This window comes from Myiozetetes cayanensis, unplaced genomic scaffold (assembly GCF_022539395.1).
Source record: "Myiozetetes cayanensis isolate MyiCay16 unplaced genomic scaffold, myiCay2020 scf3, whole genome shotgun sequence".
Lineage (NCBI taxonomy): Eukaryota > Metazoa > Chordata > Aves > Passeriformes > Tyrannidae > Myiozetetes > Myiozetetes cayanensis.
In genome coordinates this window covers 4,584,585-5,738,017 of record NW_026087521.1, presented here as the reverse complement: position 1 = coordinate 5,738,017, position 1,153,433 = coordinate 4,584,585, and the positions used below count along the sequence as shown (strand labels likewise).

Here is a 1,153,433-nt window from a genome sequence, read left to right as displayed (position 1 = left end):
ACTCTTTCCTAATGCTTTTAGAGCAGCATGTGGGAACAGAGTCTAAGTGCAGCATCTTACTGCATTGAAAAGGACATGATGAAGGTTATTGGGCTCCAGATTTAACTCTTCTCTCTCTTAATTGCTCATAACAGTTCCTAACTTGTATTAACCGTGTGAGGTTTTTTTATAAACTTACCCGTCTTTACAGGTGGTAACAATAAAAGTTTATATTTTTAAAACAAATAGTCCCAATGTACCCCTTTTTTCTGATTTCTATAGAAACAAACTATGCTGAGTGGGGAATTCAAGCTTAAGTTTCCATTCCTCAAAGCAAAAACTGCAGCAGAACTGAAAATTTCTCTTTTCCACCTGTAGATGGGAAAGGGAATTGCTTTGTGGGGCTGGATGTGTATAAATGGTAAAATATTTGTATCACTGGTTTCAATAAGAGGCCTGTGGGGACAGTCCTGGGACTTTCCTGGGGATCTGATTCACTCCAGTGGGGAACTGAGGAAGGAACTCACATTCAGCCAGCCAGGGAACCAAGGACATGGGAGCAACATACCTTAAAAAAATCCTTCCTGATTCATGATACTTCCACATTTGGAGTTTTGGGAGCCATAGGTTGGATTAATTTGATCTAACTGAAGACATCTAAGTCTGTGCTTAGCACTTTGGGCTACTTGTACTGTCAACAAAGAATAAAAGGCCCATCCGTGCAGTGATTCGCCTGATCTCGCTTAGATGTCTGTTTAAGGATGAGATGGATGAGCCTCCATGATTTGGCTATGTGGAACTTGGGGAAGAAATGCCTTTGCTGGGAGGCCATCCCATGTTGGTCACCATGGATTGGTATCAAGACTTGCATCACTCAGTATCACCATCAGCATGAGATCCTCAGCAGTTTGGGCACAACCAGTATAAAGGGATGTGAACTGGTCCACTGCTGGGCTGCCAAGCTGGTTACCTACACAACCTGACCTACAGAGAGGGTGGAGGAAGCAGGGCTTGTTCAGGCTGGCAGAGAGATCAGTGTGGTGTAAGTGCAGCCTGTGACTGCTTGAAGACAGTTACACAGATAATGGAGCTGGAGTTTTCTCAGCAATGTCAGATAATGTAACCAGGGGCAATGGACAAAAATTCTGCTTCAAGGCTCAGACTGGACATTACCAAGAAATATTTCACCAGGAGGGTTGCAAAGCACTGTAAGAGATTGCCCAGAGGAGTAGCTGAATCCCTGCTGTAGGAGGTTGTCAAGTCTGTAAATCCATGGCTGAGCTGCTCCAGTGCTGGTAAAAACCCGGCTTTGAGTACAAGGATGGACTTGCCAACTATCAGATCCAAGATTCTGTGATAAACTGAAGACAAACAGCCTGAAAATTACAGCTGGGTCAAGTCACTGCCAGGTGGGGATCTCTGCTGAAGCCCACGGGGTGGCTTTCACCCCAAGCCATGCTCATCCTCCCTGGAGTCAACAGCACAGTTCTCTAGAGCTGGGACAAGCTGACAGTAGAAAACCAGGATTTGCTATGGGATCCATCCAGTTCCTAAGCAGACATATCCATAAGGAGCAATGGATCACTGTTACAGGCTTCTGTCTGTAACACCCAAACAGTCCTGGAATCCATTATGATATGTACTACCATCATCTCTGGCATGTGCCCAAGCCCTTTAATTCTCTGTTAATAAATGGAAATTCTCACCCAGAACTATGGGGAGAGGTACTGAACAGGATGATCTGAGCTCCCTCTCAGTCTCTGTGACTCCCTGAGTAACCTGGGACATCTTAAACTGATTTTTGCAGCACAGAGTTCCTCCTAAAACCACAAATTAAATTCACTGCTGAGAAAACCCATTTTCTTTGATTTTTCTTAACATTTATTACATACTCAGAATGAATTTATTGTGTCTGGCATATGCAAGAAGACAAATTTAACTTTCAGTAAGAACAAAAATATAGTTCCCAAAGGCAACTGCGTGAAGAATCATAAAGCACAGCTAAGGTTAGTTAAAAGAGACAGGACTCATTTCTTCTCCTCCTGAGAGTGTGTCCAGACTGGCTTACGCTTCTGGATAAAGGCTTCGATACCCTCCTGCCCATCTCTCAAAGTCAGATTGTCTACCATGACCTGAGTAGTCATTTTGTAAGCAGTGTCCAGGTCCTGGGTTATCTGTCTGTAGAAGGTGGCTTTCCCCAGGGCCAGGACGGACTTGCTGCTCTCACAGATCTTGTGAGAGATTTTCATGGTCTCTTCTTCCAGCCTGTCTTCCGGCACCACCTTGCTGACGAGCCCGTGCATCAGCGCTTCGTGAGCAGAGAGAGGCTCCCCCGTGAACAGCATCTCCAGAGCCACCTGAACGAGGGAAAATATTGAGTTCAGTCAATCCAATGGCTTTACTGCTTTGCTTTGTTTGGGGAGTTTCAGCCTCTGCCTCCTCCAAGTACAAGTCACTCTTTTAACAAATGTTAAGACTTCGATCTTCTGGCCTCTTAAAGTGCCAAGGACACGTTAAGAGGGTTCGGCAAAGAGGAGGACTAAGTCTAAAGCTCGTCTCCTCAAACCTGCCCACTGATTCCAGCTGCCCTAGGCTGACACCTCTGGCTTTCTCTTCAAAAGCCCACAACCTCTACTGATTGCTGTAGGAATTCAGAGAGATGTGGATCACCTACAATGTCAAATGACTGAACCTGGTATTTTAAGCTGGGCATACGCGCAGCTTTTGAAAACACCTGCCTTAGTTTTAAGTTTGGTATGGGTGGTTTTAAATATGCACTTCATATAGCCACAGCTAATTCAGTCTCCTGCTGCTTCCAGCATCTGGTACTTGAGGTTTCACATTAAAAAATCCCCCAAATGCTCAGCGACTGTCCAATGTGATACATCAATGAGGATTTTTTTCCAGGACTCCTCATGCACTCCACCAATGCCTGAATCATAAAAGCTGATTATCCTCATTAGTATCTTTGAAACAATGGCAACATTTCACTTGTTAAGAGGTAAAATCAGCAATCCTGGGAACTGCAGGGAATGTTCTTTGCTACTTTGACAAGGTGGCACAGGGAAAAGTATATCCCACACATTCTAAAAAGGGAATCACACCCCCAAGAAACACTAATTCAGAAATAGTTACAACTGTACACTCCAGCAGACTTGGAAAAAACCCCATGGACTATATTTGAACAGGATGGCCTCACAGATGGGAAATTTCAAGCTGAAGCTCTTATCCAGCAATGGGATTTGTGCTGCATCTCAGCAGAGCCCTGCTGGGCTTGGAGAGTCTGTCTGCATAAATCCAACTGGATCAGAACTTAAAATTCCTGTTCTCAGTTACGGAAGCTTTGCAGGTCGTACCATTTTTGAGGCAGTGAGAGATGTGCAGCCACAATCAGCAGGACATGAGACAGGAAGATAGTACAGGAGGGTTTCAGATGCTATTTAGAGCATCTTGCTCTACAGCCAGGCAGATCATGCTGGCAGTGAAATGTCACTGCCTGGTGAGAATTGGTATGTCAGTGGGATTGTTATCCTGAACTTGCAGGGGTTTCCTCCTCAGGGGAGAACATCATGGGCTAAAGCACAGAGCTGTCTGCTGGGAAGGAAAGGGATCACTGAGCTGCTGTGCTGCTGAGATGAGCTCGTGCTGGCTGGAATGGCATCAGTGGGAAGCTGCTTTCCCTAAGCAGAGTTCATCCCTTTATTATTTGTCCCAGTCCAAAGAGTTATGGAGATGCTTTTTGCAGCAGAGTATTCTGAGTGTTGTACTGCAGGAAAATAAAGTTCAGGCGACGGAACTAAAACTCCTGACGTGGGAACCTACTTTTTGCAAAACTACAAATAATGCCTGGGAAGGCAGCCTACCTTTCTAGGAAGAGATCTGCCCAAGGCCACAGCTGGTGTGGAGCAAAACAGCCCAATGTTTACCCCAGGAGTAGCAAACTTGGATTTCTCACTTGCCACGGCGATGTCACAGCTCGCCACGAGCTGACAGCCTGCTGCTGTAGCCAAGCCGTTTACTTGGGCAATCACTGGCACTGGAAGCTTCTGGATTAAAGTCATAACCTGCATGGACAAAGAAAGAGATCAGCATCGAAATTTAGGAAGACACGATCCTGTTTTGGAAGCCCCCAAAAGTACCTTTCTCTCTCTACTGACCAAAAAAAAATACACCTCAAAACTGTTGGATTTGGGCTCCTTCAGCTGTAGCTTTCACAGCATTCCGTAGGTACGGATTTGGCAACGTGTACAGAGATCATTATTACTGCAGGAACTGGAATAAAAGGTTTCAAAGGACTTTCTGCTGTCACACTGAGCAGGATTAGGGATCAAATTCTAGCACTGTCACAATCAAAGGGGGTTTTGCTATTCCCTCCAAAGGCTCCACGATTCACTTTTAACATCCCACCCTCCAGGAGTGTGTCTTTGTAACAAGAACTTGCATGTTCTGCTGCTGGAACAACCTGTGAGTCAGATCTTATTTCCACATTGTCTGCTTGATGTTTAAGCTGGTCTTGAGCTCCCAACGAGATGCTGGGAAAGAACATTGGATTACAAGTGATGTGAAGGTGCTTATCCCTAGATTTTTAGGAATGACGTTGCCCAAATACTCAGCTGCAAGGAACAGTGGCTAAACTAAGGAACACACTGTGACTGTACCCATTGCTGGAGACGTGCATGTTGTCATTGCAGCCCTTTTATTTACATGCAGAGAAATCCAGGGAAACATAAATTCACCGTTAAAATAGCAGAGCAGCACAAAGCAAGGAATCTGGAGCAAAAGCCTGTGCTTTAGAGCAAGCAAGTGAGCAGTGCTGTCCTTCCTCAAACCAGTGCTTGCTCTCAAATACCAAACACAAGCAGTGTCACTCAAAAAGGACTGCTCACCTCTGCACATAACTCAAACACTTGGGAATGATGCTTCACATCATCTTCCGTTGACAGTTCCTTTAAATCATGGCCGGAACAAAACACAGGTCCTTCAGCTGCGAAGAATTTCAGGAAAAGTCAGTCTGAATTAATCAAGAGACCAGGGGCAATGACACATCAGTACCCCAGCTGAAGAGATGTCAGTGAGATGTCCATGGTCAAAAAGGAGTTTGGGGAGGGAGTTTTGCACAGAGTTGGAAAATGTTGTGTTCTGGGCTTTGTGACAACTTTAAATTGCCACAATGTAACACTTAACCACAGGAACACCCATAAACACTTTTCAAGGCCTAGTTTTACTTCCATTCCAGTTAACTCAGTTATAAATAAGGCTCTGAGCCCATTTTCTTGTAAGGATACTGTTCAAAAGTGCTCCTTGGTGCAACACAAACTGGTCAGCTGGAGCAAGGCTGGAGTGCTCTGCTCTCAGACTGATAAACACAGTCAAGTACCCAGAATTAATTATTAACATTTGCTAAATAAGCATCGATATTTTTTGTGACATGGTGTTCAAGGTCAGAGTGGGAAAAAAAAAAAAGAGATTATTCTGCTAGAGGAGAACCAGAAGGATTGTTGGGGTGTTGTTACTGCTAGAGCTGTCATCTAGAGAATCACCAAAAAGTATGGTCAGGGTTTGGGCAGCAAACCAGCAGGTTTTTGTGGAATTAAGCTTTGGATTTGCTAAGATCAAAACACCCTTTACAGGTGTGCAATCCTTACAACAGTTTTCCTTTGTCATGAGGATATGTGCTATGAGAATAAACCAATGTGGGGCTTTTTAATCCTTCGGGACTTCTCAGATATTTGCCTGGATATGACATTTCCAGCTACAACTATGTAAGACCCAACCTGGATTTTTTTCTTAAGGGTCAGAAAGAAACACACAGTTATTGTCAGTCAGCTCATGGGATCAGCAATATATATCTGAAAATTAATCACATCTGCATTTATGCCTCATTGAAGAAGAATCCACTGCAATGTCTGTGTTAAAGACCCAAAGCATTCCCTGAGAAGTCTCTTATTTTCTTGAAATTTCTTCTGGCAATCAACAGGAACATGCAATTCCTTTTTAAACTAAAACCCCAAGTGCAACTGTGCTCACAAACTGCCACACCACTGTACTCCCAACCTGGAACTGCTGTTGGAAATGTTGAATGTGTGTATTTAAACTCACCCCTGTGGAGTCAGCTCACTTCCACTTGTGTGTGTGCACTAACACACAGTGTTTTCCTCTCAATACAGGAAAAAGCATCATCCTAAATTAACAAACCAATTTCTCTGAGATGTTTGGAAAGGGGGCAGAGGAAGGTTATCTTAAAATAGCAGAAGAAAAAAGATGGCTTAAGAAAGGCTCAAGTTTCATTATCTTCAAGAACTCTCCAGGTTAATACCTAAATGGAAGGAAACTGTAACAGGCTCAGAGAGAGACTGTTTTACATGCGTGGGTTATGGGTGACTGTGGTATTGATATTATAGTCTCTGCTTCCTCTGAGAGTTTTAAAAACAGTTCTGACAAACCAGTGTCAATAATTTGGCTGATCCTGGCTCTGAGGAGAACAGAGCACTTCGTTTGCAGAACCCTTGTTTACTTGCAGAACCCTGTTTACTCCAGTCTGGATCTGTCACCAAAGGCAACAAGTGCCATCCCAGCTCAGCCTGTTCCTGCACAAAGCCCGCATCTGGGAATGTCACTGCTTTACTATGCTAACTATTAGAACTCCCGTTCTGTTTGGCTTTTGTTCTGTTTAAAGTATTCTTCAGACGTAGTTTTAGAGCAAATTATTTCACCCGCTGATTGATTTCGCAAAAGGAGGCAGCTCACCGACTGTAAACACGCTGCACGGCCCGGCTGTGAAGCACGGACGTCTCGGCGCGTGTTTCTGCTTAGACGTGTTGGTTAAAAACAAAACCGTAACAAAACCCAAGCGAGTTGTTAACGCCGCGTCCGAGAACGAGGAATTAAGTACGTGAGAGCGGGAAGTGCGATGAGTACACAGGAATACAGGGGCGAGGCCTGAGGGGTGCAGGAGGCCGCGGGGGTGGCAGGGACACAACACCATAGCAGGTCCCTTCCGTCCCCTTTCCCGCTATTCCGAGGGAGGCTGGGGTTCAATCCCGGTGTGCGCCCCATCCCCGCCCGCGCCCCGCGGTACCCGCGATGACGATGACGCGGAGCTCCCGGCTCTTCACGTCGTGCAGCAGGTCCTGCCTCAGGCACCGCAGCATGGGCAGGGACAGCGCGTTCCGCCGCCGCGGGTTGTTCAGGACGATGGTGCTGCGAAACCCGGCAGAGACAGACACAGCGGGGTTACCCTCACGGAGCGCCACCCCGGGCCCCCGCCGGCTCGGTGCCCCCCGCCGCCCCCGCTCACCGCACGCCCCCCGCCTGCCGCCGCACCGTCAGCGGCTCCGCCGGCGGCTCCTGCCCGGGCCCCGCGGCCGCGGCGCTGCCGAAGGCGGCCGTGAGGGGCCTCCGCAGGCGGCAGAGCCGCGCGGCCGCCATGCCTGAGGAGGGCGCCGGGCCGGGCCGGGCGGGGCGGAGCGGGGCGGGCGGCGCTGCCGAGCTGAGGGAGCGCCGGGACTCAGAGCCGGTCACGGTGCAAGAGACTTCTGAGGTCAGCGAGTCCACCCCGTGACCGACCACCACCGTAAAGCACTAGAGCAGGGCACCGAGACTTTCCTTAAACACCAGGCCATGTCCAGTCTTTCCTTAAACGCCTCCAGGGACGGTGACTCCACCACCTCCCCTGGGCAGCCCGTTCCAATGTCTGACCATCCTTTCCTTGAAGAAATTCCTCCTGATGTCCAACCTAAACCTCCCCGGTCCTCGTGTTGTGTTGCTGGTTGTCTGGGAGAAGGGACCGACCCCTGCCTGGCTACACCCTCCTTTCAGGGAGTTGTAGAGAACGATAAGGTGACAGAATCACAGAATAATTAGGGTTAGAAGGGACCTCTGGAGATCATCCAGTCCAACCCCCTGCCGAGGCAGGGTCACCTGGAGCAGGTGGCACAGCAATTCGTCCAGGTGGGTTTGGATGTCTCCAGAGAGGGAGACTCCACGCCCTCCCTGGGCACCCTGTTCCAGTGCTTTGCCACCCTCCATGGAAAGAAGTTCTTCCTCATGTTGAGGATTTAGTTGTGTTTTAATTTATGGCCTTTAGATCTCCCCAAGCCTCCTCTTATTAAGGGTAAACATCCCCAGCTCCCTCAGCTGCTCCGCAGCAGACTTGTGCTTCACACCCTTCCCCAGCTCCCTTCCCTTCTCTGGAAGGTCCCTCCAGCACCTCAATGTCCTTCTTGTCGTGAGGGGCTGAAAACTGAACACGGGATCGACGTGTGGCCCCACCAGTGCCAAGTCCAGGGGGATGCTCTGCTTCTTGTGAAAGATCACTTCAAGGCCAAGAGTAACCAGTATGGGATGAAATTCAGTTCTGTGGGGCTTGTGTGTCGTATACTTAGGAATTATTATTAAGATTGTAGTTTATTCACTGGGAGCTCATCATCGTGGTCATGGAGTAGACCTTGTGTGTTCTAACTGGTTCCACACAGTCAGTCTGTGGTCCCTATGGTGCATCCAAGAAAAAAAAAAAAAGGCAAATGTGATTTTAAGAGGTGATTTGGTGATTTTAAACTTCAAACGTGATTTTAAATTTCAAAGTATTTTTATATATTCACAGCTTAATTACTGCATATGCTTCTGATCACCCACATTCCAGAAACCAGGCTAAAAGAGGGGCAGGGAGAATAGGAGCAGCATAGAACAGAGAGTCTGTTACGAGGGATGAGGGGAACGTTGTTCCTTGAGTCCACCAAGACAGATACAAAAGGATTTATGGCTGCTGTCTTGAGGACAAGCATTTTGCATCTGAGGAGACAAAGATGAAGAACCATGTGGGCACTGCAGCAAACAGGTATACACTGAGCATTAACATGTCAGATCCAGAAATGAAGGGACAAAGACACTGCCATCGGAGGAGTGAGGCTGTGAAACAGCCCTGCCATAGAAGCCACGTGGATAAAACCTGTTTTGGGTTGTTCTTTTTTTTTACAGAAGGAGCCAGGAGGATTCTAAAAGGGGTTATATGATGTCCCTGCCTGGGTTACCAGAGGAATGGATCTGGGGAAGTGGGTCCCTCTCCACTGGTGTTTCTGCTGAAACCCAAAGCTCTCCTTTGCCAGCTGCTGGTGTGATGCACAGTAAGTCTTTCTAGTTTGAGAAACAACTCTCTGCAGACCCCAATTACTCAAAATAGGTCTTCTGGAAAATGTCACTTTGCAATATAACCGCTCACATTTCTTTCATTCCTCTGTTCTCTGTTCTCTCCCAAGAGCGATGACCCCTCCCTGTCACACCTGGCTCGGGCAGTCTCCTGGGAAGGGAGCAGCTCTGCGGATGAGGCAGCTGGTGAACAACCTCATCTGCCAGGAGAGATGCTGCCAGGCCCAGACACCAAGCAGCCTTGTTCCACGAGATACAGGTGCCTTAAAATGAGATAGATACACGTCCAGCATGTGTTCCTTGTAAATACAGATCTGTGCTCCTGCCTCCTGATCTCCTTATTCTTGTGAGTTCTAGGAAAGTGCCTGTAGGTTCCCAGACGTGTCTCCAGTTGCCATCAGTGTCTGCTGAACCCCTGCAGTGTTTCTGCCTCTAGTGGCAATTGAGGCTTCTCCGTTCTGAGCTTCAGCCTCATAAAAGAACCGCTGGAATTTTGTGTTTAATAATGTATTTACTTATACAAACAGTAGTAGCTTAATGTGGGGATGCACTTTCTGCTTACTGATTTTATACTGTCTAACACAGGATCACTGGGCTTTGTGGCTCTAATGTGAGAGCAACAGTGGGTTTGTGTACATTTCAGGGTTGAAGGACACTGCCAGCCCTGAGAGCTAATTCTGCTCTGGCCTTTCCCCACTTGCCCACCTTTGTTTTCTCATGGTTGTTTGTGCCTCACATTTATTCACTGAAAAGTTTTTCCCAAATTTACTTTTAATATGTGATAGGAATCTGTAGCCAAAAAAAAAAAAATCCATGTAGAAGCAAATTAGATCATCTTAAATAGATCCCAGCAGTGTTCAAAGTCCCTGCTTGGTATGGCAAAGGCCATCACACAGAGAACAAGCAGGGAACAGTTCCCTGCAAGTCCAACCAATGACCTCTCTCAAGCTGGTGAAAACAACCTTTTTTTTTTTTTTTTCAGTGCCTTCTCTTTCTCCATCTGCTTGTCCTTTTTCTGTCCATCTCCAAGGAAAGAAGTTTTCTCTTTTTTTGTCTTCTCTAAAGAGCTTATTTTTATATAGTGTTTCCAGCTCCCTGGAAATTCTGTTCTTTTTCACTTTGACTGACAACCTCATGTTTCCTTTCACACCCACCCCCATTACAGATTGTTTTTTGGCTGCAGCTTCCCCAACGCATTTAGCAGACCTGCTGCTGCCTTCTCTGAGAAAGTACTGAAAAAAACTTTTCCAATTTCAGGCAGATTCCCTTTTTATAGCGTTTGCCAGCAGCATTGTGGTTATGGCTGGGCTCACACTTCCAACTGGAGACAATCAGGAGCCAGGACTGCAAGTACCAGACAGGGCTTTTCTAACCTTTAACTGTATTGATAATTGATATAAAATAAAAAGGGAGATGAGGAGGGATATGATCATTACAGAAACTTTGAGGGTATCACACTGTGCAGAAAAAGGATGTTTTGAGTTTCAGGTGTGCTCAGCTGCTGGGAGCTCCATTCTAATGTTGCTGAACAGCCTGCATGGACAATAAAGATACAGGATCCCTTTCTTTATGAAGCACAGGGATTTATTTGGGTCTTTATTTCCTTGCCTTTCAGTGATCCCAGAAGGGACGTGCATCTTGCAGGAGCACCTGCTGTTATAAACAGCAGCTCATCCCAGGGCAAAGGTAGAGCCTGTCCATGTACACACCTGGGAACGGGAAATTTATCCATAAAGACACTTCTGCCTGGCAGCTGGAGGGCTGTGATGAAAAATTGGGACTGTTCTATGGGACGTGGGCAGACACATCCCCAGCTGAATTTCATGCAAATTATTTCTCGTGAAACACTGGCATTCCCAGAGGATCTTGTGACCTGCTTTTCAGCACTGCTGAAGGCATTTCAAATCCCAGGGGGAGCCAGAGGGGCTCAGCACCTTTAGAACTTTAATGCTGCTTAATTCTGGTCAGGTGTGTGGTAGTTCCAGGATAACAGGGAGACTTACAGATAACAGGGTTCTTACACCCAAGCCAAGGAAAATAATTTATTTTCCTGCTTTGTGAGTTCTGCTAGCAAAGAGATAGACAAGTGCATCATGGTCTCTCTGATGTGGAACCCTCCAGCACTGACTGAAGGAAATATGAAAAAAGATTTTACATTTTTGCTCCCATTTAGCCAGAACTCTGAGCTCAGTCCCAGCACCACATGATGGGTGCTGTCCGTGTGACACTTTTTACTGTGTCCTGAGACAATTTATGTTTTTATATATTTGTGTTGAGATAGAAATAGCACAGAACCTTCAGGAAAATACCCACTTGAGCTGGGATTTTCTAAGAGCATGAAGCTAAGGGCACTTTGCTCTGTCTGCACCTGGAATTCACAAGACTTTGCTACCAAATCTCCTTTGGGTTCTAGCCTTGTGTTTTTTTTTTTTTCCTTTGAAGAGATATTATTATACTTCAGTTAGAAAAAGATTAAGTAATATATCAGCCTTCTCTTTAGAAAGTCTTTAACTACTAGAAGTAGTAATTAAAAGCCAGTTATAGGATGTCTGGGAGACTATCAGAAAAGTTTAGTGTGTACTCTATGAGAAAGTGATTTTTTAAAAAAGAAATTAATGATTATTCTGATAAAGTAAAGGTTTAAAATCCAGTTTTAACTCCATGACTGCCTCTGAGAATTGTCAGTAACCCGTGAACCAGGCTAAGCACCTGCCAGTCAGGCTCAGATCAGGTCCTTCCCCGGCAGTACTGCTGCCTCCTGCCACTACATTTAGCATTCCTTCGGCAAACAACCTATTGTCCTGTTTGCTTTCCACAGTAGAAACAGAGCCCCCGGTGTCAATTGTGCTGCAGATTTTCGCAGGTGCTGCTCGGAGCTGTTCTCTGTCGCTGTGTGGCAGCACTGCTCCGTGGAATGGACGCTGCTTATTTTCCCTTCAGCCTGCGAACCAGGTGAACGACCCTTTTGTCGCTACACCCATCCCCGTTCCTCTTTATTCGCTGTTTTTCTCTTCTCCTCCCCGCGCTCATCTTTTGTCCTTCATTGTCCTCGCTTTTAAAGCGATTTCTGTTTCCCTGGCGTTATCATTAGATGGTTTTTGTTCGTGCCTTCCAATTGTGAGATTCTTAAGATGCGAACAGTGATCAAAATTACAAACCATCTGTGAGGCTATAACAGGCTTGGAAAAAAAGGTGGCATTCATTCCTGCCCTCAGAGCATCTAACCTCGGGTTCCCAATTTAGATAGTTAATCCTGCAAGGCTCCCTACGCGATCAATAGGGACATGCTCTCCCCCGCAGGGCTGGTCAGAGTGTCTCAATTAGCTGCCTGCTCCCGGTGCCTCCCCGGGCCGCTTCCTGCTCTCCTGCTCTCCATTGATTGCACCGGAGCCGGGGTTTAACCCCCGCTGGCAACTCAGCTGCTCCTGCTCCCTTCCTCCAACACGACTTGGGGGACGGGGGGGGATAGTTGGAGAGGTAAAAGTGAGGAAACTCATGGTTTGAGATAAAAATAGTTCATGGGGAGAGCAAAAACCACGCACACAATCAAAATCAAACAAGGAATTCGTTCCTTGGCGGGCAGGTGAGCAGCCACCCTCAGGAAAGCATCTCTTGTAATGGTGGCTTGGGAATACAAACCCCATCACTGAACGTTCCCCCCTTCCTTCTTCTCCCAGATTTACATGCCAACCATGATGTCAGAAGGTCTGGGATGTCCCTTGGGGCAGTTTAGCTCAGCTGTCCCAGCTGTGTCCCCTCCCAATTCCTTGTGCACCCCCGGCCTTGTCACTGGTGGGGCGAGGAGCAGTGAAGGCCTTGACTGTGTGTAAGCCCTGCCCAGCAGTAATGAAAACATCCCTGTGTTATCCACACTGATTCCAGCACAAATCCAAAATACAGCCTCGTACAGGCCACTGGGAAGAGAACTAACTCCTGTCCCAGCCAAAATCAGCACAGGTGGGAACCGTGGCAGACTGGTCAGATGCCTCCTGCAGGTGATGTGAGCATTCCCCTCAGCCACCTTGGACGTTCTGTGCACTGTATTTGTACAGAAAGGTACAAACACTGAGGGCCAGAATCCTCCCAGCCCGACAATCCTCCGAGCGTCTCTCAGGATTCACTTCCAGGTGTCAGTGTCTCTCTGCCGTGGTTACAGACAAAAGCATGGCTGTGAATGAAGAGGTAAATTGTAGCTGCTGTTTGAGGCTAAGAGCAAAAATTTGGCATAAGTTGTCTGTACTTGTGGACAGCCATCGTGGCCTGGCTTTGCTCCCAGCCCCTTCTGCAAATGGCAGTTCTCACCCTCTGCCCACCTTGTCTTTCCCTCTGTTAGTAACTTCTTTTGTGTAGCAAAATGTGTTGAATTTTCTGGACTCCTCCCATTCACCTGTTTCCTGCCCTTTGGTCAATTTTCAGCTCGTTTCATTTTCTTTCAACCCTTTTCATCTCGTAACACCCATCCTATTAAAACCGGGGGAAATATTTATTTCTCAGTGAATTTGGGTTTTTATCCAATAAGAATACCAGAATCTTAAAAATGAGCATGAGAATGACAGAACCTGAATGGTTAATGGTTCTTTGGCACCACCACCATCGGGAGGCCCACAGGGATAACACAGACAATGTCCACCTTGGGTAGAAAGGTTTACAAAGTCCCCCCCAAAAAAATTAGTTCAGTCAGGAGCTGAAGCTGGGCATGCCCACACCAGACTGGGACAAGAGGAGGAGGCTTTCACGTGTCCTCAGGTGAAACATTGCTTGGAAGGGGGTTGACCCGGAATGCTGCTCATTAATGGGGTGGCAGTGACTTAGATATCTCAATGGCCTACGTTTGACCCTATCTCCCCTTCCGTCTTATCTCCCCCGTGCTGTGACAGATGTGGCAGCCGTGAGGCAGCACCAGGACTCACCAGGGAAGCCGCCAAGTGCTCGTGTGTATTTTCTTTATGGCAGGAAATGCCAGGCAGCAGTTTGGGCTCAGGGTGTCCAGCTGGCCCCAACACTCTCCCAGTGCCCTTTTATCTCACCAAGGCCACTCCTGTTAAATTCACAGTGTGCTGGCACTAAGGAAGGGGCGATGGCCTGATCCAACACAGCTGTCCCATATTGTGGAGAAACATCCTGTCACTCTCTGTGTCAAAGTGCTCCTGGTTCCTGTTTGCAGGCAGAGGAAACATTAATGCACAACAAGGAAAGAAAATTGTTCTGTCTTTAGGAAATGCTAACCCACACATTAACAGGGGCATTTTTATAATAAAGAATGATTTTACTTCTGAAGGAAAAAAGAAGCTTCGGCAAATTATGTCTGCCACTCCCCCAGATCTGTCAAGGAGATTGGAAGAGGTGTTAAAGGTTGCAGGAAAAATTATTGCTGAGGAGAAAAAAAGACAGAAACGAATGCTTACCCTGAGGGAAAGGCTGCAGCAGGAGCTCAGGGAACATCTCTCTTGTGTGACCTGCCGACCAATCCATCAGCACGAGCGTGTCCATTGATCCTCATCTCCTGGAGCCAGACCCAGCCCTGCCTCTCACTCAGAGAGGAGTTATGGGGTGTGGAAGGAAGCTGAGACACGGGGTGTTTGTGTATGTGCCAGACAGACCCACTGAGAGAATGGGATTGTGTACAAGGGGAACTTCGGGTTACTGTGACAGTGCATGGCAGAATTCAAATTAGCAGGAAACAGTCTTCAGTAGTTCTGTCATTGGAGGAAGAACCCGTGTTGCTGCACCCCTGACACGACACGAGTCACCAACCCTCTCGCTCCCCACCGTTCCTCCTGACCACTCACCGCACACGGGCTGTGGTGTGAGGAGCTTGGGATCTCTCCACAGGAAACCAGGGTAAAATAACCCTCATGGTCATGTTCAACTCCTACATTTAAAATTACACGGCTGTTTTCATGAACAGCCTCCTGCACAAAAACAACTACAGTAACCTACAGATTCTCATCGTTATTCAGCTGGTTTATTGAGAGCTGAACCAATTAGTACTGCAAAGATTCATAATATGGCAATGGACTTACAAATTCCCAGTGAATATTTTAATGAACTAATCCCGTTAGTGGATTTTTAGACTTCCATTTACTTTAAACAACCAACTGACTAGTTTATATTTGTTTTTATTTTCACTTTTTCACACCACTTGTGATAGAAACTTGTGCTTGGGTTTCATAAGGCAGCAGAAGAGATATGTGCAAGCCAATATCCACCTCCCTTTTCACCAGAGGCAAGGAAATCAAATGCTTCCTCAATTTACATCCTACTTAAATATGGGTACATGATTTGTCCAATTAGATCTGTACAGTATGCAAACACGAGGGTTTGGCTAGGTCTCTTTAAAATAATATCACTTCTTTTTAAACATGGCCACCTGCATTTCTCTTTCATTGGTATTTATGTGCTTAGTTCTAGGGGAGGAGGCAAAAGAAGGCCAGTTCTAGGTAGTAATTTATTTAAATTTGGACTTCAGTGATCATTTCCAAAATGATCATTTCCAAAATGATCACTCCCCTAGAACTAAGCACATAACCCCTCCAACTCAGGATATTCTGTGATTCTATGACTTTTTTTCTATTTCTTCTTTCAGAAGTACCCTTTGTGCTTGGTGTGTTCAGCTCTAGGAACTTGGGCACCTGAGCTGACACTGCTGTTCCCAGCAGGAACCTGCAGGAAGATGAACAGCACATATTTGGACATCTGAGGCAAATGAAATATGATTCTATGAATTCATTATGGCTGTGAAGTTTTTCAAGTTCTTCATGTTTCTCATGAACGTACACATTTGGTTGTTGACAGTGGCACAACGTTTCATTTGAATTGCTGAGGGTAGAAGAGCTTCTGACTGTGCAAGCCAGCTGAGTCCCAGGCCTGTCTGAAGCTGGTGTTTGGATTCTTATGGATTTTACTGGCACCAGGTTTCCTGGACCTGGCACAGCAATTTTCAAGCACTGATGCAGTGGTGTCTCATGACAGTTCATGAAGACTTCCCTCCAGCTTTTGGATGTGCAGAGCTGTCCAAACTGCATTGGAACCAGGTGATCTTTAAGGTCCCTTCCAACCCAAACCACTCTGTGATTCTGTGACAATAACATCTGTGCAATCTTGGAGCCACAGCAGCACAAAATGGAATTCAGACAGCACCTTGGATCCCCAGAACTGCAGAGCAGCCCAAGTACAGAATTGCACAGCTTTTTGATACTGGAACACCAACTGCTGTTCTTCAGTGCACATGAGCACTAATCAGTTGTCTAGGTCTGGACCAACCTGTGGAAGTGAAATTACAGGGATATTAGGATGCTAAATCATGGTTATTACACGAGTGCCTAAGGCTGACAAAGCACAAGGCTCCCCACTAGAAGACACTGTACTCCCTGCTCCAAAAATTGTCAGAGCTGGAGAAAAGCAGCTGAATGTATTCGTAAAGTGAAGGCTGTAATTTGATAGCAAGCACGCAGGTTATGCAGGATCTTGCTGATGTGAGAGCCAGTTTGAGAACACCAACAGAAAGAAGAGAGAAAGGAGAAGAGATTCTGAAAAGAGGATTGTTGAGAGTAACAGTCACAGGAGTGGAATGAAGCTGATGTGAGAGATTTTGAGCACAGGGGCTGGAACAAACACCCAGTGAACGTGGTGAACATTGAGCCAGCACTGCAGAATGGCTCCGGGGGTGGCTGTCACTCCTGCCTCAGCAGCTGCTCTCAGGGCTTGCATCTTCCCCATCTGAGACCTGGCTCCCCCAGAAATGAGGACTGCTCTCACTATAGATGTGAGACAGAACATCTAGAGTTTATTTTTTCCCTCTTTATGAGCTTCCCTTTCAAGCAGAGTTAAGGAGTGAAACACACAGAGCACACAGGGGGATGTTTGCAGCAATATGTTGAAAATATTGGCCCAGATCTTCAAGTTTGGGAACTAAAGCTGGGTATCCACAAGCTAAACTAGAGGGACTCTAATGCTGGTTTTAAATGAAATCTGGCTGCTCACAGCCTCTTTGATCACATGATATAAACCCAAAAATGTTCTGATGTCCCCTCGTTTCTTCACTACATCAGCTCTAGGCCACCTCAGGATTTGTCCTGCACTGGGGGAGTTCTCCTGTGACACATTATTTGTTTCTTCCATCTGCTCTTTTCTGCTCGAGCAGGGATTAGAGTTTGTCTGGAGGAATCCCCATTTTCTTTTTATAGCTTCACACGGATTCACCGTAGGAAGGGTTCGGGTGTAAGGAATGCTGCAGGCTGTGAACTACATCCTGCTCAGCTGCACACCTACGGCTTCCACTCATTTGTAAAAAAAGACTGACACTCATCCAAGAGGATAATTTGGTTCTGTTCCTGTTGTTAGACCTGCATGACTTGAAATTACTCAGAAATAGTTTTCTGGCTCTTGGACACCTGTTACTGTCATTAGGAGACTTTATTACTGTTGGTAGGAAGAGGTAGGATTTAGATGAAGAATAATTCTCCTCTCCATATCCTCAGTCCAATGTTCCCTTTCCAGTTATGGCCAAACATGACAGCTGGAACAAAAAAGCCAGTCTCCTTTCTTTGTATGGACAGGTAATTTGGAGCTGCATTCTGCCCAAGATTCGGAATAAACCAAGAAGTGGGGGGGATTTTTTGACATATTTCTTTCATCCAAACAATTCCCATCCCCCAAAAGGAAATCAAATATTGCCAAATCCTCAACAAACCCCATAAAGAACAAGACATTATTTTAACATATTTTTAAAAACATGTACTTAAAAATTTCAGGTGTAGCTACCTGAAGGTGGGGGCAGGAGAATGCAGTGGATGAGCCCATCTCAATGTCCCTTCCAGTTATGTTTTCTAGGATAATATGATTGGGAAGAGGGTAATTATCAGCAATATCCAGTGTGAACACAGGAGCAGATTTGGAGTGGTGCCTGATTACAAGGTATTTGTCTGACACTCATTGTCATTGTATGAGAATGCTTTAATTAGCATTGAAAACATTTAGTTACATAGACCATCTCTTACAAAAATAGACTGTGTACCTGATGTTTTTTACTCTATATAAATGCTAAGTGTTTAGCACATGGGTACACAGTGCCACCACCTGAAAACACTAAAACCTGTAAATCCTTGATTCTTATCTGCAACAGAAATCTTGAAGAATCTTTAAGATTGTTAATGTAAACATTCTCTTGTCAGTAAGGATGAACAATGACAAAGTGTGCTTTTACTACTCAAAAATAGATAATGAGCTTATAATCATGAAAAGGACAAGTGATCCTGATCTATTTCTACAAAGGCAGATCCTGTTCTGGCATCTGAGCAGCTGAGTAGGAGGTATGTGTGTATTTAAAGACAAGATACCACACAGACAGAGCACATTCCTGTTTGGTTCTTATACAGGTTTATACTCAGGCCTCAGAGCACTGCAGATTATATTTTCCAAACACTTTACTTCTCTCCATTTGCTTCATCAAAGCCATTCAAATCTGGATTTTAAACCTGTGTTTCCACAAAGTTGGCTGGAAGCAGGTTCATTTCCCTAATGTAAAGGTTAGACTCAGCCCGCAGATTAAGACACCTAAATTTAGGTGTCTGCACGTAGGTGCTGACCTGGGATCTGGCTGTCACAGGCACTGGGGGCTTGTCAGCTTGATAGGGCTCAGGATTCACTGGCTGCTGATCACGCCTGGGCAAGGGCTGATGGAGTTATTTTCCAGTACAATCAGTGCAGAGCTGGTCAGTGGAGCTCAGGGTGGAATCAATCCACTCACCCCAAAGTGTTTTATAATGAGCTGCCTCGTGCCCTCCAGCACCCAGAGTGGGAGCCCAGACAGCTGGTTTGCATACAGGCACACACACTGCAGACACCTCAGGTGGAGTGAGATCCATCCCACCTGAAGTGGAGACTGGATGTGGAGCTCCTCTGGGCGACTTCCCGCAGGAAAAGGCTTTAGGACAGAGTTCAGCAGCCCCTGGATAAGCAGTCCCACAAACCCAGGGATTAGACACACTTGTGGCCCCACTTACCTACAGCTGCTCTGGAGCCTCTGCACATGCCAGGCTTTTCCCAGCTCTCCCACAAAGTCTAGACAAGGAGGAAAAAAGATTCTTTTATGCACAATAAGGGTGTGGGAGGGTCACCAACGATTCCATCTTCCCATGGAAAAGACCTGGGTGTGACTGGTGCAGGACACAACATGATTGTGCTTTTCTATCTCAGTGCAGATGTTCCAGAACAGAATTATAAGGAAAGGCTGATGCAGCTTTTGTGACAGATATCCATGCCTGTATGGCAAGTCCAGGATGTATTTTAAGTGACACATTTTGTGTCATTTAATTAACTGATACTGTGGCCACGTTGGCCGTGCCAGAGGATTTCTAAACTCTTCCTACCAACTAATTGTAGTTTAGTTAGTTTTTTTAATTAGACTTAAAAAAATTAATTAGACATTATATATGTAATTAAAATATATAAAAATAGATATAGAATAAAAAAAGTAATTAGGCAGTACAATGAACTTACTCCATTTTCTATATCTTTCAAAGTTCAGATTTCACCCTTTATCTTAAGTGAAGCAGGAGCAGCACCATGAATTTTCCATTACCTCCTCCCCTGCTTCTAATAAAATTTCAACTATGGGTCAAATCCTTGGCTGGAAAGTCTACACAGGGCAGGATCTGCCTTGTATAAAAAAGTTACAAAAACAGGATGTGTTTTATTTGACTGGAGTGAACTTGATGGTCAGGGGTCATTTTCATTTAAGACACATTTTTCTTCTCATGGTTTTCAAATGTATTTTGTTTCTTAAATGACAGCAAAAGTAAAATGCATTTTTCTCAGCGTTCTTTTCTGAAGGATCTCAAGGCACTTTGCTGGGAGTAATTTGCTAAATCTTGCAGCCTCCCTGTATAGTGAATATGTCACTGCTGGCCTTATCTGCTTTCTCAGCGTTCAGGCTTCTTTCCCTCCAGCAGGAGGAAAAACCCTGAGTGCTTTCCAATATAGAATTATTAAGAGGGCAGAAACACCATATATTTTTATGGACAACTTGTTTTTTTCCCCCTGTTACTTGTATTTTTCTTCATTTGTCATCCCAAAGCGAAAGCTTGGTAAAGGATTCTTCCTTTATTTCACCGACATTCTGTTCTTTTCCCTTGTTTTCAACTCCTCCCCAGCAAATCTCCGGTTTGCCCTGTTCCATTCATTCCCTCTGGAAGGGTTTCCAAGTCTTGAAAGTTCACCTCAGGAAGATTTCATAATAAGAACTTAGGGAAAATAATATAATCTTGCTTTAAAACACTTCCTTCCTCTGTTTTGCTGATGAATTATAACAATTCACAATACCATCTGGCCAGCAACTGGGACAGAACTTATTTCATTGTTTTAACTGTATTTGTGTCTTTTGGTTGTAGAGCACATACCACGACATGAGGATTCCCTCGCTGCTGTTCTGTGATCAGACAGACCCAGACTGCAACAGGAGATCAGGACGTGCCCAAATGCCTGGATTTGGGCTAGAAAGAGCCTTGGCAAATGATCTGTAGTCTTACAGGGAATTAGAACGTGAGACCTGGGGTGGAGGGCAAAATGCAGGTCTGAATTTTCCAGCTTGATCCATTTTCTAAAATCAGAGGAAAATATGAAGAGAAACCCAGCCCTCTCCTTCTTAGGGGGATTTTGTAGAAACTTCTTAAGCTTGTAGATTGAATTCCAAATGAAAAGGAACCCGTTTTCTGAATCCAGTTTTGACGTAACTCGGGATAATAAAAATAGAGCTGGACAAGAAGTTTTGAAGAACTTTCTACAGTCCCAGTTTTGAGGAACCCCAGAGTACAGTTTAGGATTTGGGTGGTGCTCTAGCCCAAATCTAGGTAGGACAGCCTTATATCCAAAACCTAAGTGACAAAATCAGCTCTGAATTTGATCACTCATGGATCAGGAGCTCTGGTGGTGATGTGGTGGGGAAGTACCACACCTGAGCCTCCCACCAGATCACCTGAAGCACTTAATGCATGAGGTGAGTGAGACCTCAAGGCTTTCCAGATCCTCCCTCCAAGCACATTGGGAACACATGCGAATATCAGACTGTCAATTCATAATTTGAGGCCTGATTCAATGTGGATCATAAGGTGGTGCAATTTCAGTGAAACTACCACTTCTTGTCCTACAAAGTTAATTTAATTAACTTGTGCGGTTTTAAAAGACTGTGAAAATGAAGAATTACTCAAACCAGTCTCTAGTGACTGCTGATGTTCCTACAGCCCTGTAGGAACTGGAAGGTGAAGGTTATGGTGTAAATGTACAGACCATTCAGCAACAGGGATTCCCTCTGTCCCATGAGCAGACGTCAATTCTCAGGGTCTGTGCTGCTCCAGGCACAACCCTCCTGACCAACATCATGTTTGCTGTTGATTCTTTGATACAAGACCTCTTGACCTCCAGCTTTTTCATAAGCTGTGGCCAGACAATAAGAGGCAAAGGCCGGCATCACATTAATGACAGAGGGTGTAAAGTTCTTAGAATTTATTTTTAGTTCACCAAACCATTCCAGCCCTCGGGTTTAGATGATCTGAAGCGAAGGGTGCTGTGCACCCAACACATGATATTTCCTCACATGTTGCCTCCCTCCCACCCGCTCAGGCCACTTCCACGTGAACTCTGGCATGTTGCGATGCTGCGTCGTATTCTTTTAATTTTTACACCGAAGGATTTCAAATGGAACCAACATAATTAGATTACGTGTAATCTCTTCCCATTTTGATCCCATTCTCAGGAGTGTTTGCAAAGGAGCTTACTCGAGTCTTAAATGCACAACTTTAAATCGCGCTGACGGAGACGAATGAGAGCAGGACGCTCTTAGGAAAACATCCCGATGTGCAGGACAAAGCCTCCTTGGCTTTATCCACTGAAATAGGAGTCCCCACTGGCAGTGTCTGCTTCAAAATCCTCCACACACAATTTTTTAAACTTCTGCACAAAATCTGTAACGAGCTGATTCCGAGTCTTTCCTTATCCATTTCTGCCCCGAATCAACACAAACCCCCATTAACACCTGCTCGTCCTGGGGCTCCCGCAGAGCTGTGTCCTTTCCATTAAGGTGTCAGCCATTGAGATAAACTGCAGTTCAGAAGGGTTTTCAAACAGCCATCACCTTCCTGGGAGTACATTCAAAGAGATTACGTGTTGCCAGACAGCAAGTCTTGTCAGGTCAGGGCAGAACAACATTTTAAGCCGATTGGCTCATATATCTCAAGGTATGTGTGTCCTTGCACAAATTCACTTTCCCCTCAACCCAGCAGTTAAGAAAATCCACCTTTCATGATGTTGATCGATCTGAAGTGCAGTCAGATTGAATCCTGCTTATTATCTTGAGGTTAGGGAAGGAGAAATAACTCCAGATGTGATACTAAATTATTGGATTGTAAGGAAACTTTGAGGAAAAAAGCCTGTCATTTGGTGGTTGGCGCCTCACCTTTCAGAAAGCTTTCCTTTGCATAAAAAGGATAAAGCGTGCCTACACTCCAAAGGTATTTGCCAAAAGTTTGGGAAACTTCATCCTGCTTTACAGACTAAAGCTGGCTTTGTTTGCCATAGGTGAGGGGTGCCTTTATCAGCAATGGTGGCTGTGCAGGGACTGTGGCTCCCTGACAGGATGGAATTGGGTACCTGGTGTGAACACAGCCCCAGCAGGACCTGTGAGCACGGCCAGGAACGTGGGTTACCTCACGTCCCACGTTTGGGCATCCTCAGTGCCAGTTGTGCAATGGCCCTTCCCTGGGAAACAAACTCTGCTCCTCACAGGTGTGGAACAGCTTGGCCACCCTCTCCTTGGCTTGTTTCACTCTCTGCTTCCATATGGGCTCGGTGAGGGAAAAGACAAGCGCCGTGGGACTTCCACTTCCCTGGCAAGCTCTTCCTGCAGTTGAGGCTTCGTAGGAACCTTCCCGCTGCTTAACGGGAGGCTGGACCCAACACAGATGGCTCAAGGCACAGAGGGGAGGAGAAAAGCAAAGCCCAACTTGCACCCCTCATTTCACGTTGAGCTACATAAATTCTGCATGAAGTGGAGCAGGGCAAAGACTGTAAATGTCACATTGCTGGGAAAAAAAATGATTTTGATCTTCCACAAGGAGCTTTACCTGAATGAACTGAATATATTTATTTCTGCTCCATCAGTCATTTACTCATCTCTGCTCCTTTCAGCAGCAAATGGAAAAGGTCATAAAGATTTAACTTTTGCACTACATTAGACAGGTAATTACACCTTTTGCAGGATACACTATCACAGCACAGAGCATTGACACATTTTATTACAGCCTCCCCTTTTCATTTGCTTGTAACTTCATGGAAATGAATCCCTTTGAGGTTTTTAAATTTGTTGGTGTCTAAGAAATGACTCTATTTCTGTTAACTTTGAGTTACTTCTGACATGCTGGTGGTTATGGGTGAGTGATAATAAACTTTGATAGTGACTGTGCTCTGAACACTGACTCTGTAAAACACTGTCATGAAATTCCTGGTTCCTTGTCTTGCTGTAACTCTACATCAGGTCTGCAGTTTACAAAGACGTATCTTTCAGCTACTTTCCTGGAAAACCACACTAAGGCACACAAAAGATGAAGCTGATGCTTTGTTTTGTTGTGCATCATTGCCAATAAGTTCTAATCTTCTGTCTTCTTGTCTCTTCCATTCCTTCCTCTGTTTTATGTTCCACTTTTCCTTGATTTGAAAGCTGTATGATTTGATTACAGCTTTTCCCTCTCTTTCACCAAATCCCTTCTCCTCCTGCTGTGGGAGCAGGATGAAATCCTGTTAACAAGAATTTAAAATTCAGATTCAGGAAAATACCCCAATTCATGTTTTAAACCCATCCTATGCTTTAGTTTAGATATGGCCACACGTGCCTTCATCAGCCAGGCTTTTGTATCTGCTGTCATCTTGCACAGTCATCTTGAATTGTCTGTGTGCTCAGTGTAGAAAGGATCTCTGGGAAGTTCTATGACATGGGATTTACAGGGAAGTGAGACATTTTTGGTGTTGTGGTTTGTTTCAGTTCACTGAAAAGGATTAAGGAGACATTTTTAACATGTTTTTTTGTACTGTGTATTAAATGTTGTTCCGTGTGCACTTTTCATAGATAAAGAATATTGAAACCCTAAATCAACATATAAAAGGAGAGAGAGAGAATGAAATGAGAACATACTGAAGTAACAGAAAGAATAAGACAGAAGGATGTGAATGGGAAAAGGCAAGAAAATGCTAGAAGAGACAGAAAATTTGGGAAAAAAGGAAGGACATCAAGAAGGGACAAAAATATGCCCTTTCATCGGGCAGTAAACACTGCACACATTCAAATCTGATTCCCATGGCAGGAGTCACCACAAGCAGGAAGAGAGGCCTGAATGGGTGAAACCTGAACCTCAGCAAACCGAGAGAGCCTGCAGACAATGGGACTGGGTGAGGGCACGGGAACAACCCCAAGCGAAAGGAAAACAGTCCTTTAGGCAGCCAGAAAAATGACATCAGCACTCAATAGTGAAGCAAAGGGCAAACCCTCCTGCTCTGGGTCCCACTCCCATCCCTGCTTTCAGCACAGCCCTTCCTGTGCAGTTTCCAGCTCAGATGGTGGCTGATGCTGTACAGGCAAACCTCGGCCTAAATCATCAGTTTTGCAGAGCTGGGTGATGCAAAGCTCCTGGAAACGTCCATGGCATGATCAGGCAAGTGACGGGCTGGAAGTAACACCTGACACAGTCACCCACCACTTGCATTTTGGGGGGAAGTAAACAAAAGCAAAGCCAGCAGGTGGTATAGCAGCTGAGTGCATTTAAGCTTATAAAATATTGATGTACTTCATGATACTGTAAAGAATAGCCATCTGCCAGCTATTGTTCGTAGTCCTGTAAGCACTTCATCTCAAATCAGGTATTTGGAGTGATATCCTTTGCAACGACTGCAGCAGGTTTCAGAAGTGACAAGCCTCAGAGGCTGAACAGGCAATTGTGTAAATTTAAGACTAATAGACAGGTTTGTGTTTGCTGGATACCTTCAGCATCTCCTGAGCCGCTCACTCTCCAGGTACGTGTCTGTGCATAAATGGTTTGTATTTTGAGTGGCACAGAAAAACACCCACTGGCTCATGTGCCTTGAAAACGATCTGCAAGCAGAAGTGGAAATGCCATATGCCATGGAAAATATGCTGGAAATCCTACACACCACAGAAGCGAAGCCAAACCTATAGCACAAACACAGTTTAGAAAAGAATAGTCCCTAACCAGTCTTAAAAATTCTTTTAGGACTAAGAAAATGCTACTAACTGCAGTCTTTTCAGTTCACAGAATGCATAATCCTGTAAAGTCAAACTCAAGCTTTTCAGGGCTGTAGCTGTGCCACCAAATCACAGAATGGTTTCAGCTGGAAGAGATCTTAAAGATCATCTTCTTCCAACCCTCCACCGTGGGCAGGGACACCTTCCCCTGGACCACTCCAAGTCCAGTCCAACCTGGCTTTGAACACTTCCAGGGATGGGGCATCCAGAGCTTCTCTGGGCAACCTGTGCCAGGGCCTCACCCCCCTCACAGGAAAGAATTTCTTCCTTACATCTAATCTAAATGTGCACTCTGCTAGTTTGAAGCCATTCCCTCTTGTCCTGTCACTCCGTGCCCTTGTCAAAAGTCCCTCTCCAGCTCTCTTGGAGCCCCTTTAGGTACTGGAAGGAGCTTTAAGGTCTCTCCAGAACCTTCACTTCTCCGGAATGAACCACCCCACCTGTCTCAGCCTGTCTCCATAGGGGATGTGCTCCAGACCTCTAATCATGTGTTCTTATGTGAATTTATATGTTTAGTGAATTTATATGTATATGGGCTGCCTTAGGGAGGCTGCCTTAGGGTGCCTTTGCACCACAGCAAAGCGCTCCAAAAGTTCCGTGGACTTCCAGTCCACAATTGCCAATTCAAAGCCTGGGTCATGAAATTCATGCCCTTGTCCCATTGCTGGGCAGGCCTCACAGGGGAGGGAGCTCATGGACACAGTGAGGGCGAGCTGTAACCACAACCTACAGACAGACAGATTTACTTCCACATGTTGCAGTTGGCTCACGGAACTCTGCACATGTGCTTTGTGTTCTGCTTAATTTTATAAAATGCTGTTTTATTGAAGAGAATGGGTTTTATTAGCCTTGTAGCTAAAAATACCCCAGAGGGCAAAGCACACCGAGGAACGGCTGCTGATGGGAATCTTGTTGCTTTTGCAGCGTGAATTCCTCTGTTCCTTTGGAGGCCAGTGGGGCTGTGAGGGAAAACCTCTGCTGGGACTGGGATGGCACATGAGGAGACTGATCAGGATTGAGTGTCTTTATCCCCAGCAGTTAAATATATTTCTATTGGATATCCATGAGTGATCCTTCAACCTTTGGGTGAGGAGAACCCACCTTCTGAGTCCCCCTGAGCGAGAGTGTTTGAGTGTGGCTTTGGGTCATCACTGTTGTCCGTGCAGTAACAACATCCCTGACTGCTACACTGAACCTGTCAAATGTCACTGGAGCGGTGGTGTGATTACCACCGTGGTTAATTAATTCTGGCTATTGGTTTTGGTGGGGACTGAAAGTTTGCCTGAGTTGTTGCCTGCCCAGAGCTGTCTCCCTTCACCCCCAATGGGCGGTGCATCCCAATGCAGGCTCGGTGCAATGAGGTGTTAGCTTGCATCAGGTTTAGTATCTGCACTTCTGTGGCTCCAGACCCAGCTTAAAGTGGCTGCAACATCTGAACTTCAACACAGACAGACCAAGTCATCTCTTGAGGTAACCACTGAACATTCCCTGACATTAGCAGATACTCCCGTTTCAGAACAGAATTTTACGGAAAGGTTGTAAATGTGATGCCCGACAGAATTCTAAAATGTCTCTTACATCTTTCCAACTGAAATTCACACTCGGTGAGCAAGCTGCAGGTTTTCCAAGGAGAGAGCAGATGGACTGGACCCAGGCAGCTTCCCCGCCATGTATCCCACACTGCTCACCCTACCCAGGTGACAGGGAAGATAAATGGGCACGCTGGGAGTCTCGTGAAGCCCGGCAGTGTGGGGTCGGCTGGCAGGCTGCACACAGGGCCAGCTTCAGGACAGTGCAGATACAGCAGTGGTCAAAGACTAGGGAGAACCATGAGAGGTTTCCCTGCTTCCCAAAGCACACTGCTGGCAAAGAGCACAGGCACAGGCAGTGTCTCTTTATGCTCTTGGGATGCCACACGGACCTTTAAGCATTACAAATAACAGTGACTGGATACACTTTCTCAGACTAAGAACTGTGATAAAAAAACAAAGTGTTGCTGGAAATGATATTGCAGGATTTGTATGTGGGAGTAGCGATAAAACAAGTATGATCCCACTGTCAGCCGCCTGGAAAGCTGTGATTTCAGAACTGTTCCACATCCCAGTTATAGCAGTGCAACAGGAAACAAAGAGCATATGGGGAAACAAAAACGATGAAACAGAAGTGAGATGGTTTGGATGAAGTAGGGAGCTCCCTGTGGAAGACATTCATCCTAACTAATTAGCCATTTTGGGAGGAAACAAATCCCTAGCTGGAAGAAAGCTAAGTAATGTTTTTATATCCCAACACCTTCTAAAATTTTTAAAACCACAGTTAAATCTTGAAACTGGAATGAGCCAGGTCTGACCACAGTATCCCTCTTGGGATCGATGGGCTACTGACAGGTTAGTTAATCACAATTATTTTCTGAAATGTAGTGCAAAGCAACACATTTCTGGTTTTTGTTACAATTTCTCTGCTCGAGGAGAGGAAACATTTGGACTAAAGCAGTCTGGGCTGCTCTGTCTCACTGCCTTTAGCCTTTCTCCTCCATGAAATGGGTGTCACATGCAGCCTTGCTCATGCACAGCATGCAGATTTCCCAGATTCCTGGGGGCAGTGAGATGTGCTGGCATGGGGATTACCTGTACCAGGGGTGATACTTCCAGTCTTTCCAGAAGTAACACTATTCAGGCTCTTTTTCATCTAAAATAAGAGAGAACTATGAGGACAGAAAGCCTATTAAAAATGGAAATATCTGTGGAGATTTACTGATCTTTGGCTAACCAGTCAATAATTATTTAACTCATCTAATGCACCCTGGAGTAATAGACCAGTGTGTTCTACAAATCGCCATGAAATGTCCTAGGATTACAAGATTTAGGAAAAATTAATATTGGTAGCTGAGGACCCCGCAACTCATAGTGCAAATTGCCTGGAACTGCTTATTTTAAAGAGTTTATATTTCGTAGGTTATGCTAAATTCCTTGGTTACTACTTGAATAGAAAGTGTTTAAATATAATTGTGACTCAAACACAGGATTGTTTAAAACACTCAAAACATTTATTTATGGGGCATTGCTCCATTTTTCTATCATTACTGGACAACTTTTGGTACTACATTTTAGGTACTGTTTATTTTAATCCTGCTCTGAATGTAACACCCTATTTTGTTGCCACTCCAAATTCCCTCTTAACCACAACGGTTTTGTTTTCAGACCAACGTTGAAACCCTTCTAGTCACGACACAAATGCTGTGGCATTTGAGATGTCAAAATGTTTGCTGCATTTCTGTGCTTCCTCCCTTCCAGTTTTGTTTGTGACCGGCTGCACTGCCCCATGCAAAGCACAGGGATGTAAATACACCAGGAATTTGCACACAGGGAGTGGGAGCGCTTGCTTAAGGAAGAGGCAGGGCTGGGATCAAAGCTGTTCCTCTTCTGACGGGTGCAGGATGCCAGGAGAGCTGGAATGAGCTGGAATGAGCAATCCGGCCCATCCTATGGAATCACAGAATGGGTCAGGTTGGAAAGGGCCACAGTGGGTCACCTGGTCCAACCTCCCTGCTCAAGCAGGGCCATCCCAGAGCACATGGCACAGGATTGTGTCCCAATGGTTCTTGATTATCTCCAGTCAGGGAGACTCCACAATCTCCCTGGCAATCCTGTGGCAGTCCTTTCACACACAAGCCCGAGTTCAGCCATGGAGCTGCGCTTCAGCCCTCCCATATCCAGTGCTGGTGCTTTGCCAGAGGAAACCAAAACACACAATCATGGAATCACAGAACTGTTGGGGTTGGAAGGGGCCTCTGGAGATCATCCAGTCCAACCCCCTTGCCAAGGCAGGGTCACCTGGAGCAGGAGACACAGGAACACGTCCAGGTGGGTTTGGAATGTCTCCAGAGAGGGAGACTCCACAACCTCCCTGGGCACCCTGTTCCAGTGCTCTGCCAGCCTCCATGGAAAGAAGTTCTTCCTCATGTTGAGGTGGAACTCCTTGTGCTTTAGTTTATGGCCACTGCTGCTCGTCCTGTCTCTGGACACCACTGAAATGAGTCTGGCACCATCCTCCTGGCACCACCTCGGAGATATTTATGTGTATTGATGAGATCCCCTCTCAGTCTTCTCTAAACAGGCCCAGCTCCTGCAGTGTCTCCTCAAAACACAGATGCTCCAGACCCCTCATCATCTCTGTGGCCTCCGCTGGACCCTCTCCAGCAACAAATTGTCTTTCTTGTACGGAGCAGCCCAGACCTGGACACAGGAGAATGGGTTTCCACGATGGGGGTCTTGGTAGCTCACGCAGCACAGCCACAGCATATCTACGGAGCACAAGGCTCGCTTCGTGCTTTTCCCCCCCCTTTTTCCCCCACAGGACTCCCTTTCCCGCTCTGTCCCGGTGCTCCCGGAGGGGCTCCGGGTGGGCGCCTCGTCCCCAGCCCAAGATGGCGGCGGCGGGTCAGCCCTGTGGGAGGGGCGGGGGCGGGGAGGTTTCCATAGCGGCGGTGTCACACCGGGGCACTTCCTGGTCGGAGGCCGCCGGTCCCGGGGCAGCGAGCAGGGACGCGCCGCTGGGGGAGGCGGCGGCGGAGGGAGGGAGGGAGGGAGGCCCCGCGGAGAGGAGGAAGCCGAGCAAAGGTAGGGGCGAGCCGGGACTTTGCTCCGGCCATTGTGCGGCCCCGGGGGTGGCCGGCTGGACCCGTCCATTGCCGGGGCGCGGGGGGGGCGCGTGTGTGTGGAGATGCCGCGCCGGCCCCTCCATTGAAACGGGCGGATTGCTGCGGGCTGAGCGGAGGCGGGCGGTACCATCCACCCCCCCGGGGGGGGAAGGGGGCGCACCTCCCGCGGGGCCGGCGGGGTGGAAGAGGCGGGAGCCGGCTCCCGCAGGGTAGCAGGGTGCTCGGACTGTTCCACTCCCGGCGGAGGGGGGTGTGTGCTGTGGCTGTTGGGGAGGGGGCAGCGTGCGGGCGGCTGTGAGGGGCCGGGACGCGGCTGAGCTGGGAGTGCCGAGGGAGCCCGGGGGAAGCCCTGTGGAGATGTCCCTGGGTCCTAGTGTAAGGCTGGTACGAGTTGTGGCGGCGGTGACGGGGGCGCTTCTCTGAGGAGAGTGAGGGACCACAGCCACAGTGGGGCTGTGGGGCCTGGGGAGGTGTTTGGGGGCTCACGGCTGTGGGTCGGACACTGGGGCCCCCTCGAGGGACCCCCTTCTCTGCCCAGGTGGGAGGCGGCAGTGCCGCCCCGGTCGGGAGCAGGGAGGATTTGGATGGCTGAGCCCTTGTTTTAATCTGACTTTCTGGCACCGCCGCTCTCCCCGTACCTGCTCCCTCCTCTGTTCTTTGTAATACTTCAGGTATGTGGTGGAAAGTGCCAGGCTGGCAGCGTTGGGCTGGGACAGAGGGGTCCAGAGTCCTGTGGGCTTCCCCAGGCTGTGCCGAGCCCGGCGGGTCCGTGTCCCTCTCCCAGCCCGGCGTCCCCGCTGGGACTGCCAGCAAAGGGCCAACTCTCCGATGTTTTGTGTTCTTTCTGTGGCGTGGATGGCTGCCTGTAGGAAACCACCGAAGCCATTGAGCTACCAGCTGAATGAGAGTCAAGTGGTGTCTTAAAAGTCGCTCTCTCCGAACTCCTGCACCAGTTGTTCGCCCTCATATGCTCGAGAATAACTTTCTTTGTGCCATTTGCTGCTTGGAGGAGGCAGCTGCACTGAGAGCTGGCTGTGAGGGGAGCTGGTTTTCAGCCTTCGCTGAATTACAGTGGAGTGAAAAGTCCCACATCTGCCCTGTTCGCAACAAATGTGTCTTGTGGAGGATCAGTTCAATTAGAATAATTCCATTAAATATTTGTTTTCTATGGTTTTCTAGCTTGCTGCCTGCCCTGCAATCTAGAGCTGCTGTGTGACAGTCGAAACTCCAACTCTGCCAGGCGTGTGTGTGTATTAAACGCAGCGGCCAATCAGCAGTGCCTGAAACTAAAGGCGATTTGCCTCGACGCTTTGTAGTGTAAATATTCCTGCCACGAACAAAGGAGGGTGTGTCGTTGGACTTGTTTCATTTGTACTTCCATGTGCTTCCTCATTTGTGGCCAGCCAATGATTCTGAAACAGTAGCAGTCTCACTTTGTTGTGTGTTGTGCGTTTGCGCTGGCTTTGGGCATTTTACTGAGCTGGGATGCTCAGAATCTTGGTGCTGTGTTAGGGATTTTGATTGTGATTTTAACAGCCGTGCTCTGAAGTGACTTAGTCTTGCTCTTTTTAAACTGTAGTTGCTACTGATTAGAACTTTTGAAGTTAACTCAATTTGGATGCAGTGTAAAATGAGTATTTAGCAGAGCTGCCTTTTAACCAGCTGTTCTTTTGCCCTCTGATTATACAGCACAGAAACCAGCAATTTCAGACTTAATGTTCTGCCAGCCAGCTATCTGTACGTCTCTAAAACATGTGCTTCTGAAATCTCTGTTTTCTCTGAGGGGGCACAGCATTTGGTTTAAAGAAGAAAGTAAATGACAGTAAAGTACTGATTTGTGCAAGGCAGGCTCTCTTTGGGCTATTTTGTCTGCGTGTTTAAACAGTGGAGGAGCACAGGAGCTGCTCCTGTGATTTCTGGTTCTTGGGAACTGGGGATGTAAATTCTTAATGTTAACTCCTTAGCATCTAAGTTAAACAGATACTGCAATAACATACACACAGGCTAGACCTGAATCTTTAATTGCCAGCTTAGAGGGAAATCTTTTTTTCTGGGTCGAGTCATAGGGCATAGAATATGCTGTAATTTGCTTGCAATCTGGCTCATGTTAATTGTCCTGAAACAGAGTATTGGGCAAAAAAGGAGACCTGGCACTGGGTGTGTAAACAGGTCACTGAATGTATTGTCAGTGTGGGTGAATTTGAAGTCGCAAAGAGCTTCCCTCAGTTCTGGTGTTCGGTTAAAATACCGATAGTTTCACAGCCACCTCAGGTGAATCCCCCCGAGGGCTGGTAGATGTGTGTCAGTAGAGGAAACACACAAGGCTTTGCTCTTCAGGAAAGGACAAGAATCAAAGTTACATGTGGGTGGTTTTGTTTTTTTTTTTTTTTTTTTTTATAGCTTTGTTCATTGGAAGGGAAAGCACAGAGGGTGTCAGGTACTACTTTGAAAGTTTTCCCAAGATTTTGTCTTTCAGCAAGACACTCAACAAGCCATGGTCTGTCTTTCTCTGCTCTGTAGTGGTTTGTTGTGTTTCTATGCAGGAGAAAACCCTCCATGCACTGGAATAAACCGGGTTGTTGGTTGAAAGAGCCAAGTGAAAACAGTTTCGTTTCTCTCACACTCCTTAGGAAAAGTGTCGATTTTGCAAATAATATAAAGCAGGGACTTTCTGATACTTGGCAGTGTTGACTTTTCCTGCCTTGCTTGCTATTGCTATACTCAAAATTACGGATAAAAGATTAAAGTTCCTTTTTTTTTTTTTTCTTTTTTAGTGACTTAAGCACTTTCCAATAGCCCAAGAAAATACCTGTCAGCAGAACGATCAGGTTGTTCACAAGGGGAAACGGTGTGAAGCACGCAGGGTTTTGTCTTTGAAATGACACTACCTGAATTTACCAGAAGTCAGCACTGGCTGGTAAACAGGTACCAGCAATAGCTAAACAAAATATTTAGACACTGAAGGCGCTGTGGGAATAACTCTTTACAGCTGGACAGCAGATTTCAGGTTGCTGAGGAGCGCAGCAACGCTCACTTTTCACGGCCATGACACGTTTATAGGCAGCACATCACTGCTGTATTCTCTCTCATTTCCTCAGGGTTACGTGACCAGGTTTTTATAAGAGAGGTGCTGCATAATTATGCTATTATTAGCCTTAAGTGGTTTTCAGAGCTGCTGTTTTGTTTTTTTCCTAATGAACAGCCTTTTCCTGTGCACACACACAACAAAGTGCTGTGTAACACGGTGTCTCAGAGCAGAGTGTTGGTATTTCAGATCTGCAGAACTGAGGTGAGACTGCACCTTTGGAAAATCGAGTGGGAGACTCTGGTTTTCCAGCTGGTTCTGCCTCAGACTCAAGCAGAATTGGGGCCCAAAGGTAGTGCAGGGCTCTGATCAGAAGTGCTTGGACCTGGGTTGAGGGCCTTCTGCATCTGGTGTTCTTAACATAACAGCTCTTGTTAGTGTAGTAAATGATTAAATGGCATGGAAGTTTTATTTGATAATTTTGACACCAGTAATCAAGAGGAAGCTGGCAAGGCTGCAGATCTAACGTTGTGTTTTAACAGACACTTCATTTTTTTATTGGGCTGTGTGTGCTTAAATGTTGAATTTAGGAGCCATTCACAGAGCACTGACAGGGCTTGCAGCTCAGAGTGTTCTTCAGGGATTGCAGCTTCTCATGGCTTTGTGTCCCTCTCTGCTTGTTGAGAATGTTTGCAGATGGATTTCTTCAGCCATTTTCTTCCCTCATTGAGCCTCTTCCCTGTGTTACTTTTTCAAAGTAGTTTTCAGAAGGAGTTGGTTGTAATTTTCAGTTTGCACCATTACCAAAGGCTTCCTTTTGGCAGTTTTTTATGGGTTTTGTTTGGTTGGTTGGTTTTTTTGTTTGTTTTTTTTGTTTTGTTTTGGGTTTTTTTGGGTTTTTTTTGGTGGTTTTGGTATTTTTTAATTTATGTTTTTTATAAAACTGGTTTTAGCAATTGATAGAGGAACCTTCTCGTGATGTGAATTCAGTTCTGGGGTAGTTCCTCTGCTACTTTGCCATGTGCAAATAATCTAAATATTATTTGAAGACACAATTTAGGAAAATTAGATCACATATTTTGTCTTGTTGCATTTTACGTTCCTTTTTTTTAAAGCATGAAGAGATCAGGAGAGTTGAGACTTGAAATCTGAGTCAGCACAAGATACCTGGCTGGATTAGCACAGGTGTTCAGGTTCAGCAAGTTCTAAAAAGAGGAAATAAATCACATAATGTTCCTTAATTTACAGATACTCTCTATTTGTGCAGGTATTAGAGAGAATTCTTTACAGGTTAGTAGATATGGTTTTTTTTTCTTTTCATTTGAGCTGTGAGGTGAAGTTACTTCCATTTAGCTGTTCTATCAGACTTGTGTAAACTTGCCTTTAGCAGCAGGATGGAGATTATATAATACATTTTTCAAAGTGCACTTGCTGTGCTGTCGTTGTTGGAGATTAAGCCCTCTATATTTGGCTTCAAGGAGGGCCAGGCAGTGAATCCATATCTGCCCTGTTTGGGTACCTGGCTTCCATTTCCAGCAGGAATTGACTGATCTGGTGGTTTGCAGTCCCTAGAAATGGTAACTCTTCCAGGTTTTGTTTCTGAGGAGGAAGTGTTGGGTGCTAATGCCAACCTGTGCTTATTTAATCAACTGAATTGCAGTTCTTGTGTTTTTAAAGAGTGGTTTTATACATCTTGCTGGCTGAGGTTGCTGAAGGAAAACACTGCTTTGGAATTTTCAGTTACTCTATCTCCACCTTGTAGTCTTGCACTTCTTAACTTCTTAACTGCTCCCGAAAGAGAACAAACAATGTATTTTATAGCACCTTTTTTTAGCACATTCTCACAAGTTTATAATGGGATTGTTAGAAAAAGGTACACGTTTTGAGTTGATAAACTGCAAAATATATCCATGAGCAGCAAAGCTCTTCAGTCATAACAAACACATCTCTGTGTTCCCTTTTTTTTAATATGTAAACTTATATTCTAGTGATTTAAAGTTGAAAAAATGATTTCTCTCTTTATTTTCTTCCCACCATCAGGACATGTATACCTCTGAGAAACCTTCTCCAACAAGATACCTTGCTTCAAGACCTGTCTTGGATTATATACAAAGAAGTTTCCAGTCATGAGTGAGTAGATTTTTTTCTTTTCTTTCAGAAGAAAAAAAAGAAACACTTATTTTGTAGTTTAGAAGAACTGTAACTTCTGTAGGAGGTTTTGGGAAGTGGTTATTCCTCCAAAATATTCATACTGAGTTTTGTCTCTTCAGTCCTTTAAACTAACCAAATAAAACTGAGGTTTGGCAGATGCAATTCTTAATCTGCAAATTTTTGATCACTGTGTGCTCTGTAAGGCTCCTGTGTTGGTAGTCTGGTCTCATTTTCAAGAAGTTGGTTTCTGGAACAAGCTGATGTTTGGGTTTTTTTTTCAGTATAAATAAAACATGTAACTCTGAGGGGAAAATGTCTTGGATTTGCTGAGAACTCCAAAATTTGTGACTGCCTAGTGAATTAAAATAACTGGTAAAAATCCAACATAAAATGAAAGGACTTCTTTTTGTAGGAAGAAATAAATATGTTTCTCAAATTCCAGTACAGAGGTCTGATCCCAGAGGAATTTTGGCATGTATTGGAAAGATGTGAGCCATAGAAAACTGTGACCTAATATATCTGTTTTGGTGAAAAAAAAAACCAGATGAAAGACACCCCAAGTTTTGTTTAGGTCGTATCTGATGGGTAAGGTGATCTCTTTTTAGTGAACTGTTCTGAGTATGTAAAAGTCCCTTGTAAGTTTTGTGGATGTGAGGTTTGATGTAATTGTTGGCAGCAACATTCCCTGGCCTTACCTCCTGTAGGAATGAGGATAAAACTTCGTGTGCCCAGGAACTGTGTTTATAACGTAGCTCAGCCCCAGCACAGCTGTACTGAGTGTGCTGAAGAACCAGCATCTCGCTCACAGGATAATTATATCCTGTGTTAGGAAAATAAGACCATTGGAGTTTCTGGGAGGAAGTGAGTAAAGAAAATTGCTGGGTAAATTTCTTGTCAAACTAAATGAAAAATGAGTGTTGGTGACCTCTGGAAGAGGGGAAAAAAACAATGACCAAGGAAATGCTCACTAAATGTAGCAGAGGGAAAATTACACCAAAAAAAGGACTGAAAGAACTGCTGAACTCTTATAGAGTTCTTGCTAGTGTAGGTAGAACTATTTTAGTATTTATATATAGATTTATCTCTTTTATGTTGCTGTTCACACTCATTTGCTTTCTGACTTTTAAGGCCTTTGCTGTGTTGTGGAGGTGACAATTTTCCGGGCAGTTATTCACGTACTGGAATATCCTGATTTGTCCAACACTGCTCTATTAATCTTCATTTGTTTTATAGAGCCTCTTCTGTGCTGTCATTGCCTTGTGCTCAACCTCAGACATCACAAATAACTGAATCACAGCTGCTGTGCTGTGTGACTGCCCAAGGTGCTGCTGTGATGATGTTGGTTTGGGGACAGCACAAACTGCTGTGGCTTGAGCAAAAACACCGCTGGCTTGGTCACATTTTGGGCTGGTTCCAGACTGGAGGGTTCAGCTGTTTGTTGGGAAGAATGGAGACACTCACTCAAATGCCAGACAGCACTTTGGCAGTACTTTCTGTGGTGGTCAGTGCTAGTGCTGTGCAGTGCAGGACACCACACTCTTGTGGTGGAGTGGAGGCTTCAGCCTGTGCTCAGTGATGGCCTTCGAGGGCACGAGGGGAAGTGCCACGTGCTTGAAAATATGGTTTAAAGAAGATGAAATGTTTTATGTTCAGCTGATGTTGGGTTTTGTAGTTTATGGTTTACTTGACAGTAACTTGAACTATAAGTACAGTCCTTAGTTTTAGGCTCCTCTCTCCTAAATATCTCAGTCACTAAGGTGTGTATCATCTAATGAAGATGCACTTATTTGCATACCTCTGTGCATGTGAGCTTATTCACAAAATCTGTGGGCACCTGTAATAGCTGGATGTGTTAAAAATGTTGGGAGTCTCCAGTATTCCTAACATGTGCATCACCTAGTGTCATGCAAACCAAAAATCTAAAATGAGGGCATGTCAGCCTGGTCAAACTTCAGAATGCAGATACATGATCAAATCCTGCTTGTTATTTTCTTGAGACACACTGGATGTAGGATATATTTCCATTACTCTTTGTGAAGGGCTGTTCTACACTCTTAGCCCTAAAATGACTAAATCCCCTTTTTAATATCTGTGCCAAATTTATTCACAGGTAGTTCATTTCTATTTATTTTGTTTGCTAACTTTATTAATTGGCTATAGGAATTTTTACCTTATCATATTTGTTGTTATAGGAGTTTGTTACATAAAGCTTATATTTTATTGAAATAACTTTTAGAATTAAATTAAATTGGTATTATCTTGCTATTAAGGAGCACACAGATGCTTATTTTTAAGCAAATGATTTTTTTTCAAAGGAAATGGACTACTATTGTTATACAACTTTTAATAGTCACCAGGTGTAGGTAAATGCTTTGGATGCTGCATCTTTCTGAGTGTGAGCGAAGAGCACTGACAGAAGTGCAAAATTCACCATTCACGGTAGTTTTTTGTTGTTGGGCAGTACAAAGAATCAGAGAAAACTGAGGCAGCCCCTGTTCAGGCTTTTATTTCTGTGGACTGCCTTCATAAGGGTCTGTTTTCATAAATCAGGGTAAGACAGATGCATATTTGAAATCCTATTTGCCATTGTGCCCCATAGCACAGTGAGGTCACGTGCTTGAAGGATGGGTACAAGTATAAAGTGTAGCTAAGAGAGATTGATTTTTGATTTGTTTTGTATTTAAATAACTTGTCAAGGAGATCCTGGCTGGGTATAACCTGCCCAGAACGTCTCACCTCAGAGACAGTTGGTTTAGTCTTCCATGTTTTCTCCAGATATTGACACTGAGCAGCTAAAAAAATGTGTGATGTCATGATAAATTCTTACTATTATCAGCTGTGCTCTTTATGTTTGGGAGTTTTCCTGTGCCTTTCTCCTTTGAAGAAAGGTCAATGCAGTGAACTTCATTGAGCTGCTGCAGAGAACTCTGTTTGCCAACAATTGACCTACATGTTGGTACACTCCACTGCAGCAAGCTGGTAACATCTTCCATTTTTTTACCCCCTTGAATGTATGGTGCCAACTTATAAAGAAATATTTCTTTCCTGACTTTTGTCTTTCTGCTTCTAGTTTTGTTTCCCACACCCTGAAAACTTAACTCTGCACGCAGTTGGGAAGTTCACCTGCTGTTCTTTGTGCCTCAGTATCATCTCTTCAGGTTTTCTTTGGGAGTGACTGAGGGTAGGAGCACGTTTTGTGTGTTTGAAGAGATGCTGTGCAACGAAATCTTATGTTTTGAAAATGGTCGGTGTGGCCTGGTAATGACAGGGGGAACTTTTTGCTTCAGCAGTTCAAATCAAGACCGCAATGGTGTGATTAAAGGCTGCCTCTCTTTGATGGTTGGTTATTTCTCTTGACCTCTCATTACTGCTGGCTTTGTAGTTTGTGTTCACAGAGGAACCTTAAGCTTTAAGGATTTCTAAAAAAAAAAAAAAACCAGCCCATTTATGCATTATTATTCTTATGTTTGCAACTGAGAAAAGCGTGGTCTGGGCTCCTGTAAAGCTTTCAGTGCTAAGGAACGTCTGTTTGGTTAAGTCTGGCTCAACTTTCCCCCCTCGCCCCTGATCTCCCCTCCTGGGTAAACCGGAATGAATTTGTAGTGAATTAAGGACCAAGTCAAACTGTTAATAAAATAAATACTGGGAATTAGACTTTTTTTGGGTTTTTTTGTGGTTTACCCGAAGTGTAGGTGGCTGTGTGTTTTGTGTATTGTGGGTAAGGTGTTGAAAATAATTTTAAAGCTGATTGATTTGGTTTAAGAGGCTTTATATCATCAGTTCTTTGCAGTGAGCTGAGATTGAAAGACAGGAAAAAGTCTTAAGTTCTGACTCACACAGAAAACTCCATGATGGGGAAGGAAAGCTTAGAAGTAAACCAAAATGCTTTTACATTGAAATGTAATAATGAATAGCTAAAGGATGTCAGATTATTATGTTACATTTGAAGTTTTTGTTTTATTTTTGGACCACGAACCCTGAAAGCCCATTCATAAAATGCAAGTTTGAAGCTACAGTTTGTGTTTTCACGATTGTTGTTCTGATTTCACAGCACAATTATCTTCTAATCTTTATAAATACTGAGACTTAAGGAATAGGGAAGAAGCTGTGAGGTCTCCTCGGTTATCTTTACTGAAATTTGAAATAGTAATTCCTTATGAAAAACCGAAGCTCTGAATGATCAAGATTTGTAGGACATGGGGGATAAAGAGCCATAATGCAGATTTGAAAACTTGGGATATGTTTAAAGAAATTTTGAAGAGTGAAATACTAATAACCCCCCTGCAACTCAGCTGTGTGAAATGGGAAACCCCCAAGATTCCTGAATAGTAAACTACTGTGTATTAGTGCCCTCCTAAAAACTGCTTCATTGATAACATCACTATTTATGTAGTGGTTCCATTATTTTTTTTCTTGGAGCTGTCAGAGGAGTTTTCCCCTGTGTGTGACTGCAGTGGCCCCTGGACCTGGTGGCAGGAGAACTTGCAGGGCTGGGGCTCAGAGATGATCTGTGGGTGAGACTGTGGGAGATGCTGCTTTTCCCCTTGCTTGGAGTGTGCATGGAACTGGAGCTTAAGTTGTTTAGGAATGTGGTAATCTTGGGCTTCCTCTATCCTAAGCGAGGAGAGGCATCTCCAGAGGGCTAATCAGATCTTCCATGACCCAGTTTCTCACCAGTGCTGTAATTAAACTGCTCCTGTAAATACAGAGGGTGCATGAGGAGCAATACATTTTAACCCCAAATACTTGGCACAGAACTGATGCATCACAGCAAGGAAATGCAGGCATGTCAGGAGAAACTTACCTGCTCTTTTAATAGTCCCATTTTATTATGTTGGATTTCTTATTCATTCAATTGACATCATGATGCACCTTCTCAGACCTTGTGTTTTTGTTTGGTTTGTTTTAGCTTTTTGAAATTTGTCTGTATTTAAACAGATTTTAGATTTAATTTTTTTTTTCATAATCCTTCTTTTATTTTTGGTCACTTTTTAGGATATTTAGGACTGATAAGTTGTGACTTCCCTTGCACTTAGAATTTATTTTTAGATCAAAGAGGAAGATAAACAGTTTCTGAATTTTGTTCTGTCACTTTTTTACCTGAACAAAGTCCTCAATCTCCACAGACTGAAGTGAAGCCACTTCTTTGCAGGAGGTTGCAGCTACCAGAAATGTATTTATCACATCCAGAAGCTGTGCTTGCACGGGGTAGGTACAAGTTCAGTGGTGTCACTTTTTATTAGGCTTTGCTAACAAACAGGTATTGTGTAATATTTAATGTTTCATTTAAATTAATGTATAGTAAAGCTAAATTTTTTAAACCCTTTGCATGTGTTTCACATACATTTATTGGAGATTTTTTTAAAAAGGTGCTATATTTATTTTTTAATTTACTTTTCCATAAAGGGAACTTCAGATCTTCTTTTAGTTGGGCTTTTTCCCCGTGGGTCTAAACTGATGGTCAGGTTGTGATGGGGCTTCTCTAAATAAGTCAAGCAACATGACACCTGCTTTTAAAGCAATGTAATTTCTGTTTGTAAACCAAGATGTTGGCACTGGCAGGAAACTATTGTTAATTCTGAGCTGACAGGAGAGCTGTGGCAGGAAAGTTGCCATCATTAATGTTATTGGAGGACCAGTCTTTTTGTATACACCCTTACTACTACACATTTATTCTGTCATGTTTGCAATGAAAATTAAGGTTGGATTACTTACAAATGATTTACTTTATGGCACTGTGTGTGTCCAAACCAGCAAGGATAATAGAAATATGGTTATGATAGTAATTTTTTATATATATATATGATCATTCATTACCTATTTCATTTGTTATATTTTATGTAATTTTTTCTTTATATTATAAATTATATACTTACATAAAATATATGACAGTCCTTTTATTTATGAGTTTCTATGTAGAGGGGGAGAGCCATCTTTTAAAATGTCTCTGCCTCTCAGTTTTTTGAGTGATGGCCAGTCAGGAGGGATGGATTATTATGACCAATTGGCATACACAAGGGTACATGCCTTTGGCATGATAATATTCTCCCATTCCAGGGTTTTTTAGTTAAATCTTAGTTTTTGGGCCTCTCTCTGTGCTCCTTTATATAAAAGTTTGCACAATGATGCCTTTATGGTGGCTCTTTGGTGCTCCTGCAGCAGCAGAACAGTGTAACCTTGTTCTCTGGAGTGAGGATCAAGTGTCCAGCACTATGGAAGCAATTCATATTTCTGGGATCCTATTCACCCTGGGAGGAGTTGAGGGTGGCACTCAAGTACATTCCAAAGGAGGAAGGATGCAGAAATTCCCAGCTACAACAGAGATAAAAAGCAACAGTTACCCGTGGAGATGTTTGGGTGGGCACCCCCTTCTCTGCACAAGGCGCTCTGGTTACTGCAGGGAGGACTTCCCAGAGGCTGCAGTTCTGAGCTCCCTGGTGGTGGATAATAAATAGCTTTATTTACTGTGGAACCAGAGAATTCACAAGGCAGCTAAATGGGATGAAGGATTAGAACTGGACTGCAGAAGAACTTTCCCAACAGCAGCGTTCAGCGAGGTGTTCAGAGGACTTTCTTTGCCTGCTGTGAGTCAAGTTGCTTCTCCCTTTCCATATGAATAATTGGATAATATGCTCCACTGTGTAGGAAAAGTGAAGCTATTGCTGCTCACTGGTGTAAGTTCATCCCAGATAAGAAAAATAACTGAGCTGCAGCCTCACTGTGTTACGTTATTCATGTTCACATTCAAGAAACAAAACACCTGATTTACAAGATTTGTGGTTATTTTAAGCTACATTGATTGTGCTTCAAGGAAAACTACTCTGACATTCTTTATCCAGCTTCTGATAGGAAACAACTTCTTTGATTTGTAGCACAGGCAGAAAATATTTGGGCTTGTTGCCAGAAGTGGGGTTATGCAAGTAATGTCAGCCAGATTACTGGCTCCACACTTGTTTAAATTTAAGATCTCTATTTAAACTATCCAACCTGTTGTCCTTTAAGTGTTTAAAGGATGGTTGCAAATGTTTGTGTTAACAAAGTAGCTGCACTCAGGTGATATCCTATCAATCAGCTGATTATAAGGTTTGTTTAATCTCTCATTGCAAAAGACCCCCCTTTAATTAAGGTCTTTTAATTCCCAAAATTATGTGGGAGACTGGCAGTGGAATTTTTTCAAGGCTGTTGGTAAACCTGGACCTGTCCTGCTTGAAATTTCTGAAGCAAGCAGAAAGCTGTTCATAGGCTGCTTTGGGAACCTGGAGTGTTGTGTTTCTCTTTTTATTTCTTTTACTCCCTCTTCTTTTTCCCTGTTTTATTCTGTGGAACGTAATGGGCTCGGGAATGGAAAGCTCACCAACACGCTGTGGAATCTCCAGTGCTTTTGGGCAGTGCACTCATTAGTTTAACAGATCTCTAATGTAAAAGGGCACTTTGTTTTAGAAAAGCACTTTGGTTTGCCATAGGAGAGGATTCCTGAATGCAGGCTTTCTGTTTTACCCTTGAAAAGCTCTTTGAAAACCTGCCTCATTCCGTGGTAGATGCTGAAAGGCTCACTCAGAGCTCCTTTGAGCAGGAGACAGACTTGCCAGAAGTTTTAGAGACGTAGGGAAATAAGTCTCTCACCAGAATATTCTGTTGCATGCAATAAAAAAGCTTTTCCCTTCTCTTCTTTTTTTCTCTTTTAATACTTTGTACAGCATTATATGAGAAGTTTTATTCTGTGATGCTGCTGCACCTGAGTCGTACAAAACACTACAATGGCATAACCCAAACTCCAAATTCCCTGCTCTCCCCCAGAGTTGCTGCTGGAGGTGCCACTTGTTGCTGCAGCTCTGGGTTCTGGAGTGGTGCTGATGCAGCCCTGCTTGCGTTCAGGCTGCTCCTCACACCCTGCTTGTCCTGGGAGACTCAGCACAGCAACAATTCTGATTATTTTATATCTGACTGCAAAACTAGACAAGCCTTGAGCTTCCCCTCTCCCCTGGTTGCAGCACATTCTTGAAAGATGATTGAAGGATGTCAGGGTTGGTCTTGGAGAGCAGGAGGGACAAAATTAGGTCTATAGTTGGCTGTGAAAAAGTGAGGTACAAACTGCAAAGTGCCAATTTTGCTTTTTATTTCCTCCCCACTTCCTCCCCCCTCCCCCCACACTCTCTTTTCTATGCCAGAAGCAGTGACAAAAATATTTGTAGATTTTACTTCAAGTATGTGGTAGGAAAGTTTTCTTTTTAAAGCACAGGCTAATGAGTCACTTTTAGTGGTATTACAGTATTTATTTATTCCTCATGCATTAAAACAAACTAAAAGAAATAATACTTACGAGAAACTTCACTGTAAAGTCTTGCAGTGAAGCTGACTAAAGAAGATGCCTGGGTATTCCTACCATTTTCTCATTGATCAGGGAATACAAGAACTCTTTTCAGTAATAGAGGCCTGTATATGATTTTATGGAAAATAGGATTGGCTGTGAAGCAAGAGGGACGTGCTTGTTACTAAATCGTTTTTGTTACTAAATCATTTTTAAGAACAGAGGCAAACCAGGTAACCATAAGGTAGCCACAGCCAGCCACTGAAGCAGGAAACATCTCAGATATAACTCTGGCATTAACCTTAAGTAGTCACAGTTAACATGATTGTCATATCCAAGTGCTGAGCTTGGATTTTTAAAATACATCAGTTAAAATCAGCTTTAACAGACTGAATTTGCTGAGTGAAGGTCCAAGGAGAGCACAAGTCTGCAAGTGGAACAGTGTGTCCCATTAGAAGACAACTGCAGTGAGCAAACCAACCCGGGGACACTTCCTTTTCCAGGAGGGTGGATCTCTGCTGATCTGCCTGGGTGACCTTCAGCTTCACTTCCTTCAGCTGCTTTTGAAACTCTTCCCTCCCACGTGTCTCTTTGTAAGAGCTTTCCATCACTCAGGTGGACTGGCTTTGTGGAACAGCTGCCACTCCAGTGTTAGATTAGCCTGGTACAAAGCACTCAAAGCCTTCTTTTAGGAGTTTGACTCTTCCCTGCAGCCCAGAAAGCCACACCGTGTGCTGTTTGCTGCCCAAACCACGCCTGCAAATACACGGGCTTAATGAAAGTGGCGTGTTTAGCAGTGGACTAATGAGGGTTGATGTTCTTCCTGCTGGCTGTGCACAGCTGCATTTTATTACCGGGATTAAATATCAGCATAGAAATGTGCCACGCAGTGAAGGATTTAATCATGCTAACAGACAGCAGTGCATAGAATTTTCTAGCTTTTTCTTTGCCTCAGGGAGGTACAAGATTATTAGTCTCATTCATATCCTCTTCAAAAAGAAGCCAAGTAAAGGTTTAAATTAAAGGCAAAGTTTTTATTTTTCTTCCTTCTTTGAATTGAACGCACGTTCACTTTTATCCGTCTTTGCTTGATTAATGAATTTACTTTTTCTTCAGAATTAACACATGTAAGATAGTTTTTCTTTCTTTTTGCAATATTAAAAATCAAAACTATTACTATTTTAATGACTAGTGTGGCTTCTTTCTGTGTGCTTGGCTTTGACAGAATATTTAATAATATCCTTTAGCTTGAAGATAAATCTGTTGATTAGCACTAGGGGCATGACCCAAATCCAGGAGATGTAAAATTGCTGCATGTTCTGTTTGAAATGCTGCATGTGCAGGAAATGCTGCATATTGCTTGGAGATAATCTTCTGCTGTAATTATAAATGTATAAATATTTGATTTCTTTTTGGGACTTGTGGTATAAAACTTTTTTTCTCATAATAATTTTCATTTGAAACTAAATCTGTATTATTTGATTTGGACTGTCACATGAGGAAGGCTGAGAAATTTTATGGGGTTTTGCACTCCCTGAGATGAGGCCTTGTACTGACATCCTTTTTTTCCTCCTGTTGAAAAAAACCCCAACAAACCTAATTTTATCAAATGCTTAAAATGGGCTTCTTAGATCCATTTTTAAAATTTTTTTTGAAAATGCCATTTGCTTTGTTGGTGCTTTCTTTACCAGCTCCTGCGCCTTACAAAGTGGCCTTTTGGCCTTTGAGGGGCGTGGGTGTGAGGGAAAGCAGAAAGAAACGGAGTTCATGTGAAGAGCCGTAATAAGAACCCGTGGTTCTGCAGTTACTCTCTGTCATAACATCTTCGTAACTTGCTTAACACAATCCTGACCACACAGACCCAAAAGGCATGAAGTGCCTCAGTGGTGTCTAAATAGCTTTGCAGCCTGAGCTGTTCCTTGTGATGAATCTCTACAGGTGAAATATCTGAGAGCTTTTGGAACCCTTTGATCTGTTGCTAAATTGTGTATTCTAGACACACTTGTGTGTCTAAACCTGCTGGGACAGTTCTGACACAAAATACACGAGCAAAGACAAAGCAGTGCCTTGTTCTGCTCATGGAGGTGATGGGTACAAACCCCACACTTACTGAGAAGATGGAAAATAAATGATAACATCTACACATGCTTTTTTAAATTATTTTTAGAAGAGTGCATCAAGACATGTTTGAACACAAACCTCTGATAGTGACCTCCATTAGTGTCTGGTGTCTGCTATCAGGAGGGTGGTAAAAGTGATCTACAGGGGCAGTTCCCATGGCTTCCTCGTGGCTCTCAGGGAAACTCCCTGTCTGCCTTGTTATAATCTAGATCCACTTGCAGGAATTGCTGTAGAAAGACTTGAGAGGGGGTAAAACCTGCAGAGAATTGAGCAAGAAGGGTAACAGTGAGAGTGTTGTGCAATGTGTAGTTTTCCTTCACTCTGGTCTGCTGAGTGTGGCCGTGTGTTTTTCTGTCTCCCCTTTCCCCCTATTTTAGCATTCGTTTCTCTACTTTGAGTTCATAAGTTTTTGCCCAGAACTTGCAGAATTAATTTCATCGACCATTTATTGAAGTTCTCCATCTGAATTTAATGAACAGCTTTCTTGTACGTGTAAAGTGTGAAGAAAAACAGTTATTACTTTTGCAGCCTCTAGATCAAGCTACTTTCTGCTCCCAGGAAGATGCCTTTTAAATCAGGCTCAAATATCTACATCAGGTTCCTTTAGAAACTGCAGCCAAACTTTCATGCTTTGAAATTGTTAGTAAACGTGCTAGAAATGAAGGCATATTCCTAAGTGGAAGCATGTTCTGTTGGATTAAGCAGTTACAGACTCTGTAGGACCACTGGGAAGACTGTGAGGATATTCATTTATTTTTTTTGGATGCTTTGCAAAATGCAGAGCCCAAAGCAGTCATTTGTGACAAATGAATGCCTTGAACAGTGAAGGGAGTTGTATGAGTAGTGCAAACATTTTTATAGGAGAGGCTACCAGAATTTCACCTATGAATTCTTGACACCATTGAGGTATTTTTGAAGATATGAATTTGAAGTTTCAGAGATTTATGGGGAGGGTTAGTTATTGATCAGGAACTATACAATTCTCCTCTTCCAACTACAAGAGATTGTTTAAAACTTAATGAAATCTAGGCTTCAGTTCATAGATTGAAAAATTAATTTAGATGTTATGGAGAAGGAATAGATAACTTAATTTATATCTGCTTTAGTAATAATTTCTATCATGATGTAGTGCCTGTCTTTAAAACTCAATGCCTAATTCTTTTGAGATAACAATTTGAAGAGCAGTTCTGACAGGAAAAGTCAGAGAGGGGTATTATAAACCAAAATCTTTCTGAGGATAGTTAAGGTATTGCCAGAACTTAGCTGCCAGGTAGATTTTATCTGAATTTATTATTTTTTGCAAGAAATAAGCAGATTTTACTGTGAAGGCACTATGCAGATGTTCTTATAATATGCTCTTCCTCCTATTTGATACTTTAAAAATCTTCTCTCAGCTAATGTGCCTCACTTGTGTTTCCTTAATCCTTTAATCTATTCTTGAAAACTTTTATCCTGCGTATGAAATAGTTGTTCCTGATGAGAAAAATCATTTCCTGAGCCTCTTTGCTAAGATGGGAGGGAGGGTGAAGCAGTTGTGCCATGTGTGGTTGCTCAAACTGCTGCTGTCAGAGCAAACATTCCAAAGGGTCGTTAGGAGCAGCTTCCCTGGCTCTTGGTGGCACTGGAGGTTTTACAGCCCCTGTCAGGGACGGCCCTGCTGACTTTGTAACCTGCCAGAACCCCACCTGGGCTCTGCAGCATCAAGAGGAGGGTCCAAAGAGCAAATCGACCCTGCTCTTGTAAATCCCCTTCTCCTGCCTCTAACTCAGACTTTGCTCTATTGCAGAACTAGAGGGAGCAGAAGGAGTGTTTTGTGGATTTACCTGATTTCTGGAGAATTTAAGGCTTGATCCCCCTTCATTGAAACGGGACAGCAGGACTGGGGCTGGGTTAGCACCTTCCTGCTCATGCTTGTTCTGGGCTCTCCACTGAGTGTCAGGCTTCAAAGCCTGGTATCTTAACCATGTTTGGAGTCCAACAAGTGGGGACAAGGACACAGTTCTGGCTCTGGGGAGCACAAGGGAGGACGATGAAGCCAAAGCTGCACAGGTTCCTGCAGAGGCGTGAGGAGGAATCTGCGTGCAGAGTATCTGAATTCCAGACAGCTGATGTTGATGTGAGATGGAAAAAGAACAGTGGCAGTGACTTTGCATCTCAGCTCAGACGTGTGCAGGGCTGTTGTCCCTGCGAATGGAAGCCCTCAAGCCGTTGCAGTGGGTTGGGGTTTTTTCTATCAGGAGCTTGTACATCTTTCTTTCTGTAAATGAGGGCACACAAGCAGGAGGATTTTGGGAAGCTGCAATGCTGCCTGGGAATACCCTGAGGGTTCTTGATGGCTTTTTAATAGCCTAGACAGAATGCCATGACTGTATAAACATTACAGATTAGAACAAGAGAGGGAAAGAGAAAATAACAAGTCTTTTTCAAACTTAAATTTTGATCTCCCCCACCCCCAAGTGTCATTTGACAAATACTCACTGAGCCACAATTCTGCAGCATCTTGTGTGCTGTAAATATGTTACCTCCTGGCAGTATGTCATGAAAAAGAACTGCTTCCAAAGATCAATTAATTACAATTATGTTAATGGAAGCATTTTTATTCTGAATTGTGATAGCTGAGGAGAGATCAGGGTGATCCATAAAATCCCATCCTGGTTAAGTGCCCCTCCTCATACTAGTGTATTTCCTTGGGTTGAGAACGTGCATGATTTCTGTATTCCCTGCAATTTTGAAGTTAAATAAGAAAAGCAAATTCCAAGACCATCATCAGGCACATATTGCTGAGCAAGCTCGGTGTCGGAGATGAAAAACGCTTCGCAGCAATCTGTTGTGTGCACTGAATATGTAACACTGCTCTTCTCCTCCAGCAGAACCTGCTGAAACTGTTCCACTGCATCCACCACGAGGTTTCTTTGTGGTTCACCTTGTTTGTTTGTGTCAGCACTGCCGAGAACTTCTGGGGGGTGCGTCTGTCCCTGCCCTCGGGGTGTCTTGTCAGGATGTGGTCTGAGAGGTGGCACCTGCAGTGGCAGATTGTGGGGAAGTATCAGTTGGTTCAGTATCGCTCAGATAACAGTGAACTGTAACCATGCTATGACTCATGAGTAACAGATGAAATTACACGATTTAACTAGTCAGTGCATTTTATTTCTCAGAGTCTTTTGGTGTCATTGTCTCAGTGTATAAATTGGTTTGGGGAAAGACAAACGGCAGTCACAAAGCTTGCTGTGGGATTCCTCAAAGTCTGAGTGATTTAAGTTTGTTATTTGTTTATATGCCTGCGTCAGACTTGCACCATTTTCTCTCTGTTTCACACAGAATGTTTAGTAAAGTGCTTTACGTTTTCCTAAGTGAATTTTAAGGCTTAGGGGGGTTATTTTCGGTTTCTTTCTATGTGGCAATTGTCACAACGAAGAAGAGAGTGCATGCCAACTTTGGAGGTGATTCATGTTGAGGAAGGCAGGTGTGGGTGAATATGATTTCTAGTCCTGAAGTTCTTTGTGTGTCTCTCCTTCAAAGCTCAGAGCAGTTTCAGCTGTTTAAAATCCCTGTCCCATTGGTGGAGGGAGAGATCCTGGTGATCAGAGGGATGGAAGCCTTTCCAGTGGCTATTCTGCAAACTTTAGTAGGTGCTGGTTTTGTTCTCACCCCAGTCCACTGGACCTGCAAATCATCTGAGTCCTTTTCCAGTCAGTCATCTTTGTTACCAGCAGGGCAAGGGATAGTTTGGAAGAAAAGGGAACAGGCACTGAAGTGCCTGTTCTCTCCTTGTTCCAACTCTTGAGAACATTGCTGTAGAAATGAGATAATCGAGTTCAGTTAAGGATCAGTTCTAGGACCTTCAAGATACACTCTTGCTTTGGAAGGCCAAGTGGATGTTGTTACTGAAGATTTTATTCAACCTTTTCTTTTTTTTTACTTCTTCCTCCTATCTGTGATGTTTATATAAGGGCCATCCAAAGTTTAGGAGTTCTGTAAAGGTAGTTGTAGTTGTGTTCTGTGATCCATAAACCTAAAAGCCAGTTTTTCAGAGGAAATTTGTAATGTAATACAGCTGCAAGTAATGCTGTTCCTTTGGGTTTATATCTTTGACTTGACAACAGATGACCCCACTAACTAAAGAACAAACACATCATGGCAAGGTAGTTGTGGAACAGTTTTTACAGCAGCAGTTTTGAGCACTGGATTATTAAGTAACAGACCTCCAGGTAAACTTTATTCCACAACCCTGCATTCTGCATCTTATTTAAGTGTTTTCAAATTACACAGATCTAGAAAGTTGTGTTTGTAGTAATCTTCTCCTCCGTGCCTCTCTATGTACAGAGTCATTTGGCTTAAAGCTGGAATTTAAGTTTAGGTCCAGGACTTAGAAATTATTGTTCGTAGAGAGAGTTGAGGGTTCTGTTTCTTTGTTGTGAAGGATCCTTTTTCAGGAAGGAGAAGCTGCAGTTGCACAGAATGTCTACGAGCTTCCTGTTGGGTGGACACTTGAAAGTTTGCAGGGTGGGAGAAGAAACTGGACAGGTTGGCAGAGAGAATGATCTTCCTTGTCTCTGTTCTGCCAAACCAAATACAACAGGACTTTGGGTTGCTCTTACTTCTGGCAGAGATGGATTAATGGGCAGGCTGTAAATGAGACTGACACAACACAAGTGGTTTGTTGTGCCTGTGCTCTGTGTTTCAAGGGACTGACATGGATGTGGATAAATATGCCAGCAAATATAAAATCTGAAATGCTTGTGATGAGCAGCTGGGAATGGAAAGAGGTGACCTCTCCTCCCCCCACCCCCCATCTCACACTTAAGCAATGGGAACAGAAGGTCTAAAGGCCAGAGAATGTGGTCTGTCTGTGGTTTGTTTTAATGTTATGGTTTTCAGAACATGTAACTGGCTTCCTAAATTGATCTCTGTGTGTGAGCAAGGCCTCACAGTGCTGTGTAGGAATTCAGTTTTCCTAAGTGTTCACACAGCCCCTTCAGGGCTGACAGTTATTTAAGGTGATCACATAAAACATGATTCCTCTGCAGAGGTTTTGACAAAAGGCACTTCTGAAGGGCCTTTGTACATTTTCCAGATGGCATTAAAAACGTTGGGGGGGGGCACATACTGCAATCTGTCTGCCTAAAATTACCTGACAGAAGTAATCACAATGGCTCTGCTGAAATAGTTCTCTGGGCCTCTGGTGGTGGGAGAGAGAACGCCTGAAATACTCCCAGGATTTCCAACCTCCCGGTGTGCGAGGATTCCTGTCACGTACAGGGGTGTCAGAGGTTTGTGTTCAAGGGGGGAGAGAAGGAACCCAGTGCCTGTTTCTAGCAGGAGCTTGCTTGTGCCTGATGGAGTTCTTGCAGGCTGGGTTTAATTTTAGTCCTGCTGGTGGGTCTGACGTTGGCTCTGCGCTGCACCGGGGTCTTTCTTGGAGCATTACGTGGAATTTTGTGAATTGAGACAGACTTGAAGGGAGGATGCAGCCACTTCTTACTTACTGAGCCCAGGGGAGCTGCATCTGTCAGCAGTCACTGCAAGGGGTTTTGTTTTTTTTTTTTTTGCTTTAGCTACTTTGTGGCATGATTACTTTATTACTTTAAACTTTATTTAGAGGCATCACTATGCGTTCTCTGTGGTAAATAATTTTAAAATGCTCTGTAGAAACACGCTCAGGACTGCTGGCAGTTTCTTGCCTCCTTGTGCTGAAGTCACTTTAAATCCATCATCCCAGCCTGTGGAGTCGTCAGGCAGAAATCTTCCTGTGAAGGTGGATGAGTTGTTCCTGCATCAGTTTTGCTTGAGCGTTCTGAGGACAGCCATGTAATCAGGTGCAGGAATGAAACCTGTTGGAATTCTCGAGGAGCACCCAGTCCCTTTGATCTTGCTGACGAGCAATGATTCAAGTGCTACAGATTGTAAAGGATCTGGTGTCGCCAGCAAGACGGAGAGCAGATGCTGCTAAGAAAGGTAAGAGCAGCGCTGGGATGTATTCAGTGCTCTGAGCAATCTGCTGCGAATCAGAAATATTCTGGAGTTTGGTTGTAGTTAAATTAACTGCGTGCTTGATACTTAAAAATGCTCTGTGTTGTGGCATGCACAGCTGCCATAATTTGGCTCAGAACTATATTAAGCCTAATGATTATCGTTTCTGCAACTGCAGCTTTCCCAAAGAGAATCCTGGTGACGTTTGTTATGCTGGAGATTGAGTTTGTCAGCATCTGTGACTGCTGCTCTTGTTCTAAAGATCTTTTCCTTATTATTTTCTTTTTTTTTTTTTTTTTTTGGTGGTAAAAACATTTCTGTTGTCTGGAGAGCTCAGGTTGTGAAAATAGCAACTGTATTCCATGTAATCCCATCAGAACAGTTTTTAGAGTCTTAATGCTCTAAATGAGAATAAGAGCAAAAATAGGCTTCTTTAGTGCTTATGGAAATGAGAGACTGGAAGGACACAGCTGCACTGCTGGTCAGGTTTTACAATTAGATTATTGCTAGATTAAAACTAACTTCAAAGTCTGAAATGCCTCCTGCAAGTGTACAAAACATTACTTGAAATACTCAATTATTGCTTGAAACTAATCAATATTAAATGCTGTTCTTGTTTACTTCAGTGTGTTGAACAGTTTTCACTTTGCTGAAGTAGTGCCATCCTTTGTGGTATCTGGCACACCTACCTCATTAGGAACTGATTAAACTCTTCTTTCTTCTGTACTTTTACATCTTAACTCTTTGCAACTGCTGAATATATGGTTCGTAGAGGAACTTAATTTGTAGAGATGTCTTAAAAATTTCATTCCTCTCTTACTAAAATTAATTTTCTAGGGCCACTTTATTTTGTACTGACTAGGTCATGAATAATTTAGGATCTACAGCATCTGGGTCTGCCTGTTACTGTGTCCCTGTTCTGTTCTGCCCTTACATGTAATGTGTGGTTAAAGGCAAGTACCTTTATTTTAAATCACTCCTCTGATTTTAAGGAGCCAGTTAATGAAACACCTCTGTAAGGAGACAAAAGGTAGAACTGGGCTCAGCTGTTATCCTCTTATTCTGGAGAAAAAAAGGGGCAAACTTCCTAATTACTTCCTAAGATTCTGCAGTGATTGGTTGAACATCCCCCCCAACAGTTGTATAATTTCATTCTCCACTTCAGTGCTGTTCACTGTTCGGTTTTTGATTTGTGCTTCCACTCCAGTGGTTCCAGAGAGGGGTGGAGGGGCAGGAGTTCTGCCTGCCCGTTCTGTGTGCAGCTCCCCAGTCAGGAAACATTTCTGTAGGAGTTCTGGAAGAACTGGGTTGAAGAGATGAGCATTTTTTATTTCTTTCGTGTTATTTATAGGAACTGATGCAGTAGAATTGGAAGGGAAAGCCTTGAAAAACACGAGGAAATGCTGGTTTTCTCAGTTCTAAAGCTCTGAGGTTTTTTTCTCTCCATTTGTTTTACTCCCTTGTTAAAAGACATTAATTTTGGGTCATTGTTTGGGTGGTATTCTCAAGCTGCTACTATCTGAGCTAATTAGATACCAGCTCTTACAGGACTGGGTAGTGCATTTTGACAAGGAATATTAAGATCTTAACATTAAAAAAAAAAAAAAAATTCAAACATTCCAAAGAAAACATTTACAAAAGATGCAAAATGCTGACAGACTTGTGTGATGAATACTGTAATTTGAGTAGGCATGATTTTTTTTTTTTTTTGCTTCACAGCATGCAACATCAGGCATCTGGTGTATGGGGAGGGCTGTATTCTGCACAAGTGACTCATTCTCATTGTTTTCAGTAAATGGAAAAATGTGTTTGTAGAGGAAGAGTTGCTGGGAAGCCCACTGTGAATGCAGGTGAATGCACTGAGACACGGGGGGATGGTGTGTGGAGCATTTACCAGTGAAGGTTTAAACTCCCCCTCCTGAGCTGCATCCTCTGTGTCCCCTTTAAAAAAACTGTTTATCAGTTTTTTTGGGAGACAAAACATTGCAAAGGAACCTTATGTATTGATCGCACGTTTTATATGCAGAACCAAGTTTAAAACTTCTTCTTTAAGACTGACTATCCTAAGCATATAACTGTTTTTATAAATAGCATATAAGGTTGTTGGGGAAAGGATCCCTCTGGCCTCCAGTTTTCCCAGGATTTATTTCCAGACTGAGACCTAGAAACAGGGTGAATAGCATCCATCATTCGACACCAGAAGCTTGTTATAAGGTCTGTGGTAAGAAGAGCTGCCATGGAGAAGCAAATTCAATCCCTGCAGAAGAAATTCCTGCGAAATGCAGTTTAAAAGAACCCCATTACTAACATTTCATGGATTGAAATGTGGATTTAATGGGATAATTGAACAGCCTGCCAGACTTGCCGAGTCTAATTTTGCTTTTTACAGGCCAGAGTTTGTTTCTGTTGTGGCCATGACCTCTGCCACCAGTTAAATTAAATTTAATTTTCTGTATCATAAGATGGTGATAAATAGGTGGTTTACAAGACTAAATCCTGCAGAGGGTGAGGCAGTGTGAGCATGAGTATCCACCTCATCTCCCACTGCAAGTCCTGTGGTTTTGTCTTCACTCTTTGGCTGTTGAAGCTGACAACAGAAAATCCTTTGGGAGGCTTGGGGTCTTCCTCAGTGATAAAAGTCCAGGGAGCTAAACAAAGTTTTGAGTTAGAATATCTTACTTTCCCATCCTGTTTTTTAATCTTGTGCTGTTTAAAAATTGAATTGTTTGAACTTTAAGGAGAAAGGGTCCTATAACTGTGTTCCATAGTCTTCCAATTGCAGCGAAGCTGAGAGTGTAGAGTTTTTGGTCTGCTTTTTATGGGTTTTGTGTTTGGGGAAACTCCAGACCCTCACCATATTTAGATAACACCAGGTCAGTTTTAAAAATGCCTCTAGTCCACTTACTGTCAAAGGGGTAACACTTTACATGCTCTGAGTCTGAAGGTGAACATCAAGTTGTAAAGAAATTTTGGTTATTTGAAATTCTTTTAATGAATTAGGGTGAATATGAAATTGAAAGCTTGTCTTCTTTGGATAAAATTCTAACTCATGCCAGTATAAAATTCTCTTGATAAGCACTCTAAGAGCTGAAACCTTTCAGAATTTTAAAAAATAGTTCAAATGTTACTTCTCCTAGAGAAGTCCGTGTAGAATATAAATCTATTATTTATTTTCTTTTTTTCCATCCCTAAAATCCTGGTTGAAATCCAAGTTATTTAAAATGAATAAAGAAATACTCATGTTTACTTCTTTCCTCCCACTTACAGATGGCCACAGCAAAACTTAATTGGCAACATCACCTTGATGTTAGGATATAAAAAGAGATGTTGTATTAAAATACCTCTACCAGATGGGACAACTAAATTGAAAAGAATTAAAAAGGGATGCAGCGTTTCACTGTGAGAGAAAGATGCCTGTGGAGAAAACTTTTGGTTTGGTATTTGTTTTTATGGACTGCAAGAGGAGGCCCATGTTTGGTCACTGCAGTATTTGGGCCTGTGAGGTGTGTGAAGGTTGGGCCAGCCAAGGATAACCAGGTTTTAAGTCTCCAGCAATAGATCATCTCCATTAACAAATCAAGTTGCTGATGCAGTTCCCACTTGGGACGTTACTGCCTGGATTCACTGGGGTGGAATCCTGTGTTTTGGACTCAGACTTGCCAAGAAATGGGCAGCCTTTTTTGGCCTATTTCTTCTGGCATGGACTGAGGGGATTAATTGCAAGATGGAGAAAATAAAATAAAGGCCCCACATCAATACCAGCCTTGGTGTTTTCTCGCTCCCTTTGGTGATAGTAGAGGAAAGGCAGAATCAAATCAAATGCTCTCTCTTGAGGCAGCTATGTCAGAAACTCTCTTCAGTCTCTTAATTTTTCTGTTTGTTACAAGATCTTTGCACAGGAGGCTGAGAATTTGCCTTTTATGGGAGGTTCCCAGGTTACCTGAATTTTCTTTTTCATTTCTTCCTATAATGCTGTTATAATCCAGGTGGAGTATTTTAACTGATAAAAGCTGGATTAGAAGGTTTTTCTAGACCTATCCTCAAATTACTTTTCTTAAAGGTAGGCTGGGCAAAAGAGCCAAGTTAATAAAAATTAGCAAGTTCTTCAGTGAGCTGCAAGCAGAGAGGTGGGTTTTTCTCCCCTTTTAATATGAAATTCTGCCCACAGCAGGCAAGGTAATAATGTATTGTATTCTGCAACTCCTCAGTACATGTACAGCTTCAATTCATTATTTACCATGGCTCAGTTTCTACCAATGGGACAGAATTTAACTGTGTTTCAACAGGTTCTTCTGACACTTGTAATAAAGTTTCAGCTGTGTTTTCACAAATAATTAATGCCAGCAGAAATGACTCCTCCTGCCTTGTTCTGCTGCTCACTTTGTCTCCTCATCCCAGTCCAAATCCCCACAGAGCTTCCCAAGCCTTTGTGTAGCCATGTAGTGATGGGGGTTGGGAAGCTGCACTCCTGGTTCTTGTGAAGTTCCCAGAATCCTGGTGGACTAATCCAGTTGCTGATGCAGATCCACAAAGGTATGTCAGTCCAAGGAGGAGCCAGCAGTAGGATGTGACTGAATCCATGGGGACAATCCTTCAGTGGTGCTGATGCTGGTGGGAAGTGCTGCTGGGACTTCCTTCTGCAGGAGTGTGAGGAATCCACCTCAGGATGGTGCAGCCACGAGCAAGTAATAACACAGGTGGATCATTCTTCAACTGGACACACAGGGTAGTGTTTTTACCTAAAATACTCCTATTTCTGTGACTGGCATTTGCTCTCTCTCCCTTTAGGCAGTAACACCTTTCATGGGGTCTACACACATTGTGCCCTTTCTGTTGAGTTTCTTATCCTGACGTTTTATTGCCTAATTTTTTACTTTATTTGTGATTTTATTTTTCTTACTTGTGTGATGGCAGCTGCAGTGATTAGGAAAGGTCGTGGTGCTGCTTTGCCATATGTAGCTGTTAATGACTTACTTAAGTGCCTGTTTATTTGGTTATTAGGTGGGTGGCATCATTTAACAGAGTACGTGGATGTTGTATCTTGGGAATTGATCTGTGGCATAACAGAATGAATACAGACAGCTTGAATTCATTTACCCACAGAGGAACTACAGGAAAATGAAGTACTGCATGTTCTCTTTTATGCAGCAATGTTAGTCACCTGAAACGAGCCAGTTACCAGCAGGTGAGCACAGCAAAGGCGACTCATCTCCAGCTTCATACCCTGATTTGTTATTCCAATAAGTCTTGGGGTTTTTTTGGAAGGTGTGATCCTAAACCTGTGAATAGTCAACTGTAATGTTCTCAATAATCCTGGAATACAGTTTCAGCTTCCTTACTTGGGAAATGTGGGAGCTTAACATAAAATATTCCTATAAAAGTGGTTTTGAAGGAAGAGTAAGGAACCGTGCAGGGAAAAGCACAACAGGTTCCCAGTGAAGTTTCTGCTGCATGGGACAGACCTTCATTTTGGTATAAATCTGCTCAGCTGTGTCTGCCTCCATGAAGGTGATCTGACTTGCTGTGTGTGGTGTGGGATTTTTTGTGTTGTCTTTTTTTTTTCTTTAAACACCCACTGTAGTTGCTGTTTGTAGTCTGTGCAAGGACAATCAAATGTCAAGTAAAAGGGATCTGCAAACCCTGGCCTGGTTTCAGCACAGCAGGAGGAACCTGGCAGCTGGGTGATTACTGGGTTCCTTGAAAGAAGAGGACAGCTAGGGATTAATTCAGGTTTTTGCTGAACGTTTGAGCAGGTTAGTGGTTTCATGGTTTTGAGCTTGAGCTGCTGGATGAGCTTGTTTGGCGCTCTGGTTTCAGTGACTGCAGCCCAGACACCGATTCTGTTTTGCCCGAGCCATTTGCCCCCTGGGTTTGCAACAGAGCCAGACCCGAACGGGGCAAAAGGATGTGTGTGCTGTGCCTTTCCTTCCGTGGCAGCTCTTGTACTTCTGTCATTGTGTGGATTTTACAGCTGACAGCCCAGACATCGCAGTTTTGGTTTGGAGACTTTTGGGAAAAGGCCAAGAAGCTCTGCCTGAAGGACCCAGAAAAACAAACCTCAGTCTGTGTCTTGCATTTTTGTAGTTCAGGTGCACATTTTTCTGACTTAGATTTTGGTGAGATGGCAATTGTGCATATGTTGTTTGCAAGCATGTACAACTTTCTTCTTCTTCTTGCCCCTCAAAGTGTAATGCTGATGTTATTTGACACAACAAAGTATATTCCTTTCCTTGAAGAAAAACTTGTGCCTTTTAAATATGCACATTTCAGGAATGAGGGATCACCTGATTTTTTCATGCCTTGAATTATTAAGTTTCTGGTATTTTATCCTCATACTTACGAAACTTGGAATTTAATGTTAAATTTGAATGCCAGTCTCTGTGTTTTGGTTGTGAAGTTGTGAAGCTTGTACATAATTTATTTATTACAGCTTGAAAAGGTGATGGTTTTGCTTGCTAAGTTGCACTGGATAGGATTAAGCAACAGCGTGGAGATAAATGCTAATTAGTTTGTCTGTTTGTTTTCTGTAACTTAAAATGTGGTGAATATGTCCAAGTGACAGGGTCCCAGCTGGACATTTTCTAGAACAGATAATTACAGCACTTGGGTGGCTTGGACAGTGCTTTGGTGTAGATTGGCCTTTCACAACTTCCCTGCATATCTTAGCTGGCTTCTCCAGGCATTTTTGTCCTGTTCAGCTTTTAGATCTTTTGGTATAGCTTGTAAGGAAAACATCCAGACTTCTCCAATCAGCTAACACAGCCAAGTTTTTTAGTTAATCCTGTCTAACAGCAAATAAAAATACTGGTTTCTCGCTGGATTAGATTCCCGTTTCATCCTTCTGGTCATAGGTCCAGGCAGTTTCTTCTAAAGGAAATTATCTGTCAGCATTAGTATTAAACTATCCATAAAAATGTTAATTTGAACTGAATTCCAGATCAAACAGAAAACTTAATTCATGTCAGTTAATTAAATTCTTGGTGGAAATGAGAAAATAAGTACACAGATGCCCGAGACTGCTGCTGTCTCTGTGCTAATAAAGCAGCTAACGAAGCATTTTTTTTAGCTGTACCTGGAGGGGGCAGATCCTTGGTGGGAATGATTTCCTCAAGGAACAAATCCTACTACCTTCTGCATCATGTCCCAGGTGACACAGGGTTGTTTTTTTTCCCTACTGCTATTTTCTGTAGCATTATAATATGGCAACACAAACAAATGGTTGATGTTTTCTCCCTCCCTTCCCTCTGTGTGTGTGGTGGTTGGTTTTGTCCTTTGTTTGGGTTGGGTTTTTTGCAAACAGTAATTTTTTGTATGGCACTGTTGTGCTTTCAGCACATTATCACCATCCAGATGCTCCATTCCTATGGCACATTAGCAACCTTTTTGGGACTATTATAGTGTAATGCAGACATTAATGAAGTGTAAGTGGGATCTGGAATGAAGAGAAATCTCTATTTCCTTTTGGTTTAATTCATCATTGGAAAAATAGGTTTCTATTTCAGAGTCTAAAACTCAAATGTCATTTTCTCAGCGTTCCTGTTGGAGTGGTGTCAGTGATGGCTGTGCCTTCCTCTCCTTGCACCAGTTCTATCTGACTGTGGAATGTTCAAATGGAACCTTCCTGCCCTTTGTTTTTCCAGAAGCAAGTGGCAAAGGCCTGTGAGCTGTGGGTCAATCAGGTTGCACAAAACTTTCTGCGTTTATTGACTGGCAAATGTTTTTATTCCCTGGAAACTGAAGGGGAAAATGGTTTGGGTTTTATTTATTTTTGTTTGTTTGTTTGTTTTTAGATGAGACATTTTTCTTTTGAGATTTAGCTAATATACCAGGCAAGATGAATGTGCAGACATTTGGAGGGGAACACAAGTGTGAATAGGCAAGTTTCACCATATCTGCTGGTCTATACTATGTGCTAGTTTTCCCTCCAGAATATTTTGACTAAAGGCACTCTCCAAGCCTTTTTTAATCTCCCATGAGCCAGGAGTATCTTGCAGAGGTTAAGGCTAAGTTTCAGGCTTGTTTTTTAGAAATAGATCCTTCAAACTTTTAATTTTAATGATTTTGGTTCACTGATTCCTGTCACAGTTAGAATGGAAGCATAGCTTTTGTTGCTAAACCTCATTTTTGAGTGGGAAAGAGCAGTAGTCTGAAGGACATGGTTATAGTGCAGTTCACAGGTCTCAAGTGGAATGTGAGAAGTTGCCTTGATCTGAGACTTCCTCTTGTTGACAGAAAAGGAAATACTGTTTGTGCTAATGAAGGGACTTCAGTAACTTGCAAATGCTGTGATCTTTTCTAGAGAAATATTTTCTGTTTCACTTAAAGTCACGTTGTTTGGATTAGTGGAACAATTCTTCATCATTTTCAAGTGCTGGGTGTTTCTGGGATGCTTCCAGGGCTCCCCAGTGTGCTCTGTCCTGCTGATCTCAGGCGTTGCACTTTGCTGTGTGGTGGATAAACGGCTGCACCGTTGCTCTGTGTCCTAATTTTTCTCCTCCTATAAAGAAAAAACCTGACTAATCCTTTCCTTTTTCTGATGGCAGCTGTACATTGAAAGGACTTTACCATGTTTTGCAAAATTTCCCCATCTATGCTGCAGCTGCATCGAGTCTTGAAGCCACTGTGTCACATCAGTGGGTAAAAGAAAGTGGTGTGTTCAGGCTGTGGTGTGGAGCACACGCTGCACAAGTCAGACACACAGATCAACAGAAATGTTTTTGTCAATTTTCAGCTGTGAATTAGTACCCTAGTTAGGTTTTAGAATATGTGGGATGAGTGCTACTCTGGAGCTTGCCAAATCTGTAGATGAAAGAGAAAATAAGCTACACAGACTCCAATTCCCATTACTATTTAGTTTATAGGCGTTGGAATGACCTTCTAATCTGTGCAGTGATAATTGCCTGTTTTACATAATGTGTAAAGCTTCACAGAAGACTATTTGTAGTGATGGAACATGTATTAAAAATCATTGTCTGGTAACTAATAAGAATGTAAAGCCATTCTATAAATAGTGCAGATAAGCTCTGAAGGGAAGAATGAGCAAATACATTTAACACAAATCAGAGGACAACTGCACTGGGGCCCAGGCCGTGCATTTCACACAGCAGGGCCAGGAGTGTGGCACTGGAGGAGAGACAGAGAGAGAGGAGAGCTGTGACTCCAACATCCCTCTGTGTCTCGGCAGTTTTCCCAGGTCTAGCTCAAACCTCAGCCTTATTCCTTGGGCACGACATAACCTGGAGGTAGGAGTGTGTCTCACAGATAGCTGAACCTGGAAGGATTCCAGTTTCGCATCCTTCCAAGTCACTTCCCAGCACAAACTGGAGAACAGTAAATAGAGATGCTCTGGAGCTTGGCTCCAGAGTGCTCTTCCAGTTCAGACTAAAATGCTGTTTAGAGAATTGCATGGAACATCAGCAGTCTTTTACCCCAGGTTTGTGAGCTTGACATTGGATAGAATATCCTAAACAGGTTTTCCTATAAACGGAATTTCTGGTAGGGTTGATATTTTGGGGGCAGAAAGGGGATCAAGAGATTGTGCATGAATGTATTGCAGACTGACATTTATGACCTGGGTTTGTATATGCTCTGCCTCTCGAGATTAAATGCGGAATTAATGGGAAGGTTTCTGTCTGGCCCCTGTTTTGGGCTTCCATGGCAAGGTTTTGGTAGCCAGGGCTGCAGAGGTGGCCTGTGTTTGAAGGGACCAGGGGCTGTCCCCTGTGTTGGACACAGGCAGATCCAGCTTGCTCCAGAACATCCTTGGCCAAAGCTGAGCTCATCAGTGAAGCTGGTGGCACCTCTGGGGAAGATATTGAAGCAAGGATAAAAACCACAGTGCAGCAGTTGTGAGAGAGGAGGACGAGAAGAATGTGTGGGAATCAACTCTGCAGACCCCAAGGTCAGTGGAGGAGGGGAAGGAGGAGCTGCTCCAGGCCCCAGAGCAGAGATTCTTTGGCAACCTTTGGAGAAGACCTGCAGAACAAGGAGGGAGCAGAGATCCAAGGGCAGCCTGTGGAGTCCCCCCCTTCCGAACAGATGGATGTGCCCTGAAGGGACACATCCTGCAGCCTGTGGAGAGCCCGTGCTGGAGCTCCTGGTCCCCGGAGAGGAGCCCACACAGGAGCAGGTTTTCTGGCAGAAACAGCAGCTGGTGGGAAGGGCCCACACTGGAACAGTCTGTGAAGAACTTTGTCCTGTGGGAGGGACCCCATGCTGGAGCAGGGGAAGAGTGTGAGGAGGAAGGAGCAGCAAAGACCAACTGCTACGGACTGACTGCAAGTCCCATTCCCCATCCCCCTGTGCCAGGGTGGGGAGAACATTAAGGAATGAAGTTGAGCCTGGGAAGAATGCTGTGTTTCTCCCCATCCTATACTATTTTAGCTGCCAATAAATTAATTTCCCCAAGCCAAGTCTGTTTTGCTCATGAGGGTGATTGGTAAGTGACCTCCTTGTCTATCTTGATCCACGAGCTTTTCCTTTTTCCTCTGTCCCGTTGAGGAGGAGGAGTGAGAGCAGCTCGGTGGTCACCTGGCACCCAGATAAGGATCAACCCACTCCGGCAACGCTGAGGATGTGGCCAGAGATAAACTGTGCAGGGCTGTGTTCCTCTGGGTTCTCCCCAGTCCAAGTTCCCCTAAACTGCTGGGGATGTTGTGATGGCCGTGGGAGTGAATTGAGCCTTGGCCTTTTCCTGTGGGGAGTTGCAGGGCACTCACACGATCCTGTTTACCAGCCCTGCCCACAGCAGCGACTTCCAGGAGAGCTGGAAACAAAGAGAAGTGAGAAGAGCTGTAAATCCAGGACTGGATGTCTCAGGGATGTCCTCCTACATTTTCCTTTATGCTCTCTTAATACACTACTGGGTAAAATCTGTGCTGAAAACAAATTAAACATTTAATAAGCTTCTTAACATAATGTTTATTGATTGGTTTTGAAACACTGTTTATTTGTACAACAGTGGATTTTTGGGGCAATTTTAGGTGGTGTTAAAACCACTAAAGTCATTTGCTACCATTAGGAAACCTCAACACATCTCTCTTGCATCCTGTCTACAGAAATGGCACGACAGGAGAAGCTTGGAGAAAAGATAATTGAATTAGGGTTAATGGGAATACACTTGAATGTGAGGTGGTTGCAGGGGACACAACATTTGTTTGATCTATCTGTACTTAATGGTGGTTTAGTTTGAGCTTTGTTTATTTAACTAAGCTGCCTTTCTAGGCAATTTCTGATTACTTCTTAATTTAAAACAACTTTTCTGCATCATTTTGTCTTATCTCCAACCTATTTTTACCTGCTTTTTATCTGTCATGCAGCTTTCATCAGTTGAAGTTCATAGATTTCTGGTTAGCAGGAAAACAGTTGTTTCCAATTAAAAACTTAAAAAAAAAAGAATCTTACAGATTCATATTTGGGAATAATTTATTTTAATACAAAGATGTTACAAAACTGCTGTAACATGAAAACTGTTTCAGTTCTTTTACTATTTTGAATGACTTTTTTTTCCCCTCCACAATTAAAAAAACTGCAGGTGAGTTTGTGTCCCAATCTGGGAAACACAAGTGGGAAACAAACTTCTCCATTCTGACACAAATGTGAGCAGTCCTTCAATTAAAACTTGGTCTAAATCCTGCAGTCCCACATGAAAGGGACCTGCTGGGGATTCTATTTATATGAACTTAAAAGCTTGAACTTGAAATTCTGACAGATAAATGATGTATCAGGGTGCTGGGGTAGCAATGACATTCCAGTTTCTCTGAGAAATAGCTACTTTTGAGGTCTAAGAATGAGAACTTCGCCGTGTTTGCCCTGAAGTGGCCACACAGCTGTATCTGGCAGTCAGGCCACTGCAGGAGGTTGTGAATGTGACAGTTCCCTGCCTGTGTGGAATCCTTAGGGATTAACTTGGAGCTACCCAAAAGGTAGCATCATGGTTTTAAAATGAAGCTGATTTAGAGTCACCTAATTTGTGTTCCTTTCGTGCTGATAAGTTCTTTCACAAGCCTCAGTTGTGTGGCTTTGGACAGTAACTGTGCTTTTCTCTCTGTTTATGGTGGTGGTTTTCTTAGTTATGGGGAAAGTTTTAGTTCACTAGACCCCTTCCCACTAACTTGTGGCATAGCCCATTCTTATTCCATTTCTTCTGCTTCTTTTTCGTCTTTCTAAGCATGTGCAGTTGTTTTGCATCCCTGTTTTGCCTTTGTGACTTTTCCCTTAGGCTTTTGACTTTTTAATTATTTTTTTTTCCATTTCAGCATTGTTTGTGTGTCCAGAGGGATAGAAAATAGTGCTGATCTCATGTATGGGGTACAAGGCAGTGAGAAAATAGGTTCTCAAATCCGATGGAATTACTTCTACAACAAGGCAGTAAAAATTTAGAGCAGCTCAATATTTTTTTCATTTATTTAATTTAATATTTGGCTTTCTTACTTGTGGTTTTGTGGAATGATGGAAGATAGTTTTAAAATCCCTGTCCGTTGGCTTAAGTCCCTTACCCCTTACTGGTGATGACCCCTAAATGCTTTAACTTGACAGCTTATTATATTCTGGAAGTTTTTTACATCATCTTCTTAAAATATCATTCCTTAAATAAAACACTACACTTCCCCCTCACCTCCCCCCCCCTCACTTTCTGTATTCTCTTTTCATGTTGTTTGCATTTGTCCTGTCACTATGTCTGACTCGTAAATTCTCACTGTTCTGCTTTTGCAGTGTCAGGAGGTGTCGTTACCAGAGAACAATTATGCAGGTCGCTGCCCTGGCAGGGTGCTGAGGGTCGGGGTAAAGGTTGCAGTGTCTGAGCTGAGCTGAGCTGAGCCTGGGCTGGACCTGCAGTTCTGAGCGAGTGTTCCAGCCCCACCTGCATCCACAGCACCCGAGTAGGTCTGGACCATCCAACAGCAGCATTCGTTACATTCCCTCTAAAGACTTCTGATTTAGTAAAGCCTCATCAGCTGAGTCGCAAATCCATGTATTTGTCTGGTGCTTTCCCTTAAAATCCTGGGTGTTTATCTGAAGGAAGGGGCTTGGTCTGTCTTGGAGGTGATTCAATGAGACGCCCCCTGGGCTCAACAGCACCTGAAGAGTAATGGCTGTTTGTGAGAGTGTTCTGATGGGGCAGAACTTCCCGGGGCGTGCAGCTGACTCAGTGTTCAGAGGAACCTGTCAATGCTGTGTCTGAGGCGGCCTGAATGTTCCCCTGGGATTGAACAGCCTGTTGTGCCTCAGGTACAAAGTACTCTCCGTAGCTTTTCTTTTCCTCCGTGTTTATAGCCCCCGTTATCACAGCAGTGTGAGCTGTTTGTTCCTGTTGTCAGGTTTTAGGTTTCGTGCTCTTCCCAAACAGTGGGTGGTGGCAAATAAAGAGTATGTGTGAGTAATTTTATAGCGTTCAGTGGTTAACACCCCTGGATTTTCATACACCAGGGAAGAAAGTGAGGTAGGGAAGGAGAAAAACAGCGAGCAGGATTTCTAGACTAAGTACAGGGAAGTTTGCACAGTTGACTGGCACACCCCAAGAGCTGTTGTGTTCAGGGTGGATTATGGTAAAATAAACTTAAGTTGAAAATTATCTGTGCTTCTTCTCCCAGCCTTAAAAGGGGGGCTGAGTTGTTTATGAATTCTGCTCAAAAACCTGCTGTCATAACAAGTTGTTTGTTGTTAAATTAACTGGTTTCAGAAAAGTCAAACAGGAGAAATATTTGGTATTTTCCCCTCACATTTAGACTTCTGTGTTGGCAGGTGACAACTGTACTGCTGAAGAGGGAAGAGTTGATGAAAGGCTTTTCATCAAGTTTGAAGCCCCTGGAGTAATAACTCCTAATCCTTCCAAAGTGCTGTAACTGAAGGAAATTCTATGATGTTCATCCTCTTCATTTCCTGTGCTACTGCCAGACCTTCTGGGGATACCTTTGCAGGGATAGGGCCTTGGTTTTCCTGCATCACAGGTCCTTGTTTCAAGGAGATGCTTTGGCTTTGTAGTAACATCAGAAATGCAAAGTTGGGATTTCAATGTGTACTGAAGGAATGTCTTTGGCTGTAAGAGGGAACCACAATTCACAACCAAGACGTTTTTCCCTTGCAAGTCGTTTTGGGTTTATCGTCATTGAGGAAAATTTCAGGCTTACATTTGCTGAACTTTCACGTGAAGTCGATGAATTTCAGAGTGAGTGTTGCACGTGGTGGGAAGGTTTCCTGTCTGACACCGTGGCTACACCTCCAGGTCAAAAGGAGCTTTGAAAAGCAGTTTAGGCACACCAAGAGCTTTGACCTATAAGTTCTGTATCTGCAGCTGCTGCTTGTACTTACAGCTTGGAATAGGTGTTGCCAAAGTCCTACAGTGTTTGCATTAGATGAAGTAGATGTTTTCTGTGTACCGAGTTCAAAACTGCTTTTTAGCCATTTCAGGTGGTTTACTGTTGAGATATGAGTCTGTAACAAGTGGTCAGATTTTTCTGGGTTATGGGTGGTTTGCTTTTGATTGGTTTTGTGTTTGGGTTTTTTTCCTAAACAGGCTGGAGTGGTTACAGAGTGGATCTTCATTAGTAGCTTTAGTGCATTATTGACTTAAGCATTAACAAATAAATGGATTTTTTGCTCGATGCCTGTGCACCAGGCTTCGAGTAAAATTAACCTCATGTTTGTCTTGCAACAGAAAACTCGTTAAGGTGTTTGCTCTGTGTGTTTGTAGCTCTTCATTTTGCATCGGTACTGAAATAAAACTCCTGATTTTGAGAGAAGTAGCACTGAAAACTTGACAGTGGGTTTGTGCTACTGAGGTACCTCAGTGGTTATCTTCCTCTCAACCAGTCAAAAGAAAGTGTTAGTGATATGTCTGTTAATGCACTGATTGCTAAAGTAATTGTTTCCCTGCACCAGCAGAATAAATTAATAATTGTTGTCTTAAGTGACCGCCGGAAATTTGTAAAACATTTTCAGAATGAGCCAAATGGTGCCTCTCGCTGTGATCTCATACTTGAAGGAGACTTAAGACCTCTTTGGAACATTCTGTTCTGATCAACCTGTGTTATCTTTTAAAATCAGCTGTTCAAACAAATGTCTTTTCATTTTTGTTTTGTGGTCCTGCACTGCTCCAGTTTTGTGCCTGACCTCAGTGGTGCTGATATCTCACCTTGCCTGTGCTTAAATGCCAGGCTGTCCTGAGGTGCAGGGATCAATTAAATCTAAAAACTACTTTGATGTTACATTTAGCAAGAACTGATTGAAATAAAGGTGGTGGATATAACTTAGGCAGAAGGTTTGTGTTACTGGTACATTGGTTTGTGTATAAACAGCAACAGAGTTTGAGGGATTGATCTTTTCTTTCTTTTTTTCCCCTTTGGATTGTTTTAACCAAACTCTGAAGTTGTTTTATATTGATAAAGGTTTTAGCTGATGCAAATTAGATGGAGGCAAACAAATTAGTACTGGTATTGCAAATTACCAGAGCGAATGTAACTGGATTGGGGTTGGGTGGGTGTGGCTTTGGGATTTCCTGCAGCCCCTGTGCTGTGTTTTCCCTTGGCTTCAGGCTGGGACCCAGGCCCAGGACAGCCTTAGAGGCCCTGATTCCTTCTTGCACGGGAAGTGCCGTGGCTGTTTGCTTGGTTTTGTTTACCAGCCCTCAGTCAGTGAAACTGAAAACAACAGAACCTTCTTGTCTATCACCGACTTCCTTTTCTCGTAGCAAGGATGAAGAAACTTCCCCGGTTTCTGCTGCTGTTCAACAAACTTGTTTACCCTTCCTCTGGGTATCTTTTACTCCTCCAACCCATCCTATAACCTCTTTATAAACATAAAAAACATGGACCTAGTGCATGGATGACAGTTAAGATGATTTCAAATGTTCACAGGGGATTTCCCCTGTCCCCAAATGCCATTTTAGTTTTTAATTGAGTGACAGATATTAGAGGAGCTGATGACTCAGGTTTTTTCAGAGCAGCCCCGTGCTGTGTAGACATGACTGATGTTACAAGCAGGCAGGTGTCTAAATTTGCCTTCATGTCTTTCTGTGGACTTAGTGAAACTTATCCTAGTCACCAAGAGAAGGTTTAGTGTCGCGGGAGCTTCTTGGTGCCATTCAGACTTTTCATAGGATTCACTCAGAGGATCCTATTTGTACTTAGGGTATTACTGCAGTTAAAATGTTTATCTTCTCAAAGATGAATAGCTCAGAGACAGCCATTGAAGAAAGCTGTTCAGCTCTGGTGAGCAGAGCTGTAGTGTGTAACTCAGCATTTTTATTTTTGTGGAAACACTTTAAATATGTTAAGATTATAGTTAAAGTTGAAGAGAGAGGGGCCTCGCAGTTCCTCTCTGACTTCTGATGGTTCCTTCAGTGTATCCCGATGGTAGATGGAGGGATGCCTGAGATCCACACTCTATGGAATAGATCCCAACAGCCTGCCCAGCAGCCTGTGGTAACTACAGTAACATGCTTTTGCTGGAATAAAGCAAGAAATGCTTCTTCATCCTGCCGGAATTTTAGCAATATTTAAGATTTTATTTTCCTGGTGTGTGTGTGTGTGTGTGTGTTGAGGTGAAACTGAGCTTATGAAAATAAATCCTGAGAGGACACTCAGGTTGAGGTGTGGACTGGGGCTCAGGCTGGTTTTTTTGGGGGGGAAGGAGCAGTTCCCGAGCACTCCATGCTGTGTGTTCCAGGAGAAGGCAGAAATGCTGTAGACTGGCAGTCCTTGTGCAGCTGGTGAGCAAAGGCTGGCTCTGTCAGTGGCTGCTCATCCGCTGCTTGTTTGCAGACGCTTCCTGTTGGGTCTCACGGCAGGGCCGGCAGGTTCGGGTAGGGAGGAGCAGCCCGGGCTCGGCCGGAGCTCAGCGCGGGGGCAGCCGCTGCTCCTTCCCCTTCAGGTTCTGCTCCTGCCGCCTCGAGTGAGCGCTGGTGTCTTTCTGAGCTGGCTCGCAGCTCTTTTAGTCTTATTAAGTGGCGGAATGGCGTCTATTACAAAAACAAACCCTCCCTTTCTTCCTGTTGTAATCAGTTAAATCGGCTGTGTAATTAAATGATGAGCTGGACTGTGGGGATGGCAGTGCAGTCAAAGATTGGCTGTGTAGAGGAGCGAACCTCTTTGTTTTAGCCAGTAAAATGGTACCAGTATAGATGAAATTCTGTTAACTGAGGAACTCTTCTAACTTCTCTGGCCCTACTGAAGAAATAAAACAGCTTCCTCAAAAATGAAGACCCCCTTTTAAAAGTTTCTTCCAGAGTCTGTATGAGCGTTGTTTTAGTGATGCTTTAAGACTTCCCATCATTAATGCTGGATTTTAAAATATAATTATTGTTTGGTTCATTAATTTTGACTAATGCTGAGATAAAAATGAATAATCAGGAGACTTAACGTAATTAGTGCAGTGTGGCAACTGACTACTTAAATATGAGTCTGTTAATGTGGGAAGCATAGCTCTTGCTCTCAAATGTTCTGCTTTGTGTCAGGATCTAAAATATTAGAACTATTTTACTCTTTAAATTGATACTGCAAATCGTAGTGCTGTGAAAACATTCACTAATGAAGATGTTCAAAACAGGAAATCTGAAATTATGTCTGAAAATAATGTCAAAATTTCAGAGAATATTTTTTATGTTCTTTTGATTTATGTTGCTGGGAAAAAAAGTGATTTTTTTTTTTTAATATGTCATCCTGATGTATGGCATTTGGAAAACGAAGGGGAAATTTATTGCAGGGAATGGTTGTGTTCAATCTTGCTGAAAGATGGTTTTGCCTGTATGTTTAGTAGCCTGTCACAGTGAAAAGAAGTATAGGCAGCCTCACTGTGCAGAAGGGATATTTTAGTTTTCAAAAGCCTCTGGGAACTGCAGACATAATATACTTTAAAAGTACAAAGGATCAAAAAGCATGGCATTTTTCAGCTAAATTTGCTTATAAAATCATAACCAGTACCTGAAAAAGCACTGGTATGAAAGAATGACTTGACTGATATTAGGTTGAGGGTAAAATTCCTGTAATCTTCCTGCTTTTTATCTGTCAGTAGTACTTCTGATGAGGTTAAGTGTCTGATCTTACCATATAATGCAGCAGCTGATTTGCAGCATATTTTATGAAGACATTAATTATAAAGGCTTGGACTAGTGCTGGGAAAGGTCATGGATTTCAGGGGAGTGTGGGAGTTATACTCATGGGCTGTAGATGAAGCAGATTATATGTTCCAGCAGGATCAGCTCTAGCCACAGTAGGAGTTCCAGGAAATTTAATCTTTGGTGGAAGACCATGAAATGATTTCCATGTAGCAGAAACCCTCCTGTGTTTCTCCATGAAGGCTGGATCTGTGCTGCTCCGTTGCTGCTGGGTTCTAACATTGGCTGTGTCTCCTGGAAAAGTGGGATGCAGCTCTGCTCCTGTCACCACTGGAACTGTTTGGAGGGCTCCAGTGACTGAGATCAATGGAATATTTGCAAATCCTGACAGATGGAATGTGTAGGTGAGGGACCATTTCTCTGTGGCCGTGACGCTGCTCTTTGGTAGCAGTGAACTAATGACAAGGCCAGATGCCAACTGCACCCCTGGGAAGAGAGACCAAAGGATGACTTAGGCTTAGACATAACACATTAGGTGGTTGTTGCACAAGTCAGACCAGTCTGAACATACTGGCAAGCCCCAAATTACACCCAGCCCAAGCTTTTACATTGAAGTCTGTGAAGAGCTGCCATAAATGTTTTGGGTTGTGTTGACACAGTCCTGGGCAGGAAGGTGGGCTGTGTATTGTTTATGTTTTCATTTTCTTTCAAGAAAGGAGCGTTGTTCAGAATTGCCCTTACTCTTTTCAGTGTAGCTTGTTGCAAATTGGCAATTATGGTTTCTTGTGGCTTTGCAACTGATTATGTTAACCTTCAGCAAATTAATTATCTTCTGGCTCGTGACTGCACACAAAACACTTTGTAAAATGGAATTACAGTAGAACCCTGCCAGATCTTGTCACTCCGCTTTGTAACCCGTGTGGTGACATTCATAAGGCTCAGTAGTGAGGTGATGACAGGAGCATTCCAGTTGCAGCCTCCAGCTGGTGAGTTGCTGGCAGAGCTGATGGAGGTGATTCAGTTTTCAGGTGTACTTATTTATGTGAAACACACAGAAAAACAGGTTGCAGATTAGGACGAAGTACACGGACGAGTTGTATTTGATTAGATTATGTTCTTTCTGGTTTTTTGCTGGTGTATTCTTGAGTTTCATTCTTTCAGTACCCTGTTAATTAATATATATCAGTAATGCTCTGTTACTAAAAATAGTGATAGACATGTTGCAGTAACTGATTAATATTGCTGGAATTCCTCTAAATCCTTTCCTAATTGCTGCTTAAAAACAAGGTAGTTGGGGTAGTTGATTTAAATTCTCTGCAATATATAGACGACTAAATTCTCATTTCTTGTTTGGACACGGGTTTCTTCTGTGGAATATTGCTTAGCAGGGTTGCTTTGCTTTCCCTGCTCTTGCTTTGAGTCCTTTGGGGATCACTTTAAAATTGCTTGGAGGGAGTTTTCAGCAGCAGTTAATTATACTAATCTCCAAAGTGACCATTTTCCACTGGTGGCTGTGCAGCGTCTCAAAGGAGATGTTGCAAAACTGCAGCTATTCTGCCATAGTGAAACTCGATTTTTTCACTAAGATGAGAGTGCAGTCATCTTCAGCAGAGTTAAATCTTTACTTTTATGTCTTTCACCTGTTATTCCTCATGCTGTAAAACTGCAATAGTGTCTACTTTGAAGAAATGCTGATGAATGGGGGGAGGGTGCATGTATTTTGCTGTTGGAATAGGGTTTTTTGGTGCAGACCATAATGCAATATATTAATTTTAAAAATGGCTTTACCTTTTTTTGCCTTTGGAAGAGGGAAAAAAATTCAGTTAAGCCAAAATCTTTCCTCTGTGTTAAGTCTGCTTGAAAACACCCACAAAAATAGACATGCTAAACTTGAGAGATGTCCAAGAAGTGTCAGTATCTATAGCTCTAGCATAGCTACAGTTTGTGTGTGTATATATATATATACATATGTCTGGAAATATCTATATCTGTAATATGGCTTGTTGCTGCCTGGGGGAGTGTGTGGTAGAAGAGCACCAGTGGATGTTAAAAGCAAGTTGTTTTCAAGTGGTGAAGGTGTTATCTGTGAGAGAGTTAATGCTTGTGTTCATTGGGGGAGAGTTCTTTTCATCCTCACCACAAATGCCCTGTCAGGTAGAAAGCCAGAAAATAGCTGGTTTTATAAAACCAGTTGAGTTGTTCTGCCATGAGCAAAGTGGAAGATGATTTTGGTATAGCAGGATTGCTGCTCTGGGCACAGGGATGTCAGCAGTAAAAGGTGGCTTTTGAGAGAAGGTGCCTGGTGTTGGATGTGGCATTGGCTTAATCTAAACTCACACTGAGACCAGAGACTAAACTATTGACACCTGGGTTTGGGTGGGATCCATGAGCAGCAATCAGGGGTAAAGACAAAGGAGCTGCTGCTCATTTCCAGTGCTCAGCCAGGGCGAGATGGGGAGGAAGGTTAAAACAATTGAAGGAACTTAAAATTTTTTTTTTTTCAGTCTGTGGGGGAAGAAGAATAGTCTGACACACTTGATCAGATCTGTCTTGTGTTCCTGGCATTTTAACACTGCTCAGAGCACAAGAAAACCACAGAATGGTTGTGGTTGGAAAGGACCTCTGGACGTCATCTGGTCCAGCCCCCTGCTCACAGAGCTGGTTGCCCAGGATCACGTTCAGGTTGCTTATGAACATCTCCAAGGATGGAGACTCTGTAGCTTCCCAGGGTAACCTGTGCCAGTCCCACTGACCATCTCTCAGTTGGCTTCCCAAACAGCTGGAAGCCCACGCGGGTATCCCACGCTGCGGTCAGGTAGTGTGTGTGCCCTGACTTCCTTATGCTGGGAGATGGAATTGGCTGGCTCCTGGCTGCAGGCAGCAAACACTGGCTGGCTGTTTGTGTGAGGGCTGAAATCTCTGCAGGAGAATGGCTTCGTGTGTGTGTCCTGGAATATTTGGCATGGAGATCTGTTTTCCAGGTTTTGAGGATGCAGATGAACTCTGCCTGTTTTAAATCTTGAATTTTTGTTCTTTTATCAGCAAAAATGTTCTTGTCAACTTCTGCCATACCGGGTGTTTCAGGTCCCCAAGATAGCCAGAACAATGAAGGAGTTTAGAGCAGAAAATACGTAAAATCTCCATTCTGCCCTCAGGGAATGCCAAACAGTGACAGAAATTGTATTTTAGAGTTACTCAGTGTCATGGTTTCTTAAGTAATAAAGCAGCAATAGGGTACTTCGAGCCCCATTTCTAGTAAGTCCTTTCAGTGAGATGCTTTTCCTGCAGCGCTGGGTAAATACCAGTAAGAATTCTTAGCCGAGAGTGTCACAGGAGCCGCGGCCTCTGAGGCTGTTTGTTCAAATCCCTTTGTTTATTGTGAGCTGGAATGCGGGGCTGTGGGCTGGGGTGGGGAACACCAGCGTGGTGCCTGCCTGACACTCGCGGTAACAAATGGCAGCTTTGTTTGAGGAGCTGCAGCTCGTGGAGCTGCAGAGGGGCCGTGTCTGCAAAAAGGAGCACGTGTCAAGTGGCTCGGTTGTGCGGAGCGAGTGCTGAGAGTGGAGGAGGAGAACTTTCCCGGGGTCGTTTGTGATAAACTGATTTAGAATATGGTCTAGAAACAAACAGGTTTACTTCATGAAGACTAAAACAGAGCTCTACAAGGACTGGGAAGGAAATGACAATCTAAAGACTGGTAAAGTGTTTTTATTTTATGTACTGGTCTTTAATTCTGTGTGTTGTGCTTGTTTTACTTCTCTCTTATTGCAAATTAGTAATAACTGAGTTCTAAGTATTTAATATTACTAAGATAGCGATGTGTAATGGTGGAAGAAATGTAGTTCAGTGAACTTCTGGAAATATGTATTTCTGAGGAGGTGTTGCTACATCAGAGGGGTTGCTTTTCTAACTAACTAGTTCCCATTATGTAAAAAATTCTTGTCTGTGTTGAAAGTTCTCACTGCATGAGGAGAAAAAGAAAGTATAATTGATGCTTAATCCCTTTTGTTCAGAGCGGGTTTAATGTTGATGTGCAGGTATTTACCAAGATTTTTCCTTTTGAACGTCGTGTACCCACAACAAAATACTACCCAAGTGTACGTCATGGCTTTTCCTTCGTTGTTTATGGGAATGGACTGGAAGGAAAATAAACAGCCTGAGTATTTAAGGGACTTTCTGATACGAGCAGAGACTTTGTTTATTGCTCTGATGTGTGCTTTGAATGTGTAGATGTGGAGCAGCTGTGGTAGTGCCTGCAGACAGGAGTTTGTGCCACTGCAGCTCTTTGTGCACTGGGATGTGTAATGTGGGAACAAGCGAGAATTGGGCTAAGGTAATGGAAAACAAATTAGCACGTTTCAAGTCTTTTGGGCTTTTCAGAGTGCTCTGCTGTTGAGGAGACAGTAAGATAGGTCAGAGAACAAAAAAGGGAGAAATCTCTTTTCAGAATTTGGGATGCTGTTAATATATTGGGCCTCAGCCACAAGGAAAAAGGCATTATTTTTGTGGGTGCTGGTCCACAGCAGCTGAACACGAGCCAATGTGTGCCCAGGTGGCCAAGAAGGCCTGTGGCATCCTGGCTTGTACCAGCAATAGTGTGGCCAGCAGGACCAGGGCTGTGACCATCTCCCTGTGTGTGGGCCTGGGGATGCCACACCTCAAATCCTGTGTGCAGTTTTGTGCCTCTCACTGCAGCAAAGACATTTTGATGCTGGATTTTGTCCAGAGAAGGGCAGTGGAGCTGGGGGAGGGTCTGGAGCACAAGTCTGATGAGGAGCAGCAGAGGGGGCTGGGGGGGCTCAGCCTGGAGGAGGCTCAGGGGGACCTTCTCACTCTACAACTCCCTGACAGGAGGTTGTAGCCATGGGGGGGTTGGGCTCTGCTCCCAGGTAACAAGTGACAGGATGAGAGGAAAGGACCTCAAGTTGCCTCAGGGAAGGTTTAAATTGGTTATTAGGAAAAATTTCATCACAAAAAGGATGGTCAAGCTCTGGCACAGCTGCCCGGGGCAGTGGTGGAGTGACCATCCCTGGGGGTATTAAAGATGTGTAGATGTGGCACTTGGGGACATGGTTTAGTGGTGGGCAGGCAGTGCTGTGTTAGTGGTTGGATTCAAGGATTTTAGAAGTCTTTTCCAACCTAAACAAATCTGTGATTCTTCATAAATTTTATGGTACATCTGTAAGAGGCAACTTACACTGCTACTGATGCACAAGCACTTGCACCTGCTGCTCCTTCAGTACCTGTGAGGAACTCTGAGGCTCTCGGTGGTGCTCATTTTGTACTGCCTTGCTGAGGGAGTTGGTGCTTGGCTGTCATTACCTTTTCCAGGTGAGGTGCTGTCAGGCCATTTTTTAGGCTGTTTCAGAGACAATATCCCCAGTGAGTTTGAATAACCCCAAAGACCATTCCTGTAAGTTGTATGACTACGTTTGCAGCAGCCAGAGGTGTGTGTGTGTCCTCAGTGCACTGCACATGGAGACCATGGAAATAAAGGTGGCCTTACTGGTTTGCAGTCCTGTAGCTGTGCAGGATTAGAAGCCGTGCAGGATTAGGGAGAGCTCAAGCTACAGGTGCTCAGTAAAGGTCCTTGCAGAGCAGCAGCTTTTCTGCTTGTGGGACAGACCAGCATTTTACTGTCTTGTGGCCTTTCCTCCCTGGATAGCAGCTCAGTCCTGTCAGGCTGTGATGGAGCCCAGGTGTAAATATGGCTCTTTGTGAGTCACCCCTGAGCAGCAGCAGCCGAGCTGCTGCCGAGGCTGTCCCAGGCTGTTCAGCTGCTCCTTGGCTGCTGGGAACACAAGGGATAGTGCTGCCATCTCCCCACTCTTTATTTTGGAAAACTGAGCTGGGACTACAGGAAAAATCCTGTGTTTGTCTTGGTGATTTAAAAGAATACAAAAATACGTTATTGCCAAACTTTTTTTACTTTTTTTTTTCTTTTTTAATTTTAATCTCTTTCCCTACCCCACTTCTAAAAAAAAAATATATATTTTAGGTGCATTATGGGAGGGACCTTGGATCAGGATTCCCTGGTGTTTGTAGATGCCTACACACATAGCTGCCATTCCTCCCTGTGGAACAGAAGGGAGAAGATGGCACGAAGGCAAGAGTAAGACAGGACTGTTTCTTTTTTTTTCCCCAGTTCCATCAGATCTGTCAGACTATAACTCTGTTTCTTGCAAAAATCCCTATCATTGAGAAGGTTACTACTCAGAATTTAATTTCTGCATTTATAGGCCACATTTTTCTGTATTTATAGGCCACAACCTTATTTTTTCTTTACTGATATTAATTTTTACTTGGATCTGTTGGTTTGCTTTTGAATATGTCACGGCAGTTGGTCCATTCCAGTTAGTGTTGCATTTATTATAGAGCATAAAGTTATGTATTTTTGTCTGCATTTTGTCTATTAATATTATTGGCTCCTCCTTAAATTTTTACTGCATTTACCTTTCTTCCCATAGCATTGGAAGAATATGGAATTCTGGAAAAGTAAACTGTTCTCCCAGTGTTCCTCACAAGCTGCAAGATACTTAGAATTGCAGCTTCTTGGTAGGAACTGGGAGTTCCCAGTTGGTTTTTCAGTATGTGTAGGAAGCCTGTTTATTATGGTCAGCTTTAGGAATTTATTTTAATTCAAGGCAGGGAGTTGCAAACTAAACCCACTTCTAGTCCCATCCTTCAGCATCCCTTTGGAAGTTTGTGTCTGGCAGTTCCTCACTCACCTCAGCAGCACTGACAAGGAGAACAGGCTGATTTCCCAGTGTCTGTTATGGCAGTCCTTTCTCACCTCATTGCAGGCTCCAGTTTTCTGTTTGATTTTCTGTTTCTAGTGGTGCTTCAGTTCCTTTGCATGTTGCTGTTCAGAACTTACACATTTCATAATGGTGCATGCATTTTGTGTGTAAATTTTATAAATACAGCAAACAGGTCAGTGTGTCAGAGGCACGAAGGGCAGGCACTCTCTAACTCTGACTGGTTTTTGGGGGGACTTAAATGTGCTGTTTATCTTGCCATCATTGGCAGATTTTATCATCTGCCCATTGATAATATGTTTTCACAATTTTTAGTTCAGATCAGTTCTCTGTACTAGTTAATTTGCTATGTATTAATGCCAGCCTCAGAGATTGCATCGTTCCCTGTGTAGTGTGATGTTCATCATTTGTCATGCCAACTTTTAATTAGAAAATTTAATCATACTTGTGTCACATCTTTAGATGTTTTCACTGAGAAGTTACTGAATAAAAGTGATAAGATTTCAGAATACCAGTTATTTGTCTTCAATTTTGTAGTGATGTATTTTTGTGCCTAGGAAGGTATTTCACCAAGAATTTTCCTTGTTCCCACATTTAACTTTTACGTTATCAAGAATCACTGCTTAATTTCTAACTTGAAGATATTTAAATATTTCCCCTTAAGAGAAAAATCATGTTTAATACTTCTCTCCCAAAATATAACCTCTTGTGCCCATCTCAAGCTGTTTTTTTGGGTTTTCAGTATGAATGGATTAACGAAACGTTGAAGTAGCTCAGTGCAACTGGAAGGTTAAGATGATTCTGGCAGAAAGCAAAGAGGATTACTTTAAAGGCAGTGAATATGATAATTTCCACACTAAATGTAATTGAATTGTCATGAGACACAGGACATGCCAAACTTTGATTCACACCTTCCTTTTGCAGAAGGGAAGGAAGGTAAGGCGAGGCATGGCGGTGTTTTCAGCATAAACTGGGAACTTGGTTTCTGGTGCAAATAGCATTTTGTATTCTTTTCAGCAAAGGTTTAAACTTCATTTCAGATTATGCCACTTATTCCATCTGTGGTGCTGAAGAGTGTACCCTTTGGGTACACTTTAAGATAAAGTTATAACCTGTTTTTAAATTCTGTTAAAAGTATCGACTGCATAATCCTTGAATGTACCAACTCCTGTATATTAAATATTGTCTATTAATTATTCAACCATCTCAAATACAATCTAATCTCTGTTGTACATGGAAATCATGGTAGGATTTCCCCCCATGTCTGTAAGCTCAGCAGCAGGTGTACTTTAAGCAAGGAAGCTTTTCCCCTACATCTCTATTGGAGAAGTGATCAGCACTTGAATTCTCTGAAGGAAGTTTCTAAGCAAGTTTCAAGTTTACTTTTTAAAAACCCATAATTGGTCTACTGTAAAGACTTGCTGTAAGCACACCAAAGTCTGAGCAATATGGAATGGTTCTACTCAAGTTATTTATCAGTTCAGTGGCTCAGAGATGTAAAGCTTCTGGATACAGCAGATGGAATTATTAATTATTATTTTTTTCTCCCTCAGATAATTGTGTAAATACATGTGTGCTGGTGCACACTGGGAAAAAATGACAGAGCATTGACACCCTCACTGATAAATGGGATTGGCAAATGGTGATGATGAGCAGAAGGGGGCCAGAATGGGGGTAATGAAGTGTAACTGCTGGGGATCATAAAGGAAAACTTCAAAGCAGCAGCCAGGCTTTCCCTTAGAGGAGCTTAGGACAGGCACTGCTCTTGCCTGAACGTTGGGGTTTGTGTCTGTGCTGGGTCACACTGAGGTTCTCTCAGCGTTCCCCCAGAGAAACCTCAAGTGAAAACAAGCAGAGACCATGCTAAACCTGCAGCAGATGGCTTAGGAGGCAACCTTGGCACAGCTTCTTGTCTAAACGTTGAGAAATATGTAGGTAAAGTTTATTAAAGAAACACGAGGTTTGAACAAATAGTTGTGTTCATGTCATGTGACAGAAAACTGTAATATCCAGACTGTTTTTCTATTTCATGGCCCAGATGGTTGGTATGTACAATCCCAGAAGTTCATTATGCCATGAACTAGATAGGGGAAGAAAAAAACACATGCTTGGAGATATTTTTGTAACAGGGTGTGCTTGAAAAAATATTTCAAGCCTTTTTAAAACTTTGCTGTATTGAAAGTTCTTTGCTTTTTAATTATCAGAGCTCTTGAATCTTTCACAAACTTACTAATTAAAGCTGATTTGCCTCCTTGGTTTGACATAATCACGTTTGGGGTATCAAAGCATGTCCTGTTGCTGGATATTAAAAGCAGCAACTCTTCTTTCGTTTGGTGCTCTCTCTGTGTTCCTGTCCATGTTCTAGAGGTGCTTTCTGCCAAGGGAACAGGACTTAGCAAAACTTCTACTCCACTGATGTAGTAAATGCTGCATCTGCAGTGTCCTGGTGTCCAGTGCTTCCCCACACATCATTTTGTTCTTGCCTGTCAATCTTCCTGTTGTCATATCCTTATCTTTGTTCCGGCTCTGGGTCACCCAGTTGCAGTTCTGACAAAATGACAGCATCCTTCCCTGATGTCTCAGAGTAAGTCTGAGGCAGTTTCTCAGATGAAGCCATGCAGTGTTTCTTCAGCCTTCCAATACCTCTCTACAGATCCTGTGAATGGCTCCCACTTTTGGTCTAAGCCAGTGGTGCTCATTGTGGCTTTCTTTGACCATGGCAATGTTTGTGGAATTGGCAACTAATAGCTGTTACTATTCAGTCTTTCAGTTAGTGGTTGTGAAGAATCATTATTTTACTGTGTTTATTGGTGGAAAATCAGGATCACTCCAGACTTGGCAATTAAGATGCCACCCAATAACTGTATTTTACTCTGAGCAATATTCAAGACGTGCACCAAGGTCGTATTTTGCTTTGATCCAATGGCTTTGGCATTCCTCCATCCAAGTAGTGTCCCTGAAGTTGATTTTTCCAAGCATTTAGCTGCAGTTCTTTGTTCACAAGGGAGAAAATCTGAACAGTGTTATTTTAATTCTCTACAGGTGCAGATGCTGAGCAGGATGCTGCTATCAAACTTGCCCAAGAACGAGCAGAGATAGTTGCCAAGTATGACAGAGTAAGTGAACTTGTTAATAATTTTAAAGACATTTTATAATTAATCTTAGTTATATGTCTGTTTCAAAAAATGAATCATTGTTCCAACCAGCTGTTATTTAAAATACTCTAGTGCTAATCTGATGGTTTCATGATACAGTGGCCTCTGGGTGAATTAAATTCTCCCTCCACGAGGGATGTTCTGGATAATGACTCAATCAGCTCATTTTTCAGGTGCATGGCAAATTTGCTTTGGGGCTATTTCAGGGAGTGTGTTGTATTAGAATTAATGAAAATGAGGTGTTTGGGGCTGCTTAATATATCCATGAGATCAGAAGGACTCTTTATTTCTTTAATTTTTGGTTCTGATGATAGAAACATTTCAATCGTTACAAAGTAAAAGATGAGTGAGCTGCATTGTTTGTCAGGTTCTTGTGGGGAGTTGAAGAAATGCCCTGGTCATATCCTGTTATTTCTTGAACTACTTGTCAAGTAAAAGCCTGGCACAGAGTGTGCTTAGAGAACGCCTGCACTGTGCTCAGGTGTTTTTGTAACACTTGATGACTTTGCAAGTGCTGTTGGGGTGCTGAGCAATAGAGCAAGCAAAAAACCTGTTTAAAGAGTTCATGAAACGTTTTCCATGCCAGACTCCCTGGTGGATTGCACAGAGTGCAGGTGAGTGGCTGTGGCTGTGGCTGTCTGAATAAGGAAGGATGAGCTCACGTGTGGCAGGTTGACCCTGACTGACACCAGTGCCCACCAGGCTGCTCTGTCACTGCTCCTCACGTGGGCGAGGGAGAGAAAATATAAGGAAAGGTTTCTGCATTGAGATGAGGGCAGGGAGAGATCCCTCACCAGCAGACCTGGCTCGAGGAAATGGGTTTAATTTATTAATCAAATCAGAGCAGGATAATAAGAGAATAAAAATTAAGACTTAAAACATTTTCTCCCCACCCCTCCCTTTTTCCTGGGCTTAACTTCAATCCCAATTTTCTCTGCCTCCTCCACCCCAGGAGTGCGGGAGGACGGGGAATGGGGGCCCTGGTCAATTAATGACATGTTCTTTCTGTGGCTCCTTCCTCCTTGGGCATTGGACTCCTCCCACTCTTCCCTTTCTCTGGTGTGGGGTCTCTCCCACAGGCTGCCCTTCTTCATCAACTTCCCATGGGCTGCCGTTCTCCATGAGCTGCTCCAGTGCAGGTTGCTTCCCCAGGGTGCAGTTTTCCAGGAACAACAGAGGCTGCTCCAGTGTGGGTCCCCTGCAGGGTCACAAGCACTGCCAGCAAACCTGCTCCAGTGTGGGCTCCTCTCTCCGTGGAGGGCACAGTTCGTGCTTGGCAGGTGATTGTTCAGGAAAGATGGACTTTGGAAGTGAAATGAGTTAGAAGGCACTTTGGGGGGACCTTGATGGACTGTTGTAGAGTTTAGCAACAGGTGTGGGATCATTACAGGTCTGTGGTTGAAATCAGTGTTTGAAATGTATTCTGTGATCCATAGAGATTTCCTGTGATGAAAATACTGTTCACAGGGGCTGGGAGAGGTGTGTGCTGCTCTTCTTTCTCTCGGCTGGCCAGTTTAGGACTAGTGTTCTCTTCCCCCTCCTCTGACCTACTGCCAGCATGTCCCAAAGGTTATGCTTTGAGTGGCTGAGTCCTGTCTTATGTGCCTTAGTTTGTGTCATTAAACATCATTTGGCCTTCTGTTTTCTCCTTCAGGGCCGTGAGGGTGCTCAGATTGAACCTTGGGAAGATGCCGACTACCGTCTGTACAAAGTCACAGACAGATTTGGGTTTCTGCAGTAAGTAGCAACTTTGTAAAGTAAATAAAATTAAGACTGGGATACTATTACTATTTATACTTTTTATTGTATTACCTATTTGGTGAAAGTAATATTATACCTTTTGATAGATCTTCTGGAAACTGCTGTGTAAGTGTTGCTGTTGGGTCACCTTTCACTGTGCTTTTCAGTTCAGTTTCTATCTGTTTATTTATTTCTGTAACTTGATCCTGCATAGGGAGGGAAATGTTCTAAATTTTTTTGGGAGGAGGGGAATGAAAGTTGACTGTCTACAAAAGAGATGTTTCAAGCTGAATTGCCGTTGTGAATAACTTAGTTGGATAAAAACAACCTGGAAGTTCTTGGAAGGATTTATAAAAATTTTGTTAAAGTGCTGATTTTTAAAAAGCTCCCAACACATTAAAGGTTACTTAATGGTCATATATGAGCAAATGTGTATCCCAGTCACTGAAAAATAAATATCACTTGACTTCATATATTTAATAACCCTACTGAAATCTCTGCTGATTTGGGACCTGATGTTGAATCTTAAAGTCAAGTCAGAAAATGCCAGAATCCAGATCCAGTTCCCCTACAGGTACCTCCTTTGTAACACAATCTCTGTCTTTTGGCAAATAAAGGATTAGAGTATTAAATTGTATTAGGATTTTTGTGCTTGGCAGATGTAAATATTCAGTTTGTAGAAATTGAACACAAGCAGAGTTGCTACTTTTGATAATATCATGACCCTGCTGTTCTTGTTGTTTGGCATTTATGTTTGAACACGTGAAATTCAATTAAAATCCAGAAAAATCAGTGATAAGAGGAAAGCTTATTAATAACTATGTGATTTATAGTGCTGGGGAGGGGTGTGTGTATGTTTTGGTTTTTGGGGGGACTTTTTTCCCCTGTCTTCCTTCCCTTTTGCCTTGTCACTGTTTTCATAAGCTGTCGGTCAGAAAGTCATCTTCACCTGCAGATTGCTTTCGCCTCACTGGAGCGAGTTAATTCGGGGTATGGCATCCAAACAGTTGTGTTTTGCACAAAGAGGTCCTTGTGGGGATAAACTACAGCTGTGCAGCACCACGTGCCTGCTGCTGGAGCTGCAGTTGGAGGGTTTTTTAATGGAGAATGGATGTCACAGTCATTCCCTGTGCAGAAATCGTGGGAGCTGCTTCCGAGGTCACCACCGCCTTTGGTATCCTTATGAACTCCTGAACTTCTCCTGGTACCTGTATTTTTGGGTGTTAGGCGTGGGAGTTTGTTACTCCAGTCCTCTCCAGGTGCTGCTGCAGGCAGTTTTCAGGACTCTTGCAGTTCCCCAGCTCCGATGCAGGAGGCACGTTTGGGCTGCAGTTATGGAGGTGCTGTTTGGCACATCAGCAGTGCCCCAGGCTCTGAGCTCAGCCCCTGGAACTCAGAGCTGCTGTGGGCACCCTCAGATCCCTCTGCAGTCATTCCTGGAGTGTGCCAGGAGGGATGGACCTCAGTCATTAGCCCTGACCTCCTCCCTGGGAACATCTTTACTCACAATGCAGAATTAATTATCTGTGTAATCAACTTCAAGGGATGAAAACTTAAAGATTTATAATATGTGAAGACTGCACAGGTTAACAGTGCATGCAGATCATCTCTTCACTAACTGTGCCTAATTTGTAGCTCATCCATGTCTTGTTACGAGGCAGATTTCACCTGAGAGTGCTCAGGTTTATGAGAGGCTGCTTTATGACTCTGTAAGACAAATTCACTGCAAATAATGTTTTCCTTTTTCTGGGAAATAAAACCTCTCCTGACAGAAGAAATAGAATCAGGATGACCATATCAACTGTCTTGCCATGAAGAGAGTTTATATTGCACTGTGGATTTGAACTGTGCGTTCGTGTGTGCTGCCTGTACAACCTGCTGTGCCTGAGAGAAGCTCCTGCTCTGAGAGGCTTTGAAATCAAGCAGGAAGTACCCAAAGCCTCAAATGATGATCATCCTTGAGAGCCATAATTCCCTGTGGTCTGCCAGGTGTTTAAAGTAAATTAATTTTACATTGACAGACAGGCCTGATGCACATTGAAACCTGAAAATCTGGGGACAGCACCAAACGTCCTGTGCTCCACTCAGAGTCAGCAGTGATTTGCAGTCTTGTTTGCATTGACATCTTAAAGTGCTCAGTAGCTGAAAACATGCCTTTTGTGTCAGAAGGCTGCTGGGTGTGAGGAACAGGATGGGAAATCAGGGCTTGTTTTCTCAGTCACAATAGGACTTTATTATAGTCAGTAGTTTTCTTTTTCCTTGGCTGTGTCCTGTTTGCAGCTTTCCTGCGCTCTGGGAAGGGCCTTCCAAGGTTCTATTGATTGCTGAGAAGGCAGAAAAGATAATTTGGGGGGGAATGAAGCACTCAGGCTGCCTGTGTAACTTGCCACTTTTTTAAAGATGGGAGAACATAAAGGCTGGAGACATCCAAAGAATAGTTTTGGTCTAGGGCTGCACTTCTTCTGGTGTCCCAGTGCCCTTGTTTGTGTGTTCAAACTGGGAATTTGTAAACCTGGGGAACCTGAGATGCTTCTGTTGTCTTCCTGCCTTACCAGTAGAAGTGGGCTCAGGTTTTCTGAGGAGAACAGGAGCCTTCTTATTTAACTGGAGAAACTGGGTGGTGATTGGAAAGTGATCTGACCTTTCCCTTCAAGAGAAATATCTCACTTAAACATTCTTTTAAGACCCACAACTGATGTACCTGATATCTCTGGTCAGTTCTAAGTGTTGTATATTTATTATTTACAATAGTTGGGACCATCTTTACCCAGCACTGTTTTAAATTTTCAGTAGCTGCTGCCCTAAGAACACAATTTAATTTGTTTGCTGCAGTATTTTATTTTGGAGTTCTGCAAATGAATGTGGATGTTCTGGTTAACTTTGGATATTAAAAGGAAATTGGTGTGGGCAGGTTATTAAGATAACTGTTTAAAACAAAATTATAAAAAATAGCTGAGTTAATACCTAATGAATTTAGGGAATGAGAAAGGAAGTTCAGTGAGAAGTTCTAAAGCATTATAATAGTGAGACTTGTTTGAAATGAATAAAGGGAAGTTTTAGAGGGAAGTGGGATGTGAGAAGGTTTCCAGCAAAGCTAAGCTGTGAAATAACCCATGGGGAGCTGAAGGGTTCTGTCCCTTGAGATGTTTAGGACCAGACTGTGCAAAACAAAATGCACCTTTGGGGAGTTTGGTCTGTGGGACTGACTAAACTGTAACAGCTACTCTAGTAAAAACATAAATTGTACCATGAGAGGTGTGCAGGAACCAGAAAGAGTGAAAATCACATTATTGGCTAAAATGTAGAAAATTTGGCCTTTCCAATTGCTGTTGTTGCCAGGCTGTGGTGGGGCATGGTTTCTTTAAGCCATGTGGTTTGTGGCAAGCCAGTCTCAGCTGGGGATTTTTTAACATAATTTATTGCCAAAGAACACAGCTTGTGATTGCTGGTTGGATACTGGGGGGACACACAGTCCAAAACATGAAACTTTACCAGACACCTGAAGGAAACACCTGCCTCTCCTCTGCCTTGTTCAATACACTTTATCTCCAGTAAAAATCCTGCTGCACTCCTGATGTCCCGTGATGGTGCAGGAATGCTGAACAGAGGGGTGGTGTGAAAAGTTCAATTTTAAAAGGAATATTTTTTTTTTTTCCCCCCCTGGGAAGTCCAGCCCCAGTGTCTGTGTGTGCAGTCTGCAGGGGTTTGGTAAGATTGGATACTCTTTTGTGGAAAGGGCAGGAGATGGAGAGTTTGGGCTCTACCTGTGGTTGCTGGAGGTCCAGCAGGACATCTGAGGGGACTCTGTAGGGCTCAGATAAGCCTGAGTGTGTAACAGATGACTCTTGCAATCAAGTATTTTAGGAATGGGAGGAATGCCCGAGATCTCTTCACAGATAGTCATAACAAAAACTGTTTTAACTGGTTTTGGAAATAAAAAAGGCAGAATGTGTCTGGTACTCATAAAAAATAAGGAGTTTGTTACTTGATTTTTTTCTTTTTTTTTTTCCTCCCCTTTTTTATTTTTTTTTTTTGTGTGTGTTTGTTTTCCCATTCTTGGATATGTTGGGTCTTTTTGATCAACATTGTATCAAGCTACCTTTTTTTAAATTATTTTATTTTTTCTCCAGATTTAATCACAAGTTCTTATTGTATACTCAGTACACACACACACACAAAAACACCAGAACGTTGCAGTTACAAACCCCAACTATCAAAATACTAGAAAACAAAGTACAAAACACTGGGCCCAAAAAACCAAACACCCTGCACCCCCCAAAAAAAGCAGTTCCTTTCTACCCTATCTCAGAACCTGGCTGAATTTTAAAGTAAATGTTCTTAGAATTTTCACTGTGGACTGTTCTTTTCTGCACAGTTTGCCTTGTAGATACTTGTGTTTGCAGTTTTTCCAGCAGCAATCATTGATAAGGGAATAACTTGAGGGAAAGAAAGCTGAAGGAATTTTTAAGTGTCTTGAAGCTCATAGCAGGCATTCCAGTAATGCCTAGGATCTGGGATTTGACCCTTCCCCCTCCTTGAATTCTTTAGTTGATTAATTACTGGTTTGGAATGGTTTAAAAAAGCTACTGAAATAAATGTGCTATTCCTTGGGCGGGGGCAAGTTCCCTACTATGACCAGGAACACTTTAAAAGGTATTCATTTCTTTAGGCTGACAGTTTAAATAATATCTGTAATAATATGTCTATTTAGAAGTGACAATGATATGAACAATTTTTATATTCTAAAAATTATTAAAGGTCTTAAAGCAGCAAAAGCAAGAAATCCAAGTGATTTATTTTGTAAACAAGTAAGAGTTTAAGCTTTAACTGAAGGTCACTGATACACATACTTAAAGATTTATTTTTCATGAATATGTCCTTGTATTTATTTTTTGTGAAACTCCCCAGTTAGCTACGAGGACAAAATAACTTTATTCCTTCCCATTTGCTCCCTGCCCCAGATAATATTAAGGCTGAATGAACATTGGCTGATTGGAGTTTGCAAAACAGCCTGAACTTTGTACGTGGTTCTAAAGTAGGATAGAAGCAGAAAATAGAATTTTGCAACTCTGAAGGTCAAGACCAGTCTGAAGATCCTCTCTGGGGCCTTTCAGGGAAGAGTCAGGGAGCAGGATAAGCCAAACAGCCTCTGTGTCTGCTTGGAATGGCACAGAAAGCTAAAATTCCAGCACATCCAAACAGCTCTGAGGCATCTTCCTGGACAATGAGGATTTATATTGTCTGATGTGTGTCCATTCTCAATGATTCTTTTGTGTTTGTCTCTGTGCATCACCCAGATGTGAGAGAGGCCTTTTCCTTTATTAAAAAAAAAAAAAAAAAAACCACCACAAACTTTTCAAGGCCACAGTTGTGCTTTTCTGAGTGAGGTGAAAATAACATTATTTTTTGGAATTTGGGGCAGGTACAGCTCAAGGCCACATTTTATTACTCCTCATTGGGAAACATGGATTCTGGCTAAAATATGCTGACTAATATATTGTGGAAAGCATTTTAAATGTCCAGATCTCGATAGATATGAAGTAGAAATAACAGAAGAAACTGCAATTTATTGACTGCAACTTTTCAGGAACTCTTTCCTTTCTTTTGTTCACTGATGAATGCCAACAATGGAATTTGTCCTGGTAACTTTTGGTCATGAGCTATGGAAATCAGAAGCAGCCATGACATCATTCAGAAAATTAATAAGTTATTTTATTTCTCCAGCTCTCACCATATGAGTTCTTTTCAGGCCTTGTTGCTATCAAGGTCTGTGTTAATTTGTATTAATAATTATCTTACAGCAATAACCAGTATTGTCAGGTTTTGTGTCTGACTTGGGTGATTCAGTTTAAACATTTTTTTTCTTTTACCACCTGCTCAATAAATGGAAACTGGGGATGTATGTGCAGTGTGGCAGCTGCTCTTATATAAATATCCTGGGATCAGCACAGTGAGGTGGGAACTTTATTTGTTTGTTTTCTAGAGCATCAAAAGTTGTACAATAAGAGCACCAGTGGTAGAAAATACAGGTGTGGGCCCATTCATGAGGCTCCCTTCCAAACTCGGGTTGGACTTTTGTGCTGCTCTCCCAGTAGCTCAGTGCTGATTCTGATGGAACTGTACCAATTCACAGCAGCTGAGAATGTGACTCAGACTCTTTAGTCTTAATCCCCTGAGTCTGTTAAAGCACTGAACATGCTTTGAGAATAGTTTGCTAATGATGGAGATTATCGCGTTGCCAGAGGCGCTTTCCAAATAGCAGAATTCGTTCTTTCTTTCGCTGAGAGAGAGAGAGATCTACCTGCTCCTCTCCATCAGCTCCGCTCCTTAAAAACAGGTACTGCATTTTTATTAGCTCTGATTCATTTCTGCAGCTCCAGAAATGAGCTAGGGGAGCAAAGAAGTGGAGAGCTCAATCAGGGATTGTGAGATCTATTAAATGAAGCTATTGAGTCTTTGGTTGTTTTTTTTTTTCTTTTTCCCCTTAACTCTAAACTTTTTAATAGGGAGCAACATGATGAGCAACCAGTTACCCTCTCTATCTTATTGTGTTTCTTGGACTCTTGCACAGCTCACCCTGCTGATTTGGGTGGGTCCACAAGTGAGTTCTCTCCAGATAAGAGATTGAAGGACTGGGCTCTGAGGGTTTTGGCAACAAAAGAAGTTATGCTGAGATTTTGGGTAATGGAAATTAAAGAAAGAAGCATGTTAGCTGTAATGTGGTGATAATCAAAGTAGCATTGAAAAAAAATGGGATTTCATGTAACTTTCAAATTTTTAGTAGAAAGATGTAAGCAAATTAGAATGTAAGCTTTAACTGAAGGTCATTGGAACACATATTTAAAGATGTATTTTTCAGGAATATATCCTTGTATTTATTTATGATAGAAGCACAGGATCAACAAGGGTGGAAGACACCTTTAAGATCATCCAGTCCAACCCATCAACACCACTGTAAGCCCTAAACCACATCACCCAGTGTCAGATCCAGATACCTCTTAAACACCTCCAGGGATGGTGACTCCACCACTTCCCTGGACAACCTATTCCAGTACCTGACCGAATCTCCCCTGTCTCGTTTAGGGCCATTTCTATTTAATGCCATTAAATCTGCCCCCCAGAGGTTAAGGACAGAGCGAGCACCAAGGCTACTGAGAGAGTTGCAAACTTGTTGTTCCCAGTGACATGCAGCCACCATCCCTAAATATTGCCAAACCCATTATGTGATGTTCTAAAAGAGCAATGAAATGTTTATTCTTAACAGTTCAATTATAAATGTAAATTTTGCTGTATTCTATTTATTGTGGTAATTCAGGAGGGACTTGCTGTCGTTTTCCTCTCCTCTTTTCTTCCCAGCTTGGTGAGACAGGGTCAGACCTACTTGTCAGGAGAGTGGCTTAACTCTTCCCTCCCTTGGGAAGAGGAGTGCCAAGTTCAGCCTCTTTCAGCTGCCAAGGACAAATCTTTATTTAAAAAAAACGTTCAGATCTCAGATATTACAGAAAAGTCATGTTTTTCTTCATTCTCTTTCTTCTAAATACACAAATATGCCTCATTTTGACTATGTAGAATTTTTCCCGTGGCATTATAAAGATTTAGCATGAGATCTCCACTGGAGTCTTACATGATGTGCCATGGAGTTTGCCCTCTAATATGTGATACACTTGTCTGCACTGATTTTGCTCTGAAATATTCATTGCTAATCATCATATTGACGAACTGCTGTTAAAAAAAAAAAAAGAAACCCAACCACAAACTTCAGCTCTATTTAACATTCTTTCCTTTTGCCCTAATGTACACTGAGGATGTTATCTGTATTTAAGGAGAGAAGTGGAAGTTTTCCTGGGTTAGTAATTGAGATTCGAATTGCTTTTTTAAGATCCATCTTCCTGGCATTAGACAAATACTTCTTTTTCTTTTTTTTAACTTTTTTCTTTGCTTCCACAGGGAACTAGTTTTAAAAGCATATTTTAATTTCATTTTTGTATGTTTTTTGAAAACACAGCAAACCCACTATTTATTGCTTATGGAATTCCTGCTAAGCTGAAATGAATCCCTGCTTGCCATGCAGTTGTGAAGTGATGGGGCTGAGTGTGAGACCAAGGTCAACACAGTTTTATTTAACCATCACTGACAGTGGAAGAGCACACTGGACCTGCTGTAAAATTCACTTGGTCCTCTCCAGTCTGACTGAGTTTACAGCTCTGCTTCCTTCATGGACAATGAACTTTGGCCTCAGAATTTGTCTCCAGTTATGGTAGTTGTGTTGAGATCCTTCTCTGTCTGTATCCCTGCATTTGAACTCACATCCAAAAGCACGAGATGTGTGTGGCAATTTGCTTCCTTAAATCAATGTTTTATTTTGCAACAACGTGTGGTCAGACGTGTTGCTTTAGGGTGCGTTTTGGTTGCTGCAGGGAACTCCTCGGTGCTTTTGTTGTTCGCTTTTTCTCACACTTTGCTGCTCCAACAAGTCTTCTTTGCCAGCCTGGTGGTGAAAGTGGCTGTTTGTTCGAAGCTGTTTCATGATAATTATCTACACCAGACCCAGCACAAGGACCTTCTCTCTTGGGTGGTCACTGGGAGCGTCACAGCCTTCCAGTGTCTTACAGGATTTGCACATCACTTGTGTTCCTGGTAGGATTTCACCAGGGGAAGGTGTAGATGCCTCACTCCTGGTTTTGGCCTGGTCACTGTCCCAGCCAACCTTGCTTTAGAACCTCCTGAAGCAAAGCAGGCCGTTTGAACCCAAAATCACCTCATTTTGTGCGAGACTCGAGGTCATCTTGGACCTTTTGAAGAGAAGGCAACGCCTGCAATTCAAAGAAGAGCTGAGAAACCCCCTCCTGGGCTGGTATTTACAGCCACAGGAGGGGAGTAGGAGGAGGACTTCAGGTGTGCCTTGTTCTGCCAGTGTTTGTCCAGTTAATTTTGGATTGCATTGGGGAATAAGCACTTCCATTGGGGAATAAGTGCTCTCAGGATTGCAATCATTTTTTAACATCTACGTCTCTACAAGTTACCAATTAATCCTTCAGTGATTTGGACTGCAAGTTTCAATTTGTGTACAGAAGTATTTAAGATATTCTCCTCTTTAATTCAGTTTTGTGCATCTTAGTCTAGACTGGATTGTTAAAGAATAACTTGAAAGGGGTTTTGGTTGTGTGGTTTTTTTTGTTTGTTTTTTTTGTCCTTTTAAATTTTATTTCTCCCCTTGTGTTATCATGGTGATCCAGTGTATGGCTCTTGTACCACTCTCCTTTCAGGCAGGTTCTTCCTATGGAGGGAAGAAATACTCTGTTATTTTCTATAATTCAGAATGGTGTGGACATTTTTTCCCCTCAAACTGTGTCACAGTGGTACCCATTTCTTTAGCTTATTCTCTGCACTAGAATCAAAATTTGAATTTTAAATCCATTCTTTTAGCTGACTTAGTCTGGGCTGTCACTTCAACAACCCTCTGCAGATACAGAAGGAAAACGAGGTGAATGCAACCCTGCAGATTTGATGGCAAACACAAAAATGAGCTGCAGGAAAATTCTGCCAACTAAGGACAAATAATGTGTTTTTGTTAACAGCTGCTGCTACTTGATTTGAGTAAAAGATCACCCACTGTGTACAAGGAATTCATAAAGTACTTCCTTGTATGGAAAGAGCTATTAGGCAGCAGAACTGAAAAAAAAAAAGATTGAATATGTTAATATGGTTTAATTTATACATTCATAAAGCGACACACGATGGCTTTGAGTTACTGCTTAAGCTCTAAAACGTAAGTATTCAGCAAAATCATTATTAGCACATATATTTCCTACCAAATTTAGCATTTATAGCAGATTAAAGTAGCTGAATGTGGGGAATGGCCAAAGTGTGTTTCACTGGCACAGGTTAAGGGTGCTGGAAGATGTCAGGGACAACAGTTCAGAAGTGCAAAAATGCTTCTACTCTGGACCCAGGGAAGGAGCCACCAAAATGGAGTTGGACCCCACCAAAGCTGGTTTCCTAAAAGAACCAGGTGCAGGTGCACAAAGCTCTGAGCTTCAGCACTCAGCAGATACATCTTGCTGGACACTCCCAGCTGGGTTAGTGTGGGTTGCAATACACTCTACACAGCACAGGAATTTCCATGGAGCTGGAGCTGCCAGCAAGCAAAAACCCTGGATCTCTGTGGATCTGGGTGAGTGACCTGCAGGGGAACTCCCTGCTCAGTCTGTGTGTTTAAGGGAAAAAAAACCCACGTGTTTCAGACACTATCAAATGTAAATTAGAAGCAAGGCAAAGAGGCTCTTTTTCATTTCATTCATTTCTTTTTCATTTGTCTTTCAGACTGCTGAGAGTTCTGAGGTAGCTTAGACTAATTTTTATCTTTTTTTACAAAACACTTGCTATCGATTCTAGGAGGACACTCTTAACCCCGGTGGTCACTGCGGCACCGTGAAAGTGGCGTCAGAAATCACAAGGAATGCTGATGTACCCAATTAAGCAGATTATAGATTTTCTTAAAGGTTTTCTGATTCCAAGCTGGGAAGCCCTTGGAGTTTGCATATAGAACAAATCTCTTCTACTAAAGACTCAGGAAAGCACATATTTTATAGCATTTGGCAGTAGAATTACAGATATATTTTTTGTGCTATGAATTTCCTGAACATTTTTCATATTGGCAATAAAAACTTTACAGTGACAGTCATCTTCTCCTGAGCAGCAAACTCCTTTACTAAAAAGTCACCATTTTGAGATTTAATTGAATTTGGTAAAACTTTTGATTTTATCTTATTTTTATGCATTACTTGAGACTTTCTGGACAGGAGCTACATGTTCATGGCACTGTGCTCTGCATGTTGGCAGCTACATCCACAGAATCCACAAATAATAATTGCAACTAAAACCTAGTCACAAAAATCACATGTGGTCCAGGGTTTTTTTTTTGCTCAGCATTAAATTCTTGTTGCAGCATATTTCCTGCTAATTATATTGTGGAATATCACATTGGCTGATCCCATATGTTAATTAATTGCTTTGGCTTGCTTATGAATTTTAAACAAAACTTGTGAAAGCTGTTTTTTAATCTGCTGTAGTCACCACCCCCCTGCTGTGCAGAGGTTGTTCAGTGAAAATTCAAAGTGGATGATTATAGTAGCAGAGCCCCAATTATTTTGAGAGACAGACACAATCAGAATTGTGAGTTATGTAAGTAAATTGTGAAATGGAAAGAAATGAGTGAGCCATAGAATTTTATCTGTGGAAAAAACCCAGTTTTCTGATTTTCTCCTTGATATTTTCAGAAATCTGTTGGTTTTGAAAATTACACTCTTGCCTCTAATTTCCTTTGAGAAGTTGGAAGATTAAAACAATCATTCATAATCAAGATTCCTCTGAAAATTAACTTGTTTGGACTAAAGGGTCTGAATTAACACTAAGTTGTGCTTTAGATTTTTGCTATGAAGAGTAGAATAACTTAATCCTAAGCCAGAAGATAGACAAGACATTGAAATAATGGTTTATTTCTACTTCGAATGGTTAATGAGGTTTTTTTTAGTTGGCTTTAGAAAAGAGCTTGCTGTGAGCCCAACTCGTGCCATAGTACAGACATAAAACCTGTCCTTACAGGGAACAATTCTGTCCTCTACACAGTTGTCTTATTTATATTCCCTTCTGTCAGGTGATTGTGGAGCATTTTGCAGCTAACTTTGGAGCAAAGATCAGTGTGCATATACTTAGAAAAGGCTGTATATAATATATATATAAATAAAATGTGGTTGTGTTGCAAAGCACTGTGTCCATAATAGCTTGTATTGCCCTGACAGCTTTATGTGCCGTGGATCAGACCCTGAGGGGGAGGCAGACCTGACAGAACACCTTAGTGTGTTTACTGCTGGGGAACTGTGAATATAGTCATTTATTTTTTGGCTACTAAAGCTATAGACTCCTACAACTCACTTCTGACAAGCCACACAGCCCCAAAACTGCTCGTACTTGGGGAGATTTACTCTTTCCCAATACACCTGGAGACTGTAAGGTTGCAATTTGTTACTCAACCGTCTGAGTTTGATGTTGCACAGCAAAACAACCCATTTTTACTAAAGCTTTTTGTGTCCAGATACTTCTCAAGTGAATTCTTCCCTTTTCACACTGTACCTGTGCATGAATTTATTCCATGTCACTTCTGCTTTTCAGTTTTATGCCTCACTAATGGTTCTGTGGATGTTTCACTCACAAATTCCTTAGTCGTGAAAGTTTCAAAATTATTCAAATGACTGGTTTTAAATTTTTTTAAAAAAGAATTCCTTCAAAATAAATCTCCTGAATAGTTGCAGGTATGTTTTCCTCATGGATTTAAACACTTAATAGTGCATCACAGATGACAAACTGAATGCCCAGCATCTCTTTCTTCATGATCAGCTCAGTGAGACCGTGAAGATGTGTGTCCTGCAAAGAACTTTTCCCACATTATATTTATTATGTGAGACAATGTTGCATAGGCACTGAGGATCCAGGTTTTTTAATGTGTTATACTGAGCTCGGTGATACAGGAATATTGAACTCAGCTGACTTCTGAATTAAATAATGACTTTTATGTATTACAGTTACTCCTGCAAATGTTTCAGGGTAAAGAGCCTCAATGTTCTTCACAGTGCACTGGCTGATTCTCCCTGGGGCAAGAATACAGCAAGTAAAGAGGGTTTTTAAGCAAGTGCTGTGTTTTGAAATAGAATTCATCAGACACGAAAGTAGAACATACCAAGAAATTTTGAATGTAACAATTCTTGGGGCAGTTAAGCTTTGCAGTAAAGATTTTTAGTCTTATCGTGGTCAATTTTTGCCACTTTGTTTTTTTTTTTCTTTTTCCCCAATGAAAAATTGATTACCAGGCTTTGTCCAATTTGTAACTGTGAAGAATTGAATTGATCCTCTGGAATTTAAGAGTTCTGTGGTGATCAGTGTATCAAGGCTGCTGATCACTGCACTAAACATCTTCCATCAGCTGAAGCTGCAGAGGATAGAGGAGGCTTTACATTCCTTAAATTTAAGCCAACCTAGAAGCAGGAAAATGCTGTGATTTGAGCCAGCAGGGAACATACTTGGGATTTAAATACAAGTGTAGGAAGAGTAAATCTGATGAGTGGCTAATACAAGAAAGTCTTTCCTCGTGATGGTATTGAACAAATATATCAAAGTGATATTAAAGATTTAAAGAGCAGCAGTGGGTAGGTGACTGTAAGCTTGTTAAGTCTTAGACTTTTCAATTTATTTAAGCTACCACTGTTACTCAAGGAAGCTAATTACAACACAGCTTAATGGTCAGAACCATAGATCTGCATATTTAATGTTCTGAAGTGATGGGTATTTATGCATTTAAGATCATTATTTATTTTAAGTTATCTTGAAACATTCATGAAACCCCGTGTTAGCCATTGTGGGGGATTTAAAGATGTAAAATTCATTCATCCCTTAAAATGCAACTTAAAAAATTTCATTTTCCATCAAGTCCTTGTTTTTCAAAACGAAATCTTGTTTCTTTGGACTCAGAGCCTTTCTCACCAGAAGGTGGAATAGTCCAGATGGAAAGATGGGAAGGCAACTTTGGGCTGGTGCTGCAGATCAGCGCCAGTGAGGACTGTGGGTAGAGGTCCTGAGTTCAGTCAAACCTTGGAAGGAAGGAAGAACTCGATTCCAGTGAGATGTCTTTGAGGAGCCCCTTGCAAGAATTCCCAGCATGGACCTTACTGGAGTTGGGATTTGGACTTGCAGTGTTCTGCAGCTCCCAGACCTGGTGACAAGATCTTCAGCCCTTTGTCTTAGTGCTGGAACTCCAGAGCTGCTTGGCAGTGGCAGAGCCCTGAGCTGCTGGTGGGATCCAGGGGGGGCTGCCCAGCCTGGAGCTGGAGGCTCCTGCCAGAGGCACAGACCGGGAGAGTGACTCTGGATCCCTGGCTGATTCAACAGCTGGCTTTGCCTAGTTTGGGTTTTTCTTTAGTGTGGACAGTGGAGTGTTAAGATTTCATTTCTGCTTAGTGAAACCTTATTTCTGTGAGTTCAGTTCAAAGCATCCCTGCGACTCCTCTTTTGGATACGAGAATTGTGTGGTTCCAAGCTAATTACGTTAATCAGTTCTGTTCTCTCTCTATCCCCTAAATGAATATTACTTGAGCTATTAAAGGAGAACAGTCATCTTAGGGCAGGATATGGCTATATTATGTTAATATTGTTTACTACTTCACATTATTATTTGGTGAAGTGTGCAGATAAAAACCATGGAAAAATGCAAGTTTAAATAGGCTGGGGATGATGGGAGAAGATTCAACATTAAAAGAAATAATGAAGGTATAACAGCATTCGAGTGGCTAGGATAGGGAAGGAAGGGGAAAGTTCATAATTATAAAGAAAAAATAAGGTCCAATAAAATAACATTGATTAATAGACATTAATTGATTTTGTGTCTGATCCTACCTAATCATGTAAAAAAAAAAGGTTCTTCTGCACAGAAGACACATACACTTAAGTGGAAATGTATGTATTTAAAATACCTTTAGGGGCTTGAGAGAGTTTGTGTGCCCACCGTGCCTTTCCTCAGTACTTGTATGATAAATTTGAATATTTGAGTGGGTGAGCACACGGGTGTAGTTGGTGCCATCTCCCTAACTGAGGGGATGATCTGCAGGAACTCGGTGCATTCCAGCCGGGGGTGTTACTGAGCAGCCCGGGGCGATTCCTGCGGCCGCTGCTCCTGCGCTGTTCGTCTTGTGCTCGGCAGCAGCTCGGGGAGTGAAAACACGGGGCTGGCTTCGAGTGCTCCTGTGGAATTCCACTGGAGGTACGTGGAATTAGGGCACAGCTGTGCAGCTCAAGAAATAGCGAGGAATGTGGGCATAACTTTGCTGCTGGATTGATTTAGGGAGGGACTGCGGTGTCCGCTCCCCAGGGCCTGCTCCGGAGCTTTGGCCGTGCCTTGTCTCTGCATATTGCTGGAAAATCAGCTAATAAACCATTGCAAAATGCTAAAATGAGATTTGATTAATCTTTTCCTGTGATTAGCTTCCAAGGAAGAGCTGGGCTGTCAGGTGGTACCAGTTGAGCCCGCAGGGATGAGGAGCTGTCACATCCTTGTCCTGCAGGGAAAGGAGCTCCTTGTGTGCTCAGCTGGTGAAACCCTGAACACCGAGGCTGGTGGGGGTGGGCAGGACCTGCAACTGTCACTGAACAACTGGAAATTTTAAATTACATGGGAAGGCTTAGGAATCTTTGTGCTTCGAACCAAACAGCAACGACCCCAAGCAGATTATATTAAGTTGAATTTTTACGTCCCCTTTGTTCCCCCCCACACACTCCCCCTTCAAATAAGCTGGATTTTTAGGTGATACTTGGCATACTTTCAGGGCCTACTTTCAGTTGTTTGGTTTAGTTAGGTGAGAATGTGGACAATCCTTTAATTTGCAACAGTTACAACCTCGGGTAGCACCTGAATGAATAAGGCTGTTTCTGGTGTCTTAGATGTTAAGAGGTTTTTTTGATTTTGATGTTGCTCCCAAGGAAACTTTCAGATACTTGGGAATTGCTTCTAAATGCGTGGATTGTGCTTTTTGCAGTGCTGCTCAAAAGGAACAGTCTTTAGGTTTTAAAATGAATCCTGGGCTGTGTATTGGAAACTTTGCCTTGTGTGTGTGGTCTCTGAAAAGGTGTTGATTGGAGCTTTTCCATTAGATGAAGTAATTCAAATATATAATCTGAAATGACACCTTTTAAATGAAATAAATAAGATTGAATATAATTCAAGCCTTTTGCATCAGACTGTGCTTGAGTTAACAGCAACTCCTTCTGTGGCCTTCCCCACTGTTTCATCTTGCACAGATTTGATGCAGCTCTAAAATACTGTGGTTTAATGGCTATAATAGTATGGGAGGGAGGGTTTTTCCATAATATCAAGGCTCAGTAGGAATTTTTTAAAGTGTTTCACATGGTTCCTGCTTGTTAGTCCTTTCTAAACTCAGTTTTGATGGGTGTGTTATTTATCTGACCTCTGGAGCAGAAGAAGGGTAGTTTTGGTGCTTGCAGATGAGCTGCTGTGTTTTCAGGAGCTTTAAAGGAAGGCTCATTTGGCATCAAAGTGGTCCAGTTACTTTTGATATGAGAAACACAAATCTGTTTAAGAAAAACAGAAGTTGGAGCCCTCAGAATGAAACCGGAGTTAATAAAAAGTCTGATTAGAAAGTCTGAACATGTATCTGTTCAAAGGTTTCTTTTCAAGCTTTCAGTTCTTAAACTACCTTTTTATACTTAGGCTAAGAAGTGAAAAGAGTTTAAATTTTAGTTCTAATTAGATACCCAGTAACAAATCTGATTTTGTTTTTTTTTTTGGTTCTTCCTTGTTACTGAAAGTGAGTTTTGTAGAGATTTGAGAAAATGGAAGGTAACTCTCCTAAGTCAAGCAAAGTCTCAGTGCCTGTCCTAGAGCACAGTAGTAAAGGAGGAAAACCTTTTTTTTTTAAACTGGTATTTTAATTAACAATTAACAATTAACAAGTTAACAGAATAAAAATCACATGGGTTTCAGTTCAGTACAGCACAGGGTGCTTTTACAGAAAAAAAACCGAGTCCTTGACTTTTACTGAGCTATGCAATGTTTTTCTTAAGCTATGCAACTACTTTGATACAGAATCCTAGTTCTGTACTTAAAATATTATGAGTTTGACTGTGTTTAAAAAATAAATTCCGAGGGTTTCTGTGTGAATCTTAGTTCTTTAGGGTTCAGAATTCTTGTTTGCCAGTTACTATAAGTTGCTGCTGTAAATGATGACTTGTAAGAACTTACACAGAAATGATTTTGTGCCAACATCAACCAAGACTAACATGAACTTTGTCTTTGTTTTCAGTCCAGAGGAGCTTCCTGTCCATGATGCAGTGACAGAAAAGGTAAGTTCACTGTCTTCCAGGATTTTTTACCAGGAAATAAAAGTTTACAGATTTACAGCTTTTTGAAACATAAATCTTTGAGAAATGAGTTGATGAAGCATTTTAGTGATTTGCATTTCCAAGGAAGCATATTCCAATTCCCATAAGAACTGTTGTCCATGAGGCCACATTAATTTGCCCACAGATCCTTTGGGGCCCCCTCATTCTTACATTTACAGCTGGTGCAGGTCCCAGTCCAAAATTCCTGCTGCTGCTGGAAGGGACTGGAAGAGCAGTTTGACAACTGATGTGCTGGGAACATGGAAAGCAATAAAAATAATGGGGAACTGAATTGCTGCTTGTCTGGGTACTGTTGGTATTTCCCCTTGGTCAGTCAGGCCTGTTGTTGTCTCCAAGACTCAGTAAGATCCTTCTTGTTTGGCCATATTAATAATCTGTATAATCAGAAAACTCGAGACAAACTATTTAAAACTGTATTTTTAAGTTACCTCCTCCTTGGCTGCATAAATGAGTAGAGTGCATGGAAAAGGGATGGAATGACTTGTTCCAGGGCAGCTCAGCTCCTTGGGTGTTAAGAGCAGCAAAATAAATGAATTATTTTAAGCTTCAGTTGTATCCTGAAACTAGTAAGAGATGCTTTTATGTAGAAGAGGGGAACTTGTGAGTCCCTTTTGTTTTGTGTTGGTTCCTGTGTGTCCCTGCATGCACAGCCTGGAATGGTTGTGTTTTCCTGCCATGTTTCATTACGTTTAATGACACGGCGAGGGGATGTATAATTTCATTTCCATCAGAAGGGCACAGCAGGGGGGTGAGTCGCTGAGCATAAATATTAGGCAGCTTGCAGGTGCTGTGGTGGATGTGTTTTGAAGCTCTGATTCACCGTGGCTTTGTAGTTGGCCTTAAATTATTGGGGGAAAATGAGTGTCTCGGGTCCCTGTCCCATATTGGCTCAGACAACGTGTCAGCACAGAAACTCTATTTACTGAGCCAGTGTTAAATTGCAAATCTGGTGTCTTTTCATAACCATCCTGTGATGCTTCTGTGTTTAACTCCTGGTTACACTCCTGATGGTATCCTGACCTCTGCTGGTCTGAGGTTTATCTGCCTCCTGTCAGCAGGATTTTCAGGATACCATTCATGGGATAATTAATGTGTCATCTTAATGCAGGCTAAGACTAAAAGCTTACTGTACAATGCCTTTTGAAGTTACTTGGCAGAACTGTTAATGCTTTCTTTTTGCCTTACTTGTGAATTTTAAAAAATATTCCTAAGCCCTGTTTTCATTTCATTTGCAACTTAGCTAAAGGGTTGATATCCTGGTGAATTTTGAATCTTTGTTCTTCATATACACACACAAAAGATCCTCAAGCTACATTTTCTCTGTGTATATTTGTGAATTTTTGATCATAATACCTTTAGTAATTATTGCTGTGCATGTAGAGTAGTTTTGATGCTTCATTACCTTGCTGCACATTTGGTGACTAAAATGCATCAGATCACTGTCCTACATTGTGAACTACTTAACCTTGAGATGAATCATCCAGCACATCTGAAATAAAACCAGGGGAGGAAAGATTTTCTGGAGGAGGAAAGGAGAGAGAACTGACCTCAGGAAATCTGGAGTCTGTGTCTCACTCTGGTTTTGAAGTTCTGTGAAATGTTTTGTAAGTCATTTTCAGTTTGTTAGGCTGTAGTTTATTTGATTATAAATTCTCCGGTGAGCAGTTCAGCAAGTTCTGGTGTTGTCTGAGGCTTCTGCTCTCCAGGAAGGTGCAGTGCTGCACACAAGATGGATTCTTGCCAACTTAACTCCATGGTCTTTTTGCTTTCCTGGTGCATCATTTACTGACATCAGAATAAGAAACCCTCTCTGCTTCAATTAGGGATTCTGTTATTCCCAGTAGCAGAAATGCTTCCAAGTGTAAAATGTACTCAGAACAGATAAATGGAGGGTTTTTTTCCTTTTTTTGATGACAACTACATGGAAGTTGCCTGAAAGAGCAGCAGCAGCTCTGAACACTGAGCTGCCTCAGATCTGTCCATGTTTTCAGTGTTGTACCTGTTAGACATGAAAGGGAACATGATCCAGACTGGGAAAGAAAGAGCTAAAAATTTTCAACAACTGAACACAGAAATAATTGCTATTTTGACTACAATAGGATCACTTGAGAACGGGGATAAATTGACACAGAGACATGAAAGCTTGAACAAACATACAATTGAAGTGAGCTCCTGGCTCAAAAGACCAAAAATCTTGAAAGCAGATCAAACATACAAACAAAAAGACTGTGGGAGCAAATGGGGTTTTTATTTTTCTTACCAATTATCTGAACAACCTGTTGAGGGCAGAGACCTTTCCTGACTTCCTGTTATTCCTGCAGACTCAACTGTGCCTGGAGAACATCTGCTCTAAGAGATGTTAAAAATGCTGATTGCTTAAAGGGGTTGCAGGCGTGAAGGAGAATCAGAAACAGTGTTGGGAAACTCATGAAATCTGGGGAGCAGGAGATTTTCTCCCCTTCCCCTCTAACATAACTCTCGAGAAATGTCTTTTAAATGTTTTTTTGTCTGTTTGTTTGTTTTAAGAGGCAGGTATTTGAGATATTGCCCAGTACAACCAGAACACGGACAGGAATGTGCATTGCAACATGACCAGTCAGAGAAATTATGTTTGAAAGAGTAGAGGCACTTCTTTTCCCCACAGTTTTCTTATACCTGTATCAGGCTTACAGCAGTTGAATTCAAACAAAACCAAGTTGTTTGTGGGTTTTTAAGTTATTTCCAGATCAGTTCTTGGACTGAATCATGGTTGGGGTGGACCCAAATGGTCATCAAACAGTACTCCTGCTCATGCAAGGCTTTGGACTCCTGAATTAAAGAAGTTTCTTTGCCCATTTTGTTGCACTGATATCCCAGAAAGAATGCCCAAGTTCTGATGGATAAAAGCTAGTGGTAAAATTAGGATTCTATTGAGATAATAAGTAATAATTTATATATCCCCCCAAGATTTCAGACTTCATAAATACTTAATGAAAGTATTAATAAATTTTCAGTTTTCTGCAGAGCTTTAAAATTAAACTTTTACAATGTTACCAGATTGAACCACTAACCCTACGAATATCCCTCTTGTCTTTATTAAGCCCTGGATTTGAAGTTGGAGGTAGAAGGGCTGTCCTTTCCAACAGAACTAAATATTTGTTTATATTCAGCTTTGGAGAGAAAGCAATAACCACACACAGACATTTTTCTGATTTAACATTTCCAGTGTGGATCTTCAGCTCCAAAGCACTGTGAAAAGAGTTGGAATGGTGTCGTTAAAAGAAATGTAAAACCACACAGTTAATAGTTAACTTTGTAACATAATCAGAGACACTTTGTGAAATATAAGTTTGGGCTGTAAAAATGATACAAAAAATCTTATTGTTGGAACCAACAAAATGCAGATTTTTGGCTGTGTAGAGCCAAAGTGCCTTGAAATTCCAGGACAAAAGTAGCTAATTCCAAGTGCTTATTTGGTTCCCAAATTCAAGAAGTTGATGGCAACTGTAGCAATATTTTCATAGGCAGAATGGCAATGTCTAAGGTAGTAGGGTTGTCCCATGCTTTTAAAGCTGTAAAAAATAAAACTGAAGTGTGGAATTCACATTTTTATGATTGTTATGCATTATACTACTTAATATAATGATTTATTTTGAGAAGGTGGGGTTTGCTTTGTTTTGAATTCTCGTTCTGTCACCTTGTTACTGAAATATTCTTGCTACAATTTAAGCAAACAGATCTTCAGAAGAAATCCCTGATGTTAAAATACAGGATAATTTAGGTAAAAACGTACCAAGCCAAGGAAGAGAATTAGGGCAAGGCTTTCCAGCTTTTAATGTCCAGAACTAGAGCTTATTCCCACTTCTGTTCCTGCACTGTTATTCTTGTGTGCTCTTGTTTTTGTTCCTGTATTTGGTGCCTTTTAAGAAGGGATGGTTTGTGTGGTCACTGGCAAATAGAAGCTGGTTATGTTTAGGGCAGGTCTGGGTAAAAAAGATCATTTCAGGGGCAACTGATTTTTAAATGGCTTCAGCAGAAATTATTTGCCTGAAAACCTGCTGAGTATAAAAACAAATGGAAGGCTTTTTTGTTTGTCAAAAGTGTGTAGAGAAGAAACTTTATAAATTTGTTCTTAACTTCCTCTTCCAAAATACAGTTCTGCCATAGTGCTGAAAATAAGGGTTTCTGCTTATTTTCAGTTGGTTGTTTGAAGTGAACTGATGTTACTCCTTGCTGTTCTTAGATGACTGGATAAAAAGTTGATGATGCTCTGTTAAACTTCTTCTCAATGTTTTTAGAAAAAACATAGATAACTTTAAATGTATTCATTTTAAAAATACTGAACATTTCTAATTCCTTTCCAGCAAAAGCACCTTGAGATTGAAAGAACGACAAAATGGCTGAAGATGCTGAAAAGCTGGGAAAAATACAAGAATAGTGAAAAGGTAAAGTTCTGCATGGCTTTGTCACTGGCTGTCCCTGCTGAATGGATGTGTAGCCTGAAATTAGATTGCCTGTCTTTGATACCTGAAAAACCCAAAGCCCACAGTGAAAGAAAAAGGCTGTTTATTCTTCCAAAAAGCAAAATACATAATATAACCCAATAGTAATAATAGTGACAAAGGTGGTGGTGAAATGCAAGGAATTGTGTTCCCTGTGTGGTGTCTGCAATGCAGTCTGTGGAGACAGTGGGTTGTGTCAGGTGGGCCATCACACACCAAGTACTTGCCTTAAGAGCTGGGCAGGGACTTTGATGTGCATAGTTGATTTGCTGCAGTTGGAGTCAGGGTCATCTTAAAATTACAGAAAACTTTCAGCTGGGAAAAAACTTTGTGGAGAGGCTGCATTCCCAAGTCTGTGTTCTGGGGAGGTTTCCCTGGCTGGTCTTGTGGCAGGTTGGTGGGTAATGCACAGAATATGGGGTTCCCAAGCTCAGATTTCCTCTGCTCCTCAGTAGGGCTTAAAACTTGCATTTTCTCTTGGGGACTCTGTGTGTGTTTTCTGGTGCTGCTGATCCACCTGTGTTTGCTGAGGACTTGAGGACACCAGTTGCCCATCCCAGGTTTCTGCAGGTGACTGACCTGCAGTGCTGCCTTACTGGCCTTTTGCTTTAGGAAATCATCTGTGCAAAGTTGAAAGCTTTAAAGGGAGAGATTGAGCCCAATCACAGCCAATGGTTGATGTTTTTCAGGGTATAGCTAAGAAGCCATTTTAAAAGTCCATTTTCTTAAAATACGATGTGAATGCACGAAAAATAATTGTTTGTTGCCGAAGTTTTTCTTACAATCCTGCTTTGTCCTGTATTCTCCTCTGGAAGGAGAAGCTACAGGTCGTAAGACTTGTGACTTCGTTTCTTTGCTGTGGCAGTAAGGTGATTTGGAGATCAAATATGTTTCCAAGGCCAAAGGGATGATAAAAAAATAAAATCTGTGTAACAGCTACTTGGTTTGCAAAGAGGATGTTAAATATGACCTTTCAGGGAACACAGTGACAACTCCAGCAGTGGTTGTGCTCTTCAGCCATGTGGGTGATGTGGGGCCATGATACACTGACTTAGGTAAATAATTCTCTCCTCACCAGGCATGCAGAAGGTACAGCAGATCAGCTGAGCAGAAAGAGTTTCAGTTCATGTAACAAATTATAGGCTGAGCTATAAATAGTGGCAGGAATAATTCAATATGTTCATAAAGGGATGAACTTTGCTTGAGGCTAGGAAAAATTCTCACTCATTGCTGAACTCTAGTGGAGCACATGAGACTTTAAAAAACAAGGGTGTTTTCCTTATTCTTTCTCACATCTTGCATGGTAAGTGAACCAGAACATGCAGAACAAAGAATCAAAGCAGTGGAAAAGCCTGACATTATTCATCACTGCTCTTTATGAAAAGCCTGACCACGTTCTCAGGGTTGTGCAAAACTCACAGTTAAAGGCAGTTTTTCTCTGGAAGTGTGTTGAAATGGTGCACCAGTTTTCCACACTCACATTCTTGCAGCACAGAAGCAATAGTTGCAAGAACAGCTCCTGGCTCTTCTGTCTTCACTTGACTGGATAAAGTGGTTAATGTTAGAGCCACAAATTGCCAAAGAAAACGAACAGCCTGTGTGTTAAAAGACTCCCTTCACCTGACCCTGGCGTGGTTTCTGTGCAGTCAGGCTGCTCCTGAAACCAGCACTGAAGGGAGCACTGCAGCAGCAACAGCAGGAGTGATGTTGTAAGGTTATAGAGTGTAACTTGGTTTTGGAAAATGGCATATGTGAGAGATGCTTGTGGCCTTAAAAAAGACCAAGGGAGACCCAAAGAAGGTGATGGTCCCAGGGATACAGCAGGTATGTACAAAATACAGGACTTCAGAGTTTGTAATGAACCTTCATAATGCCCAGCTGAGAGAGTTTTGCCTTGGAGGAGTCTATTCATACTGTAAACATACTGTAAATGAACCCATATATTTGATTACATTATCCCAAACTGTCACAGGCTTAATTGCAAAATACACTTTTCATTTAATGCTCTTGCAGAGCTGCCTATAGGCTGCTGCCTTATTTTTTTCTCCCATAACTTCCCAAGAAGAATTAATGAGAAAACATTAACACACTGATGTGTGTTTATGTGTGCACGTCAGGTGGTTCTATTTACATCTTGCCCTGACCTTTATTGCAGAAGAATATCTCAAGAAAGAGATGAGAGCTCTGGGAACCTCACACTGTTTGATCATGGACATTCCTGTAGGAGCTTGCCTTGCTGACCTTATGTCCTTGTCCAGTCTCTCTGTATTCCTCCCAGGCTGCCTGTCCCTGCTTCCCCCACACCTCATAGTTTTCCCTTTTCTGTCTGAGATGGTCCATGAATTCCTTATTCATTCCCAGAGGCCTCCTGGTGCTTTTGCCTCACTTCCTCTTTGTGTATAGAACTCCTGGATTCCTATGTGATTTTTTAGGCATCTTTCTCAGTGAAGTCATCGTGATTCTTACAGACACCGGTGTCTGAAGTGTGTAACTGCCCTTGTGTCTTTGTGTGATTGATATTTGTCAGAACAAAGCTTTCATCTCCCCATCAGTCACTTCTTATGCAGGAAGTGTCACAGAGCAGCAAAGTTTGTGTTTCGATGTGGTTTTCTCTGGCTTCTGCTTTTATTTCCTATTTGTATTCTACTGCTCAGTAGTCCAGGGTACAATCAACCACCCACAGATAGTAAATCCTTCCTGGCTTAGTATGATCATAACTTTCAGGAAAGATTAAATAAAACTGTTATATGTTGTATTCCCATTTGAGGATTTCCATCAAAGTATTTCTGTCTTTCCCTGTCTGCCTTCATCTATGTGTGATTGAAGTTGCCTAAATTGAGAGGGAAAGGAAGAAGAGAAACAATCAGGGTGGCTGCCATTTCCAGCTGCTCTGGCATTCACACAGAGTGTAATAATCAAGTCTCCACTTAGTTTGGAGTCTGAACACAGAGCCTTAATGAAGAACCCTCTTTGCATTGCTGGGATTTTCTGAATGAGGTGGAGCAACTCTTGTATTTGCAGTCTTTCTTTTTTTTGTGCAACCCATTGAAGCTGAAGAACCTCTAAAGGCAGCAGGCTTTATAAATATTTTTTCTTTTCATTATAAATATGCTTTCTTGTGAGACTTCAGATTTTAATTCCTATGCTTGTCATCACTGATTCTTTTTGAGGTGGCAGAGTCCCTCTGCTGCTTGTGCAGCTCTTCCTGACACAGCTGAGAAAGTCTGAGTTTCAAGAAGACCAGTTTTACATCTTGCAGGAGCAGTGGTGACACTTCCACTCTTCAGGCTGGTGCTGTGTGACAGTGGCCTCGTTCCTGGTCCTGGAGAGATTGGGGCAGGGGAAGGAAGGGGAGGTTTTATGTTTTCCAGGTTTTTTGTATGAAGGCAACACTGAATATTGGAAGTTATGGACTCCATTATTTGAGATGATTGCTAATTTGGAGCATTTAAAATTTGAGAGGGTTTATTTCTTTTTGCATTGTGAGGATTTTAGTTAATGCTGTATATTCTGTAAGGTTACAGGTGTGATTTCTTTTTGCATTAGAAGCTCCTTTTGAATTCCTGGGTGGTAGGGCCTCATCTAGTGCCCATTTGTCATATCCACTTCAGGATCAACAACATTACTAATAATAGCAAGAGTTTATGACAGTTCTACTTAGATGTGATACAGAACTTGTATTTTTTTGTATCCTGTATCCTTTATACAGTTCCATGTATCAAGGATGACTTTCTTTTTCCTATGCCCTGTGGATGGAAACATCCCAGATCCCACATCCCCATGCTTTGAATGATGCATGCTTTCATGGATGTACATGTTTATCTGAGCTCCAAGTTTATATGCTTAGGTTTTGTTTTGAGCTAGTATCTTAAGAAGGCCTAATTTTAAAGAATTTATTGAAGATTGACTCGTTATTTCATCCTCCCAGAAGAAAAAGAAAAAAGAAAAAGTTTCTGAATTTCCTACTTCCTATTTTAATTACTAATTCAGAGAGAGCAGAAGAGTAAATTAGGGTTCTGCAAGTATATAGAGCCAACCAGTACTTCTCAACAGATTTTTCAACCTCGTATTACATAAGGAAATAAAAGCCAGCAGAGGGCACTAGCGTGGTGCTTATGGTACAGAGATTGTCAGCTAAAAATCACTTTGCTCATTTATATTTTGGTTGGAAGGGACCTTAAAGATCATCCCATTCCAACTCCCCTGCCATGCACAGGGACACCTTCCACTAGATCAGGTTGCTGAGGAGAGGGAAAGGATCAACTCCTTGACCTGCTGGGAATTCTTTTATCTGACACAGCCCAGGATACCCTCAGTCATCTTTGCTTCCAGGGCACTGTGCTGGCTCCTGCTCAACGTGGTGTCCTCCGGGTCCCACAGGTCCTTTTCTGCTTCCCAGCTGGGTGACCCCAGCACGTTCTGCTGCCTGGGGCTGTTCCTCCCCAGGTGCAGGACTCTGCACCTCTCCTTGTTGAACTCCACGATGTTCTTGTCGTCCCCTTCCTGCAGCTTGCTGAGGTCACTCTGGGTGGCAGCACCACCCTCTGGTGTATCAGCCACTCCGGTTTTCCTTGTGTATGAAATGTTTCACACTTGTTTCCATGTTGTTGTCTGTGCAGTGGAGCCTGTGCCGTGTTCTCTTCTTGAGGGACTTTTCTCTCTCCTGTATCAGATAGACAGTGAAAGTCTTTGGTCTTGTGTTCTCTGAGTCTCTAGGCAGGATCTGGTAATGACTTGGGATGACTGAGAGCTTTTTCTCTGCCTCAATAAAAGAGCAGTTGGAATAGCAGAATCAGCTGAAGACAGATCTAAAATGGTTTGTAAGAAACTGTGACTGTTATTTGGGTTTATTCTGTCAGATAGTGCAATAATTCAGAACTTACCTCCTCAAAACATTTGCTTTCCTCCTGTTTTTTTTATTTTTTTTTGGCATATCTGTAGTAGGCTGATGAAACTGCTGGACTCTCTGTCCTTTCCACTCTTTTTAAAGTTATATTTGCTAACTCACTTCTCAAACTTTTCTGTAAAAAACACTTCCACAGTTCTCTTAGTTTTTACTCACTGCTGCAAGGGCTCTTCTGCTGTTTGGCTGTTTCAATCCAGGCACCACAGAAGATGGGAAAACTGTAAATGCCATAGACACCTCTGAAACCAGTGATTCTTCTCCTTTAGTTTTATCTCCCCCCCCAAAGAAAAAACCCTGGAAGAGCCCCACACTTTGGATGGTTTGAATTATCTTGATTCTATTTAAATAAGAAACTGTTGTTACAAAGGCTTGTTTCTGGCCTTTGATATCCACCTGACCTTCTCCCAAAACATTAATTTACAACAACAGTCCTGAGAATTTATTCACTCAACCAGTTCTCTTCATTAATAAACTTCTGTTCTTGAAGACATTTGAAGACAAGTTACAAATTCTAGTTAACTGCCAAAAATGTTTGTTGTGAGGGTGCTCTGTTCCTATGCCATGAGGAATAAAACCACCTGTCAGTGGGGACATAAATCACTGTTTTTCGTCCTGTTTGGCTTTCCCAAGACTGAATTCTCTCTCACAGGCAGTTCCCCCTGGTCTGGCTTGAGCTCACTGAATTCTCAGGGTGACCTGAGCTCTGGGTATCCACCTGCACAGGAGCTGCTTTGTAGCTCTGTACGTTGTTCTTTATCCTCACAGGAGAAGCTGGACTGACACAGCTGTGCTCACACTACAGGTGTTGCTGCTTTAGCTTTCTTAACATTAAAGCAGCAAAGTTTTCTGTATAAAGCACAGCATTTTTTAATTTTAAAATTTTCATTTGACAAGGAACAAAGGGAAAAAAAAAAGTCATAACCTTACTTGTGCAAGAGTTCTGGATTTTGAAATCCATGCATAAATCCTTGCTGGCATTACAGACACCTTTAAAGATCCGATACATCCCAAGCAGCAGGAGGTTTGCAAATTTACTGCAACGAGGGCTTCATTAATTTTCCAAAACTGGAGATGTGAAATACGTGAAAAGAAAAACCATCTTGTCTTTGAGGAGGACATTTCTTTTAAAATATTTCTTGTGTTGCAAACATAACTTGTATAAAAATGTTTGAAGGAAGTGATAACTTTTCAGTTGGGATTTTTAAGGTCTAACTTTCATTGTAGGATAAATGCAAAGCAATGAGTTGTTTGGAGAGCAGTTGTGTGTGTTTTATTCTCTTCTAAATCTAATTGTCTCCCTGTGTAACATTACAGTGATGATAAAAACATAACCTCAAAAGGTTCATTTTCTTTGTCAGAGTCCTCATTTTTTTATTTTTCTCTTCTTAGACGTGCCTCCAGAAAGATAACATTTTTTTGGTGGTTTTTATGTTGTTTTTGTGCAAATACTTTAATGTGCATTTAGAAAACTGATTATTGGTTTAGAAATATTATCTGAGATCTGTTAGCTTTAGGAATGGCAAATTCAAGGTCTTTTTTTTTTGATCTCACAGTTTGTTTCGTTGCCTACATACATTTCAACGTGCTGCTGCAGTTCTACAAGCGTTCCAAAATCAGTTCTGCTTTTGTTTTTTTACTGGTAATGTTTAAAACTCTGTGATACTGCTTTTCACCATTTCGCTGTTTATAGATTTTAGTTATAGTGAGTTATTTGTGGCCTATCAGGAAATACTGTGTTGTGAAGAATTTGGGGGTTTTTGGGTCTAAATAGCAAAAAAAAAAACAAACCGCCACCAAAAAGGTGATACAATTTTGATAGACCTTCCTACATGCAAAAAGGTTTGTAAACATCACCTGCACAGGTTTACCTGTGTCCCCACTTTGTCCCTGTGCCTCTGGATTCTGTCAAGAGGTGCCAGATGGAATCAGCAGACACCTTCAGTCCCTAAAAGGCACCAGGACACTTTGTGTCCCCCAGCAGCTCAGCCTTTTGCTGGCACACTTGGTGTAATTGCATTTTCCTCTTTAGCACGTTGGACATCACTGTTCCTTTTGTTCAGAGATTTCTGCTGCATTCATATTTTCTTTTTCTTTTTACAGTTTCATAGGAGGATTTATAAAGGGATCCCACTGCAGTTCAGAGGACAAGTCTGGTCTTTACTACTCGATGTCCCTAAAATGAAAGAAGAAATGAAAGACTTGTACAACGTGAGTTTGTAGAATTTCCACTTAACATTGATTAAAAAAAATATCAGATAGTGAAACTACAGCCTTTATTAAGCTTTGTTGTTATGCAGCATTAAAAAATATATTGGAAATTACACTGCAGTCTGCTGCTTGTTTTAACCTGGGAAAAAGCTGTGTGTTGAAAAGCACTTTTCCAGCCTGTTTTTTGGTTCTGAAATTCATGGAATTAATTTAATCTTCTTTCAGTTTCTTTTCCCATTCTCAAATACTTGCAAAAGCCCTTTTAAAATCAAAACAAAATGAAGTAAGAAAAAGTCCCCCATCCAGGTAAGAAGGCAGAAGCCTTGGAAACTACAGCTCTTTGAAAATGTCCATGAAGGAAGTACCTTGTTAGCTGAAAATCAGTACAAGGAGTTCCAATATTCTGGAAGGGATAACTGTGGTTATGTTCCTCTAAATTTTTCCCTACTACCTCTTAGTTCTCCGTGGGTGTCAATGAGCTACCAACCATCAGAGCTGGACTTCAGACCCAGGAGTGGAGGGCAGGGTCCATGTGCAGGCTCATAAGTTGGGCAGAAGGGGAATCAAATCCTTTAAAAGTCTTGTCTTTTCCTCTCTGCTAAAGGATTAGAGGAGAACTTGCCTAACAGAAAGGCAGCTCGGTGTTCTAGAGTGTTTCCTTTTTTCCCCACAGGAATTTCAATGTTCACTCCCTTTTAAAGGAATAATGTCCAGAGTTTCAAGGAAATGCAGTGCTGGTTTGATTTTTTTTTTTTAGACATTTTGTAATAGCACTGTTTTGGAACTGTGCTTAGGGTCTGAGTAGATAAGAAATCTTCTATGGTCATGAAAGATGGATGTTGACATTGATGTTAATCTAAATTTTGGTGTCTGTGATCTTCCTCTTAAGTTATTTAATGCTCTTTAGTCCGACAGGTTGCTCTTTCTGATTATTATAGGGGTTTTTACCTTCCTAAGTAAGACTAGTGGCAGATCCAAAAGGGATAAAACAGAGTTAATGCTGAATAATCCAGTTGTGGGGAAGAATGCTGAGTAAAACTGGAAGTATTTAAAAATAGGTGAATTCATCTCCAGAAATGAGTAATGCCATCTAATGCTCGATGCAAAACAAAGAAGTGTTTGCAGTTCAGATATAGAAGTAGAAAGAGTTTCTTCCATCATTATCCTGGGTTGTTTATGTGTGATAAGCTCATTTTGCTGCTCTCCATTTTCCCATTGAATTGAGGGTCTTGTAAAACTCAACTTTTAGGGACAGAAGTGAGAATAAATGAATGAATGTCAAGAGAAAATTATCGTAAGTGCAGAAAATAAGGCGTCAATCTAACCTGTGCAGGCTTCCTAAGTATTCAATTACAAAAATGGATTTAATTATAAAACACTAAAGCAAGTGCTAAAGTAGACATATTCTACAGCTAAATTAGATTAGAACAGAAAGACAGGAAATTACTAGAGAAATGTCCATTATCTATACTTAGATAATAACTGGCAGCTCTGTAGCTACGACTTCTGCTTAGAGAAAAAGACACGAAAGGTATGAAAACCACACGAAATCACTTGCTAAAAGTCCAGTCTGGAGCACTTGGATCTCAGCTCTTGTTCCTGAGTAGTGAAATCAATTTTCTGTCTTTCTCCAGTGCTGTGCTTGCCTGAGAGAAATGGCAATAAGAAATTGGAGATGCTGAAACGGCCTTAAAGATGGGTAGTGAATGATGTGTCAAAGAGAAGTGTGTTATGAGAATGGTCTTTTTACGTCTCTGCTGTGTGACTGTGCCTGACTCTCTTGTTTCTGCATATTTCGGAAGTTAAACTTGTGATCCTGTGAGTGGCTCTTCTGCATTGTTTTAAACCACACGTTGGCAAATCCTTCGGTGTAGGTGTACAGTCAGACAGCTTTCTGCTGTTTTAGAGCTCACAATTTTAAGCCTAATCTCTGGTCTTTGCTGTTTTTCCCAGAAATTGAGGTGGCAAGCACGAGGGTCTTCGTCCTTTATCCGACAGATTGACCTGGATGTGAATCGGACGTACAGGGATCACATCATGTTCCGGGACAGATACGGGGTGAAGTGAGTGCATTGAGAGGGTTTCTTGGGCTTGTCTTAAAACCAACTTCTGACCTGCCCTGAGCCTCCTCTACCCAGGGAATGTGAGCTCCAGACTTCCAAAGCAGGATTATTTCTGTGCAATGATGTAAATAATTACAATAATTGCTAATACAAAACTAGTTTCCCCTTACTAGCTGTTCTCATTTTGTATTAAAAAAATGTCTCAGATATTATAAATACAAATGCATGGGAATTCCCAGCTAGTAAGTGAATTAAGATGCATTACACAATTGTTATATTTAACTATTTATTTTCAAAAATAACTTCTTGCATCCCTAATAACACCTATCTTCCTAGAGATTTTAGCCTTCCTTTGGATTTTGTATTCCTCTTCTGTCTAACTCAGAACCATATGAAGCAGTATTTTTATATGTGAGCATTAAATTATTTACAAATGTAGGCCATAATGCTTTTGGATTTCTTCAAAATGTTGTTCCTGTTTGGTGGTGTTTTTATTTTTTTACTGCCATTGGATGAGGAATATTAGGCAGCTGTCATCTTTAAAAATGCTTAATGGTGAAAAATATTGTGGTGATACAAACATCAGCATTGTTGCTGGCTTGCAGCATCAGCACCCTGCTGAGATTAAGAGGGTGTTTTTTCCCTTCTGTCCCTGTATTAGGTTCAGTTTTTAATCTCCTTTTCTTGCCAAGGCAGATTCTATGGTAGTTCTGCTATTTTCCAAAAGCAGCACTCAGAGCTGTGGGCTGTAATGTGATAATAAAAGAAACATTTTTCTTATATTATTATTCAAGGTATTTTTGTGGAAAAATACTAAATCGGGGGGAGTTTGTGTGATGGCTGTGGGGAAGGAGCCCAGAGCAGAGATTCCCAGGCTGGGCTGTTCCGGGCAGCCCCTGTGGGGTCAGAGCTGTGGGGACAGAGATGTTGTCCCACCCTGCCTGTGCTCCTTGGGCCTCGCTGCATTTCCATCCCCACTTTTCCGTGTCAGCAGGAGCTCGTGGCTCCAACAGTGTGGGGTTAACACAAGCAGAGCCAGCTGCAGTCCCTGTAGTTGTGTTGTGAGCGTGCCCTGAGAGTCCACAGCAAAGCCTTTGGCTGCCTGAAGCAATTTCACACTTGGAATAGATCTTGGAATTACTGGACATATATTATACATTTCCAGCGATGCCTCAATGAAAAATTCAGAAATCACTTCACATAGCAGTGAACTGAAGTCCCCATGGCATGTCAATAGCTTGTTTGACTTTTAAGTAGACTGTATATCTTTGAAGGTTCGCTCTTTTACAGGTCTTTAGTGGTCTCATCTAGTGTAAATAGTACTGAAATTGCCATTATTTTATGTGTGTTACTGTGAATGAGATTGAGCTCTTATGTGCAGTTCCATATGGTCAGCTGAGGATACAGGAGGTTCCTGTGCACATTTGGGACCTGTTAATTTGTCCTTGTAAAATAAAACTCGGGCTCAATATCTAGGGCTTCAGGTTAAACTTTTCTTTGGTTACTGAAGAATTGCCCTCTTCAGAATTCAAGTTTAACCAACAAAAATGCCATCATGTAGAGGCTTTGGTAAGTTTTTCCAGGTATGCTTCTTCTTCCCAGTATAAAATAAGCACCTTTATACCTTCTTTTTTTTTTTTTTATAGGGTGTGACTTTAAAAATTCCTTATAAGAGCCCTCCACCATTACTTTGGTGGCCCAGCTGAGAAGAGCAGGGTTGTGTTGGTTGCTTTCTTGGTTTCTGTCTTGTTACCTTCACAAGTTACACAGTTTTACAGAAAGCAAAGGACTTTTACAAAGCATTTTTTCTATTCTAACCCTGAAGTACTCGGAGATCAGCACACTCAGAGGACTGAGCACAGGATGCCAAGTCAGAGTTAATATTGCTTTTCTCCAGTTTGACAGCAGCAGCCACCAGAGCAGACTTTAATTTGGGTGCCAAGATTAAGACACCTTTGTGGCTGCTTTGTGTATTTCACAGCTCCACTTGTACATCTCAGTTTGGAATCAGGAACAGCTGTTACTGTTCTGCAAGCACAGAAACAGGTCTGGAGGGTTTCAGTTTTGGCACCCAGAATAAATCAGTGTTTGAAATGTAGCTCCTCCTGTGTTTCACTTTACCTGTCTGTAAAAATGACGATCTGACACCGTTGCCTTCTCAAAATTCTGTGGGTATTTTTTGAAACCTTTGAACGTGTAAAGCATCATAAAGGTGCTAATTACAAAGCTGGCTTGAAATCAGAAGTGCTTATCATGGTGAAGTGTGGTTTATCGTGTTCCTTAGTGCTGGACAAGTTGAATTGGGGAAACACATTTCCAAAATACAGTTCACTACTTCTAGGTTTTTCTGTTTTTACAAAAGACAGTATTATAGTATTTTCCTTTTCTGCTCTTATTTCTCCAGGCAACAATCTTTGTTCCATGTTTTAGCTGCATATTCCATATATAACACGGTAAGTTGTGGACCTTCACACGTATCTGGTTTCTCTGAATGGTTTCTCCCTTAAAAAAACCAAAGAAACAAAACTAACAAACATTTCAGAGGCCTTTGGAAGGATATAGAAATAGATCATTTGCCTGTTGACGTGTTTTGAGCTGAAGTTAAAATAAACTCGATTATGAGTATCTGATTGGACAGCCTGAACTGTGCACACAGTTTGGCTGAAGCTCAGTGTTGTGTCCAGTAAGAACAGGGAATTTGTGCTGTGCTGGAGGATTATGCACTGATACTTTCCCCTCCCATTGTATTATCTGTCTCCCTTTCATTTGAATGATAGGGAGGAACACACTGGAAAAAGATGCATGTTGGAGTTAACAGGCATATTTCATAACCTGAAAGGCTCTAGAAAATGGAAAATGTCTTTGAAGGTTGCATCTTCTTTACTTAAGCCCTTGGTATTGGCTGCAGTCCTGGATGGGGATTTATTAGAGTGGGGTTTCTAGGCTGTGTCATAAGGGTTAAGAACTTATGTCTTTTGGCTGTATGCTAAAAATAGAACCCAAAATGCTGTTGTGTCCACATTTAACTGTGCTTTCAGTATAATATCCCCTCATTCCTTGGACCTGTTTTGAGCATTTCTCGTACATCTTCCATTCTATATCCATCAGCAACTCCCTAGCATTCAGTGTGAAAATACATAAAGTTCAGAAGAGGAAAGTGAAATTAAGCAGTTACTCAAACTAAATAGCAGTTTGATTTGTTTTTCAAAGTTCCAAGAAATGTAACCTTTCTCTCTGGCCTTTATATACCTCCCATAAAACGTTGGACCAGTATTTTCAAGTTGCATGAAAAATACTGTTTAAAATCAACCATCAGAGCGTAATGATGGGAATACTGCAGTGAAGTCTTTATTTTGCACTTATGTTGTTGCATTTTTCCTCCTAATGTGCAGCAGTTCTTACTCTTTGCTTTTGTCTCTAGAGCAGAAGTTCTGCTAAGGACTTGTAAACCTGAAAAAACTTACCAACAATTAAGTCATTGTCCTTACAAATACTTTATTGGTGGGGTTATCTGAGAAGCTGAATGATGGTGGCAGTTGGTTCCTGCCATAAAAGTCAAAATTAATAGCAGAGGAAATACTTGAGTTCGGTTTTGGAACCATAAAATTTTTCTTAGGGTTTATTACAGTTGCTGGTTATTGGGCTGCTAAACTTCACCAGGTTTATAGTTACAGGTCACTCTTGAGAAATCCTGTTCTTATCAGGTGGTGCTCTGACTGTAATCCTGAACAAAGCCAGATCCTCTCCTCCCCCTCAAAAAAAACCAACTAAGTGGTAACATGTCCATTCTGAGGGGAAGATGATACAGTTACTTGAAGATGAAGATGTTAGTATTGACGAGAATTTTGTGCATCAGTAGTGAGTTCTAATGAACAGTCAGTACTTCCAGGTTACTTTTTAGCTGGGGGGTTGTGCATCATTCCTTCTGTCTGTCAATATTTTGAATGTTTCAATATGAAGTGTGTTTGGTGGTGGTATAATTAGGGACCCTGTGCCATCAGTGCCAGGTGTCTCCACTAACCAAAGGAAGAGATGAGAGCTTGTGGATACAAGACCTTTGTTCCCAGCAGTTTTAATATTTTCCCTGTCTGATTCTCAGGAAGTTGGATACTGTCAGGGGATGAGCCAGATCACAGCTCTACTCCTCATGTACATGAATGAAGAAGATGCCTTCTGGGCCTTGGTGAAGCTCCTGTCTGGCCCAAAGCACGCTATGCACGGTATGGTTCCATCTCATTCAGTGTATTTAGGTTTCAACCCGTCCTTTCAAGCTGTAAATTATTCAGAAATTAAACTGTGCTGTCTGATTGGTAGAAGTAAGGCACGATGGGAGCTTTGTACTTGGGAGGGGGTACTGGATGTTACTGGAGCCCTCACCCACAAGGGTAAGTAATTGTTTTTATATGTGATATCTTTCAGGTAATTCTAATGAAAATCAGATGGTTTCCTCTTCTCTTATTCTCTCAGGGAATGTAACCAATTGAAGGCTGGTTATGCAGACCTCTATGTAGTAATAAAATAGTAGTGGAAATGTAATACAGAATGTGTTAAATAATATTGCAGCTGTGCTATCACTTGGCAGGACAGGAATCGACAGTAAAAAATGGACCTGTGTCTAGGCATGAACTCTGGGTTTCTCAGTTTTATCTCTTCCTCACACAGAAATTCCTGCTCTTGTGGTGCTGTTACTCTTATGTTATCAGTAGCCCTCTCTTTCCTTGCCAGATTTAGTATGACCTATGCATATTCCATGGCTATTGGTATGGGACAAGTCCAGGAATTCCAGCATCTTTGTGATGTTACTGATGTGGTGATTCAGAAAAGCTGGAGTTCTTGGAAGCCTGAAAAAGGAAATGTCATTTAGAACTTGGGTTTTTTAGCAGATTTCCAACAACCTCCAGCTCCTTTTCCCTGCTCAAGACTTCCTCATACTCTGATACCTTCCTCAGCCTCCCAGTGTTCCTGGATATTCTCCACCCCCAAGACAAAGGGCCAGTTTGTTATTTTGCTGCTTATTCTTTCTGCAAAACTATCACTTTATTTTGGGGGAAAAAAAGTGTGATGTGATGTGAGGATCAGTGTCATAAGTGAAATTTTGAAAGTTTTTTCAAAGTGTCAAAGCCTTTCTTGAAGCTTTACACAGTAGTAACACAGACTAAGAGCATCTTACAAAAAATCTAGAGGTTTAACAACAATCAAAACCTGGGCAACTACAGCTGTGTAGGATTTTGAGCTCTTCAAAGCTCATAGGAAATTCTGGGTGTTTTGGGAAGGAAGTCAGAAATATACACATTGGAACTGTCCTGGCAACATCTGCTAGGGAAGGTTGCATTTATAGTTATGCTAACAAAACCTTATTTGTAACTCAGATGTTCCCAATTTATCATTCACTAGATGTTACCAAGCTGCTCTAAGGTTCTGCTTTCAGCAGGTTGGACCAGATAATCTCCAGAAGTCCTGTGCAACCCAGATTTCCTAGGATTCTTTGAATGTTTCTGTTTTAAATGAGTTTGTGTCACTGTGCCTCTGTAAATACAACTATAGATTAAGGAAGGGGGACTTTAAAACTAACTTAACTGATGTCATATAACTTTGCCCTTTTTCTGTGTTCTTAGGGGAAAGTAGCTTAAAGCACCATTTGCCAACTCTTTAAAGCCAAAACAATTTCAATTCTAAATTACCAATATCCATGAAGAACTTTTATAGTGACACTTGATGCTACTGACCATCAGATGCCTCTCTGAAATGGGAAGTTGTTGTGGGGGCTGAGTAATTCAACTGGAATCATATTGACAAGAGTAGGGTGGTCAATAGAATAAGAATAGAATAAGAAAATGGTGGTCAATAGAATAAGAAAAAAGAATACTTTTTGGGTGCAGCCCATTAGCCAGACTTACTTTCTAGCATAGCTTGAAATCAAGAGATGAATTTGGCCTCTCTGATGCTTTGGCTTGTATGGACGATGTGAAGTCTCTAAATGATAAAATACAGGTATCTGACCCTGAAAACTGTCTACTATTTTGGAAGCTCTTTCCATTGATCTTTCTATAGTCTTCAAAATTCAAGATAATGAGTTGGTGTATATAAATTTGGAAGAGCAACCTTCCATGGAAAAGGCACCTCTCAATGTTATTGCAGATGGCGAATTAGCTTTGGAGGAGTCACTTACTGTTTACAGTAAGAAAAAAAACAAATGCCTTGCCTATGTTATTAGAATTTCCTAATATGCAGCCTGACATTTAAGTATGATAGAATTTGCATTTGTATCTATGAAATACTAAACCTGTGTGAACCTGAGATGGTAAATTTTGTGTCTCAGTGGCCGTGCACTGAATTCTGTAATTGGTAACTAGTAAGAGTTTGCTTTTTGGTTTGGGACTTCTTCAATGATTTCTTTCTCCTCTTTTTTCTGAAGTGACATTTGTTCTCTGGGTCTGTACTTGTTCTTCCAGTTTCTGTACTGCTTAAAAGGTCTTAGGGACTTTTTTTTGGTAGACTTTTTAATCCTAGGAATATGGAATTGCTGTACTAGCTCTCTTTAACCCGGTGTTCTGTCTGTGACAGCCACCAGCAACAGATGCTCAGTGAAGTGTCTGAAAACAAAGCAACCCAAGATCAACACCTCCACCTCCTGGAAAATGTTCTGAAGGAACTTCTTGAGATAAAAATTTGTTTTGCCTGTAATTATCTCCAATAGACTTTTCTTCCTTTAATAGTTAATTGCTTTTGACCATGGATTGTTGTTCCGTTTGTGTTTTGGCATTACCTCCATCTGTGCAACCACGCAGAATCCACATTTCGGGTCGTTCATCCGTGAGTTCTCTGAGAGCTCTTTGGGGTTCTGGGTTGGGAACCTCCCCTGTGTCTCCCAGGCAAAAATTTAACTTGGTTTTAGTACTGACTTCATCTTCTCTGAGCACTTCTAAAAATGTTCACAGACCTACAAACTCTGTCAGGCTTTGTTTCCGAGGTGTTTGAAAATAGGTCTATTAGTATTTTTTAATGTCTTTTGTGAGTTGTTTCTTTGGTGGGGCAGGCTTGCTTTTTCACATTTTTATACTGTCAGTGTTTGATCATCTCTGTCTTTCTGATCTGAACACAGCTTCAGCTTTTTGAAGGATCTTTTGTGGATGGTTTCTTTTCCTTCTGTGTAGCTGTGCTAGCTTTCCTTTACATTTCATGTTTTTTTTGCCTAGTGTTGTGTTTTACTCTGAGCCCCTTTTTTAACTCTGCTGATAACTCATTGGAAAGGATAACTCCTTTTCCAGTATATGATCACTAAAACTACTAAAGATTTTTATATGCCCTCTGTTTTAGTTGTGTGAGCTCACAGTCTTTACTTATAGTATATAATCATGATATTTGTCTTGGTAGAATATCCTCTTGTCTTTTTTTTTTATGGTCTTTTCTTCAGTGCAGACAGTTCTAGTAGCTGCCTGTGCTGTTTGCCCTTCTATCATGAATTTTCTGGGCAATAATTCTGATTTGTCTTTTTGCTTTTGAAAGTTTTCAGTTGGTTTGGGTTGTTGTTCTTTTTTGGGGGGTTTTGGTTTGGTTTGGTTTTGGGTTTTTGTTTGTTTGGTTTGGGGTTTTTTTTTTTTTTAGAAAAATTATAAATGTGTTTTCCACATGATCTTACATTGGGTACACTAATGTATGACTGATGGATCTGCTGTCATTTGTCATTTTAATCTAATAATAGTCACTGAGGGAATGTATTGATGTTTTGCTGTAGTTATTTAGGCAGAAGCAGGTGCACATCTGTACAGGGACATCATAATATTGTTATGAATATCTGTTCAGATCCAGTGGTCTCGTAGAAGGATAATATTCTTGGAGCCTCAGTGCTTCTGTTGTGTTATTTGTGTAGCAAATACACCTTTTAAATGGTCAACTTCTTCCCTTAGGTTTTTTTATTGAAGGTTTTCCAAAACTGTTGAGGTTTCAAGAGCATCATGACAAAATACTGAAGAAATTTTTGTCCAAGCTTAAGCAGCACTTGGTGAGTATTTATATCACAATACCAAACAGTGCTCATTTCCAGCTTTCTGCCTGGTTTCAGCTCAGGTGAACCCAGTGGGTTGAAAATACTCAAACCTCAGAAAAGAAATGCAAAGCTCTGAGAGGCACAAGTGCTGTTGTTTTCATTATAGACAAAGTTATGGTGCCCCTCAGCAGAGTTGTGATAAAATTGGGTCATGAGAATAACTAAAGTGGGTGCCTGCGTCACTTTGGACTCTGAGTTCAGGACAATATGTGGTTGTTCTGCTCAGCCTTGTGCAAACTGCTGATGGTAAAACATTTTTATCAGGGGTTTTTCAGATGTGGAGCTTTGTGGTTCATCTCTGGACAGAGGTGACTTTATGACCAGCTGGTTTTAATCCCTGTTTAAAAAATAACCTTTGTAAGAGGGGTTAATGGTCCTTTTAAAACTTGCACATACTCATGAAACTAAAGTTGGAGTTTTATCTCTTCTAATGCTCTTAAAGAGGAAATAATACGCCCTTTTTGGGCTGTATTTATTCTAAGAAATCAATAATTTTTCTAATGGGAGAAAAACACCCTTCCAGTAGTCATCAAGAATTTCCTTGTGCAGTGCATTGGTACTGCCAGAATCCATCTGCAGGTCTTAAAAGATAATGTGAGAGATGCTCTCTTGCAGCAACATCAAGAGTGATGGCTGCTCACAAGCACCACCCTCTCAGGACTATATTATCTTCTGCTTAGTATGTTTACCTGCCTAGAGAAAGAAAAAAAGACACCTTGGAGCAAACTAGCACCTTGGCAATGATAAATTGCATTTAATGTGTGCTTGCTGTATTACAAAATGGAATTTAGTGTCTTTTTTGATTTGTTTTTTCAACAGTGTGCTGTAAGAGCTGCTCATAACAGGGAGTTAGGCAGATCTGCTTAGGGAAAAAAACACTTCTGGTGAAAGGTCAAGTCAGAATTAGTCATGCAAGATTATCTTTTCACATTTAAAAAAATTCAAACCCACTTCTGTAACTAATTTGACTCTGAAACTAAAGTTGTGGATTTAGTTTTTACAGTACATGCAAGATGATGATTCTTGTTTAGAAATACCGTGTTATTCTCATTTTCGAGGTTGTCATGTTTCAGAAAGAAAATACAGAGTAATCCCAAGAAGACAGTAAATGGTAAAAGGTCCTCATAACTTCCTAAAAATTCCAAAATAATAATACATGATTGAGGTGATAGAACCTGAGACTGGCACATTAATTTTTGTATTATTATATACACCTGTTATTACTACAACTAATAGTCCAGAGCTTTTTTTCCCTGTCATCTGTCCCTGTCTCACATCTGCCCCCTCTACCTGGGGTCACTTGAAAAAAGAAAGTTTTGGACAAATGCAGAAACTGCTTTTGGCAATTGAGAGAGCTAATTAAATAAAATACTTCCATAGCCCTCTTCTGAGGGAATTCTTGGCCATTTGTTTAGAGGGATGCAGGAAAATATTCACTCTCTATATTTACTGTATTTTTTTCTCTTAAGTTTCAATTCAGAACTTAGTTCTGTTTTTGTATGAATCAGTTTAGGGGCATTGAATTTAGTAGCAATTTGGGGTTTTTTATCAGAGGAAGGCATGAACCTTTATATCTTTCAGTAGGCTGATGACCATTCTTACAGGTTAGAAAACTGAGGTTGTTTTTGTTCTGTTTGCTTTTTTCAAGACTCTCAACATGAAAATGTCATTATTTCAGTCGTGTGAAGGATTGTTTTTCTCATCTCTTACTGTAAATGTGTCACTAAAATGAGCCCGTGTTAACTTTCTGAAAGACAAAAGTAAAGCCTGCAGATAAACCAGAGGGTTTTGGTCCGTTGCTTATTCAGTGGTTCATGACTGAAATTTTTGGAAAAGCTGAATCTGGCAAGCCTGGGGTATGATGTTATCCCACAGTTAAAATTCAGAATTTCTTAACTTTTCATCTTTTTCTCTAACTATGCAAAGAACTTTCCATGAAACTGCAGAGAAGCTTTAGCCATCTTTGAAGGGGTGGGACACCACCTGGATTATCTGTGCTCTAGGGGAAATTAGGCCCTTTAATTAAGGAATAAAATCCCTTATGAGTCTTAAGTCCTGTTTCGAGGCCCTGTGTTTGAATAATTCCATAGTTTTATGCTGGTTTCTGGTAGTTAATGTTTTTTTTTGTCACAAAACCTTTTCAGCCTTTGGTGTGAATTGGTAGCCTTGCTGTAGAGAAATAAAAGACTGGATGGACCCAGTGCCTGAACTTGGGTTCCTCCAGAATATGGGCTTATTTTCTTGAGAGAGGATTTTATCCCCTGCTGCCTCTGTCCCAGGAACAAGATAAAGGTTGTGTTGATACCTCTGCATCTCTGAGAGTGTGTTCTTCAGGTGGTGAAGCTGATGAAGGAAAACTATGAAAGGCAGAAATTGCATTTGTTGGATTGAAGTAACAGTGTCTCATGGTTAAATTAATTATTTATGGTGAATATTGGGCACATTGGCCTCGAGGGGAAAATATTTCATGGACAGTGCAAGGCATTACTTGCATTTTTGTAAGCATTTCTAAACTTCTGCGTTCTTTGCAGGACTCCCAGGATATGCCCACCAGCCTTTACACAACCAAGTGGTTTTTCCAGTGTTTTCTTGATCGTGTGAGTATGTTTTCCTTCCTGTTGCTGTGTGGAATTGTGACTTGGGGCAGGCTGTTTTCACAGCATCACCTGGTTCTGTCATTGCAGACTCCCTTTACGTTAAGCCTCAGGATATGGGATATCTACATACTTGAAGGAGAGCGGATTCTCACTGCTATGTCTTACACAATTCTGAAGCTACACAGAAGTAAGAGACCTCTCAAACATTTGAAACCTAAACAGAGATTCAGCAGGTTTTGTTCTCATTTGTGTAATTTGACCTTTATGTGTGAAAATCTCAAGTTTCCCACTTGCCCTCTGCTTCTTCTGACAGGTCCTTTTCATTCCTTATGCACAAAGGGTTAAAAATCTTTATTAATGTGTGTGTGTGTGTGGTGGGCTGACCTTGGCTGGATCCAGGTTGCCCACCAAGCTACTCCCCTTCCCAGCAGGATGGGGGAAGGAGAAAATAAGGGCTGCTGGGGGAAAATCATCTCCATCTCAGCCAGGCCCAATACAGTGTGATTGTCAGAGAAAAGTATTTATGACAGTAAGAAAGTTATTTAAACATGGACATGAGGTGAGCTGCATTGCTGACTGAACACTGGGGAATAATGTTGTAGATCTGTGGTTTGAAATGCCTTCCTAGCCCCTACAGGATTTAAATTAGTTGGGAAAGCACTCAAAGAATCCAGAGTGTGCCACTAACTCTTACCAACAAACAACTCAGCAATGAGGAATCACCACTCTATGTCTCCTTATACCATCGTTTATCCAAGAATGTAATTAAATTCCAGACTTTCTGTAGTCTGCCTGTGTGACTTCTCTTTCATCTCCTGCCTTTGGGTAAAGTAAAATTTGAGATTTTCAGTAGAAGAATTGTCTAAAGCACCTATGCTTGATTCCCTAAAGTGAGGTAGCATCTTAAGTTCCAAAAGATTTTGAGGATGCATTTTAGGTTTGAATTAACTTGAACATTTCTCAGGGTGATACCTCTTAGCTCAAGTTCAAGACACTTCTACTGTGGGACTTTGGTTTTCTGAGGGAAGTCGTTTAACTCTGTAAACTCATGGTCTGCATGGAGCTGCAGAGTTCATGTCATCATTTTCTTGCAAGTTTATCCTTTTTGAACTGTGGTGATGCTCCCTCACTGTCTCACTGGGGTGTGCTCACTAGTTTGTTCATACACTGCTTTGAAAAATGGAAAAGGTTCCTTTTTCATTATTGTACTTAAGAAAGCTAAACATTTTGAGGCAAATAATTAGGCTTAGCATTTTGGTTCCTCTTCTTCACTTGCAAATAGACATCTACTTGAATTTTTTGTTTGTTGGTTTGTTTTTATTCACTGCTCTTTTTCTGGGAAGACATGAGGAAGAAGGTCTGAGTGTGGATTTGCTTGCTTAGCAAGTAGCAACTTCCCCCATGATCAAACACCTCGAGTAGCTCAGGGCAACAGAGAGGAGATGAGAGGGCTGACAGAGAAGGTGGCAGAAGACAGATTCTGATTTGTTTTCCAGTTTCTTGTCTACCCTTAAAAACATTGATGGTGTAGCTATCCAGTCCAAGTTGTCACTGTGGAATACATGCCAAGGGCATTTTTATCACGGTGCAAAACCGCTTTTTTTTTTTTTTTTAATGGTTTCTGGATAGAAATTGTACATCCTGAAACTTCTGATGACATACAGGTGATAAAGAAGCTACACAGGTATGCAGTTACAGCCTTGCAAAGCCACATGGCCTGACTGCTGTGTAAAAAAAAAGGGAAAGAAAAATAACCTGATAACTGTAAAATGACTTTCAAAATATGGCCTGAATTTTCAGAGAGCCCTGAAGGAACGGTTCTGAAGTGTGAACTGCCCATCATCATTTCACTGGGAGTTAATTTGGCTGTGAATGAGGATACTGTAAATAGCGACTTTTAAAGTGTTTTACTGCTTTTCAGAGCTCCTGATAAGAGAGATGATGTGTGTTGTACAGATCTACAGAGTGTGTGTAGGTTGAGGATGCAGGGCTGAAAAATAAAGACCTGAAGCTGTTGGTCTTGAGAAGGCTTTGAAGGAGGGTGACCTCTTGATTTTGTGAAGATGCTCCTCTTTGGAAAACATTGTCCTAAGTAGAGAATGGTACATAAAAAGCATTTCCATAGTGATCTGCAAGTGAATTTTGTATGCATTTTATAGATTTCTGGTGTAGAAATCAGTTATCTGCATAATTAACAAGTGTTTTTCGTTCTGCTTTGAAAACAAAAGCACCTCATGACAGAAGTACATTTTCCAGTGTTAGTTATCAAGATACCTTAATGTAAATATAATGTTTCCTCCTTATATAGAGCATCTGATGAAATTACAGATGGAAGAGCTTGTAAAATTTCTGCAGGAGACTTTAGCCAAGGATTTCTTCTATGAAGATGACTTCGTAATAGAGCAGCTCCAAAATTCTATAGCAGAATTGAAACGAGCCAAGCTGGATTTACCAGCAGCAGGTAAGAAACTTGCACGTGTGCACACTTAGATATTTGGAGCTATTTACACATTGTTCATTTTCAGAATGTTAATTCATGCTGTTAAAAGCTGTGCAAATTTACCCCCTCCTCCCACTCCCCCCCGAAATACCTCACAGTTTAAAATCAACATTTTTTCCTTTCGTGAATTTGCTCTTTTTTGGTGTTTTGTTTACTGGTTTTAAGCTAATGGCAGAGCACTTTTAAACATACTGTATTCTGATAATTTTATTAGCTTGAATTTATAAAACCTTTCAGGTAGAAGTTCAAATATCAAGGTTTGAAATTGTTTGAAGTAGCAGCACTGTCTGAGAATCCAGACTGTTTTGTAACTTCAGCTCAGATAGTTTCCTCTGTTGGTCAAATCCAGATTTTTAGTTGTGTGCAGGTGACAGACCTGCTGGATGTTTAATGGAATCATTTTCTTTTTCTTCTCCATCTTTGTGTTTTTGGTTGCAGAGCAGAGGTGGTTGTTTCGTGGGGCATTACTTATGAAATGTATAGGATCTCTTTCTCCTCTGTTAAGATTCTATTCTCTTTTCTATCCCCACCTGCACAATGTTTAATTAGAATTTTTCTTGTGATTACTCAGTGCTTTTTTTTATCCTTTAATTGTAGAATAGTATCTGAGAAATGTATATTTTAAAAAAACTACAAACCTTGCAGAAATTACCTTAAAGTAACTTTATTTAAAAGTTGCTGTGGTTGGCTTTCAGAAGTTAAGAAGTGTCAGAACAAAGGTTGCCTGTGTAGCATTGTTGTGATAATTTGTTCTTTCATTAATGAACTTAATTTTTCTCTTCCTGTAGACATTATTTATTGCATGCAGTATTGGGCTATGTCAACTGCCCACCTCAAATAAATACCTGTTTCATCTGGTTCTTCAGCAGATCTGGAGTAGGAAACTGTTTACTTTGTTTTTCATCATCTTGGCTTCTTTTCAGCTTCCCATTTCTCCCTGTTCCTGTGTTTTGCCCTCTTTCTGAATTTCTGTACCATCTCCCAGCTGACTTTCTTCCCCCCACCACAGACCCAAGTCCAGTTCTTGCTCTTGTCTTTTCACCTGTCCCTTCCCCTTCATAATCGTGGCCTTCCCATCCTACCCTCTCTCCATCCTTTTCCCAGAAACTTGTCTTGAGAAATGTTGTGTTTCTGAAGTTGTTCTTTCCATCCCTGCTCTTCAGCCAGGAGCTTTACCAGACACCTTTACCAGCTGAGGCTTGGCCAGGGTGACTGATGTGAGCACCTTCATCCTTGGGCATCAGTTCCGCTCCATCATGGAATCCTTCCTAGGATCTCCTGAGATGGAAGGAATCCTTAAGGATCATTGGGGTCCAGTGGTTATATTTGAACAGTGAGGGGCTTATCCCAACAACTTCAGTAGTTTGTAGATGTGTAGATTTTTCATGGATGTGGTAAAGTTAAATTTCGTCAGTGAAAAGTTCCTGGTTTCCAAACTGTGGTAGCTGAAGAATTGGGAAAGATTTTGATGGTAATGTATCTTCCAACCCAGAAGATCATATCCATGTCAGTAATGTTGAGAGTTTCCTTGGAAAATACAGAATTTACCGGAAATTTTCTTGATGCAGAAGGCAGAAAGTCTGTTCCTAACTTATTTGTGTTTTAAGGCTTTTGTTTTGGTGGAATATAAAATGCCTTCAAGTGAAATTTTGTTTGAGAATACTCTGGATTTTCACAGAAAGTTCGAGGAGGCTTTAGGGGACGTGAGAGCCACTCACCTTGGCACAGAAAGTGGGAGACTCAAGGAGTCTCCTTGTGGGGGCACCAACAGCAAAGGACAGTGGCAGTTCGGCCATGAAATGCAAGTTGTTTGGTTTCATGCTGGGTACACTTCAGTGTAACCTCTGATGTGACCAGCTGACGGATGCTGATTGTTTCGAGCCATATTGGTTCTTTATTTTGGGTAGCTAAAGCAACATTGCTAACAAAATGTATTTTGTGTGTTGTTTTTTCCCCTCCTACATGAATGTGGGAGATTTAACTTTGAAATAGGAAAAGCAAAGCCACAGTGAATTAGATTTTAGTGCTGGATGAGAAAATGAGCTTTTTCCTTTTTAATTTCAAAGTAGCCTGGGAAGGCCTCTCTGTATGGTGTGTTTTTACCAGGGGTAGAAAGGAGCATTCCTTAACCTTTCACAGAATAAAAATAAATTGCCTTCATCCTAATCCATGGGAACCTGGCTGATTTGTCTGCTGTTACCTGTACTTGGGTGAGGCTGCCTCATTTGTTCTTCATATGAATTTCACGAGCCTTTGGTTTAATTTTTTTAAAATTTTTCTCTCTCTTAATTTTGGTCTTATTAATCACTGTCTTCAAGTAATATTTTTTTACAGGTTCTGAACAATCTCTACACATTTAGCTTTGCTCATAAGTTGTGGCAGGACACCAGGTGTCCACCAAAAGCTCTCTGTCACTGCCCTCCTCAGCTGGGCAGGGAGAGAAAATACAAGGAATGGCTTCTGGACTGAGATAAGGGCAGGGAGAGAACACTCAGGAGTTCCCTGTAGCCTCCCCCTCTACCAAAACTTGGCCACACAAACCCGATACAAATGTCTGTCTGACTCTGTCTTTACTACCTTGAGTCTTACTATTTTTCTTCTAATTCCATCTAAAATGTATGGAACCATTCTGTGTCAGGGAGGCACAAAAATACCTGTTCATTTAAATATTCACCGTAGCCTGAGAAAATAAAATAGTGTTTATTTTTATTTTTGTTTTCTCAGCTGAAATCAAAGCACTGCTTCCTCTCTTGTACTTTTTTTTTTTCCCACTGAGCAACAATTACACCTTTAAGAACTAAAGTAAAAATGCATGTTAGGAAAAAGAAGAAAAAAAAAATCTCCATCTTACAGTTGCATCAGTATCAGTCATCCAGGAATAGCAGTGAGCTAATTAAGCTCAGTGGAATTTTCCATCTGGCATCCTTTGTTAGGCTGTATAGATTTTCCTGCCCTAGTAGGGTAAGCTGCAGTAGGATATTAAAAGAGGTAATAACTTTTGTGTTACTTTAAAGTGGATGTCTGCTTATGTCTGATGTAGCTTTCCCTGGCTTGCTCCCTCCATGGCTTCTCCCACTGAATTAAGGAGCTCTGTGTCCCCTTCAGAGCACAGAAGGAAGGAACTTGCTGAACACTTTCTCACTGATAAAACCCTTAAAAGGCTCAGCCAGAAAACAGGGGTGTTGAGGGGATCTTGCTAATTTTGTATATCTGCTCCTACCAATACTGGGGCTGTTTGGCAGAAAGCAGACCATGGATTTTCCTTCCTCTTTGTGGTAATTTCTAGTCTTAAGTGCTGACCAGTGTAGGGTAGCCTGTCCTTAGCAACTGCAACCTTCAGAGCACGGCTTGCAACTCCAGTGCTGTTCCTACAACCCAAAACAGGCATCCCTCTCTTCCGGTGCCTCTGGATAGTGACTGTATGGATAAGAACACTTCTTACTGGGAAGCCACGTGGTTATTGAGCCCTAGAGGGGCAGGCTGTGACAGCCAGACAGTAAAAACTGTCCTTTAAGGTATCTCTCCTCTGACATGCTCTCAAGCCAATTTAGTGGGAAGGACATTTGGTATTTTCTGGACTGCCTGGGGTGTGGTGCAGGGTGTCCACACCACGACTGGGTCCTGAACAGCACACTCACCTCACTCTGTGTGGCTTCCCATCTTCCCCAGGTGCCAGATCTGGGGTAGGATGGACAATGTCTTCCTTAGTTCAAGGATGATGTTTAGAGCATAATGAGGGGAATTTTCTTGGGGTACACCATTCCTTTCCAAAATTTCTTGATTTCAAGATTCTTTCCTTGTCTGTTATTCAAAACAGCAGCAAAATTCTTTTAAGTGCTCACAGGATAGGGATAGAATTTCCAGCTTTGCTGTAACTCGTTCCTGTAGAACTGCATGAATAATGCAGTGCTTAATAAACAATATTTATATATGAATAGATTTTTATAGTGTCTCACTTTAATAAACAAAAGTGCTTGCCAGTAAAAGTTTCCTATTAAAAATACTTTGCTGCAAATAGTTTATTAATCCAGTCCTTTGTAAATAAGGCAGCCAGGCCCACCTTCAAAGCTTGAAGCCTCTCAGGTCTGTTCTTGAGACAATTTCTCACCTGTGTTTTGATACAAGGAGTCCTGAAAAGGGAGGGCAGAGAGGTCCTGGGTTGGATTTTTTTTTTTTTTAAATGACTAAAAGTTTAATAGACCTAACAGCAGGCCTTAAATCAAACATAAAGGTCTTGTGCTTGATTTTAAAAGAGTATTGGCAAATTTTGAAATCTGCTCCTCCTGTTGTGATCAATTTAACTACATATGTGCATGATAACACCAGCTTTAAACTCTGACTCAGTTCTAGTTTTTCCAACCTTTTCTGTAGTCAGGGAAAACTAGCAAAATTTGAATCTTGGATTTGCCAGGAATTTTAAAATGTTCATCTGATGTTTATTTTTAAGGTCATATTCTATTAAATTTGTTATCAATATCTTTTATTCAGTTATCTATTTCACATATTCATTGGTGACAGTGCAGGAGTGTATACTGCATTAATAGTATTAATAATAATCTATTAAATAATGTCCATTCTCCCCTGTTAATGTGCCTTTTGACAGCCAGAACAATAGAAATACGTAAGTCAGCTTGGCTTTCCTGTTTCTGATGGTGTCTTTCTTTTGGTTGTGTTTTGTTTCAGAGGTATTTTGGATTTTTCACTTGTGCTTGAAGAATACCCGAGTAGCTATTTCAGACAATGCTCTTCGTGTTTTAATCAACTAAACTATTTTTTTCTGCCTTGTTTCTTGTGTGGTACAACTACTTTACAATATTATGAACTAAAATAATATTTGGAATTGTACTAATATAATTAGTGTATATCCTCAGCAGTTTTAGACTTTGGCTTTGCATTTTTTAAAAACATTTACAGTTTAACTTCCATGATCTTTAAATATACGACCCAGATAGTTATGCTGGTTCAAACTGGTTATCATTTCCATTATTTATCTGAATGCAGATGTTTAGAAAGTAAGTTTTCCTTGCTGTCAGCACTACAAAAGCAGCACAGCAGCAGAAAGTCAGAGTGTATTTTGTTCTCCCTTCAGGTTGCCCGGCAGGATTTCATTTAGTAACTCCTTTGGCACTGAAGGCATAAAAAGGAGGAGGAGCGAAGGTTGACTTACAGGGAGCACCCTGAGCTTCTGGTGCAGGCCCTTAAATTTCTTGAAAATTCTCTTGGGCTTGTAAACCAGAGAAGATGGCATGTCACTGATGGAAAATAAACACCAAATTTCAAGATGTCATTTTCAAGAGTTGTTTTTATGACCATTACCATCCTTGAAAATTGTGTTAGAACAGTCAGAGTGCACGTATTCTGGTGCTGAAATTAAGGACTAGACTGTTATTCACCGGAGAGAGCACTTAAAGCACTTTACTCCAATTATATGTCTGCTACTCGATGCATGAGGCTGTTAGTGCCTCCTGAAGCAATTATCTGGGAAAGTCTTGCAGTGCAGATCCACTTCCACTGGGTGGTGGCCAAGGCTTGTTTGAGCAGGAGGAAGTCAGGAGACAAAGTTTCTTTAATGTGCCTTGAATTGTCTTATCTTTTGGGGAACAGTCAGACCTGCTCATATTTGCTTTGCTTCCTTTCGTGTCAGGGAATATGTTTGCCAACAACAAACAGGCAGCTGATTCTTCTTGTTTTGCTTAAATTGTTTCCCTCTCCTTCCTTACCCGTTTTTCACCCTATATTATTTGTTTGCTTATTTTATGCTATACTGCATAAAAGGCAACTAAAATCACTGCCTTTCTTTTAAAGGAAAAATAGAAAATCCTGCAGTTCCCGCTCTGTAATTTCTGATACAAGCTTATACAATGTTTGTCTTTGGGAAAAACCAGTAATTAAACTGTCTAGGAACCCCTTCTGTTGAAAGAAGGGAGGAGAGAAGGGTGAGAGTTAAAAGATTCCCATCCCACATGAATACTGGCAACTTGGGAAAAATCTGATAGCCCAGATCACTTCAGAGGACAAAGGCACGTTCAGTGATTGCAGAGGTCACTGCCAGAACAGTCACAGCTGAACTGAACAGCTTTGCCTTAACTTCTAGTTTAAAAATGCTTTTAAACCTCGTATCTAAACATCATGGATTTATAGAAAAGCACTTCTCCCAAAAATCCTTCTTGTAGAATTCAGTAGTTTTTCCCTTTCTGAGTCGGACAGATAGGTCCAGACAGTGAGAAAACTCAGATTTTGGATCATCAACACAGATATTCAATTGAATGTCCTTGAAAAGACCCACATAAAATTTTTTCCTGCTCAAATCTAAGGAGTTTGAACAGTGAGTTTAGTTGAAGTAGTAAAAAAAATGGTTGAGAGCTGTGTGTGAGGCTTTAGGCAGATTTGGAGTGGAAAATTGGTAGATAAAAGAAATGTGGCTTGAAGGAATTGGTGCTTTTGCATGCTTGTGTGGCGAGCTGTGTTTGTACCTCTTAAGGCAGAGGTGTTTGCTGTGACTTGGTTTCTTTTGTTTGCTTTTCCATTGTGTTTTCATTTCCTCGGCCTTTTGCTTTTATTACCTTTTTTCTTTCTTGCCAGCATGCAGCATCGTGGGTTTCTTGCTGTTCTTGCTGATAGTGGACTGGTTAAAGCATTCACAAACACAGTTTGCATGCTCCTTGTGCATTTGAGGAACGTCCCATGGCAGCGAGGTGCATGGTGGTAATTTGGTTATCCTCTACCTGGTTAATTTTGTGAACATTCAGGAGTCTTTGTTTGTTTTTGAAGTACTTGGTATTTTCGCTGTGAGTGACAGCTCTGTGCACCTTTGTATGGATATTTTATGTATGAGCTGTATATTTCAACTAGAATTAAATATCCATTCTGCATTTTCCAACAGTTTTGGTTTTCCTTTAGCAGGTGACTGGTTTGCAGGGTTTCTGGTTGCTGTAGCACCGTGGGTGCTTACCCAGCTCGGGTTGGTTTTTATGGCAGGAGGTGATCGGTGCTCGAGCGCTTTTGAACCAGAGCAAGGGCTGTGCTTGATTCCTGGGTTGGTACCTCTGCCAGCGTGGCCTTTCCTGGTTCCACATGCAGATGTGGTGACTAAGCAAGGCTGTGTCAGTTGTTTCTGTCCAAGGTCAAGTTAAACCGAGTTCTGTAGAGCCCCGTGGCTGAGATTCAAAGCTGTATTTCTTCTTTTCCCCACTGACCTCCTTCCACATGTACTTGCTGTTCCCTGTTTTTGTTTTCCCTGAAAGCACTAGGGTTTGGCATGGCCAGCCCATAAACGTGGTATCGTGCTGTTACAGTGCCGAGGTTTTCTTCTGAATGAACTTTTGTCTTGCAACACTTTGCTTGTTACTCAGTACATGAATTAATGCTGAGTTTTAGCAATTTCACTTCTCTGATACTCATTTTACAGCTGTAATTCATGTTACCCACACATCATCCAGACCATGCACTCCACGTGTGCCTGGTTGTGCTGTGTTCTTTTACCCTGAAATGAGAAGGAAAGGTGACAGAAAGTAACCTTTAAAGCAGTCTAGGTAGAATTCAATAAAAATGTCTGCAGTATTCTCACTTGGGTTTGTTAGAGCTTAATGGTAATTAAGAAACCTTAAGTGTGTGAAATTAAAAACCAAAAACTCACACCAAACCCACCTTTTTTGTATATTTAAAGGGTCTCCTATTGCTCTGTAGGCATTTCTTAGAGTAGAAGCTGGAAGAAAAGAAATGAGTTCGTGCTTTTAACATCTCTGGTCACATCAAGGAAGCATTGCAGCTGCTAGAGGTCTTCAGGCTTTCTTGTATGTATAACTAGAATATTTTAACTTCAAGCATAGAAGAAAATAAACATTTTTCTAAAACATTTCTTGTGTACAGGAACAGAAATTAAAGAATTTAGAGATGTTGAGGAGCCATTTTCTTATGCTATCCCATAGCTGCCATGGATCCTCCTGGAAGTTACAAATGGATTGGCAGCATATAAAGACTAGTTCTATATGATTTAGATGACAAGTTTTTGGTATTACTTTGTACATAACAAAGTATTGTATTCAGACTTCATGCTGTTTTAACATTCAAGACTGGTAAGATTGAAAGCCCTGTAACATAAAGAGCCAGTATCAGGAATATTTCTTACGGGCAAAATTCACTTTTGTTTAGAAGACAAGATCTTCAGCTTTGCCTGACACTGGGTGTGAAGAGGCAGATGGAATTAAATGGTACAAATGCCTCTTGCCAAACTGAAGCAAGTTCAGAAAGTGAACTCCTGTTCATAAAGACTAAAGGACAATTTTGGAGAGGCTGTTGCAGCAGTTGAGTGTGTTGCAGAGCTGTTAAATCACCCCTTTACAGCATCCACACACCTCGTTCCTCTGTCCTCTCCTCTTTTCCTCCAGTGGTGGGCAAGGCTGCAAAGCCATGCTCCAGATTTTAATCTGATTTGGGAATAGCAGGGCCCCTCATTGGAAGAGACCAAACATGAGACTTGCAGTTCCAAGAGCCATTCCTTGGAGCCCAGTGCTGAGGCTCTGCCCTCCCTGCCGTGCTGTCTGGGGTGTGTTGTCCATCCTGGAGTACAGTGTGCCAGGGGTATAACCCTGGGATTTAACGTGGGGAATCTCCCCTCTGGAGACCAGAAGTTGAGGAGAGAGCTCAGCAGGAGGATCTGCCTTTGTCAGGTTGGTTGCAAGGTAGACAGTGAGTGCCTGGGGTGTAAGAGGTTTGTGAGTTTGCATCATTGTAGGACTGTGATTGAGAGGAGGATGGCTGGGGAAAATCAGAGTGGAGGAGTTCTCTACGGAAAGCCTGGGTAGGCTGTGTGTGTTACATGTGAACTGAGGTTTCTCAAGTTGTTCCTGAAGCAAAGGGTAGGTTTCCATATGACCTTTGGCCTCTTCTGAAGAACAGTCAAGGAAAGGCTGGTTTAATCATTTGGCCAAACCAGCCTGTTTGTGTTAAGTGCTTTTATTTATTTATCTTGTCGTGACACACGGCACCATTGTGTTCTTCCCTGCTGTCCTCCTGCCATGTCCTGCCTGGCACAAACTCCTGGGTTTTCATTTAGTTTATATAGCAACTGATCCGTGGTGGTAGTTTGTTACACTGTTACAATAAATAATAGTGACCTTGGCTGCTGCCTTTCCTCTCTGTGTCTGCATCATGAACCAGTCATCAAAGATGGAACTCGGGCTCCTGCCTGTGTAAATGAACATCACTCACTCGTAACCACAGCACTCGAGTCAGGGAGAGAGACACCATGTGTCTTAACTCCTGTGAACCCATATAGGCAAAGAATTCTAATTACAAATAGCTGGAAAGTGAGGGACTAACTCTATGATCTTCAATGGAAAAAGATCCTACAGTTCTTGTCATAGGAAGAAGGAAGGATTAAACAAGATTGTTTTACCAACAGCCATTTTGCATTGTTTAGTTTGTGTAATGCTAAAGCAAGGGTAGCCATTTCTTTTTTTTTTTTCTCTTTACAACAGAGCTTCTGCTTAATAAATAGATACACAGTGAGTAGCATTTGTTTGGTTGTCCTGACTTAAAAAGTTTTGTGTGTTTTGTTTTTAAATGCTGAAGATCAAATGAATTAAATCTAGATGAATACATTTAATGAGAAGTGTGTGACCTTTTCTGCTTATAATGGATTGCACAGTTAAATAAGTTATATGCAAGTGGATATGATAAAAGACTTTGGCTGAGATTATGAAGGGTGGTGACTGCTAAGGAGAAGGATTGCAGTGGAAAATTTGATGTGAATTTTTCTATGAGCATCATCAAGCCATGAAACACTCCTTTATTCTTTCTGTAGTGTCAGTTTGGGTTGTTCTGGGTCCCCACATAACTAATGTTTCCCACTGGCTATTGCAATGTGTTGAGTTCCAGTCTGGGGGAACTTTCCATTGATGTCTGTGTTCTGGAAGTGATGTCCTTGTGTTTGGCAAAACTTGTCCATGGAATGCTCAGCTGAAACCGCGGCGTAGCCAGTGTTAGTGTCAGCTACTTCAGTTGTTCTGTATTGATAAAAAGCTGAACTGAAAAGAAAATTATTCTGTGTAGAACCTTTTACTGGAGCTTTTTAATGCTGAGGATGAAATTTCTAGGCAGGGGTTTAGGGGGGAGCAAGATCTTACCTGTGCTCCAACCAAAAATAGGGAGCTCCAACCAAAAAACAAAACGAGAGAAGGTTTATAGTGTAGCTTGCCAGGGGTGAACATTAAATGGTGAATGAATGGAAAACAACAGATTGGGAGAGGGACGTTGGGAAGGATTTTTAAGGTGGAGAAAAGCAGTTTGGTTAATGTGAGGAGGGTTATATACAGTATATATACTGTAACCAAAATGTCATCAAGGAAAATCATTTTTTGCAACAACAGTGTCAAGGTAGAGCAGAAGCTTGACAGGATTGTGTCAGCTATAGGAAGGAAGAGTAGAATAACTAGTAAGGATGAGAACCATTAAAAGATCTGTGGTCAGTGTCAGTGTACAGAAGAACCTTTGAGGTGTTCAGCAGAATGGTGACCCAGAGAGCGGCCCTGTTAATTCGTAGTTATTTTTGCTTGCATGACCAACAGATCAAAGAAGACTTTTGCACAAAGGTGCATTTATGTTATTCCTGGTCTCTTTTTTTAGGTAAAGAAGATGAACTTCCAAAGAAGCCATTGGGGCAGATTCCATCAGAACCTCAGCCTTCTGTGCTTAACTCCATTCCAATGCTTAATGGACAGAACAGCACTGGGACACAAGCAGCCACAAGGACAGAGAGGAGACCATCCACAGAAGAAGAACTAGAAAGTTCATCAAATGACCGAAAAAGAATTAATTCAGTGGAAAAGAAACCTTCCTTAAAACAGCAGAAGATTCGACCAACAGAGACACAAAACAGTTTGCCCAAGAATGAGGTGGATACCAGAAAAAAGCCTCAGCCAGCAGAGCCAGCAGACACCTCGAGTCTGTACAATAATGCAGCTGCTAATCAGAATTCTAATGCTACTTCAAATACAAGAAGGGAATTTGTACCTAAGTGGAATAAACCGTCTGATATCAAAATAATTGAAAAGACAATGCAGCTCACTGCAGATGTGAAAGGGAGGCCAGTAAACCATTTGGTTTCAGGCCCACCACCAAGTCCTGGAGAAATGCAGTCTTTGAATGTAAAGCAAAAGATGAGGGTTTTGGATGCTGATGAAGGTAAGCGAGGGTCTAATGCATCTCAGTATGACAATGTTTCAGGAGATGAAACTGAGAATGAGAATGCTGTTGAAGAGATGCTTGAGAGAGCTCTTCCCCAGAGCCCTAGGCATGTAGCGTATTCCAACAGTCCAAGAAGGCAAATGGAAAAAGTACCAGCTCCGTTAAAAATACCCAATAATTACACCTTCGCTTCGCAACCCAGGTCTCCAAAATATGCATCTCAGTCTGATGGCCCAGCTCACGGACTGAATGCAAAACAGCCACTGCCATGTTATAGTAATCCACCTACTTACCATGGGAATTCTCCAAAGCACGTTCCCAGTATAGGCAACGCAGGTTCTGTCCCTCTGCATTACCACGGCAGCCGAACCAGCCCCTCTGGGAGGCCGTACGGGCCCTTTATGTCGGTAGATTATTCCCCCAATAAACTACCAGTGAATTCCTATCCTGCCACTCGACAAAATCCTCTGCCACCAGCCCCTGGTCACATAGAAGTAGCCCCTGTCGATGCTTATACCAGCAACTCGAGGTCCTCCCCGGGTGTCAAATTCATAATCCCTCCGGTGGATTACGTGCCAGAGGATAGGAAGTGGTCGGACGCTGCCTATACCTACAGACACGAGCCCTACAGGCAGCCCTGGAGCCAAGACCTTCACAAAGGCCACCTGGACAATTTCCAGAAATACCAGCATTTTCAGCCAACACCTTTTCAAGACCACAGTCTTCCTGCTGTTTCCGTGGATAGCCCGGTAAGATACAGGACTTCACCAGCCCTTGAGGAGAACGGCTCAGCTCAGTACCAATATTCCAGCCCGCTGGCTCAAGGCCAGCACTGTCGGAACAGAACCGATGGATTGTCCGTGCACAAATCTGTGCTGCTCTGAGGAGCTGGCTGTGCTCAGTAAAGTGGCAAGAACCAAACCCAGTCGAATGTCACTGTGTCAGTGGTGATCCACCCCAGTTCTTCTCTGAAATGCAGATGGTTCACACGAGTTTAAAAACAACCGCACGATTTCAGAGATGTTTCAGACTTTGGTTGAAGGCTGGTGGAGTTCTTGGGCTTGGATGGGAGCTGTTGGAAGTGATCTGATGCACACAGACATAGCAATAAGCTCATACACACCGTGGGGTTCGTGCTGTCATCGCTCCTTACTTTTAAATAACTTGTGTTACAATCCTTCTGCCTAAAACCAGTAACACGCTTACAAGTTTAATTTTGACTGACATTGTTAATGCACTGTACAGATGTGTGTGTGCGTGTGAGGGTGTGCACTTACAATACACAAACTCATATGGAAAAGAGCTAAAGAGTTTAAATGTAAATGCATTTAACTTTGGGCAAAGCTTGTGAAGTACTTTTATTTCATATTAATTTTTCTTTGTAATTTATTTGAGAAGCCATTCCTTTTGAATGGGAATTTCTGTCATTTTTATACAGCTGCCTCAGCATCCCAGTATCTGTTCTGGGCAGGAGAGATGCTTTGGGATTATTAATTTAATCTTATATGAGAGTTAATTTCCTCTCCTTTGACTACTGTTTGTTATTTTCCTCAGCAGGAAGGAGCAGGCAGGCAAAAGCAGAAAGCCAAAAATGTGTCTCTAATCTGGCTAAGTAATGGTGCTTAAAATTCAGGGCAGTGTTTAGAGTTGTTTTTTTTTTAGGAGCATCGAAAGTGGAGAATTTTTACCTTCTCACCCAAGTCTACCTTCAGAATGTCGTCCTATGTGCAAAATACTGGAGCAGAGCGAGAGTAATGCCTGATACAGAAATGGTGCTGCACCCTTCCCTTTTTGCCATGCTGTGCTGTCAGACTAAAACTGGTTGCAGGGCCAAATCTCCCAAGTGTCAGAACGAGCAACTCCCTGACGCTCCTGTGCAGCTTTGCTCGTGGCTTGATGTTCCCTGAGCTGTGTGAGCACGCAGTGTCCCTTCTCTTAAGCTTTGTCGAGTCAGTTCTGTTCTGTTTTGCCCTTTCTTACCCCAAAGAGCCGGCAGGGTTGTGCCTGGTGGTGCTGCTGTGCTGTCGGGCTGCTCTCACTGCGCGGTGTTCTACACTAAAATGATCCCGACTGTTTTAACATGAACCTTAAACTCCTGGTGGGTGACACGAGTAATTTCAATCGGTGTTTGCAGCCTTTCCTACTTCGTGTTTTCCTTTCCTTGACTGTGAATTGGGGGTGATAAGAAGCAGGTGAAGTGGCACGTTTGGGATGCTCCCCCTGGGAGCTGCTGGTGCCGCGTAGCAGGTGCTGGATGCACCGACCCCTTCCTGGGAGCTGAGGCACAGGAGGGTCTCGCCAGAAGAGGTCCTTGGAGTGCTGAACAGAGATCTTTTTTTTTTCTAATACTGAAGTACTAAACATTGGCATCAACACCAGTTTGGTATGGTTTGGAAGGTTGTCCTGTTGTCTTTTGTTCTGTAAGATTTAACTGAAAACATAGAAATGGATTATTTTTTTTTTTTTTCCTTTAAAGAATGAGCTTTAGTGCCTATTATTGCTGCAGGTTGGCTCGGTAAGTTTTAAGGTACAGAAGTAAAACAGTTTTTACAAATGGAAGTAACATTTACTTAGTATGTTTCAAAACATTTTTTTTGTTGTGTATATAACGTGTCTGATGTAATTTTTAATAACTGGGCAATTTTATATTTTAAAGATTGCGAACTGCAGCGAAGTAACAGTTAGCAAAGCACTACACTGAAACTAAAATAAAATTGTGAAGATAAATATGACTTGGGCTTACTTTAGTTCTGATTGCTTGCAGCAGCTTAGAAATGTATGTATATAATTTTGTGGCTAAGTGTAATAATCTCAGTGTTTAATGATGGTTCTGTAATTCATAACGAAGCTGTACAATTTATTTGTGCAAGCAACGCAAGGCTCCGAAATATGTATCAGCATTAGTAAATACTGTAGATTTTTATATATAAAATATATACACACTATTTTCTTATGTCATCTGCAACAGTTTTATAACTGTGTATCCTATTTTGATGTGACTGTATTTTTAACATGTTAAAATAATAATAATTAAGCTTATGTGGTTTTGTCTTTATTCTTAATTATTTTGTTAGTTTGTCATAAATGGATCATGTAGAGATACGATGTATGTCCTATTTAATCTGTACATGTTTATTTTTAGACTAAGCAATATGGATACAGCCTGTATAGTGCTTTTGCATTATTACACAAGCAGCAAGGTTGTTGACTGTAGTTTATTACACTGCTACACCTCACCCTGGCATTTGCAAAAGCTGGGAGCCTAAACTGTGATCGTAATTTTTTTGGTTTTGTTCTAATTATCTCACCCAATACCAGTTTAGAAGAGGAGAATTACTGGCATGAAGGATTTGCAAAGTCACATTGATCAAAGTGCATGGGAACAGCCTGACTGTGGCTGCTGTGCCTCATGTTTGGAGGATGGTATAGAGTTGGGTATTTTTTAAAAAAACAGCCTTGTGCCATCTCTGGTGCAAAATACATTTTTATCTTCATTTAACTGGACAAACCAAACTAAAGGAACAGCCAGATTTGAGTCTGTCACTTGTACCCCTCTTGATGTGCAGTGAGACACAGCTGTGCCAGTGCCTTGCTGGTGGGGGGAATCATCTCAGTGTCATGGATTAGGTATCCTCATAAGAGCTTCTCTGTCACTGTTTTTCTTTGATCTGCAAACACTGAAGCAGTAAGTATCAACATAAAATACTTGAGACTTTTTTTTTTCCCCCTTTCCTACAGTTTCATAATTTTCCAAAATCTGTCTGCTTCGAGCTGTATAAACTGTAGGCTTCTTGTCCAAGTTAGTTGTCACGGCTCTCCCTGTGGTTAGTGAGACACAGTCAGGGTAGGGCTTTGGAGAATTAACACAGAAGACTGAGGAAGGAGAGGTGTCTAAATTATGTGTGGCAAAAATTAAGTGGAATTAAACTAATTAGAATTTAAGAGGAAAAGGAGTTCACTTGAGTACATGCTGTGGTCTTCTGTGGTTGCTTTTCCTTTCACTCTGATGCTGTGCTAGATTGAATCTGAAGACTTCAGTGTTGGGCTGTAGCATTTCAACCTCCTGCAGCACAAATTGTCGTGGCCATGGAAGAAAGACAGGAAGGACTGTGGTGTCACTGGTGCTCCCAGGCATTTTTGGTGAGTGGGATGTGATTACATGATCCAGCTGCTCATCTCTGTAATCAGGCCATGTGTTGAGCACTGCAAGTGGAGACCGAAGCCATCCCTGCTCCTCCTTCCTCAGCCGACCCAGGGGAAGATTCTGGCATCAGGTTTGGTGATGAATTTGAATCTAAACATCCTCTCAGGCAGCTAAGGAAGAGAATCTGACCTCAGGAAAATTCTCTTACCCTTTTCCTCTCCCCAAATCCATCTCTGGCCAGGCTGAACTGCTCCAGGGAAGGCAACACAGAGTAAGGAGAGAGAAAACCTGTTTAGCCAGAAGTCGATTAAGGAGAGTATCCCTCCTAATCCTGCTAGTGACTACCTAAAGCCTTAAAGCATGATATTGTTTGCAGTTGTTTCAAAATGATCAGACCTGTGTGGACAATCCTGTTTTTCCCATGGCCAAGATGTGTGTAAATGCCTGTTACCTCCATAATATCTGACAGCAGGATTAATCCCTTATTGTAAAAGTAACCGTTACATCCTCACTATCAATGAAAGTGTAAAGACAAATAGGGATTTTTAGAAATCTTGGAGGATGCAGGAGAGAAATACCTTACTGCTCCTCAAAGATACACCTTTGTAATAAACCACAGAATAATTCTGAATTTAGATGCAAAGAGTAAACAACATTGAAATGTCAGAAGACAGAACAGCCTTCCAGTGTGGGGAAGCAAATCCAAAGCTTCCCTGAGGTACATACACATTTTCCAGGGAGATTTCTCTCAAGAATCCTATCCTGAATTTTACATCATCCTCGGTATGACTTTGAAATGGACTTGCAAATTGCAGACTTTTTTTTTTAATCTCCCCCTTGGGTGGCATTACACTGCATGCACAAAGAAGAATACTATTTAAAATATGCCATCAAACGCCCACCATTTCGTTTCCAGCAGAGAACATTCCACTTTCAGTACTTCAGCAAGAGGAAAATATAATCTTTTTTGTAGTCCTTTAAATACAGAATTTTTGTAAAGTTCTGTAAATGTAGCACAGCTACTTAACCAAGTATGGTTCAGGCTCCTCTTTCGATGCCGTGAAGCTACCGCATAGTTTGCTACAGTTTGTTTTTTTTTTCTTTTGGGCAATATTAAGATGATCCAAATGCTTTGCAGTGGCAGAGCTGCAATGAGGAGATGACTAGGCCAGCAATTGAAATTGGAAATATAATTGCAGTCATTTCAGAATGGCCTTTAAGTGGTTGCCAGAAGTGGCTGGGGAAAGACACCGTTTTTCTGGGTTCTTTGTGCCAGGAGAACTCTCACTGCAGCAGGGAACGTGCAGGTCCCTCTCCCAGCTGGTTTGATTCTCCTCACACCAACTGCCTTTCTTTGTGCCTATGGAGTTAATATGTTAGTAGAAAATCAATGGTGCTTTTAGAATGAATAATCAGAAAATGAACATATCTTGTTCTGACTTTTCTTTCTTTTTTTTTTTCTTGTAGTTTGTTTGTTTTACTGATTTTATTGTCAGCCTTGTCAAGGTGAGCTGTGCGTGACGTGATTCTTCTGTCTCCTTTCTCTGATAATGTGCCAGCTTGTGCTTTTCAGGGGTTTTGTGATGCCTTTTTGCTGCTGTTGGCTGGGAACGTGATAAAGCAGTTAATATCCTACCTCTACAGCTTTTCTAGACTGTGTGCAAATTAAGGAGGAAAAAAAAAAAATATTCTCAATATTGTGGTTGGTCAGAAATCCTCCAGGAAGGCTTTTTCCTGACAGAAGGCAATTTAATTTGGCAACTGGTGAAGGATGCTTTAAGGTGGGGCTCTTGGACAGTTTCTGCAGTCCAAACTCAGAGGTTGCTCGTGCTCAGGATCAAGCATCAAAAGCTGTTTTACACACAGGCCAACCAAGCAGTTTTTGTAAAATGCTGTCTCCTGCCACAGAAACGTGCCAGCTCAGACTGGCAGGAGGGCAGATGGAGCTCAAACATGCTTGATTTGGTTAGGTAAATAACCCCTTACTTCCTGATAAAACATTGTTTTTGTCAGATTTTCTTCTCAAAATGAGGTGAGGCAGAAAATTGAAGCCTGAGCTGTGAACTGGGATGCCTGAGCTCCTCTCCTTCCTTAGGAGGCCTGAAGTTGGCTTTTGGTTCACACCATCCACTTCAGGCATGATGTTTGTAAGGTCAACAGTATCTTCTAGAATGATTTGTGGTATTGTCCCTTAGGAAAAAACACATCTCACTTGTTTGATTTTGTGTTTGTTTGGGTTTTGTTTGGTTGGTGGTTGGTTTGGTTTTTTTAATAACAAGAGCTCTGTTAGATTATCTCGTCTGATGTCTGCCTTCTTTTTAAGTTCACCTGTTCCCAGACTTTTTCCCCAAAGAAAACTCAGATAACTGGGAGTGACACCAAAGGGTAGTAGGTGACCTCCAGTACTGCCATCAGGTGGGTTGGGTGGTGTTTTGAGGCACGTTGGCACCTGGCTGTGAGAGCAGGTTTTGCTGTACAGGTCAGTGGAAAAGCTCCACTGGCTGAAGGCTCCCTGTGTGTAATGTAATGCGTGCATTAAAATGTAATTAAAGCAGCACTGTGTGCTTTTACACTGAAAATCACAAAACTTGGAAGCAAAAGGGCTGGTTTTCAAACATGGTGATGCTGAACTGCCTTAACCTTTGGGAGTGGAGTTGGAGTTCAGTGCAAAGCCTGTTTCTAGCAACCCCTGGGCTTTCTTCCTCTGAAATTTGAGCAGCACCCTGACTGAAGCACGGCATGGAGATCCCCTGCTCTCAGAAAAGAGCAGTTGGGTTCATTCTGCAAGTCAACAGTTTCAAATTCCTGGACACGTGGTCCATACAGGTAACCTGGGACAAACTGGGTATCACTGTGTTTATTAAAGTGGTTTTAAAACAGTCCTCTTGGCTTCAGTGTCCCTTAGAGGCGTCTCACCAGTCAAGCTTTCAGTCTGTACAGCAAGTGACTGTGTCAGAAGATCTTTCTTTATTATCGGCTGTTGCTCAAGGTGTTGTATGTCCTTCTTTTATTCAGACTTCGTGGCTGGAACTGCTGAAACCCTTCACAGCTCTGTCCCCTTCTGCTCCCCAGGTTTTACTGTGTCAGATTGTTTCCATCACCGTTGCTTCAGTTCCAGCAGAGATGCCCACCTGTTTGTGCTTCTCCAGTGAATGAGTTCCCTTTCAGTTCCTGTGTCAGCTTGTCACAAGCTTCGTGCTCCTTGTCAATTCCTGGCATTCTCCAATCCGTCTCCAAGTCTGTCTGCAAGTTGCAGTGCTGTCACTTTGCTTCGGAGAAAACACTGAAAAGGGATAAAGTGCCTTATTTGGAGATTATAAAGCAGGGGAGATGAGTGTAAAAGCTAATCCCAAGCACTTTAGAAAGGCCTGTCTGGCCGTTGTGCTGTGTGTGGATCACAAGTGGTACAGGTGCTTCTGGATTACCCAGTTAATTGGGAGGACTGGGATGATAAGTGACCTGCTGAGTCCTTTCCCCCAGCAATACCTTGTTTGTGTGGGAGGTTATGTCCAGGATTTGACAACTTGATGCTGGTCAGCACGAAGGAGCAAGCCAGCCTTTACTGGATGGCTGAGCAGGGTGCTCCCTGTTAATATTTCATCACACGCAGTGAGTAAAGAAAGAATATTCTCTGCCAGCCAGAGAATGAGTGTGCTCACAGCTGTGGTTGTACGGAGCAACACCTCAAGCTTTTTGATGCTGTAAATTGTGATTTTCCTGTGTAATGTGTAAAGCTGCAGCATTAACCCCCGGTGTGCCCTTTGCCGTGCAGTTGTGCAGCCAGGTGGGCAGGAGGGCTCAATTTCTTTGAGCACATCTGGTCTGAGAGGGAAAGAGAAGAGCCCCTTGTCTCCTCCAAGTATTCATGGCTCCTCCTGGCTGCTGGCTGTGGGATTTGTTAATTTGTTTCGTGGCAAAGCTGAAGAGAATAATTCAGTTTCCACAGCATCCTCTCCTGGTCCTCGCTGCTCTGTCCGAATTCTGCCAAACGCTAACGGAGAGGGCAAAATCATAAATTCTGCAGTTAAACATCTGCAGACTTGACCTGCTGGAAGCTGTGCAGCTCTGCCCCCTCCCCACAGAGAAAAGTTCTGATGGCAGAACTTTGGCCAAGCAACAAAATAGTTTTGCTCTTTAAATGCCATTATAAAACCCCACGACTGCAGTGACTGGGTGGGGCGTCACGCTGGGCACACATTTATCATTGTAAATGTTATGTCTGAAAGGCTTTGAAATGCTCTCAGAACGTGTGATTTTGGGCACATAAGCAGATCACTTTTATTATAACCCTCTTGCTGTACTCAATAGGGTTGGTCAGGTGATGTTTTTCCCTGTTGATTTAAGTGGTTTCTTACAGAGGCCTTCGAGTTCCAGAATAACGTTCTGTGCAACCCTGATAATTACTTTATTATTAACTCCAAGGCCAGACTCCCCTGTCTACCTCCCCTTTTAGAAGTGAATCATGTTCTGATATTAAAATGACCCTAAGCTGAGATCTCAAATTTCCTTTCCAGCTGGATTAATGGGGCTTGTAGGAGGGAAGCCAAACTTCCATGACTTCTAATTATCCTCAGATTGGATTAATAAAGGAAAATTACTTAACTACCCATCCAAAGATGGAAAGTTAACTTTACCTTTGAAAAGACTTGTCAGCTGCTAACAAGGTAGTTGAACTGGACTTGCCTTTTTTTTTATATACCTTTGGTATATCATCCTCTGAGTACCACACACAGGACAGAGTGGCAACCAATTACCACGGGGTGGAATTTTTCCCAACCATAAAAGCCAACAACCCTCCTGCAGTGCTGGAGGAGCGCTCTCCATGGTGGTGCTCCTGGGAGGGAGTTGCATCTAATTATTTTAAACGATTGAAGCATGTCAAAGAGCTCTTGTCCAACTTCTCAAGTGACTTAGCACCCACTGTTCTTCATAGAATTTGAGGAGCCAATGTCCAGGTTGCTTAGGAAGACCAGGAAGAACTCCTGTCTTTATATCCTTGGTGTTTAACATGCTCAGTTTTACTCTTAGCCCATAACTGAGCTACTTTGTAAAACCTGCATCTTGTCTGATGCTTCCTTGCTAGTGTTGTTTAAAAGAAAAACCTGCAACCCTTTTATTTTTAACTCCTGTGGGGAGTTAATGATGGGGACGCTCAGGGAGAAATTCCCTCTTTGCTTTTTTTGCTTTTGCTGGGAAAAAAATAATAAATGCTTGTCAGTCTAACAAGATTTAAAGTGCCTCCCCTGCTCTGCAGCATTTGATTCCTAAGGTGTCTTTGTAAGCACACTTCGTTGTGCTGAACAGAATTTCTCAAATATTTATTTTTTTATCTGATCATTTTGTGATAGGTTTGGTCTGACCTTTTGGAGTTATTTTTGGCTTGAGGTGTTGTTGTTTTGCTCACTACCTGCTTGCTTTCTCTTCCAGCTGAACTGAGCTAGAGGATGCTGGTGGTGCTCTGAGGTGGGTACACCTGAACATCTCTCCCTGCAACGAGCTAACAAAAGAAAATGAGAATGGCTTTTTGAATTCAAAAAGATCTATTAGAATGTCAGCCAGAATACTTAATTATCTTAATGAGAATTCAAAGCGATGAAGAGCATTCTTAAATATTTAAGTGCTCTCTGCCCTTGTCCATTAAGCCTCTTCCTATGCAGATCTTTTCCTCTGGATTTTAAGTCAACCCAGCCGTGTTTTTGGGGGCTGTTGCAAGCTCTGGGCTGCCCCTTTCATCCATAGAGAGTTGCCCCTGGGGGAGGTCCACTCCCTACCCCTCTCAGCATGTTTTTTGTCTCTCTGCAACCCTGCCTAGTCTTTTATTGCCCCTTGTGCTGCCAGCCCACCCTCTGTTCCTGGAGGTCTGTTCTGTGGAAGGGCACAGGCAGCCCAGGAACCTCCATCCTCTGCCCTGGGCCCTCCCCACCCCCCTCGCTCTCCTTGGCCGTGCCAGCTGAGAAAACACTGTCCCAGAACCACAGCAAAGGCTGGGACAGGTTTGGGTGGTTCCTGCCTGGTATCTGCCCCAGCTTCCCTGCTCCTCAGCCTGGGCTTGCTTGCAGCTGGGGAGTTCTTCTGTCCTGGAGAGGACAAGCCTTCCTCGACATTCAGTCCTCCAAAGATAAATGCAGAGTGCTCGAGCCCACTGGGCTCAGCAGAACTGGAATATTTACATGGGAGAGAACTTTTTACAAGCACAGCAAAAAACCCCATCTAATCTTCTTATGTTTGGTGCCTGAGATTAAAAAATTTGGTCAGGACTTCGTAGCTGTTGGTGATGCATTTCCTGCAGGGGTTGGCACTGTGCAAACAACTCTTCCAGTGTCTGATTTCCGTTTTTCTTTTGAATTACATTTCTTTAATTTCGTTCAGAGGTGTTGTGGTTGTTGGGGTTTTTTTTGCATACACACATGTGGGATGATGCTTTTGTGTCTGCTCAGACAGAGAGGCAAGTTGGTTCTCTCTGAGTTTCTGTGCAGGATACCAAATATTTTCCTCTCTTCAAGTTAGAGGAACCTGTCGCTCTGCGACACGTTTATTAATTCACCTTGAACAAACTTTTATTTTTATGGGAGTTTTTTTTCTGTAAAGATATTGTTTAAAAGCAGGTATTTGAAATGAGGTTTTTATTGTAACTGCTCCAAGAGGCTCAAAACCCTCATAGCCTTGACATCTGAAGTCTTCCAGAAGAAGCTAAGTGGGCTCTGTGTTTGAAGTGGCAGCACAATGCAAAGATATAACAGGAGGGAAATGTATTGTGTTAATTCTAACAAACTTCAAGAAGCTTATTATATCTTCTGGAACTTCTTCACAGCTTTGGCTCAGAGGTCTCAGGTACAAAGGAGCACTGAAATCAAGGACGGAGATGCCAACAAAGGCTTGTGGAAGATGGAGGACCCAGACCCCCTGTGCAGGTGAGGCTTCTTCTCTCAGGCTTCTTTCAGAGAAATAATAATAATAATAATAACAAAAGCACTCAACAACATCTCACTACACAAAGGCTGAACAAGCCTCTGGCCTTTGGGACTGAAAGAATTATTTCATTGTTAATTAAAGGTAGTCACAGTTGTCATATGAGGTTCAATCTGTGTTTGTGACTTTGGTTGCCTGGTAAGGTCATCACTTGGCTGTGAGTGCCCATTATAGAGCCATGCAGAGAAATCATTGACCTGTCTTGCCTGTGAGGGGTGGTTTTGTTTTTTTTTTTAGCAATATGTGATGTGGGGTTTATGGGTAACAAAAACTTTCAAGAATACATCTATTATTTGGCTGTAAAAAATGGGAACAAATCAAGGGAACTTAAACATCTCCCAGTTCTCTGCTTCTAGTTGACTCATCTTGAAACTTGGAGCTGAAGAGCTTAAATATTGTCTGAAAGAATAAATTCCCAGACTGGAGAGTGGATTTACAAATGCAGTAACTTCCAGAGAAGCTGTCCTAAATCTGCAAACTATTCTGGAAATTTAACTGGTGTCTGTTCAGTGAGTGAGTTTGGGCTGCATATCACAGGTCTTTATGGGGGGTTTTATTGTTCTTTTTAATCCCCCACCCAAAGCATTTGGCTCAATAAGTGCGTTAATATGAAGTACAACTCTTGTTCCCAAGCAAAGGGAAGTTGAGAGACCCCTAGGACAGGTGAGAATTCGTAATACTTTGGCTTCTGATTCTTAGTTGATAAAATCATAAAGTCACCCTTCCTAGTTCCCAGGAGGATTTCCTTGTGTTAGGTTGTGTTTTGAATCAATTTGCCTGTATCGTGACCTTCAAAAAACCCCCCAGAAATAACAAAGAAAAAAAAAAAATCCACCTCCAAACCCGGTTTATTTTGTAAAACTAATTTCTGATCATTTGCTACCATCCCATCTGTTTGTCATCTACAAAGATTTGTACATGAGCATCTAGAACATTGATAAAATATTAAATAATATTGAGCCAAGAGTTAGTCCCTGGGGAAATCTGCTGGGAAAAGCCCCACTGATTCATATCTCCCACTAATGCGATTACATGAAGTTGCCTTTTGATATCAGTGTTTACAATTTCAACATTAACATCCAACAATAAAGCTGTACCTGGCACTTGGGATTTCTTTGTTTCAAGTTGCCTTCTTTATTATGCTGAATTCTTGAAGTTTATAAAGTTTTCATTGAATTCCGTGCTCTCCATTATTACTTGTCTATATTTTCAACCCCAGTGAAACTCTCTGCCATTTCCTGCTCTGCTTTTTATCATTTTTCTTTATTGAAGTGTTTGTACTTTTAAGGAGGTGGATTTTTTTTGCAGAGCACAACTTTTTCTACGTGTCTGCTGGGTTTGGTGTTTTTGTGGTGGTTTTTTTCCCCCTTTGCTGTCAGGTGGAAGACCTCGAGCAATTTACTGTTTATGTATCTCCCACTCCAAATGTGCTGTTCCCAGTTAGTTATGCCAACAACTCCCTTATGCTTTGAAAAATGTGCCCTTTAAAATTTCCCAATAAGCCTGTGTCGACAGCACGTCTGGCTGCACTCTCTGAGTTGCACCAAGTCACTATTCCCAGCTCTGAGGCCGATGCTAATTCTGTGTATCATGAAACTTTTTTTTTTTTCTTTTTTTCCCCCCAGAAACTCAGTATTTTGTGAAGTAGCCACAGGCTATGTCCAGCACTGCTTGCTCATGATAGATTAGCTTTCCTTTCTCTATATTATAGACCAATTTTTGTCAAATAATTCGCTCTGTTGCCTCATGATACTTGGTTGTGTGCTCAGATGCCAGTCCTGCACTGAGTGCTCAATTGCCTTGGGGTCTGAGTCAGAATATCCCAGAGGGTGAGCACTTGCCCATGAGGAGCTGAATTAAAACTTGATAATGATTTTGAGAGGAAAGCAACATTAAATGCTTTTTCTGCCTATCTGGATAGGTTCTTTTTGGCTGGTGGAGTTGTGCTAGGAAGCCTTATATGTGAGATATTAGAAAAAAATGATCTGTTTCTTTACCTATTAGAAGTGTAAATATTTTTAAAACAGTAGGCAGGTGTATGGCTCAGCCAGCATTTATCTGGAATATTTTGCATAATAATTGCTGGCCTTATTTACACCCTCCCCCAGAGCTGTGAATCCACTTGCAGAGGGTGTTGGAAGCAGCTGCTCAAGCAAGCAGTGAGTGTCTGTGTGCCGGGGTGGTGGCACATGGGAGGACCCTGAACCCTCATCAGTGTTTTAACACAAATTACAGCCATCAGCTGCATCTCTAGACCCTCTTCATTGTCCATTCTTCCTGGAAGCCCTTACTCCTCCCTTCTCTCTGCTGAGGTTTCCCGTGCAAGTTCCCATCCTTGGGCGCTTGTTCTTCCTTCTTCGTCCGGTTCTGGGAACGATCCCCTCAGCGTTTCCACCGGGTGTTTGACCTTTCCACACTGTCACAGAAACACCCTGAGTTACCTTTTGGGATTTTCCCCTCTCCCTGTAAACCTTTCTGTGAAAGGTTCCCTGGTATTTGCTAACCAGCACTGTCTGCACTTGCCATTTGAATGCACAGACAGTGTTAACAATGCCCGTGCCAGGAAGCCCTTCCCCTCCTCCTCCCATTGCCAAGGGATTTATTATCTTTTACAGTCGATACTTCATGTGTGTTGTTTGGCATTTGTCACCGAGGAAAGGCCAATTCCAGACGTGGCACTGCAGATTTGTGGTGCCGTGCAAAGCCCAAGTTATTTTTCATAATTATTAATATTGCTTTGGTGACAGCCCAAAGGTGAGTTGTATCTGCTCATCTCCAAATGACCCTGTGAAGATGAGCAACATTTGCAATGACTTTGGTCAGTGGCTGCTTAACTGCTCTAAGTCATTTCAGAGCCCAGCCAAGGGATTTACATTTCCATAAACGGATCCCACTGTCAGAAACTCTCTGAGCATGAGGGATCTGGAAGAACTGGCTGTTCCTACCAGCGTGTCCAGAGTTTCCAGCACGGGAATCAGTACAGCCTGGCTGAGAACAGGGAAAACACTCTGGGTGGTGACATATAAAAAGGACACAGAGCATTCGTTCCCTTTCTTTCAGAACATCTATCTCTCCTGCTAGCATCGGGTGATGCGTTATGAAGAGTCTGCTGGTTTTAAAAACAACAACAGTTGTTGGTCAGAAGTTTTTCTGAAATAATTATGCTCAAGATATTTCACTAGATAAATTAAAAAAAACACAAAACAAGCATCAAAAAAACCCAACCCACATATTTGGTTCATGTTGGGTGGTTTGTTTGTTTGTTTGGGTTTTTTAAGTGCTGGGGATGGGGACACAGGACACACCAGTCAGAAGATTTTAATTTTTAACCCTAACCTTAAATATTACCAAGCTCAATAAAACCTTCTCAGTGGGGACTGCAGAACTGAAAGAGGGTCACCTGAGCAGCCTTTACCTTTGCTGATGGGAACAACTGTGGTTTGTTTCTGCTTCTGAATGATCTCTGAAGAGTAAATATTTCCTTGGAGCACTCCAAAAAAAAAAGGCTTTTTTTTTTTTTTTTTGGAGAGGGTGTCTAAATTCTAAAAGAGGAAAAGCAGGTCTTGCTGCAAGTCTTGCAGTGGGAAATGCACCTGGAAGAACCTTTTCCAAGTGTCCCAGGGATGCCAGATGTCCTGTATAAACTAAGGGGAGGTTGAAGAATACCACAGGGTTGAGGAGGAATTGCTTGCTTTGGAGATTGCAAAAAGTTTAAAGCTCCCTATCACCCCAAGCTCCTGGCATTTGCTGCCTTTGCAAGAGAAAGTCCTGTGAAGAATGTGCTTTAGTGCTGCCAAAAGGGAGGAAGACACCTGGGCAGTTTCTTTAGGATTCCTCCCCAGGGACGAGCCCCACAGGGTAATTAGCAATGCGAGTCCTGTCCTGTGCCAGCAGAATGAGGGAGAATCCTCAGGAGGGGAGGCTGTTCTGGCTTTCCAGTGGGGAGGATCAGGAGTATTTGTAGTGTCTGCTTAGGCACACAGCAGAACCAGAGTGGAGCTGTGTTAGGAACCACAGGCTGCTCCTAAGGAAGGCTGCTTGGGGAAAACATCTTCCCAGCAAGAATAACCACCCCACTGCTCCATCAGGAGCTGGATGGAAGGTAAAGCACCTGTCCAGTAAATAAAGGGGGAATCTTGCACTGGATGTGATGGACAGCCCAGGAAAAGGAGAAGCTGTGATACCCCTGACCCACTTGGGGTTTGTTTTTTCAGACCTTTGAGAGGATTTTAATTTGGGGACATTCACCCCAACGTTTATATTTGCTATCATCTCACTTTCTTGCTTATAGTTATCCATGGCAACTCAAGGGTGGCTCCAGCCCCCTGGGTGCGTGGTCAGTCCCCTCTGGAGGTGGCCCCACTGTTCAAAGCAGTTTTGTGGCTCCTGGGGAGCTCAGCATGATCCTTTGTAGCACCCACTGGGGGCCCAGGCACTTTCTGCTCCTGCCGTGTCACCAGGGATTTGAGGAGATGGTTTTTTTCCCTGGTGAAATAGATTGACTGTGTTTGACATTTAAATTGTCATCCAGAATTAACCTGCCACTGAGATAACAGGAGGAGGACAGAGCAGCTTTCTCTCCCCCCAGCTCCTCGGATTTTCCTCCAGAGACCTGTATCTTCCCTGTATCCTCCTCCCTCTCCAACTTTGCATCAAGCCAGACCAAAAGAGCAGCAGTTCCTATATGAACATTCAATTAGTCCCATATTTAAATCTTGTCACTGTGACCTAGTGAATTATGCAAGGGGCTGGATACCAGAAATCAATTGAGCTCTAATTCCCAGCCCTGGCATGGGATCTCTCTGCATATTGCTGCAGGCAAGTTATTTCAGCATGTTCTTTCTCTCTCCATTTCTCCCCCATAAATTGCACATGTTAACAATAGGGGATGCAGCAGCAGCACAGATGTACTGGGATATTTGGGTGGAAGAATTGCAGCAGCACATCCCACTTTTTACGTTGTGTGTGTTTGGATCTTTGAATCAGAGGTTTATTTGAAAATGCATCCGTAGCGAAACATTCGCCGAGCGCGGGATGATCCAGGCTTTGTCTGACTTTTATTAAAGATAGAAGGTCTAGGGGAAATCTTCAGAATTATCATATGAAAGACAGTTTAAGATGAGGAGAAGGTTACAAGAGAGTAAAATAGGCAGTGTTTTCTATCCCAAAATGCTAGTGCTAAGTTATCACTCACGTGCAGTCCAGCACGATGGCAGTTCAGAGCCACGGGGGTCCTTATCTCCCGTGGCTCATGCAGAAATTATTGCAAATGCTGTCGACAAGAACAGACCAAATCCAGTCTGAGGGACTGCAGCAGCGAGGAGGGTGTTGTCACGTGCAGGTCCTGAGGAATTCTGTGAAGTTTTGTCTCCCCTTGATGGAAATGTTTTCAGGAAAGGTTTTGTGAAAAGCTGGCACCAAGTCTACACTGCTCTTCAGTGATGAATTTGTAATGCAAAGGAAATTTGGGTATGACAGAGGAAAAAATAAGTATTATAGCAGTTTACAAGCCTTTCACGTGTGTTTCTCAGAAACCTTAATTGAGTACTTTGTCTCCTATTGCTCTCTTTTGCTACCAACCTGGTGCTTCCCATCACACTGCACTCACAAGTTAATCACTACGCTTTGGAGTTGTTATCCACTAATGGATGAGCACAAGCCATTCATGGCAGAAATTTAAATGTTATTTATATAAAAAACTACTGGAAAAAAAACTTGTAGTTGGAATCAGTGTTTCCTGAATGGTTTAAAATGTCATCCGAGACAAAGTTCTGTTCAGCTTTCAGCTGTTCTCCACTGTGGTATTTTCATGGTGCAACATTTGTAAGGCGTGGGAGAGCCAAAATGTGAGCTCACGAAAGGCAAAGTCTTTAAGCTGCATTAAAACATTTTTTAAAAAGTACAGGGCAAGGAGGGAAGGATAAATGAGATTGTTTAAATGTCCTTAATTTTAGTTAAAGATGGCAGCACTGGAACTGTAAATACATGTAGCTCCCCTCTAGTGAAGCCTCCTTGGTGTGGCTTCTGGTGATCCAAGTTCACCGTTCACGTTGCTGAAACCTCTTTGTGTCACACGAGGCTTGGCTCAAATCAACAGTTTATTATTGGCTCCAGCAACTCGTGGCCTCTTAATGCCATCTTAATGCTACCTTGGCCAAAGTCAAGCTGTTTGCACATCCTTTCCCTCCAGCCCTTAGTGGAAACTTTTATGTGCCATCATTTGCCGTCAGGTGATTCACTGGATTGGATATGTAGAGCTCTCTTTGGTCTCTGAATGTCTCAGCCAACTGATAAATAATCAAGAACCCTGAACGTTCCTTTTTCCATCTGTCTCTCTCCTCAGACCGCTTTGTTTGACCCGCAGGGATTGGTTGGTGAGTGCATTAAGAGCCAGTCCCTGGAATGTCACGGACATGAATTAACGCACTACGGGCTCTCGTTCGGTGGCTTTTGCAGTGCCAGGTAAGAGAGTTTATCCCAGGGCAGGGTGTGTTTGGGCTGTGCTGTTGTTGTCGTTTTGCTTCTCTGCATTTTTAAGTGTCCTAATTAAATACTGAAAAACCTGAAAGTTTTAAACATTCTCCCAAAATCCAGGTGCCATTCACAGTGAGGGTGGTTCTGATTTGTTGTTGGGTGGCAACAGCCCCTTTTTTCATTCCCAGCCTTATAAGCTTAAGTCCAAACTTTTCAACCTTGATACCTTTGTTATCATTGTTCTCTGATTGCCCAGGTGAGGGTGAATGCAACGAGTGTCTGTGGAGCCAGGTCCTTTGAAGGATAGCTCTGCAAATTGGGATTTCTCCTGGAAGGTCAGTCGCAGAGTCCCTGCCTAGGTTGGCCTCCCCTCCTTTTGCCTCCTGGCAGTGATTGCATGTCAAATGATTGCACTCTTGAACCGTGAACTCCAAGGCCTGTGCTCCCACTGCTGCTTGGCAGGAAGAAGTGATTTTCTGTATGGAATTAAAGAGCCTCCTCTCCTCCTCTGATTCAAAAAATCATTTTAAAAAGACTTTTCCACCCCACATCTTCTGAAGTTAGTGCTACACCCTGCGAGGCTGGCAGCCTCTGAAAACAATTAGAAAGAGACTCTTGAAGGCAGGATCTGGACAAATCTTGCAAGAGGCATAATTTTAATCTCACTGAATGTCCTGGCACACTGGGTGAAAACAGGCTTTGTCCCTGGGATGAAAAATGATTAAAGCCAAATTCTGTCTTGCAGCGATTGTGGAACAAGCTAAAGTACCATGGAAGGCATGGCTAAATTGGTTTTCTTAATCCGTGGTCTAATAGACTCTAAAATGTCTCTCTAAATGGGGAGAGGAGAAATCACCCATTTGGGTGTCATCTGCATGCATGTCCTGGCCACCTCGGCCTGGCTTGCATCCCAAGTAGCCTCTCCTTCCTCTGGCTTGGCTTTGGCCCGCTGCCCTTCCTGGCACCTGTGGATGTCCAGCACCTGCTCCTGCCTCCACACACACACACACACACACACTCCCTTCACTGCCCACTTGCTTCTCACTGCAGCTTCTCCCTTCGCAGGCAGATGGCTTTGGGTGGGACATCCCACCCTCCTGTCACCCCACTGTCTACACGCTCTGTTACCTTACAGTCTTTAGGCACACACCTACGTGCTACTGGCTCTGTTGGCAACCTTTTAAAAAGCTCTTCAAGGACAAAAGAAAACCAAAAAAATGCAAGAGACAAACCTAAAACAGGAGAGCTCCCCTTCCGCCTCATTTAATCTCACCCTCATTAGACACCAGAGTGAATACACACCATTGTGCTGTAATTTTAACCTCTGCTTAATTTCTCCCCCAGAGAGGGGCTGCTGGGACCCCACCAGACCTGTGAGAAGCAGGAGGTTTCATGCAAGGATCACACTTTGTTTCTGAGCCAGCAGCAAAGCATACTGCCCTTGGTTTTTATCAGCATGATTAGCCAAAACTGGGGAACTTTGCAAAGGTGACTCAGGAGAGAAACCCCAGGAGATTGTTGGTACAGTATTTATTTACATATTAAGTGTAGAGGGTCAGTTTCTAAGTGCCCAAGCAGAATCAAACACAAGAAATGTCCCTGACTGAAGCTCCAGATCTCTTTTGTCAGCACCCCAACCTCATCTCAGCAGGTTCGCTGTCCCCTCCACACCTGAGAGTTGAGTGCTGGAGGATTTGGGTTCCTTTAGCTGCCAGGCTCAGGTTTTATCCACCCTGTCCTTCAAAAACACTTCCCAGACACCCAGAAAACCCCTGCATCTGCTGGTCTTCAACCCAAGGAGTCTCAAATACGCCTTGATTTCAGGTGAGGATGCGCCTTTGTGTTGGTTGCACGCTTGTCTGGACTTCAGTAATGGGCACATGCAAATCTGGGCAGCCTGGGGTGTTTTATGGTGCTTTATAAAACTATAAGTTACTTAAAAATGGGAGTGAGGGAGCTGTTTTCCTGGTGGATGGCTCGACTTCTCCTTCTAGGTGGTAGTCTCTGCTTGCAGCCTGTTGTTCAGCCCAGAGCCATCTGTGCAGCACAGCTCGCTCTGTAGAGGAAGAGGTGACGTGGGGAGCAGGGGCCAGGCAGAGGAGCTGCCAGGCATTTAGTCTGATACAAGCCAGTGTCCAAATCTTGCCTGTATGGAGTGTTGTTGTTGTTGGAGTTTTTGTTTGGTTTTTGTAGTTTGTTTTTTTTTAAGATAAGCTCGCACAGATCTCAGTCGTTTGGATCCGTAGCAGTAACTACGTGGGGACAAACACAATCCGGAGCTTCGCTGTTGTGGCTGGACCAGTTCAATGTGTCTGGTCCCCTGATTTAAGAGCTGTTGTGTTCAGAAGCTGCTTGGCAATCAGCGGGTTAGTTTTCCTCGTGTTCGTGCCCGACAAGGGTGTGGGTGAGGGAGAGATGTGGCACTGAGATAAGGAGAAGCTTTTAATTCATTTCGTGGGTGACCTAAATTCAGGCCCTGTGGCCATCATGTCAATCCCACGGTCCTGTCTGCTAGATTACTGATGTGAGGAATGGTGACACGTGTATATATCGAATGTCCTTCTCTGTGGCTTCAGGAAGGACATCTCAGGGGGCGGGGAGGGGGAAAAGTTACTTGGAGATTTAATGATGCTTGTCATCCGTTCTGTTTTCTGAAGCCGTGACCTCTGGTTTATCCTAGCACTGAGAGAGCATGTGACAGCGCACGTCACAAAATTATAACGAATTTATCCTATGAGGGCGGCTTGTGTTGTAGGAAATCAGGCATCTGTTCTGCTGCTGAGGCAGCAAAGGTGCAGAATTGGTGCACGACTTACTGAAAATAATGCCAAATTCCTGTAAAGAGACTGGAAATCCCAGGTCTTTCTGCAGGGTCAGAGCTTTTATCCCTGGGCTGCACAGTCGTGCTCTCTCTCTCCCCCTCTAGCTTCAGATTTCCTCCTGTGCTGCAGTAGCTTTGGAAGGGGAGGAGGTGTGTCCTGTCTCCTGCTCCAGAAGAGGTGTCTGAGCTTCTGGGTCATGAGAGAAAATCTGTGCAAAGAATGTTCCCCTGTGCTTCGTCCCTCCCTAAAATCTGAGACTGCTCAGGGAACTTAAGCACAGAAAGACCTAATTTGCAGATCCCAACAGGCACGTACATGACATAGATGCTAACCTGCACAGTCCTGCTGAGATGACAACATTTCTGAGTGCAGCAGCAAAACTCCTGATAGCTGGGTAATTACAGTGGCAAAAATCATGTGTTTATGGCCCTTCAGGAGCCTCAGGTGATAAATGTTCTGTGGATTGCACTCCCACATTCGAGTGCCCGGACTCTGTCCAGGTATCCCGCAGTTCCTGGTGACTTCAGTGGCACCTTGGGCATGGTGTGTGCGGGCTGCTTTAGTTCTGAATTAACTTCTCCAAAGCAATCCCAGTTTTCCTGTACCCTTTCCACAGGTCGGCCCAGGCTCAGCGTGACGGGAGCGCTGTGAGCAGTGACTCAGCAGCACACCTGCCCTTGCATACGTGACCGAACACCTCATGCTGTGTGTTTCATCCCCAGAATTGCTGCTTCCTAAAGTTAGAAGCAAATAAAAGTCATGCTTAGTGAAAAAATAAACCTTTATAATTTAGGTCTCCAGCACCACCTGGTCTTCCATCCTCTCCCCTCACCTCTTGCTGGATAACATTTCCCGTGCTGATTGTATTAGTGTAGCATGGAGTGAAGTACAGTCAAAGGCTAATCTTTTGGTGATTGAATATTAGATTCTTCATTTCAAGAGGCTCTTACAAACAGCTTTCTGTCAGACTGATGGAAGATGGCAGGGATGGAAGAGAACTTGAGGGGAAAGTACATGTCTCTTCCCAAGGGCTTTATTCTCTTTTCCATCATAGCTTTTGCGTTATGGCAAATGGTATAATTTAGGGTTGTAATTTCAAGAAGGGTGTTCATTACTGAGAAGGCAGCTTGACCAAATCTTCCTCAGAAGGCAGTTAATTGACAGTGTTTAGGACTGACAACACACCTGAGATGGGTCACCAGCAATTCACCCTTGAAGCAGAAGGAAAGGAACGGAAGGACAAAAAGGACAGAAAGTGAAAACTTGGAGCTGCAGGATCCAAAAGGAAGTAAACATGCAACTCAATAATACTGATCCTGTGCTTCCTGCACCATCTTTAATAGTGCATAAAATGACATGTAAATAGCCATTTATTGCTATTTTTTTTTGCAGGATGAAGGTACAGGGCAAACACTGCTGCTCCTCAGGCAAAGCCTTTACTCCTTGTGCAGAAGGTGGGATCTTTCCAAGGTCCTATGCTGCTGTGTGAGCTACTGCAGGACCTGAAAACCAGGTCAGGCCCCAGGATTTCCTGTTCCTATCTCATGACAACCCTTTGCTGTTTCTTCCTTTAGTCACTTTTAATAGCTCTATGGATTCCTCTCCTCTCCCTACCCCCAAAATAAAACTGATGGAGCCAGATGCTCACCATGTTTGTGTGCAGGGCAATCAGGGAGGTCCTTGCTTTGATTATGTGTCTCCTTGCATTATGTGAGTCCTTTGTACCCACAGGTTTGCTGCTGTTCAGCCTCACCAGTTGTGCTTTTTTTTGTTAGGTAAAAAGCTCCAATCTGAAGTTCTGGTTATTTTTGTTTATCACGGGATTGGAGATTAAAGGTAAGGTAAATCCTTTGGATTATCCAGCCTGATAGCAGTTCTCAGAGCAAACCCAGTGGGCAGTGATGAGGTAAGGCAGCTCAATGGCAACTCTAGGATGTCCCTTTCTAAACACATGGAAGTGTGTATCAGTGTGGTTGCCATCCCTCATCCTTAAGGGATCAGATCTGCCATCTCCTGGAAGGGAGACTTGGTTTTGCTTGAGCTGCTGTCTGGAAAATAACGTGGGATTTGGGATGTTCGTGGGAATATTGAGCCAAACAGTGATCCCAGCAAAGGGTCTCTGTCACCTCACAGTTAAAGCTCTGGATGGGAATTGGGGAGGTGAAAAAGGGAGTGACCAAAAACCCTTCTTCTGTTGCTTGTGTGCAGGTTGTGTTCAACATAGGTTTTAACAGTGACATTCAGGAGAAAAGGAGGATTCTGTACAAAGACTCTGAGGAGATAAAGCTGCTTCTCTGCAAGCCTGGATGAGGAGCCTCCAGGAGAGGTGAGATCACAGATGTGTCCCTGTGTGCAGCATCTTCTACGAGCTTGCACTGACATGACTTTCTGCTCTGTGTATGTGTTTTTTTTATGGGAGGTGTATTTTCCATTCCCTCTCTGGAGTGCCCTGGTCTCTCCCTGTCAGTTGGAGGCAAGGCAGCTTCTGGATTCACTCCCTGCAGTGCAAAAGTCTCGAAACAAAACACGATGTCACCTAATTGTGTGAGCTGAAATTATTTATGGACCTGGCCTTTGGAGTCAGAGCCTCAAACTTCTTTAATTACCTTTGGGAATCTCTGCACAGGATACCATGGTGATGAGAATAATATTTGGAATTCAAGTCTTGTCTAATGTGCTTTAGCAGCTGGAATGGGCAAGCAGCTGATTATGACCATAACAGAAATCATGCCAAAAACCTACATACACAGAGTTTGGAGCGGTGGCTTTTTAATCAGATGTATAAAACTCTTGTTATCTTCCTTAAGCCCTCCTGGAAACAAAATTTGGAAGGAAAGCTCCTGTTCAATATTCAATGTCCCTGTGCAACGTGAATCTTTACCTATAAAGCTGCCTTTCAGACAAAGTCCTCACCAAAGGAGGAAAGACTAGAATGTAAATTGTTTTCTTGCTACTGTTGTCTGGGGCATTAATATACATCCACTAAGAAACAAAAACTGAACATGCAAATTATTCCCATATATTATTAGGCTGAACCTGCCATGGTTTGACTCAAACTTTGCAAAATCTCTGGCCTCAACCTGAATATTTGAGGTGATCTGTTTCTCAAGGGAAGCCGTCCAGATTCATCAGCAGACCATGGCAATTGTCAGAACCGATGGTGTCTGGAGGCAGTTGCTGCTTCTCAAACTCACCTCCAAGGACCCACCGAGGCACAGCTACACAGGGCTCTCCATAGGGTGATGTAAGACTTGGAACCAGAGGCAGCCCACATTCAGCCAGATCATAGCACAAGTCTGTCAGCCCCAGCCACGTGGGATCCATCTGAGCAAATAAACTGGTTGTCTAGTCTTGCTTTGGCACCGCGGGGAAATTGGCACATTCGAGGCGTGATTCATCCTGCCCTAAAGCTGATATCTAAAATAGGTCAGCTGAGTTGTAAAAGTGCCTGTTTCCCTTCACGGTTACAAAGGATGGGAGGCTCAGTGAGGCACAGATGTCTCCAGCATGGATGTTTTCAATTAGGCAAGACGAATCCTGTCTGTGATGTATTTCTATAAAACGCTTCGTGTGACGGATACCCAGGTCTCAGGTTGGAAGTACAAGTCCAATTAAAAAATACGGTGTCCTCAAGGGCCCTCGAAGAAATGTGTTTGCACTGAGCTCAACCCTGACCCAAAGTATCTTTATCTACAGTCACGAGGTATTTAGTGACTATAACTTGCCAGACACTTCAGCATTTGGTCCTCTCTATCGCTTTTGTTTAGCAACTGAATTCAAAGATTTAATGGATATTTTTAGAGTTTACTCCCATAACTTTAAAATTATTTGGATCAGGGAGCATGGACATTTCACCCTTCTTCCATGAAGAGCTCTAGGACTTGTAGCAATGAAAATAACGACCTTGCCCCAAATTGCTGTCTTCTTCCTTGCATTTTTTCTTTGTCTTGTATCATCTGTAATGCCGTGATTGTCCCACAGTTCAGAGGAGAAGATTCTTTGAGTAGTTTGGAGCATCTTGAACTTTGATTTCTAATCAATTTGCACTAACAGCTCTGGAAACCAATATAACAAGCCAGGCCTTTTCTGTCTCTTTCTCTTTCTTACATCTGGAAAAATAAATCTGAGCAGCGACGTGAGTCCTGTATAATTACTCTTCCATTTGTATTTCTAGACTTGTCAATCTGGCAAGCGTCACGGAGCGGGATTAAAAGCTTTCTCCTTCTCTCTCAATCAGAGACTTCATTTGCTTCCGTGTTTTACAGTAAATATAATCAGTTCAGCAGGAGATGGTTTTGTTCTCTGCAGTGATGTCTTCCTAGTCGAGGGAGCTCTTATTAGCAGCCCGGATGGGAAGTCAGTTGACAGGAGCCCCCGACACCGCGTGTCGTTACAGCTGTAGGCAGAGTGCTCTTGGCTGGAGTCCCCCTGGGGCACCTGGAAATGTGTCTGCCCCGCAGGAAACCCAAAGATCTCTACTCCTTCATTTCTGGTTGGGGTTTAGGGGACTCCCTATCAGTCCCAAACGTGGGGTCTCTGGGAACCTCCTCCAACCAGGCACAGTCCACAGCCACACAGGGAGTTCTGTTCAACTTTTGGTCAGGGATTGGCCCCAGTTTGGTGGGAAGGGGAAGTGCTGGAGCATGGCAAGGCTTGGCTGTGGGATGCAGGGGGCCAAGCTTGGTGGGGCCTTGGACTGAGGGTCACCACTGAGGATTGCAAATGGTTTAGCACTCTGCAGAGGACAGGAATAAAGGAATTTTCTTTTAATGGAGAGTTATAATTTGGGCACTTAGATATCTCTAAATTTAGACAGCAACAGAGCAGGGAGTTTAAATACTGCTTTCTGTGCATTTAAGCACCTGAATTCCACTGGCACCTCATTTAATTTGTCTTTGTCCTTTTTCTCACCCTGACTTGCAGGCTCTGTGCCTTGATTTCCAACACATAAACACAACACAAAATACAATAAAAAGAAATTGGAAACACTTTGGTTAAGCCTTGATGACAGCTGCTATGTAAATGCAAAGACTTCAGACTGTCTCTCAGTACAGAGCAACCCTTAGCACTTCACTGTTTATAACTTTTGCATGGTCAGGGCCACAGATATACCAGTATTTCAGTGCTTTCACTGATTGCTTCATTTCCCAGTTCTGTATCTGGATTCAAGAGTGATGTCAAGTTTCATGCAGTGTAAGTCCTTTGCCAATCGTTCATTAAACAAGAAACAAACCTTCCCCTAAGCCCCAAGGATTTGTTTTCCCCCCACTGTATCTTTCCCAACAATTTTAATCACTTTATGAGGACAAAATGTCTGTTTTTTACCTAATGACTTTGCAAAAGTCAGCCCAAGAGTTGATATTTCTATTCTTTCCTGTTTTCACCACTCATAAATATTCTGTGGTGGGGCCTGAGCTGACAGTTGTGATGAAGAGACGGGGTGGCACAGAAATACTTGGGTCCTCTGTGGCTGTGCTGACAGCTGGTGTGGACTGGCATGGCTCCAGTGGAGATGTGGCCCCTGGTCCTGGATTTGTACAGGGAATCTGTCTACAAAGGCAGGAGCCATTTTACAGGCTGAATTTTCCCTTAGCCCGACAGGTTTTAATAGCTGGTACCAGGGTGCTGTCGCTTCCTAAAAGGCGCTGTAGAAACTCATAATTAAGAGCAAGCTTGCTCTTAATTTAAGCAAAAAAAACCCCAAACCAAAAAAAAAAAAACAAAACAAAAAAACCAAAACCAGAGAATGGACACGAGAGGATGCAATGCTCAGAAAAGCAGCCTGGTTGTCAAAGCAGGTGAGGCTTTCAGCGTATTGGAAGGAGAAATGCCCGCAGTTAAACCGAGGACCTCGGGAGCGCCGATCTCCTTGGAAAGCCGGGAGAGGCTGCGGAGCCAGCCCGGCTGAGCATCCCTCGCAGCGAGGAGGCCGCAAGCTGTTGCACAGCCCCTCGGCAGCCAAGAGCAGGGCGAGCCAAGCGCCAGCCTGGGAGCCAAGCGGGGATCCAGCTGCCGCTTTCGCGGAGGGGAGGGGAGGATGGACCGGGCGACTTCCCCGGGCTTGGCAGCGCATCCCGGCAGCCCGGCCAAGCGTGTGCCCCTGGAGTGCGTGCGGCGGGAGCAGCGCTGCTGAGGCAGGCAGATAAAAGAGGCTGTACCGGGACCGCTTTCCACGCGGCAATTAACGGGAGGAGACGGCACCGAGCGAGTGTTCCAAGCGCGGAGCCAGGAGGTGCCAATATGTTTTGCCGTTCCGCGATTGTGTTCTGGAGGCGGCAGCAGGGGCTGTTGCACTGAAGGGTCTGTTCAGTTGGCATTTCCACTGTAAACCTAATTTTTGAAAGGGGTTATGATTCGGCCATTTTTAATTAACGAGGGGATTAAAGTTGGCACACGGGCGCTCTCCAGAGCTGTTTGTTGCTGGTTTAATTTATTTTCTTTTCTTTTTTTCTTCTTTTTTTTTTTTTTTTTTAATCCAATCTGTTAGGCCCATCTCAAATAATGTTCTTTGTTTCCACTTGCTGGGGTTGACTTTAAAGATCTCTGTGCATAAGTGTGGGCCTGTGTCTATGTTTAAGAGAAAAGAGATTTATCAAGGTAAAGAGCCGTGTCAGAGTAGGTGAGCAGGTTGCTGAAAGATCCCACAATCCCAAGGCCACTGTAACTCATACCAACTATGTTCTGGAACAGGCTATGCAGAAGCACTTGCAAATTTTCTGCTGAATTTTGCAGAATTTTGTCCACTTGGGACATGCAAAAAGTTTGCTGCAGACTTAGGCATCATTCTTATTCACAACACTTCAATAAATAAATATTAGTATCTCACAGCTTCAAAGACTTACCAGGCAGCTTGCTGGCAAGTCACTGTTGGAATACATAAAACCATGTAAATACAATGACACTGTAAAGAGTTACCTATTGTAGGCTATATTATTCAAAATCCCCAAATTTATAGGGCTATAAACCTCTCAATATCAGAAAAATTTATTCCAGTTCTCTGCTATCCCAACCACTAGAAAGTTTTTCCTCATATCTAACCAGAATCTCCCTCTTCTTAATTTAATCCTATTAATTCTTGTCCTGTGTGCCCTGGACATGGAACACAGACAGTCCCTTGCCTTTTTGCAGCATGCTTTTCATGTGTCAGAAGGCCATTGGTGGTTCTTGCTTCTTTGGGCTTTCCAGCTGTCCCAACACAGCCTCTGAAAAATTAACTATATTTTATAAAAAAGTGTCTTACCTCTTTCTAACTGGCCCAGCCTTCCTGGGAGTGATTAAGATTTTGGGTGAAGTTTCAACAGAACCCTTGCCACTTTAAGCTCAGCAATATTTTGCACCTCTCGGTCCCTCTGCTCTTTCACAGGTGTTTTCTTAAGCATCATCCACAGGTGACCACAATACATGGAGCGTGGATGGACCTGGACTCACCAGGAGGAACGACAGCAAGGCTGGGTTTGCACAAGTGCTTCACCACCCTGTTGGCAAACACCCAGTGGGAAGGGTCTGTGGCTGGCTGTGTTTGAACCCTTGAGCTGGTGACTGGCAGGTCCTCCATTGCTCACAGGACAGGACCAGAGCTCTGTGGTGAGTAGAAGGATGAGAGTTGAAGTGTGAATCCCTCAGGCTCTACACTGCACTAGTGAAAAGCCTGCTGGTCATGTGAATCAGTGGCATGGTTGACAAGGCCTGATCTTCACAACACAGGCACCCTTTGATCTCACCAAAAGTCTTATCCTGGCTCAGCAAGCCTGCAGGTTTGTCCCAGCTTTGGCCACAGTCTCTGGGCAGCCCCAGGAGTCGCTGAGCTGGTTTGGTCATCACCATGAACTTACTCCCATCTGTCTGTGATGCCTGTCAGTTTGTTGGCCAGCAGCTACCCCAGCTGATGTCTGTCTTCATCCTATGGCTGCTCTCCCATCTTTGTGCATGGGCCAAATGGAAATCCTCAATACAAAGGGCATGGGTAACAAAGGATGAGTTGTCCTTCTGGTTCTGCAGGGCTTTGGTTCCTCTCTGCAGTTCCTCCCTCCTGGTGGTGGCTGGGTGGGAGAGGAAGGACAAGAGCAGAGTGTTCCCTTTCCTGTGTAGGCTGAGGGATGGTTCTGATCTGGGGATTTGAGGAAGGGTGTTTTTGCAGGAAGCATGGCAGTTTGCACAGGCTGGGGGTTGTTTGTCTGCTGTGAGTTGATTTCCCCGGGGCGGTGAGGCTGCTGCTGTTCGAGGGGGTGCAGCAATCACTGTTCCCTGGTGTGATGGGTTTGTCATCCATGGTAGTGCTGTTCCTGGGGTGTGTATATTTGTCAGCTGAAATTTTTCTGCAGTTTCCTTGACAGGAGCAGTGAGTGACACACATTCCCTCAGGAGGTATGTCCATGTTTTTACTATTCTTCAGGCTCCTGTGACATTTCCCAAGTCCAGTTGTTGGAGCCTCAGGTTCAATCATCTACACTGCCTGGGACCACATCCCAGCAGGGATAAATTGGCCCTTCAGCAGTGAACACATTGACTTCTGCAGCTCATGGTATGCACCTTAAAACCCACACTGAAAAGCTCCACCATTTGGTGCTCAGCGGCACCAGGTCCAGTGTAAATTTTCATTCCTGTGACTCCCAACAATGGCTTGAAAATGAAGGTTAAAAAGAAAACTAAAACTGCTTTTGCCTTCTTTCTAGGTAGAGGTGCATACAAGACTGAAATTTTCAAGCTTTCAGTGATACACAGAATACTTGTGTACAATTCCAGGAATGCTGGCTATGGGGAAAAGCACTGCTGGCTGTGAGTTTCTTGGTAAAATTGTGACAGTTGACTAAGCAGGTAACAGAGGCTACATAAACCAAACTGCTTCTTCTGTGTGCTAACACTCCTTGCACTTCTCTGGCCTGAATGTTTTAAAAATCTGTGGTTGGCTGTGAACGTTTACACAAAACAACTGTTACTGTCCCTGGATTTTGGAGGTCTCAGATGACCCCTGTTGAGATTGAAGGGCTGTTGATGGATAGGTCATGGAGTTCCTCCATCCTCATCACGGTGAAAAGAGAGGATGTCATTGTTTAACCCCAGCTACCAGCTGCTCGTTCACTCCCATCCCCTGCTCCAACGGGGAGGAAAATCAGAAAAAAAGTAAAACTCATGGATTGAGATAAGTATAGTTTAATAATTGGAACAAAATAAAATATAATAATCATGTTAATTACAACAACGATAATAATAGTAATGAAAAGGAGAGAGAGAGAAGAAGAAAACACGAAAAGGAAAAGTGATGCAAAATACCACTGCTCACCCCTCACTGGCCAATATCCAGCCCTTGCCAGGTTTCCCCCAGTTTATATACTGAGTGTGATGTCCTGTGGGATGGAATGTCCCTCTGGCCAGTTTGGGTCAGCTGTCCTGGCCATGCTCCACTTCACTGGCAGAGCCTGGGAGACTGGAAAGTCTTTCACTTGGAGGAAACACTACTTAGCAAAAACTACAGCATCAGTGTGTTATCATCATTATTCTCATCCTAAATCCAAAACATAGAAAGAAAAATTAACTTATCCCAGCCAAAGTCAGGACAGAGGAGAAGCCTCTTTTTTTTTTTTTCAATTATTTTTTTTTCCCCAGCCAGAAGGTGCATCCACACCAATGGTTTGATTTTCAGGTTGCCCCAGGCCATCTGTACTGTGCTAGTGGGTGTAGGTTCATTCCCCACCTTTCAACCAGCTTGCAACCCTGAGGGTAGTTTGCTCCAGGAACCTCTTCTCACCTTTTCTCTTGACTCCACCAAGGTTGGGCATCTCTGCCCTCATATCCCTCTATACCCCATGGTAGACTTCACATATTTTCAGTAAACCAGGCTGGGGCTAAACCAAAATCTTTCTATTTCTGGCCAGAGGAAGAGGGAGCTGTTACCAGGAACCCAAGATCTGTCACCAACCACTGTGGAAAAAGAGAAACCTGTCTTATCTATTATTGCTGCTTTTGTTATTGATACCATTATTATTCTGAGAACCCACTGAGGCCCTCTTATTATGTTGTTAAAGTCAACGTTTTCCCTGTGCACTTCATTCTCCCGCCTGGGAAAAATAAAGAACTTTTGATAAAGTTATGCTGATAATGCTGCTAATTAGTTTCTCATCTTTTAAAAATGTGACTGCAGGCAACTGGAGCAAAGTCTTTGTTGCAGGACATTGTAGGCTGAAATGTCTGTATGCTTGATATCCTCTGCAGGGCTCTCTCAATATGCTAATTTGTCCTTGTAGCAGAGCTCGCTTTTTTAGGTCTTTTCCACTCTATTTTGCAAATCCATTATGTCAAAATATAATCAGTCATATGTGCACAAGATACAGGCCTCCACCAACATGTGGAGATACGTGTGTGTGTGCACGTTCACACATGAATGAGTTGAAAAAATAAATGCACAGGATAAGTGTGTATGAATTTATTTATGTACACGCACTGATATATTTTTATTATTTTATGTTATTTAACAAAATTAAATGTTTAATAAAGTTAAATGTTAATTTTTGGTAATTATCTATGATATGTGCATACACATACACATGAAATTTGACATCTATTTAGGAACTCAGCCTGTGAATGGCTAATTGAACTCATAGGGCTTAGCTTGTCTGGGGAACATTTACTCTCATTTCACTTAAAATATATAGTTTATAGTGTCTATTCAGCACACAGAGTTTGCAAGTAAGTTGTATGCTTGCCTGTGCATTTCCTAGCACTTCCATCTGAACACTGATTATAATTTACTTTCAATAACTATCATCTGTCATTTTTAAAAGTTGCATAATAATGTGGTTGGTTCATATGAAAAGTGATGTTTGCTCTAAATTTGGCTATGATTTTGACATTTCTGTTAATATTTTTTGTAAGCTTGACACCCACAAGCTGAAAAGACAGGTGGTAAGTTTATTTTTTCAAACTTCCCTTTCAACACCTCCCCCCAACAATTAAAACCCAAAAAAGTCACATTTTCAACACATTCTCTGGAATTTCTGTCTCCCTTTCCAGCAAAATTTCACTGAGGCAAAGGAGAAAGACTAAGTTTTGTACCTACTTGGGTTAAAAAATAGTGTAGTTTTCAGGTGCTGAGACTTAAAATTATTCCTTATCCAATTAAAACTACCAGCTGAAACACTGCTCTCTCTTCCCTGGTCCTGGTGTATATCCTGGCTCTTCCTGTTCTGGGTCTGTGCATCATTCCCTAATATTATTTTTTCCCCCCTCTCTCCTTCTCAAGGTGCTGGAGCGAAGTACCAGAAGGGGCTCATGGTGTTGCATCTTCAGGGAGCTGAGAAACGGGAATGTCTTGTTCTGAGCAGCACCTTGTGGCTCACAGAGGCACAGACTAAACGTCCCAAACACAGAGTCTCGTGACAAAAAGTTGTACTCCTCTTGAAACGGCAAGACTGGGTGGTTTCCGTCTTAATGAATTTTGAAAATGGAACGTGGAAAATAAGTAGTTTCTAGGATTGTAAAACTGGGTCTAGAACATTTTCAAGAATGCATTTTGGAAAAGGAACCATGACCACTTTCATTAAAAACAACCCCAACAGTGATTTTGACAATTTTTTTTTTACATTTAGTTTGTTTCCAGTTTTCTTTCCTTGTCCTGCTTTTGCCTCAGTTGCTCTCCTGAAGAGCCAGCTGTAGCAGAAGGAAAAGTTTGCATATCTTTTCCTTCTTGTTTTCCAAAAGACTTATAAAACTGTTGTGAGTCACACTGACAAAGATCCTCAGTTTTCAGTGGTGGGGCCAAGACAAACAACAATCCTAAACTACATTCTCTCTAGGACTGTCCTGAGCAAGAACAAACGAGCTTTGCTAATTAGGCCAGTTCAGTCCCTGCTCAAAAGTGGTTTGAGATCACATGGAAGACTTTTTATCACCCTTGATGGTATTGCTTCTATTTGAAGTCTTAATATTTCATGTGACAGCAGAAAATTAGGGAATCTCAGAGAAGGAAACATTAAACATTTTTTTTTATTTTTTGTTTGTTTGTTTGTTTGTTTTTGGTGTTGTTTGTGTTGTTGTTGTTGTCTTTTTTGTTTGTTTTTGGAGGGGGTTGGGGGGGTTTTGTTTGGTTTTGTTTTTCTTTTCTGATTTGGAACTCTTCACTGCATCCTGCTCAAAACTGTAATGTCTTGTTTTACCGGTTGCTACTCTTTTCAGGGCACAAAGCCTTCCCCTTCTCCAAGCCCATGGTCTTGTGGTGGGAAAGGTGGGAGGGTGTGCAGGCAGGAATTAGGGGCCAGAGGGGGGTGATTCCTGTGGGCTCAGCGTGAGTTCAGCAAAGGTTGGCTGTGACCTGGAGCAGTCGGCTGTGACTTCTGTCACAGACGTACAGAGAGTTGGTTGTGACATTTTTCATCTGTCAGGGAACACGCTATCCCAAATACCACAGGTAATATCTTTTTTATTTTCTATTTTTTTTCCTAGCAGTTCCCTGTTTACTGTTGCAATGGCTGGGGACAAGGAAGCTCAGGTGCTGTGCCCACATCCCCTCAGGCCCAGGATGAGCTGCGAGGGTTACATGTGCCCTGTGCACACATCGCTCGCACCGAGCTGGTTTGGGTTGCTGGTGACCAGGAAGAGCTCAAGGAGCCCAGGGCAACCTTCTGGAGACCATCACAGGCCTGTCTCAGGCTACCTGGGAAAGACCTGCCTTTAGCCTTTTCTTCTCTGCCTTCCCTTGGCAGGGACAGAAGGTCAGGTCTTCCCTTCGTGCTTTGGTTCTTGCCAGTTCTGCATCTGATGAAAATGGTGTGGTTACTTCAAATAAAGGCACATTCAGCTAAAATAACCAGTCTTCACAGGCAATTGCTGTTTCCCAGAGCCTGAGGCTCCCTGAAGGATGTGGGGGCTGCAGGAATACGTGCTTTGTTCAGGGGCACATTTGCATTGACACCTTGTTGGTGATGTTGATGAGTGCTGTCCCAGTGGCACAGCAATGAAACACACGGGAGCATGTTGAGTTGCAGGAGCTCTGGAGTGGCTTTGGATGGAGATGGGACATCTCAGATGACTATTTGAAGGCAGGGTGGACTGGAGAGGCTGAGATTGGCTAGTGATGGGAAGGATGACTTCAGGGAGGGATGGTTTGAGCATAAATGATGAGGCTGCCAGTAGCAAAGGAAAGAGGGGCTTTGGGATGAAAAGGCAATTATTTAATCAAAGGGGAAGCAGAGGGAAATAAATACCAGGGGAATGACATTCTGGTGCTCTGGAGTTGCCTCCTTCTGGCTGCTTGGACCCTGACTGCCTGCCCTACCAGTCAGCTCCTGTCTCATATCGACTTCCCTGCCACCTCTGCAGCTCAATAGCTCCTGCCTTTATTTCACCCAGTGGATCCTTGTCTTTGGATTGGTTGGTTGGTTGTCTGTTCTTCTGATCACCTCCATTAGTTCCCACTCTCCAGCTTCTTGTCATCACATTCATTATTTTCAGTCCCCACCACGTCCCCCGCTTTTCTCCTGAGATGTTTCACTGGCCCTGGTTAGCCCTGAGTTGCCAAATTTCGGCTTGGCTTTCACCAGACAACCACATTTTATGCTTTTACTAACTAATCATGCCCCATGCTTACATCCACATGGCTGAGGATGGGCACTGAAGGCCACACTGTGTCCCCACAGGCATGGGAGGCTGGCTGGGCCAGGTACATGCTGGTTTGTGCTGAAACTCATCCTAACCGTTCATCTTGACTCTTCATTTTGACTCTGACACAGCTGCAAGGAAAAACCAACATCTTCTGGCCTCCATCAGTCGGGATGGCCTCTGCTCTGAGATCCCTAAGGAGCAATCTTTGCACCTGAAGGCCAGTTTGATATAAAAGCCTTAGACAACTAAATCCATAACTAGACTAACTAAGCATCCCTCCTCCCTCCTTTCCCTGTCTTGCTGAACTGGGGGCCGAGCCCACCTCTCTTCCAGGACAGAGGAAATGGGCAACTTCATAAGGAGGTGAAGTCTGCTGCAAATAGTGGAAAACCTCTTCTAACAGTCACTTGCATTTTTTTCTAGCCATGAACCACCATCCTGGGCTCTCAGGGAGCCCAGCACCCTGTGCCTGGGGCAGAAGGCAGCTGTCTTCCTCACCATGGCCCTGGCACCACTGTGGGGCTGATTGCTGTGCCAGGATGGGTGCCCCAGTGTGGCTGCACACCTTCTTGGGCTCAGCTGGAGAGGGAGATGGGAATGTTATTTTTGCTTTGTGCTGAGGAGTCTCTTTCACCTCTGAATCACCTTTTGCAGGAGATTTTGTGCGTGAGACTTCATCAGAGGATAAAAATCTGCGCTTCCTCGCACATCTCCCACACATGCACTCTACAGATGACAACTCCAGCACTGCCTGACGTGGCAGAGAGTGTGGATGGTGCAGAACACCCCTTCTCAGTGATGGGGCCACCCTGGGCAACCCACAGCCACCACCAGCAGCTCAGGGTGTTGTGTTCATCGGGGAGGACATGTCCTGGCAAACAACTACTGCAAAACAACTACTGTTGGTTGTGCAGACCAGGTAATTTTGCAGGTAATCTCTTAGCAGCCAGAGGAATGACAGGAGAAGATGTTTTTATCACTGAAGAGTGTTGTGCTGTTTCTCCAGAGTGTTCCCTTGTGCAGCACACAGAGGCTCAGGGTTGGCTCTCCTCCTCATGAGCCCGGAGCAGGATGCTCAAAGTTCCTAGAAATCCTGGCCAAAGGGCTCCAGCTGTGATGTTTAGTTATTTTCAGAGGGAATTTAGCATATTTAAACTGATCCTGCCATGCACACTTCTCGCAGATAAGAGGTCTCTTCCCTGGGCAGTGAGTCCATGGGGTGGTGGGATATTGCCTGGGTCACTAAGGGTGTTTTTGCCCAACTGCTTTCAGGCAGCAGGAGCTCTGCTGTGCTGGCTGAAAGCTGCCTAGGAGAGGATGTCTTTAATCTGTGCCAGATTAACCATGGCCATGGGTTGGTTGTTTTTCTTTCAGGGCATGAATGGCATGATCTCAGGGCAGCCCACAGAGCCGAGCACTCAGTGGATCTGGCTGTGTCTGCGAGGCTGAGGGAGCTGGAGTTCTCCAGCTCACAGATTTGCATAATGGCTTTTATTTCTCTAAAGAAAATAGGTTGCATTTGCCAGGAAACTCACCTGAGCTACCTTTTGTGTGAAGTAATGAGTGCCAAACACATTAAATACAAATAATTTGCTCAATCCCTGGAAGTGTTCAAAGTCAGGTTGGATGGGGCTTTGAGCAACCTGGTCTAGTGGAAGGTGTCCCTGCCCACAGGACGGGGTTGGAACGAGATGGTCTTTAAGGTCCCTTCCAACCCAAATCATTTTATGATTTTATAATTTATTTTCATTCCAAGCCTGAGCCAATTACAATCACAAAATCAGAAGGTGGGATTCCACAAAAGTGGGATTTGGGAGGCCTGGGTTAGCTGTTGGCCTTTGCCATCTCTTTCCACCCTTTGCCTGACTCTTTTGGCTCCAGGTTCTTTAGGATATGGGATATCTCTTCCCATCCATCTGCAGAGTGTCTTGTGGCTCATCTCTGTGCTGTTGCTGTTATAAGCAGCATTTCCACTGCATGGAAAACACTGCAAGTCCAACAGTATTTTCAGAAATGGGTCGAATCTAAAAAAAATGATGACATTTCCCAGTGAATAACCTTCTTAAATATTTGATTTGGACTTGGTGAAAACATTTTGCTTCAAGCTGTTCTTAACTGATAGGGGAGGTCAATCCTCCTGATTTTTTTTTTTTTTTTTACATTTCACATAAAAATAATTTTCTGGTTAGGGAAATCACTTTTGTTGAATTTCAACTGCCATTTCTGTTGCATTGTGACCCCAAAACAGCTGCCTCTGAGCTGCTTTTTGCCGTGGCTGCAGATGGCTGGGTGGCAGATGTGTTCTCTCATCTGACAAGTGGCTGAATTTTAGTAGCGAAGTGAGAGATCCCCAGTAGCCATTAAAGTCAACGTTCATCACCAGTTACTTTATTCTAGTGGCTTAGAGAGTGCAATTTTCATTTCTTGAAGAAGAAACTGCTGTAATCCTGTGTCTCCTCTGTCATATGAGAGTGTACTGGAGCTTCCATTAATCACTGTAAGTTGCCGAGAGATCATAGGCAGAAAAGCACTTGAAAGAACAAAACATTACAAAGTTAAACAAGAAAACCTCAAAATCACCGTAAAAATCAATTTCAGAATTGAAAGTTATAATTATTTTATACTGCTTGTAACTGGGATCTTATGGATGGGAAAGAAGAGCAGATTCAGCCTCTAATGGCTCACAGTATTTGCTTGATTGCTGTCTTTTAGCTCAAGCCAATGTCATCCAAGATGTGCCATCAAGAAGACATCAAAGATAAGAATTCTGGTCAAAAGTGACCAAATTCAATTCCAAAAATCACATCTGAATTCACGGTTTCAGCTCTAGGCAGTAATACTGCAAAACTCCACGGTGAGGGGAGCTGGAAAATCCCTCCTGATTTGCTCAGTTTGCTGGCTGGAAAAGACTTCTTAGAAGTTTCACTTCCTTAATGAAAAGGAGAGATGGGGGGAGGAAGGTGGGGGTGGTGGTGGGGGGAGAAATCTGACATTGCCTAAATTGCCTAAGAACCCTTTCTTGGGATTACTTTTCCTTCAGGAGGTGCTTTGTAGTTCCAGGACAGCAACAGGTGGTAAGGAGAAAAGATCAGCAGTAGGAGAATAGGAAACAGCAATATAGAAACCATACCCTTTATAACACACAGAAAGTGATCCTTTATGCTGCAATGCCCCTGGGAGAGGGACATGTCATGCCTGTTATTTATCTGCTTGACCAGGACATCATCGTTTTTATTGCAGGAGTAATTTTCAGGTTGTCCCTAAGAAGTCAGGAGGCTGTGGGCAGCGCTGGAACTCCTGACCTGAGGGGTCTTTTTCCAGAAGAAAACTCAGGATAATATCTGGAGGCTCAGTGCCTCCTTTCAAGACCCCAGGGCCAAAATTCATGACCCAGTGGCAGTATTTGCAAAACCCCAATGGGAGAAGTTGGACAGTGTTTGAATTTTTTAGTTGTTGGGGTTGTTTTTTTTTTTAAATTGCATGCCCCTTTCTTATGGGCTGAACCTCGTTTAGACAAGTTTGTTATTCTGAAGAATCTGCTAAATGGGTTTGTGCAAAACCCCCCCTTGGATTCAGCTCCTGTGGAGTTGCTGAGTGCCAGGCACCAAGCACAAAGTGCACCATTTGTGCTGTGTCATCAGCTTCCTCTGTTGCTGGGGATTATTGCTTCTCCATGGCTGGATGCTTCTATCTTTTAAAGCAGAATAATCAGGAATAAAGAATGTCAAATGAGAAATGAACTATGAAGGACAAATATTTCAATTTCTGCACAAATAACCTGTCCTTGCTAGCCTTGGATGATGGTGTGTGGGGGAAAAAAAAAATAAAAAAAAAAATCCAAGTACCTGGATAAGCAAAACATTGATTTCATGTTTATTTATGAAAAATAAAGGCAACTCCTGGCCCGCAATCCTCAGAAGGATCATTGTCTTATCTAATTTGGTCTCCTCTGTAGGAAGCCTATTGTTTCCCCCCTGTTTCCTGTTTGAGGTTTTGTCAGGTTTCAACTTCCCATCAAGGCTGGTTCAACCATGAAAATGAATCCCTACACCTCTGCATGACATGTCAGTTATTAAAGATTACGCTGGCAGGTCAGAAGCACTCAAAAGATCATGTTTTGTGTCAGGGTGTGAGCCTGAGCGCAGGTTTTTTTGTGCCATCAGCTTGGTGGAGGTGGCCTGTCATGTTAAGATTGAAGCCTTTTCAAAGGCTGCAGGTCAGTCAGCCCCTGGTCACCAAAAACATTGAAGTTGTTTGTCTTCATGCTTTGGAGTGACTGATGGCAGGTCGGTACAGGAGGTAAAAAGATCTGTCTGGAACTCTGGCTAATTAAGAATTTACTAAATTTACTGCTGCATCCTGTGTACCAAGTGCCAACGAGGGCGAACACAACGTGTTCATGACGTTGGTTTTCTTTGTCATACGAGTAGCCAGAAACAAGCTTAAAAAAGAGATGGAGCAACGGTGCTGGGAATAGTTAAATCCTACTGAACTAGAGGCTGGTAGCTACGTGACACAGCTTCTGCTGAACTGGGTTTGGTCGTTTATGATTTGTAAATGCAAATACTGCTGACTCTGGGAGCTCTTTGTAAAGAGACCTGTTGCTTTTTTGTCACTGAGAGAATAATAACGGGTAGATTTTGAACAGCTGGACTAAAACACAGTTTCACCTGGCTCCCAGGCACAGGATGATGCTCCTGAAAGCTGCACTGCAGGCTAACATTTGAATGAGGCTCTTGTCTGGGAACAGAACAAACTAATTTCTCATTTTGCCATTTATTAGCCGATTGCGTGGAACCATTTTTCATGTTTTAATTCACTCTGCATTAACAGGGTGTTCATATTTCTGACCCTCAGGCCACATCCTGCCTTACTACTTTCACCTCTTCAAGGAAAGAATTATGAGTAAAATCTACTTCTACTCTGAAAACGGGAGACACAGAAAAATCAAGTTCCCACCTCTGTAAGCCTGGATGCTTTGTGTGTGTGTTGGGGGTTGTGTTTTCTACCATTTTTACTGCCCTCAGCCCTGGTGTACCAGCACAGCACAAGAACTGGAGCCTTTTCCTGTCTTCTGCATCATCTGAAAGAAATAATCATTAATTTCTAATTGTAGGACACACGGTGTAATCCCACCGCTGTCAGACTCTGCTCTTGCTTACCCAAGTGTAACCTCCAGGAGACACTTTATTACTCCTGATGGATGAGCCTTGAAGAGCTCATCTTGACTTTCAGGTCCTAAGCTGCGTTTACAGCCCTGCAAGATGGGAATCTGGAGGAGAAACATTTTGCTAGTAAACAGAGCAAATGAGCATACAATAAACCTCTGAGACACAGTAAATCCCAGAAACCCATGACACTATTAATAATGGGTCCTTTTCAAAGTGAAGCCACACTTCATGCCCCAAAGTCTCCAGAATTTTGTTTGGGTAAGCTGCAGAGATCACAGTCCTTGGAGGGCAATAGCTTGTATCTTCCATTTCTCTGATGCAACCTATTTTTTTCCCTTTATCAGAGATGGATATGGTTCCCTTAAGAATCCTCATTTAAGTAGCTTCAATCTTTTTCCACTTTACACTTATTGATCTTTCCGGGCAGAATGGGTATTCTGGTAAGTGGAAAGTCTTAGGGTTTTGCAGTTAGTTTTTATTCTTAGGAAGGATTGTAGAATCACAGAATGGTTTGAGTTGGAAGGGACCTTAAAGATCATCCAGTTCCAACATCCTGCCATGGGCAGGGACACCTTCCACCAGACCAGGTTGCTCAAGGACTTGATGGAGCAAATGTGTGCTCAGGTTCCTGGCTTTACTGGCCAGTGCAGGGGTTTGATCTGGACTGTGACATCCCTGGTAAGTGCTCTAAACCACACTGGGGACCTGCCCATCTGCAGTGAGTTTTACCACACTCAGTTTGAGTTTAGAGACCAAATCCCAGCTCAACCACCATGGCTCAGGCTCACAAAGCACAAGAGATTTCTCCTCCCCATCCAGGCAGGTCTGCACCCAGGAGCTGCCTGGTCCTTCCTTGGGAGGAGGCACATGAGCATTGCAGAATCCATCCCCACCTTTGGTGCTGCCATGCCCACATCCCATCTGAGGGAGTAGAGTGGGATCTACTGCAGCTGCTGAGTCTCCTGCCTGGAGTTTACATCTGGGACATTGGGCCACTGCTATAATTGTCAGTTTAGCAGTTTGCAGTGTTTTAATAGACTGTACTTCTGAAAATTTGCCTTCCTGCTCCACAAGTGTTATTGATTATAATGTGCATCGGTTTGCAGCTGGAACTGTAATAGACTCACAAGGGATTTTTATATGTTTTTTTGTTTTTTTTTAAACCAGACTCGAGGGTTAAGTGGATACTACATTATACCATTATTATAGCTACAATATTATTATTTTTCTTTAACTGGGATTGTTTATTATGCATGCATTGAAGCACAAATGTGGAACAAATGAATCTGATATCAAATTAATGCTGCGATCAGGTTCCCCCCCCTTCCCTCTTTAGTTGCCATAACAATCCCTGATCTTGAAGCAACAATAAAATTAGAATAGCATTAAAGGTGTTTACATCATGTACACTCTGTATCCCATTATTGGTTTTCCCTGTAATAAAAGCATTGAGTGTTGGCTTTGGAATAGAACACCGTTACATCCCTTGCCTTGCCACGTCTCACATTGCTTTTTGCAGCCAAAAGTTGTTTGTTTTTTCGCTTTGAGAAGAGAGAAGGGTATTCTGTGCTGGAACTTATGGAGGAGGGATGATTATGTTTTTTAAGATAATGCTTGTCTTTTACTTGGAGGATGCAATTTTGAGCACGCTACCTTTGGATTTCAGAACTTCAAAGAATCGCATCTCTGCTCTTAAATGTGTGGCGAATCTCCACCCCTGCTGTTGTGGAAAGTACATCTTCTAGCTCTTCCCCTTGCTGACAGAAAGCAAAGTGAAGGAAGGCTCCATCAGCACGTATCCGTGCGTGCGCGTGGGTGCGCGTGTGTGCGCACAAATGTGTGTACGGGGTGGGATGTAATTAACTTCCCCTCCCCATGACTGCACAGGCTTCTGCCCCTGGGGACGGGATGAAAGGGAAAACATGACAGATGTTAGTCATATTGCCTGGTGCATGACTTGAAAGTGCTCTGGTAGTTCAGCAATGAGCGTTATGGCAAAACATTTATGGAACAAAGAGGCCGTTATCCCAGGATCTCCACCGTGCCGGGCATCACGGAGCCCCTTTGCTGCTGCTCCTATCCAGTCTGGCACATTATTCCTTGCTGTGACATCTTTCTCTGTAGCCTTTGTAGATAATCCTTGTGATAAAGTTCCCTTCAGAAAAAATGGGAGTTTTTAATTTTTAAATACATAATGTGATCACCTTATGCTGAGGCTGGACCTGAATAGAAATACCATGAGAAGATTTTCCTTCTCCACCCGCTAAGCCTGCTGTTCTCAGATGCAAACCATCCTTTGATCTATTTTTTTTTTTGCCAGTTTAGCCCCTGTTAGAAACACAGGATCCATCTATTTATGAACATTGTCTGTGATTATTTCCCTGATTAATCTGAATATAAGATGTACAGCAACCAAGTAATTTAAAGTCTTTCCTGGTGGCACTAACACACCTTTGAATTCTTTATTTCAGATTCTGTACAACACAGAGGAGAATTCTTACACTGGGCACAGGGATTTGGTGGGGGGGGCAGGATAAAAGAAAATAAAATGCCATGTAGGCTGAGAGAAGAATGTAGTTAGCTGTCATAAATCTCTGGAGACAAGATCTCTCCAGAGCTGGATTCATCTAGTGATCCCCTCCCTGACTCCAGTCCTAAAGATCAAAGAATGGTGGATTAAGTAGCATGTATTCTGCAGTGATGTGCTGCTGGGGATTAGCCAGGTAGGAATCACGTAAATAAAAGATCACAGCACCACAGTGCAATTCTGCCTGGAAAGGACCTTGTGAGGTCCTAGTTCAACCCGCTGCTCAAAGCTGGGCCAACTTCCCTGTTAGATCAGGTTGCTTCAGGGCCATGCCCAGTTGAATTTTGAATGTGCCCAAGGATGGGGATCTCACCTCCTCTCATGATCCCCGTTCCAGTGCTTTACTCCTTCCATGGTGAATTTGTCTTTCCTTATATCTCATTGAAATTGCCCTTCCTGCAAGTTCCTATGCCTGTCTTGTCTGTGCAGTTTTTTTGTCCTTTTGTTGCATGTTCCTGAGACATCTCTGCCTCCATCTTCTCTAGGTTGTTGCAGCCAGCCATAAGATCCTCCTCTTCCCCTGAAGCTGTCTCTTCTCCAGGGTGAACAGACTAACTGTCTCAGTATCACAACACACATCATGTGCTCTGGCTCCCTCAGCATCTTGGCCTGCGATCAAACTGGACTCACTCCAACTGGCTGACAACTCTCTTGGTGGCCCAAAACTGGCCCCAGGACCCTACATGTGATCTCACAAGTACCAAATAAGAGTGAATAATCAATTCCCTTGACCTGCCTATGGAGCAAAGGAGATGCTCTGAGATACCATCAATATTGATACTGCAGAGCCTTTTGAAGCTGGTGCCAGCTGTCAGTGCCAGTGACCTCTATAAATGTTGGCCTTAGGCCTGTTCTCACTGGATAAAATTCACATTGATCCAGGAAAAAAAATAAATCACTATTTGTCTCAAAAGAGTCCAAAGACTAAGTGATGCTGGGTGGGGGCTTTTACTCTTTACTGTGGCCTGTCAGGATGAGAGCTAAGGTTTTTCCAGGCAGTTGGGAGTCTCCAGCTGCCAGTGACACTTCCTGGTCTGTTATGGTTACAATTGCTATGGACATACCTAGTTGGCTGCAGGGGCTGCTGCTGGGGTAAGTCTGCAAAGTCACTTGGCTTTTGGGCATAGCTACTATGATAACTCAGTGTAGGTTCTGGAAACAGGACCAGACCAGTTCTCCTACGTGTTCCCACCAGGTTTTCACCCTCAGGCATCTTCTCATCCCTTGGCCTGGGGCTCTGAACTCACCCTCAGCATCGTGCTGTAAAGAGAGCATAGGAACAGCTTGTGGCATAGGAATGGGGGGGGATTCTTCACCCTGCTAATGTTTGAGGGCCATAAGGCATCCCATAGGAAACCTAAATCAAGTTGCTGACCAATGTTCACACTGGCCTACCTGCTGTCCTCAGGCAGTTTGGGTATAGGGCAGTCTGCCTCTCCTGCTCCTGATGAAGGGAAAAGGGAAACGAGGGAGGTTTGCTCTGGCCAGTGGTGCAGTAGAATGACCAAGAGAGCTACTTTTAAGGTTTGCTTGATGCTAATGCAGCTGTGAAAATGCCTTTGCAGATGTCGTCCTTGAGCTTTTCTTGTGGTTGGTACTGGTGAGTGGAAAGAGCCAACTGGGGCTAGAAAAGGAGGGAGAGGAGGATGCCTTGTGACTGGCTCCCTGCTTGTAACCACAGGGGATGTACTCGTGCTGTGTAGCACAGTGGAGACACCTTCATGGTAGCTCCAAGATTACGTGGTGTAGCCATGTCAGTACAGCTCTGTGCCCAAGAATTATCTTATTGGCTCCACTTTGGAGAATGGAAAACCTTTCAGACGGGCCTATATTGTCTTCAGGACATGAAATTCCATCACTGGGTGGTGGATCCAGCTCCTTGGAGGGGATGTGGTGGGTCACCATGCCAGCTCCTAGTGCATGGCAGAGACGGGTCACTGTCACACTTGTGAGCGTCTACATTTTAGAGTAAATCCTTTATACCAAGAGCATTTACTGTTTTGAGAAATCACACAAAACCCACACTGTTTTTTTCACACTGGGTACTTTTCACTCTGTTCTTCTGATGACCCAAATCACAAGATTTTGATGCAACATTTTGACATGCTCGCTGCTGTACTTGTGCCTTCCTTTGGGTGACTTAGAGCTACACAGAGCAGCTCTGAGGGTACTCCAGTGATTTGTAACATGCTTCCTAGTTGAGGGCATGTATTTATCATGTTACAACAAATGAATGATTAATAGTTGCCATAGTGATAATGAGAACTTGAAGTCTTTGAGCACTACAGAGTCAAATGCAACCCTTGGCACATCTTTACTGCAAAGCAATCATGGCTGGGTCTTAAAAATAGAGGCTCAGGAACCAGCATCACTTAACAACACTCACACCCTATGGAGAAAAACATTTTAAAAAATCATATGCTTATTTAGAAATGTGAAAAAAAATGTGTGTGAAAGACTCACTTCGGGTTTTTCACTCTAAGAAGACTTATGAATATTTTCACAGAATCTATCTTTTCTATCTTTTAATACAATTGAAAGATGCTGCTATTTACTGCTAACCTTCCCCTTCTTCTTTCCCCTGGCACAGCTTTGCACACTGAAATGTTACATGGACAAAATCTCTGCTTTCTGAGGTCCTGCCAGTGCTTCTCTTTAATCTGGGAGACATAATAATTTCTCGTGAAATCTACTCACCAGCCATCAACAAGAAACCTTTCCAGGAATGCACAGATTCACCCACTATTATTTCTCGATATTCTGTGAAGGAAAATGTCATTCAGACATCTGTGGGGCACTGGGGCAGATGAGGAGCTGCTGAAGATTATAGTTGTTTGTCAAGCCCAGGTTGGCCACAAGCCCCTCTGTGTTCAACAGCTTGTGCTGCATAGTGCAGCGGCCAAAGAGGAGCTTGTTAGTGATGGCAGACCCAAACCCAACAGCTGGTAAAGTTAACCTGGGTGATGTGTCCTGACAGCCTCAAACTGTTCCTCAAAAAATGCCAGAATGCAGGAACAGCTTTGACTTGGTTATCCTCCACTGGATCCTGTCACTAAGCTGCTGGAAGTGAAGACTCAGCGAAAGTATAAACAAAATGCTGAGGGTCAGAGTGGCAAAGCCCTCTGCTTCTGTGTGGTGCCTCCTGAAATCATTTCCAAATGGGACTTTCATAACCCACAGGGGAAAAACAGAGAGGAGACTCGGTGGCCAATAACTACTATGAGAGCTGATCAAACGAGAGGGAAGATCCTAAAACCACCGGGACACCCAGAAGCTTTATTTGGCTTGCTGGTATGCTGAGAAATTCCTGCTGAGGATCTGGAAGATGATTAAGTGATTTATCCTGATCAGATAACGAGCAAGGCAGGAGGTATTGTGCCAAACTAAGGAACATGCAAAATCTTGTTTGGCATCAACGCGTGGCCGTTGTCCTCTGAGGCGAAGGAAAAGTGGTGAGAATCCTTCCCCTTGTGTTACCTCTGCATCCCCCCACTCTCCTTGGGGCTTTTCCTGTGAACAGCTCTGAAGCATCAGGACCCTCTAGTGTAAAACTGACGTAAAATTGTTTTCCTTTCTTCCTCAGCCTGTGGTTGTGGGAATCTGAAATCCCTGTCAGCTCTTTGGAGCACTGCAGTTTCAAAGACACAACCTGTGCCTGGGGGTACTGGGCAGTCCTCACCTCAACAGCAGTAAATTAGAGAAAAGAGAACACGCAATGTGATAATAGAATAATTTTGGTGTTACCAGGAAGTAACAAAGCATTAATTATTAGTCATTATTGCTCTGCACACCAGTGTAAATTGGAGATTCAGTGCTAGGTATCTCCCATCAACTGACAGAACCAGCAGGCACCCAAAAAGCTTCAAGATCTGCAAGTCTCCATCGCCAAGTGTTGGACTTGATGATTTTGGAAGTCTTTTCCCACCTTAATGATTCTGCAATTCTGTGAAAATAATCCTGAGACTTCACAAAAGCAACAAGTTTGTGTGCTATTCCTGAACTATAAAATTTTCCCAAAAAAGGGCCAAATGACCACTTCAGTGAAGTTTTTGGACAAGTTTTTGTTCAATTAAGGCAACTTGATTTATTGCCAGCTGAACTCTTAAACAGCCTTTAATTACAGACCCACAACTGCAAAGTGGGAAGATTATGAAGGTTAAACATATCAAGTCTTTGCATGAGGAGGAAGTGATCAATGAGGGGAAAAAAAAATAGAGTTAACGAGAGATAAAAGGATTCAGGAACGTGGCAGATCAGTTCGTGCTAGGACACTCTGTAATGAGTGGAGACAGCACAGCAAATGAAAGCAGAAAACCTTGATTTTTCTCGGAGTGTCATTGGAAACTTAGATGTAGTCTTCACAAATAAATCTCATTTTAAGGGCTACTGCTCTTTCTTTTCTGTCCCAAATTTACCTGCTGTGTTAATGCAGTGTCCTCTCACATTCGTTGTTGAGAATTAATTACTTGAGTAATAAGGAGATGTAAAAAAATCTCTTCAAACAGGTTATAAAAGGAATTGTTTGCGCTGAAGGGAAGTTGCCCACTGCATTTTAAGTTTGCAGCATGAATAAATCTCTTTGTGTTCTCGTTTCAGTGCTTTCTCACACACTGTGTCCCACCATTGTGCCTAGGAGGGAGAGACAAATACAGTCTTTTGGGCTGGCTAACCTTGTCCCAGAAGGATTCCTCTTAAAGACCATTTTCTGCTCTTTGCAATCTCAAGTCCCACGGGAATAGAAACTTCCCGTGCTGCCCCAGAGGCAGGCTTGCCCTCTATTACATTTCACTTTAAGGAAATATTTTCCTGATCTTCAGCCTTTATGTCTCACTTGCTTAATTCCTTCCCACTGCACCTAGTTAGATTCCCTTGTACAGTCCTAAATAATTAATCACCTCCTTCATTCATTTCAAACACTTGTTGAATACAGAGCAGAGACCAAGAATTACTCACAGGAAGGAAAGGAGTGGGAACTGGATGAGAGAGGACCAGTTGAGAGGTGAGGAACGAGCAACGCTCCAAGCATAAAATCCAAGCTGCTGGTAAAAGGGATACAGGAGAGTTGCAGTACCCTGTGGCTGATTCATGCTGCTTACTTTTGCATATTAATTTGAGAAGGCAAAACACAGTTCCTCATGGGGTATTGAGGTGCTCTGCTCAGAAGAAGGTACCCTTTGATGCCTGTCAGTCTGAAACAGCAGCGGTGCACAGGCGGCTCCCCAGGCAAGGCCGGGCAACCGAGCGTGAAATGAGAGCAGTGGGGAGTGCACCATGAATATAAGCCCTGCAGCCATTTGGATGCCCAAAAAGCCTTCAGTGGGTGAAAGCTGCTGAGGTGAAGACAGTTCTGCACATATGAAGGAGCAGAACTCAGGAGAGCTTGCAGCATTGATGGTAATGCTCCTCACAACCTTGCTCTCCCAAGGATATGGGTGAAATCCATTTGTGAAGAGTTGTGTTGTGTTTTGGTTTGGTTTCTTGTTCTTCCTGGGTATTTTATTTCCTTATACCTTGAAAGCTGAAGATCACAAATTTCTAGGCAAGCCCAGAAGTGCATTCCTAGAGCACAAGGGCTCCTTATTGCAGAAGGCATGTCCCAGTGCACTGTGTCCAGCTGCCCTGAGCTGAGCACCCAACTGGGAAGCTGAAGCCAGATCTCTGCACCAGGATCCTTTACTCACCCTCCTTCAGCAGAGAATGAATGGTTTCTTCAGATACATAATAGGTCAGGCTGAGGTCTGCCCCACATCTGGTGATACCTCTCCAGCTTTTCCATAGGAGTACAGGGATGCTCAAACAACCAAGAACTTCAGTATGCCCAATCCGAGGGCTGGACACACTAAAGCTCTTATGTCTAAGTAGGCAATTTGGCACCAGTCCCCTGGGTTGAACTCTGCATCCCTAGGACAGTAGGTAAGATTGATTTCTGTAGCTTGTCAAGGAGGAGAAGGGCAGTCAGCAAGCAGGGAAATGGCCAACTGTTCATAGGACACAGTAAGGCTGAATGAGCTGAAGAAAATGAGTCTAAAGGAGAAGAGGGTCACTGTGAACCCTTCTATTAGGACTGTTTTCCCTCCATGAAAAGCCACAATCCAGCTGGTTGGTCTTGCTTCTGTTAATTGTGCACTTTTTATTTATTCACACCTGGGAACGCGACCTCTCATCCAGGAGCTCTGTTCCACCGAGAGTGGAATTTATGGCTGGCATCTGCTCCTGCACCAGGCACAGGGAGGTGATTTATGGCAAAGAAATTGCATTCTGACCCAGTGACAAGCCATTTTGCTGAGATGTTGAAGATATAAACAGTCAGGCTGTGGCATAAGTGTGGGTACAATTTCAGTAGTTGTGATAGTACTTACACTGCCCAGCCCACCCCCCAGCTCCACTGCTGGTGTTCAGAAATTGGTTGCAGCTATAACTCTTTTCCAGGTGGCAGGAACACTAAAAGTGAAGCCCATGGGCTGAGATTGGACAGTGCTAGGCATTTCTTTTTATTGGGAAGGATGTTATGGCATAAATGAGAGCTGTCCAGTAAGCAAGCATCCCAACGATGAAGAAGGTGCTTGGTAGGAGATAGGGAAGTGGAGCATCTCCCATGGGAATTTGTGGTAGTACTTTACTATGTAAGGCCTGTGAAGATCACCATGGGATCCACTGGATTGGTGTTTGAAAAAAAAAGAAATTGACAGCAGCCCTATGGCCTCATCTTCTAGGCTTGTATGCCCATGGTTTGGGATGGGAACCTGGGATGTGAGAAGGGGAGGAGAAAGAGCCCTTATGACCCCTCTGTCTCCCTGCACATAAACTAGTCAAGGTCTTTACCCTTTTTCAGTCACCATGTTCTCAGTCCATGACAGAGCAGTAGTGTTACTATTTCCCTTTACCCCACCCATAAGACAGCTGGAAACCTGAGGTTTGCCGAGGGTGGGAGGTAGAAGGGTGAACTGCAAAAAAGCCTGGGATCAAGACAGTAGAGCAGGAGGCCCCAAACCTTGTGCCAAAAGTTATGCTTGTGCCTGGGGAAGAATATCTTTGGCTGCAGGCAGCAGACTGACACTGTTTGACTAGGAAATGGGTGGGTGGATGGATTCCTGCCACCTGCAAACACAAAGTTATCTTGGCCATCCTGGCACTGCTGCACCCATAGCCTTGACTTTGTCCCTGCTGTGGACATAGAGAAGCACTGGTAGCTGTTCGGACCAGTGAAGCATTGCCCAAGACTGTGCTTCCCAGCGGAGTGGTGAGCAGATATCACAGTCCTGATACACAGGATGTGCTCAGAGGGGGCTGTGTGACTAGTTACATGTATCTGCTAGAGAACAACCTGTTTTCTTTAATAGCACCTTCTGGAGTTTCCTCGCTTTTTATTTTCTTCTCATTTTGGCATGAAAGCAAAAGGAGAGGGGAGTGGGTGAGATACCATAATGTGCTGTCTGTCTCCTCAGCCTCTGCTTGCCTTAGGTTCACCCACATGTAAAAGTGCAACCCAAGGCAAGTGCAACATCCATATTTCACACCACTTCATGTCCCCTCCTGTGAAGTTTGCAGATGGCACAAAATTGGTGGGGGATGACCGAGGGCAGGGCTGTCATTCAGAGCAAGCTCAGCAGGCTGGAGGAGAGAGCCAGCAGGAAATTTGTGAAGTTCAAGAAGGACAAACTCAGAGATTTTCACCCAGTGAGGAAGGTGTGAGAGGCAAGGGGCACGAGTTCCAACAAGACAGGTGGGTATCAGGCTGGATATCAGGAAAAATATCTTCACCTCAAGGACAGTCAGATAGTGTCACAAATTGCCCAAAGAGTCTGTGAAGGTTCCTGCTTTTTATTTTATTACTCTTTTGAGCAGGAGAATCCCTGGTCTTGGGGTATGGGATGCTTAAGTACGTGGCATGATTACAGCAGGACTGGAGACCAAAGTATCACTAACTATGTGACTTTGGCCACATCCACAAGAAATATAAGGATAGGGATCCTCAATGCCAAAAGCTGAATAGGATGAAACTAATGACAGAGGTGCTCTATAGATCACGTCAGAACAAGTCCTTGGGGGTCTGGCTTTTCTGTCAGAGGGCTAGTCTGCATACTGCTATCCCCTAAAAGGCAGTTCCACTGCAGTTGGAGTTTTTATTGGTACAGGTCCCACTCAGGGCCTGTGGGACATCACCTGGGGCTCATTTGTTAACAATAGGATTCACTGAATTTCACCTTCAGCCGTCTACAAATTAGACCCCTAGAGCTCAATTTTTCTTTAATAAATCCAGGAATCAATGCCATTTGAGTTGCCCTGGAGTATCCAACACGGCCCAGGTTCAGGAAAGTTAATATAAGCCTTAAAGTGGGATTCAGCTCACAGACTCATCCTTCTAAGCTTAGGGATCCTTAGCTGGGTGTCTGGATGCACCAGACCCTTATTCTTATATTATTTAGAGTCTTGAAATAGTCTAGGCTATCCCGTGCTGGTGGTCACAGGTGTCCTACTCATTCTGCATCCCATCTGCAAGCCCTTGGAATCATAGAATCTTTTGGGTTGGAAAAGACCTTTAAGATTATCGAGTCCAACTAATAACCCAGCACTGCCAAGTCCACCACTAAACCATGTCCCTAAGTGCCACATCTACACCTTTGTGGAGGTTTTGGAGGTTACAGGACATCTCAAACAGCACTAGATGCCTACACCTGGCAAACAAATTCAGCTGTACTTGGCTACTTCAGGCCAGGCAGGATAATTCTGCTGCCATTTACTGCTGCCCAACATGGGAGCTGAGGCTTTGCTGCACCTGGGTCTCTGAGATGGCTGAGCAAATCATCCAGGGCCTGACTGAATGGGCTGAACAGGGGTGCCTAGTGCCTTCTGAGATACCTGCAGCAGTCTGAAACACCCACGTGGGGCTGGCAGGTGTGACAAAGGACCTAAAGGACACCTGTGCTCTTCCATTGCAGAGATTGCAGCTGGCAGGGTACCCTTGGGCACTGAGGGCAATACTTGGTGCCTCTACTAAGAGAACTAAATTTTGCTCCTGTTGTCCTCTTACAGCCACTGGAAAGGCAGTGATGTCTACAGGGTAAAGCAGCAGCCTGTGCCTGCTTTGAGGAGTGCTGGGCTGAGGTTGAGGTTCCTGAGCAGATGCACTGATATCTCAGCACCTCTAAGGTCTGTGGCCAAGATACCTGTATGGCATCATGTGGGCTGAAACAGCACCTGTGCCTATTGCATAGAACAGCACATCATCTTCCTCTGTTATTGCTGCTGCTTATCCCTTTTTGACTGCATGGTGTCAGGTCTGTTAGACTAACTCAGGTCTCTTCTGATTTCCCAATTCTCTTCTCTAACAGATCCCAGGTATTCCCCACTCCCCAGGTTGGTCCTGACCCTTCTGCACTGTCTGCTTCAAAGCCATAGGGCTATAACTCCCATGTGCACCAATGTAAGCATCTGTATCTGTTCAGAGGAGGATGATGAATGAGAAAATATTTTACCTTCACCCATGCTTCCTATTGACCTTTAAATAATATAATAGATACATATAAATAATTATAAATACATATTATAAAATTATAAATACATATGCATTGCCCTGTTGTTCCCCATTACATTGTCATCTCTACCTGAGTGAGAAGGGCAGGACAACTGCAAAAATATGTATGTTTATTTTATCACTGAACTTAGGCTTTTGGAGATGGGAGATCTTCTAGTCATGCTGCAGAAAAAGAAGGAAATGTCAAAAATTCTCTTCTTTCACATACTTACATGTCAGGAGAAGGATCAAATGGTTTCTGGTCCGACCCTGTAACAGTCTACTTAGCTACCATTTTATTATAGATATGGAAGCCCCAGGTATCTGGGTCTAAGAATAGGGCAGAGAGCTCTGATCCATTGACACAAGCCCTTAGGAATATTTAAGCACACCAGCAGAATCCCAGATGGGGTGGGGAATGTGACATTCTCATGCTTGCACTCAAAAAGACAAGCAGGATGGCCCAGCCCATGGCTGGCTAACTTGACATTGCTTTGGCAAAATAATGGACATATTGATATGGGTATAAAGACATTAAAGGAGAGGTAAACAATTAATGCCAATCAACATGTTTTTTAAGGGAGGAAGGGTTGTCAAACTGGATTTCATTCTTTGATGTGATTGTAGGTTTTGGCTGATAAAAGTAATTGCGAAGATGGAATATATTCTGACTTTTGTACATTTGACAGCACAACAGATTCTGATTAAAAAATTAGCATTCTACTCTATCAATACAAGGCACATAAAATGGTTTAAGAATGGGCTGACATGTCAACAAAGAAGCTGTCAAAGGGGACTCACTGTAGGAGAGTATTTTTATAGAAGGGGTCTGAATGCTATTGAATATTTTCACTAATGAGTTGGAGGTAAATAGTAAAACTGCTGATAACGTTGGAAAATGTTGAAGAGGACTAAGAGCTACACAAAAGGGCTCTTAGTGCAGTCATGAGCAAGCTTTCAAGTCGAAGGACAGGCAAGCAGACCACACACAGAGGAACCTGCAGCACAGCATATCTGAGAGGGATTTCGGCACACTAAAGGAGCAACTCAAAATAACTCTACCAGTATGGATTTTCGTGGCTTTTGCATGTCATTTTTGCAAGGACTGATGCAATCCCTGACTGTGTCATTCAGAGGAGCAGACTAGGGATGAAATTTTTACTTTCTGCATGTTGCATCACTTGATGTTGAAATAATGCATTTGGCTCTTTAGAAAGAACGCTGGGGTGGGAATGGGTGGGAAAGAAGTTGTAGAAACAAAGCACACAAATTATTCAGGGACTAGAAAACCGCTATTGTGTGTAGTTGCTTCCAGAGCATTATATATTTATTTTATGAGCGAGGGATGAAAAGCAACTTGAGACCTGCTTATGAGTGTCTTTGGGGGGAAATGGCAGATGCAGAAAGGCTCTTTAATGTAGCAGAACTGAGCAGAGCCAGAACCTACAGAGAAAACATCTGCAGAAGCACAGGCAATCATTTAGCAGAACGTGCACCTCTGGGAAGGGGTGGACTTTCGCCCCTACTCCCAGTGCCTCCAGAATTAAGATTAAAATCTTTTGGTTGTGTATTTGTTGGTTTGCTCAAACACGGGGTGAGGGAGAAATCATTGACCTGCATGTGAAAAGTGAGACTTGGTGCTTTGCTGGTCCCCTCTAGCTCTCTACTGAAAGGCATGGAGCTGTGAGACCATCAGTTCAAGGAGATAATAAACCCGTTCCTTTCTTTCCTACAGGGCTTCATCTCTGCTCTTCCTTTTGCCTCTGTCCACAATCCTTCCCTCCCTCCCCTCTGTGCTCTCCATCCTCAGGCACTACACAATGCCAAGAGTAAAAATTTTCCGAACCACTGGTTGGAGGGACATGAGATAATGGTGGAAATTTCGCCTGGCATGTTCTCGGGCAGGTTTTCAGAAGGGAAAATCACCAGCAGAACGTTGTACCAGAAGTCAGCCCACTTTCCAGACTGACTCTGTCTCCTTTTGCTGGCAACTCAGGAATTTATGCATGTCCTGTGAGTAGGAGTCCCCAGAGCAGCCGGGGAGGCTGGGACATCACTCCCTGAAGTACCGTCTTGAGGAAACAAGTCTCCAAGATTCAAATGCTCCTTTGTTTATGAAATAAAGTCCACCAGACCTACTGCCAATTGTTTATGCTAAAGAGCACACTCCCATTAATGCTAATGGTGCTTTGGAGCATAAATCCTTGCTAATTGATATAGGAATGTATCCCAGAAGAGTTTACTTTACTGCTGATTTAGCTGATAGATATAAATGTGTGAGAGGGAAATATTAGCATTCATGTAAAACAATTAGGTTATCAACAGGGGCAAATGATTCAGAAAATGACTGCAACTTTCTAGTTCCCTTTAATGGAAAAAAAAGAAAGTCTGCTAATGAGGAAAATCAGAGGGAATACAAATATGAGCTAATCATTGCTATTATTTAATATTTGTGTTACATCAGCAGCCCGTGAAAACCAGGGCTGGGTCCCCACCTGAGCTCTGTGCAGATGAGGGATGGACAGGACCACCCTGCTGCCCACCAAGGCCAGTCCTCCCTGTGGCCTCTCTCTGGTGGAGCAGTATTTTGGGCTTACAAAGCAAACACACCTGGCCACTGGATGTTGGGCTCAGTAACGTTTAGGAAATATGTATGAATAGAGGAGAAGGATACAGGCAGCGGATAGATTTCCACAATTTAATTTTTTTTCCAGATAATATAATGGCATATGAAAAGTGAGGCAGTAATGCAGTTCAAAAGAAAAAAAGGAAAGCAACCCCTTTCCCCCCCCCCCTTCCCTCATTCTCCTGGATCTTTCTGCCAAAGGCTGACATTATTGAAAGTTTGATAAATACAAGAATTACGGGCATTTCCATAAAAATCTGATTGTTTAAAATCTACAATTTTGTGGCAAATGTACAGCCATTGAAGGAATAATTTTTTCAGTGTAGTCAACAGTTTCACCTATTCAATTCCCATTTAATTAATGGGTTTTGATGTGAAAATGTTTTCCTAAGAGAAGGCTCAGATACAGGAAATGTACAGTAAGCCCCACATGTTCCCCCAAAAGATGCTTTTCCTGCAGTGTGGAATCTGTGGAATTTTGAGCATATGGGGTTTAATTTTTTAAGTCTAAACCTATCTAGAATCAGGAGGAAAAAAAGTCACATACCAAAAAGCGTAGTACTGTTTGTGAAAGTAATACAGTATTGTTTCATGATGTTTTCTGATTCACACATTTTAGCTGTTTTTTGGATTTTAGTGCAAACCACGCATATTTGCTTCTGCAAATACAGAAGAAGATCTAATTTTCTGCATTTTAGTCTCTTCTGCTGCAAGCCACTGAATGGTAAGACTTTTTCTCCCCACAGACTTCAGCAAGGCTAATTTTCAAAGTCTCTGTTATTAATGAAATATCAAGCAAATTAGGTAACATTTGCCTGGGCGTGGTTAAAGACCACACACCCGGCGAGATTTCATAGAACAAAAAGCGCCCAACCCTAGAAACATTTTTTTTTCCATTTAATGCTCATAAAATTTTACAGACAACAGAATCCTTTCTTAAGCTTTATTTAAGAAATCGAATACTATTATAGTTCAATATATATAAGACACATCCAGTATTGTGTTCCTGATAGCAAGTGCATAGATTTTGTTAAGATATCATTTTTATATTTAATTTTTTTTTTTTATTTGTTACTCAGTAGCACGTTTCATGATCACACGAAGGGATATTCCCAGTGATTTTGCTAAGAGCATGAGAGAAAAAACAGAACACAGCAAAGTAGTGAAACTACAACAGAGATGAGGAACAAAAACGATCAGGCAAACTATCAGTACAGTCGATTCCTGATAAGTGAATAATCTGATTGCTTGGTCACAATGCTTTATTCACTTATCAGGAATGATTCACACTACATTTTGTTAAACTGTTTTCCTTAGCCTAATACCTAAGAGTCACACTGGGCAAAGGCACACACACTCTGGCAGGCTATTCTTTAATCAGCAAGTCTTGTGACAGTTTGGTAATTTCCCATGGCGATACACATATAGCTAACAAAGAGACATTTTGCTAACACTGCAAGGTGCCTTACATAATTGAAATTAAAAGCATGCGTTTAAGCAGGACAAACTGTTCAGCTGCATTGCTTTAAGGAACTCATTTTTTTTCCCCATTGTTGAAATAAAATAATAAAAAGAATGAAAGAAAGAAAGAAAACCCTGTGTCTTTCAGCCCTGAGTATTAAAAAGAAACCCAACTGCAGTATAAGTATTTTTTTTTTTCAGTTGTATTTTTGGAAGAAAAGACCCTTCACAAAGCTCTAGTTTCTTTCCTAAGACCAAGTTTGGAGGAAAAAAAGAGAAAAAAAATAAAGCATCCACAGCAAGCTAAAAAACCCCAGAGAGCAATTCTGATTCATCATTCATGCAAGTCAAGACTTACTTAACTGAATCCACTGATGTCAAAATTATCCAAATCGGGATCATAAACTCTAGAGGTGTCAAAGACCCAGGATACAGCCTGACCATTGGGTTCTGCTTTCCTGCCTGGGCTGTCTGCTACAGGCTCCTGTGGTTTTAGATTAAACTTAGAGTTGCTTGGACCCCTGACCCCTGACAACAGACCCTGCAAGGTGACACTGGAGCTTCTTTGGGGCTCCAGACTCATTGCTTTGTTTGCTTCTCACGGAAACGGAAAAGTGAAAAAAGAAAAAAAAAAGAATTTTTTTTAAAAAAAGTGCATTGAGCAGTTAACAACCAGGCCAACTCACAAGCCACCAGAAAATTTCAAAAGTCTTCCAAAGGCAGGAACCAACGTTGCTGCTGACACCACACGGATACACCCAGTGCGCCAGGACCAGTAAGACGGTATTGAGGGGGGCTGTGTGTGTGTGTGTGAGCCAAAGCCAGAGTGCCAGAAAGACCAGGGGAGAGGAGACAAGAGGGAGGAGTGTCATTTGGGTCTCATAAGAGCACTTTTAAGTGGTCTTTGATTCCTGAGCATCACAGAAAGTGGGACAAAGGAAAGGGATGGGGGCGTATGGCTTGAATTCCAGAGAGCACTTGCCAGTGCTTCTCTCTCCTCCTTGGGTTTGGTTTGGTTGGTTTTGTTTTGCTTCCCCCCCCACCCCTCCAAATTTTAAGGTTTGTATTTGCAATCAGAGGAGAGAAGAGACTTTTTGTAAACCAGAACAACATAGATTTTTCTTTTGCAGCTTTTATTTCGTCGTGGTAGACACCGGTTGGGGGAGAGCAGAGAGATTCTTGTGAGGAGAAAAAAATTATAGGAAATGAAAAAATAAAAAAAGCTAAAAGCCAGCTGTAAAAAAGAATGAGAAAAAAAGGGCTATGGTATTTCTTCAGTCCCTTTTGAGATTTGTGTAATACTACCAGCCAATGCTGAGAATGATCTGCTTTGTAAGCCCACAGCAAAACTATCACCCATTGGAACAATGGGGGATCTTTTTTCAATCATTTATTTCTCCTTCCTTTTATTTTGGTGATTTTTCTTTTTTCTCCTTTTACTTCCACTGGCTTTAATAGAAAGTCTTCCTGTGCTCACTTTATTTTTCAAAGTATTATATGTATAACTGCACATAACAAGCTCGATCACCTGTAGGCTTCTGCAGGCTCTCACAGCCCTAGTTAAGACGTGATTAGTTTCTAAGGAGAGTTTGACTAACGCCATATGCCATCAGATTACTGTGCAGTTTGGAAGAAATCCCAAGGCTATATCCTCCTTTTCTTGAATGTTTCATGTGCTTCTGCAAAGCAGTGGCAGAGTATTATTATTTTTTTTTTTTTTTAAACAACTAGGAAGAACTGATCTCAATAATCCACATTTTCCAGACTGACTGAAATGTCAAAGCAAAAAAAAAAACACCCAACTTTTCAGGTGACTTCTGTGTGTTTGTGTGCAGAAGGTTTTGCAGTTCAAAGGCTAACAAAAGCTACCTTGAATAGGACTTTGCAAGAAGCTCATTTAAAATGCTTCCTGCTCCGAGAGATTATCCAAGTGATAAGGCATGACTAGGGGGAGGAAGAGAGAGAGAAAAAAATATCAAAGAAACCAGAACATGTCTAAAATGTACAAATCCTCTTTTGCCCCCCAATCAGCTATTCACTTAGGTGGAATCGACTGTATCTTTTGTACACAACCAACAAATAGAGAAAAAAAAAAACAGGCACGTGAAACAGTGAGGTGTGTAGATGTATTACCAACACAGAATGACCACCAACAATACAACACACAAAGTAGAGAGACAAGTATTAGGAAAATGGTTTAATATTGGAGACAGAAGCAAAAAACTGCATCACACAATAACATACGTTACAAAAATAAGTCTGACTGTTTCAACTACACGGTTATGTTCACAATGAGGACAGAAGAATCAGAAAAAACTCTGATCTAAACAGCAAAAAAGCAAACCCCTAACGTTTTAACTAATACATTTATCCACGCAAAGTGACCGAGTACTCCTAATTCTAATTACCTTATTGTGTAACTGCACGATACAGAATAAAAAGTGAAACTTACCGCTTTTGTTAAGACAAAATTCTAAACACTAGATATAAGCAAAGGGAAAAAAAGAAATCAAGCCAAAGTTTTGAATTCTCGAAACAAAACCAACTCTCTTTCTACCGTCCAGAAATCAAACTTGAAAATCAGTCATGATCGAGGGGGCCCACGAGAGTAAGCCACAAAAATTTCCATTTGTTTTTTAATCTCCAGTATAAAAAGTTCCACTGGTACAAAATGCATAAGTACAATCAAGTTGTAGAAATAGGAAAGCCTGCTTTTTTTTTTTCATTTTTTTTTGTTCTTTTTTTTTTTGGCTCAAATTCCATCAAACAACAAAATCCAAATGCATCAATAAAACAGAAACAATACTCAAATGGTCTTACAGTTTCCACTAGATTGCATTAACTTTGGCTTTTCTCAGACAATACTTAAAAACTAGTTCGTAATTCTAAACAAAATGATAGTATTATTAATCTACAAACAACAATTCTCACAGCACAAAAAGAACACAAATACATAGGTTTGTTTTTTTTTTTTCTTTTTGTATGACATTATCCAAAAAGGTAATGAAACTACAGGATATTTTTTCCTTTTGTTAATTAGCACTTAAGATAATAAAAACAGAAACAGTAAAATGATTCCAGAGTAGCACAAGCCAAGGAACTGTAACCCCTATGGTGAAAGAAAGATGAACTTGTTACTCCTTTGAGGACTGCCATTTCATCGCAATTAGCTAATTTGTTTGAAAAAACAACTAGTCTAGTCTTTTGATTAGAATTTTGTAAAGCAATTTCCCTTGTTTTACTTCCTCTCTTATTAGGCCCTTGCACCCTTGCAGCTTTATCCTTTCAATATTTTGAAAGAGAACTGGTACATAATTTGTCTCCCAGGAGGTGTACGTTTGGGTTTTTGGTTTTGTACTTGAATTTTCTGTTATTTTTTAATAATTTTTTTTTCCCCCCCAAGATGGACTCTTTTATAAGCAATGAGCCATCTCAGTTGCCTGGAAGTACAGAAACATTCCTCCTCTCCCACTGCTTAGCCAATGTCCCGTGGAGTGTAATTCAGGGCAGCCCGGTGCCGAGTTACACTGCCTGAGGACCAGAAGCATCACCGCTCTAACTGGACTGGTAAACCCACAGGACACACCAGGGCATCTAAAAAAGCTTCAGAAATTTAGACAGTGGGTACAATGAGAAATATTAGTGAAACAGTCTAAACAATCCAAATGATGATCTCATATTATATATATATATATATGTACATATATATAATATAACGTACGTGAGATGATACTTTGAATACGCACAATTGCTGCAAGTAGTACAAAATAGCCCTCAAAGGGTGTAGGAAGGCCCCAGCAGTAGTAAAAACGTGAGAAAAGTATAGATCATTTATTTATAAGTGCATGTGCTATAAGAAGGAAACTTTTTTGCATCACTAGAGGCTAGTCCTTTCCATCCCAGGGCTCTACGTAAAGAAGCATTTAAGTTGGGGATGAGAGACAAGAGTGCACCAGCTGATGTTGCTCATATAGGGCTTAGTTTTTTGAATTTGAGGCGGCTTCAAATAGAATTGGGTAGAACTAGGAGGTGGAAGAAGGTATGGCACTTTATGATCAGTAGCAGGTACTGCTGCTCACACGCATTGGGTTGGCAATGAATTCACTAGACCGGTGGCAAAGAACCGAATTTGGTTGTTTGGTCACTACTTGTGCGGTAGAAATGCAACCTAATCAGACTTACAAGGCAGTGTAAAAAGGGCTACCAGCAATCTCTTTTCTGGTTCCTTACACAGAGCTTCCTCCAGCAAACACCCACATCAGTCCCACAGATATTCCCATGGACTGCTGGGCCGAGTGAAGTCACTCCCCTCTGTACGAGTGTCTGCAGGAGTAAGCCAATATATTGCCGTGACAAATAATGGCAGATAACACCAAACATTACAGTGTATGTAAACTTTATCCATAAAAAGTAGTTTAACTGCAGTGCACACTGAATTTTCACCCAGGAAGATCTAGTGCATCTGATTTAAGCAAAAGTTCATTTATTTAAATTACAAAAATATTATTTTTTTCTTTTTTTGTTTTTTTTTTTTCTTTTTCCCCCTCAAGGTTTTCAAATGGTGGATTGACCGCTCCTGGTTGGGAGTGGCTCACAGAATAGATAATTAAAGAATTGTTTTCTTTTTCTTTTATTTTATTAATACTGAATAGCATATTCCAGCAGCATATTAAAAGCTCTTTAAGAAAAGACAGAATCCCCAAAATCTAAAAAGGAAAACCACAAGTTAATTACTGTTTTAAATAATTTTAGTTATAGATACAGAAGAAATTTAGACAGCAGTAAAATATTTTTGTCCTTCAGATCTGCCCTGTGCATTGTTCTGATTTCAACCATGTATTAAATAAACCACAAAAAACTAAGTATATATATATTTATAGATATAGATATATATATAAAAATAAACAGCAAAATGGTGAATGTATAAAAGGTATTAACACTCAAGACAGCTCTGGGTGGAAAGGGTTAAAAGTTCAAAACTTTCTCACCTTAGAGGTTTCCATACAATATGAAGAAAATACATAGTGAGGTTTGCTTTCACAGCATTGATGTGTGCAGAGTGGTTAAAAAAGTGAAACATGGGCACTTATACAATGTTTTACAAAAAACATCAAAGAGAAATAACAAACAATAACAATTTCAGGCAACAAGACCACAGGATAGCAAGTTAACAAACTTTTTAACCTCTTTTTTTCTTTAAATATTAGGGATTTATACAAAACACATAATAAAATACCCATGTTATCAAATTACTTCACACAAGAAACACACTGAAGCTCTAGGAAGAAAGTACCTTTGGAATTTGGCACTATAGTTTCACTGATTTTTTTTTTCTTTAAAAGAAAAACCGATCACATTTTGCTGAACACAAACACACCTAAATTGTTCACAATAAAAAAATGACATCAATGCGTCACAAGCCAACACAAACTTATTCTGGAATATTTTTTCATTTTTCACATGAAATTATTATTTTTTTTTTTAAGCAAACAACTTTTTTTTTTTTGTGTTTTTATTTTTTTGAATCTTGTTTTTGTTCTTGTTGTTCAAGTAAACCAATTTTAAACTCGTCTTTTATAAACATAGAACACTTAAGACCATAAGACTCATGATGAAACCACAACTTAATTCACAGAAGCACCAACGTAACACATTTTACAGTAACCTTTCTTCTGTACATTGAAACAGTATAAAATATAGGTAATTTCATGTGCATTAAACCATGGATTGTCTAACTGTGAGTCAGTTCAGCAAAAGGTGACACAAGTAGGTAGCATTTGCCCTAAAACAGGGTAAATATTTTCTTATACTAATCTACAAAAAGTGGTTCTATATATATACTTTAATGAGAAAGTGAGCCACCTAAAATGGCCTTATCAAAAAACTTTACACTGCCTGAAAAATGTAAAAACTATTACAGACCTCTAGAGACTTAAAATCAGACAGTTTTATTTCTCAAACTGTTTTGGAAGTAGTCTGTTAGAAACCAACATTCTGTGCCTCTGGACACATATTGCTATTGTCACCAGTGACCAGGCAGAATGCCAATCCCTGTATAATACTTTCAAGTCTGTTTTTTTTTTTATTTTTTTTTACGAAATGAAAAAACCAAAACCGAGAACCAACCATAAAGAAAAAAAAAAGAAAAAAAAACCAAACCAAACCAAAAAACCAAAACAAAACCAAAAACAAACAAAAACCCAAACAAAAAAACTCTCCAAGGAAAGAAGAAAACCAAAAACTAAGAGAAAAAAAAGAACAGAAAAAAAAAAAAAAGGAAAGAAAGAAAAAACATTTTGCCACAGGTTGTTTTTTAAATCCTATCATTAATTTATCTAATAATAAATTTCAGTCTTGCATGAATGCAGCAATGTTTTTTCACATTGACTTCCCAGAATTCATAGCTAGATGAGGTCACATGCAAATTTCAAAGGTCAAACTAGGTCAGTAGGAGAACCAAATATGATGTGAGGTCAGAAAGACATCAGAAACAATGACGGGACGATGAAACTTTTTTTTTTTTTTTTTTTTTTTGAGACGCCACAGGGACATGCTAGGCAAACGATGGGCTAACGGGCATGGAGATGTCTAGGGAAAAAACAAGGAAGAGGAAAAAAAGTTACACAGAATCTATGCAGCACAAACAAAATCACTTTTATGGGTGCAGGAGAAAACCAATGCAAATCTTTCATCAGGTAGAGCCTATGAGCCGTTCACATAATTTGCATTAACTTACAATACTTGTCAACAAGAGCACAATGGAACCCCAAAAGGATCCATCTGAAAGGAGTCAGAGAGAATGGATTCCTCTTTGGGGAGAAAAGAGAGGAAAGAACCAGTTTCTACAAATGTAACAGAAAGGTACAGGGAGGGGAGGGAAGGGTCAGACAACCAAACTTTAAACCAGGTAATGGAAACTACAAACAAAATAACCAGACAAATACAAACAAGAGGATAAAAGTATGAACTGTAAAGGGTGGAGGGTTCAACAGTGAAAAAGCGCCCATTCTTGGCACAATTACTCTAGAGACTACTTCAAAGGATCTAGCTAGCATAGAGAGCTGCTCTTTAGGTATCCAATAAGTTAACAATAGGCAATAAATAAATTCCATTATTTCTGAGGCAGTAAAAATTTTGTATAAAAATAGAAATGCTTTTTACAAATAAAATTTACAGGCCTGTGGCTTTCTTTTTTTTTTATTATTATTAAATTTATCTCTCAAGAAACATCAAGTATTGTCACTCATTTTATTTTATTTTTTTTTTATTTTAAACCCTGTAGCTTTAGAAACAGATCTCTAAATCTTTTTTACATTAATCCTTTCCAAAAAAAACAAGAACTTAAAAAAAATGAAATATAAAGACGACCAGTGTAAAATCAGACTAATATATAACAATACGTTGATTTGAACAGAAAAAAAAAAATCAAATCTTCTCAAAAAACAAGTTGATGTAGTGGAAAGACTTGTTTCAATTTTTGTTGCAAAGTAAGTGCTTCAACTGGCATGAGGCCATTTTGTTTAACCTATAAACTGCTGGTGCCACCCTGGTAAAATACGATCCATCCATAGAAAACAACTTTTATTGTGTGCTAATGGCACCAGGGTTCACAGAGTTAAATTGCACATTTTTTGTGTCTGTGTGTGTGTGTGTGTGCTGTTTTGAATTTCAAGACGTTTATTTTTTGTTTCAAAAAGGAGATAAATTATGCTGCAAAACAAAATACAGTAACACAACTCAGTAATTACTTGGCAAGGAAATGGGAGCCAAGTGTAATAAGGACAAGTGGGGAAATGGAAGTGGTAACTGTAAAAATAACTGTCTCTTGGTGAAGGTTGGCTCTATGTTCTTTCTTAACCCCCCTGCAGAGGACAGGTTTGCTCATGGGACTTACCCTAAGAAAGCTAAAATAAGAGCAGTAAGCATCTGGGGTTAAGATCAGTAAGGTTTGCTGTCATTTTTGGAGCGTTTCAGCTGCACCTTCAAGCGTTTCATGCCAATCTGAAAGCCGTTCATAGCCTGGATAGCAGCTTGTGCAGAGACTGGATTGTCATAGCTAACAAAACCTAGGAGACACAGAACAGAGGTGGGAGAGAAAGTCAACTACAGGTTAGAACAAATGTCAGAGGGCATTTTGTTAGGTTTTTATTATCACTATTTATTTGATACATTTACCTTGCTTTCAATTCTTTCAGCACATTTCATATCCCATTTCCTCTCCCGTTTCCTTTGCCTCCCTCTTTACCTTCATAATATTTCTTTACTAGTTGGGATGCAGTTGGCCAGCTCTGGTGCAATGCAGTTTTCAGTCTGTTATTTATCTACCTACCTTAGAGACTGAAGATATTTATTACTGTGACACTTTTCAGAGTAATATCTACATACCTCCCAGACTATTAGGAAGCACTATTTAGGCCAACCTGCAGATGGGAAGCTAAAACAGAAAGCCTGGTTACAGAATCAAACCCCAAACTCCCTATACCCATTGGCACACCTGGATGTGAGTTCAGGTGTGATATGGAACACTCATCTCCTTGGACTTAGCCTAGGACAGTTGCAATATTAGTATTTTGTATTTTTACAGATCTTAAGGTCCATTAATGTTTGGTAATTCAGCCTCTTGGTCCCTAGAGGGCTGTGCAAGCATCAGAATTAAGCACCATCGTAAAGACAATGGCAGGGCTTGATGAGAACTCCAGATCTTCTGCTCCTCAGTTGCGAGCACTAACTAGGGGGATAATGCTTGCTAAGGTAATTCAGAATGGCTGGCCTGGCTCAGCTTTCTTCTCCCTGGGAGACTAGAAATGCTCTGTTCATAATATACTCAAATCTCTCTGATTCTGGAAGCTCAACATTCATTTTCATATCTGGGCCTCCCACTTGTAATTGCAAATCTCGCCTAACTGCTGCTCTGCCTCAGCTCGGACTAATTATTACTGTACTCAGCCTGCTGTTATGCATCTGCTTTGAAATGCTCCCTCTCCTTTCCTCTTGAATTTGCCTTAACACATATCCCTTCATTCTCCTACAGCATGGATGCCACACACTTTGTTTTCAGTCCTAACACATAGGCTTTTCAGTGCCTCTCCTCCACAAACGAGCTTTATTCATTTGTGCTTAGAGTCTGTGTACTTTTTGGATTCATAACCCCTGTTTCCCATTACTTTAACTGATTCTTTTATGGTTTTTGTTGACCTTGCACTACTGCCCTCTTCCATTTGCAGAATCAGAATGCTACACTTTCCCCATTACAAAGAAAAAACACTATTATCAAGTCATCTGGTCCTTGTCCAGCTGCTCTCCTTCATAGACCATCTCTGTGGCTTCACCTTAAATCAACTTCACCAAACTATTTAACTTAAGACTCTTCTCTGAACAACTCAGCCTAACTTCCATTCCTTCCACTCAAAAACACCTCCCACTTAAATCTCTGCAGATCTTCTCCTGGCCAAAGCCCATATGCTCTATCCATGTTGTTCTGTGGTTGATTATTTGTTATCTCTTTAAGGAATAATAAATATTCCTCCATACCTTCCTTGGTTTTAGTAACTCTTGTCACTTACTCACTTTCTCCACTATATCATTCCCTCTTAATGTAACGGCCATATCCTAGGAGCTTCATCACTTTTTCTTCCTTCCTTTCCCCTATTTTCTTCTAGGAGATCCTATCTGTTACCATGACTCCAATCATCGTCCTAGCTCTGCAGTCCTGTGTCTCCTTCCACAGCTCACAGATCTCAGCCTTGATCTCTAGGATTGCCTCAGGGATAGAAAAGGGAACTATCATGAGTTGGAAGGCAGCAGTAGCATCTTCCAGGCAGGTGCTCCACAACTGAGATGTAGCTACTCTTACCTACCTTGAGAATTCAGCATTTCCCTCTACAGCTTTCCTGACCTTCACTTTATTCTCTCAAATGCATTCAGAACAGTCTTCTGCAATGAACTTCTCATCACCTTAGTTCCTTTTCTTCTTATCTAGTTTTATCCACCTCGAAGTTAAAAAAGTGATCTAAACCAGACACTTAGATGGTGGATGAAGAGAAGGAATCACACCCAGAGGTGGCTTTTCCACCCACCATTCTTGTCACCAATGTAGACACCTCCACTGATGACAGAAGAACAATTAGCTCAGGCTATGCTTACCTTCTAGGGAGGTGAGACAAGTCGCCTCATTCTAGGTCTTTTTAATAGCTTCAAACACACAACCTCTGTGCTGCATCAGTGGCATCAGCCCATGTAATTCAATTGTTATTCTGATTCATAATTTGTCTCTTTACACAGAATGTTGTACCTGCATTAACCTGTTACACTCTCATCTTCTTCCTTATTGAGAATCTTCCTTTATAAAGCTTACAGAGGAATCTGGCATTTTTTCCCTCTATTTGTATTTTTCTGATTGCACACATTCATCATTTTTGTCTGAATTTTAAACCACAGGTTACATGAGGTTGGGATGATGTTTCTTATCATTTCACAAAGTCCCTGTTATGACAATTCTGATTTTTGTTTTAGATCTCTAAGTATCTTTATAATCAGGATTAATATTTTTAATCATTCAAGTAGGAATTTTGCTAGGAGGCAAACTGCATTTATGCACTGATGTCACTGGGTCTCCCATCTCCTGCCTTACTTTTACATATCTCATTTTTCTTATTCTAAGGTTTATGAAAGACAAGAGATAAGCTTGAAGAGTGAAACTCTTTGTCTGCTGAATCAACTAAAGCCCACGAGAACTCATGGAAGAGCACTCCCAGATGCAAACAGACTGTCCTGTCATCCTTATCACCATTAAATCCTTTGAGCATTCATTTAGAGGTGGACAAGAAAGCAAAAAATCCCAAAGTCCACTTTCTGCAAAGAACAGGAATTTTTCATTTTGAGAAGCAGTGTTACATGAAAGTTCATCACTGTATGTCACTACCCTGCAACTCTCTCAGAATGCACCTTCCCTTCCCAGTTCTGCCAGTGGACAGCCTTGGACAATCTTTACGCCTTTTGGATGTTTAACCTGTTCTCATCTGTAATTTGATTTCCTCCTCCAATCGGCAGGAGATTGGAAACTCTGGAGTAGGAAGCACTAAGCAACTGAAACCCATTATTATTATTATTACTACAAGGAGGAAAAAAGACCAAACCAAGCCAACAAAAAAACCCAAACCCAAACTGTACCAAGAGCAATTACCATCAATGATACAGGAGAGAAATGGGTTCTTCAGCCCTAGTTTTTGGGTGGAAGGACAGAGAAAAAAAAATAAAGCTTTTTAAAACACAACTATGAGACCGAAACAACAAAGACGTGATTCCTGCTAATAAAGCTGAGGAAGTACATACAAGAGTATGCCAGCATGTTAAAACAGCAGGATTAATTCTGGCTTTGCCTGTGATTGGCAGCATCACCAAGTTGTCACCTACTGAATCAAAAAAAACTCAACTTCCCCTGCTACTTCACTACTTTTAGTTTTTAAAGAAGAACTGCTTTATTCTGCCCTGCTGGCAGAATATCTGTGAATAAACAATGAGAAATGGAAATATCAGTGAAAGCTGCCTTAAACCAAAAAGACAGAGGATTGCTACATCCATTGGGTGTTGACATCTTCATTTTCCCTCAAAGAAGATCACCTTGGTGTATCACTCAAAATTAGGTAAATTGTGTCCCATAAATCCAGACAAATATGTAAGTAGATAATCAAAGAATAAAAGGAAAACTACAAAAAGCAAGTATGGGAAGTGAGCTGATGAACTGAGCCACCTGCCCAAACTAATTTACATTCTTTCAGCAGTCACTACAATTGCTGCATTTCGATTAACGTAGCTTGATTTGACATTTCATCAAGATTCCTGGAGACCTCAAAAATGATTTTGTAACCCCAACCTACTAAGAGAACTGGCTCCAGATCAATAGGGAGTCCATTTCAATTCCACTTTTCAAATTTGCAACAGCCTGAGGGACTGTTTTAACCCATTGCAGACAAAGGCTGGACTATACTCATCTAGATATGAATAATTTTTTTGCAAAGCCTAAAGAGGTGAATGCTTCAAAAACAAATGGAAAGACTACAGGAAAATGCACAAAGAACGTCACACCCTTTCTATGAACCAAATCAACTTTGCAAGTGTACTAAGGGCTCGTCTTCAAGTGCAAAACACTCAGACAGTGACAAGGTATTCTGGTGCAGTAGGTATTTTTGAGTAACTTGATGAATTTTCCTCATGTTTGGGTGCTGTCTGTTTAGTTATACTCAAACCCTTTCAAAATGGGCACTTGAATAGCCCTGGGGAAGACAAAGCCTTAGACAGACACATTTTATCAAAACTCAGATTTCAAAAAAAACCAAACCAGTAATGTTATGCAAGCTTATAAACATGTATTATGGTTAATGGGGACACTTCACATGGGGACACTTCAGAACCAAGGGAGGGTGTTGGGCAAAGAGCAGCACTGGCAGTACAAAGGAATTTTGGAAACTAGGGGGTTTTCTGAACTGGTTACTCTTTTGTCATATATACAGCTGCATTCCTTCACTCCGGGAAAGAACTGTCAGTTTTAAGGATGCTCCAATACTTTACGTCAAACCTTATAAAACTTATCTTTAAGAGAGTCTCTCCTACTCCTAGATCCTCCCTGTGTCTTGCATAAGACCACAATTATTAGACCAATGTTCTAACAGATTGCCACTCACTCACATTCCCTACTCCACTCCATCAAACCACCAAACTGAACTGGTCCATCTCTGCTATTCAAAAGACATCAGCCCTCCTAGTCAACCCTAAAACTACTTTTATACGAACATATCGTCTTCTCCTCTGCTGTAATCCAATTTTCTGACAGCTGCAAGTATTCCCTAGAAAACCTGACACTGACCTTGTGAGGCTCCCTTCATCCCTGCCCTAAGGAGAGGGAGATGCCACCTTCCATAATACCCTGGAAGCCACCCACAACAGCTGGAGCTGCACATCTAGACATCAATTGTCTGTAAAATGTTCTGAACTACAAGCACACACCATTCAGTCACTAATTGCAAAATCTTGTACTTAATTCAGAAGAAAGAAATTCCTGTAATGTAGAAGTAATGGGTTAAACATAAATGTTTTTAAGTGGCTCAGCTATACAATAGAGAATAATTAGGTATCCATAATAAGGCAGTTTAATAGTATACTAAATGACATTCCCTCACATAGGGTGTAATTACTTTCATGTACTTGACACATTCATGCGAGATGTCAGACTGGAAGATTATTATTGTTTTTTTCATATCCAATTTTCAGTTAGAAGTAGTTTGTCTGTGCATCTTCCTGCTCATTTGAGGATTAACAGTCCATTATTATTGGAACGAGATTCCAGTATGACATTTCTCACATTGCTGCTAATTTTCTTTCCTAGTCCCTTTTTCAGTATAGTGCATGTGGTTTTCACTGTTTGATTTATTAAATTTGACATACCAAAGCACTTGCTCAGATTGGTCTGTTTGTCAATGAAGACTTTAGCAGAGATAACATTTCCAAAAGGCATGAACATCTGCAGAATGTCCTGGTCTCCAAACTCCTGGGGGAGGTGGTAAATAAAGAGGTTTGCCCCTTCTGGACCTTTAGGAAAATAAAATAAATAATAAAAAAAAAGAAGTATGAAAACAGTCATCACAAGTGCTACATTTAATCTATTTTTCCATAATACTTACTGAAGATGATGGTCAGAAAGCATTTCATTTTCCAAATTCGAAGGAACAAAAGCAAGTGGATCATCAAAGGAGTACAGCTGAAATGCAGCTCTCTAGAGCATCCCATCTTGAGAAGTGTTTACTTTGAAAAGCACTTATTTCATAACTCTGCTACAGAAGTAATAAAATTCATCCCCTTTCTTCAATTTGTATGAGTGTCTTGCAGTATAATTAGGGTTAGAATAACATATTGCTCTCTCAAAATACCCCAAGAACTGCACAAGGAGTCCTCTGCTGCCTCAAATGCCTGCACAGGTTTGGCAGTTTAATTCCAGGTGCAGGAACTTATGGAAAGGGAATGAGCTGAGCTCAGATTTCAGTACCACAGACTTAAACTCAAAGGGCAGGAAAATGGTGGAGATGGGAATAAAAGTAATAAGACAAAGCACACCTTGTGACTTGGAAGTCAGTGAAGTCAGAAAGACACTCAGAATTAAATTTGTACTGACTCATTTCAAAATGAGGTTTTTTTTTTTTGGTTTTTTTTAATACGAATTCCCCATAGAAAGCTCTGCCTCCTGGAAGAAACTTTGTAAAGTAAGTATTTTAAAGAAGTTCGAAATTAAGTAGTTGGCTTGAAATTAAAGCAGCTTTAGCCTGTTCAGTCTGCAAAGAGAGGTGCAAACTCAAAGGTGCTTCGGATATTTGTCTTACAGACAAAATCTGAGATATGCATTATTAAAGTTGTAGGTTAAAACATTCACGCTAGCACTAATAGGTTTTTTTTTTCCCTAGCTCAAGTGTCCCTTTACAGTAACATCCTGGAAATGAGCAGTGGATGCCAGGAAGAACATGACAGATGACGGAGCCAGACACGGGGCCTTCCCATGCAGGCTCCAGGAGCGTAAGTGGTACACGAAGGAACAAACATTTCTGGAAAAAACACTTGTAGAACAAGCTGATTAAGTATTCCCTTGCTTAATGGAACCTAAATGTGCCTCAGATGTGACATCCTTGGTTTTCTGGAGAGGGAGAGGGAAGTGAACATCAGGTTTATGGGTTCCTTCTGCAGCTGAGCCACAAAGCCTCGCCTCTCCCATACAGAAGAACCAGGCTGGCTGCTCTCTCTCAGCCTGCAGGAAAAGGTTGCAGTGTTTGCCCAAAAGGAGGGGATAAATGGGTTAGGGGAAAAAAACCACATTTTTTTGGGGAGTGGGAAAAAAAAGAGATGAAAATAACTTGTCACCTGAAACTTATTTTTTCTTACCCCAAGTAAACGATAATTTCCAATAAATAATATTTCTTAAAATAGTAATAAAAACCCTTATTGAACAACATTTAAGAGCAAATGCATGAGGCAGTTCACTATGTTTCAGCAATTAATACTTATATAGATTTTTCTCTAGTACTTGTTTATCCTCAGCCACTCCAGACTCTTCACCATTCCATTAGAAATCATAGTAAGAGGTAAAACATTGTTGCCAGTATTCAGTGATTGAATTCACTCACTTTAACTGAACTCCTTACTGACAGATATAAACAAAACAACAAAAAAAATAAACAACAAAAAATACTGTATTTTAAAAGGCTTGCTGCCGATTCATAACAATAAAAAATAAGCCTAAAGCTGATTGGAATGTTTCTAAAGAGGAAAAAATTAAAATGGAAAAGAAATCAAACTGCCATCCACTGTGTATCTTGCAATGACACCAAATAAAGAATTTTTTTCTGGTGTCAAATAGTCTATTGTCACTGACCAAAGTGCCCAAGGTGAAAGACAAATGTAGAAAACATCAAAAAAAAAAATTTAAAATCCTTTCATTTAAATAATCCAAGCTGTTAGCAGTAAATGAAGAAGAGACATCAGACAAAATACACATTTTAAGTCCAGTGTCTCTGTCTGGGGGAATGCCAAATTTGTCTTCCTAGGAAACACATCCCATAACAGTACAAAGTAGTATTTCAGAAGAGGATAAAAAAGATTTCTCTTGAGGATATTATACTAGGTTTATTTGCAAAGCTTATCCCTGGCAAGGAACAGCAGTGACAACACAGATACAGTCTTAGAAAGCATGCAGCATTTTCCTGTCTTTCTGGAACTAACTGGAAATTAGGATGAGAAAAAGCCATGAAAAGAGAAACAAGCCCCCAGAATGCCTGGGAGTGTGCAGGGGAAGGGAAGAGGGGATAAAGGTAACCTCATTTTCCTAAACATCTTGTAATTAATATTCATTTATTCTCAGCAACAACTTCCTGAGGTTTATTTGCTGTTGGTGCTGGGAGAGGGGGCAATCATTCACTTATTTGCTTCCCCACAAGACCCACAATTAAGCAAAGAACCACTCAAAGTGAAAACGGATCTTGTCATTAGCTCAAAACCTTAAACTTAATCAGATCAACTCCATTATAATGGAAAATGGAAACCAGAAGAGAAAACTGCACCCATGAAGGGATGATTTTTGTCAGCAGCACCTTTTTATACGGTAGTTAGTAAATGCTTTTATATGAGCTCAGTTGGTCAGAGCATAGTGCTACTATCACCAGGGTTGTGGGTTTGATCCCCATATGGGCCCTTTAGAGTTGGACTCAATGATCCTTGTGGGTTCCCTTCCAACTCAGAATACTCTGTGAAATGAGAGGATGTCCTTATGGAAGAGAAATTTCAAGTTGAAGCTCTTATCCAGCAACAGGATTTGTGCAGTTCAGCCACTGCATCTCAGGAGAGGACTGCTGGGCTTGGAGAGTGCTTGCAAAAATCCAGCCAGACCAGACCTTAAAATTCCTATTCTTATTTAAAGAAGCTTTACAGGTCACATTAATCTGAAGCCTGAGGTTAGTTCAGTTGGTCAGAGCGTAGTGCTACTAACACCAAGGTTGTGGGTTTGAGTGCTAACACCAAAGTTGTGGGTTTGATCCCCGTATGGGCCCTTCACTTAAGAGTTGGGCTCGATGATCCCTGTGGGTCCCTTCCAACTCAGAACATTCTGTGAAACTGCAGTTTATTATTATTACTATCATTATTATTATTATTATTATTACTCAGAAAGGACGGTCGGTAAGGTGTAAGTCGAAGGACAGATGGTTAAAAAGCGGAGGTTAAACAAGGCAACAACACTAAACGGGAGAAAAAACTGGAAGAAAACAAAAAAAAAAAAGCCACAGATTAGACTACCTGAGCTCTTTCACTCAGGTGAAGACACCGCCCTGGCTTGGCTGCGGGTGGCTCGGTGGTGTGGGCACTTACCTTCCTTCTGGCTGCCCGCGGCGCTTTGCTGCTGCAGCAGGCTCTGGCTGTAGAGGGTGGGCAGCGCGGCGGCGGCGTACTGCTGGATTCCTGAGTAGGCCTGGGTGAGCGCGTCCATCGTGCCGGCCGTGCCGTTCGTCAGGCCCGTCGCGCCGAGTCCTCCGTTCAGGGCCGCCATACCTGAGAGCATTTGAGCAACTTTACAAAAAACCCAACAATAGAGAAAAGAAATTGCACTTGTTCATTAGTGCTTTCCGAAAGTCGTTGGTTATTCATTAACGACACTTGACAACGACAGCGGTTGCATGCAGCTCGGCACTCCACCAAAATGGGACTGAAAACAAAGAAACACGAACTTTGGCGTCAGGGTCACTTCAGCACAAGGGTTGCACAGTCAAATGGACTCGCATGCAGCCTGCTACTGGCAAGTACTACAGCTCCGTGCTTCGGAGAGCCTCTCTGCTCACCCTCCTCCACACCCGTGCTTCTGCTGCGGGTGTCTGAAGCTGGGAGAGTGGGACCTATTTGACCTGTATCCTTGTAAGCTGGGCACTGGGAAAAGTGGTCTGCGAGGAAACCCACTCCTTCTTACCAGGGTCTTCAGCAACAGGCCACGACTATACCATATCAGAAGTGCTTTGCTTATACAGGGTGAGCAGAAAACCCTGATTTAACTGCGTTTTGAAACAACTTATTAAAGGTCTTTTCCAATCTAAATGATTCTATGATAACCCTCTGTATAATTATGGGCTTTGTCACTTAGGCTTGTGGTAGGAAGATGGGCTGTGATGCTCTGCGCTTACTTCCACCCCCTTCCTCCAGGTACTCCACAAGAGATGAACAGAAACACATCCAGAGTGACTAAAAATGTTTCATCCAGACTAGGCATCTTTCATGAAGAAACACAAGCATTTGTTTCTAGCAATGTCTTTCTTCTCATGGGAAGCAGAGTCACTTCATTTTATTTTATTTTTAATTAAAGCGATAGCAGAGTAATTTAACTGTGATGGCTGCTAAAGAGGAAATTTCAGGTGGGATTGTTAGCTGTGTGGAAAATGGCACCCCTCACCCCTTCAAACAGTGTGGCCTGCAGAAGGAGTTGTACTACTCTGGTACAAACTCATGAGCTACAGCCTCTCTCCATTCTATTTCTCATCATGGCTCCTAAATGAGTTGTGTTGAAGTTAAAAGTGTTAACAATTATTTTAGAAATTCCAGAAAAATGTGGATTTTTCCATTAGAGCTGCAGTCTCTTGAAGTCAAAAGCGTGGCAGAGTTCAGAGCCCTGCTCATCTTCCACACACCCAACTTGTGTCAACCTGAGCAGTAAGTGCCCACGAGAGCTGAGAGTCAGGCCACACTTTCTGCACAGGTAGCTATCCCATGCTCCCCAGTTTGTAAGTGAGCAGCTCAGAAACAACTTAAAGGGCTTAGTCAGGCCCCTTGAGCTACAGTAGATCAGTCACTAGAAAAATGGGGCACCCAGAATCACCAGAGATCACTTCTTAGACATTGACTGTGTAGTGTTTCGGTTGGCAGAATGATGGGTGAAGAGGTGACTGGTGGTGTCATATTGAGACTCCAAAACCAGGAACATGGACGAGAAAGAAAGGGCTTAATTTCAGAGCAGTAATAAGGGTTGGTATGTAAATTGGGGGAAAGTGGGGAAATTAGGCAGAAGACGCTTTTAGTAAATTGACAATGAAATCTATTAGACCGGGAAAAAAATCTTCAAGGAAGATGGCATAAACCTTATCATATGAGTAATTTAGAGATAGGAAGAATACTGCAGGGAATTATCCAGCATTGACAGAGGAGGATAAAGATGCTGACCCCAGTATCCTTCTATCTCTTATGTAGATTTGAAAAGCATATTCCTATGAGTCTCCAATAATCAGGACAATTGCTCAAGTGGCACCTTTCTGGCTCCACCAGAGTCTGTGCCAATTAGTAGAACTGTACTGCATAAATTATACCTTTTGATATTACTATAATTTGTGTGACTAAACACTTGACAGAGATGTGATATTCTTAGCCTTTCCTTAATAAAATGTCTCACACTTTGAAGATTTCTCTTTCCTTTCCACCCCACTTCAGAGCACCACTATACCCTGATGGGAGGTACTGGCTGCCACTGCTTTGAACAAAAATCTCTGTCAGAGCTCAAGAGACGTGGGTATTTCTTGTATAATGGTTCCATTTATAAAACTGTACTGGGTTTGTGTGGTAGCAGAGGGGTGACAGGGGTGGTTTCTCTGAGAAGCTGTTAGAAGCCTCTCCTGTGTCCCACAGAGCCAATGCCAGGCTGGCGTCAGGATGGACCCACCACTGACCAAGAGCCCATCAGTGATGGTGGTAGCACCTCTGGGGTAACATATTGAAAAGGGGAAAAACCCCTGTGAAATGGGAACTGCAGCCAGAGAAGAGAAAAATGAGACTATGTGAGAGAAACAGCCTTCACTGACCCCAGGTCAGTGAAGAGGGAAGGGAAGGAGGTACTCCAGGCACCAGAGCTGAGATGCCCCTGCAGCCCATGGTGCAGTCCCTGGAGGTCCATGGTGGAGCAGAGGTTCACCTGCAGCCCATGGAGGACCCCACACCAGAGCAGGTGGATGCCTGAAGGAGGCTGTGACCCTGTGGGAAGCCAATGCTCCTGGCAGGACCTGTGGACCAGTGGAGAGAGGACCACTCCTGCTCCACACTGGAGCAGGTTTGCTGTCAGGACTTGAGACCCCACATAAGCTGGAACAGCTTATTCTTGAAGGAATATCCATGGATGGGATACATGCTGGAGCAGTTCAAGAAGAAGTGGGAAGGAACCCACACTGGAGGAGTTGGTGGAGAACTGTAGGCTTGATGCTAGAGCAGAGGAAGAGCGTGAGGAGTTCAACCCCTGAGGAGGAAGGAGCAGCAGAGACAGCGTGTGATGAACTCACCACAGCCCCCTTTCTCCGTCCTCCTGTGCCACTGGGGGAGAGGAGGTGGAGAATTCAGGGATAAAGTTAAGCCTGGGAAGAAGTTAGTGGTGGGGAGAAGGTGTTTTTAAGATTTGGTTTCATTTCTCGTTACCCTACCCTGATTTGATTGGTAATAATTTAAACTAATTTCCCCAAGTTGGGTCTGTTCTGCCCGTGGTGGTAGTTGGTGAGTGATCTCTCCCTGCCCTTATCTCAACCCACGAGCCTTTTGTTGTATTTTCTCTCCCCTGCCCCTTTAGGAGGGGGACGGATAGAGCGGTATTTAAAATATTATAATAACGAGAAAAATATCAACAATAACTTTTATAATAAATTATGTATAATATGCAATATATTAGATATTATGTATTAAATACTACTGCTACTACTAATGTGATCCTCAGGTTGACCTTAATCTGCTCTGATGTTTTTGGACATAGGTTTGTGTCACTGCTTGCATGGGTGTACACACAGGACTGGTTAAAGTAGAGGTTCCTGATAAAGCAGCTTGCATCTCTCTTTTTATTAGTGTTGAAATAACTTGATAACAGACATTACATTAGGATAACATGTTATCTTTCATGAGTCATCAGCCTATTAGATAAACGTGCTTTGTGTTGCAGTGGGCAGCATCCTCCCTCTCCTCTCCCCAAGAATCAATAACCCCTTTCCACCAAGCAATTCCAGATTAGCAAACAGCCAGACAGCCCAGCTCAGGGCACTGCTTCTGGGAAGGGCACAGCCACTGCTGCCACAGTGCACGTGTCTAATACACCTCCCTTCTGAGCAAAACAGAGCTGCACATTCTTTCTGTTCTCCCTTTTTACATTTTTATGAAATCTACAAGGCCCAGCTGCAGTTACACATCTCTGCCATCTCTTTATTATCTCTACCAATGCACCTCAGTCTGACATTGAACTCTGGTCCCTTCCTCCCTGCTGTGAAATAACCTTTTGGAGCCTCTCATCTATGGCCTTCTACTTTTCTGAGTTTCTCTACATAATACAGAAGCAACAATGCTTGGCAAGTCTAAAGGTCTTTCAAAGTGTTTTCCAAGCACCTTCAAATCTGTCACGAATAGTTTTATCTCCGTTTTACAGATGTAAATATGGGGGCAGAAAGGCTAAGTGATTGCCCTGGGGTCTCACACAAACACTGTGCCATAGCTGTTCACTATCCAGAAACTATGGTCTTCTTTCTTAATTGTAAAGAATCACTTCCTCCCTCTTTATTAATTTTTCCTCATTATTCATAATTCTTTTTGTTACTTAAAATTCTTAAATTTACATGCCCAAAGCAGACAGTCTAATGTTTTGCCATTTAAGGTTTTAGTTCTTCAAGAACAACCAAGGGAAGACTGGGTGAATCCCCACATGTAGGTACCAATGCTACCACTTTCTCTAATTTTTAAGACTTCCAGAGAGCTTTCTACAACACTTTGCTTTCACTATCAGTCTCCATAGTCCAGCTTTGTTTTCATGGACCCAGACAGGATCCAGAAAACAGGTAAGAGTCTCCTGGTGAGCTCAGCATGAAAGACATTCTCCATGTGATTGTCCCATACAGAGCAGGACACCTCAGCGCCCGAGCCCAGTGCTGCCCTCTGATTAATTTTTAGGTTAAGCCTCCCATTGACTTGTGCTTCGGATTTTCTAATTCCCCAATTAGAAGCATGCCACTCAGTTCCAAGTTCTCTGCACCATTACTTCAGGAATGTCCACGGTCAATGAATGTTTTTCACTGGAGTGATTATGACCGTGGCATGAGCCACGTCAGGGTGAAACATCAGACTTACTGAACGTGAGGTTTCCCGAAGGCAAACTCCCAGGCAGGTTTGAGTGGGAATGACTGGATCAGACACAGTCACTAGGAAAACTCCTGGATTGTCATTAAAATCGACAGGGGAGGTGGTTGTAATTTGAACAACGCTTCACTGTCATCAGCATCACAAGCACCAGGAAAGCAGGGTCATGCTTTTGAGAGAAACAGTGCCATAACACTGAGTTGTGTCACAGGGAAGCAGTTTCCCCTCCTTAGTTCTCTCTCATATCTGTATATAACTAGACAGACACACCCACATGCACTTTGCAAGTGCTATACACATGTCCATAAAAGCATCCATGAAGAAGATTTGGGACTGGAGTCACTGTTGGCACAAGTCCATGGAAGTAATGGTGGCTTAAAACAAGCTCAAATTTGGTACTAGGCTGCAAATACATCATTAATATTTCAAATGACACATGTGGATAAGTTTGCACACACATCACCTCAGAATGCTTGCTGAGAAAATGTAAACTCGTGGCTTGCAGCCTAGCAAGGAGTGTTAAAAGGAGTGCAGCAGAAGGGTTCCCACACAAAGAGCTCACAGGTGATTCACTCTTGCTTGGTACTGATGAAGGGATACATTATGTTGGAGTGCTCCAGTATGCCTGGGTTCTTATGACTGGTGAGAGGGAAGGAGTGGGATGCTATATTTTGCTCTTGATGTTGTGACTTCTGATAAACCAAGTGAAGCACAATGACTTTATCAGGAAAGGTCATTTAACCATTTCTCACAACAGGATAGCTCTCTTACTACAAGTGCTCATGAGGGGAGAGGATGTAAGTTAGCTTTTCATGCTTGCCATTTCCAGCGGCTTGCTTTGATACTAATGTAATAATAAGAAAGGAAACTAACATCTGCCATTTTGGGAACTAATACTTACTTTTCTTTAGCTTGAGTCTTGAGTCGTGTTTACAAAGAGGTTGTCTGTGTGAAATACGCATGTCCTTGCCAGAAGCAAGTCCTGTTTTACACAAGACCCCATGCAACCACTCAACACTGGACATCCATAAGCCCCCTTCCTTCCCAGCTCCCAACAATGCCAACCAGAGATCACAGAACAAAAAGATTGGGTGAGCAGCCAAGTGACAGTAACAGAAAGGACATCATGCAGAGCATCAGAGTGAGCAAGAGATACTGAGGAGGACATCCATTCCTGAGGGTACATTATGACGGGTCATGGGCTGGCAGTGACCAAATAGATTCCTTGCATTGCAAAAGGAAATGCAAGGAGCAACGGCAGCTAAAGAAAAAAGAGGGAGGGAAAAAAATGCAGCTGGGCAAATCTCTTCCATTGCAGGCAAAGGTGAAGTCATTATAGCAGAAACAATTAAAAAAAAATAAAATCCTTCTTCAGGAAAATCTTGACCATGGCTAAGGACAAGGAAGAATGTCGTAACAGCTACAGGCATCTACTTAACTGGAGATGCCAGAGTTTGTATAAGATGTCATAGGAAAGATGTGCATGCTCTGGCATTACAGGTGACTGACTGTATCATTCTCTTATACTTGCCAATTAAAAGCCAAAGACTTGCCTTCATTTTTAAAGTATGTTGCTCTCAAGTCAATTTGATAATTCCTTCAGACATTTTAAAGGACAGCCTCGGTGGCAAACATCTTTCTTAGCACTACATTTCTGAGTGAGGCTTTGCACATTGGGGTGATACACCTGTTGTCAGACTCCCTCAATGAAAATGGAGCCTCTCCTATAACCTAAATAACCCAAATCTCTGGTGACATTTCTTTTACCTTCCACATGTACTGAAAGGAAAGGAGTCTTTGTGCAGGCATCCATGGAACTTCACTTAGCAGCACAAACTGTGTGAAACTAAAAGACTCCAGAACTGAATATATACCATGAATGGAACCGGATCAACTGGACCCCTTTATTTGGTATACAGATTAAAAATCATCACTTTACAACTGATAGTTTTTGTGGCATGATTATTGGGGAAGGCTGTCCACCACAGCAAATAAATACTCACTGTTTACGGTACCTGCTAGTGCATTAATATTATTCAATCCAACAGTGGCTCCAGCCAGTCCTTGGAGAGTACCCAGAGAAGTCAAAGAATTCATGGCCGCACCAGCTGTGGAATTAGCAGTTGATGCAGCCACTGAAAGGAAAAAAAAACAAAGCAAAATTAAGGTCATATTTTGTTTATTTTAGTAGATCACAGAACAGCTTACAATAACATGGAGAACAACAACAGGGCTTTTTGCAAGGAGAAGAAAAAAAAAAATGAGGCTAACAGACAAACCTTATTCAAGGTATTAATAGTATGATTGTCCAGGGAAAGTGTTGATAAACTTAGAACTGCAAATACTAGATCACCAAAGTTAGCATTGTACTATCATTTGCAAACATGACACTAAAACAGTAAGTATGGGATCAGGCACTTTCTCAAAAGTTTGTCAATCAACCTAGCATCCCAGGCTAACTAGGCTATTGGGATTTTGCCACACTTCAAAGTCCATCACTGAAAAAACAAGTATTACTCATAGTAATTTTTTCATACAACAGCTTACTCTTCTGGGCCCCAAGTGTCCTAAGAGGAAGTTTAATTATTCTCAGTGAGACACTACGCTCCAGGACACTGTATGAATATCATTTAAAGACCTGAAGTTTAGAACAAGAAGAAAGACCAGGCAAATACAAAATACTCTCAATTTTATTCCAGGCTTTTAGCCTGGCCTTTGTACATAGCTAGTCAGGTACATGCACCCCAATGGTACTGTTATGTGTCCCCAAACGCTCTGCCAAAGAGGAAAAGGTGGAGGAAATGTCCTTGCTGCTACAATGCCAAGGGAATGATGAAGGTAGGCGAGATGAATCCATCTAAACTACATGTTTAGGAACAGAAAGAGACTTACTCTCTTGTCATAGCAAAGTAATAAAGCACCTTGGAAAGAGTCACTGTTTGGGATAGGTCGGGTGAACCAGAAATACCTGTCTCTCTCACAGAAGGGCCTTGAATAACCAGTGTAGATTAAACACTTAACTTACAGGCAGGTAAAGTTATACCAGATGAATCACACTCATAAAAGCTGCAGAAGCAATTAGGTTTTTAGCTTGTCTCCTGAGCCCTACTCTACTGCATCAGTCAGAAAGACTTCCTTTCATTTCTGTTATAAAGTTGCATTATCTTATGAAAAGTGAACATTTAAAGTCAGAGCTTTGCTGATGATGTATTGGAGGCACATCGTGTCTACACCACATTTTTTGCTCCTATTCATTACCTAGCTATGAAATGGTTAAGAGCACTTTTATCTTGATGCTCTTTTGGGCTGTCAAACACATCAGATTACTCAGTGAACCCTCAAGTAAGTGAAGTCTCTAGAGCTGACAGCATCCAGCAAGGAAAGCAGAAGGCAACTTTTCCACTTTGTAGGTAAACCCTGAAGATCTAACCTACAAATAACCCACCTTTACAACACTAAGACCCAGCAAAGAAAAGTCTTCAAACTCATGAGGCCTCAAAGTACAAAGAACATTCTTGGTGTGGGTGAAGAGAGGTTTCCAGACTCTGTTATGCATCCCTCATCTCCCAGCATCTGCAATCTTAGCTTGAATAATTTTATATGTTGCAGATAGAAGCCCCTTAGATTATTCAGTCTGTCCCCATAAAGCAATAAGAATCCAATAATGTCTTTGATTAAAAAAGGAAATAAAAACCAAGTAAAAAAATCCCACTTTTGTCAGATAATGTGAACAACAACAGAGAGGAGGACAAAACCAAAGTGAATTCCCTGCGACCAACACTGCTCTGTGTTTCTGTTAACGTTCATTAGCAAATCATTTAAATGAAGTATATAAACTTCAAATATGAAGGACCTGATTGGTTTTGACTGAACTAAATTCCATCCATTCTCTGTTTCAGAGGACTTTTACTATTTTCTCTTGAGGAAACACATACACTTAAGAAATAAGAGAAATGGGGGCTAGGAAACTGCCTGTAAATTACACTAAAGCTGGGGGCAAGTAACTCTTGTGAACAAGAGCCATACACTTATGGACAGGCAACACATCTGTTGGAGTAGGCAAAAAAAATTTTGCTTAAATCCTTCCCTCTTGTGCAGCCCACAGTGTGTTGTGGTGGCTCTTATCATAGTCTGACTGTGAAACACATGTTCCAGGGACGGTCAATATCTGGAGCCAACATCTCTTTTCTTCTTTTACTTGTATCAAGTTTCTCTATTCCATCAGACAAATAAAGAGCAGGTGCCTCAGCGCTTCTCCCACTTGAAGCTGCAATGCAGATTATCTAGTTTGTCTAAATAATGACTTGGCACATAATCAGTGTAAAATACTACTTGGAGCACTAAAGCACCTCAGAAATCAGTATTTTGTTGTTGTGACTATTACTTCTGCTCCAAGGCCATAAAAGGTCCAAGACATTAAGAGAGGTGAAAATTTCCCACAAAATGCTGTATAAAACCAACAGATGAAGCAATGGTATGCCTTTTCTCCCCCAAAATTAAGGGAGATGAAAACTGAAGTTAAGGGTCTTACAAGATGTGTGAGGGCTTAGACAAACTGAAGGTTTTTACTTCATGTGCCCCTAGAATATGTTGAAATCCATTTAGAGACAAGGACTATGCTTCCTCTGTCCTTTACCATTTTCTAGTTCCTTTCAACTAAAAAATTGTAACACATATTGAATCAAAGGGAAAGAAGAAAAATCACATGTCTTGTGTTAAGAGCAGATGGCTGCAGTACTTTGGGGGAACCTGTATAACTCTCTCATCTCAGCAAAACTCTCAGGCTCCACAAAAGCTCAGGGTAACAGCAAGGGAAGAATAATTCATGCTGGAATACTGTTATTCTATATTTATATCTTTTAGTTGTCCAGATGAAAAAAAATAGATTGGATACCCACAGACTTTATAAACTGTTTTTTACCAGGTTCCCTTGCCACCAAATAAATGAAAACGCTTCACAACTCCCTCCATCTTCCACGCCAAAACACTGCTGCTCTGAATTGGATCACTTCATAGTGCTGCTTCATAAAGAGTAGGCATCTGCCTCCAGGAACGTGAAGTATGGAGCTGCAGTGTCACCAGGAATTGCCCCCTGTGCTAATGGTGCACAAGAATTTGGTGCAACAGTGAGAAAAATCTAACACAGAAAACAAATGCAAATGACTCTGACTTTTGGTGTCACTCAGCGTGGCACACCCCGCAGCCACAACATTCGGTGTATTGTTTATCTCTTTATACTGGGAAATTTTATCCTTGCCTCCTGTGGTGGTGATACTGTAGCTAAGGGGAGAGATTGAGCAGACTGGAGATCCAGGTGGTTCAACGCTGGCTGAAGATACAACACTTGGTGAAGAGCAGAGATCCTTTTTACCAGCTGCACCGATCGTTCCCTCACAATCTTAATCTCTGGATAAACACCAGAATATGAAAGGTAAGATTTTTTTCTACTCAAAGGAACTTTTTCCTTTCTAATATGTGACATTGCAATAAGTTGATGACTTTCTCAAAGAGGGTGTTGCTCAATCAGAGACTATGGGCAGCAGTTACAGGGTTGAATCTTTTGGCTGTTGCTGCAAGACTTCAGGCAAGATGTTCATCAATTCCCCCCCCATACACCTTAAAACTCTATTAATATGTGAAAATAATATCACAGCATTGCCTAAAGAGGTCAGTTTAGACTTGTAAAAGTAAAGAGTTTCCCAGTAGCCTATAGAAAAATCTGCTTTTTCTTACAGGTGCACTGCATGTTGCCTTCTCCATCCATACCACATACAGAGACCCTACAGAACACTTTTGCATCTCCAACTATGAAAGGCAAGAAGGTTAAAAGTGTTTATTTTACTATTAGAGACCTTACTGTTTCTTCTTCATTGACTCATCTATTCCTACATTTCTGTGTCAGTCTCACACCCTTCCTCCTCCTTATTCTAAACTCAATTCCATTTGAAAACTTTGAAAAATAGAAATTACATTTTTAAGAAGCTCTGAAATGGAGAAGGGCAGGGCTTGCAGCCTTTCCCCAACACCCTTCCCAAATCAGTTCCAACCCCAGCCATTTGATCTTCCTGTGGTTGCTCCATTTAACTGATGACATTTTTGCTACCAGCTTCTTTATGAATAAAGAGACTTGGCCTTTGGTTAATATATTCCCTAAAACAGTCTTCCTTGATGCAGAGAACACATTTTCATTTGGAGCGGTTGGTCTACACAATACAGATATTTGTGTTTAACCAGTAATGTTGCACTCAGAGATTTTTAAGGCTGGAAGGATCTGGCATTTTCAACTTTCTCCCAAAACATTTACTTCTGCCTGTAAAAGGTTATAACACCTCTTAGGTCCGAGATTTTTATATTTTTTAAACAGAAATCTAAACTAGCAATGAGCTATTTCCCTTTTAATTTAAATAACATTTTAACGAAATTGCTGTAAACTATGCCAACCTAGAAAAACAACCGGTATTAGCATAGAAACTTTTGGCCATTCTTTTGGCTAGCTTATGTCAATAGAGTCATGATGATTTACATCATCTGGATTTACCTCAGCTGGAAAACTAGATTCAGGATAACAGCATCTAGGAAAGGCAATGATGTGTAAATATTTCTTTGGCTTTGCTATGCACACTGTGGATAGAATTAATTTCCCCACCTTTGGCAGCCTTGTTGTTAGTTTAAGCTAGTCTAGTCAAAACTATTCTTTTCCCCTGTCTCTGAGATTTAAAGACCTCCGATTAAGAACCTTTAGATTTCTATCTTAGGTTGAGCTGAATTGCCCTAAAGACCACACAGATGAGATCAACTACCAGATGCTATTGATGCCTTTCCCACTTCTACCTCAAGCTACACAGTGGGCTGTGCATTGTCTCCATTCCACTTCACCTTGTCCTGATCCCTTCTTCCTCCCCCAACACTGGCATAACTGTCTGGAAATGATACACAAGTCAAACTTGGACTAAGATATTGAGAATATCAAAGATGCATTTCAAACATTTTAACTGAAGTTTCTTACTGGAAACATCATTTTGGTTTTAGGGCAGGACCAAAGGAGAGAACGGGCAAAGAAATGCAAGGGCAGCTTCAGCTCTTTGCCTGCGTGGAAGGTTGCTGCAGACCTTGCCAAGCCCTTCCACGTGAGGAGCAGCTAATGTTTCCAGAGCAGCTGATGTTTCCAGAGCAGAACCAGGTGCTGCAGGGCTTCAGGGCAGCTCCAGGCCTGGCTTAACTATGTTGGGACTTTGTGTCAGCCACATGGAGATACACAGGGTAACTGTGTCAGCCCTGCTGACAGCTTTCCTTTAGGCAGCTCTTGGTTGCCTCCACAATTGACTGTCACTACTGCACGCATGGCACAACAGGATGCTCAGTGTCTACTCCGGTATCAGCCACTTGCTTGCCACCACTCACCTGTGAACCACAACTTTGTTCTCGTTGTTTTACTTAACGGAGAGTTTAAATGACTCGGTGTGCAAAGCACTTATTTTGCTCCAGTTAAGATGATGTAGTAGTGCACCAGGGATCGATACTGCCCACAAATTTTAGGCTCAGCATGTCTGTGCCTTCAAGCATGAGAAGTTGCAGAGAAAACTTTCTCTGGGAGGTGCTACTGTCAAACCTGTATTGGTGATTGTCTGAGTCCAGAACCCTCTTTCTTGTACTGAATTTGGGTGTATTTCTTCCCAAGCTCTCTGACTACAAGGGCCATATAAACCAGATCTAACTTAAAACTGCTGCTGACTAAATGGCTGCCATCAGAGGGATGCAGACAGACAGACTTTGCTAACAGGAACCTCATGCCTTTAACAAGAACAGATGTAAGTTCCTGCACCTGGGGATGAATAATCTTTTTCAGTAACACAGCAAGGGATGGATGGGCTGGGGAGAAGCTTTGCTGAAGAGGACTTTGGGGGTTCTTGGTGGGAGCCAGCAGCGTGCACTGGCAGCAAAGAAAGCAGACAATATCCTGGACTGTGAGACAGGAGATGAGCCAGGAGATGCAGATGATGTTTCCTCTTTACTCAGCGCTTGTTACATCACATCTAAATATTATATCCAGGTTTGGGCTCCTCATTGCAAGGAAAACATTGATCAGGTGGAGAGAGTTTGGTGGAAGGCCAGCAAGTTGGTAGGGGCTCCATCCTGTAACAGGCTGGGCTTGTTCAGGCTGGAGGAGACATGGCTAAGTGTAAACCTAAAGCAGCCTCTCAGTACTTACAAGGAGGTCATCCACTACACAGAGCAGTAGTACATGCTGGGCAGATGAGAGGCAAATTTAAAAAAGTGAGGCTGAGTTCAGATATAAGTAAAATCATTTGTACTGTGAGGATTGTCAAACACTGGAACAAATTACCCAGAATGTCCCATCTGTGTCTTTGGAGGTTTTCAAGACTCATTTGGATCAAGCCCTAAACAACCTGATCTCACCACCCATCTGACCCTGGTTTGAGCTGGGGGCTTGGACTACAGACCTCTGGAGGGACCTTCCAACCTCAGTTATTCCATGGAAATTAAAACAGCAGTGGCAGAAAAGTACAAAAAGTCAGGTCACACTAAGGCAGAATGAAAGAAGGCTGAAGAATGAAGATGTTCTGGCAAAAAACTGGAGATCTGGCTTCTGTTCTTGGGTCTGTTTACAGGAACAGAGGTTGACACTGAATATGCCACTGAACTCCAATTCTAGGCTGCCACAGCTACATTGCATGGGCTAGATTTCCAGGGCCAGATCTACATCTAACAAAAGGGGTTTCTGACTCTGGATGATTACTGGGATTTTATTTTCTGTTGCACATTGCTGAATCTGAGAAAAATGTAAAATCTCAAGGAGAGGGTGGTAAATAAAAGATATAAAGAAATTATGCAAAGCGAGTAAAGGCAGTAAAAAAAGAGAAAAACATATTTTAATACTTCTAACAGCTCCCCAGTCACTGACATAGAAAAAAAATTGTAAGAATTTTGTAAGAGAATCATAAGGAAAAAAAGAAAAAGAAATATTAAACCCAAAGTAGAAATCTCTAATTTTAGCAAGCTGAATTTAAAATCTTTGTTTACTACACAAAATCTCTTGGGTAAACATAATATGCCTTTGTCCCTTGCTTAGTCCAAAAGGGATAATAAAGCTAAGAGACAACACTGGATTTAAGGATAATCAGATTAAGGCTGCGTTCTCTGTTTTCTTTCTAATCTTCAGTTGCAAAAAACAGTGATGTTTGGAACGATGTCTTGCAAACTGTATCTAAACACAACGAACACCTGCTGTCCCGAGTGAAAGACTAAAGATACTGGACAAAGTTTAGTTGTGTTGGACAAAGCCTGTGCAAAGGTTCAAACTTTGGCCTGATTTATAACATCTTATTTTAGCTGTTGTACTCAAACAGAGATGAACAGCACCCAGCTGTAGGAGGCTCTTATGTAGCTGGGAATCTGGACCACTGACCCGGAGTTACATGGGATTTTGGCCAGGTCTGATCCTACATATTCAAGGTCAGTTGATTAAGGTCTGTCCTGTTTATGTAGCACTAACACTACCCGGTGTTTTTGAAGAGATGGAGGCCCCAAACCTTTCTCCCAAACACACAAATGAAATGTCTTATGGAAAAGGGGAATTATTCAAATGTAGTAATGCTGGAGCTTACGAAATGAGGATTATAAACATGGGCGTGGGGGAGAAGTGGGTAAGTCAATCACAGGGCCCATGTGACATTGCTCTCAGGAATTTGCAGCGGCGTTTCTGTCTGAAATGAGCACACTACGGGCTCTGACTGCAGAAGGAACATTTTAAAGGGGAAGAATAATTAAGCAATGACAGAGGCATCATCATTATTAGATAATCACAACCCAGGGGCATTAACAAACGTTGAGTGTCTCTAATCCCATGGGGTCTAATTATTCTGTGATAATAACCACACCTCCAAGTTTTAATTTATTCTTGTGGAGAATCTGGAGGGGGAGGTGGGAGAAATGGGGGCATTTTAATATTTTTGCTAAAAGAAGATGTAGTTGGCCTTTCACTAGGGCTCATCAGTATTCTAATCTAACTAGCTTGTGTGATTGGCATTAAATTGTCTGCCCTTTACAGTGATCTCCAGCCAATCTGAGTATTCACCCTTGTGCAAACTCGTGGTCTCCCCATTGCTAACAGTACCAGCATGCACTGGTTCTACTTCTCAGGGTGATTTTTTGGCAAAGGAGAGGTGGATTTTCCTGGACTGGAGTGGTTTATTCTCCATAAAGTCCTTTGATAAACACATTGCCACTGCTGTAGAGAAAGAAGTAACATTTTCTGGTACCTTGGAAGTGCTGTCTGACATGTCAAAGAGAAGATTCTAGTAAGTTTAAGTGCTCTGCCAGTGCTTGGATAGAATAAAATCAAAGTGACAGATGCACTCCAGGGAAAGAGCACCAGAAAAGCAAGAGAGCAAGAAAGAGTCGGGGGAAACAAGAATGACAATATAGAAAGGGATATACCAATAGCACGGCCTTTCTCAAATAAGTCAGTGTCCCTCTACTTCTTCACTGCTCACAGGTGAACTGTTCCTGTGAAAGATTGTTCATATCTTCTCAAGGAACAGGGAAATAGAAGGAGCAGTGAGCAAAGAAGGAAGGGAGAGCACCATCCACTCAGCATCTGGTGGCTTCTGTGTATCTGTGTGCGTGCACGTGCAAATGAGAGTAAGCATGACAGAGAGGGAGCGAGAGAGGAGGAGAGGAAGGAGTCTTTCCCTATGGTGATATTTTGTTCCAACTTTCTGAAAATAGCTTTAGAGTTTACAAAGTCATTTGTGTACAATGACTTATACAAGAATTAAAAAAAACCAAACAACAACAAAAAACAAACATAAAGAGGTAAACCAATTAATTCAAATACTTTACAAATTCAGAAGCCAAGGTCTTCAAGAACTGGAGATTAACTTTAGACTCATATACCTATACTATTCAGTAGTGCATGGGTCTTTGAGAGTTCAGGGAGCTTGGTGAGCTTGGGAGAAGTGAAAATCAGGTTCACTTACTTTAATAATTTATGTTATTTATATTAACACCTAACTCGATATTTATGATTGTCTTGAAATTACAATGGACTATGGACCTTCTACAGCAGTGCAAAGAAGGAGGAAAAGACAGAGCATACAGAGGGACTACAGGTATGGAAGACAAACCTACCAGTTGTTTATTTTTGTAGTTTTCTAGTCTTCTGTTCCTTAAGTTTCCTCCAAACCTATCTATCTAACAGAAGGTATTTTAACAAACAAGGGTTTATTGATTGGGCATGTCTTTGTGAATCTAGACTGGTTTTGTGAATCTTGGTGTTTAAGGGTATATTTTCCAGTGACATTATGAAGACAGAGAGAGAGGGAGTAAAAAGCAGTTAATATTCTGGGCCAATTCCAGACTGAAGCTTCTGTTTTGTTGAAATGCATTGCTCAGTGAAGACCATCCACCTCCAGTGTAAACTACAAGCTGTACTTCAGCACTGTGCCTGCAACATGCTGTGCATTCTGCCCAGCAGTGCACAGTGATAAATCACCTTTGGTTTTGGGTGGAAAGTGCTTTAGAGAGGCTTGGGAAGAGAATAATATGGCACAGTGAACTGACTTGAGTTAAACTTCATAGCTGAGCATTAGATATTTCCAACTGTAACTCTTTACTGAAATCAAACCAAATTGAATCACCACAATATGAAAAAAACAAAGAATTACTGAGCATTTATGACTCTGTTCTACTCAGCGGGGCCAAGGGCTGTGGCTGTGTTCATTGATGCACCACCGAGTTCACATCAAAACCATTTCTACAGGGAACTTCCAGCTGTGTTCTCATGTTTATTACTGCTATCTCACACAATTTGGAGCAAGCTATTGCTGCAGGGACTTAAGCCCCGATGCTGAAATGACCTCCATGTGGAGCCACTTCAGCACAGAACCACTCCTAAATCACTTTCCAAAGAATTTCTGATCTAGAATCAATAAGGCTCTACTTCAGGCCAGGATCTCCTGCCTGGAGTACAGATTCCTCCCCACTGCCTCCTGTGTACCTGCAACATCTTTCACACACTTTCAGCATTAAGCAATGACAAACAACAAGCAGTAGCATCTCTCTCTCCATAAAAAAAACGAGTTTCAGTAGAGTCCAAGGCTACAGTTCAAGGCAAGCAGTGTCTTTGTTGTTTGAGTACTAAGCATGTGTATACACAGCAATTCAAATTCAGGTACATGGGAGAGGATGGCCTGATTCATCTTCTTTTTCACCTCTCTCATACATCTGTCTTAAGATCAGGTAAAAAAATCCTTGGGAGTTGTTTGTCTTCCCACTGCAACAAGATGTTTCTAAAAGACTTGTTTACTGCAGACACTTAGGAGTCCTATCCGTGGTATTTCAGAATTGAGATGAGATAAACTGTATACTGAAAATTTGAGCCTGTGGTTAAAGGAGTTATGAATCCTGAAGGTGTATGAATAATAATTTCCATGGAAGAAGGGATTTTTAGTGGGGTGTGCAAGTACAACCTTATTGTAATAGCACATCCACAAGATACAGTAATTCACCCCTGTAAGCCGCAGAACTCGAGGATTATCTTGCCTAATGTAAAATTACCCAGCCAGGTCCTTTGCAGACCATTTGTAAAGTCATATATAGCTCAATGTGACACTTGTTCTTTTCATCCATACTGCACATTTTTGTCCTGTGCATAGCAAAGGCAGTTGAGGGTTTACTTTACTTGGTTTTAAACAGATACAGATGTTGCAGATATTTTTGTCTGGCCAATGCATAAAATAAATCAGCAGCCCCATATTCAAACAAATAAGTTCTTTTGAGAGAATGCTGAAACAATTAGGTTAAAGACATTTATTATTATTGTTGTTGTTGTTATTTCAAATTATCCTGCCTTAGGAAAAAGGACCAGGAGTTCCCATGGACCATAAATACACAAAGAATTGAGCAGGGTTGAAGGAACAGTGTTGGCAGCAATAAATCTGAAATAGTTGACTGCTCCTTCAAATGCATGAATTTTTCTAAGATTCACATTACTTCTTCAATATTATGAACTGCAGTATTTTCTGGGCTTGGTACTTTGTGTGAGATATATTATATATAAGCTCACATATCTACCTGTGTAGGCAAGCTGATACTATCATGTTTCTTTAGTAGAAAGCAACCCTGAATGAACTTCAAATAGTACTTTCAACAGAAAGAAAAACAGCCTTTTATACAAACCAGGATTCTTGTAGCTTGAAATAGAGATTAAGGTGGGGTAGAGAGACACTTAAAAAATAGAATGTATTATAAGTATTATTTGTATATTACAAGCAAAGTAAATCCTGAAATGTGCTAAGGCAATGGATTTAATACTTTAGGAAGATGATAATGTACTAATGTTTAAAAAACAAACATGCCTCCTGTTGAATTAGATCCTCCTAATCCATGGTTTAGTACTGTATGCTGTTTCCTAAAAAAAAAAAAAAAAAGGCAAAAACAAACCTAAAGAATTAGCCAGCACAATGCTTGACTGCATACAATGACATTTATGCAGCTCTGAGGAAACAGCTGGAGATTTCTGTGCCAAACATTTATTAATTGATAATGTTGGTTCTAAAACAGATAAGGGAACTTTGGCAAAACGACTCCTTTTGCAGTTGTCAGGCAGCCCAAGCTGATGGCCTGTCTGCTGCCATCAGCATCCTTCAGGTTACCACTGGCTCATTTTTCCAAAAGGGAGACCAGGAAGAGACACAGCGCTGTACCAGGGAGGGTCCATGGGAATCCATCACCATTCACCTCTCCCTTTACTGTAATGGGACTCTGGGAGATTTTTAGCCACAACTCCCACTCATTTCTCCTTCAGTAATTTAGGACGTTTTGAAGTATTATTAAAAATACAAATACAGGTCAAAAATATATGCCCAGTTTCCTATTTTTGGCTCCAACTTCTGTTTGCATGCCTGCTTAAGCGTGACCTAATTATCAGATGGGCTTAGTACCAATATATCTCTCCAAGAAGCAGCATAATCTCTGGGCACTAAGAGCAGTCAAAATCAATTCACTTATTTACAAGCCTAACCACAGACTCAGAAACTTAACACCATGTGGGTAAGACCAGCTGACTACTTCTCTCATCACATACCTATGCAGTCCAATAACAGGAGGTGGGCATGCTAAGGCAAGATTTTCTTCCACAGTTTCCTTGAAAACAAATACCTTCAAAAAAATTGGTGCTGAGATCAGGGTTGAGGCATTGCACTTCTCTGTCCTCCAAGCACTAAGGTAAGGGTGCTAATTATACAATTAGATTTAAATACAAAATTTAAAAACATGCACTTGGGGTGTTTGAGCATGTGCACTGTATGTATAATGTATGTATAAACCTTTATTTAAGCTACGTGTTCTATTTCTCAACTGTATCTTTATACTAAAAATAATGAACAATTATACTAGGGAAGTTTTCTATGTTCTGCAAAACTAGCAGAGCTTATTTTGAACGGCTTTACAATAATGGAACTTGCATTAATTCCACATGAAATGCTACAAAAATAATCAATTCGTACTACAGTGTGACGAGTGCCATTCTGCATTTTAAACCGATCCTTTCCAACGTGAAACATCTACTTCAACTCATTCTTTAGCAAACTGCCAGACCTTCCTACACACCCCTGCTGGTAGGATTATTTTTGCATCGTCCTGCAAGCGAATCACAGCTATCTCAGTGGGTGCACTGGCCTCTAACAGAATGTCACGGTGGCAGCCTTGCGCCGCTGACGGGAGAGAAACGTGAAGTGGAAAAAAAAAAGCAGATCTTCTAAGAACGATTATTCGAACGTTCTTCACTCCTCCTCAGCCGAAGCATCTTGTGTATTCTGTAAAATTTCTAACATTTCAACAACTGTGTTCACAACATGAACACCTTCAACTAACAAAGACAATCCTCATCCCAGATTAGGGGGCAGAGAAAATAATGAGACATGGATCACAGCTAGAAGTTATAGCTCTCTGCTTTGAAAAGAGGGAAAGAATTAATTAATTCTTACAGGACAGGCAGTGTAATTTTTTTTTCCTTTTTTTTCAGTTTATTCTATACTTCTCAGTCTTCTGTTTTTTGGGGCTGTTATTCTTCAATGTCAGCATCTGTCTGAACATGAGTATTTTTAGACTTTTGTGCTTAGGAGAACTTTTTTTTCGACATAAGAGCTAATGGCTGAATACTGATACAAGATGACAAAAGCTGAGCTGGATTTTAAGAGGTCATTAAAAGAAAAAAGTCTTACTTTCTACACTATCAGTTTGGAGTTTTTTTTCAGAAATATTTCCTCTTAGGTTTACAGAGCAGATGAACAAACCTAAAGAGTTTTTTACTGAAGCATGAATAGCTAGTTCAGCTGTGGGAATAAATAATAGTTTAGAGAATCAAATAATCATGAAAATGTCATGGAAAATGAAGGCTCCCAAGTCTGAAACTGAATTAACTTCTGGTTTAGCAATTCTATACCCCCACAGCTCAGAAATTACATTGTGTATGTTCATGCAGATAAATTTGGATATATAATTAGATGTTTCGTCTCTTCATTTGCACATAGAAGGGCTTCCCTACTGGCTACTGAAAAAACATTTGTGTGTGAATTTTAAGACACAAAATTGAAATGAGCTCACATAGGCTGTGGAATCTCCATCCTTGGAGATACTCAAACCTTGATGGGACATGGCTTTCACCAGCATGCTCTGAGTGGTCCATGTTTGACAGAGATGTATTAATCTTGTACCACCCAGGACAGTCAAAATACAGGTTATTATCCTTGGGAAAATCAGGGTAGTGGGTCAACTGAGGTGAATTAAATGTCAGACAGCGTTAGAGGCAGATACTTTGATCCTGAGCTTGTATGTCTCTCCTTCATATCCAGCTCCAGGCCTTCCCACCACCCACGGAATGAACCCTAAATCTCCACAGGCTCTGGAACAGCAGCGTCCCTGTGAGCTCTTCACTCAGTGATCCCTCTGTAGGACGTGTCAAGGACAGGCTCTGGAGGAGAGAATAAGGTTCCTGACATTCAGTTGAGATTCATCCTGTATAAACTGGGAAATTTACAGTGTGGATGCCTATAGCTGAGGGAGTCCCTCCAAAATCTCTTCCCAGTTAATAAGAAATGCAAAATTCCAAGGCCCGACCAAAAAGGGAATCGAGACAAACTGGATCAGACAACCTGGAGTCAGGTAAAAGCTACCCCAGCCCAAACTCCTTGTTTTACAAACTACTACAAGTACCTGCCTTTAAAATGGTATGAAATACTACTGGTACCTGCCTTTAAAACAGAAAAAGTATCCTAAGCAAGTGAAGTTAAAATAAAGTGAAGAATTAATTAACTAAATAGAGGTGATTAAAGTAAATAAAGGAAACAATTATCATATCAAAATAAAAGACAAGAAACATGATTAAATGAGTCTTCAAAAGACCCATGAGAAACTCATGAAAGACATAATATGCATTTACCTGGCTTTTAGTCTTTCATGATTTCATTTTAATTTTTATTCACTACCATCTGATAATTGCAAGAAACAGTTACTTTAACCATAGGCAATTTAAACCATTTTAATTTTTTTTTCTAGGGCCAAGAGACAAAAGAACCTATTTATTGCCTGAGGGGATTTTTACTAAAATGAAAGCTTAATCTTTCATGTTTTTTTAAGCAAAGGCTTTTAAAAAATCATTTCTAACAATGCTGTAGGGAGAGACTTCCATGGGTATGCAAAATTGAAATTATAAATTTACAATTATGAAAAAATTAATAGTTTGGGGGATTGTATTGTCTCTGTTCTTTCTGAATGAATAGTCTTTCAAGCATAAGAGAAAGTATTTAGCACATGGAGGAGAATGAGTGTCCTTAGACTCTCTTGCGGTCAAAGTTATTTAGTCAAAACGGAAGAGGGAAAGATCATTGGAGTTTAATTTGTTTGGAAATCCTCAAATATCAGATGTCCTGTTGGTTCCTCACTTCCTGGCCTGTTTTTCTGTGTTGCCAATGCATTAAGGTTGGTCTCACCACTATGCCCTCTGTACTAGTTTCATGCACTGAGGGTTGTTAAATATTATCTATGTAAAATTAAGCTTTAAGATGAATTTTAACTGAAATAACCACCTTTTGGGGCTCTTATGACACATGTTTACAAAGGACAGAACAGGAGCTCTTGGTCAAAGATCGATTCAGGAGAGATCTTCAGAAGAGACACAGTTATATCTGGGTAGAGACATGGATATGATTTATGTGGCTGCTGCGGTTAAAGGCATACTAGAAACACACACTTATGCCCACCCCTGTTCTGTGCAGTATTCTGCCTTCAATAGCATCAAGCAAAGGATTAAATTTAAGCATCTACCTTTGCACTGCCCTAAATTTGGGCTATTTTCTCAACTGAGAAATATTAATTTAATACATTATCTGGAGACACACAAACGTTTCTTTCTGGGCTTAGTGCAGGCTTTGAAATCAGACAAAATAATTTACGCTTATGAAACACAACAAACTGAAGGGTTCTATTAAAAGAAAACTAGACCAAAAAAATATCCTCAAGGCCTCCAAACATCCACACACTGAAAGTCAGATTTACATGCTTTCTGCCAACGTATCTCAAGCTTTAGTGGCAATACCGTGAGCTACTATGAAAAGCTTTATCAAACTAAATTCATTTTCCATAGAGCAGAGGAGGATCACTGAAGACATTATTCAGGTTTACAAAGTATTTAATAGGGTGAGGAATGTGGAACCAGATAAGGAAGGTTAAAATGAAGAACATTTTAATAAGGCTGCATTTTAGGTTGGTTGTGCAGCATAAATAGGTCAGTAGATCTATTAGATACACGTTTTTCTTTGGCACAACAAAATGTCTAATATTAGAAACAACTGTGTACAGGTACTATCTATAAGACTTTCAACAGTAACTGGCATACTGAATACACTACTTCAAAGGCTAAATGTCCAGAATATTTTGAAAATAACAAATTCAATATGTTAGCCAAAATCCTTAATCTCTTTGGAAAAATGGTGCCTGCTCTACAGTACCACCCTGAGCAATGGAATGCTGATGTATCTGCCCAGCCCAGCTGAAGCACCTGTTTGACCACAGCCTCTGCAGACTTGGACATCAGAAAAAAACACCTTCCAGGTATTTAAGGAGCCTCAAGACCATGTTAAGAGAGGGAACAGCAAGTCAGCCAGGCTGGATAAGAAGACTGTGTTGGAGAAGGAAGGAGGCAAATGTGGACCTTAAGGTTGAATCCAAGCTCTGTGCTGACATGGGCAAGACAAAGTGCCTGACAGGAATGTTCTGGGGAAACTTTGCTGCAGAGCAGCAATGATAAAAAAGGAGGTAATTTCCAGCCCCTCTGCACCACAGCCCTGAACACTGAGTCACCCTGAAAAGTCTTGTCAGAATGTGTCAAGATATGTTGAGTGTGTTTTGGGAGGACAGGCTGCTCAGACATTTAACAGCCAAACTACAGAGATACCAGAGAACATCCATGAAATGCAACATTTTTGCTTCTGTACATGGGTGACGTTTAGACAGGAGTAACGTGGAAACATTGACACCGCGACTTGCCTTTTGCAAAGCGTTAAGTCCCAGCTCCAGGATGGAGGGGAGAGATTGCTCAGGTTTAAAAATATATATATATATATATATATATCAGCAAGCCAAAATTATTTTCACACAACCTGCTTCTCAGAGATGTTGCCAATAAATATTATTTTTAGGTCGAGATGAGACTCGTGGCAGAAATGGGAAAATTCTGCACAAACTAAGTATTAACCTCTGTCCCAAACAAACAATCCATCTGCAATATAACGGGAAGCCTTGGCCAGTGCCAACACCCGGCACCACACTCGGTCCCAGTTCTATTGTGCAGTGAAGACTGTTTTCCTTACTGATGAGCTCAAACCGTCTGCCATGAATTACTTTTTCATGGGGAATAAATGCACACTTAAACAAGATTAAACACAAACGTTCTTTAGTGGTGTCTAAAATAATATGAATGTTTTTTAGAACAGCAATAAACACACTTCATGATGCAAATAATTACACCCTGCAGCCTTTATGTAACGATAAGTGGCCGGATTCTCCACTCAGCTACAACACTGTAAATCCAGAGTAACTACACTGAATCAATAGTTCTCTCTCTCTGGATTCTGGAGATGCTGAAGCGTTACTGAAGCCTGAATTTACCTTGATTTCTCTCTACAGTTTTGCAGACATCAAACAGTCATGGCTGAAAGGCCACATGGTGGTCACGGAGACATTCCCACCTCTCATCCTGTCCCTTTTCCCCCCATAAAGCTGTATTTTGACTGGTCTTTTGCCTGTGTATTTCCTGTGCATCTGATATCACTTCTGTGACTGTATACTCAGGATCAGAAGAAAGCTCAATTGAGCCCCAGCAAGAAAAAGAGATGGAAAAAAAAGGAGAGAATGTCTTCACAAAAATTCATGATGGGTAAAGGCAATTCCCAGCATGTGCTGGGAATCAAAGATCAGTCTCTCAGACCCACCTCAGCTGATTTTTCTGTAGGACAGGAAGAATTTGGTCATGTTCCGAATTCTTCCTGAAAAGTTAATTTTAGCTTAAGTTTCCCATGCAATTGCAGTTTTCACGCAGAGTTTTGTAAGATGGGTCTGTTAGGCTTTAATGGTCCCTGAAATGACTTAAGAAAGGTGAACATGTCCACATTGGACCACTTCAAAAAAGTAGTTATTTGCTTAAAAACAGCTGCAACAAAAATGTATTCAATAACTAAAGGGTCTTCAGAATGCATATGAGCACGGAACCTAAACATACCACGGAATCACCATTTTAACTCTCGTGTTCCCATTTACTCCCACGTTGAAATCAAGCACTCAGCTCTTACCGGGACTTGTGAGGGCTCCCAGAGCACCAGTCGTTGTGGAGAGAGGATTTGCATTGGTGGTGGTAGCTGAGGTCTGGGCGGCGGCTGCTGCGGCTGCTAAAGTTGCCAAATTCTGTAATTGTAAAGCGTTCATGCCTATGTGGAGAAGCAATAGGGTTAATTAAAACATGTAACCACAGTCATCACCATCATCATCGTGAAAATAAAGAGTTAAGTTCAATGAACGTGGAGCTTGGGGTGTGCCTTGCCAAGAAACTCAATTCTTCTCACTCCCAAGACATCTCTATTCTGGAACCACTTCCTTCACTTCCTGAATGTCATCTCTCACTTCTGTACCTTGGAGCTGAGAGAATGCAGCAAAGGCACAAGCCTATGCTTCAGGAAAATTAAACCTGGCCTGTGCCTCTTCTATAAGGGAAGTGTAGAATTAAAAGTAATTTAAACTCTGTGTGAAGCCCAGACGCAATATTATTTCCTGACACAACAGGGGGTGTAAAGAAGATAACCAACGTTTAAAACACATTCAGGACAAGGTCATATAATTGTGATGAACACAATTTGTTTCCCATGTCTCCTCTGAATATAACTCCTAAGGTTACACTGTGCAGTAGCCAATAATTGTGCTCAATTTCCTTCTGATAGTTCATTTCTAAAAACTTATATGAACTAAGTACATCAAATTAGTATCAGCCTGACCACAGAGCCATCACTGAGGCTGGGACTCTCAGGCTCTAAGCTCTGGACTGTGATATCAAGTTACTCAGTCATCTGTTTCTTCATTACTTTAGAAGATGTAGGAGAGATATACCTGCATTTTAGTGAGCACCTTCAAAAATGAAGGCATTTAAATAGCAAGGGCTTTAATTCAGATGGCAAGTAAAAATGACAAACATTAAACAGAAATTAAGTGAAATGAAAAAAAAAAAAAGATGATTAAGGAACAGCCAATGGCATACATTTGCTTAAATCAGAGGGACAGGAGTCTGCCTCTCCAGAGGACTTCAAAAGTACTTACCTTTTACCTTAGACTAGACAAAGTACTTAGACACTGACTCTAAGGTTAAAACACTTCAGTAAGAGACTAAAATGCAGATATATGATAACATTAACCAGACTGGATCTTTCTCAGGATCCTCTGAGTAAGACCAACTTTCCACAGGAGCGATGTTCAGACTGGGTGTTTACATATGGATGTGAGAGAGAGGGTTTGGATGGCAGTGAGAGATCATCCTTTTGGTTTGGACACATGAAGGAGATCTGAGCCTGCTGCTTGAGCCCTCAATAGGACTGACAAAGTGCAAAACCCCAAGAGACTGAAAGACGTTTATTGTGTTCTTGTGGCCCTGATAATACACGTACATGCCCAAAAGGTTAGGTGGTAGGAAATGCAACACCTTTTCTAGACTAGTGATAGAGCTGGGAAGACTGCACGAGTTTTGGGGAATGCCCAAAGAAGGGCTTGAATGCCTGGAAACTTGTCTGATCTTTTGTTCTCAACATTAGTCTACAGGAGATATTACTTCTCTCTGCACCCTCTGTTTCTCAACCAGGGGAACATAAGACTGGTTAAATATAACACTTTCTAAGAATGTTTAAGAAGAAAAAAATGCAAAGAAGGAGAAGTATTTTCTAAGACTTGGGAACTCCTGCAATTATGGAGAGTGATATTACTTTCAAACACATGTGTTGCAGACTCAGGTTGGTACAATCAACAAGCCCCATAAAGAAGAATTCTTACTGTCCCAGTGTGAGGGACTATGATGTGAACCATTATATAAGCATCTATTCGTGAATAAAGCCCCAAATGTTAATACAGCATGTTCCAACAGGCCAGCCAGTCAGCCTTCAGGTGAGCAGCTGGTCTGGCTGAGGTTCTAATGTCTGTGCCTCAGTCAATACCCAAAGTCAGCTCAGATCGTGTTTTTGAAAATGTGATACAATGACAATTGTAGGAGTTATGGTTTTAGTGGATCCAAGATACAGCCCTTCGTAGTCTGGAATCTGTACAACGCGCTTGGAGGAATTACGTGATCAAAAGCTCTTGCAGGTTTCTTTTGGAAGCTAACAACCATCTTAAAAAATAAGTTTTCTCTCAAACACTACCAACCCAAACAATTTTGCAAGACAGAGTTCAAATTCCAATGTTGTGCCCAGGTGGATGCAACACAAAGGCCATCATTGCCTCATCCCATAAAATCTTTTTTTTTCTTTTTTTTTTTTTAAATATAGTGGGATGATTCCTTTGGGAACACCAGAGGAACCCATAGATTTGACAAATGAGTTCAATGCCCATGAAAGATGAATGAACAAGAGCTTGGTGGTGACAAAGTTGTCTCCCCATCTAATCTGTTTTACTGTAGAGGTGACTATAAGACACTGGCCACAAAACAGGTCTGCAGATGTTACAGGGTGCCTGTGGGAAAAAAAGACTGCTTGCTGTTGTCACACTTGAGTAACAGCACCCAAATGTGACTGTCAGTAAGGGCTCAGGGCACACGCTCACCCAGCATGCTCTAGAGCCGATTTTGTCAACAGTTTTATCACTCAATATGCAACCTCTTTAGGATCCTCTGTCTGCTCAAACAACTAAAAAATAAGTCCTGTCATCACTGTTTCATGTTCCCCAGGCATTTTACCATCTCTGCTCCCTCTTTCTTGGTTTCTCCCATCAACTTGTCAGGCGCGTCAATGTTCCACTTGATAGGACAACCTTGTAGGAGGGAAGCCAAAGGCTCTCAAGTCCCAGTCCCAAAAAGTACTTTGCTTTGAACTGGGGATTTTTAGTTCGACTGAATTGCATGTAAGGTACCGTTCTGTGGGTTGAATCTGCTTTCTCATTCTCTCTCCTTTCTCACACCCTCTTTGCACACATTTCACATCCTACAGTTTTTTCAAAGCAGTCCCAAATCCCGCAACAGGGCCGGACCGCAAATGAGTAGATGGGTTTTATTTGAAAGTGCTGCTCACTCAGCAAATGCAACTCTCTCTGAAGAAATGCAAATTGCTTAACACTGAGGAACAGCCTCATAGGCAGAGCTGCACATGAAAAATGAAAATCCTGCCGTAGAGGAAAAAAACCTTCTGGGTACGGAATAACTCTTGATCTTCATGATGGAGACAATGTTGGGAATTAAAGGGAAATGATTAAAAAAACCAGAATCACAATACAGTTTGATTCCATTTTTAATAACATGTATTTACCAATGCACTATCAGCTTGGCAAATATTCAAGATCGTAAGGAAATTCAACTTTCATTTTGTCATTTGGCAGATTAAAAAAACAATTAAATTATGTACAAAACAGATGCACAGTATGTCTTGCTTGAAACTTAAGGTTTTTTAAAAAAATTATTTATAAGGATAGGGGCATGAAAATTTAATTTAATGTTCACCTTAGGTAATTTTGTGTCTTATTGTTCACAGCAATTACCATAAATCTACATATCAATAAGCGAGAACAGATGTCAGTTGTTACAAGTGCTTGCCAATCAGGCCTGTTAAAAAGTGACAGATGGATGGTGATAGAACATTCTCATAAGGCCTATTAGCACATTCACAGGAAATTTTTGTAGTGCTGCACAGTCACAGATGCAGTTCTGTGAAAACACGGGGAAATTTGAGAGCACGAGATTTACATTTTACAACTTCTTGTGCTGCCTCTGACACAAACTTTCATACAATGAAGCAATTTGCCTCGTTCAGTCACTGCAGCGTTTCTCCTGTGATAACTGTAAATTCAAAATTATTGGGTATTTGTAGAGGAGGGAACAGAGTCACAAGCCGTTCCTAACGATTTCTTAGGCCTCATCAGCTCTTGGGTTTCCAAAACCATAATAAAATCATATTAGGAAATAGCTGAGATTTGCTTGCTGAACAAATTCCTAAAAAAGGAAGGCACTGGCTACATTTAGTGACTACATATGCAGAGAATTTCAAAGTCAGTGGTGATTATCAGAACCAAATCTGATAGCTCATACGCAGTTCCCACTGACTTGACTTCTTTTGCTTTGAAAATTTTATCCTTCTCAATTACTAGGATTTATACCTTCTGAATTAGATACTCACTGCAGCTTAAAAAATGTGGATTAAGGTAAAATTTATAATCTCCAGGCCAAAAAGCAACTATTTGCTGACACTGACATCAGCCATTTTGGATGCTGATGGTAAAAATGTGTGTAAAGGTGTGGAGTGCGATGTTATTCCAGCTATATTCTAAGAATTAAAATAGGAGACCTGAGCACTACCTCCATCAAACCATATATATTCTGCCTAACTTTAGAAAAGCTGCTTAACTGAACAGAGCTTGAGGTACCCCGACCAGTTACAGTTTGATTTAGCAAAGCCCTTAAAACAACTTTTAAGTTCATATTTGATGCTGCCCTGTTTTTATTAAGAGTACATGCTTAAATCTGACTGGAAGTTCACAGGCTCACAGAATGGCTTGAATTGGAAGGGATCTTAAAGATCATCTAGTTCCAACGCCCCTAGAGCCATTTGTTGACTTATGTGGGATTTCAGCCCATTTTCAGGTTACATACGCTATAAACACATCCTGGCAAGAAGTGTGCTTTTCTCAGTTGAAACTGCTCCAATCCTAGTGGGAAGAATTCATCTGATCTCACTTTATCCAAATAGAAGTTACTTGCTTAGACTCTTGCTATAGTCAAAGAAGAGAGAGGGGGTGGATGAATCATCTGATCCTAAAATAGAATCACAGAAGAATAGAATGGTTTGGGTTGGAAGGGACCACAAAGATCAACTAGTTCCCACCCCTGCCGGGGGCAGGGACACCTTCCACTAGACCAGGTTGCTCAGAGCCCCATCCAGCCTGACCTTGAACACTTCCATGGATGGGGCATTCACAGCTTCTCTGGGCAACCTCACCACCCTCACAGTGAAGAATTTCTTCCTAATATGTATAATATTTTCCTAATATCTATAAAATAGATAGATAACCCCAGCCTTTTTGGGTGAATCGCTGCCTGGGAGTGACTCCCTCTTCATGGACAATGCAGGGAAACAGGATGACTACTTTCAAAACTGCTGAGGTTCAGTGGGATGAATTCCTTCTGCAGAGGTGGAAGCCCCTCACCCTCTTTTTACTGGTTATGGGAAGTTCAGACAGAGGTACAGATCCTGTAGCTCGGCCAGACTTGGCCAGACTTCGACGTCGTGCACTTTCACCACCTGAATAAGCATCTCATCAACTGCTCAGCACTGGTTTTACTCTTAATGTGCCTCTCCTTCTCCTGTGAGAAGGAGCAACATGTGGATTGAGAACAGGCTCACTTGCTTCAAACATTTCCTCCCCCAAAAATGCTAAACAGACTTGTTTAAATTATTAGCTAAAAGAAAAAAAAAAATTCTAATTGTATGTGTTAAATTAACTAGGACTTTCAATGGAATTAGTATTACAAAAGCTCAATGTTTTTATTCCCTGAGGTCAGCATTTTCAAAACTGGTAGTTATCTTTAAGAAACAGCTATCTCCCCTGAGCTGGAAACAGTTTCTCAGTGACCTTTACTTTTAATATGATATCCCTAAAGAGGTCATAGCAGGAGAAACACTCCTTCAGTATGGCTTTGCTGGAATGAAGCCATTCAAGAGTCAGAGGATATAAAGGATCCTTGGGCCAGTGCAAAAGTATAGAGCTTTTGTGCAGATGGTCCTGGCTTCCAACTGGTCCCTCCAGATCTACTGAGCCAATCCAACAATTAGAGGAAAATATTCAGAAAGCAGAACCTTGCAGAGTTTCTCTCACCCATATGGTCCTACAGACTCTGCAACAGGAGGAAATCTGGCTTGGGTAGCAGAAGAAGGGTGGAATGGATTGAATGGGGCTCAGAAAGGGCCAGAAGTTCAACCCGAAATGCAACCAAACTGTGAGAGAATTTGGAAAGGACTGGGAAAAAAACCATAGATTGGAAAAATATGAAAAGTCCCAGCTGTAGAGGGTTTAGGGATCTTAAAGCCAAAGAAGAAAAGCCAAAGCCATAGTTTCTCCTCCTGTATAACTTTAGAAAGCAAAAAATACACTGTCTATTCAATGAAATTAAGAGAAATCTTTTGTGTTTTTTATGAGTACTGCACATGGTTTTATGTCCTGAATGGTCACACATATAGAAATATTGTTGTATGAGCCAATATTTATTCCTGCCAAAACATTTGACATTAATTGACAATAGAAAATCTTCATAGATCATATATTTTTTATATATCAAAAACATTGAAATATTTTCTACAGTCACTCTAATAATAGTAAACCTCCCTGTTTATACTGTCTGTATAGTACTTTACAGGCTCATTGGCTTAAATAACTGCCGCTTTTAGGACCTGATCTAGTGCCAGCCAAATTCAATGCAAACATTCAAGCGACATCAATCTCCTTTGAACCAAGCTTTCTGTGCAATTTGTATATATTTGAAGGAGGAATTTCTGTTTGCTTGAGAGGTTGCTAGTGCTTAATGTAGCTTGCATTGTCTTTTAAAGTAAGACAATCAAATCCCATAATGTAATTCATCTACATTATTAGCCTTCCCCAAAGACAAAGTGCAGGCTAGACGCTGAGGCTGGAGAGGCATGTGAGAGGAAACATTGCCTTTAAATTAGCACGAGCAGATATCAGAGGAGGGGAGGAAAAGTGAGGATTTGTTCACTAGAAAATATACACATGAGGATTGCATGTGCTTGCATGTTTTATACAGGACAATGAAGCAGAGTTTGGCAAGGAAGGACGTGTGCCTGCCGTCAAGACCAGGGGATTACTATAATACCAAAGGCAGCACTGCCAACTCTCCCAACTTTATTACCAGCCTCAACATAATACATTGTTTTCTTTGGCTTGACTCATGAAATAAAATGATTTCATTAAAATCTTATTTTTCTATAAAAAAGTCAGAAAAACCTAATCCGAGGATTTAAGCGTGGAACCTCAAAGCTTGGAAAGCTAAATGGCAACCTACAACCTTTTGTCTCTCCAATTTTAGTATCTCAAATTTTAGTTAGAACAGTTTCATGATTTGCTTGGACTTCAGAAAATGCTAAATATATAGCACGGTCAGTGGGCTGCTACAGCTACTTTAGAGTAGTGGTGCTGTGTGTTTAATGTCTGTATCTTACTGGTAAATCTCAATATTTCATTGGACTGTATTCTCACTTCCAAACAAACAGAAAAACTCTTGAATCACAAATGCCTAAAAATCCCACTCCTTTCACCAAAATCAAAGAACCAATGCTTTTGCAACATAAAAACTACTTTAACCAGATAGAGGCATGATATTAGGGAAAGGAAACTTAAAAACTCCACAGTGAAGACCAGTGTCTTCGCTCTGCTAGCGAAGAAAATTGCTTTGATTCAAGAAATAATATCACTGAGCATAGCAAATAATTCTTCACATGTGCAGTGTGGTGTGTGCTGTATCCTTTCTATTTTGTACCAAAACAACACAAGCTTTAGCAATACAAATAAATACTTGCAAGATCCAAAGGGCCCTCATTTTGGACAAGAAATCCTAATGCAGCAAACCGAGACTTCATCAAGATTTAAGCACAAAAGAGATGCTAGAACCCTGGCATGCAAGTAACAGTGGAATTTCAATGGCTCATATGGCTTTTGATCAAACTTCCAGCATCTGAATTCCATGGTATGCAACACCCATCGACTTCAAGGATAAAAGTTGCACCCCTCAAACACAAAGTTTAAAGAACTTGGAAGTGGCAGTGATGGATCTAATCACCTTACTCAATAGTGTCTAGATTTTATTCCCCACTTTTAAATGTTATAATAATAGGCAAACTACATGCAGTATGAAATTACATGTTAGATTAATTTATGTAAAGTGAACCTATACAGCTTCAGTTAAAAAACTCTGGGCCTTTACAAACGTTCAAAGATGGTTTCAGCAGGAAATGCAAGCTCTTGTTGCAGATTACAGTATTTTCTACTCCTTTCACAAAACATAATATACAATTGTTAATACTGGATGCATTGCATGACATAGTACTGCTGATTTTTGAGAAGAGGACATGAACTCTCAGTTCTAACAAGGAAATAGAGCTTAGTCTTTGGTACTTTCATGTAGAGGTGCAGCTCAGAGAACAATTTAGTATCAGTAATTTTACCCTGAACATCAACATTTAAGTTATATGTTTTGGGGGAAACAAAGGACTGAACTTCAAGCTGTTTTGATAACATGAATATAAGATATAAAATACGTTTTTTTTCCAAGAAAGGCAGTCAGTCATTAAATTATCCCATAGATGAGTGCATTAGCAATCTAATTTGTAGTCAAGAAGGTATATCCCTCGAGTAACAATGATGTGCCAACTATGATTTCTTAAGATGACTTTCTCCTAGTCTCAAGACCATATGATTTTCAGAAAATAAATCACAGCCTGGATTGAGAACCCATCTTGAAATTACTTGACTGAAATCCTTAGTTTCAACAGAGTTCTTGAAGACAGAGGTGAATCTACCAGCAAAAAACAGACAACAAAAACTTCTAAGGTGCACACAATGCGATAGATATCACATTATTTTTCCTTGGTGTCTTAATTTTTTCATTTTGTAGACCTAACCAAATATGAAAACATTAAAACACAATCTCTGAGCTCAAAACCACTTCCAAAACTGCCAAGTATAAAACTGTTACTGACCTGTTCTGTTCTGTTTATCATATTAAGATACATATTTTGATGAAAAAAATGCTAGATTGCAAGTGTAACATAATAGAACCAGCAAGCACTGCCAGCACTGCCTCTTCTCTGAGGAAGAGAGAATAATTCAGAGATATTGTCATCTGTAGGCCAATTTATATTGTCAGACAGCAGGTTCACATTAGTCTCTGATGTCACTGCAATAATGGCATAATATAACGATTGAGCAAAGAATACCTGTGGGGTATAGCTATACAGTGAGGTATATCTATACTTGTTAAAGAATTTCAGGCTTCATTCAAAGCAGAACCAGAAGAAGCAAAAGACCAGGATTAAAAAAAGAATGAGAAAATGGTGTTCGTAAAGACTTCTGAATATTTTAGCCCTTGTTTTATGATGATGAAGCAAGCATAATGTTGTATTCCATTGATTCAGTGGGTTCATGATTAAAATAAACTAATGTAGCAATTTAGGGGTTTTGTGATTCTTTTTTTTTTTCTCCCTGTAACAAGAAAAAAAAGCTTTTTAACAGTTCCTCGCGGCAGGCATAATGTGCATCTGTGCTCTGATTTACTGCACATGCTGCCTTCTCTAGCATCATGTTAAGTTAGGATATCAGCATGGTAGGTCACACAGTGGGAGTGACCTTTTGCTAATCACTACACATCAGTTACTACTGGCACACAGCTCATTACTAAGAAACCCTCCAACTAGCTGGCTTTCAAATCCGCTCACACTTTGATTCTTTTTTTCCCCTTTTCTTTCTTTCTTTTTTTTTTTTTTTTTTTCCTCCAGACTAAAGATTATACTTTCACATAAAATCTCTGTTGTGTAATTTCGCCAGCTAGGGTTCCAAAGTCAAAAAGGCACCCAGTTAATTTTCCGTGATTATAAAAGGAGCCTGAAAATTCATACTGAAGGTAGGCCTGTAATCTTGGGTTTCATTAAAAAGGTCAGAACATTTTTCCTCACCACCTATTATTAAAATGTTTGAGGGATGCCATTAATTTGATTTTTCAGGACACAGAAATCTCACTGGAAATTAGAATGTAATCCTGCTGTTGCTTTCCTGACACTTTTCATAGGGCAGGATACGGCTGCAGGGACTAAGAGCTCTCCTGCAATTTACAATTGGTTACTTTGGCCAAATGGCAGGTGAGTAATGCAAGACAAACTGTTTGCACAACCTGGGAGCACTGGGTTTAATTTCAGTTCTGAAAGAGGGGAGAAAGTGTTTCTATTGACGTTGAACCACGAGCTGTCCCCTGCCAATACATCCGCCACATTTAATAAACAACAAGCCCCCCGCCCCCGACAATGTGATTATTAGAGGTACAGAAATTCAACAGCTTAAGAATACAAAACATAGCTGGAACAAAATGAAATGGTTTTTAACTCACCGGCCATTTGCTGAATGCCGCTGAAGGCACCCAAGTTACTGGAGGAAGTTGCTTGCTGCAGAAGCTGCAAATGAACAACACAACACAGCAATCTATCTGACAGTAAAGCAGCAAATGAAGATAAAGCTAAAATGAGCTATCATTTCACATTTGGAGTATTTCTGCTTTCCTTTACATTTATATAGTCTTTTGCTTCTGTCTGCTGTTGGAATGAACATCCCTAGAGTCAATGCTGTAAATCCATATTAATGTCTAATCTCTATTAAGAAACACAGAGACACAAGGGAAACTCAATAACATGGCTGCTTTAAAACAATTAATCAATTTATTCTTTTTAACAACCAGGTGTTAAATCTATTTAAACCAACATAGTGTGACTAATTACAACCCTCTGTAGTCTGGTAGTTACCATAACTCATCTCTGTCAATCACAGTCCATTCTCCCCCACTCCCGTGAATTCAGTTTTTTCTTTATTATCTTTATGAATCAAGCACACAGATATTCATTAGACTGGTATTTGTACATATTAATTTAGCCTATCTCAGTATTAATTAACATACCTCAGTACTAATATATATTTTTAATTGCTGGGTAAATTGCTGTTTATAACACTATACCAAAGCCTTGTTTGCACACAAATTATGTATTTATGCATACACAGTACATATATATGGACACATCTATTTCACAGAATCACAGAATCCTAGAACAGTTTGGGTTGGAAGGGACCTTAAAGATCATCCTGTTCCAATTCCCCGTCATGGGCAGGAACACTTTGCACTAGACCAAGTTGCTCCAAGCCCCATCCAGCTTGGCCTTGAAAACCTCCAGTGATGGTGCATCCACAACTTCTCTGGGTAACCCATGCCAGTGTCTCACTACCCTCACAGGAAACAATTTCTTCCTAGTTTAAACCTGCCCTCTCTCAGTCTAAAGTAATTACCCCTTGTCCTGTCACTAAATACCCTTGTAAAAGGTCCCTCTCCAGACTTCTTGGAGACACCCATTAGGTACTGAAAACTCTAAGGTGTCTCCAGAACCTTCTCTTCTCCACGCTGAACGACCCCAACTCTCTCAGCCAGTCTCCATAGGAGTGGTGCTCCAGCCCCTCGATCCTCTTTGCGGCCTCTTCTGGACTCACTCCAGCAGCTCCATGTCCTTCCTGTGCTGAGGGCCCTGGAGCTGGACACAGCCCTTCAGGTGGGGTCTCACGAGGGCAGAGCAGAGGGGGAGAATCACCTCCCTCGACCTGCTGGTCACACTTTTTGTGCTGCAGGCCGGGACATAACTGACTTTCTAGGCTGTAGGCTCACATCAACGGGTCGTGTTGAGTTTCTCATCCACCAACACCCCCAAGACCTTCTCATCCACCAACACCCCCAAGACCTTCTCATCCACCAACACCCCCAAGACCTTCTCCTCAGGGCTGCTCTTGGCCTATTCTCCTCCCAGGCTGTACATGTGCTTGGGATTGCCCCGACCCAGGTTTAGGACCTTGCACTTGGCCTTGTACTTCATAAGGTTCTATTTGTCTAACTCAGAAGCATCAGGAACTCTCAAGTTATCCAGAAGCTCCTCAGCCAAACGTCTCAACTCCAGAGCCACGAAAAGCAGAGGTTCCCTCTTAGCTGTGCTGCAGGGCCACCCATGACCTAAGACACGTGGCTGTGGATTTCAGATTTTCCAGCAGGGACAGCAGCTAACACCTCTTTCTCCATCTTGCAAACAGACCAAGGAAAATAACACTTTAAATTTATGAGAAACAAATGGCTTTTCCTGGCCGCCTTCACTTCCTGTATGAGGCCGTATGAACCACACATGTTTAGCACTGACAGGACCATGCATTAAAGCAAAAGCCATTCCAAATTGAAATGTGGAAAATTAGATGATTGATCCACAACATTCTAGTTTAGTGGCTGCACCATATAGATATGGCTTCTACCACAGGCCATACTGAGCTGCCTGTCTGTCCTCCCCTAAGGAAGAACTTAAAATTTTATTCCAGCTATAAAAAACAGACTCTAACATTCAAAACCCCAATAAAACTAATGAAATAAAATTTTATTTATGGTGGAGGGGTTGGACCTAAACGATCTTTAAGGTCCCTTCCAACCCAAGCCTTTCTATGAATCTGTGATTTATTTTGCAGCACAAGGATTCTTTAAATGCTTGCCCTTGACAACACTGACACATCTTCAAATGCTTATTCGGTTTCTATTCCTTGTTATTTATTTCTAGTCCATGTGATAAACATGCCCAGAAGACACACTATGCATCCTGGAGGGCTTAGCAATTTATTGCAGGGAGTTTACTATATGGCTTACCACGGTTTTAAAATAAATACAGTATAATACAGCCACCGCCTCTGAAATGAACTTACAGCTAGATATTGTGGCGTGAGTCCTCCAAGACCTGTGAGGTTTCCCCAAGTGGCAGTATTGAGCTGTTGCATCTGCTGAGCCAACTGCTGCTGCAAACGCCGCTGCTCCTTGTCCTTTTGGGTGTCGGCAAACTTCACCACGATTGGCGAAGAGCAGCCCTGTGGTCAGACAGATCGGGAAAGACAGGAGGGTTAAATCACACCGAGTCACCCTCACACCCTGAGCTCAGCCATGTCCTGTAGGGCCACTGGAAATGGCACGACCAGGTTGCTCACCCTCTCTTTGTGACTGGCATTTGTGGGACCGCAAGGACTAAGATTTTCAGGTTCTTAGGAAAAGAGGCCGTGGAGAAATTATTGATTCCCCGGTTCTTTTTACAAAGCTCCTTTCCTCAGGCTCTCTTTTCCTTCCAGCTATCAAAATCGCTGCCAGAGACAGCAAAGTGTACCAGTCCTCTTTAATTAAGCTTCACAGCTGATGAGATGGACGCAATGCTTTGTCTGCAGTCTGTTTTCAAGGCATTGCCAAAGGGAGAGGTGTCCAACCTCCCCGCTGCCAGGGACCACACAGCCAACACTGCCCTGCCACCATGGTCTGGCTGTGCAGTCACACTCAGTGCAGCTGGGCTTGTGTGCCCTACGCTGGCTTGTGTTCCCTACGTAAGTAGACTGTGAGCAGCAGACTGACTGCATCACCCATCATCAGCAAGCCACTGATCCTTCTCGTGTCAAGGACCCCCAGTCAGTTCACCCACCTGTGGTCCGCTCCCAGGCACGCTTTGTATCAAGCACCCTTGAGATGTGAACAAAGGGCAGGATGCAGACCAAAAGTGACTAGTTCTGGTGATAGCAGCCCATTCCTGATGGCCACCATTTCTTCTATTGCTTCTATCAGCCTCTTGTTACATGATATGGGAGGGCTGCAAGACGCCTTAGGAAATAGGGAAGCTGTAAGAAAGAACTAGAGATCTGGTCTGCAGCCTACGCCTCACCCATGTCTGAGGGACTGTAGGGAAGAAGTAGGAGGTCAAAGACCAGATGGACTTTTGAGGTAAGCTGGAACTTCCCTTGGACTTCAAATTATGCATTCCTGGGCAAAGTCACTGAGAGAACGAGATGTGATTATGAAAGATGTCTTTGTTGATTTCTCTCTGTTTCTTTTCCATGCTAAGAAATGTTTCATGTTTTAACCTTTCAAGTCTTCATTTTTTTCAAATCAAGGAAGCAAACTATATACCGCAATGATTCAGTTCTTCAAATTAATTCAAGCATTTTATGAGTCATAGAAACTGTCAATCCATTTCATACTGCTTTTCAACTTCACAGGATCCAATGAATAACTTCCCTCCACCCGCCATGCTTTGTTACACTAATTTCTTGTCTAACTTCAATCTGAACACAATGGTAGGAGTGATAAGTGACTCAAGTCCAAAAAACACAGCAGTGCTTTAGCCAAAGTGTATAGCGTGGGATGCCGAGCAGGGTTATACTTTTAACCTAATTCTTTCTGTGGCTGCTCTCACAACACTGTGAACATCTTCAGCAAAAATCCTGTCCTTGATTATTTACAAAAAGCAGCCATGTACCTTTTCCTCTGAAAAACCTCACACCAGGACAAGTGATAAAAATATTCACAATCATCAGGTGAAATGATGAAATAAACCACAATAATAACATCTCTTGTATGAAGATACCTCACCAACACCATTCCTTTAGAATTATCCTGGAAAATCATCACTTGTGATTTATTATTCCACCTCCAATTCCTTTCCTGTGTGTTTCATTGTAAAAAGGTCTTTCAGTGTTTCAGTGAAGGAGAAAGGAGATACATAACACTCCAGCAATCAAATAAAGATCATGGAGGAGTTGGCTTGTTACACGATTACCTCTCTCTACTGATTTTTATACTAATATTAAAAATAAGATTATTAAAAAAAAAAAGAAAAAAAAAAGAGCTGGGGCGTGGAGGGTATGAGAGAGATTTTTTGGGTTTTTCTAATAAAAAAAGCAAGCTGTTTCTATTTATTACAAGGTTTGGTAACACTGGGCTAAGAACAACCAGAACTTACTGCCTTCTACTTAAATGTACAGGAGAATCAAGTCTATTTCCAAAGAATTAGAAATGAGTATCAAAGGAAGAAATATTATATGGCTATTTCAGTTTTCAGTTCAGCAGCTCAGCACTCAACACTACAGCTGACATATTTATGAATGCTTAAATGTCAGTAAATTGTATAAAAACAATATCTCTGCAATTTATGAATCTATAATTCGTTTTTTCACTGTCTGCTCTATATTTCATCACTTCATCATTTTCAAGAAAGCAAACATTCTGAAGACTGAAATTATATCTAGCAAGTGGCTCTATATGACAAAAGGGTTGTTATTGTTGTATCAAATTTACTCCATGATAACAAATTAGTGTCTTCTACTGACGCTGCATTCGAATGCCTTAAAACAAACAAAAAACCTCCATAGAAATGAGATAGAAGAGCAAGCACTTTAGAGCAGCAATTATATTTTTTAAATCACTTGATTTATCCAGGTCAGTAAGTCAGGTGGAAAGAGCAGTAAGAGAATGTATTATTATATAAGACGTGTTCATCTGGACTTAACATCCCCATTGTTCTTCCTTAGCCCACTTTGAAAATTCATCTTGGTCAATGATCCGTGCTAAAGAACTGAAAATAATGAAATCTGAAAAAAAAACCCCAACCTGTGGCAATTGGGTTGAAATGCAATTGTGTACTATACGTGGTCCCCTAAGCCCACTTCTGTTTGCAAAAGGACATGAAACAGAAGTGTCCAAGGATGACTGTTTCAGGCTGAGAATTGACATTTAACATTAGTCAACTTAAGTTAACTTTTTACTAGAGGAATCTTGGCAAAAGTCAGTAATTTATTTTTTTTTTTGCCTAAAGGGTGATTTATGTTTTATGCACTTCCATTTTCTATCTTGAGAGGAGGTTTCCAGCACATACACGAGGTGCATTTCCCTTCCTCTTTCAATGGCGTGGTATCTCCATACCATTTAGCGCCATTTTCTTCCCAACAACTTGTGCTGCCTTCATCTTTTCCTGTGTCTTGTCAGGGCAGTAGGTACAGCCTCCAAGGAGTCCCTCCCCCATGGAGAGGGAGGGTGTATGGTTTCTTTCCAAGAAGGGACTCCCAGCCTAAGCTCAACTGACACAAAGACCCAGATGTTCAAAGTGCAAAATATTTGGAATTGCCTTGCCTATACGGAGATCTCAGTGATGACGTCTCTAAAGGTGTTGAGAGGTATTTTGGTCCAATAGTCTATAGAATTGATCCAAGATTCTACAGAACTAATGACTCTAGGATTATCCCATCAAAACCCAGCCTCTTTTGGAGTGCTGCATACAACAGAGGAATGGGAGAATTTGTCTGGGAGGTGTTATGTCTTTAATTTTACCGTCTTCTGAAGTAGAGCTGTGTAAAATTCATTTTGCTAGACAGAAAAATACATTAAAACACATGGAAAATATAGGTAAAACACAGTATTACCAATAAACATTTCCTTTTTACTTGGAATCAAACCCATCAAAACATATATATCTGAATTAAAGGAGCAGTGCATGGCAGACAAATTACTACAGGTATTATTTTGAGACTCAAAGTGGCATTTTGTTCACAATATACTACCAGACTGCATAGACTGTATAACAGCAGCTTTCTAGTAAATATAATGTCAATTATTCTCATCTCATTGGTAGATTCTCATCTAAAACTGTATACCCAGGGTCTAAAAATGCATTGCACTGAAAAGAAAACACATCGATTATAAAAGAAGCTCAACCAAATTCAAACGTGATGTTTGGAAAGACAATAGCTTTGCAATGCTGATATCATTACTTGTACTATACAGGAAACAGTTAGTGACAGTTTCATGCACTAGCTGGAATTTTATCTTCTCCTTCTCGTCCTCTGTCCACCCTCCCACCCCTGGTCTCCCGCCTTGGCTCGTTACACAAAGCAGCTCAACGACATGACGCAATAATGATTGTTTAGCACCCAGCATGCTTTGGGAGACTAGAGCATTGCAAAGGAAAATCACTGAGAGAGAAAGAAAAAAAAAATAAAAATTGAAAGGTCCTGGTGGAAAAAGAAATAAAAAGGAAAAAAAAAAAAAAAGAAACAAGTGCACATAACATCAATGCCACCTCTGAGAAAAATCATCACTACACGAAGATACAGTATACATAATACAGTATAACATGCACTCTCCAATGATAAGCTAGAAGATCCAGAGTAAGTAAAGATTTCATACTTGTGCGGTTTTTTGTGCAAAATTCTGAAAGACCATGACAAAAATCACAGACTGAAAAAAGTTTTGAGATTGCCAGACAAGCCGTGGCATTCGATAACCACTCCAATGACCGGATCGTTAGCCCGCAGCTACAGTCACATTAAGTGAACAAGTTTAAAGTTTTGAGCTGCTCATCATGATAAAATCCGAGGCCATAGAGGCAGTTTGGAAGGGAATAAAGAGTGCTGCTTGCAAGGGGCCAGGCACAACGGTGCTCTGCAGGAAGTGCCACACTTCAACATGCTCTGTCATCATTAGCATTTTTATTGGCTACATGAAGAAGGTGAAATTATATTAAGTTAAAAAGAGATTCTATTTGCAGAAAAACACATGCACTAGTAACTCAGCGTGGCCATGTTAAATCTCTTGAGTTTTTTTCTCAGAGCAGTGCAAATCACAACACTTAGAAATCTATTTAAATGAAACTAAGATTTTTCTTTGGGGGGGTATGTGTGCTAAAAATAGAGATAATTTCCTCATCAGATATACTCGGAGTACAACTGAGGAGTGGTATTCACAGCTTTTTACTTTCTGCTGAATGCCACTGAAAACAGGATTGAGAGCCGTGTCTGGATACCACACAGCCACCTTATTGTGCGCTTTCAGGTGATTAAGAAAAATAAAGCTTCACAAAGACAAGCAGAGTGAGCTGGTAAAAAATTTAAATCTGTGATTGTCATGTGTCTGATCTGATCCAGGAGAGCATGGCTTTACCATTCGCAATCATTTGCACAAAGAAAACAAAGAAAGGGCAAATGATACAGTACTGTACCTCCATGGTCTGAGACTGGTGCATGGCTTTGATTGCATTCTGTGCCATTGCCCTTGTAGAAAATGTGACAAACGCACAGCCTGTGGGAACAAGGGGACAGGGAGCAGGAAAGACAAAAAACAACAAGACAAAAGGGTTGGACGCTTGTTAAACCAACACAGTCTACGAGAACGGCCACAAGACGACACTGTTCTCAGTAGTACATAAAAATAAACAACTTCTCTAGTTTATTTATCGACAGTGCTGACTTGCTAATCTGACCATAGATGAAAGAAAAAAAATTAGGTGGGGACGGGTGATGTGAAAGGTTTTTGTTTGGTTTTTTGTTTGGTTTTTTTGTTTTGTTTTTGTTTCAATGTTGTTTTGTTTTGTTTCTGTTTTTGTTCTTTAGCCACAGGGTTTGAAATAAGTAAGGCTTTTACGTAGCCTTTGGATTGCATAGTTAAGTCTATTCAGACCATGCATTAACAATTGCTTGCTCTGGCTTTCGTGCAGGTAAACTGTGAATAAATGACTGGCATCACCGACAGCTGAATTGGGAATTTAATAAAGGGGTCCATAACATCACACATTACTGTGATGCACCAAGAATGATCATACAAATTAGAATGTGAAAAACTACACTGTTTAGCCTGTGACTATGTGTGAAAAGACTCAGACAAAATTCAGTAATGTAGGTGGAATCTCAACATTTAAGAAAATAACATACTAAAAATAAAAATCTTTACTATTTTTGTTTCTCCGAGTCCTAGGTACAAGTGTAATAATTCTAAAGTTACTGCCAACTTGAACAATTATGAAGCTATGTGCATGAATACCTGAAAAATCACTTCTTTTTTTTCCTCCTCAGCCTTTTAAATAAAATGAAAAGCCAGTAGGCTAATGCTTGGGCTATTTTTCCACCCTTTTACTACTGTCAGCCATACCTACACTGGGCATGCACTTTTTAGTGCATGACTCACTGCCCTTTTGGCTAATAAAAACATTGCCTCCTGAGATTTACATTTTATTCTTCATGCACCCTTGGGCATCTTAAAGAAAAAGACTGTGAAATTAATGCAGATTCAGGCTGATTTTGTAATAATACCATGGCACACTAAAAGCTTAGCTAAAGCAACACAGACTTATTTCACTTGTGATCTCTAATGACTTTAAAAGTGCATTGATTTTCAGCTCCCTTAGCCTTGCACAGTTTGAACTTAGGTTTCAGAGAATAATTTAGTGTTCCACTCAATTTCCTCAAAACATTATTATTATTACTACTTAAAAGATTTCCAAATGAAGCAGATCTAAGCACTGAGAGGCTAAAGCATATTGTCATTTGAGAGCTAATGCATGAAAGCTACATTCTGGCATCAAAAATACAATATTGCTGCCCCTGTGGCCAATGGGCAAAATAAACTATTTTGCAATCCAACAAGCAACAGATTGTTTGGTTTATGCAAATCAATTTGAGGCATAAAATACCTTTTCTTTTTAGCTCTGTGTGTACCTGGTAAGATTATCAAGTCAAGACTGTATTCACATTTTAATCAAACAACAGTAAGAGAAAGCAATGCCTGATCATTACCCAAAAGCACTACATCTAGTCATGAAAATAAAGTCAATGCATTTTTGCATCATGCGGTATTTATTTTTCCTCTTTAAAGTAAAGGCCCTTGATCAAAGAGAACCTAAACTGTCTTATGCACCTCTGGCTGATAGGTGAGCATCATAAAATCAGAAGTCATAATTCTTTTACCCAAACTTCATGTATTTCTTAGGTAACAAAACAGCTGATGATGTCTTACTACTGTTTAGCCACACTACATGTCGCTATACTGACCCCGTTCAGAAACAAATTTCTATCACAGAATACGATGAAACAAACCAGCTTTCTGTACAGCAATCTAGACAAAATGCAGTGCAGTAGAAAGGTAAATAAACTACAGTACCTCTGCTTAGATTCCATATTGCTGCTGTGCACTAAAATTAAAGAGGCCCAAATTTACCATCAGTCTCAAAGTAATCTCTCTTAATACCATTTCTGTTATTACCATTAACAGAGGAAATAACACCAAGGGTTTTCATTTCTCATCTTGCAAATTCAGTGGGGGATGAGCACAAATAGAGATATACTGGAGGGCAGGCAAGGAACCCCATACAGAGCCTTGAATAATATTGTTGATAATGGTCAAGAAAGGGCTTCACACGCTTCTTTGGCTCTCATTATCCAGGAGTGTGTACCATAGTGACAATTACTGAATGGAGGTTTCGAATGCATAAGAAGCATGTAAAAAGTCAACAAAAATCAATAAGACACAGTTTATGCATTTATCACAATTTCTCCCCAGCAGTTCTGCTGTAAGTAACTTACTGAGAGATGTTGCAATTAGCAGGTCTCAAAAGAAATGTGAATCAGCAGAGAAACAAGGCTGCATTCCTCTCAAGATAAAGCAGACTCTCCCTCCCCTCCCTTAAGCTTTTTCTCTTTTTAACCACAGAGCTCAGCTGTTGGGGACTTTCAGTGCCCAACACCACTGCAAAGCCTTCCTCCTCACTCCTCAGCCCAAAATCATTTGCATGGGTCCCGCTGCCTTTGTCATGGAGCAAAAAGACCTTCGCAGCAGATTTCTGTACCAATTTGAAAGAAACTTGTTCTGTGGGCAAGGGGAATGCCTGATGAATGAGGTTATGCAGCTTGAATATGAGCATTTGGAAACAGCATTCCACAGAGAGGATGGGGCTGCATTTTAATTAGGGTTTGCCAGCCAGAGGCTACAAGGTTAGGTCCCCTTGTTATCTCCAGTCAGCAGGCCATTTCCCACCAATGGACAGTGGCCATTTGCACATTAAATACCCAATTTACCTCAATAATCATGGCAAAAATTCAGTAGACAAAGTTATTTCTAAATTATTTGAAAACCCGGACTTTCAGTGGTTGCCATCAAGCCCCTCAAGTAAACTCTAGCTATATTTCCATTTAACCATCTTTCCAGACATTGCTACATGTATTCACATTCAAGGGTTATTTTTCAGCTACCAAACCTGGACACTCACACACAAAATTTGTATATTTATTATGTGTATATATACATTATGTTATGCATGAAGTATGGGATGCTGTACATTTTCTTACGTGCAAAGTATGGAGTCCTTTCCTTTATAACCAGACTGCCACATCCAAGGAGAGGTAAGCCTATATCATAGGATATGTCTACTTAACCCTAGCACCTTACTTGCATTTGTAACTCAAGTGGTCAGAAAAGCTGCTCTGGGATCCTTGTATTCTCTGCCATGGTCAATGGCAGGACCAGATCTTCCTCTATGGGGTACATATGCATTCGAGGAGGATGGTTTTGATGAGCACCTAGAATTTAATCAGAAGTCGAGGTCCAAGGAAACTGGATTTCATTTGTTTATGTTTCTAAAGGGCTGGGAAAAAGCCCTTTCCAGCATACTCTCACTCACTCTATCGCATGGACACAGGTGGTCTTTTGGGAACACACTGCCGGCTCTAGGACCGTAAATCACAATTACAAGAGGACAAGACTAATCAGATTTCATGCCTCGTGGTGCAAGGAAACAAGAAAGATTTTCGTGGTTTCTTACCTCATCCTATGAAACATGGCATTGATTGGCGTGCCATGGGCTGAGGCCTTCCGGACCAAGAGCTACAAGGAAACTATTTCTGTTCTACCACACTGAGTCCCAATACTTCAATTATTCCCTTCTCACTGGAGCTATAGAGCTCTCTGGGAGAAAAAATGTGGAGAGGGGGATATTTCTATAGCTAAAGCCTTGAACTGACTTCATTTTGTACCACCAGCTACCTAGCCACACCAAAAACTATATTCTTATTCAGTCATCCTGCAAGTCATCTTGCACTTACTTTTCAGCTCTGGTTTCAAAATGTCAGGGATCAGTGACAGAAGCAAAAGAGGAGGGAGAAAGGAGGTCTAAGAGTTTTAGCTGCTTCTCCAAAGCTGCCCTCTCACCCCCTACACCAGGAAAACAGTTGACTGGGGAAAGGCTGCTGGAAGTAATTTCCTCCTGCAGGTGGAATTGGAGGCAGGCACCCAGCCCTGTCATGGGAGATGTGTTTTGGAGCACATTATCACATCTGCCATCTCGGTTGAGAGAACAACTAAACTCTCACGATTGCTCCTTACCCCCCTCCCACCACAAACTGAAAAAGAAATTTGAATCATGTGTGAAATCTGATAAGCCTCCTCCTCGATCCGTGCAATCCCAAACCTAAGGCCTGCTGCTTGGGTGATTGTATATTTGAAATATTTAAAAAAGATCAGCTCTGCCCCATTTCAGCCCCTGCTGCATGTGATTCTTCTCATCTCAAGCTTTCCTAGACTGTTGTGAAATGTTCAGTCAGCAGTTCATGCACAGTCTAACACAACACCAATACCTGCAAGCTGCAAGTGAAGTAGAACATTTTTAAGTATGGAAGCCTCAGGTATGGTTCATACCTACACAAGAAACTCATACAACTACTGTGGTCTACTAGAGGCTTTAAAGCCCTCAGTGAAGGCAAAAGGAGAAGCAAAACCCGTAGACATTGTTTGGAACTTTAAAAAGCATGGTTTTAAAGTGCTGGAGATGAAAGAATGGCAGGTGTAAACAATTAAAAAAAAAGGAAGAATATATACATATATATACAGTGACCATTCTGACACAGAAAAAGACTCAAGAGATTTTCAAACACCTGAGCAATCAGAGTGCTGTGTGTGCTGGCTGTGCAGTTGGTGCTGGAATGGTTGCACCACAGCTTCCCAGTTCACCACAAACCAAGTTTTTCTTCAATTTCTGTGAAGAAACAATAGTGAAAAGCTGCCAAATACTCCTCCAAAGAGTATTTGGGATCCTCTGAGATGAAAGCCTCTATTTAAAGAAAAGATAAGGCTTGAATAAAAAGCTATGGAAATTGAAATGTGACAAAAATAAGCTCTAGTTGGGTTAAAATATTTCTAGCTGAGATTGCAAAGTAGACTTTCCTTTTCTACAGTCTGCTAATACAAACCAATCTGAAGCCTGGCAAACAGCTTTCTAATGAAGACATCATACAAAAATTTGTCTTAGTGTTTAAAACACATTTCATCCACAAATTAAGGCATCAAATTGTTTATTGTGGCGATGTTTGGTCACTAGGTATTACTTAAGACACACAATGACAGGTCTGAGACCAAGTGCAACAATTCAGCCCAAAGGAAATAGTTTTGAAAAAGTCACAGGGAAGCTTTTCAGTTTATGCATATCAGGCACACAAAGGTAACAAGAGGCACCTCCTGTAACCATGCCTCAGCTCTTCAGCTCTACTGACTTGACCACTGACCAGATGACAGTTTCCCAGATTTTAAATTTCCTGATGTTCACGGTTCCCTCGAAGCATTTCTAATTGGACATTCAATTACCCACCCTGCAGAGTACAGACTCCAGTAAGTGGAATTTACACAAACCCAGAATCAAACGGGCACCAAAGACCACAGTCTCTAACAGTGCCTCGATGACCCTCTTGTTGGAATAAAAACTAGTAAATTATTTCATTTCAGACTTCCCCTCTGGGGAGGGATTGCTGCAAAGCTGCAGTAATGGAAATCTGAGATGTAGTTACTGGCCAAAGGCCAGCAGAGACGTTGGTCACTTGGATGTGTTTCTTCCTTCCCAGCTGCAAAAGAGTTTCAGCAAGGGAGAACTAAATTAAATGTGCCATAATGATTGGAAAAAATGAAAATGTTACCACATTACAGCAAAAGAAATAAGGCATGGACGTGCTTCTGAAGAGCTATTAAAAATACAGCACTGTCACTGTCCTTGTTTCCCACCACTTACTAATACACAATTCAGAAGGTGACCCCTAATCCAGGGTGTACCCATAGCTGGCACTTCATGGTACTTTAGCTGAGAAAGGAGCAGTAAATATCCATGAGGGAAAAAAACCCAACATAAAATCACCTCACCTACTCTTCCCTGCAATTAACTGTGATGCAAATACTAATTTTCTTTCATTAATTCATCAAGAAAACCCTTGAATCTGAAAGTTATGAATGGATTTTCATGAAATTAAATTGCTTGACCATGGTGTAACTCTCTAGTCCATTTCTAATCTGCTCTTAAAGCAAAGAAGGAGTGAAAAAAAACAATCCCTGTAATCAATGTCTGCAGAAATGCTCACTTGTCCCATGTGCCTGGTGATGTTTTGTTAAAAAATCATATAATTAGGAGCCTAGATGTAGAAAAATGCATTTTGAGCTTTTTCACAATTTTCGTGGTATATCCGACTGTCTCTACATGTTATTAGCAGGTTTTTTCAGTGCATGCTATTAACCCAGTTGACTTCTTTTTTTGTATCTTGATATATAAATCTGCACTTAGCAATACAGCAGAATAAATTTCTGTGTGGTGCTCCTGTGATAAGGATAAGAGGATTTTTTTTATCATCATTATGGATGGTAATACTTCCTAGAGTGATACAGAGATATTGAACCCCTGATCTAAAAAAAAAGCATTTTACAAAGGCAGAGAAGCATTGTTACCCTTATTTTAAGGGACAGGATAACAGAGGTGATGAGAGACCAACTCACCCATGGTCAATACAGCACATCAGTGGCACAGCTACAAAACAAACTTGGGTATTTCTGGCTGTTTTTGCACACTCCAGCTATCACTGCATGGATGTCTGTGTTGGCATCTGTGGTCATGTAGACATTACACAGCACTGAGAGTCAGGAGGTCTGAAAGTTTCCTTAAGCCGTTTACAATAAGTGATTTAAAATCTTAATCATCTGAGGCAGTTCACTTCTGCTTTTTCATGATAATGAAGCTTAGCACATGATATCACAATCATGAATTTTTGTAAAGCATACTTAGCTCTTCAGAGAAAGTGCTGGATTAAACAACCCTGCAGGCTGAATCCTTCTCTTTGAATAATGAATATCGTACAGGCAGTGGCAAGCTTCTTTAGATAGTCCCACAAACCCTGCTAAAGCAAGGGCCAGCCTCCATGGCTGCTGGGTTTCTTTATCTCTACAGCCAACAGGGTATTTCTATTTTTTAATACCTTCCACAGCTAGGAATTACTCTCTGCCAGCCAACTAATTTCACAGAGACTATCCCAAAGCCTTCAGGAAGCAACGCCTTTTGGTTGCTGCCTATTCTTGAAGCTGATCAAAATATAACAAGTTACAGGTAAAAAACAATGGTTATTTCTTAGGCGTAGGAGTGAATAACAATGGGAAACAACATGACTCAGGCAAAGAAAATAATCTCAGTGTCTTTAAAACGCACTGCTCCACCAGTGGAGTTCTGTATCATTACTTTAGTCTCATTTTACAGCTAAGTTTCAAACAGCTGACAATAGGAATTTGGAGTTGAAATGCTGATGGTCCATTATCAGTAGTGACAGCAGTGGGTGCGACTTTATTAAAGTTCTGTCAACTCTTGGCTAGAAAACTACAATAGAAACAACTAGTTCCATCTCTCTCCCTCTCTCCCTTTATCTTAGCACTTATATCACACTCATCACAAAGTGTTACATTTTCTCTTGATGCCACCGGACAGGATTTCTCCTTGCTATTGGCACCACGTGGTAAACTAAACCCCTACAACTCGCCTGTGAGCTGACAGCAGACTGTTACTGTACCAGCAGTGAGGCTGGTGTTGTAGTATAGACATGGTCTAAAAGTCAAATGAAACCTTTATAGGTTTTACTAAGTAAAAAAAAAAAAAAAAGGCAAACAAACAGCCTGGCCCAAGCCAAAACTGCTCTGCTGAGCAGTGTAACCTGGAGCTAGTCCTTTTACCATCAACTATCTGCTGGTAATGCAGATTATTTGCCTGAACCCTTTAACAAAGCTCAAAAGCTGGCACAAATACCAAGGAAGATACTTTTCAAGCTCTCTTCATCCAGAGATCCCATGATGTGCACTTCTTTTGCAATTGAAAAGAGATGCCAAATGGAGTTTACTGGACCACGTTTCTATCTCACTGCTGTGAGCACTGAACTGAGTCCCCAAAGGCTCTGGCATGGCAGGGTCAGTGTTTTCCTAAGACAGTGACTATTTTTCATTCAACCCTCTGTGTCTAGCAGGGAAGCACATCCAGATGGGTGCTGAGAAAACAAACACTGTTTGTGGCAAAGGGAGTTAACATCTTGGAAGTGGAAACATGAATTAAAACTCATTAAGGATTGGAAGCCTTCACAAAGATTTAACTGTATAAATTCTCCCTCTTGCTTTAGTGGAGCAGTTTTTCACCTTGCAGTTTTTCAGTCAAGCTCCCTCCTCTGCAGATCTCCCTCAGCACTTTTCATTTCAACTGCAATACCAACCATTTTCCCAACACTCTGCCTTTGCTCATGGAGTGGTGGTTTTGTGAAGCTGATAAAAATCTGCCTGAAAACCTGGTTGGCGCAGCTGAACTCATTTTCAAGTGTGAACATGGGTGTGTAGAAAGCAATTCGAGTTTAACAAGGCATGATGCATGAGGGCATGATAGAATATCAGTTGTGATCGTGACCAAAATGAACCCAACTGGAAGAGAGGATACAGCTCTGCTACGACTGCTGGTGTGTGACCTACCTGGACTGAGATCTTCAGTCTCCAGCACGAGAGAACAGCACATTAACTCTACAGCTGTGCTGGCCACCAGATGACACTGCCCTGCACAGCTTAGGAATCTCAGCTTCTGACTGTCGTGAGATTGCTATTCATGGAAGAACAAAACTACCCCACCCACCTCACTCTGTTGGATTTCATAATTAGCTTTTTTACGCTCCTGCTATAACCAAAGTCTGTTGAATAAAAGCAAGTGTGCAGTGGGATTTTTGTGGATCCCAGGAAAGATCTATTTCTTTGTTGGGTGATGCTGACAAGTCAATTAAATCTTTTTTGGGGCCCAAAACATCTGAAGAGCAGATCTTGTTATTTCAGCAGTTAATTAGCTCCTTTCCCACTTGTGTCTTCCATCACCCCTTCCCTGTGCTACTTACACAATGAAATCAGTGAAAATCAGAAATACTTATTTTGCCACAGTGTTGGGTTTAGAAAGATAATGGCTTCACTCAACTCCGTCAGTAAACATTCCTTACTGAGCTGCAAGAACCAACCTCAGACCTCTCCCCTGATCTTCCTCAAGGCAAAAGCCAGCATTGCAAGGCTCTCCTTGCCTGAAGGGACTGCTGCAACCCGGCCCCAAAAGTCTGGGGATCACAAAGCATAAATGTAAGTACATAATTTTCTTGAGACTCTCTATTTATTGTCAGAGTGTCTTTGCAACAAGTCCTTATTATTCGGAAGTAGTACAGTAAGTGCTTTCAAAGAGTGTAAAGAAATATATGAATACCTGCACTTCCCTTGCTAAGATTTATAGGTATTTTAAAGAAACTGGGCAAAACAAAACAAAACAAAACAAAACAGAAAACCCCATAAACAAATACTGTGGATCCTATAGCCTACTGGAAACGTGTAAATCAAAAAGCAAAGGAAGAATTCTAAATCTATACCCATGTCTATGTGCAAAATGGGTGCTATTACTTTTTTCTGTGCCATTTGAAAATGTAATAAAATGCATAAACTGTGCTTTCTATTTTTTTTTCCTATGGAAGTGATGTTTTTCACAGCTCCACACTTAAAATTACTGTATGCCCTGTGCCATTAAATGGCTGTGGCAGGTACCACAGCATCCTTCTGCACTGACAGATGGGACTATCCCTATTTTCTTTTCCACTCAGCAACCCCTGGCACTGACATTTTGAGAAGGTTCACGCTCTGAGAATAAATTCAGGTCCATATACCATGGAGTTAATATGTACTCTGGGTCATCAATATAGTTTATTTTTCTTTTCAATATGTTTTCAAAAGGCCTTTCCCCAAAAGGTACTTTTGCACTCAAAAGGGATCGCTGGCTGTTGAAGTCTGTGCTGCATTTCATTTCCAAGTTCAGGTCGCCCACTTGACCACTCTTGATGGTGCTGCTTAACACCTCTCCCCTGGTTTTTGAGCTGTGGTAGAGGCACAAGATTTGAAATCTCTTTTTACAGACTTTTGTCCAGGTAAAGCTCTCAGGTTCAAGCTAACCTCTTCACTACAGCAGACCTATGTTTTGCATATAGTTACAGAAAACACAGGAATGGAGGAGATAGATTGTGCTACAACATGGGCCAGTTCCCGTGACCCTTTATGCCTTTAAGTGGTCATTTACAGTCCTGTCTTTTTTTTTCTTTTTATTTTGGCCTTGTGCTACAAAGCAGAAATGGGGTCAGGGAAGCAACTTTGATTTTGTGAGAGCAGAAAACTGAGGGTGTTTTCTCAGGGTGCAAAGGAACCTTTCCAGCTGACAAACAGGGTGATAACACAAGTTAATACGTTGGCACCGAGACCTTTCTGACACTGGAAATAAAAGGTGATAATTTCAGTCACTGTGAAAAGTTCATGTGGATAACTTCATCACGTGGGATGTATTACAGCATAACCTCTCGCTGCAGACAGCGGCTCTGCCTACCTTGGCTGTGACATATAGCTCCCAATTAGCACTTAAGGAAAGAGACTTTACAGGCTGCACACTCACCTCTGCTCAGCCCATCCGGTCCCCGAAGGATTCGGCATTCTTCTATCTGGCCGAACGGAGAAAACATCACCCTGATATCATTCTCATTACACTTCTTCGAAACCATTCCTATGAACAATTTTCTGTCTTCCACAGCTAGAAGATAAAAATAATGAATGAGCAAAGGCCATTTCATCTTTTTCCTGTGATCAATGCTTCATTACCACATCAAACCAAGCTCCAGTCATGTGAGTCTGGCTCTGTAACTGAAGACAAGTCCTAAGGCAAACACTTTATACTTACAACCTCCCTTCCCCCCTTCCCACCCCAAACATCTCGGTTTTCTTTCTCTCTCTCCTTTTTCTAGTGGTGCTTGCTGTTTATATAACATATTAATTGGCTGTCTTAGTCACTCTGCATACGCCTCCCCATAACGGCTTCTAAAAGAAAAGCACCCTCTGTTAGAGACACTTTTAAAGATATCTTTGCATAGATTCTAATTCAGATAAATTCCCTCACCCCCCTCATGCGTGAAAGAAATCATGACGGGGTGAGGGTGAAGAAGGGATTTTGCGTGTAATGATACCAGCTAATGAAAAATATTCCCGAAAAATGTTTTGAGAGGGCAGCTCCTATCTAAGCTTTCAATTTCTGCCAACTTAATGCACAGCACTGGAAAGGCAGATGTGCAGTGACTACTTTGGAAAAAGAACGCGTTAAATTTTTCCGCTGGTTTTTTTTCCAGACTGCCACAGCCCTCTCCCCTTCAGGAAGACACAAGGCATATATTCCAGGACATCACCTGAAGACCCTCAGACTCATAACGATGCTGAGTTTGCAAAAATACCCATGAAAAAGCTGCTTTACCTGAAGTATTGGCAGATTATTTCCTGCCTGCACTGTCACCAAAACCAGGACAAGCTGGACTGCTGCAGCAGGACACACACAGTCCTGTTAATCAAATTCAAATTTACAGGTCTAAAGCTGGGGACTCTTGTCAAAAATGAAAGAGGCCATCAAAACTTAATTCACTCTGGAAAGACTTAAAAATGTTAACGCACCCACCCATCTATATTAAACCAAAAATCTAAAGTGCTTATTATACAGTGCATACACCAGTGCTTTCTTCTTCTCTGGAAATGGCATGTAAATCCAATTCCCTGTTAATGAGCAGACTGTCAGGGTTTGTGGGGAAGCAAAGAGAGGAGGAAAGCTTTACTCCAGAGAGTCTGCACTGCACTTACTTATTTCTATTATTGTGCAAATTATTTTTGTAACGAAGTATTTTCATTTCTGGGCTTACAAAAAAGAAATAATGAATCCTCCCTTGCTCTCCAACTCTATCTCCTGTATTAGTACGAGTCTGTCAAATGGAATAAATTGCAGTTGGGGAAGAAGGAACTGCGTCCATTTTTTCTAGGATCTTATTTGTGTTATACTTCAACACTTTCAGTGCATTTAATAATTTCAAGAATAACAAGAAGAGGTTCATGTTTATTGATCATGAGAAGTGTTTGAAGTAATTTTCTCCTTAAATCGCTGACTTTAAAAAGTATTTGTAGCTTTTATGCAAGCAAGCACCAAAACCATGCATTTTTCAGAATCCAAAACAGACACCAGCCCCTGCAACCCCAGCTTCTCACTCTAAAAGCTTGCAAGAAAATTGGTGTGAATTTAAGAATTTAACACCCAGGGGAAGACGTTTTCCTCAGCAGAGATTCCTCAAGACTGAACATTTTCATTCACACTTTATATTGAGGTTCCACATGCAGGTGAACCCTCCAGAAAGGGTTAAAAAAAATGATGAATGCACAGGATGAGCCAGTTATATACAGATCAGGAGCTGAATATGCGTGATTGCAAATAAGACCTACAAGTTGGGATATTTTTATATGTATATATTTATGTCTTATTATGAAACTTTACATCTGATTCATAATACATAACTGACCTTGATGCTGCTAATAATTATTTTAAGGATGGGAAAACTGAATTGCCTTGCTCACAGCTACAAGAGGAGTCTAGGCAGCCACTTCTGCTGGTGAAAAGATGCCTGTAACTTGGCTTTTTACAATTCCTATACTGCATTGAGCAATCCTTTCTGAGGAAGTTCCCATGCCAGCCTGTCCCCTCAGCAACAGCCAAAGACTCTGGGCAGGGTGCAGGAGAGGTTTTGAGACACAAGACCCAGCTGGGCTGCCCCGACTGGGTTTCTCCACACCACAGACCCAGGTCAGGCTGGGGGAAGCCTTGGTGCCAAGCACAGGTCCAGCATTGCCTTCTGTTCTGTGCTATGAACCTCTTCATTTCTGTGTGTCAGCTAGCACCAACTAGTTTAAACTTGGGTTGATTTTAGGCTTGAAATACAGTGTGCAGGTCTACCCTAAGGGTGACTAGGTTCCAACCCTCTTTTAAAAACAGCTGCTGGCTAAGCTGAACAAATGCCTACCTCAGCATCCCAAAGGAGGTCCCTTGGGTCCTGCTTTGGTGTCAGGACAAAGACTCAAACCAAAGAGGTTCACATGGAGATTCAAAAGAAATGAGATGCAAACAGAAGGCTTTGTTTTAATTTTCCAAAGAGTAGCAAGCGACAAACTCCCCACCGGCCTCCTTCGGTTTCGCTGGTAAACCTATAAATATGCCATTTAACTAGCATGATTTGCAGGTTTGCTGCTTGAGGGTGATTTTATAGTAAATTAAACATCCAGCTCCTGTGTACTGTACATCTTAAAAATGCAGATTTCATGAGAATGCTCAGAGTACAGAAAACATATTGATATGATGACGTGCTCTGCATTCAGTGCCATTAGTCAGTGCTGATCAGTGTTGAAGCTTAAGAAAATTGCTATTCTTTTTTTGGCTAGGGGCCCAGCATAAAAAACATTTAAAGTGACAATTGTCAAGATCAAAATGACATGTTTTCACTCCATCTGATAGAACATCTGATATTATTAGGCTGAGAGAGTTTTTAACCATATATTCTCACACAGAGAAAGGAACGCTTTTCCACCTCGATAAGACTGACTGCCAAGATCTGTTTCTGCATTTTAGGTCAGCCACTTCTCTCCTTTCTTTCTGAAATGAATTCTTACCTGTCAGGCAGGTAAGGTTTGAGAATCAAACAGGCAATGGGCTGTAAGAAGTGTGGGGTCAAGAGGGGTTAGAGGTTAGCAAACTTTGGATCAGCTAAGCCTGAGCATTTTCCTGTGCATGTTGGATTGCTCCCATGGACTGTAAAATGAGGAGCCCAACATTAAACACATGTAACCCAGGAAAAGTGTTGAGGTCAGGACAGGTGCTACCTGCTGCTGGTTGGGGAAAGGATGGCACTCTAAACCCATCTCACCTAACTTTAGTCACCTACAGCCAAGACATCAGCTCCTCCAAAGAGTGACTGATCTCACCTTTCCCAGCAATATGGGATGGGCTGTGCCATGGGACTCTCTCCCCTGCTACTGGCAGTAGATAGGGCTGTTGCCTTCCAGCCAACTCCCAAATCTTGGTCATCATGATAACACCTAGATGTCCTGAGCTCCAGCTGCAGGGACAGGAGGAACAAATGAGCTTTGAGGGACTGGACAAAGACTGGGAGCTTCGAGGGACTGGACAAAGATTGGGAGCTGTAAGTGCTTTGGGCAATGAGAGCAGGCCAAGAGGAAGGCTGTGGGGGAAGGATAACAGTGCACAAGGGTCAGCACCTGTGTGCACATATCTCTTAAGCATTTCACTGCTGGTTGTTAACTCTCTCTCCCACATTTGGAGTAGGTTTCCATAATTCAAAATCCATAAAAATCAAGTGTTTTTTTGGTGAGTGTTTGACATCATTATTTATGAACCTTGCTCATAGACTTAGTTGAACTTTCTGACTATTTTGCACCACTGTGTGAGAAGGAAGTAGATACAACCATCAGGAAGCAGCTGGTAGGATGGGGGGGCTGAGTAACCCTCCTTGATGGAGCAGAAGTAGCCAGAAGGTCACAATAAACAAGACCTGAAGTTCTAGTTACAGGAGGGAAGGTGTGAAACTACACAGCATCTTGATTAACACATTATGGGGTTCACCTTTAATCCATCCCAACAAATTACAAACACAGGTTAGCTGTGCTGCCAGGGCAGTGGGAGTGACAGATCCAGTGCTAATCCTGCTGGATTTGGGGAGGGTTTTCCCAGAATGCAGGAACCCTCTGTGACGAGGGGCAGATACCTGCTTTAAAATGAGATGAGATGCTCTCGTAATTCCATCAAGACTAGCTCTGCCATCACTAGCACAGGTGCCTGGGCACTGTGTTTGAACCCAGAACACTGCATCAGCCAGCCAAGGTTATATCAGATGAAGTCTCTCTCTGCTGGGGGTGGATTGTTTCAAACCGAGCCTCCTGTCTCCTGACAGCACTGCATCCAACGTGCAGAATAACATCCTGAAGGGTCTAATTTTTTAGCTTTACTCAATTTGCTTTGGTAATGAGCATTTCTTGCAGGCTGTATTAGATCGCTTGTGCTAACCCAGGAGAACAGAGGAATAGAGGTTATTTTCTGAATGCTACAAAAGAATTAAACCCTGTAATAATCATGGGAAATCTCCCTGAAGATTCAACAAACATTTCTCTCTTCTAAACCCCCAAAATTCTGAAAAATCAAAATTATAACCCCTTATTATACATTTCTGAGTAGTCCAGTCAGATAGAGTCCATTTCCTCCCCTCCCAGAAGTTGTTTTCTCTTTTGAGCAAATCAATAATCAGTTAATTATGTATAAATGATGGGTTTTGTGGGGTTTTTGTTTTGTGGTTTTTTTCTTTTTTTTTTTCTTTTTTTTTTTTTTCCCCCAGGCAGAAGGGAAAGGGGAAACCAGACTTTTTATCCCTATCTGTAAGCCTGTGAAAACCCCTTGCATACAATCTGTCAAAATCACACCTGGATCTGGAGCTGCCTGCATTAATTATCAACTTTTCTATGTGTTAGTGCTAACATATGGCATTTAATTACTCCCATCAAAATCGGCGAAGTTGTGCCACTTAGAATTTCAAAATTATTTTTTAACTTTTCACTAATAAAATAAATAAAAATAAATTATAAGATTTCTCAGCTATCCTCCTCCCTCCTTTTTAAATTTTCTTAAATAGAGAATTTTGTCATTTTCCCTGGAGCAGTGATACTCTGATCCACTTCAGAGCATACTGTCTGTGAGATATGTGCCTGAAAGCATGGACTGTGTTCAAATCCAGATCCAAGACACATTTAAGTATTTGCCAAGCTGTAGCATGTTAATGGCCACAGACAACTCAGAGTCAAGCACGTGTTCATGTGTTTTTTGGCATTAGAGTGCAGGAACCCCCTTTGTTTGAAAAAAGGGAAAATGTCCTTAAAAGGATAAATACTGTGAGTGATTAACAGTCAACATTAACCTAGTAATGGTGGAGACTTCAAAGTCAAACCCATGCTTTTCTGGAAGATAACCCTTAAACAAAACTTTGTAGATAGGTTAAAACAACCACCTAGCACAAAGGTGGTTAGACTAGACCTACTGGGTGATCAGACCAGGACACACTACAAAATTCATCATCTGAAAATCTTTCAGAGATGTTACATTTCTCAACAATAAGAAGCCTTTCAGAATACTCCTGGGTAGACAAATTAATTAGATCTAAAGGCAAGTCTTGTCCCATCAGCTCTAAATGCTAAAAGCTTGACAGAAGAAATTAAGCTTTGCTTCATCTGTACGAGCAGAGAAATGACTCAAACACATTGTATGCAGAGGGAAGGAATCACTGGGACAGGTATCCCAGAGAAGATGGGGATGCCCCATCCCTGGAAGTGTTCAAGGCCAGGTTGGATGGGGCTCTGAGCAACCTCGTCTAGGTTAGTAACATGTGGGCAGGAGGTGTCCCTTCCATACCCATCTCCCAGGTTCCATGAGGTGAGCTCTGTCTTTGGTGCTAAGGGACAGTGATGCACACACCTAAGGACAGGAACAGTGATGGAGACGGAGGAGCATTTCATCCTGGTGTTCTCTGGCTTGGATGCTCATTCAAACCTTTTTAGCAAGGGACTCAACAGAGGGAGGGCACATATCACACAGGAAATACTGTTATTTGGAAACCTCTGTAAGTTGAACAGGAGGACCTATTCCTCCTCCCCGTGGTTCCTGAACAGGTCTATCAATCCTTCACAAACATGTGCAAGCTCAGAATAACTGTAGTGAGTGTCTAACTTCTCCTGCATATCTGTTTACAAGATATCTGGAAATTTTGACCAAAAGAATTTTATTAAGCTCTTTGAAAACGGAATAACACCGCTTTACCTACAAAATGTACTAGGATCCTCCCATGACTCAGAAATTAAAGGGTTTCAAGTATTCCTCAAAAGCTCAAACACCACGGATCATGAAAACCAAGATGCCTTGGCATGCCTTCTTTCTTTTCCCCTCTGAACTTACCAATCTGGTTGAAGAGGTACAGTTTACAATTTGCTGTTGGCATGGATAATATACCTCCTCAGATGGATAGCCTGAGGCATAAGGAAAACATGTGCCAAACAAGCCTCTACATCCCCCATGCTGCTGTTCTTTCTCTTCCTGGATCTACAAGCTGCTTGCAAACTGTCACCTACTCCACGGACCCCACGCCTACGCCCTGTCTTTCTGAGGAGCAGAAATACTGCATCACTGCAGTATTAGCTTGCCTTCTGTTTCTCTGGTCAATTAAAAAAATTAGTTCACCACCCCTAGGACATGCCTATCAGAAGTTCCTACACCCTCTAGGAGTCTAAATTTAAAAAGGTTTTCAATGTGACAATTGGAATCTCTGATCTGACAATTTGTTTTCCCCCAAATACAAAAAAGGTAAGAAAAAAGAAGCGAAAAAAGACAATCCCTTATGATTTCCATGCTTGGAGTAGGTGCCAGAAAATAAGAGAGTATTCCCACAGTGCAGACAGAAGTTTCATGCAGATAACCCTGGACTAACAGCAGCAGCCAGGAGCCAATGTATCCTGCTTTTCAAGCAGGTGCTACTTGCAGAGTAAGACAGAATTTGCACAATTCCCCATAGTGTTTTGCCAATATGTTCAATCTCCTTTAGAAAGAAACACTTCAGGCAATGAACAAGCAACTCACTGGGAGTCAATTTTGGACCATTGCCTCTTATTTTTCCAATATACCCAGGAAATTGAGGTGAAATTTGTCTTTGAAAGAAGAACCCATAGAGGCCACACTTAGTTCAGAGGGTTCACGCCAGTGTTCCTGTGCCTAAGGGGGATAATTGTGCCCACTTCTAGCACTAAATACCATGGAGTGGAATTTGGATTCAAACAGACATGTTCTCCTTGACTGCAATGGTGCCTGAACAGTTCAGTCCTTCTGCCCATGCTGGTGCCTTGGCCTCTATTCTAAGCATTCAAAGACAGCAAGAAATCACTGCTAAAATCTATTTGGGAAAGGTTCTTCATCCAAAGGGTGGGGGTGTGCATTGGATCAGGCTCCCCAGGGAAGTGGTCGTGCTACCAAGCCCATCAAAGCTCAGTGAGCATTGGAACAACACTCTCAGGCACATGGTGTAATTTTTGGGATTGTCCTGTGCAGGGCCAGATTTTGATGATCCTTGTGGGTCCTTTCCAACTCAGGATATTCAGTGATTCTCTAATTCCAACCTGAGAGAGAACACCCCTCCCTTACAAATGGGTGACTGCTCGTATTTCCTGTGCTCGTGGCCACTTTTGTTTGGAAAGTTGTTATAATGGGAAACCTAGCATAATGTGAAGTTTTAATTTCCTTCCAAACTTCCTAATCCTTGGAGGAGCCCGAAAAAGGGTTGCACTACAATTAGCAAAAAAAGAAGCCTTTAAAAAAAGCCTTGCGGAGAGATTTAGAGCCCAATCATAATTTACATTTGCAGGTATGCAGATCTCTAAGTGCACGGCTTCTGCCCTGATTACTAATTAATGAGGTGCAAAGATGCCTGTTGGAGGAACCAGCTCTGATTATGTGGGCCTTATGGGAAAATGAAGCTCTTGCAATCTAAGAAGGCAGATGATATCTTTAACATATATTTTAGAAAATTACAGGAACAAATCAAGGGGCAAAATATACACATGTATATATTTTTAAAGACTCACACCCAGCCAGGTTGCGTTACCATTCGATTATCTTATTTCCTTGAATATATAAACCTGGCATGTTTAATAGATTTAGAATGCTGTCTGTTTTGCATGTCATATACATCCACTTAGGCAGTACCCTGGTATTCCAAATGGATATTACTGTCTTTATAGCATTCATTTTTCAATCGTTGAGAGGAATAAGTATACAGAGAGCTGCAAAGTGGGTTTCCCAGTTCATAATGAAGCATATGATTAAAACCTAAATTTGGCTCAGATTCAGAACAGCATCACTCTATAAAAAGGTAGTTTAGGCAAATGCTTAAGGCTGATCATCTGCTTATATAGTTTGTTAACACAGGAATGGTTTTTTGTTTCCTTTATTTTTAAATTTCACCATTAAAATTTCATTTCCACCTTATCAATATCAGGTGCTCCCACATCACCTTGCTGTTAGGAGAAGCCAAAGAAGAGATGTATGCAGTGAGGTGAGTCGTGACATACAGGAGGTACAAGGAGGACCCTTTTTAAGAACATTTCCTTCCTTCCTCAAAGCAGAAGATAAAAAGGAGTTCAGAGCAGCTCAATACCTTCCCCAACATGTCAGGTGTAGGGAAACTACCTCATATAATTTTCACCACACAAGGATTAAAGCAAAACCTCTCACAGTGTTGTGCTTACTTTAGTTTAGAGAGAGTCATAATTAAGTAAAAATAAATTAAACACATACCATTTGACTTTTCACTATCTGCGGGTTTCATCTGAATAGGATGATGCATCTAAAAACAAAAATGAAAGAGAGTAAGGCAGGTTGGATAGTCACAAAAAATCAAGAATCATGTTTTTAATGAAGGGCTAAAAAGATACATGATTTAATATTAAACATATTGAAATTATATAAATTTCAAAATGACACTGTATTATAGGCTTTCAAGAAAAAATAAAATGGTAAAGGAGCATTTTATAACCAGGAAGATTAAAAAAAACAGATCACTGGGCCCACAGGACTCCTATAAATCTCTAATTTGCTGTATCTAGTTTCAGAAGACCTCTAAAGTTACAGCCCTCATTAGTTTATGGCATGCTTGGTTTCTGTTTTACCAACTTTTTTTTTTTCCTTGAGCTCAATCACTGCCAAAATCAAGATGGAATTTTCAAGTAATTTAAGAACTAGCAAGCATTTTGAACATACTCAGAGGAGTTGAGTTTGACAAATGAACTTCGCTTGTAATTAAAAACAACGTGCTGATTCTTCTAGGACTGAAGAGAATCTTGCTTCTTGCAACAGCTTCCTATAAATGTTCAGTATTTTATCCTTTTGTTTTAGGATACATTATACATTCATTTATAAAGCTTCCACCACAACATGGAACAATTCTGGGTTCCATAAAAACTCCTCATCCTTTTTTCTTTTCAACCTCTTCCTCCATTCATGTCCCTCTTACTGCAAAAGAGACCTACCCCCGTGAGCAGCATTCCATGCTGAACATCTCATGGCATCTTAATGGTGTGTCCTCAGCTTTCTCTACTAAGTGATCCTGCTCCCACACTGAATTGTTGATAACTCCAACAAAATTTTTACAAATGGTGCTTTTGTTCTTTCAGGAATAGCAACATTCAAGCTCCCTCTGTTTAGAGCATGTGGCTTTTCCATGGACATTGGTTATAGCCAGACATGAGGCCACTGTGGTGTACTCAGGGAAATTTTGTTACAGGTTCTCAAAAGCCTTCAGAACTGACCTCACATTGAGATTCAATGTGGGAAATTTTTAAGCTTGCAAAAAACCCCACTTTTATTTTCTTTCACAGCCTCTGCATAGTTGCTGGGATTTGACTGCACAAACCTCCCGGCAGCAGCAGGGCCACTGCCTTTTCTCTCCTCAGCAAATCCTTACCAATTCACGTGAGCAGATAAATAAATGTATGCTCTATCTGCTTTTGTATCATTTTTCAGTGCAGCAGAGCTGAGTATTGCCTGAAAATGTCAGAGGCAATTCCATTTTTTTAATAAAAGACCATTATGACAAACTTTGGGAAACAAAAACAGCTGAGCAGGAGAGAACATCCGTGCCCTCGTATCAAATGTGCTTTCAAAACAGCACAGAAACCCAAATCTGTACTGCCTTTGGTGGAGTCACTTAGCCTCCAGGGAAAAAGATGCTGGATTCTTTAGAAAACATAAAATATAGCTGTGAATGTTTCTGTGAGATTTACTCAAAGTCCAGAATGCTCCCTGGCCCTGCAAATCAATGCGTTTCCTGTGCTGCTTGCAAACTCCCCACTGTGCCCTAAGGAAAAGGCAAAGCCACAAGGTAGATGTAGTCGCCAGGATGCATAAATTTGCTTCAATTCTAACAATTCTGCTCTCTTTGAATCATTCATTTCCTAAATGGACCTTAATAGCCCAGCACTTTTCTGCCACTCTTACTCGATCAAATTTATAGGAAAAAGGGAACTTCTATCGTACTCTGTCTTTAGTGCTTAATATTTATCCTGAAATCAACAATACACTGGGCACTGCAGGAGACTTAAAATTCATGGGAATGTCATGCAGCGTGTCCACGCAGCAATCAAAAAGAGAAAGAAGAAAAAAGGTGTAACTTGCTCCATGAGCCCATTGAGGTTATGGATGTCTCTGAGGAGCAATGGAGTGGTAAAAAAATAGAGGAAAGAAAGGTAAGTATTGTAAATTCAGGAATACACAGATTATAAAAGAAAAACCCAACGCAAATTTAGGCCTTTTGTAGATGTTCTTTATAGCTGCATTTATATGCTCCAAAGAGGAGATATTTTGAATAAAGGCAATTCTAACAATGTTAAAAACTTCTCACTTCTGAACCTCTCAAACTACCTGAACTAGAGAAGCCAACTTTAGACTGAATTCATGTGAAGAAGTTATTTTTGCAGCCCATGGTCACAACATAAAGATCAGTGTCACCCAACAAACACACTTATTGCACCCAAAATCATCCTCTTCTGTCACACATAATTACCCCCAAGTTCATTATGTCAGTAGTCTGGTACATTCAGGAAGCAAGAAGCAAGATTTAACAGGATGCTTCAGCTGGGTTTTGACTTGATTTCAAAGGCTCCTGCTGAAAACTCATGGCTCAAACTCCCTTCACACCAACAAGCTGAATTCGGGAGTGACGCTGTTGTGCTTAAAATCATATTGGTGTAAAATCAGCACAAGATCCAGATCAGGCCCGGAGAGTTTAAACTGCAGAACACCCCCGGAAAAAATGGATGCGATACACAAACCTGGCTTCAGTGAAGAGGAAGGTGGAAAAATACCTTCCTGACAGTTTCCTAACATGAGAGGGCTCATGTTGAAGCTTGTTTAACCCTGACCATCACCAATTGATACGTTAACAACCTTTAACACTAGATTCAATAAAACATGCCATTTATAACCTGAAATGGGTTTTACAGAGTCACTGGTTCGCATCTCATTATTAAACTCATTGCTGACCTCTAGAGACAACTGCCGTGACAATACATATTATAAGCTCTCTACCCATAAAATATTTAAAGGTAGGTGTAAAAAAGAAAGGAAAAGAAAAGAATGACTCTCAAAGAAGTGTGCAGTGAATAAGAAAATTAAAGGGGCAGAGACAAAAGCTAAATAGTTACCATCCTTTCACTGTACAATGAGCAAAAGAGAAAATAATCTGTGAGTTTTATATCTTCCTTGTATAACTGCAGGCTATAAAAATAATAAAATAGCTGCACTTTCCCAGGCCCTCCAAAAGATTATAGATGATATAAACCTTTTTCAAATTAGATGCCACTCACTAGAATCATGTCATCTACTGAAATGAAGGATTTCATGTCTTATCAGAAAGCTGTTATTGTAGCTATACATCACTTATGAATCTCAAGGTAAGTGATTTCTCAGTATGTCACGCTGCCACACAGAACAACAGGAAGCATTTTCTTCTTTGCTTGAAAAAATCTTTGTTTAAGGAAACACGGTATTTATGAATGCACAGTTGCAATTAATAAATAGGCAAGAGTAACAAAAGTAATGACAGCAAATAATTGATAGACTTCAACACTACCCTGTGCTCAGACCATACAGTAAAAGAAAGCAACACAGCTCTCAGGTAAGTTCTTTCTGAGTGTGGGCAGCTTCCCCTGGCAAGCACTGTGCATGGGGATATCACACCCAGGCTGGAGTACGGGCTGTAAGGAACAACCTCTCCTTGTCAATATTATGGAGAGCTCACAGCTGTGCAGCAAGTACAGCACAACCCACCTTTCCTACAGGAACTCCCTGTCCATAGGTCTCAAAACACACCATGCCACTGTTTTACAACTGAGAGCAGGCAAATGCCTGTTGCCCAAGGTCGCTGGTGCCTTGTGGCAGTGCTGGCAGCAAGATGGGGGCTTCACTGCTCTAACAGAGCCCACCCGAAGCTGGAGGCCAAGCACACCACCACATCTCCTTGGGCACAACCCAAGCAGGGGTGCTGATGGTCCACAGGAACAAAAAAGGCAAAGAAACAGTTGTCAAACATTAAATCCTGAAAATCCCCCTAAAATCAGTGAGAATCTAGCTGCTGGCAATGTTCAGGGCAGCAGCAGGACCATGCGATGGCCTAGAATTACAATTGAATAGTTACATCTTTTTTTCCCCTCACCTTCTCCTGAGTACTTCCCACTGTATGTAACTACATCAGACAAAAAAACCACAGCAGAACAACCCAAAACTTCTCAAGGCACATACCCTCTCCAGTTTTAGAGCACCAAACTCATCTTTTCAACCACAATAATGCTTCCTATTTACATTCTTGTCAAAGCCATGTGACATCTGCATGGGAGAAAACAAGCCGGCTAAGAGTCTATTTCTGGCAAAAATACTGCAAGGAAATTAGATTAACCTGGGTGGAATTCTATCTGGGAATTTGGAGTCTGTCGTGGTGATTAAGTCATCATTTCTGTCAGATTACTCTAATCGGCTGTCAAATACGATTCCACAACCCCATCTGTAACTTGGCATCCTCGTTATTCAGTCGATGTTACCTTCTGTATACAAAACAAACACCAAACAAGGAGGTGTGTGCAGTCTAGCATTTAGCAGAGTCATTAGCTGTGATTACTATTGTGTGCTTGCACATTGCACGAGGCGATCAGCGTATGGTTTGTTTTATTTAGTCAGGAGATGCTTCAAATCAGGTGTAATCTTTACCCTGAAGTGATAAGGGTGAGTGGGGAAGAACTGTCTCCAGGATGGGACTGGCATGGTCCAAGTTGCCACTGAGACACCTGCAACTGCTTCAATCTCCTTTCAGAGTCATCAGTACGTCTGGTGGAAAGGCCTTTGGGGCACCTGCTTTCCATCCATTTTCTGAAGAGAAATTGGCATTCAGATGTTCTGGGTAGGCTAAAGACTTCCTGAGAGCAGTAATTTCTGTGAGTGAAGCAAGGTTTGTAGGAGGAGGCAGTTGGCACTCTAAATGGTCTGTATTGGCTGGTTTAATAAGAGGTATTTTGTTAAACATGTGAGTATGTTAGTCTTACAGAGGACTTTAGTGATTAAAAGCAGGAGCTGCCTTTCAGTGAAGATGAAGGAGCTGATGGGCTCAATTTGCTGCAGCTGTGTTGAGTCTGTGAAATTTGGGTACCCTCAGCACCTCTGAAACTCTGGCCACATAATAAGACTATGAAAAATCATTACTTTATGGTCCATTGCAAAATCACCTTCATATGTGATTATTACATCCATTAGCAGCTTTTATTCTCCACTCCTGCCACTGCAGATGTACATGCCGCGCTCCTGTGATTCCTCATGCCTTAAGGAAAGAAAACCACTCAGCAAGAAAGGACTTAGAATGTATATAAGCCTGTCCACACCTCGACCCAGCTCAGTATGGTACTAAAAGACAACCTCAAAGTCCTCTGATATTAAGCACAGGGTGACTTTACACCACCAGAGTTGAGGGGATGTGTGTGGACAACGTTATACATGACCCCTCACTCCTTACCATTCCTCTCATCATCTTTCAATAACCTTTTAAAGCCACCAGATGATTTCTAGAGCTCTTAGCCCTTTTCAGACCTGTCCCCTTCCTCTCTTCCCTGTCACCTGCCCTGGCTATAAGTTTCTAGCCATGACCCACTCAGTTTGTGCCCTTACCTGTCACCCTCACAAACCACACTGCAGGGAAGCACAACACAGAATGGAGTTAAACCTTCCCCCAAGCAAAGGGTAAATCTGAAGAACTTGGGTTACTTGGGTAATATCCAAACCAAACAGAAAGTAATAGGATTAAATGATGACAGCTTGCATGTATCTTGTCATTTCTAGCACTTTGGGACTTCTCCTTGCTGGCATTAATCACTGTTGAAGCCAAAGGGGACTTCTTTCATATTTTCTACATCTCAGAATCGTAAAATGTCAGGAGAGAGTGTTGGAGAAGATGTCAGACCTTAATTAAACCCTAATATTCTTCTTGGGGAAAGGATTATAAGTCCAGAGACTTCTTGGAATCAATAGAAAAACCAAAGAGGAAGAAAATATCAAGGAGCAGCAGGGAGAGGCTGAGGGCACAGGAGAAGAAAAGCACCTAAAGAGGTAGCAGCACGAAAACCAGTCGGAAAAAATTATGTTCTTTGTCTGACTCCAGTCTGGAAATGAATTCAAAGCTTTCTTTCTCCAAGTTCCTGATCCAATTAGTGAGTGCATCTTAATTAGACCAGCAGTCCAAAGAAAAACTGCATCTCTACTTGCCAGGCTTCTGAGAACCTTCACTGAGTTTGGAAGTCAGGAAGGCATGTACTGACCTACCAAAGGACTGGGGGAAGAAGAGGAAATGGTCCATAAGCACCAGAGAATTAAATGATTTTCAGTGTCTTCAGAGGTGGTTGTTTTTATGGATTATTATGTGCAGATTCCTCTGCACACACACCCCAGCCCCTCATTTCAGCTTCTAGCTCCCCAGTTCTTCAGTAGAATCCTTTCAGAGAAGCTCTTAAACACATTTCTCACATCACTTCATTGCCAACTGGTTTTGCTTTTTTAAACCCTTGTGACTCACAAGTAATACCAGTTTCCCAGAACTGAAAGAGGTGTATTTTCCTATCGAAAAGAACTGTTTAGAATGACTTCTCTAGGGTCAAACTAACTTGAATTACGCCGTCAATATCTGGCTACAGCTTCAGGGAACGTCTCTGGGAACCAGGGACAGTCTCTAAGGCCAAATAAATACTAGTGAATAAAAGAGGCAAGGGACTGCTCTCTGGCTCTTAAAAGAAGTGGCATGGCACAGCTTGCATTTACGCAGCCATACTTTTCCTTCCTCTCGAAACAGGATGTCCTTGTCCATAGTGCCTAGGGGGAACAGTGTCTAGCCCATGTTATTCCCCCAAATATGCCCACACACCAGGCAGGAAAGTGCTAACCAGCACTGCTTGCTTCACCAGCACAGGCAGAGGTTTGGATTCCCAGTATCGGCTGGAGTAATTTACCTTAGTTTATTCACGGGTAAAAGGAGGACAACTGTGCATTCATCACATAGACTCTCACAAATAAAATGTAAAGCAGTTGCTGCAACTGCCTGACTGATGGCATAGCTAGAAGATTGTTTGCTGTCATCCTTTCATAAATCCCAATTTAAGGCATTTAAGCTGTGCTAGGTATTCATACAATTTTAGTGGTAGAAAAATGCGGTCAGTTACTTGGCCACCCAGATTACTGTCAGACATATATATATATATGCATATTTTGGAGAGAGAGAGAGAGAGACAGAGGGAGGCAGGGAGGGAAGGAGGAAGGGAGAGAAGCAAGAGCAAATGAATATTGCTGGTGTGTGCCAAATATAGTTCATGCGGTAATGCATAACATCATTATTTTCTATTTAGAGCACAGAAACAAGCCTATAGCTTGCTTAAAACAACTCGTTCCTTTTACCGGAGAACACTAAGCCCGCTGAAATTCAATGGCTTTTGGAAGCTTTCCAACTCAGTCATTTGCAATCCACTACACTCTGCAGTTCAAATTCAAGTTAAATTAAACATCAGTTAGAGAGACTAAAAACTAAGCTGTGCTTTAAAATAATATTAAAAATTTTAAAAATAATAGAAATAATAATAATGGAAGTAATAATACTAATACTAATAATTCATCTAGTGATCCCTTCCACAGTCACCCCCACATCCTGCTGTTCTTCCTGTACATTTACTTATTAGGCTATAGCACTCAATCTCCTTTAAAAGTTGTATCCTCATATAGCAATTAAAAAGTTGGATGTCTTAAAAGAAATTCCCTTCCTAATGTACAAATAACTAGTGTTGCTCTGTTAGCAGTTCTCCTCCATTTATTTAATCCCTTCATTTCTTACCTCCCACACTTATGGCAACAACTCCAAGACGAAAGCGAGCCCAACGGAGTGGAGATAAAGAACAGGAGGTATGGCCAAAAATTGTCTCTTCAAAATCACTTGGAAAGCAAAGTGATTAACTATCTTCTCTTCAAACAAATGAGGCTTTACAGAACCTATTCAATCCTAAAAACAGACATTAAGTGGGATTCTATACCTTGTTGGGAATAATGCCTTGGGGATATTTCGCATCATCCATGCTTAAAAAGCAAACCCATTAGACTTCTGAGCAAAACATGAGATATTATTTTAACAGCAAGAGTTATCCATCTCATCTGCAGCGGCAATAACTTCTGTTGACATTTTGCCGATTGAAGTTTGCATGCCAACGGGGTGGGGCGGGAAGACAACAAAAGTCTCTCCGTGACATTAATTGCCCGGGTTTCAACACCCATTCAAGGTAAATGCGAGGAGCAAAAAATTCCTGCCCAGGTTTCCGAGCGGAAAACGAAGCGTGGCGAGGCGGCGCTTTGCCCGGCGCCACGCAGGGAAGCGCGGCATGGGCCGGAATGACGATCCGAAGGGAGGGAGCCAAGCTGTGCCCGCCACATCAGAGCCTGAGCTCCTCACGCTCTAATTGATTCCTCTCCTAACACCACTGCAAGGTACTTACTGCCGCTATCTCTTTTCAGCAGAAAGGAAGGAGATGGGGGACTAAGGCATAGAAGCTACATGTGATTCATCTGGAGTTATTCCACAACTGAAGCAAAGCCTCTCAATCCAAAAATCTTGTCATTTTATCGTCAGATACAGGTAAGACATTAATTAGCGTGTGCACTCCACACAAGCATATTTTTATTTTACAGTATAACTCCCTGGATACCCTGCTCAAGAGGTAACATAAGAACCTGAAGCAGTGATCCAGGGCTGCTGGAGCAACCAAATGCCAGCCAAGCTGTTGTGGGTTTGGGATCTCAGCTAATAACTAATGCAGCCCTGTGCTGCATTGGGTGGATTTGCCCAGCATGACCTAAGATGCCACGACTCAATTCCCAGCATGACACAAGTCTTCCAGTCAATATCCCACCGGACATGACTCAAGTGTTCTGAAGCCGTACTTTCTTCCATCTCCCTAGTTGGGCGTTTGCTTCCTGAAGTCAACAGGAGGTTAAGACTCAAATAGGAGTACTTTTCCTTCAAATCTAAGAATGCTCCCTTGCCTCATATCAGTATTTGGAAAACAGAGCCAGAGCAAAGCCAAAATGGACTACCTATTAACTCACCTTTTATGAGAAGTCCTCCCACCTCCCATGGGAATTAAACAAAGGCCCCTCAACCATCCGAAAAGGAGAAGGCGGCAAAGCAAGAGTTTGTGCTTACTTGGGCGGTCTGCAGAGGCAGATTTCACATTTCTTCTCCCAGAAAAAGTCAGATTCCCTGCTCAGGAATCACCGACTCCTGAGGGCATATTCAGCAACTTTCACCCTTCTCAGAATCTATGAAGGCTCAAAACAGTGTTCCCACTTAAAAAAAAACCCTCTCTACTGCCAAATGGAAATATTCAAGTAGCTCAGTCTGTGGTCACCATTTTAGGGTGCTAAGCTTCGAGCCTGGTCCACAGGAAACCCCTCCCTTTCTACATAAATCCCTCTGATTTCACATTAACATCTAGGATGATTTTTAGAAACTTTTTAGATCCTCTATCCTTCTCCCCCCCAAAAAACATAATCTCAACAAAATATAAAATAAATTCTCTTTCAGGTTACCAATGGCTGTGAAGAAATTTAGTTTAAATGGAAGGTTTTTAAAAACATGCAATAGCTTTTGTAATGCAAAGCACAAACGTGGTTCTCAGTGAGGCCAAGGCTAGCAGGATACTAAATGCTTGTTTTGCACAAGTTTTATTATAGGATTTACGCTGTTCTGTGCTTGCATGTACTGTCTGCTCTGTGAACTATGCTCTGGGAAAACACCATGTGATTATGCTCATCAGTATCCTCTACCTTTGCCAAGCTAAAATTCAGGAAATAACCCTTTAAAAGAAATGACTGGGAACAGCAGCATTTCAGAAAGGCAAGAATGTACAGTCAGGGCCTTCTCTGTTTGTTTCACAGCTTTATCTGATCTACATTCATCTTTTCAATTTTTTGCTTTCACTTAATAAGTGAGAAATCACCCTCAGCCACTCCCCCAGTTTCCCATCACAGATTTTTCTGTTCATTTACTAAGCAGGTCTTCTGCCTTACTCTTTCTGTAGCATGGAAGGTCACCTTGATCCAACAACGCACTTGGGCTCCTCTTCTGACAGAATCTGGAGTCTATTATTTGGTACAAAACTCAAATTCTAGCTATAGGAATTTCTTTTTGCTTTTTCTTTTTTTTTTTTTTATGTAAAGCTTTTTTAAAGTTCTGTTGGAAGGCTCTCCTATTTGCATTACAATGTACTAGCAAGAACATCTTACAGCTAAAAAGTATGATTGAGGTAAGTCTACAATAAGCCCCCAAAGCATCAAAATTATAACTTCTATTGAAATTCTACCTTTTAAATTAGAGCAAAGGGTACAACACATAGAAAAAGTAGGCACTGATGATGTGGGGCTGCTGCTGTTTTCACTTCTAGCAAAGGTGCAGAAAAGTTCTGAGTTCGGAATACATCTCTTGATTCACAATTCCCACCTCTCCAGAAGGCAGAAAGCAGTCAAATTCCTCCCTGTTACCAAAAAACAGACCAATCCACATTTCTTCAAAGGGCAGATATGAGCCCCCAACTACTTGTCAACACGCATGCCTCTAAATATTGCAGGGAATAGACAAAGCATTCAGGGTAGAAAAGAGGTTTTGAATGAAGATGTCAGAAATCCTACTCTCCTGACTGAGATCAGCTGGGATAAGTAGTACAGTTTTATTGTTGAACCAGCAGAGCCATAATATTTTACGCCAAATGAGGATATGGCTCATAAATTCTATTTAAGCTCTCCATGAGCTGAAGTTACAGGAATTTTCCACGACTATCCAGTATCAGCATCCAAATAAAAGCTCTCAGTGTTATGCCAATACTCTGCAGTGGCAAAATAATCTGGCTGTGGAGAGAGAATGAAAAAGATACCTTGATATTTGATCACATCCATCTATGAAAACAGAATGACACTGCAGTCTCCAGCTGCAAGGATACACAAACAGACACTGTCCACACCAAAATATGAACTTCTAGTTGTGTACACACACAATTACAAACAGCAGTAAGAATCATTTCAAGCAACCATGTTATTTTTAACCACCCTTTGTATGAACTCATTCTCTTTAATTTTTTAGCATCTCTGTAGCTAATGTACTCTGCCAGTGCTTTCTTTGGGATAAGGAAAGTGGTTTGCACTCAAACTAAACACACGGTATATATTTATAGTGCTAATCTTTAGGAATTCTAATGTATTTGAATGTTTCTGTCAATAGGTGTTTGGGAAGTTAAACAAACAAAAAGTAAATGGACATTAGCTCAAATATATATTTTTGAAGAATGAGTCAGTTCCAGCTGGCTGTGGTGGTTGGATCAAGATGTGATTAGTAAAAGGGATGGCATCAGGAAGAGTAAGTCAAAAACCAACCTGCCTCCACCCATCTGAACCAGCATCTGACCCCAAACATGAACCTTAATGCCTGTGTCCGGAGACAGGGCCCCTTGATTCCCCTCAGAAAAGCAACAATATGCTTCATTTAGTGACTATAAATGTCAGCATGTGAAAAGTTGTCTTCCCTTACTTATTCTTTATTGCTACTCTGCTCAATTAGAAGTTTGAGTTGTGCCCCGTGAGGAACATCTTTATGCGCGACTTCCCTAAAGGTCAAAGAAATCTCTTTGCGGAGATGGCTTCGGGTGGAACAGCTGGAGGCCACGGAGAGCTAGCAGGAAGGTCCTCTGATAAAACCAGCTGAGCTAAAAGCTCTCACACCACTCATCCTACCTGCTCCAAAGGCAGCATTTAGAGCTATTGGGAAGTCTTGAACTCCTGGTTTCTTGGCATATGCTATTTTTTCTGAGAGAGGCTAATGCAGCCTGAGGGCTGTTGCAGTGCCAGTGAAAGCTAGCAGAGGGCAAGGAAAGCACAGGGGAAGAGGAATGGGTGCAGAGAAGAAATTTCCCCCATGCCACGCCCTCTATTTTTGGCTCTCATGTCAACAGGGAGGAAGACAAGTGGCAGACACGAGGGCTGTCAGCTATCAGGCCACTTTTAAACCGGGATAAATCCATGTAATTCTTTGCAAAATGAATAGGGTCACAAGCGGCAAGGGACACGCCTGCCTGAGCAACCCTCAGAGCCCTCCAGACACAAGCATATAAACACAGCACTTAGACTGGCTGAAGCTCTAACTTAGCAAGATCTGTCTTTTTGGCTAATCATATATTTTTGCACAAATAGGAGGATTCTATGTTCACACGAGCATAGCAATTTCCTGCACTTCTTAGCAAGTGGAGAAATGAGAGATGAAATAATCCAGTAGCTCATCTTGAACGACTTAATGCCAATACAGGATTACTGCCTATGCCATATTTTCTAATACTTTCCTACCCCAACCCCCCATAAGGACTGGGATTTAACTTTGTTTCCTTTAGAAGATTATTCTAATTGAACAGATACTGTTTATTTTTCCCAATACTTGATCCAAGCTTTATTTCACCTCTTATGATGGTAAATCCTCAGTTCTCTGTACAATCAAAAATAATTCCCATTTATCACTGGCATTTGGGCAGTACTTGGCCCTGAAGGAAATAAATGCACCATCTACATGGATGCTGCTCTGGATGCTTGGTGAGGTACTCCCACAACAGCACTTATCCTCTCTGTATTCTTTGCAATATCTGAAATGAACATACTGTATAATAACACAGCACATTTTCCTCCAAGGTATTGTCAGGAATTTGCCACAAAATAATATTAGTTGCTGTCTGGTGGATACTCGCTCAAGTGATGGTCTAGAAAACAAACTCCCTTCAATCATTTGAGCCATTCACAGCTGAATGGAAATATAAAGGTATCACATCCCTCGCATCTCTGCATGAGGCTGTAACCCCTCTGAGATCCTGGCAGTGGTAAGGAACGCTGGAGTGTTGTGTTTATTTTCATGGTGGAATTGCAAGCTTCAGTTATGGAGGTATCTGAATTTCAGTTCACAGAGTCACAGAACGGTTTGGGTTGGAAGGAACCCTAAGGCTCATCTTGTTCCAACCCCCTGCCACAGGCAGGGATACCTTCTGCTAGACCAGGTTGCTCCAAGTTCTTAGTTTAAAACTAATCTTACCCTCTGATTAGTGTCTTATTTTCCCACAATCTTACTTTCTTCAACACAGAATTGAATGTTCTCTATCTTGAAATCAGTGATAAGGCTCTATTCATGCTTTCTTAAAGATCGTTACAGACTTCTAATTATTCCTTTCAGACGCGAGCTTCGTTTTCAGTTTCTTTCTCTGTTTCTTTCTTTCCTGTAATTCTCTTTAAGAAGAGAAAATTTCCACTCACTGCAACTTGTAATGGCTGCAAGTGGGAATGGGTGAGCATTCCTAGGATGAATGACAGAGGCAGTGTATTTATGAGATTCCCTGATACATTGCAAATTCCATTTGCAAAGAAGCAAAGTTGCTTATTCTAACCCCTGCTTGCGTATCCCCCCTTCCACGATGGCCGATAGCCCATCTCTGAGCTACAATGGGGTGAGAGCTGGGATTGACTGCAGACTGCTTTAATGCCACTCTTAATGACAACTTGTGAAGATTAGGAAGTTGTCAGAATCAGATATCAGCAAAAGCTCCAGCTTGCTTTGTGAAGTCAGTCTGAATTAATTAATGGGTAGCTTTCCTTTGATATCGCTTTGATATTTGGCTGCAGCTGGATAAAAATCAACCACAAAGGAGGCTACATTTTGTTTACCACTGCTTAAGACTGTTTAGCTCAATGTGAGATTTTTTTTCTTTTGCAGTTTTTGCTTTTTTAACTTCCCTGGCACAAGGCAATAGAGATAAGCTTTTGCCAATAAATAGCGTTATGGTGGCATCTTTTTCAATGATTGCTTCTCTCTGCTCCTGGAGATACTCAGGCTACAGTCTGGGAGCAAAGCCATTACTGGTTTCAGCAAAAAGACGGACATTCCATCCCTTTTTTTCCCTATCCTTCAGATATTATGGACCATTCCAAAAGTGAGACAAACATTAGCCTTGTCCTCTCTGGTAGTGCTTTTCTTGTTATAAGGTATTTAACACTTTAATCATAGAATCATAGAAAGGTTTGGGTTTGAAGAGACCTTAAACACCATCTAGTTCCAACCCCTTCTATGGGCAGGGACACCTTCCACTAGACCAGATTGCTTTAGGTCTCACCCTTCCTGTTCTTGAACACCTCCAGGGATGGGGCATTCACAGCTTTCTTGGGCAACTTGTTCCAGTGCCTCACCACCTTCATAGGGAGGAATTTCTTTCTAATATCTAATCTAAACCTGGCCTCTTTCAGTTTAACACCGTTATCCCTTGTCCCACTGATACTGATATTTGCTCTCTGCTTTAGCAGGTGCTGATGGCTTGATCCACACACTGACATCTTGAAATATAAGCTCTGCAACTACGTGTCTTCCATAACTTTTCAGGGTGGGAATTCTCTTTCTAGTGTCTCTAAAGGTTTTGGATGTCTACCATGACAATCAGATAGAACATGTCTGTACTCCAGATTGGTGCTTGCACCCAAATGAATCCCTGAGTATTCCTAGCAGCCCCGGGGACCCTGCTGGCAAGAGGAGGAAGGATTTCTCTGCACACCACAGGGAAAGAGCAGACAAAGAAGTGGCTCTTCCAACTAAGCCGATGAAGATGATAATTTCTTACAGAGAATGAGCAAAAAATCAATTATCTCTCTGGGTCTGCAAAGAGTGTTTTTAATTAGCCAGAATATGATTGTCCAAAGTGTGTTATTAGAGCAGAAGGCTTAATCAAGCCACCCAGTTTCACCTGGTTTTCCAGTATTATGCGGTTTCTAATGACCACACAAAGGACAGAACTTACGTTTTTCTCCCTCATCATGCACGTTGGCACATAGAACAGCATGGGGCACCTGCACAGTGTGGTTCATTACCTGACTGAAATGGGAGAAAGCTGGCTGGGAGAAACCTCAGCTTCCCTCACTCTTAAACGAGACACCATTGCAACCCTTCAATAGCGGTGGACCACACAGCACAAGGTGTTTGAAGGAGGCAGCACAGCTCACAGGGTTGGACACAACGGCAGGAGGATGCTGAACAAACAGTCTCTCTGTTATAAACACGCCATGAGGCCCAGGCTCTTTAGTCGTAACATAACTCAGATCCATGGGTGCCAAACATTGCTGTCGAGGCAGGTAAATGGCATCCAAGGGCATCTCTAATGATGTTGCTTCCTGATGCCTGCAACATTGTTTACGATTTGCCTTTCTAATTTCACGATTGTAGGAGTAGTCAGACAGCTAGGAAGGCTCCCTGAACTAGTTTTTCATTACAAAGACAATTTTAATAGCTCGTGTCGTGGTGCTAATGAGGCTGACTGAAGCACCTGTACTTTCTGTTCCAGATAACAGAAAACAGCTAACACCAGCAGGAGGATAAATAGCTGTTTAAGAGAGTGCCTGGGCTATTATCCTTAGGTAAGCATCCCACCTAAATCTTGGTGAGCTTTGCAATACCCTGGGGTATCTAGTGATGGCCTCTTGATTTTCTTCAGAGCTTTCCATTCTGAAGTACACAGCAAAAGGTTCTCTGAATCAGTGATTTTTGGGTACCCAGCCTGAAAGTGATATCCTCTGAACTGATCCTCCACCCTTGCTGAGTAAGATGTTCTACGTTGGACAAAAGAGTCTGGAGGGATTTTGCAAAGTGGTGACCTCAGCTGGTCAGAGTTCTGGAAATCAGAGGTAAATCCCAGTGTCACATGCCAGAACGGTTTGGCCTTCTGGGGATGGGCTTCACATCAGTGAATTTTTCTGAGGTCAAGCCAGTACTATCCATTACTTAATTTCCATCCCAGTATTATTACACTGCAAAGCTGTGCAAAAAAATTCCTGAACTACTATAAAAGAACGCTCTAAAAAAGCTAAATGCATCTAACTGCATTTGCAGATGGGCCAGTGTGCTCCTGCTTCCCACCAGATCTGCTACATCACGGAAAAGCAACAGCCTGATAGGAATGTCTGGGGTCTAAAACAGCTCATTGATGCTCATGCCCTGTGCAGCTCTTCACCTCCTTGATACACTCAGGTTTTAGGCTGGGGCAACACCCCCAAGTAATGCAGATCAAGGTTTAACCACCTTCTCCCAGTGCCTCAAGTCAATGGATCTTCCTGCACTTCCCTATTCTTGGAGAGTGTCTTCCAAACGTTTGAAGCTTTTCCAAAGAATAAAATACTTTCTAGAGCACAGGCTCATATCCAGATATCACATTACTTGAGTCAGTGCCCTCAGCACTAGGCAACCAAGTGCTGTGACTTGCTTTCTTTCACCCCCATGAGAGTTTAATATTTTCATACACAGTGGAACAGCTTCAAGAGCAGAAACAGTGACCTCTAATCTCAACTAAGTCCAGTGGTGAAGGCTCTGTTAGGTCAATGCAAGTTAAATCCTTTCAACAAACAAGTCAGAGAGGATATGAGCTGCATTTTCCTGACATGCCAGAAAGTTACCCTAACGATCAGGCTGTACAGGAAGGTGAATTTGACCCCTCATCCTTCACTGAGAAAAAGGGACAATATAACTATGAATTAAATGTTTTGCTCAATTTAGAGAAGTTATTTTCACTTGGTCAATATTCTCCTCTCCCTACACCTGCACAACACCCATCATTCTGCCATCAAGCTGCAAGTTCAGCTACTTACAGGGATTTCATTGGGCTCCTAAATCACTTTTTCCCATTTTATGAATCCAAGGCTGGTGATCCATTATGTGTTTCACAGCAACTGTAGGTGCAAACCCAGCCTTTCTACTAAGGTACCTGAATTTAGTGCAAACATTGATTTTTTCATTGAAGTGACAAAGTCAGTGCAACATTTTTCGGAGGGGCAGAGGTGGAAGTGGTGTGTTTCCATAATAAAAAACCACTTTTCTTCTGAGCTGGGCAAAATCTATCTTTAAGTGAGTCCATTTGAATTGTATTTTAAGGGAAGGAATGGGCCAGATTCACTTTCTTAACATCATTCAATGTCTTATAGCTCAGTTTCTAGGAATAAATGCTCCCTGGGAATTCTCTGCTTTCCCATCTGGTTATTTTTATAATTTAAACAGTTCTAGACTTTTTGGATCCTTCATTAAACAGCATTTGGCCATGCTATATGGGTATTGAATTAGTTTAATTTGTCATCATAAATCAATCACCGCAATCCCTTAACTAACTTAATTGCTCTTTGAATTCCCTTTCTGTTTGTCAAAATCTCTCAAAATCACTGATATATCATATTCAGGCTATTATTCAAGTCATATTGGATGATTAACTTTTTATTACAGGTAATTTTTACATAATGTTCCTATAATACTGACAAACCATAAGGCCTAAAGCAGAGCAGGGAGCTGGATATTAAAACACTACTCCAGAAAGGAGTATGCCAGGAGAGTTATTAGAAAGGAGCTCATGATGTAAAGTGAAAATCAGAAATATATTTGGGTTTTTTGCTTCTTGTTGGACAGATGGTATTTTATCAGAAGCTGAATGAGGTTTCATAGTAAGTTGTCATAAGTGCCTGCATCTGGCAAACAAGGAAGACATGAATATTTTACAAAACAGATCCTACAAACTCCACCTTGCTGTTAAAATATTAAGAGCTTTCTCAAAACTGTATTTCCCCATTGTTAAACTCTTAATTAAATCAATTCATACACCTAATGTCCTAATTTCAAGCCAGAACTTCAATACAAATGGTTTGCTGCTACTTGGAATATGTATACCCCACCTGAAATAAGAACCATGCAAACCATGAGTCTGTTAAAAGCATCGGGAGTGCAGAGGCCTAAATAAGTGTGGGCTGCTAATTATTTCTGAGATAACCTTAGGTATGAGGATATATCAAAATATGTACATAAGGGCAACAAACAATTGTTGTCATGTCCAGTCAATCTAATTTCAACTACAGAGCAAAGACTCCAAAGAGTTTTAGATGTAGATTTTACAAATGGATGCCCATTGATTCCAGACCTCAAACAGCCTCTGCATGAGATTAAAGGTGCATTTATTCAGTTATTTGGCTCCAAACATCCAACCAACATATACTGCTCATGTTACCTATCTGCACTTAACTCTTGCCAGAAAATCCTATCAGATTCACTACTTAGCAAACCAGAACACATTCTGTTTTTAAAATAGAGTGTGTTAAAACCAAAACAAAGAAGAAATGTCGGTGCCATGAAGGCAGTTAAAGTAGTCCCTACATAAGGCTCTTTGAGGTTTGCCCTCTGTATAGAAGCCAATTTTCACTAAGTAGCAAATTAGAGCATGTGGGAACTGAGATTATTACATCTAATGGAAGGTACAGAATAAATTCAGATGGGTGGAATTTATTGGATTACTCTGTTTAGGGAATAGAAGTTAAACACCTCTAACGAAGCCATGAGATTCTTAATGAAGATGAGACTAGTTAAGGCCTCAGTTCTACATCTCAGCCCGAAGAAGCACATTTCTAAGATCATTATCACATTCAAATTGAGGTTTTGCCTTTTCTCCCTTCTGCCTTTTAAAACAAAATCCAGATGAACACTCCAAGAAAACCCGACTATAAGCTGAATAATACAAACTGCATCCATATGAGCTATGAGGGTATCAGCTGTGTGCTTCCCACGTTTTATTTGAAACAACACATCTGAAAAGTCACGTTGTTCATTTACAAGACATAAAAGCTACTTGTGATTCCAGCACCAAGTAAACAGAAGAGAACTGTCCCTGTTTCGTTGATCTGATTCATATATAACAACATGCCTGTATTTCTCAAAGACTGCATTTCTACTCTGCCTAGTAGCAATCCTACATAACAACTGATATCTTAACGCATTTTTCGGGGAAGATAAAAGCTCCATTATATGACAAGGAATATTATGACTAACAGAGAGATTATACTAATCATGAGTAAGAAAGATGATGTTTGATCCTACTTGTGCAGAAAGTTTTTTAAAATTTAAAAAAAAAATCTTTTAAACGAATTTCTATCCTCAGGAAAATGATTAAAACCAGAAAAGCCTTGAGATGTCAGCTGGTGACATGTTTTTCCTCTTTATCTTTCTTTTTTGTTGTTGTTGCTGTGAAAAAAAAAAATATCTGAGAGAATACAGCAAAGTGCATCATTAACTTCTTATTAATTTTATAATACAAAGGCAATTCAGTTAAAATAGTAGTGCTGCAACTTTAAATTACAGAACTAGCTTGGTATTTAATGAGAGATTTAGCACAGCAGGGTTTCTGTTAAATTAAGTTGTGCCTTCACATCACAGTGGGAAAACAGGTGTATATTGGTTTAGAATTATGGAAATGTTGACTAATTCCAAGGCTTGTAATCAAACAGCAAGGCACCCTGCAATATTTTCTTCCAAGATCCTGCATTAATCATTTATATCTGGTCTTATTTTCTTCATGTCCACTAAAAGGATGCAGCTCAAAGGAGCAGATCAAGCGCTCGTGTCTCTGTTAAAGATGAGGTCCAGGCAAAAAGCAGAGATAGAGACAGAGCACTGCAGGCTTTGCTCAAATACCTACTTAAATTAAACTGAACATGCAGTCTTGGAAGGGGAATGAATTTCACACTAAAAACTCCACTTTTTTGGCTCCACTGGTGCTGATCCAAAACCTCCTTAACTGAGACACACGGAGCAAGTCTGCATTTAAGAAATGAAGGGACTAACCCCCAAAATAATCTAGGCTCATTCATTTAATGAAGACAGAGGTATTCTTCTCCACGCCTCTGCAGCAGCACAGGTTACACCTGAGTGCAGGTAAAACACAGATGAGTTCCAAGCGCCACAGCATCCCTACAGCCCCCTGCTCCTGCCTCTGCCAGCTTTCCTTACCTTACACTAATAAATCACCTGCCTTTGCCTTGGATTTTCTTCCTGGGCTATTTAAGGATGCCTTATCTGATGCATGGTGGTATTACAGCACAAGTGAAAGGCACAGATTCTTCTGTTTCCAGGAGATACCTTATTACTGAACCTCCTGCCGACCATACCTCGTTTACTGGAAGCAAGCTGACACTTGATGCCCAAATGAACCTGATCCAAATTCATCCCTTGTTGCAGCTCTGCCAGAAGATTGCTTCCATTTGCTCTGAGATTATTTCACACATGGACCTATCCACTACCAATTCCTGCTTGTTCAGTAAAAGCTGCTTAGCAGGCAAGAGCAACAATACAGAAACTGCTAAAATTCATATACGGAGAATCCTGCTAACGTGAAGTGTTTTCAGCACGTGTGCCACAACTTTAAAGCATGCTTAAATGAAGTTATTTTGGGCATACACAGATGCAGTATAACAGTATCTCCATATATGCTGAATGCCAGCATACTGCACGTGCAAAATATAGAATCTGTTATATAATATATGCTGAATCATCCTGAAAGACAAGTAGTAGATCTGTATTCAAGTTGCTTCTCTTTTTTAGAGGTGTCCACTTAAAAGTAGGTATAACACCTTATCTCGAAGTCAAATCTAAACATCTCTGGTTCTACAGTCATAGGGATGCAATTTCCACATTTCCTTTAAAGAAAAGTTTGTAACCTCACAGTCAGGACATAAAAACACAGCTTGGAAAGACAAAGAACTAGAGAGAGCTTTAGAAACATTATTTTTGAAATAATAAAAAAAAAAATCAAATGGTACAGTAGTGTCTCTAACTGCTGCCTGCTCATTAGCTGTGCAAAAATGGGGGAGAAAATGATGCCCTGCTCAAGTAACGCAGAGCTGAGCCAGCTTTGTCATCCGAATGTGTAGAAGTCTGAGAAGGAGTCTGCCTCTCCCAGACACCTACTGGGATAACCAAGATCTCTCAAAACACAGCAACCAGCTTGAGGGGCTCAGGGAATAACAGAGGAGCAAAGAAAAGTGGCTGAGGTAGCTGGGGTTATTTAGCCTGGAGAAAAAAGGCTCAGGAGAGATTTTAACGCTCTCTACAACTACCTGAAAAGGAGGTTGTAGCCAGGTAGGGGTCAGGCTCTTCTCCCAGGCAACCAGTGACAGGACAAGAAGAAATGGCCTTGAGCTGTGCTAGGGAAGGCTCAGATTGGACATTATGAAGAACTTCACTGAAAAGGTGGTCAAGCATTGGAACAGGCTGCTCAGGGAAGTAGTGGAGTCACCATGGCTGGAAGAGTTCAAAAAACAACTGGACGTGGCTCTCAGTGCCATGGTCTAGTTGATATGGTGGTGCTGGCCCAAAGACTGGACTCAATGATCTTGGAGGTCTTTTCCAACCCTAATGATTCTACGTTTCTAAAAGGACCCTCTCTGTTTCTAAGAGAAGCGACGTGTAGATCTTGTGGCGGAGCTTCAGGGATGCTGTCTGGGCAGGGTGCTGCTCCAGCAGCTCAGGACCACCTCCACTAGAGTGTCCATCCAGTCTGCACAGCCATTTGACTCTAAGCATGCTGGAGAGCAATTGCTCAGTGAGCTGGTGTAAGTGCAACATTAGCTGAATTGGGTTAGAGCACTCGTCCAAGGGCTCGGCTTTTTCTGGCAGTGGGGATGGGAACCAACAAGGAAATCATCTCTCAGAGCCCTCATTTCTCTCTGAGGATGACAGATCCCTCCTGTACAACCTTAATGCCGAGCCTGCTACTGGGAGGCTTTTAAGGTCTCGACACTGCCCCTTTTGAGAGCCAGTTCCTGGAAAACATCACTTAAATCTCAAGTGCTGCAATTTTTCTCCTGTTTTCCTGTGGCTGGCCAACCTCTGCAGATTTCCTACCACCACTTCTAGCATTTACACTTGTAAATGACAGAGGACTCCAATTTTGCCTTGGTGAATTAGCAGGATTCACAGGTAACTGTCCCACATACTTCTCTACACTGGTCATTTCCATGACAGATGAGGTGGCTTTCCTAATAGGAGTTACATAAAATGAGCTGGCCAGATGTGAATTTTTCAAACATATAGTGTCCAATTTCACATATAGCACATAAGAACTAAAGGAGATATGGGTCACATAATGTTCAGTCCAGTCAGTGCTCTCTTCATTTATATAGTGTATTTATTTATTTTCATGTCTGTAACCAGACACTTCAAACATATACTTCAACATTTCTCCTACATCAAGAAGGAATAAACCTGCACTCTTTATATTTTTTTCTTTTCCATCCTCAAAATATTTGGCTATATTCAGCAGGAAAAATGAAAAGAGTGGAACAAGAAGATTTCAGAGTTGAGACATGCAATTACCAATGATATACTTCTCTCTAGCCCTGTTATTTAAATATAAACTACCACAGGGTAACACAAGGAACACTTTGTACAACACAACCACGACTGTTTTGAGTGCTGGTGTGAGTTATCAGTGGGAGCAGGTGGTGAGGAGAGGTGGTGGCAGGGAACAGGATGACACTGTGCAAGCAGCAACGTGGTACCATGCTCTACAACACCCTGAGATGGGCAGCCACCACACCGATGCATCCAGGCTGGTTAGAAACCATGTGGATAAAGTCTGTGTTTAACAAAGTTGGCTGGTGTTTTTTGTCTTTTGCTCTTCTCTCCCTTTTGAAATTTAAAGCCCTGTTGGTGTACTGGTTTTCTGCCATATTTCAACCCCCCCCCTCCCTCCTCCCTAAGTAAAAAAAAAAATAGAAATGAATCTACATTGCGCTTTGGTCACTGCCTCTAGTCAGCAGGTATCAGCACTATTTCCAGCCAAGGGACTTTCTACAGAAGAGCAGCTGCCTGTGGAAATGATGCCAGGACACACCATCAGGTTTGCCACCCTCCTTGCAGAGATCAAGGGCATTTGGGGTACCAAGCAGCACCGAAGAGAGCAAAAGGGCTATTTTTCTGGCAATAAAATAATTAGGATCAAAAAGTAAATGTACTCACCCCAGGTAAAGTTTTAATATTGTGCAGTGCATTCTGAGCCTCAAGAGCAGCTTTTCTTGTATAAAATGTTACGAAACAACAACCTATAGAGAGAAATGAAAAGCTTTCAGAAATTAGTGAGTACGATTTGTGAGAGTACAATAGGCAGGGAGAAAAAACAGTGGTTGAACAACACAATATGAAAGCTGGAAATGTGAATTATCCTGAGGCTGCCTGAACGACATGAATAAAAGAAAGCTTGTATGGTTTAAAATAAAAAGTCCCCTCCTGTGCATTGCATCTATAGTACACCTACATTGTTAGTGAACTGTAATCACTTAGAAATTGTTAACCAAAATCCAATTGGCTTTGTACAGTGTAAATAAGGTTATATTTTTCTGAAGGCTCCCCATTATACTTTGAATATAAGCAACATGGCAAGCTCAAGCAGTGGGAATTCATTGTTGCATCCCAGGCAGAAAATCAGGTTAAAGCAGGACCTTATTTAAAGGGCCTTACATAAAAGAGCTCAGGTTGGTTCCCCTCCTTTTTGAAACCACGCAGGACTGGAGGTAGGACACTTGTCTCAGTTGCAAGAATGAAAAGTAAGCTACAAGAAATTCACCATGGTGGGATAGTGGAGCCTGCTGATGGTTGACAGCATAAAGGGAGGCTCTGCTCACCCTGCATCTGCCTAATCCTCAGTAAAGAAGGTGGGGTTAGCTGCCTTAATCCTATGGTTTTCCCTTTGACAGCATGGTCCAACTGGGTGGTCTGTGCGATGGGTTGCTGCCACTTTCTCCACTGCAAACATGTAAAGTAGCTTCTGCTGCAGCACACACAACCCAGGCAGCTCAACACCACCCCCAGGGTGAGGTCAGGGCTCACGAGGGAAGAGCTATAATGTGACATGCATGGGACAAACAACAAGGACCAGGGTTGCCTTGCTGTCCCACAGCAAAGAAGTCTGCCCCTGGGCATGCAGGGGATTCATGCAAAGAACCTACTGAGGGAGGTCGTGGTTGTTGCCAGTGGGATGTTTGACACAGCATCCCACCTTGTGACTTCAGCTTTATTTCCAGCGGGAGGGAAACCACTTTGAGAACAACACTTGCACACTTAAGTCCATAACACAAGATTGCAGGTATAGACACAAGGAGAATTCACGCTTGGAAAGCTCCCACCCAGCACAGCAAAATCAGTGATGCAGGAATACCCTTAGGGAATAACTGGTTGCTACTCTGTCCACAGGGGAAATACGGTGGGGCTGAATCCAGCCCTTGTCCCACAGACATGGGCAGTCCCTGCTTTGGAGCCACATCACAGCAAGGAGAGACCCCCAAGCTCCTACAGAGCTTGTGGATGCAGATGTGGTGTTTGGTGACCCAGCTACTAAGGGGAGAGGAAAACATGCTGGAGAATGCAGGTTGGGAGGCAGAAGTGGCTCCTGAAGTAAAAACCTACTTCGCATCAAACAAGACGATGCAGGTTTTACTGATGAATCAGAAAGCAATCCTGTTCTCTTAAGCACAGTCAGAGGTTTGTTACAACTCCAGAAAAACGTCAAAACCAATCAGTAAATTAAAGAAACCAGGGCTCACAAGCCGTGGTATTCCCTTGGAACATGACACAGATAAAATAATCTGTGCTTTAGGCAGTGAGCAAAGATGATGTTTGCATCAGCTCCCTAATGCTGGCCAAGGTGAAGCAACCCAACCCACCTGCCATGCCCACTTGTGCTCAGCCATGCAGCATCCTCGTAATGGCAAAGGAGACAAGGAACAGGCGTGCACAAAGCAGAACACAACAAACATTGTAAGTGACTGTGTAGAGGTGGTCCTTGGAAGGAAGGGCTGAATCCAGAACTGCCCCTCTGCTGCCTCTTGCTTGGCTTAAGCTGTGCATGGCACTGGGAATGCTACCTCCAGCTCTGCAGCCAGACCAGCAACAATCATTACCTCCATAACAAGGAAAGGTGGCCATGTATTCCCAGCTGGAATACAGCGAGTTTATCCCTAACACAGAAAATCACTTGCAGGCACTACAACACATGGGCAGGCAGGTAATGCAGACATAACACAGCTGAGAGAAACATTTTTTCATACTGCCAACAGCTTCTTTCAAATTTCACACTTTACAATGGAGACGGTTTAATAATTATTTCAGTAAGCGCAACATTGTTCTCAGGGACGTGTGTTACAGACAGCCACAGCCTGTTTGTGTTTCTTGTGAGTGTTTGGAAACCTTTCATTTCACTGGAAAATTCTGAAAATTTGGATTATTTTTCTCCAGAATAAAACTAGGAAAAAAATCCGAGTTTGTGACATCTAACAGTGCAACTTTGAGACAACAGTGCAACATTTTTCTATCCTGCCAGCTAGTCCCAAATTCTATCTTCTCTTATTTCTTCATTTGGTTTATTACATTTCTAATATATATAGCTTTTTAACCAGGAGAGAGGATTCAGAGGGGAAAATATCAAGCTGTAATCATAAGTTTGCAATTGCCATGTCCTTTTCCACGGGCCCAAAGAGTTTCATTTTAGATTTCAGCTCTGTGGGTTCATTCTGATAAGGAGAAGTTTGAAATCTATTGGTTTATCATTCTTGGCACTACTTGAAAGAACTGCACTTGAAAGATGAATATGCTGTGAAATACCCTTTAACTGGTCATTTTTGGGAAGAAATAGCTCAGGATAGAAAAATGTCTCTGTGAATGAGGGCTGGAAGAAAACAGTAGCTTAATGGGAAATGTGCAGATGTTTCAGGCAGGTTATCAGACCTTGACAAAAATGAAGACTTCTAAGCTCACAGACTGACACTTCTGAAAATGCACATGGATAAAAAATTTTCTCTGGATACATTTGGCTTGTATCTTCTTAAAAAAACCCAAACCCACAACAAGAGCCCGTTTGCTGTGGTTTGAGGAGTGCATGGACACCTCATTGTGGACATCTGAATCTGCTACAGAGGTCAGGGCTGGACTCAAAAATGAAAATAAGAAAACACAGAAGAACAGAAAAGGCAATAGAGCACGTGGTCCCCAAGGAAATGATATTCCTCAGCCTTTCTAGAGGTTCTTGCTGCCATGTTATGCAAACTGTATTTAAGATACCTTCAGTGTAAAATCTCTTTGGCTCAGTACATAAGAGAAAGTATCAAATTCAGTCTTTTCTGAAGGAATATTGGAAGGGAAGACACCTGTGTAAAAGGACATGGCTAATCTGTGCTTTAGGACTAGTAGCTGTCCCCTGCTGAAAGACCTTCCTCCCTCCATTTTCCCAAAGTAAATGTAATATTGCCAAAGACAAACAAATTGCCCAGCTGGAAAAGAAAAAGTACATTCCTACTGAGAGAAAAACAAAAAAATACAACGCTCCCCTCTCCAGCCCCCTGCACACATAATCTAAGCTTCATCACCAACAAACTTGACAGCATCTTGAACCACAACTAGGCTTTTCTGACACTCAGATAACTCAAAGCCCGGCAGTGATAACCTTCTCCCCTTCTAGTCAGGGCAACTTAAAATGTGAATTGGTTTGTGGACATGAGTCTGCCAATCCTCAGCAGCCTGAAATACAGCCTAGTTTAACTCCACGTGGGTTAGTGTATTCTTGCCCAAAGACACAGGAGCTCGTGCTGCCAGTCAGTGCCTCCAAAGCAGCAAATCTCCTGCGCTCTGCTAAGCTGGTTGTGCTCTACTTGGAACAGTATTTACTACAGCGTAAGACATTTCTTCTTTGTACCTTGAAAAAAATACTGAATGAATCATGCAGATCCCTACAGTCCCTTAAGGACATCGGCAACAACTTCATGGCTATCCTGCCAGATGCTTGAACAGACTGAATAAAACCTGCCACTCCGTGCTGCTCAGCATCTAATGGCAACAAATGGGATGCCTGAGAAACAACAAGCAGAAAACAGCCCTACTTCTCAAGGCATCTGACAAGCAAACACTTCAGTGTGGACACTACAATGCTCAACTTCAACATCTCATGAAAAAAAAAGGGAAAAGATCTCTTATTTCAGCTTGTTTTTCTTCTCTCTCTCTTTCCCCCTTCCCCCCTCCCCCTTTTTTTTTTTTTTTTTTTTTTTTCAAAGGAAATTTAGTGCCAGAAAAAGACCTCAAGGTCCCAGCCATTGGGAGAGAGTTGACACATTCAATTCTCCATGACACATTCAATTCACAGGCCCTTGCTCAGCCTGCCAAAGGCACCAATTAGCACCAGTGGTGGAGATTTTATTTATTTAATTTCCAGGGAAACCTGTTTAGCAAGACAGTGACATGGGCAAAACACCTTGTGCTGGCTAGAAGCAGCTTTAAGTGAGTCACTGTCAAAAATGGCAGCGACAGATTACAGGGGGACCATGAAGCCACGGGTTCACTAAAGCAGTCATTTAGGAGTTAGGGAGGGGAAAAGGAAGAGCAACTGGTGAGGACTCTCACACCACTGCAGCCATGAACTTCTGCTGGCAGCGAACCTGGGTTTTTGGAGGACACACACGCGCATTGTGGAATTATGACAAACTGCAGTTTTCGCCATGAAACTTCAAAAAAAATGCCGTTCCTACTGTAAGCAAGAGGATTTTTTTCAAAGAGCTGTTAGTGACCTCATGCAATGGGACTTCTCCTCCCGTGTGACTTCTGCCCTACGACCCACATTTACCTGCCAGCAGAGCAGTCGTGGCTTTGTTAGGCTGTAAGATACAGCTGTATGACATCGCTAGGAGCTCCGCCATCTCATTATTTTTATCACTTTCTCACAATTCAAACACAGACTAATTACTCCGTGAGAGCTGTTTACATTTCTAATTTTGAACAACTAACAAAGGGAAGCTCTCCTCCACTCGGAGATGTGGCTTACGCGGTCCTCGTTGGCATTTAACGGCACTGCGATCTGTGTAAGAGGCTTAATCCCTCAGCCAGGATTTCATGCTTGAATGAATACAGCAAACCTCCATCTTGCTTTGGGTGAGAAAAAGTCTCTTACAGCTCCCTAAACTGACTGCACAATTCCTATGTTAAAGTTACCAGGAATTACACACACGCATCAGTACAAGAAAATAACCATCGGATGTGGACAGGAATTAAAACAGTTGTTCTACCAGATGCTCTGAGGTTTTAAATTGCTTGAAGAAAAATATTCTGCAGCTTCTTTGTCCTGAAAATTTAACTTCTGGGAATTAAAAGAGAAAAGAGAAAGGAGAACCTCCCCCACTCATATTTGTTGGTCTGATTTATTAGTTTCTATAGTTTTCAACTGTCAAAATTTGTCAGTTTGGATCTCTCTGCATTGTGCATATTATCACCTGCTGCCAGTATCTGAACCCTAACCATGGGGTATAGAAATACAAGAGCTTATCAGGGCGCCTGCAAAGCCTGCAACAACTTAAAAGTATGAAATTTGCTTTACCTTCTACACTAATAAAATAAACACTTCAAAACAGCTATAATGATTATCTGATGATTGAACTCTGTATTCTTTTAGCAAGTAATGGAATCCTGGCAGACAAATTCAATTCAAAATACATTCACATTCAGGACATCAACAAAGTCATCATGTTGTGAATTGAAAATTCCTTTAAAGGCTGCGTTTGAATTCTAAGGGGCTGACAGATCAAGGGACTGAAGGCCCTGGAAGGCTAAATGAGTGAAGTCCCGCTATGTTTCTTTCTTTCTGTGAATGAAGCTCACTTTTGTGTGTGCATTTGCAAGCAGAACAGGTGCTGGCTTCATACAAGCCTGGAATCTCAATGGGGACAGTAGCTTCTTGTCAATCCAGCACAGTTCAAGCTAGTTTAAGTTAAGGAGGATTTCTTTTTCTTGTTATCTTTTTCCCCTCCAAATGTTCCTCTCCCGATTTCCACATTCACTCCTCCACTACCAAAATTTAAACATTTAACACCGCTCTCTATACCACAAACAGCTGCCTGAACAGTGTGATTTGCAACCAAACCATGACCTGTAATGTCATTTTCCAAAAGCCAGTGAAGACATTAAAAATTCTTCTCCACTAAAGCCACTGAGAAGACCTACTGCTACAAGGAGTTCAGGCGCGTGGTTAGGCAATGAGATTTTTCACATTTGTTAACATTTGGTGCATTGCAATGGGAGCCTTGCCTGGCAGTTCTTCTGTGTTGCAGTTAGTGTGCAGTTAGCTAACCTGCACTGAAGACACCACTCCAGTGTTAGGAGAAGTGTTTCAAGTATTAGAGATTTTGGCTGGTGGCTTCCATAAAAATACAGAGAAAAACGTGAACTGCCTGAATAGCAAATGCAGCCATTTCTGACAAAGGATTCCAGAAATAAAAATCCAACTATTTTTTAAATTCTGCTGAACAGAAAAAGAAGGTGGCTAAGACAGGGATGTGTTTTGATTCCTACCTGCACCATCCTCATGCCCTATTGTATATGGAGTCACTGTCGAGCACAATGGCAACGATTCACTCCCGAAGCAATCCCTGATAGAATTGCCGAATACTGCAGAAATCAGCCTTTAATGATGCCACCTCCCAATTAGCTCAGGTTTGCTAATAGTTTGATATAATTGGCACCCTGATGGAAACCGTATTACCAGTCCTGTCACCAGCCAGGAGACCGCATTGCCACTCTAATGACAGCACATATTATAGCGGTGCCACTTCTAATATTAATACATTAGCTGAATGTAGGCAGGGACTCACATGTGAGAGGGATTCACAACTGGGACGTGTCAAATTCCACCCCATGCTCTATTTTCCCTCCTGGCTGTAAAATGCAGGGTGGCAGTGCCCCAGCCCCAGAGTACCCCCATTGCCCCACTGGCATTAAAGCCCAAATGCTCCAGGCCGGTAACAGCCCTGTAAATGGCCAGTGAAAAATGATCCCATGGAGCTCAATTTTTTCTCTCCATGCCTTGCAAGTTATGACGGCCTTTCTGTTAATTGGCCACAAGTCCTAGTTTGCTGTCAGCCTTCAGCTGCACCAGGGAGCTCTTTTGGAGGAGTCGCACTCTGTCATTCTTGTACCCTTGTGAATACAAATGCTCTCTATAAATGTCCTCTGCCTACAAAATGGAAGTGTGGTTTTTTTCTTTTTTTTTTTTCTTTTTTTTTTTTTTTTGACCTAGATTAAATCTGCTGCATTTTCAAGCCTTTTGGGAAAGCGACTAAGAACTAATATGCACCGGTTAGTGTGCCACAACACTTCCCTACCCATTATTATGTAAATTTTGACTAAAGTGCGACACAGATAGAAAAGATATCAAGGGCAAAATTGCCAGAATCTACTTTTCTTGCTCTCTGAAATAAGCCACTTATATTAAACTGTTTTAAATGGCTAATAGCTGTACAAGTATCTGAAGAATTTCAATGTACATTTTTTCATATAGGACAATGGCAGCTTTTGCAAATTCCTGAGTTCTCCTGCTGACTGTGTAATAAATGGAAAGCAAATGGCCAGAATTCTGGTACTCTCTGCTTTCCTTCTGAAGGAAGGGGCCAACTTCCACATCTGCAGCTTGGCAATAATCATATGATACTTGCACTAGATGGTGATAAAGGAGGAAAAAAAAAAAAGCAGATGCAGAATTAGATTCTATACATGGTGGCAGGGTAAATAAATACACATAAATCAGGTTTATAGCATCAAGGCAATTTTATGTCATTACTAACTAATCTGTCCCTAAAGAAACCATCACTGTGTGACGGGATGGAAGCTGAGCTTTATTGGTCTAGGCTGCCTAGTGGATGAGAGACATTTCAAGATAAATTCAGAAAATGCTGTAAAGATAGAGCTGAGCAGTCGGTGGCAGTGGACCTGCACATCAGCACTGCATCAACACCCTGATCTGCAGGTGTATGGAAACACCACTGGCCTGGCCTGGGATGTTCCTCCTTTGCCAGCCGCTCCAGGCACCCACCCCCAGATATAAATCCCTAGGGAGAGGCATTGCTTTCCCAGCCCTACAAGAGGAATGGCTGTCAGACAACCAACACCAGAGGGAAAACTGAAGCAGCTGCTCAGTGCCTCTTGTCGAGTTCAGGTTTGGTCCGTTCCCATTTCGGGATCTCAGGGGTGGAGAATAATTGGGGTCTTATACATCGGTCCATACGGCTTACAAAAAAACCCTGCTTGTCAGAGCTTTTGGTAAAGAAATTCTCAAGTAAGCAGGACAGCAGGGGGAGAGGGTGGGGACATGGCATTCCAGTCTTTAGCTCTGTGGGGGGTCTCCCATAGGAAGTCACTGCACTTCCCACTTGTAAAATATAGAGAAGAATATACACAAAATACAAGAGTTTTTTTTTTTTTTAAATTTGGAAATAGGTTTAAACTTGGCCTGTCACTAGATATACACATCACATCACAACAAAATCTTGAAACTGGGGAGACATCTAAATAAAACTACAAAAAATGAAAATATAGAAAACTACTTATTTCTTCTGCTGCCTACTCTTCCTTTCCTCTTTACCTTTTCTTTTCTTCTTTCCCTTTCCTTCTTATTCTTGCACTAATTCTCCTTAATCTTTAATTCACTTTCTTGTTCCCTCACACAAATTCTTACTCTTTGCTTCCTAGCAGATGGTCATTGTTTCCCTTTTCCTTGGCCAGGTAACAATTACTGATTTGAGTTTCTTGGCTTTAAAGTGAATTAACATGTCCTCTGTGCAAGTTAACCCCTAAATTTGACCATCTGCTAATTATATATTTGGATATAGTAGAAAAAGAGGTTTCAGACAACAGACATTAAAAATAAAAATGGAAACGCAAAATTAAGATGTTCTCCCTTTTATTAATCCATTCTTACAGCAGGAAACTGCTGTGACACTGTATTTCAATTCAAAAAGACTCTACAAAGATCATGTTTACATAAATTAACATAGGCAGGGACACATCTTTCCCTAATGACATTTCAAAAGCCCTATGGTCTCCAACCCTGGCATTCACTAGTAGCAAATCAAACTTCCCAGCACATACATCTTACAGTCCTGGATTTCCTTCTATTTTTTCTTTCACTTGAATGCTTGAGAAAGATCATTGAAGATTGGCTTTTCCTGATAAGACTACCAGATCACTGCTCTGACGAAACCTCTAATTGCCCTCTGACTCCACTCTAGCCCTAGTTCAACTCGGACGCAATTCTGTAGTGAAAAATACTCACAGTAGAATAGCTTTACCACAAAATTATCCCTTAAAAATCCTCACATTTTTGAGAGTTAATTGTGATTTATAAACTTTCACTGTCACTATGAAAAACCTGTGTTCTGTGTTGGAAATTATTTTCACTGGTAGAACGCCAATGGCATCCTGGGCTGCATCAGGCAGAGCATTGCCAGTAGGTCAATGGAGGTAATCCTTGGCCTCTGCTGAGACATATCTGGGGTGCTGGATCTTTTTCTGGGCTCCCCAGCAGAAGGATGTGGACACACTGGAGGATGTCCAGTGAACAACCATGAAGATGAGGAAGAGGCTGGAGCATCTCTCATATGAAGAGAGCCTGAGAGAGCCAAGACTGTTCATCCTGGAGAAGAAAATACTCAGGGGGATCTTATCAGTGTCTAAAAATGCCTGATGGGGAGGAAGTAAAGAAGAGAGAGCTTTCTCAGTGGTGCCCAATGACAGGACAAGAGGCCATGGCTGCAAATTAAAACACAGGAAATTCAATTTAAAAATGAGGAAAACCATTTTTATTTCAATGGTGATCAAATGCCGGCATGGTTTGCCCACACAAGTTTGTGGACTCTCCATCCCTGGAGATATGAAAGTCCTGTCTGGACACAGTCCTGAGAAACCTGGTGCAAGTGATCCTGCTTTGAGCAGGGGTTGGATAGGATGAATCCCAGAGGTTCTTTCCAACCTCAGCCAGCCTGTGATTCTGTGAAATGGCAATGAAGGAATTTAAGTGCCCTCTCCACGACATCCCTGCTAACACAGCTTAACTTTCACAGAAATATATTGCAAGCTTATTTAACTTTAGCAAACAACATCAGTTAAATTACTGTTTTATTGTTGCACTCATCAGTTGGGAACCAGCTCTCATTCACTAGCAAATTTCACACACAAGATGAGTTTTTCGTAGCAAGAACATGGGAATTAATCTTTTTTTCTTTTTTAAAGAAACAGAATCAGAGACCTTACAGCACCTCCTAGTACATAAAGGGGACCTGGAGGTGGCTGGAAAGGGACTTTGACAAGAGCCTGTACTGATAGGAAAAGGGGGAATGGCTTCAAACTGAAAGAGGGCAGGTTTCAGTTCCGTATTTAGAAAAAATTCTTTATTGTGAAGGTGATGAGGCCCTGGCACAGGTTCCCCAGAGAAGCTGTGGATGCCCCATCCCTGGAAGTGTTCAAGGCCAGGTTGGATGGGGCTTGGAGAAACCTGGTCTAGTGGAAGGTGTCCCTGCCTATGGCAGGTGGGTGGAACTAGATGATCTTTAAGGTCCCTTCCAACCCAAACCATTCTATGATTCAATGGTGATTCCAGGAACATTCCAGCATGTTCCTTGTTGCCACAGGCACACAAGACAAAAAAAGTGTCTTGTGTTATGCCTTGTTTTTAGAAAGATATCAATACATTTATGAGTTCATGATAACATGACGTATTTTACAAGTTATCCAGTCCTGTTGTATCTGACATGAAGTTTTGTTTAAACCCCTCTGACATCTCTAAACTTTTGAGCTTGTGTCTTTTAAGGACAGCCTAGGAAAAGCCAGAACCAGCAGTACAAAGAGACAAAAGAGGAAGAGGTCCAGGGAGTAGGAGTTATAAAAGAAGGCACAGAGTGGAACGATTGCTGTTGCTCACACTTAACTCATTTAAAAAACAGTAACAAAACCCCAACCCTAGCCTTTACCCAGACATTTGGTAAGAACATGGTATATGGGGTGGTTTCAACATTTAACTGGATTTGGAAGAGGTGGATATCATTTTTGCAAAAGAATCCAAAATCTGACCTTGGCTCACTCATTTCGAGGAATACAGTGTTGAAGTTCTTCTGAAAATAATGTTTCCATGCCTAAATGCTTTTGAACAATTTGGCCTTTCATCTCCCTATGCCCTAGCTCTTTCCTGTAAAATAGAAAGAATAAAATGTTCTGAGCTCAAAGGAATACTCTGAAGAAATCATGAAAAAAAATTTTTTTTGAGGTAAAAAGATACTGCAATGGTAGTGACGTGAGTAACAGCAGAGCAATCATTGCCAGCACTTCTTCCATCTACCTCGCTACAGTCTGGTATGCTTCATCCAAAAGTTAGCTTATAGGAAATGGAAGAAATCTATACAAGACATTTGAGATGGCTTAAGGGATGCTTAAGTAGCACAGGGAGAAATTCTAGGTTAAATATTGCCTCAAAGTGCCCTGAACTTGAATCAACAAATACCTATTTCCCCCAAACACCCCCAAACCCTGTATTTTGCTGCTTTTGGCCAAGACACCTAATCAGGGGCTCTGTTCTCTGCCAGTGAAAGAACTGGCAAAGCCTCCAGTCATAGTCGTGATTTGCTACAACATACGCACTATTTTCATGGAGCTAATTTTGAACTATTTGACTTTTTTTTCCCTTAGAAATACTTTGCCCATCTTTAAAACTTGCATCTAAATCCATTGTCTGAATCCCTCACTCTCCCTGTTCCCTCTGCCCAAGATGCAGTCAAATACTTTCAACTCTTTCTTAACTTCAACATCATGAACCTTTTCACATCTCGTATTGATTTCTAGGCATTCACAGCTTCACTCTCACAGGGTCACAGCACATGTCAAATCTTTCCTACACTCTGTTCACCTTCAAGCAGTGTTTCATCTAAGGAGCTTCGCTTTCCTTGAACTTGTTAGCAGTGACACATTTGTTCCCCAATTAAGCTTTCCTTATAGTAATAATAAAAAAGAAATACGGGAAATTCCTGGCAACTTTTCTATCTTTCTAGTTGGTTGAAACAATTTTATGCAGATGAAGATGCAACTCCACAGAGCCTTTGAACTTTAAGCATCATCTTTACTTGGCTTTGAACTCTCAACAGGGCCCGTGATCTTTCAAAGCAATGTACTCTGCTGTGGAAACTTCAAACAAGAGGGAAAAAGGCATGGTTAGAAAAAAATGCAAAAGATGGGCTTTTTTAAATGCTTGATGCTCCTGGAAATAAATAAAAAAACCCAACTGAGTGGTATCTGAAGAAGTGTATTCGGCACTCAAGTGTTTCCCTAATTAATTGTTTAGATGAGTGCTAAAATAAATGCAGCAGCAGCAAAGATAAACAAACCACTTTAGTAATAAAGCCATATATTTGTGCAGGCACACAAAAATAAATGGCAGCACTTAATGAGCACAAGCAATGAAAATGAAGAACACACTTTGTGTGTGGGATCCAGGCTCAGAAAGCTCAAGCTCAAAGACATTTGAGAGGTATCTCACAACCACCTCCCGACCTGCCTCATGTTCGCCGCTTGCACGGCAACTTGTTCTGCACAGACTAACAGCGTAAAAACATAAAGTGTCCTGATAAAGAATCACAGCTCATGTTTCACCTTGCCTGGGCAGCCTCACCAGAGAAAGGAAAATACTTGTGGTAAGAGATTGTTATCCTACATCATTATTATTCTTCTTTATTTTTGTCTGTTGATTAACTAATGTAAAATCAACGAAGGAGATACAGAACAGATGTGTAACACACGTACTTCAAAAATGAGAGTGAAAGCTAAGGTGGTTCATACAGTCTTTTCCTTCTGAGTGGAAAATGAGCTAGTAAACTATAAATACTGGGTGAACGTGTTAGCTTGTATATCTAGGGAAGAAGTTTTAATAGAATTATAAAACTGTTAGAGGCAGGAACATCCAACTACACTCCCTTCCCAGAGAGGACAGCATTAAGCTTCTACATGTAATTCTTCCAATGTTTTATCTTGCCTATCTGTAGATTTCCCAGAATCAGACTTCCCATAATTTCTCCAGGAAATTATTTTGCAATCTCACAAAAATTAATTTTAAATACACTTTTCAAAGTAAACAATTTCAGTTTTGATTAATTTCACATTGCTATTTATGTCTTGAAAACCTTCCTAAACAGTGCTCCTACTTATCTTTGTATAAATGATTCAACAACCAGAGCAATGCATAAAACCCCATGTACCATACAAATAAATATTCTCCCCATAAGTCCTTACACAATTGATGGTTTGTTTCTTGCAACTATCACTATGTATGCCCAGGAAAACTGATTTAAAAATCTATTCACCAATATTTAGTATCTATTCAGGGAAGGGAATACTGAGACTGTGTTGGACGACCCACAGGACACATCTTAAGTCCTTTAATTATTACCAGAGAAGTCCAAACAAGAGCACCACAATCTGTAGGTCCTATGGCTCTCCAAAGATCAAGATGTGGCATTTAATCAGACCAAGATTTAAAATAAATCTTCAGCAACCCATTTCCAAGTTATGACAAGAGAAATACTTGGCTAGAGAGGTATAGGCTGTATGACATGATTGGCAACTTATCAAGACAAGAAGAGAAAGAAGCTGGATGACTGGCAACTTAATCAGAGGGAGAAGGAAAAATAGAGAAAAGGAACAAAACGAGAGCCTAAACAGTGATGTGTTGGCTCCTGCGGCTGTCAAAGGTGGCCTTGAGCAGGCAGTGGCAGGAGGGCTTACACTGAAGCTTGTCTGCAAAGTAGATGAAACTATTCAGTGTTCCTTGGCATCAATAGCATGCGGCTCGTGAATGTATCTAATCACGACTGGAGAAGCAGGATTTTGTATGGCCTTCTCCACAGGTCACCATGGCAGCCACAGGAACATGTCAAAATATCACAGATGTGCCGCTTTGCTACCAAAAAACTCTCAGAGCTTTAGAACAAAGTGCCCGGTCTTAACCGCAAGCTCAAAAAAAAAAACCAAAAACCAAACCAAATAAAACCCCGAGCAATCATATCTCGGTAGCAGAGGTATGTGCAGTGTCCTTTAGTTAGCTTAATAGTGTGGCCTCGTATTTTATTCAACATGTTGTTGTATAAAATACCTACGCTGAGCAAAAGGTATGCAAACTTTTCCTGAATAGAATCGATAAATGGTGGGTTACAGGTTAAATCGTCAAATGAGCCTTGCAGCCATTTGACAATTCTTACTGGGAACAAGCATCTCCTTGTCTTCTCAGAAAAACACCTCCTGCTCATAGATGACTTGTATTTATCCACACTACGGTGGGTTAACAGAGGAACTGCAATATGATGCCCTAAAGATGTGAAGTTTCTTTTCCCACATGAGATGGGATATGGGGGAATAAGGATGTGCTTGGAGAGAAGTTGTGTTAAGATTTTGACTCATATCTTGTACAATATTTTGGCTCCTGCTACCCCTTATTAGGGCAAATCTAAGGATATTTCCAAGCAATTTGAAATCCTCTATCAGACTTCAGCATTACTCACTCTTACATTTTGCATGCCAGAAAGATAAACCATAATGTATAGCAAAATTATTTCTGGAACTGCATATTGCACATTTTCACTACAAAGCATATTATAAGCTTCGACACAGAGATAACTAAGAGATTACTTGTCAACCTCCTCTCATTCCATCAGTCTTAAAAATTAGGATAAGAAAAGCTTTTCCTTTGCAACAACAGGCTACATATTAGTCCTGCAGAGTTACAAAAAATGTGGAACTAAATATGAGACAAGCCCAATTTAAAATGATGAAACACTTCTGAATTCTAAAACAATTAGGCTAATTTACAGCACATGGCCTGATACACTGGAAGTTTGAATCCTTTTATTTTGTTTTTTAAAAGAGGGGACATTTTTTCATGCTCATCATAAATTAGTACAATCAGGATTTATTTCTTTTTTTCTCTGAATACTGTTCAAGAGCAATTGTTATACCTCCTAAAGATGTTTGTGGAAGATTCATATTTTTTCAGAGAAGATACACACAGAGGTGTTGCAGAGTGAGGAAAGGCAAATCACAGCTATAACTGAAAACCAGCATCATCTCCTTTTTCTGTGGCTTTTCAGTGGTGCTGTGGTGCAGATTTACCCAGTTTTCATTGCTAGGTCCCTCATTTCTGCTTATAAATCAGGGATGCTGGAGTGCTATGAAGATTAATCAGGTGAGGTTTGCAGTTTTCTCTACACTTTTTTGATTGTTGCTCCAGAAAACACATGCACACCTTGAATATTCCTGGTCCCACTGGGGATGCAATTTAAATTACCACAGGCATTGGCAAAGCAACCCTGCTTGATCATGGTACTAAAAAGCCATTATGTGTGTTTCAATATCCATTCAATTATTACCTGTCTTTTAAGACAAAAACTAGAGAAACTCCTTTTCTTTTACAAGGTAATGCAAATAATGGCAGCAACATAGCTCAAACCTCCTCTGAAGAATATTTTGGCTCCTTTCTTACAGAATACTGACATTTACAGGATAAAACGTGAAAGATACAGGGAATTCACAACACTTTCAAGGCTTTCACTTTTGCAACACACATGGACAATGGATTTTAAATGAAAGTTCTGTTTCTCTATACTTAGGGGTATTACTATTTTAGTATGACTGCATCTGTGAATGAAGACATTCAAAAAGCCATTATGTTTTCAACTTAAGTTAATAATAAGGCAATTTTTCCACCCACTCTCTGGCACAGCTGTAATGTTCTTGGACTCAAGTGTGAGGCAATGTGGAACAAGGATTAGCAAGATGGATGATATACAACATACAGTGCCAGTTCATATAAAATATTACTAGATTGGAAATGACTGTTTACTGTCTCAGTGATTATATGATCACTTTTTTTCCTTCCAAAGAACATTCAGGATGTGGCGCTCCTCTATGCCAATAAAGCTTAGTGCATAGCACCTGGGTAATGACAAATTAATTTTTGAGCTAAGCCTGATGAAGGGGTCAGCCAAAATCCTAGGCAGAGTTTATCCCCAGTACTATTTTACATGACAGAAAATGCATCCCTCCTATTCATCAATATTAGTACAGAAGAGAGATTATACAACAAAAAATAAATAAAGAGAGGGGACCAAAATACCAAAAAAATATGTTAGGACTGTGTGTGTGTTTATAGTACAATAATAAAACATTTAATCTTGTAGGAGGAGGGGGAGAATTGGAAAGAGCACCCCATGGTCCACTTCCAAATAAAATGGGACGAAACATTTAGGAATGCACTAAACAGAACAAGCATGGATTTGGCAGACAACAAGCTGGATGAACTAGCAGGTCTTTTTTTTCATTTAAGTTAGATTTCCAAACCTGAGACCTTTGGATCCTGGAACATGAAATCTCTTGCCTGATCAAGAGACCCACCTCTCTTGGCAAAGGCCACAGCAGCTTCACCATGAGCAGCCAGGGATACTGAGCCCTGGACCCTGGCATGTTGGGGTACCAACATACCTCAAACCCACGTGGGTCAAGTGTTATGTCTGATCCAGTCATAAAATAACTTTTACCACAAAGTCAACACAAGTTGTTTAAGCAATGAGCACTCAGAAGTTCCCATCTCTTGGACTACTGGCCACAGACACTGCCAGAGTATCAGCAATACTTCAGAGTTGAAAAATGTTTTCTTTAATAATTTTAGTGAGAGAGCACTTTCACGTGAAAGAGAAACAGAAGTGTTTCTAAATGGCAAAATCATTTCTCATCCCTAAGCAAAGTTCCTCTGAAAGAGCTGTTTGCACAATCCAAACACCTCCATTTTCACGTAAATAGTTTATTGATTTAGTAAAACATATAAACATTAATCCACCAGCTGCAGATGATCTAGATTCACTGAGCAAACTATTCCCACAAAAATATTTTCACTGAAATTAATCTTAATGTTCACTCCTCCTTCCCCCACAAGCCAACACTGAGGCACTTTGAAATGCACATTAGCTACTTCAATAAATAAGATGAGTAATTCTTGGTTTTCTTAACCACACAGGGCATAAGTGGATGATCTCTTTACATGCCCTGGATGATCAAAAAGATATTAAGTATTAGGATTTTTCCTGTTTGAGTAGCCCAGTGAAGGCAAGCCAAGTTTGCAGTCTTGCCCTCGCTGTCATTTCCAGAGCGTCAGACTTTCCATGAGCAGTGCCTCCCCCAGTCAGGTCACCAAAGCCTCAACCCTGCATGTCCCAGCCTTTTTTGTAGGGCTTTGTTCCAATACTGGGAGCAACTACCCAAAGTTTGAAAGTCTGCTCCTTTGACACGCTCAATTTGGCAAGTGTAGAAGAAATGCTGTTAGATGAGAAGAAGAAAAGAAAAAAGAAAAAAAAAAAAAAGGAGAAGTAGGCACATTCCCTTCTCCTACTCACTCTCTAATCATCTTTGTGCTATTTTCTTTTAATTCTCATTTAAAATTTCAGCCCTTTACAGTCAGATCAGCAAGAACAGACTTTTGCTTCACTAAAGATGCACAAAGCCCTTTTTGTTGAGGACACGGGTCCAAAACTGTGGCGCCTGGGCTGTGCTGCTCTCAGTGCAGGCACGCTGTCAATCCTTCTTGTCCAGCTCTGCCGTCAGTGTTTCAGGACAAAGATCATTTTACCAATCTGTTTGTACAGCATATTGTACAATCTGTTACGTGCATCTGCAATACAAACAGTAAATGATAATAAGAGCATGTGGACAAGGCTGGAGCCCCAGATTTTGGGTCCTTTTGTTATCTGTGGCACACAAACCCTGGTCCACAGCTGCACTTTTGACTTGCTGCATGCACACAACGTACCATGGGCACTCGCCATGAAATCTAAATACTGTCTATTCCCTATTAAAAATACCCAAATGGTGTTTTTCTCCTTTCCTCCTGTTTCAAGGGAGTCATTCAAAAGTTAAAACCATGACCATACCGATGGGAACGAGACATCAAATTACCTTTTGTAATATCCTCCTCAAATACAAAACAAAGCCATGAAACTTTAGGAGAAGGAGGAACAGCTCGTGCCAGATGTTACCTAACGAAGGCTTGATCATAAACTCTCATACACAAATGTATGAGAAAAAAAAATATCTCACACTTCTAAACAGGCTGTTCCCCAAAACCACATCGACTCCAACATGTTTCTCATCCTCACTAAATATTTGTGGGGTTTTCTGAAGACAGCAAACTGCTGACATTTCTGCACAGAACATGGCACTCTGCTCCTTGCAGCACAGATTGCCAGGCTGCTGCTTTACATGCTGATTTCTCTTTTGTGAAATGAGACCTTGAATATTTTCACAGGGGAGAAGCAGATCAATGATTTTTTTAAGAGAGCTAAACAATTCCGTGTAACGAACATCAGTTAACACGGGCAATTACTCTTTCTTTTTCTCCCCAAAAAAACAAGGCCACAAAAACAAAGAGGAGATTGTAACTCCTTTGAATGGCATGTGCCTTACTGACTGTACCAGAATGCCACCCCGCATGCAGAAACACGGGTGGGTGAAGTTAAGGAGTGACATATGGCTGATTAAAATATAAGATGCGTAGGTGAATAAAACCTTTTGTCATTTGATTCAGCCAACAATAAGGAAAGTTGCTGTAGAAACTATTCCACCGTTTCCCAATTTTCATAAAAGAGTTGTTGTTGTTGTTTTTGTTGCTGAATGAATGGAGAATAAAAGATTTTTTGCTAGATTTCATGTATTCCTTTTTTAAAGAATGCCTGTGAAAGGAAAATAATATCAAACATAAAGGAGACGCAGACTTCAATGGTTTTTTTTGACATTCAAAAATATTCTGCGAAAACATCCAGTATATCACATTTTCTCCTTAATGGTTAAAACATAAGAGTAGAGTCGGAAAACTATGGATATCTTTATCAGTGGTTTTGAAGCGTGTCTCTGACTATGTCACGGCGTTTCCACGTTGCCGTTCATATCATGTGAATATGCAAATGCAGCTTATTTGCATTTCTGCTTTTATGTAGGAAGTCACACAAAACACCTTTCTGGATTCTCACTGTGGCATCTCCGCATAATGCGGGAGTGAGAATCCTGCATTAATAACAGCATTAAAAATACCACCAGGATTATTCAATGAATCCCTGCTGCCCTCGCCATCGGTTACTCCTTATTAGTTATTAGTGGAGGGCTCCGAAGCCCCAGCGTGGATCACCCCGACTCCCTCTCGCTGCTTGTCTCTGCCACTGGTGCAGCCCATTATCTACGACAGCTACACTCAAACTAGGAAGGACACTCATGCCAAAATCACACCTTCCTTAGACACTTGGAAAACCATTGGTGAGAGGAGGCTCCATAAAGAGCCCTATTTAAGGGCTCGGTGATTTGACACAGTGCACACACACAGTGCCTGTTCCCAGCTCCCAGCCTGTTCCTATCCAGCAAAGCAGTGAAAAAATGCTTTAATTTTAATCACTTGCTGAAGTCATCAGCACTGTGTGCTTAGTTGAACAGGGGTCTTTATGAGCCAAATATTATTCTTAGTAATAAGGAGACCTGGCAATACACTAGATGGAGCTTTTGATAGTAAGTAACATTAATTCAATTAAATCCTCTTACAGCACACACTCTCCAGCTAATGTAGTTTACAGTGAAATTTTCTCCTGCACTCATTTAAATATAATTGCTGCACTTATCTTGTCATGAGGAAATTTCTGAAGGTTACTGGTACTGTGCATGTGTAAACCTACAAGCTATGCTGACCTTTAGTTGTGAGATTTTTTTGAACTACTTAAACTACAGCATCTAAATAATGTTAATAATAATAATAGTAGTAGTAATAATAATAATAATAGTAGTAATAATAATAATAATAATCTCTACATTCACACTGCACCTTTTAACTCAATAAATACCCAAGAAAGAATGAGCAAGCAACACACCACAGAAAACCATTCCATGCTAACTAGGAAGTCAACACTGTTGGAAATGAAAAGGCTGGGAGATGACACATTTGGAAACCAGAATTTTTCTAGAGTGTTGTGCACAGTTTACATAGTGGAGATAATTTGTTACCTTTTGCACACACGCTAGCATTATGCTATGGGGCATCATCACACAGTGGTATCATCTTCTGTCTTAATCAGAACAGAGGTTCACATCTATTGACCCAATTGACTGGTTTTGGTGACAGTCCCAGCTATTTTCCTGCAAGTAGCCCAGTGATGTACTGGAAAACAGTCCTAGTCAATTGCAAAACTGGAAACAAACCAAAACTCTCCCAAACACAAAGTATAACTTCAGTGTGCACAACTACTCATAAGTCTAATGTCTTGAGAGTTTAACGAAATATGGGAAGAACAGATGTAGAGACAGGAAGAGAAAACTGCTTCTTTGGAAAGGAGCATTTTGGAAAGCTCCACCTATACATAGTGGACATTTTAGGTCCTTTACTTCAGTAAATCTTCCCCTACTACCGTTCTATCATAAGCTCTTTTTCTTCTCTTTCGCACAATGGGAAGCATCCTCAAATTAAAGATCTACTCAATTTCCCCCTTTAAAAAAGGAAGAAACAGTCATTTTGAGCTACTCTGCACCAAGCAGAGTGTAACCAAGCAATCTACACCTAAGTGCTGACAGTCATGGGAGGTAGGAAATACCAAAACTAAAGGGGAAAACCCAGCTTCTCAGGCCACTCAACCTCAACATCGCAAAAGGAAACTCTGCTGCTTAGTTTTTACTTCTCTGTATGCATGGCCAGGTGCTTGGAAGGGTGGGAAAGATTTGACCTAATCCTCTTTATTTGGCCATCAAGGTTCACCAAGATTTCGCTTTGTTTGGTTGGTTTTTTGTTTTGTTTTTGTTTGTTTGTTTCATTTTTGTTTGGTTTTTTGTTTTGTTTTGTTTTATTTTGGTTTTTTTAAGTATTAAATTAAAAGAGGGAACCAAGGACCTTGCTTTCCCCACATCAGTCCTCCTGCTCAAACTCAGTTGCCTGTCACATGAAGAAACATCAAGTGATTTTGTTCAGCTCTTCTGGAACACAATAGCAGACGTTCAAGGCAGAACGTGGGACTGCGAAGCATTTTAAAACTCTTAAATAAAATGTGGGCTACAGGAGGCTCTCATTCAGAAGGAACATTTTCCCTTCCACTGAGAGTTCCCCCACGCTCTGGTGAAGTGAATTAAAATTGACACTGAGAAAAATCTAATTGAGCCAGAGACAACACAACACTTTTCACTACAGAAACTCAAGCCCTGGCGGAATTACTTGGATTAATATAGTCCATTTTAAATCTACAATGATTTTTATATCCCATAATCTTCAAATAATACAGGAAGCTTGTTGTTTAAGACTCATTGTATTAATTAGGATGGGCATAGAAAGAGTGGGAGCCGGTGCCTATGGATCTGCTCCACACTTGTTTTCTAACTGCAGTCCTCATCAGATCTGATTAATATGTGAACAAACTAACACAGATCTCACCTGAGCAGTGTTAACACAACAAAATCTTTGTGTCAACCAGCTCAAGCATTCACACTCTGAAAACGAAGGGAGCAGATTGTATTTAGGCAACACGTAACACCAGCACAGGCAGAATGCTATTCTCTGCCTGCTCAAAGTGACTAAAAAATTTTGGGAGAAGTCCCCCCCAGGCCTCTGTATCTCAGTTTTTTCCAGCTGGTAAAAATGGAGTGCTGCTGTTTGTCTCCCTCCGCAAAACACTTGGAGATCTCCAGCTGAAGCAGCAGAGGCTGCTCCTTACGGAGCCGTGCTCATCCTTGCAGCAAAAAGTTTCATGCAGTACATTATATTAATCTACTCCCTATTGTGGTACAGCTCCCTTAAACTGCAGTTGAAGGCATGACATCTTGAGCTACGAGGATAGTTTAATTATTGTTTGAAACATAAATTTTCCCAATTCAGTTAGGCAAATAAGAGACACGGTTTATTAGAAAACATCTTCCCCCTCCTTACAGCTTGTCTTATTCTTCTAAAAGAATGCATGACTCAGTTGCAGTAGTTATTTTAAATTAAAACCACAAGGTAGTAGACACTGAAGTTTTCTCCTCCACAAATAATAATGAATTTATGCACCACAGAGTTTAATCTGCAGAGTGAAAGTCTAACGTCCCACTTAAAACTGCATACTCATGGGCATAGATTAGACAGTAATTAGGTTCAGTGAAAAACTGAAAAGATCCACTGGAAACATTCAAATTTAATTTATTCACTGGCTTGTCTCAGAGTGTTTTTATAAGCAATTAGAAAGACACAGATTCCTGAAAATGCATTCTTCCTCAAGACAGATGGACCAGGAGATTTATATTGCATATGTAGCCTTCTACCCACAGCTCACTGGCTTGAGTTAAGCTCAAACCAGGCTTAGAAGCCACTACCAGACTTTATCCTTGGGGAGTTATTTGCTATTCTTTTGAAATACGCTGATGGTTACAATGCATTATGGAACTGATGTCGAAAAAAAAGTAACACTACAACTGGCACAGCACAGCCTTTTGTAGCAACTGTACCACTGAAGTCCGACACTGAGCAGGTTGTGGGTCCTGCCAGATGCAAAACATGATCAAACCTGTCCTTCTGCCACCCTGTTCCCACAACAAAAATACAGGGGGACAAGGTCTGGTGCGGGGAAGATGGAAGTAATGAACTAGTAATTAATTTACACTGCTATACGTGTTATACATGTATATACATTGTAATGTATTTCAAAATGATAAAGAATAACAGACATCCTTTCAAGGTCCTCCTGGGGTTTAAATTTCATGTTAAGAACTAGCAAAATTGATGATATTTATGCTAAAATGTTTTATGTGATCTTTAGCTTTTCACTGTGACCCATCATTGTAATATTTATGTCTCTCACATAATCTCAGCAGTGACAGAGAAATTCTTACTGCCTTGGAACCTCTTCCTCTTTCAGTGAAGAAAACTTCTTGCATTGTGGGTTTTAATTTTAGGCTTTTATTTATTTGTGCAAATTTGTGCATGGGCACTTGTGACTGATTTTAATGGGGAAACAGGAGTAGAAGATGAGAGCAGTAAAATGCTGTTCTTGCAGAGAGACCTGGAAGCTGCAGTACAGCTGAAATCCATCCTCATAAGGCTACTCCCCAATAAGACTTCATTTTTGACAGTGCTCAGTCGTCCAATTTTTTCTTCCTTTGAGCTCCATGTCAAAGAGCATGAAGATTTCAGACCAGCTCCCAAATCCTTTGCAAAACCTCCTCACATGTTAGGAGCAAATGATTTGTATATTAGAACTGAACAGAATTAGGTACACTACATAACAAGAGAAGGGTTCTGTGGTTTGTTTTGAAGCCATTGTTCTTTAACAAAAACTCATATCATGCTTTATGTGACAAGCAGATAAACACTGTATGTTTATTCATTTAATAGAAAATTGGAAGAGGAAAGAATTTCAGTGCCACAACAATGTCATAAAAAGACTGAATCTCATTGATGTGAGCTTTAATATGCAACTAAAGAAACTGCCTACCATAAATCTCAAAGTGACAGTATCTTGCACCATTAGAGATGTATATATTTTAAATCTAGGCAGCAGTCTTGAAAATACTTACACATGCATGTGTTTTATGTCTGAGTATTATATCCATTGATTAATTCCTGTGTGCAAGTGCGAGCATGACTTGACTTAGATTTTTCCATGCATTACAATTTTTGCCTTTGAGATTATATTTTTGGGAGACTGAGCTTTGGCTTATTACTCAGATTCACCAATGCAATTTGATTAGATGTTTTTATAATTTTAATGAAAGTTCAGGTTGTTTTAACTGCCTGCCTACGTGTTTTTTTCCGATGTAATGATGTCACTACACAAAACAGATTACCCATTTATATTTTAAGAACATTTGGGACTTTTTTTGTAAAACTGTTCTAAAATATTCTACAGGTAAATGCTGGGTGGTGTGCTGAAGATGTCAAATTATAGCTAAGAATTGCTTCCCTTTTTTAACTATTGTGACAGATATTCTTTCCAACATTGTCTTGACATAAACCCCACTATTATTTAAGTCCTATAATTCTAAATCATGAACCTTCAATTGTTTTTATGTATAATTAGACAAACATATCCCTTCCTTTTTTTTGGTGTTCTTGCTTTTACTGAATTCAGTAAATGGAGTCAGGAAAATGGAATCCATATTTTCACCTGTATTCCTGGAGTTGTTGAAAATACTTGAAAAACAATTATTTCATGCCTGAATTGGAGCTCAAACAGCCCTTTTCAAACATTCCTTTACCAAACTTGCCTTCTCCCCAGGTGTTTATCAGACATGAACATTGGTGAAAACCACAACTGAAATATGAAGTCCTGCTCTTCTAATGGCTGATCTGCACATGAGTTTTCTATCAATTTAACTAAACCAACAAATGTAGCTAAAGTTTATGCATTTCTTCAGCATAGATGTAATTAATAATGCACTTATGCAGTCTTAGTTTAATTTTTAAAATTCATACGCAGTTGTAACTCATAGTTAAGCTGCTACAAAACTGCAGCCAATGAGCCCCAAAGCGATCTACTTTAATCCCTTAGAGATGTGTTATTTTTATTAACTTCTTACAGCAATACCTAGAGTCCTCATTTCTGGACCAAGCTCCGACTGTGATAAATACCATAAAAACATGGAGTAAAAAGATGCCCTTAAAAAAAGAAAAAAAAAAAAAAAAGAAAAAAAAAGGCAAAAAAAGCTTAATTCTGCTTCAGCTCCAGTCATTCATATGCTCTAGAGGGGAACTTCAGAAACAAGGCTAAGGACAGGTTTATGTGCCACCTCTATATTTAAATAATACAACTGAAAAATCCTCTTCCAGCCCCCTCCACTATCCTCTACTCTTCCAGTTCTGCAATCACAACCCCCCATTCCTGTTACAGTGTCTTCACAAATATGTTCCACTACTTCTGAACAGTCTGGGTTGGGTTTGCTGTGACACTTTTTGGTATTTAAGGGGCTGACATTCCTGACATGGTAAATGAAGGGAATATACAGTGAAACTGATTTATGAGGGCAACAGGTTTGCAGTCAAGTACGCAATGGGGCGTTATCCTCATCCGCTCCTTCTCTTCAAAGCAAGGCAAAAATGTCATCAGACATCAATGTCAAACCCTCTTCATGCTGGACATAGATAAGCCACTGTCAGCTGTGTCCATCGCAGCCTTGACACCTCATCCTGTTTATGGGGTGAAACTGTGCTTGGACATGGGCAGCAGTCGTGTCTTGTACTGCTCCAGATGAATTATTTCAAAATACTAAATGGAAGCACGCAAAAGGAAAAGTTTCTTTTGGAACTTTTCTAACTGCTTCTTCCAGAAGCCATTCCCTGCTCTGCAAGTTTGACTTAAGAAGTTGAATTTTTTTTCTGTTGGCCTGCTGTTTCTCAGTCTTAAGTCTACGCTGTGCAGTCCCTGGGTTTAATATTAATTGAAAGAGCTTATCTATTCCTGCTTTTGGTATGCACTTCAACATACTGCAGAAACTTCAATTGTATCCCCTTATAACTTTTTCTTTCCAAACCAAGGTGCAGTCCTGTATTCTTCCTTAGCTTTTCCCCTTTTAGCTTTCTTGTAAGTCAGTGTTTGAAGCCCTTTACAAGTTACCCTTCTTAGACCTTTTACCATGGCTTAGCCCTTCCTGACTTCATACAAAATCATGCTGCTCTTCTCTGGACCTCTGCCCTTTTCTATAGAATGGTACTAAATATTGGTAACTGTAGTTTAAACATGATCAAAAAAAATCCTTCTTTAAGTGGTGCAGTATTTCCTTGAAAGCTTTATTCAATGCTTCCATTTATACAGCTTCGCATTTTCTGTGTCTTTTTGACCACACAGATACAAAACATCATGTCAGTCCCTTTCTGATATGTGCACTCTTCAGATCCTCTCCTGCTTTCAAATCTTTGAAAAATACACTCATTCAACAATTGTGTTCACTCAAATCTCAGATTTACTCTTCTTGCTCACTATTCTTTTTATCCAGATGAATCTCTTTGTATCAGATTGTTTTCTCCTGGTTATCAGGTGGCTTCGCCCCCCCATCCAGTCCCTTCTGCATGACCCAAAAAGTTGGATAACAAGTTGGTGGTTCATTCTGTCAAAGCCATTTACATAGAGAGTGAAAAAGTATTGATCTCCAATAACAGACCCTGTTGCGCTCCAATCATCATCCCCTCTCTTCCCCTGGCCCATAACCTTTACCCATTCTAATCTGCCCTCGATCATCTAACCAGCTCCTTTCTCCATTTGAAAATGGGCCCTTCTCTGCTTCACCAGCAACAGCACGGATTAGTCTCCTGTGTGACACTGTGTGAAATGCCCCTGGGAAATCCAGCTTGATTATATACACAATTTCACACCTGCCCACTTTCACAGAAACTTCTTGAAAAACTCCATCAGATTTGCTGAATAAGAATTACCTTTTATAAAAATCAGCTCACATCTAGAATATATTTTACAAGGCTACTTACAACCCATTTAAAATTATAGATTTAAGGTCCCTTCAGGTGTGAATTTAAACATCCTAAAGTTGGAAACTTTAAACTAAAAACTATGCTTTATTATTCCCTCTTCCTCCCCACTGTATTTGTATATTTGGCTTTTGCCAGTCTTTGTTGTTTGAAATTTCACATAGTGCATAATGCCCCTGCTAAAAAATAATAGGCAAGGCACCTTTTGAGTCAGTGCAGGAAATATTGTAATAAAATATCTCTCAGCCACGGTCACTAAAATTTAGTCTAACACACATATGCATAATGGCTGTGGTCACAAGTCCTGCTGTTCCGACAGCGTTATGTGCTCATGATGCAACTCATCTGATCTCAAAAGCTAAACAATGTTCACAAGGACCTGTGAGAGCATTCAAAACACAAAATAAGACAAAATATGTAGAGAAACCCTGACTCCTGGAGCGCTGCCTGAAAGGGAGCTTTTAAAGAGCATCTAAAATAGTTTTGCCAAACACAGTGTGTTGAAATTGCCTGAAGGAGCAGGAGCCTACAGTCGGCTGGGTGGTGACACAAGGGCAGGCAAGGAACAAGAAGCAGTTTGTCTTTGCTGCTGATTAGGACAGTGTGACAAGCAGATTGCCACAGCTCTGCTCCTGAGGCAGTCCGGCAGGACTGCTTAAGTTCCCTTTTCTCCTCCTGCTGTGCAGTGAATGGAGCACCATGAGAGAGACCTGCTGGATGAGAGGAACCATCCTTCCTGCGTGCATGAGACTATTTCTGATGTTAGAGCTCAACTGAGGCTGAAATGGTACCCAAGCAATCCAGGTAACTTCTCCTACTCTATGCATATCTGCCTCCTTGCCCATCCAGTCTCTCCTGTATGCAGCAGATGAATGCCTCATTATCAGATTCCTCTGCTTGCTTCCCGGTAGACCTAAATTACCATGTTAAATAGGATAATAATAAACACTGGCCTTTAACTACAGCACACCCTTGTTCACTCAGCAGCCTCCCTCTAATCTGATAAAGGGTCTGTAAAAGGCTACAAGGAAACACGGAGTTAGTTGTTACACGGGTGCCTCTCCCTGCTTTCTACAGGGCAATTCCTACAGCAGCAGAAGTAGATTTAGGCTCACAAAGCTGGTTTAGGGGATCTTGATCCCTACAAGAATTATCAGGTATCAAAACAGGGGCAAGGTACCAAAAGCACACGGTGGATCTGGCCTGAGACTCTTCTGCTGCATTTCAAAAGGCAAAAGTAGCCCTGTGCCATCTGCTTGCCTCAGCACTTGGACTCCAAAACCAAAGCAGCCAAGGAAATCTTTCCGGCTTAGGAAAACAGTGGGGAAGAAGAGAGATCTCACTGGTAGTGTATGCTGCCTTTGCACAGAGCTCACTGCATCTGAGGTATTAGAGAAGCTCTTTTTAACAACTACTCTGTAAAAAAGTCATCTATCTACCCAGAATAAATTATATAAAGGGACCGAACTGGATTGGGAACAGAGAGGGCTGATCTGCCCAGACTTTGAATCCCCTTAGCCCCTAGAAGCTGAAAGTGCCATTTATTTCAGCATTACAGGATTTCCTGGTTTTTTTTTTTGTTTTTTGTTTTGTTGTTGTTGGGGTTTTTTTGTATTTAGTTTACCTAATCCCCTGGATTTCTCTTGATGCAGAAAGAGGAAAAAGCCTTACAAAACAACAGGGGGTGAACACAAAGTCAAATTACTTTGCTGACCTCTTTCACACACCCAAAACAAGCAGAGAACTGCAAACTCTGGAAAGCACGAGGAGTTTCCTAGAGGATATTCCAACCATCATCCACTGAAATGCAGCCATTCCTGAAGCTCCTAACTAAATAAAGCCAAGCCTCAACGTTTGCACTAGTAGCAATGTATCTGCAGAATTCAGATGGCTTTTCTCTGGTCTTCCAAAGCCAGGAAAACCTGGCTTTCTACCTGTCTTCCTCCAGCTTCATCTTTGCAGAGCTGGCAAGCAATACAAAAAAGGAGGAAAGACATGAACTAGGCCGTCTGTCGTTGGAGGGTATGAAAGACAGTCTGAATAACAGCAGGAGAGGGAGAAGCAGCCGATGGTTATTTTTGACAGAATTGGGAGAGACTCAGATTGCAGCTTCATAAACAGTTCATCAGAGAAAAATTCTGTCCAAATTGGAGGAGCCCCTTTGGCCAAGCTCACAGAAATACACAACTCGTGTCTGGGAAGAGGGAAATATTTCAAAAATCAAAATGGTTTTCTTTAAAGAACAAAACCAAACCTCCACCCCCACCCCCGCGTGGTGCAGTAACACTAACTTGCATTCCTGTCATTGCAGCTCATGGCTTGCAGAATATTCATAGAAAATTTCTGGGTGACACCAGGCTGTGAATGTTCTGCCCGACACAGAGTCCTGACCATGCAATGAAATGAAAAATGGACTTTTTCCTGTGTCATCCAACCTCAAGGTCCCCTCGATGGACTGTTTTACAAAACTGGAGGTGATCCAGAGGGGCAGCAGGCAGAAAAATGACCGCCATAACCCCAATCCAGCCAGCTCAAATTAAATAAAAATGCCTGTTTCCTGTATATATTTGCACTGAAGAGGAGCATGGAATTCACCTCAGATACATGTGATTTTTGGTGTTGTCCTGTACAGAGCCAGGAGATGGACTTAATGATACTTAGGGGTCCTTTCTAGCTCAGGTTATTCTTTGATTCCGTGACCTCTGAACAAAAAATGAAAACTCAGTTTCATTATTAAATGCCAGTTAGATAGTATAGGTGAAGTATTTCTCATGCATTGTGATAAGAGAAGACTTAAGATGTTTTTCAGGGCAATTTCTTGATTTGTTTGTTTCTAGCATTCTTAACAATCTCTCACACAGAATCCTTTGTGTGACTGGATTAAGAAAATAAAGATCATTCCTACTCAAGAAATACCCACAAGAAACTCCAGAGGTTTCTAGGAACCTTGCTGGCAGATTCAGCCAGGAGGATGAATAGAGCCAGCGTGGATATACACTCCTCCAAAGCTTCCAAGGGAAAAGCTGACCACTAGAGGAGCCTGCTGCTGGTGTCAGGGAAATTCTGAAGGTTATGCTGTCTTTCTTCAGGATTAATTTCATTTGCTCATTAAAACACATAATGCCTGAAGTGACAAGCATCATCTCTGGCTGAAGAGAGTCCAAGCAAAATGCACCCCCAAAACCCAACCACCTCTCAAAAAGAATATTGTTTGGGGGAACTACAAACCTTGATAATTAGTCTACAATGATTTGCATGACCTGTGCTTTGTCCTTATGCCTTCCAGCTGCTTGATGGACAGGTGCAGTACAATGGAAAACACCACAGAAATGGGAATCAATGGGTTTCTTCTGTCTAACCACAATATCATTCTCACTTCATTTACTGCTTTGTGGGAAGGCATTTCTGTGGCCCAGGAATCAGCTCTTTCCAAATGGACGAGTCTCAAAGTTCAGCATTTTAGTGGTCTAAGCTAAGTAGGAGTTTGCTCATCCATAGCAGCCTGGACTGCAGAAAATCCCGTTGTCTGACCTCTTAATGCTGTCTCCTATCCAGCATTACAAGAAAAGGACATTTGGTGAGGGTTCTGTGCTAACACAGTAGGGGGGGACATGCTACAGTACATCAATCCTGGGAAATGGAGGGGGCTGGAAGCAGAACTACACTGAAACACTCCAACCAGAAACAACTTCTGTTTCTGAATCATGGAATCGTGGAGTGGTTTGGGTTGGAACGGACTTCAAAGACCACCTAGTTCCAACCCTTCTGCCACGGGCAGGAACACCTTCCACTAGACCAGGCTGCTCATCCAACAGAGCCATCAACACTTCCAGGGATGGGGAAAGAGCAATCTAGTACAGACACTTGATTAACAGGAAGGTACAGTGAGATGAACCCCCCTCCCTGACACTGGTGTGACACTGATGGAACAGATCTTTTAACCAGAAACGACAGACACAATCAACCCAAATGGACCACTATCCCTTATAACACCAGATGGCTTAAACTGGGCAGCAAAGAGGCCACTGAGAGGATCCTCTGCCCTGTACCAGGGCAAGGAAGATATGCTGAGCCTTGGCAGTGCTTTGCCCAAAAGCGCAGGCGCACCCGAGGTTGTGCTGTGTGCTTCCCACGACTGCAGTCACCTCTCACTAAAGCTGGCAGTCTCCAGTGAGGGCTGTTTTGCACAGTTAGTTAGCTGCTAGCCCACAAAAATCAGTTTATGATATTCTCCATAGCACGTGAGCTCTGAAGGTTTTTAGAATCAGTGGCAGGAGTGTAGTAAGAATGAATAACTGTCTAGTAACCTTACAGCCAGGCACACGCATGCACATTTAGTTATGCCTCCGAGCTACACTAATTATTTGTAGCAATGCTTTCATGTACCAAACCTGAAGTATCAATGAAAATATACAGCTATGTAGAAAAATGCATTCTGTGAAACAAAATGTTCACTTTCAGTCTACAAGTAAGCATATGTTACACTTACACAGCTATAACAAACAAAACTCTCACATGCCTAAATATACACAGATATACAGTGAAAGGAAGGAATATAGTTAGGGAAAAATACTTTACATATGTACAGAAAAAATGCAGGAAGGAAAACCAACTCTTTCACTTAAAACAGTATCAGTGCCAAAAATCAATCCTTTAACATGACTGCAGAAAAGAAATCAGATTTTGGAAAAAGGACAGTTTGTAATTTTTATTGCTTCTGGAGCAGTGACGTAGCAAGAGCCCACTGCTATAATTTCTCCCTTTTGTATCCTTAAAATAATTCCCACCTGGGGTGAAAAGAGAGGAAACGAAAGGAAATAGAAAATTATATTTTTCATGAGCTAATCCTGGGAGGCAAACACTCAGGTTTCCATGTTTCTGGGCAAGAATAATTTAAACAAGAACAGTAATATTTTGTTATTTCTTGCTCAGTTGGAGTGTATGCTTCCAGATAACAGACAATTAAACTGCAATTTAAGAAGAGGAGAAAGACAGTATCTGATAGGATTCAGGAGTCCTCTCTTCTTAGGACTGCTGCATAGCTCAACACAGAATACTACAAAACAGACAGCCCAGATGCAAACCTCTTTGGAAATGCTGAAGGCAAGGAAGATCATCGGAAAAACAAACAAACTGAAAGCAAAGAGAGCACAACTACTGTACCTTTACTTTGGGGAGGGTTCTGACTTCTGTCTCGGAGAACGTTAATCTGGTAGACAGCTCCATAAGGCTCAAAAAGTTCTTTTAACTCTTTTTCTGACCACGAACGGGGAATCTGTCCAACAAACATCTTAATGGCATCTGGGTCTGGTTGGTCTGAATGATCCAAAGCTCCATTCATCTTGTTAGCTGTGCCGTTACTAGAAAGTGGAAAAGGAGATTGAAAAGAAGGCAAGTTAGGAGACTACGCAGTTTTCATGTGCACTAGATGCAGAAGATGATGTCAATTGGCACAAAGAAGGAAAAAAAAAATCAGTATTTAATTAATAGCATAAGTATTACGAAAAAAAACAATGCTATTACATTTTTCATTGAGTCTGGTTTTCTCTGCAGGCTGCTGCTTAATGTCATTATATAAGATGAGAGTGGCACAACACAACCCGGGACGTTTGCATTTTAAAGCAGAGGAGAGTTGCAAATAAGTGCAGATTTTTGTCCATGGCTGTTGTAAACAGAACTGCAGTGAATTCTCACTAAACTGGCTACTGGCAGAAACAAGGCAGCGAGTGTGTGTGTGTGTGTGTGTGTTTTGTAATAAAGTCACATGAAAGGAATATGAAACACTTGGCAATCTGTCAGATGACTAATGCAAGATGCCAGCGATGAATCTGCAGATTGTGTGAAGCATCCATGTGTGCATCAAATTAGTATGATATTGCCTAGAATGGAAAACACTCCAGCTATGTGGCTGGTTGCTGCCGATTAGTTGCCTATGCTCTTTAAAAACGAAAAGCAGTCTGGAGAGCTCCAGTTTAAATCACATTGTTTATTCCTGCCATAAAAAGGGGAAAAAAAAAAAAAGTACAATTCAAAAAGAGAAGACAGTGGCAAAATTGCTTACTTTGTTGTGAAAATTAAAATACTGCTTCGAAAACTTTTTCTCCCTGCCAAAGGAGATCACATTTTTGAATGTTTTCACCCCCTCTAAATTCTTACCCTATCTGATCTCCAGATGTACATCCTACATCCAAGTTCAAAACAACCACACACTTTTGCAGGGGAAAAGAACTTAGTAACAAAAAATAATTTGATCTGGGAGACAAATGACAGGTTATGGTTTAGGAAGGGTCATACTCTTATACGGAAAACAAGTAATTTTAAATACTGAGCAAAAGTAAAATACAACTCTGCCCCCCAACCTCATGTCACTATTGATAATTAAGGACAGTAGTTTCAACTAATTACTTGGCTAGAGATTCCATAAGTGCTGATAATTTTTGGATGTTTCAGTTTCAAGAACGAACACTAATGAGATGTGACTTTTTGAGCATCCTCTTCATCCTTCCACCGGGGATAGGAGGAAAATGGTCTGTGTGCAGCAATGTCAGAAGTTGATCATGGCAGAATTCAGGCATTTCAAAGCCACCTGCCACTTCAAAAAAATTTGGCTTTAATTACAATTTCTCTGTTTGATGATTGTTCAGGAGTGAATGCCCACCGGAGGACTTGGAAGAGCTCAAAATCTGCACAACCAGATGAAAATCATATTTTACATGTGGAAAAAAAAATATCTAAGAATGGCAAGGAGAAAACTACCCTGTGTAATTCCCTTGTCTCACAGCTATAACCGGTGTGAAGACAAATTATTTAGTTTCATGTGTTTCATCTCCTTGAAAGCATAATTCACCCCAACACATTAATATGCCCATATTAACTTTAGCACTTTAGGCAGAAAAGAGAAAGTTATATTAAAGACACATTTTAAACCAACAACAAGAAGTTTGATCATCCCTTGTGAAGTGGTTTCAACATGGATCAGCAGACAACAGCATTTATCATACTCATAAATAACTACAAGTTCTATTTATTCTAGTGGGAGTTTTGCCTGAGTAAGAGACTCAAAGATTTGTTCCAAACTCTTATATCACATTTCATGCACAAATACCCTCTCATCTTAAAAATGCTCTTAATTTTGACTAAGTTTTACAGGTCACAAATACACTTGGAGAAATCATGATTTCTCCAGGTCTTAGAAACTGCATTTACATGCATACACAACACTTAAGCCAAAGCAAACCAACCATCCAAAGAACCATCTCCCCCCTAAACCACCAAGAAACACAAAAACCCTGGCTCTCTCACTTGAATGATACTCCATGGGAACAACTTTCAAGACTTTCATTAAGCACCTACATGACACTTAAACCTCTAGAAAAACCACTCCATTATTTCTTTTTAATTCCTATTCCTTTATGTAAAATCCAATCTGTCAAAAAACCTCCCTAGTAGAGAGGCTGAAAAATCCCTGACCCATAGCTTAAAATAACTAGGGAAAATGCTTTCACATTATTTTGGACCTGCGAAGACAAGAAAAGGTAGAAGCTTGGTAAAGCCCTCACTTCTGCCCTGGCCTTGGTCAGCTATTTTTTTCAGAAATTGGCTTCACTTTTCATTTCATTTATTCTCTGTGTTGTTTACATTAATGAAATGAAGTGAGTTCATTTTAAAATTATGCCCTTCATCTATTCTTTCTCTTGGATCCTTCCTTTAAGAAATTCATACACAATTGCTACTTCAGCCCAAAATTACAGCTGAGGTAATGTTTAATAAAAAATAACACGTTAATTCCTTTGCGTTTTCCTTTACCAAAACCACCTTTACCACCAGGAGGCCCACAATTTCCATTGCTAATCAGCCAATTTTTAAGAAACCACAAACTTACTTGTTTGTGGAAGAAAGAAACCAAACACTTATTTGTACCTGTTTTCTCAGCTTAATGACCTCATCAGCATCAAGTTCTTGCTTTGAGCTACAGATTTAGGTACAGGCTAAGATCTAATTTCACAAAATGCTTCAGTTTTTTCTATTTTGTTGGAACCAAAATTGAATTGATCATATTCCTTAAATGCTTTATTGGATAAAGATGGTTAAAGGCTCTGATCCAGGAGTAGGCTACCATACGCAAAACTCCAGGGGACAGGTTTTTTCACTCACTACTTGCAGTAACTTGGGCAAGTCATTAAAACTTCTCTGGACTAAATTCCACCATCCACTGACAGCTCTGTCAATCCACTAACTCCTGCAGATTTAGGAAAAAACGAAGCACAATTTAGACTTTTCTTTATAATACTTTTCTACCACAAGGTAGGGGCTTGACTGAGCTGCCAACATTTTGGGGGGTTGACAGACAAGTTCAGGCCACAGAGAGGGCACTCATTTCTACAAGCACAGCTGGGCTCCTTCCTAAATTGCATTTCCTTTGATTTCAGTGCAAACTAAGGCTCTCAAGCACCTCAGAGGGATAATGCAAGTCTCACTGTTGGGATTTTGAGGAGCTCATGAACACTGCTGCAGCAAGACGCTTCACTAGCATCGTCACCCAGCTTCAGCAGTAGCTGTAGGATTAGAGCCAGTGCAGTCAAACTAAACAGGTGAATAAAACAACAGAGAGATAACAATGGAAAAAAAAAAAAACCCTCAGTTTTATAGATTCTATGGATCTGATCCCTGCAGTGTACTTGAATGTTCCACTGAGTAACAAAACTATACACCACACCTGCCTGATGGTTCAGTTGTCACAGAACTTGTTTGATCAATAGAAAATCCATCCAAATATCCTTAAATCCTTGCAAATACCCTCTGCTAAAGATGCATTCCCTTATCCTCTCCAAACCTTCATCTTCACCCAATGGACATTAGTGCTCTGAACTAAGATCTCTTGGTTGCCAACAGCTGCAGGGTTTTTACTAACTTCTCTCTGCCAACACAATGACTCTCAGAGGAAGCGGCTTCTTCCTTCCCCCATCTTCCCCTTCTCCTGTACCCAAGAAATAACAAGGCAAAAAGAGAAACTACACATAAAACTTTCCAAAAGAAGCAAAGCAGACCTTGTGAAAGTTTAGGACTATTTCTTGAAAGCATGAGTGTACAGCTGTGTCTAGGGGACACTAATGAGAATGGAATCCCTTGACAATTACTGTCAGTATCCAAATGATGATATATATTTAAAAAAAAAAAAAAAAAAAAGAGGAAAGAAATTAGATTATGTGGCTTGCTGGCTCTACATTGTAGCAATCCTTCCCTCCATGGCCAATTTAGCCCATTGGACTCAGGGGTGACCCAGCACATCATCTTCACTGACAAGGTGTCATCTATATCGTAGAGAGCAGCCTGAGGGCAGAGATTAAGCCACTGAGTCGCTGGCTGCTTGTGGTTGCTGCCAGAGCATCTTCTCTCTCAATTTGTGCCAATTTTCCTTCTAATAACCTAACTACCATTCCATCATTTCAGCAAGTTGACAGGACCACTCCTGAGGAGCTAGAGATTGTTTTAATATCCCTGCTGCTTCAGCGGGAAGCACCAGAAAAACCTGGTAGATTCCTTCTCTGTCTCTTCCATTCATATCTGTAATTACTGCAAGACTGCTAAAAGTGAACTGGCCACTGAGGACAGAGAGGGAGCCTTCAGAAACAATGTCTGGATCAAAAGAGACTCTTTTAAATTCATCACCGTTAAGAGCTTTGGTGTTAATCCACATTCATTTCCATTAATGACCTCAGTGTCAAACCAGGTGCTGAAAAACAGCTGTTAACAGGGACCAAACAGATTTACATGAGACCTGTTTTTCAAATCTATTTTTAACCCTACACAGAACTTTCACATTGTTGTTTTTTGGCTAATTCATGTTGCAACCCTCATCCTATTCTAGTGGTTTTACCATTTTGCTGGGGATTTGCCTTTTTTCATGTTCTATGGTATAAGACGCAAGAGCCAACAGAGCAAGAGCGTGATAACAAATGGGTTCCAAGTGTAAAACCAACTAAATCCACCCCAGCACTGAGGCATTTGCAGGCACCGAGGTTTTACAATAACAAGTATTTACATCTGAGCCATGGCATCACTGCCAGGATACCACACAAGCTGAAAAAAAAGAGCCAACACCCGTTCGAAGGCCTCTGACTGCTATCAGGAGACACAACCAAGCACCACCTTGCCTTACTCCAAAAGATCATAATTGCTGGTTTACGAGCAAATTTTATCTGGAAGGACCCAAAAGGGCTTTATAAACTCATTGTTTAGAGAGGAATGACTTCATCGTAAGGTGACAGACGGCAGCTGTTTAATGACATGGAGCATTATCGCACAACAGTTTCAGCCAGGAAGGGTAGAACAATACCGTACCCAATTGAAAACTGCAGGGGGTTGCGATTTATAGACACAGAAGGTAATTACCTACATTGGATTTTGGCCAGCAAAACAAGGGCCAGAACCTCTGACAAACAGGAAAAAAAAAGAAGCTGTGCAACATTTTTAAGCTGTAAATGACCAGGTCTCTGTGGGGTTTTTTTTTGGGGGGGGAAAAAAAGTCCTCTCCAGATGCTTTCTGGCCCATCAGCATTTTCACAGCACACTTGCTCAAAAGCAGCTCAAAGGAAAGATGATGCTTCAAAGATCATTAACTGCTTCTACTGTAGTGTCTCGTACAGTTTTTGGCAGAACTATTACACTCTAATAACACTAATAATTATTATTAAGTAACACATATCCCGAACTGCGGTTGTTAAATGACCCTGACATCATGCCCAACGAACAAAACTCATATGGCAGGATGTTCATTCCTATGCAGGCAGTAAAGTCTACCAAATAATTTTCCCCATGCTTCCTTGCACCCATCGGCAGGGCTGACAACTGAGTAGCCCCACAAAGCCTTTAACAAAGAGCTGAGCAATTCTTCATCCACCCAGCAGAGAGCAACCGCACTTGCACTGACACACACTCTAACTACATGAAAATCCTGATGGCTTTTAATACCTGACATACAATGCTCAGAGTTTATTCTTCTCAGCAGCTAATAATACTCAAGTGCTTGTGTAAGCACTTAATGGTAAATTCAGAGATGTTTTTTCTTGTGCTGCCTCCACGTTGGTAAAAATTATCTGTAAAAGTGTAATTTTTCTTAAGACAAGGGGCTCCTTTTTACTGCCCTGATAATTTAAAATTCACAGTCATTTTCCTGGTGAAATCTGTGATTACTTGTAGCTCAGCTTTGCTAACTCTATACATATATTAGACCATACAAACCATGGCAAACCATTGTTAGTATAGGGAATACTTGTTTTCTGATTAATTCCAAATTGAGTATGTGTGACCACTTCAATGCCTCAAATGCATATTTTAGGTAAGGTAAGGAGGAGGCATCTTGTCCCAGAGGAAAAAAGATATGAAAATGCTGGGTAGGGGGGGAGAGCGGAATTTCCTACCTTGAAAATGTTTTGACAGGGAATAAATTTGGGCTGGGAGAAGGAGCAGCAGAGGGAAGTTGCCTTTCAAGCAGATAGGTCAGACTGCATGATACTAAGGGCAATATGAACTGGGAAAAGTACTGAACAAAACGCATACTAGAGAAACATCAGAAGAGAGCTGATCCCACCTGAGATAAAACATGTTATTTCTTAGAGGTATACATGCAGATTCCTCACTACTATCACAGGAATAAATCAAGGATACAAAAGGAAATCATAGTAAGAGCTACATTAAAATGCAGTTCCCTTTTCAGCTGGAGGTGCACACTGGAGCACATACCCTCCTCTATGCTGTAAGGCTTCTTGACTTCCTAAAATTAGCCCTCAGCGTTCTGCTCACCAAAGCTCAACGTTCACCTCCAGTGGCTGGTGCCTCTTCAGGTGCTCAGCCTCTGTGTTCCTGCACCTCCTCCATTAAAAGTTTGATTTAGGGCTGGGGTTTCAACCTAAACCCTGGATACCCCTTGTGTGCATGTTCAAACCTACCAAGTGATATTATTTTAATGCTTACTGGAGCCGCAGAGTTAACAACAGTATCTTGCCAAAGCTTTGTACATCTGCTACATCACACCTTCAAAACCCACTTACATTCAAATACATCTTAAAATAAAAAAAGAAGTCCTTTGTGTCTCAGACCTGTCTCAACTCTTACTTCTGCTGTATGGGCCTATTTTTTTATCAAGCAAATTATTTCTTAGGACATGCACTACTGATTAATGATGTGTATGTGCTGTGAGTGGAGCAACTCATACAACTTAAAATATATGTAAACAAGAGTGAACGAGTGCAGAAGTGAAAGCAAACAGGGAGGGGAAGAGGTTTGTTTTTTTAGTCTTCTATTTTGGAAACCAATTAAATATTGTTGCTAGTTCATCTCATAGTGGAAGCAAACAATTAAACACACCATCTGTACAGATCTGAAGTGGGCAGCTTTTTGTTTATGCTGATAAAACTTACAGTGGTCTATATTCAGTATCTTTAAGGATTTGCCCACAGTTACTAAACTGAAACCAGTAGAAGCTCAACAGCTAGTGACAGACACCTGCCTTTTAATGGCTGAAGAAAGCAAAAGCCACCCCACCCTACCCCACCCCTGGCTGTTTTGGATTTGTTTCCCCAATTGTTAAAGTATGGATGAGGATCACAAATTTCTAGGAATATATGATAATATAAAATAAAGTGCTTGAAGACATAAAATAAGAGGCTATGTAGCCTCCAAGTGTTATTCTTCCTATAGGCTTGGGAATGTAACTAGTTCAAGGTTTGATGAGGTCTACCAAGCGATAATGTTCTCCAACATAAAGCTCAGCTTAGGCAACCACCCAGTAATTAATTTTTGCTTTCTGGGCAGAACTCGTTCCATACATTAAACAAAACTGGCTCTGACTTCATCAGGTGAAAGGTAGGTGCATTTCTAAGAAAAGAACCACAAGAGTTAAGACACAGAATCACAGAATAGTTTGGGTTGGAAGGGACCTTAAAGACCATCTCATTCCAAACCCCTACCATGGGCAGGGACACCTTCCACTAGACCAGGTTGCTCAAAGCCCCGTCCACCCTGGCCTTGGACACCTCCAGGGATGGGGCAGCCACAGCTTCCCTGGGCAACCTGTTCCACTATCTCACCAACCTTACAATAAAGAATTTCTTTCTAATATCTAATCTAAACCTGCCCTCTCCCAGTTTTCTGTGTGTAAACTAACCTGTGTTATGGCGAGTACTGCAACTTACTGTTCCACTCTTCCTGTGCTCCTCAGCAGGTTTTTTGTTTTCAATCTCTTTGGGGCAGAGGCTGTCCTTTTACATTAATATCTGTGCTGTGTCTGAAAGAGGCTCTAATTGCAAAGGGGTTTGTTCTCTCTGTATTGCTGTAAGCTGGACAGTAACACGAGAGGGCACTTAGGTGCTTGAACAATTACATTATAGTTTTGGAGCATCAATTGATACAATTTTTCACATGAAGCTGAGACTGAAGTAGCTGACTGCTCAGTATTAATGGTGTGGATTATTAATGTCTTGCTTTACTGATTACACACATTTGCAATGAAGCAAACTTCTTTCTGTGTGGCAGGAAACATTTATCGGTATTATCTTTTAAAAAAGCACAAGAGTATTTGATTACACCCAAATGCTTATATATTTGTGACATGTCAACAACTGAATTAGAATAGCACCAGGCTTTTAAAATTCAGGACACGTAGCACCATCTGTTTTCTTGTCAACAACCTCAGTCTCTCTCTCCCCATTCCAAACACTTATTGCTCCAAATTTACAAAGTTGTTACTCAATTCCCTTCTTCCTTTGCCCTCAAAAAAACTTCAAAGACAGCAGTAAAGACTTCAAAAATTAAATTTTTTTTTTTTTTACTTGATAATTAATGACGTGACTATTTCAGCAAGTTCTATACCCAGGCTGCCAGTTATGTGCAAGTTCTTATGAGGTTTGCAAGGGCTTATCCAGTTTATGGCAAACACTGTCCTGGAGTTGAAGGATGGTGGGCATCAGAAAGGTGTTCTCCAAACATCAGTTTTGAAACACAGCCACTTCTGTGGGTTAAAATTAACTGATTATTGCTAGGAGTAATTTACAGTCCAGTGTTACTTCACGAGCGGCACCCATGTGTGTACACACATGCTCAGACCCAGTTGAGCTCCACAAAATGCAGGAACTGATTTTCATGGGCCCAAAAGCCACGTCCAAAGAGAGGGAGGACAATGGCTTGTGCCTGACACCACTACTTTACCTAAATAGCTTCCTTAAAAAGGGAATGGATGATCATAGCCCTCCTTGTGTTAAGAGCACAGCCAATTCTGTTTAGCCAGTTTTGGTTAGATCTCAAATAGACCAGTAAAGCAAGCTGTGACATTCAATTTTCTTACTTAAAACAAAAAATCCTATCAAGCTCACCCATGTTCCCTCCTTTTACAAATCTGAATGTAAGAAAAGATTATTGTCCAAAGTGTGATGCAATTGTGATTTCAACAAGTTGAGCATCATTATAGCAAAATCCCCCCCAGCTGATTCTTTTTTTTTTTTTTAAGCCATTTCTTTATTTTTTTGACACCACATCTGGCATATAGAATACAGATGATCATTTGTTTATATATCTGTCTAAATGCCTTTTCCAAACACAGCCAGATGGAGCCTTTCAAAATCAAATTAATTTCAGATTAATTCACTCTGGACCCACTCCAGTTTCATGACTCTATGCTTTGAGGCACCATCTAAATTGATTTAGAGTCACGAACTTAAGAGAGCTCAAGTCCTTAGGTATAGAAAAAAAGAGATCCTTCTTGCATACTGAAAGAGTCAGCAAGTCAAAAGAGTCCATAATTGTAAGTTTTGGCTCCTTCAAAAAAACCCCTCAAATCAACACAGGAATGCCTTAGTCTATAGAGTGCCAAAATCATGTATAAAAAGCTTCACATTTCATCCCACAAAAATCACTCTAGAATTTACATCTTCAATGCCTCCCTTGCTGAGTTCAATAAAATTTATTGCTCTAATTAAAAAGGAAAATAAAAAAAGCATTGCTCTAAACCTTGCAATAAGCAGTAGTCATAGAAAGATAGGAGACAGGTAATAAAAATCTCCACTGCAAGGGATTTATCTAAGGAACTATAAACAAATGTAGCCCGCAAACACTGTGGGCTTGCATACTGTCAATCCTCTGTGGATGCCTTTATTATCTCACTTGTTTCAATTGCAATTTGGGTTTCCATGGAGATGTAACAGTCAACTCTGGAAAATTATAAGATAAATGTCAGGCAGTGATAACGGTGTTAATGAAGCTTCATTGACAAGCAGAACTATGCTTCAAGTAATAGGCATATTTCTATTAGCATATGTATAACCTGTCCAGAAAAAGAAAGAAAAAAAACCCCCAACAACGGGGAAAGACAATATTAAAAAATTAAAATGAAATTGTTTATACAGACGATACAAGGCACACAACGGAACGCCGCGTCTATCTGAAAGCGCGAATTCCCAACAAAAACAGAGGAAGATGTGGATTCAAAATTTAATTGCCTGATTCCTCTTCAAAAAAAAATCTTTGCACTCAGCTCTGGGGCTGAAAAGGCGCTCTGCTGACACGCGCAGACACCCTCCTGCATGGCGTGGCCCTTGTTCCCTCACAGCGCGAGGCTGGGAGGATCCGCTTCACCGGGCACTTTGAAGCGTGCGATTTCGTAACGCGCGGATCCAGCTGCAGAGAGCTGCTAGAAAGATGCCGACCTCAGTGGAAACACTTAACAGCCTACAAACACAAACACGGCTACGGGAGCTCTCGGGCGCCGGGCGTGCTCGGATCGGGGCGGCTGGTCCACCACGTCTTGATACGCGATGAGTTTAACGTGATACTGCCGGGGCAACCACCGTGGGCGCTTCAGATGACAGCACGGTGTGGTCTTGACCCGCTTCTGGGCCAACCAAGCCTGTAAAAGCTGGAGGAGCTGCCAGTCATCTGTGAAGGGCTGTAGCTAACTTTTTTTTCTTTCCACAGAGGGAAAGGTTTTGGTGAGCTGGAGGTCAAAGGGGTGACAAAGCTGATTTCTGCAGCACACAGGGAAATGCAGTCAATTCTGCCTTATTTCAACAAACCAAGGTCTTCATTTGGGCAAGGTGAACCTCCACCAGGCCAGGGGAAAGGGAAGGAGTTTGGCTACTCCTGTGCTTGAGGGTTCATTTTGGCAGTGGAGGAGGGCAGGAGTGGGGCAATCCCACCCCACAGGACCAAATGGCAATTATTACAGGTGGATAAAACATGCTGAGATATTCAGTGCTATTCATGAGGTGGTACTGCCTCTGGCTGGACAAGCAAGAGGTACTAGAGGTTGGTCCCATCTCTTCACACCCCACTATTCAGCCTTGGGAATTTTAGTCCCTTGCCTGCCTTTTAACTCTTTCAGGTAGAGTCAATTCTCCTGTCTAGTGCCTTGGAAGACAGGGTTCTGGTATTAACCCCCTCTTAGGGGTGCTACAGGTAAAGTAATGAAGCTGAAAATCAGGATCAGGCTTGGTTGAGTGGCAGAGGAGGGTGAAATCTTAAACATACAAGAAAACAAAGACGAAAATCTTTATCCTTCCCAAGGCTTGAGGGTAAAGTATGTGGGCAGGCAAAACTTTGGGAATTGTGGGAAAGCTCTTGAATGTTACTGGGATGAATAATCTCATGAAACTGTAGCTCAACTGAAGATCTGCATGCAGGGCAGGAGACAAGCTGGCTTTGCCATTTAGATGGAAAATACAGGAGGGGAGTCGGTCTTTAGTAAAGGAAAACAAGAATGTTGCCTGGAAAATACTTTCCACTTCTTCAAGGAAGAGTCATCTTTGTCCAGACAGGTTTCTGAGGGCAGAAAAGCGAGTTGGAAAAGTGCCCAGTCTTTCTCCAGAGCAGACCTCCGCTCTGATCAGACTGCTGGACAACAAAATCAATAGAGGTGCTTTTTTTGAAAGTTGTATTACAGGGAAGCTTACAAAAAAATCCAAAAGCTTCCCTTTTCTGAATCTCTTCTAACTACTCCTCAATACAACATACTAGAAAAATCTAAGTACCTCATTAGATTGCTACTAAAATGTCAATAGTTAGAAAGTGATTTTCCCCAGTGAGTTTCAACATACTTATAACTCACTCTAGTGATTCTTGGGGGAGGGGGAAAACCTCTAAAACCTAATATTAGTGGTAGTTAATTCTATGTAGGAGCTCAAGTACCAGCTTTGTGGAAGACAGAATAATGAGTAGAACTGGAGCCCAACTTCAGCTTCAGATGGGCAAGTTGTACATGCTTCTAACAGCACCAAATGGTGGCAGAACAAGGTCCCACCAGACATACCACTAACCATACATGCAACCACGATACACAGATTAAACAAGAGAAGCTGGATGTGAAGGCACAATACTCAGCAGTTTTTAAATGAAAAAAACACTTCTTGTGCTGGATGGAAAGCATTGTCCTGAACGCGCTGCAACACAGGCCTAATTGTCCTTATTTCTCACTTGTTGCAATCCCCAAATTCCATTGCAATGTGTGTTCTAACATCTTCAAAGGACTCATTTTCCTTTGTAATTTTGGGTTACCAACAGTTATACTCTGACATCCAAAAAGAGAGAGCTGTTATTTAAAAGGCTAACAGCACTGGTATACAAGTAGTCAACAACAAATCTGAGTTTTTAAAATAAACTCTCATTATAGTATAAGATTTTATTTAGTCTCTTTTTTTCCCCCTCTATTACTGCAAAGAAGTTATTTTGCACTGGTGGCTGCATTGTTCTTTTGAAGCTCACAAGAAAAATAAACAACCACACATAATTAGTAAAGGAGCAACTCCCCCTTTAAAGGCATCATTCAAACAAACAAACAAACAAACAAACAAAGATAAAAACTGGTTTAAATTTTCGTAATAAACATACCACGAAAAACACCAACAAAAACATGCCCTAACACACACAATTCCCAAGTCATATGGTAGTCATTTATGGGGACACTTCTGTCTTAAAAGATAGATCTCCATCTTCTGAGTTTGCAGGGCACTTTATGCAAAAGCAGCGTGGGGAAAACAGGAGAGGGCTGCCACTCAGATCTGTTTTGCCAAATAGAAAAGAAAATACAGCTCACAAAGTTGCCAAAACTCATGTTTTTAAGGTCATCTTAAATACTTGTAGCAGGAATTTAAAAGGATAACTTCTTAACTGTACCCTTTGGACAAAAGCTTATCCTAGTGGGTTATTATTTGCTCTGGAGGTTTCATTCACAAGCAAAAATGAACCCAGGTCTTAGGGACTTGCTGGCACTTTTACAAAAGAAATGGGAAAGGAGAAGATGGTAAAAAATAGGAACATGATCCACATAATTTTAACCACCCCATAATTTGCAAAGATTCTTGACTCCAATACCCTTGTGCAAGAGAAAAGATAGTTAAACACTTGTGGGTGTACTTTTAAGCTGCCTGTAGCATACTTGACCTGTGGAAACTCGGCCAGCTCAGGTTTGGCTGGCTGTCAGTAGCACTGTGAAACGCAGTGTGATTTATAGAAATCTCTGTCATCACACCACAGGGTTAATTTCTTTTCTTCTTTTTTTCTCCTTCCCTCCTCCCCCTGAAAGTGGAAAACTCTTATTTGTGATGACAAGTCTTTGGAAAGCTGGAGGATTAGTAACACCATGTGGTTCCCTAAGATCTCTAGCCCTATTCCAACTGTTCTTCCACATAACCCCTCTCTGTACGGTCATCGGCACCTTCGCTCAACAGATGGAAAAAGGGAAGAAACCTGCCCCAGGGCAGGTGGAGGGACCAGGATGCTGCCAATGGGAGAATACAGACCTGAAGCTTACAGGTCTCAATCGCTCGATACAAGAAACCAAGAGGAATCCAGGCTTCAAATATGAGATTTTAATAATACGAACATTTATTTTAATGATTTGAAGGCTGAACCTGATGGGCTTGTCACTGTAAGTAAGAGATATGGAGAAAAAAACCCATGAAGCCTGAATTTTCATTCTGACTGCCACCACTGGAGAGCTGTGGATTTGTGCTCATTTTGGTTTAAAGAAGGGAAGGATCTCTGTACCCTGTGCCCACACAGTCACTCACGACAGACAGCAACCAGCTGGGCAGCAGGTCAGCTCTGAACACCTGACACAGAGCTTCGCTCCAGCCATTTCAAATTCACTGAGAGGGGTATTACTTACACATTATTTTAAGGTAAATCAGCTTTTGCTATAACCATCCTTCAGAGAAGACGAAATCTAATAGAAGAACAAAGCTGGGGAGTGTGTCTAATGGTAAAGAGCAGAGGACTATGCAACAGAGAAAGCTGTTTCTCAGCCACACTCTCTCATAAGTCTCTTCCCTTTGCTGTGCTTATCTCCCTCACCTTTGAATTATGATCCCATCCCAGCGAAGGATTCTAAAACACTCAGAGGAAAGCACTATATAAACGTTGAACTATTATGTTATTAAAGAAGAAGTGTTTGAAAATTATGTAATAAAGCAGAAGTAAAGTACTTTTCAAAGCCACTATTACTATCTGCATTGCAGGAGCATCTCTGAGTCCCCAGATAATGCTGCCTGCTTTCTAAGTAGCAGACCTAATTTTGTTAGTAAGGTCAGATGTATTCCTACTATTTTCATATAATAGGAAACATGACACACTTTCAGACTATAATAATAGACAGTTAGGAAAAAAAAGGGGACAAGTGGACACAGCAGATCTGAGTTCACTTTGCCTACAAAGTCAGGAATTTTTAATTTACCCTAACCCTATCAAGCATCTTCATTAATGAGCCCAGGATCTGGAATGCTTCTTTAGTTCTCTGTGCTTCCATCTTTCCACAATTGGACTGATTGTCAGTACTGTTGGCTGAAATAGTTTACTAAGAAGGGTCAGAGAATCTGGAGGTTAACACCAAGGGCTTCCTAGACAGAATGGGAATACATTCCCTGAAGTTTCAAGGCAGAAGAGAATGCAGCTCTGATGTGCCAGCTCGCATCTTGCATTACTCCATATTTTCCAGGCATTTATCCAGTAGATCCCTTGCTATCCCTTCATATTTAATTCAATGATGCATTCTTCAACAGACTTGCTATCCACTTGCTGAGACATTAATTAAAACTACCTTGAATTATGAGCAGCTACATGGCCTTTGATTGGTAGAAGAAAAATAGTTGGGTATGAAAATTAGTATTAGCTTTTACATAAAATAAATTATTATTCAATAAATTTTAATTGCCTGGGGCATTTTTATGAACAACAGGGATTAGCAAATATAATGTATACAATACATTGTATATGTAACAGAGAGAATAATCAAGCCTGACAGGGTAGCTTTGCTTATTTCAGAGCACATACACAGCTCACATGGAGAAGGAACAGTTTACAAGGAGCTTTTCCTCAGCCACACACAGCTGTAAGAAGCTCGGAGTCAGCAATGGCAGAGCACTTACGGCTGCAGCCTCTGACAGTTAAATCAGAACGATACATCCTTGAGGAGTCATTTCGACTAAATCACTGCTTCTGATTTCTCATCCTGCGTGGTCCATGGGCCTGCATTTCTTAAAAATGGCAGTGTTGGTGAAGGTAGGACTGAGGCTTCAGGAGAGCTGTTTTGCGAGCTCTGTTCCACGAGCGCTGCAGAAATGTACACAAAGCTTTACAAATGACCTCATTTTTACCAGGAAAGGACAGCTCAGCTCTGTTCTATATTTTCCTGAACTGAAAGGAAGGCCCCACAGCCAAACTGTCATGTCTAATCATTGTGTTGCTGGAGAGTGTTTAAAACAAACAACTTTTTTCTTCCTTTTTTTTTTCCTCTCTCTTTTTTTTTTTTTTCTCTAATAAAAAGCCACGGAGCAATTGTTGTGTTCCGAGAGAGCATGAGCTGCATTTTCTACCACATAGCCAAGACACCAGAACAGCAGTTTTGCACAGTTCAATGAATGAGCTTTATAAGGATAAATTTTCACCTCATTAATGATCTGAGCTGATTATTCCCTTCCCCCACTTTTCCTTTTAGGTCATGGATCAAATGTGACCCACTTTCCTTGAATGCTTTCCCACCATCTATTTTTCGCATTAACAGTTGAAAGCCAGTTGCTAAGGACACATTACAAAGCAGCCACCCAACCACTAAATATCTGCCCCCAAACACACACACACACCCCTTCTCCCCTGGCTTTACAATATTTTGCCCCCTCTCATCATCCACTCAACAAGATCCTACTTTACATTCAGGAAAGCCAACAACGGAACCGCTTATAAGGACAGGCTTAGCACGAGAATAGGATTTTCTAATGACTACAGAGACTCCTGGGGCCCTTCATATTTAAAAAAATATAAAGACAGCAGCCTTGGTTTTTAATTACTCCTAATTCTAAATCTCATGGCCTTAAACACAATAGCTCTTTCAACTCAGAAAAAAAATGACACTAATCAGTAACAGAGTCCCCTGCGCAACCTGCTAGTCCTCTGCTGGCATTGCAATGTTTGCACTGCTATGATTTTTCAAGGTTGACCAATGAGTCAGCAAAGCCAACATGACTTAAAAGCATTAAATCATGCAACTAAAACAGTTGCTTTTTTTTCCCATACAGCACTGGATGGATTGCAACTAGCAAGGGGAATCAGTACAAGGCAAATATTGTAAGAACAGAGAGAGAGACAAATAGGGAATCAAAGGAGATGGTGTTCATTTTGCAACAAAATGAGCCCCAGATGTTAAGGTATTTGTGGTTTAATATAGCCCCTCTCACCAGCCAGGTAAGGAATGTAATTAAAAAGCATTAAAGTTCAGTTGCTAAAGCTCAATAGAAATGAAATGAAGATTTAATTCATCTGCTCTACTTCCCTCTGTGTAACCAACTAATGTTTCTACTTGGCACAAAGTCCTGTGAAATGGAAGACTTGTGTTGTTCTGCAATGCTTTCTATGAAAACCCTTCTCCTTGGCATTTTTAGAAGAAAAGATGTCATTCCAAATGTCTCATTGAAAAATTAAACAGAAGTATGTAACACTGCAGCTACTTGGATATGCCTATTTCAGCTTCCACTAGTATTGTGCAACACTTTGGTGTTTCTATAACCAATACCTGACCTTTAGCAATTAAGAGGTACACCACATGATTAAATATTTCATGTATATAGACTCATATCTAAATTAGTTACATAGTGGACAAGATTGAGGATTTGGTCACAACCTGTATTTGTACTTCATACCACTCTCTCTTTTTCCACAGCACCTCCACAACCACCTTTCTCCTAACTCTCCTACAGATGACAGAAATCATAACTGCAATGGGATTTTCCATTTAGCAGGATGATGAACACATACATCAGGCCTGAACTGCACCACTGACACTACGGAAAGATTAAAGCCACCAGCATCCAAGCAAAATGAACCGTAAATACAATTACTGTTGAACTATCAACGAGCAAACTAAGCATGGGTTTCAAGCAGTGGCAGCCTAAGTAACAGCCTCCTGAGAAGAAGAACAAAATCCTTGTTGTTTGCAGGAGTCCCTGAATTCAGACACAAAAATATCCAATTTTGGATTACAGGAATAATGGTCTGAATACCAGACTTTTCCTCTCAATACCAACTGAGCTGCCCACAAGAAAGAGGACCTTGACATATGGCTGAGGCTTCCAGGCACCTCAAAGAGAAAGTCCATCAAGCTCCTTTAGATGTGCACTCAAAGCATGGAAAGCTTTCATTCCCTGGAGGGAATTCAAGGGAAAAGGCATCATTAGTCCATCCGGAGCAGGCAACCAAACCTGTTTTTCTGGACATTCAAATAACTTTCTATAAGTTTGACCACATTTTCTTCTTTACGCTACTCTCTATTCCTCCACTTCTCTTTGTATTCACACTTTTTTTCCCCCTATCATTTATATTTGAATTGTCCTTAACACACCTTTTATTTACATTTAATGTATTTGTTCATCATTAAACTGATGATTCCACTAAAAATACACCATTAAGAAAGGCCCCCACAGCAGCTGGCTCTTATTACTGCATCATTTCTGGACAGTAATGCAAAAGCAGCAACTTCAAAGTGTTTGAACACCAGGCTCCGAGCATCATGTTTTATCATTCTGGTACATTGCTTGGATTCCCAACAGCTCTCTTCCAGTCTGAATAACTATTCCCCAAAAATAAATGTGCTGTAAACTGTTGATGTCTTTTTCTCTTTGCTGTTTTTGTCAAATTGCTTTCAAGCACCTGTGATATTCTCCAGCTGCCACCGCTTGTTGCTCCTTTGTTTAACTTCTTATGAAGAAACACATGAGTCAGATGCAGGAAAAAGTCATCTTATCCTTCAGTCCTTCCAGTAGCCAAGGCAGAGCTGTCCTCTGGAGTGCACTGGTTATCAGTTCACTTGATGAATTCTGAAAGACGCTCCACTTCCCTATCCCCCAGTCCCCACCAGTGGCTGAGCTCCCACCAGAGCTCCTGTGCAAATCAAAGTAAGGACAGCTAGGCATCAATTTTCCCCCTCAGCTCTGTTCTGGAAGAGACGTCAGGCAGCAGCACTCAACTGCTCTATTTTGTCGTTTAGTGCCTCGCATCATCATTCCACTGGTATATACAAGCAGCGAATGTTTTCCAAGGGGAGACATGGGGAGCCAGGTTACAATGCAGAGAAGAATACTCATTACTGTAAATTAAAATCCTTAAGCAAATCACCAGCAGCGAAACAATCTCTGCTTCGATTACGCGGCTAGCTGGCACATCAAGGCTTTTCTTACTTTGGCCAGAAATACTGAAGCAATGATTGATCTAATCTGTAATCATGTTGTTTATTTCAAATTAGAGGTAATATAAAAAGCATAACAGTGAGTATATATATATTCATAGTACCACTGCAGACATCCAAAAGGAACTCTATTTTATCCCTGCTGCTTTGCATTTTAGCCTCATTTCTTCCCTTTTACAATCTATGGTAAATACAATATTTGCTCTTAAGAGTTCTGACTCTCCAGGGATTATAAAGGAAACGTACTTAACACAGAGATTATCTTTCTGGTGTTGCACTGTACAAATGAAAATTGCTACATTAATGGTACTATAGAGTCATGTTCAAACACCATTAAGTACCTCTCCAGAAAACCAAAGGAAAGGGAGTGATGAACTCCAGCATAGTTCTGCCTCAACTTGCAATTATATTTGTGCTTCTCTCTCCCTCACCATGCAAAGGATTCTCTGGAGTAGAATTTCCAGACTTTCTTTTTCTTTCATTAACACTTTATAGCCCACAGTAAGAGTAAAAAGAAATATTAATACTTAGGAAGCACAGACAGCAAATTGTCTTAGAATGCAAAGTCCATACAACTGATACAAAACCTTCCATTGAAATTCTGCCCAAATATGGATTTACATCATCAGCTCCCACTTTCACACTTACAAACTCAGATCCTGTGTGTCTCTGCTTTGGGTTTAAAAGTATGCAACAAGCTACTTTCAAACAGACCAAGTCTCACTACTTCGTTCTGTTATACATTCCTCTTCCTCCATGGGTTTAAGGCTTATTTTTAGCTGCTTTAAATCTGTATAGGTCAGATGTATATCTGCTAATGAGTGTTGGTAATTAAGGTTTCAAACCACTCAGCAGCAATCCAACACTTTCATGTTGCTGATATCTTTCTAAATTTGTGTATGTTTTCAGAGTAAAGTCTGAGAGTCCTATTTGATTTAATTCCTTTAAGTTTTCCAAGACTAATATTATTAATATTATTTGTCTATTTGAGTGTTTAGAAATACTACATTTCTAAACACTCTAACATAGTAAGAACATTTACCTGTGCTGAAGAGGCTTGATTATAAAGCTTGACAAAAATAACTGGAAAAGTTGTAACCATTGCTCAGTTACTTCTGAGAAACATATTGGGAAAATTCAGCATATCTCACTTTTCCTTCTGATAATTTGGAGATATCCGTCTAGCTTTTGTCAAGTGATTTGAAAGAGCATGTAAGAAAACTGTGAGTTTTACAGGTGCAAAACATGTAAAGGAATGTAAAAAGAAACGCTCTCCTCTCCCATAGATGTCTATGTCAGTTGTTTGTAGGAACTGGCCAGGCCTCCGTGAGGTCTGTTCAAACATAATTTCATTTGTATGTGTCTGCTACCCCCTGCACAGTGTAGAAAATAAAGAAGAAAGGAAAGAAAGCCTCAGCATGATCCTGAAATTAATTTTCATGATAGGAGCAATTGAGTCCATCTACTAAGGTACTTATAATTACATTACATTGCTACTTGGAAGAAAAATGGCTGGCTATATTCTAAGAAAATATTAACCCCATCAGCCCAATCACAAATCACTACCTTTAATGTATTCTTCCTTTTATTAACACCCACGAGGTGCCCATTAGAGGCACCTTCACTGCCATCCTAAATCACTTCTAATTATCAGACTAGCAAAAACACGATGGAAATGTTATTTCACATCTTCGAATGAAAGGCTCTTTGCTGTCCAAAAGACATGTCAGCACTGGATGATTTACTCCATGATTTTGTTTACTGCCTTCAACTTTCATTAGTGTTAGAAGTGCTAAGATTGTTTCCCTGACTGTCGAGATTTCCTCGGAGAAGAAAACCACACAGATGCTGAACTCTCCACTGCCTGCAGTGGGCCAGGCAAGATAAAAGGTGAGCTGCAGGGAGAAACCTCCCTTCACTTTGCTATTTGGGGTTATGTTGTCACAGCACTGACTTTCTAGGGAATGGAGAGGGAAAGGGGCAGGAGCCATGCCTGGGTTTCCCATGCAGAGTCAGCTGAGCCTGCCTCATCTCACTCCTGAGCCTGCCTCATCTCCCTCCTGCCTCTCGCCCATCTCCTGCATCAGGTCTGGTTCAGACTCAAGGCCTTCCATTTGTCCCACATTCCTGCCATCCTACAATAAAATAATCAGGAAGTTTAAACACATTAAGTGCCTGAACTGCTTCTTTTATTCCTGGGTAGGTGCCTCATTGAGGTTTTTTTGAAAAGAGTGATTGAAATTAATGTGTGATCAAATTTTTTTGAAACATATATCATTCCCTAATTTTAGCTTAAAGATTTTAACTAAGCTTTCAAAAAAGACCAGGAGCATTTTGCAGGAGTAAAACCTTCTAGCTGAAGAAAACAACTATTTCCTAAATCATCAGTCACTGCAAGGTTTATACATGTTTAATCCCATTTAGACACGCATTAATATCCTCTCAAACTAAAACAAAGAAGCAAAGTATGACAACAACATATTACTAACAAGAGGGAATTAAAAGAATTAATCTGGTGTTTCACTCTTGGAATTTTTGTGTGCAATGGCATGACAAGTCCCTGAGCATCCTGATCTCATTGGATCTGCTTTGTTTGGAGCAGATGCCCCCAGGTCCAAACTTACATTGCTCAATGGTCTAGACATCAGCAACCAGCAGAAAATTTGCTGGAGAGGGAAGAAATAATTTAGGAAAGAAAGTATATGTCCTATATATTTCCTATATTCCTAGGATCTGATTTAAGTTTTTCTTTGTAATATCATTTATTCCCTAGTGGTGCCATTACACATAAGCGAAGCCTGACTCTACAACCCAGACTCTACAAGCCAGGGACTGATCCCTCCAAACCCAAAAATGCTTCAACCTTCGAACATTTTGCATTTCAGCTCTGTGATTGCTGCTTGCTCAGTACACACATACTGCAATTTGCTCAGTGATCAGGAAGGCCATGATACCCATTCAATCATGGGAAGCAAGAGATGGAATTTCTAGGGATGGCAATAATTTTCTCAGGGATTGGATGAATCATAACTCCTCGATATCTAGAAGGGTTATGATTCTATCTATCTATCCATATCACAGATGTAACATACACCTGCTGTTTAGAAGCTCTGTACTTGAATCATTACCTTGACACAGATAGATAAGATAAATTTATTATACAGGAATTGTACTATGGTATGATATTTTACTAGAAGAAATGCAAACATTATTCTGCTAAACCTTCTCTGTGCCATTCTGCAGTGTTGTTATTAACATTCACACACAACAATAAAAACTTATGGGCATTCACAGGCAGTTGTTATATCATTTATAAGACAATGATAAAGCTGAACACTATAATCGTAATTTGTCAAAGTAGAAAAAAAGGGTACAAATTAAACCAAAATCAATTATTTAAATCATGATGTGGTACCAAACCCCACCCCAAAACAAACAAAAACACCAATAAACAACTTTTTAATTAAAATTATGCAACTGCTGCACATGGAAATCCTGACATCAAAAAGCCGAACACTAAAGCCAAGACCATTGATCTGCACCTTCTCAGCCTATGTTGGAATGAATGATTAAGAGCTGACAATGAATGATTTGAGATGATGCATTACAAACCTAAGTAGATGAAAAAATACTGCAGTGCTTCCCACTCTCGCTGCCCTCATATTGGTGGGTCAGAAAAAAAAGGAAGCCAGATTCCCCAAAGCCTCTCATTTTGATTGCAAACTAAAAACTTGACTTCCACAACCTCATTTTAGCTTTTGGTCACTCGTCAATACTTCACAAGAAATGATAGATCATTTTGGGCTGAAATCATTCCTTGAAGACAGCAAGTAACAAGCTATGCAATTTAGTAATTCTCTTTCACCCCTGTTTCTCCAGGGCTGGCCTTCAGCAGAGAAAAAAGCCTACTGCCAGAGAACTGACTCTTCTGAAACCTGTGTACTACATGCAATTCAAGGGCCAGACCACACTTCAGTCCAGAAAGCACCGCAAGGGAACACGTTCCCTGGCCTGATCTTTTATTTGAGCAGCTTGGGAGCCAGGAAAACTGTCATACTGGCTGTATTCCTTCTGCACACAAACAGAATGGACAACTCTTATGTATATATAAACAAAAGAAGGGTCTATAAATCGTGTTTTCTAAATATAATTTTGTAATCTGGTTCCACTTAGAATACACGGTTCAGTCCAAAAGTGAAAAGATATACCTCATTTTTCAAAAATGAAAGGCAGTGATAACTTATTTGTCTTTCGTCTGTTGCTTACATTTTAGAAACCTTGTGAGCATGATATCCAAATAAATATTTATCACTGTAGTAAACCTTCCTCTTGTTGGTGGTTAGACTGTAAACCCAAACCATACCTTAGAAAGATCTGAACTATAAACAAGCATCTCAGCAGTTCACTCCGCATGGAAGCAAGTCAAGCAAAAACGAAATCAAGCATCTCCCATATGAACAAAAATCTGGTGCAATTCACTTCAAACATGCTACTCTCTTGGCTTCTGAAACACCACTTTGCTGCTCTCTTCTCGGTCCCCAGCTGCCTCTTTGCCAAATGTAACACATATTTATGAGAGGTTAAAATAGAAACAAAACACTACCAACAACCAACCAAACAACCCAACACTGCATAAGGGGGAGGACAAACAGTGGAGTCAGACGTAGCAGCTTGCTTTTAGTGCCTCTTTGCTCTTGGGAAAATGCAATAGTGGCTTCTGAATATTAATTGAATAAGGAGCCGTGCAAATTCCAGCTGTTGCCCATGCAATTGGGTCTGGGAGACGGGTGTTTTCTCAGCCCCCGGTCTCATTCCCGGACTCCCAGAAACTCTGCACATATGTAGCCCTGCAACTTGCACAATTTAATTCTCCAGTCCATCTGTGAAACTCCAGCTTCTCTGACTCCAGTGGCCTATCAACATTATGGAAACTGTAACTAGGATAAGCACCATATTTAGGCAAGCTCTCCCCCACATGTTGAGGGTACATATGGCAATAAAGGGACCAGGTTGTTACAGAAGAACATATGATGCAAACCCCGTTTTTGGGGGGGATGTGTTTAACAAAGATGAAAGGCCATCAGGCAAGTTTGCCACACAAGCACTGCTGCCTCTGATTTTTATGGGTTTGCTACTGAGTTACTTAAACACCTCAACACAAGTTATCACTGTAGGTGGCAGTTCTGCGCTGCCAGAACCCTGGAGCAGTGATGTCCAACATAAAGGATCACCTGGAAGGACAGGGAAGGACACCACAACTGGGGACCACTTACACCCAGCCTCAGCTTGCAAGTGTCAAACCTGAGGGAGCGCAAATGTGGAAGAAGTGCTCATCACCTGCTTTATGGAAAGAAGGAAGGGCGAGAAAAATGCAAAAGAGGTCCTTTCAGGTGTCCCATGCCAAGTCCTTGAGTCACTGACCAGTCTGAACCTTCAAGGACATGTGGAAGTACTGATAAGTGCAATTAGGGAGGTCTTTAAAAAGATTTTTTAAATGACTGGGGTCTTTATCATGTCACATTTTCTGGGCACTAGTACAATTTAATTTGATTTTAAACTGTACTGTTTGATGAAATGTCCTGTTCTTTAGTTCAGTGAAGTCAAGACACAATAAATGGATTTTTAATGGATGAAAGTTCAATTTCTCTGGCAGCAGAGGCACATGAGGAAAAGAGACACAATGTACAAATGATGCACTCTGCGCTGACTTCCGACCCCAACCATTTCATGACAGGTATAAAAATGAAATACTAGAAGCAAAAGGAGAGGGAAGAAAAAGGAGAAAGCTTTAAACAGCAGCAATGCTAATAGCAAAACAGCACATAAATTGTTTAGAAACAGAGGCTGGTTTGGTTAGTTTGTTTACTGCCCAAACCAAGCTAAAAATGTTATTTTTCTTAGTCTGATTTTTATAAAAGAGCTACTACTCCTGTTTGGCTTTCTACTGCAGAGTGTGTGGCTTAGTAAAGTCAAGTAAAGTGTTTGGAAGGGGGAGAAATTTAATGTTATTATTAATCTCTGCATTATGTTGTAGAATCCTTATAGAATACATGCAAGTAATTCTCCTCATTGTTTGTATTCAGCAGGAAATTAGTTCACCGTTAGAAACATGGTTCAAAGCTGTGTTTCCTGAGTCCTGTTGGAGAAATAAATCAGGAAACAAAAATAGCTCTAATGGTGCCTCTATTTATCAGGGCATGACTGAGCTGCATTAATTAAATAATGAATCTTTAACTGGAAATATGATGCTCTGTATCTAAAGCTCTGAAAGACCATTACAAATTATTTGAAAGCTCCAAAAATACTTCAAAAATCAATTAAATTATATTAAAACTGAATACAAATTAAAGACCAAAGCACCCATTCCTGTCTATTTACCTCAGCTAGTTCAACGATCTCCAAGTTCAAAATCTCTGCTCGCCTGCCAGATACAGAGTGTGGCTTTTAACATACAGTGTCAACAGATTGCAACTGCTTACTTCTGCTCTGTGGCTCTGGGCTAGAAAATGCTATTTTCAGTGTTTTCCCAGAAAGGAGGAAAGAATCAGCCTTTAAAGGTATGACCACAAAGGTTTATCTTTGAAGCGCTGTTGCTAGATCTGCCGGCAGAGGCCTTCACATGGCCTCACTGACTCATCATGAGGCAATATTTAACTTCCAGCTTCACCTGGGAGGAGACACACTCCAGTTTCTGTCTTTGAAGGCCACTTCTCATGTTAATTAATGAATTTCCTATCACCCAGCGCTCCAGCGTGCCGCTCTGCCAGATGCCCCTGACCTCGCTGCTCCTCTTGATTCCAGTGGTTGTGGGGTTCTGGGGTTGGGTTCTTCCATCTCAGCTGCTCTGTGTGTAGTCAGTGCCATTTCTGCCCCTCAAACACAGCTGATTTATTCTCAGCAGACAAGACACTGGGCATACCCATCCTCCGGAAAGCTGACCTGAGGGGCCTCTCGTTGGCCACATGAGAGACGGTGGTGTCACTTCCCCTCTTCCATGAGCACTGATGGCTTTTAAGGCACCTACCCATCAAAACTTCTGGATGTGGGAGCAAATTTGCTGCATTGGGAGTGGTGAGCATGTCAGATCTGCAACGAACTGGGATTTTCTGCAGCAAACATCAATAGCACAAAGACAACTTGAGGGGCTCTTCTCTTTGCCTTGGAATCCCCTGATTACTCAAGATCTTGTGGTCATCACATGTACCCAACAGTACCCCAATGTTCCTGTGATTCCTATTTGTTTAAAGGCCTGTTTTCATTATTTGATGAAAACATTTTCAGATTTTTCAGTAGAAGTTATATTCAGCATTAAACCTTCATTTCCCTAGCAACTCCTTTGAATACATACTGTGCACGATTACAGTAAACCCACAAACATGAAGTTCCCTTTTCAGATGCATTCATTTGCATCTTGCATTAAACGGTTTATAACAGAGCCATATCATTCAAATGTTAACCGAAAATTATCATTCTTAATTCTCTCACACCTTTATAAATTTTTCAGGTCACCTGTCTTCTATCATGAAATGTAATCAGGGTACTTGATTTTATTTATAACCAACAAAATGCAAAAAAGCTATGCATAAGCTCAGTCAATATTTTTATGAGATTTGGTGCCTCCCCTTAGAGAAATTACTGAAGCTTTTTTAAATGTTCACAACTAACTACTTCACAGAGACAGTAATGTCTTTTCCCCTGCAGTCACAGCCAACAGCAACCTTTAAATTGCTGAGGGAAAGACATTTTGAGGTTTGAGAAACACTTTTCAGAAGGCACAAATTGCTGCCATCCTTAGAATATCTTTGTATATCCTAACCATGGGGAGTTCAATCCTGAATTACTGCAGAAATATTATTCCAGGGGCTCTCTGTGGGCTTCTAGTCCAAAAATAAGTATTGATGTTGTAATGTGCACCTAAGAGTTGACAAAACAGGGTAAGTTTCTGGAGCAATGGCGACTCTTAGAGATGCTCTGGCAATGTTACAATATCTCTGTTTCCAGGTAGAAAGAGAGGGCTGCACAAAAGGAAATAAAACAAATCATTAGGCCTAATTATGAAGCAGGTTCTAAGCCTGCTGTAGTCAGTATTCTGCAGACCAGCACCATTTCACATTTGCTGTCACCCTTGGGGAGAGGATCAGCTGGGAGAAACACTGAGTAGCTCCCCAAAACCTGTACTTTCACATATTTTTGGTTTAGAAAAAGCTTACAGTGGAGTCTTGCTCCATTATTACTTTGTTGTGCCATTTCGGTTTAAAGTGCATCCAGAACACTTAATGTAGAAAGGGAAAAAGTGTAACACAGTGTAGTAAATATTTCATCACCTTTAAAAACAAACAGATGGAAGAAAACCTGCACATCATTAGTTCAGGCTTAAATAAAAAAACAATTCCTGAAGAGCTTTAAACATCCTTTGTACTGGTATTATGTTTTGCTTTATATTTTAAACTTTCCAACTCCGAGAGGAAGGTGGGAACTGCATACCCAGGAAAATGTGAAAGAGGTAATATACACAACATTCCATAAATGGATTCAGTCCTTCCATTTTCGTTCAAGTGGGGAAGTGCTGCTCCTAACATTAGCAAAGCCAGCAATTCCTACAGAAATTCAGCCAATGAGCACATCCAAGAAAAAAGGAAATATTGATTAACTTAAAGTATATTTTTCTCCTAGTTAAAGGTTGATGTGTTCAGATCTTTAACATCTGCATTCCCCAGAAGGACTAATTTTCTCTGGACTGTCAAATTTTGGTTATAAGTTGTGCCATCTAAAGCATTCAAAGCACAGTAGTGTGTATGTTCCACGAGTGGGTTCTCAATGCAATCAGATGTAGTTCAGACTAATATTCTCCCAATTCTAAATGAGTATGCTTAACCAAACAGTCTTGATGTGGCTAACTGCTGGAAACATAAGCTCATATCCCAATCCCACTAGTCTTTAGATCAAATAAGAAACAGGTTAAACTGGCATACTTGCCATGGACCAGACAGTGATAAAAATTAGGATTTCTGTCCAGATTAATTCTAAACCTTGCTAGACATAGCTGTTGAAATATGCATCCAAGAAAGAAAATTAAACAGAGTTATCTGTTTTCAAGCTGAAGCTTATTCTAAATCAAATCTGTACCTGAATTTTGCCCAGTTGCCTTCCTCCTGGCTCTGACACTTAATCCCCAAAAGGTGACTGAGTTAGCCTCCTCCTTGCACAAATATTACCTCTCAGAACACAAGCTGACAGTCTTCCATACATGAAAAATACTACATTTTTTAGCTCAGGAGATGATGTATGGAGCTTCTTAGAGGCAGTCAGAACTGGCAGAGCTGCTACCAGGAAGATGATGGAACCTTGGTAAAGTCATACAAACCAAACCCATTAAATCACGCCATGAATCCCAGACTCTTTCTCTTTCTTCTGCAATGCAAGGTAGGACTGAGCAGTTTAAAGTCAGCACCTGCACCTAACACATGATAATACACCTATATGAAAAACACTTAAAAAGCCAAGTGTCCACAGGCAAGAGCCTTTTGGAATTACAGTAGTGAAAACTGTCATTGAGGGCAGATTCTCCCAGCACAACTTCTGCCAAGAACTTACTGAGATTAGGAAGCTGTTGAAAAGAAATTTATGGAGGAGTTGCTTTTTGAGTCATCTTGAATTAATAAATTACAGGTAGCTTTCTGAGATAGCTGTTTTAGAGCGATATACAGCTGTATGAAAACTAGCACTGTGGTCCAATTTATTTACCATTAGTTCTTCCCTCTCTCTCTCTTTAAATCTAACACACAATTTCAGACTACTGTGAAAGCCTCCTTAATTTGCTTCTGTATTGTGTAAAGCAGATGTCCTGCCTTTGCAAACTGATTAGTAAGTGGTTTATATTATTCCAGTGGTTGTCATTATTGCAGAAATGTTGAGCAAGGCTGCTGTTGGTTGCTTTTAAAAACATCTAGAATGACAGACTGTTTGTTTCAGAAGTGATACAGGTGTTCAAAAAAACACTTTTCCGGAGAAAACAGACTAAATTAAATTGCATGAGACAGCTCATCATGTTTCAGGTAGAGGGGTATCTTCAGGATCATGGTTGATAAGAGTATAAAAACTACACAGGCTCTCTGACTCAGAAGACCTGGGCCCTTGTATGTTATTAGAAATTCAGTCTTTAAGAAACCCTTTTGTTGGCATAAATCTTACATGTACTATCCTAGTAGCACCTAAAACATTTGAGGCAGTCTTCTATAGCATCCACTCTTCTGAAGGACGAACACTTAAGACAGCTACAATTGTCTACAAGATCCAGCTGGGTTGGATCTCGTCAAGTGTTTCACAGGCAGCTTAACATTCAAATTAATTGTTTTTGTTGGAGAGGGTGAAGCAAAGTCTGGGTCTCTTATATTTTTTCTTCACTGAGCAGCTGACCTTGAATAAGCTCTCTGAATACTACTGCAATAGAAATTGGTGTTAATTCTAACTTTAAAATATTAGATATGTTAATCTGCTTCTAGATGTCCTGGCAGTTCTGAAAAGCAGCAAGAAAGGTGGGCATTTAGCTCATTCTGAAGACATGCTTCACCACTGGCTCATTCCATTCCTTATAGGAACCAAGCAGTTCCTTTTCCATATCCAAAATTAGAGTGCAATGGAGGTGGGTACAAATATTTATTTCCTGCAAGAACCATGAGTTACTACTGCAATCATTGCAAAACACAGCCATGCGGTTTCTGCTTCTGCAGAAAGTGACATAAAAAATTCCAACTTGCTCACTTTGGGTCATGAGCTGTGCAAATCTCACAAGGGCATTCTGTTTGGGGTTTGGTCTTTTTTGGTTTAACTTCACACAAATGGTTCTTAAAGCCAGGGAACTGACCTCTTCCCTTTTGTCAGCATTAAAATTTCATGACTATATTGTTAAACAGAGAGAGCCTGTGTCAGCATAGATTCACAGGGTAATTTTGGTTGGAAGGGACATCTTGAGGTCACCTGGTCAAGCCACCCTCAGAGCAGGGCCAACTAGATCAGGTTGCTGAGGGTTGTGCAGATATTTCAGTATCTCCAAGGACAGTCCCTCTGGATGCCTGTTACAGAGCTTGACCAGCACAGTGGTGAAATTCTTCCTCTTTCCATGCTAACACCTTGTGACTGTTGCCTCCTGTCCTATGCACTCTGTGCACTTCTGGGCAAAAAAAAAGTCTTGCTCTGTTGCCTTTGTAACCTGTCTGTAAGCAGTTCAGGACACCTTTAGAACCTTCCCTTCCCCTTCTCTTCCAGGATAAAGAAGAGGCACTCCTTCTACGTCACATATTCCAGATTCCTAGCTATCTTGGTGTCCCTCCACCAAACTCCTCCCAGTATGCCAATGTCTCATACTGGGGTGCTCAAAACTGGACACAGTGTGTAGATGTGGACTCACAGGTATCAAAGGGAGAAATAATCCCCACTCCTGCCCTGTTGTCCACCCTTATCCTAGGACACCCCACTATGCAGTTGTCCTGTGCTGCAAGGGTGCAATGCTGACTCCCATGGGATTTGCTGTCCAGCCAGACCCTCCCCCAGGGCTTTTCCTGCAAGGCAAACGATACTCAAGTCCCATGAAAAGACATACATGCATAAAAGTCAGACTGCTTACAACCAATTTTGATTGTTAGAATCAAAATAAAACTACAAGCACAGTCTGTATGATGAAAGCAAGGGCACAAGATCACAGGACCACAGAATCAATTGGGTTAGAAGGGGCCTTAAGGACCATCCAGTTCCAACCCCTTTGCCGTGGGCAGGAACATCTTCCACTAGACGTGGTGGCAACTTGTACCAAGCTCTAGATAATTACACAAATACTGTAAAATCTGGACAATTTTTTCCACTGAATACCTCCCACACAGAAGATACAATTCAATTATCTTGTCTTCTCCTCTAATTTGACTCAGAAATACATAAAATTTAATATTCCAAATTCACTTGAGGATAAGAGTGCCAGGATAAATTATTCTTCTTAAGACAAAGCAGAAGATGCTCCATCTCTAACACAGAAGTGAACCAAAGGCACAAATTTTGACACACTCTTCATTTCTGCAGATTTCCAAAGTACAAACAGAGAGCCAAACTTGGCTTTTAAAATGAGTCATAACCAGCAAACAGTTTACAGAATTTTTATCTTGAAGTCTTTCAGAAGTATCTTAAAAAAAAAAAAGGAAAAAGCATTTTCTAAAATACTTCAACAGAATTTTTATCTTGGGATTCCAAGAAAGCATTATAAGGTAAAATCTCAATTTTTCTACCACTGCAAATGTCCTCCCCATTTTAAAGACAAACAAGCTTTGCAGTTACAGATAAACCCTAGAATAACTGTAGTTGCTAAATCCAATTTCTGATACATAGCAAAATAATCTTCAAAATGTATCAAAGCAAGCCAAATGAATGCAGTCCTGCCTTCACGGCATTAGAAATACTTAAGACCACTGTTGTTTACCTCAGATGACTAATTCTCTTTAGAAAACTAATTTCTCAGTGAGAGTATGAAACTGTCCATCTACTAAAGAATCAATAAAGGTAAATATATATTTTCAAACATTCACAATCAATTGAAATTTTGGGGTGGGTTATTTTTTTTTTCTTTTTCTGGTACTTTGATGCAGGTTGCAAAATTCCATCCATGAGCCATTTTTGCTCTTCTTTTCTGTTGTTAGCAGTTAATCTGAACTAAGTCTCAGGACTGGCACTAGATATCTGCTCCTAATATTTTCCTAATCTAACTTATTTCAAGATCAGCCTCTCTGCATATGGACATAAGCATGTGCATATATGTCTTATAAAATATAGTCAAACAACCACAAAATGCATACACCTTCTTGGCTGCCAAAATTCTGACCCTTTTTATTTAGGACTAGCAGAAAGCAGCTTTTCTCTAGACATTCTTCTACTTTTAAACAACATACCTTTAATAAAAAAAGCCCTGAAATTTAAAGGCTGCAATAAAAAATTTCAACATTTTCACTACCCTTTTGTTTCGAACAGCACAAGTAGCCAGCCTAGACATTTCAGTGCAGCCATTAAAACCAAATGCCTTTTGAGGCAGAATTCTATGAATGCACTCTGGCTTATAAAAAATGTATTAGATGATAGCTCTGAAAAAGGCTCTGAGGCGTAACATGGTCTATCATGTTGTGCATGCATGAGTTAGCTTTTACAAGATCAGAACCAGAAGCGAAGATGAATGCTATTCATTGTAAGCCCAAAGCTTTGGAAGTTCAGTATCGCAGTGCTCGGGGGCGAGTACTAGAGCTATTCAAAAAACAAGGACATTCTTTAAAGAATTGTCCTGGTTTTAAATGTTTGGCACATGTGCCCACCCTCGGTTCTTGGTGGCGTGGAGCTGGGGCTGCAGCAGAACAGGCAGAAGAGAGACCACAGCCTGCTGACCGCTTCCCCCCGCTCCCCCAGCCCCACTCAGCAGCGCTGACTGAATTTGTTATGAGAAGGTCAGCAGTATTCCTGTTAGTGGGTTTTAAAAAGTCAAATATCACTTGATGGAAGAAAAGCAATGACTTCACACTGGGTGTAAAGAGGAACAATTCTGGCAAGGACTCATCCACTTACTGTCAAAGAAAATTACATACAATTTACTATTTTGACATTGTGGAGTGTGTTCGACACATTATTAGGATTTGGAGGTCTTAAAAAAAAAGCAATTCAAATGAGCATTAAACTAAATGGATTTTCTTTGATGAAATAATGATAAATAATAATACAGATGACTTTGGTTGTTTGCAAAATAGCGTGTACACAGTCAGCTGCCCACATTATTTTGAAAATATCCCAAAGCTCAGGACAAACCTTTTTTCTGCTGCTAGGAGCTTTAAGGAGCTAACAATGAGTTATTATTATTCAAACTATTATAAGTATTATGTGACAGCATGCCTGGACAACGTTGCACAGAATCCTGAGAAAATGTACATTTCAAAAATTATCTTTGCATTTTGCTGCTGACTCCAAGTAACACAGGGAGGCAGCTGACGAAAAGTCCCAACATGGCAATGTCCCCACAAATGTACCCTCCTCAGGCATCTCCTCTGTGCTTTCCCTTCTAAGCCAATCGCTCTTCTTTGCCACCAACCTGAAGTGTCAGCTGTGACTTTCTGAGCAGCTCTGAGTAATGGGATCGGCTAATGTTCGGCACATGGAGAAATTCCGTATCATTCTCCTCTCTAAAAATACCACCGGCTGCCGCTAGAGCCACTCAGCAGTGATGAATAGCTGAAGGGACAAGTAGGTCTCTAAATTTGCTTCATATCTGACAGCCCTTCATCAGATATGGGTAATGGATCCTACTTACTCCAAACTACTCTACACTGGAAGGCACTTTCCCACCGCGTGAATATATACACTCAGTATGGGCTTCCTAATGATCGTGATTTTTTTCTTCCCCATTAAGTCAAGCTGATTACACATTAAAAAGCTGTTAGTAAATTTTGAAACATGTTACTAACTCAAGCAAAAAAAGGGGCCTGTTTGGTCTTCAAATGCACCTCCATGCCTCTATCAGATAAGGTCTCAATTGACTTCCAGGGATTTGCCTCAAGTGTTGAAAGTGTGTGCATCTTATAAATGCACACAGCTAATTATCTTCAATGACTTTAGCTGATTTGCTCACTTAATACACCGGTATGTCTTTCCTGGGTATACAGCATCACAGAATTTTATTTCCTGAAGGTCATTTGATGACTTTATATGATTTTTTTTTTGCTGTTTGTGAGTGTGTTTTTTTAATAAGGTCCCATTTCTGAATTGAGGAAAAGAGCATTCAGTGAGACAAAGCATATTTACTGCATATCTAGGGATCTCCAGATTGGCAATTATATCATAATTGTTTTTAAATTCTAAAAAAGGGGGTGGAGTGGGGAGGTAAGAGATAATTAAGTCACATGTACAGGGCCCAAATTGCATTTGCTCTCAGTTTTGTTGTGCACAATATCAGTTTAATTGAATCATCTGTAATTCTTCTTACTTATTTTTTTTCAGCCTGCAGGAACGCACACGAGACATTATGAGAGGCTGGCTGGCAAATTTCTTGAGAACAAATATCCACAGGATTTGCCAGAAATCAGCAGGCAAGATATATCCATGTGTGTGTGTGAGTGTCCAAATGTGCCAGGGAAGGTGGAGAAGAGGGATGGCCTCTGGCAAATTGATGTCTGTCAGCAAGTGAACCTTGATTTCACTATTAATGTCAAGGTTCACTGCACAAAAAGCTTCAAGCCTGCATCAGCTGAGCTACACACACACACATATATTTTTATATACATACACACTGGCTGCCTTCAGTCAAGCCAGCCTGTCATATTCAATGCATCACCGAAACAATGGAATGGGTAGAGCTTCTCCTAACTCAATTAGCAAAGCATTTTTTGGTAATAATTGATTTGAGTAACATTTGTTTCTGTGTTTTTAACAGAGAGAAAATTTTCATGATTTAACTGGCTTGAGTTAAAGACCCTCCCCGATCTGAAATCAAATGAAGTCTCTTGCAGTTAACACCAGAACTACAGAAAAAAGCTAAGCAAATAATAACAGCACCTAACCCATAATCCTTCTAGTGCACAATGAAGGTTTACAGCATATGTGGGGGCTTCATGAATTGAAACACTATCCCTAAAAAACCCGCAAGTGGTTACAGCATTGGTGGAAAACATTTTGACACTGTCCTGGACAACATTCTCTTCTCTAAACTGGAGAGATATGAATTTGATGGATGGACCACTTGGTGGACAACAAAGTGGCTGGATGGCTGCACTCAGAGAGTTGCAGTCACTGACTCAATGTCCAAGTGGAGACCAGCGATGAGTGGAGTTTCTCAGGGCTCTGTATCGTGACATTTGTTGGTAACATGGACAGTGGGAGTGAGTGCAGCCTCAGCGAGTTTGCTGACAACACCACACTGTGTGAGTGTGGTCAACAACACACTGGAGGGATGTCATTCAGAGGGACCTCGACAGGTAGGCCCATGCAAACCTCATGAAGTTCAACGAGGCCAAGTGCAACATCCTGCAAACAAGCCAGGGCAATACCAGGCTCAGGCACAGGCTCCAGAGAGAATGGATTGAGAGTAGCTCTGAGCAGAAGGACTTTGGGGTGTTGGTTGATAGAAGCTCAACATGATCCAGCCCAGAAAGCCAACCATGTCCTGGACTGCATGGTAAGGACAGGAACCTGCTGGAGCAAGGCAAGAGGAGGCCATGAAGATGCTCAGGAGGTTGGAGCACCTCTGTTAAGGAGAAAGGCTGAGAGAGTTTGCGTTTTTCAGAGGGGAGAAGAGAAAGCTCTGGGGAGACCTTCCTTTACTAAAGGGGGTCCAGAAAGGGACTTTTGACAAGGCCATGCAGTGATAGGACAAGGAGTAATGGCTTTAAACTGAAAGAAGTGCATTTGGATTGGACATAAGGAAGATATGCTTTAGTGTGAGGGCGGTGAGGTGCTGCAATATGTTGCCCCAAGAAGTTGTTTCCCCAACCCTGGGAGTGCTCAAGGCCAGGTTGGATGGGGCTTGGAGCAACCTGGTCTAGTGGATGGTGTCCCTGCCCACATCAGGAGGGTTGGAACTAGACAATCCTTAAAGTCCCTTTTAACCCAAACCATTTTATGATACCCTCAGAGACATCCATGCATAATTCTCCCTTTATAGACTGAATAACCTGACCAAGGTAATAATGCAGGTCTGAGGCAGAGGAGGAAAATTAATCTGGGTCTGCTGAGTCTCTTAATAGCCCTGTAACAACCAAACACTCTGTCCCTGTATCTTTTCATTACAAATCATTTAAAGTGCATGTATTCGACATTGGGCTGTTGGCATTGTTGGTTCCCCAGACAGTAAACAGCAACCCAATGAAATTTTTAGAATAAAAAGTGCATTTCCTTCCTTTCCCTTGAAGAGTACTAAAAATTATGGGAATATTTTTACTTCCCTATCTAAAACACTTTTATGGAAATTTTGCTAGTCATTGGATAGGTTTTGGTTTTTTATTTGGGTATAGATACATGGGGCCAAACTTTGCTCTCCTTTACACTGAGATGAATTTATAATAACCCTCCAGGTTATTATATTGCTACCAGCTCTGCCAGCCTCACTGCCCCAGGTAGATTAACATTGCTTCTGGCAGTCCTAGAAAACTGTGCAAAGCCAAAGTCCACACCATAAATAGCATCTGTGACAAAGGCTTTTTGTAAGTGACACCTTGAATGATCTGCCTATTTATAGGTTTCAAACCAGGACAAATGGTGGATTCCTTGGCAGACACTTATCCTTACCCTCGCATGGTGTATGGGCAGAGAGGAAGAGAAGGTATAAGCATACTTTTTCACCCTTAGCCCCAGCTATCAGCTACTGAGCAAGGACTACCCACTGAGTGGACTCGTGGTGAGCAGGATGATGTGCAAAGCTTAGAACCCTGACAGAATCACTGACATCCACACCATCAACCTGCATGTGGAAAACAAAGAGATCCTGGAGTGGGTTTTCAGTGCTGTTAAGCACACCCAGCCCAAGCCAGAGCCATCATATTCAGCTCCCAGTTAAGCCATCTGAAAGATGCACTCAGGTTATCAGAAGTGTTCACTGTAAACAACTCCAACAAGATCAACTGAGTCTGCTCGATGCCATATGACCTGCAATACTAGGTTGCTTATTTAGGTGTCTAAATGCAAGCCAACAAATGACAGGCTCTTTTGAAGTCGAGCCCTTTGCGTCTCATTCCCTAAACCCTTAAAGGAATGATTTGACATATCTTTAGTTGCAACAAGGGAGCTTGAGATGCAAAGAGTAAACTCATGAATGCTTCTGTGCTCTATAAGCACCTGAGGGCTGATTTGTACAGATACTCCAGGCTATCAACCTCCAAAGTAAAACTGCTACACCCTTCTCTTAAACTGATGTGCTGTAAATATTCCTCAGCTTTCTACAGTAGCAAATATCCAGTTATTTCATTAGACAGGTCACAGTCTAGAAAAACCTCAAAGGACATCACTGTATACACTCCTGAATGAACCCGTAGGATGGACAAAACTGGTCTGTGCAAGGAGAAACTACTGGAGTGAGTAGTAGTCAGGGAACAGCTGCAGAACAGGGCATTAAGTCAGCTCCATTGCAGTCAGAATGAACAAAGGCTTTTTGCTACACTCTAATACACACACATAATATGACTCGCTTTATTAGAGTCTTTTGAAATCACGACCCTTCTAATACGAGGCAACGTTGCTCAGTAAGCAACAGAGACAAGAGCCCAAAAATCAAACAAGCACGCTTCTATATACTTCAACAGCAGCAAATAATTTGCCATTTTACTTAGCTTAATGAATTTTACAGTGCCTAGGAGAATAGGAATGATGGGTTATGAACTCAACGATATATCCACAGATCCCATTTAGAAAGGCAGACATGGAGTATTCTGTGCTTTTCTATGTACTTTTCTATGTGCTTTTATGTACATGCATAAGTGTGCTATATATACAAACACATACATATTACATATTTGTGTATGCATTATATATTCACATCAGAAGCCAAGTTCTAAATTACAAAATAAAAGGTCATTTGACTTGATCTAACTTAGATACTGCAAACAACCCTCAAATCTCTCCAAACTCTGAATAACATTGTTCTTTTTAGTGCAATATGTAATGCAGTTTAAGTGGAGCTGGTGAGACAATGGTGTTCTGGTGAAAGGTCAAAGTGGGTGGGATACACAGAATGTCAAAATAAAGTGAAATCAGAAAAGAAATCAGCCTGTAACAAGCTACGTTAATATTTGCTTTTGCATTTTTTCTGTAGGCTAATGAAGATGCTGATACAGATCATTAATGCTCCTAAGTTATCATCACATTAAGGTCAGTAGTAGTGCATGAGCTTGTTTGATCATATCATCATAAATTGCCCCTGAAGTATGCTGTACATTCTTTCCTTTTGAATGTCTGGTTTCATTCACCCCTGACCACCTTCGTTCTATTCCTAAATCACGGCAAAGATGGACTGAGGAAGAATGAAACAAAGTCCAAAGACACACCTGCTGCCATCAGGTCCTTCAAAAGTGTTGAAGAGAATGTTTGCAAAGGCTCCTTAACTGCTAAAAACAACGAGTACAGCTCGGTAAATTCCCCCTTGTTCCCCTTTTCTGTTTCTGAAAATGGAAAGTGCTTCCTGAAAAAAACTTTTTAGTCTGTGGTTCCAATGATTTATAGGCTTTGCAGTCTGCTGCAAACCCTCCAAGTCTCGCCCAAGAAGAAAGAAGTCAAGTCAAGGTGATCATTGGCTACAGAGAACCTGAGGGTTGCACTGTGGCTGGAGCAGAAGTCCCTGACACATTCAGGGAACTAAGGAAGCCAATTCCCAGCACATGAGAACGCTTAATGTCTGAAACAGGGTACATCTGCACTCTCAGGCTGCTCCTGTAAAGAGGGAGACAGAACTCCCTGGGTAAAAAAGGGCACACTCAGGAGAGATGCTTCTAGCTCTGGTGGCAAGAGCCTGATAGTCACAGCGAGGGACAACAAGGACAGCAGAGGACAACTGGGAAGAGCAGACACGATGGAAGGACACTCTGAGAACCAAAGGGTTTCTGCAAATTTCCCAGGAACCCAGAAAGCCGTTGAATGAAAGAACTGAGCCCACAAGACTCATGGTGAGAAATGAAAACCACATTTTTTGAATATAAAATTCAAAGTTGTGGGAATGCTTGCTTTAAACAGACAACCATCAGATCCCGATTGACTTGGGCTCACAACGGAGCAGCATTAGCTCGCTACTGAACTCACTGTGTGTCACTGGCTGCCATCAGCAGATGTATTTCACAGGTGTTCAGTTTTGCTCACACACATCTCAGCAATTTCATGATTTAAAAATCAGAGCTGATTGACTGAAACAAAAAGTTTGAAAAAGTCTCATTTTTCACGCTCGTTGCAGAAAAATACCTTGTCTTCTAGGAAGTGACTGGTAATATGCATAAATGATTCCTCCATTTCAGGAAAAAGGTTAAATCTCAAAGTGCTAGGAATTGCTTCTGATGGTCCAGAAGGCATCTCTTCTAACCTCATACTCATTTGTAACTATAAAAGCCTTAATGAGTAAAGCATCATAATTTCCCATTTTAACCCTCTTATTCTCTTCCCTGAGGTAAGAATACAAAAATAACATCAGCTGGCTTCATCCGAAGTCTAGAAACACTGCTTCCCTACATAATGCTGTATCACATTCATGATCATATTAATTCACCATCTTTGAGCTAAAAGGTGGTCACAGAACCCTAAGAAAACCCATAGTAAGATGAAGCACCACTACAAGTCAGTCTGAGAAGGATCTGTCCAGTAATACTGCACAGCTGTATCTCACCAGTGGTTCCTCACTGTCCTTAAATAAAATACTCATCACCTATGCTTTTAGAACTTTCAGCATCTCTAGAATTGCTGGGCTCAGTACAACCCTTGAGTTTTAAAGAAGGTGAAGTACTGTCACAGCTCCAAACTTCTCATCAGAGAAACATCCAGTTATAACTGAAAGCCCTGATAGTCTTTGCATCCAGTGCAGTGGACAGACAATCTCAACATAAAATGCAGCACCTGTGATAGCGCTATCTGGTGTTCAGCTCACAATGTTATGGGGTGTAGAAAACAAAATTGGAAGCAAAGACAGGTAAAAATAATATGTCATTTCTATTTTCAAATTATGGGTTCCTTCCACTTTGCTACACACAAACATGTGACATGGTGGGCTGGCAATTCCCAGTGGTTTAACCACAGCTTAATTACTAGAACTGGGATGCAGCAGAGCTAGAGTAAGCTATTTCAGCGTTATTTACTTCTGTTACAGAATTTTGCATGCAAATACTCAACTGTTATGTTCTTAAATTACTGTTGTGATAACCACCCATTCTTCTTAAAACTTGACAGAATTTCCCAGTTTGCTCCTGACATCACTCCCATGTCTCCAGCCTCTAAGTTCATTACTCATTCTTGTGATGTTGCTTCTGCTGACTAGGATTATCCTGGAGAGTTATTTGGCTATAAGAAAGCAAATGAACTTGAATAAGAGGTCAAAGGCTAAGACTGACATAATCTGTCTTGGGTAAATGACATAACTTTATCTAACTAACTGGTTTCTACGGAAATGTGCAGTCACAGCACAGATAGAGCCACCTCATCCACCCTGGTCTAGCTTAGGACAGGCACACCAGACCCTCACAGTAGTCAGGGAATCCATCGCTTGGGCTCTGCCTTCTTTCATTGACTCTTCCCTTGAAGTTCAAGGGTTTGCCAGGCTACCATAAAAACCATCCTGGGTCTGCTAGCTATGATAACCATAGGGGATCCTGAAGCATGACCGAACGTAAGAAACATGAACCAGAATTAGCAAATCTGTGGATGATGCTCTGAGAGAGGGAGAAAAATGGTTTGATCTGGGCTGTGCTTATCTTTGCTAGATAAATCCTGCTGTCTCTTTGAAGAAGCCAGCAGCTAACTCATAACATGCAAAAGCTTCTGACTGCAGTGGAAGAAGAGCTCGACCCTTCGTCCAGCCAGGGCGGCTCAAGCAAAACTAAAAGCCACCACACTTGGAACCAAGCACACAATTCTCTCAACCTTTCTGACTCAAGCTCAAACTGTTAATTTTAAAAGAGCACAACCAAAGATCTTGTTCACAGACGATTTTCAGCTGCAGCCAGCAGAAAAAGGCAAAGGAAAATAAAATGTCAAAACTTTTGATTCATGTATCTCAGTAAACAAGTTTTGCTGTAATATCACTATTATTTTCAAAACCCCTGAATTTAACTCTTTCAGCTTCACCAACTTGACACAAAAAAATAATGGTTTTCCTCCTAAAGATTTATTCTTTAATCAGTTTAAGTTGCTACCTTCTGTACAATCAGGAATGTGTCCCACCACTGACAGTCAAAGATCAGTTGTTTGATATAATTGTTGTTTACAGTATACCATTTCTCAGCAGAGGCATGGCAAATCTCTGGATTTAAAGAATCTGTGTGTGTTACAGCATGTTACCTGTCTTCTGACCAATTGGCAAAAGGTTATAATGGCTTGTAGCACTGTAAAAAACTAAATCAAATCAAAGAGGGCGGGTACTAGAATTAACTCCTTACACATCTCGCTTTTAGAAATCATTCCTAAAACACTGAACACAACATTATCTGAACATAAATACAGCCTCGGTATACTTTGTTGGCAGTGACAGCCGAGATCAATATTGGAGACCAAATGCCAACAGTAAAAGGGTATGTCAGTCAGTATTTCACTGACTAACTGCCCTTATCTGAAGCTCTCATGCTTCACTGGGTGAAAATACAGCCATTGATCTTAGTGTCACAACTCAAATTCTTCATATATCAAGTAGTTTTTCTCCCCCCTTTTCACTTGAATTTCTGGGCCACTACTTATTTTTATGATCAATACTTCTATCACTCTCGCATGAACTACACTTTTATTATATTAACCTTTAAGTACAATTTTTAACATATCTGTTTGGTGTAATGTCACATGTTTTAACTCAACATCTCTTTTACGATTGTCAGAGGTACAGCTGAAGTTCAGGTTTCTTAAAGCATTCGTGGCAAAACTCCTCTGATTAGTAAACAAATCTACCCGATGTAGCGCTATCGAGGAGCTCTCTGTGGCTGTGGAGCTGAGCTTTCAAGGATTCAGTTTCCCTTTCCAGGAATCCACTGCTCAGCCCTAAGAATTCTTCTCCTAAGAGTTTTTCTCAGCAATTGATCTGGCTGCTTTACCTTAAAGCATTCAAGTGTTGGAAATTAGCATGACAAAAATCCATCGTGCAAATAGTCCTAGGTCTTAAAGAGACTGTTCTGCTAAACAATCCCGAGTACTCACAGAGCGTTTAATGTATACAGTGTATATGGATAAGGTCTCTGGCTTGCTTTGTAGTCTCTGAATTTAGCACTTTTCCTGTTTGCAAATTGCAGATATGAAGTGCAACCCATTTTCGTTAATTCCTTTAGATTTACAAATCAATGAAATCATATTCCAGAAGTAGTAAATGTATTTCTCTGATCTACATTAAATGCTCTGTGAGATTACTCATTAATAAAGTAACTGAAGTTAAATGTTCCGAGATCTTTAAATAAAAAAGCATTAGATGGACAATAAAAAAAAAAATATAGACACTGTAAAACATATTACTGTCTTAGGGAATAAGTTTTAAGCTAAAATTTTGAGGGGAAATTACTGAGAAACAGAATAAAATTCTCTTCTCTGGTAGCATAAAATAACACTTCTCACTGAGCTCATTTACTTGGCTTAGTGAAAATTGCAGGAAATGGTCCATCTTGGAACTAATACAAACAGGAGATTTGTATTTATATATATTTATTTGTATATAATTCTTTGATTATTTGATTATCAGAGTGAGCTGTGTGGGTTTTACTGCTCCAGAGCCCTTTTTAAACTCACTTTAAGAAATATCAGAAACTAAAATCAGTGAGACACACTAAGCAATGCAGTCAAAGACTATTTTATTTTAATTTTTCAAATTATTATTATTTAAAGTTTCAGTGTATTACGTTAGGACTACAATTTTAATGCAAGAGTTGATGTCTCCTAAAGGAAATCATTCTACCCCAAAATGTTTCATCAATTATTGCATTGTTCTATCATTATCCAAATTGTCAAAGCAATTTCATTATAAATCCCACATAAAGTAGCACTAAGGGGTAATGGCAAAATGGCTTTGGTCCCTGTAGAACCATCTCAAGAAAAATAATTTCAGGCAAAGAGGAAACAACGCTTTGTTCTTGTGCTGTGGGAGGGAAGTTTTTCTTTCTTGGCTATGCCTCCACAGCACGAAAAATCCACACAAATGGGGACGGCTTCAGCAAAAAAAGCAGGGAAAACAGCATGCTATACACAAGTTAGTTCATTTAGGGATCCCACAACAAGAGTTTAATGATAACGGGACTGACTGGAGCTGGGTATGTAAAGAGGCTTAATTTCTCAGCTGTAGAGAGCTCTTCAAGGGAAGAATGTGGTGGGAGGATGGGTGGGGAAAAGAGTGTGAGCCCACGGGCCTGCGAGCACAGACGAGTAGGATGGAGGCGCCTGTTTGTACATAAATAACCTCTCAGTTACAGCCAAAATTTTCCTCTAGCTGTCAAAAATTGCATATTTAGAATTAATACACAGACTTCAGAAAGTAAGATGTCCGGGTTGCTTTCTCTAAGGGAAGATAAAAAGGTGTAGGGTTAGGGGATTTCCTTCATATGGGGGAGATGTACTGAAAAAAGTACTTTTTTTTTTTTTTAAATTAATTCTGCAAAATTAACATACTAATTGCATAGCATCTTTGTACACAGTTTGAGAGGACAAAACTAAGAGACCTTACTTATGGTTAGAAACATTTTTTGGGGAAAGAGTGGCAGAAAAGGTGCACAGTTGAAAGGAAATATAAATAAATAAAGGGGAAAGAAGAACTCAACAAACCACAAAATTTCAGTAGGAACTTAAAATATATAAACATAAATATATAAAGACAGTGATCCTGTTTCAACTTATGAACACAAAGAGAGGCGATACAGAAGTTGCTGGCTGGGAGAATTTTGGTTTTATTTCTGGCTCTTGCAGAAGGAAAATTACTTCAGTTGCCTGTGCCACAACAGAAGAATGTGAAAAACGACTACAGACCCGCACAAAGTAATTTTTGAGGCTTACTTAACATTTAATGAAGGGTTTGAGATTCTTCTTTGAATACCACCACAGCAACTAATATTAATAAAACTCATTAAAGACCAATTTTTATATGGCTGAATTATGACCTTCATGCAACTATATTTACTATAGTTTATTCCAAAGATATCTACTGCCAAGTTTACAAGTCACTCAAGTTCACTCTTTTAAAATATAAGATTTTATTAAAATGCACTAATTAAATTTGCCAGACTTCAGGTTTTTATTTCTGGCTATATATAAAAATTCATTTCATGTCAAGGTTCCATGCTGCAGAAAGCCTCAAGGTAAAATGAACACTAGATTCTTAAACATTTTCTGCAATTTTCTGTGCCTTACCAATTCATTCTCTATCCTTTTGCTTTACTCATATCCCATGATGGAGACACAGTATTTTAAACCTAAGATCAGGGATAGCACTGTATTCTGGATGTAAAATACAACATCAGCAGCAACATCAATATATCAGGCCATCTCCTCAGCAAGTATTAATTAAATAGTAAAAATTAATGTGTAAATGGAGTAGTGATAAAAATTAGCCTGCTCACTTTTCTTCTCCTTCTAGATAAAAAACACCTACTATGGAGAATAGAAAAAGTCTCATTTGAGAAGAAAACTCTTACATTTTTCTAATCTATCCCGTTGCCCATCTTTGGATGCCAGTAAACATCAATGTCTTGGTCTTACTGTCCCTCAGCCCATCGTCTCTGCCAAAGACAGTGCCACCTCAGCCAAGAGGAATACACAAAAGCTCCTGTGGTTTTAAGCACAGTGTGACTGCACCTTCAAGAGGACTGACAGAAACTTTTCTGCGTTCCACCCAACAAAACAGGCATTTTATTTTGGCACAGGGGTAGATTTAAAAAAAAAAAAAAAAAAAAAAAAAAAAAAAGGAAAAAAAAAAAAAAGACCAAACCCTTTCTTTACCTCAGTTGTGCTGTACAAGTCCTACGTGCCACTGCACACACAGATTAACCTTCACTCAGCCCCCCACCTTTGCTTTCAAGTAACTCTTCCTGTTTACAGACACAGAACAAGTATGAAACCAAACCCCAGATGCCAATCTTTTTATGGACTACAGTGTTACAACTACACTCAATATTTTGCATATCAGCTTCAGTTCAGCTGTGGCTTTTTTGAGTCATTAGGACTTTCTCCCACCGTGCTCAGCACCTTGGGACTTGTTATGGTTGACTCTGCCATAAAGAGAAATAATTTAAAAAATTAAAAATACACATTATAGCTATAGGTTTCATTACTGGGGAGCAGATTCCTTGCTGATGATAGAGGTTTACCATGGGCCTGGTGCTACACCCTCAGTTGGTCCACTCCAAATCACCTCAATTTCTATGAGTCTGTGGATGCATTACCAAATCTCTGCAAAATGTCCACTGCTCTGAACTGCTGAAAGGATCAACCATGCTGGATATTCACCATTTACAGCAACCAAAGAGCACCCTGATGAATACAGTTTAAATATGGGATGCACCGAGGGAGAGAGGGGAAAAAAATCATTCATATCAAACCAGTTGACACTGTTCCTCAAGATGTTTCACATGATCCCCAAAAGCACAATTTTAAATGTAAGACATGCAGCAATTAGATATCAGTAGCATGTGGCAGATCACTAACCAAGAGCAGATTGCAGTGAACCAGGGAGAGAAAGGAAAGACAGATTACAAAATATCAATAAAAGTAATGTGACTGTCATTGATGGGATTAACTCTCTCGGACCAACAGCTGCAGCAAAAGGCAAAGTTGATATTGTATTTACTGTCAACTCCCCATCTGTACTTGTCACATGAAATGGTCGTTTTGCCAATCTTTTTTTGCTGGGAAAAATATTTTGAAGAACTAAGAAACAATGCTTCAAAGGGAAAAAAAAAATCAATTCTGACAGTGGCAAGACAGGCCTCTGTCATGGGTGATAAGAAAAAAGACATTAAAAAAATGTAGATATTTATATCACATGACACAGAGCACTTTTTTACAGACATGTCCAATTTGAGTTACTTTATAGCACAGTTAAGGTGATGGCATATGTTATCATTTTTCCTGAAGAGCAGAAAGAGATAGCATATTTCACAGGCCGAAATGTAAGTATCACCAAGCAGGTTGGAAGGAACCTATTCAATTTCTACAACCACATTTTCGTGAGTCGGCATTTCATGTGCCCTAAGCAAAGGGTGAACACGTTGAATTTGAAGGATTTCACTTCTCTGGTTACAGGTTTTTCAAATTTGTTAAAAAGAAGCACATAATACTAGTGATAACTTTTGGTCAAGTGGGGCACTGAATTTATTAAATTTCCTTTTTAAAATAAATGAGTTTAAAACCCACTCTCATGCTTATATCTAAGAATCCTGTAATGCTGTAATGTGGAGAATATACTCTGTAAATCTATTTCTACATGCAATGCATGGAGAGGAAAACAGAAATCCCTTTAATTAGCTCTTAACTTGCTTTTTGAGTAACACATATGCAGGGGTTTCAATTGTATTTTCTCTTATTGTTAGTACTTCTAACACTTGTGGTTCATTGACTGAGCCTCATTACCCCTGGAGATTGTTTGTTCATCTGTTTGTCAGAATTTAATTACTGGAGCACAACCACTGGTATAAGGATATTCATGCAAGAGCTTAACATTTTTCTCTTCTCCATCTACCATAGGTAGTTCTATTTCCTCTCTAAAAATGTGTTCTTAATCAACTTGTCACTGTGCAGAACAACAAATTTCTAGGAAAAAAAGAAGGATCTATCAGAGATACAGGTGCTGTTCTTCAGCCATCTCTGAAAATCTACTTTCTCAACCAAATGGATAAAGACCTACTCAGCAACTCCTGACTTTCTCAATCAGAAACAGAAAGTCAGTGGTTCTGTTGCACTCTCTGACCACAAACTCTGTTTTCCAGCTGCATCACTGAAGCAGAACCCCTCTGAAAAATGTAAAGCAACACTGCAGGGGACAGGAATCATAGCTGACTACAGCAGTGAGCTGTAGTGCCCACTTGCACTCTTCATCAGTAATCCCTGCCCACACTCCCCCAAAAAAGACTCCTTACCAATTTAGCCCACAAGACACTTCACCTATTTGCACCTAGGGAGAAAACCACAGCTTCACATTTCACATGGCTGTCACTCAGCTTAAGTTATTACCTACAAATATGTACCACAAAAATGAGGGTAAGATATGTAAGAACTTGCATAACATGTTTCAACTAATGGAATGGCTTAAAGGCCTGAATTTCGAGAGCTTAGACAAGGTATAAATTTTTATCAAATACCTTGAAAGTCTATTTTCAAATAGTTTCATAGCCTTTTTTCATAAGCATAAAATAAAAATATATTTTTCCTCTTAGACATCCTTAACTAATGAAAGACACTAAATCTTAAAGAAATCAAACTACAGAAAAAATATATTTCAGTAAGACATAACTATTCTTTAGCCACAATTCTGACTGTCTTCTAGGAAGATCCCTTTTTAACATTTGCTAACCCACGTTCAAGCTTAACACAGGAAAGTCAGAGACAGTACTAACATATACCAAGAGGGTAAAGTGAACCATTTGATATCCTCAGAGAACACACTTTAATTCTTTATTTTCTTTAGCATTTATTGTAGAAGTATACCTCTCTCAAATTGAATCCAAACCAGTGTCTTGCCCCTATTTTACAATGGCCATAAATGAGAATGGTCTCCTAGTATTGCTGTTTTAATGGCACTGCTTAGCAGCATTCAAGAGTGTAGAGTAGGACTCAAGAGGCTGAGAATCCTATTTAAATGCATAATAAAGAAGCATCTGAAGTTTTACTGGGTTTATTAAATTGTTTATGGCTATTTCAACAGTAGCTGTTAAATTAATCATCCTAAAAAAAAATAAAAGAGAGAGAGAAAAGAATAGGTAACACTAGCTATTACCACAATTTTAATATGAGTCTAATAATAATGCTATGCTTTATTTTAAAAGCTCTGATTCCTGAAGTCCTATTGATATGGGTATCTTGGCTTTCATTTTCATATAAAACAGCCGTTGAATAAAGCTTGGAGTGACATGAATTGTTAAGGTTCAGATCAATAGGCAACTAAAAAGGATGCAACTATTTAAAAAAATTCTCAGTTTTTTAAGCCTCTGAAAATCTTGCGACGGCTGATTCATGAATTTCAGAGTGGCTACACTGACATCACCACTTCAAAGCCTTCTTTTTTCACCATATATCTGGACTACAAAAATTAATTTCCTGAATCTTCTGAGTCATTTCATTTAACAATTTAAGAAGACAAACAATGCAGACGGCCCTTCCACTGCCCGCTGTGGCGAGTCAAATTGTGCAGATAAACAAAACAATTATCAGGGCATGCAGGAGGGAGGGAGTCAAAGAGATGCCTTTACTATTGGTTAAAACCACAATCAAATTAATTGCTGAGCAGCTGTCTGCACTGCCTGGTCTCAGGGCCACTTGGAAATATAAGGATGCAGTGTTATCCCTCTGCTGGCTGGACTGACAGACATTCCCTTCACCTGGTGCACAGGACACACAGCACATCTGTTTGGGCATGGGGAGAGAGGAGCAGGAAGGGTTTTTATTTCAGGTGCGTTTGTTTTCTTAATAATTCAGCCCACATATTTGTGTTTCTTCCAAAACAAAATGATATAAACTGGAAACATTTTTAAAAATTCTCCTCCACAGCTAATTACTGATGCTGAGGATTAACATTCTGTGGCACTTCAGCTTTAGTTACTTTCCCTAATTAATGTCATATTTGCAAAGATCTATAAAAACACTGTTTAGGTAAATGATGTGCATTCATTAACTATTTAAAGCTCGTGTCTTTTTTTTTTCCTTTTTTTTTTTTTAATATTTGGAATGCCTCTTGAAACTTCTACAAATAACCTTTAAAGCCTCAAGGGATCTGTAAGGGCTTTAAAGAAATGCCAAAATTTCATTAACTATTAGGAGGACAAAAGGTGCTTGTCTCAGGTATGTTGAGGGCCCTTCAAAAATGCACACATACACGTATTTCTAAATACTCATGATGTGAAAAATTGATCCTTGCATGCAAAATAAACACTTCTGTTGTGCTAAGCAGTGACAACGTCTAGCTTGCACCACATAGTAACAACATCTAAGCTGTTATTAATAGGAGTGTGTGAGTAAGGGTGGTTTCCTTGCTCTGGGTGGACAGACATAGATACTGCTTTCCTCTACCACAGCCCATAACGTGAAGACATCTTTTCTGTGTATCTTTGGGTAAACTATGAAACACAGAGAAGTATATTTAGTGAGAGATGATTTTCTGGAATCTGAGACACGCAGATATTGCTACCACAATGGAGTAAGATATATTTATGAAGACTATCTGCCTATTTACAGCCCTCTGGTGGGCTTGGCTGTTACAGTTTGAGCACATGTCAGTAAGCCAGATGAACCACAGGAAACCCTCAGTACTTGTCCTGGCCTGTTCAGCTTAAAATAAATGTTGACATTTCACTAAATGCTTTTCTTGAGAGGGTTAACAACCAGCATCACTATGGTCCCCTCAAGGCTAAGAAATCCTTGGTATTTTTATAGCACACATATCTTTTCGGCTACGTTTTTTCTTGAAATGCATTTTTGTCGTTGCCACAAAAGACAGTGCTGCAAAGGAAGAAGCTCTATCGGGCACGAGAAAGGAGATGACAAACCCTATCCAGGACAGATGCAGTCAAGCAGGCTGTTTTTGAAGGCTGTGATGACATCAGCTCCCTTTGGGTCACGGAGCCAGACAGCGACCACAGGTACATGATGCACAGATGAGCATTGCAAACCTGAGTGATGGTTGTGTGGGGCACCATGCTCAGCTCTGCACAAATCAAACACAACTGTACAATGAGTTTCTTTCATTTATGAGATTTTTCTGGGGGGAAAGCTGTGTGTGCTCCCCAGCACGGCCTGGGACAGGGGCCATAGACAGAGGAAGGAAAGTCACACTAGACAGGTCCCTCTGTCCCCTCTAACTTCTGCCTTGTTTCAATGGTAAGCAAAACCTGTTACTGTTTGGTAAAGAAGCAGCTGTTTTAGAGACAAAGTTTTAGGACCAAATTCTCAGGCTAGATAGACTGTAACCCCAAGTGTAAATCCACTTAACCTCCAGCACTACCACCAAAGACAAGGAGACCACCACGAGATTAAAGAACACGACCTATGGATTAGAAATACCTATTGTGATAGCTTGTAAAACAAACTTGTAAAACAAGTCTTCTCCTCCAACTTAGAGCAACTCACTCTGTTTCACCCGAGGCCCCCCCACACGGCAGCCTGGTCTCTGTGTGAGAACTCAGCCATTACAGACCAGTTACAAACCAGTCAAAATCAGGGGGCTGCAACCAGTTTCCCCTTCCACTGCTAACACCCAGCTCTGACTGTACACCAGGCTTTGTCCTGCATCAAGTGCACCCTGTTCTATATACTGTGTGTTGCAAATCAGCTCCTTCAGAGATTGCAAAAAGCAAAAGCACCAAAACCAAAACCAGTTCTGATGAGAAAAACTAATCCCGTGTATATTTGTAGGACTAGGACTGAATCCCACACTATATAAGGTGTAGCTAAAAATCAAACAAAATCAGTGAAAATAAGAACATGCACACTCTTAATTTTCAATCTTTGAAATATGTGGAAAATATTCTGTAAAGAATGGGATAATTTAGCAATTAATTTGAAATCTTAAATGCTTTCCTCAATAGAAACAAAGGAACAGTAATCACACTGAAAGGTATTTTAAAAGCAACCAGAGCTTGTGTCTGACCCAAGAAAGCAGGTAGACCTCTACTGCCTGTTAATCAAAGAGAAGTGAATAAGAAAAGAGATAACTGTAGGAATAAGGGATAGATACAATTAATAGCTTGAAAGATTAAAAGCAGATCAAATTCAGTTATTACTTTTGCATAATTATCAAAGCTTAATTATGCTGTTTTCACACATCGTTATTTGACTTTCTGTGGAATTAAAATGAATACAATTAATAAATAAAAGTATTCAGTTAAAACAGAAGCATGGGGAACCTTTCTACAACTGCAGCTAAATTGTTGCAATGCTTTTTCTGCCCTCCTGTATCATTTGTATCTTGAATATATTAGCTTTGAGTTAGGCATAAAGAATTTCATTATTATCAGCCACATTATAAAAGCAGACTGTATAAACATGTTGGATCACTTTGGTAGATACATATAAGATAGGCTGCAAAAATTCAAGTTCAGGATACAAAATAGTACGAAGCACTCTCCATAAAACGTTCTCCTCTTGATTGCCATTTAATTATAGCGTCTGTTTGGTTTCCTTTTCCTTCTTCTTCCATCCTTTTATTAAAACCCTCAGTGCAACACATAGCTGTGATGGTTTTAGAGGCACATTATTTGGCTTGGACCCATTTCTTAGTACTCAGCACTCCAAGGGACAGCCAGTCACACCCAGGACATGATGTTCACCTTCTTCAACAAACTGGTGCCATCATCACCAGGTTACAGCACCATCACAGCCTTACAGATCATGAACTGCACAGAAATGATCACTCTAATCTTCTGCTTCTACCCTCTCTTCCACCACAAAAAGCAAACACCACATCTGACTGCCAAGCAAGACATTTGCAAAAGGAGCCTTTAAAAATATCTAAAAATTCAAATTTACTACAGTCACTTGAAACATATATGATCCATTATCATAACTGCTGTGTTGTTTAAAATCATTTGGAAGTCAGTCTGACAACTGTAAACATACTTTTGTTTCTCAAAATGAGTCACAAAGAGAGGGGAAAAAAAAGTCGAGGAAAAGGAAAAAAGTTAAAACAACTCTACCCAAACTCCTTGAAAACCTCCAAATACATTTTCTTCTGCTTATTGGTTCTACTTTCAAAAATCCCATTCTACTTTCTATGTTACAATAATACTCTCTTCTTGCCATTAATATTGTGTTCAGTGAAATGCTAATATTTTTCAGTTCACTGTCAGAGAGAACTAAATCTACAGCAAGCTAATCTGCCATAAAGTCATGTTTTATACACATGACTACAAATTGAGTTTTACACTCCACGGAAAGCAATCTTCCATCTTTAAGGGTATCATGAGACAGAGAATTAGATCTATACTTCTGGCATTACTAAATCATAAGACGAAATACAATTTGACGTGCAAATGATATTGTAAAGCCAATGCAATGAAGCACTGAGAATGTTTGTAGTACTAAACTTACTTGTTCACTCAGTATTAAGAGACTTTTTGAGAAAATTAGTCTCTACTTATAATGGAAACAGCATTACATAAACTTCTTTTCCATAACACAGGTCCTTGTCTAGAGACTGAAGCCTGTATAAATATATTTCTAAATTGGACATCTGAGTTTAAACACGTGTTTCTCCTCTTTTCAGCTCCAGAGATGTGAGCACTGGGAGTCTGTCACAACTACAACTTCTGTTTCAGATACTCAGGGTAACGTTTTTTGAATCTGGATGTATTTAGAGCTGTTTTCACTTGTCAAGTTTCCAAACAACTTAAAATAACCAGCTAATGTGTTTTTTCTGTTTACACTGGGAACAGGGTTTTGGTCACCTGATCCCACTGAATGAAGCATGGCAGTACTGACAAAGTGATTATGGAGATGATTCTTCAGGTAAAAGGAGATACCACTCGAAGGGCTATAAAATGCTGCCTCCTCACAATACTAGATATTATCTTGGAAGATGGAAATAATCCCTCCTGTATCAACCTTTAGCAAGGCTTGGAGGGAGGAGACCAGTTATTCCTTGTAATTATTTGGGTACTTGAACTCAAAATGCCTTAATACAGCATTGTCCTCTCTCTTTCCATCATCAGTTAAAGAGATGCAAAGATGTCCTGTAATATTCATATCCTGGCCTTGCTGAACTCTATTCTTTGCCAGTTTAAGCCCAGTAATGCTAGTTTAAACCAGAAGAGTCAGTATCCCCTTTTGTATCAGCAAATCAGCATAACAAAAAAAGGCTTTTCAAGATGCAAATAGCCAACAGTATCAGAATCAGACTGTTCAAACAACAAAAATTTGGTCCTTCAGGATCTATGTTTTCCATGGTTACCAGTTACTCTTGGTGTTTATTCCTTTTCAACCCAGGCAAGGGACAAGGTACATCAAGTCCACCTTCTATTCTACTGTACTGACCTTCCTGCATGTCAGTATTCTCTTCCACACTTCCAAAAGAAGCATCCACACTTGCAGCACGTCTACAGGGAAAGGGGCTCAATCCACTTTCACCAGAGAGAAGACTCTTTGCTCAGAGGCAGTCACAGAACCTCATGGACATGTGCAGGTAAGGGAATGTGGTGCCTTGTAAGCTAACCTCCAGCCACTGTACGTTAACTTCTCAGTGCAGAGAAGCTCTTCATGACCCATCTTCCACCTCTTCTTTCAACTGCCTCCTAAAAAAGCACTTCCTTGAAAAGGGGCATTAACCTGCAACCTGCTGCACTGAGTAAACACACAGAAAGCAGACAGGCTGTTGCCATTCTGCAACTTACCAAAGACAGAAGAGCCAGAGAAGCAATCGAGTTCATGGGGTTGAACTGAGACTGGACAGAAGTAGAGAAGTTCAACAAATAGGATAAATACTAAAATGCATGTTAACCCATTTAAGAACATACCACGTTTTCCACTTGTTTCACCTCTTTTTGGTAGTGGTCAACTAGTGTCAATTCTTATTTGAATAAGCGGCCTTTTATATTAACTCCTAAAGAAACAATCCCTATATTTTGATAATCTCCCTCAACAAAAGACCAGGTTGCTCCCACTTGTGGAGGTGATTGCAAGTGGCATTATGTAAAGATGGGTCCAAGCATGAAAATCAGCCAGTAACCCATTAGATTACATTCTGAACTGCAAAGCTCCAGCTGCTCTCTAGCACTGACTCCTGGCTCTTTGGAGAAATCCACCAGGCAGGGCAGTGGAGGGAGAACGATTACAAGTGACTCCATATCACTTTGCATCCATTGCTAAGCTAATTTGTGTACAGAACAGGAAATTATGGCCAATGTCAAATGCTGCAACTTAGCTTACCCCACATACCGACATTGATAGAATTCTATCACATGACATCCAGATCACCAAACACATTCCTCTTCATGGAGAAATGAATGAGAAAATATTTCTAATTGAGGCACAGGAGCAACCTATGGCAGATTAAACACTTGGTACAAACAGTTCTTTGATGTTTATATAAGGTATTTCTTCAAGAATAAGCAAGTTTATTCTTTCATTAAGAGTAACACTTTGAACTTAAAATAATTCCTTTCATCAGAAGACTGTGGAGCGTTTTACAAAGATGGTGAAGCGTTATAAGTTTAGTTTTATACAGGGAGAAACTGAAGCCGAGAGAGATTAAGGGAGTTATTTGAATTTTTCTCAGACAGTTAAGAATACAACCCATTTATCCTGATTTGAAACTGTATTTCAAACAACTAGACTGTGCTGATATAAAAGAAAAAAATCAGGCCAAAATGCACTACTGTTTGACACTGTCATAGAAAATCCTTTGCAGATGTCTGAAGAAATAAAGGTCTAAACAAAGTAGTCCTCCTCTTATTAAAACTTTTTGGAGGCAAGACCCATTCTTCACCTCTTTGCCAGAAGGCATTTTGCCTGTGTATATGATTAACGTGTATGTATTTAGGAACAGAGACACAACACGCGGTGTAGGCTATTCAAAGACTGGTACTTTATAGGTAGGTATTATGCATTCACATGCAAAACAATTAAAGAAACAGAACTGCTCAAATACTGTGCACAGCAGATCTTGAAATAGATCCAGATCTCAGGCTGTTCCTTCTTCAGCTCTCAAAAATGATGCATGTGTTCTCTTTTCTATTAAATTTTAAGGAAATGAATCCTGAGTACTTGATACAAAGGTTGGAGGAGGGACAGCGAACAAGAGGAAACCCGCCCTAAAGCTGTTCAGTTGTTACTCTGTAAAATCCTATCCACTCACACAAAACTGCTATTTTGGTGCCCCGGGTCACAGAACAAAATCCTGGGGTTTTGAGAGCGTTTGGACACATGGAGGGAGGGAGAAGAAAGGTGGCAAAATGGGTGTGTGGGCAGAGATGAGAGGGCAATCAAATCTCATGCTTTATACTGTGTAAGAGGAAGGATCAGCTGTGAATACAGCTTTACACTTCTGGAACTTCAATCAGCAGGACTTACTCTTAAGAATCGGGTTAAGGTCACCACAATCAAAAAATATAAAAGGTACTGGTCCACTTCTGTAGGAAAAAAAAAAATTCTTTTATTTTCCTCCTCACTACACATGCTTATCCTTTTTTAATACTGATGGCATTTAAACCAGACTATCTTGTGTATTTTTTAAAAGTTAATAAAAATCCTATATTTCCTGTTGTTTGAACAATGAGCTTTAAGGTAATCATGGTATTTCTGAGCTGAAGCACGGCCTGCAACTATGGGTATTAGAGCACCTCTGCTATTCTTACTGAAAGCATCACATATAGTCTAAATATGTTTTTCACAGATCTTTTATGCTGGCATATTTCAGTTGTAGCTGAGAAAAGCTGCTGAGCACGTGAACGCCACGTCAAATCAAAGCTATGGTTTTCTTTGGCAACTCTCGCACTTTTCAAAGGATGGCTCTGGGAAGAGCAAAAGAAGCAATCAGTAGTATAAATTATAAATATTAAAATGTTTGGAGTTCAGGGTATTTCTTAGCTGCTCCTATTTTCCCCTGCCTACATTCCTTAAAGAAGCCTGCAGCTGCTGACTGCTTTATCTCCCTGGCCAAAACTCTCAGGAAGAAAACCCCATCTACTTCAGGCTATAAATAAATTAATTCCTTGATTCAAATAGAGACATTATAAATTAAAGGGAAAAACCCTCCACAAACCAACACCAACAACCCCCAAAAAAGATGTCACCTTCTCCTCACAACAGTCTCTGTCCCACTTGTTTCAGTCCAGTTAATTTTTATTCATACCCATTCCTTTTCTATAAATATTTGTCTTGCATTTGTCAGGACTTATATTTAAAAAATGAAATTCTATTTGGGGTTTTACAGTACGGGAGGCTATTACATATACATTATCCTTATGTGCATGATTGGGGAGAATAGATGATTTGTGAAGTTATCTATTATGGGGAATAATCAAGATTAATGAGCCCTATGGCACTTGCTGAATGCCTCCAGAGATTTATTACTCAGGTTGTTCGTTTTTCTTGTTATGTTGGTGCTGTCAAGAGTCCTATAACAAATGCAAACACAGACGTGTATTAATTGCAAATGTGGAACAAGGCTACTGTGATGTTGCTAAATACTTACAGCTCTGCTGTTAGTACAGCATCCTCACTGGGTAGAGGATTTCCTATCTGCCAGGCTTCTGATGAACTTCCTATTATGGTACACAGTGCAATACTTTTAAATGCATAAAAAGATAAAGTGGGATGGGGTTAAAGAGGAAAGAGAATTCTGTTTCCATCTTGCTCTTAATAATGCAAGCTTTGGGTAGAACTGAGTGACAGAGCCCTGGGCTGTTCATGAAAGGCTGTGCAGCCAACTCTGGAAGACCTGATTTTATCATGGGTATCTTTCAAGACAGTACTTTTCAAACTCAAGTATTTGTGGCAAAAAAACCCAAACTTTCTTAAGAAACACATGAGCTCTGTTTTACTTCCTAGCCTGTCTAAAAATGCTGTTATAACTCGCATCTGTCAAGATGCTAATGCTGCTTTTCACCTGCTGACATTCCTGCTTTTCCATGGAGGTGTCAGATGCCAGAAAACTTCATAGTACCAACAGGAGGATCACTCTGACCCCTGAGCCTATTAAGATATTTACTAAAAGCTCAGTGTGTTCTTGGAAATTCAAGCAGATGCACTTCTCTGAACGTAAAAATATTCAGGAATTGCTCCTCCTTTATTTTAACCAGCCTTTCTCCTATGCTCTATCTCCCCATCAATGCCATCGAGCTGCATACCCATCAGAAGTTGCCATGCTTAACATACCCCATTCATCCTGAATAGAAAAAATTAAAATATACTAAAAAAAAAGGCATTGGAAAAAAAATAAAGGGGAAGGATCAATGTCACCTTAAATATTCCCTGCACTGAATTTAAGTTCAAGCAATGCAACACAGACCTAAATTAGTGGCAAAGTAGCTCCTGAATGCTAAGGGAATAACAGCATGTGTATCCCAGTGTCACAACATCCGTAGCTTTACTCTTGGAGGAAGCAGTTGCTCTGTCAATTTTCTTCTTCATTAACACTGATGTGGACAGACACCTTATCCCTTCCAGCCTCCTCGCATGGGATTTGCACAAGGGCCACTTCCCAACTGCAGACATTCACAGGTCTCTCCTGTGCTCTCCTGGTGTGAGTTCAAATCAGAAGGTGTAGAGCTTTCATGTTTACTTAGTCATACATAAAAACACATTTTTACCTCCCAGGCAGATGTTTTTCTGATTCACCCTGCTGGCACCAACACAGAATGTGTGGGATGATGCTAATAACTCAGCACTATTAGTGTACAGGGGATATAATAATGTAGCAGCAAACAGTGATATCATGAAAATATATCTAGGTCTTCTCTCTCAAAATAGCCCAGTGTATAAAGACCTAAAAGGACCCACCAAATTTTTCCCTGGTGGAAAAGAAAGTTAGTAAAAACTATTTAAAACAAATGTGTAAATGCAACTTCAGATTTGGGTCACCATGTAACAGTCTGAAAACATCTGGGAGAGGCTATGGGAAAAAAAAGAATAAAATCCTTGAGCACTTTCACCATTATTTTGTTTATTTTCACTTACACATTTTCTATGGGCTTCTGTGGAATCAGGCTACTAGGCTGGGTCAACATTCATTTTGGTCCTGTAAAGCTGTTCACATGCTTTTACCCAGATAGTGCTGAAATTTAAATAGCTGTAAAAAAAGATTTAATCCTCTTTTTTAAGTCATATCTTAAGTTAAAATGCATCAGTCTAGCTACTACACAGTGCTCCAGGAACAGAAGCCCTCTGTATGCCTCATGGAAAATAATTTGCCATAAAACCTCAAATCCTCCTCTTTCTCTACTCCCCACTCCTTACTTTCACAACCCTCCAGATTCAGAATATGAACTCTTTTGGTGAAGAGTGTTTGTTGTTGTTGTTGTTTGGTTGGTTGGGGTTTTTGGTGAAATCTGCAGGTGTGCTTTGGATGCAGCACAAGTAGCATTAGCTGTAGAAACATCTAAAAATCATAAATGTAGCAAGTCCTTTGAAAGGACTGGAAAGGATATTATTTTCATTAAATATCTACAAGTATTAGTTTTAATTCAGATCAGAAGCAGAAAACAGCAAATGTTTGTTTCATTTAGGTCTGGAGTTGGTACCTAAGTAATTAGCCATGCTGGGGGAACAGGATGTAAGATTTAGAAATACAAATTAGAGAGTCAGCCCTGACCAGTAATGTGCTTTCATTTCTCTTTTAAGATTACAAAAAAAATTTGCAAAAACCTAGAGATACACAACAAGGAAATAACAGCATAGTCCCAAATGATTTTTTTTAAAGTTAGCTCAAATAGATGTGTATTTATTGGCAGATTTAAAAAAACAAACAAAGAAAAAACATGTTATTAAATAGCTCAAGAACACCGATGAAATTCTTTGCCTTTGGGTGCTACTCTGCCTTGCAATAAAACAAGTTTTTGTGTACTTGCTACCCAGACTGATAGGTACCGTCTGAACAACAATTTCCCCATTTCCTTAAGTGTTAACCATTTGTAGCAGTAATTTGTATAACTTCAGGCAATAAGTTAACATGAGACAGCTCTTGCAGAGAAAATTCAGACATATGCAAAAATGGAGACAACAATTCCTGGTTTTGTGCGTGCAGTGTTAGCAACTGAGGGGAAACCTGTTATATCTGTTTAGAAAACCTGGAGCAGAACAAGTCTCACTGCATCTATTAGCAGGCTGCCAATGGATTGTGGATGCCCAAAGGACTAAGGCAGCTTCAGTCAATGAGATGGGCAAGATGTCATGCAATGCAGAATGGACTCCGTAAGTCAGAGGCCAGAAGGGGGGACAGAATCCCTTAAATTCACACACGAGGCCAGTTGGCAGAAACAAGACCACTTCTTCCAAAGACTTCTCAAAATGTGAAAAACTCCAGACCAACCTTCACTGATAAAGTGGTGCAGGAATATCTACCAATATAAGAGCTTGTCCCTGTCTTCTCAATATCCTCCCATAAGTACACGAAGGTTCCTCTGAAGCTCTCTCCTCTCGAGGCTGAACAAAACCAGGTCCCTTGCACAACAGTGGGAAGACAACAAGTAACATATACAAATTAAAAGAAGGGTGTCTCGCTGGATAGAAGGAAAAAATATTTTCCCCATGAGGACAGTCAACCACTGGAATAGGCAGCCCAGAAACACTGTGCAGCCTCCATCTTGGGAGGCTGTCAAGACACAGCTGTATCAAACCCTGAGAATCATGGTCTGATTTCACAGCTGACCCAGCTCTGAGCAGGAGGTTGGACTAGAGATCTCCTGAGGGACCTTCAAACCTCAGCTATCACATGATCCTACTACTACTACGAGCAGCAGGAGCAACACCTTAAGAAAATGACAACAGAAAGCCACCATATCACGAAGGGATGAAAGGGAAATATCACAGAACAAGAAGCAAGTGAATTCCAGGGACAGCATAACCTTATCTCATGGACCTCTGCAGCAGCTCAGTCTTATGTGACAGGATAGAAAGTATCAAAGATTTTTGTTTTGATAAATTACACGTCACCTACTACTGAAGAGCAACTTTCTTGCTGAGGCCAAAGATCACCAGATCATCTGAGATTTAATTCAAAAAACCTGTCCCACTTTGCTACAAATAGTGATTTGCAGCAATTAGGGATTGAGATGTTTGTTCTCAGCATATGACATACCAAACGTAGGAATGAGCGGTGGATATTTCATAGTACCTGATAACCTAGGCATCCTAAGAAAGTAGATACTCGATTTCTCTGTATCTGAAAACAGAGGAGAAAGCTCAGTGTAGCTTACATCAAACTCAGCTGTCTGCTGACTCTTCAATGATGCCTAATAAATCCATATTTAATACATATGTATTTTTCAATTGGAAAGTTAATACAATTATTAAAAGTGACCTGCTAAAGACAACAGCAAGTCAGCAGATGCAGAGGAACTGTGCACAGAGCCCCAACTGTTTGCAGATATTCAAATCATAAACAAAGGTCCCTCCACCTTTGCTGTGTACATTAAAATGGATATTTCCAGGACTTGGCTGGAAGTATTCAACTGCTTTCCTGAGATACCCAACAATACCACCTAAAAGCACTGCTGCAGAAAGAAACATGATTTTTCATTCTGTGTATGTCTGCACCTGTGCTATACTTTCAGGCTGTATATTGCAGTTTTTAGAGCAAACACCACACTGATCAGAATACCACCTTGTCTTTTAACTTTGCCTTCTTTCTCCAGGCATTCTGAACACAGAAGCAGTAAGGATCATGATTCCACTGTGAGACATAACCTATGTTTCACAGATGGGAAAATTAAGGCACTAACGCTCAGATGGATTTCACTGAGCTACAGAAGCCTCGGTAAACATCACATTAGTAACCCAGACACTTTCCCTCCCTTCTACAGTCAATAATAAGAAACAAGGGGACCAGACATCCCCGACAAAGATTTTTAGGTAAATGGACTTCTCTTTCAGGTTCTGTGAGGTGCAGAGAGTATTAACCCCATTTTACATACTTGCTGCACAGAAATGTCTCTAGAGAGAGTGGTAGCATCAACCAGACACTTCTTCAACCTACCTAAAAATCTGACTTAGCCCCTGCAGGACTTTCTCCACTGCTGTACAGTAGGACAAAAAGACTATTAAATCTGTAAACACACCCCATCAGAGATGAAGTGCTAAGTCACCAGCAGATAAAGGAATAAAAGCAGGACTCAACTTCCAGACTTCAGTTTCAAATGCCAGATCATGTATTTTTTAAATCCTCTTTAGCTTCTATATTCATCTTCATGCCAAATGGTAAGGTCTGAGTGACATTGACCTTTCATGTATAGAGAGCTATACAGAGAGAAATGATGGGGACAGTCATTAAATTCCTAGTTTCTAAAATTTTGGCTGGAATTAAGATCCAATATTAATTCAGTTAAATAAGATTGTCAAAAAGAATGAAAAACTGACTAATATATATTGAAGATCAGGCCTTTTCTTCCATTTTTTCCCCCACAAGTTTTCCTACCTATTCTTGTCTATTAGAAAAAGGTGGTAAACATAATTCACTATTTTCTCAGCAAAATCTATGTTCTCTGTCACAAAGTGAACAAAGGACATTTTTTTCTCTCTTTCAGGTGGTTTGATAGACTAAAGAAGAAAAAGTCCTAGGAAATGTCTGCCTAGTACTGAATTAGGGGAAAAAAAATGTGGACAATACAAAGAGGAAGAATATAGTGAAAGTGCTGCAGAGTCATTAAATGGCAGTCCAAGATTTGGAGCAAGAGCTTTGAGCCTGGTGCACACAGGTCAGTCAGCACTTTCAGAACTTAAGAAAGGTATTCTGAGGGAGATGAAATAACTGTACAACGATGCTGTGCCAGGCACTATCTGTTTCATTCGAGAAAGAGTTGAAAAATGTTTTGATCAAAGTTGTTTCGTCTTCCTATGCTTGCTGTAGCCACCAAAACACAGAACAGAAGGGGATATAATCCTGGCTTGCTCAAACTGCAGCATTACAAAGCTGGCTGGAAGCATCAGTAAATTTTGATGATTTGGGGTGCTTTGCTGTTATTTTGTTTTTCTGTCTGTGGGTGCACAGGCTATGTTCAGCTTGAATACAATTCTGCTAAATCTCATGGAGTAATAACATTTGGCTCTAAAATGTACCATAAGTACCACAAACCAGGCAAAAAAACCCTGCAAACATCGACTGAATAATTCTCAGAGGACCCTTGGAGCTTTTACTACTGTCTGTAAGGAAATTGAGGCACAGACACATGAAAAAGCCCTCGCTAAAGCCTTGTGAAGTCTGCAGGTGGAGCCACAGGTGGAACACACTGGGTGCTTCTCTCCTGTTCATTATCCAGCAGGCTTCACTGTACAGGCGGTTTCCCAGAAAGTCACCCTCAAAAGCATACATTTTCATAGCTTTAATTCATTTTTAGGGTTGGATTGTTTATGTACAATAACCAAGGAAAAAGAGAGATTGGCAGCCTACCACACGGAGCGTTCACTGAGGCAAGGATACAAGTGGGACCACTGGGAAATGCAGAACTGGGATGCAGCTTCCACTTCAATGCACAGTGGAATAGACCCAAAGTGCTGGAGATGCTGGGACTGGTTTCAGAGCTGCACAAGGCAGAGTTGTCATATACTAGAATCACAGAATGGTTTGGTTTGGAAGGGACCTTAAAGATCACCTGGTTCCAACCCCCTTGACATGGGCAGGGACCATAATATCCAATAGACCAGGTTGCTTCAAGCCCCATCCAATCTGTCCTTGAACATTTCCAGGAATGGAGCACCTACAAGTTCCCTGGGCAACCTGTTCCAGTGCCTCACTAACTTCACGGGAAAGAATTTCTTCCAAATATCTAATCTAAACCTGTCCTCTTTCAGCTTCAAGACATTTCCCTTTGTCTTATCACTACATGCCCTTGTCAAAAGTTCCTCTCCAGCTCTCTCCAGGACTCCTTTAGGTACTGGAAAGTGCTATAAGGTCTCCCCAGAGGCATCTCTTCTCCAGGAAGAAACAACCCCAACTCTCCCAGCCTTTCCTCATAGGAAAGGTGTTCCATTCTTCTAATCATCTCGGTGGCCTCCTCTGGACTCGCTCCAACAGGTCTATGTATCATGGTCTTCCCTTTCATCCCAACCTTTAAATACATGCAGTTCCAGTTATTCACTAAACCAAACTCTGTCACTGAATTCCTTTTGTCCATGGTGCCCGATACAACAGGACCTCCATCCCTTGTTTGAGCCCCTGAGAGCTATCGTAAAACAGCACTTTTAATCTGTTTTATCCAGTCCTAGTGAATTAAGTTTTAGCAGGTATTTTTTTGCCTGCTCTGCCAACTAGATACTTCATAAACTGAAACAGAATCTCTGCTTCCTTCAGGGCACCTGCTTTCAATTACAGGAAACATACGGCACCTTCAGATTTTTCAGCTCTCAACATCTGTGCTTTGCAGGTATGATTTGTTGCATTCAAATTACTGCTAAACCTGCAGAATGGTGTCGAGCTTTCAGGGACATGCTTGAGAAACACTAGAGATGGACAGAAAGTGATGGTATTTGCAATTGCTTTTTAATGACTGATTAATGCCTGTTCCGAACCAAATCCTTTAAGTTGTTTAGAAATCTCACCTTGCTCCTCTTGCAAAGTCCATTCAGCCCCAGCTTGATTAGAAACATCACCTCTACCCTGCAGAAGACGAACATACTGGCATTGCTATCCAGCCAAACACACCAGTCTCACACCTTCCCCTGAAAGATAACGCTATAAATAATACCTTTAAAAGGGAAAACAGCCTGTTATATCAGTCAGGCACAGCTGGTCACCATGCTGGGATGAGACAGTGACAGCTACAGGTTTAATTCTGCTTTAGGTTAACCATGCCAGTCAAGGACACACACATGCACACAGACTTGTACTCTCTCACCTTTTCCAAACAGCACTGGTCCATACAAACCACACCAGCTCATCTGAGCAAGCCCTCAGGATCTCTCCAGGCTGGTGCAGTATGACATAAGCCTGAGTGTCTGTTCCTAGACAGACGTCCAGGTGCATTGATGGCAAGAATCTCAGATTAGCCATCACAGTGATGCTCTCTGCTCCTGCTGCTAACCTGCTGGCTCATTATTTCACTGTCACCACGTCATAGCCCATGCTTGCCAAATCACATAAGCTAAACTATAACTTGCTTATACTAGGTTTAGATCAGGAAAAACTTGCTGGTCCTATGGAACACAAACCAGCAACCCCAAGGTCTAATTAGGACAGACAAAGAGGTAAGGAGAAGCAGAGGAGTGAATGATGAACAATGCTGTTACAAGGAAGGAACAGGGGGGAGCATTTTCTAATCTAGACCTGCAGGAACAGATTTTCATGGATGGATGGATGACAGATCTGTGGCAGAACAGGACTCACAGGAATACAGTGTGGAATATACTCACCAGGATCAAATCCAGTTGCTTTACTATATAGTGAAGGCTACTGCTGTATTTAGGTATTTACACTATTATTTTGTTTGTATTCTTTTATTAATTATAACTACATTATATTATTTCATATTTATTTACAAGGATCATCCTTCTGCTTAAGGTGAATTTAGATCCAGTCCAATTTCACTGAGCTGGCTTAAAATCAGAGGAGATCTGCTATGGAGGGATGTGTGTTGAGTGCTCCTCCTTCACCTGTTCATTGCACAAGCAGCTGCTAGGACCATGTACATGAGAAAAATTAGGAACAGAGAAGAAATCAACTATTATGCTTAGAGAAATCATGTCTTAAGAGGATATTTTTAGTCTTGAACAAACTGCAAAAAGGAAACTAGAAAACAACTTGCATTTAGTTAATATAAGGAGAATCACCCATGTTAGTGCCACACCAAGTTCCATGAGCTCTGCATTCCAGAGGTCTGTTCTCTTAGACCACGTAATTCTGTGCAAGTCTGTACCACAATAATGAGTAGAATATTGTGGCATCTACTGTTTTCTTTTACACTTTTTAACTTGGATTCAGCTCTGGACTTCTGTCTCCTACAGTTCTACTTCAGTAGGATGGGATATAGGTTCATCTTTGCATTCCAAGTAGGCTACACCTCCAACATTTGGTTCAGGACTTCTTCTAATTTAATTATGTTTGCACTTGGGTGTAAGTTAAGTCACAGCTCAACCATTAACTGTGCTCTGCTATGGCATCCACCCTCTATATTTGACTTCACTAACTGCCTAATGTTTTGCAGTGAGTTTTGATAAGTGTGTGTTTGCAGATTTTCATGACAGACTAATAACACCAAAGGAGGCTCCAGGAACGTTTTAAGTAAATATTATGTGTATATTTTCTCAACAGTGTCTGCCTACCAGCACCTTCAGAGCTACATAATCTTATCTAGAATATGTTTGCATTCTGTTCCCACTAATCAACATGGTCCATACTACTAAGCAAACTGTTATTTGATTAAAACATTATGCAGAACATAATTCCAGGGCAGTCATGTGGCTCTGAAGAGGTAGCAGTTTCTATTCCCGTCTTTCAAAGTTCTGCTTGCCATCATTAGGCATTTCTGCATTAATCAAAATGAAGAATGAGTAGGTATGGACTTTTACCTGGGCCAGGAACTTCCTAAGGTTATTTTGAGAAACTATTTGTTCTCCTGCCTTTGTCTTCTCCCTTCTCTACTGCTATTCCTTATTTAGGCCTAGGATGGATGCCTGGAATGTAGGTCCAGCTGCAAATGATTTGAATTTGCAACAGCTTCAGAGCAGGGATCTTCCCTTACTGTGTCAAGACATGACAGAACATCAATTCAGGGAAGATGCTCAAGTATGGTGGAGAGCAGATGTTAGGCATCTTAACTTTTTCTGGTAATTTATTATATTGTCATCTTTTCAGCTGCTATCAGCAGATGGTTTAACAGTTTGGAGCAGTAGCCAAACTGAAAAGAATTGAGTAGTGCCACTGACTGCATTAGATAGACGAGAACTGATTAGGGCATTATCTGCTCATCTGAAATATGAAAATTGAATTCCACACTCAGCCATGTGGACACATTTCATTTGGTGTATAACAACAGTACAAACTAAACTGTGGCAGTCACCTATACAGTCCATACATAAAATAAATTTAAGCTAAGCTAGTTACTAGTAACAGCTGTGGAAGCACAGAGTCTGAAACTCATCTGCTACAGACAAATCTCTAATCTCTTTGGCTCAGATTTATTAAATTTATGTGTGCAGGATTTCCTGTTTAGTCCATAAAGAGAAATAATCATTTTAGAGGGCAATTCAGACTTCAGGTGGACTAAAATGGAGGTGGAAATGTCTTTCCATTGACTGTAGAGGCGTCCTAGGGCAAACTGTAGATAAATACTACCTATCTGTAAAGGAGGATAACAGCTTTTACACAGCAATATCATGAAGATGAATAGAATACATATGGCTTAGAGTAATGACAGCAATTATCTACCTCAGTTAGATCAAATTTCTTGTTTTCTGTTCAACTTGTCTGCTAATACTACACCAATATGCATCTGCTCTATAAAGGCAAAGTATTCCCTTTCTATTTCAACAGTTTAAGGTGTCACTATAAACCCAGAAAGGACATCCTGTGCCACCCAGCCAATATGAGTAAACCCAAATAATGATCTCATTCACCACATTCAAGTCCTGTAGTCCAGTAATGGGGCACAGACTTTGTGCTGAGCCTGCACATCCTCAGGGCATGTCAGGCTTGCCTACACTTGTATTGCCCAGCCTGGAGCTTCACTTTAGCTGCTTTAGCTGCAGCAGCAATTTTCTTAATGACCAGGTGGCTATTGCCTAATATATTTTACTTTTGCTTATCTTTGCATAATGATGTGGTTAAAGCGCAATTTTAATACAGACAGTAGTAACAAGTAGTTACTATGCACAGGATGAAATATTTATGATCCCAAGATAATAAAAGAGTGCAGCGGAACACAGACGTGGTATCAGAGCAGAGAACTCGGAGGAGGCAACACATGATACAAAGCAAAGCAGTGGAGGCATGAGCTGGTATCAGACAGGGCACAGACTTACATTCAAGACCTCAGGGCTACAAAAATTCACCTAAAGCTGGCTAAAGAAACACAAACCTGCGGCTTCAGGGTAAGAAAGAAGAAGTATCCAAAACACGTAAGACATTGCATACATATTGAATTCTTGGGTAATGTGGTGTTGCCATCTAAGGAAGAAAGGGCAAGGTGTAAAAGTAAAAGTTAGAAAACATAAAAAACCCCCACCAAAATAGCCAGAAGCACAACCCAGAATGAGGATGACGAAGTTGTTGACATCAGCATCATGCTCCTCATGGGCTAAGAGGAAGAAGAAACACCCCTTATGAAGGTACCCCTCCAAATGAAGCCCTTGGCATCTGACCATTTGCCCTAACCACTCCCCAGCTCCAAAAATTAAAAGCTCATGGAGTAAGGATGAGCAAAACACCTTGGAAAGGGGTAGATACTCAGAAATAAGTGTATATTTCAAATGTATTATTGAAGCTTTCCTCCTCTATAATAGTACTCTCTCTTTTCTCTTACTAAGTAGATGTGGACTAATAACAATAATCTTTGAGGAGACCATTAATATTTCAACTACAATTTTTTGCCTTTTACACAAGGGGCATGTTTCACTTGCCTGTAAGATGATTTTGAATCTAACAATGTTCAATACTAAAGCTAGTCTATTGCCTTCATTCCTCCTCCAAGCAAGGCCAGAAACTCCCAGCTCTGACCAAGAAAAGACAAAAATAAATAAACAAAAAATGAAATAAAAACACCCTACAAATTTTTTTAGCATGAATACGGCCAGTTTCTATCCATTACTGTCTTTTGCTCCACTATAGCATTTACTCTTTCTGTGGCTTCCTGTGGTCACACTCCTGTTAGGCACTGCAGACCCTAATCAAGATAAACTCTCTCTAGCCTCAGCTTGTGGGACAGTCATGGCCTCTCACATCTTTTTTCACTGAGGAAACCCCAGCACAGGAACTGAATTTATTCAGGAAGTCTACAGTGAGACCTGATCCGACCGTTGAGAGGAAAAGCACAGCCATGACAATTTTATGCTGCTTTCAAATATTTGGGTTTGCTAGAGATGTTGCTGAGTAGCAACAAAGCGAGTTGCAATAATATAACAATCATGGTAATATGTTAATAGTTTTAATTGAAGTAATTTCTGTAGACAATAAGAATTATACCCTAATGTGTTAATTAATATGATTAGGAAATGTTGCGAAAATTAGTACGTAAAGTGATACCACACGATATCTGGAAAGGCGTGTACAGGGGATGGCTCCTCCGAGCTCTCCTCGAGATGAGATTCATGGACATTACCACACAAGGCTCTGGCAAGGTAAACAGCTGTTTCGATTTTAGTTATAATGAACATTAACTCCACATCCCCCTTTCTGCTTAATTAAACCTCTGTCTCTGCAACCGATCAGGAGCAAACAGCAAAGGTAACAGGCACTAATTGGGCCCTGTGCAATTTCAGCCTCAGCTTGGAGCCCAAGCGATCTGTCTGAATCACAAAAACTCCTGGAAAACATAAAAGTTTCTCTCCTGCTCCCCTCTCCAGCATGGCTAACATTTTCTTCTCTCAAAGCCAAACAATGTATATGCAGCATAAAAATAATGGAACATATGAGAGCAAGGCAAAACATACAAAGTGAAAGAATAAATTAAATGCCTTTTTACTGTTGTGCAGGTTGTCACTTCCTTATTATTTCTTATACAACATAAAGTAAAAAAAAAACTCCAAAAAAAACTTTAGAAACTCACAAAAAGACTCCCAGGAACCCTCCTGCTGGACAGCTGACAGCCAGTTCCTGGGCTTTTTGATTAATCTTCACCCACTCCTAGAGAGGATCATAAACTGTGTCAGCACAGAGTGAACGACTGAACCAGTACACGGAAGAGAGACAGAGAAGGAGGCAGCAAAGCAACCTGCTTTTTGAATGCATATGTAAAACCAGAAGATGCACCTACTAATAGAGAAAGCCTCGAGAACCATCGTGCTGTGCCCTAAATGGGTTTTGAAGAGCACAAAGCCTCCCTGTACAAAATGTCCCCCTGTCCTCCTCACAACACTCGTCAGTCAGCACTGGAGCAGCTTCATCTGAGAGGAACTGGACGTGACAGAGCACAGACTGCTCCTACCACACTTACTGAGAGAAAAAAATAAAAATAGAGGAACTTATGCCCTAGAGGACACCAGATAATTTCACATTACTCTGTTAATTAATGTTTTAGGCAAGATAGGGTAAGAAAATGGTTGAAATACCTCACAGCCCTTTAGATCTGCAAGTGACAGCTGCAGCCTCTCTTGAAGCGCCTCACTTCACGAGCATGCTCCTCAAGGTTTCTTTCCGACCTACAACCTTTATCTGAGCTTCCTTTGTGGCTTAGTAATACAAAAACTGTCGCTTAAACGCTGCACTGAAACCATTCGCTCTCTGGTTAACTTCTTTTTTTTCCCCCCACAGCTGAAAGCTGCGAGTTCACAAGCGCAGTAGGCAAAAGCTAGGGAAAAATATCCTGTGGTTCACTACAAACACACAGTAACCTTTAATATAAAAAGACATATTAACTTGCGGCGCAGTAATAGGCAGTTGGGATTTACATGCACAACGAGGTTCATCTTCAAAAAGCACCATTTTGTCGCTCCCTGAAGGAAGTGGTAAATACTGAGCACGCTCTCGCCCCTTCACGGGAGGCTGGCTACTAACACCCTGAACTGAGAGCAGACCTTAAACATAAATCACTTAATTGCTCGTTTTATTCGATACCCAAGTACTTCATGCTAATAAAGTTAAGCATTAAAGAATTACAATGTGACAAATTATACGCCCATCTCATAAAAGAAATATCACCGAAACAGAGACGGATCTGAAAGGCTCTCAACAACGTACAGTGTAGGGCTAATTTTAGATGATTCCTCAATCACTGGAGAGTTTGCAGTGTACACAGCCAACCCAGCTCAATCAACTGGCTTCTATCTCCATGACTCCAGGTCACATTATCTCATGAATGAACTGTTATGTAGGTCAGTCAAGAGTCATCTAATTGAATGCACGTTTCAGCCTTGGCATTTATGCTCTAGATATCAAGGCTGTAGACAATTGGGTGAATCAAAAGAAAATATGAAGGAAGGGGCTGTGATAATTAGGCTTTGTTTCAGACAACAGACACGGGAACAGATGCTAGCAGAAGCTTGTATATAGCCATTTTCATTTTAACTGATATAATACCGGTGGAAAGTGCAGGAGTAACAGGCTTGGTGGGGAGAGGCTTTGTTGGGTCACAGATTGGAATTTAGCCACAAATCGCGGGCTGTCCTGCTAACGTCCCTCAGCTTGGCTGGGAGGTATATTGGTCTCTGCTGAGGTATGTGCCAAACATGTGTCTGCTTACTTGCAGTAACTGATACCACTGACTCTTTTCACACAGGCCCCCGAACAGTCATAAGGAAGGAATATTTTTGGTTGTTCCCAAATCAAGGTGGATTCAAGACAACAAGAGAACTGAAAGTTTCCATTCTCCATCGCCAATCTGAGTCATAATTGTACTTACATGTTTTAAAGAGCAAGGTCTTTCGGGAGACTTCCCAATAGGGTTCATGAACTATTTATTTAACTTTGCAAGCAGAATGCTGATGTAAAATGCACTATAGTCCTGGTAATATTTAAGTAAAATGAAGAATATCAGACTGGAGACATATGATGAAACTAAAGCAAGAGAGTTATTGCTTAATAGAAATGCTTTCATCAGACATTTCTTTTCACTTCCCATTCAATCCAAGCTATTCTAATTTAGATGTAAAAACAAAATTGCAGCTGATTAAGATTGGGTTGGCGGTAGTTCCCGTATGAGGAAACACATTGCTCACAATCAGATAAAAGCCAAGCTGTCTAAATGCAGCCCTGCCTGTACTTTGTAATGGTGAACCAGCAGCTATTTACTCGTTACTTGTGTATTTTCGATTTTCAGAAACAGCTCACAAAGGATTTTCTTCTCCTTTATGCTCTCCCAAGTTTGATAATCATTTCTGGAGTGCAAAGGGTTAAAACTACTGAAGTGAAAGCAAAACGCCCAAGGCCAAGCTTTCCTGTAGCCTGTGTACTTGGTTGCATTTTCATCTCCTGTGTCCTCACAGCTGTTATCTTCAAGTGTGCTTCGACATGCCCACTGCTGTTCCAGCAGTCTTTATGTTCAACTCTGAGCTTCCTTTTAAAAGCTTTAAAACCTTGATGCATACAGGTTGTAGAAGGGGGATGCAAGAATTGGCACCTATTATATGGGAGACATCTTTTGCCATCTTATGCCCCACCCACTGCAAAGCAGCGATTTGCAAAAAGGTTCTAAAGTATCTTAAAAAAAAAACCAAAACAAAACAAAACAGCAAACAAAACCAACCAACCAAAACAACCAATAACCCCTCAAAAAGCCCTGTGTAATCTCCTTCCCATCTCCAAAAACACCTTTGCTCCAGTGTTCTCATGTTCCAGCAACAACGGCTTTGCACTTATGTAGTGTGACTCAGGAAGATGTGAAAGCAGTTACAAACATCTGTTAATTAAGTCTCAATTTGCACATGAGATTGGTACTATACTAATTTTACAAATGGGTATTTTGAACCGCAGAGCACTGGATAAAGCTGGCCAACACAATGGTTGAGGACAAGCTAAAAGGAGGGAGCCTGAGTTTCCTTGTTCTGGCTACTATTCTTGAAAGGAAAAAAAAAACCTGAAAAAAAATAAAGACTATGTAAGTGCACCTGAGATGTCGATGACACTTATTTTGCAAAAGACAAAGGCATAATGATTTTCCAGAAAATAAACACAGATGTCCATACAAACAAAAAAACCCACAAACCAGTTACTGATGAATAAAATTGCATCAGGCCCAATCTGCAAGACAGAGTATTAATGTATTTTTAATGGCTGAACCAAGGGAAGGTTATTATACAATGTTTTAATTCTAGTACATTAGTATTGCATTTATACATTAGCAGTTAATGTGATAATGTCAAACTCTCCACTAGTTGTGACATCATAAAAAAAGTGGGCTTTTTTAGTATTCTTTTGGATTAAAAAAAAAAAAAAACAGAGTTATTATCAAGATCCCCTTTCTCCAGCCATTGGGAGCATTGGGAGATTGTTTATCTTGCTGTACCAATTTTACATTCAGGATGAAAACAATAATGGGAAGGCAACAGATGTGAAAAATGTAAATCTTTGGTAAAGTGCACAATCAACAAAGGCAGAGAGGGTTTTGCTGTTGTTTTTCCCTTGTTGTTAGCGGGTTTGTTTTTTTTTTTTTGCAAATGAAATAATTTTAATGCTCCTTGACCTGTTCGTGCCATTTTTAATGGAATGCAAGAAATAATTTAACAGAAGCAAAAAAAAAACCCACCAAAAATGAATGTGAAAGTCAGCTTGAGGAAACAGCCTCTTCAGCAGAGTTGTTGATTCTTGAAAAGTCACGTGCAAAGTTCTGACACTCAGCGCTGTTACAGTAGGCTGATGCTGCTCAAAGCTAATTTTGGGTTGTTCAGGAAAAAAATTCAATGTGTTGGGTCCAGTGTACAGACACTGTGTATATCCACCAAAGGCAAAGTATCCTCATAGGATTAGCACTTCACAGAATAGAGTATTTCCCTGAAGATCACACCTAGAGCTTCCTTTACATGGCATCTAAAGCAAGATGGTTGTTTATATTATGCTATTAAATTTTTAGCTTCCCCCCTCTCCAGCCCATATTACTCGCTCACTTTCTATAAATTAACACTTAGCAACATGAAAATTTCCTGCAGCTAATTCCCTGGCCGCAATTCAAGACATTCATAAAAATTACAGTTTCCTTTGGCAAGGGCCTGAGCTTGGGATGGGTGGAGGCACAAACACAGGGTAGCACATCTGAAGTGTGGAGCTTTCAAACGTGAACCTGTACAGGCTCTGCCACAGCCCTTGCTCCGCTTTCGCCTCGCCTCCTGTTTCCTACAAGTGCTTTTGCCCCACACCGGGGTTTTGGCAGAGACCCTGTGTTTCTCAGGGGTTGCATGCTGCCTCTTGGACTGTTGGTTTTTCTTGTCCCCAGAGCTATCTGTGTAGGATGCCATGCTCTGTGCAGCTACGCTGTTGGGAAGCCCTGTGGTGTGGCTGGGGCTCATCACCTCTGCAGGCACAGGGTGGCAAATTTTGCTAAACCACATCCTAACGAAAAAAGGGAAACCAAGTCACAGCCTTTGCTTTCACTAATAAGCAGGTGGGGGTTTTGTTTCATCCCTGACATTTTGTCTTCCCTCCAAATCTGTCACCTCTTCTCAGGGGTTGGTTGGACTGATTCACCAGTGCAACCATTCCAACTGAAGGCAGGTTTAGCTTTGCTGTAGTCAGACTAAGCACCTTGGGGAATTTTTACCACTGTGGTCAGGGCAGCACGGAGCTTATTAGGGCACAGACCCTCAAACATTCCTGTAGCACAGTCATTGGTGACAAAGATGTCACTGAAAATTGGACCAAAGCAATGCTGGATCACACCTAGGTTTCTTCATCTTCGGATGGCTGCATCTGTGGCCTTTACTACCACTGATCAGAGTCTTTATTATTTTATCTTTTTTTTTATTAAATGGATTTTTCCCTAACACCCCTAAAAGCTATTCATGAAAAACCACGTTTGTTTTCATTAAAGTTTACATTAGCTTTCACATGATTTTCCTGCCCCATTTCTTTTCTCCACACTGTTAAAAAACTGCCTTACTTTCAGCACAGGAACTGTTTATAAGTGTTTTATCTTTCAAATACTTTCCCTTTCCTCCAAGTTTGGGGGTTTTTTTGTTTCTTTTGGAGGCTGATGCTCATAGACTTATAGATACAGTGACACTGCATCAATGTTTTGAGGACTATTTGAATCTCTAGTCACTTTATCTGCATAGGTGAATGGAATATTTCAAAGATGTCTTCCTTTTTAGCTAGATATACAATGCTACTATCCATTCTTTTAGGCAATGAACTCATGTCCCTATCATGCTGAATGATATTACACTAATTCTCTTGCCTGACAAAGTATGTAGACTTATGCAAAATAAAAGAAATAAAATAAAGAAGCAGCTGACATCTTCATGGTGCCCACTAAACTATTAACTAAGCATGCAAATGGACAGCATATAATAAAAGACCTTTTGGGACAATTTATGCAATTATGAATATGTAAGTTATTCTCATGTTGTGTTGTGGTTTGACCTCTGTTTACTGAAATGTTGACAAGGACACATATTCTGGTTGCAAGTCAAGTTTTTGATGCATCCAAAAAACCCCAGTACAAATCAAAATCAAAAATTGGAAGGACAGAACCCATTAGATTACAGGGGATCCTCAGGTTTCCCTTTTAAAAACTGACAAAGTAAGTTTTCAATTCATGTGACTTCAAAGAAAAAAAAAAAAACATGAGACAAGGGTATCCCAGAGGTTTATGATTCCCAAGATAAATATATATATATGGTTAGATTTTTAGGTTCTTTGCTTTCACAGAAATCTTGCATTTCTCCATAAAGATTTAAAGACATGATACTATTTTTAATGACCTGAACTTAGCAGCACCTTCTAAATTTGCAAATTGTTTTGTTTCTCTAAGCCCTTTGATTGGTCTAATTTGCAGGGACACATGAATAAAAGTTTGTTTAACACGCCCTTAGCTCGATCCAACACAAAGATCAGAGCTGTTTTATGTCAAAGGATGAAGAGGAAGGTGTCCTGGTGGGACTTACTATGGAAGAATTGTGCATATTTTGCCAAGATTAGTTTATTTAGCTTTTAAGTACTCAGCTGGCTGGAAATTTAAAATTGTCCCCTGCATCCCCTAGAAGCCAACCTGAGGTGGCTCCAGTTGGGGTCCCAAGGCACTTGCATGCAGATCAAGAAGATATGGAGACAACAATACATGCTACAGAGCGGTGCATCTCACTGCTGACATCTCCAGTACTGAGATAAGCAAGGTGCTTAATATCACATAAAAGAAATCAGAAAGCAAGAGGCTGAAAGGAAAGATTAAAATTAAAAACAAACAAAAAAACCAAACAAACAAAAACCTCCACAACCAAAACAAACCAAATCCCCACATTTATCTACATCCCACTCAAACCCAAGTTACCCAAATTAAGTCCCAGGCTTACAGGCAGTTTTACATCAAGAGCTATTTGCTGAACTGGGAAAAGTGTTGCTGGAAAAGAGATAAGAAAGGCATGAAAATGGAAGGTCTTATGACAACCAAGCTTGGTTTCGAATAAGGCTCACGTTACACTGGATAAATCAAGTGTAATGGTATGCGATCAGGGCAGGTAAAGACAGGAGCACTAAGGAGTTCAGCTGTGGTTTAATGCTTTCCTTGGCACACCAGCAGTGGGGCTTTGTTATCAGCCTTGGCTCACTGACTATCACAAACCCGAGCCAACCGAGGAAAATTTCCATTAACGAATATTTATAGGGCAAAAGGTTAATTAATACAGAAGAGCGGGACTGAACTCACTGCACAACACCGCTGGGAAAAGAAATTTGGAAAAGTCAAAAACGTTGAATTCTGGTACAGAGCAAATGCTGGAAACAATCTAAACCAACCAAAACCAAACACATTTGGACTTGAAATTCCAACTGAAAGCAGGAGGCTGCGTGAGGACTTCTAGACAAAACCACTATTTCTAGTAAGAGATGAGATTACTGAATATCCAACCATTGTCAGCAGTAAAACCATATAGAAGAATGAGATATTTAAAAAGGACCTGAGATGAGTTTGAGCACTGGTTGATTGCTGTAGGAAAACCAAAAAAAAAAATATGCAGCTTTTAAAGATTATATGCCATATTTTTAAGCTCTCTGCATTATTTTGGGAAGGGCAGAGATAGTAATGGTGATTGTAGGGAATTATATTGGCAATTCTTCCCCATAACTAACAACTTACATATAGTAAAAAAGAATCAACTATAATACAAGGAAAACTTTACAAAACTAGGATATTTGGGATTAGAAACCTATTAACAAATTGATTTTAAAAAAATTCCCACCTTAAGCTTTTAAAAGCAGAATTGAATACAGCGCACTTAAGTCTATAATATTAGCCCAAAGCTTTTGACAGTTAATAAAAAAAAGGGGAAAATACCACATTTCCATCTTCATCAAGGTGCTTACGCACCTGAAATAAACACAGAACACATATCAAACTCCCTTTTTTCCTTCAGTGTCTCAATTATTACCTTTTTTTTTAAAGCCTATGATCTTACAGTGGAATTAATAAGCGGAAACACATTATCACATTTACAAAACAGAAAGGTTTTAACTGATGAGACCTAGACAGGAAGTTTTACATTCATACTGTAGTTTGAATCTAAATGCTAAAAACAGGAAAGCAACTGAAAACTCACCTAGGTTGCCTTTTTAACACCTTCTAGCTAAGCCTAATAATTTTGCATTGTACAACAGGAATTGCTGAGCAACAACTGCTATGCCACTGCCTGAATACTGATGGATGAACCTGAGTTTCAACACCAGCTTTTAAATTTCTGAATTTTCAAATACTTTACATATTGCTACATTGCCTCAAACCTAGTAAACTCAGAATTAGGTTCACGTGTGAGTGAAAAATTATAGGACTGTAATTGGAGATAGCTGCGTTCACAGGAAAAAGGTAGAATTTATGTAAAAATAAAATATTTTTAGAAATATGGAGAAAGATGAGCTGTTTACATGTTTTTACATTCCTGAGGTTTTGATGCAAAATTTGTCATTTTGAAGAGGTTCTGTAAGGCTTTCCCACCACGCCCATAGAGTGATCTTCCCTTGTCTTTTTTTATCCAGCTCTGCAGACCTCAAAGCTCAAAATTAGAATAAATACAGAGGAAAGGCACATGCCCACTGTTGCAAACACCTGTGCTGTGTTTCTGCCTCCATGCTGTAACAGATCTCCATGCGTGAAGGTCACAGCACGCAGCAGCACGAGACTCCTGTGATTCACCACCACAACAGCACTCTCCTTTTTTGCTCCCAAAACATTTATATTATGGGGAAAAGCAGTTCCCAATGCATTGTGCACAAAAGACCTGCTCCATAAGCTGATCTGACATACTTTGAACAAGGTTTTATGCAGGAAAATACCATGAGCTGAAACCTTTCTGGAGGCACGCACCAGATCTTCCCTTCAGCTGCCAATGAGCCGGGAAGGTTTTGTAAGAGGGGATAATGCAGGTGTTTTCAAGTTCTTGGTATTTTCCTGTTGCCTGAGCAGGATTTTGAAAAAGACAATGCTCTTTCTTAGCTGCAAGAGCAAGAAGGTTTTGGCCAGGTCTTCAGGAAGGAGAAGGTTTGCCATTCAACAAAGTCTCAGCAAGAACAAGGCTGTCCCTCTCAGCCCCACTGCTGCCTCTCCCTGTACTGTCTCCACCCTCCTCACACATAAAAGTGTGAGAAACCATGTCCTAGAGAGAAATACTGGAAAGGCATGAAGAGTAGAGAACTTCCATCTCTCCCATCAGTTTTGAAAGACTCAAAAAACATGGGGGAAAAAAATGAATCTGAAAGCACAGAAATAAAAAACGGGAGAAGCAACATGGAAGCATTAATTTCAAAACGTGAATATTTAAAGCATCACTCACCTACTTTTGTCCCTTCCAGTTAATGAAGGGGAAGGCAAGGTGAGCTGCCTCTGCTGGAAGATGAAAATTTGGCAAGTCCCCTGGATTGTCCCTTCACCTGCAGGGCAGAGAGGACCCTGACCTCAGGGCCTGATCCAGCAGCTCATTTTGCCTCATCTTAACAAAAACACCCAACAACTTATGGCCATCAACATTTTTCTGACCTGCATACCTCCCACAAATACTAACCTCACACCTACTATGACTCCAGTTATCTGCTCTAAGCAGCAAATTTTTGTACAAGTCCGGTCTAATACATCATGAAGCAACACAATTTTTAGCACAGAAGGAAAGTTCTTCACCAAATCTGGTCCGAAGAGGATTTCCTCCTACAACCAAAACCAACTCATACACCCTCATGTAAATACAACCTCCTGACACAACTTGAATGCTACTGCAAAATGTTTGGCTGCCTCCACAAATCACCTACTACATTTGTGGTGGTTGATAAGTAAGGATGTGCTGCACATGGTCGAACAAGAAATCCAGGGACCCCGAGTAAGAACAGCAGATCGAGTGTTAAAAAAGCAGAAAAAATAAAGTAGTGAGTTTTATATTGAGGTTAAAATTTAAAATGTCTGTTTCAGTGAAGACACATTATGTTTATGCAGTAAAGCAAATGGCTGATGTTAGTAAACCCACATTTCAAGAACTACATGTAAAAATAAAATATGTGATTCAGCTTCAGTGAAAGAACCAGGCACAAAATCACAAAGGGACACAAACAACAAGCAAATAAAATAGTCCTGGGTGAGTTAAGACAGACTATAAAACAAAGCTACCATCCCAAACAGGTCCAAGGATCTCTTATCTCAATGGACCCAGACAGCAGCATCTGCCCTTGTCAGGAGCTGTGATCTAGCTCTCCCTGGTCCCTACCTGGAGGCAGCAGAGCAGACACATGCAAGGCCTGGCAGACAACTCTTCAAGAAGTCATACTCACTCCCAGCCTTCCAAAGCCTCCCACTCCTTCCCCATAGGAAACCACAAGTATGACACTCACTCCTTGAAAATCCTTTTCCAAATAACGAAGTTTAGCACTTCTAAGAAACACCCAGAGTAATGTTGCTTCAGAAAGTGCAAGTAAATAACAAGCACTACCTTCCAGCCCACAGGGTAGTAAGTTACACCCAGAATCCTATTTAGCACTTTACATAATTCACAGTTTCTCTGGTTACATACTTCATCAAATATGACATCCAGCTGCGAAAACTGGTCCACTTTATTGTCATATAGCAGTCGCTTGTTTTATATCATCCAAATATCAATTAAAAAGCAAAACCAGAATTGTAAGGCAGCTATCTCTGTATTTTCATGTCACACTTGCATACATGCACACAAATACTTGCTGTCACTCAAAGAGAAAAATTAACCCTGCCTGAAATGTAAACCAACCCTACAGTGTTAGGCAGCAAGTGTAATTTCCAAAAAACCTGAAAGAGAGAACAATGAACAGACGTACTTAAATTCTGCGTCAGCTGTTTTAATGGTGCAGTTTTTCAGATAACAGAAATTAAATCATAATATGCTGTCAAATAACAGATCTAGATCCCAGAAGTCGACATGCTGGCATTTTAAAAATGCAGCATATGGATATAGAGCCTTTGTGGATACATATGCACTTAGCAAATATTAGAAAAATCAATCAGAATCAAAATGCAAACTCGCTGAAATGACTAGATGCCTTGTGTTATTAATTTCTAATCCTAATTGCTTGATTTCATTCATCAGAGTTTATATATGCACCAGTACACTACTGAGGCAGTTAAAATTAAACACATCCCATTTTTTCCCCAGAAAAGTAATGGACTTTAACAGTCGTTTTATTGCAATGAGAGATATTAACATATAATTCTGCTCCTAACTCCAGGTTATAATGTAAGTGCATCCACTGATCACTTGCGAAAGGGAACAAGAAGAAAGTTTTGCTTGATGCTGAGGGCAAATAAAATCCTGACCAGACCGTCTGTTATTTTCAGTGGAAATCCATCCGGTACCCAAGTACCGCCCAGGTATTTTGCCAACAAGTCAGAATTGTGGCACACAAAAAGTAAAACTTTACCAGGAAAGGCTATGTAATGAAGCCACACCTGTGTTGCACCAAACCCTTGTTGCTCCATGCGAATGTATCTGTGCTAGTTTAAAAGTAAACCAGAGGGACAAACGAACCCCACTCAGGAGCGATTACAAGTCAGAGTTACAATTTACTAAAAAGATTACAATAAATATAATGATAGAGAAAAAACCCTGGTTTTAACACTCCCCGAAGACAGATGTATAACCCAGAACCCTGAGACTATGTGACCCCCTCCTAGGTGTAAAGTAAAAAGAAGAGGAAAACCTGTCTTGTCATGGTTGCAGGTCTGCTGAAGTAACGATCAGTCTTGTCGAGAGTGGCAGTCACAGCTGTGTTAAAAGTTCTGGTCCCCCTCTAGATCCAAGGACTGTTACCAGAAGTCCCAAACCCCCAAGACTGAATGTGCTCAAATTCAGGTGGGAAAGCCCAGCAGCTCCCCCAGGGTGGGGATTTAACTCTGTGAGTCGTGGGATATTTTTTTTTTTTTGAATCTTTGATGGCCTACCTCCCACAAATACTAACCTCACACCTACTATGACTCCAGTTATCTGCTCTAAGCAGCAAATTTTTGTACAAGTCCGGTCTAATACATCATGAAGCACCACAATTTTTAGCACAGAAGGAAAGTTCTTCACCAAATCTGAAGAGGATTTCCTCCTACAACCAAAACCAACTCATACACCCTCATGTAAATACAACCTCCTGACACAACTTGAATGCTACTGCAAAATGTTTGGCTGCCTCCACAAATCACCTACTGCATTCATGGTGGTTGATAAGTAAGGATGTGCTGCACATGGTCGAACAAGAAATCCAGGGACCCCGAGTAAGAACAGCAGATCGAGTGTTAAAAAAGCAGAAAAAATAAAGTAGTGAGTTTTATATTGAGGTTAAAACTTAAAATGTCTGTTTCAGTGAAGACACATTATGTTTATGCAGTAAAGCAAATGGCTGATGTTAGTAAACCCGCATTTCAAGAACTACATGTAAAAATAAAATATGTGATTCAGCTTCAGTGAAAGAACCAGGCACAAAATCACAAAGGGACACAAACAACAAGCAAATAAAATAGTCCTGGGTGAGTTAAGACAGACTATAAAACAAAGCTACCATCCCAAACAGGTCCAAGGATCTCTTATCTCAATGGACCCAGACAGCAGCATCTGCCCTTGTCAGGAGCTGTGATCTAGCTCTCCCTGGTCCCTACCTGGAGGCAGCAGAGCAGACACATGCAAGGCCTGGCAGACAACTCTTCAAGAAGTCATACTCACTCCCAGCCTTCCAAAGCCTCCCACTCCTTCCCCATAGGAAACCACAAGTATGACACTCACTCCTTGAAAATCCTTTTCCAAATAACGAAGTTTAGCACTTCTAAGAAACACCCAGAGTAATGTTGCTTCAGAAAGTGCAAGTAAATAACAAGCACTACCTTCCAGCCCACAGGGTAGTAAGTTACACCCAGAATCCTATTTAGCACTTTACATAATTCACAGTTTCTCTGGTTACATACTTCATCAAATATGACATCCAGCTGCGAAAGTTGGTCCACTTTATTGTCATATAGCAGTCGCTTGTTTTATATCATCCAAATATCAATTAAAAAGCAAAAACAGAATTGTAAGGCAGCTATCTCTGTATTTTCATGTCACACTTGCATACATGCACACAAATACTTGCTGTCACTCAAAGAGAAAAATTAACCCTGTCTGAAATGTAAACCAACCCTACAGTGTTAGGCAGCAAGTGTAATTTCCAAAAACCCTGAAAGAGAGAACAATGAACAGACGTACTTAAATTCTGCGTCAGCTGTTTTAATGGTGCAGTTTTTCAGATAACAGAAATTAAATCATAATATGCCGTCAAATAACAGATCTAGATCCCAGAAGTCGACATGCTGGCATTTTAAAAATGCAGCATATGGATATAGAGCCTTTGTGGATACATATGCACTTAGCAAATATTAGAAAAATCAATCAGAATCAAAATGCAAACTCGCTGAAATGACTAGATGCCTTGTGTTATTAATTTCTAATCCTAATTGCTTGATTTCATTCATCAGAGTTTATATATGCACCAGTACACTACTGAGGCAGTTAAAATTAAACACATCCCATTTTTTCCCCAGAAAAGTAATGGACTTTAACAGTCGTTTTATTGCAATGAGAGATATTAACATATAATTCTGCTCCTAACTCCAGGTTATAATGTAAGTGCATCCATTGATCACTTGCAAAAGGGAACAAGAAGAAAGTTTTGCTTGATGCTGAGGGCAAATAAAATCCTGACCAGACCGTCTGTTATTTTCAGCGGAAATCCATCCGGTTACCCAAGTACCGCCCAGGTATTTTGCCAACAAGTCAGAATTGTGGCACACAAAAAGTAAAACTTTACCAGGAAAGGCTATGTAATGAAGCTACACCTGTGTTGCACCAAACCCTTGTTGCTCCATGCGAATGTATCTGTGCTAGTTTAAAAGTAAACCAGAGGGACAAACGAACCCCACTCAGGAGCGATTACAAGTCAGAGTTACAATTTACTAAAAAGATTACAATAAATATAATGATAGAGAAAAAACCCTGGTTTTAACACCCCCCGAAGACAGATGTATAACCCAGAACCCTGAGACTATGTGACCCCCTCCTAGGTGTAAAGTAAAAAGAAGAGGAAAACCTGTCTTGTCATGGTTGCAGGTCTGCTGAAGTAACGATCAGTCTTGTCGAGAGTGGCAGTCACAGCTGTGTTAAAAGTTCTGGTCCCCCTCTAGATCCAAGGACTGTTACCAGAAGTCCCAAACCCCCAAGACTGAATGTGCTCAAATTCAGGTGGGAAAGCCCAGCAGCTCCCCCAGGGTGGGGATTTAACTCTGTGAGTCGTGGGATATTTTTTTTTTTTGAATCTTTGATGGCCTAGGTGTTGCAGCTGCTTATTATGCCAGCCCATTGTGGCCCATTAGCAGAGATGACCCCTCAGGCTGGGTGTGAAGGTGTTAATGCCTTTCCAGAGGGGAGTTTTCACAGCGGACTCACTGGTGTGAAAACAAAAGAACATCCCCCTGCCTTGCAGGGTTTCTTTAATACCCAGCTTGTAGCCTGAGGTGTCAGGTGTGCCCTGGGCAGCTGCTGCAAACAATACATTTATTAACAGTCCATCAGAAATTACACAGAAGGTGTAGAATACATAGTTTTGGTTATACCCACATAGTGACAACGTGGTCCTAGCCCATTACTAGGACAGTATCCTATTCACTAAGAAGGATTTTAGCTCCCACAAATTAAGAGAAACATAAAAAAATCCAGAGGAAAAGATACATATCACAAGAGTTACCTGAGGTTTCTATACTATTTTTCATGCCCAGCTCTCACAGCAGGTTACAAGTGTAAGTGGAATGATCTGTAACCTACAGATGGAGGGAATAAGGTTAACTAGGGCAGCAGAGAAAGTCAGTGACTTATTCCACTGGAAAAAAATGCCTCTAACATGCACTGTATTAACAAACAGCCTTTGGAAAAAGTAAATTTGACACCCATGGGGGGGAAAAAAAATTCAATTAATTAGTGGGGTGTACCACTCTCCATTTAACGCATGCAGATCCCTACGGTTTAAATTTGAAGTTACATACGTGTATTGTATACACACAAAATGAGGCAGCTTGGAGGGGAAAAATGGAAATTAGATGAGGAAGAAAACAAAACTGTGTGCCTCAACTCAAGCACTAAAATCACTACAAAAGAGTAACAGCTATGAAATATTTAAGAGTCAACATTAATATCATTAGACTTCAAAGGATATCACCTTCTCAGCGCCAGCTTCTTGCATTGATCATCTGCGGAATGAGCAGCCTCACATCAGTTTGTTTGCAGAAGCTTCTTCCCAACCACATCAGCTAGAAATGAAGCACTTGAATTCTCTAAAAGCCATAAAGTGCCCTTGCAGAAATCGGCTCTGCACCTTCTCAAGTCCACGCCTGGATTTCTCAGGAACTTTGTAAATAATTTATTATTTCCATGGGGAGAATAGGAACAGTCTTTAAGAACAAGAAGATATTAAACGCTAACAAGGAGATAAGAGGCTTTTGAACATGGAAGTTATATATTTGCAAAGCCTTCTTCCAGTTTTCATGGGCTCTTTTCTCCATACGCAACCATGGTGGGTAGAACAGCAGTAAACATTTAAACAGTATTGCATTATTGTGCATAATAAGAGCTTGACATTTTTATTTTCTCCAAGGAGAAGCACTGCCTATATGCTCTCTAGTGGATGAACAGGGTTTTTACAAGGTCCCTCCTCCCCTCCCCCCCCCCCTTTAAATGTGATCAAATATGAATTGAAAGGCTTTTATTCTGCCAGAATCCCAGTCCAAGGTTTTGTGTTTCTCTAGCAACGATGACACACTAACAGCTGAAGCAGGGCAGAGAGCAGCTTCTCCTCCATCCCTCCACTGCGTCAGGTGCCATCTGTGTCAGGGGAGCGAGAATACCACACAACTTTTGACCTGGACACTGTCAAGGACCAAGACTAAATGAATTAGTATTAAATTCTTTTAAGGCACTTTTTGAAGTGTAAGCTTGGCATGGGTATCCATACATGAAGTCCTTCAGAGGCAATTCCAGAATTTCACAAGTAACTGTACTGATCTAGAAATCAAATATCAAGTTACTGTGGTATGAATTCCCCCTTCCCATGCTCCCTGCCTCCCATCCCAACTGTACCACTCTTCTCCAGGGCTCAGAAGTCCCAGCTGGAAGGAAGGAGGCTGTTAACAAATTGTTTCCTAGAAAGACTTTTGTTTTCCACACTGAAAGCATGTTGGGAATGGATGCAAGGAAAAAGGACTCCAATGTGTGACCTAACTAAAAGCTGCCATGGTTTCACAAAAAACTGCACCTTCACATAGACAGCAAAGTAGCCAGTAGTTGGGAAATTCATATTTATGATCCACTGCTGCAAACACAGTTATCTTTGTTTCTGGGTAAACCAAGGGCTTTAGGTTCCAGGAGCAATGGCCTTTCATCAACAGTAAGTTAAAGGAAGTTACCCTAAAGATTATCAGAGTTTTCCAATTTTAGCAGAGGTATCCTGCAAGAAGCCCTCACCCTTCCCAGATAGCAGGTGCAGAGGCTGCAAGAGCTCATTTTCCTTTAGATTAGCTGTATGCATCACTTCTTAAAAAATTTATAAATCACTTAGCTTTCCAGGAGCCAAATTCCCAACAGAGTAACTGGAATTACAGCTATGCTAGCAGTAAAGGAGGAGAGAGTTTGTTAGAGTTGGCATAATACAGTGAACTATACTATAAATTACTTTAGGAAATGGCTGCTAATGCCCTTTCTGTGCAGGCTTGGGGGATACCACTCTCCCCACAGTCCACTTCTGTGGAAATTAAAGAAGTTTAGTCATTAGAACAGATAATATAGGCTTCTGCTCACCTGAAAGCACTTTTTCCCACCTAGAGGGCACAATCACCAATTACATCTAGAGAATATAAATTTAATTATATTTATTAGCTAATATGGTTTCTATCAGCAAGGAAAGAAAATACACTCTCAGAACTATCATCAGAAATTAGCACATTCACAACAAGCAGCTAATCCCTATGAGAGGAGACACTTCTTGGGACAGTTCCTTGGAGCCAACTGATGGAGAGGTCCTGAAGGAAGCTTTGATAAGCAGTGAAAAAACCAAAACAGAAACAACAAAGAAAACCCCGAAACCCTTCTTTGTTCCTTCTCAACTCACCTTTTCTTTTCTTCTTAGCTTTCTGTCTTGACTCTGGTTTCTGAATTTTTAAAAGTCTTCAAAAATGTATTTTTATATATGGCACATTCTGTACACTGAAATACACGTATCTCCTCCTTTTTGGCTTTTGAAGTCTTGCATTTTTGCAGACTGCCTTACTCTGAGACTTCAATTTTGTTTTGCTTTGAAAATACTCATTGGAACAGTACATTTTAAAAATGCCTCCCTTTGTTTCTACCCATATCCCTAGATCTCTCCAGGTGTCATCCTGCATCTCAGAGGCAGGAAGTCCTGAGGCACTATAGGTCATACTGTTGGCTCCTTCTCTTATCAGTGGACTGAAACTGGCCATTTATTTATATCCAAGGCCATTTATTCCATCTGCTACACCTGTGGCTCAGGAAGAGGTGAACATCCACCCCTGGAGTGACCCTTCTCCACCAAGGGACACAGAAGAACCAAAGGTTCCAGCCTCAGATTTCCGAGCTGGCTGCTTGAGCCAGGGCCAGTAATTCCTATTTTGACCCTTTTCAAGAAAATCTGACCTACAGCCTATAGGTCACTGTGATTCAGGAATCCATGGGAGGAAGCCAGCTCTGTCTTTTGTTAGCACAACCCATGGCAGCCAGGATGAAAGCCTGCTGAAGGTGTACCTGGGTGTGTGAAGTGCCAGGTACCACCTGCTTTGCATTCCATTCTCTTGCAAACACAACCATCCATCAGGTTTGTCTTCTCCTTGCAGGCACCTCCAGGGGATAGGTAGAAACACATGTGCTGCAGTGTGACCTTCCTCCAGCTCCAAATTTCTCCTGTCTGCTTTCTCCCCAGCTCTGCTTGGGAGAGGCTCTTGGTGCTGCCTGACTTGAGAGCTGCAACCAAAGCTGTGCTGCAGTACCTGTGTGCAGGGTGAATCAGCACCTTTCCACCCCACAAAAAAAAAAAAAAAAAAAGGCTGCTGGGAGAGCTGGGGCAGTTACATAAGGCTGCAGCAGCCCAGGAAAGTTGATGTCAGAGAGATGAGGCAAGAGCAGCACCGGGATAGCTCGTCAGGAGACATGGATGCAAGAGGACTTGCCAGGTAACCCTTTACGGTGAAATGCACAGCCCGGGCTGAACAATAACTTGCATTTCTCATCTCTTTACAGAGAAGGACAAATGACTTCCAGCCCCGTGTGAGGCAGTGGAGTTGGAGCTCCCTTTCCACTCATGGCCTTCATGTGCAGGAAGCAGCCACTAATTGTCTAGCAGCTCTGGGGTGATGAGGGGGGCTGACAACGCCTCCGAGGCATGTCCTGGCACCTCCACACACGGGTGAAACAGAGATGAATGGAACCAGGCTACACCTTGCTGTAGGAGCTGTGTAACTCCCTAAGCATCCCTGAAGGCATCGTTATATCCACTATCATTAGGGCTCTCTCTCTCTGGCAAGGGAAAAGGTGACTAATGACTACCATAGGAGAACATCCAACTAAGTGCTGCACCTTACCCACCGCACTCCAAGCTAGAGCTGGATCATTTCAAAACACAGAAACTGTCAGCCCCCAATCACATATAATTTTAATTGACTGCCATTTCAGAAACCTCCTCCAACCTGGGAGTTTGCATCCTACTTCCAGTCTGCAAAGCCATCACAAATCCTCTCGAATGTTTTCCGTTTTTCATATTCCTTCTCGGTTTTTAGGTGTTGCATTTATATTTATTTCCAAAACCTCTTGCAAAGCCTCCCCTCAAAGAGTCTGGAATTTGGTACTCAGAAGCACGGCATGCATATTTGTGTAGCAAGGCTGACCACTCTAGCTTGTGATCAGTAACACAAAAAAAGAGCCACGAGGATTTTCCACATGCCTTTTTTTTTTTCCTGTATTGATTTTGAGTGTTTTTGCGTTTTGTTGTTTGTTTTTGTTTTAATCAGAAACGCTGGGAGGAGATTTACTATCTGCATTACTGTCTCTGACACTGCCCTTTTTTGCACCTTTAAGCACATCAAGAACACCCGTTCTTCACTCCCTGCCAGGATCTTTCTGCTTCACCACTCCCAACATGTTCCTTTTTTTATCACTCCCTCCCCCCTTTCCACTCATTTGTTTTAGTATTTCTTTCCCAGGACTCTGCAATTTTTCAAACTGTTCCTTTTTGGAGGGCAGCACCTCCTTGACTACACTAAAATCCCTCCTGAAAACACATCTGCTGAACTGCATGTAAGAAATTAGTCCTGAAAATTGTGTCTCTCATCTGCGTGCCAGTTCTCCAAGCCCAGATTCACCTACCCAGGAGTGCAGTCACCCTAGACTTCAGCTGGGAACAATGGAGAGAGGCGAGGGGGGGAGAAACACCTCCAGAGGATCATTCTGAGCACCTAAGATTTAATGTAATAGAACTATTAATAATACATAAGAAAAGAATTATCCAGAGCTTTTTAGTCAGAAAAATCTACAGCTCTAGTCCCATCTGAATCGAAGAAAGATTTTTTTTTCCCCTGTTCATTGGGACATGAATTAGTACCAAGTACATAACCTACATTTCCAGTTAAACGTGCAGTGTTGCATACAGCCCTCCCTTTATATTTTAGTTCCATCGTCCAAGTATAATCATCTTAAACTTGCACTGAAATGCACTTGTCATTTACTGCCCATTGTGACAACCATCAGGGCTTTTTTTTTTTTTTTTTCCCGAAATCCCGCTCCCTGTTCTGTTGTTCTGAGTCATTAACTCCATCTCCAATTTTAGTATTTACAGCCCTAAATTGGATGGATAGCTTCTTTTCAGCTCAGGAGCCCAGATTGCAATTGTTGGTGTCTCTCTTTTAATTTTCACATGATGTGCACAGGGTTGAATTCTCAAAGTGGTGGGAGGCAAAGTACTTAATGTAGAAAACGGACCACATCCTTACCCCTGGACTCAGTGGGGCCCTACATCATTAAAATCAGGCACTTAGTTAAACGCTTTGCTGAATCAGCGCCAATAGCCCAGAGCATAAAAGCCCTGAGCACCTTCTTTAAAAGCAGATCTTCGCCCCACCCCTATTCACTTCAGCGCAACCGAAAAGTTTCCACAGTACGTGAACTTATCTTCGCTCTCTCAAATGGTGTCTAATTCAAGTTTCTAATCTTCGGCTCTTTATCTTATTCATTGCTCCCTGAATGTGGAATTCACTATCTATTTTCAAAAAGGAAGTAAGTACAACCACTGTTTCCTAGACAACAGAAGAGGAAAATTAACTCTTCCCCCACCCCTCCCAAAACAGAGACAGAAATATTGAACTTTACTATCTGAACCACATTACAGAGGAGCTACCTCTAAAATAACTGCGGTCACAAAGCAATGCAAGAGGGGAAAAAAGAGCGTCACGCTGCTACGTTAGGAAAACATGCCTTGCCTTTCGCTCCACAGACTTTCCCAAGCAAAACACAATTAGCCTCAGCTACAGAATCTACAGACTCATCTTGATTTATGATAATTAAAGCAGAGAAAAGAAATTCCAAAATCTAGCGTGGGTAAAAATCCTTGCTTTTGCAGAAGGGCATACAAACAGAAAACTACAGTTGATTGTCTTTGTGTGGCATTTCTGTAGGCACCGATGCGACATAAATCACAGAGTTGCAAAGAAACAAAAAGTGCAAACTTAAGCTGAATCTCCCACGTTGGCAGCCCCATGATGGGTATTCATCCAGCAGGGTTACAGATCTGGCTAAGCCTCTCTGCCTTTACGATTGGAATCCAGTGGTGCCTCATCCTGAGGAACCTGCACCTGGCTTTTATATTATTTCCTTGTAAAACTTCTGGGCTGCGCCACTCAGAGGTGTCACTAAAGGGAATAAGCATTTTTAGACACCGATAAAGCAAAACTATTTCAACTTGCTTTGTATTTCAGTGCTTTACCATAAGTTTTGTGGAGCCTTGAGGATCCTGTGGTCTTTTCATAGTTGTGTTTTGTAGCCATTTGCCTGGGTTCTGCCCGTGCACAGCCTTACAGCCCAGACCAGAGTGATCCCTGAGCCAAGCCATGATCAAATAAAAGTGATTGGGGGGCATTATACATGTTTATACCAGATGTGAAGAAGAGATTAATTTCCTACGATGGGGAAAACCGTGAAGGTACCATAGAAGTCCTCTGCAGGTGTATGTTATGCAACAGCACAGTCTGCAAGCCTGACACGTGAACAGAGCATGATTCATGCAGCTCGTGGATGTTTTAGTGTAAAACATCTATAGACCAGAGCATTTGCACAATGACTGGAACCAGCAACATGAAAACACTCTATCCAGTTGTATAGTTAAGAACTTGGTGGCTGTTGAGTATATACAGGCATCTCTTGGGTTTCCTAGGAGTCAGGGCCATGTGGTATCTAGTGTGAAGAAGAGAGATAACAAATCTCTTCCTTTAATACAGACATATTTGGGGTATTTTTGCTCTCTTCCCCCACCTCCAGTGTACAGTGCAGCAATCCATCATGCCTCCGAGGCTTCTTCCCCTCACCAAAAATGTAATTGCTTGTGTTGAGTTGCATTGGTAAAGGAAGAGAAGAAAAAAAACCACAAAGAAAAACCAAGTGTATTTCATGAAGGAGGGAAGAAACAAGTTTCTTGATAGTTACTCACGTAGTGCTTAAAGACATGCTTGGACAAATCACAGTCTCTCATATAGACTCTATTATAGTACTTGTACATATGTATGTTCAGGCACATTTTCCTCCTTTCCAGGCCATGCAGATCTGCAAGCTGCTCTGAATGTCAGAGACATCCAGGGAGAACTGCAGATAAGAATTTTAGACTTAAGAGTACAACTCACAAAATGCATTATTTGGCTGTCAAACCAGGACTTGCTAAATTAATGAAGCATTTTAATTCCCAGATCAACAGAAGCAAAGTTAATTTTGTGAAAGTGTGCTAGATTCCAAACCTATTACTATTAAGACTAACTTAAACCTCATCTACATTCTTCAGGGAACAGGAGAGGAGAATAAACAGAGGTGAAATTAAGCACAAATGTGAAGTGGTATTTTTTTTGACTGCAGTAATTTTGAGAAAAGAAAGTTAGAGGCCTGTTAGCACTAATTCCTAATAGACTGGTCCATTTTCCCACAGCCTACCAGATGCCATTTTCTTTATGCACACTTTTTTATTCCCTTTCACCCTACAACAACCAGCAAATACATTTGGTTCTGCAGGGGTTAAGCTTATATTTCCCCAATTATCATTCGTCCTGTAGGAGTTGTTGAGACGTTTCATGGATCAGAGTTCCCAGAATTAGGTTTTGTACAGGCAAAGTACAAGGAAATGGTCTTTGCTCTAAAGATCTTGTACAGTCTCAGGTCTCAAATGAGTCTCAAAATGAGAAGCAAACCTACTCAGTAAAAGGAATTCAGGGCAGAGCTGAGCTCTTGACTCCCAGTGGTCAGTCTATAGATGATCTACTATGGCTTCTGCACTGTAGAACTGCCTTTAAGCTGTACGGCATGTCAATAAATATTAACATTATGCTACTAATCACCAGAGAAGTGCAGAACTGGATGTACAGTCTTCCATTTAAGGAACAATATTTACTTTAAGGTTAGAAAAGGTATGCATGGATTGGATGTTCTTAGAATTGGATGTTCTAAGTCAATCTTGGAAAGGGGGGACAGTGATCATATGGGATGAGACTTCTGATCTCTACAGGCCAGGAAAGATTTAATTTTGAAGACTAGATTTGTCTTGCATTGTCCTTGTGAGTCCTGAGCTGACAGGTTTTGAACAGGAGGGACGGGAAGGCCCTACTCTTTCCACCACTGCACAGGAAATCACCAAACAATTTGGCAGGCAGGTGACTTGGTTGACATGAAGACATTGATGTTCAAGTTTCTCATTCAAATCAGGTGAGTCTAGACAGGAGCTGGCTTGGTAGCTTTCTAGCTCACCTAGATCAATCTCTTTTTCACCTGCTTCCACCCCTGAGGAAAGGACTATTCCTTGACAGAAAGCTGGCAGACTTCTACAAAACCAACTGCAACAACAAAGATTTCATGTTTTGCAGTTAGAGTATTTTCAATGGAATTTTTCCCAACCACATAAACCTAAGTCTCCATCCTCGCTTTCAGCATTTGATGAAGAGGTTCTGAGACAAGCCTGCATTTCAGATGCTTTTGGTTTTCCTGAGCCTGCTGCTTTCCAGTTGGCTCCAGGGCTCAGCCTGGACAAATGGGACCAGCCAATTAACACAGCATTCTTCACCTAACTTGACTCCAATCAAGATGGATTACATAAAGACAAACCTGATGGGAAAATCTGGTCTCATTTCTGTGCAACACAAGGGTGTCCCACCAGGCCCTTCAAAGGGGAAGGCTCACTCCTGAGTAAATATTTGACAAAACCAAGATTAATCAGCCCCATTCAGGCATTTTAAAGAGTTTGATCAATGAATCTCCCCAGGATAAGAAAAAGTGGGACCTGAAGGACAAAAGTACATCATGTGGCAACCATGGAGGAATTGTAATCCTTGTATTCTGCATTAATCCCACAGAAGAAGGTACTCACAAAGCTACTTTTAGGCATAGGAATCCAGTGCTCTGGGTTCCCTCTACAGACACCAGACAAAAAGCCCCTCAGATGGAATGCAGAGCACCAACATTTGGCTCCAACAAGACATTTCAGAACTGGAGCCTCTCCTTCTCCAGTGATTATGGAGGATGCCAAGAAAGATAATGTTCCTTGCAAATACCTCCAAAGGCTCCAGGCTGGGTTGAAAGGACAACAAAAGTTGTATATTAAGATGAGAGCACAGATTCACTTCTCTGGGCTTCAATATCAATTTTTCTTTACCGAGACATTGACATACTTCATAAAACTGTTCGGAGCTCCTCAGAGAAAAAGCACTAAGTTAAAACTAAACTGTCATTACTTCCATAGAAAATGAATATGAGACTTAACAATGTACTTCTGTGCTTGCAAAAAGGGGTAGGAAGACGAAAATAATTGGCCTGGTTTTCAGTGTCTAACTTTAGAAACCCAAATTTGAAAATTTAGGTCATGTGACAGTCTATACTATTTAAATCTCATCCCTTGGATTACTGCAACACGAAGCCACCTTTTATTCTTCCTCTAGTTGTGATTTTCAAATGAAAAGTGTTCAAGGTAAGAAGTAGATCTTTCCTATTAAAATGTTCTGGAAACTACATCACCTTATTAATCAGCAGTAGGAACAACAGCGACTTCAAACTTGGTGCATTTTGTTTTAGAGAACTGACCATTAAGAAAGGCCTCTGCATGCCTGGAAACGCAGAACCTTTGCCAAGTTTATCAATACACAGAGGCAAAATTGCCGTCAACCTGACCTGGACAATTGCAAAGGGTTCATTATTCATGCTCATTCAATTTCTGGCCGTTTTGCTGAGACAAGGATGATACTTGGTGCCAATTTAGATGGTGGTTTGGAGATGGACACTTTCCCACTATAAACTGGACCGTATCCACTGGCTTATTTCATGCACTGAACAGCTGTTGCAAGAAAAAAAAATAAAATCCTTATCCAAGCCAGTGTCCCAGAGGTAAGAAATGGCACTGTGGCAGGATAGACCCACCCTGATAAGACCTAAAATCCAATCAAGCTATCATGCAAGATCAATTCCTGGAGCCAGGGTGTTGTCTTGGTGTTAATTATGATGAAACCATCCTGGTTCACCAGACTTTAAATACACACCCTGCTTTTTGAAGTCTGATTTCACAGATAAGATGATAGCTGGCCTGTAAATGTGCGACTAGCAGTCAATCACTTTATACTATGAAAGTCCAGTCCCCTCTCATGCTGTCATTAAAACCTGTAGGACAAAGTGGTTTAATCATACCTCTGCAATGCCTTTAAATTTAATCCGTTAACGCAGTCCGAGTCTAAGGCAGGATTCAGCTGCACCTAAACCCTTCTCTGAGAAGGAGTTTAGAAAGCAAGGAAGTCCTTTCTGTACCGTGAGACTCACCAGCAAGGCTATGCTTTTTATTAACTTTGTCTAAGCCTTCCACTCCCACCCATGACAGGCATTCAGATGCAATGTTCAGAAAATTATGTTTCAATTTAAGTATTGGTTTGGGAATACAGAAATGCAAGGACTGCTTTTAACCCTTTGCTTTCTAGCTTTGAAAACAACCAAGCTCATACAACTTGGACCCCAAAACCCCAAAACTCAAATTGCTTTCTCATGTGTTTGCTATGCAAAGCTTCAAGAAAAGGAGAGAGAAACTTTCCTGAGTGTATAGCTAAGACACAAGGGTAAGGAGGAAAAGTGAAGAACTTTTAAGTTCTTAACCTCCTTTTAAGTAGGAGGTTTGAGTGGTACTCTTAAAATTGCAATTATGATGAACTATAATATTTTAAAGGGTGTGCCACTGCTATGTGAACATAATCCCAACTCTTTTGTATTTGATTACATAATAAACTTATGTGACAGCTTCTTGCAAACATTTGCATTCATTATTTCCCACTATTATTCAGGTCAAGTATCTTTATTACTAAAGCTGTAGAATAAACCTTATTTATTTTGGTTCATCTGTTTGCTCCCTAGGGAGAAAACAGCACACACAATTAGAAATTTAAAAAAAACCCCCAACAAAACTATTTTGCTTGCATTTTCTATGCATATTTAGAGAACTTTCCAAGAACACAGCAGCCAGAAAATGGGGGAAATCATATTTCCTTTGAATCATTGATTAATTTCTATGCCTTGAACATAAACAATTTCTTCCTTAGTCATTCTTATTTATGTAATAAACCACCTGTCATATTACAACAGCACCACAACAGTTTCCAGAAGTCCGGTAATGTCAGAGACACAGGAATCCAGCAATCCTCAGCTTGCCTATGTACCTCGATTTCAGAAAGCTAAGTACACATGATGGAAGTGGAAAACACCTGAAGTGAGTATTGTCATGCTTAAAAACGCCCAACCCGTGGTATACAGTCTTCCTACACTCTGGTTTTCATACACTTAGCTGGTCACTCACGTACAGCTGCTGTGGTAACACCTGCTCTAAAGTTATAGACAAGGCTTTGTCTTTTTCTGTGAACTTTTAGGGCTGAAGAACTCTTGAGCAGCTGAGTTGCAGAAGGGCTTTGACAACATTTTAGTGATGTCCTTCCAGATGTCTGGGGACTTGCTGGAAGGAACTGGGACTCAGAAATCAACAAGTACCTTCTGAAGATGGGTTTGGGTCTCCTACATGATTTCTGAGCTCCAGGAAGCACAACCTTTACCTAACTGTGGTCACATATGGCTTTAACTTTCTGTACCACTTTGCAAGGAATAACTATGCAAGAATGCTTTAATTACCCATGCAGCATATTGCATGCTTATATTAATGATGCCTTTACATCTGCAACACAAAAATAGGAGACATAAAGAGGTTTAGAGGATTTCATATCACAGCAAGAACATAACCACATGGTGATTTCTGACTAGACCAGTCACCAGCTCCTAGAAAACCCCACTCTGTGTTCCATCTTAGTGGCATCCAAAACTCAACAGAAAGGTTGCTACCCCTTCTGAATTCAAAGACCCACACATGACATACTTCTGAAATGGACAGGAAAAAAAAAAAACCAACTCAAACCACAAAAGATATTCCCTCCCCCAGCATCTGTCAGTTTGTTTATCTGCCTGTGCTTGAGCTCCTTGGCAGAAAGTCTCTTCAAAATATGAGGCATAAAGCTGATGCTGTCAAAAATCAAACCAAAATCCAAGTCCATTGAGATGGCACAGGATCAACAGGCTGGGAACCAGGCATCTCCTGGCCTCTGCCAGTGCCATCCAATGAGTCTGGATGCATCTCCTGTAATTCAGGTGTGCTTACATATAATTTTTCACAGTCCAACAATTTTTTTATGCTGTTTGTTTATACTGTATGCTTGTTAATACAGTGACTTGTCTTTGTAACATGCTTAGATAGGATGAAGAGAAAAGAGAGCCCACAGGTATCATGTGGCTGTCAACATTCAAAATAATAGTTTAGTGACTCCCAGTATTCCAGTCCACCTTCATCAAGTATCAGAAAATTAAGAGAAAAAGAAAATTAAAAGAAAGAAAAAAAAATCAGGAGAAAAAGAAAGCTTCTGCTCTTGGTTGCTCTAAAGCAATCACTGAAAGCAAAATTCAAAGATATAAGGTCCTGGTTTCATCTCAGATAGAGTTAATTTTTTTCCTATTAGCTGGTATAATGCAGTGGCTTGGATTTAGGATGAGACAAATGTTGACAACACACTGATGTTCCAGGTGTTGCTAAGCAGAGTTTACACTAACTCACAAAGACTTTTCAGTTTCTTACACCTCCCCACAAGCGATGGGGCTGGGGGTCACAGGAAGCTGGGAGGGGACACAGAAGGGACAGCCTACCCCAACTAGCCAAAGGGATATTCCATACTGTATGGCATTGTGCTCAGTGTGTAAACTGGGGGGAAAGCTGGTTGGGGGCTGCTGCTTGGGAACTGGCTGAGCATTGGTCAGTTGGTGGTGAGCAACTGCACTATGCACCCCTTGTTTTCTATATTCTAATTATTTTACCATTATTATTTTTTTTTATTGTTATTAGTTCCTTTTCTCCCCTATTAAACTGTCCCAACCTACATATTTTATCTTCTAACCTTCCCCCCTGGCCCCCCCATTATCTCCCACCAGATAAAATTGCCTTCTGTAAGTTGTCCCTTCATAGATTTGCAACGTGACAGGTATTATTAAGCCAGGAGAGAAAGAAGAGAAGCTACCACATCCCAGGAGCAATAGGTGCACAGGAACAGCTGCAATGTACATGCTACTGGCAGGATTATCTCTAGGTCTCATATACAGTCAGCTCCAAAGGAATACATCTTCCACAAATGTGAATGTTCTCTTCCACTGCTGTACTTGTTTAACATCCACTGCTGTATATTGGTTGTTCCCCATGTATTATAATGACACAGTGCAGTTAAGTAAACACCACTACTGCACAAGAGGTTCGGTTTTAGTACACGCAAATGAATTAAACTAGACATAAGCAGGTTATGAAATAATGAGAGAGTTGCCAAGAATCAAAGAAGAGATTGAATTTAACCATTATTAAAATGACAAAACTTGGGATCACCAACTGTAAACAATTTTCATCACCTAATTAAACAGCCCATTAGTGTTTTCAAAAGAGATGGCTGGCGGTGGCCACTCAGAAAAACTGTTGACTTTGCAATGGTTTGTGCTCCGAGTTAATGGAGTTGATTTCAAACAAGCACTTCCCCCTATGCAATTCATTACAACCGCATCAAATCCTCTGTGCAACGCTGTTCACTCTGGAATCAAACCCGAGCCCACAGTGCCCAGCACTGGGGCAGCACCGGCTGCTGTGCAGCAAAAACCACCCCAGGGATGCACAGAGCACAGGGAGGAGGTGAGAGCACTGCTCATCACCTCAACAACCTTTCTGGATTCAGATTACTTAGTGTGCAGAGTAATTAAAACAAACAAACAAACAAACTCACTCTAGAAGCTGGGGTTAGGGCCAGGGAAGAAATTAGGAGCTGCCACTACACATCTAATTTTGTTTTTGTTCTTACATCCAGTTAAAACATACACCTAGAAGTGACAAAGCAGAAGCTAAAGCACATTTGTAAAGATATACTGACAATGAAAAATGAAAACTTCTAGAGAAAAGTTAATTTCTACAAAGATTTTGAAGTATGTCGAGTCCTCTCTGACAGGGCATTTTGCAGCTGTGAAGAACTCTCCTGTTTGAAGTGCCTCAGAAGTCTCTCACCACCCATTGGTGTCAACTTAGAATCAATCATAGAATGGTTTTGGTTGGAAAGGATCTTAAAGACGATCTTGTTCCAAGCCCCTGCCGTGGGCAGGGACACCTTCCACTAGACCACGGTGCTCAGAGTCCAACCCGACCTGAGGCATCCACAGCTTCTCCAGGCAACCTGTGCCAGTGCCTCACCACCCTCACAGTAAAGGATTTCCTCCTAAAACTAATCTCAACCTGCCCTCATTCAGCTTAAAGCCATTCCCCCTTGTAGTCCTGTCACTGCATGCCCTTGTTAAAAGCCCCTCTCCAGCTCTCTTGTGGCCCCTTTGGGTCTTCCCAAAGCCTTCTCTTCTCCAGGCTGAGCAACCCCAACAACCCCAGTGAAGGGCTTGACCAAGACTCCCCAAGCACTTGTGCAACGCCAGTCACCTGCTGAAGTGATTTATGCCGAAATGCTTCAGTGTGATCTGTGGCAGAAAACTCAAATGCTGCAATTCCCTTCTGCACCACCACCCATGCCAGGAAAGACGAGCAGAGCAAGATCTGCCTGCAGCTTCAACAAGGGTTGAACAAGGCTCCCCAGCTATCTATAGAGAAAAATTAAAGAGGGTGAAGATTTGTTGAACTGTTCTAAATTATTGTGAGTCATTGTTTAGAACAAGCTTCTCCCTGTCTTTATCGCTCTTAAATAGAACTGTATCTGAAAATATATTTGTTTATGCAAATTGGACATCCTTCTCCTATTTGAATTAGCACCATAAGTACATTCTGTATCAGTGCAGACATACTCGATGTATTTAATGTCAACACTACTAGCAACGATGGAGATTGGAAATATTGCTCTGCTTGTTGGCCATGGAATAAATTTGCCAAACAGAATCAGTGTAGCTCTAGAGTTTAAATTAATGCAAGCAACGCTGTTATCAGTCGTCTTTAGCCTGCCACTCTTAGCTTCTAACAGAAACATTTAGGAATAGGAAGCATTACATCTGGCTACAGCTGCATATTACATGGTCCATTGAGACTTAGATGCTGATGGCTGAACTGAATAACAAACAGCTGGGTATAAATGCAAAGATCAGGGAATCATAAGAAAATGCTTGTATAGTATCTTTGAAGCCTCAAACACAATGATACTGTATTAGCACTCTTAGCATCACAGAATGAAATAGCCTGAGGATCAGCATTCAACTCTTCAGCGTGGGGAAGCAGCAACTTTCAGGTAGGTAGCAGCAGACTTCTGACTACTGTAATATTGATATTCAAACAGTGTATTTTATTAAAAAGTTGGTTGTGAAAGCAACATCAATCCTGTCTGCAGTGCCAGGCAAAAGTCAGCCTGCCCCAGGACTATGGGACATACGTCCTCTCCATCCCTGGGAATGTTCTGAAAATCTTTTAAAATTAACAAACGTACTTTCAATGCCATTGGAAATTTAAGACACAAATACCTGAAATGGGAGAAGTTTGACTCAGTGCAGCCACAAGTCAATTTCCTGAAAACTGTGTTTCTCTGAGCCTACAGGTCTAAAAATTGCCAAGAAAAACCCAAATAGCACAGTTCTGGTGTGGTCACCAGTGATGAGTGTTCTAAACCGTCCTTCAGGTGTTCCCAGAAGCAGAAGCTGCTGGTGCAATCCTTGCAACTCAGCAGCTTCCACTGAACGAGGATTTTATTTTTAAGATAAGGAACAAATGAGTGTTATTCTATTAAATTTACTAGACATATTGCACGTTGTCAGGAATGACACTAGACACGACTGTCTGGCCTACAAAGCAGCAGTACAGAAAGCATCAAAAGACCTCTTGAAGGCAACTGAAGAGCAAAGACAAAAAAACTCTGAGTGTGTCAAGAGAAGACCTAAAACTTGTCACTAATTGGCATTAGGGAAGAAAAAATAGCTCATAGTCTCTTTTATAAATAGACTTCTTGTTCAGTAAGTGAATGTGAGTAGTCTGGACTCGTAAAACCTAGAAACCTGTTTTCCTGCCTAACTGGACCTCCTACAGCTCAAAGGGCATTTTGTTAACTCTTGTCCATCTGTACCAGAATTAGCAAGGAGGGGGATGCCTGGAGAAGGGGATAAGTACCCAAGCTGAGTGAATATAGGTATATAATAAGCAAGAATGAAGAGCACCACTCCCTGTAACTCCTCTCATTAGAGTGCATCTCCCTGTGCTGTAAGTCTTTAACTCTAGTGAATATTCCTCAGGAAGATGGCCACTCATATTTCTGAAGTAGCCTAAATACCAAAGAGATCTCCCCGAAGACTTCCTGAAAGCCTAGGAAGACACAGTTTTGATTCACCAGGCAAGACTGAACAGGCTTGAGAACGCTTTCTGGATTCCAGTGGAGAAACAAACATACTGGAGGAAGGTTGAGATGATTTGAGCCAATGTAATGGTGAGCAGTGTTGGAAGGAGAGAAAGAAAATACATTTCTAGCCTGCCAGAGTTAAGATGGCAGACTTATGATGAAGAAGAAGAAAGAAAAAATAAGTCTTTAAAGGGAAATGGTTAGTTATACATACACATTATAGTTTTTGAGCCTCAAGAGCTGACAGAAAGGTGTGAGGTGACACGGTATAGAAGCACACCATGCATAATAAGCAGGCAGAAGCACAGAACTCGACATCTTGACATAAATCCATCATAAAAATCAAAGCAAGGTGGGTTATTTTCACTAATTGGAATACCAGTTCCCTTTTATCTGCCTGGGTCTTGATACTTTTAAATAAGAAGAAACTCCCACCATGATGCTAGGACCAAAGTTGTTTAACTTCAGCAAAGAAAGTTGCTTCAGTTTCTCTACTGCAAATGCAGCCTCTGCCAATGCTGAAGATAGCTCTGAGAATTCAGGAGCATTAAAGAGGCTAATGTACTTGAGCTTTGTTCTAATTACTTTTCTTAATAAGTTTTGCTGGACCACTAAGAATAGATGCTGTCCTGGGAACTCCAGCACTCAATCACCACAGTGTTCCTGTGCATAACTTCCAGCAATCAGGGAGCAGAACTTGAAGGCAGAGTTACCAACTTGGGCAGCAACTGCATAAGGCACGTGGATCTAATTACCCTTATTGTCACCTGCCTTTAATATGAAGTTGCCCCTTCCACATAAAGTTGGATGTTCATAAACAGATCTGTAGTAAGACTCAAATTATTTCATCCAAATAATTTTTAAAATAGCTTTAAAAAATAACTGTGAACCTATGAAGAGCATCCAAATTATTATTTTCTTTAGAATAAGAAAAAACAACCAGCTTGAAAGGAAAGTAATGGACACACACTAATTTTAGCCCAGACTATTTGTGCTTCTAACAATAAATTCGCTGACCTATGTGCATGCAGTTATTAATTTTCATGGATTTATAGGCATTGAGGACTATCCCTTATTTATCTATTTATCAGCATTCATGTGATCATTCAACACCCCTGTGCACGCTCCTCAATGCAGTAAATTACAGAACCAATAACTGCATGTGCCTTACTATTCAAATGCATTGATCTCCCTGGGATCAAACTCCACTTTCAGAGAAGATTTAAATGCTCAACTTACTGGAGGGAAAATATCACTCAAAACTGAAGTTCATAAGAGGAAAATGAATGGATGGGTGTTATGAACACAAGTGATTTACATACTATGATGCCATTAATTTCTACCCTTAAAAGTACACTACAGAAGATCAGGATTAGCTGTCTCCACCTAGAAGGTTTCCTTTAAGTTTCCAGAGCTTCTTTTACATGGAAGGTCAAGAATGTGTATTCTTTCTACTTCTGGTTCCTTAGCTACTGGAATGAAGATGATAACACTCTGATGCAAGGAAGAGGTGTTTTATTTAGATGTGGAGTTTGAGCAGCAACACTAAAACTCCTTGGTGTCCAGGAGGACATAATGCAAACAGCATTTTCAGTACTATTGTTTTCCTCCTGAAAAACATGGCTGTTCCACAGCATGGAGTGGTAGGAACACCCACATTACGACCTGTCTAATAAATCTTTTAATGTTGCCTCCAACCATGAATAAAATCTCAAATCCATGAAAATATTGTAAATAAGTAAACAGCCTAATTACTCAAACTTTATTTATAATGATGTGAATGACAAATCTTAGTCCAACTAGTTTCAAGAGCAAACTAGTAGAAATAACAGCACTAGCTTGATCACCAAAAGGCCAGAATTTTCAGTGAAAAATACCGCTGGCTAACAGTGCTGGTTTCCTGTATCTGAAAGCTATGGTACTGGGCCTTATAGTCTGATTTTTATAAGCCTTATAATGAGGGTGGAGAGGATATACATTCCATTCTTCAGCTGCATTTTTGTTCCACAAAGACTGCAATTTTCAGTCTCTTGAAAATGTAATTATAGATAATGTTTGCATCAGTGGCAAGAACACAATGAGCACATGGGGCATGAAAACTCCACTCAAATCACATCCTCTTAGGTTACGAAGCTTGTCTTCTGCCAAGAGTGGAGGCATTTCAACAAGCTAATGTTCAGTATGAAAAGGACTGTGGTTTATGCTAACCCATACATACATTCTGCTTTTACCTTTCCCATTATTCTACTCTTTGCATAGGGAACCTACATAAACCAAAATGTACTATAAAGTAAAAAGATTTTTGCCATAAAGTAAAAACATTAATTGGACTCACTCTGAAAATTTGATGTCTATAAAAAATTTAAAATACAGTAGCTGAAAATGCAGAGGTGTATCAGTACCCCTTGCTCAAATGACCATGCACTTTGAAGTTGCAAAAGTAAATCAAGATCAAAACAAAAAGACAGCAAGTGAAAAGGTATCGAGGTTGCAAGGGGGGAAGTCACGTTCAGATAAACTAACCAGGTTCAGGTTAGAAATGAGACTGAAGGCTGCTTCAAAGCTAACATGATCATGAATTTCAGGAAACAAAATCAAGCATTTGATTTGGTCAGAAGATACAGCAGAGTAAATTACTTTAGGATAAAATGAAATATACGTATCTCATATTAAAAAAAGAAATCTCTTTGAGAGGAGTTCTGCTTCATGTAAGTTAATCATATCCTAAGCAAAAGTGATTTGTGCTTCGACATTCATTGTCCACCTCAGTAGTAAACCAGAATCACTCTGAGACATAAGTGATCTTGATGCTGCTGTGGTGCTATTTTCAACATATCTATCCCTTAGAGCGCACTGAGCTCCTTGACTAAGAAAACAGAACTGCTTTATACAGAAAACAAGATTCTATACACAGAACGAAGAGGATGCATATTTGCACATGGGAACAAAGAATCTACACAGTATCCCCAAATCCCACTGGTGTGAGGGGCAGGCAGACCCAGAGCTTGATGCCACAGAGTATTCCAGCCAGCGCAAAGGGACGAGAACGGAGGACAGTCAGCCAGTAGAGAACCTCCTCTCACTAAAGCTCACAATTTAACTGCAAGTCTTTTGATGCCATTAAACTTACTGTCCTAACAGATCAAGATAACTTTTTTGTAAAAGAAAAAAAAAAAAAAACACACAGAGATAACACCAAAATACATTGTTATCAACCATAACTTTCTGTCCATAACTAACTAACAGAGCATACTGTGATTCTGAGCACTAGGAACCAGCACTCGCACTAATTGTGAGTCCTATCATGCAGCTACCAAAATACTTGTCTTTCAGCAACCCCGGGGAGAAGCACACAGTTGTGTTTCATAAGCAAAGAGGAGAATCAGACTTAAGCTCTTGTCACACTGAATATGTCCAATCAACATAAATTCTTTGTCTTTATTTGTTCGCAGTGCGTTTGGATCACAGATACGGAGTGCTTGGAAATCAAAGGGAGTCTGCCCATCGAGTCAACAAGCTTTGGATTCGGTCCTTAATTTATTCATAACAACCAGTCTTTCTGGAATCTCTGAGCTGATTCTAAACCTCTCATATTCAGTAAGTTTTACCATTACTTTCATTGTATACAGTCAAGCACTTAAAAGAAAAGGTTGTTATCTACTGAGGCCTGTGTATGTCTTCCTGCTGCATCATCTAACTCAGAGCTGTATATTCTTCCTGTAAAGGGGAATGCTGTTAATAATAGAAGCTTCACCTAAACACCTCAACATTAAAGAAACTGCTCACACACAAAGCCTGTCAAAGCTATAGTTCAGGAGAATTGCTTAAAATTTGATTAAATTTAAGTCCTACTGAGTTTAACCAGGTCTTCTTTCAGTGCTCAATATTCCTGGCTGAAACTCTCAGCTTGTCACATGGAATTAACAGATGCCCTTGAGAAAGGCATATTACGTAGATCCACATGATTTGCATTGGGTAAGTAGGGCAACTTGTGGTTGTGGAAAAAAAAAAACCAAACCCAACATGATAGTATCGTATTTGGCTCACAACTGTAGTACAAGACTGTTTCAAAAACAGAGCTGAGGGAACCTATCTAAAATATCCATTAGAAAAATGCAAGAAAAACTACTATGCTTTGTTAAGCAACATTTTTATTAGACAACAGATCCCTAGAAGACCTAGAAAATCATAGGCAGGGCTGATAATTCCAATATGCTGGGTCAATGAGCACAGACCAAAAAGGATGGTCACACTTTCAGGGACTTTCAAAACATGAGTCACTAGCTGGATAGTAAGAATATAAAATCATTAAGCACTTCAGATCTAAATTCTAGGTGCTTCTTCAAGTTCAAGAGGTTTCTTTTACTTATCAAACAAGGAAGAAAATAAAGCGCATATTTTGCAGATATTTACAGGAACTTCTTCCATCAGAGAAGCAGGGTAGGAATCACAGGGGTGGGGTTTTTTTTGGATATTGAATGGGTGGAGATAAGGGAGAGCAGAAGAGAGGTAGTTCTTAACTCACAAGGAGGGAAAGGGCAGGAAAGGCTTCTTGCAGGCATGCAGCGTGGATCAGAGCATGCTGGAGGCTCCCAGCATTTTAAACAAAGATAAGCAGGGAAAATTGCACATGCTAAGGACAAAGAAAAGTATGGCATGAAGTGGTAAGAGGCCAGAGAAAGTGTCTTAGCTATGTTGGTGGATTTTTAAAGTGCTCTATGGTAAGCTTCTTCACAGATAAAAAAAAAAAAAAATCCAGCTAGATCTATGAGGGTTTTCATTATTTACAGCATATTATAGAATTGAATAGAAAGGCTTTGTTTGCTGTTTCTTGGCAATGTGATTATTTGCTGTTAAATATTTACACCTTTTTTTGCCCAAAGAGTTTTGGGAAAGGAGACGGAAGTTGATTTATTTCTTTCTAAATTTTCATGAAGCCTTCCAGGTTCATGTCCAGAAATTATCAGCAGCAGTTTTGAGTTTTCTGGGATTTGAGGCTTTACTGAGGTTAAAAATAAAATCTTCATTCCTGTTAACACATACGATGCTCCACTTTTTATATATAACATTAATTTTAAATTATTATTTTCTCTGCTAAGTAATCCTGAATTTGCATCCTTTTTGAAAGTCTTGCCTAAATAAATTTCTTTCTCCCCTCACCACCTTCTGCACATCTCCCTTCCATAATATGCATCTTACCCAGATGCCTGGCATCTCTCAGCTCCAAATTTACTCTATATATTGGCTTCATACCAAACAGGAAAATCAAGAGACCCAGCTGGCTGAAGTCAGCAGCATTCCTCTCCATTGCCTTTCCCACTTGAGTAGAAGTGGAGAGCCTACGGGTGGCTCAGAGACCTTTAAATCCTCTGAAGGCCAGCAAAGTAAAGAAGTCTAAGTGTCCCCTGATGTGGAGGTAAGGACAGAGGGAGCAAAGAGGCACAGAAACAGCCAAACAGTCTCTAGTTCCTTCAGAGCTTCCAAGTATCAATATGGGCATCTTAGCAAGCTGAAAATTGTTCCTTTCTGAATCTTGCCAAGGATCTCTTGCTATGATTGGCCTGCTGTTCATCAACACACACACACACCAGGCAGCAACAATGCTCCTGCAGGACCTTTTCCCAAATCCGATAAAACTGTACACGCAGGGGGAAGAAGAAACGACCTGAAGGAGACTGGAATAATACTTTGAAAACACAGGGATCAGCTAGTGCTGTTGAAGACTGCTTGGGCCACACTAAGCCTTGTAAGCAGTATTTCTGGCTGGAAAGCAGGTCTCTCTCCTCTGTGAATGTTTGTTTCAAAGGAAGGGTTTGCACAGGACATGGAAGAGTTGCTGCTGTCTTACTTTACAATTACAGTAGGAACCCTATGTCAACATCTGTAAGGCCACACGGTAACAGTCACTGAAGGAAAAAAAAAAGCTCAAAAATACTCAGAATCTGACTCTAAATCATTATGTTCTACAATATCTACAATACATACTAAAGCGTATGAAGCTTCATTCTGGTCCAGTAAAATACTCCAGGAACAGCACAGACATGAGCATGGTAAGAAGATACTAAAACTCTTGAGCTTTTTCTATTCTACACAGCCTTGTCTTGAAGATAAATAAACGTGGTCTAGCAAGTGAGATACTGGGCTACAGTTAGGCGGCAATGAAATCAGGCAAACCCAATTGTTTTAAAAATCTGTAATATAGTGCTGGACTTTCTTTGGCTACATCTGAGCACAGTTATGAAGCTGCCGCATTTACTCTTTTCTCCACAGACAACAAACCAACTTAAAAAGGAAAAGTTGTACTCTATCTTCTGCAGCCAGACAATGGAGATATTAGTGAAAGCTGAGAGCCCTCAGGCGTTGAGATGAATCCACCTCTCTGGCAAAGGGGAAAAGGTTTGACAAAACCAGAAGACCCTCCCTGCCCCAACCTGAGATATGTGAACATCCTTCAAAAGAATACCTGCCCAACTAAAACGGATTTATCTTCCACTTCATCATCAAACAGCAACTCTGCCAGAAAGGTAGAACAGTATCTGAAAAGTTGGTTGCCTCATGTTTCTATGCTGAAGTTCACTCTGAAGTGAGCAACGAGGAAGGGACTGCAAAAACACGTATTCGACTGCAATTCATCGTTCAGAGCTGGACAGCCTGGCACAGGATGCAAACCCCAGCATTATGCATTCCTCATTCAAGCCAAGCTCCTGGAAACCCATCGGAAGTTTGGCTTGAACACGGACTGCAGGCTATAGTTGGTAATAAAACATCAGATAATAGTGCTTTACGTGTCCAGAGAGGTTCTCTTTTTCTAAGAATTGCTTCTCTTGTCATCGATTTTTCCACATCCTGCAAAATTAAATGCTAATTTTATTTCTTCCTTTTCCCCCTGGTCCCCTCCCACTCAATACTGATCTCCAGGAGGAACTGGCAACACTCAACCTGATGGAAAAAGCCAGTGTTCACCTTGCAATCCTAAAAACTCAGTTCTTCGAGGAAGAAGTTGCGTTACATGGGTCAGTTTAGGACAAGGGGAATGACTTTGCATTTTTTTTTTCTTTGGAGAGATTATCTCAACCTGCGTTTATCCCTTAATTTGGCATTACTGGTTTTGTGGTGAAATCTCTGAAGCAGCCTCAGTCAAGATATTTTCAGTAATCAATTTTAAAGACTAAATCCATACCTAATGTAATAGTCACTGTGATTTCCTGAACTTTCTCTCTTTTTTGTTTTGTTTTATTTTGTTTTGTTTTGTTTTGTTTTGGACAGCAGGGGTTAAATGTAGTTTGGATACGGCAGTTAGAATATGAAAAACTGGTTTCTAAGCAATAAGATCTTGGAATAAGAAATGAAAGTGAAGTAAGAAAAAAACTGAAAGTTCATGTACTGACTGATGAAATTATTGATGCAGTATATAAAAGAATGCAGAAGTTTTTAATGTTGTTAAAGTGAACATGCTTCCAAAATGATGATTGTAACTCTTTGTGTAAACCTTTCTCCTTCCCAAGATCCCTCACTGTACCTTGGAAAGTCCTGAGAAATACCTGAAAGTCTCTCTATTGGTTGTTAACCCTTTCTTGTAATCGGTTGGTTTGTGAGACCTCCTGGACTCCTACTGGTTACAGTTGTGATTCCCCCAAGAGCTATTTAAACAGTGACCAGAACAATAAACCTCTCTCTGCCTGCTCACCCTGCCAGCAGCTGGTGTCCCGTGGTCTCTCTGGGGGCCATGGGTGGGTAAAGGGAAGGGAGGGAGCACCGCTCCCCTCCAGGACTAGGGATAAAAGAAAAGCCTCTAGACCGGAGTTCCCCTCCCTGTCCACCCTCAACGTTCGTCAAATTATCAGCTTTTCTGTATGTTAATACAGAGCCACTGCAGATAAAATGAAAGATTATTCTTATTCCCCTGAAAGACATGACAAGGGGATCAAGTTTGCTGAAAGACACGGTGAAAACAAGACAAACCGAAGCCGCCTGACGAGCAATTTCTGGAGCATCTTGTGTGAGAACCAGGTATAGAATAGGGTTTTCTTTAAGTGATAGCCATTGGGCATGGAGTGTATTTGACAACATTTCAAGCTCCTAATGCTTGCTCTACATTCCATCTGTGGTAAAATATAAAACAAAATATAAAAGGCCAGAACCAGATGTCTCTCTCACTAGCAATGAATTGCAGGCAAAGGCTGACAGAGCCAAGCAATTGACTGAGCCAGGAAAAAAAGAATTAAAGAGAAGAAGGGAATAGGTCACTTGATTTTGTAGATTTTCAAATACAGTTATCCTCTGCCAGAAGCCAATAATTTTCAACTACCTGGGTCTGTTTCAGGCAAATGAAGTGCACTTATCTCACACTAGGCCAGGCAGCATCACTGGACCAAGTGACCCTGGAGTCAACAACACACGTGGTAGGTCAGGCAAGCTGGAATGTTTGGGGTTTTTTGCATCTCTGAGCAATTCAGAGGAGCAATGAGTGGAAAGTGCGCTAATATATTAAGCAAGAAGACAGTGTCATGCCTTTGGATTGAGAGGATGATGGACCTTCATTATTTTTCAGGGTTATGAAACAAAAGATAGCTCTTGTCAGTTGTGACTTGCAATCAGACTGGAACTGCTTCAAAGCATATAGGATGTAGGAACAGAGTATGAGGAAAAAGCACAGTATAATCTGGGACAGAAAGGGTTGTAGTCCTCCTATCATGGAGATATCCCGCTACACACACCAGCTAAAGGGACTGTGTATCTGAACATACCTGTCTTATACATCCAAAATCTCCACTGTTATCTAGGGGAGAGTACATTTCAGTGGAAAGGAACTGAAAAAGTTTGTAAATTAGTGTTGCAATGAATTGCTACCTATGACTGCTGGGACATAGTGTTGGGCTTTTCTGTCAGGACCACATTTTCTTTGTGATGCTAACCTGCATGGAAAAATGAAAAGAATAATAATAACAATAATTTAAAAAAAAATCAGAAGATCACTAATGCAATTTTCATGAAAGATTAATGCCTGCATCTCTGGAATAACCACGGTTCTAAACTCTAACACCCCAGGGTAAAATCCACAGAACTATTTACGAAATTAACAGGGATGTAAAAAACATAAACCAAAATGCTCAGGTTGCTGTTGTTGTTTTCCTGACAAACCTGAAGTGGCTCGATATGCGTAGGCTGATGGGGAAATAAAAAGACATGAATTCCCTGCATGCTCCTTTGCAGAGGATCAGTGCATCCCTGGTGCAGTGGCGAGTGGGGTGAGCTGGGCACAGCTGGGCATGGCTGTCTCCTTCCAGAGTAACCTGGGCACAGCTGGACACAGCTGTATCCTTCCAGACTGACCTGGAACTGGACAGGATCACATCTCTTCCAGCCTAACCAAAGGCAGGAGGGTTGGTGCACTTACAGACATGGTGTCTTTCCACGGTACTAAGCCCTAACTCCTTCCCTCAGATGTGACAATATGCTGCCCCTGACAGTAAGCAATGGGTAAATTCACAAAATAACACTCAGAAAGGTCTTTCTCACAGCTCTTGCACCAGTGTTTCTTCTGGAGCATTGCTTCTGAACTTGGCTTCAAGTATTGCCATCACTTGACATGCAAGGAAGAAGCTGTCCCAGGGTAGAGACCAGACTTAAGATACTCAGTCTTCTTCAGCTGAATTGTAGGAGGCAAGAGAACACAGCTGTTCTCTTCCCTCTGAATTATTTTTTATATTTGTGTAAATCTAAAGGAAAAAAAATTAAAATCACCATACAGGCACTATTGGTACAGTAGGCAACTCCTTTGTGAATTGGCTCATTTAGGCATTCATTTAAATACAGTAATTAAGATTTAACACAAAACAGAAGCTGCTTTCAGATGTCATTTTGAAGGCCAGATGATCTCCTCTTTATTAATATTATAATTTTAAACTATTGTCGGCTGATTTTTCAAGGATCAAGCTGTGAGCGAAGAGAATACACTACTGAAGTGTGTCCTATTTATGTAACAGTCTCAATGAAAATGAGAGATTGATTATAAATCTGTGATAGAGGGGATGAATAAACTGCACAACTAAATCTCAAGGTGCTTAATCTGGACGTTAGGAGAGAATTTATACCTTCAGCATCTGCCATTCACCTTTTCCATTTAACACCATATGGAGGAACACAACAGCGTTTAAGGCAACATATTTCTGAAAACCTTTATGAGAAAGCCAGCAGCTTACTGCAAATGAAAAATGAAATCCTGGAGGGAACACAAGCGCTTCTCTTCCTTTCCATAGGCACACAGAATGCAGGAACGCGGGGGAAAGCAATTAAAGTATGATGATTCTAAAGGGGAATAATTATTTCACAATTACTTGAGAACATTACATTTATTGCTCCAATTAGTTTTTATTTTCCAAATAGGCATTCTTGTTCCTGCATTTTTCTTGTACCTGTGAACGTTTTTCTTGTTCTCCCACTTCTTCGCTAAGGAAAGCTCAGCCTCGCTCTCTACCTGTGTTCCCTATGTTGTGATTTCAGCCTCTGGTTAAACCCTGCCCTGCCACCAGTTTGTTTTAACCAAAGGAATCCATGTCAGGAGATGCAATATACTTTGCAACTATATGAACACACAAGAAATAACCCCCTGTAGGAAACACAGTGTGTGGAAATGAAGAAAAAAAGAAACAAAACACCCAAACATCATCTCTCCACTTCAGGAGGAAAGAGTTTTTCATATGTTTAAACTATAAAACAATGATTTCTCTCTAGAACGTTGTCTTGCCAAAGTGTATTCCTTGCATTCTGGGAACTTTTAAAAATTAAAAGATTTTGTACACCTTTACCCTATATTGGTTTGGTCAAATATTTTTATATTAATCCATGAATTAATTATGAAATTTGAATCGTCCAAATGCTCATAAGATATCAAACATCCTAAAATGCCAATGAAATATTTAGAGTTATCAAAGTTTTTAAAGCAATCATAACTGATGATTAATTTGGATGATGAATACATGTGGGGGAGGCTTAAAAACTTGTGAGATCGTATCATAGGAAGTGAAAGATATATTTAAATATTGATGTGTTGAGAGTTATCATAGGTTAACTACTGAATGAGGTTCTAGAAAAGATGATGGGGAGGAGGACACCATGAAATTGTAATTACTTAATAGAAATCCAAAGATTTATTTTCTTTTCTGAAGCTTTTGGTGACAGTCAAGAATTTTCTTCTTCTTTTGCTTTGCTTTTACTCAGTAGTGGCCCAAGGAATCTGTCATGCATGTAACTTAAGTTACAAGTCATATTACTTTAAGTAAAGCAATTACTGAATCAGAGTTAAAATAAAATGCCAGTATAAGGATGAGACTACAGACTTAGAAAATACCTGATACCCAACTACCCATTTTCAGTTAGCAAATCATGGTTTGATGTTCTAGATGTAAAAAAGACCAGATATTAAAAAAATTATTTTTGCGAGTAAATTGAATTTCCCTGCACTGAAGTTTAAAAAAATAAATTTATTTTCTCCAGTTTATGCTAAAAAAAGTCCTATTTTGCAGGTATAGTGCAGAAATGGAAGTTCTGGATTTTAAAGTGCAAGAATGCCCTTTGAGTGCTGACATTCCTTATTTACTAAACAATAAATACAAACAAACAAAAAGTATCAAAAATTGATCTTCATGGGCTTTGTAATTAGCATACTGCATGTATATCTGATTTTGACTCATCTTGGATTAAGGGAGGCAGGAATTCAAAAGCTAAATATTTTTACACATAATTGCCACGTAACCCATGCAGTTGCATGCGCACTGTTTAAGGATAATATATTTTATTGGCATTACACCCAGCTACCAAAAATTAAACTCATATTTGAGTTTGTTTCAGTAGTAACAAACATTGTTACTCATTTATATTAAAGGTAATCCCAGGCACTGGAATGTGTAACCTGGGATGGAAAAATCTTCAGTGGTACTGCAGAAATCAACATGGAGGGTTACAGTGATGAGTATTTAATCCTCAAAGCAACCACTTTACAATCATTCAGTTGGCATGTACATGTAAGCCAGTGAAATTACTAAGCAAATTACATTGAACTCAGGTTTTATAACCTCACTTGCTATTAACCCTCTCCTGCCCTGTCCAAATATACACACACATTTCACTTATAAATTTCACCTCCATACACCTATGTATTTTCTTAAGAATTGCTTCTTCCCCGCAGTGAGCACACACAGACTATGCATAACAGCAGTCAAACAATTCCTGATCCTTCCTCGAGCACTAAACGAGCAGTCTCTTAGCAAGCATTTACTATGGTTAGAGCATCCAAATTGCCATCTGCCCTCAAGAACAGGAGTTCATGCATCTTTATGCTTCATATCCTGGAGTATCTATTTTCCAATGCCATGTCATTAATTAACTTTTACTAGTACATAGCCATTCAGTTACTAACCAGGTACACTGATGCCATGCATACAGTTTAATTATACACAGTCATGCTCAACGTATCTGATGTTCTATTTTACTTCCATTTAGCTAGATAATAGCAGCAGCAAAATTTGAAAGGAAGCAACATTTAAGAGCAATTAACATTCTCACAGAGGTAAGAGCATTTTAACTTTGCAATTATCAAGCTGGCAGTTAAGTTTCACAATAGGTATGCACTGGAAGTTATTCCTTCTAAATTCCCTTTCTCTGTTACTTGTTGAAAGAATGGATGATTCTGAGAAGAATTCCCTGTATAAGAACTTTTAAATGTGTAAAGAATGGGAAGTGTAAGTGATATTGTATGGTACCGATTTCCCAAAACATCTGATACGCCACCGGCATATAAAAAAACCCCACAAACAAATGTAGTTTAGCCAATTTCTGCTGTGAAACAGAAGTGTTATACGTATATTTTGCTAACTGCCTCACTCTGAAATACGAAATTCCTTTCTGCTGCAGACTGAACCGAGCTGCACTCAATGGCTGGAGCAGATGGCGAGGTTAAAAGTTTTGTGCAGCGCTGTAACTTGGAGCGTGCTCTCGGATGCTCTGTGCCACCCCGCTGAACACCGCCGGCAGCTCCCTGCGTGCCCGGGGTGGGCCAGATAAAGGGGAAGGTGCATCGTGCCCCTGACCCCTTATGCGTAATCAAACCGCATTCTCGTCAGCACTGATTAGCCCAGAGAGCTGGGGACTTGCAAATAAACGCATGTCACCACTTGGCTGGGAAGGACGAAGTAAGGATGGTTTTAAACAGTGAGTGACAGAGTTTTAGAAAGGCAGTGTGGCAAAGCTCCCACGCAGAGCATTTAGTTTCAGGACTATTTTTGTTAGAAACAGAAGCTCCCTGAGTTAATGGCAATTTAGCCTCAATATTAATTTGCATGCATGACACATGATCCCTTGAAATCGTACCATCTTCACAATCACTTAGATCAGCAGCAAAGCAAAGCTTGGTTAATGCAAGGAAGCACATCACAACACAACCACTGATGATGCAGGAGGTAAAGGTTTTTTCTTCAAGAAATTACTAAATTCCCTCCCTGCCCCCCCAAATACATGAGAAACCAGCAACAAAATCTACAAGAATGTGTGTATTTAACAACTCCGTTATCAAACTTCTGTATTTTGAGGTCCACTTAGAAGCTGACATTTCTCTAGATCATTCTTTTTTTTCCTGTGGACACACATTAAGATCTCTGTCCAATGAACATTAACTGTGTTTCAAGCTGTGTTAAAATATATTATGGATGCTTCCCTGAAAAAAGGAGTATGAGCAATGCAGAAGCAAGAGTTTGACATGGTACTCCCCCCTCAAGGGGCAAGGTGGAGATAAAGTTATATAAGACTAAGCGACAACAGGGCATCATCAGCTACAGTTAATGGTGCCTTTGAGGTAGGAGATGTTTGTTAGCTGGATCATTTCTGACTGCCTGGAAGGACAGCAGGTAGAAAGTGTAATCAAAGCTGAGACAATGAAAACAAGGGAAAGCTTGACTGTGGCAGGTCCCTACAGAGGGCTGCAAAGCAAGAGATAGAAATGTTCAGCTTCTACTTTGTTCCCTAATAGTCAAACCTATGCAATTTTTCTGCAAAAGGGGAGAACTGGCAGCACTTTTACCAAAACTGACTGATAGCAAAACAGGGATCCTACCATGGGAAAAACATAGCACAGAACTCTTTAGAATTTAAGACAACAAAATTAAGACAAGAGGCAATGATGCACCCTCTGCTGTCCTTCAAGGACTGTAAAAATAGTGTAAGTCACCCACACTAAGTATCTTCTTGACTCTTGCCCCTCTCCCACACACTTCCTAAATCTCAGCTGCTTGAACAACTGGCCACTACCGAATAGCTCCATGCAGAACACTGCTGGTACAAGGGAAAGCACTCCACCTTAGGAGAAAGTTTGGCTGCCAGTAAAAAAGGTAATAAAAGTCTGAATAGTCTTAGATGGGGGCACAGTGTGCAACCTGATTTGTGCAAATCGCAGGTGACACTCTGCTGCACACACGGGTTTATTTACACTTGTAACTTAAGCGCTGCCTCAACCAGAACAGCTCCAGTGCAGAGTCAGTGCCAAAACCTCTCGCTTCATTCTAATGTAACTCAAACCACATTTGTCATCCTGATAAAAGAACAAAAAGCAACAATATAAAAGATATTTTGGATACTGTAAAAAGGCAGCACAGTTCTCAGCCTCCATATCTTTCAGCAAGCGATTACTTCCTCGTTTCTGGCTTTTATTTTTTCATATAAGGCTTAGGTTACCTGAAAATACCTGTCAACTGGTAATGCCCAAGAGGATGATAATAGAAACTTTCAGATCAAGATTAATGGAGCAGAGCCGGGCTTCTCCTTCTGAAATTCCAGCATTCAATGCCTTCCAATACATCTCATCCCCACTTTAACTGCACACGTAAAGCAACCATCCTCACCCTAATTAACACTCGCCGTACCAGGGCAGCTGCTGGGGACAGTATTAAAAAAAACAAACCACCAAACAACAAACAAACAAACAGAAAGACTTACAAAAAACCACAAGCCAAATGCTTGCTATCTGCCTGGTCTCCCTCCCAGTAGGTGCTTAGTATTTCATCTGAATTTGAAAACTGATGAAGCTTTCGCAGAGGGATTTTTATTCTGCCGGGAAAGGGTGAGGAGACACGGGTGGGTCCGGGCTGGGTGCAGGGGACAGGTGTCTGTGGAGGGACCCGCTGGGCACTGAGGGGAGAGCGCTCAGCTACGCGCGACCGATGCGCGTTTCTTCCTCCACGTTGCATCAGCAACAACAGCAGCAGCTGCCGATAAAACCCCGTGCTCGCCCCGCGCCCCCTGCACCGACCTGCCGGGACACTGAGCACCCCAGGAGGGGGGGACAGACAACACAGAGACCACCAAGTGACTTGGGAAGGTGGGGGTGGGGGCACGACCCCCCGCCTCCCCTCCCGCGGAAGGGCGGGCGGTGCGGAGGGGACGCGGCCGGAGCCCCGCGGCGGGGGCTCGGAGCCGGGCGGTACCCGGAGCCGGGGCGGGGTGGGGGGGGACCGGCGGCAGCCCCCGCCGCCACTTACATTCTGTCAGAGACCAGCAAGCGGCCGTCGACCATCATCTCCGGAAGGAAATCCAGCTTGAACGAAGAAGTCATGCTGGGCTCCGGGGGCGCCGCGGCGGTCGGCGGGAGGATGCGGCGGGGCGCGGCGGATCCCACAACTGCGCCGGGCGGCGGAGCGGCAGGCACAGGTGCGGAGGCCTCCCCGCGGCAGCCGCCAGCCCCGGCAGTTGTCACATTTCTCTCCCCCTCTCGGTTTTTTCCGCCAATCCCCTCCGAAATCGACTGCTGAGGCAACTGTCGGTGGAGCGCCAGGTGCTGAGCGGGGAGGCGGAGCCATCTCCCCGCTGCGGCTCCCCGTTAACCCCTGCGCCCCCGCCGCCCCGGGAGAGGCCTATTGCCGCCGCCGGGCCGGGGGATGCCCGCCCGGGGCTCTGGGGCACCGCCTGACCCGGCCCCGGGGGCGGCGAGACCCGCCCGGCGCCTCCGCGGCGCTGCCCGGCCCCGCGCTCCCAGCGCGGTGTGCGGGGAGCTGAGCCCCGCACCGGCGGAGAACCCCACGCTGACACTGCTGGGAGCACACGCGAGTGGTTAGCGCGGACACAGCTCTTCCCAGTACGGTGGGAGCCAAACTGGGGACACTGGGATGGTTTGGGCAGGTTCTGAGTGCGGGCTCTCTCCACTCAAAACTCCTGCCATTCAGACCTTGGCATCCTTTAAACGCTCAGAGTGCTGTTACTGGGTGGTAGTAACTCTGTCCCCACTGATCAGAAACAGGGATTTAAGTAACGACAGCAAATCCTTTCTCAAGGCTATAGCCTCCCAAAATCCTGCTCCCAACCCCGCTGCTCTCCCGAGTTGGCTGCACACAGAAGTGTCACCAAGGCGCACACAAAATTCCACACATACAAGTAGCTGGAGGACCCCCCCCACACCACCGCCCCCTGAAAATCTGTATAAATTTTCCTTTCCATCTCCAAAACCTACTTGCCTCAATACAAAGCCTCTCCAGGCAAAAGAATATTAACATATTTACAAAGATTACTGGATGATCTGAGCAGTCTAGACAGACAGAACGTTCTTCTCCATTGTGTGTGCTTCTCCATCTGAATCTCTCTCCAGGTTTTATAATTTGATTTGTTCTGGATAATCAACACTCGCAAAAAGTAACAAACGCAAATTAAAACCTACAACGCTTAAACTTTTCAAAGAGTGTTCTAATATAAAAATTAAAGTGACCCATAAATAAATACGACATCAGGCCAAGTTTTGTTTAACTTTTGACCAACGTTGATTTTGTAATAAAAAATACAGACCAAGCAAATTTTCAGGGTCCAGTTTATTACACTAAGAGACTTTTCCATTTTAAATAGTTAAAAGGATGAAAAACCCCTCAGGCTTCTAAAATTTTTGCCTACTTTGCAAGTCTAAAGAAAGAAAAGGTTCACTTGGCCCTCAGCATAATCCCCGTAGGACAGCTGCAATCCTGAACAGATATCTATAGTGTTATTAATCTGCTCTGTTCTATACATTCACATACTGTCCCCATCACCATGGCACCTAAACATCCACGTAGAAAGGCACAAAGCAAAGCTATGGCTCCACTTTACTAAATTCATGGTGATTCCTTTACGCCACACATCCATCACGGCGTAGGACTATACAGCGGATAAAAAAATTAAGCGCAAACTCCAAATGAAAGGGAGAAACCAGCACAACTTTCTCCAGTTGGATGTAGCCACCTGGGTTTTGATCTGAGGCCTCCATGGCGGTTAATCCAGCCCAGAGCAGAGTTGGATTAACTTTCAATTTCAAAATCTTGCCACTGCAGAAGGGACAGGTTTTAGCTCGGAAGAAATACAGGCAGCTCAGTGAGGATGAAGATATTCTTTTAAGTAAGAAGTCTCCACCCCCACTTCGCCCTGTGCGGCTGGATCTGTACCCCTTCATCATCAGTTTTTTTGGTACATGCTAAATCTAAGGGAGTTCAGTCTCACCAGCCTGTCGCTTTTAAGGACCACAGTCCCACTGCTGCTGACTGAAAAGTAAATCCACGCTTCGCACAGGATGCAAAGAGGGAGGAGGAGAGAATCACAAATAATTTTGCCTAAAATCTGCATATGGAATAGAGAGATCTTTATAAATTTGCCCCATTTTGCAAGGTGTAAGTGCTTAAAAATGCTTCATTAAAACGTATGTTCTTTTGAAATATTTATTTTCCTTTTAATTACATGTGAATTAGCTGGAAGAAGCTGTAGGGAAGCCCTCTTACTGACTTAAGCCTTCTCAGCAGTTTGTTAAATTCTAGCCTCAAATCCCTTGAGGGAATAGTGGATTCAAAGCAGCTTTTAATCATACTATAAGGAGGGTGAAGTAGTATGTAAGTAGGTCATAGAGAAAGCATTACAAGTGCATAGGTTATTGCTTTATTTAACAACTACAGTGTAACACACTTTTCAAAGCACATTTGCTTTTGCCATTTAAAAGTTAGAAGCAGGAACAGGGTCAAATGCAAAAAGAAGCCCTCTCCATAAAAGATACTGAGATACGACTCAAGGAGAGCTTAGAGGGGAAAAACTGCATTCGAATAATTTGGTTCTCAGGCATAAATTATGTAGTGGCTGCGTATGAATTAACTCTCGATCGAAGAGGGTAAGTGGTGAGAAACAAAAAACCCTGAATGTTTCACACACTGTTACAGGCTCAGCTCTGTTATTTGTAACATTAATGCCAGATTCTTGAGCGGCACATGTGTGCAAAATAGGAACTTTTATTAAAAATTAAGGATAAAATGGAAGTTCTGGTCTGTTACTACAGTACAGAGGGAAACGAGGATGGAGGGTGGCAAGTGAAGCTGCATTATTTTCACAGCATAAATCAGACAATGGCTCTAAACACTGGCTTAGAGGAGCTACATTATTGCTGTGCCCGCCGATATTAAGCTTTTCGACTGGTGGAGCATATGGCAGTTTTGAGGAAGGGACCTGGAATTTGGAATCATCAGTTCTCAGGCTTTAATCCTGTTCCAACCGCACATGCTGCCTCCTCTCCATCCTCCCCTCATTTCAGAGGCCCAGACCCTGCTTGCCCCTGCAGCAACATCATTTATTCTTTGTACCTTGGTTTCTCTGTAAGTCTAAGTGGGGCAGATGAAGCAATTCCACCTCACCTTTGCAGATTAGTCACCGTTCAAGCAGCTTTTCAAACATAGAGCTACATGCAATTTCTCTAAACAACTCAATCTTTGAAAACCAAACACCTCTTCCCAGAAAAAAAAACAAAGAAAACTGAAAACCACACAGAAAGTTCGGCTGCAGAAGGCCAGGACTGAGCGGTGAGTTGCTGTCGCACGTATGAGCTCACTGTGACATCACTGCCCATGGCTTCATTCAGCAAGTGACAAAGAGGGCAGACACCTCCTTCCCTTCCAGATCCCAGAGCCAAATCCAGTGTGGTGCTCACATCACGTCCCCTCTCCAAACACCCAATCCATAATCGCCAATTTTCTAATCAGCTTGCCCCCCCAGTATTGGGCCAAGGAAATGCTACTGTTGGAAATACTTCAAGGGAAAGTTTCCGAATGACTTCACTCTCTCCCAAGCCTGCAAGGCAGTGTGAAGAGAGTTCAAATCCTCTGCTTTATTCCCCCCTAAGCCAATGAACATGCTCGGGATTCAGCTTATCTCTGGCATCAAAGCAAGTTTCTAACAGAGGCAGCAGAAGCAGAGCTCAGTGTTGGCGGTGTAAATTTGGAGCTGGCTCAAATGATTCAGTGGAATCATTCAGGATCTTCCACTAATGCGAGGGGGAAAAGGAATCTGGTCCAGCTAGTGTTAGTGAATGCAAATGAGCTGTTTGCTATCTTTCACAAAGAAATAACCTTCCAGGAAAACCATGAGCCTGGAAGGAGTAGCATGACTCAGAGCAGACAATGCAGCATTTTGGTTTGTGCAGTGGGATGTGAGCCTACCTGCCTATAAGGGAGGAAGCCCATCAGCTTAACTTTTAGTAGCAGACTTCTGGAGGGGCAAGAAAGGGGGGGGGGAGGGAAGGAGCACGAAGCAAAAAGCAAAGCAAAGCAAAGTACACCAGCACAAGTTGCACAAAGCATTGAGACAGAGCTAAAGAATCGTGTAAAAGTCATTAACAATTAAAGCAAAAAGTAGTGCATTTCTTTGAGAGGCAAAAATAATGGACCCAATTCTGCACCATTTTACCATTTGTGAAGATTCTGATTACTTGTAGCAAAACCATCTTTGTAAGTGAGGTCTGACGTTGGAATACATTTTTGCATTATGAAGCCTTCAGTAAGGATTTTTTATTTACAAAACCAAACACACAGTAGTCTTTCCTTCACCATATTCTGAGAAATAAAATAGCCTGCGTATATCTGAAACCCTTTTAAAAAGAAAATTAAAATATTGGTTAAAGTTGATCAATGGATTTTAAGTACTGAAATCTTAGCTGCTTGTTACGCCCCCTCCACTTCTGTAGGCTACTGTAACTAATCAGTAATTTTCAGAAATAAACGTCATTTAAAATTAGCCCTGTGAAAAGCTACCTCAAATTAAGCATTTCTAGAGCTTTCACTTGAAGCGCATTGATATTATGTAAACTTGGTTGCTATAGTAAAACTTCCCACTCAGTTCTTTTTTTTTTTCCCTTCCTATTTTATACCACTGATGAGGTGATTTCATCCCACTGTGGGTATAAGGCCTTTGTTCTGATTTGTGGGTAATAACTCGATCTTTCCGAAAACAATTAGGCAACATTTTATGGCACAAGGCAGACACTACATGGGATGGAGGGGTTTTAGGAAAGACCTTTAATTTGGAGGAGATGCTTGGGATAGCCAGTCATCACCCTCAGGTCCAATCCTGCACAGTGCTAGTGCTGAGCAGAAGCTGCCCAGAACTGTTTGCTCCAGGTGGGCTGTTCCTGACCTCAGCACTATATATAGAGAATACTTAAGTAAAGTGGTAACAAGCAAATCTTTGCTAGACCAAGTCCTACCGTCCTGTTATTTACCTGCAGTCCTATTGAAGAGCATCACTATTGATCCATAGGTGTTGCCTTTGTGCTAGTGCCTTGTGCATATTGACACAAGACCAAGGCTTTTGTCAACCCTGTCTTATCTCGACTTGGCAACAGACATCGGTTGTGGGGTTTTTTGTGTTTCTTTTTCTATTGTTTTTTTTTTTTATGAACTACCTTGTCTTCTCACCTGCTGACTGATTCTATCAACAACCACTACCCAAGAAGAAGAGAAACTGGGGTGCTGCAAGCACTGGGCAGACCTGATTTCCTACTAGACAGCAGACGTGTTATTTATGGATTAAAAAAAAACACCTTTACAAACATCCCTGGAAGAGGGAACTGAATATTCTCGGGTTTGGCTATTATATTATCTTCATGTGAAAACATATTATCTTGTATGACTTAGGATAGGAGGGATCACACTTCTAGTGCTCTTGTCTGTGTTGCTCCATACTTGCAATATGCAAAAACTGCACTTACATCTTCACAGAGCAGGGGAAAACACTGTAACAAAAAAACTTCTACCCTGCCACCAGACCCACAGGAAGAACTACTAAGAGACATAAAAACTTCTCTCATTTTGTATAAATTTAAGCTTTCTGGAGATTTTTGCCCACCTGAAGAGCTGGTTACTGGGAAAGATGCAGGATCAGGGAAGTAGATGGTGAGAATAGGCTGAACAGAGTGAAAGCCTGGATCAGGAGGTGAGGCTGAAGGCAGCTCCAACGCCAAAAGCCACAGGCAAAGGTAAGTGTGAATTTCTAATGTGGCATCAGGAAAGAAAGAAGATGGGTAAGCGACATCAAAAGAGACAAGAAGGCAAAAATAGACTTCTTTTTAAAAACAAAATGTAAAGACATCTGAGGGATATTTTACAATATCTGAATTAACCTACTGCACTCAACTCTAAACAGAAGGATCCTTATGAGCTTAACCTCCATCCTCCCTTCTAATTCACTTGTACCACTTTCTTTTTCACTGCAAATGATTGGATTTCACCTTAAACTCAAATTGCAACATCTTTAAGGTAGGAAATTTCACTGGTCTTTTTTTTTTATTGTTATTTTTTTTGTGAAGTGCCTAGCATACATGTCAATCCTCAAAAATAACTATTACTCTGAAAATATGTAAAGTAGCTACCTTTGTTTGACATCATTATTTCCAACAGACAGAATCTCCATTAAAGATCCACCATGAAGGACATAAAGAAAGGGTCCTGCAGTACCTGCAAAGTATTTAGATGTGCAGAAAACTACACCATGCCTGGTTATGGTGGTTTGGGTTGTTTTCCCCTAAATGAACAGTGTAAAAAGTGTCACATCGGTCAGAGCAAAAGGTCCTCCTAGTCCATGACTCTGCCTCTGATAATGGATGCAAAGAGAAAGAGCAGGAGTATGGCAAGTGCACTGTGATCCTTCCCACCTTCCAGCAACCAGTGGTTGAGGGACTTCCTAGAGTCAAGGACAGCATCTGAACCAAGATGTTTAACAAGCTCGAAATCACTGATTCAGTTTTTCCCACAAATTCTCTGTCTGAAAGGAACATTAATGAAGTCACATGTTTATTACTCCCAGAGATGCCTGTTAATTCTGCTGTTTTTAACAATTTCAGAGATTTGGGGCTACAACAAACAGGAACATTGATTTTCTTTTCTGAACCAAAACATTTAACTCAACTTAGTGTTTAACATAAAATGTTTCACTTTGAAGGGTCACAACTTTTAAGGAGAAACCCAGCCCCTTGATACAAAAACTTTGTAAGGGAAAAATGCTGAAACTGTGAGGTTCCCAGGGCAGGCATCTAGTTTGGCACCCTTTTGTGAGAAAGGCTCTTTGGGAAAAATTTTGGTCACTTTGGATTGCTATATTCAGGGGTGGGGGTTAACTGAGTTAAATGTATGTTCATCAGCCGTGCACAGACAAATCTCCATATGATTCATTGGAGCAGCACTGCAGAACACCTGGTGTTGCCAATGCAGTTCTGTTAGTGTTTTGTTATTTTTAAAGGGGGTTATATAACTCTCTCATTAAAATTAAATGTGGGCTGAAATGATGCAGGCAAATTCTCAAGCTTCAGAGTGAGCTTCTTCCTCACAGTTTAGCAGAAGATAGATCTTTTTTTAGGAAGAAGAGAAGGAAAATGAAACCAGGAGGTTGTACAGTTGAATTGAGAGTCTCTAAAAATTTAAGTTATCTGATAATTCACTGTTCCTTTTTTAGAGGTCCTCAATTCTTCAGATGCTGACCTGCAGCTTCCAGGGAGGGTAGGTGCAGGATTTGAACCTTAACTTCACTCCATAGCACAGCTATCCTATCATCCACAGGTATCTACATGTGCCAGGTTCAGTTTCCAGATGATCTGCGTTCAGGTGTCCTTACTTTTTACTCCTCTATTTGTAATCTTCCCTATCCTCTGTCTGATTTTCCAGAAATGTTTTTTCCCTCCTCCGACTCTCTGCTCTGTCTTCCTCTGGGTGACAGACTGTTGTCTGGCATCCTCAAAGGCTGCTCTTGAGGATGACCTGCTGATTTGCTGCCATGGGAACTCCTGAGCGAGGACAGCGTTTACCCCTCGCACACTGAAGGGCACAAGCAACAGTTCCCTGTGCCACTCTTCCCGCTGCCAAAAATTTGCCCTCCTCTATTCCACAAGCCTTGCAGGGACACTGGATGGCTGTGCTTGAAATAACAAGAGTGTTACAGCCTTTCCAGCGTCCAGCAGCAGCTGAATTATTTGGAGGAAGGTGAAAAAGTCTAATAGACTGTGTGAGCATGCAAATTGCTTCTCAAAACTAGTGGAGAAAAAGCTTGAGCAGCAAAGCATGAGAACTGAGAAAAACCCCCTGTCATGTAATGGCAGAAAGCATTATGTTCATATAAGTGCCATATTTAAAACTTCCTGAGCAATTGTATTGGTAACCTTATTCCTCCAAATGAGAGAGAGTTAACTTAAAAATAGGTTATTCTACCTGAATAAGGGACACGGGCTAACACATCAGCCACTAGGCATGCTACATGGAGAGACAAGCAAGTAATTCTCCATTCCCCACCCCCAAGCACAATTTTGGGTGTTTTAAATGAAACAGAAGGATCATTTTTACTTGGCTGCATTTTACAGGGCAGCTTGTGATCCACACTGTGTCAGCCTTGTCAGTGCCCTGGCAGGTTTACAGCCCCACGGTACTTTCCTACAAGCACCAGCTCATAACAGCCCTAATCCGGTAATGTGGGCTTAATGCATAATATAATTTCATGAACCACCTAGAAAGTGAGTGCAAATCTGGGAGTCGATGCTTTCCAGAAATGTCATTTTAGTCATTAGTTTAGAAATGCTGAAGATGGATCTGGCTGATATTACTCCACGGAATGGTCACTGATCCCTACGCTATCAGAGAAAATAAAGTTGTGCGTGAGAACAGCTGAAATCCTTTTCACATCCTGCTTGAGCTGATTACTAGTTATGCTATCTCAGTCTCAAGAACGGAGTGAGAGGTGAGAAAATTAGAGCCCAGGCAAAGATTTACACAAAATTTGGGAAAATTCCTGCCCACTTCCATCAAATAAAGATAGCTAACGTTCAGTGCATCATTAACTTGCCAAGAACAGTATTAAAGCGACTTTAATTGATACATTTGCTTCTGCTGCAGGGTGAAATAATATAGAAGCAAAACAAAATATTAAAAAAAAAAAAAAAGCTTTTTGCCATAGCAAGAATGTTAGAGGGGGAAAAAAAAAATCTCGTTTTTATTTCCTCTGTGAGGATGCCAGCAGTCTTGTTTCATAAACTCCAGTGATTCATCACCATCCCAGGCAGCCAATCATTCCGCAGGTCAAGTAGAAATGGGCTGTAGAGCCAGCAACTCCTGCTGCCCTGATAATGCATGTCATTCCAGGCATGGCGACATGCTTTCTCAACAGCTGCCATTTTCAGTTACCTTTTCTATGGCTGACATACAAGTAAATGTGTTGGAAGCACTAAAACAGTCATAGGAAAGCAGTTGCAAAGATAAATAGCACCTGCACGTGATAATCTCTAATGTCATTAGAAAGGAAAGAAGGATGTGTTTTGAAATAGAATTTCTCTTTTCTGAAAGCCTCACTTGACTTAGGTTTTGTGTGTGTGTGTGTGTGTGTGTGTGTGTGTCTGAGAGGGGTTTTTTTGGTAGGGCTTTTATTCTTGAATAAACATCCAGACATCTTGGATGTTTATAACCTTAATAGATATAACTAGAAAACAGGAAGAAAAAGAAAAACACCCCAAAAAACAAACACAAACCCCAAATAATCAGCATTTAATATAACAACTTCTTTCAATTCACTTTTGAGAAAGATTTTGTACAGCTAGATTTTGTCTGAATTCAGTAATGCTGACTTTAAGGAGCACAACCACTCTAATTGAGGGAAAAGGAAAGGATTTTCTTCAGTCACTTCTTTTCAGTCTTTATTCCTTATCAACTAACTTAAATTTCATGAACTGCTTCTTCAATAACTGTCCTCTGAATCATATGTAGTTGAACACTGTTTTGCAGATGGAAACCGAGTGGGAGTTTTGAGGGCACAGGATTATAGAAATACACACCCTCAGTGAAAAGTGTTTAAACTTAAGTGCACTTGTGTATGCGTGCACACAGATGTATATCTGTACATCAGAAACAAAGCATGTGTAATTTATGTACATATATCGTGTGAAGACCCTGTGCCTGCACACAAATGGAGGAAAAAAAATAAAGTAACTGTTCCAGATAACAGTGCTGGAACCAGATTTCAAATGCATAAGATTATACATATTAATTTATGGTAATCTACAAATGAATGCTGCAGAGACAGTACAGGTTATCCAAGATGGTACTTGCATTTATTGAGAAACTACCACAAAATATCTTCATAACAGATTTAGTTGCATCTTCTAATACTCCCTGAATTAATAAAATGCAAAATACAAAGTACAAGCTATCCCCTTTGGAACAACTGGCTCTTGAAATGCCAAAGGAAAGCCAAGCATTTCTCTCCATACAAAGTCCTCTTAGACATCTTGCTTTCAGATTTCATCAACTTAGGTGTTTTCAGGGCTGTAAGCAGTGAACTTTCCATCAGCAGCATCTTCAGCTAATTAACCCTCCTGATTACAATAATTAGTATTGATTCACTCCTGAATGACTTCTTAAGTATTCAAGCACAATCTACACTTGCAGTAAAACTTCTAGATATGAATATTAATTGAACACTCGCCTTTGTTTTTCAGCCCCAAAGGTATAGTTTGCAATCTCATATAGAATCATAGAATCATAGAATGGTTTGGGTTGAAAGGGACCTTTAAAGGTCATCTAGTTCCAACTCGCCTGCAATGAGCAGGGACAGCTTCAAGTAGATCAGGTTGCTCAGAGCCCTGCCCAGCTTGACTATGAATGTTTCCAGGGATGGGGCATCCACCACCTCTCTGTGCAACCTGTTCCAGTGTTTCACTGTCCTCATTGTAAAAAATTTCTTCCTTATGTCTAGTCTGAATTGACCCTGTTTTAATTTAAAGCCATGACCCCATGTCCTACTGCAACAGGCCCTGCTAAAAAATCTTTTCTGTAAGCCCCCTTTATGATACTGAATGGCTGCTCTGCCTCCCCAGATCCTTTACTTCTCCAGGCTGAGCAACCCCAGCTCTCTCAGCCTGTCTCCATAGAGGAGGTATTCCAGACTAACCATTTTTGTGGCCCTCCTCTGGATCTGCTCCAATAGTTCCATGACTTTCCTTTGTTGAGGACTCCAGACTTGGAAAAAGTGCTCCAGGTGGGATCTTGTGAGATGGTGGTGGAAGGAGAGAATTACCTCCCTTGACCTGCTGACCACCCTTGTCTTGATGCAGCCCAGAGCACAATCAACTTTCAGGGCTGTGGGCACACATTGCCGGCTCATGTCCAGCCTTTCACCCCCAAATCCTTCTCTGCAGGGCTGGTCTCAATCCCTTCATACTTAAGGTTGATAACAGAAACACTTCAGTTTCATTGTCTTTTAACAAAGAAAATATTAGCATGTTGGTGTTAGAGGTTGTGGTTCATGAATACGAAAAGAAATTATTTACATACATACACACACACACACACACACACACACACACACACACACACAGACTCCAGACTAATAAATAAATATAATTCACTTCCATTTCCTATAGAGGCACAGAAAGTCAGGTCACAGGTTAAGACCTATCTTACTCTTGCTCTGATAAGTACGACTAAGGATGTTCTTTTTGACATCCCACCTGGTCATTGCAAGAACAAATAACAATTAGTAGAGTCTGAATTACCTCTGTTAGCTCTGTTGTGGAAACAGATGTTGCCAAGTTTGACAACTGCAAGGCACCACGTTGCTTTGTGAATGAGTGAGATTCCAAAACAGGTAACACTAAGGACACCTCCGATGTTCAGGCATAATATCTCTAAACCTATACAGTCTCTCAAAAGCCAACACTTTCGTTAAACATGCTAAGAAATTACTTGTGTTACAGCTTTGCTTCACCTTCTTTGATGTCAATAATAATTGTTATGGCTCCAAAAGCAATATTTCAGTAAATATGCATAGAAAGATTTTTTTTTTTTTTGAGGAGGATTCACACAAACTAATTCAAAAATTAGTCTTTGATGTGAATGCAATGTCAGAAAATACCCTTGGAAAAGAACAAAGTAACTGGCAGTCCAAGACAAAAAAAATCATAGTATATGTATTTTATGCAACATTTTACCTGAAAACATAGAAACTACAGTAAGAACTCACCTGTGAGCAGAGCGCTTAGGAAACAGTTTTAGTATTGAATAGTCCTTAAAAGTGGTAGTTGGTTTTGCTGCCCAGGTGTCTGTTGGTGGCTGCTACAGAAATGACATTCACCCTGCTCTGGGCAGTCACTAAAGGGACATTTCCACGTAGCTGAGAGTGAGGGACTCACTGTATTGCCACTCACAAAGGGCAGTAGCTGCTAGAAAGCTCAGGCTGCTGGAACATGACATAATAAAAAAATAGCTTTATAAAAACATGCCCCTCTCGTCTCCAGTCCTGGCAGAGCAGAGCAGTTGTGAATGAGTTAATGTTTGTCTTGAAAGAAGTTCTTCCAAGGAAGTGAATTATAGCATGGTCCCATTATATTAAACACTATCCTTGCTTTCTTCATGTTTATGCACAACACACAGCATGCCAAGTACTACCTGATAATCCATAATCTCTACGCTTCTTGAGTATTTTATGTGATATTACCTTTTTTTTTCCACATAAACTCTCTGCTATTGATTTACAGCACCTCAACACACAAGCGAAGAAGATACAATGACAAAAAAAATACAAAACAGAATAGTAAGTACTGAGAGTCTCCCCATAAAACATTTTTGTGTTGAAATACATGCTTTAGAGAGTTCTGACTGCTACCGATAAATCCTTACTGTCTTTTTGTTCTAATTAAGGGGTCCAAGAGACCCCTCAACCCATATAAATCATACACTAGAATCCAGTTCTAAAAAAAGCACAAAACCTCTACTATTAATTGATTGAAGCAAAAAATAGAAACCACTAGTATCTTTCTCTCACAAAATTATTAAAGTTATTACTAAAAGCAGTAGATTTACTTAACATGTAAAGTATTTAAAGACTTTAAACAGTTTCAAAAACTCCCCAGACTGATGACAATACATTTTATTTAAGACACAAGCTGCTGCCCAAGTAGTAACTCAAAATTTTTGAAAAGCTTTGTAACAATTTCTTCTTACAATGCATAAGATACACGAGCATTTTGCCAAATTCAAACCCAAAATTGCTAACTGTTTTAATACTAAACTATGGTTCTCTAAACAGAAAGATAATTTAAGGAATGTCATATGAATAATTTGTTTGATTTGGGGATGGGAATCATTCAGGTAAATTATTCTGCCTGACCTTAAAAATTCTAACGTATGCTAATAGCTGGATTATAAAAATGAAAAGTAGCATGGGCTCCCACTTTGAGATCTGATTTATCATTTTTATTGCATTTTCATTACCTAAACAGCATTAGAAACAGTATCTTCAAAACAGCAGTTAAAGTTGATACGATCGGGCATAAAATCAGGCAAGGGCACATTTGGCAAGTGTGTATTTGCCAGATTGACAGCAGTATTGTAAGCTTTCAGAATCAATAAGTTTTCTCACCACAGTTAAAGGAGAGGTTAGTAATAAATCTCCAACTTAATGCAATAGCCATAATTGTAAGACACAAGCCTCCCCCTCCCTGCACTATTAGCAGCAGATATCAAATGAAACAACCGCCACAAAACAGGCAACGCACTTCGTATTCTACCGTGTACACAAAAAGATTGAGGGAAGCGAAAAAGGGGCTGAGAAAAGGAAAGGAAAAAACCCCAAAACAACCCAAACCACCCCATCGCCAGACATACATTAAGCTAGTTTGACAGCACCATTGTTCAGCTGTCCCATTGTCAGACCAAAAGATGTATTCAGTGCTACAGTGTCTGCTAGCAAATAAACAAAAGACTACATTTTTCAAAGCGGGGTGCCAATTCCAGCATAATTCCGTGTGTATGTGCGTGTGTGCGTGTGTCTGCGTGTTGTGTGTCTCTGAAAAGAGTAGTCGATGCTGGCCCCCCGCTAAACCTGGGAGCATTATCAGAGAATAGATGTGTAATCCCACATATCGGGAGTATTTAGATATTTTTAAAACATCTTCAAGTGGTACGGACTAGGTAGAGCATTACTAACTATTTACATAGGCTAAGTGAAAATTAAAGTGGTATTTAGGGCACTAGCTCTAATATGGAGTCTCCCTGAGCTTTTTCCATGCTTATTCCATGCCCAGTGCATAATAATGAAGCAGGCAGAAATATTGCAAAGGAGGTGATAAAAGAAATACCAGCTCTCTTTTAGGAAAAAAAAAAAAAAAAAAACAACAAACAACCAGATAAATATATATTTTTTTTTTCCCCTCCTTGCCCTCTCCGTACATTTGTCGTCATACACGAAACGTGCGGTTTGAACTAGTGGAAAATGCTACTTGCACCCAGCAATGCCTGTCTTTTCCTTTAAATAGGGGAAACTACTTAATACACAGCACGGTTATAGTTGCAGCGGGCCCAGGCAACTCGAAAGCACGCGTTAAAACAAAGGAGACAACATACCTTAAAAGCAGCTCCTCATTTCTCATAGTAACAGCAGATTTGGGACAGCGCATGCTTTCTGCACCGATATTCTCAACAAAAGCCAGTTCAGAAGTGCGCTCAAACATCAATGCCACAGTAGCTACTCACTAATGGCTACTCTTTCTCTCTTTCTCTCTCTAGTCAGACGCTGAGTGGTGGAGCAAAGGGGCCCCTGCAGATTCACTAAGCAGAAATAATCCTCTCTGACAAGTTATGTTGTCTGGGCATATTTTGCATTAATGCACTGTGCTGCCTATAGGGGTCTTGTTTGCGTTCACTCTAGCCTGGCTGGTGTTAGCTCTCTTAATTACCAGCCAAAAAAAAATTAGCAACATTCCCCCCCGCCTAAAAAAAAAAAAAAATCTAAATCTATATCTATATCTATAACTGAAAGAAAAGGGGGAGAATCTATAGGCAAATGAGGGAAGGCTTTCCCCCTCTGGAAGGATGCATGCTTGATATGGATCTTTTGTTTGCCCTGCGAACTCGGTGAATACAGTGGCAAAGAGATGCTGTGGCTTGTGAGGCTTGTGCACTTTAAGGGAATTGGGTTAGAGGCTCTTTCTGGGGCTCTGGAGTCGCAGCTGGAGCTCTTGCTCTCTCCCTCCTTCCCTTCCCTGTTCAAGGCTGAGTGGCTTTATGGGACCTGCCAGCTCACATCAGAGAGACTGGGGAGTATTAACGCAGGCAGCTGGGGATCTTCTTCAAGTTTTCGGTTTCTCTTGGCAATTTTAACCCCCTCAAAACTCAAGTTCAAAATCTCTCCAATTTTAACCCCTCCGAAACACAACTTGGTTACCAAGTAACTGAGTTTGCTTTAACCCAGACCCTTACGCTTGGCTTTGGCGGAGTTCTTGCAGATGGGAGAGGATGTTGCATTATTCAATGATTTACTCACTTCCTATGTATGAAAGGAACTATAGTGTGACACAGATTTCAGGGAAACAGCCTCTTTGGTCCTATTTGGAAGATCCGCCATGTGATTTGTAGAAGCAGGTTGTGGTCTTCCCCGTTGCCAAGGTAGTCAAAGAAAGGTTTATTTTCATGCCTTGGGTTCAACTTCTGCAGGGTAAGTCTTTAAACTGTGAAGCTACTTTTGAGGCAGGAGGATGGCTGGCTTTTTTTTTTAAATATTTTACTTTTTTAAAAAAATGTACATTAGATATTTGAGTAGGTGCTTATTTGGTAGACTGAAAAAGTCAACAAGCCATTGATGCTCTTTTCAGTCAAAGGCTTTTCTGCACGATTGTGGTAGTACAATGCATCTTAAAAATTATTGTAATTTTCTCTCAGGTCATGTTAACATAAGAAGATTAAATAACCTCAATAAAAAAGAGTCGTCCAAAATTGACAGCTAGTCAAAATTGATCTGGACCTCAAAATTTGAATTCAACTTCCATAGACTTCTGGCTATGTCTGATCGGTCTGAATCTCTTTTCCTACATTATATATTACTGCCTCAAAATATATTGCCACAACATCGTGATGCAGTGCTACTGCTGCTATTTCCATAACAGAAGTTGGCGTTTAGGGGCTTAATCTTTTTGGTAAACTTGAGTCTGGGAATGAAAGCAAAGAGGAGAGCAATCACCAGTATAAATACACTGATAGCAAGATCTTGCCTTTCTGATGGCAGCTGTAAACTTCTATTAAGGTCATAAATTGTTTGCAACAGAAACGATCCTTTTGTTCTACACTTCTCATTGAGCACTGTGAGACCTCAGGATTAGTTTCAGTCACTCTGATATTTGTCAAGTGACCAAAAGACAAATTAAAAAACAAACCTGGGCATAGTCTACTTTTAATGACATAGAGAGAAAGATGGTAGTTTAGGAAACATGGGTATCATGAAGGACTGCAAGTCAAGAGAAGGCAGGTTTCAATTTGCTTCCCTTTTCATCTGCAAAACATGACTGGGATTCTAGTTGGTCTTGCAATAAAAAATAATAAATCATTTTAATGATTAGCAATTCAAACCAATTCCATGTTAAAATGTCATGCTCCAAGGTCAACTGAGACAACATAGCTTGTGGTTCACGCTAAAAATATCTGAACAGTCATGGAAGGCGGCCAGGAAAATACTCAACCAACATGACAAATCCCATACCTCCTGCCCCAAATACTAAATCCATTACTACCATTTCAGGCATGGCCACCGGCACTCCAGATTCCTCCTCCTTTCACTGTTCCCCTCCAAATGACTTGTGCCCAGCCCAACTCACTGTGGTGCCTGGGCAGCTCCAGACCAGTCTCGGGCTCATGAGACTGGTGTATGAGAGGCAGCAAACACCAGAGAATGCCACAGAATGCACAGCTGAACGGGAAGTGTCAAACAGTCTGATAAACTGCTACAGTTTTCAAAAAATATGGCAAGGATCAGCATCTTAAGACACTACCAGCTGAGGGAACAAAGCTTTCTTTTCAGGCTGGAGCAGAATGGCTCACACAGAGCCCTTTGGTGGTGAATCAATGGGCTTCTGTTGGGCGGCTCCACGCAGTTGCAAGTTCTTGATCATTTCTGTACTTAGAAAGAAGGAGAAGCAGCAGCAATAGGAAATAAAGTGAAGTATTATGGAAGGACTCATCTACAGCCGAAGGAATAAGCTAAAAAAGAAAAAGGAAAAAAAGAAAACAAAATCCACAGAGTGGTAACACAGGCAGACAAAAAGAACCTACACTTTCTATCACACATAATGAAACGTCTGACAGCACAACATCTGCAGAGGGATCACAGCTGCTGAGGATGAGAGGGAATATGAGTATTATTTTTCAGTTGTAGAGATGTGCTAAACAGGAGTGCCTTTAAAATAATATGGCTGAAGGGAAGATTAAACCAGATGCACAGGGCTATCTGGCTTCTTTCAGGATGAAAGTCCAGTTATGGAGCTTAAATTCAACATTTAACATGAAAATTGATTGTAGATTCCTAACTGATATGCATATATTGTAGCATGTTCTGCACAAATTACATACAGTGAAAATTTAATAGTTTCATTGCCCTGTATTTAATGGAAACCCTAGCCTTCCATGTATGGCCTATGAGTTTGCTAAACTAATTATGTGATGCTGCAAACCCTTGAAAGGCCATGGGAATACCAATCATTTACACAGGTAAAATGATCAAAACTTCAGAGGCAAACCAGTAACAACAACTAATTAATATCAATTAAAAATGTGTCTTCTGCTGTCTACTTCTAGTTCAAATTATTCTTTGACCATTTCATTTGCTTACAGTATTTTAAAAATATTCAGAAGCCCAAAACACAGTGGCATTTTGCTACACTAAAAAACCCCAAAACTACCAGCCAAGCAATGGACTACATTTCATGACAGAGAAACGGTGGACAAGTGTCCAGGACAATGGACCAAAAATCATGAGTGCAATCATGAGAGGAATAGAAGGCCTTGATTAATCTCCCATTTCACCACATGTCCCTGTGTCAGATCTCACACAAGCCAATTAACCTCTTGCTCACATCTCCATCTTTAAAATGAAAAAACCCGATATACTCCAGAGCAGTGTGACAATAATACAGACCACTACAAGATGTATAAACCAGTGTATTATTGTGAGTTGCACAAGCATTTAAAATAAGCCTTCTCCTCACAAGAGGTGTTTGCAGTCTAAGTCAGATATCTGCTGTTCTGTACAGTTGTTTAAGCTCAAATCACATTTGTTTTGTATAGGTGTGAAAAGCTACATTTTAATCAGATAGCATTTTACTGTTTTAGGTGGCTAAATCCCACCTTTGAAACTGAGCAATTAGTCTAAGCTGGTCATCTAGGGTTTCTCTGTTGTCACTGAGGGGAGATTAGTTATACTAAAGAGCATTACCATGTCTCTCCATTGACTACAAAGGGATTAGATCCCTCACTTTTAGATACATATATTAGGCAAGACAAATCTCACCTACCCCACCTATGTGCCTGAAGCAAAGGTGAGAATTCCCACATCTCTGTTCCAGCATCACCAGCATGTGTCCCTGTGCTCCACAGCACTGCCACCTCCCTGGGCACACTGAGACTGCTGTGCCAGGGCAGCTCAGAGACCTCAAGCCTGTCTGGCACTTCCAGGTAGCTGCAACCTGCGTGCAGGATGCCTGCAGCAATCATGTTGTAGCTGGGCAAGACTGCCAGGTCTGAGACAGACCTATCCAGACGAGGGGCATGAAGATACTCATAGGGCTGGAGCACCTTTCTCATGGATACAAGCTGAGGGAGCTGGAGTTGTTTCATCCTGGAGACAGGAAGGCTCCAGGAAGACTTCACCTTCAGTACCTGAGGGGGGCCTACAAGAGAGCTGGAGAGGGACTTGTCACAAGGGCATGCAGTGGTGTGGCAAGGGGTAATGGCTTTACACTGAAAGGAGAAAGATTCAGATTACATATGAGGAAGAAATTCTTTATTATGAAGGTGGTGAGGCCCTGGCACAGGTTGCCCAGAGAAGCTGTGGATGCCCCATCCCTGGAAGTGTTGAAGGCCAGGTTGGACGGGGCTCTGAGCAATCTGGTTTAGAATAAGATGATCTTTAAGGTCCCTTTCAACGCAGACTATTCAGTGATTCTATGACCTATATGTTACACCTGTGCAAAGTTTGAAGTAGAAAGGAAATTGGCCTCAGCTTCGGAAGTGGAGCATGTGGAGTCTTTCCAGCAGGCTTTGAGAAAGCAAACAGTTCATTTAGGTATCTGCTCCTAAAATCTAGAAAAATGAGTAACTCATTGCCTGCAGCTTTTAGGTTATTGGAAATAGTGGAACACAATACCAGGTATTATTGCTACAACCAGATTACTCTGGACCACTTCACTGGTGAGTGTGAATAGCAAGAAATTGGCTGTATCTCAAAAGGCTGAATCTCATTAGGCTTTACCTCTGCTCTTATTGAAGTTTTTGTTCATTTTTACCTAGAACAAATGATCGCACTTTTGTCTCTGTTTCCTGTGTTGATTTTGGTTTTTATTTATACAGCCTTTAAGACAGTTGCAGATGGGAGATCAACTGTGGTCCTGAACTCCAGCAGTCTGACATCTAAGATACTACTATTATCAGGAGAGCAGAAACCCTGTGATATTAACCAGTCCTGCATTTGCTATTTGTATTATGCCCATACACACAGGTGGAAAAGTTTCTTTACTGTTACAGGCTGTGAAAACACAAGATGCAGAGACTCAGTTCAGCCCCTCTATGTATCTTAATACAGTTTTGTGGTACAACTGTATCAATCACCTTTAGTGCCAATTGCACATGTGCACAGAATGCTGTCTTCAAGACAGGTGCTGCCTCTGTATGCCATGTTAAACATACAGTATTTTTGTGTGCAGGAAAAGGAAAATTATTTTCAAGCTCCTGCAGTAGAGGTGCAACAAATCACACTTTTTTTTTTTTTTTTTTTTTCATTTAAGCAGACAACAATACCAGTCTAACATTTGCCCATTCTCCTTTTATCTGTTTTGGCAGATATTTTAGATTATATGGCTAGATTTTTCTGTCTGAGTCATGGGGCTGGCTATTACAGATTGTTGGTCTGCATGATGCAAAAGGCCTTTTCTAGCCTTTTTCACTTGGGAGCATCCAAGGAACATCATGAAAATGAAAAAGCACGGACAGAAAACACAGAAGTACAAAATGTTGTGCAGATGCTGAAGATTAATCCTTGGACAGCAGGGGAATAAAAAGTTTTGTATTTAAAGCATACAGCATGACTGGTACCCACTGCTTCTCTCTGACAGAAAAGGTGTGCTCTGCCTCCCTCCAGCATTCAGCAGCGCTGACTCTGCATCTCAGCATCTGGAAGACAGAGGCACCAGAAGGGACAATCTCATCCTATTTACCTAAACAGTGCACTCCAGTGCTTTCCTCGCACTCAATAGGGAAAGGGGCAAAAAAATCACAGCTTGTGCAGCTCACAAGTTCTAACACAGAAATGCACATCAGTGTGTTTTTTAAAGAAATACATCACTCAAAACAGCTTACAATTGGTCAGACTGTGATTGCAGACATGGCTACTCGACAAAGCACATAAATTATTTGGAAACATGTATGTAAGAACATCTGGCCTGCAACTAAAGGGAAGGAGGAGAAAGCTGATCAAAAGAACAAAGAGTAAAGAGTAACAGAAGAGGCAACAGACCACCAGATCTAAGAGAAAGAGAGGGAAAAGAAGGCAGAGAGAGAGAATAAGCACATCTGCTTACAGAACCATTTGTTTTCTGCTTTAATGTAAAGGCTATTTCAGGCATAAGTAGAACCTGCTCTTGTCTAAACAAGAATATCTTTATTTTGCACTCATGGTAATGTCAAGATCATCTGTTTAAGATATGTCATATAGGATATCAAGGACCTTGCTTTCTTGGGAGCACAATCTAAAGAAAGTGAACTTGCACAATATATACAAATATATGGGCTGTGTGTATTAACACATATGAATGAACATGAAAAATGATGATAATTACAGATGAGAATTTAATGGCTACTCACCCTCTTAAGCTAAAATTAGAAATAAAACCATGTTTTACATTTCTTCTGAATCAATTTTAAAATGAACTCATGGTGCTCTACACAGAAGGTTCATTTCACACATCCATGAAGTGTATCCAACAACAGGGATGAACATGGATATTTAAAAACAAGCTCTCACCAGAGAGACTGATGCTCAACAGAAACTCCTGTAAAATTGAAAAAGAGGAAGGAGTTTAATTTCTTGGATCTGGCATCTAGAAGAGTGGACACATCTACCAAGAGAACCTTTAGCAATGAATGTGATGTGATAAGTGGACCTTACTCCAGCACTCTCCAACATGAAATGCAGGCTTACTGGAAAAACTCATCATCCACCGAGTTTCCTGAAAAGGTAAGTAATATGGCATTGTCCTATATGGAAGGGAAACAAACTGAAAGTTGAATAATTCAAATCAGATCTTTGGTTATAAATACTGGTTGAGAACTCTTGATTCATTATGTGATAATAGTTAGACTTACCATTTACAAATGCTCTGAAGAGAAGGAAATGTATCAGTTTCTATGGAGTTGCCATAAATAAAACTAATAATTACAAAGTAATTTTTATTATCTTATAACTGAATTGGAACAGACACTGGTTTCATCAGCTGGTGTCCTCAGTAATTAGTTTTATTGCATGATTGAAAAAAATTCACCTCACTTTTTTATACTTTTAGACTTTCTACCTAACATTTTCTGTACAAAAGATACTCTTCCTTCCTCTCTTCCTTTTTTGTCTTTAAAAATCTATTAGCATTGATTAAAATGAAAGAGCTGGGATATAAATCTTCTGTTAGATTTACAACACATTTTTCTTTGACCTTTCTCATGTCATCCCACACTTGACAGTTTTGTGCAAGATGTTAAAGAATGACTAGTGATTTTTGGTGATTCTTAGTTCCCAAATTCACAGAGTTTTGTAGGGCCAGTAATTCAGAGTTAGGATGTTGATTTGTGGGGAGGAAGAAATAAATCAGACACTGTGAAAACACCCGGAAGATGGATGCATTGCGAAACCCTTGATGGAAATTCTGCCCAAAGTGAGAATCTAGGCTAAAGAATTCCTTAAAATTTATATCGGGGCACAAATTTTTGAAGAAAAAGGTGTCTTTATCAAAGATCTTTGTGAGGGGATCGAGTACACCCTCAGTAAGTTCACAGATGACTAAGTTGGATGAGAGTGGTGATCTGCTGCAGGGTGGGAAGGCTTTGCAGGTGGATCTGGACAGGTTGGATTGATAAGCCAAGGCCAATTTTAAGAGGTTCAACAAGGCCAAGTGCAGGGTCCTGCTCTTAGATCACAACAACCTCATGCAGCACTACAGGCTTGGGGGGTGTCTGGGAAGCTGCCTGGCAGAAAAGGACCTGGGGGTGCTCAGTGACAGCAGCTTAACATGAGCCAGTGTGTGCCCAGGTGGCCAAAAAGGCCAGCGGGGTCCTGGTTTGTATCAGCAATAGTGTGGCCAGCAGGACTGGGGAAGTGATTGTGCCCCTGTACTTGGCACTGGTGAGGCTGCACCTCGAATCCTGGGTTCAGTTTTGGCTTCCTCACAACATGGTTGGATTCAATGGTCTTTTCCAACCTATATAATTCTATGATTCTCAGTTCATATTTGCTTTTATTAGTTTCTCATGCAACTTAAATATACTTTTTTTTTTAAATATATATAGTGAGCTAACTGGGGAAAATACTGCTTAAGGATATCTTGACAAAATGGAGTGTCAAGATACCAACATCTTACTGAAGTAATGGAAGCAGCATAAAAAGCCAGGTAAGTCCACTCTCAAATAAGTTTTTGCAATTGCAGGTAGGCTGTGCCAGAGCTTGCATGTTTTGATGGTGTAAATATATATCCTAAGCCACAGAGGGAGGAAGGCTCATGCAAAACTAAGCTATCTTAGAAAGATATGATCCCAGGTTGTGAGCAAACTGGATCCTAATTCTGAGTCTTAAAGTAACTGCACTTTGCATGCCCAAACTCTCTGTATAGACAGTTCCTTCAGATATTTTTTGGTCTGATTAATGCCATTTAAGTTTGGGAACTTAACAGAGAAGCCCAAGAGCATAATACCCTTTGTCTTCAAATTAAATTCCAGTTAAACCCACCATGGATCTCCCTCTGGGGAATGCAAGAAGCATAGGTGAATTAGGATCAACCTCAGCATCTCAGCTGAGCATCTATGCCTACTTTGTCCACAAATCCTGTTTTGAGAAGAATATTTAGGCAATGCCAGCGGACCTGGAAATGGTATCCTCTCTTGAAATGGGCTGTGCAGTGCTGCCCATGGTTCTTTCTAAACCTGCTGTAACAAAGATGTGTGTGAACTACAGATGTGCATGTGGTCAGCTCCAAAGTGCCTTGAGATTACCCTCTGAGAAAAAATAGTAAATAAGAGAGACTCACTTTCAGACACCTTGCATGCCACACAACTGATAAATGCTTTTTGTCCAAAGAACCAGAACAGCCAAATACATTTTATCTACCACGTTACCATAACCAAACACCACCTGACTTATTAACATCTCATTTCCCATAACCAGATGCTCATAACATTTGTCAAAAACAGTTTCTGTGTCGTCAGCAGTGGATTTCTCACAACACTTACCATGTTGCTCTCACATCAAAGGCTTGTGGAGCCCCAGGAGACTTTGTGAAATGAAATGGCAGCGAAGGGAACGGCTGGAGGGCCGAAGGGGTGCATGAAAAACTGAGTAATTTGCCTAAATTCCTCCACTTCAGAGCTCAGTAAGGTGATGCTGTGGAGCTGCAGAGAGGACTGTGCTTTTGGGGTATCTGGCTTTGTTTTTGAAACACTTGATGCAACGCGTGGCCAGCACACTCAGCTTTGTGGGACCCCATCCACATCCAGCCAGACATGGCCCTTCGGTGTTAGCAGCGTGCTCAGTGCTTCAGCAGAACCTGCACTCTGATACTTACAAGTGCCAGGAAGTCTGTTAAGTGTTTATATATTGCAACATTAAATGCTTGGTAAATTGCCACATCGTTTTGCGCTTTCAGTGCTCCCAAATCCGCATCATTCATCTTTCCCGTGCAAGGCCAAGCCCTGCCAAACTTGCTGAATGCACTTAACTGCAAATTAACACCCTGTAAAAACAGTTCCTCCCTTATTCTCATATGCTGTTATATGTAAAATCTACACCCAAAGTTAATTTCTTGCTGACCTTGTGCTGATTAATGCAAATTAAATTACATGCTAATTGCCCCAAATGGTTTGCATGCAGCCCAGAAATCAGTTCTTTTTGCTGGTGGTAAAACACATTTGTGATTTTTTACACAATTGTTACATTAAGTCATTGTTAGTCTTACAGCATCTTAAAAAATCAGATGGTTTTGTGGCACCTTTTAGAAAGCAGGAAAAAAATAACCTAAAAAAGCATTATTAAGTTCTGGTCCAGTGTTGCAGAAACCTTACTTGTACCTCATGGGAGGAATTTTATGGCTCGTTCAGAGCTCAGGCTCCAAGATGCATTTTACAAAACCTTGAGCCAGTTTTGTTAAACCCGTCACTCCCTAATCCCCTTGTGCTTGTCAGCAGAGTACACAGGCACTTGATTTTGGACGTCTGATTTGATAAGGGGTGGGGGAAGAAGGGAGGGGAAACAGGGACTGCTGTTTTAGATAGATCCTACTTCTTCTTGCAATTCAAGAGAGAACAAGGAATATTTCAAACAGTTACACTGGGCAGAGAAGCTCTTGTCAGCAGAGTACAAAGAAAGGGGCTGTGTATTGTGCTCCAGGGTGTCAGGGTTGTTTTGGCACTACGTCTGAATCCCAGCCATCAGACCTGATGTATGAGGGCTTGCTGGGACTCTGGTTGGCAATTGGCATGGGGATCAAACGCAGCAGCAGGTAGTGCTTAGCCCTTCAGCAGTCCCTGGAGTGTCTGACATCTACAGTACAAATGCACTTTGCATTTACATCCAGCAGTGGGGATAAAATTTGATTGATGTCATGATGAAGCTAGGGGAAAAAAAGAACCCCAAACATGGTGTTGTCCAAGAGAACACAGAAAGTGTTTTCTTTTTCCCAGGGTCTGCTGCAGTGAGTTGTCACACTCCACTCCATATTTATCCCAAAATAGGTAAACAAGGTTATGCCCATTTCATAGAAAAAAACCGGCAAAACAGAAATGTGGCTTGCCCATATTTACACACGCAGGATGAGGCAGAGCTGAAAACAGATTTTGCTTAGAGAAGATGGATGCACCCACCTGAGCACGTAAGAGAGGGTTTAAGCCCCCTCTGTCCCGTTCACAAGCACTGTATGCCCAGGCCATAAAGGCACACACCAGCTACTACTCCACATGCTCCCAGCCACACAGAATATCCTTAGCCTGACAACAGAACAAGAGACCCGGCAATAAACAGCCCAACTTCCGCAATATCAAAGCTATAAACATTAGATCATAGAAAGGACAAGGAAGGTTAAAGACACACACCACGATTATTGCTATTCTAGTCATCCAAAGAATGATCAAGCAGGACAAACTGATGAAAGATGACATATATATAGTAAGCCTTAATGGACCTGATGCCTAAGAATGTTCACTCGTTTGGTTTTCTATAGTCTTTTCCATTATGTTCCACTTTTGATAGTATTTTCCCTTCCTTACCTAATACCCATGTCCCTGTTTGACCTGATTTTGGTAGCAAGCCTCCTTTCTTAGATATTCTTGACTTTGACTTCTACTAGAAGCTGAGGCTGCCAAAATCCCAGCCCCCCTGCACTAGAGAGAGTACAATTCACTTGACTTTTACTATGAGTTCAAAGAAGCTTAATAAGCAATACCTGAGCACGTAAAACTCCTCAATTCAGAGACGAAAGTGTGACCAGCACCACCAAGAGCTCTCTGCTCCACAGCACCAACCCTAAGGGGTCTGTGCTGTTGAGTAATAAAAGTATTCCCTCTCCGAAGTCTCTCCTGAGCAGAGATTGTCGTGTCACACTCTGTTAAATTATGTGTGATGGGTCTGTCGTTAGGATTACTCTGTAGAAGAGACAGCTTGGAGGCTGCCAGATTCATTAAACATCTTCAGTGGGACTTCATGGGGGCCTTTCACTTACCCTGAACAAACAACAAACACACCCTTTGTGCTCAAGAACAAAGGGAGTTTTTGCACTTTTGTTTGATGTCAGTCACAACTGGAGATTAAAGCTTCTGCTCTGTGGATTTCAAAGTTTTCTCCCCCCTCCAAAGCTGCTCCACTCGATGTTTGCTAGGCACTTCAAAAAGGTTTACAGCTAAAAAACCCCAAACAGAACAATATTAATAACAATCAGCTTCAGAAATGCTACGTATTTTTGGCATTTGAATGCATTTCACTCATAAACTGACTGAGGAAACCAAGTGCAGGAGCAACATATGCAGGAACTCTGTTATTTTTAATCACTTCACATCAGGGACTGGAAAACTGGATTTGCAAAAAGGAATTTCTATGTTCTGACTGAAGCATGGTAGGCTCTGACCCACTGTAAAAAGATGGAGCATTACTGAATCTGGATTTGGGGAATAACTGTTTCTGTTTTCCTAGCAAAGACTGCAAATGGGGAAACTTGAACTGGGCCCCCACAAAACCCCAGTCATGACCTCTCCTGCAGTCTCCTGCTCTGATGAGGGTAAGAGATGCATGTTCACTAGTATATACTACAGATGGCTTACTTTTGGATGCCTTTTCTGAACTGTGCAGTATGTACCAGTCGCTGAACACTCATTTTCAGAAAAAGCATCCTAAACTGAGCAGGGAGATGTCTAGAGAAAGGTTATACCTCTTGTCATCTCAGGGACAACCCAACACACATTCCCATCTAACAGGGAACCCTAGCAAGAGTTCCCCACCCTCATATGTCAGTTCAGGATATCTAAAGGGAAACAAGGTGAGGTGCTGTAAAAGCTGTAAAAATAAGAGTAGGTATTGTGCAATTCAGGACAGAAAAAAGTCACATTCAGGAAATCAAAAGAACTCTCTGAAATGTCACAAGGAGCAGTTAAACTTAATGCTTTGATTGTATGAGAACCTCTTTCTCACCTCTGATCTGTAAGGCTTAATAATTTAAAGTTTCTCCTAAAGCTTCACCCAGAGGTTAGGAACCACCTCTCTTCTCAAAACAGCCTGACTTGATTATGTGCAGTTTGATCCAGTCCAACCCTTCCCAGCATGTGAAGACAGGTTTTTGCTAGGCTTCACTGTCCCTCTCCACATCTCCAGCTACAGGAGTTAATTAAATAGAAAATAAAATACAAACAAAACAAACCAAAAAACACATTCTGACACCTAAATCCTTCAGTGCTGACAAAAGATGGATGGGACCACTCTGAGTATAAGAGTGTCCCCTTAGAGCTGAGGTGGCAAACCTGAGATGGCAGAAACAGAGAAGTGAGAAGGAGCCACAAGAGTTGGTGACTGATGGAAAATGCCTTTCAAAGCAAAGGACTAAGTGTTTCTACAGTGTAGGTGAACATTTTAGCAGTGCTGGATGTAAAATCTCTTTAAGGACTGCATGGGTATGAATTTATGTTTCTTATAATCCTACCACAAGGCATCAGTAAGGAAAAAATGCCTCTGATTTCCACCTAAAATAACAGATTTTTTGAAGTATGTTTTGTTGGTTTTTTTACCCCTCAAATCATCTTTCTATAATGCATTTGAACTAGATGCCTGTTCAGTCTTCTAGATCTTCTTTGCTTTGACACCACACCCCCTGTATATTTATTTCTTAGAGAAGTTGAGCTGTATGACTTGGTACACGCTTTTGACCATATACCAGAGCATGGCTGAAGAGAAAGCATATGGAAATATGTGCAGTTTTGCAAAAATGTGCCAAACCAGAGGTTAATAGAAGCACATGTGTGGATTTGATTTCTCATTTAAAGACCTCTCTGTTCTGACCATGTTTAGAAGTCTTGAAACGGTCAAAAAATTGTGTATTTGGCACTTCTTCTGGGGCCTAATACAACTCTTTCAAGAAATACCACAGGAAGCTTTATAAACACAAGGAATTTGTGTATCCTGTGATTTGGACATGATTTTTGCTTGCCAGTTCTTGCAGTGGTCCATCTGATGGCACCCAAGTATCTTATTTAAAGCATAGGATTTTCTGATAATGCTATATAAAGAACAGGCTACAAAATGTATTTCAGGTTTTTCATGTTTGATCATTTAAGAGCATACTGTAAATTTAACAATTACTCAGAAGCCCACCTTGCTGCACTTGCTTAGTAGCTCCAGTGTGAAATGATCTAATTATCGCAAGCAGCAGTAAACATGGTTAAATCCTCGATTTTGTGTCAGCATACTCTCCTTAGGACATAAATTATGCAGAAAGCCTCACCAAAAGTTATGTGCTGATGTGGGTTGGTAGCACAGTGCTTTAATGCACAGCAGCCCCATCATTAATATGAGGTTTGCTTTAAATAATGAAACAAAAATAAAAATGTTTCCCAGAGGACACAAACCATAAAGATGTAAAGTCGGAGTGCAGGCAAGAAAACAAGTTGTGTAGTTCAGAGCTTCTTCATAAGTATTAAGCAAGCAGCCAGGGGATGTACTTGAGGGGTTTCTATTCCACAGGAGCTTCTCCATTCACTTCTGTGTACTTTAATATTGGAGTCGATCCTATTGAAGTTCATTGTTGCTATCTGAGGCAGTTTTACAATCACTCATCTGCTGCAGTTTTCTTACTGCACCTAAGTGTCTTCATCTCCTTATTTCCAGTTCATAAAGCTACACTGGGACGGAGAGAGGGAAAGATCCTACTTACAAATGATGCCATTTCCCAGGGACAGCTGTTGCAGGTGTGGTGCTAGGAAATGTGCCTGAACCCAAGTAGCCCACTGATGGCAATCCAGGGCAGGCAGATGGCAAGTGGAAGGAAGGAATGAGAACACAGACATGCTGACCAAGTCAGGATGAGGCCAGGAAGAGCAGACAGATCTGGTAGGACAGAAATGCTCTGAGACCGCACCATTTAAATGTTTGCTGGGTTGGAAATACAGTAGCGCCAGTAGAGACATTTTGCAAGTTTTCCAAGACCATGTATGATTTCTCTCGTTAGCTTCGTCAGCTCTCATTGCTTCTACCCCACTGCACCGCCAAGCCACGAGCAGAGGACACTCACACAGAATAGATGAAAGCTGGCACCCAAAAATCAATTTCTATGTATCACCAGTGCTTGGGTAGCCTTCAAGGCTGGGCCAGGTGACTGTCCCTCTGGGCTGAAATGCCTATGGCTAGAGGGCATCCAACTGCTGCACTCTGCTTTATCAGCTCTCAGGGTTGGAAAGAAAAACTTGCCAAATTTATGTGCCTGGATTGAGGCACAGTGCAAGGAAATAGGCAGACAACAGCACAGCATGGAAAATCCAATCCTTGGCCTCAGTACCAGGCAGGATAAAAGACTTTCTATGCTTTTCCAGAGTCTGAAATTCATACACCATAAGTCACTTCAAGAAGTCAAAGGGTTCTGGCCTCAAGGAAAGGGTTATCTAACATTTCATAATAGTAAAAGAATCTGTTCCATATTCTGCCCAGCACAGTTCAACTTCGCTTCACTGCAAAGTTCTTTGAAGCCCTTGACCTCTACTTTCTGAAACAGAAGTAGAGTACGAAAACATACATTCAAAACAGATTATGATATTCAGCTGCTCCTAGAAAATTCTCTATGCAGCACGAGTAGATCAAATTATTTTCATTATATCATTTGGTCACAAAGAATAGTGACATAATTAGGGAGCTAAATAGCAACAGTTTCCTTCTGGTAAATTTGCTGTAGCTAATTTTGTTAATAAGACTGATAATTGTTTTACGCTCATTCGATATGTTAAGTTTACCTAATACTAAAACCAATCAGAACCTTTAAATTAATTTTTGTTTCATTTCCGAAGGAATCAATGTCATTATTAATCATAAAAGGAGTGCCGAGTCAGAGGATGATAAATCTCCTTTGGGCTTATTTGACTTTCATATTTGTGGTTTGGATAAGGTTATTATGAAGGAATTTTCAAGAAATGATTGAGGAGAAAAGGGAGGAGAGTGAGCTGGGAAACACTATGCTCGGATGCTGTGCTACTATCAGCTTCAGGGGAATGCATGCAAACAGTCTGATTTCTTTAAGTTCTGCAGGCTTAAGCATGGTGAAAGTGTTTGAAACAAAGCAAACTGCTCAGACTGCCAGGCCATAGAGCCCTAGGACGTGCAATTTTCAAACCGATACGTTCAAGAGTACAAGAAAACAGGAGAGGAGATCCGGGGCACAGAACTGATGGGATTTCGCATGCCTGGCCCCGGTGGGCTTGCTTTTAGAGCGTTTGGAAAAACATTCTCTTAGACTGATGCTGCCTTTGTTGCGTTTCTAGCTTCACTGCAAAAAAACTTAGCAAGCAGCAGCTATTTCAGCTACACTTCTGCAAGTGACTCTGTGGTAATGCGGTGAAACGTCCTAGATAAATGTGTCCAGTTTTCACAAAGCCAGTGTTGCCCGCGTCGCTTTTTACATGCTTTGACAGGATAAGGTCAATGCCCATTGGCTCTGCGAGGAGCACAGGGTATCACTGATGTAGCTACTGTCACAGTAACACTCCAGCACAGCTCTGGGAGGTGGCAGTCCTTGGTCCCTGTGCTGAGGAGCTGCACGCTCACACGCTCACCATCAGCTCCATGCTTTCAAAGACAGCACAAACAGTGCCCTCAGTTTGAGTGCAGTACTGTATTTTACCACTGTCTTGAAAGGGAAAGCACATGTATGTTATGCTGAGATGTTGGTAATCAGATTTTTTTTTTCCTAGAATTTATTGTACCTTCTGCTGAAGAGGATTTTAATAAAACCTGAAAGCCAAACATGCCTGAATGTGGATCTGGATTCTGCCTGTATCTTTCTTTGGTCACTGAAGTAACCTCCCAGATTTTAAGATCCATGAAGAGTGCAGCAAATTTTCTTCTGCATCCGTACCACTTGAACACTGTACCCATAGAAACAAAGCAACAAAACCCAGACACCCACTCAACACCGTTTGTTACAGCTGCCTACCATCAAACTGGCTTTGAGCAACCTGGTCTAGTGGAAGGTGTCCCTGTCCGTGGCAGGAGGGTTGGAACTAGGTTGTCTTTAATGTCCCTTCCAACACAAACCATTCTATGATTCTATCTTTCTATGAAACACAAAATAAATGTTTTCTGAAGGTATACGATGGAACATAATTCACTGACAAAATATGCAAAATGTAAATTACTAAATAAAAAAAAAAATCATGATTTTTACAAAACCATCCTTTGTCTTTCCTTGCATCTTTTAAGAGACAAACCTATCAAAGGAAAATGTTATGATAATGTATTACCATGCTGAGTTAATTGTCAATTGCAAGTTACTTAAGTGTACTTTAATGATATGTTGAAAGCCATATTTTCAACTCTAATAGCTATTAATGGTAGCAAGAGAAAATGAATCCAATTTTCCCTAACTTAAAGTGGAGCTCTATTAAGCATAAGTGAACAAAATTCTAAATATAACAAATTCTTTAGGTATTTCAGCTAATGGGAACCCACACGGTCCGTGTTTCAATGTAGCTACATACTACTTTCTGGGCAGCACTTATATAAGATCACACAGTGTTGAGCATATCAGTATTAGAGAAGTTGGATTCAGTCCTTCAAATGGTATGAAATCATTCCCAAAGACCAAGGTGGCTGAACTGAAGGGAGAATGACATTCCCAAAGGATTACTTCAGTATGAAAAACCAAGGAGACATTAAATCTGTTTTTCAAGGATTCCTTTCTCCACAGGCAGAGAGTGTTTCATAGATAGTTGAGCTTATGGACACAAAGCCAAATATAGCTTAAAAGCTCCTACTAGCATTTTGAACATCTAGAGTTAAGCTGAGGGAAATATTTTGGGTGCCATGAAGTCCATCCCCAAATAACTTCCATTTTATTTCAATTGCTGTACTACACTCTTCTGTCTGCTTCCAGCCAAATAGTGCTTTTTGCCTGTTTTTTTGTGATTTAAAAGAATATTACAGTCCCGTAAGTCAAGCAATATGACCAATCCAAGACAGAAAAATCATTAACCTAGTTGTATCTTCTGTCCTGGAGATGCCACAAGTGTGAACAACTAATTGCAAGGTGTTTGCGTGTTTTTCTAGAAAAGGCGTTCTTTCCTAACTCATAAATCAAAATAAATAAGATTGAACCTTCTATGGGAAATGGCACAGATGACAGCATGACATCTTCCACACTCTCCCATGCTGGTCTGTTAAACCTGATAATTTTCTTAAGGTATTTAGGTGTCAAATAATTCATAATAAAACACACAGAGAAAATTGTTAGTAATGTGAAAATCGGCCCTTGTCAGGCATTACAGGTTCAGTAACTTTCCTTTACATGACAGAAAAAAGTCTGTACTTTCATTACTGATTTGCTTCTTGCATTAGCACTTCTGAAAGAGGCGTATGAAACCTAATTCCTTCCTATTCCGTTTTCATTAAGAAAAAAAATTGCAAGTCATCTTCTCTACCTTGGGAGCAAGGTACTCGTTAGGAAAAGCTGTTTCACTCAATCATCGGGTTTCAATATTCTTAAATTAAGCTACTCCTAAATCTTACAGCTAATATACTTCACTTCAGTAAAATCACTTGAAAGAGGGAGATTTTTAATGCCAGAGATGCTGCAGTGTTAAATCTTCTTTGTGACTATTTTGTTGTGCAAGATCCCAGGAATGGAGTACAAACCTGCCAAATGACAACATATGCTTTTGTTTATGAATTTTTAAGGTTAAATTAAACTTTTTTTTTTCTTTTATGGCATTTAAAAGCAACCATCATATAGCACCAGATAAGCTTTGTAACCAAATGTCTCTGCATCTACACATCTGAAAGAACATATGTTTAGTTGTTTGTTGCCACCCTCTAAACAAACAACATAAGGAGAAACCTGTGGTAGAGTCCCTCTCTTATTTTTCCAAAGAACTTCCAAAAAGAAGGCAAACTCCACTGAACCTGAGCAATCCTACCACATACATGTATAACAGCACATGCTGGAGGCAATGGTGCCTGGTTGAAAGAGTAAATAATGAATATGACTCCTAGAAGTAGGGGTAGAAGCGTGTTGGGTTCTTTTCTTTGGGAATAGGACTTTTTGCCATTTTTCTCATGTAAAAGAAGACAATATTCTTGGTATGTACACTCCCACCATTCATTCAAATTAATGAAGTAGATAGTAGTCAAGCAAGACTTCCAGCATTAGTTCCCACACTGCCCTCCACTTGGTAAGGAAGGTGTCACCTGAGCAAGAATTTGAAACTTGGATGTTCGTGTTAAAAATCTGATGGTTTTGTTAACCAAGTTTTCCAGGTCCATTTGGACTTTGGCTGGTGTGAGGCTGCAAAAAAAAAAAAAAGGGTCAAAGTTCAAATGTCCTTTCCTATGGGAGACTTTAATGAAAGGAGAGTGATTTATACAATTTCAAGGCAAAGCAGTGTTCACACTCACTGCTATTGTTATCTTTAAACCCTTGCCAAAAAAGCTGCAGATTTCCACTGGTGAAGTGAAAGAACAGAAGAGAGGAAGGAGGAAATGTTATGCTATGTAAACAAATACTCTACCTGAAGGGGAATAAAAAAAAGCACCAAAACTGCAGTCAAATATTTACACTTGTGAAGATTCAGGCAAAACATCAAATCAAGCTGTACTGTTAAGAGCCCTGTTCTCTTCCTCTCTTTTTTTTTTCCTTTTTTTTTTTTTTTTTTTCCCCTTTGTATGTCTTCTGCTGCTGCTCCTCTCTACATCAAGAGCTGCAGCTGCAAAGAAAGATCATGTACAAAGCCACAGAGATGGAGCTGGTGACTGGCTGTGGACTACAGGATGGCCAAGGATCAGCCTTGTGGAAGGAGTTACACCAGCCTTGCTGAACCCTTTATAAAAGCCATCCATATTCCTCAAAACACATTTGAAATTTTTGGGATCCTAGGTCTTTGTTTTCCTCCTTGCGTGTTTTATAAAGTGATTTAATTATTTGGGAAGCCCCGTCATTCCTTCAAAGTAAATAGTTTTTAAGGTCTAATTTTTTCATTGATTTTTTTTTGGGGGGGGAAAATTAAATCCCAAATCTTTGGAGGTATGTCAGATTGCATTTCAACTAGATATTTAGTGCAGAAAAAGTCTGGATTGAAGGTGCTCAAAATACTACAGAGTCTTAGGATCATTCTATAAAGTGTCTTTATGTCTGATAATCACAGTAACACAAACACCTTCCTGCTGGAGTCTGTATCTACCACTGAACTTGCAAGTAATTGCTCCTCAGCTGGGGGAAAAATGAAGCAAACAACTTGGTGTTATTATTATTTTAACACAAAAGCACAAAAATCAATATTTCATGATAACGGTATCAAACAGTTCTTGACAGAGGGTTGTACTTCTCTTGACCAAACCAGCAGCAGTATTTTTAAATGGCCAAAATAATTTGTTCTGAATATGTTTTGGGGAAATAAATGAATAAACAAATATTTTCAGTTGTTTTCCATCACAATCTATTTATTTTCCTTACCACTGCTACTTTAGAATCATCACCAAATGATTAAAACATTCAAAAGAATATATTTAGGAGACTGCCACATAAGATGACATCTTACAGAAAGGGACCTCTCTGTATATTCAGCTAATTGGTAGTTTCCATACCACCAAGTCTGTCTGTGTGTTTTACTCTGAAACAAAACCTAATTTCATAATAAGCAGCTAGGGCTAGAAATGAGTTTCAGTAGGTCACACTTAATCCCTTTTCATCTCTCACCAAATCAGTCACTTGCTTCAAAAAATACTTAATTGCCAAAACAAAACAATTAGCAATATCAAACAAAGCATTGTCTTTCCACACTCCTTCTGGTTCATCAACATTCATCCGCCTGCCTCACAGATTTTCAGATGCTCTGACCATCCACTCCTGTTAAAGATCAATGAAAGCATCAGTCCTTCAGAAGATCTGAAAAATGAGGCCCAACTGGGTAGCCCTAATTAGTGGATACTTCTGAAATATGGGGTGTTTCAAAAGTTTCACAGGAACTGTGTGCTGCACAGTTGCCACATTTAACAAAAGTAAATATTTATTTATTTATTTATTTTACTTTTAATGTTTTAGTAAAGGAGAAACAACAGCTTCAGCAACACTAGGGAAGCTAAGGATGGAATGGCTATGGATGGAATGCTGCTCTGGACAGAAGAGCTGCACAGATACACTGGTCGGTTTTTTTCCTCCCCAGCGAAATAGATGGGATTTTCCATAGAGCCCCAATGGGCCCAAAAGCAAACCAGGACCAGTGACTCCAGTGGCCCTACACAGCACACAGGTGTTCACAGCAGACATTTTGCCTGATCCACATTGCCTGGCCCCAATCTGAACCCTTCCCCCACAGCGTCCTCAGATGTACCTGCGGCAGGAGCAGCTGGTGGCTCAACATCCCAGATTTCTCTTTGCAGAGAAAGGGATGCCGCTGTCCCTCCTACTTCTGCAGCAGGGACAATGTTACTGGATTTTTTTTCATGTTGCCTTTGAATAAACCCACTGCTATAACGGGCACCAGCACAGTTTGGGGGTTACACAGGCAAAGTCCTGTGCTCAAGCTTTCCTATCATCACTGCAAAGCAGAAAACCCTTTTCAGCACTGGAATATATTATATATGGGCATTGTTCCCACTCACACACATATCCCCTCTATGTTCCAGACACCGAGTGCAGAGAACTAAATATAGGTGTAAATTCTTTCCTACAGCTGCTTTATATTCCGGAGAGACATAAAAAAGACTTTAATGTAGAAGATAATCACCCTTCTCATTCCCACACTCGTGTGCATATTATGTGAACAAACTCCTGAGAAAAATGTGTTATGGATGCTTTATGTGTTGATCAGCTTTACTGTTACCCATAAAGCAGCTTTACACCAGTGTCAGTGATTTTCTTGGATATAATAGTTTTATTATTGTATCCCCATTGGACCTCCTCATGCACAAGGATCACCTTAAAAACCAAAGGGCCTACAGTGTTCCTTAATTATATCAGTATAAATAAGATCAGAATTTTGTTCTGTTGCTTCATTTCCCAGCACGCTGTTAGTGTCAGTTTAGGTAACTTTTCAAGCAAGTGATTCTTCCACAATGAAATTCAATGGATTTATTTAAGTTCAATAGGTTTTAATATTGCACTTTCAAGAAAAGAACAAGTCTTTTTCATCCGATGTGGTTTATTTTGTAGTAAATGGGCTATCACATATCAATGGGCACAGTTTAACTTCTTTGTCAGTGGGATTGAGTGCAGGCTCAGCAAGAGTGCCCACAACACCCAGCTGTGTGGTGCAGTTGACACCCTGAGCAGAAGGGATGCCATCCAGAGGGACCTGGAAAGGCTTGAGATGTGGAACTGGGTAAATCTCATGAAGTTCAGTAAGGCCAAATGCAAGGTCCTGAACCTGTGTTGGGGTTTGGTGGAGAATGGATTGAGAGCAGCCCTGAGAAGGACTTGGGAGTGCTGACGAGCAGCCCAACATGGCCCAGCAATGTGCTCTGGCATCCCAGAAATCATTTCCTGGGCTGCAGAAGAGAAACGTGGCCAGCAGGTCAATGTCCCATAGCTGGAAGTGTTCAAGGCCAGGTTGGACAGGGCTCTGAGTAACCTGGTCTAGTGGAAGGTGTCTCTGCCCATGGCAGGGGGGTGGAAACTAGATGATCTTTAAGTTCTCTTCCAACTCAAACCATTCTGTGATTCTATAAATTAAAGCATTGTCAGAAATGCAATGCTTTCAGTTTCTGTGGTAAAAAACCCAACCAAACAAAAAACCACAACCAAACTTTCCTTCCCTGGAAGCTCAGTTCCTCAACTCAACTTCCAGAATTTATATTCTCCCAATTATTCAAAGTTTATCCAGGTATCCAGATACTTCACTACCCATGAAACCTAAGGGAAATTATACAGTGATTGGCTTCACAATTATTGCAATTTGACATTGTGCTTTTCAGCCTCCAGGGTCTCAATTCTTCCTTGAATTACACAGATTAAGTATAGTGGCACTAATGAAATCACTGTCAGTTTTTAGAGGTGTTAAACTGAACTGATTCTGCCCCAGATCTAACCAGTACAGAAACGTGATCATATCAGTGGAGGTTGAGCCTCTACTTGTACACCATTGTTATTTCGTAGCCTAAATTGCTTTCAAATTGCAAAAACTCTGTTTTTAATTTTACTAATTTAGATGGATGTAAACATTTAGGCTGTAAAGGGAGATTTGAATTATTAAATATTCTCCACTTGCTTAAAATCAGATTAAGAAGGAGCATTACATCTTTTGAAGGCTGCTCTTAAATGAAATAAGAATTATATATTTAATGCATCATCACACCTAATGGTTTATATAATGCAGTATTCATTTCTTCAGATTTTCATGAAGTTAAAGAAAAGAACCCAGTCAGTCTTCACTTTTTACTACCCACCTTAATTGCTTAGTATTTTCAATAGTCATTCCCTAGATCTTTTCATTCCTACCCGTAGCAATGAGGAGCAAAGCAGCCTATATTAATCTCATTCAGGCATCACTTACTGCCACTTATATAATTGCATTCTAGACAAGCAAAAGAGTTTTGGAGTCTGAAAGTCATCAATATCTCATTTTTATCTGTGCTCCAGACATGAGGAGCATCACTATGCAGGGCTAAGAATAAAACCAGCATTAGAAATAACAACCTGGCCTTTGGTCTGTTGCAAACCCCTCTCTACAGAAAGGTCTGATTTTCCACTGTAATTCTAAAAATAGGTCCCCAAAGCATGAACACCAATTAGATAGCTGAGGGGAAAAAAAAAAAAAGAAAAAGGAAAAAAAAAGAAAAAGAAAAGAAAATAAAAAGAAAAAGAAAAAAATCCAACCAAAAAAACCAGCACACTATGGAAAAGCTACTGCAGATTATTGTAGGTAGTTTAGGAGTAAATGCAGCACCAAGAGAGTGCAATTCCAGCATAATCACAGTGGGATTTGTTTACTCCATCTCTCTCTGCGTTCTGAAAAAAATGACATAGTAAAGTTCATAGAACTATCAAAAAACTTTAACAACTAGAAAGCGAGGGAGCAGTCTCAGGTATTGTCACTGACTTAGTAAAGTCTTACTTTCCCCTGAAGCATGTTGACTTCACTGACTATGTTGCACTCCCCAGGCTTTGATCCTGACAGCATCTCTCCAAACCAGGCTCCCTAATTTTACCAGACGTGTGCATACATTCATCTTCAAACTGTTGATAAACTACATGACTGTTGTCTGAATGCGATCTTAGATCTGTGACTTCTTTGTAGGGCAGCTTCATATTATAACCATGAAAAACACCTTAGAAACAGTGTTTTGAAGAAAGAGATCTTAATAATTAATTCTGTCTATATAAGTCCCCTACATCACTTGTAAAATCAGTGTATTAATTAGCGCTGTTTGTGGCAGTTTTACAGGAACAGCAGCTTTCTCTCCCCAGTGCTCTTGTAGGAAAGCCTTGTGCTTTTGCACATCCTTCCCTCCTGCGACTGCACCCCCAGAACAGCTAACAATTTTGTTTTAGAAAACCACAGCGCTGAAAAAGCAATGCAATGAAATTTCAATGTCCAGTTAGTAAGTGGTAAAGATTTACCAGGGTTTAGTCATATACCTTCACCTGCATCCCTGCCCAAGACAGTGAGAATCACCTGAAAGACATTGTCACAGTACAAACTGGTTAGTAGCTAAATCAAAAATAGCTCTTATTAACTGTCATTTCAGAAGGATTCCATTTCAGCTGCAAGGACTCTCATGTTTATGAACGTACTACAAAACCCTGAAACAGTTTATGTTTATTTATGTCCAGAAGTTGCTATAAATAAAAAAATTGCTTCTAAGACTTAACACCGCAACGGCTCTTTTCAAGCAGCCTTCAAAAATCCCCAGCATTTTAATTGAAGATGCTTTTTTGTTCAGTTTGAGGGGTTTTTTTAAGCTGTATAATGCAAGAGGAAAGAAGTTGAAGGCAAAATGTTTGCTCAGTTCAAACAGCAACACATGATGGTACGTTCAGGATGGCATGCCTTTGAAAAGGCACCGTCAAAAGTCTGAAGGCTTCAGTATATTCTTCATCTAATATCTGTTTTGGATAGGACTTACAAAAGACACTCTGAGCTTTGATCAGGGAGTTATATTTAGAAGGACTACACGAGCCAAATTATTTTTCCAACAGATTCATGCCTTGTTTTCTGTCCACTGACTACCCAAATAGGTCCCTGGATGGTGATAAATGAAGGCAGCTGCTTTAAAAAGCAGGAAAAAAAGAAAGCATGGCCCATCACTAATCAGATAAAGCAAGAGATATTACTTATACGGAGAATGTACTTTTTTCTCATAACTTCAGAGGCCTCAGTTTCTCAAAACATTGCACTCATCTCTAAAGGCAGCGAGACTTAAACAAATGCTGACATGCTTTGCTGAAACATGGCCTTGAACCAACAGTCAAATTAAAAAAGTGCAGAAGACACCAGGCACCCTTTGATTTTTATTCCTACTTAATGGACGGACAGGCAGAGGAATAGATAAGATACGTGACTGGAATGTACAAGGAGTGAGGAGTACAAAACAGAGGATGTGGTTCCAACATCATCTGCAATACTCCTGGGCTGCACTAATTTTTTACTTATTTTTTTTTTTAATATATAAATCTATTGTCAGAAATAATCAATTTTGTCACACTGCAGTGACTAGAAGATCTTCATGGAAATCAGAGAACTACTTAGATTTTTAATCCAATGGTAAATGGTCAAGCTATCACGTTACCCTGCTCTCCATTGCCTGAGATTTTTGCAGAATGTCGGGATTGCTGGAGTTTTTGTGGTCTGCAGTCACATTGCTGACTGTTGCACCACAGAAGGACAAATTTCAACATGACAGGCAGTCACCTAAGATAGGGTCTTCAGAGAGCTCAGTGTTGGTGTCTACTGAACAGAACACTAACATCTCCTATCTACTTCTACATGAACAGAACCTTGTCTTACAGAGACCTGTTCTAGCCCATGAATCTTGGGATATATTTTTATTTTGCTGTCTCTCTTTAGTCTTCTAATCCCATGGATTCTTATAAAGACAGCTTTAAAAGATTTGAGATTTAGTTTTGTTTGTGGGGTCTTTTTTTAATTCACTTTTTTTTATAACCATATTTAGTAAAATGAATAAGCCCCAAGAAACTTATCTGAAAACCACATTAAACCACAGGTCAGAAATGTAAAAGATGAGTACAAGTAACGCCAAAAAAAATTTTATAATTTTCAAAGTCTGTGTCGCAAGAAAAATTGGCAGCAATTTCATACCATATCTAACACTGAAATGTGGTAGTGATTAATATCTATTAAAAAAACCCCTTCAGTTACTCTAAAAATCAAATTTATTTTTAAAATTATCTCTAGTATTTACTTAAATTTCTTGGCACACAGAAATCACCTGAACTATTTATTTTAGTGGAGCAACAACACTTTAGAGCAGCCTGAGGATGTGACAGGTACGAGGTCTATTATTTCACTTGGATTTAACCAGATAGAACAGCTTTCAAAGTACATTACTGATAAGGGATGGTTTGATGCGAACAGCCTAACTTTATTAGAGGCTCAGCTGATTCTGAGGCCCAGAAATAAGGTAGCTGAAAATCCCCCCAGTTCTTCAACGCTTTATAAGAACAGGAGATTGATGAGATGCTGATAAATAACAAGTAGCGTTAGAGGAAGGAAATCAGTTATGTACATTGTCATGAACAGATCTCCCAGTTTTTGAATATGAGGAGATTAACTTCCTAAATGTAGGCAGGTTTGAAAGCCCAAAGCAAGGAAAACTTAAATATTTTAGAGGCTCTGTAATCTCAGTGTGGTATTAAAAAAGGGAACAGAACACCCCTTGTTTGTCTCAAGCATTTCCAAGCTTTTATGACAGACCAGCTGAGAAGTTTCTTACCTTGCCATCTTCACTGCTTGTACTTGGAAGCTCAGTTGGGTATGGTTATTAAATAGTTCCCACCTTTAACAATCAAAACTCCAAAGACTCATTAAACTGATGAAGTTAAAGACGACAAGCTTAAGTGTGAAACATTAAAAAAAAAAAAAAAAAAAGGAAAAAGTTGCACTCTTGACTAAAGCAGACAGAGTTACTTACAAGGAAGGCTAATCCATTCGACCTGCTAAAGCTATATTTCACATTTGATTAAAAACATGCCACTCTAAGTACACAGAAAAGGCTGGAGCATGACGGAGTCGGGCCACTCCTGCTCTAGCCAATATTTTCTGTGAACTTGTGGGGAACTGGCAGAGACATTAATCTTCTTTCCATCCCCTCTCTCCCCCCTTTTAAATCCTCTGCTAGGAAAACACTCTCTCGTGAAGCCCACGGGGAAGATGTCCCTGCTGAGACTGGATAAAAGACTCTTACACGACTCTTACTAGCCTGTATGGGTCCATCAGTGGCTCATATCCAGGAAAGCAATCTTATAGTCTGTTGATCTGTGAAAGAGCCCTCCACAGATTGCAAGCGGCGAGCCCCGGCTCGTTCCTGCTATAAACACACCTTTGCAAAATAAACATAGACTGGCTCTTTGTGGTGGTAGTTCATGGGATTCTGTTATCACTGCAATCACAGAGAGGTAAAGAGATAAAAAGGACTGTGGAGAAAAATATATAATCTTTTTTTTTTTTTTTAAATGCCATGTACATTCTTAATTCTCTTTTAAATCCCCCGGTGTTGTAGGAGACGCTAAATGCAGTGGAAATTTAAATTGGCATCTAGCATCCAAATCACTGAAAGAAGAAGTGCAGTAGACTAGAAAATGAAAGAAGAAGCCAAAAGGCAAAAAAGGCTAAGCACAGCTGCTGGCATATTTCCCCCTTCTCTCCCCTGTTTTGCAAGTCACAGTGTTTTCTAATTTGCAAGCAAAGAAATTAACCTGTAACAGAATGTCACAGTCTCTGCCACACAACAGGGGTTTATAGCATTTAAGCTTCAGAAAAAATTAATCCTAACTTGTAAATAAGAAGAGGATTCTCTTAAATGATATGACGGGGCCAGCTCCTTTTATGGACTCTTTTAACCAACGGAACCTATTTTACAACCACTAAAGAAACTTTTAGCAACACTTGAAATACATTTTTTTCTTTTATTAATGGAGTGTATCTGGGACACTTCATAATTTAACCTTTTGTTGCATTTCCAAGGCTTCAAATCTTTAATCTGGTGTAGTAGTAGATGCATTTATTACTGGATAGTGCTGTCTTAAATAGAAAATTACAGTCCCTGGAGCATCTTTGGATCATCAAATAGATGATAGATTTGGTGATAGAATCATGAAATGGTTTGGGTTAGAAGGGACCTAAAAGATCATTTAGCTCCAATCTCCCTGCCAGGGGTTGGGGGACCTTCTACTAGACCAGGTTGCTCCAAACACTGTCCATCCTGGCCTTGAAGATAAGGCTTCAGAGGATCTTTCTCAAAATCAAGTTTTACATTTATTTGGCCTAAGTTGTCAGCCTTAAAAAAAAAAAAAAAAAGTGAAGATCTCAGCAGGCAGTTGAGATTGCCTGAGAGACAATGCATGCATTTTGAAATGGAGCTGATAACACTTTGGAAACATGCATTGCCTATATACACCTAGCTGCCTGCAATGCCTTCAGTCTGATGTGTTTCTGAATGGGTAAGATTCTACTGTCATATACGTGTTCATTTTTATCAGTGCTACTGGGAATTTGTATGACCAGGTAAAAACACCCCTAAGCACCAAACCCCCCGAAACCCTGGCACAAGGTGAGGAAATTCAATTGAAAGGTTCTTATGGTCATCCTGTACTACTTCAGGAGAACACTAAATTTTTGCAGGTTCTTGGAGTTGGAATAAGATAGCCAAAGGTGGAATAATCCTCAGCTTCACCCCATTATTTAATTAGGCAAACATTAACAGTGGGACCAAAGAAGGCAGTGTATGAGGAATCTCAAACATATCAAAACTGCAAAGGTCTCTGTTGCAGAGCTGCACAATACAAGTAGAAGAATATCAGCTTCCTAAGAAACCACTCTGGACAAAGCCAACCTATGAGAACTTCTTTTGTGTATGTCTCTGCTGTTTATTAGTTGTTTAAGAATCTCTTTGACACAAAGTTTGCATCTGTCAAAAGAATCAGTGATACAGATGTGGGGTAAAACTAACTCATGAAACAATTAAGAGATCTAGTTCTTTTGGACTTGTATGCTTTTTTCTCCATTGTCCACTACAAAATGTCTGGATTCCAGAACGTAGCCCCCCAGTAAAGTTAAGGTCTCCTCTTTCTTCTAGGAAAGAATTAAATGACTGTGATTCAGCCATGAGTGCCTGTGAACAAAAGATGGATTTTTCAAAGGTACTCGGGTTGCTAAATCTTCTGGGAGCCAGAAATTTATTGGTAGTGACTAGGATACGAGCCCCTAAATGCTTAAATGTTTTTCTGCTATAAACACGAGTTGTTTTGAAAACTGTACTAAATCCAGTGCTTCCCTTTCCATCTGTGAAATGTAATTGCTACAGGCTCACTGGAGAGAGGATATTTACTGGGCCACAGTTTAGTAAGGCTTATCTGCACAAACACACAGGTAAATTAAGGCGGTTTGACTTGGAAAAGAAACACCACATTTCAGTTTTGCCACTACACTTTCAAATAGAAGGTGCAGTGCAGCACTGTGGGATGAAGCCAGTCCGTGGTTTGTTTTGAAGGTATAACAAACTAACAATGCAGAGAAGAACTAAGGAGCAAAATGGTAAAGGGGGAAATGATGCATTCTGATTTGTGGGAGTTCTGATGGAATAAATTCGGTCCACCACATCCTACTCTAAAAGTTTTTAATTTTACAAAGGTGAGTAAAGACTGAAGTTTTTCATAGGGGCATCCTCTCAGAAAAATGATAACCCTGTGTATTCCCCACCCTACTTTAACTGCATTTACAAAATCCTAGTGTCATCACTTACCCAAACAGACTATATTGCAATACCTGAGATATTGCTTTGTCTTTTTATAGGTTTTGTTGCTCAACAATCATTTTCCTCTAGCTTGTAAAGATTATCTATGCATTCATATTCCATAATTCTATCTTTCAGAGCTATAAAGAGTTTAATTTTGATTTCTTTGAAACCAACTTCATGAAAACTGTTTGACCATAAAAACTAATTAGTAAAGACTCTCAGTGTTAATCTTGTGCAATAGACTATAGCTGGAGGATGCAAAAAGACAGTTTCTTCCATAATAACTGCTGCATTTCATCATCTTAAGCTACACAGCAAATGCAAAGGTAATGACATTTTTATTTTATCTTTTTATGATGGGACTCATGAATACCACTATCCATTTTCTTTTTTTTTTTCCTAACATCTGCTTGCAATATCCAAGCAAAGTCTCTAGAGAATCATACAATCATTTTCAGATGCTAGTACACTGAAAATGAGGATTTTGAGATCCCAAGAATCATTAATGCCATGCAGTCTAATAACACAAACGTTAGCTCTGCCTTTGACTTATTTGCATTACAGGCAGTTAAAAAGACCTGCCAAGAATGGTGCAAGACAGAGGAGTTGCCTCCATTCTCTGAGGGAAGGGAATCTCTGTATTCAACAATTAGGGAGGTCTCTGACGTGAAAAGAATCATAGAATGATTGCCTTGGAAAGGATTTTAAAGGTCACCTAGTTTCAAACTCCCTGCTGAGGGGGGTTTGCTCCATTTGTGCCAGGTTGATGAACCAACTTTCTAGGAACATTCAAGAATGAAAAGGTTGATTGGAAAACCTGATATGACTAAAGTCCTCAGAGACAAACAATTTTGAGCAAATATGGCAATGTGACTCCTGGCTCATTTATCCTCTAAGAAAAAACCCCAAAGAATAATGATGTTTTGATCACAATCCTTCCATGGCTTGTGTTGCCCTTGGTGACTTAAGGATCTAAAATCATCTAATGGTAGTTACCTGAAACTGCCCTTTATCATTCTTAAAGACCAGCACAGTCCAAATCTGAAATCTTCAGTGGCTACCTTAGTACTTGTTAGGGAAAATTCTGAGAAGCTTCACTAAGCGTCATGCAAGTCAGATATTGCTTGCAATCAATTCTTTTTATTGTTTGATATTTGCAAAGTACCAACAGTGTTCTGCACCAGCAGGTAAAGGCATGAAGAGAATTTCCTTGTCACAAAGAGATTGCCATTTAGATACACTCCGTACAGACAAAGGAGAGCATAATGGGAAGCAAAGAGTGAGTAGAGTAATTGAATGATGCATTTAAGCATACATTTTGTTATCTCTGTGGGGTTTTATGTTTGTTTTCTTTTTGACTTATTGAATTTGGTGTTCATACTTTTCAATCATTCATTAGCTAAACAGTTCTCTTGTGGTTTGACTAGATTAGGAAATGAGGACTGGGACAAGCTAAAACTAGGAAAAAGGTGGGTATTTTGTTAAGCAGAGGCAGCTCACATCACTTCTGGAACACCTCTTGCTACTTACCTATTAGCATTTACCAGAGAGCTGCCTGATGGAGGCTCTACCCTGCAGAATTAGTTTATTCTTAACCCCAGTCAGTGAAGCCTTTGCAGACAAGGTGGTTTCCTGCAGACACTGCAAGTTGGGCAGCCAAAACTCAGCCAACCAAATCATTGGGATTTAGAACATGAAAAGAATATAGGCAGAATCTGTCTAATTAACTTGACAGATCGTGGAAAATGGGCCATCTTTTCAGCATCTGTCAGTCCCTAGACATTATTCTTTGAGACACCATATTGGAATGGATTTATGGAAAGATCTATTTTTTTCTCCTCCCCATAAGGAGTCAAGGGGCAAGTTGGAACAATCCATTTCACATTACTTTAGACCTCTTCAGAGAAGGTGTCCACACTTGAGCCACTGACTGAGACTCTGTGTGTTGCAAAGCCTATTCTCCCCTATTGAATAGGAAAAAAAATCCATACAACAACTTATTTTAAATATCTTCCTTGGGAAAAGTGCCTGCTTTTTTCTACTGACCATAAAAGAAGCACTGAACAGCCAGTCCAGATGAGGACATCTGCAGAGCTGGCATCAATATGCAGTTACAACATGTTTAGGATTCATCTAATTCATCTCAATCAATACTCCATGGGAACCATAGATCAGCAAATGTTTCAGCCCTCCCCAAAATACAAGATCTACATAGATCCCTTCCAGTGCAGGTACCTGTCATGTATTTAATAGGTATCCACTAGGAATATAGTGATGAGAAGGTATTTGAAACATGCAGACTTAAGAAAACAAATAATATTAAACACACATAAAATATTTAGAAAATTCCAAGTGTTTAAAGTGGGTAAATTTACAAGTAGACTTTACATGGTGCTGCCCTAATTTAAAGGAAGCTAACAGTACAATGAAGAGGTTAAGTACGCAGAGCTAAGATGACATCACTGTCTCACAGCTAGGACAAGAAAATATTTGCAAGACTGATTTTATCCCATTTTTTAACAACAATGTAAGTAAAACTTCTCCCAGGCAAGGCAAGCAAAGATTGGTTGCTGTTTGGCCCTTTTCTTCAATATGAAATGTAGAAAAACTATATTCAGAAATCTTACATAGATATCCTCAATTAGCCAAAATAGTTGTGCCTTTGACTGTGGATATTATAAACTCCTAGGGCAAAAATCACATCTCCCTATGTCCTTGTCCCTTACTGGAAAAAAAAATACCACAACCCACCAACCTGACTCTAGTTGGTTTTTACCACCCTACTATTAGAATATTGCCAATGAAAATGAAATCTACGTTCTAAAAATATAACCACAGTGTACATTCAGGGTCTCCAAAAGCAGCCTGAGCTCTTGTTAGTCAATATTATTCCTTCCTGTTGGGGCAGAATTCTGTGTAACTCTTATGTCCTCAGAAATGTCAGCTCAGATTCAGAGACAACTTTTGTACACCCCAAGATGCCCAATCCCCTTTTCACTCTGCATTCAAGAAGCAAGAAGTTTTCAGGACAATACAGGTGATTTGGATACAGCTTAAAATGGAAGGTGATGAAGTCACCTACATTTATATTCGATGCTGATGTAAACCACAGCAGGTAACATTTCCAGTTGCTACACACAAATCTGTCTGGACATTTGGTGGACTCTCCTGTCCATACCTTGTTTCAGGGGCCAATTATCCCTGGCAAGGTGATTGTCATGGTACGTGAAGAGGTCCTTAACTAGTGCATTAGGAAAAGCATTCTTATATTTAGGGTAACAGTTGAAAGTTGTCCTTTCGACTATTCTTACAACATTTTATTTCAGATGAACCCAGAAGTAAATCAGAAGCCACGGAACATGCTTGTCCAACAGGTTTGGGACTTCTTGGAGAATCAGTTTAATTAAGTGTGTGGGATTTTTTTAATCTCATTTTGTAACACTGTTTTTTTTTTTTTTTATGAAGAGGAAAAAAAAATAACTTGCAAAACAAGTATCCCACATTCTGAAAGCTCTTTTTGGAACATATGGTCTTATCCTTCAGAAATTATGAGTTCTCTTGACACAGGCTGTGACAATCAAGTTGCATATGAAGTACTGCTATATTATAATTACTCAGTTATGCCAGGCTTTTCAACAAAACTTTCCCAGAAGTTCCTGTCACTCAATTTTGAAAGTGCATTTAGGGATTTGAAGCTTTAATGAGCCTTGATAGAGTTAAGGAAAGGTCCCACCCAGCCTGTGAAGGCAATGTCTGCTCCATGCTGAGTCCCTTGGCAACAGTGAGCCCCAGGCAACAAATACCAAGTCTCAGGCAACTTCCAGAGAATTCAGAAAGCTTCAAGCTAGAAACAAAGTCTCCCATGAAAATGGCATCCATGCACTCCCATCCTGGAACAGATGGATCCATCACGTAGAGCTTTGTGAAACAAGAATCGAGCCAGGCTGGAAGTGTGGTACCATGTTACCAACCCTGCTTACATTTCCTCAGTACCTTCCTATAAAAAGACTCATTATTGACATTATGTTAATATATTTCATGAGGGTCACCTCATAGCCTCTTAACTTAATAATGGAGTGAATTTGGCTGGTGTATTAGCTGGTGCCCGTGTGAGTAGCATTTTAAATCTAGATCTGAATTTAGTCCATATGGAATTTGCATCTCTTCCAGATCAATTCTGTACAACTGCAAACCCAGTGTTTTAAAAAGCTGTGCCCCGTCACTTCCCAGTGAAGTGCAGGGGTTTAGAGTTTCCCAGCTCTCTCTTTGCCATTCTCCTTCTAAAATCCAAAGACTCCTATCCCAAGGCTGCACAGAAAAAAAAATAAATTTAGAGTGCTGAGCTCTGACAGCTCACTTCAGCACAGCAAACAAAGCTACATTAAGCACATACATTACCCTAGTGAAAAGTAAATACAGTTCAGGGCTGGGCATATTCAGAACATGCCTCTGTTCAGAGATACCACCCTGGCCCATGGACTGTAGCTGCAAAAACCAGTAAATCTTCAGCCACCCTCCTGACATCGCTGCAGCAAGCTGGATCCACAGATGGGAGCTCTTCATGGGTCAGCAGCCTCCAAACCTCCCGCTCCACGAGATGCAAATAGACCCTCTGAACACACCAAGGAGATTAGCAGAGAAATAATTCCAGCCTGTGGCCAGATATTCATCCTGGGGACCTGCCAGAATTTCCACTCAGCCAATCCATTTTTAAAGACAGCGTCTTATTAGCGCCTTACAGTTCTCGAATTACTTTGTCAAGTCTTTCTAATGAGACAGCAATCTGTCCAAGGGTATTAAGAGAAGTAAATGATAGACTTTTACTTTCTGATTCGATTACACAGGTGTATTCAAAGGTTAGAGGAATGACAGCAGACTGGAACACCAGAAAACTTACTCAGAGCAGTTGTTGGCTACATTATATAACAGAACAGTCTTACAAGTACTTGCATTTTGGCTTTAAAAAGAATGATGATCTTTTCTTCTACCTCCCCTAGCAGGTAATAGCCACAGTATCTTCACCTTCCCCTTGGAGTGAACACCAGTGCCAGTACAACCATCAGTCCTACATTATAGTACTTTCTGTACTCATATGCAATCTAAACAAATTCACAACAACTGCATCAGCCCTTTTTCTCCCATTTGCATTTTACTGACCTCTAATTAAACCAGTTCAGCAAGGTACAATCCTTAAATGCATTTTTCTAGTTCTGCTTCTGAACATACAAGCAATATCAAGAAATGACAAATGCTTACTTCCAGAAAGGTAATGATATATATTTCATTAGCCAAAATGAATTCATTAACAACTAGTGCTCAAACCCACACAACACATTCTCCCTTTACCATAGTCTTCAATTCATATGCCAAACTTTTGCCAAATGGTTTGCCAAATGGTACCACACAGTGGGACAGGTACATCACTACAGTTCCTCCCCCTCTGTATTATTTGAAGAAAATTAAAATTGTAATCCCAGTCTCAATGACACAACAGCAAGTGAAACTTTTCTCCCTTTGCTTCACTTGTCTCCAGCACGGACTTTTCCATGGGAACCCTGATGCGTAGGTGCTCTTCGAGTCAGCAGTGAAAACAGACTGGAATGATTCATCTCACTCCAATATGGAACCATAAAGGACTGTGGGATGAATCCCTTCACCTGAGAAGGTGGAGAGCTCCAGCTTGGCTTGTTTCAAAGCCAAGGAGGTATAACACAAACACCAGGTATGAGTCATACAAGTGGGGAACCACATGGAAACTCAACATGTTTCCAATGGAAATGAGGCTGTTTGGATTCTCACTTCCCTACCATAAAGTTTAGAATTTACATTTAAATTTTTTATTACATGCATTTCCCCTCTGTGAATATTACCCATAGAAAAGCCCAGTCAAAAACTTCCATTCATAGATGAACTGCAAAGTAGAAAACCAGCATCTTCAAGGCAACCATTTTACATAAAGCCCATCAAAAAGGATATACCAAAACTGAGAAGATTCTACTAGAAGAACATGAAGAGGACCTTAGCCTGTCACTGCTGTATAATTTGGGTTGATATGGTCCTGACGCCTTCAAGAACAGGGTCCCACCTGCAAGGGCTGTGCATTTGGGTCATGGCCATGAGGCATCGTGGCTAAAGCAGCAGACCCAAGCCAAGTTGCTGCTACCTGGAGAACTGTTTGGGAGCTGTTAGGGATTTGTGAAAAAAAAAAAAAGACCATAAAATCATTCCTAGCTGGCAATTCTCCTCTACCATTAGAAGTGCATGCAAGAATTAGATGTGCTTTATTTCAGTTTATTTTTTGCTTTCAGCGTAGAATTCTGTGTCTCCTGAACTCAGGCACTTCCCTGGCAAACTCCCATCAGCTGAGCAGTATCATGTGACTGCCCTTCTTCCCTGGTCATGGGAACACAAGTCACAGGTTATAATATTAATCTGTGCAACCTCTGTCCAAACCTACAAGACTCACAAACTTTGGAAGAAAGAAACCCCTCCAAAGTAGAGAAATCTCTCTGTGGCACATCCCTTTGGTGCCCTCCATCAATCCAGAAACATTTAGATGATAACATATTGTGTGCAGTCACAAAAAAACATACTTTAAATAATAGCCTTGTTAAAAATTTGTAAACATAGCTAAGAAGCAATAATACCTCCCTTCATGCTCATTTTTGGAACAGCTGCTGTCACTGTTGCAGACCATCTGCAGATAGGAGGGTAACTTAGCAAATACTTCCAAAATCCCTCTGCTTAATGAGCAGGTAAGGAGTGACAGTCAAAACCAGAGCTGCAGCAAGAGATGCTCAAAATTCTGTGTTCCCACACTTCTAGCTCTTAGGGCTAATTTAAAGCTTTTGTTGATGAATTCAACCTGGTTGAAGTTGAACCACCGAAGCCCAGTGCTGCTGAGAACTGCCCTGATGCTTGGGGAAGCATTTCCGTGAGCACCAGAGGGATGCAGTCTAACTCAATCACTCTCTCTTTAGTCTTTAAAATAAGTGTGGTTTTATTTTAAAATATGAAGCTCAGTCATTTGCTTCATCTAATGATGACTCTCCGAAGATCTGAATTCACTTGTTGGCTTACAACCGAGCTTTCCTGAGTTCACCCTCCGGATTTTGATGCAGGGCAAGACATCCTGATGCCTTTGCAGGGAATTAGATGCAGACAAGCTCAAGGAAAGGAAAAGATCTGGGATGTGTAGACAAGTGCTTGTTGTATGGGCAGCAGGAGGCAGCTCCAGGCGTAGGAGGTGAGAGAAGGCAGCACGCTGGGAGTGGGAGAAGGCTACAAAGAAAGTCAGCTCTGAGAGAGGAGAGTGAGGAACATAAGGAATATCACAGTGTGTGGGATGAGATGAGAACAGAGATGTAGGTTTTTGGAGAACTTTAAAACAATTATAGGTTTTTACCACGGGAGGTTCTGTTTGACTAGATCAGAGCAGTTGCTTCCTTTTTACGTGCCTCGAATTGAAGCTTTCTTTGAAAGAGCTTGCTAACACTATTCCATACTTTCAATTAACATTTTATTTAAATGCTTTAAGATAGTTTCTAGATATATTAAAGGCTTACTGATGAAATCTTGAATATAATTTACATATCTAAGTCATATTTGCATTCAATAACAAGACAGCTTTCCAGTATGGAGCATGCCCCCTTTACTAGCATCTTGCTGAATTTCCCTAGCTACAGCATTAATTTCAAATTCAAAAGGCTACAGATTTAGCTGGGGAAAAAAAAAAAAAAGGAGACAATGATATCATCAATGATCAGTCATCTTTTCCAAATTTTAGGTGAATGCATTACAGAACCATTTTAACATGGTTCAGCCACGACTTGGACACATCCTCAGGAGTTTTATAAGAGACACAAACCTATTTTTTAATTTAATATTTTTTGCCAATTAAAAGGAGGGGAGAAAGTATTCATACCTTTCCCACAAAAAAAAAAAAAAAAAAAAAAAAAGGCACAAAGTGTCAGTATCTTTCCACAGTACATCTACATGCTTCCCTGGGGAATTTTTCATTATAAAACCATATCTCGGTTATCAAGTCTCAGCACCATAAAGCACATATGGGATATGTGATAAAAAGGCCTTTTTTTTTTTTTTTTTTAACAGGAAATACTGGTAATAGAGACCGGTGGTTGGAGCAGATTTTTTAACGAAAGCATATTTTGAGAATTTCTACATGTAAGGAAGTCTACGAAACATGGTGAGAGAAGCAAATGATGACTGATGCATTGATGCCTGAGAGCAGCAGCCCACTGATGAGTGTTACACAGGCAATACTGGACAGAGGAAAATCATGTGCAACTGTCTCTAGTTGCTCTGAGAGGTTCTTACACAGGCAAGATAATATCAAAGATGAGTTTGATGGAGGCTTTGGGCTTTTGTTTTGGTTTGTTTGTCTTTTTCTTATATTAGTGTGATTTTTTCTTATATTAGATTTGATGCTTCACTGTAAGATTTATAGAGACCATAAATCTTATAACCCTCTAGAAGGTCAGAAGAGACCAGCTTTGATGCATGAAGAGTACAGGGCAGGAGGGAGATTGGGAGGAGAGAAGTAATTTGTGGCCTTTCCTTATTTATTGGTAATCCTTATTTCCTTATTTATTGTTTTTGTGAACTCTAGCCAAAGGAAGCATCACAGCTGAAAGTCAGGAGAAAACTGAGCATTCATATCTCTTGAAATGGTAAATATTGGGTGTTATAAAGGCCATAAGAGCATAAAAAACAACGATAGAAAGCACTGTCTTATTTCTGTGAAAAGAGGTTTGGGTAGGGGCTGAGATGATTTTCCTGCAGATATTTCTTTCCAAGTCTGCCTTTCTCAACTTTGCAAGCCTGTCTTATACAGCAGCTGCCTGATAATTCCAGAAGAAGAGGCAAATCACTGGCTTCCTCCTGAACAACACTCTTACACTGCTATAAAGATAAACATCTCCTGTCCCATGTTTTCTATTGGCCAGCACCCATTACCAAGCCCTACACCATTCCACAAGTTAGTAAAATATCACCTTCCTAAGACCAAAATTTGAAAACCTGCTTGAGATCAGCAAGGAAACTCGCACACCAGATTCTCAACATCTGCCTGAGCTCTGAATTTTTTTTCCAAATGGGTGAATAACTAAAAATGTCTGTTATGTCCCTGGCGCTGTGAGACAAGTTCATGATGGGAATTTATTTCCCATTTATGTCACATTACCTGATGGAGTTGCTGAAGAAAGTCAATCACTCACAAGATAAAATGGATGGCAAAAGCAACGAGGTTGTCTCTGGCTGCCTTGCTCTAACTATACAGCAGTGCAAGAAAGTACAGCTGACAAAGGTTTTCTTAGTTCTTTCAACCAACTTTTAATTTATTTATTTTTTTTAATCTCCTCTAGTCCTTGCCATTCATCAGACTCGCTGTTTTTGCAGAAAAACTTCAAGCAATCAATCTAAAACCTCTGCATTAATTCTAAGAGGTTCAGAGACCAGAGAAGTACCGGGGTTGTGGCACGAGTTCACGCATAGCTCTGCCAAATCAATATCCCCTTTAAACCACATCACTCTTTTTCACCTTGCAACTTTTGAAAGAGAAGACATAAGTTGCTGCTTTAACTGAATGTTTTAGTTATATGATTTCTTTTGCCATTTCTGCATGTGCTGCATTATCCCAAGGGATTCTGTGGTTTTCTTTTTTTCCTGTTCCAGCTACTGAACTGTTGTATCCAGAGGCATTCTCCATAACACAGAGGGAAAGCATCAGCACTGCGTCATTTCTACAGGAGAAAGCTAACAAGAAATACCAATTAAAACTTTCTGCTACATTCAATTCTTAGTGAAATGAATACTGTCTTTGGAAATAGGAGGCAGCTGTCAAACACAGCTCTGGACACAATAGCGCAGCTCCTCTGAAGTATAGGTCATGGGGGGGGGGGAAATCAATAAATAAAGTACCTTCATCATTAATCATTTTCTGAATTTTTAAGTCAGCCAGAACATTTAGAAGTTGTACGTCGAGTTTCTTTTCTTTTCCACTGCTCAGCTTGCAGCCTGTGCTTTGATTGCAAAAGTTTCTGCTGATGCCAGGGCCGGCTGCTGCACCAAGCCAGGAGCTCCTCTGGGGTCAGAGGGGCAATATCTGTTCTGTTATTAGAGAAATTACTCAGAGCAATTTCACAGTTCAGCAAAACAGACTTATTGGTTGTATGCACTGTGTGTGCATGCCTTAACAAGCACTTAAAGTTTTTCTACTTCTGTTCCTTCGTTGAAACATTCATCTTTAACAGCTTCAGAAATGTTGGTAAGCATGGCTTCTTTTCCTACTTAACTTTAACAAGGAATTACTACCTTGCATATAATAAGGTTTCTAAGGATATGGACTTCCCATTTCTGCTATAAATTCAGACACAAAAAAGTAAATTTGATGCTTTAGATAAAAACCAAAAAATGTAACAGGTGGCTTTTTAGTAACATGATTACTTTTATTATTACATTCTGAATATTTGCTGTTAGCAGCAACCACCTCTTCTTGCAGACTCCTTTCCAAATTCAATTGCTTTATCCAACTTATCTCTGTTTATTTCTGCAGGGGCAGGACCAGAGAAAGCCAATGCTATTTCTGCAATATTTTATTTTATTTATTCTCAATGAAAATGAGAAGGTCTTTTTTACAGCTGCACAGCCTGTAATGTCAGATCCAAGCAATCAGCTAAAAAAAAAAAATCCCATAGTCACTTTGCAGGTTTAAAATAAAAAATAAAAAATAAAAAAGAGAAAGAAATCAATTCATGTTGTCACAGCCTATCTAGAGTCATATTGTCCCCAGCCATTGATACAGAATAAGAACATCTGGGGATTCAATTACTCATGACATGAATAATAATATTTCATTTTTGTTAAATAAAACTTTATGGTTGCAGGAACTTCTGTTTACTGCACCATGCAATCCTGGAATGAAAGCTACCAGCAACTCAGTCTCTTTGGCATTCAGAAGCACATCAGTGCAGATGCATCTGCACCCCCAACAGAAAATCCTTATAAAGAAAATAAATTTTGAACACCTAATTAAAAGATGGGCTCCTGAGCTCCAAGCATAGCAGGTTTCTTAAATGTCACAGCCACCTTTTAAAAGCTTGAATTAATAGCCTGGTTCAAAAAGGTGCACTTGTCCTTTGAACCAAACTCAGTAGCACCTGCAGTTGTCCAGCAGTTTTGATCAACCCAAATCATATCTCTAAATAGAATTGCAGCCATTTAAGTCCTTATTTTAAGCTTCCACTTTATGACTGTCAGTTCACGCTTCAAGAGGATGCTACCAAAACTGAGTTGTTATATATTTAATCTTTTTTCTTGATCAAGTAGAGCTGCCTCTAGTCTTAGTGGCAAAGTTGGGATCAAATCAGAGGATATTCATTTCACAGCAATGAGTAAGCAGCAATACTCATGCTAAAATTGCACTGACTAGTGCAATCACTTTGATATCAGCAGGACTTTTCTGCAAAATTAAGCACCTGAACCATTGTGACATGAACATCTAAAAGTTCAGAAGCAAAACATACAGAAAGGGCTGAAAGTTCACTACTTTTAGGGCTCTTTTTTTCCCTGTGTTAGGTGAAGCCTAGTCTTGTTTTCCCTCTTTCTTTCTCTATGAGCATTCATTAAGGTTAGATTACAGCAAACAGCCATGATTTGCATCCACTCTACAACATCACGTCTTCGCTGAGCCTTAAACGTCCCCTGTGGAAAATGGTGCAAAAGCTCTAAAAATTCCAAGGGTCTGGATGAAAAATATTTTCCATTACAGCCCAGAGAAGTGCCACTCTGGCACTTTGCTGTTGGAGAAGTGCTGTGTAGGGCACAACTTGTAAAACATACTGGGAGAACATCCATAGGAAGTGGGGCAGGTCCTCAGTGACTCCAGAGTGACAAAACATCACCTCTAGTAAGAGACTTACAGCACCACTGTGAGACACTGCTCCAAGCGTGGGAGTTTGGGCCTCAGAGTCTTCTGCTGACCACAAGAAAACTTTAGGTGTTGCCTGCTTCTAACTGCAAGATGTAGACAGAAAAACTGTCATCATCTCACAGGAGGAATCTCAAGTCAGCACCCCCAAAAATAAAAAACAGGCACCGCTTACTGCTTTGCAGGTCTCGTGTATGGCTTTTATGTAATGCCTCTAGTCCCACTGCGATCATTGCCTTTTAAAACTGCGTAACGTTTATGGACTCCAGTAAAAATGTTTTTAATATAATGTAGATGAAGTATAAAGTGTTAACCTTGAACACCAGGGAACGCGTTAGGCTTTGTTTTTTTTTAAAGCTCTTTCAATAATTTACTAAGAATTGTCCAAGATTTGCTTGTAGTTTATAGCCAATCTTTTGGAAACATTCAAATAGTTGCAATTTTTGTAAATGTTACAATAGCAATGATTTCATAAATAAAAGCAAAGCTCAGGCAGTAGAGAATGTTGAAGAAAGCACTGAACCAGAATCTCTACTCTTATAGGGGCATCAGTGTGGGTTTCCTGACATTGCTCCATCCATGTATCTTACTACTGCTTTTCTGGGACCAATGGTAAGGATGATATATAAAAATTCTGTATATGAGTAATTAATTTCTAACTGTTCATAAAACATATCATACTCTATGTTATATCATAGTATAATATATGATACATGCCTTGTCCATGCTGTAGCAAAGGTACTAAGAGAAAGCTTCTCAACTCTGCCACATTAACAAATCTTCCCTTGACTTCAGTTGCTGGTTTGCTTCTCCAGGAAATGATGTGTATACACTTCTTTTTCCCCTCCCAAATTGCATATGTACCTCATAAGTTATTCCCACAAGTTTCATCCTTTGCACTGCTTTCTAAATAACATTATTCTGGTGGTCTTAAGTGCTAACCCCACACTTTAGCAAGGGATACATACAAATGAATAGCTTGGAAGTATTTCAACTGAGCTGGAAAATAAAATGGGGAGGGGAAAAGAGGTTTAGTTTTTTAAGCTCGTTTCCTTTGCTGTTTCTTATATTGGAATGGCGTCTCAAAATCCACCTGCAATGGTCCCTTTCTCTACCTTCATTCAAACTGCTTTTCAAAGGCTCATTTTCTGAGCAAACCCAAGAAATACCATTCCCATGTCAGTCAAATGTTCTCCACAGGCCAATGTAAATTTAACTTCAACCAGCAAGATATTGCAGTGCTATTAAGTGGAACAGATAATGAACCTAAATAACTGCTCAATCTTATTAGTGTAGCCCTCGTACACCTTCCGTGTTTCTTCAAGCCCTGCTGCTTAGCATTCATACTGCCTGATTTGAGACTAAAATTAGATTATAGGAATGCGTGCTTTTTACAAGAGGTCTTCTATTTGTTTCATGAAGTATTTAGTACTCTTTAGGCACTGTATAAATAAAAATAATCACGATCTTGGAATTCACCTTCAGGAATGGAAATGAAGAGATCTGAGTCCTTTCATTTCTACTGCACATTATCCTCATCGGGCACGTTTAGCAATGCTTTGTAAAATGAGTTAAAACGATGCTTGGAAGTCTGGTTAAGGTGAATAACAGAAAAGAGAGTTAAAAAAAAAAAGGGGGAGGGGGGGAATATGTCTCTAGTTTCAGAGTATCATGATAGGGAATAAAAACAAAAGCTCTACCAGACTTTTAAGATAAAGGTCTGCTGTCGGATTCATTAACGTTCGTGAGAGCTGCTAACAAGTGATGGGGGAAAATGGTTGTGGTTTCCAAAACCAGGACTCTGAGTAAAATCACACCCATGTTGAGATTCAAAGGCTATGTATAATGAAGAACCATTTCAGGATTGTGAGCCATGATTTCTGAGGACTCTGCTCTGTGAGAAGAGTTGCTGCATTCTGGGTCAGAGCCGTATCAATTCCAACAATCATTTCTGTCCGACTTTCCCCCCTCCTTCCCAGGATCTATATTTAGGACTCAAGTACCAAATATTGAAAGTTTTTTCGAGGTTAAGCATGCCAATGTCCTCAAAACTCCAGCAGGCATTAGCTTACATCACTGGCACTTTAACACTTATAAAAGTCGGGCTGCTCACCTTAAATTAAAGCTCTCATCAGGTGAAATGTCTAGTCTATGCTATTCCCCCAGGCTCCATTTTCAGGCAATGGAGAAAGAAAAAACAATTCCCAAGGTTATTCACCCTGCCCTGAGATGAGGTACCTATTTCTCTTCATTTCTCCCCTGGTTCTTTCCACAGAGGACTTTTGTGATAGCTAAATTTAGGCAATGTGAATCCTGCCATTGGTATCTTAGTAATTTCTGAATGCAAGTCATCAGTAAGCACATATGGATAATCACCTCTATGCTCCTTAGGCTCCTCTTTAGATTTTAAAAATATCTCTTTAGAAATGGATCAGATTGCACATAACTGTGTTTTAAGATTAACATTAGCTGTAAAAACATATTTCAAAATGGTTGTAATACCAAAAAAAAAAAAAAAAAACACACCACAAAAAACCCAACAGCTACTAGAAAGAATCACTCCATGTCACATTTTAAGGATATTAAAGCTTTACTCCAGAAAAATAAAAGATCAGAATAGCAAGGAGACACCCTGTGTATTATTTCCTCAAAAAAACCCAGATTGGCTTACAATAACATCAAACTTGTTACCATCCCAAATAATTATTGTAATTTATATTACACTACCTCAGAAAGACCAAACACCATCAGGGCATTCCTCTACAGCAGATATAATGGGTAATAGGCAGTCCTGTTTGCAGTGCAGGAAAGCAGCTCAAAGGTTAGATGAAAGAAAATAGTATTTAGAAATCAGCATTTGAGGCATAGTAAAAGGTCAAACATCAGATTTTGTTACTTTGTTTTATTTTAAAGGAGTGATTAGTTAAATTCAAGTCTCATTTCAAAATAATGACTTTCTTTAGAAAATAGCAGGCATCCAAATTATGGAAAACCTGCTCTTTAAGACAGTTGACTAGAGAACATTTAAATACCGAGGGCTGGGATCTTTTTCTTTTCTTTTTAATGATGTGGTTTAGGAAAAGATAGAAGATGATATCATTTCCAAAGACTAGCTCTGGATAACTGCATATAGTTTGACATTCAAGATATTTTAATGTTATCAGCTAGCACTGCCTGCCATCGGGGATGAGTAATGTTTTCTTGACCAATTATTTATGTGCCTCTAAACAAGAGTGAGTTTTGAGAAGGAATTTATTTGAAGGTGGAAAGCAAAACTTCTGTGTTTGAAGAGAAGGCCACAAACAGGCTATGCCAAATCCCTGCTTTATTTAAGGGAGAATAAAGCTTCAGTAAATATTATATGAAGGCATGGAAAATTCTGTCATAGTTTGGCAGAGACACTCATAAAGTGTAGGCGGATGGGTGTTCAAGCCTGACACGACTGGCAAAGCAGCACAGGTGACATGAGAGGACATCCACATTATAGGAAACAAGAGGGTTGAAAGGTATGACCTGGTGTTCTCAGGGGGAGGGAAATTGCTTGGCAGAAGACCTCACCTGGGAGGAAACCAAAAGAGCAAACACAGAAGTTAACCCCAGCTCCCACCATCCATGCAAACCCAGTGAAGACAGCAATTGACATGTCAAGTTTGTCTTTAGTCCATGCTCCTATTACTGTCAGGAAAAATTCCTTTTCACTTTATAGTAATTAAAATGCTCATAGATGTTTTATTAACTCACTCGACAGAGCCACATAGATTTTATAATTCATCCAAGCACTTACAAGTAGTTACTTGTGTTAGGCTGTCAAGACAGAAATGATTCAAAACCTTGTGTACTGAGCTTCTTCGAAGACATATCATTCCCTAACACAATGGTATTAGAAAGACTGCTGACAGTTAGTGATCAAGAGATTTCATTTTGCTTGTCATATGGTGGGTTGTCAATTCTTCTTTTCCCTTCAGATAAAAGCTTAGTTGCATTAGATTTCAATAACGGTGAAGTTGCAGGTTAACGCTTTTCAAAAGTACCAAAGTGACTTCAGTACTTAAATTCTATTTTCAAAATGCTGCAGACACCCAAGAACAGAAGTCTCTACAGTAAATGGAACTTAGACATTACTAAAGAAAGTTATGGAATGGTGGAGAATAAAACCCCTACTCTAGAGAGCTATAGTTTGTACCCTACTCCAGACCAGAGGTTTAAACTATATAAAGTTTGTAGATTACTGAAATTCTAGGACAAGGCAAAGATTGGCGTTTTCATTTTTAACATGTTTGTTTTCACATCAATGTATTCTTTGCAGATTTCCTCCCGCACTTCTAAAAAAATTCTAAAAGACAATTTTAAGATGGTCCTCACCTCAAAATGTAAGTTTACCTGAGTTATACTTAAGATTTAAGCAGGAGCTGCAGAGATATTGTTACAAATTTGTCCATGAAAAATATATATGCAAATTATTTGCTTTTTTTTCCCTAACAGCTTAGAGGAGGAAGTGACCGTTTAAACTTTGCTCCCCCCTCGAGTGAAATGTAAAATTGAGCCAGTACATAAAAGTGGAAAAGTAGCCCAGATTTTCCTTCTGTTAGTACTAACCTAGTATTAAGCAAATAAATAATCCATGTGGTTAGTCTATATTTAAAATATTTGTTCTTCTTTATATATAAAGTAACTTTCACAGAAACAAACAGAAGTGGCTAGAGACTGAAATCATCCCTTTGATATTGAAGCCGAGTATTTTCTCCTTTAAGCTCCAAACATCATCTCCCTCATGCCCACAGGGCTTTCCCACTGTGCTCCAGCACTCCAGTGTTCTCATTCACTACTGAGCTCACATGATGGTCTGTGAAAGGGTGGTTACAATCTTATGTTCCACAACATTTTAGGAGCTTATCTTCATTCATTAATTGTTCTGTATTATGTTTAAATGGTGAATTTCTCAAGTTAAAACTGCATTTCTTCTAACGCTTTTAGTCTGCTCTGTTATTGCAGGTACCATCTATGAGATGTTGAGAGCAAACACAGTTTGAAATAGAACTGCAATAGCAGCTATGGAATGTCTAAAAGGGAAAAAAAAAATAGGCCAGACCTTTATTAAATTTTAAAAGTATGCCTTCGCTACATTCTTGTAAAGATCCAAATAGGGTATTCAAATCTCCGGAGATCACCAGTATAATTTCTTTATCATGTTCCATTTAAAATTTAATTATGTAGTCTACAACAAGAAGTATCTGAGTACTCTAAATAGGTCATGCTATGAACAACTTAATATTATTATAAAGTTTTCCTTGTGAAGATCTGTTCTTTGATGTGCTGTTGCTCACAGAAAGCCTTTCTTCGAAAAAACAATATACATTCATAGCTGTAATAATGGCATTTAATGTAAAAATTGTAAAGCTTCTTTATCACATTTTAAGTTTGAATTTTCAATTCTTTCTCTAGCCTGAGCTTCCCCAAATCATCAGAAATAACTGGTAAATTAGAACTGACACAATATAATTGTGCTGAATATTTTCATATCTTTCTACAGGCAAAGTTAATCTATTAGCTTTCCTTGTAAATGATGTCCACCAACTCACGTTTTTCTACTTTTGTCTATCAATGTTACACATATTTCAGTGGAGAAGTAGTGTAATTTCTTCTTCCTCTTAATTATAATCAGTAGGGAACCATCAGCAGCATTCAATGGAAAATTACTGTATAAAAAGTCATCATTTACCAAGTCACTTTGTTATATTTGTTTGTTTGGTTTTTTAAATGCCCACATGTGACCTTTCTTGGTTATTATAGAAGATGAGAAAATATTCAGAATATTCTCTTCTGTAACTTCTGACTAATTACAGGGCTTTAAAGGAGCAAATCCCTAACTCCTTTAACTAATCGATGAAAAATTCAGATGGAGTTTTTGAGAATTTTTTTTTTTCTAATGACAACAACAAAAAAAATTCGTGCCACCGGTGCCTAAACTTTCCTGACAGCCAGACAAAATATTCCAAGTACAGACACATCTGTTCACACTTACATCATTTGCAGTTGAAAACCCCCTTTCACCAGTTTTACAAATGCTTGAAAAGGATTTGATCAATCCTGGCTACAAATACATCCATGAGTCATTACTGCTTCAAGAAAAGGCATCTTGTTTATCTGTGGATTTCTAGAGTTACAGGGGACTTGCTCTGCCCCACTGCACAAAATACAACAAGCACAGTAATGATGGAAAAGTGGTTATTAATTTCATCAAGGTACAACACCCAAAACGTTTATACTGTAAAGTATTTTCAGGGTGAAGGTGGAAGAAGATGTGGTGTTGGTGGGGAAATTAGGCTATTTCACTGTTATAAATTAATAATAGCAAAATGATTCTCTTGAAGTTTGAAAGAACAAAAAATATCAGATTAGTACATCACAACATAAGATTAAAAGCCCCAAAGAACTGCTTGTTTAGAGATACGCAGGAACAGGTGAATCCTGGAGGCTGGAGGACAAGCCAACCTGCACCCAGCTGGAAACATTTGTTTTAAATCATGACAAGATCATTTGGTTTAATATTTATAACACAATTACAGTCCCTTGTGCACATTGCTGGTATAATCTGATTTTTACTTGTGACATCTTGCTACAGTTGAAATTAAAGCCTTGTGGTAATAATTCAAAAAGCACATTTAGACAATCATTAATGGCAAGTACAAAACAGGATGTTTATTCAAGCACTTATGTATCTCATTTTAACTTTAATTTGAAGTGGAATTCATTTTTGCAGTATAAGAACTTCATGTTTCCAGTATATTAGTCCTATAATACCTAACCAATTGGGGCATGCAGTCAAACTGGAAATATTTTAGCACTAGAACCTGCTATAGCTAAGCATTGATGTTGACATTCCTAATCAAGGAGATGGCTACTCTGTTGAATCCCTTTTTTTTTTTTTTTTTTTTTTTGGTAAGTATGAAGAATTGTAATTACTTTGCAAGGAAGATGGATAAAATCTTTTGTGTCAGGTAGGCCTGATCACTGCTCAGCACTTCAAACACTTGGCAAAATTTCACCAGCAGATATCCTTGCACAACTGTGGATATCAAGTGACAGCCATAAAAACAAATTTACCTGTGAAATAAACTAGTCACATAAATCACACAAGTTTGTATCAACAGAACAAATTGTTTACAGAGTGGGAAAAGCATCATATACAGTGAAAATAAACAATTTTGCAGCTTATCGATATAAACAAGTCAACTAATATATACCACACACACCCTAAAGAAGGATATTTTTTCACTACCTTAGAAGCAGAAATAACTGATATGAATTACCATGTTTAAAGAAAACTGACTTTCTTGTTGAAATATTCCTTTTACATTATATATTGTATGAACTACAACACTGCTTTTAATCAGAGGGTAACAAAACCCCCCAAAACCATGACCCCACTAAAACCCCCTGCACCTCAGAGAGCAAAACTGGTGACAGAAGATACAAGTGGACTGAGAAAACCAATTTTTTAACTCACAGGCATCTCTCCTAAGTAACAGGTTACCATATCAGATTTTTGTGTTTCCCTTCTCTCCACCCTTCTGTATGATTACAGCATTTTATTGCATCCTTTGACAATATGTAGGCAGGTCTCTCTTCTAAAACCTCTCTCACAGCCTGGGAGTCTTGTCTAGTTCTATTATTTTATGAAGAGCTTTCTCAGCACAGAAGAATCTGGTCTAAGCTGCTTTCCTGCTTTCCAAATGAAAATGCCTTAAGATCACAGTGTTTCTTCCTCCTACCTCCAAGTTTCCCTCCCCTCATCCCTCAGGTGAAATGTAAAGCAAAAGCCAAACCACCTGCAATGGGTATAATTGCACAGCTGGAAGGAAGCCACAGCTGGGATTTTTCTCATCAGGAGCACAACTGTGCTGAGCCTCAAAGCAACTTCAACACGTCGCTCTAACTGTGTGGGTTTGGCTGTGCCAGTGTTTCAGTGCCTGTGGCATGCAGCAAGTGCTCTTCTCTCTGCACCCCCAGTTCTCAGTATCCCAGCAGTTTTCCTTAGGAAAAGGATCATGTTCTGGCTCAAAAGGTCGTGCTTCTTTCAGCACCTTCCAGACACTGTCACAGAGACGCAGTTTAGAGCAGCTTGCTTACCTTGGTAATGTTCCAGATAACTCTGTGGCAGTCTCTCTGAAAGACACAAAGTGGGAAAAGATTAGCTTGTGTTTTAAATAGCTATAAAATTTTAAAGAAGCCTTTATACTGGTTGTATTTTGTAGGAGTGCAGACACTCATATACAGCTTCGTACGCAAAAGCCTTGCTTGAGGATGCGATGTGCCCATGATCATATAGAAAAGAATGAAAAAACAAATGACGGAGTGTGATCTAAGGATTTCATCAGAATAAAGTTCTCCATGGTACAATTACTCATTTTTTTTTTTAGGCATAAAATTATCACTATTTCAAATGCCAGCACTGCATGATCTTACGTAGCCAAAACGCAGCACTGGGCCAATTTTCCAGTGGAAAATGTTCCCTTTTTTTCAAGTGCTGCAGCAAAAGCAAGACATTAGACAGTTCTACGATCATGTTATGCACTGAAAAAAATACCATGTTAGCATTCAGTCTTCTTATGGTGGGTTTACACTACAGTTATTTTCAAATATGTGACTTCATCCAGTTTACTTGCCTGAAACTCTTTTGTGGGTTTGCAATTTGTTTGAGGGAAGCTGCGTGTGAGATAGTGAAAGCAGGCTAATGTAGCGGTATGTCACATCAAAGCACAATTAAATACATTATGATTACCTAAGTACATAGTTCTTAAAATACATCCCAGATCTACCACCACTGTATATCCTTGTTCCCCTCCCCAGCACATTTGCTTAGACCTTATCCAAGCATGAGGAAAACAGCTGGATAGCTCCTTTTCGCCTTTCTCTCTCATTTACAAGAGCTTAAAAAAAAACCAGCAAGGAGGCATAAGGGAGTTTGTTGTCCTAGACTGGACCAGAGGTCCATCTCATTTCACACTTTTCTCATTCAGCTGTGAATTCTCTGCCCTTTGGTTAAGTTTTCTGTAGGAAAGGTTACAGGTTAGTTCATACCCTGTTTGCTTCAGCTGAGATACAAATTGCAAAATTTCACATCTGTAGCTTGGAGCTCGTGGTATGGGACAATTCTTAACATAATATTCTTTTCTTTTTTACAGCTGAGGAACAGAAAATCCTTCCATCCACATTTACATAAGGGGGAGGGAATCCTTTCCATAAAGGGTTGTGGTAGTAATTAAGACAGGTCTCAAAATCTTCCTTGCCTTAGCAATTTCCCAAACTATGGATCTAATGATCTCTTAGTACAGAACCAAACCTATACACTTTTGTTGCAAGGGTATAAACCTTATACATAAAGTTTGAACCCCCAAGCCTAATTCATTTATGAACCCAAAGCTAAAAAACCCTAATAAATATATTTTTGAAAGCTCTTCTAGAGTTTCACCATGTTCTGAAGTCACTTTTTTTGATGGGGCAACTGCAGAGTTATTTTCTTAAATACCACAATAACTCAGAGCTCCTCTTCAGGAGATCTTTCTAGATCCCCTGTGCTTTTTGGCACTATATGAACTATATGAGCATCTACAAGGGTCTCATTTTTTTAATTTTTTTTTTTTTTTTTTAATTCAGCATCCCACAGTGACACCCAGGCTTTTTCCTTGGTAGTTACACTGGCAATTTTAGTCTCCATGACAGTGTCAGAGAAAATGAAATGGGCCCTCTAAACACTCATGGCTTTGCATTTTCCACTGGGTCTCTACCTCCAAACTGTGCAGTTTGCCGGTCACAGAAGGTGGCCTGAAACCTCCCAGTATTTTGCTTCAAAAGGCACAGATCAGAGCTCAGTGTTCAGTGGTTGCAAGGAAGAATAAGCAAGAAATAAAAAGATGGCTCATGGCCTTTTCTTGCACGCACCATTCAGCAACAGACCAGCAGATATTTAAGGCATCTCAGAAGAGCCAGTTCCCACCCCAGCTTAGGCATATGGGTATGTATTTAGTAGGTGTCTGTGATGAACAAAGTCCATGGTATAAATGACATCAAAGGTGAGAGCCAGGAGCAAGAGGAAGTGAATGTAAAGAGATAAGAAAATCAAATTAGAGTGGAGCAATACAGACTTGGTTTCTATGGGGTTATGTGATACAGCTGTACATTTTAGATATTTTATTTTCATTAAACTCCTGCACATTGGTATCATAGAGCCTTATTTTCCAAGCCCTACTCGTGGCTTACACAGTTCAAAGAATTAATATAATATTTTTTTATAACCTATCAAAGAACTGAATCACTAAATGGTTCCAACAGTCAGGATTTTTTTCCCTTCCACCACTAATCCCAGACATCATCTCTTTTCACTGAAATGCTTTTTTTTTTTTTTTTTGTTTTTTAGGGAAAGAACCTGGATTAAAAAGTCAGGCTGGGCATTTCTTTGTTTCTTTTTCTAAAGGGTCTTGATAGCCTTTAGCTACCTGTTACTGTTCTAATAGCAGAATAGTCCAAACCCTATTGCTTTAGGGTATGGGAGCACATTTTATAAAGCAGCAGTTGCTCATCCAGCTTAAAGAGACAAGCAGGCAAATCACAGGTGGGTGCTGCAGGAAACATCAAGGAGCAGAATCAGGCAGGTTTAAAAGAGGATATTAAACTGGAACCACACTGTCAGCTTCTGAGCAGAGCAGTGAGTGATTGGTGCATCTAAATTTCTAAAGATTTTCATTTTTTGTTAAATAACCCACTCTACAAGAGATGTTAGAGTTGTGAAAACAGTTATTAAATAGTCGATATAGTGGTACAAAATCTGAATGTGATCAGAATGTTAAACAAAGACACTGCAGGTCTTTAGCATATACATTTTTAATGTAATTAATTGTGTTGCCAGTTTCACATTTGGTCAGATCAAATTCCAATTTTAAGCAAGAAATATGTAAGGTAATGATTTTTGAAATATAGATCCAACTCAAACAAAACTCAAACTTAGAAGTAAAAGAGGAGAAGTCTGATTACTTCCCAACTATCCAAAGATTTCACTGCTTCTCATCAACTCAGGAAAAACTTATACCATAGAAACAAATTAAACCTCCCTTCAGATGATGAAGCTAAAAATATTTTCTTAGAAAACAAACACAATTATCCCTGCAATACCACTGGAAATAAATGGCACATGGACTACTGAAGATAGTTAATGTCCACTGTAAGTGTCCTATAAATATTAGGAATTGAAACACTGCTCTATAAATATATTTCATGGGAGTTTAAAAAAGAAAATCTTATGGAGCAAATTACTCATCAAGAAAACCCTTAAAGTTTATTTAAAGATAATGGATACTCGTTCTGTAGTATTTCAAGAAAGTGAAGCTAGACTTGTGCAACCCATTTTCAGGCCCCTAGTACTCCCCAGTGACACACACAGTAAATATAACTCATAATTTACTGTATCTACAGGAAAAAAACAAACCACTTGGATGAAAGTAAAAGAAGGCTGATACTCAAAAGGAGGATGAATATAAGATCATGTATTTTCACATCCTGTCTATGATATGAAAAGATGACCTTGAAAAAGGATGAGGATGGAAACTTGAATGCTTCGTCAGAGCTGCCCCGAATTCCACCGAAATCAGTGCCAATGCAAATGGGATAAGCTGATGCACAACAAGGCTAAGGTCAGACGAGGACAAGGCTGTAGACCCTGGAAAAGCTGTTACATGGAGGGTGGCATTACAGAAGAGCAGTCACAGCATTTCCAGGAAGGTCATTTGCAATTTCCAAGCATTTTGTGCTCAGCTACAAAGGATGGATCTGGGGCAGCAGAAATGGTACATATGGAAAGTGAAGGTGCTGTTGGAACCAGGAGAGTGCTGGGTAGGAGGTCTACACCCCAAAATGCTATACCCTCACATGAGGTCTTCCAAAGAAGCAAAATGCAGGTTTAGAAGTTGCTCATGAGACCTGCAAAGAGCTTTGATGTACAGAAGAGGCCCTGCACCCTCAAGTGAGGACTATATAGATATTATCAAAGCCCAGAAAGCCAGTGTGGGTGAACCAAGCACCACACACACACATTTTGTCACTTCTCTCTACAGGCTGAGAAATCCTTCCCGTAGGATTAGAGTAGGATGTATACCAAAGCAGAAAAGTATAAATATTTTAGTCAAAACCTTATAGTGAAGTGGAAGTGGGAAGATCTACATAAAGATCAGCAAACAGACTTTACTGCCTAATAGTTCTGTTTGAAGAAAGTTGTTCAGGAAAACTCTTCATAATATCTGGAAAGTGTTGTGTTTGTATTAAATGTTTTGTTCACTGAGAAATCATATGGTGCTCTGCTCTCAGAGGCTGACTGGCAGCTGCTGTTACCCACCTACCTGCAGGATTTGGCATAACACAGCTCTGAGGTTTAACTGTGCAACATTTTGCACAGTTTGCCAAGAGAAGTTGTGACTGCCCTGTCCCTGGAAGTGTTCAAGGTCAGGTTGGATGGGGCTTGGACTAACCTGGTCTTGTGGAAGGTCTCCCTGTTAATGGAAGGGCGTTGTGATGATTTTTGCTGGGTTTGAGATTCTATGCTGTTCTTCTGCAGAGATGCAAACTGAGGCACAAGAAATAGGGAGGGTTCTAAAGGGCAGCTGAGGTCATCTTATATATACACTCAGCTAAATGTATGCCAGGAACCTTAGCAAGTACCAAGTTCAAACCATAAAAGTCAAGACTACGCACAGAAACCATTTTTTTTCTTCTGCAGTATCATGACTCTTAATGATTTGGAAGCTGTAGGTCTCCCCTGAGCACAACTTTTTTTCTGAAAAGGAAAGCATATGGATTCTAGCTAAGCAATCTGTCAGGGTGCTGGGGAAGATGCAAAAAGAAAGGCAGCAACACATTCCTGCAATCGTGTCACCGTTCTTCCTTTTTCCATCTCACGCTTTGGGGAGAGGATAAAGCCCGCCTACGGCACACAAGGCACACGAGGATAAGGGCAAGGCTGGAGTAGGGATCTGTGTGCTGTGCTATTAAGAATGCAGCATGATAGCAAGCAGACAAGCCTCAAGATGCAGAATATGGGAGTCTTCAATTTTGGGAAGAAAAGCGTCCAACCCAGAGTCAGCGGTTGATATTTAAACCAGGAGGGTTAGAAGGTCCTGTCTTTTCCAGGGCAGGTGAACATGACCCCTTTGACATGTAGCAGCAGTTAGTTCTATTAGTTGTCCTCAGTTTCCATGAAGTACAAAAAAACCCCCAAAGGTTAAGCTGATATTTCTGGTTTGGGTGAAACTTTCAACCCTTTACTAAACACAGTCTCAAAACTGACACAAGCGTTAATCTTACTGGAAGGGATATATTTGTAAACAGAAATAAGTACAAGCTGAAGAGAAATGAGGTATTTGGGAGGATCACTTGAAAAGTTATGGGGTTTTTTTCAGGAATATCCACTGTGGCATAGGTAGATATGTCAAATGTGTTGACAAGGTGTGTGTAACAAACTGCAATCATGTTGATACCTAGGAAGTTCTACCTTGAATATTTTCATATATTGCGTAATCATGAAGTTGTCCTTTGTTTTGCCCCAGTGCAGATCTGACTTGCCAGGAAAAACAACTCACCTGATGCTTTCAGCCACTTTTTCCTAGCTCTGCCTACAGGGGGGACACTATACCACTGACTCAGCTAAACAAAAAACCAGGGTAGAGAAGGTCCAAAACTTGCTGTTGAACAATACCCCTCAGCTAGAGCGATGACGGCTCCTGTGGCCACCAACTCCAAGGGATACAGCCCATAAATTTCAGCAGCTTTTAACCAGAACACGAACAAACAGCTTTTTTAATTGTAGGGTTCATGCTTGCAGATGCGCTCGCTGCTCCTGCACAGACGTGCATCAGCAGCGTGGCAACAGATGACCACCAATTGCCAGTAGAAAGCAGAACTAAAGAAAAGTTTACAAAGGGATAAGAAGGATTTTCCACTTAAAGCAGGGGAGAACAGCTGAAGAGGAACTTTAAATTAGCTTTAAAAGCAGGGTTGTATCAGGAGGAACGTAATTACTTTCTTGGAGTTTCACCAAGGCTTGGGAGTCAATGCAGAAGGGTGTTGTGGGATTTTTAATGACCACAAATGGTCAGGACATTGATTTCACATTTGAGGTGAAAAATGGCACCTTCAAAGACACATTGTTGTTTCTGCTCTTCCTAAAAATCACATGGGGGACTATGTCTGAGTTGACTTGGAAGAATTAATAGTGTGTATTGAAATACCATTGTGAGACACAAGATATTTCACTGGCCTTAAATTGGATAGTTTCTCAGCTTTGTTAGAGCGCAGAACATAAACAAGCTACGTTTGGATAAAATATGGGGTTTAGATTTTGAATTCAGTTTTTCTATGACTAATTTAGTGGATTTCAGAGAAGATTTTGTTTTCTCTATATCACATGCTTTTAGCATATCTTTTTGGTAGAACCGGTCCCTATGACAACTAGAGATCAAAACGGTCAAAAACAATTTCATCTTTTAAAAAAATCGAAACTGTTAAAAACTATCAAGATTTCAAACTGATACTTCTGTAAGTATTTTATCTTTCACACAGTAAGCAGCAAATAAATACAATGCCATTTTAAAGCCTCACACCGAGCTTAGCTACCTAACAAGGATCACACATTTACAGCAGAAGTACTGCATAAACAGTCTCTGAATGTGCTATTTAAGAACAAGCTAAATACTCTTTTTTTAGGAAGTGATGTAACAAGTTCATATGTAAAAATCTATTTCTATGCAAGCTGACATTCTGCAAGATTAGCTGACTGAGATAAAGGACATGAGCAAACATGCTTGTTGTTTTCTCCCACGATTATTTTTAAAAGCTGCGTTTTTCACTATTCCAAATTAGCTACTTTTGAATTTTTTATTCCTCCTTAGGTGAGAGGAAAGGAATCTATGTATTCAGTGATAATCACCTGCCACCTAAACCATTCAAGTCTAGTGTATCTTGTATGCAGACAATACTCCAAATAAAACCTGTCCTCATCGTTGTGACTATTTTATATATTCTATAAAAAATTAAATTTTGATTTAACCTTCACCCCAACATCCTTGAAGACAGCAATATTATAACTTACAAGTTAAATAAATGCCAGCTTACAGGTTAAAGCATAATTCAGGCCAAATCCTCCCTCCTTACAGCTTAACTACAACTCCCAGCTAAGATCTTGGCTTCTCGTCTAACTACCCACCAAGGACATCAGAGGAAAGCTTCTCTCTCATACATCTTCTGCTCTGGTATTAAAGAGCAAGATAAAAATTAATAGGTGGAAGAAACACAGCAGTGTCCATTTTAGAGAGTGGTAATGGGGGCACGGATGGGATGCAATTCAGACAGGGTCATCAGGGAGAAATGCCAGGGCATGGAGAGGAAATGAAGAAAGATCCTGCTCTGGTGCTTTGCTCCAAGGTCAGAGCCTGCCTGCATGGATTTGCAGACATGGCTCCTGCAGCACAGGAAATGCTGTTGCCATGTGTTTTCTCAGGGAAGTGCCCCATTTTGAAAGCTGATGGCTTGGAAATGAAGGAAGAAAGCACCATGGGTACAGAATTTGGCTCTCTGGGACACAGGAAGCAGCAGAAAGAACATGGGGGAGAATCCACCACAGTACCAACTCCTACACCATCACCCTGTTAGCACAGGGAGAGGAAGAAGTGATGCACAGGCAAATGTCTTAGGGAGCTGCATGAGCTCAGTAGGAGGAATATACCCTCTGTCTCTCTCCAAAATGAGAAGAAAGATCATCCAAAACAGAGCAGATGTTCCTCCCCATATGCTCATTGAACCTACTGCAACCTCCCAGAGTGGAAAATCTTACACATTTGGCATTTGACTGACCTGTAGCTCATGCTACCACTGCCACTGGTGCAGTGCTTATACTTTACCACCATCTCTTCTCACTGTACAAATGAAAGGAGGGGAATCACGCCCAAATTCTCAGCAGTAATTTCAGGTCAAACAAATACAGAACAAAATGAGAATTCTGGGTTATGTGCTAATTCAGTAGAATTATAGAGTCATAAAATGTTTTTTGTTGGAAAGGACCTTAAGTATCATGCCATGGGCAGGGACATCTTCCACTAGACCAGATTGCTCAAAGCCCTATCCAATGTGGCCTTGAACACTTCCAGAGATGGGGCATCCACACCTTCTCTGGGCAACCTGTCCCAGGGCATTACCATCATCACAGGGAAGAATTTCTTTCCAATATCTAATCTAAATCTATTGTCTTTAGTTTAAAGCCATTTCCTCTTCTCCTATTGCTACAGTCTCCAACAAAATGTCCCTCCTCATTTTTCCTGTAGATCCTCTTTGATACTAGACAGTGCTGGAAGGCCTGCCCAGAGCCTTCTCTTCTCTAGGCTGAGCAACCCCAAGAAGTCATACAATTCACAAGGCTGCAGAAGATATATGAAGGAAGACAAAGAAATTATTCAAGTACTATAGATGGTGATGGCCTATATGATTTCCTTAGTTTCTGGGATGTTGCACAGGGCTGCAGTAGGTATCTTTTGTTATGTAAGACTTGTCATGTTTGTGTAGGGTGAGAGGCACAATTATATGTATCATTTACACAAGTGTCTTTTATGATGTAGCAGCTGTTGGTTGGGTAAAATGTCGATGTCTTCAGTGATGAATGCCAAAAAGAAAGAGCCACCCCAACAACTGTTTTCTATTGAATGCCCACACCTCACTCTTCCCTCCCACATTCCCCCTCAAATCTCACAATGCTAACAGTTCAAAACTTTAGTATTCCCTGCTGTCAGATGTTTTCACTAATACATAGACTTCAAGCCACTCAAAAAATTTGGAGGTTTTATTTAAACTTATTTCAGAGAAGTAACTCTGGATTCTCTGCCAAGAAATGCCAAGCTTGGAAATGGCATCTCATCCTGGTCTCAAAATACTTCACTGAAGCAGAACAACTTGGATACTTCAGCTATTATGTATTCAAATAGTTATTAATTTTCTTATCCAATTCAGACTGGGCTGAGACGTGCATTTGGGGATCTCTGAAGTTTTGTGAAGCTGGGGGACTTCCAGAACAAACTGTGATACTAAAGTATAGGTACCTTAGAAGAACTAAGGTAAGATAGGAGGAGGATGGTCTTGTTTGCTCAGTTCACAAAAACCCAACCCAACCCAAAACCACACAAAATCCAAACCAAACCCCTGCCCCAAACAAAACAACAAAATAAACAAACACCACCCTCCCCATCCTCCCAGGAAAATCCCACAGATTTCCAGGCTTTGGGGGGGGTTCTTCCCACTTTTAGTTTTGAGGGTGGAGCACTCTTCCTGTATTTTTCCACTCAGAAGGAGCAAATACCAGAAATCCCACAAGATCAACTCTTAGTGAAGTGCCACACAGTAGGAGGGATGCTGGACATGGCCACATGCTGTACCATGGACAGATGCAAACTCCTCTGCCTACACTGCCAGCTATGGAGAGAAACCTGCCCTGATAAACGCTGCTGCTACTTTAACCCAGCCTCAGGGGAAGCATTCCATGTCTTTGGAAAGCCTGCTTTTCTTTAGCATCAGACAGATACAGGAACTGCTGAAAACAGCTTGTCTCTACCTGGAACACCAGTGTTGCCAGCATTTCCTCCAGACAACTGTCCATATTGTCTTTTCATCCACCTGCTGAAATGGTTACTTCCTTTCTCTAGCTGGTAGTCAAGTATAAATTCACTGCTTAGTTCCTTTCTGTCCTGGCATCTCCTCCTCGTAATCTAAAATACAACGATGCCAGGTTGAAACACGGGATGGAATAGGAAAAATGCAGAAAGGACTCTGTGAACAAGCCTGCCAGCCAGCAGTCTGTGTCCCATTAGTTGCAGTTCAAAACAGTCCTCATATTTCCATAAATACTGTGGTATCTTCTGGTGTGTCTCATCACAAACTGCAACAGATGTTGGATGCTATTATTCCTTCATTCTTGCTCATTTCTTGTTCATCTGTTGTTTTCTTGCTTCCTTTTTTTTTTTTTTTTTTCCCCTCTTGCCACCTGTCCTCCCACAAATCAGAAACGTTTAAAAAAATACAATCAAGTTTTGTACTTATTGGTCTTTCTACCACTGCTCAAAATTAATGGGACAGGAGAAGAAAAGAGATTAAGATCTAACTCAGTGTCTTATTTCTGACCTTAAAAGGATGGGTTGAGTTTATTTTTGACAACCCTAAACAGAGAGAATAAATCTGCTGAGCTGGCCACCTCAGGAAATTGAAGTACACAAGTACCATTGTTCTCTAACAAGTTCATAAATGTTACTGAACAATATATAGATAGTGCTGTGAAATTATGATATAAAGTGTTTTAAAGTGTAAGTTACCAGTGATATAAATCTACAAGTGAGCCCTTTTCTCCCCAGCCACATCCAAACCAAAAGATGTTAAGATAGTTCTTTAATGGCAAAAACTATTAGGCTGCAATATGTAGCAGGTTCATCTATTAATCATCAGACCATTTATGTTCCGTAATTCTACCACAGTTAAATAACATGGACTACTAAGTACCTGAATCGGCTATTAGCAACCATTCCTGCTCATTAAAACTCACTTATTTATACTTTAGCAATGGTAAATGTAACCAGCCCTGGAGGAGTGTCACAGTGCTTGGAAATGGCACATTAAGCTTCATTTACCCAGCTACACTCCAAGGAAGAGGGGGAAGGGAAAAATACAGTGACGGTCCATAACAAAGCTCAGAAGCTTTTTGAAGCTGCATTAAGAAAATGACAAATCTTACAAAGAGAGCCATAAAGCTTCCGCAAGTACAACAGTTCTGCAAGGAGCTATTTATCATAGTTTGTTGAAAGGACTCCTACGTTTGATACCATTGGACTGTGAGAGACGATTATTAAATGTAATTACAGAAATAGCACAGAAATAATAGTTTATTGCAGAGCATAAGCAACACTGTATTAACAAAGAGGAATGGGGAACATGTTCAGCATTTGCAATCGTATCATTAGCTTTTCTGGGAACACATACACAAATGTATACACATCTAATTCCATGTTGGCTTCTGCTAACCAGAATTATCCTTCAAGAATTTCTGATCTGGGTCAATGCATCCATCTATACTTGGAGCGAGAAAACAGTAGCCAAAGTGGATTGCTACGTGGGTGTCAGCTTTTATTCCTTTTCTACTTAACACAGATTTATTAAAAAACACACAGCCTGCTGTCAAGAAATACTGCTCACATTTGCTTATTAGCAGCCCTGTAATAGATACATTTTAGCTACAGTACTGCCATTTGAAGTGAACGATTCATTTAGAATATGCCGGTTATCATGAGGTTCTCCACGCAGTAAAACAAGTTTTGATTTCTTCTTTCTACCTGCAAGAAAGAGTTTAAATTCTATAATATCTACATCTCTGCATGTTTGCTTGTGTGCTTGGCCATCCATTTTACCTTTTCTTTTTTTCTGTGAGTGATTTGGCCCAGTTTCTCAATGCTGCTTTTCACTCTTGGATATATCTGCCACTCTTCTTGTGCATCATTGTCCATCTTGGTGAACCCCCTTTTTTAAAAAGGACACAGTTCTTTCAGAAAGCTTTCTCTGCTGCTTTGGGGGAGACATGGACACTTTTCACAGACTACAGAGCCAAACAAACTTAGAAGCACAAGTTTTTTACAATTGGGGCTATAGTTTGTACCAGCAAGCAGGGCAAAAAATCAACCCTGTGTCAGAAGTTTAAAGGATCCCTTCTCATCCACAAAGTTTTAGGCTAAATTAACTCTTTTGCTGTCCTGTGACTGAAACATTTTGCAAAACTGTGTTTTGGGAGGAAGGTATTCAGTGACAGATGGGTTTTATTTATTTTTGGGTAAAAGGAACAGCTTAAAACAGGTTGGGAACATGGGAGAGGATCCTGGCACATCAAGAAAAGACTGAATGCATCTGAAATACTAAAGAGAAGCAGAAATTACCATCACAGGACCATGTACATGTTCACTGATAATGTGGTGGTGCACATTGACCCCTGCTCCTTCAGCAATGATCTGTTTTGGAGATGGAAACACACCGAGTACTTCTGAAGCTCAGCAGCCTCCTTTAAGCATCTGCACTCCCTCTTTAGTTCCCTCTTTAATGACAGCTCAGTGTTTTACAGGCAAAACTGCACTCAAAAACAGGAGCTGCGTTCACACAGCTGAAAAAAAAAAAGTGAGGCTGTAAATCAGGTGCAAAGAGGAGAAATCAGAGTCTACCTTTAGGCACTCGCATCCCTGGAAGCAGCAGTTTCACATCGGCTAAAGACTCACGGGTTATGTTTTCAAGGGGTTTGAATCTTAAAAAACTTGTGGATAGATTGCTAACAAAGATTTCCAACCATGCTGCAGAATCCTCGGGAGCTCGGTGCTGATTATATTGAGATGCTTCAGAAAAAAATCCTGCTAGCCATCCATCTGCATCAGTAGATACACAAGGGCATTCGAGAAAATCTCCCCTGGTCACACCACATCACTGGTGTAAAAGAAACAAGTTTTCCTTTCGAAGGTTTTTGACTGGTTTGTAACAGACAAATCATTGCAGCAGCAATTTCCAGCTGACGATCATCTTGCCATAATAGCCATAAAAATAAAATAAAATCAACACGGATGGAATCCGAAGTAGGAGACCTAAATTATGTGCATTCATAAAACTACATCTCTGCTCAAAGTTGCTCTGTACACTACACATATGCCAGGATCTCTTAATCTGCTGCTGATGTGCTGCATATTGCAGTTGTGTGCAATTACAGTTAGCTATAATTAAGAACAATTACTGCTTTTATTTCTCCACTTGTTCTTTAAAAAGCGCAGTTGTAATAAAACTTTTTTCCCCTGTTCTTTTTTTTTTTTTTTTTTAAAAAGGTGAATATAATTATACATCCCTATAACATCTCAAATAATTAGTTTGACTCAAGTTTCTTCTGGAACAATTCTCATTTTAACTGTCAGATCTGCCATCTATAGTCAATAGAACACATTGTAAAAAAACTCTATCATTAACCTTTTTTCACCCCATAAATCTGCAAAAGAACTTGAAGAAATTGAAGAATTCATTGCTTAAATATTGAAAGGCCAAATTCAACTAACACCCCTTCCCCAGCAATACCTTCTTAATCACGCTGAAACGTTATTGTTATTGTACTAGCTAACTATAACAATAATAAATTAAAACTGGATATAAAAGGTATTTGGCATCTCTCTATATTTTATAGGCTACTTTCCAGCCCTATTCTCATAAAAGAATCTCTCTACTGTATCTTTGTTTAGAATCTACCCATGATTACTAACCATGCAGACTGCAGGGAAAAGTAATTAAGTTTAATAGAAGCCACCCTCATTTTTGAAGCTGCCCTCAATTTAAGCCATAGAAGGAGAGTAATTAAATTTAATGTGTGCCACAGCTTTTAAATGAAGATATGGCATGTAAAATTCTCTCGCTCTGCAACGCATCTTTTCCGAACACTGCAAAATAAGTGTTGTGATGCAAAAAGATAGCAAACTACAACCACCAAACTGTGCTCAGCTTTCTTTTTCTACTCGCCATCTCTTCTAAATGATGAGGCCTTTGTATATATTAAGAACAGCATAATCTAATTCATTGGACTTGGGGAGCCTGCAGTCACTTATCCATCCTTTGCCTACGTTACCTTCTTTGATTAATTTTAGATGAAGCTCTTCTGGCAGGGTCCACCTCTTATAATATTTTTAACAGACGTAACAAGTTTCCAACCACAGCACAAACCTCTAGTGCAAACCTTGTTCACCAAGAAAATCCTCCCCCAAAGTAGCTGCAGTAGAAGCAGGGACTAATGACATTTCCAGACACAGCCACAGATCTCCCATGTATGTCTTCAGTCTTCAAGTCAGCAGAAGAAAAAAAAAAAAAATAAATTATCCAGGGCTCAGTTGTTTTCCCATACAATAGTCTTACTACTTTTACACAGAAACACAAATTAAAAACCAGGGCTAATGAAAATATTTCAACCTTGCAAAGACGAACTTACTGAATGAGGAGCTCTGAGACTGAAAGAGAATCGTTTCTCTTCCCCAGCTCTGTGAGCTCTCTCTGTACATATAAATTAACATTTCCTAGCAGAGAATCACAGAAGTTGCATCAACTGATTTAAAACAAATGGGGAATTTGAATGCTTGAATTACCTTGCAGAAGGGAAGATAGATACCTGTCACTGCTGAGAAGAAGGTTGGACTGAGATTCTAAACTCACAATTAGTTCACAAAAAGGCTCCCAAACTTCTTCCAGGCAGCCACCTCTCCTGAACACACATTAGTACCTACTATTGGGGTAGAACAAAACTTCTGCACTGAAAATGAGAAGTTTGACTTGAAAAGACAAAACCTGGGACAAAATTTCAAAGGTCTTTGGGTCCAAAGGATTCCCCAAAAAAACAAAACAGTGAAAAAAAAGGAGAAGGAAAGAAAAAAGGCGGACAGGAGGGGGAAAGTAGAGAGAGAATAAATAGAGCCTTCTATTTCAATTTTAGACCCCATCACAAATCTGCCACATGCTTCCTCGAAGAGAGGGGTTGAATACTCAATTTTAGCAGCATGGAGAACTGATTCCTGTATCCCTGATGCACATCCAGCATTGCAGAAACCTCTCTGTACAGCAGTGAGACTCACACATGTTTCATCTGGCTTTCACTTCTTTACAAGATTCTCAAAAGTGAACATTCATAATAGCAAACAAGAGGCAGCCAGGGTTCCACGTCTGTCTGTCTCCCTGGCAAAGACCATGATCCTATATCCGTTAGTCCACGGACTGTTCAATAGGCAGATCCACGCTTCAAATCTTGAAGCCACTGCTAATATAAATTGCAAGCAATCTGAGAGAGAGACTGCATTTGTAGCTATTTTTAGTTTCCTGAAAGAAAGAAGAGATTTGTTTATCCATATCATGACTAAATAAAGTTGGATTTTTTTGTTTTAATGTAACAAAATAGTGACAAAATTGCTGCTTAAATTCTAATTTTTACTCAATTATATTTTAAAGCGATCCTACCAGATGCTGGAACTAAAGCGACGTGATTTTGCTATATTTATAGCTAAGCTGCAAAACATTTCAACATTTACAAAGAGAAGAAATCTCTCTGCTAACGCCAGGAGAAGAATAAGCTCAAATGCCATTGCACATGATGGCTCTTAATAGTTGGCACAAGGAGAGGAGAAATGTCTCTATAACAACAGTATCAAGGAAACGCGTGTTGCAAATATCACATCCTCACAACAAGGAGAGTTATAAAAAAGGACTTGTGGAGAGTGTTAACACGAGGGCATAACAACCACATGCTCCCAAGTACTTGGGATGGATGTAAACCAAGACAATCAGTGGTCTCTTTCCTCCTCTCCCCTAATCTGAAATCCCTCTTCCCATCCAAACCTGCTGTTCATGCCTTCTGCTTCCTCTTAGGAAGCAGTATCCTTTTCTCACATTTCCCAATCAATACTTCGCCCCTTCTGCTGTTGGCTACCAACAAGACAACTCCCACTGTCCTCTAATATGCCCTCAGGAGCTTCAACAGAAATGTGGGTTGTGGACTGGCTGGCCAGAGGATTAGGGAGAAAAAAAAAATTAAACCAAACAGAAAATCAGATCTTCAGAAGCCTCTCCCCTCAATTCCCACACACGGTGATTGCTAGGCTTAAAATACAGCTTTCATCCCTCATCTCATCCTCTCTTCGGAGGCTGTGGGTTTTGTGGGTTCCTGCTGCAATTTGCAAGTGCTCCAAATGTTGGTGGGATGCAATTCAACCTGTGATGCCAGAGCAGCAAGGCTACCCCAGGGCACCAGCACACGCCACTCAACTGGTTAAAAATTGAAACAGAGCAAACGGGAAATTTTTTAACAAATGCTTCGAGATTATGGTGCACACGTTACAGCTGTAACCACCCACAGCTCCCTCCTACAGAACAGAAACACTGACAGCAAAAACCATTCACTGCAGAAGCTGAAAAATAGCAAAAAATGCAGCAATAAGGATGAAATTAAAGCCTATGGGTATTTTCTGCAAGAACTTCTGCAAAGAAAGAGGGGAAGTTTGCAAGACACAACAGAATAAGAAAACAGTCTTGGTTTGCAGGTTCATGAGAGGTGCCAGGACTACACCACTGCACTAGATATGATGTTCATCACCCATTTCTCACTCATGAAGGAAATTATACTTTACTGTAAAATGGTGCAGTAGTGGGTGGGATGGAAAGGACAGCCTCTTCTTCTCATTATTAAAAATAACTAAACTAGACAAAACCTCAGATAACCGCAGTGAAAAAATTTTCCAAGTCTCCGAGGACAACAAAGAGCAGGAATTCAACCTGCCATTCAGCAGGAAAAAAGGACGAGCATTCTGAAACACTCTTGAAAAAGAAAAGATAAAATAAAAGCAAAAGTATATGCTTTCCACCATGGAACTAATTTTTTGTGTTCACTACTGGCAGCGATCATTCAGCTCTATGGATCAAAAAAATCCTACTGCTACCAATGTGCGTGGTCAATCAGCAGGATATTCTGTTTCAAATATGAGATCTGAAGTTGTTTCTTTGATTTTTCTTTTCAAAAGTACGACATAATTTTCCCCTTCTCCCAGTGCCAATCATGTTCAGGTAAATGTTACAGCTTCTGGAAGTGTAAATTAAAGACAATTATAACCTGGCTAACCTACCCCCTCATTAAAATGCCTGGCACAGCTCATTTGCCCGTGGAGTGGAGATTTGCTGCTTGATATTCACTTGAGTAGGGAAATACTCATCTTTAGATGCCATGGACATGCTGATTGCTCTGATCAGAGAAGGCAAAAATGGAAGTGTCTATTTGTCACTTCAGGAAGGAGCACTGCAGTATATGTGGGAGAATTTATTGTCAAGTTAGTCAATAATACCACTTGGGAAAGCAGCTTCCACCTGCTCCAGAAATAGCATCTCAACGCATGTGTGTTTAGGAAAATTAAAGATGAAAGTGTCAAGTGCTTGCAGTGACCACACCTGCTGCACAAGGGGAAAGGTAGGACTAGTGAATGAAAGTGTTAAGGGTCTTAATACACACAACTTACAGGGTAGTGTACTTGGACCTGGTATTATGGACTCCTTATGTATGAGATCCAGTTTGAGTCACTGCACCTCCACAACAAGTGGAAACTCAAAGAGCTGTAAACAAATCAGTACCAAAGAGAAAAGTACCAGGAAGAAGGAAAATAACAATCAGCAGAAGTCCTTTAAAAGCAGTCTCAAATGCAGTGAACAGAAACCTTCAACCCTCCTGTCCACAGCAGATACCTCTACAACAGTTTATTTCCAGATGGGAAGTCCATATTAGTGAGAACTCCCTCTGGTTGCTTTATATTTTATATAAATTGTAGTCTCTTTGTGCCAGAAGCAACTCTTTTTGTAGCATTTACAGACAGCATAGAGCACAGCTACAGCTTTGAGGTGTTGCTGTGTTTCAATAGAAAAAAGAACAAAATCCAAACCACAACAAACCAAGAAATGTTTCAATTTTAAAAAGAATCCTTATTGAAGTTTTACTCCATTTAAAATCCTTGTTGTTTAGTCTTAAAACTTTATAGTAGGGACAAAAGTACAGGGGCATTTGCCCCCAGCTCAATCCCTCGAGAAGGGGTAGAGTCAGAGCAGCTCTGCCATCCCAATGAGAGGTACAAAACTTTATTGGATATTATTGGTTTGTGAAGCCATGGGCAAGGCTCCTCAAATATGGAGGATGTGGGAGTGCCTATTGGAACAACTGGGACATATCAGATGAATGAGTTGCAATCACCTGAAATCCTTAATAAAGCCCTGAAATTCCAGGCTTGACCTCATTCGCTTACTATTGTGGACCAGATTACCATCAGTGAAATTCAAGCCAGAAGACAAATCCCACAAACAAAACCCCCACTTCCTTTTCATTGAAAGATGACCTTTTCATTTCACGAAATGTGTGCCAACTTAAATCTTGTCAGCCCGACCCCAATCTGTCCTATTCCCCGATTGTGTGGAGTTTTTTGCAGAAGCCATTCCCACCCCAGGCTACGATCTCGTCAGATCTCATAAGTGAAACAGGGCCAGGTCTTTCCAGGACTGCGGGAGACACCTCTGAGGGAAACCCAGATGCTTCAGGAAGTTCTTGCTGGTGACTCTCACAAGTAACACTCCTTGGGTTAATAACCAAATCCACACCCCACAGCAACACAAAGGCTATTAGGCTTCTAAAAACTTTGTGTTTTAAGTGGGGAGGACTAGAAATGACAATCACTTTTATAAACTCAAGAGACATTTCCCAACATGCACAACGGTGACAGTTACATTATCATCTGTCAGCTATTGAAGTTCTCCCCTCACATGCTGATATTATCAACATGCACAAGATTTTGCCCAACTTTTAAAAAAAAAAAAAAATCAGAACCCAGAAAGCTCACTGATGTTCTTTTTTTCCTTTTCACTGCTGAAGTTTATCTCCATACTTCCACATCTTTTCCTGACAGAAGTCTCAGTGGCCCTTCCTTGTTTCACTGCCAGCAATATGCCTTTTTAATTTTCTTCTATTTTTAAATCTCTTTTAGTCTGGTTTACTCCCAGTATTCGGTTCACATTCACCTCCTCTTGCTTTTCACTCGTCTTTTATACCCTGTTCCTCTTTCCCAGCTTGTTTTATTCTGGCATTTCTGATCTGTCTGCATACCCTTGCCTCCAGAAATGCAGACTCCTATTTCACCTCCCCTACTATCAATCTATAAAATTCAAACGCAATTATTTTATCCATTTCACATAGCTTTTTTAGTACATCAGGTCTGTTCCATGAAGCCAAATTTCCCCCCCCCCAGACCATGTAGGAGGTGAACCTGGAATATACATAACAACCTGGTGTAAAAGTTACCAATATACGGCAATATTCAGCTGTAACTCATGGGCATTTCATTTACTTCTTACTACACTCATATTCATGTCTATGTGCTGCAGGCTGCTCAGATACAAGTTGCTTTGACCTGGACTACATGTTCCCTCCTACTTAGCAAGTGACACAGAGTGTTCCTGAAAATAAGGCCAAGTATGAAGTTGGTACATAAGGAATGGTCAGTAATTTCATGTAAGACTCTCCATTATGGACTCAGCGCAGGTATTAGCTGTGCTGTAAACTGTCTGAATTGTCCAGTGCTGTTTACCTCCAAAGTTTCTCACATCACTGACTTAGGGTGGAGAAAAAAAGATTAAACTGGCTATTGTAACAGGTCCTGATCCTTTAAAAGAGAGTTTTCAGCAGAAAAAAAGAAAACATTGGAAAAAGACTGATTTTCAAAGCGAGCCGTGGAAATCATAAATTCCTGTACTCTGTTTTAAAAGCATTTTCTACATGCGCAAAACATAGATCTGTCTTGTTGAGATGTATAAAGCAAGCCAGCACATGCGAATTGGAGCTTTTTTAGCTATTGCTAAATAAGTTCTACTTGTTAGGTTTCTAATCACAGGCCTTCCGCTGTTTCCTTTGGTTATTATGTGAGATGCATTCACAGGGATCTCAAAGAACAGTTGGAGCACTACAGATATAGTACGTGTGTTCTCTGAAATTTCATTATATATAGATTAACACCTCCAAACAGGCGCCATCTCACACAATGGCAGCCAGAAGTAGAGAACAACAAAAAAAAGCAAAGCCACAAATTTCAGACTGAAATATTTCCTTGGCTTAGATTTCTTTTTCAAGTTGAGTTCACATACAGGAAGAATTTATACCTTTAGACTTCTTTTTTTTTTTTTAACAAGCTGTAGATCTTTCTTTTCCCTATTATTTCCTTGAAAATAAATGAAGATTTTTATCCAATGATTAGGAACTAAAAAGATAAACAAAAGCAGATCATGCCTTCACCAACCTCCTGTGTTTTCAATGGGAAAATCACTGAGAACTTCACAAAACTTCCACTTGTGCTCTGCTGAGTGGTTGCAAGAGCTGAGAAATAACTTGTCGAATAACAATATTAGCATTCACAGGAGTCTCCAGAAATTACATATACACACAGAGAGTTATTTAACTGCACATTCTTTCATTTCCCCTGGATGAAATTGCTACCACATTACAAAGAAATGTAATTAATTGGCACCGCAAACACGCTCAGTCACACACAGGCAGCACCAGCCTGTCTGACCTGCTCCCCTGCTCAACCACTTTAGGTGTACAGACCATATAAGTGGAGCTGTTTCCCATCTCCAAAGTCCATCCAGAAACAATAAGTGACTCTGAATTTAGTTTTCAAACTGCATTTTGTGTTCAGTGTAACACTGTTACAGCTCACATTCATCTTATGTTGTAGAATTGGTGATGTTGGAAAAGACCTTTTAAGATTATCAAGTCCAAACACTAATCCAGCACTGCCAAGCCCATCACCAAACCATGTCCCCAAATGCCACATCTACATGTCTTTTAAATTCCTCCAGGAATGGTGACTCCACCACTGCCCTAGGCAGCCTGTGCCAGTGCTTGACAGCACTTTTCAATGAAGAATTTTCTTATAATATCTAAGCTAAACCTCCTCTGGTGCAACTTGAGGCCATTTCTGCTTGTCCTATCGCTTGTTACTTGGGAAAAGAGACCAACCCCCATCTGGCTACACCCTCCTTTGAGGCAGTTGTAGAGAGCTATAAGATCCTCCCTGAGCCTCCACTTTTCCAGGCTAAATATCCCCAGCTTCCTCAGCTGCTCCTCATCAGACTTGTGCTCCAGACCCTTCCCCAGGTCTTTTGTCCTTGTCTGGTCACACTCCAGCATTTCAATGTCTTTCTGGTAGTGAGGGCGACAAAACTGAACACAGGATTTGAGATGTGGCCTCACCAGTGCTGAGTACAGAGGGATGATCTTATTATTAAAGACTGAGGCAAAGAAGGCATTAAATATCTCAGTCTTTTGTTCACTCTATGTCATCTAATAAAGGATGGAGATTCTCCTCATCCCTCTTGTTGTTGCTGATGTACTTTTGTTGTCTATTACAGCAGTAGCCAGGGTTTCTAGTCAGGCTTCGGCCCTTCTAATTTTTCTCCTGCATAGCCTGCCCCTTTTTCCAAAGGTCCTAAATTCTTTTTTTTTCTTTTTGTCCCTTGAGTTCTAGCCAACTCTCTGTTCAGTCAGGCCAGTCTTCCCCATTGACTTACCTTTTGACAGATGGGGACAGCCTGATCGTGTGCCTTTAGGATTTCCTTCTTGAAGAATGTCCAGCCTTCCTGGTCAACTTTGCCCTTCAGGACTGCCTCCCAAGGGGCTCTCTCAACCAGTATCCTAAGCAGGCCAAAGCCTGTCTTCCCCCACTTCTTGCCCAAACAGTTCTCCTGACTCCCCTCCATATTTCAAGTATCGAAAACTATAATTTTGTGATCACTGTGCCCAATACCATCACATCACCCACTAGTCTTTCTCTCTTCACAAACAGCAGGTCCAGTGGGTACCTTTCCTAGCTGTCCCCGTCACCAGCTGTGTTGGGAAGTTCTTCCACACACTGCAAGAACCTCCTGGACTGCTTCCTCTCTATCGTTACTGTGCTTCTGGTGTATAGCTGGGTAAGCTGCAGTCCCCCATGAGAACAAGGGCTAGTGATTGTGAGACTTTTCCCAGCTGCTTAGTGAATACTTTGTCTCTCTCTTCATCCTGTTTGGGTGGTCTGTAACAAGATCCCACACAGATATCTGCTTTGCTGGCCTTTCCCTAATTCCTACCCATAAACAGCCAACCCTGTCTGTCACCAAGCTCCAGACAATCAAAACACTCCCTAATATACAGGGCTACTCCACCACCTCTCTTTCCTTGCCTGCCCCTTCTAAACATTTTATTGCCAACCATTGCAGCACTCACCCCATTTGTGTGTGTCAACCCACAGTGTTTCTGTGATGGCAATTATGTCATAGTTTTTCTGCTGCTCCGTGGCTTCCAGTTCCTTCTCTTTGCTGCCCACGCTGCAGGCATTGGTATAGATGCACCACCTTTCCTGGAGAGCAGCCCTAATTCCTATGCAACCATTCTCAGGCACTTCCATGGTTTCTAACACACCCATTGCATCCATTGCTGCCACATGGACCTCCATCCCCTGCCTCCACTGGGAAGGCAGACTGAAGGACCTCTCTAGCGCCCTGTCCCTCAAGCTTTGGCATGCTACCCTCAGGCTTATCTCTAGCTAGCCTGGTTTCATCCCTTTCCGACTTCAGATCTATTTAAAGTTCTTTCAGTGAGCCTTGCTAACTCCTGTGCAAAGATCCTGTCCCCTCTATGAGACAGGTGTAACTGCTCCGTTGCCATCTGGCCTGGAGTCATGTAAACAGATCCACGATCAAAACCCCAAAATCCTGCCAGAGACACCAGGCTCAGAGCCAGGTATTGATCTGCTGGCTCTCCCTATTTCTTCCCTCACCGTTCCCTGCAATTGGAAGGATATAGGAGAACGCTACTTGTTCTCCTGATTCCTTAACCAGCTGTCCCAAGGCCCTGAAGTCTCTTTCAACTTCCCTCAGACCTCCTGTTCCAGCTTTATTGCTGCCTACCTGAAAAATCAATAATGAAGAGTAACAGAATCCTGGCTTGTACAGACATAGTGTGTCCAGAAGAACTAGGGAACTAATCCTCCCCCGTGCTTGGATGTCACACCACAGGGTGCTCAGACAGAGAATTAAGCCACGTGTGCTCCTAAGGATCCAGCTAAACATAAAGTTGGGAGAAAGACAAGGGGTTGGTGAGCATCAGAACCAAAGGGGCCTCGTTACCCATTGATTTATGTCTCAAAGGTGCCCTCCCATGCAAATTTTTGCATGCCTAATAAAGGTTGATCTGACTTTCCCTTGTAGAGTCTACTTTTTCTCCTCTGTAATGCCCTCTGTTTTCATGAAAGTGGCAGAAATTAAATATATCTGAGACCTCTGCGCCTGTCAGATTTGGTTAACCTGTATTCACTGGCGTAAAAACCCACAGAGACAAGAGATGGAAAAATAAGGGCTGACAGACAATTCAACTATATCATCTTTGCATCTTCAGTGAATGGGAAAGGGAGAAAAAAGAAAAGAGGTGCAGTAAACCAAAATCTGACTCCCCCAACATGTTGGAAATAACCACACACATTTTTCCTGTGATCACTAATTGCAAACCCTTAATTGCCAGGGTCAAAGGATGCAGAGCATCTTGCAGCGAACAAGGGCAATAAAACCAACCCAAATATGAGAAGAGCCAAAAATTATCCAAAGCCAAATTTCAAAGGCTTACAGGAAATGCCAAAACTCTTCCACCACTGACAGCTGATAGGCTTTGGATCAAAGTGGCAACCAGTCAGCCTATGATCAATACTCCAGGCAGACTATGGAGAGTATATCATCAAATAAAAAAAAAAATTTAGAGCAGTTACTACATGTTAACTGTGAACTACAAACACCCAATATAGCCCAACAATTTTACGTGGGGACTCCTGAGCCCCAAATAATAGTGTCTACCAAAATCCAACTGATGTCCTTAATTTCTCTTTGCTTGTGCTAGAAATGACAGTCAGACTTGCTGGATTTCACCTGTGATCCAGCAAAGCTCTTAAACACGTGGTTAACTTTAGGCACTTGGCAACTGCAAATGAAGGGGGAAAAAAAATAAAAATGCTTGTGCACTTAAGAGCTCATGATGTGTTAATCTTGCTGCTGCCTCTGGGCCTTTGTGAAGAGAAAAAAAAATATGAAAGGAAAAAAACCCACCAATTTTAATTCTGAGCTTGCTTCTCTATGAATATAAAGTTGGTCACTTTGAATTCTGTCAAAAACCGTTACATTTAAGTATATAAAATTGTACACCAGGAGCACAGGCTGCTGTATTCCCTCCACTTGCTGCAGATGTAAGCAGGGGATCCAGCCCGTGCATGGAGGTTCTGTGTGAAACCTCCCACCAGCAGCAAGACTCAAGCACCGTTTTTTGATCGCAGTGGATCAGCAGGATGGTGAGAAAGCTTTGCTGATGCTATAGAATAAAAGAAAAAAAGGGGGGGGGGGGAAATCCCGGTATTTGAAATTCAGGCCTGATCACAGAAAGCTGCAAGAATTTACCCCAGTTTCAAAAGGATTTGCCAAACAGGCTGCTCGTGCCTCGGTTCAGCCTCGCATGCCTTGGCTGGGCCCAGACACACCATCTGGTTCCCAGCAGCACTTGCTGAAGTCTGTGGGAGTTCTGCCTCCAAAGTGACAGCATGATATGACCCATTGTCCTCCACAAAGCGAGCGCCTACACTTCTAATGGATGTCATTTCAGGCAGGCATTTTGGGTAAAACAAGAAATAATAAAAAAAATAATTTAAAAAACCCTACCAAGTCAACTCAGTGCTGAGGATTTGATCTGCATTCATTAGTCATCAGCATTCCCAGAGACAAAAAGATGTTCCCCATTATCATAGAATAATAGAATCAACACTTTGGAAAAGACCTCCGAGATCATGAAGTCCAACCCTTGATCCAACACAACCGTGGTTACCAGACCATGGCACTCAGTGCCACATCCAGTCTCATCTTAAAAACCTCCAGGGATGGTGAATCCACCACCTCGCTGGGCAGCCCATCCCAATATCTTATTATTCTCTCTGCAAAAAATTTTTTCCTAACATTCAACCTAAACCTCCTCTGGCACAGCTTAAGACCATGCTCTTTTGTTCTGTGCCCTCTTGTCTTATGCTGCAGGAATTTTGACCTATCCCCACACGATATATTGCATTACCATCTCTTATGTTTGCTTCATCTTAGTGGGAGCTTCCCTCTCCTCTATTCACTGAGAGAGGGGAGAAGTCCATTCAAGTACATTAGTAAACACAAAAATTTAAGACATGCAGTTATATCATCATACCATTAGCTTCATAAGTAATCTACAAATACTTAAGCTGGCTAGAAAATTTCCACACAATGAATTTTATACTTCATTATTTCCAGTTAAACCTCTCTGAAGCAGACTGTTAGCCCACACAAACATATATCGGGACTGTATAAATACATATGCTATTCTCCTATTAGATCAATTTCTAAGTGTATTTGAGCGGTGTAAATTATTTTGGTGAAGTATACATCATTACAAAACACATTATGGGATTTCCTGTGTACCTAAAGCCAGCCTCAGGACAAAATGCCCTGTATGGCCCTGTTTAGATACTTTGAATTTAAACTCTCTCTCTCTCTTTTCTTTTCTTTTTTTTTTTTTTTTAAATTTATGCTACACCGTATTCATTACTGCTTCCCATCAGTGCAGCTGACATAGGTTATTGCATTACATATAGCAGCAGACAGACTCCTACCTCTTATAGACTGCTGCCTACATACTACAAATGTTTATTATTCTCAATGCACCGAGTGCCAGCTAAATCAATAGTTCAAAAGCCTTGTTCAATTCAAATGGACTTTCCAAAGTACTGCACTGTAATAAACACACACAGGCAGAATGTTTCCCCAATTGCTTACACGACACAACTCTTATCGCATAAAGTAGTACAACCACCACATTTTTCTTACTATGCAGAGTCCCAGTTAAGTCAAGAATGAAATTATCCTATTAATCACAGATGAACAGGGTGTATTGGCAATGACATAGAGTAAATAAAGTGATAAAAGAGAAATACAGTGACAAAAATCGTCACAGAGATCACTCCTAATGCATTACGCACTGTAGCGATTAGGACCAGTCTCCATTTCTTACTCGGCAAAATGTCCCTACATAAGTGGTTTTACGGGTTCCAGAGAGTTTAAAGAGCCATCAAGACAAAAATTGGCTACTAAATTTCAAGGAAAGCAATGAACTTGCTTCTCCTATGCCGATATCTCCTCCAAATCCCCACTGCTTCACACAAACCATGCAGTTGGTTTGCATGAAGTTTTACTGAACAACACCAGGACCCAGAGACATTCAGCACTAGAATAAGCACTATCATGAGTGAAATGAGGGAGCCAGGCATAAGGGTGAGAATTCCAATGTGACCTGCAATTTAGTCAGTCTGGCTTCTTTATACAAAGATGATGGAGAGTCTTAAACTTTTGCCCTAAATCTTTTTACATCATTGAGCTCAATCCAGGTCCAAGCCCAACTGAATGTTTAAAGTAGAATAGATCACTCAGATCCTTAAAACTCAAGGATTTGCTCAAATTTATTCAGGCTTTAATAAAATTCCATGCAAAATAAGAATAATAATTACCACAGAGCAATTCATCCTTTCTTTTTCCTGCTCTATTAGCAGAATTCAGTCAAAACGGAGCAATGACTTCAGCTCTCTTAAAAAAGGTGGCAAAAGAGTTATCAGACGGGGATGGTATTGTAAGTACCAGCCTGCCCACTTTCTATCAATCAGATACTACTGGCAGAGCAATAAAGAAAGAATGAGATAAGAAGGAAACATCTGTCAAGCAACAACCCAGACAGGCGAGAAAGAAGGAAAGCAGTCTGGAAAAAGAACAGGATAACAACAAAAAATTACCAGCAAGTAATTTTCCCAGTGTTGTACATTCCTTTTCTCCCGCTCTATGAATAGAAATTGGTCAGATAGCCCCAGTAGCAGAGTTTGCTATTTGAGGCAACTTCTGGCTGAAAGGATTTTTTAGTGACAGATCATGTCTGAGCAGCCACGCTGTGGCTGGTTTGACAGCTTTCAAGGCAGTTTCCCAGCACTCGAGCCACTTGAAGGAGTCATGACACTTCACATTTACAACTTACACGTTAGATAGCAACGCCCAAGCTGATGTGCACAAACCACAGCAGTCTTCCCACTCAAGAGAAAAAAAAAAAAATTACCTCAGTGATTATGCCCTTTATCCAAAACTGAGGGCAGAAAAGGTGATGTTTGGAGGCATCACTAACAGTTGCATGGAAAAAAAAATTAAATCTTATTTCCTTCAGATTGCTATTGGTAGCCATAGGATGAGCAGGCTGTTGAATGAAGGCACTGGTTATTGTGAAACACCTTCGGGGTACTGGGAGTAGAGCTTGAGTTGTCCAACAAAAGAGATTAAATGTTGAGAGATTATGAAAAAGAGATGAACTTCATTCTGATGTACGTGAAAAAAATGTGACAGAGAGCTACACAAGCTTCCAAGAGGTTAACACTAATATTCTCTGAATTATCAAGCTCATGTTACTCAAGTTTATCTATTTGCATAAGAAGCCATTTAGGACTGAACTTGGCACAGCACAGGAAAGATGGGTCTGATAAATATAGGGAACCGTGCTTGCTGCCTTTTTTTTTTTTAATAATTTTTCTTGATGTATTTTATTTTAAAACTAATAATTTCTAAATAAAGGAAAAGATATGCTTTATGTAATTGTCTGCTAAACTGGGGATAACATTAAATTCATGTCCCTTTCACTGTCTTCCTTCTAGCACTGGTCCTGCCTTGAAGCAGCATAAAATAATCAGAAAAAAATCTACCTCAAATTAAGCAAACCTCTGCCAGGTACATTGCTGAGTTTTCTCCAAATTCGCTTTTGGTTAGGACACACTTAGGCTGGAGTCTCTTATGAGTATCATTCTGACTGCTTGCACATATAAATAAACTAAATGGGAATGAACTACAGGGGTTTTTTTCTCCCTTTCAGTTTATAAGGAAACATTTTGCAGATACTAGAAGAGATTTTAACTTAAAGATGATAAAACCAAAACATACAGCATACCTAAATTTGAACTGTCAGCTCACCCACACTGCAAGACAGAAATCACAAGAGTTTCAGGATGGGGTTGAGTAAGATTTCATGCTTGTCCAGGTCAAAGTCATAAAATTTTTAAATGTATGTTTTGGAAAGACAGGATACAGGATTATCAGCTCCTTCACTTTTATTGCAAGTCCCATGGTAGCACTTAGCAGGATGTTTTTTTCTTTTGTTTGTTTGATTTACAAATAAGTTTTGAAGACTCACTTTAAGGGAGAAGGGGAAAAAAAGAAACAACCACAAATCAAATTAACAACTTAACATCTCTGTATACCCTGAAGCATTTAAAAGACCATCTTCCTAGTTTCTTCTGAGGTCCCATGCCATAATGTTTTTGATGAGAATCTCCTAAATGCCTTTGCAGGGGTGGGTGGATTCCAGTCCTCATCCAGGTAATGCCTGTTTTGCTCAGCACATCTTTGGTTTTACCATCACCTGGGAGGAAAGGAGGTGTTCTTCACAGACACTAAAGGCAAGACAGCAGCTGGTTTTCAGTGTGGCAGTATTGCAGGATGCACCCCTGGCTGAGAAACCACCCACCCTGGATCTGAGTCCCGAGGGACCTGGACCCCAGCTGGCTGCAGAATGGGTACTGCTTGCAGGAGTTCAGCGACTTCCAGCATCTGTTTACTCCTTGTTTAAGAGTTTGGGATTGCAATAAGCCATGAGTGGCTCTTAAGACACTCGTTCCTCAGAGTTTACTGGATATGGATTGCTCCAATGTTTTCCACATCATGAATTTGCACGTTTCGATCTGTTTCCCACAAAAAGGCCACAGCTGGGAGTTAAAACATTCATTTAGAGTTCTTCTTTGCCCCACTCGAACTCCTTGCCTCTCCCGTCTTGAGGGGGAAACAAAAGCAACATGGCAGCTCAGAAAGTCCTACATCCATTGGTCCCTCCCCTGGCTTTGGCTGCCTTATGGGAAGTGACAATGTTTATTTTCCATTAGGAGGAAGTGCATTGCTGTGCATGGAAGGAATTAATTGCTTTCCTTTGATTACCTAAAGGCTGACCACCTGTGGGTACAATCAGCATTGTTTTCCTCTCTTGATGTAAACAAGAAAGTAATTGAAAGCCTGATGTGCATCCAGCAGTAAAAAAAAAACCAAGAAGGAAGGAGCAGATCTGTAGCAGCACACTTTGGCCTGTCTTATTCTCTCAAGTTGCTGCAGATAAAGGATTTAACATTTCAAACAAAGGAGAAATTTTCTTACAAATTGGGGTGATCTCGGTTACCAGTTTGACATTATGTTCTTGAAACTGTCTGAAGAAGCCCATCGTTCTCAGATCCACAGTTGAGTTTAACCATAGGCAGGTTGCAAAAAAATACTTCAAAGCTCAGCCCACACTCTTGCCCACTTGCAGCTCAGGCAGGAAACCTGAGACCCTTGTCTGCACCCGATAAAAGGTAAGTTCACAAGCTTTTCAAAACTTTTAGCAAGTATTTTCAAAAGAAATTACATTAGGGCCCTGAAGAATTGTGAGTTGTAGGTACAGAGGTTACTGTGGGGCATTAGCTGTGAAATCTTGTATAAGCTGACACCAAAACACATTCACAGCAATAAAAAGAGCAAGACTGAATAGGTGGTAAGGTAGGAAACCCAACTCTGTTTTCTTCCTGGCTCCAGCCATGTAACCTATAGTCCAGTCAAACTAAATGGCACATTCAAGTGGCTGCTTCATGTCATAATCTGAGAGAAAGAAACTAATTTATGAAAAAACACAGATTTTGCACAAAGAAGTATTTGCTGACCAGCATTATCAAGGACCTTATCATCTATAGATATAGTGTCTCAGTACTGCCATTCCATCTACTGGACAATAAATTTTCAGTGCAATGAGAGAACTATGAAAACATTCTCATAAGGAGATTTTTTGGGAGAAAGTCAGTGTGTCTGGATATGCAGATAATGCCTGCACAGATTGGGTAACAGCAAAACAAACCAAACCACCCTTCTTTTATTGTCTCATCAGTCAGCCAGATGGATAGCATCTCTCCACATATTCCATTCTGGATGCCTTTCTTGAGCCTTTCCAGCATCAACAGGGTCAGCTTCCAAAACACAAGCTAGGGGGACATGACTCAAAGTTTTGCAATACAGCAGATTCAAGGAGAAAACATTGGAGAAAAATTATCATCCAACTGCACAATATTTATTTATTTTCTTTACAGCTCAGAGTAGCCAGGCAAGAGTTCTTTCTGCGGGCAGTCCTAATGCACCACTGCAGTGTGGACATGGTGGGAAGACAGTGTTTTGTCTTGAAAGACACATACAGAGATGTGAAGGGGAGGGTGGGAAGACTGCCTGGATCACAGGAAACATAAACACAAAGTCAGTGCCACCATATTTACACAGTCCAGTGGGAAATGGGATTTTAGGTTCCACAAAAGTAACCTTTAGCACAGCATGCTCTACCCAGTGCTGCTGAGGTTTCTGACATGAAATTACCACAAAGTTATGAGACAACTAGAGAGAATCCAGAGGAGAACAACAAGAATAGTCCCAGTTCCAAATGCTATGACCTACAAGTAGCAGAAAGGGGAACTGAGGTTGCTGTGATGATCTAGAGAGTAGATGGGCAAGGGAAGCTTCAATGTCTTCAGAAGCTACAGATCTGCTTCCATATCTTTCAAATACACAAAAGGCTGCTGCAAAAAGAGAAGAGTAAGTTCTCCATGTCCAGAGTGAGAGGAATGCAGAATTCACACAGCTAGGCATATTTAATGGCAAATGTCTGACTTGCATATTACCAGTGTCACAGGTAAGCATAAAGATCAGATCACAATAAGCACCAGACTTTACTTATGGTCTTTTGGAGTGTCTCCTGGAGCTCTATGGCACATGTAGAAGCAGGAAGTCAAATCCTACAGTCCAAGGAAAGGGTGCTGTACTATAAAAGAAGAATAGCAGCATGAGAAGAGGATAGTATTTAGGTATGGCAGCTTAGCAAATGTAGGGAGGAATCTACGATGCAGGCAGGCTGCAAGGGGAAAGGAAGAAGTAACTAATCAACTACAGCTCAAAGATTTTCGTTTTATATATAGGACATGATTCAGAAGGAGGTGAAAAGTTACAGTAGCCTCTAATACCTTTTAGTTCATGATGGCATGGGCATTTTCTTACTTTGGAAAATTCATGTACATGGGAGCTTTATCTTTACAAAGCTGTAAACCACTTTTCAACTTCATAGAACCTAATGTAGATTTAGAGGAGTAGTAAGAGGAATGGATAGCACCCAAACAATGACAGAGATCTTAACATCTTACCATATACACAAGACATAAGAAACCAGAGGTCAACAGTAAATAATTTTTTCTTTTTCCACAATTATTAAGGTGGTCTGGCTATCAATTTGTAACACAGATTAATATAGATTCTGATCTGAAAATCTTTTTGTGGCCGCTAAAGTAGGACAGGACAGCTGTGTTATTGCTCATGCTATGGCAAGTACATACATCATATTTCACCTAGTGTGATTGTTCAGTGTTCCATCCAATACTGCTCTCCTGCCAACACTGAATTTTTTGCCAGTTATTTTTCTTCAGCTGATTTATTCACCCCGAAGCCAGATCTCTTAGCTAAAACAAAATCAAAGTGAAATCATCTGCTTCTCCCATTTCAACAGCTGTACATTGCAGTTTTGCAGGGAAGGAGGAGAGAAAAAAACATCCCGCTGTTATCTACTAAAGGCAAGACACCTTACAGATAAGAAGCACCTTTAGCAAGCATGGGTAAGTCCCTTATACTTTCTGGAAAACAATCTAGTGACAGGTCAGTGAATCAATGTTTTCTTCGTGGAGGTCAATACCGAGCAGTGTAGGATTTGTATAGGCAATCAGGTAGTTGATTAGATGCAGTGGTGATCACTAATGCTTGAGCTATTTACCTTTGAGTGATTTCTCAGGGAGTGCTGCAAATTCTCTCTTGTTGGAGGGAATCATAGGGGCAACTGTTTATAAAATGCCCTTCTGACACCCTGTGCTTGGAACTTTGTCTAAAAGTATTTTATATATTTTATGATTGAAATATCAAGATGAAACAAATTTTCATTCCCTTCTGGACCAGGAATTCAGAGGGCAGTAATATTTTAATAGATTGATGCGATTAGAAGAAAGAGAGATGGGCAAACTCTGAAGCATAAGATACATGAATATATTAAAGGTTTACCTCACTTTTATCCCTACAGAGTAGCAAGGTTGTAGGCATTCCAGTTTAACAAGCAGAGCTATTGCTTAGGTGCAAGTAGTACCCTCTGAAACAGGTCCGTGTTGCAGCTGCATTCAAAAGTGGACAAATTGAGGCACAGGAAATTAAATTATTCTGCACAGATCACAGACACCGTTGTGACATTTGACATGGAAACCTGACCTGGAGCGCTAGCCTAGGAACACGAGCCAAGAACTTAAGAAGGGCTTGGTAAGGCTCTCAGCATGCAGGCACTTACACGAGGGGACCTCTTCACCTTTGGAGGAGAATTACGGTTTTGGGTAATGCCTGTGTCCAATTTCTGCTGAAGTCAGTTACACACAAATAAATGACCCCTTTAGTTCCACACAGAGGCTGGAAAGAGTTTAAAATAAGAAAAAAAAGCACGTGTTGATGGAAGGAAGACGAGGAGACAAAGGCCATCTCGTTGCACAAGGAAACAGAACAATTAAGTTTTACAAGCTCCCTTTCACCCTGCACCCCCCATGATTAATGACCGTGCTTTACTTGCCTTAAGGAGTGGGCCCAAGGCTTGTGTATCAGTTTTTACAATCTGTTTTTAATGTGGAAAGATAATAACTGTGCAAAATGGAGCAGGCTGTATAAAAATTCTCTCTGCAAATGTGATTACACATAAAACCCATAAAAATTGTACAAAGCGATAGATGAACCAAAACTGAACAGCTGTAGTTTTTCATTATTTTGGAACTGAGCAGAAAGAGAGTATGTATAGAGAATGACTTCAATTTTTTTAATCTTCTGGACTTAATTGAATTATACATCTGCTGGGAATTTAAAATTTCAGAAGGAATATCACATTTCTGCTAAATTGAATTCTATATTGCTGAAATGAAGAACTGTCTGTGAAATATTAGCAATAAGGTTGATATATTTCAATAAACCCCTAGCAGTATAGTTCAAAATAATGTGGCACAGTTATACAGAGTTACATATATATAAAACTTATTACAACTAAGATCACTGGTAACCTCAAGACATTTTTAGCCCAAAAGACAAATTAAATAAAGTGTCATGGCTTTTATGTTTATTTTAGACATTAGACAAATAAATGACTTAACCACTTTGTGGCTGCTGCAGAACCAGTTCTTGCTCTGTTCTATTTTGTAAAATGTTTTTATTTCTGAAGAAACAGAAAGAAAAAAAAAAGAAGAAGAAAACAAAAGCCCAAACCCAAACCCAAACCATGAAGTGCTTCAGTTCTAATGCAGTTGAAGAATTCAGTGTTGGCTAGGGGAAAAAATAGAAAGAAAATACACTTGGGCAGTTCTCAACCAGTGCAGCACACAGATGAAAATGAAAGGATGGACTTCACAAGCAACACACAGTTTTGAACGTGACATTAAGCACTACCACAAAACTATATTTTGAAAGATGTATTGAGTCAGTTTATGGTGTGAAGAAGCCATATTAAAACTGCTTAGTTTTATTTAAGAGAGAGATAACACAGGGAAAAATGGAGAAGACAGGTATAAACCACAGTGAGAGATTAACCACATGCATCAGGTGACAAAAATAACCTCCTGGATTAACTTGAATGCTACACCTGCTGCTGAAAGAGGCCCTGACCCTTGGAAGTTCTCCATCACAACCTGCCCTTTTGGTACTACAAGGACCTCAAAGGTAGTGGTTTACACACAGTCTTGATAACCAGAATGATCTGAACTGTGGAGGAGTTACTTAAAATCCTGCTGCTGACCAGTTCAGCCCTGCAGGAACATTAGGCTGAGGAATTCCCTCTATCCTGTAATTTTGGAGGGAACACTCCAAAGGTGTTTTAGGCTCCAGGGGGAAACGTCACCAACATCTGTGCCTGGGGCCAAAGCAGTGCCCTTTTGGGGCAATTGAGTACATGGCCTGATTGGACTGATACAGGTAGACCTGATCTTTTGGGTATCAGGTGAATAAATTCCTCTCCTATCCTACACACTGCTGTCTGCGACTGCCATAAACATATAGGAAACTGGGTTGAAACAAGAAAAACCACCCTCTAAATGTTAGATTATCTGCAGTGTGTCAGTACAGCTGCCACAAACAGCCCAAATTGCGACACATTGTATTAAACACCATGGCCAAAACTTAGTTCTCTTATCGTGTAGTGTTTAAATAGAGTATGTCTCTAAAAGAGTTGTGTTTACTTGCTGAAAAAAGAGGCAAACAAGTAATATAAGATGTTGCCAATGCTATTGTTAAGAATGCCAATTTTTTTTTTTCTTTGAAAGGGTCAAAAAAGCTTACTAAATTCTCCCTGAAGACACACATACACCAAAAAGAAGAAATTGCTATTGCAACAGAACAACTTAATTAATAAACATTGATTGTGCTCATTGACTGCTGCAAATTGTATTAAATATTAACGACAACATTTTGTATATTTTATACTACTCATGAAAGTTTTATACCTTTGCCCTACAGCAGCCATAGATTTTATATAAGCTTGCAACAAAAGTGACAAACTATTAAGTAGTGCAGAGCACTTCTATAAATATTAGCTGTGCATTATTATATACAGATATAAAGCCTTTACTTATATATGTCTGTATCGTGAGGGTGGTGAGGCACTGGAACAGGTTTCCCAGAGAAGCTGTGGATGCCCCATCCCTGGAAATGTTCAAGACCGGGTTGGATGGGGCTCTGAGCAACCTGGCCTAGTGGAATGTGTCCCTGCCCATGGCAGGGTGTTGGAACTACATGATCTTTAAAGTCATTACCAACCCAAACTATTTCATGAATATCTTCATTGACCTTCAAAGAGAGGAAGTTTCCAGGAAAATATCACCAGTGTTGGAATGTGGCTCCCTACCCGTAGACTTTTCATTGAAAATCGCTTAGAGTGTTCCTGCAAACAGCACAGCTTAACATACCGGCCTCTAGAGGAGATGGAAACAGCTGCTTGACAGCACACGGCCCTGTAACATGGAAAGAGTTTACCACAGCAACAAAAATACTGTATCTGATCCAAACTGTAAGGAACCTGAGACAGGGAAAACTTCATACATTCTGGAACATTGCCAGGACACGGCAAGTGTGTGTGAGTGTGTGCTGGACATCCACCATCTTACCAAAATAAAGAGCAATTCTACTGATTACATGGGACCAGGCCTTAAACCGTTCACATCTTGGAGACTGATAGCTCAGTGGAGTGTTCTTTTTTCTGTTATCTTAGCCTTTTGTTAATGGTAGTAAATGGAGAAGATGTGCTGCTAACATGATTTTTCCAAATGAGTAGTGCTAATGGAGAACTAGTGGCATCCAGGTTTTATTAATTAGTTGGGAAAAACAATTTAGATGATGGGACACCTGCAGATGACAATACCTCATTTAAGACTGTCTTCATAAATAGAAGGTTTCTGTCTCTTCTGTCTTCAATACCTCTCACCCTTAAAAATTATTTTTCTCTTATATATATTTTTTTAATAATAGAGACCAAAGAATTCAAAACACTCTAACCTGAGGCATAAATTATATTAATTAAAGTTTTTAGTAATGGGCACAGATCAGAGTCAAAAGCTTTTTCTTTAAGCAGTATAAAAACCTTGAAAATCAGACATGAAAGATTTTGAAAGGCTCAGGTAACTAGTCAAGGGATGTCACTGACTTTGGATCTTGGCTTTAAGCAAAATATAAGCTAGTCACTTTTCTTTTTTCAAACACACTCCTCATCATGGTACTAATTCTCCAAAAAGTAGTTTTAATGTGACATGCTCATTGGAAATGGGGCAAACGCATGCCTTGGTGATGTGGAGATGTTTACAGCATCTAGTTTAAGTTTTGACTTTCCTGTGCTTCATTTCGCAATCTGAACACTCCACTGGGGAATTTTTCATCCCTACTGTCTACTATTGTCCAAGTTTAGTCAGAGACAATTATACATTGCCTTAATAATTAGTTTGTATCACTTCCCCCGGGAAAAAACAAACAAACAAACAAAACAAAACAACAGAAAAAGCTCACAAAAACCAAAGCAAAACTACAAAACACCGAATAACCCCAGAAAGCCAAACTCTGTGTCCATTCCTGCTACTATATGATTCATTATGTCTTTTACCTACTGCACAAAAAAAAAAATCAGGAAATATATTACTCCCTACTGCTTGAGAACTGAAGGGGAAGTGTTTCATACAAGCACATGTAGCAGACCAGAGGGCATGCTCATTCCTGCCAGAGAATTTGACAGGTTCAGTAAACTATTTATGTACCTGTACTCAACACCTCCAGACACAGACAGTGAACTAAATGGATTCAACCATCTTTACTACTGGCCTGTAAGTAAATTAAATCTGCATCTTGACCATGTTGCCTGGAAGAGGTTATTCAATTATTTACAGGGCAATAACAGGTAACTGCACTTTACAGCAGTTTGTAGACAGCTACTGTACGGTTTTGAACAAAGAAAATATGGACTGTGGCAGTCAGGATATATTAAAAAGGAGGAGGAAAAAAAAAATCCTGCAAACACAGAAGTATTTCTAACTATGTTTTTCTCCAAGGCTCCTCAAGTCCCTGTGTCATAGCTATCCTTGTCATATACCGAGCATAACACGTAATATCTGAAAACAGGATATTGCTGGAATGCCAGCTGGTTCCAGAATTTGAGGGTTGCCATGTTTTATCCTTAAAACCCATTTTCAGAGGCTCAGGTTACCTATGTCTCCCCTTTGCCAAACCCTGGTCTCCTTTTTAAGCTTTTGAGTACATTCTCAGTTTTAAGTGTCAAGAAGCATTGATATCTGAGTAGAAAGAAGCTGAAATCCTGACCAGATCAGGAATTTAAGGGTCTGAAAGAATTTGGCAGGAGTGTCACTTTAAACAGTCCTTTAGCCCCCTGGACAAGTCTCCTTGGATGCTTTTTGTTTCTCAAGTTACATCTTCCTTAGAGAACAGAAAGGAAAAAACCCACATTTAGTTCCTTGTGTCTTCCACTCTACACACCTGATTCACTCTAGACAAGTATTTATTATTGGAAGATATTTGGGACAGAGTTTGCATGAGAAATTCCAAGTAAAGCTGTGCTGTAGCGTTGCTTAGGCAGGTAGGTGTCCGCATGTCCACATTCAAATCAGTGTGCCTCTACAGCAGCCAGCTGGAACAGGCCCCTCAGGGATTTACAAAGTTCTTTGGGAATTAACACTCTGGTACAGGATGCAAGAATTACCAACCTATTAGGGCAGTGGAAACTGCGAATGCCCAAAGCCAGAGGGGGAGCTGAAGGTCCCTGCTGGCTTTCAGCCCAGGATTCAGGGCAGGGAAAAGAATAACATTAAACACAGTTAGCACAGCCCTGGCTGAGAAGCAAGGGCTCCTTTTACTTACTGAGGGTTGCTGTTCAACAGCAAGTTGCAAACAAATTAGGGTTTAAGATGTGGCTTTGGATTCTCCTAATTAGATGTATCCCTTGCTGTATGTGACCACCACAACACTTGTACACTGCCAGCTTGTACATAGAGCTCAGAGCTTACCCATGCTTGGCTTCCACCAGCTCACTCTGTAGTGAGCCATTATGGACTTTGGCTCTCTTACCTTCAATTTTGCAGCTTTATATTCCTAAAAGTGTCAATGTCTGGCATGAGCTGTGGCTGTAATTCTGATAACAGCAGAATCCCAATCCTGCACATCAAGTCACCTGCCATCTCTGTATAGTGCACTTAATTAAGGGGCATTGTGTGAAAGTAAGAGCTGGAAAAAAAAGAAGTTGAATTTGCCCTAATTGCACATCAAAATAAAAAATTATGCTTATTGAAGGAAATCAATGTAAAAGCCCTTTCTCTGAAGAGTGAACATGGGGCTAAATCCTTGGGCTCATTTATTTCAATCAGGAAGAGAAATGATTGTTAAACAAAGTTCCCAGAGTTCAATTTTTTTCACTTCCAGATAAGAACATTTTATCATTACTAGATGAAGCTGTGCGGAGGGCTTTTCCATATTGTATTTCTTGGAAAGTTTATTTGCCCTTCAGAGAAAATTTTCATTGTCCAGAAGCTATTAGTTTACTGTTTGAGAAAAAGTTTGGGGAGTTTCCAGGGGGAGACAGATCCTCTGCTCTGTCCTGACCACAGAGGAAACATCACCTTTTTTGCAGCACCACACCTTTACATACCTAAAGTCTCACGTGCTTGGCTTTTCTGGATATGTTAGTGACACCCAAGGTGGGTTTTTTTGTTTGTTTGCTTGCTTGGTTGTTTATTTTTAAGAATTTGAAACATATTTCAAGGACTTTAAATTGTACACATTTTCCTTTCCTGTACAAAATATGCAAATATATACATCATATAAACCTTCCTCTCCCACCAGCAGAAAAAGCTCCCACCATGACCAATAGATTACCACTTTGCCCAACTGCAGCTGTTGCAGTTTGTTGTTAACACTCTCTGGTTAAAGACTCCTTGCTTTTTACAGAGAAAGCCAGAGAGCTATAAATCCAAATTTTGAAGTTCTGGAAAAGGAAAATGGAAGAAGTTTTACATGATGATCTATACACCCTGAACACAAAAGCAGGCAAAACTAATAGATGTGGTGAAGGCATCAGTGTAAAACACACACTTCTGCCCTTTTGCCTTTCTAAAATCAGAACAATGTCAAGTTAAAGTATCTAAAGTCGTTTTGTTTGAAAAAAAACTAGAAAAATCATGCAACAGTGAGTGAAATCATTAATTAAAAGTGAGTTTCAGCACATCTTTTCCTTGCTATATGATAAGCACGAGTATTTAACCAACCCTCTACACTGATAGAAACAATATTTTAGTTAATAAAACATTCCTACTTCTCAGGCAAGGTCCTCTATAGTGAGACACATCTCAGTTCTTCTCAATTTAGACTATTTGGGTATGATATGGGAAATAAGTGCTGAAAACACAGTAATGAATTGAGCATGGAAAATCAAAGACAATGTGGAGCCATGAGACTTGAACTTACTCTCTTTGCAATAAGATTGTTTTATCTGCCTGGATTCACAGGACTTGGTTTAAGAGCCGGGTGGGCTTACAGGTGTTAAACTAGCCATTGGCAGGCTATCATGGCTTCTCCAAATGCAGAGGAAATATTTTTCCACTTCACAGCAGGAGCCGCATGCATGAAAAATCTCATGCAAATTGGATTTATCTGACTTTACTTTTCTTCTTCAGTGAAGATGTGGAAAGATGATGATTAAGCAAGCAGTTTCCTCCTACATTTTCATTCCAAATTGTTTCCACAGGCTCAAGTCTCAAATGACATGTGCCTCTTCTGGCTCATCTAATGTTGGAGTAAGTAGATCTGTGCATCCCTCTCCACTCTCTGAAAGACTAAAATTAGGTTTCAGGGCTTGAGATTGCCTGGATGACTTAGATTCCACTTCAGCTTCTCTTTTGCATAGATAACTGTGATAAAGTTCTTTTCTAGGACAGGGGTGCTACTTTGAGTTTCTAAGACTCATCACAGAACTGAAAGCGAACCTTTACACTGAGTCCAAGACAGAAAAGTTAAGAAGAAAAGAATAAAACAACACTTGTCTTCAGATTGCTTGGGAGCAACTGCTGCAACTCCATTTTAGAGAGAGGACAAAAAAGAAGCAGCCTCTCAAATTGCAACACATTTTAAACTATTTGCCCTTTGGCCTGTTTGTGGATGCTGGATGTTATAAATGCAGCCACACAGGACAGCCCTGATAAACAGGCTGCAAGCCTGCTGAGGTCTATCTCTGCAAGCAACTTAAATAGCTCTGACTTTGCTTTTCTGATATATCAGCAATGATGAAAACAGACCTAAAAGTTAAAAAATCCCCCAAAAAACAACAACAACAAAAACCAAACCAAAAAAAACCAAAACAAAACACCCCCACAACAACCCCCCTATCCTAATCCAATAAGAAATTTGATTTTCCTCTCAAACATAAATAGCTTTGAATCCCTCTCTAAACTGAAAATAAGCTGTAGGTAAAAAGTAAGAAAAGGATTCGCTATTAATGAATACTGCATGAAACTACTCTCCTTTTTAAAATTCTCTCCCCCTGCCACGAGCAAGATTTTGTACTAAAAACACCCTTACCCTGAAAACCATAAACAACACAATTTTATGAATTAGTGGATTTTTACAACTGAACTGTGAGCACTTCAGCTCAGGAAATGAAAACAAATACTATTTAACATTAAAACTCCTGTGCTACTTAATGACTTAAGCCCAAACCTACATTTCAAAGCATCGTATGAAGTCTCCACTCTGTCTAAAGTGGTGTTCATCACTCACTCATGTGCTTCATGTACAGGTATTGCACTGTCTTCCTCAAAATTGAGTATCTGTCTCAAATCAGTTCTCCATGAAGGGACATAGCCACCTGTAACATGTTAACTGGACTCTTTTTTATACCCAGCTCACATTCACAGGAAACACCTTCCAGCTACAAAAATCTCTCCTGAAACACAACTTCTGATACAGAACCTATAATTTCTTAATAAGAAGATGTTAGCAGCTTCATAACCTATCATATATTTTCTTTTTTTAAAGACATGAAACTCTCTACTTGTGCTAAGTGACAAATATGATTAATCTTCAAAGACTTTTGCCTTTTGCTTTTCAATCATTTCTTTATGCTCATTGCAGTTTGTTTTAAATAAATTGTAATTTGGACTGAATTTAGGTGCTTTTGCACAGAGCCCAGCACATGGTAGGTTGGTTTGCCTGGTTCTTCTGAGCCTAGATGTTTACATGAGAATTTATAGGAGGAGACATCCCATTTTTGTATCTCTCCATTACTTTCCTAAAGTACCCTCAAGCAAAAAAATGAAAAAATTACAAAGTAAGATCTAATTTTAAAAAAGGTTTGGCAGAACATGCAACCACCAAATCACACTCTTTGTATTAAGCTGTCTTCGGGGAATGGATTTTTTGTGACTGTGAATTACTGTTTTTAATATAAAACCGTAATCATGTTAGTTATTTGCACAGAGTAATGTAGCTGCATGATACACTGTTCCATTCAATCCAAGGACAGTGTCCCTCACGTCCAAAAGCCTTTTGCTCCTACCTTGTCTTTGGAACTGGAATAACCAACCATGTTAAAAACAAACCATAATAAACCCCATACCTAGTCTGTTCTTATTCTTAAAGCACACAGAGAAGGGGACTCGTTGGAGGATACACTGGATTTTGACTAAGTTTACCCTATTCATGAAATTAAGGCTGCATCAGGAAAGCACTTTCTTCTTCACAATACCCAAACCCCATGCAAGTACTAGTGAGTTTTTTTTCATGATACTTCCATTACTATCATCCTGTTTTTCTCATACCGAACAGAGACCTCCAAGACACTAAACTTCTCCTGGACCATGCAAGATGTCTATTGCCAACTTGGAATGGGATCTCTGATTCACATGGATTCCAAGTCCTATGCCTTGACTTAGTTTGAGCTATTGATTAACCATGGGGCTTTGTCTCTATATCAGCCAGATAAGCAATTAAGCTCTGGTCCTTACAGTGAAAGGAGCTGAATACAGTTTGAAACCAATCAAATAATCCAAACCTATTTGGTTATTGGTTTTGATATTTGTTCTGGAGGAGTAACTAAAGCTGGAAACTGTAAAAGGAAGGTTGGAGACATCCCTTCTCTCCCACTTTACAGCTGTGTCAGACCACACATTAACACATATGAGCACATATGTCAGACCACACATTAACACATAACTACTCCTGGGCAGTTATACAAAAACCAATTGTATGGCATTGCTGGATTTTCACTCAACTGAAACATGGAAATCAATAAAAAAAAAAATAAAATCACAATTCAAGTACACTGCATGACAAAAGTTTGGACAAACAGGCCTGATTCTTCTTGACTAGGGCATTTAGGAGAGCTCTGTGTCATGAACAGGTTTCATCTGTCCTTGTTCTGCATCAAGTGAAATGCTAAAGCCAAACAATAGCATTGACACTGATTAATATCAATTTTAGTTTTATTCTGATACCCTTGCAATCACAGTGGCTAAAGAAAGCCTTTCCTGTGTAGCTGACATCCTCTGTGCTGCTTCACAAAGGTGAAAACTCTCTATAACACTGAATTTAGACAGTTTTAGTTGTTGTTTTTAATTTGTTTATTTATTAATCTTAACTGTTAAGAGTCATTGCTGCCAGCAATCTAAAGAAAGAGAAAACCCCTCAGATTTTGGAAACCCCAGGTCAGACCTGGAGAAATGCTAATAGCTTCTACAGAAGAAGTTCAAAACCAATGCTTGAACCAGATGCTTTCGTTAAATTAAAATAATTTGATTTAATTTGATTTAGTTCTTTTTCAGGCTTCAGCTAGGTACTGCAAAGGGAGACTTTCTTTCAGTTTTCTTTCAGTTTCATCCAAAGCCAGAAATAAAAGAACTGTATTCATGCTGGGGGGGCAGGGGGTATCTGCAAAGCAAGCAGACACACACTCCTGTCAGGAGATGTCTCCTTGTACTTCTGTTTGTCATGCTTCAATCTGCTTTACTTAGCTTTCTCTCTGCAAAAATTAGGTACATCCTTTCTAATTATTTTTCTCTAGCTTTTTACATCTGCTGCAGAACAGACCAAGGCCCTTGCAGAGAACAGGTTGAGTCCACCTAACACTTCCATGTCTAATAAGGGAAACAAGAGACATCCAAGAAAGAACTATTGATTTACTCTGATTTTTAAATTCTTTCCCAAGTAGTAGAGACTGTTTGCTGCTTTTGGTTGCCATCTAACAATAACCAAAGTGACATGTTAGCCACAAGGCTAAGCAAATGTGATGTGAATAGCTTTTCAATTGTTCATTGTCTGAATAACTGCTTGATACAGCAGAACTGCAAATACAGTTGGAATTTTGCTCCCTGTCCTTTGCCTACATTTTTGTCACCGTGCCCCATTTGATCTGAACACTTTGAGCTCTCACGCCCTGGGATTTCTGGATTCCTACCCCTAATCACTTATAACTTCAAGGAAGTCTGAAAGAATTGTGTTTGGTGGAAGGGGGCAGACAAGTCCAGAAAAATGCGACCTGGTTGTGACCCCTCTTGGTTTCCTTCTTCCATGTCACTCACAAAGCTTTGTCCCAACCATTGAAAACCAGCACAGACACCTGCCTAGTTCTCAGCCATTGTTGGAACCATCAAAAATAGCCTGCATAGCTGTGGGAAAGCCCTGGTTTTACTCTAAAGTTGAACTAGTGAAAGACTGACATCTCTACAGCTGGAATCCACTGCTGACACACCACAGGCAGGCAGCAGGGAAATGCAGCTAAAAGCTCTGACTTTTGGAATAACCCATCCTTGGTCTCTCTTCTGAGCTAGGGAAACTATTTTTTGTGAATATCAACTTATGGGACAGGACTGAGACAGGCACAGTCCCTGGAAGTATTCAAGGCCAAGGCTGAACGGGGCCCTGAGCAACCTGGTATAGTGGGTGACATTCCTCCCCTGACAGGGGTGTTGGAACTAGATTATTTTTAAAGTTCCTTTCAACCCAAACTAAATATGATTGTGTGAGACATCATGTTTTTCACAAGGCCGTTACATTCAGCCTGGGTTCTCTCCATCCAGCCTCTGGGAAATTGTCTCTGATCCATCAGCTTGTGAAACCTGTGATGTTTAAACCTTTCCAGCTGGTTTGGCTTGTGCTGGATACAAAAGAAGATGGTTGAACTAAAATACCTTCTGCTATCGATCTCCTCAAATACCAAAATACAGACCTAATATTTTTCAAAACATTACTATTGGACTGTTAGTGGTTTGAAACCAAATGTTCTGTAATTGCTACTGACCAAATCATGTTTTCACACATCTCTGCTAATTTCTTGCACCAGAATTTAACACTTGTACTGCTTTCTCACCTGCTACCAAGGCCAGCACAACATACAGTACTCGCTATAGTTAACTCTGCACAGCACGTCGTGAAGTTCCTCTATAACCAAGACTTGCCTTCAGTGGAGCCTCTAAGCTTCCTGAAATCCAGCAGTCCCATTAAATTACTTTAACAATCCATTCTACCAGGATGATTTCCTGGCAGCAGCCAACCAACAAAGCAGCAATGTCTTGTTGCCTGCAGATTTTGACGCTGACAATTGGAATCAAGTCACCTCCGGCTGGCTCGCTCCCAAACCGCTCCAAAATCCTCCACAGGACGAATGTCAGTGCATGGCCACGAGGAGAGGAGGGCAAAGCGAGGAAATCACCGAACTGAGGTAGCCCTGGCACTGCAGAACTGGGGTCAAAACACAAACATTTACCAAAAGACACAAACTATGCCTCTGTGCCGGGTTCTCAGAGGGGCACGAGTGCCGGTGGGCCGTGCGTGGACAGCCGGCACTGTGCCGCAGGAGGGGCCGTCTCCACTGTGGGAAGCCCATCCTATGTGACAGCTACGTCACTTCTGTGCCACATGCCTCTTTACACCTGATCACACTTGTTGACACGTGTGCCAAGACTGAGCATTTGAACAGGTGAGAAAAGGGAAGGGGCTGGGTGCCTGCCTAAACGAGGCTGCCAACGTGACATGCTGCATTTACAGCAGGGGCTCCAGAAGTCTTTCGCCGTGCATGTCCCAAGGATAAACAAATAATAAATAAATAGATAGATAAATGCACTGCAACTGCTGAGATGTATGGAACCGACCTGCCTGACTGAGACCGCCACTGACTGCCAAAGGTGGAGGGCATCTGGCACCAAAAGAGAACTGAGGAGCCAAAACCAACTAGACCTTATGAAGCCTATTTGCTTTCATACCAAAGTCTGAAGAAAAGCGCCCAAAAAGGGATAACAATTCCCTCAAGATAGCCTTCTCTGTATATTACCTGCAGTGGGTGACAGACAACTCTGCTACAGCTGGTAATTGGATCACAGAGTGTGTCCTATGTATTTTTTCCCCTCTATTTACTAACACTCATTATTTGTAGGACAGTAACTTCCCCCAGTTCTTATTCTCTATTGACAGTGAACAACACAAGAGCAGTGCCTTTTAAGTAGAGAAGGACATCACAATGGATTTAGCAGCTCTGCCCATTTGGACACACTTGACTGTCTGCAAAGTTTCCCCCAAAATACATCATACTGTTTTTTTCTTCTGATTCGTTCTTCAAGCCCCAGAAGTATGTGCCCCTTTAAAAATGGACCAGACAGCTGTGAGGTTGGTATTAACTAACACATTCAGCTTGATTTTTCACTGGGTGGTAAATTCCTCAATTTCTCCCCATATCGAATTTCTCCATGAAGAATTGAAACAAAAGGAAAAATTCCAAAAGTGAAATGAAAATCTGTGGGGCCTAGCCTATTCAAGTTATAACAGACAAAAATTTAAAACAACAATAAGTCGTTGACCCTCTTTTCTCTCTGAGCCTGGCAGAAGACCTTCTTTCTGTACCACCCAAAGGACTAGAAACATTAAATTAAATTAAAGCAACTTTTCTTCCTTCCTCCCCCTGGATAAACATGTTTTCATAAGACTGGCTTTTAAACACTGCTAGTCTTCACCTAATAGTAGTCCTACAGATAAGATTTAATCTGTAGATAGATTAACACTAAAAAATTATAAAATGTTAACATTTTAAAAAAACCCTGCAAACAAAACCCAAAGCCACACTCATTCAGTGCACAGGCAAAAATAATAGTTCCATACCAAAGATCTTGTTATTACATATAATTTTATTATATATGATTCTTTCTATATAATATGTTATTAAAATCATCACTCAATGATTACAGCAGAAATTTTGGACTAGAAAGCCCACCTGACCAAAAGAGTGCATTCTGCAAAGTAGCTCCATGTTATTCTCCCTTGTGGCTGAAGGGAGTCTGGGACTGAGCTATTAAACTCCACATGTTAAAGAAATAATAGCAGTAGTGAGTAGGAATATGTTTGAGATGCCCACATCTACAAGAATCAGGTCTGACAGTGTTGAATGCTGCATAAAACACATTGCAGGAGAATCTCCATTGTTTGCAATTTTAATGGAAAAGAAGCAAAAACCTGGAAACGAAACAGACAAAAGAAAGAAGAAGAAGAAAAAAAAACAACAGAAAGGTGAAGACAGGCACTATGTGACATGTACCAGGCAGAGGCTAAACCACGACTAGATGGAATAAAGGCAGCTGGGATTTTAAATCATCTATATTTATTAGATCATATATTGCTAAGATTACTGTCTCATGGGAAAAAGAGGTGAGAGACGTAATAATGCCAGTGATGATTAAAAAAAAATCCAGCTTGACATTCAGAGTCCAGGCTGAACATGCAGTTAAAATAGGAAGCTGGTGTTCTCTTACATACTCAAATTCCTGCAGTAGCACACTAAGAAGTTTGAGCCATAGTACTTCATAGCTTCAAAAGCCTCAAGTAACTGTATTTTCCGGCCACTAATACTATACCATGACAGAAATTTTAGTGCCTGGGCAAATGACAAGGTGTTCCTGCAGTGCAGATCATCATAAAATATTGAAGCAAGCTATTTAATTTGACCATCCTTTAAGAGATGATTCCTTCACGTCCTGAAGCCTAAATAGCCTAATTAAGCCTGTAATTTGGGAGTTCACTTTGTCAATCAGAAAAGGATCCCTTCTATGAATTGACAGTGCAAATTCGAAAGTAAAACTGTTTCCTATGGGATCCCCTCCCAGCACAACAGAAACTTGTACACAGAAAGAAAATCCACAATTTTGCTCATTTTCTGGTACTATTGTCTTTCGTGTGATGCAGGTATTAATTAGAACAAACCGTAGGCATTCAGCTTAAAATCAGATATTAATTTAAACATCTCCCTCTTGAGAAAAAAATAAACCTTCTCAGTCAGTTTTCAGAACAACAACATAGAAGAAGAGATCAAGTAAAAGGGGCTTTTTACCTGAGATATACTTAATGGGGTGATTTTATATAAAAGAAAATTCATTTTAGTTCCAAGGATTTCATCCAAACATACGTACACAACATATAATAGCAAACTTCAGTCTTCGGATATCTGATAGCACGAGCATGTACTACGATGTACCAATATGTCCAAAAAGCTCAGAATATTTACTTTAAAATAGTCATAATTGGCCATGTTAACATGTTAAGTTAGACTTTAAAATATGCCAGCAAAAAGTCACAAAGATAACAGCACAGCTTGGTATTACTTTAATTTTGATTTAACAACGTGCAGCTTGGCACAAAATCTCATTCCGATTTCACTTCAGTAGTGCAGAACTTGTCATCTAATCTTACTTCAATAAAATATGCCTGACATCAAGATCCATATACATTGCTTTCAATACTGCCTATAAACACGTCTTTCTGCTTTGTTTTAAATGGAACCTCAGGGTACAAAGCAATATAACACAGAAATAATTGTGCCATTTTATGGTAGTGAAAGCCATGCAACGTTAAAAGCACAGCTCAACAAATTGGAATGATAAAAACATCTTTATTACATACAATTTTAAGAGATATATATATTTTTTAAATTCATGCCCTCATGATGAAAGACCTAATGAAGAGATGAAAGGAAAACAGAGGTTATTTTCAGAGAATTAAAATGTTCAGCACGGCCCAGAAACAGCAATAACATAAAAATGTACGTCTAGGGACTTAGTAAATTCACCTAAACAGGCTGGCATCTGCATGAATGGAAACACAATTGCTTTTAATATCGAGCCGTCAGCCTGTTGTGTTTCATAACGACAAAGGAAATTCAAACAAGACACGAGAATCGCTTTGTAATTGCAGGGGAAGCGCAGGCAAGCGCTGCCTCCATTTTATTCAGTACCAAATTGCTGGAGTTTGCATTGCACGGGAGCCTTTTCCATTCTGAAGAAGTTCAAATATTAAAAATTAAATTAATAATTTAAAAAATTAGTAATAAAACCACACACCAAAAAAACCCCCTCACAACCTAAGATGGACCTTTGAAATGACTGTTGGTAAGAGGCATTTGTTCTACACACTGCCCGTGGTCAGAAGCTTAGAGTTACTAATCCTTTTTGTCCTAGCACCTTTTTTTTGAATCATTATGTTACTAGAGGTAAAACCAATGCCCACAGCCCTGGAGGAAAGGGCTTAGCTGGAAAGCAGCAGCTAGAAGAGGAAGGATAACTTTGTGTGTATTGCAGCAGGCTTTTCTCCACAAGACCTGGATTACCATTTTCATTTTTGACAGAGGATTTCCATGTCACCCTGGGCAAGGTACCTAATTATACCCATTCATAACACAGTAACAACTGTTCCCTTTCTCTTTTTGCCTTCCCCAGCCTCCTCTCACACAGAGGAGTGTGTGTTGGAGTATGCACATGCTCTGCTGAGCACCACAAATACCTTTTTGCCTACCTCCAACCCCAAGTGCCATGTTTTCAGTCCTCAGTTCACCTGTGTGTGCCCTCAGGGCCAGTCAGGACAACTGCTGAAATATGTGCTAGAGAAACTTCTTCCTGTCTTTATGTTTTTCTCTCTGGTTTTCTATTTTTTATTTGTTTGTTTGTTTGTGATTTTGGTGACACTTTATTAATTTTTTTTTTTTTAAACTAGTTTGGCAGAATGAAGAACAATTAAAAAAAAAAAAACTAACCAACCAAAAAAGGACAAAATTACAAAGAACAAACTCTTGAGAAAATTTTGTGTGAAAATTGGGCCTCTCACTGCAAGACAGACATTGAAGGTCTGGAGCACGTCCAGAGAAGGGCAACTGAGCTGAGGAGAGGATCTGAAGCACAAGTCCTGTGATGAGTAGATGAAGGAATTGGGGTTGTTTAGCCTGGAGAATAAAGGAGGCTCAAGGGACATCTTATTACCCTCTACAGCTACCTGAAGGGGGGTGTAGCCAGGTGAGGGTCAGTCTCTTCTCCAAGGCAAACAGTGAACAAGGAGAAACGGCTTCAAGTTGTGTCAAGGGAGGTTCAGTTTGGATATTAAGAAAAATTTCCTCACTGATCATGTGGTTAAGCATTGAAATGGGCTGCTTAGGGAAGTGGTGAATTCACTATCCCTGGAAGTCTTCAAAAAAGTGGGATGTTTTCTCCCCAGTGAGGGATGTTTTCCCTCATTCATTTGCTCCAGAGGATGAGCATCTTACATATATAATCAATTCCACTATAAAAGATAACTAAAACTTCTTTGAAAAAAAGAATCAGAAACTCACAAAATTATAAGTTTCATGCAAGATGATGTGCTGTCCCTCCCTGCCTTGGACTATACTTTTCTTAGACATAAACAAACTCCAGACTCTATAAGCTTTCCTTTTGACAGCCCACTCAAGTCCAACAAATATAATTATGTGCAAAGTGTCTGTGATTTTTAAGTTTCTGACTATGCCATCATCCTTTGAAGCAAAATTGAGCTGTGTTTGCATCCAGCATCCCCCACAGCTCTCATGAGTCAGTGGAACAACTCACCCTGCATCCTCCCAGATCCTACCCCATTTATCAATAATTTGTAGGCAGTTATGCAGAAGATCCCTTTTTCCATTATCCCACTAGGGACAAAACTGTTCAAGACACATTGATCAAATGTAGATGTGATAAAAGTAGTGACACTGTCTCTTTTACCACAATCCTCCGTACTGTTTAAATTGAAATAACTCAGATTTTCCATCTTAGATTTTCTTTTTTCCACAAGAAAGCAGCAAGAGAATCATTGTTTTGGCCTCAAGGCATTCATCAAGCCCTCTCATTTCTTTCTGGAGTTCAGCAGAGTAGCCACTTTATCTGCTGTGTGATTGGATAGATTTTTTTTTTTTCCCCAGGAAGATACTTTATTTTAGTGTATATGGAAGGTATATTGCACATAGAAACCAGGGGAATAGAGTAGCAAGGCACTAAATCTATCTGCTAAAGAACATTTATTCAAAGACAACCACAAGATTCAATCTAATTGACAATTTCTGCTTGGGGCCCATGATTAAAATACGAAGGCTGCTGCAGGTAAGAACAGGAAAGAACTAGCACTGCCATTGGCAAGAGCTTGCACAATAGCTGTCATGACCAGCAGTTATCACCAATTTGCTTTTAGCACCTAGTATTAATCAAGATGTGATGAAAAAAGGCTTCAACTCAACAGTGGGGTGGAGCCCAGGGGAAAGAAGGTGTAAGGGAGCGCAGGAACAGGGTTTTTCTTACAAATACACTCTGGAATGTATCCCAAATATGCATGTGTAAATTGTTGGGGTTTACAAAACCTTTTAGGCATGTTAACCCTTACATCTGTTACTGTTCTGTATAACCTCATCAGTTCAATGAGATTCTACACAAAGAATTTTTTCCCTTTGTGTCATCTCTGCAAAAAGAAGAAACAGTAGGCAGAGGAGTTAAGAGTCTATTTCTGCTTTTGAAGAGTTCTCTATCAATTAACCCCAACAGATGCTAACTATGCCATGCATTTGCTGTGACTCACAGAGTGAAGCATTTTCCAAACCCAACAATTGAGACAGCAAATATTTATTATGTTTTTAAGCCAGCAATCAGTGAAAAGGAGATGTAGTTCACCGACCACTTTCATCCAAGAAAATTCAAACACTTCCTGCCTGCACCGGTGTCATACAATAGTGGAAAAGATCCTTGAGTGGAGTATGTAGTTTCTCACATGTGCCTCTCTAAGTGGTGCACCTTGGAGCAAATGGTGGTGCCCCCCTAGTTTAATGATGCATCTGTCTGGGCATCATCCCTGTCAAACTCCTTTTGAAAGTAAATAGGTACAGCACAGGCACCAAAAATACATCCAGTCCTTCATGAGTTGAATCAAGCTCATTTAGATCTTAATGTATCCAACCTAATTGAAAATAGATAACAGTACATATTTTTTTTTTTTTTTTTAGGAAGTGAAGAATTGAGCCTTGAGCAACTGCTCAAAAATTTGCCAGAGTTTCTGGCAGATTTCGAAAATCACACTGAACTTAGTGGGGCCACTGCCTGCTTGGGCACCTCTCTAAAAATCACTGTAAATCATATACATGCATCGACACACAAAAAGAGCACCATGTAAATTAAACTTCTTGTATTCATGTCTTTATTTGACAGAAAGAAATTGCAGTCAGGCATTTGGCCAATAATTACATGAGTACAAAATCTCTAATACAGAGACTCTTGTAAAGAAAAAAACAACCTGAACTAATATTGCACTAGAGCCCTGATTGCGGTTACAGAGTGGCTTCACTTGACCTAATTTAAAAGGTTTTAGTTGTTAGACAGACATGTTTGTGTGTTTTCAAGCCTAACCTAGTTTAGTGGGCTCAGAACTGATGCTGGTCTGCTTTTAATGGCAGTTTTGCTTTGGAAGTTTGGTGACTCAGTCACCACTAAAATTTAGGGAGATGATCTGACCTCTTTCAACTCCAAGTGTAAATGTCTGAAATTGTAACAAGTTGTGACTGTCCCTTGCATAAATCAGCCTGAGAGCTCCCCGTGTGTGCCTGGAGACCAAATGGTTTTGCTCAGTGCCTAAGCTCTTCTTATGAGACTGATCTGTTTCCTCTGCTTGGCATAACACAGCTACTGTAAACCCAAGCAGCCCTAAAGGATTATATTTAGGGGTCTGCCATGTGGATTCTGCTCCAATTTGTGTTTTATTAAATTAAAGTGGATTCTGCTCCAATTTGTGTTTTATTAAATTAAAGTTTAACATTAATTTCAATTAACGTTTTGAAAAGAAGATGGATTAAGGATGGTGAGGAGATGTGGGCAGGGCAAGAGAGCCTTCCTGTCTAACTTCCCAAACCCTCAGTGATGGAGGCTATAAGGAGGACCTGCTCTAGGAGAGGCATCTATGCTGGCAGGAGTTTCAAACCCTGAGAAATCAGGTGGAAAATGGCTCATTAACTTTATGTAGAAACTTCTCTACATCTGTCATCCTTTATTCCAGCTTCAAGACACAGACCAGGGTTTTATATACTTCCTTTTCCATGTCTTTCACGTGCAAACTTTAACCATTTTGAAAAGTTTATAATTTCCTTTCCTTTTAAAAGGGGCTCACTGTTCAGGAAGTATAGATATTCTATTTTTTGTGGGGCTTTTCCCTTAAATTGGGTTAGCTGCAAAATACATACATAAATAACACGTATCAAAAGACTTAATCAAAGTATGGAAAATTTATCTCTGTACTTACTAACAGTTGCAACTATATTCATTCATATACATTTTTGAGAGGAAACCAACTATGTCACTGACTTGCTTTTCTGAAGACTCATTCTGTCAGCTAACAACCCCTGATAGATTATTTGAGGAAAAAGAGAGGGGCTTAGTTTGTACCCCAGAGTACCCACAGAAAGCTGGAAGGTGATTAGAGTGAGGTTTGAGAGTTCAAAGCAAAATATGTTATTTAATACCATATAAAATCATTTATATTCAAAGACCTAATTAGGAACGTATGTAATGAATCCTACCTACTCTTCACACAGTTCTGTTTAATTCAAAATGTTTTAAGGTTATTTGTGCTTTTCAGAAGTGGACTGGCATTGAAAAGACAGCCACAATCTCCTCTGGAAAATACATTTGATTACATTACTGCTTAGAGACCCACAGACTACTATAAATAGCATTTATGGAACTGCTGTAATTCCACATCCTCTTTGAGCCTGTACATCGTGTGCATGCATGACATGCTTAAATCTAGGAGCCAGAATTTATCTGTGCTTTGACAAGTGCTACATACCCCCACCTAAGGGGTGCCCTTACATGTGTATATATATATATATACATATATATATATATATCTGTAGGCTTGAATATCTGCTCATGTTTCAGCAGACCATTCATGGAGGTGCAAGGAGTTATTTAGAAACCAAGGACATTCAGTTTTACCTTACTTGATCACCTCACATACTACTTTATGCTACACTCACAAGGTCTCAGCATCCCCGGTCTGGGCAGGATGTTGTGCTGGTCCATGTTGTACCACTGCTGGCAGTTACCCATCTTGGGCATCACCAGCCAAGCTCTGCAGGCATTTCCCCAAACATTCATTTCTGCCTATCTTCCTAAACTCGAGGACTTGTTTCACTTCTCAGATCTTTCCTCTTCATCTTCTTTGTAAGCCCTCTCCTCCTCTCCAAGATCACATCTTACTAAAAGGACATCTTTTCAGCCTCCTCTTCTTTCCAGGCCCCAAATTCCTCATTTATCAATGGATCTTTGAGCAACCTGGTCCTGTGGAAGGTGTCCCCACATGGCAGGTGGGTTTGGAACTAGAGGAGTTTTAAGATCCCTCACAGCCCAAACTATTCTGTGACTCTGTGAAAACAGTCTGTGTGCACAAGGACAAGAAGTGGTCAGCCTGCTAAACGATGCCATCAGTGCCATCTCTATTAATTGGAAGACTTAGTACATTCCACTCTTTCTTTTGCCTGGGTGTTCTCAAAAATCTGCAACCAGCCTGTAGCTGTTGCTGTGAGGAAGCATCAGGCTTTTATGCATGACAGTTCAAAAGTTCAAATCTGGACAGTCACTCCCTCACAAATCCCACTTATCTTGCTCATGTTAGCATTAATGATTATTTTTTTTGGCTGTGACTGTTGTCAAACATGTATTAACTCATCTCCTGCAAGTGCTTCACTGCAAAGTCACATGATCTGAAGCAGGATAATGATAAAAATCTGTTTGTATATGACTACAACACTTGTTTACAGATTACATGTATGTTGATAAGATTGTTGTTCTCTGCTGTTTTTATTAGGAGGTGTAAGGCAGGCACTAATCTCCTGATTTATGAGTATCAGCACTTTGTATTAACTCTCCCTCTGCTAGATAACCTGTTGAGCTGCTGCTACATTTCATAAGAATCCCCACAAGGCAGCAAGCATAACTCATAAGCTAGATACATCCCTCCCCTCCAAAATACCAAACACATTTAATCATGCCCACAAATATTAGCTTTAGCTTTATGTAAGCCTCAAATGAACACACAAATCTTACTATCACTATTTGGAGTCTAAAACACTGGAAAGATTCCCAAGTAAGCCACTGTGATTTTGGAGAACACTAGGAATTTGAAGCAAAGCAGTAAAACATAACCTGCCCCAAACAAGCAAACATGTTCCTCTGCCAAACCAAAGTTCACAGCAAAGTTAAACACAGTATTAGAAACAACTGAGATTCACGGAGAAGACAAGGCAGGAGAGGTTCAAAACCCAATGACAGTGCATCTCCCCAAACTGAGAGCTGTTTCTGATATGATATTCCAGTACAGAACTCAATCATCAACACTCTTTGAAGTCAAGGACAGTTACAGCTGGACAATACTTAGAAGGAGTTGCCTTAACAAGAACTGGTTTAAAAACTTCCCAACCAATGTCTTAATTTTGGACTGTGCAGATTGGAAAAAAATAATAATAAAAAAGCAAACAGCAGTGTTTGGGCTAATCTCAGGATGCAGGAAAAAGGCCAGACTCTCTTAGGAGCTCAAATGCCAAAAAATGAGAACATGAAGGATTTTTTAAGCACTAGCCATCACTTTTCCTGTCTCAGCGAGTGCCAGTGAGCAAGAGGATCATTTGAAAACTTGGCTGTAGACCCCTCATTCTCATTTTGTTTCTTTTAAACAAATACTTCAGCCTAACAATCTCCAGGACAAACACAGCTAAACGACAGAAGATCCCCACCCAGCACTCCCTGGCTATTAAGCCCTTGGTTTCGCATAGAGCTTTGTTCAACAAATAAAAGCATAAATATATTGTCTTCACACATAATCTGGGGACGTGCAGCTCAGATTGATTAGCACTGGTATGCAGCCTTAAAAATAACAGGTCTTTGAAACAGCAAGCTGTGAGCATGAAGAATATAAAAGAACTTGAGTTAAACAATTTGAAATTATTTAAAATCTTTCCCTGAAGCACACTGTCAGAAACCTTTGCAAGCTGATGTCTTCTGCGGGTCTTGGGTGAGAGTTGTACTTGGTTTCTATAGTACACATTTGAAAAGACCATGAAAACTTGGTCCAGAAACAAGATTGATGCTTCCCATTTGGAATCAGGAAACATTTATATCACATGTGGTCCAGAGCGAGAGGGAAGCATGACAGCTGAAGCAGAAGAGAAAACTTGGTCAGAAGGGGATGTGGATTTCGGGAGAGTAGTTTTTGTAGCACTGAGAAGTCAGAAATTGTTGTGTGGTTCCTGTTTCAAAAATTCATGGACTGGAGACCACTAAAGAAACAAAGGTTTTAAAGCAAGTCCTAAGATTGTCCAACAATCTTAGAATAGATGTAAAGAAAACCCCACAATATGATTTTATATATATCAAAAAAAGAGAACAATTTTCTATATTTTTTACCTTCTGAATGCAGAAAAGATTATTGACCTTAGAAATCTTGGTGTACACGTGAGCATCTGTGTGTTTGAAGACCAGAAATCCCATTCACATTATCTTACATATTTTTCTTACAGCCAAGGAAATTTGAAATGATTAAAACTGACAGCACTGGATTCATTATCTGCACTCCTAAAGATTTCCCAACTCTAGGATGAGGGGCAAGACCATATTGCCCTATGAATCAAATATCAGACTCATCAGGCTATTACTGCTGTTTCCACCCCCTCCTGTCACTGACAACACTGCACAGAAAATTAAAGTTCACAATTTTTATTGATGCTCTCTCTCAAAAAACCCCAAAATAATAATCATTAATTGAAAGCTTGAAGGGGAGAAAAAAAAAAAGTAAATCCCGTTTTTTTTCCAACTTTACCCACCATGTTTGTGTAAAGTTTTGATTCTGTTCAAAGACAAGAGTTGTCTTTGAAGAAGCAAGACCTCTTGTTCCAGGAAGGAAAGAGGGAGAGGTCAAAATCAGCTATTTGTAAAGAAGGAAGGTAAAGCTGCAAAGCAGCAGGAGTTTAAAGGGGTAATTGAGTTAAGGATCATTCCTGCAATTTGATTCAGTTCACCATGAGTTTTTAGAACCACTCAAGGGTTCAATTCAGGTTTTGATTTGACCCCTCAAATTTGACGTTTATAGACTTAAGTTGACTATTAATGATTTCAAAAGAAAGCAAACACCGTAGTCCTTTCCCACCCTCTTTAGGAATAAGATGTGTAAGTATAGGCACATGAAAATGTTAGCTTAATCCCTCCCACCTTTTTTGAACTTCTTGCTCAGCTTCTGAGATGCTTGGCAAGGAGGTGGTAATCTCAAAAGTACTAAATTGTCTTAAGCCTCCTGAAAATAGGCAGTCAAGTAAAGACAGAGAACCTCTCAAGTACATTGCTTCAACAAGGACACTTTTAATCCTCTATAACATCAATACCCCATCCCCCACTCCTCCAAAAAACCAAAACCAAAATACACTCAGACCCACAAATCCCAAAATAAAACCTACCCCAAATCAAATAAAATAATAATAAAAGAAATAAAATAATATTAATAAAAGGATTTTAAAAACCCCAAATACAAAAGAACCCTAATACTTAAACCACCAGAAAAGCAAAGAAACCCAAAGCAGGAATTGCCCCCATCCCCTAGTATGAATCTTCATCTGATTCAGCACAAGAGGGTCCAACCAAGACACACACACTATCCCTGAAGAGATAAAACAGATTTCAAGGATTTCAGTGCTTCCAGAGTAAATTTTTCACCCTTAATGTGGAAAGATAACATTGGGAAAAAATAACGTGCAATACCAAATGAATAAACCTCGGTTGAACATACAGGTTGTTCCACACAAAACCAAAATTAAATGAAAACCAAATTGCATGAAGGCTCTCTGTGGGCATAATACAACTCTCCATCCATACATTTTCAGATGCACTACCCAACCTCAGAAAGTTTGAATTACAACCTACAAAAGATTTTATGATCTTGAAATCTTCAGGACTCTGTCTTTTCTGGTCAGTCTAATCTAACCCTTTACCTCAGAGAGATGTCTGCATTTATCTTTGATCACCATCACATCAAGCTCCCAGGAATTAAATGAGAATCTTGTTACATTAAAATAGAGTTGTTTATAATCAGCCAAGCACAAGCTGTTGGTATGGCTAGCTGCCACACAAATCAAGGTTAAAACAGGCCAGGCTTACAGCTGAAATATAACTAATATGACATTATTCCTTCAGACATTTGGTTGGGCTGACAAATTTGTAGCTCTGTAATTTACACAATGTCCCCATGACATGTGGCAGTACAGCTATTGTGTATGGAGATTTTTATCATGGGAAGGGGGAGGGAGGGAAGTGTACATTTTCCTCATGCAAATCTTTCCCATAACAATGTCAGAATGCATGCTGACTTGCTAAAGTATACAATTTACCTATCTGAGAGTACACTAAGTTCAAATGGTGATGGATAATTATTTTAATGCAACGCAAAATTACCCCATGGAACTCATTGGTCCAGAAAGTGGTTAAGTTACTGTATACAATAGAGTTAAATAAAAGTATATTCTTTAGTAACAAAAGGCTTGAAAGATGTGCTCTTTTTTTTCTCATGCATTGCATCAATAAAGAAAATGTTGTTAGAATCCAGTATTAGGAAAGCAAATTCAACAAGTAGGATTTTAATACACTTGTATAACACAGCAATTGTCTCTTTAGATCACACAGGAGTTTGTTTTATGTGACCTTCCATCCCTAGGAGGTACAAAAAGCCTCCGTGGATAGAGATATGTTGCCAAATAAGGAAAGATTCTCCTCGACCTCAGACAGTAGTTGGCCAAAACGTGAGGACTTATATTCTTCTCATTCATTTTAATCCCATCTGATTTTAGATGTTCTCATCGCCCATAAAAATATATATTTTTTGCCAGTTCTAAGCGTTTGGCCTCCATGGTGTCTACTGGCACAGTATCCTGTGAGGTAATGGCCACGTGGGTTATTTGTTTTAAATCTTTGACAAGATTTTTTTTTTTTTCTCCTTTGTGTAATGAAAAAATTCAAAACAACAAAAGCCTAAGTCAGAGTTTCTGAGAAGGGCTTGCTATTCCGTACAACTCTTTGCTTCTGTAATTAAACACTCCTCATAAGGAAGCCCTTCTGGGTCTGAAACTTTTAGCTAACTATTCCTGGAACCCCTCGGTTCAAGCACAGTTTTTATCATCTTCCTGAAGGAATTCAAAATTGGCTGCTCCTGCTGAGACGACACAAGGATACCATATATAGGTAACTGCCCTGTTCCAGACCATCACATCTTAAGAAACTGTCATACATACTGATTATACAGCTCCCTCCCTGCAAAGCTGATTTTAGTCTGCAGTGCCACACTAAGTTTCCAGCTGCTGAAGAAATAAAACATGCCCAACCCTTTGCTGCAGAGCTCGTTCTGCTTTCCCATCCCACTTTCACCACTTAGTTTTGAGCAAACTTCCTGCGTGCTCTGACTGCTGGTGTGTATTATAAGAACAAATAGGGGAAAAATAAAAAAAAATAAATGCAGAACTTGTTCTTTCCTCCAGATTGTCATGTTTTGTGATGTTGCAACCTGGAGCCCAATGTTGTTTCGTGTCCAAATCACAAGCTCACTTTATGCACAGCTCATCTGCATCAACAGAGCTTGTTTTCCCCCTGTTGTTATAGATTGTATTTTCATATTATCAGCTTAAATTTAATCCACAGTGTGAATTACCAATACAGGATGTACAGTCAACCTTATAATAACTTGCTGAGACTTCAGTGGGAAAATAAGGCAACAATTAGTACAGTCAGGTTAACACAGGTACAGGGTACATTCAATCTACGTTTCTCTGCATTACAGGATATTTTGTTTCAAGGTGTTTTCTCTTTCTTGAACAGTGGCTTTCATGTTTTAGGGCATTTTTTGCCTTTTTGTGTGTGTGTTTTTGTTTATTTGTTTTTGTTCTGTTTTTTTGTTTTGTTTTTTCCCCTCTGGAAATTAAATGAAGTCTTCTCCTAGGACCTTTCTCTGTATGATGCATGTCCACTAAACGTCTGTAACTGTAGCAAAAATAATTCTGGCAAAGGTAATTTCTCATGTGCATGTGAATAGGATGGAGTTGTGCCTCCTGGAATTGGACCTGCAGCTTCACCCATGCTCATTCTTCTTCTTACTTTTACTCAACCACACAAATGTGAACAAAATAAATTTTCTTTGCAGTGGATGAAATTTTTTTTGTGGTATATTATCATGACAAGAATAATTGCCTGGTTTTGTTGTTGGACACTCTGCTGCGTCTGGTTGAACAGTATACATAGATAAGATGGAGAAGAAAGGATGTAAAGTAAAAGAACTGCATCCCAGACTCATACAGATAGAAAAACTCAGACTGTGGTTTTACTATAGGAACTATTGTTAGAGAAGGTACTTTAAAGTTAGGGGACCTCTTAGTAAGAGATTAACTTGCTTTTTCTCCAGGGTGTGGAGAACTGAGACTGCTCTTAAATTCTTATGAGAAGAATTTGCCAATTTCGAGGCATCCGCAATTGCACTTGTAATACCTGCATGCACAATGTCAGTTCTCATTAGTCACAGATTTTAATGAATCTCATGGTAAACAGAGCAGCTACTGCCCACAGATGTAGCTGAGACTCTCAGGGAACAGCAGGGAGATCTGAACTCAGTTAAGAGCAGCCCCTCTTCTTGGCTTCTCTTGTCACCACTTCCCAATGATTTAAAGTTCATATGCAACTTATGTAGTTAGTTTACTCAGCTTGTCTTAGGTTTAATTTTTTTAATGGATTTTGCTATATTTTTGAATCTACTTCAATGCTAACTAAAGAGCAAAAAGCTGGGTCATCTGTTTCTTTTAAACACAGGAAAAAATAACTAGAAAATTAAAACTTAATGTAACCTTATTCCAAAGAGCTTTTTAGAGTCCAGACTTCAGACAGAGTAAAACTGGGCATCAACAAGCTGGAATTAACTAATACAGTAAGCACTCTGACCAAGACATTTTTTCTCCTGTCAGATCCAGAAACTTTATGGATAAAAAGGAAGATGTCAAGTCTTCTGCAAAGCACATGGGTTCCAACTCCCAGTTACTTTAAGTCAATAGATCTTGCTCAGTGGAGCTTTGTCAGTTTGAGTCAGCTAGAAATCTAACCCCAGAAGTCACATAAAAGTCCCTGCCAATTAATTCCTGTTGGAGTCAATGAAAGTTTACATCAGTGTTCAAACACTTTTCTCCCCATCACCCCATTTGAGACCTTTAATATCTATCTCCTCCTTCCAAGCACGTAATTCTTCCCAGACTACATAAATCCTTGATTTTGGCATCTCCAGCCAAAACCTGACCCCAGACAACAACATTTTGCAACTCTGGGCAAAGTCAGTTTTTCCAACGAGGGGGAAGTCTGAGGGCTACAGGGACACCCACCAGACTCAGCAGTGCCAGCTGCGGGTGGGGCTGAAGACCTACCCCAACACCACACCCGGGCAGAAAGGATGTCCTACTGAAGTACCAAGTTAGCAAACATTCCCAGCCCCTCTAATGACAGAAAAAATGAACATAAAAATTGACATTCAAATACATAACATGGATCACGAGCCCAGTACTTCAAGGAAGTTGTATGGAAAGCCATGCAAGCCTCATAGAGACTAGAAACCACCTCTGATTAATAAGCAGTAACCCCTTGCTTGCTTAAAACAAAGATTAATTACAGGCTAAGAGACTGAGAAATTAAATTCATCCCACAAATGCTTGAAGGTAATTTTAGATACTATTTGCAAAATGAGGTAGTCTCAGCTTGAGATCTGCCAGTGCCTCCTAGTTCAGGATTAGAGTAACAGGAAGAGTGGTGCTCCGTTGACACATGGAGATTAATTATATTGTGGATTTATAACCTATTTGGGGAGAAAGATTATTAAATCCACATATTTTTCAGAACTGAAATGTTGACTGCTTCAAAGACTCACTTAAGTCCTTCCTATAACATTACTGTTTTCTTTGGGACCTGGAAACCAAGATTTAAAACTAAGGGTCTTAAAAACAACAAACCACCAAACCTAACCTTTCCCCACTTAAAAATTTTCCTTAGTATCTTACAAACCCTTGAATTGAGAATGCTTAATCAAATCACTCAGAAGTCATAGCAAGATTTGCAACCCCAACTAAGTTCTGGCCCTATTCATCTACTAATTTAATACAGAAATATAGTCTGCAGTTCAGGTGTGTTAAGCTAAGAATCAGTGTTCTACTATTGAAAACTACCGTAAAATTACCTTAATAATCAAATTTTTAACAGATAGAAATTATCTATACACAGCATTTCTGGAAGATAAGTAGCTACAGACAATTTAACTTGACACTTGAAAAATAAAAATAAAAATTCTAGGACAAGTGACATGACAGATTTTTTTCAATCTGAAATCCATCCATTCCACAAAAGAGACAGTACAATTGCGATAATCACTGGAGCCTCCCAATATTTCTACCTTTAGAAGATCTTCACTTCGAAAACTCAGTTGCAGAAAAACAAATGAACTGCAACAAAAAAGCCAGTGTCTGCAGATCAACAGGTGTTCAGTAATAAAGTGGTTCACTAAAACCAGCTGGGGACCAACCCAAGAACAGGTGTCCTATAATCAGTGATCAGGACATCCCTCTGTTTCCAATGAGTGCAGGGACTTACACATATGAGGAAAAAAAAAAAAAAAAAAAGGAATTTCTTACACTTGTGATGAAACATGGGGAAACACACATAATCAAAGAAAGAAGCATCTGAGAAATTAAATAAAAGTGCAACTAATATGAGATTAGGTTTGAAGTTGTTTTTTTTTTGGTTTTTTTTTTTTAATTAAGGAAAATCAGAGTATAGTCAGTAGAAGCTTGTTTAGGTGCTCATATAAAAAAGGCTGCATGGTAACATTCAGGTTATGATAAGGTTTTTTTAGTTCCACTGAGCCTTTTCAGGAGCAGTAGAGCTCCTGAAGTCTGAACAGATTCGCTGGGAGACAGTGATACACACCAGACGACACCCATAGGGAACAGTTAGAGTATTTTCCTAAGAGATAAGAAATTCATCTCTGGCACAGGTCAAGCAAAGGAAAATCTTAGCAACAAAGACTGCAAATCTCTCTGCTTTCACCTTCCTTTGCTCTCTCCTTGGTATAGCATCTTGAGACTAGCAGGGGTGCAAGAGATCCTTAATGAACCTTGAAGAAAACAAAGCCCAAAAACTTCTTGGAAAAAAAGCTGGTGAGTGTGGAATTTGTGTGGCTTGTCCTTGGTGCCTTCTTGCAAAGACAGAAATGATGAAGTAAACGAGTCAGGAATTATTTCTCCTCAAAAGAATTAAATTCTAGTTTCAGTTAAATAAATTATTGTTATGAGGGTAGGTGATGAAAAGCCCAGCCCAAGGCTGAGCCCTGACTGCTGTGGGCTCAATAGGACTGATCCACACATCTCTATAGCCATGAAAAGTTTACAGCCAAAGTGGGTAAGACAGGTATTAACAGGTCGATTTTACCAGTGGGAACTGAGGCACACAGAGATTAAGTAACTCATCCAAACTGACACAGAAAGCCCGGGAAAAGCATGAAATTATAACCTCATCTCTCAAGGCACAATGTAAGGCTGCAACTGCCTCGTTACCTTCCCTGTGTAAAGGGAATCGCCCAATTTCAGTTCCAGTGAGTGCAGAGCTAGACAGAGCTTAAAATTTGCAGTGGGTTACTTATGAAAGAGCTGCTAAGATCTGCAGGAGTGCATTAGGACTGTCACTGATTTAAGAGATGAAGATGATGAAATGCTGGATGAAAGTCAGCATTGTTAAGTAATATGTGCAGGAAAGGATGATCCTGCTCTTACTTGCATCCTAAAACATGTGCATCCATGTTACTGGATGTCAGTAATCACCAGTCAGAAAAGAAATTATGGGGTATAGTAGATGAAGGAATGACACAACCTCCACCTCCTCTCAAGAGGAAGGAACCTGAAGTCAATGCCTCAAGGCCTTAGCAGGGAAACCACTCCAAACAGCTTCCACATGTCCCAAAACATGGATGCAAAACAAATTTACACGCAAAAGAGTCCTTCCAGTTCATTACTTTGCTGGCAAACGCAACCACTGTAGCAAACCACAGAATTTATTTACTGCAAGATGTTCTGGATTCAAATTTAAAACTGCAAAACCCGTCAGATAAATCCAAGGAGGAAACAACCATCAGGGAAAAACCATTGCTGCTGGCATAGCAAGTCCCTGAACTGCAGATCACTGGTGGCTGGCAGAGTGTTACTACTCCTACTATCTTACTGGCATAGACTCTGGCTAGACAGCTGTGTTACTGCAGCAGTAATTTTATGTTATGTTTTAGGGGTTAGGGCAATTTAAATAATTAGGCAAAGGAACAGAGCAGCAACAGTAAGTAAACCTCTTTGTGAGAGATCATTCATTTGAATTGGATGGTTAAATCCCCCATAAAGCACCTGGAAGATTTAACAACTCATGTCCAAATGAACAAGATGTAATAGGCTTGTACACAGGCTTGATATGAAAAGTGGATTGTTTTTAGCAAAATGGTGGAGAATAACTTCTTACTGAAAAGAGTGATAGTGAATTTTAATCAGAGGAAAATAAAGATACAAGGATAAATCTGCACAGGCTTAGAGGAGGACTAGATGACTTTCTCAACCATCAACAATAAATACAGGAGTGTGTTACATCCTAATCTGCTATTTTCATTTATGTCTTTACTTTTTTAATCATCTGATATATCCTACCTTTTTAAGGGAGGGAAAAAAACCAACTAAGAAAAACTGCCCATATTGTCCTCTACAAAGTGCAGAAGAAGCACAGATACAAAACATGAAAAAAAAAAAAAATTAAAAATTCATACTTCAATATAGCTGGCCCTAATTTTTCACCCCAGTGTGATTCACATGAGTGACTGTAGAGTTACACATTCAAACTGAAAGCAGAGGAATCCACACTGTGTTTTGCTGTTCGTATTTATCTTATCAGAACTTGGCAACAGCCACCATCCCCTGCTGATTCTCATCTGTATCACGACCTGGGACGTGTGTGACCCTCACTAACATCCCTTTCAATGCCATCTCTGACACCATCTGTATTTGTGGAGTGGTAAACTGGAAAACCATTCTCAAATGTGTTTTTAGTTATTACAAGATACACACACCCTCTTTCCATGCCTTTTTTTTTTTTTTCAAATTGAGCATATTGTGGCAATTATGAGGGAATTTGTATTCTCCACTGACATCTGAAATTCCATTATCTGTGTTTCATGGTGGCGATGGAGTCCAGCATTATGTCCCTGGGCCAAACTTTCAGGGTTTGTTTTCTTTTGTTTTCTGAGTGCTGAATGGAGAGAACATTGCCCAGGTCCTCAGAGTAAAGCACATGTTAAATATTTTCTATTTTTTCCTCCTTTCTCTGAGCAGTTATGTGTTGGGGATCCATGCATTAACTGACCTGTTCAGATACTGAATACAACTCATGATGGCTTATCTCAAGCTTTGATAAAAGGGAAAAGCAAAAGCCAAAACAAGATTTGTATCACTGTAATCGTCTCGATTTTTTTTTTTTCTGTGCCCACAACCAAATTTGAGCCGTTATGTCTCCTTTCTTCCCCCTTCCCCAATTTGAACACTTTGAAACTATTTAAGCCACCTCAATTCACAGGCAATCACAGGAGCGGGGTGTGGGGATGGGACTATTTGCCCAAAATAGCACATAATACAAACACCAACAAAGCTGAAATTGCTCTTCCTGGCCTGAACTGATTTGCCAAGCACGAAAAAACACTTTTTTCCTGAAAAGCCAAGCCATTAACAGGCTGTTTGGATGGTGTGTGTGGTGTGGAAAAAGACATTTTGGAGAGAACATTTGAATTGGTACATCCGCCGGACACATGACGTGTTGCAAACAAGATGTTCCTAACTCCACCAGCCAAGTTGGATGGGCCAGTTCAATAGGACTTGTGAAATTAGGATGATCTGCATGCAGAGCAGCACAGCAAGATTTGCTGCTTCCCAGACTGTAACCTGACCACTCATCTGAGTGAAAACTCCTACTCTGTGCTTGGATTTCACCTTGAGGTTGTGAAGTCAAGTTAAAACCAACTATTAAATTTTTTATTTTCCTAACAATATACCATGGAAAGGTTCACATATTTCTTCAGACAGGAATGCAAAGGGTACAAGGTCTTCCCCTGCACAGGTAACTCATGTGATTTACGGTACTGAATTTAACCTCGTTGGAGAAAAATTAAGGGAGAAAAGCAACAGAGAAGACGTGCCTTGAGGGGTTACTATTTTTTTCCCCCTCCTTTTTGTGTCCCTCCTTGCCAGGCTACTGCTCTGCTTTTGCTGTTGTAGGGGCCCAGACCACAGGTCCCTTCAGAAACAGTTGTCCCTGTCACTTAAGAGGAACAAAACCACACCCTGGAAGCACAGAGGAAGTTCTGAACAGGGATTAGAGACATTTCTGAAGTCACAACAGCTGATCTTGGTCTCTCTTATGCACTAAGAGGGCTAGATCTTAACTCCTATCTCATTTTGGGGATGGGTAAATAGGATTTCTCTGTCTGGGGAGGGCTGGGTGAGCACACACCCTTTGCTGGTAAGGCTCTGAAGGATTTTAGAAAAGCTTGAAGTTTTGCCAATCTCTCCTGGCTCCAAGGAATACAACAAGACATGGTGCTTATTGTAATCACACTATGAAAAGTGAGAAGGCATCTATAAGGGAGAACAGGCAGTGCTATGTTAATGTCACAGCATGGATTTTATGCTGGGAGCTTATCCCAAAAGAGACAACAGGAGGGGAAAAAAAAAAAAAATCCATGGGCTCTCTTTCCAGTCACTTTGATATTCAGGTCACTATCAAGAAATCCAGAAATGCACATTAAAATGTGTTTAGGCACTTGTGTTCTCCCCTCTTACTGTAATATGAACCCAGAGGGTGTTGAGACTTGCCAGAAATTATTGCAGCTCTCACTGTCCTACCTCAGACAGAGCCAACAAAAGAGGGAGGCCTGATGTAATACTATATGTACACACACCATATAGCCATTTATTGGTTTAAAATACCTCTGTCAGCTCTTCCAGCTCTGCTGGGTGAAGTCCAGCAAACCCCCCTGGCATCCTCCAACACCATCTTTCTCTCTTCCTTTTAGGTTTCATCAGCAGCCACAGCCTTGCCTGTTGTTATACTGTACCTTTACCTTCATTCAGAGGTCAGAGGATGTGCTTCCAGAGGATTTGGGGAGCAGGGCAGAGGAGCCAGAGCTCAGCTGAGCTGGGGGTAACCAGCACTAAGGCAGCCCATGGCTGCTCTGAGCTCTTGGGAATTAGTAAGTCCCAGTGTAAGTATTCCCACCTGCTGCCTCCACAAGATCTGCATCGTTCAGTCTTTTTCCAGCTAAGCAGATCTCAAACTGAACAAGTACCAGAATAAATTACAGGGGGTGCAAAAGGAAAACAAAATTGAGAATTTACCGCTGTACTCTCTGGCTGATCGTGGCATTTGCTACGGCAACTCATTTGAGTCTGAAAGAATTGTTTAGTGCACCTAAAAGAAACACACAGAAACATTCCTCTATTTCTTATAAATATTAGCTACAGGCTCCTTAGGTTCATGGAGGGGAGACACTAAAACCAGGAACCCTCAGAGGCATCAAACAGTTTGGAAATTGGCCTGCAGAAAAAGAACTAAAATATATAAGAAAAGGTAAAAGTGGCATTGCAGTGCAATAAGTCACAAGCCATATGAGCCATATGTTGACTTCGAGCTCTTTTTTTTTCCTGTCAGTGATCATTTCACTTATATTACATATTGCCTTTTCCCACCTCTTAACCCTCTGCATCCTGTAGCTGAGCTGCACAATGCCACTTCTTGGCAGAGCTGCTGCTGTGGTCACACACAGAAATATCCAGATATAATCACATCTTTGACCAGTTGTCTCCATACAGTTGCAATCTCCAGGTTCACACACAAAGTTGGGAAACTTCAGGCATGTTGTAGGGAAAAAGTGCCAGGGAGATATTTCTTCTACAGTCGTGTAAACACATAATTTTTCTAAGTAAACAAGATTCTTCGAGAGGGCAACATTGTCTCCTCCTTAAATCTTCTTGACTTTCAAGTCCTCTGTGTCACCCCTGAACTCAGCACAAACTTGGCATCACCTGACTTGTCTAGCAGAGCAATCAGAAATAGTCTCGCAGAGCTAGATAAACTTAAAATAATTCCTAGAATAGCTTTCCTGGAGCACGCACGCCGTAAAACAACACATATGGAGTCCTGCAAAAACACTTCGCTGGCATTCGCTGGTGGTGACTCAGAGAAGTCACCCCGGGCTCTGGGCCGATGCGGGGCGACCACCCAGCCCGGATGGCAATCACAGCCCTGCCCTCCACCATCCCGCACAACGCTGCATCTCAGCCAGCGTCCTCGCCGAACTTTTGGAAGTCGAATAGAAACTCATCATTCCGTGCCGACAGCCCTAAATGACTCGAAAAATAAAGCAGAATAAACTTGCAACAAGCCCGCTGTGCCAAGTCTCATACCACAGGCAAGGAGAGAGGATCCCAGTCCACATTCCTACACAGAGGCTCAAAAAAAAAAAAAAAAAAAAAAAGCCAGTCTATTTTAGACGTCTAAAATTCTAAGTTCAATGAGGAAAAAAAAAAAAAAAAGCCTTAGTCATGTAAGTAGACTTTATCTTTTGACTTTGAAGGTTGTTTTTCCCCCTTCAGTTCAGAACACAGCAAGATCCTTAAGTGTATGAAGAAGCTAAAGTATACCTTAAAATATTACTATTGCATATATATCATAGTAATATCACAATTCATACCCCACCCCCTTAGTTTACTCATTTAAAAACAAATTATTAGGAACAGCCTCATGTTTTGCATAAAAGCAGAAGGAAATCTATGAAACTTTAAATTTAACTAATTTTATAATTTTGCCATCTACATTCCCACATGTTTCCAGTGTCTTAGTGAAGTTTCTGCAAACCATCTGCAAAGTTTTATATGTCCGGATTCTCAATAAAAGCAATACCAGGCACTTACAGCAGCATTAAATACGGACGTTTAACACTGTGGATCTTTAATATTTGCAGCAGGCATTAACGGGGATTTCCCCCCCATCCCTTATCCTTTCTAGCAGTTCAAGTTACCATTTTTCACTATGCAAATTAAAAAAAAAAAAAAAAGCAGTGCTGAAAGTAAAAAAAAAAAGGTAAAAAAGTAGCAACTTTTAAGTGCCAAACACATGCCTTAGGAGAGACAGCAAAGTATGGAAGTTTCAACAACAACAAGAAACAAGGACTTTAGTCCCCCTTCCTTCCCCTAAGACTATTTTTCACTTCTCGATCAACTTTCATGCTGTTTTTTCTCTCCGCTGGAGTTTCCCACCCGTTCCCATGCAGAACACAGCGAGGGAAGCGGGGAGTTAATGCTGTAGTTGCAACTGGTGTGAGCCTTTACTATTAACTTGAATTTACAGAGCAACCTTTCCTTAAAAAGAAAAAAAAAAATCCTCACTGCACTGTAACACTGAGAAGTATATTTAAAAAATCTCTCTCGGGTCTCTCTAAACATCTGCTCAAAGGTTTTGCTGTATCTTAAAAGGGCTCTAATTACCAGAAACTCCTTTCTTACTTAAGCCCAGGGCTCACATTTCGATTATAACTCAAGCTCCAGTTAATTTAGGTCTAAACCCAAAATGCCTGTACCAAACAGAAGAAAACATAGGCCTACCTTAAAACTTTCCAGCTTTTCAGAGGATCCAAGTCAGAGATTATAGACACCATTGTAGTAATAATAATAAAATATATATTAGGGGGAAAAAGAAAAAAAAAGGAAGAAAAACCACGGCAGGGAAGGCTAACCACAAAAGCAGCAAGTACTCTACTCAGTGTGGGAATGACAACAAACCCAGCACAGCTCTTCCTCCTTCTCAAGCTGATAAGCACTTGTCCCAGCTTCTCTCCACCCCCAAAATCAATCTTGTGCTATATTGCTTCACAGTCCCAGTTTCATTTCTTCACCACTACCTTTTAAAGCCCTTGTAATCTGCTCCAACTGATCAAATTTGACCTTTTTGTAGTCCACTTTATTCCAAGCACAGCCCTCAGTTAAATCTCTCTTTATTAACACCGTCCTTCTTGGCTTTCTTTTGGAACAAACACAGCTCAAGCTCGAAGCCTCCAGCCTTTGCCAGCAATCATTTACAGATTACTGCAAGCTGCAGTCTTCTCCTTTTGGGTATTTTCTTCTACCTCTGAGGTTTGCTTTTATATTATTTTCTAAAGGTTGTTGGGGGGGGTCTCCCTTTCCCTGTTCTGAGCAGGTTGGAGTTTGACACTTTTAAAGGAGGGACTTTCTAGTACAACTCCTCTCCCACCCTTCCCTCCTCCCCCTATCCCTCACCCCCATATATAGAGATAGACACATTAAGAACAGTTCATAACCTTTTGTATACAGAATAATATTTCTCCCCCTCTTTATTTTTTAAATCTCTTAGAATTTATAGACTTATACACAGAAGCTGTGCCTGAAAATAGTCTGATTTAAAGCAAGAGTAGTATTATGGTGGAATAATAAAAGGTCTAATAATGCAAAACCAGATGTAACCCTTTGGCTATCTGAAAGGGCAAAAGGTGTCTATATAGTTCCATTAAATGCATTTCTTTTTTGTTGCTACTTAAAAAAATAAACGGTAAAGCATCCTCCAGATTACTATGGCGATGTGAAAAGTTGTGTAGCTGCTGTTAATGTGTGTTTACTTATGAAAATCTAGATGATTGGCTTCTTTTGTGTTTCTGTAACACTTTTGACATTGATTTCCCTGTATTTAAAGACTTCTCTTTTGCATTTTTCCCCCCTCTAAATGTTTTCCATTCATCCTGTGAGTGACTGTACCCTCTCCTTGAGCTACACCGATTCATTAGGATTCCTGGAAATTCCCAAATCAAAATTCTTTGGGGGAAAAAAGCAAAACTGTACCTCATGAAGTGTTCACTCAGAACAAAACTACCCCAAATGGCAGAAACTTCCACTTTTCTATTTATATCACAAGCATATGCTACTAGTTTCCCTCTGCCATCAGTTCTCCAAAAAAAAAAAAAAAAAGAAAAAAAAGAAGGAAGAAAAAAAGTTTAGATCAGCCCTTGTATGTTACAAAGAAGCAGTAACATGATGATCACATAGAGATTTGGGAGATCTGGCAGTGTGTGACACTCATGGAAACATAATAAAGGGTATTATAAGATATAATAAACTTTTAAGGCTGTTTTAAGTCTTCCACTGCCTCCTCCTTCGGTGAGTTAAAACTCGAGCTGTTTCTGAACTGGTTTAGGGCTCCCTGGTAAGCTGTAGGCTGGGTTTGGGCAGCCTGAACCCCCCCCTTTACTGGCTGCACAAAGGCAGCACAGTCTTGCCCTTGCCAGAAGGTGACAGTGAGGCTTCCCACTGCCCAAAAAAGATAACGTGACCATTTAGTCTGCCAGACAGCAGTCAGGAGATAGTGGTCAAACAGAAACAACCAGTTTTTAACTACCTAGGTACAAAATACCTTCTTTGTTCAAAGGCCAGAGCATCATTGACCCCTCATTTAGGAGAAACACTGAGTCATCTCCTGCCAGGTGAAGCTCCTGGCTCAGCATCTGGGGCCGTATCAGTCGATCAGTTTATCAAGTCAGGCCTCAAGTTCAGACCTTGGAATTTTACATCCTCCCCTAGGCAACACTTCCAACAGTTCTGCTTTATCTCCGAGGGGTGTAACACGGATAAACACATCAGGGACAGCTGTCGGTGAGATTGCAGGTGCAGATCTGGGGGAGGAGGGTGGAGGACAGCTGGGGGTTACAGATGTTCCACCACCCTCCCAACACCACTGTGGCACAGGGTGTTTCTCACCTGATACACACATTATCTCTGAGCACTTTTGCAGAGATGGGGGTTGTATCCGACTCTGGAAACTTTGGGCCCTGCATTTATTTACCTACAGGAGATGGGTTAGATGCTTGTAATTGAAAATTAGGTTCAGCTGTTTCTTTGTGGAGCTGAGCTGAGCTGATGGAAAGCAAAAAGAAAGAGATTGGTCAGTGTCTTTTTTTCCCTCCTAAAAGTTTGTAAATCACCCTTATACAGGTTGGTCCCCCTTTTGAGACTGGGCAGGACATCACCGGTTACAGCACAGTGCCTTTTCTCTTTCCTCTCCACCTCACTGCCACATTTGATGGTTTTAGAGCTATAGTCACCTATTTTCCCATGTAAACTTCTCATAGAATATTTCATATTGATGAGGAGGCTCAAATTAAGAAAGGCTTCAAGCTTAGCCTGCAAAGAAAAGAACATTCAAAATATCCTGTCCTATCCTGTCCTATTGGCAAGCCCAGTTTGAGTCCTTGTCACATCCTCTCTATTAAGTGTTAGAGGTCAAGGCACTGAAGGTGGAGTGGAAATATATGGAAAAACCAAGGCCAAGAGAAATATCTCAGCCCTGTCCCCTCTTTCAGATCACAGCTAGACCTGCCCTGATCTCCACGGCATCAAGATCCTCAGTGTCTCTTAGTCTGTTCATCCAAAAAATCCACAAACTACGTCTGTTTCCAGAATTTTATCTCTAACAACTACATTTATATTTCCCATATTTTTCATTGTCTTCCCACAGAAAATGCTCTATTGTTTCCTCCAACATATCCATGTGAAAACTATACTGTAGGAGTAAAGATACTTGTGCCTTTCCCATTTGCAATTATTATGGTTGTTTTAATTACTTTCATCTTAAACGTTTCATGTCTGGAGCAAAAACCATGTCTCCATTTTCCTGGACCTGGCTGGCATTTTGCCAGCTTTCCCTACAACACCGAAGAAAGCCACTATAAGCTTTCTAAAAATAAAACTAGGAGATCAAGTTTAGTACAGAGAAACTTGCGACAGGCGATGGATTTTCCAAAACAGCCTCACGTATTTCATACAGCGTGTAGCTATAGTAGGAGAAAACAAATAAACCAGAAAAAACCCCAGAAACCCTCTGCAAAATTATTTTAACTCTTGTGCTTAGAAAGTGGACTCCATCCCAGCTTTTAGCTAAACGTTTTCTTCTGTTGGGGTTAAGGACTTGGTCTTCAAAACTTTTATTTTTATGCTTTAAGCAAAGAAATTTCCTATGATCTTCAGCTTGTTTGCCAAGAAACCGCCAGCACATCTGTGAAATATTACTTAAGCAAATTTATTACAGTTAACCAGAAGGCAACTGCCCCTAAAGTTTCCTCTACCTGCTGAAATCCAGCCTATTGTATAATTTGGGTCTTTCGTGCCATAACATGTCTCTCCTGCGAGAGCTTATCAGTTCTCCGTTAATATGATAAAGAAGTACAAGCTTTCCAAGATTTTGAGTCATGTTAAAGTAAATATATATATATACTTTCGAAAACAACATTCCTGTATACACAGATACACAAAAGGATCTCTAAGCAATGTCATCATCCTTAGTTTAGACAGCTGTGGAGTCAAAAAAGTTCCAGATCAGCTAGCTACAAACATTTGAAGGTCAAGTACAGGACAAAGCATTTTTAAAAGCATGAGCAATGATGGCTGCTGAGGATTAGAAAGATGATTTTATGTCATGAGACTTTTTTTTCCCTCCAGGTATTTCTTTACCAGAAACCTATTGGACTGAGAATTTGATAGTGTTGGGCAGGATAATAAACCAAGTATAGGAAGCGGTTTGGGTTCGTTATTTAATCTTCTTTCAAGGGTGTTATCTCATTCAAAATATTTTAGGAGCCAAGGAAGGTCTGCCAAAGCACAACCTTTTAGCCAGAATGCCCAGCAGCCTGGTTATCAGGCAATAATAGAGAAATAAATAACCTTCTAGCATCTTCCCAAGCCCTATTTTCCATTGCTCTTTCATGCAAAGCAATATTAAGTTATTTGAAAGAAATCTTGGTCTTTTACCAGGAAAACCTCATTCTCCCGGGGGAGCCTGTTGTTAAACAAAAGCTCAGCTATTAAAGAGTGGCCTCCAACTTCAGGGATGCTGTTGGGGGCTGATAAAGGCTCTTCTCCAGACTGTCTCATGCTGTCCCTCCCCATCAGCCTTGCCACCCCCCTGCCTCTCCTCCCAGTCCCTAATGCCTCGCCTTTTAAGCAATGGAGTGACTAATTGAAAATGCATTCCAGCACTTTACAAGCAGTTTTTTCTTTCCTGCTGACCAGCCAAATGTTTTAAAGTTGGCAAGTTGCTGTTTTAACTTGGGAACTTGAGCACTTGTTCATGGCCTGGATGTTTGAAAAAAATCTGGCTGAATTTGATAATTCTGCTGAATAAAAAAATAATTAAAGGTCTTACTTCTGGAACTGGTATAAGTAAATCCAAGTATTACTACGAATCTTCAAAGCCAGTCCATTCTCTCTTTGTAAAATACATCATTTGGGAGACAAGAAATTTTAAGTCTAAGAAATGCCCAAAGTCGTGCATTGATACTTGTACAGAACCAGAGGAAAAACAGTCACAAACAGGCATAAATCCATCTGACAATTACGCTTTGGGAAAGAGAGAACTGTAACCAAAACACCCTGGAGACAGTAGTCGCTGATTCAGGGCAGGTCAATGGCCAACTGGGCTGGGATTCAGCACATCTTATCACACACAGTAACTTAGAAGTTGGCTTCATTCAGCAGCTGCAGAGATTGAAGGGTTTTGTTTCCTTGCTCATTCTACAAAGCCTGCACTTTAACAGTTAATCATTAATCTTAAATTGCATAAATGTGTCTCATAGTTATCGACTTCTCACTTCTACAGTCTGCAGAGACAAACTTTCAAGAGATGGCATTTTTTTAATACTGATTGTGATTTTAATGGATTTTCAAGTACTTTCAGGTTTTGCCCATGACAACTGCTGCAATAAAAAGCCTTATGAACAAAGATGTGTTTTGTGCCTATTCACCTAGCAGAAAATCACTATTACGACATACTTCATTATGAGAGAAATGCTTTCCAGCCTCTATGAAGAGACAGTCATCCCCAAAATCCCATCAGCCTAATTGTTTTTAAGGTGTTTGTAGTTTACTTTAAACAGCATATGAGCCCAACATTTACATCCTCTGCTAAATTTCTCTTTGTTGGCCAGCGGGAGGGTTTCTTCGTTCTGCAGCACTGGCGGAGCGAGAACACTTCTGTAGTCTGAGGCAGGGCTTGCCCTTCCTAACCCAAAAGAAAGAATGAGAGAGAAGAAAAGCTCCTTGTATTTGCCAGACATGTTCAAAAAGAGCTACTTGCACACCCCAATCTGCTTCTTTCATTCCATTTGGCAGAGTCACGGGTCAAATTTGGTAGAGAGGAAAATAGCAGCCGTTAACCGTTCCGGCGCCACAGCAGACTGAGGAGCCAAAGCCAACACTGTCTGTCTTTGCATTTCCATTCTTTTGGTGTCAGGTCATACAATACCAAGAGGTCCTTATGAAGCCTTATGAAAAGGTTATTGTTCAGTCTGCCTTCATTATATAGTCCAGAAAATGAAAACATCGGTAAGGACCTTAATAAGTGCTTTGTTGTGAAGGCCATGTTTTCACATGGACCACAGCTGCATTTCTACAGTCCCAATGCCATCTCATGCAGCGATGAAGAATAAATCTAAGGGTAATTAAGTTATGCTGAATGCATACTGTGAAATGTTTAGGAAACCATTTCCAGAGAGACAAAGGAAAATTAGTGGCTCCATATCCATATCTGTCTTTAATAGACTGTTCAAATATTTACCTCCGGTTTTCTATCCGTCACAGAAGTCCAAGGAATAGGATGATTATTGGTAAGGGACTAGGTGGAGATATTCAGTTAATTCCTCTCAATGTCTTTCCTTTTGACATTGAGAAAACTATTTTTTTATCTGTGCCCTACTTTCCCATCTGGGAGGGACAGACACCACCCTAGCAATCTACAGTGCAGAGCGCTAGGAACTTAATAGAAGATACAAAAATTGGCAGCTTTATGAAATTCCCTCCTTTTCAAGATGGTTTTAAGTCTAAATCAAGTGAAATACTGGTTCATCATTCAGTGTAAAAGAACATGATCTGTTAAGACAGATGGCTTCTAGCACTTCAAAAATTTAAGGCTTGCTGTAGCAAAGTAAGGAACCCCTGAAGCTTTAAAAAAGTCACCTATACTATAGCCTTTAAAATGAAAATAATTTTAGAGCTTCAAAGGCCTGGAAGGAAACAAGGGGAAAAATAGCAGAAGGTAATAATGAAATTAATAGAAGGTAATAATGAAGTTAAGAAAATGGTGAAATAAGTCTTCCATTTCTGAGATTCATGTTTATTAAACTACATTCAAGCACATGATTTTGAAGGTGTCAACCACAAACACCTACTTTATGCATCGAGCTTATATATCTTTTAAACAGAGAGAGAGACCAGGTCCCTTGTGACAGTGTGCTTTGCTATTGACCTAAAGATGATAACATGTGAGTAGGGAAGGAGAAAATGCTTCAGATGCTAGAGCAATCCCATACATATTTCATATAGAGGCACAGAGGAACATTCTTTTAGCCTGTGTATGAACTGCACCAGCGCAGGCTGAGTTTACGTCTGATGCTGGTCAGGATTCGAGATTTGCTGTACTCACCAGAGATAACACTGTTTCATTTTCCCTTCCTATTACTGAGGCTGGGAGAGCTGACAAAATGGGAAGGCAACTTTTTGCCGTAACAGCTGGCAGGAGATTTTTACAGACATAAAAACCAATTAAGTGTCCTGATTCTGGGCATGTAACTCCTCTGGAGCCTTCGTTTAGAAGTGCTTATCTGCTTGCATAGGCACAAACATCTACAAATCCATGTACAGGTGCATGTGTATCTAAACAAAGGACCACGGAGAGCACTGAAATAAGCTGTTGCTCTCCTGATAAAAACCCCAACTCCCTGGGAAAACAGTACAGGAGAGAGTTTTGTAACAGTACTACTTCATCGATAGAAGGCTGCAATTAAATTCCATTCTAAAGGACAACTCATCCATAAAAAACGTTCACTTTAAAGGTCCTAATTCAGGGAAAATCAGTGAAAATTTTTTTCTTCCATAGTGAAAGCAGTTGTTTATTACCTAAAGAAACTTCTTTCATTTCTGAAAAAGCAGTACCAAGTTTTTTTCTGTTTCTGAGGACTACTCACTTTTAAAAAAGCATCAGATAAACTTTCATTCATTCCCCTATTGGCAATTTCTACATCTTTTTACTTCCTGCACCCCTTTATAGAAGTTTTGTGTCTTTCAAAGAGCATTAATAGCTACTGTAGCCCAGAACGTGTTATTTACATACAACAGGTCGTAGTCACACACATAGTTTGTTTACAGGAGATACTTCCTTTCTGTTCAAAAATACTCAGTGTCTCAGGTCATAATTTTTTTCCTTGCTGACCTCATTTACACAAGCCCAAGCATGTTAGTGATTTTTCTCCCAGACAAGGCCTAGGCTGCGATTCCAATAAAGACAAGCACAGGTCCCCATGTTGAAAATAAAACATTTTTATTGCTTTCTAAACCTCGGGCATAAACATTCATTTCTTCATCTGACAAAATCCAACCAATAAAGACTGCATAAAGAGTGAGATTAATAGAACCAACTTTCTAGAAGTGCACTACCCTCTAGACACTGTATGTCCTGGAAATTGTATATCATAAAGTTTGGCCCATAGAGGAGCAAGGAAAATCCCCTTCTTTTCTCATTTGGGTATTCAGTTGTTACAGTCTAAACAAATCCACACTTCTCTGGAAGCTGCAGGACCTAATAAGGGTTGAGTGCCCCAAGTCTGGGTTGGATTGGTTGCTATTCATGGGGTGTCCTTGGGAAACTTCCTTCATTTCACAGCTTCCTGGTGTGTCAGGCAAGAATAGATGAGTAGGCTTGGGTAGGAAGAGGCCTTAAAGAGCATCTTGTTCCAACCCCCTGCCACAGGCAGGGACACCTTCCACTAGACCAGGTTTTCTCAAAGTCCCATCCAACCTGGCCTTGAACACTTACAGGGATCGGGTAGCCAAAAGTTTTCCAGGTAACCTGTTCCAGTGCCTCACCACCCTTTACAGTAAAGGATTTCTTCCTAATATCCAATTTAAATCTACCTTCTTTCAGCTTCCTATCTTAGATTTCACTTCTCCCCCATCTGATAGAATATTAGAGGACTGAATCACAAATTGTCTTTGTTGCTCATCAGTCAGGAAGAAGTTCAGTCTCTGCCTAAGGAAACCAGAAGGGGAAGATAGTACTGCTTTTCCTGGTAGTTTCTTCAAATAATTTATATTTCTCTCTTTTAGTTTGTATCTTGCCTGCAAATGAGAAGTTCCAGCTGCTGCTAATTATTCCCTATCAAGTAGTTTGAGACAGCTTTTTCCTCTTGCAGAAATAGGTGTCTAGTCATTAACCGAGATGCTTTTAGATACCCCCAAGCCTTCTTTTTTTCCCTTTCTCTTTTATTTACTATCTCCTTAAGAAATAACTAAGCTTCTTTTCAAATTATGGATGCTGCATCTAAAATTCAAGTTCATTTCATGATGTCAATAGTGAGTTCAGGCTTCATGTTGACATTATTGATGACAAAGCTGGGCCTAACACTTTTCCCAAAACACAACCATCCAGCTGAGGCCTGTTTGGGATATTAATTGGTCTGTTTTCCATTCAGTAAACTGTGCTCTGCTGGTCATGAATAGCCACAATCTTCCCTATATTGCCAAGGGATGCAAAGTTCAGAGCCTTGAGTGCTAATATTTTTCTTCTGTATTGTCATAGAGGAATGGAATTTTTAAAGGAACTCCTGGTTTCCATTAGTAAATTATTAGTCAAATATTTTTTGGCCAAACATTTTTTATCTTTTCTTGTATTTTCCCTTTTGTTGATGGATTAAGTAGCCCATGTGTATGTGGGGCAGCTCACGTAACTTTAACCATGGCCAAGGTATAGCAAATAATAATTGCCTTTCAGTGCAGATTAACCCATTTAAGATGATCCATTCCCAAGAAATGTTTCTAGATATCTAAACTTCTACAAATTTCAAACCACTTTCATTATCCTTAGATGATATGAGCAAATAATTCTGCTGTGTTTCAAATTCGGAACCAAAATATTTGTCACCCAGGACCTAGAAAAACCCTTAGTCCACTTTCTGTGTTTCAAGCTGTTGAAAACTTTATCTCTGGGTAGTAGTGACCTATAATAAGCATTCATATACAGAAGGTAGTATAAAACTGCTTTATAAGAAACTGTTTTAAAAGAATATTCAACATGGAGGAGCAATGCCACTTTCCATCCCCACCCCTACATGCTGAAAGTTTGCCAGCTCTTGCTGAAACAAATTCCTTCTTCCCAGGTCCCATCTGGCCCCTCTGCCCCACCACCAGAGGTGAAACCCATTTTAGTGAAACCACCTGAACTGATATTTCAAACTCTTGTCTGAGCAAAATAACTGTCATGGGAAGCTGTCCTGACCGGGGTGACAGGAGAGCTTTTGGACACCTGGAATGAAAAAACGACACTTAGACTAATACACTGCAGATTCTTTACTTTCTGCTCCAGCTGCTGTAAAACCTGGCACAAGACTGGAGATATAGTAGCTGCAACTTCATCAGCCATCGAATTTGGCAGAAAGGAGAGCTTTACTAAGATCAATGAAGTGTTTCGGATAATGATTTATTCTGGAGGTCTGCTTGGAGGAGGAGAAAAGGGAAGGTGCTCTCCCTTCTGCAAGCACTGCTTGTGGATTTATTGAGAGCTATCATCTAAAGCTGAGAGACTAGATTCAATGTGTGTGGACACTCTTTGAAAGACTGCCAAAGGCTTTAGAAATAAGAATATAAATTGAAGGTGAACAAAACTGCAATTGAAGCTATCTCCAGCAAATATAATTAAGAAAATAACCTAGTGAATGAAAAATACACTGGACTTTTAGAAATTATCTAATTTTCAATAATACAAGAAAAGGGTTCCTCAAGGCAGGAATTCCCGAATTAAAGAGTGATATAAGAACCACTTTGAAGTAAATAGGCTATCCCAGAGCCAAAGACTGTTACTGCCTTACCAGCAACAATACCAGTATGTGGCAATAAATGTTCACAGTCCCCTGAGCTATAGCACTGCTGTTTGCTCCTGGCACACCTTCAGCTTCTCCCACTTGGTCTCAGTCCTTACAGTCACCTCCTGCTATGCCTCTGGCTTCTCTATTACAACCATATATATTTCATAAATTTTCATTTATCCCTCTTTCTCCCTTTCTTCTCATTTTCTCTTTCTCTCCCTTTAATTGCTGTCCATACTACTGGGACAGCATGAGCTTTTAGCCAAAGGTATCTTCTTTCCTCACTGTGGAATTATGATAACCTGATAAAACCACGAACAAAGAACTTTCTATTTTCCAATCAGTTTCATTCAGAATTTTTCTCCTTTAGAAAATTGCCTCTTTGAAAGCACCAGTATGTGTATGACTAGCAGGGACGTGCTCAGTTTGCTGTACTGAATGTAATCATGTCACGATCGTTCATCCTTAGGCAGCCACTAACTTCCAGTTTAGTGACAAATGCATCTTTACCCAACATAATGAAGTCCAGGAGAGACTTTGTTCGCATTGAGCACGATATCATTTATGTTTGAAACTGCTTTCCTTAAAAACCCCAATCAAATCATCTCTGGTATTTTGCTACCGAGTTCATAGATACAGTAGCCCTGCCTCAGGAACTGAAATAATTGAATCCTAGAAAGATTTTGAGTTGGAAGGGACCTTAAAGAGCATTTTTCCCAAAGGGCAGTGACATCTTTCACCAGACAGGTTGCTCAGGTCCTATACTATCCAACCTTGAACACTTGCAGGGATGGGTAATCTCCCATCACACCTCGATTCTCCTCCATATATTACTGATTGATGCTTTTGGAATAACACATCTTATTTTGGGATTTGATTTGTGTCTCTTGCTTGAAATAATTGCGTGGAGTGTGCAGGTTTTGGCCAAAACCATCACATGACTGCTGATGTGCACTCTCAGTCCTGAGAAGCACAGGATGGAGCACTCTTAGTACAGAGCACTGCCTTTCCTATGATCCTGTGGTTCATGACCTGATGAACCTGCACAGACCTCCACAGCACTAAAATTCTGGGCATCCCCTGTTACTTCCATCCATCCATCCATCCATCCATCCATCCATCCATCCATCCATCCATCCATCCATCCATCCATTAATTCCACAAATTATCTCTGTTTCAAGCACTTCCTTTATGGCAAGTGTATTTTGTGATTTAAAGAACCATTTTTTCAGGCTCAGATTTGAGTAACAGGTTTGATTAGAGATCTCCTGAGGTCACTTCCAAAAATCCTCTCCACTCCTTTTATTTTTCTCACCCCAGCCTTTTTAGACTGTTAGTGGGTAGAGATACTAACTTTGTTTATTCAAATCAGCAGTCTCTCAATGAAATAACTATATCAGATTTTCCTATACAAATTCCCAATTCTCTCAATTTTAGTTCATAGTACAGAAAGGAACTAACCCATGTAATCAATAAGAAAATGTATTTAATTGCTGAACAGGTAACATTTTGAGTTTGGACTGTCTGGACCTTCACAGTGCTTTACTAAACAAGGCAGTTTAAAGTCCTCTTGGCTGTTGCAGCTGTGATTTGACTGAAGCATTAGTATTGTGCTGTATGGTTCACCAGCTGAGGGTCAGGCTGTGCTAAGCACAGCTTTCAGCCAGCCCTGAGCACAGGTACCACCAGCTGTCTGGTGGGGAATGGGGGGAGATTGATCTCCAATATGTCTCAGTCAGGTTATATCTTTCACAAACCTGTACAACAGGCCTTTTCCCAACATGTCACAAGCACTGAAATATCTGCTGTACCATGACTGCCAAAACCATCCTGCCTGTCACTCTCCAGCTTGCCATGCTACTGAGATAATATGGGGGCAACATCTGCTCCCTTGCATCCTTCCAGGGCTGGAGGAGCAAGACATGATGATGAGATTATTTAAAAAAAAAAAAAAAAAAGAAAAAAGAAAAAAGAAAAGCAATGGTGTAAGGCACATGTTGGGATCTTTGTATAGCAGCTGAGGCCCAGGGATCTGGGGGATGAGTCATTTAAGCCAGACACAAACTTTCCCCACCACCTCCCCACCTTACATGAAAGGAAAGACGGTCGGAGCCAGACCATCTGGACAGCTCTGTGGGAGCAGAGCCTGCAGAGAGGATTGGGCCTCCTGCAATGCTGAGCTGAAAACAAAGCAAAACAACTTGCTCTGCAGACCTTCTTTGAGCAGCTCATCACCAGCTATCAGCTGACTTTATATTAACGAGCATTTGTGGCCATTAACCCTTATTTCCACTCTTCAAGCGGGAAAGAAGATTAACCTAAAGAAGAAGAAAATGTTATGAAGGAGATGACACTAAGGAGAAAGTGGCATTATGAGGGGGACAACATTAAATTAAATCTATGACAGTGTTTCAGAGTCATTGCCGCTGAAGCCAAGAGAAATTTGCCACAGAACACCCAACATTAGTTAGTGCTGTATGTGTTCAGAGTGCTCTGCTGTTGTCACAGCACTGTACTATGTTCACAGAGGGTTTAGAAGTTAAATTTGAAATGGAAATTCATAGGAGAGGCAACTAAACAAGCAAGATAATATGTCACCAGAAATGTAGATGTACAGATTTTGTCAATTTGTATGAAAATCCTGAGACAATTTCTTCATTGATCAGATTTCTATTGCTGCACAAATGCTCTCCTGTGCAAATTACTGCGAAGTGGTCAAAATTAACATTTGTTCCTTTATTACTAGACTACAAAATTTCCAACTTTTATAGCTTCCCTAATTATCACTTTCCATTAGCCCCATTACCCCAAATCTAACTATTTTTTTCCTTAGAATGATTTAATCATTTTTTCAGTTTTGGATCACTCAGCAATAAAACATACAATGGAAAGAAATTAGCAATTATTATGTAAGTTATTCTATTTACTCAGGAAAATAAGAACCTACCTCATACTAAATATGGCCTAAAAAGGAAAAATTTGGTTTAAAATCTCTGTTAGTGTTACTAAGAGTGTTGCGACACCTGTTCCCACAAGAAATATATTCCCACTCTAGTATTTATTGCTTATGGAGACTGTTAAGGAAAGGTTTATTCTAGTTGACACTAGACACTAGTTAAGATAAAAACTGTTGGCTAATACTACAAAGTACTCTGTAAAAGGACAAAGGACCTTTCCACAAAGCTTAATATATAGAATTTTTGTCATATAATTCCCATATTCATTTATTAAAAGTAGATGCATCTAAGTATGGACTGTTGGTCTCATCAAAATCGTGATGTGTACTTAATGAGAACATGTCTTTTAATTTTAGCTTTTGATATTCAGGTTTTATAAAATATATCTGTATAATTTTGGGAAACTACAATGGAATGTGACAACCATCACTGTTTTCCTCCCTGGGATAGCTGCAGAAAGTGGCTGTGTCCACTTCTACCCATACAAGTAGCTTTGGAATCTCTTGTAGTTCGAAAATTAATGGTAGGAAAATTGTTATATAAATGAAAAAATATTTTAGTTACTTCTGGAATGATTAATACTAAAAGGATTTTAAGGTACTATAAGGCTTTGGAGTTTTAAAACAAAGAGAATACAGAGGCCTTAAAAATAATCTTTCCATGAAATGAATGTCATAAAGATGTATTTCTCAGAGAAAACATTGGTGGTTTTTATATAAGTATCTTTCCCCCTAGAAGACATGTTAAGTTGTGATGTAGATTAGGTCCCTGCTGCTCAACATAACAAGAAATAAAAGTTTAGATATGTTTCATGATAGAGATAAATCTCTGTTGTCTCTAATTTTGCAGAAATATATGAAATGTAGGAGAGATGTAGATAGAACACAAAAGCCTCACTGTGAAGTTGGGCAATGGCACAATGTCAAATCTTAATTAGTTTATTGATCAAGTCTATAAAGACGATGTCCCGTTAACAAAATGACGTTATCCATCCTTTGCCTATTGTAGTGCTGCAGCAATTCCAGCAAGCTTAGTACACAGATTTATATACTTGTCTCTACAGTCCATTTGTATAAACAAGTAGCTCAGAGGATTTAGCTAACCCCCATCTGGTTACTTTAAAAGCAGAAGTACAAAAATATCAAAGTAACAGAAATAAAAATAATTTTAACTGGTCTCCATCTGGCAATTTTAGTAATGGAAATGCAAAGTTATAAAATGTGCCAACTATCCAGGCTCTGTGCAAAAAGAAAAATTGTGATTAAAAATGTTTTAAAAGTCAAGACAGGTTAGCTAAGAGTTTAGGTGAGGGTCGACTAACTTCAATATCACAGGAATCTAGGTCACAGTTTACCCTAGCACAGAAAAAGCACATTATCTCATAAATATTGGGATTTGCAACACTTTATTCTGGGTTGGAGACTGAGGCTGAACAAAGATATTTCTAAAACACATCCTTCTGCAACTGATGATGTGACATTAATTTAAAATTTTAGAACTCTGACATTCTGAAAAATGTTTTCTTTTAGTTTAATATTTTGTAGCTGAAAGGGTTAAGGTTACTCAGGAAGGGTTCGATCTTGTGCTCACTGGAAAGAGAAAAGAGAACAAACCCTCACTGACTACTTTTAGCTGAATTCTGCAGACCAGACTTGCATATTCTATTAGGAAACTTGGATGCTGGAATCATCAGTGTTACGACATTTAATGCAATATATTTTCTAAGCGAGTTCAAAACCTTTGCACAGCAGGTTTGGAATTATTATGGTTTGCATTTTTCTTCTCTTTTTTTTTTTTTTTTGGTTGGTTCTTCCTACTTCTCACTTTTGTTTTGTTTCACTTTGAATACTTCACAGTGTTTGTATTTTGAAAGCTGGCCTATTTTCCCTCACAAAGCAGATCCCGTTTGTGGTATAAATGCTAAATCAGCATGTGTCAAACTTGTTAAACCTTTTTTATGCCAGGCCTTGAAGGACCTGATAAAATAAAGCTGTAAAGATATACATTTAAATAAAACATTATTCATGCACAGTTAGTCCACAAAATATTCTCATGTACTATATAGAAATGAAAAGCAACATTTCTCTGGCCTAAAGCTAACTTTTTATGACTCCCTTGGTAATTTTTCCTTCTTTAATACCACTTTATTTATTTATTTTACAATAAGCTTTCAGAAAAGGGGTGGCATTTTTCTCAACACTTTTGCATGTGTTTTTTTTTTCCCCCTGACCCTTTACATCATCTATAGAATAATTTAATAGGGATATGGAAATCAGACAGAGTAACTGCTGGAAGCAATATGTGCTGATCAAAACCCAGAGAGAGCAACTCTGTTGAGAACTGGGCTGTGGTTATGTGGTTATGGTTCAGACACCGGCCTGAGAGTCACAAGATCTGGGTTTTCTTCCTTAATCCACCTGACCTCCCTGAGTGATACCAGCTCTCTGTTTGCTCAGCGGGAATGAAAATATTTACATTCTCCCATTCTTTTGTCTATTTAAATGATAGGTGACTTGAGAATCCTACTGTCTTTTATAGTGCTGACACATGATGCAGTTATTTCAGCTGATGGTTTTAGGTGCCATAAGGTAAAAGCACCTGTAAGGGATCTAAGAATCCTTGCCTCGTGTGTGAGTCTGCCCTCTTTGTCTGAGAAAAGGCCCTGAGACAAGGAGGGCTCCAGTGCTGGATTGTAGGCAAAGCCAAGCCGTTGTGTACTTAAATACTTGAGCATAAGGTTTTATATTTCGTAGAATCATAGAATGATTTGGGTCAGGAGGGACCTTAAAGATCATTTGGTTCCAATACTGGCAGCATCCCGTAGGCTTTCCAAAGATATTCACTGGAAAACACGCTGTATTCAGTAGTAGATACAGAACTATCTCTTGCTCTCATTCAAGGCATCTCTTTTGTAGGTCTGGTTTTCATCTATTTGGACTCTTTTCAGAGTTGTGACTCACATCTGTCAGCCATTCACTCGGCTGTGTCAGTGAACCAGGATACTCTCAAGGACATCAGCAGATTTCCAGGCTTAGTGAGTGTACAGGCCTACAGGACCTCCAGAGTAGGTCCCCTGGATGTCTCCCTCAGTGACTGCTTTTCCTACAAAAGGCCCTCTGTTAGAAGGGCAGTTACCAGAGGTAATTCCAGCCCCACAAGATCTAAACTTTTTTTACACTCTTACAGCTGTGTGGAAATCAGTACAGCTTCTTCTTGTCCCTGAAGGCTCATGGTGTGGATCACCACCATTTTCCTTACCAGACCCCAGATGTGTCACAACCATGAGGATCTATTTCAAAAGCTCTCAAGAATGCAAACTAATCAGAGGGTCAACTACAGCTCTCCTTGAATTTGACCACGCTGTTGCTGACTGAGTGACCAGCAATCAAGATCAACACCTAGACTGATAAAGAGTTCTTCAGGAACAGGCAAAGAATTTCTGTTCTGAGCCAGTAACAACCAGTTGCCGTGCAAATATCAAGGACCGTAACCGGGTTAACTATGGAACCATAGAAAACCACAAGGACTGCAGGAGATAATTATCTTTAATACAGCATGACAAAGTATAATTTTCTCTTGTTATGCAAAAAATGAGGTGCATGGAGAAAGAGGCAGAACTGCTGTTGGGAATGTAGTTCATCTCTTCCACTGTAGGCACTGGTACCACAGAGCAGCTTATTCTTTCTTTTTCTCCCCATGCCTGAGAATATTTTTTCCTGTCTTGAAGGAGTCCCACTGTTCTTCCCTGCCTTCCACACCTGCTCTCTTCTTCTTTGCTGAGCTACAAAGTAAAACAATAAACATTCAAGGTACAAAAATTCACATTGTTTGGCTCCCAGTACTCAGAAATGGATGAACTAAGGAGGAAGGGAAGAGTTTTTTCTGACTGAGCCTTGAGTTCCTCCTTCGGCAGAATGAACTGCTCAAATATAAAAGTTAAATCCACATTCTGCCATACTTGGAGGCATTTTGGGCTGAGGATTTCAGTGGGGTCCTTGCCAAAAGAGCAGGCAAACAGGGAGTGCTGGTTGTGCAAAAGTAAGTAGAAAACAGTCCTGGGGTTTGGGAGGTGGGTTTTGCTGCACTGGCATGCTGGGAGATTAATGCAAGCCACTTAGCATCTCCTTCCTCCCCCCTTGCTGCGCCGTAGGTTCAGGAGGAACAATGACATTTTTCTCCTTTGTACTGATTTGAAAGCTACTGATGAAAACTGCTACTTAAGGATTAGTTAGTAATGTGGAGAGGAAATTCTTGGGGGGGAAAAAAGAACAGTAAACATGCTTTGCAGTCCGAATGTATACTACGTGTTTTTAAGGCAGAAAAAAAATGCCTTTCTCAGAAAAAATGACATTTCCAGAAGAAATTTTCATTTTCATGCCACCTTTTTTTTTTTTTTCCCCCCTACTGAAAGAACATGGATAGAAAATTTCCATCAAATTCTGAAAACAAATTAATTCCTTGTTTTGCTAAACATATATTTATACTATGGCTATACAATTTACAAGCAAAGATATTCTTAAAAGCGAAGACTGGTTGGTTTACCATATCCCTGTCAGTAAAGCTTTTATTACCTCTGCTGCTGCTCAGAGAAATCTCAACAGGTCATAATGTTCTACTGTGTGTCTTAGACCTGAAGGAGCAAGGGAATTCTCATTCATTTAAAGATACTGCTGTACTGCCTCCATAAATCCACTCAATGGGACAAGATGTAGGCCCAGCTCGATGAGATAAAGGTAGTGTTTTACACCAAGTTTTCAAGCTTCATTCTAAATAGTCATTGATTTTGTGGGTATACATCAGATTTTTATGTTCTTCTGGATATCATTGTCTGCAATTTCATCCCTTACTTTAAAAAGAGCAGCAATTGACTGGCAACACCCAGAATACATCCTACGACATCCATCTACTGTGGTTTAGGATCTTGCTGTAATGCAATAAAGCACTTTTATTTCATATAAAGAATGATTTATACTGAAGTTAATGCCTTAAGTGTAACACATCCACACTGGGTAATGTTATCATAGCATATATTTCTTCTCTAAGAAGTTAACCTACTACCCAACTTGCTTTTGCAATGAATGTTTGCATAATGTAAAACAGCCACTTTGATACTAATAGAAATAAATGGCTGAAAGAACACAAAAAATGGAGAGCTTTTGCTTACTATTTAAATTCTTTCAAATAGCAGTGCAGTGTGAAATTCTAATACACTCCCTCTGCAACAGTCAGACATTAAAATGGTCCAAAGATTAGAAAATCACTTAAAAATGTAATTAATACAGGAGCACAATTCTCTGTGGTTTGTAAGATATGATGCATTTAGTGTAGCAAATAAAACATAGCACAGGACAGTCATCCACGTGTATTATGCTTCTAATCCATTAAAATATGTACATAGATTTACTGTATTTGCCTTACAAACTTTGTATTTTCTGCCCTGGATTTTGAAGAGTGACGTTTAATTTAATTTTGTAGGTTCTTTGCTGTCATTGAAGTTTTTTTATAGTTAATTTCTTCAGAAAATTCATAGTTTTGAGCTGACAGCAATAAACCTGGCAATTAAATATGTATGAACACATCCTAAAAAAAAGGTCTAGGATTTCTAGGATCACAAGTGGAAAGGGACCAGAGGATGTTGTCTCATTCAACCTCCTACTCAATCAAGGTCAAGTTTACTTTTCCATGGACTGTGTCTTGTTTTTGGTGCTTCAATCTTCATACTGATATTTGGATAAATGTTCAAACCCAGAAAGATGCTCTTGCTCTCAGCAACCAGCTACATCCTGAACAAATCCGTGCATTGATGCTTTGAAATGATGGTGTGTTTCCTTAGGGAACTCAACTTCTGAAGCCATTATTATGTTTCTGTCTGCTTCATGAAAGTTTTGTCATGAGACAGTGTTGTTTTGCTCATTTCAGAGGAACTCAGTTTTTAAGGATTTCAAAATTGTCAGCACTTCTGAAAGTTTGACAGTTGCCTGAAGATACTTTTCATAAACACTTAGATGCTCCCACAGTTAATACACTAAAAACTTCAGGTCAAGGCAAAAAATGTTTTGTGTGAAATCTATAGTCATCTGGAACACACTATATAAACCTTGTACCTCTGCTTTTCAGTCCCATGCATTGGTCTTAATATTTTCCATATGTTTGTATTCTGTTATCCAGTTTCTGAGTCCAGTAAGGAAGAGCAGAACCAAAATACTGAAAAGGTACTTACTACAGTTCTCCTGACTTTCAGGCAGGAGCATTGTTATGAGCTCAAGGAAGACACTATGACACTAAGCTTAAAAAAATCACACTGCAGACTTTCATAATATCAATAAAGATGAAAGCCTCTGTAAACTTTATTGAAACTGAGTCTTCAGACCTTGGAGGTATTTATTCAGGCCAAATAATCTTCCTAAAGATAGGACCTGGACAGAGTGATGTACAAGAGGAAGTAGATAATTACAAAGTTTAGTCTGAGAACACACCCAGAAGCCTAATTCCTTTTCATTGGACACCATGGAGGCTTAAAGGGATAAAATTTAAGACACCTGACTAGTCAGCAAAGAGGAAGAAAATTAATGGTGGGAAAGAAACTAAAGAATAGATGGTGTTTGGGAAACCACACATAATTATATATTTGGGACCGCACTTTGGGACTTGCTACGTCAGAGTTATGGGTGTGGTGACAAAGTGACGGGGTGTTAGTAAGGAGTAGAGTTAAAAGGAAGTAGAGAAAGCTACTCAAGTGCTCTACATGGCAGAGTTAGTCCTGCATGGGGAAGTGGAGATGGCTGTGGTACTCAGAGAAGCACAGTGGCCTCAGCAATCAGCAGGAGCAATCCAGTTGAGAGATGGAGTGCTGCGCTCACACCTCTGCTCTGCTTCTGCTGCCCAAAGCTTTAAAAGCCCTGAGGAGCCTGGTCAGAGCTCACTGCTGAACCTGCTGTGAGCAGGAGCTTGGATGGGTGAGGCCCCTTCTAGGCTGAATTAACATATGAGCCAATGGTCTCAGGATCCCAAGGCAAAACTGGCTTTGACATCACTGTTTGACACAAGGTTGGAACACACATATATGAACTGAAAGTCTATTTAGAGTTGCACCTGAAAAAGGAACAGGAGAGAGGGAGTAAGGTATGTCCAAAGAGGCCTTTTTTCTTCTTTCTAACAATTTATGTGCTTTCAGACCTTAATTATGATAAGTTCAATCCAACACTAATTCTGTGTGAGCTGCTGTGCAATGGGTGAACAATACTTTCCATTAAGGTGTTGGGGTCAATGGTAGCAAGCACTGTGGTTCAATACATTAATTTTCTCTGAAGCAGTAGTAAAACATACGTTGACTCTTGGTAACCTCAGTGTAGATGTTGCAACCTTGTAATGGATGTGGATGCAATAACCTGCTTGAGCTTGTCTGCTTGAGATGAGGTTTTTTCATAAGTGATGATGATGAATGTTGCTCTTCTAGGGAGTCAGAGATCGTCATTAAACCAGCTAATATTTTGCTGCCCTCCCATGCAGAGCAAGCATTGCTAAAGGGCAGCAGTGCTGTCAAATCCTTATAGGCTTGAGCAGGGAATAAAGCAGAGAAAAAACAGAATGAAAAAAGTAGATAAAGGGCCTAAGGTGAATTCAAGCTTAATACACAGCACATTGAGTTGTTTTGTTTGCTTGCTTTTTTCCCTTTCTCAGTAAAAGTAGTTCAATAGTTATGTTTTTTTTTTCAGCAGCAGAACCCCCCTCAACTCTCTCCGCACTCCTCAGTCACTAACAGAGTTCATTGTCTATCAATAAAAGCATTTCAGATCTCTCTAGACCTGGAGACACCAGGCAGAGTTATTAGTTCTTCTCCAGCTTATTCCAAGGTGCCAGAGTTCAAAATGAAAACGTACAGATTGCTGATAGCCATGCCAGAGCCAAAGAACTGCACAGATCTCTCTCTGCATTAGTCTCTGCAACTATATAAACACAAACCAGTACATCCAAGGATATCAAATTGAGAATAAATGCCTGTGCAAAGCATCTTTGTCTGTGATGGGCTTCTAGAAACTAGAGGGCAAATTCTCTGCTGATGTAATTAGCACAGTGTTGTTAAACTCCATGGACCTGTACCAGTTTAGAGACACATGAGATTTGACCCCATTACTTTATTTAGTGACACTTATAGTGATTTCAGATTGTCAAGTCTGCACTGCTGTATTCCAAGTAACACCTTTAAATTCTGCTAATAACTTTTCCTCCTCTAAAAGTTGTGCAAGCAATTGTCTTTCCTTTATGATCAGACTCAAACCTTGAAAGTAGATGATTTTTTAGTTATCTGTGCAGCAGTTTATATCCTGTAAGAACATCCACACAGTTTAGGGATTCTGAGGCACAACTATCAACTTTGTGAAGACAACGGCAGGTGGGGGAAATACAACAATCATTTTGTTAAGATATGAGACAAATATATTTAAATAGGAAATATGAACAGTGATGTCTCTCTGCTTGACACTTTATGCAGGTGGGAGAATTCATTTCTTCATTTTATAAACTCAGCAAAACCCAGCAGTGTCGTTTCACATTTTGTGAATTTAGGAGAACGGATTTGTTCTTTGATGACTTGGAAGACAACATCAGTTACGAGGAATCACTGGTGTCTTGAGGCATATATGGGTTTTGGCTTGTCCTCATAGTGAACAGGTAACACCTTGGCTAATTCAAAAGACACAGTAGACTCATATCTAATCCTGCAGGGACTCATACGTGGACACATTTCCTGAGCTGCATCAAAATTAATTCAGTTGTGCTCCATTGTGTTAATGTTTTGGAGAAATAAAGAATAAATCTGTGGAAGGAACATCAAGGGGGCATTCTTTCACCCCAGGCAGAATTAGCTCTCTCTGAACTATTCCTAACATGTGTTTATTTAAACTGCTCTTAAGGTCCTTGGTAGAGGAGGTTCAGAACCTTCCCAGGCAATGTATTTCTCTGCTTAATTGTTCTTATCGTTAAAAAGTTCCTCAAGTGTCTCACATAAATATCCCTTTCTGCAATTTAGAGCACATTATTTCTTGTCGCATAGAAAATGGGTACCTGTAACAATTCAATCTTTTTCACCTTTTCAGCCACCTTTTATGTATTTGAAGACTACTAATCTTGTCTCTACTTGGTCTTTTCTCTTGAAGAAGCAATCTCAACCCTTTGATTTCTAATAGGTCAAGTTTCTACACCCATAATCACTCTGCTCTTCCTTTACCTGATGCAAATACTTCTTGAAATGCAAAGTGCAGAGGGAACACCACGCTTCAGCTACAGCCTCCTTCGTGCCAAATAGAGCAGAAAGATTATGTCATGTATCTTAAGAGAGATTATTTCTGCTTGTACGTCCCATAACAGTGTTTGGCTTTTTTGCAAAAGTGTCGCTTTGCTGATAGTATTAATTTCAGAGATCCTCTCTTATCTTATTCTCCATCACTGCTCTTTTTCTGCAGAGCTGCTGATTAGCCAGTTGTTCCCTAAAGTCATCCTGGATGTTTCAGACTCTATGTAAAAATTGTTGAGCTCATTTGGAATTCTCACCCTCTCAAGTGGTTGGACCTCTTTTCAGTTACTTCACAACTTCTGTCCTAATAAACACCCTTTATTTTCTTCCATATGTCTTGAGTATAATTTTCCAGCCATTTCCCTACCCATCTTATATTAGTTTAATCCAGCCAGTGTTTTCTTTCTTTCTTTCTTTCTATAATAGTGTCAGGTGAAACATTACCAGAAACCTCACTGTGGTCAAGACACACAGCATGTACTGCTCCTGCCCTAACTACCAACTTTTTACTCTGTCAAAGGAGCAAGTGAAGTTGATTTGACAGGATTTGTTTCTGTTTGTGCTGGGCCTGGCTGAGGTGGAGTTAATTTTCCCCACAGCAGCCCTCACAGAGCTGTGCTGTGCATTGGTATCCAGAAAGGTGCTGATAACACACCAGTGTTCTGGAACTGTTGGGTATTTCTACCACAGCACCAGTGCTGTCTGTCCAACATTCCCTTCCCACCAGAAGCCAGAGGGTGGGCAAAATCCTGGGAGGGGACACAGCCAGCACACTGACCCAAACCGGCCAAAGGGACATTCCATAGGATGTCTACTCAGCAATAAAAGCCAAGACAAAGGAAAGAAGAAACCACTAATCATACTGAAGCCCTGCTTTCTGGAAAGTGGCTGGGCATCACTTGCTGATGGAAAGTGGAGAATAAATATTTTGCTTTCTTTTGCTTCATGCACAGCCTTTCCTTTTGCTTTATTAAACTGCCTTTATCTTGGCCCACAAGGACTTTTTTTCATCTTATTCCCCCTTCCCCCTTGCATCCTGCTGAGGAAGGGAGTGACAGGGCAGTTTGGTGGGCACCTGCATCCAGCCAAGGTCAACCCAACACACTGACAAATCCATGTGGGCTGTCACTCATGTTTTTGTTATCTTCCAGGAGCTTACAAATTGTTTGCTTGGTTATTTGCTCCAGGATTTTTCTAGGAATTGAAGTTAAGCTGACAAATCCATCCTCTTTCCCCCCCTTTTATAAAGATAGGCTCAATAATTTCACTTTTCTAGTATTCTGGACACCCCCTCCCATAAGCTCCCCAAGATAACCACTGACAGCTCTGAAGATTGTCCTGACAGCTCTTTTTCTCTGATAGTTCTCACCTTGGGGTGGATTTCCTGGGGCTCAGTGACCATGAAAGTATATAACTAATATAAGTACTTATCTTACTTAGTCAGTTTTTCTCATTTGTTCATGCCTTTAATTGCTTTAGACATTTCATCACATTGATCTCTCCAGTGAAGGCAGAAGCAAAAGTGGCAGTAGACACTGTACAGCTTGTTGGGATGTTTCTGTCCATAGACTTTCCACTCCATTTGGTAACAGAAAATATCTATTTTTACTCTTCTTGAGTTCCCCGACTTTCTAACTGTTTACTCTCATACTGGATTCTGTCTTTGACCTGGATATTTCTGATTTAGCCCGTGATTGCTTTGTGTTGTTTTTTTAATAGCCTCCCATGAGGTCTCTGACAAAAGCTTTTGAAAAAACCAAATGGGTTATGTCAGTTGTGTTTATAGTAATTTGGTGTGATGATATTAAAAAACACTCATCTGCCACACTTAAATAAAGAGTTAAGGCATTTCAGGCACTGATATATTTCCATCTGATATCAAAAAGCATTTCTGATCACACAGATCTTCAAACATTTATTTATATTTACTTTTAATAAGCACCATAAAACCTGTTTCAACAAGAAGCAATTTAATTGCATCATTGCATTTGATCAGATGAGCATCCTGTTCATAATAAAGCCTACCCTATAAATAAACATCGAAAATACAAATTAAACTTCCCTGTTAAAATGCATCCAACTTAACGTCTCAATTCTTACTTTACATGTTGTGAGCTGAATTTTTCTCTGGAATAATGTGCATGCTGAAATGTTGCTGTGCATATTTACATACTCATACAAATCCCACTAATACATCCTCTAACTCAGGATGTGCCCCCATTTCAGCCATCAGCATTACTAAACTAATGTAAACCCCTTGTATTCCAGCAAAGCTGATGAGACAGCTGAAAACTGGAAGAAAACATAAATGAAACAGAATTCCATTTTGCTTATAAAATGGATGTTTTTATTCAGTCCAAGTTTTCCAGGAACATGTCAGCCCAAATTTCCAAATTTTAAGTTATTGACATTTCTGTCCCCAAAGGACCAAGTAATTTTTAGCGTTCTGGTGCACTAAGCACCTATCAATTGCAAGAGTTAATATTAAAACATTTTTGCATTTTCTGCTCTCTAATTTGCATGGATTGTGTAGGAAAGCTCAAACAACACAAATCTACAGTTTCCCATAGTTGTTAATGATGTGGAGTGAATACAGGAGTGGGACACTAAACTAATCAGTGCTATTGGACATTGGTGAGTAGAAACCACTATATTAGTGCCTAAACTGTGCAGTGATCCATGCCTTCTAATTCTGGGAGATAGTTATGTTAAATTGATTTAAAAATAAGTGGATGGAATCATTATGCCTACATTTATAGCTAAGCTGATGGAAATCAGATGGATTTTAGTTTTGCAATGCACCTCATAAATTGATGCTGAAAATCCCAATAGAGTCTTCACTGCCTCCTTTCTGTCCACCCAATAAACTGTGATTATTGGATGCTGATGACATTTGTTCTGAGCTATATTAAAATGAATTGACATAAACCTACAGGAAAAGCATGCTGAAGCAACTTGAATATGGAGGAAGCTCTAGAGTTCATCACCACTGACATATGTGGTGCAAGGAAGGATTATCATGGAGCTATGAATATATGCTGAAAAGCAAGATTTCCCAAAATGCAAACCCAAACCCATGCCTAGGATTGCTTCTGGAAAATACATTCCTCTTATAAAAAATAGTTTTTCAGAACAGAATAAAGCACTGAGAGAGTTCATAAAAAAAGCAACAAAATGGAACACAGTAAGTCATAAAGTTGTGCCCTTGTGGCGAGTGCTCAGTTTATTTCTGGGACACCAAGAGACTCCTCACCAAGGAGCAGAGAAGGTGCTCGGTGGAACCACTGGGAATTCTGGACTACAAACTGCCAGACAGTGAATTAATAGTTTTATTAGGTGATTCTACCCAAATTCCTTGTCATAGAAAAATCCCACATGGTAAAAATAATAAGGACAATAGGTGCAAACGAAAAGACAAAATTCATTGCAATATATAAATTTTCCTTGCTAAATTTTTACTGCTTGTATCAACTTCCAGTTCAGGCCTATGCAATACACAATATTCAACTCTTACTCTTGAAGACACAGTGATTTAATAAATTTAAGGCATGAGGCTCCAGATCCACAGAAGAACTAAGGAGCCTTAAACCCTTGAAATAACAAATATCCTACTGGCATCAATTTGACTTAGGAATTCAGTGCCCTTGGGAAAGGGAGTGTGTTTAATGGGATATTCTTTTTTCTCTAAAGAAATATTTTCTTCCAAATAATACATTTAAGCTTTTCCTCAATATATGTGGCCAGAAGAGAAGAATGTATTGAATTTTAGAACTTCTAATTTAAGCTTTGTTTTATTTTAATATAAGCAATAATTTTAAAAAAAAGGTCTTCCAAGCAAACAGTTTTTCTGTTTCCTCTAGGCAGTCAACATTCAGTGACTGTGACTGTCAAAGGAGGAGAGAAATCAGTCTATAGCTCTGATAGAGATTTCCTTTAATAGAAGTAGCTATTAAAATTATTTACACATCCTGCTCCTATATCCATCTCCTTCTTCTGAAACCTATACTACTTGTTAATGATTCAGCAGTTGTGCCTTTGTCCAAATTCTTGCATCTGCTTGGGCTTGCACTTGGAAATTCTTGGGTCCATGCAAAGAGCAGCTTCTTGGCCCAGATATCTTCCTCCTTATCCATATCTGCAGAAACTGTTGATATTCCTTTGGTACCATTCATGTTGAAAGAAATGGGATCCTGTAATTTTGATTTCTGTGACATTTACAGTGCTAGTGCCACATCATATATGTCAGCTCATTAGCCTGGCAAGACAATTAGTTTCCAACTCTGTAGCTGTTGAATGACAACAGGGCTTTCCAGCTGTTTATACTGAGGAGCCTCTGATGTCAGGTGCATATCAGAAACTGCATTGGAACGAATCAACTGTTTTCAAAATTAGCTGAAGTGCTGAGCTAATCTGTTCTCTAATCCAATAAAAATATGTATTTTCAATGTGAGGACACAGAGAAACTCTTATTAGTTTAACCACATGCGTCAGACAGCATCTACCTCATTAGCAGTTTCGTATAACAGACGTAAAGTCACTGGAACAGAACATGTTTACAGGGTAAATATCTCCCACTTTGAAAATAAATATCTTGGCTTTGGCTCAGCATTTATTTAGCAGTGGGAAACTGCTGTCCTGTGACAGTGTTCCATTTCATTGACATTATCTCCTAATGATGTTATAAGTGGGGACAAGTTAACCTCAGAAGGTTCAGAGGTTCAATTTTCATTAGGATAAGCATCTAGAAACTTTGAAAATTTATGAACTATTCCAACCTGGGTTGTTTCTCCTGTTTTCTAATAAGTGCTTGTCTGTCTTGATCCTAACCTCCTAAGAAATCTCCCCCGGTTCTCTCCAGAAAATATAGTTGGTGTGGCTCTGTGAGGTCCTGATCAGGTTCTGTCTGCTGAGGGCACTACATTTTCCTGAGTTTTTCAGTGTAATAAATGAGATCACAAAAGTAGTTTCTCTAAATAACCTTCAATCCCAGGCCATAGCACAGCCATTTCCTGCAGCACACATGGCTGGTGACATACACAGATGGCCCAGGGTTGATGCCTTGGTTTCAGGCATTTAGTATAAACACATCGTTTATGTTCCCTCTGTAACCACTAGGAAGAGTCAGCTGATGTTGGAAGGGTCTTGAATTTACCTGACCTTGATGCAGTTTGTTTGGAAAGGTTTTGTCCTGTTTCTCACATTTTCTTTTCAGTTAGGTTCATCCACTCCTTGTGTTCCTCAGGTGTCATTTCCTCTCCTCCAAGTCTATCTAAGCAGAGTAACCTTTTTATTATTATTATTATTGTTTTTTGGTTTGTTTTGTTACATTACAGGAAGAAGACAGCCTTGAAACTGCTACCTGATACTATAGATAGTGGATTTCTTCCTGTAGCTAATGCCTTAACCTGTGTTCTTTCCCCACCACAATACCCTTGCAGGGTGTATATTCTTTTGCTTTGGAGCAAATATCAGAAGTTTCTTCCCAGCTGCTGTTTACTCTCTCTTATTTCAAATCTTATTCTCTCAAACTGCCTGTTTCAAGTCTCTATATCTTTGTTAATAGTTTACTCACTATTATTTTTGTCACACATTGGAGGTAATTAGGCTTAAGAAAGACGGGTAATCTAGAGTCTCAATTCTTCAGATCCCGACTTGTGAAATCTAACAATTGCTCAGCACTTCTTATCCTGAGCAACAAGTCTCTCAAAGAGCCTCAAACTGGCTACCACAGCCAGGGTTAAGCATTAAAAATACACGGATCTCTTGGGAAAATTAGTCTACATAACTATTCATTTATTTCTTCTAAAAGTTCCTCTCTCGCACAGATGTTTCACCGATAGGGATGCATGCATTAATCAAAATAAACAGCTTGTGGACGGGGCACACTGACATAATAGATGTACTTAACTCCAATTAAACCAAGCAGTGGGCACTGTAACCTCTCTGTGCCGGTGCTGCAGCATCGCATACAAATTATGTGAGGCAGGTTTGCCTCTGACCATTCACTACAGTCTTTGGTGCTGGGCACTAAACACCAGTTTAGAGAACAGGATCCTTGGCCTTTGCTGACTGATAGGGAAAATAATAAAGGAAAAAAAGAAAAAAAAGAAAAGGGGTTAAAACTTAATGTAGAGATCCCTAAGTAAGAGTACGTAGCTTGAAAGTTGGAGGTGTGTTCAAAGACAAGTGCTGCCTTCTAATCTTTGTGATGCACAACTATAAATTTATAGCAATATTGCCAAGTCCTGTGATTTAAAGTGAGTCATACAAAAACAGAAGCAGCCTCATCTTTTACTAAAACTATGAATTTTCAGGTCCATAAGACCTTGAAGAAAAGCATGAAAATGTGACTTGAATGTGTGCTATAGACTCAAAAAACAATGAAAAAATTAATCGTATATTTTGTCTTTAGGTCTTATGATCAATAAAATGGAGCAAACAGCATTATGTTATGTCAGTATATAATATATATTTATAATATTACATGTGTTCATAGTAGTGAGACATTATTGGTGGATGATCTGAGCATTTTCAAGCACTGTGACCATGCTACAGACTGATAACATCCTATTATTTTTATTTAAACTGTTATTTTTTCTGTCACCTCACCTCCACCTCCTGTGTTTACTGGGAAATGTGGTCTCCTTCAGCAATAAAGATTCATATACCTGTGTTTATTTTGTCATTTATATGCAGTTCTATCATCGCTTGTTTTAATCTCTGTTTTAGGGGGTGTTCTGTTTTCTACATGGCAATGATTTTTGAATTAAGCTCAGCAAAAAGTGTTACTACATCAACTATATCTTTGAATATTTGAATATATTTGTTTGCTTAAACACTGGCTTAGTCAGACAGCTCTGAGGATTTGTTTTTAAGTACAATGTTTACAATTGACAAATGACTTTTCTCTTGGTGGATTCTAATTGCTTGTAACCCAGTGGGAAAATGCCATTGTATATATTGATTTTTTCTTTTTTTAAACTAAGAAAGCAGTATTTTTAAAAATAAAGCAAGAATTAATACTTCATAAACCAGTGCTCTATCTGCAAACCCAGTTGGAAGTAATGGAACTATAAATTCAAAATTATGCCTGTAAGAAATAGACTCAGAATTGTTTGATGTGGTGTAACTCTTACCTGTAATACTTCAGATCCAGTGTTATAAATGTAATGAAATTCTTAGTTATAATGCCCTGAAGAACATATTGAGGTAGTAATGAAAACAATAAGAACAGTAACTATATGGAAAATACTGTTTTCAATATGGAAAGAATACCAAAGAGTTTCTTGTGTCTGCAGGTTTACACTTGTCCCTTTGGTGCCATCTTACTCTCCAGATGAGCTTTTTTAATTGGAGCGTGTGGTGATTGTGAAGAGTATTAAAAAATTATCATTGCACAGGACAAATTACAATGTAAAAATAAGGTGATAAAGTGCTTGCTATGATATGTAGCTCTTTACTAGGAAACCTTTGCTATTCCTCACATTGATATGGTATTTACAGTGGTTAGCATAACAGTAGTTTGCTTTGATTTTTTTAACACACACAGACACACACACACAGAGTTTAGTATAAGTACATATTGATTTCAATAATACTTGAAAATTCTGATCCTAATCAAGAACATGCAACAGAGACAGTACAAATGGCCCAATAGCAACTAACTAAATAAGAGTTCTTCCTCTTTGCTTTCTAAAAATGTACATATGCATTCCACCACCAAATTTGAGAAACACAGAAAATAGAGAAAGATCCAAACAAAAATTTGCATCAAATAACAAAACAGAACACATTTGGATGCTACGAGAAAACATGCTGGAGAAAACAAACAGTGTTTTCTCTGCCTCAAAAACCCAACAGCTTGATTTTCCTATAAACACTAATCACATACATATTAGGTTATTATATTGGAAGCAGAGATTCCTGGAATAGTTTGTTTTGGTTACACATTTCCTTACTTAAATAAGAACCAACCTTTTCAAGCTAACCAGAGTCAGAAATGTCAGACTCCTTTTGAGTTTTAAGAGCTTTTATAGAGTAGTGGGAAGGTATGAAAAAAGTACTGGAAGCTCACAGTCACTAGCAAATTTTGTGAGCTGTATCACACAGACAAACTGTATTCTTAATCCCTCTATGTTCCATAAAAAGAAGGGCAAATATTTAGTTTTGCCTGAGTTTTTTTTAGGTACTGCAGGAAACATGCCTGAGATTCCTACAGGTATTCAGAGAAATGATGTCTGTCATTTCTGGAGGTTTCAGTGCCAGCTTGTAGTTTTTAACAAAGGAATGTGGCACCTTTTATAGACCCTGAGTCTAAATAGGAATTAAAAAGGATTTAGTGACACCAGGACACATAGCAACCAATGCTGAACAACATCCTGCTATCTCAGGCAGCACATATGACACCTTCACCAATTCCAGCCTAACTAATGATGGATGAAGAGACAGGCAGATGACAATGCCATGCTCTTTCACTCTGTCACAGGGGCTGCAAAGCAGCTGTCATACACAGACAAACCTCCTGACTAATGCTCCCATTGCCTATTTGCATTTGTGTTCAAAGCAAATCAAATTGGTTTTACTGCATGAAAGTTACTCTGATTGTATGTTCTTGTGAACAGGATGTTCCCTAAACACCAGCTGTTTCAGATCTGAAATAATTAAAGGTGCAAAGACTTAAAGTGGAAACGTCCATTGAAGGAATGAAAGCTGAGCAGAACAGGAAAAAATCACTTCAATTTAAATGACTGATTGTCACTTGCAATTACTATATTTACCCTGTTTACATTTTATTCCAATGCTTTACCTCATGTTTTAAGGCACTGAGCACCACCAAAATCAATGAGACTGAAGGTGCTGGAGAGAAACATTTCGCAAAGAACATATAGTGACAGGACAAGGGGGAATAGCTTCAAATTGAAAGAGAGGTTTAGATTAAATATAAGGAAAAAATTCTTCATCCTGAGCATGGTGAGGCACTCAAACAGGTTGCTCAGAGAAGTGGTGGATGTCCCACTTCAGTGGGAGTGTTCAAGGCCAGGCTGGATGGGGCTCTGAGCATCTTGGATGAGTGGAAGGTGTCCCTGCCTGTGGCAGGGGAGGGTGGAACTAGGTGATTTGAAGGTCCCTTCCAATCCAAACCATTCCATGACGATTCTATGATGATGACATTAGGAAAGCAAAAACTTCCCGCAGGATCAGCTCTTGGGGCTGAGATGATAGCAAAGCAAAAATGCTGCTAGCTTCACCCCATTGCTGGCACTGTACAGGAGGTGCATTTAGCCTTATGTTATCCCTGGAATACTGTTTCCTCCCTTACCAGTGGAATTTTTCATCTTTATATGAACCATATTTAGTGAGAGGCAAGACTCATCCTGGATCACTGTAGTACAAGTCATAAACAAGTGTGATTTCTTGAGCAGAACATTTTGCATTTGAAGGTGAGTCATTACTGCATTATGCTCACATCCAAAAGTCCATGATGAGAAATCCCTTATGCCAGGCACACACACTAAAACAGAGCCACTTCAGTGAAGTTTACAACTGATGTGGGTAAGACAGATTAGATGCAGGAGAAAAATATGTAAATTCAATATTGGATGAATCCCACTTTGTGCTGATGGCAGATTTTTGGATGGAGATTTTCTTGTTCAATCCAACAAGGCCATCCTTTCTTCCTTGTATTAATGAGGATTGAGAAAAACTTGAACATTATCTTAGATAAGCAAACTGCACAGAAGAACTTCCAGTGACAATTAGACTCTTACTGCAGGCATATTTATCCCTGAAAATGCCCTGTCTAGTGTTAAGTCAGTTTAGGCTTCTTGAATTTCACAGTCTCATTTTTCAAATACTTTTCCCTACATTTTAATGCCAATCTTTCCAAAGTCTACAGTATCAAACCAACTTCACTTAACATATCATAAAAGAGATGTAGAGCTTACATTTCTGTTCCAGAATGAATAGATGTAAAGCTGCCTTCATTAAATACCTTTATAAACTTATGGAAAATAGAGTTGCTAAATCTCCCAGCCTGTCTATAAAATCTCACTGCAAGATGCATTATCTTAAATAAACCCAGCAACAGCAGTTTTAGGTTTTTTTTCCGTTTCCAATTCAACTTTCAGAAATTGAAGCTTCTACCCTTAGACAGTTTATTTAAAGGTTTTTAAAGGTGGTCTCCAAAGAAGACTTCCAGTTGGACCTGAACAAAGGTACTGGGATTTAGAGAGGGCAATTGATAGGATTAGCACTTCTCTTGAGCCATCCATGTTAAGACAATTAAAACAGGAAATAGTAAAAATGAAGTAAGGCTGAAGATCCAGGGAATAACCTCTTAGGCTGAAGATCCAGAGAATAACCTCTCAGCCTTAGCTATAAAGTGTCTAAGAGTTTCTCTGCTATATGTTTTTCTATCCACATCTTTTCTGAACAAAAGACTAGACGTAACCAACAGGCAGTTAAGTAATTTGTATCCTAAGCTGTAACACATCAGAGTGAGAGTGCAAATGGCATGCTTAGGGTACAAGAAGTGTCTGCAGGTAATGGGTGAGCAAAATTAAATGAGAGTCTTCCTGACTGGAAGGTGAGATCTCTTAGAATCTCAAGAGCTTCCTCGGGGAGCTGGTGGGAGCTCTCTAGCTAAGGTCATTTAAATCAAACTGAGCATTTTAACAGAGAATATACTTCAGGGAGCCATCAGTGATATTTAAGACATCATTTGCAATATGTCTAATACACCAGGATTTTGTAAAGCCAATATAAAGTAGTGTGTGAGAGAAACCAAGAAATAAACCACCTGGAAACAAGATTATACAGGTCCCAGTTCAGCAAAGCACTGGAAAATCATGCCCCCCCCTCCTTTTTCCAACAAATTTACAAGGCTGTTCTATAACTATAAGGCCACTTTAGGCCTTAGGGATGTGCCTGCACATCCTTGTGCTCTCCCAGACCTCATCAGTGAAGATGTGAAGGGTCCTGGTACTGCAACAATGAGGCTTGCATGTACTCTGGCAAAAATATGAACAATTCCTGTATTTTTCTAGGAAGGCTGGTCATGAGGTAATGCAGAGTTGTAAAATTAATAATTTATTTTGTGTTTTCCTCATTGTTGCAGTAAAAGGGTATGCTGAAACGTGTTTATTGCCTTACACCTCTGGAGAGGCTCTGACATTTCTTTGGGATGAAAAATGGACCCAGATTTTGGAGGTAAACAAAGCAGTCTAACCTCTGCAATGCCTGGACAGATCACATTCAGAGTCCACACAGGCTTTTCTTCACCAGAAACTGAACTTCTGCTGCAACTTTTCCCATACAAATAGTCCTCTCAAAAGAGTACAAGAGAAGCTCCAAATCCTGGGAAGCACGTCACTGAGGTAAACTTGTGTACAGTTTAATTGGGCTTAAAAATAACCCAGTTAGGCACATTTCATGTACAGAACTTCACACCTTAGGAATAGTCCTACTGAAGTCAATGGCACAACTCCCAGCATCTTGTGTCAGTGGTAACTTCTGTAGGAATGGGACTTGTAATAGGATCTCTGTTTCCTTGGAGATCACATGCTTTGGAGGTGCTCAAGCAGTATCACAATCTTCTGCCTGTAATACCTTAATCGTTTCCATAGAAAACGCTTAATATATTAAGATGTCACATGAAGGATGAAGTCTTTAGATAACCAACAAATAACAGGGAGTTAATAACTCCCACCATTCTGGTTTCATGGGACTAAGGCTGAAGGAAAGAAAAATGGACCAAGGAGCTGTTATCAGATTTTGCATGTTTTATGCTTGAAATCCTTTTAATTTCAGATTTAAAAATACTGCAACATTTATAAATATAATCAGCAGAATATGCAGAAGATACACTTTTCAAAAGAAGAAATAAAAATGCGTGTAAAATAAGTTCCTTTGAGAAACATTTCATTACTACTCTGAAGGCAAATTAATATTATTAATATCAGATGAGAGGAAGGTTACAATTTCTTGGTTTTCTTTGGGCACAATCACATTATTAAATACCGTAGAGAAATCTCCAGTGAACCCCTATGTGAAGGAATTTTATTTTGGCTTTCCAGATTCACATCCCTGACAGAAGTTAGGTGACTCAGGGAGTCCAATCAATCAAAGTTTTTCTCATGGTTTCCATGGTTGTGGGATATGGGAATCATAGCTGAGTTTAAGCACTTCCAGTTCATGAGAATTCAGACCCAGATATGGCTACAAACTTAACAGCTGCCCGAGGACTGTCTGCAAAACTCGAACACCCTCCCTCAAAGGGCAACTGATGTAATTGGAGCCCAGTGTGAAAAGGGTGACTTATTCACCGGCGCCTTTTGTCTGCAGTGTTTGGAGTCAAAGGCATGACCAAGGAAGATGTCCCATGGAGTCCAGATGTCTGGGTTTGTGCCAAAAATTTACATTTGCTTATGTTGCTTATGGGGGAAGGGGTCGACATAACCTGTTATGTAAAATGCATGGTATAAAGAGAGCTTGTCAGAACACAATTTCCTTTGCCTTGAGGAAAAAAAAAAAAGATAATAGCAATTATTATTTATGAAGTATTAATAAATATTTTTGAAAAGTTTCTGTGTTTTCCAGGTTATGGTTGCGAAACTAAAAATCTGTTGTCTGTTTTTCTTCCTCCCAGCACAAACCTGCAAATTTACCCTGATAGGGACATTCCATTTCACAGAAAACAGCTTTCCATCAAAGGAGAGATTGAAAAAAATTTTAACCATGTTAATTAAACTCCACCAGGAATTATTCTAAATGTCTTATAGCTGCAGAAAATTACATTAATGAACACTTGGATGTTGTAGTCCTTTTCAAACACCCTCATATGCCTTCAGTGAAATAAGAGGAAGTTTTTATTCTGTTACTTGTGCCTATGTATGTCTACAAAACTCATTCCCTCATGGTGAAAAAATACCATGGAAATCTAGTTACAAATTGGTGTTAGTAGCTGGACTTCTTTGGCCAGATGTTTAAAACATTCTGGCTCCAACTAAAGGTCTCCAGCATCCAGTGGTCAGTTCCCAGAGATGATAATGGGAGAAGATACAATGCCAGAGCAGCACCCAGACTCCAATGTTCAGTGTTTCAGCGAGCCAGCTGTGATGTCTCGGTATTTTATACAACTTGAAAAATATATTTTTGTTTCTAATGGGATGGCATTCAAGGCCTGATAGCAGATACAGAATCATGGAATGGCTGAGGTTTGAAGTGACCTCTGGAGGTCAACTTGTCCTACCTCCCAGCTCAAACAGGGTCCCTTAGACATGGTTGCTTCCACCCTCTATATGCTTCCTTTTTGTGTTTAAATTTGGTCAGGAACAACTTGTTTATCCGTGCAGGCCTCCTGGCATTTTTGCCTGCCTTTGCATTTGATGGAATGGAACTCTGTTTAACGTGGAGAAGGTGATCCTTCAACATGATCCATATTTCTTTGGCCCCCCTTCCCTCCAGGGCCTCATCTCACTCAACTCTTTTGAGCAGATCTTCAAAGATGCTGAAGTCTATTCTCACTGTGAGCTTGTTTTTCATCCTCCTTTCTGCTCTCAGGTCCCTGAACTCCAATCCCAGCTGTCTTTGACCTTCAGATGTGCCCAAAAAGCCCCCCATTGTTGGTGCTTATGGGGTTCAGGAGAACTCTTCTCCTCTATGACTTCTCTATCACTTGGAGAAAGAAGTTATGATCAGTATAATCCAGGAACCTTCGGGGTTGCTTATGCCTGTTGTGTTGTCCCTCCAGCAGACAACTTCTCAGCTTATATATCCTCTAAACTGGGGCTATCACACTGTCAACTTTGAGGGTCTTTCCCTGCTAAGCACAATCTTTTTGTAGAGAGACATCAGAACAGGAGTCATAGCCCTTGCAGAAGTTTTTTTGTCTCAGCTTGGTGAAAGCAGTACACTGACAGTTTGGGAAAGGGCAGAGTAGAACTAACCCCAATTAGCAGGAACAAAAAGTAGTCTAAGCTGGGTAACACAGGGGGGATGCTATTTTTGATCAGTTCAGTAGACAAGGTAATTTTGCCCTCATCCTGAACTGTAGATAATTTTCAGTTTGTGCAGATAAATGGAGCAATTGGAAAGTTCAGTATGAATACCCCAAGCTTTCTGTCTTTTGAGGCATCTTATAGACAAAGTGAACACCCTTCTAATTGTGTCCAGAGAAGACCAAAAGCAATTAAATAAAACTCCAGTACGATTCTGGGAATAAAGTTATGTCAAACTCACAAATAGCCCCACTAGAAGGGAACAGGGGATATTAGAACCCCTAGGCAAGCCTGGGTTACATCTGGGTGTGATTCAAATTCAGAAAACTTGGCACATCTACTGCAAGTCTTTAATGCTAGAAAAAATTAATTAACGAGGGGAAGAAATACTAATGATTTTCAGAAACTAAGTATTTCTCAGCAGTCCTGATTTCCAGCCTGTTGGACTTGCATGTGGAAAACAAGACATTCAGTCAAGCACTGTTATGTAAGTGCAGCTCTTCGAGAGCACTCCATATACAGTATAAATTCTGCAGGCAGAGTGTTTTAAGCACTTGGAAACTGCAGAAGATGGATATGAACTCTTTCTAAATCCATATACCTTAGAAAACAGGAATAAAAAGAAGTATCAGTGTAAGCAATGTTAAGAGGTGAGAGGCAAGGTTTATAGAGAGAGGTAATATCTTTTATTAGAATAACTGATGGTGTTGGAAAAAAACAATCTTTCCAGACCAAAAGCCCCTTAAAGCTTGTCTGTTTCTTTTCACTTCGATTAGTTTGTTTCAGAACAGACATTACTTCTTCCTACAAGTCTCATCTCTCTTCTATGCTCAGACAATCACTTAAAAGAAGGTGTTTCACTTCATTTAAGTGTTTTTTAATAACCAAAGCTGCATCCTGATTGTCTGGGGTGAGTAAAGGTTTAAACTTAGAGTAGTCAGTACACAGAGGGTTGTCATTTGAATAGAACAGAGATCTGTCCTTTAAAGGGCAATGGGGAAAAAAGGAGGGTTAAAATGAATTTAAGAAAACCTCAGTTTTTCAGGACTAGTTTATCTGCCTCCAGGCAAACAAATAATTTTCACATACCTTCACTCATCTTTGGAATTTCTTTGGAATTGTGGAGTCATTAAATTGTTATGGTTAGGAAAGACCTCTAGAGATCACCAAGTCCAACCCTTGACACAGTCCTGCCAGGCCCACCCCTAAACCATGTCCCCTGGTGCCACACCTAGATGGTCTTCAGGGATGGTTACTCCACCACTTCCACGGCCAGCCTGTTACAAGGCTTGACAATCCTTCTGGTGAAGAAATGTTTCCTAATATCCAATTTAAACATCCCCTGGCTCAGCTTGAGGCCATTACTTCTTGTACTATTGCTTGCTGCTTAGCAGAAGAGCCCTCCTCCCACCTGGCTACAACTTCCTTTCAGGGAGTTGTAGAGAACAAGAAGGTCCCCAAAGAGCCTCCTTTTCTCCAGGTTAAACACCCCCGGCTCCTTCAGCTGCTCCTCATCAGACTTGTGCTTCAGACCCCTCCCCAGCTCCATTGCCCTTCTCTGAAGATGCTCCAGCACCTCAATGTCCTTTTCTTAAGTGAGGGCCCCAAAACTGATCACGGGATTTGAGGTGCAGCCTCACCAGTGCTGAGGAGAGGGGGAACGATCACTGCCCTGGTCCTGCTGGCCACACTTGTTTTGGATACAAGGCAGGTACGAGAAGGTACTGCTCCTCATGAGGGAAGGAGCGAGTATCTTTCACCCAGTGAAACTCAAAGCGTTTTGTAGAGATTAATTAATTGAATTCTGATGCCTGTCGCAGGTTTACAAGTGTTGTGTAAGTGACACCATGGTAACAGAAGTGCTGAAACCCATATTTCAAAGAACGTTACACAAGAGCAACAGAGTACACAAGAGCATATTCTCCTACTCACATGGCTGGATTAATTTTCCTGAGTTGTGGGGAATGCAAAATCAAGTTTCTCATAAGAAAGGGGAAACTTTTCATGCTAGTATTTTTCCTGCATTTATTTTCTTTAACTTTCTAAGTGAACACAGGGTTTCCTAAGGTTGGGTTACAGCATCAAGGCAGGCTGAACAGATACCAATTAATGGTTACTGTGGTTGGCACACATTTCATTTGCCTTTCTGTATTTATCTAGCAGATGTCCACATCTGAGCTGTCACCATAGACTCTCTCCAGATTTAATGGTAAGGAACAGGTACTCTTAGGCTTCAGCTAAAACCAATCTATTTTAAAGGTTTATTTTCAGAAGAGTTAAATTGTGCCTGAGGAGCATATTTTTCTTTGTATTCTGTAAGGGTGGCAAAGAGTGGGGATGAATAGCTGAGATGCTTTCTATACACTGTAGATGCCTACATTGATCAGATGAAACCCATCTTCTACTGCCAAACTACATCAGCCCATCAAGGAACGATTTCTTCTTTACAGCTCAATCCCTTTTCATCTGCTCTGTCTGTGGTATTCAAATGTTTTATGCACACTATGTCATCCCTCTGAAAACCTCATGAATGTTATCTTTTATTTATGCCTTCAGAATTGCTGCTGATTATATTATGGCAATGTCTTGAAGGCTTAAACAAGATCAGGGCCATCTCTGCTAGTCACTGTCCAAGTAGAGTGGCTGCGTCAAAGGCAGGCATCCAATATTTCTGAGCTCGAGGTACGTCCCCATTTCACACTCTGGTAAGATCCAAATACGTATAAAAACCCCTCCCCCATCTGCTGCCCTGGTTTCTGTAGACAGGAAAGCTTGAGGCATAGCATGTCCCAGCCAGGACCCCAAGGTACATGGTTGCAGGTAACAACCTCGGTCTGCCACAGCACAGTTGTGCACAGTAGCTCCAGTGTGGTTGGAAATGAGGCTCTGCCCAAGAGAGAAGACGAGCTGAAAGATTGGATTATGTCAGCCTGATGCTTGTGAGTAGGAGAAGAGGAGGCACAGACAGATTGATCACCCCACAGAGTTGTTAGAAGGGTCTAAAACAGAGTCATCTTTTAACATGCAAGACATTCTTCTTTGATCACACGTACATTTTATTGTTTAGTCTTAAACACTTTGCCCACAACCACAGAGCAGCTGCGAGACAAAGCCATAACCCAGGAATTATGACACAGAGTTTTAGCTGAGACTCGAGTTATAAACTCTACAAACCTGTGGGAAAAGGGTCTAAAACATATCGAATGCATTCAATTCCTGCATTTGCTTTGAGAACTAAGTTGAAACGGAAAAAAATACTTCAGTAAGTTCCTTAAAAAATAATGGAAAAAGCCTATTCCTTTAAAACCTGTGCTGGTATATTAAAATGTGGAGTTGAGATCTGTAGCATGATGTATAGTGCACAGACATGAATGACTCTTGATATTTGATTGTTTTATTACTTCCATCCGAGCTAACCTTCATTACTTGGATTTTACAAATTTAAGGACTTGACAGTATGCTTGCCAGTTAAATAAAGGGCACAGCTAAGGTCTCCGAACATCTGGTCCAAATACTTAATCATCTTGTTGCATGAAGGCTGGTATTTTTATCTCATACCCTGATTGGGTCTGCATAATTTTTTTTCACAAATTGGTATTTAAACCTCAAAACCTTTAGCTAACTACATCTGTCATTGATATTTTATTGTTTAATTTCTTTTTATAGAGCCAAATTACATCTCTCCCACATACAGCTTGCACTTTACATGTCTAATTTGTCGACATGTTCTATAATGATAATTTCATTGATTTAGAAAGTGACATTATGAGCAACATATGCTCAGTTTAGCAGTAAACCTTGTTAAAGCAATAATGTCCCATTCTTCCCCCCACTCTCCCCAAATTCAAATATAACCCACATTAGGAGGCAGCTGAATCATTTAACTGCTTTGATTCTTGTAAATATAGAAACCTGCTAGCTGTTTAGCTTTACACTTTGGCTGCATATATTTCCTACTTTGGGTTGCAAGGAAAGGACAGTGCAGAGATTAATTGCACTACAGTACTTTGTCTAAAAGCACGATATGTGTTCATTTCCTTTAGAAAAGATACTTGGAAGGCAAAATTGCTCCCTTGGAAAAAGAAAAAAAGAAAAAAATAAAACAGGACATGCACATAAAAAGGATATAATTGAGGAACATCAATTCATAGACAATAATGAGAAGATGCCCTATTACTTTCTCCCAATTATCCTTAATATAATCATCAAGAAACAGACCTATTTTCATATTAGTTGTGAAACAGCTGAGTAATAAAAAGGAATTATTTTTATAGACTCTAGAGCTAGTTGAATGTTTTGCCATCTGTACTGGTGCAGGGTCTTTCCCCAAAGTGTTTAAAAGCTGACTGCATTTTGATCTGTTAAAACAGAGTTTAGTGATTTCAGGATAAGTCTGAAACTTCACACTGGAATCTCAGCTCAGTTTTTGCAAAGACATTTTACAAATACTTTACAAATAAGTACAAAACCCGCTGAAGCCTGTAATGAAATTAGCTGAAAAACAGTCAGATCTCTTCTGAAGAATGTAAAGGAAGGCAATAATATACACCAAGGAGTTTAAACCTTGCGTCAATTTTGAAAAGGGAATCCACACTAAAAATAGCTACAGACAACAATTCTTGCAGTGTAGTGGTCTGAGAAGGGGTCTGAGTCAGGAAACTCGTCAACAGAGACATTATCTCCATGTTGTGAACACACTTGACCTCAGCAGATCGCTTTTACCCACAGGTCAAGTGTCAAGGACAGATGACAAGAGCCCTTTTCCTCTCTTGACTGTCCCTCTCTCTTTGTCACAGGTACAAAAAGAAACCAAAACAAAAAAATTTCTCTGTTCATTTTCTATATACAAATTCCCTGCAAGGGATTTTGCAAGGATCAATTTTGGAATATACTTTCGAGGTGAAAATCTCTTTACGTATTTATGAAAGCTTGTGCTCTGTGACTATATTTTTCACTCCAAGTGGGTTGTTATTAAGTGAAACAGGCATGACTGTGCTTCATTCACCATCTGGAGTAACATCATAAGTTCTCTTCTAAGATTTTCTAATCTTTTCACATTACATTTGAATGGACCAATAACAAATATACAGGGGGGGATATTTCTCTAGATACGGTTTTTGAAACTTTATTCTTGCTACTGAATTTTCAAATACATGAGATCATTGCACCTTGAAGTTTCCTTTTTCCTTTTTCATTCACTCTCTTTCTGTTTTTCTGTCTTTTTGCTTGTTTATTTTTCTTAATTGAATAGAAATAAAAATTCTAAATAATTACCCCCTCCCCCAGAGAAAACAGTTCCAGCTCATATATATGCAATATCTATTTTTATGAAGAGAAATCTACAAATTCTGGAAAAAATCACACATTTCTTTTCACACTTCCTCAGAAAAGAAGGATTTTGTTAGTCTAGAATAAAGATAATAAAACATTTCTCCACAATAAAAAGAGGTGACTTTCATTATTTTAATATTGGGGAGAAAAAGTGGTTTTACTTTATGGTAGCTAAAGCAAAGCAAAAGTCTTAGAGGAGACAAGGCAGGCAGTGATTTTCACACTGAACCTGTCAGGCTGCTGTCTTGCATGGAGATGGATGAACAGCCTTTTTCTTCATAAATTTGTCTCAAATTAGTTGCCACATGTTAGCAGGTTTGGGTAAAGCATCCCTCTCGTTCCTGAGGCCTTTGAGAGCAGAACATTTTTCTCCGTTTATTTAATTCAGGAAAGAAGAATAAAGTGACTTATTTGAAAGAGAAAACTGTGCCTATATCTCTGGATTCCTACATGTTTCAAATATTAGTCCCTAATAAGCAGGGTTAAGTCTTACTCTGAGGCAACGTATGCTGCAGTATTAGCAACACGTTTGCATCCAAAATGCTTGCAACTCTTTGGATGCATTGCTCTTATTTATCAGTGCTCTTGACATTTTTACCAGACTTTAACATACAAGACATTGAAGTCACATTGGCTTCTTTCTATTAGCATATATGTTCTCCCATTAACACAGAACCAATACTTCTTTACTAATGAAGTGTCAAAACATAACTTTCTGCCTGGTTAAAAGCTGATGATTTAATTATTCAGAGGTATCTGAAGGGTCAAAGTTGAATATGAGGGAGACGAAAACTTATTTGTTATCATATATGACGGTGGATATAACAGATTGATGACACTGATTTCATAGAATCATAGAATAGCCTGGGTTGGAAATGACCCACAAGGATCATCAGTCCGACTCAGGGCCCTGACCAGGACAGCCCCAAGAATCACACTTTGTGCCTGAGAGCATTGTGCAAATGCTTCTTGAACTCGGACAGGCTTGATGCTGTGACTACTTCCCTGAGGAGCCAGTTCAGTGCCCAACCACCCTCTGGGTGAAAAATCTCTTTCTAATACCCAACCTAAACAACTTCAGGCCGTTCCCTTGGGTTCCGTCACTGGTTCCCACAGAGAAGAGATCAGTGCCTGCCCCTCCTCTTCCCCTCACTGTAACTGCAGTGAGGTCTCCTCTCCCCTCAGTCTGCTCTTCTCCAGGTTGAACACATGAAGTGACCTCAGCTGCTTCCTCCTATGGATTTCTCTCAAGGTCCTTCACCATCTTCATGGACCTTCTCTGGACACTTTCTATTGCCTGTATATCCTTCTCATACTGACTTAATGGACAGCAAAATGGACAGTGATGCAGAAAACCAACCTTATGGGATCACAGTGGACAAATTGCCTTAATTTTTTATTTTGAATTCTCTAGGGTACCATTTAACAATGCTTTGGGATTTGTGGGCATTCTTTTGCAGGACTCTCTTTAACCAGAGCTCTGCAAGTCTTTCACATAATCTCACATGCCCATTCATATTGCTTGTTTAAGTCAAATGAAAAGTTCTTTCTTCTTGTTTCAGCTAGAAGAGCAACAAAACTGTGAAAGCATGTTATTTTAAGGGCATGAAAGCATGTAATTTTTTGAAGGCATTGTGTCAAGCACTGTAATCCATCTGGGGTGCACAAAACTCTCTTGGAAAATACCAGGTTTGTATAGCAGAACAAACACTTCAGTGGGAGACAGATTAACATTGGCTGTAGCAAAACCTGTCACCCTGAGACAACTGGCTAAAAACTGGACTTGATAATGAAAAGGATACATTTTCACCTGAAACCTGTCAATGAGGTGTAAAATAAGTTAAATGTACTCAAAAGGAGTTTTAGCAGACAGTTTTCCCCATTTCAAAAGTATCACAATATAAAGAGAAAAGCAAATGGATCTAGAGTCTGAGTTGTTTTCCATGAAAAGATGTGATCCATTAGTTCAGGCTTGAAGAAAACAAATTGGGACAACAGTTCAGCATCCAGTTCTAAAAGCATAGGGGTACTTTGTGAATTATCAGTAACTTTTTGCAGCCCTGAGGACCTGGATACACAAATGAGGCCAGGTATGTAGAGAAAGACAATCTTTTTTTTTGGCCAACTGATGTATTTCTGCTCACCTTTGGTTTTAACAACTCTATAGAATAAACTTACCATTATAAACATACTGAATCTTCTCATAGATTGTATTTTGCCAAGCATAGGGGCAGCTATATACATAAATGTTCACATTCAAATAAAGCAGCTGAAGGCTGCCTGTCTTACAGTTCTTTTTTTGATCAGGTGTGCTACTGAACAATCATCTTTTTCCAGAATATTATGGTCTTGATTCTCTTCCCTTCAGGAGACAATGCTCTGCCTTTTCTTCAACTGATAGATTTCAAAATCAGAAATCTCATCATCAGTCAGTGGAACCGCTTATTTAAACTTTTTCATGGTATGTAGGAGAAATATTTAATGGGCTTACTGTTTATTTGGTGAAGTTGTCCAAATAAGATATCTAGTCATTATCCTTTGAAGAATATTGTTCCAACTCTCCATCACAGATCTTCAAAGTACTCATATGATGGAGTGCTACAGGGGGCTCTTGGGAGCCCCAGTTTAAGAAATCCTCCTCCACCTCAAGAGTAGGTGTCAGTTTTTTCTGTCTCTGATGGAGTCCACCCCCTCTTTGTCTACAGCTCACTCTTTGCCAGAGAAGACTTATCCTTGGGGTTTTGAAAAGTACTTCTGAAGAGCAAATTGTTTTTGCCTTTGGAATAACCACACCACAAAGAAGGATTTTTGCTTCCTACCTTGTTTCAAAATGCATAAGTTAATTAAGCAACATGTTTTACTGACAGGCGACATAGTCATAAAGTGCATGGATTTAATCTGCTTGGCAAGTGTTGTTTTTGTATCATAGGTCTATCTCAGTTAAGAGGCATTCTGTGTATGCCCGTGTGCATGTCTGTGTAGAAGACCTCTAAAAATTGGCAGGACACTTTCCATAAATCTGCACCACCTTGTGCTGTTCAAAATTTTTCTTTGATAGAACTATAATTCTAGTTCAAAGATTCTTCCAGCTCCAAGAAGTTTGCAAGTTTTTCATATGTTGTATAATGAAAACACTAAAGGCTGTATAGATAACTTACATGCAAAGGTCTTGTGGCATCTAAGTTACCCTGTCAGCAAAATTTGTATCATTTGGAATTTTTTAAAGAGACTCAGCGTCCATAAAGCATTTCAGACAAAGCATGTTTTTATTAAAAAGATTACTAAACATATAGAATTTTTCCTTGAGTTTTTAGCCAAGATCTTGTGTAATGGTTAGCTCCAATCATCTAATCTGAATGCTTTTCTCTGAAAATCCTCAGTCAGATCAACCTGAACTTTGATTTACCAAGTCCTTCCAGCTGAATTCATTTGATGCCAGATCACATTTAGATAAGAAAGTACTAAGAACAAATGAAGTAATTGAAGAAAGGCGTGATGTTTGAGTACTTGCTATTATTACTTTCACCCGTTACCCACTCCTGGCTGGTGTGGAAAAGTCCAATAAGAGATGAGGATGTCTGAATCCTTCTGTTGCAGGACTGAGTCCACCATTTCTGTGTGGAATTTTTCCACAGGTCACTAAAAGCTACAAATACAGTTTCAACATGCAGTTGATGTTTCAGAATCATGATAAGATACAATGCGTGGTCCTGCCTGTGGTTAGGCTATGTATTAAGTTCCAAGCTCTCACAAAGTAACTTTTATTTAAAAATCCATAAGGATCATTTGATGCAAAGCATCTGCTTGCTTTTCAGCAGTGCATAGCTCCAAAAAAAAGACACAAAAACTATTTTTCACCAGTCAAATCCTTTGGCCTCTTCATCCTCTTGTGTCATTCTGGGCAGTTTCTCTGCTGCTCTAACCTGTCTGTGGCTGCAATAGGACCCTCATGGTATCAGCAGACTTTCATTACCTTACCCACACACCCCATTTCCATGTAATCTTTTGTCCTCATAAGACGGGACAGTTCCTTTCTCAGCCATCAAAAAGCCTGAATGGCATAAATAAATTATCTGTGTGCTTAAAAGGAGAAGAAAAATCATTGTGGTGTACTGGTTTAGTTTCAAAACTTTGTCACAAAAACTTTAGTCGAAGCCTGCAAATAGCAGCTCTAAGATATATTTATATGCATACATATAAATGTTAAAGAAATTGTGTGTATAGCCTAAATGGTTACTATTTCATGTTTGGGTATAGAATACTTTCAACTTCCAACTTACTTTCTTGTCAATTGACACAGATAAATTATAGTAACTACAAGTAAACACATAATTGGTACTGTAATAGTTGTCCACGTGTGAGACTGAACTAGGCTTGCCTCATTCCTTCTAAATGGAAGCTTTATTTCACATCTTCATCAAGTGAAATATGTCAGTTTTCAAATGAAGTGATTTTTATCAGATTTTTCCCTTGTGGTCTCTGAGACAGTACAAAACACTTAAAAATCTCTGAGACAGTACAAAACACTAAAAGCAACAGAGTGTCCTTAAAGACTAATGTTCCAGCTGTTCTACTGGAGGTGTTCAAGGCCAGGTTGGATGGGGATTTGAGCAACCTGGTCTAGCAGAATGTGACCCAGCCCATGGCAGTGGGGTTTGGAAGTAGATGATCTCTGTGGTCCCTTTGAACAAAAAACATTCCATGATTCTATGAACTGTCCCATCTCCCATGATGACAGTGTTTTGTTTGTTTGTCTTGCATTAATTGGTGCATTCCGTGCAACTAAATTAAATTTCTAGAAAATTAAATTTTTAGATGAAAAGTCTCAATTCCTTACACAGCCAGGACAAAAGTAGCACCTTTATCTGTGAAAGGCTGTTTCACCCTGGAGCTGTGGCTTTGCACATTAAGCTGCCACGCTCTCAGCAATTCCAGCTTTGTAGAAACACGGCTCTGCAGCAGGGACACCTTGATTTTCCCAGCTAGGGAAGAAATAGCAATGAAGAAATCTACCGCTTCCTATGGGAGGGAAACTTTGTCAGCAGATGAAACACAGTGACAGGAACTGCAGAAATCAACACCAAGATGAAAAGGAAGTTGGCTGTGTCAGCATCTGGACACACCAAACCCTTTCAGTCTGTGGGTACTTTGCTAATGAGCAGTGCAGAGCAAGGTGCTTGAAGCAGAGTGTGAACAGAAACCACAGCATATATCCACACCTACAGCCTGCAGAGGAAGTTGTCCTGGTATTTCTGCCTTCCCAGCTGCACTATTCCTCAGGGAAGAGTAGTTAGAAGGTCCCCATGCCCGCACATGGGTTGTATATGGGTTCCCCAAATGCATCCACGGCAAGTGGGCTCCCCTCTATATGGCTGCAAAGACATCCCCCTAGGAGTTAGTAATGTTGCATGTAGCCTTCAATTCCCATGAAGTTTGCTGTCAAATTTGGGACAGGATCTTGCTGTGCAGAGAGCATCTCATAGAATCACAGAATCACAGAATGGTTCAGGTTGGAAGGGACCTTAAAGATCATCCTGTTCCACCCCCTGCCAGGGGCAGGGACATCTTCCTCTTGACCAGGTTGCTCAGAGCCCCATCCGACCTGGCCTTGAACACTTTCAGGGATGAGGCATCCACAGCTTCACCTGCTCCAGTGCCTCACCACGCCCACAGGAAAGATTTTATTACTAATATCTCATCTAAATCTAACTTCTCTCCATTTAAAACCATTACCTGCCCATCTCCTGAGCTGGGCATGCCTTTCCTGATCCATCCAGCTGCCTCTTAGGCTGAATCCACATGGAAGAGCTGAAGAAGATGTGAGGACATGATGGTACCCTGCTTCCATCAGCTTCAGCTTAAATGCTACCCAATGCTTTTTCATGTTTTCCTCCTGATTACAGTCCATTGAAACATACAGTGAATTTGTTTTCTATAGATAGAGATGCTCATTTATTAAATGAATTGAATTCCTTAATATTAGAATAAATTGAAATAATGTCTTGAACATCAAGATGGATTTATACCTGCAGAAGATGCTAAGGAAACCTAGCATTACTCCTTGTAATACTGCAATCCCTGTAGATGTCAGGTCCTCCTTCTAAAAATATGGATATACTTATATTCCTCATACATATTGTATATATCTGCAGCTATCTAAATCCTTGGATGTCTCTTGAATTAAACAGTCATTTTGCATTATAATTCATGTACATTATACTTCTTATTTGCTGTGAAAACTAAACTCTCAAACCACTCTGAGACTCCTACCTACCAGGGTATCAATGTTTTCTACATATCCCAGTGGAATATGGTGCAAAATATTCCACTATCTTCCAAATGAATAGGGTGAAGCACAAGATAAATGATATATTTACCTGCATTTCCATAAGATAGAAAGACACCATGACCTGAATACTATCTGTGGGTGCTGTACAACCCATAATGAAAATTAGTTACAGACCTGCTGAAAAGGGACAAAGACTTAAAAGTGATTTTCTAGACAGATTTATTCATAAGTTGTAAACACTCTTTTGTCAAAGCTAGTCAGATACATTCTTCCATCTTCCTAATCTATCATTTCTTCCTCTAATAATTCCTGCTGATTTTATGAACAGCTTCCCAGCACTTCCCTGGTATTGTGCACACTAGGAGAGAGAGAACTTCTCCCGCTGCAACGTTTGCAGAGCACACTTGCTGCAATCCAGTCTTGTTTATATATTCTACGTGAATTTTAGCACTCAAACAGTCTGAAACAAGGTGGCAAGACTGTATGCAGATCAACCAGGATCCTGCAAATGCTTGGACATGTGGAAGCTTTGAAGATTCACTTTGATCAGCACTTTAATACTAATGCTCATAAAAGAAATACTTCCAGCATCTGGATTGAGTCACTTCATGCATCAGAGGAGGGAGTGGTTACAACGTTTACAGATGATGCCCTGTGAAGCTAATGTAGATATTAAGAAGTATTTATGGATTTTATTTTCATAGATGGTAGATATTATTGAGTTATGACTTGGCAGGCACAGTCTGATTTTGGCATTTTTATTTTCTGTACTGCAATTTAGATTCGCAGAGTGCCTAAGGTCTGAGACTGAGACCTTAATAAGTCAGGGAAAAATCCATGTGAAATGAATGGAAGCCATAAAAAGTAATGTAAGAACGAGATAGATCATTAATGATATAAAAACCTGTCTAAGTAGCAAAAGATAACTTCAAAGCACTGCAGAAACATGTTTTGAAAGGCAGTGTTTCGTATGTTTGGCTACAATTTTTGAGGGTGATGTGCTTTTTGATAAATTTTCTGACCATAATTTGATTATGTACCACTATTCTTCTGTCCCTCCAACATGGATAAAAAAGATTAGGTTTTTCACCCCTCAAAATTAGTGGAATCATAACACCCAGAGGGGGACAGCAGCATGTTATGCTGTTTCTAACATTTCCAGTTACAGAGTCCAGAGTAGTGAATTTATTTTCAGGAATGTGAAAATTCATCAGTGCACACTTCTGAATATCTCAGGATAAGAATAAATAAATACAAAATATTTAATCACTCTTAAGATTTAAGGCAAAAATTATTATCTGAATATTATATTGTGCTTGCATTTCTACATACATCTTACATAGAAGTTCCAAACCGTGAATTGGCATGACTGTAATGTTGTTTAGAGTGTGATTTGCTATTTATCTGGAATGCTGAAGGCTACAAATGGGAACAGTCCATCTCTTCCTCCCATCACCAACTCAGCTGGTGTGTTCCCACTACTGACCTGGTGAGCAGGGTCGGAGGCTGAATTTTAAACCAAACTGACCTGAAACAGAGTTTTGCATTGAATTCCCTCTCCACACAAGCTTTAGTCAATGAAGAGAGAGGGGATTTACTAGGGACAAGGCAAGAGGAAATGACCTCAAGCTGTGCCAGGAGAGGTTCAGGGTTGGGCATCAGGAGAAACTTCTTCACTGAAAGGGTTGTCAACCATTGGAAAGGGTGGCCCAGGAAGTGGTGGAGTCATCATCCCTGGAAGTGTTCAAGAAATGACTAGATGTGACAATTAGTGCTGTGGTTTAGTTGGCATAGTGGTGTTCAATCAAAGGTTAGACTTGATGATCTTGGACATATTTTCCAATCTTAATGAATCTATAGTTCTGTGAATGCATGACGAAAGAAGAATGATCCCTTTTGGTTTAATTATTATGTCAAGACACACTAAAAGCATTGGGCAAATACCTTGGTTGTCTCTTAGCTGAGTAACAAAGCAGTTGCAGCTAAGACAGAAATACAGTCAAAGGCACAGTTTCCAGTGATATGTATGAATGTAGAAGGGACACAATTTCCATTACTGTTAATTTAAAGGTATGAGCCAAAATAGTTTTCAATTTTGTCTCTGTTGTTTGATTCATAATCATGATACCCTGTCAAAAAACATCCTTTCCTCCCTGTACTCAGCCACATAAACAAAACAGGAGGCAAAGAAATTTGTCCTCATCATTTCAGCTGTTAAAATATTTGGTTTTTCTTGAAAGATTATTGCCTCGGCTTCCTCTGTAGTCAGTGGAGAGAGATAAACAACTTCAGAAGAAAATAATTCCATCTCTATCAGGCGTGTGTCCTGGCAAGGGATCAGCTGTCCCCGCAGAAAGCTTAGATTGCTCGTTTACTCCCTGTAGTAACTTCTGGATGGTTGAAGTTACAGTAAAAGAATCTGAACTGAGCGGCTGTACAGGGGAGTTAATGAAGGTGTGTAAGCATAAAGCTCTGACAAATGCTCAGAGAAATACTGAAAGATTAAAGAGGGAGGTTTAAAAAATACATTAATCCTTCAGTTACGGGAGTCTAAGGTGTTACGTGTAGCAGAAGCTGGGAGAAACGTAAGAAATGTTTTATCAACTTGACGGTGCATTTTAACAAGCTGATATCACCTGCAGATCATCAGTGTTGACAATGTTCCAAAAGGCATTTTCAGCTCTGAATTTTTTTTTTCCACTAAACAACTAAAAAAAACCCCCAAAATTATAACAAAAATTAAATTAGAAAATATCTTGTAAAGAATTAAATCACCTACTGTTTAGACTAGGAGAGTTCAATCAATTGTAAACTAAGATAAAGGGAATTATACTGGAAATAGGATATTTAAATTCTGATCAAGCTTCTTACAAACACCATGTTTTCTATGTCTTTTTTTTCTTACAGACAGAAACACCATTATCCTTTGAGGGCTGACACAGAATAGGAATTCTATTATGCATTATATTTAAGCAAAGAAATATAATATTTGGAGTACTTTTATTCCTATAGCGCCAATAGCATAGATCTTATCTAGGATTTTATAAAAAAATTCCAAACACCAGTTTTTCATCTCCACTAGCAAGAATTACTCACTATACAGTGTGATGAAAATAAGACTGGCTACCTTCCTGATATAGATGATGCTTGGAAAAGAAACCATCATGATTCAAAACATAGATTTTGAGCAAGTTTCATCAATTTCAGTGAAATAAGGGAATGAGAAGCAATGACTGAGGATGAGAAAATGCTGTTCCTTGCTTAGAAAGTAAATGTTCTGCCTGCAATTATGAAGAAGGACAAAGGTTTTTAGCATCCACTCTGACATGCTCAGTTAGATGGAAAGCGATCAAAGGCACAACAATAACTGAATCAAACACAGTAACTAACTAATGAACTGTGCTGGTCTAGAAGCCAAAATATCCTTAGGGGAAAAAGTCAACATTTAATTATAAATTAATACATGACGCCGGTTGGACGTGGTGGTGATTCGCAGTTAAGATTCTGATGCTCAGATTCCTCTCCTCATTTACACTCAACAGTCTCCTACCACCCGCAGCCACTCAACCTCAGGAGTTGTCTTCCCAGCTCTTCCAGGCTTAGCGGGATGTATGGGATATACAGCTTGGTGACTGCGTGCACGACAGCCTCCTCTGTAAGACAGAGCACCGGAATGGATGAATTTACCAGGCAGTCTGTTTCTCTGTGTCAAGCCTGAGGTAATGTCTGTGTTATCAGAAGACAAGAGGACGCTGAAAGTGTCTTTAGTAGGCAAGTGGAACGAAAAGCTGGCAGCATGTGGCTCTTAAAAATCTGCATCATTTAGTATGGAATACTATATCTATATTAGATCCAGGATCTTGGCTTATTTCCAAAAGGATAATTAGGTTCCTACTACTGAGACAGAAGTTGCCTTCACTTCCCATCTTTAATGGTGTGGTTTGAGCAGCTCCCACGGTTTATTCTGAGTCAATGGATGAAAAAGATTCCTTAAATGTATAACTCTTGCTGACATGTTTCTGTGAAGATGCCTCGCAGTTTCTTGATCCTATCTAATTTTAAGGAACTATTGGTTATCACAGTGTCATATAGGTATGAAAATCTTACCTGGATATGTCCCTGGATCTACCTACACATAATATAATGTGTGGGTGTTTATAATTACCACATGCAGATAATTATAGATAATGCTCTGGCACTGTGGTTCTGCAACAACAATGTCCATTAATGATGGTGACGGGTATTTCTGTGAGTGTAGCACTTAGTAGGGAAAGGATTTGCAGAATCCTTTGCAGGATCAGCAACAGACATATGTAGAAAGTGCCCTATTTAGAGATTTGAATTACTAAAGTGAGGAGTAATGTTTGCAAAAGCACATGGGCCAACTCTGTTCCTGTTTCAAAGCTCAGAAAAGTACTGTGCTGCTCACCCTGTGAACAGAGGGCAACCCTTGCCACAGGAAGAGTGACTCCTGTGTAGCAACACTCAGTATCACAGAAGATATTTCTTTGCTGTGTCTAGTTATTGCACTAGACACAGGTCAACAGAGATGATTCCATGTGGAGTCACCTAAAGGAACAGCAGAGAGGGAAGCCTCCTTTGGGGTCTTTAGTGCTTTGGGATTTCTGGGCTCTTTTCTGAGCTTCTTCATAGATAGGTGTTACTTTCTGCCTGTCCCCTCTGGATAGTGTCTCAAAAAATTTTATTCAAAGCTCTCTCCTACGTCTCCACTGGGCTTCAAGACAAGGCAACTCAGGAGGAAGGACAGTGTTCTTGCTGAGATATCTGTCCCAATACTCAGCCTGCCTGTGGCAGTCCCATTGCATCTCATCAGCTGCATTTTTCTACACTGAAAGGTCATTGTTAATTACAGAGCAGAGCCCTGTAATTTTTCATCCAGGAATTAAATAACAATAATTGCTAAATATCACTTGGGAGGAAAAAGGGGAAGATTGAGTACATAAAGCCCATGCTCAAGAACCGGAGCATAGCTATTAAAGGAAATAATTCTGTGAAGTTGTAAGTGTATATAAAAACAGTGAAAACTTAAATGCTAAGTCTGACATGAACTGGTTTCTATCATAAATTCAGAAAGAAGAAAACTAAACACCCATGAAATGTCTTATTTTCTGCTAAAGAAAATTTTTAGATCTGGGTTTAAGAGACAGCATTTTTACTAACCTCAATATGAGTCATTGAAGAGCTGGTGGCTCACTGAGTTGAAGGTATTTAAATATCTGTAATCATCTGGAATGTGTATTTTTAGACAATTTAAGGATCCTATGTGAATTACTGAATTTCCCATAGATGCATTATCTTCACAATAGTCTCATTTTCAGGCTCAAGTTTCACTTAAGTTTTATATGTTGCTTTTGCACAGCGTTTGTAACATGTAGGGTTTATTTCCCACCAGCATAGCTGGATCTCTTATCTGTACCTCTGTTTCTGTGATACCACTTTTTTTTTCCTTTCTGAAATACACCACATTAGCTTGCTTATGTCCAACTGGAATGTCACCACAAACTTCACTTTCTGATTTGTGATTTTGCTACTATTTTTCTTCCTCAACTGCTGCCTTCACATGGATGCAGCAGGAACCATTCCCTTTACTTTCACAGCTCTATATCACCTGCAGCCTTGCCTGTCTATCATCTCTCTCTTTCATGTGGTGGAACCTTGTTTCTGGTTAAGTAAATGATTACACCTTTATCTTCACTGCCCACATGTATGTACCCTCTTCTGCCCTCCCACTTTCACTGCCATACAAGTTTTATAGCAAATTCACGTTAAAAAAATCACTCAATTTTTCCTCCTTAAAATTCACTTTTAACATATTTACAAAAAGCCTGTCATGTACTAACACAGCTATTCAGCATGTTGACCAATACAGCCTCATTATTTTTCCATATTCCACTACATTATTTTTAAATTGTACATTTTCTTGGGGGCATCAAGTGTCTTTTGTTCTCTTTGTGATTTGCTTTGTACAGCAAGCAGCCTACTTTAAATGTTCTATTTATTTTCACTTTCTAATGTCTTTTACCCTCAAGTTCAGATAAAATACAGCAGAAAAGTAAATTATTAGTTCTGGTTTAGGGCTGTCAGGGAGGACTCCTCCATTTGTATCACTATCTACTCAAACAGGACACCCATGAGTAAAGAGTTAGATATAATGCAATGAAATCAGTCTGACCAGAATATCTACTTATAAAATAGGAAATAGTCCACTGGGCCACTGAATCCAATCTGCTCATCACAGGCACCCACACCATATAATCCCTCTCAAAAACTATTTAATGCCCCTTCTTAAAACCAACTAGATTCCCCATTTCCTTTATTTTTCTTTCTGGAAGACTGTTTCAGAACCTTACTCACCAGAGGATTAGAAAACTTTATCTAATTTCCAGCCTAAATTTATTCATGGGCAATTTATAACTATTTGTTCTTATACCAACATTGTTCTTCAGTTTAAGCAGTTTTTCTCCCTGGTGTTTACCCACCTGATAAGTTTATAGAGAGCAATCACATCCTGTCTTCCTCTATGTTTTGCAAGGCTAAACAAGCCAAACTCTCTCTGTGTCCTTCTGCAAGGAAACTGCTCCTGTGCTCATCCTATGAGCCTGCTGATGTCTGTTCATGTCTGGGAGCACGTTCCTCGTACAGGAATGATCAGAGGTGCATCCAGTTTTCCTAGTGAGGCCTTAAGAGTATGGCAGGGATAACAGAAATACTTCTCATATCCTTTTTTCACAGTTGCATCCAACTGCTCCAACAGTCCTGTGATCCCCCTATAACCTCTTTCCAATCTGGTTGTTATTTCACTGTTTTACTCACTTTGATTCTTTTTAGCTGACCCTCCTCACAGTTTTTGTGTTAATTCCACCTTTTTCCAACAGGAGTAATGATTTTTCATATATTACCAGAGGAAATAGTTTAGTGAATTTCAAATTCCTCCTAACTAGACAGTTGGTTTGCCTCTGATAACACTCTATTTTTATAGTGTATTTTACTTTCCATTTCCTTCAGAAATTATTGTTATTTTCTACAAAATAGGTTCTCAACTGTGATGTAATTTCAAACTTATTGTTTTACAAAATCTGTTTCTTAATTATAGAATTAATTATAGCTAGTTTCTACATATATTGTACTTAACTGGCTTAACAGGCTTCTCATGTGTGATTGTACATATTGCTACTATTTAGCATTGAGTGTTTGTAATTATAATGAAATGGCCTCTCAGCTGGGGAATTGTTTCTCAAGCCACCACAAGCAAGTTCTGAAAAATGTCTGAAAAGTCATTTGAAGACGATGTCTGGAAACTCAAACGTTGTTTAGCCCATTTGAGCCTTTCAACTCAAATCCGCCAACAAGCAGTATGTCCAGTGGGTGGGATTTTTTAGCCCCCAAACCACTTCTCAATCCACAAACTGCTTCTTTTATGCTTGTGTTAGATTGCTAAAATACTTCTGGGAAATGTGAGAAGCAAACATTAAGTAAGAATGAATTCTTCCACATGAACTTAATTAGGCCCCTAGATACTGAAGAGAAGTTAAAAAAGATGACCCCAGTGATACAACTGAGTGTGAAGATCACAGAATAATAGAAGGGTTTGGGTTGAAAGAGACCATAAAGATCATCTAGTTCCAACCCCACTGCTGAGGGACACCTTCCACTAGACCAGGTTGCTGAAAGCCCCATCTGACCTGGCCTTGAACACTTCCAGGGATGGAAGAGACAAGGCCAGTGCTCACTTCTCCATGTCTGGGATCCAAACAGATCTCAAAGTCTTGGGTATTTTGTGCTATGTAAGAGCTTTTATAAAGAGTTTTATCAGATTTGTTTGGTAATTGCTTAAGATGATCACTTTATACAAATATAGCACGTAATTTCAAACCTTTTCCCCCCTTTTTAACCTGTGCAATGGACAGTGTCAATATTTGACAAATATTTAATCTGATTCAGTCACAGACAGTGTATCTGGCATAGTCAGAATCAAGGAAAGACCCAAAGATGATTAAAAAAAGCAAAAATCTATCTGCTTTTTATTTATTTTATAGCTCTGCATTACTAAGTCAATACAAGAGGGACCTAATTTCTCCACTAACCTTGTCTAATGAAGATTGAAATTTAATAAACATGTAGGAAAGCTGCATTGCCATGAACTAAGAGACTTCAAAATATGACATTTAGTTCATTATTTATTAACCTATCCCCCAGGAACATGACAGAGGGAATGCAGACTATCCATATTAGAAGCTGTTTCATCTCTAAGAGATAATGGAGACCCTATTTCCTTTGCACAAGATTTATGTTCTAAAGAGGAAATGAGATCTAAGTTGCAAAATTTATACCACTCATGATTTCTTTTTTCCCATGGAAGGTAGAAAGAACATTCCCTTATGGACTGAACGTGGTTAGTATCATGGGCTTTAAAAGTATATGTTTATAAAAATCATAATTTCCTATCCAGGAAAAAATTAACAAATGCACATGTGGTAGAACAAAAGCAATAAAGCGATGTCCCTTGAGACACTAAAATACTTTGCAAAATCCACAGTCAAAAGATTGGAGACTGGACACCTAAATATGCCAAAACAGCTCTGTTCACCAAAACTGAGAGAATAACTGAGCTATAAAAATCACCTCCAGAGAGACAGAGAAATTGCATTTCATATTCAACATGGCTATTCTTATTTCTCTTCAATGTATTTAATTTTCATTTACTGGTTTAAAAGAAATTCAAGACCCACCCTGATGAGAATCCCAGCTTAGGGAGTGTAACCATAAAGCAGAATAATTGCCTCCAGTTCTGGGATGACTCAGATTTTAAGTGTCTGACCAGTGTCAGAATCTGGCACACCCAATTAACTTCCATATCTGTAACACTTTTTTCCAAATTACTGACTCTGTCCTGCAAACTGAGCCCAAATGGCACCCTTTGTGCCTAATGGCAGTGCCCAAAAAACTGCAAGAATTTTGACAAGGAGAAGAAAAGCATTTGCTGAAGTGCATTAACCTGCAGATAGCAGCTTATACTGCTCAACATTTTTGGAAGAGATTCTGTGGTCCTACTAAGTAGACCTGGGATCTCAAACAAAATATATTTTGCATCATTAAAATGCAGCTTCTAAAACATGAACTTGAGTGATTGGAAATGAGTTTCTATGCACATACGTGCTAGACTTCCTTCTTGTTACAGGGAACAATCTACAAAATACAAAACTGGTTTCAGTAAACTGCTTTAATTCTAAGGTTGTACTTGGTTTACTTTTTCTCATTGACAATGAAAATGAGACAGCAAATTAAAGGTACAATTGTAAGAAAAAGTTACAAAGGCAGGACACGAATTACTTTAATACCTTACCAACTGAGCCACTGGTACTTCACAATTCATGAACAAATTTTCTATTACTACAGAGTCATGCTTTTATTGACTGGTATAAATACACCATTTGTATCTTTTTTCATCCTGCTGTGTTTCTATTTTATTGGAAGTGTCCTGTAACAGGTATAACATCAGCTCAGATTACCAAGAAATCTATAAAATAGCTTCCTGCTACTACCTTTGGTGCAGATTGAAAGAATACATTATGATCCCACTGAGTAAATGATAAAAGCTGTTATTCACAGGCAAACATGATTTATCCTCACCTGTTCAAAATTCTGAATGTACCCACATTATGATTAAATTATGAAAACATTTTGCTCACATTGATTAGGGACACAGGTACATTATTAAAGAGAGGTTATTAGGAAGCATGTGTTCCAATTTTAAGTTCTGAGGTTTGTGACTCATGGTAGGACCACAAATATTTCATGTAAATGGGAGTGGACAGATACAGCTTTGTAAATGTTCCATTGTGGCACCAGAAATACATGATAACATTTTTTTATTATTGATTATAAATTGGACAATGACATTTCCTGGTTCAAATTAAGTTTTCACTCAGTGCATTGCACATTAAATTTCACTCAGCTGTACATTAAATACTGAGAAAATTGTAAAATAAAATTGGATTTTAAAAAATTATGATTTCTATTTCCTTAGTGCAGAAGACTTTTTTTTTTCTCCCCCTCTTTTGGTACAGTCTTGGATTATAAGACATCCCTTTTAAGACACCTTTCTCTTAAGACTAGTTACCAACTCCAGGGATAATTTCTCTGTAGTGCTGCTGAGAATTTATTCAACATCTAACATAATTAATAAAAACCATGAAAGGTATGAACACAAACGGAGTCTATTGATCTTAGGACAATATATGATGGCTAAAATTGTAAAAAGCCCTTAATTCTAAACAAGTCTTACTCTTAATAAAATCAGCAGGTCAAAACCTGTGAGGTTTGAAAACCTCACCATGGGTGCCTGCTAGTCACTGCCAGACTTAGCATATTTTTCCCTCTACTCACTAAACACAAAAGATGCAATAATACCATGATGTAGAGAATTGGACTAAGCATTTGGATTAAATCTGTGTGATATTGCTCTCAAAGAGGCTCAGAACTGAAGGGTTCGCAGGAAGCATCTGTAAGTGTGGGTGCTTGTATATATGTGCACATTTATTTTTTATATTAAAAATGGAAGCACGTGGAAAAATGCTATACTGAATGCTGAAGCCCTGTGTGCTGAATAATTTATGTCCTCCCTGTCTTCTCCTGGTTCCCTTCACACTAATGACTGGTTTAACGCTGATGTACATCAATTTACAACATAACAATGTAGCTTTGGATTGCTTTCAAGTCCAGATTGCTTTAAAAAGCAATAAGAATACATGGAGGCATAAGAGCTTTGCAACTAGCAGTGACAGGATTCATACCAGGCTTTGGACAAACTCTACGTTATTAGTTGTGAATTCTCTCCAGTTTTATTGAAGATATCTTTTTAATATTGCATTAGTTTTGAAGGATAAAATGTGAAAAATATTTTTTGTATTTTCTTTTACATAAGAGCTGCTCAGAAGCTGTCTGTTGTATTCACCTTAACTCCTTGATGCCTACCTGATTCGTATTTAATATAATCAATCTTTTTTTTTGTTCTTCTAAATGCTGCCAACTTTTAAAATTCTTCCTGGGCACTTAATGTAGATGAAATGATGATGTTTCTAATGCCCAGTGCTAAAACTTCATGAACATCCAAGCTACTTCTCTGTAATCTTTACAGCATTTACCTGTTGAACTCTGTTGGCCATTTGCCTCTCCTGCTTTTTTGATGTGAAAACTTCTAAATCCATCCTAAAACTTCTAAATCCATTCTCTAGTTCAACCAATAAAAGGCAAAAATATTACTCATCATTTAAAGGTTCATCTTTGTTATATAAAATCCTAACAGAGCTGATTTGTATCAACTGAGATGTATTATGTTTACAATGATTTTATGGACCATAGTAACAATTTATTGTGCTTTTGGTACTGTATGAAGAGAACACTAAAAGTCCTACGTAATGCTTTGAGTTAACTTTAATCTCTGAAAGTGGCTGGAAATATAATCTCGTTCATTTCAGTGATGATAGAGTAAAGTATATTGTTTATAGCTTTTAGGCTCATTTAATTCACTTGGCTTTTAGTAAAGAGTTCTGGCAAGGTTTCACTGCTTCTACAGCAAAAAAACATAAAAGACGTGTGTTACTTGCAGTTTGGTAATACGAATGCCATGGCAATCCTGCACAGGGCTGCTATGAAACAGGTGGTGTAACTGATGCAAGTCTCTGCAATTTTAGCAGCTACATTTTGACTCCATTTAACCTATTTTCTTTTCTTTCAGAAAGACAAATGTCAGACCGCAAACCTGCTACTGAAAGAAAAAAAAGGTACACAGGCTTGGACAAGACACCGTGTGCTGGTTTAAAAAGTGTTCAATTCATTAAGTACATCCTACAACTAAAGAGAAGCTGAAGTATCCTCCCCCTTTGCTCCCTTCTGCCGTTGCCGTTGTGGTTATGTGTTGCACATCTCAGTTCATCACACCCCATCCCCTGAGAGCCCAGGTCAATAGTCATTAACGTCACTTCAGTCTTTCTTTCGCTCTGCATCACAGGAAGACTGTGAGGGAGGACTGGTAGAAGGCACAAGGTATCTGAATTATTTCATGCAAAGAAAGGTTGAGTGGAAGAGAAGACAGGTAACTGTCTCCTCAGAGTAGTGAACTGGCAACTCATACCTAAGGTCGATACGGAGCAGGGTGCTGAACTGCAGTATTGCCTTGTTGTCATTCAGATATTTTTATATGACAGGAAAATTACACTATTTAGGCTGGGGCAGTGCAGCAGACAATCAAGTTATCATTACCAGTCTCAGGGTTTTTTATTATCTTTGGACCTGTGTGGGAGAGCAAGAGTGCTCTTTCTGTGGGCTGAATTATTTACTGTGTGATTATTCTTTCATCATTACTTCCCCCCATGCTAGAGCAGTAGTTTAAACTTCATAGTTTAAAGAACTGTAATACCCCGTTGGCAAGGAAAATTCTTGTCTCAGTTCTACCTAAAAATTTACAGCATGGGTGCAATGTTTCACATTCCACAGGGATGACAATAAGGAGCTCATCGACTTCAAAAGGAGATTTTGGAGCAAAACATTCAGCCAATGCGAGTCTGGCAGGACACACTTCAATGAAACATGGCAGTTTATACAAACTGAGGATCTTGTCTTTCTCAAAAGCGAATCTTTTCAGGATTGTGTAACTCGGTAAATCCAGCTGTGTTTATTGCCACTGACAAAACTGAAGTATTTCTACACTACTGTATCTGAGGATCTGAATGGAGAACGGTCACTAAGAGCATATTTCTATACTTGCAGGAGGCAGAAACCAGAGGAAATGAAGCATAAGTAAAAAAGACAAGTGGATCATCCCAGGGGTTAATACTGGGGCTTAATTAATGACCTGATTAATGGGACAAAGTGCAGCCTTAACAAGTTTACAGGTGATACAGAACTGGGAGAAGTGATGAATACAGCAGTGATCTCTGCTGCCCTTCAGAGAAAACTCTTCAGGCTGGAGAAATGCGACAACATGAACATCATGAAGGCAACAAATGGGAAATACGAAGTCCTGCCCATGGGGAGGAACAATTCCACATAGCAGTACACACTGGGGTCCAAATGGTTGGAAAGCAGCTTGGAAAAGAAGGACCCAGGGGTCCTATGGGATTCCAAGTTGACCATGAGCCAGTGGTGCACCCTCGTGGCAAACAAGGCCAATGGCTTCCTCGACTGCAGTGGGCAGAGCATGTCCACTGATTCTCCCCCTCTTCTCAGCACTGGTGGGGCACTTCTGGAGTGCTGTGCACCCCTCTGTTTCCCAGCACCAGACAGATACTGACACGCAGGAGCAAGTCCAGCAAAGGGCCATTAAGATGCTTAAGGAGCACCTCTTAAATGGAGGAAGGCTCAGAGACCTGAAGTTGTTCAGCCTGGAGAGAAGAAGGCTCAGGTGACAGAGCAAGAAGCCATGAGCCCACACTGAAATACAGGAAATTCTGTTTAAACTCTTATACTGTGTCATCAAACACTGGAACGGGTTGCCCAGAAAAGTTGTGGAGTCTCCATCCTCAGGGAAAGTCAAAACATTTCTGGGCATAGTTTTGGGCAACCTGCAATTGTTGACTCTGCTTTGAGCAGGGGATTTCATAGAATAATGGAATCACAGAACAGTTTGGTTTAGAAGGGACCTTGAAGATAATCTTGTTTCACCTCTGCCATGCGCAGGGGCATTTTCCACTATACCAGGTAGCTCAGAGCCCCATCCAACCTGACCTTGAATACCTTCAGTTGAACTAGATGGTCTCAAGATCTCTTCTGACTTTGACTATCCAGTGATTCTTCAACACAAAATATTTTAGTGTGAGGAAAATAAGATTTAACTTTAACATCTCAGGTGTATTTCCTTCCTGCTAATGTTTTATTATCTGAAAGGCACTTGTATTGCAGAATGTTCAAAGTAAAATCTGCCTGACTCATTCCAGGTTTCAAACCCCCCATATGCTGAAACATAGCAACATTCCTCTTTAAAAGGATGGAGAACACACAGACCTGTACAAAACAACGTCTCTGATAGACAACATCAATGAAAATTTTAGAGAAGTTAATGAAGTTTAGGATGACAGCATCAGTTAATGTATAATTACAAACCATAGAAAGCAGAGGACTGGATACAAGTTTAGTTTTTTAGAAGATGTTTGCAGCCATAGCAAATTTACTAGACGTATAGTCAAATTTGGTTAAAGTTAAATTAGGCATGCATCTTGATTCTTGGTTAAAATTTTTCAGCTGCTTCCTCTTAAACTGGTACAAGTAATAATAATAAAAAAGCCAGTACAAACTGAAGCCTGCAGCTTATATCCCATTATAAATTGCACTTCTGATTTTCTAAACTAATTGTTAAATTTAGAATTAGCAATTAGTGCTGCACAACATTTACCAACAGAATTAACTGTATCACTTGGTATCAAGATGACATTTCAAGCTCAATTACGTTTTCATATGTCCCAGACTGGTAGCTCTGATGCATTCTAAGAAAATAAAACCTAGAAATGGGCCAATGGAAAATTGTTGTAACAAGATTCACAATATGAAATGGCCTTTTCTGTTTATGTTTTGGTCAAAAATGCAATCTTATTGGTTAAAAATACAATCTTATCTGAACAGTGTGGAGTTTTATCACTGGTTGATGGAAATTGAATGCAAATAGTTACTTTATAAGAGTTTCATCATTTGAGAATTGTATGTAGCGACTTCAGAGTTTCCAGGAATCCTTATTAGCAAGTATATTGGAGCCCTTATTAACAAGTACATGAACATTGCCAGGAAATGCTACCTAGTGTTACTTTTTAGTGTGATAGGCTATGAATCTAAGAACTTCAAAAGATACTTGCAGCAAAGAGCCAAACCTACAGAGAAACTCACAGCTGGATTTCATGTTGTGTTTACTTAGTAGAGCCAACCCTTAGGAAGTTTTTGCTCTGAAACTGTATAAAGACTAAAATTCAAAGCCACTTACTCCTGATAAACCATTCAGAAGCATACAGTTAAACTAAATTCACTTGGTTTCAAGGTAGAAGGATGACAGACCATAAAGTTACAATAAGATGAGTCAGTCATACTTTGATGCAATTATATCTACTTGCTTAATAGATTCTCAGTTGAACAGAGCTGTCTACAGTTGCTGTCGAGATATAATCCCAATATTCATCATAGATGTGGCACCACTGTCACCTGTACCCCTTCAAGCTGACTTTTGGGACAAAGCAAAACATAAAGGGAAGCATTTGATGTCAGTGTGGAAAAGGAGTGGAACTGTAGTTTAAACAAAGAATGGGTATAAAATTCCATTTTTCTTTGAATGAGAAGCTGGAGGCATTTGAGGTTATCACAGAATAGTTTGGGTTGGAAGGGACTTTTGGAGATCATCCAGTTCAACCTCCCTGCCAAGGCAGGGTCACCTGGAACAGTTGACATGGGAACACATCCAGGTGGGTTTGGAATGTCTCCAGAGAGGAAGACTCCACAACCTCCCTGGGCAGCCCGTTCCAGTGCTCTGCCATCCTCAATGTGAAAAGTTCTTTCTCATGATGAGGTGGAATTTATTGTGTTTTAGTTTATGGTCATTGCTCCTTGTCCTGTCTCTGGACACCACTGAAATGAGTCTGGCACCATCCTCCTGGCACTCCCTTGGAGATATTTATGTGTATTGATGAGATCCCCTCTCAGTGTTCTCTTCTCCAGATTAAACAGGCCCAGCTCCCACAGTCTCTCCTCATCAGAGAGATGCTCCAGACCCCTCATCATCTTTGTGGCCTCTGCTGGACCCTCTCCAGTAGCTCCTTGTCTTTCTTGTATTGAGAAGCCCAAAATTGTACACAGCACTCCAGATGAGGCCTCACTAGGGCCCAGTAGAGGACATGATCACCTCCCTTGACCTGCTGGCCACACTTCTCTCAGTGCACCCCAGGATACCATTGGCCCTTCTGGCTTCAAGGGCACCCTGCTGGCTCATAGTCAGCTTGTCATCCACTAGGACTTCCACATCCTTCTCTGCAGAACTGCTCTCAAGTAGCTCAGCCCTGCACCTACACTGTTACTTGGTTTTATTCTTCCCCAGGTGCAGGACACTGCACTTGGCCTTCTTGAACCTCATTGTGGGTTTCTCTATGTCCAGTCCTCCAGTCTATCAAGGTCCTGAATGCTGAATGGCAACAGAGCCTTCAGGTGCATCAGCCACTGCCCCTGATTCCATATCACCAGCAAACTAGATGAAGGTACGTTCTGTCCTTTCAGCCAGGTCATTGATAAGCTGAATAAGAGTGGACCCAGTATTGATCCCTGAGGAATACCACTGCCTACAGGCCTCCAACTGGATTCTACTCTGCTGATCACTCTGAGCTCTCCCATTCAGCCAGTTCTTGACCTACCTCATTGTCCATTTGTCTAACCTACATTTCCTGAGTTTACCTACAAGGACATTATGGGAGACAGTGTCAAAAGCCTTGCTGAAGTCAAGGTGGAAATATCCACTGCTCTCCTCTCATGGACCCATCCTACCATGCCATCATAGAACATATCAGATTGGTCAAGCATGATTTCCCCTTGGAGAATGCATGCTGGCTACTCCTGATGACCTTCTTTTCTTTTAAATGCTTGGTAATGACCTCCAGAATGACCTGTTCCATTACCTTTTCAGGGATGGAGGTGAGGCTGACTGACTGGCAGTTTCCAAGTTCTTCCTTCTTGTCCTTTTTGAAGACAGGAGTAACATTTGCCCTCCTTCCAGTCATCGGGCACCTCTCTCATTCTCCATGATTTTTCAAAGATGATGGAGAGTGGCATAGCAACAACATCTGCCATGTTAAATCTGTCTAGCCAATCTCTAACACAGCTAAGACCAATGGGAAGTCTTTCTTTCTCCAGCTTTCTTCTCTCACCTCTGAGGTCGGAGATTACTGAGGGACGACGTAATTTTTTCATTCTTAACTCTTTCAAGGTAAAGGACAAATCTTGTCCTAGGACTTGTTTATGTTTCCTTTTCATTTTCTAGCATCCTTCTCCTTCTCTTGGTTGTACAAGGATGGTCCCAACGCCTGTGCCTCTAAACCTGTCACTCTTCAATACCTCCACTTTCCTCAACTCCAGATCCCTATGGAAAAATAAATCTCTGCCTTCAAAGCTTTGATGTTCTCTTCCAAATCCTTTACTGACTTTAAAAACCTATTCTCTCAAAATGAAATGAAGCTGTATGACCTTATGGATAACATCTTTTCCCTTTCTCCTCATCTATTTGTTTTCCTTTACCTATGACCCAGGACTTTTCTAGGATATGAATTTGTTGCACTTTTTCAGAAAGAGGGTTGGGATGTAGTTTCCTAACATTCAGTAACTTAAAAACACCCAAATGCCCTATGGGCACTCCAAAGCATAATCAACCTGTTCTGGTTCTGAGATCCTGAAACACTGATGGTACTTCACATGATGTGCTGTTTTCATATTAAAGGTTTATTTGGGAGAAACACTCTCTACAGTGTGTTCAAAATTTATTTCCATTTTTCCTCCATTGTCTGCATAAGCTTTCTCTCCTGTATTAAAATAGCAAATGAATGATGCATGCAATATAACAAAAACCTCATTTTCTGTTATTCTGAAATGTCTTCTGAAGCATTATTGAGTTACATCTGGTTCTGTTACATCTGTTCAACCCATTTTTAACTTGACAAGATGAAGAAGCTTGGCATGAAAACCTTTGGAAGGTTATGTGACCTAAATTCAGGTGTCTGCAATGTCAGTATCTAAACCCTAGGTAATTTTTTTTAGCCTGACTTTGTGGTTACAGGGAAAACCAGACATCACTAGAATGCAGTTCATCTGTAACAGTACATTACAGGAGATGAATCATGCCCTGCAAACAACTATATATATATATATATATATATATATATTCTTTTTGGATGTAAAGCTAACTGAGGATAATTGTCCCAAGAAGCCTACAATTAGTCTGACAAATTCCTCCAGAAAATGTTAAAAGAATGATCTTACCTAAGAGTAATATGGTTTCAAAGAGGAAAAGAGAAGACCTGTTGGGTGTTTCAGCTAGACAGCACTCACAACTATTTAGAGAGCAAAATGCAAGTGGGAAGTTGCAATTTTTGAAGGTCATCAGAGGTCTACTTTATGTGTTTTCCTGAAATCTGAAGAAGTTACCAAAGTTAGTGGTTTAATCTCTTAGAATCATTACAGAAGACAAGTAAGCTGTTTCAGAAAGAGGTTTTGGCCCGGGACTTTGATATAAACCCCTTCTCTGTTGAATGTATTAAGTATATTTTGGCATAACGTAACAATTGGTTCAAATTGGATGTCTTATCTGTGGACCTGAGTCCCACTTCTAATGTATGTGGTGCAAATACCCCACGGGTTTTGCCATGAGTAGAGGCTGTTATTACTAGGACTTTTCCATCCAGGAATCATGTACACATTCATAGCCTTATTTTAACCTCCTGGAGTATGAACCATGCTTTGTCAAATTCAGGCTGTCTAGGAGAAGGCTACTTCACAATGTTAGAGTTGCCTGCACATTGTATAGTCATAATTTTAAATATTATTATTATTATTGATCCTGTATAATTTTTATCCTATAAGGATGAAAACCAGAGCTTCTGTGGAGACCTTGCACACAAGGCAGAATAGTTTAGCTCTGCCATGTGGTAGATGTGATGAAGACAATGGAGAGAATTGAGAGCATTCTGCTATAAATGTAGGCGAAGCCCAGTGAAGTTTGTTGTAAAACTACTTGCATGCACTTCTACACAATATACATCAGGATTTTCAGCCTATAACACAACAGATATTCTATCTTAATATTGAGATTTTTGTCAGAATATTTTAAAGACTTCAAAACTGCAAGCAGCAAAGAATCTAACACATCTGTAGGGAAGATGTGACGGTTAATTAGACTCTGAGTATCTTATTTCTACCTCTGAATTTGCCAAGCTTCACCTTCCATTACCTGGATCTTGTTACATATTTTTCTGCTAAATTAAAGAGTCAATGAATATCAGAAATTCTTCCCTCTGCAAGTATTAGACTATGATCAAGTCAGTTAACTTCCCCTTATTAAGTTAAATAGCTTGAGATTCTCTCTCTTTAATTACTGTACAAGCTCAGACTTTGCACTAAGCACCTGTTACAGCAATTCAAATCAATGAAAACCCCTGCAAAAATATGAACCTGCATACTAAGAAAATAAAGCAGAATAAGAATAAAAGAAATCTTTCCCGACAGTCCATCTTCTCTTTTCTGAAGAGATGAAAGAGAAAATGTATGTCACACCATAGAAACCACAACAATGACAATAAATGACATGAGGAAGTTTACAGTATACACAAACTAAGGAAAGGAAAGTCAAAATTACAGGCAGACAACACTGAAAAAACAATACTGTTTTCTATTCATGAATATCTTCTTCCAGCTTAGGACACAATTCTACACCAATGAGCAAAATTTCCTCAGAACTGTGTGTTTTCTTAGAAAAAAAATTACAAGATACTGGTAATTGCATATTGGAAAAAGCAAAAATAAAATATTGATTGAAATCTTAATAAATGAGATTTTTTTTCCCGGTCTGGTACCTAATAAACACATTTTAAAAAATCTGAGAATAATGTGATGATTTAATGTTGATGATACAAGTTTGGTATGCCTTCAATATCTTCTGATGGATAGATAGGTTAGATTAGGAGAGATAGCTTAGGTTGACAAACTTAAAATTAGTGCCCTAACTCTAAAGACATGGAACATGTCCCTGAGTTATTCAAACTAGAACAGATAAACAGATGGGAATATGTAGTTACTGTTGTCTTGGTACCATTAGTCATACTTTTCATAGCCTTGTTTTATGGAGCAGTAATGCATTTTCTGAAAGTCTTAAAATCAGTCCAGATAATTTTTATTTACCATCAGTTAAATCGTGCTGTGGGATGAATATTTGAATTATGTTTTAAATTGAGTTTCATAAGTGTTTTTATTTTTTTCCAATTTGTGCCCATTGTTGTTGGAATGAATCAAGAAGAAGAGTGCCTGGGTTACTAGGAGATATTGCAAATCAGAGAAAAACAGTTATATCTGAAGAGCACATCAGCACAGTGTGGAAACATCAGCTGGAATCTCAGCAGAATGAGGGGTATCAACAGCAGGATTTCCAATGGCTGCATCCAGAGTCAACAGAAATTAGTGGGAATCTTTGGTAAGTCCTGGTTTGGGGGTTTGACTATTGGAAATGGCCAAACAAGCCCAAAAACCTACATTCATTTAAAGTCTTATATCTTACAAATCAGAATTTACAGAGCAGTGAGTTAGGACACGGCAAATGGCTCGAAATCCCTCTCGAAATTCTGAGCCCGCTGAATTTTGGCATTCACGAACAGCACAGCACTCCTTGACAGAGTTTTTCAGTGCCTTACTGTGTGTTTGGATGAATAGCAAAAAGCCACATTTGAACCTGGATGGCATTGTTGGCATTATGGTAATGAGCCTCTACGAGCATCTGGGCAGTGATTTGGCTCAGGGAAAGGGAAGGTTGGTGGGGAGCAGCCTCACATGGCTGACCTCGTCTTGACATGCACGTTGCAAGCCATCATCAGATTTGACTGTAACTAAGTGCCAGGGCTCTCCACAAGCTGTTCTGAGGTTGTTCATTTCGAGTCCAAAAATGAATGATTTTAGTATGGCTCATTCCTACAGTATCACGTATTTTCAAGCCACTAACGTGATCCGTAGGAAATTCAAAACTGTACACAGCTGATCACACGCACTGGATTTCCTCCACTGTGTCAAGCAGAATGATTTGTCAAGAGAGAAGCTGTTGGACAAGGTTTGAAAGGAAGTTTCTGATGGTTAGAAGATAGACTTAAGGGTTTCATGGGTTCATTCTGCGTCAGTATTTGATTAAACTCTTATCTACATCAAGCACTGATCAGCACAAATTTTAACATCTGGACTTAATTTTTAACAATATCTTTAAGACTGGTGTTTTTTTGTTTTGTTTTGGTTTTTTTCCCCATCCCCAAGACTCTTGGCATTATCCCTGTCTGGGAAGAGCAGCAGGATTAACATATCATGTGACACTTGAAACTGCTGTTGGAAAACAATAGGAATCCAAATAATGCACCTAGAAGCTCTTTCTAAATGTTTTGTGACTGGAGAAAACACATGGATGTGTAATTTGCCTTCTTTATTAAAACAAGACTGTCTTTTGACAGAAACTTTGAGAAGATTGGAGGAATTCTGAGGCATAGTGGACTGGCTTAAAAAAAAAAGGTCAGTATTCACCTGATTCCATTGTATTTAACAATGCAAGATAAACTGTTTTCAGTTTAAACTTTATGAAGCTGCTTCTTCATTTTTAATTGTGATAGACTGATTCCAGGGGCTGTTGTAATAAGATGGCGTTAATTCTTTTATCATACGAGTACATGACACTAGGCTTCTCAAATAACACTAGATATAAATGTGTGGGCAAATCAAAATCAAAAGACCACATTTGGCTTCAGACTTAGACTTTTAATGTTGAAAATATAGAATTAATTCTATTAGGTGTGTTCCCATCCCAGCCAGGGGAGAAATATTCAGTAGAGACAGTTCATCTTATGGGGACGCAATAGTTTTTTAGATACCCATAACAGGATGACAAGTGGATACCTAAAAGCAGAATCTTTATCTCACACTGAATCCTAATCAAAAGCTTACCACAAACCAGGTTGCATAGTTTGCCTTAGTGTTTTCTCAGTGTACACAGGCATTATTATTTTTATTATCATTATTATGATTATTGATGATGATGATAATAATATTATTAATAATTCTCATGAACCTTGTTAAATTGGTGAACAGGACATGTGTCTATCATGTAAAAATTATCTGTAGGCTATTGTCAAACAAGTTTAGCCTTGACACAGAGCTGTGTTCAGTTTTTCTATTCAACATACTCTTTGGACTGTCATGTTTTCATTGCAGTTGTTATGCTAAGCCTAAAGGACAAAGATATTAGGTCTATCCTTGCCACTAATTTGATTTTCATGTTTGAGTCCATCCTACACATGTATCTTCTTCCTACTGTATGTCCATGACCCCAAGTGCACAAAGACCTTTAGTAATAAAAATTATTATTAATAACAGTAGGCAGAAGAGAGGTTAACATTAAGGGATATTTTGGCCAGAAGCTATGTTGCATTGGTGTCCAGTTGCACCTTAGAAGAGAATAAATTCCCTATATAATAAGCTGTATTAGCAACAAAAACAAATATATCAAGTAAGCATCTCATTCATAGATCATGGCTGAACTATGATAATGCAGAGCTGAGAAAATATGGTCTAGTCTGCTTAAAAATCTGGCCATGCTGCTGTGCACTTGCAAGTATCTCAAGCAGGAAATGATGGAAAGCTCCACTGATCTCAAATAACTCAATTGTTTTTCCTTTTCTAATCAAATATCTTCATAGTGAGGGACCAGAAATGCATCATTCAGCATGCAATGTAGTTGTGAAAGCATGAAATATGACACTTCACTGTTAATGCAATATTAAAGATTAAAAATGTTTATTACCTGTTATTCTTCTCTTAATTGTTTTGTGTAGAGAAAAATAGAAGTTGCTGCCTTAATGCATAAAAAAATCACAATGTGCATTCATAGAGGAGAGCAAAGTGTTGGGGCTATGAAAATTATGCAAATGATGAATTCCAGTGAAAGAACTTTCAAACCCTTAGGGTCTTCAAACAGCATTAATTCAAGAAATTAGATACAAAATTTAACTTTTTCATGCTAATAATGATTTCATAAGGAAAAACTCGTTAGTAAAGGTGACAAATATGAAGTTCTATTGAACATTTAAATTCAGGAATCTTAGTATGCGCCCCTGGGATATATTTACACAGCCAATGACTCTGATGTTATTAAGTAATTTATTTGAGAAAGTCTCCATTCATGAGTTTACATAAGAACAATATCAGGTTTACAAAGGCTTGTGTTGTCAGTTTAGCAAATACCTAATTCACAATGACTTTTGCTTAAGATTTTCATTAGGTTGTTCAATATTGTTTGATCATTTAATGTCAGCTTCATGAGATCAAAATTTCCCCTATATGAAAAGAGGAAATTAAAAGAAGAAATAAATTAAAAAGAGCAAACTAAACTTAAATTTAAATCAGCTTTGCAACAAAAGGGAGGAGAGCAGTGTCAGCACTTGAGATTATACTTTACTTGGGTATAAACTACCCACATTTGGCAATTTAAGGTTTTGCTGTAGTATATTTCTATGCCAGCAATAGCAAAAAGATGTATTGAAACATCTGGAATGTTGCATATGGTTCATCTGTTCAGGACTGATCTGTCATAGGACAGGATCGATTTCTGGCAGCATTAGTTAGGGCTTCATCAGTTAGATAGGAAACAAAACCACCCTAAATCCCTTGATTTCTATACCTATTCATGCTGTAATCTATGGCCTCCAGCCAGTGTTTCAGGCAATGTGAAAAAATAACTAAAAATGACAATTCCTGCATCAAGGGCCAGAGTGGATATGACAGAGAGAAGCAGCCCAAAATCTGAAAATGGGGATGGTCGAAATTGTTGACAGAATATTTGTCTTCTTACAGAAAATGCTGGTTCATCCATACAGAACTATTTCCCAGGAAACTACCTGATTTGACTCAAATTTCGAATGAAATACAGGCAAGCCTTGAAATCTCCACTGTCTCCTGGCTAGATCATTGACCATCATTCCTCAGAGACCTCCCTGGTCCCCAGGCTCTGTCACAAGGCTGTGCCTGAGGAGGCTTGATTCAATAAGGGTTTGAAATCACAGCTTGATCCCGTTACAACCTGCCTCCAGCACTTTTTCTCTTCCTCACGATGGTCCTTGCTCACTCATCACCATGGTGCCTGCATTTAGGTGTCTTTCCTCCCTTACCTCTCCTGCTCACTCAGGCTAAACTGGCAACACATCAGCCTTTGTGCTTCCATGGGAGAGACCCAGTCTGTTCTCCAAGGTTTGTCTCTATCCCTTCCAATATACTTCATTACACATCTCCTAAGACAGCTGAATCTTAAAGGACAACCTGCCTTTGTGTTAAATCTTTTGCTTTCTGCAGCAGCAGGAAACCCTGGCCTACACCTAACCGCAGGCCAAAAAGAAAACAATATTGAAATAAAAACCCATATTGCAGCAATTACTAGATTGTGTCACATTTGACTGGAGTGTGAGCTGCCTGGAGGGTCTGATTTAGACATGAGAAGGCAGAAGTGTTTTTCCTGGCAACGTCTCCCATGAGAAATTAAAATACAACTTACAAATAAAACATGCAGAATTATGCAGTGACTATCTTGACCGTAACCTATCTTTCCACTAACCTAGATGACTATTTAATCTCTAACTTATGTTCTTTACTGAATACATATATATTAAGAGAGTGAACAGGAAGGGGTAGGCCAGGTGAGATTTGGTCATATTTACTAACACGTGAGTCACTCAGATGTAACTGCATTTGTGTGTTCTCTGATCAGAGTGGTTCTCTGATGTTCTAAGGACTTCTGAAATGCAGAAGGGCTCTAATCCATATAAAAATAGGCTCCATTAGTAGGTAGGATAGTCACAGGATAGGAACTGTAAGAGAAATCACAAGGCTTGAAAGGTAATGATATTGGAAAGGACTTGCAAAGTAGGACTTATCAAGAGGAAATTAAAGGTCCTTATTGGAAAACTAAGGGACAAGGAGATGAGAAATGATACAAAATTAGGCAAGGATTCATAAGTAAAGTAAGATGTTGAAACTCTGAAGTTGTTTTACTGGATCAGTGTTAAGGTGCAATCTGTCTGAGTAAGGGAGAGAAAATGGTTAGGGATGATTTCCAGATACAGACATGAGAGACAAAGAGGGATTTGGCAGCATAATCTTGGAAAGAAAGTGAATAAGGGGAAGTGTCTGGAAGCAAGTAAAAAAAAAATTAGTGTAAGTAGCGCTTAGAAATAGTTTACCATTTACCAAGAAAAATTACCATTCATGTGATATAGTGCTGAAAAATAAACGTGGAAAGCAGGAAACAGAGATGGAATGGGTTAATATTTTTGTAATAAGAGCCACTGACATATTGAGGGGGATTGATTTTATTTCTCCAGGAATACCACTGAAGTTTTTATTATTAAACAATAGGTAAAGCTGAAGTTTGCAGCACAAACAGAAGTAGAGGAACTGGTTTCATATAGGTTATAAGAGCACAGGTGAAAAGTTTATTTTGCATAATGACACAGCATGTGGGTACCTACAGGGACTGCAGAAAGAGGTAAAAACTCATGATTCCCTTCCCTTCTTCAAGACTAAAGGTTGATTGTTTATGGTACTGGTGGGATGTCTTTAAAAGTCAACATAGATTTTAAATGAAGTCTTTTTGATGGCTCTTTCTTAAATTTGAGCTGGATACAATGATGGGAGTGAAGGTGCTTCCTCATATTTATGAGGAATCTCATGCTTATGCTATTCCAAGTGGACTGTAAAGAGCTGCTCCTCACACTCCAGGTGGTAGGATGGATTTAAGTGGAGAACATTGAGTTACAGTGCCTGACACACCCCTGTTCACAACAAGTCTTTTACAGAGGTCCCTCACTGTAAGGACGAAAGAGGTACTGAGAGAACTAAATCCTCCCTGTGAAACTGCTGAAATTTTTTATAGTGTTGTTTTTCCATGTGACACTGAAACATTCACTGATCATAAGACAAAGAGAGAGAAGTGCAATTCCTGCTAATGAGATAGAGCCACAGGAAGTGGAATATGGAGCAATTCATCACTAAACATTGGATTGGGTCCATAGGTATCTTGGACCACAGTATCCTTAACCATTCATGGTGCCTAAATCTGCTTCTGAAGTTCTGCATTGACCCTTTGGTGTAATTTTTTACCATAATCACATGGGATAATCACTCAGGTTCTCATGTTCCCAGAGAAAATTAAGCATTTTCCACACACTTCGTAGTTGTAGGTTGCTGCAGAAATCCATCCTGACTCCTTATAACCTTGTCCAGTTCCTTTTTAAACCACTGTGTATCATCCTCTTGCTTCAGCAACCTCCTAGTTGAAGGTAATTGATGAAGAAATAGTATTATAACTGAATCTTTCACAGCAGTAAATTTCACTGTTTGATACAAAAGGAAATCTTATACAGTTAGAGAATTATGTCAAATTCTGATTTCTTAATAGTTGCACACAGTATTTCTCTACTGTTCCACAGCAGTCTTGAAAATTGCCTAGGAAGTACTATAGCTAAGGAAAGATAAAGAAAATGCATTTCTAGTTCCTAAAGGTAAGACAAACAGGTCTCATGTAAAATTTCTCTACCTGCAGATAAAACAAAACCCATCAGGAACACAAACAGGGATGCACAACTGCCTGTTACCTTTCCTAAATAAATTGCCAATTACTTAACTGCTGATTAAAAAGCGGAACAGACACAACTGGGATCATATATCCATAACTTGAAATTTCATTTTTATTGTACTGTATACACTTTTTAAAGTCCTAAAACTGAACCATTATATGGTTCAGGGATATTTTTAATGCGAACTTGATTCTTTCTTTAGAACTATGGACATACATGCCCATTTCTAGGACATAAAAAGGTAAGACTAATAAGCATATATTTTTTTCTCAGAAGTCCACCATTCCAGATTTTTACCCACAAAAACCTTCCTTGTTTGTGTTTCAAAAAAAGAAACAGAGCTTCTCTATATAGAGCAAACAGATAATATAGGAAAAAAATATCCTATTGGATCAGTCAGTTGATTGATTGATTGATCTGTCTTTATGTACACACACACACACACATAAACAAATATATATGTATATACACCCTCCTAGTAGGAGTGCTGGGGTTTCCACATAAAGTACAGCAGCAAGTGTTTACAGAAATGTGCTGCTTGGTGGTTAGAGAACATTATTTTAAGGAAATTAGCTATGATTTATAGCAGCAAATAAATAAGACAAAGCCTGTTTAACATACCTCAGCATTAAGTATCTGCTGCATTAATTGTCTCCAAAGTCTGTTCCATTTGTTATCTAACAAGGTATGCTCCATTATTATTTTTATTCAGTTCATTGCTTGATTCTATCTGTCCTTTCAAAATTAGCTTGTCTAATGAGAAACCACTTTGGCTGGTAGTTCATTTCACATAAAAAGGTGGAATTCTTGTTTACTGAGAAAGTAATTGGATTATAATTTTGAAAAGAAAGAAATATGAATTGTAATAAATTATTTCTTAAAAAATACATGGGAGCATGAAAACTAGCAAACCCAAGACAAATTAAAAGCTCTAATGAATGAAAAGGCTATAAATAGAGTATGAAACTGGAAAGAATAATTTATCATTGTAACTTACCTACTCCTTGTTATTCTGTTGAAAAGAGCTGAATACCTAAGGAAAGAAGAAAAGATTTATGTATTTACCAAATGATGGTCAAGTAAATATTTATATTAGCTGTCACTTTTCTTCTAGCTTGTCAGACCTTATAAATCTAATGAAACCTTTCTTATAGAAAGAATAAGTATAATTTAACCACAGTTGTGAGCCCACAATTTCTTTTCAATGATTGTTTAAATTCTGTTGATGAAGTTTTCATGATTACAGGTAGACTATACTAAAGTTGTATGCATCTGTACATATTTAAATGAAGGGGAGAGAATGCAGAAACTATATTCAAAACTGGGCAATATACTGGGAATGTTTATACAGCTGATCTATCCTGTATATTTTACTGCTTCTCAACATTTCAATTTCAATTCACATCAAGCTGTATGACTTTTTTCTTTTTGTTTTACCACTTAAAAGGATTTTATTGCTAATCTTGTGTTTTTGTGGGTTTTTATTTTTTTTAGCTAAAACAAGTAAGAGAATGAGTATTAAATACATGAGAAATAACTGAAATGAACTATGAAAATTGTCTAAAAGAAAATAAAACATATAGAAAAGTATGTGCAAAATTATTGTAAATAAAATTACAGAAGTCAGAAACAAGATCTGATAACTAAATTATAATCTATTACAGATTTATTATATTATTATATTATAGAAAGTAGAAAAATAGAGCGATTATTATGAAATTCTGAAGTACTAGGGAAAAGCTGACACCTACCTGTTCAGCTGATTAACACCTTGAGCTTTTTCTATTTGTAGACCTAACAAAGAAAAACACAAAATTAAATTTAATGCACTAAATTATGTGAGCAAAATTGTTATACATTAATATACATTGATTTAACCTGATTTTATTTTATCTGAAAATCATCCAGGTTTTCCTTGCTGTTGAATTGCATTTATGATACCAGTTCAGGTTTGATCTTAAATTACACGTTTGGGGCCTGAAGTAAAAACAATTTGGGATTAAAAGGATCCAGTTCTTATCTACATACCAAACAGGTTGTTTATAGTGCAGTTTGTTCAGTGAGGATACTCAAATTTAGAGCAGAGAGATTGATAAAGGTAAGCACTGAACACTGTGTTGGCTTAGAAAAAAGATGAAAGCAAAATGCACCTGACTCAGTAAAGATAGGAGTTAAATGCCAGATTATCCATATAAGTGTGTCAGTAGGAGGAATTTCATGCATGACAGATGCTAGAACGGGCACGAAGATGGTCAGGACAAAAATCATTAGGAGTTCCATAAAGCACACTGCTAAAGCATGTGTAGAGTGTCCCATTAAATTCTCTCCAACTTAAAAAGGTCTATTTGCACTCTCAAAGTTGGGCTTATACCTGAGAAAGATAAAAAACATTAGGGAGTTTCTTACTACTCACTCAAGGTGTCTGCTGTACATTTAGAAAGCAGAAGTTTATCATGCTACTGATAACCATGAAAGTCAAAGGTGTTACAAAGTGGCTGGGCTGAGTTTTGTTTCTTTTGGTCCCTGGTTCGTATGTAGCTGTGGAGGATGATTGCTATAACCCGGGTCCTAGGCAGGCCTGGCCCGTCCAAGCTGCATGGAAAGAAAATTACTGATGTACTAAGAGGTAGGTACAGTTACTACCCCTGTGGTGATTGAGTTGGTGTTTCACTGCAGAAAACGATATTATAGAATCACAGAGTCACAGATGGGCTTGGGTTGGAAGAGATCATCAAAGTTCATCTGTCCAACTTCTCTGCAATGAGCAGGGACATCATCAACATGATCAGGCTGCTCAGAGCCCCATCCAACCTGGCCTTGGATGTTTCCAGGGATGGGGCATTATCCCACTTGAGAAATGAAGTTTTGATTAAACCTGAGCAATGTCTGCTTAGAAGGATTGTTCATGTAGGTAATGAATAGCATTTGAATATGAGTGACACAGAAAATCACTTTGTCCAGTCAATCAAAAATATTTAAAGCAGAGTATTTCCTTTTGTTAATCTAAATACAAAGTAGTGTTACACCTGGTCTCCAGCTTCAGATCATGTGAGGAAGAAGTTTGGCAGTCTTGTAGCTTCTCAGTCATATGCTTTGTGTTTCTGATCCAGGACACTTAGGAAAGCACAGTCCTACTTGAATATGCAGTCCATTGGTGCTAAACATTGGTGATAGGAAAACCCCAAAATGCAGACAAGGTAAACCATGACAAATGTCATAAATGCTTGAAATTTTGCTGTTTGTGTTAAAGAGAGATCCAACCTGAGCAGGGGTGGAACTACCAAGGATTTTGTTACTGAATAGGTAATATTAACCTCAAAATTATTGGGATATGTTTCTTAGTGTTTTTGTTTGTTTTTTTTTTGTCTGGATATGCATCATTGTGGCTTGAAAGACTCACAAAATAAAATTAAATATGTCCTTTTTAAAGTTGTCAAGCAGCTTATTCCCTTCAATTTTAGTAGTTTGATTGTGACCTTGCAACAATCTAACCCGGTCAAGGGAACTCTTTACCAGTGTTTCATCTTCTATCCCTGCTGCTCAAGCTCCATTCAGGTTTGGTACAGAGACCACTCAAGGACAGTCACCTGCCCATCACAGTAGGTATTTAGACAAAATATATGTTAGAGGTGAAGGCAATTCCTACTCACCCCACATTAGAAACTCCCAAGTGTGATGGGAAACTACTCCTGGTGGTAGTGCCTATGAGTTTTTTCCTCCTTTAATTATTAAGCGAACCATGAATCAAAAGTCCTTTTTCCTCCCCCACTGGCTGTTCACTTGATGTGTATCCATTTCTTATCTTCCCCATTTGTTTCCTTCCTGTCTGCCGTGCCCTATGACCTCATGCAAGGTCCATCCCCTTCATTGCCTGCCCACACAGAACGATGGCTCTCAAAAGTGCTCTTCAATAGCAACATAATGACGATTAAACCGAGATAAATACCATCCTTCCCCAAACAACTGTGAGCTGATTGCTTTGCTGCAGTCCAGGTTTTTGACCAGCTCACAAGAGAAATCGGGCGTGAGCATAATTTATATCTTTAAAAAATTTAAATTAGATAATTTTTTAAAAAAACCTGGATAATATGAGGCTCTGAGGATTCCTTGAACAGCAGCTCTGCTACAAATTGACCTGTCTGCCTACTACATTCAAAAAATTGATTTCCTTTTCCTGAATGGAGACTTTTCTTTGAAAAGAAGGAATTCAATTTGTGACACACACTGTGAGCGTTCTGCATGTGATTCTGAGGTTTTAGAAATTTTTAAATCAATAATAAAACCATTTTAACTTGTCTTAACTTTGTAGAGCATTTGTACTTGTAATTCTCAATGAATATGAGATAAGGAAGTGTTATAGGTCTAGGACTAAGTCCTCTGAGTCATCAGCCTTCTAGTTTGTCTGTTTTGGGCTTCCCAGTCTGTCTGATCAGAAAATTCCTGTGTTTGAATCAATCTCCATAGTTCAGAGAGATAGAGTCAGACTTTTGCTCAGAACTGTTGGAGGCCACCAGTCTATGAAGAAAAAGCCTCATGTTATTATAAAATAGATACAGTCCAATAACAAATCAGGAGATTTAAACCTATAAAGCTTGGGGCTATAACCTATGTCTCTATAGTCTCTACCTCACCAATGAGTTCTGTATTATTCCTATTCCCACATCTCCTTCCTCAGCAATCTATTCTTGCTCTAGGTAAGCTTTAAGAGATTCTTCAGCGGCACTAAGAGCTACATGCAGTTCAGGGACATAACTGGGTAGCTAGTCTGGGCTTCAGGTATTCCAGTATAACCCTCTTGTGCTGGCACCTTATTCATTGGTGCCTGAAATACCTTTCCTTTCAAGTAAGAGTTCCTTCACTTGAGAAGCTGGCAGCCCATGACTTGGACACGTGCACTCTTCACTGGGTTAAGAATGGAATTAATGGTGGTGAATGGAATTAAATCTAGTTGTTGGTCAGTCACTAGTGGGGTTCCTCAGGGCTCACTGTTGGGGCCAGTCCTGTTTAACATCTTTATTGATGATCTGGATGTGGGGATTGATGCACTCTCAGTAAGATTGTGGATGAAAGTTGGGCCAAAGTGTCGATTTGCTGGAGGGTGGGAAAGTTCTGCAGCAGGATCTATCTGGGACAGGCTGAGGCCAAATCGATGAGATTCAGTAAGGTGAAGTGCTGAGTTCTGCACTGGGGTCACAACAACCCCAAGAAGCATTACAGGCTGGGGCCAGAATGGCTGGAAAGCTCCCTGGCAGGAAAGGAGCTGGTGGTGCTGGTGAGGGCAGCTGAACATGAGCCAGCAGTGTGTCCAGGTGGCCAAGAAGGTCAGTGGCATTCTGGTGTCTGCCAGCAATAGTGTACCAAGGCCAGAAGGACTAAGGAAGTGATTGTCCCTCTGTACTTGGCACTGGTGAGGTTGTAGCTCAAATCCTGTGTTCAGTTTTGGGCCCCTCACCACACGACACAGATCAAGGTGCTGGAGCATGTCCAGAGAAGGACAACAGAACTAGGGAAGGGTCTGGAGTGCAAATCCTATGAGAAGTGGGTGAGGGAGTTGGGGGTGTTTAACCTGGAGAAAACGAGGCTCAGGGGTGACCTGATTGCTCTCTGCAACTCCCTGACAGGAGGGTGTAACAAAGTGGAGTTTGGTCTCTTCTCCCAACTAACAAGGGAAAGGATAAGAGGAAATGGCATCAAGCTGCACCAGGGGAGGTTCAGGTTGGACATCAGGAAGAATTTCTTCACCAAAAGAGTGGTCAAGCATTGGACAGCCAGCCCAGGGAAGTAGTGGAGACATCATCTCTGGAAGTATTGAAGAAATGACTGAACATAGCACTTAGTACTAGGGTTTAGTAGACATGGTTTTGTTTGTTTAAAGGTTGGACTTGATAACCTTGGAGGTCTTTTCCAACCCTAATGATTCTATGATTCTAAGATGCATTTTAACATCAGCATAGCGACCATTACTCCAGCTGAAATATTCTGGCTGCTTATGACTATCAGAGTTCACTGTTTGCAAGACTTTGATTCAATTCAGTCACTAAATTACATAATTCACAGAACTGCAGAGAAAAAGTTAGGATGGAAAGGACCTTTGGAAGTCATCTAGTCCAGTGCTCACATGTTGCTCACTCTAAATGAATGATCTTTGATAAACTTGCACTGATTTTGACTCTAAAGTGCATTTGTCACCTCTTGTAAATGCAAATTAAAACATGTTGAAGTATCCTGATGGTGATTTAGGACTATTTGCCTTGCTTTACAAGACTGGAGCATGCAGAAGGTCAGATAACATGGGTCAGTTGGCAAGAATTGTGTCAGCTGTGTGCAGCTGCCCAGGCACAGGCAGTCATGTGAGCGTGTCCACAGCCAGCACCCAGGGAGTTTGAGGATGAGTTCTCAGGCTACACACAAGCAATTTCGTAGTGCTAATAATTCATAGCTGTTAAAGGTTAAATGCTGAAAATTGTTGTGATACAGTCCTTTATACTTTACTTAACTAATTGAATTTGTTTAATTAACAATTTAAACACCTGGAGAGGTCTATTGTACTGTTTGGCATTGTGCTTAAACTAGGAACAGCCTTTACATCCTCTGGTGCATATTAAATGGATTTTTTTTTGAAAGAATTGCTGTTAACAATTATATATGTATTTGGGTTTTTTTGAGACCTCCATTTTCTAGACTGACCATTCAGTAAATATTTTATCCTTACACACAACTGAAAATTAATAGAAAATAGAAAAGTAAGATTAAAGTATTTTTATTATTGATTTAAAACTGTGCTTCTCTGTGCATAATGTAAATTGTCACCCAGACACAAAAGTGAGAGACAGAAACGTTCAAACCTATTTCACATTCGAAGCATACACACCAGAGTCACAAAACCAGATTGTTTTGCCCATAACTGGAAGGCTGAAGAGCAAAATCTCATTAAGATCGGTATGTGGAAGGAGGTTTACAAGCCATGCATATCCATGAACAGGTTAGTTTAAATGCCTGGGAAATAGATGGCTTTTCAAATATGTGGCTGACAGTCATGGGTTCAGAAATACAAACTAAGATGAACTCAAAACTTGATACCCAGAAATAGATCTGTCTGGAAAATGGTGTTATGGAGAAATGAATCCACACCCTAGGAAGACTGCTTCTTAAAAACAGTTCTGATCTTCCCATGATTCGGCAACAGGTGTTTATCCCTGGCATTCTGGGTGGATTTGGGTCTAATGCATGTGTTCTCACATGGCAACTCTGAAAATCTGATTTGCATGAAGTAATGCTTGCCTAAGGTATTTAAAAGATTTGTCAACAGGAGGAATATTACTGCTGAAGGAATATTCAAAAGGCTTAGGCTTTCACGCAGTGTATTCCGTAAAATCAGACTTACATGTTCATAAAAGTAAAGCACATCTTTCCAGTGGTTATTTGCAATAGCAGCTAGTTGGTACCATTTTCTAATTTTGTTTGGTTATAATGGTCTCCTCTCTCTATATTTTTTTTTCCCCTCTTGCTTTCTAAATCTTCTCAATGCCATGTAACTCTGCACATGCAGAGGAGAGGAGGGAAATAGAAATTACCCTTGATGCAAAGGAAAAAAGCCCAGGACCAGTTTCTAATGGCTTTAGTTTTATGTTTTGGACTGGTATCTCATGGGTGGTTACTGCATAATATTCATCTGAAAGATGAAGAATTTCCTTAATAAATCAATCTCTCAGCAGTTAATTGTGAGTCTGTATCCTATGATAAGACCACATTGGCCTTGTCTGGATACTGAAAACAGCACAAATGTATGAATTCATTTATGTCTTTTTAACTCAAAGTTAGAGCACTAATACAAAAGTCAACACAGGTTATTGCTATGAAGATATTAAGCAATCAAAATATTCTAGTTTTGTACTGAATCAATTGCTAATGCAAAGCACACAGGTGAAATACAGAAGAACAAAAGAGGCAAAATCATTGCAAATTAAGCCTATTTTTCATTAATTTTGTCACATATGAACTCAGGTAGGTTTGAACCTTGTAGTCATTGTAGTGCATTCAAAAAATAATAATGCAAAAATTTCCATTACTTCAATAGAGTCCCTCTTGTATTTGTAAGTCAACTCTCCAGTGGCCAAAATAATATGTGTAAATGCCCATGAATTTAACCCAAAATGTGGTAGCCTGGTATGATTAAAAGCTTTAGATTCTCAAAGAGCAACATGATTAAAAGAGGACTGTAGTCTTGAGTGGCACCGCACTGATTTCATTTGCCAGTATTGTTATTTTCCACGGTAATATTTGACTTACAAGAAAAATGCTTTTAAGTCCCACAGTAAGTCCTACAATGTATCCACAAGTATAAAATCATCAAATTGCCTTCATTTGTCAAATGCTAAAGCCCTACCTGAGACTATTCAGTGGCAAAGTAGGAATCTAATGATGTCAGTGGGAAGGAGGGAGGTTAGATTTATAGAGGTTTTAGAGGCTGTACTTCTGGTCTTTCCTCTTTTGTCCCTCTCCTGACTCCCTTTAATTCAGCACTTTGACCACAGTAATGCAGTTAAGCTTCAGTTTATGGCACAGATGTCTCATAAGTCCAGTCACCATGATTTTATTGAAAGCTCTCTCACATTAGTAATTTGAATTGATTTTAAATTCCAAAGTATTAGTGAAGATGACGAAATACCGAGCTTTAATGTTAACCCAACTTTCCTCTTATGCTACATTTTCCCTCCCAAACTGTCATGGTTTTTCCCTTGCTTACACTATAGGTGCCTCCATTTTTTTTTTTTCTCTGCATAGCTAAGGTTCAAACAGATAATTAAGGCATTTTTTGGACAGAAATAATAAAGAGTATTTATTTAATAAAATAAATAATTTTATTCTTAGAAGAAGAAATTTGAAATAAATTAGAAATGAATGTGAAAAACATTGGGAGTAGGTGATTACCCCAAATTTTTACTTACCTAATATAAATCCAAACTATCAAATATTGCCAGTGAAAAAATTTTTAAGTAGTAATACACAGACAGTGATCATCAGCTATTCTAATTCATGTCAGACTTCTGTTTAAGTCAGTATTGTCCAACAGCTATGGACTGCTGAGTTCAAAGATATGATTGTCCTGGATAAGCCAAGTGTTGTTTTTAACAGTGAACTTCATTTTGTGAGGAACCTAGCTCAAGTACAAGGAAGTTTTTGTCTACCATTTGTTTCAAGACTCTGGATCAGATCCTTAAATCAAAGCCAAATGTGAATAAAAGCAGTAAATTCTTTGGCAGTAAATCCTCAGTAATCTGCATTACTCAAAGATGGGACCTGCTGGAACATCTTCATAACATTCTTTTTCCTTCCTTCTCCTCAAGTGCAACATATTGCAGTAATCAATTAACATGATGGAATATTCCTGTGCTGAGACCTTCTTGTAACTCCCATATGGTCAGAATTTAATCTTAATAGCTCCTTTTTTTTTTTTTTTTTTAAGAAGCTGAACTCCTCCTGTGCATTAGAGATCATGGAAAAATAAGCTTTCAGAGTGGTTTAGTGGCTTTCAACCTGTTGGTATTGAGATTGAATATTTTGGGGAGGTCTGGTGCTCGGAGAGGACTGAGCATCGTTTACCTGCATGTAAAACACCAAACTGGACAAGCAGACATGGAGGTGCCCAGTTCCATCACTTGTACTTGAAAACATGGGCCTTATTGTACCTCATTAGAGCAAACACATGAGCAAATCTATTGATTTCTTCATCTTTTTAAAATAACTTATCCCTGCCCATCTCATGACACCCTTTATTTGCCTTTGTAACTCGAAAGAGTGATTCCACTGTAAAAAAGTAGGAAATTCTATATAACCTGACTAGTACCAAATGGACCTTGGTTCATATCTTATGTCTCTTTCTGATTCTAGGGTTCTCTAGAGGGGTTTAGAAGTGTTGCAAAAAGTCATAACTGGAAGCTTGTTTAAGTCTACTCATAATGATTACAAAGTTGAAGAAACCAAGAAATTCCCAGAGGTCCGGAACTCTGCAACCAGTAAACACCAAATCTCCCTGACCAAACTCCAAGAAAATTCTCCATTGCCATTACTTCCTCTGGAAGAGTTGTTGGAACTGAAATTAAAGTATTTAGTACAAAACAGTTTTGTAATAACAGTTTATTACAAACAGACTCAAAGCCTCCCTTTTTTTTTTTTGTATATTCCAGCAGAGGGTGGCAGTGCAGTACCACACTCCCTTAGTAAAGGAAAAGTTGTTCAGTAATATTTATGCCTTCTGTCTTCAAGGGAAGAATACATCCTGCAGATGAATATGTTTTGGGTTTTAGATGGGAATTGGACTGGGAGAGTAATCCCCAAATCACTTCAGTGACCTTGCTCAATCCACTCAATCTCCATCTCTCTTTCATCTGAAATATTTTTCTTCCGTAATTACCATCAGCTGATGACTACAAACCATTATAATGCTCCAGAGGATAATCGTCCATGAGAATGAATACTAGGATATCTGAAAATGGGAATCTTTCCTGATTAACTAATAATACCAGAACCATTAACGTCATCACTAACAGCAGAACCGTCACCAACCGTGTGAGGCAGGATAAACTCCAGAAGATGAAAAGAGACACGCTGTGGCAGGATGCATTTTCATGGCACTATGAATGTGCTAAATGTCTCCTTTCTTTCCCCAGTCCAGTTTTGCTACTTTGATAGCAGAATATTCTTCAAAATTTGAAATACCTGGTTGTCTCTTCAGTAGAATGTGGATTTCTCTGATGCTTTCTTAGACTTCCCTTTTTTCTTAGTCTTGTTTTTATTTTCTTCCTTCCTTGTAGAAAACAGTTGAGAAATTGTACGTAGGCCAGCAAAAGAGGCAAGGCTGCATTTTTTCCCTTTGGAAATCTTTTGTAATCTTCTGGTTGATGTAAAAAGTAGCAAATGGCACAGCCTACTTCAAATTACTCCCGTAAAAATACTTTAACACATTGTCAAACTTTAGACCTTTGTGATTCGAGGTTATGCGTTTTTTGAATGTGAAGAAATATTGCAGTATAAGAAGAAAGCAATGCATAATATGAAGGAATACTCCTTCATTATGCAAATAATGAAAAATTATTTGTATACAGAACATGATTTCTTTAATGCGCTTTTATTTCCCCTCAAGAATTCAAACCAAAGGATTATGCAGGTCAAGAAGAACTTGAAGAACAAAAGCCATTCATGATCAAGCTCTCAATATAGACTTACATTAGTAAAAACATTTGAATAACATTTTTATAATAGTAATCTAAGTAGCTTATGTTAACTTCTCTAGCAACCAAAGCCAAGCATAATTTTCAGGCATTCTTTCAGATGACATTCATTATTTAAATATGTAAAATATGGAAGCAGTGTTCTGGAACTTTTTTCTATTAAGAGGAAAGAAGCTGGAAATGATGCCAGGAACTTTAGGTGAGGAATGACATGCCCTTCTCAAAAATAAGAGATTTTTTTCAAAGAATTAAGGGAATTAAATATTTCCAGTCAAAACTTGTCAATAATAATTCCTCACCTTAATCTATCTCAGTAGATTTCAAAGTGTTTGCAACATTTAACAGTAACCTTCTCCCTGTAAGCAGCTTCCTCTACAACTTCTTGTAACATCCCCAACTATTCCTCCAGGATGTGACATGCTTTTCAGCAGGTTTTTTAACTAGTAATTAACCAGCATAAAGTGATGAAATATGGAGAAAAAATTATGCAGGGTGATCAGAAGCTCCCAAGCACGGCCTGGTTAACATTTAGATTATTTTATGTATTGGTTTAGAGGAAATACATTTCCCACAGGTAGGAAAACACCTGCCTTTAAAAATCCCTCCAAATTTTTGGCTAGTTTTGTAGGGACTATGGGATAAAATATTATCAATCACTGAGCTTGCTGCTAGCAGAGAGAGCTGATTTCTCCTATGGGAGTAGAAAGGTACCATAGAGAGATGAGCCATACTCCAGGCTCCTTCATCTTTCAGATGTGCATGAGGCTGCAGAAGCCCTACTAATGGATTCACTGGGAGAAATCTCTTCTTGGCATCCTTCAAGTATCTGACAGAACAAGGGCCAAACCTCAGAAGATGTTTGGCAAGCGTATCAGTCAAGGTAGAAACATATTTGCTCTTCGTAGTAATTTCACCCCACAGCACTAATAGACTTTATTAGGCCAGTGCACCTTTCACAATAAATCACCAGATGAACGTCATGGAGGATGATCTGCAGATGGTCCAACTGCTTCCCATCAGGAGGTGTCTCCTGGGAAGACAAATGGCACAGGCTGCCTCTACAAGTATAGTCCATGTCCAGTGACAGACCAGCACATCTCGGACACTTTCCTGGATGCCTGTTTTGGGAGAGGGGACCTGAAGGTGGCACCTACATGAGAGGTTTTGCAGGAAACAGGTGGAACAGGGGTGATAATATTTGCAAGATGAAGTCAGTAGTAGCAGGATGATATTTTTATATCTACATGTGGTGTTAGAAAGCTATAGGGGTTTTTGAGGGAGGGGGGAACAGTGTGCGATGGTGCTGTGCTGGAGCCCCAAACAGCCAACTCACATTATTGAGTCCTTCCTGGTTAGTAGAAAACCTTGTAGCAAAATTTTATTAAAAGTTAAACTGGATTATAAGAGAAAAAGGAGTTGTTTAGAAGATTCATTTTAAAGAAAGGAAAATAACAGGGAAAGATTGAGGTTTTCTTGCGACGAACCAGCTTCTCTTGGAGCAGAATAGATTTAAAATCTGCTTCACTGATATAACTCTGAAAATCCATGATTGAAAACTCTAGCCTTGAGAAGTTACAACACATCATAAGAAAAAAGTGAGAAAAAAAGAAACACGTAATGTTTCAATTATAGGCTTCTCAAGAGTACGCAGGTGGTGTAATAAGCAAGGTCATGGTCTTTCCATCAGCATCTGCCCTACTTCTGCAGTTGCTATGAATGGGAAACAATAATATTTATGATTGTTAAAAGACCAAAGTTCAGAGCAATTCGATCTGATGTTCTGAAAGGTAAGAAGATAAAGATTGTTATGTAACTATACCTATGGTATTTATACTGGCTGGTCCATCTCTGTGTGATGGTTGTTCAGACCACGAGGATGATCAATATAGGCAATAGTGGGTAGCAATGACATTTGAAACATCCTCCTCCCCATCTCCTCATCCAATAACATTATTACTTTAAACAAGTGGCTTTAAGCCCAGAAATTATTTTTTCATGTATTTGTTTGTTTGGTATTTTGCTTTCCTTTTTCTCTTATTTTTTTCTTTTGTTCCCTGCCCCCCCCATCATTCTTGACTGGCTTGTGAAAGATCAACAGATTGAACATGTTCCCAGTATGGCCATCCACTAAACCTACTAGATTATGCTCTGAACTGAGAGTTTGTGAAGCTGATTCTATTCCCAGCTTTGTCATCATCTCTGCTTGTTAGGCTGTTCCCCTCACTTTTCAACATCTGTATTCCATTTCCCCAGCATTTTTTCCCCACTTTGCTTTGTCTGTTTAGAGTAAGCTCCTACAGGCTTGCACTAACTCTTGTCTTTTGCTTGCTGTTGTGGCTTTGGCCTGAGCCAAAATTAGTGTTCAGAGCCCTGACAGGAGATTTCCATTAGGAAGAAAAAATGATTGTAAATTCAGGTGCTTCCTTGATTTCTTCAGCTCATATGAATCCATACTAATGGCATGCTGAGCTACACCGTGTAGTAACCAATGTCATATGTATCAGTGATGAGATAGAGTTTTTTCTGGCACAAAACATATTCAAGAATAGACTGTGCTCCAATGGAACAGGAATGTGACTTTTAAGGACCTTGCAATAAAAGAATCACCTAGAGAAAACATCTGCTTGACTCTAGAAAGGTACGAATAAACTGAGAAAGGAAGAGCTAGGGAATCTTCATTTTCCATTCCTGTCTCAGACTCCTTTATTTCCTAAGTGTTGAGGAAATTCCAAAAGGAAAATCACTGATAATAGGGGACTAACAAAACTGGCATTGAAGGAGTACAAGTTCACTTCAGGCACAAGCAACTCAACAAGAAGTCCTGCACTGGTGGTTCCGTCAATGAGTCTGCAGCAATCTTGCCTAAGGGTTGTACATTCCAAGCAGGAGGCACTCATAGTGTCCATGACTATCCATCCACCATGGTGATCTATTTATCTTCTTTCTCTGAGCTCTTCTGCATCTCTTAATTCTAATACTAAACTGGCAAATTCTTTGAAATGCAGCCTGTTCCTCTACTTTCTTGATGTCACTTCTGTGGGGAGCTTCTGGAATGTGACTGCTCCATTACTTCAGTGGACACGACACATGGATAAACTGGCCCCAGAAGGTTTGTAGTACGACATGCAACAACTTCAAGGAAAAACCACAAGGTCATTTCAGTTCTTTCATTTTCAAAATGGTAAATACAAAACAAATAGTATTTTCAAACTCCCCATACCTAATCCGTTGCTAGCAGATGTGGTTGGCCCATTATTTTGAGAGTATTTAAAGTGTATTCAGATACAACATTTATCACCCAGGCTACTCATTGAAAACACATACCTGATATGGATTATTACTAAAGGAGCCTTAGCTTTTTCATTTCCTGATCTTGTGCCTTAAAATTCCTAACTGTAATGTGGTATTAATGCAATTATTTTTTGCATTTTAATATTTTATCTTAATTTAAAATGCAGTTAACTAAGTCACTGGGATTTATACAGTAAGCTAATTATATGGACAGATACATTCAGTGTCCTTTTACCTCTAGGGCTCTTCTGAAGTGAGTTTGCAAGTGAGAGCTTACTTTCACCACCTATTTAAAGCTAACAGAGTATTCTGAGACTTAATTGCTATTATATCACCATTCAGAGCAAAAAAAACCACCAATATTATTTTGTAATCATTGATCTTCTATATCACTAAATCCAAACACATTCTTAATTAGGCAGAAAATAGACGTGGTTAATGCACTAGACATGCTTGTGGCGCTGTCAGATTTTGCAGCTACTCTTCTCCTGCCTTGCCTGCTGCAGAAGGGAAACAAGTTTTTTCATTCAATGAAAAATGCCCATCAAAACTCAGAGAAAACCAATAGAGATGCTGTTGTCCAACTTTATCTACCTGTCATTAAGAGTTTTGAAAAGAGACAAAAATGTTGAATTCCCTTTGACATATTCTAAATCATTACTGATTTGTTGACACTCACATGGTTGCTTTGGTGGCAATAGAGGAAGATTTTCAAAGTGGTTGTCAGACAAGAGGAAGATGTATTTGTGAGTGGAAAAGACAAAAGGGAAAATAGATCTACAGAATATACAGAAAGTTGCTTTTATTTATTTTTTCTCCTTTGTGTGTGTGGGTTTTTTTTAACTAAAGAAATGTCACATGTATTAAAGACATGCACAAGCCAAATACAAGCAATCTGCTTATAAAATTCCACTTTTTATATTTCTGTTCCAGAGACACCTTCCTCATCACAAGACTGTTAATTTCACCTGGTTGACAGCTGTGGACATAGCCTACATATTTTAGCAGTGAGAACATAGGTAGGAACATTCACACAATGAATTCTATTTTCTATTTGAATCTAAAATCTAAGTGCTGTCCCTTTAAAGGAGACCTTGCTATCTTGATAAAGAAAACTAATGAGGTGGCCTTTCTAGGGCTAGTCACATAATAGCCATGGTGACAAGGACCTCTATCACAGAATAAAGCAGAAGATAAATGAGATTTTTCTAATATCCATTCCGCCCATTGTTCACAAGTGTCATGCGATGCAGCTTCTATTTATCATGAGATAGTAGATACTGGGCACTATTTTGTAAAGGAAGCCTAAATTGCAACATTGTGTTATTAACAGCCCTTAAATAGTCTTTACTCCTTCCCGTTCTTTTTGTAACTGTGCAAAAACAAGGGGATTTTTTTTTTTTTTTTTTTTTAAATTTATTTAGTGGGCCTAAAGGACTTTACTTATATTTATACTGGGTGTCCACACAGCTTTTAACTATATGCTTCAATCAGCTAGCCTGAAAACTAGTCCCACCTACTCCAAGAAGAAGGATATTTCACCTAGAACTCCTTTTGTCAGCTCTTCAGCTTCCTTTTACAGAATCACAGAATGGGACCACAGTGGGTCATCTGTTCCCACCTCCCTGCTCAAGCAGGGTCATCCCAGAGCACATTGCACAGAATTGTGTCCAGACAGTTCATGAGTATCTCCACTGAGGGAGACTCCACACCCTCTCTGGGCAATCTATTCCAGTGCTTGGTCAGTAAAGAAGTTCTTCCTCATGTTCAGTTGGAACTTCCTGTGCCTCAGTTTCTGCCTGTTGCCTCTTGTCCTATAGCTCGTCACCAGTGAGCAGAACCTGGATCCATCCTCTGACACCCTCCCTTTAGATATTGATAGACATTGATGAGGTTTCCTCTCAGTTGCCTCTTCCTGAGCTTGAACAGGCCCAGTTCCCTCAGCCTTTTCTCGTAAAAGAGATGCTCCAGTCCCATCTTTGCTGCTCTCCACTGGACCCACCCCAGGAGCTTCATGTCTCTCCTGTACAGAGTAGCCCAGAACAGGACACAGCTCTCCAGATGTGGCCTCACTAAGGCTGAGTAGAGAGGCAGGATCCCCTTTCTCTTACCTGCTGGCAATGCTTTTCTTAGTACATCTTCCAGGATACCATTGGCCTTCCTGGCCCCCAGGGCACACTGCTGGCTCATGGACAACTTGTTGTCCACCAGGACCACCAGGCCCTTCTCCACAGAGCTACTTCCCAGCAGGTCAGCCCCCAGCCTGTACTGGGCCCTGGAGTTATTCTTCAGCAGCTGCAGGGGAAGGTGTTTGTGTTACACAGCACTGTTAATCTTAAACTCTGCTGTGGCTTTCACTTTTCTGCCTGTTCCAACCACACCACACGAGGCAGGTCAGCATCCTTCAGGGACATTTTGGAGTGTGGGGAGTGTCATTGATCTCTCTGCAAGTGTTCCCACTGGGTTCCCTTTTTCAGTTAGGAAAGACCTAGTCTTCTCAGGTGTACCTGGATGCAATTTATAACTAAAAAAAAAAAAGCTTAGAAAAAAGATTGCATGCTATGATGACCTGCTAAACAGGGGACTGAACGTGCCCTTCAAATCCCATGTTCCCACGGTATTATTTTCCTATAGTGTTCAGAACTTGCAGGTATTTATTTCCTCCCTACTACTCTATGATATGGTAATATTCTGTTCTCAGAGGAGGTTTAAATTAAATTTGATTCCCCCCTCAAAAAACCAAAACCAAAACCAAAAACCAACAAAAAAAGCCCACAAAAAAATTCATTTCACAGAAACAAGATCAAAGAATGGCTGAGGTTGGAAAAGGCCTCTGGACTTCCCCGTTGAAAGCAGGGTCATCTACAGCTGATTGGTTGTTAAGAGCCATATTGAGTTGAGTTTTGAATATCTCCAAGGATGGAGGCACTAAAACATCCCTGGGCATCACGTTCCAGCACTTGGTCACCCTCACAGCAAAAAAGGTTTTTTCTTATGTGTAAACAGAATTGCCTCTTGCCCTATCACTGAGCACCAATGAGAAGATTCTGTTCCCCTTTTCTTTACTGCCCACCACCAGATATTTACACACATGGATAAATCTCCTTGAGCCTTCTATTCTCTGGGCTGAACAGTCCCAGCCCTCTGAGAAATATTCCAGTGCCTCAATCAACTTCGTGGTCCATTGTTGGATACACTCCAGTACGTCCATCTCTGCCCTGTACTGGTGAGCCCAGAACTGGGCAGCATCTGACACACCCCAGGAAGTCACTGGTGTCATTTCTTGGCATTGATTCATGGATAGTAGAAACAGATTACACTGAGTACACAGACTTTGACTACTATGAGAGCTGGGACAGAAAACCTTTGATGAATTAGTTGCATTTGGTACATGTGAAATGCCATCCAAAATTTGTTTCTCCTAGAAAGAACATTCATGAAATGTTTTGTGAGCGCAGGTGATCCCACCTGAAGTTTCTGGCCCAGATCCAGTGACATACTTTGTTTATATGGCCTGCAAGACCTAAGTATGCAAAGATAATGTAACCTTCCATACAAATCAAGTTTATGATATTCAGTCTGTTGCAATTCAGGCACATCAACACCCTGAAACAGTGAATCAGAAGTCTGAGCACCTCAATTTTAGCTTAATCTGTGCAAGTGAAGGAGCTATAGCGATACTTCAGTATCAGTGATGTTATTTAGACATTGATCATTTTGGTGAATAGGATGGGGCTTGGCAGTAATAATGAAATCCCACTGCATTTCAAAGGGAGAGAAGCACCACAGAATGAAATGTGGGAGAAAAGAAATTCAGAAATAAGGGAAGTAGGGAGAAAGAGATGGTGAGGTGAAGGAGTAACTAGGAGGAACTGTGTGTGATGTGGTAACAGCAGTAAAATATATAATTACTACATTATGCCAGATTTGCCCCTTGGTCTCTGTGCAGAGAGTGACAATGAAAGGAAGCTGCTGTGCCAAACAGGGATGATTTATACCCCAGTCCATTGACCCAGTTTCAGAATTTGATCTTCCTCATCTGAATGGGCACGCTTTGTCCCTGGGGCTTTTCCAAACCCTTGGCACCTTGCAGCATGTACTGAGTTTCCTTCTGCTGCACCTTCCATTCAAATAAATGGTTGGAAAAGCTGTGTAAGATTTTGATTGCTGTTTCAAAGGATGAAAGGATCTGTATAATTTACAACCTGTGCAGCTTTACTTTTCTACAGTCACCTCTAGGGTGTCAGGCAGGCCAGCAAACTATCAGCAAACAGTTTTTTGCATAACTTGAGAGGAAGGGAAAAATTCTAGCCATGGATATTGGCACAAATCCACTCTCTCATGAAAACTCCCACTAAATCTTTAATGTCCAGGGAGAACACCTGAGAAAGCCTATGCTTAAAACACTGACTTGCAAATTGGATCCTTGATTTAGCTACAAATTTCCATTGTGACCAGAGGAATTGTGCTTGATTTGTGTGTCTCTGCTTCTCTAGAATGAGGATAAAGCTTTCTCTTTCCTATTTGAAGCTGCAAGCTGTTGACAGCAGGGGTGGAAAATATTTTGCCCAAATAAAACACTTATAAAGATAATAGCAATAGCTGTCTCTCAGGCAATGCTTTTCATCTGCAGATATTAATGTAGTCTGCAAAGTATCATTATTTCAATTTATAAAAGCAGAAACTGAGGCACAGGAAGGGGAAATTACATGTCCAAGGTCATGACAGGAACATCAGTCTGATCTCCCAAGTCCCTCATTTCTATGCTTTACTATGTCCCACAATGATGCCTTTCTGGGACACATGGAGCAATAGTGACAATAATGAGCACACAGATATCTCCTTTGAAAGGTCTCATCACATATCTGCCTGCATGCAACTCAATTTATACACCTTGGAAGGGTGAAGGGCTGAGTCAATATAGCATTAATGCAATACCCTGATGGCTGTTAGCTTCAAAGACACCTTACCCCACTTTTCATGAGAAACAAGACTTTGAAAGGGGAGCAGTCATGATACACAGAAGCACCACCTTTTAAATTATGATCAAAGTTGAAAAGTGTTGTAAAGTTGCCAAGAGACCTATATATTGGTTTATAGACTGTATTTACTAGATCCATTATTTCATGCACGGTGTTTCCAGCCTGCACACTCATGGGATGGTTAGCAGAAGAAGAATTGTCTGTTTTCTCTCTTGGGATATAAAATGGAACAAAGGGCCATAATGCAGTTCAGATGCTATAATGAACAGAAGAGAGTTTAGTAAGTTCCTAGTACTGACCTAGACTTGCACATCTGTGGGTGTGAGATTCCTGACTACCTTTTGGATCTGGACCTTAGCAACTTCTTTGTACCTCTACTAGAGGCACTTTTCATTTATTTTCATTAATTTCATTTAAAAAATGAATGATAATATTTATCTTCCTACTAACAGGCTTACTGTGAGGACACATGCAATAGTGTTTTTGTAGGCACTCAAATTCTACAGTACTGGAGACAATGAATTGTAAAAGTATGTGGGAAATGTCTGTTTTCTGAGTTGGGACCATCTTCACTTTACATCTTTTCTGGTAGATACTTGTTTGATATGGTGAGGACTCTACCCTCTTCCTTCTTATTTATTCCAGAGCTTTGCTGTCTTCATTATTCGAAACTGCTTCTAATGTCTAATCTGAATCTCTCTGTCATAGTGTAAGTCTGTTCTGTTCTTTGCATCAGCTTCTGTTCCCAGTAGTCTTTCATAACTTTAACACTTCCCATATCCCCTTAGAATTCATGGGTTTAGGTTAAACAAACCTAAATAAATATAGACATTACTATCACTATCCTTTGGGATCTCTCCTGAACAACTAAAACTGGCCAAAGAACTGCAATTGAGATTTTTTTTAAAGGTATTATGTTGTCCTTTAGAGTGATTTCTGTCCCTCAGGAAGCTGTGTCATCTGTAGTTTCAGCGGACAGTCTTTAATCCCTTGTTGAGGTTTCAATGAAGAGTCTCAATATAACCTAAAGCAGAGCTGAAATCCTTGGAAACTCTGCTTGATATCTCCCTCTAATTTGATAATAAGCTGCTGTTGATGAACAACTCAAATGATTTTGCACCTTCCCTCTTCTAATTTTCCTTGTGAGAGCATCACACAAGGCAGTGTTGAAAACTGCACAAGAAGTCAAAAGATCTGCCTTCAACTTCTTCCTCTCTGTCCCCAAACCTTCCCTTTCCAGTGGGTGGCATCCAGATTGTTTTGACACAATTTCTGCTTGGTGAATTTATGCTGACATTTGTAAGTACCTAGATGAGTGTGTTTCCATTAAATAGTTCCTGGAGAATAACGATGTGAGAGACATTGTAGGTGTTGCCTTCAGCAGGTGGGCCTTGGAGGTTTTTAAGACTGTTCAGAAAGAGAAACAAATAGAAAGGGTGGTGTCAAAGCACTGCAGAGTGGCAGGGGAAAGCAGGGTTTGCCATTTGTCCAGACTTAATATGGGTAAGGAAAAAGGATGATGGAAAGGACACCTTGGGCTGCTTTAGCAGAAGAAATCAGGACATGTTTAGCTTTTCTGAAGAACATTATTTGATAGTGACCAACAAAGAATGTGCTACAAGACAGACTGTGATTGTCAATGAGAGAGTAAGTCTGAAAAGCTGGAGCTTGTGGCTGCATCAATTAGATGGAGCTTCATTACTGTTTAATATCGGAATCACAATCCCAAGTGAGCAAGAACCATGCCATGTGCAGGGTATGTTTCTTTGAACTTTTCTCTTCTAACAAACATATCACATAAATCATGTTTTCTGTACATCCACGCTGCAAAACATTCTACTGCACATAACTTTAATTCTGAGAGAGGGGTGAACACAAAAAATACAGAAAAAGTTAGTAGTATTACTGCATTTGGGGCTGGAAGACTCTCAGATACTGTGTTAGATGTATGGAACAGGGGTGCTGTTTACATTCCATTTCCAAAGAAAACTTCTTGGGGAAAAAAAATTAATGACTAAAATTATTTGCAGCTTTATCTAAGAGAGTTTGGAAGACCTTGACATAGTAAAAAATGCAACATGTAGTGAATTGAAAATAATATTAGCCCTTAAAAACAAATCAAGATATTTAGGTGTTATATTTTGTTATTCAGTGAGACTTTCATAACTTTCATGCCAATCACCAAGAGACGATACAAAGAAAGTAATATTTGCTTCTAGACAATACATATTTTAGTGGTTTATGACTAATTATAAACCAAGAAAGGTTTTGTATGTAACACTATTGAAGGTTATTCATCGTAACAACATCAGAGAAAGCAATTTCTGGAAATTTACTTTGTTATTTGGTGTGTCTTGAAGTATAAAGTGGAATAGATAACTATTTCAGACCCCCTTCAGTTTGGACAGATTTCTGCTGAACACAGTAGAAATATCATTACAATTTACATGTGTAATAGGGCCCAAAGAGGTCTCTTGGCAGGGCAAATGAGCTCCAGGCCACTGCTGTGGGGCTGTTATGGCATCAAATGATCCATTTTAAAGCTACCTGTTGTATATCTCTACAATAGCAGAGCATTGTGCAGTTTCCTCTCTGATCACAAGGTACACAGGAGTAACTGGCCTTCCAGAATGCACTGCTGGTGAAATAAAACACTATACATTGACATTTCAAGGTAAAGAAATACTTCTAGAAGGCTGCCTGGAGAATATTTAGTGCTGCCTGCATGTGCTACTTGTCTCCATAGGTGGCTTACTGGGATTTGAACATTGGATGATCAGAACTGGGAATGCAAACTGCACTGGAGGAGGTGTCAAGGCAAAGCTCCACGTGTGCTCTAGCACATGGAATCATAGAATTGTTTGGGTTGGAAGGGACCTTAAAGAACATCTAGTTCCAACCTCCCTGCTGTGGACACTCCTGTCTTCTATAGGGCATAATGCAGCATTTATTTACATATAGATTGAGTAGATTTAACAAATATGCACAGGACAGTGAAAAAATGAAAACAACATTCAGGTGGAATTTTGTTTGAGCTCATCACACCAGGTAAATTCAGAGATATATTGCAAGATGCCAATTAGAGTGCAATAAGAGAGAAAGAGCTCTTTCTGCACAGAGTTTGAGGCTGAGTGTCTTTTGAGAACTGACTGTTAAGAGAAAATAATGCTGTGTTAAAGAGGCAAACAAACGACACTGCTAACTCGCATAGCTTTATATCAGGTCTTGCAATATTTGATGCCTTTTTTTTTTTTTTCCTAGCTTAATGACTCCAGTGACTTGAAAACAATATCTGTTTTCATTTCTTTATGGTTGTGGGAAAAATCTTTTCCCACCTCAAGAAACTTTAAAACTCTAATATCTCAAGAACTGGGCAGGGAGCAAAAAGCCTGCAGACAAAAAGACTATTAAAAGAACTTTTTGGAGTGAACCCATGATTTTTTATTGCTTGGAGTCAGCAACATGGGGAGGTATTGTGTGCTTTTTTCAGTTCTAAGGAACGATTTCTCTCTGTACTAACCTGAGTGGTTTTTCAAGCTGCTGTGTCTGAAACTGCTAATAAAGCATTATCCTCAAAAACCAAGTTAACGTGTTCTAAAGCTCAGCAGCAATTACAGTCTAGGGGTTTAGTTTCTCTGAAAAATTCCCCCAAATTTTGTTTGAAGGAGTTAGGTGAAAACCACAGTGCTGGTGTGTGGTTTGGCAGTACAGTGGCTGAGATGCAGCTCGTGTCTCTGCTGTGGAAGGGTCTGGAGCCTCCCCAGAGCAGCAGAGTTAGTGAGCCGCTGTGGTCACAGGGAGAGCCTAACAACCTGAAATCTGCTACGCATAGCTACATGGATGTTGTGAGGATTTAATTAACACTTGGAAAGCATTCTGAGGTCCTCAGATGACAAGGTTTACAGAACTCCAAATGACTGTTATTATATCCCCTCTGTGTTTGTGGTGGCAGATAGCCAGCAAGAAGAAACGTTCAACCAAAACCAGGCATTTTTCCCAAAACCTTTGTTATTCTAGGCTACTGTTGGAAAAAAAGGTGGATCTGTATCCAATTTAGTGAGTGCAAATTACAAGTGGCTTTGTTGGGATTCCTCTGTACTTTTGAGCATTATACATGTAGCCAACAGCAAGCTGTCTTGCTGCCTGAGTATATACTTATTACCCAACTAAACCAGAGAACTGGTTGCAAACTCCAATATTTGAGTAAAACCCATCTATCTGTGACACTTCTTTGATAGCGAATACCATAAACAAATAATTTCCTCCATCTGCAACTTGACTATTTTTGAAAACAGTGTTCATCTTGTCAGACCCCAGCATATATGTTGAAAACAAAACCCAAACAAAATAAAACCCTCTCAAAACAATGCACTGTATGTCACACTTGATTCTTCCCTAGGAGTAGTTGAAGCGTGAATTGCAGATCTTAATTAGGACCCTTAAGGTTTGATAGGAAAGTACCCAAATATTGTGATGACAACAGCCTTAGAGCACCTGTGTAACTGATTCTTCCATTCCATATGCATTTTCATGTATATGATCCTCGTGGGTCACTTGTGACTCAGGATATTCTATGATCTTTTGATGTGTGCACAAAGAATATATACAAAGGCACTTAGGCCTTCTCTTTGAGTGGCACAACTCTATTCCCCAACCATAGATAGGGTTCTATAGGTAGCAGTTATTTTCAGTTCTGCTCCTTTTTGCAGAGTCTCAGGGGAAAGGCTTAGTTAATGCACAAATATACGCCATTAGTGCATGTATGTGGAGAGCATTAAATCCTCCTTTCCAGCAAACTTCCTCTCACAATTTATCCAGCTTAAGTGATATTGATGTGACTCATATACTTCTATTGTGTTTTTATGCTAAAAACATTTCTGAAATGTAAACACATGCAATTATATTGCAGATGACTGATTCACTGCTTTTTCCAAATTGATCTATACCATCGCCATGCAAGGCTATTAACATAACCAAACTCTGGATCTGATCTTATTGCAGAACTCAAAGCTGCTTAAAAAAAGTAGATACAGAAATGTTAATATATTCAGCAGAAGGTATTTTAAATAAATATCTGTCAGATAGTTAAATCTGTTTCTCCCCAGTGTTAATTATGGAGCAATCAGAAGAGGACAGGCAAAGAATATTTATTGCAGGTTGAAAAGCCAGTTATTAGGTCTGTATCACAGCAAGCCATGTGGACTTACCTGCAGAAACTGTCTTTCTGATGATGGATTGAGTTCTTTATAAATGTTTTTCAACTCATATTTGAATTAAGGATAGTGATAACTGGCAGGGAACAATTCAAAAGCTATTAAAAGCCACGGACAGATGAAATACTCATCTAGGGCAAAGAATGCAGCAATTTACCCAGCTATAAACTCAAAAATAAAATCTATCATGGTCAATGAGAACACAACAAGCTCTACTTTCATACAGTCCAAACACAAAGCATTTAGACAGCTAGAACCTATTGATTTCCATGGAACTTATGACTCCAAAGACATGCATGGATCCTGGCTTGACACTTTGCTAGATCTGAGGTTACAAATGTGTTGGCTAAAACAGAATTTTTCATCTGTTTCTAGGGGATTTCAGAGTCCAATTCCCACTGAACCCTAAGAGACATTGAACATTAAGTCACCATCTCTTCTCTGAAATCCTTGCTTAAAGTGATAAGTCATGCATGGACAGAATTGCAGAAAGAATGGTTAAATGTTCCTGTCTATCCTTACATGATATTTTTGTATGCATATCCCAGTGAACCCACAGGAATTAATATGAAAATACTGCATGCTAAATGCCACTTGTCTGCGCTCTGTTTGTAGTTTATTAACAATGGGCTCTTATAATGTGGAAAAATCCAGTGAACAGCAGAACATGAAAAGACCAGTCAGCAAAGATGGCTCTGAAGCAGATATACCTGACTCATCTCATTTTAGACCTAGTGCTCACTAAAAAATTCACCTCTGCATGAATATCCATCATGCAGGTATCTGCATGACCAGAACCAGATTTTGGAAATTAGGGGCAAAGTGGTGATTGTTGTGTAGTGTTTGTGATGAACAAAAAACTGATAAACCTTCTCAGCTGCTCAAGCAGAATTTCACTGTTATTTAACAAAAGGAGGCAGAAGTGTGCAAAGAAAGGTTCTGCATTTACAGTCCCAAAAGTTCTACATGCTTCCTATTTCTCCTTGTATAAGCTTGCTACCACTTGTCCTGAACTCAATGGGAAATCTGAGGACCAAATCCAATGAGACACAAAAAATAAACGTTTCTGGCAGAACTGCAGGAAAAAAAGTACAGACGCAGGGTTTTATTTTTGGATGCTTTGTGGTTTGTAAGAAATCAAATATTAAAAATGAAGTTATTATAATTGCTGTCTTCCTAGTGCAGTCCTGGTTACAGTGAAAAGTAAAGTGCCACATTCTTGTATGGTTAGAACAAGCACTGATATTAACAGGAAATGAAGTGCTGTCTTTGCACCCCAGTTCTCACCAGAAAATGAGTGTGGCTACAGTGGCAAATGCACTCTCCCACTCCTGCACATACATGTTTTTAAGACCAAAGACATGCAGTGAAAAAGACCTCTTTTTGCTTTCCCACTTCCATTATAGAAAAGTGTAATTCTTGAGTATTCTGCAGCATAAGAGTCACGAAATTCAAAAGTACTGTATCCAAACCCATGAATATAATGCATAGTGATTTCACAGTGCATCCACACTCCAAAATGCTGATGCTGACAGAAAATACTACACATATAGAAATGGACCAGACTGTAGGGTGCCTGATAGCAGCAACATTTGATGATTTTGGTCTTTCTGAGCACAGCTTGTCCCAGTTGATACATTGGTAAGAGCTTTTTACATTGGTAATGGCAGTGTCTCTGTATTTTCTACATAATTCTCTCTTTCCCAAGGTAGAGGTCACATTAAAATAGACATAGAGATTCCTATCCAGGCTTACTGTTCTTTTCATGTGACTTTTTCTCCATCATATTATCAGAAGCCACTGTTCTCCCATCATAAGCCAGTGTTGCAGTTGTCTGCTGATGGACTTTAGCACTCAAGGACTAGCAAAGCTCATTGACTGCTTTACAGAGGCTGATTTTCCAGGTGTCCATTAGACATTTAATCTGATTTTCCAGGTGTCCACTAAAACACTGGCACTAGGATGCCCCTATTGAAAGCTTAATTCACTCTCTTGGCCAGAAAAGCAAGTGCTAGGAAGATGTCTGGCCACTTAGATTTTAAAGGACATCTCATTTAATGTGTAATTCTTCTATAGTTAGTTGAATCTTTGTGTTGTGGGTTTTTTTTTTTTCTTTTATAAATGTCATAGTTTTCTATAATGTGAGGGAGGGGGAGTTGTACATCTCCAGGGCTGTCTAAGCATACAGGTTGGGTGAGGCTCTGTACATCCCGACCTAGTGAAACATTTCCCACTCTTGAGAGGGATATGGGAACTAGATGATCTCTAAGGTGTCTTCCAACCTAAACCATTCTATGATTGTTATAACTATGTGGTCACCTAAACCTCCAGAAGCAGGACCCTACTGATGCTCTGAAAGGGGGTTACTTTCTAAGATCTTGCTGTGGTATCAACCAGACTAAACCAGAAATGTCTCACTAAGTATGGGGTAAGCTCTTCCACTTGGCTATTACATCAGCTATATGTAAATCACTGAAGTGAGAGAGAAGTTAAACCCTGTTTTCTCTTTGCTGAAGTACTACAGTCTCTCACAGAGTAGCCACAGATTCAAGTCCCAGATAGGGGCAGAAACTATAATACAAGGAGAAGGTGGGGTTGAAGACCCTCAGGAACTTCATATCTTGCCTACTGCTTGAAATTAATCAGTTTGTGGATTTCAAAGCCATAGAAGACCAACATGTTTAACTAGTTCGACCTCTATCTAGTCTGAGTTCCTGCATAACAGGCCATACTCCATCCAGGGATTTATGTCTCAAGCCCAGCTATATGTTGTTAAACTAAGATGTATGTTTTATAAGCATATCTGATCTTGATTTAATGACTACAATGACACATGGTAATTTGCCCCAGCAAGTTAGCTCATTATACAGTTAAAAGATAAATGAGTTTCCCTTTATTCTCGTTTGAACTTTTTTGATTTCAGCATGCAATTACTAGACCTTTTCCTGCCTCTGTCTGCCAGATTAAAGGCTCCTTCAAACTCAGCATAAGTACTTGTGCAAATAGAGACTGTGATTTAAGTTACTTGTAAATCTGTTCATTTGAGCAACTAAACAGAGAATTCCTTTGCTTCCAGTATTTAACTGGTTCCTTAAGTGCTGTGGAGATAAGCAATTTTTTTCGGAGGCATTTCGCAGGCAAAATGTTGTTTTAGGGGACATGCTTTTGTCCCATTTACCAATTTTTTTTTTTTTTAAGGACAGTTAGATTAGTCCAACAGCTTTCAGAAGAACTGTCAAAGTCACAGGCAACCTAAAGAGAAATCCCTAGATTGTCTTATCCCTCTTCTAACACTGATATTGAATGATACTATAATATATTCAGAAATGTGGACCTTGTCTGTAGAGGATTAGATGACAAGGAGCTTGTGTTATGCAAACCAAAGTTCAATCAGCTTTTATATTGTATTTATCCAGTTGCAGACCGAGGCACTCAGACATGCACTAGTTACCAGATCCTTCAAGATAGTTAGTGGAGATCTGACTAACAAAACCATTTACCTAAGCTGCGATTCACATGATGACATGCAAGTATTTTGTGTGGGATTTACTGTATGACTGCCTAGACTCCAATGGCTGTATTTATTAAGAGTGGCTTGATCCATCTGCCCACACGTTGGTATTGAGGTTACTGGGCATGTCACTGGTGCCTCACTGATCTCCAGCTGCCAGTCTGCTTGGACAAGGATCTCTCCTAAATCCTGTATCAAAGCCACTGACATGTGTGAATGTCTACACCCCAGCAGCACAGGCTGCAGAAGATATGTAGGTATGGGCCACTGGTGGCCATGAGAGCTCAGCTACCCATCACACAGATACACAACTGCATGATGACATCAGAATTTCAATGTCTTAATCTCAAATCCACTGAATCTGAGTTGCCTATCAAAGCAGTGCTCTGTGGAGCAAGGATAATCCTTTTCCCCCCCATCCCCTAAAATCAGGTATAGAATTCAGATGCCTCAAACACACATTTAGTGCTCATTATGCGTTGTGGATTATTTTGCTAGAATCTTGGGGATCTTTAGCTACAATCATAAAATCATATATTCATAGAATGATTTAGTTTGGAAGGGACCTTAAAGATCATCCAGTTCCAATCCCCCTGCCATAGGCAGGGGCACCTCCCACTGGACCAGGTTTCTCAGGGTCCAATCCAACACTGATAACTTCAAAGATCTTGCGGCTGCTGTGGGTTCTGCATCATCTCTGCCACCCCATGTGCATGTCTTGGATGTCAAAGAGTATCTGAAATAACCCTGAGGGTCTATTTTAAGCAACTGAATCCTACCCTATGTATTTAAGAAGTGTTTTGTAGAGGTCTGAGCTGGACAATATAGGCTCTTTCTGGAGTCTTTAGAGAGAAATGGGCACCTTCAGAGGATAATCACTTTGACTTTAAAAAACTGACTGTTTTGGAGAAAATAACTAACTCTTAGTAATCAATCCTTTCTTTCTGTAGACTATGCAGGGAATATGCATAGCTCAGGTTTAGAGAAACAAATGATAGATGTCTAATTTAAGGCATATGAACTTTGTCCCACATGACCTTCACTTGTGCCCTTTGAGATAAAATGACATGCTTTATTTGGAAATGGCCCTGAGCAATTTACACAAGGTTTCTTTCTGTCCTTTCATGAAAAAGTGGTCATGACATTAAATGACAAACACAAGATTTGATTACAATTCATATTTGACATACATTAAAATCTAACAATAATAATTTGCAAGACAAATCATGTTATAATAGCTTGTCAATATATTCAGTTTAACATGTACCACACATGACCAAAGAAAGCCACCCAGGGGATTATGCTGTCTGAATTCCTCAATAAAATGGCAGCCTTTAGATGCATTAAGTATTACATTTTTGGGGGAAGAAAAAGGTAAGAATGAAAATCTATAGCTATGAGAAACACAAGCCCAGAGGGAGAATTCAAGACCTGTTTGTGTGTAATTGGGTTTTGCTTTGTGAAAATCTTGACAGCTAGAGGAGCTGCCTTACTTGCATGAGACTGTTAATCACATTCATGGATCTACATGCTGCTAACTGCATACTAAATTCCTGAAGATTTACGGCCTTTCCCCTGGTTTTACCTCATTTACACCACACATTGCCCTATAGATGTAGCTCACCACATATGGGGGATTAAAATTTGAACATTATCTCAGTATCTTAATGACTAATCCTGAATGATGAACCTGTGAGTCCGAGCACTGTTGCACACTCTGAAGCAATTTAGGTTGTGACAGTCTGTAATTCATACTGTAAATCAATGAAACTAGAGACATATTTTATAATTTGGCTTAGGCACGTGCGTATGCCAGATTAATAGAAATCAGTACAGACAGATAAAATTTTGCATTAACATGTTATTTAGCATAGTTTCATAATCATAATAGTTTACAAGTTAAGTTATGGCACATTTGTAAAGAGAAGGCTGCATCTTGAGCAGAAAATTAGTAGCACTGTGAAATATCAGCATATTATGTTCCTTCTGACTTCAGTAGCAAAAAAATAAGAGAACATCAGTGAGATCTGGATTAGATACCAGTGAACTTCCTCCTTTCAGAGTCCCATTGAGCTTCAAATTTGGGGGCTTCCCTTTCAAATTCTGTTCTGGTTTGTGTCTCTGTTGTCCTTTCTTATTAGCATCTCCTTGCTCTGCCTAAAAGACATTGCTTTCTCACACTGCCTAATCTGATAGCTTATTCCCTAGAATACTCCAAACCTGAACAATTACGGTGTTCTGCAGTGAAGATTTGAAATCCCTCAGGCTGACGTTTAACCACATTCTCACCTCCAAAATTTCTACCCAAGGCTCATCTTTAAAACCAGTTATTCCAAATCATTACTTTAAGAGCTGTCAGCAGACAAAACCAGAAAATAGTAGATGATGGAACTTGAGATCTGGGGGACTTGTGATGGATATTTATTGGGAGAATTTCAATGTCAAATATTAGCATTGCCTTATCAAACATTTGAGAAGGTAAACCTGACGAGAAAAGGAAGTGGAGAAGAGCAGAAAGTCCACCTTAGGTTGTACCTGACGTGTATGACTAATGGGGAGAGATCATTGCCTCTCAAAATGTAGAGCCCAGTTACACTTTAAATGCCAAATTTGTAGAGTCTGGAGTGCTCTGAGTGAGAATTCTATATCATGACGATGAAGCACTTTATGCCCATTAGTGCAAGTCATGGGCCAGAAATTAGAGTTTATGAGACAAGCTGGCTGAAAGTGGTTAGATTTCCACCTTGCTTTGGGAGTTGTTGTTCTTGCCTTTTGTTGTAACAATAAAGTAAATGGAGGATGGAAGAAATTCTCATTCAGAATGCTTCATACCCTAATATTATGCAAAGCTGTGCAGCACCCACGCTACTGTAGTCCTGTCTGTTTCCAGCCTGGAGGCCTCTCTAGGCACACCATCCCAGAGTACATGATTGATAAAATCAGAAATTACAGCAAGAGATGTCTTCCAACCCTGCACAACAAGCATTTCTGAGCATATTTGGGCAATTAAAGTAAGGTAATGAGTAAGGGGATGACTAATGAATGTGGATATCTTTACTGGTGGACTCCCTGGACATAAGGAAGACTGGATCATTGAGTGGGATTTAGGTTTTTGAAGTCTTAGTCCCAATTTAGGTGGAACAGGGATTTAGGCATTCCATTTCACACTGTCTGCTTAGGCAGTAAGCTCCTCACAACAAGACTGATCTTCAGATCTGAAGACATCTGTCAGCATTTAACAAGTAAATAGGAAGGTCTTGGTTAAAACTGGAGGGTAAGAATAAATCCAGGATTCCACACTAGATGAGAAGGAGACTTATAAGATGCTGGATGTATATTCTGCCACACATCATCTGCCCAGCTTTAGAAAAGTCACTTTTCTTTCTTTCTTATTTCTCAGCTTCTATGTAGAGACTGAAGGAAAAATTTCATTCTTGCAAGTGCTGTGTGTATAATATATGTATTATTCTTTAGAAATACCAACACACTAGAGAGAAGCAGCTAATATAAAACCCTGGATGAAAAGCTTTTATGCTAAACAGAACTTCAGATTAGCCTCTATGCTTAAAATTCCAAGTGTAAAAAATGGAGATAATACTCTTGCTTATAGTCTACAAGGGATTTTGAGGTCTGTAGAGGATGCCAGCTTATATAAGTATGATATATGGGACGTAAACAGAGCCTACATAAGTCTTTATGAAACACTTAGACCTACACACAGTAGGTAGACAGTGCCTTAATTTCCTTTTCTGATTTTCACACCAAACTGTATAATTGGTGCCAATGCAGATTAAAATATTATTTTCCCAAAATCCATTATAAAAACTAATTAAAAACTGGAAAAGACTTAAATTGGACAATCCTTTAATGCAATCAATTAATAAAATAAATCCAAAAGCTGTCACTGCAATCGAGGTTGGCAGCAATGCATCATCTGTGTCTTATTTCATACCATACAGTGTGTTTGCTCTTCATCTCTGTTTTAAGAAGTGGACACTGACATTAAATCCTGTTGCAGGAAGGGTGGGCAGAGTCTGAAGGAGAATCCAGTCCACTGCCTAACCCAAGACTAAGTAGAACAGTGTTGATTTCATAGCTATAAGCTAACATAAAAAAACCCTGCAAAAACCCAAACCAACAAAACCAATAAAAAACCCCATAACAAAAAAACCCCAAACAAAGAAACTCAATTTTCAGGGAATTCAGTGTTTTGAGACCACGAAAACAGTAAAACGAAAGAAAAAAAGAAGTAATAGCAAATTGTCTGTTTATCATAAAACAAGAGCAACATTTTCTACCTGGAACAGGATAGTGGGAGGAGAAACATCTGTAGTTTTGGGCTTTTTGTCAGCTATAGAGGGAGTGGTGTGATGCAAATATCTAATGAATATATAAATTGTGCACATTTGTTGTTTGCTCTTTAACTCAATATACACTTAACACTCAGGATGTTTATCTGTAGCTTTTTCTCCAAGTGAATGTATCTTAATTGTACTCTTGGTAAAGTTTGAAAAACACTCCTGAAGGTTAGGAAAATGTGAAAAAAAAGGAGAAGAGTCTGTATTGGCTTAAAAATCCTATCAGAGTTGTAGGACAGTGTTAGGGAAGACTGCTCTAATGTCTTCAAAAGATATCTCTAGATGATGAATCCCATCTCCATATTAGAGTTTAAATGATTTGTTTTGTTGAGGTGCTTGTTGCTGACCACTGAATGCGAAGGGACCCCTTCAGTAACACTCTGTGTAAGTTTTAAAATATGATGCTAACACCTGAAAGTCTAACTCAGTCCGTGCTCTGTTGTGTTAGTTGTTTTATAAGGACATACAGGACACTGAGCACATCCTTGCTTCCCCAGAGAGCTTGGAGGATGAAGCCAGAGTAACTTGGGAGACATCCAACTTTGAAACTGAAAGCTGTATTGCTGAGTTGATTGAGGATCTTCCAATAAAATAAGTTTTCTCAAAAAACCATAGAATGCTTGAAATACACAGCAATTTTAACAGGAAATGTGCTCTCACAAAGCAAGGAAAAGTAAATGTCACTCCAAAACTGTTAATAATTTGGTGGCTAAGGAAGGAATTTGAGTTGTGAAAATTGAAGTTCAGATTCCTGATCTGAATTATGAATAAGGAAAATTTGCTTTTAACACCCTACTGGAATGCCCTATTACTGTCCTATGAGGTCTGCCTCTGCCTCTTTGAAAATCTTTACAGTTTTAGTTTAATTCTTATTTGGAACACATAAATTTCTGGAATCTCATAACTTCTTTTCCCCAAGCACAGCTCCTGCTTGTTGTAGCCATAACTTATCAGACAGCCAACAAGGAAAAAAAACCCACCCAGTATTAAATTCTGCTGCAGCTAGACAAGAAATGTATACTGGGACTGATCCAAAAGCCACTTTTAAGCATGAAACATTTTATGGGGTTGGATTGTACCATATAAATTTCACATATATGCATACAGTGCTTATAGATACACAATATGTAAGCTACACTGATGTTTCCTGAATATTGAGATATATATCACTCTAACGGAACCATTCAGAATAGAAATAATTTCTTTTTTATGTTTAAATATCTCTGCACACCTAAAATACCATTCCAACAAGCAGAGATGACATGTTTATGTACAGCTATTTATGAAAAGAAGATGCCATTTGTTTATGCCAATGAAAGACAGGGAGAAGTACACATATGAACAGGTATATAAATTCATTAAACTGTTTTTTATGTGCACATCCTCAAACGTAAATTTGCAATTTGCCAATCCATCTTCTTCCAGACTCCCTCCAATATTGCAGCAGCAGTGAGAAATCCAGAAATCATTATCCAGCCTTCAATCAGTAGCTTACACGCCGGGGTAACTTGCTTTATCTTAATAGTAAGATAGTGACTGGCAAGAGCAATAACACTGAGATAAGACTGGATTCATATCGCTCCTTGTCAACATTCTTGGCACACCACTCGTTTTTTATTCTTGAATAGAGACCCAATCAATCCTCACTCACAAAATTACTATTGGAATGTTGCAGAAACTCTGTTTTAGAGATTTTTGGCTCTCATAACTTTTTATAGAATGGTTTGCTAAAGGATAAGCTTATTTAATGCAGACAGAGAAACATATTTCATGAGATGTTCCCACATCACTGAAGACGTGTGAAAGGCAGTTTGTCACTGTCATCTCTGCTTATTCCATATCAGGGGTAACACATCTGCCCTGTGTGTGATTCTGCCTTGAGGGATGGTCCAGAGGGAGACTGAAATATTTGCTAATAAGATTTAAAGGTGAGCCTAACCTCTGAAGGTGAGAACCTAAAGGTGAGCACCAACATCTTTAAGGATATAAAACACCTCCAGCCAAAGCAGGCTTTTCTGCAGTCCTGCAGCACACCAGGGTTCTGCCCCCAAACCACAGCAAGTCTCCAGCTCCGGCACATTCCCTGCACCAGGCTCTACTGGTATTGTCTCTGGATGTCCAAGGGATACTTACACTCTTAGGGAGGTCATGCAACAAGCCCAGTCTACGGGTGCTGGTTGTCAACTTCATTAAAGTACGTTGTTTTTTTGGCTTTCCTTTTCTGAGGAGGAGTCAGGTACATATTGCAGCCACTCTGACAATGAACATTTAACAAGGCACCCATTAAAGGGGGTGGAGACTTATTTGGCCAAATGCAAGGAAAAGAATAATTGTTAAATTGTTAAATAAATGACTCAAATGGTAGCCAAAATAAGGAATAGGAATACAGCATTAAGCATATACGTCATAGTCATCATGCCTGACTATGTTTTTGCTAAAAATACAAGGTATGCCCAGTTCCATTTACTTTGACATCTTACACTTGTTTTGGATTCTGGAAATACATGCCAATAATCCTTAAAGGCAAACATACTACTCATATTTCTCACAAGGATTTTAGGATGGTAGACTCCTCTGGAAATTTTTAGGATGCTGTTTTGTTTTATATATTCACCTTGTATTTGTTAATTAAACTTTTTTTTTTCCCCTAAAAGAAAAAAGTCATAATGACTTTTTGGTAGAAGCCAGTATTAGTCTTTCATCATTTGAAAGGAGGGTAGAAGTATCTAAAAAAAATAAAAATGGATACAAGAGTAATCTTCCTAATTAAACAGTAAGACTGCAGTATAGAGTCTCACACCACATTGTAAATATGAAATTAGAGATCCTAGATGAAATGTCAGAAGCTTTTTCTTATGAGTTTATATCAGCAACTTGATTATCATATTGATTCTGCATATCAATGAGATAACATCCCACAGTGTTTATTCTTCACCCAATTGCTTTCTTGAACATAATAAAATTAAATCCAATATGATATTAAATGTAAACATACAGTGATATTATATGTAAATATCCATTTAAATATCTCTCTGCTTATTGATATTCAAATTCTCTCTGCAAGTGTAACATTGCTAACTACAATAATATATTTTTCAACCTTCATCCAGGGACTGGAACTAAAAAGAGGATAATCTATTTCTATTCCTTTCCATAATAACATTGCATTATTTATGTAGAAGAAAATGAAAATAGTAAGTCTATTCTGCCCAAACTATGCTTCTTAGTTGATCCCTCCTGATTGGTCTTGGAAAGCAGAATGGAAAAAAGGATGTGATGCACATGCTAAACTGGTGCTGGCCAGACTGAGCAGACAATTTTTACCCTGCCCTCCACAAAACCAGAGCTATATTTAGGCTGTAAACTCCTGACCCCAGCAGCCTCTTTGTTCTGTGCTTGTACTGAGACCAATACTGTGGGGTCCTGTCCTTGTCACTGGCCTCTTGTGTAACACAGTTAAACAAATAAAAACAACATGCTTTTTGTTTTACAGAACTGGAGGCCTTGGTGTTATGGGTTTCATTTGTGAAGTGACATTGTATATTCTCAGTATGCCCAGCAGTGACTCAGAATATGATCCTGTGCCATTCAGAAACCATCATTACTGGTGTTCCTTGTACCCACAGGTAGGAGCCTGAATCCCGTTTGTTTTTCTGAATTGGCATATTTGCCCTGTAATTTCTCAGTGATTTTAAGTATTTAGAGTCACCACCCTATGCCAGCTCCTTACAAAACGGTGTCTTTGTTCCTTCTGTGTTGATTTGGTTCAAATATTTACCCTGATCTTCCATGACTAAAATAAAGGTAAAAACTTCATAGAATCACAGAGTGGTTTGGTTGGAAGGGACCTTGAGGATCATCTAGTTCCAGCCCCCCTGCCATGGACAGGTAATCTTACACTAGACCTGGTTGCTCAGAGCTCCATCCAACCTGGCCTTGAACAATTCCAGGGATGGGACAGCCAGAACTTAATTTTTTTAAATAAAATATATATAAGCCAATAATGACTATTCAAATTACCAAAATAGAAAATGTTGCCAACTAGTCAATAAGGGATAAATTTAACATTATATCACTCCAGTTTAAGGTAAACAATTCTCAGATAGTTTTATGATTGTTGGAGCTTTCTTAGCCAACAAAGAGAACAGAATAAGTAATATTGAAATCTGTAACAAGCTTTCACTTAATTAATAATAATATGCATGCAATTGTCTAGCTAAAGTGCTCAAAAGAGCACTCACTATAAATCTTGTTCCAAATGAAACAGTTTATATTCCACTTTAAAGGATTGAATCTTCCTTACTCAAATTCCTCTTTGTGTTTCTTTTGCTTGTTGCATGGATAAGGGGAAAACTGAATCAATCCATCAAAACTTTACAGGGCAAAACTAAGCAGCAAAGCTGTGGAGTAAATTTTATTTCCATTCAGAATTGAACCTAAAGAAAGTTAGTGATTTAAGAAGAACTAATCACAGGGCTGAAAAAAAAAATTCTTTTTTTTTTTTTTTTTGTGTTCTCCTACGACTTCGTGTAATTACACATCTGAAATAAAAATTATGGCTGTGGCCTCATGTTTGGTACTTTGCCTCTTAATACATGATATTACACTTGACTTTTCTTTTTGCAGTTGTCAGTAGATAAGAACATAATTGCTTTCTTTGTCTAACTTTGCCTTTGTGCTCCAAGCTCTCCATTTTACATGCGACTATTTTCCATGTTGTAGTAGTCTATGTGTTGTTACTTTACCAGTCCTCACAGTTTGCTATCACTTGCTGTTTCATAATTACTATCACTTTCTTTCAAATTCTTTATTTGATTAGTTACCTTAATTAAATCCTGTGAAATTAATATATAATCTGGATTTTGTTGTTAGCCCTGATGCAGTGATTTTTTTTTAGCCTGAGAGCAGTTATTTTCCAAGAACATTTTCCCTATTACAGACACTTTCTTTGTTACAAATTGCTCCTTAAAAGTATTTGATGTTTTGTTTTAAGATATAGCACCCTGTTTGTAAGTTCATGGAAAATGATAATGAGTACTTACTTACAGCTAATTGCCCAGCTTATACGTTATATAATACAGAAACTCTGCTACAGAGAATCATTACTTGATGTCACAGATTGTGTAGCAAGTGTTTGGTTGCTTTTTGATATTTATAAGAAGAATTTGAGTGGCGAAGGTAAATTTATTTTCCTAATGTATAATTAATTAAATGTGGGATGCTTGTTAAATGATGAATCTCTGAAACTTAAAGAAAAAAAATTAAAGATGCTTCCAAATATTACAGTTTACTTTTTGTTTACTACTTTTCTGTGTAAGATTACCCAGATGAAAATCTATAATCTTTGAGGGTGATGAGGATACCTTAAGTGACTGAGGGCAGCAAGAAAGAAATATGTCAGTATTGCAATGGGAACCACACAAGCTTAAAATTATAAAAATCTCATCTCCTATGTTCTAAATTTATGGTATCATATACCTATCAGAGGGAAATTTATAACAAAGAATTGATCCTAAGTACTTTGGCCATAAAGAAGAAGTGGAAAGGGATTTAGTTCATGGAAAGCTTTGGTTTCACATTTTGATTTCAGCAAATAAAATAACCTCACCTGAACCCTCCACTTTCTCTGAAGAAGACCTGACTTCCCACAGAATTGTGAGCATTATTGAAGGATTGAAACTTGATAAGGTGTTGGGGGCTGGGGGCATGGAGTGTTTGTCTGAGGAATATTGTGTGCTTAGAGATTCAGCTCAGGGTGTCTGTGAGATGAGGATTGCTCTAAAAAACAAACAGAAGTTTTGTCTCAAAATCTCAACTTTTTGGACTTCTGAAAGGCTGTGAACTTTTATTTTCTCCATTACTGTCTCAAAAGCAGAATAATTCTTTTTTTTTCAAACACATATGAATAGGCTGTGAGACTGGCTAAACATTGATGGTTTAAGCTGTAACAAAACTGAAATCTGTTTTTAATTGCGCTCTTTTTGGTTTTAGGAAAAGTGATTAAAAAATGTATTGAAGTGTCTGAAAACTGATAGGCACAATTTTAAAAAATGAAATTAAGCTTGTGAAATGTGGTAAGAACATTGAGGTCCTTAGGAATGTAGAGCTGAAAGAAAAATGTGAGACATACCTTGTGAAAGATAAAACATCATTCCACATTTCAACTTGGGAATCCAGATCACAGAAATTCCAGCATAGCTCTGGAACTTAAGGAATGGTTATTGATTACTGATATTTCCCCTCGTCCCTAATGCCTCTCTGATGACTTCTCTAATGGTAACTCAAGGCAGCCTGAAAACAGATAGCACTGCATGGCTTCTTTCCATGCAGATGAACTCTATTACCTTCCCAAGACATCGTGGCTGCACCTCAGCGTATCTCAGCACAACTGTGTGCAAGAATTGCCTTTGCTTGGAACTGGATGGAAAGGCCTCCCAAGCAGAGAAATTAAGGGCCAGATTTGAAAGCTAGTACAGAGTATTCACAAAGCATGGCTTAGTGGCACAAGTTGCACTCACTGGCTTGTGGGTTACAAAACACCACCAGGCAGCTGTTAGACTGTGGTTTTCATCAATGAAAACCAAGGTAGTTTGATAAGGAGGTCAGCCATGGGAAAGCTGAGGCTGGGACTTCAGCTGTGTCATTTGGATGAAAACCTTTACTTAGAATTAAAAAAAAAACGCAGGGAAAATAATTCTCCCTGCAGTCTGTTGTCCTCTTTGTTAATTTATTTTTTTTTGCCTTTCAATGTTGTAGGAAAGCACCTTGGCATTTTCAGTATGATTAACACAGACAGAGAATGGATTCCAAGTCAGAGGGTGGCTTGGCCTAAGATTGCTTTTAAAGCAGAACATGTATTGTTTTAAGGTGTCAGCAATGTTGTGCATCACACACTAAGCTCTTCCCTATCTTCCTGTGTTTAAAGGGATTTGAGACTACAGCTATTTTAACTTCAGCTACAGAAGTCAGAGTTCACCTGTACAGCAAAGTAATAATTTGTTGCAAGATGGAAGAAGGCAAAATTTACAGGGAGATACCTTCTGGGAGATTTTACTGGACCTTAACAGATGCAGTGGCTTTAAAAGGTGAGTGTAGAGTAGACATACTTGGCAGGGCTGGTATGAGAGCACCTTGGTTTGTACTCTGTTTCTACTCTTTAGTCCAGACTACAGTCAAGTGTATAACTTGACCTTGTGCACATTCTCACCCCATGTCAAAACATGACCAGAACAGCTGAGTGTTTCTCATTAAGACACTTTGGGAAAGATGGTAAAATATTTACTATTACACACATTTCAGAGGGAAAATCCTGCCCAGCCCTGCAGAATGATTTTGGATTATGCCATTTTTATGCTTTCCTTGAAGTTTATGGCAGCTCTCAGATGAAAGCCCTAGAAGTAATGATTTCTATTGTAACGTCTTCATTATAAGTAACATCGATAACTCCACTATAAGACTGAGCAAACGCAAATAAAAACTGAGAGGAAAAACATAGCTGGTTTTGCACTACAGACCATATGACACCTGCATAAATTAACGATTTTACATGTGTTCTGTATCACCCGCTTCACTCACCAGTAATAAAGGTTATAGATTTCTAAAATTGATTTGGTGAACATTCTATACATGATTTCTTGGACATTAGCAGGTATGAAATTCCACATGATCCAAAAAACCCAAGAAAAAACTATTGTGTTGACATTAGAGTCAATCAAGCAACCAAACAATGAATTTATTTGAACGCTTACAAATATAATATTTCCTTTCAGTTGTTTTTATTGAAATAACCTTTTGTGACTATTAATAGCTTTCATGTAACATCAGTTTCAGCAGCCTGACCTGACTCTAGACACAAAGCTAAATGTAAACTAATGAGCACTTAACTTTCCATTACATAAATGGACATTTATCAGATGACAAATTAAAACCAATAAGACACCAAGACAAATGTGCTGTCAACAGCATTAAGATGGGTCATTTTCACTACTCCCCTCAACTGCACATTAATAAGCATTCCCTATTGCAGTACATTCAGGGCTTTGATATTGATTTTTACAGCAGTCCAACACAAGTCAAAGTTCCTCCACACAGCACGATGTCAAGTCCCTCTTGAAATATGGTAAATGTGAGTGTGTTTTTGAAGCCATGATGACTATAGAAGTCAAATATCTATAAAAGATATTTCAAGAGAACATATAAAAACCATAGGGTTGTTTTTTTCTTTTGCACATTATGTTCATTTTAAGGAATATGTCATGAGATATTTCAGCATTTTGAATATACTAAATATTCAGGCAGCACAGCAAGCACAAAAGTGAGCCTTTGTGTTCTATTAAAAAAACAAAAACCAAAACAAGATCATTTAAGATAATTTGCCTTAATTGGCTTTACAGCTAATTGATTTAATGCATTCCTGGTATGGCAGTTTAACTGCTAACTTAGAAAGTTTACATTTTTATTTAACAAAGCCTTTCATTTCTTCAAGAAGCAAATCTCTTACAGGAGATGATCAGTTTAGTCATGCCTCTGAACAACATTTTTACAGAATGAGAATGCAACTCCTACCAGTGTTAACCCTTGCCTGAATCCTGGGAATAACATCTCAGGCTTAATGAGGAAATGCCACATGTGATAAGAAGCCTCTGATGATGAGCAGTAAAATATAAGTGACTAGGTTATAATTGAGCAGTGAGATCTAACAGAGTGAAAGACATTTGTGGAGTGGATTGTGGATGCAGTTAATGATTCTTAGTGTTCACTGCCTATGCTCATCGTGCCATGAAGAGGCAGAGTTCACTGGCTGTCAGAAGCACAGGATGGAAAATGGAGATATGTGGGATTTCTGGTACTAACTCACTAAATGAACATGTGAAATCGCTTAACCTACAATTAACAAGGAACCTGCATGAACAGCCATTGAAATTTTGTAAGTTAGTGTCGTAATTTAATACAGGGAAGTACTTAGAAATCTACATATTGGGACTAGAAAAAGTGGGGAGAAGAAAAAGTCTGTAATCAGCCTACATGATACTGAAGGACAGGGGCAATTTTGCTGTGTGGATGAAACCCAGGCACACTGAACAGATGAGACTTGAAAACACACAAAGACTGGTGTATCCATAACTAGCTGTGTCTGGAAGCATAAAGAATTCCCTTGTAAGGTGGACAGGCTGATTTAGGACTGGAGAAACCCAACCCTGGGGAAACAGGGTAAGTTCTAATTTCTACAAGATGTAAAAACGGAATATATATTTTTTTTAATTTTAAAGATTATAAGTACGTCAATTTGTAGAGTCAGAAGCACAAACTGGGACTGATCTGACCAAAGGTGGGTGCAGTTCTGAGCTCGTGCTTCGGAGCACTGAAAATCGAGGCTCCATGAGAGTCAGTGCAGACTAGGGGTAAGACTTATATAATGAAATGTAGCTGTGTGAAATAGGATGAGACATTTGGATGTATTGACTGTCTCTCTCTCTACAAAGGGAGTTTGGAGTTACCTCATGAAATGCTGAAACCAATTTGTCTGTGTACATCCAGAAACCTCTGTATGGTTGGATGAAATCCACCCTGTGCAATACACACATAGTGAAAAAAGCCCAATGTTTTACGTTTCTTTTGTCCTATAGATAACCCTGGAAACATTTTCAGGAGCAGCTTGTACTTTTCAATTTGTATTTACTGTATTCAACCTAAGACACTTCAGTGAGGTCCAATCACTAATGGGTGGAGACCCATTGCCTGCAGAAAATCCATCTCTTTTAAGACATATAGGTGAAGACAGTCCAGATTTTACAAGTGCCTGCAGGTTTACACATAAACCCAATGAAGAGCATAAATATAGCCTTGAATGAATTGCTCAGGTTTGAAACTACTCTCAGTTTTGTGTAGCTACGTACAGTATGAAAATCTTCCGTGTAATTTCAGTTTCAGAAAAAACCTTTTTATTTGAACTTTCAAAGGAAGAGATTGGTTTAATCTTAAAAATATCTGAATGAGCATTCAAAGAAAATAATGCCATCACTTGCTATGCATTTTTAAGGACTCAAGGTCTGTGTTTGACATACTGGAAAGTTTTAACCTTTTCTCTCTTAATCCCCCATGATAGTGAATTTAGGAAATATTTCCTGCTCTCACCTCAATTCCTGTCAAACTTTAACCTCTCCCTGGAATTAATTAAGAAAATGTGTATAATTAACTTCTGCTTGATAGCATGTTTTCAGAGGAGATGCTCATGCATCTACTGCTGATGGGACAATGTGATGATATGGCACAGGCTGGTATCTGGGTGGCTGTAGTGCAGTGAAAGCCATGAATACTGTTTTTAGCATCAGGAGTTTATGTTTGCATTTTACTGTTAGCTGGTTCTTTCATTTGGAAAGATTTAAAAGGGACATTAGACTGAAATCAGTTTTTTTCCCAGACTTTCTCATTTGTAGAAATGTAAGAAGTGGCTGACTGCTGCCTTTTATCCTTGGTCACTCCAGAAAAAATCTGTGAGGATGCTGCCAGTATGAAATGTAACACATTAAAATGAATTTTTTTCTTTTGCTTTATTTTGGAAAATTACAGTCTGCCTAAGTGTTCCTTTGTTTGGAAAAGTAGTCAAGTTTTTTTAAGGAAAACCTCATGGTGGGATAGTTCTCTCCTCTGCTTTACATTAGAGACCAAGAAAACTTTCTATTCTCTAACTATTCTTTAACTTTTTGATCCCTTCCTTTAAAGCAAGCTGCTTGTGTCCTGTCTTATTGCTATTCACTACACTGGCTGAAATGTGCTGGTGAGTGTTCTTGGAAAGAACTTGTAATATATTTGGTTTTTTACCAAAACAAAGGCAGTGCTAGTGGCCTTTCTAGGGATGACACTCAACTCTGGGAGACACGAAAAACCCTTCCGAAGAACAAACATTTACCTTCCAAACAGGCCAGACGGTGGTACTAGGAATCAGGTGCTTTTAAAGATTCCCTGAGGGAAGTTTTTTGGGTGCTGTGACTTTGCAGAGCACTTCCATTTCAATGAACACATTGCATTCACATTTGTGACCAGGAAACCTGTACCTTGGAATGCCTCTGGGGAAGGCTGAGATCTCGTGAAGGGATGTCTCACAGAGGATTTCTGCATCCATGCAGAGAAGGTCAAAAGCATCAAGGGCTTTGCATGGCTCTGCACTTTCCTGGGAATGCTTGGCATGTCCCTCTTTGCCTGTGGGGGAGGTCTGGAAAAATAAATTTTTCTACCTTCTTCCCCTGCCAGGATAAACAAACAAACCTACTACATGGAGTGCACTGGGGGACAAAGGAAATTGGGCAGCTTTTTGCTACAGCTGTGGCAGAGCACTAGTGAGGGCAGGGATTTTGCTACTTATCCAGGTTCCACGTCCTGTACTGGGCTCTGTATGGTCTGTCAATGCTTGGGATATGCTGCACAAGAAGCTCAGAAACTACTTGCCTTGCTCCTGAAGTACCTGCTTTCACTGGCTTTTCCCTGAACTGTTTACAAACGTTTACAAGGTTTTCTTTGAAGGACACTTTAATTCCTCAGTTGGCTGAGACAGCCTTTGAAAGGAGGAGAAAACTCTGCTGTCCTCTGGCTTTCAGAGTTTTCTGCTTCTCTCTTCCCTCAACCCCTTTTTGCCCTCAGTGAGATCCATCTGTTTTTTGCTAAGCTGTGTCACAGCCAAAAGGATCACTAGTACTGAATCTCTCTTTTTCCAGTAACATCACCTTTACTGTAGAAATGTCCTGTTACTTGCTAGATCTCACAGGCACATCTTCAGGGGTTATTCTGAGAGAGGATGTCTCATCTGCACCCATGAGTCCTCTCAGCACAGGGTAATTGATCATTCCCAGCTGGCCAGAATTGAGGAGGATTTGAGATTATGGACCAGTCACTGCCCTTCCTTTGTCTGGCTGCCTCACAGAAATGTCAATTATCCTAGACATCAGTTTTAGCACCCTGTGTAAAACCTGGAGTGGCGTCTTGTCAGTGGAAAGACTGATTTTGGTGATCTGAAGACCATCTCCATCCAGACATTAGTGATGTAACAAACCAGTCAAACAGGCAACACAACATCTTAATTGTAAGTATTAGCATGAATCATCATTAACTCCCATTAACCACAAACTGTTAATTAGCTGTGACCTCCATGTGGCATAAACACAGATATCTCTTTTTCCAGATCACTCTCCTAATAATCACAGAATCATAGGATCATGAAACGGTTTGGCTTGGAAGGGATCTCAAAATTCATCTGGTTCCAATCCCCCTGCCATGGACAGGGACACCTTCCACTAGACCAGGTTGCTCAAAACCCCATCCAGCTTGGCCTCTAACACTTCCAGAGATGGAGCAATCACAGCTCCTCTGGAGTTCCACTGTCTCACCACTCTCTGAGGAAAGAACTTCTTCCTAACATCTAATTTAAATCTCTCCTCTTTTAGTTTAACTAAAAGCTTTCCCCCTCATCCTATCACCTGCTGATACTGCTGTTTGGTGGAGCACCACTGATTTGTGGGGTGTCCAAATCTCCCCACACTGGGCATGAACACCATGTCAAAACCAGAACTGTAACTTATCATAACCATGTATTTTTGTCATCCTGAGCCTCCACCAATGACCTGGTTGGTTGTTTCTATTCTCCAAGAAAAGCTTACTAAGGAAAGTGTGTTTGAAGGCAAGGCAGCAGAAGGGAACACAAGCCTTCATGGTTTGATCTTAAATCTGTATAATTTGCTGGATGTTCTGAACTGGCCACCAAATTGATATCATCTAGTATCTTGTCTTACCAAGACTGGTCTTTGACAGCTCCCCTGGCAGCATAAGAACAACTTCAGAGAGAAATGGGAAATGGAAAGTAATTTACTTTGCCCCAGACTCATTAGTTTGCAAACAGATCTCCGTTAGTGATGCCCGAAGCTCAAGATCTCCTCACCTCTCCCAAATATTGTTAGCATTTATTATTATTATTACCCTAGTTATTCTTGTTGGTTTAACACCATATCTAAACATCTCAAGTCAATTTTGGAAGGAGTGAGGATGGAAATGTGAGCGGTTTATTTATTTTTAATAAGGATAAGCTCAGGCACTGGAAACCAACTGTGTTTTCCTAGTTTTCGTATCAGTCCCCAAGCATCCTCCTACCACCATCTTACAAACTCAGACTGACACTGAGCTGATAAATTGACAGAAAGTATCAAATGTCAGCTAGGGCTCTGATTCCCTCTGGAGGCTCTTGGGAACAAAGTATGAACAGATTGTTCATGCCAGAATACCTCATTATTTTAAGCAAATTGACTTTCTTATTGACTACATTGAAAGGTTGTACACTAGTTATAATTACCAGTTCTACTTAATTTTCTTTTATAAAAAGGTCTGTACTCTCTACTTGACAGTATTATTTTGATTAACCTACTTTTTGCCCCAAGAGGCCATTTAATATTTAAAAAAGAATGGCTTGATTGTACAGATGTATAGCACATGCACATGATTATTGTTATAATCACCCATATCTAATCTGAATGGTGAAGTGCATTACACTGCATTTTGCAATGAACTATGAGATTTTGTAGTGATGGTGAGGTTAACAGCAATATGCACATTAAAAATAAAACAGTCCTGCAACTGCAGGAGCACAAAGAGCATTTTGCGCAATCTACCATAAAATACAACGGTGTGATGTGAAGCAAGAAGATTAGAGGATTTGTTTCACACCCCTTGATTTTAGTTCGTGACTATTTTATGATCACTATATTTGGCTGCTGTCTTATTGTTAATAATAATAATATGATATATTAATTTTTACATTCTCTCCTCTTCTGCTCTCATATCCAACTTTCTCCCCCCTCTCGTTTCAAGATGACAGAGTAATATGAACTGCTTACAGTTTGGCCTGCTCAGATATGGTCAAGGTAATTGTTGGAAACAGCTTCTTGGCTTTTTGAGATATGAGAGAGGGATTGAAAAGAACTTGCTGATGCAGAAACATCTACCTGGAATGAGGGCCAGTGAAATGTCACTTACAATCCCATTAAAGTGATCCTGGTTGACTACCCTACACTGCCCTGAAGGAAGTATTTGCTCTCCACACTGGTTCATTGAAAAAATAGGGGGAAAAAATTATGACTGGTTCAATAAAAATGGTGCTGTCAAGGGTCTAAAGCCAAACATTGCACTTTCTTGTGTTCTTAAAAATTTTTTTTTTCTTCTAGATTTTTCTTTCCTTATATTCTTACAAAGCAGTGTGACTCCCTGCCGGCATTTGAGTCCAGTTTTGATGCTATTTCAAATTGATGTTTCAAGTCAAGGAAGTCGAAACAGAACTTTGATATCTTTCACATATCAATTTTCTCTTGACACATTAACAAATCTCTGTGAAATGCTGTTATACTATGACACATGAATTCATAAAAGTGACCTCTTCTTATTCAGATATTGGCCCTTACTATCTTTATCTTGTTGACAGGAAAAAATCTCTATATGATTAGAGGAATAAAGTCAAAAGTGAAGACCAAATTAGAATGTATTCTCATCATTAGAAAGGTAAAACTCTGCTTGCAGAACCTTTATTATTGGTAATGAGACAAGAAATAAGAAGAACCCTGCTTGGTTTTCAGATCACAGGCTGTGTTTGCAAGTGGGGAAAGAGAAAAATAAGCATCTTTTCACTCATGAAGTGAGAAAATTGGATCTGGAATCCATTGGGAGAAGATATATAGGAACCTATAATGTCATTTTACTGTCACTTTTCAGATGACTAGTACTTTTGGGGAGCTCCAGTGAGAGTTGGAAGGAATGATCTAATAAAGCACATACACTCTGTGGGGCTGTTGTGCTGGGGAATGAGTGACTGCAATTAAAATGACCCTAAGATGCTTCAGAATAAGATTTCAGAGATTTATGGTGAGAACACTTAAAAATGGTGGGCTGCATTTCCTGCTGCAGAATGATTAGCTCCCTCCAGAGAAATGAAGACACGAGTATGCCCTGTTTAAGTACAGGATGAACTGAAGGCAGAGGACTGTCACTGAGATGCCAGAGATCTGTAGCCACTGTACTGGCACAGATTTAAGAAATATTTTTCTGGAGCTATTTTGCCACGAAATTCTAAAAGTAAAATTTAGGAAAATAATTGCTTTCTACTAATTCTTCATGGAAACGACACAAAATGATAAGCATTATACTTTCACATACTATGTGTATTTGATTTAATTTATGCAGTCACCTAATAGAAAATCTGTGGAGATGATGCAAGTCTGGTATTTAGTTATAACACCCCAAACATGAGGATCATAAGGAGGTGTAGGGTAAGATTCAAAACAAGCTGTATTGGGTTGTGGGTAAAATTTCTGTTCTGGGATGTTGTAGTTCAGTTGCTGTCTATTTCTAAGGGTGTTAAATGCCATTCTTTGCAGAAAGTTATCTTGCTGAGGTGATTTCTCAATAGCTTGTGATTCTCCTTTTCAAACAAACCAGAGGGAGCTGGGGTTGTTTAGTCTAGAGAAGAGAAGGCTTAGAGGTGACCTCATCACTCTCTTCAACTACCTGAAGGGAAGTTATAGCCAGGTGGGGGTTGGTCTCTTCTCCCAGGCAACCAACAACAGGACAAGGGGACATGGGCTCAAGCTCTGCCAGGGGAAGTTTAGGTTAGATGTTAGGAAGAAATTCTTTACAGAGAGGGTGATCAGGCATTGGAACGGCCTGCCCAGAGAGGTGGTGGATTCACCATCCCTGGAAGTTTTTAAAAAGAGATTGGACATGGCCCTTAGTGCCATGAGATAGTAATTAGAGTTGGATCAGGGGTTGGACTTGATGATCTTGGAGGTCTTTTCCAACCCAATCTGTTCTATGATTCTATGATTCTATGAAATACCATGCATAGTTATTTGCTGTGGACTGTCTGTTGTCTAAAGCCCATGTAAACTAATGGGACAATGTCTCACCTCCTTCAGTTGCCCAGGCTGATAGCTCCAAGAGGAGTGTATTTAACTCACACTGACATGAGGGGACTCCTCACAAAAATACATTATTCTATATGCACTTTTTTTTTTTGAAGTTGCTGAGTTTCTTTTACAACTTTTTTTTTTTCAATATGTTTATCCCCTGGTCAATACAGTTGAAAGAATATTGGGATTAATTCAGCTCACCTGAGAAGAGACAAAGATTAGGTTGATTAAACATAGGTTTGTGGTGCCACCTGAAGCATCCTCGAGGATCTGATGTGCACCAGAAGACTGGCCTATTTAACACAAAAACGTATGATCCCTGGAGCTTTCTGGAGGAGTGTCAGGAGGACAGGCTGGATGCCTGACTCCATCCCACTGTCTATCTGTGGGCACTGAAGTTGGATCCCACATCTCCAGTGACTACAGTGGAAGTTTAGGACCCAGCTTACAGATGGATACTTGTAGATCTCTGCATTTAGGAGCCCTGACCTGAGCTGAATCCTTCTTGGTTTCTTGGGGTTGTGAAGCTCTGGAATTCCAAAATGAACTGAGATACTTCCCTGCATCTTTTAAACAGTTCTTTGGAGGAAGAGCTCAGTCACATCTGTTAGGCTATGGAAGCTCTGGTAGGAGCCTGGCATTCACCTGGTGGATATTTTAAGCCACAGAGCAGGAAGCAACATGCAGTGCACTGAAAAGTCTATGCTGAAAATATCCTAAATCCTACCTGTTGCTCTGAGTTTTATAGTGCATCTACGAAATGACACTTTACTAATACTAAAATATATTCTACAATTGCAGTTATGTTCTAACACACATATAAATATATAAAGTAAGTATATGAAAACAAGTGTTCCTTATTGAACATACAGGAATTTATTGTCATCCAGGGTGCCATACCACTTATATCTTGTATGTATCTCTATGTTGACCTATATATGAATATACAGAGGTGTGACTATGTATTTAAAAAGAGACAGAGAGGTGCACGTGCAGTTGGCATAGCTGTACATAAGAATTCTCATGAGTTATGAAAAACTAATGTAAAAAAAAAGGCGTCTCTACAGAAGCATAATGGAGCGGTAATAAATCAGCTTAGTGCAATTCATTGTGCTCGTATGTTGCTTTTTTTTCAGCAAGAACAGCTCTGGCTCTTTGTGCTTAAAATTTTAACAGGGGAACGATGCTTTTACTACATCTGTGGTCCAAAAACGTGTGTGCAGAGCAGCAGTTACATAACTCAGCAGCTCCAGGTGGGTCTGTGCATTCCAGCTCTGACAGATCTATCTGTGCTGTCCTACCACCGTGCCTGTGTTATACCCACACTCGTTACTTCCAGGGAGGTTTAGAAAACAGAGAGGAAATAAAATCAAGTTTGCAAGAAATCGGCAGAAGAGACTAAATCAATTCACTTCCATGTGCAAGAAAGGTGGGGAGAGACTTTTTGCAAGGGCACGTAGTGATAGAAAGAGGAGGAATGGGTTTAAACTGAAAGAGTAGGTTTAGGTTACATATCAGAAAGAAATTCTACACTGTGAGGGTGGTGAGACACTTGAACAGGATGCCCAGAGAAACTGTGGATGCCCCATCCCTGGAAGTGTTCAAGGCCAGGTTAGATGGGCCTCTGAGCAACCTGTTCTAGTGGAAGGTGTCCCTGCCCATGACAGGGGGTTGGAAGAGATGAACTTTAAGGTCCCTTCCGACCCAAAGCATTCTATGATTGTATGATAAATGTGGAACCTCTTTCATGGACATATAGCTGTACATCAACGCACTGTACATCCAGAAAATGGGATTCTGTTGTGCATTTGTGTCTGACATTACAAAAGGTAGAAGCAGACACGCTGCCAATTTCTGGAGTCTCAGATCCTTGCTATGCTCTGCAAGCCACGTGTATCCCACCATGTGCACAGTTACCCACACCGGTATGTCAAAGCAACTCAGCCTTGATATAAAGACATGGCCTCAATGGGAGAAAATTAAGGTCACTTCCATCTTTGAGTGTTGAGAGTGGTAGCAGGAATAACAGCAGAGCATATACCATGGTTACTGGGATATGGTTCTGCCTACAGGGATGTGGACTGTTTAACTTACTTTCTTAAATGGCCAATACACAGTAACAACTTCTGACTGACTCATAGCTCTCGAGTTCCAAGTATTAATTTCTTGAGTAGTCTGGTTCCTCATGCTTTCATAAAGATGATACCTTAAAAGTGACTAAAAAGTACCTTAAATATGCTTTTTTTTTTTTTATTTGTTTGTTTCACTGTCATTGGCGCCTTTTCAGAGACAGCAAAACTTGGGGTATCCCAGGATTTGGAAATGCAGCAATTCCCTTTACATTCCAAACATTTCATAGTACACAAAAAGCCTGTTATGGCATAATGGCTTCTTATTATGGGTACTTTCCCTGTTGTACAGTAAATATCTCGAGGACTGCCTTTGTACACCTATTTTTGTCAAGTGCAACATCATGACCTTGCTTTCTGGATTCAGCTCAGGAGTTGGAATAATTCAGTTGGAATAAACTGTAGCCCACCGAAAGGAAAGTATGTGGTGGAAACATTCTCTTCAGGAACTGTGTAATTGGGAGGTCAGCAATAATCAGGCTCAGAAATAGTGTGTTGCTGGCAGGAAAGCAAGTTAGAAAGTACTAGATACACTTCTGGACTATAGTAAACATTTTCTAAGGCAGTTTTTGTGGTTCCCTTCCTTTCAGCTCAGTAATCAAGAAATCTAATTTTCACTATGAAAGCAGATTCAAATTGCAGGTGAGCTTGTTCCATCACAGCTGTCTTGAAGGTATTTAAATATCACATAGAAAAGTGCACTTTAAAATTCTCTGAGTGAGAATTCTCTGAGCTGCTTATGACCCCTGGGATCCCCAGAACACAAGGTAAAGTTCCACCAGAACCACACAGTATTTGACCAGGCCTACTCTCTCTTGTCTGACACAAAATTTCCATAATTAAGAGCCAGTCATGTTCTTTGCCACAGCCATTCCCAACCTCTGCTTCAATTCCTGCGTTTGAGAAATATCCTGTATGGTTTCTGAACTTGTTTCACTCCTCCTTCTTTCTGTCATTTCATGCAATTCATCTACTGGCTCAATCACAGATAAACTAGCACAAATCAATGAAAAAGATTTCAATCTTAATTGCCACTAATTCGTAATGGACTAATTAACTGAACATACTGTATCCTGCAAAGCTTCTCTCCTTTGTTCTGCAGTTTTACTGTGCCATGTTTAATTGATTCTGGTAGCAGCTTATAATGGACTGCACAAGCTCTCTTCATAAAATAATAAAACAAAAAGAAATTGTAAAAAGACTTACTGAATTGCTTATGAAAAAGGTACGTTTCCAGCAGCTGGGTGGAACCGTAACTTGTAAATTTTACCTTGCCTCATAAAGCAAACACATCTTACAACAATCTGCTATACCACCCCCTCCTCCATAAAGCCAGCAGATAAGATTTATTGGAGAGATGTAAGAAAGAGATAAGGATACATTTAAATTGCTCTGAACTAAACTGTGATCCTAATAGCAATTGTACAAAAAGAGACAAATGTCTGAAAGATGGCCCAGCATCATCAAAAGTACAACATGTTGCTGCTTTAGCACATGTCTGCTCCTGCTACAGAAAAACCTGAGGACTTATTCATTCTTCTGAACATTGAATCAGCAGAAGGATAAATGATGATGTTTTATTAGGGCATTTGGGCTCTCCCATTGCTTTTTTATAGATTTTAGACAGCTCACTGAACTTTGCCTATAATTGAGTAAAGTTAGTTGTCAGTCAGCACTGCTTTTTCTTTTGCTGTTTGGCTGGTGCTTTACTGTCTTTGGTTGTGGTTTCACAACAGCTTGAAGAGGTGCTTTTTTTTCTACCAGCTTCCACCAAATTCTGTGCTCCAAGTTCCTTATTCCTTCCCACGTGTCACATTTCTCTCCACACAACTCTGGAGCTGTTGTGGGAGATTTCTTTCTTTATTTAATTATTTTATTTTTTTGTTTGAACTCAGCTCGTTTCGGAAATCTGAGATATGGTGCAAAAGCAGCACTGGTAGAACTGAGGTATTGACTTATCGTGGTGAGACATGAGCTGAAGGTGCTCGGGGCATGATGGGGTAAGAAAATCTTTTAGAGTTTCTTCAGCTAGAGAAAATGTACCATGGAATGACACGAATGAATCAGACAGAAAAAAAAAAAAATGACGAGCTATTAGGGCTGTTGAAAGGGAAATTCAATTGACTGTCATCTTTATACAAATTGTGAGAGTCAGGCTTGAAGTTACAGTGAAGAGGTCTGAGAGAGCAGAGATAATACTGCTAAAGTGCAAGGTTTTTTGGCTGCTTTTTAGCATAGCCTTGTCCCATGTGTTAAATTACAGCCCTGTCCTACTTTCCTGTTGAACAGCACCACTGAGATGCATTTTCATTTACTTGTTCTTTTGTAGCATGTAACATCCACTTTGTACAGAGATGCAAATAAATATAAAAGGTGCAGGGAAATAATGAACCAGAATCTTTGTGCCCTGTTTTGAGCTGAGACCCTCTCCTTTCAAGCTCTGCTCCCTTTCTCTGCATGCCTCCTACCTTGTCATATTCAGATCATGCCTCATTTAGCTGAATTACTCAGGTCACCTTAGATTAATTGTGCAATTTGGCACTGATGCCGCTGATCTATCTCTATCTGAGTGCTGTGTCAAAGAAGTCATAATATAAGCAGGATTTAAGAAGATATCTGCTAGAAAACAAGAACACAGAATAGGAAATCTGGTATTTGTTATCACCTTATTTTTTATGATGAATTAGTGGAGGTACTGGAGTAATAATCCTGTGCATGTACAATTTTGCTCTATATTTTCCAAGCCCCATCCCTTCAATTCAAACTCCCATCCTCATTAATTTTCAATGTGTGGTACTGAATATGTTTCCTTCCTACAACAGCTTAGTCTCATAAATCTATACTCTTAATTAAGCATTTTGCAAACAGAGTGGCAGTGGGATCATAGGATGCATCCCAGTTAAAAAAAAGTCTATCCTGAAAAAAACTGGCTTTCATTTACAGTTAAAATCAACTAATATGGGAAGAGATTCAACTGAAAAGAGATCCCAAATATTTGCATTGAAACCCATGCTGTCACAAAAAGACTTTGAATAAGAGAAATTGATGTTATTTAAAACATTATCTTCTTTTGTAGGCATTGCAAGTTAACCTGTCCCCAGAAACCCTAATCCAGCAACACATTTAAGCATATGCTTGCTTTAATCAGCTATGGCAGTGAATGGAATTCTTGAAATGCTTAAATTTCAGCATATGCTTAAGTTTCACGCTCCGTTAAATTCCTGGTATATTATGTCAATGTTAAAGAGTGTCACAGCTTAGAAAATCACAATCACATTAAAGCTAGATTCTTTTCTTTGCTTGCCTTTTTATTGTATGTTTAATATGTAACATTAATATTTATAAGCACATGGAAGGCATATTTACAAGCACTTCCCTGTAAATAAGTTGCTTGGAATTATTATGGCATTTCTTGGTTTGATTTTTCTTCATCATTTTATGGTTCCTTTTTCTGCTTTCATGATTTTTTTCCTGAACTTTTCCACTCTAGGTTTACCATTCCTTTAATACACTGAAAATAAGCAGCATCATTATTTCTTTTCTCGTTTTGAGCTGTTCTCTCTGTTTGTTTCCATTGACTTTTTAACTTTTTTCTTTTTCTTTTTCTTTTTCTTTTTATTTTTGATTGTCAGTGTTTCTACACTTCTGGCTTTCATTCAGGCATTCTTTTACTTTCTCTTTTTCAGATCTTCCCCAATTTGTTTCTAGCTCTGTTGCTTTGCCTGGATTCAGATATGCATCAATGGTGACAAATAAGGGGCAAAAAATGTCTGTGGCATTTTCTTTGCCAAAGACCACCAGAGGAAAGTCCAGTCCCTCAGTATTTCTGACACAGGGGGCTTAGAAAGTGAAATGCAAAGAACAACGTACCCGAAGGATACTTTTCAATGTCAGACCTGTAAACAGCTGCATATCTAAAGGAGTGAGGATTTTAATTTCAAAGTAGAATCCTTACCCAAAAAGAAGCACAGAAATTACCTAGCAGTATATATAATTCCTGGGGAATGCTTTGGAAACATTAAAACCCACATCCACTGGTTTTACACTCTGCTGCTGGAATTGAAACTATGAATGTTAGAAGTCTTAGAGTGACAATGATCTAAAAAAGAGCTTAAAAAAACCCCAATGTGGTGAAGTTTGTTGTCTCATTTAAGGCTCTAACACCTGTAGGCTATTCTGTTAAGCTCTGAGGGAACAAGAACCCTTGCAAGGTAGTTTAATAAATGTTTTCAATGCTTATTCGCTTGTCCTCTCAAAATCAAGAAGAGGAAGAGTTTTTTTCATGCAATTACTGATTAGAAAATTTTTGGACAAAGTTAACACAAAGAAATTAGTTGCTTCAGTGCAGACACAGCCCTCTGTGAGCCACCTCTGGTGCTGGTTTAGCTGTGAGGTAGAATAGCACTTAAATCCAGACACTGCGGAGATATGAGGTCCTCACTCCTGGGCCAGTCTTCCTGGGTGATTTGCCCTAAACCCAGGAATTTTATGAAATCTCTGCTGCAGTCCTGTAAATCCGATATTCTTGTAGAAACACATGTAGCCAGGCTGCCAATTTCAATGTCTCTTGAGAGCTTCTGCTCTGCGGAAAATTCTGGCGCAAAACATTTTCAGACCAATTCAATCTTTTTTTTAAAAAAAAAAAAAAAAAAAAAAGGATTTTTCCGCAATTTGGAAGCATTGACTTTTGTCTAAATTATCCTTAACACCACCCATTTGGAATCATATTTAAAAAAAAAAAAATAGGAGCAGCAGATTGTTCTCATGCTATTCTTAAGGATGAGATGATAATTATGTATATTCTCCTAAAAAAACCAGCAAACCTCTTATGTTCTAGTCCTGACCCTCCCTTTAACATGTCACATTACCTAGATTAAATTGTGTAACCTTTCTGTCTCTTGGATTAGCCTTCTGCAAAAGTATGGAATACGATGCTTTGAAATATTTTCATTGGTATCTAATGATGAAAGTATGATTTTGATGCTTCAAATTTCACATTGTTTTTGTACAAGGAAAGGAGAAGAAGGTGGGGGGGATTTTTTTTTCAAATTGACAAGATGGCAAGACTTTCAGTGGAATCCTAATCTGAAATACTGGTTCTCTAAAGGGATCACTAGCTGCTGCAGCAAGTCTAATTAAAGCAAATATTGAATCAGACAAGTTTTACATGGGTGTATAGTATATTGGTTTTTGATTATTCAACAAGAAGTTCAACTAACCTTGTTTTCACTGACCTGTAAGAAAAAAGGCATTCCCTTTGGGTTTATTATACCATAATTCCTCATTTCTACACACGAATACTCACATCCTCCCTGAGAAATCCTTGTAATTTATGTAGAAAAAGGTGCCTTTCAAAGTTTGGGTTGAAACACACAAGGAATAAAAAATAATATATTCTTACTTGAAAAATATCTTGTGTTCTAGTTATGATTCTGCCTTTGCCCAGGACGGCTATAAGTGTTCTGACCAGGAATTCGATGTAAACTATGTCTTGAGTTGCAAGTCTGTCTTGTGATAATACCTGGGGCTTAGTCTGCCTGGCAGCTGAGGATAATCAAAGCCTTGCTTTGGATAGAATCAGAGAAACAATCTATATTTTGTCACTGATGCTTCAGTGCAAATAAGCAAGTAGGACATAGAGGCAATGCTATCTTTTCATTTTAAAGGGTCTGCTTTAGAGCTGCCTGACACATCATTTAACATCCATTCCGGAATGCAGCATTCTTTGCTTAACACTGAACATTCATTTCTGCCTGAATCTGTCCCAGTTCTTTCTTCAGCCAAAGACTAACCTGTATCCCACTGTACTGGGCAAATGTAGAGTGCAGATGTCTCTCCCAAATGGACTCTTTCCTTCAGAGCCTTATGCACCACCAAACAAAATAATCAGTGTCAGAGGTACAAGGCAATCATTTTTATCTAAAGCCACCCACTCCTCTTTTGTTTTCCTGAGAACATTGTGTGCTTTTTATTTTACATCCTCCTCTTCAGATCTGCAGATGTGAAACTTTAAATGCAGGGTATTAAAAAAAACAACATGAAAATTACAGAGCTTTGCAGTCAAGCACTATGTGTCTGCAATTCTACAGGAGAAGAGTAGAGATAATTTTACATGTTACTTACAGACATCCATGTGATAAAAAGAAAAATAATAACCTTTTCTACAAAACAAAATTCAAAGATTGCTATCTGCATTTAATACCAAATACTAGAAAATGAAAAGTGCATTAGTTCCTATGAAACAGATAAGCCTTTAAAATGAATCTCTAAAGGAGCATTTCTATGAATAAAGGAAACTGTAAACTGAATATCAGGAAATGCTTCTGAGCTGTTAGATCCAGCATAGGTAGACACAAGAAATGACACAATATGAACTCTAAACTTATGAGAAATGGATACTGTATTGGCAAACCAGCCAGAGGAACAATCCATGAGAAAATCCTCTAAAACCTAAGAAGAGTCCCCTCCGTGTCTAATTCTACAGTTATCTGATAAAAAACCTGGTACATTGTACCCTGCAGTCACACCTTGCTCTTTTTGAGTTTAATAATAGATTGCAGTTAAAATTGTGGCTGCAAAACTCACTTTTTCTTCAATGGGCCAGAAATTCTCCCTCTGATACAAAAGTATTCCTGCTATGGGATATATTTGGCCTTATATCTAACATGTTCAGAAAAAAAAAAAAAAAAAAGAGTAGCTTTTCTCTCTGTAAATGTCAGGTTTCTTATAAGCCTAATATATTATTATTATTAATTGGTTTCCAATGGCACTTACAAATCCCATCAGAGACTGAAACACAAAGGAAGAGATATTCTTTGTGCCAGAGATCTGAAAGGATGGAGATGAAAAGGGAAACAAAGAAAGAGATTTGTCTAAGATTGAAATCAGTGAAAGGTCTTGTATGGGGCCCTAGGTGCCCTGATCCCTATGGATTTTCTGCACACCACTACTTTTTTGTAGAAGTGTTTTGTGCCACAGAACTGTGAAACACAGACACTGGAGCAGGGTTTGGAGTTCTGGAGAATAAATTTACTCAGGGTTCAGGGAAGACAGAGTCAGATGCACAAGCACTCAAAGGCAGATGTAGCAGAAGTACATTTATTTAGGCTCTCACATTCATTTACATTGGCATAAGACACGTGCGATGTACAACACCTCAGGAACAATTAACACCTTGTGTTAACTTATAAACATATAAGTTTAACATGAAGAAAACTGACTGCATAACTTTTGTATGGAAAAGAAACTCATATACAGTGTCTCAATATTGGCCGGTGCTACTGCTGGGTGGTGAGGCACCGGCACAGGTTGCCCAGAGAAGCTGTGGATGCTCCATCCCTGGAAGTGTTCAAGGCCAGGCTGGATGGGGCTCTGAGTAACCTGGTTTTGTGGATGGTGTCCCTGGCCATGGCAGGGGGGTTGGAACAAGGTGATCTTTAAGGTCTCTCCCAACCAAAACATTCCAGAACTCTATGATTCTACAAATATAAGGAAGAGCATAACCTGCAAGACACAGAAGGGTTCATTTGCCTAAATGTAGGCAGGTAGTGCCATTTTAGACACCCTGAGACACCTGAGACCTTTTTGTGGAACAGACAGATGACATAGAGGGCTTATTTGACTCATTCCTTTCTGAAGAAGAAGATGGAGATGAGGTGGACTAAGACTATACTCCCTGTTCAGGTATTAAATGGCTATATGAGAGCAGCACACAACTAAAGTGATTATCTTTGTAACCTCTGTTTCAGATTTTGTATCTGGCATCTACACACACCTATTGTGCACAAATAAGTCTTCCCCAATACAGATGTTGGAGTTTAGGATGCAATTCATCTGGCCAAGAGCAAGCATCCACTTTGTAATGAAATCATTTGTGCCCTGAATGCTGCTGGTTTTAAGGAGGTGATGAGTTCTCTGTTGGGTGTAAAAGGAGCCTGTGGTGAGTTGCTCAGCTGTAGACAACCACATCATAGAAACCGGAATGAATTAAAATACCACCCAGTGTCCACATTTTGCTCACAGGGCTGGGTCAAGCTAGAAAACCTCCAGAAGAGTAAGGAAATATGGTCAATGAGAAATGAGTGAAAGAAATTAATAACCTGTTGTGGGAACAGTAGCAATCTTCAGATACAAAAATGACTGCTACAGTGTGAAGGGAAGGAATCTATTTCTCAGACCAGTGCTGGAAAGGATTAGAAATAATGAGTTTCATTCAAAGCAAAACATTAAGGAAAAAAACCCCTAAATAAATTCTCTTTTAAATGGTGTGGATAGGGAAACATCGAGTAGACTGTCCGGGACATTGTGATTACTTTAACTCTGGAAATGTATGAAAAGACCTTAAACAAGCATCTGTTGGGATTAATACATCTGCTGTTGATGCCTCTTAGGGTAGGGGGATACATGAGATAGCCTTTGAGATCCCTTCCAACCATACAAAGCTATGACACAGAAATGAATAATTCACTTTTTATATTTGCAGAAATGTGAAAATAAATAATAACTGAAAGTCTAATTTTAGAAAAACTCAGAAGACTGGGAAAAACATATATAAATCATTGGTAATCCTGTAAAATAATTTAGACTGCATTGCAAAGGTGCTCAGCACCCAGAAAGTTAGGCAGCTTTTCATAATACCTCAACTACAATTCAAATGTCAAGTGAAAACAGACTTGCCAAGTCTACCGAACAACAATTTTGAGATTTTCTAGGTGAATTGCCATATGAAATTTGAAAAATAGAGCAAATAAGGGGGAGAAATAGTTCCTTCTAACCAGTAAGGTGTCAGATCTTTGACTGTACATGATCCATCATTGTGACAAACACAATATTTGATTAATTTACAGTCAGTTTTATTGCTGAATCTACTTACTACACTGTCTGTGGTAAAATTTAGCATACCCAGGCACCCACACATAGGGAAGAAATGGATATTTGAAGTATCTTTCCCCCAAAATAGTCCATGTTAGTTACTAGTATCAGTACTATTTACACTGGGAGCATGCACTTGAACAAAACAGGGGCTGCCTACAACAGATAAAAAGCAGATTAAAAACATTTGTTTTAAAAAGGTTAAACTGAGTATGAATAATTTATTCAAAATGCTCCATGTAATTAGCAATACAGGAATTATTTGGTAATAACTAAACCATTACTGTGCACTTTCTGCATTAACATAATAGCCTCTACTGCCAACCTATGAAAATGGAATAAGAACTCAGCAGCAGTTTCTCAGATAACTGCTCTTGCACAAGCAGTTTTGGTGCTACTGAAACTATTTTGGCTCAATTAACAGCACCAGGTGCCCTATATAAGAATATTACTTTTAATTGGTTTTAATATTTCTTTCACTGATTGGTATTAGTTCAAACCCCTTTCCTGAGGGGTTTGAACTACAACACTTGTGCCTAAAGCTCCTTCCTTGTTACCTTCCTTGGTAACAGTTATCTTCCTTGGAGTGATGCCTAAATAATATATTTCTTTTGCTGTCTTATCCCTATTTATCTCAGGTTCTGAAATGGTCTCAGTACGAAATACTTGACACTTAAAAGCTTTTTTCTGTGATGGCCATCCACCCTTGAGTTTATGTGGCTTTTACTGTGATACCCCATTAGAGGTATTGTTTGTTCTCTTATTCACATTCATTCAGGGCAGATGTGTGTGAAGGGGCTGACACAGACGTTTGGCTTCTTTCATTTGCTCCCGTCTGTGCTTCCCAGAGAGTACAAGAGATCAGGGAGGTGAAGGAAGGGTAAGGTCTAAGTACCAGTATGAAAGCTTGGACAGAAATTTCTCAAGAAACAGCAAGTGGCAAAAGCTGAACTAAGGTTCAAGACAAATTCTACCTTAAACATTTTCAAATAAAACTTCTAATTCCAGATATTTTTTTTTAATTCCTGAAATGTCACTGGATTATGAATACAGAAATTTCCAGATATTTTTTTTGCATCTCCAGTTTAGTCTTCACCAAACTTGACTGAAGCTATTTGTCTCAACACCACCAAAGTCCTTTATTATTTGAGTGCATATGATGGGGCCTCAGGGAGAGTTTTCAAGATTCTAAATCTCAGATCTGTGGACATACATCAAAGCCTAACTCCTGTGCTTCAAAGGAACCTCATCTGGCATAGCATATGGTTTGAAGATGTTGGAACAATGTCCAACAAGAAATTTTAAGCTCTTGGCTTAACAGTGGAGAGTTCTAGACACCAACATTGACCTACCAAAGGAAGAAATTTGATTTAAAGGAGCGTGTGGGTGAAAGGGGAAGGCAGGAAGGGAATGACAAAACATGTAGCATAAAAACAAGTGAGATGTGGCAGGGCAAAACCCAGCCAGCTTCTCTGATTTTGATGTAGTGTAACACAGAGGATTAGGCATTGGTATGAAATGCAGAAAAACACCTCTTTCAAATCAGTCCAAATTGAGACCAAAACCTGACTTTTCACCTTGGAGTTATGGAATGGCCTGGGTTGAAAGGCATCTTGAAGATCATTTAGTTCCAGTCCCTCTGTCGTGGGCTGGTGGCTCAGAGCTCCATTCAGCCTGGCTTTGCACACTTACAGGGAAGGAGCATCCACAGTTTCTCCAGGCAACCTGTTCTAGTGACTCACCACCTTCACAGTAAAGACTTTTTTTCCTTAATATCTTATCTAAGCCTACTCTCTTTCAGTTTGAATCCATTCCCCCTGTTACTCCATGCTCTTGTAAATGCTCTTTCCATCTTTCTTTCTCTTCAGGTACTGGAAGACTGCAATTAGATCACTCCAAAGCTTTTCTTCCCTAGGCTGAACAATCTTCCCAGTCCTTTATCCAAGATGTGAGGACAGAAAAACAAGGATCAGTTGCTATCTGTCTACTAAGGTGCCATAAACTAAAAAGTGGCCATACAGATACTTCTGAGCAGCTGTGAAGTATTTTTTGCTCTTCCATTGTCCGTAAACTGAAAACATTTGGTCCCTGTTGTTTGCTTTTTTTCCCACTCCTCCTAAAACTTACTTAAAGGAAAACTCTACAAAGATTTAGGATCAATTAGACTGTGCATTTTGTCACACATCATCAAAAAAAATTCTAACCAAACTTATTTAGGAGCTTCCTTGCAATCATCTGTTACTCACTGGCAAGAAAACCTGAAGAACACTTTGCAAGTATATGAGTTTTGCTGTTTGCAAGCAATGAGTACCTACACAGGCCTGCTGATTCCAGATGGTGGAAGAACTTTGGTGGTCTTTGAAAGTGCAAAATGTAATAACCCACAGAACAACCCAAAAAGAGGCACTGGTGAGTATCACTGAAATAGTTTTCCTCCCTATTTCTAAAATTCATACCAATCATGCTCCTCTCTAAAGGACGTGTACTGATGAGCCTAAATTCTAAAATGTAGAGAACTGCAGACAACTATGATAAAAGAGGACCAAGGAAGACACAGCAGAGCTCTCCCTTGGAAATGTGCAGTGTTATTGTGCATTGTATCTTGCTGTCAGCCTCACATTTCAGAACTAAGTATGACACCTCAAGCATGCCCGCTAAACCAAATTTGAATAAAAATTCATATTACAGCAGTTCTGTTACCAGGAAACCTCTATTAACGATGTCCAATTTTGCTCCAATATACATACCCAATGCTTAAGTGTATTGCAGTCTGTATTATTTCTCTGTGTGTCTGTGTGCCTGCTAAGATTTATAGTGTATAACCATTCAATTGACACTGCATTGGAAAAGAAAGCTCTGCAAATACAATGAATGTACAGAAAAATCTCTCCTGTAAGAAAGCAGAGGAAACTTCTTTTTGCAATATACTGTATGTAGAGCAGATGCTGATGCTGCTTTGAACGTTTCGTGGGGGTTTTGATAGCATCTAATTTGCCTGCACTATTTACAGCATCAGTAAAAAACATTCTTCATTTTACAAACGAAAAAGTGTTAGAGAATTAAGTCACATGCTTGAGAATTGAGGAATTTTGCAAATTCAGTCCCCTTGGTATTTTCAGGGAGGTGCAATATAAAAAAAAAAACTCAAGAAAAAAAATCATGTTCACAGACTGCTTTTAATCACCTTTTCAAATCACCTTAGCTTTTCAGTTTGTGAGGTGCATAAATTTAATTTATCACGTGGGAAGGAGACTTTGGAAAGAACTTTAGACTCATTTCCTCTTTATGGTCACTCCTATTTGGGCTCTTGAGCATTTTTCTGTGCTGAGGGAATTCTGTCTTGTACTAAACATCCTGTTGAGTTTACTGGGAGTAAAAAGGACTTTCATAGCCCCTTCTAAAATCAGGCTCTTTACATTGGTTACATCTGGGTCAGAGATAGATTTCAAGGCCATGTCACAAATATAATTGTGCACATGTATATATCTCCCTCAAAATACCTCATTATATGTCTCACCTCAGCTGGAATGACTTTCCACACTCTGTGCTTAAAAGAGGCTTTTTTCAGATCATATATTCATTGTTAGATGCAAAGAAAATTATAAGAGTAGATTGTAGACAATTATCAGATGTAGTCTGTTGTTAAAATATTACCTATTAGGTAATTTAAGACTCCAGAAAAAATATATATAAAAAAAAGCCTCAACCCTTCCTGCAAAGTGCTCAGTATAAGAAAAAATGAAAACTTGTCTAATACAAGTCACATTTGAGGGAAACCAAAAGTCTTTCTAATGAGAAGCTGATCAGAAATACTAAGTGAAATTGTAATTTCTTCCTCTTCTGATTAACTTGATTCTCCAGGATGTCCTCATACCTTCAGCAACCCTTCCATCGTACTTCATTTAAGGTGTCTCCCTACTTTTGTCACATTAGATAGGTACGAAAGCACAGTGGACATACTTGCTTTTTAAAAAGCTGCATATTTGTCCAAAGTAAAATTAATATAATAAGCTCTAGCTCCAGACTCGCAGCGTGATTTCAATGGCTAAGTTCCAAGTTTTCACTCAGAGCACAAGGCTTCAAATCTAAGTGATAATGGACTAATTTCTAACAAGCATCACCCTTTTCTAAATATTAAGGTATATTGCACACAGTGACAAACCCCCCAAACGCTTCACCATGCAAGAGCATTTCACTCTTTTCTTACAACTTCCCCTCGTACTGTTAGTTCTCTGACTGTTCAAATAGAAACTCTGTTTTGGTAGCAGCTTGTTGAGAGAACTCTGTGTTTTCCCAGTATGTACTTGAAGAAGATTAATGAGACTCACTAACATGCCAAGTCAATCTGCTCCCTCCTGTCAATCAGGTCTCATAGAACAAGTATGTCTGTCTCACTGGTTATATTTTCATGCAGATAGACTGCAAAAGTTTAATTAAAACACTAACCACAACTGATCATGAAATACACTCCAGAACACTATTTAAGAAATAACTGGATATGTATTAGATAAGCCTTTTTATGAAGAACTTTTCCTCCAAGGGGTCAGTGAGGACAAAGGGAAGAATAAACAATATGAATAGTTTGACAGAGTAATTCTTATGATTGAATTTTGGTTTCTGCTGTCAGCAGGTTCAGCTTATTGTAAAAAATGATATCGACTTGCAACATCCTACTTGACTATTGTCCAAGAATAAATAATTTACATTTAAAAAGAAGTACAGTATTGCTTTTTAGCTTGACAACTGGAGGGAGGCGGGGGGAGGAGAAATTTTGTAAGTTAGGAATGCAGATGATAATTTTTGCAAGACTGACTTTTCATGTCAGCAAGCAATAAGGTACCAGCCCATTCCATTATATCCATTTTTAAAGAGAGAAATGAAGAAATAATATGGGAGTTTCTCATCCTTTTGAAATTCGTGGAGTTCCAGTGTTTGGAAGACACTGTCATCACTGGTGCAAGTGAGAAACTGTGGAGTGGTACAGTGCTGCCTACCCTACATTACACAAAATCTGGAAAAATGTAGACTTCAGGTCTCAAACAGCTAAATCTGACATATTCCAGGTTAACTGAGCGATGCAGAGAATGGATAAATTAGCCAGGATAGTTAAGAGCTAACATGGTGATGGGAACAGTCCTTTGAGAAGGCAGTAATAGGAGGCAGGAGAACACCCAAAGAGAAGCCAGTCATGTTATGGGAAAAAACTGGAGGACTGTAGCAGAAGCAAAGAAAAAGATGAAAATTAATCTGTGGAAGAATGAGGACCACTTGAAGAGGACAAAACCCTGGAAGTCTGACACCCACTTCTACTTTCATTACTCAAGTTTTGCAGTGATTAAGCGCTATCCTCAAAACACAAAATTAGAGTAAATATGGAGGATGAAAAGCATGTAAATATATATATATGTATGCATATTTCTAGAATAGATTGTTAAAAAGTGTAATTTCTCTTGTCCACTGAAGTAGGTCAGCTTCTAATCTGTTTTCTAGTTAGAAAAATGATCCAAATGGAATGAAAATTCAGTAGGGCCCAGAAAAACATAAAGAGTTAAGGCACAGCAGACACTTCTACAGCTGAAACACATTTATTTTTTCATAAACAGCAAATGTTGGTGAATTGGTCTAATATGAGAACACTAAGAACAAGGAATGACTACACTTGCAGAGGCAGTACCTCATCGAGGGAAAAACAACAGCAGTCACGTGCTCTGTTTCAGAGACCATACATGGAGTCTCTAAACAGTCATTGGAAGAGGAGCTGGAGTATCCCATCCTTTCTAGTGTTGAAAGCATAACCAAAATATTGAAAAAGGTTTCAGTGGACAAAATTCCTGCAGGGTCATGGGACTTTGTCCTGTACCACAACAGCTGCTGGTAGCAGCTCTGGCACTGTCCAGTTGCTTTTCTGGCTTTTTTTCTCCTACATTTGTAGGCCAAGAACTTCTGATAGACCCAGCCTGTTGTCAGTGGAATTTATTAGGTTGATCTTCATAGTCCTTCTGGATGCAGGCTCTCACTTTAGTCCTCTAGTCATCTTCCAGTTTCTCTGCCATATCATCTGCTTTTGGTCCACTTGAGCATGTGGAACTTGTTTGGAACTTGCATGGTGAAAGCCTCCTGGATCAAGGTCTCTGAGAGGAAAACCAAACCAACAATCATGTAATTCCTTTGCATGATCGGAAGGACAGAAGATAATACCCCACATCATCAGTATGCACATATGGGCTTACTGAGACATCTATCCACAGGTCAAATTTTGTGACTTTGGGGCCCAAATCTGATTATGTTACCTTGGAGATCAAAGAAAGAACAGGACATCAGAAAGCTAAGAGTAAATGTCTGAACGTTGAATAGAAATGACCAAGAACCTCTGGCATTTTGGTAATCTATAGGTTATGCTGTTGAGGGTGGAGAAGGGAGTGATGGAGCTGATCTGTTTTTGTGGTAGGAATATATTATTTTAGGAAGAATCCATGAGAGATGAGGGTGAAACTGTTCTCCTACCCCTCCTATACCCATAATTGCTGGGCTGTTACAATCTCACTGTTCAGTTGCTCAGTAAAACTACTGCCCAATGAGGGTGCTATGCAGAAGAATTTCCAGACTTAAGGACTAATCTGGATCCTGCCATGGGAAAGGTATGTACAGGGACAGGAAAAATGGAGGACTGTGATCTGAAATGGGATGACATTCCTACTACCATTCACTATCAGACCTGGGAATGTCTGCAGAAGATGGAATTTGTTGTGCTGAAAGAGGTACATGACTGGAGGCACAGGGGAGAGAAATGGAGACAAGAAAGGGCTGCTGCTGCTGTATATTACTGGGCAAAGATCTAAATCTGCAGCTAATTGACTTCATGGTCTTTTGGAACACAGGTTTCCACCTTTTAGGAACTCTGGAGGTGGCCAGGTTCAGACATACATTTGTTGTTGGGAGAGGGAGACCCAACAGGACATTGCAGTCTGGTGTGTGGGGCTGGCAAAGCTGGGCAGCAACATTTCTACTCTTGATACAGCTGCTTAGTTGGAGAACTTCCAACTGGCTTCATTGATGCACTTCTGCTGCCCAATGAAATGAAGTTTGTGATTTTAAGTAGTTAGAGGTCCAGAGAAGGTTGGAAAAGGCAGCAATTCCTGAAGTGATGGTGGGAAGATTTAAGATAAAAGGGAACATACTGCTGGTGCAGTTGCCATGCCCAGAGAGCTACACATGTCATCTGGATCCATGTGCCTCCCACTCATATTCCCCCTCTTCATGTCCCCTCTACCAGAAAGTACTCACCAGAGCCATATCTTGGGATGTGGAAGAGGTCTGGTTGTGCCTGGAGAGGTCTGGGAAGATCATGTCCTGGACAATGCCACCAGGTCCAAATTTGGAGGTAGGATAAGTCTGAGGTGTGTTGAGGATCCCTTGATGACGTGGCCCTGGGACCCCTGCTGGACACTCAGCTCTGCCCTGCTGACAAGAGTCTGTGAACACTTAAGCATTCCCTGGTGTCCAGCCATCCAAGTATCTTGTGAAAACCATCCTCAAAAGGAAAAGTGTACCTCACAGTCATAATTGGCTTAGTCCTTTCTCTAAGAGTATATCTTTCTTCACCTTTTGTTTTTGAACTGAGCACTGTTCTGTTGATAGAATCTTCAGCCTGGCTTCTCAAAGTAATGTTTAATTTTCCAGAGAGTTTTTCCATTGGTCTTCTCAGACAGAACCCCACACCATTGTTCCGTCTAAGGGCCAGCCTCAGTCCTTCCTCATGACCTGCTGTAGCTGTAACAGTGGGTGGAGAGTTCCTTCACAGTTAAAATTCTTTTGTAGAGGTCTGCTGAAAGTAGATAGTCTTAGGATGGGGTGACTGACAGAGCAAGAGAAGTTGTGATGCTGCAGAACCTGAGTATAATGACCTCACCATGTAGAACTTTTCCTCCCAACTTGCCTTCCTAGGACATTGTGGGTTCAGCATGGAACACAAGGAACTGGGGAGTCTGGACTGGAATGCAAACTGAAACTGAAACGTGTGGATGGCTTATACATGATTTTTGTTATTTGAGAGCCCGATAGCATGTGTTTATAGGGAACAACAAATGGTTGTGTCCATGGGGAGCAACAAAGAGTTGTCTCTTCAGGTGTCCCATGCATCAGGGATGCAGAGCAAGAGGCTGACAAGGAAAACTTTAGAAGCAGCTGCAGAGTCCACAGCACTCTGCTGAATCCAGCAAGGTAGCAGTTTCTCTTCTCCAAGGTTCCCAGGACTAATTGGACTAGAAAAGTTCTCCTCTCCAAGGTTTTAATTCACCTATTTCCTTTAATATTAGCAGTTAAAACATCTATTGTTGAGGATAGAATAACATTTCATGAGTTTATTATGTAGGTGTATGTATATATTTCTTCACTGAAGTTTCAAGTAGGATGTCCCGAGAAAAGACTTAAGAAAGTTTGGTTCTTTTTTTTTTTTTTTTTTTTTTTTTTTAATATTTGTGATTCTTTAAACTGGGGCTTTTGCTGGCAACACAGGAAATGCTCTTATTGAAAATAATGCCCGAAGCACAGATCATTAAAAATGTCACATACATTAATAAAGAACTCGATAATTTAATTGTGGTATTGAATAACTGTGGATGCCCAACACATGCCTATATAAAATACATGTTTGTGTTGTACAGTGTGGTTAGGATACGTCTAGATGCACCTGGTATGCAATTTTGAAGTATAAAGTGTTCTTTAAATTGTTGGTTATATCTTTAGGCAGGTTCTAGTGAATTAATAGAACTTGTTGATTGATTAAAAATAATTGTGAGTCCAAGTTTGCACAGTGTTGCCAGACTTAAATATTTGCCTGAAAGGTAGTAAGTTTTAAACAAGGGAATTAAAAATAAAATAAAATAAAATAAAAAGTATAATATGAAAAATAACTAGGAAATCTAATTTAGCATTAAAACACTTCTAGAAAATTAACCCTCATTTGTGCTCACAGTATTCAACAAGGGAAGGCCAGATATTTCCCAGTCATACAGCAGGTCATAAGAACTATCCACTTCTCACCCCAGACTGGATCTCATTCTTCCTGGAAGACAATTTTTTTATAATCAAGTGAGATCAATACCTTGATTTATCTGAATAACACATTTAAGCAAGGCAAAAAACTGTGATAGGAATTAATGAGGACTGACTGTGTAGGGGATTTTTAACATTTCATTTCTCTTCAGGGAGGTGAGAGAGGTTCTGATTAATTCTAACTTTTCCTTCTCTGTCCTGTAACAGATAAAATATATTAAATTGACACAGAATTACCTATTCTACTTAAAAAAAAAAAAAAAAAAAAGCCAGATATATTCTCTATTCACCTTACTGCATGATAAACAAGACAAAAACAATTCAGATGTGCCAGGTGCAAACTTCCTGCTGCTTTTTCTGCGAATTTTAAAGACAAGACTTTAGTAAAGGCCATTCAATATATATCTGCTGAACCTAATCAGAGCAATTTTAACTCTGAAACTAGCTTTGCATGTCTTCAATGGAACAAACCTGATACCTGCTTATAGCACTCCAGCACTTGGGCTCTAAAAGGTATAATCAAAATGTTCCATGAGGTGTAACTTGCACAACTCTACTTCCTTAATAATTAAAGAAACGCCTCAGACTCTGTGCACATGCTGCAGCAGGAATGGTGCCACTCAGAAATAAATTGCATGTCTGCTTAAGATTCTTCCCCAGCAGTATTAGAATCTGTCCAGTAAAATGATACGAACTAAATTTGCCATAGTGCTAATTTACATTGCCATTAATGAGAACACAAGTTTTAAATCACAGACATGGAAGTACTATTGTGCATCCAGCTTATTTCAGCTCCACTCAGGGTGATAAGGCATTCTCTAGACAATTGTAATTATGAGTAATTTGTAAAAGTAATAAGAACTGCTTTTTATTACAGGCAATAAAAATCAATTCTTCATTCAATTATCTTTCCTGGCTATGATATGATAGCTGCCCTGAGTGAGTGCAACACGAAAAAAAAAGCTGAGCTAAGTCCTAAGGAAAAGAGCTATTAAAGAAAAAGACAATAGCATTATTAAAAAAGAGAATCTACCAAAATTTCATCTCCATTTCAACTTCTTGTCGTAAAGGCATGCTAATAAATGCCTGGTAATATTGCTATAATCCTTTTTCTTTAAGACTCCAAATTCACATATATTCACATTATTTTAAACATAAGACCAATTTCATTGACTCAGTAGGATAATTCTTATAGTTAAGGTGAAGCAAAATTGTAAATCTTTGTAGAATCAGGGTGGCGGTGAAGAAAAGCATTTTGGATGGGATCAGTTTCCATGAAATAAAATTTGTTGAACTCAAACATTAACTCCAATTTTAACAGAAGTTAGAGTTTAAAAGCACAGATACCTTTTATTTAATAATATGTGAGGCTTACGCAGGAATGTTTTTAATAGAGGAATGTATCTGGAGATAAGTCTCTGTTTTTGATGTGTATTTTTCTTTTTTATTTCTAACTTTTCTATTCAATTCGAGAAGTCTGGGGAAAAAAAATCAAGCTAGTGAATTTCCCTGAAATGCCAGTTTAATAAAATAATTTTTTACACTTTAGAGATTTTTTGTTTTGAGGAATGCAAACTGAGGAGAAAGGGTGACAGATTTAATTTTGGAGGTGAAACCTGATTTTTGTTTATTATAATTTCCTCATCTGCCAGAGTTGTGAGATTTTCAAGGAAGCAACAAATTGAGCCTCCAGTGCAGGAGGATTAGAGCATGGGTCACCTTGCCCCACTACTTTTGCTCTCCCTTCTTAATAAGAAGAACACGTGGTTACATTTGTTTGAATTTTGATTTAGAACATCAGAAATGAACGAAGACTGTTTAATGGACAAACCATTCAAGGATTAGATGAATTGAAAATGTTTTCGGGGAGCCTATTTTTTACAACCTCTCAAACATAAGACATTCCCATTAAGACAGCAGTGGATGCCAGCTTGTTAGTCGGGAGCCATTTCTGAAGTATTTTATTAGAACAAGTCCATATAAAATATACACTCTGGATCATCCTTTTCTTAGCCTTTGGCAAATCTTCAACTCCTTACTTGCAGTATATCTCCTTTGTCTTTTAAATTGTACATATTTTAGAAATTTGCCTTCTTGTCTTGAGTTCTGTATGTCACTGACTTAGAAGGGATTAAAAGACCAATAAGAAATATTTATTATAAAATCTCTTCTTTTGTGGATATTTGGGAAGAATGAGTTTGTAGTGAAGTTTTCACGTCCTTCCCTGGAAAGAACTGTGTTAATTGGAGACCTGTGCCTATAGGAGCAGCAATGCACATCCTTCAGTTACAATTTCCAACCAAGCTTTTTCTTGGAAAAGCTTCTCGAAGCACTGCTTTTAGAGGAACCTCCAATTCACAAGCAAAGAAGGAAGAAAAAGGAATCAGGGAAATCTGTATTAAACTGGAGCACAAGTTTGCTGCCCACATCAGTAGGTGCATCTTAGTTCCCTTTAATCCTTCACAAAATTTCAATTTTAATCAGGTAAATTTGGAATAAGACACCCATAAAACATCAACACGAAATATTCAGGCTTTTGGAAAAAAATCAGGGTAAAATGCTGTAGTGAGTAAACTATTTTTCAGAGTGCAATATGCCCAGCTCCTGGTGTCAACAAGAGGTCATGCTCTCCTGTCTTCAGAAGTGAGTCTGAACATGACTGACATAACCTAACCCCCAAAACTCTCCAATGCAAATTTACTGCCATTAAAATGGGTGCTCATTACACTGACAAGATCCAGTTTTAATATTGGCAGGTGTAATGAAATCTTCCTGTGCATCACGGTTCCAGAGCTATACCATCCTTGTTATTGCACTCCTGAAACTCTCTTAAGTGGAGAACTTGGTATTTGCATAAATTCCCTGAGGATCTATGAAGAAAATGTTCCAAGGCCCTCCGGGGCTAAGTGTGTCTGGTGAAGTATATGAATAAATCTGTCAGTTTTGAATCATTAGGAATGGATGGCTTTAGGGTTGGTTTTAAATGGGTGCCAGTATATCTCAGGGTTTTACTAAAGACAGAGGATGGGCAGGATAAGCTTATATTATTCTTCTTGTTTGGAGAGGGTTAATGAGAGTGTTACTAGGGATTGTGTGGGAGTTATAGAATCATAGAGTCATTTAGGTTGGAAAAGACCTTTAAGATTATCAAGTCCAACTATTAGCCCAGCCCTGCCAAGTCCACCACTAAACCATGTCCCTAAGCTGCCACATCTACAAAGTAATTTGTATACACAAGTTAATCGTATTAACATGGAAAAATTGACACTCAAGCAGTCTCTGCTGAATGCCATACTCATTTTTTCCCTATTTTACTGCAAGCAGTCTAGGTGGCATAAACCAGTACTGGCTCTGTTTTGATTTCTAAAATGACTTAACAACTGCCTCGTACTACTTTTCCCCCTAGAATTAAAGACAAATCATATGGGTGGACAGAAGGCACCACTTTAAAGCATCGAGTTTAAGTATATATTATCTCAAATGTATATGTTGTGGTCTTGTTAATGGGAATATGGACTATTGGTACAAGTCACAGGGAAGTAAATCACTTATCTTCTTTTAGAAGCCTGAACTCTCAGACTGAGTTACATAGACTATGGCCATAATACCTTTCCACCCCTAAGAGAAGGTCGTCTACTGTCAGTCATAGCTTTCAATGTGATGTGCCTGGCTCTTCCTGAGATTCTCTCTCAGATCTCCTGTACATTTAGGTGAACAGACTCAAAAAAAGTCCACAAGGTCCAGTACTGTGACACCTGAGCTCTGACAGGTTCACATGTTAAGCACTTCAGTTTACACATTATTTAACCTGAAGTGGAAAACATTTCTGAAAGTCAAAGTTGCTTGACTGTTGTAGGGTTCACAAAACAAAAGTAGCAAAAAGTCCCTCATGTGTGCTAGCTTAACTGCCCAAAAAATGCTTAAACCAGCAGAGCTAACACACACAAGTAGAATTACAGCTCCATCTGAAAGGCAAAAGCTATAACTGAGGGACAAGGAAAAATTCTTTGTCTTCTCTGGATCTCACTGGCACTCAGGAAGACCAGTAACACACACTTGCTGTTTCTTGCTATCCATATCTTTGTCTTAGACTCAATATATTGGGCCAGTTATACTTAAATACTGTCATTCATGGGGCTTGGCAGGATGTCATCTCCAGGGTGTCACTCCAGGCTGCCCCAGGGGGACTGATACACCACTGTTCTGTGTAGGTAAGTGAGGAAGTCCTCAGTGTGTCTGGTAACCCAGGGGATATATTGAGAAGCTACACTGTATAACAGTGGACTCATTAGGATATGATATCAAATGCATCAAGGATTTTAAAACCCTCAAAATCTGAGCTGTAGAAACAAAGGAGAGCACGTAAGTTGCCCGTGAAACTCCATGTGTATTATTTTGTATAAGCAAATAACATCAAAGATCTTAGAGAATCATAGAATTATTTATGTTAAAAAAGACCTCCAGGATCATTGAATCTAACCCCTTAATGTAGCACCACTATGTTCATCATTAAACCATGTCCCTAAGTGCCACATCTAGATGTTTTTTGAATATTTCCAGGGATGGTGATTCCACCACTTCACTGGACATCCTGTTCCAGTGCTCAACAACTTTTTGGTGAAGAAAATTTTCCTAATATTTAATCCAAATCTCCCTTTGAGGCTGTTTACTTTTCTCTTGTTGCTTGTCACTTGGGAGTAGAGGCTGACCTGTACCTCTCCATGGCCTCCTTTCATGTAGTTGTAGGGAGTGATGAGATCTCTCCTGAACCTCCTTTTCTCCAAGCTAAACAAACCCAGCTCCCTGAGCTGCTCCATAAACCTTGCGTAAACCTTGTCCAAGCATAAGTGAGCATATCCTTTACTGTGCAGTAAAATGTTCAACTATTCTAAATTATCTAGAATATTCCTCACTGCTAACCTGCAGCAGGTACAGATTCACCTGCCAGCAGTCAGACTCATGGACACAACCCACCTTGGCTTCTAAGGAAAATCCCATCCTGCTGCACACAGTAATCTGTTACTGTGACATGTCCATTAAAACTGCCTCAAGGAGCTAATCTAGAACTGCCTTTTGACAATTGTTCAGAAGGAAAAGGTACAATTCCTTGGAAACTACATGGTTTTGCTAGAATCAGATATTTTCCCCTCCTATTACTGCCACACTGAAGACTCCATTTTCTTTAGGGAAACCTCAAGAGGTAGTTATCTAGTTTTGAACTATTGCCACCACCTCTTTTAGCTGCCTAGATAACACTGCAGACTGTGATATTTTTGTTGTTTTAAATACATAAAAAGTGAGCAGAAACCATAGGTGCAGGAAAACCAAGAACAACTTAGAGATGACTGCAGTAACATTAAGTACTCTGAGTTTATCCAGTCTGGACTTTTCCTTAGGAACATAAATAGGCACAACTGTAATAAGAAATTTTATAATAATTTATAAATATAATATAAAATATAGATAATTTATTATAATGATCTCATATAAACAAAATATCTGTGAATTTCTGTGTGTTTGTGGTTTTTTTTACTATCCCTTAAATGGAGATTTCTCTTTTGACAGCTAGACTGCTAATTGTGTCCTGGCATTTTGGTCTCATCCACTTTTTCAAGTAGTTTGTTGCAGCTGTGAATTTCCTGGCAAAGCAGGCTTTGGTGGAAAAATGCCAATTCTTCTTAAATATGGCATTCTGAAAAAATACCTCCCCCCCCCCCCTTTTTTTTTTTTTCCTGAAATTATACTAATGCAGGTTTCTATCTGAAATGAGCTTGGCCTCCTGCCAGTTTATCTGATAGATGCTCAGATTTTCTGTGGCTCTTGGAAGCCTCAGTGCATCAACTGCCTTCAAAAGCAAAGGTGTTTGGGCTTTTGGTATCCTCCACTTTAGCACAGTCCAGGTATGTGGAGTGCTTTAGTAACAGGGGATGTAGAGTAACTCAAGCCTTTAAAAGATTCTGCTCTTCTCAGGAAATGCTGAAAGTCTGACAACTTAGAGATTCTCCCCAAACATCTTAGGGACTGCGTGGGATAGGGGATGAGAAGAAGGAAGGTAGTGAAGAATGGAAGAGGTGTAGAGAGTTTTTATCTCACCTGGACAGGACGGAATTCATGAACTTGTCTCATCATGAGCTTGAAAGCCCTGAATTTTCCCTATTCTTTTATCTACTAAAACACCATGTGGTATATTTCAGCTTTTCTGGTGTCCTTGAAATACAAGTGAGCGTCAAGGTCAACAGCTGTGGGGCATCTCAGGCGCACAGAATTCCTTAGATTCTTCATCCTCTTGTGCATAGAAGCCCTGGACACCCTTATTTCTACTCCATTGTTTGGTTTAGGCAAATATATACAGATTCTACATTTAGTTTTTAAAGTTATTTCTCCTTAAAAGAATGCAAAAAAAACAAACAAAGGAAGAGGTAAAGAGAAAAACAAGCCAGCCACTGGTGACTGATTAATTTTCCTTTTGACACATTGTTTTCCTAATGTTTTAGTGGAATAGGATAACATTTGCATGAACATGAAATTCACAAACACAGGCTTTTAATAATCAAACTGCTAACTTAAGTGTCATAGCAGTATTTTGGTGATTAATGAAAGGTGTTTATGGCACCACTTACTCTGTTTCGTTTCAGCAATCGTGCAAAACTCCTTCCAGGGTGTATGACATGTTGCTCCCTTTATAGAGCAGTCTCCATATGTTCATTAAGGTGGAAAAAAATAAGGAAGCTAACTGCAGGTGTCAGCTGAAACCTGCAGAGGATCACTGCTTCATTGGATTGTGCTTTCGTCTTTGATTTGCAATTAACATATTTCTGGACTTCAGACATATTTTGTCTGTTGTCCCTAGGGTATCACAATTTCCTTTGTGTGGTTTGATTTCTTTCTTCCTTTATATTTTTGCTTTTTAAGGATTACGTTTTTACTTGTACAAAGAATGATGTCTGAAGGCAGAAACTATTCTGCTGCATTCGTCCGCCAAGGGATGGCATATTAGGATATTTGCTTCTCTTCCTATTTTTTTTTAAAGCACACAGTTATCTTTATGCTGAGGACCTTGAAATCTCTTGGGAAGACCATCTTAAATAAGGAATCAAAACAATTCAGGCTTCCCATCACAAATGCAAATTGAAAAATAAGCACTGACACATCATGTTCACTCACTTAACTGAAGCTGCATTTAATGATGAAATGTGGAAAGTTTTTATATTGGTACAGTAAGTAGTGAGGTGCATTGCATGGGACTGAACTACTGCAACCATTACAAGACAGTCCAGCATGGCAAACTTTCAGAAAATCCCTGACTGTACGTTTTCCCTCTTGCCTCCTGCCTCCTGTTGTCTCCTCCTCCTCTCTTGGTCACTTCTGCTGTGACACATAGGAGTGAGAAAAATTAATATAGGGGGGCTCCTGCCCTGACTTGTAAGGTTAGGAACCAGAGAAGAGCAGCTTAAATCCGTTTCTGTAGAGGACTCCAATTTTTTATCTTCATGCAAGTGAGTGGTGAGAAAAACTGATGTCTGGACACGGGTCATTCTTTCTGTCCTCAAGTTGGCCAGTAATTCAGATGAGAAACTCTTTTGGTATATTGGCAACACTTGTGGTGGTATTTGAAAGGAGGTAGTTGTCATGCTTAGCATTTGCATGTTCAGAAGCTAGTGCTCCTACACAGAGGGGGAAAGTTAGTCATCCAAAATCCTGAGGAGAGTGGGGAAGCTTGTTTCATTATCAAGAGCCAATGTGCTAACCGAAAAAACATGGAAATAGAGAGATATGGATGGGTGCCATGGGTAACTGAAGACATTTTTTCCGGATTCAGTGTTATCTCACAGACTTGCTACATCCCATACTGTTTATGCTGGTGGAAATGTCAGTACAGTAAATGGATGCATCATCCATTTCTTGGACATGATAATATCACTAAGGTTCATTTCTGTGTGCTTCACATGGCTTCCTTTTGAAGGTTCCTGCCTGAGATTTTTAATACCAGCTTCAGCTATAAATATGGGGCTGTATTACACACTTGCTTGTGTGTGTACATGTCCTTTAATTCTCTTGCCATTCAGCTGACTTCATTGTTATGACCAAGGAAGGGAATCGTAAGAATTAACCCTGTGTTTTCACTCTCAGGCCTTTTTCTTATCCAGTGTAGTCCTAGATCTTCCTTAAAACATTAAAGAAACTGAAAAGTTTTTGGAGAAAGTATGAGCTACTCCTTTCTGAAACACTGCAGTCTTTTTCTAACTCCTAACTGTAAGGTGATTTAAGAGCTGAAGCTTCTAAGGCTCAAAATTTGCCATGCCCATTACCCATTATTGGCAAGAAAGTAAGCAGGTGGACACATTTAAGCAGAATAAAACTTTAAAACTTTTTGTTTAAACACAGAAACTTGTTAATGTTTTAGTTTGCATGCAAGTGGAATAAGGCATAGATGAGATATAGATGTTAGAATTCACAATTCTTATGTTGCACCTTATTTGTGTTTATACAGGACAACAGTTCATGCAGTAAAAAAACTGCTGGGGCTGCCATGCCATGGACATGTAAAAATGGGGATACTCAGCATTCTGCTTTTTGCACCCTATGTATAAGACTCTCCTAAATTAAACTATTAGGCAGCTGTTCAGATAAGAGATCTGTATGTCAAACAGCTGAGATGTATGTCAAACAGCTGAGACTGCAGTGGATTGGTGTATCTGTGGAGAGGTGCTTCCTACTAAAATGGGCCTATGTGCTAATCTTGGGAATTTTTCTTCCTCCAGAGAGAGTCTGACCCATGAAACAGAATATATCTGAGCCTGGGTATTTTCCTTTTCTCAGTTTATCAGCAACAAACTTTGGAAATTATAGTTGCATATATGAGAATAAAATGTTAAAGAATGAACCCAGTTCATTTTCCTTTTGAGGGCCTTTCAAACCAAGCACTTTGAGGATGACCTGATGGAAATCTACATATTCTATACTGCATCTTTCAGGAATTGTTGTTCCTCTAATTGTTTCTTATGCTTCTTGTCATCTAACATCTCAGTTGAAAACTTTTTTATGTTAAAAACCTTTCCATTTTCTTCTTTTCTGTCTAAAACTTATAAACATGTGTTTTCAGACTATCTTTCCTATGGGGCAGAACCTGTTGGTCAATAACAGCTGCTGTTACAACTGCTGAAAAAAATACAGAACATCTCTTTACATAACAAGGCCTTCAACAGATTTCAGAAATACTATTTGCAGGGAATAGTGTAAGCCTGGGTGCACTCAGCTGTCTGTATTAAACAACTTTTCCTCTTTAAAACCAGTATTTAAACACACAGAGGCCACAATAATTTATGGAGCAAACCCTGAAAAATTCTAAATCAGGATTAGTGTCTATTAACTCTATTAAGTTCTATTTGGCAGTCAACCAAAATGTCAACCGAACTCACATTCCTCTTTATCCGGTAACTAATGCTGGAGAGGGCACATGTACAATATCAAGTGGAAAAAGGTGTCCGTGGTAATACTGCAACTGTCAGGCCAAATTCTCTGCTGGCACAACTCACAGTATTTCCAAGCCAGATCTTTCAGAATAACCCGTCTGTCTCAAATTAATTTTTCGTATTCACTTTTTAATAAGCAACTTTCCAAGCAACGAGGGGTTTTTAGCTGCATGACTCCTATTAAAGTCAATAGGAGTCATGTAGCTAAAACCCTATGTGATGCTTGAATTTATTGGAAATTGGTATCTGCTGCTGAGAGCACTTCTATTGTTTGGTCTTCCTACCCAATCATCGCTTTCTGCCTGGTCATGTAGCCCCTTGTGCTCCTACTTGCTGGAATCTCCATGCCTAACTGTTCTATTCCTTACCCAATATCCTTTCACACTAAAAATAAAAGGGCCTCTTCTGTAGAATCATTATTGCCTCATGCCCTTTTGTTTGGATTTTCTGTGCGCGGCCTCTTTGTTCAGCCTCAGCTGTTGCTGAACTTTGCTGTTGGCTGCAGTGAATCATTGCATTGTTCCTGCAAATCAGGTTTGCACAATACTTTGGGATCTGGTTAGATGAGAGGTGCTCAGCAAACAAAAGCCTGGCTCCTTACCATTTCATTCTGAAATTATAAGGGTTAAAATACCAAGTGGGTCTGATGTCATTACTTTACTGAAAAGTGTGCTTCTGGCAGGAGTTTTCAACTAGTACCTGACAATTTATTGCTTTCCCAAAATAATGTTATTCCACTGAAATATGTTCCACTGAAATTCCACTGACAAGTTTTAACCAGTGTGAATATGGGCTGTAAAACCAATCCTGGGAGCATTGCTGCAGGATTTACTTACGAATAACTGATAGTAGTGTATATTTTGTTGAAAATACCAAAACAACTTTTTGTTTGGTTCCCTATACATTTTACGTGGACATGCATTTGGACAATTTTCTAATGTGCGTATGCATCACAGAATCATAAAATTAATGGGTTGGAAGGGACTTTAGAGATCATCTAGTTCCAATCTCACTGCCATGGGTAGGGACATCTTCCACTAGACCCAAACCCAAACCATTCTGTGATTTGTGACTCAGTGATGAACATTTATTATTCTCTCAAAGGTGTCTGTGAGCATCTGAGTTTGAAAAAAAAGGTTTTATTAAGTGACAGTATACTAGAATTTACACATGGTTTTAAGAACACTGTAGAGGAAAATTGTTAATAATCAAGTATTGCACAGCTGTATAATAAAGGATAGAGGCTGTCCAGTACACTGAAGAGAAAGTGTAATTCAGATTCCTTCAGGCACTATATGTTTTTTAAAAAATAATCTGAGGATTGAAAATCAAATCTATCAGGTAGCAACTTGCCAGTTAGCCTGGCTAAAGTAGAATGAAGATTATCTTCAAGGAAGATCTTGAAGAGCAACAGAGCTCTGAATGAATACAAAACTCTGGGACAATTGCTGTTGAAAACCTCATTTTAACATGGATCTTCATATTTTAACATGGATGCACTACACAAGAAAAGGCCCAGTGTTTCCATGAAAGAATATTTTGCATTTAAGGAGCCCCTGGTGGTCTAGGGGTAAAGGCGCCGCGCTATCACAGCGGAGACCCGGGTTCGATTCCCGGTCAGGGCCACTCCCGGGCAGGTGGGGCTCGTTAGCCCTTAAAGGCAACCCACCTACGTCCTAAGGACCTCGCTGCCACCGTCCAAGCTCGCTTGGCCCCGGCAGATGAACCTTAGGATTAAAGGGTGGGCTCAGTTCCGCGCACACTGTGTCTCACCTAAAAAATCCAATGCGCAGGCTGGAAGGTGTGAAGACCTTCCCCGGATCTTCGCTCGCGAAGACTGGCCATTAATTATTTTGCATTTAATTTTGCTATCATAGACTGAAAAATCCATTTAAAAACTGTTTTTTATTCACTGAGGGGCTTTAGTGCTCATCTGAGGATGTCAGAGCTCCAGAAGCTTTATTTGCCTATCAGAGGTGCAGCAGTTGAGGTGCAAATGTCAGTCCTTGAACATCGCTCTTTGCCCTCATTATTTGGGGCTGTGCTTATAGATAAAGGGAGTCCTTTTCTCTTATGCTTCTTTCCTCCCCAGTCTTGCTTCCCTTACAACCAGAATAATGTAAGTTAGTGGCAAGTGCTGTGACCGTTTTTCAGGGTTTATCCCGAAAAAAAAGGATTCTTGTTGGTGCATTTTCTTGGTAAGGCTGCTGCTGCCCAAGCTAAATTGCAAGTGTGTTTCCATTTGACAGGGGTCAGAGTGACCTTTGCTCATTTTCCACAGGATCTTCTGTGGAACATTTACCATAGCCATGTTTATTAAAGTAGATTTTTTTGGGTTTTGTTTTTTTTTTTTTTTTGTTTTGTTTGGTTTTTTTTGTTTTGGTTTGGTTTTTTGTTTGTTTTTGTTTTTTGTGCTTTTTGTTTGTTTGTTTTGTTTTGTTTTGGGTTTTTTGTTGTTTGTTTTTTTTTTTGTTTAGTTTTTGTTTTTTGTTTTCCAGATTTTCCACTTTTTTGGAAGTCCAGTGTTTAACCTCAAAAGTACTTTTTAGTCAACAAAAGATGCTAGCAACTGTCAAAGGCAAAATGTGCAACATGAGCACATGCAACACAAGTGCTAAGAGTAATATTAACATTTTGGAAAGGGAGAGTGGATCTGAAATTCATTTTTGAAGAAAAATAAAGAAACTTTTCATGAAAAAACAGTCTATCTTGAGTAAATCTGATCTGAGCTAAATTTGAACTGCCCTGGAGAAAGCAAAAAACTGTGTCACTCTACGAATCATCCAAACCAAGCAATCCCCCAGCTAAAAGATTTAGCACAAAGTTAGTTTTAAACCAAAGAAGACCAGCACTTTAATCTTTTTGCTTGATTTCCCTTTCAAACACAGTCATCCATTTAGCTCCCTGCTGTCCTCATGAAGAATTTCCTTACGATGAAATCAGGATTCGGAAATTTATTATGCAACAAGCAGAGCAGGTTCAAGCTGATAAAGGCTTCCTGGGTGAGTGAAGGATGCTTAATGCCAGGAAAGATACTCTTTTAATGTGAAGTTCTTGACCATTTATTACATAAAAATGTTAATCTGATAGTGTTTTTAATCTGCTTGTTATCAGCGGTGGCTGCTCGGTGTTAAAGACAAGATAAAAGGGAGAGCTGAAGAAGCAGATTTGGGGAGCACTTACTCAGTTAACATGCCGGATATAACACACCTGCTTCCCATTTATCTGCTCTTCCAGAGTGAGGAGGAGGGGGCTTACGGCTGTGATAAGGCTCAGCTCTCTGGGCTGATTGGGCAGCACTGAAAGGACACAGCGCCAGAGATAAGCCGTGATAAAGGCTGGGACAATCATTTCCCAGGAAACTCTGCAGAGCAGAGGATTTGCTTTACATGCCATTTCGAGGGGTTCTCCAAATAAGAAATTTTTAATCCCTTCTTGCTGGTCCACATCCCCCTCCCACCCCACAAACTGCTGTGTGACCTGCAGAACTCATGAAGCCAAACTTCCTGTGGATTGTGCATCCGTGTTGTGCCCTGGGCTTGTTCCAGCTAATGTATGGGCTCGTCCTCCCCATGGAATCTTGGCAGGGAAGAGACATTGCGATTAGTCCTGGCTTTTGTGCATGCAAACCCAACTGGTGGTTTAAAATATAGTGTGGCTGTTAAGCAGGGCTGAGGTGTCTCATGGACTCAGGAGTTATCGGTGGCCTGGAGGACAAGCACTGTTATCATATAAACCTTGCACCCTAAGAAGACCAAGATAAAGGTTATCTCTCTCTGCAAGACAAAAATACAAACTTTTTCTTGAGGAATTTGGCTCAGTAGTGAAGTTTTTAGGTCTGAGTTGACATAAATATCTGCAATCAGTCAAGCAGCTGGATAGCAAACAGCTTGCCCAGTTCAGAAAATGTGGGGGATTAAAATAATTGACCTTAGGATAAAACTATGACCAGTCCAAGCTTTTCTTGCCTAAGGAGACATGAACCTATTTTCTGCACTGAAACTCCCATATTTCCCACAATCTAGTAGACTACCATAGCAACCAGACACATTTTTACTTTGGGATGACTGCTTTTTACCCAAACAAGATATTTACAGTTATCATTTCTGTTGAAATCAATAAAAAATACTTCTTTGGCACTGAAAACTCACACTGTTTAGAAATTTCCAGCAAAGCTGTGGGCTGAGGGTAAGTTCACACAACATTTGATCGGCATTGATGCTGCCTTTAGGTTGAGAACTTCAATCCTTTCACCAAAGCAACTGAGGAATCATGTGACTAGACAGGATGTGGTAACTGCTAAGCTGAGTTCAAGTTGATCTGAAGACCTAAAGCCCTATCATACTTTATTTGGGGAAACAAAACAAAAATCTAATGGTCACACCACCAAACCTGCCAGAGTTCAAGAAGCCTTGGGACAACTCTTTGAGGCACATGGTGTGATTCTTGGGCTTGGCACTAGTTGGAATAATGATCCTTGTGGGTCTCTTCCAGCTCAGGATATTCTGTGATTCTGTGATTCTACAATGGTACAAACCTCTGGTCCCAGGGAGAGGACCAAGAAGATTGGTGATTGTAAAACTAATTGAAAAATGTCAAATAATTACATCCTATGGATCATCGCAGCTAAGCCTACGTTCATTTCCCAGGAAATCTTCTGACTAAATAGAATCTGTACCAGGCACTAAATGGGTTAAAATGAGTGGGGCAGCAGAAATTTGTGTGGCAGGAGCTTTGATCCCTCTGAGTTAACGAGGACTGTCAGCAGATGGATCCCAACTGATCTCTAGTGGTAGGACACAGGAAGAAGCGAAGAAGGAGAAGAAAAACAGTCACAGGCACAAAACCTATGGCTTTATACATCAAGTCCTACATCCAAAAGCAGATTGGAAGTCAGTGCAAGCTGTAGCGAATTGGTGTAATGTGTGTTGTTCGCCAGTTCTGCTAAGTAAGCGATCAATATATTTACTCCCTGGATAGAATACAATCTTGCCGTTGTGACAGTGCCACCTCTACTACTCTGAAGAAAAATGACTCCATGGAGTCTGCAATCCCTATCTGGTCAGAGCCTCCACTCTTTGGAAGATATTTTTAAAGATAACCGAAAATCATAAAAAAGCGGCTTACTGAACATTTGCAGTGCACCAAAGCCAAGACATTCAGAAGCACAATAAAAATTCAATGGCTAGTGATTAGCCCAATCTATTTTACTGAGATACTGCCAAGTTATCTGGATGGTTTCAGCAGGATGCAGCACTTCTGCAACCCGTACATGTAGCAGACAGAGTTTCGAAGCAATTCAGAGGAAATTCATGTTTTTGCCGAATTTTCTTTCATATGTATTCTTAAAGGAAAATCTTGTCAAGGTTGGGGCTTTTTTGTTTGTTATGTTTTGTTTGTTTGTTTTTATTTTTGCTGTTTATGCTTATGCAGGTATCTGGTTTTATTTTAATATTACAAGTGCAAATTCATCTACTCACAGAGCTCAGTTGCAGGCTAATTGGCAGATAGCAGTTACAAGATACTGTTCTGTCTCATTAGCTATGCAGAAGGGAAAGAAGAAAGGAAGGTGGGAAACATAAGGAATGAACACTGACTTCCAGTTAGAAGTGAAAAGAAATCATGGTGATGAGTCATGCTTTTGCACCCCTACAGCTTGGATAGGAATTTTCTGCATGCTGTAGAGGATAGTATGGGAAGTTGAGAGAAACAGAAGCAGATAATCTCTTTGCTGGGAATCTCTTCAAATCATGGGAAACCCAGCCTAAAGGAATATTCTACTTTTTTGACCACTGCAGTTTGTTACTTGGAGATTAATGAGAAGAGTTTGAAGCAGAAGATTAATGTGTTCTATTCTTATATCCTGCTCCCCTCCTTATAAATCTCCCATTATTTCACATGCACCAAGCAGCATGTTGCTTCACCTTCTCTGAGACACAAGTCCACCAAGAGTTCTCTTTCATTTGCTCCCCTGTACTTCCCAGAGGTCAATACTCAAATAATCCCTACTCCCCTTCAAACTGCTATCTTCTTCCCCTCCATCAATGCCTTACCACTACTAATGAACAGAGATGGTCAAGAAGGGAAAAAACAAATCAGACCCATGGAATTATCCTCTTTGGATCAACTCTTGATCTCAGCGTACAGATGTTTAAATACTGCATGGAAATCAACTGAAATAGTGTGAAACTAATACCATGTTGATATTTGCTTCTCTGTCACAGGTTGTCTCCTTTTTGTCTTGGGAGATCTAGACAGCCTGTTCTTTCATTCTCGATCTCTCGCTCTGAAGAAGTCTTAGTTAACATCACAGATGGCCACCACCACCTCAGCTGTCAAAGGGAATGCACCCAGAAGTGGAAGAGCTGACAGCCTAGGTGGACTCTCATGTGCTTTGGCTCAACTTCAGAAAGAACTGCAATTATAGCCCAAATACACAGGAGAGCAGACACAGCTAACTAAACACTTCATCGTTCTGGACAGCTTGCATTCCCACAGCATGCCTGGGAGAAGAAGAAATCATAGCTGTATTTTTGATGTTATACAAAGATAAAGAACCAGCTAGATGAAGTGATTTATTTAGGGTCACTAGGAACATCTCTAGTTGAATGAGAAACAGAGCTTCAGTACCTGAAGCCTTGCTCCAGTTAACAGTTGTATCTGCCCAGGTGACAGACTACACTTTCACTCCACAGAATAACAAAATCAACTCTCCTGAATACACCCTGTTAGAAATGCGGTCCCCTGTAGCAAGATTGCAGGAGATTCACAAGCCTCCTACGTGCACAGAGACCAGAACAACCCTGCCAAATGCTGTCCTAAATTATTCTTGTGTAAAATTCGTTGGGTACAGAGCAGGAACAGTAGAAAAGGCGGAAGGAGATGAGCTGTTCTTGAAAGTTTTTCTTATTATGCAAACACAGAGTCCAAAGATTTTCCAGGGAATTGTTGTGTTAAATAGCCACAGTTGTAAATGGTGAATTCATAAATGAATACAAATGTGTAGCTGTCATAACTGGCAGATGACACTTCCTGAAGGATAAGCTCGTACTCTTCCCCAGCGAAGGCGGCATGCAAGAGTTTCATCTCCTGAGACTTCTAATGTACAAATTCTTTGGCAATTCTTCCTAAGGCGGAACTGTTTTTAATTTAGAAGACGTCAACCTACTTGTACTAGTGGGAGAAATTAATAAACCAAGGATGCAGGTCGGCTGTACTGTAATACTGAGTAGATATGTCTCCATTAATTGCAGGATTGTCTGTGCTCACTTAAAAGCTGTTCTGTCTCAGAGCTTGATCCCGTTACTTGTGCTCAGATAAAATTCCCTTGAGCTTCTAACACCTTTTCTGCTGCTGACCCCTCAGGGATGTATTTGTTTCATGTCTGCATACATCACACGCTGAACCATATATTTCTTCTAGCTGTATAGCATAGACATGAATGTAGATAACCATATGGCCTCTAATACCAAGCTCCGTTTGCGTTAATCTGTCCTAGGCATTTAGAAAGGCAATTAAAGTAAAGAGAATCTAAAAGCTATATAATTGACCTGGTTTGTAAACAGGTCTTTGGATCCAACATTTTCTCCTGGTTTCTTTAACCAATCTCTACATGGGGCATCACCAAAGCCAACTTTCTCCGCTAACCAGACATGGGCACTTCATGTTGTCTGAAAATAACCTTGATAAATGGGGTACAGTAACACTCTGGCAAAAAAAAAACAAACAAAAAAATAATTTAAATTCTCATTTCAACTCTTAGCCTGGTACTGTTTAAGTTTGCAGCTATTCTTGCAGATTTACAATGTGTGCATGTACATGAGAATAACCAAAGTCCCTCAGTTTCCTCTATCCACTTCTCTTCATGATTATTCCACCCCAGTAAGCAATCTGTTGTCTGCTGGACTGAATTATTCCCCACATTTAGTAACTTTATTCATGCTATTAAGTGAATGATGCTCTCTGAATACCAGACACATACTATGTACATTTAGGCTTCTTAAATCTGTTAGGGTAACAAAAACTTGCCAGAATTAATGCTGTTCTCTCCAAACACAACCTATGTAAATGTTTCTAAATGAACTCATAAAAAAAAAAATAAACAAAAAAAGGCAGCTTTCATTCTTCAATGAAATCCTGTACAGTCCAGAACCCTCCTAGGCAGTGGGCACAGGTATTTTTTGCAGTGACTGCCTTTTTTTCTTAATAGGAGGAAAGTTTTCCCCTGTGTACAAAAGCAGCAGATATTAAATTTTGGATGGTGTTGTATTTAGGACACTAACATCAGCAAATCACCATGAGGTTTTGTTTAGGAGTTGAGTACCTTCTATCAGCTTAAGTGTTCTTAAGAATAGTTTAAGTAAATAGAAAATATGGTATATTAAGTTGCAATCAGCTGTTTTAGTATTATTTAAATATTTGTTGTAACTGAGTTTGAATCAAGATTTTCAGTCACGTTTTGATCTTGGGCAGCTTAAAATACAGTCACTGAAGCTACCTCAGATTTCCACTGACATCAATAAAATATATTGATAAAATATATTTCTCTTGTTTGATTGGTTTGGTTTCTGGCCATTGGAAAAACCCTGCATAAATGTTGTCAGCTTTTGGGAGAGGAACAGTGTTATAACATAACCTTCCATTTATTACTTTAAAAAGGGTCTTTATAGAACTTACTTCTTTATGCTATAAGTTGTCTGAAGGAGGTGCAATCAGCGCTTCATGAAAATGAACCATATTCTATTTTTTAAAAAAAGACCAACCTATCAGGTCTGCAATTATTTGAGCAACAGAGGGAATTTCACACTCCTAAGCAGGAGCTTACCATTGACTTACAATTATATCCTTTTATAAGCCAAAAGGAAGCGTGGTCTAGTATTTGAGACGACACCAGACCAAGACTCAGATGTTTCACTGAATTATTTATGACATGGGACAGATACACCTGCTCTCCCTGCCTTTCTCACTTCCCACTCTTTGTATGTCACTCTTTTTTTGCAACGGGACAATTCTTGGTGCAGATTTCTTTCTCTCTGTAAAACACCGGGCACCAAAAAGCCTTGGCTTTAAGCACAATCTCTAAAACAGGAATATCAACTATAAGCAACATCTACTACACAGTACAAATGGCTGCAAAATGGTACGTAGAAAAGCAGTGTGGAAAAAATTAATTTGAGATATTTAAGGTTCAGAAAATTTGATGATTCAGTCTAATTGGGCGCATTAAACAAACTATATTCAAGGGATATGCTCCTGGCATGCTGTAAAAGCCTTCTTTTTCCCTTTTTAAAATGAGAAATCTGGTTAATTAAATTTACTTACTAAACAGCTTGTATTACAACAGTAGAAAATGACAGATGTCTTTCATAAAATTAGTCATATTGTGGTAATTTTCCCCTTTCGCCCAAACATTGTGCTATTATGGGCATATTTTCTCCTGTTAAAAAGCTATCTGTCATAACTGCTAACGAATTCTGTGCAAAAAAAATGTTCTGAAAGAAAAGGTGTTCTGCCTGAAATGGAGAAAAGTTTCCCTGTGACACATTTTCTCATTGCCACTTTATTCTGTGGGCTGCTTGCAGAATACTGCATAATTTTAAAGGCTTATACTTATAAAGGCCAATCATGTATTAATTCATTTGGTATTCATTGAGAGACCTTTAATCATGATGGATTAATTTATTATAAATGCGGATATAATACGTTATTTCATAATATCACAACTGTAATTTAGCAATTAAACAGTCTGTTATTATTTCAATCACTGCCCAGATCTGTATCATGATACAATGTTTTGCTCCACGGTGAATTATTTTACATTACATATAGGACAATGGATTTTTTTATTTTTTTTTGAGACTAAACCTTTGGGGAAGCAGAAATATGTAAGATAATACTTGGCTCTGATATTCTGCTTTGTCTCTGAGATGATTCATCCTAAATACTTAGAGCCAGCCAGTCAGAGGCTTGCAGTGATTACAGGTCTGATCCAAAGCTGGCTGAAGTCAATGATGCACTCAGCATCTTGGACCCTATTATGAGAGAGGGGGTGTAAATACTTAGCAGGAAAAAGGATGTGGAGAGGGCAAAAATAAGGCAGGCACACCAATTAAATGCAACCTGAGATAACAGGTATAAATGGTTAGATACAAGAAAATTTAACCTGTTGTTTTTTGAAAACTGAGCAAGACTCCATGAGTGCTGACCTGTACTCGTGTTCCACTAGACAGACAAATACAGATCTTTCCAAAGGGCCTGGATGACGTCATTATACCTCCATTCTGGAACTGCATTCTGTCACAATTCTTATGCCTTTTGATGCTTTCCACTCAGAAGAGGAATTGGGGCACATTTATGCTGATCCAATTTTACCACTGTCAGATGTCCAAATGTTACTGTGACCCACATGGAATGGCCCCAGGGAGAATCTGGATCAGAAGTATAATTTCCATATGACAGATGTGCGGACTGCGCTGCTCGGAAAAGAGATACCTTGCTTTGGTACCTGCAGTAAGTGTGGAAAAATGAGAGGTAGAATCTCTGGAAAATGACACTCAGCCATTTCTCATTGTTCTAAGCACTTGGCCTCATTTCTTTCTCTAGCACGTGCTGTTGTCATGTTGGAATTGACACCATAGCAGAACAACTGCACCACTTACCAAATATTCTAAAGCTTTTCTTTTTAATGTACTGATTTTGAGAGAGAGAGAGAGAGAGGAAAGGTAGTGGAAGGACTTGGAAGTTGCCAAGTCTGTATCTCTGACTGGACACTAGAGAACAAATTGATCTGTTACGTTGAGCTCATTTTTTAACCTCCCTCTATTGACATTTAAGTAACTGATTCTTCTCCATCATTGTTAGCTGTCTTTTTTCCTGCCTGTCAAGAGCTTGCTAAATTAAGATTCACAACCCAGGATAGTTTTCATATGAACCCGAAAGGACTCAATATGTTTACTTAGATAAATGGTTATTTTACAAGGTAGTGTAAAATGCATAATTTTCTGTGGTATATACAGCTATGAAGCACAATCCATCATGAGTGACTCATTTAATCTCTGATGTATCACTGAATGCCTTCTTCAAAGAGCAATCTGGAATAAGTGATTCATATTAGGAGATCTGGAAAAAAGCTGCACAGAGAGCAAGTGAAGAGATCAGAATCAAAATGATGATAATGTATCCTCAATCGTATGACAGAGATCATAAAATCCTGTTAAATCCTCTGGTGTATCACCCTCCCTTTTCAGGATTTACCCCCTCAAGAGCATTTTCTGCTGCTTTTCCTTCTCACATTTGGACTGGATAACAGCGCTATCTGCAACTGGAGATGAGGAGCATTTTTACAGGCTAACAAATCTACTAGAACCAATGGTTTTAATCTCTCCTTGGCTACAGAATCAAAGCCAAGTTCTCTGCAGGTGCAAATAGGATCTTCTCCACTGCCTTAGGTGGAGTTTCACTCATTTACACCATTAAAGAATTTGGCACTGAGAATGTTGAGATCAAAAGGTTCCAGTTGGCAAAGAGATGTGCAGAAGAGAATTTGTCTGGGGAAACATTCTGAGAAGACTTATCTATCCTGTGAAAAGAGGACTTACCTCTCCTCAGAGGAGTCTGGTATTGATAAATCCAAATTATATTAAATTTTGGGACATCTCTTCTGACACTGCTAATTCTAAAGTGGCCAGTTTGGGAAGCCTGCCAAAACCTTGCAGAAGGAAAGCGCAGTGGTGTGCTCCTCTATGTGAATTTTCACATCATCATATTATATGCATATTTTATGTTTTTATTTTCCACTGACATAACACTTACTGGTGGTCTGCATTGTTCACTTAATAAAACCAGGATTGGAACATGTCCTGCCATAACTGCTTGCACAACAAACACCAAAAGAAGTATCATTATTAGTAGATGTGCCTGCATGATGCCACTACTTCATTGCCAGAAGCAATTTCCACCTAATTTGGAGTTCCTGCATATGCAATGAAGCCTTTACCGTTATTGTTTCAGAGACAACTAAGAAAGATCTGTTTATTTGTTAATAACAATTTTGGGAAATACGGGAAGCAGTGAAATATCAAGACTCATTTACAAAAATTATCAAAACTAACAGTTTAGGTGAGTAGAATAACACAACCCCCACTCCCTCCCCTCCTCTTACTCTGGTAAATGTATGCAGCTGACTTTTCCAAAAGGACAGCATCAGTATATTTACACTTTTATATCTTTGGATGCTTCTTCAGAGTCCAATTTGCTCCTGGACAAGGGCATATTGATGAGTACCTGGTGTGTTTGTTTGGATGGACGTGCTTGGTCTGAAAGTCAACTCCACTCCAGCAGCCCTCACCAGTTCTCAGTAGCTCAGTGCCAACAGCCAGCCTTCTTTGCTCTAGGGAAGGCGTAATTCTTGCCTCTGCCCACACCCCTTCAGGCAGCAGGAGGATTCTTCACCAGGAGTGCACCAGATTGGATCAGGTGTCACTCCAAGGCACTGTCCTGTGTCCATCAGTGGTTTATAGTGGATGCCTAGAGCAGGCTGTAAGAGTAAACCAAGCTTAATGTGCTTTTCCTAGTTCAGGGATGTTCTGTAGCTACATAACACACTGAATTCTTATTACAAAAGTTAGAAATATACTTTTATATTTGAAAACATCTTACTTAATCTGTACAGACACCTGCTAGCAATTATTCCCATCTCCTCTTTTTAGGTCCCCTATAACAGTGTTGGAAAGGTCTGAAACTGCACCTGGCTGAAGTTCAAACCAGAGACTGTGAGTACTCTGGGCAGGAGTGCCCCTTTGTTCTGCATTTCTATTAGTTATGTCTATACTAATAAAAAAAGACCAGGGATGTGGCTTAAGCATTATTGCCTGAGCATCTGACCTTTAGCTGATATTCTGCTCTCCTGAAGAGCTTTGGGTTGTGCCAAATAACACTCTTCAAAACATTCAAGCTTGGTTTGAGGGACAGCAGGTACCACAGGAAGGCTGGATGTTGCCAATTCTGCCTGGGCTGCAGGAAACGTGTGCAGATAAATATGATTTGCACCACAGCAACAGCACATGGGGCTACAGGGTGTTCCCTGACTGTTTTATTCACAGTACTGACAGAAGCATAGAGGCCTACAAGTATTGACCGTGAAATTACATGAACCACTATCACCAGGACTTTCAAAACCAGCTTTATTACCTTCCTAAGAACAAGTTTTCTTGCTCAAGAAAATTAATTTTAAGACAAAGAATGAAGACGAATAAAGAAAGTTTTGCAGTATGTGAAAATTAGTTCCTTTTGAAGTGTTTCCTGTCCTGTTTCAATGACATTTATTCTGTCCTAATGTATTTTGTGAAAGTTGCTCAGAGAAATAAATTTCTATAAGATAAACCACTAGTAAGGGTCATAGATTTCCATTTTTATTTTAATAAAATCTTTGAAGACTAACTCATACAATTTGTGAATCACACTTCATGAGAAAGACTTGCCAGAGGATTTTAATAGTTTGAGGAATGAAGCTGATTGGAAATAACAGAAAAAAGAGCTTCTTCTGTACTCTATCTCTCATATTCAACTAAAGATAAGTAGCTACATCACAAAAGCATATTCTTTTACTGATGAGAGAGAAGAACATAAAGAAACTTAAACTATGACAATGTTTTTCTGGTTTATGGTGCTCAGATTGTCTTCACATACAGAAGGTGTTGATTATCCTTGCACTAAGTTAAGCTTTTTGCTTAGACAAACACACCAACTGGTGATATTTCCATCTTTTTGCAAAAGTTGGTTTATGTGCATTAGATTATGAAATGTCCTGAAGGGCAAGAAAAATGTACCTGAAGAAAAGGAGTACAAGGATGGAGTATTGCCTTCCAGAAAATCTCTTTATTGGCTTATTTTCTATTCTGCTGCAAAGAAGCAGCAGCTGGATCACTGGATGTTAGCAGTTAGAACTGGAGTAGATCTAATACAGAGCTACAGTACAGAACCCTATAGATGTCTAATGCTCCTGTTCTTTATCTGTTATTTCCCATCTGCACAAAACTTTGAAATATTGCATCCCTATAAGCAAGTTTGAAACCTCTAAAATAAGACAGGGTGCTTTGCTGCAGGAATAGAGTTAACCTATACTACAGCCTTACAGAAAATGGTCGTCCCAAGTGTAGGAATTCCTGGCTGGAATTAATTTGTCTGTGTGATGCTAAAAAGTTGTATATGTTGGATCAGTAACTTCTGTTGTCCTTAAAGATTAGTCATGCTCTAGAGACTATTATTTGCCATTCTGGGGCAGATGCTCAGCAGACTTCAAGGGATCACTCTGATTTATATCAGCAGAAGGTCTGGCAGACTTATGTGAATGGAACTGAGGTTGTTCTCTAGAAAAAAAAAAAAAAAAACAAAACCTGAAATGACCACTAATGTAAATAGCCCCTACATTTTAATGTAATTCTGATGTTCGCATAAATACACTTGTATGCCCAAAACAAGATAGTTGCTGGGTTTATTAAAGTGTGACTATTTTTCCTTTGTTTATTCATAATTCATTTATTAATAAAGATTTCAGCTGTGGCAGAGTCTTTATCCTACCATAACAGGGGCTCCTGGCTTCATAACTTCACTGGAGCAACCCACATGATGAATATGAGCTGAAGAATAGAAGCCAAATCCTTCTAGGCTCTGTATATTTGTGCTTGCCAGAAAAATTATGGCCAGTCGAAGGAGCAGGAGATGGAAAGTAGCCACCTCTGTTTTGGCTCTTCTCAAAGTCCACTGAGGCTACTGTGCAAGCCTTTATACTTGGACCTATATAAGTACCTTCTGAAGTTGGATACAGGAATTGAGGGGCAGCAGAGACTGCTTATTTATGAGTTACTTAGCAGTCCCCCATGCAGCAGTTGCCATAAGGCACAGCCTCAGTGCAGCTTATTCATACTCCTGGCAAAAGTTATCCTCAGGGGGAGCTGTGCTTTCGGATGCTGCTGGCCAGAAAACAAGAATACTTTACTGCTTCTCTCACAGAGTATGAGTATATTCACTCTGGGGGCAGTTTTAGCATTTGGCCCTATGCCTGGACATCATTACTGTTGGGCACTTACACTGAACACAACCACGCTGACCAAAGTCTGTACTGAAAAGATTACATTCTCCCAAACCAATATTTTCAATTTGGCCCTCATGTTCCTGACAGCAGGAAACTTTTGGAAACACCATAGGCTGTGTTTGCTGTAAACAGCATTACCTGAAGAAATCCTGGTGAATATCACAGGTTTCATGAAAGCAAGAGAATACAGAAATACAGTACCCTCTAGTGAAATGGGATGAGCTGATGTAAAGCAGTTAAACAATATGTGCTCCACATGGCACAAAAGCTCAAACTGCCTTTAAGCAGCTCTTCTAAGAAAGCACCTGGTTAAAGAGTTTGGGGCAAACCAGCAGAACTTATTTTAAATACAGAGAAGAATATTGTTGTGCTTATACTGCAGTTTTACTTTTTGTAAATTTAAAAATATTCTGCTTTGAAATGGGACTGAGAACAGGCAGCAGCACCATGTGTGAGTGTACTCTGAATCTAAAAGGGGAGGGAGCTTTGAGTTTCAAGCTGCAAGTATTCCTATTCACGCCACAACTGCAGTAAAGCGTCTTTCGATATCTGGGCATAAGGAAGTATAAAGCAGCTTAAAAAAACCGCGCACAAATCTGAATATCACCACATTTATGGCATCTCAAGGTGCTGGATTTCCAGAAACTGTACTTGTTAGTTGGCTTGGCAGAGGCGTAAAAAACCGTGATGATATTCCAGCAATGAAACATTTTCTTACTCGCTGAGCTTAAAACACTTCTTTGGTTGCAGTGGCTTCTGTGGGACTATTCCCATACCATAATCTTAAGCACATAATTAAGGGCTTTACTGGATCAGTGGCTGAAAAAGCAATGCTGATTTCTATTGAATGCACATTATGTTAGGGACCATTTGTAAGCTCATTAAAATGAACAGAAAGGATCCAGCAGACGCTGGACCAAGCCTTGTCTCAGGACTTTCATCAGAGAAACAACGTTGCCTCTTGTTTACACTTTCACAGGTCACTGAGTTCCCAGACTTTGAGTCATTGATTACAACGTATTATCAATGAAGTTAGAGATTTGCTGTCAGCTTAAATGGGTACAGGATGGTACATGAGGAAATAAACAGCAGAATCATGTACAATTTGTGATGCCGGGTATTGGGTGCTTAAAAGGCAAACAAAAAAGCAGGCATGCTCATGAATTCATGGACACAGAACAGCTTCTGCTCTAGTGCACTCTGTGTGTCATGCAATGTGTTTGGGAATGCACATTGCATTTGTTTGGAACAGCACTGGATACGACTTTTACCCGGCCTCCCCTTCCCTCAATGCCCAGACTAATAAATCTCCCATTTGTCTCACCTGTAGTTACAATAAAGCTGTTCTCAACGGTGTTAACATCTGCTGTGGTCATTCTTTTGGGGTGAGAAAGGCAGAACATTTTCATTGCTCGTTCATTTGTGAACACTAGTTAAGTAAAGCTGTCACTTGTGTCCAATTATGGGTGAGGATTTTATAGCACAGTCTCCTTTCTAAAGCTAAACTGACACGGCCAAGCCCCATTTTATAGGCATTCTTAAATTCTTCCAAGCCATATTTAAAATCCTTATGCTCAGAGATGGCAGGTGCCATGTGTTTTCACATTAACAAATGCAATTTTGTGGCAACTTGACCATGCCAGTGAAGCAGTAAATTTCTGTAATCTCTGTGGTTAAGAATTTCACAGAGGACTTTGCTGGGAATATATAAAGCCCATTAGTACAGGAGCACGATGAAGATAAAATTAAAATACCTTTACAGTAAAAGCCAAAAAATAAAAAAAAAAGAGTAAATGCTGGGGATTTTTTTTGGTGCTGCTAGAGCAATGAAATGTGTCAGAGGAAAATGCTTAAATAGAAAAAAAAGCTTCACTGGGCTCACCCAGCCTACTCTTCAAATGACTCTTACCAGCTTAGGTAAGAAGCAGTAATTTGGCTTACACAACTGCTAACAGAGGCTTATTCTAAAGCATAACTGGGATGCAAAACGTTATAAATCTCTTTTCCAAACCCTTGTTCCTTGTTACTCACACATGTTTTTGCCGGCTTAGGGAGATGGTAGCTAAAACTTTCCTAGTCCAGAGCAAGTTGCAGTGGTGTATCTGCACACCAGTTGTTAGCTGGTTCACTCACGAGATCTGCATTTAGCAGCATGAGCCTTCCTGTTGGAACTGAGACACCTCGGTGTTACTCAGGTCTGCCACAAACCCCCCAGCTCCAGCATCTCAGCCACCCTGAGGGCTGGGAGCACTTTGCACCACTTGCAAAGCCAGAGGGTCTGTGCAGCATCACTGGATCACGGATTTAACCTGCTTTGGAAAGGGATCTATGCTGAAAAATGGGACTAATGCCACTTTTCTCTCCAACTCTTCACCAAACTCGTCAGGACTCCACAGTGAGTTTGAGGGATACCACTGCCAGAGGACAGTTTTATACACCGAGACAGAGCCAGGATTGGGTTTCTGGTCTCCAACAGATCCTGAGAAAGGTGTTAGATTTTGTAGGAGAGTATCTCAGTTACCAGCAAAAACCAGATGAAAACCAGCGGTTAAATACTGCACAAATTCATACACTGTTTTGTTTTGGGCTTCTTTTCTGACCAGTAAGTAATTTCAGTAGATATTTCCCAGATTTCCTATAAAATCATGTGAGCTATAGATTTTTTTTTTTCTTTAAAAGAGAAAGATGTGATTCTAGCATAATCATCTCACTCCAGAGACTGAATCTTCTGGAAAGTAAAGAAAACAACCTGCTCAGAACACAATACTAACCAGAGAGGGAATTGCAATATGGATTGCTCACAGACTACTTCAGGAGGTTTTAGCACAGGGTTTGGGCAAAACTCCTGAAGAGCACAGATCAAACAAGAAAACATCTTTGAATGCTTATGGTTTGTTGTGAGAATGTTTTGAAAGATACACTTAGCAGCTCACTCAATCTCTTAAGACTTCACGCAAGCACGCAAGGTTGGGGAGATCAGCTCAGGCACTTCTGCACGCTGTGTGGCTGCAGTGATGCCAAAAAGGCTATTCACAGAGTGGCCCTTTGAAGTCAGTGGACTTTTGTCATTGATTTTGAGAGGCCCAGGATTTCATTTGCAGTGTGTAAGGTTAAGCATGTGTGTAAGTCCTTGCAGGATCAAGGCTTAAATGTGTAAACCTGTTCAGCAAGAGTACCCAGCCTTTAATGTCCCTGTGAATGTGGTCTCTCTCACTTTGTGACACTGGGTAGGCAGCCTTTGCTATTCACTTGCACACAAAAGCTTTGTTTAATATGCATTTGTCCTTCATAATTGCAAGGGACTTGGGGTACAGGAAAAGAAAGATGTCAGTAGAACTGCGAGCTGCTTATTAATGGAGTGCCTATGGAAAACACTGACTGCATCAGATTGATTAAGAGCCACTATTAATCTATATTTCTGTCTCCTGTTATCCAAAATGCAGGCAGAGGGCCACTCGGATTGCTCACCATGTCAGTGGCTCGTACAGTGCTTATACATTAATCACTGAACACAGCAAATGTGTGAGATGAAATCCCGTGTTCAGAGCTCCTTCGTTAACAGGAGCAGTTCTACTGTGCAGAAACATGTTTTCTGCATGCTTCAAAATCCAGCCACTCCTTTTGTTTGAATAAAGAATATTTCTGCAAAACATTGTAGAATCCAGGTTCAGAATAGAGCTGTCTCAATCATGTCTGATGATCATAGAACCACTAAGGTTGGAAAAGACCTCCAAGATCACCAAATCAAACCTTCTTTGACTGGACACACATGCCTACCAAACCATATTGTGAAGTGGATCATCAGCTGAGTGGGTGATCAGCAATTTTATGCTTAAATGAATGGTAAAATCCAGTTTCTTTGACTTAAACCAAACCTACACTTCATCTTTAGGATGCTGAAGGTTACCTAAATGAAGAGAGAAATTAATCCAGAGGGAGACAACGTTTGCCTGAGGTAGAGTGTGTCCATCTTGCCAACTGTCTTACCTATCTAGTGTGGTCTTATGTGTCCAACAGTCATACTCTGTGTTTTGTATATACATCAACACATATTTCTGTGCTGACACAGTTAATTTTTAAGTTAATCAGATTTGCCTTGAATATAAACCTGTCTGTGATGCTGGCTATGGTCATCCTCACATATCACTTCCTTTAGAACTTACAAACAAAGCTGCTCTGCCCCTGGCTCCCTCTGCCCCTTTCAACCCTCTGTTCGAGTGGGATTTGAGCCCATCAGCAACACCCACAACACTTCATACCACATACCATGTACTTGGGCATGAAAGCAAAAGTCTGGGGATCAGATACAGGGCCAGGAGGACACAACTAGCTCATCCACAGATGGCCAGGCGAGACACGGAGGTGGAAGTACACTGTAACATTTGGGAGACAGGGATCTCTCTGCAGCATATACTTTTAGGACTGTAAATGTAGCTTCAGCTGTAAAAAATTAGGAAGTCAAATTATCTGTCTGAAACCTCTCAATTGCACATAGCTTCCTCTGGATAAGGGAATTTACATCAGGAGCATCAGCTCATTATAATACTGGTGCCTAAATTAGGTAGACTCCATCATACTCATGGAGTTTTCTGACTTTTAGATTTTTTAAAGCATTGCAGCAGACCTTTTAAATGCCACTGGCCTGCTAAGTAGAACAAATGAACCAATCACAGTACCTCCTTTCACTAGATCAGTTCAGCCTAATAAAATTAACCGTGAGGAACAAGATTAATTGGACGTTAAACACATTGCCTGGAATGCACTTGTGACAGCTTCCCCCCAGCAGCCTTGGAGGACTAATGATATATGTGAGTGACATTATGTCAGTGATATATGTGTGTGTCTATGCAATCCAGTCCTAACTTCACTAGGATTAGCCTTGTTTTAAGCCCACTGCCAGGTATATGGGGCTTGGTAAGTCAATAGTACTATGAGGTTTTTTTCAAGGTATGTAATTTACAGAGTTTTAGGTCCTCTGTCTTCATGAAGTAGTTAGAAGTCTAAATTTAGCAATGCAACAGTATGGGTAATTAAGAATATTTGAGGAGGAGAGGCAGTTAAATGATCTGAGTTTTGAATGTGATGTCCTTCAGCGGGATTGAAAGAAAACAGACGTTTAAAATAGGTCAGATAAATCACTCCCTGAAAGGACCTGCTTGTTTTCTCTGTAAAGGGAGCCAGAGGTGGTATGCTCAGATGTAGGTGTCTGCACTACAGGTACCTACATTTGGATGAGGTGAATCCTACCTCTGGTGCCCAAATGCCATGAACAAAGAACACCTATATGGATAATACAGATGCAGTTGGAGTTTGAGAAAGCAAATTAAAAATATATATATATATGCAGGGTTTTTGTTTTGCTCCCACTTCATTATCATCCCCAAGGAAGGTGATAATACATGTTTTTAACAGTGTGAGTAGGAAAGATGTGGCTCCAAGAACTGTCAAAGCACATCAGCCTTAGGGCAGGAGCTGTTATCACTACAGGCCATGGGACATACAAAACAAGCAAGGAAGATTTTGGATGATGACAATTATAGTCTAGAACTGAGCTCTTTGGGCCTCTAGTTCTCTTTTTACTTTGTTTCCTTCTTGCTGGTATTTTACTGTTTACCTCAAAAGATAAAATATTTATTTTTATTCTTAATTCATATTTAGTGATCTGATAAATATTGTGAGCTCTATTGCCTTCAGAATGATGAGAGTAATTAGGAGGTATAGGTTATTTTTAGGGTTTTCTGTACCCTACACAGGGTTAGAAGCCCCAGGGAGCCTGCAGTGAACCATGTGCATGCCACAAGGAGATGAAGGACATGTGACTCGCTACTAGACTGGTGGAAGAAACGTCTTGGCAAGTGTAGGCCCAGTAGGTTATTAATCAGTAGTGGGAGAAAACCAGAGACTTGGGGTCACTCTGACCCCATATACAGTGTTCTTGCTTCATTTGGGAGAGCTTCAAGAGTGGTTCTCGCTGAAGGAAGACCATAGCTAATGTGTTAAATCAAATGGAAACACAGCAAACCCCTTATAATGCCATAAATCATCTCCAGTTAGGGGAAAAATGTAAGAGTCTTTTACTTGACGAATGGAAAAAAAAAAAAATCATGAGAGGTTAAAATCTAAGAATTTTACCATGACTTGAATTCAGCTGACCAGAAATGTAACGCTAATAAATAATCCTGTTCAGAGAAAGAGGTATTATGACTATTCTTTAGTACTCCTTCAGAGTCCTGAGAAAAAATCTTGGAATCTGGCTTCTCCCAGGAGAAAGGAACTGACAAAATCCCATCATTATTGCCCATGGCAAGTCTGTGATTTACCCTAATTTTACCTGCCGTGTGCAACTCAGACTTGCAGTGACTTTATGTGAAACGTTAGAGATGTGGAAGAAATACAGAATTATGCCAGCTTTTTCCTGCAAAGGAAACTCATAGTTATGTTATCAAAGTTTCTAATTATAAAATTTCTTTAATATTTTATTAATAGGACAGGAGGGAAGATGCCAAAACTTATGGTATTTCACAAGTAAGATTATGAGCTGATTTCTGATTGGTTGACAGGACCCTAATAATAAAACTCATAATTTTATACTACATTCCTCTAGTGATGATAGAAATTCTTTGTGCATAATAGCACCATTTCTATTCAGGAATCTTGTTAACAGTTGTAAACTCAGATTATCATTTTTATTAGCCTAGTGTTTTCTTATTTCTCTGTTATTGACAGGAAATTACAGCAAGTTTTCTGGCTTGCTTTTCTTTTTTGTTATAATGAAAACAGTTGCATTCAACTAGAAATTTCCAAGCACTGAATAGAGGACAGTATTGCTAGAAGCCAACAACGATTTAAAGTGCACAGATTAATTAAAAATAAATATGTTTAAAGACTAAATTCAAAGAGGATGTAGACTGGTAGATTGGGTTAGGTGCTGGTTTTCTTTTTTTTTTTTTTTTTTCTTTTCTTTTTAAAGGTACATATATCAGCTTTTTTATACTTTAAGAGTTTAGGAACTAATTCTTGCCACCAAACTCAATGTCTAAACTTGGCTCTACTGTTTCCATATTGCCTCATAACAGTAACTTTGACATCACCTCTGTGACCAAAGCCCCCTGCCTGTATTCAGTCTCTCCTGCCATGCAGCCTCACCCATTGCTGAGATGCTCACCATGGACAGTGGGAACCAACCACCATGGACTTCTCATGACTTTGGGTGATTAGGAAGCTCAGACAAGAGTATTGGTAGTTGTTTCACCCCATTAGGCCACTTGAGCATCGTAAAAGCACTATTTCTAGGAGAATGTGAGACTATAGCTGCATAATTTACCGACAACAGCCTACAGTTTATTCATATTACATCAGATACGCTTCTAACTGTCAGTTGATACTGAGTGAATAAAAACTTATTTCCATAACAAGAACACTGAATTCAACCCTTTTCTTCTCTGGTTATAAATGGATGGGAGTTCAGGATTACAAGGGACAAAGCCTAATTTTCTGGGCCTTGCAGATCTTGGTGTTGGGGTGGGGGAAGGCAAGTTGTCGGGGCAAAAGCAAGATGTGGGAGCTACAATGACCTCATTTAGCAAGACACCAGCATTTTCTGCACAAGCGAAGTAAACCTTCAGAAAAGTATCACAGTGCTTCTTGAAAGTGAGGCTGAAATAGGGAGTGATGAACTTCTGCAAGTGCAGTACCCTTAACCCTCTGCCCAAACAAAGTTGTTGTGAAAGATTTTCCATATGGCCCTGGCACATCCTCTCCTTTTCTCCAGGGACACAAAAGGGACTCTGTGTTAAATCCAACTGCTACTCATGCCCCCTCTCCTTGGACAACTTCTCTCATGCCATCACATTATAAATTTGGCAAAACACACCTTTGAGTCTAGAAAGTCTGACATATCAATCTGCAGATTGTTAATTTCACACCACCTTTTTATAAAAAAGAGCTTTCAAGGAGTTATAGGACTGAATTACACTGATTTTCTAAGTCCATTAAATTTCTCCAAAAATTCCCATCCTATTTTCGAAAAGTTTTCATCAGCATGACCACAAATCTGTGAACAACTAAGTGTAAGAGTAGTGTTTATTCTAAACACTATAGTAAAAGCTACATAATCCAGTCTTAAGTGCAACAAGAACTAATTGCAGTTAGGAAAAGAGAGGGAGTTCAGCAATTATAAGATCCAGTCCTGCCAGTATTCAGCAGCTTCCTCTTAAATACAGGACAAGCTCAACCTTCCTGTTGATTTCAGTAGGTGTTTCAGCATTTAATACTTGGCAGAATTACATTCATAAAGCCTGAAAAAAGCATGTCACCTTGCAAGTTTTATAAGAGTAAACAATAAGCAAAAGCAAAACACATCTCATTTGTTAAAAAATAAAATGATAACATATTAGCATCAGAAAAAGACTAGAAAGGAGATCTTGGAAATCAGGGGACTTGCGAGGCAGGAACTGCAATGAGTATAACACAGATCTGACTGTATCTGGCAGGCTGGTGTTCATAGGAAACAATCCACAGCATCAAACTCATTCTTTACAAAAGCAACTCTTGGTATTCCATCTCAAAGTTTGTCAGCTTCTTGTAATTCGCTATCACAATGGTATGGCAAGGTATGGAGTGGAACATCCCTTCCCCCCTTCTCCAGAACAACAATGCAAGGGACAGCAAGAACTTTGCCCAGCACTGGACAACAATAAATCCTGGATACACTGACCCCACTTGATGCAAGAAGAAAAATATTTATTTATTTTAAAAAAAAGTTTCAGTGTTGCACTTCCCTGCCTAGTAAACAGCCGAACAGGCAGGATGATACCCAAGACCATCTCCTCCACCCCCATCTCCACCCCCCTGTCGCATCAGTGCTTCAGGCAACGTTGAGAGGGGGAAAAAAAAAATCACACACACAAACCCCCCAACTCAAGTATCTGTTGTGATAAGAGCATGGAATAGTAACCAAAAAACAATCAAGTCCTCATTGTCATAGTGCGACAATCACAGCATCGCTTCTGTTGAGCAAATAGTCAATTCACAGAGAGAAAAGCATCGTGAGGACAGACAGGAAAGCTGTTATTACCCATTTTAAGTAATAGGAGAAGGTCACATATCAAGCAGTTACACCTTTTCATTACATCCTAACCCTCCACAGCAGGGGAACCACACTTATGACTGCGTTAGATATACAAAAGCTTTCAGCTCCAAAAAAGGAGAAGAAAAGATGAGGAGAGGAAAAAAAAAATAAATTAAATTCATCTTACCAGCACGTTACAGCACCAACTTGCTTGAAGGAACGTTGCCTTTACAGGTTTCTCTTTTAATTATCCTGGAAGCAGAAGGGGGAAAAAAAAAAGAAGACGACGAAGCAGGGTTGTTAAATTAGCGTGTGCTAGAATCTTTTCAGTTTGTCGCAGAGTAGAAAAATACCAAAAAAAAAAAAAAAGGGGGGGGGGGTAAAAGAAAGGGCACGCAAAGAAAGAAAAAAAAGCAAAAGAAAGCTCAGTAATTTAAATTTGCTGTCAGTTCAGGCAGCATCGCTCTGTCCCGCCCCTCTTCCCACTGGGTTCTACTACCTGCAGGGCTGCAACTGACAGCTACTGTGCAAACAAAAAAAAAGGCAAAAAGCATGCTGGGACCATGCTGTCTGCTGTCTGAGTCTCTCTCCACTTCTGATGACTGGAAATCATTAGTGGAAAGGTTCTGTTGTTGTTTGCTGGGATTTTTAAGTTAGGTTCTTTGCAGGAAATTTAATTTATTTTTAATTGATGCGACGCGGCACGTGACAGAAACCGGTGGTTGTGTTTCTCAGCTCTCCTCAGAATGGAAACTAACCTGAACAGATTGATTTTAATAGTATGGTATATGGAGAATATACACAGGCTTTACTGTGTTGCACTTTGCAGGCACGCAGTTAGCCCTCCTTGTAACACCTTGTACAAAAACTCTTATTTGAATGGAAAGTCAAGAAAATTTTTCAACAGAAAACAGTTAAAACTCTGGCACTCAAAGAAAGTTGCCAGTATTGTTTTTGCTCTGCTTTTAAGTTTTCCTTCTAAACTTTCTCAAATCGCTTTTGAGAACAAAAAGTAACAGAAGTCAAAGGCATAATGAGGACAACACTTGTGTGAAAAGGATGAACTAATAATCCCAATACATAATAAGCTGTTTTTAACCAGATGTTTGAAACCATTTTTGACAGTCTATGCTACTGACTATTGACAGGCTGTAAACATCATATGAGTCTGAAATATTTGATGAAAACTAATAAGAAAACAAGTACAAAAGCTATAAATAGCGTTTTTATATAACTATTTTAATTGTTGCTGACAGGCTTGTAGCAATAGGGCTAAAATCATCCTCCTAAAACAAAAAAACCTGTAATATATAACTTCTAACTATAAATGTACTCACCAAAGTATGGTTCCTGCCTAATTATAAAATAAAATTAAAAGAGTGAAATGATGCTTTTCCTTAATACTTTAGTATTAATTGCTTGGATTATGCCACAGTAAACATGCAACATTTGTATTCAGTTATTGCTCTACTTATGTGTGTAACCATAAAATTAAAAGCTGAAATTTTAAACTTAATTGGATTAATCTTTGTTTTACTAGAAGTTTGCCATTTACACTGGAAGTGACACATGCATGCTCAACATGCCTGCCATAGACAATTGGCTTCTAAATGGATTTTTGAAAACTCTGCAGAAACGAATTGCTAGTGTGCCTCCGTGCCTTCTGCAGCCTTTCCTCATCAAAGTAGACCTGATAAGGTGATTCCCACTACCAGGAGTTGCACAACAGGGCTCAGGGTCTGGCTACAGCCCTCTAAGGCTCCTGTTCACGAACACCCAGCCATGACAAACTGGTACCACAGTCAAGCTCTAAGTTGTTTTTCTTCTCTTTTAAAGCCTCCAGGCGCTTTTAAGAGGTGATGACCTGAAGCCATTTCTGTTGTGGGTAGAAATCTCCCACCACTACAGATATGAGGATTGAATTGGCATAGATGACAGCCACCTCTTTGAAAAGTTTACCAAGATCTCTTAGCAGACTTTTGTTGTCTACAAAACCTTCTGCTATCCCCTGTGGACTCAGCATCAGCAGAGAGGGAAAATATAGTATAGACTGTTATCTTAAAAATGGAAATACATAAAGACTGTAAACATAATTAAGAAGAGGTGGAACAGTAGATTCCCCAAGTAGTCACAGAAAAAATGCAGCATTTTTCCACTAGAATTTGATTTCATTTACACTTGTGTGGCTTTAAAGCCCATTTTTGTGCTAGTAAAATATTTTACTATAAATTTTCATCCAAGTTCAGTGTCTCCTGACTCTGTGTCCTTTGTTTTAACTGTAAAACACTCCTTCTTTTTGTTCCTTATTAAGAAATAAAAATGGTAAAAGTGTTCTTGACGATTTGACAGCATTTAATCCTTAATTTGGTATCTTCATGCACATGTACACACACACACGATCATTTTCAAAATTCAGTTAAATTCAACTAACTTATTATCCCTCCATATTTCCTTGCAAAAGTCAAGGGAGGACTGTTTTTAATGCACTTGGCATTTTAAACAAGGCACTCGTACCTTCAAAAGACAAATAATTGAACTCTGCCTTTAAAGAAATACTGTAGTGCACTAAATAATGAAAACTAAAAAAAGCTGGATTTAGTAAGGAGATACTTTCAAGGAAGAGATTTGAATAATTGGTTGAGAAAATGCACAAATGTTCGTAAAATCAAACATCTATAGAAACACCTTACTTGTACTGTTAACTTGAAATAAAAATAGTGGTACAATAAGATATCAAAATCAACATTTTCTCCTGTAATGTAGGACATGAGAGTACACAAGAACAAACACTGAGGTATTTAGAAGAAGTGGGTGGAATTTCATTCATTTTAGAATTTAAGTGATGTTGTATGTTAATATTAACCATTCAATGTCTCTGCTAATGTCTAATTTTAATTAAGGGTCATGGACTTAGGAATGTAGAACATGGAGTAGTTTGGACTGGAATGGGAAAGACAATTTTTTTTTTTGCCATTCTTTAGTCAGTTTTTAATGAATCAGTTTTGTTAAAGAAGCAGTAATTAACAGAGGTTTTCTGCTATATAATGCAATAGAAAGTATCTAATTAACCTTTGTATCTTCTACAACACTACTGAATGAAGCATTTTCTGGTGTTGTTTTAGTCAGGAACAATTTTGCCTTTAACTTCAGTGGAGTTACTGAGTAGTTTGAGGTTTGCTTGTTGTTTTGGGTTTTTGTTGTTGTTCTTTGGATTTTTCTCTCTTTTTTTTTTTCACAAGTTTCGATATCATTGATCTTCAAATATTGGCTCCTAAAAACACTGAAACCATTTTTAAAATTTCCATTATTTAAAGAATTAAAACAACCCCGAAACCAAATAACCCACAAAACCTTTGAATTCCTTTTTGCATCACGTCTAAAAAGACTCTGCTATACTGTGATGGGAAAGTGGCTGAAGAAGTGAATTTTAGTATGAGATTAGTTCCAGTTTTAAAATCAAGACTTGTAAACTTGGCAAATGTCAAACGAGACCAGAAAGACCCCTTCCTGGGGATCTGGGATCTGAAGCCAAATCTGTCTAAGTGGCCTCACTTCAAATAAATAAACCCCCGTGCCTTCTTGCCCCTTAGAAGCAAAGGGGCTCACTCAGCTCTATTAAAACCCTTCGCCTGTGGAAAGAGGATTTAGAGAAGGTGTGAATTATACAGCTGAGAGAGATAAATGTAATTTTGTGTAAACAGCCAACTCCATTGTTAGAAGGAGACTTGGGAATAAACATGGGCCATACAACCAGCTATGACTTTCAACTTTCAGTAGTGGCACATCTTAAGATTTACAACATGTATTAATTATATCAAAGTAATACCCAGCCCCTGGTGACTTCGTGTACCGTATTGCTTTGTGTACAAGCTGAATCTTCTGTTACACTAATTGCTTTCTCCTGCAGCTTTAAATTGGGGGTGGTTTTCTTGTACATTTAATGGCTTTCCTCTGCAGCTCACAAGGAAAAGGTAGTTGAAGGTGGCTCCTAAACAAAGATATACAGTAATTAAAAGCTCTTTTAAAGAGAGCCTTTCTTTACAGCACCTGCTGCTAATGGAGTACTTTGTGTACAGTTCTGTGGGGTCTTTGAATACAGTGCATTATTTCAGAAGTAGAGTGTTGTTAGAGGATTTCTATACCTGATGTGGTGACCTATATATGTTAATTATTGATGTTGGGGAAAAATAAAGAGGGAGACTTCTCCCTTCCCCCAGACAAATCCAGCCCATAAAAATGGTTTGGTAAAGTGCAAACTAAGGTTTTAAACTTCTGATTGCCTTGTGGATAACAATCAATTAATTTTATTTTTTTTCCAGCTGAAAAAACTTTCTTGTTACAATTTCCATTAAAAGACCATCATTTTGCTTATCAAAATTTCTTCTCAAGGAAGAAAAAAATTCTGTAGTTTATGTTATTTAATAAATGACAGTTACACGTCTTACTCCTTCCCTGTTGCCTTGCCTGTGGTTGAATTCATTTTTCATACCTGTGTTTCTGTCCCCTTGGTACATCCTGTTGTCTTGCAATCAATGGTGGCTGACTTAAAAAAAAAAATCTCCATGGAATTTAGTGCTTTGATAAATTAATCCATCCTTGTGTGTTAGCCTTCCAAACACTCGTGTCTTAAGAATAGTTTGCCGTGTGAAAGTAAAACCTTAAGACAGGAAAGAGAGGCAGATGCTGTGTATAAATTCCCTCTATTTTCACAGGAAAAGGGGTGTGGAAGACAAGGGTTTTGGGGTTTGTAACACACATAATGTGTTTTGGGGTTTGCTTTGTTGTTTGGTTGCATTCAATGGGTGGTAAATGATGATTCGATGGGAATTCCAGGTGCTAAAACAATAAATACTTAGGCAAAGAAAGAAAATTACTCAGCAATTTTGTACTGTTGCAATAACAGCCTTGTCGCCAAGGTGAAAAGGGATGTTTTCCATTGCAGTGTAAATATGAGAAGGAGGAGATAACCACACTTTCATTACCAACATTAAGTTCAGGTGTTCATAACTGACTCTTATATTTTCTTCTTTACAACCTGGGAGCAGAAAGGGACTCAATAACTGGCTCAGGAATTATTTGGACATTTCTCATTGCTATAGACTGGGTGAAAAAAGAAAAAAGGCATCTGTGGCCATATTGAGATGATCAACACCAAAACTTTACAGGAGCTCCTAATCTCGTGTTTAGGAAATGCCACAATAAATCAGGCAGCAATGGACTTTAAGCATTATAATGGGGCTTATCACAAATGCATATTTTATGTTTTTTTCTGATACATAAACCCATAAACCCCCTGCATGGGCACGCCAGAAGAAAACCTTTCAGAATCATTCAAGTGTATTTTCACAATAAACACTGATTAATAATTCATTCCTGCACCAGCGCTGACTTATTGTTATTTACCGAGATTCCATAAAATGGCTCCCAATGTTCAGAGTCTGATGCCTTACAATGCCAGTCCCTCTATAGCTCCTTCCATTGAAAGAGCTTGTCAGTTTGGAGGCTACATGTTGCCTCAATACACTTTTCTCAAAGGTTCAAGGAACCTGTTAACAAAGCAGTTGCAACTGCTTTAACCACACCTTTACTAGCCTGTAATTTTGGAGCCACTTTCCCTTTAGGATTATGGAGCTTATTCCCTGGCAAGCATCGCTCCATCCTCTCAGACACTAAATTAATGTCCAAGAATGTGATCACTTTGATGGGACCAGCTGTTTCTTCTGCTGCCAAAGCACTCCAAACACTTTGGCAGCTTCCCTAAATGTGCTCAGTAAATCCTGACAAGTGCCATAGGAGTGTGCTCTGTGAGCTGCTCCGCAAAAAGGCATCTGTGTGTGCAGAGCTGACCCTGACATTTGACTTCTGTGTTTGCACCTTATTGTGCAGATCTGAGAGGAATCCAACAGGAATTCAGGAATTGCAGGCTGTCAGCTCCTGAATGAACACCTCTTTAGCTTTTGAGCTTAAAACTTAAGAGGTGAGAAATATGCAAATACATAGACAAAGACATGATTTGGTATTTATTGAGCCTGCCTGTGAAATCTTTATCTTTTGCAATCTTTACAAGAGGATAAAGGAATACCAGACCAGTCAGAAAGGTATTTTATTAGCAGGGCTAGGAACAGTGCTTGTCAAAGTTTCATAGTGTTTCCTTTTACATAACCCTATTTTCAGTTGCTTGTGGCTGTTTATTACACTACATTTTGGGATTAAATTTTTCTCTGTTATGGATCTGCTTTTGATTGCTGGAAAACTTTGGTCAAATCAACTCAGTCTTTGTGGAAAGCCAGGCTGGGGGCAAAGCACCTTGAGATGGCAGCTGCTTTTTTTCTTTCAGGAGGTCTGCAAAGACTGTGTTTCTGATGGGATTCAAGCAGGGGTTTGAAATTTGTCCATGGGATGACATTTATGTCAGGGACAGCAAAAAAAAAAAACAAACAAACAAACAAAAAACCAAAAAAAACACCAAAAAAAAACAAAAAAAACCAAAAACAAAACCCAAACCAAACAAACAAAAAACCACCCAAACCCAAACCAAAACAACAACAACAAAAAAAACCAAAAACCCCAAAACAAAAAACAACCCACACAAAATCCATAAAGAAAATTATACAAATGAGGGCACTTGTGGAGAAGCAAAAAATAAACACAGGATGGACAAGCCATATCCTGCATAGTTCAGTGGATGGTGAAGCATGACTGGAGTGACACAATGTCCCCTAATTTTGAGGGACAACGAGGAAAGAAGGTTTAGGCCCAGAGAAGTTGTGGATGCCCCATCCCTGTGTTCAGGGCTTGGTTGGATGGGGCTTTGAGCAACTTGGTCAAGAGGAAGGTGTCCATGGTCATGGTAGAGGGGTTGGAATGAGATGATCTTGAAGATCCCTTCCTAAACAAACCATTCTCTGATTCTCTGATACGGATTTGTGCACTGCCACTTGGTCTCAAGGCTGACACCCACTTCACCAACCACTGTAGGTATGGCCATGCTGACCTTTGAAACTAAAGACAAGAGAAGCAAAAATGAACTGGAGGTGTTACATTAGGAGAGCAAATCTGGACTTGTGTTCAGATGGACAGAAAGATAAAGAAGACAAGAAATGCCTGGAAAAATAGAATTAAAACTGAGATGCGGTTGGAGAGGAGAACAGGTTGGTTATGCAGGACTTCTTGCCTGGAAGCAAAATGTGAGCAGTAAGTCAGAGGGGATTTGTTCAGACATGAAGACGGGAGTTGCACTGTTAGGAATAGGCTGGATGGGTAAATTGTGTAATGAGGGACACATGATTATGTGGCATTGGACACCATGGCTTCAGGGGAAGGAGTGAATATCACTAGTTATCTTGAGTGTAGTTTTTCCTAACTTTTTGAAGTGATTAGTTTCTATAAACAGTTATATTCTTCTTGGACAGCATTTTCCTTTGCTGGGAACTGTACAGACTCCTAATGGTTTCTCTTGTTTGAGGTCCATGGTGTTATTGAAAATATGAGTTAATTATAGTGAAAGAAAACATAATCAGCCAAATCCCATTAAACTCTTAACTAGTTTCTGTGCCTGCTACTTACTTAGTCCTCTGTGTCTCTTCTGACAGCAGAGCTTTGCCTTGAAGGGCAAGAACATCCCATCTGTTGAGCTCTGAGGGTGTAAATGCTCTTAAAAAAGGAAAATATTTGTCTCTTTGGTGCACATGAGAGGCTGGAAGACCCGGCATTGCCCACACTGGAAATGGATAATCTCCATCTCCCTCATGGCTAACTGTGCACAAATTGTGTCATCTCGTACACAAAGGGCAGATCCGATTGGGGCATATGTTATCATATAGCTGCAGTCACACAGAGGCCCTCAACATGAATACTATTAAAATGTGAAACGCTCATAGATTATTTTAGGCTTCACAGAGAGCCATAACAGCTACTGCAATAAATTAGAGCAGTTGCCAGGCACTTATGTATCAGTGCACCCTAGCTGTCACTTTACAGGCTGCAGTGGATCTCTGCTTCGCTGTTGTATCCTATCCTATGCTACAGGCACGTTCCCCGGGCCAGAGCTTACATGTGTGGCTCCGTGGAGGAATTGCCTTCCAATGAAGTGGTGATGGTCTCCTGTACTGAGCTCGAGAGACACAGAAAGGTCAAAATATGAGCCAAACCCCTACTGCCTGTCTGAACAAATTGTCTTCGCAAACCTCACAAGGTTTCAGCCTAACTCCCTTCCCAGATCCCTTCATTGTCTAATGAGGCAGGGACACAATGGGATTTTCCTGATGACAAGTGTGAGAACCAGCAATCATTTTGTCTCAGCCCTGTGTTGTCAGAAATCCCTGCTCTTTTTATACAATGTTAAATGACCATTTGCCATGAAGAAGAAAGAGCAATGACCTTCACCCCAGACATTTCCAGGTACAACTGCACTGCTGCTCTGTGGCAAATAATTCACGTTACCTGTGTTAAGATTAGGATTTTCTATGTTGCATTTAGCATAAGCAATGAAGCAGCAAGTGATTTTAACTGTATTCATTTCAATTCAACTGGCTTTAGGTAACTCAGTGGAACTAGTTAATAGTTATTACAGCATTGAGGATAGATTTTATTAAAGATTTGGCCTTAAAAATGAAACTCATTAATCATTCTTAAGTATTGTACATAAAATAAACACCTCTCACTGAAATGATAGAAAATGGATTTGTCAGAGGGAAAAAAAGCCCAAACCCAACACATAAATTAGGCTTAAAATTTGATCAATCTGAAAATTGCTACTTATTGAGGAAAGTCTTCTGGACTATGAAATATTTAATAAAAAAATCTGTCAATTCAGAATTAAGAGCCTTTGGAAGCAAAAAGAAGTAGTTTAAATGAATCAGATAATATAGCAAATTAGAATGCAATATCAGCGTGTACATAATACTACATGATATAAAATCTCTCTGTGATGCAGAAGATTCCAGACATTGATAGGAGATTTTGAAAATGTATGCTACTAAGTCAATGCCATTGATATGTGGGGAAAGCCTAAAAGATATTAAATAACTTAGAGATAAAGAAAGTCAGGAACAGGAAAAAGGATCCATTTCTGAATACAGAACACAGTCCCTTGGAATGCACTACTACTGCTTTATTTCCAAAGCTATTTAGATGAAGCCATAATTACCAAGGTACCAGGGCTGATCTTAAGTCATATCTAGCGATCTATCATATTAATTAGAGTAATGTCACCTGACCAAAGAAAATCCCTATCCTAATGGAAACACTGAAGCAATCCCCTTCAGGAGACTGGATGAGTTTGAAACAGGCTTTCCTAGAAATCAGGTTTTATCCGATAGGAAAGCTTAAGTCAGTAGGAAATTGCACAAGATACAAGTGTGGACGATCTACTGTACTATCTAGTTTACTTTCCAATTTTACCAAAGTTTATTACTGCACAGCTCTAAAATTGCCTGCTCCTTCCTTCAAATGCCTGAAGTGCTAAAGTTTATGTCTTCTCTGTGTGTGGCTGCTACACCGACTGCCAGATCTTGATTTTGATCTCTTTAAATTCATCTCATTCTCTTTGGTCAGCTACAATGAAAGTATTAATAAAAGTGGAAAATATTTGTTTCTGGAGGTACTTGCCCACTTTCACATCATTTATTCAAGCCCTCTTTTGCAAGAGTTATTCAACAACTTCTTTATTGTGTCCTTAGAACACAATTATCACTGAAGGGAATAAAAAAATGTCTTCACTTCTTGTACTTTGCCCTCTGGTACTGAGATGCTTTCATTTAGAGATGTTCTGCCAGATATTGCCATGCACAAAGCTACGCCGTTTCATCTTGTTTTATGACACATGTGAATTTTGCCTAAGTCTTTAACTCAACAATATTTTTTTCTTTCTGCTGCACACTGCAAATTTATCTCTAACTTAAAAGTTTTCTTTCACCTCAGATCTCTTTCAATAACTCTGCGTTTCAGGCTCTTTTTACCTTCCTCCCTTTGCTACTCAACATTAATTATTTTTTCTCTGGTGGGATTAGCTTGCAATTTTCCAGGCTAAACGCAATTTTGCTTTAAGCCCACATTCCTAACCTATCCAGGTCCTCTTGCATTATTTCACTAGGGTTGATAACCTTTACTGATTCTAGTACCATCTGCAACTTTCATTAGTATTCTGTTTACTCTTTTCCCCTGGACCAAAATGAAGACATTAAGGCCTGACCTGACTCCTGCAGTACCTGCTAGATACCTCCCAGCAACTTTCAACTTTGTTTTTCATTACCCATCATTTAGAATTCTCTAGACAGATTTCATTGTGAGTGACAATAAAAAGATGTTTCTTCAACCTTAGAATATCTATCATAAACAATGGTAAGTAAAACTAAAACCTCCCAAACCCTAATAAAATAGCCAGTAGACTTTCTCTTTGCATGGCTCACTAACATATCTATTGCTTTGTCCCTTTAAAAAAAATATCTTTCTGGCTGGAAAATCAACATTATCTAAGTTCTTCCTGTGGTTTAACTCCAGCTCAGCCCCACACAGCTGCTCATTCACTCTCCCCAACATGATGGGTAAAAGTGAGAAAACTCATGGATTGAGGCAAAGACAGTTCAACAATGGAACAAAACCTGAAAGTAGAAGCAAAGCAAAACAAGGAATTAATTCACAACTTCCCGGGGCAGTAAGGTGTTCAGCCATCCCCAGGACAGCAGGGGTCCATCACGTGTAATGGTGACTTGGGAAGAAAAACACCATCACTCCAAATGTCCCTCCTTTCCTTCTTCTTCTCCCAGATTTACATGCCAACCATGACACCATAAGGTCTGGGACATCCCTTGGGGCAGTTGGGCTCAGCTGTCCCAGCTGTGTCCCCTCCCAACTCCTTGTGCGCTCCTGGCCTCCTCGCTGATGGGGTGGGGTGAGGAGCAGTGAAGGCCTTGACTGTGTGTAAGGTCTGCCCAGTAATGATGAAAACATCCTTGAATTATCAACACTGTTTTCAGCACGAATCCAAATCATATCCCCCTACCAGCTACCGTGAAGAAAACTTACTCTACCCCTGCCAACCCAGCACAGTTCTTATCAAATTATTCTGAAATGTGCTATACTACTGTGTATTTACAGTACCTCTATGTATGATTTTAGTAGACAACAACAGCTGAAGGCTCATTTGTATGTTTCTGTTGTAGGATGAGTTCTGGGAGTGCATAGATATCCATCTTTGAAAGAACTTAAAATAGAAGGGAGTTGCTGAATGCATCTTGAGGATCTGAGTCTTCTTCCAGGAGGCAGAGTAAGAAATTCCAAATGGTCCCTGTTATATTGCCCTTTGGCTGCACATGTAATGCCTTGATTGCCCTGACAGAAGAAGGAATGAGGTGTGTAGGGAGCACCTGAATTACGGTGCACTGTAATGTGAAATTTCCAAATGAAACCCCAATGTTTTCCATGGTCCTGTGTGGTCCTGTGTCCCTGTGGATCTGTGTGTCCTCCAAAATTAGTGAAATGGATTTTATCTCACTGATCTCTTCACAGGAACAGCAGTTAAGAATCACTGTAGCAGCAACTTCAGTCCAGCCTGGCTATTTGTAAAAAAAACAGAGTGCAGGTGGCTTTGGCAGAGACGGGGAAAGCAGTTAATCTACTTTAAAACAGCCCTGTGTTATTGACTGCTTGGCTAATAGTCAGGATTGTTTTGTAATATGTCATGTTGGGATGTATATCTGGTAGTTTTACAGGCTCAAGAAATAGAGCAGTCTTTACAATGACTCTAGAGGCTGGAGTAGGAGAGGCTTCTTCTCCTGTCTCATGCAGATACACCAGTGATTCATGGCTTGACTTAATGTACCCGTGAGGCAGATGGATGCTCATTAAGCCACCTGGAGTAGCTCAGTACCCTGGTATCCCAAAACTGGATCTCCATGCTTCAGAGTCATCCTGGATAGCTGAGGAAACTGTCTTGGGAGGCTTGTAGGTGACACAAGGCCGTTAAGTGTGGAGTTGCTGTCCTCTGAGAGCTGGCTGAGGAGACTGCAAGTTCACTATTCACAGCCTCTGTGAGTGAGGGGAGCGATGGTAGTCCTCCTAAAAAATGGGAGTATTTTCTTATATGTGTCAGAAATGCTGTATGGAACACATGATGACACACAGCCTTTCTCCCGCTAAGAACAGTGACACTTTAAATTTCGCCTCTCCCCTTTCAAAGCAGAAAGTCAGAAGGAATTTCCCTAGTCATGTTAGGAATTTTATACTAGGTACTCTTGCTGTTTCCCTGGCTCCAAGTGAACTCTAAGTCAAAGGCTTCTAGGGTATGCTTGACCCTTTTAGAGACTGTCATCCAAAACAAAGTCGAGCCAAGCCTTACACTGATAGCTTACAGTTTTTGTACCAAGGGAAAAACCCAAACAAACCCAACCAAAAAAAAACCCCTGCAATGTTAACTAGCAATAGCATTGACTGATCTGTCTGTGAAAAATATAGAATAACTATATTTCATACATAACATATAACTATATAGAATGACTATACAGTTTTACAAACATTAATTAAAAAAAAAAGTAGTGAAATTCAAAAGCAAAATTTCCTTAAGTAATAGCAACGAGTGGTTTGTTTAAAACAGAACTTATTAAAATAAGGGTTGTTCTGGGCAATCTGTCATTAATACCCCTATTAACCAATTTATTAATTTACCTATTTCCTAAACTCAATTAAACCACTTTTACATTTTACCATTTCTAAACTACCATCTTGTGAACACTCACTTTTTGTTTGACCTATTTCTGGATGTAAAAGTAAGTCTCTTCTGAAGACTCAAGGAAACTGAAGAAGACAAATGTGACATGTTTTTGAAACAAGTTCTTCACCATAGAGCAAGAAGCAAGAAGTGAACCTGCAGCACTTGTGGAAAAAAATGGTCATGTGTCCTCCTTATTCACTCCCCTGACAGAGGTAGATATTGGTCAATAGGAGTCATGGGAGAAGATTGAATGATTGCTCAGACAGATGAAAGACTGCTCAGACAGATCTGATCTAGTCATTAGTTTATTGAGTTTTCACCAGTAAATTTAGATATGTAAAATGTTTAATAAGTACAGACTGATTGGTGGGCAATACTCTACTATTTACTGCAGCAAAAATTAGTATGGGATACAGAGGTTATTGCTCAAGCTTACCATAAGTACATTAAATGTTACATGCATGCAAAAAAATGTAAATTACAAACCCATCAATGTCTGGGGTCAAGTAAGGGAACTCTCAGGCTCAAGAGTAAGCTTGAGAGGTGTTTCTACTCAAGAGGAGATCACTGTCCATGCAGCTGCCACAGAGGGAGAGCTCAACAGACCCTGATGGCTGCAGATATTTATAGTGCAAAGTGGTTGATCTGTAGCCAGATTTTCTGATGTGTTAATGCAGTTTTGGCCTCTTATCAGCCCATTCTCCAGTCTAAACACTTCTGTTTGAGTTTGGTCCTGTGTTCTCATTTACAGCCTCACACGATAGCATTACCTTTGATTAGCAGTTAGTTCAAACAGGGGGATTGCATCCATCACACTCTCCACCCCATGACTGCAGTCAACCCACTTTACCTCACAGAGTGGTGGTGGTCGATGGTTTAATGTCCCAATGGATATTGGTGACAGGTGGTGTCCTCGGGGGTCCATACTGGGACCAGTATTGTTTAATATCTTCATCAGTGACACCAAAAAGTGGACTCAGGTGCACGCTGAGGACATTTGCATATGACACCAAGCTGAGTGGTATGGTTGACATTACTGAGGGATGGGACCCATGTGTACCTTGTGAGATTTAAGGCCAAGAGAAAGGTGCTGTACCTAGACTCTACTAGCTCTTTTTTTCCAGGAATCTACACCTGAACAGGTCAAAGCCAAATGCATCACTGTTGTAACCCAGTGTGACTGGGAGAATTATACTGGAGAATAATAAGGCTTTTCTGCATTCTGCATATAACAGAATTTCAAGAAAAAAACCACCTTGGAAAGACAGCCTTTTTTTTTTTTTTTTTTTTTTTTAATTCCTGTCTCTGCTTTACACTGTAGAAATGATGAGGAAATTGCTTCTGTGCTATTGTACAAAACCTTATTTGTCAATCTCTTCAAAAAATCAGGAAATATTAGAGAAAGCCAGGGAGGAAGTTCATACCAGCTTTAGCTAATCTGCAGAAAATCCGGCCTACATGACTCCCGTGTCACTGCTGCTCCTTTCATCTATTCTTTATAAGGAATCTATTGAACTTTAATTAATATGAAAAATTCAGGTTTTCATCTGATTTAAATGTGACTGACTTCATGCTGCTACTAAAAGTGGAACAAAGTCCAAGTGTGGTGAAAACAATGCTGAATATCTGGATTCAAGAGGGAATCTCGGAGCCCACAGAAAGTGTAATCTTACAGATCTGTAATGCTGTGTAACAGATAGGTAGGGGAATGCCAGAAACTCATTTATATAGATGTCTGTGATAAGGATAAGAGAGTGACACATGAAATATCTATATTATCCTTAGGCTGGAAAGTTTTTCGAGAGCTAATCTCACTCTCTCTAGTCAGGTTGCAGCTTGTTAAAGGCCAGGATGTGAATTAATGCTGCCTGAGTTCTAAATAGAGAAGACAAATTCCATGGAATACAATGAAATACATCTATCCTCCTTTGAGGATGAGCAGCATGGGGACTCTTTAGGGTCTGAGATGCAGGAATAATAAAATATCAGTGCCTGTGTTTCTAAGTGCTGCAGAATATTTGTTTTGTTGTAAGGAATTTGCAAACAAACCCCCAAATTTGGAGTTTGATACATAAGAATGCCATGTAGCAATCAGACTGATCTACAGGAAAACACTAAACAGCAGAATGATCTCTTTAGAAATTAGATATCTTAATCAGGGCTGCACTTATGTGTCTATCTCTCCACAGAGACCCTGTTTGAAAGTTAGAACTGATAAAGGCTGTCCTGTTTTTTGTTGGTTTTGTTGTTGTTGGTTTTGGGTTTTTTTCCCAGACAGGTAAACACCTCAGATTTTATCCCCTCTCCAAGCTGTAAAGATATGAATTGTCATTTAAAAGTGACTTCTATCAATTATGTTCAACAACAGAAAAATACACTCCAGACTCCTGTGTGATTTTACACGGACATCTCCAAGTAAGCTTTAGTCTGACAGCTGTGGAACTCAGGAGTCACAGCTCTTTCAACATACACATGCCCCAGGTCTTCCAGGATTGTACAACTCACAGGAAGTCCTCACTACCATGGAGACACAGCTGGAGTGATGTTAATTTGGACATATCTACACAGGATAGCCACCCACCTCCAGACTGCACTGTAGAGGGAAACATGTGCTTCAAAAGACAGAATTATTTGCTTGGATACCTGTTGGTTTCTTCCTTTATTAAGTTCCATACATCTGTTTCTACGAGGACAGATGGTGTTATGGTTGTCTGAATCCAGGGATAAAGTTGTGGAAAAATAAGTGTAAAAGTAATAAATAAAGACTGGTGCTTAAAGTGAGTAACTGGAATCTTCACCTAAGTATTCCTTGGACTTCACAGCTGTGTGTAATCTTGGTGAAAACAAAGTAGTGCTAAAATCAGATGAACTGCATCCTCAAAGCATATTTCCCTCTATTGACTGTATGAACCCCTAGAGTGATTTACATGGTTTAGTGGTGGACTTGGCAGTGTTGGGTTAATGGTTGGACTTTATGATCTTAGATTTTTTTTCCAACCTAAATGATTCTATGATTTTAATTGGTCTTGTGATATCAGTGGTGATTCCTGTAGCATTGAGATATTTCCTTCTCAAGGGGCAGGACCTGTTTACCTGAAATGGAGCAGGAAAAAAAAAAAAAAAAAAGGGAAAAAAAGTTTATTTCCTTGATCTTTACTTGCTAAATTCTTCAGTCATATTAGGACCCAGCATCTTCAGCCTATTTTCAATACTAAGAGCTAATTCTTGGTCTAAATCTTCTGGTGCATAATTAATGTTTTCTAGGCACATGCCATTATTTCAGTGGTGTCTGAGCATATATTAAAGCAAGTACCTTTTGGCACATGCTAAGTGCTTTCCTAGAACTTTACAGATTGAAACAAGGCTGAACCTTCTTCCACAGCCCTCAGATTTTAGCAGTAAGGGAAAGGTTAATAATGCTCATGTGGACCTAATGATCTGCTTTACTTCATTTTCATTATAAACATGATAAAAGAGGATTTTGGACTCAGCAATTTATCCCGTGATTGCCCATTTGGAGCACGATGTTAAGAGGCCTTGGTCTTACTTTTCCTAGCAAAATCAACACCAAAGCTCCTTTATCTTTGAGCTTGAGCTGAGTTTGGCCAAGAATTCTGAAAAAAAATAAATCTCATGTTGAATTAAAAATGTAGAAATATACAGAGTGTAATTCCAGCACCTTGATACAGGATAAGAAGAAAAATAATGAAAGCCTTGACCTGTCCATGAGCAGTTCCAGGAAATGTTTTCTGCATACAAAGGCCTTAAATCTAAAACTTTGATCAGAAAATATCATTACCACACTTGATTAATGCCATTTTTCACATTTTACATATTTTTAATGTTGTCCCATCCATATTTTGAAATAATTCTCAGGGGTTTTGGCAGTCCTTTCACTTGTGTCTCAAACTCTACCCATATAGCAAGAACGATCCTAACAAAGAAGGTCTTTCAAGTGCCTGACATAAGAAACATTTTTGCATAGTGGCCAACATGGTGGAAACATAAGTTTTAACAGTTTTGTGGGGTTTTTTTCCACAACAAGAAGGACAATTTTAAGGTGAAGGTACTGAAAAAAGATAATTTGTAATACTTATCATATATGTTCCCCAAACTGAGCAAAGCTATCATTTTGCTACTCTCAGGTAGGCATTAAAAAAATATTATTATTGGAACAAAATAAGACATTCAATCACAAAATATTTGTTTGAAGTGTCCAACAAAAACTCTCAGCATAAAGAAAATCCAAACAATCACACAAACACATCAAAGTTTTAACTACAATCTCCCCTGTATGCCTTTTGATTTGAGATGTGGAAAATCTATTCCAGTTGGAACTGTTTTAAAAAACTGTTCCGCAGACACTTTTCTCTTGAAATGTCACAATTTTGTCTTCTCTATAGCAGTTTAAATGCCTAATTATAAAATATTTTACAACCAATGGAACTACTTTGAATTTGATTGCACAAAAGAATATCACTGTTTTACTTGAGATTGAAAACTAATTTTCTGGGTTTTATTACATTGCCTTCCAGACACCACAATACATCAAACCACTGTTTCAACTGCCTGTTGGAAAGTCCAGAATGGGACAGGACACTCTGGAGGAGCAGGGAGGGAGCCAAGGTCAGCTGCTGGAGGTGAAAGCCTTGCTCAGTGACACCTGCACACTCATTAGTGCAGTGATGCAAACTCTCCTTGCCCATCTCAGAACACATGGATGGCCCCAAGCTCTGCAATATTCTTTCTTCATATCTCTTGCTTCATTCATTTCTCCTTGCTTCATTCATATTCCCCTGAAACATGTTGGCCATGGTGGTCAGTCTGCAGTGGAGTTCCTTTTTTCCTGCCTGCTGTAACCTGGCACTAATTACAGGATCACAGAATATTCTGGGTTGGAAGGGACTCACAAGGATCATCAAGTGCAACTCTTAAGTGAATGGCCAGTTTTGACAGAATTAGGGTTTCTTTCGTGATGCTCATATAAGATGAGATGCGGGAGACTTTCCAGATTTTCCCACTGGAGCAAAAGGATAGGCATTTTAAAGTTAAATTAGTGTAAAGGTGAAGGCAGGATATGCAACTGATACTGTCTGAAATTCTAGGAGAGGTCGAATAGTTGTAGGATTCAGCAGCAAAAAGGTCACAGTTGCAGAGTTGATACTTTGCAGACTTGTAAGTGATGTACTGACAGATTCAGGGTGCTCTGTGGAAAAGCCTTGCTGCATAAATGGCCTATAGGTTGTCTATGGTGTGTGTGAGGTTTGGATACAGAATAACTCAAAGGATAATCCAAAGGCATCCTGTGGATAATGTAAAGAGGCAGAACCAGGTCTTCATTGCACTGCTATGGTTCTCCTGAAAAACAATACAAAGAGAGATAAATGATCCTGTCAGTCTCCACTTATAAAGTTATAAAATTGCCTTTCTCTGTGCTTGTTTAGAAATGTAAGGATCTGTATTGCGGAGAGAGGGATTCAAGGAACTTTAAGGTCTCCTTAAAGAGTCACAGGTTATGTGTGGCAGAACCTACAGCACAGGGAGGGTGGTGGTTAGGTGCCAGGAGCAGGATGCCTTCATATCATATGAGAGCCACAGATGGGAAATAAGTGCTAATGCAGGATTTTAAAAGTATTTCAGACAAACCTTCATTGCATTTTCATTGCATTGCATCCAAAGGTATAATCTTATCTTTAGGCAGTGTGTTGTTAGTCACACAGCACTCAATGAAGTGCCTCTAGTTTTATCAAGGATGTGAAAAACCGTGTATGACTTTCCGGTGTCAGATTATTGTCCATCTCAGTATTATACTGAAAGGCTCTTGCCAAAGGTGATGCCCCACACATTAAGCAAAGAGAGATCTCAGCATAAATTCACAAGATGGAGTGGAAGGTAAAATACTGCCTGCCAGGCCAGCAGGAGAGCAAGGATTATAACCAGCACCTCTGTTCCCCCCACTTATGAGACTATTTCTTTCCCTAAGCATGTAGCAGAATGTAATATCCAGCAAGTACAGCACAAGGCTGGTCGTTATCTTGCAGTCCTTTAGGATTGTTTCTCTTATTTGATAACTATGTCTACCTATTTTGCAAGTGATGATGGACTCCACGTATGCTGTGTTTTGTAGATTTATTTAATTCACCTCTTGTTGTTACTGAAAGCACAGTAGGGCTTCAGCAAAAATAAAACATCCGTGGTCCTTGACAAATTGACTTAAAGGGGAAGATGAAAGTTTTCAAGGCATGAAAGATGTAAGAGAATTAATTGAAACAGGTGGTTGCAGCTAAATGGTACTGTTTAAACTTTACCATTTCATGGATCAGTAGGAAATTTTACCTGACTACAGTTTTAGACATGCTTCAGAAGGCTGAACCAGGGGCTTTAGTTGTAAGTCTTTGCTAGGATTTACAAACCTGTTCATACTTCTTTGCTGATATTTGAGCTGGCAAATAAAGGAGATAGTCAGACCACAGTGTTTAGAAACAGAAATTAACCAAAATCTCCTTGAATTCCATACTTTTGTTCAGTGCCAAATACTTTAGCAAATTTCTTTCTGTAATTGTTATGAATTTTGACTCTCTTCTTCCATTGTGCTGCCTAAAAAATTAGGTATTTACTTTCATGCTTTAAAGGCACATAGAAAGGCCACTTTGCAACAGAATGTGATTTGCATCTCTTATCTTTAATTATGAACTTTCTGATATAGGTAAGAAGATGTATGTTACTATTACTTGGCAATATTGGATGTTACAATCTTTGTGTAAATATAATGCAAGAACAAATACATTTAAACTAGAAAGAGATACAAAATTTTAACTATTAGGGTAGCCTGGCTCTTGTTTATAACAACAGGTTTGAAAATGGAGCTTAATAGATTTATGAATGGGATCATTTGACAGGGTCACCTAAAACCATAAGGGACTGTTTTAATGATGCAGTTTACTGCTCTCTTTCTATTACTGCAAGGACAGAGCACAGAATAAGGCTCCTGTTCATTTGGCTTCCAACATCACTCAATGTCTGAGCACTAGAACAATCAGAAGGGACACATTAAACAAGTTACAAGATATAAAGTCATCAATTATGATATATAAAGTAGATTTTAAAAATGGCACCAGGTGAGCTATTTAAAAATGATTAGTGTTGTTGGTTACTGTGAGGTGTATCTTGGTTTTGTGTGTCCACTTTGATTTACTAAGTGAAAATATTTGTTATCACAAATCTCTCCAGGGCTGGACAAATAAGATCAAGCCATCAAATATGAATGGTCATATTTGCAGTCTTCCCTGGAGCTGCAGGTGTCCACAGAATCATAGAATGGCTTGGACTGGAAGGGACCCTAAATATCATTGAGGGACACCTTCCACTATCCCAGGTTGCTCTAAGACCCATCCAACCTGGCCTTGAACACTTCCAGGGATGGGACATCCACAGCTTTTCTGGGCAACCTGTGCCAGTGCCTCATCACCCTCTGAGTAAAGAATTTTCTCCTCATGTCCAGTCTAAATCTCCCCTCTTTTAGTTTAAAACCATTGCCCCTTGCCCAATCACTATCTGTCTCTGTAAAATTACAGCTATTGAAGAGACACATCCAGTCCTGCAAATAAAGCTATTACAAATTATTAATGGCAACACGGAGAGGAAAAACAAAATATTCAACCTTTTAAACTGTTTTCAAGCCAACTCCCCCTCCCTGGATGCCTTTGAACATAGATGAGCTTTAGAGCTGTCTAAGTTATCCCCAGGCTGGGGTGTGGGCTAGAGCTCAGGTGCTAAGGGAGGTCTCTTGCCAACCCTTCTCAGGCTGCAGGAGCTTGAGCAGATTCTTTATTTCAGGTGGGGAGGAGCAGCACTTGGGACCAGACTTTAAAGGTCAAGTCAGCAGTGAAGGTTAAGTCCAGTGTCTTTCTGACAATCTGAGAAGCAAAAGCCTGTGTGAGCAGATAGGCCTTCAGCATTCCCTGGAAAGCTGCTTCCTGAGCTGATATAAGTCTGCTGAGTTACGCTGATGTCAGTGGGGTTATTTGTCAGCTGAGTCTCGGTCCCGTATGAGCAGCAAAATGCTTTGCTGGGCAGGAGGAAGGAAAAAGTTCCTTATCCGAGCTGTGTTATAAATCCCCCAGAATTAACTCCTTCCCATCAAAATTTAGAGGCAGTAGAGCAAATCTACAGCAAGAGCAATGCACACAGGGAGGCACTGAAATTAGAATTAGGATCCAACCCACAGCAAGACTGTCACAACAATGCAAAACTAGAATGGCAGTGGAAAGGAACTGGAAGCAGTTGTGAGCAGAGATAGAAAAGGCTCCCTGAAAGATACTATGAGTGTGTCAGCAGGCAGCTTTGTTAGGTAACAGGTGTGGTCTGCAATGCTAATCAAGGCCCACACAAGTAGGACAAGTGGATGAGTGGGGCAGGTCTTTGGAGTCAACCTAAAACAGAGCCCCTGGCCAAGCAGAGGCAGTGGCTGCTGCAGCAGACAGGTGCTGAAAAAGGAGACTTTGTGTAGTTTGCCAACAGGCCCTGGATAAGGGTTTATCCTGGAATCACAGCACTCGTTTGCAGGAGGGCGAAGTTCAAATTCAGTTGCGGCATTTTCTGAATTTTAAATGCTCCGACGTGTATCTTATGCTGTTTCAGCAACAATAATAATATAGGAATTATTTATAAAATAACAGTGTAGACAAGGCAAAGCATAGCTGAAAACATAAACTAGTCCAAGGGTTTTGACTTTCCCAGTGGTCATACTGGTGAGCAAACTTTTATAAATAACTGAACTGGCAGCTGCCTTTCCAATTATTAATTGGCATCCATAGAGCAGATGGCCTTGTATGAGATCTTTTTTCAAAGACAATGCAAAGTTCAGTTGAGAATGATCTTTTGGGTGCACTTAGGTTGTTCTTTCATGGTGTATAAGGTTGCTTTAATCCTTTTGAGGAGCTGGCTAACTTTAAAAGCACTCTTCAAGGAGGACTGACAGATAGTGCAATGTTTTAATTCCACAATTAGCTGCTCCAGCCAAACTCTATTGCTACTAGAACAAGAAAAGGCAAATTAATATAAGGAAAGAAGACTTCACCTGATTTGGCTCTGTATTTTTTTAAGCTATTTCAGGGACAGGCTCTAAGCCTGTAAGGAAATAATCAACACACCATTTTAGAAAATATGTCAGCTGTGTAATTGAATAATGTGAAATGTATTCATCACTCCTAAACACCTGGAGACACCTAGAAAAAGTGTATGCTCCCCATGTGATGAACAGAAATACATTATTAAAAAAAAAAACCCAAAACACTAAGATTCACAACAAAACTTTTGTGGTGCCAAATATGCACTGTACACTATCGGCCCCTGGAGATATAAAAGTGTGTGTCACCACCAGAATTATACCCAACAGCCCCACCTGGTTCTATTCTGCCATGAATACTCCAGTTCAAGACCTTCACAGTGACAGGAACACAAGAAGTGTTTTCTGAACTTGTCTCTTGTTATTTTAATAAAATACCCAGAAATACACCTGATTCTTCGAGAAGATGTTCACTTCGATGATCCTTATCCACAATCACATAAAACATTAAAAAATTCAGTAGTTTTTTGTTGGATACAACAAGGTCACTTCAGCAGTAATTAGAGCCCCACCAAACAAAACATATCTCCATTGCTTGCAAGAGAAGATGGGTTGTGTCCTTATCAATGTAATTTCTTGTTGATGCACTGTGACACAGATAAAGGTGGCCCAGGCCTGCAAAGTGCTCATGAGACTGAATGTCAAGTGATTAGATTTTTAGGTTGGTCATTCCCAAATATGAATTGTCTCCTTTTGCTCTAGCCTGGGTGACTTGTGTTTCAAGATTAAAGTAGAGAAGGAAAAAACCCAAACCAAACCAACTAGAGAGACAGGGAGTGGAGATATAGCAGGCAAAAGCATATAAGGTCGAGATCTTCCACCAAAATCTATAGACAGTGACTCCTATGAAAACAAGTTAATCACTTTTTTCTATCTAAGATTCTGTGTCTTCAGTTTTGGAGATACCCAACACAGGGCACTTAAAACCCGAATTCAAAAATTTTCTTACATCCCCTGAGAAGGTGCCTGAGAATTGGGGACTGAGATGCTGAAAATAAATAACTACCTATCTCCCCTCAGTTGTGAGAGTACCAATGAATGTCCAGTCTCTGCTAGGAGATTTTTGGTGGACTTCTGAGCTCTATGCTAACACATATTGTCACTTCTTCTTACAATCCTAATTAATTCCAAGGGGGGGTTGTTGGCAAAATTAAGTCTTCTTCCTCAAATCCATCATGGATGAATTACATGCAAGAGAGAGTTCCCATCCTGAACAGACTCCTCTATTTGAATTGACACTGAACTGCTTCCTCAGGCAGGCATTCTTGGAATTAAGGTATGGTATAAGCCCTCACCATCATGTTCATCCTCACAAATACGTAGTTAGACCTTACTTGACATCTTACATTTTTAAGCTTTATGAGTGTAAACCTTGTTCAGGCAGCAAGTTTTCTATGGTTTTCCAGATTGCAACATATGTTAAAGTGAATATAGGGTAATAATTATAAAGTTCATTCTGCCTTATTCTTAGTTTCAAAGAGACAAAGAAATACGTGATTCAAAGTGCTCTGTTTAAACAATATCTGTTAGTATTATCTATTCCTTGTGCTTTCTTAATGTTGGAATTATCACACTGCTATGATAATCAGGCCCATACATGTAGAATTCCCACTAATTAGGGTTAAATTCATCTTATGTGATAGTGGCTGTCTCAAAATTAGACATCTCTCTTGGCTAATTTCTTGGTTATCCTGACAGCTGATGGAGAGAGATACCTCCAGGAGGTAGTTCATCCCAGCTTCTTGGATGGTGATATGCTTCAGAGCTGTGCCATATATCTCAGCTAAATTCTCTGTGTTCTCTGAGCAGAATGAGAAGGTGTTAAAGATGAGGGAACGTCTCTCCTTCCTCCAAGCAAGAGCCTCTGCACTGCCTGACCTGTGCTTTGCTTAGTGTTATAAAGGCCAAAGTAATCAAGTCCTTGCATCAAAGACCTTGTGAGTCAAAAGCTCTGTGCTTATGAGTCATTAGAGCCCTGGGATCAATGGCAAGGGTGGCTTTGTCAAACATAAGATATCACAATAAGCAGATTTAGGGTCTTATTCTTAACATTAGGCACCGTGTTTTGAAAATGTTAGTTTTAGCCTCTGGTTTTCAGTCTAATCACCTATTTAATACTTCATCTGCCTACGTCAAAGAAGTGCTGTGAGATTTAATTAATTCTTGTAAAGCTCTTTGAGATCTTCAGATAAGAGGTACTATACTATATAAGTGCCGAGTATTACTACATTACTGAAGAGACTTATCACAGTAAAGGTTAAGGTCAATTAACATTTTCTTGCCATTTAGGCATATATTTTCAGATCACAAAAAGAAACCGGTGTCAATTTAGTTAATTTCACTTGTATCCATTTTCAAATGAGTTATTTATAATTGATTTAAGTTGAAGCCTTACAGATCATCAAAATGGCAATAAATTATACCCTGCTTATAAGCTTCTAACACCCTATGGTTTTAGACCGCTTTGTTTTAATTGAAATGCGAGTATTTCAATTAGACATTATAATTAAAAAGTTCCAGGATCAAATTATGCATCTTTTAGAAATGGCTCAGGCAAGTACCAAAAAACCCAACCCAAAACCTCTCCATGAGTCCTTGGAAATGTCTGTATAGGTAATGATTCTCTAGGGTTTTGAGTATCAAATCTACAGTTTAATTGGAGCAGCAGAAAGGGTTTTTTTCACAAAATGTGTTGCTTTAGTAGATATCTGAAAAAGAGACTTTTAATTGACTAACTCTGAAGAAATCTCTTCTGAAAATCACATTTAAGCACTTTGTTAAGCACACAGATGTACTCACAAGCATTACTGCAACCTTAAAGGACTTGGACTAAAATTTTTCAGAGAATGTCAAGACCCTCAAATCCTAAAAAAAAAAAAAAATCATCAGGGTTTGCATAATTTTTAGATGAAAAAGCTGTGAGATTCAAATTGAGAGACATTTAGATAAAAGTAACCACACTGTAAATCACTCCATTACACATGGAATATTACTCTTCTCTAATTAAAGCTATTTAATCTTGCCATCATGTTGTAGCTAAGATCTTGCTCTACATTCTGGCTATTAGGGCTGCTTGAGTTAAAAAAAAATAAAAAGAAAAGGAAAAAGCTTAATCAAGAACATTTCCATAAATAAACAATAAAACACAATTAATCAATGTGCTGCTTCTAGGGGGGTCATGTTATTTGAGTGTTCAGTTAGCCAGGTGTTTTGCAAAAATGCTTTTGAATCCTGAAAGTATCAAGTATAAAGGTTTAAATGGATATATATTTGCTGTTCTCTAATTTATTACCTATTATTAGTTCACCTCATTTGCAAAAACATTTTAGGTAATTCTCATATGAATGAGGTGACTACTCACACATCTGGATTTTCTTTATATCATTTCCTCTCTTCTTAAATTGGATTATAATCTCAGAAGATGCAAATATTAGTGTTGTTACTGATTTTATGAGAGCAGGTGCTAATATTTTGTTTATATTAGAAAAATGATTGAAGTTGGCATTTACTTATGCAACTCATGCATCATAAAGAGCAGGAAAAGTCATTTAGTCTTGTAAAATGCTGAGATTCCCATATCTTCACTGGCTTGACTGGATAAAACAAACCTTGCTGAGTGGACATTAAAGTAAAAAAAACCCTGGGTTTTGTATTAGTATTTAATCAGCTCCAGAATAATTAATGCAATAAATAATATTAAAATTACCTGTGCAATAATTCCTTTATGTTGTTTTTTTGCTGACAGCCATGAAGAGGAGGCAGATAAAACTTCAGCTCATGCACTCTGACTCTCTGTCCATCAGAAACCATTTAATTTTGCCTGAATTGAACCAAATTGCAGTTTGTTTGACTACCACAAAGGCATCTGTGCTTGACACGAAGACACCAGGAGACAGAGGAACAAACATTTCCACTGGTAATTTGTTCCAGTGACTAATCCCTTTCACTGTTTACAGCAGGTACCTACTTTCCAGTTGGAATTTGGCTTGGTTCAGCATCACTCTGTTACAGCTCTCTCTGATGGATTTAATAGACATTTAAAACCTCTGATTTTCTGCTCCTGGATGCACTTGTCACATCACCTCTCAACCTTCCTTCAAGCTGTGGCCGTGCATGTGGAGCTGCTCCAAGGGAAGAGTGGGGAGTTAATGGAGAGAGGACGGCCGTGCACAAATTAACCTGGGAAAAAACCATCCCACCTCTAGAAAAAAATTACCTTCAATGGGAAACAAAGTAATATTGTATTGATGAGAGCAGGTTTCCTGTGGTTTGAGGAGTTGTGTCCTGTAGTCACATCCTTTCTCTCAGGGCACACAAACTCTTACAGGATGCATATAATTGTGGACATGACAGAAGAAATGTTCTAACCTCTTTAAATAGGGAAATGAAAGCTGCTGCTTTATATCATTTATATATTTTTTCTAGGTTCACCTTTACCCTGCCCAACAAGACCAAACAAGATTATTTGTCGATTAATGCCACATAAACATTTAGTATCAATTTTTGCTTCTCCTCAAAGATTTACATTTGTCCTTCCAGTCCAGTAACTTACTGTACCTTTATATTGATTTTCTACTCAATATACAGTACAATACTATATATAATTTTAGGGTTGGGGGTTCATGAGGGTGCAATCCCCAATTCTGTAATATCCCTCACTTTTATGTGTGCAACTAACTATATAGATGTAAATAGCTGTGGATGTTTTTCTTTGAACACACCCTGCTTGTCAGATTGTTCTGCAGGATCTCCTTGTCACTATCGTTATCTATCCTTCTGCCAATAATTACCCATTTTTTTTGTCAGCTGTATCATGTTTACTTCTGCATCACTATGGAAACACTGAATTTTCTCAGCCCTAATATGGATTCTTGCAGAATCCTACTAGAAGTATTTTCACAGAGTGAAATGATTTCTGTAAGTATTTTCTCTGATGTCCACTTAATCTTCATTGTTTAACTGACTTTCTGTGAAGCTATTCTTTTATCACAGTGTTTCTTGGTACTTTTCAAAAGAATAAACCTGTGGGCATTTAGATGCCCATTTGAATAAACATTATGGACTTTGTCAGAGTTTGGGCACCTGAGTGCAAAAGAGCTACACAGACTCTCATTCAAGACTGTGACATCACAAACCAGCACCTTCCTTTTTTATCTCTGGGAAATTTTTTCCCTTTTGAAAACACAGTGTAGACTTTAGATGCCTCTTCCTCTCCCTCCCCCTCTCCTCAGTCATGATAGAGAACCAGTCTGTTCAAACCAAGCTGCTGTTTTGGAGACATTTCAGTTGATGCTCCAAATTATTGAACCCATCCAACCCAGGATATCCTATGAAATTTGCTTCAGCTAAGCTGCTCCTTTGGAAATGCTTCAGTTTAAGCACCAAATGAACTTTGGGCTCAAAACGGGTGGCCAGGGCTGACTCAAAAGCTCTCACTTGCCAAAAGAAGGAATTCTGGCTTTTCCCATTTTCCCACCTCCCCTACTCAGCTCTTTTCCACATACTCCAGCTGTTTTCCACATGCAGGCTCTGACATTTGTCTGAGTTCTTGATGAGTCATTTCACCCATTAAAGCAGAAGAAAATGAGTGCAGGAAAACAGTGAATAAATTCAAGTTAGATTTTGCCAGCTGAATGAGCTCACCAAAGGGTCAATCAGCCCCACAGGTGACAGAAGGGAATAGCTTGAAACAGAAGAAGGTGGGAAAGGGGAGGAGAAGAGGGGGGAGGCAGGATCAATACAGCCTCTTTAGGCAACAGAAAGCTGTTAGGCTGACTTAGGGGTCCTGTCTGCCCGCAGCCTTCAATAACACACTTACACAACTCTCTTGGACCAAGTATTTGCACACTGTCTAAGCCCATCTGATTCTATTAGGCAGGTGTTTTAAATCTCCATGTGAGGTCATTTTAGGCATTGTAAAACCTAATTTGCATACCCAAAGTGGTATGTTTCATCTGTTAATTATCCCTACCAAACTCATAATCTCATCAAAGATGACATTCAAATTTGTAAAAGATATTTTTTTGCATTAATTAGTGCTGGCTGATATTTCATTCTTTGAATTTACATCCACTTAATTCCTATTTCTTTTTCACATATTTTCCATAATTTCATATCACTCTGACAACTCTGAAGCTTACCAGATGATTCCATGCATCCTTTCTGAATATTAACACATTAGTATGTTTTTCAATCTTCATGTTTTTTTTCTGATATTCCAGGTTCTATTATGAATATGTTATTGAGTGAAATTCAATGAAATTAATATTTCATTGAATAACTGTAATGTATGAGTTGTCTGTTGATATAAAAAGTAATATATATTAGGTGTTATTGTATGTACTCTTCAGTTATTAATAAAATAAAAAATGTTTCATCTTCCTCAAACTGAATCTCCTATTCCATCATAATGTCTTTCATTTCCCTAAACATCAGCCTATTCTTCTGAATCAGTTCCAGCCTGGTTTTAAGACCTTGGAAACTTTATCCTGAGGGAGAATACAAACAAACCTTCAAAACATTCTCACAACTGAGAGGGAATGGCATTTCTCTTGGGTTTCTGTGGGATGAAAAAAGTAGCAATGGGAAATCAGAATTTCTCTGGTTATTAATATATACCTTACGGAAATGATTGTACTTTGAAGGAAAACTTATACTGTCTCAGGTCTACAAAGCATTAAGAAGACTGTTACGACAAGGAAAAAGCTGAGGTAGGATTAGACCACGAGTAATTCCATATTACACCATATTTCCAAATTAAGTTGTATTACAGTGCGATGAACTTTTCAGGTCATTGATTTTCTGTTCAGTCTTGTTAAAATGTGTAATAGGTGGTCAGAAAGCCTCAAAACCAGCAACAAAAATAACTGAAAAGTGTTGAAATGATTACAGCAATCAGTGGCCCAATGAGCTACAGAACACTTTCATCTCTCTGAGTTTTTCAGAGATTCATTACTTCAGACTGTTAGTAAAAGATGGGTGCAAACAATGGGGCATTCTTTTTAAAAAATAAAGATCATAAAGCAGATTTTGAATGACCAGCAGCAGGAAAGCTGGTGATCATAATTTGCAAACCATAATCCTTCACAAAAGAACAGTGATATTTAAATACAACAACTTAACCAAGAATATCAGTTTCAAAGGCAAGAAAGTAGAAAGAGTATCCTTATAGTCCTTGGAGAACTTCAAGCATCTCTTCTAAGCCCGCTCCCCCTTTCTACATTCTATCATAGTGTAGGAATTCCACAATGATTTATAAAAGGAAGATTTTCAAAGGCACAAATGGGAGTCAGGTGTCCGATTTTCATCAGCTCAGGCACCCAACTCCCATTTGTATTTTCAGAAAATCCTCCCTTAGAGATGGGAAATATAAAGTAGTAAAGTAACTTGTATTCTAAGGCCAGGAACATTTGCCTTAATTTTTAACACACAGTTCCATTTGATTTCTTTTGATTTGATATCAAAGCAAATAGAATTCTGCATTTTAAAAAAGAAAGTCTGGATGATCTAATGTCTTTGACATTGCTGGTTTCTGTGGCTCTGTCATGCACACAGTGGGATGTTAAATACGAAACCAAGTAATTTAAAGACAATTCCCCTCTTCCAGTCTGTTCTGTAATTTTGTTTTTTTTAAACAAATGTATAGTTTAAAAGGCATGTAAAACAAACCAGCTGACAACTGAAGTCAACTGCAGGAAAAGATGTAGATTAGGAGAATTGATAACTTAGCCAAAATTTTAAGTAAGTGTAATTGACAGTCTTATCTAACAGATTTTTTTTAAATTGGGATTTTTTTGTTGTTGCTGTTATAGTATTTTTATTTTCATGACAAGGAAAATTTGCTAAAATTAGTTTGTTTTGAATCAAATATGAAATTTTTATTTTGAAAATTCTAATTTGTATTAAACATTTAAAAAAAACCACATACACTTCAGAGTTTTTAAAAAAATGGAAAAGGAAAAAAATCCAATTAAAGTGATTTTATCAGTTCTCTTCCTTTCTCTTAGGAATTCTGCTAAATAGAGTCAACTCTAGTACGTCTATAGGTCCAGAGATGGATTTCAGCAGTTCTCCCACACAGTCAATGAAGATGCAGAAATCACACTTTTTGTCTGACATGTGCCTTCGTTAACAAGTAGCACATCAAAAATCCACTAAAAATAGTGGATTCTTCACCTTTTTTTTTTTTTTTAATAGTTTCTCTCCCCCCACCCCTGCAAAACCGTTCAACAGGAGATGACAAAACAAAAAACATGCAAATGTTGGTTGAGCAATTTTACGTCCACATCTCTCTGTGGTCTTGGTTCCCCAATCATTCTGCATCCACTCATAGGACTGAGGATGGAAGGGACTTCTGGAGGACATCTTGTCCACCTGTGTTGCTAAAGCAGGGTCACCTGTTCTGTTGCCTGGGTCAACATCCAGGTGCCTTTGAAATATCTCAAACCATGGAGATTTCACAACTTCTCTGGTCACCCTCAGTTAAAAGTTTTCTCTGATGTTCAGGTGTTCAGATTCACTCATGTCCCCTCTTTGGGAACCAATCACCTCCTTCTCAGGTGACAGCAGGATATAATTCAGATGTTAGGTCTTTCCAAGGACCATGCCATGTAGGAAATGTGGATGAAATCACACCTTATTTTGTCCTCTTCCTGCACAGTCCTTAAATGTTACTTCAGCAGGTTTATACCTCCCTTGCAGCTCTCCATATCCAAATTGCTCAACACATACCTCTCAGGTCATTTTACAGAAACACTCTCTGATGAACTGTTAAAAGTTTTTTTTTTGTTATTTCAGGTGTTCAGAACTGAAAAAAAGCCCCAAACATCCTGAACCTCTCACAAACAAACGAATAATAAATCTAAAGGCTACAGATAAGCCACACTTTCCTCAAATGACACCCAGACCAAGAAGGTTGTGGGTGTGACGAGGCTTAGCATGTGGTCCACATGGCTGTGGGACACTGGGATGAGGGCCAGAAGTTTCTCCCAGGACAAGGTTACTTAACTATGTAAATATAGTCTGGGAGGAGGAGGCAAATGATAGCAGGTTGCTGATCTATCTGAACTCACCAACAGGTGTAATTCTCTACCCTAAAAAGGCCTGACCTCTGCTTGCCCAAACTTTCTATATAATCCTTCATTCTAATTTTTTTCTTTTCCTTCTGTCAAAGAATACAGGAAGGACACTTTCCTCTTGACAATACAACAGTCTGAGTCATCCCTACAATGAAGGAAAGTCAAGTGCAGGAAGTAGGTGAAAAAAGTCTTTGCTGGGTGAATCAATTGTACCTTCAGTTCATACGACTGTGATTAATTTGTGTGGGTCTAAAAAAGGAAGGGAATCCACTCAGGGAGTGAGGAAGTGTCAAGATAATGCACATATCTACCTTCAGAATAGTCTTGATGCTTAGAAATGCTGCAGATACATGTAGTTACCTCTTCTCCTCCTTGGTTTCTCTAAGGGATGCAGAGCCTACATTTCATCGATATTAGGCCAATTCCATAAAAGAAGACTCTAAAAAGATGCAACTGTGGCGTTTGACAAAGGTGTATTTCACCTTTGAAATATTAGACAAACAATGTTATTTTGTCACCCAGAAGTCCACTGAGTTTGAAAGGAGATGGAGCGCAAAATCATGTGTCTTACCAACTCTTTTGTGTGGAATAAAAGAGCCAATGGAATAGAAACTTGCTTTAATTCAGGGAGAGAGAGGCATGAACAAGAACAAGATCAAGACAAGAAATCCCAGTGCAAAGGTCAAAAGTCCTGAACACGAGGGAATAAACCATTACATTCAGAAGTACATTTTAAAAGGAGAAAAGATGCTAACAATGTGCCCCAAAACAATTTGAAATCAATAAGTGTGTCAGACAAAGGATGGGATAGAAGTCATGGTGTTTTATATATTGCATTAAAACAGCAGCAAAATCTTAAATTTTGATCCTTTTATAAAACAATACAGGAATTGATTTTTTTGCAAGGAAAAAAATGAAAGAGAAAAAAGATAAAAAAAAAAAAAGAAAAAACCCACCAGCTGTTTCCTGGTCAAGGAAACCACAGGGGCTCTTACTCTGTAGTACAGTAAATGGCCAACTTCCCAGGGTAGTTTGAGTCCCCTGCAGCCTGCAGTGTCAGCAGAGTTGGTCATTTACGAAGCAGTGGGGTTTTGTTAGAAGTTTGTTTATCTTTCAATGAAACCACCCGCCTCGCGGTTGAATTGTTTGAGCTATAAATAGAGGAGCAGTGCATCAAATTCTTTCAGAATGTAACACAGAAATATGGGTAGAGGGAAGGGCAAGAAAGAAGGTGCAGGTCATCTTTTTGACAATGAGAGATGAAGGTTGGGAAATATTCTGTTTATTTTTTATGATGTAGAATGTGGAGTGGGCAAACATCCAAAACAAGCATTCCTCATCCACCCTCTGCAAGGCCACATTCAGATGGTGGGCACCCTACAGAACCTGACCTCCTTCCTTTGTTCCTTTTCTTCCTTCCATATTAACGAGTTGGCCTGAACCCTAAATGGCAATTTTGTAGACTGTTGAAAATATAGGTATTTGAATTCTTACCAAGGGAGTATGTTGTTATCTCTATAAAACGCCCAGTAAACTCTACCAAAAAATTCTTTGTTTCTAGCAAGGCAACGAGTCCTACTGGCCAATCCTGCTCTTTCTGCTTGTTTATTTAATCCAGAGTGCTGCTTCCCGATCATTTCACACTGCTTGCCTTTCAATTTCACAGTGCCTTCTAGTTGAGTCTGTAAAGTTGCCACTAAGGAGCCCTGGTCTAAGTCTTTCCACGGAAAGACAACAGGAAATGTTCACAGAATTCACACTCTTTTCCCACGGCAGCATATCCTGGCAGAAGTGTTAGTTACCATAGCAACAATTAAGACTAGCTTTTCCTTTTTTTTTTTTTTTTTATAATAATAAGAACTATCAGTAGTGGCTGAAATATTTTCAAATAAATTTGTGTCTCAAATCTAAATTGTGCAACGTAAAAATCTTCTTGGTGATGTTTGTTTGCTAATATTTGAAAGGTTGGAATATAAGAAACTGTAATTTGGATGATCTGTACCTTTTTGTTTTCCCACAGATCCAGGGTTACATGACACTGGCTTGTTTCTGCTGATGTAAAGTAGAAGAGCTGGAAAGGGGGAAGGCTGATCCACATCCAGAAATAAGAAAAAAATACAGTCCTTCAGTGTCCATACTCTAGAGAATTTCAGTGAGGGTCCTAAACTCAAGAGCTGCTCTCTGGGTTGGAAAGGTGAGTATATCCATATAGAGAATATGGAGTGGATCTCAAACTTAGTCCATCTCCACAATTATCTTAGAAGTCTTCATGTTGTAAAGCTCTTGAACCACACATCAGTGACAGCAAATATAAATATTTATGGCTGTACTGCTCTCCATGAAGCTATTTCAGATACATACTACTGCAACTAGGAGAAGAATTGAAAGGTAATTCTAGTAAAAGTTATTGTTCTGGAAAGAGACAATGTTGATCAATTATGAAATCATAATTGAAAAAAGAAAGTGTTTAAAAAAAGTTGGTGTGGTATTTAGGGACATGGTTTACATGTCCCAAGCTGGACCTTACAGCGCTGGGTTGGTGGTTGGACTTGATGATCTTAGAGGTCTTTTCCAACCTTAATGATTCTATGATTCAATCTGGGTGTAAGAGAGCCAGGCAGTACTCCAGTCCTACCACGTCCCAGTTACTCCACAAGTGTTTGTAGCCACATCTGAAGCCTGATTCCCCATGCCTGTTCCTTGTTTGCTTTATTCTGTGTACAGGCACTCAAGGTGTCCCCTTTTGACAGGGTTTGCCTCACTATCAGCCCAATTAATCATCATCTCCTCCCATAACAAGTTAAGGCCCTGCCCAGCAGTTGGGCAAGAAATTGGGCAGAGATGAACAAATGGGTCCTGTCTTTTGCTAGCACTCCTCATTCCTCAAAGTATTCCAGGCACTGCACCTAAAAAATCCTCATTTTCATTCCTTCATTCTGCTGTTTTGCTTAGAAGGAAAGAGTACGACTTAGTAAAACTGTTTCTTGCCTTGCAGCAACAACCACCATGTAATTGTATATAGATAATCCTGTGAGTGCCAGCACAAATGGAAATATGAATCTGTATTGGGATTGTGATGGAGAAGTATAGTCATTAATTAGATGCCACAATTCTTTAGTGCCAGGGAGAACAAGCCATTACTGAATCTGAAGTGATCCTCGTATTTCCTACAATAACACCATGTGGCTGAAAAACTCAGCTTGTATCCAACTAATAGCTTCTGAAAAAAGAGACGACATCTTTTTTAACCTTTCCAAAACACGCTTGCTAACATACTCTAATGCTTGAAAGTATATAAGGTCACCTGAAACAGCAGCCTTTACATTTAAAACAGATGTGGCTATATACAGCAGTGAAGGAATGTACAGCTCTGGGTTTTGTGTAACAAGCATCGGTGCTTTCCAGCCCTTTGCCATTTTGACACTTCCAGCTCACACACGGGGCTGCTCTGGAGTCAGATATTCAGCATGTATTCATAGAGATGATTAAAAAAATTACTGCATGCACAGCTGTCAGCAAAGGCTGGTACATAAAGATAACCACCCTACATGCATTATCCTTTGCAGTCTCAATTCACCCCTTTTCCTTACTTAGTTGCACCAGAGCAAGGTAGAACTGAAGTTTCCAGCACACCAATGCCACCCTTACCTTGCCAGTTCATCACTACTGTGATTACATGCCGTGCTATGTAGTGAGCAGTGAAGAAGAGTCATTCCACAGCCTTTTTTTGCCCATGTGCTGTGCTGGGCTGAGGTTAAATGGCCACTTGGATTCTTTTATTATGTGCTCATGAACCTGGTTTTTGAGTAGCCACAGCAGGGACATACAGGGAAAAATAAGTTATAACACAAGCTTTCCTAGAGTCATAGAATATCCTGATTTGGAAGGGACCCACAAGGATATTCAAGTCCAGCTCCTGGCCCTGCACAGGACAGCCTCAAGAGTCACACCATGTGCCAAATACTTCCTGGAGTGTTGTCTCAGTAATTCCTGAAATCTGTCAGGCTTGGTGCCGTGACAACTGCCCAGGGGATTACAGTGCCCAACCAGTCTCTGGGTGAAGAACCTTTTCCTAATATCCAACCTAAACCTTCCCTGACACCACCTCCTGCGGTTCCCTTGAGTCCTATCACTGGGCACCAGAGAGAAGAGATCAGCATCTGTCCTTCCACTTCCCCTCATGAGGAAGCCTCTTGGAACGATGATCCGCCATGTATTGAAATTTCCCAACCATAATAAGCACTCCTGTCTTCTGCTTCTAGAACACCACAAGAGGACATTTTCAAATCTTTCCAAAATCAGGCTCACACCAGCGCCTTCCATAGTGATGATGAAAGATCAATGCTGTCTGTTCCAGGTGTGTTTACTGGAGGAAAGGAGTAGTGTGTGAGCCTTGGGAGGCTCAAGGTTGGTAGAGCTGCATTGCCATGGAGGCAGTCCTCTGAACAGGCACTGATTCTCCTCCCTCTTCTGGTTTAAACTGACACCATAAATCAGAAAACAAGAGCACACCTCAGAGAAGAACTGTACCTTGGTTTTCTCTTATCTGCCTGTGATGCAAACCAGTTTGGTCTCTTGAAGACAGATGATTAAAAATCTGATTAATGAACTAGGCTGAGCTCCATGTGCTGGTGAGATGTGCACCCCTAATCAATGCAGAAGGTCAGAGTGATTTATCAAAACATTCTCCTGGACATAAGAACCAGACACCCATTCAGCAACGGAGTTGTTTCTTTGTGCAGTGGATACCAGAGAGGCATCTCCTCCCATCTGTGCATCTGTGAGTCCATCCAGCTCCTTGGTGCGTGTGTGATGATGCCAAACCAAAAATTCACACTAGTGCTCAGAGGGATGGAAACTTCTCTGGAAGCACATAGAAAGGCTCAGGACAGCTCTTGGCATACCCAAAGGGAAAGGAGATATTCATACTGAAAACAGTATTATTCTTCAAGGCACTTTACAATACAAAATATAGCAAAGTAAATCCTGTGAGGTTCACCTGGGGTGCCAAGTCTGCCTAGAGACAAAAGGTCCACCATGAAAACTGGAAATTTTATGACTCATACACAACTTTTAGCAGCCAATTGAGTTTTATATACAAAATCTACAGTCTAAGCATACCTTTAATATCTTGGATAGGATGTTTTGGCTCCTTGGCCCCAAATCAGTTCTCTTTCTCTTAGGTGGCCTGGAAGTGACTGCTAAAATTTATAGCACTGGAATTTGGTTTTGGCTGCTTTATCAATGTCAGGGGAACTAATGCTGTGTTTAAAGTTAACTAAGTCTGTTTGGATTGTGTGTGGTTTTTGGCCTTAATCCACGGAAATGAAGATAAGCAGAATAGCACAAAAAAAGGAGAAAAATTATTCTGGGACAAAGTTAGGGTAAAAACGAAATTAAATATTTCTTAACTGGATCTTAAAAGCTTTTAAGGAAAGTTAGGTGATATCCTAAGAAAGAAAGAACAAAGGCAAGAAAGCAAAGCAAGGAGAGCAAAGCAGCAGGAGCAATAGAGGCTAAGGCATCACTTTGTCAAGCTATTACTGTCTCTCTGTGGCAGAAGGACTGAAAGAATGAAAGTAAATGTCAGATCAGTTATGCTGATTTCTGTCTATTGCAGGTATTTTTCTGGTCTTCATTATCATAGTATCATAACACTTTCCTGTCTAACTATTTATCCTCACGACACCTCTCTGAGGTAGGGCACTGCTATTATTTCTATTATACAGCTGGAGTGAGGCTCAGGTAACGGAGCAGATTCTTAGCCAGCATAAATTGTCACAGCTCCATTAACTCTGGTGTGAGAGGACTTTGCAGAGTTTAGGATCCGCCACTAAACGAATCTCCCTTTCCCCTGTAAGCCAGGAGAAGAGAGGGAAGAGAACCCCCAGGTTTCCCAAGCTCTTAACTTGCATCTCTGCCCAGAAGACCATCCTGCCTCTCTTCAGATAATCTGTGATCTTTGGGCCAAGCCTTGCTGGCTTTATTCTTGCAAGGAAAGTCAATGAAGTCTACGTGGTTTTATTCACATAAAGCCTGCAGGACACAGCTCGTTAGGTGGGACGGATTAGGCACCACAGAACGGCTGAAACTGCAGGTACACACCGAGCACACCCACGTGTCTGATGTTGGAGAATTGCAAGAATGGAGCCTGCGTGGAGCTGTCAAGCAGCAGTCAGCGTAGGATGGAAAATAGAAGGAGCACAAAGAAGTGTGCAAACACACGGGGATGCTGATGTGGAATTAAACCGCGGCACACTCAGAAAGTTTGAATAACAGCACACGGATTATTTACTTTCCTCGAGCCTAATTCAAACAGATCAACAAGACAAGGAAAATTGAAAGGAGAAAAGGCAGTAGGTTGTGTCTCTCACAATACAGGTGTCTCAACTCTAATGAGTCTACAGGATTCGAGCTGGTATCATGAATATCACCGGGAGTGATTATAGCTTGTAAAAGCAGACCAGAGAGAAACGTGCCTGTGTGTGTCTTGGGCTGTAATTAAAGCCATAAGCCATCGGCAGCAGAGAGGCCAGCTGCAGCATTTCAAACCTTTCCTACCCTAGCATTAAAAATAGATTGTGGCACAATAATAATAAAAAATTGTGTACCCAAAATAATTCCAATAAAAAAAAATTTTTTTGCACATTTGATTACTGTAATTGATTTCTCTTCTAGATATGAATAAATGACCCAGGCTAAATGCCAGTTCCTTGCAAAGAATTTCATTTAAGCTTCAGTGAATTGAAAGGCTCAACCAGACTCAACATTTCCAACTTCCTAGCAAGTAGCAGAAAATCTACCTGACAGTTGCCATGGAAACACGAACAGGAAGAGCTAACCACCAGCCTATAAATCCACAGAGAAACCTTTCTTAATTGGAAGGCCTTTAACCCACACATTTTTCTCATAGCTGCAGAGCTTATTTCTAAAGAGATTATTAAATTCCTCAATTGACTTATGAAGGATGCTTCCCACTATATTACTGTGCTCTGGGTTGCTCATTCTTTATATCTGTTTCCAAAATTACAAAGCAGAGCAAGGATGATAAAAGTTAACACAGATGTTTCAATGAAAAATCCATATGATGTTCTGAAAATAACTTCAATGGTAATGTTCTACCGAAAAAAAAAATAAACCAACCAACCAAAAAAAACCCAACAAACAACACACCAGAAAGCCTACCACAGAAATAGTAAGTTCAAGAATTGACATGGCATTAAAGAGGTGAGATATCCCAACATCCTCTGCTTTGGGTTCTAGGAAAGATTTCTTTTTAAATGGCAGACTTTCAGTGGGAAATATAGGTGAAACTATGTGAGGAGTCATTGCTTAAGCCTATGAATGTTAATTATATAAGGGTCCACACACATGTACATACATGTTGTCCCACTAGCAGGCATATGTGAAAAATGGTCTAATTTTAAAGAAAATAGGAATTGAGTTGCTCACATTATTCTCTTCTCTCATCCTCTCCTGAGCAGAGAGAGAATGATCAGATGCAGGTCCAGAAAGTCCTATTTGGTAGAGTTTTTTAGGTAGTCAAATATTTGTTTTATTTGGTTCAGTGGGCAGATTCCTCTTTTTCCCTGCATTATGCAACATTTCAATATTTTTATTCCTTATCTCCGTATTCTAAAGACAGTAGAAAAAAGAGGCATGTATTACATACCAAGGACTTATTCCTTGTCCAGTCAATGGGAGCACAGTTGATTCCTGCTGATTTCAATGGGTTTAGAATTTTGCTCAATTTGTGCTTGGAAACAGACAGGGGAGCAGAGAGATGGAGAAAAGCCATATTTTTTTTTTTTTTTCTTTTTAAAGCCTGCCTAGAATTTGGATTAAATATTTAGCCCTTGCTCCTCCAGTACTGTGCATCTGTTTGAGAAACTCAAGGGCTATGGGGCAGGGCTAGCAGTCACAGATGCTCTTCCAAGGTAGCACTGAAGCCAAAATACTAGTGTAGCAGTGTGGAATGGGATCCAGCACCATGTCAGAGTGAGATTTACATGTTCATCACCTCCACCATGCTCTGGCTCCTTATGCAAACAGAACTCCCCTTTGAAGCCTGAAATTCTGGAAGGTCTTGCTACTGGGAGCATCAGAAGAAGGAAGTGAGATCAGGCCTGTAGCTTTCACAAACCAACTGGGTGGACTCAACTTTCAATTAGATTTATTCACTGCAGGTGACCCTCATGTAACTCCCACCTTCAACCTGCACATCTGGTACAAACCTTGTGTGAACCCTCTGCTTTGAGTAGATTCCCTTTACCCCAGGGGATGGTTGACACCCTCATACTGTTGACCCTTTACATGGCATGTCAACAGCTATATAGGAGAGAAACATGGATGCTTCAGATAGGTTTAAAACAAGAGTAGAATCTCAGTTCCCTATTCTGAGTTTCCCAGAAATCATCCAGGAAACTTGGATGCTGGTGGTTACTGGCAAAGAAGCATCTCTTCCAGTCAGGATCAGATAAGAGATACACAAAGCACTGAATAGTCAGAGGGCAAACCACTACCATTAAAGTGCTTCCACACTCCCTATTTTAACCTCAGTTAAAACCTCACCTCAGTTTTGACTTGCTTTATCTTTCTCCTTGTACTTTTTTCTAGCCCTGAGCCTCTCTTGAGTGAATACAGCCAGTCATAGCAACCAATATTTGCCAGTAGTGTGTATAGTAAGTAAAGAGCCAAATAGGTTTGTTTCATGGAAAAAAAAAAAAAGAAAAGCCCCATATTTTCAGTTTTGAAAGAGGATTAAAACATTACTGTTTCCCAACCTACCCCAAATGAAACTCTGAACACTTCTTATGATGTTACCATATTCCTTATATGAAGGGGACTGATTGAATTTAATTTCTTAGTGCCAAGTAACACTGTGTAAATACTTTGGAGTAAATTAATATAATGAACGCTGTATTCTATTGCCTGAATTGTTTTTTCTTGCCCTCCCCATATCATTGGTATTATTAGAATTGTTATATGACTGAGGGAGTCTCTCGAGGGACAGTCTTGCTTTACTTAACAACTACTTCTCCAAGTAGGCAACTGCAAGCCTGTGATTAACTTAATAAAAGTTAAGAGAAAATTATAAAGTGAATGGAAAATATTAAAGGTGCTGTGAAACAAAACCATGACTAGGTAATGATACTCCAGTGATGACAGCTAGAAAGCATCTGCTCCCTGCAGCGCCTTAAAGTGTTTGCAAAGTCTGCAGAATTCTATGAAAAAAATCCACAGCCATGTAGTCTCCATGCCTACAGGGATTTGCAATACCCTGGAGAGTTTTTAAGGGATTTTTAAAGTGATTTAAGTGTTATTTTTATTCCCCCCCCTCCTTCCAGCTCTCTGTCTTGTTCTCAAATCTGGGTGTCATGTTCAGCAGATTGCTGTTTTCTGTTGCTCTCTGCACACCTGTTTCCTACCACATAAAATACAGGGACTTCATAGTCCTTAAAGAAGACAAGATTTCTTTCCCAAAGAGCTTGTTCTCAAAGGACCAGACTCTCAAGCCACCTGACACTCTGGAAGTATCCATTCTTATCTATGCAAGCAACAGAACCCAAGGGAAACAGCATGAAGTTGTGTCAGGGGAGGTTTAGGTTGGATATTAGGAAAAGGTTCTTCCACCAGAGGGTGGCTGGGCACTGGAACAGGCTCCCCAGGGCACTGGTCACAGCACTAAGCCTGACAGAGTTCAAGAAGTGTTTGTTTAGGCAATGCTGTCACGCACAGGGTGGGACTGCTGGGGTGTCCTGTGCAGGGCCAGGAGTTGAACTTGATGGTCCTTGTGAGTCTCTTTCAAGTCAGTATATTCTATGATTCTATGATAATTCTTCAGCTATTTCCCAGCCACAAACTCGGATTCATTCTCTGCCTTGCAGATGTTAGTCAAAGAAAAATATGTCTGTACACTTCTTTTGACCACAGATGGTTACTTGGCTTATATACAAATCTGCAGCAGTTGTGCTGTCAAGATCTGGAGATTGTTGTAAGAACTTGTAGCTCACCAGCTCACATATGGTGGTAATCTTCATTTTCCCCCAGATTAGCAAGGAAGTCCAGGCAGCTTCATGTTTTCTCTGTTAATCTGAAAAATAAAAATCCTGTGTTGGATGCTGCCTGGTGGCAGGGACTGAAATTTCAGTTTGCTTTCCTTTTCTTCCTCAACCCTGAGCTCTAGCAGAAATCTCTTCAAAGCACAGGAACATAATGTATATAAGAAGCACAGGAAACCATAGCCTTTAATATCTCTAAATTCACCACAGAATCCATCACTGAATTATCTGAGACAGGAACTCTACTAATTTTCAGGATTAGGCAGTTTTTGAGTTCGTGATTTTAGGTGCATTGGCCGTTAGCACTCAGGAAGGGGTGGGACTGGGTGAGGCTACAATGGCTGAGCTGTGTAAATGGATTATTTACTCTTCTCAAACCTTCACCTATCAGAAATTATTTCAGTCTTACAATTCATCTGCTGAGAAAAGAAGCAGTGGAGCACTGAAAGGATCTGCTGTACCTTTGTGGTGGATAGACTCTTGGCTGGACACCAGGTGCTCCTGAAAGCTGCTCTATCACTCCCCTCCTCAGCTAGGTATTGGAGAGACAACAGAATGAAAGGCTCATTGATTGAGATAAAGGCAGGGAGACATCACTCACCAATTACTGTGCAAAACAGATTCTACTCAGGGAAATTATTTGATTTTATTACCAATCAAATCCAAGTAGGGTAATGAGCAATAAACCCAAATCTTAAAACACCTTCTCTACAGCCCTTCCTTCTTCCAATTTCAACTTCACCCCTCATTTTCTCTACTCTCCTCCTCCACAGTGGCACAGGGGTAGGAGGTAGAAAGACAGGGGGACAGGGAATGTGCGGTCAGTTCATCACACATTGTCTCTGTGGCTCCTTCCTCTGCAGCAAGAGGACTCCTCACACTCTTCCCCTGCTTCTGCATGGGAGCCCATCCGAGGGAGAAAGTTGTCCGTGAACTTCTCCATTGTGGGATCCTTTCCACAGGGTGCAGTCCTTCAGGAACAGGTTGCTCCAGCGGGGATCTCCTGTGGGGTAACAAGTCCTGACAGCAAAACCGCTCCAGCATGGCCTCCTGTCTCCACAGATCCACAGCTCCTGCTGGAAGCATTGGCTTCCCACAGGGTCACATCTTCCTCTGGGCATCCCACTGCTCCAGTGTGGGGTCCTCCATGGGCTGCAGGTGCAGAGATGCCTCACCATGGTCTCCATCACGGGCTGCAGGGAATTTCTGCTCCAGCACCTGAAGCACCTCCTACTATTGCCTCCTCAATGACCTGGGTGTCTGCAGAGCTGTTCCTCTCACATATTGTCACTCTCCTCTGATGATGTGAAGCAGTTTCCCCCCCACCCCAATCCTTCACCATGTTATCACAGAGGTGCTACTACTGTCAGTGATGGGCTCAGCCTTGGCCAGTGGAGAGTCCAAGTGACATTGGCTCTATCAGACATTGGGGAAACTTCTGGCAGCTTGTCACAACAGCCACCCTTGTAAACCCTCTGCTACCAAATCCTTGCCACAGAAACCTAATACAACCATCTAGACTTCCATCCTGCCCTCCAGAAAAGCTTCAACAGGAAGGGAATTTTCCCCAAGTTATTTCCAGCTGAAATTCAGCTGTGTTGTTGTATTTCAGTGGCACCAAGGAGGTGGTATAGAATTTATATTCTTGCCTATAAATAAGAACATGGGAAAGATTTACAGTGGCAATTCTTAAAAGAAATTAATAAAATGTTCAGAAATAAGAGGATGGAAAAATAATGTGATGTGCATAGAGGCAATTGTCTATGATACTTATTTTTTGTTTCCTGCTATTAAATATTTGGCTGGATCTCTATCACTTCTTGCACAGAAAAGAGGTTGTTATCTACTGGCACTAATTATTATAATTTTTCTCCAGGCTACTGTTTGAATAGGAGTCCCAGATATTCGCTTTTTTATTACCTGACAGGCGACTTCCACAATGAGTTTACATTTCTCTCTCTTCTCCTCAACTGCAGTTCAGCTTTGTTTGATATTTTCAGTGCCTTTTAACACATCCTGCTTCTAATTCCAACAAACTGCAGAAAAACTTCTGGACTCGGTCTTTAAATACTTCTCTTCTATCAACATGCAAGGCTCAGGGAAAGAAGGAGCAAGGAGGCAGAGCAATTTTGCAAGAGTGACTTTTTAGAATCACAGAATGATTTGGATTGAAAAGGACCTTTAAAGGTCACCCTGTCCAACTCCCTGCAATGAGCAGGGACTTTTCCACCTTCAGCAGATTGCCCGGAGTCCCACACAACCTGATCTTGAATGTTTCCAGAGATGGGGCATCCACCACTGTTCAGGGCAGCCTGTGCCAATGTTTCACCATCCTCAGAGTAAAAAACTTCTTCCTCAGATCAAGTCTGAATTGACTCTTTTTTTTTTAGTTTAAAAGTATTATCCCTTATCTTGTCACCACAGACTCTGAAAAAAGTTTTGTCCCAATCTTTCTGATAAGCCCCCTTCAAGTACTGAAAGGCTGCTCTAAGGTCTTCCTGGAACAGGCTGAAAGCCCCAGTTCTCTCAGCTTTTCCTCATAGGAGAGGTGTTCCAGCTTTCTGATCACTGTTGTGTCCCTCATCTGGACCCACTCCAACAGGTCCAGTGCAGAGTAAACATTAGGATAGTTTGGTTCACAATAGGATAGTTTAAGAGCTGATAGTATGAAGAAACATTTAGATAATTATGAGGCAATAGTCACTCAAGAGAGGGCAGATGGACTGTAGGCACAGAAATTTTGGAGGTTAGTAATCTTTTCATGTTAGAGCACTTAGTCAGGCTTTTTAAAGTTCAGTGAAATGCACTAAAATGAACATGTACTGGAGAATAAGAGGAATGCTGAACATTTTCTCCCAAATATGTGAAAGATGCTCCTGAACTGTAAGATGCTTCAGTATGTAAATATACAACTTGGAGGAAGAGGTTGAAAAATGTGATTTTCTCCTGTTGGAGCTCTGTAGCATTCCTCCATTTTATTCCCAGCTTTCGGAAGGCTTCCAAGTGATCCGTCTAAGGAAATCAATGTCTATTGACAAGCCCTGTAATTACATTTACAAGCCAAGATTCCTTGCCCTCTGACACTTACTTGAACGATTACATACTTCCTAACCTGTTTTGCTAATGATCACCAATGTATTAATCTGAGACAAAAATCAAATCTGGTCTCAAAACACTCACTTCCATTTCTGCAAAACAGTACTGTGACTTAGGATCCTTGCACTGTGATACTGAAAGAAGGGCTGACAAACACCACTGGGTGAAAAATGCAGCTGATTATCACAAAACTTTCTCTCTAATTAATGCTGAATTTCCCATGTGGGTCTGGCTGGGTTGGCAGTGTTTGAACTGTGTTCACAGATCAGTCCTAGGAAGGGGTGGTCAGTTTTCTTTTTATCTCATAGATCTCTCTGTGGCTGGAATAAATATCTAGGAGGAGGGAAAACAATATCCAGATTAAATATTTTCACACATTTCCTGCCATTCAGAATATTGTCTGAAGCACCAGAACTGTGTTGCTTTGAGGGTGCTGCTTCAGCTGTCCTTGTTGAGCCATTTTGTGTTGTATGGAACACTTAAAATGGTTTCTTAAATAGTGAAAAATAAGATACTAGCTGGGTGATTAGGGCACTGAACCAGAGCTTGAGACAAAGGTCCCAGTTTTTATTTCACTAAATGTTTAAATTTTGTAGATTAAGCGAAACCTTTCAACAGGCATTTCAGTACCTGAAGGGCACCCACAAGAGAGCTGTTAGAGGGACTTTTTACAAGGACATATAGCAACAGGATGAGGGGAAATGGCTTTAAGTGGAAAGAGAGCAGGTTCAAACTAGACATTAGGAAGAAATTGTTCACTGTGAGGGTGGTGAGGGACTGGCACAGGTTCCCCAGAGAAGCTGTGGATACCCCATCCGTGGAAGTGTTCATGGCCAGGCTGGATGGAGCTTTGAGCAACCTGGTCTGGTGGGAGGTGTCCCTGCTCATGGCAGGGTGTTGGAATGAGATGAGTTTTAAGATACATCAGAGTTACATCAGAATTACATGTCTGTTGGGATGTAAAACCCCATAAGAAGAATTGGGAGTTGATACCTCCGATAGCAGCTTTGGTCACTCTGTCTTTGGATAGCAGAGTCATCATACAGCAGCTGTCAGCTTTGCCAATCTAGTCCAGTGCATTTTGTCAAATTAGATGAAAAAATGTACTGGAAAGAAATAACCTGACAAAAGAATTCAAGTTCTCATTAACTTTAAAAAACTCAGCGTATATTTTTAGAAGCAAGCATTCAAACCTCTGTGTAAGTTCTATATTCAGTCATAGAAATAAAAAATGCTCACAATATTGATCCATATTTTATTGACAAAATGCCCCAAAATTCTTTCAAAATATTTGCATGAAAACCCCATTCCTGTATGCTCCTCAGGTAAGATGACTTTTCTACTGATCACTGCCCTTCTGAAACTCATTAACTTCATCTAGATCTAGCAGAAATACACTAAACTCCACATGCTTTAGCTCTGAGTCAGTGGAAAGAGTGAAGCCTGTGCAACAGATGATCAGAGAAGCACAAATATTCTGAATACCTGGTAGCATCTGCTACCAGCAACAGTTCCTGCACCACCTAGCAACTGCTACTAAAGCTCTTTCTGCTTAGTAACTCTTACTACCTAACAGCATCTGTTGCTCAGTGTGCAGACTGCTGATTCTGCTTGCCATAAGTGAAGCTATTGTGTAGGAGGAAAAATAAACTATTACAAGTTTTTGGGTTTCATTAGATTTTCTTTGCTTTCCTACATGAAAGCTTTTGTAGAATTCCAAAGGAAGTGCCTTTTTTTCCCTTTTTTTTTTTTTTAAATATTATTGCTTTAAACATGAAGAATTGCTTCAAACAGATGCTAAATATTTGAAAGAGAATCCAAATTGGTTTCATGAGGCCGGAGAATTACTAAGCTAATTCCTATATTGGAAACTTCCCCCACAGCAACCACTAAGTGCTGCCAAGTAGGTCACAGGAGTCCACAGTCCACAAGCAGGTGAAAGAAATAAAATGTGATATGTTTGATAGCTTTGAGATGTGCAGGTCTGTGTGAGTCTATACATTTGGCAAGTCTACTCGTCTTTTCAGAGATCTGCAAGACTGAAAAGAAATCCACCCCTGCCATGAACCTGAAGAGAAAGTCACTGTTGTAAAAGAAGGCTCTGTGGACTCTGCAACTAAGCTCTCAGGTCTTTCACAAATAGGTATTTTGTGCTCTCTCCTCCTTCTGTTGGTGAATGTAACAAGGGAAATGTGAAAGAGAGATAAGAGGGGGAGTTACCAGCCTGCTCTGAGACTTGACAACACAGTGAGCGGAGGGAGATGCAAAAAGGAATGGTAAGAAAGGACAGTGGAGAAAAAAAAACACAGGAGACCAAGAGTGCAACCTGACCCCTCTTGAAGTGAGTGGACACCTTACTACTCCCTACAGCGAGTGCAGCATTTAACCCCAAATTTGCTGGTGCAATAAGACCCCTCATTAAAGTTACTACAGCCAGGTACAGATTCCTTCCACTAAACCAGTTTGCTCAAAGCCCCCTCCAACCTGGTTTTGGGCACTCCCAGGGATGGGACATCCACAACTTCTCCGGGCAACCTTTTGTTTTATAGCAGGTAATTATTCAGGGTTCCAGTTTATTACAGCACAGACCAAGCAGTTGTCACTGAGACTGTCAGAACTGGTTCTGATTGGGCTCCTGAGAATCAGTTCTGCCTCCCTCTCAATCACTGTTCCTCGCTTATATTTAGTGGCTCTTCACAATCATGTTTTTTGTCTCTGCAGGTTCCTCCTTTATAACATTGACTTGGCTCATTTCCTGGCCTGTCCTTCAGCACAGTAGAGGGAGCGCTGATGGCTTGAGTAGTTCAGGAAAGTAAGGAGAAATCGCCCTCCTGAAACCTCAGAGCACCACTCTGCATGCCAGCTGCCCCCCATAGGCATCAAAGCTGGCAATAATACAGGTTCAATGTGCCCTTTACCAGAGGTTTTGAATGCATCTAAAAGGTCTGCTCTGCCTTCTGCTGCAGGTGAGAGGAAACCATGGAAAACTATGTGGGTTTTTTTGTTTGTTTGGTTTGGTTTGGTTTTTTTGTTGTTGTTTTTTGTTTTTTGTTTGTTTTTAAACAAAACCTTTCACTGCAGGTTTTGAAGGCTAAGTTTTCAAGAGCAAACTATGGATCTCTTAGAGATCTCAAAAATTTAATTAGAAACACTCTAAATATAACTTTTATTTTTTTGCCAGACAATTTAATAAGTACATTTGGGTGCCTCATTCCACTTTTGAATACATAATTCCCTAATGTTTTGAAGTCCTTCCTATAAAGCTGCAGAGCATCCTGATTACAGATGGTTCTGTAGTACCTTATTTGCTAAATACATTTCTAATTCTGCCTGTGACTTAATTTCATGTTAGACTTCTCAATAATACAATCTCATGTTAGTGGCGATAGTAATTCAGTATTTAAGTGTTGTTTTCCATCCTATAATAAGTCCTGAATGCCCCTGCCCTGACTTGGATAGTGAGTTCCATAACCCTACTGGTCTGCAAGGTGATCCAGAAGCTCCTCTCATTGATCCATGATGGATATCCTCTCCGGACCATGGGGATGATGTTCTTTGGGGACATCTCTGGGAGGGGCCAGGGCAGGAGATCCTTTCTCTGAATGGAGTACTGGTCTTCCTCTACCTGCCCTGTTGCCTCTGGACTCCTTTGTATTTGTAGGGATGAGGCATCAAACACTAAACCAAGCAATCCATAGCTCGGCATATCATTTCATCTTTTGCACTTCTCTGCAATCATGAATCATGTCAGGTTATCATAATTTGGAGTCTGGGATCCAGCACCTCTGAGCACTACATCATCAGCTACAGAAAATTCTCATTTAAATGAGAAAGATGCAGTGGATATATTTTGTAATTCCTATGCCATCTTACACTGATAGCCTTGAAGGTTTCCTGCAATGCCTCATCCTTTGCTGCAGTCCCTGCAAATTTATTATGTATTATTTCTGAGACTGGATAATTGTTTCTTATATTTCCATTATTACATTTTCTAGGTTTCTTTAGTCTGTACACTCTCTGACTCAAACTCAGGCAAATGTGTTTTTAAAACAAATATTGCATTTTTATTCCTGTGACTATAACAGACTTGATCAGTTCCAGTTAAAGATAAACTTCAGATCACGTAATTCTTTACTCAGAATTAGTTTCATGCTGTGCATTCTCAATTATACTTGTCTTTTCTCTATGTATTTACATTTCCTATTCACTTTTTTCAAAGTGATCTATGTTTAGTTTATAATTTATAAGCATTTCATTATTTTTTAATGAAAAATAATTTTTTGCTTCAGCATTTTTCAGCCAAGCCCCATGCAGAACTCCTCCTTGTCACTGACTGCACTGCCTGTGTGTAGGAGAGCTTGTTTCTTTTTCTGACTGTCTAAGTTGGCCTGTTGGAAGGTGCTCCCTGTCCCTGCACAGCCTGTCACTCCCTGCTCTCCTGAGCAGAAAGTCATGAGATGTTCTGTTCCTCCTACTCCAGCCTGAAAACTCTTGCAAAATGGTATTTATTTCTAAATGCTGGCTGTTGTCTGGGTCTGTACATGTTCCCCTTCCTCAAGCACCTGCTTTTCTTTGACATTTTCTTGCTGTTTATTCAACATCATCTCTTCCAAATCCCTCACTTAGCTGTGACCTCCTACTTCTCAGCTCCCTCTCCCACTGGTGAGTCTGTCGAGAGTAGTTGCAACTTGTTTTCCTTTTAATATTTTCATTTTGCCCTGAATATTTCTTCAGCTTGATACATCCTGAGAGCATTCCTCCTAAGATTTCTCCATCTTCCAGCAGACCTTCCTTGCAGCTCTGAAATCGTGATGCTGGTCACCATCTGATCTCTTCTAATGTGGCCTGACAAAGTGCAGTTACACATCTGACTCATTAGTTTAGAATAAGTCAATAAAAACTTCAAAAGGAGTCGTCTATTTTCAGTTTCCAATCTGTTTTCAAAGTTTTCTTCTTATTGGGAGGGCGATATTCCCTAAATTTATGAAACTTGCCCATTTGTTCTGGCTAAATTATATACTTCTAAAGCCAGTGCTGGGAGGGAGATGTACTGTAAGCTCTAGGTCAGTGCTCTGGATTTAGTTCAGTATCAACTAAATATCTCTGACATCAAAGTCTTAGCAACTGACACTGTTTAAAATATAAAGTATATAAATATAAAATAAATATAAAAATATAAAATATAAATTAAAAATACTATTGTGAACTCTTTCAAAGCTCATTTGAAAGCAATAAAATATGATATTTTGGGAAAGGAGGGTCCTCTGTATTCCTGCTTTCCAAAGCTGGGACAGAGTAAACTGCATTATTTGCCCAGGTTTTGACTGGAAGATCTCTGTTTTTTTCAGGATAACTTCTTTTGAATCAGTACAGCTTGAAAAACAAAGAAACTATCATAAGTATTTCTGTCTTAGTTTAAATGAGACACAGGTGTTTTGCTGAGGATGAGTTATGAGGAAGACCCAAACTCCTCCCTCTAAGCAATTGTAAATCCAAAATTAAGAGTCTACAATTGAGGGGCAAAAAAGTGTGGAAAAAGGAAAAACAACAGCCCTTTATTAAAAGATATATGTGTATTGGCAGAAACAACAAAAGAAAACAAGTAAAACAACCAAACAATACTCCTATACCCCAAAATAATTCCCTTCAAAACAAACCAACAAACAAAGAAAGAAAAAGGTAAACAGTTCATGTTTTAGCCCTTTGGTGCAATTCTAACCACAGTCAACAGGAGGCGCTGTTGGATCACTGGTGGTTGCCATGTGAGAGGGACTCCCTCTCATGTGTATTGGAGAAACCAAAAATGCATTTCTCTCCCCTCCCCACTGGGAAAGGGGAGAGAGAGGAGGGAGAGAAAAAAAAAAAAAAAAAGGGATCCTTCCCAATGGGAGCTCACTCTGGCTGGCTGGCTGAATCGTGAGGTATAGTTTTTCCCTCTCCCTTTGACATGCACGAGAACTGCTGCACAAGAAGGAAAATAAACCTCCTCCCGAAACAGTTCCTCTCTGATGAAAATCCAAGCAGAATCCACAGCTGACAGCCAGGCTGAGAACAAAACCACCTCTGAGCTCCTGCCTCGACCTTGCTCCAGCTCCTGCAGCCCCCTGAACTCCTGACCCACTCCCTGTTTCCCAGGAGACAAGAGGAAAAAAAAAAGTAAAAAGGAACTCCTCACTCCTCCCCAAAGACAAGATTGTGAGGGCCATCGACTAGGAATGTGGCCTTACTAGCAACTTTTGTGTTACTTAACTGTCTGGGCCACAGTCAGTCGACCTATTCAACATCCCCTTCACACAGTGGGCAGGGGGAAGGGAAAAATTCCTGCTTAGTTTCTAAGAACCAGCAAAACCATGACAATTTCAGACAACACAAAAATAAAGCAAAACCTAAAACAAAATTATAAAATGAAGTGAAAGTACGAATTGAAATGAAATGAGATATAAAATATAGAATATAGCATTAAAATATAAAATATAAATGCATATAAAATATTGAAACCACAATATGTAATATATACAATATAGAATGCAAAATGTAAGATATAAAATCTAAACCAAAACCATCAAAGTTTCAACTCTCAAATTATAAGTTAAAAACAATAATTGAAAAAAAAAATAAAAGGGAAAAAACCCCCAGAGACTGCAGTTCTCACACAGGTCCATGATTCAAACTGTTGTGCCTTTGAAAATACCTTGTGTAACTGATGGTAAAACTGTGAGACATGGTGATACTTGTTTTAAGGCCAGAACTGGTACCTGTGCTTTGTTTCAATATGAAGCCAATTAAAATGGGAAATACTGATTAGTTAAATAACTATGATAAATCTGATACATCTGAATATTTAGAGAAAGATTCCTGGTATATCAGGTCTCGTTTTTTGAAGGTAAACTTATGGGAAGTAATCACACTCAAAGTGCAGAACCAGCTGCTTTAGTCTTGTTACATATAAACTGTGCTGAGCAATGGTTGGGACTACAGAAAATTGTGAAGGTTCTAAAAAAACCACAGGAAGTAGCTTTTCATGCTATTTACATGTCTTCAGTTTGTAATTTGAAAGAAGATGCTGTTGTGAAATTAAAATGCAAAGGAATAGTGCAGGTAAGCAAATTCTGGAGGGTTTTAGGTTTGTTTAGTAATTTTCATGCATTTTCTTTTTACAATGCTATCCAAGCAGAAGAGTAACTCTATTATACATTTCAATATAATCAAAACGATGCTTTGTATTTCAAAGGTATTTAAAACATCATTTTACATACAGAGCATGAAGCTAGCAAAATCAAGCATTTTGTTATTGATTGAAAATTATGTTCTTTTGATTAAAGGTAGATTTTAAAAAAATTACACTTTTCTAAAAAAAAAAAAAAAGAATACGGGCTAAATCGTTTAATTAACATTGAAAGACCTTTCTGGAAAATTTAAAAAAAAAAAACCAAACCAAAACAAACCCACCAACCAACCACATTAAAATTAAATTTGTGTGTGATTACTTGAAACAAGTCCTTATTAGTCACTACCTGGGTGATCCTGGTCCTTCATGCCTTCATGTTTAGCTCCCCATTATTCACAGTTTGTTAATTGGTGTGATATGGGATGAAATCTGATGGTACAGGCTGAAGATGATTTCCATACCAAAGGAAAAGACATATTTACCGTCCATGTACGCAGCAAAAAACAAAGTTCCCAACAGATATGCCTTTGGAGTTTGTCAAACACCCTTCTCTGTGTGCTGTATGTCTGGCTTATTACACAGATAGACTTGCAACAAGTGTGATGAAAAATTTAATGCGACAAAATAGGAATAAAAAAATAAAGCAAACCAAACTAAAGTAACACAAAACCAGAACAAAATAAAATGGCTAAATTCAGTTGTTTAATTTGTATAAACTTCTTGAGAAGTTTACACCCCAGTAGGATCCAGAGAGATAAAATAATGGTGTGACTTGGTGTTTCTGATAGAGAAGGGCCAGCACGTGGTGTTGGCTGTCCAGATTTACACCTAGACTGAAACATTAGTGTGTTCTGTGAGGAAAAAAAGTCTCAAGAATTCAGATCTGTGTTGGACTTTTCCCCAAGTGGAGTGTTATTCAGAGGGGAGGTAAAACATCCTTGAGAACCAGTGAAGAAAAAAACAACCTCCTTCTCTCATTTTCAAAGCATTTTTGTTTTCTGTTTGTTTTTGCCATAGGGTGGAATACACTTGACCAGAAGGATGTGTTAGTGAGTGACAAAGTAACTCAAGCTGGAGGTGGTGAGAGGCTAATCCACAGGACTGTCATCTCTGAGGAGCTGGAGGAGAATCTCAAACATTTCAAGGTAAACCTGAGAGATTAACTCTGAGCTAACACTTTAGTGGGATGGTCCAAAGTGACTCTTAAAATGGTGATGCAACAGGAAAATATGAAATAAACAAATGCAAGACATGAAGGGAATTGAAGATTTCAGCAATACATCCAAGGGAGACCAAGGCATAGAAGGACACAAAGCCTCATATCCCATTTGCAAGAAAGGATTTTCACCTATCCAGAGACAAAGTGGAGATTTCAAACCAATAAATATGTGCCCTACTGTGGAGACTAAGCAGCAAATTACAGGCTCACAGGGGTTGTGTTGCATCTCCTCTTACCCCTCACCACGGTGTGCAGTGTGTAAAATAAACCAACCTAAACCAAAATGAGAAGTCCTTAACTGATTATGTTTTCTTTTGAAATAGCCCGACTTATCATTGAAATGTAAGGAAATAAAGCTGCTCTGTAAATGTTCAGAAAGCCAATGCATGAAAGGATAAAGCATTAACATTTAACTTGCACTTGAGATGGTCTTCACCTTTGATCAGTTGGCATAATACGAAAAAAAATGTTATTGAAATAGTGACATTTCCAATTTTCAGCAATATAACTTTGCACATAAGATGGAGAACAGCTTTGGGCCAAATTCTTTGCACTAAAAAATTGCAATTTTAGTACAGTCCAGGTGGTTTATAAATTCAGCTCAACTTGTTTGACTTAATTCTAAAAAAAATTTAAAACATTACATAAAATAATAAATTATTTTTACTTGTTCAAAATTCTGAGGTTTTTTTTTATAAAAATGTTAATTAAAAACCTTCCTTTTTCCTCAATCTGAACCCCACCCCCCCACATCTTGATTAGAGAAAATATTGTGTTCTAATTTGCTCCTTTTTATTTATTTTTTTTTTTTTATTGAGTCATAGGCAATGGCTGACGACCTGAGGGAAAAGATAGTTAAATTTTCAATTCTTCCTACCGTAATAAGCAATGCAAGGCAACAGGGGATCATTTCTTGTAGGTAATTCTATATGACACAGAGAAGGGGATGCCCTGGCTGTATCTATACCAATCAAGTGAACAGAGCAATGTGCAAGACACAAGCACCCACATCTCAAACATTGCTCTTCCCTTAAATTCTCAGCACAGCCTCTGGCATGATTCTTACCTGGTCCAAATTACCTTCTCCCAGTCAAAAGCCAAGCTTGAGGCTGGGCTTAGCTTAGGCAGGAATATTTTTTAACAGCCAGCTTGGATGCAGCAATCCAGCTATAGACAGAGAGAATAAGTTCATCTAAATGCACCAAAATGGTCCCTGGACCATTTAATTTCCTATTAAAGCCATAGCCTCCAAGGCTACATTTAAGATCAGCTTTAGTCTCCACTGAGAAGACAGGGATGCAAGCCTGGCTCCAGGCACAGCTGAAGGCTGCCTTCCACAGCAGACAGGATCCCATCAGCAACTCCAAAGCAGTTAATGAAGCAAAATGTATTAAAAAAGTGAAGTGGTCAGTGGTGTCATCACGCAGAGCACACACCTACTCTCACTGCAGGCATTAAAGTGAAAGATCCCATCTCAGATGAGCTCATTAAGAAATCTTTGCCAACCCTGTCACACTGAAAGTAAACCAAGTAAAGCAGCCTTTATGATGTTTCCATATGAGGCAGCTTATTATGAGCAGTAATGCTGAGAGGGGAAAAATAGGGACACAAAGGAAGCAACAAGTCCAGGACAAGAACGACTTAAAAACAAGGAACAAATCTATACCTTGCTGTAGCAACTTTAATGAGGGGTCTTATTGCACCAGCAAATTTGGGGTTAAATGCTGCACACGCTGTAGGGAGTAGTAAGGTGTCCACTCACTTCAGAAGGGGTCAGGTTGCACCCTTGGTTTCCTGTGTTTTTCTTTCTCCATTATCCCTTCTTACCATTCCTTTTTGCATCTCCCTGCCTGTGGCAGGAGGGTTAGAAGGACATAATCTTTAAGGTTTCTTCCAACCCAAGTGACTCTGTGATTTTATGAAAAACAAAAGAAAATAAGAATGTATTGAAAATTGCATTGATCCTCAGAGCTGAGCTGTGGGAACAGATGTGAGAAGATAACATACCAAAAAAACCCTTTTTGTGTTATAAATGCAGTATGAAGTCTTGATTTTAAGAAACCTTGACCACACATGGACCATTTTTTTATTAGCCTGAAAGTGATGTAAGTTGCTACTTGCTAGGAATACTGGGGTTTAATATAATTTTGAAAACAAACTCCCTAACTGGGAAAAGTGTATAATCTAAGACCCCTGGAAAACAGGGCATGGTTTGGCAAGTTGGTGGCTCTCCTGAGCCAGAACTTATGTTAGCCTCTTCCAAGGAAAAAACTGTGATGAAAAACGATGGTAAAAACATCTTAAGGGCAGGATCATGAGAGTGGGGTAAGAAACTGCAAGTGACATATAAACAGGTGGACAAAGAGAGAATCAGGTGGACAAAGAGAGAGATCTGAGACAGTAAATGAGCAAAAATATGACTAAAATGGACAAAATCAGTGCTCTAGTCATTTTTCCAGTGTGAAGGCAAAACAAAGCTGCTATAAAGTAGTTGAAGAGGCCATTTGCCTCTGGCTGCTCTGTGCTTGGCACAAACTAAAGAGAGAAACAGTGACAGGGCTTGGCTTACTTGATGTTGTAATAGCTCAGAATCTTCCAAGCCACAGAAGCCAAAACATTAGTCTTATTTTAATTCTTTTTTAGTGCTTCCTTGGTTTCTAGTCCCCCTTGCAGAGCTTAAATAGACCATAAACCAGAACAGCCAGACAAAGCCCTCCTCTCCCCCCCACTCCCCTAGAAGAAGCCATTCCTAATTACTTGGCAGATACAGCCAAACTGCAGCTACTTTGGATCTTCACCCGAGGTGAAGCCTTTGCAGACCTAAATTGTCACATCAAGCCTATAACTATTTTCTCTCTCTGGCCACCCTCTCATGTTACTGCCACTCAGTCCCACCCTCTCCCCTTGAAAGGCCAAACAAAAGGGTGGAAGAATCTGTCATTTCTAGAAAACCTGGCAGAAATGTTAAAAGGGGGGGATTCTGGCAGCTCCAGTGCCTCCCATTTCCATCCCTCCCGCTTTTGTGTTCCTCTCCCAGCCTGTCAGATCACACAGGAGACAACAATAAAGAAGAAGGAGTTTTCCACCCTCCATGGCACCTTCCCTGTCACCATTGCAGGAAGAGGTTATTAGAGTGATAAATCATGCAAACCCAAATCAGCCAAACAAAGCTATAAAAAGACAGCACAAACAACAGAATGGAGAGGGGAAAGGGTAGGGAGAAGTTAAATAACCTATTGTCCAAAGGAGAAAAGAAAACAGATAAAATCACAACAGACAGAGAATAAAAAAGACTCAAGTGGGGAGGTGCTTACAAGCCAGAGGCTTCACAAACAAAGAAATCTATAAAGGAATATAGAAATACACTCTCTGCATTTCTAGTCCTGTTTTATTTTGTCCTGTTTTGAGCACTGTAGGTAATTCAGTGAGTTACTTAGTACCTCTGTCTTCACCTTTTCTCTCTGCAAAGTAAGAATTAGTGGTGGAGGGAGGAAAGATAATGAACTCATGTAAATGAATTTGTGATACCGTGAGTGGATTTCAATGGATAATACGGATATGCTAATGAATAAAATGGACCTAAATCCTGGCATGTGGGTGGAACACAAAGAATAATAGAATCACTAAGCTTGGAAAAGATCTCTAAGATCATTTAGTCCAAGCATTAACCCAGTACTGCCAAATCCACCACTAAACTATGTCCTTAAGTGCCACATCTACGTGTCTTTTAAACAACTCCAGGGATGGTGACTGCACCACCTCTCTGGGCAGCCTGTTCCAGGTCTTGACAACCCATGTGGTGAAGAATTTTTCTAATATCCAATCTAAACCTCTCATGGTGCAATTTGAGGACATTTCATCTTGTCACTTGTAACCTGGGAGAAAAGGTCAACCTTCACCTCACTGCAGCCTCCTGTCAGGTAGTTATAGAGGGCAATAAAGTCCCTCCTGAGCCTCCTTTTCTCCAGGTTAAGACACTTCCCCCCCACAACTTCCTCAGCTGCTCCTCATCAGACTTGTTCTGTAATTCCTTAGTCATTGATATGATTAAACATTCTACACCACCCAAAGCAGGATGGTTATATCCAGATTTTTTACTGTCTGTCAGGGATCTGTCCCTGAGCTGGCCATGGGCATCTTCTGATGCATGAGTCAAAACCAGTTAAGTGTATCCTTACAATTAAATGGCAGGAGTAGGCCTAAATGGCAGATTATATAATATAATATATATAATAATATTCTAAATGGCAGATATTCCTCAGTCTTTGAGATTGTGCCATGGTCTTGCTTTATTTACTTGCACTAAGGTGGCTGATTAGGACAGCAGTGAGTACACAGTAGCAAAAGTGGGATAACTACTACACACCAAGATATGGAAATGGAAATTACGAAGAAATAAAAACTCAGAGGGTTTAAGAGATGTCAGGGCGACCTGATGTGTCTGAATTACAAAATAGGAAGTTGCAGAGCTAGTAGTACTAAATCTCTAAGGCACAGGAAGTTGAAGCTGTGAGGATTCTTTTCAGAATGTAGAAATAAAAATGATCCAACTCACCACAGACTTGTAAGTCCTACCTGAACAATATAAATTCAAAGCAAATCTCAGAGGAAAACACAAAATAAAAATATTCAGGAAACAGATATAGAGTTAAATGAAATTTGGGGTGCCAAAGGTAGTTCTTGATGGAGTAATCTGATTGTTTTTCATTTATGAAAAGAACCCAAACTACATGGATTTCCTCAGCAAAGTAGCATGAACTTCAGCTAAACCATATAAAAGTTAAAGCTGATGGATAAACCTGGAGGATGCTAAACAGTGAAGAGGAAGGAGGACTGTGGAGTTGCCCACAGACCATTTAGCAAAAAGCACTGCTGAGACTGGAAATTTTCAGCTCTGAAGGACAGCTGATAGAGGAGCCTTAACAGCAGTGCTAATTAATACTTTCACTAGCAATCCTGGCATAATTAATAAAAAAAAAAGCTTGCTGATGATACAGAGAGGTTCAGAACATCTGCAAGGGGCACCTGGATGAGTCTGAAAACTGGAGTAATAAAAATGGAATGAAATTCAGTAGTACAGAGGGCAAGTGCATCCATCTGGGGACCAATAACATGAATTCTCCCATAAATGCTGTGTTCAGTTGGAAATGACCAATGGAAGTTGATATGGCCATGAAAACAAATACTACTCAAACATTTATTAGATGGGTAATGCCATGGAACAGGGCACTGCCGAGATATGAGGCACTGCTCTCATATCTCAAAAAGAAGAAATGTATTTCCCAGTTATAGGAGCAGTGTGGACATTTGAGGAACTTAGGTCTGGGAAAAGCTTCCTGAGTAACTGTGGCCAGTCACTAATCATTCTGGAATTTGCTAGTTCATTCTAAAACTATTTTAACTGGAGTTAATCCTGTAAAAATGTTGCAGAGAAAATATAAGTATTTAAATGGAGCCTACCCATGATTTGGTTTTGGAAAGTTCTGTTTCCTGCAGTCTAGAATATCAGCAGGTCTTGAGAGGATCAAGATTTGTCCCACTTATAGGTGAGCTGGACTAGGGATAAATTGGTCATGGTTGCCTGTTTCTGAAGTGAAGATGGTGATACTTTATTACCTGTATATTTAGAGATTCACTGCTAAATAGTAGCCTTCTAGGTATTGTTACTTTTATCAGAACTGCAAGTATCTCAGTTATCTACAGGGAATATACTGTAACATTTCAAAGGCTTTATTTCTTAAACTTATTCCTCACCTAGAAGTCAAGTTACTTCCCTGGGACGTGTCCATATCCATCCAGGTAAATGAAACAGGATTGAAACCAGCTTCAGTCCTCATGCAACCTACAGAATTCTCCCTCATGTGATTTTTGTCCTGTGCTGATTAACCCTCTCCCAGCAAAAGGGACACTATATGAAGGGAACCAATCCCCACAGGCAGTTTGGGTATAATCACTCTATTTGGTGGGGTGAAAATCTGCGTGGTATGAATGTGAGGCACATACTGGGTCTCAGCAGCAAAGAATGGCCACAGAGCTGTTTTATTCAGTCATACAGATGCAACTACAGTGTCCAAGGTCAGGCATCAGAGATGTCCTGGTTGTCCTAACAGGGTCATGAGGTTGTACCTGAAATCCTCACCTGTGTTTCCTCGACCCACTTGGGGCTGGAGGAGTGTTATATCTACAGGAACATAAATATCTCTACTGCATTATCACGTGCAAAAGAAACTTTTAAAAAAGTATTGAAAACCAGGAAAAATGAGCGTGACAGATGTCAAAATCTCCACTATCCTTTAAGCAGAGGGGTAGCATTTAATGCCAGGCCTCGAGCAAGAGATTGCTTGCCTAATTAACAAAGAAAGTGAAAGCAGCTGCTCTTAAAGACTTGAAGTTAAAGGCAAATGGTGAACTGAGGCATGGAGGAGTTAAGTGGTTTGCCTTAGGCCACAGAGTGAAGTGGTGTCAGACCCAAGATTGGAAATCACAAGTTTTTCTCATACATCTCTAAGCTCAGATCACTAAAGGGTACCATCTGGACATGCATAGATAACTATTGGGGTCTGTCTATCATTCCTATCCATCTCTAAAATAAACTCATATCCTCTTACAGTAATATAATTTCCAGGCAAATGCTATTTTAAGGGTAGTTTCTTGCACAGCTAATATTTCAGAAAAATAATTCTGGATTAATGTGGTGCCACAGCCACTGGAAAGAATTATGTTCCAGCAAGTAAGAATTTGCTTTTTTAAAACCATAAAATAAATGCTGTTTAGTGGAAAATGATAAAGAAAGAGACACAGGAGGTGTCTCCAGCAAGTCATCTTCATCTTGTTATTGAAGTAGTAGATTTTGAAATATTGGAAGGAAGTGGAGAGAAGTGAGATAGGAAATTTTGTAATGCAGTAATTTAACACAGAGCAGCAACAAAAAACCCCTCCACTACAAATAAAGTACAGAACTGTAGCACAAAATAAACTCAGGAGTAATGCTACCTCAAAACACCCTCCATAGTAACATAACATTGTTATCCCTATTACCACTGTCAAAGTCTTTGTCATTCCAAAACAACAATAAACTCACATGAAAAAGACCAAAAGCAATCCTTGGACCCAGCTCCTCAATCTTTTTGTTCTAGTTTTGCTTGAGGGTGACACGTGTTGGCCTCTTGGACCCATTACCACGGGCATCCTTTTGTCATCCAACATTTATGAGGACTCTTTCATTGCCAAAACCTATGGCCATGATTTCTGCCTTATATTTAAAGTCCTTTATTTATGGCTCATGTGCTACTATGGCAGGGCAAAAACCTCTGAGCACGAATCAATTCTTATGGATGGCGAGATGTTTGGATATTCCATTTAGATAATAAGGGATGAGATCTGTTCACTTTCTGCATGAAACTTAGGAAGCAAACCCAAGAAAGCTTTAATTTAATTCTTTGATTATTTTAAGTCACTTCATCTCATGGTGTAAATCTGTTGCAGACCTACTCTCATATAAAGGTTCTGTGCTGGTTTTGGCTGGAGTAGAGTTAATTTTCTTCACAGTGGCTGGTAAGGGGCTATGTTTTAGATTTGTGCTGAACACAGGTTTGATAATATAGAGATGTTTTTATTATTTCTGAGCAAGGCTTATGAAGATCCAAGGCCTTTTCTGCTTTTCACACTACCACATTGGTGAGGAAGTTGTGGGTATGTGGGAGGCTGGGAAGAGAAGCCGGGACAGGTGACCCCAAACGACCAAAGGGATATTCCAGACCATATGAAATCAAGCTCAGTATATAAAGAAGAAGGAAGAAGAGGGGACATTTGGACTGATGACATTTGTCTTCCCAAGTAACCATTACACAAGGTGGGGCCTTGCTCTCCTGGAGATGGCTAAATACCTGCCTGCCCATGGGAAGGAGTGAATTAATTCCTTTTTTTATTTTACTTGTGTCCATTGCTTTTCCTTTCCCTAATAAATTGTCTTTCTCTCGACCCATGATTCTTCCAGCTTCCACCCTTCCATTTGTCTCCCTGGTCCCACTGGTGGCGGAGTGAACAAGCAGCTGAGTGGGGCTTGGCTGCTGGCTGGGTTTAAGCCATGCCAGGTTCTTATGCAGAACACAGAACTATATAGCTTGAAAATTGTATGTGAGTGTTGAGCACAACATCACTTAGATGTGACATATTGATGGCTGGTGTCAGGATCTCCCAACGCTGGAGAAATAGCCAGTGACAGCCTGGCAAATGTAACAACAAAAGCATCTCCCTGAAAAGGAGGGGAGGATGCAGCTGGAGAAACCAGTGAGTTTTTGCAGTTCTCTATTATCTTATGTGATGGATGGATTTTCAGCGACCTGTTCTGGGTAATAAAGGCACAGCAGCACTACACATATTGCTCATTTGGGCACACGTAGGCACACCTGCAAGCACATACACACACACACCGCCCCTGATAAATGCAGGTATATAAACCCCAGCTCCAGGATGTAATCTCAGTGCAGCAAAACGCTTAAGCATTTACTCAAATCCCATTCCAGTATAAAGCTATTGCTTAAAAAATTTCCCAAAATTGTGGCTGGTAGCACCTATCATTATCGTTGCAGTCAGTCTTCCTATTGATTTCAATAAGCTTTAGGTGGGTCCCTTGGTATCAGTATTGTGAATCTACGTCCAGAGATGGCATTGCAAGAACGAAGTCCAAGAATTTCTTCTCTCCCACAGTTCTCAAGAGATAAGTTCAACTAATCACTGGATCAGAAACAGCAACACACAATTTTTCTCTTAATAAATGTAATGAACTGGAGCATTTTATGAGTCAGAAAGATGGTGTAAAAAAAACCCCAACAAAACACCACCCCCATATATATATATATATATATACAAACACATATATATACACATATATACTCTTCATCCTCCAAGCAGAGCATTTTTCAAACTGTTAGAACACTTTATAAAATTGCTTGTATTGTTTCAGTGTTTTACAGCCTCACAAATGATTGTTTTCTGTGCTGGGGAAAATGCGAAAAGGCAAAACCAAGACAAACATTTTACTGTTTATAGTTTAACTGGCTTGGTTTAAATTGGAATTACTTTGTGCATAGTTTGAGCACTTAGAATATTTGCAATGCTGTAAAGGTGCTCAGTGACAGGAAAATGATACATAGCTGCCTGCCTGTGACAACATTTCAGTAATTCTTTGAGGTACTGGAAATAGTTTTAATGCTACATCCTGTAGCAACAGTCCCTCAGAGGGTATTTACAGTGTAGGTACCTAAGGTAGGAAATTTGTATACTTTGGCTCTCTTTATACTGACTGGGGTGAGAAAGCCTTCTCCAGAGAGCAGTTCTGAGGAGAAGCAGAGTTTAAGTGCCCTGAATGTGCTGGCAAAATCATTCCCAGCAAAAACATTAGAGAATGTTCCGAATTGCAGAAGTTATTTAAAGGTTTGGAGTGCGGAATTGAAGCACAAAAAGGTGAGACAAAAGTTTCTTCTTACTTCTGAACTAAATCTCTGCTTCTCTTGAGAATGTCATGTGGTCTTTATTGGTTGTGTGGAATACTGACATTCTTAGTTTTTATGCAAGTTCTTTTAAGGACTAAATATTTTCTTTGGAGTGTTTTGTAAAGTTAAAATGCTGAAGCGTAGTTAAGTTGTTAAACTTTGTGATTCAAGTAAAATGTCTCAGTCTCAGAGTATCCACTCCAAAATGACACAGGACAGAACTGAAGTTGCCTAAATCTCATCTGAACCTCAAGCAACATGTTATGTGAAGCTGCTGCTTAATCTGATGCTTCATCTTTCTTCAGAGAAAATATTTGACCATTGCTTACTGCCAACTGCCTACCAATACATTTTGAGGATCCCAACCCATTCTTTACAAGGAATAAAAATGTACTTTTGTCCAACAGCATGTGTTTGGGAGTGGTAAAACTGTTGTTAGCTTGGAAATTCAGAAAATCTCACTCCAACAGACACAAATCAAGACATTTCCTAAATGTGAGTCTCAGGACTGTGAGCTCTTTGTAAGCTTATATGGAGCTACAGAAGTCCAAAAAGCTTGGCCTAACTTTTTTTTTTCTACTTATATTCACGTAAAGAAAATTAGAAAAGAATTTAGAAAGTCACAAACAACAAGGGAAAAGTAGTGAGCATGTGAAGAAGGTTTTGAATTCAATGTTACTTGAGAAATGTCCAAAGATCCCAGCAATAACCAAGAGTCCCACTGTTATAAGCATCCTCTAATGTTTAGCCCACACCTCTACAAATTTACTAATTTTACTTTCTACGTGGAGTTTTACATGTGGTAATAGTTTACATATGTGTTTCTGATATATAAATAAGTAAACTACCATGAGTTTGGGATAAAAGGTGTAAGCACAGTCTAAATGAAGAGAAACATCCGTAAATCACACATTTAAGGGAAAAACTCACAAACAACCCAATACAAAAAAATCCACCTGACAAACCTACACAACAGAAGGAATAACTGGATATATTACTGAATGAAAAGCATATCAAAATCCATCAGAAAATGCTACTAAATCAAGTACATCTTTCTTTGAACCGTATATCAACATCTGCAACTGTGTAATGCAGTAAATGGCACATATCACCTGCTGATTGAAACACATCACCTAGTAAAATAACAATCAATCTATGCATACAAAACACATCTCCTCCTAATAAATTAAATGCAGAGCATGCTAAAGCTGATGCAGCAGTTACGAATTATGCACGAGGAGGACTGAACTCATTTTACCAGCTACTGGCTCTGAAACCTAAAGTGCTGAAAGTGATACAGCCCATCAGGCACATCAGCTTTCTGGGAAATGCCAATCATAGGGGCAGGTTGAAGCTGCTGTCAGAAAATGTTTAGGTCAACAACTGCTCTCAGTAACAGCCATTTGCCACAGCTGATGGCAAAGGTTCAGGAGCAGGGCACGACTGCCAAGATCCCAAACATCTGGAGTTTGATATTCATGCCTGTGTGAGTGCTCACTGTAGAGGGAGAGGTGCTGAAAGATTAATTTAAACATTCTTTAGTTTAATGGAGCTGCGGAGAGCAGCCTATTGTATTTTCTAACTAGCTGAAGATGGGTGGGATGAAAAGTGGTGGGATAAACAACTGTGTGGTTTACATTAAAAAAGAAAAAAAAAGTAGAGGATCATTTAGTCATACAAGTAACATTTGTGCCAATCACATGCAGACTTTACCTCTTTCCACATCTTGTGAAATGAATCCATATACATGAATATGTATATAAAAATATACATATACATAAAGTAATGGAAAAAGCCTCATATTTGATTTCATGTTCTCCAGATATCATGGGAAACTGTGACATTTCACTCCATCAAAATGAATGCAAAACATCTCTCTACCTGAGTTTCTGAAAAGGAGAGCAGTTCTGTAGCTGCAGCCAAGTAGGAAGTCAGACACCTGAGCAGAACACCAGCAAAGGTGCCTGTCAAGCAGACCTGTCCTCCTCTTTTGATGCAACAGACTCAGAAAGAAGAAAGAAGATTCAAATCACGGAATGGTTTAGGATGGAAGGAACTTTAAAGACCATCTGTTTCCAACTTCACTGCCATGGGGGACAGGGACAACTTTCGCTAGATCAGGTTGCTCAAAGCCCCTTTCAAGCTGGTCTTGAACACTTCCAGCAATGGGGCATTCACAGCTTCTCTGGGTAACCTCTTCAAGTGCTTCATCACCCTCACAATGAAGAATGCCTTCCTAACATCTAATCTAAACTTGCCTTATTTCAGTTTAGATCCATTTCCCTTTGTCCTGTCACCACATGCCCTCGTAAACTGTTCCTCTCCAACTTTCTTGTAAATCCCCTTCAGGTACTGAAAAGCTGCAGTAAGATCACCCTGGTTCCTTCTCTTCTCCAGGATGAACAATCCCCATTCTCTCAGCCTTTCCTCAAAAAATTCTGTGGACAGTTTCATTCTTGATACCACTCAATGTCCGGTTTTGTTGAATTTTTAGTTAATCGTTTATTTTTACTTGTTGACATGCAATGTGTGTGCAAAATAGGTTGGTTATATGAGCCAGTTGACTTGGGCTGCTTTTCCTCCCTCTGACAACAAACGTTGATTTAAGGAGCTAGTTAAGTGTAAGTCAGAGTCTATCAGGAAAATTTGCTGAAGTCATTGACTACTTAACTGATCAACAAAACTGAAAAATATCAGGACTATCATTTGCTGAAAGACAAATTCCTGGATCCCAAGTTACATGGAAGAGAAGCTCCAACAAAACTGCAAGGTGTCTGGGTCCTGAGTCTACACAGGTCTGTCCCCAAGGCTTCTAATTAAGATTAATATTGTACGTTTCATTAAAGTAAATTAAGAGTAATTCCAGTAAAGTGGGGGATGCTGAAGGGAAGTGGTAATCTTGAATTAATTTAACTTTAAAGAAGGCCTGAGGAGGGAAACAAAGTTGCTTGGTTCCATTGAGCAAGGATGGCATGTCTAAAAGGAGTTTTGTTTCTCTGAAATTCACATAGAGAGTCTAATCAGACTTCTACCTTCTGTCACATTAACCTAAAAATCACAGGATAAAAGCCACCTTACCTTGTCTGTACTTCTGACAATATACAACTGGCAGAGAAGCTGATCCTTTAACAAGCACAGAGAAGTTTCCTTTAAGGGTCATGGCTCCAGCTGTGGATAATGGTACAGTGTTTTCTCCTTCCCAAAGCATCATCAGCAGCCTGGGAATGTTCAGAACCTCTACAAGGCTCTGTGTAACAGCAGGACACCTTCAGCATCTCCAATGGTTTGACAAATAAAGCATGAGTCACATTCCCCTTCTGATTTTACTCTGGTTAATTATTTCTCTGTTTTTGCAGCAAAATGTGAAAGGACAAATAATGGGAGGTTCCAGATGCTACTATTTTTCAGGCACAGTTTTGGGGTTTTGAACAGCGAGGCATCAAAATCCCACAGGGATGGATAGCTGCTAAAATGTCTTTGAAATACCACAGCTCTGGCTCATTTTAGGCACACCCACTGGCCCAGTGGCTGGAAGAGGAGGGTCTGTGAATGAGACTGTGATCCTCCAGGTCTCAATCTGCCTCATGGTCTTCTTCTCACCCACAGAAAATGCACCGTGTGCACCCCATGCAGCTTCTCCCATGGCTTCAGCTCTGCTCCATGTGTGGAGGGAGGTGGGAGGAGACAGGTCTGACCCATTTCTCTTTGTTTTATCAAGGATATACAAAAATGGGCAGGAGGAGAGAAGGGATGGCTTTCATTCAGGAAAGTGAAATACCACACAGATAAGGAGGAAGGTGTGATTGGGGTTCTGTCTCCCTGACAGGTATCAAGGGAGTACCCAGCACCTTCCAGGACAGAGCCCAGAGAGAGCACCACCAGCTGAAGCAAAGCAAATGAGTGAGAAGGATTATACATTTCCATTTAACTGGGACCTAGCCACATCCTCGGCAACAGAGAAAGGGATTTACAACTTTTAACGAGCAGCACTCTGTAAAAATAAAATTACTTCAAACACAGCATTAAAGCTTCTCTCAGAAAAGCTCTAATGTAAATTTTATATGGAGCACACTACTCTTCGTGCATTTGTTATTTGAATTTGTTATTTTATTAAAAAGTAGAGCCTAATCAGGATTGCCTAGTTCTAGGGAGAAAAGGAATGGGATTAAATATGAAATAACAGTTGGTTCAGGATTCCTACCCACTCAGAAGGCTTCAGAAACGTTCTGTCATTTCCTAGAGATTTATATATTAAAAGCGTCTGCCCCATCATAATCACTTAACATGCTTTAAAAAGCACATAAACACACGGGGGGGTTTCATTATGGCATATGGGAGAGAGATTCTTCTCAGCATTGGTCTAATTTTACTCACATTATAGTCAAATGCTAAATGTCCCATGGACATCAGGGGGAGCCGAGCCTTTTGAGAAAAGCTGTGCTTTATAAAAAGCATAAAAGCAGTCAATCTGCAACAAATATAGATTTCCAGTAAGCTGGGGACAAGGTCTAGATTCAAGCAAATAGTATCATAAGGTATCTCCCATCAGGAGAATTTTTTCAGGGGCAAAACTGGAGACAAAGTTCAGGCGGAGAGTTTGCCTTCTCGAGACTGAACAGGGAAACTTTTCCTTTCCAGTGGCCCTAATTTTGAAGAGGTTATGTCAGTTCTTTATCACCTCTCTTATTCTGCTTTCAATTCCTCTCTTCTCACACCCACACAGAGGACTTCTAAATCTCAGCATGAGTCTGATAATATCTTCTCCTCTTTAATGCATGTTTCTGTGGAAGGAAGAAGCAGCAGCTATTAGCAGCCTGTGACTGAATGCTGCATGAGGCTCTCTTTGTAGTATTCAACTGCACAGGAAAACACAATTTAACAGACAACATTGTGGAATCCATGCTGAATGTACAGAGAGGTATCGTCCCAGTCAGTGGCAGGTGACAGAGTGGTCATGCTCAAGGCTCGAGGTTTCCTCACTGGCAGACATAGTTGGGAGCAGAGCCAAAAAACACTAGATCCATGGCTTAGGTACATTAAACAATTTTTTTTTTTTTGTTTGCTGGAATTATTTCTCACTCCTATATCACTTCCATTGCTGTAAGCATAAGGGCTTCATGTGTTGCATCTGGTTTTTGGCACCATCATGATGAAATTCCATTTTATGGTTTGAGAAAACCCATTGGCTCCTCGGACCTCCCGCATAAGGGTCCAGTGAAGGGAGTCCTATAGGGAGTGACAGAGTGAGCTGGGGGGGATCAGCCTGGACAAAAGCAGGCTCAGAGGTGACCTTATTGCTTTCTACAACTCCCTGAAATAAGGTTTTAGTCGGGTGAGGGCTGGGCTCTTCTCCCAGGTAACAAGGGACAAGACAAGAGGAAATGAACTAAATTGAACTAGGGGAGGTTTAGGTTGGATATTAGGAAAAATTTCTTCATGAAAAGGATGGTCAAGCACTGGAATAGCCTGCCCAAGGCAGTGGAGGAGTGACCATGCCTGGAGGTCTTTAAGACATGTGTAGCTGTGGCACTTGGGAACATGGTTTAGTGGTAGATTTGGCAGTGCTGGGTTAACAGCTGGAATTAATGATCTTAGGGGTCTTTTCCAATCTAAATGGTTCTAAGACTCTGTAACACAAAAATGATGCACAGTCATTTCTGTGTTAAGCCTAACCAATGACTTCTGGCTGAGTTAGAGAAGATCTGTCACAAAGATAGTGATGTTTGATTTTAAAGTCTTCAAAGGGAGAAAGAAGCAGCATTTTTCGTATGAACTCATGCTGATGTTTTAATAGTTTTATTGTTAAAATCCTACCCTTTCTCTCATTTAAATTTGCCTTTTTTTCTATTCCTAGCCCTGAAATTTTGTTATGTCTTTAGTATTAGACTAAACCTGCACTTACAGAAAGCCATGTAGGCAGAGCTTGCTGTATAGCACTGATATTTGAATCACAGTTTTTGTTGCCTGCTCTGCAATTACAAAACCTTTTATCAGGGGCTTGGACATCATTTACTTCTGTCATTGTAACCAAAACCTACCTATTGAAAGGAAGCCTTTAAAAAATGAGGTGTTTGGTCCTTTTCTGTTGCTGACTGGAGGCTGAAAAACAGATACAGCATGAGGGGTGTTCTGCTCAACCTCACACAGACAGCAGAGTCAGGACCAGCTGGCTCAGAAAGGAAACCCATAGCTGCATACAAATAGACTGTAATTTATGTTGGGAATCTGAAATCTGATCAGACAAGAGACAAAGGGAAAATGCCTGGTTCCCTTATTTTTTCTAAAAGTGACTAAAAGCAATTAAAAATATGCCCCAGTTGTGCATTTAGCATTTGGCCTTTATGTTAATTACCCATTTCTGAGAAAACTAAGAGAGAATGCATTGATGTGGCAAGTTTAATGGCATGTAACTTAAAAAAAGCAAATGCAATTATTTCATTCCAGTTCCTTACAATGAGTGTAAAATAAGAGCATAAACTTACTGGAGGGAAGAACACCAGTGAAAATATGAGCATTTCCCTAGTGCAGATCAGTTGGGTGATTCTGGATTTATGCATGTGACAGTATAGATGGAGGGAAATAAGGATGATACCAGCTCTGGGGTTGACCTGTAAAACATTTCAAAGTGACATCCAGACCATCATGTTTTAGAGTACAAATTTACTGACAGAAATGAACTATTTCAGTTTGTCTCAAGGGGTTTTGCACCTGACCAATAATGTTTAATAAAATGGTGAATTGTCCTCATGGACTACCCAACATATTTTGAAATCATGTACTTTCCTTCAGTACAACAGTTCCACTAATGATGTTACAGAAACCTGCTGTATTTAAGAATAATGAAAGTGGTTTGTTTGCATTTAAGTGATACTTCCAGACCTAAGAACCTGGAAATTCACCCACTACTTTTTGAGAGGCTTTTTCATTTTAGAAAAATAAAATACGTGTCTTCCTCATGCAGATACTAGGTGGATGCTTTTGAGATGCAGAGATATTGCAGTGGCCACCAATTTCAGAAGAGAGAGAGAGAGAATATGGAGTCATCCAGCACAGCAGCCTTTGGAAATGAAATAAATTCTGTCATTTATTATTTGTGTGGCAATAACATCTGGATGCTGTGATAAGGGATCCACTATGTGACGGAGCTGTAGGCAGTGTAATGGTAAAACTGTCCACCCCAGTATGAGGTTTGTTTCGTGGATTTAGAAAGGTGGATTTAGAAAATATGGAAGAGTATGAAAGAACAGCAAAATGTTCTTGTCCAGCATGTTAAGTAGAGATCCCAGTCAAAGCTGCAGAGCCATTTCAGAGCCCATTTGGGACAATTGTTACACTCAGTCTCTACCAGACCTCTTTGGTTCAGTGTCTACAACAGAGCCAGGAGCATGGTGGCCAGGTGAGGTCTGTGTGGGCCTGGTTTGCTGTGCTAAATGACATTTTGTGTTTGTGTAGGTGCCCGTACAGGTGTTTGCAGACAGACCTGTGCTTGCTCCACATGCGGTGTGGGTGACCACACGTTTGCAAGTCTCAGTTTGAAGGTGCTGATTTGATGTGCTCCATCAGATGTGCCTCAGGCCTGGCGTGAGGACAAAGCTAAGCAGCTTTTAGGTGAGACCTTCCTCATCTGCCTGTGTGCCATGGGGCAACAGCAGGCGTGTTTGCAAAAGAATGTGTGACCTTATCATGTCAGGAAACGTTCCTTGCAGATATGAGTTGCTCATTCCAGTTCAGAAAGCAAAAACTCATGGAAAAGAAAAAAAAAAAAAGGAAAAAAAAGAAAGAAAAAGAAAAGGAGAGAATCAGAAAAGTAATTGCTGTTACTTGTGGAATATAAATGACTTAAAAAGTTTTTTTCTCTATTGGGAGAAAAGTAAAAAATTACAAACAACCCCACCCTACAATATAAATACTAAGTAGTGCTTTTTTTGTGTAATTTTCAAGTGGGCTTTGTTTTATGTTCAGTTGAGCAGTGGATCCAGATGCTTTGACATCCAATTGAAATGCACCATGCACAAAGGTTAGAGGACCTTTCCCAGCAAAATGCTCAAGAGCCCTTCAACTGCTGCTTGCATGACTTGCATCTCCTACTTAATATACCCTGTCTTACTACTCCTTACTCTGTATTCATCTGAACTTAGCATCAGGCAGGTTCTTTTTCTGCCCTTTTACATGGCTTTACTTGATAAATCTACAGAACCAGCAGCCTGGGAGAGTGAAAGTGCAACCACAAGCTGTTGAGAGTAAATGGCAGTGGGTAGCACTTTGGGCTGGGGCAATGAGAGTTCACTGTAACAGAGCATAAATTGATAGAAAGGTGTTGGCAGTTTACCACTGCTATGATAGCTGCTATAAAAGTATGTTTCTACGTGCAAGAAACACTTAATGAAACGCCCTGACCTGTGTTATGTAGGAGGTTGGATTAGATAAATGTAACAATGTTTTAAGAATTAGTCTATGAACTATGGATATTGCCATGAAAAAGACTTATGAACGTAAATGGAGAATGCTAACATACCCCAGAATGAACAGTAAAAAGCAGACTATAAATCTGTTCGATTATCTAACTTTACCAACATCTGTTGAATTCAATATATCTCTCAGTTTTAGGTTTCTATAATCAGTCGGATTTGTGATGCATTTCCCAAATTGGTGAAATAAAAATGGATTGGCCCAAATCAGGAATAGCATATAAGACTACTAATTATCAACAATCTATATTTCAGCATCAGATTTGCTGGGGCAATTTCTTCTCCCTACTGCTCTCATTCACGGCAGCAATGCAGAGAGAAATTTTAGTTAAGGAGTTTAGCTTTACTAGTAACAAAATTTTCCTGATTGTAATGAAGATACCTGTTGAATATCAATATAAAATAACATTCTATTTTTCTTTATTGCAGTGATGGAAATGACTAAATTTAGGGAGAAAGTGGAGTCAATCTGAAGGTTTCATTGATGTCTGAATATTATCTAAAAAAATTGTGTCTGTTCTAAAAGAAACCTTCGATCCCTGGAACAGACAGGATGATGGTGTAATTAAATTAATTCCTCTGCTAACCCTGAAAGTATATTGATAGTGTACTGCATGATTATTTGAGATGTCATTATGAAAATTAATTTTATTAAGGTTTTATACTGCCATCTAGTACCTTAAGGAGCCCCTGGTGGTCTTAGGAGCCCCTGGTGGTCCAGTGGTAAAGGCGCCGCGCTGTCACCGCGGAGACCCGGGTTCGATTCCCGGTCAGGGCCACTCCCGGGCAGGTGGGGCTCGTTAGCCCTTAAAGGCAACCCACCTACGTCCTAAGGACCTCGCTGCCACCGTCCAAGCTCGCTTGGCCCCGGCAGATGAACCTTAGGATTAAAGGGTGGGCTCAGTTCCGCGCACATTGTTGTCTCACCTAAAAAATCCAATGCGCAGGCTGGAAGGTGTAAAGACCTTCCCCGGATCTTCGCTCGCGAAGACTGGCCATTATTATTATTAGTAGTACCTTAGCACCTCCCTCATGTATTCAATATTAATAGAGAAATGCCTTCTTGGGATTTTTGGAGTATCAGTCACTTGGTTTCTGGAGAGAGGAGTATCCAGATTCAATTCAAGTGGGTATATTGGAATATAAGAATTTTTCTAATAATTTAAATGTTACCACTGCAGTCTGCATTGACACTGTTTTGCTATAGAGCTTTTAAAACCAGGGGCCGCATCCTTCCATGTCCTAGTGCAAATTAATATTTCATCTTTCAGGATCAAACCCTAATCTGATTGGATTAAATTGCTGTTGATTCTGATGGGATTTGAAAGATTCCTTGGTATCACCAATCTGGGAAAAGCTAAATGACAAACTACATTTTTCCAAGGAATGAGTGTTAAAAGTGGGTGAAATCAGTAAAGTGAAGGGACCAGACTCTTCAAGCAGTGCGGTTTCTTAATCCTTCATTTCCATAATAGGAAACAAAAGTCTTCATTTTATTTCTAGTTTACATGCAGACCTCCTGAACTTAAAGCAAATAGTGAGTGGTGAAACTTTTCTGGTCATATTATATGGCTGGCTAATCAGTGCCTATTATATTGTAAAAAGCTCTGCTGATGTGCCTCTTACAGTTTTACCCAATAACACACCTACCATCTGACACTGTGCAATTAGCCTGCTCTTCTAGAGCCTGCCAGAAACAGCAATAATGCTGCATCAGAGGAAGATCATTATCCAAGGCACCTCACAGACACTAAATATGCACAGTTCTGCTGCATTTGCAGCCCACGAAGGATGAAGGCACCAATAACTGTGTGGTGTTCAGGCATTCATTTGCATTGTTTCAGGGAAAGCCTGGCCTGTCAGGAGTTCCCACTAGCAGGCATAAAAGAAAGAATAAAAAATGAAAAACCACCAATGTTTTAGGACTTTTTTTCCCCCCCTTCAGAAGTAATGAATGAGTTCATTCGTTTGGGGAAAGCGAAACATCAGTTTTAGCAGAGCGTGGCTGGGTTCTCTCAGTGTGAGTCAGTGTTATTCAGACCCTGGGCTGTGTTTTTAATGCCTGTACTCACACAGAAGACACAAACTTTCCTTTAGTGCTCACTTTGCCAGGAGGACGGTGCAGGATGAGTGAGGGTGGTGCCCAGCTCCCCAACCTGTTTATAAGAAGCTCCTGTGGTGCAGAGGGCTTTATCCCCACGCTCAGTGTGGTGCAAATAGCGGTCTAAAGCTTTCATTCCCCAGTTTATGCAGCATCCAGACTGCTTCAACTCAAAGAGTGCCAGCCTGAGTATCTCAACACTGCAGAAAGATCCTCTTTGTGCTTCCAGATCCTGGTGTACTCTGCAATGGTGTGTTACCTTTGATTTCCATGATTGTGGAACACAAAACAAGGAAAAAGAAATCCCTGCAAACATTACTGTGGGGTAAAATGTCAACATACTTTCCCACTTGTTTAGCAAGAATCATGGACTGCCTTACTTGAGAAAATCCTTGCTGCAGTCAACCCTGGGATATTCCCTGGAGGTCCTTTCTACCCCTGTGATGGAAACTACAGTCTCTTATGACCATTTCTTTGCACTGCTAAGGATAAAAAAAGGCAAAAGCATAGGATTAGAGAGATCCATGTACAACAATAGTTAATCTAACTTCCATTAACAGTTAAAAATCTTGCAGGGGGAATATATGAAAATTACTGCTTTCCAAGTAGATTTGTTAATTATTATTAGTCAGTCTACTTATAAGGCACCGATGGAAACTTGGCACTCAATAAGTACCTATTAAACTATGTTAGAGAACATCATATTAATGTTTAATATAAAAACTGAAAGAATCATCTGTTCTTTTAGCACTGGGTCATATATTCAGCTGGTATGAATCAGTCCAACACCAGCAAGAGAGCTGGTCAGTTTACATAGACCAGGATTGGGTTTAACATTTGCTACAGGAAAAACAGGATGACATTTCCATTCTTTTAACTTTTTACAGCAACTTGGAGTTTGTTCCCTTTTCTGTCACCCATCTGGCAGAATTGTAATTAACAGAATTTAGAGCCATGACACTGAATCTGTCAGACAGTCACACAGTCAGGCGAATTTGCAGTGTAATTAATAGATGCAGAGGACATGATCTGTTTCAGATCACAGGGACTTGGATGCACTAGCAGACTCAGATAATTCAGCCTCTGCTGCCTTGTGTCTAAATAATGCCCTGTTCTAAATAAGGACATCTTCCCATGTGCTCTTTATATTTAAATCTGTAGCTGTGTTGGGACAGAAAATATGGTGATAAAATCATCATCCTGCAGCCTGCACTTATGACCAGACTTTTAGCCTCCTGGTTCATGACAGTGTAGACAAGCTCTTACAGGTCAAGCAGGAATTCCCTGAGAAGTTATTGCCTCTGAATTCCCATCCATCAGCTGGAATGTGCTTTGGACATCCACAGTTTGCTCAGTGTAACATATATAAGGCACTGGCACAGGTTGCCCAGAGAAGTTGTGGATGACTCATCCCTGAAAGTGTTCAAGGCCAGCTTGGATGGGGCTCTGAGCAACGTGGTCTACTGAAAAGTGTCCCTGCCCATGGCAGGGGAGTTGGAATTAGGTGATCTGTAAGGTCACTTCCAATCCAAACTATTCTATGATTACGAGGTTCTTTGATAAATCATCAACCATTCTTGCACTTCATTCGGACGTGCAGTAACAACCACCTGCTGAGTGCTATTTTTCTAACAGGGACAATGTTGTCTTAAGCTACTTCAGATCAACTTCAAGAGCTTGCCTTCCTGTCCTAAATTGTCCTGACATTCTGACTCCAAAGGAGGGGTGCTTTCCTTTAAGAATTTAATCCATATTAATTCAATGAGAGGTAAATACTTGTAATTTTGCAGCTCAGTTTGGGCTTTGTGACCTTGCCAGCTGTGAGCTGAAGATATTTGTCAGAATTCCATGGCTATGTATTTTTCATCTGTTGCAGTAATTCAACAATTGCACAAATCATTTTGTTATTTTCTCCCTAGTTCATTTATTTATGACAAGTCCAAAGGGAAAACATTGAGTTCTGTCCCTGAGATCTCAAATACAACAAGCACATGGAGAGTAAGCTGTGCACAAATATGTTCATCCAACTGCAAATATATGCTTTTGTACACAGGGTCCAATCCTAATTTGTGCATAATATATTTCTTTAAATAATAATTTTCATTGGGGCAAAAGTTGCAGAGCCCAGCTTGTAATGACGGATGGTGTATGGGCTTTGTGAGAAAAGCAAACAGAACCAAAAACTTGAACTATTTATTATAGAGGACAGTACTGGAAAAAAAAAAAAAAGAAAAAAAGAAGTCTGTCTGATTTATTCAGTTTAATTTAAGGACTACAACTGAGAGATCTAATTTAAGAGTTTTAGGCTTTCTGTAATGTTCATGTAGAGAAAGGCTCTTACAAAGTATGATCTAGGCCCTATGAAATCTGAATAATTCTCTAATGAAGAACATCTAGCTTTGAAAACAAAAGGAATTGTTTTCCAATTCCTAACATATGGATACCTCAATTAATACTTAACATTGGATGGACTCACAGATAAGTTGCTAAATTTAGGAGTATTATTTTTCTGAGAACCTCAGTGGATCTTGATTAATATCTAAAGAATCCAAGAAGCTTGGAATATTTAAGATTGAAAGGGATTGACCTCTGGAGTTCACCTGTCTCAAGCAGAGACAACTACAATCAATTGCCCAGGATCGTGTCAAGACAGCTTTTGAATATCTCCAAGGTTGGAGAAGATCTGTTCCAGTGCTCAGACACCCTCACTGTGAAAAGGTGTTTCCTAATGTTCAGATGAAAACTCCAGTGTTTCAGTTTCTGCCCATTTTCTCTGATCCTGTCACTGGGCACCACTGAACAGAGCCTTGCTCTGTCTTCTCTGCACCCTCCTTTCAGGTATTTACATATATTGATAAGATCTCCTCAGTAATCTCTTCTCCAGGCTGAACAGATCCAGTTCTCTCAGACTTTCCCCACACAACAGATGCCCTTAATCATCTTCATGGCCTTCAGTGGACGTCTCTCAAGCAGTGTTTCCATATCTCTCTTGCACTGGTGAGCCCAGAACTGAATACAGAGCTCCAGGTGGGGCCTCACTGCTGATGAGTAGAAGGAAGGATCACCTCTCCCAGCCTGCTGGCAATAGTTTACCTAAAGCAGCTCAGGATACTGTTAGCCTTCCTTGCTGCAAGGGCACCTTTCTGACTCCTGTTGGACTTGGTGTCCTCAAGGACCCACAGGTCCTTTTCTGTCCATCTGTTTTCCTGCTGAGCAGCCCCCCAGAATGTACTGGTGCCTGGGGCTGTTCCTTCCCAGGTGCAGGATTTCATACTTGTTGAACTTCACAAGTTTCTATCACCTCATTTCTCCACCCTTCAAGGTTCCTCTGGATGGCAGCACAATTCTCTGTCCTACCAGCCCCTCCTCCTGATTATCACCTGCAAACTTGCTGAGGGGACACTGTGTCTTCATCCAGATCAGTAATGAAGATGTTAAACAGGACTGGACGTGGTGTTGACCCCCAGGGTACACTGCCATTACTGACCTCCAAGCAGACTTTGTGCCACTGATTCTCACTCCCTGGACCTGGCCAATACAGACAGTTTTAAACCCACCCCACTGCCTGCTCATCCAGCCCCACATCAATAGCTTAGAACCATAGAACTGATTCCCCAGATTCTCTGTTGACTGGACCAGTATAAGCCTGGTGGACCCCAGATGCTGAACATGCTGCTTCATTCCAGTCAGCCAAGCTACCTCTTTGGAAAGTTTTGAGTTTCCAAGATAATTTATTTTAGTCAAAATTACATATTTTTTAATGTTAAGCAGTGTCACTGGCCATTTTCAGAGATTTATTTCAAAATCTTTGTGCATATATAAATAGGGAGTTCTAGTATCAAAATACGGAGAAAGAAAATGAAATAAAATGCCTTTTAACAGAAATATTGACTTTGGGAAGTAATCAAATGTGCATTGCCAACCTCTCTGATTGGTTGTCAATGCTGTGGAACTGCCTTGTTTATATATTTCATGTGATGAACTTCTAAATGATTAGCTATAGAGAAACAGAAAGATCTGTAGTGAACAGATGTGTGAGATGATTCTATGATTCTGTGAGCAGAGCATAATTAGAGAAAACCTCTCAACCCTCTTAAAAATAATCATCGTATAAGTGGTTTCCTCTTAAATCAAATGTTTTGAGAATATATACATGTGCTAGATATTTGAATATATATATAAAAATACTATATAAAGAGACCAAAGTTTTCTCTATCCAGAGTATCAACTTCAATTTCAAATGCCTTCTTGCTAAAGTGTTTCTTCACTTTTTGCTTTACTAATAGCTGAATGTCAGTTTGAGTTGGTCAAATGTTGGGTGCAAAACAGGAAGGAAATTGTTTCAGAAAGACTGGGTTTGAATCCTACTCTGTGCTGAGCTGTTTCCCAACTCCCTGAGCTTGGAGGCAGAGACCTCGGTGCACAGGATGGCACAGTATCAGGCTCAAGCCTAACACAGGGAGCTTGAACAGTGATCTGTAAGAAAATCAGGTACTTCACAGTACTGTGGCAAAAATGGTACAAGTAAGGAAGGTTCATTCTTAGAACTTAACTTTCTTCTGTAAAAGTAAATACTTGTTTACATATTATGCTGATGTGGCAAATTTAAATTATCATTGGCTCCTTTAAACCGTTTTATCACATGTAGATCAACTCAGGTGTGTGTTTCTTGGGTGATGCTCTCAGTTTGTGAGTCTTGTTTCATGAGCTCCAACCTTGCTTGTCCCTTCAGTGTGCAGCTGTTATTACATCCTGAACTCATGATGCCTCTACTTCTGTCCTCAGAAGGCTGCAATTCCACTGAGAAGGAAAACCAGCTCATGTTCTAATAGGAAAAAAACAGAAGAGCAAGAAGGAGAAGCAGCCATGCAGTAACTTTTCACACCACCAGATACATTAGCAGAATTAAAAGGCAGCTGTGCTTTGGGAAGACCAAGTATTTATTTCTGGAAAGAAAGAGATGATTTGTTCTAATTCAGTAAATTAAAAAGTCACCATGAGTGATTCCATCAGTTAAAAGCTGCACACAGAAATACCTAATGCAGTGTAAAAGCCTATGAAAGGCTCCTTTTATGAGCAACAGTAAAACATTCCCAGTTTACACCAAAGAAAAGCTTACAGGCTTTTTGAGGAACAGCCTCCCTTATCTCAGCCTCCCAAGGTGGACTGGACTAGCAGGATTAAGGGAGTCACTTTGTGGCTGTGCATGATGGATGGTGTCTGGGTTATATATCTGCTTGCAGCCTGTTGGGGCATCAGATGTTACTCTCTTATAAATGGCTGAGGGGAGGCAGAAAGAGGAAAGCTGCCTCTTGGCTTTGTTCTGGCTCCAAACAGCAGCCTCAAGGGGGAAAGTTGGGCTCTTCAGGGAAAATAAGGGTTTAGGGGAGGGAGAGAAAGGCTTAGAAAGACAGGGAGAAGACACAGACACGGAGGCTCTTTGAGCATGGCCTATGGGGGGAAGAAGGTGCACACCATACAGACCTTAGTGGGGAAGGGAAAAAAGACTTTTTGGGGACCCACAAGGGACAGGCTGGCATATGATGCAGCTCAGCTGTTAAAGAGCCTGAAACCAGGAACCTCTTCCACAGGGAGAGTTTTCTTTACAGGAGAGTAAAAAGAAATCATGCAACCAGTTTTCTTTTGTAACAAAAACTTGTTCCAGGGCTTGCAGAACCTTCTTGTGCTTTTGGGAAAGCACCCTTAAGGAAAGAATCAAGCCTAAAAACTCAGTCTGAGTCAATGTCCCAGTGAAAATTCTTTGCTGCTTTTTCCTTAACACTTCCATCTGCAGAATGGGAATTTAACAGCTGCATAAGGCTGCTGCAAATGGAATTAATTGATGTTTGTACAGTGTTTTGCAAGGCTATCATTCTATTGTTGCTTATTTGTTTATTTGTCAACCCATGTTACTCTTTCATCCCAGCAGTAGTACTCTGCAAATAATACATCCCTTCAAAGAGGAGAAAATCAGGACATCCAGAGTAAATCCAGACTAACTTGTGTTGACCAAGGGAAGAGTGTTTCCGGACATTTGCATAAACATGTTAGGGAAAATAAAAAAAAAAAACATCCAATATGAAACATAGTTTGATCTTAAACAAAAAGTCATATCAACATCTTTTTATTTTCACTTAAATATCTCTTAATTAAAAAAAAAAAAAAGTGAAAAGGAGTTAATAACACAAATTAAAATTATAGGAAAGAACAATATAGGGATATAGGAAAATATAGGAAAGATTAGTGGCCTGAAGCAAATTGAAATTGCACTGGTCACCATCAGTGGGATTTATTTCTCCTCACTATGCTGTCTGCAGGTGCAGTGTCCAACTTCCATTAGTCATCCATGCCAATGGAAGCAGGCACTTGGAGGGACCATTAAGCCCATTTCCTTTAGACATGCTGTGTTTTGAGAGGTACTTGAGACAGAGCTTTAGATCAAAAAGATAAATAGTTCTTAGTGTTTATTATTAATAAGAGTGCATTTGAGCCACACAGAAACTGAATCTGTAGGCAAACTCAAAGGGAAGGTGCTGAGTGTGTTCCCTCTCACAAAGTTCTGTTGGAGCAGCCATGGCAGCATCCTGTGTTTGGTGTCAGTCAGACGGATCGTCCTGCAATCACACAGAAACAGACAGTGTTTGTAAGCAACCTGAATTCAACCCAAACTGCCAACATGTTTAATAACGCATATAATTGTGTCTCAGGAGTATAGCAGACTTCAGCCTGCTCCTGGAGTCAGCCAGCTCAAAAACCGTACAGGAGTCAATATAGGAATTCGATTTCTCATTATTTTTCACTCTTTTTATTATGCTATTAGTTTTTCTTTAAGCCTTCTGCAATTTTTAAAGAGTTTTTATTTTTGTTTGTTTACCTGCTTGGTTTTGGTTTTGTTTAGTTGTTTTATTTTTTTTTTCTTTTTGTTTCTGTATGGTTTCTTGAACTGTGTGTTCTAGTGGAGTTTAACAGAAGAAATGTCACCCCTCTATATGTATCCTGTATTTCCTGCTATCAATTCATGGATTGTACTAGTATTTAACTACAATAGACAACCAGGACTTCCATATAGATGACAGTCTGTTGTGCTCCCAACTTCCCCTTATAGGATTCAATAGTTATGCAGAAGTTTTATATTCCTTGTCACACTTCTGTGTTCTTGTTGTCTGTAGTCTTCTGACCGACTGATCAAGCAATCAAGGTCACTTTGTTTTCTGTGTACCTGTAAAATTACCTGGGATCATTTCTTCCCCCCCACCCTTGCCCAACCATTAAATGGTTTATGATTCAATTACTGTGTATAAAACTTGTAATATATTTTATTAACAACTGTAATACAATTATGATTCTGAGTCAAAATCAATTAACACCTGTGGGACTGTCAGTGGTCCTCCTGCACCATGACTGTAAGAGCTTAGATCCAGATCCTTAAAGGGGCTGGTAGGAAGGACATGCCTTTTATGGGTTTATATTGGTTTATTTTTACTGCTTATAGCAGACTTCTAGCACCTAACGTGGGCCTACAAGAAGGAGGGAGAGGGACTTTTTACAGGATCATGTAGTTACAGCCCTAGGGGAATGGCTTTAAACTGAGACTGTATATTAAGATTAGATATTAGGAATAAATTCTTTACTCTGAGGGTGTTGAGGCACTGAACCAGGTTGCCCAGGGAAGCTGTGCGTGCTCCATCCCTGGAAATGTTCATGGCCAGGTGAGATGGGGCTCTGAGCAAGCTGGTGAAGTGGAAGGTGTCCCTGCTCATGGTGGGAGGGTTGGAACGAGATGATCTTTAAAGTCTCTTCCAACCCAAGTCATTCTGTGCTTCTGTGGTCAATGGGATTAATACTGTGGAACATACCCATGGATTAGAGATCTCAGCTTGTCTATTCGAACTTCAGTTCATAGACCCAAAATAGATTTTAATTATTTCATGATTTTAAGAATGGAGTATTTAGAATCAACCTCTTCTGATCACTTGAGGAAAACACACCCCAGTTTGTAAGTTATAATGGGAAAAGGGCTGCTCTTTTAGATTGTGGAGCTGTTTATTTTTATTATTTCTAATCATTAACATGCCATCTAATCCTGTGTCCCTATCAGACTATAATTCTTTCCAGTGATGTCAGGTGCTAGAGGCTATTCCATAACTCACAGTCCAGGAACATCAGAAACTGGGCATCATTCTGTTCCCTCAGAAGCAGATGACAAAAATCTGCAGATAATTGTTGGCAGTGGATTCAGAATCTGTGTTTTGTTCCCCACTGATAATACAGGATCAAAATCAATGGTTTCACCTGTTACTTTTAAAGTCGACTTCACACACAGCACTTACACTTGAAAACCAACATTGCTCCTTCTTTAGTGTTGTGTTGGGGATTCCCACTGAAACACCAAACTCTCTTTGTTGGGAAAATATAGCTACAAGATCTGACAGAAGCACTACTCAAGCTGGTTTCCTTTTAGATTTGATCTAAGGAAGACAATGCACATTATAACGATGCAAAAATATCATTCTTCTGAGAACATCATTGATTTTTTCCTGGAAAATACAAAAGTGTACCAGAAATTTCTAGGTTTTCACATTTCAGCATTTAGGTCATACTGTATACAGTAAAGATAAAAAATGCAGGAAGAAATCAATTCTGTTATCATTTTAAATGTACGATTCACTACAAGTAAACATATGTTTCTCTTTCTCCTTTTTTTTGTGCACTGTAATGAAGTTTTAGGTAATAAAATGTGTTGCCTGAAGATAAGAAGTACTATCTAAAACACATTTCTGTCAATTTAATTGTCTTCTATTACTTCCATTGAAGCACTAGCGGACTTCTGATTCTGATTTTTAAGAATATCGAAGAACACAAGACATTGGAATTGGAATGCTCAGTGCTAATTTATGGTGTTTAACCATAATGGAGATAGCACATAATACTTGGGAAATTGCTTTTTATTAGGAATGAGTTCTTCGCATTTAACTTATCCTTTTTTACAAAGCTATATCTGCCACAGAACCTTCCATTTTAACTTGTAATACTGTTTGTCTTCTTATTTAGTGTTTTGTCCCAGTAATTAACCATAAAACTAGCAATGAAATAAGGCTGAAGAACTATCCTCCCATACGTTCAACTCTCTTTAATGACCTCATTGAGATAAAGCTCAATCCAATACTTAAATACCGATGTAGTTAAGACGTTTGTGTTTTAAAGGTTATAATGAACCAGTACTTATTTAAATGCACAACTGTGGCAAATAATCATCCTTGCAATTGTGTAAATCATATAACATATTTACCATAAGCCAACCAGCCTAGGAAAATTAATTGCCACAGACATTTGAACATTGTGCCATATGAACGTTTCCAGACAGTTCAAGTAACATGCACATATTTTTCCTCTAGCTTTAAATTCTCTCTCTGTTCTGTTTCAATAACTCAGAAACCTCAAATGAACTTTACATCAGTCTTTATATTGGTGTAATAGAGGAAGAGTGGTCTTCAGTCTGGTTCTCTGCATGCTGCCCTGGAGAATGCATGCAAAGCTTCACAGTCTAAAAACTGAAAGTGATAGTGTTGGTCAGTGGCTGGCAAAGGGGACTAATCTTTTGAAGAACACATGATTTCTGGTTCTGTGGGCCAGTTGGTAAAGCCCAGATTAATCTCACCTAATTTTAGCCCTCTGGAAATTAGAAACACAAGGTGCCTCTTCTAACTGTATAAATCTATCCAAAAAAAAAAAAAAAAAGTCTGGATCCAAGCTAATCATTGTCATTAGTGGAAAGAAATGCTTTTAATACTTCAATCTTTCTGTATCTGAGAGAGACTTTGGACTCCCCATCCCTGGAAATGTTCAAGGCCAGGTTAGATAGGAGTCTGAGTAACCTGGTCTAGTGAAAGATGTCCCTGCCCATTGCAGGGGATTATGAGTGGATGAGCTTTAAGGTCCCTGAAACCTCAAGCCATTCTATGATTCTATGATCTATACTAGGAAGAGGGGAATCAAAAGCTCCTGTTCTTTCTATTTACCATAAAAGAAATCTGCACAGTCACCTCAGGTAAGGACACCTACGTTGGAACTGTGTGCATTTCCTCAAATAAAACCAATACTTAGTGTCTGCTCTAAATTGGAGACTGAGCTCTTTTTGTAGCAGACAGGACAATTCATTTCACACAGACCTTGTTTTAGGATTAATACCAATTGTAGTACAGGATGAATCACCTTTGGAACTGCCTTTTTTTATCATCTATAGGAGGAGCCTCGATAGTTGGCTTAGACTGGGTTCTTTTTAGATACCTATAATTAAATGAAATGAATCTCAGCCTACAGGACATCGCCTACAGACTCGAAACACAATGAGTGTTTCATGTTTCTGTTGGTGGCAGCAGGTGGCCTAAAGATCAGAATGATACAATCCCTTCCCTGCCCTGATTTTGCCTATTACAGTAAAAAAATGGGTAGAGCAGGGAGGAAGAGAGGTGGAGGCAGGCAGGGGAATAAGCAGTAAAGGTATAAAATTGCCCAGGTCTACTGTGACCATCCTCAGTTGTGGTACAATTGCAGCCTGAGGACTGCAACAAAAGCTGTGAATAGTTGCTCTGTCTCTGTGGTAGCAGATGGTGGGGATTATGGTTCTCTCAAGCGCTGATGGCTTCCCTTGAGCAACACCTTTTTAATTTTTTTTTATGTTACAGAAAGCAGGCATTTATTTTAAGTGTGCAAAAATGTAACCTTCCTTTCAGCTTGGAAGGAAAGGGGCAGTGGGATCACCTCATTATCTTGTGTGAATATGACTGGAGGAGATATTTGCTATGTGTATATATATATATATAAAACAAGTGAATACTTGTTCATACATTCCTTCTCCTTTCTGCTCTCCCTCATTATTTTCCTTGTGCTTTAAAAATAAAGAAGAATACAGAAAGGTAAGTTCTCATTTGTTACTCAGTCTCTCATCATAAATAAACAGAAAAAAAAATTAAATTTATTTTAGAAGTGATATTGCAACTGAAGCCTTTACAAATACTTACTGGTACATATAGAAGAAGGTTTTTTTAAACCTTATTAAAAATAGAATATTTCATACTTGGATTTTATGCATCTCCAAATAAACAAACATCTTAAAGATGTCTAGTTTTCAGAAGACAGAGGACTGTCTGTTTTCCATTGGAAAATGAGACTGCTTAAGGCATCTCAGTCTAGGGCCCTTAGGGCTTCCCTATTTGGATAAGTAAAAATCAAAACAGTGGAACTCACTAGAAAAATTAAGAATGTCTAGAGAAAATGTTAATATTAGAGACTCAACTAATCTAAAGTGTTATCAGCCCACAGGATGTGACAGCTTATGTAAGCTGGGAGTCTTTCCTTTTATCTTTGTGAAACCAACACTTTGAAGGCAGTTTAATCAAGATATTGCAAGAGCAATGTTTCAAGAGTGAGCATAAATTAAAATTTGGCCAAAAAAGAAAAGTTTGAGAATAACCTGTTGCAAGCCTAGATTGTAGACAACTATTAAAAAAAATCATTAATCAAGTTATAGAACTTTACATTTATTTTTTCAGAAGTCATTAACTGAAGAGTAAAAACATTGAATTTTAAAAAATTGCTGAAGGAAACATCAAGGAATAAAGTAGGAGACAAAAAAAAGAAGCTTTTTTCCCTTTGCGACTGACAGAGTTTTATAACACAGTTATATAACAAATATGTTATAAATGCTAACATGTAGCTTAACATACTGTTATTTGATGTAATGTTATATAGCTTCCCCAGGTTCATGCAGGCTCTTCCCTATGAACCCCACCAACAGGGCTGAGGGATTATACAAGGTACACACTGTGATCACATCTGTTTCCTTTTCTTACCCCTCAATATCTGCTTCCTTCCTTTTTTCCCCCTCTTAAATCCTCAAGAAACTGGTTACTTCAGGCATGGTCCCAAGAGGTAAAGGTCTTGCCATAATGGATGCCTCTTTTTAGCTAAGATAGCGAAACCTGTTTGATTCCCTTCACTGCAAACTTTCCAGCAACAGCTCTGGAGTACCTTCGTGGCTCAGGGAGTGAGACAAGCTGGTGGTGACTTTGGGCTATTCCTCTCTGTTGGCTTTTCAGTGCTATAAATTACATGAGCATCAGTTCATCCACAGATGGGCACTTCACTGGCCCAAATGAACAAAAGCAGGAGGGCTCATCAGAGATGAATCAGGGTTGCATGGAGTCACCAGGAGCCCAAACTCTGAGAGTTCTCTCTCCAAGCACATTTGTCCACTACCAGAACTTTTTGCTGTCCATGTTCTTCAGTTGACCCCAGGGCACTCAGTCTCATATGCAGTGAGTTCAAATATTCCAGAAACATTAAAGTTCCAAAAAAGAGTTTTGTACCTATGTATAGGTTATTAATTTTAAGGACAAATAATTACAAAGGACATTAGCCTTGCTTCCCTAAACTGCTGGACTTAAAGGAAGCTGATAGAATAGATGGAAAGTGACTTTTTACATGGGCAAATAGGACAAGGTTTTAAATTAGAGGTGGTGAGATTTGGAATAGGTGTTAGGACAAAATTCTTTACTCAGAGGTTGGTGAGGCACTGGAATGGGTTGCCACCAGAAGTTGCAGATGCCCCATTCCTGGAAGTGTTCAAGACCAGGCTGGATGGGCTTTGAGTAACCTGTTCTTGTGGAAGGTATCCCTGTCCATGACAGGTGATTTGGAAGTAGATGTTATTTCAGTTCCCTTCAAACCCAAACCATTCTATTATTGATTTTATGACTCTGTGGCGGAATAGATTCAACATAATTTCGGATATTGTTTAGTTTCCCTTTCCTCCATTCAGCAACCGTACAAGTTTTTTAAGGCCCATGGAGTAAAGGTGGCAAGGAATCAGAAAAACTTCCAGGTTAGTACTCCCAAGGACTGACAAGATCCTGAAAGGTGTAGGAGGAAGACTGGACCTTGAGTTTTGCAATGCAACTGTGAGTTCTGAAGCATTCAAGCTTCTCTCTCTCCTTCAGTTCATGGGGAACTTTGAGTCTAGAGATCTGCAGGATAGAAAGTTTGGAATCATGAATTTCTAGGATAAATACTGGGAGAGGGATACTTTCTTGGCTAGGTATTAAGTCAAATTTTTTTGGAGAAAATTGCTACTTTCAACTGTCAGTGTTCGTGACTAGGAGTAGGGAAAGAGGCAATGGGGAACCTACTGGGGGCTGTTGTTTAGAAGGCTCCTTGAGCCCTTCTTGGAGCTCAACAGATTTTCACAAACTCTTGCCGATAAAGTTTGAGGTGTACAATGTTTCTGAACAAGTATGTGGAATAAAAGTAGAAGTTTTCGTTGTTTTAGGTTAGCTATACCAAAAATGATGGCAAATACGTGATGGCAAATGCATACTGGCATGTAACATGAAGGTCAGACAGGCTTCTGTCACCCTTCTTTGTGTACATATATAATTTCCTGTTTCCCTCTGACATTTTAAATACTCAAATGATATTAATTGTCTTCCTACCCATTACCTTGAGTATAGAGCAAAGATTTTCAATGGCCTAAACTGCATTATCATTCTGATACACTCTTTACCACTTCTTCCTTCTGTGTTACTCTCCTCTTGGTGCTTCGAGATACTTTTAACTAATTCTATTGAATTCAGAAGTAATCATATAGTTTGGTGAAAATGCAATTATAAAACAGTCTCATTGTACTTGTACTACTTTATTCTGAATTTAGCAAATAAATATCCACACATCCTTTGGGCCATGATCCTATATGGGATCATGGTACTTTTCTCTCAGAGTTTCTACAGCTCACAACAGACTCCAAATCTTAATTTAAAACAAAATCATGCTCATGTAGCCTTGGGAAATATCTTTTCTAACTGTGAAAAATTGTACTTATTAAAATATTGATTAGATTATAACCCAAAGACATATACAGCATAAACTTTCCAGTGGGTATCCATGTAGAGGCTGAAACATCAGACACCACTGTAAACTCAGGATGTCAAGCTCCTCTCAGTATGTGTAGCTCTCCAGCTGTGTATATGTCTACATTTGAACTGTATGGTCCAGAATGCTTCTGAACTTCTTTATAGTCACAGAGAGAACAGGTACTTAAATTACAAGTTTCATCTGTCTTATTATGGATGTCTACCTCAGGATGAGTTAAGTGCCCATTTCTCTCCCAGGTCTCTTAGAGTCAAAAACTCCTCTACCTAGTTCAGGCATAGACAATTACTTAGTAGGCATTTGAAATTAGGTGAGTGGAAACCTGCCTGAGGTGCCTAAAAGCATGAATGATTTTTTTCTTTACAGCCTCTGTTCTTCAGGAGAAAATTGTTATCCCTGGCATAGGATAATATTAGATTTCGTACATAGAGAATACAGATATAAAGAATTAAAGGTTCAGTTCCAGAGGTACTGAAGTTCTGATACTCTACTTTCTGTGAAGGAAAATCACACGGGAAAGTGCTTCACAGAGATCTATGGGATATCTAAGATCTGACTGCCCAGAAAGAGCCTAAAAACTAAACTAAAGCCTTGCCTTGACCTAACGACTCTACAACTCAGTACACTATTGTAGCAGTATGATGTACAACATGTGATGATCAGCAGGCAATGAGCTCGGAGCTAAAATTGTGTAGAAGTCAATTTTAATAGACGTACATGAAAAACTAGTCTTAACTTTTCCATATTCAACGTTAAAATCAGTTGTTGCCATTGAGGAATGGGATCTTGAAACTGCAACAAGTAGTTCTATAAAAAAGTTGGCTCAGTGGTTAGCAATGGTCAAAAAGTTAACTGCAAAAGTAATTAAGAATTATTAGGAAAATAATTTAAAAAGCAATAAAAAAGACCTGAATCCCACCATGAAGCACAGTGGAGTTACCCTTCATGCAACATGCAGTAAATGGTTTCACTGTGTGTGTTCGATTCATAAAGCTTTTAATGGTTCACAAATTTTGATTGGATACCTCAGACACATAGTATTGTTTCTTTCTTTGATAGAAAAAGAATAAAGGAGGAAGATTGCAAAATGAAAATGCATGATGTTACATGGAAAATTAATTTGCATATCAATGTAAGTTAAAAATGCTTGCTAGTCTTTCTCTTAATTTCTCCTAGAACATCAAGACAATAATAGGGAAAATAGTAATTAATATTAGCAGACACTGTTCAGTGTTGCGTTTAACCCATATTCTGAAAACCTTTCTCTTGTCAACTGCATGTGTATTAATACTGGATATAATTTTTTAAGTCTTCCTGTCCTATGGTACATCATTCTGTATTCCTTCATTTTAAGGATTTTTTTGACTTTGGATTACTCTAAGGAAATGGTGTAAGATTCTCAGGTGTTGTAAATTTATACAGCACTGCTGGATTCATTTGTAATTGACCGAGTGACTCTACTGAGAATCCAGCTAGACATTTATATTAATTTCTTTTATTGTGTCAAAATATTTTATACCCTGGTCTGTAAACATGGCATTCTTGCAAAGAAAATGATGTGATCTTGTTCCTTGTCCAGATCCAAAGGACTGTTTTGCTTTAGGGTGCTATTTTGCTAAGATGAGGGAATCCTGCACTACATCACAGGGACCTTCTGTGTAGCTTCCATGTCAACCACAGCTGTAGCTTACTGTGCTGTTATTTGGATACCCCAAATGAAGACTTACCATGGTCATGTCAGAATATGAAGAATACAGTTCCCAAAAGTCAGTAAGTCATTTCTGGTTATTGTCACTGTCTGGTGGACTCCCATGGTGAAGACAGGAACACTTCAGCATTCATTTAACATTGATAATTGTTTCTTCTCAGCTGTGAATGAGACAAGAGCTCTAGCCAATGCTTTGGCAGGTCTTTTTTTTTAATGCAGACTGAAGATATTTCAAATGTTTTTCGCTTGTGTTTCTCCTTCCCATTGGCCAGTGCTTTCCTGGCCCCAAGGCCAGGTCAGACCGTGGGGTTCCTTCCAAAGCAGATGCATATCTGGATTTCCTCCAGCAACAACCAGGCGGAAGGGGCAGGATGGAAACTGCAATATGTGCTGGAATACCCTCACATGGAGTCAGCTGTAAACCCAAATGATGAGCACTGTGGAGTACCCTGTGTGACCCATGTCCCAGCATTCACCAAGCCAAAGGAAGAACAGCACGGAATCCTTTTACTTCCACAAAATGTTCAGAGTCAAAACTCGTAATTTCGGTACCATTACATTTTATGCAGAAGTCATAAAAATTTCATCATTTCGTACTTACATGCTAATGGTTGGTAATACTGCACATAGCTGTAAAAATAAAATGAAAATAACACCTAATCCACAAATTGGATGAATGATAATCACATTTTAATATTACAAAACCGCACAGGAGTGATGTTAGGTATTTGTCCAGCGTGAAGGAGGTCTTTACAACCTATAAAAAAGATAATATATAAAATATAAAAAGATAATATCTAAAAAGACGTGTGAGTGCATTAGAGAGACTGGAATATAAAAAGAAATAAATATGTACATTTATTAGAAAAAATATAATGAATAAAAAAAACACAAACCCAACAACCATAAGCTTAAATTTAGGTCTGAGTTTAGATGCTTTGGTGAACTAGGATTTTAATAACTAATTTTGAGGAAACTCATGATTGTTTGGATAGGTCTATTCTCATAACTTGGTATTAAAATCATTAGTAATTAACAGAATCATAGAATCATTTGGGTTGGAAGGGACCCTTAAAAGTCATCTACTCCGACCCCCTAGCAGTGAGAGATCATCAACTAGATCAGATTGCTCAGAGCTTCATCCAACCCAATCTTAAATGTTTTCAAAGATGGAACATCCACCACATCTCTGGACAACCTATGCCAGTGTTTCACAATTCTAATCACAAAAATATTTCTTCCTTATATCAAATCTAAATTTATCCTCTTTTAGTTTTAAATCACTGACCACTGTTCTCTTCTGGCTTTTTTTGTTTCGAAACCTACTTTATCACTTGCCAGCAGAATGGCAAACTAATGAGTGATGTTTTTAAATATGTTGACAAAGGACACAGGAATAGAAAATTAGCAGACACTTCATAGAATCTTAGAACATCTAATGGGAGGAATGTCTGTCTCTGTCCTTCATATCAGAGCCGTTTATGAGATTTGACCAGGTGGCTTAGGACTTTGCCAGACAGGTCTAGAAAAGCTCCAAGGACAACCTGATCCAGAGTCTGGCTGTGCTCATTTCTGCTGAACCTCTGTTTGTCTGGTACCCATGATTTCTTGTCCTCCCACCATGTTCACGAACCTGACTTTGTCTTCTTGATGACCTCACTGTAGGTGTGGGCAGGATGCTGTCACATCCTCCTGAAGCTGTCTCTTCTCCATGCCAAACAAGGACAGCATCTTCTGAAGGACAATTACTCCAGTACCTGCTTTCTCCCACCCACTTATTGGTGACCCACCACTGAACCCATACCAGTTTACCAGTGCCTTTCTCCTTCTGGAGTCCCAAAACTGGGTGCAGTATTGTAGATGTGGGCTAATGAGTGTCCACTAGAGAGCAAAAGTCACTTTTCTCCAACTTCTGTCTCTGCTCAGCAATACAGAACACTTTACTGACAGGGTGTGCTCTTATTTAGCAATTTGCCCACCAGAAGCTCTAAGTCTCTCTCAGCAGAGCTGCTCCCCAGCTGTGCAGCAGTAACTCATACAAGGTGAACAATTTTGCATTTACCCCCACCTTGAATTTCATGAAATTCCTGTTAGTCCTGTACTACAACATCTCTAGATTCCTCTGAGTGGCAGCCTTGCCCTTGATCCCAATGACTGGTCCCCAGTTTGAAGAAAAAACTAATACTAATGGTATCTTACTAACAATTTGTGAAATTGTTTTTTCGGTACAGTTTTCAACAAAAATAAAAATGACTGTATAGTATTATTTATTATTTTCTGTAACAAAAGTTATTTGACATCTTTACACACAAAGGAGTATTTTTTACACAAAGTAAAAGGTCCTTAGGTGAGGTGTTACAGATTTCCTGGTTTCAGAAGGCTTGCATTTTGGTTCAAGCCCTCTCAGCTCACTAGCTGAGCTTCACTTAAAAGCAATAGGTAGTGACTATTGCTCAGTATAACTCCAGAAATATATTTTTAACAGCACCAAAAAAAGAAAAAAAGGTTCCAAGGAAAAATACTTGGCTCCTCTCCTGCAGCCACTGCTGAAGCGAACAGCGAATAAAAGAGAAGAAAACAAAGCATCACAAAGGAAAAATCAGCTCCTCTTATGTCTTCATCGTAGCTGACTAAAGTTGGATTTCAAAGTACTTTTCAAGCTGTTTGGATACACATCAACTTGTAAGGGTAAAGGGAAGAAAAAAGGAAAGGAAAGAAGCTCACTAGCTTTTCAGCCCTGAGCGCCAATGAATTATATTTTTCCCCCATGTTTCTTTGCAAGTCTGCTCTCTCTTTTTTGTGCAGTTTTATTTATGTGGCAAAGTATTAACTCAGCAGTAAGCTAACAGCCACATGGAGTTATGAGAGGACACATTTGACTTTTCTGCTGAAACACAATATTCTTTATGAAACAATAGTTTGCACAGAGGAAATAATGATTCCTAGGAGACCAAATGTCTCAGGGGGCTGGGATGTGCAACAGGGCTTTCAATTTCTACCTCAGCACTTTGCAAGTCGATGGGATTAGTAATGACCTGAAATTTCCATCTCACACCACAGCAGTTCCTCATGCTTTGCCATTTTTAAGGGAGCATTGGGAATGGACTGCTGCTTCTCATTTAGGGAACAGAAACAAAAATAAATTTTTTTTCCCCTCTTGTTATAGAAACATAGAATTGTTAAGGTTGTAAAAGACCTCTAAGACCATTGAGTCCAATCATTAACCCAGCACTGTCAGGCCCACCACTAAACCATGTCCCCAACTCCACATCTACATGCCTTTGAAATACCTTTGAAGGGATGGTGACTCCAACACTGCTCTGTTCAAGTGCTTAAAAACCCTTTCAGTGAAGAAATTATTCCTAATATCCAATCTAAACCTTTCCTGGTGCAAATTGAGACCATTTCCTCTTGTCCTGTCCCTTGCTACAGGGGAGAAGAGATGAACTCACACCTGGCTGCACCCTCCTTCCACGTGTTTGTAGAGAGTGAGAAGGTGCCCCCTGTTCCTTCTTTTCTACAGAATCATAGGATCAGCCAGGTTGGAAAGGACCTCTGAGATCATCAAGTCCAACCCTTGATTCACTACTGCCATGGTTACTAGACCATGTTACTGAGTGCCACATCCAATCTCATCTTAAAAACCTCCAGGGACGGAGAATCCACCACCTCCCTGGGCAGCCCATGGTTAAACACCTCCAGCTTCCTCAGCTACTTCTCATGGGAACTATGTACCAGACCCCTTCCCAGCTCTGTTTCCCTTCTCTGAACATCCTCCAGCACCTCAATATCTTTCTTGTCATGAGGGACCCAAAACTGAACACAATATTTGAAGTGTGGTCTCACCAGTGCTGAGCACAGGGGGACAATCGCTGTCCTGGTCCTGCTGGCCACACTATTGCTGATACAAACACGGATGCCACTGGTTTTCTAGACCGCCTGGTCACTCTGCTGGCTCATGTCCAGCCTCTGTTGACCAGCACCACAGGTCATTTTCTGCCAGGCAGCATTCCAGATGCTCTTCCTGAAACCTGTAGTGTTACATGGGATTGTCCTGATCCAAGTACAAGACCTGTCTACACCTTGTTGCACCTCATATGGTTGGCCTCTTACCACTGATCCAGCCTGTCCAGATCCCTCTGCAGGACCTTCCTTCCCTCCTGCAGACCAACATTCCTGCCCAATTTACTGCCTGCAGCTTACTGAGAGTGTGCTTGATCCCCTTGTCCAGATCATTGATAAAGATGTTAAACATTGGCTCCAGCTCCTTGGGGAACACCACTTGTGACCAGTTACCAGCTGGATTTACCTCCATTCACCACCACTCTTTGGACTCAGCCATCCAGCCATTTTTTTTACCCAGTGAAGAGTACACCCATCCAAGTGGTTGTGCTGTAGTACAAGTAAAAGCCTTTTTTTTTTTTCACTGCAGTTTAAACTCTCCAGGCCCTGAGGACAATCTCTGAATACTCTCATGAGGCCACTTGGGCTGATCTCCTGCAGAACCATGTCCTGACCATGGCATTATTGGATGTTTCACCCACCAGTTTCCCAGTTTTACAAAAGAGTAAAAGTATGAAAAAGCAAGCCTAAGGTCATTCAGCAAAGCTATTAGCATAGTCAAAATAGGCCTGTTACTGGCAGAACATGAGGTTTGTTATCATCAGAATTGGCTGAAGTGATAAATCCTGAATCCTGCAAAGGACTTTTACTAAAAATCATGTATAAAATTAACAGCAACTAACTATTCAAAACCATCCATCTGTCTGGACTGTCCATGTGTGCAGTGTCTTGTGATAGTTTGAGATGTTTTATAGAGGATACACAGAGCAGTACTTAAAAAACTATGAAGAGTAAGCATCTGTAACCTGCAAGTAACCTCTCTGTCAGGTGGCCTGTTTACCAGCTGTAATACAGAAAGGGCATTTAGGCTTAGTCTCACAGTGTTCCTGTTATATTTAGCTGCAATAGGAGCTTAAATTTAGTTATTCAGTAGGGACACATTTGGTATAAGCTCCTTTTGTAATCCATGGAGAGGCAGAGAGTTATTCCAGAGTCTGTGCCTTAATCTAAAATAAATGTTCACTGTGAGCAGGTTCATTTGCCCTCTGGAAGCAGTTATCCCTTTCCATTTCCTAAAGAAAGAGTACAGACAATTGGCACAGACAAAACAAAAAACTTTTACATAGTTTCTATGAAATGAGATGAGATGGAACTCACTCATAGCTTCTCAAAACTTGCCTTGTGGCATTGAGGTCCCTTCTGCCTTACAGAACCATCTCAAAGGAAATTCAAGGCAAACTGGTGTTTCACAGACCATGTTAACTGGCCTTAATGGTATAAGACCAAAATGCAAAAATGCATTTTTCAGCTATGTAATGGAAATACACTAGACAAATAGAATTCATAATGGACAAAAAGTGGACAAAGATCTGCAAAGCAGAATGGAATAAATGCAGGGAAGGGTCATGGAACCTTAGGTGGTTTTCAGTACCCTTGAATATCCAAAACTCAATGCTACAGCACAGATTTTCTCAATGTAAAACACATCTCCCTGCTACACATCTTTCTGCATAACAGAGAACAACCTGCCAGTGCTGTTGCTCCAAGACCTGGGTGTCTAAGTCCTGTAAAAGACATTTGTAGTTTTAGTTGAGAAATCCAAGGCTTATTGACTGTCTCTTGAGTTTCCCAAACTTTTGGGAAAAAACCAATGCCAGTAACAAGATGGGAATGTTGAATATCCCTTCAGTAACTGGCAGCCTGCAGCAGTTGTTAAGTAGGTGTTTATTCCCCACTGGTAATGGGAAAATCACAGCCTTTGTAAAGGTGTGGCAGCCCCACATAACCATGTTTCATTTAAGTTTTAATAAGAAAAAATCCATCTTTTCAATAGCCTCCTCAAGGTCTTTGTAAACCTTTATGCTTAGAGGTTTTATTTTCACCCCATCCACTTCTTTCTCTAACCTTGGTATAAATTTTTCTTAGTATCAAACTTGCCTGGTAGCTACAGAGAATACATTTCACAAAAAGATTTTGAAATAGGGGAGAAGAAGAGTTGAAAAGAATTTATCCTCTTCCCATCTTTCAGTACCTTTTACTGAGACACTTCTTAGAGAGGACCACACCTAAGCCTGACGGTGAAACATCTCTTTAGCATGGCAGAAATAGCAGCAGACAGATTATATTTCTCCAAGAGTGCTTGAATACCTGGTTACAATAGAGCTAAATTTTATTTCTTGCAGTGTCCTGATGTGTATATTGACTTGTTTTCCTTTGTGCCAAGAACTTTCATGGTGTCTTCATTATCAGGGCTTGTGGAACAGGGCAACAGTTCCTTGAACTCAATCCGTGCCTTTGAATTTGTCAGGCACAAGAGGACAATTGCACGATGCTGTTCTTCAATTTTAAGTGACAATAGGTACATTCAAACTGTGTGTGTGTGATCTGGATCAGAACTAAGGGGTTTGTGCTTTTCTGTCCAAAGTTGTCACAACATTTAGAGAAATCTAAATGTGTCACAAAGATATTCAAAATGATTAACAATACCCAGAAGTAAGTGATAAAAGTCATTATGTCCAGGCTCCCTGTCTTCTCCTGAGGTAATAGCTGCAGGAGTAGATTGCTGACAGAGTTGAAAAGGCAGTAGATTCTCAGTTTGGTATGGCAGGGAGATAGAAGCAGCAAAATTCCTCCCTCTCTCCTTATTCCTTGATTTTCTACCATTATAAAGAGTCATTTTCAGCAGGATCACAGAGTGCTCCTCCCTGACAGTGTCCCACATCCTCTTCTGGTTTTTTTTTGATGTGGGAAAGAAGAGCTCTTTATCTTCTAGGCTGACACATATCTTCCAGATTTTGGTTTTTTACCTTTGCTGAGGACACAGGTTTCATTGTTGCCACTGTTTTCTCCCTCACTGAGATTCAGATCTGCTCTTTTTAGTACTTTTCCTTAAAAGAGAGGTGTTCTGTCTATGTCCCAGCTGGATCAAAAGCCTGTACACTCAATACACTATTAAAGAGAAACAGATTTAACCTATATGGTTTGAATTGTACTTTAGCAATACTTGCATTCCGGAGGGAATCAATACCTATAAATACTTGACAGAGGAAGACTTAACATAATCCTGTAACCATCTCTTTCTCTTCATAGACCACCCCTAGAGCTGAGAAATAAGGTGTTTGTCTTAGAATGAGTGGACTGGAACCTTCAGGACCGTGCACCAAAAATTTCATCTTCTTCAGTCCAAGGTAGATAATGGTACAAACATTAGATTTTCCTCTATGTTGTATGATACACCTCTAGTTTTCAAGGCTGGAGGGACAGTCATGAGCTTCATTCCAAACCAACAGGAACTTCATCATAATCATCCATAATTCCACAGATTGCACAGTGGTAACTTGCCCCTATCACAAAGCTGTAATTTTGTTATTTCCTGTAAAAAAAGAAGGCACCATAGGTTTTCAAAATTTAAGATTTCCCTGCATCCCCAATTTGTCTTGTCATTGTTAAACCTTATCTCCACTTCTTTGTTTCCACCATTCTTTTTAAAGAATCATAATTGGTATGATTATCCTTGCTATGAGAATAATTAGCTAAAGCTTTTTGACACATTAAGTGGGGAACATTACTTTTTAAGCAGCAGGCACTGAAACACTAAACAATACAGCTTTGAATAGGACCACAGAGAAGAGGCTCAGGTGAAACTATTGCTAATTTTAGCAACTTGAACTTTATACCTTTGTAGAAGAAAATTAATCTCACAGTAGTTTTTGGCTGTGAAATAGATTTTGGCCGCTTTTTGAAATAGACCTTTGATATTTTTGATGATTGAAGGTGGCTGCACAGTGAATCATCCCCTGATGTGTCCAAAAGAACCTTGCTCTTACAATAGGAAGAAAGTGTTTGATTCCTCTCCTGTGTGGCTGGATAAGTCTTATACCATCTAATGAAACAAACATTTTCCAGTAACACTCACATTTTAGATATGAAATCTCTCCACAGAGAACTGGGCAAAGTGACATCTCAAAAAATAAAGGTGACTGAATTGTAAGGGATCTAGCATAGAAAACTCTCCTCCAAGTTTAGCAAAACTAACTGTAGAGAACAGGTACACACAGGTACCTTGCAAGATATTTGAGTGATGTCAGGTCAGTCTTGGTACCTGCCTAAACATCCCTCCTCTACTGAATGTAATAAGAATTTATATTATCTTTGACAAGACTGTTTTGAGACAGCCAGTTCACCCTAATGAGATATTTTAGCTTTTCAGAAAGGCCACCAGAAAAACTGTAGGCCTAAGAAGGTTTCTTGGGATAAGTGGATTACAGGGATGAATTGGTCTAGTAATCATCCTATTAACAGCATGGCAGTGATGATCCTTTTTCCTTAGTTAAAGAAGAGAATGAAGATGTGAGAATTCTATTGAAAAAGGAGGTTTTAACTGTTTGCTAGTACTGACTTTGGTCAGTAGTGAGCTGCAGTGTTATTACAGCAATATAATGCAGTGATGGAAATAATTGCTATAACTAACATAACTGTCACTTTAATACGTTGGAAAATAACATTAAGGAATTTTAAAACCCAGTATGTTTAAATTAAAATGTAAATTAAAAATAGTTTAATTAGTTGACCTTTGCAGTTTTTCCAGGATTGTTATTTCTGCCAGGAAATGTTAAGCTAAAGAAGACAAAAAATTACTTGGATTTCAGCAGGAAAGAACACTGATTTCATTTCTAGTTAAATAAATCTCTGACTTCTATACTGTCTCTAGGATGACCCATGTAAAGCAAACCTAGTAAAGCTAAGAGGTGTTATTCAGACCCTGATTAAACTGAAAGCTAATATGGGCTTAAATAAAGACCTTGGGATTTAAATTCCCAAAACATGCTTAAAAGAGCTTCAGCCATGTGTTAGGACTTACAAAAATTAATTCATTTCTTACCATCCTGGTTTCTTCAGCTATGCATAGTGGAACCTCAGCAGTGCAGGTAGGAAACATCTCCTCAGGGAACATTTCAGAGCTTCAAGCATCTTTTTTTTTTTTTTTTTTTTTACCTAAACATTTTGGTATATTTTTTTTAAAGTAAATATTTAGCAGAAAAGAAATCCAGTGCTTACCCCACACTATTCACATAGTTATTAACAGAAGAAATAGGAAATTACAGTCAGTTTGAAGCATATTACAGGACTGAGAAATATTTGATCAGTTCCTGGAATGGCTGCATCTGTTGTTCTGCAGACTTGAGCAGATTATTTGATTCTTTTTTGTCTTAATGACTGCAAGTGTAACTGGGGGCAAATCTTGTTTTAGTCCCAAGTAAGATTACATATCCCCAAAGCAAGTCTTCAATTCTTTGCTCATCATAGCTAATTGTGTTGCAAATTCTGTAGTGCAAGGATTAATTATTATTATGCGCTTTTTATCTGGCACATTGGGCCATAACTGTGCTACCAGAGTATAAACAAAGTGCAGCAAAATTACAGGTACTTTAGATCCCCCGAAGAAGACTAAAAATTTAGCAAGTGTTCTTGATTCTTAATTCTACTTCATTCTGCTTAACTCCATTTTGTTCTGCCAGAGTATTTCCCACTTCCATAACTGTCTTCCATTTTGCTTAAATTATACAATTGTTAATTATCTCAAACATTTTACATCCACTGATGATTTTTCCACAAAGAAATGTGCAGTTTACACATGACTGCATGCCCAGGTGATTGCCCTTCTAAGCCGGACATTACCAGAACAAGTGCCATACCATTAAGAGGACAGTGTTTCAGAATACAACTGCAAATGCCTTACCTTTTTCCTTTCTTTGGAAGGTGTGTTCAGGGTTCTCCCCTGTTAGCGATGCTTTTCAACTTCTGTCACTATTTTGACATTTTGATGCATCACTGGGGAATGCTGAAATAGTTGGTTTGACACTGGTGTCACAACCTTCCATCTTTGCGTGAAAGCATCTATTACTGTATTTCCACATCTAACCACAATCTAGACACTCATGACAAACCACAATAGTCATGTTAGCCCAAGTGAAGGGAGGAAAAAGAAAATCTTCACAGCTCACTGGCAAATCACCTTCACTCTGCCAAAGCAAGATGTGAGTGCTGATATTGCACAGAGTCCCTTGGAACAAAAGCAACTCTCCATGACAAAGGACAGCGGCACATGGTGTGAAAAGAAGTGAGGTTTCTGGGTATCTGGGGAAAAAGAGTTGCAGAAAGAATGCCTATGCACTGGAACAGTTTTTATGAATTTGTGGAATCGCCATTCTTGGAAATTTTCATGACTCATCTGGAAAATATACTAGGCAATGTTATCTAGGGTCAAAATTAACTCTCCATTGTGCGTGGGGGTTGGACTAGAAGAGCTGCAGTGATTCCCTCTGCCTAAAATATTGTATGAGTTCAGGATTTGTTCTGCCTGCCTCTCTTGCTGGGTACAGAGGACACTTCCATGACTGGCTTTGACTGCATGTCTAACTTTTAGATGATTAGACTAAGTTAGATATATTCCATTCTAAGGTTGAGAGATCTTGGAAGAATATAAGAGAAGTCTGGGAACTAACACTAGAAAACAGATACAGTTCATCTATTGTGTCAGGAACCTATGTGCTCATGCATGACAGAGGCCACCAGGAAACCCAAAATTCACATAAATTTTTCAGAAATTCGGTGTGGAGAATATACACTGTGATTTCAGGCACCATTACCCCTGGAATGAAGTAACAGGAAAAAGTATGATGAAAAATTATTGTCCTTGGTTCCACAAGGCTTGTATCAAAGCCAGCTTCTACAGCAGCTGAGATGCATCCTGTCCTCTTGGCAGATTTGAGTCTTCCTGGTGAAAAAAGTAATTTATTCCTATTTTATTCCTGTTTCAAGGAGCGTATGTTTCTTTGAAGTCGGTTCAGTTTAGTTTCTCCCTATGAAAGCAGCAGGGAGATAAAACCATCTCAACAGCACAGTACAGTCCATTTAACATCTGTCTTTCCTTCTGGACATACCTCTTTCTACCCATTTGCCACATGGGGAAATTAAGACAACCATGATTCTGATTTAATTCCCTTAAGAACATAGAGGGAGATATACCAAAGGCCACTGTCTGCATTAAGAATTTGTGCAGGGCAACTTCTTTGATATCACTTCATATCCTTTCTTAGTAAACATTGATTTCTCCATGAAGGTTCCCCCCGAGCTCTCCATGTTTCAACACTGTGGGAATAGTCTTGTGTGTTATCTTGAAGTCAATCGCATTTATCAAAGACGTGTAAAGGAATGTAGCTAAAAAGGTGGTATGCAGCTTTTAATTTGGAAAGTAAAATTGTTCCTTAATTTTTCAGTCTTGTAAAAAACTCAGATTTTTTTTTTCCCCTTCAGTACTTATTTATGGGCTTTTATTTGACTGTTATACACTCAGCAATGTTTCTATGGTTTTCTTCCCCGTACTTTTTTGGAATATGTTTGGAAAACTTGGCAGCCATATAGCTTTTCTTTACATTGTGCATGCTAACTATCAGGTTTTTAATGAGATGGCTATGAAAATCTCAGTAGTAAAGGCATAGAAAAACTACTGCTCAGAATTCTGCTCTCTCATAAAAAGCAGTAAGAGTACACATCCTGGATATCTCTCAGTTTGTAAGCTCAGGCTGGATAATCACAGGCATATTTTCAAGGCCCAAGCTCAGACCTTGCTTTCTCCACTACAGCAACTTGCTGTCACTCATTACAACACCCATAAAATTATTTGGTAAGATCCCTGGGACAAGAATTGTTTATTTGTTTTACAAAGTTCCCAGCTAACCAAGACAGATAAATCGAAAAATATTGCTGGTGAGAGAGTGGGTGGCTTTGATAAGGCCAGTTCTCTATCAGAAGGAATTGTTTGCAAATCCATAACCATACTTTGTTTTAGCATAAAACCATGGAGTATTTTACTGTACTGCATTTTAGAAAGGGGTGAGATATATCCACTGTATTGAACACTACTTTATATATTGCTCTTTTCCAGCTCTTAAAAATCCCCCTTCATTTGGGATTTTCCTCTGCTGGTGCTTTAACTGGCTCACCTCCCCCTCAGGTATAGACAGCAACAGAAAAGTCTGATTGTACCACATATAGGCCTGCCTGCCCCAGCTTTATTTCAGATTATCTTGCTAAAAATATAACTGAACAGGTAGCATCATCCTTTTCCTCAGGAGAATGACATCTCAGAGACTCCTGACGTGGTTCTTGCCTGTGTTGAAACCCAGACAGCTGCGTTTTCTCTGCTGCTGTTATCCAATTTTCTAACAATTAAACAATTGGTTAATTATCTGATTAACTAACTGTGGATGACTCTCTGTACTACAGCTATTCCTTCATTTTACTGTGTGTAGAGTAGACATGTCCTATCGCTTTTAGATCTGGTTGCATTCAGCCACTGGGGCTTTATCTTTATGACTGATTTTGTTTGATTTCAGTGCTGAGATTTCTTTAAAATTCAGCATATTTTAGTCAATATATTTTCGCAAGCCACAGTAGTGTTTACCATTGCCTGTTTCATCTAAGTGTGACTCCAATCAGGCATCAGTCCAAAAGTTGGAAAGATTCTGATTCACACTCCTGAGAAAATAACTAGTATTTGGAATTTCTCTTCACCTGGTTCATCTGGAATAACCTATCCTAGTGGAATTCACAAGAATATGAGGTTTCTTGGGTACTAATTCAGTATCTCTGGCACTTAACATTCAACTGCAGTGATTCTGTATTCAGATGCACGGAGTTGCAATTACAGTCATTGTAGGAGATAAAATATTGATATTTCTGCATGTTGGTGTGCATGCTGCTACTTGATTTTGTGAATCTGTTAATGTGGAAGACCTCAAAATGATGCAGTCAATTGCAGAGGTAACTGTTGGTGTGTTCTGTTTCCTAATTCTGTATTTCTTTGTGAATAGTCTGTGATTATAGAGGAAGACATCAATTCTTTCCTTTTCCTTTCCGTTGTAATACTGTATGTCTCTTAAAACAGTTGTCAATATTAAAAAGAAATTGTTAATGCATTCCTTACTGTGTATTTCAATACCTAGTCACCATTAAATTCCTACTGGTCAAATTGTCCTTTGGTATATTGGCTAAAGCATTTGTTAGACTGACAGATATGGATACAATTTATAGATTTCTAAGTAAGCAAAGAGGGAACATGCATAAATATAGATCTCTACAGTATGAGTCAAGAGTGTGAGCCAATGAATGGATGCACTTTGATACACTCCTGCAAAGTCCTGGTGCCTTCTTAGCCACAATTATTTGATGAAGGTTTTTAGCTTTTTAAAGTAATATTCAATATTCTAATATTGACTGTGAAACCAAGAGCAGCTTGGGAAAGGAAGGGAAAGTAATAAACAGCACCTGTTTTACTGAACAATCTCCTGGAATGAAACTCTCATTACTGTATAGAACAATGACCTGGAAATTTATCCAGCAAAAACAATAAAAAAGTGTTCAAAGATGATTAATCTTATAAGTCTGTTGCACTAGCTCTGATTCTCAAGGGAAAAAAAGCTTGGTATTGATATTTGACAAAGTTAATTTTAGTAACTGATAATTGATGGATGTTTTTCTAGTCTAATCTGGTTTCTTGATCTCTTGATCTCTGCTCTGTCTCCAAATAGGGTCCATTTATTTAATTTTGCCCAGCAGCCCGATTATGCACCATAAGCGTATTTCCATTAATTAAAATTTGGATTGTCTAATGCTTTCTGTGTCCTTTTGCTAGAGATACAAATGCAAAAGAATCCCAGACTGGCACAGTACCACAGACTGTTTAGAAAATCACCCAGAAATACAGAGATACAGTAAGGCACCTGTATTCTCCCACTTGACTGGAACTCCTTAGGTGGAACTTTTACCTCTGATTAGGCAGGTAGGGAAGGTGACTGGACCCAGTCTCAGGAGATCTGACTTATAAACCCAGAGAAATATGTGGAGATGTGGCACTTAGAACATGGTTCAGTGGAGGACTTGGTAGTTGGGCTTATGGTTGCACTCAATAATCTTAAAAGTTCTTTTCCAGCCTAAATTATTCTATCATTTTAGATCCTACTTATTGGTACCTGCCCCCAACCCTTGACAGTCAGAGCCTTAAGGAGTTTCTGTGGGCAGATTTCAGGCTTTCATATTCTCAGGGAGGCAGTTTCCTGGACGGGACCACTCTGAGGTGTGCACTGAAGAGGAAACCCTCCTGCCCTGCCCCGCATTTTCTATGGATCCTGCTTGGTTCTGTTGCACAACCAAACCACGGTGTTTGCATTTCAGCCTCTCCAGTGGGAGATGTACGTCATGTCCTGCTCTTTCTGTGAAGATTTCAAAGGGCTTTATGCAGGAGCTCACTTAACTCTATGAGAGCAGTGAGATTTTCTTTAATCAGGGCTAAGTACCCCCTTTTTCTCTGGTTTGAAGTGGAAACTCTTTGGAAGATGATTTTAACTGTGTTGCTATCATTACTTAAGTAGGGGCACAGACATGTTAATAATAGAAAGTAAATTCTGTTAAAAAGGAGGCCAGACACTGTAAGCAGGCCAACCTTCAAGTAGCAATTTTAGTGAAAATATTGTGAATAATAATGGAATAAAAATCTGAAGCCATACAAATAACAGAAAACATTTACAATGGAGGAAAAAAGGAAAGCATTTTAATGTTTGAGAAACAACCAATTTGCTAAGATCAAACTAGAACTTTTGTTGTCATTTGTCCATTGGCAGAATGACTGCTAAATTTTCTAGTTTCCTCTGAAATGACCCTTTCCCCCTATATACTTATTGCAGCTTGAATGACATTTTGAATGAAAACTTGTGACTGGGGGCATGACTCAATTATTGTTTCACATCTCTGTTAATGGGTGTTAATAAGTGGCCCATGCAGTACTGACGAACTGAAGGAAAACGTTGGGGGTTGCAATGCAGGGGTCTCTCAAAAACCTATTTTACTTGGGTCTGTGCGTGCTCCTGGTCCCACACAGGTAAAATGGCATCACTTGAACACCTGTGCCTCAGCCAAGGGCCTGAGTCTTTTAGCCAATATTTAAAGGTAGTCATTTTCCTAATTACAGTGAAAATATTGGAAATAAATGGTTGTATCCATAAATCGATAAAAAAAACCCCTAGAAACTACCTCAAGTTTCTGAATACACGTTAGGAGTTTAGTATTTTCCCCATTCCTTCTCTTTATTCTTTTCCTTCTCCTTTCTCTGTATTTTCCTCTCTTTTTCCAGAGAAGTTGTGGCTTGTCTGGAAAAAAAAAAAAAATCTCATTGAAAAAAAAATCCCTGCAGTTCTTTGTCTCTTACCAAGGATTTCCAGTAAGGAAAGGACAGAACAGAAACAAATGGGGGGAAATGACACCCATAACCTAAAAATTCCAGGTAACCAAAATATTGCTGTTTCAGCTTTAAGCACAAATTGAGATTGTGTTGAAATTTTTTAGAGAAAGTAGGTTTCAACAGGTTTTGAATTTTTAATTCCAACCCAGAATAAATCAAGTAAATTAGCTTCTGTGGTGGCAACATTATTTTTAATTTGAAGTTATTTTTTAAGACTAAAACACTGGATTTTAATTGCGATATCATCATAGAATTTATTTTTTAAATCTTTTTAATGCAAACTGAAATAAAAAAGTACAATACTAACTGAAATTGTTGACTTATTTATCAGAGTGCAACAACTTCTTTTTTATTTTTATAATTGGGTTTATGTTGAATTTGAGGTTACTTTTTTGAATCTATCATTTTGTTGTTACAAAGGCGGGGAAAATTAATAAAGCTATTTTACAGAAACTGAGTAATATATATAAAAACAATTACATTTTCTTTTAAACATTGTACAGAAAGTTAACCTCTTGAATTGTAAAGGACATCTTATAAGGGTCAACATTTGAGGTGGTTTGGTTGCTAGGAGACCATCATTAAAGATGGTCAGGATAGCAAAGGTTTTATTTCAAATAACAATGTTAATTAGTGTGCAGGTAATATACAAAGATAACAGGTATCTGTTGATATAAAAGTATATGCAGAAAAGAGCTAAAATTTTCAGTAGAAATAAAGCAGCCTCAACATGTACGGGGAGTTCTTTTCATTGCTTAAAATGTATCTATAAAAGAAAAAAATATTACTAAGGAGTCTAACCCTGATGAAAGATTCATTTTGCTTGTTGTAACATTCATTAATGGTATTGCATAAAAAACACAAAATAAAAGACTTCAGTTCATAAAAACCACAGCTGCAGACTTTATCATGCATGTGAAGACTAGAACTGTTCAAAATGACTTTGGAAAGAAAAGAAAGTATATTAATAGGAAAAAAAAAAAAAGGATGAATTCTCATGTATGGTGAGAGAAATTTGGGCATACACAATAAAAATTGAGCAAGGCTGTAAAACTACTGCAGGCCTTGAAATTCTTTGTGGCTTGGGGGTAACAATCCCGTTCCAAGACCACAATTTCTCCCTTGCCAAAACACGGAGCCTCACCAAAACCCTCAGCGAAGCCTTGCTCCTCAGTTATTTAAACCATCAGCACTTTGATGGGGTAATTAGGATGTCACAAAACATTGGGGAGGGGTTACCATTCCAGGACTGGCATCCTGGAATGATGGGGGTTCTTGCAGAGCCACACCAAGGTTGCAGCTCAGGCTGGGAGAAAATGACACCTGAAGTGCATCTCATGTTCCGACTGGGAGAGAAGGCAGAACAGGGAGGAGAGGAAACCAAGTACACATCTTTCAAATCTGACACTGATGAATGATTTAAATCCCCTCTTGTCCTTCAAAAATTAAACTCCAAAGGGGAATTTTAAAAGTGCTTTCTGGCAAATTAGGGTAGGGTCTATGGCTTCTAGCAACCTTCATAAATGACATTCAAGCTTTACTCAATTTTAATATTTCCATGTTTATTTACTAGATATAATGTTACATGTTCGTTGGTAAATTCAGGAAAAAATATGATTTATAAAAGTTTTCTGGGGTAGAATTGTTAAATATTTAATTCTCATTGTTGACAACACCCTTTCCAGGCTATAAAATACACTGTTTGCAAGTCTCAACACAAATCTAGCAAAACTAGTAAAAAAATAAAATTCCCAAATCTGCACTGCTTAAGCCCTTCTGTTTTAATGAGAACACTTTTGAAAAGATTTCCTCCAAATTCCAAAGACTGTAGGCTTTTATTAAAATCTTCTCGAGGCTTTAAAAAAATCTGCATAAAATTTAATCGTGCAAATGAATGGAAGTTTGCAATATTTGTATCACAAAGATTTCTGTCAAAAAAACCCGCAGTTGGAAATAACATGCTGTTTGTCGTGTAATTGTTACTATTCACTAAAGCAGAAAAAGCAAGTGCAGAGAGCTAAAGAACTGACAGCCTAGTCATTTAAAACTACAGGTTGTCTCCTGGATGACAATAGTTTTCCAAGTAGAGCCTAACCCATGCCGAGAAGTTGCTTGCTGGAGGTATATATAGGGTAATATTTTAACACTTTAGTTGAATAGAGATTTTTTTTCTTAAAAAGTCAGGAAATGCTGCTCAGGAAATGTGGAGAATGCAAGAATGGCATATTTTCTTTTTTGTCTTTTCCTTCACAATGTTTTCTTATGCACAAGCTCTAAATTCTAGATTAATTATGGAAGTTGATTTAAACCTGAGCTGTGAAGCAGCAGAGAGGAATTTAAGAGAAACCAGTTTTCTGTACTGGAAACTCTCCTTAACTTAATTCTTCTGGGCAATAATCTCCCACCTTTAAAATGAAGATAATAATTCCTGCTTGTCTCTTAGGTAAAATTAGAATTGGGAAAAAAAAAGAAAGTATTATATTTATAAGATTATGGAAATGGGTAAATGGCAGATGAAGTGACTATTTTTTGCACATAAGCAAGAAGAAATATGTGCTTGTTTTCACTAAAATGCTGAACAGATAGCCCATATTTTTCCATCTGATAATATTGAAAAAAGAGTACTCTGTAAAATCAGATACTCAGGTTGACAATATTATGACCTATAGCTCTTTATTAGCACAAGCATACCCTCAAATTCAAGCTGCAGGCAAGTTCTTTTGCCTGATTCACAATGATTCTATTAAAATTGTGAAGGGTTAGATCTAGCTGATCAGAAGTGACTGTGTAGAATTAACATTTTTTATTGCGGTTGGATAATTAATGGTTGAAGCCGGGATCTGCACAAAGCCAGCCGGATCCCCCACTGAAACCCAAACAAAGAAAGCACCAGCAAGGGTGAGTTCGTGTAGCTCAAAGAGAGTTTGAAGAGGTTTAACAAAACCTCAAACAATAAACCAGAGCTTTGGAAAATACTATTCCTGGGATTGCAATGAGAAAAAGAAAAACCCAAAAACCCACCTTCTTTGAATAGAGGGCTTTTTCTTTTTTTTTTTGCTTTGTGCTAACAAAGCACATTGTATTAACAGATCTCTGGAGATGCTGTAGTAACTCCAACTCAATTTGAAGGTAAGAAATAAGGCACATTAGATTTCCAGAGGATTTGCAAAACCTTCAGCAATTTTGTCCCAAATGCTACTACTATTTATTTTGTGTATTTGCTGCTCCTGGTTCATCTCATCCAGCTTTAGGCACTTAAATTAAACTTCTGGTCATAAGGCAGGTTTGTGTCTTGGGTGCATTAAATTGTCCTCTGAAGTTGCTGATCTTTTACTGTTGACCAGAGAGAAAGCTGGAGCTCCTTCCTCAGGTACGTCATTTTAAGTGACAGATCCAATCTTTAGTGGTTTGCTCGTGGTTGTACAGGTCAGAGGTTCCTGATGAACCTCTGTTTTATTCATGCATCACCTGTCTACATTTTTCATTAGGTGCTGCAGTAAATGTAATGCTTGTTTCAAGTTCTGTTGGTGTCTGTATTTAATTTCAGTATTTTATGTGTCTGTGAATTTGGACCTCTGAAACTAATAGGTATTTTAGCATTGACTTCAAGGGGAGCAAGGTGAGATCCTGTCCATCCTCTGAACTTTCCATCCCTTTAAAAATTAAACAAATAATTAACAGCATAAGAATAAAGAAGGATAATTTTTCTGACCGTGAGTGAGAGTAATATGCAAGGTTCCCTGAGCTTCATGGGCTTTTGTCTCTGATTTTAATAAAGCTTGGATTTGATGATAACTGCATTTTCCTGTCTGCATTTGTGCAAACACTGTCATACCAGACACAGGGAATTTAGTATGTGCACCAGGAATTATGGACTTGAGTCTGCTTGGAAGGTGCACAAGACTGCTCTTGTCTGTCTTGGCCAGGTGTTATTCACAGACTTAAATTTGGATTTCATCAATAAATAAATGAAATCTGCATAATATCGCCCTGTACTGTAGCAATAGTGCAAACAGAACACTGTTTATCAATTAGTGATGAAATATTTCAATAGTAAAGTCTGTTTTCAATGGCTCTTTAAAGCCAAATATATGTATGTCTATCTGACCAACCAATAGAGAGACACTGGGTAGCAAATAATTTTTTCTATATAACATCAGACCTTACGGCAAAGTAAAAAATGACTGACATGGCTTCACTTATTACAAGTGTAGAAAAAAAATATTTCTATATAATTAATTCTGAAAGTAAGGTTTATATCTGTTACTAAAGACAAGACATTCATTCCCTGCTTTATTCTATATATTTCTTTGCTTTCAGCTAGTAATCTTTCTTTGAAATACCATGGAAACAAGCAAATATGCCTCATTAAACTTTCCTTGCAGGGAAGAAGAGGGAAAAAAAAAACCAGAAAAAGCAGAGAATTTTTAAATCATGGAGTAGGAAAGAATAAAATAGAAAGGGTGATTAGATTGCTCTTCTTAATTCTCCCAGGCATAGTAGGATAATTTGCTGGGGAAAAAAAGCACTGCAACAACTTACTTCTTGATTCCCCTCTCTCTAGTTGGACTGTTTTCCAGCTGTATATTGCATTATTACTTCACATTTTACAATTTTGCTCATCACTGTAAGATATGAGTCACAGCTGATACACAGCAGTCCCTTAGTATACTAAAATAATGCCTTTTTAATGATTTTTAAAAGATTTTTTTCTAAATTCCTATAAAATCATATTTTAAAACACACACTTAGAATAAATTAATATTTGACTTCTTCTACACAGATTAGAACTGCTTCTACACTGCTTGGAACTATTTCCTTGCTATCAAAAAGAGGGTCAGATTTCCAACGAGACACCGCTAAATTCAGTAAAGCTATGCTGATATAAAGCAGTTGAGGACTCAGATAAGGAAATATTATTAAACAAGAATTTGCAACTTTACTCTTTAATAAGGGATTTAAAATTGCTTTGTACTTAGAAGCAATTTCAGCTTTCAGCAAATATATCTTGCTCTGCCTTCATATGTCATTGAGATCCTACTGAATTGGGTGTGGAAGATCCACACACCACTGTTGGTTAGAATGCCCCTCCAGATATGCCCAGTGCCTGTCCTGTAGTTTTAAGGTGATTTCAGAGGGACATGCCTTGAAATTAAACTCCACTCTTCAGAATATCCCCACAATCCTAAAGTCATCTTGGTAGTGAAAGGGATATTGATTTAGCTGAGTTAGTATTTTGCACCCTGAAATCTACTTTAACAAAAGAAAGATCAATAAATGACTTTCTTAGGTGGGTCTGTGTTTTTATTTAGCTGGCAGGCGGTGTAATTTATTTCCCAAGGTGTTAATTTCTAACAGTGCAAAGACAAAGGCTCTCAAGACCCCTTTACATTGAGACAACTCAAAGCTAAAGGGAGAAATGATGCCAGCTGCAAAGCAGTGTGAACCTGGAGGCAGCCAGAGAACAACACACATCTAGAGACTGAGCAAGCATGAACCATTTACAGACCATAAAGACTTCAGGAACAGGCAGATCCCTACTGCTCCTTGTATCTTGTCCCCATTGAGGACAGTTCTGGAGTACCCAGATCCCATGGTTGGTTTCAGCACCCCTTTAAAAAAAGCTGAGAAGGCCATAATGGGTGAATTAGCTGGGTGGAGGCACGTTTCGTCCATGCATGTCCTTCCCAGTGATGGTATTCACCTTCCTCACCTGCCAGAGTGATGCCAGTTCATAGCATCCCAGTAGCAGGAGCTCTGCTGGAATTCAGCACCATCCTGACAATTTTTTCCCAGTGAATGCCCCAATTTTTATCTACATGAAGTAGATTTATGCAAGTAGCTCTGTGATCCAGTTCCTGTATTAATCCCAAATCATTTTCAGACCAATACAATGTGCGATAGGTAACAGATTCAGCAAAACATACTGATGGACTAAATCTAGAGTTTGATTTCCAATTAAATGTTTAAAAAACACCAAGGAAAAATTCCCCAGGAAGATCAGAAATGTAATAGCATTAACCATGTGCCAAGGAAAGTGATAGATCTTAAGGTGATTGCCTACTCAAGCAAAGAAACAAGTCATGTCAAAAAAATATCCACATTTTGAAAATAATTTGGTAAAGCATGTCAAGCTGTGCAGCCCTGCTGCAACCACATTGCTAATGGGAGGTAAAAGCAATAATTGTCTAGCATTTCCTGCCATGTCACTACCTTTTTGTTGACCCACAAAATCTGAAATGCCAGTGTCTCCAGGAGGGAAATAAGTATCTATAACATTCTCAATTGACAGTAGAGCAGGAGAAGACTGTGAGTGCAGCACACCCCAACAAGTCATTAAATATTTGGTGAAAAAGAATGTTGTGTTGTTTTTTTTTTTCCTGGAAAATTATTCAGGTTTTATAATTCTGATTCCAATGATTGAAAATCACAGTTATTTGAGGCAGAAAGAAAATTCATCAGTACCTTCAGTGAAGGTTGCTCCTTTTGAAAGGCAAAGGTGTTAGTCTAAAGATTTTAATGGTAAAATGTGTTATTCTGGTTATATGACTTCCTACATGACAAGTATCTTTTTATAACCCATGCATTTAAGCTTGATATTTTGTGGTTGAACAAGAGCACATCCTAGTGGAAAGACTTCAATTCTTGATGGGAAAAATTGAACTGATGGAGATGAAGAGAAGCTGAGAAGCCTTCAGTTGTTCAACCTGAAAAGAGAATGTTTAATGGGGTCTTAACAATGTATAGAAATACCTGATGTGGGAGTAAAGAAGACAGAGCCAGACCTTCCTCAGTGTTGTTCAGTGACAGGACAACAAGCAGAGAGTATTCAAATACAAGAAATTCAAATACAGAAAATTCCATTTAAATGTATGAAAAAGAGTTTTACTGCATGGGTGGTCAAATGCTAAACAGGTTGCCCATGTTGCAAGTCCCTATCCTTGGGGATATTCAAGTTCCATCTGGATACAATCTGTAGGTGACTCTTCTTTGAGCAAGGGGGTTGGATAAGACGTTCTCCAGAGGCCCTTTCCAACTCCAACCATCTTGTGTTTCTGTATCAGCCTCTTTTTCCTGTAATCTAATAACCACCAGCAAATAACAGCTAATTACCCTCCAGAGTAAAAATCGGCATCTATTTCCTATTTAATTTTATCTTCAATTTCTAGCTGTTGGATCTTGGCTCGTGTCTGGCCACTTGATTAAAGAGCTCTCTTCTAGCCGCTCTTTAGATACTCTCAGATCAAGCCACCTGTTAACCTTCTTTTTGATAAGCCAAAGGGTATTTCCACAAATAAATACTCCATGTTCTGGGTTAAAATGGAAATTGAGCCCTTAATCTAGTCAATTTGCAGAAACAGGTACTTTACTGTCCAAGTGCAATCTGTACACATCCTGACTGCTGAACTCATGGCTTTCATTGTTTCTTACAACTTATAATGAGTCAAGATAATTAAATGTAAAAAAAAATCGCAAATACCTCCCTTCCCTAAAAATGACCCCTACTTCCAAAGCTGGCAAGAAATGCTAACTATTATATTAGGAGTCTCTTTAAGATTCTGGCATGATGTACAGATGACCTGTAAAAAAATCAGCACTGAAAAAGGTCAATTTTTAGGGAAAAATTGCAGAATCTACAAGACCCATTTTTTAATTTTTAATTTTTTTTTTCATTTTTGCCAAGAAATATATTTGTACTGTTATTGGCTGTCTAAAATACCCCAAATAGACAATATAATTAAAGATATACCCAGCCAAATGGGATGGAGATTTAATAAAAATTTCAAGAAGAATTTGCAACTGTTGGTAAACTGATTTGCCATTTCACACTGGAAACACACTGCAGTAAAGTGCCTGAACTGAGTGGTGCTATGCAGCTGAAATACTTGAAAAATTCAGCAATGCATCAAGACCAGCATATGACAACAAGAAAGATCCAGAAACAGGGAGATTCCTTTAGGCTGTATACTTGGTTCACCTACCTGTTTCTATGAGACAGGCATATTACTGTGTTCTTTTGTTTAAAGGGCCCTGGCTGCTAAAGAAAAATAAAAGTATTTTGAAAATTTATTTTATTTAGGTGTAAACTGTGTTCAATTAGTGTTCATAGCAAATTCTGAATGTGCTGCTGATTGATGTCAGCTATGAGGTGATGCAGGAGCCTGAATGTCAGTTTCTTTCTGAGTTCACTCCTAATTTCCACAGCCTCGTTACTCAAAGTCCATCTTATGCTCTGAAATTTGAGGGCTCATGCCATAAACTATAACTACTTCTTACCAAAGCAAGGTTTAATCAGTTTCCTCCATAAAATTTTCTATATTATTTCTATCCTACTTTTTGTTTCTTCTACTATTACTTAACCTTCACATAATTTCTGACACAACAAGAGTAACAACGAATAATTCAGTGGTTAATCATAACCTTGGATCAGTCGTTTTTTGTTTCTCTTTATCATCCCAATATGGTGGAAGGGAGTTTTATTTATGTATTTGCCATTGTCTATTGTTCCTGCACCTGTCTACTCCCCTTTGAAAACAGAGTTTATTGTTTTCTTAGCTTCTTTGTTTAAAAATCCAAGCTCGAATAGATTACCTTTCCAGAAATGATAGAAGATATAAAAGTACAGCTGTTTAAGCAATTAGCAGAACAGCATGACATTTGCAAGCCTGGAGCTATTGGAAACTCACCTGGCTTCAGATGCCATTATGAACTCCGAGTTTGGTTCGGGTCACTGCGAGGGAAAGGACATGTTGGAGCAGCACCAAACCTTGCTCTCTTTGGCAGGAACCACTTTTAAGCCCCAGTTATTTAAAATACATCAATTCAAACATTTTGGGTGAAATCCATCACCAGGCTAAGAAGTGTAAATGCAAGTGTCTACGTGTTGCTCCCTAAACGTGGATGAGATGTGTATTCTTGCATCACCTTTGGAGCAGATCAAGCCAATATGATAGCCTAGAAAATTAAGTATTCAGCTGGCCCGCCTTTGTGTGTCTAGTTTCAGGAGAGCTGAACTGCACAGGATACTTAGGAGGTGGCAGCTGGAGACTAAATTGAATGACCTCAGGGTGTGTTAAATGGCATCAAACCTCCATATGAGGGGAGCTGAACAGACCATTTTTTTGGTTTGTTTCCTGGAATCAGTTTTACCGTGATCTGCTTGTATGGAACTTTCCTACATACCTGTCATTTGCCTTAATCCAGTTTTACCTTGAACATCAGCAAGATCAGAATATTCAGTGGTGAGCATCATGGATAATTTAATACACATTTTATTATAGTCGATTCCCAAAGCTTCCTCAGATTAAATAAGCACATTAACATGATGAAGCTCATGATCTTCCCCAACCACCTTTGCCACTGGGAACTTTACCTTACCTACCTAATTCCAAGACAGAATAATCAACAGTGTCCACAACTGAAAATATAACAAAGCTCATCATAAATCAATGAAAAAAAGAAGTCCCCCTGTTCTCGTTTAACAGAGAGTGGAAAAGGACAGAGAACAGTTAATGAGCAGTGACACTCAGGAGATTTCCAGGTAGCCAGAAACTGAACTGAGTCCTTTGAAACCTGGTTTCCTGTCTCAGCCACCAGCCCATGTACTTCCTCAGACCTCTGCTCAGTTTCTCAGCAGCAACAACAATTAGAAAAAGCAGAGAAATCACTTAATTAATCTCCATAGAATTTTTTGTTGTTCAGTAGGATGTGTGTGAGAAGAAATGAGAAAAGGAAGAGCAGAACTGGAGGAAAAAAAAACACAGTAACCAAATGTTTCAGGCAGTGGTCTGAGCTCCGAGGAACACAGGTTAAGTCACTGCTTGGCATAATTTGCAGTAACTTGAGCTGAAAATCTCTTCAGGCAAAGTGAATATCTATGAATCTGACCTCCTCTGCTTTCAGGATAGACAGACTTGTATTTAGGGATAATTTTCTGCAAAAATGTGATTCTTATTACAGAAAGAAAAAAAAAAAGGAGGTGACAGGGGACCTAAGTTTCTATAACATGAAATTGTTGCTCTCCCATTCTCAACATCAGTGCTGGACTCTGCTATCACAGAAAGGATGAGTTTGCAGCAGCTCCCACATGTACTTATTCTGAAGCTTGTACTAGGTCATCTGCTGCTCTCAGCTACAGATATATTTTGCAGTGGCAGCCAAATAAAGGTCATTTGTCAGAGCACAGCGAGAGTGGGGGTGATTACTGGGCCTTGATTACTACTGTAATACAAATAAAGAATATTAATAAGCTAAATTACATTCTCAGTCCTTTTACTGTAGCTTTGCAAGAAGAAGAAAAAAGGCACCTAGTAGATTGTGAAGGTATTTCACTAATGGTTAATGAATATTTATTACTTTTGAAGCAGAAGGCTGTGTCAGGATGCCACATAGCCCTCTGTATGAATGGTTTATTCTCGCATTTTTCTTTCCATCAACTGCCTTCATCAAGGTCTGAAAGAATGGTTCCTTCTTTTTATTTCAGGCTGCATAGATAATACAGATTCTGTTTGGAAAGGCCTGGGAGAAAGACCAGCATTTTCAGACTCTGTGATAAAGCTGGTGAAAAATCCCAAACATCCCACTCTGTATTTGGACCACTGGAGGTTGAGGACACTGGAAGGCAAAGTGACATTCCCAGTGGTTCATTAGATCTAGGGGTAGGTAGGGGCTGTGCTGGTTTTGGCTGACGTAGAGTTAATTTTCTCCACATTACCTTGTGTGTGACTGTGTTTAGGATTTGTGCTGAAAATGGTGTTCATAACACAGGGATGTTTACACAGAGTCAAGGCCTGTTCTGCTCCTCAAACCACCCCACCAGTGAGGGGGTTGAGGTACATGAGGAGCTGGGAGGGGACACAGCCAGGGCAGCCAATCCCAACCCATGCAAGGGATATCCCAGACAACTTGACATCATGGTTAGTATATAAATCTGGGAGAAGAAGGGCAGGGAGGGTATTTGGAGTGATGGCATTTGCTTCCCCAAGTCACAGTTACATCTGATGGAGCCCTGCTCTCCTGGGGATGGGTGAAAACCTGTCTGCCCATGGGAAGTGGGGGATGAATTCCATGTTTTGCTTGAACGAGGCTTTGCTTTACCCATGAAACTATCCATATCTCAACCCATGAGTTTTCTCACTTTTACCCTTCCAATTCTGTCCCCAAACTCATCAGCAGTAACTTGGGTGAGCATCTTGCGGGGTTGAACTGTCAGCTGGGGTTAAACAACAACGGGGCAGAAAAGGTCCTTTGCCATAGGTGCCTTCAGGAATAATCCAAAAAAGTTATCATATAAGCACATCTCTCCAGAACCATCTCTCATAAATATTTTAGCAGAACAGGAAGAGTTGGTGACCATTGATACCTTTTCTAGGAACTAATAAGCTGTCAAAAGACTATTTTTTCCCCTTCAGTAGGAATTAGGTTTCCAATTTCTAGTGACTCAGTCTTTCTGGAGAGCAGTCTTTTCTTATTGTGCTTGGATTGTCTCTGCATAGGATTTAAGATCTGATGATTTTTTTGAAAAAAACCCAACAAAACAACAAACCCACAACAATAACAAAATGAAAAACAAAACCAAAAACAAACCAAAAAACCCCAAACCTAACCAAAACAAAAACCCCACAAAACCAACACCAAACCAAAAAAACAACCCCTAAACAAACCCCCCCCCCCAAAAAAAAAAAAAAAACCAATAAAAAGTACTGGAGATAGAAGTATTTTTGTTCATGTTTGTGTGCTCCTTAATGTGCCTTTGTCTTAAAGGCAGAAGAGATGCAAGACTTGCAGAAGATCCATTTTGTTATTGATCACACATTTGTTATTTAATATTTTCTATTTTTAAGGTTTCATAAAATGTTAGTGCTTTTTTTCCCCCAGTCTACTTTAAAATCTTCTGTAGAAAAGTTGATTTTTTTTTTTTGCTTGCTAGGGATTTCCAGGTGCAGAATGAGATTTCTTTAATCAAAATACTAATAGAAAGAGACAGAATTAAATTTCTTGAGTTTTACCTCTCATAAACACCAATTTATTAGATACTTCAAAAACAACCATTCTTTGGTGTGTATTTCAACATTTTGCTTTTCTGCATAACTGTCTTATGCAGTTGTGTATGATCTTTAAACACATGCCTGCTTGGACGTGAAGGATTGTATTGTACATAAAAGTATCCAATTCTAGTGTTCTAGTACACATTTACTCTGTCAGGCCCAGTTCCAAATATTTACTGATGATGATAGGTCATATTCTGCACCATAAGAACCCTGGGCATTTTGTATGGGCACAGAAGAAAAGATGACTTCCAGAACACTACTTTTTAAAGAGAAACAGGTCTTGTGCTAAAAGGTTTCTCCAGTTTAGAAACTTTCCTACTGGCCCATTTATATCTGTGACCCTCTCAGTTTTAGGGAACACTGTAAAAAAAACTTGCTAGATTTTACTTTAAATTTTAATGATCCTGAATCAACTTCTATTATCCTCTATTTCTTGCCTTCATCCTCCCTTCCCAAAATCACCAAACAAATGCTCTCTTCCCACGACAGCTCGATATTGAGGGCATTTGTTGAAAATATGTCTAAAGCCCCTCTGTAGTCCACGGAACTTTAGCACATGTTTAACTGCTGTACTAAATTGCATTGTATGGATCTGATCCAAAGCCTATTGATGTCAAAGGAAGAAAAGCTCCCATTGACTTCAGTTAGATTTCGATCAGGCTTTTTTTTAAGGGAAAATGATATGCACTTTTACTTTTAAACATTTATGATGAAAAGCGTCAGCAAATAAAAATTTGTGAATAGACTCCCACAAAACAAAAGTGTCAGGAGCTGAAATACTGGGGCAGATGGGCTTTCAAGATCTGTCATTCCACCAGCATTGTGCAGTTTAAAGGCACCACATGTACTCGATCTTCTGAGAGGGTTTGTGGACAAGAAACTGTTCTCATTCATTATTTTTCTAGCAAGAGAGATTTGATCTTGGAGCCAGATGATGACTGGGACCTTTTGCACAATGTTTTGTGTTCATCCTTCATTGCATTGATATAATCCTGGTAAACTTTCTGAAAGAAAATTTTATGCCTTTAATGTACTGTGCATTCCTGTTTAAAGCTAAAAATTCTTAGCTAAGATTCTACCACGTTTTAAGGTTAAAATAATTTCTTTCTCTCGTATGGCTTTAATTTTTTAATATAATTAAACAAACTTCAAAGAGTTTTAAGATAGAGATCCTCATTTGCATGAATACATTAATGGTAAGGAAGTATGTAACAGCATGAAGCTGTATCAGGAGTGAGTTAGGTTGGACATTAGGAAAAGGCTCTTCACCCAGAGAATGGTTGAGCACTGGAACACAGGGAAGCGGTCACAGCAGCAAACCTTCCAGAATTCCAGAAGCATTTGGACAACACACTTTGTGTGATTCTTGGGGTGCCCTGTACAGGGCCAGGAGTTGGACTTTGATGGTCTTGCTGGTCCCTTCCAACTCAGTGTATTCTATGATTTTCTAAATCAGAAGGAGATAAGGTTGCCCAGCAGAAGAATGGGAGATGTTTGTGTTGAGCTTCACATCCTAACTTCCTGAGAACATTCTTTATTGTATTTAGCAGACTAAGGCCAGGCTCTTTCTCATCTGATTTCAAATAGAACTAAAATGCTCAGTTTAGGAGTGACAGCACCAGATAAAGAATTTTTTTTCTACTTATGTTTCCATGGAAAGAAACATTTTCATGCACCAAAGTTGTGCAATAGGTGTTACCTAACCAAAAATCCAGATCTGTGAAGAGTTTATTTTCTATTCTCTCTCCAATGTCAGCTTTTTGCTATTTTTATTTGTTTTCCTTTTGAAGGGTTGCTTTTTTAGAATGATTTTAGCATGACTCTGATAAATTGTAGGAAGTTAAAGATAATACAGGGTATTCTTAATACAGTAGAAATATTAAAGTAGCTGCATCTTAATGATATATGTATTTATTCAATGCCTACAGAATATGATAATTAAAAAGAAAATATTAGAAGTGTATGTGCAACAGGCCCTGTAAGAATTTGTTAAAGTGGTGACATTTATAGCTGCAATTATTGCAGAAAGAGATGAAAGAAATGAATAATGGTTGAAAACAATATTTAAGTCTTTTAAGTAATTTTACATATCTGAGTGGAAAACTGTGTTGATCAGAGTCAAGGTTTCTATAGAATTTTTGATATTCATCTGCATTTAGCAGCAGAGAGTGTATGAACTGCTACAATATCCTTATCTGCTCATAATTTTAATGTTATTTTTTTACAAATTTATTTTATTTGTTATGTACTTTATCATGCTTTCAATTAATCAAAGGAACTCTTTCTATCTAAATACCCACTTGCATGGATCACTTCCTTCTTCATAATACCAGGTAAGTTTTTAAATTTACTGCAATACAAAATGTTATTTTTCACTATATATTATAAACCACTCCCTGGAATATAACATAATCTTGAACTCCCTTTAGCAGTTTGCAACATCCACATCAATCTTGTATCATAGAAAATATGACAGAATCAATATTGTGATGATAAACTGTAAAAAATTGCTTTTGTCTGGATTCAGCAGAAATCACAAATGATCTGATTCAACATGGGAACACTGGAACCAACTTCTTAAAATGAACAGGATGTTCCAAAGTAAAGCTAAGTTTGTGTTAGGTGAAAGTGAGTTTATTTCCTCTTTGTTATTAACCAAACTTTTTATTCTCTTGCCTTTACACAATTTTCCCGACTGGATTGAGATAATTTTCCCTGCTAATTGGATTAATTTGGAATTATAACTGATATAGTGCAGCTAATTTCCAGCATAACACAAAATATCCTAGCAGTATTCTATATTGAAATCCTCTATATGGGCTTTGGAACCTGTTGTGACAAATACTGAAGTCCACTGTGGCTAAAGAAAAGTGAGTGGCTTTTCCCTCTAAAATTAATAAAAACCAGTAGATTTGGAGTATGGGATATGAGTCCTGCACTACTGATCTACTGGAAAATTGTTACTAACCAAGACTACCTGTTATTCATACAGAAAAGACAAAATGAATAGCAGTGTCAGGAACTATACATCTCCAAGAATGCTTAATGGCAGAGCAACACAAGATTGAGAGCAACCATTCTTGTGATCCATGATCCATGATCTATGATGGATACTTGCAAACTGCTCCTAAGCTTTATGGGTTGTCTTGGGCAGCCATTACAGATGATTAATAGATTTGTGTGGACAGTGTCATAGAATCATTAAGGTTGGAAAAGACACCTGGGATCATGGAGTCCAACCAATCCCCAGCACTGCCAAGCCCACCACATAAACCATGTCCCCAGGTGCCACATCTGCATATCTTTTAAATCCCTCCAGGGATGGCGACTCCACCACTTCCTTAGACAGCCTGTTTCAATACTTATCTGCCCTTTCCATTAGGAAATTTTTCCCAGTAGGCAGTCTGAACCTCTCCTGGCACAACTCGAGGCCATTTTCTCTTATCCTGTCACTTGTTACCTGGGAAAAAAGACCAACCCTCATCTGGCTACAATCTCCTGTCAGGGAGTTCTAGAGAGTGATAAAATCACCCCTGAGCCTCCTTTTCTCCAGGTTGAATACCCCCAGCTCCCTCAGCTGCTCCTCACAGGACTTGTGCTCCAGACTCTTCCAGGCCCTTCTCTGGACATACTGCAGATGTCTTTGTCATGAGGAGACCAAAACTGATCACAGGATTCAAGGTGCTGTGTTATCAGGCATTGAATGGTCGCAATGCAGATTATGCAGAACAGATTAAAGTTTAAGATATCTTTTGTGTTTAGATATTTACCTTTTACTGATCAACACCCTCCCGCCCCAAAAAAAAATTAAAATGCTTTCATTCTATCATAAAACCCCTCTAGAGCTACAAATCACAAATTTTGATTGTGAAAGTGAGAATGCAGTATCCACAGTTCAATGTAAGGAAAGCTAGAGATGAGAAATTATATTGCTGAGGAGAATTCCATGTGTTAGATTCTCCAGTTTGCTCTTTCAGATGATAGTAAAGAGGCTCTGATGCCCAGCTCTGTGCTGAGCTGTCAGGACAAAGACAATGTGCAGAATCAGGGCTGTTCTAACAATCCAGTCACTTGCATCTGCAGGGGAACTTGGGCCTTTTGAACATTGTGTTGCCCACATGCTCTTAAAAGTGTCAGCCAGTGGTATAGATTCTGGCCAGACTATACACTGCATGACAGCACAAGCCTGATTTTTGGAGAAAACAAATCCACAGAGCAGACATATGGGGTAGAATTAATCTCTTTTATTTATTGCTTTCAAAAGGTGATCTGTCTTGTGTAAACTAGTCCTTTCTCATTGCCTTCTAAAGTTAATGGAGAGAGAAAACATGTTGATATTTCCTATGTGACTCAGGATACATTATGCAATATGAGCTTGTTGAAAATGCTAGTTCAGGTATTTTCTGTTCAAATGTCATTAGGTTATCCCCATTCAAAGAGAAATGATATGTAGCAAATCCTTGTGTTTATTCTCTGAATGATTTACAAGACTTGATTTGTGCTGCTTCTGTTTTGTTTCTAAGTTAAGGTGAATTAATCTCTCCTAAATTAGATGTCTTATACCTACAGCAGAACTAGATGTCCAGACTTCATTTAATATTCACATAGCAATCCATACTTTTGCAGCATGTTTATATGACTTATTATAACACCTGTTTTAAGATTAAAATAAACTTTCTGAAAACCAGTAGTTTCTCCTCACTTGTTAGAAATGAAAATAAATATACATCTCAGATGGATATAAGTGTCTGAAGTTAGATGAGATTAAACCTTCCCTTTAAGTTTGTCCTTTGCAATGGTCTAACCATTGTACTCCATGAACTGCTGACTTGACTCATAACTTGTGTGACCAGCAATTGAAAAAACGTGAAGATGAAAACATCACCGACGTCACTAAAAGATGACAGAAGGAAATTATATTACTCACCTTTTAATAATGAGTGACATTACGTGCTGACCCTAACCAGCTCTTTTTTAGGAATCAGTACAGCGTAATTTTTTCTTCTCTTCTTTCATATCACAGTTAACCTATGTGCAAACAGGGAATAATCTAAAACTCTACAGAGACCTTGTGGTTATTTCACTGCTTGCATAGTCATGACAGCTCGTGCTCTGGGACTTGCGTATTAGCAAGGTTAAGGCAGTCTTTTTTTCCAAGGGTAAATGTGGATGCCAGCAGCATGGAATCTCAGAAGATTCAAAAGAAGTCTGTAATGATGAAAAAATGAAGGCACCTTGGACTAATATATTCCAGACCATTAACACTGTTTAGAGACCTTAGGAAATTGCTTTATTTTGCTCATCTTAAGTGGGCTGGTGGAGCTACAAATCTAGAAAGGATAGAGAAGTCTTGAAAACTGGATTAAAATGTGAACAGCAAGTATTTAAACTAGAATTCTGAGTTAAGTTTCCTATGAAACATCAATGGACCTGAGAAAATCCCTCTATAAGTACAAAAAATATTTTCCTGTCCTCCAAAAGTTAAGTTAGAATAATAGAAACATAGAATATCCTGAGTTGGAAGGGACCCACAAAGATCATCAAAGTCCAGCTCCTGGACCTGTACAGGACAGCCCCCAAATTAGATTAGGTTAATAGCTTTTTAAAGTGCCTATTGACTGTAGAAGGATCCTAGATAATTAAAAGGGATGTCAAACTCTTAGAAGGATATGGCTGGCAACTGTGTAACACCCATGGTTTTGATGATGATATATAAGAAGGTTTTATCACTAACTCATGGAGACCACAGCTGCTAAATAGACTCAACACAACACAAATCCACGTTCTAACATCAGGCTATAGGCTTGCACAGTCCTACACACAGCCTTTGCTTTACGTTCTAGGAGCCACCGTGAAACCAAGTGTGCTAATCTGGTGGGAAACATTCATAATGCAGCTAAACACCACAGGAATCTGGAATTCTGATTCCTTACTCATGTGCATAATGTGATTGAGGTGATCCACGACAGCTGACAGTGCCTTGTCAGGCAAGGAAATATTTGGTCCCTGCTTCCTTTTAGGTTTGGTGAATCCCATGTCAATCTCCCACTTGTGTTTATCTGCCTCAGAGAGAGCAACACATCACTGAGGTTTTCCCTATGGATTTGAGCTGCAGCACTGGAGAAGAAAGACTAATGAGCTAACAAGAAGGCAAAAAAGAATGTTGCCTGTGGAAATGTACAGCTCCTCCAACAGGGCATGCACACATCTCTGTGCTCAGTAATCTAAAAAGTACGAGCTCAGTTTTATGGAAGCATCGAGGTGGCTTCAATTCGCTTTTGGGTGTGAAAGAATGGATTAATTCCATGAGGTTTATGTGCTACACCAGTTAATGAAATAGTTTTCACAAACATGGATGGTCAGTAAAGAAAGAGCTTGTAAAAAAAAAAATCCTTTCAAATCCAAAGAGCATGAAAAATAAAGACTCATGACAAAAGGAGAAAAAACCCCAAAGTTTATCTGTAAGTGAAATACATGCAGGCACTACTGCAAAGGAATTTAAATGTGTATATAATGAACAGCTACACATGCACAAAAGTAGCTGTCACACACTATATAGTATGCATAAAAGCTCCAACAAGTTGCACAGTGTGAGGAATAGTTGCTTGTGGATCAGTGCACAGTCATTTAGTAGTCCTATCAAGCTGACAGCGAGCGTACCGGGCCTGATACACATGACTGCCCAAGAAGAGTGTCTCTGGATGTCAGCTTGTGTACGTCAATGAAACAAGAGTAGAGCAGAATCAAAACAAGTTAACAAACCAGCAGCGAGCTTGTTTCTGCTGCAATAACAGAACCATAGGCTAACTGAGGCTTTCTTTAGAAAACTTGTAAGACTATGTCAGTGACCTCAGAAGCAATGACCCACGGATGCTGGATACAGTGAGGATGAAAGGGTTGGTTTTCTTTCTCTTCTTTTTTATTTTTTTTCCCCCTTTCTGAATTTCTAGATGTCTAGCACTGTTCTGAAGTGACTGAAATGCTGGTTATTGTTCTCCCTCAACCCTCACGATAAATCCTTCTTTGTTTGCTCATGTTGGTTAAACACCACTCAAGATCTGTGCTAATGAGCATTGTGGGGTAGTCACTTCTGATCATTTTGATGGTCCTTTTGAAGGCTTGGATTCATTTATGGTTTTAATGTTCTGCATCTATCAGAAGATCAATTGTCTGCAATACCCTGGTTGTTTAATGTATATCAGATACTATCACTGCAACCAGAAATCTTGACTGGACCATTTTCACAACAGGCTAGAGAGTGAGGTTATAGTTTAGTTTGATTAACTGATAAATTCTTGCAGGAAAGGAATATGAGCAGGTCAGCCTAGGGAAAATGTGCTAGGAGTTTGTTTTTTGGTGGCTACCACTGTACACAGCCTACTACCACAGCAGGAACCAAAACTTGTTGCCTGGTAAGGCTATTTGGCTGGAAGGAACTTTCCTTCAGAAATCAATGTTTGGGAATTAAATTTTTCGCATATAATTTTCTAAACAAACAATTTCCTTTTCACATTGGGCAGCTGTAATTATGCCTGGAGCAGAGGTGCCTGAACTAGCTGTAAACAAGTAGTTTAATGTTGAGTTCAGCAAGGACTTACTGCTCAGAGCTCAGGACTCTGTAGGCATTGCAGGCAGCCCATGATGAGTTCTCCAACAGCAGAACTGCTGCTAACACCAGTTTGGCCACTTCAAAGCTGTGGCAAGAACTGAATTGCAGTGCCATAGTGACCTCTAACTCAGCTGATATGTATTTTTAATGTTTTCCTCTCCTGAGAATGTGCACTCCCTCTATTCACTGTCAAAATGCTCTCTGGCCTCCCAGAAGCTCATTGTAAAAGTCAGAATTTTTCAAATTAAGCATTGATTTTGAACTTGAATTACTGTAATGCTTGTAAACTTACAGTGAAGAGTCCCTCAAACCCAAAGTTCTAACAATACAGTCAGCAGCACATCCTCCTCTATATTCAGCTTTAATGAATTTTAGAAGGGACAAACTAATTAAAAAATAATGTGCTGTGCACATTGATTTTATGTGCATTATGATTTTAATGTTGAAAGCACACAGGAAATGCAGAGGACATCTTGCTCATATGGGAAACACTTTGTTTTAAGGTCTATTAAAGAATTTAAGATTAAAACGATTCTTATGAGTTCAGACTGATAGACACAATCACAAATACATCTCCACATCTGCTCCATTTTCACAACTGAATTAAGAAACATTTTCCCCCCAATGAGTTTAATTAACTTTAAGAACAAGCTAAATTAGTTTAAAAGGCAATTAAAATGCAAGCATATAAATTGTAATTAAAACTGCATGCTGTTTATAGATATTTTTTCTAAATATTTAAAGAAGATATTTTCCAAATGAAAAAACAGAAGTTCTACAGTCAGTAAATAATTCAGTTCAGAAAAACACAAAAAGCTTTTCTTACACATGTAGATTTTAAAAAATCTAATTTGTTAGAAATTAATATTGCAGAATATTGTATCAGCATCCCACTGGAAAATAATGATAATTTGCTTATCAGATGCATTTTTTCCTATGGTGAGATGAGATTGGCTCACTGTTATATTGGTTTTGAGGATAGGAGATTTATTGGGAATATATCTGAGTCAGTTTTGCCTGAACTTTACTTCTGGCAGTGTAGGGTCAATGGTTAGACTCAATGGTTTTAGAGGTCTTTTGTAACCTGCATGATCCTGATTCTTGCTGCATTTGATGTGGTCAGTGTTTCTCACTGGGCACTTCCTTTTTTACTTCTGTATCTTCTTTCCCTCCATCTATGTTCATTATCTGAATTATTCATTGTTTTTTGGTGTTCTCAAAACCATATAGTTAACCCCACCAGCTCTTAAGAGGTACTTTTTCTCTCTTCTGTTCCCTTTGAGCAGCACAAATGATGTGAATGCAGGACATGCTGGCCCTGTCCTCCAAAACAGGTGCCACTGGTCCCTCCCTGGTTCTACACCTCACATATTCGAGCCACACAGGCAAATCACTTCACCTCTCTGTGTTCATCTTACCTTCTGGCCAAAACACATTTTGGTGATTTGGCAACTGCCTCTTGCTGTTTGGAGCATTCCTAAGAAAATCAACCTCTAGTCCCAGTCATCGGCATCAGGTACAGCAAACAGAAGTTACTACAAGTGGCAAAAGTGCCGCAGGAGTGAGTATACATGTGACAGAACATGAATAATTGCATGAATATCCACTGTAAAAATATGACACTCTGGGGATTTCTAAACGTTTTTCTCGGATATCACATAACCTGGGGGGTTGTCTTTGTGTGAGTAATGGTGATCACATACTGTTGCAAACTAAAACACTGTGTTATTGGCTCCCTTGCGGCTTAATATTGTCAAAAGGAAAATTCCTATTGAACGTATGGCAGATAGGATTGAAACATCACACAAGAGGGCCCACAAGTTTGTGCTCCTCAGCTAAGAAATAAAATACATGGTTAATAATGGCTATTTAAAAATTTGAGTTTGAATTCTAAAAATTATTGTGAATAACTGAAGCCTGGGTTTGGTTTTGATTTTGTTTTCAGGTTTGAAAATTAAAAATATGCTTAAAAAAATCTTACCTAAACCTTGTGAAGCTACTAAGATAGATTTTTGACAGCAATAGAATATATTCAGCCAAACCTATTTTCATGATGTGAGAGTGGGATTTTTTTTTTTGAAAATCAGAGTTCAAATTGAAAAAATGTACACTTAAAATATCTATCACAGTTCCAAGCTTTTACAACTTTAAGTGACTAAAGTTCTTGAAAGTGTAGGAGTTCCAAAGGATTTGAGACAGTTTAAAAATCTGTCATTTGTTAGCTTTCAAAAAGAAAGATACATGAATATAAAGAATAAGATAACAGCACAAAAGGGCTTTGTAACTGCCAATGAAACAAAACTGCATATTTCATCAGAGATATAAATGTTACAGTTTTAAAGAAAAAATGGATAGAAAATGAATGACTTGTTCTTTCCCTCTTCAAATTGGTGGATTTGAAGGAGTTAGTGTTGTTTCTAGCTCCGGAGAATCTTTCTTGTTTGTCTTATGTGATCAAAAAAAAAGATAAGAGCATTCAGGTGGAAAGATCTCTACTGTGTATAATAGGAATAGCTGGATTTTTCAGCACAACCCTTATTCATAGCAGGGGTACTTCATAAGAAGCTTATGAATTTCTATTTTAATCCAACAGCCAATTTCCATTTGTGACTATTTGTGAAACAACAGAAGAATTTCCACTCGAGGGCTGGTTCAAAAAAATACTAAATATGCCAAACTAATTGTGACTGGGCTGTGATTTGAGTCACACCTGCGGTTTGTGGAACTTGTCACCAGGAAGAATGTTAAAGCTGGTCCATCTTTAAATAAAAGCAATCACTCAGGGCACACACACAGACCACCAGGAAGGAAAAGTCCTAATTGCTTTAGCTTGTTGACAAGTTACAGGACATGTAAAGAGAATCAAGCATGTCTCAGCTGCCCTAGGGAAAACCCAGTGTAGACTCAAGGAATAATGAAGCAATGCCAATGTTATTTATGCCACGACAAAAGAGAAAAGAGGTCTCATGCTTTTATTTACTTTAGGGACAGAATTATATTCCTGCTTAATATCCTTTTTTTTTTTTTTTTTTTTTTTTGTTCAAGTCATTGGCATTTTGTGAAGCATCAGATATTGGGTATTGTCCAGCATAACTAATCTGATAGCCTGAATGACTTGTAACATTTTTCCTATCAGTGTTGTATCTTACAGTATTAAGTACTGTAATTAAATTAACAGTAACATATTCCTTTTGTTTATTATTATTTCTCAGACTTGGGGAAAACCTTTGGAATATTTTCTAAATCTCATATCAGAAAGTTTGTTACCACCAAAAGGTTGCTTCTCTGTGCAGTTCACTAAAATATGTATTTTTTGCTTAAAAATTAAGTTGTGAAATCTAGGGAATAAAAGCAAAAAGGAAAACCAGGGAGAAGAATTGTTCAGAAAATTAGATTTATACTGTATCTGGGATTAAACACAAAAAGTTGGCAAATTTTACAGCTGTAGCTTCATTTTTATATTTTGCCCATTAATTTAATTTATCCTGGGACATCTGTATTAGCTTCATCCACTTATTTAAGATCTGATGGGAAAGTAAGGATGAAGTAATGGGTTTATATTTCTGAGAGGCTGAAAACGTCAAATGTTCTAAAGTTGTCCCCTCTAGTTGCCGGAATCTCTTTGCTTAGGGATTTTTATTAGGGACCTTTTTTTTTGTAGTGAGCTTGTAATTGTAAAAATAAAAATGTCCCCTCGACCTTCATCTGACAAAGTGAAAGTTTTGACAAAGACCTCAGAAAAGTGACATGAGAACACCTCTATAATAGTAAGCATGTATCCATTCATAATTGAGAGAAATCCTTCATTTATTCAGAGCCTTATTTAGAATCTCATTATCTTCTTCTAGCCTTTGATAATAGGGTCATGGGTTTCTAGAATACACTTTGAGTTTTAAAGTAAAATGCAAATTAACAGTGTGCTTTCTCTCACCGCTTATGTGAACTTTATTCCTACAAGCACACCGTAGCTTCCTAATGACTGCTGCTCAGTGCCCATAGAAGTTTTCATCGTGTGTGAGTAGAGAGAATTGAACCAAAAGGCCTAAATGAAAGTCATTTGGTGGAAACAATCCCATTGATTCCTGTGAGCTTCAGGAGTGTGATCTTAAATCATCACATTTATGTACGGAATTTACCGAGTACACACTGGAAAGGGGCTCCTGGTAATAGAAGACAAATTGGCTCACTATTGTGGTGCTTTTTGTACAATTAAAACTTTAGAGCGCCAATTATGCGTAAGAAGTGCTTCTTCCCTTGCAAAGCTTTAATTTGTCAAGTTAAACACTTTTTTCGAAAAATGAAAATAAATTTGCTTTTCATTGAGAAGCTTTGAACTCAGTGAGACCTAAAGAAGAGCTTATGTGCCCAGAAACCTGTCTATTTTTTTCCAGCTGTGTCAGTTGGGGTGATAAGAAATATTATCTCTCAAGACTTATTTGAAGAGCAACCACGATGTCATACAGTGGGAAACTGGGAATCTCCATCAATTTAGTTCTTTGAAGAATAGATTATTTGCACTCTTTGTGCACAGAGAGGAGATATTTTTTACAGTAAATAGCTCACTAATCTAGCATGTCAAGATCCAATAGCTGGAAGCTGAAACTAGACAGATTCAGATTGGAAATAAGACATAAATTTTTAAGAGTTAAGAGAAACTGTATCAGCTTCCAGAGTGAGATAGGTATTTAAGATAGGAGGGATGAATCACACTCTGGAGATGTGTCTCTCTCCTTTGGTTGTTGAGAGACCCCAGATAACTAGGGTGAATGCCTAACTTCCAAATGGTGATAAATCTGAATTTATTAAACTGAGATAATATTTTGTGTGTTTCTTTATTGTGTAACAGTCAGAGCAAACAGTGGTTTAGCCGTAAAACCTTGATTACTCTGGAATGTTGCATTGCCTTTAATAACTGAGACAAGTTTAGGAAGAACTAAGGGTCCCAAAGTATTTATCTGCATCTGTGTAATGCAGTGCATTCAGATATAAATGGGGATTACAGTCCTTATGATTTTTAAGACACTCTTCAGCTTACCTCTAGAACAGGGCAGATCAGATCTGCTAAATCAAATCATCTGAATAGTATTTGCATGACTGATTTCTAAGAGCATAAAATTGACAGAGAAGGGAGCATCAGTTCTGCGTTTAGTACAGATCTGCTAATGATAATGCTGGTCACACGACTTTCACGTTATGTACCATGGAGACACTGCTCATGATCTTACCATACTGACTTTTTTTTCCTTTCAGTGATTCTTTTTCAGGGCATGAAGGTGGAGAAATATCACTGAGGCTCAGCAAATATATGAATATGAATGATTGTGTAAGCCTGAAGGCAAGTTCTCACACAGTTTGGATGACTTCTGGCAAGGAATTCTGAGAGAGACCTCAGAATTTCCCTGTTTGCTTCCAACAACAGGGGGAAAATGCATATATTTACATATGCCTTGTGATTGTTCTCTACATAGTTGACCCAAACCATGCACATAGATATAAAAATATTTTAACTTCACTCTTATACTAAAGTCTTCCACATGTTACAGTCCTTGATCATAACAGAGAAGTTATTTTGTTATCAAGGGTTGTAACTCAGTTCCCTCTCCCCCAGAAGAGATTTCTTAACAATCCCGTTAATAAATCACGCACCTCACTATGTGTTGACTTCATGACTGTTGTTTCTTTGGTCATCCATATCCCAAGTTTATAGACTTGTGGTTGGAAAAGTGCCTTAGGAAATGGAAAACGTGTATAGGAGACTTTGTAAGTTTAAGAGAATTGAAACTCCCAGTTTTGGCAGATAACAAGCTGGGCTGCACATTTCTAAGGACACCGAGAAAAGCCTCTCCCTTTCTATCGTACCAAGTGCCTAAATTCCAGAAAGGAATGGGAAGTCAGGTACATGTGCTATTAAATGATTGCAAACAGCCTTGTCTCTAGGCTTGGCTGGCTCCTTACAGACAGCAAATCTGTGTTTTTTGTATGAGGACATTTTGGGTCATAGTGCAAACTACAACTTTATTCATGCATACCTATGACTAAATATGAAACATTCATATATGATTTATTTTTATTTTTTTACTACGTAGCTTTTGATAGTCTTTACTTTGGCATCTGAAATCTCCTTTTGTGTCTGGTTCCCTGATACTACAAGCTGCAAAACCAAGACAGATTCTGAGCCTTCTATTGTCTTCATTCTGTAGTCATGGAATAAAAATGTTAAACTGGTCATTTGGGGTCATGTACTCTTCTAATAGAAAGTGTCTCATGGATTATTTAGAAAAATATGTCTTTAAGATTACTACTTATAGTGGTCCATGATACAATTAAAGAGAAGATTGTTTTAAAATGATTATCAATTTGGATTCTCTAAACAAAGACGCTTGAAGGTATCCTGCTTTTCAGAGAACAGGACTTCACAGTCATCTAAAAGTGAAAAGACCTAAAGTCAACAGTCTATTTTCAGTACTTAGGCCCAAATTACCAGGGAAAACAATCTTTATGAGCAATAATGTATGCTAAAATAAATCTTCAAAGCCTGTTGAGATACTCAGAGTTGTTTGTCTTTCAGCCACTTAATTCATGTAGCCAAAGCCACAGCAGCTGGCTGATGTAAGATTTGGAATAGTTTACTTATGTATGGTTTTGCAAACAGCCTTTACATTTGCTTTGAAGGTCTGATTATTAAAGCCTTGTTGTATGTGGAAGGTTCCTTCTAAGAGGCTTCTGCCCTTTCTGTGGTGAGGACCTGAGATGGATATGGAGGTGCCTCCATAGTTGATCACTTGCAGAAATGATTTGTAGTCATTATCAGGAATGGTCACAACTTCCCTATGCTGTAAATGCTCTTTGAAGAATCTTATATGTATGTGAAGTACTAATATATGAGAAAGCATTACCCCCATGGTGTGTCACATGGAATTTCTTTTTCCTAACAAAGAAAACATTTTATGAAAGTGTGTTAGAAGCAGTTTTCAATAGGCTGAACAAGGCACAAATCACAGGGAACATCAGGATGTAATTACACACTTCCAGAGAAGTCTACCATGAAAAAGTAAAGGTTTTGTTGTTGGGTTTTTTTTTTTCCTCTGAAAAATAAAAATGACAAGCTCAAATTATGAAGTCTGCTGTGCACAATCAAGTGTGAGGAAGTATCAGCTTACGAATCATTAACAACCTCAGTTTCATGAACAGAGCATTATCAGCTCTGAGAGTCTGAACAAAGCAATTGTCAGCTGCCACCCTTTCTCAACTAGACAATTAAAAATTTCATGTTGTGCAAAGTGAAGAAGTGAGATCAAACTCAGCAATTGCTCTTGCTCAGCAGATGCAAAAAAGATCCGTCATCCTGCCAAAGTGCAGGCTCTTCCAGGGGATATGCAAGAAGATCTGCATAAATATTCAGGGGAGGGTCTGGGTAGAGGTCTGAGCATGGCCATGAGGACATTTGGGTGCTCTCTGTGCACTTGAGGCAGGTTATTCTGGGCAAGCCCTGCCCTGCAGGTGAGGTGAGGGTGAAAGGAGTGGAGCAGAGGCAACATCTGCTTTGAACTTGTGCCAGCTTGGAGAACATGGAAAAAGAGGGGTTTTGAGGCAGATGGAACTCATTTTACTGCTGTTTTAAAAAGAGTGAGTGGCTGGTTGGGAAAATGTTCATTGGCATCTTTGTTACCTGTGCAGCTCAGCAGAAAAAGGAGCTGGTAAGCCACACTTTTCCGTGGGCATATTGCAGGTGTGAATGCATTTGTAGCTGCACTCCTATTGTATTTTCTTGTATGGATTGTCTTTCAACTTTCCTGCTAAGGGAGAAAAAGCTCTCTCTGCTGCTTAATCCCCTAAAATATCAAAGCACAGCACCAAACAGAATCTAGGCCTTACCTTACTGCGTTCAAGTTTATCCATCTGTGAAATTAGTATAATAGCATTGTTCTGCCTCACAGGGATATTGTGCGTCTGCTTGTTGCTAAAGTGATGCTCCAGGCATGTTTTGAAATGCTTTCTGTTTCCAAAGTGCTTTGTTGGCCTTGGACAATAAAAAGAATGTGTTCACTTTGAGTGGCAAAGACAACAGATTCCTGCACTGGGCTATGAGAAAGAAGGATGATGAGAGGGAAGGACTGAGTAAGACTTGGGAGAGCTTCTTTTGGCTGCTGCAGGGCACCAGTCATAGACTCATAGAATCAAAGAATGGTCTGGATTAGAAGGGACCTTAGAGATCACCTAGTTCCAACCCCCTGCCACGAGCAGCTTTCACTAGACCCAGTTGCTCCAAGCCCCATCCAACCTGGCCTTGAATACTTCCAGTGATGGAAGTATTTAAGCATCCACAGATTCTCTGGGCAATCTGTTCCAGTGCCTCACCACCCTTACCGTGAAGAACTTCTTTCTAATGTCTAATCTAACCCTGGCCCCTGCCATTTTAAAGCCATTTCAGTCTCAGTGCTGCAACCATCTCACATGTGCATTAACATGGGCCTTCGTAGAGAAAGTCAGAGGCTCTGTAGACCTTCCCTCCTCTTGTGCAAAAAAGCTTTGAAGCTCCTTAGGAAACAGGATCATTAAGCTGAATGCTGAATGGAGAATTACAAGTTTTTTGGCAGCCACCCCTGCAGGAGAGCTTGTAAAAAACAACGAGAATTCCCAGTATCAACACAGAGAACATTTTTTTCAACTTAAAAAATAGGTTGTAACCCACCTGTCACATAGTGAGTTGACTCTATGATTCAACCCCATTTCGTGGTAAGTGTTTCATATTACTAACATTCAATTACACTGGAAGTTATTTAGGGCAGAATAGATGTTTATGCCTATGAAAGTTTAGTGCAGTGAGACGTTTGTTCTGAAGCTACTGGAAGATGAATAACGATGCTAATAACAATAACATTTAAATCAGAAAGTGCATTTGTTCATTTGTATTCTTAAATCTCTGATTGTTGCTTCTCAAGAGCTTCTTGCTCCATATTTTTACTTAATGGAACTGCATTCCTCAGACAAGCTGCTCTGAAGGCTGTTTACTTAATAACTGAGTTGCCTGACTGAGTCAGGGCTGAGAGAGAAAAGGAGAGAGAGAAAACACCAGCCAGCTGAAAAGCCAAGAGAAAGCAGCAGAGAAAGATGGTTTTGTAACCCATCTCTCCCTTCGGGCTATTCATGTAAAATTGTTTATTTCACTTCTGCAAAACTGGGTCTCCTTTTTTTGGAACGCCATTTCTGCTGATTTCAAGGTATTTATAGCATGCAGACACTCTGTTTGATGCACTCTGTGTTCCTTATTGACACAATAATGCTGATCTCCTTGGTATTTAGTGTAAGAACAACTTGTGGGTTTCTCTTTGGACATTGGGGAGCTCAGTATCAATAACCTCACCAAGGGATGAGTCTGTCCCTTTCTTGAAAGACAAGGTCCAATGTAAAAAAAATCAGATTTTCTAAGTGTAACAGAACGACAGAACTAATTCTATTTGTTTTCCATCTCACTTTAAGTGCTGTTTTACATTTTCAGATTTTTTTTGTGTATGAGAAGAAGTAGAAGCTAATCTTTCACTAAATAAAAATTGATTCTTGCATATCAGGGCTCCTGGAGCTCGGCGTGTAGAAATAAAAAAGCAAATTTTGAGCTTCATGAGCATCAGCAACATCATTAAATTCATGTCATCTGAGGGTTTGAAGTAATATTTCAAAGGAACCTAAACTTTTTAAGAGACTAAGTTCCATTAATGAAAACAATTAGATGTTTATGTATCATTTGTATTTAGGAGAAAATTAGGGACACAAGCATTTTCCTGGGAGATATGAGCTGCATGGTTCTTGAAGATTTTAGCTAACAGTAATATGCTGTTGTAGCCACATCTGAAAATCAGATCCCGTGTCATTTTTAAAATGGAAATATAATGGTTTTGATGACTTGTCCTTGGCACTATGGATTCTCAGCTTGATCAAAATTTTATGTTTAATTCTGATTAGCTCCAAAGGCTGCAAGTGAGCCCTCAGCTTGGATAGTCAATATCCCACCAGTCAGTATCCAGTGAGCACCCAGTTTTAAGCTGGTTAAAACAAGTTTTGGAGTAACTTGTGACCAAAACACTGGAATCTTCAAATTGCATTTTCAGCTTGAGTTTCAGTCCCTTTATTTTGGGTGGCTTGTTAAATTAGGGATTAAGATTTAAATATGATTCACAGCAAATACTACATACAGCACATACCTCCTCTAACATTGTGTACAGGGAGTAAGTGAAAAAGGTGGCATGAATAGTCAGAGCAGTTCCACCTGTTCAAATGACTAATAATTGTCCTTTTGTTGCAAGGCCATGTGAATTTTTAGTTCTTCACTTTAGGCTTCTTGACATTACACCTATTTTGTGTGAATTTTTCCATATTCTATTTTATCCTCAAGAATCTCAGGACAACCACATTAGACCGTAGAGTAATCATGTAAAATATTGCTTTTATTTTACCTGGATTAGTGGTAAAGCCATATTTGCTGAACTGAAGTGTATTAATCAGATCTCTGAGAACTTTTTTTTTTTTTTTTTTTTGCTGGTAGGATCTGCATATTTAAATTTCATTTGCTCTCTGGGAAACCTGTCAAAGTCTCTTATTATATTCTTAACATCCTTTCACTCAAATTAAAATATATGCCATTATATCTTCAGTGCAGTAGAAATACTCTGAGACTTGCACAAGTTTTAATTGAACATTTTTAACAGTATACCTGAAGCAAAAAAAAAAATGGTTTAAGTAACAGATTTCTTTTTTTCAGTTGTAAAAATAGCTACTGGAAAGATAAACTCTTGATTGTCCAATAGGGTCAATTTAAAAGTTTTCTTCTCATAAGGCACGAGTCCTGGATCTCTGAAAATAATCTCAAGCTTCTATCCCAAATTCCTAAACATCTGTACTGAGCAGCAAAGGATGAAAACTAAAACTCTGATGTTTAAATAATTTGTTTAAATTAGATTCTAAATATGTTGCTACTGCATTTAAAAATGAGCATCTGGAGAACACACCAAGCTTTCTTCTATTGCTCACATCTTCCAGTTTTTATAGCCTGATGCATGTCTCTCACTGTAGATCAGGAGAACTAGGGATCATCAAAAAAGAAATTAAAAAAAAAGCTGCAAAAATCCTATTCTCTATCTCATCTCCTTTGTGAAATTCTTTAATTAAAATATTTACCAGCAAAGCTACCCAGATCAATATGAAATTATAAATATTTCATGCACTGCACACAAGCTTTCAAAAAAATGCACTTTTCCTTAATATTTTGGGAATATTCATTAGGCCTGTGATAAATATTAATTTCATATGAAATTCTTAATGTAAGAAAGAGAAAGTATTTGGATAACTGACATATTTCCTATGTAAAGAAAACAGCCATCTCAAGATGAATATTTGTTTCAGAGACCGTATTTGTCATTTGGTGCCCAGTGACAGGACCAGAGGCAATGGGTGTAAACCAAGACACGGGATGTTCCCTCTGGACATATGGAAATACTTTTTTACTGGGAGGGTGACCAAGCATTGACAGAGATTGCCTGAGAGGCTGTGAAATCTCCCATCTTGGAGACATTCAAAAGTCCTCTTGACATGGTCCTGGGCCACTGGATGTAGGTAGCCCTGTTCGAGCAGGAGGTTTGGACCACTTGTCCTCCCAAGGTCCCTTCCAAATGGAACCATTCTGTGACTCCTTTAATGTGCATCCCATAATATAACAGCCATATTTTATGCCTCCATTCAAGTAGCGCAAAGCAAAGCAAAAATATCAGAAGTGTCCCTTGCTTTTGGATCTAATCATAGAATTAAGAAATCAAAGGATCACAGAATGGTTTGGGTTGAAAGACACTTTAAAGATCATCCAGTTCCAAGCCCCTGCCTTGGGTAGGGACACTTTCCACTAAATCAGGTTGCTCAGAGCTCCATCTAACTTGGCCTTAAACACTTCCAGGGATGGGGCAACCACAGCTTCTCTGGGCAACCTGTGCCAGGGCCTCACCACCCTCACAGTGAAAAATCTCTTCTAATATCCAATCTAAACCTACTCTTTTTCAGTTTAAAGTTAAAACTTTTTGCATTTTGGAAGCTTCCTCTGTATTCTCAGTGATCCAGATGATAAATCAAAATTTCATTACATGAAGGCTCTATTTTGACTGTATAAGTAGAGTGCCTGACTTTTCCAAGAGTTCTTCTGTGCCCTGCCAAGGATAACACAGATATTTCATGGCAGAGCCAACACAAACATAGGAAAAGCTGTCTCATAATTCACCAAATGCCTAAATTGCACTTTATTATAGTAATTTTGTAATGCTACTGTCTGCCTACCTTCAACTTTGTGTTGCCCTTCAGTGAACTCCTCAACATTTTATACTGGGTCATTTTATTTACGACTTCTACTGTAACCTTCACACCTTCTTCCTTCCCTGAAAGCAACTTCCATGTGTTAATCCTTACTGTGAAATTAAGACAGTCCTACCCCAAGAACTGAGGCACAGAGGTATTGTGGGATGGAAGCTGCCAAAATAATGAACATTTAGGGACCTCTATGTAGTGCATCAAGAGATGTGTGTCCAAGAGACACACTCACAGCACTAATTTGTTAGCAATCTACCTGAAGCACGTGGGAGAAGAAACAGGACAATTGTAACATAAATCTTTAGCCTCTCTCATCTCTGGACCTTTGGCTACTGACTTTCCTGCAGGAAGAAATCCACTGGGAATTCATATTTCATCAGCAGGATTCATCTCACCGAACTTTACACGTGGAGGTGTGAGAGTCTCTTAGTCACTCAGGAATAAGAGGGAGAGTTTTTTCTTTAAATAAAGAAACAAAAGGCAATTCCAGAAGGCAATTTAGACGAGTGCTTGGGGTAGCTGGAATAAATCACACATTGGAAATGCTCACTTCTGTCCATTCATAAGAGGAGACAGCTGAATGACTGCTTTAGGAGTCTCCATGTGAGCTGGGCACCCTTGATTCCCTTCACAGACAAAGGAGGAAAATAAGCCCTTTTTAAATGCAATTCATCCAACCAAATGTGCACAGATGATTCACAGCCTGCATGTGTTTTCCTCAATGACTGTTCAGGAGCTTGGGGAGACTGGCTCAAAGATCTCTGTGCCTCAAACCTTCATTCACTTAATGAATCCCAGCAGGACTCTTGCCATGAATTGGGCCCAGAGTTACCCTATGGTTGGTTGGTTTTTTGGTTTGTTTGTGGTTTTTGTGTGTTTGTTTGTTTTTTTGTTTTGTTTTCTTTTAATTTTTTAAATTTATATGTTTATTTATTTTTTCTTTTCCCAATCAAACAGGAAGATTGTGGTTCAGCTAAATATGATATCCAGAGTTCCTGACTCTTAAGATAATGTCTCAACACGTTCTGCGCTGTTTTCACATTTTCTTACTCATCTTCAAATCCTGCTGCAGCCACCTCACAGGGCTCATTTCTCTCTACCCTGTGACCTTTTGAATCATGTACTTTCAGCAGCCCTACACATTTCCTCCCTAATCCTGTCATCAGCATATCCTTTCTCATTTCCAGTCCTCTCTCATCTCCACTGTTCAACCACTCTACATCAATCTTTTCCACATTCACTCAGATCTTCCGGTGTGCCCCGCTTTGAGCCTTTTGTTGATTTTAGAAAAATCTTCACCCATAATTCTCTCCCATTTCCTCCTCTCCTTTTGCACAAGTTGTCACTAAATCGTTATCTAGATCTCAGACCTCGCAGTCTGAAAATACAGTGTATGTACAGAGGCTGAGACTAACATTGTTTCCACATGGCATACACTGTCCAAATCAAAAGTTAGTCTCTATCTTTGACTATAGAACACCCAAATGATAGGATAGGCTTCAGTTGGGATAGGATGGTAGAACTACTGAAATAAGTCTCAAAATTTATGGTATGACTAAACCCAAATAAATTAATAAACCCTAAATATGCTGAGAGTTGGCTTATTTCCTTCAGAAACAAAAAATTGTAGTTGGTTTCACCTCAGATATTAATATATACATCTGGAAATATTTGAACTACAATAGTCACATCTCTTTCCTCTATTATGCACAGAAGAATAATTTGCAGTTCTACATTTTCACTCATAGGTGGCGATAGAAAATTGATGTATTATTTACCATGCTTTTGCTTAAAGATGCTCCACAGAGGGTTAGGGAAAGCATAATGAACTTTTGCAGGCATTTAAAGTGATGGATTTTTCTTGTTTTGTGCACCAGGACATTTGTAGAAGGTCGTTTTAAATTGTGTCTGCACATCAAACATACCTGTGTGTACCTCTCCAGATAAAGAAAGAAGTCAGCCTTTGCCTCCTTAGCTTGCCCTTCCTTACTTACTTTTCCTTCCTTCCTTCCTTCCCTCCCTCCTTTTCTTCTTCCCTTCCTCCCTTCTGCCCCTCACTCTTCTGCATTTTATTTCACTATTTTTTCTTTCAATGCTTCCTTTATTTCTTTTTTAACTTTTTTCTCTATTTCTCTCTCCTTCCTCCATACTCACCTGCCTGCTTGACTACTTCCCTCATTCCCTCACTCTCTCTCCCTCACCATGCTTTCCTTCTTATTTTTCTTCTTCTTCGTTGATCCCTCCCTAATTTCCCTATTAAAAAAAAAAAAAATCACCATTGTGTTTAACTGTTTTGTCCCTCTTGACTTCCAAATGCGATGGATCCAAGGGATCTCCCTGGCTGTGCCTGTGTGTGTGCACACAGATGCTGGTACCTTTCCTAACACTCCCTGTCCCACATGTATCAAAAGACGTAAATGGTAGTTCCCAGTGACAATTCCAATATGTTCACTTTCCTACTCACAGCTGTCAGAGTGATGCAATAAAAAATAAACTGAACTTTATGGTAAATGCCTCAGGGTAAATGCAGCTCACATGTGCCATTACAGCATCTCTTTGTTTTGTTCCTTGGAAATATAAATGCCTTCATCTTGAAATACCCTCATATTATTGTCAGCCCAGAAAAGAAAAGGTAAAAAATATTCTTTTAAGCAAAATACCTTGAGTCTGCATGCTCTACCTAACAAGTGATTATGCTGGAAGGTATTCACAGGGCTTAAATTAGGACATTTCACTTAGGCTGGAAACCAGACCATAAACTTCCTTATGGTCAATGTAATCTTTGATGGTTGAACTTTCCCTCTGGAGTAATCATGTAACCCATTGGGAAAAATCTGTCTATGTCACATCAAGAAATTTAAAAGGATTTATTTGAATATATAAATATACTTGCATCATTTCAGAATATCAGTTAGAATATTAGATAGACACGGATCTATTGGTGTTTAATTAAGGCATTCAAGTTAAGGCAGTAATTGCACAAATCTTCTTTTACAGATGACGGATAGAGATTTTAAGAAAGCAAGTCAGACCTGAGTTGGGCTAACTCAAGTTTCCAGCTGATCCAGTAATTAGACATGTCCAAATAAAAAATGCGTCAAATTTTATCTTCCATAAGCATAGACTTGTAATAGGTAAAGCATTTTCATTACCATTATTCTAGTTCTTACATTAATTTAAAGATTTGATCTTGTTGCTAAAATAGAAAAAATCTGACAGACAAGTTATTTTGAAATCTTGTTTCCCACTGTGAACAACACAGGAAGTTTTATAATGAAGAGGGCCTATTGGACTCCATCAAAACCTTGAAGAAAATTTTCTTCCTGGCTTTACTTGGCACTGAAGACTGAATCGGTCTTATTAATTTTGTCCTCAATGGTACACTAAAACTCTTTTGTGGAAGGTTTAGTTTCAGCTTTGTTTCTTTCTTACTGCAAAAAATGTTGTGTGATTCAATTTTCAAACCATGAATGAGATGATAAGAAAATATTCCTGGGGTGGATTTTGCTCTCTAATGTCTCCTGAAAACAAACAATCCCAGACTCCTGCAAGGGAGTTCTCTCAGCCCTTGGTGGCCATCACTTTGCTCACTCCAGCTGTTCTTTGGTCCTCAACTAGTTCTCAGACCAATTTTAGAGCAGTTTAGTAAGTTTGTGACTGTTTTGATTAGTGGTGCAATCACTTTTTTTGCAAGAGCTCATGGGAAGTCTATTTACATGCATCTTGGTGTGGTGTATCATCTCCAAGATAAAACAAAACTCTGCTGGAGAAGCAGACAATACACAAATGCCTACCTGCAAAAAAAATGTGCATAAACTGTGCTCTCACTGGAGCTCATCAGCACAGTCCAGCTGCTTATTGTTTACAGTGAGGGCAACATTTCCCCTCACTGGAAAAAATACGGCCAGTGTTTTGTAACAAACACAAGAACTCCCAAGAGCTCTTTCAACAAATATTTAGAAAGTCATGGCATGATAAAGAGTAAAGCTAGAATGGAGAAATAAATCTGAGGTGGGGTTTCTGCTCTGCTCTTGAGTTCAAGGCTGATATTTTGATTTCTGCTTTTGGTGCATCTCTAGAAAAAGCTGCTCTGGTGTTAGAGCTGAGAACATAATTAGCAATATCTTTTGCTCAGCTATCATATTCATCTTTCAAACTTATGAATGTACAGCTAATGAAAGTCTTAAGTGAACTCATTATTCACTTATTAATATTAATGTATTTCTTCAGAAAACAACTTTTATCAGTGTTTTGTCGAAATAAGGAATGGTGACTATTATAATACAATAAAAATGATCTTTAATTTGGGCCACACTAGTTACCAGCTATGACTAGAAAGAAAAAAAGTCTGAAAAGGGGAGGATAAAGATAGAATGAAATGGATTCAGCACAGAAATTATGAAATTTTAAGCACTGTTTTTTAATTCCTCCCCCACTTCCAATCCATTGTTCTTTCTCTTTTATGTTTCCCCATTTATCTACTTTAAAATTAGGAAAAATCTGGATAAGAAAAAAAAAGAGTTCACTTTTCTCAAAAGTTTTATAGTTTCTCATAAATTCTTAGGAAAAGCAACATTTTTTAACAACAAGTAAAAAGAAATTATTCTCAAAAAATGTAGATGCTTGACTACAAAATGTCACTCATCAAAGTAATTTCAGCTTCCTTTCACACTCACGGGCTTCAGATCACTGGAATATCTGAGTAAAACAAGTATGTAAGAGATATGAAGATCTAAAAATTTAAATTTACATTCATGTATTGCTTAGTATCGAGGAAGCTGTTTGTTGACTTTTCAACTTTTTATTTAGTTCTGAGGAAATCACTTGGTTTTTGTTAAAATTGTACCCTTACTTGAGAATCTCTGTCACCGCAGTATTTTTTAAAGACATAACGGTAAAGAAACAGCACAAAGTTCCCCTTTCAAGGAGTGCAGGAGTTTCCATAGAGGTGAGAGAATCATCTTTGAAGGTTTCTTTGGGGTTTTTTGTGACACCATCTTTTCTCAGAGAACTTCAGTCCTTCTTCTGAGATAAAGGAGGTGAGACCACTCAATGCAACTGGAATCACAAAGGTCCAGACCACAACATGGTTATATCTCAAGATTTCATCCTTAATACCATGATATTTGTCTGGTTTGGGTTTTTTTGTACATAAGCTTCTGCTCCTCAGTTTTGGTTCCAGAGAACTAAGTTTCCTGACCCTCTAGAATACTGGGAGAACTTGGAAAACATGAGTTATTGGTCAAACAATAACTAAAATGTCCCGTACAGGTTATGTTTAAGCCACATTTTTAATCTTTAGACAATTTTTCCAGTGATACTGAGCTTCTGACCTTCCCTTAGTTGTGAACACGTACTTGTGGAGGTTAACTTATTAACATCAATAAGTTCAACATTCATTTCAGTGAAAACCCCTTAATACAATTTTGATAATGTGTATAATCTTCTGTTAAGATAAGAGGTGAAAAATAAAGAGCTAGCCCAAAGATGTGCTGAGCTCATATTCAATTAGAATAGTCTTTTCAAGGAAAGATTTTCTTCCCTCTATTATACAATAGACCCAGATTTACCCCTAGGAAAGAACTCTTTGGGTATTTTCCTAGCTACAGCTTATCCTTGCAAATTGTTCTCAGATTTCGTACTTGTCTCCCAAAAGATTAAATTCCAAATTTCAAAAAATCTACACGCTTTAAGGTATGAACTGTCAAAAGAGGAAAAAAAAAAAGAGAGTGTTGATCTGTGAAAATGACTCATGTAAATGTTTAAATGTTAGCTTTGCTTCCTGGTTGTGTGGGAAACTAGATCACCAAATTCATCTTAGTTACATGTAGATGGCTCGATGTTTTTTGTGAAATTGAACCCACAGGACCTTATTCAGGATTTAAAAACCTCTGACAGGCTTCACTGTTTAATGGAATTTGATGGAAGTCAATGAGAAAACCAGAAGAGGGCTTTTTAAACCAAACGTGGTACCTTTACCCTACTAAGAGGGTGGTAGACTTATCAAGAACCTTGCTTGTGTCACACTCACACACTGTAAAGTGACCATAAATAATGTAAAAAACAATCTCAAGCTGTGCTGGGTCCTGAAGATATAGATTCCCTGCTTCAAGAATTGGTCAATGATTGACTGGATTTATCATGAAGCATTAGAGGAAGGGCTCCCGTGATAAAAGGCTGAAATTAGGCAACTGTCTTGAGGTCTTTGTCTTCTTTTTCCCTTGGTAAAACATTAATCGAAGCACAAAACTCTTCAGGGTGGAGACTGCACTTTTGCAAATGTGCTGGCCTTTCCAAACTGAGCAGAAATGTGTAAATTTTAGAAGTGACAAAGCACCTGCAATAACCACTAAAACTGAAGGAACCCGTGGGTGTTTGGCATTTGTTTTACATCTTCGCTTCCCTTTAAGTTTCGACGTTGTGAGTGCTATTTGAGGCACCCAGAGGGAGACTTTCAGAAGTACTTTTACTACATGTAGGAACAGAACACTGGCACAGAAGCTGATAGGATCTGTGTTTCTACATCTCTCGCTAGTTTACATTAAAACTTTAAAAATCTCCACCAAAACCAAACCCCCGAAACACCTGCAAGTTTTACTTGCAGTTAATCAAAGAAAAGTGATGATTAGACCCAGCAAATGCAGAGAAGAGGAGGCTGCTAATAAGATTATGGCAAAAACACAGAAAAAGAGAAGATTTCATGTCTTCAGCAAAAGTCAATGTACCATTTTGCTAAAAGGCAGAGACACAATGGAAGCTTTGAGTGTGACCAGAATAAGGAAAAGAGAAAGGAGACCCTCATGAAAGGTGTCACAGTTAGAGATCAGCAAATGCAAACGACAACTTTATTTCTGAGTTGCAGCAGAGATTTCTCCTGATCCTGTTCAGTGTTGTCCCCAGTCCCGTGTACATCTAATTAAAAGCCACTAATTTAAATACATCACAGTTGATTTATACCAGATAGGGTCAATAACAGCTGCTAAAGCCTTTTGTACAATTTAGCCTACAGCAAAATGTTAGAATTCATGCCCCCAGCATTTCTGTAGTCAGGGATATCTTGGGTTGCTATTATGTCAACATGATGAAAGTGTTACAGATTTGTCTTTAATACTACAAAGTTGCTCTAAAAAGACAATTATTTAACTGAAGGAGGTTACCTTCATGTTGTCAGTACAGTGATAAAATGAGTAAAAAATCAAGAAACAACTTGAGAAAGTATAAAATTTTCTTTAAGAAAATAGAAATAAAAATAAAATTACAAGCTCTGTAGCCTTGTTAAGCTGAGTTGCAGTCAATAGAACTTATTTTCATAGTCAAAGAAAAATGTAAGAAGGAAGAAATTGTGATAATAATTTCAAAAATAAAGATTTGTAGCTGGAACTGGAGATACACAGCTGAAAAGTGCCGATGAGTAATAGGTATGGAATGGTGTGGGAGAGAGGTGTCAAAGACACAATGGAAAGACACCATTAGAAGCCAATGCATGACAATGCCAGGTGACTATAGCTGTGATCCAGATTGTTAAAACGAGAAGGGAATTAGGCACTGGCTGTTGAAATTCAGTTTTATCTGAGTTTACCTTCTTTTCATTAGGGCTCTGCTAGTTATTGCTTTTTTTGTTTACCCTTTTTTAGAAAAAACACAATGTTTCAATTGATCTGAACTGAGACAATTTTTTGCTTAAAAGTCATTCTCGTTAAAAGTCAAACAAAAGCTTTACCTCGTCTAGAAGTGCAGTGTTTTCCTTTTAAAATTAAGTCCTGAATCAGAAATGTGAGCAGCATTTGAGTCTTGTCTTTCACTTGCAAGCACAGAATATTAGATAATGCTTTTCACTTTTCTTCTTCATTAACCTGAATCATCCTGTCCATCCACTTAGGGGCAGGTCCACCGTGAAGTTGACTGTGCTGAAGTTACCTCTTCTCAATTTCTTCTTGTTTTCTTCCACATGCATGAATGACATTCTCAATGGACTACAGGAAAAAACAAAACAAAACAAAACAAAACAAACCAGAACAAAGAGACTTCCATCATGCTGCTGTTGGGACTTTCCAAGAAAGTCTGCCAGCAAGCATTTCTTCACAGGAAGGGTGATTAGACATTGGAATGGGCTGCCCAGGAAGGTGGTGGAGTCACCGTCCCTGGGGGTGTTTAAGGAAAGACTGGATGGGGCACTCAGTGCCCTGGTCTGGTTGACATGGTGGTGTTGGTTGACATGGTGATGTCGGGTCACTGGTGGCCTCAGAGGTCTTTTCCAACCTAATTGATTCAGCGATTCTGTGTGATAAACCCAGTTCCTACTGCCAGTCTGATCATAGGATGCATCAGATGGGATACTCTGAGAAATTTCATATATTGATGGAATTAAACATGGAGGTCTCAGAATAGTTTACCTGCAGGTATCTACACAGCTAAGCTGCTGGTATAGTTAAAGGAAACGTGGGGAAAATTCAGTGGATTCTAGAACTTAGTTACTTTGTCTAAATGAATGTGTCTGTTGCCATTTGAGGTCCCACTGGGCTCTCACCTGCATTTTCAGCAGGACTTGTGTCTCCTACAAGTACTGTGTCATGTTTGTCCAAAACATGTTTGTACATGTTTCAAATGCTCCAGGATGTTTCCCTGCCTGAAAGCAGTGATATTTGTACTGCTCAGTTTATCAGCTCACCCTTAAGTAGTTATCTAGGACAGTATCCAGTTGCCTTCTGTATTTTTAGATTCTAACAGATATCTTGCTTGGCCTCTAGCTGCTGCTTCACAATGGTGTCACTTCCCATAAACCCTATATTATATTGGTCAGTCCATTAGGAATGCCGTAGGCATTTCTAATGGCCCCAGCTATTTAAGTTTCAGAAAGCTTAAACAGTTAAATTCTACTCTTCATGGCTGGTCAGCTAAATAGTTGCCCTCGATACAATGCTTGTTGGCTGTACCTGTCAGGAGATTAAATACTCAGCTCACATATGGACACTTAAATATATGTTATTTTGTCTTAAAAGCAATCCCACCCTAAGAATCACTCATGGATTGTTAGAGTTTTATATGTTAATCTTGAGCGTGTTGACTACCAGAAAAAAATTCTTTTCATTGCCTTTTCCAGCAAAGCTCTTGTTTGAGACACCTTGATCTCAGTGAAAATTCAGAAATTGAAGTGTAATGACTAAAACAAGGGTTTATACAGATCATAATTAATTTCTTAGCAACAGAACTGAGTGTATATTGCAGATCAAGAAAAACTTGTAGACAAATTTCACTGAAGCTCATCCCTGGTGATGGGAAACCAATCTCAGTAGTAAACTATCAGGACTGTATGTTTGCCACTTATCTTAGTGTAAAGCTTCTAAATAATATGTAAATAAATAAACATATATTTGAGGGACAAAATGTGCACTTTCTGTGGAATGTCAAATAGTGAGATTTTGCTCATCACCCATTTTTGATGGAAAACCCCTTTGCCTTTTCCAATACCTATTTCATTTGGATAGACTTGATCCCTCCTGAGCCTGTGCCACTGGTATCTAAAATGTCTAATGCATCATTCTCACATGGATGTTTTTCCTCTTCTTTCAATATACTCAGCAAAAACTGAAGAAAATATTTTGGAATCTTTTGGTGGTTCTATCCAGACATTCATCAGTGTCAAATGTCCCGTAACAAATGAAGCTGGTGGAGAAACGAGCCAAAGTCAACTATAAAATTGTAAATCAAAGCCAGTATTTTGACTTCAGGTCAGGACATGCCACTGGAAGCATTTACTATCTCTTGGATACCTATGTCCACCCTGTAAGAGAAAAAAGGGCAAACAACAGTGCTCCTCACTCAGAAGTTCTGATTTTGAGACATTATTGCCTCATGTGACAGATTAGGGTCAGCAAGTTTACGTTAATTTTTTTGGCACAGGACAGTTTTTACAGTCAATTTAAAATTAGGTCCTGGTCACTCAAAGAACAAGACATCTTTCTTTAAAATAACCTTTTTGAAATCTGGTATTTAAAATTTAACAACAGAAGCAAAACTGGAACCTTAAAAAAATAAAGCATTTCTCTTTCTTTTCTCCATAGGAGATAAGAAGACAAAAGTGTCCTGATCATGAAAAAAAAAAAAAATCAGATCTAGACTTGGATGGAATAGAATAGATTCTATTTGGACTTGGATTGAAATAGGTAAAACAATCTGAATTTGAAAGAAAGTTGTGGTCTTGGAACAAATTAAGAAAGAGAACATTATTGGAAGAAAGATGCAAGTATCTTTCAAAGGGAGCTTTGTAATATTTGGAAGAATAAAAGAATCATTCAATAGTTAACTAAAATGGATTGAGATTCCAGCCCTTCTGAGTCTTGTCTATCTCTAGCCTTAGTTACTGTGAAATTCCTTGACAACAGTAATAAAGCATTTACACTGAGAGTCTTGACTTTTGCCCACCTGAAACATTCTTCTTCTATTGATTTAAAAAGCTTTGGGGGCAAAAATTGTGTGAAGCAATGAGGCTATTCAATATTAGACAAAGGGATAAAGCATACAATACTGGAGACATATTTTCCCTTTGCCTATGAAATGTTTCAAAGAAAACTGCTTCTTTCAACACTGCAGACCTTGTGGGAAATGACCTGTACACTGGATAAGTTGACAGGCACAGTAGGGGATTTCATTACACCTCAGAATTTGACTGGCACAACCAGCTCTCTCTGGCTCTCTGTAACCCCTGGCAAGTGCTTGGAATTGAATCTGTAAATGTTAATCAATATTTCAGGCCTATTAAATAAAGAAAGGCATTGTGGAAATCAAAGCATAACGGCTAGCATGATGCTGTACCATGACTTCCAGGCCATCAAAAACCTTGTAGGGAGCAAAAGAGCAAATATTTTAATAAAACAATTACCTCTACAATTTCAAACCTGCAGAGGAATGTTACATCTCCAACCCTATCACACTAACTTAATTTTCATTTCAAACAGGTCAGTGAACAGGAGCAACTCAATACAGATATTTAATGAGTCTTTAAGATGCTGTCCTAAATCTTTGGGAAAGCAAAAGCCCACCATGTGTTTAAAAACATCTGCAGGCACATCCATTTTTTCCTAAAGATGAAATGGGGCAGAACTGTGCCCAAAGCCTAAGGGAGTTTCACCATGGATTTCGGTGGATACAAGCACTGATTGAGATTCATGGGTGGGACTGATTTAACACAGCTGTAGACAGCCTCACCATAGGCACCTGTGGTTGTGCCTGTGTCACCTGAGGCTCACTTTGGAGAGAAATGAGAATTTCTGGAGTGCAATTTATTTCATGCTAAAGCCAATGTCTAAAATAGGTCAAATGAATTGTACCTTAAAGCCCTCTGGTCTCTGAAGTGATTACAAGGAGAGCCACAGGTAGCCAAAGTGACTGAGCAATAGGCATCCAAAGTCAGAGGAGATGAATCACTACATCCCCGTGTACCTTGTAGTGCATGGACAAAACCAGACTGCAAAAGGCAAGTGAACCTGTGCTGCCCTCAGGCAAGTGTGTAGAAGGGTAACATAACAAAACAAAACAAAACAAAACAAGTTAAATAATTTCAGGATTTCAAAGTATTTCCCTGTTGTGAGGTTTGAAATAGGTCGATAGGAGTATATGTGTCTATACCAAACACCCACTGAGTGAAAAGTTATCTCTAATTTCTTCTTCCCTCAACAAAGCAAAACAAAATCCATCTGCTTGGCCACAAAGTGGTAACTTGTTGCAGAATGAAGTAGTAACTCTTGATTTCTTCAGAGTTCTGGTAGATGTGGGAGCTGAATTTTGATATGGATACTGCTTGTCAACTTTGCAAACTTAGCCCTGCCTCTGAGATGGGAAGTGTCTTCTGCAAAAGTAAATCCCCCCTCCTTGGTGAAGAAATCATCATAAAGTGTTGAAAAAAAGTGGAGAAAGTTTCAAATTCTTTCAGTATTAGCTTAAAAAATAAAATTGCCATTGGCAGTTTTAAGATGGTGATGTGTCCATCTCATTCTGACCAGTGAAGACAAGAGATTAACCATTCCTTTACTAATATTGTATTGAAAAGAAATATGAATTAAAAAAAAAAAAAGAAGCGTGCTAGTCATTTATTATGATGCCATGATATAAATAAAGAAACTGGTGATTGATGGAAACCTGTGTAATTGTTGGATACCTGTTCTATACTGTCCCTGTAAACTCAGTAAGAATTTTCTTCATTATTTACATAGAGCTAAAATCTTCATAGGCAGGTCCTCCTTTTCAAGAAAACAATTTATGAAATTGAATTTGATGGTAGATCGTGTTCTGTTCCTTGAAGTGATGGAACTAGTTATTTTGGAGAATGAGGTTTTTTGATGTTTTTGGAAGGTGGAGAGGAAATATCAAGACTTCCTCAGAAGAGTCACAAAAGCTCTACAGGCTGTCACTCAACTCAAGCACTGATTTTCTGAACATGTGGAGGTTTATCTTAGACCCTTGGAGATGTCCTGTGTGCCAGAGGCTTTGGGCCACCTCAGAAGTTTGTTCTCCAGGAAACAGAGCCAAGACCATCACACATGAACCAGTAGCTCCATGAAATGCCATCTGTCCCAGGCTGTGTGTGACAATACTTGTCTGTCCTTGAAGGAACACTGTAGGTCCTGAAGCTGTGGAAAACTATAGTTCCTTGCAAGGATGGACAGACCTCTGCAGGGTGGAGGAGGTTGGTGTTCATAGGAGACCTTCAAACCTCCTGCCCATGAGCTTGCAGATATCCAAAGGGACAGAAGGATGCAGAGCTCCACTCTTCCTTGTCATAGGCTCACCCTCCAACACTCTTGAGTGAAACTTCGGTCCTAATAATTTCTTTTCCTTTCATTTTCTTCTTCTCTCTCCCTTGTTAAATAAAGCACCTGTTATTTACAGCTCTCATCAGCCTGCTCCCAATCTAATGAGACTGCAGAAAGTTTGCCTGCAAACTCCCACTCCTTCTGTCAACTTGATTATCTGGGGATGCCTTGTGAAGCTATTCATGCTCTATCACCACCTCCTGCTTCCTCACCTTCTTTCCCCTCTCCTTAGCTGAGGCATGTGCTTGCCTGTCATCTCTCCTCATGTCACTCCTGCCAGGTTGTGTAAGATACAAAAGCTACAAAAGTACATTTAATTTACTAGTGTTGTAACATGGGCCTTCCCCCACCTTGTTTCAGCTATCCCCACTGTAATTTGAGAATCTGTCATATTCTCACAATGACAGAGCAAGTGCTCCCAGTGGTGCTCTGGCTTTCCTTTCTTTCAAGTTTGGATGAAAAATAGGAAGTCTGGGAAAGGTACCTTTAATTCCCAGTAAATAAGAAAAAGTTTGGTGGTTGTGCAATCAGAGTAGATCTTGCAGCTTAGAGAATTAAGAGAATATTCCTTCAAGAGGACTGAGTCACTGAGGGTGCCTTATGTGAAACTGCTTCATGGGAATCAATATAAAATGTTCTCACAGGAAAGCTGTTGATGGAAATGCCTTGAGAATGGTTTCTGAAAGTTTGGTCTATGAAAGGGGACTCATGCAATGATAAACACATAAGCTGAACTGTAGCAAGTCATAGAATCATTGAATAGTTTAGGTTGGAAGAAACCAGAGAGACCATCTGTTTTCAAACCCCCTGCCATGGGCAGGGACATCTTCCACTAGACCAGTTTGCTCAGAACCCCATCAGACCTGGCCTTGAACATTTGCAGGGATGGGGGTGCCACAGCTTCTCCTGGAAAGCTGTCCCGTGTCATAGACCTTGGGGGCATGGAACCTGGGGATGATGCCTCTGAACTCCACGAGATACATCATGTGTGTGGAGTTCAGCAGTTTCATGCTGGCTATGATGAAGATCTTAATTACAAACCACCCTCAAAGCCACAAAAACCTTGACAATTTCATGTGTACACTGTTACATGGGGTATTTGGAAAGACCTGCAACGTGACAACAAGAACCACTACAAATGAGAGGAGGCATCCAAGTTTTCAAGAATCTGAAATACTTGAGGTGAACATTTTTAGAGCCAATAAATGACTGGTAATGTTGGCATCAGGGTGGCAAGGCTCAAAGAATCAAATGTTTATGCCATAATAATAATAATAATGATAACAATTAACTGATGTTATTAACTCATCAAGTGCTGTTACAGCACAACAAAACCATTCCCTCAGAATGCTGTACACAACATTACTCTACAAACCAGTCCTAGACCTGATCACTCAGCTCTCCCTGCCTGCCTGGAGTTCGTGTTCCTCCTTTCCATCACCTATCTCTCTAGGTCTTCTTGCTTGTCCCAAGACTTACCTTCAACCTGGTGCCTGACCTGATTTAAGATGCTGGCATCCAAATTTGTCTTTCTCCTCTCTCCTCCTTTTGCTGTCTAGTGCAAAACTGAGAATGTGTAAAGTCAGTACTTTTATTTCTCTTAAGTTGTAAGTTCACAAATCTCTATTTTGAGCTGCCTGGTCTGACATGGTCTGAGCGTTCCTACAGGAACAGGACTGTCTGGCCAAGTCAGGTGGAAGTACATGCACAACAGACTGGATGGAGAACCACTTTTTACAGAACTTGGGTTTTACCATGCTTGGATCATTTATCTCCAGGTACATGGAAAGATAACTAGAATTGTAAAATGGCTGAAGTGGTAAATATTGCAGAAATGCTGTCAAACTCCATGGGCCTGGAAGTCTGCATCCCTCCTCAGTTTCACTTGTGCACAGCATCCTTCCTCTCTTTGTGATTCAGACTGCTGAAAGGAGGACTTTGTAAAAGAGATATCATCCTCCTTGGTATCAGAGGTGGCTGTGGTACACAAATCTTTCACTGCAGCACTTAGTTGGAGATCTGTTTATAGAAGCATTTGGGTTTAAATTCTGATTCATTCATATCAACGAGGAACAAGACCCTCAAGATGAGAGTAACAGCTAAGGGCCACTGGGATGAGTCTGGGTGAAGAACAGATTTCTGTGAAGGCTGGGGCTATGCTAAGCAGGCCTGAAAAAATCTGAAGTTTCATTTTTGTAGCTGTAAAAATTTTACACAATGCAATGTCTGTGGAGAAGATCTAAAGCTGTGTCCATTCCTGATTTCTCCATAACTCTCACGTTTGATGTTTTCACAAAGTGAATGTTAGCTGTCCAATAAGGGTGATTGTCTAAAAGACATTCTTCTTACTTAGAATTTACACATATTCCTGCTGTTTTCAGAAGGATGGTCTACAAAAAGGAAGGCTGGAAGAAAGAGAGAGGCAAATTAGGCAGCACTATTCACGTTCAGCAGGGAATATAGAGAGGTGGTGCAAGGAACTCTGATCTCTTTGCAAAGAGTCAGTTTCACGTGACACATTCCAAGAATATTCCCCCAAGGGTTTAGTGGCCAGATTTGTCCTCTATTTCATTCTACATTAGCATTTATGAGCCTAAAGGATAGCTCTTTTTGTATTTACATATCTAGTATTATTTGGGTTTGTCAAACAAATTTTTTGGGGGTGCTTGTCCTCATAGATCTCACACAGACTGTTTTTAGCAGTGTGAATCCTAATACTTCAGAAGGAAACGAATCAGCTAATTGATACGCAAAGTGCCTCCTGTTTCCAGGCTCTCCAAACAACACTGTTGGCAACTCTGTTCATGGTGTCCCCAGGCCTTTCTCTCTTATTTGGCTTGATCTTTGAAAAATCATAGTAAAAGTGGTAATCTGGGACAGGACTCCAGCCCACTGATGCACACTGAAGGATAATGAGAACTAAAGTGTCTAACTAGCTGTAAAGTATTTCCCTATCTGTAGCTTAATACAAATATAAGGAAGAATATGTAACCACAGAATACATTCCTATTGCTTCAAAAATAATATCAGAAATATGAGAGTCAGAATAGTTACATGTAATTCACTTTAAAATGTTGAATATTGCGACCTGGACAAGGACTTTGTGGATTAGAGCAGGTTATTAAGAAGTTATTTCATCATTAAAGGCATAAGCTTCCTTTCCTTAGGAAAACAGATTTTTTAATTATTTTTGCTTCAGAAGACTGCCGAGTGAAACTCATATAATGACACCAACTGTCAAACTTATCATGTCTCAATTATATTAACACCTTCTTTTGAAGTTCCTAACATGTAAAATGCAATTTACTATAAAAGGTTTCAACACCTACTGAAAGGAATTCAGAAGTAGAGAAATGCTGCATTTCAGCATGAGCTTTGGAAAGTTCAGGCAGTTTCTCTTCTGCTGCTTAGAAATCTTGTGTGCTGGGGAAATTGGTGGTGTATTCTCGTAGCTTAATAATAGGAAAAGAGGGAGAAAATACCACTGTTTATTTGAGAGGTTTGGAAATGCTCAAATGTGACATGGATGATGACCTGGAGATCAGCAAAGCAGGTCAGCTAGCACAAAACCAGCCTCTACTAAAATTTACTAAAAAAACTTCTGTGGGGTTTAAATTCAATGTCACTGTATGGACTGTGATTCTTATTGTAATTTTTCACCCCTTAAACCCAAAAGAATTCTGCTGAAATGAAAGAGAAAAACATCTTTGCAAAACTTGCCCACAACAGGGAGAGCATAATTGGAGGGGTTTATCCTGGTTTTTGAAAGTTAAACTCTTTTGAGTAGGTTTTCTCTCTGTCTGGAGCTAATATGTCAGGTTTTATAAACACACAAAACTTCAGAATTTCAACTATGTTACTGCATTGTTGAACATCATAATTGAAATTTTTACACTCACTAGGATGTGTGGATGTCCCACCCCTGGAAGTGTTCAAGGTCAGGTTGGACAGGGCTTGAAGCAATCTGGTCTAGTGGAAGGTGTCCCTGCCCATGGCAGGGAGTTGGAAAGAGATGATTTTTAATGTCCCTTTCAACCCAAACCATTCTATGATTCTCTGTAGTTGAGTAAACCTTTTTCATATTTATGGAAAAAGCTTTGTCAGTGTTTTAGTTTTGTACCAATATAACTGATATCAAACACAGTCATAACAGTATCATCATAAATGTGTCCTAGTTTCTGATTTACATGTTTCAATAGTTAGACTCCTATCCAAAATCACCTTCTGAGTACAAAATCAGTATTTACAATAGGTCACAAGTTGTTACTTGGATCAAATTCATAGGAAACTTATCAAGATTTATTTTCTTTACCTCTATTGTATTTCAAAGGCCTAAATTATCCCACATGAATATGCTTCTCCATCTGCAACTGCCACTCATTTTCTCTTAGGCAAGAATTTTGTGTTCTTCTCTTTCTAGGTGGTTGACAGGGATGTCTGGTTTTCAGGGAGCTGGAAATGCTTAGTATTTATAAGGGCTCCTTTCAGATTCATTCCAAGTGGGACACCTAAAAACCCACAAAGGTATTCAAATCCCAGAATAATTTTGTAAGTCTTAGCAATGTGCTTTCAACAACAAATGGCACGAATCTGGTTTTAGAGAGCCTTCTTCCAATCGTTTCTACCTGGAAGTCATGATTCTGCAATTGAAGTGAAAGCTCTTTGAAAGCTATTATTCTCCTCCCTAGGTACAAATGAGCTATTTATTTATGACTGAAGAAGTGTTTTCCTGTTCAGCTATCATTTTTTTTATAGTTAAGTTATAAATAACTATTGTAACAAAGCCTTAGGCTTCTAAGCTCCAGATAAGGCTGAATGCACTTTATGAGAAGCAGAACATCTTTGGACAAAATGCCTGGAATGGAAACAACAAAGATGAGTGGATTATGTAATCTGAACACAAACACTCCTCTTCCCCCCTGTCCTATCGCTGTCCACTGAATTCTGCATCATGCACAAAGCACAGCAGGCATTCAAATGAAGCTCTAATGTGTCATTGTCATTACCACAGCATTATTTACTACTGTTATGTAAGATTTCCATGGGGAGAATTTCACAGCTGAGAAAGATCATGTTTTATTGTGAGCAAATGTAAAGTAATTTTTGTTTCCAAAGACTAAGGAGAATAAAACCAAGAGTCTAACTTTTTCCTGTCTAATTATGCCCATGTTTTCCCCCACACACACCTTTATTCACAGCTCTTCAAACGAGGAGATCAAGATTAAGACTGCTGAGCTGATAAAGGTAAAGTTTGCCTTTATGTAAAGCCATGATTTTACTCTCCTAAAAAAACCATCCAGCTCTTTACAAATATTAGATAACAACCTTGAGCTCTCAACATAATCCTCTGGTCTGGGGACACGGATTAATTCATACTGAAAAACAAACCAAACCCCCTGCCTTTATATGCTGTCTTTTCTTTTAAATATGTTTCCATGGCTTTGATGAGTTTCTCTAAATAACAAATTCTGATCATGTTTCTTTATGTTTGCCTCCAAGTTTAGCAAATAAGTGTGTATTTAAACATTAAATAAATGATAGACCATCTCAGAAGTTGCATGAGTTCCCTGGCTATTAGAAAGAAGCATGAAACACTGTTTATTACTTTGAAATCAGCAAAAGTGGATAAATTCTTTTGCCTTTGTTTTCACTGAGCCTTGACAGAAGAAGTTTTAGATAACTGATGAACTAAACAGTTGCAAGAGGTTTTATCATTTACAGATGACCACATAATTTAGGAAACAAAATAGATACAGTTATCATTGTGAGTAGATAATAAACAGGAAAGGCAGGAATTAATGTAATTTCTCATAGAGCTTTTCCCTGTTATGATCACTCCCAGCTTTGTTGCCTCTCCTAATCTGCATTGCAGTCATATTTTAGCTGGAAAGCACCCATTTCCCTACGTTACTGTGCCTGATTTTTTGCATCCAGGAAAATTTCGATAGAATATGCATAGTGAATTTAGAGACATGCAGTTCTGGAAAGGGGATATGATGAACTGGGGTTATAGGCAGATTAATTCCTGTTTAGTATTATTGAAGGGGGACTTGATCCTTTTGTGTAAACGTGTCCTTCGGTCCTTACATAAAACTAGCAATCTACAAAGATCGTGACTTTGAAGAATGCAAGTACAATGGATAACTTTAATAACAGGTGTGATTGACCTGGTGAACCCCCAAAGTGTCTACCATGTGGGGTTGACTCGTACAGAGGTCAGGAAGATGGTCGGGACATGGGCCATTTAGCAGCATGGTCAGAACCAAGCAAGGTATATCACAAACTCCAGCTGCCAGTAGGATGTTCTAGGATGGGATCCAGCCAAAATTACAGTATCTAGGTGGGAAACTAAGATCTGCTTTTATATACCTTTAGCTCAAAATGATCACTAACCTGATCATTAGCTTTCCAGCCTTTGGGAATGGCTTTACACTGGCTGCTGAGCTGTGTGTTGTAGCACTTTTGCTAGGCCTGAACTAGCTAAGTGACAAAAATCTATTTAACCTAAAAACACATGAGCAAATAACCTGTATTGGTATGTTAATAATAAATGCACTTTTCAAATGGTTTATTGTCACGCGATTTGGTCTCTGGCTTTTTCTTTTTCCGACCTAGGATGGCTGAGTTGTTTGCTGGGTGTCCACGACTGTGTTTTCACCAGGGAAATAAAAGAGAGAATTCTGTCAGCACACGCTCAAAGCGCTGTGCAGACATTAATTAACAAGCGAGAGATGATGAACAAGTGGTGAAAAGTTTCAGTGCTTCTGTCTCGCCTTGAAAACCTGAGCAAAATGGCCCAAGCTTCCACGGACCAGCCAACTATAAATGCCAGCCGGGAACAGCATGACAGTGTTCAGACTCAAAGTCTGCAGTCAAACTGTCAGTGGCATCTAATTAGCGGAGTTCTAGATCAAGAATAAAATGTGTTTGACTCTTTATAAATATGATGTGTAAAAATGTTACATAATGACATGCTGCTGCTCTACATCCCCCTTAATGTTTTGACAAGGGGCGTCAAGTAGTGAAAAACTGCAAAGTGCCAAAGTATTTCAGCTACTTCGTGTTAGCGGCTGAATTCTCCATTTCAGTGTCTTCTGTGCCAGGGTCCAGAAACAGGCCAGGCTCTGGGGATAAGTGAAGGTTGTTCAGTTTTATGATCTGTTAGATTAATTTTTTTTAAATAATTTTTAACAAAAATTGGAATATCTAAAATGTGTTAGAGAGGAGATTTCCACTGACACAGTTCAACTGCCTCTGTCAGTTGAAATCTCTCTGCAGAGGACTCAAGCCCAGGGTTACTTCTTCAGGTTACTTCTTCTGTGTTCTTAGGTACATTGTTTAAAACAGAATTCCTGCTGTTGGCTACTAAATGTGTGTTTCACACTTTGTGGGTGCTTGGTACAGGGTCTGCGGGTCGTCTGCTTTGAAGAAATCAAGGAGTTCACAAGTAAAATCGATTATCAGATTCATTCTTTCAAGAAAACAATAAAATGATGGAAACAGATGTACTTTATAGTGGTCTTTTTTTCCTTTTTTTCTTCATTACCAAAAAAAAAGAAGCCTTGCCTAACTCACTGGTAAATGGGAGCCTCAATTTATCCCTGTGAATTTTTGGCACTATAAGGGTTAGAATCATAGTATCCTTTTGCTCCTTTAATAGCTGAATCAGAGAGGTATCCAGTCAAAATCTGTTCTATTCTCCAAAGATCTTTCTTCTTTTAACTGACAATAGATCAAATCCGAAATTATTAGGCTGTTGACTTAGGTACCAGAGTTATGCAACTAAACTAAGTGAGGTAAAACCAGGTCAACCCTTGCCTCTCCTTCTCCTTCCCTAAATATTATAAACTCTTTGTCTAACAGAAGTGCTATGCACAAAAATTCAATAATCCTTGTGAAACCCATGGATGTTACAAAAGAGAGGCAGTGTGGAAACGCTGGGAAGAAATCAATCATTCTGTCTTCAGAGCAAAGTCTGAATATTGTACAGTAAATGAAGCTTGAGAAGATGGAATGAAATAAAAAAAAACAAAGCATTGTCTTGCAGTTCATCAGTAGCTGACTGTCCACTCTGTTCTATAAATGAGGCGGGGACCTTGAAGAAAAACCTTCATGTAGTTAGAATAAAAGAGGTAGGAGGGGCAAGTAGGTGGTTTTTTTCCTAAGATTTAAAGAATTGTCTTTTTAAGCATGAAGTTAGTTAAAAGATTTTTTTCTTTTTTAAAACTCTACATACATGCAATATAAATGTGGTTTTCCTATGATTATATTTATTCATCATGAGACACTTTCTGGTGAATTGCTGGAACATGCAACTGATGCAAGACTATTAATACATTAGTAATTTAGGTATTGAAGAGGCTGAGATGCAGGTGACTGTGTCTGTGGAATATAAATGCCAGCTAATGCAGCACAAAAGTGCAGAGTGACTAACTAAAATTACCTAACTGTTACAAACAGGTCTCCACAGCTATAAAGCAAAGATCTGAATCTTTGCTCGTTTACGTGAGTTTTATGCTTTGGGAGCTCCTAATTTACACAGATGTCAGAGAAAAGCGAATCAGCCCAATTATAGTCTGAATTTATTGTGCCATCACATTAGCCAATTTAGCTATTTCAGTGATGACCACATCATTAACATCTTTTCAGGACAGCAATAATGGAGTCATTTTTATTGCTGTAATTAATATTGATGGCAATGAAACAAGCAATATAGCTACTTGACTCATATATATTGCAGAAAAGTATTGCAGATGTAAGTAACTTCCTGGTAATTTTTTCCTGTTATTTCTAGTTATACAAGCTCATACTAGTCAGAGTTATTTCAGGTAATTCCATATAATTTATGCTGAAATATATATTTAAAAAATTATCCTCAAAATAAATTTCAGCCATAGCACAAAAAATGTTTCATGAGTCACAGACAAGTAACCCTGTCATCTGTCTTAGATAAAACACCTAACTGTTAGAGTTTCAGGGTTCCCTAAGGAAGCTTGGAATAGAATAATAGAAATATAAAAAAAAGAAAAATATCCCAAACATTCATTTTGGAGTAATCCCCAAAGCAAAAAAAAATCCTTCCCTTGCAAAATATTATCTAGCAGAAGAATGTAGCAAGTGAAGGGTATGTTTTTGTATTATTCTTAAAAATAAGGGAAATTGGGTGAAAACTTTACTGATAATTTACTTTTATAACACAGAATCATAGATCATCTGTACCTCACTTGTTTTGTCTCTCACACAAAATAAAAAAAGAAAAAAAACCCTTTATGTTGTAAAGCTTATTATTCCTCTCATAAATATGAAGCAAATTTGCAGTTGCCTGATTTAAAATGTGTTAGAAAAATCCATGATTTAGAGATGAAGATACTTTTTCCTATAGAGTCCATCAGTTTCCATGGCACGACAAAATTACCTTATGAACTCTATAAGGAAAGACAATACTTTCTCCAAGTCAGAATTAGACAGACCAGATTCTTACTTGTCAACACACATGTGTACATTCATAAAAATACGGAAACTGTCAATTTATGACCTATTCAAACTACCTCCCATTTGGATCCCTTGGTTCCTGCCCCTAATACAACTGCTATTTCTTTCACTCTTAAAGCTTCTTCCAGCTTCTTGTACTGACAGCTGGCAGGTGTTTCCAATGGGAAAACATTGCCAAAGATTTCAGGGAGTATATTTAAAAATATTAAAAATACAGGCCTGATCCTCAGCTGATGAAGATGTTCATGGTTAAACCCAAAGTCAGCTTGTTCCACCATTTTATATCAGTCAAGGCTTAGGAACTAAAGCCTGGTTTTTACAAGAAACTTTGAGAGAGGAAGATCTTTTAAACCATAAAGGACCAAGGTCTAATTTGATGAAACAGAGGAATCAATTTTTACAGGGAGATAACTCCACTATAAATCCTGAAAGCTGTTTATAAGACAGTTTATTGTACGTGTTTATCCCCCTTTCAAATACAGTGCCAATGGGTTATTTTAAAGTGGGAATTAAAGTATTTTGAGAAGAAAATTTGTGAATTCCTCTACATTTTTAGCTGTAGTTCGTTTTTGAATAAGCACTAGGTAAAAAATTAAATTGGAACCACAATTCTCTAGGAAAAGAGCAGACATTAGTATCAATGATTTAACCAGCACTGAGCTATTAAACTGGATTTTGGAGGGGGAGGCAAATCCACCATCCGTATTTATGGGAAAATTCCAGGCTGTCTTTTGCACTTTAAAATTATTCCTGCATTTTTCAGACTTTAACTATCCTGGACCAACTTTTGCAACAGAGGAGAATTTACTCACATAATTTCCAATGGAACACAAACCATCTGGATGTGGTTTAAAATTTGTTAGGATGCCCGCAAAATGGATAAGGGTGTTGCAATTCCAGTTTAATGTAAAAACTGTCCTCTTTTATGGAGTGAATTAAATGTGTTGCTCTCAGATGATGTATGCTTATTGTCTTTGTTTTCTTTTTCAGTCTTAAATAGTGAGACAAATAAAACTGGTGGGGAAAGAATAGAATCAGCAAGATCATATTACAAGAACAATGGCAAAATTAACATTAAAACTCTTCAACTAAACTGGGATAAAGTAGATATTACCAAAGAGATTATTAAAATTGGTAGAAAAATTGCATTAAAAAGGCTAAAACCCCCAAAATAATGTTTTAGATGCCAAGTTTCAGAGATCATATATTTTTCAGCTAAGATTATTCTTACCACTTGCTTTATTTCCAACCTACCAGACTGTCTCCCCAAGTGGTTCAGAATGGCATAATGCTTTATAATGTACATAATGTTTTATCTATATATGATTTAAATAAAATTATGACCATTACAAATGATCCAACTGCTATAACAGGGTTTTATGTTTGTCATAAATTTTTAACATGTAAGAAAATGAATCAAAATGTATCTTCCCTATGGTCATTAAATAATAACTCTGCATTGCCTATCATACTTAGGTATCCTATTTTAAAACCTTGTGAAGAAAAGGGATGTAATTAGGCTGATGGATATTTTTGATAAGGGAATAGTAATGTCTTTTGCAATGATAATGCAAAAGGATGAAATTCCATCTAGTCATTCTGCTGACTTTTATTACTCAGGCATTACACAAATGCAGTTTGGAGAAATGAACTGAAGGAGCCTCAGGTGAATATTTGGAGAAAAAATGAGTGATTAATGTGATGACAAGAGGTAACAACATGTTTGATGCCTCAAATGCCTTCCCATGCTGAGGTGAAGAGAATGTAAACAGTAAAAAAATAGTTGAGGACAGTACTGTCTAAGCAGTAACCAAGCTGACAACCTGATTATGCACCAATTTTAAGAAATTTTTTTGATGGTAGTGTGAGTTTCACCACTTAATATCCCTTAAGTTTTTAAGAAAAGACTGGAACAAGACAGAGTTAATTTAATCTAATGCTGGCACATACATGTTTCAGTGGGTTGGGCAGCCACAGTTCATTGCATCCCTTGGAAGACCTTTGTAATATCCATGACTCTTAAATCCAACTTTTAAAAAAGGAAAATACCCACACATTTGTATTAGGATAACTTCACAACTGCTTCTGTAGTGTTCATATGTGGCATTGTGGGGCCTCATCTGAAAATGAAACTTGTGGTGCTTGCAAGGTTGGATAAAGTGAGGTAAGCACGGAGTTCCATCTAAATCTACCCTCTTTCACTTTGATGCCATCATTCTGTACAGAGAGCATTTTAAACCTGGGATCAGCTCAGTTCATTGATCAATGGAGAATCCAACCAGGTAAGTGTTCACTGATTTTCTAAGATCACCTAAGTCTCTGCTAAGGCATGTTTTCATCTGTAGAAGTGGGAAGGAACAACTGAATCAAAATACAAACAGGGAATTTTACAATATTTTTATGCTTTAAGTAACTCAATTAACTTTCACAAATTGTTCTCAATTAAATAGAAAGAAAAACCCAACATCAGTTATGTGCAGATGAATGCATAAATTACTTGGTTTCAAAAATATTGTCCAGATATTTCTCTAGTGAAATTAGCATTAACATTGTTGTGAAGTCAAACAGAACTTTCAAAATTCCCCCACTGAAAGCTGAAGTAGCTGGGCCAGAGAGGTAATTTTTTTTAAGACACATCTGGGTGACAAGACATAGGAGTAATCTGGTTTTTAAAAGAATGAGCAATTATCTTTGCAGGCATTGGAGAGAAATAGGTATCCAAGAGACATTTCACTCAAAACTAGGTAACTCAGGTCAGATGAGCTACCCTTGCAAACAAACATCTTTTCCTTTCATTGATTATGAATGAACATCTTATTGATGTTGAGTAGTTCTGAAGTTGATGCCTAATTTTGAAATGCCTAAAATTTAGTGCAATGAATTCCACCCTCGTGGCCAAAGTTTGATCATAAAACCCCAAACAGCAAAAGCCTAATGTCTTCTTATTGTAGTTATATATCTTCGTAAATGGAACAAAGATGGATTTGAAAATTGCACTTGGTTTCTCAGAATGAAAATAAATGAAAAGAGTCACTCCCAGACAACAATCTTTTTTGGTGCTTTATTCATTTAGATAACAGGGAAGAAATTATCCTAAAGAGGCGTCAAGAGAAATTTAAGAAAATAATCACCTAAAATGCAATAAGAGGCTTGGCAAATTTTTACTCTCAGAGACAGAAAAAAAGTAAAATAGGAAAACATGTGTCTTCAATAAACACTTGCTTACACACCCAGTGGATACCCCAAAATTACTAGATTAGGGGATATGTGATGGAATTAGATAGTGGATACCAAACCTTATATAAGTGTTACTATGCTAGCTTTGAAAAACAAAGCTAATTTATACTTTGTAGATTTGCAAAGGTCAGGTTGTTTGTTATACAAATCAAAGAGTTGTTTTCAGAGATTCTTCATTCTAGGTTAACACACTGTTAAAGAAAAATTTTAACACATTGGAAGGTCTTGTAAAAAGTACTAGAAAATAATAATAAAATAATTCCTATAGTGGTTTCTGGTGAGATAAAATGTAACACTGAATAATTAGACTATGTTCTGTAAATTCACAGTGCTTGTTCCCTTCAGCTATGCTTTTGCATGCTTACTCACTGACTTTGAATTTCAGAAGTTTCAAGCCTTTGGGGAACTTGTTTGTATTTGAAAATGTTGTGTTGTTCCTAGGAATAATCATAATGGCACCTTGCTCTTGCATACCGAGGAGCATTGCATACTGATGTAAATACCTGAGCTAATTATTCCTCTCCGTAATCCCATCCAACATTTCTGACACTTTGATTTTTGGTAACATTTCCTCTAGTCTTAATATTACAAACAGGACTAGTGGTGAACACTCAAGAAGGCATTTTTCCACTGAAATAATTGATTATATTAAAAAAAAAGAAAGAAAGCTAATATCAGCATTGCTCTTCCTCTTTCAGTGTCATCTTCAGTGCCAAATTTCATCTTTCAGTGCCAACATTCAACAACATTTAAAACATTTCCTTTAAACCCAAAGTACACTCAAAAGAAAGCAGATAGCTATAATATTTTTTAAAAATGTCATTAAACTATTTTTAATTTATTTGTTCAAGATAGAGATGTTTTGGTCACTCTGGCCATTTTTAGAACTTTGACTTATTTCCCTTTACTTGAGGACTCTGCTTCTGGCTGTACCGTCCCTACTGTCACTGTGTGTGGCAAGAGAGGGATGACTGCAACCAGTGCCCCAGAAACACTTTTATTCCAAACATCCAATGAAACAAATTAGAATGAAACTGAAAATTAACATCAATAAAAAAGAGCACACACTCAAGATGGGCATCAGTCTGATTCCTCACACGCATTTCTTTATTAGACATGTGTCAAGTTAAAAGAGAGGAGACCTGCAATTTGGCAGTGCAAGTGAAAACCTTAAGTCCCACTTGATCTACCAAAGTATTTGTGATTAAGCACTAAATTGGATGCTCAGAATACCCAGGTATGACTCCCAGGTCATTAGTTCTCAGTCATTCACTGGATCTCTTTGTTCTCCGGTCACCTGCATGGAATACGTAAGTCTCCATAAATATTTAGATTTTTGAAAATCTGCTGGGTTCTATGTCTTCACTAAATAATTCCCAGCATGCCTGGCAGTCTCTGTGCTGTCTCCAAAGCTGCCACCACTTTGGTAGGTCTTGATGTCTGACTGCCATCCCTGTCCAGGACACATCAGCAAAGCTTTCGTCCATCACACATCCCTTGGGGGCCCAATGTGGTGAGCACACTCAGAGTGAGAACTGATTTTTTTCAGTGTAAAGCAGAGATGGTGATAGGCATTTTTCTGCAAAATACCTGGAGGGGGAGGAGGAGGAAGAGGAGGTTGTGGAGGAGGTGACACCTACATTTATAGAGGGTGCAGGAAGATGAGCAAGATTTTTAAAAGCAAAAAGCTGAAGTGAGCCAAAATCTCTTGGGGTCTCATCCTGCAGTGGAGATCCCTCCATTTCTGCTTCAGGTGCTGTTTATTCAATTTATTCAGTGTGTGCTTACTGTAAAAAGAATAGGCAGGAACAGTATCAAGAAGCACATTATCTACCCCTAGCTAATATTTTTGATTCATGTCTTTGAACCCAAGTATTTCTTTCATTATGTTAATTACCAACAACCACCCCCTCACTAGTTCCCAGATTGTGGCATATAAAGCACCATTACAACAAGAAAGAGATGTGGGACTAGATTTGGGATGTAGCAAGTAATTGTGCTCAGGACTACCAGTACTACTGTGTCAGAGATCCTGTAGGACACCACTGTGCTGAAGGCACTAGGACAACCCAGAAGAATTATGTCATGTTTTCCTCTTGGATCTAGTGAAATATGTAGGGACTTCACTTTGCTTTAACTTTGCTTTGCCTTTATGCAGCATATGGGCTGGGGTACTCTGAAGCTGCAGAAAGTTTTCCCCCACTGAGGAAATGTTTTCAATATCCTGCCATTATTTTCTAAAATAATTATGAGAAAAAAAAAGCTTGTCTTACCCCTGCTTCATGACAACTTTGATGCTGAAGAAGGGATTTCTTGAAAATACCTAATTAAAGGGAGCAGAAAAGGGCAATGAATGAATTATCCCTGTAGTTTTATGAAGTCAAAAAATAATCAGTGCCAAATTAGGAAGTCATCCTTTGTATAATTTTATAATTATAGGGGAGACTTCCACCAGCCTGCCCCTGGCATCAACTTTGTCTGCTATTTCATCACTTAGACTTTAATGCTGTCTTTTCCCTTCTATGCTAAACAGTCAGGAATCTCTCTCATTTTGGAAGACAATCAGCATAAGATGGTAAGAGGGCAGCCACAAATTTTTCAGAAATAATGAGTAGAGAATTTATGCATTGTCTAGGCCCTGCAGTGCCTGAATGATGCATTCAAGCTCTTTTCTTTTGCCTAGGTTTTTTTGTTTGTTGGTTTGCTTTTACTAAACAACTCAGTCCAAATGACAAAAAATACTTCAGGGGATATATTATGCTCTGCTGCATGTGTAAGCTCATGAACCCACATGCAAAAGCATATGTGTATTATAGCTCCTCTTCTCAACTTTGGCCAACTTTGTTCCCTTTTCTATGGAGATCTCCATCCTTGGATCCCATGTTCTGATCATAGGCTTCAGCATCTGGACTCCAAATGCACCTTTTGCTCAGATCTCTGTTCTCACTCAGTGCAGTAACTCCTGCTTTTCTCCATCACGAGGGCCAAGCTCATCCCATCTTGGATTTGTTTCTACATCTGGAACTAGAAACCTAAATTTTGGCTCTCTCTGGGCTGTTGTCAGCAGTATTGGCTGGAGAAGAGAGATCTGATGTTAAAAACAGAGGCAAGTCACTGCTGGTGCTCTGGTGCTCACTGTCTGCACAAAGGCTTAACAATGGACGAGGGAAGGAAGTCATCACAGAAAGCTTGGAATTGGTTTTGCATGGCACTTTGAAGTGTTTTATACACCATTTGTCTTTGCTGGGACATTTTTTAATTATCTCCAAGTGATTTATGAGATCTTACTAAGATGCAGAGCCAAATAACAGAAGCGTTATAGTGAAATATAATAAAATAGTAAAATATAATATATAGTAAAATTAAACATTGAATTTTTCATCAGTTTACCCAGATGGTACACATTAACTTCTAAAAATTTCTTTTGAAAAGGTGTAGTTGGGTATTTTCAGTATTATCATGTCAAATCTTTTATGGATCCCTTGAATTTTAACAGTTCTATGGACAGTATGTTGATTCCCACTACATTGGCCACACCAGGTTGTGCCACTGAAGCACACTACAAATATTTTGGAAATTAATGTTCATACACTAGATGCATTAGTCCAACCACAAAACAGTTCTGTTCTGTAAATGAAGCTCACTTTTTTACCATTAGGTGACCATAAAAATTGGTTGAAATCATCAGCTGAAAGCAATTCAGAAGATAATTCTCATTTTCAAAATGCTCTCACCAAAGGAGATGCTTTGCCTATACACATAACCAGGTTAAGCAAGGGAAAAGATGTATGAGATTAACGTGATTTGTATTATGGCAAATCGTGGAGATCCTATGAGATGAAGACCCTTTTCTGTGCATAGCAAAGCATTCTCCATCTTGAAGAATTTGCAAATTAAGCAGACAAGACTTCAAAAAAACCCACCAAAAAAACAAAAAACAAACAAACAACAAAAAAAAAACCCACCGAAAACCAACGAAAAGAAAAGGAAAGTCTTCTGAATCTGGGAAAAGAGCTGCTTTCAGAGTATAGAATTACTTTTGAAGGGTTCACAGTTGTCTGGCAGGAAAACTGGAAAGGCAGTTCCAAGGCTCTTAGATGTCCAAACCACTGTCCTGTCATCCAGATCATAAATATTCATATTACTCTCATACCAGTCATGTGCTGCTGCCATTTGTTGGCTGCAGCGCACATGTGGTGACAGGGACTTTTCAGAGGAGTTAATGGAGTGGAATTTTCGTGCTGGAGGTTAAACATCTATATCTGCCTGATCCCAGTGACTCCTTCACCTGTTTTCCTCCACAGATGTTACCCGAGTAGATGGAAAGAGAGTAAAATGGTTTATCAAAACTTAAGTGATTATCTAGTTTGCCAGCTTAAATGTTAAGAGGTTCCCAGTTAGATTATTTGGTTTTAAAATTACTGGATTTGGGATTTTGAATCGTGTTTTGGGGTTTTTGTTTTGTTTTGTTTGTTTGTGTTTTTTTTTGTTTGGGTTCTTTTTGTTGGTTGCTTTGTTTTAGTTATTTGTTGTTGCTTTTGAATTTATTTGTGGTTTTTTCTTTTTTTCCTGAACCTATATAAGCTCTCACTACAGAATATATCATATATATGTTACATTAAATTATCTCAGTTAGGACTAGAAAGCTACTCAGCAACTCACAATACATGTCTACTTTGGCCTGAAGTTAGTTTCTAGACTTGAAGTTGGTTTCTGGACTCCACCCACTGTATTGGCTAGAGTACAAGGTTAGACCCTAGCAAATCTATAGGCATATGAATGCATAAAACACATAAAATAAATATATGAATTCTCACTTGCTCAAGTATGAGACAGGATAAATTGATAACACTGGTTAATTGATGTTTTCAGAGGTGATCACAACAGCCTAAACCCTTTACAATATCAAAATAGGAGTAATTTCTACCTATAAGTAGGAGCTGGTTCTACTTCTGATTCCTGCTGTCACTGAAGAATGACTGTAGCAATGAAGAATGTGTTGTGTTTAATCTGGTTTGAGCTTTATCAACAGTAGACTTAATTAAGATCTGGTGACAGAATCTCCCACTGGAAGCAATGTAGCAGTCAGGGTGAACATGGCTTGGCATTCCTGAATGGATGTGTCAATCTGGCATCTTCCTGTGCATAGCAGAAACACATTTATCCTAGAGATAACTGAGTCATAATATATAAATGGATCCCAATATGCTTTTAAAGGTATATTCCAGAGTAAAATTATATTTGTTTTATTAGTATTTGTAAAGAATTATGAAAGATCTACTGAAATGATGCTAAAACAGATTCACTTTTGTGTGGATTAATGATTAACACTGAACTTCTTGGCTCTTCTCTGTCAAGTATTACTTTAAACATACATTTAGGTGATTAATTAATTACCATAATCTCAGCATCTGTACATCATTTTGATATGCATTGATCTGATCAATTTTACGCTACAAAGTAAATTACACCTTTTCTTAAATAACACTTTTAATACATATTAAGACCAAGGGGCTGACACAATTCTAATTTTTAGTTCTACGCACTAATTAAATTTGTTCAACTCGCACATCTGTCTCTGACTTGAAGATTAATTCTTTCCAGGTAATTTTCAGGGTAGAAAGGGAGATAGAATGGGAAAGAAGGGCAAGTTATGAAAAGGGAATCTGATAAATAAAAATAACCAAATTTGCCATATTTATACCGTAGGCTCAACCCAGGAGGTGTCACACTGAACTAGACAAGCTGAACTGGGGTGATTTATTCCTGTTTGTTGCAGGAGGAAAGGAAGAAAGTTTGATTTGGTGCTGCTGTGGAGACAGAAGGAGCAACAGGAGCCACACAGGAATGACACCAGTGGATGAATTCAACAAGCAGAGAAAATGTGTCTGCTTATGAGTGACAGGGCAGATGCAGCTCCTTTCTCACAGTTAATGTTGCTGTTACCCAGCATTTCCACCTCTGCAGCTGACTGAGCAGATATGCTCCTGATTTTCCTTCCTGGTATCCAAGTGCTTTTCTTAGGAGTTCTGAGTGTGAACATACTCTGGGAATCATTGGCTCTGCAAGGCTGGCCAGCAGCTCACAGGGTCCAGGGGCTGCACCCTAACCCCTGCTTATTTCTGCACTCTTTTCAGTTCCTTATGCCCAGCAGGCCCAAGAATAAGCCTCTAACAGAGTTTAAACTCAGAGTAGTAGAAAGATTTCTGAATATACAGTTGGACAAAAGACAAAATCAAAAAACACGGGTCAGTCTTGACCCCACCTTTGAAATCAGGAGCGTCCTGAAGCACGGAAGACTTTGAGACTGTGTCTCATTCAGGGAACTAAAATAGTGGCTGATTTTATATGGGTTACAGCTCCAGCACTGGTTTCCTATAAATAACTCACAGATGTCATTTGAATTACAGTCTTCTGCAAATAAGGGGGCTGCAGGCATACCCAGGAGCCTGTTAACAAGGAGATGACAAGCTTCAGGCATCTAATTGCTTTAGCTCATCACCAGTAAGACACTTGCAGTCTTACAACTAATCTGACCAGCAATTGACTGAAAATTGAATCTAAACCAGGAGAGTTATTTCACTGACTTCAAAGGCCTGTCCAGTTCCAAAAAGAACCCCCAACCCTTTATCTGTTCAGGCAGCTGCTGTGCAAGAGAGCCAAAAGCTTTTGTGAATTTTACTAGCACTCATTTCTTAGCACCCAATGTCTGCACAGAACAGTCCAAATATATGAAGCTAAATGCATTTTCAAATAAAATGCAGGCAGATTATTAAAATATCTTCAAAAAAAAAAACCCCAAAGCAAACCAGACCTTGTCCTCCAACTTTGAGAAGCAGAATAAGGGAACAGGACCAAGCATGTATAATATAACATTTTGTTATATTATAGTGGCTCTAGAGAGTTGCACTGACATAGGATCTTTAACTGTGTCAAGCAGGATTGACATTTCAAGGGTGTGTGCTCTTTTTCTCCAGAAAATATCACTACAAGATTATCCTGAAACCGTGAATCTTAAGAACTGAGTGAATCCTTCTTCTTGCACAGACGTGACAGGGATGCTTTGAAGCCAAAACCTTGTAGATTCAGGGCAATGAGAAAGGGTAAATAACTTTTAAATTTCTATGCACTGCTGGAGAAGACTCAAATCTTCAACTTCAGCCCTGTCCTGTTACCACTGACCTCATTGGATTTTCTCCCCCTCAGAGGACTCTGCCCAGTGAAGATGGTTAGATACATGGGATAACTGAGGAGAAACATGGGCTAACTGAGGAGCTTCCCCAACAACCTACAGGATCTCTTATGTGGCCCTAGGACTAAGGAAACAGGAGATACGATGCTTTGTGTACATTGTTCAGTTCTGGCTCTGTCTTGAATGCAGTTCAGCCAATAAGAGGCCAAACCCATGAGCAGATTTCTTGAATACCAAGGTTGTTGAGTTTGGCAAAGTCAGAGACAGGAATCCTGGTGAAAGCAAATAATGGAAGTGCTTTATGACAAGCTCATAGCACAGCCTGAAAAAACCCTATTGTTCTGTTTCCGGTATCTTCTGGGTCTGGAAACTCTATAGTGTGGATATACTTTTTGAGATAACCTCCTAGGCCAGGCAGCACTGGATCTCTGAGATCTCTGTGAGATCTAGGCACCCTTATCTTGCCCAAGCATCTATTTCAGTCATGCAGGTCAGTGCTGCAAGCATTGCCCCTCTTTATTCTGAAATGTGCCAAACATTCCCAGGTAAAACACATCATTGTTTAGTTTCAGTAACAGAAGGAGAGCAGATGTATTAGATTCGGGTATTCATTTGGGTTTGGAACGTGGGCTGTGAGCAGAAAGGTACCAGAGGGGAAGAGAGTGTTGAGGGACACAGGGTATGTTCAGCAGAGTTAGTTGTGGCCTGTTTGTATCCAGGTGAAAGTCAGTGGGATCGCTCAGGGAAGAGGGGACCACCCAAATTTTCCCAGTATTTTAAAATGATAATAAACTCATGCTCACACAATTTTACTACTGAAAATAATGCCTGTCTTGAAACTTACAAAGACAAATGTTGCAATTTAGGTTTTACCCACAAGAATAGGAATTTCCTACAGTCTAATCCCTTTGTCCTGGAAAATGCTTCTCTTCATGATAATCAAGTGCATGCCTCATTTCCACTGTAAGTATCAGATTAGGCAGCAGAACACCAAGCATGTATCCAGTTTAAACACATAAGCAGTCCAACTGAAGCAAATTGCACTTTCAAAACACTTCATGCTTATGTGTTAGAAGCTTAAGAACTACTTACAAGTATAAGCACTTGCAGGATCCTTCTCCTAGTCCACCTCTTCCTAACTCCAGTTTTCTCACTAAGAGAGGCTTATTGGATGTGCTATTTTCCTCATGCTGAATATCCTGAAAGCTCGAGGAAATTATGCCACAAACTCATTGAAATCCTTTGTTGCTTTCAGTGACCATGTAAACCCTGTTCTTTATTCACAGTGAGGAGCTAAAAAGGTAAACATTCTGCCTCAAAGAAATTAAGATACGTAAACACATTCATTCCCCATCAACAGGCTTTGCCTGTGAACCCAGAGAACATTTCTATATCAACAGAATTGCAAAAATATGTGCTTTTCTTTCCAGCAGTGCAAACTTAGGTTCTATCATTTTCATTATTCTCAAATACATGAGGATATTCAGTACAATGCCTTTGGTTCACTGCACTGCTCAGAGCCTCATTGTCACCTTCCACGTTGAGTAGCTGGAGCTCTTCAGAAAAAGGAAACGGCACAGAAGAAGCTGGAACATGTTTATAAAGGATGACCATGGTCAAAAAACTTTGATATAAAAAAAATAAACCCTTCTGTTTAGCAAACATTTCACCTGCTGGTAGAAAAGTCTCTCTCAAGGCAATAAGAAAGCAAGAGCCTTTCTCTCTTTCTGATGGGAAAAAGGAAAGAAAGCTTCCTTCAGGTTTTTAAAGTTCCTAATAAGAAATGTTCGAATGTCTATTGTAATTTGAACAAATGTCTTATTGTCTAAATAAAACAGACTCCACAAGAAACACTTCCTCTATTATGGATTTTTCAAATGCTGGAGGTGATTTTTTCCCCCCTCTTGGCTGTATCTGTTGTCCTTCCTTCAATATTAATACTGACACTTCTCTATTAACTCATTAAGGGCTTGTGACACTGGATACAAAGACTCCATAATTACTATCCTTGCAATTCCACTTGAAGATTTCCACCAAGGCTGAAGTGTCTTGTTTTAGATGCTGCACAGACAAAGGAAAAAGAGTCCTTGTCCCAGAGAGCATCGTATTGGAAAGGACAAAGCTGACACAGCCGACAAAGAAAGAACAAAGGCTTAAATAGATTTATCCAAGATCATACAACAGGGTTGGGGTTTTGGGGGGAGGTTCTTTTGTTGGTGGTTTGGTATTTTTGGAACAGAGGTCAAACCCAGGTCTGTTGACTTTCCATTAGCTTCTCATCTACTTTTTCATAATCCCATGCAATTAATCTTCTCCTATTTCAGAATGTTTGCACTCTCAGGTCACATTCTTCCAAATGGTTTCTAATGGTCAAGCGGCACCTTATGGAATTGTGGCTTGCAAGGGCTGGAAAAAAACTATGTAAGAAAATCTAAGTCAAAGAAGTATTGAACTATGGCAATGTCCAACCAAAAATAGCACACTGTAGTCTTACTATCTTCCAGAGAAGAAAGTTTCACAGGAGAAATCCACCTCTTAGAGAATAGAAAACCTTAAATTTCTATATATTTATCAAAGTGTTGTGGTGCTGTGCTGCTAATCAGTGTCATGTTGCATTGTCGTGGATCACACAGAGAGGACCATCCTTCAAGGCTGTGAGGTCAGCCCTAAGAAAATGTGGAGGTTTGGAACCAGTATGTTAGGAAAAGGAAGTGGCTTTTGTTCAGCTACAACTTTAAATATGTAGTTCCCTGTGCCCACCGTTGCTAAGCAGATGGGCTGCAGGTGGTAGGTGGGTTTGTGGATATCCCTGTATTTCAGGCTCTTTATCCACTACCATTTGCCAGAGAAACTCAGGATAACACTTGTCAAGAGATACACCTCTCAGCAATTGGGCAATTAACATTATTTCCTTACAGCCAGGATCTCGCAGCTAGAGATGCTCATGACCTCACTTTCCCCCAATCTGTTGGGTGAAAGATGCTTGAAATGTGCAGTTGAGCCTTGGGGAATGGTTGGCCAGGAGGAGAGCAGCAGGATGATTGCCTTGTGCCAAAGAATTCAGAGTTTGACTTTCCCTCCGTAAGTGCAAAAATAAGAAAACCAAACAGGAGTAATAATTAAATGTCCCTTTACAATAACAATCCCAATCCTCTCTCAGCATGAAGACTAAGGTGGTAGTTGGTTTGACATGACATAAGATTCTGACACACCAAGGAAATACTGGGAGACTATTTTGGCTTAGACTGCATTTCCTTTTGCAACTCACTTTAGTAATTTGATGTCATGAGAACCAGTAGTGGCACAAACTCTTCTAATATTCACTCTGGAAAGAATTTTGCAGAGTTCAATCAAACCCTACACACGGTCACAAGGAAAGAGCATAGTTGAAGTTTGGGATTTCATGGCAGGGTAACTTGTAGTAAGAGTTTTAGTTCTGTTTTCTTTCTGCATATAGTGGGATTTTATTCTTTTTGATGGCACATTCAGTATTCAGTCAGAGGTTGGTAAGATATGTGCAGTTTAATAGCCAGCTACATCTTGGGATAACATATTTTGCTGCCAAGGCAACTGAGCATCCAGGATTGCGAAAGGATGTTAAATGGTAGACAATGATAACAACCTGTAACAAATAATTTGGATGCTGAGAGACGTGTCAAAAAGTCCTATCCTTTGATGTGCATCATCTTCATATTACCTTTGCTTGTCTTCACACAGAACTTGGCCTGGGATCCTTGTTCAGGTCTTAATTTTGCCTGGACATCATGAGCGGGTGGTGCAAATCTTTCATGCCAATGAGAACTGGCAGGGTTGTCTTTCTACCTCTGGCATTTTGGCCCATTATTCCAAACCAGCTCTGCAGATGGATGCACATAAACACTGAGAACAATAACTGATATGAAAAAAGGTAAAGGAATGCCAGAATTGTATCAGGAAAAAGAAATTTTTAAAGGAAAACATTGTAGAGGGATCAAAAAAATAAGACATGCAATGGAAGAAAAAAGGAAAGGTGGGAGATGATGCAGCTCTCAGGACTCAATCTCATCAAAATTTGTAAGACTAGTACTTTGCCACAGTGTCTTAAAGCCAGTGTATGAGCACACAGGAAGTAGAAAAGAGTATTCAGGAGAAAAGCTGATAAATTGTTAATTTAATAGGAAAATTGTTTCTAGGCTGGAAGATAATATTGAAAAAATAGTTACCATCACCTTCTTTGGGGGTGACTCTTCCAGATCTGGAAAAGAATATCTAGATGCAAGAATTTTGTACTGGGGGAAGAAAATAATCAGAGGCCTGTTAGAGGATAGAGATGAAAAGAGGTGGAGTAAAATCTATGAAGTCAATAGAGAAATCAGATACTGGGATTTTGCAGAGAGGCCAAAGATCTGTGGAAAGAGGAAACCAAACCAATTCAGCATCACTGATGTGAAAATTTACTTGTGGAAACCATGGACTGAGCCTTAGTAGTAATTCCTTTTTTTTTTTTCCCCTTGGAAATGTTAAGTGATAAAGACCACAGCAATTATTTCCAAGGGACCAGAAAGATCTCAGGTTGCACTGAATGTTCTTTCCTCTCTAGTGAGTTCCCACAGAATTGATGTTTGGGTCCAGGTCCTCAGCCTTCATTCTCTGACCAGCTCCATGTCTCAGGGGCAAACTGTTTTAATTGTGAGTGGAAAGTAATAATGTCACCTCACACGTACAGGGCAACAATTTTAAGCTGACAAAGAGAGGTGTGGAATGAATCTGTGGAATGAACTGACTCACAATTATCATGCACCTCATTACTCTTAGCTTGGAGTGTAGGGTCTTTGGCTTTGTCTTGGTTTTCCTCAGCATAAAGGATGGAGCAACCTTTCTAAAATAACAGTCCCAATAAATGACACTCCACAGGTTTTCTCCATCAGCAGAAAGGCAGAAGAACAAATAGCACCTAAAAGATTAACTTCTTAACTAATTAAGGGACGGCCCAGGGATACTACTTCAGGTACTGGGACTGGAGACAGGATCTCCCCCACCAAAAAATTATCCCTAAAAAATCAAAGTGCCCTTCCAAATTTTAATATCCTTTGCAACCATACCTCCTTCTGCTCCACTCTGGGATGCTTCTGGTCTTAACACTTCAAATTTCTGAGGGCTGTGGCCCCAATCTGAAAAAGTGTTTGAGCACATGTTCTTCACCAGCATTGCAGAAAGTCATGAGTTGATGTCATGGTGCCCAACATCTGAAAATACTGTTGTCTCTTCAGCCTTTCTGTTTAGACTAATTCTACTATTTGGACTTCTTTTACCAATAGTGTTTCTCCCTTAACATTACTATCATGCAAAGAACCCCTCAAAAACTAAAAAACTGAACAATTGAACTAATGGCACTGTTTGATTTTCACTGGTGTCCAAGGGAAAGGAAAGAAAAAAGTATATTTCGGCTTGCTGTCTTTTTTTCCTGTTTTCTTCATCCTTTTGCAACAAAATGATACTACTGCATATGCTATCATCTGGAAAATAGTAAATCACTGCTTTTTAAGGTCCAAAAGTGATGCTACTCAATTTTAGAAAATAAAGTTATAAAATAAAATAACAATCCTTCCAAGGAAAAAGAGCTTTTCTGGAACTCAATGTACGTAATACAAGACTTCATTTTGATACAAAGATAAGTGATACTTATAACAACCTGGCCAGATTGCAAGCAGATGTTGGTGGATGTTGGTGGAATGTTGGTGGAATGATGTTGGTGGAAACTGAATCTATTATTAAATTTATTTGCCTTTTCACCCCCAAGAGACTGTAGAACACAAAGCAGATATATCTGATAAAAATAAAGTTTTCCAAAATGGTTCAGCACTGGAGCACATGCAATATGGCAGTGCCAGAACCATCCTCTTGTCACAACTCTGAATATAATTGATTAAATACCCCAGTCTTAAGAGGTTCTAGTCACAGTGGTTTTAGGGGCAAGTGATTACCCAGAGTGGGTCAATTGTAAGGAGAAACTAGCAAAGCTGATGTTAGGCTATATATATCAATCTGCTCCCAGTCGATTGACAAGTACAATGACTAGTTAGTATAGATTGTTATATCCAGGATTTAAGAATGTGGTTTCAAAGGTGTGACCCACCTGTTAGTGCAGGAAAAGATTTGTCTCAGATCGTGGAGTGGGAATGGCACGTGATACTGTTGAGCATTTCTGGGTGTTTGGGAAGAAATCCCTTCTGCTGAGAAACTGAGCTGCAATTTGTCACTTTTATTGTTCTTCAGGATAAAGTGGAAGAAACCAGGGAAAATTCATAGGTGCTTAAGAATCGATTTTATGTCTACCAGTATGTGATTAATAGGTTATAGCAACACTCTTATTGCAGATGTTCAAACTATACAAAAAGAAAATGTAAATATTATGTTCAGTGTACAACCAGTTCATAGACAAGAAACTAGCACATGGTGGTGCCTAAGCCTGCATGCTCAGCTGGCACAAGCTCAGTGTGAGCTGGAAAGGAAAATAAAGCATAGAATGTAGGATCTTTTAGGTTGGAAAAGATCTGTGAGATCATCAGGTCCAACCGTAAAAGAGACCTCTAACTCAGCTGTAGGGACATAAATATCTGCTACTGTATTATTATTTATTCTCTGCTTCCCATCAGAAGTGCTGTTCAGCCACTTCCAGGAGAAGCAGGCCTTCAGCACGTGGAGTGGCTTCTCTGGAGGGCAAACACTGTAAATAACAAATGCCCTCCCCACCTTCTTCCTTCTTTTCTTAGCTTTTATATCTGAGCTGGTGTCCTGTGGTATGGAACATCCCTTTAGTCGCTTTGGGCCAGCTGTCCCAGTTGTGTCCCCTCCCAGGACCTTGCCCAGCCCAGTGATGGGGTAAATGTTGGACAGACAGAGCTGATGCTGTGCCAGAACTGCCCAGCACTTCCAAAACACTGGTCTGGTGTGTTATCAGCACCTTTCCAGCTACCAGTGCACAGCCCAGATCTGTGGGGGCTGCCTTGGGAAACTGAACTCCATCTCAGCCAGGCCCAATACAGTTCTAATAATCAAAACTCAGGCTGGAGTGATTCTTGCACTTTGTAGTGCTGCTTCAGATAGACCTTTAAGCAGGTGTCTAACAAAAGCACATGCTTAACCCCCAAAATTCCAATGGGATGACAGCTCATTTACATTTTCACTCTGATAGGTCTTTCAAAACCACTCTGTTGATCTCTTGGATTGTGCTAGTTCACAGGGAAGCAGGAATGCAAATGCCATAATTGGGTTAACCATGCTGCTGTCTGTGTTTTTATATTTGTAATCCATTTTGCCAGGAGCCCCTTTAAAATCTGGACATTCAATTTGAACTGAATTCTTGAAAAGTGATACAATGCTTCTGCATATGGCAATGCTGCAGGGATGAAAAAAAATAAAATAAAAAGAAATCATTTAAAATGTTCTTGGCTAGGAATAGGACAAAAGTGTATTCTGACAAGTAATAAGATTTTAAAGATCACATTTGGGCTGTCAGGAAGGATTTTTATTTTAATGAAGTGATGACTGGGGGCCAAACTCATTATTTCTATCTTTCTTCTGAGCAAAAGCAGTAAGGAAGATAGAAGGAGGGAAACTCTTTCTCCTTTTTCCTTCCTGCCAAGCAGTGAAGGATGAGAACAGAGGCCTTGAACTGTCTCTCTCCAACCTTTCTGTTTGCTCCAAGAGCTCAGGCCATCAACATCATGAAATACCTGTGAGCTGGAAGCAACTCTGGGACTGACAACTCCCATATCCTCCTGCCAGACCAAAACACACAGGGCTTTGGAGTTTCTTGGAAGCAGGCTTTTCCCAGAGAGCCATGACTATCCTTGGTTCCATTAAGACTAAATTAATGTGACATCAGTCACCTGATGTGGCTTACACCTCCCTCTTTTTGATCCAAACACCCTCGATGTCTTTCCAGTTGTTGAGTTGTTGATTTCTTTGTCCTTATTTATCTATTTATTTTTAGTTTCTAAGTGCCTGAATTCTGGGAACAAAGTTGAAACTTCAAGCATTGACTGGATTTTGGTACTTTTCATTCCAGCCTCATGTTCCCAGGAATGGTAAGTACATCCTGGTGGATGTTGCAGTTTGACTTGCACTCATCTGGAGTGAGTTGCTGCTGCCTGGATGCTGCTGTCTTGCACAGATGCCACCCTGGCAGCCCAGAGACTTTTCAGGCAGTATTGATTATGATAATAATCAGCAACAATGGGCAGTTCACAAGACTGGGGGAGATCATTATACTTTGAAAACACAAATTTCTTCTCAGTACCATTGATTGCTGTTGTTTATTAACTCACTAAGACCTAAAATCTGAATAACCCTCACACCATTTTAGAAGAAGAAACAATAATAAAAACTTTCTATTCTCTTCAGAAACGTGGAGTATTATTTTAATAATGTAATGAGCCCAGAAAGACTTATGTTCCTATTAGAATATAAAATAAACCAAATGGAACCATTTATAATCAGGATTTTATCTGAGCAATGTGCTGTCTGTATCACTCACTGCCTACAAGATTGTATTCCATTATATTACAGCAGTAATGGGAAAGAAACTAAACTATTTGCATCAACAATAATGCAACCAATTTTCAAGACTTGCATGTCAAAAATCCATTATTCCAGACATGATTACCTGGAACTGCCGATAACAATTGTCACCAATTACACTTTTTCTACAGTGCAGAAGGATTTTTATTTCTCTTTCTCCACCCCATCTTCTCTTCCTCTTTCTTTTTGTCTTTTTCATTTTTTTCCCTCCAAAGGGGTGGGGTATTCTCTCCATCACTTAGATTAGAACATCACATTTAGTACAAGCAGCAGATGTTAATATAGAAAGACAGAACATCTCAATTTTCGCACTGTTAATTCAGCTTACTGAGCCAATTTCACAATTCTCACATTCCTCTAGTCCTAAGAGAAAATGCTAATTTAGATTGTTAAAACTGACACAGGTTAGGGTATAAAGGATAATTAGCATAAGATCCTACACAAAGTGTTTTTAGCACCATTAATCAACTCCCACCTATGCATGCACTTTTTTAGACAGAAGTGGTGTTGAAAAGGTTCGAAAAAAATATCTAAAATATTCTTGTACTAGTTAAAAAAAAAACCACCCCAAAAAACCTTTGTAAAATTTGGTTGGAAGCATTTTCCAGTGAAGGTACCTAATGTGCACCTAAAAGAGAACTTTTATTTTACACATGAGAATTATTAAAAGCTCATAAAAGCATTCTAGAAAAAAATACCTGTATGATTTTTAAGATTGTAGGGGATGTGCTAAAATGCAGAAATATGCCAAAATGCATTAACTGGTTTGGAGTTTTTCCACCTTCTCATTCTGAACATCAGAAAACTTAGTCAGAGTTATATAAAAGAAAATAATTCTGCATTGCACTCCATTTCATTTATACACATGAATTTCAAGTAAATTAGGTTTTCATTAGTACAGAATGGTTTCATTTTCCTTAAAAATATTACCTAGGATGAGAAAATCCAATGTAATGTTAGAATGTTTAATCTAGGAGTATATTCTACATAAAATCTATCTTATAGTTACAGTCCATATGAATTATTTTAAATGATTCAAAGCCATCATGTGAACTACCCTGGAAGGGATTCTTAAAATTAATAAATGAAATAAAGATATTAGGAATATTAGTTTAAGAATGAGTAGAGTTCTACAATTTGGTTGACCTTCTTGTTGATCATTGTATTAAGTTCCACTAAAAAAGTGTATTTCTTGAGTCAGACAAGCATAGAAATAGAAATTCCAGCAGCCAAGGATACAGAGTTTCAGGCATTTTAATGCTAAAGCAGACAAGTCAAGTAATTATTGTCTCTAATTGGCACTTCCACAAGATGTAACAATTTTTACAGTACCCACAGCCAAGTGGCACTTAAAAAGGTGAGAAATTATTTCCTGCCTTGGGGAAAAAAAAAAAAAAAAAGAAAAAAAAAAAAAAAAGGAAAAAAAATAATCACATGCTTTTCTAATCTGAGCTTTGCAGAGGGAAAGACTGGCCGAGCACTTCAAGGTCTGAATCAGCAAATCACTTAAGCACATACTGAATTTTAAGCATATGCATATTAACACTTGCCTAAAAGGCTGTTTTTAGTCTCTGACTGGCATGCTTAACTGCTTTATTGGTTCAGTGTGTGCCCAGTTTAGGTGAACACCTTGTTCTGGGTGGGATTAATCTCCAAATTTTGACACTTAGCTTTGGCCTTGCAGGGGCCTCTGAGAGAGGCTAGAACGTGCTACTGCTGCTCCACACAGCACAGGCACAGGGATCCATATGGATTCAGCTGTCTAACACACATCTAATGACATAGTAGGTAACTCAGGCCATCTGACATCCACCTGCTGCTAAACACGGGCCTGAATCTTCTTGAGGTCTGTGTCACATCTACCAGCTCTTCGGATATCGAGGGATTGATTATTTTCCAATACAGTTAGAAGGGTTTGAATCACTTGTTTTGAGGTGTCCTGCCAGCTGAGATACAACAGAGCATTCCACCTGGGCACCAGCTGCTCCTTCAGAAGGCAAAGGTCCCTTCCATATATGTAATCACCATGAGAATATCTTAAGTACACTCAAGCATCTCAAATAATAATAAACGTTATGTGGTCAACTAAAGTGAGCTCAGTGGAGAGGAGAGTTATTCAGCTGGTCCCTCATTTGGTGAGATGAAGAGTCTCTGTAGACAAAAAAGGGAGATTAGAAACCTATTCGGTTGTGAACTCTACACGCTAGAGACCTTGTCTGAGTCTGGAACTGCATCCAGTCCTCAGAGATACATCCAGTTACCTGTGAATAGACATCTGGTGCCATTTCAGATGCCAGGGGCTGTGCACAACATCTGTACAGCCCTGACAAATATGATGCAGGACCTAAGGGAGACCTGTGACCTTTAGGAATGATATCTGGAGGCCAGAAAACACTTATGTTCAAGTAATAGAATTGAATTTAATGCCATATTAACAGGCTTGCACAGAAGAATCCATTAATACATCTTGTTAAATAAGACCGGAGAAGTCAATAGCATCACTTCCACTAGCAGTGTGAAATTCAGGGAAGGGCTTCAGAAGGAGAAAATATACAAATTGTAGTTCACAAAGTATCATCCAGCTCTTCTGATGTTTGCAGGCTAAGCTAGATTTTCGTTAGACAAATGTTTCTGGAGGAACAAACACAGATATTGTAGATATGGCTGAATGGGTTTTTCACTCTTTTTTCGCCACTCACCAAAAGAAACACATCTTCTTCCCCAAACCCAGAAATGTTTATTTGTCAGAAATAATCTATGCTCCAAGAGGCTTTTTAACTGCCATGCAACTGCTTTGCTCCTTATAAAGAAGCTCTTATTGACCAGAGCAAGGTTGGCTTCACAATGGACAATGTCCAAAGGACAAACACTTCATACTGGAAGCATTGATAGATACCATGATGAGGTCTATGCTGAGAGAAAGAGCAAACTATCAAAATAATTTACACATCGAAGCTTTTAGTATGATAAACAAACCAAAGGTTGAAGATTTTCAGTATTCAATGGACATCAGACATAGCTGGATCACACACAGAGATTAAACTTAAATTTACTTTGGTAGCCATGCACATTGGTCCGTGATGGGACTAACAAGGAATACTGTCCAATCTGTTTTGTTTTTTTCCTTTCCTTTCCTAAAAGACAATGAATTTGATGATTTACTGAAAAATAAAGATTTAAAGGAGAAATATAAAATCACTGAAAACTGTAACCAAATCAGTATTTATTTTGAGCTATGAAAACAACAAAAAATGAAGGCAGTCCTCTTAGAAAGTCAAGTATTTTATTTCACTATTTAAAAATGCGTGGTTTTACTTTCACTAGAACAAACTGACTTCATATTTTGGAAGAATATCTTGTATTAAACAAATCATCCACACTGACGGAAAAAAGATCAAGTAATAACATCAACTAACCCCAGAAAGAAAATAAATAAATCTATGTGTTTGTATTGATGAAACGAGCAGAAATAATTGTACTATTTTTTTTTAGTTTTACTGAAACATTTTACTGTACCAAGTTTCCCCACCTTTTTTGTGTGGTTTGGCTATCAAACAGAAAAGAAACTGAATTATTCACCCATCTCTGGTGCCAACAAGTATGTCGATTAGTGTTAAGTATTGTAGTGGATTTTTTATTCAGCCATATGTCCACTTTGGCTAGGATTGAGGCCAGCTGCTAATTTTATACAAGATATAAACAGATGCTGGGTAGCAAATCTTGATGTTTCCTTGCCTAAGACAAAAACTACACATTAACAAGGAAAATTCTTTCTTCAGTGATTGTTTCAGGTCAACCATGTCTATGGTAATGACAGTGTAAGACAAATGCACGTTCATAGACCTGCTTTCATGGATGTTTTTCTTTTCACTTCCTGCTACATGGCTTACAGAGGAGGTAAATATCCACCTGAGAAACAACTATTTTTTCTAAGACTCATTACAAGAAACTCCCTGGATCCTGTTTCCAGATGGAATATAAGGCACTCTTGAATAGATTTTCATATATATGCTGGTCCTTTGCCAGACCTAGAAGTGGAAGAGTTCCTAAGTGGATGCAGTATCCAGAAATATTAAGCCATTAGGTAGATCAATTTTCTTCTCAGCCACCTGCTTGGTGCTCTTGTACAAACATTGCCCCCTGCACACTGCAGTACACAGACCATTTGTTGTCTTGAAAAACTCATCATAAAACTATTTATCCTTGTTTATGCAGACTATGAAACTTTCAAAGTCTACTTGTTTTTAGTGCAGGACTGCCCTGGGACTAATTTCCCATTTCTCTATGGTTAAAAGCATCGTGCAAAAAAGTCCTTTTCTCTCCAAAAAGCTTAATGCTCAAGGTTCCCAAAGAAAATAGCTATATAATGAGGTTTGACTTGCATATCTCATAACTAAATGCTAATTTACACAAATGTAAAATAATCTTATAGTCTCTCTCCCCCCTTTCTCTCTCTCTCTCTTTTTTTTTTTTAAATAAACAAGACATAGCCTGTTCCAGAGCTAACACTTTTAGGAACTACACTGATGTGCTAATTTCTCATAACTATGGATTTGGTTCTTATCTTTGTAAAGAATATTTAGAATGATAACCTGGCTGTACTTTACTGTATGTTCAGCCTCATGCAAAAGTCAAATCAACTGCCTTTTTCTAAATTACTTCCTCTCTTGATATATGGACCTTATTTACAGCCTCCCTTTGTGCAACCATAACACCATCACACAGGGCTTAGGTTCTGAAAACCGTAGCAATTGCCTGAAAATTGATTTGATGTCTTTTGACCATCCCTCTCTCAGGTCCCTCAAGACATTTTAATATGAGCCATGACATTATGATGGATGAAATCTGGCATTTTACTGTAGCAATGCTACTCCCATGTGGAAAATAACAGCTTGTTCAAAGCCCATCTTCCAGCCAGATTTAGGATATACACTAAGCCACATCTTCAGTCTCCCCCTTCTCTCTACTCTTTCACAGTATTCTTTGCAAACAGCTTCATTTTGTACATCAAACCTGTCTCAGTACCAGGTTCTTCCTAATCCTCACCACTCTGTGAGGCTTGAAGCACACAGGCTGCAGCTGCACCCTTTCCCTCCCAAAACGGTCTTGGGCAAACAACACATGCAATTGATTCCCTGATAATTATCTGAACAGAAAATGAGTCTGGCTAATACATGGAATTCACTGTAAATCATCTCTGACAATACCAAGCTCCTGGTGAACTGTAAGTGTAGCGACTAACATTACATAAAGACATTCTGGCACAAAACCATCCTGTCCTTCCTGTTGGAAGACCTGAAATAGATAAATGGAAGCTGCCTGAAACTGAAGCAAGTGGTATTTGAAGGTTTTACTCCAGTATTTAAGAAAAAGCTGTCCAAGATGGCCAATAAAGCATCCGATGTTGACTGACTATCAAATATCCTCCTGCCAGTTTATCTGAAACACTTTTTCTCCCCACAGCCACTTGGGATAACGAAAAGCTCACCCAAATGTTGTCATGCAAGTCAGTTAAAGACTGAAGCAATTAGTCAATTCTTGTAGATGTTTGTATGCTTAATTTACCCTGCTGAAGTCCAGGCAAAGCAAAGAGGATTTTGTTTTTCTGGATTCTGAAGGAAAGCGAACTCGTTTTAGATGTTTAGAACATTCAGGAATAGCTTTCTAGCCTTTATCTGTGAAAACCTATTCTGTCATCAACTGTTGCATATTTTGTTCATAAATAAAGTTTTAATCTGCAAAGCATTTGGCTTCTTATTCAATCTTAAATTTCTGACAGTCTGAAGTGGCCATCTATTTTTGATAATCAAAAGAGATGGTCCATCTGATACATCATAGGATAAACTGAATCTTGAATTTTCTTCACTGACAGTGATGGGATTGCAGTGTGATTAGTTCAGATGTGGACATCTCTAATGAAAACTACATCAGGGAAAGGAGCAATACCAACTAAATCAGGGAAAGGAATGACCCTCAGCAGAAAATGGTGTACTAGGTGCTGCAACCCAAGAATATTGTAGCAAGTATTGTTTGTCCAGTGGGCATTATACGGTTTGTGTTAATTTGAACTGTTCACAGTCACTACTGTCTCCTAGGGAATGCAGTTTCTCAATTTTTAAATAGCAGAAAGGGTGCACTGCAAAGCCATTAGTGATACATTTGAAACAGTTGATGTATAACATGCAGGTAAGTATTGAGGAAATTTTACACACCTTGCTGTGTAGATTGGTGCTTCGTTGGCCATGGGATTTTGGCACCTAAAATATCAGGATCTGCCTTCTCTCAGTAAACACAGAGGTGGTCCTTAGGGGAAAAATGGGTTGTGTCAGGACTTTGAGGGTATTAATAGCCCTGACCACCTCCACAAGGGTCCCTTACGCCAACCTCCATCCCATGACCTGGGGCCATTAGGCCCTGCCCCAGTGATACTGTTGGATAAACACAGCCCTACCCTAGACACCAGATTTCTGGTTTCATTTCACTGCTAATAAGGATTTGTATCACCTGCCAAGTATGCACATCCAAAACCTCATACTACTGGGGAAAAAAGTGGAGTAGACAGCAGCTGAGGACTCGGAGTTGAATAACCCCTTAATTATGAAGAGGATCAAAATTGCTGCACATTGCACTCTGATTCAGTTAGAAACTTCCTAAAACAGCCTTTCTGAACCCTAAACATTTGTACATGGCTTTGAAGTGTAAATGAATGCATTTGTATGTGAAGCAGATATTTACATTTCTAGCACTGAAAAATTAGGGTTTTCTGGTCTCTTCTCCCTTGCAGTGCATCTTACTTTCTCTTTCTTTCTTTTTCTTTCTTTCTTTCTTTCTTTCTTTCTTTCTTTCTTTCTTTCTTTCTTTCTTTCTTTCTTTCTTTCTTTCTTTCTTTCTTTCTTTCTTTCTTTCTTTCTTTCTTTCTTTCTCTCTTTCTTTCTTTCTTTCTTTCTTTCTTTCTTTCTTTCTTTCTTTCTTTCTTTCTTTCTTTCTTTTCTTTCTTTTTTTTCTTTCTTTCTTTCTTTCTTTCCTTCTTTCTTTCTTTCCTTCTTTCCTTCCTTCTTTCTTTCCTTCTTTCTTTCTTTCCTTCTTTCCCTCTTTCTTTCCTTCTTTCTTTCTTTCCTTCTTTCCCTCTTTCTTTCCTTCTTTCTAAGTACCTTTTTCAAATTTTTTTGACAACCTGAGAAAGTCTTGCAGCTGAAAGCAGTATTAATTATATTTCAGAGCAAACCTTTTATTCATTTGGGGACAATCTGTGAAACTGAAATCTGTGACTGAAGCTGCTGCCAAGCCAATTACTGCAAAATAACTCAAATATGTCTCGACAGATTGCAATTTTTCCTATTGTTAGATTGTTTATTTTTTAGATCAAAAGGTTATGTTCTCTTAAATTAGACTTACATTTAAATATTCCATAACTTTTGTGCATGATGTATCTGTAGGTGTATATAGAGAATATACAGTGAATTTTCTGAGGCAAACAAATTGCATTCAGCTAACAATGAATATTATTGATCTATTTCTACTTCTCTTTTAGAAATCATCTGCAAATATACTTTAAGCATAATAGATTCATAAATTCTAGGACCAGAAAGGAAAATTACACTCTAACTTCTTTCATAAGGAGAGGAAAACAAAAAGAGCTTCTTGCTTAGTCATTTTCACATCAAACATCTCTTTTACAACACACAAAAATGAGATTTAATATCTTTCAGTGGAGGAAAATCCATTGTGTTCCTAGGTAAGTTTTTCTGGTAGTTAAGGATGCATTATTAACAAAAGAAAATTGCTACTGTATTTATTTAGTTAATTGCCTACTCTTAAAGGGAACAAAATCCTCCCAGACGAGACTGTTCATCGTTGCTCAAATGTGAGCACTCCTGAGGATGCCAGTGGAACCATTACTTCCTGCAGTGCTTGGTGTGAGCACAGTTGATTCAACATGCTTTATGAATTTGTTCAGCTCCGAGTTATCTGATGAATACTTTATACAAATATATGACAACCTATTGATTGCTCATGACATATTTGCCGCCGCAGTTATTCTATTCATGAGCACCCAACTGCAAAGCAAAGTAAGAGAGTTAAATCACTCCGTTATTTTTGTTTCCAGAAGAAATAAACCGTCTGCAGTGGGAAAAGGCACACACAGTCACACACACACATTGTTGATCTCTCTCCTACTCTAAATATGAATTTCCATTACCTTAAGAATTTTTCTCGTGCTAGGATTCATCCTTAAAAAAGTGATTAGTCAGACTAACATTTGTTAACTTTACACAGTATTGTCTGAATTCTCTTATTCTTTCTAGGGAAGCTTTGTCTATATTTTGGACTTGTTATTCATTGCTAAATTTCTTCAGCCCTTAACAAGCTGAGGAATTTCTGGTTGATAGAGCAGAAAACAAAGAGATTGCTTCATGCACAGGTTGTAATACTACTCCAAATAATAATCCTGATTGAGCCTTCAGACGTGCTTATTGATTATTGAACACCTAGTCGTGTTAATTGCATATGGACCTTCCAGAGAATGTTCCACAGCAGCCTTGAAATTTACTGGCAAATAATGGAAGAATTTTGACATTATTCTCTTTAGACAACCTACAAAAAAACAAAGAACATGGATTTTGGCTTGTTTTTTGGCAAAGAATTGTTTTTTGGCAAAGAATTGTATTTTGGCAAAGAATTAAACATCATTCCAGCTCCTGCATAAATTCATTTAGAGCTGAAGGCAAAAGTTTCAGAAGTGGTGGACATCCCTAAATGCCTCTGACGTCACTGGATTCAGAGCTGAAAATTGCATCCCTGTGGCTCTGCAGAGTCCAAGTGACAGCTGGTTCTGCCAGTAACAAAGCAAACCTCCCCCTCAAAAAAAAATTTTTTTAAGCTTTTCCCTATTGAAAAATCTTACAGATTTGTCAAAAAGAGGGAAAGAAGAATGAGTGGTAAAAAAGTTTCTCCATTCTCCAACAACGTGTTTTCTCATTCTATTCTTTTGGATGAGCTTGAATAATGCAAAACATCTAAAACAGATCTCAGCCTTCAGGGCCCCAGCTCTTTTACTTGTATACCGAAGAGTTTGCCTAAAGCCCTCAGATGGTTTAGAGGCTGATGAATTCACTTTTATATTTCTTTGAGATCCACTTTTTAAAAACTCATCTCATTGAAGCTGATCCCAACATCACCCTGTCACATCTTTAAGGGTAAAACCCCTTTATTGCCAATTCTACAACCTGAAGGAGAACTTTCACCAGGGACTCTGACACTGTTTCAGGGAGGAACTACTCTTTGTTGTTTTTTTTCCCTTTGGTTTTGTTTCTTTTAAAAGGACATGAGGCAGTAGCTGGTTTGTACTTATCCTGGAGTTACTGATATATAGTGAATCTTGTGCAAGGGAGCTCTCAGAAAGAACCATGGAGGAGACTATGACTATATTTGTTTGCATTTTGTGGGCTGTGATTACTGCTTTTGACTGGTGAAAAATTGACAGCTTCACATCATTCTGTTACCCCCACTTCCCACTTCAGCCACCTGGCATGTTTTTTTTTCCTTTTACACTTTGGATTATTTGTAGTAGGGTGCAGAAATGGTAATCTGTCTCAATGACTGCAGGAGGGGCTTAGGTGGGTGGTCTTAAAGGCACTCTATCATAAAAAAGTTACATAAAACAGTGCATCATCAACTCATCTGGGTAGTAATGTTAGGAAAACAGGCTTCTGAAGGTGAGAGAACCTATTTTTTTTTCAGATAAAAATAAACCAGAAGAAACTGAAGGTCTGCAAAATGAGTTAACTCATCAACAGGTTAACTCTCACGGTGTTTAAGGGTAATTTTGTAATTGCTCCATGGTCCAAGAGACTAAGCAACTCAGAAAACTAGGAACAGAAACCCTTGCAAGCCCTTGAATGTTGCAATCCAGCATCTGTGTCCTAAACCTGCCAAGTATAACCTCTGAATGGTCACCAGGCTATTGGCTACAATACTAAAACATATTGAGGAGAAGTGGAAGAGGGAAAGGCAATCCAGAAATGGGAGAAGGCAGTGCCAAGAAAATGTCACACGGATATATAGGAGCCAATTACCTTTATAATTGCATTTTACCAATAAAAGCCAACATTGTGTCCAGATTCCTGTAAGATCTGCTTGCTTCAGTGACAGTTTACAAGTGGAGTTAATGAGTTTATGTGAAGATACAAACTCTCACTGAAAGGGAATGACTATATTACATGAAGAATAAGAAAAATGTTGTAGATGTAAGATCAATTTGACAATCTTCAGCAGAGGTCCTGTTAGCTTCTTTAAAGAGAAGTAGATATGGACCAGGATGAGTCCTTTATTCTCATCTATCTATAAAGTAAGCATTAGGTGGAAATGAAGCTCACCATGGAATGGGGCACCTATTTCAAGGAGGTTTTTTATTAATGATATCTTTGAGACCCGCAGGCCAGTCTTTGTAAATATAATTTCAACATTCTTATCAGCAATACAAATAATCTTAAATAAAGCTCTGTGTTGGTTTAAAGAGACACTGTCAAACATATAACTTTAAACCAAAATGTCAGGCCCATAGTTAAAATGTTCACATGCAGTCCAAGTTGCTAGAAAATACAGAGGGATCTAAGGTTATCAAAGACAATAATAACAGTAGCAGAAAAATTAACCATTTCTGATTCTAAAAGGCAGGGGCTATGATTTTTAGGGAACTACATATGAGTACGTTATCCATCAAAGTCATTTATGAGACCTCTGTTATACTACCCAAACACCTCCATCTTCTCCTGCTTTTATCTCCAATACAAACATTTTATTACTATTATGACTGTCATTATTCCATTTAGACATGGTGGATGAAGCCCTTAGCTACTTTCCTCAAGGTTATGTAGCAGAAGACAAAACTAAAATAGAATATTAAGTCTAAATCTGTGACTCAAAGAGTGAACAGGGCACATTGTTTTACTCTGAATTGCCCTCCTGGCCTGACTTCAGGCCATTCCAGACTTCAGCCCTTCTTCCCTCTCCAGGCTCTTCCTTCCTCAGTGTTTCAAATGGACAGTCAGAAAGAGTCCACAAAATCAGAAAAGCACTTCTGAAGTAATGCATAATGTTATTTTCTCTAACTTACGTAAGTAACTGATTGTTACTGGAGAAGGCAGAAAAAATACTGTGAAAAAAAAAAAAGAATTTAAATGCTGAAGAACTTAGGAACTTGGGAAACAATCATATAAAAAATTTTCACTAGGCACATGCCTTGCAGCTGTTTTCTTCCTAGTTGCTTGTACAATGCTGTGTTTTTGATTTAGGAAGAGAACAACATTGATAAAACACTGATGTTTTAGTAACAACTAAAGTAGTGTTTACATCTCATACTACCCTGCCAGCAAGGAGCCTGGGAGTGCAAAAGTAGCTGGGGACACATCCAGGACAGATGACCCAAACTCATCACATAATGTCATACTCATCTATATCTATCTATATCTATATCATCTATATCTATCTATATTATCTATCCATATCTATATATCTCTATATCTGTATATCTGTACTAGGTGGAAAGTTGCATGGGTCAATGAGTGGTGAGCAATTACATAGGACATCACTTGTTTTGTATATTCTAGTTCTTTTATTATTATTATTATTTATATGCTTTATTAAACTGTCTTTATGTCAATCCATAAATTTTTTTCCTCCATTCTCCCCCTCACCCCACTATGGTGTGGGAAGGCTGTGTGATGTTTAGCTGCCTCTCAGGCTAAACCATAATACTTACTAAATGAAAATCATCTTTAGTTATTCTCTATGTTCAGCTAGGGAAGAGAGGCACCTCTTTTTGAAACATTACATAGAGTTAATATTTAAAAATTATTTTCAGAACATTTCTAATAACCTTTCAGACAAAAAAATCTTTGAACCACAGTCACAGAAGCTTTACCTGTAAGAGTTTTAGATTTCAGACGTATATTTACTTTCATTAAATTTGTATTTTCAGAGAAAAAAACTGCCTTTGATCTTACAAACACCAAAACACTGAAGGTGGACATTTTCAGACATGCAGACCCATGTTAGGACAGCCTCATTCCTATGTTCCTATTTATGATGACCAAGGCAGATGCTACAGTAGAAGATAACTTACACGAAAATAGGCATATGCAGAAGAGCAATGACTCAGAAGTTCAGATATTAGAATTTGTTTTACCAGGTATGTTTGTGGCCCTGGGAAGAGCTTTCAAGTCCCTTTTAAGTCACTTCTTACAACAAGTGCTCCTTGGAGAAAGAATTTTCCCTGACTTTACACATGAATCTTTGGTCTCAGTACAGACCTTCATACCCATTTTTCCAGTTCTGCGAATCTTGAGGTTCAGATTTGCACTTAGGAATGGGAGCCCTGTACAGACCATCTCATCACCTGCTTGTGTGGGAAGAAAATCTTTTACATCCAGCCTAGAAATGAGCTGTGATATCCATGTCATCTAGATCAAGGACAACAAGTGTGGCATCTGTCATAAGCTGCATCTACTCTGTGAGATATTTGGTTACTGAAAGTCAGGTTTAAGAAGACAGTACCTCTACCTGTTGTGCTCTGAATTTTATAAATATGTAGACAAAAAAATAAAAGTGGCAAATTACCTTGTGTATATGAAGAGCTTCAACATGTTCTTTGAATCAGGACCAACACATATGAAAATTTATAAGAGAAGAAAGAGAGGAGTCTGCTGTTAAGAATAGACTAAAACAAGTTTGATCAGGGTAAATACCATAAATCTTCAATTTGATGATATTCAAGGCTGGTTTAACTTTAGTTTTCCACTGCACAGGATACCACGCTTCCCTGGGAGATGTGAAATACTTTTATGAAAACTGCCTTCAAGTAACAATAAGAGTATAAATAAATAAAGAAATATTATGTATATATATATATATATACACGTGGAACTAAGATGACTGTTAAAGTAGCTAATCTGTCAGATGCTTGCTCTAAAGATTAAAACTTAACAAATTTAAAAAGCAATTTCTTCCCCCATTCTGCCTAAAAAATCTATAGTCCCTAGCAGTTGAGACAGAGCCACAGTATCTGTACATGTCCATACATAGAGTTAAATTTGCATACATGAGCTTATTGAAGCAGAGTAGAGTATATTTCTTACACACTGAATTGTAGGTGCTCTGTCAGGCAGGATTTACTTAGTGTGCTGGATTGATTCTCAGGCATTTAATTCCTTGAAAATTAGTTTTAGTGTGTGCACTTACCAAATGTGGGGAGATACTGGTCAAGTGGCCCTAAAGCTCCTTCCTCTTTCTTTTATTATCCTGTGTAATGGTATTGCCTGAGAGATATGCTGGTGCTTGGATTTTGATGAAACCAAGTACGTGGGGTCTAATGCACATGTTCCTTAGTTTCCACCACTCCCATTGACTTAATGTTATCCTGAGTTTTATGCTCTACAATTTCATAGGTTTAATATTTTGATAGAGTTTATTGCCAGAAGGTACCATTAGATCATCTAGCCTGGCTGCTTCCGTATCACAACCCATTATGTTTCACATGCATGAAGCATTTTAAGCTCAAAGACTGCAGTTAAATGGAAGGTTCTCAGCCTTCAGGAGACTAAATCTGTGCTGCAGACAGAGAACAGGAGGGAAGAAAGGTAACAGCAGTGTACAGGTGACTGAAAACACAGAGAATGGATTATCTGATACTTCAGAGAAAAGAAAAAGGACTATGAACACTGTGAGTTGATTGGGGCATGAGCTGGACCAACCTTCCCGAGTCATGACAGACTCTTGAAGCTGAAATCTTGAAGCATGAGGGTTAATTTAGTCCAGTTGTAATCACTGCTTGACTTTAGCTTGACAGCCTGTAAGCAAATCCTGGGCAAAGCTGCAGGAAGGAGGCAAGTACAACAGTTCCAACATTCACCTCTACTCAACTTGCCTGGCAGCAAAATGGGGATAAAGCAACAGAATTCCTGTATGAAGCTACTGACTAAGTCAGAGCTAAGGATTTTGAATATTGATATTATCATTTAAAACTGCTCCAAAGCTGTGACATCTCATCTCTACACAGCTGAGGTTCTGTCCTTTGTAGTCAGCTTGAGTAAAGGCTGTTCAATGAACATTTTGCCGTAGCACTTGAAGTTTCAACATAAGCTCTAATTAAAAGTCATAAAAATCCTCTTGCCTATCCAAGGTTTCATTTTCATGGTTCCACAGGAGTGATTTAGAATAATTCTACTTTATAGACTGTATAATAAATAAGGCCAATCTCAAAATCTCAAAACAAACCCGAGTGAGGTAAGTAGGTTATAAATCTGGAGAATCTAGTCTGCAAAAGGGATGGAATTTTCATGACTTTAATGTGTGATTAAATTATTTTTAGCTGAGGGAAAAAAAAATTGTACAAGACAAATATCAAGCTGCATAATTAATATACTAAGGAACGTACCATTCCAGATCTATGTCATAAACCACAAAATCTGCAGTCTGTACCCTTAAAATTGATGACACAAGCAGAGGAGAGGGTTGATGAAATGATTGACATCCTTGGAAGTTTTAATCCCTCCATCTTCCACTGATAATGTTTAAAATTATCACTGGAGGGATATGAACACTGGAGTGCCATGGATAATTTTGAATGTATAAACCTATTCCCAGATAAAATGGCATCTTCCAATGTGGTTTTCATTTAGTGAATGAAATCTTCCAGGCTTGAATATGACAGTGACAAAGGATAATAATGTGCAGCCATATCTTGAAATCCAATCCATTTCAGTATTCAACAAGCTATTGCCACCTGCTAGAAGAGGACAATTCATCATTTTTCCTTGCCTAGTAAAATAAAATCAATAATTGCGGTGTGTTTCTTGCTCACTAACATTTTTTTCTAAGATATTCTAAACTGTATCTACAGTACTTTGTTCTCTGTATGTATAATTTTTTAATTATTTCTACTCCTATATGCACACCTGCAAAATTACATCATTTTAGGAGCTAGACTACTGTCTTCTTCCTTTTATAAATTTCTGACATAAGGAATTTGGGGAATGCAAAGAACAAAGAAATGCAACTTTACTAAGAATAAAACACCTGAAATTTTACATCTGATATCTTGGTTTCCTGCAGTAACTGTACATTGTTCAAGAGCTCTGATTGTCAGCAAGCCAAATTAATCTTTTTCAATAAAACAGGTAAGTGTTAATTGTGAAGTGGATGATGTGTGATTAAGGGTACAACCCTGCCCTCTCAGGTCCTGTGTGGGTGATGCAGATTATGAACCAAAGAGGAGCAGTTTGAGTGCAGGTGTCTGGGGAGTGAGGAGGCAGCAGATGGAATGGCTGAGTTTGCTGGTACTCCTGGCAAAATTCAGCAAAATAATTTTGGTGACTCATATTTACTGAAAACTTTGCAAATATGCAAGTCTGCACCAAAAGGAGTGGAGAAGTTCCTCTTGGGGAAATTTTTTTATAGGCATTTAATCAGTTTCCCCAGTGTTTCTGGAACTTATTCAAGTGGGAGGTTTTGTCATGTTTGTGAAGGAGAAGGTGCTTGTGAAAGGGCAGGACACACATTTCAAATAAGCAACAGGGATCTATGTGATAAACTGGAATGCAAACCGTGTCAACAAGGGTTTTCCAACACTTTTTTTCCAGGATATCTCATATTATTTTCTCTACATTTCTGATGTGGAAATCATAAAATCAGTAAGATTGGAAAACATCTCCAAGTCCAATCACTAATCCAACATTGCAAGGTCCACCACTAAACCATGTCTCCAAGTACCACATCTGCATGTTTTTTGAACACTTTAAGGGATGGTAATTCAATCATTTCCCTGGGCAGCCTGTTCCAATGCTTGACCACCATTTCAGTGAAGAAATTATCCTCTTGTGAAAATAGTTTAGTGGACATGGATCAGAGACTGAAAGCACAATGTGCCATTAAACTAAAGATGAGTGACCTACCTAGAAGGACTGAAGACTTACTGTTACTCTTAAGTAACACAGAGTTTCCTGAAAGGACTGGGATTTCAATATTAGCTCTGATATCATTTGACCCAAACACAGCAACACCCATCTTTTTCAAGCAAGTGACTCAGTTTCATGTTACTGCTCTGAATCAGGTAAAAACGGGCAAAAATTGAAGTTACAAGCAACCCCAGACGGTATGTGAGTGATTAGATTGTTCAACAATGCATCCACTTGGTTACCAATATCTTTTAGGGTTTTAGTCTTGACTGGCATATTTGCTATTGAAAAATAGCTTAAAAAAAGAATACAGCAATTCATATGATGCAAAACAAAGCATGATCTTAAGCAAAAAGCAACAACAACAATTTGGCCAATCTGAAACTATTTGCTATGGGCTAGCTAAGAAAGCAGAATCAACGTGATGTATGTAGCTAGATATGAAGCTCCAACATTTTACAAGGATAATACTTCTGCTGGTAACAAAATTTGTACACACACAACTCCCAGATCTTTTCTTAAAGTCAGAGCCAAGATCAATCTTTTCGTATCTACTTGTTAATGACATGCATACTGTGGGTAAATATCACTCTCAGTTCAGGGACCTTTGATATTTAGTCTATGTACCGTGTGTGGAAATCCTGGGGATGAAAACTCGTGCAATCAGCCTCTGTTAGGAAATTTGGAGCTAGAAATTGAAAGCTTATCAACGAGGAGATACCTAATCTAAGCATTGCTGGGTCTTCTGATGGTGTGTCAAGTTCACCTTCTATTCAGTTTCCTTACTCCAATAATGATATATCAACAGTTGGATCGATCTCAAGCAAGAGTCTAAAGCATCTAAAATTGTTCAGGGTCAGAGTGGAAGTTATCTTGACAAATATTGAAATGTCTGCACTGCAATGTTCTTGGCTAACGGAGGTGATAGGAATCATGGTAATGATTAGATATTCCTACTCTTAATGATCACCTTTAATGGCACATCAGCCACTGACTTTTTGGACATCATTTGATAATTACTTTAAGGCATCCTGTGGATCCTGGAAGTTTTCATAATTGCTTTAGAAAAAAATTATACTTTCCTTAGCTGAAAATGGATTTTGGTTAAAGTTTCTTTCTAAAATTGTCTTTCTGTATGAAAAAAAGCTACAGAAATATGTGGACTTTCAGGTGAATCTGAAAAAAAATAATAGGCAGAATTAGAGGTTTCAGCAAGTGGTTTTTTTGATATTTTTTGATACTGAATCTACTTTACTGAAAAAATGCTCATATAATAAGGGACAAATAGTGATTCAAAACAATTATTAAAATAAAAAAAAACAGTAGAAAATATGTACTATTTTTAATCATAGAGGAGTTGGAAGTAAAGATAACAACTTTTATTAGACTAATTAGTGCAGATCAAAATTTAAGGATGTTTTTGATCACAAAAGCGATGTACTGGATTTTAAAGATTAATTTAAACTGAAAATAAATTATTAAATTATCAAGTAAATATCAGTTCAGAACTCTAGAAATAGTGATTCGTACCAAGGAATAGAAGGAATGTTGTCAAAGAACATGCAGATATTGATGGCCAATGGGAGAAATATTATAATGTATCACAAAATCCGTGACTGATTTAATTCAAGTTTTGGTAATCAATCAGATGACAAGTTTTAGTTCTTGACTGAGCTTGTAAGGCTTTTGTAAGTAATTTTTTACGCTCAGGGTTCAAACAGCAGTGAGTAACTGTTTTGTAGGATATAGAATCTCCCTGATCAGAGGTGGTTTTGTCCATTATTTATTGTCTACATGGCTCATTCCTGTGTTTTCATTTTACAAGTAAGACATTTGGAGAGATTCATGAAGTGCAATATGTTCTGAAAAAAAGACAAATGAAAGATCAAAGGCTTTATGAGTCCACTGTGGGAATATTTACTGTAGTTGTAGTGGAGATGCTTTAGTGCAGTTTAAACCTTCTTCCTCGGTTATGATCTAAATCCCTTTGTCATGTTTTTGGCCTTCAGGGAGGTTTTTTTTCTGACAAGTTTAGAGGCTCATCAGGCTGTGAATGTTTGGGAGAGTTCTGAGCAGATATGATCTACCCATATAAGTTTAATGTATAATTAAACAAGTCACTTAATCATATTGTTCATCGATTTCCCACACAGCTTCCAGGGCAGGATGGCCTGTAACACATTGTGCTTACGACGTGTGGAAGTAATTCTTGTGATGTATTTGAATGTTTCTTTCAAAAGAATTTACTCCCCTGGACAAGGGCCTTGTTGGATGAAATTCCCCTTTTAATTATTTAGGTGGGTATCATGAGTGTTCTCCTCAAAGCAAATGTATTGGTGTCCAAGGACATGGCTGGATAACATCATTTTTCATGATGTTTTTATAATGTATTTTGGATGATTACTGTGTTCATGGAAACAGATGTGTTGGTTTGCAACAACTGAACAAATCCAGATTTCTAGAACAAATGATAAACTTATAATCTTTCTGTCTTAAATACAACACAAACTTCATAGTATGATAGCTAAAAAAAAAACAAACAAACACCTGTCTACTTTAACCTGTATATAAACAATTTCTTTCAGATTATAAATATAAACAATAAGTAGAAACTGATATGATGATCCTTATTTAAAGAAAAATAGAAAGCCTTTAGCCAAGTACAGAATTTAAAGAAATATTCCATGATTGCTCAGAATAGCATTTCTTATCACTCTTACTTCAACATCTTTCTATGCAATACAGTGCAGTGCAATTTTTTTCTGAGTTCATAATGACAAAGGTGATGATCTGGCCCAGTTTTTAAATGTTCCGTCCTGGTGGGGCAGATCCATTGCAGATGGTGAAAAACCAGTAAAATCAGCACCTGGTAAACTGGGGTAAAAGCCTTTGTGTGAATTCAAGTAAAGTACTTGCACTGATGCACCACCCTCTTCTTAGGATGGGATTTTCACTGGGATTATTTTTACGCTTTTATATACATGTTAAATAGTGTGAGATCCCAACAGGCATATTTAAACACCAGGTAGAGGCATTCATCAGTCAGGGGTATTAACAGAGGGGACATGATTATCAGAGCCTGGGTTCTGGGAGCAGAGTGGCTACAGCAATTAATATTATTATTCACTGTTTAAGGAATTTAACTTTAAATGAAGTTCATCACCCACATCCAGACAGATGCATAAATCATGCAAGGGTGGAAAACAGGTAGTAAATGAAAAACTGAGTACTGAAGGAGAAAACTAGCCCTAGATAAGCAGTTTATGACAATTTCTACTTTTGATTTCTGTTTGTTTCTTATTTTCAGCTACCTTAGCAAATTTGGGTTATGTATTCTTTTGGTGGAACAATATGAGTCAGGGATATTGTGGAGATCACACAGAGCCCTGTGAGCTCAGCAACCTCATCAAAGGTACGAATGGGTTCACACCTGCTCAGATACAGGGATGTCTGACAGCCAGGGCTAAATGTGCTAACCTCTAAGGTACTGAGGAAACAGCAGGTGATGGTGTTGCCCTGGTGATTTTTCCATTTTTTTTCCCCTCCCTTACAAGTGTCTGTAACAGAACTTTTCATTTTGGGTCGAGCAAACTGACATGTCTTTTGTCAGCAATAAAACCTTTCTTCTTTCCCCTGCTCCCCTCCCTCCCCAGTCTTACACTTAGCTCAATTTATTATTGTTGTTGTTTTTGCTGTTCTGTTGCTACCATTGTTTTTTCCAGCTTTGCAGATAACTCTGACTCAGGAATATAACTTGGTGCTGGGCTTAAACCAGACACAGGGTTCTCAATATGTCATCCTTGATGCATGCTTAGAAAAGATCTCTCCTCCACAGCTCCCTCAGCCTGTGCATCCTTTATTGCTGCTGCAACAAGGGTGACAACTTGTGTCAGGCCTGGTGGGAGCTGCTCCTCGTGGCAGACATGCACTCAGCTATAGCCTGCTGTCAATTTTACCTGCCCACAACTCCTCCAGGAGGCCTGAGTCTGCCAGAGTTCACAAAATCGAGGACAAACAGTGCTGTTTCCTTTTTTTTTTTGTTGTTCTTATTATTTTTTCATAAGGCAATTCAGGTGCTCAAAAAACAGGCTGAGCTGGGAGAGGAGAGAGATGACAAGTGATAAGGGGCCACCTGTGAAAAGAGATTTTTATCTTGTTATTTGCACATACAAGGGAAATTCACTGTTAAATGAAACTGGGCAAGGAGAAAATAAATTCTTTCTTATTTATACTTTGTGTAAGGCAATTTTGGTATTTCAGATGTCACATGTTAAGGTGGGTTGCAAGATATTAGGAACACAGTGTCCACCCACATCCTCATACCTGTAGGAGTGGCACACCTGGTTAATAGGAAATGCAAAGTTTTTCCCTCCTTTTTGCAACCCTCCCCAGAAGTGGGATATTGGCTATAATAAATCAGGTATTTAATAGAACCTGGTGAATTTTATGTCCCTCTTGACAATAATAGGAAGGTGGTCTGTGCACAAAATATTTTTGGTCATTAGCAACTTTCTATGCCTTTGACTCTGCAGCGTGTTGATGAGAAATTTGACATCATCTCTAGGGGAAAAATTCTAACTGATGTCCTGTTCCAAAAAGCCTTCAAAAAACAAAACAAAAAAAAGGCAAAAAAGGATGATATTCTGTACAAAACATGCCTTAGCACCTTAGGCATTGCAAGGATCCCCAGCCAATGTGCTGAGGAATAGCATAGCAACCGTCACTAGGGAAAATGTCAAAACTCTGAGACATGTAAAAGAAAAAAAAAAAGAGGCAGGCAACTGGGGAAAGTTCCAGCTTCCCTTAGATCTCTGAGAAATTATTTAATTCCCACCTCTGGCAGATAAAATACAGTTAAACTGCATTGAATCTAACAGCATCTAAAATGGGGGGGAGGAAAAATCTCATATGTTTGAAAATATATGAAGTAATTCACAACATTTGTAGAGGGGGATGCAAACTTTGCAGAAGGAAAAATTGAAACCTCATATTTTGATAGTATAATGAAAAAAAATTATGCTGGTTGTCTTCCATAATACATTTTTTTCCTAAATCATAGGTCTTTTTTCACCTCAGGTCTCCAAAGAAAGACCAAGAACAATTTATTCCTCTTTAATGACTACAAAGCTTAAGGCATGTATTGTTTAAAACAGCTAGTGGAGAGTGATTTTGTCAAACTTACAAGATTTGGTGTTCTTCTTTCAGTCCTTTGCTTAGGGGATGATGTGAAAAATCTCATACTTTACTTTTAAGATTGTTTTTAAAGAAGGACAAATACACACCATGACAGAATCCCAAAGAAGAAAGCAGCCTCTGTGCACATCACATGCAAAAATATGAACACATGCATCAACTGCTTAACTATATGACCAGTTTTCTTCTGATTTTTCTTTCTTTTATCCAACATCTCTGCATTTGGCTGCACTGCAGCCTATTTTGAAGGAGAGTAACCACTTCATCTCAAATGAAGAAATGAAAGAATGAAATCTTTGTACCACTACATAAAGGGGACCTATAGGAAAGAGAGGGACTTTTTACAAGGGTATGGAGTGACAGGACAAGGGGGAATGGCTTTAAACTGACAGAATGCAGGTTTAGATTAGATATTAGGAAGAAGTTCTTTACTGTGAGAGTGGTGAGGCCCTGGCACAGGTTGCCCAGAGAAGCTGTGGATGCCCCATCCCTGGAAGTGTTCAAGGCCAGGTTGAATGGCCCTTGGAGCAACCTGGTCTAGTGGAAGGTGTTCCTGCCCATGCCAGGGAGTTGGAATTGGATGATCTTTAAGGTCTCTTTCAATCCAAACCATTTTGTGATTCCATGATTTTCTGAAATCTGACTTGTCACCTGTCCCCATCCATGTATAACTCTGCAGTTAGGGGCACATCTAAGAAGTGGAACATAGAACCTCAACTCCTGTTAGACCAAAAGGGAACTGATTGGATGCTGATTATTTCATCCTTGAAATAAAATTCTTGTCCATAATTGAAAAAGGTCTCTTCAAATCCCTGGTCATTATTCAAACATGACCATTTTTCAGCTGTGCCCTCTTGGGTGAGGACACGGAGCCCTGCTGTCAGAATGTCCCAGTGTTCAGCATGAGGCCTTTTTTTGTATGATCATGTTTGGGTTTTTCCCTAGTAGGCTGAAAAAAAAAACTCTGCTCCTGATGTATCTTCTTGACAAACCCATTTTACTTAGAATGTAGGAGCTGTAGGAGCCTGGCATTATTATTTTCTAAGCACTAATTAACTATATGACAAGCTGAGGAACTTTTTATTTAGTCATTACAGTACCAAAAGTAGATGTTTTGACCCAGTTCCAGCAGCTCCAGCACTGAAAGACTTAAAATCTGGGAACAATTTTCATTTCTCAGCTCAGAGAACATTTTCCACTAACCTTGCTGAAGAAAAATGTGCACATATTGAAACTGTGTTTTGGTTTTTTTTCCTTCATTCAGTCCTTATCTTATAATTACTTACTTTCCTCTTGAATCATTGTCTACAGAACTTTGACACCGTGTTATTTAACTGTGTTAAAAATCTTGAGATAAAGCATCAGGACAAGTAAGAGAACATGGGAAATTTTAAACTCTTTAATTTTGAAAACAGTGTTGATCTGCTGAAAACAAAGTCACTGAAAAAATAGTTCTGATTTAAAGAAAAAAATAAAGGAGTAGGGAAAAAAAGTAAGAAGGAGGAAATTGCTAGAAAACCCAAGTGGTCATGTACAAAAATATAAGAAAAATCTGTCTTCTTAAAATCTGGAAATGTAGACTATAATTAGTTAAATAGAATGAGAAAAGAGCCAGTGTTAAAAAGATTTTTCTCAAGAGAGTATCTCTCCTAATACGGCAAATGATAGAGTCAAAATAATACCTGCCACATCCCTTTCTTTTAGTACACCTCTTCTCTAATAAAACAATCCACCATTTCTCCTAATAAGCTTTTTTAATCTTTGCATCCTGCAGACTCACAGGAGACATTGTATGAAATAGTTATGTTCACCAAAGATTATCTGCTCTGTGTGTGTTCAGTCATTAATGTTTTGCAAGTCACAATTCAGAATCAGGAAAACCTGTGAAATACATCTTAAATTACAGTTCTCATCAGTCTCTAAATGTGAGAGGGTTTTGAAATAAACACACAGATTATAGTGGTGAGAAGGTAAGTAAGCAAACAATCTTTCTGTGTTTGAGTTGTTCAAAATTATTCATATTACAGTAAACCTTTTGCCTTCTTGTTACAGTCCTGCAGCTTGAATGGTCCTGGGAAGTCAAAAGAGAGCAAAGTTGGAAGAGACCAAGCAGCATATGGTCCATCTGGATAATTCACTGCAACTGGAAATCATTGAGACAAATTCTGTGGCTGCATCTAATAAGAAACTCAATAATTTTACAGCCATTAGCACCACAAACCAAACCTGTAAGGTAATCAAATATCACACTTGAGGGCATAAACTAATTGCCCAGCAGGTCAGGAAATTATGTGTTGCTCTTATGTTACACACATGGTTAGATTTCCTCTGAGTTTTCATCTCTTTTCCTGAAACGAGGGAAAACCAAGAACTAATTGAACCTCCACTGCTGGATGAAGGAATGAAGAAATACAGCATTGTAAAGCATGAGATAAATGTTGTACTAATGTAAACCTAATTTTCCTGGATAATTCCATTATTTAATATGTAACACCTTTCCACTGTATCTTAAGTAACCTAAATTAGAACTCCGCCTGAGAGAAATTAAAAGAGATATGAAGAGTCAAGGAACAATATTTCAGGGTTGCTCTCTGACAGAAATTTACCTATACAAGGGAGTCTTTTTCCATTCATTTCTCTTTGTGGTTAAAATCAGCGATGATGACCCAGCTTTCCAGGGTGAAGCTGTTATGGCAGTTAACAGGGAAAAGAAAGGACATGTCAGGACAGATCCCCATCTCTATACAGAAATATATATTAGGGGCTGTATCCAATTTTTCTTTCTTAAAAGGCACAGAAAGAACAAAAGAAAGGAGAGAGCATCTTGCCTTGACGCTAGGATGCCTCTATTTCATTGTTTGCCTACAGGGCTGTCCTGAATCCTTGATCCCATTCCATCATAACACAAGCAGCAATCATTTTTTCTTCAAAGGACAAAGTGTGGCCACTTATGGGAAAAAAAAAAAAAAAAAGAAAGAAAGGATATGCCTCTCTACCTCAGAAGGTCTTTACAAACCACCATTTGGGGGAGATTTGCAAGGACACATGTAAGTAGTGGTTATCAGGAGCTGGGAGGGTCTGTGAGAGAAAGGTCAAGTCTATACATATCCTAAGCATTTGCTACTTGCTGTTGCCAGGCAAAGGTTAGCAGGCTAAATGAACCTTATGTCTAACCCCATGTGGTATTTTTTGTGTTCTTATCTGAACTCCTGTCATGCTGAGCAGAGCAGCTCACACCTGACATTTTTCCCTTTATGGCCTTTTAAGCTACTAAGTCTGATTGGTACAGCATCCTTAGGGAGTGGGAAGACGCAGGGCAGGGGGAGAAGGGGGCAGGCGTTTGTAAGTCAGGAAAAGGATATCTCTCCCTCTTAGGCTTTCAGTTATCTGCATGGCTATTTCTCTCCAGTCCCTTTCCCTCAGGGACTAAAATCCAAGGTGGAAATCTGACCCTCAGTCTTCAGGATCAATGATTTTGGTGGCTGCCAATAAAAAAGAAAAAAAAAAAAAAAGGACTCTGTTAAGGAAACATTTAAATCTAAGATTTTAATCACACGTCAGGACACTCAAAGTTAAGGTTGCCACAGCAACACTACAATAAAGCTCTTTGAGCAGAGCAGTTAGCGAAATGCACAGTTTAATTAAAAATTGTCTCAATTATCTGACAGTTTTCATCCACGCCAAATCCTGTTCTCTGCTCCTGCCTCTCTGAAATGTCATTGAAATGAGGGGAAGGACAAGGGCTGTGGTGGCAGAGCCAGGTAGACAGGGCCTGACTTTGGGTCGTGGTGGTGGAGGCCAGTACAATGCACATGAACTTTACTTTCCACCTGTGCAGGTCTCTAAAATCATCATAAGCTGGCAGAAGCAAAAGATTTGCTAGAGTCTAGGCTGAAAAAAGAAAATCAAATTATGTCCTGCCTTCTGCCACTATGAAGGGTGTTCTGCTAAAAGAGAAGGTGAGATGTTTGGGGACACAAAATGTATAAACATGTTTGGGTACATTGTAAAGAGAAAGGGGGAACCAACTTCTAGGGTAGCAGATTTGTTCAGTGCTTAGATGATCTTCAGTGGTGAGCAGGTTCACTGACCAACAGGGACATGAGTCAACTGGTCTGGCTCAAAATAAAAAAGAAATAGGGATGATAGTGCTACTGCATAATGATACCATGGGACTCAATTTTTATAGGAAGAGTACTTTGGGAACCTCAAAAGGCAATTATTGGAGAAATGCCTCATTAGTGTGGCATGGTGATTTTGCCTTGTGCTTCTTGCAAGGTAGGTGTCACTTCATGTCCTCCCTCATCTCCACAGGATCTCCCTGCTTGTTTGGTACCTGCTGTGCTCTCCTGTCCCTTGGTGAATCACTGGTGTCCCATGCTAGCAGCAGCAGGTTACACCTGCCTCAGTCCTGATGTCATTGAAGCAGTAAGACATGGTAAGTGCTGGTCCATTCGGCATTCACCTGCCCCTTTCCCCCTTCCCCTCTCCAGTCTGAGGTCGGAGCCTCCTGCTCCGCAGGCAGCAGCAGCGATGGCAGAGCAGCCCTTTAAAATACTGCAGGAGAAGCAGATTTGACGTGGGCTCGTGGGGAAGGAGCCAACAGAAATGAGAAGAGGCAGCCAAAGGTCACTCTGGCCTGCCAGCTGTAAAAACAATCCAAGTGACACGGCAATAAAATCCAGGCTTGGGAGCAACCTCCTCCAGCTCCTAATGGTGTAGTCGCTTACCCCTCCGCTCTCCTGCCTGCTGCCTGCAGAATGCCAACACGGAGACGTAAGGCAACCAGCAGGAGGTATAAGGCAGGGGGCAAGGGTTGCACAGAGGGAGAGGAAGATCTGCCTGGTAAAGGCCAGGGATGATGGGGGGGCAGCCACTGCAGGCCGCTGAGACCGAGCTTTTTAAGTACATTTCAGCATAGCACGTTTGCTCCTAAGAAATCTAATATCCTTTGGGTCAGTGCAGGCCAACAGTTAGATATAAAGAATTCATAGCACTTGCAATCCCCAGATGAACCATTTTCAATTCTTCATGTTTCTGAAAAGTCGTTGCCGTCGATCTATCAGCGGTGGCTGTGCTCCATAACAAGGGCCGTCTCCTGCCTTAATGCCAAAGTGTAAATATTGCATTGCAGCAAGCAGCAGTAGATAATGCATAATAATGAGCTGGGGTTGTTATGTGATGTGCTAACCAGAGCCCTTGAAAACAATGCATCAACTTAAAAAAAAAACCAAACAACAAAAACCAAAACAGAGAGAGAGAGGTAAAAGAATATTTTCTCCAGAAAAATACAATAGCCTTTGTGTTGAATGTAGAAGTGTAATAATCAGTTACAATTCTGAAAAATAGAGGACTTGGACAGAAACATGAGGACAAGGATAAAAGACCAATTCTGATCTGATGAGCCATTGGAGTCATGAGTATAAATTCACTTAGACACCAGCAGAGCTGTAAGCAGAGTTGAATTTTGATGCTGGATATATGGATGTTTTTATATCATCTCCTTGCTTTTATTTAATGAGACAGGAATTCCAGTCTCAGCACATGATCAGACACGATGAAAAGAAATATTGTTTGAGCCAATAGTAATCAAGTGCGAGTTTCATGATTTTCATAGCTAATTTTTCCATTTCACATCAGTAACACATTTTTTCTCCCTCAAAAGGCAAGGTACAGCACTTTAATTGCTGTCAATCATCTTGCACTGTAAGCTACAAGCGCTTGAGAAATTACTGAACCGGTGTTTGATAGAGGGCAACAAAATCACATGAAGGCAGTGCAAGGAATCTGGTTCATGGATCTTCATCGAGGAATTTTAACAATGTGGGCCAAAATGAAGGGCAGTTTGCTCTCTGCTTAAATGTTAAGTTCCTCACTGCCGAAGAGGAGATGTTTGCATGCACTTTCATGAATCCCACCTGGTTACCCAGCGCTCCCTTGACTGTGCAGCTCGTAACAACTCAGATGGGATCAAGTACTGACAAGCTGCTAAATATCATCAGCTTTCACCACCAGCAGTGGGAACTGATGGAGTTCAGCATCTTTCAGGATTCAGCTCTGAAGGTGCTTGGAGTTTTATAATTCCATCCACTGAGAAACAGGCTGAAAAACCATTTCATACAGATCAACACACAGACTAGGCAGCAATCTCTCTTACTCATAGCAGGACAAGGATATATATGCCCAAGGCTCTGCAATATATATTTTTTTTCACAGGCTGTCATAGTGCTGTTTCCAGGTATTTATTCCCTTCTGAGGCATCCAGAAGAACAAGAATTTGGGAGGTAGGCCATCATTCAGAGATTTTTTTAATTGACTGCACTGAGCAAAAAAGGTTTGTACAAACCCAGTTTAACCTCAGGAAAAACCATAAAGCCCAGTAGTACCTAAATCTTTGAAATATCTCTACTAAGTCTAGGATTTGTCTCATGCAGATTTAACTGTCTAAGATTTAGACACCTTTACTAATCTGAGTTTCCTCACTAGTTCATAGAGGGATAGTATATCAAAGGCCAAGGTCTAACTCTTTTGACTGCAGAGAGACCGTAGATATCTGATTTAGGTCAATAATAAATCAGCTGCTCATACTACACAAAATTCTTCTGCACTTCATTTTAAAACCTTCTACATAGACTTTTTTTTTTTTTTCCCCAGCAGAAGCTAAAGAAGAATACAATGGAGTGAGAACACCAGGGGGTTTACTTAGCATTATCAACGAAGATAGCCCCAGTGGTAGATCACACTCCCCAGGAACTCAGTTAAGAAAAAGAAGATTGTTTCAAAAAACAATACAGTTCGAGCCATGGCCTCTGAAATATAACAACACATGTGCAACATTTAATGTGAGATGCTTTAAATGGATTAAACTAGGGAATAAAGAGATGGTGTGTTATTAGGCAGATTGACAATATAATCTAGGGACTTCCTGGGTATATGGATTAAATTTTGTCTAGACAAAGCAGTAAGAAAACAGCAGTTATTAAAAAGAAAGATTAAAAAAGCCCCAAAACCCAACAACAACCAAACCTCCCAAAAAACAACAAAAGAAATCCTCAAGTAACTGAATGTCATATTTCCTATTTATTATTTCTCATTCTGAGGGCAATTTCTTTTAAGCACACCTGATGGGAAAAAAAAAACACTCCTTGAGCATAGATACTGCTACTAACCACTATGCAAGAACTCTAAAATTTACCAGGTTCCATCTTAAATAGAATTACATCAATTTTTTTATTGTACTTTTCCTATACATTAAAAGTAGGCATCTAAACCCCAAGCAGAACAATGTAAGACAAGGTTAGATGCAATTTAAAACTTCTAGTGTGGATATTAAATACTACAACATCCCCCAGTTTCTGTTTCCACATAAAACTGGTGTATTTGTCTTATTGGACTGGAAACTACCTGCTCACTGTTACCCTGCCTATTGCTGTTTGCTAATATGACCCATGATGAATAATTTTGAATCCATACACCATCAGCATGTCTGATTTTTCGGGCAGAGCTTGCACAGTGTGAGGAGGGGTGTGTAAGCAGCAGTCAGTAAAACAGAAGGTGAAAATACAGAGGTGTGAAAATACAGAGATATGAAAACTTAAATTAAAACACAGATTGAAGAGTAAAGAAGCTATGGAGCAATTATTCTTCTAGTAAGTCTTGGACCTGGTGCCTGAGGGCAGAAGGTGCCATAGAGGAGTGCACATCAGGGTATGGTTCTCTCACAGACAGAACCTCAGAGTAGGATATGAGTTTTGCAAACCTCTACTCTCAATTGGACAAGTCTTTCTGCAGTTTCATTTCATGAAAGGGAAATTGGAATTTTCACTTTTAGAGGGATATTGAGAAAAAAAAAAAATCTTTTCAGGGCCTTCAGCTGTAAGAGTGTAATCACTTTAATATGGAACGTCTTTTGCCCAACAGTGGCAGAGTCAGTCCATCACTTCTTCTTTAACCCTGTTTATTTTTTATTATGTGAATCTTCATATAACAGAGAACAACAACTTATAGTCTACATTCTTTTTCTAGTGCATTCCTTTAAGCTATAACAGAATAGAATTCACACACCACCCTGCATCCTAATTCAGTGCTTAACCAGCTTTGAGAATTTACTTGCAGCATCAAAATCTTTATTCTACTAAGCAAGACACACTTTGGAAACAAAACCATTTTTGGTCCACATCTCTGAGAACGTCTCTAGTAAAAAACAGTTAGTTTTCAGATACAATGTGAATATGGAAAACAGTTCTTCAACTGTACTAAGAGTAATCAAAAATTTTATTTCCCATTGATCTTTGTATTATAGATTGTGTCAAGTACCAAATCATCTCCCTGGAGTCTAAATTCAGAGTGGTTTTTTTGATTAACAAAAGATTCTTTTATGCATTGTGATTGAAATAAAGACAAATATCTGATGTCACAGATATAGGCTTTTTAGTTATCCTTGAGTAGTCTTAAGTATATCCAAATTATAATTTCTATGTCTTAATATAATTTCAGTGTTAATTTTAGTGCAAAAAAAAAAAATCTTACATTAAAGTCCAATTATTTCCACTGGCCAAAATGGACTAGGTACTAGTAAATTGCTAGCATTTTCAACTTGTCTGAAAACTTATTTACACATTTAGTTTGTATTTAAAATACTCTGGGTTCTGTTCAGTGACCATTGCTGTGAGTGGAAGGCTTACATAAATTCACATATGCCTTTAAGGAAAAAAATAAGCTTTGGAAGTTCTAAACATCTATAGAAGTTAATGAGTTCTGTTTAAAATACTGTCAAGTGTTCATCTGGGAAACTGCACATCCCTTGGATAACTTAAGATCAGCTTCTATATTAAAACAGAAGACATTTCACTGCCAGATTCTAAGAAAATATTGAAGTTTTGTACTCAAAACATGCAAATAGAAGCCAAGAAATCTTCAGTTTTATTATCAGTTCAGCTAATGGCTCCCAAGGTGGCCACAGGAGTTTAATACATCTCTTTCTGTCTTAGTTTTTATATTTGGTATTTTTTGTAGTACATTACTAGCTTAAGAAATAATTAAAATGCAGGGTATATTTGTTTTCTCTTTTGAATTTCTCAGAAAAGAAGGAAAGAAAGAAAGAAAAACCTCTCTTTTGTCAAAGCCAAAATAATAATAATAATAAACACAAATAAAAGCAAGGGTAAAATATTTTACGTAAGGAATATTTTAACTTAGATCTTGTGCGTATCAGAAAATGTCCTTTACATTTTCATTTGAAGGAAAAAAGTATCAAAATGAACCTTTTCTTTGAGAAAAATTAATCTTTTTATATTAAATATCTTTTAATTAAAGCAAGAACTTTTCAGTTAATTGGTGTTATTATTTGAATTCCAGAACCACTTCTAGCAGGTATCCATTTCTGAATTTCACCAAATAGTTTTGTTACTGCAGATTGGTTTTACCTTTCATTATCACTCTGCCTGGGAGGAATGAAAGAAATATTACTACACAAATAATCTATTAAAAAGGTATGTTTAGCTGGTCATAAAACATAGACTACACAGTGCCTGTTAGTTAAAAGTTTTGGGTGGCAATGCTGTTTGATATTTAGCATCTGCAGACACAAAAATGGTTGCTGACAGTGTGACATATGTGAAATTAAATGTATTTATAAGATGAGCGGAGAAACTATTGTCCTCAGAAAACCTTCTGTCAGAAAATACCCAGGTGTATAACTGATACAAGCAGTAACACTGGGTTTGAGTTTATATTTGTAGAAAAACTGAGTGCAACTCTGTATCAAACTGCTTTTCTTGTCAATAGACCCAGGAAACATCATGTGTCTTCCAGCCTCTCCAAAAGGAAGGCTAATAGAAAAAGAAAAAGATGTTCCTTTGCTGTCAGGGTGCATCACGCTTCTTTTCCATCCTGCAAAGTGGAACCTGTGGCCTGAGGAGTTCTGATTGTCACGTTGGGCAATTGGGCAATCACAAGTGGTTTCACGAGGCATTTGTATGAGTGTCTCCAATGAGCTGCGAGAGAGCACAAGTTCAGCTGTGGGCTGCGAGAGCAATCCTAGGCATCAGTCGAGGGCAGGGAGGATAAAATATTTAAATTGCCTTTTTCATCTCTAGAATATCAAGGAAAGCAGCTACACACTCTAGAGAATGAGTATGACTCAGTATCTACTCTCACCATCCAATGAACCTCTGTGTATCACTAGATCTTTCATATTTAGTGAAATTGTTACTTACCCAGTGTGATTTTCTTTCCCACCCTCTAAAGCAGACTATTTTAATAACAGAGTTTGTGGATTTGCCAGGATACCAGGATCTCAATCATTCAGATCCAGCCTCTAATGTAGATTATGTTTTATGATTTTACATCTTGCATACGAAAAGTTCCCAAGGTGAATATTAAAATATATAATGACATATGGGAAAAGTAAAGAAAGCCAGATGCCAATACAGTCTTCTCATGCATTTCAATACTCGGATAATCTTTGCCCCTGAATGAAACATGCAGAACAAATGTGAAAAAAAGCTCAAAACAGTCTTGGGTCAGTAAGTCAATGGGCCTTTAAAGATAGTGTTGGACCTTTTTGCTCAGTTGTGTCCAGCTTGGCATTCAGAATTCCTGATGATGTGTCCACAGTTCTTCAGAGCCACACAAGATATCTAAGTAGTGCCAGAATTTATGGAATTGGAAACTGAGCATGTTACAGTGATATCAGGCACAAATATTTTGAAAATGGGGGTGTTTTAGTGATAACATAATAAGGACAAAAGTGAGAAAACTCATGGGTTGAGATAAAGGCAGGTAAAGCAAAAGCCACACACAAGGAAAGTAAACAAACAGAAGGAACCTGTGGAGTTGCTGTAGAGTTGCTGCATCCTGCTCTGAGTCTTTGATCACAAAACTCTAGTACTTCTCATTGGTATATCTAGAGCAAGTGGACTGGTCAACATAGGAAAAGTAGCACTTAGCAATCCAAGCAAGTCCTGGTTAAAGTGCGGGGGAAGAAAGGATATTGCTTAGTGATTTAGAATTCATGTGTTATAACAGAACAACGTGATCATTCAGCATGGCCAGAAAAGACTGATTTTTATGGCCAAAACAACACTCCCCATAAAATTCTGACATATCAATTTAACATTGTTATTAGCTCCTGCTCTGGATTTTGGGACTGATGCTGTTTATGCACTTTCCAAAACATCTTGAATTAATATTCAGTGTTTACTGAGCCCGTTGGATTTCCTGATGTAATTTGCATTAGTTCATAGCAGCAGGGGCCTTGGGAGAGCCAGTACCAAAGAATTAAGCAGTAAAACAAATGCTTTGATCAGTTAAAATACAGGGTCTCCTTCACCTTTACTGTAAAATCATCTGTGAAAGGACACAAAAACAAATGAGTAACATCCATTCTTTATTCCATTACTAAATAAAACAGTGTAGTTCCAATTAAGAGAATATTTTAATGGCAGCACATCTGAATTCCAGTGTTTACTGATTATTTGACAATTTTCTGTGATGAAATCTTCAGCCTCACCATGCTCATTATTAAGGACCTCTGATATTCTAAACCAAATATCCAGCAAAAAAAGAGCATGTTTTTAGCATTAAAAGGTGCTTTTGAAGATCGGAGGTCCAAGCCTATCCCAGAAAGAAACCTTTTTTGGTAACTTTTTTTATAACTTTGGAGAAGTCATTTATTCTTCTCTTGCCTGTTTTTTGTCTAGTAAATGTCTTGTTTGTTTACAGACTAGATTGCTGCAGGAAAAAATTGGCAGCTGTTATATAAACTCATATCTCTACAGCAGATGTTAGAATGGGCCAATTCTGTCTGCTAAGGTCTTTTTCTTCTACAAATAAATAGTGAACCTTGCCCTATCAGCCTTCACCCTAAAATTCCAGCAGAAAAGAAATTCATAAACATTTATATTCAATGCTTCACATTGCCTTTGTGTGTGCAGCCTTCCCCGTGAGAGCAGGATCAGCATTACAAACCTTACATGGTCAGAGAGAGGTCCCAGCAATCCTCAGGCAACAAAGCTGCGAAAAAATGCTGATATTCCAGACCAAATGGTTTCTGTATGGTCCATCAGTGTGAATTTTCAACATTAACTCTGAATATCTGAATATTAATGAGGCAATGTCTGCAGGTCACCCTGTGCCCTGAAGTTATTGAAAGCCATAACCTGATTAGGATAAAATGACAGCTGCCTTGTTAGAAGGCCACAGTTTCAATAACCAGAACACTGGAGATACCTCACAGAGTTGTTTGGGAATCTTTGAATCACATCTTGGACTAGGTCTTGGATCAGAATCTTCACCAAGAAAACTTTACAAGATACCTGTAATAGTTTGTATCCCTTAATATAAAGTCTGAGTAAGAGATTCATGTTCTCTGAACATCTTTTGTGGTTAAGTGAAAACTGTTCTCTGGACATGCTGGTATTTGATGGCATTGCAAGGCAACTTACTTTTCTTTAATGGAAATAAGCTTTTTGTAGGGTAAACAGCTTTTGCATCCATGAGATGATAGCTTAACAGTGATGCACAAGTTAGGTGAATAATGAAAGACATTGTCAAGTGTATTTAAAAATATTGAGAAATTCATCAAATAAATTATTCAATCAGTGTTACGGTACCTATCTCTGTAGATGTTTCTACCACCAGAGGTACCTGACAGCCTCTAGAGTAACCATATTTTTCATTGTTAAATTATTAATGGTGCTTTCATGCCTGAGGCCTTACAGAATACTACATTGCACCTTTTATCTAAGGATCTCATCGAGATTCACAAAGATTAAACATCAAAACATCCCTAAGAAGAAAGCCGCCTGTACAGCACTGTACTGAATTGTATACAACTGCAAACATAAACCCACAACTCAAATTAACTTCAATTTTTACCCTTTGTGCTTCAGGGGCTTAAATTGCAAACTCTCAGTTCCTGTAATTTGTGGAAGAACCTCTAGGAAAAAAAAAAACAACAACTGTCTCAAAGTCAGAGTCCAAATAATTTCCAATTGACTGTTCCATCACCTGACATCTTTTCTCTGATCTGAGAAGTTAATCAATAACCCTCCTTTTCCAGCTTTTTACCAAGCTGGAAAGTCATTGAGGAAGGGCTTCTTCTGAGATAGTTCTGTGGTAGGTGTTTAAACACACGGACAATGCTTTTGATACAAGTTATTAGATAGATGAAAAACCTGTGCTACATTTTAAAATACATTCCAGTTTTTGATTATAGGTCAAAGGTACCAGAAACTTACAATATCATTCATCTGAGTTTTATTAAAAATGGGAGATAACATGCTCCAAACTGGAGCTGAAAACACAAATTTTGACTTACTATAATGAGCCTGGCCATCCCACTGTTTAGAGATGGATGAAACCATCCCTTTCCTCAAGTGCTCAGGAAATTTGTGGCAACTTCTGGGAGCAACTCATGCATACAGCATCCCACCTGGTGATTGCAGTGAGATTTTATGGTTTGAAAATAAGCTGATGACCATCTTACCAAAGGTCTAAACCGAGGCAGGGATCCTAAATGACTTGTCTGAGCTAATAGGAGACTGTAGCAGAAACATTCCCAATACTATGTTTCAACTACCATGTTGGCTTTGCTGTTCTCCTTTCTTTTTTCTGTTGGAGAAATACAAAAAGTGCCACCAGCCTGCCAGTGCTGTCTGAGCAGACCTGAGGAAGCAAAACATCACTCTGTCTGCACACATCACAGTCTCACTAGCATCTTGCCCTCAGCTTTTTCTCTTGTACGAAGAGCATGATCAAAAATACAGAAGCCAAGCCACAAAATCCTTGCCACACAGCCTGATGGAAAAAGCTTGTCTGAACACAACAAGAAAGCTGAGCATGCAGCACGCTGCTTCTGAACACAGAGGCTTCAGTTCTGATCTGGACACTCAAGGTGGGAATTCCATCTCTGGTAATAATAGTATCAGGGAGAATGAAGCTATTTTTAAAAGACCTGCCAGTAGGCCAAAGGGTAACCCCAAGGGGAAAAATAATCAGCTCTGCTTTCTTTACATTTAAGCCTACAACACTGTCAAGGCCTCATAGTACTGGCCAGCATTCATTTAACATCTGCAAATAGAAGTAAAAAATAAACACAAGGAAGGATAAGAATACATCAGGAGGACAAAAAGCACTGATTCTAGAGTTAAATTTTGTATGGTTGAACTAAAGTCCAAAAAGGATGGATGCAAATCTCACCTCCCTTACACACCTGTAATGTTAGACAATATGAACTCCAAGGAAAAATATCTCTATAAAGATTTCAGTTTAAATAATACAAAAGGAAGAGCCTGCTGCCTAATTTCTAACCTGATAGAACCATCCCCAAAAATATCTATTATTTTGAAAATCAATAGAATAAGGAAAAGATAGAAAAATATACAAGTCATCTCATATAACATTTACCTGCCATGTCTGAGCTAAAGAGTAAGAATATTATTGTAGTCAAAATACTGTGGAAACAGGTATAGATAGGTATTTATAGATGCACAAGACTGAAGGATAATTCACATTAGAAGGAACCATAGAAGGTCTTCTTGTCCAGCCTCCTGCTCAGAGCATTACTGGGATGCTTGTGGTCTTACCCCAAAGTGATGGTCTAAAAGAACAAGGTACATTGTAATATGTAGCTGCTGACTCCTAGAGAGCCAGGGAAACTGGATCCAGTGTGGATGTCTGCATCATGGATGTCCAAATAAGACAGAATGAATCTTACCTCTAATACCTGGTTACATGGAGTTTCTGCAGATGCAGAGGTCAGAGCAGAAAGAAGGGAATCTGTAGCAGTTTCTCTGCTTGCCCAAAGCTAAAGGAACACAGTAGAAAGCTACTGGACATTGTAAGGAAAGGACAAAGTTGCTTCACATTAAATTTTCTGTGATCACAATTTAGTAAGTGAAAAAAAAAAGACATAGGGAGATGCCCTAACTTTGAACTGCAGCATCCAATACTTTCTGTGCAAGCACAGCACAGACACACCATTAACAGGAGTTTTAGCAAATACCCTTTGAACTCCTATTTTTTAAAAGAGTGATTGGAAACACTTACAGAGCTCAACCTGGATAGATTAAGGCTGTGATTTTTAAAAGCTATGTGGGAATCCTGAACCCACTCCCAGTGGTAATCTCAGGTGACGATAAAGCAATTTCTACTTTTAAATGCCCCATTACAGTGGCTTAACATAAAATTCCAGTCGTTGTACCACTAAGTTGCATTATTGTCAGAGCTTGGCATTTTATATTGGTTAACTGCTACAAAGAAAGAACAGTGTGTTTTGAATAGATTACCTGAGACACAAAGAACTAACTTATGTTGCTTCTAAACTCTTCTCTACAGCTGCAAAATACTATTGACTGCAGACTCACAAAATTACTTTACTCTGAAGTTACTGCTCAGTGTTATTTAAGATCCTGATATTTTACAGGGATCAGTCTAGAAAGAGGCATGGGATAGAGACTCTTGATGTTAAATATTAAAACTTTTCCCTTCTACTGCCTTTTAAAAGGCTGCAGACACTGACAGGTGTCCCTTAAAGAAAATTTGTTATTTTAATATTTAAAGAAAAAGGAATAAACACAACCTCAAAGAGATACAAAGGTAGCAAGCCAAAAGCAGTTCCCAAACACTATCTGCAAGGAGAGGAAGAAACAGTGGATCATTTCTTAGCTAATTAATATCTACTTAGCAGCTTATGCCCTGGTGTGCACATGTAACTCTATTTAATGTTAATGAAAGTTATGTGCATGCTACAGAGAAGGCTAAACTTCTTAAAAGGGGTTGTTCAAATTGCTTCTAACAGATACAGGTCAGAAATTAAATCATTCAATTTGGCTTCTTTTGCATTCCAGAAAAAAAAATTAAAATAATAAAAAAAAGAGTAAATATATTGGATATATTAACAATATTCAGTACTTAACTGCAAAAGCTGTCTACAAGTATTGTAGATTGTTCTTACTGTATTTTTGTCAAGTTTTCAGGCTGTCAATGTCATTTAATTTCCCAACTAAAAGGAAAATATGCTAGATTTCTGTATTGAAGTGTTGAGGTTACTTGCACAAGTGTCCAGAGAGCTCAGAGTTGGAGATTCAGCTGTCATTATACATGATTTTGATTCTTGCACTGGTTAAGTAAACAGAAGAAAAGCGTAGCTGGAACAGAGAGTCCAAAGACTTCAGTGATGCATCAGCAATAAGAGATTAGTTCTGTTTTGCAGGATTTCAGTAGCTCTACTAGGCAGATGTAGCATCAAATAAATTGATATAGTGTTTATTGTTGAACATCAATGGAATATTCGCCACGACAGGCACAAGTGTAAACCCATCAAAGCATTCTTCACTAGATATTATTTCCACTCACATGTGTAAATCTTAATCTCTGCACTCAAATGTAACCACTGACTGTATTCGAGTGACAGGAATCAAGGACTCAGTTTTCTCGTGGCCTTTGCCTTATATATGGGATAAACTTGATATCTGAAATGCCACCCAAACAAACCAGTAGACAATCAGGGCTCAAACCATTTCTACTTTCACTAGGCATAAATTCCCTAAGCTAAATTCAAAGATTTATTAATCATATTTTAGTGCAAATTCCTCCTTTTAGTCAGATGAATTGCACTTTGAAGTTATTGTGTTGAGGATAAGGAGAGTCCAGATAGGTAGTTCAGATGATAGAGACACATACAACCTTCACTTTGGATTTGATTTAGCTGTCTTAAACCAGGTATTTAACGTAATTTGAAATGCCCTGGAGTATCCAGAACATCTGTTCAGGCCTGGAAGGTGTAATGCAAGACCCATGGGAGAGCCATACATGTCCAGATGGATGTCAGATCCTAGGAAATCTGAAATTACATCAGATATCTATGTTTGAGTAACCAAACTGAACCCTCAGACACCTGCATTTTGAAGAATACACCTGCTATACATTGTTACCTACACAGCAGTTACAAGTCTAAGAACTTTTATAGCAATCAGAGTTCTACGGCCTGACTTGTTTATTCACACTTGTGCACAGAGTGATGTTTGAAGTGCCTCAGATTATCCTGGTGTATCTCCAGCTCCTTGTCCAGAAGGACACGGATCTTCCATATGTTTTCTGGCATAGCTTCACAGACTAAGCTAATGTTTCAGAGTTCGTAACAAATTTCCTGAGTTCATGTGAAATGGTATTAGGAGTTCGAGGTATCTCAGTGAGTTGAATCTCTACTCAATATAACTAAGGATGAATTTGAAAACTAATACTCTGAGTCGACCTATACTTGGTCACTTACAACCAAAAACACCCCCCAAAAAAACCCAAGCAAAACCAAAAATTCCCAATCAAAACTGATCCCTCCCAAAAATCCAAACTACTAGAATACCCTTAAACACTCAACACATAGACCCCTCAGCCTATGAACTAAAATTTGTATATCTTATATGTGTTATCTATCCTCTCACTCAAATTAAATTAAGTGAATTAAATAAAGTGAATCCCTTTCCTGGGCACAAAAGCTGTGCCCCTCTGAAGACTGGACTTCATTTGCTGCTTCTAGATTTTTGCTGGTTACTCACCCATCGTAGACTTTGTGTCAGAACCCAGATTGCAATATTTGAGGACTCAAAAACCAGTACTAAATTGAGAATAACACTGGCTTAGAATCTTACAGCACTGTAGAAATTACTTTTCCTAGCACACTTAACATGCTCTATAGAATAATGAGAGCCTGAATAGATGGGGAGAGAATTAAAAAAACCTTTGATTGGTTGGTTGGTTTGTTGGTTTGGGGTTTTTTCCTGAGAGGAGTAATGGCAAATGCTACTAAATATTGTGTGGAGTAAATTGCATAAGGATTTGATGATAGGGTTTAGAGGTCTTTAACTTCAGAATGGCTGCAGAAGGTAAACAGGGAATAGGCATGGGTTTGGGACTATACTAGGGATGACATAGATTAATACAACAGGAGGGGCTATAGTTTGACATGACAGGGCAAGGCAATAAAGCTGAGGTGAATTCATAACACCTGAAGCGTGCTCTCTGTGTCTGCTGATGTCATGTGTCACTGACAGAGGTGAAAGAGTGGAAACAGAAGGAAACCATGTGCTTCCCTCCTCTCACAACTTTCATCCATAGTCCAGTTGCTCCAGTCTCACTCTTCCAGTCATGTCCTGTGAGATCTTGACCCTGCACTCTGAATAGTTGTTTTCTACATGATCAGCCTGGAGTTAAGTAAGACAGTGTGATGAAATGATTGAAGTCATTCAGTTGAGCTCAGACAGGACTGCTAAGGACAATAGAAATTGTTGGCAAATGGTTCCTAAAGGAAAATGTTTTGCCAAGCATCAGGGTTTGATATGGTAATCATTCTTCCAGTCACAAAAAGATTTGTCAGGCAAATCTTTAGGGACATTGTTCTGTTTGATTTTACATCCATACAAACCCATATTTACCATTAGGAAAGACAGAGTTGCTCTTAATGAAAAACAAGAATAATGAAAAAAAGGGCAAATTTTAAGATAGGATAAGAACAGCAGTCCTAAGAAAACTACTATATCATCTCTGTGGTTTTCTTAAAGTCATTTGGTATTTAGATGCAAAGTATTTTTTATTCCCATGGTTCCTTAAAACCTGCATCGTATTTCTATGTCTTTACTTTGCTCTTCACTCTTAATGTAAAATTAACTCCAGCTAGACTGCTGAGCTTCTGACTAATACTCTCAAATCATCCTCAGTTTTGCATTTCAGAATCTCTATCAGCTCTGCAAAACATTGTCTCCTGAGGGAAGGCAACAGTTGGCATTTTTAAAACCCAGAAGCAAGTGTTTGAGTTTGATGAAGCTATAAACTCCCTGACTGATGTTCCGTGCTCAGCAGGAGAGCGGATACGAGCAACAAAAGGGTCTCCAAGGAAAGGGTCTGCTCTCTGTCCAGACCCAGTAAATCCTTTGCTGCTTCCTGAGGTTGCAAACAAGGCTGCTGATTACAGGCAGTTTTATCCCAGGGTCTTTATCACTCTTGCTGACAGTTTGAGATTATTTATCAGCAAGATCTAATACCTTAAACATTTTCGTCAAGTTCTGTTCTTGAAAACACTGCAAGAGAGAGTTAAGGCAGAGAGAAAACACAGTATTCCACAAGGGCAAGCAACTCTTTAATAAACCTAATATTTCACTATAGAATATCCCATCAGTGATATTTTGGTAATGAAGCATTATTTGACAGATTCAAAGGACTGCAGGATAACTTAGCATGGCTCTGGAAACAAGCTTTCAAGCCTCAGGAGGTCAAACTGACTACATCTTTTTAACGGGTAGGCATGGAGCAAGGCAATGACCTAAGTGCTGTGAGAAATAAAGAAACATTCTGTCATTGCTGCCTTTCTGATTAACTCCCTGGCTTTCTCCTGTGATTACTGGAGATTTTCCAGTCAAGGAACACCTTCTTGCCTGACACTGATACATGCTGCTTGTGTGACATGAGAAGATGTAAGAAGTTGTCATTTGCTCTCCGAGTGTAAAAAAGCTTTTTTCTTCAAATCCCTAACACTGTAAAGGGTAAGGTTTATGCTTTTGGCCAAGCAAGAGGAGGAAAATAGGGAAAAAGAAATTTTGCTGCTGTTTGGAGTGGTAAAAAATTTAATGGCAAGAGCAGTTTAATTCAAGAATTTGTATTTCCATACAAGTCTGAAGTTCTTTGTCAGCCTGTGGAAAAAATGAACTCTTTTTGTAAGCCTTTCAGGATTGCACAACACTGTAAGATGCTGGAAATGTGTCCATGGTTGGTCACTCCCAGACTGCAGCTCTCCTCACCAAAACCACCTGGTGCAACTATTACTCAGCCTTTTAAAATTAAGCTTCACCTACTTCACCTGTGCTGTGCCACAGCTGTTTCTTTAAATGGGCTCTTTTAAATAAGCTGAGATTAATTGGGACTGTGTAGGAGAGGTCACACCTGGGTTTCCCTCATGCCACTTGGAGACAGATTTTGAGAAAGGCGGATTAAATATTCACTTTCTTTTGAAATGTAGGTTGGCCATCTTTTTAGCAGAAGTATCAGACAGTTGAGATCTCCACGTAACCTCTCTGGGGAGTGAGTGCTCGAGGTTTCCACTAGTGTGACCCATTAGTGTAAGATGGAGTTACTCAGACTTTTAGCTCAGCAGGTCTCGGGTCAAACACTGGTGGGTCAGGCACCAGAACTGTTGGGCTCACTTACAGCTCTGGTGCTTGAAACAGGGAAAGTGACACTCAGTAAAACTGGCAAAAATACAACAGCTCTTATTAGGACAGACACAGGTTACAGTTCTGAGTTGTTTTCTAGTCTGGACTGTACAGACAACCAGTCCATGAGCCCTCTTGTTTGGCATGAGCTGGAATTGGATTAGAAATGTCCTCAACAAACCTATTCCAGGCAGGCTAACACCAGGGCTACCAACATTCCCAGTAAAAATCCAGGATGCACACTGAAACAGAGGGTATAACTGTTTCTGCCTCATCATCAGGAGGGAGGAGATAGTTGCCATTGGAATCATCCAATTTAACACACAACCAAGCACAAGTAATCACCCATCTCCTGAAGGATATGAGCCTTGTGGCAGAGGTGATATACAGCATAGAAGGAGATGGACAGACAAATCACAGTAGTATTATCTTTTTTTTTTTTTTTTTTTTTCCTCAAAGGAGCAGCACTTTCAAAACCTGACTATGCTGGTGGAACAATTATTTAGCCAGGACCAAAACATAAAGGTGAAGGACCATATACCCCCATGAATCCCATCTCTAACAACATCCCACAGCAAATGTTTAGGGAGGAATATACACACAACACAAGATGCTGTGACACATCTGAGGAAACTGCACTTCAGGGACTTCTAGGAAAAGAGGGTATTTTTGTAGCTAACAGACTTTACTGGATTTATGGGCTTACTGTTTGAACCTGTGCATGTTCTTTTAACATCTCCAGTGCCTATCAGCATGGAGTTCACAGATGTGTTTGCTCAAAAAACTTTCATATACTGTATGAAGAAGGATCTGTTTCTGTTTTGTAACTGTGCTTCATAGTGCAAATCACTGGAGGAAACAACAAACAGTCAATCTCTATTTACAGTTGACAGTCCATCCTGACACTCAGTTTTATGTAGATTTCTGTACCACCACATTCAACCATCTTTTTCTGACACTAAAGTAGTCCACTTAGCTGTTCCTTGCACAGAAATCATACCACAATTTTTTATCATCCTTTGTCAATTTTTCTAGGCCCATTTTATTTGTGTTATATCCTATCTGTGGAGCCCCTGGTGGTCTAGTGGTAAAGGCGCTGCGCTATCACCGCGGAGACCCGGGTTCGATTCCCGGTCAGGGCCACTCCCGGGCAGGTGGGGCTCGTTAGCCCTTAAAGGCAACCCACCTACGTCCTAAGGACCTCGCTGCCACCGTCCAAGCTCGCTTGGCCCCGGCAGATGAACCTTAGGATTAAAGGGTGGGCTCAGTTCCGCGCACACTGTGTCTCACCTAAAAAATCCAATGCGCAGGCTGGAAGGTGGAAAGACCTTCCCCGGATCTTCGCTCGCGAAGACTGGCCATTATTATTATATCCTATCTGAAAAAGAGAGCCAGAATTGTGCTCTTCACTGTATAGACATGTGATAGCTCACTAAAGAATAACAAATTTGTCTTCATTGTCTTCTACTCTTTCTCTAATAATTGCCCAAATTGACATTGCTTTTTAACCACTCCTAAACACTTTTTAACCATTCCTAACACATCACATGTTTTCAGCTGAGTATTGATTATAAGCTCAGGATCCAAATTCTGTGAGTGCAAGTCACTTTATCATTGTATATGTAAAGTTCACTGTTTTCTGTCAAGTGCATTTCTTTGCATTTATCAGCACTGAATTTCATTTCCATTCATCATTTAGCCCTGGTTATTCTGTATTTTCCCATCATCCTGATTACCCTGAATAACACATGTGACCAACCACCTCCACTACCGTTTCCAATTTTGTCAAGAACAAGTATGTTGAATAGAGTCATTCCTGGCATAGCCTGAATGAGACATTTCTAATTCTTTTCTTACCTATTCTGAAAGAACAAAACACAAGGAACACTTCTCTCTGTCAAGTAGTTCTTCATGTTTCTTACAACCAGAATGGGGTAGATTTGTTTTGTGAACTCTATGAAATACTTGGAAAGCTCTATTGAATTTGAAGGTCCAATTGATTACTATTAAATGGTTTTAGATTTCTTTTAAGGTATCCAGACAGTGGTGACTAAACTACCTTTCCAGAACTGTTACAAAAGCTACTTATAGAGAAATTGGTCCAGCAAGGAAGTAACAATAGTCTGGGAACAAGATTTCTCACCTTACTCACACTCATATCTGGCCATTTTATGGCAAAAATTGAGCCTGTCAGGACAACAGGAACAACACAATTAGAAGTAATTAGCCCAGAAGGACAACCATAACCACAAAGGTGTCTGTGAAGTTGGCAGTCCAAGAAAGGTCAAGATAGTCACTTGAAATGGATATATAATTCACCTTTTTAGATCACAAACTCTTCTGAGCTCACAAAAAGTCAAGTAAAATGACCTCTTTTTGGGCTTTGGAGTGCTAAAGAGAAAAAAGTGCAAACATATTTAATGATAAATATAGCTATAAAGGTGGTCCCCAGAGAGGAATCTGAGCTAGGTGAGGAGGATAATTTCTTCCAGGGGCCATGAACTTAGTGTAGACATAATAGACTAAGTTTCAGGAGCTCATAATCACTTTAAAGGAACATTTGATTATGGATTACAAGGTTTGGCCTTGTTCAAAGACAGATGCAGGCTTCATCCCTTGGGCACAATGTGTAGGTATATACTTGCATTTACTCCTAAACTTAGTTTATTAGGTTAATTGGACAGTAAAAGACATTCCTTATGAAAATTCTGTTCTTTTATATTTCAGGTTTAGCATCTTGACCTTGGTTGTTGGACTTTACTTCTTTCCTGTCTCATGTTGATGCGCAGAAGCAGGACGAGCGAGTGCAGTCTAACCCGCTGGAAATAATCATCCTCAAATTGTGAGGAAGTGCTGCAGCTATTCACAGAGAAAAAGCCCACATTACAATGTACATTTGTGCACAGACAGCTCTATCACCTGTCAGGATTTCACTTGGAACTCCTCAAATTGGGCGTCTTTCTGTGTGGTAGTCAATGGGATTAGTCGTGTGAGAGCGATTTGGAAGCAGTGACCTGGTCCAAGTCCTCTGGCAGCACTTAAATCTCTCTAAGTCCTTGCACTCCACAGATTCAGTGTGACTAATGTTTGCTGAAAGCTACTTCTCCTTCAAAACTCCACACCTGCAATGAAGACGAGCAGTTCTGCACCAGGCTAATAGCAATAACCTCAGGGAGTAGTTACTCTCTCATTTCAAACACTTGAAAGAGGAACAAAAAACTGTGAAGTTGTTATTGAAGTACAATTAAGATGGTGTTTTCAAGTGCAGTGTAACCTTAAGCTGGAAAAGCAAGAGAGTTAAAATGGAAGCACTTATAAAGCAGTAAAAGCTCCTCTGCATGAGGCACTCTGCGTGCACAAAATTACAGGATTAGAAACCTTTCAACCAATCCAGTGCCTGTGTAGGCAGAGGTTTGTAAAGGACTTTTCAAATGTTTTTCTTTGAAAGAGAAGAATAAGTGTGTAAGTGGCCAGAAGGGTCATTTGGCCGGAGGAAATCCAGACCACGACCATTTGAAACCTTTCTTGAAGTTGTGTAAACTTACATAAATAAGATTGAAGCTTTCTCTGTGGCTTCAGCATATGCTGATTGTTTTTTCAGACAAGTCTTGGGAACTGCTTACAAGCAATTTATATTTTCAATCCATTTGTTGCCATCAGAAAAACTGAAGGAAAAAAAAATCTTTTCTGGTGAAAAAAATCAATTCCAAAGTAGCGCCCTGCCTGCAAAAACCTCATGTGTTGCCACTTTCAAACCCTGAGCTCCACAGAGGAAATCCAGTCCTCAGTGAAGCTTCCAGGATCGTGTTTTAAATGAGTTTAAAGTGCTGGGGGAGGAATATATTTATATGCAGATATAAACTAAAATAGAGTGTGGCTTTAGGAGAGAGTTTGGGAACAGAGTATATTTTTTTAGTCCAAACCTGAAAATCCCTGGTTATTTTTGGTGAACGATTTTTTAAGCTCTTCCTATAGCTCTAATTCATTACATTCAACAGAACTGTCTATTACCCTTCATTAACTAATAAAGAATCCTTGAATGGCTACCTTTATTAGAAATAGCTAAATTTCAGACAAATATAGTTAGCTCAGATTAATCCCTGTGGAAACAACTCATGGCATGTTATATATGGCATATATAGCACTTTTTTTTATTTAAAAAAGTCTCATTTTGGTTTTTTGAGATTTGGAGCAAGGAAAATATAACTTTTTTTTTTTCCTGAAAAAAGTAACAAATGCACATATCAAACAGGAATAATATAGAAGTGATTTGGACCAATTACTAGATGGATGTAGGAAAACTGTTAATAACGCTGTAAAGAAATAAGTATTACTTCTTACATATATCTATTTTCCTTTCTGATTACTTCTCAGTCCAATAATGAACAAGGAAGACATGAAACAACATCCACTTGGGCATGCACAGAATCATATGTAAGTTTTGTGTAACTTAGGTTTTAAATAATTACTAGAGTATGATAAAAATTCCAGATGGTTTGAAAAAGTGTTAATTGCTTAAGTATCTAATCTATCAATCCTTAAGAGAAAGTACAGCAATGTCTAGATTTGATAGAATTACAGTTCATCCAAATCAAGGTGGAACTGTGAAGAAATCTTTGCCCAAATAGTGTGAATTCATGCACTCATGACATATGAAGTCATAAATAATATACATAACAACAGATAAAGTGTGGCAATCTAATAAATCTTGCAAAGTGTTTTCAGTGGGGAATCACCATCACATATAAGAATACTGTACTGTGTTCTTCATTCTGGCACTGAAAAATTAAACTGCTAAAGCCACTGCAGAATCCTGGAGGAAGTTCTGGAAAAGGAGGCTGCTTTTATCTCATGAGCTACATGAATGGCAAGTGACTTGATGACAGTATTTCTATGTGATCTGGAAAGAAAAAGCTGGGTAGTACCAGCATAGGAAACCAAGAACACAGTGCCAACAACTAACCAGTCAATTATTGCATTCTATAATAAAACCACCTTTTCAGACACTATAATTTAAACAAATTCAATTTACTAGACTCAGTATGGAAGTAAACTGGTGAAGTTTAATGACATATGGTATAAAAACATCAAACCAAATGATCCAGTAGTCTCTGCTCACTCCAGACACAATGCATCTGTGACTGAATTTTGTCAAATGACTACTTAAAGCCATATTCAGTGTGTAACCCAGACTTGAACAGCAGATGAAATCCTGCAGAGATTCTCAGTGATGCACATGCTTTCCTGAGACTTGAAGAGTCAAACAATTCCACCCAGGCTACTTCTTGTTTGTGAAGGAGTTTTTGAAGATGGATACAGTGGAGGAAAAAAAAATAATCTGCAAATTAAACTCATCAGTGATGCTGGATCTCAAAAGCTCAGTCTTCCAGATCATCTCTCATTTATTTTGCTCTTCTCAATGTCCCCCACACAACTCGAGTTCTGGAAGTGCTGATTTTTGAAGTTAGCCTCAAAAGTGAGACTTTGGGGTTAGGGCCTGAGAAAAGCCGCAAAAGTCTGTCAGGCCAGAAAACCTGGAGGTTAGATAGGTTGACATGTTATTTGGACAGGAAACAGCTTGCTGTAGGGAGCTCCTGGTTGCTTTATATTCTTGGAGTTGTCATCAGAATCAAAACAGCTTGAAGCAGCACTTATGACTCATTTTCAGTGTGGAACAAAGCCATAAGTTAAGCACCACATGCTATGAGTGTAGCACATAACAGGCCCCTGAGCTACACAGAAAAGTTTTATCCAGTTTTCAAGTGTCAGTCTAGTTTTCCTTGTGCCTGGGGCTCCGTGACATCTCGACATCTGTAATCAGGTTCATTTCCACCCTTAGCACCCATTATAAGCTGTCACTCTTAAGCTTCTCCTCTTACTATTCCACTACTATGGATTTAATCTGTAGTTTTCTATGCACTAAATTTAAAGCCTCACAGTTTTCATGTATTATTCACTTCCATTTGCTATACTTGTTAAACAGTATATGTTCATTGGAGTTAATAAATCACCATTCACTTTCCTCCTTGCATTTCCCAGCACGGAGTTATTACTCAATCTACCTCTACCGACAGCAGCTTCAGAGCTTCCACAGATTTCTCTGTATTCATGAAGCTATTTATCATGCACCTGTCTCAAATATTAGCAAAGTAAGCTTGCTCAAAAGACTTAAGCTGTAATCTGTTGGAGGTGTATGTGGCAGCCATTCTATATCCAACTCAAAACCATGTGAAATGCTTACCTGTTGGTTGTATGACATGCACTTCAGTTTAGGCAATCTGAGGGTATTAATGTGCTTATCAAAGAATAGAAGGAATGTTATCATCCTTGTGTGTCTCTTACAGATAAAGAAGGGACAAAAGCCTGTAGTCCTTATTAATTTTGAATCTCTATTTTTGCTCTCATGCCCTCAGGAAATCATTGCTGGAGGTGGTGACTGGGGTTTTTGACCTTTCTGTGCCTCTGAAAGGCTCAACTCCTTCTCTTCCAGTCCTTCAGCATGGTGTGAGGCTGCAGGATGGTACCAGAAGGTCAGGGCTGCCTACACAGGCAGGTGCAGGCAGGTTCTAGTGCCTGCTGCCTGTGGCTTCAGTCAGTCAAAAGTTACTATTTCTGTAATCAAAGCTGAGCTGCCAGTACCAGAGGGAACAAATCCACCTTACCAGTGCTTAGCTGTGTGATTCACAGACTTGCTTCTTTAGGTCTGACTTTCATTCCTATTTCCCATGTTAAGTATTTTTCTTTTGGTTCTATTAGAATATGTCCTGTCCTGTTGCAACCACTTAACTACATCACAGAGACATTTTTTTTAGGAATAATTTGACTTTTAAAAATTTACTACGTCAATCATCTTTGCGCCAGCAAAAATATTCCATCAGTTTTTCTTGTATCTTTGAAGGGTGTCATTGGACATAACCTCACCTATGAATGTTCCTCATTATACTAATCAAAGCAAGTCTTTGAAAAACCAAAGAACTAATCAGAAAGTTTCAACTCCTTCCTTAGAACACAAATAACTTTTTTCCAAGATTATTACCTTTGACTTTTATAATTAGACATTATATTTCTTCAAAGAAACTGGCTTTTGACAAATTTAAAGAATGACAAATTCAGTTGAGTGACAATTCAAACAGGTGACCTTTCATTCCTGTTTCATTAATATGACAAAAGCCCCTTTTAAGCAACAGGAAGAAAATGATAGTTCTAATTCTCAGTTTGAACAGAAATGTAGCCAACTATGTAGACAATGAGACTAATATGGAAAAATGTTCTTAAGTACAGCTTGTTGGAATGACCAAATTGTTTAGGTCCAGTTCATCAAAGTGCTTCATGTGCACCCTAGATTAGAGACATTAAGTTAACTAAATTGTTTGAGGAACAGGGAAATATTCTCTCAGGGGTGGAAATTCATTCCTGAGGAAGGAATGACAGTGCGCCACCCTCTGGATGACCTTTTGGAACTATGTTCCCAACCTTTTGGACCTTTTGGGACGATGTTCCTTCAGGAACTATGAAGTCAAGTAGTTTTGCCAAGGCAGTTGTTTTTCATAAGCCCTCAGAGCCCCACTTTTACATCTGTGAAGTGGGTATTGCTCTCCTCCAAAATGGCATCATGGTAGATATTGTCAGACTGTGAGACCTGTGCCACTGTCTGAGGTATTTGGGACCTAAGCTGGATATGCAGCTTCATTAGTTTTGAAAATATTATTGATAAAAGCAGAAGCATGTTTTGAATTAATCTGATGCACAGCTCTCAAGGAAACCTGTGCTGTCATGATACTGCCCTGTCAGAGTTTAGAGCATTTGAATGTGCTCAGTCCATCAGTCACAAGGAGGGGTGTGGGCATTATTAACACTAGCTAGTGATAAGAAAACGTGATATTTTTCTTCTATTATAAAATTCAACAAGGTTTCAGAAATTTAGAAATTAAATTTTCTCCACCTTACAGAATCAAGTCGTTTGCTTTTAAGAACATAGCTTTTGGAATATCCTGCATTAATGTGCCAGTACTTTGTGTAGTAAGGAACGAGAAACTTCTATTTTTCTTTTTCTTTTTTCTTTTTTTTGTTACCTTTCCAAGTTCCAAAACTTAAGAAAAGGCAAAACTATGCAAGGTAGAGATTAATTCACAGCTTCATATGTGCTAATGCATAGATAGGTAACTACAGGGAAAGGAGAAATAGTTGCCTTATTTTAGCAATCTAAATTAAACCCACATGTTTTAGGTCTCATGTAACTAGTGGAAAAGGTGGGCAGCTTCACAGAACAGTCCATCTAATCCTAAAATAAGTTGGGACAGTCACATCATCCTTATACAGCTAAAATAGGGCAGATGAGTTCCATCTGAAAATAATGGGTGTCTATAGATAACAATTCAAAATAAAGAACTGTGACACTCTAAAGGTGTCATCAACCAGAAACTGCTTCCATTAAAAGATGCTGTTTCCTCTGTCTTTCTAAGAACTGATAATAATTGCTGACCAAAGACAGCAGCAAACTCTTCTTTTCTTTTAACATTATCTCTGCTAGTCAGGAATGGCAGGATCAAGACTCCACCACCCATATGTGTCCGACGAAAATCCTGTGTATTCACACACTCAAAGGTTAAGGAACCCACATACAGCTGCAAAAGCCAAATTGTTTTACCTCAGTTCTTGCACACAACTGAGAACAAGATGTGGGTGTTTATTTGCAATGGATTGACAAAGCCATGAGGAAATGATCCATTTCACATGATTACTCCAAAGCTCCTCAGTTAGGCTCGCACATGTACGTGTAGATGTACGTGTGTATGTGTATGCATTCAGTTACAGATGGGTTGGAAGTGCTCTTTGACTGGACTGGGTTATTTTCAACTTTCAATTACAATCTTGCAAGCAAAAATTCAAGCACAACCTAAATGAATCCTCTAGTGGATGGTGAATCTGGTATGCCCAAGTGTAAGATGGGTTCTGAACTGTCCAAACCAGACCTGCCAATGGAAAGCAAACAGAAAGCCGAATGAGAGGAAACTTTCCACATCTAAGGACACACAGAACTGATCTTTCAAGGCCTATCAGCACTGTTAGCATTTGTAATGAAGCTTCTTATTATGTTCTGGTAGATTTTTAACTGACTGGTGATAGAATTTAACATCTGTGCCTATTTATTACCTACAGCTCCTTTGTGTTCAACTTCAGTCCTCGTAGCTTGGTGACATTTTGGAACCAGTGTTTCCATTAACTCAAATCAAGCAGCACCTTATTTCTGAAGTAGTCATATCTGTTTTAATAGAAGTATTTAATAGCATAGCACCCTCCTCTAAAAATGACAGTGACAGAGTAAGATCTTCTTTCTGCACTATATCACTTAGGAAAAGAAGACAAGAATAGGCCATAAAAGCAGGATTCATGTGAAGCTTTATCTAGTTTATCACCAAGGAAGGTGGCAGGAGTGAGCCATCATACATTTCTAAAGAATACTTTAGAACAAGAATAAAATAGTGGCTACTGGATAAAAACAGGTAAGCCTTTCAGCCTTGCTAAATATTAAACCATAAATATTAATACTTAATAAAATGTTGTCTAGGAAGACAATGACAAGTTGTTTTTAAAGGAAAAAAAAAAAAAGAACTGTTCGCTTTTTTTAACCAATTCTTATTCTTTACAAAGCAAGTAAAAAAAATAGAGCATTTGGTGGAATCTTAGTAGTCTGAATAGTAATGTTTCATTTTATAGGGAATAAAAGAAATCATGCTTCAATGTTAGAAAACAAAAGCCCAAACGAGCAGAACACACAAAGGTTTTGGCTGAATTTCTGAAACCCGCATTACAAATTCAACTCAGGGATGGATATTTAACCACCTCATAAACTTTGCTTAAAGAAAGTTCTGTGGTTGGAGTTTTCGTGTCTGGGCTTTCCACATCTTTCTTATGTGGGTTTTCTAGTATCTGATAAGAACTCATATCATTGACTTTCCCTCACCAATAGCTGCTCTTTCCTCTGTCCTCAATTTCCCTATAATATGTCAGACCTTCATAACCTTGAGATCGCTATTGCATCAGTAAAATTTGGCTGAAATGGACCAAACAATTAAAAAACAGCTGGGGTGAGCTGGGGGAGAGTGAGACAGACAGAAAAATACAGAATTTTACACACATACTGAGTGCCTTTCTCCTTTTCTTAAGACTCTGAGTTATTTGCTTGAGAGAAAGATTTAGAGCACTCATGCTGAACAGCAAGCTCCCTAATTTACTTGGCAGTCCTAGAAGCCTGAATTTCTTGTATAGAAAACAGACAGAAGTAGGATGCTACCAAACAGCAGCTCAGGGTATTTGCATCAATTATCCAGAATAAGCAGTGAAAATACCATCCCTTCCGTATTCATCCTTCCTCATATGTGGCATTCACTGTCACAAAGGACTTACAACCTCCTCCTCTGTATATCTCACAACGTCTTCATCATGGACTTTAAATACAACCTGTTTAGTAGTAATTTCTTAATTAACATCCAAAATTTAGAGTGTTTCAAGGAGAGGTCCTTGCAAAAAAAAAGAATCTGAGGAAGTAGGTAGCTCCATTATGGCAGAGATCCATCTTGAATTGCCTGGAGGAATAAGTGGGTATTTATTTATAGGTTAATCTAGAAACACTAAAGCTAGCATTTCCTCATTTTCCACTATATTTTTTTTTAATAAAAGTAAAATAAATATAATGGACAAGACTTCTATTGTAACATGAATTGTAAGGTTTTAAACCCAGCATCTCTCTACAAACTTACCTCTAAAGATGAAGAAGACTGACAACAGGTTATCAGGTAGACATGGGAATTTTTAGCTGATGTAGGATGCAGGACTACCACCTCCCTAAGATCGTGCTCTGTGGGGAACTTACCACTGGCTGCCGCAAGAGAGGAGTCCCGAAGAGGAGATACAAGGACTGCCTGAAACAATCCCTCAGCCTTGGCCATATTGATCATCACCCTTGGTCTACCCTGGCCTCCAATCGGGAGGCCTGGAGACACACCATCTATAATGCTGCTGCTGCTTTTGAGAACACACGCAGGATCACTCTCGAGGAGAAAAGACAACGCAGAAAGAATTGTGTCTGGTCGATATCACCTGGGGAGTCTTTCTGCTGTGCCTTCTGCAACTGGACTTGTCTATCTCGCATTGGCCTTTTTAGCCATCAGCGCGCTTGTAGCAAGCGTGGGTAGAGCCCTTCTCAAATCTTCGTTCACGAAACCTAGCCATGAAATCAGACCAATTTCATTTGGCACATTGAATCAATGTAGGCTTATATCAGCAGGTTTTTTTGAAATGAAGTTTTGCTTTTCCTGACTTACTGTGGATTTTAATCTTTCCTTAGTCCATAACTTACTAGATTAAACAAGAGAAGCAGTAGCTCTTCGAAGAGATACAAAAATATTAATTCAAAATGCCCATTGAAAACTGATAGTTAAAGCTCATGTACTGATTACCTAAAGAAAAACTCACTATGCAAGAGTACATGTACCTCGCATACAAATCATGTATGTGCCCTTAGAGTTGTGAAAAAATCTTGACAGACAATTGCTCATTAAAATCTGATAATTGTAATCAGAGTTCTTTGACTCCCTCTAATTGGTAACAACAGAACTAAAGTAATCTAAAGCACTAATGTGCTTTTGGCATTCTGTCTGTCTAATGCATATCATAAGAATTAGAAGGCAGTATCTAGAAGAAAAAATGCTTTATTAGTGATAGGATTTAAAAGACATCAATTAACTTCTTTACCCCCCCCTTTTTTTCCTATGAAAGACAAGGCAATTTGTTTCCTTGATGTGTGAACCATCATCAAATCTAAATTCACAGCAAGAACACTTCTGAGATAGCCCAAACTTATCATAAGGTTAATGAACCATTGCACTAGTCCGATCTAACCCATTTGTCAATGAATAAAATTGCTCATCTGCCATCTTGCAACACAATTTGGAATAAAACTGCCAAAATAAGAACTTATTTATGTTTCTCTTTAGCTCAGATTGTGCCTTCAGATTGTAAAATGTGTGTATAATAGGTCAGTAATGCAAGGAGAGTTTATTTTCCTGTAAAAGTCACATATTCTGTGTGAACCACTTTCTGATTTTTGGAACACAGTTTTTATGTGAGATCAGAGTTGGACCTTCCATATTTTGGGTGATTTCAGTTTTGAGGTCTATCAAGACAATTTAATACAGGTTTCTGTATGGATTATGCTACGCAGCACCTTTCAGGGAACGTCAGGACTGAAACTATAAGCATAGCTATGCTAGCCTGTTATTGTTGCATTTGTTTAGTTATTATGCCCCATAACCACAAATTGAGCTGGATGCAGTGTATCAAAACCTGAAGGTTCCAGGTTTGGCACAGTCAACAAGAGAAAGTTGCTGATAAATAACTATTGCATTACTCACAAGTTCTTGAGTGCTGTTCAGCAGAAGGGAGGAGCAATGAAAGTAAAGCGGTTAAGGCTTTCTGTTATGCAGAAAGAAATGATACAGCGGTCTGCCCATTGACACTGAGGGTATAGGTCTGAGCCAGCAAGCTGGGAAACAAGTGGTTCAGAAGCTAGGTAATGATCATTTCATCCACAGGAATTGCTGCCCCCTTCAGTCACAGGTGAATGAGTCCTGGAAGTTTGGACATAGGATGAAAACAAACTAAAGAATTTGTCTTAGACCTCTGGGGTACTAAAGGTGAAAAATGAGGAAATGAAGTGTAAGACACTTGCTGTGGAGTACACTTTTAGATAACTGAGTTAAAGCTGGAGAAAACTTCAGAAAATTCTGAAAAAAACATCCTTTCTCCTACAAAGTTTTCTTGCAAACAGAACGGCATCCACAGGGCTGCTTAATTCTCCCCAAGCAATCAGAGCTGCAATATAAGAGCCCCATTAGATAGTGAGTGTAGGGGGTGGCCAATCCTGTGAGTAGTGCAGTCACTGTGCCTATGGAAAATCCAAATTTAAAATTGTAGTTGCTCATCTACTGATACTTTCAGATATAGGGTGTCACTCTTGGGAGTGGCTCTGTGTAGGGCTAAGGATTACACTTGATAATCCTTGTGGGTCCCTTCTAACTAATAATCCCTTCTGTGATTCTGTTATATGATATGAAAAGCCTTCAATACCATAATATCCATAAAATAGATATCCATGAAAAAATACATTATTTTTCTATCTCTGGAACTACACACACTGTGAAGAAGAAACAGAAGATTTTAATGGATTACAAAAAAAGTCTCATACTGTTTCAACAAAAAACATTAATTGAAGGTCAGTGTTTCTACTTGTTGTCTGCATACAACTTTTTATTTTCATGGCTCACCATCAAATGCTCAGTCGCACATGTAACTTGTAGCAGCATATGGGACATAGAAACTTCCCCCCAAACAAGTTATGCATTCTCTTAAGACTTACAGCACTCACACTTCTTCCTTAAAGTTTTTGCTTTAAAATATCACTTTGGAGTTCTCAGGATTATCAGTGATGTTTTTCAATGAAAACCAAGTTAAATGTACTGGGTATTTGTGCTCCTAAAATCTACAATGACCTCATAGTTCTTATGACAAGAAAGAAGATAAAAATTGAATACTAGTTTCTTTGCTTTTCTTCTCCAACAATATTCCATACCTTCACAAACAGTAGCAGCCAAACACCATTTTGATTTATTTGTTTCCTCTGGGCTCAAAATCAGAGTCAGTTAGAAAAATAGGATCTATCACCTAAAACTTCTTCAGATATAGTTGCTGACAGAGGAGAAAAAAAATTTCCAGACCAGGACAAAAAATAAAAAAAAAAGGACAAAATTAAAAATATAAACACAGTAGAAATATAAAGAAATTAAGCTCTACAGAAAGAAGTTCAGAAGTAATAAAATTAAAAAGGTGTGATGTAATCAAATCTTACTGCTTACTACTTATAGCACAGACACATGGACTTCTAAGAATCTCTCCCTCATTGAATTGTAACATGTGGATAAATATAGCTAATATTGCTGATCATGGAGAATCTCTAGCAATTGACATTAAATTATTTTGTTAATCATCTTTACTATTAAAAAACACTTCTCATTTTCATCTTGACACTTCAGTATGTGTCAGTGGTCCCCATTCTACCTGATTTTATGAAGAATCTCTAAACAAAGCATTCCTTGTGCTTATTTGTCCTTATAGATTGGGATCAAGTGATCCTTTGAAAATCTTATTTATAATTTAAAGATGGTGACAAGCTGGGATCTTTCATTCTGAGGCTTGCAAAGAAAGATGGATAGGGTGAGCAAGGAAGTGTTTTCTACTCTCAGGAGCAGAGCTGTGCTTAAAACAGTTTGGGATAGGATCTTTCAAAGTGGTCTTCAGGAGTGAGTTACCCAATTCAACTGTGGATAAGGGTCTCATTTTCAAACCTCTTTGAAAATCCTGGAGTTAATTATCAGTGTTTGTACACCTCTTTGAACCTTCAAGATGTTCTGAAAAAAAAAAAAAAAAAAAAGGTATGTGGTATGATAGTTTGTATTAAATACAGCTTGTAAATTATATAAATCACACTAAATCCCTGAATAGATCGATCATGTCGATCATGTTCTGGGAGTTTTCCCTCCAGGACATGCATAAACAGATTCAGTTACAACTCTACACTGCCTAACATCATCTTACTAAGCAGATTTTTGAAAACTACAAAGCAAGAGACTCTGAACGGACCCTGAGGTAACATCTGAGAGTCTCACTTTACTTTCAGCATCATGTTTAAAACACACCATTTACATGATATATTTAAGTGCTTCTGGTAAAACTAAATGATTGTACTTATAGGTAATTTAGGTACTAATAATTCATGATCTACCTAACAAACGACTGATGAGGAAAGGACTGTCCCACACTGCTCTTCTTCCTGAAGTCAGAAATACCACAGGCAGCAGTTAGCTGATGACTGGCATCTCTCTCAAGCTCTACAAGCCTCCTAACAGAAAGAGTTTAACAGTGTAGAAAGCTAAAACTCACATGATAGGGACAAAAGAGAAAAGAGTTTACAGAAATAGAGCATTTCAAGGCATTGTTGTCCTATGGCTTGGTTTTAAAAAAGTATTACTTACTCTACAATACCTTAGAAGGCGGTACTTTTCCAGCCTGTCTCTGACATCCAGGTTGCTACAAGGGGCATTCATTTGGTAGTGGTTTTAAGGTGTTCTGTGTTCCTGGGATGCCTAAATAGCATTGCCTTTTTGATTTTATCATTGCTGCAACAGATGTGCTGAAGTCCTGAAAGGATGCTAACATGAGTCATTCGTAAGGAGTGCCATAAAAATTACTGCAAATGAAGTACAGTACAGATAAGCAAAAATATCTTTATAATCAGTGTTACAAAAAGACTAAAAGGCTTTAAACTCTCACATTATACTGGACAAATGCTAACTACAGTAGGAAAGCCACCATGTCCTCAAAGCTTAGGATTCAAGTAGATCATGTAGCCAAAGTGTGAAGAATAGAGGCACAAGAAGATGGCTATGAAGTAGATAACTGACAGAAGCAATCCCTCTTCACACCCTGTCCTAGACCTCAATCAGTATTACTCCTCTGGAACTATACTCTGAATCAAAATATGACACAAAATTCACACTGGGGAAAAAAAAAAAAAAAGTGAGAAGGAGCAGAGAATCTTTTACTTCAGAGGTGTTTTCTTTGATAACAAGCTGCTCTATATAAATAGTTTTTCTGTTTTCTTCATAAGCCGGACCAGGCTGAGAAAAATCAGCCTGTTTGGGACATAAAGCAATAAAAGAACTTTGATCATCTCTTACTTTAAAATATGACATTTAATAAATAATATCTGTTTCCTGTGCAAAGACAACACTTAGTTAATATCTTTCGGCACCATTTAAGGTGTTTTATTTCTGAAACCTATAAAGTTCCTGTGCTGAATTTTAACCTGAGGGCTTCTCACACAGCAATCACTCTTTATTTTACATATGCCCCCCTCAATATTCTCATGGTACAATTCCCATACTGCCTGCAGTTGTACTCTAGAAACTACACTGCAGGTTTGTATGGCTGGGAGCTACAAGGCTCATGGACAGTGGCTCATTCTTGCATATGTATTTACAGCATGCACGTAGTGAAAGAGCCATCTGAGCTTCTGTGGCTTGCCATTCATAGCACTACTGGCTTCTGGTTATAAAAGACTCAGGATTATAAAGGTTTGCAGCAGGATGTTCCTTAGCATAAGCACCTGCACTTTAGTACCTAGTACTAAATATAGGAAAGACTAGTGGTTAAGTAAGACCTTTCTACACAGGGAGGCTATTGCTAAAAATGTTTTTTTGGCATCATTGCTAAAGATGCCATGGAGAAGTGATTCCTAGAAAGGTATTGTTTCTGTTGACTGTGTAACTGTGGTTCTCTCTGACTCAACTTGTGCATGTTCGAATTTCCCACACGTTGCACATCTATGGTATGAGACAGACCCTGCCCTGCCTTTCCTGCAGAAACTTCAATTTAAATACAGGCCACGGAACAAACAGTGTGTCCTTGTGACCAAGAAGGCCAGTGGCATGCTGGGGTGCACTAGGAAGAGCATTGCCAGCAGGTAAAGGAGGGTGACCCTGCCCCTTAGCGAGACACATCTGGAGTGCTGTGTCTGGTCTTGGGCTCCTCACTATAAGTGTGACATGGAGCTCCTGGAGCGGGTCCAGTGGAGGGCTACGAAGATGATTAAGGGACTGGAGCATCTCTTTTATGAGGAAAGGCTGAGGAAATCGGGTCTGTTCAGCAACTGAGAGGGGACCTCATCACTGTCGGTCAGTAACTGAAGGGTGCGTGCCAAGAGGATGGACCATGCTCTTCTCCACGGTGCTGAGCAATAGGACAGCAGGAAACAGGCACAAACTGGTGCACAAAAAGTTTCATCTGAACATGGACAAAAACTTTCCTGTGCAGTGCAACAAACTGCTCAGAGAGAGTGTGGAGCCTCCCTCACTGGAGATATTCAAGAACTATCTGGATCCAATCCTGTGCAGTGTGCTCTGGGATGACACTGCTTTGAGCAGGGAGGTTGGACCAGGTGACACATTGTGGTCCCTTCCCATGTAATCCATTCTGTGACAGTGGACCTACCACAAGTCTACCAGCTGAATTATTTTTTTCTTCTTGAAGTTTAGTTACCTAATTTCTGACAATTATTGAAATGATGACAATTAGTTGAAGGATTTTACTTGTCCAACCCATTTTGGTCCTAAATTTGTGTGATACCATAACGAAAGGTAGACTTTGCCCTTCCTTTTACTGGAAGTTGGAGAAAAGTTTGACTTGAAGAAAAATTGTCTACTGTCATGAATGGACTGAAGCTATTCTCAAGGGAACTGTGCCAAAAACACCAGTTCGTGTCTTTTTCATTTAGGTTTGTTAGTGTAGCTTTCACTGGACATCTATCTATCCTGTACAGGTGGTGTTCCTTCAGAACTTTGTATCCCTGCTGTGACACAGCCAGATAAGTGTAAACTGGATACATTCAACATAATTACATGAACACTTTTCAACCAGCTTAAATTAGACAACAGAAACAATGCACTTAGATTAGAATAAGTTCCACTTGTTTGTATTTATAAATAAGCTCCAACTCATCTCTTAACACTTAGCAACTCTCACCTTTGATGGGAAATTGCTGGAATTTTGTTACAGAAACACCTGCACAGTGGCAAATTGCTTATAGGCTCTAACTCCATTCCACTCAGCGATAAACACAACAGGGGAGAAATCCTGGCTCCATACAAGTCAAGGAAGAAGATGTGGGAATTTCGGCACCCTGCAGTCCAGAGTAATTTTGCTGACTTCACTGTAGCAATATTTCACACAGTAATGTTTGCAAATGAAGGTAAGTTTTTTGAGTGATGCTGGTAAATGAGGCAACTAAAATGTTTAAAATCACTCTGCTACTAAGTCTTGGTATTGAAAATAGGCATTTACTTTAAAAATATATTATATGATCCTAGTTAGCAGGGGAAGTAAGGACAAAGTTACAGAGAGAGAAGAAAATATTCACCATAATAAGTAGAAATGATAATACATTTCTAAGTATAGGCACCTTTGACTAGACTGGTAGTTTAGTGGTGGTAGTTATTGTTTCCAAAAAACCACATTTATAATCCATATATAGAAAAAAATGATACTTGAATGCTAACTGAGGAACTTTGCTTGTACATTTCTGGGTCAGCTTGGTCACTGTTGTGTTTAGCTCAGCTGTCTCCTGTGGACTGCTTGTCTTGGTTAAGAGGAGCTTTGGAAATAAAGGGAACAGAAATCTTCACAAATGTCTGAGTAACTTCCCCTCTTTCTCTTGTAAATATTTTCTGGTCAGATCATTCTGTTTACAAACTCTTTGATACTTTCAATATCTTGGAGAATTCTTGATTATAGAAGTCAGCACATAAAGGCCCTTGTCCTTTTCTCATTGAAGAGGGTATGCAATTTTATTTTGTGTGTCTTCTAGGGAAAGTATTTTTCCAAGAGACTGAGTTCTCATGATGCTCTACAAGGCCAAATTACACTTTACTCTCTGATATGTTTCACTGGCCAAGACTGCTCTTCTTGCTTTATCTTCTCTTTGTGGCTATCAGTACCAAGTGGCTTTTACATATATATCTGCTTGTATCAACTGTGAGCAAGCATTTCTTCACCTTGAAGAGAGAATAAATATAATCAGATTCCTAATCTCAACTATAGTGCTGTGTTGTTGTAATGCTGTAACCTTGGTTGCTGTTGTGTTGCAGTAGCAAAAAACAGCCTGATTAGAGCCAGTCTGGTTTTCTCTTCCAGTTACAGGACTACAGTTATTAATTTATTACAATGGAAGTCAGTTCTTAACCATTTCCAGATTTCTCCTGGAGGAACTAGCAGGCAATGGGCAGTGGTGGAGCAAAACAGTGGTGGTGAGAGTAATAAAATAATGTGTGACTTGTCTTATGAATTAAGTAAAAATGAATTAAGAAAAGGCTCAGGCAACCAGCTATCTTTCTGCCTCATCAGGCATTTTCTTCATGTTTGAGAGCCATTGTTAGTAGTCTGGTAGCCACCAGAAAACCAGGCCAGCAAATATGATTATTGTGCATTCATTATGAACTTGACCCATTTCAGAACATCTATACAATGGATGATAAAATCAACCCCTGGGGTCATCTAGTCCCCCTTACATTTACAGTGCTCTCCGAAAAAGAAAATACAATATGAAATAAGAGAGCAAAATGTGAAACTTATGATTGACAGCAGGCTAAGGGAATAAGTTTCTTTTACAATGGCATGAGAAGTACAGCATAGTACAATAATGATGCAAGTACTGTGTAATATCACACATGCAAGCAGCAACATTTTGAGTTATGACTGTACTTTGTTTTGAAATGACAATAACACTGTCCAGTTATGGTTAATCTGGATTCGAAATCAGTCAACCACAGAGGACAGCTTCTACTATAAGCAATTATTAATTCCCTTTGCCTTCTGATCTTATTATGCAAGATCTATCTAAATAGTGAACAGCCTTGCTTAAGGCAACATTGTATACTTTAAGTAAAATGAAGGTATTACAAAACCATGTTGTTTTTTTAAAAATACAAAGCACTTTTCATTCAAGCCAGAGTTTTCATGGAATCATAGAATAGTTTGGGTTAGAAAGGACCTTAAAGGTTATCTTGTTTTAACTCCCTTGCCACTGGCAGGGACACCTTTCACTGGACCAGGTTGCTCCAAGCCCCATCCAACCTGGTTTTGAATACTTTCAAGGATGGGGCATCCACAACTTCTCTGGACAGCCTGTTGCAGTGTTTCATCACCCTCACAGTAAATTCTTTCCTAATACGAAATCTAAACCTACCCCATTTCAGTTTAACAGCCTTACCTCCCCTCCTATCACTACACTTTCTGATAATGAGTTCCTCCCTGCCTTTCCTGTGGGCCCTTTAAGGTACTTTAAGGTTGCAGTTAGGTCACCCCAAACTCTACTCTCCTGTCCTTACTTGTCCTGTCCTCTCCTGTCCTGTCCTCTCCTAGAGAGAGATGGATGCAGCATTGAAGACAGGTGCTCTTCCCTTATCCACCAACATCTTAACCCCATCATAGAAGACCACCCAGTTCCCTCAGGACCTAAGGACGTATATTGTAAGGTCCCATGGACTTGTGTACCTGCAGGTCCCTTAAATGGTCTCAAATCTGATCTTCTAGAAAAGACTGTTCTTCATTGCTTCATTTCCTGCCTTAACCTTCTGTAGTTTGGGTGGTGTGGTTGGACCATTTGCTGGTAAGACTGAGGCAAAAAAGCCATTGAGTACCTCGACTTTCTCCATGTCCCAGGTAAGCCAGACCTCATAACTCCTTCTGGAGAGGACCAGATTTTCTCTAGTCTTCCTTTTATGACTAATATACCTGTAAAATCTTTTATTTTTTCCCCTTTGCACCCCTGGCCAGATTTAATTTTTATATAGACTTTAGCTTTCCTGACCTGACCCTACGCTGCTCAGACGATTTCAAGTTTTGACAGAAAGCCAAAGTATTTTGAAATGGGAGTGGTTCATTTTTGAACCCATAATGGATATTTGGAATAGAAAAAATCTAATTTGTAGTGGCCTTTAGGTTTTATAAAGTTCTCCTGATTATTTCTTATGAAACTAACTTCAGTGAGATGGAGATCCCATGCTGAGATGTAAAAAGAATAGCCACTGATTGAGGGTGTACTGCAAACAATACTTTTGCCTTATTGGTATTTTATTGCTCACCTGTGTTTATAGAGATTTTTCTGCTTTTCTTCTGAATTAGTTTGCAAAAGGCCTTACTGTATTGCTTGTTGAGTTAATGGGCTTCCTTAATCATCATGGTTTGGAGAACAACAAAGGAAACTGCATGTGTCCCAATTTATACTGCAAATGGAACAAATGTCTTCTGTAAGTATAAAAGGATCATTTCTTTCAAAGAATAAAGCCCTTTGAAACCAATTAATAGTTGACCTACATAGTAATGCACATATCTCCATGTTTTCTTTCTTTTTTTTTAGTGGAAATGATTTTTCAGTAACAGAAAAAGAGTAAATAAGTATGTGTGATCATCCACTTCTACAACAAAGATTTTGAGGTTAAATATTCAAACATTTTTTTGCACCATTGCTATAAAATTAAGCCCATTTTATCTTTTTAACCTTCTACAAGAGCAGCTGAAGAAAATAGGCTGCAACAAATCTTCCCCTAACTAACAGCTTCCTTGGCATCTTTGTGCAGTGTACAATGGCCAGTGAGAACTCGAAAACACACAGACTGAACCTTTCATTCTAAAGATACAAATCCCCAAAACATTTGTCTAGCTGGAAGCATTTTCAGTCTGTGATTCTTCAACACACAGGCAGGGGAGTTATATGGAGGCTCATGGGGAGCAGCATTGCACTTGCACAACATTTTGTTTGTTGCAACATCCTTATATCATTACCATCCTTGCTTATAACTCCTGATGTGTGTCATTACTATTCTTGCTTACAACGCCTGATGTGAGAAAAGAAACTTGGAAATATGAATTATGGATTTAATAAACACATAGTATGTTGACTGGGACAGAGGCAGTGTGTTAAAGGGATAGCAACCGTGCCAGCTGGTTTAGTGGCTGCAAAATCAAGGAAACCAAAGCAAGGGGGACCTAATTGTACATGTGCCATGAAAGAACAGTAAATGATGAGATTTTGGCCAACGTGTGTGCTCTGTATGGCTGCTTAAAAAAAGGGTACTCTCTCAGACCATCCCAAAATGTGAGGTTTCATGTTGATCTTCCCCTGTAACAGACTGAAACTCTTGAGCTGATCATAGCAGAATGTACTCTGCTATAGGAAGTCTAATGTTAATCCCTTCCTGAAATTTATTCTTATTAGAAACATAGATGTGTGCAAAAAATATTAAAACCAGTCTCTAAAGCTCACATGAGAAGGGAAGTAGGTTGATCAAGAAAAATATCCATACTCTAATGCTGAGACTCAAAGTCTTGAGCAAAATCAGGAAAATTAAAGTCTGAACCAAAGTTAATGTCACTCCTCAAACACTAAAGAGCAGGAGAAAGGTAACAGAATAATAGTGGCTTATTCCTGTGTTGGTCAAGAACATCTACAGTCTGGAACCTGCAAAGAAGGTGCTAACCATCAGTCTGAAATTCTGTGACATGAAAAGGGGAGGACAACAGTTTAATTACTTTCAAAACAATTTATGGATGAGATTATCTACTTGCCAGAACTGGCAGGTAACTGGGCCCAGCCCTACACACCAGTAAAAAAACCCCTGCTTCTCTTTTCCACCAAAAGTACTTTGAGTCAAAATTTATCTCCCTCTGGCTGTTTTGCCCTGATTGGGTCTGACTGAATGTTTTTGGTTTTAAATCTCATCACCATTTTCCCAGTATCTTTGTGTTGCTTTCAAGCACCTGTTAAATAAGTGACTCAAAATAAACCTGTTACACAGACTGGAGATGTACAGATGAATGCAATTAAGAAGACACCTCCATTCAGAAGGAAAAGGAAATTTATGTCTCTGCACTATAGGCAGAACAACCCAATCATTATTTTCAGCATTATGTGTAAAGATATGAAAAATGATATGGCCCTTGTATGAGATAATCCCTAGGAATTTAAATGGGACTTTACAAATCCATAGTCTTTGTTCTGCCCATTTGTGGAGAGGTGACTACACACAGTATAAACTAGTGCTTTCTTCTTAGCTTTCCTCTTGTCTTGCTGATAACATTCTTTGTTCAGTAAATGGAGCCATATTTTACAATTAGGCTGCAGACTTCCCTCTATTTCAAAGGGATGCAGCACTACCAGCTTTGTATTTGCATTACATAGCCTTCAAACACAATTTTTGGATCAGTGCACCCTGAGCTTATTTTCACTTTGAACCATTGTCTCCTCATTTACCCTTCCTAATATTATCTGTAAATTATTCTTTTGACATTTGGTGTTATATGAAACCATTACTCACTGTCAATGATCTCTACCTGACTCAACTGCTTTGTCAGACATTTACTACTCTGTCTCTATATGACTGTCTTCTACACTGGATTACTATTAAAATTAAATTACAGTATTCTTCATTTATATATCAACTATGGGATGCCTACACATCACTACATCTGCATCAGCTGCAGAGGTAAAATGCAATAATTAACATACAGACTACAACAGTGCTTTTTAATAGTTCAGGGCATCTGTTTTCAACCTGCAGACTGTGCTGCTTTTGAGACACTCACAAATGTTAACTAAGGAAAACGAGTAGATTTTCTAAGCTAATATTCCCTGTAAAGAAGTCTACATCAACACTGATGTTTTCTCAGAGGTCCACAAAAAGATCCAGTACCACTGGTTTAACATGAAAAGTAAAAAGAAAAGACTCATCAAATAGTAACTGAAGGAAAGTGTTTATGTAGCCAGTGGAATTTGAGTAAAATTTCAGTGAATAACAAACCTGCACTGTGAAAAAGCAGTAAGAGATCTCTGAAGCTGAGCTGTTCTAAAAATTGCATTTACATTTCTTCCAGAAGACTGTGCCACCAGTAGAAATATGCTTCATAATACCTTTTTTTGCCAGCTGTAATTCCCGTATGCCAAGACAAAGTAATTTTGGGTTATCTCCCTAGAATTTCTTCTAAAAGTAAAGACTAGCTGGAAGGTTTCTTAAAAGATAACAGACAGAAGTTTTTATATTCTTTTCCTTTGCAATAGTTGGTTTATAATTATAGTTTATGCCATATAAACCATTGAAACATATAAAACATTATCTAATACAAGTTTAATACTGTAAGCTCCTACCTCATTTTAAACTAAGATGATAACCCATATTAAATACTCTCCATTCTTCCATTCTGAGATAGTTAATAGAAAAGTAGGAAAGTGATAGGATAGACATGGATGTTCATCCAAAAGAGTCCACAACTTTATCCACACAGCTGGTGTTACTTGTGTCAGACTCACCACTCCAGAGGAAAAGAACATGAGACGATGTTTATTTGATTTTGGAAATGTGACCTACTTTATACAGCTTCTTATTTTCCTTCTGTTTGCAAACATAGGAAGACATGAAAGTCCATCTTTCCAGTAACAAGTGACAACCAAACTGTGCAATATCTATGTTCAAACTGTTAGTGCTCTTACAACTTGGCCTTCTTTAAAATCGCTCAGCAGAAATAGCTGCTGCTGAAAACATAAAATCTAGTGCATTTTAATAAAAACCACCAAGGCCTTCAAGTGCAGATGAGATATTTTGCTGCATATTTCCTTAAAAACGCGAATAGCTTTAAAATTTCAGAAGGAAACATCAGCATCATGTGTTGTGGCCGTTGCTATGGTAACCATACTTTTTGCTTTTATTCAATAACAGTGTGAACCAGCTCTTAAGCCTGTGCAGCAACATAACCTAGTGAAGACTAAATTACTAGGGTTCTACATACTTATACACACTTTCTTTTTTGTTACTTTTTACCCAAGAATAAATGGATTTTTAACATAAAAGTAATGAATCTGACCAGCTAAATCCTTTGCCTAATATGCTGTGCAACTCACTTTGTGGCTCATAAAAATATGAGGGAGGCTGTTATGCAAAAGCAGAGGGGTCTTCATCAATACAAATTTTTTTTTTAAGAACAGGATAGAAAGCTTGACTTTCCACCATAGCAAAATTCACTTGCATTCCATTTTATTTTTATTGAAGATTAAAAAAATAATTCAGACTGAAGCACTGCAAGATGCATAAAGATATTTGCTCAAATGTTGACTAGCAAACTGAATATTTTTATTAATATATTCTTTGTCTCACAGTAGCACATATAATCTCCACTTGATATTGGCTCCATTGAAAACTGTGCACACACAGAAAAATCAAAAGCTTGTAGGAAAAACCTGAATTGCATAACTCCAAGGCTTTTTTCAGTTGCTTATCTTTCAGAAGCTACAGGAAGGAAGGAGGCTGGCAGTGCAGCAACTGAGATACAGGTGTTCAGATAAATATACAAAACTTAAAATCCTAGAATTCTTTCATATTCTATGGAGAAGGACAAGTAGCTCAAGTTTTATCAGCAAGGACTTAGCAGGGCTTCCATTTCTCTAGCACATTCTTGAGAGGACAAATGAGTACAGATGGGTAGTCAAATCTCTGTCTGGGGAAGAACTGAGCAAGAAGGATCTTCTGATGCTGGCATGGTGAGTGAGACACTTTTGAATCCCAAATTCCTGTAATATGTATTTTCATCCCAGAGCTGACAAAAAAGAAGCCCACTCAGAAGAGGTTTTCATTTCCTGCCTGCAAACTATTCCTGGAGGTTTACCTTCTCTCACACTCCTGAAATGTGTGATGTATATCTGTTGAGCTGCTCCAGTCAAGCCAGGACTACAGTGAATTTTCCCATGTAGACTCTGATCAAAGCACAGATTCTTGGTTTATTGAGCTGTTTATGACAATACCATCAAGAGCTCAGTTGATGAAAAAGGTTTCAATATTTTCCAAATTTATTATTTAATTTCTTAGTTCTTGATACTGGGTAGTTTGTTCTCACTTGTAAACTTTTCAAAATACCTTTATTCATTGTAGACTCTGATCTTGAAAGTGGTAAGAGATCAACTTATATGAGCATTTTTAGGGTTTCAAGGACCTTTTCTGTCCAAAGGTGAGCTAATTTTTGATGATGAGGGTGATTTTGTGCTCTGAAATAACCTTCAAGAAACTTCACTGTGGATCAGCCTAATTGTTTCTTTTTAATTATTTCAGTATACTCAGCCATTTACTCTTATTCTAAGCATCTTTTTTTTTAATTAATTTTAACTCAGAAAAATTTAGGACAGTACTGGGGGTCATAATTTCAAATTTCATTTCCTGAAAACACAGAGATAATATATTTGGCAAATTTCAAATATTTTCAAACATATTTCAGTAAAGGAAGCTAATAAAAATGAACCTTTCCTGTAGACAGCTTCATTTTTGAAAAACTGGAGTTTTCTAATGAAGACAGCTGAAAAATATCCTCACTGCTACAAAAGGAAAATACACAGGAAGTGTGTACTGGAGGAAGAGCAGACATTCAATTTAGAAAAGAGCACAGAATCATCTTGGTTACACACAGATTTCCCAATTAGCAAATCTCAGCAATTCAAAGGCAATTTGAACATAGATGTGTGTACGAGGTACTATTATTGTCTTACAGCAATTGACATCACTTCATTTCCCTCTCTTTAATCAATTGCATTGTGTTCTGCACTATGGAAAATGCATTTTCCCTTGCTCTCCTCTGATCATTCCTTAATTTAGGGCTCCTGTTTCTCCTGCTCCCTGTGGTTTGAATTCAGACACAGTTTTGGGTCCTGTAGCTGGTTTGTGCAGGAGGCACAATCAAGGAACAAGGTGTAACGTGTAGAATTGTCTCCCAGTGGTTTGCCTGCCTTGATGCAACAGCTTATAGGACTATTTGTTAGAGGCAGAATGTTTTACATAAACTATTTCCCCTCCTCAGAACACCATTATAGTTTCCACTCTCCCTATTTCCACATGCCACTTTCACAGTGGCAGAATCTGAACACCTTCCCACAGTGCAGGAAGGAATATGAGCAACATCTGTCGCAGGTGGTTTGTTCTTTGTCTCATCTCCTCCCCAGAGAAAGAGCTGTGTATGTAGTGATAAGAATATAAATAATAGATTATTCCTCTCTTAGTCAAACCATGAAAAAAAACACAAAAAACCAAACCATAAAAGGTTTTATATAGACTCAAATTTGTTTTGTTGTTTTTCCTAAGTGAATTGTTAAAAGGAAAGTCGGTGGCATATGAAACCTTCTATTCAGCTTGAGGTGAAATATTTTGGTTTTGAGGAATAGACAAAAGAAATGGGAAATGAAAGCTTAGATTCATAAAACTTTGTTGATGAAGATGTTGGCAAAACAAAACCCTGCTCATGCTTAGCAACTTAATGATTATAATACTCAGCCCAGAACAGGACATACTCAAGTCACTGCACATCTGGGTTCCAGATGATGGTCATGGTTTAATTCACTGTTCAGAGTTAAATGAAGAAGTTCTAATGGGAGGAAGTGAAAGATCTTCTCCTGTTGTTTATGGCATTTGCTTAAGACAGGATATGCCCTTTTCTCATGATTTTACAACAAAGGGCTCATTTGTTTTCCATCCAAAATATATTAATAACTTCAAGATGACTAGAATAACAGTTATTCCAGGGGATATCTTATGTAGTTCCAAAAATTATATTTAAAAGGAATTATTATGGTAAATTATTTAGGAATTATTTAGGTAAATCCTGTTTATCTCCTACCTTTTGGCTTATTCTTCAGGAGTTCTTGCATGATTATAAATTTTTTTTAAAGCAGTTGCTTACTACTAAATAGTAACTCAAACTATTTTTCAAGTCATATTGTTATATATGGTTATTATAATTTTCCTGGCTTTAAATCAATCTCCTCACAGAATGAATTCTTCCTAGGAAGGATTTTAATGCCTGAGAGGATCAGTGATAACATAATTATCACACCTTGGTATTCCCATAAGCTGCACTATTCTTTATCTGTAGCCAAGTGACGCTCTGAAGTGTAGGAAATTGCCTTTTACCATCAAACCTGAGTAGTTCTCTGAGCAGTGGAGCTACTGAAACCTTCATTCTCATGAACCACCTTGTATCTTTTTTTTTGTTCCTCCTTTGACTCCAACAGCAACATCAGCTCTGTCCTGTATTCCTTGGATGGCTCCACCAGGTGAGCAGGAGGCTGGAGTCAACATGAATATAAGGCAAAGGCTGGTAGGGAGCTCTTTGTGTGCTCATTGCTCTCAACTTCTGTCAAACAGAATATGTATTAACTGAGCCTGTTGTGCTTTTTCCTCACTCATTTGAACCTATCTGTCTTCTACCTGATTACAGAGATTCACACAAATTTAATTCTCTCTTAAAAAAATGGGGTTTCCATCAAATTTTGGTTGGAAGTAAACAGTGTGGTCAAAGCTTGTTGGTGTGAGGGAAGCTAACAGATGGGTAAATTCAACTGAATTCCTTCAGTTTGCATAGGAAAAATAGTCTATAAAGGGAAATTAATTCAACTAAATCACTTACAATCTAATCTACATTTAAAAAATAAATTAGCTACTAGATGTCAGGATACCAAGTACATTTTTGTGACACTAAAGGTTATAGTTTTTGGGGTTCCATTTTTGATCCATTAATGTCATTTGAGCATTCAAAAAAATCTTTATTAAATTCAGCTTTCATTCTAGCTAGTTTAGAATGACAGGTATGAAAGGACACTGTCATGATTTAGTGACAAAAACCCAAACCCCACCTCTATGTGCTTCCCAGTACTGATGTTCTGTTTTCAGTTCTTCTGTTCATTTCCTCTCTGACCTTGAGCAAGTTATTAGAATATCTGACATAGGTCAACATTCTGTTAAAAAAATTAGAAAAGGATGAAGAAGTAAAAAGAGGAAAAAAAGAAAAAAGCAGCTATGTAAATATATCTATCCAATCTATCCATAACTACCTTTCAAATAAAACACATCAGATTCTGGAAACAAGATAAATACATAATTTGTCTTGAATAAGAAAGCAAGTCTATATCACTGCATATGTAATTCTCTTACAAAAGAGCTCCATTCTCCTCTTTCCAGTGATAAATTTAGTGGAACTGTGTCACTCCAGGCTGTTCCCTTGGTCATAAGTTTGTCAGATCACATCTAACTTCTGTTCTCCAGTTTTTAGTTCTAGATTTTTCTGCAATTTAGTTGTAAAATGCCTTTTTTTTTTTTTTCACTTTGCTAAGAACAAGGATACTTATTTACCAAGTAAAAAGTCCCTTAGAAATAAGTCTTTTTGCTGTCTTGCAACCATTAGTAATACATAAGTTCTTGCTCCTCTGACTACCATTCTGGAAAGAGAAGGGGTGATGCAGGATATATCCTATGTCAACCAAAATACATTTTGATCTCCTTTCCCTCTCTGTCTTCCACTGAGGTTCACAACTTCACTACCTCAAAAAAAATGGGGAGCTGAGTTTATTATTTTTTCAATTTTTTTCCCCTATGATTATTGCATATTTTTCATGGCAGAGAGACTGTTACTCTAAAACAATAATGTCATGGAAAAAAATAGACAAAGAAAACTTTCCTAAAAGATTTGTCACTTTTTTATTAGTCTGTGTATTCCCCCAGTAGAGATATTATTACACACTAAGTGCTAGGATATAGGAACAAGGATTACATTCACTCTGGAGAACAGAGAGGTTTCTGCTGCTACTAAATCTTATTTTAAAATACAGAACTCCCTAAACAGTTGTGGGTCCAGTATATCTCAGTTTGGATATGTCCTTGGCTGCCCTCTCATCAACACCTTTGAATTGCAGTGCCAAACAAAATATAAATGACAGTTCCACACTCACAAATACAAGGAGTCTCAAGTGTACCTTTTTTGTTCCCCTCATTTACATTCTGATTACAGAAAAACATAATTTCCAGTGTTAACATCAAATATCCTCAGGCTTAAATCTTAATTGCTGTATGCTAGAAGTAGTACTACCAAAATGCATGAGGTAGTTTACAAGGAACAAAGTGTGTCCCCATGTACACGTAAAGAATTTCAGCAATTTCTTTCCCGTGGTTAACAAGACCTAAATCTATTTAATGGTGAGTAATCTCTAAGAAGCACTACAACGTGGATAATTATTCAGAGCTCTTCTTTTAACAGTGTTTTTCGTGAAAACATTCACACTAGATCTGACTTCTAGTGAACTAACGGTCTATGAGTGACACTCGTGATTTAAAATTATTCATAGAACAACTTAGACTGAAGTTGTGAGTCTGGATGATCCCGTGTGCTGCGAAGTTAGGTGCAGAGATGCTTCGAAACCGTTCAGCAGAAATCCATCACCAGCTCATTTATGCAAGAGAAAGGTTTAAGGGAAAGAACACTGGAAATGTGTTAATCAGAGTTTGTGTTTCTGCAGGCAGAGAAAGTAGATAAAATGGCCCTGGAAATGAGAATTGCCCCTCCTTATGTTGACAGCTAGAACAGCTGAAACGTCACTCGAGTCAACTCAGCTTCCCTGAGCCTATTACCCAGAAATAAATGATAAAACAGGAGTTTCAAATTCCCCTCTAATTGCTTTGCATTTCTTATGGTTGGGAGGGCAATATTTGCATCTTCCTGGATCTGCAGGCAGTATGAATCAAAAACACTTTATCCAACTCAGACAGCTTAGAAATCTAGGAGCAGCCTGCCTTCCCCAGGAACTCACTGCCCAGAGAGCATGGAGGCACTGGTGATGGATCAGAACATCTGCAGGGAAGGTGGTAACAGGGACAGAAAGATGTTCTCCAGCAGAAAGCTCCAGGATGTCTATGGCCATGTGCAGAGACAATTATGAAGGATATTTGAGATGTTCTTGTGGCAAAAATGCCTTTAACTCAGCCCTCTTCACCATCCTGTTGAGGTGGGTAGAGAGGGTACTCAGCACCCTGGGGAAGGACCAAGGCACAGAAGTACCAACAGAAGCACAAACAGTCAAAATTGTATATATTTTTTAAAGTTTCTAATATTTATTTTAATATCTTTCAATTTTACATTGAGCTAGAGAAATAGTAAGCAGTAATATTTTTGTTTTCAGTTAACTTCTTTTGGCCAATAACATCTGGTTGCAAGGAATGACAAACTGTTTTATTTTAAGTAATTCCTACACAGTCCAATGGATGTTGGTTAATCTTTATAAAATATTAGTCCTGAGTATTTTTCAAAACCTTGAAAAGAAAAGAAGTTAATCTACAACAAATACTCATAATAATTTTTAGCCATTTTAACTGTTTTTTTGGCAGCAGACAGAACATGCTTCTCTGCTCCAAAGCTTTTCAGCACCTCAGTTAAAATAACAAATTGGCCTCTTCTGCTCTGGGATTGCCCAGCCAGATATGGGGATAAATTGCTCCTTACAACCTGGGGACATTTCTCTCGTCTCTTTGGCCTAATCCACTACCAATCCCGTCATTATCATTCACTGAAGAAAATGTCACAGCTAATGTACTGTAAGACCATGATTTTAATTCAAAACCACTGTATGGACACTTCTTTACTATAGGGTATATATCCATACACATAAAGTCTTTATCCACACACATTAAAAATGAGTTCATTGAAGCTGCTTGGGTACTTACAGAAGAATGTATTTGCAGAATGAAGTACCCAGACACATGTTAAATTCTTCCAAATTCCCCTCCAGCACTGCAGCATATCCTTACCACATGTGCAACCACAATGGGGCTCCAAGAACAAAATTAAGTGATTTTACAGAGTCAAAGATTTGGTATCAAGACATCTTAGGCTGTGCTCACATAATGCAAACTAGATTTTATATTTCTAGTTTTTTGTATTTTTATATTATTTTACAAATATATTTTTAAAAATAGATTTTATATATTTACAGTGTAAGTACCATCCAATTGCTTTAGGGAGTCAGCATCACTACATCTGTAGGCAGTCAAAATCAACGATGGCTGATACTTCAGGAAATTTTGGCATTTTGGGAAAAAAAAAAATGGAAAAAATATAGGAAAAAATTTCTGAAATGTTTCCTTCAGATTTTGTCCATCCTTATTTAAAATTTATAACTTGAGAAGTTAAATTTAGGATTTTATATTCAAAATCTCAAGTAAGCATATTTAAGGAAGGGTTTTAATATTTTTTAATATTTTTTCCTGTTCTCAGCTCCCACCAGCCTGAGGGGGAGTTGCCTGCTTTAGCAATTCTCAGGGTCAAGTGCTAAGACAAGAAGGCTTCCATTTTGTGAGCAAGCTTAATACACTGGTAATCATGTGTACTGGGTCCATCTATCTTGCCCACGAGAGATACGAGCCTGCAGAAATCTTCCTCTTTAGCATTTCCTGCAGTAGCTCATAGTCTAATCCTTAATGGTTTGTAATTTAATACCTGCTATGTCGGGGGATTTGGCGGCCATTGGAGCGGCTCTCTCGGTTGGTTGAGTTGTAGCTCAGTCTGAGCCTCGCAAAGCTTGGCAGGAGAACGCGCAAGAACGAACCAAGCCCTGCCTGGCCGTGGTCAGGCCTGAGGTAACCCAATAACGAAGTGAAACAGTCCGGTGCACCAGGCTGGATAACCATATGGCTGGGCTTGTATCTCGGCCAGGGGAACCGCAATTTCCTCTGTATCATTTTCACCTGAAGATATAACAAATTGGCTCGGGATTGCTCACCTTGCGAAGGCGACCCAAGCTCGCTCTTTGTGAAGAAGCACAAAACTAAACAAGACTGCAACTCTGTTTCATTACCAACATTTTGCTCAGCTCTAATATTAAAACATTTCCTTTCTACTTTTATCTTTCAGTTGTCACCTTCCCTAAGCAAGGGACCATTTTCTTTCATCAGGGCTTTAGAAACAGTGCCAATTTGTTTCCACCTCCTCTCTGTACAGCTGTGATCTTTAATCCCTGGTATCAATCTCTTTTTCTGTGGTTCCTGCCTCACTCTATAACCCTGAAACCTTGGAGCAAATGAGTCTATTTTTGTCTCTGGAGATTTGATGGCAGATAACACAGTTATTAGAGACATCTTTTTCTTGCTCTAATAATGATTATCTGCCTTCAGTAATTTTTCCATGCCTAAACTGTCAGTGTGGCTGGAGGGACACTCTAACATGTTTTTCCTTTTTTCCTGGGTGTGTAGATTGTTACTTCTCCCTTCTCTCCCTGTCTTTCCCCTCTCTTTTTTTTTTTTTTTTCCCTCTCCTTCTTCTCTCTGATATATTTACTTATTTCTATTTTTGTTTCATCCAATCCCCTGGTATGACTTACCCATTCATGTGTAATTTATAGCTGTCAACATTTACACTGGGCTGCTCAAATTTATTGCTGACCACTGATACGGCTACAATTTCATTTTGGCCAAATACCTTAAGCTCTCCCTCATTCCCACAGTGTATTTCTTACGCCAGTGCCCCAGGAAAGAAATCCCCACTGCAGCATTTGTGCAGCTTTCCTGGATTGTGGCACAGAGATAAAGAATGAGATTGGACACACTGGGAGCGACCTATCGCCGTTTCCTCTCTCATAGGATCACAGCTGAGTATGAGCTGAGGAAAGAGAAGATATCTCAGGTGATGACAACCCCCAAATTTATAATTCTAGAAGATGAAAGGCACATTTGCAAAATCCCACAGGCAACTGCGTATGGGGTGTATGTGATCCATGAGATCCAAGTGGAAAGCTTCATTTAATGTTTGAACTGCAAAACCATGGATTATCTTCAGCTTCTGAGGGTGAGCTTTAGCTTGCACTCTCTTGCCCACTGATGGTAGGGGTTTTCTTATGAAAAGACAAAAGGACAAAAAAAAAATGCAGAGAATGGGAACTCTTATTTAACATGGTTGCCAATACCAGACTATCAAGAACTTACCATGTCTCTAATCAGGTTGGCTGGTTAAATATTTTCTAAAAAGATCTTCTTGGTTTTGATTGTTTTTAAATTTTTTCTCTACATTTTCACAGTCTTTCATAAATGTGAATCTTCTTAAATGGAAAGAAAAAGAACTCTTGAAAAACATTTATTTTTCAAAAAACATCTTCAGCTTTCAGGTCAAATATGGTTAATTGGAAGTTCACTGTGTACTTTGAAAAAATAATATTGTTTAGGATCACATTCTTTAATACTTTTTATTGCTAAGTCTGTAAACTTAGCATTCACTGGAACAAGAACTTAATAAAATTGTACATATAAGTGGTAAATGAGGGAACTGAGTTTGGAGGAAAAGGCCAATTTAAGTCAAAAATTACTCATAAGATTAAATAAGACAGTGAATGAAACCAGAGAATGATAATTCTATAGAAAAGGCTCAGCCAATGCACCAAGGCTGACATCTGAGAACTCTTGCATGGGCCAGTCCTTCAGCTCCAGAGCCAGAAACAGGGGTCTCATAGATTTTACACTTCTTTCTAAGAGAGGTCAAGAAGACACAGAATATTAATATTTACAAAGTGGAATCTCTAAAAATAATTTTAGCCTCTGATGATGTACCTTTCAGTTTTGAATAGTTTTTGTTAAAAGTCAAACCCTGGATATTTTTAAATTTTTTTTCCTAACTCCCTAGCTCAGAGAAAATGATAGAGATTTTTTTTTTTTTTGCTTAGGCCCAATAACTCTCTCACAAGTGATTCCTCACTCAACATTTGTCTGGGAGTGGAATTTTAATTTCCTAATCAGCTGAAGTGAACCGTGCTGCTCAGACTTCATTTTAGTCATCTCAGGAATTTAGTAGGTTAAGACCATTTGAGTCTCAGTGGGATGCATAGCTCCCAATTCACATTTTATAACACCACAGCTGGATTACTGCCACTTTATGTTTGCAGCCTTCCTTGACCATTCATTATATAAGTCCTTTGTTTGCACAAAATCCAGCATCTAGAATGGCCACTTGCATGCATTGGCTGATCACATGGATTGAGGATGCCACACAGGCTTCCTGTCAAATGCATAATTGCTTCTACAATACTTATATACTCTTCACATCTTGTTTTCATCTCCCTGAATGGCTGATCATCAACTGTCCTTGTAGCTGAGACTTGTGCTTGCTCTTTGTCAAAGATTTGAATTATTTTTATTATTTTTTAATTTTTTTAAATAAACTGCTTCCCATCACAACTATGAGAAATTTAATTTTTTTGAGTTCTGTGTGGTTTATTTTGGATGCCTCATCTTGACTCCTCTAGCAGAATTTCTGTTTAATTGTAATGTAGTTTAAGTGTATAATGCCATGTGTTGCTTCTGCATGAAGTGTGCTATATAAATGTAAATCAGCTAATTAATTCATAACAACAAGTATTATAGCAACACATTGACTGTCATGCTCTGCAGTTTCCAGTTGAACACTGTGTATATGCTTTGTTAGTAGAGGAATTGCAAGCAGGAAGGTTAATAATTTTAAATCTAAGTAGCCTTGGCTGTTTATACTGATCCATGATTATCTGTGTGGAGCCTGTACACATTAAGAGGCCAAAGTTTCTACTCTCAACCTTTGTTCATAAGATCATAGAATGGTTTGGGTTGGAAACGACCTTAAAGGTCACCCCATGGCAATCCTCCTGCCATGGGCAGGGAGAATGTTGATGACTTTGTGTGTAAATGTGGCAGAAATCACCTATTTGGATGCTTTCAAGTGTCACCTGTTTGTGAAATGTAGATAATGCTTCCTCCTCCTCTGAAAGGTACCCAGAGACCTGTGGATAAATTGACTTTTGTAAGTGGAAATACTGATCATGACCTAAATTCTCAATAAATCACTCTGAGTTCAGCTTTATCATTCTTTGCAACAGAATGTTTCAAAACTGGTAAAATTACACTAAAATTACTCCCCTATTTCTCAGCTGTTTCTAAATCCAGTCTATCTACAAGATCTAAAATTCTCTGGAGTTTCAGCAAACTACATGTAAGCCCTTATCTGACAGATACAAAACACTCTCCCTTCCGAGTCAGGCTGCATGTTAACAGCTGACAGCACGGAGTACCAATGCTCGTCTTTGCTGAGAAATGAAAAATTGTTTTGAAAAAATATTTCATTTTAAGCTGGTCCCTTTAAAGGTTAAAGCACTCAGAGGAATCAGAATGCATGTAATTCCTTTCATATGCTTCCAGTGAAATCCATGGGAATGCTGCTATGTGTGTATTAAGAACCAAGGAATCATAGAATCAGAATGGCTTGGATTGGAAGGGACCTTAAAATCATCTAATTCCAAATCCCCTTTCATGGACAGGGACATCTCCCACTAGACCAGGTTGCTCAAAGCCCCATCCAACCTGGCCTCCAAGGCTGGAGCACCCACAGCTTCTCTGGGCAGCCTGTGCCAGGACCTCATCACCTTCACAGGGAAGAATTTCTTCCTAATATCCAGTCTACACCTACCATCTTTTCTCCTTGTCCTGTCACTACACGTTCTTGTAGAGTGTCCCTCTCCATCTTTCTTGTAGGCTCTCTTCAGTGGTTGGAAGACTGCAATTAGGTCACCCCAAAGCCTTCTCTTCTCCAGGCTAAACAATGCTGATTCTCTCAGCCTTTCCTTGTAGAAGAGGTGATCATCTTGGTGCCTCCTCTGGACTTGCTCCAGCAGATCAATACCCTCCCCGTGCTGGGGACCCCAGAGCTGGATGCAGCACCCCAGATGGGATCTCAGCAGACCATTGTTCAGGTTAAAAGTCCGACTGCTCAGAGAAGGGTTTCACAGTAGGAGTTTTGTCACTGCCAGAACAGATCTCTAAACAGAATTTCACAACTAAAAACCAATTTGTCCTCAGGTTCTCAATGCAGAATGTTGGTTAGTCGTCAAAAAAGAAGAGAGAACAACTGAAGACTTTAAAATCTTGAAGATACTTGGGTTTTAGAGAGTTTGCAAGGCGAAAATGTACGGACACTTCACAAAAAATACACTAAAACCTCCAAAATATTATTCTTTTAGAAAGTGTGGGTGGAAATATTACCACTGATTTTTTATACGCTACATCAGGTTCTCTGATACAACAGTGGAATGTTTGTTGTTTTTAAGGCATTTTTGCTAATGTAGGGACAATCACAGCTTTGTGTAGTAGTTTCTCAAGGTACACTCTCTCCATTGCATGTCTCTGAGCAAGGAGGCAAAGGCTGAGACCCAAAACTCCCTTCCCTGAAACAGTGGCTATAACCTGAGTGCAGAAACATCCTTCCTTTCTGTAGCTGAATGCTGGCAGCTGAGTGGTGCATGTTGGCCCTTGCACAGCTGCCAAGTCAGATTTGCCCTGTATCAGCTTCTCACTGAGCAACCACGGCAGATTAAGGTACACGAGGGACACCTGGATCTAGAGGAAAACATTTGAGAGACAAAAGCAGCATTTTCAGCTGGAGTTGTTTCTGTCATTTTTCTTCTCTTTCACCAGGAAAATATAACTTAAACTCAGCATTATTCCTTGGAATTCTTTCTAAATAACATCAGGAGAGACACACAGGTCCCCCCAAATTGTTTATTCTCCCCCAGTCTTCAGAAACCCGTCAGAACAAATCCCTCCACTGTTTTCATGTTATCAAAGCTTTCCTCAATTTACCAAAGTTATAAATAGCTACTCTACAATGTAACTTCAAAATAAGTGACTTTAAAATATGATTGTACTTTCAAGGTCTAACAGTTGATTAAATACTTCTTTATGAATGTATATATCTCGTAAATTTTATGTGCAAATGCACTTCTGTATTCACATATATAATAAATGCATATGCCTGCATGTTGTAAAGAGAACATATACAGCTTTGCATATTTTTCCGTGCCTCACTGTTTCCATACACATTTATAAACCAAGAGCAAATGCTTCATTCTTATACACAGACACTTAATACAGCCAGGAGGAAGAAAAAGGAAAACTCTTGAATTGCTCAGTTATGGAGAAAATTTCCACGTGAAAGACTGAAAAAGACTCAAAAATGTAATGCTGAAGTAACTGTGTAATTATGCCAACCATCATATTTCTTTCTATTCTTTTGTTGCATAGTTAAATTAAATATATGAAGGGTGCAAAAATATATATTGTATTAAGCCAGTCAAACATTTAAAATTGCAAAAAACTTCATCTTAATTATCCTCATATTCAGAAGAAAATCATTAACCTTTTCTTTATGGGAACTATCAATGCCAAAAATGCTTGATTCCAGAAAACTGAATTTAAGGAAAAGTGTTCAAAACAACTCATACTTAAGTCATGAATAATTTGCTTTGTACCTCCAAATTAACTTAGCCAGAGATAGCAGAATCTTCCTTACATCTGTGAACCTCTGGAAAAAGATTGACCCCTTTGGCCATTTATTAGTAATGAGAGAGAGAGAGGATAGGAAGGGTAAAGATACCTCATATGATGAAAATGAATGATGCACAATATAACAGAAATGTGATGTGAACTGAAAGGTCAATGCATTATTGTGACAAAACTAGATTGTAGTTACAGAAAGACAGAAATGGGAGATTTTGAATTGCAACCATCCAAAATTGAGCTCCCTAGTTTAAGGGAACTTAAATAATCTAAATTCCCTCCCTCAAGTAATAGAGATAGAGAGGTGGATCCTTCCAGCTCATGGTTCACCCCACCCTCACGCAGGAAAAGTGAAAAACATGTAGTGACCTTATGCTTAGGACAAGACTTCAGCTTAGTTTGGAACAAGAGAAGGGCAATCTGTGTCCTGAAACCAAGGAGTTATCCATTCACAAAAGTTGCAAGGAGATAAGAAGAAAAATAGCTGCACCTAATCACAGAACTTGGTATTTAATATTGAAATGAACAGTCAAAGGGAAGCCTTTTTAATCAGTACATGAGATGAATGATGATCCTACAAAACATGTCTTGGGCAATTGCAAATAGTGTAAAAATTAGGAAATCACAATCTGTCGGTAGACATAAAAGTTTAATTGAGACCAGCAAGTCTCCTCTGTGTTTGCAAATTCTTAATCTTTAAATATAAGAAATTTTGGTTTAAGTCAGAACTTGATTACAGGTGGGACATGGGCATTATTTTTGCCTCTATCACTGGCTTACAGTGTGGTTTAAGGTGTGATACCTAATATCACCCTTTCTCATGTGCAAAAGATGGTGGAAATATTTCTTTCCACTTTTCCTCTCCGTTTATTTCATCCCATGAAAATATTTCTTAACTTTTTTCTTATCTAAGGGAGATAGGAAAATACTCTTCCTATATGTTTGAATGGTTTCTGGCACATCAGTTCCAGAAGTATCTTCTAAATATTTCTACAATAAAACTGGCTGAAATATAATAGTTGGTCTTAAAGGATTTAGAGATTAATAAACAAGAACAACAACAACAAAAAAGCCCAGGGCTACAAAGATTTTGGCCTCCTCTACTAAGTCAGACTAAGCTCACTTATTACCTATCCCTTGTATTAATGACAGTGTCTGTTCTTAAAATAAATACTGAGTGAAGACTTTGGGCATGAAATTCAACTATTTTCCAATCTGCTGTAATGGATCCTCACCTTCCACAGGGCCAGACGAGGCAGCAGGAGCATGAAAATATGACAGGGTCATGGTAATGGCCAAAGTCATCACACTGCAGGATACAGTCTCAGAGCAGAGGAAGAACTCAGAACTTGGTTTAACAGATGGAGTGTTATTAAGGGTGGGGCTGGTGTCTAGAAATAGTAATGAGTGACTGAAAACATATACACTGAATCTGAAAGGTCTGTCAGCTGCCCCTGGAGAAAGCAGGTTTAGCTAATAAATTAATGGACTGAGGTGAGTCCTATTCAGCAGTTTCCTAAGAGAAAGTTTCTCCTGATTTCTGATTCCTTCTTATACTGCTTCTTCTACAGCCCTTGTCCTGTCACTTAAGACAGGAATACCAAAAGTCGACTGTGATTATGATGCTACATACAGCCTGAGACATCTAAGACTTTATTTCAACAGTGGTGAGAACTCAAAACCAAAAATGACCTCCCAAAACTTTGCTTTTAACTGTCTTTCAGAGAACCATGACATTATCTGTTTCTGCAACAATTCTGAGGGTTACCTGAAGTTTCAAAGCATTATCCTAATGATAACTATGCATGATATTAATGAAAATAAATTTTCTTCAGATTTTAATTAAAAAAAAAGTCTACATAAAAATAATGATAACATAGTTTGTGGTACAAGGAAATTCATGATCCCTGGCAGGCAGTACTTGATTTATTCATTCATGGGGAAAAATTACAACACAACATACAGTGTATGAAATTAAGATAGGATCCTAAACAATTTTATCCTTTAATATTTCTAGCTTTCCTCTGTGTGTGTCATAGAAAAACATGTGTTATTTACCCAATGGACCAGAGCATTTTCTCTGGAAAAGATGAGCTTGTAATGGAAATGCTGACACAACCTCAACTATAACAGCATGAACAAAGACACTTTAATAACATTTTTATTGCTGTAACATCTTTTAAAAAATGAAACACCTGGGACTTGTGGTTAAAAAAACCCAAAAAACAACCCAGAGCAGAATTGTAAGTTCTGCTCACTTCGTATAATGGGAAATTAACACAACAAGCCAAGGACTGGGTCATTAACTTACCCCACCAACATTTAAAGTCATTCAAAGGAAAGATAATTAATAGATATATTTATATTACTCTGGAAATATACTGTTATATGAGTTAATGTTTAGAACTTTCAGGCTTTTAAAGAGCTGTTATAACCTCACAGATACAGAAGACATTGCAAACAGAAGACTTTTGTTCTATGATACAACTAAACTGGGAAATTACAAACTAACAACTACGAGGACATTATGAAACACTAAGAATAATATCCAGGGACATATCCATACTAAGTTATAATGATGTGCTAATACTAAAGCTATGAAAGGTAAGTAACATCTTTAAAAAAACTGTGTTGCATTGTGTGTGAAGATGGGTGTTTCTAGGAATTGGTCCAAGCAACATTTGAATCTCATTCCAGGAAAGTCTCAACTTTTGGGATTTTGGAGGGAGAAAATGAAGAAAACAGAACTCAGCTGTCAGAAGGTTATAAAGGAGATTGTGGGATTGCATCGTGCAGGATTCCTGTACCTTAGGGCTTGCACTTCTGAACAAATCACCACATTGTCGAGAGGGACAAAACTGAAGGACAAATCGTGTTTAATAATCTTATACTCAGAGAATCAACAAGCATCCAAGCTCAAGTCACCAGGCTCTACCATACATGTTGGCAGGGCACAGCTTAGACTTGTTAGTCTTGGACTCTACTACTGAAATATTGTAAGCTCCCCCTGATGCTGAGATACCCTAAAAGAGGAGGGATAGTATGAGAAAGACCAGCCAAGTTGTTGTCATTTTTAAAGATTTCAGATCTATAAGCTCCAATGTAGAGTTCAGGAAGGCTGGTTTTGTTCAGCCTGGAGGAGACAAGATTCTGGAGAAACCCTAGAGCAGCCTTCAGGACTAAAAGGAGCTACAGGAGAGCTGAAGAAGGACTTTCGGCAAGGGCAAGTAGTGATAGGACAAGTGGGAATGGCTTTAAACTGAATGAGGGTAGGTTTATATTAGATATTGGGAAGAAATTCTTTACTGTGAGGGTGGTGAGGCACTGGCAAAGGTTTCCCATACAAGCTGTGCTGTACTCCATCCCTTAAGATGTTCAAGACCAGGTTGAATGCGGCTTTGAGCAACCTGGTTTAGTGGAAGATGTCCCTGCCCATTGGGGAGAGTTGGAACCAAATGGTCTTTAAGGTCTTTCCCTTCCAACCCAAATCATTCTATGATTCTGAGGTTCTTCTCTATCTTGAAGTTTCTGATGAATTTCACAGAAGTTGAAGACAGCTGGTGAGGCTTCATTTGAAAGCTCTTGTTGCTATTGGAGGCTGCTTTCACCTAATTTCATCTAATTTTGGTTGTGCAGTAGTCAGTGTTTAGTTCAAGATAAAATTCTGTTCTGGCCAATGGACAGTGATGGTTCTTGTCACCCTACAATAATGTTCCAGACAGACAGGAGGTCAGTGTCCCTGTACAGTCTTCTGAGGGAACATATCCAACACATATCTGTTTTACAGGCATGAAATAAGCTCAACTCTCTTTACAACTTTAAAACCAACTAAATTTTCTAACAGTTTCATAAAAATCTCCTATCTCTTTAAAAATCGAATCCCCAGTTATCAGATGAAGTTCATTAGTGGCTTGAATAATAACTGGAAAAAAAAACAATGCCAGTATACTAATATTTAAATGTGCTTGGACTCCTTCTTACCATTGATGTCAATGAGATTTGAGTGCCAGTACATGTCATCCTATCTCTTTCTCACTCTTTTAGGTGCAAAATGGGCAAAACCTAACTTCCCTATGACAGGAGATATTGTGACAGCATGGTCAAAGGTTACACAGCTCTCAGGTAAGATGATTAAGGGAGTTATAAGTTAAAAAAAAAAAAAGAATGGAAATTATTTGAATGTTTAAGACCATTTTTAGTGTGGTACAGAAAAAGAGTGATAAAAAATTGAAGGATAGGTGTGTTATAGCTATTATCATTACCAAAAAGAGTTACTACAAGAGCTCAAGTATTGGATTCAAGCTATGGATTCTATTCCAGACCGCTTTTCAGTGTGCTGAATTCCAGTCAAAGGGTGTCCTATTATTTAGATTTAAGTCAGGATTCAAACTTTACTGAAATTCAAAATTGCTGGGGCAACATCTATCCCAGATGACTGGTTTGTACTACTCTCATTTATTTGTCCTGTTTTGGGGATGGTATGAGACTGTTGTGAGTCTTCATTAAATTCTATCTAAGCAATTGAGTTCTCTTACACTATGGGAGTAGCACAAAAGTACCCTTTATTGGACCATCTGTGCTCTCTCTGAAGCATATGCCTCAAAAGATAATCCAAAATTGAGTGGTTTCTATGAAGTCATACCTGATTATAAATGGGAGATTAAAAAAAAGGAGACTTCAACAACGTGGTAAAACTTATTTTAAAATTGACATATTAATTCAAATAAATGTAACCTTAAAGAGAGCACTTAGCTGGGAAGCACAAACCTAGTGATTTATGTTTCTTAAAGAGCTGGTGCTGTTGACTGTGCAGAACTGGACTTATATTCATTGATTTCACACTAAGGCATCTAAGTTAATAAATCATAAGAATTTCTAGTGTGCCTTCAGAAAGTCTTAATTTCCTTTTCCCCTCTCCACAGCCACATCCTGTGTCTCTTTGAACCTCACCTCAATATAGCAAGGGAAAAAATTCATTTTTTAAATAGAAATCTGCATTTCCCCTCTTACTTACCTACCAACCATGCATCTTTGAGGGAGGTTTCAGGAAAAAAGAAAAAAAAAAATCATGTTCTGTCTGAACCATCAATTTTTTGGTCTTTTCTTCTTTTTGGTCCAACTGCTTTAGCTAACTACAAGATGGGTGATTGTACCATTCATTCAAAGTGGAAGAGTTCCAACAAGAGAAAATGAGCAAGATTAACCTGAATCTTTTCAATATTCTGGTGATTTCACAGGGGGTTTTAGGTTCAAGTCCCTGGTCTTCCTCAAGTGGAGTTATTGGTGAGGCAGTTTGGGGTTGGGTTTCATTTCGGTTTTCACTCACAAAAAAAAAACCTGAAACAATCCAAGAAAATCGGCGCCTTTCATCTGGAAATGCGTAAATGAAAAGGCCTTTGAAAAGGTATAATTTCATCCTGGCACAGAATGTAAAGCTTATGCAATCTTAGAGAACCATCCAATCTACTTGTACCAGGAGCTTTTACCTGTAACATACATACTGTTGAGCATAATGGCCAAAATTGTGCTTTGAGTCACTTTTGGTTGGCCTAAATTTCCTCTTTTGCAAACTACAAATCACCTTTTTCAGGTTTTCACCGTTTATTGGAAGTATGACTGGACACTTCAAGGTAAGGTTTCTGCAAGCTGCATTATTATAATCTTGCCTCCTTCCAAGGAAACATCTCCAGATTTTTTCTTTTTCTTTTTTTAATCTTCAGGTTTTTTCTTTGCTATTTCTCTGTACCAGACTTGGAAAAAATTATTTTTCTATGTGAAAAAACAAAACAAAACAAAACATTATTTTTCTACGAAAAAACAAAGCAAAACAAAACAAAACACACAAACAACCTCCCAAAAGAACAACAAAAAAAACCAACCAACAAACAAAAAAAAAGCTCCAGGAGTAGTAAAATTATTTCCTGTGTAACATTGCTGGTTATTTAGAAGTAGTATTAAAAATCATAATCCAGTGTGGGTTTTTTTACACTTTTTGGTAAAATGTGTATTACTATTTTACCTGTATTAATACCAGCATTTTCCCATTCACTAAGACCAAGAAACAGTACTGAGAAACTGAGCTCTCCCATGCTAAAGAGCTCTTCCCCAACAGAAGAAGTTAAAGAACATAAAATAAGAATTTTCAACCAGCACTCAGAATTCCAGAGTATGAAGATAATCCCTAGGTAATCCGTACAAAACTTGTAGTCTATATTTATGATTAAATAAAACAGTAATGATGGAAAAATAGGGTTCTGGGAAATGAAGAGAAAACAATGTATTTGGAGTAAATTGCAAAGAAAATGTGAGTGGTAGCCATAGCTCATTTTGTATCTACTCGTGTCCAAAGATTTCATAAAACACCATCAGCATCCTATTTCTCTTTATTTAGTCAAGGCTATGGAAAAATTGGCAAAACAGCAATCTCCAGTGCCACCTACCAGCTATTAGTGTCCTGAACTTGGACTCACAGTTACTGTGGTGTGTCTCCTATACACAGATAAGACAACTCCAACCCTTCTCATTCTCCTAAATAATCTGATGTCTGTCATTAATCATCACCTCTCTCTGTCCTGACCCAGCAGGGAGCAGACTGATCATAAATGCTTATCTCATGGTCAGTGTCTCAGGCTTATGTCATGGTCGATGACATTGTGGATGCCCCACTCCTGGAAGTACTCAAGGCCAGGTTGGATGAGGCTCTGAGCAACCTGATCTAGTGGAAGATGTCCCTACCTATGGAAGGGGCATCAGAACTGGGTGATCTTTAAGGTCCCTTCCAACCCAAGCCATTTTATGGTTCTATGAGTCTCTCTATGGACCACTAAAGAATTGTATGGGCTGTGTGTATATCTCGACTTTTTCCACCATAAGTATGTATGAATTTTTGGGAATTATTTCTATGGAAGAGGCAGTTCAATGAAAGATAAATGCACTGTGACTGTATAAGATTTCTGGCAGAAGATAAGATCTTCTGAGATACTTAGAAACAATTTAGTGTATATTTTTCACAATACAGAACTTCTTTGCCTCAACACTAGAATTATAGCAGCTGTTAGTGTCATGAACTGAAATGAAAGCACTTTAGTTAAGATTAGTTTTTAGGTTTTTTTCCAAACATAAAATGGCTAAATTATAAGAATTTTCACTTTTTATTTTTCAGCACATCTATCCAAAACCAAATAGCCCCTTCTTCTCCTTCCACTAGAGGAACCATAGTTTCAAATATTATCCTGACAATGAAAAAGAAAAACAAACCCAACACCCATTTGGATTATTTTAAAGTATTTGTTCTAAAAAAAACCAAGTTGCTGAATAAATGAATGGGTTCTTCATACATTGTGTGCTTGTTAAAGCAGAAATCTAGGCAACTGCTTCCATTGCTGTTCAAAAAGTGTGAAGTTTTCTTTAAATATACAGAGAGCTTGGTTTGAATCCCTGGGAATGTGCGAATATTCAAGTCAAGTTCTACTTAATTACCATGCTGAATTGAGGCTTCAAGTAAGAAATACAATTTTTAATTTAAAGTATCAGAAAGATATAAATTTGAGATAGAGACAAATCATTCCATAGTCCTTGCTATTCCAGCCAGCAAGGTGGATGTCTACTGCACCTGGTCGTCACAGCACTGAACAGCAACCAAAATGTATTTACACGTGAGCTGAAACAAAAGGCTCCTTCTTGCTCATACTGAAGGCAGTCAGACCTCTCACTGATTGAAATGGAGATCAGGCACAGAGTAGGCTTTGTAAAGAACTTCCTTTTTAGTCAATCCTAATGGGATCTATTTACGAGCCAAATGAAAAATGGACCTGAGACCATGGACATACAACTTAACATCTGTGTGCTCGCTGTGAAATTAAGTAACCCCATTGTTATTGTTCAGCCTTTACAATGTATGATATGTGTCAAAAACATTAAATGTTTAAGATGCTTCTTAAGTCTAAGACTATCTCACAAAATGTAGAAATGTTATTTCTATGTGATACCCAGCTCTGATATAAACCCTAAGAGACTCAGCATTGATCTGGCTAAAAATGCCAAGGTTCCTTTGCATTTTGAAGCTGTGATTGTCACCAGTTTTTCCAAACATCTCTTAGGAAATAATATCTCTATTATCATATCCAGAACTTCCTGTTTGGGGGTTTCTGAATTAGGATTGCAGAGGGAATACTTATGATTTCAGAATGTCAGCATTACAAGTGCCACAAGGAATTTGGAAGCCTAGGGAATTTCAGCAATGAAATGTGATGGGCTAAAAAGTTAACAAAACATTCTGTAAGTTTTGAAAAAAAGACTGCATTCATTTTTATATTTCATTATTTAAAAATATTCCTTCCCTAACTGATCTTTCATTAACTAGTTTAAAAACAGCTCCTGTGACTGTCACATTTATGTAATGTACATTTGTTCATCTGTTTTTGCAAACTTTAAATGTTCATACTAATCCTGAAGGCAAACTAGTAGGAATTTTAGGTGCCCATGTGAGGAGAAAAAGAACTGTAGAATAAGAGTCCTGCTGCCTTTAGCAGGGTAATTAACAGCATCTAAACCATCCCTAGAGGTACGAGCATTCCCTCAAAATGTTTTCATGCACCTTGTTTTGGCAGCAGCTTAAAAAAAGTCCTTGAAGTTTGGAGAATGAGAGGCAGGGATACTGTTCTCCCTGCTCTCTGCTAAGGACAAAAGTCCCAGCTCCCAGCCTTCAGACTGTTCTGCAGCATTAGCAATAATGGAAGAGTTTCTCATGCATATACATTGGAATATGTACAGTTGTCTCATTTATATGTTATGTTTTCACACGATTTATAAATTGTAAAGCTAATATTCCCTAAATTTGTATTATTGGGTAGCAAAAAACTTTTGTGTGTTGGAGTTCATATACTAATGAAAGCAATGTCCAGCAAAAAGCAGAACGTTCTATTACAGTCCAGATCTTCTTCATGTGCCTGAAACTCGTGAGATTCTTTTTACTCATATATTGATGAGGGTATGATTTTCCCAGCTAAAGTAATAATGCAATCTTATAAAGGGTTTGGTAACAATGGAAAATTTTCACTGCGATTGGGTTAATAAACCTATGCCAACAGCTCCCTCTATGTACCATAAAAAGGATGCTAGCAAAGGCATTGCATAGAATATGTATCTCTTACAGAGGAAGATATTATTAAGGAGAAAGAATAATTTGTATGTAATTTAATTTGTCTACAATGAGGATTAAGAAAGTTTCAATAAAAAAACATCATTGGTGCTACCTGCATAATTATAGTGACGCATTTTCCTGTTCAAAATTTCCTTGGTTATTTACTGCATAACTCTGGCTAATTCATTCAATTTCCTTCTTAATCCCATTTGACATACATAGATTATTGTAATGCAGATAGTTCTTTGAGTACACAAAATGGAACAATGCAATAAAAGGACAGTTACAAATGTTATCTGTCTAAAGCTGGGAAAGGGAAGAAGAGGGAGCATGGAGGATTATCTCTAATGAGAGCTGTTCATCTGCTTGAAAAAGAGTGATACACTATTAAAAGAGGAGCATTGTTAACTAGGGAGGGCACTAGAGAAGAAATCAAGAGGGTTTTATCCTCCTTTAACTTGTTGCTTCTTTTCTGTGTGACAGGAGATGGGTGCCTTCCTCTCCCTGTCTTGCTGCCTTCCCTCCCTTCTCTGTTTAACTCCTGAAATGACAGAGTGGGTTTGATCTTTCATCGTGGGCTGAAATGTGACCATCACTACGGGCTGTGCACATTAAACATAATTCAGCTGATTACTGTGTGTTGGGTGAACTGAGATAATCTCTGCACAGGGCTGTAAAAATAATGAAAAATGTGGGGTTTTTTCTATCTGTTTCATAGCAGGTTATACAAGGTGACGTTAACTTGCATTTTTCCATAGGCTGAAGTATTCTTGCAGTCCCTGGTGTTCAGCTGACACACAGGCAAGCTGTTAAACTGCAGACGTTTGGCTGTGACTCTAGCCATGGGTGGTGCCTGCACAAATTTGTCTTGATAGATGCTTTTTGCCACCAGCTTCCTAAAACTAACAGCAGAATTAGCGAGTGCACTTAGACCTGAATTCAGATCGATTCCACTAAGTACTTTTTACTTAATTAACAGAAAGTGATCTGCTTGTGAATCGGGGAGAAAATAAATGAAAGTGCACACACGGAAAATAAGCAACATCTTTTTTTCTCTCTCTCTTTTTTTCCCTTTTTTTTTTTTTCTTTTTTTGTCTGTAGGTTCACAGTTAGTTATTGGGCACTGGGCACGTCTGCTTGCCAAAGAATTTATCATGTACATTAAGAAGTCAGAACAGGGCATAATCACCATGTGAAAGTTTATTTGGCAGAGTGAGTCAAACACACACCCTTCTTGTGCTGTTGAAGTTTAAAATTAAATGTAATTTTTGGTGGATGGAAGGAAGGCAAGGCAAGGTATAGCAAGGCAAGGCAAGACAAGGCAAGGAAGCTTAGGTTCATTCTAGAAGTTTTATAATTCTGTAATGTCTATTCTGAGATGATGTTTTAGAAATTTCAGATAGGATTCAACCACCAGACTGTGTATTGTGACTGTGAAGCACAGGAAGATCTTCAGTATGTGTGCACTTGGATGACTGGAAAAGGAAATGAGCCAAAACTCAGGGAGCCCTTCTGAACTGCTGTTCACACCTTTCTCATTTTCTTCTCAATGTATGTGCTCTTCCTATGTGGTTTTCCTGTACTCTGGTTCATAAACAAAACAGCTTCAGGGGTATCCCTTGTAGGTAATCCCCTCCTCTTCTCCCACGAGTTTGCAGGATACAAAGCTGCTACTCTCTTCTATAACTATGTCTTTTAATTTACTGTGCCCAAAACACTGCAGTGGAACACTACAGTGGAACACTTTTTTTTTCTGTTCCTCCTAGTATTGTATTAATAAATCCATGTGTTGAAAATTTGCAGTTGAATTGGTAGAATCAAACATGAAACAAAGCGTTCAGTTCCTAGAAACTGAGGGACTCAGGCTCCAGACCACCACAACAAACACTGTGCTGCCAGTTGCACCTTCTATGAGACATGAGACTACAGCAGTTTTCACTGCAGCCCAGCTTCTGTCCTCCAAAGCCCTCCATCCCATCCATCCTGCCCACAGCTCTGACTGGGCTCTTTTCTCATCCCTTGCTGTCTCCCGTACTCTTCAAACCAGTGGCCCTGTGTCACACACTCCCCCAAATGCCACCTGTGTGGTTTCTTTCAGACCACTAATGCAAAGCCCTTGGATAGCCCCCTATTTACTTGCTTTGGAGCTGCACTTAGAGGTCCCATCGCCTGAAACACTGCAATCAAACTGACAACACAACCAATCAAGGTCTGACCTGCAGCCGTTTCCAAGGAAACTCAAGCCACTGTCACAGAAACAGATTGTACACAGTGGAAGGAAACATATATTTTGGGTGAAGGGGAAAAAAAAAAAATCAAAAGAGGCATTTCAGATTTTTTTTTTTCCCAGTACTTCTGAGTTATTACAAAGCACTTCTAAAATAATAGTAATGAAAAATGCTCTTGTTAAGTAAGAAAGATTGAGTGATGATGGTCATGTAAGTACTTAAAGCCGGGCAGAGAGTCTCCAAGAAAGACCATGAGCCAGAGCTGCTTGAGTGCTTGTGCCTGCCTTGCTTCTGAGTCACTTCATAACCCTTGCCAAGTCATTGCAAGAAGATTTCCAAGTCATTAAGTCTATAGTTCGAATGAACAATAAGTTCAAATCAAAACAGGTTGAGTACCTGAAGAAGAAAACTTGGAAGAAAGCAACAAGATTATCATGGCCGTACTCGAAATCCAGAGAAAATTGCTAACAGACAAGGCCACCTCTCCTTGAGGAAACAACACCACCACATCTTACACTGATGAGTCTTCTTAGTGGGTGTATTTATCATTTGGGAAAGCTTTAAGTATTATTTTTCCTTGGTGGAATAGTTTATTATATGCTGTGACTTACAATTTACTTGTAAATCAAAGAAATTCCAATTTGCTTGTGAATCAATGTCCAACTGCTTGAACAGAGAGTGCAGTATTCTTTGTAAAATGGCTGATGGATGGATCTAAAACTGTGATGTGAACTGGGAGCTCTCAGCTTCAATACAATTTTCAGAATGCAATGAGGAAAAGGTCACAGGGTGTTGTTTTACCAGAATGTGAAGAGGCACCTTCCACTGGAGCAACTTACTCAAAGCCCCATTCAACCTGACCTTGAACACTCCCAGAGATGTGTCATCCACAACTTCTCTGGGTAACCTGTGCCACTGCCTCATTACCCCCACAGCAAAGAATTTCTTCCTAATAGCTAATTTAAAACCTACTGTCTTCCAGTTTAAAACCATTCCCCTTTGTACTATCACCACACACCCTTGTAAAAAATCCTTTTCCAACATTATTGTAGGCTCCCTTCAAACACTGAAAGGCTTCAGTAAGGCCACTCCAGAGCCTTCTATTCTCCAGGCTGAACAATCTCAATTTTCTGAGCCTTGTCCTGGATAGAGATCCTTAATTCCAGGATGTGGTTAGTTTCATCTCAAAGTAGACTGCAAATGGATCACGTTCTATAGACAGGTCTTCATTTCTACTGATCATGAAGGCAGCCCAAAGTGACTAGCTTAAGGTTGGATGTCTATCTCCAGTTCTCCACATTTAGTTAGATGAACTCTGCCCATCACTAAGCAGGAGAGTAGAGTTTGGAAGAAGGCTGCAAACATCAAGGAGTAAGTAAATAGTGCTTTCAGATACATGTTGGGGAATTTGCAAGAAGGGCTTTGGGAGAAAGGTGAGGTGCTTTGGTTGGGGGGATCAAAGTCTCCTTCTATACTATTGTTCTACTCTACAAACAGCTACCATGGAGGACATAAGAAACTGAGGGTTTTTTCTGACTTTTGGTGATGACCATGAAGAAGGAATCTCAGCAGGAAATGGAGGCAAGGACTTCCTCCTGTGCTTTCACACTGGGTGTGACTAATATAACTTCCCTGTGTATGTGTACAGCTAACTTGTGGAACCCTACTAGTAAGCCTGTCCAAGCAAGAAGTATATCATAGCTAATTAAACATGAGCTCAACCTCAGTGTAATCATGTTGTCACAGTTGGGTGACTGTGTGGGTCCTGGGCAGAAGTTAATGATCCTTTCCCACCTGCTGGAAAGGGATTGATTGGCTGTCTATCCTAGATTCATGGTGACTCTTCATGGTTTGCCACCCTGGGCAAATCCCTGTGTCTTGCACCAAGAAAAAAACAACCCAGAAACTTATACGAAAAGGAGTTGATCATAGGTGGCAAAGCTGATTAAAGCAAGTAGTATTCAGCTCAGTCAGTGTTTGAACAACATCGTGGTTCTGAAAGGGGATAGAAATGTGGGTTTTTTCCCAAGGAAGCAGTTTTTTCTTCCTACGAGTGCCCATTGCACCTCCTTAAGTTCAGTTCTCTGCCAGACACTTTCCGCTTTCACAGTTCTATTTTGGCTGTAGTGCAATATGTGACAATTAATAAGAACTGTGAATCAAAGCTTCCAGCTATGATGAGACAGCAGATAGATTAATTAACAAGAAAAGAGCTTTTTGGGAGGAAGAGTGAAAGGAATCTCAGTCAGGCTGCTCACATTCTAATGATAATAAGTTAGTTTTAACAAGAATAGTCCTGAGTTTTTCATAGGGTTCTGGTTAAACCTCTGAATGTGCCAGTTACCTTTCATAGTGGCCATGAGATACATCAAATGGATCTAGGGAAGTAAGATCAATCTTTTATTTTTCTTGCTGGTGTCAGCAGTACACCATACATTGCTTTTTCTCAAATGGAAGACTTCATGCTGTGGAACTTATACAATGAAAACTCATTATTCTTATGCAGAGTATGAAATGACTCAGAAGGTAATCTCTCTATGCCCATAATTTGAAGTCAGGCACGTTGTTCAGGCAGATTCGAAGGCAATGTGTTTGTGGTCCCTAGTGGCTGAGGAATAAGGAGGAATTCAACTGCATCATAATTGGTGTAATTAACAAAATATGGATTTGGTTTTAAATCAAGAGGCAGACACAAGTTTCTTTTTAGGGACTGAAAACGGTTCAAATTGCTGTTGTGCAATATTTTATAGTAACCATTTCAAGAACAGCAGAGTTTTCTGACTTTTCATGAACCATTTTTAGTAAATTATTCATAATGCCCAGTGCTTTTTCACCATTGTACAAATCTAACAATGTCTCACTGGCTATCACTGAACAGTTAATAATTAAAAATAAGGTCTTAGAGGTTTACCATCAATTAAGCAACCCCACCAATATGTCTTGCAAGACCCAGGACTGCTAAGACTGTTTCTGACTGATCTGGCAGCAAAGAACATTATAAAGCTACAGCACAGGATGGAGCAGACTTGTCTGAGAGACCTCACTGATGGTACCATCTCGATTGCCATCGTCCTGGCATATAAGAAACATGTACAGAATGGTGCTCTGAGCTTCCAGTGGTTCCTGACTCTTTCAACACCCTGCAAGCCCTCTAAAGATGAGGTTTCTTTTAGGCAGTGGTGTTATTAATTTGTGTCTGAAAAGGAAGAGAGAGACCTAGAGTTTCTTTTTGTGCCAGGAAAGGTGAAAGCTGAGGTTCAATTTCCTCTTTCTCCCAAGATTTCTCCTGCTAACATTTATAAGATGCCTAAAACCAATGATGTTGCCAAGTACAATATGATTTAGGTGGATGCATTTATCACCCAAACTTTGTAGAGTTCAACATTAACCAGATACCTTAGACCTGGTTATTTTCAAGGACTCTGGGCTATAGAGTTGTTGTCAGTGTATCTGAATGGCATTTGGACACTAGGCCGTGCTATTCATCAGCTCCTCAATAGCATTACAACAGGACAATAGCAAATGGAGGCTAATAGGGCTGGAGGGCTCACACAAAACCAGCATTGATTGTAGCTGCTTCATTTTTAAAAGGCAGACAGAAAAAACCCAGAGATTTGGCTTTCATTCTTTTATTTATTTGTTTACTAAATTTGTGTTCTGAGAGTGAAAGCACTGTTTGCCTCTGCTGAGAAAAGAATGCAAAAAAAAGGGAGGAACCATAGAAGACACAAAACCCAGCAGGTTTGCTTATGATCTATACCTAGGAGAAAAAGTCCTGAATTTTTTTCCTTTGACAACCCATCTGTAGAGTCATTGCATGAACATGGAGAGAGCACAGGGGCAGGCAGTTCCAAGCAGGACTCCCCATTTCTACATGACCATGCCTCAAAGTTGTGCTGCTCCTCCATCCCCTTTCTGTGTCCTGGTTTCCTCTCCTCAAGAGTTGCAGGGTTAAGAGGAGTAATAATGAGTGATCTCAGGTGGTTCACTCTGGGTTAAGAGGAGGAATAATGAGTGATCTCAGCTGGTTCACTCTGGTGCTCTATGAGATGTAGGAGTGGCTGGGGAATATGAGCTCCTGCCCCTTTTGGGGATATAATATATAAAAGATAGACATGACTGAGTCTTTCTTCTCCAGTTGTGTTGTAAGAATCACCTATTCCAGACTGAACTCCAAGTTCATGTGAAGTCTCCTCTGGTGACCTGACTGAGGTGCTCTGCTTCACACAGAGTTGAAGTTCAGACTCAACCTGCATATATGATATTTTATATTAACTGGTTCTAAATAGCTCCTTATTTGATATCTTCTGTCTAAGGTATGTGGCTCTTACCCAGCTCTAAACAAGGTACTCAAGTGAGTAGTTTTGATCTTGGATTTTCTTTTTTAATATAGATCCCTTAAAGTTAATCAGTACAGATTTTTTGGACCTGCCCCTTCATTTGCCAGATGTTGTGAACTATAAAGCAGTGGTAATTAGCATTTCCCAAACCTGAAAAAAATTATGAAGATACTTATGTTAAAGAGAGAGAACTGCTCAAAGTCTGAGGTGACAAACAGGGCAGCATGGAAAGTAATTTTTTTCTGTCCTGTTAAAACTCTGTAGAATCCAGTAGTGTGTCTGCTCTGCAGTGAAATGAAAACAAGACAAAGATCTGTCCCACACTGATCAGTTCAGGGCACTCACCAGGCTTTAGCTCTACTGTTATATCCATAATTTGAGTCAGTCAGAGATAGATCTTGCATTTCATTCATCTCCACAAGTGCCTTGGTTTTGCATGTTAGCTACTCCAGAATGAGCCTCTTACCATAGGCTTGTGAAGTGTTTCCCATCTAAAGTGTTGAACACTTCTGGAAGAAACTGGGTTGTGGACAGGAGGTTTTTAGTGAACAGTCATTTAACTGAACAGCTTACCAATGGGCTCTAGAAACTGGAGTCTGTCTGAAGCTTTTTGTGTGCATAAAGGTATTTTCACTTTCAGAAATATTTCTTTTTCACACATAGGGTGTATTTTCTAAAAATTCTTTTATCTTGAAAACCATAACAAACTTTCTTAAGAGCTCCCACTGGATTAACAAGATGGGCATTTACCAAAACAAATAACAAAGCCTGTCTTCAGTTTCAGCTTTCTTGGTAGCTCCGTCTTGGAGAGATATGTTAACTGGATGTGCAAACTATACTTAAGAATTATTGATCTTTGTTGAAATTCAGCCTCCAAGTATGTTTAGGAAGATAAACAGGAACAGATTGCATCAAATATATAGAAAAGAGAAGTAACAACTCATGGCACACACTCATTTCACTCTGACACCAGTGCTCTACCCTCTGGCCACATTATATTTTCTTAAAACACATTGATTGAATACAGCGTGAGGTTTTGTTTGCTGAAATTCAGTGCTTAGAATTGTTCCCAGAATATTTACTGTTATTATGTTCTTACCCTTTCTTTGGCTGTTTTGCTGTTTCTTTAGTTGATAACCCCGTTATTCCCCCACGCTCAATCCTCCCCTTGACTCTGCTGTTTGATTGTACGGGGGTGTTATCACCACTGATTGACTGGCCATGTCTTTTAGTCCCTTTGTCTTTGTGTGGGTGGGGGGTTAAAGCGCTGAAAAGAAGGATTAGATGCAGGTTTACAGCTTGTAACTCTGCACTTAGGTGACTGACGTCATAGTAATTAGGCATTGGCAAGTTCCCTGTAATGCCATTGCATGGTTATCATTACAATCTAAAACCCAAATGTTTTTTTTTGCATCCTGTAGTTATTTCCAACATGTTATTTCTTTTTTTTCTTCTCACTGAGTTAAAAATCTCTTTTACTTCTCGAAACAGTTTGGGCTGGTCTCTGTCTACACCTGATTGTGTCTCAGCCTCTACAAAATTCCTCTCCCGGTCTGTGTAATCATAGGTTTACTCCTTTTTAATTCTTTCCATCATAAATTCTTATGTATGGTGTCTGACCTGCTTGAAAGAAAATCACCACATAACCTGCAAATGGGCTTGACTGCCTTTGTCACCAGGCAAGCATCAGATTGATTTTCAGCAGTAGTTATTCACACACAACCCTTAACAGCCTGGCACCTGTGAATCTATCGAACCCCTTTTGGTAGCCCTTGTTCCTGGGCAAACCCTTTGGGTCAATGAACAAACTGTTGCTGTCGATTGCAGCCATTTGCCAGCATCTCTAGGGAATGAAGAGGAAGCACAGCTACAGAACCAAAGGTTAGGAAAATTCATTAAACAAAAATAATGAATCCCTCAGTTCCTAAGCGCCAGTTCGGCAAAGATATTTAATTACTTGCTGGTCTTTACTCATATCCTCTTAGTGAGGGATGTGTTTATGAACTTGTGGTAGATTGGAATCAAATAGAGTTTGAATTCAGTGTTTAAGATTAAAAAAAAAAAAAAAAAAAAGCTAAGACTTTCCAGACTTTGCAGATTAGATTTATGAAATTATTGTGACAATCCTGATGCAAAAAGATTGCAACTATTTTAGGAATAGCTATCTAATAATATTGGTTTTCTTTTACAAAGGGACGGTTCCAATGGATATCTGGCAATGAGTTATGAATGCTCCTTTATCAACTGGAATAGGATATCAGTGCACATAAATTTGCAATTTGCCCAAGTGCACAGCTACTGAGTAAACCCTTCTGTCTACTCCTAAGCATGTTAAAGACAATTACCTTTTTATTGTGAGATTGTTTAGGAGGTACTTCCAAGGTCTGTAGCTCTGTTTATTTGTTTGTCTCTGCTAAATAATGCTTGTATGAAGTCCTGGAAAGGTGAGCTGAGTAAAATTCTGTAACACTGGAAAAATTTCCTCAAGAGACTTCTACGCCTTTGTCACCCTTCTCTTTTATGTGTCTGGGACTTTCCAAAGTGTTAATGAGTGTCTTTATCAATCTACAGTTCATTGCAATCATTATCATAGAATCTTAAAATCACAGAATCATAAGAATGGTTTGGGTTGAAAGGGACTTTAAAGACAATCTAGTTCCAACCCCCTGCCATTGGCAGGGACACCTTCCACTATCCTTGAAAACTTCAAGGAATGCGGTATAAGCCATTTACAGAGAATAAAAACAAATAGAAAGGGAACAGAAGCAACTAAGAACTCTTCAGGCTGATACCACTGTTTATTCAAACATGGCTTACCAGTGAGTGTGGTACGTGGCTGTTTTATGAAATGTCTCACCACTTTTACTCAAGATTTAAACATCTAATCTCTTTCTGCCTGTGTTCCTCAGCTGAATTTACCATACACTGTTGTCTGACTGTCTCTGGAAAGTGCATGTGGAGATAAAGGACATAAAAGTGAAAGTCATAACACATAATTTAAATGTCTTAACATTTATTTAAAAGGATTAAGAGCTGAGAGATATTCATAGACAGCTAAACTGGGGTTAAGCTTTTTGGGTTTGCATTTTTTCCCCCCTCTAGAATGAAATTTTCCTTATGAGTTTTTTGTAGACAGAGAGTGAATTATGTCATAACTTATCTGCCAATATCTTCAATGGCACAGTGGGGGTACTGTAGTTTATTGTACTATAGGTCCCTTGGGATCCAGGAAATGCAGGGTTTATGTCTGCCACTTGCTTGATTGCAAATTCTCTTTATTTCTGCTTCTCAGTTTCTTTTATTTTTTTTCTTTCAGTATAATGGAGAGAAAGATGTTACTTGCTTTGTAAGAGGTCCTTAAGTTTTCTGGCAGCCTGATATTTTTGAGCATCTATGTTTTCGAAGATACTAGTTCCTTTGTTGAAATGAAACCCTTCAAAATTAATCAGACTTAAAAAATCCAAGTACATTATCTACTTGGTTGATTATTTCTGTGTTTTGGACAGTCCTGTCTTACTTCTGTCAACATGAGAAAACTCCCTTAAAATGGGGCATTGATGCATCTAAGAAATAAGACACCACCATTCTAACACTCGATGGCATAAATCTCTTCAACTTCTCCAAAAACATCTGTGTCTACTCCAGTAGATTATTCTGACATTGTTGTGTATCCTGTGACTGTTGTTATGGGATGTTTCCATCTGGTCTCTCTTTGGAATATAATATGAATACAGACTGTAGAGTTAACACACTTCCCTTAGAGTCAGTCTTTCCAGATTCTTGGAAGACAACTCTTTCATAACTTGGTTTTGACCGAAGGATTTTGTTTGATATTAAAATAAGAGGGATGATCCTCCTGATAATACCATGCTTTCCTGGAAAAAAATGTTACAGTACTTTTTGTTCTTTTTCTTTTTCCTTCTACTTAGGTCTGGGAAGAGATTGTCTGACATCTATTGCCCTGCACAGAATAGATTTATGGGATGTTAATGCCCTTTACATTACTTTTCAGTTTATCAGAGCTTAAATTCTGAACCAAGTTCTCTTAAAGGGAGACCATAAAGAAACAGAAGTAATGATGAAAATAAATATTTTGGAAAGTCTCTTGAGATAGTCTGTTCTTTCTAAGAGAAAAGTTTTATTTTTCTATATTTCAGCTCTTCACCAATAAAACACAGAGGATAAGAAATATATCTGAAAGTCATGGAGCTTAGGGACTCCAGTGAGTAATATGTGCAAAATGAAGATGGTTCAGAGGTGTATCCTTGCCACAAAAGCACAGTAGCCTCTGTGTATTCCAGTGCCTGCTATTGCAGTTGTTGCTGGTTGGAATCATCTTTTGAAGGTTGCTTTATGACCCTTGTGAAATGAATTTAGCACCCACCAGGAATTACTGTGCTGACTGCTCTCTCATTTATGAGAAGTCATATTGGTGGTGTTTTGGATCCCCTTTGATGCCTCAGAGACAATATGTGCATGACAAATTGTTTTACAACTCTACTGCAAGTTTCTGTCCTGCCACATTAAAGCCGAGTGACGAGCAATCAGAAGTAAACTCGAACTGCTTTTTCTTACACCCTGTCAGCTCTTGGGATGTCAAAACATTGGATACATCATGGTTTTATCTATTCTATTAAATTCTAACGTTATGTGGCACCGAGACCTCCCTCCATGCAATGACTCACATTGAGACTCTTAAACCCTTTTCACTCAAAGACAGCACAGTTGCTTTCCAGTTGTCTGTTGGAAATAGTCCCTGGTCTGTGCTAGATCTCAGGCTGTGTTTGGGAAATGCTTGGAGGATATTTGTTTCCTTTCATGGAAACATTGCTAGGGATTGCTCTAACAATCTAGTAGCTTGAGGAACATTTTCTGGTATAATCTAATTTAGTAGTGTTGGTGGAGCCAGCCTGTCCTTGTGGCACTGCTGAATAGCAGTGAAATCCCTTTCTGAGCACATCACTAGATAATCGTGCACAAAGATGTCTCAAGATGATCCATAAAATGATTATAATACTTATACTATCCTGTTTGTGTAACACATGAAATTGTTTGGGTCTCTGTTGAAAATGTTGGCCTCCATTTTGAAGTAAAACTTAAAAGGAGGGTTGGAGGAGAAAATCACTGTGTTGGTTTTGGCTGGGATACTGTTAGTTTTCCTCACAGCAGCTGATATGGGGCTGTGTTTTGAATTTGAGCTGAAAACCGCATTGATAATACAGGGAGGTTTTTGTTATTGCTGAGCAGAGCTTACACACAGTCAAGGCCTTTTCTGCTCCTCAAACCATCGCCACACACGCAGCGAGGAGGCTGAGGGTGCACAAGCAGCTGGAAGGGGACACAGCCAGGACCACTGAGCCCAAATTAGCCAGGAGATATTCCATAACATACGGCACCATGCTCAGCAGTAACAGCTGGGGGAAGAAGAAGGAAGCAGGGAACATTCTGCGGGATGGTGTTTGTCTCAGCAGGTCACTGATACCTGTGATGAAAGCCTGCCTTCCTGGGGATAGCCTGACTGTCCATGGAAAGTAGTGAGTTAATTCCTTAGTTTGTTTTGCTTATGTGTGTAGCTTTTGCTTTGCTTTTAAAGCTCCTTTTATCTCAACCCACAAGATTTTCTCACTTTAACCCTTCTGAGCCTCTCCCCCACCCCGCTGGTTGGGAGTGAGTGAGCAGCTGCTTGAGAGCTCCTGGCCATGGCTAAACCACGACACTGACTGACTGGGATTAGAGTCTGGGATCTGTGAAATGCCCTACTGAGACTTCTGGACCCAGTCATGGTGTGTGCCTTAAGCAGGCAGGATTACACTAGAAAGAATATCATGAAAGAGGAATAAATGTGCTGATAGAGATTAAAAAAACCTCCTTATTCCTTAAGACATTAGTCAGTTTTACTGAGAGGTGGTAGAGAAGAGTCTTTTGCAATGGGGAGGTTATGCCACAAACAGTCCAGTGTTAGATTAAAATCTCTTTATACTTGCACTTGGCTATGTCAAATTAATTTCCAACAACAACAGACAGGAGATGGTTCTGTCTTTTCACTACAGGACAGATGACACCTGTGTGTGACATCTGAGGATGGTCAAAAGCATACTACAGGTAAGAGCTGAGGACTTTTTAAAATTTGACTCTGTTGCTTAAATCTCCCCAGTCCTAATGTGAGAAAAACATGTCCTGGAGTGACACTACTAACAGCAAACTCTTCCAAGACTGGCAGCAAAAATCCACCTAATCAGAAAAAAGTATGAGATCAAACAATCAGAAAAAAAAAGTGAGCCATTTTACTGTCTTAGAGATCTAAATTACCCAGTGAGATGGTTATGATCAGTAGTTAAAAGAGAAACAAAACAAGAAATGGCTAAATTAAATGGTAAGGGGGAAAAATGAGGTTAAAAAAAATCATTTATGAAGCAGACAGATAATTTCAAAAAGCTTTCATACCAGGAATAGGGCACCATTACAATGAGAAAACCTTTAATTATGTTGTAAAGGTCTGATATTCCACTGAAATGTCATTTCAAAATAAACTTCTAACAGTTAATTATCAGTGATATTTAACTTGTGGGAAAATTAAATATCACCACATACTCCTGTGATCATTTTATTGCTTTTGTAGACATTTTAATATTTTAATGGTTTCCAAGTAACAATGAAAAAGGCATGCCACCAAGTGTGTTTTCTTGGCTTTCTGTGGATAATCATATAACCTTTTCTTTGTCTTCTCCACACAAAGCAGACCTCTGAGTCAGTGAGGACAGGACTGAAGGGAAACCTTTAGGGAATAAATACGGGAATCAACATTGCTCTGATTCCCTTAGCCAGCATGATTCCCGTTCCTGGGAAAGAAGTTTTATTAACTGTGAAAAGTAGAAGTACAATCCTGAATTAACAAATATTGAAACTCCACTTGTATTCAGTTAGAAAATCAGATGAATGTGCAGTGTTCCAGGTAGTGACCTATGTATTATCCAAAGCTTCTAAACTGTGCAGTACAATTGGACCTCAGGATGCAGTGACCCCGATTATGCACAGCCTGGAAGGCTGAAACAGGAAACCTCCTGTGCTTTTGTTGTATAAATCAATACAATACAAGCTAAAGGACTGAGATTTTCAGGAAAAGGTATGAATTTTAAGACCAGAAGGGAATATTATGTGAATAACCAGTAACTTTGATTGATTTGGTTTTAGGAACGGGTTAGTCCAACTCACCACGACTGACTGGGTGTTCTTCATCCTTCTCCAGGGTGAGCCAATGAAAACACGAATCATTAAGGGGATTTGCTCAAGAAGGCTGGTTTGTCCCTCACTGCAACATTTATTTGCCTGCTTCTAGCAGTTACTTCCAGTTCCAAACATTGTGCCACCAAAAGTTCCAAAATGCATACTAATATATTAAAATATTCTTATCCTCCGGAAATGGGCATTATGAACAAGGGTAGGAAAAACATAGAAGAGCAATGTTGAGGTCCATGCAGATGTTGTGCATTAGCTGAGATGCTTATCAGATTCTGATCTCTGGGGGCTTTACATAAAGTGACCATCATTGATGAAATATGACAAAAATCCTGGAAATTGAAAGTAGTGGACTTTCTGACAGAGTCAACAATTTTTGCATAGAATTACAAAATGAATAATTTTGCTTGCTCCTGTAAGTTAACCTGTCTTCTGAGATACTGCAAGACTAAATATTTCTGTGGTGGAAGGAAATCCATGCAATATTTTTTCAGCGTGTGAAGAAAGCAAAAATGCCTGGAAGTTAGAACTTACAGGACTGTTGTTGACTCTTTTAATGTGCAACAGGCTTCTCCATCTTTCATCAGGTTGCATAGACTCCTAAAGTCATATAGTTTAAATGCTTAAATGCCCCCCAAGTTCTGTGCCTTAGCTCCTGTTGTGTAAACTGACAAACGCCCCTCAGGAAAACTTACAGCAAAGACAGGAAAAAATCGAGTCATGCTATTAGATGCAAGGCTGCTGGCTAAACTTATAGATCAACCAGTTTGTTGGAAATAATGCTATCACAAAATCACAGAATCATAGAATGGCTTGGGTTGGAAGGGACCTTAAAGCTCATCTAGTTCCAACCCATGGGGGGACTGGTACATCTGCACCTGTAAAATGAAGTTTTTCAGAATACAAGAGAGATTGCTTTAGTGAGTGTTTTATTGGAGCTTCCTGGTAGTAAACCTTTTTATGTTCACACGTTCAAAGGTCTGTGTAAAACCTGCTCCCATTGAAGCAGTTGGAGGTATGTCAGGTAATTTCACTTGTGAGCAGGTGGCATCACAGGGAGTGTCACTGGCATTTTAAAGGACTGTTTTGGAATCTGGTTATTAAAATGAAGAGATAATTCTGAAGGCACAACTCTGAAGAGACTGGTAAAAGAAATTCTGTCTCTGATAAAGAACTCTCGGTACTGTCCAGAGGTCTTTTAGGATAATCACAGCATTTTCTCCCTCTTTTGCTCAAATACAGGTCTGCTTCCAGTGAGAGATTAAGAATCTGGCACCCTTAGCAGTTTGCTGGTTTGGACAGTTTTCAATCCCAACTCAGTCTCCCTTCCCTCCCCAGAGGCAGCCAATAACATCTCTTGTGCTGAAAAAAAATCCTTTTTGTCCTTATTTCTAAGTGCCAGGTCTTAACACTAAGCCAGATATTGAGGGGATGTGAACTGGAGTCAATTGATCTGTGTGGATTTATCTCTGCTAAAGATTTTTCTTACCAGTATTTATCAGAGTCACAGTACTTTGCTGGGCAGGGTAGAGGCATAAACAGTCCACAGCAGAGGTGAAAATGGTATTACTACCTAAACCCACTCCTATTTGGCACTGGACTGTGCTATTACTTCATCAGAAAATTGTATTTCACATCTTGCTTTGCAAAGATATATATGACTGTGCAAACTAATAGAGAATTACACCTTTATTTCTGCAATTTCTTTTTTTTTTCTCTTACCTCTTTTACCTCTGCAAAAGGTTGATGTCTCCTATCACTCCAAATTATTAGGGATTCACATCTCATGTTTTCAGTTCTTCAGGTCCCCAGATAAAATTTTGTTGTAAATATAATGAGCAGCACAATTAGATATGAAGGGCAGGGGAGAACAAATGCATAGAGATGGTTTGGAGTGTTTTGAACTAACTTGTTCCATCAAGATCAACCAGTTTAAATTTCCAGAAAATGTAGATTTCCAAAGAAAACAACTGCTTTCAATTTGTTTTGAAAGACTTCCTTCCCAAGTCTTAAAGCCCACAGAGAATTATTTCTTCTTAATTTTGTGTTTTGAAAAGCATTAAACAAAGCTTGAACTAAGATAAATGATTGTTTTATAAAGTAAACAATAAATTGTTGCATTTGGAATGTTTTTCATGAATTTGTTGGGTTTTTCTAAGTGGAAATAATATTGCTTGTAATTTTTTAAACTTATCAAAAATGATTACCCAAACACTAAGAAAATTCCAAAATATTGAATATTATGTATCGGTTAAAACTCTGATTCTGAAGGTAGTAAAAAATAGCAATATAAACAAACCCAATTTAACTTAAAGTTATTTTTCCTGACCTTCTTGGAGTTTGAGAGAGTGGCACTGAAGGAGTCAAAGCTTAAGATCTGTTAATTTCTGAGCGGTTGAGTGATTCTCAACTGGCTGAAGTCTCTGAAAGTTCCATTGTCTCACTCAAAACATTTTAATTTGTAGCAATAAGAAGCTTTATGGACACCATTACCGGCTCTTCCACTATTGTTGCCATCTCTAGAGTGAAATTTGCAGGAAAAAGTGGAAAGAAAACATACACAGTGACTCAGAACAGAAACTATTAGGTGAAAATACTTGGCATGAGTTGAGCAGAACAGACAACACAACCAAAATGATCCATCTTATATTTAAAATCTCATGTCTAAATCAAGGCTTTATTGCAGTTCCTTTTTGTTCACTGCGCTAACATCTGTCTTCAAGTTTATACTTTTTTTTTCCCCCCCTTTTTTTTAATGTGGTGTTAAAGAGCATCATTGAGGTTATTCTGAGTTTAACAGTGGTCAGCTGATTTTTTTCTACATTTGTAGACTAGAGAATATTCAGATGCTTGGTACAACAAACTCAGTCTCTCTTTTTCTCAGTATCTCCTATCATGCCTTAGTTTACTCAGTTGTTTGGGAAACCTGAGTAAAGGGTGTAGTCAAAACAGTTACTCTTAGACAATGATGATTTAGAAACTGAAAATGGAGAAGTGGATGCTAGCACTGAAAATTCTGTGAGTAGTCCTTTTCTTGCTAAAATTTACATATCACTGGAGATGGTAAAGATACATACTGGAGAAGAAAAGGCTCTAGGGAAATCTTGTAGAAGACTTCTAGTACCTAAAAGGGCTACAAGGGAGCTGGAGAGGGACTTTTAACAAGGGCATGTAGCAATAGGACAAAGGGGAACATCTTCAAGCTGAAGGAGGATAGATTTAGATTGGATATTGGGAAAAAAATTCATTACTATGAGGGTGGTGAGGCACTGGCAAAGGTTTCCTAGAAAAGCTGGTGATGCCCTATCTCAGGAAGTGTTCAAGTCCAGGTTGGATGGGGCTTTAAGCAACCTGGTCTAGTGGAAGGTGTCCCTGTCTGCAGCAAGAATCAGAACTACAGTTCCTTCCAACCCAAACCACTGTATGATTCCACAATTTTATATATACATGCATGTTTGTGCATGCACACAGACACACAGACACACATACACACACACAGAACCAAGGTCAGTGGATCTACATGCATTTGTACCACTTGTGGATCTCTCCATTATATCAGAATGGAATTATCTTGTCTTACAGTACCCTCATTAATTCCATCAGCAGCATAGAGTGTGATTTTAACTGAAGAAGTAACTCCAATTGATATTAAAAAAACACTGAAGAGAACAGAGCGGATTGATTGGGTGGGGTTTTTATTCTAATCCTGTCAAGTGAAGGTTGAAGTAAAAGAAGCAGCTGGTTGCTCAAGAAACTTGGGCAGAATTTTGGCCGGGCACGAATTATACTGGAAAACAAAAAAAATAGTTAAGAGTGGAAAGAGCTAATGCAAACAATATTGGGAAAGGATTAGGAAGCGTTCAGGAGTAGAAACATTGTGAGGTATAACTGCAAGACTCAAAGGACATGAAAGAACTGGTTTGACTTTCTGTCCTCCATCTGCCAGTATGAACTCATATGCACAATATAGGTTGCCATTTCCAGCACAGGTTTTGCGGTTCTAACCTTCTGGCAAACATATAAAAAACCCATTAAAGTGTGAGCCAAACTCCTGTCAGCAGCCCAAGGAGAAGGATATAGCTCTGGCTTCTCTAATTTTGCATACAACCCAGATGGAAGTACAAGCACTTCTATGTTGAAGTGCCAAATAACTCTCCCAAGGTTTATATTATCTTTTCTTCGTCTTGCCTCAGAAAAACTTCCCTGTTTCTGGGGACTCCGCAGCTGTGTGCACTCCAACAAAAGCTGTGCCTGGCCAGCCAAGTCCTGTGGATTTGCTTTCCAGCTTCTGTAACGAGGCTTCCCCTCCCTCCCAGTCCCATCAAAGACTGTTCAACCAGGAAATGCAGCTGCAGAATCTTCACAGATTCTTTAAAGCAATATTTAAAGGAGAAGTCCCTCATTTCGTTGAAGCAAACCTGCATTGTAAACAAAAGTAACCCAAAGCAATCATGTAATAACTGCCCAGGAGAAAGGTGAGGAAAATAATATAGGGAGGTTGTAAGAGGGAAAGTGGAATTTAGCAGAGTTGATAGCTTTTAAACATGAATCTGTGCCTTAATTATGTTGCTTTAACCTTGCCTTTGGCATCATTTCTTCTGAAGAACATACAGTTTGAGCTTCAGGTTCCTGTAAATCGGAGGATTAAGACACAAAAGTGGAATATAGAATAATTACTACACCAAAATCATTAACATCAAGTACAGTCATGCCTATAAATAGTGTTTCATTAAATATACTTTAAGTAATATTGGGTATTATAATCTCTTCCTCATAAAGACAAGTGTTGATCTGAGAAAAGAAGTGACCTCCAAGGACTATATCAACTAAATCCATCTTACTTTAGTGTAAGGATATGCTTTTCTTTTCCCCCTTCTGAGTAAGAGTAAATGTATTCTTCCTAATTTGACAGCACAAATGACTGAGTTAGTATTATTAAAGATGTAGAGAACAAATAAGGAGACAATATAGTGGTGTAGTTTGACCATGTAGGTGTAAGAGGAAGAGTCTTGTTTGTAACTCAATCAATAATAGGAAGAAGTTTCTGCTATATCAATTTATTCTATGTATTGGGCTGTATGGGTGTCTTTCTTCTTTCGTTTAAAGTCCAATTGTGGAAATCTTGGCCTCCTTCAATTGGATAACTTCAGGGTAAAAATTTCTTCATCCTCAAATATCACAGAAGTGGGTGTGGGGGAGAATAGGGTAATCTTTGTGAAGTCTGTTATTGTACAAAATGCACCTTTTCCTCCTGGTGACTTCAAGACTAAACCAGCCACTTTTCTGCTTATCTTGGGGTGCTCTGGGACACCTCTATAGCTTTTCCTATAAAAAGAAGCCTTAGCTACAGGTAACTCTTCACACCTCAAGCTAAATGGACCTGGGATCTTTAAATATCCCTTCTTGCTCTCATGTCAGAGAGATGATAACGTGGGTTCTTCCTTGCAGAGAGGACTGTAGGTCTTCCTAAAGTTCTTCCTAAAAGGGCTTTGATATAATTTGTTGCATTGGAATTCAGAGTCAGCCCTCAGCTCAGTCTGCACACACGCTTTTGAAAAAAAAAGATACCCTGGATTACAGCTCAGGCCATGGAGACTGCTGGAATTCAAAGAACAGCTAAGATCATTTTTCAGTGTTACACTGTAGTTCTAACAGCAGCAACCCTAAACATAAAATCAATAGCCTGTCCTGCCATAAATTCCATCCATTCTCCTAAACAAGTTGCATAGTGTGTCTATATCTAGTGGTACATCTTAAACTAGGAATAAAAGAACACATCCTTTTTTTTTCTCTCAGAAGGGTAGTAAGAATAAACTCATGGGAACTATAAAGATATTATCAAAATAGGCAACTCTACGGGAGATATCTGTGCTTGTGTGGGCAAAAGGGCAGCTTGTTTTGATAATTGTTGATTGCAGTGACCTGCACTGATGTTCTCTTAGGCATATGAAGGATATAATTTTATATCATTCAAGTTAGGTTGAGATACCCTGAAGAGCGGCTAATTAGAAACATGAAACATACATCTAAATAACACTTCCTTAATGACACATGCATTTTTACAGCTAATTTCTTTAGGTAACAGAAAAAAAAAATTAAAGAATGGCAGGAAATTTTCTCCTTCATTCTACCCTTGCTGCAATAATTAAGACTCTGTTATTCATATTTATCTCTAGCAGCTGTAGCATCATTTTCAAGGCCACTGGATGTGTATAGTGGGGACATTAAATGAGAATCAGTGGGTTTGGGAATGGAAAATGCTTTCCCATTCTTACACATCGTTTTGACTAAAGGAAACATTGTTTGTTTGTTTTTTTAACATTTAGTGTTAATTTGTTAATTTAGTTTTTACAGCGACAACTGCAATGATTTCTATATGTAACTATTTTTTCTTACAGATAGCTCTAAATATTTTAATCCTAATTTATGTTTTGAAGTTTTCTATTTGATTCCCTTGTCTGGTGCTTGCTCTGAGAGAGGTCACTTCAGTACAGCCCATCATTTATGAAGAACTTTCCTAAGAAACTCAGTTTTTCTGCTCTGTGCAAGCTTGCTGGCTGCTATGACTTATTGCTAACTGAGGACAGGGTTCATGAGTAGCTGCTGGGGTGACCTGAAGGAATAAACCTCAAACCTCCAAAAGAAATAAAGTCTTTTACTGCCTGACTGATGGATGATAATAATCACACACATTCATGCAGCACTATTATTTCAGCTGTTATTATTTCAGAATGTAAGATAGGGCTGAAATATCAGGCAGGAATAAAAAAAAAAAAGTTTGTATAAATAACATCTAGGAAAAAAAATCACCCAAAAGATAAAAAACTTTGTAGAATAGGAATAAACAACATGCACCGTGGTTCAGATCCCAGCACCCATCAAATAATTGGGTTTAATTAGATAAATTTCAAAGAAAAGCTATGTCAGTGATCACAACGATAAAATCCCTCAGTCTACAGGGAAGGGCTGATTAAACAGGGTCTAAAAGAAGAGTAGGAGATGGGTGCCTGATAAAAGTAAAAGGATGGAAAGATGTTACAAATTTCAAGTGAAAAACCTGTTCTTGGCCATGGCAGTCAGGACAAGTGCAATGGATGTTTAATTGCAATAAAAAAGATTAAAATTTAATTGTAAGAAAATCGAATGTTAAGAAAATATTTTTATCAATAAGGTTAGTGAAGCACCAGATACGTTTTCACAGTTGCTTACAGAGCCTTCAGCCACGTCTGCAAGTGGTTTTTAAAACAGGCCAGGAAAAGAGCTGTGAGTTGGTGAGAACCATAAATATGGTTCATTTTATCTCAGGAAAAAATGAATTTTCTAGAAAACCTCTTGGGATCCTTTCCAGACTGAAGAACCTACGGCTTAGTATGGAGCAAAACCAGACCTCATGTCACGCTACATGAGAGCCATAAATTGCCACAAGAACCATGAATCCTCTTTCAGTTTATCAGTTGAACTTTGTTAAGCCACCTCGTGTATTGCTCACATTGCTGGACCTTCTCCAGCTCCTTACAGTGAGCTGGTTGCAAGATAAAAACAGGGGACCTAAGGGTGACTGGGAAAAACAGTCCAGGATTTTTCTTTCTTCTTGTAGTTGTATGTCTGTTACCTCGACAATCAAGTGATATTAGGAAATTCTTAGAAAGAAGTAGCCTTTTTTGTTGTTGTAAAAGCTGAAGGACACAAGAATGTGGCCATGCAGAAACAGGAAGAAATATGAGCAAGACACACTCTTTTTTTTTTTTTTCTGGGAAAACATTTGGTTTAGAGACAAATATTGTTTCTTCCCATTAACTTTCTGATTACAAATATTTAAATCACACAGACATTTCTAGAAAAAAAATTGTATTAATAGCCTTTAGGAAGTCATCATTTCACATATGTTAAACCTGTCTTACCTGAAATGTTTAACTCCAACCATAATTTGAAAGTCTAATCAATCTATATTTCTGCACTGTATTAATGATGCACATGAAGCAGGGTGGTCAAGCACTGGAGCACATTGCTCAGGGAGTTTGTGGAGATATTATATATCCTTGGAGATATTCAAAACCCAACTGGACAAAACCTGAGCAACCTGGTGTAGGTTAAACCAACTGAGCATGAGGAGGTGTCTGCTAACCTCAGCCATTCTGTGATCTTGTGATCAATAGAAAAATACAGGAAACTTCAGAGGATGTCTGAGCTGTGTGATGGTTTTCTCCATTAACTATAAAAGAAACCAGGTTTCTAGTGTTGCTGTTTCAAATATGTATCAAAATCTAGTTTAAATTAATCCAAGTAAGAGAAGGACTTTAACATCTGGGCTAATAGCCTCCTGTCTTCTGTGCATAATCCTATTCCCCGAGTTTTTAGGAAAAATGGAAATAAGAAAGCTGTGCCTTTTCCAGTAGCTGGCATTTGCTGCCCTTTGCAGGGCCTCTGTAAAAACCCAAGCAAATATCCAAGTAACAATGTTCAGTCTTTCACCTACTGTGATTTATATAAGATAGCACCCAGGTACCCCAGCAGCCAAAAAAGATGAGCTGCTTGAGAGGAAAACAGCTACAGAACAAGAGGAAGATGGGACTCATGGAGAACACAGTTTGCCAAGCTGTTAGACACATTATGTGTGACTGAAGGCTCACAGAGCAGATAATCAGTCAGCACAGACTATAAACTGGAACAATCCCTTTGTTTCACATTAGTCCTAATACAAACTCATATTAAAGAGAAGTGCTGTCTTCTCAAAGACCATAAACAATCACAATTTTCCCAATTTCTATCATGCCTTGTTTTGTGCATCAAAGTGATCTTTGTATTTCTTTCTATTCACCAAGGCTTGGTTCAAGAACTGTCACAGTCTCTCTTGCAGCATTCAGAGCAGAAACTGAGACCTACCCCAAACACTCCATTGTGTTTGAACCTCTTTGACTTGCTTTTCTACAGGACAACCGAGTAGTGAATTCAATGTTCCTAACCACACTGAATATCTCCTGATTTTCACTCCCATGTTGGTCACAAACTGCCGGTGTCGTTTTTCCATTTCTTTTCTTTTCAGTTGCTTCGTGTCTGTCATGAAACCTGTTGGAAGCTTTGAATCACTCCCAGCTGCTCTTCAGTATTTGAAAGAGTAGAAAAATTCTACTACAAAGAGATTTGTGGGCAGTTTCAGGCAATATACTGTGTTCTCAGAGGTGATAACTTCTTAAATGAAAATGTAAAGTTGAATTTTTGAGCACTGCTACAGATGGCCAGCATAACCTTTTTTGTTTTTCAAATTACTTTAAATTCTTTTAATTTCCAAAACCAAGTATAATTTCTCACTTAGAAAGGTTATGAGTCATTGGAAATGTCCAAAAGTTTTATCTAATCTTATATATGTGGATATGAGAGAAGATGAGCAAAGGCTCCTCAGGGAAGTGGTGGAGTCACCATCACTGGAAGTGTTCAAAAAAGGAGTAGGCATAGCCTTTCATTATATGGTTTAGTGGACATGGTGGTATTTTGTTAAAGGTTGGACTTGATAAACTTGGAGGTCTTTTCCAATCTTAATGATACTGTGACTTTTTGATTCTATAAAGTTACCAAATATCATCATGATGGAAGACATATTTTTCTGGTTTAGATACACAAGATTTGGCCATGTCTGCATGTCTTCAGTGAAGTGAAGCCTGTTTTAGACTTTCATTCAGCAGCTCTGTGTCTGACTTGGCCAGGAAGAGGAAAAGGATGAGTAGGTGTAATGGACTGTGTGGATTGGATGGCTTGCAACTTCAGACCCACAAAAGTATAAAGTTTTGGTCGCAGGGGGTGCTGCAGGGGCTTCTGTGAGAAGCTGGTGGAAGGTCCCCCTATGTCTCCTGGTAGGACCTATGTACCCATGGAGGGAGGAGCCTACACTGGGGCAGTGAGAGAGTTCAAGGAGTTCTCCCCTTGAGGAAGGAGTAGAAGAGACAATTTGTGATGAACTGACAGCAGCCCCCCTTCCCTGTCCCCCTGTGCTGATGGGAGAATTGATAGAGAGGTTTTGGTGCCCAAACAGAGTCAACCTGCCATAGTAACAAGACTTTGGTCTTCTATGGAAATGCAGCCTGCAAAAAAATACTCAGTGTCAAGTCCCACAGGATAACAAAAGACCTGTTTTCAAATAAAGTTGGTTCTTGATTTATGTTTTAAAGCAAGAAAACCATCAGGCCTTGTAATATCTGCCTAACTGAGAGAACACAACTGCAAAACTGCAACACTTTTGTGCACTTATCTAACCTTTTTTTCAAGTCTTATAAAATGTTCCCTCAATTACTTCCTGCAGCAGTAGGTTCCTTCCTGGAGAGTTACTCATGCACAGTGTAAATGCATGCACCCATTTAAAGTTTGTTGCTTTTAATTTCATCTATGGTGGAGGTGGAGTGAGTTGTGTCTCCCAAAACAGCTCATAAATTATGAAGGTTTATTTAAAAAAAAACCAACCTGAAGCTTTATATTTTGAAACCATTTTCACTGTCATAACTACAAAGAGAACTTGTGAGTGAAGTCTGTTGTGATATTGCCTTCTGAAATCAGACAGACTCCATTTACAGCAGGGAAAATGTTGCATTTGGCATTTCTCTTTTCAGGGTGGCTCCATACCAACGCTGATACAATTATCTGAGTTCAAAGCTAATATCAGTGAAAACTGACATACACTACATTTATTTTTGAAGGTGGGAGCATGACTGGCAGGAAAATAGCTGATGTTGCTGACCTCCAGGTTTTCACCATTAGCCCTGAGGATGTGTGAGCCATTAAAAAAGGAATAAAGGAGTGCTGTCACTGTTCAACAGTTTGTATGTCTATGTGCTCTAAAAAAGTCCTGCTCTTGACACTAAAATTCACTTTCTCCTCCTACACCCACACCATATTTTCTTACTGAGAGATGCAGCACCAGTTCTCCACCCACTGACCAACTGATTTCTCCATTTTTGACATTGCTGAGACCAAGTTAATTTAGGTGGTGGAGTTTTTCCACAGAGAAGGCTCAATCCAGAGTTCATGAAGTTGATGAAAGTCCTTCTATTTATTTTACTGGTTGTTGTTTCAGATTAGCAAAGAACAAACGTTACTACTGTAAGTTCAAGTAAAAAGGAAAGAAAAAAAAAAAAGAAAAATTCCTCATTAAAAAGAGAAGAACCATTAAAACCAAACTGGCAGTGACCTAAAAGAGAGGGCAATTTCAAGAGTGATTACCTGAAGGGATTGCATAAGCTTTCTTCTAACGAAACAACATTCATGATATGCCAGTGTCTGACAAATGGAAGACACATGTGGAGGCCTAGCTTGACACTTCTCAGCAGGGTAGGAAATACTGAATTTGACCATCTTAAGGTTCAGGACAGAGCTAAACCACAAGAAGTGGATAAACTGAAGAAAGTGATGCAAACAACTGGGTTATAGATTTTTCTGCTTCTCCTGTCAACAAAGCATGATAAGGGTGAAAACAGCAACGTTTCCTGGTACAGGTTCAACCCACTCACCCCAAAAGCAATTATTATCCTATATTTGTTGAATGTCCTTCTCCAGTACCATCAGTCACAGCATTTAACCTGATTTTCCTACACTCTTGCAAGAAGAGAGAAGAATCAACGAAGATTTGCTGCTTCCTCAGCAACTCTGTTGCTTATCCCTGGAGCTGCCCGTGGTACCTGCTATATAAAATTACAGCAGTTTCAGGGATGTATGATACCAACCGGTTTTGATTTCTGAAAGGAAACTATTTCAGTGCTGTCTAACATACAGAAGTCTCTAAAAATGCACATAAACTCTGGGGAATGCCACCTGAGACAAGAGAGGATTTTGAGTTAACCCACTAAGAGCATAAACCTGGGATGAGAAAAAACACAGAGCTTTTAAAAATAAAAAACAAAACCCCATCTTTGTGTATTGAGAACATGCCTTATTTTTTTAAATGGAATAAGGAAAGCTTTGAAAGAATGTTCTCAGTGAAAGATGAGGCTTGTGTGTCAAAATGAGTGACTTTTACAGATCATCATAATTTTCCTTTTAACATTCAAATGTGTTTGTCTCAAAAATTATCCCGGTACAAATTTGTGTGCCTAAATACAGCTCTAATCTCCCTCTGCCTACACCACCTGCCATTTCAGATTTATGAAATGGAATAGGAAAGAAAACACTTAGAGAAGCTTCAGGTTAATCTTCTCTCTGCTCTTATGTTTTTTATATTTCTTACTTTTTTCCTGTTATCCTTTTGCCCAATGTAATCAACAATGTTCTGTTAATTCTCTTTGACAGAAACCCTCTTCCCCACCACCTATGTTTCTCAACTGTTTGGTTGCCCTTCTCAGGACTTTTTTATTTATTTCCCTTAGTTTTTAGAACAAAGGGATTGAACTCAAATGCAGTACTCATGGTGAGTGAATGTAAGTTATTCCTGTAATAACCTTAAGATTTGGTAAAGGATTCCTCATTCAACTTTAATTTTGCCTTCAGTCTCACTTGCATTTCTAAAATCACTGCTAAACATTGAGACTGTCCTTCACCAAGTGTCCTTGTAGTCTTTCTTTTCTCTAAGACACCAGGTTCTGTCACATTTCAGCAACATATTGGTTTGTCAGAACCCCATGATTCATAAAAAATAAAAATATTTTGGAAACACATGTCAGTTTGGACAAGAGCTAAACCCAAAACCAAAAAAGAGTGCCCTCCTTCCTAGCCCTAGAATGATCAAAAGTCTTATTGAGGAGTCTGTTTCAGCCATGGTAAATTGACATAAAATCCTAATTCTGCCTAAAATGAAATGGGAGACTTGTATCACTGACACAAATCTGTGTCAGCAAACTGTGTGACTGCTTATCTACCTCTTTTGATAAAAAAACCTTCCTAAATTGTAATTTAAGTCCAATGCTGGTCTTAAAAGAAGTAGACTTTAAGATTTTCACGGAGCAAGAAAATGATCCACCTAATATCTAACTTTAATAAAACTTTGCCATAGTTTCTGTGGGATTAAATCTCCAAGAAATCATTCTTAACAGATGGAAAGATAAATTATAACAAAGCTATATTATGATTTCTTTTGTGTATTCTTGTGATACTGTTTGTGTATTATTGTGTATTATTTGTGATATTGTGTATGCAGGCTGAATAGATGCCACCAATCCTATTTAGTTTCATGTTAACCTCCCCTCCAGTGCATTGTATTTTCACAGGTATTTACAGGTGACTAAAACATTCTCCCATTACAAAGAAAACAAACAAAACAAAGTGAAAAATACTTTTTCTTTTCTTTCAGAGATGCTGGAACTCTCCAGAATGTTTTCTGTTTTCTTCCCACCTTCTGCAAGCACTGTACTTGACTGCAAGAGCTACTTCTTGAAACATAAAGTGTTTGTGAATCATTTTGAGCCTGAAAAGCCCACGTTAGAACACTGTGCCCGGCACACTTGAACTTCCATGGAGCATAAAATTCAGTAGACAGCGTCTTCCTTTAACAGAAAAGGTGGTTCTGTTGACTATGTAACAATATTTATCAACGGTCTTGCATTTTCTTTTATTTCAGCCACGAGATGTATATGATACACACAGAAGCGGATAATGCTCTTCATTTGGTTGCTTTTTTTTTTTTTTTTTTTTCTGAAGTAGTTTTGGAGAGGAAATTATAATGAACAAATATTTAGACTGACAGCCCTATGTTAGAGATGGTCTGGGTTTATATCTTTGGACAACATAGTGCCTTACTTTTTACTGATGTTGTGGGTTTCCTGTTGTGGCAGAAATGCTCTCACTTACACCTGTTTTGGGGTCTACATGTGTATTCAGCTTTGCCCTTGGTGGACAAGAGGTGGAAAGATGAGCTTAAAGACCATCCCTATTTTCTGGCTTTCCATGAATTTTTCACTGCCTCATATAACACATTTAGCAGTACTACAGTGCTTTCCAGCTCTTTGTTGGCCATTCACAATGGCCATCCCCTTGAAGACACTGCTAAGCTCTTCTTCACCCAATCCCTTAATGCCTAGATCACTTCATCAAATATAGACAAAACTAAAAAGAGAATCTACAAAAAAAAATAAAACAACACAAAAACCCCCCAAAAAACCTGTTAGATTTCTGTTTTGCTTTATCAAATTAGTCTCTCCATGCACTTGAAGCTAAGATGAAAATATCAGTGTGGCTTCACTGACTTATGTCTGAGAACTGTTCAGCTGAGAACTGACTACACAAACTCCTACAATAAAAGTCTGTGCATCACTTGTAAATTCACACAGTTCTCTTTGCCTGTAGTCAGGGAAGGGAATATTGGCATGAGAACCTCAGCACATTAGCAAACAATAATAAAGTGAAATATTGTTATTCACCTGGTTAACCACAGGATGGAACAAAGTCAAGTGTTTTATGAAGTCTTTGGGGTTCTGATGCTCAGCCAGAATAAATCAATATTGCTGTAATTAGTTCTGTTCAATTTCATAATCTGAAAATCATGTTCACTGTTGTTTTTTTTTACATATCAAAACAAATTGTTCTTTACTCTGATTTAACCCTGACTGATTCACTGATAATTCTCAATCCTGATAAGAAAGTAAGAAAGTTTAAAGATCACACCTAGGTCCTTCACATTGTTGAAAACTGAAGGGTGGTGATTCTGTGGCTGCTGATCTCATCTCTGTTTCATCCTGGTTCCCCTTAGATGGATAACTTACTCTGTTTTATGTATACATAAATATCCTTTAGGGTTCTGCTTATTTCATTCTCTAGAAATATAGAAAATAATGAAGTCCCCAGTGAAAGCCTAAATAATCAGGGAGGAACAACTGGCTGTCTTATGAGGTCTTGTGAAAACAGCAATTTGTTCATTAATCATGGAAGTAGAGCCTCATCACTGGAGAATTAAGTTAGCCTTTCTCCATGGATAACAACAAAACTACCTTCAACGTGAGTGAAACATTCATCATGATAAGCCTGTAAATTCCATGTAATGGCACCACATTAACCCTTTCCCTTTCTGTTTTATGAAGATCTGGCTTGAGGGAATAATTATGACTGATCTGATGCTTTCTTTCCAGCCCATAAAAAAAGAGGTGAATAAATTTAATGACCATGGAAAATGTGTTTAATCCATTTCTACTAACTCACACAGGGCACATCTTTCTAAGAGGATTTTGAGCATTAAGGTTTCCTCTCATTGCTAGTAACATCTGAAATTACTTTACAACACTGAAAGTTATGTAAAATATAACAATTTGTGAGATGGAGCCAAACAGTGATACTTATTTCAGAACACACAGGTTGCTGCGAATTTGGCCCACAATTGGGAAAAGAGTCATTATGGCCTCAGTTACGAGTTTCTTCTCAACAGTTCCCACTTAAACACCCATCTTTTGTGGGATATGGTTGTTGCTGGGTTTGATCCTTTAACAAGCTCACCAGCTGGTTACATGGGCCCACGCAGGAAGAAGGGTGGGCAGATGACATTCAATTTGCTTGGATTTAGGCTGCTGTAGAGTCATGTCCTTAAAGTAAGTGATACAAGTCTGTGTAATGTATAACATAGTCTTATATCACTGAGTTGAAAATTACCATTAAGAGTTCAAGCTCCTGCATTTAAATATTACCTTCAGCATTTTTAGATAATTAACTTGGATCTCATTATGATGGATAAATATGAAGGGTGGGGCTAGACCTTGGAGTTAGCTTTGGGAGCTGCTGTGATAGCCTTTATTTCATGGGAGAAAATGCAGATATTCACAATAACATGGACTCTCTATTATATATAGTTTGAAGTTGGAAAAAAAATCATTGTGAAGAGAAACACTTTGAAAATAACATTATGAAGTGAGTCTTCTTTATCTTAAGGAGACTTAAAGGGAGAACATGGAGGGGATGGAGTCAGACTTTTACTGACCACAAAAAAAAACCCCTAAAAGAACCATCTACAAGCTGTCAGAATGGAAATTCCGACTGTATAAAGCCAAGTGATTTTGCAGTGAGGGTAGGTTGGAATATAGCCCCTGAGAGGTTGTGGGATGTCTCTGTTTCTACAGTTTCAAAACTACAACTGGGCAGAACTGGGCAAGACACTAAGAAATCTGATTTCTCTTCTTATTTTTTCTATATTTAAAGCAAAAATTTTCCAAACATGTTTTCCTTGATTTTTTTTTTTAATTTTGGTTGCATTATTAGCTTTCAGGGGGTTGTACAAAGTCAGTTCCACTGTAAGATGCAATTAAGTGAAAAATGTTGTAAACACCTCCTACCAGAAGCAGAACTGCCCCAAAACATCTGTTTTCACCAAATCTTAGTCTTACTCTGCTACAGTGTTCAGTCAACAAAAAAGTACAGGGATAAACAGATGAAAAAAAGGGTCCCTGTGGAAACCTAAGTTGAATTGCAATGAGTTCTCTTCCACTTGCAGTGCTGCTGATAGATTTGAAGGAACAGGCTGCACGTAGGGTGGTAACTGCATTCTCCTCTTCCCCTGCTATGGATTGTGTGAGTGCACTGGTAGTTTGGAGGGAGATGTTAACATGCTACACAGATTCTGCCTTCTTTTATGTGCTCAGCCTTTCATGCTCCCTTCAGGTCATTATTTCCACCTCCCCATTCCTTTTCTGGATGAGATGCTGAGTAATGAGGCTTTGTGTTGAAAAGATGACATATATATCACTGAAATTTTCATCTTGAATTATCTTAAGGGAAGATAAGAATTCAACTGGAAATGGTTGGTTTTGATTTGCAATCTTAATTATAATAGAAGCTTTCAGAGATGTGGCTGAATCCACCTATGAATTACAAATTTGACTCACAGTCAACTGCTCCCTTCATTGTGTGCTAGGGGAAAAAACCCACATGTATACAGACTTTTTAAACTTAATATATGGCAGTTTTATGGCACCGAATGTTATATGTATTCTTCTGAACAAGAACAGAGTCAGGACATTGATTTACACCAGAGTGTATAGATGTTATCACCAACAGTAAAAACCTTCTTTTATTAGTGTTACACAAAAGTAATGTTAAAAAAAAAAGTGTGTTTTTTCCCTCTGTGTTCAAATAAATAAGGTATTAATTTTTTTAGATGATATTATATGAAGCCTTAGAAAAAACAAATCATTTTTTCCCTATTTGAGACAGTTCTGACCCAGATGAACTTATTTTCTCCACAGGTAAAACAGGTGCACTCTAGAAAAAAAAAAAAAAATCACTGTTAGTCAAAGTACAGATATTTTCAGTGCAGTCTCTCACAGAAAAAGATGTTTCATTATGCAATATTACTTACATACATTGTTACTTCTTCAAGAAAGAGTGAAACTTTTCTAGCTCCTGCTCGACATAATAAGACACTTCCATAAAGCTCAGTGGAACTTGTTGATTATACATAGATAATATTTCCTAAAAATTAAAACCCCCCACATATCATTAAACTCTAGCTTTGCTAAAAAAAAAAAAAAAATAAAGAAATGGACCCAATGGGAATATTTGCAAACCATTTCATTTTGTTCTGGATTTTCATTTTCCATATTGAAGTTATTTTTTCAGAATAACTACTGAAAAACTCAGTTCAAAATCAAGTAAGTGAAAATCTCAGCAGATCTCTACCCAAGGTAGCACATTTGTCCAAAATATTTCACTTTCAACAAAGACAGTTTCTCTAAATGTTATTTATAAAAGGAAAATGTTTTCTTATCAGAGGAAAACAGGCTGTGAGAGGCCAAAAAATATTGAGTTCATCCAGCCATCTGCCCTTTAATGGGATCAGCTATACTGTGTCACTTGAACTCCTGTTTTCCTCTTAGAAGTCTTTCAGAACAGGTGAAATAATCTATTCTAGCACTTCATCACCCTGACAAGAATTTTTTTCCTATTGTATGAACTAGATATTTTTTTTCTTGGTGAACTTTGACTTTTCCTTTGTGTTTTCCACCCATCATGAACATGGAAGACAACTGTTGTGTTCCCATCCTCTTTGCAGAATTATTACCCCTATATTTGAAATCAAATATCTCAATCTCTTATCTTAGCTTGTTAAGCTTAAACAGCTACAGTTTCTTTCAGTCTTTCTTCAGAGGTCATGTTATCTAGATGACACAATCCTTCTTATTTCAAATGTTGACACCACTTCTATTACAATGTTTTTAATCCTCTAGGCTATACTTCTAAAATACAGATCGATCAGAATCCCCATCACCTGATTTATAAGGTTTTATTGTTTTCTTGATTTTTTTCCTTTTTATGAGCATAAGCATGAAGTTTCTTCTCACAAACAAAACTTGAATTACAGTTTCCTGGAATATAATTTCTTCCCTCCTGTGTCCTCCAGCATGAGAATATTTATTATCATCAAACAGCTCTTTTTATTAAATATGTACTTTTATTTGAAATCAAGAATACGAATTTAAAACCAGAGCCTACTCCTCTTTAAGTCAGTGTTAAAAGCTCCATTGGAATTCAGCAGAAGGGGAAACAAATTCTTACACTGCAGCTGAGCAGGAATTTTGTTGTCTGCAATGGGTTCCAGGAAAAATCTGTAGTCTAAGAGTTAAAGAAGAGTTTTGAATAAGTTTGGACACCAGTGAAAAATATTTTATATTAATAACTACATTGCAAAAAAAAAAAAAAGAAAAAAAAGGCAGTTACTATTTCTTCATGAGAAAACAAAAACTGCTGTGCCACTCAAGGTAAGGGAAGGAAGTTTACTTCTTTGCTTAGAGCACATATATGGTGCATGGTATATACATTTTATAGAGACTCTGCTACAGATCATTCCAATATCTCTTGCCTACAATTCATCATTATACGTCTGTTCTCTTCCTCATCCAATCCTCATCTATCCAAACTTAGTAGTGGGAGCTTTCTCTCATGAATTACAGCAAGTCTTGAAATACCTGCTCTTTTACTCACCAACCTTGACTGCAAAAGACAAGTGACATCAGATTCCATATTCAGATATATAATACAGGAAAACTGCTTGAAATATCTGCTTTAAGTGAACCGTAAAATCTTAAAAGTAAAGTAAAAAGAATGGCTTAGGTAATGGTTATAAAGCAATGATGTAAGAGATCGCAGCTTCTGGGGGATCATGTAAGTACTTTTGGGGTTTTTTAGATAATATTTTGAATTTGCAGTATTTAATGGTGCATTATTTGAGAAAAAGCATTGCTTATATTCCTAGTATCTATAAAGACCCACATGAAGTCCTGGTTTAGTGAAGGAAATGACAACCTTGCCACTGATTTATACAAGTACTGGATTTATACAAGCTTAGTATGTGCTACTCTGCACTGTTAGTCTGGGCTATCATTACACCTGCAACCTCAACCTTTGCATTTTCTGGGGTTTGATGGGTTTATTACAGGATACTACACAATAGTACAGTGAAATTCTCAGCAAGATGCATAGGATGAGACAATAAAGGAAAAATAGACTTTTGCTCCTCTGCACAAAGAACTTGTTTCTTACTTACTGGTGCATTTCTCCTAAGTGACAAACAGGAAAGATTGGCAGATTCAAATTAGAGGTTAAGCAAAGGGTAGCTGAGAAGAACAAGAGTGAGCTACCTTAGTTTAAAAATAGAAATAGAATGAAGCTAGCAACCTGAGGGAATTGACATGGAGCAGATTATGAGGAAATTGGGAAGGTTCTTTTATTACAGCTAAAACACAGAAGAAATGAAAAAAATTGCCTGCTTTACCAGGTTCCAGTTCTGCCTTCAGCCAAGCAGAAAAGCTCGTGGTATCAAACCAATTAAGAGTAAAATGAAACTTGAAGGCAAACAGAGACCATCCATTCCCTGATATCCTTTCCCTGTGTGCATCTTAGGGTGGTGCAAACGAACAAAGCTTTCTGGGATGTGTCCCTTCCCCACAAGATGGCCTATTAAAAGGTTAATGCGCTCTAAGTTTTTAGAATTAAAGCAAATTAAAGCTTTTCCATTACAATTAACTGTAACCCTTTGATTGTTATTTAAATTAGACTGTCCTGATCGACTTTTTCATTTGCAAACGAATTCTCATTGAATATTGATGTCAGAGGAGGAGAAAGGATTACAAGAACTAGTGAGAGGGACAGACATTGTGGATGTTGCAGCAGGAGAAATGGGAATTTCACAGAGCATCCCATGCACTTAGAATGTGTTAAGGTGTGTTGGACTTATTCACTTAAGGGCTTGTGCATGCTCATCAGTTCTGCTCTTAGCAATGACTGCTCAGATTTTGCAGTGAGGAGTAGTGTTGGTTGCAAATAATCCTATTTATTGCAGTTCAGCTTATCAAGTTATCTTTTGAAATGGGTAATTTCTGGATACAGTCAGACAACAGAATTCTTTCCTGTGGAAAATTTTCATTTTGATGAAAAATCTTGAATTTTTCATTATCTGACAAAAATTGAAAGTTTGACAGAAAGTAGACACTGTAGACACATGTTTAATGGAAACACAAGTTCCTACACAAGAAAGTTCACAGAAAATATTTAGGAGACCTAAACAGTTTCTTTCTTGCTTTATATCTAACATTTTCTTCCTGTGACCTGTTACTGAGCAAGTTGTAAGTAGACAGAACCTGGAGTATTCAGGTTCTCTTAATCCATCTTGGCCTAGTTAGGACAAGGCACAGTACACAGCTTTCAGTAGTTCACAGCTTCTAGAAACAGAGTCATAGAATCATAGAATGGTTTGGGTTGGAAAGGACTTTAAACATCATCTCACTCCAACCCCCCTTCCACTAGACCAGGTTGCTCCAAACCCCATCCAACCTGGCCTTAAACACTTTCAGGGATGGGACATAATACACAAATACATAACATATAGCCAAAAAGGATTATCTTTTTCTATTAAAGAGGTATGAGGCCTCTTTTAGCACAGGTTTAACTCCTTTAATCAGGTGGTCGAAAAGTCTCATTACAAAAACCAGTTTTGTCTATGTGTTCCAAGCTTTGTTCCTTATCAGTGTGCAGGTATTTCTTCTTGATCTGCTCATAGATCAGAAACTCCTGTTTTTGAATAAGAGTATTCAGAATATTCCTATTCATACTTAACCCTAACTATTTCTTCTTGATCAGGACTTCATAATTTTGTTTATCATGATCTTTGACATGGAGGACCTTAATGCATTAGGTCTGGGACAGTCTTTGAAAATGACTCAAAAATTGCAGAGCTCTGAGCCATGACTGTTAAATAATGACTTGTTTCTGCTCTGCTGACTTTTGTTGTTTGTTTTTGTTAGTTTTGTTTTGTTGGTTTTTGTTTTGTTTGGTTGTTTTTTTCTGTTTTCTTTTAAAGTGTAGATCAGGGCTCTACTAGTGACCAACAGAAAAGAAAAAAATAAGTAAGCACATGAAGTTTAATGGTGCTGCCATTTTTTAATATAAACCCCTAGTTACTAGCAAGGAGCAAATATGAGCTCAGTTAACCTTATCAGTGATAAGTAAGATGATCTGTTGACAACATATCACAGTGACACTCTAGCAGCAGTCAGAAACAAGCTGAAAGTTTGACCAATTGCTAGATATCTTATTTACGACAATCTCAATAAATTTAATTTTAAAATAATGCAAGGTATTCCTCTGAATGGACTTCTGCAATGATAGATCTCATAGATTTCCTGGTGACCTCATGAAAAAGCAACTCCCAGTACTCTAAATTTAATTTAAATATAGAGACAACATACTTCAGATCTGCTGTGAGAAAGATCTTGAATAGAAGGACTCAAGATTCAGATTCATGCTTTTTATCTTTTCTCCTAATTAAAAGAAAAGTCAAATATCCATCAAATGAACCAGATTCCACCCTTTGTGTCCATCTTCACTATAATAGTCTATCCAAGTGATTGAATCTGGTTTCTGACAAGGGATGCTACATCAACATTTGGTTTCCCCTTAAGAAATGGACTCACTTTTACTCCATAATAATGGTAATTAAAGCAAGATTATCCAAACTTTCTCTGTAGTTTCTTCTTTATATACCATAACTCAATGTAATTAAAGGAGTGGCACACTAATAGTCAGAAATTTTCCTTGTATAACAATAGAGTCTAAGTGTCAATAAATCTATATGTAAAATGAAGTGTGTGTTGATGTATTGAGGAGATTATGTCCCATGTAAGTTCCAGAGCAGTCATCTTTTCCTTCACAGTGGAATCCTAAGTCAATTCCTAATGCAGGAAATGCACAATCACTTTAGTTTCCCTTAGTGCTGGTTTAATTGTTTTCACTCTTGGGGGGAAAAAAGAAAGCACAGAACAACATAACCAACCAACAAAAATTAGTATTAAAGAAAGAATAGACAGAGTCAGAATTCCCATCAGAAATATAGATGGTGTTTAAGTCCAAAACCTGACTTGAATTGTACACCTAAAATCAAGAGCTAGCACTTTCCTGCACTCCTACTTCATGTATAGAGAAGAATGAATATACACTAATCTAAACTGTAATTTCATAGCTTGTTTATGCTGCATAAATAAGGCACAGCAGCTGTTTGAAAAGAAATTTGAACTGAAAGGTCTCTGGATTGAATCCTAAAGTATTTATATTCAGTTTTTCACATTGTGTTCTGTTCTCAGAATCGTTGGTGAATTTGTTAAATCACCAGTGTGTTTGTTAAAGAAAATAATACTGCATGAATGCTGGTTACCCTTAGACTCTCTCCTTGAGTCTAAACGTTTGTAGCTAAATACTAAACCTTTGACATCACTGTCTTTACTGAACCAAAACAAACTGCAGGGAATTCTTGTTTAAACTCCATCAGCCATGATGATTACACTATATTTGTAATGAAGCAAGGCCTCCTAATAACACTACGAGGACGCATTTCATAGCGTGTAATAGTTTTTACTGTATATATGATTTCACATGTCATTAGCCAGATTTTTCAGATGTGTTCCAAGCAGCTTATAGAAGAAACACTGATGTACTGAACAAGATTATCAGCAAAATCAATATCACTGAATGGGCAATTTTTTTCTACCCGCTGTTGGTAACTTGCTTTAGCAGGACCATGGACCCAGCTTTAAACTGAAAGAGGGTAAATTTAGATTAGATATTAGGACAAAATTCTTTCCTATGAGGGTGGTGAGACACTGGCACAGGTTGCCCAGAGAAGCTATGGCTGTTCCATCCCTGGAAGTGTTCCAGGTCAGGTTGGATGGGGCTTGGAGCACCCTGGTCTAGTGGAAGCTGTCCCTGCCCATGACAGGGGGTGTTGAAATGAGATGATTTTTAAGGTCCTTTCCAACCCAAATCATTCTGTGATTCAAGAAATATACCATTCTGGATATCTGCAGTTCTGAACCAAAAATCCCAGTTCTTCCTAGAAGTATGTGCTATACTATGTTAGTGTTTTATTCAAGTTTTTTTCTCGTTCATGTAAGAACTTTCACATAAAAAGTTTTTATTCTTATTAGCCTCAGGATTGGAGTCCCTTAGAAAGGGAAAAGAAGAAGGAAAGTATGTTCTGGAGCAAGAACATATAGCTGCCTGCGGGTGGATCTGCAACTTCTCATTCTCAGAGAAAAAATATAGGAAGAAAACTAAACCAAGTGGATTTCACATCAGAATTGGCTGCTCCAATGAAATATTTCTAGTTAGTATTTTAATTTGTCTGTCTGTCAGAAAAGAAGAACTGAATTCTCAGAGGTTGTGGAGGTGGGAATTGGGAGAAGGCAGGTAAGTAGCTGTTTTGGTGACTGGCAACTGGGTTAAGATGATTCGAGAGGTCTGAGACTGGGAGAGAAAACAAAGCTGTGTTTAAGCCTTTTGGTATCCATTACAATAACACCAAAACCACTGAAAATAAGGCAGGAATTTTACTGCCAATACCTGTAGCTATTTTTCAGATTATGTGTAATCCCTGTTAGAAATGGTGACTTTAGACTCTTTTGATAATTGTCTTTGAGCAAGCACTCAATTTTATGACTATGTGATATGATACAATGCTAATCTATTTTGCCCTCAGGTGACTGAAAGACTATTATTTAGTGTTTGTTTATAGTCATTCACTCTTTACAGGTGTAGATATGTCATTCAGTCACTTAAACAATCTAAATATTTCAGGAGATCTGGAACATAAGCAGTTTTCCCTCCCCCTCCATTTGGATATCAGTAATTAACTTAAGTAGTAGAGGAAAGACCAAAAAAAAAAAAAAGGAGTTAGAGAAACTTTGACTGAAAGGGATGCTTGCATAGTTATATCCTGGTCTTGCAAGCATTTATATGAGCTCACAGACACTATGCTCATTAGGTACTGTGTTATTATTTGTAAATTAAGAACTAGGAGGTGGTGTAAAAAGTTTTCTTTGTGTGTGTGTGAACAGGAAAAATACCTAGAAGCAAAAGGCAAGAGCAGGGGGAGGAGCTTTTCATCTTTTCGTGCACTTTATCTGGAGGAGTTGGTTCAAAAAATGGAAAGTTTAAGAAAAAAGAAATAAGTTGCTATTTCAGTTTTTCAAAGGAATAGTGGCATGGGTATCACTTGAGATAAAAACACTGTCTAACCAAGCAAAAGTTTGAACAGCTTTGCTTCAAGATATAGAGATACTTCTCTCTTTATCAGAATGATTATAAAAGTCAAAAGACATACTGGTTTGAGTTTGGACATTTAGTGAAAAAATAGAATCTTTATGGAGTTATATAAGGTTCATTTAATTGCAGGCAGGTATTACTCTTTTAGACTTTGCCAGTGAATATGAAAACATGCTGCAAAATGGTTCATTTCTTCAGGACTGGTCCATGTGGCTCAGGATAGGCATCTGCTCAGCTCTGGTCCCTCTGTCCTCCATTAATATCGAGATAAATAAAAATTAATAACAGATGATTCAATCTATTCTGAAAAATCCAGACCAGCTGTGGCGAATTACTCTCTGAGGTTTTCTATTTCTTTCCAATGGCTACAGAGAAAGTCCAGAAATGAAGTGTGAACAGACATGCTGGACATGTGCTGATTGACTCTTTGGATCTTAAGGGGCCAGATAACAATCAGTGTTCACACTTCTGTACTTGGAAGGACAGAGGTCTTTTACTGGGCCTGTCTGTGAGCTTAAGACTTGTAACACCAAAGCATCTGACTTGACACTGTTAACATTTTGATTTCTCTTGCCAGCACTAGAAATATGGTGAGCTGTGTGATAGTTGCTAAATGTTTCACTTTGCTTTTTAAACTGCAGTATTAATAGTAGGCATTTTTCTCAGGTTCTATCCTTTTGCATGTCATTTGCATCTCTCTCACAGGATTAAAAGAATGAGTAAAATCTCTCTGGCTGGTAGCTGTGCAAACAAATGGTCACTGCTTGACTCAATTTCCAAATTGTTTACGGTGTTTGAAATGTCTGAGGTTATTCTACTTTTTCCTGCAGCTGCTCTGAAGACAATCTTCAAATTCTCTTATTTTATTTTTCATTTCTGTGTCTATATATCAATATCCTAAGATGGTTAAATAGTTTCAGTTATAGTTTTTACTTCTATGCACTGAAACTATACTGAGAATCACATATTTAGCTATTTGTGTGTATAGATGCTGGGTCCTGCTGTTTTGATTAGATCTTCACTACTTAATTTGAATTTTCATTATGATCATCCGCACAGAACAGCTGATTTACCCCTGCAGAGCTGCATGTTACTCTGTGCTATCTGTGACATCCTTACAGGATCATCAAATAAGCACAAGACCTATAGGAAAGTTGCATTGCTCCAGTTTGGAAAGAAAAAAAAAAAAAAGTTTTTTTAAATTGCATAGGAAACCTCTGTGCAGGCAGCTGAGTTTAATCTCTACCTGCAGACAAAAACCAAAATTCCAATTCAAATTTTTTTGGGTTTCAATATTTCAAGAAGATTTCAAGAGAAGAAAGTTTGTTGGAAAAATCTATAGGATTTTAGGGACCTGAAATAGTCCTGTTCAGCATCTTCTAGGAGGCTGTATCTTGCCATTATCTGGATGTTTAACGTTAAGTAAATACTCAGTCATCTCGATGGCAGGAATGAAGGATATTTTGAAAAATATATGGCCAGTCTTTGGTGCAATTCCACGAGTGTCTAGTTGCACCTAAGCCATCTACAAGGTCCCAGACATGTACCCCCCTCTGCTATGGCAGCTGGATACCAGCTGGGAGCCCATAGGGCTTCTCAAATGGAATGATGTGCCTAGACCTGGGAAAATGGATCACCTCCTCGAAGTCTTCAGGTAAATAAAATTAACATCTAAAGCATTTAGAGACAGGATAATTTTTAATTCATTCTGTTTATCACTTATAATTCAAATATAGCTTAACAAGGCAAACAAAGCAGAGTGCCTCTCTCTCATTATCTTTTTATATTCTGGAAAAAATAGACAATGCACAAAAAGTGTCTAAAATTGAGCAGCTTATGGTTATGTTGCTATAGTTACAGGATGATCAGAGGCTTTGCTAAGCCAGAAAAAGAAATGAGCAGTTTCAAATAGTTTTGCACCTAGTCCCTGCAGATAGTGCTACATTTCCAAGTACGCAGTTTTGATCTGCTTCACACTGGCGAAATGCAAAGAAGCCATTTGTCTCCTGAAATTTCTTATGAATAAAAAAACCCCTTTGCACTTTGCATCTGAGAATTTCCATGTATATTTCGAATAAGAAAAACAGTTTCTATTAATAGACATGGTCAGAAAATGTTTGTGCTCTTTTTTCCTCAGAAAAATTCCTTTCACCCATTTTTCTTTACAAAATGAAGTGCTTAACTTTTTTTCTGCTGAAGATGAAAAACTTCTGTTCTCAAGCCAAAATCTGTTATCTACATATATAAACCTATAATATCCTGCAGTTAAATACTTATGTTTCACAAGGACAAATACGGCCATGGGAGATGGTCAGTTCAAAAAAGAAAAAAACATCGCATTTGTCACTAGGAACTATTTTCATAAAAATATTATCATTGTAACTTTTAAAAGTAATTTAAGTATAAGTTATGGGCAAAAATGTTCCCTCAAAGATATCATTGTTGGAGATTACAACAGAACTTAGGAAATTCTTAAGGAATCAGTAGGTTAAAAGAGTAAAGGAGCTGCATTTGCATCAGTCTGTACCTAAAATTTTATACCCTTTTTATAAAAATTCTTAATTTTACTTTTGCATTATGTTTCACTGAATTAATGAAAAGCTTTTGTACCTAAATGTGACAACTACAGAAGACTAAACATTAGCAAGTGATTTTCCTGACTCTCCCAACCCCTCTTCAGTGCATTTTCGTTCAAGCAGTAAAGCACCTGCTGCTCCTAAACTTGTCCAACTTTCTTTGTATATTGAAATGCATGGTGTAAATCTATTATTTCTCCTTAATTTATTCTGTTGTAAGTCTATTCTACCACCACCTAAAAAGAATCCACTGTAAAATAAAACATGTACTCCTCTATAAAAATGTCACTCCAAGGAATGGCTGCCTCATATTGAAATCAGTAATGGGGCAAAGGGTGTCCATTCAAGTTCAGAAGAGCTTTGCTTTAATGTGAAGAAAGAAAGGACTTGAGTTTAAATAAGGCAAGGAGTGTAGCTACAGCTTCTCTGCCAGGACCTGTCACACCCAAAAGGGGTATGACAGAAGATTATGATGCAGTTCACTAGCCCTTTCCACATATCTCTTGTGCTTGGGGCTGGCAGGCAGCTGCAGGCTACTGCTTTAAGCAGGGATTGGACCCGATGGCCTCCAGAGATCCCTTCTAATCAAATTATTCTGTGATGTATCCTGCCTCACAGATATGCCAGATCTGGTGGGTCAGTACAAAGTAAAAATCTTCTCTGACTTTGAACTCTGAAGTTTTACTCACCTGTTCTACCTGACAGTGAGAGGACTTGTGGGAAAGCCTCAATCCTGTGAAACAGAACTAGACATTTTTGAGTAAACTTAACATGGCCTTGGACTTTTATTGACTAAAAGGAGGTAAACTCTCATACAGAGAGCTTACACACATTAATCACTTGTAAAAACCTAATTTATATGCATCTACCTGTAGATATCTCATCTGTAGACTGAAACATAGGGTTATAGTTTCAATCTCTGTGGGAAGTTAATTATCTTTCTTTAACAGTTGATAAACATCTAAGATAAGATTTATTTCATCTCAGTGTAGAATCTAAAATGTAACAGAGGAATCATTCCCTGGAAATGCTTCAGTTACTCTCCTGGGACTCCTGGTTCCATTTGAGATATCTCAGGGGCTCTTCGGATGCTGCTCCAGGAGGCCACTGGTATTCAGTGGGTCCAGTGTCACATTTACTGGTCATATATAAATGTCTTTGCTGCCCTAGGGTGTCACAATGGCATTTAGTACAAATTGTTGTGTAAATATGGGTCACTTCCTCTTCCAAGTTATGAGTCCCACAAGTCAAAGTACAGACCTGCAAAATCAGGGCAAGATATGTCCAGTTTTAGCCTCCTGTACATCCCAAACTGCCTGAAGAAAGTGACAGACAAAAACCAAAATAAGAAGACTGGCTGATGAGTTTTCAGAGAAAATTCACAATGGTTTGCAGGTGAGATAATCACTTATCCTATAGAGTTTGAATGGAAAACTGATACCATTCATTATGCATGCATTGCAGATTTGCCATTAGGCCAGTAATTTTTCTAGCATAGAAAAATATCTCCAAGGTAATTCATGTTTCAAAGGAGATACAAGAAACCGTGCAAGAGTCATCAGTGGGATAATGTGCCTTTGAGGTAGGGGAAGAGAAATACCTGTCATCTTAGGGGTACAGGTTATTTGTTCCATGTAACTTCGATGTTTCAAGATATTTGTACTGATCTCTTAGCACAAAGAGAGTTAACTGTGATATCTGCAAAAATGTGATTTTGCCATACAAATGTTTTGCTGCTTGGAAACCAATTTAATTTCTTTTGTGTATGTTTGGTTTGGTTTTTTTTTATTAATCTGAGAAAAAAATAAAGGAGGTGAAACTGAACTACACAGGGTTACACACTGCCAATACTAAATCAGTTTGTACAGAACTGGGTTATAGTTACTGTAGTTCTTCTGAAGATAACTACTCAATTTAATCAAAGATTATATGAAAACACCACAATAATAATTTTGAAATAATAGACATGTGTGTGTCATCCAAAGTAATGTCCAAATTGTTCTGTTGGACTATAATTTCTTAGCAGCAGTTCTCCCATTGTACAAACCTGCTATTTATAAGAGAATTAAACAGCATCATCTGATGACTTAACTGACTGAAATTGTAGTATGAGGAAAAATGTGGGAGTGAAGTGTCAGACTATCAATTGAAACATTACTCCAGCAATGTCCAAGGCGATCAGAGAACAAAAAGAGCCCATACTCCCTCTCGAAACTACCAATTAGGGAAGAACTACTCATCCATTATCATGAGCAAATTAGGCTAGAAATCTCCACTGGAGATTATCTGAAATTGTGTTTTTTTTCTGTTTGTTTGTTTTGGCTGGTGCAAGTTATTACATTGACAGTTACTTCTTCTTTCCTCGTTTCTGCTCCTTCTTCTTCTGAAATGTACTCCTAACACTAGAGTAATAAGAGACAAAATCACAAAGGTGTTTAGGCCCCTAACTCTAGTTACATTATTAGATACCTAAGACATTTAACGTTCCATAAGTTCCATCCCTGATAGTGTTTTCTGATAGTTGTGCATAATATTAATTATTATGCAGAAGAACAGTCCAAGCCCAAATATGAGATGCATCAAAAATGAGAAATGAACCTCGTAACTGATGCTCTGAGTGAGACCACACTCTGTAATTAAAATCAGATAGCAATAAACATCCAATATGTGCTCTATGGATGCATTTTGAATTTATTTCAGATAAATTGTAGAAATACAAGAACAAGGTTCTGATTCAGTAACCCAACCACTGGTACCCTGGGCCACCCAAGACACATCCACTTTGGCTGCCTCCTCTCGTCCTCTCCTAATTTTGCTAAAAGTTACTCTGCCCTGCCCCTCCCACCCCTGTGATAAAAGAAACATTAAAAATAAAGCAAAAACTCCACAAACCCCCAATCTATATTTCTGCAAAACTGTGAGCTGACTCTGCTCTGTTAGGCAATATAATGGCAAAATAACTCTGTTGGATTCTCTAACAAAATGTACCCTCACCAGCGTAAAATTGACAGGCTAAGATACATTTATGGCAACTAATACTATAAAATCTGGACACTTCACATGCTTTATGATATCCCACAGAGGTAAAGAAGGAAGAGTTATTTGACAACTGGGAGTAAGAGACACAGAAAGGCAAAATGACTTATCTAGGATAACATAAAACATCTGTGACAGAGAAAGAAGCTAAACCTGGGTCCCCTCATTTCCAGACTTATGCTCAAGCCTCTAGATAATCCTTCCTGCTCCAAGCCTGAAATCTTGGTGTTCTCATTGATTCTGCATGTCATTTAAAGCAAGATTTTCAGAATTGCACAGTTTAGATGTAGACTGAAGTCTCTGTCCACTGAACTGAAAAAATGTTTATCAAAGAAGCCACTGCTAAGGAATTAAGCTGGAAAGATCTTCACTAATTCATCCTGCTCTAAGGAAAAGCTCCAACTCACATTTTTTGCACTCTGTACACATTCACTACACAAGAAACACACGACTCTAACAAAGTCAACCGAATTCTTTGTGTTATCCAGTGCATTTTAAAATACCTCAACATTTTCAAGCAGTACTGCTGAAGGTGTCAATTAGTAGCAGATTGTTTTTCATATAAGTTCCTTCTCAAAGGAAAGCAACAGGAGACCAAGGCTGCCTTTGCATAAGCACATAGTATCCTCTAACCTTTACCTGCTCAGCAAGGCTCTCGACACCCCCAGCCCTGTATGGCTGTCTGGGGTACACTGGTTCATCCCAAACTGCAGTAAATACCTATGTCTGTCATGCTGAGTGAAGATCAGCATTTCTCTAGAGCCAGTACAGCAGCAGGCTCCGAGCAGCATCTTTGAGTGAGAACCCCAGACTGGTATTGTTTGTACAATATAATTTCTTACTCGAGACAAGGCTGAGGTTGCACCCTCTGTTTTATTTCTTCTGCGTCCAGAAATTCAGATTTTTAAAGTTTCTTTCGACAGACAGGGAGAGAGTAGCTTTCAATTAACGTTTGCAAGACCTGGGTTAAAAATATCAAAAAGTTACTAAGTTGCAGGATCTTCAAAGAATCATGGCACTGTTGTGTTTGGAAAGCCCACTGGAGGATACAAACTCCCTAGAGCAGGTTGCTCAGAGCCGTGTCCAATTGGGTTTGGAATATTTCTGAGGGTAGAAATGTCACAGCTTCTCTGGGCAACTTGTTCCAGTGTTTGATCAGTAAAAAAAAAAAAAAAAAGCTTTTTCTTATATTTGAGTTTTTTGTATTCCTGTTTGTGCCCATTACCTCATGGGCATAGCAGTGGTGTCTGTGGGCACCACTCAGAAGAGTCTGGTTCTGCCTTCACTCCACCCCATGCCCCAAACCCTCCATTAGGCATTTCCACACAACAGTAAGAGCCCCCAGAATATACTGATGAATTAAGTTGTTGCTCCCCATGTGCTATGACCTTGCATTTCCCTTTGTTGAACTTCGTGACTTTCCTGATGACTCATTTTTGCAGCCTATCAAGGTCTCTTTAAAAGGTAATATGTAATCATCTGCTCCGTCAATCATTCCTTCCAGGTTTGTATCATTTGCAAGCTGGCTGAAGACGAACTCTTGCCCATCATCCAGGTCATATTCTAAAGCGTATTGGCCCAAATGTTGACTTTAGGAGCACATCACCAGTGACATATCCCCCTTTAATTTCAATTCTAATATTATTTTTTTAAGTTCAGCCATCTAAAATCTAGTTGTTTCATCAAACAAGTGGTCCAAGTTTCCTGTAGAGCCATAGGAGAGGCAGTGTCAAAGATTTGTGTCATTCTAAAAGACAGGTAGCTACCCTGTACAGCTATTTCTTTCCACTGACTGTAGATGAAGCCTTGATTACTATGGTTAGACAGCTGGATTTTAGAAAATACAGGTAGGTTAGATGAATCTCACCCTTCTTTAAAGAATTAAATTGAGCCATTACTGATAGAATAGATTGAGAAGGGTCCATATCAAAATACCTCATGAGCAGAGCACTTATCAGCATTTAACTCTGATTTGAAGTGTGCTATAATCAGTGTCCACTCAGAGTGGATTTCCATGTGGAGCTTGGAAAGGCTTCCTAAGAAGACTTTTTGTGAAATGAATAAATTTCTTTGTCAAATTGAAGAAGAGAACTCCCCCAGAAAGCCCTTAATTGTCAAATATTTACTATCCCCTAGGAAAATGCATCCCAATGTATTCTGCTTGGCAAGTCATTATTTTCTTCAAGGAAATGCATAATAACTGCTCTGGGTATCTTGATTCTTGGTTGTGCACTGGATGTATCACAGATCAAGAAAAAACATTTCAAAAGTGACTTAATCCCCATGAAATATCCCTTCATGGGTGCTATTAAGGATTGTGACCAGCAGCTCAAACAAGAAACCATCCTTTTTGTTTAAAATGCACTGAGAAATTGCAACAGAAGGGAGAAGTACTGTGAAACCCATGTGTGCCTTGCACTATGCACAGTTTCATCACTAAATAAATAAGCCAAAAATAAAACAAAATGAAAAACAAAGTCCAACCAAAATGGAAATTGAGAGCATCCCAAAAAAAAAACTCTATAGAAAGTTAAATATATTTGAGATAAACAGCAGATGGCATTCTCAGGTGGTGGGAAAAACTAAAATGTGAATTTAGAAATGTTAAGAGTTTTGTAACTGCAATGAAAGTGGGACTGTTGGAATTCAGCAATAGATAGCCTAAAAACCTGTTTGCAGCTTTGGGGGGTACAGCAGCTTTACATCTCCTCAAACTGTTTCTGTTACATCTCCTCATACTCTTTCAGTGGAAATCGAAAACTTCTCTGCACCTTTAAACTGAATGCAAGCTTCTGCTGGTCAGAAAAGCTGTAAATATCTCTAAATGTTAGGTTAATTCACTGCTAAGGGCCATATTGTTTCTATGCAATAAGTAGAATTTCACTGGGTTACCTTCACTTGGAATCATTTCAGTATAAAACAGCAGAAGAACAAAGTGAAGGTGTCCTTTAAAAGGCCTGTGTTTTACCTGTCTCTGAAAGTACTTATTTTTCTCGACAGGAAGGTCTTGGAGGTTTAAAGGTGTGGTATAAAGAAAACACAGCCAGATGAGTTTCACAGCTGGAACTCAGTTTTGTTTCCAGCTTTAACCCCCTTGTGCTACCAGACTGCATAAAGCATGATAACCTTACACAGTGTTTAGGAATTCGAGTTTCATTTTTGGAACAGGACTTGCCCTAATGCTTTCTAGCTGCCTCTTTTTATGTATTGCTTCGTCATGGTCAGATATAGAGGATAAAAAAAGATTAGATCTCAGAGACTCACCTAAGAACAGAAATACACTAAAAGTATCAAAATCACCTGAACGGCCTTTTCTTGGGAAGAGCAAAAACCTGAAAATATATCTAATTTTTAATACATAAATAAATTTGTTTTCTACTATTTCTTTGCTCTGAAAAATGCCATAACAAAACTAATAAGATCATAGATGCTTATGATTTGTCAATAAGAGAAAAGCACGATGCTCAGAGATAAAGAAAGCAGAAAAGAAAAAGTGACGAAAGAATCTGAGGGCTTTGGGTGGTTTGTTTTTGTTTTGTTTTGTTATGTTTGTTTGTTTTTGTTTCATTTTGTTTTGGTTTTGTTGCGCTTTTTTCCCAGTTTCTTGGCTATCTCAAAAAGAAAGGAAACGTCTAAGGATGGGACAATATGATCTTCAGTGCATCCTCATCATTATAAAGGAAAACCATGTGCAGAAGAACAACAAAATTCTCGATGGAAGTTCAAGGAAAAATCAAAAAGAAAATGAGCCTGGAAGAAAAGTTTTAAGTTTTTTTTTGTTATGTTTTACCTCATGTAATTTTGGATAGGTCTAAAGGTAACTAAAGTAAACAGCAGGCTTTTGGAGCCCTTTGTGAAGGCTGAAGGGTGTGGTTGACATTCCCACCTCAGCTGGTGAACCAGAGTCACAACAAAGGCAAAAGGGAGAATGGGCATTTCAGGGACTGATTCTCCTGTTCAGGTTGGAAATATTTTCTATGATGAGATAAATAATGCCCTAGAAACAAGGGAAGAGGGGATTTGTATTGACTGCAAAAGAAATCCAGATATTTAACCCAGATAAAGGTGCGGACTTTCATGTTTGGGCTGAAGAATCTCAAAGGAGTTTATTTGTTTACGGTGCTTGGGCAATGGTGGCCAAGGTGAGGTCTGTGATGTATGTTCCTGCTAAAGATGAGGAACAGAAGAGCTGTGCCTGTGGAAGGACTAGTAATATTATTATTATTAATATTAATAATAATAATAATAATAATAAAAATCTAAACCTGAAGCCTCCTTTATGCGAGGAAACCAGAGATAAGCTCAAGGTAAAGTGGGGGGAGTTCAGACAAGGAGAAGAAGGGAGAATTGACACAATGTAGAAAGGTTTACACAGGCATATATTTCTCAGTGTTTTTATTATCATGGTGGTCCATATTTCAGAGGGTGAAATTAAAAGCACCTTTCCTCACAGTTCCAGCATTAAGTAAGGTAAAAATTTGGACAGAACATAGAGTGTCCAAGTACTAAAGAAACTTGTTAACTCTCAAGTTGTCTTTGAGGAAAAACAAATATACAAAAGAAAGCCACAAAGGATTCATCTGTCTATGTGAGCTAATGTTTAACAGATGCTGATACTTACAGGAGTGTTATGAGAATTAATTAATGAGTGCTGGTAAAAGTGAGCCAAACAAACTACTTTTTTTCCATATGATGAACATATTGGGAAAGAGGCAATTTTGCCAATGTTAATTTTATAATAAGTAGGTGAAACATTCTTGGGCATGAAGACAAGCAAAAATATTTTAAATATATTTACAAAAACCCAGAAATATCATTTAGTCATAATTCACAGAATCATAGAATATCCTGAGTTGGAAGAGACCCACAGGGATCATCAAAGTCCAGCTCCTGGTCCTGCTCAGGACAGCCCCAAGAAGCCCACCATGTGCCTGAGAGTGTTGTCCAAATTCTTCTGGGACTCTGGTAGGGTTGGTGGTGTGACCACTGCCCTGGGGAGCCTACTCCAGTCCCCAGTCACACTCTGGTTAAAGAATATTTTCCTAATATCCAGCCTAAACCTCCCCTGACACAATTTCAGTCCCTAGGGTCCTGTCACTGGTCACCAGAGAAGAGATCAGTGCTTGCCCCTCTGCTTCACTCATGAGGAAGCTGCAGATCACAATGAGATCTGCCCTCAGTCTCCCCTTCCCCAGGCTGAACAAGCCAACTGACCTCAGCCACCCCCATAATTGTGAATTTCAATGTGTATTTGATACATAAAAGACAAAACAGCTGCTGGGGTTTCTTTCTTCTAAATTTCCAGATGACAAAATAAAGGGACTGTCTGCCACTCACTGCAAATAGCAAAATAAAATTATCCAATAAAGCGTCTGGTCTTTAACACCAGCATTTCTTCTTGTTTGAGGGCAGTGGGAATCTTCTGTTCAGTGCCTGGAAACTCCCTGTCTCATTGGAGTCTTCTAATTGATGGGGTTCACTTTCTTCTACCACAGCAGGAAGAATAATTGGCAATGAGTCTAATTTGACTGCCTCAGTTCTACTTAGCAAATTTAGAATAATGAGACTCCCCTCAACACAGAAAAATCAACTATGGACACACAGTGATAGTTTAAGATCGATATGCAGACCTTAACTTGTGTTTTTTGTACGTATTCCCAGTTTTGCTTACCCTTGAGCTCTCACCTTGTTGCTGGAAACAGGAGTAATCGTGCCTTCTTTACAACTCTCCTTGTTACTTTCTGTCTACTCTAAAGACAGTGTGACACAATGTAAAAAGGCATAAATAACATTAATTCTGTGTTTATTCATCACATAATAGTGTTTCCCAATCTCTTTCTGAATCGCAAAATCTTTTTTATTTTTTATTTATTTGTTTATTTAATTAAGGCTGCAAGAGACCTCTAAGAGCGTCGAGTCCAACTGTTAACCCTCACTGCCAAGGTCACCACTAAAACATGTCTCCAATTGTCCCATCTACTCCTTTTTCGAACACTTTCAGGGATGATGATTCCATCACTTCTCTGCTCAGCCTATTCCAATGCTTGAAAACCCTTTCAGTGAAACAATTTTTCCTAATATCCAATCTAAATCTCCCCTGGCACAACCTGAGGCCATTTCCTCTTGTTCTGTCACTTGTTAGCTGCCCCCCCACCTGGCTCCACTCTCCTATCAGAGAGTTGTAGACAGTGAGAAGGTTTCCCCTGAGCCCCTTTGTTCCTTCAGCTGCTCCTCATCAGATTTGTGCTCCAGACCCTTCCCCAGCTCCACTGCCCTTCTCGGTGTCTCTCCTGTAGTGAAGGACCCAGTGCCAGGCCCCAGTGGAAACCAAGGGGAAGATGAAGCACAAGCAGAGTGATCTTTGCATCCAGGCAAAGGACTGCCCCAGTTTGCAACAGAGCAACCTGGAGCAGACACCAACGCTTTGGCTACAATCCAAATTCAATTCGGAGCGTCTGCTTTGTGGAGCAATTAGCACTGACTTTATTTGCTGAATAAATGAATGTTTGGGCTCCGGAGAACAATTGATGTAATCGCTTCTGAACATCCTCGACTTCCCTTTCTTATTCTCTTGGTAATTCAGTGTGAAGTTTCAGGGAGGATATACTGGTCTAAGGGAACTAATATACTGTGGAATTCAGTCAAAGCATTTGCTAATTTTTACAACTGCAGAGAGCTCTCCATTCTTTTGGGATGGAATGTGATATATTTATAAATATATAAAATTATTTCTCCCAATAGTGTTATGGTATGACCTTTTAACCATCTTTGCACAAGATAAATATTCTCTTTGTTATTAATGAATAACAAGAGTTGCTAAAACCTTCAATGCAGTGACTTTTACTTCTCTTGCTGGTAAGAAAGTCTCCACAGGAAACCCTTGTTTATTTAGCTGCACATAACCCTTTGGCCCTTCTTTAGATCCCTCACACCACCTTTAGAAGTGGTTCAAAATTGAACCTTGATTTCATTTAAAATCAAAAGAACTGCAAAGGCTTGTGATGAATGGCCATTGTCCTATATGCATTGTAATAAGAAAAAATAATGCAAAAGATCATAGACAATTGAGCAAAGAAAGGTCTAGGATAAGGCTTGTAAATTCCTTAGTACAACTGGAAGTTTAGAGTCATCTGTCATTTCTCACATTCTGTTTTTCTGTCCAAATTTTTAAAGAAATCTGCAAGTGGGTTTCCACATCTACCCAAGTAATCTATTCCAGTGGAAGCCTTTCCAGTACTGTTTTTTTCTTCACATTTAAGCTGAATCCCTCTTCTCCTATTGTAAACTTTGCCCTTATTTTGGTGTCTATTATGGAGTACCCATTAAAAATCATAACAAAAGGCATTGTATTCTCTTCTCCTTTTCAGAAAGTTTTCACCAAGCTAAACTCATTTTGTTTCTTCAGTCTTTTCTTTATTCTAGAATATGAATTTTGTTCTTTTTCATCTGAATAACTCCAGTAACATTCCTTCTTGAGGTTAAATGTTCATGTGTGTTGTCGTGGTTTTGCCCTGGCTCAATTTACTTTTATACCCCCACATACAATTACTATTAGTTGAGAGAAGGTTTATGCAGACAAAAAGAGACTGAATTAAAAAAAGTATGAGTATTTATTATTAACAAACTAAAACTAAAGAATTATATTTACAACAATTCTACTTGAGTAAAAGGTACTATGTATTTACAAAAGATACTTCTCCCCCCACTTCCCTTTATATCAGTCCAAGGAGGAGAAGCAGTCTTTTTCTGTTCTCAGAATTCCAGCTCTCTCTCTCTCTCTCTCCAGTAACTTTGCAGCACTTTCGTCGCAGTTGGAACTTCTTTATTTCTCTCTTATTCTGTGTTGGCCTCCAGGGCTGGGCCTACCCCCTTCCTGGGTTAAAACCGAAGGCTGAGGGTTACCCAGGTCCTGAAGGGTCTCCTTCCATAGACTTGCAAGGGGACACTTGCTTACTATGGATCTTCTTCCACAGGGTTACAGGAGATAATGATTTAAGAGTTTACCCCTGTTTCCCTATGGAGGTCCCTCCCCATGGGAGAACAGTCTTTGATTGACTTCTCGGCATGGGTCTAGTCTGGATCCCTTACTCGGATCCCAATATCCCACCTGAGCCATTTTTCTGCTCCAGCGTAGGTTCTCTCTAGCACCAGCAGCACGGATCCCACACATGGATCCCAACATCCCTACCTGAACCGTTTTGTGTTCCAGCGTAGGTTCTAATACCCGTCAGGGTCATAAATCTTCAACAGCAGCAGCATGGATCTCTCACTGAGATCCCAAGCTTATCTGAGCCGTCTTGCTCCAGCATAAGCATCGATCCCTTCGAGGGTCACAAAGTCTTTAACAGGACTCTGCCTCATCTGAGCCGCTTTTACTCCAGCATAAGGCTTTCTCTGTTAAAGTCACAAATCTCTGGTGCATCCACAAGCTCCTCTGTGAGCCGCATGGGGGTCTCTTCACCCCAACAAATTTTCTACAAGTGGCAGGGTTTTATTTTTCAGTCTTTACCCTGCTGAAGGGAGGGAGAGCGAAAAGGAGAAAAAGCAGCTCTCCCCCCTTTGAACTTTTCTTCTCTTTCCTGTGCTGCCAGCTTCGACCTTGAAAATCCTGTTATCTCATGGCTGGAATTCTTCTGCAGCGGTTTCTCGTGTAAGCAGTTCGTCTTTTAAACTTTTTTTTCTTCACTCTCTCACAAGAGAGAAGGGAGGCTTCAGTACTGCACCTGCCCCCCCGGCCCGAGCCGGGGGAGGAGGGGGCCTTGGCCCTCCTCGGGCCCGCCGCGTCTCTCCTACATGGCTGCTGCTCCTAATTTCAACTGCGCCACAACCTTCTCTTCCGTTTTCTTAAAGATGTAATTAGCAAAGGCGTCACTGAACTTTTTGATTGGTTTTTTGTCCGGAAATCACCTGGACAAAACCATCCTCAGCCCCAGAGATGGGCTGGTGGGCAAAACCACGACAACTCCCCCCTTCGCCTTTGCGAATTACATTTTAAGAAATCTTAAATTCTACAATCAACATACAATTATAAATAAACAAACTATAACTAAAAATTACTCTATTAAAAATTAAAACAACATTACTATAATATTTAACTCTATTATTCTTTTTTTACTACAACCGCAGTACACATGGTCAGTCTACTTTTGTCTGCAAACCTTTCTCTCAGTTATCTTAAAATCATTATGGCCAATTCCTCACATGAGGCACTAAAAATGTTGGGGTTTGATTCAGTCACTGCCTTTCTGGGCAGTCTTTGCCCGCATTCTCCACCAAAAAATGTCGTGGTTTTGTCCTGGCTCAATTTACTTTTATACTTCCAAATACAATTACTATTAGTTGAGAGAAGGTTTATGCAGACAAAAAGAGACTGAATTAAAAAAAGTATGAGTATTTATTATTAACAAACTAAAACTAAAGAATTATATTTACAACAATTCTACTTGAGTAAAAGGTACTATGTATTTACAAAAGATACTTCTCCCCCCACTTCCCTTTATATCAGTCCAAGGAGGAGAAGCAGTCTTTTTCTGTTCTCAGAATTCCAGCTCTCTCTCTCTCTCTCTCCAGTAACTTTGCAGCACTTTCGTCGCAGTTGGAATTTCTTTATTTCTCTCTTATTCTGTGTTGGCCTCCAGGACTAGGCCTACCCCCTTCCTGGGTTAAAACTGAAGGCTGAGGGTTACCCAGGTCCTGAAGGGTCTCCTTCCATAGACTTGCAAGGGGACACTTGCTTACTATGGATCTTCTTCCACAGGGTTACAGGAGATAATGATTTAAGAGTTTACCCCTGTTTCCCTATGGAGGTCCCTCCCCATGGGAGAACAGTCTTTGATTGACTTCTCGGCATGGGTCTAGTCTGGATCCCTTACTCGGATCCCAATATCCCACCTGAGCCATTTTTCTGCTCCAGCGTAGGTTCTCTCTAGCACCAGCAGCACGGATCCCACACATGGATCCCAACATCCCTACCTGAACCGTTTTGTGTTCCAGCGTAGGTTCTAATACCCGTCAGGGTCATAAATCTTCAACAGCAGCAGCATGGATCTCTCACTGAGATCCCAAGCTTATCTGAGCCGTCTTGCTCCAGCATAAGCATCGATCCCTTCGAGGGTCACAAAGTCTTTAACAGGACTCTGCCTCATCTGAGCCGCTTTTACTCCAGCATAAGGCTTTCTCTCTGTTAAAGTCACAAATCTCTGGTGCATCCACAAGCTCCTCTGTGAGCCGCATGGGGGGTCTCTTCACCCCAACAAATTTTCACGAGTGGCAGGGTTTTATTTTTCAGTCTTTACCCTGCTGAAGGGAGGAAGAGCGAAAAGGAGAAAAAGCAGCTCTCCCCCCTTTGAACTTTTCTTCTCTTTCCTGTGCTGCCAGCTTCGACCTTGAAAATCCTGTTATCTCATGGCTGGAATTCTTCTGCAGCGGTTTCTCGTCTAAGCAGTTCGTCTTTTAAACTTTTTTTTCTTCACTCTCTCACAAGAGAGAAGGGAGGCTTCAGTACTGCACCTGCCCCCCCGGCCCGAGCCGGGGGAGGAGGGGGCCTTGGCCCTCCTCGGGCCCACCGCGTCTCTCCTACATGGCTGCTGCTCCTAATTTCAACTGCGCCACAACCTTCTCTTCCGTTTTCTTAAAGATGTAATTAGCAAAGGCGTCACTGAACTTTTTGATTGGTTTTTTGTCCGGAAATCACCTGGACAAAACCATCCTCAGCCCCAGAGATGGGCTGGTGGGCAAAACCACGACATGTGTACATGATGTTCCAGCAGTAAAACCAAAAGAACATTACTTTCCTTTTATATTACACATAATAAAAAAATGAAATTATAATTGGTGATTTAGTAAAGCAAAAATCCAAATGTTAAAGGGGAAAAAAAATTCATTTTGATGAGACTGAAAAGCAGTTTCAGCTTTTTGCCTAAACACCATATTTTGAAGGTGGTTTGTTTAGAAGATCGTGGGGATTTTGAGAACTCAGTATATATTTTTGTAGGAAAAACTTAAGTGGGAAAATTTAGACTGGCTCTGAGCAATTTCAGGAGCTCAAGAAATTAATTGATTAAATATAAAAAGAAAAAGGCATAAAATAAGTCTCCTCAGAATTACCACAAAGGAAATTGATTCTAAAGGGACATTTTGTTGCCTCCATGGGGTATATTATGATTTTAGTGTAGAGTTTGTGTTTACAGGAACAGGGTTCAGCAGCTGAGTTGCTGGGCAGCATTTTAAAGCACTGAGACAAAAATTTCTCACTGAAGTTCTCCCACACCTCCACTGAGCTTATTCTCATTTTGCATCCCCACTTTCTTATGAAAACCTTACAGTTTCCAGTGATTTACCATTATTTCCTGTCATGCTCAGAACTTCTTGGTCAAATTCTCTACTGTCTTACAAAGGTGCATTTCTAAAAGCACTATCCAGGGGCCTCAAAAACAATTAAGTTGCTTGAACATACATAGAAATGTGGTGCCAGCCCAGCAGAGTTTACAATATACCAGTCAATACTATTTTCAGTTGAGCTGCTGTACTTTAATAGCAATGCTGCATAAGATAGATCTTTCCCAAGGACAGAAAAAAATCCCATACCCCCAACAACAAAAACCAACAGCATAAAGATTTTGAAGAGATGTCCATATAATTGATTTTTCCTTCCATTAGTCAGCCAGCTGAATGTTTCCCTTAACCTCTGCTACTGCTGTGTCTTGCATTGTTTGTTCTTTAAGGAGGATATTTCTGCACAGAGTTTGCAGACAATAAATGCAGCAAAGTTAAAGAATATTTGTAAGCCAGCAGTAAAATTCCAGGAAAATGTCCAGAAACAAAGGAGAGTGTTAACAGCTGTGACAATGCTGAGTTCCTGCTCCAGTAAAAGGACTGTTCCTCAGTTTGTCAATGAAGCAATTAGTAACAGTTATTACAATGAAGTGCTTCTAAAGAGTGAAATCTCTGCCCAGCATAAAAATAAATAACCAGGTAATCAGGGCTGTGGAGAAAGTACAAGGATGCAGAACATCTCTTCTATATAGGATGCTGCTTATTTATAGCCGTTCTCCCTAAATTACTCTGAAAAGCTCTTTAGTGGATGTGGACATATTTAAATAGCACCTATGGAAGCCTAATATTTCAATTATAATTTGTCATTATAATAACATGTTTAAAAATAGGATAGGGTGCTCAGATCAGTGGTTAGATAAAGCAAACATAAAAGTAAAGGCAAGGGAAGAAAGAAGATTTTTCCCAGAACAAGGGAAAAAAAACGCACAGCGTTGTATTTGATGCAAAATGACTTGTGTATGTGTGCTTGAGTTCTCAGCCCCCTTTCTGAGTAAATTTTATTCAATAAAAATGGGAAATTTTTATACCATATCCATGCATTCTTTCTCATCTGCAACCATGCCCAGCTTCTAACTGCACAGACAGGTGTTTCTAGTCCTCTTAAAACTCAATTTTTCATTGGAATTCCTATTTATTGAAAAATGTCAATTTAAATAATGAATAATAATAATCACCTCTGTCTTCATTAACAGCCATCCCCATGGTCTCAGGGAGCTGATTTCAGATTCACGAGGCCCATGGTCTCGGTGGGCTTGAAAATCGATGTAGGAGAAAGTGCTCCATGGGAATGTCCCCTACACCTCCTGCATAGAGAAATATGAGAAGTGCCTGGGTGTTTAGCAGCTTCTGCCAGTGGACATCTCTTGCCTAATGGCTTCTTTGATGTACAAAAGATACAAAACCTGAGCTTTCACTTTATCCTCCTGTACCACCCCTTATTTCCAAGGACTATACTCGGATTAGCTCACCCGTGGCCAAAGTTTGAGTTAAAACTTTGTCTGAGTCTGTAGTCAGTCTCTGCCTGCAGTGACACAAGAAAGTAATTCCAATTCACCAAAATCCATGCATTTTACACTTCCTGTTGATATTTTTACTTATTTTTCCTTTCAACTTAAAGAACAGCACTTGTCAAACTGCCAGCACGTGCTTTGTTTCTGGAGTGTAAAAGAGCTCTCTAGAATATAGGGCAGACTGACAGTTACCATTTCCTTTCCCTGCAGACAGAATTGATAATATTTCCCAGCATTTCTTGGTGCTAGAATGATAAGAAAGAAAATTACAGCCGATTACTAACAGAGAGAAAAAGGAGTAAGATTTAAGGAGTAAAGTAAGTTTAGGAGTTGTGATAATTTAAGTGGTGAACAAACAGACAAACAGGTTATCTTCAGAGAACCAGCAATGTGTGTAGGTGTGATGGAGTCTAAATGCTTAAAGGGTTGAATGTGGGGCTATCAGAAATTGAAGCCAGTGAGATCTAGAATTCATTGTAACCTGCCTTAACTACTCATAACAATTGCTGACCACTACTAAATTGACTTCTTTTTTCACAAATCTAGTGAAATCTTTCCAGTACATCACCTTTTATCACAGTTCTGTCCTGAAACATACTGTATCACCTACCTTTGGGAACTGGACTGGATGGTCCTTGTGGGTCCCTTTTAACTCAGCATATTCTGTGATTCTGTGAAAAGGGAATTTTTGTCTGTTAGCAGTATCAGCAGTAGCTTTTGGCACTAAGTTCTAGCACAGGGCACATGAAAACATAAGTCAGATTTCCTTTTCCCTGTTTGGAATATATATTCTTATTTAAGCCATCTTCTACCAAACAACTTCGGCCATTCTAGAAGAATAAAGAAATCAGATAGGACAAAGGGAAATGGTTTTAAACTGAAAAAGGGCATTTCCTAATTAGATATTAAGAAAAACTTCTTTACTGTGGGTGTGGGGAGGCCCTGGCACAGGCTACACAGAGAAGCTGTGGATGCTGCATCCCTAGAAGTGTTCAAGGCCAGGCTGGATGGGGCTCTGAGCAACCTGGTCTAGTGGAAGGTGTCTCTGCCCATGGCAGGGGGTTGAAACTGGATAATCTTTGAGGTCCCTTCCAACCCAAACCATTCCATGACTCTATGACTGTAGTTGTTAGTTTCCTCTGTGATCCGCTTCAAATTCACTTCAGAGGCATTTCTTAATTAAATCATGTTAATTATGCAGAATGAGGAGTATTGCAGAACATCTACTTTCACTCCCCATCTGGTAACTAATGTATTTTGACAACTGAGTCCCTGAGGGCCGTTTCACAATGGGAGTACATTGTCAATAACTCCTGGTCATGGCCCAGCTTTTACTCAGAAGCCTCTGGATTGAACTTTCTCCCTGCTGTTCCTCCTAATTTCACCCAGATGTGGGACTCCAAGGTTCAACCCATAAGGCCGATACATTTAAATTAAGGCCGATACATTTAAATTAACACATCTCATCTTTCATGGAATTTCCTAACCAAAAAAACCTGTGCAGGCTGTCTGATGTCTGCTGGCTCTGAGGTACAATCAGTACAGTTTCCCTATCATGTTTTATCTCCAGACTGGCAGAGGTTTGTGCCCACGGGTTCTTCGAACCCTTGTGTTCCTGTGTTCCTCAGACTAATGAGTTTCCTGCATCTTCACTGCAATGCCAGAAGTTTCCTTGGTACTTTCCTAAAGCTTTAGGCTGACTGACAAAGTATGAGAAATTCATCCTGGCAGGAACAGAAATTCAGAGGAAAGTTAATTTGCATTGGGTGATAATCTGACTACATGGAGCCATGTGGAATTTTGGCTGCAGGACTATACATGCCCAGTTCCATCACATGTGGTATAAGATAGGTAAGAATCTGATACAATGGACCTTCAAAAACAAACAAACAAAAAAATCAGTCCTTCTGTGTCCTGTTCATGATTTACCCAAGGAAAGGGTGGTAGGAAGAGATGTCTGGGTTTGTTGTCCTGCTGATCTGTGTGCAGTGGTTAAACACTTTTCCAGGATGGTAAAACTTTTCCAGGAGAGAATTCAGCAGGACTTTGATGGGGTAAAGCAAACTGTATCACAGTGATAGGCATTAGCAAGGGGCAGTGTTTGCTGCAATCTACAGGTAACCTTATTTTAGTACTAGACTTGTCTCTCCTGAGACACTCTATCTTTTCCATGGAGGGAAAATGGACTTGCTGATCTTATAGATCTTCTCAATTTCAAAATATTACCATTCTGTAATAACACTGGCAGCACTTACTGCCAGCAAAATAATGTATCTCAGAACAGCATTTATGGTTTAGCACAGTACAGAAGGGAAGAAAAATGCACTGGGAAAAAAGCAACCGACTGTATTTGGGTTGCTTTGAAATCCTAGACTATGATAGATACAAATTAGTGATCTTTACTTAATGTTTATTATCATTTTTTCTGCCTGTGAAGGGAAGAAATGAGTGATTAAATAGATATTGCTCTAGAGGATGTGCAGTTGCTCTAGAGTTTCCTTTAAGCACTACTTTATTCTGTGTAAAATCCTGTTTTGGGTAATTTCATCTCAGCAACAGCACAGCAGTGAATCATAAAAGAATGAAGCAGTGACAGCTGATGCAGTGCTAAGGCTGAACCTTGATTTCCTGCTTAAGTTTCATTTTAGATACTTTTCTCCATCAAGAGGCTCTGTTGTTTACTTTTAGGCAATTTGTTTCATGTCTCTCTGCTGCTCCTTTTCCTCTGTTGGTCAGGTGTGAATTTTCAGCAGTTGATCAACATGTCTCAATGGACTCTAGTGAGAGATTCTTTGCAATACTGGCAGGACACCAATAAATAAGTTTGTGTTAAACCTGAGCCTTGCTATCCTTTTCCAGTGTTGATCTGAACTATGGGCTTAACTGTTGGGAGGGGAAAATTCTTTGAGTCCTGGGGTGACCAGAGTGGAAGGTGGCACAAAAAATTTGGAGAAATGATTTGAATCACAGTTCATGGGGTGTTTCAATACCAACAAAACCCAGCACAAGATGCTACACTTCTGAGGAGGAAATTGAATTCATATAACAGAGAAATAACTTGCTAGATAGTAGTATGAGAAAACAACAAAATTGAGGTTGAAATTTTACTAAGATGAGGGTGAATGATAATGGAGCAAAAAAGAACACATTCCCTTCTGAGATGTTTTGATGGGATGGCTGTATGTCAATCTCAGATGATAATTAACATGCTCAGCTGGAGCCTTGTGTACAGGGCACTGCATATAAAAGATGAAGATCAAGAGAAGGACAATGAAAGATCTAGAAAGCAACGCTACTGTGGAGGAGTTACATTTGCTTTGTCTAGAAGAGAGAATCTTGGTTCAGTTGCCGAAATAGGGTTGCCTAGAATAATTGGAGATGCAGTGTGTAATTCCTAGCATCTGCAATTGGAGGAAGGTGGAGGTCAGGCAGGATTGTTGAGGAACTTGAAATGGTGCCACACGTCTGTATTTGGACAACTGAATCACTGGCTAGAGGATAGAAAAGAAATAACCTCATAATAGCTAGGTGATAGTTATTATAATTATTTACCATCATCATCTTTTTATTATTATTGTTATTATTATTATTATTATTATTACAAAGGTAATAAGTAAATGTTTTCTTTGTTGAGCACAAGGACAACAAGAAGAAAACAACTGAAGTTGCAAAAAGATATTGGGGAACATTCTCTAAATTCAAGGTGAAACTTGGGAACAGGCTGCACACTGCTTCTCTACAGTCTGACATCATCTGTACAAAATACTTAAATAAGGATGCTCTGATCTCCATTTTACACTTGGAGAACTGAGTTCCAGAAGGAATTAAGTTATGATGAAGGGTTTTCTGAAAAATAAGATGTGCATGGTTTATCACACCTGTGTTGCAGTGTGTCTCAAAGGGCCTGCAGGATCATTGGCTGCTGAAGTTACAGAGGGTTTGGGTATAAACTGCTCTGTCTACTTCTCAGGAATGATCTCAGATCACTGAATTTGGAGTAAATCTAAAATTCCTAAGAGTAAACTGGAAAATCAGCAAGGTTTAGGTTTTCATTACACAAACCTGCCTACCTAGGAAGGTGTGCTCTAGGCTTCTGAAAGTGCTTTCAAGAGAAAACATCAGATTCTGGCCATGTGAAAGTGGGCCCAAGTTGTCTCTAGGAGCAAGGAGTAGTCTGAACATTACACTGCTTTTCAGAAATGTTATTGGAAATGGTGTTCTCAAGCTCTTGCTGATCTTCATCAAAAAGTTAAGGAAATGGTTCTAAATGTCATCATTCTAAGATCACTAATCTTTTCTTCTTTGATGGAGGTGCAACTCCCAGGATCAAATCTAGTGTGTTGTGTAGCCACCACTTCTTGAAAGAATCAATTTTCAGGAGCTTTCCCAGAAAGTGTTCTCCTCTTTCCTCATGAGTATTTGAAACTGAGGATACAATCTTAAACTGTGGAAGCAAAAGTTTATAGAGAATGACTTGGGGGGATGGTGGATGAGAAGCTGGGTGTGAAACAGCACTGCCCAGAGAAGCTGTGGCTGCCCCATCCCTGGAACTGCTAAAGGTCAGGTTGGATGTGGCTTGGAGCAACCTGCTCTAGTGAAAGGTGTCCCTGCCTCTGAAAGTGGGGGTGGAACCAGATAATCTTTAAGGTCCTTTTCAACCCAAATCATCCTATGATTCTGTAGCATCCATCTTGACCCAGTTGCATACTACGATCCTTCTGCTATGATTTGTTTGTCCTATCCCTCTGGAAATGCTGCCTGAATTACTCATGAGTGCATCTTTAAACCCATTTAGCCAAAATTACCCAAATTTGGAAACTTCTGTAAGCCTAATAGAGCTGCAGCTTTAAAACCTGCACCAGTAGCAAGTAAAAAGATGACTTAACAGGGCAGTGTTGACAACACTGTCAGTTTAAGGTTAGAAAGGAGATAATTGTCTATGAAAATGAAAAGTAGTTTATGAAACAGGGACTTGTTTTACATCTGGTTTCTGAAGCCACTGTTTTCCCACCTGTATATTTTAACACATCCCTCTAAACCTCTAACAAAAAATATAAATTAAACAAAGAATATAAAAATCATAAAATAAAGAGAAGGTGTAAAATAACAACAACAATAGAAATTACCCAGACAGAAGTTCCTTTTATGATTCAATTAGTAAGGCTGGCCAAGGTACTTCTGGAGAAACTTAATCTTATTTATGCTTTTCCCATACATCTTCCAGAAATGTTTTTACTTGATATCTGAGTAAAAGGTGACCATATTAGTATTGATTAGAGTAGTTCTTTCATTGGTGAAGCTTCTTCTCTAATTTTTTATTTATTTAAGAAAGTGATAAAGGATTACAGAAGCTGGAAAAAAATAGCTGTAAATCATTTACCTTCTTTAAGCTGTTAAGACAAAGCAAAGGAAGAATGCAAGAGAAGAGCTTCTGAGGTGTTGTTTCTTGTGTCTGGAGATAAACAAGGGATTCAACATGTGTCCAGTTCTATCTGTTGGCCTCAAGATTAAGGTTATCACTCTGAAACTGCAGTGATGGTGAAGGACAAGAAGGGACTTAAGGACACAGTATGTGGGTGTGAGCTTTCTGTGACTACAGAAAACAGGCATTTTTGAATTTCATTCTCTTATGTTTTTCAATAAGAACTTGAAAAGCTGTGCTTTTTATCCATTTCAGGAGGAGTTCAAAAAAGAGACAAAAGGGAAAGGATTCCTCAAACTCCTCATGTACCACCTAAAATCAATCTTTCTTATAGCTTGACCTCAGTCATGGCTTGTTTCCAGCTTGCATACTTCAAAAAAGAAGGGAATAAAATAAAAAAAAAGAATGATTATGGCACTGAAAATGTGTGAGATCTGAGGGACAGATCCCAAAAAAGGGCCTGGAGCCATTGTGGTGTTGGAATTGGATTGGCATATGCTACCCAGATGTTGCTGCCATTGAGGTCATGGGGTGATGACTGCTGTAAATTCTCTATGTAGATTAAGGAGTCTAAATAATATTGTGGATACGAAAGGTGTTATGTGAGGTTTGGGAAGTTGAGAGAGAGGTTTGGGAGGACTCTGTGGTCCAAGGGGTGAATATGGGGATGAGATTGTGGAATAAAGAAACAGACAATGAGGAGGATATTAAACTTTTCTGGTTTGAGGGGGTGGAAAGGTGCCATGAGAAATCAGGACAGATTCTGAAAGGTGACTTGTTTGGTCACTTGATTCAAACAGACTGTGAGGGGATAGAAACAATGTGAAATGACACTGCAACCTCTCACAGGGCTTTGTTTTTGCAGTGAATGACAGGCATTATTGACTGGAGCTCACTTTCCTTTTCCAATATTTAGGACTGCATGAAGCATTCCACTGTGCAGATTAAGGCCTGTACCATCAGCTCAGAGTGCAAACTGTGTTCACTATGACCTGTTATGGGTGGGATTCTGCTTCAGGCACTTATACCTAATTACTCTCCCTCCATTACCTTTCCTGTCAACTTCCAGCATCTACTGCAGAAGGAGATGGAGTACCATGGGTCCTGTGTCACAGCTTCAATCCTACATTGCCTTGGACACTGTAAAGTGTCTCCAATGGCACTAAAAGTCAACTCAGTACATCCCCAGGCATCCATCCATGAGTGAGCTGTTCTCTAGGATTTGTTCACCACTTTGACTAGATCTCTCCTGACTAAAAGGAGACCTGTAGATATCCGTACACAGACACTAAAGCATGAGTCTCTTGATCTGAAGCTTATGTTGGTGCCCAAATCTCACTTCAGCTGCCTGAACATTAGATATTTAGTAGCCACTTGCTGTTCTGGCAGGGCATGTGTGTTCCAGGGGTCTGGTGTTATTTCAGTCTGCCTTAAGAAGTGGTTCTGACTTACCCAACAGATGACACTGAATTTATGACATTTATGTATTTAAACCAGTGGCTGGAGACCAGGCTACGTACTTCCCTCCTTCCTAGGAGTGCAAATGCTGAGGATTTAGTACTCCGAAAGGTGCACGAGACTTTGGGAAACACAGAGCTCCTAAGAGCTTGCTGAAATAGCCCTGTAGGTAAGAAAATCTCCAGTAGATATGTGAAAGTGTCATTGGATGTGTCCATTCATTGTTTTAAAGTAAAAGGGGATTCCTTAGCAGAGAACCTGAGGATGGATGCGTGGCTCTCTGCTGTTGTGGATTTCTTTGCAAAGTGAAGACGTGTTCATAGAAACACAGAATGGTTTGGGTTAGAAGGGATCCTGAAGACCATCTACTTCCAACCCCCTACCATTTGCAGGGACACCTTCCACTAGACCAGGTTGTTCAATTCTTTTAAGGACACTTTTTACAAGAACAGAGTTAGTGCCAAAGTCACGATGGAAGCTGAGAAGGATTTCTCTACCCAAAGTGAGACAGGGAGCCAATCTGTCACAGTGGGCATTCACCTGTCTTCAGGGTATGAGCTTTTAGAATGATTAATAATGAGTCGAATCCACTTGATAATTAACAACTCTTTTACCCTTCCCTGAGCCTGTTTCTCCACCCTGGCACCACGGAACAGGCTTTCACAGTAACAGCTCACGCAGAGAATGGCTTTCAATCACAACTGGAGACTAACGTGGATTTTTATTGATCCAGGAGTTGCATGTGAGACCATATGTCATGTAAGAGTTTTGATGAAAATATCAGAACTGCTGTCACTCTGAGTAGCACCAAAGGTTGGTTTGCTGATGTCTAATCAAAGTTTTTGGGTATGCTTCAGTGACAAGGCCAGTAATTCAGAGTGAAAGTTCTCCGCAGGGGCCAGTGTCATATCAATCTTATTTAACATCTACTTAAATGTTATTCCCACCATCTACAATCAGTACACAAGTTCAACTGCACAGACAGACTATGTCTTTCACCTTTTAGCTCCTTGATCATGTCAGGGAATTATTACTGTCATTTTCTCCACCTTTTTTCTCTACCTTTACTCTTGTCTGTCTTTAGACATTTACTGTGTCATACTGAATTTAGCTTGAATTCTAGCTAGAGACAAAAAAGCAAGTTTGCTTTGTGAAATGCCTCACATAATTTCAGGGCGTCAAAGGAGAAGATCGACATTTGCTTGCTGAGAATTAAATGCCTGTATGAAGACAACCCATCACTTCTGCACTCAATCCCCCCTACCCTCCCCCTTCTGTTTCTCAAGAAAAGTGGTACTTCATGATAAATTTTGTCACCGAGGAGTTGACTTGATAATTCCATTTTTGGAGGATGTTTTTCATAGTACAAAGATTAATGTGGAAAGAAGCATGGAGTTGTTTGCTGCAGGAGATATGTTTATTGGCACTGAAAAGTGGAATGGAAAAAATATGGGAGTTGTGGCTTTCTTGCACAAGTAAGGCAATGAACTGAAGCTAGGCTTGAGACCCAGGAAAACCTTCAAAGTATCTCAAGTGAACTGCTTTAAAAATTACTCCATTATCTGCACCCATGGCTTTAACACAGGAGGAGGCTTTATAAAACTATTTTTAAAAATTTGAGCTCTTGGCTACATTAAGGAGTCTAAAAAGAACCAATTCACTACATTAAAGATTGTTGAATGTCACAACTGCATTGGTGTCTTATTCAACATTCACCACACTAATACAAGGAAAGAATTTCAAGTAAATATTGAAAGCTAAATTATAACCCCAGAGCTAACACAGCCTAATTCACTACTTATAATTCCCCCTTCTTTCCCAGGAAAAGAGTTGTTCTTAAAGAAGTACATTTAACAATTGTTTCAAACTCTTATGTTTCCACAGTTTTGTATAGTATTAAAAAAAAAAAAAAAAGAATTAAACATGATTAAAAAAGTCAACAAAATAACAACTTATAGTTTACCAATGACAGTTTGTATGTAATAACTAATCTAGCTCTATAAATTCCCACAGCTCTGCTATTCTGGGTTAGTGACAGGTTTTGCAAAAACTTATCAAGAGCATGAATTCAAGTGAATAACTTTATTAGTATCAGAAGTGTTGAATTTATTAAGACTTTGCATTAACAGGTTTGCAGGAAATTTGTTAAAGCTGTATATATATTCAAAATTCTTATTTTTAGAATTCTGTCAATCCAAAAAATGCTGTTCCATGTTAGTCATATAATGTGCAGTTCATGTCACCTAATTTTGGAAACCTAAAAGTTAAATAACTGCATCTGAGCAGGTCACTCTGACCTCTTTTGGTAGTTAGTAGTGAAAAACAGTCATTTTCAGGGGATGATTCATAAAATCTGTCTCATCTCCAGTTTTAGAATACAAGAATATGCTTTATTACTCCTTTTTTCTGTTACATCCTTTCTTTCTAGGGGCAAAATCGGGTATTAACATACTATTAAGAAGTTCTCTGTTGCAGCAGGTGGATCCTAATTCTTAATGATTTATGAATTACTGGGAAGTTTTACATATGATGTAAACTTTGGTCAAAAAGACCTCTAAGGACTCCATAACCTGTATTTAGACAGAAAAAAAAAAAAAAAGTACCCAAGAAATAACTACTTCCTTCAAAAATAGACTTTTGATAGATTAATAAAGCTTAGAGGAAGGATTTTGATTTTCTTGGTTGTAGAAGTATCCTGGTATAGAAAATAAGGCTGACTGTGTTGATTGAATCTATTGGTTTTCAATATTTCTGTGTTTGAATTGTGATGTAGTTTGCACACTGAGAATATCAGCAAGTCTCAGCATTTGCCTGATATAATTCAAGATATATTTAAACATTTCATAGCTAATTAAACAAAAAAAAGGAATTTGTGGGGAAAGAAAAACAAAAAATAAAGAATTAGAGAAAAAACCCTCCCCCTGTGTATTATGTTAAATGCCAAATAAATTAGAACACCAGTTTTAGAACCAAGTCATAAATATCTACTTTAGCTGCTTAAGACTGAGAGGTAAATAAAACTCAGCTAATGGTTTATTTAAATTAAGCAAGTCAAAACTAAAGGTATGTTTTCTTTTTAAACTCACAATGATGTTTCCCTTACAAACAGCTCAATTTCACGTTCCCAATTAATTTTAACTGTTCACAGATATGAAGCTTCAGACTGAGTATCCTCTGAATTTACCTGCAGATGGTAGTTTCTGATGGTTTAAAACTGCATAGAACAGAATGTCTTTTTTTCTGAAAAAAATTTGAATCTCTTATATTCACAGTTACGTTTTCAACCAAATATAACCTTCAGTTAGGTGGGCTCTACTGAGAGATGGTCACCTGAGTGTCAGCATCTGCCTGAATATACTGTCCCATGTAGTATATTCAAGGTCTAATGAAAAGCAAACAGACCTGAGCCAATGCTTGCTGAAGCTGATGGAAGGGCAGGCTAGAAGAAGAGTCAGAATAATGGTTCAAAGCATGAAGTGAAAGCAGGAGAGCATTCAGTGAAGGTCAAAGAGAAAAAACAACAATCCATCTACAGAGGCTCTACTTGCAGGAAAATAAAGGTGTCAACCTTCACATGGTATCTGTAGACATATTTGTCGCTTAAAATAATTTGTGATTCCTTGGGTGGGGTTCAGATGCCTAAACTTGGGTAACTACAGCCAGCTGAGATGCCATAACGTATCTGAGACACTTGAATAATACAGATAAGACACAGGACTTAGGAGGGACCTTTCCAGAGAGGAGTTCTCGCTGGACTCCTGGGCAGAAGCAGGTTCAATCTTTGCACATGTATCCTGTGAAAGATTCAATCCATAATACATATTGAAGACTAAACTCTGGTGTTGAGTCCAGCTTGCAGCACTGGCTGAGTGGATACCAGTGCTCACTTCAGTAATAGGAGTGTCAGGAAACTACCAGCCCAGGAAAAAGGAGACCCTTCTATCCCAGGACCTCCTTCAGGTCCCCACCTGGAGAGAGAAGAGGTAGATTGCACACCTTTCATGCTAAAGGTGAGAATTTATTAATGTTGGGAGGAGGAAAAGAGCTGCCCAAGGAACACGAGGCTATGTGGGAGAAAGGGAGAGAGGAAGGAGACAGAAAGAAGAAAAATTGGAAGCGAGAGAGGCAGAGAGGGAGGAAAGGAGGAAAAGGGAGGGAGGGAAGACATCAGCTCTACCCAGACACTATCATTTATAAAACAGGAGCTATTCAAGACTCAGATGTTTGGAACTTTTCTGGCTCAGCTAAGCAGAACATATTTCTACTTATTTTCACTTCCAATATTATTATTTTTCTCAAATATAATATTACAAAATTTTTTTATACTTTTAAATAATATTTTGTAGCTGTTCCTGTGTTTCAGGCAATTTTTGACTATTTCTTCTCTTCCTCTCTCCAGTCTGAAAATCATACCTTTTTCCATCATATCTTCATGTCCTTTTGGTCCCTTTCCACTGTGCCTCTGTCCTCACTGGAGCTGACAGTAACTTACAGTTTCACACAGATAATGATTACCCTTAACATATTGCTTCTGTCTCCTTCAGATCACTAATGAAGAAGCTAAGTAAGGCCAAGTCTTGTATATATCGCAGCTAAAAGTCTTCCTAAAGTTAAAATGTTGTTCTTTATAATCATTAATTCTGTACCTTCTGTTATGAATAATCAATTAGATATTGAAATAACATAAACTCCCCTTCTCTGTCTGCAATGTCTGGGCCTGGTGAGTTACTTGGAATATTCAGTGAATGTGGCTGTGTAGATGTGGCTATAATCAGAAGGGTAACTTCCACTGAGACCATCTGAGAGCTGCCAAAAGAAATCCTGATGTTGGAGTCACTCGTAGGTCTGCAACACACGAGAGCCGTGGGGACCATTTCCCATTATACTGGAAACAAACAATATAATGACATCCAAGACCAGACTAGTTTAATTTAAATGAGAAATCAGGGGCTTCTGGGATCAGGACTGTGTTATCACCACAGCTATAGAGCAGAATTTTCTTTTTTCATCAGTCTGTTTATATTAAACCTGAAATAACTGAAATTTGCAAGTCTTTTATTTGCCTTGTTATAATCATTCTTGACAAATAAGTTATCAAAGTTCTCACCACAATTAGAGTGTTTGCATGTATTTCTTTTCTTTTGCCATGGTCAGTGTTCCAAGACACAGATATATTCCACTGCAGGACTTTTGGTAATAGGTTTCCCTGACAAAAACCATGGGATGTAACCATTTATTTCTATGTGAATGTATCTTTTATATCAACACTTCCTATAAAGGAATTTTTTTTTTTTTCCCAGATGTATGGTTCACTTATTTAGGAAAGTTGGAGGTTCAGGCAAGGATTTGTGGATGTGCTTTGGGCATGTGGGTTTTTTAACTCGGTCCCAGAAATGCTGTTTGAGGGCCTTGCCCTGCATCACTGAACTCTATGAGAGAGGTGGTCTCTGCCTAAAGTCTTTCTGCACAACTTCAAACCTGTGTCAGTATGCAAGGAACATAGACTGCTTGCTAATTCCCATCTGCAATTTGATTAAAATACTATTAAATTCATGGTTTTCTCCTTAATGAGCCAACAGTCCAAAGTCAGACATCATTAAATGCATTTAATCAGGTTAATGTTGAAAATGATGATACAGTTTTGCTTGAGGATGATTAATAGGAAATGTGAAGCATTTTCTAAAAAAATGTAGATGATAATATTTCTCAGTGTGGTTCATGACATCTGGATATTACTTAGAATGGTAAGTTCTACATCTCCTTTCATATAAAAAGATTTATTTAGGATTAAAATTATGTTACACCACAGTGCTGTAAGGACAGAAGAAGAGCACCTGTATTCGCCATCTCCGTGTTCTAAGTGACAAATCAAATAAATAGGACAAAAAAATGGAGTAGCTCAGCTCTTCATGGATTAAGGACATAAGGGGCTCACCACAATGGTTCTGCTCATTCTTACGTGTTCCAAATCCTTGCAGAAATGACATTTCTCTGACTTTTGCGTGGCTACACAAACTCTGATGGTTGGATCCAGCACTGCAGACAGACACAGGATAAAAAGGGGGAGAGGAAAAAGCTTGCTTAACATCACAAAGAAGGGTTGGTTACAAAGCTGAGGCAAAAAGTTGGAGCTGGTGGGCATCCAGCCCTGTTCTCTGCACTTTGCAGCCTGTCCTCACTGGAGCAGGTCCATCCTCTCACCTGTGCACCCTTCCCAAAGCCCTGGATGTGAACAGCATGACTGAGCTTAATGACTGGCCCTGCTCCTCTCTGAAGCACTAAGCAATCCTGTTGCTGATACTCCTACGCTTTATTTTCCTACACAGCACTGCAAGCTTACTGTTTAATTTTGTTTCATTAGAAGAAAATTATTTTTTAATTATATTTCATTATTTCTCTTAATATTTTCAAGACTGGTGCTGACAGAGGCTTAACGGAATCCAATCCCTTTTTCATTAGAGAGCATCTCTTGCATTCATCTCACATCTCCATTATGGGCTGTCACATGCTTCATGCACAGCAGTAATGGCCTGGGTAGGCACTCTCATAAATATCCTGCTCATCTCCCCAGCAGTGGTGTAATTGAGGGTAAACACAAATCAGTGCTGTTTGCCCATTCCTAATCTGGGTATTGCAGGTCTCTCCCACTTCTCCCTGTGTAACCTGGGTGGCTTTTCCTGATTTAACACCAAACTGCTGCTATAAGGGGCAGAAGAGACTCACTGAAATCATGGGAGTTCTCTGGCACTACTTCTGTCCATGTCCAACTATCTTAGCAAGGACTGAGGCTTTTCTGCTCAACACTCTTGTAATTCATTCCTTTCTAAATGCACGAAATTCACCTGGGATTTGGTATTCAGAAGCTTTTCAGGCTTTTATGTGAGTATAATAACACATTTTTCTCTGATATTGTGTTTTCTAAGGTTTCTGAAGTCGGAGGGAAGGGGCACATCTTTAGTTTCATTTTAGCTTCACTCCTGGCCAGGTGTGGTGTGTGACTGTAGTGGGTTGACCCTGACTGCATGCCAGGTGCCACCAAAACTACTCTATCACTCTTCTCTTCTGGATAAGGGAGAGAAAATATAGCAAAAGGCTTGTGGGTCAAGATAAGGACAAGTAGAGATCACTCAGCAATTACAGTCACAGGCAAAACAGACTTGACTTGGGGAAATTAATTTAATTTATTACCAATCAAATCAGAGTAGGATAATGAAAAAATAGGAACTAATCTCAAAATACCTTTCCCCCATCCCTCCTTTCCTCATGGGTTTAATTTTATTCCTGATTTCCAGCAACACATGGAGGAGGGAAGTGGGGTCTGTGATCAGTTCATCACACCTTGTCTCTGCCTCTTTCCTCCTCAGGGGAGGACCCCTCACACTCCTGCCTTGTTTCAGGCTGGAGTGTCTCTCATGGAAGAGAGTTCTCAGCAAACTTCATTAATGTGGGTCCTTCCCACAGGCCTCAGCTCTTCACAAACTACTCCAGTGTGGGTCTCTCCCATCAGGCGCCATCCTTCAGGAACAGGTTGATCCAATGTGGGTCCCCTGCAGGCTCACAAATCCTGTCAGCAAACCTGGTCCAGCATGGATCTCCATGGGCTACAGGGGAAGGGCTGCTTCACAGTGGTCTTCTCCAAGGGCTGCAGGGGAATCCCTGCTCTGGTGCCTTCATGGATCTCAGGATCTGCAGGGCTGTTTCTCTCACATATTCTCACTCCTCTCTCTGGCTGCACTTGCCATTGCACATTTTTTCCCCTCTTCTTCGCTGTGACCCCAGAGGTCACTAATGGGTTTGGCCTTGGCCATTGAAGGGTCCTTCTCGACTAGCATTGACTCTGTAGGAAGTAGAGGAGGCTTCCAGCAGCTTCCCAGAAGCCACCCCTCCAGCTCTCCCCTGCCACTGACAAAACCTTGCCACTCAAACCCACTACAGTGACATTGCTGCTGACACCAGTGTGTCACGCATGCGACTCAAAATTTGCTCTCTCAGGAGGTTTTCTTCTCTTTCTTCCATTCTTTTTTTTCACCACGTAATTTTGAATTATGAACTCCAGTTTGATGGCAGAGCCTGGATTCTCTTTACTCTTTCCAGAGTGAAGAGATACAGTTCTCATTTTGCACTTTAAGGGTTGAAATAGAAATTTCTTTACCAAACAAAATTGGTCAAGCAGGCATAAAAGAACTGAAATCTCCAGATCACAATTCACTGCACAGAGGTGGTCACTGGGTTCTTCTGTAGCAGCCTGACTCAAACGATAGTTTTCATGTGATAAGAAAAGTGACTTAGGCAGTTTGATAAAGCACACAGGTTTTCAGTTGAGGACTGTTTTACTCCTATATGCTACAAATATTATGCCCAATTCTAAAACAATTATTACTTAGTAAACAATTTTTACCGGAACAAATTTACAAACAAACAAACAAACAAACAAAACTACAACTCCTAAAACATTTATCTTTCTTTTTCAAAATCTCATTTATCCATGACTTCTCTCATTTTAGGATTCATGTGAGGTATAATATAGAGGACAATTCCACCAAAAAGTACTAACTTTTTGAGTATTGAATCATAAAACCCTAATGATTTTTTAAACCATGAAATAAAAGACAGTGACCTTAACCACAGGGGGTATTAAGGTATTGTGGGTAGTTTGGTAAGAACATTATAAACCAACTTTTTCCCATGAGATTTTTTTCTGATTGTTTTACAAGGCATCTCTCTACTGGCAGGAGAAGTATTGAAGGGAACACCACATTTAATAGGAGATGCATCTTGATTTAGAGGATGCTGATTCCTATACTGAGAACACTGAATTGTGAAGTCATCTATGCATATTAGCATAGGGAATGTCAGAGCATCAAGTATTTCCTATTTTCCATTTTCTTCTTCCCCTCTCCCCACTGCAAAAGAAGGGTCAGTGTGCAAAATCCTACAAAGGTGTCTTATCCAGCTGCAGCAGGGAATGATTTTTATTTTTCTGACTGTTTGCTTTTCCACACCAACGTTTCCTTATTATCTGTGAGGCCAGGAAAAAAAATGATATAAATCTGAGTGATATTAAATTCCCAGTGCGCCATTTCTTCCCTTGATCTTTAGGTAGCTTTGAATAGCATGACAATGGTTAAACGATATGTACTGTCAAATTTATTTTAAATAATTATACACTAGAAGGGTTACATCGGGAGGCGAATGCCTATAATTTGTGTTGTGCCAGTAGCTTTCAATTAAATCTCCAGTTTGATCTCTTGGAGCATCCTGGCCCAAATTTGCAGCTAATTCCACCTTGAGCTTCAGAATTTAATCAAGTATTTAGGGTGAAGAAAATGATTTCTTAGGTGCTGCAATGACTTTGTAATCTTCCACAATGAGATATTGAAATGACAAACATGAGCAAACCTAAAAGCAGCTTTGTGGTGAGAGGTCTAAGGATGAATTGTACATCATGCACATGTTCATTCTTTACTTGCACTGCTACAGGTGAAGGGGAACACCTCTCCTATGAGGGAAGGCTGAAAGAATTGTGATTGTTCAGGGTGGAGGAGAGGAGGATCTGGGGTAACCTTATTGTGGCCTTTCAGTACCTAAAAGGGCTTGCAAGGGAGCCAGAGAGGGTCTTTTGACAAGGGCAGGTAGTGACAGGACAAGGGGGAATGGCTGTAAACTGCAAAAGGGCAGCTTTAAATTGGATATTAGGAAGAAATTCTTTACTGTGGTGGTGGTGAGGCCCTGGCACAGGTTGCCCAGAGAGGTTGTTGATGCCCCATTCCTGGAAGTGTTCAAGGCCAGGTTGGAGAGGGCTTGGAAAGCTGGCCTAGTGGAAAGTATCCCATGGCAGGGAATTGGAACAAGATTATCTTCAAGGTTCCTTCCAACACAAATAATTCTGGGCTTATACGATTATGTAAAGACACCAACAGGTTTCATAGCACTGATTGAATTCCCAGTGCAGCTCCCAGGCTAGGTTAAAAGGTAAGATAATTTCTACATCCACATCTGTCTCATTTAAATGTGACTTGTATGGCTGGATGTCTAAATCAAAAACAGTATGGGAGGTGCCAAGCTAAAAGCAAACTGTAAAATATATTCTTGCTTGGACATAATACCTTCCATATCAGTTTTTGGAGGCTCTGCTGGGTTCTGTCTGGATAGCCTTATACATAGAATTATAGAGAGAGTTGTTCCATGATCTTTAGGTACCTTTCAATGCACTTTAACAATACTTTTTGAGTGCTTTCACTATGGTCCAGCAAATCTCATGTCAGGACAAAGAAGAAATTTCTCTCACACAGAAGGGTAATTAGGGAAATACATTACTGTTTATGGAAAGCACATAGTGAAGATGAAGTAAGGTACAAAAAGAAACTTCTACAAGACATAAAAACTTGGTCTGAAAAATACTAAATATGAAATGGTAGAAAGGCATTTCAAGGTTGCAGAAGATAATTCTGAATTTTTAATGACTCACAGGATTGAAATAGGCCTTTTCCCTCTCAACTGAGGGTCAATAGAAGTCTCAGGCACTGAGTATTGTGGGAATAATTATAGTTGTGAAAGTGTGATATGCAATCTTACCTGGAATCTACCTTCTCTATGCAAAATGAAATAACAGTTTTGTGTACCTTGTATTTCCTTCATCTTGATTAGCAAGATGCAAGAAGACAATCTGAGGTGACAATATGAACTTGTGTGGCCTGGACTTGTGCTGCTTGCTCCTGTTTGTGAAGTGCTTCACATCAGCAGCCAGCACCACACAGCTCTGGATTGCTGAGAATCTCAGTGTGTGATGAATGCCCCAGAACTTCTGTGATTTTCTGTCTGCAAAATACATTGAAATATCAGAATGAAACGAAAGGCATTTTCCCAACCAATTTGCTGACAGCGTGAAACTTGGTGCTAACAAGAGTTTTGCAACTTGAATGAGTTTTAATCAACCCTTAATGGGTACTTTCTCTGTGTGCTGCAGTTATTAGTCACATTGCCTTTGATGCCAGTGATTTGGGGTCTTACTATAAATGTGCTGCATTATTGCTGAAACACAGAGAAATAAACAAGAAGTTCCTATTGCTGACTACCAGGTCCAGGTTTACCATCCACTTATGCACGGCTTTGAATCCATTTCTTTTTAGAAACACAGGTATGCACATCATTTTGAGCCTACAATAGTTTTCTGACTAATGAGATACTTCTCATAAGGATTATAGCAACGGGTAAGCTATAAATTAAATTGCATCAAACACTGAACACACTTATCTATTTGTTCTTGGGTATCATCAAGACAGAGTTGGGAGGGATACTTTTCCCATTAAAAGCATATTTATTCTCTTACTCAACTCTTAAGGCAACAAGGTTATTTATTCAGCAATTATAACTCTCTTATGTTTTCTTTTGGTTACTCTGTTCACCTTTCATAATCCCTTGTTTGACACAATTCACTGCAAGAAACAGTAAGTCTTCATCTGTTTCAGTTTAAGATTTTATTTTGTGCCAGCTCTTGTTGCACTTAACTTCAGGAATGTAGGGATATTAAGTAGGTGTTAAGCACAATCACCTTTGGTTAACAACAGCAAACTGCCCAAAGGACCAGAAATCTGTTGGCACTAGACAGACCTCCAAAGTGTGTGTATGAGAGATGTGATTTTCCACTCAGTTTTGAGTGATTCCTAATGAAAGGAAAAATGAGTAAGAAGTTTGGATGAAATACAGTGGATGAAACAGTGGCTGTGGGATTCAGAAGTGTACATTCCCTTCACAGATTCATCTTCAACATCTAGTCTAAGAGTATCAACCTTGAGTAAGCAAGGGAGACAGGTAATGTATGGTCATCTAAGGCACAGAATCACAGAATGGGTCAGGTTAGAAGGAACCTCAGTGCGTCTTCTGGTTCAACCCCTGTGCTCAAGCAGGGTCACCCCAGAGCACATGGCACAGGGTTATGTCCAGATGGTTCTTGAGCCTCTCCAGTGAGAGACACTTTGTAACCTCTCTGGGCAATCTGTTCCAGTGCATTGTCATTGCACAGGAAAGAAGTTCTGCCCATTGTTCAGGTGGAACTTCCTGTGCATCAGTTTCTGAGGTCAGCCCTCAGCCTCTGCTGGTGCATGGGGTTATTCTTCCTCAGGTGCAGGACCTTGCATTTGCCTTTGTTGAACTCCAGACACTTCTTCTTTGCCCATCTCTCCCACCTGTCAAGGTTCTCCTGAATGGCTACAGAGCCCTCTAACGTATCAGCCACTTCTCCCAGCTTTGTGTCAACAGTGAACTTGCTAAAGAGGCACTTTACTCCTTCATCCAAGTCATTTATGAACAAGTTAAACAATGCTGAGCCCAAATGCAAGTGCCTATTTTTCTAAAATTAGATCTGAGATCCAGATTCCATTCCTCATCTCTCCAGGTACTAGCAAAGGTACTCTAAACAATATTTATAATAAATTCAGCTCATATTTACAATAATTGGATACAGAGGGTTTGCTTTTCCCTTAGCATCTTTCCTCTCCACCCCAAAAAAACTGTTCTGAACATCCTGAAGCTCTTTTCAAATCTAAGTGCAATAAGGTACTTTTTAAAAGCAGAATTAAGTGTTCCAATGATATCTCATAATTCAGACATTCCTCCATCTGAAATGACTTCAATGAGCACATCCTACAGATATTATGTAAAAGGATGTTCTAGGGAGGGATATGCTCAGAGTCTCCCGCTGACATTGCTCCATTTTACTGAAATCCTCGTATTCCCCCCCAAAAATAGGTTAGAATGCAGGTGTCTGACTTCTCAGAAGAATGAACTTGACACAAGGATGCTCAGACGTCATTCTTCCTCGGCGCTTCCCGCTAGTGCTGTTCTACTTTGCATTAAATGTTTAAAAGTCTTTGGAGACAGAGAGAATTGGTCCTTATCAGGGCAATCAGGACATATGCTCTAGAAGTGGGACACCTGTTTTTTAGTTTCAATGCTAATGAATATTTAATTTGCACATAATAGCCATTGATGAAACCAAAAAGGGAAAAATTTTCCCACGAGTGGACAAAATACACCATAGTGGACACTCAGCCAAGAGATTTGAGGTGTTTCCTTCATCTACCTGATGGAAATTTTGACTGTTTCTTTCAGCTGGGAGACTGCCTTTGTCATCAGACCATGGTGAATCCAGGCTTCATTTAGTTTTCATTTTTGCAACTAAACAACAGTATAGTATTGGGTGTTTGGTTTTGTTTTTTTTTTCGCAACAACAAACCCAAACTAAGCAGGATTTACTATCCCCTTTTCTGTCCCCTTTGCTTTCTCAGTTAAGCAGTCACATCAAAAGGTCACTACTTTGAGCAGGCTCTAACCATCATGATTAGATCACAAAGATGGGTAAAGAGACACTGGGAATCTCCGAGGTAGCCTCCACTACCACGAAGAATTAATTCCATTTCCATAACTCTATTTACATCTTCAGCAGCTGGGTTTGTTTTGGTCTTTGTTTGAGCATAAACTTAAAGCATAAACTTAATGTATTTGTGATTTCCTCTGTGAGCTACGAGGATGTGTTCCTTCACCTCAAAGCATACAGAAGTTAGGACGCTGTATATGTAAAATGTCAGCTCATGACTACTAGAGAGACATACTTATTGTTTGCATGCATTTTCCTTACCTCCCCCTTCCCATTCCTATCTAGGAGCAAAATTATTCAAAAGATAAGAAAAAATGGCAAAACCTCTTTTTTTTTTTTTTTTTTTTTTTTCAGAATTGTTCATTGTTACCTGAACCTGTACAACTCCTGGTGTACACACTGGAGCTAAGTGGTGATAAAAAAACCCAAGCAAAATAAAAATAAAAATAAAAAAATTAAAAGAATTGAAAAGAAAATAATCATACTGACATCTCCCTGAAAATGGAATATTCTTTTTATACAAATACCGAAGGCTGGTTTCATTGCTGGGTGTCAGGGGGTCACTCGATAGCAAAAGCTCCTGCATGTCACTCAATCTACACATTGGCATTTTTCCAATAGGAACTTGCTTTCTATAGGGGAAAAAAGTACTGGGGTAGGTGCAATGTTAAATGAATAATGAACATGTGAGACAGCTGTTAAGGTACTCTAACACCTTTCTAACTGCCTGGGCAATAAGATCAGGGTATGCCTGCTGAAACTTAAGAAATACCCTGCCTAATGCCAAATTCTAAAATTTTTCACTGCCAACCAAACACTGGACTGCAGGACACAGGTTTGCTAAAGCAGCTTGATCTTTTTGCTTCTCTCAGCTATTCCCATTTACAACCTTATCTTCACTGTGTGTCTGAAATGGGGTTGTTAGACAAGTTGACAGTATAGTATTATAGTCTGAGAGTGCCATTACCTTCAAATTCTGGGAAGACTATAATTACATGAGAATGTTAGTTTTTTCTTGAAAGCCAGAACAGAGACCTCATGGCTAGAGTGGAGGAAAGGGAAACTTTAAAATAATTATTCACATTTCTACCCTTAGTTTCCTATGTGACTGTAATCAACTTACTGCTCTTGGAAGTTGTAGCTAAAAATCAGTTAATGTTACTTACAATCTTCTGCAGCAAATCCTGAAATCTATGTATGAAAAGCATTTCATAAAACACCGTTTCATAAAAAACCATCTCTACTATTTGTTACTTTTCCTCCTCACAGCTAACAATCACCTTTGACATAACATTACTCATAATGGACTCAAAAGATTTGTAGACAATTTTCCAGTCATTATGTTCATTAAGTCTACTCTGTCACAGACTTATATGCAACGAGAGGTGTTTTTTCATGACATAAGTATACATCTGACTCACATACAGCCTAACTATTTTTGCAGTTCCACGTGTGGGCATTACTCAATCATCTTTCCTATTACTTTCAATGCTCTGAGTTTCAGAAGAGTAAATGGATTATTTGGAGGTGAATTAAAATGTGTTCAAAGTAGACGATGGAAGGCAATTTTCAAACAGGACAGGAATGAACCAACACACAAATTTATTTGAAAAAAAAAGTGGACACAAATAGTATCCTTCTAAACAGCTACTCAGCTACTTAAATTTAATCTTAGGAAATGGATTAAGAACCTCTACAAAACAAAGACAAGTGTTTCGTGTTGAATGAGATATTTCTATTAGCAGAAATAATCTGTTCTTCACACTTCTTCTCTCAGCATTGTCTGTAATAGATCTGTGCTCCTCAGTGGAATACACATTTCAAGCAAGCCAAGAGCAGAACCAAACAGTCTCACCAATGTACTAAGTAGAATGAAAAAAAATTCAAATGCACCTGATATAAAGCAGGCTGCCATAATGGCACTTAAACCACTTTTGAACTAGTAACACATAAGTTCCTTGCATAAATACTTGAGCTTGACAATCAGTTTTGGTCTGAGTTCATTTGAGTCTTGCTGATGAAGTTTCACTCTTACCTTTCTGTACCATTCAGGTTCTGAAGCACATCCAGGGTCTGACAACAGATGGAGATGCTTGAATGGCTCTCACTCTCCTGTGTGAGGTGAGTGCTCATATAACTGCTTTCAGACAAGTCAGCAAGAGCTGGAATTGTTCAGCATCTCCAAATATTCCATATTCTTTAATCATGTGAAGTTTGATGACTAATTTGAGACCCTCAGTTTAGAAAATTTCAGTGTGAAAACACTGAGCCTACCAAAGACAGCGAGAGTTTTTTCCCTGCAAACATCTACGTCACTCTTCAAAGGAAAAATTAATGGCAACATTGAAAATATGGTCAGAATGCATTTTAAGCACCTGCTCTAAAACTTCCCAGAACGTGAGTTTAAAAATCTGTCCATTGGCTAACATGAAACTGGAAAATTATTTTTTAATTTTGCAAACCTGTTACAGGCACGAGCTTTTATTCTAAGCCTTAAAAGCTGTTATGAGAATTGAAGCTATAACTGTTTGCCTCCCCCACCCCCCCCTCAAGCACACTGCTGTTGTTTTATACGTAATCTTTCCTTTTCCACTATCAGCACAAAGAACCACTTTGAAATATCACTGGCTGCTCTGGCTGCTCCACGAGACTGTGCAAAGTAAAACAGGCAGAAAGTAGCTGGGTGGGCAAACATAATGGCTAGAAGAGAGATGAGTAATCAAAACAAGGGCTTGTGTGTTGTGTTAGCCTAATATTGCTACTTTGTCTTTCTATTCTATTGGCATTTAGAGGGAAAAAGGAAAATTCTAAGCAGTACTAAACTAAACATAGTTCATGAATACAAAGCGTTTCTGCCAACAAAGCAAAGATTGCAGTTTATACAATGCAAATGAAGAATTGTTACAAAATTCTATTGTTCATGAGTCTGGAAAGCTTTAGCATATCTGTGGGGATTATCTAAGTCTATGTTGTGTTTACTTGGGTTTTCTTTTTCTGCTAACCTTTTTTTATTTTCCCTGAGATATGTAAGTATGAGATTTACCTGGTTCAAAGCCTGGGCAAAATCAAGACTGTACAGACCTTAATTGTAACTCATAAATTCAATTACCAGCTTATGACAAGACAAAGAAACAAACAAGCAAAATAAAATAAAATAATAAAAAAACCCAAACACACTATTTGGGCATCATTTGAATTTCAGATGCTCCATTACCTGGTGCTCATGGACTATTCTTTGAATCTGGTTTGGTTCTTTCTGAGGTTAAGGTCAGTTTGCTGTGTTCTGTGGTTTAGTTTTTAGACTGGGGATCAGTTAAATTAGTTACTGCAGCATTTTAATCTTCCTCTTATATAAATGAAGTAATTTTTAAGTTGAATTCTAATTACATCAGTTTATGTTCTGAAATATGTGAAGTATGGACATTTCTACAGAACTTCAGAACATTATTAAGACTTGGAATAGTTTGCAAAGAGAGTTACCAGTATATGTAGCCCTAATCTAAACAGTCACAGGTGAAGTTCAAAAGATGTAAAAATAACTACAAATTAAAAGGTATGGGTTTTGGAGGGTTTTTGTAATCTTTCTGTTTTTCTGGATGTTTTCAGCTGTTGAAGGATACCACGTTTTGTGTTTACAGAAACTGGAAAACAAAAAAATTTACCTTTTTTGTTAATGGTATGGGTTTTTTTAAGGAAACAACTATCTTCTATTTATTTATTCATTTCTCTAAATATACATATTTGCTGAAAATGAGATTTGGAATCAGATAAGTAAAAGATGTGATCTACCCTTATAGAATCATATATATATATTTGGATGTTTTTCATTAATATCACGATATAGGACCATACTATCCTGCATACAACTACAGAAAATACTCAAAATTAGAGTGTGCAGTATACACTGAAGCTGGGAATTCCATTGAGGACTAGTCAGCCCTCTGTTTTCGAACTTGTTGGGAGAGTGAAGCAACAACTTTTTTGTCAAATAAAAGCAAAGGTCACGTAGGAAAGTGCTGGTTCATCAAAACTAAAATTTCCTTCATGGGAACATGCCACTTTCAATGAGTAAAAAACCATTGGGAACACAATGGATTTATTTTGGTCCCAAAATAGCATGTCAACCCACTGCAACTCCAGGGTTAGTCCACTCATGAGTGGAATTATTCTCATGGTGCATCAACTGTCTGTTATGTAGCTGTTCGGGACTGAGAAAACCAAACCCTACTCTTAATACAGGTGGACAAATAGGCACTTTAAGAGTCTGATTCCATTGGTCTACTGTAAAAGTCTACTTTAGAATAACACCAACTCTGCCCAGAAACTCTCACTTTTGGATATTGATAATAGATGTTGTTTGGGCAGGTAATGCAAAAGTAGACGTCAAATGTAAAAACTGATAGTCCCACTTGATGTTTCTCCCACATTCAAAGATGAATCAGGAATCTGAACCAGATGCTTCTGCTACATAGATACAGACTATAATGGAGGTAGAGGAAGCTTTCCCTGTGTGCTGCTCACCCATGAAGGTAATAAAGTTATCAGAAACCAGAGTTTGATAGTGGTTTTTGTGTAGGAAAGGGAAAATTATTTCCCCTCCTTGCTCCTTGAGACCTTTTTTCACATGTATGACAAGAATGCTATTTTATCTTTTTTGCAGATGATTCCTACAATAAGCTTAAATTGGAAATCTAAAAAGAAAATAAAATTAACCCCTTAAAAGTAAGTGTAGCTCAGAGAATCTCACATCTATATGTGACAGCAAAGCCATATAGGGAAGACTGAATTTCTGTTCTAATTGATCTTCTTTGAACTATTGTTCTTCCAGCACAAAACCACTTTTACTGCCTTGTCTATTGACACCTTGCAAGGTTTTTATGTTTGTTGATCTCCTTTTCTATTGTCCAGTTCTCCTCTGTGCTCACGTTGAACTAACTGCTGTATAACTGGCCAAGATTTTCCCCTTCTTAGCTTCCCTCATTATTTATTTATATGCCCAAAGTCACATGAAAGGATTGCTTCACTAAAATTGGATGTTGTTTTTCATGTAATCCAGGATGTTCAGTCATTTGGAAAGCTGACTGTCCTTGAAAGAGGCTTACCTATATTCTCATAGTGAGCAGGTACTCTAAGAATGTTTTATCTGAGAGCTCTTTGTATCCATGGCAAAATATTCTCAAGTGCAGTTCGTATCAACCATTGCAGAGAACTAGAACATGACAAATACATGAATCTATTTGATAATATAATAAAGGGGGAATGAAAGAAAAAAAGAAAAAAAAAAAAAAAAGAAAAAAAGAAAACAAAAACAAAAACAAAAAACAAACAAACAAAAAAACCCCAAATCACAGAAAATTCAGACAACCGAAGAATTGCTGGGATATCATGACTTTCTTTGAAAAGTTAAAAAAATCACTTTGTTTGAACAATAGGAAGTACCCCACATCTTCCTCCTACCAAAAAAAACAAAAAAGAAGAGGTTCTGGCAGAAAAAAGGATTTTTCAATCTCACAATATTTCAGTCAAACCTGAACTGCAGATTCAGAGAACAGGCTCTGCATGTATTTCTGAACCCAAATGTAGCAGTCATTTTTCAAAAAGTGAAGGTTTTGATCACCCATCTGGTTTTGAGTATCAAGCCTTTAGTCCCTTGAAGAGGGGTTTATTTTTTAGACTGTGGCTCTTCAGTTATTTATTAAGTTTTGTAGTTTAAATACATTTTGTTAAAAACATTTTTTTAAAAAATGTTTGGCTCCTGTAATTTTTTGTTTGTCAAAATGATATCTAGATGTTATTCAGCAATTTCTAGCTAAATATTTCCCGATTCTTTATAAATATTAGAGTAGTTTTCCCTTTTTAAGAAAGGGAAAGGTAAACCATACAGAGATCTGGGCTGTTAACTTTTTAACCTCTCAGATCAATTACAATCTGGATTTTATTTTGTGAAGTGTTTCTTTTATTTTATAACTGCATATAATGCTGTCTCTTCAAGATAATCAAAACACCAGCCAATGGAAAGTCAAGTTACAAGGGGTGAAAGTGAGCACTTGGGACCAGTTTTGCTTCCTTCAGAAATCTGTGAGCTTCAGGATTGTCCCCTCTGCTATATCTACCTCATACAGTGCAAATATATCCTTGCTAGAAAAAAACAGGACACATAAACCAAGCAAGAAAGGCACAGTAATGAGAAGATGGAAGTCACCGTGGCTGGAAAGCCATGACTTAGTTGCCATTACTGAAATTTGGTGTGACAAATCCCACAGCTGGAGAGCAGGTGTTGATGGTTAAGGGCAGGACAGGTGAGGAAGAGGGACAGAAGGGTTGTCCTCTACATCAAGAAATGGATAGATTGTGAAAAGCTGTCTCAGAGGAGTAACTACAAGCAGGCTCACAGTGTGTAAGTAGGAATCAGAGTCCAGGAATACAAAGGGAACCTTGGAGTTTACTACTTGCTGCCAAGACAAGAGAAGTCTCTTGAAGTCTTCTGGCTCCAGCTGCAGGAGGAACTGTGCTCTCATCCTGCTGGGGGACTTCAACCATCCCAATGTCTGCTGGGAAAGTAGCACAGCTGAGCTGTAGGTAATCCAGGAGACTCCTGGAATGCATGGATGATGACTTCTTAAGCCAGGTAATAAGCCAGTGGAGATGTGATGCTGGATATGATGGTCACCAACACAAGTGAACTAATTGGTGACATTGAGTTTGGAGACAGTCTGGGCTGGTGGAGTTTGGATATGAGCATCCTGACCTAGTTGAAGGTGCCCCTGCTATTGCAGGGAGCTTTCACCAGAAGAACTTTAAAGGTCCCTTCCAACCCAATTTTTCCTATGATTCTATGCTTCATGGATGTGGTCACTTTGCATTTCTTTATACAAGTTTACATTGTGCTTTATTCCAGCACAGTTTTCCCTATACAAATAATATTTGTTTCACTAACAAAAACAAATACTAAATCCCAATAATACTGTATTTTAAATTGTGTAGCCAACGTAGATGGGTGTGCCAAAAGAGATTGTGGTCTAGTAGTGTACTGGACTGTAATTACACTGGTCTTGGTTTTATTTTTTTCTCTAATAGAGGCCTAAAAGTACACTTTTCTGAAGTAATTCAATCTTTCCTGTGTCTGTTTTTGGTAGCTGTGCAATAGAAATCATGACAGAATCCCATGTTTTAAAGCACTGTGAGACCTACTGAGCTTTAAATAGGAGTTAGGTGGTATTATTAATAATAACATTAATGTTAAAACAACAGTAAGAAAATTAAACTTTTTGTGCTAAATACAGATAAGTAATCAAATATTTTTTAAAAAGTGAACCAAGCTCATTGTGATAAATTTGCAATCTTTGTTGTCATATTTTTTTACGTTTGCAGTCATTTCTGTGCTATGAGTATTGAGCCTGGTTTGAAAGACTGAAGTTTGAGTGCTTCAGGTATGAGCTGCAGCCCATTATCCAGTTAAATTTTATCCATGAGGTGTCCAAGTCATACACAACACTATTCCACAGTAAAAGCTGTGGATAATCAGGTTTACTTCAAACACCTTATTCCTAACTTGTACTAGTTTCCTGCCCATGGCAGGAGGTTGGAACTAGACCATCTTTAAGGTCCCTTCCAACCCAAACCATTCCATGTTCTTTGACTATACTAAGCACTGATTCACTTTTGGTGACAATCTGACACCTACTTCCTACAGACCTGTAAATATGACCTCAGCAACATCGCAAAAGCTGTATTTCAGCTGATAATATTTTCTAGAAACATTATCCTGCAGGAAGTTCAAATATATGAAAAACATGGGGAAGGAATAAATGAGCCACATACAAAACTTGAATTACTTCAAAGAATGGGCAGAGCAGATAAACATCACTATTTCCAGTCTGAACACAGTGTATGTATAAACAGACTCCAGAATCCCAGCTTGAGAGTTCACCAGTTTTCAAAATCACTATTGCAAGGACAGCAGCCAAGGATAAATATCCATGGCCAGAAACCATATGTGATGACCAGATGCAGCAGCTGTAGTTAGAAGAACCTACACACACACAGAAATGCAGTGTGAGGCTGCCTTTGCTTTCTACATCTACACTCTGAATGTACTTTTGTTCTATTACAGGACTGTGGGACTATGAACAACTTTGAAGAAAACCATTTCAAAGGAAACAACTGGTTTCAATGGGCTGATGCAACACAGCTGATATTTATAGGGTTTTCTAAGGGGCTGTAGCAGAAAAGTCTCTAAAAGCCTTAAAAGAATATATGGCTATTTACAGAAGTGAAGGAAATGAGAGAAAACTCCATGAGAAGTACCTGCAGACATTTACCCAAACAACAATAATAATAAAAAAGTATCCTCATTAGTCTAAAGAATATTTTTCCAGTGTGTCTGAAAATGTCTTTTCTAATGTCTCCTTTTGAGCTATTCAAACCAGAGCTTTATTATTGTGACAGATGACAGAAGTTATGGGATCTAAATCCATTTAAACAAGGATGCCAAATACAACCGCAGAAGCAGCTTTTAATCCAGCATACCATTTCTCTGAATTTTGGCACATTAGATGCTCGTTGTACAACACATCCAAGACTGCCATCTAATGCTGCTTAGTAAAATTCTTAGTTCAGTCTTATATTTTTGGCATAATATAACATCAGTAGGAACACTGCAGCAACATAAAAACATTCTTAGCAAATAATTTTCTTTAATCAAATAACATTTTGTTTTGCTACTGCTGTTTAATTCCCTGCCGGTTTGGATATTAGGTAGTAAGTAAAAACATTTTTTTAAATGGTATAACTGTGATGAAAAATCTATTAACAGAAAATTCTACAAAGTTGCTTTATGTAATATGATAAACATTGACCTATGTATGTTTATGTAGGCATTGTCTGTTCGCTTAAATTTATCAGTAGGCTGAACATTCACGGCACTTGCAAATTCTTATCTGAACCTGTTTCTAAACGCCTTGCAAATAAAACCTCCTGTAAATACTGTAGTTTGATCCAAAGCCACTGAACTAGATAAGATCAATAAGCTGATGGGCTTCAAATGGCTGTGAATCATGTACTTGAATAATACATCTGTTACCTTGATTTTTGCCATGTTGGTACTTAGTGATTCATTATTGAAAAAAACCATTTATTTAATCTTGCTAAGAATGTCTGAAGATTATTGTGCAATACCAGGAGAGAAATGCTTTTACAGGAGTAAATTACACCTCTCTTCCCTAAAGAAACACTTTCAGATTTACCAAATTGTAGGTGATGGAGTATAAGGAAATAAAATAAAATTCTTTTCAAATTTTGTGCCCTGATCCTTCCCCTGTAGTCCACCTTAGTGCAGCCACATCTAGAGTGCTGTGTCCAGTTCTGGGATCCTCAGGATAAGAGAGACATGGAACTCCTGGAGCAAGTCCAGTGGAGATTGTGAAGATGATATAGGGGCAGGAGCATCTCTCTTATGAGGAAAGGCTGATGGAGCTTTTCCTGTTCAGCCTCGGGAAGAGATGACTGAGAGGGGACCTTATCAATGTCTGTCACTGTCTGAAGGGAGGATGTCAAGAGGATGGATCCAGGCTCTGCTCAGTGTTGCCCAGCAGTAGCATGAGAGGCAATGGGCAGAAACTGATAACCAGGAAGCTCCACTTGAACATGAGGAAGAACCTCTCTCCTGTGCAGTGACCAAGCACTGGAATAGATTGCCCAGAGAGGCTGTGGAGTGTCTCTTACTGGAGATATTCTAGAACTGTCTGGACACAATCCTGAGCCTTGTGCTCTGGGATGACCCTGCTTGAGCAGGGAGGTGGGATCAGATGACCCATTCTGTGATACTATATTAATTTCACGTATCAAGAAGTGCATTGGTTACCTGTGAGGGAAAGGAGGAATTACTTTCACTTCTAACTAATGTTTCTGGGACTACTTTTAAACCTTCCTTGTACATTCACCTTAATAAGCAAAAGATGTTAGCAAGCCATTCTGACACTACTACTGGAATAAAACATTCAGGGATCTCATGACCTGCTCACACAGTTGAAGGTAGGCTGATTCAACGTTAGGAGCTATCTCTCTGCACTATCAGTGTAAAACACAGTCTAATAGAGTAGAGGATTTGATGTGTGATAATATGTATTCTCTGAATATCTATAAGGTCTTCAAAGTTACCCAGCAGTGCTGGACCCCATCAACTTGGCTTTCTAGAAGTGGTTCATCCTGTATGTTACCATAATATGGCAGAATGATCCATCTCATGATATTAACATTAAAGTGATTATCACCTGGCATTTCCACCACCAGGATGGAAAAGTGACTTCATGTTTCTCAGGGACCTAGAATTTTGGTGGAACCATCTGTACACCATCAAATTTTGTTTACACTGATGAGGGTTCATGGCTATACTGAAAGGAAAACGTATACATTTCAATTCTGAAAAATAAAATATAGATTTCATACAAAGTATCAGCAGTATATTAAAACTCACTGTCTTAAGGAGTGGATTTTTCAAAAATATGTGTAAGGCATGTGGTGAATAATTCAAGGTGTATCTGGGAACAAATATATCTCAACACTTGGTAGTATTCTGATGTGGGTTTCATTCATGCCTTTAAAATTTACCACTGAAATCTAGGAATCAAGCTGTGCTGGTTGATTGGGTGTACTCAGAATAAGTCCTCCTGAAGATCTTGTGTTTTAAGAATTTGTACATTTTTCCAGTTAAATTCACATTTCTATGGACTTTTCTAATTAAGTGTAGACATATAAGGTCAACTGAGTTTCTGGTTGAACATCTAAATTATGAGTCTTCACTGTAATGCCTGCTGTCAGATGGACAACTTCATTCCCCTTATAGTTTGAGAAATCTGAGGCTCATTTCAGCTGTCCCCACACAGATGTCTCACTGCAGCAGAGGGACTCTGGGTACCTGAGACATCCACACTTATCTGGCAGACATGACAACAGTCTTACAGGAGCTCCAGATTCTTCTGCAGCAGAAGTGGGAGGTCAGGAAGGATGTCTGGGGCATCTGAATGGTGCTAGGCACATTTATGTGGTCACCTGGGCAGGGTCTGTGGAATGTGTGGCATCATTATTAAACAGCTCAAAATACATAGTATGTGTTTGTGCTGAATATACCTGAAAATATATGGGTAGATGTGCTACAACAATAATAAGTTTTAACTGTTGGTCAACCCTGAAGTGGTCAGGCAGCTGGACTATATAGCTGTTGCAGGTCCCTTCCAGCTGCAACTATGTTTTCCATCCTCTTTTAATTTGCAGGGAAAACCAGTATCAGTTTTAGTAGCTTTAAGGAGATCTATACGTTATTCCTTGACCTAAGCAAGGAATGGACAAATAACTGCTTCCATCAGCTAGAGGAAAAATCCTCATGGGCAATATTCAGCTTCCTCCTCTGTTCTTTTTCTTTCTACTGGAAGGATTTTACTCTTTGGATTTTTGACATCATGTCAGCAACTTTTTGCTTGCTCATTTTCTTCAAACGTAGCCACAAGGCATATTGAGAATCAAAATTGCTTCAGTACTTGACAGTACAGGTTTTGTAAATCCTCTCTTATCCTTGAATTGTAGAAAGAAAGTAGGGATTTGCAAGTGAAAGTGTTTGAGTTTTTCATTCGGGATTCATTGACTTAATTGGTGAAACTGTTTTGAGATTTGTAAGCATATTGTGGGACTCAGATACTTTGTGAGATTTGCAAAATGCACAGACTTTCCGACGTCAATAACACATTCCTCAAATCAGCTGAATATCAAACTAGTAGTTTGAAGCAAATTTGGTTAGTTTTTAACAATGCCTGTTCAGCTTTTCATAGATCACAGATTCCGAGACATCTCAGCTACTGAGATTTAGGGCTTTGTAAGACAGGTGCTGCTGTGAGTTGTTATTTTTCTCCTGACAAGGTGCCTGATGGCAAAGAGACAGACAGACAGGTATCAGGTATCAAACAGCCAGAGAACAGGAAAGAAAAGGGCTCCTGGTATTATTGGGAGATGTAGGGTTAGGTCCTGTGCAAAGACCGATACAAGACTTTGTTCCCAAGGTCACACCTTGGAGAGATTAAAAATGGAAATGATGTTTCTGTCAACTCTGCAGAGAAATCTGAAAAGGTCTCTGATGGCTGTTGGGTGTTTTTCTTACTTTGGCCCTTCTAATGGAAGCAGTCGCACACTAAACAAGTGCCTGGAGGAAAGGGACCCACACCTGACCAGCACTGCCATTTGTTAGTACCCTCATTCAGTGTATTTCTGCAGGGAATACATCCAAATCTTGTTGGAATCAGTAGTAGACTTTGGATTTGCCATTTTAAGAAACTGGAGACAAATCCACGCACATTATGGGTGGCCAAATATAGCTTTGGTATGTCTTTAGAATAGAATGGAATGGAATGGAATGGAATAGAATAGAATAGAATAGAATAGAATAGAATAGAATAGAATAGAATAGAATAGAATAGAATAATAGAATGTTTTAGTTGGGAGGGACCTAAAAAATCATCTAATCTAACTGCCTGACTGATTCAGGGCTGATCAATTTAAAGCACATTGTTAAAGGCATTGTCCAAATACCTCTTCAACACTGATAGATTTAGAGCATCCACCACCTCTCTAGGAAGCCTATTCCAGTGTCTGACCAACTTCTTGGTAAAGAAATGCTTCTTGTACAGTTTAAACCTCCCCAGGGTTTAAACCTCCCCATTCCTGTGCATCCTATGATTGAATAAGAGGGAGAAGAGTCAGCACCTCCCTCTCCACTTCCCCTCCTCAGGAAGGTGTAGAAAATAATGAGGTTGTCCCTCAGCCTCCTTTTGAAGGCCTTAACCAATATCTACAATATCTACAGCAAGGGCTCCTGCTGTTATTGATGCAGCATGTCAGGATCATGGTCCTTGTCACTGTAGGTGCTTTACAAACACATAGGAAGATAAACCCCCCATTCTAACAAGCTAATAAGATAGTAGCTGGCCATAAATAACAGTAGCAGGAATGTGAGAAAGAAGGATGACAGCAGCAAATGTAGGAAGATTACACTGGTAGCTACTGAGCAAGTTGATGCCCTACTGAAGGCAATGACTTTCCTATTTACAAGCAAAAAAAATGAAATCAATGGTCCATGGCTGATTGAGAGCCAAACCGTCACATGCTGGCCAATTCCTCATAGACATCACAACACACACCTCATCTAAGGTTTACAAGGAGTGGGTAAGTGGGTAATGCACTGCTTCCATGCTCAGTGCAAGACAAATTCTTTGTTGAAAATAAATGTGGTAAGTCTCAGGTAGCCAGAAGAAAAACATATGTATGGTTTTAAACCATAATAGACTTTTTTAACAATGAAAAAAGACTCACACTTGAATGTGTTTTACCCAGTTTCAAGGGTAAGAAATTTTGATTTATTTCTAGGGGAAAAAGGGAATTAATCATCTTACTGCAAGTTGTTGGCTGCGTCATGAAACAAGGCTGTACAGTCTGTGACCTAGGATAAACAATCAAAAAAGCCACTCCTAAATTAATTTCTTAATCTAATCTAAGTACGAAAGTTCCACAACTACCCCTGTTTTCATGTTTGAGCTTCAATGGACAAATTCTAACTGGAAGGGAGGGAATCTGCCAGGACTTGAAGTCTCTTCCTTCAAACCACACCATTTAATCTGTAGATCCATTCACACATTTTTCCACTAAGCAGGGTTGTAAAAGCTCCAGCACCAAGACACCTGAAATACACATCAGATCAGGAAGACACAGCTCAGAGTCACCTCTTCACTGTCCGTGCATATTTCAGTGGTCAAAACCTATGTAAAAGTCTGATTTTCCAGATTAGAGGAAAAACCAAAAACGAAACCGAAACCAAAACCAAGAAATAAAAAAGAGAGAGAAGGGACATATATAAAAAGCTTAAAGAAAAAAAATAAACCAGAAAAACCAGATGAAATCTAGGAGATCTTTTAAAAGAGCCAAAGAACCTAAATTGTCATAAATACACATGTAAAAGAGAGTACAACATTAGTTACAACCCTTCCAGGCTCAACAAAAGACTGGAAGCAGAGCTTAGAAATTAAAAGACAATATTTAGCAAACAGAAAAGGGAAGCAACAGCTGTCAGCTGGGAGGAGAAGTTATGGGTTGTAGGAAACTAAGGCAGTAAAAGAGCAAAATCTTTGACTAGCTGTAATAAGGTAGGTACTGAATAATAGCTATAATAAAATTCTGGTGCTTAGGGGGGTGGCAGAACTTTTAATGACAGATATGTTTATTCAATATTTCTGTTTTGTATCTTGAAAGAAGCAGGAGGATGTATTTGAATCATATGAACATGATAAAGTGTTTTCCAGTCCATTAGTAGCTGTGGAGGGTGTTAAACATCTCTCAGAGATAAATAATTTTAAATCAGCAGGCTGGGATACTTGCTTGGATGGATTCTGTGTGAGTTGATGGAGGACATCTCTAGTTCATGCTCTGAATTTTCAATAGGCAGGATGAATAGACAGGGATAGAGAGAAAACACCAGCAGGCTGGGCAAATCCTAGCACTTCAGGATTCAGAGAAGGCAAGGTGGTCTAGGATACAAGGGACACAATTAGACTGATATCTGGCACAAGACAAAATTTAAGGAAAAGCAGATTCTTATATAAATTCCTAAATTATTAGATTGGGGAGAAGATTAATGTCAATCAATACTTTTTTTTTTCCCCCAGGAAAATCAATGCAATCAAACAAAAAATTTCATTATTTGAAATGACAGGCCTGATAACTGCAAACATACTAAGACTTCAGAAGAGTGTGGGATTTAGTATTTCACTAGCTTCTGGTTAACAGTTGTCAAGAAAGCACATTAGGTGGGTTGAGAACTCAACAACTCTCTATTCTCAGGAAGAAGTTCAGGGGAAAATTGTCAGCCTGGTGAGGTAGAATAGACATTTTTCTAATGCCACTCAGCATTTTCAGGAGAAAATCAGAAGGATACAAAAAATAGGTGACACCAAGACTGAAGGCATGGGAATTTGTGGGGAAGTCAGATCAGAATGTGACTGAAATTTCATGGCCTTGGGAAAAGCCCCTTTTCAGCTTTCTTGTAAACCTCCTTTAGGTATTGGAAGGCTGCTGTAAGGTCTTTCTAAAGCTTTCTCCTCTCCAGGCTGAACAGCCCCAGCTGTCTCAGCCTGTCTCCATAGCAGAGGTTCCTGTAATCAGCTTAGTGGCCTCCTTCCAACACGTCAGCATCTTTCTTGTGTTGGATGCCCCAGGCCTGGACACAGGACTCCAGGTGGTGTCTCACGAGAGCAGAGTAGAGGGGGACAATCACCATCCTCAACCTGCTGTTCACATCTCTTTTGATGCAGCCTGGGGTGCATTTGGACCTTTGTCCTGCTGGGCTGCAAGTACACATTGCTGAGTCATATTGATCTTTTCTTCCACAAGCACCTCCAACTCCTTTTTCTGCAGGGATGCTCTTTATCTTTTCTCTGCCCAGCCTCTGCCTGTGCTTGGAGTTGCCCTGGCCCAAGTGCAAGACCTCGCACTTGGCCTTGTTGAACTACATGAGGTTCACCCAGGCCCAGCTCTCCAGCCTCTCCAGGTCCCTCTGGATGACATCCCTTCCCTCCAGCATGTCAACTGCACCACACAGCTTGGTGTCATCAGCAAACTTGCTGAGGGTGCACTCAATCCCACTGCCCATGTTGCTGACAGAGATGTTAAACCTACTGACCCCTAAGGGGTCATATGGACCCCTCAGGAGCATATCTGATCACTGGTCTCTACTTGGACATCAAGGTGTTGATCACAACCCTTTGAGTGCAATCATCCAACCAATTCCTTATCCACTGAGTGGTCCATCTGTCAAATCCACGTCTCTCCAGCTTAGAGACAAGGATGTCATGTGGGACAGCGTCAAATGCTTTGTACAGTTCCAAATAGTTGACATCCAAATAGTTGCTCTTCCACCAAAGCCGTAGTTCCGTTGTAGAAGGCCACTGAAGTTGTCAGGCATGATTTGCCCTTAGTGAAGTCATGTTGGGTCTCACCAGTCACCTCCTTAATTTCCATGTGCCATAGCAGAGTTTCCAGGATGATCTGCACCATGACCTTGCCAGGCATTGAAGTGAGACTGATCAGCCCGTAGGTCCCTGGTCTCAAATCCGCAGTTCTTCATTCCTCCTGTCCCTGCCTTTGCCTCCTGCCATGTGGGCAGAGTCACTGGAGCTCTTGTCAGTGAAGGCTGACACAAAAACTTTTTGAGTACCTCAGTCTTCTCCATATCCCAAGTGGATTTCAAGCCTTCCCACTTGGCCAGTGGAATGTCCCTGCATCAGGGAGGTGCTTTCCTATGTGTCCTCACACGCAAACACCGAAACCACTGAGTTTAAAGCTTCAACAAGCAAATAAGAGTTAGACATATATTTTTCAAGAATGAGGGAATTTAATTGCTGGAAAACAGTGACAAGGGAGATGCTCTATCTCCTGACCAAGAGCATATGTCTTGTTGGAAGATAGAATTTAAACCAACAAAATAACAGTCAAGTGGCAAGGCATACTGATAAGGTAATGAGGATATAAAATAAAAGATACTATTTGTTTTAAATTTTAAATCTCTGATCTACTGCATAGCAGTGCACCTGTCAGGAAGGATTCATAATCTAGACAGCACTAACACAATTCATAAACTAGTTTTGATCTTGGTGGCCATAAATGCAAAACTCCTATTGATTTTAATGGAAGAAGCAATTAGCCAAATCTGTTAAAATGTCAGACAAGGTGCTGATCAGTGAGAACAAATCTTAAGTGATTTCTTCATATTTTCATTCCAGTCAGTAATTTTTGGCTCCTTTGAAGTGCAACTCAGCTGTGGCCAGTGATCACCAGACCTATCATTATCTCACAGATTTGCCAAGCACCCAAAACACCCAGTAGAGTCTGCTTAGTTTTGCAAGACAAAAGACTTTGCAGAAAAAACAGAGAGGTTAATTGATAGTAGATAAATACCACAGTTTAGTTAAAGAAAGAGTGTGATTTTACTGGTTTTTGTATATCTGATTACCAAAATCTCTTCCTTTATGCATTTTAAAGCAGTGATTATTATATCACAGCACAGATTTTCATGTCCGCCCGGGAAGAGATTTCTAATCTGCAAGGAAGGAAATCAAATAGGGAAAGATTAAAAACCATGAACTGATAATGAATGAAAGAGAGAATGCAAATTCAGTCTGTAAACAGTTAATACAGTAATTAGCCAGTTGATTTATTCAGCGTAGGGGTAACATTTGCACAAGCCACTTAGCATATGGTGATAGCAAGTGCAAATATGGTTGTCTGAGAGAACTTTCCCTGTGCTATCTCCGATGATCCACTCCATGCAAAAGACAGTCAGTAAGGAATAATCGTGGAATAGATTTTTTAGTACTTGCAAATTTGTATTCTCTTTCCAATTAGCCACAGGCCAGTATATTGACACAGATTGTTAATATCTATATCAAAGTTCAGGTGTCGTCTAGTGTAGCTCATGAATGTGTGGCCAATTTGACCTGCAGAATGATCTTACCACTCTACAAGGTTACCCAGCAAGATCACATGGATAGAATATATTTGCAAAGAAAAAACCCTCATTAGCAAAAACGTTCTAATGCATTGCACTACAGCCAGAGGATTAAAAATATAATGAAATATATCTTCAAGAACACAACAGCACTGTCAGTAATCAGCAGAAGTAGAACAAAAAGTGTAGAATATTAGAAAAACTTGCTATTATTGTCTTTGGATGTCTATTTTTTTAAAGGGATACCTAGCAGCTGAATATTTTTACTCTGCCTGCAATAACCAGTCAAGCAGCTCAGAAAATGCAGTGACAACTTGATAAGAAAAATGATGTGTTCAGAGATATAAATAGTTTGAGCACACACTGCTATTTCCATAGATTCAGAGAGGTTAGGAATATATCTTACATAACAGAAAAAAATGGTTGAAAGCTGTTGGGCACTCTGCAATATACATCTTAACCACAGGTTTTTAAAATGAGGAAAAAGAAGAAAACAGGGGTTTTTTGTTTCCTTTTGTAGGATGTATACTCAGAAACCCTGAAAATTGTACATCCTCAAGAACATGAATCAGAAGCACAAGTATAAGCTTAAGACTTGGCAGATGCAAAAGTGCTATAAATTGCTGTTAACATTGAATTTGATTGTGGCTTTGTCCTGGTCTCAAGCAAGGACCAAATGCATCAAAATCACATAAGGATTACCCCTGACTCTCTCTTCACTGTGTTTTAAATGCAGTCTCCAGGCCAGGTCTGGGGCACAACTGGCTGACTTTCTGGATTCTTGTTTCACAGATTCTTGTTTGAATTTGGTCTTGGCTTGAACCTACCAGTATGCTGAGAGGTTTGCACAAAGAAGGATAAGGGAGGCCCCCATAGACAAAGTTTAATTCATGGATCTCTAGCTGAGGGCATACACTGACTCAAATAGTGAAGTTACTTTTAGGGGATAAACAGAGAGAGAGAGTGAGAATGGATAGGGAAAACTCTCCCCTGTGGACAGCAAGGAAGGAAAGCAATCTCCTAGTTGATTGTTCCTGCCTGTGATCCTACTAACACTCCCTGGAACAAGCTTTGGTTACATATTGCACACTGATTAACCACTAAACTGTGCATGAATACATATTTTTGGATAATAATTCTTGGCTACTGCAATGGTTATTAGTTATTCAAGTCATTCATTAAGTCTTCTTTACTATGAATTTACACAGTAAAAAAAAAAAAAAGGGAAGGGCAAGAAAAGGGAGACAAAGAGTTATTCTCACATCAGTGGCAATTTCCTACGGAAAAAACTTGACTAAATCAATATGTGTCAGGATTTGGAAGTGCAAGGTCATGAGAACAACACATGAGAACACAACACAAGAACAACAGCATGACTTGGGCAAGTGTGAAAATGCCACAGCAGCTCCAGAGTGCGTAGGTAAAGGCAGCAGAGTGGGGTCACAAATGAAAAAGAAAGTTCCCAGCTTGACAAGGGTTAAGATGCTGTGCAAGGTGAAGAATATCCCATTGCCAACACAACCAAGAACAGACCAAGCTCTTAGGAACAACTTTCTGTCCTTCACCGCCGTCTGCAATGTAGTAAACCCATGGCAGACAGGATTCCTTCTGGCCCCCCATTTATGAAGTCAAAATTCATGCTTTAGGGCTTTAAGTTCTCCTTAACTTTGTCAGCATCAGCTAAAGCATAGTTAGACCCATAACCCCCTTCATATCTGCAGAAGGGAAAGAGAAATTATCCTGTATCCTGTATTGTTTTCTGGCAACACTTGGATATATTAGGAATTTTTTTTTTTACAGATTCAGATCTTAAGAAGAGTTTGGAGCCCAGATTCAAAACACAATGTAGATGATATTCAAAACTAACCAAATAAACAAAACCTGATGTTTCCTAAACTCACTTGGTTAGATCTCATTATCACAGAATTCTTTAAAGACTGATAGGAATAAGAAGTCTATGATTAAAAATTTAAAGTATATGTGTATTTTCATTGATTCATCAGGCTTTGTGATAAATAATAAACTTCTCTTAGTTATCTTAGTTATGTTCTTAATCTCATCCAGCATCTGGAGGTTTGTGGTAAGGAACAATATTGGGCTATGGGAGACTCCTAGAAGGATGAAGAGAAGATTAGATGGAAACAACAAAAAAAAAGTGTTCAGTTCTTGTCTCATCAAAAGTACTCTTTCTCAACAAAAAAATATAATCTAAAAATATTTTATTATATGTTTTAGCAGGTTCCTAAGGGACATTATAATTTCTTCATTCCAGTATTAGAAAGCTTAAAGAAAAATACATCTTGAAAGGAAACTTTTGTTTCTTTTTGTGAGACCCAAGAAGCATAAAACCTTGTGAATGATGCTTTTCACTTGTTCAATAATGGACAGTCATGCCATTGCTCAACCTATTTTAAAACTTGACCCTGATGAGGCAATGAAAACCAGGGTGGTAAAAATACAATTCCAAACTCTGATTGACCTACTTCTTTTAGTCACAGACATAAGGACTGCAAAATTTAAAGAGCTCATGTGTCAGACATTGTCCTTATTTTTACATCTGCTACACAGGATATCTGAGGACAAACCACAAACCTGCCATGGTAAAGCAAAAACCAGCGACCAAAATAAAGAATTTCTTTTCCAAATATATTATAAGTCCACTGATGGGAATCAATATGTCAAATGTATCTTTTGAAGAGAAAACATACATGTCTTTAGCACCTTGATTATTTTATATTATTAGCAACAAAGATTTACAATTTGTCAGTAATATTAATGGGAAAATTATTTGCAGGATTCTCTACAAATACTGAAAAATCCCAATTTTTCCCTAGTAAGCCTTTTGCCACATGGCCACAGGCATGGTGAAAAAACATATTCATGGTCAAGGGTAGAGGGATATATCCTATTTACCAAAATGAACCATGTTTTAACCTTCAGAAAATTTACAGTTCTGATTTAACCCCCTTCCCATTGATGTAAGTAGCAACAGTCAGACCAATGAGTGTTCTTGGAAAATCTACCTAGCGATACAACTATAACACTGCAGGAAGGTATTCCTGAAGTACAAAGAACTTTTTGGCTTTCAAATGAAGGTCGTAGTTTGTTGCTGATTCACATCTCACTGTGAATCTAATCCACACTGAGGGTTTCTCTGAATAACCTACAGAGCACTCTGGCAAAAATAGCAAAGCAGATTCAGTGACCAAAAGCACCATCCTCCCTTCTCCGTGCAATTAATTATTTTCACCTATCTTTTATGGAATAAAATACTGCATCTAAGTTTCTAGGTGAACACTACGGATTATCCACGTAGTCCAACAGAGGCTGAAGCAAATCTTTGCTGCACAGAACCCAGAGGAGGCCTGAATTCCTGCAACAGTGCCATAACCTTGGGTCTCAGATGTGTGTCTTTACAGGTTCTGGAAAGGTCCAATCCAGAAGTGTTCACACCAATGCCAACTGCTCACTGATACTGGGCTGTGGAAACCAAGCTGCTATGGTGACCATGTCAGAGGAGCAGAGACAACTTGGAAGGCAGAATGGAAACCAAAGTGCTCAGCTGAGAAGATGAAGAGAGAACTACAGCTTATCCTTCACAACTTAATGTTGAGGGTATTTGTGCACAAGCTGCTGCCCTGTCACTGAGAAAATATAAAATGGGAAATTAATATAATAATAATTCCAGCTTGGAAGAAAAAGGGAGAACTAGAAGGAAATATTTTCTTATTAATAACAACTGCACCATTTCTTCTCTCTGACAATCTCAAAATGAAAGGCCAGGGTGGTATGTTCAGCCCATGTCCTCCTGATTTCTATCTGGAATCTTTATCTATTCTTTCAGTAGAGAAACATCAAACCTAACATATCTAGTCATACTGTTCAGCACTCAACACATATCATCACTCCCCACATCAGAAGTAAGAGAGTAGCTGGCCTAGTAGGTGGTGGAGGAGAACACAATTGATCCACAGTCATTTTCTTCCCTTTGCAAGTCAAATTCTGAGCTTTTTCTAAACCTGAAGAAAGGTTGTGTTGTTTGTTTATGCATCCTTAATGTAGTGGAGACTCTGAGAATGGAGACAAGAAGGAGAGGGGAGCTCTAAACCAAGTTTCTTAGAAAATTTTAATGGCACCACGTGTTGTGAAGATGACAAATCAACCATCTTGAAGTGCCATCACCTTTGGTGCTCTCTGAAATTTTACAACTTTTTTTTTGCTCCAGCACATAATTTATTTTTTCTCCTCTTCCTGAGCCATACTTTATTATGAATTTAGCAAATGAATAGAGAGAACCCACCTCAGCTAAAGCAAATGAAAAAAGTCCAATATAACTTCACTGGAGTCAGGAGGTCACCTAAAGAGCCAGATCCTGAGTAAACAAGATGCATACGCTGGTTTCATCCAGAAGCTGAGTAGATTGCAAACTCCATTGCCATACTCTGCAGCACAAAAGTCCTGTGCAGGAAGCACAGAAAGAAATAGAGCAGCATTTTTATAAAGGACAGATATGACTGAAAAAATACCTCCAAATATAAGGTGGAATTAATGATATTCAAAGTAGATTTTAACAATATGGCAGTAACACTCCAGAAAACATTGTGAGTATTAACAGATGAACTTTAGGCACAAAGACCATCCACACACTGTAAGGGCCTGCAGTGATACATTTCAGGGCATACGAAATAATTTGAACAACAGGAAAAGTAAACTCTAGAAAGGAAATTATCCCAGTGACCCAGGAAGAAAACAAGAAGAAGCATTTCCATTTTTTTAAGAGTGGAAATTAGAGAACCTCCATCACCTTCATGGAAATGACTCCCTTATAGGTAAGTTGAAAGTCTGGATCTGCACTGTCAAAGTGTTTGTTGACCTGAGGATGTGCTTTTCTCCAAGACAGTGTTAGATATGAGATTTTTCATTGTAGCTATGTAATTGTTTAATCATATTAAGGTCTCAGTTTAAACTTTTGCTCCTCCATGCTTTTGTAAAACTGAGTCAAATAATTTCCAAAAGGAAAGCGACACATCAGATCTTTACTACCTTGATCACTGAGACAGAGTCCTTTGGGAGAATAAAGCAAACCTTGAATAAAATTGGAAGAAAAAAATGTTTGTCCAAACCTAACCAGGAAATTTTTTTTCATGGCTATATCTTGGTTCTTTTTAGGATATATAAACCAGTAGGAAAGTGCTACATTTTGGCTTAAAAATACAAAATACTTTTTCAGTTATTTGTCAGGAAAGCCCGTAAAGGATAAAAGCAAACAATCATTTGGCAACCAGTTTGGCTGTAAGGAGCAGCAACATGCTGGCAAGTGGGTAAAATCCAGTCCTTCCCCCTGCCTGATTTTATGGTTTCCTAAGGGTAGAAGGCAAGATGACATGATGATAGCTTCAGACACATATAGTTCAGCTACCTGAGCTCATCATATGAACCCATTTTAAACTCTTTTATCTGATCTTACATCAGACCATCAGTGGTGCAAGATCAACAGTCTTCTATTCTCACACTGAAACGTGGCCCTTTTTATTCTTTAGAATGGAAGGTACTTCTGAAAGCAGAAGAGTCACAGTCTGAATTTTTAAGTCTCGTCAACTTTCAAAGTCAGATAAACTTTTTCCTGTCTTTGTATTCCATAATGGAAATTTGAAAGGTTTCTAGCCACCCCTGTATCTCCCTTTTTTTTGAGTTTGAGGGACACAAACTCTCACTAGGAAGTTTCAATGATGAATGGAAAATTCCCATACTGCTTAAATCAGAACAAAGTTTGGGGGATGTTTTCTGCCCAGTGGCTTTGGTCCTGGGGTACTTATTTATTCTCTTAAATCCAGGATTCCACAGAAGAAAACATTCCCTTTTCATAGTTTACAGTCCTGTTTTTTACAAAGGGGTTGCAAGAGGAGTTTGTTTTTCACAGAAAAAGTAAAATAGCATATGTAAAATGTCAGAGAACGCATTCTTATTTGTTTTGAGTTTGGAGTTCTGCATTGTGTGAAGCAAAAAGATGGTCTGTGGATTGATTTTTTTAGCCCATAGAATTATCTCTCTTTCTGCAATATATTAAGTCTGAAGTATCTTATCCCCCATCCCATTCCTATTCTTTTTTCTTCCCACTGTTCCAATTCATCTGCTGTTTCAAAAGCACTCCCTGTTGTATTTGTTACATTTAATATCTGCAAGAAGCACTTACAGAAAGGCGTTTGCTACTATTAGAAGAAGAAAAAAAAAAAGCACCCCATCCCATTTCTATTAAGAGGTTTAAAGCAACCTATTTAACTTTTCTGTCTTCAATGTTTTTTTCCATATTCAGTTTGCCTCACATAACCTTTTCATTAGTGTATTAGCTACAGCAGCTCAGTCTGGAGAGGTACACGAGATACACATACACCCAGTGTCTGAGGGCTTTTATACCCTCCAGGATGGAAATTCACTGTGGTAATTTTAGCCTAATCAATTGAAATACAAGATTGAAGCTACTGCTAATTGACTGAACAAAATTGAAATTTGGTGGATGTCATAATGTCAGTTTACTCATTCAAGAGTTTCTCATTGACTGAGAAGGGACGTTGTTAGAGGAGGGTGCCAGAATGAGAGGTTACTCAAGAGCTGTGGTCAGGTGTGCCTGGGGAATTATGGGATAAAGACAATGCATTCACTTGGGTCAAGGTGCCTCAGACCTTGGTGCAAAGTATGTCAGTTATTTAGTTCTCAGAAAAAAAGGCTTTTGTGGTTAAGAGAGTTGCCTGGAAACATAAAGAAAGTCACTGACAGTTGGGAGAAAAGAATATAAATTATAAATTTATTCCCACCCATTTCTTTCCTGTTCCATTTGTATCTTTTATAGGAAGGTGAAAACTTTCACCCTATGGTAAAAGAGCCATGACTACTCTCCTCAAACTAAAGGGCTGAGTATCAGAAGAGTCAGAGCTTGTTGAAAAAGGTTTTGCAACTTCTTGCTTTTGGTAATGATATTTCAATATATAATAAACCTATCTAAATTCATCATTATCATCAAAGAATTCTAGATTTCTCAGATTTGGATACTATCAATCAATCAAAATTTTACTCAAAGTTCTCGGGTTTGTTTATTGGTGAGAACTAGCTTGCAGATATTTAACACCAACTAAACACCAGCTGAAACACTCAGAATATGTTAGGTGGGATATTAACTCTTGCAGTGTTTTTTTTAATGCATTTAGAGGCAACCTTCATGTCAACTTTGTTTCTTAGGAACAATATTTATGTAATGCAATACACTGAAATTAACTGGGGTATTAATACCACTCCACCACCCATGTTTTTACATCTCTGGGTAAAATTCGTAGTTGATCTCTTTGCAGAAACTTTGTGTGCAAATCTTACAGGGAGAAGATGATATCCTGTAGGGATATAGATCATAAATTTGTCTTACAGTTTATCCATCTAATATGCTCATAGAAGATAAAATGAGACATATTATTCTTCAGATCTTGTATGTTCAAAGGACTATCAGTTTATCTCAAATATATCAATGGATGTTTTTGTTAATATCCTTAGATAACATTAGATACTAGTGCAATTAGAATACCAGTCCAATGAGAATAAATATGGAATGTTAATCTATTTGATGTTGCTTGCTATTTACCCACAAATATTTTAGTCCTATTAGCAGTTTTACCCTTATCATTGATGATATTAACCCTTGTATACACTATTCTCCCTTTACTGGAGACAGGTGAGGCAGTCAATGAAGCCTAATCTGGGCATCTAATAAGACAAGCGTATGCTATAATTAATAAACTTATAAAAAGTCATTGGTAAAACAATGTCTTTAATGTTTTTTTACAAATACTTTTAATCTCCCTATTGTACAAGCTTGCTTTTAATCTATACCTAAAGATATTGACATGAAATTCTCTTTTTCTTCAATTCAGCCTCATAAATTCATCCTCTAGTCCACAGCCTACTTTACACCTGCATTCATTCAAATGCCTTAGTCATTCTCTGGGCTGAGTAATTAGAAGGCTCATATAACTCTGCTTACATTTCTGAAAAATTTCCTGCTTAAGGCTGTTATTACTCATACAATCACAAAATTGTTTAGATCAGAAGAGACCTCTAAATTCATCAAGCCCAAGGGTTAACCCAGCACTGCCAAGCCTGGCACTGAACCACATCCCCAGGGGTCACTTCTACATGTCTTTCGAATCCCTCCAGGGATGGTGACTCCATCACTGCCCTGGGCAGTGCTTGACAACTCTTGCAGTGAAGATATTTTTCCTTTTGTCCAATCTAAACCTCTCCTGATGCAACTTGGGGTGGTTTCCTCTTGTCCATTCACTTGCTCCTTGGGAGAAGAGGCTGACTCCACCTGGCTACAACCTCATTTCAGGGAGTTGTAGGCAGAAACATGATCCCTCTCGAGCCTGGTTTTCTCCAGGCTTAGCCCCACCTCTTCCTCAGCCACTCCCCATCGTACCTGTGCTCCTTCACCAACTTTGTTGCATTTTGTTGGCAGTTAATTTTGATAAAGATAAGAATTATGGCTCCAGAATATTTTACTTAAACAAATTTTTCTAAATGAGGACTGGGTTTGAATCAGTGTGAGAGAAATTTATGGGGCATAAACAACCTTATGGATTTTTTAGTTCAGATTTTCCCTGATCTACACATCGAACCTTATAACTGAAGTATATAAATCAAATGGGACTGAAATCACTCTGAACCTCTTCCTAGGCAGGGGGGAGAAACAGATGCCTTCAAAGAGTAGGAAACCTGGATGAAACAACATTTTTTTTGTTCTATAGATTCTGGTTGGAATCTCCCTGTTTTTCACTCCTATTTCCCTTGTAATCAGTACTTTTGCTTTCAAAACCAGTACAAGTAAAACACTTCTCTTTTACTAAAGAACTTCTGGGTTCTTTTTAAAACTGAGAATGCTGAGGCTTTTAGAAGTAATTAGAGCAAAGTGTGCAACTTGACCAATGTTATTCTGAGCTGTTTAGTAAATTTGTTCCTCTTATATGTTCTCTGAGTATTTTTTGAAAAGCAGATCTCAGGTCATGGTTTGCTTTGCAAACTGTTATCCATCAGATTCTCATGGTATTTATCTGTTTCTCAGAAGAGCAGCTAGAATGGTTTAAACTATGACAAACAACTAATACAGGCAGAAGGACAAATTGCTCTGATATTCAATCAGAAAGTTGCAATGTTTTCCAAAACATGATAGATTTGTGGACCTGGATGTCAAATACATATAATCCTTGCCACTTCTCCAAGTAGAAAAAACAGACATATTGCACATTCAGACCCAGATATAAACTCCCACATTACTGTAGAATTCTGATGCAGCTAAAAATGTGATGGCCAAACTTTCCTTGGCAGTCTGTGAAACACAAGCAGGATATTTATTTCCTCCTTGGATCTCAGTGTAACCAAACAATTTCACATTTTATTAAACAATTTCTGTGGGTTTTTAGGTTTGTTTTTGGTTTTGGTTTTTTATTTTTACTTCAAACAGGACTTGTTTCTTTTAATGTGCATAATTCCTGTCAGATCTGTCAAGAGGATATACAAAAATAAAGGTTTACAATAGTGGCAATGCAAGAACTGATTGAGGGCGGACGGCAGTGCAGGTTCCAGGCTGGAAGCTGTGTGATGGATTTAGTGATAAATATAAATACGATTTCCATCATGGTAGAGCTCTGATTTGCATAGAAAGCAAAGCAGGGGATTCAATTTGTTTGCACAAACAATTTAATTACTTCGTAAGAAAGAGAAGAGCCACACAAACTGAAAAGTTTGCAGAAAAACCTTCCAGGAGAGAGTCAGTGCTGTAAAGACACAGAGATGAAACAGCTTTGATCCATGTCCTTCACAGGAAGGAAAGATGGGCTGAGATGGGAGGCTGTAACACAGTGAAGGGGACAGAACCAGAACCAAACAGTGGAAGTCGAAGCTTAACATTTTGTGGCAGTGAAGGTTAGGAGAGAAAAATGGATGTGAGATCCTCACAGCTTTCAGTGCTGCATTAATCCCTCGGTGAGACATCTGTCCTGGTGGGATCAGTGTAAGATCTGCAGGCAGAACTTGCTGGCCTGCAATTCAGAGGAAGTTGGAGCAGATGATCTAATGTTTTTTTCTGGTCTTGAAACAAATGAATCTTTGGCTGAGTGTCTCATACTCACAAGCACCACAGGCAGTGGGAGCTGAAGACCGTGAATTCCACAGGAGTAGAACATGTCATTCTTGCACCAGGCCATCCTTGTACATATAGGAAGGAATAGGAACTAGAGCCAGGATTTTGGGCCACTTAGAACAGGAATGTAAAATTAAATGTAATCTATGTTTATTTATTTCTTTTTTTGTAGATTCTTATGTAAAACAAAGAAATGCATTTCATAGCTGACAGAAAGGAACGTCACACTCTGATGTTGGTTTTGGGAGCACCACTGTGAACCACACATAAGCAGAATGTGCTGCTTTCCAGCCCATTGATGAAAATCCCTTTCTGGGCACTTTCTATGATAGTTCATGTGGTAGGAGGAGTTTTTTCCCATCACCCACCCCATTCTATAAAATCACAGCAAGGACAGAAATAATTCTCAAGGCAAAATTACTCATAGACAGCTGATAAACATATTTTATCGGTATAAAAGTAGATTTATTGGCCTATATTTACAAAGACTACTTTTCTTCTGCTAAAACATATTCTGCTTGTTCTCTGGTAATATGTCCTCACAAAAACAACCCCTTGATGATTCTTGTATTGCTGCTTAGTCATATTAGTATTTAATTCTGATCCCTGGTTATGTCAGCAGATGAAGAGAAATACACAGACAGAACACACTTGTTTAGGAATGACTTGAAAAGGTTTTTAATAGCTAGGATTTTGAAAGTGTCCCTTTGTACAGTATTTCAAGTGTTAACTAGCAACTCTGGGACCAACAGCAGCTGTTAGCTGATTAGCTGCACTGCATCAAGAACATCTTGGTTCATGTTTTTTTCCTATGAACTGCCTAATAGTCCTATAGATAGGTGTGTGTGTGTAATTACTATAATTAATATGAGATAACTAATTAGCAGTGCTGTAGGAAGTACACAATCAAATTAATGTTCCTATGGTAATTTGGAAGAGACTGAAGCTGTTCAGAGCATCACATTTTTCACCCTCAGTAGTGTTCTCCTATCACTTGCTTGCAAGATGCTTGTCCCTGGACAGACCCGGTCTTTGGGCTTGGTTTTTATTAGAACAAATATGAAGTTACCAATTCAGGGTGGAAATCTGTTCAGGTAAGCAAATCTGCTCAGGTATGTGAAATAGCAGGGGGGGTTTGTGCAGGTTTTGCTCATGAAAAGTCTTCACTTGGTTTAGTCTGGCATTTAGTGCTCAATTTAAAATTATGTTAAATCACATCCTGGCAGCTCTCTGCCTGCTTTGGAGTCATGATAGGTATATCTTTACCCTTACAGACCCCCTGAATTAGAACCTCATGTCCAAACTCCTGGATGCAAATAAGACCAAAGAACTATCTTTAAAAAGGCAACAAAATACATCCTAGGAGTATAAGTGGTCAATATTTTCCCATTAAATATTTTTTTCTCCTGTCCTGCTCTGTCATTATCCTCAGGGACACAAATACAGCAGCACCTAGAAGATATAACTTTCTAAGTCTACCCAATAATACAGAAGTGAAGGCCAGGGCAATGGAAAACAGTTCCCATAATCCTAAAAGGTTAGCTCAGGCACAGTGAGATTAGTGTTAGATTGACCTTAAGTAAAACATTTCTGCTTGGCTGGTAAACTAAGACATTTTATTTCGATCTTATTTTGATCTGATCATTGTTTTGAAGCGTTCCCATAATCTTTTCCAAATCACAGTGATTTGGGGTAAGATTACTGCAGTTTCTTCAGGGGAAGTAAAACAATCTCAGTTTCCGAGGAAAAGCTACACTAACATGAAATAGTTTTCAGTTGGGTTTTTTTGGTTTTGTTTTCAGGAAGGCAAGATAAAAACACATCATGTTCCTCGGTTCATTCTATTACAGTGAACAACAGTAATTTACATCCTTCTTTCACAGTAATGATTTTATACAAGTTCAGAAACTGACCTTGGCAGGTTTATGAGAACCTAATATCTTCCCTTATGTTCAGTAGCAAAAAGGAGACACATATAATCATTTCCAAGTGACTAGAACACTAGAAGGGTGTTATACCTTAGTATATACATGCACCTTTACTTCAGTGAGCTCTCTCTTGCTCTGATTCCACTTTAAGATACGAGTGACATGGATTCACCAGAATTTTTCAGGTTCAGCCCATGTTTTCCCACCATCCTTATCAGAGTATGTCACTGGGACTTGTAGATCACCTATGGCCATGTTACTTCAGGCAGACAATGTCTAAACCATCCAGCCAAGTGTCTGAGAAATGATCTGGGATGCATTTATCAAAATATAAGCTCATGAAAAACTTAATGGTTCCTCTGAAGCTTATAAAACTCTTTTGATTATTTTTTTTTCCCCTGTGAATTCTAAGGAGATTGGCTTACAGGCAGAAATATCAAAAACCACTTTCATCCTATTTGTGAATATCTTTTCATAATTCATATTTTTCACTACAAAGCTTTATTGATTAATTTGAGATGGCCATGGAATTTTGCATAACTGGATCTGATTCCCTCATTCTTAAAATATTTAAAACTTTTAAATGTTTATTTCTGTTATTAAAATTTGCTACCTTAAGACCAGGATTAAGAGCAAAGGCAACGTTTCTGTAACACTTGGAATTCAAACTGAAATGAAATGGAGAAGTTGCTGACCCTCAGTATCCAGCCAGCTCAGAGGAAAAGGAGGAGAGGAGGTTGCAATGTTTCCCCCCAACCAAATCTGAGGACCTAGGACAACAACTGTTCAGAATAATAGTAATTACAGCTTCATATTTCCTTCCAGACTATGTTGCAAAAAAATGTCTTTCTAGGGAACAAAACCAGAATCGTAGAGGAAACACAAAATAGTTCACAAATGACATTTCTGTTATGAGACCACCAAACAAACGTTCCATTTATTTGGATGCTTATTTGGGGTCAGATTGCACAAAAACAAGTGAAGGAAAACCCACAGCAGCCAGTTGCTTTTTTTTTTTTTTTGGAAGTTCTCTATCACCATCTACTGGAACAGTGTCTCGTTGCTCTTGGAAGATGTAAGCAAAATAAAGATTAACTATTTTGAAGATATAAATGAGGTGATGAGGTGAACATTTTACTCTCTGAATTACAGTTGATCTTCTCATCATGGCTTTTCTTTAAAAGTGGTGCTACTATTCTATTACCACCAGGAAGGTTAAAACTAAATTATGTATTTTTCATTAATTCTTATTTATAATATATTATTATATATAGTATTGCATACAGAGTGCATAAAATATGTCATAATATAAAATATCTGAACATTTTAATGCAAAACAATATGTATTAAATAGTTAATACCACTTTGTTTAATGTGGCCAAAAGTAATTCCATACTCCAGTGCTCAATTTTCAGAGGAAAATTTTGGTCTTCTCTTATTAACATTTGGCTATATATTCATCTTCCTGAGTGGATAATTCTCCCCAAAAGTGCTATCCAGAGTGGATGAGTATTTTGGAAAATCTATGTCAGGAAAAATTGTAACACTTTGGCCCTAACTGAGGAGAAAGGCAAGATTAAGTTATTTTTGTGGAATAAATGTTGCCTCAAAATATGTGTAAAAGTACTCCAAAGGCAAAAGGAGTAATTTCTTCTCCATGATCACTGGGAATAGGAGAAGACTCAAGGAAGATCTAACTGACAGAGTAGAAAAAATTTCTGATGAGAAGTTAATCACAATAGGTTGTTGACAGTTGCTATGAAATCTTCTTCACAGGGGGCTTTTAAGATCATGTTAAACAATTCTCTATAAAAAATTATAGTTGCTGTTGATGCTGCTTTGGAGCTGGCCATATCCCAGATTATTTCCAGTCTTTCTTCTGGGATATTATTCATATTGAAATCTCTCCTGTCTTGAGGAACTGGTGATATCAAAGACTCAAGGCACCATTCATCTCATAAACTGACTTCCTAAATTAAAATATAACCATTAAATTTAACATTTATATCTGGCAAAGTCAACATGATCATGGGAATCCTGCAATGTTCTGCATCCCAGTAGTAGATGAAAATCACAGATGTGATTTAGAGATGGGAAATTTACTTGAAAAGATTGTTTTATATAAGATGAGGAATGAAAACCAAAGTTTGAATTATTTCAGGGCTAGATGCCACAAAGACAATGCAGGAGAAAAATCTGGAACCCTGGGCTTCAGAATACAGTGAAGTGTTGAACAGGGAGGTGTTTAGAGTGTAGGATATTTTGTGCACCTACAGGATGTCAATAGGAAGGGCTGGAGATGGCTTTTCTCTAGAAAAGTAGTTAAATCGAAGTATCAAAAGTTGATTCAGCACCATGATAGATCTTTTCTACAAGGTCAGTTTTTGTGGCTAAAGTTATGTGAAAAATCTGGCACAAATTGGTTGGATTTTCAGCTATCCCTGAACTGTATTTTTCAATAAGAAACAGTAATAATAAAAACAAACAAACAAACGAACCAAACCCACCAAAAACAAACCCACCAAAACTAAACCCAAAAACTAAACGACACACTGACACAGGGACACAACCCCCTCTGCATTCAGGATTTCTCTGCCAAGCTCACAAGTTTGTTTTTAATTCATTGCCTAAGAGCACTTCAGTGTGCAAGTATTTTATTTTAATTATTGACTTATTATACTAATGACATTCAGCTATTCCAAAAGCATTGATGGAGGAGTTTAAAACTGTGCATAATCAACTGGCAGAGAAAAGGTCAAGTAAAGAGTAATACAACAATAGTACATCAACATCTTTTATTCAACATCAACACAAACTGCTCTCTTCTTTACATGGAATACATTTCTTTTCGGGATGTGGTGACCAGTGTATTTAGGAAAGAGTTGCTGGAATTAATTTTTCTCCTTAAACCTTTCAGAAGAGGAGATGCTAAATGATGTATGTGAGTTCCTTGAAGTCTTCTCCCTCAAAGTGACTATAAAAATTCCAAAGATGATAATCAAAGAACAGTGTTCCTTGCAGTAACAGTTATTGTGTCTTTTAGGAACATTAGCATTATTAAATTTAAGCACGTTATAGAAGTGCTGTCCTGGATTTCACTGAGATAGAGTTAATTTTTTTTCCTAGTAGATAGTACAGTGCTGTGTTTTGCTTTAGTACAAGAATAATGTTGGAACACACTGATGTTCTAGTTGTAGTGCTTATCCTAAACCAAGGACTTCTCAGCTTCCCAGGCTCTGACAGTGAGGAAGTGCACAAGAAGCCAGGAGGGAGCATGGCTGGGACAGCTGACCCCAGCTGGCCAAAGGGATATTCCATACCATAGAATGCCATGCCCAGTATGTAAACTGAGGGAAACTGGCCAATTGCTGCTCAGGATGGGCTGGGCATTGGCCAGCAGGTGGTGAGCAATGACACTGTGCATCACCTGTCTTTCTTGGGTTTTATTTCTCTCTGTGTTTTTGTTGTGTCCTATTCCATTACTATTATTGTAATGTCGTTATTATAATTTTATTAGTATTTATTTTATTTTAATTATTAAATGATTCTTACCTCAGCTCATGGGGTTTACCTTTTTTTTTCCCAATTCTCCTCTCCTTGTGGGGAGTACTTAGTTGTCAGCTGCAGTTTAAATCATCACAAAGGCTTTGCCTGAATGTTCAGTATCACATGTGCAGGTTGTCCCAGAGTGTGCTGCCTCCAGCTCATATTCCAGGAGGGTTCCTGCACTCAAAGAGCCTCTGGTATTTGCCATATTTTAGTTTTGAATGCCATAGGTTGTTTAATATGTTTTAGTTTCAAGAGCTTGAGGTCTTGGTCTCCACACATAAGTGTTTCTACATAGAGTAATAATCACAGTAGGGTAAACTGAGTCATTCCCTAGGCTCCTCTGATGATATCAATAAAATCTTCATCAGCTATAATGGATGTTGGATGTCCAGAAAGCCATAAACATCCATACACAGGCTCTAAACACAGGTGTCTGAAGAATTTGATTCAGTTGCCTACACAAGGACCAGGTGAAATATTCCAGAGGGTTTTGCCCAATTTGCTGTTGGTGCACTGGTGAGCGTTGGTCTCTCAAAGGTCATTCAATCCATTGGTCACGTTTCTGTGGGTGCCATCAGTGACTGTGGTTTCTGAGATGGCACTTAGGCATGAGTCTGTAATTGTCACTTAAGCCCAAATAGGCTGAGCCCAAAATTCATTCACATATGTCAACAGCCTATGCTGCTGCTAGGCTCTACTCTAGAGGTCAAATCTGAGTAGTTCCAACAGGCAAAACATCCTGAAAATCTTGAACACCTTAAATAACCTCTTAAATTATCCTTTGGGATATTTATTTCCTTCCCTTGATTACAGTGGAAAGGATACCAAGAACACATTTCTTTATAGGCTCTGACAAGAGTTATTCCTTAATACCTCACACAGTACCCCAAATTCTACAAAAAACTCCTCCTCACAAAGGATTTGCACAGCATATTTAACTTTTTCCTGATAATTTAAGGGGTGCACTATCCTCCTCTTTCTTTCCTTTCACATACATACAGGCATTTGTTGAGATCTCACTTCAAAAATGCAGTATCTATCAGATACCTGGTTGTCCTGAGATTTTCTAGTTGACATCTCCATGAAAACTGATCTCTCGCAGGTTTGTGCTCTGCATGCAAACCCACACAGACATGCTGGCTCCCCTCTATTATTTCAAATGGTGGTAGAACCTGTGTTCAGGCAACTGAGTCAGACTCACAAGTTCATTTTGTGGTTGCACTTACCAACACCTTTAAAAGTAAGTATTTAAGTCCTACCTGACCTTCACCTCCTGAGGAGACAGAGAGATGTAAATGAGGGAAAGATACTGGACACAAAATGTGTCATGGTTATTGGGAGAGGTCAAGGAAAAAAAAAATCACATTTTAATTTTTTTCCAGAATTTAATCCCATAAGAGAAAGAAAATATTAATTTAATCTCTCTGGAAAAGGGAATGATAACAGAACCTTCATTTAGATATAAGTTTGTTCATAAGGGGGAAAAGCAGTAGTGTGAAATTAGACTAAACAAGACAAAAAGTTAGGCACTTGTTAATATGAACTGCTTAGGCTTCCTGAATAGGCATGTAAGATTGTGCATTTTATTGCAAGAATGCATTGTGATAGACCATTAGACATTATATTAAATATTTCTACGAAAGGTGTTTGATTTATTGTTCCAAAGATGTATTCTTTTTTTCTCAAACAACCCATACTGTTTCCTCTGTGGAAGATGCTGATTTATAGCAGTAGAAACCACCTAGGTGACTAACAAAGATTTATACAACCAAGTTTTAGGCATCTAATATTGGAGGAATATAAATCACACCAAAGGTCGGTGTGTTGTCTGTGCAGGAAAGCAGAAGGGGATTTTCTGAGTTCAGGGGATTTCTGCTTTATTACATCACTCTTCCCTTTTTCTTTGAATTAGCAGAGGACATATAATTAGCAGCTCTGTTGATTCACAAGCTGTTCCCTGCCATGGGTTGCTCATCTCTCTTCTGCTTTGCCTTGAGTGACAAGCCCATTCAGTGGAATGGTTGAAGAATATTCCTGGTACAAAGTGATGTGTTGTACAAGCAACCTTATCCAGCAAAGTATATTCCTGCTTTGCTTTAAAACAGGAATGATCCCTTTGATGTGAGCTAAAGCCATGCAGAAATGCTTTGGTGGGTTGGGGAGAACGCTCACCATGCAGTGATGATGAATACCTGGGTTCATGAACAAATACTGTTGTTTGCATGAGAATGCAGCTGCTTCCCATAATATTCTCCAATTATTTCCCCGCATGAGCAACAGTGCAAGGAGGAATAAAAACCACAGAGCACCTGGTTGAAATCTGAATGCAAGTTTGCCAGAAAAGGTTTTTAGTATTTACTCAATTCTATCCTGAGTGAAAAAATACCAGTGAAATCTTGTTGGGGGGTTGTTTTTTGTATTTTTAGTATGAGTTCAAATATCAACTGGACAATTTAAAGCTAGGAGTAATTCAATTTTTTAGAGTTTTGGGGATGCTTTTGACTTTGGGCTGTTTGTTTGTTTTTATGCATGAAATCACATCCTATAGCTCAGAGTACTAGAACCTGGGAGAACATTCTGGGAAAATATCACCCCCACCTTATACTGTCTTTATAAACCACCATCCGTGATACACTCATAATACAAGGTGTGGTACTGTGTGGGTGTCATAAACAGCCCAGTCCAACCCCTCTGTGTAAGGAGTAGCTATCTACCTTTGGCCACTGTTGGAGACAGAATGGTTGGCTGGGAGGATCTTAGGTCAGATTCATTAATACTGTCGTTATTCTGAATCATTTAGTTCTCTTTAATATTTAACAAACAAAAAAATTGCCTTTCATCCAAACTCTCTCATTTTTACTTGACATGGGACTCAGTCCTTCAGAATCTTGATATGTAAACATGAGCAACAACAGTTAGATCATATATGTCAGACTGAGCCACACATCTGCCAAATTTCTGAGCTTTCCTCTGAAAGCACCTCTCTACTGACTCTGGAAGTAGTTTAAGGGCTTCATTCAACTAATAACATCTAATGTCCCTGGAGACACTGCAAGCTCTCAGAAAGCCACACGTTGCTGGAGGACACAGCCTCTGAACTAACCAGGGAACTCCCAAAACAACATACAGCTGATATCACAGCATGGTCTGAGTTGGAAGAGACCGTAAATTTCATCTAGTGAGGTTGAAAACGACCTTAAAGATCATCTCGTATCAAGTGGCTCATGGCTGAATCAAGACCTAAATGACCAGAAGCCCCATAGTAAACCTTCACAGGCAGCTGGATTAAATGTCCCTTGGTTTTCCCACAATTGCAAAATACTCTGGGGACATGGTTCACTACATTTCTGCTGAGTTTTGCTGACAACTTCAACTAAAGGTTGAAATTAAGGACTCTTTAAGCTCTCTGTGATATATGTGCCTGACTTTCCATACGCCAGTTGCACCTCAGGTTCAGTGAAGAGGGAAACAAGCCTTGTCATTTCTCTGCTAGTCCTATAATTAGTACAAAACCCATGGAGACAAGAGGGAATTTTGGCCCAAGACTCTCCTGAGCTTCTCACTACAGAGCTTATTACAAGCTATGACACAGACCAGGTCCTGAGTAGGCTCAAGAAAATAAAAGTCCCATAATAGGAGTCTATTTCTTAGGTGTTATCTGAAATTCACTGGGTAGTGGACTACTGTCCTTATCTAAAGAGTGGGTACTTGGTGGACCTGCTAAATCCAATAGTTAATTCAACTTGTATCCTTCAGTCAAGGATAGACTATGGTTAAAAAAAAAAAAAAAAAGGAAAAAACTTAGACCTATAGCCTGAAACAATTTGTATTTTTGGCATTGGCAGCACATGGTTTAGCCTGTGTGAGTGTTGTACCTGCATGATTATGCTACAAGAGATAACCTGATGCACAGATTTTAGCTGCATTTCTTTCCCCCCTGACATTTCTAGAAACAAACCTCAGAGAACAGAATGACTTACTTGGAGACTAAGGCTTATTCCTGGGACAAAAGAGATTTGGGTATTTCTCCATGTGGGTACTTTTGGATACGTCTCTGCTGTCAGATCATACCAAGGAAAAGCTAACCCTCCATTCTGCTACCTCTTTTCTACACAATTTGTAGCATGCAAGGTCTGGGGCAAATTGCTTGGCTGGGACTAGTGATAGGGCTTATTTCCACTCTCCTTGAAATAATATAATACATACATAATATACATGAGAGTGGTGAGACACTGGCACAGGTTTCCCAGAGGAGCTGTGGATTCCTCATCCCTGGAAGTGTTAAAGGTCAGGCTGGGAGGGGCTTTGAGCAAACTGGTCTAGTGGAAGTTGTCTGTGGCCATGGAGGGGAGTTGGAACTAAGAGAAATTTAAGGTCCCGTCCAACCCAACCCATTCTGTGATTCTGTGCTATATAAAATATGCTCAGATGGCCCCAGTGGAAAGGTGAAGTTTTTTTCATCATTACCATACTTTTACTAGTGGGTGGGAGGTATTTAAGACAGCTTGGAAGAGATTCAATAGGAGAAATTTTAGGTGTCAGGAGATGACTGTGGCCAGTAGATGCCACTGCTGCTCCACACCAGCAGGCATTGTGTGTGCCTTACCATCATTAAATTGCTGCATGCACTAGAACATATAATTTGTGATTGAAGTACAAGGTGTTGAGATAAATACTGATCAGGCTGAGAACTACATTTTTAGTGGTATTTTTAATACTTAATGCATTTTTGTACCCTATGTTTTCAATACACTTGCTCCTTCTGTTGTATAATTGTGCTTTTTTTCTCAGTTATGCTTTTTTATATACTTTCAGAGGGGAAAGTGTATCTTAGATATTTCTGTTAGGCAAAAAAATAAATAAAAAGAAAAGAAAACAAAAAAGCAGAAGTTTTGGAACTAGTCCCCTTGAGTATTGCAGAGACTATACACTGTGTTTCATAAAGTCAGCAGAAATGTAGTCCCAAGTTACAGTAAAAACTGTTAAAAACAACAACTATAGAGAAATAAATATTAGAGGCACTGGTTTTCCTCTGTGGGTGGGTGCATGTATATGTAGGTATACATGTGTTTGTTTATTTTTGTAAGTATATACACACTCCTCATTTAGTCTATGGTGTCCTTGCCCATGGCAGGGGGAAGGAACTCTATGATATTTAAGGTCCTCTTCAACCCAAACCATTCTGTGATTCTATGATTTTAATGATTCTATGATTCTGTGTTTCTGTGATTGTATGACTATGAGGTACTTATAGGTAATTAATTGTATGTATGGAATTAGGTACTCTCTGAATTCTGTAGATCTACTGAATTCTTGACTAAAGTAGTCTGTCCTCACTACTTCACACTAACAGAGAAAAGTACATTCTTCTCCCACAAGATGTCAGTGTTTCCTACCATTTCTGTCATGGTAAGTTTGCTGGCAATGATTATCCACGGCATCTTAAGAGGAATTCAGTTAATTAAAAATGAGCAGTGGTCAAACATGCAACTCAAAGCATTCTATAATTAAAGAGTTTTCTTTAATTGGAGAAATGGAGCTATTGACTCTGCTTTTATAGAGAAAACTTGAAAGATTAACACTGTACACCCAAAATTTTATCCTCTTACTTTCTCTGATAGGACAAAAGATACAAGAGAACTGGAGTTCTACAAGGAGTGAAAAATGAAAGTGCTGTTTGGAAAGCTTCTGAAATTCCTACCCAAGAGCAAATGTTAAGTTCCTGTTAGAATACTGTTTATTTTAAACTATTTTTTATGTATGTATGTATACACATACATATATTTGTTCAAGCACTACTTTTACTGCTATGACAGAAGCATTTTAAATACAGTACATAAATAATAGTGGTCATTTTCCTTGTGCCCACAGGATGTCAGAGCTCACTTCAGAATAGTCATGTAAAATTTAGAGCAGCAACTTCAGTCTTTGTCATCAGGGTTTGCAATATTTATAAATGCACGTTTTGACCAAAACCAGTGGAAATGAGCAGAGGAGCTGGTGCTCGGTGTAGCAGATGTGTCAACATCCAGATCCAAAATCCAAGCAGGCATCTTGACTTCATTTTTTTACATGGAAGAACAGATTTTTCCTTGGTTCAGTTTCCCTCTGCTTCAGTGAGTTTTCATCACTGGAAGCACCAACTTCAGCAGAGTTCAAGGCTCTCTATGAGGTATCTCTCCTCAGGTGTCTCAAGCAGGTGCAGCACTGCGTTACTTCCCTTGTCCAGATAGTTCCAGAGAGATTTTTAACACCAGAATATTGCAGATCAAACAATATATTGCAAATCAAACAACTATAACCATCTGCCTTTTAGCCTGGTGTAAGTGACTGCACAATCAATAGTCTTGCCTCTCTGTATCTAATCACAGCCATTCTTTTGTAATGACAAAATCGAAAATGCAATTTTTTGAAGACAAAGGCTCATTGATTTCTTATTGGATCTCATTATTTAATATCATATCTGGCTTTGTCAGACTGAGAAGCACATTGCACATTTATTACCCAGCTAACTTTAAGAGAGGTCTGTGATACACCACATGTGTGCAAGCCAATAAGTCTTGGAATAATCCTTTACTCCTCAAACACATCTCAGACATCACTGCAGGCAGTGGAAGCTTTGTTTTCCTTAAGGCTGCAGAATCCAAATTGTGATGAGAACATGGCAGGTACTTGTAGCAATTAATCCACTGGAGGACACGGGCTCTGTTTTGTTTGCAAGTTATCTGTGAGCGAGGCTTGTTTGGAGGGTCTGTTTGTTCTTTGAGATGGTTTGAACCTTTCATTTCAATGCAGGGATTATTTGACAGCCTTTCACTACTGATTGAACAGCTGGCAATTGGTAATTTGCTATGCAGGTAGCAAGTTCACCAACTTGAGATTTTATCATGCATTTGCTGGTATTTGGTACATTTCTTCAAGCTTCTGCTTCTGATGAGGGTCCCAGACTCATGTGAAAACTCTGCATGACTGAATGTCAGTTGAAAAAAACCAAAAAAACCTTCTTCTCTCGTTTTGAGAAAATGCAGAGATTTACCAATGTTTTTCCTAAACCAACTGCTTCAATAGTCGGCACAGCTGGTGCCTCAGGGAAGTAACTCAGGCCATTCCACCTGTACTACATATCCACATCTCTGTGTATTAGTGCAGGGCCAACCATCATTTTACCCAATAAATCTAAAGGAATTTCTACTTTACCTGTTTCAGGTTGCTAACTCCAGGTGAAATCATTCCCCAGCTAAATAAAGTTACATTAAATCTGGGATTTCTGATTGTTTTATTTAATAAAAAAAAAAAGGACAGTTGTAGTCACTGAGTGAAGGAATGGGGTAACTTACAGTGTTGTGCTGAAGGACTAAACCTCTTGGTTTTTGGGGGTTTTTATTTGTTCATTGTATTTAGTAAGCCAAGAGCAGTAAATTTCCTCTAAGCAATTCCATGAAATGAATAACAGCCTGGAGAAGCACCTAGATAAACACTGATGAGCTACATATAAACATGGGATTCTGTCTCTCTCTTTTAAAATGTCTTTCAGTGTATTGTTTACCTGTGTGCTTACAGACCACACTACCCTCTGTTTCACAGTCTGCACTGTTTGCTTCTTCACAGCAGCTTCTCAGGAAGGTTCATCAAAGCTGAAAGATGAAGAAAGGAATTTTGAATTATGGATGTAAATACATGAGACCAAATACCTGAAAGTGCAGAGCAGAACTTCACTATCAACAATAGATATAGTTTGCAACAGGGTGCTCAGATATGCTGCCACTCCACAGCAGAGACTGCAGATGACTTTGATTTAAATGATTGCTGCCAAATTCTATAACCTTTCCTTGAACAAAAACATTGTTGATTTTAACTGTGCTACACCTGGAAATAAACCACGTAACATGGTTCATAATTCTCTTGCCTTACATTTCTCATTCACCCCTTAGCTCTTTTTAGGAACCTATTTTATATCTGACTCATGGGGGACCTGACAAATGAATGACATCTCCTGTCTCTAAAGTCCTAATCTCAGTTAACTGCAGTAGTTTTCACTACCTGGATATGTGGCACAGTGTACTTAAGGAGAGAAAAAAGATGATCTGGCCATTCATTCTGGGCATCTATCCTAAATTCTGCCCCTCTGGGACTCAGCTCTCTGGAAGTAAAATGGGTCGAATGATAATTTCAGAAGAAAAAGAAAAATCAGGAATAAACACCCAAATATTTCTGAGAAGATCAGATACTATGATAATTTATATAATTTTATACTTCCATTTCCATGCTGGTAGTGGTCAAAAATGTTCCCTCCCTCATCACTGGCAGTGAAGCTCAGAGCTGTGGTCTTCCAGCTCTCATCTGGCATATGTCTCTCATACTTCTGTTTTATAATTCAAACCAGACCTTTATATTTACATTACTTAAGCTAGACATCAGGCAAGGCATCATTAAATTCAGAGAATAAAGCCTGTAAACTTAAGCAGTTGAACCTGTTCTTGAGGACAGTGACTTTTTCTTATTAATGATACAGGGGACCAGCACCAAGCCCCCCCCCAGCTCTTCCATTTTGCCACGCAAAAGCTGGAGATAAAATGGAAGTAAATTCCCTTCACAAGCACACTCCTTTTCTCTTAGCTCACCTCCCAATAATATTGAATATTCCCTAAAGAATGAGTAAACAACTAATTTGGGTTAAGTAAAGTAGGAGCCTCAGAGGTGATCAAAGTCATGGTTTGTTGTTTGGGGTTTTTTTAATTCACTGTTTCTTTGTGACAACACATTATGTCAGCCCCGCCAGCTCATTTGTCTGCTGTAGTTCTACTTTATCAGCCTGGAGTAAAAAGAATTGATAAGTCTGGTTAGATAAAGTAAATGGAAACTCAGGACTCATTCCAATTTGCTGCACTTCGATATATTTCACAAACCTGAGAGTACTTTCTGTAGCACTAGTTGCTATTTGTATATAAATATTGCACATTAGAAGATCTCTGAAAATAATATTTATGTTTATTTCCCCCCTTCCTGCCTCCCCTGGTTGTGTGCTTATTGGTTTTCTGATTGGAAGACAAATGTCATGCTTTCTCACTACATTCTTTTTCAGTCTGGAATGCTACCCCCACCAAGAATTCATCTTCATTGGGAGCTTGCTGGGCTGATAAAGCACAAGGAGATATTTTTCCAGGAGTCCAGGATACTAATGCTGCTGTAGCTTATAACTGCAATAAGTTATTCTGTGCTGTGCAAGATGAGTTCCTAAAGATATTTGATCACTGCCACCGGCCAAATCTGTCTTTGCTGTAATTTTGTTGGCTAGACTAGAAGTGCACTGAGGATGGTTCCTAAATCAGGTCTTATTTATTAAAGGGTCTGTGAGATGTTTTAGTGTGAGGCTCCAAAATAAGGAACAAAAAGGTCTGGAGGAAGAGAGAAGTGCTAGTCACCAGCGGCCACTGAGTATTATATTTCTGGTGGGACAGAAGGATTTGGGTTTTTTTTTCTGCTTTTACTGCAGGGAGATATATCTGCCCATTTGAATTCTTATTAAGGTTATTTACTGTTCAGGAAGGTTGCTTTGCAATTAGACACATTTAGACAACCACATCTCCCTCTCCTGATCAGCTGAAATGTCACAACATGTCAGTGGACACCTGTTATGAAGTTGAGGCAAGTATTTCTATTTAGGAATAGCTTTTTCTACCAGCTGGTTTTAGAGCAAGGCTCAGAGTAGGAGAAAGAATATTGCAAAAAGGTGGAGACAGGTTAGATTTTATCTTATTTCTCTCAACATTCAAACATAGAGTTTAGGTCTTGTTCTCAGACAGCACCATATTTATGCCCATGCAGGACAAGCCTAACAATACCTTATTTTTTTAGGGGCAACCTTGTATAAACAGATTATGACCTTAAAGGCCTTTTCCAACCTAAATCATTCCATGATTCTATGGATTATGTAGCCCTGTATTGGAGCTGTCAAGCAATGTTGCAGCCAAAACAGTTGCAGTACATAGCTCTGACTTCCTAAAGACACAGCCATCAGTAAAACCTGGAATTTCTGATGGCAACACTGGATTCCTCTTTGGAGAGGGCAAACAGGACTTGGTGTCTCTCAAATGGAAACTATATAAGAAACCCAAAGTAAAGCTGATCTATAATACATTTTGCATATTGGCAGCCAGTAGAGAACTGGGGGAAAACAGTAAAGTGAAACTGATATAAGATAGTCAGTGTTGGGTCTTCATTTTTGAAAATAGTTTTGTAAAAAAATAATTTGTGATAGACCCATCGTGTTGTATTTAATAATAAATGAAATGGTCTACTTTATTCCTAGGTGATTAAACCTATATTTTTCTACTCTCTGTGTATGTCAATTTTCAGGCAAAATGCAGTGCTTTGAAAAGAAATGTGAGGAAACTTACTTTATTAACATGACTATAAGAGAAGTGAGCATTTTTTAAAAGAAAGAATTAATTTAGAAAACATGAAAGCATATACTTTCTAAATTCAGTCTTTGTTTTTCCTCTTTTTTTCAGCCAAAGTAATTTACAGAAATTAATCTGAATTTATGAATAGGTTCTATTTCTCTGTACTCCAAAAGAAAATCTTAATTTCTCACCAGTTTAGCCTTTGTTGAGCAAGAGTTTGAACTCAGAAACTGTTTTCCACTGGGTGAGTTACACATCCTTTGGCAAGAAAGAAACTTTTATTTTGACACCTAACAATGCATGGGCTATTTTTTCTTGATTTTTTTCCCCAAATAAGATCATTTAGTAGAAAGTCTGAAATTGTCACTAGGAGTCACCTCTATTTGAGGATGTTAGAAGCAGCATGGAGGCACATGAATCCAAAATGTTGGCCATGAATATTAAGCCCATATAACTCTGCTTCCAACACACACTGATGTTCAGCTCTGGGAGGGAGGGAGGGAAGGAAGGGTCAGGTACATTGAGGGTGGGTTACAAATGGGGCCTACAAAAATGTTGGAGGGGGACTTTTTGCAAGTTCATGTCATGATAGGACACAGGGGAATGCCTTTAAGCTGAAAGAGGACAGGTTTAGTTCAGACAGTAGGAAGAAATTCTTCCCTGTGAGGGTGGTGAGGCCCTGGCACAGGTTGCCCAGAGAAGCTGTGGATGCCCCATCCCTGGAAGTGTTCAAAGACAAGCTGGATGGGGCTCTGAGCAACCTGGTCTAGTGGAAAGTGTCCCTACCCATGGAAGGGACTTGGTAATATCTAAGGTCCCTTCCAACCCAAACAAAATAGCTGTGGAAGGAACTCTGCTAGAACACACAGGTGAGGTAGAAAACATGTCTATGATTTTGCCACAGATAAAAGGCTTGTAATAATAATTTAAAAAAAAGGTTCCAGCTGACATCTCAGAAGCTTAGCTAAAAGGCCAGAACCACCCAAAGAACAGAGGTATTAGTACAGGTTTCCTACTGATATTTTTATCCTTTTGGATCTCTCAGGTGAAACAGTTTTCTGAAGTCATGGGAATGACTAACATTTTTCAAAAAGACAAACTTTGAAAAAAAAAGAATAAAATAGTTATGTTGGATGAAATTCAAGTAAACTTCGGAATAAAAGTGCTGCAAGTTCTAAGATGAACATTTTGGTGGTCTTAGGGGCATTTTTGAGGTGGATTTTGGGTTTGGACAAAACAAAGAAATACAATGAAAAAAAAAAAGGTAAAACTGTCAGTTGTGTGAAATCTATTTCCTGCAGAAAAAAAAAAAAAACAGTCCTACAAACATATCCATTTAACAGACTGAAATAATAGGGCTTTCACTGATATATCAATCCTCCTATAAAGTCTACTACTTTCTCTACCAAAAATATGTCAGATTTCTTCAGTCTGTATAATATTAACCCGGTTTGATTTTACAGAATCAAATAATGGGTAGGGTTGGAAGGGATCACAGTGGGGTCACCTAGTCCAGCCCCTAAAGCACATTACACAGGAGTGTGTCCCAATAGCTTTTGAGTATCTCCAGGGAAGGAGACTCCTTAACCTCTCTGGGCAGCCTCATCATCTTTGTGCCCCTCTGCTGGGCCTGCTGCAGGGCAGAATTCAACCTGGTACTGCTGAGTGTAGGCACATATCTGCATAACAATAAGCAGAAAAGTTCTAAGCACATGCACTTGGTTGCTGACAAAATATCAGCATCTTTCATGTTTTCAGCTTCTGTCCCCTTCACCCTGTGCTGGTCTCAATGAGACTGCACTGCAGGCTCATTGAAAAGAAAATTTTATTTTCTTTTGATTACAAAGCATTAGAAGCGTATTCCAACTTCTTGGGGACACATCCCAAAGAATCCTCAACGTTTTATAAGACAGACAAAGGGAAATGAGAACTTAAAAGATTACAGGCTTCTGAGTCAATGGTCAGTAGGTAACTGGGCAAAGGGGCTTCCACGAGACTCAGTTTAAGACCTTTCTCTAATATATTAATCAGTTTCTCACCATCCTAATTTCATTCTCTGCTGTGTCTCACTTACACTTATATAAAAGAAACACAGGGTAGAACACAGTCCAACCCTCTGCATACAGGTTTCACAACAGGGGAGCTTCAGCTTATTCAGTCATTCCACTAATTACCTGAGCTGATCATCTGCTCAATCTGATTCAGTCTCCACAGCAATGAGCGATGAAAACACAATAAAAGCTTGTTAATAATTATGCTTTTCTTTTTCTCATGGTCAGTATGAACTAGCCTATACACAGCCTTGCAAAATACAGATCAACATTTCTTCATGTGATAGATGAGAAAATTTCAGCAGCAAACTGTGTTTAACTAGAGAGCATCTATGGGGAAATTAAGAACCTAAAGAGTACTTCTAGTATTGATGGAAGATTTGGGGCTTAAATTATTGATTGATCATTGTAACTCCCATTGGTGTTTTCCAACCAGTGAAATTCTGCAAGGAGTTTACAGCTTATTCGTATTTTTGGAAACAACTTTTAAGAACACTCTTAACTTGCTTTTTAAGGCAGCTGAACAAGAGGAGAAACAAGCAATGTGATACCTCATTTATGCAGTCTCTCCTACCATGAGCAGACAAAACCCATGGCACACCTTCTCAAGGCAGGAGCCGCTGTGCTGTGAGCACATGCTTATGAGGGTCTGTCAACAGAAGTTGACACGTACTGCAAACTCAAGTGTTTTAATTTCTATCTGAGATGTTATGTAAAAATAATATGATGAAAATTGAATAAACATGAAAATACATCTTACCTCACCTATTATGTTTATATAAAGGGTGCCACACTCTGAAAATGAGGTAGAAAACTCACTCAGAAGAGGCAGGTTATTGCTCTGTTTTTAAGGATTTCATTTTTTTTTTGAGTTGTTGGAATGAATAAATTATGAAAGTTACCTGCAACATTCTCACTTTCAGGTTTCTAAGAGATACATGGTTTCAGAAACAGTATTATCAATGGATTTTAATATTTTTCATGATGCAGCTGTAGAATTTTCCACCTCCTTTTTCTCTAATTAAGTCTCCTAATGCAGTACATCATATGGACTCTCTCCTACATTCTACCAGTTTCAATGTAACCTTGAGCCTTTCAACACACTTGAAATTTCTACCTATTGCATCTGGCTGACACTGTTTTAAGGCTAAAAGTCTTTGAAAGGAAAATATGAGGATGAATGTAAAGAGAGGCAGGATCAATGATCAAAAGGAAGATCATTTCTTCAGGAACACAAGAAAAATAAACTGGGATTAATTCTTTTTATCTGCAAGTCTCTACACATAGGTTATTCCTTCAGAGTGAAGAAATCTTTGCAACACAAGAAGCTCCTCATTTTCTCCTGGTGTTAACAAGGCTACTACTGCTCCATTTCACTGGAAGGGCCGTTCTACAGCTCCTTGGAGATGTCTCCTGGCTCCTTTCTGCATGGTAGGAGAACTTTCTTCTCTCTCATGATTGAGTTGAAGGAGTTGTGCTTCTCTGTGGTTACTCTATCAGAGAGCTGCCTCCATGTCCCTGACCCAGCATGTTCTGTGTGCCATCCTTCACTGCTTTTTGCCAATGCACTGCTTTAGCAATAGTGTAATGTTGCTGTGTAAGAAAACTAGAAATTTTCCTGCTGCCTAGAAGGTAGTTACTTTAAAATTCAGTCAGGGATATTGAAATCTTTTGAGGATATTTTGAAGTATGTGTGCTCTCAAACCTGAATGTTATTGTTAACATTTTCTGTCTATGGTCCCTACAAGTCTCACTGACAAAACTCTGAGTCCAGTCTCCTGGCAGGGGAACAGGTGACCAGCAATTCTGGGGCCACCCAGTCTGACTCCTGGCAGACAGTCCAGCCCTTCGATGAGTTTTTCTGATAAACACCACACTCTGTGCATGTGTAATGACCTTGGTGATTCAGGAGGAGCTTAAGGTTTGTTGAAAGGTCATAGGCTGGAAAATTGCCCTCTCCACTCACAGCTCAGAAAAATGAAATCAGATGAGAAGATCTAACAGAATCAGATCACACCAAATTAAACTAACACAATCTGTTAATCTTCCTTTTGGTTCCTCCAGCCTCCTGGTAAACAATAACCAATACTATACTTCTAGGCAAATAAGGTGCCTCTATTAAGTCAGGAATGCATGAGAACATAAAATTGGCATTTTGGTAATTTAACTTGGGAAACAGAAGGGAGAATCTTCAACCTCAAAACGATTCACCAGCTTCAGTTAACAGGAAAAAAACCCAACCTCTCTTTCTCAGAACACATATCTTTTTGAGATGCCTGCAGATATGAGGGAGCTAAGTCAGAATGAACTGTGTAGGTCTGATTCAGAGCAAGAGTGAGGCAGTGGTAAATCTATCAGGCAGAGCATCCAAGCAACCACACAGTTCTCTTCTTTTGCTTACCTTTTAGCCCTTAGTTTTGCAACTTTCATTCTGCACCACAACCTCAGCATCACCTATGAGATTGGAACCAGTTCCACAGGTCTGTGTGCCCTCTCTCCCACATGTACCAGAGGGAGTTCAGTGCCATGATCATAGTGGTCAGTTGTGTTGGTTTTGTTGTTTTTTCTGAGAAAGAAGGAAGAAAAGCAGATAAAGGTTGGTCTAAAAATCTAGTTCTAAAATTTTGGGCTTGGACCCATAGCTGGTACTCAGAAAACACCTCTTCTGTTTTTCAAATATTTAAAATAATAATCATTTGATACTCAAGCTAAAATAAAGTAAACCTGTCATGGTTCAACCTAAATATAATACATACATATATATGTTATGTATATAATGTATAGATTATTTACATATTTATCTATTATATTTGGGTTTACGATATTATTAAATGCAAATGAAAAAATCTATTTTAAGTTCTGCCGATCTTCTTTAAAATATCACAACTTGAGCTCAATTTCCAAAAGTAAATGTTGCTGTTATTTGCTTGAAGGTTGAAATGTTTCATTTTTGAATAATAATAATAATAATAAAATTTTGAATTTATATATTTCTCTCACACGTTTCTTCATTTTTGAGAGTGGAGAATATATAATTAAATTCTGTCCTTAAATGATATATTTCAAATCTAAACTATAATTTTCAGATTTTAATGAAAACGTGTTGTTGAATTTTGCTCTTTTATAACAACAGTATCTGTCTCTTGCAGTTTTAAGCATTTTTTTCTATATATATTCTGTAAGCAGAAAAGGCTTTGTTGACTTAGGGTTGATGATTGTTTATATTTAGGGTCCTAAATCTAAATTAATTTTCTTTCCTTATATTTGCAACATTTAAATATTGCCCTTAATCTGATATCCCTTAAGTGATCTCAGTAATTATCCTGCCCTGGCAAAGGGATGTTTGTCGTGATCCATAATTGTTTTTCCTAACTCTTGGTCTTTAACTTCTCTGAACAATGTATTAGATTTCCCAGGAATGGGGAGGCACTCCAGAGAAGCAGAATAATCATGCCAGCAGAGATTCAGCTATAAAGGTATATGTTATTTCTTAGCTCTATAAACTGTGAGTAGGGTTGTTTGTTTGGGTTTTTTTTTCCCCGAGCTCGTATATACCTATTTTATGCTTTACTGCTCTGTTGGCAAATTTTAATTTATTTTTATTTCCAGTGTTTTATTATGTTTGCACTCAGCTGAGTTAGAGACCAGAATGGGTGATTGTTATACAGTAGTTTACTTTTAAAAGAAATAGGGCTTCTCAAGCAGCTAATACAGGAAGATGTATCACCAGCTTGAATAATTGTGACAACCATAGACGGTATCAGTGCCTGTTTGTTTGCACAATACCCTACTGCATTAAGAAAGCCATCCCAGCTGTCTTGGGCTCTGGAGTCACCCATTTCATCACTTGACACTGCAGCAGATGTTATGGATTGATAACAGACTTCACTTCATTCACTCCACATCTAAGATTACCCCTAGAAAAAAAAAAATCAAATACATTATAACACTCCCAGCCATTTGTAAAAAAAAAAAAAAAAAAAAAAAGATCAGCAATTTATTCTCTTTCCTACAGCATTAAATGGCTCCTTTTGGGCTTTGAAAATATTTTTTTAAATTTTTTTTTTCTTTACTTAACACATTCACAGTGGTTGGTATGCATCTTACTACCTCCTGAAAGAGACAGTAAGATGGAGATAGATTTAATGATTTAATTATTTGCAGAGTCAGACAGGTTTTAGCATTATGAGTTGCATTCCCATTATATCAGATGCCTTATGTTTTTGGTGATAGTATGTTAGTGCAGCACATTTACTGTGTTGGTGGCAGAAATACCAGACAAACCAAGCACTGCAATTTTGGGTCTAGTAGGCGAATAGTGATGTTTGTATGTGCTCTGCCTTCCTTTTGGTGATGCTGGGCATTGTATTTTATTTGAGATACAGCAGGTGAATTTGTATTTAAATACTGTAGTCTCATGCAGACAAGTAACCAGAAAATGTGTATTTGTGGCAGGGCAGGGGTTGCCCACTTGCCTTTTAAGAATGCGGCTGATGGAAGAACTGAGAGGGAATAAAATGTAGGGTGTTACCCTGCCATCACCTGCAAACTGAATCATCAGGATATTCGTGGGACGCTCTTCTCTGTCTTTGGAGGGGCTGGAGGAGTGGGTGTCTTCTGTGGGGCTGTGCCAAACAATACTGTGTCCCGTGAAAGTTAAAATGAAAGCACCAAGGTTTGGTTTCACTCTGCTGACTGGGCAATTACATGAATCACCTGGAATGGGAGCAGAGCCACCCTGTGCTCCCTGTGCAGCTGCTCAGAGGTCCTGGGCAGGCTGGATCAAACCCTGCAGAAGGTCCCAGTTCTGTCTCACACCACCTGTATGGGCTCCTAGGGCAAGCAGGGTCTAGCTTGGTTTAACCAATGATGTGGCTGGAGATACATGGGAGAAACGCAAGGTTTAGGGTGGGATTTCAGTGAATTCTAAGGAAACAGGGTGGGTTTGGCCTTGACCTTGACTGACCATCAGCAGCTCCACAAGCTCCTCTATCAGTGCCCTTTCTCAGCAGGACAGGGAAAGAAAATGCAATGAAAAGCTTATAGGTCAGGATAAGGAATGGGAGATCACTCAGCAATTATTGGCACAGATAAAACATTTTTGATTTAGGGAAATTAATTTAGTTTATTGCCAATTAAACAGAGTAGGGTCATGAGAAATAAAAACAAACCTAAAATTGCCTTCCCCCAATCCCTCCACTCTTCCCAGGCTCAAATTTACTCTCAGCTCTTCTACTTGCTCCCCTTGAGCGATGCAGGAGACTAGAAGTGGGGTTGGTCAGTTCAGAATCCATCTTCAACACAGTCCTCCACATGCTCTTCACCTCCTCCAGTGTGGGCTCCCTGACATGAAATACTGTCCTTCATGAACTTTTCCTCGCTGACAGATGTGTCTTTTGGACTGTGGCTCCCACGTTTTCTCATTCTTGTCTCCCAGATGCTGCCCCACAGCTCTTTCTCCTCTTCTTAAATACTTTATCACAGAGGTGTTACTGCTATCACTGATGGGCTCCACTTTGGCCAGCAGTGGGTCTGTCCTGGAGCTGCTGGAACTGACTTTGTTCAACACAGGAACAGCTCCTGGTGTAATCTCACAGATGCCACTCCTGCAGCCTCCTCTGGTAGTAAAGCCTTGCCAACTAAACCTCCTACACAGAAGTGTTTTCTGAGTTTGCATTGGTATGGTGTGTGATTTGGATGCTGAATTTCCCTGGACACTTCGAAAGTTCAGGTATAAACCACCTGGTTAAAGATTGCTTTGAAGTATCCAAATTTTTAGGTTCACAAACGGTATTGACTTCTCTGGCTGAGCTGATAAAAGTTGCTGATTTCAAGGTGTCCAACACTTCTGTGGAGACCCACCTTGCTGTAAAGCAGTTTTTGACTCTTCATCATTTACAGCTTGGAAAAACAAATCAGGTGTTCTGAAGACCATGTGGAAGCCTAAACTGAGTGTCTGCTTGTTGGAGAACAAAAAACATACCCTTTACATAGAAGCAATTTTTCTGACAGTTTTCAAATCACACCACCAAAACTGACAACATCTTGACAAACTGCATGTGAAAATGACTTTAGCATGAGCAACTTCTTCCACCCCAGTGTTTATTTGTTAGTAAAGTGCCCTATCAGCTCTTACTTCTAAATTATACAAAAAGATAAAAAAATACAAGCTATATACATGGAATTGATTGTTTCATTGACTCCTGAGGGAAAGAAGCTTACTATATAACCTGTCATTTTCAGAGTTTGAACATGTTTAGATTTTTTTTTTTTAAATGAAAAGAAAACCTAGTGAGGCACCAGTAATATTTCTTAATATGAATAAGACCATGCAGAATTTTCCAGGTATAAATGAGGTTTAATTTACCATATATTTATTCATTTCTTTATTCTTACTCCCTTCAAAATCCTCAGAGCATGACTCTGCAGTGATGGAAATTTAAACAGAACCATTTTTGTTGTGTTGTTGGTTAGGTTTTTTGGTTTTTTCCCCACATGCATTTATAACACTGCAGGAGTTGAAGCAACACATTATCACCCTGACATGTTCTAACTTGTCCCTGCTAGCACTAAAATAGCTGTTGATTGATATGATAGAAATTGGTGTTGGGTCCTCAAGAAAAGGGTGACTTCTGGATACAGGCTCTGAACATCTGCAATTCTGTTTCATACAACTGCAGAAATACATGTTCTCGTCTGATAAAAGACTTGGCAGAGAAAAGCAGGTAGATTTCTCTCCCATCTCACATATAATGAAACACTAATATAAAGTCTCAATGAAGCTTCTCAACTGAGGAAAATACAGAAAATTTTCATTATATTAAGTCAAAGCCTCCCATTCATTTTGTCTACAGTAGAAAGACATGCAACAGTAACTTACTGTAGGCAACATTTCATAAGTTAATATCTAGATCATTATTCTTGTGTATGTTTCCTGGAAGGAATGTTAGATGTGTGAGGTTTTTCTATGAAATACATATTCAATTAGCTTATGAACTTTCTATTGTTACTGCTTGTGTTGTGCCTATTGGACTATTCTGACACAGAACCCGCTGAAGTCAAATCACTGAGCTCACTTGGATTATTCTCACTCCAGTACCGTGGAAATTTGAATTAGTCTGTCTCTTAGGCTACTTCTCTGCTAGTTGTTAAAGTATGAGATCATCTAAAGCTCTACCCATTTATAGCAAACCCTTATAATCTATAGTAACCCCCATTTTACAATCTGAATGTGTCCATCTGGAGGTTGATATCCTGAGCATTGCAAACCATTCCCAGCCCTTTCTCTGCATAATATTGTTTGCTGCTAAATCAACCACAAATACCTTACTCAAGGAAGCCTGCCAGAATCAACACACTCCTGCTCAAAATTTTCTGTTTTCTGGCCACTTCTGTGTCACTTCTATTTCATATCTATATGTAGGAGAAGTCAGGAAGTGAAGAGGCAAGCTGTCCTCAGCCTGACTATTGAAATGAAGATTCTTCACTCTTATGACAGAAAATCCCAAAAATTCATGTCCAAGCATTTCTGGAGTTCTAACTCTATGAGCTTTATCTCTCCCTGTCCACAAAATGAAGCATGTGAATGACTGTGAAGAACTAAAAGTGATGATGAAAACTCCAGGACTATAAAAGCCTGTATCCCTTGGTATTCTGCTTCTGATCCCCAGAAGAAATGGACTGAGACTCTTCTCAACATGAGGATGTTCTACACTTCAACTTCATAATCCCCAGTTCAGGAAAGTATATGCCCCAAGTCATTCATTCCTCCCCATCCTACTTCAGGAGCACAAATTAAAATTATATGTATTTTAAATCCCTCAGTATATAGGAAGGATTAAACTGTGCCTCAATGCCATCCTGCAAGTCAAATGCCATCATGTGGGACTGGCAGATATAACAAGAGGTCCACAATTGTTATATACTTGTCAAACAGTTCTAAATTAATCTAAAAATATATAAATACAAATTTTTTACCAGTAGAAACAGAAGTATCTCAGTGGAGACAGATCTCATTTATGGGACCATTTGTGCCATATTGTACTACTGGCACCAAAAGAGACACAATCCCACTTTCATGATTGTACTGGAATAAATCCACTGCCTATTTTGGAGTAATTCCTGAAACATATCGGTGTCACCAAGGGGAGAATCAGGTGCCTGCAATAATGTTTTCAATAATAAAAAATTAATTCTTCATTGAAGAGGTCAGAAAATGTCAAAAGGGACTCCCTGCTGAAAAAGAAAACATTTATACTTCTATTTTGAAAGCCTTTTAAAGATTTTTAGATGATTTATGTGTTTTTTGATTGCAAGTTTTCAATATTTATCATGGAAAGGAAATCTAGTTTTATATTGGATCATCTCAGATGGAAAACAACCCAACTGTTATTAATTAATAACATGTGTTTGTCTAAGCATGCTGAATGTGTAAATCCTGTTGAACTAGAGATGGTTCTTTTCTTCCTACGACCATGATATATTTTCTCAATGAAAAATATTTTGCAAGAAAAAGTATTTTTTATGTCTTTCTGTTTTATTTTTTTTTCCTGTCAAGATGTTCTGTGTACCTTTCACATTTACCATCTGTAAGTTCTCAAAGATGTTGAAAACACTGCAGTTTCACAGACATGTGGACACTTTGCTGCTGGAAGGTCTGAGAAAGTCTTTCTTGGGCTGTACAAGAAATTTTTGGAAAGAGCAGAATATGAAGAAATCTGATCTAAGGTCCATGTTAGCATCCTAAATATAGGAATATTTAACAAGTTGCTCACACCTTTCTTTTATTTTTTTTCGAGGTGCATATGATCCTATTTGGACTTTGGTAGTAAATGTACAATACCTGTATTACATTTCAACATACTTTCCTGTACATAATAGATTCTAAATAAGTCATGCTTTATGATTGCCATCCAGTCTTTTATCCACCTTGAAGAAATCACTGACAGAAAATTTGTCGGCTTTTTCCTTCTATTTTTTCCTCCTGAGGTCCACAGAACAGCAGATGCAGCCTAGCACATGAGAAAAGAAGCTGAAGATAAAAAGTGTGAGACAGATTTAAACCTGAATAATAGAAGTGAAGCATAGGCATAGCTTGCAAAGCTTGACAAAAAGCCTGTGTATATCTCTAATTGTATTGCTTTACTACCTTGTCAAAGAGCTGAGAACACCTGATGTTTCTGCACAAGCATTTGCAGGAGTGAAAGAGTAAAAACAGTACCTATGTTGTGAGGTTACACAGAGGAAGGGGATCATATCATCTCCACAATCTCTCTGACGTAAATTTCATGACAATGAGATTATTTAGCATGACTGGTGTGGTGTGTGGTTGTTGTTTTAGCTGTATAGCCAGAAATGCATGAGAAAATGGTGTAACAGAAAAAGCAAGTAAATAAGAAAAACAAGGAGCAAAAAAAGCTTTGGTTCTGATATTAAACAGGTAGTAAGGGAGAGCTTTGTTTTAAATCTGATGTACCACTGGAATCAGCATTTTAATGAAGGGTGATTAGTTCCACAGGATGGTTGGAATTCCTTAAACCATTTAAAATGGGGCACATAAAATGACATTTATCCCATTTAGCCCTATATAAAATAAAGTGCTCAGGTAAAGCTGGCTTTTTAAACACTTTCTTTAATCAATAGAAAGAGGTAGACACACCAGCTAGTGTTAACTGTCTAATTATAGGAAGGATTTTCTTTTGGAGGAGAATGTGAGATGACATCAGAGGTTAGAAGTAAGAAGGGGACCCTCAGTTCTTGTGGTCATACAGATTCCATGAAAAAGGATAAGGAGTGCACATGATCACCAGAAACAAAAGCCACTGGCCCATGATCTTCTGTCAAAAAGCAGGGAGTATAAGGGAAAGTCTTGTTTGAAATAGTCAAATCTATTGAATGACTGCAACAAACTACAGAAGAACAGCAGCACCTAAACAAGCCCACATGTTCCATGCTTAGTATAAATCCATAAGCCAGGGGAGAGGTGATGGTGAAGGTCTTTGAATCCTGAGCTCATGAGGACACTGAGAATGATGCTGGGCAGTACCAGCCATTAGGACACTGCAGGCATGGCAAGAACACAATCCAGATCCTGACCAATCATCTCAGTTATTTTTCTGTCCCTCTAGTATGAGCAATTAACTCAAACACTTTTCAGTTTGAATACCAAAAAGTGTTCTTTGAAAAACAATACCATGTTCCATGAAATATGAATCATTTGACTAGTTTGTTAGGTGTTTTCACTCACTTTTGAATGATTAAAACAAAGAGAGAGCAGAGATCATGCATTGACTCGGAACGATCTTTATCTCCTTTGAGGCAATGCGATTTCTGCTGAGTGATCAGGGCTTTCTGGGAAAATTACCTCAAGCCCACATGTAAACAATATGCTGGGAGCTTCAAAAACAACAAAAGGAGAAGCTGAAAATAAGGTCTCTTCAATATTGAGAATTTAAACAGTGAAGAATGATTCTGGGCCTGATGTACTTGGAGCGCTCCCCACTATAAAGGACAGTCACATTAGATACTATCCTTGAACGTTTTTCTGTTTCCATTTGTGCTCCACAGAGATTGTAAGATCTGCAGAACAATGAGCTGCCTTTCCATTTGCATTTTCACAGTCACTAGTGTATCGTAACTTCACATGTCACTACTCAATCATAACTTCTTAAATGATAAATGGGAAATAAAAGTGAGACTTTCCTTGTTTATGTACAACAAAATGACTATAATTATACTTAACCCTGAGAGCTCTTGAGAAGCTCAGCTAATTGCTGTGATGGAAACTCCTTTGGAAGACTTTTGGGCAGAAAGCTGGGGGAAAGGAGGGATGGGAAATATCTTGAGATAATCTTTCCTTACAGGCATTCGGGTTCACAGTAACAGCTCAAGGCATTATAGAGAAGAATTCAAATCAGCACTATTTGACAATTTACATTTAGAAAGGAAGGCAGTGCAGAACTTTAGCAAACTAAATGGATATTACCAACTTTTTGATTTTTTGAAAAACACTAGTTGGATAGAAGTGAAGATAAAATATATTATTTTCACTAAAAAAAACCAAAAAAACACCCAAAACAAACAAACAATCAAGCAAAAAAAAAAAACCCCAAGAACAAAATCAACAAAACCAACTCTTTTATGCAAAGACCTAGTCTCCTTATTTATATATATTCTAATGATTCTAATAACGCATAAAAATATTAATTTGTAGCTGGGTGATATCACAGGATTCAAATCAAAGAATTATCTGATTTTTTTTGTCTGCAGTGGATTATTCTCCACAGAGTGAATTTTTGTTCTGCACATTGCTCTATCAAGGAAGGGCAGTACACGAGTCACCCTCCTCCAGAAATTACTTTCACACAATGACAAATCCCAGAGCATGGAAAACAATAAATGAAGAATCATTTAGCGTGGGCAACATCTCTGAAAAATAGAGATAATCACAGCTAATACTGATCACATCAGTAAATTCCTTGGCTCTGTGGGCTGGAGCTCTAATGAGAAGTGATTGCTCCCATATAATTTGCTTTGCAGCCTGCAGCACTCAAATCCCAAAGAGTAAATAAGGGCAACACTCAGAGAACACTCTGTAGGTGTGAGAAGGACAGTGGCTATCTGATAGTCATGACTGCAATCCTAAATCATGGGAAAGTGTAGGTAGGCTGTGGGAGATAAATGGGCAAGAAAAACAGAATGCGTGAATCAAGGAATATGATTCTTTCGGTCCATCCACTTAAACTCTGAGTTCCTATGAGAAAGAAGAATGTCTGACTACACAGAAGTTTGTTTTAACCATTCTACTGTGAATATCACTTCTGATATTTATCAGATGCTCAGTAATCCTTTATTACTATCATTACTACTGTGATTGAAGAATTTCTCCTCTAACATGTAGCAGAAGAACCATTCAGAGGGATGGAAATAAATATAAAAATAAAAATGGGGCAACAATGAAATTACTTTAATATTTTTCTTTAATTTTCTTGTAAGTTTTCTAAAAAGCATCTAGTGCCTGATATTTCATAAGTCTCCAGGTGCACGAGTGCATAAATTTTACCACTGTATCAGTGTACTACTTATCTAGTTACATGGCTAATTCTTCATGTACTGCAATAAAAAGTCTGTTTTCTCTGGTACCAGTGTCCCAGGGGGAAATCCAATTGCAAATGTAACCGTGCTTCTTCAGTATCCCTACCAGAAATCAGAATTACTTTGGAATCTCTGATCTTGCATACACCTTTGTGTGTCAGGCTCTGCACATGTAGAAGCAGCCTTCTTATCACATATCAAAGCATTTCTAGGATCTAGGATCTCCAAAGAAAAGGGACTTTTTACTACATATTTTTTTAAAATCCTTTCAGAGGAGCCACTATTTTAAAAAATTGGAAGCAACTCAATAAATTCTTTTCATTTGCCATGTAGATCCACTAAGATGTGCAAAGAGAAAAGTGACAAAATTAATTAGTCTTTCTTTATTATTTATTATTACTAACTCTTCCCTTTTTAGAAAGCAAGTGATTAAAGAGAACATTTTTGTTAAGATAGCTCATCTCAGATAGATTGAATAGCTTTTAAAAATATTTTTTTGTTGAATCCACTTGCATGTACATATGAACCTATTTAATTAATCACTCTAAAATTGCACCAGATTTTTTCGAAGGGGTGGACATATAGTTTCTTTAACAGATAATGCTCATTTGATTCTATGACTGTCCAAAAATACACAACAACTGACAGGGTTCTAATGACTTTGTATATTTTTTTAATCCCTACTGGCGGTCAGAGAAGACGAATATCATAGACCCCGAGTCTTTCTGTTTGAAACTAATACAGTACATCTGGATTGGTAAATGTTAAATAATCAGTCTCAAGAATCTGACATAATGAAAAGTCTGGTCAGACTGCTCGGTTAATGGATCAAGGTATCATATGTGCCCTCTATCTGAAGCATTTACACACGACATGAGATCCCCTAACATGAAACCAAATCCCTGACCCTCATTTCTGACAGAAACAGTAGCTGTGAGTACTTAATATCTTGTGGAGCTGTAGTTGTGAAATCTCTCTTTCCTTATAAATATTCAGAGAGTGCTGTAAAGAGTTTAACTTCATGTCCCTCAAGCCTCAAATCGCAGTTTGAGATGTGTTCTCAAAATTTCAGGGAGTCTTCACATTTCAAAAGTTCTCAGGATCTCGAATATTACTCTTGGAAAATGTTCTTTGAGAAAATCCTGCCACAGATTAAACCAGAGATCCCATCCTGCATCGATATAGATCAGATTAGTTGATTTTCCCCAGTTGAGGATTTGACCAAGGAACTGTATGTTATTTGCATTTGATTTTGCAAGAACACACTGAAGCTCATATATTTTGGATGATTAAAGTTTCATATTAATTCTGCAAGCATATCCAATAATCTTTGCTGGATTTCATTTTCTGAGCTGAACTGAAATATCCCCTTCCAAGTAGTTAGTCAGATGAAAGAAAGATTGTGTACCTGGTTATAGAACAGTGTAGGGCACCAGTGGGCCTGTGCTCTCCAATTCTTCTCCTCACTGAACAGTTTTCAAAGTGATAATAAATAAGAATGACTCTGAAAAAAAAGTGAAATTTTGTTAGAATAAATAGGAACATAAAGAGGACAACTTATGTATATTATGTTTCATGCCTGTGTAGGTTCATGCAGAAATCTATGTTTGTCCTATATTAAGCCTTTGCTAGATTGTCTTGGGTTTAGGATGCTCAAATCAATATACACTGAAAAGGTTTTGCCAAGTTCATAGAATCACAGAATGGTTTGGGTTGGAAGTGAATTTAAAGATCATCTAATTCCAACCTCCTTGCCATGGGCAGAGTGTAAGTTTGTGCACTTACACTCTTGTTTGTGTCTAAATCTCACATATATATATATATATATATGAGTCTTTCATAGATTGCCTAGATTGTACTGACATCCCCAGACATCCAGCAAGATATACTCTAATACCTGACACTATTATGGTGTAAATCTTAGAATATACAATCCATTGCAGAGCTATACAGAGAGAACATTTATTGTAAAAGTGTTTTGCTTGGCAAGAAAATAACCCATATGCATATTTCTTATGCCGGTGGCAACCGCAAATTAAACATCTAATTTTTTATATATTCATTTCAATTGAATGCAAACGAACTTCAATGGGGACTCAGAAAGGACAAGAGCATCAACTGCATTGGGAACACTCTTCAAACATGGCTTGCCCACCAAAGCTGGATGCAGCTTAATATGCATCTGCATAGGTATCCTTCTGTTTGAAAATATATGCATTTACATGGGGATTTCGACTTTTCTTCAGATCTCTTTTCAAACAACCAATATGAAAGGGAAAGAACTTTAAAAAGCTGGCTTTTCAAGTAGAATAAAACTTGGCTTGTCATGCTGCTTCTAATATGTTTTTCCTCCGTCTGACCTTTGCTCTAAATTTCTGCGATGGAAGTTTTAGGGTTGTAGGAACGGGAGGTAAATGTTTGTCAGCTTCATAAGCTTTTTTGGAGAGTACCCAGCTTCAGATCCAGCTTTATAAGGAAAAAAAATAAAATTTAAAAAAAAAAAAAAGGGAAAAAAAGTAAAGAAAAATACTTTTCATGCCGCTTCAATTAGGCCCCTGGGTGAAGATCATACAGCTTTGAAACTGTTCCGTTTTGACAAAGTTCCAAAGTGCTATGCACATTAGGGAAAACTAGAGTTTGCTGTAATGTAAACTGTTTAACATGCCCACAGAGGTCAAATCTAAATTTTCCCAAGCGTTTGGGTTTGTTTAAACATTAGAACATGGTTTGGTGTCAGTGAATAGGAAAACTTTAATGTTGTGGGTGGGAATCTACCCATCTTTCTTTGTTAAAGTTCCAAAGGCTACTGCAATAAAAATATTCATTTACCAAGGGGGCTATTGTGATAAGCATCCAAAGACATTATGCATTGGTGTGAAAGAAGCAAGCAGGAATAGACATCAGCATTGTGGGTGAAAAGAAACAAGTCTTCCTTTCTATTTTCTTTTTTTTTTTTTCTTCCTTTGTAGAAGTTCCAAAGTCCAGTTTTAAATGAGGTTTTTTCAGGGTGGTCTGGTTATCTGTACGTCCATATTTTTCTGTGTGAATATAATAAAGCTTGAATAGCTATGAGAGTTGCTAAGTTGTACAATAACTGCATATTTTATTTCTAGTTTTCAATCATGCCTTTTAAAATCATTGTGGATGCATTTACCTATAGAGCCTGAATTGCACACAGGACATGGACTGCCTGATGTAAAACAATTCAGTTTTTTTAGGGCAGCATCACAAATGATGTAAACCACAAGTAGTTCTGAGGATATGTTTTGGGCTTTTTTCCCTCTTAATACAGAACCTCAGACATTTAGCACTAAGTTAATATTGTTAATTACTCATTATTGTTTGCAGTGCTGAAGAGTAGAGAAGTATCACCAATAAAACCACCTACTGATTTGATTGAAATGTCCTGGCCAATGTATTATACATTTAACCCTTTTAGAAGATACTTCCATACTTTGGAATATAAAATCTGTGTTTATTTTTTTTTTTACACTTTTCTGTTTTTAACTAGGAATTAAAATCAGTTGTGTTTTTAGTATATTATATGAAGCTTGAGACACAGAATCACAGAATCATTAGGGTTGGAAGGGATCTTTGGAGATCATCCAGTCCAACCCTCCTGCCAAGGCAGGGTCACCTGGAGCAGGTGACACAGGAACATGTCCAGGTGCATTTGTAATGTCTCCAGAGAGGGAGAGGTTTAGCAGTCTGCCAGAAGTGCATTAACTCACCTGGCCAAATATACTTGTCTGCCTTTCCTTATGGTTCTCCATACAGTGGATGTAGAGAACTGAGGTTCTTCAAAGACAGCTCAGAGCATTTAGGAAAACTCCTTAAAGAGATTATGTTTCCTACCAGTGTGAAAATAACCTGTATCTTTGGGAACAAGTGTAATGGCTAGTTACACTTTTATAATTCTGATTCTCCAGTGCCCAGTACATGCACATGGAGAGCTCAGGAGCTCTGTGTTTTCAGATGATCACCACTGTTAAAAAAAAACCAGCCAAAAAAGCAACCAAAAACCCAGCTGAGATTGCCTGAAAAATTCACCCCAGCTGCAGGGTGAAATCCCAATCTAAGCTTGTTTTTGGAATCTGAAGCAGCATTCTGAGATGACAGTCAGGAAGGCAGAGTAGGTTTTGTGTTCTTTCATAAGTCTATGCATGAATTATGTCTCATAAAAAGTTGGACTATTAAAAATTGTTGGCTTTTTAACATTATTTTTATCTTTTTTAAAATTTTATTTTTTTTAATTTTATTTTTTATTAAATTACCCAGATGTCAGATTGTTGGCACCAATGCATTGGACTTTTTAGTCTTGTTACCACAAAGGTCTGGCTGTGTTGGATAGCTGGAGGTGTATTCCTATACACAGACCATTTCACCTGCCTACATTTCTGTAGCTGTCTCTGTAATTATGGCTGTGAGATCCCAATTCAGCACATGACATGAAAATACTAACCTAAATAAAACTTGAACATAGAAAAACTTTCCATATCCTATTGCATTTCTTAGTGTAAGAACAGGAGCAGGTACAGAATCTAATTTCCACGACTAGTTTGGACATGAGCAGAGTGCTTCCTACATCGGTCTGAACTCTGTCCAAATTAGTAGCACCTGAAATTCATCACCGTCCAAAAAGCAGTACAGAGGTCTCTAGGAGAAAAGCTTTTGTTTTCCCTTGGATCTTTTGAATATAGTCCTCTACACCTTCAAAAGTGCTCACACCTAGTAAATGTTAGTGAATCTTGTCCAAATTATTGAACATTGAATATTTGGCCTCCCAGGCAAATGCTGGTTTTCCCAACTTGTATGCATTGACGAAGTTTTGTTTCCAAAACCTCTTTTATAATACTGTCCGTGAAACTTTCTTGAAATGAAATTTGGGGACTAAAGGTTCCTAATAAAATATGGTAGTTGTATATATGAATAATAATAATAATAATAATGGCCAGTCTTCGCGAGCGAAGATCCGGGGAAGGTCTTTCTACCTTCCAGCCTGCGCATTGGATTTTTTAGGTGAGACACAGTGTGCGCGGAACTGAGCCCACCCTTTAATCCTAAGGTTCATCTGCCGGGGCCAAGCGAGCTTGGACGGTGGCAGCGAGGTCCTTAGGACGTAGGTGGGTTGCCTTTAAGGGCTAACGAGCCCCACCTGCCCGGGAGTGGCCCTGACCGGGAATCGAACCCGGGTCTCCGCGGTGATAGCGCGGCGCCTTTACCCCCTAGACCACCAGGGGCTCCTGTATATATGAATACAGGTTTTTAACTGATGGAAAGGAAGAACAAATACTTTGCTTATGACTGCAGAATCAGGTTACTTACAGTGCAAAGGAAAACAGCTGGGGTAGGTTCTGGTACATGAAAGCAGAGCTTGGGTGCACCTTAAGTAGCTTTAATTATAAATTAGTTTTTCCCAGAAATTGAATGGTTACATAGGAATGTGTGGGCCTTTTCAGAAGTAACACATTGATGCTCTTTTGTTCTCATACAAGGATGTGACCAGATAAGAAACTGGGCATCTGTTTCTTCAGTGCAAAAGGAAATCATTTAAGCCTTTATTAGGAAATAGAAATATAAAGATGATCATGTCTGGAGAGCTTTATGGACATTCTTTGTTCTGTATCCATGTATCTGCTCTGTGATTCATGGCACAGATACTGATCTTGGTCCCCGTGGAAAAAGAGACCTCTTAGATACTATCCCCTGACACAATCAAAATGCAAAAGCCAGCTGATCATGAGAATGGTGTCCAGACTGGAACTCTGAGGTTTAGCTCTGATAAAAGACCGTGACTTTGACCAAGTTCCAAAATGTCCTCTTTTCCTCTGCTCACTTGCATATTACATAGGCAAAATGTAACACTGTCTTACGTGAGTGACAAATGGCATGTATTTAGTAATCAATTTTTATCAAGAGAAGACAAAGAAGGATATTTTGTCATTTTTACTCATAAAAACAAATGGATCATTGGTGAAGTGTTGACAAATGCAAACCCTGACTGCCAGCTTCTGCCCCGTGCTTTGAGATCTTTAGATTCAAAAAGTATTATAAATCAGAGTCCAAGGAAATGACCATGTCTTCACATGTGAACACATTTGATGTGTATGGGAGAATTCAAAAGACAGCAGGTGTTCAGAATTAAGAGCTCCTGTAGGTTGAGGTTTGTTATCAGTAGATGATACAACGAATCCATGAGCTGCACACACGTTATAGAAACATCATCTTCCAAAACCTGCCATTAAAGAAGCTGTGACTTAGTTCTTGAAATAAGGGTCTTATTTACTTATTATTTAAACACTAGATAGCAAAGT

The 1,153,433-nt window shown here is 39.7% G+C and overlaps 3 protein-coding genes across 19 annotated transcripts; 1 reads left to right on the top strand and 2 right to left on the bottom strand.

The window, feature by feature from the left end:
- Positions 1-1,837: 1,837 nt before the first annotated feature.
- On the bottom strand, positions 1,838-7,417 carry ECHDC3 (enoyl-CoA hydratase domain containing 3). The gene is made up of 5 exons (XM_050324985.1): positions 7,277-7,417; positions 7,058-7,179; positions 4,866-4,963; positions 3,843-4,043; positions 1,838-2,336 (listed from the first exon to the last, which is right to left on the bottom strand). Exons 1-5 carry the CDS (start codon positions 7,405-7,407, stop codon positions 2,007-2,009), a joined length of 882 nt encoding a protein of 293 aa, XP_050180942.1. The 5' UTR covers positions 7,408-7,417; the 3' UTR covers positions 1,838-2,006.
- Positions 7,418-29,953: 22,536 nt separating this feature from the next.
- On the top strand, positions 29,954-139,358 carry USP6NL (USP6 N-terminal like). 4 transcript variants are annotated; one of them, XM_050324662.1, is made up of 15 exons: positions 29,954-30,045; positions 35,152-35,241; positions 79,514-79,587; positions 81,281-81,363; positions 98,232-98,271; positions 102,675-102,755; positions 109,819-109,926; positions 111,880-111,989; positions 114,394-114,442; positions 116,089-116,209; positions 119,897-119,991; positions 122,568-122,633; positions 122,721-122,820; positions 124,942-125,094; positions 135,760-139,358. In XM_050324662.1, exons 2-15 carry the CDS (start codon positions 35,238-35,240, stop codon positions 137,202-137,204), a joined length of 2,529 nt encoding a protein of 842 aa, XP_050180619.1. In that variant the 5' UTR covers positions 29,954-30,045; positions 35,152-35,237; the 3' UTR covers positions 137,205-139,358. The 4 variants fall into 4 exon arrangements, with proteins under 4 accessions (XP_050180619.1, XP_050180620.1, XP_050180617.1 ...); XM_050324663.1 differs by lacking the exon at positions 29,954-30,045 and having other exon boundaries at positions 34,096-35,241; XM_050324660.1 differs by lacking the exons at positions 29,954-30,045; positions 35,152-35,241 and adding an exon at positions 51,280-51,646.
- A 51,791-nt stretch (positions 139,359-191,149) lies between these two features.
- On the bottom strand, positions 191,150-747,858 carry CELF2 (CUGBP Elav-like family member 2). 14 transcript variants are annotated; one of them, XM_050324875.1, is made up of 17 exons: positions 747,769-747,858; positions 747,457-747,521; positions 646,809-646,851; positions 646,055-646,090; positions 502,124-502,159; positions 324,250-324,446; positions 292,752-292,834; positions 270,104-270,152; positions 261,302-261,436; positions 250,745-250,824; positions 245,646-245,804; positions 243,265-243,328; positions 233,210-233,344; positions 215,345-215,476; positions 208,581-208,778; positions 205,122-205,265; positions 191,150-199,747 (listed from the first exon to the last, which is right to left on the bottom strand). In XM_050324875.1, exons 6-17 carry the CDS (start codon positions 324,425-324,427, stop codon positions 199,620-199,622), a joined length of 1,485 nt encoding a protein of 494 aa, XP_050180832.1. In that variant the 5' UTR covers positions 324,428-324,446; positions 502,124-502,159; positions 646,055-646,090; positions 646,809-646,851; positions 747,457-747,521; positions 747,769-747,858; the 3' UTR covers positions 191,150-199,619. The 14 variants fall into 14 exon arrangements, with proteins under 14 accessions (XP_050180832.1, XP_050180826.1, XP_050180822.1 ...); XM_050324869.1 differs by lacking the exons at positions 646,055-646,090; positions 646,809-646,851; positions 747,457-747,521; positions 747,769-747,858 and adding an exon at positions 570,486-570,663; XM_050324865.1 differs by lacking the exons at positions 502,124-502,159; positions 646,055-646,090; positions 646,809-646,851; positions 747,457-747,521; positions 747,769-747,858 and adding an exon at positions 452,514-452,783 and having other exon boundaries at positions 191,150-198,269; positions 199,576-199,747.
- Between the last annotated feature and the right edge of the window lie 405,575 nt (positions 747,859-1,153,433).

Bases quoted from the DNA above. Each gene is read 5' to 3' on its own strand.
- USP6NL (XM_050324660.1), top strand. From the start codon at position 51,574: ATGATTCAAGTGCTACAGATTGTAAAGGATCTGGTGTCGCCAGCAAGA. The intron at 111,990-114,393 runs GTGAGTGCATTG...TTATTTCTCCAG, and splicing joins CGGGACAGATACGGGGTGAA to GCAACAATCTTTGTTCCATG. The intron at 116,210-119,896 runs GTATGGTTCCAT...TTCTTCCCTTAG, and splicing joins CCCAAAGCACGCTATGCACG to GTTTTTTTATTGAAGGTTTT.
- ECHDC3 (XM_050324985.1), bottom strand. From the start codon at position 7,407: ATGGCGGCCGCGCGGCTCTGCCGCCTGCGGAGGCCCCTCACGGCCGCC. The intron at 4,964-7,057 runs GTACCGCGGGGC...AATTCTTCGCAG, and splicing joins CCGCGTCATCGTCATCGCGG to CTGAAGGACCTGTGTTTTGT. The intron at 4,044-4,865 runs GTGAGCAGTCCT...TTGTCCATGCAG, and splicing joins TGTTTGAGTTATGTGCAGAG to GTTATGACTTTAATCCAGAA.
- CELF2 (XM_050324865.1), bottom strand. From the start codon at position 452,620: ATGTTTGAGCGCACTTCTGAACTGGCTTTTGTTGAGAATATCGGTGCA. The intron at 250,825-261,301 runs GTGAGTGTGCAG...TTGTTCCCACAG, and splicing joins ACCGGATGGGCTGAGCAGAG to GCTGTGCGTTTGTCACATTT. The intron at 205,266-208,580 runs GTAAGTGCCCAC...ATTTTCCTAAAG, and splicing joins CGCGGGCAGCCAGAAGGAAG to GTCCAGAAGGGGCAAACCTC.